This window comes from Phyllostomus discolor, chromosome 7 (genome assembly GCF_004126475.2).
Source record: "Phyllostomus discolor isolate MPI-MPIP mPhyDis1 chromosome 7, mPhyDis1.pri.v3, whole genome shotgun sequence".
Taxonomy (NCBI): Eukaryota; Metazoa; Chordata; class Mammalia; order Chiroptera; family Phyllostomidae; genus Phyllostomus; species Phyllostomus discolor.
The window spans coordinates 32358389-33511821 of record NC_040909.2 but is presented as its reverse complement, the minus strand read 5'-3'; the positions used below and the strand labels follow the sequence as shown (position 1 = coordinate 33511821).

The 1153433-nt window shown below is 38.2% G+C and overlaps 7 protein-coding genes, 6 long non-coding RNA genes and 7 pseudogenes across 22 annotated transcripts; 8 read left to right on the top strand and 12 right to left on the bottom strand.

Annotated features, from left to right (window-relative positions):
• Positions 1-20362: 20362 nt before the first annotated feature.
• IL20RB (interleukin 20 receptor subunit beta) lies at positions 20363-54057 on the bottom strand. The gene is made up of 7 exons (XM_028518835.2): positions 53810-54057; positions 41454-41580; positions 39737-39927; positions 34985-35109; positions 32802-32952; positions 29812-29951; positions 20363-22026 (listed from the first exon to the last, which is right to left on the bottom strand). Exons 1-7 carry the CDS (start codon positions 53883-53885, stop codon positions 21919-21921), a joined length of 918 nt encoding a protein of 305 aa, XP_028374636.1. The 5' UTR covers positions 53886-54057; the 3' UTR covers positions 20363-21918.
• Positions 54058-67315: 13258 nt separating this feature from the next.
• NCK1 (NCK adaptor protein 1) lies at positions 67316-148195 on the bottom strand. Of its 3 annotated transcripts, none has more exons than XM_028518007.2 (4): positions 148033-148195; positions 92577-92820; positions 69489-70201; positions 67316-68005 (listed from the first exon to the last, which is right to left on the bottom strand). In XM_028518007.2, exons 2-4 carry the CDS (start codon positions 92800-92802, stop codon positions 67811-67813), a joined length of 1134 nt encoding a protein of 377 aa, XP_028373808.1. In that variant the 5' UTR covers positions 92803-92820; positions 148033-148195; the 3' UTR covers positions 67316-67810. The 3 variants fall into 3 exon arrangements, with proteins under 3 accessions (XP_028373808.1, XP_028373809.1, XP_028373811.1); XM_028518008.2 differs by lacking the exon at positions 148033-148195 and adding an exon at positions 147105-147935; XM_028518010.2 differs by lacking the exons at positions 92577-92820; positions 148033-148195 and adding an exon at positions 90424-90557.
• Positions 148196-150720: 2525 nt separating this feature from the next.
• SLC35G2 (solute carrier family 35 member G2) lies at positions 150721-188362 on the bottom strand. 3 transcript variants are annotated; one of them, XM_028518004.2, is made up of 2 exons: positions 188116-188362; positions 150721-154257 (listed from the first exon to the last, which is right to left on the bottom strand). In XM_028518004.2, exon 2 carries the CDS (start codon positions 154241-154243, stop codon positions 153005-153007), a length of 1239 nt encoding a protein of 412 aa, XP_028373805.1. In that variant the 5' UTR covers positions 154244-154257; positions 188116-188362; the 3' UTR covers positions 150721-153004. The 3 variants fall into 3 exon arrangements, with proteins under 3 accessions (XP_028373805.1, XP_028373806.1, XP_035886588.1); XM_028518005.2 differs by having other exon boundaries at positions 188138-188362; XM_036030695.1 differs by lacking the exon at positions 188116-188362 and adding an exon at positions 186907-187043.
• LOC118501609 lies at positions 155537-163841 on the top strand (annotated as a pseudogene).
• Positions 188363-232937: 44575 nt separating the features above from the next.
• On the top strand, positions 232938-233324 carry LOC114501291 (annotated as a pseudogene).
• Positions 233325-257226: 23902 nt separating this feature from the next.
• On the top strand, positions 257227-638673 carry STAG1 (stromal antigen 1). 2 transcript variants are annotated; one of them, XM_028518410.2, is made up of 34 exons: positions 257227-257488; positions 361180-361290; positions 367876-367978; positions 376745-376909; positions 411751-411847; positions 445894-445970; positions 457562-457766; positions 476161-476312; positions 478439-478512; positions 493101-493224; positions 514177-514275; positions 514788-514867; positions 530696-530803; positions 536705-536819; positions 548086-548203; positions 554756-554859; positions 563870-563962; positions 564069-564158; positions 564315-564518; positions 565472-565542; positions 566457-566544; positions 582272-582352; positions 602627-602719; positions 604804-604978; positions 606939-607078; positions 612285-612386; positions 615389-615537; positions 616112-616240; positions 625485-625690; positions 629937-630111; positions 631907-632017; positions 632820-632934; positions 636470-636550; positions 636638-638673. In XM_028518410.2, the coding sequence occupies exons 2-34, from the start codon at positions 361262-361264 to the stop codon at positions 636659-636661; spliced, it is 3777 nt and encodes a 1258-aa protein (XP_028374211.1). In that variant the 5' UTR covers positions 257227-257488; positions 361180-361261; the 3' UTR covers positions 636662-638673. The 2 variants fall into 2 exon arrangements, with proteins under 2 accessions (XP_028374211.1, XP_028374213.1); XM_028518412.2 differs by lacking the exon at positions 631907-632017 and having other exon boundaries at positions 257292-257488.
• Positions 278936-281492, bottom strand: LOC114501316 (annotated as a pseudogene).
• LOC118501608 lies at positions 316664-327423 on the bottom strand. Its single transcript, XR_004904233.1, has 3 exons — positions 326056-327423; positions 321519-321522; positions 316664-316673 (listed from the first exon to the last, which is right to left on the bottom strand). It is a non-coding gene; the product is annotated as an uncharacterized LOC118501608 (long non-coding RNA).
• Positions 497985-498160, bottom strand: LOC114502229 (annotated as a pseudogene).
• LOC114501764 lies at positions 570556-574085 on the bottom strand (annotated as a pseudogene).
• A 5731-nt stretch (positions 638674-644404) lies between the features above and the next one.
• On the bottom strand, positions 644405-719570 carry PCCB (propionyl-CoA carboxylase subunit beta). The gene is made up of 15 exons (XM_028518402.2): positions 719316-719570; positions 716568-716687; positions 715057-715125; positions 711700-711756; positions 709292-709405; positions 683132-683242; positions 677915-678023; positions 672024-672144; positions 670169-670250; positions 661091-661214; positions 648086-648193; positions 647730-647830; positions 647203-647301; positions 646128-646227; positions 644405-645104 (listed from the first exon to the last, which is right to left on the bottom strand). Exons 1-15 carry the CDS (start codon positions 719496-719498, stop codon positions 644983-644985), a joined length of 1620 nt encoding a protein of 539 aa, XP_028374203.1. The 5' UTR covers positions 719499-719570; the 3' UTR covers positions 644405-644982.
• LOC114501761 lies at positions 684080-695917 on the top strand (annotated as a pseudogene).
• A 5612-nt stretch (positions 719571-725182) lies between the features above and the next one.
• Positions 725183-726801, bottom strand: LOC114501315 (annotated as a pseudogene).
• Positions 726802-745216: 18415 nt separating this feature from the next.
• Positions 745217-746939, bottom strand: LOC118501605. The gene is made up of 2 exons (XR_004904230.1): positions 746807-746939; positions 745217-746246 (listed from the first exon to the last, which is right to left on the bottom strand). It is a non-coding gene; the product is annotated as an uncharacterized LOC118501605 (long non-coding RNA).
• Positions 746653-780554, top strand: MSL2 (MSL complex subunit 2). The gene is made up of 2 exons (XM_028518953.2): positions 746653-748037; positions 776666-780554. Exons 1-2 carry the CDS (start codon positions 747896-747898, stop codon positions 778255-778257), a joined length of 1734 nt encoding a protein of 577 aa, XP_028374754.1. The 5' UTR covers positions 746653-747895; the 3' UTR covers positions 778258-780554.
• On the top strand, positions 748044-751654 carry LOC118501606. Its single transcript, XR_004904231.1, has 3 exons — positions 748044-749305; positions 749639-749640; positions 749754-751654. It is a non-coding gene; the product is annotated as an uncharacterized LOC118501606 (long non-coding RNA).
• A 902-nt stretch (positions 780555-781456) lies between the features above and the next one.
• Positions 781457-939053, bottom strand: PPP2R3A (protein phosphatase 2 regulatory subunit B''alpha). Of its 4 annotated transcripts, XM_036030692.1 has the most exons (16): positions 938847-938976; positions 921069-921238; positions 901046-903468; positions 886037-886303; positions 879999-880102; positions 872354-872456; positions 858285-858359; positions 849974-850060; positions 839210-839366; positions 836464-836512; positions 835918-836007; positions 819408-819583; positions 818739-818857; positions 816839-816945; positions 815924-815927; positions 798749-798793 (listed from the first exon to the last, which is right to left on the bottom strand). In XM_036030692.1, exons 3-16 carry the CDS (start codon positions 903035-903037, stop codon positions 798764-798766), a joined length of 3360 nt encoding a protein of 1119 aa, XP_035886585.1. In that variant the 5' UTR covers positions 903038-903468; positions 921069-921238; positions 938847-938976; the 3' UTR covers positions 798749-798763. The 4 variants fall into 4 exon arrangements, with proteins under 4 accessions (XP_028374801.1, XP_035886584.1, XP_028374802.1 ...); XM_028519000.2 differs by lacking the exons at positions 798749-798793; positions 815924-815927 and adding an exon at positions 781457-784040 and having other exon boundaries at positions 938847-939053; XM_036030691.1 differs by lacking the exons at positions 798749-798793; positions 815924-815927 and adding an exon at positions 781457-784037.
• LOC118501607 lies at positions 866393-867674 on the bottom strand. Its single transcript, XR_004904232.1, has 2 exons — positions 866856-867674; positions 866393-866761 (listed from the first exon to the last, which is right to left on the bottom strand). It is a non-coding gene; the product is annotated as an uncharacterized LOC118501607 (long non-coding RNA).
• A 21606-nt stretch (positions 939054-960659) lies between the features above and the next one.
• LOC118501604 lies at positions 960660-1021581 on the top strand. Of its 2 annotated transcripts, none has more exons than XR_004904228.1 (3): positions 960660-961489; positions 1016650-1016725; positions 1017903-1021581. It is a non-coding gene; the product is annotated as an uncharacterized LOC118501604 (long non-coding RNA). The 2 variants fall into 2 exon arrangements; XR_004904229.1 differs by lacking the exon at positions 960660-961489 and adding an exon at positions 976866-978231.
• Positions 1021582-1072373: 50792 nt separating this feature from the next.
• LOC118501603 lies at positions 1072374-1126954 on the top strand. The gene is made up of 3 exons (XR_004904227.1): positions 1072374-1072944; positions 1073237-1073428; positions 1125914-1126954. It is a non-coding gene; the product is annotated as an uncharacterized LOC118501603 (long non-coding RNA).
• The last annotated feature ends 26479 nt before the right edge of the window (positions 1126955-1153433 follow it).

Sequence of the window (1153433 nt, the reverse complement as noted above, 5' to 3'; positions counted from 1 at the left end):
AGTTTATGTAGAAAAACTGAAGTAGTAGAAGGTTATGGAGACTCCAGTCACATGTCTCCTACCCTGGGCTGAGGGGAAGCAGGAGGCACCCACAACCCATGTATTTCTTGCCATAGGAATGTGATCAGTATGATATTGACTCTCAACTTCACTGATGCTGGACCCCTTTTTTTCTGTTCCTAGTGAGGTGTGGTGGTTTTCAGAAAGGTTTGGTTTGTATTATATCGCCCTCATCACAATCAGTACTCTTTTCTGAACTGGAATTTTATTCAATTATGGAAATTTTTTAACCATTCCCTCTCCTAAACTCTCACTAGTTTTCTCATCCAGGAATTCCTCTCAGATGTGTGTTGAAATTTCTCAGTCTATCTTAAATGACTCTCAACTTCTTATTCAAATTTTTTATTTCTCATCTTTTGGTGTTATATTTCATTTCTTTTTTAATTCACTCATCTCTCATCAGCTATTCTAGCTTGATGTTTATCCTACTTATAGTCTTTCTATTTCTAATAGCAATATTTTTCCTAACTACCTGCTTATGCTTAATAATTTCCTGATCTCATTGCAAAAATGCTATTTCCTCCCTACCTCTTCAATATGTAACTTGATGTGAAACCTAAAAATAATATCCAAATTTTGTATCTGTCACTCATTAAGAGGATATAAAAAAGATTAAGTTGTAGGACATTTTAAAGGATTTGTGAAGAGGATGTCTTTGGAAAGAGCTGTTGGAGTGCTCCACATTTCTTTGCTCCCAGGGAAGTGTTGAGAAGGGGAGGTTTATCCCTAAAACCCAACCTTGGGGTTCTATGCAGAGAGCCTGATGTGTGTTCCCTGCTATTGGGGAACAAAACCTGTGCATACCAGGGTAACTTTGAGGAGGCCAAAGGGACTATGAATGCAGAATAGACAGCATTGTCTGGGAAAACAAGAGACTAAGAAGGAAAGCTGTAGCTGCTGCTGTGTGCCAGTCTGGATTCTCCAGAGAAAAACAACCAGCCATATATATGGTGGGGGTTGGGGGACAAAGGAGAGAATGGAAGGAATTGGTTCATATGGTGTGGGAGACTAAGAAGTCTCAAGATCTGAAAACTGAAGACCCAGGAAGATGAACGAGTGGGTCCTAGGGTAAATTAAGCCCAAAATATTACTGAAGGTAAAAACTGACAAAACTGAAGCTATCCTACTTTGGGCACATAATGAGAAGGCAGGGTTCTTTGGAGAAGACAATAATTCTGGGGAAAAAAATAGAAGGCAGCAGGAAAAAAATGAATAACAAATATGATATGCAGAGACTCCATAAAGAGCCATAGGCCTCTATAGGAGCTGAGCAAGGCTCCTGAGAACAAAGCGTTGTAGATGAGTTTCACAGGGTCTCCAGGAGTTGGAGATGACACAGTAGCACATAACACACACAACAGGGTCCTTCCTAAAGGGGACCTAGCCTTCCTTCATTCAAAGAGTTCTAAGTCTGTAAACTGGCTGAAGTTTGAGAATTGATTGAAAGGCCATGACTGTCTGTTTTTATGAGTTAAGTTAGACTTTTGCTCCCTTGCTCTAGAACTTTTCTACTTACACAGATCAAGTAAAAATTTAGTAGGCTTCTAGGAACATTGTGACCAACTAGCCAATGCCATGGGTCTGTGAGTCAGACTATTTTGACCACCACTCTGGCTTGGCTATCCATTACACTAACCATGTCCACCTTGTCTTTGGTGGTTGAATGTCACCACTTGGCCTCTGGCACCCCAGATTCAGTTGCTCCCATTGTGTTTAGGTTCCCACTATAAGGTCTGGCCTGCAGAGAAGAGTGATCACAGAGCTTCACAAATTTATTCTTTACAGTATTGGTGAAAGGTATGTCTTCTGAACCCTCCTGTGTGGGTGATTAGGTCTTGAATGACAACTTCACTCTAACATTCTAATCTCCCTAAGCCTTTGAATTCCTTCCTCTACATTAAGCCAAGGCAGGTCAGCCATTTTTAATTTGCTCACTGGGGGCTACTTTTTGGCCCACATTTAAGCCAACCAAACTGCTAGAACCCTTCCTAACTCTTGAGCTGCAACATAAACTTGGAATCTCTGCTTAGTATCATTATCAATAAATTTGACCTGATCCAACTTTATATTCCTTTTACCATTGTCTCATTCTGTCAATTTCCATTCCCACATATATTTCTCTGATTTCTGCCTGCATAAATTAGAAAACTCAAGCAGTTCTTTTGGAGTATAGCATATCTCCTCAAGAGTAATATTTTGTACCTCATCTTTAGGGACTTGCTGGGACTTGAATCTATTTATTGGTCTAGAAGCAAAGAGGGGTGGTGGGAGTGAGTCCTAAGGAGAATCAGCATTGTCTTGCATGACAACTGCCTCAGAGAAAGCCACTACAGTTTCCTCAGTCAATGCAGGGTTAATTCCTTCAGTGGGAAATTCTTCCACTGCTTCCACTGGAGGGTAGAGAGGCCTCTTACACTAGTAAAGGTGACTCATCAGAATTTAGGGGCTGAATGTCCCCAGTTTCATCAGGGTCATCTCATGCATCCCCACTTCAACATATAGGATCTCATTCTTTTCTCAATCAATGCCCTCACATTAACAGCAGATATCCTGCAAGGCTGGGAGTTCAATTTGTATTGTATTTCAGCAAACCACAGAATGAGGTTCTGTATTTGAGTTTCAGGAATCTCAGCCTACAGAAGATTAAGAGTTTTCTTCCAGACACACAAAGGTCATCTATGTGGCAATTGAGCTGGGAACTCAAATCCTGAATTGACCCCTTTTCTTTTGCCACTTGATCCAGTGACATTAGGAGCAACCAACCAACCTCACTATATTCATTAGTTCTCAAATCTGTTTGAAAGTATTATGTACACAGTCATCCAGCTCCTTGCCTCTTATAAGTAAAGTAGCTGATTGTTGATTAGGTATATCCAATGGAGATATTTTCTGTATCTTCTATTGCCAAATCATGTCATAGACTATCACTGCTCTCTTTATTATAGGAAATAGAGTCATTTAGCATCTTTAAATCTAATCAGATTAGAGAACCAATTCCAGAAATGTTGGGGTTTGCCCTGCCTGGTCTCAGGAAGCTGTAACCCCCATGGCTAAGGCTGAGTGAGAGACCTCCGGACCAGGAGCCACTAAGGAGACAAAACTTATTTCCCTGACATGAACGTTGCCTGTTCTGTACCTGGCCTCCTATGCTTGATCAGTTAGCCAATGATGGGTAAGATTTCCCAAGGAGGGAATCACCTAGGACAGGCATGATCATGTGGAGGCCTCAGGGAAGGACTTGGGGGGGGCTGTGGAAATGAAGGTTGATCAACATTGACCCCTGCCCCCTCAGCTTTGTCAAAGCCTGAGTCCTTGCTCTTAGTTGTGAGAAATCCAAGTCTCCTGGCTGCCTTTGTCTCCTCTGCCTGACTCAGGCCTGCAGAAATAACAGGGGCAGTACAGTCCAGACCATAGTTGGTGGACCCCCAGGGTAATCAGGCCTGGAACATAGAATACGCAAGATCCTGTGAGATCTGCTTGCTGGAAGATGCTATTGAATTAGAATATGAAGGCATGGGCAGGAAATGAAACTAGCCTTTTAGGTCCTGTAGTCTTTTTAAGTGATAAAACCCCAAACTCTGCCCAGAATCCCAGCAGAAGTTCTGTCAGTTCCTTTGAAAACTACCTATTCCTTTTGATCTTCCCTGCCAGAATATAATCCACAAACTTTGTCTGTATTTTTAATAAAAGCCTACTCAGGCAGGGACTCGGGACACTCTCCACTAGAGAGAGTGGCCGTTTCATCCTTATTTCCCCATAGGATTCGGTTGTCCCTGTGTATGTTTTTTCTCATGTTTCGATGAGCATCCACAGCAGGGATGGATACTGCTGGCCAGTCCTCCACACAGAAACCCCAGAATCAATTCAGAAAGCTCATCCTTAAAATTCCATTCCTCTAGAACCACTCTCCATACCAAAATCTGTAATCATCTGCTTTATATAGAAGATATATGTATTCTGAAACAGAATATAGAAAGAAAAATGTATTATAGGGACCTGGCTCATGTGATTATGGAGACATTTCTGGTGTGCTTTCCATTCTAAGATCTGCAGTTGGCAAACTAGAGACCCCAAAGAATCAATGGCAGAGTTCCAGCCTGAGCCTGAAGGCCTGAGAACCAGGAGAGCTGATGGTGTAAGTTCTAGTCTGAGTCCAAGTCTGAACTGATGTCCCTGCTCAAAGACAGTCAGGCAGAGAGAATTCTTTCTTACTCAGCCTTTTTTTTTAAAAGATTTTATTTATTTATTTTTAGAGTGAGGGGAAAAGAGAGAGAGGAAGGGAGAGAAACATCAGTGTGCAAGAGATACATCGACTGGTTGCCTCTCTCACACCCCCAACTGGGAATGTAGCCTGCAACCCAGGAATGTTCCCTGACTGGGAATTGAACTAGCAACCTTTCCATTTGCAGGCCAGTGTCCAATCCACTGAGCCACACCAGCCAGGGCTTACTCAGCATTTTCATTCTACTCAGGCCTTTATGGGATTGGGTGAGACCCACTTACAATGCAAAAGGCAATATGCTTTACTCAGCCTACCAATTCAAATAACAATCTCATTCAGAAACACCATCTAAGACATGTCCAGAATAATGTTTATCCAAATATCTGGGCATTCATGGTCCAGTCAAGTTGATGCATAAAATTAACCATCACAAGTTGGAAAAATAAAATGTGTTGTCAACACAGAAGTTACAGTCTGAGAGTTTCAGCAGAAAAACTTACAAAGAACTCACAAAATGCCCACAGGAGGAAGAATCAGCTTTAAACCACAGCCTAAAACCAGCTTTCAAGAGTTCCAATCAAGTAAGACCTTTCCTGACCCCCTTTCCTCTTCCTGTCTTAAACTCCAATTTTAGATAGCAACAGGGGAAGAAGGAGAAAGTAAAACAATGAGAGATGCAAACTGACTACACCCTTCCCTGCAGTAAGAAAGACCACCTACTGAAGAACCAAAACAGCTTCATCTCTCATACAAGTTCAAAGTTTTAATTACTACCTGGAAATAGGCCATTTTAATCACGAATTGAAACTCTGAGTTAAAGTGACTATAGAGGATCTTCTGAGGAACAGAGCCAACAGCCAACAGTATCCCAGCATATATGAAGATTGGCGACCAAAAATTGTAGAAGACATTTAAAAAAACAGATGAGTACGTGGAAGCTGTGAACACCAGAATACCTGCTGGAACAGGAAACCCACCAACAAAAGAACCACCAACAGATAACAACAGAAGAAGGTGAAGGAGGGAGTGGAAGCCACACTAACTCAACCCAAGACCTACCTGGAAATACAACTAAATGGTGGAGAAATTACTCAGAACAAACAACTGAAAATGAACAAGAGAGAATCCTCACAACCTTGTGCATACGGAAGAGCCAGCTTCAAAACAACCTTCCCACACCTGCACAACAGAATACAAGAGGTGGTGGATAGAGTGACCCTCAGTGAGCCAGCTGGAGGGAAAGACCCACCAAAGAAAGACCCAACAACGATTAAAACCCAAACACACACAGAACCAACATAAATGATAGCCCAAGGCCAGTAAGCTTGGGAGATCAAGAAGACCATACCACTGAATCTCACAGGTCTTCTATCACAGAAGTTCACATCATCAACTCAGGAAGTCAGGACAGATCAATTTAAGAAACAGAGGCTAACAAGAAGAGTCTCACAAACAATGGGAAGAAAAAAGAAACAATCCCCAAATGAAAGGAAAGGACGAAGCCTTAAAAAGAATGATAAATGAAACAGAGTCAAGTCAACTATCAGATATTGAGTTCAAAGCAATGGTTATAAGGAAGCTCAATGAGCTCACAGAAAATTACCAAAAACTACTGGGAAACTACAATGAACTCACTGAAAACTATATCAACATGAAAAAGGGAATAGACACTATCAACAAGGGCCAAGAGGAAATGAAGAATACAATTTCTGAACTGAAGAACACAGTAGAAGAAATCAAAAGCAGAACTGATGAAGCAGAGGATTGGATCAGCGGGCTGGAGGACAAGGTAGAAAAAAAAAAACACCCAGAATGAGCAAGAAAAAGAAAAAGGGCTCAGAAAGAATGAAGAGGGGTTAAGGGAAATACAGGACAACATGAATCATAATAATATCCATATAATAAAGATGCCAGAAGGAGAAGCAGAAGAGCAAGGATAAAAAACCTGTTTGAAAAAGTAATGATGGAAAACTTCCCTAATTTGATGAGAGAAAAAGTCACACAAATCCAGGAAACAGAGACAGTCCCAATTAAGAGGAACCCAAAGAGGCCCACTTCAAAGCACATCATAATTAAAATGGCAAAATTTCAAGATAAAGAGAGAATCTTAAAGGCAGCAAGGAAAAAACAGGAAGTAACATACAAGGGAGCCCCGATAAGACTAGCAGCTGACTTCTCAATGGAAATGCTCCAAGCCAGAAGGGAATGGCAAGAAATATTCCCAGTAATGAGAACCAGAGGCCTGCAGCCAAGACCACTTTATCCAGCAGGCTCTCAATTAAAATAGAAGACCAAACAAGGATCTTCCCAGACAAAAGAAGCCTCAAAGAATATATCTCTTCAAAACCAGCTCTGCAGGAGATGCTAAAGGGTTTGCTTTAAGAACAGGAAGAAAAACAGTGAAAGAGAGAGGAACACAGGGGCTAAAAAACAGCAACAAATAAGTACCTATCAATAATAACCTTAAACATAAATTGATTAAATGCCCTGATCAAAAGATACAGAATAGCGGAATGGATAAGAAAACATGACCCACACATATCCTACAAGAGACCCACCTCAGAACAAAAGCATACACAGACTGACTGAAAGTGAAGGGCTGGAAACAAACATTCCAAGCAAATAGGCAGGGATGAAAAGCTGGAGTAGCAATACTCATATTGAACAAAATAGATTTCAAAAAAAAGAGCCATAAAAAGAGACCGAGAAGGTCACTTCATAATACCCAAGGGAAGAATCCATCAAGAAAACATAAACATTGTAAGTATATATGCACACAACATAGGAGCACCCAAATACTTGAAGAAAATCTTGGAAAGAAAGATATTGACAGCAACACAATTATAGTAGGAGATTTTAACACCACACTGTCAAAAATGCACAGATCTTCCAAACAAAGTATTAATAAAGCTATTGTGGCATTGAACAATGCCCTAGATGAAATGGGCTTAACTGATATATAGAGAGACATTCATCCCCCAAAATGCAAAATACACATTCTTTTCAAATGCACATGAAACATATTCAAAGATTGATCACATGATAGGACACAAAACAAGCCTCAACAAATTCAAGAAAACTGAAATCATATCAAGCATTTTCTCTGACCACAAGGGACTGAAACGAGAAACCAACCTTAAGGAAAAAACCCAAAACTCTCAAATTCATGGAGATTGAATAGCATGCTATTAAACAATGAATGGATCGACAATGAGATTAGGGAGGAAATCAAAAAGTTTCTGGAAACAAATGAAAATTAACTCACAACAACCCAAAACTTATGGGACAGAGCAAAGGTAGTCCTGAGAGGGAAGTTCATAGTGATACAGGCCTACCTAAAAAAAGATAGAAATATTTCAAACAAACAACCTAACCCTACACCTATAAGAACTCAAAGAACAACAACAAAGACAGCCCAGAGCAAGTAGAAGGAAGGAAATAACCAAGATCAGAGTGGAACTAAATGACATAGACACTAAAAGCACAATTCTAAGGATCAATGAATCCAGGAGCTGGTTCTTTGACAAGATAAACAAAATCAACAAGCCTTTAGTCAGACTCATCAAGAAAAAGAGAGAAAGGCCTCGAATAAACACAATCAGAAATGAAAGAGAAGAGATTACAACTCATACCACAGAAATACAAAGATTGTAAGAAATTACTACAAAGAACTATATGCCAAGAAATTTGAAAACCTAGGTGAAATTTCTAGAAAAATATAATCTTCCAAAACTCAATGGAGAAGAAGCAGAAAGCCCGAACAGACCAATCACAGCTGATGAAATTGAAACAGTAATCAAAAAGCTTCTGACACACAAAAGCCCTGGACCTGACAGTTTCATAGGAGAATTTTACAAAGCATTTACGGGAGAGCTAACCCCCATCCTCCACAGATTATTCCAAAAAACTCGAGAAGATGAAAGGCTCCCAAATTTTTTATGAAGCCAGCATCATCCTAATTCCCAAACCAGATAAAGACATAACAAAGAAAGAAAACTTCAGGCCAATATCACTGATAAACATAGATGCTAAAATCCTCAACAAAATACTGGAAAACAACATCCAGCATTACATTACAAAAATCATACAGCATGATCAAGTGGAATTCAGACCAGGGATGCAAGGATGGTACAGTATTTGAAAATCGATAAACATAATACACCACATAAACAATACAAAAGACAAAAATCACATGATCATGTCCATAGATGCAGAAAAAAGCATTTGATAAGGTATAGCACCCATTTACGATAAAAAACACTCAGCAAAGTGAGTATAGAGGGAGCATTCTTCAATGTAATAAAGGCCATATATGAGAGACCTACAGCCAACAATGGACAAAAACTTAGAGCTTTCCCACTAAGATCAGGAACAAGAAAAGGATGCTTGCTTTCACCACTCCTATTCAACAGAGTACTGGAAATCCTAGCCACAGCAATCAGACAAGAAAAGGAAATAAAAGACATCCAAACTGGAAAGAAGGAAGTAAAACTGTCATTGTTTGCAGATGACATGATAGTGTACATAGAAGATCCTATAGACTCCACCAATAAACTACTCGACCTAATAAATGAATGTGGCAAAACAGCGGGATACAAAGTCAATACTCAGAAATCAAAGGCATTTTGATACAACAACAAGGAAATATCACACACAGAAATCAGGGGAAAAATCCCATTTGATATAGCAACAAGAAAAATGAAGTACCTAGGAATAAACCTAACCAAAGAGGTAAAAGGCCTGTACTAAAAAAACTACACAACACTGAAGAAAAAAATTAAGGAAGACACAAACAAATGGAAACATGTACCGTGTTCATGGATTGGAAGAACTAACATTATCAAAATGTCCATACTGCCCAAAGCAATCTACAGATTCAACACAATCCCTGTTAAAATACCAAAGACATATTTTGCAGATATAGAAAAAACTTTTCAAAAATTTATATGGAACCATACATGATCCCTAACAGCTGCAGCAATTTTGAGAAAGAAGAACAAAGTAGGAAGGATTACAATACCTGATATCAAACTATATTACAATCCACAGTACTCAAAACAGTCTGGTACTGGCATCAGAACAGACACATAGATCAATGGAATAGAATAGAAAGACCAGAATTAACCCAAGTCTCCATGGCCAATTAATATTCGACAAAGGGGACAGGAGCATAAAATGGAGTGAAAATAGCCTCTTCAACAAATGGTGTTGGGAGATGTGGACAGCTACATGCAAAAAAAAAAGAAAAAAGAAAAAGTGAAACTCGACCACCATCTTATACCATACACAAAAATAAACTCAAGACAGGTAAAAAACTTAAATATAAGTCACAATATCATAAAAGTCCTAGAGAACAACATAGGCAGGAAAATCTCAGATATACCAGGGAGCAATAGTTTCACTCCTATGTTCCCTAGAGAAAGAGACATAAAGGAAAGAATAAACAAATGGGACTTCGTCAAAATAAAAAGGCCCCACTTCTGCACGACAAAAGAAAACATCAGTAAAAATGAAAAGGGACCCAGCAGTATGGGGAAATTTATTTGCAAATGATACCTTGGACAAGGGTTTGTTCTTCAACATACATAAAGAATTCAGTTGCAGTCTTGAATCCATCAGGGAACCAAATTTGGTGGAGGAACATCCCCTACTTGGGCAGGGCAATATCCTTTGTGGAGACTTCCAGTGGGACTAAGGCCAGAGGGCCAGCCTGCTGGATATTATTGGGCACATACTCCATTTTCTACATCAGATCTGTTAAACTATGAAAGCTCAAACCCTTCTCATAGGGATGATCCTGTTAGAATGACTGATTTGGTTTTGTCAGATTTTGCAACCCATCATCCCAATTGGGCAGACATACAAGCCTTATTAAATCCTTTATTTATGGGGGATGAATGAAGGCTGGTGTTGGATAAGGCAAATGAAGAGGCTTCAAAGTTGCACCAAGAAAATCCAGATGGGGCTCTTGGCCCTCCCAGGGCAATACCTCTACCTGAGCCTAACTGAGACCCTAAGGGGAATGGCCTTCTCTCAGAGTGTTATAAGAGATGCCTCCCTCAGGGAATGGGGAAAGCTGTCCCTAAGCAGAAAAGTCTAAATACAGTGCAGACAGTGCAACAAGGACCCCTCCCAATGCCAAGAAACAGTTAAGGAGATTCCTGGGGATGGCAAGCAACTGCTGCATTTGGATTCCAAACTTTGGGCTCATCCCCAAACCACTGAATGAAGCTCGGAAGGGACCAGAATATAGCCCTTTAGACTGGACAAGGCAGTGCACTCAGGCTTTTGTCCCTGAAGGTGCACCTGGATTCTACACCAGCCTTGATGCTTCCAAACCAACTGAAGCTCTTTCAATTATACTCACATGAGAGACAGGGCATCACCCTAGGATTCCTCAACCAAATACTTAGTGACATTTCACAGCCCATCATACACTTGTCAAGGAAACTAGATCACACTGTCCAGGGATGGCCAGGCTGCCTGAAAACTGTGGCAGCCACCTGTGAGCTCTTACAGGAAGCTGAAAAGTTTTCTTTGGGACAGCCTGTGCCGGTTTTGCACCCCAGCAAGTGTTGAGCCTGCTGGAGCAAAAGGGAAAAATTTGGCTCACTGCTGGAAGAAGAGTCAGGTACCAAACCATTCTTCTTGTCAATCCCAGTGGCTCCTTCAAAACTGTAAGTAAGTTAAATCCTGCCTCTCTTCTTCCTAGAGCCTGACTTGGTTACACTAATACATGACTGTGACGAAATAACTGATGAAGAGTAGTCTAGCAGAATTGATTTACAGGACCATCCCCTAGAAGAAGCAGACTGGACTGTCTATGCAGATGGAAGCAGTTCTCTGGACAAAGGGAAAAGAGAGGCTGGCTATGCAGTTGTGGCCCTTGAAGGAGTAGTGGAGGGCAAGACCTTGCTGCCAGGAACCTCTGTTCAGAAAGCTGAACTGATTGCACTGATGAGGGCACTGGAACTGTTGTGCAAAAAGAGCGTGAATGTGTATACCGACTCCAGGGAAGCTCTCCTAATTTTGCAATCATATGGTTCCATCTGGAAGGAAAATGAACTGTTAGCCTCCAAATAAAAAGGAGAATAAGCATGCAGCAGAAATTTCAAAATTATTAGAGGCCATTCAGGTACCTTTACAGGGCAGTTATACATGGCCTGGGGCATCAGAAAGAGGACACTGAAGTGGCTTGAGGAAACAACCTGGCTGCTGGGGCAGTAAGAGAGGCTTTGGTACCTGTTCTGCATTCGTCGTAATTTGACCCTGAATATTCCACTGCAGACTAAGAGAAAGCAAAGGGTTGGGTTTTGATGAAGGAGGTCCTGAGAGTGGGTGGAAAAGACAATAAGAAAGGAGTTGTACTGCATTCCTGAACATTTAGTACAGCCAGTCATGAAGCATTTGCATGAGGCCACACACTATGGAAGAGACTCATTGACCACCTATGTCAAACTGTGGCTCACAGGTCCTGGAATTTCTAAAGCCATATGAAAAGTAATTACTAGATGTGTTGTGTACCAGAAGAACAACCCAGGACATATCTCCACAATACCAAGGACACTGCCCACTTGAGGACTGGCAAATACACTTTACTCAGATGGCAAGGGTCTGAGAGTGGGAATATTTGTTAGTGTTTGTTGACACCATTTTCAGGATGGGTAGAAGCCTATCCTACCAGAGTGGAGAAATCCTTGAGGTAGTGAAAGCCTTACTGAAGGAAATAACCCTTCACTTTGGCTTTCCTGGCAGCATCCAGAGTGATAATGGACCTGCTTTTGTTTCAGAAATTGCACAGAAGGTTAGTAAAATTTTAGGAATCAAGTGGAGATGCCAAATGGCATAGAGATCTCAGGCTTCTGGGAAAGTAGAGAAGATGAATCACACCTTGAAGAAAAATATAGCCAAGCTGTCTCAAGAAATTCATCCCCATTGGCATCAAGCTTTGCCTATTACTCTGCTCAGAATAAGGGTGGCTCCTCCAAGTGGGATTCAGTTGAGTCTTTATGAAATTGTGTACAGGTGACCATTTCGGGCTATGATTGGGGATGGGAGATATTTATATAGATCAAGAAGTGAAGGTAAAGTAATATGTACATTTAAGTCAAACCTGAGCTGCAATTAATGACCTTGCCTGTATTAAAGACTTCTCCCCCACAAGTTTGCTGCCTTCCTTTGAGACTGCAGACAACGTGCTACTCAAGACTTGGATGACAGCACCTCCAGAAAACCAAGTAGGGGAAAAGTGGACTGAACCTTGGGATGTACTCCTCACCACACCCACCATGGTAAAGCTGGCAGGAATAAAACCTTGGATTCATCACACCAGGATATACAAAGTGCTGGAGGAACAATGGACCACTGAACCTCAAGACCTGAAAGTCATCTTTCAAAAACAATAACTTATGTTCTCTTCATTACGTCTTGTTTAATCCCTTGTTGTGGACAGCTTATTCCATTCAAATGGGATGAAAATATTTTGGTGTATTTAGCAAAAAATGTTCTGAAGATTTCTGACTTTTGTCTTGCAGGAGGAACCTATGTTGAACAAACTTTCACTTCATTTCTTATAGGTGTTTGTACTCCCTTGGAAAGCCTTAGAAATTATACTGTTTGAGCATATCGAAAAGAAAATGACCTATCTGATATTTATAATTGGGGACCAGTGGCAACTATAAAGGACAGGGAAATGTTTTTCTTGGTCACTAATGTAGCCCCAGCTGGAGTGTGTGCAACTTTTGTTAACTGTGTTAAAAACTGTTTTGTGCTCCCAGCAGGTGTGAAAATGAATTGTACCGCCACCACCACTGATGTATGTTATGCTTATGCTCATGTTAAATTGCCCACAGGATGGTTTCTGATATGTGGAATGATGGTCTATTCCTATGTTCCAGCAAACAGTTCTGGGAGATCACGCTCTCTGGGGAGACTGACAGTGTTTATGCCTCAGAAACCCCACCTGACCCAGGCTAGACAGGACCTCTCCCTTGCACCCGATTGTAACAGTGATTTACACCTTTTTAGCCCTGATGAATATGTGTCTTTTACCATATTTGTAATGCCAGCCATGTTAACCTATTTGAAAGTAGAAATAAGCAGATTAGCCTGCACTATGGCAAAAGCTTTGAATGCCACCTCACAAGCCATCATGTCATTAGTCAAGAACAAGGACAAGTCAGAGAAGCAGTGCTAGAGAATCGTGCAGCTATGGACTACCTCCTCTTAAGGCATAGCCATTGATGTGAAGAATTTAAAGAACTTTGCTGCTTTAACCTCGCTGATAGTTCACAGCTCACAGAGCATAGAGTAAAGCAAGTAATGATGTAGTGTCCAATATAAAACAGAAAGAGGGATTCTTTGGTATTGACTTGTCTAAACTAACCTCCTGGCTGCCTAGTATCACTGGTCTTCGAGAGGAACTTATTGTTTTTATCCTTGTCATTTTCTTCAGTATCATAGCTTGTTGTTGCATGCAATGTGCCCCCTTATGGGGTCTGCAACTAGGTGTATTCCGGAAACCCCCCATGCAGCAGTCCAATGCTAACTTACATGCCCAACAAAAAAGATGAATTCTTCCATATGAAGCTGATCTCATAGAAATAAGATAGTTTAATACTAATGGTGGGGAATGACAGGGGACTCAAGAGTTAGAAAATTTCAGTTTAATGTAAATAGTTAATAAGTCTAGTAGATAAAGCATATGTCAAAGCTTTTGTTTCAGAAACTACTGATAAGGCCCATCCTGGCTCCTGGGAGAGACAGCTGACCTCCTGGGGTACTGCTAAAGATCACCACCTGGGGAACAAGTGGAGGCATCCTGGCCATTGCATTCCAGGGAGAAACAGACAGCCACCTGCCCCTGGGAACAGGTAACTGCCCAGGACAAGAATGCTGCAGTTTTCTTTCACCTAATTTTCCCTGAATTTCAAAACCCCTCAACACACCTGTTTTTTCCCTGTTACAGAAACCCTGGATTGGAAAGGAAGTATAATACGGATCATTAGGGTGTGAACCAGCTGTCTTTTCAGATTGCCAGCCATCTGAATAAAGCTTCCATAAAGATTAAAAAAAAAAAACTCACATGACTCCACTCCAGGAAAACAAGCAATCCAATTAAAAAATGGGCAAAGGACCTAAACAGACAGTTCTCCAAACAGGACATACAGAGGACTCATAGACATATGAAAAAAAAATGCTCAATACCACTAGTCATCAGAGAGATGCAAATTAAAACCACAGTGAAATACTACCTCACACTGGTCAGAATGGCCATCATTAACAAATCAACAAAAACAAGTGCTGACAAGAATAAGGAGAAAAAGGGAACCCTAGTGCACTGTTGATGGGAATACAGACTGGTGCAGCCACCATGAAAAACAGTATGGAGCTTCCTCGAAGAACTAAAAATAGAACTGCATTGTAACCCAGCAATTCCACTGCTATAGTCCCACTGCTGGGACTATACCCTAAGAGCCCTGAAACACCAATGCAAAAGAACCTATGCACCCCAATGTTCATAGAAGCACAATTTACAATAGCCAAGTGCTGAAAGAAACCTAAGTGCCCATCAGCAAATGGATGGATCAAAAAACTGTGGTACATTTACACAATGAAATTCTATGCAGCAGAGAGAAAGAAGGCGCTCCTACCCTTTGCTACAGCATGGATGGACCTGGAGAGCATTATGCTAAGTGAAATAAGCCAGGAGGTGAGAGACAAATACCATATGATCTCACCTTTAACTGGAACATAATCAACAAAAGAAAAAAGCAAACAAAATATAAACAGAGTCATTGAAATTAAGAACAATCTAACAATAGCCAGAGGGGACAGTGGAGGGGACGGTGGAGAGAAGGGTTTTCAGGAACTACTATAAAGGACACATGGACAAAACCAAGGGGAGGGTGGAAGCTAGGGGGGGAGGTGGGTTTGGCTAGAATGGGGAGGAGTGGGGGGGAGAAAATGCAGACAACTGTAATTGAACAGCAATAAAATAATTTAAAATATATATATAAAATTAAAAAATTAAGTGACTATAGAGCCTTTTGTTACCCAGAAATAACCCAAAAAAGGCATCAATAGGCAAGAAAAAAATATCTCTACTAAGTTAGTTTTAAGGGAAGGTAAGAGATATTTCATTAGTCAGTAGATTTTCAAATTATCCACTATTTCTATCTTTTTTGTTATGAATTCCTTTGTTTCTTGAGTCTGTAATATATGCCTAATGATGAATTTTGTCATGTCCTTCATCATGTTTGTGTCAGAAGCTCATTCTACATGGGAGTGTTTTCCATGAACAAATCCTTTCATGTAGGAACTTTTGCAACTGCCTTAGCACATTCTTCCCAGTTTGCACATTCCAGACTAGGTCTTACATTATGGAGTTTGACATGTTGCTCTCAGAAAACAAAATTCCTGATGCTGCAGTTCTGTGCAGGACCAGCCCAGTTCCATTTTTTATAAAGATGTCCCTTTTTCTTTCTGCACCATGGGCAAGCAGCACATTTCTGGAGGGTTGTCAGCCTCCATTCACTGGATAGATGAGACAACCAGCCCCAGCCCCAGCTTCATGTAGTGGGCACAGGGCCACTCTCCTGCCAAGCATGCAGTATATTCATCCGCAATCCCATATGAGCTTTGCAGCCCAGCCTATGTATACCCAGTTCCTTTACACCTGGGATACACATCATCAGCTTGCTCTGAAGATTTATTCTTCATTATTGGTCCATGAAGATTGTGTGTGTGTGTGTGTGTGTGTGTGTGTGCGCGCGCGCGTGCGCACACACGTGTGTGTTTTGTCTATCATGCCTCTGTGTTTGGAGGAGTTTACAAAGAGGATTTGATGTGTGTTCATTCTACCGTCTTTATCAGGTGTCTTTCAGTCATGCCTCAGACACCATTGATCTAGACAAGCAAGACACATGGACCAGCCCCAAGTCACCTCACTCAGTCTTTCAGGAGAGTGGACCAGCTCATTTCCAAAGTGGCAACACTTAGAAGTCTAAGAGGGCAGCAATATAGGAGGACTCTGTACTTACTCCCTCCCATGAGCAAACTAAAATACACACAGAGAGAGCAGTTTTTCATGTGAGACAACTGAGGGCTGAATGAACAGCTTCTGAACAAACAAGAGGAAGAGAACAAGTAGAGAAGACTGGGAGACTGAGAAGCCTCTGCCAGAGCCATGGGAATTCAGGCCCAGGAGCCAATGAGAGGTGAGCACCACTGCTTACATCCTCCTCCACTTCAATAGGTGGACAGAGCTCTATTCAGGTGCTTTGGCCTACCTGCAAGATCACTACAGCCCATTCAGAGCTGCATTGCTCAGAGCTTTTTGCCTCCAAAGAGAACAAGCAGAGCAACTGAGCATCACCACACCTGGCCTCCCTCCTAGAAGATGCTCCAACCCAGCAAGCCAGTGTCCCAAGTGTAGTAAGATCCAGCCAGCTTTCCAAAACTCCCCAGTACATAAAGCCTATACAGAGGTCACATCTACACAAGACCACTTTCTGTACAACAAACAGGAGACATTGTATAGAGGAGGTTGGGGAACCACAGAAGCTCTGCAGGGACTGCAGGAACTCTCTGGTGTTGGAGATGCAGAGCACCATTATTTACAACCCCCTCCACCTCCACTGGGTGGGTGGGAGCTCTATCCAAGCATTCTGACCTACCTGCAGAGTCTCTGCAGCACTCATTCCCAGACACAGCACCCAAGTCCATTTCCACCCAAAGAAACCAAGCAGGATCAAGAGAACATTACTACATTCACCTGGCCCCTCCACCTGAAGCTGCTCCTGTCCGGTAGGCCAGTGACCCAAATGCCTTAGGCTTGTCTTTGCCACCCAGGAAATTAAATTTCTCCTTCAGAGTTAAAAACTTGTTAGCAAAGGGAAGGAGGAAGATAGGAGGAAAGAAGGAAAGAAGGAAGGAAGGAATGGATAGGAAGAGGAAGGAAGGAAGTAAGGAAGAAGGAAGGAAGGAGGGGAACAAGGAAGGCGAGGGGAGGGGCGGGGAGGGTAGGGAGGGGAGGGGGAGGGGAGGGGAGGGAGGGGAGGGAAGGGGTGGGAAGGAAGGGAAGGGAAGGAAGGAGTGGAGGTAGAGGTTTAAAGTGGGGATAAATGAGCTGGAGGAGACTTGACTTGGGGTGTTGAACAACATACAGTGTACAGAGATGTATTGTACAATCATTGTATACCTAAACCTGTTTAATGTTCTTAACCATTGTCACCACCAATAGATTCACATAAAAAATAAATAAAAATAAAAAAGATATAAAAATTTATACAATGTCTAGAAAAACAAAAAAGAAAAAGAATATTGAAGGAGAAAAGCTGGGGGTGGGGGGAGGGGGAAGCCCTGGCTGGTGTGGCTCAGTGGATTGAGCACCAGCCTGCAAACTGAAAGTTCACCAGTCTGATTCCTGGTCAGGGCACATGTCTGGGTCGCAGGCCAGGTCCCCAGTTGGGGGTGTGTGAAAGGCAACCAGTCAATGTTTCTCTCCCTCTCTCCTCCCTTCCCTTGTCTCTGAAAATAAATAAATAAATTTTTCAAAAAAGAAGAGGAAGAAGAAGAAAGGACAGACAAATCCTTTTAGCTGAAAAAGGAATTATCTCATAAATTAAAACTGAGCTGCTTACAGTTACACAAACTTAAACTTGAGCATCTATTGCTGCCATCTGCTAAATTAAAACTCTTCATTTAAAATCCAGTATTCTTCCACTCCATTGGCCGTCCATAATCCGGGCTTAATCTGAGGAGAGGGGACTATTCCATCTTGAATTATTTCCAATTTCAAGACTCAAAAATGAAGGTGAGAAAGTGGTAAGTTAATTTCAAAGAAACAGGCCTCACTTGAGAAAGCCGTTCCGTATTGTTAACATAGGTGGGATGACATCAGAGGGCCTTAGTTCTGGGGCATGATCTCCTACGACTAGAAACCCAAGTTGATGTTTGTAGGGTTCATCTTATACTAAAGTGGTTTAGTAGAAGACTTACTGACTCCTCCCAGAAATTTGGAGGTGTGTGGGCCCCAGAGTAGATAAGTGGTTTAAGTACAGGAGGAAAATGTGCGAGTTCCTGTGGTTTGTACAGGCACTCATTTTCCAACAACCAGGTTTTAAAAAGTGGTTTTTAAAAATTTCCCTGAGGGGGTCCACTGGAGGGACAAGGGACATATACCTCCTCCACAGTAGGAGAGTTTGTGCTTTTGCCCTCGGGGGCTTTTTGCATGTACCTGAGTTTGGCATACCAAGCTTGGTTTTTCCTCCAAGATCCTTGATTGGGTTTTACGGCCTCTGCTGGGCTTGCAACCTCTCGCTGAGGGAGGCAGGAAGGGCTGTGTCTTCCTTTTTGAGCCTCCTGGTCCCACATGTGCATGCTTCCACCTCTGGCAAGAATGGTGTTTTCCATGCTTTGTTGTTAGGTGCTTGGGGACCTGAACCCATAAGCCAGTGAGAGAAAACTATAATTTTAGGTCAGCTCTTGTATGGCATTTCTAAACTTCACAGGTTGGGTGCCACAGTGGTTTCATAGGTCTTCCTGAGAAACACCCCCAGAAAGTCAGTGTGGCCCAGGGATAGGTTAGATATAGGGCACAGAGTGGCAGGGGTGGAAGGGGGCTTTTTATAAGAGGTAGTTAAGGGCAGCGCAGAGGAAAGAAAAACAGACAGGAGGGTGAGGTAGGGGTCAAGATCCCCTGCCTGGAGAAAGAGCCATGTGAGCAGAGTGAAGGCTCAACTTTCAGATGAGCACGAGTGAGGAGATTGTGGCCACTAAATTCTAAATCCACTAAAGACAGTGCAGGTTTGTGAGGGGGCACTCTCGTTAAGTTTTATGATGTAATTGAGTTCTCATTCTAGGAAATTTGTCTGAGCTTTCCCTTTGTTTCTCCAGGAGGCTCCAGGGGTTCCTCAGGGAGTGAGAACAGAAGGAATTTTCCAGCATCCAACACAAGGTGGCGCCAGACACCCGTGGACGTAATGAGATCATCCCTTCCAGGTGGGCTCCAGAAGCTGACAGACCTTCCCTGAAGGAAGTGAGTCAGTTAGACCTATTGAAAGGAAACAGATCTGCACCCACAGAAAGTTAGCCTGAGGAAAAACAAGGCACACAAAAAATAAGGGGAAAATGTTTTAAGAGATGCAGTGGAGTAGCACAGAGGCTAGGCGTATAGTCTACTATCCTCTGTAGAAGGATCTTAGAAGTTAGCACGAAATCCCTGGCAGAAAGATTACAAGTGGAGTAGCCCATGGCAAGGCTGGTGCTGGCATTCAGGTGGCCCCGGGGTCGTGGCCTGGGCCAGGAAATGGTGGCAGTGGAGAATACCTTCTGATTGGTGTATTTACATTTACTATTATTCTTCACTGATACAGTGTCAATAAGCCCAACACTATTAAATAATAAGACTAAGTAGAAATGCATTCTATTCATCTTTTTTAATTCTTTGGATTAGCATTTGCTTTTTATGCATCCTTGTGGTCACAACTTTTCAAATTTATTGTGTCAGTTGAAGTCAGCCAAGCCAGCTTTGGATTCTCCTTTTGGGGGTTTTGTTCATTGGACCCTGGCAGTTGTTCCCTGAAAGCAAGACTAAGAAAGCTTGGCTTGATCCTTGGGTCAGGCATCCTCTACTGGGTTGAGCAACAGCAAGGAGTGCAGGACATGGTCAGTCTTCATTGTTGTCCTGCTGTAGTTATTAATTGTGCTGCCCCTGTTAAAGTGTCCCAGAGGGAAGAAAAGAAGGCCTGGAGTGTCAGAACATAGTGCTCCAGGAGAGAGGAGGACGTCACCAGCTACAGAGGAGACACCCTCCTCCTATGGGGACTCATGTAATGTCTGGTGTATGTTTGGGCCTCAGTGAATGCATGTTGGGGACATGTGAAAACAACAGAATAACCAAGAGAACTTTCTGTATACCTCTATATGTTGGCATGAAGGAATGGGCACTAACTGCAAGAGAGACTCAAGCAGAGGGAAGTCATGGATTATTTCTGGGTTCTAGGCTTGGACAGGTGACAGAGGGACAGTGGCCAGGTGGAGGGACTGGGACAAGGGCAGAAGGAAATGGATAATCAGTGTAATAGGCACAGTCTTTATTTTTGCAAACTGAAAGTACGTCTACAGTTTAAGCCAAATATAAAATTAACAAATACTCTTCATGAAAGAGTCAAACACAGAAGCATACAAAATGGTACAAAAGGAAAAGATCTTCAGTGATCTCATCTTCCTAGAGAGAGCCCATCCTTTGACTGCTTGAAACCCCACCAGGTGGAGAGAGGGTTGCAGGCCTCTGTCTTGGAGGAAACACCTGCCTGAGGCGGTTAGCTCGTCTCTACCACAGAGCTGGCTGGAAGGGGACCAGGAAGTTGGCATGGAGACAAACCAGCTCAGAGGCTCCAGAGCTGGGAGGGGTGGAAGCTGCCCATCTATCCCTTCCTCCCTCAAAAAACTTCCCCTCTCCACTCCTCCTCTAACCCTCTTTTCCTTTCCTAGTGGAGGACAGCAACAGGAGGAGGCTTCTAGAGGTAGGCAATGGGGCTAGGGACACCATGAGTCACCTATTTTAAGGAAAAGAGGTCCCCAAAGGGATTTCCTGTGAAGTGAGGCCTCCAGGAAGACCCAGGAGCACACTGACCAGGTGAGGCTTTGGCCAGCTGCCTCATGTGGTCAGAGACTGCCCCCTTATTCTTTCCATGCCCACCCCTGACCTAGGGTTGCCCACACCTTCTGACTAAAGGTTGTCTTCAGGGGCCTCTCTGGACTCAAGGTTTTTGATGTAACTAGAACCCTAAACACAACTTATTTGGGGAGAAATAAACCCAAAAGATTATCCAGGATGACCCCATTTTTATTTTTAATTCTATACTTTAACAACTCTACAGGAAAAAGGAACACAGCAAATATCACATTTATGACATCCCTCTTCCTCGCACTCTCATCATACATTTTAGTTGCTGTCTTCAATGTCACACACTATTTACCCTTAATAGTATTTTGTGCCCCTGCAGCTTTCTTGCATATCCCAGTTTCAGTGGGGTTGTGGCCTCCCTCTCAGTCACTGTAGGGCAGGCTGAGTCCTTCACCTCTGTACAGGCATTTGGCTTAAAGTGAAATCAACACCATTGCACATATCCTTCCTTTCCTTTTCAAGGCTTCCTCTAGGAAAGAGGGACCTCCAAGCCAGCTGGTGTATAGAGTCTCTGATCATTCCTGTTTTACTTTTATATACTGCTCTTCAGAAAAGCTGAACCAATCACAATACACAGTGCCACCAATTTCCCTACAGCTCTGCCAGTGCTGGAGATACATACACATATGGTGTAACAGTTAATCCACCCATTTTATAGATGAGAAAACTGAGGGCCAGAGAGAAAAAGTCACTTTCCCTCGGATTATTCAGCTAGTGGATGGCAGATAGATCCAATTCTACAGGCATGTATCCCGCCCCCACTCAGGGCTTTGTCTGCCAAACCACTCTGCCTCTGACAGTTGCTTCTAGAAATGGACGTAGAAGTCTCCTCTAGCTGCTTTTGTCCTTGAAGGAAAACAGAAGCACAGCCTTTCTCCCCTCACAGTGCCTGTGTCGCACAGACTGGGTTGCTCAGCTTCATCTGGATGCCTCCCTGAGCCTACTAAATCCAGGTCCTGAAGAGTTCCTCAGGGGGCAGCACAGTTGTGGCGCAGGCTTCCACCTCCTCCCTTCTGCAGCTGATTAACTTCTGGGGTGAAGAGGTGATTTTCTGAAAAATAATTTGCATGAATATTTATTAGATGAATAGTAATACCAAAGTAGTAGCTATTGCAGAGACTATTGCAGAAATCCCAATTATGTTTTTTATACTTCCAGCCAAGATGGAAGCATAGGTAGACATATTGTACCTCCTTGTACAACCAAATAAAGACAACAACAATTTAGAAACAAAATAACAACCAGAACTGACAGGAAATTGAACTGTATGGAAGTCTGACAACCAAGGAGTTAAAATAGACACATTCATCCAGACCGGTAGGAGGGGCGGAGTTGGGCAGCCAGGTGGAGAGGGGTCATGGCCAAAAAAGCGGTGGCACCAGGTGCACCATGGAACAGCTGACAAACCCCAGGTGTGCAAGATGGCAGCGAGGGCAAGGAGACCCTGGGAACACAAGCAGTGGCTGGCAGACCCTGGGCATGGGATGGCAACAGGCAGACCCAGAGAGACAGCAATAGTGAAGTGGGGCATTGTGTGCAAAGCAGCTGGCTGACCTGGTGGTTCCACATTTGCACACAGATAAACCAGGCGAAACTGGGGAGCAAGACAGACCACACAACCCAGGGCTCCAGAGCAGGGAAATAAAGCCTGAAAACACTGATTGAAAACACCTGTGAGGGATGAGGTGCCAGGAGAGACTCCCAGCCTCACAGGAGAGTTCATTGGAGAGACCCAAAGGGTCCCAAGACATACAGAAGCCCACCCAATGGGAATCAGCACCAGAAAGGCCCAGTTTGCTTGGGGGAAGGGACTGAAATCCGCTAGAGAATGGAGCAAATGCCATTGTTCCCTCAAACCCCACCCCCACATACAGTGTCACAACCCAGCAACTGGGTTGCCCAACCCTGGTAAACACCTAAGGCTCTGCCACTGACTATATAACAGAAACATCGAGACAAAAAAAACAATGGCCCAAACAAAAGAACAGATCAAAGCTCCAGAGCAAATACAGCTAAACAACCAAGAGATAGCCACTTATCAGACGCACAGTTCAAAGCGCTGGTGATCAGGATGCTCACAGAATTGGTTGAACTTGGTCACAAATTAGATGAATAAATGAAGGCTACACTAAGTAAAATGAAGGAAAATGCACAGGAAACCAAGAGTGATGGAAAGAAAACTGGGACTCAAATCAATGGAGTGGACCAGAAGGGAGAAACAACCAAACAAGAAAGAATGGAGAAATGAGAATTCAAAAAAATGAGGAGAGGCTTAGGAACCTCTAGGACATCTTTAAATGTTCCAACATCCGAATTATAGGTGTACCAGAAGGGGAAGAGGAAGAGCAAGCAACAAGAGGAAAAGTTATTTGAACAAATAATAAAGGAGAACTTCCCAATCTGGCAAAGGAAATAGACTTCCAGGAGGTCCAGGAAGCTCAGAAAGTCCCAAAGAAGTTGGACTCAAGGAGGAACACACCAAGATACATCATAATTACATTAGCCAAGATTAAAATGAAGGAGCGAATTCTAGAAGCAGCAAGAGATAAGGAGACAGTTACCTACAAAGGAGTTCCCATCAGACTGTCAGCTGATTTCTCAAAAGAGACCTTACAGGCAAGAAGGGGCTGGAAAGAAGTATTTGAAGTCATGAAAGGCAAGGACCTACATCCAAGATTGCTCTATCCAACAAAGCTTTCATTTAGAATGGAAGGGCAGATAAAGTGCTTCTTTGATAAGGCCAAGTTAAAGGAGTTCATCATCACCAAGCCCTTATTCTAGGAAATGTTAAAGGGACTTATCTAAGAAAAAGAAGATAAAAAACATGTATAGTAAAATGACAGCAAACTCACAATTATTAACAACCACACCTAAAACAAAAACAAAAACAAACTGAGCAATCAACTAGAACAGGAACAGAACCACAGAAATGGAGATCACATGGAGGGTTAGCAACAAGGTGGTAGGAGGAGGAGAGGGAGGAAAAGGTGCAGAGAATAAGTAGCACAGATTGTAGGTAGAAAATAGACAGGGGGAGGGTAAGAATAGTATGAGAAATGTAGAAGCTAAAGAACTTATAAGTATGACACATGGACATGAACTAAAGGGGAGGAATGTGGGTGGGAGGGGGTGTGCAGGATGGAGGGGAAGGAAGGGGGGAAATGGGACAACTGTAATAGCATAACCAATAAAATATATATATTTTTTAAATCAAACATTTTTCTAGCAGAGAGCTCTGAAAATAACAACCTGGTCTGAGATACTCTACATATCACACATAGCAGGGCACACAGCCCAGAAATGGGGCCCCTGAAACACAAGTCCGTTTCCAACTCATACTTCCTGTTCCTGCCACTTTCTCCCAGTGATCACATTACATAGTCATAATTGGCTGTAGAAATGCAGGTGCCAGCTTTTCAGAGGGACCCTCCCCGCAACCATTTCTTGCCTATTCATCTGCACCAAATTCACTAGATTCTTCTGCAGTTATCTCCCCTGGCCCTCCCCTTCATCACCCCAGAGTAGCATGTGAGCACAGATAAATAGACACAATGGTTTCCTACACCTCAGTCCCCAGGAGACATCAGCTTCATAAAGTCAGTTACCCTTAATCATAGTTTGTAAAGAGGCAGCTTCAGGGGATCTCTCTCTTAGTGTCCTTGGGCAAATCACAGGAAAGGACAATGTACAAGTAGGGCTCACTGAGTGTGGTGTCTTTGTGGAACCCACCACCAATTCACTGCTGCTGGTCCAGCAGACTCTCAGGACACTGGCTACCTAACTCTGCAGTGGTTAGACTTGATTATTTTTTAAATTCTGGAACAGCATTATCCAATAAAAATATAACACAATTAAAATTCTCTTGTAGCACATTTTAAAAAGTTAAAAGAAACAGGTAAAATTAAATTTAATAATATATTTTATTTAAAATAAGTATTATTTCAACATGTAATTAACACAAAAAATTAATAAAATATTACATATTCTTCTTTTGAAATGACTCTCCAAAATCCACTGTGTATTTTATGTGTATAGCACATCCTAGTGAGGACGAGCCATGTCACAAGTGCTTAACAGTCACATTTAGCAAATGGCCACTGTATTGGAGAGTATAGTTCTAGAACATTAAAGTAAAATCATATAACCTCAGAATTTCAGGAGGTGCAAAACTATTGTCCCACAGGTTAGAGTTAAATTTTCAAGTAAGGCTTTAAAACAGGAGGAGACAGAGTAAAGTGAGTCATGCAAAGGAAAGGAAGACCCTTTAGCACCAAGGCCTCCATATCCATGAAGCAATTATGGATGAAAGACAAGGAAAAAAATTATATTTTAAAACAGGGTATATATACTGAGAATTGTTAATATAATTTTCCTTGCATATATATTTCTGCTTTAGAATGTTACTTGGTGATATCAGCTTGAATGCAAAGACATTCTTTTTTTATTGTTCCATTACAGTTGTCCCAATTTTCCCCAATTGCCCTCGCATTCCCCAACCCCCATCCTACACTCCCAGTCAATCTTCACCTTGTTGTCTACGTCCATGGGTCATTACACCTGTTTGTTGATTAGCCCCTTCCCCTTTTTCCCCCCCATATGCTCTTCCTCCCTCCCCTCTGGTTGATGTCAGTCTGTTGCTTATTTCCATTCCCCTCATTCTATTTTGTTCATTTGTTTGTTTTATTCATTAGCTTCCTCTTTTAGGTGAAATCATATGGTATTTGTCCTTCATTGCCTGGTTTACTTCACTTAGCATAATACCCTCCAGTTCCATTTATGCTATCATGAAGGCTAGGAGTTCCTTCTTTCTTTTTGCTGCATAGTATTACATTGTGTAAATGTACCAGTTTTTTGATCCATTTATTTACTGATGGGCACTTAGGCTGTTTCCAGCACTTGGCTATTGTAAATAACACTGCTATGAATATTGGGGTGCATAGGTTTTTTTGCACTGGTGTTTCAGGATTCTTAGGGTATAATCCCAGCAGTGGAATTGCTGGGTCAAAATGCAGTTCCATTTTTAGTTCTTTGAGGAAGTTCCATACTGTTTTCCACAGTAGCTGCACCAGTCTGCATTCCCACCAACAGTGCACTAGGGTTCCCTTTTTCTCCTTATTCTTGCCAGCACTTGTTTTTGTTGATTTGTTAATGATGGCCATTCTGGCCAGTGTGAGGTGGCATCTCATTGTGGTTTTAATTTGCGTCTCTCTGATGACTAGTGATATTGAGCATTTTTTCATATGTCTATGGGCCCTCTGTATGTCCTGCTTGGAGATGTGTCTCTTTAGGTCCTTTGCCCATTTTTTAATTGGATTGTTTGTCTTCCTGGTGTTGAGTCTTATGAGTTTTTTATATACAGGGTCCAGAACAAACAATGCCCCTTTTTTACTATAAAATCTTTTATTAGAAAATCACAAGCATTTAATTCTATAACATAACAATATCACACTCAATCACACCATATGGCATTTTAGGTGAAATGTTCAAATTAAAACTATAAATTATTATACCCATTATATTACCCTACCAACTACACTCAACCAGGCATTACTTCTGCTAGACCCTGTATTTTGAAGATCAAACCCTGTCTGAGGTATGATTGGCAAATATATTTTCCCATACTGTCCATCCCCTTTTCATTTTGATGATGTTTTCTTTAGCGGTGAAGAAGCTTTTTAATTTGATGTATTCCCATTTATTTAGTCTTTTTAAAAATTTATTTATTTTTAGACGAGAAGGAAGGGAGAGAAATATCAATGTGTGGTTGCCTCTTGATAACCACCTTCTGGGGACCTGTTTCACAACCCAGGCATGTACCCTGACTGGGAATCAAACTGGTGACCCTTTCATTTGCAGTCTGGCGCTGAATCCACTGAGCCACACCAGCCAGGGCTAGTCTTTCCTTTATTTACCTTGCCCTAGGGGATATATTGGTGAAATTTTCTGAAGTTTTACTGCCTATGTTTTCCTCTAGGACTTTTGTGGTGTCACAGCTTATGTGTTAAGTCTTTTATTCATTTTGAGTTTATTCTAGTGTAAGGTGCAAGCTGGTGGTCTAGTTTCATTTTTGTGCATGTACCAGTCCAGTTCTCCCAACACCATTTGTTTAATAGGCTATTTTTACTCCATTTTATGCTCTTGCTAAATGCAAAGACATTCTTAATGGTATATTTTAGAGTACAACCATCACCAACTATAAAATTATAGATGTAGACATGATATAGTTAATCCAAACAGATAAATTAAACACTTACAGACTCAATAGGGCTTTTAAAAGAGTTGTCAAGAATTTCCACTTGGTAATTTTCTATGGTTTAATTGGAAAGACATGTTGATTTTGCAAAGATGGTTGAAAGTTGATTTTTAATAGTTTGGAAGATTATCTATAACTAATACAAATGTGAAATGCAGCTACACTATCCTAAAGTCAAGTCTAAGAGGGAGAGAAGACAGTGGTGATAGACCGCTCCAGAATCTGTTGGGATTTAATGGACACTGCAGATCTACTCACACAGCACCATGAGAAGTGCATATACTCAGAAAAATTTTCCACTTAAAAAATCAAGGGAGAAACAGCCCTGGCCAGTATAGCTCAGTTAGTTGGGGCATTGTCCCATAGACCAAAAGGTCACAGGTTTAATTCCCAATTAGGGCACATACCTAGGTTGCGGGTTCTATCCCGGTTGGGATGCATAGGAAAAGACAATCAATCAACGTTTCTCTCTCTCTTTCTCTTTCTCTTTCTCTATCTCTATCTCTATCTCTATCTCTATCTCTATCTCTATCTCTACCTTTCTCTCTCCTTAAAAGCAAGCAACCAAAAGTTGACACTTGGAAAAAGGAAATGTCACTAGGTGAGTTTCCCATTGTTTACAGTTCCTTGTCTGAGGGGCAGATCTCTCTTGGTGCCATGAATAATGATAGTTTTACTGGCTTGAAGAATCAGAAAACAAATATTGAGTGAAACACAAAAGTTAGAAAATGACAGGACCAGAGTTAAGTGCTAATGGACTAAACATTCCAATTAGATGACGGAGATTGTTGGAATGAATTCATTTTTTTAAAAGGCTAACTATATGCTGCTATAAGAGACACACTTTTAATATGAGGACACAGATAAGTTTAAAGTAAGAATATGGAAAGAAGATAAACCATACAAACAGTAAACAAACCAAAAAAAGTTATATTAATATCAAAGTAAGGATAATTGCCAGAGATAAAGAGGGACATTTCATGATGATAAAAGGCCCAATTACTCAGGAAGATGTATCAACTATAAATATGTATACTCCTAAAATGGAGCTTCAAAATATGTGAAGGAAAAACTGACATAAAAGGAGAAACAGACACACCCACACTCATATTAGACATTTTGTTGTCTCTCTCTCTCAATAACTAATAGAACTATAGAAAAATATGAACAGTATTATCCAACATTTGACCTAATTGATATTTATAAAACACTACCCCAACCACTGCAGGATACACATCCTTTTCTGCTTCAGGGATCTTTGAGCCCCTCGAGTCATTGCTGAAGGGAATGAGGCCTGCCCTGTCTCCTGTGTTTCACACACCACATGGCCTACATGTTTAGCCGTGAACCATTTAGTAAACCATTCAGAGTGTGCTGGTGGGTGGGGGGACTGATGAACAGCACGTTGGTAAGCATTATGAAAAGTGGGAAATGAAAGGAGTCGATGCTGTGTATGCAAAGCCCTAGAATAGTGCCTGGTGCTTAACTCTGCACTAGTCTCACCTAAGGGTATGATTACCTGGAAGTACGGGAGAGAAAAGAGCATGCTTAGGGTAGCAAGGTAACGGGGTGTCCTGAAGACTGGATTAGGGAGAATCATTCCTCCCTGTAGGGAGAGTATGGCCCTCACTATCAGGGCCATGCAGTTGTCACAAGAGTGACACATTCCAAAGTGATTCCAGGCTGATGTAGGACTGCAGGAATGCTTGCAGGCAGTTCCAGTTCTCCTTGCTTCTGGGAAGCCGACTGCTAACTCCCTCCTTGCAGGAGACAGCTGTGAGAAATCTGAGTTCATTTTTGTTTGTTGTTTTGTTTTGGGGTTTTTTGTTGTTGTTGTTTTTTGTGCTGCTTTGTGTGTTGAGGTCTGGGGGGTAGGGGCACAGGAGGCAGCCAGGATGGAACGTGGGGGCTGCCACTCGAGGCCTGCTCGTGCTTCTCCCTGACACTGGCATGGGCACACAGGACCTGCCCCCATCGGAGAGCTTTAGACCTGTAGACCAGTGTCCTTGGAAGTATGATAAGAATCCTGGGCTTGCAAGGGACTGAGAAAACAGATGGGGACCCTGGCTTTTGGTGGTTACTAGGCAGGTCCAGATTCTTTCCAGCCCCCAGCCGAAGGCAAAGCACAGTCTATGCTCCCACATTCATACCCATGCACTTCACCCTGAGAGCCAATGAGGTCCTTGGCAAGAGAACTGAATAAGTTGTGTCAGAACAAGTTACTGGATGCAGCTGCTGTTATAATCATGGGAAAGGGCCAAGAACACTCGGCAGGCCGGTCTGGAAGGGTGAGACTGGGTGTGACTCTGAACTGCCAAGCACCAAGGCTGTGCAACACACCCACTCTCTTGGCCGTGCCAGATCCTGGGGGCGAGCAGCAGTGGCCTTACTGAGGAAGGTCCCCACTCTCTGGAGAAGGGAGGTCTCTCCCAGCCCCTCTAATTAGAAGTGAAGTCCTATACATGCCCTTTTGCCCTCCTTGCCCAAGTGCTTGTCGACCAGGAAATTGTGTGCCCATGACCAACCAGAGCCCAGACTACATCTGGTCAGCATCACACTGAAAGGAAAACAGGACACTCTTACCAAGGTATTGGGCAGCACCACTGCTGGGCAGCAGGAGTACCGGAGCAGCTGGCCCATCTTCCAGATGGAGAGCAGCACAACAAGGATCAGTACGACGCCAGCAAATGCAGTCAAGGCCAGCACTAGAGGGAAGGTCTCTTCTGCACATAAAGATAAGAACAGGCTTAGGAGACACAGTGAAAATGAAATCCCCAATCCGGGGCCTCCCTCACTTTCCTGGAGCTGGTTCTACACATGGGTAAGACAGCAGATACCAACATCCTGAGATTTGATGTATGCCCTAGTGATTAAAATTACCACCATTAAAACCATTTTTCTAGAATCCAAATTAAGGCTTGGTTTCCAGAAAGCCCCAGAGAAGATTAAAATCTCTTGTTTTTGGGAAACGGGAGGAGTATCAACTGTTAAGCCCCCAGCCATTTTGAACCTGGGGCCACTGCCAGAAGGAGGGCTGAGTGCCAGGCTCCCAGGAGGATGAGGGGGAGGTGCCAAAAAAGAACAGCAAGGAATGGAACTGGGCAGTAACTGAAACAAAGTGTTTCACAATTTGCTTCTGGCTCTGATTCATCTTATGGAAGAAAATACTAAGTTCAGAAAATAGTCACATAATAACTATCATATATTAAGCCCCTACTATAGTTAAGTAATTTACTCCGGGTCACACATGTACGGCACCCAAGCCTACGGTCATTCTACTAAGTAAATGGATCAGAAAATACCAAGTGGGAGCATCTGGGATGCAGAAGGGGGACGGGTTATTTTTTGATCTTATAGCCTCAAGCAACTCCGTTGGGCCCTCCAGGCTGAATTGCTCACCGCAGTGTGAAAGGAGGCACAGCCAGTGAGGCTGCGGAGAAGCTGGTGGTCTCACACATGGGCCTAGGGGCACTGCACTTTATTTCAATGCTTTTGGAAAATATTTTGGCAGTACACATCAAGAGATATACAAATAAATGTTCACACACTTTCATCCACTTTTGTGAGTAGATTCCAAAAAACTAAATAATTCCAAGAAAGGAAACAATGATATGAGTAAAGCAGCTCACAGCAGCATCTGCTCTCATCAGCCTCATAACCAGTCTCATCTCTGCCCAAAGTCACACACCTGCACCTCCCCCACCTCCTGCCATGCTGTGTATTTTCATCATAGCACGTACCACCAAGGGAAGCTATCTCATTTGCTTATTTGTCTGTAGCCTGTCTCTCCAACTAAACGGTAAGCTCCCTGAGAGCAGGGACTTCCCGACTGTATTCCAGGGACTCGACCAGCATGTGACCCATAGTCAATGCTCCATATTCATTCAATGAATCGGTCAATCAATCAATGACCATCATCTTCAAAAGCAAATGGAAATGACCTGAGGCATGGAGATGACTTAAATACCCCTAAATAGAAGATGACTTAGTTTATTATGGGACATCAGCATAGTAAGTTAAGAATTCAGCTATTAAAATGGGCATTAGGATATATACAAGCTTGTTCACTACAGCATGGTTTGCAGTAACAAAGACTGGAAAGCACAAAATATGCCCATTAATTACATCTATTTTGGCACATACATGCATTGGCTCATTGTGCATCTCCTTTCCAAATGAGGTAGGTCCGTGTGTGCTGACATGGAAGATGTTCACAGTACACCACTAAGTGAAGATAATGAACAAACAGAACAGTAGGCAAAGTACAAACCCAATTGTGCCTCTGAGTATTGGTATCACATAGTAACTAGCAGGTTAAATGCCAAACTTGCCGAAATAAACCTCCTCAGTGGAAAACATGTACCTCTTACTTTATATACTTCTGTGTTGTTTGAATTTTTGAAAAGCTTGACTTACACAGTTGAAACAGTAGTACAAAATGGCAATCAGAAAGTCTGCATGGGAAATGTGATGGCTATCTGTGGAAAAGCAGACACAAAGCATACGTGCAATCCACCTGCCACGTGTGTCTATACCTGGGCAGTGATGGCAGGATGACACCCCTTTGGAGAGCAGTTGGAGGCAGCAGTCAGACTTCAAATGTGTTTGCTTCTGACCAAGCAACTCTACCTCCAAGAATTTATCCTTCAAGTGTACCAGCAAAATGATCTATGTGCACGGTAACTAATTAAAGCACTGCCTGTGGTAGCAAAATATTGATGTGGCGGGGGGACTAAATGCCCATCAATAGGAAGCTACTTAAATTAGTGATATATACACAAGGAGAATACTATGTAGCCATAAAGAAAGATGAGGAAGGTCTGTATAGATATGGACAAATCTATGAGATACATAAAGTGGAAAAGACAGGATCCAGACTAGTGCATAGAGTACGCTGCCATTTGTGCTAAAGAAGAAAGATAGAACAGAGAGCTTCCATGTGTAGCTTATATATTTTGAAATTCATTAATGTACTAAATATTCAAAATAATAATTATTTTGTTAAAGGCTAGAAAGTTATATACAAAAATGTCCGTAGTGGTGTTTGAGTGTCAGAATCAGGAGATGTGGGGTTTTGTTTTGTATATTTACCAAGGGTTTTTAAACATTGTGGGGTTTTAGACCTTAAAAATTTTCAAGGGAAAAAAATTAAGTCGAACAAGAGGAGTCTATAGATTTCTCATAGGTCCCTCCTAGCTGAAAGCAGCTGTGACATACAATGGGCTGCCTCCTCGCATGGTTTGACTCTCAAGCTCCTGGCTGCCTTCCCTGCAACTCCCCACAATTCACCTGGTAAGCCAAACGTGCAATATCTGGCCTGAGGCCTAGGGACCTTTCAGGGGAAAGTGTTCCAGACAGCTGTTCAAGTGACCCCACCCAGCCCCAGAGTGGACGCTTCCCTATAGTCCTGGTGGGGAGCACAGTTTCACTACAGGAATCCATCCAGACTCAGGAAGCAGGTCAGTGAGACCAGGGGAGACTGGGAACCAAAGAAACCCAGCAGGCAGCTGAGCATGCTTCAGGAGGTACTGTCACCTGTGCAGGACTCCAGAGAAAAGACAGGTCATCCTTACCTTGCACCTTGATGCATTCTGCCTGGCTGAAGGCACTGTGCCTCCCGATGGCCTTCACAAATGTCTGGGCCTTCACACAGTACACAGCCCCGGGCTCCATGGTTTCCAGGTGCACTGGAACACCCCTGCTCCTCACTGTTTTGACATGTTCCTTTAGGAGAGCAGAAAACAGTTACACACTGAGGGAAGCAAGACAGGAAAGGGAGAGATGAGCCAGGGAAAGAAAGCTGCAGATATTCCCTTTAGGCTGCATACAAAATATTCCTTCTCATTCATTCATTCATTCATTCATGTTTGTTTATTATGCACCTACTATGTGCTAAGCACTGCTGTCATGGAAGTCATGTGGGAGAATACAGACAATATGTGATATTTATCAGGTGGTAGTAAGAAAAATTAAGCAGAACAAGAAGGCTGAGTAATGAGGATGCACTAAACAGAATGGCTGGGGAAGACCTCTCTGATAAGACAACATGGGCAGAGAACTGAAGGTTGGAAATATGACTGACCCAGGGTGGGGATGAGTGCACAGGAGCAATGGAACTAGTGGGCAGTGCCTCCTCATACATCCATCCACCCACCTGTCTGTTTATCCATCCATACATCCTTTCACTCTACCCATCCCCTGAGGCCTGTGCTCCATGTCTGAATCTGTGGAGGCTTGTTTGGACAAAGCCCAGGAGACTCAGGGTGCATGCTCCTCTCCCAGTTACCAAGGGTAGAGAGAGGGCTCCATCCCAGAGAATCTGAGGAAGCCACATGCTCCTTCCTGCCCAGGTCCTGATCTGTCCCCCACGCCACTCCATCTGCCTGGCTGGCAATGCTGTGTCCTACCACTGGGCCCGGACCCAACAGGAGTAAATACTGGAAACCATATGTTAATGCCCATTCCACCTACCCATACCACCTTCCAGAGGAAGCTACTCAACCTACTGCCCCTGTTGAATGGGTGCTGGGATATGTGCCCTGCACCTCAAGATAATACTGTGAGGTCAGGAGTACCCCCGGTCTCAGAAGGGTCCATCAGAGACCAGCTAGCAACCTCTACCCCTAAGCTTAGCCTGATAAGATAAGCAGGACCAATCAGATTTTCTCTCTTGGGATTTGGTCTTGGCAATATCTGGAGCTAGAAACAGGGACAAAGGGAAGAGGACACAGTGAGGGGGAGTCACACCTGAGAGGACTTGAGGGGCTGGTCAGGCACAGCCACAGGAATGAGTAGAAGGAGTGATGAGGAGTCAGGGCCTGGGAGTAAGCTGAGGAGAAGGCCACAGGAAGAGTGCAATAGAGAGGACCCACCAGAGGGAAGCAAGGACTCCACAGGCCAGGGTTCTTGGGTAAGGAGGCCATGCTGCAGCCTGGCTCTGAGCCAGCTCTCTCATAGATTCTGTGAGAGCTCCTTATTGCACCATACTAATCTCTATGATAAAGTCTACTTTTGTCTGTGCTGACTGGAGTGGGCCTTGTCACCATATCAGCTCGCACAGAGCTTCCACAGCTCTGACTGTTCCCTAGTTCCTGCTCAAGCTCCACCTCTTCTGCTGCTGCGGCTGCTCCTGTTTGACCATTCCCTCTGGGAGAGCTGACCTCCCACCCACCCCAGCACGTAGCAGCTGTCCCACTGGGAGGGGCAGCGCCCCATTTAGGCATTCTTTGTGATCCACTGGCTCTTTATTAGGGTAATCCAGAAGCCAGTTCTTGGCTTTCTGCCCTGACTCCTGCGCCCTGCCCAGATGCACACCCTAAAGAGGCTTGTACCAGCCTCACACGCTTTTGAAATCATCCAGTTGATCTGGAACACCCTGGTCTGCTGCACCTAAACATGTCAGGGAGAATGCTGAGAAGGCAAGCTGATAAGGGGAAAGAAATGCATCAAAAAGATATTATGGATCCCAGTATGTTTGAGTTTACAGCAAGAAGGCAGTCCTCATACTTCAGTCAATCTGGCCTGAGAAGGCACCCAGCCAAGGCCTGGGTTGGAACCAAGGCACTTCTTTGAAGAAGAGGCTACTGAGATTGTCAGCCTACTCCCATCTCTTCTTTCTCACACTTCACTTAGGCCTGGTCATCCTCAGGCCACCCCACACAGTGACCACTACAGGGTCTGGCTTCTTTCAACCACCTCTCACGGGCCTGACTCCTTCCCCAAAGTCTGACTCAAAGGCCAAGGCCAGAAGTCTTACTTTAGAACCAGGCTCCCTCTTCCAGTAGGCCACGAGGAATTCAAACTGGGGCCCCAGGTCTTCTAGCTTAATAACCAGGTAGAAGCCATCCTTGGTGACCTCCATTCCAGGTGGGGTTAGAAAAGCTGTTGGCAAGACAAGAGGTGAATCAAAGCCAGCCCCAGACAGGACTGATTTTTGTTCTGGGGAACTCTGACCAAGTTACTGGGGGAAACATGCCAGGCTCCTGGGAAGGGAGGTGGCTAGATGTAGCTCCACAGCATGTAGCAGCGTGTCCACCAATACTCTCCTGTACCTGGCAGGTGCTCAGTGAATGCTCTTTAAGTAATGAGAAAGTTTTTTCAAAAGACAAAGATTACTACAATTCACATGGATTGGTGACATGAATTGGCTGCTGATGACTTTCAAACATCAGCAAATCAGCAGCCTGCAATGTACCATTCTACTCTCAGCCCAAGGATCCTTAATGGGGGATGTCAGAAAACCAGAGGGTTTGACAAACTCCAATAACCAACTCTATAAATTACAGCACAAGCACACACACTATCTTTCACACTTCTAGATCCTAAACAGATTGTCCAGCAGTCTCCATGGACACTTTCCCCTTGGCAGACCAAGAACAGAAGGGCACAGGCAGGCAGTCTCTACTCCCTGGCTAGAGATGATGGATCCATACTTTCCTCTCAGATCCAGACACTGCAGGACCAGAAGGGGCCCCTGATTGTTGGCAGTGGTTTGAGAAGTATAGTGGAGTGCGTTCTGGGCTGAATCCCCCTACACTGAGGTCAGTGGACACTCTCTCAAAGGAAAGTCATTTCCTGCAGGGAGTTTTCAGAGAGCAAAACATTTCCTGGCATTTGAAAAGCTGCCTGGATAGGGAACAGGAGGACTTGGGAAGTCAGGGACCAACTGTGTAAAAACATACTCAGTTCAGAGGCTTCAAATGAGCACATAGAGCCAGCAGTACTACCTCTGAAACACCTCCAGAAGGAAGACAGATGTTTGACTCCTTCAGTTTTAGGTCAAACATGATTAGAATTGTATATTCTGATCTCTGTCTTTATTGAAAATACAGTTAGAAAAAATGATCTGAAGTCATTTCCGTTCAGAGAGTATTTTGACAGTGTTGGAGCAGGAACCTCTGTCCTATGCACTCTACATATTCATTTAGTCCATCCAGCAAGTTTAAGAAAGTAAATAAAGCACTTGTTGTACAGACAAAGTAATTGTGCCTCAGAAAGGTTAAGTAACTCTCCCAAAGTCACACAGCGGCCAGAATTTGAGCCCATGGCTTCCCCAAGCTTCTAGACTCTGCTCTGTGGGATGTTTAGCCTCTGTACTCATGGGTCTCAGATCTAGATGTTCATGAGAGTAATCTGGGGAGAATTTTAAACTCCCACTGAACAGAATGCACATAAATTACTTAAATCAGGCTCTGGGGATATGCCCCTGACATAAGTGGTTCTAAAGCTCCCCTGTGACTTGATGTGCAATCAAGGTTAAGAAACTCTGCTCTCAAAAAAGGCTTCCCTGTAAGAATAGATCTTTTTCAGAGGAGCTTTATTATTTTTTTCCAGAGAAGCTTTAAAACAAGACTTCTCATGTTTAGGGAGAAGTCACATTGGCCTTTTTCAGAGGCAAAGTAACAGACTTAATGCCCTTAAGCATCATGATTCCATCCCAGCTGTGTAGCTAACTCCACCTGCACAGCGGTCACACAGGACTGCATCTTCCACCTTCTGGGGCAGGTACAGAGACTCCTGTTCTTCAGCTCCTCCTGCAGCAAAACTTTTTCCTGCAAAACTTTTTATAATGGCCTTCTCAAGCACCAGCTGTTACTGCACAAACCCCCACCCACACAATTTTGTAGGCACTTCCTTTCTCCATCTGACCAATGCCTTCCTTTCTAACAACAGCTGCCAGCTTCCAGCAATGGTCTTGGCGGAGCCCTGTGCTACCAGCAGCCCAGAGGGAGGGGCTGCTGGGTGATACCTGGGCACTGTGAGCAGAGGCAGAGTTGTACCCTGTTCCAGTGCCCCTCAGCCTCCCCCAGTGCCTGGAGCTGGAATCCCACTGCTTCTACTAGATCCTCCCAGTGCCTGGACAGAAAATCTCACATTCTGCATCAAAATTCCTATTGGTATCATATTCCAATGGTCCCATTCCTGCCCCACCTCTTCCTTCCTCTGCTGTAGCTCTCTACTTAGGCATACCTAGGGCAACAATAATAATAATACTTAACAATAGCTGAGTACCATAACAGGATAGCACTGCATTAAGCATTTACACATTTCATCCTGTATAGTTCCCACAAGCATACTTTGAGGCAAACTGTTACCCTTCTTACAGATGAGGAGGCAGGGAAGGGCCCAGTTATCAATGGCTGAGCTGGATTTGAACCACATCCATCTGACTCTAGAAGGCCAACTTCCCCTTCAAATCTGTCTTCACCTTCCTCAGCCGCTTCCAGCTTGGTCTCTCCACCACCATCACCATCACCTTCTAAACCCTCCTGATTTCTATCCAATTTCATACCCTGCCCAGTAACATTTGACTCATCCCATTACTGTCCATGCTGCCCCTAACCTTCCTTTGTCCTCACAACTGATGATCTTCTGTCACACCAAGACAACAAGAGGTCACCAAGGCCTTTCCCTTGCCTCTCTTGCAGCTTCAGACTGATCACATTATCACCCATACCTGTCTCAGAGGAGGATCTGCCTTTTTCCTTCCCACCTTCACCCAGTCCTCCACTCAGCAGCCTAACCACCATCCCCACTGTTCCATGAAGCCATTTTCTCAAGGACACATTTAGGGGCCTCCTTTAGGCCTATCAGCAGCTCTTCTATTCTACCATCCACCCACCTACCAGTACCCTTCCCTCTACCTGCTTTTTAAACCCTGAAGTTTACCAGGATCCTGTCCTGAGTTATCTCTGTTCTTTTATCTTGTCCCTGGACAGTTGCATCTGCCCCAAAGCCTTTAGCTATTAACTTTGTTCTGTGTGTCTGGCCTTGACCTGTCTGAGTCCCAGGGCCTGATTTCCAGGTGCCAATCAGACATCTTGGCATGATATCTTATAGGAATCTCTATGTCAAAGAGCCCAAAGCCAGAAGTGTCTCCTATTTCTCAAGACTAGTTAAAGCCTCCTTAGGAACCACCTTGCCTGGTTTCAGAAGCTGTAACCTCCATGGCTAGGGCTGAGTAAAGAGACCTTGGGACCATAAGCCAGTAAGGAGACAAAGCTTATCTTCCTAATACGGGAGCTGCCTCTGTCCCCTTTTACTTCACCCAGCTTGGCCCCGGGTGGATGATTAGTTAGCTAATGACAGGTAAGATTCCTCAAGGGAGGGACAACCTGAGCCAGGCATGGTCACGAAGGGGCTCTCAGGGAAGGACTTGGGGGGGTTATAGAAAAAGAGGATGATGGACCCTCACCCCTCAACTTTGACATACCCCGAGTCCTCATTCTGTCTGCAAGAAGTCTCCTAATTTCTTGACTGCCTTACTTCTCCTACCTGACTTAAGCCTGAAACAATGCTGGAGGGCAGTACAGCCCTGGACAGGAATGGGACGTTCTTCAGGGCAATCAGGCCTAAAAAAGAATGCATAAAATCCTGTGAAACCTGCTTTGCTAAAAATGTCCTCAATTTTCTGATAAGGGTCCAAACATAAAATGAGTCTGTTTCCCAAAGTTTTATGGCCCTTTAGCTAACTAACCCTGACTCAGAATAAACCCTGATAGTTCTTTGAGTGTTATCTATTGCTTGATCATTACTGCCTGATAATGATGAATGAAGACCTTCCTTGAAATAATGCTCCCAGAAAAGCAATAAAAGCCTGTCCAGGCAAGGGTCAGGGCACTCTCTCACTTAGAGAGTGGCTATGATATCCCTTTTTCTCCACAGGACTTCTGCAGTTCATGTGAATATGTTTATCACATCCACAACATCACAGACACCGCTGGTCAGAGTCCATATCACCTCCTGGGTTCTCTGCCTTAGATGACACTCTCGCCAACCCCAGGTGGAAGCTGGATACCATCACTGTCTGTCCCAATGACTGGTCCTCAAGCTCTATCCTAACTCATCCATGACTCAAATTTGTCCTCTCTTCCCCATCCCTGCCCTTCCCTCTCTACTGGGCTCAAGACACCCTCCTCACTCTTCCCCTGTTGACCTATTCTTGACCTACTCCAGTGCCCTTTTGCACAGCAGCCAGAGTGATTGTTCTGTAAGACAAATCTGGCCTAGACACTCTATTTTTCCATGGTTCCCTCTACTGGTTTGATCACCTTCACATCAAAGTCCTTCGCCATGTGACCAGCTGCTTCCTCACCCACTGGCCATTCAGTCCTTGCTCCTGCTACTCCCAAATACACACACCTTTTTATACATTGGCCATTGTTTGTGCTCTGCCGACGTTGGCCACCTATCTGTATTCTTCCCTTACTTCTTCTCAATCATTTTCCAGGTACTATTTCTGTAAAAAAGTCATATATTTGCCCCATTTCCCCACTTCCAGAGCAGCTTCCCAATGTCAGCATTCCCACCATGTGTAGAAATGAGAAAGGGCATGTGGGAAGCAGTTGGCATTTTTGTTTTAAATGAACCAGTTAGGGTTGTTTGTGTTCATAGTACTCTGGTTTTGCAAGACTAATTTAATGCTAAAAAGAATCCTGAAAACCTCAGAGAACATTTCCTGAAGGGGAAGTCTGGTGGCAGTGGGGGAGCACAGAGAGAAATATCTTACTTGAGTTTCGATTAAAAGGGTGCATCAGGGTGCTCCAGGCTGAGTTCTGTGAGCCTAGGGTGGCCCTGACACGGAGGTTGTATGGCACAGTGGCAGTGATGTCATCAGTAACGTCACACTCAGGAACTTTGGTAGGTGAGCACCTGCTGCTGGGGATCCAGACGTGGCTCATGTACAGGCTCTCATACTCTCTGGCCAAAGAGAGGAAGGCACAGTGTTACACCAGCCCCATCAGGCTCAGTGATGGCTGCAAGTAACTGCCTCATTCACCTGCTTTTCATGTGTCAGCAAAATGAACATTTGCTCCACACTCCAGTTCCTCCACCCTCTTCCCTGACCAACCATTCATCCTTCCTTACTCCTTTTATGGCCAAAGTAGGGAAACATGGGCATAAACCTCAATGTGTCCAGGTCCCTCCATCTCCACAGTCACCACCCCAATCTCAGCTACTATCATCCATTGTCTTGCTATGGTCTCCCAACTGATTTTCCAGCTTCCACTCCTGCCATTCTTCAAACCATTCATCACCCAGCAAATCATGACATTTTTATCCTTAAATGGCTTCTAAGACACTGAGAATAGAATCCAAACTCTTTCCCCTGGTCTTTCTCACTCCACCCATACACATGGCATGCTCTTTCCTCCACACTGCCCTCCTCGCTTAGCTCTTTACCTCAGGACCTCTGACTAGCTGTTCACTGTGTCTCAAATTCTCTGTCTCTGCTGTTCACATTGGCTGGCTCCTCCTGCTCTTCAGATGTGGGCTTAAATATCACTCCTCAGACAGGCCTTTCCTGAGTGCTTAATGAAAAGAAGCTGCAGAGTCAACTGTCTTTTGCATCAGCCTTTTAGCTTCCTCCCAGCAATGATAACTATCTGAAGTTACCTAGAGCAGTGCTGCCCAGTAGAACTTGCTGTGATGATGGAAATGTTCTAAATTGGTGTTGTTCAATATGGTAGGCACTGCCACATGTGGCTATTGGGAATTTGAAATGTGACTAGTGTGGCTGGAAGACAGACATTTTCATTTAATTTAAATAGCTATCTGTGTCTAGTGGCTACCACACTAGACAGTTTAGATCTAGGTGGTTGGTTTTTTTTTAACATTTTTACTGGCTGTTTTCTCCCCTAAATATAAGCTCCCTATACCCAGGAACCTTGTTGACTGTATCCTGAGCTTAGAAGAATGTCTATACATGTGGGTGCTCAGCTTGTATTTATTGTTGATTAAATATATTGAGCACCTTTGTTTCCCTGTTGCTACTCAATGGCTCTGAGGGCCTGAGCACCTGCACAGGAGCAGAGCCTGCTTGGCCCGAGGGTCACAATTTGTTTTGGCTCATAAACAGGAAAACTGAGGTTTCCCCCATTCCCCAAGGATCTGAGTCTCCAGTGACCTATCCACCTGAAGTCAGAGTCAAACTCATTTCTTCAGATTTTCTTCAGCATTGGACAACTGATTCACCATTGACAAGAAATTCCACCAAAATGCATTTATACACAGTTGGGTTCCTGGAGAGTTCACTGTCAAATACACAGGACAATTTCCCTTGCTTCTTCAACTCTCCCAATGCCAGCGAAGACAGAGGCAGCCAGTCACTGGAGATAATCTATCCCCGGGCTCACAAAGCTTCCTTGAGCTCTGTGCCTCCAGCAATAAACTGCTATCTAAGGGAGAAAAACTAAAGGAAAAACTCCATAGAACTAACAACTCACCCCTGGTACTCAACAGAATAGTGTGTTATTTCTCCAGGCATGGTCACTGGGCTCCACATCAAGAGATGCTTCATGTTGATTGATTGTACAGAGAGGTTCTGAGGAGCAGGCAGAAGAGCAACTCCATCTAGGATCAAGGCATATGGACAAGCTGACAGATGGGCTCATTTTGGAGGAATGCCACATCTTTAAATTAGTTTCTAATGAGACTTCATATGTCCATGAACCAGAAACACCTCTAAAATCATCATACTTGTACAAATACTAAATTTTTCTATCATTGTAATTCTGCCTTTGGTGATAAAATGGCACATTAATATTCATACTCACAATAGCTGATATTATTGAGCACTTACCATGTTCTATCTAGACCATATGCTAGATTGTTACATGATTATCTCATTTAATCCTCATGACCATACTGGGAGGTAAAGACTATTATTTTCTCCATTGTACACATGACAAAACTGAGGCACATTGCTTATAACTCTTACATCAGATCAACCTACAATCAGGCCTTGACTCTGCCACTTACTACATGACCTTAAGCAAGTTGAATAAACCTGACCCCTCCACCTCTTCATGGAATTTATACCCATGCAGGCTCCTGCCAGCTCCTCAGCACCTCCCTTTCCTGCTACTGTCATCCGAAGCACATGCCTTCACATCCCCCGACAAGGCTGAATGGGCATCAGCTCCCAGCTGGGAAGTATAGGCTGGTCTGCTGTGCAGGCAGTCCAATCCAGATAGGTACCCAGCCCCCTTGGAGACTCAGCCCCAGACACATTGAAGACACCTGGCCAGCCTGGGACACAAGCATCTGCTCAAACGTGTGTGGTGTGCCCAAGTATGCACACAGCAGGTCTACCATTTGCACACACAATGGAAGAGGCCTGTAATGCTGAACATGCCCTTATAAGAATTTTGGGCCGCCCTGGGGCTCATCCTGTGTATTAACCCAAAGTGCAGTCTGGCTTCTCTTCTTTCCCAATTTCAAACGTCCTTTTTTAATGCCTAACACCTGCCTCCCCTTGCTGTTACACTTGCAGTGATAACATCGAGAGCACAGTAGGAACCCTCACCCAGACCTTTTCATCTTGGTGTCTGTCTCCAGATTTGGCACCTGTTGTTATCAAGCAAGAGGATGGGGGTTGCCAGGGACACCCCACCTACTTCCCCTGCTTATTCACTAATGTAGGACCTTGATGATGCACCTCCATCCCACCCTCAGCATCTATGGCCTACTTTGTGAGGAAACACCTGGGGTACCCACAAGGGGGGGCTTCCTGTCCTCTCCACCCCTTACCTTGAAATCACCCAAGGGGTGACAAGGACCAGCTGCAGTGAGGTGGCATGAAAGGGTGGGGCATGGTCCTTTCTGACATTGTTTCTCTGGTAAAGTAATAAAACATTTTTTCTCATCAACTATGTAGGGAATGTAAAGCTATAATACATAATTCTCTGGAATGGAAAACTCCAGGCTCAGATGGTTTTACTGGAGAATGCTACTGAATTTTTTTTTAATTAAAACTAATTTTACACAATCTCTTCCATAAAATAGAGAGGAAAAAATACTTTCCAATTTATTTATGAACCCAGGATTACCCTGATACCAAAATCAGACAAAGGTAGTAATATATAGTTTAAAAATCAAAACAAAAAAACTATAGACCTATTTATCTCATGTATTTAGATGCAAAAATTGTTAACAAAATATTAGCAATCTAAATCCAATAATACATAAAAAGGATTATTCACCATGACCAACTGAGATTTATTATAGGTATACAAGGCTGGTTCAAGTTGATTTGAAAATCAGTTAGTGTAATCCACCATATCAGCAAGCCAAAGAAGAAAAATCATGCAATCATATCAATTGAAACATGAAAATCATTTACAAAATTCAACACCATTCATGACTTTAAAAAATTCTCTTCAAGTTAAGAACAGCAGGGTTATCTGAACCTGATAAAGACCATCCACCAAAAAATCTACAGCTCACATCTATCTTACTTGATGGTGAAAGACTGAATAACTTCCCCCTTAAAATCGGGAATAAGGCAAGGATTTCATTCTCACCACTTTTTATCACCATAGTACTGTTGAGTTCTAGCAACTGCAATAAAGCAAACAAAATAAGTAAAAGCATACAGACTGAAATGGAGGTGATAAGGCTATGTAGAAAATCCTACAGAATCTATAATTCTGATAATCCTACAGAATCTGAATTTGCTGAACTCCTAAAACTAGTGAGTTCAGCAAATTCAGCAAGTTCACAGGATACAAGATAAACATAAAAATTAATTATATTTCTCTATATTATCAATGAACACTTACCCACTGAAAAATAAAAATAGTGGTTCCTTGATATCAGAAGAGGATTGGTTCCAGGACACACCCCCTCCCCAAGCAGATACAAAACTCCTCAGGTACTCAAGTCCCTTGTATGAAACGGTGTTTGCATATAACCTACAGACTTCCTCCAGTAAATTTTAAATCATGTCTAGATTACTTATAATACTTATTACACTTACAATGTAAGTGGTATATAAGTAACTGTTATACTGTATTGTTTAAGGAATATAACAAGAAAAAGAGCCTACACATGTTCAGTACAGAAGCAACCATCTTGGGCCTAACTACCTCATATACATCAGCAACAACATAACAGGGTTTTTTTCCCATTCACTGATTTGAGAGAGAAAGAGAGAAACATTGCCTTGTTGCTCCACAGATCCAAGCTGATTCTTGTATGTGCCCAGACTGGGGATTAAACCCAGAACTTTGGTGTATTGGGATGAGGCTCTAACCAACTGAGCTACATGGCCAGGGCCATTCTCCAATATTTTTGATTTGTGGTTGTTTGAATCTATGGATGTGAAACCCGTGGTGGGTCAAATGTACTACTTACAACTACCCCCCCCAAAAAAGGGAATACTTAGGTGAAAATCTAACAAAACCTATTTAGGATTTGTATGGGGGAAAATCCACAATTCTGGTGGAAGATATCAAAGATTTAAATAAATGGAGAGACCTGCTGTGTTCACAGATTAAAAAATTCAACATAGTCAAAATGGTAACTCTCCCCAAATCAATGCACAGGCTTAATACAATTCCTATTGGATATTCAGCAAGGTTTTCTTATCCTGCCCACCACATGGGCCTTGCACTGCAGGAGATACTGGTTCTATAACCTGACACTATGCCCTAAAATAATGTCAATCATTTCAAGAGAATTACCTTGTTTATCACCAGAAGAAGAAAAGAGTAAGACTGACCTAGAACTTGGCCACTAAGCAGTCTACGGCATTGCTCATTGCCTGAGTACCTAGTGCCCACACACAAGCTTCAAAGGATTTGTAAACAAATTCGTGCCTCAGAAAAGTGATACTTCATGCTTTTAAACTATGGTCTTAAGATCAGCAGCATCACATTCCCCAGGAGTTTATTAGAAATTCAGGCTCTGAGACTGTACCCTATTCCCTACTGAACCAAAATCTGCATTTTAATGAGTCTCCAGGTAATTCATATGCATGTTAAAATTTGAGAAGCATGAATAGAAAGACTACATAGTGGTTCTCATCATCCTTGGCTGCTCACTAGAAATACTATTGTTGTTAAATTTCATTTTCAAATAATTTCAGACTTACAGAAGAATTACAAAATAGTACAGTGAGCTACCATATGAAATCAAGAGTCCTCATGATTTTGCTTTGATTTGGGACCATAGCTTTAGAATTTTTTTTTTAATTTTTAGAGAGGGAAGGGAGGGAGAAAGAGAGAGAGAGAGAAACATCAATGTGCAGTTGCTGGGGGCTGTGGCCTGCAACCCAGGCATGTGCCCTGACTGGGAATCGAACCTGCGATGCTTTGGTTCGCAGCCTGTGCTCAATCCACTGAGCTATGCCAGCCAGGGCTAGAAATCATTTTTTACACTCTCTCTACATAGACCCAGGCTTTCCTTCCAATAATCATTAACTCTAAGGCTTCAGAAGACCTAACAGTCACAAGCTCTGGAGCTCTGGCAGGCTAAAGATAATATTTTGACCTAAGTTTTGTTACAGCTCCTGAGCCCTTAGGTAGGATGACCCTCTGGCTACTTTTCCATGAAACCAGACAGAGAGACAGACTGACACTGGAGCAGACCTCAGAGCTGTCTTTAAGACATAAAGAAATGATTTATTACCTTTATTTCACTTCCAACTCATCAGCTCTTAACAGGACTGGAACCTCTAACCAACAGTGTCTTGTGACTTTGCCCTACGTAACCTGTAACTTATATGCCACTGGGGAGCTGGGTCTTTTAAGAGCACGAGCTCATCTATAGTCCAGATTGGACAATCATATAATAATAAATTATATGATCCTTCTTTTCTCCACTGCAAATCCCTGCTTCTTATTTCTTTTAGTCAGTGCATGTAGGAAGATGGACTCATGTGTTGGGGCTCAATAACAAATACACCCTTCACTCAGCCTTACATATGTATTTATACAGCCTTCCATAATACAGTTATTAAAATTAAGATACTTACACTGGCACAATGCTATTAATTAAGCTTCAGTATTTTTTTTTAAATTTCACCAGTTTTTCCCCTAATGTCTCCCCCTTTTTTGTTTCAGGAATCAATCCAGGATCCCACATTTAGTTGTCATATCTAGTTAGTCTCTTCCAAACTATTCTCCATCTTCCTCAGTCTTTCATGACTTTAAAATTTTTGAAGACTACAAGTCAATTGTTTTGTAGAATATTCCTCAGCTTGTGATTTGATTGTGTATTTTTGGCATGTATTCACAAGGAGTGCATGATGTTAGTATGTCTTATTATTAATGATATTAACCTTAATCACTTGATTAAGGCAGTTTCTCCACTATAAAGCTACCATTTTCCCCCTTATAGTTAATAAATCAATTAGGGGAGATACTTTGACACTATGCAAATATTCTGTTTCTGCTCAAACTTTCATCCATTACTTTTAGTATCTGTTGGTGGATATTGCTTGCAACAATTATTTCTCTGCTTTTCCAATATTGATTATCTATTTATTACTTGAAACTCTATAAGGAAGAGTGTTTCTTCCCACCATTTGTTTATTGAATCATTCATTTGTATCAGTTTGGGCTCATGGAAATTTATTTTAGTCTATTTTTATTCATTTTGTTACTCAACTTGCTCCAGCTTTGGCCAATGGGAGCTCTTTCAGGTTGGCTCCTGTGTCCTTTTGACTTATTCTCATAAGTCTTTAAATACTTAATATACTTTATTCTTAGAAAAATTTTATATATACTGAATAATTGCACACAGTACACAGAGTTCCTGTATACCCTTCACCAGCTTCCTCTAATGCTAATATCTGATATAGCCATGGCATATTTGTCAAAACTAAGAAATCAACATTGGTACATTACTCCAAACTTTATTTGAATTGTGCCAATTTTTCCACTATCTTTTTCTACTCCAGGATCCAATCCAGGATACTTATTGCATTTAGGCCTCTATCCATTTTTTAGCACTTTCTTACATACCACCAGCTGCTCCAGACTTATATTTTCTCTGCCCAGTTTTGGAACAGACTGCTGCTCTAAGGAGTCCCACCCAAGGAGATTTGAAAAATCCCAACACCAGGGCAGCACACTAGATTGATTAAGTCAGAATCTCTGGCTGTGAAATTCTGGCATTTGTAATAGTTTTAAAAGCCCCCCAGATGATTCAAATATATATTTGAGACTGAGAAACACTAATCTAGACCTAACCTCTGGAGGCCAAAGAATAGTTAAAACTGAACAATAAATCCCCAAATGCCAAAAGACTTACATGTATTTCCCAGCAGGCTCTTATGTTCCCTGAAGACAAAGGACTTTGTTTTATTCATCTCTAACCAGCACCTAGCCCAGAACCTGGCACATAGGAGGTGCTCAGAAATGCAAAATGAATGAAAACTAAACAGGTGAACCAAGCCTTCATCTGACCTCTGTTTTTCTAATCCTTGTCCACCTTAAATTAGACTTTTTGCTGCCCTGAGGTTTATGCTGAAGATGTATTTCCTAAAAACTTGAATCATTGACAAAGGTTGTATACCAGAAAGCCCTTGGGCAAACTTTTCAGGCAAAAGTTGCCTCTCCAAATGAAAGGCCATGCTGGCTTCCCCCAACTGGGTCTTCTGTCAATGACCCTCATTTGGGACCTCTTCTGCCACCTTTATTTCCAACAGCCTTTATGGCAAATACATCAGAAAAGGTAGCACCATCTTCTTTACTTCATCCCTCTCCTCCTTTTCTGACCTACTTCAATGTCTCAGCTTCTTCTGCACAGAATTACAAAGGGCACAGGCTCTGGAGCCAACCAAACCTAAGTCAAATCCTAACTCTCCCACTTACTAGATGTATATACTTGGGCAAATAACTGAACCTATTTGAGTCTTTGTTTCACAGTGTGTAAAATGAGGATAATGTTACCTACCTTGCAGGACTAATGTGAGAACTCAAGAGAACACTTTTGCTAATCTAAGTTAACAGTGTATGCTCAGAAATGGTGCTATGATTGTCATCATTGTTGTTCTTATTAGTAGTAGTAGTACTAGTGAGGATCAATTCCCTAAATCACACACTATTTGGAAGAGAAAGAGCAAGGCAAATCAATTCTACAAAGGAGAGAAATAACTCTACCCATCTGTCCAGAGACCTAGAGTAGCTAACAGAAGTTCATTTGGAATTTGCAGAATTCATCTACACAGTCCAGAGGAAATGGTCAAAACTGCATAAAGGCAAACCAAGGACTGGGACTTCTGGTCGAGACGGCAGCATAGGTAAACATGGCTCACCTGCTTGCACAACCACATCAAAATTACAACTAAATTATAGAACAACTATCATTCAGAACTGTCAGAAATTGAGTTGAATGAAAGTCTGATAACTACAGAATTAAAGAAAGCACATCCATCCAGAATGGTAAAAGGGGTAGAAAAGTGGAGTAGAGAGGGCTGGTCCCATAGACACATGTGGTGGATAAAAATTCAGGAGGGATATGTTGGGAGTGAGGAGTCCTAGTCCCACACCAGGGCCCCAGTGACAGGAAGATAAATCCCCATAACTTCTGGCTTCAAAAACCAGCAGGGATTTAGTCAGTGGAAGAAACTGCCGGTGATGGAGGCTGAAGCAGTTCCCCTTAAACATCCCACACATGGACTTACTCAGACTCACTCCCTCTGAGCTCTAGCACTGGGGTAGCAGCTTGAAAGGCACCAGCGGCATACAGGGAGGAACTGAAGTGTCTGGCATCAAGGTGGGAGGTGGGGGAGAGCTTTCTCCCAGACAGAAGGGAGGTCAGAGGCCATTGTCTCTTTTCTGAGCCTTCCCCTCACAGAGCCACAGAGCTGGCAGGTGGGTGCCATATCTGAGACTCCATCAACCTGGCTAACACTGTTTGCCTGACCCTGAAGATCCTCTGAGGCTCCATCCCACCCAACATACAGCTATTAACAGTGGCTTTTTCATATGAATGGCTGATCTTGGCTTATGCTTCACAACTTCCTAAATCCTCTCAAATAAGCAACAGCCAGCCTCGGTGAGCTCCCAACCCCCATACCTCTTGCTAAGTCACCCCAGGCACAGCACTAGCAGCAGCCAGCTTAGATTCACAGCTTGGTTTGCCTAGGAATCTCCAAGCCCTGCACAAGTAGCAGCCATCTCAGATTGTTCTATAGCTCAGGCAGAGTTGCTCCAGGCAAAACACAGGTGGGTGCTGACCTTGACAGCAACCATCCAGAAAACCCAAGAGTCTGCACACCCAGAGGACAGCTACAGACCATATTGGAGTACCACCACCCTGCCCCTGCACAGCTGATCCTCCATTGAGGGCAGAGGGTGGTGATACATGGTCACAGCCAGTCCTTGCAGTTGACTGGCCTGGGTAAATCCCTCCCATTGACCTGACAACAGCACCCAAGATTCAACTACAACACGAGGGTATACTTAGTCCACAAGAAGGGCACACCCTCAAGTACCAAGCTTGGGTCTTGGGAGGCTGTGCCAACTGGATCCTATAGGACACCTACTATATTAGACCATGCTACCAAGACAGGGAGTCATAGCAGCTCTACCTAGTACACAGAAGCTGCCAAAATGAGCAAACAAAGAAATATGGCCCAAATGAAAGAACAGATCAAAACTCCAGAAAAAGAAATAAACAGAACAGAGATAAGCAATCTGTCAGGTGCAGAGTTCAAAACATGGTTATAAGGATGTTCCAGGATATTAGTGAGAACCTCAATAGTATAAAAAGGATCTAGTCAGAAATGAAGGAGACACTAAGTAAAATAAAGAACAATTTACAGGGAAACAACAGTAAAGTGGATGAAGCTGAGAATCCAATCAGTGATTTAGAACATAAGGAAGAAAAAAAAAGGAAACAAAGAAAGAAATCAATCAGAACAACAAGAAGAAAAAAGAATCCAAAAAAAAAAAAAAAACAAGGCTAGTGTAAGCAGCATCTGGGACAACTTCAGGAGGTCCAACATTTGCATCATAGAGGTGCCAGAAGGAGAAGAGAAAGAGTAAGAAATTGAAAATCTATTTGAAAAAATTAATGAAAGAAAACGTCCCTCATTTGGTGAAGGAAATAGACATTCAAGTCCAGGAAACACAGAGAGTCCCAAACTAGGTGGATGCAAAGAGGTCCACTCCAAGACACATCATAATTAAAATGCCAAAGGTTAAAGATAAAGAATCTTAACAGCAGCAAGAGAAAAGCAGAGAGTTACCTACAAGGAGTAACCATAAGACTATCAGCTGGTTTCTCAAAACAACAACAACAACAACAACAAAAACTTTGCAGGCTAAAAAGGGATGGCAAGAAATATTAAAAGTCATGAAAAGCAGGGACATACGATCAAGATTGATCTACCCAGCAAAGATATTATTTAGAATTGAAGGGCAGATAAAGAGTTTCCCAGGCAAGAAAAAAATGAAAAGAATTCATTATCACCAAATCACTATTATTTGAAATGTCAAAGGGACTTATTTAAGAAAAAGATCAAAACTATGAACAATAAAATGTCAATAAATACATATATATCAACACTTGAATCTAAAAAACAAACTAAGCAATGAATATCGCTAGCTATCAGAGAGATGCAAATTAAAACCACAATGAGATACCACTTCACACCAGTCAGAATGGCCATCATAAACAAAGCAACAAACAACAAGTGTTGGAGAGGTTGTGGAGAAAAGGGGACCCTAGTGCACTGTTGGTGGGATTGCAGACTGGTACAACCACTGTGGAAAACAGTATGGAATTTTTCTCAGAAAACTAAAAATGGATCTGCCTTTTGACCCAGCAATTCCACTGCTGGGATTCCATCCTAAGAACCCTGAAACATCGATCCAAAAGAACCTATGCACCCCGATGTTCATAGCAGCACAATTTACAATAGCCAAGTGCTGGAAGCAACCTAGATGCCCATCAGTAAATGAATGGATTAAAAAACTATGGTACATTTACACAATGGAATTCTATGCAGCAGAAAGAAAGAAGGAGCTCCTACCCTTTGCAACGGCATGGATGGAACTGGAAAGCATTATGCTAAGCGAAATAAGCCAGGCAGTGAAAGACAAATACCACATGATCTCACCTTTAATAGGAACCTAAACAACAAAACAAAGAAACAAGCAAAATATAACCAAAGACACTGAAAGAGAGAACAGACTGACAGAGTTCAGAGGGGAGAGGAGAGGGAATTTCAGGGGAACTTCAGGGGAAAAGGGGAAGGGTATACAGGAACAAGTATAAAGGACACATGGATAAAAACTAGGGGTGGGTGGAAATGGGAGGGAGGAGGGGAGGGCTGGGTGGGTGGGTTGGGATGGGAGTAAAAGATAGAAAATTATACTGCAACAACAATTAAAATAAAATTTAAAAAATAAATTTAAAAAAACCCTAAGCAATGAAAAACAGACAGAATCATGGATACGGAGTGTTTTGATGGTTGCCAGATAGTAGAAGTATGTAGGGGGATGGGTGAAGAGGTGAGGGGATTACGAATACAAATAGATAGTTACAGAAGAGCCATGGGGATGTAAAGTACAGTACAGGAAATAGAGTAGCTACATAACTTATTCATATGACCCATGGACAGGAATGATGGTGTGGGGATTGTCTGAAGGAGTGGGGAGTGCTGGGTGAAGAGGAGTAAAAGGGGAAAAATTGAGACAACTGTAATAGCATAATCAATAAAATATAATTTTAAAAAGCTGCATAAAGGCAACCCCAGCTAAAGCAATTATCTGCTGACACAATCATTTGTTTATATAACCAACATTTAATAACTAACATGGGATTGGGGCACACTGACCCCTTCAAAGTGCTTTTGTTTACATCATCTCATTTAACCCTTTCCAACCTCAAGATGTTATATATTTTGACCATTTCACAGACACAGAAACTGAAGTTATATAATGATATAGTCATTGAGCTAATAAGGCAATACACACATACAGGTCTTTCTAGCTCTGACATTCTTGTAGTTTCTACCATTTTTTTCTTTAAAAAATACTTTTAAATTTTATTGTTGTTCAAGTACAGTTTTCTGCCTTTTCCCCCCACCCCTCTCTCCAACCCCATATTTTTAAATTCTGTGTAAGTTTATAGGTATCAGAAGAACATACTATATGCCAGGTCTGTTTGAAATACAAGTTATCAGGAAAAGGCTTAAAAAACCAGATGGCCTCACTGAAGAAAATGTCAAGTTAAAAAATGCTGGCCTTGGCCCCGGCCAGGTATCTCAGTTGTTTGAGTGTTGCCCTGTTGTCCCAGGTATAGCATCTTCAATATCCCATATAAGAATCAACCAATGAATCTATAAATAGGTAGAACAGCAAATAGATGCTTTTCTCTCTCACAAATCAATAAATTAAAAAATAATAATTTTAAAATGTTGGCCTTTCCCCTTCTCATTTGCCCCGCTCTTCTCCTTTTGGCTTCATAGAAGAATGTGTCCCATCAACTAATCAATCAGCCTACTACCTAACCAATCAGGCAACATTCTTAGCCTAAGCTATGGACTGTGACGACACCAGGAAATGTGCCCAGGCCCTGCCCTCAGGTCAATGCAGGAAACAGAACCCACCAAAGCAGAATAAATGAGGTCAGCGTCAAAGGAGGGAGAAGCCTGGGAAGGATCTGGGGGAGGAAGGAGCCATCTGGAATGATGATGGGAAGATGGGCTTGGGTTGGGGAAAGGAAATAGAGAGGGTACTTCTGGTCAGAAATTGTGAGGGTGTAATATGCCAACTGTGAAGACAGCAGCCACCTGTGGTCCATATTTGTTTTCAAGAAGTAATGAGAAATAGGATCAGGGCCTGAATATGTTGGATCATGAACAAACAGCAGATTTGAAGACCATGTGCTGAGCAATTGGGAGCTTTGAAGGGTTTTGGGGGTGAACTAGGAAGGGACACCATAAATTTACTATCTAAGCAAGCTGTAAACATTTGCAAATCTCCTTAACACTGATTTGTTGCCTGGTTTAAACTAACTAGAATAATTACTTTTCAGTGTTAAAAAATAAATAAAAAGAAAAAAGCCAGAAAGTTCTGAAGTATCCCACTGATACAGCAAAGGTGCCTAGTACCTTGGACTATTAAAATTAGAAATTTCTCTTAAATGTGATTTGATGTGATGAAACATCAAAGGCTACAGAGCTGTGATTTTTGAAAAAATAAAGCATGTAGGTACAAGTATCCAGGAGTGAAAGAGAGAAAATTATGTAATCTTATTGGCAGGGAAAGTGCCCCAAACCAAGTTGTGTTTTGTTTTGTTTTTTCAGTGCTATGGAGTACCTACCTGACTGCTACCTTTCTGGAGTGACCAGGAGAGTATCCAAAAATTAGATACTGGAGTATCCAATTTTTATGTCTTGTCCCCAATATTAAGGAAAATTGTGTCTTTTTATTCATTTTGTCTATTTTGTCAAGTCTTTACTCTATTTCTTGTCTGTACAGTTAGCATCTCTGATGCACACACAGAGACTGAGATAACTGCTGCAACTTTTAAAACCAGATAATGAGATAAACAACAACATGCACGGGGCTCTGCTAACCTTTAGGCTATTTGTTTTGATGCTTTATCTTTTTACATTGTTCTGTGGACATTAGGAGAAAGATATCCAAACAGAACACAGGCTTTTTCTTTTCTTTAAGATGAAGGGATGGATGTTTAAGAGGTGAGAAACCTTTTTAAAAGCAGACGTACAATGTTCTATGCTTATATAATGCAACCCCAAACCCTGGGAAAGTATTTTTCACCTTCTTAACCTATATTCAACTCCCAGTCTATTGGCTATATTCTAATTCATACTTACCTATGAGCAAACATGGAATCAAGGGGTAGAAAAACCACATGATAAGACTTGTCGAGATTTCTTCTAGAATCATCATGAGGGTCTGTGTGTGGCGGATTCAGCTTGACCTGGAACATTGTTTTCTTTCACAATGAAACATTCTGTCCATCTCCGCCATCCTTGCTTCAGGACGCAGATGCTGGAGCTGAGGTCTGAGCTGTTGTGCAGCCTGAATTGTTCCGGAAACTGGAGCCTGCACAGACAGCTCAAAAGGGGCGGGCCGTGTAGCACCCTCCCTTCTGCCCAAACCCAGATATTGCATCAGGGGGAGTGGCCTAGGAGAGTTCCAGAGAAAAGGTAACTCTGGAGAGCTTGAGAATCTGCTTAGGAGAAATACCCTGGACAATAGACTCTGTCCTGGAGGACCCTGCATGTCCCTAGAAACCCAACTGGAGTGAGCAGGCAGGATTATCTTGGCCTCTCATCAAGTAGCTGACCAATTCCATATCTCCATCCTGTGAGTTCATTCAGGCTGGGTACTGATTAGCTCTTTTTGCTAATACATATTCACTTCAAAAAAAAGTAGAAAGCCTAAAAAAATGTTTTAATACCTTTTAAAAAGTCAGGAAGTGAAGAACACTATATAGCTTCATACTCACTTGCATTTGCAAAAAGAAAACCTGGAAGGAGACACAGAAACTAACAAGATTGGTAATCTTGGGCAAAGGAAGTGGGAACTGGGAAGATCAAGAAAAATGGGAATGAGACTCTTCTCGATATGTTTTTTTGTTTGTTTTGGGGTTAAAAATTTTTTATTGTGGTAAAATACACATAACATAAAATTTACCATCTAATAATTTTTAAGCATACAATTCGATGGTATTAAATGCATTCACATTGTTGTGCAAACATCACCACTCTTCATCCATCCTCATAGCTCTCTTTATCTTGTAAAATTGAAACTCTATGCCCATTAAACATTAACTCCCCATTATCCCTTTCCCCCTGCCCCTGTGACCACCAGTCTACTTTCTGTTACTATGAACTTCAGTACTCTAAGTATCCCATGAAAATAGAATTATATAGTATTTGTCTTTCTGTGACTGGCTTATTTCACTTAGCATAATGTTCTCAAGGTTTAACCATGTTGTAGCTCACTGCAGAATTTCCTTCCTTTTTAAGTCTAAATAATAGCCCATTGATGTATATGCCACATTTTGCTCATCCGTCCACCAATCAGCGAACAGCCGGGTTGCTTCCACGTTTTAGCCATTGTGACTAAGGCTTCTATGAACACATATGTACAAATCTCTCCTCAACACCTTGCTTTCAATTGTTTTTGGTGCTGTATATTTTTATAGTTTGATTACTGAACAATGTGAATGTATTATTAAAAAATTTAAAATAATTTTAAAAATTAGAAGGAAACCTTATGATAGGGTTTGGACCTCTAAAATGTCAGCTTTTTAAGGACACTAAAACACTTTATATGTGCAAATGCATTAGTGAAAAGAATATGGATTTTAGAGTACAGCGGATTTTGGTTTCAGTTTAAGAATTTATTTGCAATGTTCCCTTGGGAAAATGAATTGCTTATTCATTCAGAACTCACTAAGGGCATACACTATGTGCTAGATCCTGAGAATTCAATAGCTCCTGCCCTCAGCCAAGAATCCTCAAATAGTAGAGAAGATGGACATGAGAATAATCATAAATCGTTATTGAAAAAGGTGACAGAAATATTCACAAGGGAATAGGGGAGCATTAAGAAGAAACACCTAACCCAGCAGAAAGGATCAGAGAAGGCTTCCAGGAGAAGGTGACTTTGGGGCTATTATATACTAAAAAAAATTAACCAGACCTGGTGTGTTTAGGAAACCATAAGAAGTTTCGTGCAACTGAAAAGCTAGTTGGGAGTGGCAAAAAATGGGTCCAAAGTCGGATAGAAACATGATTCCAGAGAGCTTTGAATGCTTTGTTATGGAGCTTAGAGTTTATCCACAAAGAGCAATGAAGCTTGGAGAGCAATGTGGGTCAAAGAAGGGGTCAAGCTCAAATCTGATCATGTCATTCCTTGCATTTGAGCTTTAAAAAGTTTATGACTAGGATAGAGAAAACAGTAAAAGGGGCCAGACCAGAGGAAGAAGGGCCAGGAAGGTGCTATGTCAGTCAGCTAGGTAAGAGATATGGTTGGTTTCCACTAGGTTTCTCCATGTCTGGGTAGAAAAGTGATTAAATCCACAGGATGGAAGTAGAACTGACAGCTCTTAAATACTGTATGAAAAAAAAATAAATGCTATTTGAATTGGGAGGGTGGAGGGGGAGGAGGCAAACATGACTTTCAGGTTCTAGATTTGAGTAACTGGGTGGATGGCAGCACCTCAGGGAAATAATGAAAATGAGAAAGATGGGGTGGAGCCAGGACAGGCAGGGCTGGGGGTGGTACAGAAAACATTTGCAAGTATTCAGCTTCATACACTTGAATCTGAGATACAGGCAGGGGGTCCTCAGCATGTTAAGGATCTGTGTCTCAAGTTTATGGGAACTCCTCCCTCTACTTTAGCATTTCAATGGTAGCTGAGATCAGGAAGTGGGTGAAACATTCAAGAGTATGTAGGTTAAAGAGAGTGTGAATGTGACTCTGGAGAAGACTCATATTATTTAAAGACCAGCATAAGAGAAAAGAAATAGGGTGATATGGAAGTTAAAAATAGGTCAGAGAGGTGGTCCTGGAACAAACTATGGCCCTGGAAATGATGAAAGATGGAGTGGTCATCAAGCAGGAGTGCAGAAGGGTGAGTCATTGAGTTAATCATTGGAAAATGTCCCCTGGATGATCATTTGTAATCTCAGTAAGAGGAATTTCAGTGGAGAATCTAAATCCAAAGCTAGATTGTTGTAGGATGAGGAGTGGATGTGAAAAGTAGTACTCTTTCAATGTGTTTCAGTGTGAAGGGGGAAGAAAGCAATCCCAAGAGCCTCAGTTCTTTCATTTATAAAATAGATACAATGATGGCTTATTTAATAGTTAAAGGAATTAAAGAATGCCGACAAAGCACATTAGCACAGTGCCAAGAACACAGATCTTCACAAATCCTGTATTAACCATTTATTTATTATATTAATAACATTAGCAGTAAGTACATTAGGGATAATTTGCTCTGACTGGCTGGCCCTTTGACAGCTGCCCCTGGATCAGGAGAAAGAGCTTCCAGTTGGAGATAACTACTGGAGGGCAGTAGTTAAATGCATGGGCTCTGTAGCCACTGTTTAGGTTGGCATCCAGGCTCTGTCGCACTTACTAGTTGTGTGTGTGTGTGTGTGTGTGTGTGTGTGTGTGTGTGTAAGACAGTCATTTAAACAATCTGTTTTAGTGTCCTCATCTATAAATTGGAGACCGTTATAATAATACTTAATTCACACGGCTGTTGTGAGAACTAAATGAATGGTACACTCAGAACAGGACCTGGCCAAAGTAAGCATACAGCAAATGTTAGCTGTATCTCTATTACACCATGACCCATGGACATGGACAATGGGGTTGGGGTTGGGTGGAGGTTGGTAAAAGGGGAAAAAGTGGGGACAACTGTAATAGTGTAAACAATAAAAAAGAAAAGAAAAAGAACACTTGCTGCATGTTCTTCTTGATTCCAGCACTGTGAGTCAGTGGCCATACTTGTGCCATGACATCTGGTTACCAGCTACTTGTAGAGTTTCTCATTGCTCCCCTGGTGTCTAATCCTGGCTCCCCCTGACTTTGGGTCTCCACACACCCCAACTTGTAGTGCTTCATACATGCTGGCCTCAACATCTGTCCCCATCTTACTTTTGTTCTCCCAGTCCTGGTTTCCTGGTTCCTCTCTCCTAAATGCAGTTCTGCCCAGTTTCCACATGTTAAAAGCTAACAATAAAAGCCAATGTGTACTGGATATCTACTATGTGCAAGGAATTGTCCTAAAGGTTTTCCGGGATTAGATGCATTTCCACATTTTATACAACAGACTTGCAAGGTAAGACTTGATTCCCAACTTTTCAGATGAGAACACAGGGCTCAGAGAAATGAATTTACTGTGTATCAGATATATCAGGGATGGAAATAAGAATTCCAGCTGAGGTCTACCCAATACCAAGTTCTTTGGCCTCCCAATTAGTGTAACAGGGTGTTGGGCTAGAACCTTGGCTTGGGGGATGGGGGAAGCAGAGGATGGCCATTGAGAAGTACTCTGCATATTTATGGCAACTTGGCCAACTTAATAGTTATGTTAAAAAGCTGTGGTGCTCAGGGCCAGGGAGATGGGCATGACTTTCACTAGTGATGTTGCCTTGATATAGGGGGGAGGGGAGGAGGTGGTAGGGGGTGGGGAAGAGTTTACAGCACCTGCCTGAAGCTGGGAGGCAGTTCCCATTACAGTGCCTGCACTGAAGCAGGTAGGTGGTTCACCCTGCATCACAGGGCCACACCTACCCAGAGTCAAAATGGCTGCAGAGAAAGTGTGAACTAGACAAAGAACTGGCAGATGTAATCCACTGTGGGAGGAGTCGGAAATGGGGTCAGGCTGGAACCTCTGGGTCAGAATTTATACTAAGCGTGGCAGCCATGAGAGGTCTCTGCCATATGGTTTGGGAAGTAGTGGGTCTGCCAAGGAGGGTTCCCCCACTGGCCCACCATGAGGTCTTGTGTGTAAGAAGGTGCCATGCAGTTTTGGATTAAGAGCTGGAGAACACAGTGATGGATTAATGGCAAATGCCTGAATGCAGAACTGTGACCGGGAATGCTGAGCCATGGACTTCTGATTTTCTGAAAGGTGGTATTTCTGAATGGCAGATTCTGAAACTGGCCTGGTTTGGCAAAGGGTGGCAGGACCCTGTGTTTGTGGGTATTTTAAAGGCAGTGGAACTTAACGGCAGAATTCTGCCATTACTCTAAACCTGTGTAACTTTAAAACAAATACTTCCTTTCCTTTTCACCAAACTCTGGCATTGGGATTCACACTTCTTGGCTATGGACAATCGGATCCCTCAACTGTATCAGAACTGCATAGGCTGGAGCTCTGTAACATTAGCACCAAAGGAGGGCTTACAAAGTGTCTGAGGGCACTTAGGAGTGATCTGAGATAAGCAAAGGCTTTGGAGAATACACAGGCCTTGATATGGAGTTCCAAGGATGTACCTGTTTAGATTTGGGTAGGAGAGATGCATTCACAGTTAAGCATTCCAACTAAAAGAATGACATGAGTAAGGCCCAAGGATGGAAAAGTTGAAGGGAATACAAAATGAAGAAGAAAAGAAAAAGGAAAGATGAGTAAACAGAAAATGGGAGAACAAGGCTCATTTAGCTATGCTGTAGGGGAATGAGCAATGACCACCAAACCTGGAGGATTTAAGACAGCTCCCACCCTGGGCATAAGATGTTCCTGCTCAGCTCTGCCATGCTGACTAGCCAGGACAGCCTGGTAATTCTTCACAAGCCACTGTAAGGAAAGTCTCTCTCTTGGGCTCTGCACACCTCCTCAGAGACACTGAGGGGTAATGGTATCTGCCTGCCACAGCTTTTGAATGACAGTTCTTCTCAGGACAAGTTCATGACAAGGCACTCAGACCATCCACCTTTGCATGGGCCATGCCATTGAATGACTTCTGGAGGGCTGTGCCTCACCTGCTGGCCTGTATCCTTGCCTGGAATCCCCAACTGTGATCTCATGTTTCTCTCCTATCTTTGAGGTACTTCTCTTTTTATACCTTCTCATCAGCTAGTTGTGATCTCCAGTTGTTTATGAAACATGCCAGAACCAAACTATCCTCTGACCCATTGCCTGCACTTCTCAGGTTAATTTTCACTGCCTTCCAGGGTTGAAAGATCATTTATTCTGAAAATGAACTCCTGGAAAAATGAAACTATTTCCCTTCATAAGCAGATACAGTCTAGAATAGGGATTTTTCCCTATTACATTATTTGCCACTTAAATATTTTATATTTAATTGTGGAAGGAAAAGCAAAATACAAAGGTTTTGTGAAGCAGGAAAGAGGCAGTGGGGAAGGATAGGGAGACTGATGCAAGTAAACCTCATAGGGCCAGGACTGGAATGAAGCAAGGAAAACACTAGGGCACAAATTTGAAGCCATCACTCTTAAGAGTTGTACAAGTACAGGCTAGGTCCTGGTGCCCTGGCATACCCTGCATACACTGTCTAATCACTCCATTCCAAAAACCATTCCTTGCTCTGCTTAGCACAATCTAAACCCTTTACCAAGATTTGTAAGTATATCTTGGTAAATATATTTAGTTGTATCCCACTGTCTCAATTATATATTTTTTGTTACACAGAGTATTTAAGGCAGTGGAACTCCCTGTATCTTAGATTCTTCTAACTCCTGTTTTCACTGAGTTTGCTCAGATACAATTTCCACACGCTGTCAAGCTTTAGTTTTCAGGGTTCTTGTAGCCTTTTTATACTTCCTCTGAATATACTTGTTTTTCAGTTTCCTCCCTAGTTTATTGTCTGGCTGCCAGTGCAGAGCATTAATTTAACTCCCTTAAATTCTTTTCCTTAGGGTATGATCAAACAAATCCCCTAAGTCTGTCAAACTGTCTTCTTTCCTTTAATCATGACTATTTTTTTTCCCCTATGAACATTCACTAACAATTCTTAAGACACAGAATCAGGCTTTATTCAGAACAGCCCAATTGTAGTTAAAATTTCCACATTTAAGTGAAACGAATACCATTTTACACAATTTTAAAATCTGAAAATCAGAAATAATGCTCTGTAATAGTGAAGATCTTAACTCAATTTTCAAATGACTTGCGCTGCTCTATTCCCTCAACCGGTGGTTTAATCCTAGTCATCAGTGATTCTCTCATCTGGAGGGCACAATATGCTTAAAGGTCAATTTCATCAGAGGCCTCTTTTGGTCATTTTATATAAATTAGTACCCCGACTGTCACTCTCCAACCCCCTAGACCTGCTCTATTTTTTTCTTCAGAGCACTTCTCCATTAGGCATTACATCACTAGAAATCTAAGTTTTATGGCAGCTTTTGGATACTATCTATTTTCATGATCATATTGCTAAGTTAGAAGAATCTGTCACCTGAGCAATCACGTATTTTAGGTGAGTTGGTTGGATTCTAGACAAATATCTCCAAAATCTATTTAAACACATACAATCACACGCAGAGTTATAATAGTTCAAAAAATACTTTTTCATTGTGACACCAAGGAATTAGCATATACCCTAATGAAATCAATATTTTTCTATAACATCCCCCTTTACCTATAATCTAGAAAAGATATCAAAACAAGTAGTTTGTTTGGCATTAGTTGCTCCTAGAAAAGACATACTTATTCAAGGATTGTTAATTTCTTCCATAAGACCTCAAAAAAAAAGTCAACTTAATAACCACTCCTGTGTTTAGCATAAAATAAAGAACAATTCAGTGTCATTCTCCATTCTACCTGTCTCCAAAATTTCCCAAAGTCTATCTGCAAATTTTCTACATGGTCTAAGATACAAATTATTTGAGTCCAGAGATTTATTTAAAGCAACTAAATATCTTCACTTTACATGTCTATTTCCAATGGTTGATTTATGGTTGTTTTCCTTTTTGAAAGTCATTATCATTACATGAGATACAAGAAAACATGAAAAAATTACGTTGTTTTTTTGTCTTCTATAGTTACAAATACAAATAAAATTTGCAACATTATTTCAAAATACTGAGACCATCTTTCCTGTGAGCTATAAAACATCTTAAGCCCTGGCCAGTGTGGCTCAGTCAGTTGGAGTGTTGTCCCGTGCACCAAAAGGCTGCAGGTTTGATCCCTGGTTGGGTCATGTGTGGGAGGCAACCAATCGATGTTTCTCTCTCTCTCTCAAAGCAATGAAATAAATGTCCTTGGGTGAGGTCTAAACAAAAAAAGCTTAAAAGTAATTTGAGTGGAAACATTTAAAAATTTGCCAGTCCAATTGGCAAATTAAATGTTTGTTAAGCCATTGCAGGTATCAGGCTAATTCTGAAATATTTTATATAATGAAAGTGCTCAGGCTGGCAAACATATTCTCAAAACAGCACTATGGTTTAAAACACTTACCTGTGTGAATATGGCCAATGATAACTGAAAACCTCCTACTCTTTCAAAACTTCACCAAACCCAATTTAGGTGCTATACACTGAACAAACAAGTTTCAGCAAACTTTGTATACTTTTAGATCAAAGAACACCTTGTTAGTAAACTAGAAACACATATTTTGGTTCCTTAGTCACTTGGTTTAGGTTATGTAACAGCAAGAAATTAGGCTGTATAATATGCACAGTATGCTGGCCTATAAGTGTTTAGATGACAGAGTTGAGTCATGTAAACTTGCTAAACAAGCTTATCAGAAGAGAGGAACTTCCTATCTTGCCTTGCAATAGAAATCAAATAATGGTTTCCCCCAGAAGTAGTAACGTGGCATTTTTTAGAGAGTTTACTGCCTACTGTTGAGACATAAAATAAGGATGTCACCCATCTAATATATCAAATGTCCTTTAGCCATTTGGAAAGTTAAAAGATCTATATAAACACAAGATTACAAAAAAAACCCTTGTAGCAAAATATTAAAGTGGAAAAGTTTAAGCATGCAATAATGCTATATTTCTAATTTATTTGGACACTGCATTTGGAGTGTTTGTGATAAACAGTAGTTTCCAGATTCCAAATCAAACTCTCCATGTTACTGGTAAAACAGTGAGCAACAGTAACTACATTTGGAGATGTGAAACAGAAAAATAAGGATTGGGAAGCTTTTTTAACATTGATTCCCCCCCCCCCCCGATGTGTATTGGTAAAAATAAAGAGACTATCCATAACTTCTATATGAGAATAGCCTTGTGGGAATTCATCTCCAGTACTGTCAGCTACTCATTCTTCAGGGGAAACCAGAACTCTATTTCACGTGATATGCCCCAGTTCTCAAATGTTAACAATCACTTTTTTTAAAGCACTCTGTGATAGAATTATTTTGTTGTACCCTGAACAAGGTAACCTAGACAAGATGGAGTGGGGAAGACTGAGAATATACAATGTAAATTCAGACTTCTCAATAAGAAAAGGGGCTGGGCTTCTCTGAGAGAAGAGATGCCTTTTCTTATTCTCACAAAGGTACCTGTAGACAGTAGTAGCCTGCTTCTTTGCAGCCTCTGGATTAGACAGCAGGATTTCTGGTCAAGACAGAGGTACAGGTAGACCTACTCACACAACCACAGAAATTACAACTAAACCTCAAAACAAATAACTCAGAACTGTCATAAAATCTAACTGTATAGAAGTCTAACAACCAAAGATTTAAAGAAGTCACATTCATCTAGACAGGTGGGAAGGGCAGTGATGGGTGGAGAGGCGGTGGCAGAACAGGCACAGGCAGTCCTGTGATGGATAAAAATCAGGAGGGATACCTTGGGAGCCAGTGATCCCAGCCCCATTAACTTCTGGCTGTAAAAACCAGTGGGGGTTTTGGCAGAAGAAACTGTCAGATTTTCAGGCAACTCCACTTAAAGGGCCTACGTGGTCTTAGAACCTACACAAACCCACCCACTTGGGATTTACCACCAGGGCAACAGCTAGAATGGCACCAGTTGCATATGGGAAGTGGTTAAAGTGACGGGAAATGGGGCGAGTGCCAGGCAAACCTCCCAAAACCAAGCAGCAGCACTGTCCCCTTTTAGAGCCCTCCCCCCACACAGAACCACAAAGTGGTGAAGCAGGTTGTCCCATCCTGGCGATTACCTTAGGCTCTGCCCCATAGAATTTACAGGTGCCTTTTCTATAACAGGCCATGCTATTAAGATAGGGAGTCAAAACAACTCTACCTAATACACAGAAACAAACACAGGGAGGCTGCCAAATTGAGGAAACAGAAACATGGCCCAAATGAAAGAACAGAACAAAATCCTAGGAGAAGAACTAAACTAAATAGAGATAACCAACCTATCAGACAGAGTTCAAAACACTGGTGATCAGGATGCTCAAAGAATGTATCGAGTATGGCAAAAACATAAAGGAAGAAATAAAGGTTACACTAAATGAAATAAAGAAAAATCTACAGAGAAACAACAGTGAAAGGGCTAGAGATTCAAGATTCAAAAGCCAAGATTCAAATCAATGATTTTGAACATAAGGAAGAAATAAGCATTCAACCAGAACAGCAAGAGGAAAAAATAATTTAAAAAAGCAAGGATAGTGTAAGGACCCTTTGGGACATCTCCAAACATACCAACAACCAAATCATAGGGTTTCCAGAGGGAGAAGAGAAAGACCAAGAAATTGAAAACTTATTTGAAAAAATTAAAGGAAACTTCCCTACTCTGGCAAAGGAAATAGACATACAAGTCCAGGAAGCACAGAGAATACCAAACAAGTTAGATCCAAAGAGGGTCCACACCAAGACACAACATAATTAAAATGCCAAAGGTTAAAGATAAAGAATATTAAAAGCAACAAGAGAAAAGCAGAGTTACCTGCAGGAGTACCCATAAGACTGTTGGCTGATTGCTCAAAAGAAACTTTGCAGTCCAGAAGGGACTGGCAAGAAGTATTCAAAGTGAGGAAAAGCAAAGACATACAACCTAGATTACTCTAGCCACCAACGCTATCATTTAGAATGGAAGGACAGTTAAAGTGCTTCCCAGACAAAATAAAGCTGAAGTAGTTCATCATCACCATGACATTATTACATAAAATGTTATCCCTTTAAAATCAAAACCATGAACACTAAAATGGCAACAAACTCACTACCACCATCAACTGAATCTAAAAAAAACAAACTGAGCAAACTACCAAAACAGAAACAGAATCATCGATATGGAGATCATTTGGAGGGTTATCACCTGGGAGAAGAAAGGGGGAGAATGGGGGGAAGGTGCAGGGATTAAGAGAGAAGCTTAACTGGTAGGTACAAAATAGACAGGAGGATGTTATTATAGTATAGGGAATGGAGAAGTCAAAGAACTTATATGCACAGCCCATGGACATGAACTAAGAACGAGGGGATTACTGGAGGGAAGGGGGCAAATGGGGAAAAATTGGGACAACTGTAATAGCATAATCAATATATTTTTACAAAGAATTACTGCATTAAAGATGGAAATAATTTACGTGCCATATAAGGATGACCTTTTAATTTTTTATTTACTATATTTTCAGGATGTCATTCTAACAACTCAAGTTGCTCATCTGCTAGGCCTTTATTCTTCCAGCAATGGTACTGGATTATACCTAGCCTTTCTACTCTGTTTAGTGACTTATCTGCAATACACCATCTTTAACAGTGCTAGGTGTCTGTGTTAACTGTGTACAGTGAGATGTGTGGTATGTCAAAGATGTTTCATGACCAACTAACAGATATAGCCAACGATAGCTTTTACTTACTTAGTTTATATACAAAGTTTTGAAAAACCTTCCTTCCTTCTTCCAAGATTTTGGAGAAGTTATTTGTGGAAGCAGGCCGGGCAGGGTTATGTGTCCTATGTGTATTTAAAATTGATAGCTAAGCATTTCCTCACAGGTAGATGAAAATTTCTGTAGTAGTGTCCTTCCTAGAGCTTTCTAGTCTGAAAAACAAGCTGCACACTGATAGGAATGTGTCATGATATTTAGTGTACCATGATGCGAATAAGCAAATCTGGTTTCTAATATAATTCCTAATATGTAGATATTTTCTAAGGTTGTTGTAGTTCTTAAGAAAATTGCTTCAAGTAAAATTCATGCTTACAAAATCAACCATTGGTATAAGGACTGGTTTAAGACTTTTAAAAATTTGATAAAATGTCAAAATACAAAATTAAGTAGTTTCCTAGTGAGATTTTCATACCATAATAAGAACACACAGTAGATATCACTGGCACACATGGACTATCTGGGAACTCTCTAGTTACTAGAAATTGAATTGTGGCACAGAAATATGCACTCTGCTTCCAATGCTACTCTACTCTAGGCTACTTTCTCAAAATCCTTATCGTCAGCTCAGTAGGGTTTGCTATAAACAAACAGTTTGTGTCTGTGATACAAAGTATTAATTGGTCCTTTAAAAAAATTAAGACTGGATAAAAAAAGCAGTGGAGAAAGAAGTCTTCATCAAATGTTTAAAATTAAATAAAAAGATGTTTACTATCTAATCACTTCAAAACCACTTTAAAACTGTTTTCTTCAATTTATATTTAAGTGATTTTATAGCAAAATAAGATAAGCATACATAACTTTTATCTCCATTAAATTTACCTACTAATAACCATCTTAAAGGGGGACTGATGTCTAACCACTATGCTGTACACCTGAAACTAATACAAAGTAATATTAAATGTACACTGTAATTTTAAAAAATTTTTAAAAAGGGGGGACTGAGAAAGATAAAGAAATATAAATTAAAAGGCTTTAAAAGCAGATGTAATGAAGATGAAAAAACTGTACATCAATGTCTTATGTTGGCTGACTTCTGTTGCTTAGTGGGAGAAGCTAGGTCTGCCACCCAGTGGCAAGATTAAGTTTTTAAAAATGATTTTAAGATTTAAAGAATTAAAACAAAACCATTTTAAATAAAACAAATTAAAAAACCCAAAAACTTCATGAATTGAGTGACTTCAATTTTAACATCTGTAGTTCTGGTGTATTAAATATCTGCTTATAACATATTAAGAATAGAAACAAATATTCATTTGCTTAGGCTGTACTGGGAAATTTTTAAAAATATATGACTTCCAAATGCTTATAAGTTTTATAGTTTTGGTAAATATTTTAAATTAAAATACTGAAAGTTACTTTGCTTAAATTTAAATCTACAGAATAATGGAGGAAAAGTCTGTGATCATAAAATACAATGGTTTTCTTCTGTGACCTGCAGAAGTAGATTCAAGACTCTATAGTAGCTTCTCGTTCATACACACAAACTTCTGCTTGCTAAATAAAAACATAACAGAAGCACTTGCAAAAGTAAGATTTAAACAATACCTTTCTCTAACTATGAGCACATCCCATCTTTTCCTCAGGTATACATCAATTTTAGTGTCCCAGTGAACAGAACTCAAAGCTGAAAGAAGGAAATTTAAATAGTAGAAATACTATGCCCGATAATGACTGATGTTTTGGCATAGGGGTATGGGGAGACCAAGTACCTCATTGCCTCCTACTTCCCCCAAACTTGGCTATAGTTTCTTATCTTACATTGGCACAGATATATTATATCTATAATATAGGATGCTCTAGTAAAATAACACGAGAAAAAAAAACACTACAGCCTCCATTTACAGTTTGAACATTGCTTTGTTCTCTTGAATAACTAAATGAGAAAGGACCAAAAAGAAAACAATTCTTAGAAATGTAGATATTTTTGTTTCTAACACTTGTAAATTCAAATTGTATAAGATATATTTTCTAGGCTATGTCCCATTTGTTTTGCATTACAGTGAAGACAATGAATGAATTTTTAAAAATAATGTCAGACACAACATACCTGATTTGATATTTATAATGGCTTGTGACAAATACCTGAAAATAATTTCTAATCTTCCATTTATTATTGCTATTTAGTCACAAAAAAGATTAACACTCTCCAAGAAATTTATTTTAGCATATGCCATATATTGATATAATTTTACATGAAGAAAAGCCATTGAGGAAGTGACTAATATGGTGTCCTTACAAGGAAATAAAGAAAAGGCAATATAAGAAATTCTTCCATATAAAGACATTCGATCTGCATCATTTTCTCAAGATATAAAACCTTAATATTAGAAGCAAAGAGAAAAATACTGAAGAAAACAATAACACAGAAGACCAAGGAAAAGAAATTGCTTATGCAGATGGGTTGCATATGTAGTATATATATGTATGGGCTGAGTTATAATAAAAATACTTATGTATTATAGTCAATTCTCATGTAGAGTTAGAGACAGCAATATCCAATCAAGCATGATTGTACTGACATTTTCTCAGTCTTCAGTTACATGACGAATTAGAGCTGTGCAACAGTCACTTCTGGTCAGCAGTATCATGATAAATGCTTGATAAGATATAATTTTTCTCCTTGTTCACTTGTAAAAATTGGTGCTTTTTTGTAATGTTCTACAAGTTCTTCCATGGTGCTGAATTTACGCTGCCCAATGCAGTAGACAGTCTCTTTTAGCTGGACTTTAAAATGCTTGTTTTTCCCTTGTGCTTTTAGTGATACTGAGAAATCATTTGGCTAAAAAAGAAAAAAAAAACATGTAGGGTAAACATTTTGAAAGACATCTATTAGCATTTTTATATTAAACTAATAATAGCTAGAATATCAACACTAAGTACTAGGCATTATATGTTAAATTATTTATGCCTCAAAACAAGCTCATTTTAAAGGTGAGAAATAGAGGCCAAGAGAAGCTAAATTGTCCAAGATCATCTATGTAGTTAACAGGATTCAAATCCAGTCAGACTCCAAAGTCTCTTAACTAATATGTTCCACCTAACACAACAGCAAATCCTTTAGTTTGACATCTGAAGCACATCTAGAGCTATTATTATCTCCTCTCCAGTCAGACCACTAGAGAAACACATAAGAAAATCCAAGACATCCACCCCTTTTCAATTAGTAACCAACAGCTAAGAGTAGCTGAAATAATATTCTGAATTCTCAAAGATGAGACACAAAAATGTGAAATAATGTGAACTTATCAGAGGTCATAAACTCAAATGCCTAAACAAGACAAAAAAAAAAGTAAACAAGTGACAGGGTGGATAGACAGAGGGAACTACAGTGTTCTTCTTCCCTATCATCAACTACCTGCTCTTCCTGGGGTGTTATATGCATGTATAGGCCATATTTCCTGAACCTCACATTGGCAGTTCAATGAATCTCTAGCTCCTCTCTTTCCTCCCTTGCTTAATTACACACACACACACACACGCACACACACCACGTGAGAGATTTTCTTCTTTCTTTCAACTTTTTGTACAATCACACATTCACTTTTGTACAATTACACACAAAGCCAATATTAATCATGATTTGAAAAGTGAAAACACAGTGGTATCCTTTTATCAAGGAAAAATAAAGGCCACCTTTTAAGGGAAATGAATAACATCAAATTCTAATATTCTATACAGTACCTAAAGAGTCCATGTAACTATTTTCTTATTAAATTTTTATGGTTTTATAGTTTTACTGTTTTATTAGTATTAGAGTTTTATTAGTTTTAGAATAAAATTTAACTTTTATTACAAAAGCATTTTAAATACTGTGAAAGGTTTTTAGGTACATAAATGTCTATTCCAACTTTAAAACAAGCAATTTATGAAGACATTAAATATCAACTTTTAAAATTTAAAAATTTCCTTTATTATATGGATGACAGTACATCTAATATGTAATTTAAGAAATGTTTTCCCAGTTTTGTCTACTGCACTGTTCTACTCTCAGTGAAGAAGTCAATGTTATATTTTCCCAGTTTTGAGTTTAATGCAACAAAAAATATTTCAGAAATGAAAAACCAATAGAACTAGACAAGGCCAAATAACCCAGTTTAGTATCACTGCTAGGTTATATTTTATTCAAAATAAAGAAAGTTGGAAAGAACATTGACTTTAGCTTCAGAACACTTGTAGGGAAGCCAGTTGACCTCTCCAATTTTCTATTTATTTTTTTCAATACCCAGAGCTTTATTTCCATTTTCATTTAAAAACCAACTTACCGAAGACTCACTATCACGAATGAGGAAATCACCTTCGTGCCCTCTTTCATTTAATGCCATTTCTGCTTGATGCCTGGTGACCTTCCCATAATACCAAGGATTGCCAGCAAACTTTCCAGTGAGTGAAGGCCTAATATAATCACACTGTGGAGGTGATGGTTCCAAACCTGAGGTTAAAGGATTATTCTGCATAATGGTAACATAGTTTTTTGGCACCAGACCAACCATTCCATTGGTCTTCCTGCACTTCCACCACTCAGGGTCATTTTCAGGTTTTTCAATAACATCCATTACATCTCCTTTCTCAAAATTAAGTTCTTCATCATTGGATGAGCTGAATGGGTAAAGAGCTTGTACCACATGCAACACTTGCCCAGTATTTAGGTTATTGACGACTGCTGCCAATTTCTCTGACAGAGAACCCACATGGTCACCCAAAGGACTATCACCTTCCTCAGTTACATAGTTTGAAGGGAACCATCCAACTTGTCCATTGTAGCTACCACGCCACCACCCATCACTGCATTTCTCCATGACGATCACCTTCGTCCCTTTTATCAATGATAATTCATCCTCTCTCTCTGCCATGTAGTTAAATTTCACATATGCAGGCATGTTGAGGTCATAAAGACGTTCCCCTAGGTCAACAGAGCTATCATCAGCAGGAGATGCAGAATCTGGCACACTGGGTTTTCTTTTGACTTTTCCAATGCCTGTTCAGATTGAAAAAAAAAAAGTAATGAGAAGAGAATGTAAAACAATGATAACCTAAAAAAAAAAACAATTTATTTATTATTTTTTAAAAAATCTTCAACTCAGCCCTGGCTGGCATAGCTCAGTGGATTGAGTGCGGGCTACGAACCAAAGTGTCGCAGGTTCGATTCCCAGTCAGGGTACATGCCTGGGTTGCAGGCCATGACCCTCAGCAACCACACACTGATGTTTCTCTCTCTCTCTCTCCCTCCCTTCCCTCTCTAAAAGTAAATAAATAAAAAATCTTAAAAAAAAAATCTTCAACTCTAGTTCTCTTAAGCCTTAAACAGATTTCTGTTTCTCTTTTTTCTTTCTCCTCCTTCCCTCCCCTCCTTTCACTCTCATGAGTAATTTATTTTATAACTATATATTTGTACCTTTTGCCCACCCCCTTTACCAATTCTCTTTTTATAACCAAACACTTAATTGCAATTATTACTTGACAGTTCACCTCATCTTTTTTCTTGTCGAAAGCCCTGAAATAACTGCATAACTATAAAGTTGTCCTAAACTAATACATTTTCTCCTAAATGTAAATAAATTATTTCCCTCATATCTACAATCCAAGTACATAAAAGGTCCAAAAAACCCATCTTATTTTCCAAATCTAGATTTTATAATTAGCTGTATAGAAATAAAAATAACAACTTACAACTTGATATATGCAATATAAAATTATAGTTTTGTCTGGGTAATATTCTCATTTGCTTTCTTCCAAGACCCAGGTTGCTCTATTTATTTCATGTTTATTTAAAAGTAATAAGTTATTTGTTTGCCTCCCTCACTCCATTCACATGTAAGCTCAACAAGGGAAGGGATTTTTTTTTTTAAGATTTGTTTATTTATTTTTAGGGAGGGAAGGGGGGAGAGAGGGGGGGGAGGGAGGGGGAGGGAGGGAGAGGGAGGGAGGGAGAGAGAGAGAGAGAGACAAACAGACATCAATGTGCGGTTGCTGGGGGTTATGGCCTGCAACCCAGGCATGTGCCCTGGCTGGAAATCAAACCTGGGACACTTTGGTTCCCAGCCCGCGCTCAATCCACTGAGCTACACCAGCCAGGTAGGGAAGGGATTTTTATTTAGTCTGTTCATGTATATAATCCTAAGCATCTGACAATAGATGCTTAATAAATACTTGTTGAAAAACAAGAGAAAACCACCAAATGGTATACCATCACAGATGTATGCAACATCGTCACTAGTCAAGCATTTTCACCACTGCTCATTTGTTTTTATTTTTTATTTAAATTTAATCCTCAGTTGAGGATATGTTACTTTTAGGGAGGGGAGCAGAGAGAGAAGAGAAAGAAACATTGATGTGAGAGAAGCATCGACTGACTGGCTGTGTCCTATAGGTTCCCTAACCGGGAACTTAACCTACAACCATTTGGAGTACCGGATGACACTACAAGCAAGCGAGCACCCAACCAGGGCACCACTACTCATTTCTGAGCATGTGATTTTGTGTTCTACTTTTACCAAGAAAACTATTCCTAGGTAAAATTTCTCAAATACTTTCCCTCTCTCAAAACTTTACTGTTACTCTCTTCTTTTTTTCACCTAAGTTTGTATCCTTGTAAGTTCTTAGTACCATCTTTACTGCCTCTTTTATGACTCTTGGCCATCCTTGCTTCCTCCTTACTCAATCTCTTCTATTCTCTAAAATCAACACGCAGATGGCTTCTACTCTGAAATAAAGTTACTTCACCTCCGCTATTTCCTTTAAAACACACCATTATTTAAAAAGTGGTCTTCCCTTTTTCCTTCAACTTTTCACCACTTACTCCTAACTCCTTTTAATACAGTCATCTATCTCCACATCAAAACTACTCAATTTAAACCATTCTTATGAAAGTGTGTCATCTCCTCCATGCCAATCAGTATCTTTTAGAGTCCTCAGTCTTTTCCAACTCAATGCAGCAACCGATATCTGATGACTTTCTCCATCATTTTCTCCTTTAACTTCTCCTGTTTTCCCTACTGACTTGTTTAAATATTCTTGTGTGTCTTTGTCTAAGCTCCTCTCAATCTTGTTATAAAACTGCATTCTATTTGTTTACTTGTCTATCTCCTTACTAAGAGAACGAGCTTCTTGAGGGCAGAAAACTGGATCTTATTACCTTTTATCTCCAGTGCTTGCCAGTACCGACCCTAGCAGTAGGAACAAAGTGAATGCTTGTGGAATGAGTAAGTGAAATGATTCCTTGTCTGAAAATGTTTCCTAAGATGCCATGCTTGGACTTCCCCTTCACTTCAAGGAAATCATACTGTCCATTTTTTGTAACTTCTGTGTAAGAAGGTTCCAAGGTCTCTTTGTAGCTCTAGCTTTTGAGAATTCAAACACTATAATTCCAATTGTCATTAGACATCTACAAATTTTATCATCAGCACCTCAAATACAAATACCATGTTCAAATAAAATATCCATAAATCAACTCCCTCCCTCCCAATTTCCTTACTTCTGGTTAATGGCATATCATCATCCACATCAGGGGTTTTTACGGAGTAGAAAACTCTAGTCTACCAACCTTCTAAAAAGAATAATTAATGAGGTAGCAAATACTGTCGGAATCAATTTTTGCACAACTCTGAAATCTAGTAAAAAACTTATAAAAACCAGGGCAAGGCTTAGGGAAAAAAGAAAGTTGTGGCATTTTAAGTTGCCTGCCAACCATCACTTATATCCCAAATCAGCAGTGGCTGTGAGAACAATAATCTGCACTCCTAATGGCAGAAGGAGCACCACAGATCTTATTCTCAAAGAACTGTAATTGTGGGTTTCAACCTATTTTAGCTACCTAAAGGACCAGCACAATGACTTGCCTTGGTTAACCTGACTTTGGAGCATTCCAGGGTTAGAGCATCTTTGCTGAAACCACTTAATTGATACAGCAGCCTGGGGCAAGGAACAATTGGGACATGGGACAAACACTGAAAACCCTAGGAAGAAAGAGTATAGGCAAGGCTGTATCTGGGTAATAAGAACTTTTACTTTTTAAAGATTTTATTTATTTATTTCTAGAGAGAGGCAAAGGGAAGTAAAGAGGGAGACAAACATCAATGTGTGGTTGCCTCTCTTATGCCCTCAACTGGGGACCTGGCCTGCAACCCAGGCATGTGCCCTGACTGGGAATAGAACCTGTAACCCTTTGGTTTGCAGGCTGGCACTTAATCCACTGAGCCACACCAGCCAGAACTGGGCTTTCAAAAGATCCTGTGTATACCAGAGAATCAGGATTGCCACAGACATAGCTGGGGCTGGGCACACGTTCAGGAAAGGCCCAAGAAGACCCTAAACTCTTACCTTTGGTTGACCTTCATGGTCTGAAGAAGCAGTAAGTAAAGGCTAAGGAAGAGTTACAAATGCCCTGGCTAAGTGTTGAAAGGATATTTTTTCCCCTTCTCTTTTGGTTCCAGATGTTTAAGGAAATTGTCAAAACACTAGCTAATCAATAAGGAAACAAAACGAACTTCAGTAGCCACACATGACAAAGACTAGATGTTACAAAAATAGTTTAGAAAAGTTATGTAACAAGCAAACAATAAGAACACACAGTAAGAAGCAACAGTAAACCCTACAGAAGGGGTAGAATGTGAAAAAACAAAACAAAACAAAACAAAACAAAAACCTATGAATCAAAAATTCTATATCCATCAAAATTGTCCCTTAAAACTTAAAGGAAAAATTAAGACACTCCTAGATAAACAAAAAGTGGAGGAGTTTGTTATACTAGACCTGTGCTATAAGAAATGTTAAAACCAAAAGAAAAGTTTTCCAGATTGAAAGGAAAGGACACTACACAGTAACTTGAAAAACATGAGAAAATAAAGAACAATGATAAAGGTAGCTACATTTGTAAGTATAAAAGCCAGTAGTATTACATTTTTCACTTATAAGTCCTCTTTTTTCCCATATGATTTAATATGCAAATATATAAAACAATAATTTCAAATCTAAGTTAATGTGCACATAATGTATAAGATGGAACTGTTAAGAGTTTTAAATACCATTAAAGTAAAGTTTTTATTAATTTAAACTTGACTGATAAAAATTTAAATTATAATCCCCAGAATACTCAATGAGGAAAAACTAAATTTAAAAAAATATATATACATACACATATATACACCCATATATATAAAAATTAGAAGAGGAAAAAAATGGTACATCAGAAAAATATAACTTACAAAAGAAGGCAGTAATAAAGAAATGAAGGAGGGAAAAGGTGTAAGACACACAGAAAACAAGTAGCAAAATAGCAAAAGGCTTTTCTTAATAGTAATTACTTTAAATATAAATGGATTAGAATGTTGGATTAAAAAGCAGAATAGATTAAAACATAATACAACTCTGTGCTATTTACAAGACACTTACTTTAGATCCAAAGATGCAAGCAGGTTTCAAAGTGAAAGAATGGAAAAAGATATGCCATAAAGACAGTAGCTAAAAGAGAGTTGGGATGGTTATATTTATATCAGACAACAGACTCTAAGACAAAACTTGTTACAGGAGACAAAGAAGGACATTACATATTGTTAAAAGAGTCAGTCTATCAAGAAGATGTAATAACTGTAATTATATACACAACCATAATACAGCCCAAAGACACATAAAGCAAACACTGACAGCATTAAAAGGAAAAATTGACAATCCTACAATATAAGAGACTTCAATACCTCACTCTCACTAATGGATAGAACTAGACAAAAGATTAAGGAAATAGAGGACTTAAACCAACTAGAGCTAACAGATGTATATGGTATATACATCTGTATATGTTATATGTATATGTTACATACATACAGTATATAACAGATGTATATGGTATACAACGGCAGAATACACATTTTTCTGCAGTGCACATGAAACACTCTCCACAATAAAATATATATTAGCCCCAATAAATTTAAAGAGACTGAGATCACATAAAATCTCTAAGCACATGAAATAAAAATAGAAATCAATAACAGAAAGCAACATTTAAAAATTCACAAATACAAGGGGGAACCCCTCCAAAAAACAGAATTATCTTCTGGAGGGTGGGCACCTTGTAGTATAGGCTTCCCCTGCTAGGTTAAGTGTCCTAGGAACCTATCTGTATCAATGTACCAGCTGGCATGGTTGTGAGAGGCTGGGTACAGATTCAGTGAATTTTTTTTGAAGGCTTTCAGTGCATTTGCACATTTCATAATAAGCAATTTATGAGCGCACCTGCCCACACTGCACTGAGTATTCAGCAGTTTTTGACTAAAGATAGCATGACCCCCATGCCCTACTCTCCCTATTCACACGATCTCGCCTTGAGAGACATTTTTTGTTTCCCTGGATGGAAAAAATCCTCAAAGGGAAATATTTTGTTGATGTGGAAGAGGTGAAATAAAAACAGCAGAAGCAACTAACAGGCATCAAAATTATTACATTCAAAAACTAGTATGAATAGTATTAGTAGTAATACTACTATTACTCCTAGTGAAAAAAAATGTTTTGATACATGTACTGCATCAAATGGAGAATACTTTGAAGGTAAATGAAGTTTAAATGTGTAAGAATAAATACACAATTTTTTGTAAACAAATTCCGTTTTTTTGCCTCCCCCCCCCCGTACATAAAAGCAACACACTCAAACAACTGATAGGTCAAAGAAGAAATACAATTGAGACTACAAAACACTTTGAGAAAAATTAAAATGAAAACATAACATACCAAAACCTATAGGCTGCAGCAAAGCAGGGCTCAGAGGAAAATTTATAACTCTAAAAGCCTCCTTTAAAAAAGAAAATCAATCTCAAATCAACAATCTAACTTCATGCCTTGAGGAACTAGAAAAAGATCAAGTGAACAGAAAGGAAGCTAGCAGAAGGAAGGAAATAATAAAGATTAGAGCAGCCCTGACTGGTGTGGGAGTGCCACCCTATGAATCAAAGTGTCCCAGGCTCAATTCCCAGTCAGAGCACATGCCTGGGTTGTGGGCCAGGTCCCCAGTAGGGGGTGCGTGACAGGCAACCACACATCGATGTTTCTCTCCCACTCTTCCCCTCTCTCTGAAAATAAATAAAATCTTCAAAAAAAATTATTAGAGTAGAGATAAACACAAAGAATATAAAACAAAAAAAAATCAATGAAACCAAAAGTTGGTCTTTGAAAGTATCAGCAAATGTACCAATTTTTAGCTAGACTGACCAAGAAAAAAAAAAGAACTCAAATTAGTCAAATCAGAAATGGAGACATTACTAAAGACCTTATGGAAATAAAAGAATAAGACCTATAAATAACTACACTCCAATAAATTAGAATACAGAACAAACTGCTAGAAATACACAAACTACCAAAACTGACTAGAGAAGAAACAGAAAATGTGCAACAAGTAAAAGATTGAATCACTAATCAAAAACTTCTCAACAAGGAAAAGTCCAGGACCGGATAACTCAACATGTGAATTCTACCAAACATTTCTTTCTCAAACTTCTACAAAAAAAAGGAGCAAACATCTCCTAGCTTGTCCTATGAAGCCAGCATTACCCTAATACTAAAGCCAGATAAAGACATCACAAGAAAACTATGGACCAATGTCCCTCATAAATATAAATATAAATGTAAAAATCCTCAACCAAATAGTAGATTCTTGTTATTCACGGTAGTTATGTTCTATAAAGTCACCATGAATAAATGAATATGCAAATACTGAACCATTAGTCCTAGGAAAAATACAGGGTTAGGTCCTATAAGCCTCTGTTCACAACATTTTTGTTCAACAATCATAAAAACTTATTTTATATGTTTCTCTTTGAAGATACTATAATATAAATGGTTAATTCATTAACAATGAATTCATGCCTGAATGAAGCTTACCTAACATGCATATTCTTTTCATAAGGCAAATCAATTGTTTTTTGTTTTGTTTTGAAGTAATTTTTATAATTATGCTTTTACAGTTGTCCCATTTCCCCCGCTTTATTCCTCTCCACCCTGCACACCCCTTCCCACCTGCATCCCCCCACCCCCTTTAGTTCATGTCCACGGGTCGTACATGTAAGTTCTTTGGCTTCTGCATTTCCTATACTGTTCTTAACCTCCCCCTATCTATTTTGTACCTACCATTTATGCTACTTCTTCTTTGTACCTTTCCCCCCTGTGCTCCCCGACTGATAACCCTCCATGCGATCTCCATTTCTGTGATTCTGTTCCTGTTCTAGTTGTTTGCTTAGTTTATCTTTTTTTTTTAATTTATTTTTTTATTTTTAGGTTCGGTTGTTAATAGCTGTGAGTTTGTTGTCATTTTACTGTTCATGGTTTTTTATCTTTTCCTTAGATAGGTCCCTTTAACATTTCATATAATAAGGGCTGGGTGATCATGAACTCCTTTAACTTGACCTTATCTGGGAAGCACCTTATCTGCCCTTCCATTTTAAATGATAGCTTTGCTGGATAGAGTAATCTTGGATATGTTAGGTCCTTGCCTTTCATGACTTTGAATACTTCTTTCCAGCTCCCTCTTGCCTGTAAGGCTTCTTTGGAGAAATCAGCTGAGAGTCCTGTGGGAACTCCTTTGTAGGTAATTGTCTCCTTTTCTCTTGTTGCTTTTAAGATTCTCTCCTCTTTAATCTTGGGTAATATAATGATGATGTGCCTTGGTGTGTGCTTCCTTGGGTCCAGCTTCTTTGGGACTCTCTGAGCTTCCTGGACTTCCTGAAAATCTATTTCCTTTGCCACATTTGGGAAGTTCTTAATTTGTTCAAATAAGTTTTCAATTTCTTGGTCTTCCTGTTCTCCTTCTGGCACCCCTACGATTCGGATACTGGAACATTTAAAGATGTCCCAAAGGTTCCTAAGCCTTTCCTCATTTTTTTAAAATTCTTGTTTCTTCATTCTGTTCTGGTTGAATGTTTCTTTCTTCCTTCTGCTCCAAAGCATTGAGTTGAGTCCTGGTTTCCTTCCCATCACTGTTGGTTCCCTGCATACTTTTCTTTATTTCACATAATGCAACCTTCACTGCTGCCTGGGTCTTTTTTATGCTATTGATATACCTAGTGAGTTCCTGGAGCATCCTGATAACCAGTGTTTTGAGCAGTGTATCTAATAGGTTGGCTGCCTCTTCATCACTTAGCTGTGTTTTTTCTGGACCTTTGAACTGATCTTTCATTTGGGCCATTTTTTTTGTCTTGATGTGCCTGTTATGTAGTAAGGGGTGGAGTCATAGGTGTTCACCAGGGCAGGGCAACCCACCACATCCCTGCATTGTGACTCTGTATGTGGAGGAGGGGTCTGAGGGGGAACAGTGCCGCTTGCTCTGCTCTCTAGCGGTTTTCAGTCACTTTCCCTGCTACCACCCACAAGCAAATTGGGCCCTTTTGGTGCTGATTCCCAGGTGGTTGGGGTTTGTGTATGTTCTAGGACCCTGTGGGTCTCTCCAACAAACTCTCCTGTGAGGTTTGGAATTTCTCCCGCTGGTTCCTCAACCCCCACAGGTGTTCTGAAGCAGACGTTTGAGGCTTTATTTCCTTGCACTGGAACCCTGGGCTGCATGGCCTGTCTCACTCCCCAGTCATTCTTCCCAGTTTACTGCACGCAAATGTGGGACCACCCTGTCAACCAGCTGCTGGCTTGCCCACCCTGGTCCTTCAGCCACTGCCTTGCCTTGAGTCCTCTTCACCCAGCTGCCTGTCTCTGCCCCTCCTACCAGTCTGGATGAATGTTTCTTCTTTAACTCCTTGGTTGTCGGACTTCCATAGAGTGCAATTTTCTGTCAGTTCTGGTTGTTTTTTTGTTTTTAATTTTGTTGTTGTCCTCCTTTTGTTTGTACAAGGAGGCACAGTGTGTCTACCTATGCCTCCATCTTGGCCAGAAGTCCCTGTTTTGTTTTTTTTAGGCTAATAACAGCAGACAACACTTCAGCACTATGCTTGGAGCCATTTTAAACAGCAAAATCACCCCCAAAAGGACAAAAATGCAGAAACACGGCACTAAGTAAGCAGACTGTGAAAAGGACACCAATTTATAGTATAAAAGTTGAAACAAGAAGGCAGAGTATAATTTTCTTCAACCTCAACTGGCAACATGTACATCAGGCAACTCAAAATTTCTGTCACTCTGCACATGTCCCCTAAAGCATATCATGAGTATCAATTTGGGGCTTACAAATAAATTTTATCAAGTAGTCAAATTCACAAATATGGAATCTACAAAAAAGTAAGGATTATCTATACTGGCAAACTGAATATACTAGCAGCATATTAATAGAAATGTACATCATGATCAAGTGAGATTTGTCCAAAAAAGGTAAAAGAAGTTCAACATATGAAAATCAATGCTATATATCACATTAACAGAATAAAGAGGAATAAAACCCTACACATTATCTCAATTGATACAGAAAGAACACTGGACAAAAGTCTAACACCCTTTTATGGTAAAAAGAGTGAGCAAATTAGGAACAGAATTTTTCTTAAAACCCATAGTTTACAACTACATAGTCTGTAAACACATAGTTTACATTCTATAGTGAAAAGACTGAAAGCTTTCCCTCTAAGACTAAGAACAGAACATGGTTACCCTCTTTCACCACTTCTACTGAACAATGTACTGGACATGATAACCAGAGCAATTAGGGAATAAAAAGAAATAAAAGATATCCAAGCAGAAAAGAAAGAAGTAAAATAATCCTCATTCACAAATGACATGATTTTATATACAGAAAATCCTAAACAATCCACAAGAAATTCAAACTAATAAATGAATTTGGTGAAGTTGCAAGATTCAAAATCAACACACAAGAATCAGTTGTATTTCTATACTCCAGTGGTGAGCAAGTTGAGAGGAAATTAAGAAAACAATTCCACTTATAATAGCATTAAGAAGAATAAAACATGCAGGAATAAATGTAATCACAGAGGTATAAGACTTGTACACTGAACACTATGAAAATTGCTAAAAGAAATTAAAAACATAAATAAATGAAAAGACATTCTGTGCTTATAGGTTTAAAGACCATATTTTTAGATGGCAGCACTATCCAAAGTGGTCTCACATATTTAAATGCAATCCTTAAAGTTCCAACAGCCCCTTTTTGCAGAAATCAAAAAAGGTGATCTTAAAATTTATATGGAATTGCAAGAAACCCAAAATAGCCAAAACAATCTTAAACAATAAAAATGAAGTTGGAGGACCCACACTTCTCAATTTTAAAACTTAATACAAAGCCACACTAATCAAATCAGTGTGGTACTAGCATAAAAGGACAGACATACAGACCAATGGAATAGAATTCAGCCCTGAAATACACCCACACATATATGGTCAACTGATTTTTCAACAAGGAGGCAAACGCCATTTAATCGGAAATACAATAGTCTCATCAACAAATAGTGCTGGGACAACTGGATACCCACATGCAAAAGAATGAAGTTGGACTCCTATTTCACCACACATACAAAACTTAACTCAAAACAGATCAATGACAACAAATATGATAGTTAAAACTTTAAAACACTTAGAAGAAAACATAGGGGGAAGCCTTCACAAGTTTGGATACAGCAATGAATTCTTAAGATTTTACACCAAAAGCACAAACAAACAAACAAACAAAGATAAATTTTACCTCATTAAAATAAAAAAAAATAAAACATCTGTGCAAAGAACACTTTAAAAAGTGAAAAGATAATCCACAGAATTAGGAAAGAATATTTGCAAATCAAATTCTGATAAGGATTATAAAAACTTGTATAAGTCAAGCCCTGCCTGGTGTAGCTCAGTGGATTCAGCACAGGCTGTGAACCAAAGTGTCGCAGGTTCGATTCCCACTCAGGGCACATGCCTAGGTTGCAGGCCACACCACCCAGCAAGCACACATTGATGTTTCTTTCCTTCTCTCTTTCTCTCTCTCTTCCTCTTCCTCTCTTCCTCTCTTCCTCTCTCTCTCTCTCTCCCCCCTCTTCCCTCTCTAAAAATAAATAAATAAAATCTTAAACTCTTATAAATCAATGGCAAAAAAGAAAAGCATCCTATTTCAAAAAATAGGCAAAGGACTTGAAATAAAGATTTCTTCAATGAATATACACAAATGCCCCAAAAGCACATGAAAAGATGCTCAACATCATTAGGCATTAGGAAAATGCAAATCAAAACCACAATGAGACACCACTTCATATCTACTGGATGGCAATAATAAACCAAACCAAATTAAAACAAACCAAATAAAAGGAAAATAACAAGTGTTGCTGAAGATACAGAGAAACTGGAACTCCTGTTACACTGCTGGTCAATATGTAAAATGATACAACTGCTGTGGAAAATAGTTTGATGGTTCCTCAAGATATTAAATATAGAATTACCATATGATGTAGTAATTCCACTCTAGGTATATATCCAAAATAACTAAAAAAGGAGCTCAAACAAATATTTGTACACAAGTCTTCACACTTTCACTATTCACAATGACCAAAAAGTAAAAACCACCTAAATGTCCATCAACAAGTGAATGGATAAACAAAGTGGTATTCACATAATGCAACATTTGCAACCATAAAAGAGACGAAGCAGTGATACATGCTACACTATGTATAGCATGGATGCACCTGAAAAACAGTATGTTAAGTTAAAGAAAAAGACACAAAAGGACACATATTATATAAAGGTCACATTTACATGAAACAGGCAACATATGTAAATCCACACTGACAGAAAACAGATTAGTGGTTGCTAAGGGCTTAAGAAAAGGGGTTAATAGGGAAGGAATGACTGCCTAATAGGGAAGGGTTTCTTTTTTGGGTAAATGGTTTGCAATTAGATGCAATCGTCACACATCATTGTTAATGTACTAAATACCATTAAATTGTATACCTTCAAATGGTTAATTTTGTTATACAAATTTTATCTCATAAAATTTTTTTCTTCAAAGATTCCCACATGGAATTCTAAAAAACAAAGTAAATAAGCAAAACAGACACAGACTCATAGATACAGAAAACATTTTGATGGTTGCCAGATGGGAAAAAGGTTGTGGTGGGGGGGTTGGGGGGAGCACGGGTGGGGAGGGAATGGGTAAAAAACGTGAAGGGACTTAGAAGTACCAATTTGTATTTATAGAATAGTTAGAGATGTAAACTAGAGCACAGAGAACATAGTAATATTGTAATAACTATGTATGGTGTAACATGGATACTAGATTTGGGGGGGGTAATCATTTGTAAGTTATATTAATGTCTAATCATAGGATTATACTCCTGATAATATTGTACATCTCTGTTATTTAAAAAGAAAAAAAAAGATTCCCACATCTAATCCTTAAGATCTTTTCTGCCTTATCAGGTCTTTTCTGCCAACACTTTCCATTTTTACTATTCATATGCTAGCTAGTACAGGCCTATTATGTTGTGCTTGAGCCTTCACCACCCTCTAAACTAGTTTCTTACTAATCCATTCTGTCCTGCTTCCACCCATCCAGTCTAATCTTCTTGTAAAACACAGCTGCAATCACATGACGCTATTGCTCAAGAGCCAAAGGTGGCTCCTCATTGCCTCTCAAATTAAGAGAAATATTCTGCTTAGAATGCACAGCCCTCTAGAATGTCCTCAGCCTTCCTTTCCCAGCTTACAGTATAGACTACTGAAAACAGCACAGGCTTTGAATCAGACTTCGAGTTCAAATTCCAGCTATATCACTTACTAACTGGAATCTTGAGCAAGCTATTTTTCCAAGCTTAGAAATGGAGAACACACCACTTACCATGACAGAGTTGTGAAACATGTTATATAAAAGCATCTTTTTATAATGCCCTGTACTGAAACTATCCTAAATTTTAACAAAATGGGCCCCTTAAGTCAACCCCCAAATAGCCATTTCTACCTTCATGACTTGTTTACTTTGCTAGTTTCTTGCCCAAATCTTATTAAAATTTCTACCTCTCAAAAATCTACCGTTTCAATAAGTACCATTTCAAATAACAACTTTGTTATTTTATTCATCTTCCTACTCTGTTTCTCAACACCCTTCATTTCTCACCCTCAGTGATATACATTCTCCTTTTTTAAGCACCCTAGCAGCTTCTACTTCTGAAGTCTTTGTATGATAACACTTCCTGTGTTTCCTGTGTTAACCCCTCTACTTTAGCATAAGCTCCTGGAGAAGAGCATTCTGTCTCACTGATCTTTTTCATTTCCTATACTTTACAACTGTGTACACAGCAGATGTTCAATGTTTGTTAAGCTGATTAAAACTGAATACTGATAAAAGAAAATACAAAATTTTAACCCTGAAATAACAAGTTCCAAAATGATTTTTTCTAACAAAATTCACTGGGGTGACATTGGTTAATAAAGTTATACAGGTTTCAAGTATACATTTCTATGACATATGATCTGTATATTGCATTGTGTGCCCACTTAAAAAATAAATTCTGAGCCCTGGCTGGCGTAGCTCAGTGGACTGAGCCCGGGCTGCGAACCAAAGCACCACAGGTTCGATTCCTAGTCAGGGCACATGCCTGGGTTGCAGGCCACGGCCCCCAGCAACCACACATTGGTGTTTCTTTCTCTTTCTCTCTTTCTCTCTCTCTCTCCCCCCTCTCTAAAAATAAATGAATAAAATCTTTTAAAAAATAAATTCTGATTAAGATAATCTCTAAGACTAATTATACATTGCCAGAAAAAGAATGAATAATTTTTGGACAGACCCAACAATTAAAGTGGCAAGTGGGAAAATATCAAAAACAACCTACTTTAATTTGGAGGCAAGAAATATTTCAGGGAAAGAACATATACTTAGCATTTTCATTTTGTGTGCCTTCTGTGATCTCTGTGAGCATGTCTTTAACCTCAAAACTGTTCACCTAATGCTACAGCCATACAAGTTCCTCAGTTACCCAGCAAAACCCCCATTCTATTTCAAGGATATGAACCTTTGCACACAATGCTTTTTTGCCCTAAAACACTATATTCATTCTTCAAGACTGAGTCATGGTATTTTCTCACCAAAGATTTCCCTATCTCTCCCCAAAACAGAGTTAATATACTCCTTCTCTGTGCTACTACTATCCTTTGTAAATATTTTTACTATAATGCTCAAAACTCTGTATACCAAAATTTTCTTCCTTGAGATCAAACACCATGTTTTAAATCATCTATCTATTCCTATATTAAATGTTCCGTTACCATTTATCATGTGAATGACAGACAAATGCATGCATAATCTATAACTTGCTTTTTTACCCTACTTTTACAATTCCTTAGAAGGGCCTGTTTATTGCCCTTTGCTTCCATTGCTACAAAACAGTCTTCCCAATCTTCTAGCTTCTTTACAAAAATATGCAAATATAAAGTATCAGCACCTCTTAATTTCTAAATCATCTTATAATCAGCAACTATTGGATCACTATACTAGCAGAGTCCCTCAGGTATTTTTTTCTAAATTCTCCCCAACTTCACAGTTAGTTCACCATAATCCTCCTAATCTCATTTAGTTCCTTTTGCATTTACTCTTTCTAATCCTTTGCTTATCTAACCTTCCTCTACTCTTTAGTCATAATGGGTGCAAAAGAGACCCTAGTTTAAATTTTCATCCTGCTATTTACTGGCTAATTTTATCTTGATCCAGTAATTTAATCATTTTTTTTATATAATTTTTTAACGATTTTATTTATTTATTTTTTTAGAGAGGGAAGGGAGGGAGAGGGAGGGAGAGAGAGAGAGAGAGAGACAGATAGAGACACCAATGTGCAGTTGCTGGGGGTTATGGCCTGCAACCCAGGAATGTACCCTGGCTGGGAATCGAACCTGGGACACTTTGGTTCCCAGCCCGTGCTCAATCCACTGAGCTACGCCAGCCAGGGCAATTTAATCATTTTTAAACTACAGTTTCCTTGTTTGTGTAATGATGGCGTGTATTAAGAACCTACCTCATAAAAATTTTTAAAATAATTTTTTAAGTTTAGGATGGAGGCGTAGGTAGATTCACTTTGTCTCCTCACACAAACAAAACCAAAAGGACAACAAATTTAAAAACAAAAACCAACCAGAACTGCCAGAAAATCAAACTGCATGGAAGTCCAACAACCAAGAAATTAAAGAAGAAATATTCATCCAGACCAGTAGGAGGGGTGGAGATGGGCAGCCAGGATAGAAAGGACCCGCTAGGAAGCAAAGGACTGGAGGACCAGAGGATCAGCGATGATGAGGCAAGTGGTCCCACATTTGCATGCAGACAAAGGGGGAGGATCAAATGGGGGTGAGGCAGACAGCACAACCCAGGGTTCCAGTGTGGGAAACTAAAGCCGCCAAACCTCTGGCTGTAAAAATCTGTGGGGATTACAGCAGTGGGAGAAACTCCCAGCCTCAAAGGCCAGTTTATTGGAGAGATCCACAGGATCCTCGAACTACACAAATCCACCCACCTGGAAAATCAGCAACAGAAGGGCCCAGGTTTGCTTGTGGGTAGGTGGGGAGTGAGTGAAAGCTGGCTAAGAGCCAAGCAAGTGGCACTGTTCCCTCTCTAATACCTGAGGCTCTGCTCCTTACAACATAACAGGTGCAATGAGACAAAAATATATAGCCCAAATGAAAGAACAGATCAAACCTCCAAAATAGAACTAAGCACTGAAGAGATGGCCAACCTATCAGATGCAGAGTTCAAAGCACTAGTAATCAGGATGCTCACAGAAATGGTTGAGTATGATCACAAAATAGAGGACAAAAACAAAGGCTTTGAAAAGTGAAATAAAAGAAAATATACAGGGAGCCAATAGTGATAAGAAGGAAACCAGGACTCAAATCAATGCTTTGGAGCAGAAGGAAGAAAGAAACATTCAACCAGAACAGAATGAAGAAACAAGAATTTTAAAAAAATGAGGGAAGGCTTAGGAACCTCTAGGACACCTTTAAATGTTCCAATATCCGAATCATAGGGGTGCCAGAAAGGGACGAGGAAGACCAAAAAATTGAAAACTTATTTGAACAAATAATGAAGGAGAACTTCCCTAATGTGGCAAAGGAAATAGACTTTCAGGAAGTCCAGGAAGCTCAGAGAGTCCCAAAGAAGTTGGACCCAAAGAAGCACACACCAAGGCACATCATCATTATATTACCCAAGATTAAAGAGGAGAGAATCTTAAAAGCAACAAGAGAAAAGGAGACAGTTACCTACAAAGGAGTTCCCACAGGACTCTCAGCTGATTTCTCCAAAGAAGCCTTACAGGCAAGAGGGAGCTGGAAAGAAGTATTCAAAGTCATGAAAGGCAAGGACCTAACATATCCAAGATTACTCTATCCAGCAAAGATATCATTTAAAATGGAAGGGCAGATAAGGTGCTTCCCAGATAAGGTCAAGTTAAAGGAGTTCATGATCACCCAGCCCTTATTATATGAAATGTTAAAGGGACTTATCTAAGAAGATCAAAAACTATGAACAGTAAAATGAAAACAAACTCACAACTGTCAACAACTGAACCTAAAAAACAAAAACTAAGCAAACAACTAGAACAGGAACAGAGTCACAGAAGTGGAGATCCCATGGAGGGTTATCAGCAGGGAGGGGATGAGGGGAGAATGGAGGAAAATGTGCAGGGAATAAGAAACATAAATGGTAGGTACAAAACAGACAGGGGGAGGTTAAGAATAGTATAGGAAATGCAGAAGCCAAAGAACTTACATGTACGAACCCATGGACATGAACTAAAGTGGGGGGAGAGCTGTTGGAGGAGGAGATGCAGGCTGGAGAGAAATAAAGAGGAGAGAAAAAATGGGAAAAAAAGTACTTAAGGGTGTATTAGGGGGAAAAAAGAAAAAAAATAGTTTATAAACAATGGTAGTTATTACTTTTCTACCTCTAGTGCTAGCATTTACATTTTAAAAAATACTTAAACCTTTACTGTAACATCATATTCCTGTACATGACCAGTGGAGGGAAACACTCAGGCCTAAATGCAAAGGATGTACACAAGTCTGAAGCACCCATTTTTATTGTTAGCTTTGTTTTAAAAAAACCCAAAAGTGTTAGTATACCTTCCAATTTTCCCTTATTCCTAACCACTGCTCTACCCTCTCTCTTCCTACAGTACTGTCACTTGACCAAAACAATAGATATATTGTTAATGCCTCAAAAGTTTTTACAAATTTGGTTAAGCACTGTGGACAGTCCATCTTCACATGATAGTTGTCCTCTTCCTAAGGTAAATCTTTGTACCCATAACTATTCCTTTATGTAATCTGATGCTCAAATCAGATGTACTAGATGCAGGATTTAGAAGCACCTCAGTTTCTCAATACCACGGTGAAAGTATGTCTATCCAAAGTAGACAAACTAAGTCATACTTTATTTGGCCAGATACACATAAAGAAGCTATTGCATCCCTTCACCTGAGCACCTCATAAATCTGAATCAATGCCATTATTAACTGTGTTGAGATCTTTTAGCACCTATAGTATCACAACAGCTCTTACTAGTCTTTTATTCATATAAGCTGCTGCCAAGCAAGATTCTCAGCAAGAAATTTTCAATTTTTTAAAAACTTAATATGCAATTTTACGTTACTGTCTGTTCCTATACATTTCATTTATTTCTATTGAAGTTTTTAGCTTTCTTTTTTAAAAACAGGACTTTATTTATTTATTTTTAGAAAGAAGGGAAGGAGATAGAAAGAGAGGGAGAGAAAAATCAATGTGTGTTTGCCTCTTGTGCACCCCCAACTGGGGTTCTGGCCTGCAACCTAGGGCATGTGCCCTAGACTGGGAATCGAACCTGCTACTCTCTGGTTTGCAGGCCAGCACTCAATCCACTGAGTCATAGCAGCTAAGTTAGCTTTCAAATATATTTCTTTTCTTTTTTTTTTAAAGAGACTCCACCTTTATTTTTTTAAAGATTTTATTTATCCATTTTTTAGAGAGGGAAGGGAGGGAGAAAGAGAGAGAGACAGACAGAGAGAGAGAGAGAGAGAGAGAGAGAGAGAGAGAGAGAGAGAGAAACATCAATGTGCGGTTGCTGGGGGCCATGGCCTGCAACCCAGGCATGTGCCCTGACTGGGAATCAAACCTGCAACACTTTGGTTCGTAGCCCGCACTCAATCCACTGAGCTACACCAGCCAGGGCTCAAATATATTTCTGAACCCAATGTATTTGTCATACTTCTAGCATTAGCTCTTTATGTTAAGCATGTTATTCTTCCTCTGGCTAAATCACTAAGTAAATAAATGTTCAATAAATAGAATGAGGCTAATGAAAGTATTTTTCTTTCTGTAATTCTGTTATGCTTCTATGTACTTCTTTAAAACCAGTTTCTCCTTTATGGATTTCCCCGATTTCTATGGCATATGTAGGACTGATCAGTTGTTTGCGAAGACTGTGAGACTTCTAGAGTTCAAAGGGACTTTCCAGGGCCACAGTCTTGCCCAATTCTCTCATTTACAAACAAAGAATCATTGGTAAAGTTTAGTCACATACCCTTGGCCACATGACAGTGGAGTATCTGGAAGTAGACTAAGGAATTCTAAATACAAATATATGATGTTGTTTCTATTACAGGTTTTTATTTATTTTTTTATATTATCTATTTATTCATTTTTATCTACATGAAATAAGAGAAATTGTTTTTATTATTTTTTAATCTGAAATATATGTGCACTTTTTGTTGTCAAGGGTATTCTTGCTACCACACAAGAAGCACACATTATTTTCTCAACTTTATCAGTCCATGCAGGGAATAAGTGGGTGAATAGCCTGTCTCTACTCTGACAAGCTGAAAAGCAAAATAAATATAAATTTGGTTTGCTGCAGGTAGTGAGGAAAGGAATATTTTGGCTGCAAATAACAGATTTTGACCCCCAGCCTACAAATTTATTTAGGATTAACTATCAACTTTCTAAGACTCAATAGAGAGAATGATAATTTTATTATTATATTGATGGTATATATTGAATTACTATGTAAACAATATATTCTTTTTATACTACTTCTGGTTAATTTATAGTCAATATCACTTATGACCAAACTGAGATATGAAATCCTCTGTATTATTAATAAATAACCACCACCATCACCCTCCCCATCAGAATGTAAATTCTGGGAGTGTTAGTTTTTCATTCTATGATTTCTGCCTGGCTTGCAGTAGGCTCTCAATAAAAGTTTGCTGGTACTCAAATAAATAAGTTAATCCATAAAGTTGTTAAAAGGATCACTAACCAAAGAAGCAGATTTAAAAATGTTTATAACATCCCAAAACATAAACAAAAGACATATATTGCAGAAGGATTCACTTGGCTACTCAAGTTAATTAAATAAACAAGAGTCTTAATATTACAATTACAATTCTTTTTCAACAAAGTGCTTGCTCCTTTCCCTGAAATTTCAACAGGTTACTCTTTGTCTCTTTAGACTCGTTATACATCAGAGACGTCTACAACAATTCCTCTGTTTATTTTTCTAGAAAGATCAAGCAAATGTCCAAACACTAAATCAACTTCACTGTCATAAGATCATAAACAGGCCATCGGCAGATAGAAAGATCAGGCCCTTATGAATATTAGTATTACTTTAGGACCTGAACTCAAAAACAAGCCAAAGAATTTACTATTTTTTCAATGTTTACATTTTCTTTGTGTGCCGTTGCTCTCAGTACTCATTTCAAACTATCAAATTTCACATTTACCAAAAGAGCAATTTCTAGCAATCCTACATTGATTAAATTAAAACAATTCCTTTACTAGTGCTTTTATTAAATGTTACCATCTACATTGTTCCTCTAAAATCTAAATAGAAAGTACTAAAATAATACCATATTAATTCAAATGTTTAGGATGATGTTAAAATCTTGTTGAGAATAAAGGAATTTGCTCACCTAATCCTTTTTTCTTGTGTTTTTAACATCTTTACAATATATTTAAATCACTTTAAATGTCTATTCTAAGTACAAAGTTACTGAATTAGAACTGCATCAAACTGAAATCAATTTATATTCTTTTTCTATTCATTAAACAGTGATATTAAAACATTTTAAAACTATTTTACTAATCAAGTCAAAACTACTAATATTTGATGTATCACCAATCATTTACTTAGCTAATGTTCCATAAACGACATAAAGCACTAGCCTACATAAACCCCACCAGGTTCTCTTCATACAGTTTTCCTTTAAATTATAAAAGTGAAAATGTTAATTTGAAAATTACAAGAAAACTATGGATTTAATAAACAAATTAACTTACTGAAAAAATCTTTAAAGACGTTTAACCAATCCATTTTGAATATTTTCTTTTGTCAGTCTGTTACAGTCCAAGATAATTCTCAGTGAGCTTCCTGGTATGTTCTGCAACACTGAAACTCCCCACACCCTATCCATGTGACTTGGCCCACAACCAGGCAACAGGAAGATTTTCTGAGGCTCCTCTCTTTCCAAAATTCCCCCCTCCCCCGCCCCCGACTGTAACAGAACCTGTAAAACAAGTATATCATGATGGCCACAAAGGTGACCTTATTATTCACTCTTATTTTAGAAGAAGCTTTACATCATATATTTTCAACAACTGAAAATATATTCACATATTCATTTTTCCTTTGTTTTCTTTTCTCAACTTTCAAACAATGTCACTCCATCAGCACAATCATTGTGAAACAAATCCATTAATTATATGGTACATTTAAGTCACCAGAAAGGGCGTCAGAAATTCTGAGAGGAGGGAAGGCTATTATGATGCAAAAGCTAGATTTACATCACTATACAGGCTAACTACAGATCACTAACTTAAAACAAATAATAAAAAATGTATGTAATTGGGCTTTAAAAATTGTATGCAGTAATACCTAAACCTGGGATATTTTTCCTCTTTGCTCTATGGTATTAGTTTTTTCACTACCTTTTGTTAATTACTTTCACATTTGCTCTATTTCCAGGATACCAGCATACTTAAAAAAAAAAAATGTCTATTTTGATGTCCTAGTCCTTTCTGTGCCTTCATCACTATAAGGCATACTTTCTTTACAGAAGTTACCTTAATTATCCCAAATGCCTCTAATCAACATGCTTTAAATAAATGTCCAGTATTACAAATTAATGAGTATTCCTGGTTCTAACTCTGGTAATTTTTAGCTACTCAAGGAAAAGGTCTTTCTGACTTGTCTTCCATTTTAAAACTAATAATAATGGTCTTATCTGCAAAACCTTAAAATCTCAAGAAAAGGTAACCTCACATACAGTACTTAAATGTCAAGATGAAAATTCAGATGAATAACTCCATGTATTAAATTACTTAGAATACGAGGAATGTTTTTAGCTCAAAAATCAAGATTCTAATACTTTATATCATATTTTGAATTGTACTATAAATTCTTGCTGTTTTACAGTGGTAAAAAATATGTCTTCTATTGCTGATGAATGAAAGAACACTCTAGTCTAGAATAACAATAATGTTAAATGAGAAATAAAAACTAAAATTAAGCAGTTAATTAATAATATTTTATATTTTTCAGTCATACTATATTACTCCCAAGCTATCTTCACAAGGAGAAATTTTACTTTCTCTTCCATTTATAGACAAAGAACTATTAAGTAACAGAATGTTTGCATGCTTGTCTAAATACAAAAAAATAAAATTCTGACCCTCCCAATTCCTTCCTGTAAGCCAGAATTTAATTAAAAAAGAAAAAAAAAGAGGCCACTCCTCATCTGGGCATATTTCCTTCCTATCAGCTCAGCCAAGTCAAATGTGGAACAGGTTCCACTATTTCTGGCCCTAATGAGGGTCGTAAAAACAAACAAATGTTACAGTTAGAGAAAGAACAAATGAGAAAAAGAGAGAAACAAAATAAAAGAGAGATCAGCCTTATAAATGCTAATCTATAGTAGTGATCCACAATTTAAAATCCTTTCGTCAACTGTAAGAAAAAAATGATTTGTTTTTAAAAGTGAAGTTCAAAATGTAAGCCAGTAGATGTTAAAATACAGCAATGTGCTGAGCAAAATAAACCGCCATAATTTCAAGGAGGCAATTCTGCATCTCACTCATTTATCCCTCTCAATTAGATGCAGAATTTGCCTCAACTCCACTGGGTACTCGTAGTTAAAGAGCCCCTGATAAATCCATCCAATTCTGTTCCTTTGCACCACAACAGTTTGATCTTTGAATTCTGACCAGTCCCACCAGAGTTAGATATACAGAAACTGTCCACTAGCATGATGTTCCCTGGTCTCCTGACTTGAACACATGCTATGAGCCAAACTTACCTCGTTTAGCTGAAATTCCAGTCCTAACCTTTTCTTGTCAATTCTGCCCACTGTTACTAAAATTCTGTACAAAGAACCAAACACTAATATCTGCTTAAAAGACAGTATTTTTGTTGTTTTAATACGAAAATAACTTACCTAAGGTATCCTTTAGGTTTTTTACAATAGATGCTTTTCGAGCACTGTTTTTCCTTTCCACATAGTTAGAAGGCACAAACCCCGTTTTATTCATGGAATTTCGAACTCGCCACCAAGACTTAGAATCATCCAGAAGCCATAATCTCTCATTCTTCTTAATGTCCAGCTCTTGTTCTTGTTGGGCCACATAATCAAATTTGGCTACTACCACCACTTCTTCTGCCATCTTTCAGTAGCTTCAGCACTGTAACGACATAGAAACTATTTTTATAAGGTTTTAGTCTACATACTTTTCAAAAGAGATATATCTAAAAACCTAAGAGTACAGAATTGTTAAAAGAAAAAATATGAGGAAAAATACACCAGGCAAATACTAATCAAAACACAACTGGTGTAGCTGTAATAACAACACACAAAAAGACTTTAAGGCAAAACCATCACTAATGATAAAGAAGTTTACCATAAATGATAAAAAGTTTTACTCAATGTCTATAACATCTAATTTTATATGTATGTATTGACATAGCTAAAAATAGACTGCTAGAACCACAAAGAAAAATGGACATCAATTGCCCCAGAGCACAAATTTAAACATCTTTATCTCAGTAATAAATCAAGAAGACAATAAAAATTAACAAAGGTAAAAGAGAACTGACATTATAAACCATCTGTTTGATCAATAAACACACAAAAATTTTACTTCCCAAAAGAAGAATACAAACGGACATATATAAAAATCCATCAAATGTTAGGCCATAAAAAAAGTCTCAGCAACTTTCACGTATTCAATATCCTACAACCACATTCTCTGACAACCTCCACAAAAAGATAACTCTTTAAAAACCTCGTTTGTCTGGCCCTGGCTCATGTGGCTCAGTGGACTGAACACCAGACTGCGCAGTTTAGGGTTGTCTGTTCGATTCCCAGTTAAGGCACATGCCTGGGTTGCAGGCCAGGTCCCCAGTAAGGGCCCACATCAGTGGCAACCACACACTGATGTTTCTCTCTCTCCCTCACCTTCTCTCTAAAAATAAATACAATTGAAAAAAACTCGTATGTTTTGGAAATTTCTAAAAACTCATGAGTAAAAAAATAAGTAACGGAATTTTAAAAACCTTAAAAGTAAAATAATAGAGACTATAGAGCCAACCTGTGGGGTGCAGCAAAAGAAGTATACAGAGTAGGGCAAATGCAGGTTTACAGTTGTGAGTACATTCATGTACACACACACTATGTATACTGTCTGGACATTGCTTTCTCAGTTTAATAGTATATCATGAAGATCATTCCACAGCAATGTCTGAGGGTTCTTTTCTAATACAATTTCTATTTCTAACTACTGCACAGTACTTCATCAGTAAAGAAGTACCAGTTTCCTCAAGCAGACCTTACGGATGGATGATAGGTTGTTTTCAATCTTATGGTATTAAACAATGCAATGAATAGTCTCATGTATGTCATTTAAGCTTTCTGTTCATGTACCTTTGCATTAAAGTTAGAAGAACACTGAGTTGAAGCTTAAGGTTTATATATAATTTTGTGAAATATTGCTAAATCCCTATCCAGAGACTCTTTACCCCTTTCTATTCTCAATATGAGTGATTATTTCCTCATAGCCTTACCAACAAACTATGGTGTTGATCTTTTGGATTTTTGCCAACTAGATAGGCAAAAAAAGGTATTCTGAAACAGTTTTTCTTTGTATGTCTCTATTACAATGAGATTGAGCATCGTTTCCCAAACTTAAGGGACATTTGCATTTGTTTTCACGTGTGGATTACTTGTTCATTTTCTTAAGGTGTGGCTTTTCTTTTTCATTTCTTACAAGCTCTTTCTATAGTAAGAATAGTTTGCCCACTGATATAAATTGCAAAATTTTCCAGTTTGTCAATTGTCTTTTTAACTTGGCTATGATATTTTTTAGGTACAAAAATTTTGAAGAATTTGGCAATAGAGTTGTCAAAATTTTAAATGCACATTTCTTGCAACCAACAATCTACATACTAGAGGAAAAAATGATGCAAATACCCAACATCACGTGTATAAGAATGTTTGCTGCAGTACTGCTAATAATTCTGAAAAATCAGGAATGATATATATACCAAGAGTGTCTAAATTCTAAGTACCAGTATGGTAAAATGTCTAAGATATATTAAGCAAAAATGCAAATTCCAAAAAAATGTGCTAAGTATGATTTTATTTTGGAAAAAATCCTATTACATATGTGCATTAAAAAGCTCTAGGAGGATATATAATAAACTGTAATCACAATGAGTAATAAGATTCATAAAAAAACTTTCAGTCCCTATTCCATATACATGTGTGGTTTGAGTATTTTACAACAGGTATGTATTACTTAATTTTTTTTAAACGTACTATAAGAGAGAAAACCAACTTAAAGCTAGCCAATGGAATTCTCATCTGAACACAAAGTATGAAACATGGTGAGGAAATATGCAGAAGGTATGAGGGGAAAAAGAAATGTGAGAAAAGTAAGCAGGTGTAAAACTAAATCTGCTTCACAGAAGAATCACATCAGAACCTAAACAATCAGAACATAAAAAAAAATAAAGCACTTACACTTTAACTTTGATGACCATTTCTTCAGTTAATTACCAAATAAAGGAGTTAATTTGAACTTAATAGAATTCAAATAGTAGGGAAAACCATGTATCTTTAAACCAAGATACAAAGTGAAATGGCATGTTTAAACTACAAGAAGGACAGCAACTGAGGTCAACTGAGAGAACAAAGAATGGTTCCCATCTCTTGCCGACTCTGGAGCAGATGCTTACAGTAGAACGATGGGTGGAAAAATTTGCATTGTATTAACAGACCTTTTTTTCTGGCCTTCTTGAGCCACACCTAGTTCAAATTATATAAATTAAATGTGAAGTGATTTCACTACACTTTGATGCAGCCATGATTGTAAAGGCTGTCAATTAATATTCTATATTCTCCTACAAAAGCTTCAGCTCCATGTTCCCAACTCCACTCATGATATTTGCACTTGGATACTCCTGGCTCCTATGCCTGCTTTCAGGAACTGGATTCCTGTCCTTTTGTTTTTGGGTCCTTGTACCTGGCAATGAAACCCAAGACCCTTATCACACCCAGTGTCCAATTCCTGCTTGACATCAGAGTTGGATTTCCTTTATAGAATCTGAACTATTTTGTTCCTCACTGACTGCTGCCCAGCTCTGATTATACAAAAATCGTGGACCTCGAATTTGACATTAATCCCAGTTTACAGTACTCACAACTGGCTTGCCTTTTCTTCCTGGGCCTATTTTTTTATCTGTTTTTCTAGTTCACCTCCAACCTCATTCCCAAAATGAACCCATACACATTCACTGATCATATGCTTGGCCTTTCCTCATTTGGTTATCCTAACAATAGGACCAAACTGGAATTAAATAACTCAATTATTTCACTGTCACTAAGGACAACATGGAGCTTACTGTTCTAGATATCTTCACAAATTGTGCTATACTATTATTTATTGGAAAGGAATCAGAAGATTGAGTTGGAGAACACCTACTAGCTTAAGAGCAGAGGCTTTTACACCCTCACAAAGGCTAGGAGTTGCTAAAGATTTGCAACTTTACACCAAAGAAATGGTCACTAAACTCCCATAACTCAGGTATTATCCTAGCATTTCCCGCTCAATAATCCTTTAAACTTGAAAAAGTATTATCCTCACTTTACCAAGTATCACACAGACACTAAGGAGTTTTACCAACCCTGAAAAACAAGTGGGGGTAACTGGGAGTTCAAATGGAAGTCAAATGCATGTTCTTTGCACTTCCCCAGAATTCATGTACTGGTGATTACCATGCTGTCTTTTAAAAAGAGAACAGAAAAAGAGTATTCATGTAATAAATGCATGTAAACCAATTACCTACTAAATGAGCAATTCTCAAACTATTTGGTCTCAAAACCCCTTTACATACTTACATATAAATTGAAAACCCAAAGAGCTTTTGCTTATGTCAGTTATATCTATTAATATTTACCACATTTAAAATTAAAAAAGAGAAATGTCAGGATATTTTAAAATTCAATTAAATATGACCATATTTAATCTAATACATTTAAAATATTTTTATAAAAATTACATTTTCCAAATCAAAAACAGTAGTTAAAAGAGTGGCATTATTTTACACCTTGGCAAATCGTTTAAATGTCTGTCTTAACAGAAGACATGGATTTTCATATCTGTTTCTGCATTTAATGTGTTGTCAACATACTGCTTTGGTTAAAAAGAAAAAAGGAAGAGTATTTTAAGTCTTTTCAGATAACTGTGGATATTCTTTTTTGGTACTACACCAAAACTTGACAAGTGAGAGTTTCTTAATATAGTTTCTAATGTGGAATCTAAAACTATATGAATGAGCTTTTCCTGTATTAAGATTCATTGGTCTAGTATTTTTTAATTCCAGGAAAAGATCGGTGTGGGCCCACTACAACCTGCCTGTCCAATGGATTACAACTAAAATCTTCAGAGAAGCTAAAAAGAATCAGATACCTGAGGACTCTGAAAATGAAATAACAGCAAGCAGATTAGGGAGGGAAATCAGTGGGAAAAAAGACAATACAGTGATGGTAAATTTCCTATTGGTTCCCTTATGTTTTATTTCCTGGCTTTGGTCCAAAGGCAGGCAGACAGGGGAAATGGATAATAGGTAGAGCTGGGGAAAAAACAGGAGAATCTGGTCAAAAGACAGGAAAATTCTCTGGTGGGTTTTCCCCACCTTTCCTGGCCCTGTCCTCCCAGCACCAGCCTTAGCTATGGATCTGCACTGCTGCCACAATGGTGGAGTACACACACTTTAAGACCCCAAGAGAAAACCTATTTTTCTGGATACAGGAAGAAGGAGGAACCAGGTGGCACAAAGAATATGGGGGAAATACACTATTTTTCTTCACTATTCACTCACCATTTACCATTAAGGCAGGCAGTCATGCCCAGAACTGAGCAACAACATGAAAGACTGAAACTCTAATAAAAGAACCCAATGTTCCTGGCCAAAAAAACTAGAAAGAGAGATTACTGGGAACTGGAAAATATGGATAAAATTCCCATGACAAAAGAGCTAGAGAAAGTAATCTATGACAAAGACTCTCTCTTTGACCATTCTGTAGCCAGGCTCCTCTGAGCCCTCTTCTTGACACAGCCTATAAAACTGTAGATTCTCTCCCTGACCAGTGTGGCTGAGTTAGTTGGAGCATAGTTCCATATACCAAAAAGGTTGTGTCTTCAATTCCCAGTAAGGGCACATAACCTAGGTTGCAGGTTCAATCCCCATTGCAAGAGCCCATGCAAGGCAACCAATTGATGTTTCTCTGTTACACTGATGTTTCTCTCTCTCTAAACAATGAAAAAATGTCCTCAGCTGAGGATTAAAAAACAAATAAACAAACAAAAACAACTGTAGATTCTCAGCATAAATAATTTAGTCTACCCTCTCACACTTAAACAGTAGTGAGTTTCTAATGGCTTAAAGCCGCACCCCTTGGATGGAAACTAAGCTCAATGCTGTCACAAGAATTTACTATTTGTTTTAGCCAAAACTTGGTGATAGGCAGGTAAGTTCCCAAACCCATTCTCAGAGCAGTAAATTTAGAAAGTATTATATACTTTCTCTACACCTTTGAGATAGGAATCTTCTACCACCCAGAACTGTCTTCTTAAGGACTTGAGAGTCATCTCTTTAAAATGGAAACATTCAAGGAGATGACTCTCACTCTTGCTTCCAGTCCTTGTAGAAAGGTAAGGGCCCAACTGTGGTGGGTGCCTTGCCCTAACTTATACCATTACCACTCATCATAAAGTTTGTTTCTCATATAGATAAGTACCAATTACTAACTTAGGTGGCCTAGTTACGTGGACCAGTCCCCTTTAACACCACATGGCACCTTTTACTTAGCATGCTGCAGCTTTCAAAGTCTCCTGCCTTGTTTTGGCAAAGCTGAATTCAGTTCACACTAGACTTTCATCCTACTGAAATATTTATTGAATAAAATCCATCCTTACCATTTAACTAGTGTCTAGCTTTGTTAACCTTTAATACCTATAAATCTGGTTATGAACCAACATAAGTGCTGAGTTCCCCCAAGTCTGGACATGCATGACTCACCCACAGCAACTTCCACTCCTTCAAGGTCCATTAATGGTAAGTGCCCTATACAAGTGTACCATTATTTATCTTTTATATCATATTTTTACTCTTTAGATATGTTTAGATTCATAAACACTTACTAACTGCCTTATTCAGTACAGTTACATGCTATACTGTTTTGAAGCACAGGAACAATAGGCTATACCATATAACATATATGTATAGTAGGCTATTCCACCTGTGTAATTACATCCTATGTGTAAATATGTTCTATGATGTTCATACAACTATGAAGTCACCTAATGATATATTTCTCAGAATGTATCACCATCATTAGGTGGCATATGACTGTATTCACAAAGCCCAGGGATTAGGAAATGGAAATATCTTTTGGGAGGCTGACATTCAGTATATTATAACAGAAAAAAAAAGACTGTATAAACCTGAAGACAGATCAATAAAAATTATCCAATCTAAAGGAGAGGGGGAAATATTTTGAAAAAGAACAGGGCTTCAGGGACCATGGGACAACATCAAAAGAGCTACTATTCATGTATTGGATTCCATGCCCCTGCCCCCAAATAGATTTCAGTACAAAAAAAAATACTTAAAACAATGGTTGAAATGTCTGGAAGTTTGCAAAAGACATAAATTTACAGATTCAAGAAACCAAGAAACCTCAAGTAGGGTAAATTCAGACCATGTCCAGGCACATCATAATCTAACTGCTAAATACCAAAGATAAAAGGAAAATCATAAAAGCAGCCAGAGAAAAACAATACAATACATACAGGGCAGTGATCCTCAATTGGATATTACTGGTATTGTGCATCCAAGAAATTATTTGACAATATCTGGAGTCATTTTTTATTGTCACAGCTAGGGAGCAGAGGAAAGGGGGGCTGCTACTGGGTAGAGGCCAGGGATACTGCTCAAGATCCCATGATGAACATAATATGACAGCCCTCCACAGTAAGGAATTTTCCAGTCCACTGTGCTACAGATGGTAACCATGAACCACATCTCTAAAATGTTGAAAGAAAATAACTGGCAAACCAGAATTCTAACTGTAATATATTTGTGAAACTATCCTTAAGGAATGAAATAAAATAAAGACATTCTCAGATAAAGAAAAACTAAGCCACTTTCAGACTTCCAGTCAAGATGGAGGTATGGGTAAACATAGCTTGCCTCCTCACACAACCACTGCAAAAATTATAGCTAAACTACAAAACTACTATCACCCAGAATTGTCAGAAAATCCAACTGTATGGGAGTCCAACAACCAAAAAATTAAAGAACTTACATTCATCAAGATGGGTAGGAGGAGCAGAGACATGGAATTGTTACAGAAGAGATGGGGAAGGTGATGAACGATACACTATTACCGAATGGACCCACCCTTGTATTGTATTCCAGGGGTCCCCCTCCCCGTACTAGGTTCACCTTGCCCACCACAAGGGAAAGATGTCTCTCAATGCCAGAGATTGGTGAAAGGAAAAAGGATTATTTATTTAAAGAGTTAAACAAACTTAATGTCTTCATTGAGATCCCAAAGTCCTTTTGAATACCCACAAATGCACAGCCTTTCCTTCACCCTCTGACCAGTCTGGGGTACCATATCTCAGAAAAAGAAATAGAAGTCCATGGTTCTTCTCTGCCCAAGCAGCATGGTCCCAAAAAGACCACGCATAGCTGCCGCACCTGGGTTTAAATCCCAGCATCAATCTTCCTCTGCCCCACCATTTCCGATTCCTCCCACAATTGGCCACAGCTGCCAGCGTTCAGGTGGGTGTGGCCCTGTGGTGTGGAGCCAATCATCTCCAAGCTCTTACACAGGCTATGTAACCAGTGGGAGTTGCCTATCCCCCTGACTCAAAACATGGCCACAGCTGTTTAATATACCTATGAAAGCAGTTAAAGGTTATAAATATGTTAAACGACCATTCCAGAGGTTATCTGCAAAACTGTTGCTATTCAAAACAACTCTCAATGGCCCTGCTCCATACATCCCATCCCCCAGCTCAGACTTGTGGTGATGAGGACATATATATATTTTTTTTCCTAATATTTCCTGGACCCCTAGTTCTGGACCCCATTTCAAACCCCTTGTTTTGGGCCCCCCCGCAGCTGCACCCTGTTACAGAATGAGTGGTCCTACACCCACGTGTGTTAGATAAAAATTGGGATGGGTACTTCAGGAGCAAGGGGTCCCAGACAACCCAGCACAGGGTTCCAGTGGCAAGAAGGTTAGTCCCCATAACTTCTGGCTATAAAAACCAGTGGGGGTAGGAGCAGCGGAAGAAACTATGGGATTCCCAGAAGTCTCCCCTTAAAGGGCCCACAATGGACTTAAGACTTACACAGACTCACTCCCTCTGGGTTTCAGCACTGGGACAGCAGCTGGAAGATCACCAGTGGCACACAGGGAGAAATTGAAGTGTCTGGCATCAGAACAAGCTTCCTCCCAGACAAAACTCCAGAGGGCAGGCAGCAATATTGTCCCCGTTTTGAGCCCTTCTGCAAACAGAGCCACAGAGTGGCGACACCATATTGGAGACTCTATCAACCCAGTTCACCCAGTTGCCTCACCCTGGAAATTACCTAAGGCTCTGCCTCATCCAACTTACCAGTGTACAAATTTTCTACAACAGGCCATGCTACTAAGACAGGGAGTCAAAGCAGCTCTACCTAATACATGGAAACAAATACAGGGAGGCTGCCAAAATAAGCAAAGAAATATGGCCCAAATGGAAGAACAGAACAAAACTCTAGAGAAAGAACTAAAGAACATGGAGATAAGCCATCTATCTGACACAGAGTTCAAAACACTGGTTACCAGGATGCTCAAGGAACTAATTGGGTACTTCAATAGCATAAAAAAGACCCAGGCATAAATGAAGGTTACACTAAGTGAAATAAAGAAAAATTTACAGAAACCAGCAATGGAGTAGACGAAGCTGGGAATCTAATCAATGATCTGGAACATAAGGAAGCAAAAACAACCAATCAGAACAGCAAAAAGAAAAAGAAATCCAAAAAAAACATGGAAAGGCTAAGGAATATCTGGTCAAATGTACCAACACTGGAGACATAGGGGTCCCAGAAGGAGAAGAAAAAGAGCAAGAAATTAAAAACTTACTTGAAAAAATAATTTAAAAAAACTTCCGGGAGACTTCCGGCAAGATGGAAGAATAGGTGGACGCACTGTACCTCCTCGCACAACCAAGATTAGAACAACAATAATTTACAACAATAATTTACAGACAGAATAACGCCCAGAACCGATAGAGGATTTATCTGAATGGAAGTCGGACAGTCAAAAAGTTGAAGTAGATGCGTTTATCCGGACTGGTAGGAGAAGACGAGCTGGGCGGGTGCGGGGCTGGCGTGGGTCGGGGAAAGTTTGGCGCGAAATTGGCGCGACAGCTATCTGGGGCGCAAGAATGCAGCGGTGATCCCTGAGTACGCAAGCTGCGGCCGGCAGACCCAGAGGGGCAGCGATTGTGGACCAGGGCAGAACTCGTAGCCCGGCAGCCCAGAGAAGGGTCTGAGCCCAGGAGAACGGAACTACTGCCATTGTTCCCTCCTGTCCCCGCTCCCGCCCCCGCCCCCACACATAACATCACAATCTAGCGACTGGGGTGCCCAGCTCCGGTGAACACCTAAGGCTCCGCCCCCCACCGTAACAAGAGTGACCAGACCAGAAAAAAAAAAAGGAGAGACAGGGAAAAACATGTTTTCAACAGAGCAGATCAGTCCCCCAGGACTCATCCTTTTGAGCGACCAAGAAATAGCCAATCTATCAGATGCGCAGTTCAAAACACTGGTGATCAGAAAGCTCACGGAATTGGTTGACTTGGGGCGCAATTTAGATGAAAGGATGCAGGTTACCATAAAAGAGATGCAGGAAGATACTCGGAGGAGAGCCAACAGTGAAAGGAAGGAATCTGAGTCTCAAAACAATACAGTAGACCAGAAGGAAGATAGAATCAACCAAGCAGGAAACCATGATGAAATAAGAATTCAAAAAATCGAGGAAAAGCTTAAGAGCATCCAGGACACCTTTAAACATTCCAACATCCGAATTATAGGAGTACCAGAAGGGGAGGAGCACCAAGTGGAAAAGTTATTTGAACAAATAATAAAGGAGAACTTCCCCATTCTGGCAAAGGGAACAGTCTTCCAAGAAATCCAAGAAGCTCAGAGAGCCCCAAAGAAGTTGGACCCAAGAAGAAACACACCAAGGCACATCATAATTACATTAGCCAAGGTAAAAATGAAGGAGAGAATCCTAGAAGTAGCAAGAGATAAGGGGACAGTAACCTACAAAGGAGTTCCCATCAGACTGTCAGATGATTTCTCAAAAGACACCTTACCGGCAAGAAGGGGCTGGAAAGAAATATTCCAAGTCATGAAAGACAAGGACCTACATCCCAGATTGCTCTATCCAGCAAAGCTCTCATTTAGAATGGAAGGGAAGATAAAGTGCTTCTCAGATAAGGTCAAGTTAAAGGAGTTCATCATCACCAAGCCCTTATTATATGAAATGCTAAAGGGACTTATCTAAGAAAAGAAGATAAAGAAAAGATATGTATAGTAAAAGGACAGCAAACTCACAAATACTAACAACCACACCTAAAGCAAAACCAAAAGAAACTAAGTAAACAATTAGAACAGGAACAGAACCACAGAAATGGAGAGCACATGGAGGGTTAGCAGCAGGCGGGTGGGAGGAGGAAAGAGGGGGAAAAGGTATAGAGAATAAGTAGCATAGAATGTAGGTTGAAAATAGATAGGGGGAGGGCAAGAATAGTACGGGAAATGTAGAAGCTAAAGAACTCATAAGTATGACACATGGACATGAACTAAAGGGGGGAAATGTGGGTGGGAGGGGGGTACAGGGTGGAGGGGAGAGAAGGGGGGAAATGGGACAATTGTAATAGCATAATCAATAAAATATATTAAAAAAAAACTTCCCTAATTTGGCAAAGGAAATACACATACAAGACCAGGAAGAACAGAGTCCCAGACAAAGAGGACCACACCAAGACACATTATAATTAAAATGCCGAGGGTTAAAGATAAAGAGAGAATCTTAAAAGTAGCAAGAGAAAAGAAGAGTTACCTACAAAGGAGTTCCCACAAGACCGTCAACTGATTTCTCAAATGAAATTTTGCAGGCTAGAATGGATTGGCAAGAAGTATTCAAAGTCATGAAAAGCAAGGACCTACAATCTAGATTATTCTATCCAGAAAAATTATCATTTACAGTTGAAAGGGAGATAAAGTGCTTCCAAGACAAGGTAAAGCTAAAGGAGTTCATCATCACCAAGCCATTACTAAATGGCATGTTAAAGGGACTTAAGAAAAGAAGATCAAAACTATGAACATTAAAATGGCAATAAATTCATAACTCATCAATTGAATCTAAAAAACAAACTAAGTAAACAAGCAGAATAGAAACAAAATCATAGATATGGAGATCATTTGGAGGGTTATCAATTGGGTGGGAGAAGGGAGAGAATGGAGGAAAAGGTGCAGGGATTAAGAAGTACAAATTGGTAGGTATAGAATAGACTGAGGAATGTTAAGAACAGTACAGGAAATGGAGTAGCTAAAGAACTTACATGCATGATCCAAGAACATGAACTAAGGGGGGACTGCCAGAGGGATGGGGAGTGCCAGGTGGAGGGGGACAAAGAGGGAAAACTTGGGACAACTCTAACAGCATAATCAATAAAATATATTTTTAAAAAAGAAAAAGAAAAAACTAAGCCACTTGGCACTAAAAACTAAGGGGGTGCTACTACTATGGTCTGAATGTTTGTGCATCAGCCCCCCGCCAATTCAGGTAGAAATCCTAACCCCCATAAGGTTAGGTATTAGTAGGCAGGGCCTCTGGGAAGTGATTAGGTCATCCGGGTGGAACTCTCAGAAATGGGACCAGTGTTCTTATAAAAGAGATCCCAGAGTTTGCGAAACCCTGTTCATTATGTGAGGATATAACATAAAGGAGGGACCCTCGCTAGACTATACTGGTACCCTTATACCAGACTTCCAGTTTCCAGACCTCTGAGCAATAAATTTCTGCTGTTTGTAAGTCAGCCTGTCTGTGGTATTTTGTTACAACAGCCCAAACATACTTGGACAGAAAACTGACACCAAGAAGTGAGGCTACTGTTGTAATAAATAGTTAAGCTGTGGAAGCAGCTTTTGAACTGTATCATGGGAAGAGGCTAGAGGAGTCTGGAGGTAGAAAAAATCTACTTTGCCATTGTAGGAGAGCAAAATTTGCTACCCCAAAATATCTTTTTGGCATAAGGATTATTTTAAGTTGGTTAATTTTTAAGAAACTACTAGTAGACATTTTAAAAATAAGAAGAGCTCTGAAAACCAGGTAGAAATTACTCTTTGTAAAAAATATTTATAAGGGAAATCTTCATTTGTAAGGGTATCTCCCTAGCTGTACCATAAAGAGGACGATATCTAAAATTCTAGAGACTGGTATTACTGGAGAAGGCATGGGGGGCGGGGGGGAGGAGAGAAGGCATGGACATGGATTTAAATCTGCCTAACAATCTTACTGTTTATAGTGCTTTTCCTGGTAACCTCCCATAGCTGACTCCCCACCCCCAACATCTTTTGCCTTTGGCTGAAGATAGTATTTACAGTGAATGGCTTCCACCATTTTGACTAGTACTGAGTTATGCTGGGTCTCTCCCATGAAAGAGGAGGTATACAGGTTATTAAGCTTTGATTTGTTTTTTCCCCTGCTAATCTGTTTTATGTCAATCTGATTACTAGACTAGCCAGAAAAACCTAGAAGGAACTGTCAATTAAGAATACAAAAACTTGTGGGGAATTTTTATAAAAATTTACTTGAGCCAAATGGAAGAGACACCTAGATGCAATCTCTCAACAGAATGAGAAAAATGCTTCCTTGAACAGTTTGCAGTTTCTTTCAGAAATCTGGAATTAAGGAGGGAACAGAGGAAGATTAAAGAAAGGCAAGAGAAAGCAAGGTGGAGACTGGATTACAGGATAATTAGAAAGATGATGTGCTCTTGAAGGTGGTTATGTCTCAAGGGGTGTGAAAAAGAGGATTACTCTGACATTTCAAACGTGTGTTAACTTAGATGCACAAGAACAATGGACAAAGGTTGCCTAAGGCAAAAATAAACCTGTCCAGTTAGAAATTTATGGTCAGATCACCCCGTGAGGCTGCTTTCGGCTGCTTTCTTCATCCACAGGTCTGTTGAGGGCAATGTGAGGGCACAGAAGGAGAAGAGAGATGTAAAGAAAGCCTCAGTTTTCCCACAGAATACCTTAAGTGGTCATGAACAGAAAGTAGGTTGAAACATTAACAGTAAAGGACATTCTGATAAAAGTCTCAGACAGAAATGAGGAACGGGTTATCAGAAAAGGTAGGAAAGGTGATTCTTGTAAAATAACAAAAAGCTTGGCTAAATTGGGTTCCTGTCCTAGGGTTTTGCAGAAGGTAGAACTGTGAGGATGAAAGTGGGTATTTGGGTAAAGCTATTTTTTAAAAATCTTTATTTACTGATTTTTAGGGGAGGTGGAGAAAAGGAGAAACATCAATTTGCTGTTCCAGTTATTTATGCGTTAACTGGTTGATTCTTGCATGTGCCCTGACTGGAAAACAAACCTGCAGTCTTGGCATATCCAGATGATGCTCTAACCAGCTTAGCTACTTGGCGAGGGCTGGCTGAAGCTTTTTTTAAGCAAAGTGTTGAAGGTGCAGCTCAGCTTCTCTTGAATGCTTACAGTAAAATTCAAAAAGAGAAACAACTTAAAGATGGAATTGTTAATCCAAAGGGAAGCAGAAACTTAATTTAATTTAAAAGGTGGAAAATTCTCAGCCTATCCATATTGCACAAAAATGAGAAAGTGTGTTCAGAACAGAACTCTAAGGACGTGGCCAAGGGACCCTTTGGTAAAGATGAGTAGAGGCGTGAACATCAGACTCAGTCAGCCAGGAAACAGCCAATCTGAACTGGCAAGTGTCAGGAAGGAATAAAGATTGTTGGCAGTCTTCTTAGATTTTACAGGGCAAGACCAGATATTCTTCCAAGACAAGGAGAGAAGAACACCAAAGGTGATTCAGAGATCATAAAGACTGCCTCTTCCATTTCAAAAGAGGAAGCCATCGCCTGAGACTCAACCCAAAGCTGTGGGGGCTGGACCACTAGAGCTACTGACACGTGATTCCAGCCCAGGGAGAGCTGTCTCAAGCTGCACCCAGTAAAGCCATGGGGGGAAATATTTATATATTTAATATTTTTAAATGGACAAAATATTTGAATAGATATTTCACCAAAACCAATAGTCATTACAGGAATGCAAATTAAAACCACAAAATGATATCCCTACACATCTATCAAATGGCTTACAAAGAGAAAGGAGGTGGTGAAAAAGGAAACGGGAAAAAAAGAGGGGGTAGGATCAATATAGACAGAGAGACAGAGAGATAGAAAGAGAATGAGAAAGAGAGAAGGGAACAAAGACAAAGTACCAAGGTGCCAATGACGACACTGAACAACTGGAATTGATGTACTGCTTGTCAGAATGCAAAAGTAGTACAGACACTATGGGCAACAGTTTGGCAGCTTCTTATAAAGTTCAACACCAACTTATGATACAACCCAACAATCTCACTGAGCTAGACTCAAGAGGCTATGTATGACATTTGGAAAGGTCAAATTATAGGGACAGAGAACAGACTAGAGGTTTTCACAGGTTAATGATGGGGGTAAAGCGTCTGACCACAAAGCATGAGAAAATTTTATTTTCTTGAGAGGGGGATGAAGAAACTGTTCATATTTAGATTGGGGTAGTGATTACATAACTCTATGTGTCAAATCTCATTCACACTCAAAAAGTATGAATCTTACTATATTTACACTGAAATAAATATATAGCAGAAAACATTCATTTGTCTGTCTTATACTTTAAATGGACCTGTTTTTACTCATGTATGATTATTTTTTATTGATTGATTTGAGAGAGAGAGATTTGTTGTTCCACTTATTTATGCATTCACTGGTTGATTCTTGTTTATATCCTAACTGGGGTCAAACCTGAAACCTTGGTGCATTGGGATGATGCTCCAAGCAACTGAGCTACTCAGTCAGGGTTATTTATGAATTCTGTTATCATCATGCAATATACATTCACTGAGTTTTGCAGATCTTCCAAATGTTGAAATTTTATTTATAAACTATCGCTGCATTTCATGCAGCCTCTGCAAATTCCAGAATGGAAATGGAAATTAACATCGCAATATATGAAAATAGTTTTTGCCTTATAGACTCCCTAAAACATCTACTTAGGAATCCTGCTAATCTAAACACTGGAACAACTAAACAACTAAAAACATGTTCTTCTTCAACTTACCTTTACAAATTAATTAGGTGTATCTATATATTAATGACATTGAGTTTGTCCAATCATTTTACCAATCATTGTGTATGATATGTACACTATGAGGAAGGGTACTATTTGCAACATTTTTGGCAAGCCAGTTGTTATAGTCTGAGGAAAAAGGAACCACCTAGCGACAGAAATGTTCTAAAGGGAAATCTCTCATGCTAGTACAAAAGCAATTTTAGAATCTGCTGTACTTTAACATATAACTTGACAATTTCCTGTTTCTGATAAAAATCAGCAGAGTGACAATACCCAAGTGAGTAACTCCGGAAGTTTGGTTAGGCTACAGATCTCACAGTAAACAATTAAGAGGGGGAAAATCCCCAAATAATTAACTTCAATAAGATGATTTTATTCTATCCAAGGTATTAAACCTTACCATTATGTCAAGTAATTTTAATTGTTAAACACTCATTAATAAAACAACATGGATAAGAATCCCATTATGGGGAAATTAAAAATGACATGCTAGTCTGAAATAAGGCTACTTAAAATCAGAGCCTTTATCTTATGGAGGCATAGGTAGACGCACTGTACCTCCACACACAACCAAGATTAGAACAACAACAATTTAGAGGCAGAATAACATCCAGAACTGACAGAGAATTTATCTGAATGGAAGTTGACAGCCAAGAAGTTGAAGTAGACCCGTTCATCCAGACCAGTAGGAGGGGCGGAGACAAGCAGCCGGGCACAGGGTCCTGGCTCGGTGAACAGGGAGAGTTGGGCCCGTAAACCGGGAGCGTAAGGCATCTGGTGCACGAAAGGCATCTGGTGCGCACAAGATAGCAGCGGGTGGACCCTGAGTACACAAGCGGCAGCTGGCGGACCCAGTGAGGCAGCGATTGTGGACCAGGGCAGAGGAAGCAACCCAGGATCCCAGAGAAGGAACTGAGGTCCCAGGAGAACAGAGCTGCCGCCATTGTTCCCTCCCACTCCCACCCCCGCCCCTACATACAACGTCACAATCTAGCAACTGGGGTGCCCAGCCCTGGTGAACACTAAGGTTCCGCCCCTCACCGTAACAGGAGCGACCAGACCAAAAAAGAGAGAGAGAGAGAGAAAGAGAGAGAAAGACATGTGTCAAAAAGAAGAACAGATCAATGCCCCAGGACTCATCCTTTGAGCGACCAAGAGATAGCCAATCTATCAGATGCACAGTTCAAAACACTGGTGATCAGGAAACTCACGGAACTGATTGATTTTGGATGCAAATTACATGAAAAAATGCAGGTTACCATAAAAGAGACGCAGGAAGATGCATGGAGAACCAGTAGTGATGGAAAGGAAACTGGGACTCAAAACAATAGAGTGGACCAGAAGGAAGAAAAAAACAACCAAACAGGAAAGAATGAAGAAATAAGAATTCAAAACAAACAAGGAGAAGCTTAGGAACCTCCAGGACATCTTTAAACGTTCCAACATCTGAATTATAGGGGTACCAGAAGGAGAAGAGGAAAAGCAACAGATTGAACACGTATTTGAACAAATAATAAAGGAGAACTTCCCCATTCTGGCAAAGGAAATAGACTTCCAGGAAATCCAGGAAGCTCAGAGAGCCCCAAAGAAGTTGGACCCAAGAAGAAACACACCAAGGCACATCATAATTACATTAGCCAAGGTAAAAATGAAGGAGAGAATCCTAGAAGCAGCAAGAGATAAGGGGACAGTAACCTACAAAGGAGTTCCCATCAGACTGTCAGATGATTTCTCAAAAGATACCTTACCGGCAAGAAGGGGCTGGAAAGAAATATTCCAAGTCATGAAAGACAAGACCTACATCCCAGATTGCTCTATCCAGCAAAGCTCTCATTTAGAATGGAAGGGAAGATAAAGTGCTTCTCAGATAAGGTCAAGTTAAAGGAGTTCATCATCACCAAGCCCTTATTATATGAAATTGTTAAAGGACTTATCTAAGAAAAGAAGATAAAGAAAAAACATGTATAGTAAAAGCACAGCAAACTCACAATTATTAACAACCACCACCTAAAGCAAAACCAAAAGAAACTAAGCAAACAACTAGAACAGGAACAGAACCCACAGAAATGGAGATCACATGGAGGGTTAGCAACAGGGGAGTGGAAGGAGAAGAGACGGGGAAAAGGTACAGAGAATAAGTAGCATAGATTGTAGGTTGAAAATAGATAGGGGGAGGGTAAGAATAGTATGAGAAATGTAGCTAAAGAACTTATAAGCTACATACTTATAAGCTAAAGAACTTATAAGTATGACACATGGACATGACTAAAGGGGGGATATGGGTGGGAGAGGGTGTACAGGATGGAGGGGAGTGAAGGGGGAAAGTGGGACAACTGTAATAGCATAATCAATAAAATATATTTTTTAAAAAATCAAAGTCTTTATCTTAAACAATAGATCAAATAAAAATGCAACCCTATGCTAATCACTTTTGGGAATATCACTTTGAAAGGTCTCCAATATGAGAAGCACAAAATAATGACAAAGGCAAAAGTCATGTGCATACCATAATTCATTCACTTATCGATTCAACAAGTTTATTCAATACTTATTACAGATTAGGAGCACACTGTGCTAAGGCCTGAGAGTAATAAAGGCACATCAAGCAAAAACTCCTGCTCTCAAAAAATGTCCACTCTAATACTATTTTCTTCAACAACTTATTAAATTAATGCTTCAGGCATTACTCCCTGTATAATTACTCTGTCAGGCATCACAAAATTTCACTTATTACCCTCTCTGAATTAAAATATATATAGTGCTAAGAGACCTATAACAAAAGTAACAGTGTAAATCTAGTACCCATCTGACACCATACACTTATTACAATGTTATTGACTATATACCCTTAGATGTATTTTTAAAATTGTGGTAAATACCTGTTATGGACTGAATTCCACCCCACCCTCAAAATTTAGATGCTGAAGTCCCATCCTCCAGTACTTCTCAGACTACAACTATACTTGGAGATGGGGCCAATAGGGTGGACTCTAATCAGTATGACTAGTGTTGTTATAAAGAGAGTCAATTTGGACACAGATATACTTGGTTCAAGACACTAGGAGAAGACAACCACCTACCTATAAGCCAAGAAGATAGGTGCCTCAAAAGAAACCAACTCTGCTGACAACTTGACCTCTCAGACTCTAGGCTCCACAATTTTGAGAAAATAAATTTGTTGTTTAAGCCACCCTAATCTGTGGTGCTTTGCATGGCAGTCCTAGATAACAAATAAAATTTATCATCCAAACCATTTTTAAGTGTACAGTTCAGTGGCATCAAGTACAATTACAATGTTGAACAACAATAATCACCAACCATCTCCGGAACAATTTTCACCTTGCAAAACTGAAACACTATACACATTAAACAACAACTGCCTTATATACAGCCAAACTATCAATTAAGTATGGGAGAAGAATAATGTCATTTTTCCAGACATGCATTCTCAAAAAAATTTTAATTCCAATGTACCCATACTTAGGAATAAGGAGTTAAAGCAAGTAAAAAGGAAGACATAGGATCTAGGAAGCAGGGAACCCAATAAAGGCAAAATAAATCTCCAGGATTCCAGCAAATATAAATTTATTTTTGAAGCAGGTCTAGAATAAATAATCCAAAAAAGAGTAGATTTATGTGGGGGCATGGGGAGACATTTCTGACAGATATGACCATGTCAAAATTATACAAATATGACTTTTATAGAACTATTTTACAGAGTATAGGAAGGCTTAGCTATAAACTAAAAGAAAGCAAAAAAATATTTAAATTACACTTTATAAATTTTCTATAATTTTCAAGAAAAAAGTAAGTCACACAAGAAAGGAAATTTAATCATAGGAGGTAGGTCAGCTATAAACTATATGTACATGGTTATATATGGTTATAAAAAATAGTAACAACAAATATGTAATTTTATCAAAACAATGAGGCTGAGAGTTAGGCCGAGAAAACGAATGTCCTCTTTTGCCTTAATAGAAGATAGGTACATCTCTAAAATTAATTAATCAAGAGATTATACAGACATATTTTTATTTATCAAAGTAATGTGTACACAGTTTAGAAGAGGCCTAGAACAAAAGTAACAGTCCTATGCTCTCCTTTTTCTACCCCCTTGTGTCAAGAGGTAATCACTTTCCAATTTTTTTAGCTGGTTCTGAAAATACCAGACAGAACTGTATAACATTTTAAACTACACTTAGATATTACTTTGATAATTTTAAAAATTAATTTAGAAAAGCCTTATTGATCCCTTAGAAATAAAACATTAAGTCAATCAAAATAGTGAACAGCTGATTTGTAAGCTACACCAGCATCCATTCTCTCTTTGTTTTATAACAGTATCTCAACTTTCTTCTGAGAAACTATCCTCTCCATCCCCACTGCCCAATTCTATTTCCACATTCTTAGGGTGCAGTTCCACCAACTCAGTGGCAGTATATGCAATTCATGCATGGCCAATCAGAGTATTAATTTCCCTTAATATTTGTGATTAGTTTAACAATGGGCTTAAAAGTCAAGCTGTTCATTCAGAAAGATGCCTGGATGTCAATGGGGGTACTAAGAAGGCAGTCTCTCTTTTTCCAAAAGACTTAAAACTGAGAGTATGTAGACTTTGGGTAAATGTCACCATGTGGAACAGGGATATCCAACCTTTTGGTGTCTCTGGGCCAGACTGGAAGAAGAATTGTTGTCTTGGGCTACACATTAAATAATGAAAACTGATAAGCAAAGAAGAGGTCCATCTGTGCATAATTTTTGTGTTATCTGCCACCACAGATAAGCAAAAAAGTCCTCAAATAATAACCCTAATTATGTAGCGGACCTTTTGATAATTTTTAAAAATCATCGAGCAGGTCCCAAGCTTGTGATCACTATTATAGAAAATGTACATATTTAAGTAAAAAAGCCTTAGTAGAAAACTTAGTATTAAAACTAAGTAATGTTTTAGGTAAATCAATGATTTTGTGTTGGCCACATTTACCATGGGTAGGACAGCCCTGAAGTACAATGGGATAATGAAGCTGAGAAATGAACAGAGATCTGATTCCATTTCTTCCAAGCCCCCAAATCTAATCAATCCTCAATCCAGAATCTATGCACGGATTTTTTATTTCCTAAACCAAAAATTACCATTACAGAGACTTCCAGCCAATACGGATGTGTAAATAGACACACTTTGTCTCCTCACACAACCAAAGGAGGGACAACAACAAATTTCAAAAGAAAACACAACCAGAACTGACAGAAAATCAAACTGTATGAAAATCTGACAACGAAAGAGTTAAAGAAACATTCATCCAGACCAGTAGGAGGGGCTGAGACACAGAGACAGGCAGCTGGGGGCAGCCGGGGCAGAGAGGGCTGGAGACAAGGTGGTGGCTAGAGGACCAGGGCAGGAGAGGCAGCTGGCAGAGCAGGAGGGGCAGAGCAGACAGTCCCACATTTGTGTGTGGATAACCAGGAAGAACAACTGGGGAGCAAGACAGACCACTCAACCCAGGGTTCCAGCGCAGGGAAATAAAGCCTCAAAACATCTGACAGAAAAAAATCTGTGGAGGTTGTGGTGGTGGGAGAAACTCCCAGCCTCACAGGAGAGTTCCTTGGAGAGTCCCACAGGGTCCTAGAATTTACACAAACCCACCCACCTGGGAATCAACAGCAGAAGGGCTCAGTTTGCTTGTGGGTGGTCATAAAGTGGAGAAAAAATGGAACAACTGTAGTAGCATAATCAATAGAATATATTTAAAAAATAAACGAAATAAAAGTAAAAAAATACCATTATGACAAAAACAAATTATTCAATATGTAAGATGATTAGGCACCTGAACTGACTGAAAAAAAGACTATCAAATTTAAAGAAAAGAACACTATAAGAAAGGAAACTTCAGATAGGAGAAAAATTAACAAAAACAAGGATTTAAAAAGCTAATGGAAATTAAGGAAACCAATACTAGCAAGTATAGATATCACCAATTTTAACACTGTGTGTGTATGTAAACACTTTGAGATGGGTTAATGAAAGCTAACACTGAACACAATGACAACCAAATTACTGATTTTTAACACGCTTTCACTTAGAAAAATGTTTACTAGTTATTTTTGAGGTCCTACTGTGTGTTGGACACAGTATGAGCTACCCAGCTCATAAAGCTAAAGATGTCACGAAGAGCTTACAAGCTAGTGGGAAAAGTTCTATTTCTTTGCCAATATTATTTTTATCTGTAATGCCAACTTATTTTAAACATATTCTGCTCCCATTAGCGTCACAAACTATGTTACATCTGTAAATTAGGTTCAATGTGCTGCTACTATTTATACATTTAACAATCTCTGACTAGACCAATAAAGCTACCTGTCTATACACATTATAAGTCTTAGCCTTCAGAATCCACCTATTTAAAAATATAATACAAAAAAACAAATGGCTGGTCTTAAACTCCAAAGACCTAAAGAACAAACAATAGATAATGGTCCTAAGGAGGTGAGTCAGGTATTGGGTATAAAACAGGGCAGATCCAAAGAAGCAGCATAATAAATTTATACTTATTAGTTCTAAGACAGAGGCTGTGCATTCTGGTTTTATTCTCCTCACAAAGGTTAATGAGAAAAAGGGAACCACCAATACTTAGGGGAGAGCTCATCCACTGCATGTGTCATCCATCCCAGAGGTTCTGGGAAGTACAAATTATTTCCTGAGACACGGTAGCAGGGATTTTATTCAGCCTAGACTACCTCTAATCCCTAAGTGCTGGGGAAATGAACCCTCATAAAGAAATATGTCCTTTACCTAAAGGGAATGGAGATGAACTTGGTGACTCTACCCTCAAAAACAAATGGAAGTCAGAAACTAGAGACCAGAGGCCAAGGATTCTCTCATTTCTGTTACTGTTATCTCTAAATTGCTTCCATATCTGGCTATGTGGGCTGTAAGGTAGAGGAAATGAGAGGATTGTCTAGTTTCTCTAACTCTTCAGCCAAGAGTCAGAAAACCACCAAGTGTGTATAGCTTGAAAACAGCTTGAAAAGCACAAAGGAAAATCTATAGTCTCTGAGATTTGATTCAAGGGAAAAAGAATAGGAACCAATGAGGCCTGAGAACAGAACACTCCATACTGTTCTTACATAAAGTAAAGCAATGCTCCACAGGTTCTTGCAAACAGACTACTACACACAGAGAACTAGGTCTTAAAGAATAATTCTCTTCTACCATCACCACATCTAGCTTTCTCCAGCTTTCCCTAATCTGGAAGACTGAGATGCCTCTTGGCACTAACATTTTAAACAATGTTCACATATTACTTTGATAAATAAGGATCTTGCAAAAATCTGCACTTAAAAGTGAATGTCTCCTTCAATTCTGTAACCTACTCAACTTGTTTACCTCACCCTAGACCCAGTCCTGCCTTTAAAACCCCTATAAATAAAATATGTTTATGATATATTCAAGTGCCTTTCTAACCACCTATTTCAGTATAGACACTGTTCTGCCATTAACTATGACTCAGGGAATGTCCTATCAACCTCCATGAACCTCCATTTTCTTATCTGCAAAATAAGAAAACTGAATCAGATAAGATCAAAAAGTCTCCTTTGAGTGCCAAAACTATGATCTAAGTTCTTCCTTAAATTTTATGGACTACACAAAACCAGATTTGTCAGAATGGCTATCATCAATAAATCAACAAACGCATGCTGGTGAAGATGTGGAGAAACGGGAAGCCTTTTGCACTGTTGGTGGGAATGCAGGCTGGTGCTGCTCCTGTGGAAAGCAGTATAGTTACCTCAAAAAATTAAAAATCGAACTGCAGTTATGACCCCAGTGATTCTACTTCTGGGAATTTTATCCCCAAAAAACCTGAAACACTAATTCAGAGGAATACATGCACCGCTATGTTCACTGCCACATTATTTACAATAGTCAGGATTTGGAAGCAGCCCAAGTGTCCACCATAGTACATTTACACAATGGAATACTACTTCACTGTAAAAAAAGAAAAAATTCTACCCTTTGCAACAGCATGGACTGACCTGGAGAACATATTTTTAAAGTAAAATAAGCCCATCAGAGAAAAACAAATACCATACGATTTCATCCATATGTAGAATGTAATGAACAAACTGAATTAATAAGCAAAACAGAGACAGACTCATAGACAAAGAGCAGGCTGTCAACTTCAGGTTGGGGTTGTTGCATGACTAAGCAAAAAAGAAAAAGAACTCACAGACATAGACAATAGTGTGGTGATTGTAGGCAGAGGGGGTTGGGTGGAGGTGGAAGAGGGTATAAGGAGGATAAATGTAATGGAAAAATACAATAAAAAAAAGTACTGGGTTTTCTACATATTTTCATTACAGGGGTAGGCAAAAGTAGTTTTACAGGTATAATACACACAATATAATAATTCATAAATAATAATACAAGAATAAACTGCTTTGTATACAAACAATTGTAAATCTACCTCTGCCAACCCCTGTATATTACCACTATTCCAATCCTTATTCTTTTATACTCTAATAACTCTCTCTTAAAAGTGTCACTCCAAGGTATACATATTTCCAAAACAATACACATTAGCAGAGGGAACAGTGGAACTACCATTTCCCCATGCTGTGGAGTAAAAATAAGATTTAGATTTTGGCATCACTTTTAGCAACCCCATTCTCCTGACATATGCCAAACTGTGGACACCTGAAATCCCAGGCACATTTAACATGAAGTTAATCATAACATTTGAGTATTTTTCACATTAATTGCTGCACTTAATTACTAATTCCTCCTCATGCTCTTCATGTGCTTATGTAATTTTTATTCAAAACAGTTTTAGGACTCTACCACTTAGCCTTGTTCAAGTTCATTGTGCCTCCCACTTATCCTTTTGGTCTATGCTTACAAGGAACTATCTGAGTTACAGGAAACCAGTACACTCTTACTTAAAATTCCTAAGTATAAAAATGCTTTGTACAACATACACAAAATAAATTCAAGGTGGATAAGAGACTTAAATATAAATTTAGACACCAAAGAACTCCTAGAGGAAACATTGGCAGGAAAATCTCAGACATCCCATGCAGCAACATCTTCATGGATATATCCCCTAAAGCAAGGGATATAAAGGAAAGAATAAACAAATGGGACCTCATCAAATTAAAAAGCTTCTGCATGTCTAAAGAAAACAGTAGTAAAATGAAAAGAGAACCAACTACTTGGGAAAACATATTTGCCTCAGACAAGGGTTTGATCTCCAAAATATATAAAGGAACTCACACAACTCTACTCCAGGAAGAAAAAAAACCCAATTAAAAAATGGGCAAAAGACTTGAAAGAACAACTTCTCCAAGGAGGAAAACAAAACAAACACCACTCTCCAATAAAAACCAAAGAGGGCCCAGGGACACATGAAAAGATGCTCAGCATCACTAGCCATCAGAGAAATGCAAATTAAAACTGCAATGAGATACCATCGCACACGGGTCAGAATGGTCAACATAAACAAATCAACAAACAAGTGTTGGAGAGGATACAGAAAAAGGGAACCCTGGTGCACTGTTGGTGGGAATGCAAACTGATGCAGCTACTATGGAAAACAGTATGGAATTTCCTCAGAAAACTTAAAAGTGGAACTGCCTTCTGACCCAGCAATTCCACTGCTGGGACTATACCCTAACAGCCCTGAAACACCAATGCAAAAGAACCTATGCACCCCAATGTTCATAGCAGCACAATTTACAATAGCCAAGTGCTGAAAGCAACCTAAGTGCCCATCAGCAAATGAGTGGGTAGAAAAACTATGGTACATTTACACAATGGAATTCTACGCAGCAGAGAGAAAGAAGGAGCTTCTACCCTTTGCTACAGCATGAATGGACCTGGAAAGCATTATGCTAAGTGAAATAAGCCAGGAGGTGAGAGACAAATACCGTATGATCTCACCTTTAACTGGAACATAATCAACAAAAGAAAAAAGCAAACAAAATATAACCAGAGTCACTGAAATTAAGAACAATCTAACAACAGCCAGAGGGGACAGTGGATGGGACAGTGGGGAGAAGGGTTTTCAGGAACTACTATAAAGGACACATGGACAAAACTAAGGGGGAGGGTGGAAGCAAGGGAGGGAGGTGGGTTTGGAGGGGGTGGGGGGTAGGGGTGGGGAAAAATATAGACAACTCTAAATGAACAGCAATAAAATAATTAAAATTAAAAAAATTAAAAAATGCTTTGTAAATTGTCAAGTATTCTGCTTGTCCACTTCATAGGCACCTCATACACTTAACTAACTTTCCCTGCAGTTTCTCCTTCTGTGTTCTATAATTCAGTTAAGTAGTACCACTATCAATCCAGTTATCTGGATTGATGAACCCTACTCAGTCAACCCCCATATCTCATGTCATGTCCTTTTTACCTCCTACATAGGACTGAAATGAATCCAGTATCTCCATTCTCAATACCACTACCTTAGTAGTAATGAAGGCATTTGCCTCCTTAAGGAGTCTCTCTGTTTCCAGTTTCACCATCTTCCAGTTTGAAGCATTTAGTTTATTCTTAAGTGGAAAAAAGTATAATATATCTGAGTTCCTCCTTTAAATGCTTGGTATCTAGAATTGAAAGCTAAATGAAAGGTCTTAAATGTACCTGTTTTGAGTCACAATGAACTTACTGTTCTGAAGTTCCTAAAAATCAGGAGAAAAAGGTAAGAACTCTTTTTAAACTCTAATGAAACTATTTTTTTTTGGTATAAGAAGATTCTGGGAAGATAGTGGAGTAGCAAGTACCAAGAATCTGTTCCACCATCTAGACAACAACTGTACTAGCAAAATCTACGTGATCTAACTATTTTAGAATTCCAGAGTCTATTCCAAGACTTAAAACTTCCAGGGCAAGGCTTGGTCTGTAAATTTTGATTACTTTTAGCTTTTAGCCTGACAATGACTACCCATCCTCCACCCTTAGTCCTGTGCCAGGCATCTGTGCATTACTTCCAGGAGCAGCTTATGGTAGCCACGTGGGCAATAAGGACCCTGTCATGAGAGGTATGTGTTCTGACAGCTGACTGCTGCTTTGAACCACTAAGGTGCTGACATGGAGGCAGGCAGACATTGCTGAACACACACACCCAACTGTATAAGCCCCCTTCCCTTGGATTAAAGGGGATCTAAAGGGCTGGCACATTTTTTCCATCCCCCCTCCCTTTCATTTTTCTCTTTTCCTCTTTTGGGAGCCAGGCATTAAAGAAGTAAGAACAGGGAAATTTAGGAAGTCACCACACATACAAGGAAAAGACTCAAGTTTAAAAAAGACTGAGGAGAGATTAAGTTTATACTTCAGGGTAATTCCTGGCACAAAGACAGCCTATAACACTCAAAAACGAGAAAGCAAAAAACAAACAAACAAACAAACCCTGGGGAAGAGGAAGAATGTGATTTTCAGATTTACCACATTATTAGATTCCAACATCTAGTTTTTAATAATGAAAAATCACAAGGAATACAAAGAAAAAAGAAAATATGGTCCATTCAAAGGAAAAGAAACCAACAGTAACTATTCCAGAGAAAGACCAGATGACAAAACTATACAAAAACTTTAAATAAACATCTTAAAGATGCTCAAATAATGAAAAGATGTGAAGAGAGTAAAGGAAAAATGTATAAAAAATGGGAGTATCTATAGGAATAGAAAACCTAAAAAGAACTAAAAGGTAATTCTGGAATTGAAAAGTACATAACAAAAATAAAAAATTCACCAGAGGGATTCAAAGGCAGATTTGAACAAAGAGAGGAATAGGTGAACATGAAGTTTATCAAGCCTAAGGAACACAAAGAAAAAAGACTAAAGAAAAGTAAGTATAGAGTAAAGTATATTTAAGATAACAGCACAAAAGCCCAATATACGCACTATGGGAGTGCCAGGAGAAGAGAGATTAAAGGGGCTAAGAGATTATTTCAAGAAATAATGGCTGAAAATGGCCCAAATGAAGGACACAAATATAAACATCTAAGCTCAACAAATTCCAAGTAGGATAAATTCAAGGAGACCCATACTGAAATACCTGATAATGAAAATGTTTAAGACAGACAGAATCTTAAAAGCAGCAGCAAGACAGAAATCAATCATCACAAACAAGGAATCCTCAACCAGATTATCAGCAGATTTCTCACCAGACCTTGAAGTCTAGACAATATATTCTAAATACTCAAAAAAAGCATAAATGTATTAATAATGTTTTTTTAATTTTCTATATTTTATGATGCTTTTACATAGCAGGCCCCTTTGCACCCAGGGTTACCTAATTCCTAGAGAAAGTAAACAACTTGTCTGAGAACATATCTTGATATACAACCAAGTAATTAAGAGCTCATATTCCCTCTGCACTAAATCACCTCAAAGCCAGGTACTAGCCAGCTACAGACCACCCCTATTACCCAGAACTGTAAATTACTCAGACTATCTAATTCTAAACTTGCTCAAGCTTGCTCAGTAGTAGGACCTGCCTCATCCATTCCTTTCCACAGAAACCGAAATAAAGGTTCTAGCCCATGCTTTCCCCTTGCACCTTCTACCTCCTGATCACCTTGGTGCTTTCCACGTGGCCCAACAGGGCATGCTGTGCCTTCTGCTTCTAGAGAACTATGAGTAAAAATGTCTTACTTCATCACCCAATCAATTCAAAAAAAAAAAAAACTTCCTTCAGTATTCCATGTCTGTGTGTCTTTACCTGATTAAAACATACCCTGGGTACATTTCATAACAATAGGGGAAATAAAAGGCAGAAATAAATAAAATGAAATATCAGAAAAAATATCCCAAAGAAGGGAAGGGTTTCTTAAACTTAAGAACCAAAAGCATAATCCATAGAGGAAAAATTTAATAATATAATAAAGATCGACAAATGAGTACATTAAATCCTTTTCTTAAAATCAGTTATGAGATATAATTCACATACAAAATTCAATGATTTTAAGTGTAAGAGTCTTTATAAATGTATAAAGTTATAACTCAAAACACAATCAAGATCTAAGTAATTTTCATCACCCCAAAAAGTTACCTTGTGACCCTTTACAGTCAGTCCTCTCCCCGATGCCAGCTATTGAGGGCTTTCTTGTCCCTAGACAGTTTGCCTTTATTGAATTCCTTATAAATGGAATCATATACTTGACAATGCTAAAATTTAAAACTTCTATATCAAATATCCTATTATCAAAAACATCACTAACTTACTTTAGAACATTATAATTAAAAAAGCCTTACTAAAGGAGCAAAACTCTGGTGAGGTCAGGATCACTGCAAAATCAAATAGCAACTTATCAGACATAGAGGTTGAGCAGGTGGCAAAATGGGTCTGGACGCTTACATTCTGGGAGGGAAGCAGAATTTACTTACTCTAGAAATAGAATTGCCTTACCTGCCCCAAAGTGTCCTTCTACATTTACAATACCTCTGCTCAGCACCACCAAAATGAGATCCATTTTAACATCACCTTAAACCAAAGGACTCATTTAACAGTGAAGGAGAAATACGGGCATACCTTGGAGATACTGTGGGTTCAGTTCCAGACCACTGAAATAAAGTAAATACTGAATTAAGTAAGTCATAACTTTTTTGTTGGTGGAGGGTCTTGCCTTCAACTTTCAAAACAAACAAAACAAACATGCCAACATCTGTAAAGCACAATAAACAAAGTGTATCTTTAATAATAAACATTTGATCAGGCCATTCCACAGATCACATCACCAGGAAAATGACAGACTAACAGGTTGTTGGAATGGCATATTATTTTATTTTTTATATTTTTATTCTTGTTTATTCTATTACTATGCAGCAGAAAGAAAGAGGACGGAATTCTACACTTTGCAACAGCACAGATGGAACTGGAGACATTATGCTATTTTGCTAAGTGAAATAAGCCAGATGGTGAAAGGCAGATACCATATGACCTCACATATTATTTATTTTAGTAGAGGGAGGAAGGGACGGAGAAAGAGAGGTAGAGGAACATCAATGTGTGAGAGAAACCAATCAGTTGTCCACTGGGGACCTGGCCAGACACCCAGTAGGGTTGTGTGCCCTGATCGGCTCAACTAATAAAGTCACCCTGTTGGTCTTTCAGGATGTGTATATACACTGAACAAGGGCTATGGGTTATGTCCCTAATATCTAGAATGCAGGAATCCAGAAAGCAAGGGGTAAAGTTGAACTGACCCTTTTCACTATTAATCCCAGTAATCATTTGTGAAATGTGGGCTTCTCATCCCCACAATTTAAACCTCTCCTATATTAGAGGTCCTGAGGGTAATACTCCACAAGAGGACACAGTAAGGATTTCATTGAGCCTAAAAGTTACGCATACTATTTGGGCACTTTTGAGCTTCTCATGCTCACAGACTACCAAAGACAGGAATAACTATACTAGCAGTAATAATTAACACTAACTATCATAGGAGGTTGTTGTACACAGTGTGGGTATGGAATAGTCTGTCTGGAGCTCATGGTGTTTCCATGCTTGGGCTACAGTAAAAAAGAAATTGCAGCAACCATGGCCCAAAAAAGGTAAGGCCAACTAAGGGTTCAAATCCCTCAAGGATGAAACTCTAGAAGTTACAAGCAACCTAAAGCAGCTGATACACTCACCCAGCATGAGGGAACCTAGAATGGGGTGTTCATGAAAGAAGGAAATGATGAATATTAATTCCTGCTTCAACAATAGTTGTACAAGCAGGTAGCCACTAGCTTATACCACTAATCCTCCTTAAATTTCTGTTGTAGAGATTGCAGTGACTCAGTGATGGATTAGAAATCAATGTAGGGTCGAAACAGATCTGAGCAGAGTCAGAGGTAAATTTGTGGTATTTTGATACACAGCAGTAGGAAACTAATACACCAAGAATCAAAGGAGAGGCCAAACAGCATGAAGATGAAGTATAAGAAATTTCCGATAAGAGCCTACCCCTTATTATTGGCTTCTCCTCTGATTTCTAGCTGCATTAGTTTCCTACTGCTATGTAACAAACTGCCACAAATTTAGTGCCTTAAAACCAATTTAACTGTAACTGGAAAATAAATTAATTTAAAAAAACACAAATTTGTTATCTTCAAGTTCTGGAGATAAGGCCAAAACAAGTTTTACAGAGCTAAAATCAAAGTCTGCATTCCCACAGAAGGCTCTATGTCTAACTCCTTAGCTTCTGGCCATATCACCATGACCTCTGCTTACATCGCCACTTCTACTTCTTGGACTTACACTCCTGCTTCCTCTTGTAAGACTCCTTCTGATTACACTGGGCCCACCAATATCCATGAAAATATGCAAAGTCCCTTCTGTCATGCAAGGTAACATATTTACAAATTTAGAGGACCAGGATGTAGAGAAAACTTTTGGGAAGATCATCATTCTGCCTGCCACACTAATCATAACTGAGCCTAATGGTTCTAGGTAGTTTGACTTACTTTCCCCACAGTACTCAATGATTCTTTGCTTTTTGTCCTGCGACTTCCTTGAGGCATGAACTGGGAACACACTTGGCAGATCCTGTGTGTAGCTAAGAGTAGAGGAGGGATGGAAAAGAATTTATACCACCCTGGGGCAACCGTAACTGACTGGGAGGAGAATAGATGATAATGGGTTTACCTCCTGTCCATCCATGAGTAGACGATATGAGAGCATCTAGATAGATCCTCAGAAATTCCCACTAGGACTGGGCCCTAGTTGCAACAGTAGTGAATAACTCTCGATAAAACATTCCTATATTAGCTTTTCTTTTCTTGTTTCATTCACCTGGTCCCTTGTTCTTGTTCCCTAAAATCATCCTGCCAAACAACCTATCTGCACACAATTTTCTTCCTTTTAGACTGTACTTCAGAGGAGAGTATGGGAAGGATAACTGGTTTAGAATATCTAGTAAAGAGTTTTAGGGACACAGAAAAGGGAAACACAATGACCTAAAATGAAGGCTATATACATAGTAGGGTATCTAATCTTGACACTATACTGCGTAACTTGGGTCAAATCTCTGAACTCTTTTAAGTTTTACCAATTGTAAAATTAATGGCTCGAATAGCTCAACTTCCATTATTTTCGATAGTTCCTTTCAGCTGTAAACTTCTGACATAATAAACAGCATTATGAATTGGTGCAAGGAAACAGCAGAAAGGTGGGAGTGAGATTATCACTAAAGAGGCCAGCCAAAAAAAAACTGTTAAAATAAGCCAGTCAGAAGGTAACATTGCCTAAATTTGAAAAGCCATGGAAAATTAAAACCCTCATAAACTGCTGTTGGGGTTGTAAAATAGTACAGCCATTGTGAAAAACAGTTCAGCAGTTTCTCAAAAAGATAAACATAAATTACCACAACCCAGAAAGCCCATTCCTAGAATATACCAAGAGAAATTAAAATAAACAAGGTCTGTTTGGAAAAAAGTCCAAACAATTGTCAATTTAACAATAACAGTTTGCAGGACATCAATGTAACTGGCAGTCAAGGAGAGCAGACTGGATGCGCATGTATGAACAATGACAACTTCACTATACTAGTCAATGGGGGCGTAGACACCATTGAGTGAGCTCATGTACTGTGTGGCCGTTGCAATGAAAATGACTGAGTAAGTAGAGCAATGACGTGCATCAAATTTTGCATTAAGCTTGAACATTCCTCTGTGGAAACTATTTGGATGATTCGGAAGGCCACATCTATGGGCAACCGGTGATTAGATGCTTCATCACCACAACACAGCCCACTCAGACCGAGTTTTTGGCAAAACATCAAATCACCAGGTAATACAGCCCCTCAACAGCCTAGATTTGGTAGTGCCCTGTGACTTCTGGCTTTTCCCAAACTAAATCACCTTTGAAAGGGAAGAGATTTCAGACCATCGATAAAAATCAGGAAAATACAAAAGGGAGCTGATGGCAATTAGAACTGTGTGAGGTCCCACAGTGCCTACTTTGAAGGGGACTGAGGCGCCATTGTCCTATGTACAATGTTTCTCATTATCTTGTATCCTCTTCAATTAATGTCTCTATTGTTCATATTCAATGGCTGGATACTTCTGGACAGGACATTGTATTCACATAAAAACATAAAATGATGTTGGGCATTTATATTACACCGTGTGGAAAAAAAAAACACCTCAAAATGAATCAAGACACAGAGTAAGAGCTACAACTATAAAACTCTTAAAGAAAACAGGGCAAAAACTTCATGACATTGGGTTTGGCAATAAATTTCTTAGATCTGATACCAAAAGCACAGGCAACAAAAGAAAAAAAACATAAATTGGACTTCAAAAGTAAACTGTTTTAATGCATGAAATAACATGATCATGAAATGGATAATATTTGCAAGTTAATATATCTAATAAGGGATTACTACTGAGAATAAAGAACCCTTACAACAAACAACAACAATCCAATTAAAACATGGGCAAAGGACCAGAATAGACATTTCTCCAAATAAGGTGTACAAATGGCCAAGAAGCACAAGATGCTCACATCATTATTGTTGGAAACATTATTATTGAGTAGGAAAACACAACTCAAAACCTTAAGAGATACCACCTCACATTCAATTAGGATGGCTATTAGCAAAAAACAAACAGAGGAAAAACTAGAAAATAACAAGATGCAGAAAAAGCAGAACACTGTGCATTGCTGGTAAATGTAAAGTGGTGTAGACTTTGTGGAAAAGTTAGGTCATTCCTCAAAAATTAAAAACAGAATTACCATATGATTTATCATACCCAAAAGAAAGAAAAAACAGGGTCTTGCATGGATATTTGCACACCCAAATTCATGTCGGCATCATTCACAATAGCCAAAAAGCAGATGGCACCAAAGTGTTCATCAAAAAATAAATGGGTAAGCCCTGGCCAGGTGACTTGGTTGGAGTATTGTCCCATTCACCAAGAGGTTGTGGGTTCAACCTCCAGTCAGGGCACATACCTAGGTTGCAGATCTAGTTCCCAGTTGGGACACTACCAGAGGCAATTTTCTCACATTGATGTTTCTGTTTCTCTGTTTCTTCCTCTCTCTCTTCCCCCTTCCACCCTTTTCCTCTCTCTCTAAAATCAATAAACATTATCCTCATGCGAGGAGAAAAAAATAAAATTAAAATAAATGGGTAAATGTAAATATACAATCAATAGAATATTACCAGCCTTAAAAAGGTGTTTCAACATGTTACAAAATAGATAAACCATGAAGACAGAATGCTAAGTGAAATAAGTGAATCACAAAAGGACCAACATTGTATGATTTCACTTCTATGAGGTTACAAATAGTCAAACACATAGAAACTGAATAGTGGTTGCCAGGGGCTAGGGGGATGGGAGAATGAGAATGGATAGACCAGGGATGTCAAACTCATTTTCACTGGAGGCCACATCAGCATCAAGATTTCCTTCGAAGGGCTGGATGTAATTTCAATTCCTTAACAGTTAAGGAGTGGTTACATTTATACATTCCTAAATTATTTTGGCCCTTTGAAGGCAACTGCAAGGCTGATACAGCCCCTGGTGAAAATGAGTTCAACACCCCTGGGATAGAGTTTTCAGTTGAGGAACATGAATAAGTTCTGGAAATACATGGTGGTGATGGGTGCACAACAATGTGAATATATTTCAAGATATAGAGCTATACACTTAAAATGGTAAATTTTATGTTATATGTATTTTACCACAATAAAAGAAACTTGTGCCCTGGCTGGTGTAGCTTGGTGGATTGAGTGTTGGCCTATGAACCAAAGGGTCACTGGTTCAATTCTGGGTCAGGACACAGGCCTATGTTGTGGGCTAGGTCCCCAGTAGGTAGCACAAGAGAGGCAACCACACACTGATGTTTCTCTCCCTCTCTCCCTCCCTCCCCCCTCTAAAAATAAATAAATAAAAATCTTTAAAAAAAAATATGCTAAGTGAAAGAAACCAGTCACAAAGGACCACATACTGTATGATCCAGTTATATGAAATGTCCAGAATGAGCAATATCTATAGTGACAGAAAGTATATTAATGGTTGCCTAGGTTGGGGGATAAGGGATATTAAAGGGTGATGATTAACAGGAATGGAGTTTCTTTTGGGCGTGATGTAAATGTTCTAAATTGTGATGATGGATGCAAAGCCCTGTGAAAATTCTAAAAGCCATTGAATTGTATACTTTAAATGGGAAAATTATATGCTATGTGAATTATATCTTAGTAAAGCCTTTTTTAAGCCAACAAGACTTGGTCACTGAATGGAATTAGAAAATGAAGCAAATACTGTAAGAAAACAGAAATAGCACAGTTAGAATTCTTGTTCTGCCATAATGTGTGTGACACTAAACAAGATACTTAACCTCTCTGTGCTTTCATAACACCTACTAATAGGGTTGTTGTGAAGATTAACAAAATAATATGTAAAACACTTAGGACCATGCCTGCTATATAACTGTCTTTCCCTGCCCTATCCTCCTACCTACTAAAAATTCCACCACCAGCTGTATGGAAATATAAGTTCAATGATAGTTGTATCTGAATTTCATGGTAAGGAAGTTATGTTTGTTCAAGGTAGCAAATAATCTAAAAGTCACCAATTATGGTATTGACGAAGCAATTTTCAAGTGCTGAATCACTGCAAGTTGAAACCCAAGGCATAGAGAAATGAACGTTAGATAACTCTTTTAACCCATTATTCTCAATAACTTTATGTCTTTGTTCATTTTTAAACACTCCTTTCCTTACCTACTTGCCTTTTTACTTATCCTTTATTCCAAACTATTCTTACTTAGGTTGCTATTAATCATGCAAAAAGCAACAATTTGTCCATTATAACATGTTAAGATTTTTTAAATGACTTACCATGCAAGCCATGGGACAGCATCAAACTCTACCCAGCTTACCCACAAAGTGCCCTGAACAAAGATGAACAAACTTTAAAAAGATGAGAATGAGAAGGAATGAAAGAAAGCTCCCATTTTCCCTTGAAAGCTCCTGCTATCCTGTTGATAGCTCTCTTATTTATCTAGAGACAGAATCCTGTGGTATCCAGAGAGAGAAACTGGAATTTCTCCCTACTATCTAAAACCAAGTTCCACTACCAAAAGTCAGATGCTTTAAGAATATGGCATTAGTACAATTTGGCATATAAAACTACACTTCCATTTTAAATATACCCTCACTTAATTTCAATGTTAAATAAGAACTTACCCTCAAACTATTTTAAAGGACAATGCCTTTCAAAGGGGCACCTGCATTATAAATACTTCTGGAATAAGATGGAGTGAAAGGATATGGTGAAGAAGCATAAACAGATGAACTGGCATTGTATTGCTATGATTTTGTACACTTGAAGATCAGAAGATTCCTACTAGAAATATTTCAAAATAAATTAGTAAATTTTATCTCCATGTAGGCAGTTAGTGCAATCCTAACTTACTGTAACATTAAAAAAGGGAGTATCTCTAAAGAAAAGTTGGTACAAGCCCAGAAGCCTTTTCTCCCTCTCAAACTCCTTAAATGCATTATCTCATTGTATTTCACTTCAGAAATATTTACTACACACTTAGTACACACAGCAAGTATGCTAAATACTTTTAGTGCAATGTGTTAATAATTCCCATAACAACCTTACTATTTTATCATTGTTACATTAATATTATTATCACCATTTTATAATCTTCACAGAAGGTAACATTTCAGAACCTTCAAATGCACATCACAAAGAATAGCTACACTACAGGAAGCCAAGCTAACCATCCCTCTTTCCTAAACTTTTCCTTAACCCTATATATTAAATTGGTTCTCTTCCTCCCTTGCCACCAATGCCTTGTTTCCATTTCTGGTTCCTCTTTATACTCCCCTTTAGCCATCTGTTCTTATCAATATATATACCCTCTCTATGAACAGACAGTCCATTTTTATGGCTTCATCTTATCACTTTTGGCCAGGTGACTATCAAATCTGTTAAGTACAACTATGTTCTCCAAAGCTACCATTCCTTAACATTTCTACTTGAATGTCTTGTTATCACCTCAAACTCAACATGCATCAATCTCAATTCGTCATTATCTCCAAACAGCCAGCTTTTCCATCCTTTCCTAATCTCTGTTAATTACAAACCACTATCATTCCATTTCCCCAGACTCCTCCCCATAAGTCACACTTCAATTTCTGTATTTTCTGCCTTTGAAATGTCTCTCATTCATCTTTCTCTGTTCCATTGACACTGCCACCACTAAAACCCAAGCCACCCAGCAATTCACCTAAATTATAAGAGCTCTTGGCTATAATTCATTCTAGTCTCTCCACTTTAGTCTTTTCTGTATAATAGTCATTCATCTGTACAACATATTTACTAAGAAATTAGTGTGTGTTAAGCATTGGCTAAATGCTGCCAGGATAGAACAGTGAGAAAGATACTTCATTTAGCAGAAGACACAGGTAATGCAAACAAAGTTTTTCTCAAAATAATTATAGACTGCGATGACATAAACACAGTGCTAAAACAAAGGACAGAGAATAGCAGGGCTATACATGGAGATTTTAGTTAAAGATGGATTTTAAGCTGATACTTTAAAAAGAAAAGGAGGCAGTCATGTAAATATTTAGAGTGCTCCAAGCAAAAGAACCTACAAAACACAGAGTAAGTTCTGGGGGTGGGGCGGGGGGGGGGGGGGCGTGGGCATGGAAGCTTAGTATATTATAGGATATGATCTAGTCTCATGTGCCTTGAGAATAGTAAGAAGGATAGTAGTACAAAGTAAGGTTGGAACAAACGTAGGCCAATTTTATTCTATGCATAATAAGTAACTAAAGGATTCTTTTTAGCAGGGGAGTTCTAATCCCATATACACTGTGACAGAGACTGTTCATTAATGTGTTCTATCCTTCATTATCACACTCCTTTACTACATTTCTCAGCCACCCCTGTAATTAGGTGGGATCTAACTGGCCACACTCCATTGGTCAGAACTGATAGAATGTGGCCAAAAGTGATTATTATATTCCACTTCCAGCCTAGATCCTAATATCTTTCTCCATACTCTCTTCCCCTTTCAAGACAACCTCAAAGACACATGGTGATGACAGTGATGACTTAAAAGGATTGAAGAACCTGTATGCCTAAGTTACTCCACAAAGCAGAGGTATCCCCTGACTCCTACTCCATCACACATACACACTAAATTGTGATGTGAGAAAGTAATATAAACTTCCACTGTGTGTTAAGCCACAGTTAAGATCTGTTGCTTATTAGAGCTGTTAGCATATCATTACTGATACAGAAATCTTAAAAACAATTCTTTGACTGCTCTAGAAGAATGAGATAAAAGGAAAAAACACAGTAAAATTAAAAGGCCACTTAAGACTCAACAACAACAACAACAACAAAATTAAAAAACATAGGACTTAAGTAGACATTTTCCCAAAGATATACAAGAGGCCAACAAGCATATGAAAGTATGCTCTAAATCACAATTCAATTCACTGGGAAAATGCAAATCAAACCACAAAGAGGTATGACCTCACACCCATTACAATGGCTACAAGGGGAGGGGAGAGGAGGGATGAGGGAAGGAAAAAAAGAAATAAGAATTGGTGAGCCTGTGCAGAAACTGGAAGTTTTATGTATTGTTGGTGAAAATGTAAAATGGTGCAGCTGCTATGGAAAACAGTATGGCAATTCCTCAAAAATTAAACATTATCTTATGACCCAGCTATTCCTAAAAGTAGAGACCCAAACAGACAGATATTTGAACATCCATGTTCACAGCAGTATTATTCATAATAGCTAAAAGGTGAAAGTAACTCAAGTGTCCATTAACTGATGAGTGGATAAACAAAATGTGATATATATATTCAATGGGATATTATTACCAGCCTTAACAGGGAAGGAAATTTTGATGCATTAGACAATATGAATGAACCTTGAGGACATGACACCAAGTGAAATAAAGCAGTCACCAAAACAAACAAACAAACAAAGAAAACACCACCCCACAAAAAAACAAATACCACATTATTCCACTTATATGAGGAAGCAATCAAATTCACAGAAAAAGAAAGTAGAATGGTGGTTTCCAGGGGCTAGGCGAATGAGAGAATGGGGAGTTATTTAATGAGTACAAAGTTTCAGTCTTGCAAGATGAAAAAGTTCTGGTTTTTAACACTGGTTGCACAACAATGTTAATATACTTAACAATACTGAACTGCATACTTAAAATGGTCAGGATAATAACTTTTATGTTATGTGTATTGTACCACAATAAACAAATAGAGAGGGAGGGATATAAGGAAAAAAAAGAAAAGACCAGTGTGGATAAAAAAAGGAGCCACATACTAAACCTGACAAGCTCAGGCATGGCAGGCCCTCACAAACTCAGTGACCTAAAGTAATCACACAGGATGGTCTGAAATTAACACTTCCTAACTAAAAGCAAATCATGGCGAGTAATCATGTCCTAAACTGGTATCTTTCTTGGTAAGAGTCTATCTTACCTTAACTGAGCCTATCTAATATCTTCTTTATAAGACAACACTCTTTTAGGAGTAATCCTCTTTTTCCAGACCCCTCAGGGCACAATCTTCCACCAGAGCCCATGAAACCCCTCTTATTTTCTTCTTCCTGCAGCCTAGTCATCATGCTATGATGAAGCCCAAGCAGTCTATGTAGAGATCCACATAGAGAGGAACCAAGGCCTCCAACCCACAGTCAGCCAAGGAGGTCCCAGACAACTGTTACCACTGCCTTGTCAACGATGTAAGTCATTTAAAACATGAGTTCCTCCAGCCAGCCTAAAAGATACCACATGGAACAGAAACAAACCATCTCCACCCAAGTCCTATCCAAATGCAGATCCTTAGATCAGAGATCCATGGGGTGGGTGGAGGGGGTAGGTTATTGCTTTAAACCATTCAGTTTAGGAGTGATATTTACTCAGCAATAGATAACAGATACAATATGACTCTGGAGTTCAGGGCAGAGATCTTCCCTAGGGATATAAGTTTGTGAACCAGCCACATATCAATACTATTTAAAATCACAGGACTGAATGAGATCATGGAAGGGAGAGTGATGAAGTTCTAAAACTCTGATATAAAAAAAAACAACAAAAAACTGAGCAAGCCCTGGCTGGGTGGCTTAAGGTTTGTGGGTTTCAATCCCCAGTTGGAATGCAGAAGGGAAGCACCAATCGATGTTTCTGTATCACATCGGTGTTTAATTCTCTCTCTCTCCCTCTTTCCCTGCTCACTCCCTTTCTCTCTAAAATCAATAAGCATATCTTTGGGTGAGGATTTTTAAAACAACTAAGTAAATAAAAGACATAACTAAAATGGTAGCATAGGTAAACATGGCTTGCCTCCTTACAAACCACATCAAAATTACACCTAAATTATAGAATCACCATCACTCAGAACTGTCAGAAATCAAACCGAATGAAGTCTGACAACTACAAAATTAAAGTAACTACATCAATCCAGACTGGTAGGAGGGGCAGACACGCGGAACAGGCTGGTGTCAAATCTACCTGTGGTGGATCAAAATTCAGGAGGGATATCTTGGGAGTGAGGAATCCCAGTCACACAATAGGACTCCCAGCCCAGGATTCCAATGACAGGAAGATAAGTCCCCATAACTTCTGACTGCAAAAACCAGCAGGGATTGATTAAGTCAGTGGAAAAACAGCTTAAGTCCCAGGCAGTCAGCCTTAAAGAACACACACATGGAGTTATTTAGACTCACTTCCTTTGAGTTCCAGCAGCTTGAAAGGTACCAGAGGCATACAGGAAGAAACTGAAGTCTCTGTCACCAAGGCGGGAGCTGGGGGACAGCTTTCTCCCAGACACCAAAGGCAAGCAGAAGCCACTGTCCCTTTTCTCAGCCCTCCCCCCAGAGTCACAGAGCTGGCAGACAGATGCCCCCTCTGAGACTCCATCAGTCTGGCTAACACTGCTTGCCCAACCCTGAAGATCCTCTGAGGCTCCATCCCACCCAAAATATAGCTGTTAACAGTGGCTTTTTCATATGAATGGCTGATCTTGGCTCGTGCTTCACAACTTCCTAAATCCCATTAAACAACCAACAGAGCTTCAGTAAGCCCTGTGACCCCATACTTCTTGCTAAGTGGCCCCCGGCCCAGGAGCCAGCCTAGATTCACAGCTTGGCTTCCCCTGGGAATCTCCAAGTCCAACACAAGTGGCAGCCATCTCAGATTGCCTTATAGCTCATACAGGGTGGCCATGGGCAGAACACAGGAGAGGGCTGACTGTGGCCCACACCACCCAGGAGACTCCAGACCCTGCACACCCAGTGGATAGCTACAGACCACCTCAGAACACCACCACCCTGCCCCTGTACACTTGATCCTCTACATAGGACAGAGGTTGGTAGTCAGTGGTCATAGCCAATTCTTGCAGCTGACTGGCCTGGGTAAATCTCAAGTATCCAGCTTGGGTGATAGGCCGAGCCACTGGACCCTACAGGATACCTAGAGGACACCTACTACATTAGGCCACACCACCAAGACAGGGAGTCATAGCAGCTCTACCTAATATATAGAAACAAACATAGGGAAGCTGCCAAAATGAGCAGCCAAAGAAACATGGCCCAAATGAAAGAACAGATCAAAACTCCAGAGAAGGAACTACACAAAATGCTTATGAAAGATAAGCAATCTATTAGATGCAGAGTTCAAAACACTGGTTATAAGGGTGTTCAAGGAACTTAGGACCTTGACATCATAAAATAGATACAATCAGAAACAAAGGATACACTAATTGAATAAAGAACCATTTACAGGGAAACTACAGGAGAGTGGAAGAAGCTGAAAATCAAATCAATGATTTGGAACATAATGAAGCACAAAACAACCATTTGGAATGAGAAAAATGACAACAGTATAAGGAGCCTCTGGGACAACAACCACCTTTCCAACATTTGCATCACAGAAGTGCCAGAAGAAGAGAGAAGAGCAAGAAATTGGAAATCTATTTGAAAAAATAATGAAAGAAAACTTCCTTAATTTGGTGAAGGAAATAGACATGCAAGTCCAGGAAGCATAGAGTCCCAAACAAGATGGATGCAAAGAGGACCACTCCAAGACATATCCATAATTAAAAGGCCAAATGTTAGGATCTTAAAAGCAGCAAGAGAAAAGCAGTTAAGTGGAGTTCCTGTTGACTGTCAGTTGATTTCTCAAAAGAAACTTTGCAGCCTAGAAGAGACTGGCAATAAATATTAAAAGTCATGAAAAGCAGTGACTTACAGCCAAGACTCCTCTACCCAGCAAAGCTATCATTTAGAATCAAAGGACAAAGACCTTCCCAGACAAGAAAAAAACTAAAGGAATTCATCACCAAACCATTATTATATGAACTGTTAAAGGGATTTATTTAAGAAAAAAATCAAAACCATGACCAATAAAATGTTGATAAATCTATCAACAATTGAATCTAAAAAACAAACTAAGCAAACAAGAACAGAGACGGAATCATAGATACCAAGAACGTTTTGATGGTTACCAGATGGGAGGGGTATGTGGGGGAATGGGTGAAGAGGTGAGGGGATTAAGACGTACAAACAGGTAGTTACAGAATAGCCATGGGGATGCACAGTAGAGTACAGGAAATGGAGTAGCCAAAGAATTTACACGCATGTCCCATGGACATGAACAATGGTGTGGGATTGCCTGAGGGACTGGGGGGTGCTCGGTGGAGGGGGGCAAAGAGGGAAAAACTGCAACAACTGTAATAGCATACTCAGTAAGAGACATTACTAATTCAACCACAAACTCTTTGCCAATTGCCTAAACTAAAATATACAGACATCAGGTATTTTTTTTCATTTTCAAAAAACTACCAATACCTTCTCACCTGCTCAAATCTATAGACTGTTCTTTTATCTTTTAATCACCATTTCAGGGAATCCTCACTTATCACCTTAGGTACCTCATTTGTCTCTCAAGAATTTGATTTCCTGTATTTCTCACCTTCCTTTCTTTGAGATTTACTCCTCCTTTTTAGTGGGTGGAACAATACACAATAGCTTTCTGAGAAAGGAAGTGAACAAGAGAAATTTTGGAGATCCTGCATGTCTTAAAATGTCTACACTATACTTATGCTCAATAATTTTGGCTGGGTAAAGAATTCTAGCTTGGAGATCATCTTCCCTCAGATTTTCAGGGCACTGCTCAGTCTTCTAGCTTGTGAAGTTGCACTTGAGAATACTGAATCTCTGTTAAAAAAAAAATAACTTTCCAAGGAGGCAAATACATGACCCATTTGCCTCCTTGGAAAGTTTTAAGATCTGCTTTGTCCTGTGTATTACAAAATTTCACAATGACACACCTCAGTGTCTGTGTGTACAGGTTATTAAGCTATTGTCCCCAGCTTACATCCTACTTTATTCTACTCTGCTTTGGAATACAGGGTGGTGGGTGGGAAGAAGGAGGACCCTGCAAATCACACTTCTAATTTGCTCCACTGGAATGCTTATGGGGCACTAGAAAGACACTGAAAGAATGAAGGAGGTAACAAGATTAACTCCTTCAGGTCAGCATCAACCAACAACCATCAATCAATGACCCTCACTCTGGCAATAGCAATTGTTCCAGTACCAAGAGTTGTTCTCTATTAGCAATTTTTTGCTTTTGTGTTTTACCTCCTACTTCCAGACCAGCCTCATCAAGTCTCCTAAGACACCTATACTTCCTGAGCAGGAAGCAACTCCTCAGTTTAGGGCCACTCTTCCAAGCCTCTAAATTCTAATCATCTCAGTCTCTTTTCTTTGTTCTCCCAGCCCTATGGGCTACTAATTACAGTAAGTTGTCACTTAACATAGTTGACTGTTTCTGTGAAACAATAACTAAACCAATTTTACCACAGACTAGTTGATATAACAAGAATTATGTTCCCATTGCAGCTCATCAAAGTAATAAGTAAATGGTTAAACTAGATGACTTTATTCCATGACTTTGAGGACCTTCTGTAATTCCTACAGTTACTGCCTCTGTGATACCTGAGTGTTCACTTATTTCCTTTTCAGTTGCCCAATTATCTAGTGTATTGGTTTCTGAGAGCTGCTATAATACAGTAATACCCACTGGATTGGCTTAGAACAGAAATCCATCTCACTTTTGTGGCCAGCAGAAGTCTGAAATAAAGGTATGGGTGGGCCATGCTCTCTGGGAAGGCACTAAGTAGGGAAGGATCTGTTCTAGGACCCCCTTCTAGTTTCTGGTAGCCCCAGGCATTCCTTGGCTGGTGGGTGGCCATCTTCTCTCTGTGTGTCTATGTCTAAATTTCCCCCAGTTTTTAAAGAATACCAGTCATATTGGATTAGGGCACATTCTAATCTCACTTAAACTTGATTACCTCTGTAAAGACACTTTACAAAAATAATCACATTTTAAAGTACTGGAGGTTAGAACTTCAACCAATCTTTGGGGAGGAAGGTCATAATTCAACCTATAACAACTGGCTAAACAATTCTTCATATTAAATTCTGTTGTAAGTGGTGTGGTCTCCATTTTCCCAACTAGACCCTGACTGAAAGTGTATGTGTATTTTCAACCATTTTCCTGAGTACCCAAAGGGCTCTCAATCTGCAAAATGATGTTCTTCCTCTCTGTGGATTTTTTAAAAATATTTCAGATTATTTCTGCTCTGCTCTGTTCTATCACTTCTGTTATTTGGAAGTTTATCTCCCAAACTGACCTTTTATCTTTTCCCACCTATTTTCCATTTTTTTCTGTACTTTATGCAAAGTCTTCTCTGTCTTCTACTGTTTTCTTCTTGCTATTATTCTCTAATTCTCAAGTTCTTTTTTCACTGTGATTGTTCCAAATTTTTTTCCTATTTGTTTTGGTCTCTTATATTAAAAGCTTTTCTCATGTACCTGGTGATCCTTAACCGCCTGCTCATATTTAAAAGTAAGGTCCTAAAAGCTGATTATGAATAGCTTACAGTGTTTCTTCTCAGGCTAATATGGTAAGAGAAGGATCCTCTAGGTTCTGACTTGGTTATCAGAATCCTGATAATCCAAATAGAAGAAGAGGCCTCAGGAAGGGTCCCAACACTGACCACATTCACTTAATCCAAGTGTTTTTTGTAGGACACCTGGCTTTCAGTTATGTCTACTGCCGACTCCTCTCTAAGAGATGCATTATTTGTCCCTTGCAGAAGATAAATTTTCAGTCTTCTGTCAGGGCAGTAAAGATGGCACTCACTTATCTATACAAATTGACAAAGAGATCTAGGATCATGCTGCCATTTTTTGTAATACCTGAAATATGACTCACACGCTATACAACTGACCCATTTGAAGTGTATAATTCAATAGTTTTTAGTATATTCACAGAATTGTGCAACCATCGTCACAATCAATTTTACATTTTCATCATACCAAAAAATCCCCCTGAACCCTTGATCAGTCATTTCCCATTTCCCTTGAATCTTCCCTCTCTCCCAGTTCTAGGGAACCACTAATTTATTCTGTCTCTATAGATATGCATCTTATGGACATTTCATAGAAACAGAATCATAAAATATGTGGTTGTTTGTGACTGTCAATTTCACTCACCATAATATTTTCTAGGTTCATTCAAGTTATAATGTGTATCATTACTTCATTCCATTTTATCACCAAATAATATTCCATTGTGTGAATATGCATTTCATTTATCCATGATTTAGTAGGTGGACATTTGGGTTGTTCTTTTTAGCTATTGTGACTGATTGAACTATTTCTTAAACAGTTTCAACCAATCCTATTTTCAGCCCCATTCTCACTCCTTCTTTGACAAAAATGCCTGATGCCTGAGGATTCTTTTCTATCAGGATTGAACACTTTTAAGTCTACTAAGAAGTTCCTACCAGTCTGCTTTCCAGCTTCGAGATTTTGTTTCTTCTTTCACTCTCTTTACCTGTGTAGTTCAAATCTTTAAAACATCCTTCACAATCACCTCGGTGGGCTTTGTAAGGGAGTAAAAGAAAATGCATCTTTCACCAATCTATACTTACCCAAAGGATTTTTAATTATTTTTAAATTATTTTAAGCCGTTATTCTTCCTAATATATTCATTTCAAGGCTATAAACGTTAAGCATGGCTTACCTGTACACCTTAAGTTATGTCATATTTTCATTGTTCAGTTCAAAATAGTTTATTATTTCTTCTTTAATCCTGAGGTTAGTTAGGAATATATTGTTTTGATTCCAAAACAGCTGATGATTTTCTAGTTATTTTTTACAATTAACTTCTGGCTTAATTCCAATATTTCAGAGCACATACTATAGAATTATTTTTATCTTTTTTTATGGCCAAGTATACATTAATTTGGGGAAAATTTCCATAGGCAATTGTAAAAAAAAATCTATGTTCTGCAGGTGCTGGGTGAAATGTTCTATGTATGTCTTTTAGACTCATTTGTTACTTATGTCCAAATCTTTTCTTTTGACATGTCTTACTGTTCTACTAATTACTCAAAGAGGTATGCTAAAATATACCATATTATGCTTATGGATTCATCTAATTCTCCTCTGGGTTGTCATTTTTTTTTTCTTTTTTGCTTACCAGGTTATCAAAAATTAGAATAACAGAATTAAGACACACAATTTGTTGTAAAGATGTTTGTTTGTTCAGATGTTTATGAATAGCAGTTTGGCAATAGAAACGTTTTTTAAAATATTTTATTTATATATTTTCAGAGAAGGGGGAAGGAGGGAGAAAAGAGAGAAACATTGATGTGAGAGAGAACCATCAGCTGGGTGCTTCTTGTATTTGCCCCAACCAGGGACCAAACCAACAACCCAGGCGTGTACCTCAACCAGGTATTGAACCAGTGACCTTTCACTTTGTGGGACAATGCCCAACCAGCTGAATCACATCGGTCAGGGTACAACAAAAACATTTTAAACCTCTTTATCTTCGAACCCAGCTATTTCACATCTAGAAATTCTGAAGCTGTTAATGTGCACCAAACACTTCGAAGCAGTTAAATGGATTAATGAATTCTCATTTAAACCTTATAATAATCCTTTGATTAGGTATCATCCCTATATTACAGAGGAGAAAATGAGGTTTACAGTGGCTTTAGACCAAATAGTTATGAAGCCTATGTTGGAGTTGAAGCTGACTCCAAAATACTTAAATATATATATATACTGACATGGAAGGATGTTTATAAAAGCCAAGTCAGAAAACAATATACAGCATGTGACCCTATTTTTTTTACATGAGCATAAATTTACACTTTCATAGAAACAAATCTGGAATATACGCATTAAAAAATAACAGTGATAAATACTACAGACAAGATACCATTCAAAGGAAAGAATTAGGTAAGAAAACTGCAATGAAACTGCTCATACAATTAAGACTAACGTAACTGAGTTCATCTACAGCCAGGATTTTAAGAAAAAGACATTTAATTTCCTATAACAATGTAATTCCTGTTTCTCCCATTCTGACATGTGGCTTACATTAATACTCTCTCTCATTTTAACTGATATAAGGTGGAAAAATACAACCACATATATGTATGTATCTATAACCATATATATGTGTATCTATATATACACACACACTTACACATATATATGTGTATGTGTTACCACTGCCTGGAACAGCTTCTGGCCCAGAGCCGATTTATTCTGCCTGTTATGATTTACCAGCTACAGAGAGGCCTGATGAAAATGACTCATCTAAATTATTACTTGCACCCTGGCTGGTGTGACTCCGTGGATTAACTGCTGATCTGAAAAGCCAAAGGTCACTGGTTCCATTCCTGGTCCCCAGTTAGGGGTGTGCAGGAGGCAACCACACATTGATGTTTCTCTCCCTCTCTTTCTCCCTCCCTTCTCCTCACTCTAAAAACTAAATAAAATCTCTTTTTTAAGATTTTATTTATTTATTTTTAGAGAGGGAAGGGAGGGAGGGAGAGAGAGAGAGAGCGAGAGAGAGAGAGAGAAAGAAAGAAACATCAATGAGCGGTTGCTGGGGACCGTGGCCTGCAATCCAGACATGTGCCCTGACTGGGAATTGAACCTGCGACACTTTGGTTTGCAGCCCGTGCTCAATCCACTGAGCTATGCCAGCCAGGGCAAAAACTAAATAAAACCTTTAATAAATAAATAAATACATACATACATACTTGGGCCATGGCCCGTGTGGCTCAGTTAGGTGTAGTGCTGTTCGTCCTGTACAGGAAAAGGTTGGGAATTCAATTCCCAGGCAGGGCACATACCTAGGTTGCTGATTTGATTCCTCATCAGAGAGTATATGGGAGGCAACCGATCATGTCCTCTCTCTCAAATCAATAAACATATTTAAAAAATATGACTTGGGCCCATTCTTAATATTATAACTGCACCTTTTCCCATCTTCAAAGTACATGTACCTATGTTCTGTACTTAGATGACAAGACAAAGAACAATGCATACATATATATAATGTGTTCTGTGATTTATTTCATCAACATTTTGCTTTTCCTACTCTTAAATTTTACATTAAAAAAAAATCTCACATCCCTGATAATAGAGTATATCCCACCAATTCTTAGTCATAACTTCCATGACATGCACTAGACTAAATTAAAATAAATAGCTTCAGGAAGTTCCAAGACTGTAAAACTTGTGTGTAAGTAAAAATAGTAGTAGGCTACAAACAGCTTTATTAAAGGAAATCAGAAACTTTATAACAAGGACAAAATAGGCAAACTCTTTCTGTAAAGGGCCAAACAGTAAATATTTTAGGCTTTATGGGCCATACACAGTCTCTGTCATATATTTCCTTTTTTAAAATACTTTAAAAATTTCAATCACTCTTAACTGAACACAGTACAAATAGGGTTTCTGAGGAGTTCCAATAAAAATAGTGGATTTCATATGTAAGTTCTTTTTAAAGAAATTAACACAAAGCAAAACATACAGGAAAGCAAACAACAGCAACAAAACCTTGGACAACTGGTAACTCACTTAGTGAATTCCAGAAAAATAAAGTTAACCCGAACTGCTAAGAGCAGCTGAAAAGTCCAATTTATACCTTGGAATCCTCAAGATTCAGGACCTGGCAGTACCTGTTACTGTCAAATTAAGAGAAGATTAAATAAGGAAGACTGGGTAAAAGCTGTTTGAGAAGCAGTAAATCCTTAGAAGTTTCCTCCCCAAATCTACCTGATGATGGGCTACCCCATCCTGAACTAGTGGTCACCAGATATAATTAAACATCTGCATACCTGACAAAAAAAACGGGATGAAGAGAAACCCAGTCCACTGCACACACATACAACCCTGGTGGACAAACCTTTAGTCTGCCTCAGGCAGACTGAGTTTCCCCTTATGAACCTGATCCAAGAGAAAACATCTCCCATACATCAGGGTTTTCTCAAAAAATTGGCTCACCCAGACCATCAAACAACTAAGTCCAGAGTTTTTAAGTCCCCATTAATTCAGGTAGAACAGGTAAGAACAACCACAGGATGCTCTTTATACAAATATATATATATATATATTTTTTTAAAAGAACAGAAAAGAGCTCTTGGGAAATCAAATCTTGACAGCAGAAATGAAATTTCCAACAGAAGGCTTAGGAAATAACATTAAGGAAGCATCTCACATAAAATATAGCAAAAAAGATTAGGAGATGAAAAACAGTAGGAAAAAGAACAGATGACTAGCCTAAGGAAAAAGAAACCACTGTTACAGACTGAATTGTGTCACCCCAAAATTCATGTTGAAGCTCTAACTCACAGGTGGCAAACACAAGGTTGGCGGGCCAAATCTGGCCCAGCGCCTTGTTTCTACCCAGCGCCAAGCTCCTTGCTCCTAGTTGAGGAGTAGTTCCTAAAATTACATTCGGCCCTTTGAAGACAACCACGAGGCTGATGTGGTCCCCAGTGGAAATGACTTTGACACCCCTGCTCTAACTCCTAATGTGTCTTCTTACTGATAAGGACTTTGAGGTAACTAAGGTTATATGAGATCATAAGGGTGGAATCCTAAATAATCCAAAAGGACTGATGTCCCCATAAGAGAAAATAGCATTCTCTCCATAGAAAGGTTTTGTAAGGATACAGTTAAAAAAGGCTGTCTATAAATCAGGAAGAGATCGCATCAGAAACAACCTTGATCGCACCTTGATCTTGGACTTCTAGCCTGGGGAACTGTGAGAAAAAATAAATTTGTTGTTTAAACCACCATGGTATTTTGTGATGGCAGCCCCAGAAAACTAATATAACCATCAATGAAATAATTCAAGAAAAATTCCTAGAACTGATGTACATAATTTTGCAGATTTGGAGGGCACAATAATATTCAAGGGAAAAAAACCACAAAAATGTATTTATGCCAAATCACACACTCATAAATTTTCAGAATATAGGAGATACAAAATTCCAGAATGGCCAAAAACCTTAGGATCAGGAATCAGAATGTCTTCAGAATTCTCAAAAGGATCACAAGCTAGAAAACAATAGAAAAATGACTTCAGAATTCTGAAAGGAAATTATTTCCAATCTAGAATTCATTGCCCAACCAAATCAAGTAGGAAGACAAAAGAAGAAAAAGAAAATTCTTAATCCAGGATCTCAACCCTTCACAGGAATCTACTGTAGGATATATTCCATCAAAAGGAGGGGTCAAATCAAAAAAAGAACTACATGAGTCACAGGCAATAGATTTAAGACAGGAGTAAAGCAAAGGGAGTCACCAGTTTTATGGTAAAAGAGAAAGGTGATTCAAACAAGTTCAAAAACTGGTAGACAAGGACAGATAATTCTACTCCTAAGTATACATACATAACCAGAATAAATGTGTATGTCTATGAAAAGTCTTCTAAGTAAATGTTTATAGCAGCTTTATTGATAATAGCTAAAAAACTGAGAAGAAACCAAATATCCATTACTTTTTTAACTGTATATTCATTCAACAGAATACTACCATTAGTGAAAAAAAAAAACAAAAAAACCATTGCTGCACCCAACATCATAGGTGGATCTCACAAATGCAATGTTAAGCAAAAGTAGCCATGCACCAGAGCATATACTTTAGGGTTCCATTTACATCAAGTTCAAGAACAGGTAAAAATAACCTATGATGATGTAAGTCATAATAGTGATTACTTTTGAGGGTAGAAGATACTGATTGAGAAAAAGCAAGACAAGAACCTTGCAGAGCACTAGAAATGTTTCTATACCTTGATCTGGGTGATGGTTGTATAATGTCTACAAATGCAAAAATTTGTTTACCTATATACATTGAAATTGTGTACTTTGCAATTAAAAAAAATTAACTATACATTTTATAAACAAGACACTGATGAGATCTTCAGTTGACCCATAATAGCAATTAACCAAAAGGAGAAAAATTTTAAGGTCTCACAAAGATCTTTATTTCAGAGTTATTTATAATAGGGGGAAAAAAACCCACTCTGTAAATAACACAATAAATGAGTACCATGCAAACCCTGGACTTCTGTAGTGAGAGAGAAATTATTTGGCATCTTTCTGTTACCAACAGTCCAACTTAATACTAATTTAACCTAAGGGAGCCATCTGTCTAGAGCAGGTGTGTCAAAGTCATTTTCACTGGGAGCCACATCAGCTTTGTGGTTGCCTTCAAAGGGCCAAATGTAATTTTAGGACTGTATAAATGTAACTACTTCTTAACTAGAGGCAAGGAGCTCTACATTTGGCCCTTTGAAGACAACCAGGAGGTTGATGTAGCCCCTGGTGAAAATGAGTTTGGCACCCCTGGTCTACAGGAAGAGCATGCTCACAGGTTCCAAGGAAAAAAAAAGAAAAAAAAGAGACAGCATGATTAACCAAGGCTCAAAGAATAGACTAAAAGAAGGGGAACTGACAAGACAAGAAGCTAGAAGTAGGCAAAAAGACAAATCATGGAAGGTTTTATAGGCCTTTTAATGAATATAAAAAAGAAATGAAAAAAAAAAAAAAAAAAAACCTCCTATGGAAGTAGAATTCTGGGAGGAGGGTGTTGTACACAAAGTATTCCAAATGTTTCTAGAAGTAAAAAAATTGTTATAATTCAAGAACATGTAGTAACTGGAGGTAATCAAGCATTTCTAAGGAAAAATGTCCAAGGTCTTATTTAATGAATGAAACGCTTCTGTAATACAGCTAAAATACTTAAAAAGTACAAAGCACATTAAATTCCTCGCTATATCTATTATTTGTGTGGATCTACATGCAACCATGATTTGCAAGCATGTACTGAAGTTTTTGGAAGGCCAAGTCTTTAAAAACAAACAACACCAACAAAAACCTTTTTAGAAAATCTATTTTTAAAGAGATTTTCCCAAACCATATTCTCAGTGCTTTATTCAATTGGTCTGTTTGAACAAAAGCAGAAATTATCATATCATACTTATTTTCAATTCAGTAATCCTTAAGTATAAATTCAGGAATAAAAAAAAAAAACAAGAGAATCAGTGTTTCAACAGTTTATTTTAGGAGATAATCTATTTAAACAAATAAAAACAAGCCATTATAAACAACCAAAAATTAAAAGAAAAATAGCTTCTACCCTATTTCAGACCAAAAGAGTAAAGCATCCCTGCCAGAGATATTTATTTCACCTGGTAGTTTTTGTGCAACCTGTTTTATACCATTCAACTCTTGCTACATAAAAGAAATGAAAGAAAAATACCAAGGTAACCTATGCAGCTGCTATTCACAAAAACTTTCGAGTTAAAAGGGGGGAATCTATGAAGAACAAATACATGTACAAAAGATCTCTAACCCCCCAAATATAACAAATGATTTTCGGAATGCTTTGCTCTATAAGCAGAATGCTCAATAATCTGGTTCCTGACATTAAAACGAAGTGACAAAGAAGCAAAATGCGAAAGTGTTACTATTCTAATAATCAAAAAGAGAACTTGTAGACAGATCATTAAATTAAATGATAAACCCTCAGGGATTTCCTCCAAACTATTACATTGTTATCATATACTTTCAAGGCCTCCCAAAGAGTCTCTTTACAAAAGATTCCAATTCTAGCATAACACTTCTAAGAGATCCATTCACTTTTTAGTTACTCATAGGACTCAACTGTTGAGATACCATTATTTTTTCAATACTGTTGGTACATCTAACAAGCATAGAAAAAGACTGTAGACTCTTAAATCATTGTTTCAATAATTTAAATGTTGCAAATGATGAAGGTTCCTCTGCCCTCATAAAAAAAAGTTCTGAACTTATATAGAAGGCATAAATACACAAAATGCAAAGTAATGTGAAGCAAACAATAAACTACATTTCAAGGGATGAGCAGTACAGTTTCATAAAGAATATACAAAAAATTTGTAGATACACCAAACTTGAGTTAGGGAATCAAGGGCTGAGTCTTGACTGCCACTAATCACTAAATGTATGTGTGTGTGTGTGTGTGTGTGTGCGCGCGCGCGCGCGTGCGCACGTGCGTTTTAATGCAGGTATTCTGTATGGATTACATTTTCTTTTAAAAAGGAAGATTGGATACCAACTTCCGCACAAGTCTACATCAGACTGGAAAAAACCCAAGAAGTGATAAAACAATAAGGGGTATGTGTTCAAAGGAATACAACACAGGGAACAGAAAGATCTGGAAGGCTACAATGAAGCACCAAAAATGAAACTTCAAAAAAATCTGACTTCATTTGCTACTTCAGTGCCTTAGGAGAAAAACATTCTTTTAAGGAATAGGCTGGCAATGCATAGATATAAAATACAAAGTCTAAATGAGAATGTGAGGTGGGTTGGTTAGGTGGACAGCTCCTATAGAGAAATAGTGCTATCATTAGAAAAAATATGTTTTGACCACATTATTAAAAGGCTAGGAACTCTGTAGGTGACAGGAAGCTATTACTGATTTAACAGTGAGAGATACTCAAGACATTAAGATTAGGCAGAAAGCTGGACATACTGAATAGGAAGAAAAGGCAGAGAGAAAACCTAGTTAAAAGCTGGAAGAAATGAACAGGTATCTGAAAGAAATTTCAAAAATTGGCTGAAAAAATTTGGCCAACAATACATGGATTGACAAAGTCAAAGATAAAACCAAGGTTTGTGTCTGCGCAATTGAAAGCATCATATCACCAACACAGTGTATGGAATCAATTTTGAAGGAAAGACTATAAATTCTATCTTTGAAACAGTTTAAAGTGAGGATCATCTAGATGGAATTGTTGCCTTAATCTTTAAATGTCATTTTTGGCCCTGTAGTTGTATTCCTAAAACAAAACACCAAAGTGTTTAGGAAGAACTTGTTAAATTCTTCGTGATTTCCAGAATTTCCTCCAATTTTACATATCAACTAAAGTATTTAGTCTTCTGTTGTAGGTGCAGAACATTTGGTATTTTTCCGTATCATAAAGGTGAGTAAATTGCAAAAGTTATGGAACTATGATAGAAAAAAAAGGACTACATCTGTATTTATTAAATCGTCTTCCTGACAAGTAATTTATAACAACAATCACATCAAATCTACCTTGAGCTTTGGCAGATTCAAAAGGTCCAAAAGAAAAATAAATCCAGGGTATAAACTATCACTCAACAATTAAAACATTCTGTGCATGCTTCAAGTTTTATTTACACTGACTAAATAAAGATAATACTTAGAAAAATAAAGCACTCAATTTAAATTTTAATAAGTGAACACAATTAAGAAGTCTTGAACACTCTGCAAATAGTGTTTAAACTACTATAGCTAATTCCCACAGATCACAATTTTCCCAAAGAAAACGTCTGACTTTGTGATCAAGATGGAATGAAACTAGTAAGTAAGCAACGTATATTTCTTGAGTTACTATCCGAACCGTGAATGGAATGCCTATTTAAAAACTGAACGTTATTGACAATTATCAAACAAAATCTTCTTGAATTATTTTCCCATTTATTGTGTGACCTCGCTGAAAATTGAGACTTTAGGTACAACGCTTTCCAGGTGCTTAATAAATTGTACGGTTGAGTTTCACATAAGATTTTTTAAAAATGAGTTATCTTTTGCAATACTTACCCGTTTTGACCGGACATTGAGGTCCTTGGCTCACCACCCAAGATGGGGTTAGAAAATTCTCCTTAACTTCATTCTTTCCTACTTCGTTAAGGTTTCTTACAGAATCTAACAGGTAGAATTATTTTCAGGTCACTAGCTCATCAGTTGAACATTAATGCGTGTATTTTGTTACGGTTCTCAGCCCTGAACAAAATCTAGCTTCCTGAGCTTCTAACGGCAAATTTAACTTTTATGGAAACACATAATGTTACAAAATCAACCTTTCGAAATCGTTTTTACCGGGTATATTACAAAAGCTCACAGCCCAAGCAACTCAGGTACGGAGCTACCACGTATCTACAGCAAATTATACAACTAAAATAACCCAGATTTCCCAAGAACGAGGGTACCGGCTGGTGGGGGAGGGACAGAAGGAGCATCTCAAGGATGTCCATCCTCCGCCCAAGGCTCTCCCCCTTTCCTCCTCTAACATGTTACCACCTTCCCGGCCTTGCTTTAGGCCACAACAGGCAACAGGACTTTTGGGGGTAGGAAAAGAAGCAGAGAAGCGCACGCTGCACACTGAACCCCTGAAGCCTCGCAGGGGTGCTCGCCCTGGGTGCTCATCTCGACTTGGCACTCCAGAGACGCGCAGGAAAGCCGCAGGCCCGAGCCCCGCCTCCCCCAACCCGGAGGTAGTAACCTGACAGTCTTACGGAGCTGCAGTTCAAAAGCCCAGGCCTGGCCGAGCAACCTCCCCGCCCCCTCCGGCTCAGCTCCGGGCCGGCAGACGGCGCCCCCGGGGCTTAACTTCGCCAGGGAAGAGGAAGCGATACAGCGAATAGTAGGTTGTATGGACACAAGACGCAAGGAAAGGCTCTTTGTGCATCTGCCTGCCAGCAAGGCCATCCCTCCTTTCCTCTTCCGAGCCTCGGTGGCCCCAGCTCACCTGAGGGAGGGAACAGGGACACCGCCGCGGCCGCCGCGATGGCCGTTACGGCACGAGGCCTCCGCTCCACCGCCGCGTAGCTCTCGGGAGAGGGGCGGGGCGCGAGCGGGGGACGGGCGGAGCTGCCTAGCCGACTGGCCGCGAGGCCGCAGGCGGATCTGCGAAGGCAGGAAACCCTGTCCTGACTCAATGTGATAGGCTCGATCTCCCCTTTCCTTCCATCCCTGACTCGAGAGCCGTCTGCGCTGCACTGGGATTGGGCAGGCTGGCCTGTCAATCAAGCGCTGTGCAGGGAGTGGAGCGGGCTTTCTTCGCGGCTGAAATAGCTAGAGAGAGGCGTTGGACCCTTACCCGGTGTAGATTCTCCTTTCCCTCCGCTGCTGACTGCTTTGAGCCTTCCTCCTCAGCGCCTCAGGAGAGACTCAACAGCAAAAAAATGACTGCTCCCCCAGGTCAGCCCCAACTTCTGTGGCATCTTCCTCCAGATTTCTGCGCCTGAAAAGAGTCTTGGCAAACGAAGGTTGTTGGGGGCAGGAAGCTAGAAGGAAAAAGAAACCAAGGCCTGGAAATGGGGACCTGAGAGAAAAATTTAAGATGTATGCTTAATTTGAGCCACAGACCAAAGTAAGCTGAGTCTTAGGGCCTTCGAAGTGTCCTGGTGTGTAACGTAGCCTCCAGTCTCGTTTGTGGTAGTCAGTACTGTGACCTTTGGTGACAGGTCTTCCCACTCTTAGGGACCCAGCCCCAGTCACCTGCCGAGTCATCAGTAAGTTGGTTCCCCTGACGCGAGGCTGCGCCCCCTACAACATCCCTTACTCCTTCCTAACCAGCTTTGTGGCTCAGGTTAGGCTTGCCTCATTCAGGGAAGACTGCTTGGGTTAGGTACCCTTCATGGAATGCTAGTATTTTCCCCATCCAAGCTGTTGAAATAGTTTTCCCATCCCCACCTTGCCTGTAAACTCCATTTAAGTCAGGAACCATATCAGTTTTCAGTTTTTCTCCAGTGCCTAGCATGTGATAGATCGTCAGTAAGTATTGTTGAAGGCTTTAATGCATCTCCCTTTCCTATCTTTAATGTGGGCCCTGACTCTAGGGCCCAAGAGTCCACACTTTCCTGCATTTACTTAAAAATTATTCATTTGAATGCTGATAAGTGTATGGGGTGTGCTTGACATATATAGGATCAATCACAATGTCAAGCTCAAATCAAGCTCAACCTGTGGTCCCTCCTTGGCTTCAAGTTGGTTGAAATAAGTAGAGCATGAAACTCTGAGCAAGAGCTACTCTGTTTACATCTCATTATTGGCATCCACAGTGAATAATGTAAATGAATGTTGAACTTACTCTAAGGGTCTAAATACCTTTGCACACTTTACTGTGGCTGTATGGACTGAATTGTGTGCGCCCTGTGGAAATTTGTATGGGATGCCCTAACCCCTAATCTGACTATGTGGAGATAGGGCCTTTAGAAGTAATTAAATTGAGGTGGTAAGAGGGGAGCCCTAATATTATAGGATTAATATCTAAGACAATAAATACACCAGAGAGCTTGCTCTCTGTTTTCACTCAAAAAGGGCACAATAAGAAAGCAGCCATGTAGATCCAGAAAGAGTTCTCACCAGAAACTGACCGTGCTGGCACTGGCAGCCTGATGTGGAACTAAGCCTGCAGAACTGTGAGAAATTAAATTTTTATAGTTTGAGCCACCCAGTCTGTGGTATTTTGTTATAGCAGCTTGAGCTAATATAGTAGTTTTATTTGTTTTGATGAATCTTAGAAAGTTTATGGACTGAGATATTATATTTATTTTTGAAACTGGAGAAACCACTGTCCAGAGGTTAAAACTATTCTTCCAAAATCACACAGCAAACTGTTAGGAAAACCTAGTTCAATTCAAATCTAGTAATATATTTGACATGTGATGGGGGAAGGGGGTGTGAATACCAAATCCAATAGGTAGAGTGGTTCTTGCCATCAGGTAGCTTACACCACCTACCTTAAATGGGGAAAATAAACCCAGAAAAAAATAGAGAGATGGGAAGGGAGGGAGAAAGAGAGAGAAACATTGATGTGTGAGAGATACATCAACTGGTTGCCTCTCACATGCCCTCAACTAGGGACCTGGCCTACAACCCAGGCATGTGCCCTAACTGGGATTTGAACCTGCAACCCTTTGGTTCACAGGCTGGCTCAACCCATTGAGCTACACTAGCCAGGGCATTTTTCTGGCTGCTTCTAAGATTTTGGGGTTTTTTTACCTTTATTTATCAGCAGTTACAGTATGTTACTAGTTATGATTTTGTTGGTATTTATCCTACTTGGATTCATGTATCCCTATTTTTGTGGATTTTTGGTTGTAGTTGTTTCTTGTCCAATTTGAAAAACTCTTTGCCAACACTGCTTCAAATTTTTTATGCCCTTTTTTCTCCTTTCTTCTGAGATTATACTTACACCTACACTAGAGTTCTTAGTCCTTACCACATGTCATTCCAGGCTTTATTAATTTTTTTCAAGTCTTTTTCTTTCCATGTTTCAAATTGGATAATTTGTTTTGAAAGCCAGTGTCTAGTAATTGCTACAAAATTTGAATGTTAACATTTTACCAAAAGCACAGACACCTAATGACTGTGGGTTCTTTGGAGGAAGGTTTGGAGATACATTAATGAAGAAAATAGAAATCACAAGATATTACAACAGAGAATTTAGTATTTGACATTGATGTGGGGCAGGACAGCAAGAAGCTAGGACAATTATTTGGGAAGCAGAATGGGGAAACTGAGACTGAGACAGATAGTTGAACAAACCAGGCAAGCAATTTATAGCCAGATAATAAATTGCAAGGTCTTATCTTACACATTCCAGACCATGCCAGAGTGGACCTACCTCAGTCCTGGTCCCTTTCAGGTAACATTCTTTGAAGGTGAAACTGACCAGAGAATGATCTATGTGCTCACTTGGATGTGTCAGCACATTAAAGGACACACCTGGAAAGCTGATGAATATTCTATTGAGATCTCCCCTGAGACCACCCCTAAAATTCCTGCCTTTAGATAAAAAACCTTTAAAACAAGGACCCAGTGCATTCTCAGTCTAGAGCACAACCTCACCTTCTTTCTTCGGGTGTGTATCTGTGCTTTCTTTCTCCTAAGTTCTAAGGGTCCCCATGACATTTGTAATCAAGAGAGCAGTGGGCAGCGGCAGCTTGTCCTAGGCTCTCCCCTGGACCTGTCTTGAAGGGCCCTTTGCTTCTGTAACTTGTTTCCCAAGTCCACACGGCGTTGCTGGCTCACTTCTGCCTCTGTGACTTTCTTTCTAAAAGGTCAAGCCAGCTCTCTGAGCAGCCCACTCAAATCTTCTCTTTGAGTGTACTTTCGCTTTGCATGCTAAATAAACTTCCTCTTGTGCCCGAGTTCTTGGCTCTGAATTCTTTCTTTGCTGAACTCACAAACTGAGAACCAACATCCCCAGCAAGAGATGGACTGGAAAAGCAAAACGGGAACACTGAAGTAGCCCAGAGGTGATGACTGTAGAGAGCAGCTATCTCCACTAAAGCAAGTGAAAAAAGAGGAACTGAGGTTGGACTATCAGGTCTCAAAAGCTCAGAAGAATAACCCAGATGAACTGTAGCTCCAGTCCCTGAGTGGATGCTGTCCATCTAGTCTTGCTACCTTTAAAAGGGATATGGTGAGGCTGGTTGGGGGTGAAGGTGTGCCAAAAGAAGCTCAAGGATAAAATCAGTTGTTTCTGTTAGAGCTAGGGACCATTGCTTATTGCTGAGGTAACAGTGACAGACACTGCAAACAATTGGAAAGGAGGAAGTCCCTTTGCCCCTTCACTTCTAGTCACCCTGTAATGGCCTTTATTGGTGGAACTTAGTGAGACATCAGCTAGCATAGGAAAAATGGTTTGCAGGGTCTGAGCCATAGCATCAGAAAGGAAAGTATAGAAAGGTGAATTTGGAGCTAGGATAGCTCAGTAACAATAGTTTAATAACCAGTACCATATCAACATTGCTTTGTACTAAATTAGTAAAAATTTCCCAAATTAGACGTAAGTTAATGCCACCTTCTGCTTTTACAGGCTTTTATGCCTTTTTAAAAAGAGAGGACACCATATTGTATCATTTTTCTACTATACTGTGATTACTGTTAGTATTTTTGGTGGGGCTGAAGAGTACCTTTACTGAAGCTCATACATGTACTAACTACAAAATCTAAACAAGGGCAATTTTGAAGAGATCCTATAACAGGATAAGCAGAACCTGCCCCAGTACTAGACCTCCCACCATCAGGCAAAAAATGGCGTAAACTAAGTACAGCTGGCAAGAATCCAGTCTATTGCCTACTTCCATATCCTATGCATTGCCTAATGTGGCCATAGCAAGAGTAAAACCAATTTACTGTTCTAAGGTAGGATAAGCACCCTTGTCATTGAAAAACCAGCTCCTTTCTTTTGTTTCCTCTTCTTGCCTTAACTCAAGCTCCCTTACTAAGCCCAATCACCTCTGATTTTCTAATGCAAGTAGATGGTAAAGCAGGGCCCAGTGTTCAGCATTTTACCCTACAGTGTACTTTTCACAAATGAAGATTTTTTGAATACTAAAGGATTTCTGCTGAACATTTATAAAACATTGGGCATGAACATGTTTCTAATCTTGGAATTTTAGTATCAACAGAATTTTCATCTGAAAGGGGTCGTCTCTTCAAATCTATGTCTTTAGTGTTGAAAGTTAACATTCTCCTACCACAATTACCTTTTGTTAATAACAGTAAAGACATTAGGTTCATGACATTTTACATATTTAATATTTGTTTTTGAGTATATTAGACTAGAGTATATTTTTTCCACATCTGCATATATTAATTAAATATTATATAGCACTCTGCCAATTATATAACACAAAAGGTATAGGTGAATATTAAAGTGGCACTGTACCTATTAATAACTGATGGTTAAGACAATAGTTAGGTATTCATTTAATGGGAGAGTCTATAATTTCCTGATAATCCTGCCTTCTCAAATTCCTCCAGTAAAGCTTGTAGCCAGCAAGGACAAAAACACTAATCATAATGATTACACCTCCAAAGACATCATAGACACTAGGAAATATGTGTAACACCAGAAGCTGCAAGACCATTGCTACCACAATTTCCAGATGTTGTACTGTGCTGACCAAAGCTGGATGGAATTTGTCCAAGGCATAATAAACTCCTAAGAATGCTGCAGTAGAGCAGACACATATAGCAATGAGATAACTCCAGGTTTCTACATCTGATGGAATAATGGGTTCTTGAAGAACAAACATAGTACATACTCCCCAAACCGTCCCAGTCCAACCAAAAGTAAACAGTGCAGTCCACATGCTGATCTTCTCCTTAATGGATCTGTATACTATCATGGAAAGAGCAGTGGTCAGCCCAGCCATCACAGTCATAGTGTATCCAAAAGCTTCTTTCCAAGCATTTAGCAAGGAATTTTCTTCATTAACTATGTTGGGGATCATGACAAGACAAACACCTAAGATGCTGCAAATAACTGTAGCCATGTCAATATAAGCCATTTTCTCATCTACAAGTAAAAAAGCCAAAATGGCACTGAAGACTGTGGTTGTGGCTCTCCACATAGTGGTCCCATTGCTAGGAGGAACTATAGAAAATGATGTATAAGCACAGGTGATAGAGATGACATTGCATACACCATAAAAGAAGAGTCGTGATCTATATCCACTGGGCCCGAAGGGGGCCTCCTGGTAGTAACACACAACTAACACAGATAAGACCTGTAAAACAGAACGGATAAAAATCAATTCTAGAGATGGAATTTTAGAACGATCAGAAACAAGCCTAGTGATGAGAGCTACACATCCATGAGCCAAAGCAGATCCAAACAGCACTATCCACATTTTTCTGGATTGGAAAATGTTTTTTTCTGCAAAACTCTGGAATTGTCCAATCTCATTGGTCCTTGGGTCTTCTGTTGGTGGAGGTCGGGTATCCATGGTTCCAAAAAAAGTCCTTCCTTTTTTTTTCATTTCATTCAGCAGACCTTTCTTTGGATTTTCTTCCATAAAATTTCCATAATCTTCATTAATTTCTTCATATCCATCATCCCCAGGTTGGGGATAATGAGAAGTGTATTTCACCATCACCGTATTGGGATGTATTTTCACCCGTTTTTTAACTGGGTATTTTTTGGAGGGAGAAGTATCCATTTCTTCAGATAATTCTATTTAAGAAGGAAAAAAAAAAGACAAATGAACATATTCACTCAGTTGAAATTTAGTGTAATTTCTGTTATAATCAATATGTACCAGTTCAATAAAAGAAATAGATGTTGTAATAGGAGTTTTAAAAAAATTACAGGAAGAGATGATCTGGCAATATGCCTTACCAGATGTATGAGGCCCAATGAAATAATCTACCCTTTTTTGTTCTCATCGTAAGTCTGCCCCTATTTATCATTCTGCTTATTCTTTGACTCATTCAGCTCTATTTCATATCTTTACATCACAAACAACTGATAATTTTTCATCATTTAATTCCTACCTATCTCTCCACCTATCCAATAGGATAAACATAACCTAGATCACACCAGCCCTGCTGGTGTGGCTTGGTTGGAGTTGGTTGGAGCATCATCCCATAGACTGAAAGGTCATGGGTTTGATTTCTGGTCAGGACACATACTGGGGTTGTGGGTCCAATCACCTATCAGGGTGTACACAAGAAGGCAACCATTTGATGTTTCTCCCTCATATTGGTCGGTCTCTCTCTCTCTCTCTCTCTCTCCCCCCACCCCCCTGTCTCCATCCACCCCTTTCCTCTCTTTTCCTCTCTCTCTAAAAGGAATGAAGAAATGTCCTCAGGTGAGGATTAAAAAAACTTCCATTTTCATTGTATTCATTTGTCTGTATTATAAATTGTAAGTGGATAAGTCCAAGTCTTTTATATAATCACTTTTGTATAATCCCCGAATTAGCCTTATATTACAAACTATAGTGATTTTTATAACATTTATTCTGAGGTCCACACATTTTAAGGTATATGGATACACTGAAATTAAAAAATAAATAAAATGGATTTAGTGACATTCATGTGATGGTGCTGTGTAAACCTTCCTGATGCCCAATTGAGCAATATGTTTTTTAACTAAGATTTTACTGAAACTACCCTTTAATTCAGCAATAGCACTTCTAATATTTTACCCTAAAGAGATGATCACAAGGTGCTTGTTACTTTGTGTAAAAAGAAAAACATAAGAATACATATTTATGTATTTGCTTATATAGCATAAAGAAATTATGAAAAGATATGAAAGAAACAAATAATCATAGGGATAGCACAGGAAACAAGAATGGAAGAAACCTAGAAAAAATCTTTTTACTGTATACCTTTTTATATTTTTATTTTTGAATCATGATGTTCAAAAATTTTTAAACTAAAAATATTTATCTGTTATTTAGGAAAAAGAGAGCTCATACAAAAAGGTGTAGAAAATAAAAATTTTTTAAATAAAAAAATTTAAAGGTGTAGAAAAAATGTTTAATAGGAAAGTTTGCTGTAGCTTACTACAATACAATGAACCTTCAGGCAGGGGAATACTATCCTATGCATCCATTGACTACAACAGTGCAGATTTCTTCTGACATGGAAACATGTCCATGACACATTGTTGGGTGGGAAAAAAGTTAAGCTTCTTATAAGGATTATATGAGAAAATGCATATAAAAAATTTGTCACAATGTTGACATACAGTAAATTCTCAATAAATGTTAACAATAAATTCAGCTTCTTTTCACCTGTAATTAAATCTTTTGAAATAATGTTATTCTTTCTGTGTTTTTTCACTCAGGTCTCTCTTCTTATCTATCCATCCAAGAATAATTTCCTTCCAAAATGATGCCTCTCCTCCCCTCTAAAAAAAAAAGAAAAAGAAAGAAAGAAACCTTTCTATTTTGTTGTCCTCATGACACACTTCCTAGTCCTTGCCAAAAAAACTATCAGTTCCAGGGTCTTAAGCTATGGTCCAGATATCAAAATATATTTTGTTCTTTGATACCATCTGGGTAGCCAACTGTTCCATTCCTATTTACTCCTTTGTCTTCTAAAGGACACCACCTTCAGTTGGAAGAAGTTATTTTAAAAAACACCACCTGTGCCTCTTTCAGTTTCTCAGCCTGGACCTTCCACTTGCAGTTCTTTGTGCCTATTTCTATCAAGCTAATCTGATGTTCTTTTTTCCAACTTTTATTAGGGCATTTCCACTTCAAATCATAACTTCAGCTTCAGTCATCACAAATAAATTGAATTAATAGTAATGTTTTCCCAAGTACACTTCCCCAACTGCCTCATTCATGTTTGCAATACCACTATCTTTCCAATTGCCCAAGCTAGAAACCAAGGAATATTCTGAATTATCCTTTCTGCCACCACAGTTCCATTTGGTCCTTGGTCTTATTGTTTTTGTCTTTGTAGTATTTCCCTTTCTCCAATTCCATTTTACCTTTGTCATTCTGGATCAGGTAATTATCAGTTCCTATCTAGAATATTGCAATAGCATCCTAACTAGCCCCTTTGAATCTCAGTCCTTCTCCCCTAAAATCCATCTGTATTATACTACTGTTACATTAATCTGCCTTCAAAATACTCAAAACAAAAACTTCCCTCAGGCTTGCTTCATTCAAGCTACAGTGGTTTCCTAGTAACTACTTCATCAAATCTGTTTCTCTGCCTGGCTCTCAAGACTCTGCCTAGTATAACCCCTGTCAATACTTAGCTGCTTAACACACATACTTTGATCAGTCCAACATTCACCCAGTCCTCACTTCCCACATGTACATATCATTTCTCTAAACCTTTATGTTCAGTAGTTTCCCCTCTGCTCCAACTGTCTAAAAAGCTTTTATCTTTTAAGAAGGCCCAGTACAAATTCCACCTTTTTAGAAATAAGCCTTCTTTGCGGCACTGTAGCCACATATTCTCTTTCTTTGTTTAACATCTGCAATAGTTCTTATAATTTTTGTAATCTAATTATTTTTTATTCAGTTGTCTCAGTGGAGTTTTGTCTCCAACAATTGTACCCAGACTTGCTATGTTAAGTCTCCTTTCCTTGCTAGTCAGCAACTGTCTTAATGATATCTCAGATCACGTAATTTCCTACTTGCTGTCCATTGTTAAAATTATGACATATCAATTCAAATCCTTCCCTTTCCTCACTGCATGCCAGATTTACAGTTTCAAGGCCAAGAATAGGGAAAGGATGTGGTCTGTTGTTTTACTCCTCCCATCCCCTCACATTGGAGTCTCTTGGGAGGGCAATATGGTCTGCCTCTGGGACACTTTCTCCATATCCCTTTTCTAGGCTCTAGCTTCCTGATGTACTGGCACAGAGAGGAAGAAAAAGGAAAGGGACACATATCTCATATATTGGCTGCTGTTGTGTGATAGGTTTTTGATGTATAAGCTTGACTAGGCTGAACTACATCCCCCAGCTATTTAATCAAACACTAATCTAGCTACTGCTGTCAAGTTATTTTGCAGATATGATAAAAATCCCTAATCAGATGACTTTAAATTAATCAAAAGAAGACTATCCTGAGTGAGCCTGACCTAACTGGTGAACTCCTTTAAAAGGGGGCTTAGGCTTTCCATGAGCTTGGAGATTGCAAACAGTTCAAGCCCTTGAACTTCCAGCCTGCTCATGATCTTCCTTTCCTTACTGTCTGTGGACAACAAATTTCAGCCTGTCCTCAGGAGGTTCCAATATGCTCCTGATCTCTTTCTAGCTGCCTGCCCTACAGATGTCGGACTTGTTTATCCAGCCCTCTCAATTTCATAAGTCAATTCCTTGTAATTAATCTATTGGTTCTGTGTCTCAGGTTGAACCCTGACTCTGATACATGTTGGAATTCTCTCTTTAACTGTTGTCTTTGTTTCTCTGTTACTTCTGATAAGCTACTGATACCTTCCAGGTTGCAGACATCCATATGCAAGCTATCAGGTAAATTCTGCAGGGCTCCATTGCTCAAATCCCTGATGTGGGACAGCCTCCTTTCCTAGGGCTTATGGCCCACAGATTTTTGCTGCTTGGTCCTCTTACCTGGTAGTCAGCTCTCTTGGGCAGGCACCAACAAGTATTCATTTGGCCCTAGGAAACACATATTCTCACCACTCTGGTGAGTATACAGGGTACTTACCATTGCCTCCTTGTCTCCAATTTTCTTTTTCTGCTCAAGCAAGCAAAGGGCAAATTAAAATGTGCTAAGCAGAATTCCAATTGGGGAATGAGAAAGCACATGCAGTTGTTGCAAATAATGACCTGGTAACCTTTAGCCTGACTGTATTTGAGTATTAAGAAGACAAAAAATAATGACTACGGAAGAAATACACAACTTTAACACAGACAATGAAGACATTAAAATTATTAGATATTTTACTTAGTTTGGTTCAGTCATCCATTCAAATGGAGACTGCAGTCAAGAGATCAAGAAAAGGCTGAGACTCAGAAAGGCAGCAAAGGAAGAATTAGGGAAGATCATCACGAATAAAGATGTGTAACTAGAGACCAAGACTAAGATCACCCACAACCTCATATTGCCCATTACCATGTACTGAAAGTTGGATAGTAAAGACAAATAGGAAAAAAATGGATTTGTTTCAACTATGGTGTTAAAACAGAGCTCCATGGACACTGGACTGCCAGAAAGATGAACAAATGGGTCCTATAGCAAATTAAGTCTGAAATATTGTGGGAAGTAAAAATGACAAAACTAAAGCTATCCTACTCCAGGCATATCAAGAGATGGCCAGGTTCTCTGAAAAAGATAATAATTCTGGGGCAAATAGAAGGCAAAAGGAAAAGAGGAATAACAAATAAAAGATGCTGACTCCATAAATGAAGCCATAAGCATGAGTCTACAGGAGCTGAGCAGGGCTGTTGAGGAAAGGATATTGTGGATATCACTCATTCATAGGGTCACCAGGAGTCAGAGGTGACTCAGTGGCATGTAACAACAACAAAACCTTCACCCTCAGTCAGGTTTAAGGGGGAACATTTCTCTCCCTATCCATAAGGAAAAAGCATTCATTCTTCTTAGACCAAAGACCCATAAGAAATAATATGATCCCTGGGACAGACTGTATTTTCCAAAGAGAGCTCCTAATCTAATATCTCCTATACTACATATTTGGGTTTTTTAATGTGAATTTGACATTATTAAATAGAGTGGTAGGGTCTGTATCTCCTCCTATTAAAAGTAGGCAGATTTCTGTGACTGTTTCAACCAAGAGTATGGTAGGTGACATATTGTTACTTCTCTGACCTCATAAAAGGTGATAGAGCTATTCCCTCATAGCTGTAACACTTGTGCTTGCAGCTCTGAGCCACCGGATAAACAGTTTGATTTCTCTGAGGTCACCATGCTGTGAAGCTCAAACTAGCTCATGTAGAGAAACCACCAGAGAGGTCGTGAGACTACATGAAGAAAGAGAAATGCCTTGCCATCCCCAAGCAGCTCTAGCCCCTACTGTTCCAACTCCAGCCACCCATCTCAAGTATATAAGAGACCCTGGGTCAGAATCATCCAGCCAAGACCTTTCAAAATTCCTGATCTACAAAAACCATGACATAATAAAATGATTGTCATTCTTTTAAGCCACTAAGCTTTGGGATGATTGTTACCTATGACAGATAACTAGAATACCCCATTACCCTCCACAGAATTTTAAGGAATGGAAGGTGGAGTGATCTCATTGTTAAAGTACAAGGACTCTTGTATCTAGCCCTAATTGATTGGCTTTTGAAAGTGGGACATTTTGTCCTCCATTGTGGGATCCTGGATGCTAATTCTGATGTATTAGGAAAGTTTTATTCAACACCCTATTAAGCATACATTAGTATATTTAATCCTAGTCTGACTACATACCTTGCACTGTTATTTTCACTGAGCAATTTTTGTTCATTTCTGTCAATGAATTAGTCTATAATAGGTATATTCCAGCATTTTTCAACACCATTAATATTATATTTTGTCCCACTGATGCAAAAGCCATCTTATAATAAAAGACTGTTTGGCAGTCTTTCTAGTTTTCATTTAATTTCAGTCTTCATGAACCAATTCTTGAAAAGAACTTGGAATCCTGACTAGTTCTTTTATCTTTGCACATGTAAGTTTTCAACATATGAGAATTTCAATAAATACTGAGCAACCTTATGCCTAGCACCATGCTAGACTACATAAATATGAAGGTAAATAAAATAGGCATGATCCCTATAGTCATAGAACTTACATATTAGTGGAACAGACAACAAGCAAATTCAAATTTAATATTTGTTAAGTTAATAATGCAAGCAACTACATGGGTACAGTGGACTGTTGGAGCACAAACAAAGGGCATCTCATCCAAATATGGAGGATCTTAGTAGGCTTCCAGGTGGAAAGGAAGCCCAAATTGGGCATGTAAGCATATGTAACAATCAAGTAAAGAAGAGAGAAAAAATCTTTTTTAGAGAAAAGAAATTTAAAAGTCAGAAATGTTGGGTTTAAGTTCTGGCTCTGCCAACAACTGAAGTAATAGTTATGTCTATTTTAAGAGAAAGTTTTAGATGATAATTGTTGGAATCTTTTGACTCAACTCTTAAAAATAAGTTTGTCTTTTTATAGATTTCACACTTCTAGTTTTGATATCTCTCCTATGCAAGATCACTGTGCAGTTCAGTGATCACAACTTTGTAACATCTGCTCAAAGTTGTTTTAACTAATATGCCAACTCAACGTCTCCTTCCTCAACATAGACTAGGGGTCTGAACTGATTTCATGCTCTAGTTCCTCTGACAAGGATTTATATGGGGAGATGTCCTTTAATGCAGAGGTGTCCATTTCAGTTGTGCTAAGAACTCAGCTAAGTAGAAGGAATGTAAACAAAAGACCAGTGGACCAGCGGACCAGCCTGCCAGGCTACAAATGTATCAGCCTGAAATGCCAGACACAAACGGATTTAAAGGTTGCATAGTTTGGTGTCTCCTTCAACAGTAGACACAATTCAGTGTGGCAAGACTGAAACAAATATTTTTGTCCAAAGGAGGCACTCTCTCCTAAGCTACATCCCACAACATAAAGTCCAAGATCACTTCACTCCTGAAGTTGAGAAAATTAACACTGACATACCTACCATCTTAGTAGAAATCCTTAAGACAATTCTTTTATGGTACCTAAGGCAAATGCCACTTGGTAACAAGAGTTTCCTTAATTACTAGACTGATCCCTAGATTGGTAAAATGTCCTAAATATACAGCTGGCTAGTGCAACTTGGTTATAATACAGTGGTTTAAATGTAGGCACTAATGTGATATTTGACACTAAAGAGCTGATATGTTACTTATATCTGAACAGCCTACCCCCAGGGTATCCTTAGTAACCCCAATGAGCTTAAACATCCTTGCCCTAAATGAAAATGTAAAGACAACACCTAACTGGTCACCTAAAATGGAGGACCCAACAACCATCTTTTCAGGATATCATGAGACATCAAGACATACATAGGATCTGTGCTGTTAAATGTATCTCTTAAGACCTGCTGAGAAAAGCCATTCTTTCCTCTGATCTTATGAAAAAGGGCCCATGTTCTGAGGCTCCAAAGACCGTTAGCATGATTCTACCCTCCTTATGCTAAACCCTGCCTGGAATAATGATAAGACATAATTCTTAATATCCCTCATTGAATAGGAATTATTCTTTCTCTTCCCCACAGTAACTGATGAAGATCAGGAGGACTCAAGGCAGCATTTAAGTTTGGTTGTGCTTTATTAAAACTCTTTGAGTTTAGGTTCTGCAAAGCCTTCGTCCCACCACCATGACTTCCAACATCCCCTGCCCTGCTGCTGCCACCTCTGGACCAGCTGTATGATTAAGCCACTATCTTCAATGAGTAAACATATCCCTTTCTGTGGTGTTCTTGGTCACACATTTATGGAGTTTCTGAAGAGCAGTGGAGATTACTGCCAGGCACAGCATGACCTCCATGCAGGCAAGTGAACTGTGGAAATTCATAATTACTCCACCAAGAAGTCCACACAAGAGTGGTTAACCTGGACACAGAAGTGTTAATTTGAAATCAACACTTTTACAAGTGTTCTGACCTATATGGGGTAAACCTCAGTGCACTCCTTTCTATTGTCTCAGTATTACTGGATTGAAGAATTGCTCCTCCTTGCTAGGAGGTACATTTCATTTCCCATTACTCCCAACTCCATACTCAAAGCACCAAGAATTTCCAGTGGAGTACATTGAAGTAGACTGTTTCTTTGCATCACTTCTGTATTCAATTTTTAAATTCTTTCATGACCCCATCGAGTATTTTTTAACTAAATTAACACAGCTCCAGTGAATCCCCCAGCTCCTGTGGAAGTCACATATAAGAACATGAGATTTCTTATTACACACAATCCAACCAATGTGACCTTAAACACATTTATAGAAGAACTTAAAAAGTACGGAGTTACCACAATAGTAAGAGTATGTGAAGCAACTTATGACACTACTTGTGGGGAAAGAATGCATCCATGTTCTTGACTGGCCTTTTGATGATGATGCACCATGATCCAACCAGATTGTTGATGACTGGTTAAATCTTAAAAAAACTAAGTTTCATGAAGAACCTGGTTGTATTGCAGTTCATTGTGTTGCAGGACTTGGGAGAGCTGCAGTACTTGTTGCCCTAGCATTAATTGAAGGTGGAATGATATTTGAAGGCAGTACAGTTCATAAGTCAAAAGTGTCAAAGAGCTTTTAACAGCAAGCAACTTTTGTATTTGGAGAAATATCATCCTAAAATGCAGATGCACTTCAAAGACTCCAATGGTCATAGAAACAACTGTTGCATTCAGTAAAATGGATGCCTGATGCTATTGCCTTGGAAGTGGAACTTGAGATAGGACCTAATTTGTCATACACATTAGCCAACATATTGGCTTGGTGAATAAATTTAATGACGCTTCCAAAAGAGTATTAAAAAGCAGTGTTACCAAGCTACAAGCTTGAATGAATTGCAACCTCTATGTTTTGATTAACCTGTTTTGACACTTAGCAAAAGATTCTTACTGTTCAGCTTTAAAATATGCTTATCATTTGTACCAATTGACTTTTTCTGAAATCATGTAATATTGAGCTATATCTTTAAATCTATTTCCATGCTAGAATCTTATCAATATATGAGATTTAGAAAGATTAGGTATCAAAATGTCCAGCACAATACTTGTATATTTTTAGTATCATACAGAACTAAAATCCCAGCAACTGTGAACACTCAGGACCTTATGTGGTTTATCCCTTCATTTATTTCAAACATCAAAAGTAGGGCCTATGTGGTTATTTGCCTGCTCACTTTATGTTTACATCTCCCACATTCATACAAGCATACATCAGGCTTGCTCAACTTTTTGATTTTTATACAAAGTCTTAGTGATTATTTAATGTTTTTCTATAAATCTCATTTTGTGCTGTTATGGGAAACCTCCATTTTGAAAATCTACATTGTACAGAAGCACATGTCTTTAATGTCTCCAGACAAAATTTTATGTCTCCATAAAATTAACTTTCTCCAGACAGTTAAATTTAATGTTTACACTTGGGGCGCAACTTATAGGGAGAGCCTGAGAAAGGAATGGGAGGGGGTTATTAAATATTTTTAGTAAAATGTTGCCTTTGTCTTGTGTGGAACATGTAGATAATGCTCTTTAGTAAATATTTTTTTAAAGGTAAAGGTAGAGATGATTTGTTGTAGCTAAAACAATTCTTAATCATAAAAATTCTGAAATTCTTGTGTTTGTTTTCATACATTCTGAAGTTGTTTACCAACTTATTTTTTGTTTGATGTGTGATTTTTTTTCCTTCCCACCCTCTCTTGCAAAAAAAAAGTGGGTTTTTGCCAATGAATTGAGCACATTTCTAATATTTTATGTGCTTTTTGAGCTGTGTAACTTAATATTTGGATACTTGATCATTTGTTTTATTATGTAATTGATAAAATGGTATTAATGTTAGTTCAACCATATATTTATACTGTCTGGGAATGTGTGGTTATAGTTCTGTGGGAGAAATAATTTGTCAGTGTTCACCAGCTTGTAAAAAATCTAGTGTGAGAGCTTAAATATCTAAATACATAATGAAATGCAAAAAACAAAACAAAACTTCAAGTCCGTATCTCTGTGTAAAAGCCTACTGCTTTAGAGAAAAATAATCTGCTTCTAAGCTCTCTTTCAGAAAAGAAACTATTTTCATTTCCCCGAAATTGTAAATTCTCTAACAGTAAACAGTGGGGATGATGACATCTATGTAGAATGTAAGAGAAAAGCCTCAATCACATGACCACCCCTGCCACTGAGAATCCTAGCCCAAAACCTGGCTTCCTGCCATCCAAACTAAATTGTACACATTTTCACTCCTCTGGGCCTTTCCCCTGTGCCATTTGGCATTTTCCCTCTGCCTCTTTTGTCATGTTATTCTCTTTGTGTATGATATAGTTACATTTTTAAAAAACAGTGTTTCCTGTGTGTGTTTAGGGGGAGAGGGGAACAACCTAAATGCTTAAACAGATGAATGGATAAAGAAAATGTGGTATATCCATGCAATCAAATATTATCCAGCCATAAAAAGGAAAGAAATTCCAATACATACTGCAATATGGATAAAACTATGATGAACTTCTTCAACTTGACCTTATCAAAGAAGTGCTTTAACTGCCCTCCCATTCTAAATGAAAGCTTTGCTGGATAGAACAATCTTGAATGTAGATCCTTGTCTTTCATGACTTGGAATACTTCTTTCCAGCCCCTTCTTGCCTGTTAGATCTCTTTTGAGAAATCAGCTGACAGTCTGATGGGAACTCCTTTGTAGGTGATTGTCCCCTAATCTCTTGCTGCTTCTAGAATTCTCTCCTTCCTTTTAATCTTGGGTAATGTAATTATGATGTGCCTTGGTATGTTCCTCCTTGGGTCCAACTTCTTTGGGACTCTCTGAGCTTCCTGGACTTTCTGGAAGTCTATTTCCTTTGTCAGACTGGAGAAGTTCTCCTTTATTATTTGTTCAATTAACTTTTCCACTTGCTGCTCTTCCTCTTCCCCTTCTGGTACCCCTATAATTTAGATGTTGGAACATTTAAAGATGTCCTGGAGGTTCCTAAGCCTCTCCTCATTCTTTAAAATTCTTATTTCTCCCTTCTTTTCTGTTTGGTTGTTTCTTTATTTTTTTCTGGTCCATTCCATTGATTTGAGTCCCAGTTTCCTTCCCATCACTATTGGTTCCCTGTTCATTTTCCTTCATTTCACTTATCATAGCCTTCATTTATTCATCTAATTTGTGACCAAGTTCAACCAATTCTGTGAGTATCCTGATCACCAGTGCTTTGAACTGTGCATCTGATAGGTTGGCTATCTCTTGGTCATTTAAAAGTATTTGCTTTGGGGCTTTGATCTGTTCTTCCATTTGGACCATTTTTTTTTTGTCTTGCCACACCTGTTATGTATGAGGGGCAGAACCTTAGGTGTTTACCAGGGCGGGGAAACCCAGTTGCTAGGTTGTGACTCTGTATGTGGGGACAGGGTCTGAGAGGGAACAATGGCGCTGGCTCTGCTCTCTCTCGGATGTCAGTCCCTTCTGCTGCTTCCCCAAGCAAACTGAGCCCTTCTGGTGCTGATTCCTGGGTGGGTGGGCTTGTGTATGTTCTGGGACCCTGTGGATCTCTCCAATGAACTCTCCTGAGAGCCTGGGAGTATCTCCCTGCGCCTCAACCCCCACAGGTGTTTTCAATCGGTGTTTTGAGCTCTATTTCCCCGAGCTGGGGCCCTGGGCTGCGTGGTCTGTCTCACTCCCCAACTTTGCCTGGTTTGTCTGCACGGGAATGTAGGACTGCTTGGTCAGCCAGCCACCCTGTGAGCCTCATTTGGTCAGCCCGCTGCCACCTCACACCTGGGGTCTGTCAGCCGCTCCATTGTGCGCAGGAGTCCGCAAGCCTTTGCTGTGACCTCTCTCCACCCAGCACCTGACTCTGCCTGCTGCCCAACTCCACCCCTTCTACTGGACTGGAAGTCCAACTCCTTGGTTGTTGGACTTCCATACAGTTCAATTTTCTGTCAGTTCTGGTTGTCTTTTTTTGTTTCTAAATTTTTGTTGTCCTTAATTTGGTTGTGTGAGGAGGCACAGTGTGTCTACCTATGCCTCCATCTTGGCCAGAAGTGGCACTGGTATTTTTTAAAACCTCCCCCATAATCCTAATATATAATTTTCTTGTTCGAGAACCACTTGTCTAAATTATCTAAGGTCTCTTCTGGCTTTAAGACTTAATGAATCTATGGGCTACTGCATGACTAAGGCAGATGGGAGTCGCACAGAGCTTTTTTTTTTAAGTGGATGCTGAAGCCAGATTGCCTGGATTTGAATCCTATCTACACATAATATTGTGATTTAGAAGAAATATATATAAGGTCATTCAGATGACCAAAAATATATTTCTCATATATGTTTGACTTTAGTCCACAGTTCCTGCCTCAGAGCTCCCAAAACCCTTGGAATTCCCTAAGTGATGAGAGTTGTATTAGTAAGCTGACTTTTGGAAAGCACCTAAGGGTGGGGGCTGGTTGCAAGGAAAGCAAAGCAAGTGATTAGAGGATTGGAAATTTTCATCCCACCCATGACCTCTGGAGAGAGGACAGTGCCTGGAGGTTGAATCAATCACCAATTGCCAATAATATAATCAATCACGACTGTAATGTAATGAAGCCTCCACAAAAATCCAAAAGGACTTGAATAGGCACTTCTCCAAAGAGGACATATAAATGGCCAATAGACATATGAGAAGATTAAAGCCATAATGAGGTATCACCTCATGCCAGTCAAAATGGCTATCATCAATAAATCAAAAAACAAGTATTGGCAAGATTGTGGAGAAAAGGGAACCCTTGTGCACTGTTAATGGGAATGCAGATTGGTAGAGCCACTGTGGAAAACACTATGGAGTTTCCACAAAAAATTAAAAATGGAGCTGCCTTATGACCCAGAGGTTCCACTTCTGGGTATATATTCAGAGAAACCCAAAACACTAATTTGAAAGAATATATGCACCCCTATGTTCATTACAGCATTATTTACAATAGCCAAGTTATGGAAGTAACCCAAGTGCCCATCAATAGACAAGTGGATAAAAAGCTGTGCTATAAACACACACGTATACACAATAGAATATTATTTGGCCATGAAAAAGAATGAAAACCATTTGTAACAGCATGGATGGACCTAGAGGATATTATGATAAGTGAAATACATCAGTCAGAGAAAGATAAATACCATATGATTTCATTTATATGCAGAATCTAAAGAACAGCATAAATGAACAAGCAACACAGAAACAGATTTATAGACACAGACAACAGACTGACGGTTGCTAGAGGGGAAGGGGTTTTGGGGATTGGGTGAAAAATGTGAAGGGATTGAGAAATATAGATTGGTAGTTACAAAATAGTCATGGAGATGTAAAGTACAGCATAGGAAATATAGTCAATAATGTTGTAATAAGTAGGTATAGTCCCGGTTGGGTACTAGCAATATCAGAGGGAAGACTTTGTAAAGTATATGATTGTCTAACCACTATGCTGTATACCTGAAACTAATACAAAATAATATTAAATGTAAACTATAATTGAAAAATATTTAAAATATATTTTTAAAAGAGTACTTGCCCTGGCCAGTGTTTCTCAGTGGATTGAGTGTCAGCCTGTGAACCAAAGGGTCACTGGTTTGATTCCCAGTCAGGGCACATGCCTGGGTTGTGGGCCAGGTCCCCAGTGGGGGGTGAGTTAGAAGCAACCACACATTGTTGTTTCTCTCCCTCTCTTTTTCCCTCCTTTCCCCTCTCTCTAAATATAAGTAAATAAAATCTTTAAAAAAAAGACTACTGATATTTCTGTAGGATCTTATAGACCCAGATAGCCATATCTGCTCTCTTGATATCATTGCTCAATCAATGGTAATCTTAGGTAACTGACAACCTAATTTTCTTTGATAGACGAAACTACAGTAATGTTGGGAAGCACTCTCCCTATCCTTTGCCTTTAGCCTCTCATTAGCCAGGGTTATGCAGAGATAAATTTACTCATGTGACTATGGAAGCTAGCAAGTCCAAAATCTCCAGTGGAGGGCTACAGCTGGAGACCCAAAGAAGAGACAATGCTATAGTTCCAGTCCAAAGGCTATCTAAGGCAGAACTCCCTCTTACTCAGGGGAAGTCTTTTGCTCTATTCAGGCCTTCAACTGATTGGAATAGGCCCATCCACATTATTGAAGGCAACTTGCTTTATTCAAGTCCACCAATTTAAATGTAAATCTCATCCAAAAACATCCTGACAAAAACATCCAAAGTAATCTTTTAACCAGCCTAATTGACAAATAAAGTTAATCAACACAGCCTCATGCTCTGCTTGTCTTCCACATTCACACAAATCCTGGCTATTCCAACTACAGAAATTCATTGAATATGTCCTGCTTTTTCATGTCTCTGGGTTTTTATATATGCTCTTTCTACTTTATGGAATATTCTTTTCCTGCTTTATCACCTGGTAAATTTCTAGTCATTCTTTAAGGCCCAAATTAAATATCACCTTTTCTGGGAAAACTTCCACCCCAGTGTGAGTTAGATGTCTACCCACCCTATTACTTTCATTATACCTTCAATCATAGAATTTATTGCACTGGATTACAACTGTGTTTTCATTTTTCTCTTTCCCTAGAATGTGAAAGATTTTTTTAAAAATATTTATTTATTTTTTGAGAGGGGAAGGAAGGGAGAAAAAGAGGGAAACATCAATGGTTGCCTCTAACTTGCACCCCTCCCATGACCTGCCCCACAACCCAGGCATGTGCCCTGACTGGGAATCAAACCAGCAACCCTTTGGCTCGCAAGCAGGTGCTCAATCCACTGAGCCAACACCAGCCAGGGCAGAATGTGAAGGTTTAACCTCACAGGTATTAAAATTAAGTTTTACTAATTACTATATTTCCATCACCTAGCTTAGTACTTGGCATGAGATAGGTATTTAATAGGTGTTTGTTGAATGAATTAATGAACTATTTTATTTTTATGTTTTAGTTGTTGTTCAAGTACAGTTGTCTCAATTTTCAGCCCAACTTGGCCTGCCACCCTACCCATCCCAGCCTCCCAGCCACGAAACTACACTTTTTGGCTTTGTCCATGTGTCCTTTAGACATGTTCCTTGATAGATCTTCCCCTATTTCCCCCCATTATCCCTCTCCCCCACCCGCTCTGGTTACTGTCAGTTTGTTCTTTAATTCAATGTTTCTGGTTATATTTTGCTTGCTTGTTTGTTTTGTTGATTAGGCTCCACTTATATGTGAGGTTATATGGTATTTGTCTTTCTCCACCTGGCTTAGTTCACTTAGCATAATGTTCTCCAGTTCCATCCATCGCAAAAAGTAGGAGCTTCTTTCTTTATGCTGAGTAGTATTCCACTGTGTAAATGTACCATAGTTTTTCTACCCACTCATTTGCTGATGGACACTTAGGTTGCTTCCAGCACTTGGCTATTATAAATTGTGCTGGTATGAACATTGGGGTGCATAGGTTCTTTTGTATTAGTGTTTTAGGATTCTTAGAGTATAATTCCAGCAGTGGTATTGCTGGGTCAAAAGGCAGATCCATTTTTAGTTTTCTGAGGAAATTCTATACTGTTTTCCACAGTAACTGTACCAGTCTGCATTCCCACCAATAAGGCACAAGGGTTTCCTTTTCTCCACATCCTCTCCAGCCCTTGTTGTTTGTTGATTTATTTATGATGGCCATTCTGACTGGTGTGAAGTGGTATCTCATTGTGGTTTTAATTTGCATCTCTCTGAAGGCTAGTGATGCTGAGCATCCTCTCATGTGCCTATGGCCCCCTTGTATGTCCTCCTTGGAGAAGTGTCTGTTTAAGTCCTTTGCCCATTTTTTAATTGGGTTGTTTGTCTTCCTGGAATGGAGTAGTGTGAGTTCTTTACATATTTTGGAGACCAAACCCTTCTCAAAGGTATCATTGGCAAATATATTTTCCCATATAGTTGGTTCTCTTTTCATTTTACTACTGTTTTCTTTAGCCATGCAGAAGCTTTTTATTTCAATGTAGTTTCATTTATTTATTCTTTCCTTTATGTCCCTTGCTCTAGGGGACATATAGGTGAAAATATTGTTGTGTACAATACCTGAGATTTTCCTGCCTACGTTCTCTTCTAGGACTTTTATGGTGTCTCGATTTATACTTAAGTCTTTTATCCACTTTGAATTTATTTTTGTGTATGATGTAAGTTGGTGACTGAGTTTCATTTTTTTGCATGTAGCTGTCCTGATCTCCCAACACCATTTCTTGAACAGGCTATTTTTACTCCATTTTATGCTTCTGCCCCCTTTGTCAAATATTAATCGACTATAGAAACATGGGTTTATTTCTGGGCTCTCTATTCTGTTCCATTGATCTTTGTGTAAACAGTGGGATACAAAGTCAATATTCAGAAATTGAAGGTATTTTTGTATACCAACAATGAAATATCAGAAACGGAAATCAAGAAAAAAAATCCCATTTGATATAGCAACAAGAAAAATAAAGTACCTAGGAATAAATCTAACCAAGGAAGTAAAAGACCTGTATTCAGAAAACTACACAACACTAAAGAAAGGAATTAAGGAAGACAAACAAATGGAAGCATATACCATGTTCATGGACTGGAAGAATTAATAACATCAAAATGTCCATGCTACCCAAAGCAATTTATGGATTCAACACAATCCCCATTAAAATACCAATGGCATATTTCACAGATATAGAACAAACATTTCAAAAATTTATATGGAACCATAAACGATCCTGAATAGCCACAGCAATTTTGAGAAAGAAGAACAAAGTAGGAGAGATTGCAATACCTGATATAAAACCACATTACAAGTCCACAGTAATCAAAACAGTCTGGTAATGGCATAAGAACAAACACATAATGAACTATTTTTTAAATGAGGCAAATTTTGTTAAGAAAATATAAATGGATATAAATATGGCTGATGACTCAAAATAAGGAGCCTTACTCATTAAAACACTTTAAAGGCCTTAACAATATTGTAAGAATAATAAAAAATTAGGGTGTGCAGTTTGGCTAAGAGAATTTATATATTTGGCTTCTGTAGCAGTGGCTCTATTTCTTTCTTTCTTTTTTAAAAATATGTTATTTATTTATTTAGAGAAAGAGAAGGTAGGGAGAAAGAGGGAGAGAAACATCGATATGAGAGAAATGTTGACCAGCTGCCTCTTGCACAGACCCCAACCTGGGACCTGGCCCACAGCCAGCAATGTACCCTAACCAGGAATAAAACCAGTGACCTTTCACTTTGCGAGGCAACACCCAACCAACTGAGTGACACCATCCAGGGTGTGCTAGTTTTATTTCTATTGCTAGCTCTCCCATATTTCCGTTAACATTAAATTCCTCAGGCATAAGTATAGCTGTTCCTAAAGTAATGTATATCTGCTTTTCTTAATTAAAACATTCTCAATCAATTAGAAGGGTACTAGAGATAAGTGTCTTTCAGCAACACCAGAATGAACTTCAGTTGCTATTCCCCTGCTTCTAGTGCACACCTCAAAGTTTGGCCCAGTCATGTGAGTCCCACCACTACCAAATCTACAGTAGTTCCTCATCAGGTTCCTCAGGCTTGCTCAGGACAAGTTTCTGACTCAGAGCTATTTGCCACCATCAGATCTCTAAATAAAATACAACTTTTTTGTTCATTCCTATTATAAAAGTAACAAGTTTATTGTAGAAAATTCAGAAATTTGGGAAAGTGAAGAAAACAAAAAACACTCAGAATCCTACTACCCAGAGATAAAACTATTGACCCTCTCCAGTCGTTTTTCTATTTGTGAATATTTTCTTTCCCAGAAATGGTATCAAGCACTCTATCTTATTTTATGACTTTTGCATTTTATTTATCAATACATTGTAAATATTTTTCCATGTCATGAAATATTCTACATCACTTTTAATGGCTAGTTAATATGGATCCGACAATGGGCTTTGAACAGAATAGGTCAATTGTTAACTTCAGATTTCTGAGACCTGAAAGGCAAATGGGATGGCCAACTGCCACCAATCCTTTATAGATCTATAAAGGATCTATAACAATAGATCCTTTGCTATAGAGTAACAATAGATCCATGACCATTATAGGAAAAGCTACATATGTGAAAATGAACAGATAGCAACTTTGAAGTCTTCCCACTGAATGCAAATGAAGGAATGGTTTTTGATGGCCAGAGGAAGGTGGTGAAAGAACAGGAGATAAATCAAGAGTATTCGTGTTTGTCTCTTTGTTCTCCATTCAGATATCATCTACAGAAAGAACCTAGATGAGACTAAAAGAGAAATAAACTATTCATGTTTTGTGTGTTTATTTAATGTCAACACATTGGTTTTGAAAGGACTTGAAGCAACCATTCAATTAGAGTTAAAGGAAAAATGAAAACACAGGAAATACCAAGCATAGATGCTTCCAAGCACCTGGGATGTGCTCTTTTGGATTGTTTGGTCCTGAATATGGCTCTAGATTCTCTGTTATGGCTCTATTCTATGTTTATTTAGTCCCTTCTCTGTGCCAGGCACATACTAGGGACTTAATTTTTTTTCATTTAAAGGTCAAAACAGCTCTATGAAATAGGTATATAACCTCCATTTTAATGTGAGGAAATAGGTTCCAGGAGGTTGAGTCACTTTCAAGTTAGTTGGGAACATAAGCAGTTAATAGTAGAGACAAGATTCAGATCTGCTTTCCCAAACTCTTTCTTCTATACTAGACTGCAAAGTAACTGTCTGTGGTAGGCAGAATGATGACCCCCAACTCCTCACCTCCCACCCACAGAAATCTCCACATGTTAATTCCCAGAATCTGTGAATACATTAATCTATGTGAATTAAGTTTGCAAATGGAATTAAGACTGCTAATCAGCTGACCTTAAAATAGGGAGACTATCCTGGATTATCTGGTTAAGCCCAATATAATCACAAAGGTCCTTAAAAGTGGAAGAAAGAGCCCTGGCTGGTGTAGCTCAGTGGATTGAGTGCTGGCCTGCGAACCAAAGAGTCACAGGTTTGACTCCCAGTCAGGGCACATGCCTGGGTTGTGGGCCAGGTCCCCAGTTGGGGGCATGTGAGAGGCAACCACACATTGATGTTTCTCTCCCTCTCTTTCCCCCTCCCTTCCCCTCTCTCTAAAAATAAATAAAATCTTTTTAAAAAGTGGAAGAAAGAAACTCAGAGAGAAAACTCAGAGGACATGTGAAAACAGAAGAAAGGTCAGAGTGATGCAATGTGAGGACTCAGCCTGCTGTTGCAGGCACTGAAGGTAGAAGGGAGTCATGAGCCAAGGAATGTGGGCAGCTCTAAAGCTGGAAAAGGCAAAGAAATGGATCCCTTCTCTCGAGCTTCTAGAAAGTAACACATCCAGCCAACACCTTGGTTTTAGCTCAGTGATGTATGCATTAGACCTCTAACCTACAGAACTGCAAGATAATAAATTTGTATTGTTTTAACTCACCAAGTTTGTGGTGATTTGTTACAACAGCAACCAGAAAACTTACACCATCATTCTGTGAACATGTAAAAGTCAGAATTGTATTCTTAGATAGAAAACCCACACTCTTAGCACAGGTGTATGTAAAAGAACTGCCTGCACATAATCCTTGATTTTCCATAGAAAAGAATTTTTAATTTTTTTTAATTTCTAGGAAACTGTTGGATAACACTGGAAAGTTCTTGATCCAGTGACATAGACAAGATTGTTTCAGCCTGATATAGAAACTACTTGCTGGCTTGCTTGCCCCCTGTGATACTGTTTTAAATGTCTGCTTTTAAGATCCACATCCTTGCAGATCATCTAGAAAAAAGTTATAAAACATTTTTCAATGGCCTAGTAAACTGGCCCGCTAGTATTTATTAAATATTGAGTGAGAACTTTGGCAGATGCTACCAAATAGAATTTTGGATTAAGAACCAATGTGGGACAACATGTCTAACCAATTCGGGAGGCAGCAGATCCTGAATTTGAAATTTGCTCTATCATCTACCTGTGTGGGTATCACTCAAACATTTAGAACCTCAGTTATTTCATGGGCTGATATTATCAACCTTAAGAAGTTATTAATAAGGATTCAGTGAAAAGATAGATCAACAGAACCTAGAATAATAGTTGGTACATAGCAGGTGTTCAATGAATACAAGTCTGCTTCTTTCCCATTAGTCAAATACTGTGGAGATTTTGCCATTAAGCATACTATAAAACTCATTTTTCCTGTCGGCTCTGTTTCCATAGCAAGAAGGCCTATATAGAGTTTAAGAATTACTAAATTGGGGATTTTTTAAAGGATAAAACCATGCATTCTAGGAAATATGCATGAGACCCAGGTTGAAATCTGCTCCTCCAGCCCTTCCAATGATTTTAGAAACTTGATTCCTTGAATATATCTCTTTCTGATTCCTTGTATTATACTTCATTCTGACTGAAAGAGCTAGAGTGAGTTTTATCTGCAACTAAATCCTTTCAGATATACAGAAACACCGGCATACCATGTCATGTTCAAAATTGAATCCTGCCAGTCATGGAACCTCTCCTGCCCACTCTGCTTCTAACAATATTATTTTAATAAAGCTGCCAGTAAAGCATTAGTATTTTGAAATTTATGGAAGAGTGTTTATTCACATAATGATGGTCTAATGAATCAAGGACTGAAGATAATGCTGGTGATCTGTTCGATAGCTTTAAATTGCTATTAACTCTTTTCTTGATGAGATAGGATGGAGTATAATAATAATCCACAACAGACAATTTGCCTACATTTTGTTCCTTGTGTAGTTATTGTTTGGAGAAAATAGTCTACAATTTATCAAGAAAGCTAGAATAGATTTTTGAAAGAATCTTCCAGCATTAGTTAGTAGACTGGGATAATAACACCTTAATATTTTTTTAACAATGGGTAGACAGCACTTTGAGCTCATACTGATGACATGCTTGCCAATAGTGATAAATATGGATTTAGGACTGCTAATTGGGACAGAATCTCAATAATTCAAGCCACCTTCTACTAGGACTCTTTTAAATTTTATGTGATTACTCTGGAAATGCAATTATCAAGGCAAATTTGTTTTCTTATAATTCTCTCGCATACTCTGTCCACTCTCCCAAACATTTCTACTCAAATCTTCATCTAGACCCAGTTAGCAAATTCCAGGCCAAGGAACAAGTACTGATATTAACTCAGACCTCTGATTATTAATTATTATTATTTCTGAGAAGACTCAGAGCCACAGAGAAGTCAGGAGACCTCATAGGATAACTCTACCTCCTCCCACATCCATGCTGGGCAGCACTTGTCAGAACATCTCACAAGTCTTCTGGGTTGTCCACAATGCAAGATGGTTCCTTTAATCTGCCATGTCCACCCCTTCAAGAGATCAAGGCATCACCTAAAGGGAGCATGCCAAGTCACAAACTCCTTTGTGGCCTGGTGAGTTCTATGAAAGGAAGAGAGTTTTCATTCACATTTGTGTTCCTGGCACACAAGCACATTTAATACATGTTGACTGAACAAAAATATTCAGTCCTGAACTCCATTCTACAGCTTCTCCTTGAACTTCATCCCATCCTGCTATCAGCTGTCACAGGCTCTACTATTATTCTCCCATTTCTATCTTCGTATCACCTTTAAAATTGTGCTCACATTGTTATTTTTGCCATTCAGCTGCAGTTCTCACTCTCTGTGCAGGGAACTCTGGTTCAAGATTCCTGAGGAACCCCTCCTCTCCTGGTCTGGCCTGTTCCTAGACTCTATGCTGGCCCCAATGCTGGCCCAGGATTGTCAGAACAACCCACCTAGGATTCACCTGAGAGAACGGTCAGCATTTCTACAAAGTTCTTGGATTGAGAGAACTTTCATTTGAGCTCCATCATTGAAGAACTTCCAATCTAAATACAGGAAAGTCCTGGAAACCCGTTTGTCAGAACTCCTGATTTGAAGCAGATCCTGAATCACCTACCCAGGAAGAAGAAATAAGAATAAAAACCTAATTTACCACCATTAGTCATGTCCACAAATCACGTGGGGAAAAAACCCCAACTTATAGCTAATTTAAAGGGAGTACCTGGGGATGAATTATGCTCTTTATATCTATGTTATTAATCAGTTATTAATCTTACTAGAAACTGTTATCAGACTCAAAAACTAGTAGAATATGAAATCCTTCACTCTATCCATGAGGTTGTTCTTGAGAAAAAAATAATTTATTCTGATGCTGAGGAATCTGGTTTTGGTGCTCTGAGCTAGAAAGTCCAGGCTTTAGATGGGGCCCAGTTTTGTGTTACTGTAGCAATAGCTAGCTTTTGTTTCTACAGCCACTGACTGAGCCTCCTGATTCTGCCAACCATCTGGCAAATGCACCTTCTTACTCAGAAAAATCAGAGGAGGAATGTGGATAAATCAGTCCAAACCTATTATCATCAATGTACTTTGCTGGTAACAGGTCAGTATGACATCCTCTGTGAGGATCACTCCCTGCAGTGCTAACAGATGCACAACAGCACTCAGACTGGATGACAGCTTACCCATTCTAGGCTAGAAGAGATTTGGAGCACATAAGGCTGTAGGATAAGCTCCTCAGCATGTTAGCTAACATCAGCTTAAAAGAGGGATACTTATGTGAAGAAAAAAACATCCTTATTTTGGGCTGAAAAGCAGAAGCTGCCCAAGAGAGAATGGGTCAAGGCTTGCTTTGATGGGCCTGGGTGAGGCTGAAACTGTGGGTATAGCTGGTTGGATTGGGGATCAGGCCACTTAGTTGAAACAGGAAAAGCAGTGGATTTCAGAGTGAGCCAGGCTGGGAGGAACAAAGTAGAGTGTGGTCAAAAGCAGCTAAGAAGAGTTGGGCTAAGCTAGGGTATGGGAGAATGGAACTGAGGTCTGAAGATTTTGCTGGTCTATGTAAATCTAGATTATAGGAGAGGAGAAAATTATAGCTAAGAGACTTGGAGATGAGGTTAGGTAAGGAGAGAGATCTGATGGGATGAGTGTGGGGTTTGGGGGGGCTGGTAGGAAATAGAAGTAGGAGAGATGCACCAAACAGGTGGCTTAATCCAAGTTCAAGCAGGAGACTCAGCTGACAGATCTTGGGCAGAAAGTTAAGGAAGGATAGTGAGGGTTTCTCAGCTGTGCAGTAGCTGCTAGGAATCAGCAGCTGGCTCTGGGAGGGGCAAAGACTGAGGAAAAGGAAAGAACTGAGAAAGATCAGAAGGTGGAAAATCAGTCTGGTTGGAGCTGGGCTAAACATTCTCTCTTGCCATCAGCTTGAAAGCACTGGGACTGTTAGTTACTGTGTAGGCAAAATTGGCTCCCTTATATTCAATGGTTGTTAATAACTTTAGTGGACTGCAATGAATCATAACACCAGGAAAGGAAAAGGTTAACTGACATTGAAAAAGAGCCTATGTGGCAGTTTTCATACAAGAAGGTTGATCTGGCTTGTGTGAAGGTAATGATGCCTGAGTTGGAGCTGAGTGACTGTTGTGCTGTTTTAAAATCCATTCTGGCACACTGTGATGAATATGTCAGCTGGCAGCTAAGAACTTACTGGAATGCAAGTCTTTCACCATATATAATCAGTTCTTCCCCTTCCAGGAAAGTCTGTCTAATCTCTGAAACAACAGGCTTATCAATTTGCATAAAATATGCCACTCTCAATGAACACATATTAATCATATACCACTTACTTTTCTACTGTCTTTTTTAAAAATGGAGAGTCACTTAAGTACAGTGAATAGCACCTTTAAATTCAGCTGTGCTAGGTGAATCTGTTTAAGAGTGGCAGGGAGTCATTGCTAGAAGGGGCATGAGAGGGGCAGGAATAAAAAGATGCTTTTCTGTTTTTATTATCTTTTTTGCATGTATTTAAGAGGTTAAATCACCAATTAGGTTGGATGTTAATTAAAAGTAAATCAGATTATGGGGCTGTTCTGATATACTTGTTAAAGTTGTATTTACTAGTTGCTTATTCTTTACCTAACTCTTATGGGAGAGGATGAAATAAACAGCCCATCTAAGTTTTAAAAAGCATGCCATTCCCCACCCCCCACAGGACTTGCACCAGTTCCTGAACCAAAAAAGGAATACCCAGGATCAACAGTCTCCTTTCAAATCTCTCCAATACCACATATACCACCTGCTCACATTTACCCTGTTCCTGCTGCTGTTTATCCATGAGGAAGCCAAGCCTGAAATCCCTCTTGAGGATAAGACTTAGGGAAATGCCAAATGAATTAGAGCAAAATTTTAAAACTTTGGTTTCATGTAATCATAACTGATTCTTCACACTATATACATCACTCAATGAAATTACAACTCAGTCACATCTCTCCTTATACCACATTTCATTAAACTCAAATAAGATAAAGCAATTTAAAAATGGTGACCAGATGCCATCTTGTTTCAGACCAAACCATAAGTCAAATTTTGAATGAAACTGACAAAACCTGGTTGGTTAAGTGGCACATCTAGATTTATTAAACTCACTTCTCTCCTTTAATGAATATGCATAAATGCACAATGCTACTGGAAGTTGAAGAGACTGTATAAAGTCCCATCATTGGTAGGGACATTGCATATGAAGGATAAGCACAGTATAATCCATCTCATCAAGAGTTAATTTTCTTAGCAACATGTATCAAAATTTAAAAGTTGTGAATTTTTTGACCCAGCAATGCCATTTCCAGGAGTATATCTTAAGGAGATCATTAGTAAAGTACATAAAGATGGCATGCAGGATATTCATCACAGCTTTCTTTATACAGTGAAAAATTGGAAATAATAATTGACCTTTAATAATGGGGAGCTGATTAAATGAAAACATCAATGCAATATTATGCAGTCATCCAAAAAGATAATGTATTGTATATGTATTGACTTAAAAATGTTCATGTCACATTGCTAAGTAAAAAGATATATAAAGGAGTTATTTGTGGTATGATTCTATTTATATAAAACAATGTATATCTATACTTGTGGATGGTGAAATTCCAGTTATTCAGTACTTTCTTCCTTTTACTTAAAATTTTTTTTCTACATAACCATGTATTTACTTTAAAAATGAGGAGGGGGAAAATCAAGCTATATTCATCACAGGATAAAAAACATTACTCTATATTTCAGTCAGATCAGAATAGTCACCCAGGAAGCAAACTGTAGTTGTTGTGTTTCTGTGCCTTCTGTTGGAAGGAAAACTGTGGATAAACAGACCATGTTACAGAGAGAATTTGAATCAATGGTATCTTGAATCCAAACCAAAACAGAAGTGAAATACTACATAAACTAAGGAGGATGCCTTTATCATACGTAGTGTTTGAAAGAATTGATTCATTGTGCATGTGTGTATGTATTACTGTATTTTCATGACCAACAAAAAAATAACATGGATTCCAAGTAACAGCAGAAGAATATAATGTAATTACCCTTGGTTTTTCTTACATAAGTTACCACTCCATAAATCTTTGTGTTAATGTGGAAAAATCTGACCTGAACAGATGGATCTCACACTGTTTTCTAAAACATGAACAGATTTCTGATCTGGACCAGGAAATGAAGTCAGCACTAAATCAACAGACACTACCATCCATCTCCTAGAATTTCAATTTAAGAAGCTGCTAATAAAAGCAATATGTCCCTCTTTAGAAATACAGCACAGTGACATGTTTCTGTCTTAGTAGAATGTGTTCTTCATACAGTAACAAAACATAGTGGGATATGGGATATTTGTGGCACTGGGGTGCTGATTGATTCCCGAACCACACAAATTTTGGAGAAACGTTCTTGGCAGGTGGCACCATTTGGCTGCCTCCATCCTTCATTTTCCAAGTTTCCCATAGAAGGCATATCCCTGAGGGCTGCTATTCTTGCTGATTAAATCTTTATCTCATTAGCCCAAGGACTTCTTTTCCTTGAGCATGTTCACAGGAGCAGTTTCATAAATATATGTCCTTGGGTTTGAAGACCCAATAAAGGGCTCTCTGTCAAGTATTAGCAGCTTTGAATTTTTGTCCTGCTCCATCACTTCTGGCTGTATAACTTCAGTCTGTGAGGAGTCTGGTGAGTCCAGAGGACTGGGTATGAGGAGGAGTCTAGGCCAAAGAGGTTGACCATGAGTTTAGGATATTGGTTATGCAAAGGGAAATAAGCAAATAGTTAAATATATTGAGGATAATGGGAGCCAGGTTGCTCACCATTAGAGAAGGAAGTTACAAATAGAAAAAGGGTGAAGACTAGAATGAACCCTGTAGTACTACCATTGGAGATATTAAGCTCATGGATTGTAATATAAATAGATGAATAAATATAGAAATAGAGATGTGTATATGTGTCTGTCAGTTTCCTGGTTATGTCTGCTACAGTGGCCTAAAAGCAATGACACCCTAGTAGCAATGACCACACCTAGAACCCAGATCTTCCATTGTCTATTAAAAGGAATCAGGGCTGGTTGGAGAAATAGCTTTTGAAATAACTGAAATGGTAGGGACAAGAAAAGTCCAAGACGAGTCTAAAACATATTACACCAGAAAGTACTACAAGAATCGTATGTATATAGTCAAAGAACATAAGAACCAGCTTGAATGGGGATAGCATGATAATTTGTTAAGAGTGGCAGATTGGGATTTAAGAGACATTAAAAGAGAAATTTCCAGATTAGAATTATCACACAGATTCAGAAGACACAAAAAGCTTATATAGTCTTTTTACCCTGAAGAGCTCTGACAATAGAATCAATAATCATTTGTCTAGGATGATTTACATGCAATTTTACAGAGAGGCAAAACAAACAAACAAACAAACAAATAACCTAGGCTATTATGTAACAGGCTTATATGGTAACAAGTTCCTTACATGTATAATGTTATGTAATCCCACAACAACCCCAACAAGGTAGAAACTAACATTACTCAAAAAAATAATAATAATAATAGGTGAAGGTTACAAAGGTGCTTACTATTGCAGCCAGGCTTCAAATCTAGGCTGTCATCTTTCAGCCCAATTTGAGCCCATAACTACTTACTACCAAACAAAACAATACCTAGCAAACTCCCACTCATTCCCACAATCTTCCTGATGAACTACTTGAGAAGCCTCTCACTGAACAATCTGTTCCTTCTCTGTGTTAATACATTTTCTTCAGGCTCTATTATAGTATTTGACATACAGTATCACTATGAGTAGTATATGTAACACTAACCCCTGATAAAGTGTTACTGCTCCAAGAACAGAGATCGTGTCCTTATCTACTTGGTATCCCCAGGTCCTAGGACAATGCCAGACTCAACAAATGCTGCAAGAATGAATGGCTCCTGTTGCACAGCTGGCCTGCTCTGGAGAAAGCTACTCTCTAAACAGGAGACCTCTAATTCTGTGGTGCAAAGCTCTGGTTGCCATAATTCTGCAACCTAACTCTTATCTTCTATCTCCTAACTCTGAGTTAAGGGAATCCAAGAGGTAATGTGAGTATCTGGCTTTAGTTCACTACCACTCTCAGCAGTCTTATTCACCTTTGGGAACCTCACCCCCACGTAGAACAGTGGCTCAGCCAGAGTTACACAGAGACCAGGGGCAAAATAAATGGAAAATTAGATTACCTAACATTTTTACTTTCTTTTATTAAATTCTTAAAGTAAAAGTCAGAGTTTGGTGAAGTTGCTGATACTTTGGGACTTAAATAAAAGGAAAGAAATTAAAAGCAAGTGATTTTGATAAGTCAGGGAATGATTTAATAAACTCCAGTAAAGATGAAAGGCATATGGATTGAGTTCATATATAATTATCACTATGAAATGGTGTTAAATGCACACAAGGTATTTTATAAGCCCATTGATCACATATAATTTTACTATATCAATAACTATAAAAGAAACAAGACAACATAAATAGCTTCATGGTATAATGCTATGTAAGTGCCAAATTTTGAACATTATATATGTATATTAACATTTATAAGGCAAAGTAAAGTTTTTGTCCACAGAGGACAAAAAGTTCAGTGAGCTTAGCTCATTTCTGACATTTCCTACCAAGTATAAGGGTATTTTCTGTGTCCAAACTAGAAGGTAGATAGATGAAAAGTGAGAAAGGAGAGGCAGGTACTAGTGTGATTATCACTCTCCTTCCTGTACCCAAGCCACTGGCCAGTAGATAGTGACTGTTAATGTTAACAATTTGGTTTCTTCGAGAATCTATTGCTAAGAGCAGAATGGCAGGAAAAATGCATATGTGTGTGATGGAGAAGGGTACTTGGTCTGATTTTATAATCAAATAATGCAGGAGAAACATGAAATAAGAACAGGGATAGAGTGGTAGCCCATAACATCCTGGAACTGTGACTTATCATGGTGTTTTAAGAATGCCATCCATGGGGCAAGGTGGCCTCGGCAAGGAAGATGAAACATGACTCTCATTACCAGTGAAATATTTAACATTGCTCAGAACAAAAAAAGTGGGCCTGGTTAGAAAATGATTAATGAATCACTTTTTTTATCACCAACAAATTCCAATCCCAAACTAGAAGAGTATATTGCTACTAGGGTCACCAAAAGGCAAAAACTTCTCAAACACCTAATAACTGGGGAAGACTTAAACCTCATTATAATAACCACAAAGTGTCAGGTTGTTTGATGTACCAACAAATGCTGAGATCAGCTAGAAGATTTCAAGTGTGGACAGCAATGCTATCCAAGTTAAAAGGTACCAGGGAAATTCAACTATCAATTTAAATGAAAATATTGTGGAAATTACAAAATAAATAAATAAAATATTGTGAAAATTAACTTTATAAACTTGAATCAAACATATTTAATATTGGATTAGGCTTTACATCTATACATATTCTCTTAACTTCATTAAGCCTGTGTCTTTGAAAAGACTCTAAATTATATAAAGCATGAAAAAAGTGACTAATTAGTCTGTCAATCTCCATGCAAATCCCCCCAAATACTGTTTTCTCATGTGGCTAAATGTATTAACTCCCATTTTGAATAGCTAAAAAAGAATTCTTAGCCATATTAATTAAATAAGTCAGCTAGTGTGATCACTGCCTTTCCTCAGCTTGAGCTCTTTTACTTGCAACTATCTACCCCTTAACTGGAGCTAATTAGCAGGTCTACCAATACAAGTAAAGCCTATTAGATCCTATTTTTAAAATTTTTTTAAATCTTCTGTTTTTTAAAATTTACTTATTTTTTATTTTATTTATTATTTTTAGAGAGAGGGGAAAGGAGGGAGAAAGAGAGGGAGAGAAACATCAGTTTGTGGTTGCCTCTCACTTGGACCCCACTGGGGACCAGGCCTGCAACCCAGACATGTGCCCTGATTGGGAATCGAACCGGTGACCCTTTGGTTCACAGCTCAAGCTCAATCCACTGAGCTACACTAGCCAGGGCCAGATCCTGTTTAGAAACAGAATTGGTGACTATCTACAATAAGGTTCTAGGTTCTAGTCCTTTGTAAGTTTAACTGCGTTCTTTAACTCATTAGAGAATATTTTTATAATCTTAGGGTGGGGATTGGGGTGGTATCCTAACATAGCACAAAGGTCAAACATCTCAAAGGAAAAAGCGAGTATTGACTCCTTGAAAATTTAAATCTTCTGTGCAAAAAAGAAACCATAAAAAGTAATTTTAAATCACAAACTAAAAACAACAAAGGTTAATAACTTTTATCCAAAATGGGCTCTTAAAAATTCAAGAAATTGGATTAAAACCAATAATTAATGCACAAAATAAGAAATACAAATAACATGGAAAGATGAACAATTTATCTAAAAGTCACAGAAACAATTAAAAGAGTGAGGTATCTGTTTTACCTCTTAGGTGAGGAAAAAGGAAAAGGCAGATTATTTCTAGCGTAAGTTAGTGAAGAATCTAGAACAACATGCACTATCGGTTGCGGAGCAAACTGTCACAAGACTTTTGGAGGGCAATGTGTACTAAAATGTAAAATGTGCTTCTCCCTAACCCATTGATTTCATTTATGAATTTATTCTAAGGAAATAACACCATTACATAGAGGTATATCTTTTAATGTTCATTACAGCATTGTGTTTTTAAAGATTTTATTTCTTTTTAGAGAGGGGAAAGAGAAAAAAAGAAAGGAAGAGAAACATCGATGTAAGAGAGAAACATCAATTGGTTGGTTGCCTCTCCTAACCAACCAAACTCGCAAATCAAGCCTGTGCCTGTGACCATTTGCTTTGCAGGGAGACTCCCGACCAACTGAGCCACACAGGTCAGGGCTGGCATTGCTTTTACTATCTACAAGATTTAAATAATACAAATATATTTAAATTTGATATTGACTAACTCAGTACTTACATGTATCAGATGGGAAGATATCGATATTTTATGTGAAAAAATAGAAAAATAGATATGATTCTATTGTGATATATTAAATTTAAGAAGCACATTTTGTCATATTTCTTAGTCAGAATGCATCTTATAATTGATAACATCTTACATTCAATGAAATATGTTTACTTATGAATTTAATAATCTGAAAGTACTTACTCCAAATTAATATTCGTGGTGACTTGTGGAGAGTGGCTTACTAGAAGGTTTTTATTTTTTACTCTGGTGTTGTTTCCATTTTTATAATGAGCTATATCTAAAATTTTACTCTATAAAAACAATAAAATTATTCCACTTGGCTATTCTAAAATATTTTTAAATCCCAGGATGAAAATACTACAGAATAGTTCATCAATGCTCCAAAATCTATTTGTTTTTTTCGAAAAAGTTATTTTGATTTGTAATGGATGTCAAAAAAACAGTGATTCCTTTTGTTTTTAAAGCATTTGACCCAACTTACATGTGCACATTCTCATGAATTTTAGTGATATGAATTCCTTAACTTGGCTAAAAAGTAGACTTTATTATATTTTCTTTCATCTACAAAAAATACTCTAAAGAATAGCTTCTTTTAAAAGAGAGTGCATGCCCTGGCTGGCATAGCTCAGTGGATTTGCGCTCAATCCACTGAGCAAAATTTTAAAGTAAAATATCAAGAAAAATTGCAGCATATGTAACAGAGTCCTTTGCATACAAAGGGTTCTTACAAATAAGAAAAAATATAAGCACATCAATAGAAGAATAAAGATATGAGCTCACAAAACAAGAAAAAAGTATGACCAATAAATATATGAAAAGATGTTCTTTTCTGCCTATCCAATTGGAAAACACTTTTTAAAGACTGATAAAAACCTAACAACCTAATTTTGGTGATAGTGTGGGGAATATAGACATTCTAATACCATGTTTAGAGTGGTATATATTGGTATACTTTTTCTGTAGCACAGTCTGGAAATAGTGTTCTTCCAATAAATATTTCTTGCATATGCATATATCTGGCACTGTTGTAAATGCTGAGAACATAGTAAAGAATAAAACAGACAAGAGAGGACAGAAAATAATTGAACAAATAAATGAACAAAATATTTCAAACAATAGAATGTACCTCCTGCTGAACCATTAATTTCATTTCTACCAATTTGTTCTAAGAATATAATCAAACTAGTACACCAATAGTTGTTCAAAGATGTTATTTGCAGAATCATCTATAATAGCAAAAGTGTAAATACATACATGTTCACTATTACGAGGTTATTTAAATAAATTATGTTCTATCCATATAATGCAATATTATTGAACCCTTAATAATGATGACCTACCTTTATACATATTGGTTTGAAAGGCATTAAGTATAAATTATATAATGAAAATGCAAGCAACAAAAAATTGGTCTAATTAAAATGAGTGTGCATTCATCTAAAAGAAAATCTATTTAAAATATTTTTTTCTGGATTTATGCATTTCTCTAGCACCTAAATTTCTTACAATGAATATACATTTTGTGAAAGGAAAACCATAGTATCAATGTTTTCAAAGATACCTATGTAATATTTAAGGAGTTCACCAATCATATAACACTACTATATTTGACATTGCCAGCATTATGATACATGCCAGTCATATTTTCTTCAGATTATAAATTCCCATAAGATTATTGTCTAGATATTGTTCTATATTAAAATTTTCATTGTCTTTTTTGTTTAAACTTCCTTTAGGAATATCTTTTTTGTATACACATCAATTTTACATCCTTTTAGATGTAGGTGTACCTTTTTTTAACAGTTTTTTTAAAAGATTTTATTTATTTATTTTTAGAGAGAGGGGAAGGGAAGGAGAAAGAGTGGGAGAGAAACATCAATGTGTGGTTGCCTCTTGCGCCCCCCTACTGGGGACCTGACCTGAAAGCCAGGCATGTGCCCTGACTAGGAATCGACCCAGCATCCCTTTGGTTCACAGGCCGGCACTCAATCCACTGAGCCATACCTGCCATGGTTAGACTACCTTTCTTTTGGAATGAAAATACTATATGTATAAATACTTAATTGCTCAGCAAAATACCAAACTTTAAACCACAGGCCCTGTGATTTTAGAACAGACAATTATGAAAATTAATGGTTCTCTAGAGTTCAGAAACATCAGAGGTGTCAAAAAATAACAATGAGTTTCTAAAAAGTTCTGGGAAAATGTGTGACTTGTAGCATGTGATGGCATTGAAAATGGATCAGAGTACTTATATGTGTGTTGTGTTCATATGTACATATGTGTATCCTACATATGTATGTGTAAGATTCATGTTTATGCTTACTGTGTATACTTGCATATAGGTAATCCAACCTATTAGGCATACGCTTTATTTATCTGCACCCCTAAGGCGACTCACATTTGCCTTTATGCTATCTTCAGGAAACCAGCACCAACCCATTTGCAAAGGGTTGCAGTGTCGGGTCAGCTCCATTTTCACCATCTGCCTCGGAGATGGGCTATATCTGGCAAAGGTGCAGAGGAGAACCGCGAGGCAGGCCATGGCCCCGGGAAGTAAGCAGAAGACCATTGAGGCACTTCAGCACCACGGACACGGGCAACCTCAATCACAGTCCCTTCCGGCGGAATAGCCAGCAGAGACCGCCCTCTCCCCAGGCGCCCCTTGCCCTCCCTCCTAGTGCGTCACTATCTCGGGGCTCTCAGTTGTCACCCAGAAGTGGGCTCTCTGTCTGGCTCCTCCGCAAGCCCGGCAAAAGCTGGGACGAAGATGCGGATCCGCGCAGCGCCCCGACTTGCCCCAAGGCGGAGCCTCCTTCCTGCTGGCCGTTCTATCCACACCTCCCAAAACAGACCAAACCCAGGCACGTGGCGTAGAAATTCTATAGCGCCCGGAGGTGGGTCAGGGAGGGTTCGTGTGTTCTCCCGGGGCCTGGCGGAGGCTGAGTGGACTTGCCCTGTACCTCCAGCCGCCACACTCGGCCATAGCCTTGCTCTTCCTCCGCTACTCCCTGCCCTTGCGTTTTGTTGGAGAAAGATTTCTACAAACCGTTTATTCTCCATGAAAATCTCAACCCACATGGACCTGCGTTCAAGAATCATAGACATGAGACAAGAGATTAAAGGAAAATACTATTCCTTGGCCATATTTCTAAAGCCATCCAGGATTCTTAAAAGTTTGTATTTGAAATCAATCCCATTACTCCATAGGGATTCACCCTCGTTGGGGTGGGCGAGAGGAAAGCGACAGCCCCTAGCCTTTATTATGGAGGCTAAGGAAGGAATTGTACACGCCACGGTGGCAGGAAACGGGGGTGCAGGGGCCGTAGCTGATGCTGACTCAACCAACACCGTGCCCAGGTTCTCCAAGAGAGGAGCGCAGGGAAGCAGGGTCCCTGAAACCTGTCAGGCGTCGAGCAGAGCCCCCAGCGAAGGGTTATGAAGTGGGCGAGGCGCTTTGACCCCGGCCTGCCCAACCCAAAAAGAAGGACTCTTTCCCTATAAGTGCCAAAGCTAAAAGCAGGTGTGTGGGGTTCGCAGCACCCTCCTACTCCTTCCGGGTGGGGCTGCTGGGCAGGCAGGGTCAAGGTCCCAGTCCACCGCTGCTTACCGGCTCTCGGGGGCCCGGTTACCTGCGTATCACAGCGAGTAAAGCGTGCCTGGTGCTCCGGCCTGTACTGCTTGCTGCCCCGCACTTAAGTCCAACCTTCGAGCCTGCTGAGTCCTCCATGCACTACGCCAGGAAAACCGCGGCTAGGGTAGCTGATGCTGCCAGGCGGGGCAGGGAGAGGGGCGCCACGGGAGCGGGCACTGCGCCTGCGCTCTCCACTGTCTACCTCCCGATCCCCAGGCTGGTGCCCAAGTGGAAGACGCCAGTGGGGAGGGGAGTGGGGAGGGGTATGGGGAGGGGGCGGTGCCCAAGGTTAGTGCCTGGACTGAGGAACTTCCCCCACCTGCGAAGTGGGATGGTCCAAGGCTCTTTACCATACGTCCTCAGACAGAATAAGTTTGAATCAGTCGCGGATCATGGGGGTGACCTGGTCTTCAGGAAGGAGGTAGCGATGCAGCCTCAGTTCATTTCCACCTGTCTGTTTGCGTTTAAAAGTTCCAAGTCAATCCTTGATATTTAAAATTGGCTGGCATCAGTATATTGTGGTCCAGAGAGCCCTTCAGACATCCCGGAGTCCACTTGGCAATTTACCAATGAGGTCTCTGAGGGAAGGGTCTTGACACTGCAGAGCTGGGTCCTGGACTCCAGTCTCCTGGAAACAGACCTGGCCATCAAAGCAATGGACTAGATGGGTCAAGAGGACAGGCAGGAAGGCCATTGCCCTAAGCCGGATAAGAAAGGGTGAGGCCTGAACCAAGGTGCTAGCTGTGAGGAAAGATAGGATGTGACTGCTGGGGTTTTTCTGTCCCTCCAGATCCACTCCACCCTGCTCTGTGACTCAGGGCTGACCTTTACGGACTACATAACTGTCAGCAGGCTTTCACTCGGTTTGGCCAATGGGAAACACCCGCAGGAGATCAAAGGGCAGGATAATATTCAGGACACCCACCTTCAGCCTAAGAGGGCCACTCTTAGCAGTAACTATATATGTTATCTGAAAGGCATTACTCCAATCCTGTGGCCCTCTCCCATAGTTCTCTTTTTGCTCTGTTTACCCCTCATTGCCCTCGCCCCTTCCAGCCTGAGCTGATAATGACTTCCAGAAGTATTCTTCAACTCTGTCCATACATTTTTTCAGATATTTTATTAATTTTTATTTTTAGAAAGAGGGAAAAGGAGGGAGAAAGAAAAGGAGAGAAACATCAGTGTGTGGTTGCCTCTCACACACCCCCTACTGGGGACCTGGCTGGCAACCCAGGTTCTCACCCTGGTTGGGAATCGAACCTGAGACTCTTTAGTTCACAGGCCAGCACTCAATCTACTGAGCCACACCAGCCAGAGCCTGCCCACACCTTTTTAAATTGTTGCTTCATTAAATTCTCCTCAACTATCCCCTGGATGTGCCATGCCATCTTTTTCCTACCATTCCAGGACACTATAATAGATTTCACTTCATTTGAAGTTAGGAAGTTTTATAAGAAAAAAAATGTGTTAAAGAAAGATGGGACTTTTAAAAGGTGATATGTTTTCTAGAGTCATCATGACAGTTCCCTGGACAGCCATTAAGCTAGGTGGTCTCCACACTGGGGGCACCAAAGACAGTGTGAGTAGACTCAAGAATGGGGATTCAGACCACTCATAAGCAATGTGTTCACAAAAGGGCTGGGAGTCCACTGGGTCCCTCACAATAGAACTTTCAGATGACTCTTGATATGAAAAGACAATCTAGATCTTTATGCAACAAGTGCTGGTACTCTCCCAACTGTAGCTGGGCTGCTTTTGAATGAGTCAATATTCTTAGGATACTTAACAAAGTCCTAGGCACAGTCTCTAAATGTATGCATTAAGGAGCTGCTGAGAGAGGCAATTGTCAATGAGTTTCCAGCCGTTTCCATAGAAAACTCAAAGAATGTTCCCAAAGAGGAAGGAAATAAAAAGCAATAGAGTTAAATCACCTGTAGCACTCATAACTACCTGGTTTGAATCCAGGACCTGACCATTTCTCTGACTTGTATAAACACCCAAACCAGTTTAACTAGTTTAATTCTTCCCCTACCCTCCCCCCCCAAACACAAAACAAAACCCCGGGGCACTATCTTGGCAAAAAGTACCCAAAGGGAACCCTAGTAGTAGCTGTTTGCAAACAGAATTAATGTTCAAGCAAACACACTATTTGTACTGAATACAAATGAAACCAGAACAGAAAATTTACATGTGTTTTTTAGCTTTTCAACCTGGGAAGAAGAAAGATCCTTTGTGGTTGAGAGGGCAGCCTGGGCCTCAATTGTGTTGATCTAGATAAGGAGTAGAGGTACTGAAGCTAAAGGAACCTCAGAAGGCTAGGCTGATCACCAAGGCTCAGATAGATTTTATGTTTCTCTTGGAGGAAGTGGGGGAGGAAGAGAGCCAGATAAGCTTTGAAGATGGGAGTGAGAAAAACAAAGATGTAGACTAATCTGATCACAGAAGAGAAGGTTTCTGGGAAATGTGAGAAAGCAAGACTAGGGCTTTAGCACAGCTACCATTCTGAATGACACTGAGAGATACTAAAAAACAGAGTAAAGGATTTTTAGATGTTTTGTTACATGTAATAAATGGATTTCTTCTTTTGTGCTACAATACTGAGGACTTTTTCTGCCAAGTGCCCCCAAACTCAAACTGACTTAACTAAAAAAATCCAAGGATAGATGTTTTCAGGTATGGCTGGATCCAGGGCACAATATCATTAGGATATGGTCACTCCCTTCCTCTTTGTTGACTTTGAAGAGTTTACTCTCATGTAATGATTTCTTTCCATCTCCCCATCTTTCCCCAGTGTTCAATTTATATTATCCTTATAGTTAACCATTCCAGTTAAAATAGAACACTTAGTTCCAAGTAGTTTCAATAAAACCTTGGGATTATGTCTCATTAGCAAATTCTGTATCTTATACCTAGCCATATACTCTAGTCTGGGGGGGGGGGCAAATAATGGAGGATGGGTCATTCTCCAAAAAAAAATCAAGGTTTGTTTGTTTGTTTTTTTAATCAGAAGAAACCATATAGTGATGGGTAGGTGATGAAAAAAGGACATGCTCATTACAGATACATCTCAAAGAAACTTTGGTTAAAATTTATATTGCTTTTGCCCTGGTGGTGTGGTTCAGTTGGTTAGAGCATCATCCCATGTAGGGAACCACTTAGCAAGGTCTGGAAATGTAGCTCAGAACCAGTGTGGAAAACCAGTGAGAAGCAAGTTGGCTCTCAGGACCACGCCCTCGAAAAAGTTCTCCCATGGGAAATCAGGCCTGCATTATACCTAGGCTGCTTTGTGACTTGCTCTTACTAAAACTCCCTCACCTGAACTCCCTGAGTTCAGGCAGCAAATGCTTACTGCATATCTTTAAAGTAGCTTCCTGAAGTCTGTGCTAATTCTCCAAGGATTGAAGTGTAACCAAACCTGTTACTCTTACCGTTCCCTTGCATTTGCAACATTTTTTTCTTGTTAATCTGTAAGAAGTAATCAGTAACATCCCTCCCACTGTTATCTGTAAAAAGTAATTACCTAAAGCAAACCTAAGTATACTAAATGAAAAACTTCTTTGTTATATGCTATTAGAAAGCCAATAAAAGCCTGTCAAAGCAATGGTTGGGGTGCTCTCCCCTTGAGAGAGTAGCCATGCAGTCCCCTTTCCTCCACAGGACTCAGTAGTCCACGTGAATTTACCTCATCTCATCCATAACGCTGTGGACACTGCGGGCTGGTGTCTGCACCAACTCCATCCACCAAAAAAGGTTGTGGTTTCAATTCCTGGTTAGGGCACATACCTAGGTTCATATTCAATCCCTGGTGTGGGCAAATGTGGGAGGCAGCTGATCGATGTTTCTCTCTCACATTGATGCCTCTCTTTCTTTCTCTCTCTCTCCCTCTGTCCACCCTCTTTTCTCTCTAAAATCCTGAAATAAATAAGGCAACTTGTTATCACAAAGTTCAAGCACTTGCCTTGATCTTCAAATTGTATATGAAAGGGCACCAACAATAAGCATAACTATTTGTTCTTTTCCAATCAGTTCTTTCAGCATTACAATTTACTAATCACATTAGCTCACTTTACCACTTATTAGCTCCATGCTTTAGATTCCTTATCAGGAAAGTAGATAATAATAACCTACTATAACCTACTACATAGGACAGTTATGAGAGAAGATTGAATTAATTAATATAAGTAAAGTGCTTAGGACAGTGTCAGTCACCAAGTAAACACTAAATTAATGTTTACTATTATGATTACAGGGGCCAAAGAGTAAATTCCTTCAGATATGTTAAATGAATGAAAAAATTCTACATGGAGAATATGTCTAAACAGCATGCTGTGTAAAAAGAGTAGCTGCTAGTTCAGCTTCAGAGACCATAGGAAATGTGAATCCAGTGTTGAAAGATCTATTTTTTCTTTGAGTTCTGGCCAAGATGGAGGCATGGGTAGAAAAGCTTTGCTTCTTTGCACAACCAAAAGAGGGAAAAACAATCAATTTAAAAACAAAAACAACCAAAACTGCTAGAAAGTCAAACTGCACGGGACTCCAGTAACCAAGGAGTTAAAGAAATATTCATCCAGACTGGTAGGAGGGGTGGAGATGGACAGCTGGCTGGAGAGGACATGAAGCAAGACAGCAGACCACAGACAAGGCTAGGAGTGCTGGCTGACCAGGAAACTAAAGACTCAAAATTTCTGGCTATGGAATGCTGTGGGGGTTGCAAAAAACGGGGTCACTTCCAGTCTCACAGGAGAGTCCTTTGGAGAGGCCCATGAGATCCTAGAAGGTACAAAACCTCACTCATGTGGGAATTAGCACCTGAAAGGACACAATCTGCTAATGGGAAGTAAGGGAAGTGACAGAAAAGTGAGGCAAGAGTGGACTGAGCAGCATTGTTCCCTCTCTGACCCCTCTCTCACAGTGCCACAACACAGGAAGAGGGTTGCCCCATCCTGGCAATACCTAAGTCTCCACCCCTTAGAATGTAACAGGCACTCCAAGACAAAGAAATATGGCCCAAGTGAAAGAACAGATCAAAACTCCAGAAAAAAAGAACTAAACAATGAGGAGACAGACAACCTATCAGATGCAGAGTTCAAAACACTGGTAATCAGGATGCTCACAGAAATGATTGAGTTCAGTCCAAAAATGAAGGGAGAAATAAAGGTTATGCAAAGTGAAATAAAGGAAAATATACAAGGAACCAACAGTGAAAGGAAGGTAGCCAGGACTCAAATCAATGATTTCTTCAGAAAGAAGAAATAAACATTTGACCAGAACAGAATGAAGAAACAATAATTCAAAAAAATGAGGAGAGACTTAAGAACCTCTGGGACAACTTTAAGTACTCCAACATTTGCATCCATAGGGGTGCCAGAGGAGAAGAAGAAGAGCAAAAAATTGAAAACTTATTTGCCCAAATAATAAAGGAAAACTTCCCCGATCTGGTGAAAAAAATAGACTTCCAGAAAGTCCAGGAAGCTCAGAGAGTCTTAAAGAAATTGAACCCAAGGAAGAACACACCAAAGTACATCATAATTAAGGTACCCAAGATTGAAGATAAGGAGAGAATCTTAAAAATAGCAGGAGAAAAGGGGACAGTTACCTACAAAGGAGTTCCCATAACACTATTAGCTGATTTCTCAAAAGAAACCTTGCAGGCAAGAAGGGGCTGGAAAGAAATATTTCAAATCATGAAAGGCAAGAATGTATATTCAACATTACTCTAGCCAGCAAAGCTATCATTTAGAATGGAAGGGAAGACAAAGTGCTTCCCTGATAAGATCAAGTTAAAGGAGTTCATCATCACCAAGCCCTTATTATATGAATTGTTAAAGAGATTTATCTAAGAACAAGAAGATAAAAAAGATGTATAGTGAAATGACAATAAACTCACAACTATAAACAACTGAACCTAAAAAACAAATACAGAAACTAAGCAAACAACTAGAACAGGAACAGAATCACAGAAATGGAGATCACAAGGAGGGTTATCAGTGAGGAGGGGAAGGGAGAATGTGGTGGGGGAAGGTACAGGGAATAAGAAGCATAATTGGTAGGCATAAAATAGATAGGGGAAGGTTAAGAATAGTATAGAAAATAAGCCAAAGAACTTATTGGTACAACCCATGGACATGAACTAAGGTTGGGAGTTGGGGGAGTGCTGGAGGGTGGGGCAGTGCAGGATGGAGGGGATAAAGAGGAGAAAACAATTGGGACAAATGTGATAGCATAATCAATAAAATATACTTTTAAAAGATCTTCTATTTTTTTAGAGGAGTAGGAATCTTGATTTGTGTGTGAAATTTTCTGATTGCTAAAAATACAAATGCATTTGTGATAAAAAAAAGTATAGCTCAAGAAAAAGGAATAGAAACTTAACATAATAATGGTGGTATGAACACAAAGGGGGACCCAAAATACAGAATTTATTTATAAAAAGTATGTATTTATTCCTACATGTTTAAGCTTTAGTCACCTTCAAAGTACTTCCCATTTGATGCAATATACCCATTGAGATGTATTTTCCACCCCTTAAAACAGTTTTTGTACTCATTAATTTTGATGCCTTTTAGTGCTTCTCCCTCTTTTTTTTTCTTTTTTACCTTTTACACATTGGCAAAATGTTTCCTTTTGAGGACTTTTTCGTCCAGGGAAATAAAACAAAAAGTTGAGATCGGGTGAATAGTTAGGATGGGAGCACAGGAGTCATGTCATTTTTTGTCAAAAATTGCTGAATACTCAGTGTAGTTTGGGCAGGTATGCTCGTAAATCATCCACCATGAAATGGGCAAACACACTGAAGAAGTCTTTTAAAAAATTCACTGAAGCTGAACTCAGCCTCTTACAACAATGCCATCTGGTACACTGATATAGATGGGTTTCTAGAACACTCACCTAGCGGGGGAAGCATACACTACAGGGGGCCTCCCTTCAGAAGATAATTCTGTTTTTTGGGGGGGGACCCCTTATAACTCATAGTTAACATTATAGTTAATGATGAGATAATGAAAGGTTTTCCTCAAGAATAAGACAAAGATGCCTACTCTCACCACTTTTACCCAATATAGTACTACAGGTTCTAACCAGAGAAATTAGGCAAGAAAAAGAAATAAATGGCATTCACATTGGAAAGAAAGAAGGAAAAGGATTTTTGTTTATAGATGGCATGAGTTTATATGTAAAAACAAACAAAAACCAAAAAACATTAATACTCGGCACAAAAAAATCTACTAGAATTAATAAATGAATTCAACAAAATTAAAGGATACAAAACCAGCACTCAAAAATCAGCTGTATTTCTATACACTAACAATGAAAAATTTTAAATGAAATTAGCCCTGGCTGCTGTGGTACAGTGGATTGAGTGCTGGCCTATGAACCAAAGGATTCCTGGTTCAATACCCAGTCAGGGCACATGCCCAGGTTGCAGGCCAGGTACCCAATGGGGGACATGTAAGTGGCAACCACACATTGATGTTTCTCTCCTCCTCTTTTTCCCTCCCTTCCCCTCTATCTAAGAATAAATAAAATTTTAAAAAAATAAAAGGAAATTAAGAAAGCAATTTTGTTTACAATATCATCAAGAAAATAAAATACGAAGTAATAAATTTAACCAAGGAAATAGAAGACATATGCCAAAAACTACAAAACATGGCTGCAAGAATTTAAAAACATAAATTAATGGAAAGACATACCATGTTTATAGAGTATAAAACTTCAAATTATTAAGATGCCAATATAACCCAAAGTGACCTATAGATTCAATACAATCCCTATCAAAATCCTAATGATGTTTTTGCAGAAATAGAAAAATTGATTCTATTTGCTGGTGAATTCTACTAAATATTAAAGAACAAATACCAAGTCTCCTCAAATTCTTTCAAAGAAATGAGGAGGAGATAACTCATTCTATGAAGCTAGCATTGCTCTGATACCAAAACCAGACAAAGACACTACAAGAATAAGATCAATATCCCTTATAAACATTAATGCAAAAATCAACAAAATATTAGCAAACTGAATCTAGCAGCAATTAAAAGTGTTATACACCAGGTAGAGTCAATAAGTGAAAATTGATCAATGTTAAATACCACATTAAGAGAATGAAGACCTGGCTGGCATAGCTCAGTGGATTGAGCGCGGGCTGGGAACCAAAGTGTCCCAGGTTCGATTCCCAGCCAGGGTACATTCCTGGGTTGCAGGCCATAACCCCCAGCAACCGCACATTGATGTTTCTCTCTCTCTCTCTCTCTCTCTCTCCCCCCATTACTTCCCTCTCTAAAAAATAAATAAAATCTTAAAAAAAAAAAAGAGAATGAAGAGAAATAAGACAAATTACCATCTCAATAGATGCAGACAGAGTATTTGATAAAAACAAACTCTTTTGTGGTAAAAACACTCAAGAAATTAGAAGGACACTATCTAAGTATAGTAAAAGACATACGTGAAAATTCCACAGTTGACATTATATTTAATGGTGAAGGATAGAAAGCTTTCCCTGTAATTTCAGGAAGAAAATAAGGACGCCGCTTTTGCCACTTCTATTCAAAATAGTATTAGAAATTCTAGCCAGAGCAGTTTTAGGCAAGAAAAAGAAATAAAAGGCATCCAAATTGTAAGTGAAAAAGTAAAATGAACTCTGTTCACATACAACATAGGTTATCAGTGGAAAACCATGAAGATTACACACACACACACAAACTGTGTTACAATGAATAAATGAATTCAGCATAGTAGCAAGATACACAATCAACACACGGAAGTCAGCTGTTTCTATACATTCATAATAACAACCCCCCCAATATTAAAGAAACAGTTCCACATGATAGCATCAAAAGAATGAAATTATGAAGAATTAACCAAAGAGGTAAATGCTGTGTGTACTGAAAACTAGAAAGCATTGCTGAAAGAAATTAAAGAAGACATAAATAAGTAGAGAGACATCCCATGTTCATGGATTGGAAGATTTACTGTTAGTAAAATGTCAATACTACCCAGAGCAATTTATAGATTCAGTGCAATCCCTATCAAAATCCTAGTGATTTTTTTTCAGAAATAGAAGTATCCATCCTAAAATTCATATGGAATCACAAAGGGTTCAAGATATTTCCTCAGCCATGTAGTTGGGTTTTAGATTAGAATTATTAAAGGGAACAAGGCCAAAAGAAAAATCCATTCTAAAATTCATATGGATCTTTAAGGGACCCCAAATAAACAAAACCATCTTGAAAATTAGGAACGAAGTTGGAGGTTTCATACTTCCTGATTTCAAAACTTACTGCAAAGCTACAGTAATGAAAATAGTGTGGTAGTAACATAAAGGCAGACATATAGAGAATAGAATAGAATAGAATAGAATAGAATAGAATAGAATCCATAAATAAACCTTTATATATATGGTCAAATGATTTTTGACAAGGGTGCCAGGATCATGCAATGGAGAAGGGATGGTCTTTTCAACAAACGATGTTGGAAAAACTGTATATTCACATGCAAAAGAATAAAGTTGGACCCTAACTTTGGACCATATATTTACACAATACAAAAACTAAGTCAAAATTGATCAAAAGTATAAATGTACAAGCTAAATATACAGGAAGAAAATGTAGAGCATAAGTTCCATGACATTGGATTTGGCAATGATTTTTTGGATGTGACACCAAAGGAATAGACAACAAAAGAAAAGATAGATAAGTTGAACTTAATGAAAATTAAATGTCTTTTGTGTGCCAAAAGATAATATCAATAGAGTGAAAAGTCAACCCATGGAATGGGAAAAAAAACAGAGAGACCAATAAGGAGAGTCAAACAAATAAAACAGGGAAAATTATCTTTGGCCTTATTTGATTCTCACTGGCACTATTAATCCCCCTGATGTCTTGCTGTGACTGCTGCAGGATTCCCAAGCCAAGTAATTTTTCCACAGCTTTTGTCTACAAGGTCACTTGCTGCTGCTACCATGTCAGCCCGCTGGCCTTATCAGCTGCACCATCAGCTACTTTCTATATCCTTCACAATGCATGCCAGATGTTCTGGATCTCTTCCATACCATACATGTGTTGAGCAGAGTCAAAGTGTCAGCTCAGCCCTCACTCTGCCTTATCTCTATGCTACGCTGCACTTTCACTCTATCTTAGTCATCTGTGTTAGTGCAGAGGCACACTGTGAGCCTTTCTTTCCCCCTTTCCAAACAGAGGGTGGACCCAAGGCCCTCATCTTTCGGCTTTCTCCTTCTATATAACAGCCTCACTGAAAGTTTGCCTAGAAGGTTAAAGTCACAGAGTCAAGCCTCCTTCCTTTCACCATCTCTTTCTTCTCCTTTCTTCACTCAAGTAGAAAAAATTGAAGTTTGAATTTTTTCTCATTAAATTATTTTTTTAAGGAGTCTTAATCCTCCCTACCCTTGAGGTTAGTAGATACCTTTGACTGACTAGAGAGGCCATATAAATAGAAATGCAAAATAGAAGAGTATATTGCTATGTTATTTCAAATTAAGTAAAATAGACTGATTTGGGCAATAAGGGAATATAATTGCTCATATAACTGAACAATCCAGAGTTTCAGGGCAGGCTTTATCCAAATGCTGAAATAATGAAATCAGGACTCAGTTTCTCAAATACACTTCTAAATTGTTGTCTCCATTCTTTGCAGGCTTCTCCCCCTTGTGGTTTCAAGATAACCACCAGAGGCTCTGGGACCCACAGGCTTCCTCGTTTGTATAAAAGGAAAAAAGAACACTTGCCCTCTCCTACTTGTTGAACCAAAGTCCTGAGCTTAGTCTCTTTGGATTTCTCTTTTTACAATCCAATCATTGTAGTGATTGGGATCGTGTTTATTAGCTGAAGAGAAACACCATATCTCATATCACATATCCCTTTTTTAAAGCAGAAGAGGGGTGGCATCAGGTTCTCTTGAAGCCCATTGACCATGGGAGTAACACTAGATTCCATTACCAAGAAAAGAGGAAATACATGTTCAGTGGCCAAAGATAGCAATGTCCACTACCTCTGATGTCTACCAGATCTGACTGGAGTTACTGCTCAAGCATTTGTTGAACAAAATAGTAAAAGAAGCAAAACAGAAACAACTTAATCTTAGCAACTCTTCCCCACAGTGTAGTCTGTTTCTTACTCCTGATTCCTGCTCTGGGAAGTTTCTTTTAAAATAACATCCTAGTGTCTGCACTTGATACACCAAAATCCTCCTATATCTTGCGAGTTCTACATCACTTCTTTCATCAGTCTCTGTCCTTGTCTTAGGACTCAGTCTGAACACTGGTCCCTTGTCAGGAGCTGTGCCCAGCACTACCTGCCATGTAGACAGGCTGCCAGTCTGTATGACCACAGCCCTTTAAAGATGATTAAAGTGGTTTGTAAACCACCTTATAGCTGAATCAAAGTTTACTTTAATTTTATCACATTATTATTACATATAATATACGTAATGTATGGGTGTCTCTGCCTAGATTTGACTGTCAAAATACACACAAAAGAAAGAAGGGTTTTGCTGGGAGAAAGGTTTCACCAAGGATAGGCCCAGTAGAAGTATTGGATGTAGAGGTGACTCACTCCAACTTCCTACCTTTGCCCATTGCTGTTTCACTTTGTCACCCCTCTGCACCCTCTCTATACACAGGGAAAGAACAACAGCCAGCCTGCTACCAAATTTCTTATATGCAGGATAAACTCTCTCTTTTTTCTCCATTAATCCTCAAAGAATTTCTCATTTTAAAACTTGAGATGTGAGGCTCATGCTAGATATTTAATATTATATGGAGTAATTATCAACATAATAAAAATTACAGCGAACTCTGCTTCAGCTGTAAGGTGGTTTATGAACCACTTTAATGATCTTTAAGGAGATGTGGACATGCAGACTGGCAGCCTGCCCACACAGCAGGTGGTGTTGGGCACAGACTCCTGACTAGGGATAGAGTTCTAATGTTAGCTCTGCTGTTGTGCAGCTATGTGACCTTGAGCAAATCAACTAACCCCTCTGAACCTACCAGCTCCTCAACTCTAAAATAGCAAGGTTAAACTTGATGTTCTCTAAGCTTTTTCTCATCTCTAGCATTCTCAGATTTTCTGAAAATCAGTTTTGTTTGTAACAGTTGATAAACAAGAAGTTATCAGTGAAGAGTTACCTTTTCTAGAGTAGAAAAGCTTGCCAGAGATACTTGTTGAATGAGGTGAAGGAAGAGGTGTAGTGTAGACAACAGCCTGCAAAGTTATCAGGATCATACAGGATAAGATGCTGCAGTAGGTCATGACCCTCCTCTCCAGTGAACCTTAGATAGCATATGTACAGCTTCAGGAGGCAAGGTAGACTGAATTGCAAGAATCCCCATGTTCTCTGACCTGGGAAGGGGTTGGATTTCCTAAGTTTAAAGGATTTTCTTCCGAAGCTCCTCCAAGGACCTAAGCCTCGGCCCTGCCACCTCAGTTTTCTAGAGGAGGAACCTTACTAGGGTGAAGCATCCAAGGTTTTGTCCCATGATGCCTAAATTAAGATAACAAACAGAAAGCACAAAGTAACTTTCCTTCTCTCTCAAAGTTTCCCTAAAACAACTAGGAAGAAAAAAATTTTAAGGACAGAAATTCACGAGGACAAGAAGAAAAGGAGACAATGACAGAATTTTAAAAGTTAGAAAATGCGGTGGGTGGAAGGAATAAATGTTAATGGGAAAAATACAATAAAATGAAAAAAAAAATTTAATAAAACTTGTTTTGAAGAAAGAAAGTTAGAAAATGCCTGGATAAGTGTAACTGGCTTAGCATTTTAGTAAATTGAATCCTAAGTAAATAATGGTGAAAGATGTCAAACAATTTGATTTATACTGCAAAACCCAGTGGAGGTGAGGTTGAGGTAAAAGCAATTGACTGGAAGCTCTTTTAAGAAACTTTGAGAACCCGCCCCTGGCTGGCGTAGCTCAGTGGATTGAGTGCTGGCTGGGAACCAAAGTGTCCCAGGTTCGATTCCCAGCCAGGGTGCATTCCTGGGTTGCAGGCCATAACCCCCAGCAACCGCACATTGATGTTTCTCTCTCTCTCTATCCTCCTCCCTTCCCTCCCTAAAAAAAATTAATTAATTAAAATCTTTAAAAAATATATTTAAAAAAAAAGAAACTTTGAGATCCCCAGTGCCGATCCCAATTCACACAATGGGGCTACTACCTCTACCTCACCATAGTGGGAGAATAAAGGCCTTTCCTCTGAGAATGAAGAAGAATGCTCCCTGGATAAAGAAAATCTTAGGATCTCTGCACTGAGGAAATCAGGCACAGCTGAAGATAAGGAGATCCGTATGGAAAACAGGAGGATGTGAATATTTACATATTGAATGTTGAAACTACCAGCCTTCTCCCACTCATCTCCCAAAATACTGGCAGCCAGGCTTGCACCATTTAGAAGACTCCAGGTTCCTTCTCTGAGCATTCTAACAGCACAAGATAAAGACTTCAAAATTCCCACATGGGCATTTGCAACCAATTGGCCCCGCTAGACCATTGTACAGGGAAGTAAGAATTAACCATTCCCAATTTGTGCTCTCAGAGGTTCCAGTCAACTTTTTATGCCCCATCCTTAAATGTAAACAAAGGCCAAAGATCACCACACTTCTGAAGAAAGACTCAGAAATACCAAAACAAACAGATTAGATAACTTTGAGGAAAGAGGAAAAAAATATATCTTTAATCACCAAAATTCTCAGATAGATGGATATTGCATCAATGAAAGAGGAAAAGGGCATATTTATACAAAAGATTATTCAGAGAACACAAAGGGAGCCTTTAAAATTTATATTGGGTTGGCCAAAAAGGTCTTTTATGGTTTTTCCACAAAAAAGACACATTTTTCATTTTCACCAATAACTTTATTGATTTGGATATTTTGATTATGTTACCTATCTCCTGCTATTGGTTTCTAGTAGGTAGACGCCAGGGGTGCTGCTAAACATCTTCCAATGCATAAAGACAGACCCACAGCAAAGAATTATTTGGCCAAAATATCAATGGTACCAAGAAACTTCGCAAACTACTTTTGACATGTTCGATCAGTCACAGCACCTTCTTCATCACACAAATCTCTTTTTGTGTTTCAGTTGCATTTTTACCTTTCTTGAAATAATAAACCAAAATGCACAGAAAATGTTGTATATCTTCTTCCATCTTCAATGTTAAAATGACTGCACCAGAGTTCACCAATTTTGATTTTTTAATGCATGCTGATGTGACAGCTGTCACAATACAATCTAATAAAATTGTTTTGAATGAAGTTAAAGACAACTGAGCAGTACTAGAGCCATTGTATGGAAAAAACATAACAGACTTTTTGGCCAACCCAGTAACATGACGACTGAATTTTTTTAAATAAAAAGATTAAAACAGTCTCCCATTATATGGAACAAAAGGACAAAAAGATGAAGTATTGTACAGAAAAGGTAAGAAAATTAGGAGACCTTCTCAGCAAGTCCAACATCCAAATACAGTCCAGAAAGAGAGAACAGAGAAAACAGAGGGGAAGAAATAATTCAGGAGAGTATACTATATAGAGTTTGCAGATCCAAAGGGCCTACAGAGTACCCAGCATGGTACTTCAAAATAGAACCACATCAAGGCACACCTTAGTGAAATTTCAGAGCCCTGGGACAAACAGAGCATCTTCATGCTTCTAGAAAGAAAATAATAAAAAACAAAACTATTTTAAATAAGCCACATAAAAAAATCAGAAATCAGAACTCTTGGGGTATCTTGACAAAGCCACTCCCATGTGCTCAGTCAGAGCTTTCAACCAAATTTTCAGTGGTCTATTCTTAAATATGAGTCAATGAAAAAGGCTGAAGAAAACTTGTAAATGATTATTGTAAAAGACTAGGCCCAATCCAGAAGCTGAAACAGAGGTGCCCAACCTTTTGGTGTCTCTGGGCCACACTAGAAGAAGAGTTGTCTTGGACCACATGTTAAATACACAGACACTAACAAAAACTGATGAGCAAAAAAAACAGGCCCATCTGTGCATAATTTTCATGATATCTGCCATCACAGATAAGCAAAAAAGTCCTCACATAATGACCCTAATTATGCAGCAGCCCTTTCGATAATCTTTTAAAATTGTTGAGTAGGTCCCAAGTTTGTGATCACTGATATAGAAAATGTACATATTTAAGTACTACAGTGTCACTTATTTTTTAAATATTTCTTTATCATAAAAGTAAAAGAAAAGAGGGCAACATAAAACTAGTGGGATATTTGATATCGTATTTGAGAAACTAGTGCATTAATATCTGTTTTGATAGAAGTAGTTGCAATTCTCAGTGAGTTCTCAAGCTGCTCATCAGATATTTTTGTTCTAATTTTACTCTTAATGTGTTTCATTCTTGAAAATAGTTGCTACAAATGTAAGCGCTGCCAAATAGCAATGACATGAATAAGGTGTGATTGTGAAGCAAGGAATATTTGTCACTGCGACAAATATAAAAGTCCAATAAACAGACATGATCAAATTTTTCTTTAAGTTGAATGTGAGATTGCAGCTCTATGCATTCCATTTGAAAATTGGCAGGTAACATATTTATGTCAACTGAAAATGGAGTCACAAATATAGCAAAATATTGATTATTTTCCCAGAAACCTTGAAATCTGTTTTCAAATTCTTGTATCAAATCGAAAAGCAAGGCTGCATGTTTTTTGCTGTTCACAGGACTGTGTTTAGCCAGTGTGTCAAAATGCATAAAATTGTTTGCCTTCATTTGAGCTTGGCATAATTTCAGTTTCATTTGGAATGCTGTTATGGTTTGAACAATAGTATTGATAAGCTGGTTTTCACCTTGAAGACACATGTTTAACTCATTTAAATGAGTGGTTAAGTCCACTAAAAATGCTAAATCTGTAAGCCAGTTTTCATCAAGTTCTGGCACAAACTTGTTTTTTGATACCATAAACAACTTCATAACATGTCACAAATCATAAAATCTTTTCAATATTTGGCCTCAACTTAGCCATCTTTCTTCCGAAAAGTAAATTATGTTGCTATAGTCAGCATCAATACTTTTAAGGAATTCCTGGAATTGGTGATGATTCAATCCTTTGGCTCTTATGAAATTCACAGTCTTGATGATTTGCATGACGTTATCCACTTTTAAAGCTTTTGTGCATAAATTTTCTTGATGTACTATGCAATGATGCTTCATCAAATGTGAGTTTTGGGCAGCAATTGCTTCGGCTTCTGTTAATTTTACAAGTCCCTCTCTTTTACCTACCATTGTGGGGGCACCATCAGTAACTATACCAGATATGTTGACAATGGACAAAGAAAATCGTTTTAACATATTTTTCACTGCTTCATATAAATCTCTTGATTTAGCTGTGTCTTTTAATGGCATTAAAGAAGCCATTCTTCAGTGACATTACATTCATCATCAATATCTCTAATAAAAATAGCAATTGAGACATACCTGTAACATCAGTGCTATCATCCATCACCAAAGTATAAATTTTTAAATTAGCAGCTTTACTCTCTAAACTTCTTTTGATAGATTTTCCAGTTCCTTCAGTTCACCTGGCTATAGTCTGGTGATGAACACTGATTTTAGAAATAGCCCCCTTTTTTCCAGGACAAATTATATCTGCCATAATTTCTCTATATACTTAATAAACTCACCACCAATAAATGGTTTTGCTTTTTTTGCTATTAAATATGCTACTACATAACTAGCTTTTACAATGGAATCTGTCCAAGTTGTAACTTTTTGAAAAAAATTTTGTTGAGAAGAAAGACTTTTTCCAGTTCCACTATTTTGTCCGTATGACACAATCCCTCGTAAGCACTGAATTTGGCAGCATGTTTTTGCATATAATACCTTTTCAAGTTATAGTCTTTGAAAACTTGTACAAATTCCCTACAAATTAAGCAGAGTACCTTACTATTTGCCTCAACAAAAAGTACTCATCTGTCTACTTTTCATTGAACAATCTTCCTTTATCTGTAACTTTTCTTTTGGGGGGTTCTTTTTTCTTTTGAGACATTGTAGAAGCCATGCTGGAATTAAAAACATAATAATAGATAAGGGACTTTATTTACTTTTATTATGAAAATTAATTGACAGGAAAATAGAAAGCAAGGCTTGGGCCCTTCCACAGTCCTCTTGACTGCCATTGCAGGGTGAGGCAGAGGGCCAGTTTTAAAGTGCGGTGGGCAATGTGTGAGGCACCATCAATGTGTGGAAGTATCTTTAATATTCAAATAACAATGTTTATTTGACTTCTAAATAACATTAAATGCCTAACGTTGCAATGGTAGGTTGAAATATTATTAATAATCACTGCCTTGCTAAGTCACCACAAACTCATGTGATGCCTGATGGTGTCAATCCTATTGTCTGCATTTGAAAGTTAACACACTGGAAGCCACACATCACCATAAAACTGGAGCCACACATGCATACAACAGTGAGAGCAGTGATATGTTTATTTTACATGACACTGTGACACATAATCACAAAAAATCTCATAATGTTTTAAGTAAATTTACAATTTTGTGTTGGGCTGCAATCATATCCACCCTGGGCTGTATGCTACCTGCAGGCTGTGGGTTACACACCCCTAGTCTAAAATTCCTTCCCCTCTCCTCTACTCCCTGAGCAGCCACTGGGATGGAGGCAGCCAGAGCCAACCAAAGCCAACCAAAGACATGCCTGCTCAGCCATCCTTTTACCCTTCTCTTAGGCTCCACCTCCACCACCACATCCTTTCCTATTCACCACCATCTCTCTCTCTGTGTCTCTCATGCACACATACACACAGACACACAGGCTTGATTTGAGGGTATATGTCATGCTGGTTTTCTTGATAGCAAACATTGTTAATTATGGCTCTACCCAGGATATAGGTAAAGATCCCAAGAGCTCAGGCCTTGGCAACAAGGAGCTGCACTTGTCTGTGGAAAAAGAGTCAAAATGGATTCAGTGACAAATTCTAAATTGGTATGATACTTTCCCATTTCCTTGAGGCACAGTGCTCCATTGATTGCAAGTTAAGTCATATATTGAGCCTGCTTCTCACACTGTCAGCAAGAAGTGTAATTCCTGAATGACTTCCAGCCAACATTTATAGATTTTTTTCAGTCTGTTGAGTTATAAAAGATACTCAAAGTCTTTTTCTTTTCTGAAGACCTTTAAATAAATCTTGATCTCAACAGCTATGTCAGTGAACATAATTATGCAAAACACAGGGAATAATCTGCATAGAAGCAAGAGTTGAGGTAATGAGGCTAGAAAAAATAAATCATGTATTGTATGGGGGGACCCCAAAAATCCAGAATTTATTTATAAAAAATTGTGTATTTATTTTTATATGTTTAAACTTCAATCACCTTTCAAAGTACTCTCCATCTGATGCAATATACCTATTGAGACATTTCCATTGTTCAAAAGTTTTTGAATTCATTGATTTTGATTCCTTTTAGTATATCTGCCAATTTTTGTTTTACCTCTTCCATAACAGCAAAACATTTCCCTTTGAGGACTATTCTCATCCAAGAAAACAAAACAAAACAAAAAGTTGAGATTGGGAGAATAGGGAGGGTGGGGTACATAGGTCATGCCATCTTCAATCAAAAACTAATGAACACTCAGGGCAGTGTGGGCAGGTGTGCTCATAAATCATCCATCATGAGATGAGCAAATGTGCTGAAAGAGTCTTCAGAAAAATTCACTGAAGCCACATACAGCCTCTCAAAACAAGGCCAGCTGGTACACTGACACAGTTGGGTTCCTAGAACACTCACCTAGCAGGGAAAGCCTGTACTACAAGGGGCTTAGCCTCCAGAAGATAATTCTAGGTTTTTTGGGACCCCCTTGTAAGTGTGTAAAGAAACAAAGAACAAAGGAGTGAGGACTGCAGTTCCATGTTTCAGTTTCCTCTTGTTTAATGGGTTGAAGAAAGAAAAATAACTACTCAAAAAGATGGAGAAGACAAAGATGGGGATGAGGATCCAGTTAGTGTATCAGCACAGAAATCAAAGAAAGAGAATACTTCAAGAAAGTGTGGTGGTCAGAATATATTGGGGAGACAAAGAAGAAGGAATGTGGCAGATCCAGTCAGTGCCCCGTTTATATACTCTTCGATCTTATAAGGCAGGTCTTCTGACTCCAACTGCCTAGGGATCTTTGGCTGATATAGCCTGTTGTAATCCAGCCATGTGAAGTGAGAAATGCTGGAGAATTAATGTTACTTTATCCTCACTCTAATGCAGCATCCCTCAACCAATGACTAAGAAGACTTGGTGTTAAAATACCCCAGGTCCCTCACCCCTTAAGATAAATCTGAGCCCATGCTCTACACTGACTTCCATAGTTCTCCAGAAGGATTAATCTCTAGTTACTCAATTGACTTGATAGGCCACCATTTATTGGCTTCCTTCCCTTTGCTTTCCAACTTTCCCATGCCCCTACAGGTGCTTCCTGGTAACATCTCCAAATGACTGGAATGAGAAACGACCATTGATGAAATAGCCTAAAGATGCTTAAGAGACAAGGTTAGTAGAATGATAAAGGCAGAAGCCACACTGCTTGGTTCTAAGGGAAGAGCTGGATATGAGGAATTAGAGACAGAGATGGAAAACACTTTCCAGGAGTTTAGCATTTAGATGAAGGAAAGAAATGGGGAAACTCTTAACGGGGTCATGGATTTGGTTAAAAAAATATTTTGTTTGTACCCATCTAGGAGAGATCCAATGTGTATTTTTAGACCTTCGACTCTAGGGCTATTTATGCCTTCCTGGAAGCTCCCCTTCTCTCCATAGGTTTACCTTTCTCTCCTGTTTTTGGCTATCATCTCTTTGGCTAGCTTCTCTTCTTTGCCCAGAATTAAGTGTTTGTTTTGCTGAAGATTCAGCACTTGACCCTCTTCTCATCTCTTTCTACATCCTCTCTCTGGGTAATCTAACTCTCTCCCATGGCTTGAACTTCTACCTATACAATACTGATTGTTAAATTGTATCTTTTTTTAATTTTTAAAATATATTTTATTAATTGTGCTATTACAGTTGTCCCATTTTCCCACTTCATTTCTCTCCACCCTGCACACCCTCTCCCACCCACATTCCCCCCTCTTTAGTTCATGTCCATATGTCAATAAGTTCTTTAGCTTCTACATTTCCCATACTATTCTTACCCTCCCCCTGTCTATTTTCTACCTACCATCTATGCTACTTATTTTCTGTACCTTTCCCCCCTCTCTCCTCCTCCCACTCCCCTGTTGCTAATCCTCCATGTGATCTTCATTTCTATGATTCTGTTCCTGTTCTAGTTGTTTGCTAAGGTCCTTTTTGCTTTTGTTTTAGGTCTGGTTGTTAATAATTGAGAGTTTGCTGTCATTTTACTATACATGTTTTTGATCTTCTTTTTCTTAGATAAATCCCTTTAACATTTCATAAAATAAGGGCTTGGTGATGATGAACTCCTTTAACTTGATCTTATCTGAGAAGCACTTTATCTGCCTTCCATGCTAAATGAAAGCTTTGTTGGATAGAGCAATCTTGGATGTAGGTCCTTGCCTTTCATGACTTGGAATACTTCTTTCCAGCCCCTTCTTGCCTGTAATGTCTCTTTTGAGAAATCAGCTGACAGGCAGATGGGAACTCCTTTGTAGGTAACTGTCTCCTTGTCTCTTGCTGCTTCTAGGATTCTCTTCTTTATTTTTACCTTGGCTAATGTAATTATAATGTGCTTTGGTGTGTTCCTCCTTGGGTCCAACTTCTTTGGGACTCTCTGAGCTTCCTGGACCTCCTGGAAGTCTATTTTCTTTGCCAGATTGGGGAAGTTCTCCTTTATTATTTGTTCAAATAAGTTTTCCACTGGTTGCTTTTCCTCTTCCCCTTCTGGTACCCCTATAATTCGGATGTTGGAACATTTAAAGATGTCCTGGAGGTTCCTAAGCCTCTCCTCATTTTTTTGAATTCTTATTTCTTCATTCTTTTCTAGTTGTTTGTTTGTTTGTTTCCTTCTGGTCCACACCACTGATTTGAGTCCCAGTTTCCTTCCCATCACTATTGGTTCCCTATGCATTTTCCTTCATTTCTCTTATTGTAGGCTGCATTTGTTCATCTAATTTTTGACCAAAATCAACCAATTCCGTGAGCATCCTTATCACCAGTGCTTTGAACTGTGCATCTGATAGATTGGCTATCTCTCAGTCACTTAAAAAAAACTGGCTCTGGGGCTTTTAATTCTGTTTGAGCCATCTTTTTTATTTTATTTATTTATTTATTTATTTATTTATTTATTTATTCCTTTGGTCTGGTTGCACCTGTTTCATATGAGGGGCAGAGCTTTAGGTGTTCACCAGGGTGGGGTACTCCAGTAGCTGGATGTGATGTTGTATGTGGATGCAGGGTCCAAGAGGGAACAATGGAGCTTGCTCCACTCTCCGTGGGACCTCAGTCCCTTCCGCTGCTTCGCCCAAGCAAACTGGGCCCCTCTGGTGTCAGTTCCAGTGTAGGTGGGCTTGTGCACACTGTGGGACCATCCAAGAACCTCTCCTGTGAGGCTGGGAGTCCCTCCCTGAGCCTCAATCCCCACAGGTGTCCTCAATCAGTGCCCCAAGGCTTTATTTCCCAGCGCTGTGATCCTGGGTTGCGTGCAGTGCCTTGCTTCACAATCGCTGCCTTGCTGGGTCTGCTGTTTGCCACCCCTCAGCCGGGGTCTACCAGCTGCCGCTTGCGCGCTCAGGGTCCACCCACTACAGTCTTGCGCTCAGAAGCTTTATGCGCCCGGTCCCAAGGCTCTCTGCTCCGCACTGCAACCCGCACCTGCCTGCCTGACTCCGCTTTTCTACCAGTTTGGATGAATGCGTCTATTTTCCTGGTTGTCTGACTTCCATTCAGATCAATTTTCTGTCAGATCTGGTTGTTATCTTGTTTCTAAATTGTTGCTGAACTTATTTTGGTTGTGCAACAAGGCACAGTGTGTCTACCTATGCCTCCATCTTGGCCGGAAGTCCTAAATTGTATCTTTAAATCAGACCCTTTCTTGGACTCCAGATCCATGTACTTAACTCCCTACTTTATAATTATTCCTGTCTATCCAGCAAGCATTTCAAATTAATTATGCAAAATTAATTTTGCCATTTTCTCCAATTAATTTTGGCTTCATATTTAATTGGTAAATGGTGTTACCATTCATTTAGTTGCCCATATGAGAAAAGTAGGACTCACTCTGAACCCCATCTTCTTTTCCATTACCCTCATTCAATCATTAAGTTGAATAAGTTCTTTCATTTTCTTTAACATCTCTAAAATCTACATATTCCTTCATCTCTTTCATGGACCATAAAAGTCTTTTAGGTGGTCTCACTGCTTTTAGTCTTGACCCTATCAATGCATTCTTCACACTTCTACAAAGTAGGTTTGCTACAGCTTAAAACATTTCCAGGTCTTGGTGTGTGTGTGTGTGTGTGTGTGTGTGAATTTAGAGGGATGTTTGTGGTCAGAATTGGGGGAAATTGTGCCAAGGACCCAGCTTGAAGAATATCAGACTTCTGGATCCATTCCCATTTTATTTGCTATGTGTTTGGAATAAGAATCTGCCCACCACCACCAAAGATAATAACTCTATTGGAATAATTTCCTGGGGCAGTCCCTATGAATCAGAGTAGATATAGGAAAGACATCCCCTGGTATTTTTCATTTCCTGAGAATAGCCACCAGTGGATGACCAAAGGTCAAGAAATAGGATTGAAAAGGGCCATGATACAAAGAAGGAAAAATCAAGGTCCAGGAGCCCTCCTGGGGCAAGCATCCTCAAAGTTAAGGCAAAGGCCAAAATGGCAAGATATGGAAAGGGATTTTTTTTCTTACAAAATTCTTACAAATTTCTTTTTTCTAAATGATTGATGTAGGTCTGTATCCTTCAAGTTCTCCTTTCTACCTATCATTCTATAGTTATCCTTTTCCCTCTTTACAAAAGAAAAGCACACCTCACCAATCCTGAATCTTATCATGGTGCATCTAAAAGGGTGTGCATGTGTTGGGGGAGTATTTGGTATTTTGATGTTGGTGCTAAGAATGTGAATCATTAGATAACAAAAATTTTTGTAAGCCAGGTGTTTCCTATTCTTTCTTCAACAAAATTGAAGAAGGATTTAATCTAGTTATCAGCTGATAGCACAACACAAATAATTTTTATAATACATTATTCTGTTATCTTTTTGGCATATAACTTAACAAGAGTTTGAAGCATTGAGTGACATTTGTTCATAACAAAATGCCTTTGATTTCCATAATCTTATTTATACAAGTAAGATTTCTCAGAGCTTACATATCTATAAACAAATGAACAAAAGAGAATAATTGATGCTGAATGCTATTTTATTCCAGCAATAAATAATTTTCATGCGTGTGTTCACAAACCAGTTTTGAAAATAGCCCTCCACTTCATTAACAAACTTATTCCAATAAATTGTTATGTTTAATGTTGTTTATTAAAATTTGTCATATATATATGTTGTTTTGATCAAATAGTCACTTATTAATTGTAATGTTAACTCAATCCAGAAGAAATGTTTAAATAGTTAAAGTCTAATGGTCATAACAAATTTCATTTCAATTTATATACACGGTTTTTGTTACCAAAAAGTATAATAGCATGATCAATGAAAGACTTTCAAAGAGAAAATATATTATAAAATTCTGTGGAGGAAGTAAACTGAAATATAAGTTCAAGGAGGAAAAAAGAACAAATGTAAAATTTTCTACTGAAAAAGATGTTGTTTGTGTATGTTGTAAATGGTTGTTGGTTGGAGAAGGTATTGAACTGCTTTGGTGTTTGCATTCTACTGGATTTATTTAAAGAGTACTATAACAATTTATTTTTAATGCAATAATTATAAAGTGTCAGAAACTATATCCTGTGCATTATAGTTATAATAAACATTTTAATGGCCAATTTAACAATATGCAAGGGGATACATAGTTTTCAAATTATTTTAGGTAACACATGAGCAAAACTCTTTGAAGATCACTGAGTTAAGATTTTGTAAGCCAAACCAAAAAACATCATCACCATAAAAGGGCTTCTGATCCTGATAACTGCTCCTTAGCACTGAGGATAAATTTCTTGGCATTGACTGAGGTTCATAAAGCTCTATCTGCCCATTTCAGATTCAATCAGCTTTATATTCGTCCAGCCAACTCCCTTCCTCTTACTTTCCACTGTACCTTCTCTTTCAAGTTAGAGCCACATGAGATCCTTGCAACTCCTCCAAACCACCATAGAATTTCATACCTCAGGACTTTGTTCAAGTTGCTCCTTTTGCCTGGGATGCCCTTTATCTCTCTCCTCAGTTCCTCTTCTCCATACAAGAGGGAATTTCTCCCACAAATTGTCATTCATTGCTGGTCTTTAATTTAGGGTGACCAACCATGCCATTTTGCCCAGGACTGAGGGGTTTCTTTAGGATGAGGGACTTTTAGTGCTAAAACCAGGAAAGTCCCAGACCAACCAGGATAGTTGGTCACTTCACTATTATATTTTCCAAGAACTCACATTTTGGATGGGGAAAAGTGATCCCAACTTTAGGGCACTAACTTATGTCTTCTCCTTACTGACAGGTCTCTCACCTATGGAAGAAAATCACTCTTTTATATTCCAGGAACACTGTTTTAGGATAATACAGTTCAATGCTTTAACCATTTAAGTTTCTGTATTTCCACACTTCAAATAGCAGTTATTTTGTGATCTTAAAAGGAACACTATTATATAATTAATTGAACTCATTAAGCTTGCATATTCAATTCCTAGCAGTGCATGCTTTAGATTATTATTTCAAAATGATTTATCTAAAAAGATGGAGTCTCCTTAAAATAATTGTAAAAGAAGCATTGTAAAAATTCTATGAGTGTATGAATGTGTGTTTGGAAGGGAAAAGACAGAAAGTTGATTCTAACCCTTAGGAGAGTTTCCAGAATGTTTCCAGGTCAGAATGTGATCAGCAGCAGAGAGCCATAGAAACATATGACCTCAGACTTCTGGCCAAGATGGAGGCATAAGTAGAGATACACTTTACCTCCTCACACAACCAAAAGAAGGAAAACAACAAATTTAAAAACAAAAAATAATCAGAACTGCCAGAAAATTGAATTGTATGGAAGTCCAACAACCAAGAAGTTAAAGAAGAAACACTCATTCAAACTGGTAGAAGAGCCAGAAATGGGCAGCCAGAGCAGAGAGGACCCATGGCAAGGCAGTGTCTGGCAGACCAAGTTGTCCCACATTTGCATGTGGATAAACCAGGAGGAGCAAATGGGGAACAAGACAGACTGTGCAAACCAGGGTTCCAGCATGAGTAAATAAAGCCTCAAAACCTCTAGCTATAAAAACCTGTGGGGGTTGTGGTGGTGGGAGAAACTTCCAGCCTCACAGAAAAGTTCGTTGGAGAGACTCACAAGGTCTTAGAATGTACACAAACCCAGCCACCTTGGAATCAGCGACAAAGGGGCTCAATTTGCTTGTGGGTAGCAGGGGAAATGACTGAAAGCAGGCTGAGAGTCAAGCAAGCAGCTCCACAACCAAGCAACGTGTGTTGCCCCATCATGATGAATACCTAAACTCTACCCCTTACAACATAACAGGTGCGCTGAGGCAAAAAAAAAAAAAATGGCCCAAATGAAAGAATAGATCAAAGCTCCAAAAACAGAACTAAGCAATGAAGAGATAGACAACCTATCAGATGCACAGTTCAAAACACTGCTAATCAGGATGCTCACAGAAATGGTTGAGTACATTCACAAAATAGAGGAAAAAGTGAAGGCTATGCAAAGTGAAGTGAAGAAAAACATACAGGGAACCAACAGTGAAGGGAAGGAAACCAGGACTCAAATCAATGATTTCAACCATAAGGAAGAAATAAACATGCAAGCAGAACAGAATGAAGAAACATGAGAATTCAAAAAAATGAGGAGAGGCTTAGGAACCTCTGGGACAACTTCAAATGCTCCAACATCTGAATCATAGTGGTGCCAGAAGGAGAAAAGGAAGAGCAAAATATTGAAAAGTTATTTGACCAAATAATAAAGGAGAACTTCCCCCATCTGGCAAAGGAACTAGACTTCCAGGAAGTCCAGGAAGCTCAGATAGTCCCAATATAGTTGGACTCCGGGAAGTATACACCAAGGCACATCATAATTAAATTACCCAAGATTAAAGATAAAGAGAGAATCTTAAAAGCAGCAAGAGAAAAGGAGACAGCTACCCACAAAGGAGTTCTCATCTGACTGTCAGCTGATTTTTCAAAGAGACCTTGCAGGTAAGAAGGGGCTGGAAAGAAGTATTTGAAGTCATGAAAGGCAAGGACCTACATCCAAAATTACTCTAGCCAGTAAAGGTCTCATTTAAAACGGAAGGGCAGATAAAGTGCTTCCCAGATAAGGTCAAGTTAAAGGAGTTCATAATCACTAAGGCCTTATTATATGAAATGTTGAAGGGACTTACCTAAGAAAAATAAGAAGATAAAAGCTATGAACAGTAAAATGACAATAAACTCACAATTATCAACACCTGAACCCCCCCCCCCAAAAAAAATACCCAAATAAGCAAGCAACTAAAATGGGAACAGAATCACAGAAATGAAGACCACATGGAGGGTTATCAGTGATGAGGAGGAAGAGGGAGAATGGGGGAAACAGCACAGAGAATAAGAAGCAGAATTGGTAGGTACAAAATGGACAGGGGGAGGTTAAGAATTGTATAAGAAATGGAGAAGCCAAAGAACTTATATGTACGACCCACGGGCATGAACTAAGGTAGGGGGAATACTGGTGGGAGAGGGGTGCAGGGTGGAGGGGAATAAAAGGAGAAAAAATGGGATAACTGTAATAGCATAATCAATAAAATATATTTTTAAAAATAGAAACATGTGACCTGACTGAGCCTCAGTATCAATTTCTACAATGAGCATAGTAACACCTATTTTATTGAGTTATTGAAAGAATTAAAAGAGGCTGTATAGAAACTTGGTTAGGAGCACAGAGTCTGGAGCTAGGCAGCCTAGGATTGAATTTTGTTATTCTAGCTTACTAGCTGTTGACCTAGTAACATCTCTGTATTTTAATTTCCTCATCTGTAAAATGGAGATAACAATAGAAGTTGCCTCACAGGCTTGTTATAAGGATTAAATAAATGGATATGTGCAAAGTGCGTAGGCCAGTGCCTCGCACGTAATAAGTATTATATGAATGTTTGTCAAATAAGGGCATGCAAAGTGCCTGGAGCATTGATAGGTGCTTAGGAAATGGAAGAGGCTGTTCTTGTATTTATAGCAGTACTTCCATAGCTGGAATCTCTAAACTTTCAGAGAATAATTGGTTTTAACAGAAGTTCAACAAATCATTGAACTGTAAAAGTAGATTTTCTAACTCTACTGGTAGTCCTTTGCTCAAATTATTTAGGACTCACTGAGAAAAGTCTTTGAGAAGAGTGTTGAGAGTTTTTTGCATTGGTACGGAAATCTGACAATTGGCAACAGAATTTTTAAAAATAAATTGTTTTATAGCAGCAAAGGTATCCCTGAGGTTTTTATTGCAAGTGTTTTATTTCCATCATTGTCAGGAAGCCCAGGAAGGGAGGCCAGCATATGCACCATGGTTCAGAGTCTAGGTCAGCAGGCAGCCCTCCTCAGCAGGGCTTCCCATGGTACACAGGACTGTGAAACCAATTTTGGGTTGCCATGGCAACTAAGGAGCCTCTAGAAAATTTTCCAAATGAAACATTTGTTCAGGGCATCAAAAGACATGGCCTGGGGGGAGGGAAAGTGAGGAAGAGGATACAAATATACTGTCTGTGACCTTAACAGGTTGATGAATCTGTCAGAAAGAGTGTGAAAAAAATTATTACCTTTAAAAAAACATTTTAAAGCTTCTGGAATCAGATGCATTGATAAGTGAGTTCACTTAAGATTATGGGTTCCCCTGACTCAGATATATATTTTAAGTTAGTAGATTAAAATGTTTTACAATCTGTAATTTTTTAGAACTGAAGAAATTTGGTATACTACTGTGCTATGTGCTATGACAGAAGCATGCAAATACAAATGACAGAAGGAACCTGGTACTGGGAGGAGGCTGGAAGCAGCATGAGTAAGGTCGAATTCCCTAGGAAGCATTTTACAAGCTTCTGCTTTGATTCTGAATTATCTGATATAGGAGATACAGGACTCTAGCAGCAGGATGCAAATCAAATTGCTCTCTCTCTCTCTCTCTCATAATCATGACATACCAGCCTCACGTTATGACAAGAAATGACAAAAAGACAAGAGGAAAAGGAGTTGGTGGTGGCAAGGTTTGTAACCACTGATGGCCAGAATGTGAGCACTCTGCCTAGTTCTTGCAGCTGCATGCCCAGACAGCAAGGAGCAGACCTGATTGAGGAGACTCTGTCTATAGCACCAGCTTTTAGCATGACTACTTTCGGGGGTATTTGCAGCTAAACTAATAAGGAACTCTACAACTGGGGCCCTAAATATTCAGTGCAGCACCAGTAATAATGTCCTTGTGGGCTGGAGGGATACTTTTGTCCAAAAACTGAGAATAGCAAACACTTACATAGCCCTTCCCATGCAAAAACTCTTAAACACTGTTTTAAGAGCCTTATATAGTTAATACATCTAATCCATTCGACAACTTTATACGTAGATACTATTAGTACCCCATTTTACTGATGAGGAAATTAAAGCATAGAGAGGTAAAATAACCTGCTCAAAACAACTCTGTAAGGAGCTGAGATTTGAACATGGTCTGACTTTAGAGTCTGTATTCTCTACCTTCTACTGCCTCTCAGACTTATTGTTAGTTAGGCAAGTACATATGGAGAGTATAGGACTACACACTGATAGCTCTTTACTTTGACTTTACTGGTATATTTTTATCCTCAGAGAGTAGGGAGCAGGGACAGGAGGTAAAGGTGGGAAAGATTCTACTAAACTTTGTCTCACCACTTCCACAGGTGTAGGATCAGATGGTGCCAGGGTTCTCGACTCTCAGGCCACCCCATGTAACCAACTCCTTGGAGACAAAAAAGAAACTGCTCCCTTTTGCACCCTCTCCAGTTCTCCATCCACAGCCCCTTTCCTCATCCATTTACCCAGAGGCCATTAGGGGTGAGGAATGTAAATAGAGAACTAAAGAACAGATGCTCAAATTAAAAAAAAAATTAAAACTTGTGCCTGACATAGGAAACACTTCTGGAAACAGAATGTACATGAAGAAATCTGCCAGTCTACAACTCTTGGTCTATTCCTTTGTTCCCCACCCATGGCCAGGGTCTCACCTCTTTTTGGTGCTGGGCCTCCAGGGAACTGGCACCTACTCATCCTGCCCCATCCTAATCCCTTGCAGGGTAGACCAGAGGAGGCTTCATTGATCTGGGTCTTGAAGGATGAGTAGAGTATGCCACAGAGGAGTTGGACAATGAAGAAAAGTGGATTCCAAGTAGAAAGAAATAGCAAGAGCAAAAACTGAGAGGCAGAAAGGATATAAGATCTCTTGAGGATCTGTGGGTAATTTTATGTGACTGACAGTATGGATACCAGATGTAGCTGAAGAGGGAGGCAGGGCCAGGGATCAGCAGGATTCCAGCATCAAATGAAGAAACTTAGTTTTTACCCTGGAGTCAATGAGAGGCCCTCAGAGATTTTTTAAAAGATTTTATTTATTTATTTTTAGAGAGAAGGGAAGGGAGGAAGAGAGGGAGAGAAACATCAATGTGTGGTTGCCTCTTGCACACCCCCTACTGTGGACCTGGCTTGCAACCCAGGCGTGTGCCCTGACTGGGAATTGAACCAGCCACCTTTTGGCTCTCAGGCCAGTGCTCAGTCCACTGAGGCACACCAGCCAGGCCCCTCACAGATTTTTAAGTTAGAAAGATGCTGTGATTTGTGTTTAGAACCTTTACTGAGACAGCTGTGTGGAGATGGTGAGAGTCTGTGGGAAGCTGCAAGCAGACTGGGCTGCCTGAACCAAAGCAGAGGCACTGGAGACTAGTACAAAGGTCCCAGGGATATTTAGTTTGTAGAAATGATAATATTCAGTGATGGAGAGGGGAAAAGTGAGAGAAAATTGCAGAGTGGATAGTGTTAAAACTGGTCCAGGAAAACAATTCAGGACATGATCCTGTTCTTGAGTGTCTTTATTCCAGTTCTGTATCATTTTGACTTAAAATTACCCTTGAATTGTTTCAATCTACTATGAGCAAATCCCTGTAGAACTGTTCAAAAAGCTCATCCTGCTCTAATCCAGTTGTAACTGAGATGTCTAGTAGAGGAAACACAGAAGCCATTTATGAGGAAATATGGGGGTAACACAGGCAGTAACAACAGCAGTGGCAGGTGGGCAAGTAGACTGTTTTACCCAGAGAGACTGTTCTCTTGGTGAGGGCTTCCATCAGCACTGTCCCCTTCAGTCCACCAGCCTTTAATTGACTGGATCCTTAGAGGCAGGCATCTCTGGACTATCTAGTCAATGCCCTGAAGAGCGTTGTCAGGGGCACTCCATATCTTCTGATACAGGACAATTATCAGGAGAAGAGAGGGGGCATATGGGTGTCAGGGGAAACTGCACTTTGAATAAAGACCACCCCGGGGAGATGTGATGTGGGTGATCAGTTCTCCGAGGTTTTGTGCAGACTGACGTACAAAGATTAGGAGGTCTGAAGGTCAGCTTATAAGCTCCTTCGCAATGGACAGGCCCTGGACACTGGACAGATAAAATCCAGCAAGTTAAGGAAAAGCTGTGACCTTTAACTGCAAGGGTAAAAAGTCCAACTACCTACAGGGACAGCATACGGGTAAAATGATTTGAGGGGGACTGTGGCACTGTGGAGCATGCATGCCTCATTTAAAAGGGAGCAGCTGTTACTTAGTTCCAGTCAAGACCATGTGGAAACATGGGGCCAAAGAAAGGAGAGCTGCTATCTTTTCAAAAAAGGCAGAAGTTCAGAGTTTTATGAGCCATCTCCTGATTTGGGGGTGTTGGCAATTGATTCAAAGCATAAAAACACTGAACAGGCCAAACAGACCTTACTTGTGGGTCAGATTTGGCCCAGCAGCTACCAATTTGCAACCTCTGCTCTGATACTTGGACACTGAGCTCTGAATTTTAAGTCTAGGGCTTGAGCATAAAGAAAAAACAGTGGAGCTATTAGGAAGCTGGAAACACACACACACGGTTCATTGAAACTTAGGGGTCATTAGTCCAACTCCTAATTGCACAGATGGGGAAACTGAAGATAAAGAAGAGAAGTACCCAAGGGCACAGAGTTTCAGACAAAAGGTGGCTCTTGCAGCAAGAACAAGGAGGCTCCTGAAAAGCAGCACTTAGCCCGCTGACTAGCATTTGTTCTTCTCCCTTCAGTTTCCCGTTTGTTTATGTTTCCATTTTCTAGTTTGCAGCTGTGACTGATATGTCTGTCCTCTACTGAACTCTGGATTCTCCCCCATTGAGCCCCTGGGGATTGTCCTGGGCTTGATCTGGAGTCTTTGCCCCGACTTCTGGCCTGGAGCTCGTGCTATTTCTGAATCTGCTGGTGCTGTTTCCCTCTGGCTCCTTGCTGGGCCTGAGTCTCCACCTGCGCGGGCTGTGATACACAGCTAGTGAGAGGTAAAAATAGGGCTTGATCTCAGTCTGCCTGAGTCCTGTGTTTCATCTACTCAGATATACTGCTTCCCAGGATTACTGTGTCCCTACAAAAAGGAAAAGCACATTTGAATGTCATTTTGTGTGTGTGAACTATAAAGTGAGTTTGAGTGCATTTCAATTTTGCTCTTTGTTTCCTTTTTTTGCTGTCTAATTGTCAGGGACAACCTATTCATTAGGTATGGCAAGAGGCATCTAGGGTACATGATACTTTTAAGGGCCCATGAAAATATTTTAATTTTAATGTATTTTAGAATCAGAATAAAAATTGGTAGAATAATAAATATGTTAGAGTCAATCCAGTTTACTTAATGTCAGTGAACTGGACACTTAAAAGTAGTTAAAATGGTAAATATTATATATATATTTTAACACAATTTTACAAAGTGAATTCAGTTTGGATTATATTCATCTTTATACTAACCCAGTTGTAAAATATAACTTTAAATATTTTTTGTCTAGAGGAAGGGGCCCACAAATTCAAAAATGCCCAGGGCCCATGAAAGTCAGCACTGCTAGTAGTGACTAGCTGGCTATTTCATATCAATAATAAGTTTTGTATTTATGGACCACATCACGTGGACTGCACTTCTCTCAGTTGTCCATGGCTTCAAGGGCCGAACCATAAAGGTTACATACTATTAAAAAACAAAATTCTACTGAGTAAAATTTAAAGATCTTATTTGCTTTATTGAATGATTCATGAATCAGGTAGCATCCTATATGGTAAACAAATAGGAGCTCCAATGAACTATACAAAGTGAAAGGTTTTTATAAGCAGAAACACGGAAAAAGTACATTGTTTTAGGCTTAGGTAACATACCTAGAGGGGTGGAAGAGGTTTTATCAGGGATTACCTCACTAGTGCTAACTGATAATTCCAGGTTGACTGCCTGAAGGTTGTATTCCTAGGAAAGACTGAAACTGCAATTAGGTTAGGTACAAACTCTCAGTGTGGTGACATGCATTTAGCACAACTTACTACATTTTGGGCCTTTTGTCTCTTTTTACAACACCATGACCCAAGTTCCCAACACTTGCTACCTTGTGGCAGCTACAGAGATTGTTTAGGTGAGATGTTCAGTGTGGTATCTCTTAAAGCCTTGTTAGTTTTAGTCTCCACGGTACAGGTTCCCCCTTAGTACAGTGTAGCCAGACACTTGGAGCTGGTCAATTTTACTCCAAAAGGCATTTCTAATGCCTTTTTAAACGAATAAGGTCTCTCTGTTTGGCTACCCAAATAGCCTTCTGGTGGCATTTCCTGACTTTGACTTTTGTTTCCATACAACCCACTATGAATTTGTAAATATATATCTCCCTAAAATAAGATTATTCAGTGACTGCTAATATTTTCATTATTTCAAAAGCTTGATGGTGGAAATTCCACTCTTCATGGCAAGTGAAATTAACTAAAGATGGCTTTAGTTTGGGCTGGAATTATATCAGCATGCTTGGTACAATTGATAAATTTGGAGGAATTAAATAGATTTTTTTTTCTGGTACATGGTCTGTAATATAGTGAGGTCTTTCACATACAGGCCTTTGGGGAAAAGATCAGGAATGGGTCCTTGGAAGTGAAAGGTGTGGGGATCCCTGGAAGTGTCTGAACAGAGTTTGCCTGACCCGTCTGGGAAGGCAATGCCACTCCAGCCGTGGAGAAATTACTGACTAGCTGACTCTGGGAGAAGGGGTAGGGGACAATGAAGAATCGTCACATTAAAATTCAATGCAAAGTGAAAGCTTGTCTTGAGCGAGGGTGAATGACTCAGCAGGAAATCTGTTTCCAGGATTCCAGTTATTGCTCTATCTGAAATTTCTATAGTATAAAGAAAAGTAGATTCTCATTATCTCCTTGAAGTAATTCCATTACTCACCAGATAAACAACAAACGTTTCCTAGAATATTTTTTAAAGTCCTGTGAAAGCACTGCTTAAGATCACAAATGCTTGGCACATCTGGTCATTAAGAGGAACTTGGCCTTTGGTAGAATGAAAGAGATACTGTTTTTTAAATTCAATTCTACTTGTTTGATCGTCTCTGTAGTACATAGTTATCATTTCATATTCTTTTCTTTTTTTCATTTCACATTCTTAAACTCGTTCCCCTTTCTTCTGGAAATAGTTACTCCCTCCCCCAATTTCACCAGGAAATTATAAATACACACACACTCCATTGTTATCTTAAGTGATTTAACTAATATTCATTAAATGCCTACTCTGTGATAGTCTGGACACAGGGGCTATAGCAGTGGACAAATGAAAGTTCTAGATGAAAAATATTCATGAATTCAGGAATGTGACCCAGATTACCATTAGCATAATCTGTCCTTTAATCGCTCATTCAGTAACTGGTTCAAAAATGTATATATGTCTTAGATGGGGTTCCCTAGAAGCAGAAAGTGAAACAATTCAGATGTAAGAAAGACAGGGAGTACTCTTAGGAATAACATGTAAGGGAGTGAGAGGAGCCAAATTGAAAAGAGGAAGGGGTCAAGCAGAGAGGTGCTGTCAGGTAAAGTCCAGATTTGGCTTGATTTTGGGTATGGATGGAGAAGCTTATCTCTGGAACATAAATTGCCCTACAGTGTTGTTTCTGCCTTGAGGTAAGGGGGCTGCCCTTTTATAACTCCTTATGCATCAGGCATTAGTCTAGAGCAGTGATTTTCAACCTTTCTCATCTCACGGCACACAGAAACTAGTTACTAAAATTCTGCAGCACGACAAAAAATATATTTTTGTCAATCTGACAAAAAGTTAAGTACGATTTTGATTCATTCACACTGAACAGCTATTGTTGTGTTAACTGTTGTCATTTTTTTTTTTTTGGTTTGACAATTTTAAGGAAAAGAGGTCAGTGCCCCTGACTAAATTGTCAAGTATTGCATGTTTTAAAAAAATCTTGAGCCACACCGGTGTGTCTGCCATGACACACCAGTTGAAAATGACTGATCTGGAGATAGAGGCAACGTAATCTCCCAGGTATCCCTATCCCTGGGCTATGGGGCCAAGGGAAACTCTCATAAGTCAAGCTCACAGGTTTAAGCCACATCCTTAAAACAGATGTAAGTACCCTGGCTGGTGTAATTCAGTGGATTTAGCTTGAGCCTGCAAACCATAAGGGTCACTGGTTTGATTCCCAGTCAGGGCACATGCCTGGGTTGCAGGCCAGGTCCCCAGTAGGGTGTGTGTGAGAGAAAACATTGATGTTTCTCTCCCTCTTTCTCCCTCCCTTCCTTTCTCTCTAAAAATAAATACATGAAATCTTTAAAAAAGAAAATAGGTGTAAGTGGTGGCAAGAAGGTAAGGAAGGGAAGGGGTGTACCAGCTGATAGAAGGAATCGAGGTGGAGCACCAAAAGCATCTACTACCGCATGTGCCACAACTTAGCTAACCTTAGACACTGAGATTCAATTCTGGAACTTCTGTTGGAACTATTGGGAAAATAATCTCTCCTTTTGCTTATTGTGAAATTGGTAGGATGCACGCCTGAAGCTGCTTAAGATCACAAAGAATCAGCTAAGAGGAAGCAAGTATAGAGAAATGTAAAGAGACAGAATCCTGATGTTTTTGTTTGAACCTCACAACCAGCTGTACAAACAGTCATATGACCCGGGCTGCATACAATGTCCATTTAGGCACAGAATGAAAGTTGATGAGTCCCAGGGGCACAATTATGAAAGAGAAAGCCAAAGGAGGAGCACTCATGGAAGATGCTGAGAGGTCAGAGAAGTAGGAACCAAAACTAAGGAAAAGGTTTTGACCCTGTGTCAGTAAGGTTTTACATAAACTCCTTAGGGGAATTAGTTTTCTGAAATATTTCCTGGTGGCACATTCCTCCTTCTTCTAGATCTCCTGGGACTTTGAAATGGACATGTTCATTTTTGCCTCTAATCCAACACTGCCTTCTTGAAGATTCAGACCCCTTGCATAACTCCTGCTCACCCTGTGATCCCACCCCTGGCCACAGTTTATTAGAACCAATGGAAATCACTCCACAGCCAGTAGGAACCTAAAATAATGGGAGAAGAGGCACCTTGGGAAGACAGAAGAAACCAGTCCTCACAAAGAAACAGGTTAATAAAGCAAATACAAAAGAAGCAGAGACCAACTTTGTGAGAACTGGAGGGGTAGTTTCACATCCTGACTTTCTAGTTTCAATCTTGTGTCACCAGGACATTTCCTGTTTTCATATGATTAAGACATTGTCCATTGACCTCTTACAATAATGTATGCTTCACATAAGCTAACTCAAGTGGCCCTTTGTTTTATTATTAGTCTTGTCTGAAATAGAAACAAATTGCCTATCACATGTATGTGACCCATTAAATAGATGTGTATGACATTTAGACAATATAATAGATTGATATATTGGCACCAATTCTCTACCTTTGCCTGCATCCATACCCTTTGCCATGTGACTTTGCAGTTTCTCTTGTTAGAGGCAGAATGTATTTCCCCTTACTGTGTGTGAAGCCCCATGACTTGCTTTGGTCAAAAGGGTGTTAGAAGACATTATGCAACTGAAAGCTTGAAATCTGCTTCTGCAGTTGGGTTTTCCCATCAGTCTGAGCCGCAGAATAAACACATATGGAAGATATCTGAGCCCTACTCTATCTTTTCATAAAGAAAAAGGATACTTGCTTTAAAAAACAGAGATTTTATTTATTTACTTTTTAGAGAGAGGTGAAAGGAGAGAAACATCAATGTGCGAGAGTTATATGGACCTGTTGCCTCTGGTACACCCCCAACTGGGGACCTGGTCCACAACCCAGCCATGTGCCCTGACTGGGAATTTAGCCAGTGATCCCTTACTTTTCAGGCTGGCACTCGACCCATTGATCCACACTGAGCCCTATTCTCAAAGAGGAGTCAAGCACAAGTGAACCTACAGCTTGGAGTAAAACCAGTCAACCAAATCTCATCTAGATTAGCTAACTCCCAGACACACTACAAGAATAAAAGAGCATGGGTTGATTCGCTACACAGAATTACTGTGACTAGAGCTCACTGATATGTACACTGATGATTCCTGGAATATTCCAGTTTACCAAAGCTATTGCACACTTCCCACACTTACTGAAATTTCCTTGGCCTTCTCCTCAGTTCACAGGGGGACCTGTGTGGTGGGCCCAGCTTTGTGCATCAAGCCTCATAATACCTGAGCTGTTTTGAGGTTCCACTGGACATGACCTTTGGTTCTCTTCAGGGTCTACTCTAAAAACATTATTCTTCAAGTTCATGGCTTAACCCTAGCAAAGCTGGTGAAGCTTCTCTATAATAGGTGCTGAATTTTGGAGCCTAACAGCAAAGTAGTGCTAACTAGTAGTGCTTTTTTCTGCCATAGCAAGACCAATAGATAGTTAAGTAAGAAGCCCAAAAGACACTGACAAATAATCTACATAAATTATCTCATTTAATCCCTATAGTGTCTTGAAGTATGTATTATAAAATGTTATATTATCTCCATTTTTCATCGGAGATTGAGAGAGTTTGAATGAAATGCTCAAGGTCACCAAGCTGGTTAATGGAAGAATGAGTTAGGATTCAGGTCTCCTAAATTCTGGTTGGTGTTCTTCCCTTTGCCTACAAGTGTGAACAAGTCTGTCCACAGCAGTGTGTCCAGTTCTTTTCAGCACATATCAGCTATCCCAGTTGGAAGGAGACTCAGTAGTCATGGAGTCCCGTTCTCCTACTTCAGAGGAGAGATAAAGTTAGATCAAAGTGGCAGAAGTTTGGGGATTAGAATCCAAACCTCATGACTGAAATTGAAGGCATGTTCAGGGCACCAGGCTGTCCCAGTTCTTTTGCCAAAGAAAGGGACTAAAATTCTTTTGCCAAAGAAAGAGTTTATTTTACAAGGTCAGCCACACTGTAAGAGAAATACAAACAGAAACTCTGCCTGGTGATTACCCAGTGTATCCCAGTTTATGGAGTCTAAGATAACCCTCTAGACTCCCATAATCTCTGGAGGTCAAGAAGGCCTGTGCCCTCTGCCACTTCTCCCTGGAGTCTCACAGTGTTTGAGTGTTCCACTCAAATCATAAAAACAGAATGAGGGCCAACTTCTGTGCTGTGCTATTAGTCCTGCCTTCTGGCTACATGGAAACCGAGAGACGCCCTTCCTAGAGACTGGAGCTGCACTCACGGCCTGTGTTGGCTTGTATTTCTTTTTTTTTAAATATATTTTATTGATTATGCTATCACAGTGTCCCATTTTGCCCCCTTCACTCCCTTCCATCCTGCACACCCCCTCCCACCCACGTTCCCCACCTTTAGTTCATGTCCATGGGTTGTACATATAAGTTCTTCAGCTTCTCCATTTCCTATACTATTCTTACCCTCCCCCTGTCTATTTTCTACCTGCCATCTATGCTACTTATTCTCTGTACCTTTTCCCCCTCTCTCCTCTTCCCACACCCCTGTTGATTACCCTCCATATGATCTCCATTTCTGTGGTTCTGTTCCTGTTCTAGTGGTTTGCTTAGTTTGCTTTTCTTTTTGTTTTAGGTGTGGTTGTTAATAATTGTGAGTTTGCTGTCATTTTACTATTCATATTTTTATCTTCTTTTTCTTAGATAAATCCCTTTAACATTTCATATAAGGGCTTGGTGATGATGAACTTCTTCAACTTGACCTTATCTGAGAAGCACTGTTATCTGCCCTTCCATTCTAAATGAAAGCTTTGCTGGATAGAGCAATCTGGGATGTAGGTCCTTGCCTTCCATGACTTGGAATACTTCTTTCCAGCTCCTTCTTGCCTGTTAGGTCTCTTTTGAGAAATCAACTGAGAGTCCTATGGAACTCCTTTGTAGGTAATTGTCTCCTTTTCTCTTGATGCTTTTAAGATTCTCTCCTTCATTTTAATCGTGGGTAATTTAATTATGATGTGCCTCAGAGAGTCCAAGTTCTTTGGGACTCTCTGAGCTTCCTGGACTTCCTGGAAGTCTATTTCATTTTCCAGATAGGGGAAGTTCTCTTTTATTATTTGTTCAAATAACTATTCCACTTGTTGCTCTTCCTCTTCTCCTTCTGGTACCCCTGTAATTTGGATGTTGGAAAGTTTAAAGATGTCCTGGAGGTTCCTAAGCCTCTCCTCATTTTTTTGAATTCTTGTTTCTTCATTCTTTCCTGATTGGATGTTTCTTTCTTCCTTCTGGTCCACACTGTTGTTTTGAGTCCCAGTTTCTTTCCCATCACTATTGGTTCCCTGTACTTTTTCCTTTATTTCACTTAGTGTAGCCTTCACTTTTTCCTCTATTTTGTGAATGTACTCAACCATTTCTGTGAGCATCCTGATTAGCAGTGTTTTGAACTGTGCATCTGATAGGTTGGCTATCTCTTAATCGCTTAGTTGTATTTTTTCTGGAGCTTTGATCTGTTCTTTCATTTGGGCCACTTTTTTTTGTCTTGATGCACCTGTTACATAGTGAGGGGTCTAGCCTTAGGTATGCTGTATGTGCGGAAGAGGTCTGAGAGAGAACAATATCACTTGCTCTGCTCTCTGCCAGCTTTCAGTCACTTCCCTCGCTTCCCACAGGCAAATTGGGCCCTTCTGGTGCTGATTCCCAGGTGGGTGGGCTTGTGTACATTCTAAGACCCTGTGGGTCTCTCCAACAAACTCTCCTGTGAGGCTGGGAATCTCTCCCACTGCCGCCTCAACCTCTGCAGGTGTTTTCAATCAGTGGCTTGAGGCTTTATTTTCCTGTGCTGGAGCTCTGGGCTGTGCAGTCTGTCTCGCTCCTCAATTGTTCCTCCTGGTTCATCTACACATGAATGTGGGACTACCTCCTCCACCAGCTGCCCACAGTCTTGCCAGCTAGCTACAGCCTTGCACACCCCACTCCACAATCTGGTGCTGAGTCCTCCAGCCACCACCTTGCCAAGAGTCTTCTCCATGCACCCATCTCCACCCCTCCTACCGGTCTGGATGAGTGTGTCTTCTTTAACTCCTTCGTTGTTGGACTTCCATACAGTTCAACTTTCTGTCAGTTTTGGTTGGGTTTTTTTTTTGTTTTTAAATTGTTGTTGTACTTCTTTTGGTTGTGTGGGGGGGGGGCACAGTGTGTCTATCTACACCTCCATCTTGGCTGGAAGTCTTGGCTTGTATTTCTTGCATTTCAAGGAGCCAGCAGGCGGAAGGCCACAAGAAGATCCCATTAAGGAATATGAAACATATGCTTACATGCTCCTTTTCTGCTTTTAGGAAGACTGAAGAATTAACCACTAATGAATTTCTAGAAGTAAACATGGATAGTGCCAAAATCAAGAGTGCAAGAGAAAACACAAATTAAAAAACAAAACCCAAAAAACTATGAATTTGTGTTTGGCCAGTTGGCTACTCCCCTTTCTCTTCTCCATAATTCAAAGTTTGAAAATGTTATTTCTAAGACATATCCTCCTCATAGTAGCAGCAATATTTTGGAAGGACAAGTTAGTGATGCATCAGAAATTTGAATAGAGCTTTTAATATTTGAAGTTAGTGGGGAGGCAGGTATAAGGGGACTAAATGGTACTAGAAGACATACAATAAAAATTTTAAAAAATATTTGAAGTTAGGATTCTCCAACTGTATTTTTACTTCTCTTAAGTATAGTGTCAAAGTCTACCTTCTTCCTCATGGACACCTGGGCCATCCAGCTCTGTGAGTTTCTCCTTTGTAAATGTCATGGACATGGTGATATATCACTTAGATCCCTTTCAATGAAGAATCACTGCACCAGCTGTTAGGAGTGCTTTTGACAGGCAGCATTCTGCCATCAGCCCCTTCAAGGAGATTAGCTTCTCCCACAGTCAGTCTTTCAAGGCTGGCCATATTCAATGAATAAAATTACAGAAAATAAAGGCCTGGCCACCTCCACCCAACATTCTCACTCTGAACTTTCCTTTGCGGTGTCAAGGCTACTTTTAGCCTTGCATCACACTTGCATTCCCCTCTCTGTCAACTCCTGCTTCCTTTTCCTTATTTGAGCAGGAGGTGGTCCTAAGGGTACTTCCCAATAAACATCCTACACACTAAACTTTATCTCAGATCTGCTTCTTGAAAAAGTTGATTTGAGATATAAACTGTTCTCATGTTTTTTTCAACTTAAATAGACAATTTTTTGAGCAAGTTTAGATTCTCAGCAAAATTGAGCAGAAGGTACAGAGATTTTCCATGTATTCCTTGCCCACCATAAATGTAGCCTCTCCCATAGCAAAATCCCACACCAGAGTGGTTCATTTGTCAGAACTGATGAACCCATACTGACACATAATTATTACACAAAATCCACAGTTTATATTAGGGTTCTATGGGTTTTGACAAATGTAAAAATGATATGTATCCACCATTATCAACAGTTACTTCAAGAATGTCTGCCTTATGTCCCTAACCATAAGCCCATTCTAATTAAGTTTATCATGGTCTTCTTCCTGAGTTTTTTAGTTTATATGCTGATCTTCCCTCACTATTGTCACAACAGAAAGTGACCTTTGTCCAACACCTCAGACCCTGAAGGAGAGAAAATCACAGAGGTGGCAGAGTCTTGATGACTAGGGATGGGGTGTCATGGCTAGAAACAAAACAGCTTAATTCATGAGGAAGGACTTGCTGGGTTTAAAATATGATCTCCTTTTTAATTATTTTATTATTTATAATAAACATGCTCCTTGTGAAAAGTAAAAATTGTATAGACAAGTTTAACATGAAAAGTAAAAATTTCTCCCACTCTGAAGCCCTAATCCAATCCCTCACTCCACAGTTAATCAGTAACTGTGATTAATGATTTCCTCTGTGTTTGTATTTGAAAGATTAGTTTTAAGGGAGAGATGATGATTCTGGCTTGAGACACATTAAGTTGAGGATTATGGTGTTGTATCTTGGTGGCAATGTTCCAATAAACAGCTGGATATTTTAAATAGGCAATTAGAGAAGTAAGAACTAATGAGGATTTTTTGTCTGCATTGTTAATGGTAGGAGGGTGCAGGAGCTATAAGAAATAAGAGGGAAGGAAAAAGAACACAATTCTTAACCCTAGGCAACACCCACATTTCAGAGGTGGCCAAAGAAGGTTAGCCTCTTGAAGGAGACAAAAACAATGGCCAGTGAGGTTAAAAGAAAAAGTTGAGAAATGCTTCTGTGTTTCAGTGACATATTAACTCTACTTCCCTGTGAAAATGCAATGTATATACAGTTGGCAGCCAATATTTCTTCCAGCAACAAAACTTACAGGGAACATAATTGCATTTTGTGCTGTATTTTACCGCAGAACTTTCTGTTGGTTGCTCTTGTTCACCAGCCTTCTACTCTATATGCTGGACTTTGGGCCTCATGTCTATGTAGACATGAGAAAGCTGTAAGCTCTCCCCATGCCTCAGCTTTCTTTTTAGTTCTGCTCTCTGGCCATTGTGAAAACCCCTTTCCTGTCCTCCTGTGGCCAACTCTAAATTGATCCTCAATGATCCCCAAATACTGGTATTTATACCCTTTCATAATTTCCTTCCCATACAGTTGGGTTGGGCCTAGTGAGTTGATTCTATGGCATAGATAAGGATGTCATTTCCATTATTAAGTTATAAAATTTTGTAACTTGCTAGCAGACTCTCTCTACTGTCTCTGGGCTTGAACATTTTAGGTAAGCAGCCATGTGGTAGAGGCTAATGTGGCAAGGAACCAAACACAGCTTCTAGCTAACAGCCAGCAAGGAACTAAAGCTCTCAGTCCAACCGCCCATGAATAACTGACTGTTATTAACAACCCAAGTGTGACCTTAGGAGCTGATCCTTCTCCTGTTGAACCTTCAGATGAGACTACAGTCCCCAGGTCAACACCATGATTGAAGCCTTATGAGAAACAGTGAAGCAGAGGACCCAGCTCAGCTGTACCCAGATTTTTGACCCATAGAAACTATAAGATGATGTATGTGTGTTATTTGAAGCCACTAAGTTTTGGAGTAACTTTTACACAGTGAAAGATAATTTTAAGCACACCAAACCCATAATGCTGGTTGTCTCAGAAGTATCCCAAATTTCATGTCAGTATGCAGGAGTGCAGGAAAGCAAGTTCAGGAGAGTGATGATGAGGCGTGAACTAGAACAGTGACGGGGAAATAGAAAGTAGGCAGGACCAGCTGGACTTGATCAACTGGATGATGGAGGATTCAGGAGAGGAGTCAATATGGACTCCCAGGTGGAGAGTGGGGATGTTCACTCGAGTGGTTTGCAAAGGGTGGGCTGATGGGGAGATGGTTTTGCCTATTGTTACCCATCTTTAGGCTAGAAAAAAGTTTAGTTTCCAACTTTCCTCTTCTGTTTTAAAGCAGAGGTATTGGGAAAGTGTGTAGGGGGTATATATAAAATAATTTTGAAGCTGGGTCATGGGTTCATGTATTTTACAATTCTCTCAAAATTTGTACATGCTTGAAATTTTCTGTATAAATTTCTAATCATAAAAGGTGAACAGCTAGATGGATTATTTAAGTCTATGCAGAGGAATACTGGGGGGGAGGGGAGAGAGAGAGAGAGAGAGGATGTATTAAAGGTAACAAGCAGCAGAAGAAAAATAAAATAAAATAAGGACAATTTAAAGCAATGTATAAGAGAAGGAGCCTGGGAAATCCCTTAACTGAAGAGGCAGTAGCTAGAGCTTTTAAGGGGAGCATATGACCTTGTCCACTGAAGGCCCTGTGACTGCCTGAACTCTGAGTTTCAAGGATAGTCCCACCCTCTGGTAAGATGCTTAGGACATCTCATGGGTAGAGACAGTAGCAGTATCATTTAGAGCAGGGTCATTGTAGAGAGTCATCTGCAAATCAGTCAGGCAAGAAAAGTGCAAGAGACATGCTCCAGATAATGGTTGTGGCTTTCCCTAAAGCATCCAAGTAGGCACTGATAGACTGCTGAGGTACAAGGCTGTCTTCCACCTTGGCCTCACTGATTGAGGAAAGGGGGTTGGGGTGGGAACAGAGTGACCAAGTGCATCTATAGACCTTCCAGATGGAGGTCTGGGAGGCAGTAGGCCTTCCTTCTAGTTGGAATTGACAAGATACTACCCTACAGAAGCTAAGAAGGAACAGCCCAAGACTTACTAATCCCACTGTCTTCTGGAATAAGGGCCACCTAACTGACCTTCTTTGTCAGCCTTTTATAATCCCAGAGGATGGGTGGGCAATCTGCAGATAGCTAAATAGTTGATTTGAATAGCTGGGATGAGGCAAGAGTAAAACAAAAGCTGACAGTTATCTACAGACTTGGACTCATAAAAGGAACTTTGCACGATCAAATCAAATATAGAATCAACCGCAGTACCTACCATACAGGACAGATTATAGTTTTAAATATCACTCATGGGAATGGGTCTATCACGTATCTTCCTGAGACAAAGTCAGTGCTTTCCTCTCAAAAAGATGATGGATCTTGCAAAGGTAAAGTGAACATTCCTTACTAAACTCAGAGACCCCCTAAATTCCACTATTACTCTCACCCTACCTCTCAGGTGAAGAGAGCATCTAGAGCCCTGCAACTGAGTCCCTGCCTTGGCAAAAATATATTCATAGCAGTGGTGTGTTGGTAAATATTTAAAAACTGGCTCTCAAGGGCTAAAGTGGAGAACAATCCCTGATTTAGCATTTGCCAATATCAGTGGAGTAAAAATCCTGTTTCCAACCTGCCATCAGAGAACACAGTTGGGAAGACATCTGCACAAGTAGTTCTTACAAGCAACCCATCTTCTTCTGAATACCCTGGGCTTCACTCTTTCTAGTGGGAGGCCTCATATACTTTGGTCTCATGTTCTCTTTCTAGTTCTAGATGTCTGCTTATGGCACATGTGCTCAAAGACCATTTATTTAAAAGAATCATTCAGTGCTTTAGTCTTAAATTAAAAGAATCTTTTTAGTAGTGAAAACTAACTGTAATTATTTTAATAGCTTTCATTATTTAAATATTAATATTAGTGTTTTAATAAGTCATTTCTCTTCATGGTATGTTGCAATTAAATGCAATTATTTTATAGCTTTGGAAGTCAAATACAAAGTTATATTTGTGATACTGTTCAGTTTCTAGAAACAAATACATTAAAATGTATAATACATTCAATATTTTTTAGTTTTAAAAACATTTTAGAGACCAGGTTCCAACCTGGCTTCCTGCAATGTCTGTGATCTTTGTACCAGACTGGTTGAGAGGTAAGGCACAAGTCAGCCAGGAGATGATCCAGCAGCTCCTAAAGGTGAATGACCAGCTTATTCAATGTATCACGGAGTATCAGAACAAAGGCCTGGTGAATGACCACGTCCAGTGTGTTACATAGAAATCTTATTTGTTTGGCACCATTGCCAATGCCAACCCAACCAGTCCTTCAAAATTAATGAAATAATCTTCCAGATAGCTGATGTGAAGAGTAATTGAATGTAATTCATTTCCTGTGAAATGGAGACAGGACCTTTACCAGCTCAACTGCTGAAAACATGAAGGAAATCCTTGTGGCTGTTTTGAAAGAGTAAATGTAAAGAAAGCTACTAAATTAACTGTATCTCAATGTAAATATTTATTTATTTATTTATTTACTTTGTAAACAGATTTCTTTTTAAACATAAATCTTTTTAAAAGATTTTATTTATTTATTTATTTATCTATTTATTTATTTATAGAGAGGGAAGGGAGGGGGGAGAGAGAGAGAGAGGGAGAGAAACATCAATGTGCCGTTGCTGGAGGTTATGGCCTGCCACCCAGGCATGTACCCTGGCTGGGAATCGAACCTGGGACTAAATATTTATTTTTAATAATTAAGCAGATTCCCCCAATTAAGTAGCCTCCAGGTGTTTTCTTTCCTGAAATAGGTGTGTTTGGTTAATAAAGATATTATGGGCATCTTTAAGTCTACTTTTTTAGTGTCAACCTGAAAAGGAAACTGAGGAGGTGCTTGGCAATCAGCAGGAACTGGTGAGACTCCTGACTGTGACCCTGCCAGCTGAACACGTAACCGTGTTCTCCTTTCTCTCAGTTTGTAGTTGTGGACCCCTCCACCTCTCTTTTAGGGTTGCTGCAAAATAAAGCTTGCGTTTCCACAAAAGACTGATAGTTAGGTATAGAAATTTTTATGTATTAAGTCTTCCATTTCCTTTTCCAGGAAAACTGTAGAAACTTAAAAATACGTGTAACAACACCATTATCATTGCTAAGAAAATTCATAGTAATCCCTAATTATTATTTAATATCATCTAATGATAGATGATGTTATAGGGGAGGGGAGGGCAAATATCTTTTTTCTTCTATTCTTTTAATACTCTCAGCTAGGCTTCCATAACAAATGACCAATTAACAAAAGAAAAGCATACAAGCCCTGAGTGATGTGACATTGTGACTTGGTTGAATGTCACTGGTCCTGCAAAGTGAAAGGTCCCCAGTTCAATTCCTGGACAGGGCACATGGTCACTTGGTCCTGCAAAGTGAAAGGTCCCCAGTTCAATTCCTGGACAGGGCACATGTCTGGGTTGCAGGTTCTGTCCCTAGTTGGGGCCATGTGAGAGGCAACAAATAGATGTTTCTCTCCTTCTCTTTCTCCCTTCCCCTCTCTCTAAAGACAAATAAATAAAATCTTTAAAAAGAAAAAAAGCATTTTTATTTTTCTCTGATTATAATAGTGTGTTTACTATTGAAATTTGGAACATGCACAAAAACAGAGAAAAAAATAAATATCATCTATAATTCTAATATCTTGGGAAATCTACTATAACATTTTTGTGTAGTTTCTTCTATTGTTTTTGTTATTCATATCATATAGTTCATTTTTTAAAGATTTTATTTATTTATTTATTTATTTATTTATTTGAGAGAGGGGAAGGAAGGGAGGAAGAGAGGGAGAGAAACATTGTGTGAGAGAAACATTGATCAGCTCCCTCTCGCTAATGCCCCAACTGGGGCCTAGCCCACAACCCAGTTATGAGCCCTGACTGGGAACTATACCGCTGACCTTTTGCTTTGTGGAATGATGCTCAACCAACTGGGCCATGCCAGTCATGACTCATATAGTTCAATTTTTTCCCCATACCACTCCCCCCAATATAGTTCAATTTTTTTAGGAAAAATGAAATCATACGCATTTTTAGTTTTGAATTCTGCTTTTTTTGTCATTGTTGTCTTCAGATTGCAGATATAAATTGGTACTCTCTCTTTGAAGGACAACTAAAAATCATGATATAAATTTTAAATCTACATATCCTTTTGTTACAGGGCAAAATGGGATTTGGCCACCTGCCACAATACAGAACCATAAAACAGAGATTGTTGGGGGAAGAGAAAAGGTTTTTATTAACAGGGTGCCCAATTTGGGGAAGCTGGGGGCTCCCTTGCTCCAAGCTATTCTCTTCTGCAAAACACAGAAATCCCTTTGTTCCCCAAAAGACTGAAATCCAAATCCATGCTCCAAGATACCCCCACTCCATTCTTATCTGTAGTCCAAGGCTGGTACATGGATGTGTCTCTGTCTCTCCAGCTCCAGGCTCTCTCTTTCTGGAGCATGTGTTTATGAGGCCAGCATCTCCATTGCCCTGCCACAGCTTCCTCTCTCTCCCACTGCAAGGATGCACTGCTAGATCACTGAAGCCTGTTGTGGGAGGGACTCAGTCTGCTGGGCTCTGATGTCCAAGGCTGCTTGTGCCCTTGGGGCTGAGGTATGTTCCCAGCCTGTGTGTCTATGTGCTGCTCTTAGAGCAAGAGAGCAGTACAAGAGCCATGCCATGCAGTGCAGGACCACACCATCCTGCTCAAAACCCACCACTAGCAAGATGCATATCCCTAGCAAGCCTGCTCCAGACCAGGTGGGCAGAGCAATGCAACAGCCCAGATGGGAGCCTGGTGTCTGATGGGTCTGGTGCTGAAAGGGTGCTCATCCTGTACACAGGACTGAGCCTCTGCTGCTGGCTTCTGACCATGCAAATGATGGGCCTTTTGTTTCAAATCTTTCCCCCAAAATCCTACATGCTGTGGGAGTGTCCAAATTCTAAGCCAATTTGGGCCAACATCCACCATGAGCATCGGCCCACACTATGTCTCTGTCCCTTCCCCTGCCTCCATGATTCAGAAGTGGGTAGGAAGGTTTTCTAGCTATGCAGGAGCACAGTGTCTCTGTCTGGGGTGAGGAGTCACTTTGTTACATGTATGTTGTGACCTTTTCAGCCCTGCACAGGCTCTGTGCAAGCTGCCTCTGGCTGTGTCATGCACACTGCTCAGTTGCTGGGGCAATGGATGGCCACATTAGCTTGTTTACTGTTTGTTGCCTGAGGATTTGGAAAGGCTGTTACATGGTTTTTGTTGCAATATCAATGGGCACTTCCCAAACCCTCCTGAGGGTCTTTTTGGGGAGTGCAGGTTCTCACACTGCTTCCAGCTTCCTGTCCCTGCTCCCCAGTGACCTGGCCAGACCCCTTTGACCCCTATGTTACACTTTGATCCAGCTATTCAATTTATTCTCCAGATGTGCCCCATATGATTGAAAAGATGGATGTATAGAATTTATTTTTTTTTAATTTTAGAGAGAGAGAGAAATAGGGAGAGAGAAAGAGACATTGATTTTGTTGTTCCACCCATCCACACATTCATTGGTTGCTTCTTGTATGTGACCTGACCAGGGATCAAACTAGCAACTTTTTTACTGTAAAAGGCCAAAGACAACATAAATGTCCACATTGACAGACCTAGGTAGGCCAAGAAGGAATGGAAAATCACCAGCAAGAAAACTGTACTGTGGGAAACTGTAGCCTGGGAAAATGCTTGCCTGGGAAACTAACTGCCTGCTGACCGTACCAAGGACAAACAGAGGCCTGGCTAAGATTAGGGTCTGGGGTCAGCCTATCCGGCATAACAGCATGCAGCTTTAACTCACTTTAACTCGAGCCTGACAAGATGCATCAAGAACAATGGTCAGCAGAAAGGACACCCAGCAACCAGCTCTAGCCAATCAGACTCTGACATCCCAGTTACCCTTCCCGGGTTTTTGTGCTTAAAAACCCTGCCCTAAGAACACCTGAGCAAGTCTTAACCTCCCTTGGGTGGCTCCACTTCCCCTCTTATTCCCCGCTAATAAATCCTGCTCCTTAGCTCTCTGCATCCATCTGGTTTCTTGAGGGGCTCCGACCTAACACACATGTTACATCATACAACGAAATACAGTCAAAGCTTGGTTCTCAAATGTCTTGATTCTCAAACAGTTCAGTTCTTGAACAAATTGTTCACAGAAAAAATGTCTCTGTTGTCTAACAAAACTTTAGGTCTCAAATCTCTGCCTGACAACCCTTTCATGCTGATAGCTGTGTAATCAGTCACACGTCTGTCAGGCAACAAAGGAGATTCGGTTTTTTAGTTTTTGAACAAACCACTTCTGGAACAGTTTTCCAAAATAACAAGAACTGAGTTTCCACTGTACTATTCAGCCATCAGAAAGAAAGTAGTTATGTATAAATAACCCCCAAGCTCAGTTATTAGAAATAAATATACAGGACAAAGTTAATAGTATGCTCTGTCATCTGTGTAAAAAATTTAAAAAGTGTAACAGGGATATTATATACCTTTATGCTAATATGAGCATAATATTTCTGAAATCAGACATTAAAAATCTGTAAAAATGGCTCTCTTTGGTTTCGGCTGCAGAAGCAAGACGACGAAGGGGACATCATCATTTGGAAAGTGCCACAGCAAGATGCACATGCTGTGCCACCGCTGTGGTGCAAAGGCCTACAACCTTCAGAAGTTCACTTGTGGCAAGTGTGGCTACCTGCCAAGAGAAAGAGGAAGTATAACTGGAGTGCCAAGGCTAAATGACAAAACATCTAAAAATTGTATACTGCCGACTCTGGCATAGCTACTATAAAGGAACAATACCATAACCCAAGAGGGCAACTGTTGCAGTTATCCAGTTTATCTTAAGGATTTCAATGATTAGTCAGGCAATAAATGTCCTGGTGTAAAAAATATGTAAAAATGAGCCCTGGCTGGCATAGCTCAGTGGATTGAGCGCAGGCTGTGAACCAAAGTGTTGCAGGTTCGACTCCCAGTCAGGGTACATGCCTGGGTTGCAGGCCATGACCACCAGCAACCACACATTGATGTTTCTCTCTTTCTCTCTCTATCTCCCTCCCTTCCCTCTCTAAAAATAAATAAATAAAATCTTTTAAAAAAATGTAAAAATGGTTATGCTGGGGATGGATCTGGGGATTTAGAATGTAAGGAAGGTTTTGTATCTCTTGCATATATCCTTTGCAATGTAATGCTCTTTTTTATAACAATGTGCATGTATATTATTTTTTAATTAGAAGAGGTAAAGTATTTTTAAAGGGACCTGAAATTCTAATATGTGGAAAAAGCCATTGTTAACATTTTGATACATTTCTCCCAGTCTTTTCCTTTAGTGTGAGTATATGTATGTATGTGGATACATACATAGCCATGCATATATACCGATAAGAAACAATACATACACATACTTGTGTATGTGTGGGCATCATTTATGTTGTTTTTCTTTTTCTTTTTGACTAAATAAGTAAAGCTATGATAAATATCTTTGTATATATTTAATTTCATTAATTTATTTAATTCTATTTAAATTTTTTCTTAGAGTAGAATTACTGGGAATTAAGTTTCTTTATATGTGTGTGTGTGTGTGTGTGTGTATTATTTTCTGGAATGTCTATACCAATTTATGTCCCAAGTATGGAAGAGATTCTCTATTTACTATCAAGTTGATTTTCCAAAATGAAAAGTTTTGTTAAACTTTTTCATTATAAAATTAATATATACTAAATATACAAATTCAAAAAATACAGGAAAGTTATAAAAGGGAAATAAAAATCACTATCCAGAGATACTTACCATTAACATTAATGTATGCATCCTGATTTTTCCCAAGTATATGCATATTCACCTGATTTCATTTAACTTAATGTTCCCCTCCAACCTAACATATAATACAGAGATACAGTATCTTTTTAATAGGTACATAGTAGTCTATTATAAAGATATGCTATAAATGGCTATGACAGGTTGGGTTCTCTGAGAAGCAGACTCTGAAATAAATTTTAACAGGCAGGATATTTACTAATGTGTCACCTTGGTATTAATATATGTGAAAAGGAGGGGAAAGACGCTGCATTTAATAGAGAGAGAAGTTAAACTGGCATGTAAGTCCAGTGAGAGCCTCAGCTGACCTCATAAGGAGTTCCAGTGATGGAATGGCCCCTCAGCGGTATACCAAAGTAGACTGAGAAGGCCAGGGCTTTTTATACCCTAGCACTAATTAGTTACTGGCTATGGACTATCCTGGGCAGGGGCATGCCTTTCTGCAGCTGAAGCAACCCTTGAAGGACCTAATAGCCTTCCTAGAAGTTAGGATAACAATACTTTGTTAAAGAGAGATCTGGGCAAAATATTACAATGATCACTATAGTCTACTTCTTGCTCTATTCAGATACTCTTCTTCATATTTGTTCTGGGAGCAGCAACACCATGATTAGAGTGGCATCTTTTCCTATGGGAAACCTTTAAAAGGAAGGTTAATAGAATAAACTACAACCCCTGCAGCAAGTCTCAGGAACTATGCCTGATACACATTGTCTCCTTATTGCACTATCCATTCTAGATTCCCCTTATCCTCAGCTATCAACTCTGCTGGTCTCAGGGGCTTACCTGATAGCATGACCCAGACCCTCATCCTGGTCACCTTATTATTCTTGGGCTGACATTGCTACTCTTGATCATGTATTGTCAAAGCTGGACACACTTTGGACATGCACCAAAAGTTGTCCAATTGGATAACCTTAACGCCAAACATATTCTTCCATGCCTCCACTATCTAAACTGTACCTGAATGTTGACTCCTCTTTTGGCCTGCTGGTCTCTGGACTCAAATAGCACAAATAGCTTAGGTTCACAACCATAGTTTGTAGCTCAGCAAAAGTCTTTCTATGTTCCCCTGGTAAATGTGTTTTCCCTTTGAAGATCAGTACCCTCAATCCTGTAGAGCTCAGAGTTGGGAGACAATTTTCTGAACTCTCATGTTTCTGCACATCTTGTGAACAGACACCAAAAGTTTTTGCTCTGAACTATCATTCCAAGGATGTCTGTATAGTGAACAGCCTTAGAAGATAGATATGTTTTATCTTTACAGAACTAAAGAAAGCTTTGTTTACTGTCCAGTAAAATAAAAGTAATGTCTCCCTCTGGGAAAAAGTCTGGGTAGATTGTTTGATATAAGTTTTGTGTTCTCTAAACTCAGAGTACCTCAGCTATGATGCAAACCCACTGAATGTACAGTGTTTATCTAGACCACTCCACATCTTCCTCATGGTACTTGAATAACAAGGGAAACCAATGTAAATATAAGCCTCATGCTGCTTGCTGTAGTATGAGCAACGAAGTCTTCTGACTCTGAACCAGGAGTTTCATGCCTTCTGCCAGCATCCATAAAAGTGGTAGACTACTTGTCAGCTTACAAATAGGGTAAAATCTCAGACCTTTCATGGTTCTTGACAATTATGTTGTAACTAAGTATTGGAGAATTAACACAACCCTGGGACAGAATTGTAAATGTATATTGTTACCCATTACATGTAAATGAGAACTGTTTTTCATTCTCCTTTCTGAGATGGAAAAGAATATATTTGCCAGGTTAATGGTTGCATACCACATACCTATGTTACACTGACCTACCAAAGACACCACATCTTGTATCTTTCTTCAGAAATCAGTCTTATTTTTCAGGGACCACACTGGTGAATAAAATTAAGGCATGATAGGGATCATCACCATTCCTGCAAACTTTAGATCTTTAAAGGGGCACTAATTCCCACTATTTTCCCTAGAAATACTGTTTTTTAAAATTTATGTCTAAGCTAGGGGAGGGGGCAGTTTCAGAGTCTTCCTGTTGACTTTCCCCATTATGATAGTTGTTACTTCATAGGCCAAAGACCCAATATGGTGACTATGCCAACTATGAAGTATATCTAGTCTGATTATATATTTGAGAACTGAGGATGGCTAACATTGGGCCCTCTGTGACCTGGACCTTGGATAGTTTTATAGAAAGTCACCACTGAGTCACTTAAGGAGATTGGCGCCCTTCACAACAGTTTATTTCTTATGTCCTTGACATAACGGTGTCGCCTCCTGGTCTTATGTAAACTAATTAGCTGGTGAGCTTTCCATCTTTACGTGGTATATGGTCTCCAGCAAAACAAATTCCCTGATCCTTTAAATTCTTTCTCCCACTGTCTGCCACAGAAATTATGGAATCTTAACCTCATTTAGTATGGGCAATTACTTTTTTCATGCTTCTAGGAACCATCCAAGTAGCCAATTTACACTGTCTCCTGAGGTTCTTTCTATGATGTTAAATCCTGAGTAGAAGGAGAGTGATCCTAAATCTAAGTTCTCCCTTATCTGTTCTTATGTTCCCTTCCTTTTCATCAAGCACCCTCAAAATTCAATTCTACACACGCTCTCTCAGTTCATGCTAGCTAGATATTGAAGCTCTTTTGGGTATACTCATAGTTTCCTCCATTATCATATCCAGCACATTGGAACTTAATATCAGTTCAAGGCTACTAGACAGGAGACAACCTGAAAGCAAATCATTTTTTTAAAGATTTTATTTATTTATTTTTAGAAGGGAAAAGAGGGAGAAATAAAGGGAGAGAAACATTCATGTGTGGTTGCCTCTCATGTGCCCCCTTCTTGGGACCAGGGCTGTAACCCAGGCATGTACCCTGACTGGGAATTAGAAGCATTGACCCCTTAATTCACACACTGACACTCAATCCACTGAGCCACACCAGCCAGGGTTGAAACAAATCTTCAGAGGGAGATCAATTGTTGCCTTGAAGGGAAGAGGTCTGTGCATCATCCCTGAACAATGGGGAAAGAATAGGTCTTAATAGGGAAGGGTGGGCCACTTTGGGAAACATCCTTATCTAATATATCAAATCTTATTCTTTCCCAACCAGGGGACTGATCTGGGTTTAGTATACTTATCTTGGTTAAAATTTTAATCTTTGGAGCTTAGCTGCTCTGACAGAGTTTATTCTTTAGATTACTCTAGTCTCCCATTCGCAGGAAACGAGAGCTATTTTGTATCCTGTTTTCAATGAGTGATTAATCACTCTCAGCTTTTCATAATCTTTTTCCAGTTCGTTACCAGTATGAGCTCGAGCTGCCATAACCAAATACCATAACCTGTGTTGTTTAAATAATAGAAATTTATTTCTCACAGTTCTAGGAAGTATGGGATCAAAGTTTCTATTTGCTGGTTCGGTTCCCAATAAGGGATCACATCCTGGTTTGTGGACAGTTGCCTTCTCACTATGTCCTCACAGGGCCTTTCCTTCATGGGGAGAGGGAGAGGGAGAAGAGGAGAGGTAGGGGAAGAGAGAGGGATAGGTTCCTTTTTTTTTTTAATAAGACTATCAATCCTATCAGATAAGGATGATACTTATATGACTTCATTTAACCTTAATTACCTCCTAAAAGTCTAATCTCCAAGTACAATCACATTGAGGGTCAAAACTTAAACATATAAACTTAGGGGGGAACACAATTCAGCCTATAGCATCATCCAATTTCATTGTCCTTATAGTTACTATTTTACCCATATTTCTTAAATACCTGATATATCATATTACTTAATATATACACTTCCACTGGTGTATCAATCTGATTCACCATCTAAGAAAAGTTTTTTTCTTTTAATTGTTCAAGTACAGTTTTCTGCCTTTTACTCCCATCCCAGCCCATCCCCCACCATCCAAGAAAATTTTAACAACTAAACTGTAAACTTGTGATTCAGGTCTCAATGTAGGTGAGCAGCTAATCATCAGGCTCTAAAAGCCCATTTTAGTGCTTGCTTACTCAGACCTCACTCCTGGCACCAACTGTCACATGTTGGGTCTCTGTGAAGCAGACTGTGAGATAGAATTTAACAGGTAGAATATTTATTAAGGTGTGCCCTTGAGGTTAACACTTGTGAAAGGGAAGAAGAGGAAGCAGGATTGGGCAGAGGAAGAAATTAAGCTGTATGCAGGTCCAAAAGGGGGCTTGGGGTATAAAATTGACCTTCAGAATTGTTCCAAGTTGGCTAAGATGGTCAGACTCTTATACCCCAACTTTGTTCAGTAATTAAATGTGGGACACCCTGGGCTGGGGCCTAACCTCAGCAATGTAGCTTTTTGCAAATGTAGCAATCCTGAAGGTATCAAAGACTGCCAATAGCGTGCTCAGTACCTAGAACAAGTCCTTAATGTAGTAGGATCTGAGCAGCATATCACAATGTCCACCACAGGAGTGAAGTATTTAAATCTCCTTTTGTTTTCATAGAAGGGAAAAAATTTTTCATTCCTCATGAAGAAAAAGAGTGAGAACTTCACAGTGTCTCTCTGTCTCCCAAGGGAAGTAGGAATGATTTCTCTGATAGATGAGAATAGGAAAAGGATTCAAGCTTGAAAGGTTCTGGGCTTTCTGTTTCTCTCTCTCCCACCCTTTCTAAACTCTGCTGTCTTTACCCCCTGGCTTGTTAGTAGGATTCAACAAATTCTCCGCCCTTCAATATTACGAGCTTACAGGGCAGACCTGAATCCCATGGGAAGACCTGAGGTTCTTCAGTTTTGCCTATGACTAGGTAATGTATTCACCTGTGGACTGAGGTTAGGGAACCATTAGCAAGCCCATTTGCCAAATGTAACCTCTTTCTCTAATTGGCTTTATCCAAATTAATTTTTTAAACTGTATTTATTATGAAAACTTCAAACATGTCCAAAATGAGAGAGAATAATACAATGAATGAACATATATTCAGTACCCAGTTAAACAAATGTCATGATTTTTACTCAAGTCAGTATTTTTATTTCTTCCTGATTCCTGAATCTTATTTTTCATTTGTTTCCATACTTGGAAGGGAAAAAAATAGTATTATTTTAAATATTAAAAAAAGAAATCAAGAAACTTCAAATAAAATCTGGATTTGTGATTGCCCTTCTGGAAAAGAAGAAAAAAGCAAAAAAAAACCTGGTAACACTAGACAGCATGGCAAAACCCAGCTGGTTCTGAGAAGCAGCTACCCACTTTACACTGGGTAGGAACTCTCCTGTTGGTCATAATATCCACCCCTCCCAGCATGGAAGCCAACTGTCAGTTTGTCATTCATCATAAGGTTTAAACTGTTGCTTTTATTATAATGAACTTCCTCCCTTTCCTTACTTATTTATGTTATCTATCTGGCTCCTGCAGGCATTTGAATTTTTGGCCCTGTCTCTATAGACACAGCCTTTTAAGTCTACTTAAAGACCAAAGACCATAGTCTAAAAATCTAGTGAAACATAATCACATTGTCTAAATGTTCCTAGCAGCTTTACTATAAGACAAAAACTACGTACAAAATTTCCAAGAGGTAAATGGATAAATTTAGTATAATCATACAATGGAATACTACAGCAGCACTAAAAAGGAATGAAGGATTGATATATACAACAACATGGTTGAATTTCAAAATAATTAAGCTGAGTGAAGAAATAAGACAAAAAAAGAGAGTATAATGTATTGTTCCATTTATATAAATTCTAGAAAATTCAATTAACCTTTAGTGGCAGAAAGCAGACCAGTGGGCAGAAAGCAGACCAGTGGACAGAAAGCAGATCAGTGGTTGCCTAGGGATTACATAAATAAAGGCAGATGGAATGGATTTGAAAGGGGTATGAAGCAACTTTTGAAGCTAATGGACATATTTATTATCTTGATTGTGGTGATGGTTCCATGGATTTATATAAATGTCACAGCTCATCAAACCATGCACTTTAAATATGTGCAGTTCAGTATATGTCAATCACATCTAAATAAAGCTGTAACAACAATAACAAAAAATAAAACAAGATGAAGTATTTACCATATAAACCAGTGGGTGCTCAATGCATATTTACCTGTCATTGACAGAATATATTTATTCATTAATTGCTTACATTGATTCAGAAAGAAAAATCTGCAATTCTGAACCTGTTCACTTGTTATTTTTATATCTAGAAATGCGATCCACTAAAATTAAAGAAAAAGTCTAAAAGCTTCTAGAAATGAGTAACAGTGGTTTTCTCTGGGGAGGAAAACTAAGATGCTAGGAAAAAAGAATAAGCAAGTAACTTTTTACTTTTTAAATCAGTCACATGCACGTAATATTCAAATTGAAAGTTCTTTCTTAGAACAACTTGATAAAAAATGCAGTAAAAGATAATGGGAAGTGATTTGAATGTGTTTCCATAAAATATTTTAATCCAGAGATGATTTATAGCTAATAAAGTAAATTAAACATGTAAAAGCATCTAATGATAAAAGAATTAAGAAACCAGTTATTAAGTTCCAGTAAAGATGGCAGTGTAGGCAGACATGGCTCGTCTCTTCGCACAGCCACATCAAAATTACAATGAAAGTATAGAACAACCATCACTCAGAACCATCAGAAATAGAGTTGAATGGAAGATTGACAACTATGGAATTAAAAAAAAAACACATCCATTGAGACTGGTAGAAGGGGCACAGTTGTAGAACAGGCTGGTCTCTTACCCCTGTGTGGTGGATAAAATTTGGGAGGGATATCTTGGGAGCAAGGAGTCCCAGCCCTAGAACAGGCCCCCAGCCCAGGGTTCCAGTACCAGGAAGGCAAGTTCCCACAACTTCTAGCTGCAAAAACCAGTGGCAAATAAGTTGGTGGAAGAAACTGCTTAAACCCCAAATGGTTCCTCTTAAAGAACCCACACATAGACTTACCTACTCAGACTCACTCCCTCTGAGCTCTAGAGCTAGGGTGGCAGCTTGAAGGGCACCAGTGGCATACTGGGAGAGGCTGAAGTGCCTGGCATCAGGGTGAGCAGAGGTCATTGTCCCTTTTCTGAGCTCTCCTCCCATAGAGCCATGGAGCTGGCAAGCTGGTGCCATGTTTGAGACTCCATCAACCTGGCTAACACTGTTTAGCCTTTAACACTCTGACCTGCCTTGGAGACCCCCAGAGACTCCGCCCCACCCAACTTGTGGGCCCACCCCAGCTACTCTTCCATATGAATGACTGGTCTTGGTTCATGTACCACAACTTCCTAAATCCTATCAAACTACCAATAGTTGGCCTCAGTGAGCTCCAAGCCAGGCACTACCAGCAGCCAGCCTAGATTCACAGCTTGGCTTTGTATGGGAATCTCCAAGTCCAGCACAAGTAGTAGCCTATTCAGATTAGGCATTATAGCTCAGGACAGGTGCCCTGGGAAAAACATAGGTGGAGGCTTGGTCTGTACCACCCAGGAAACCCCAGAGCCAGCACACTCAGCCAACAGCTACAGACCACTTCAGAATACTTCTGCCCTGCTCCTGGGAAGTTGATCCTCCACAGAGGGCAGAGGTTAGTGGTCCATGGTCACAGCCAATCCTTGCAGTTGACTGGCCTGGGTAAATCCCTCCCATTGACCTGCCAACAGCAACCAAGACTTAACTACAAGATGAGGGGGTACTCAGCCTACATGAAGGGTGCATCTTGAATACCAGTTTGGGTGATTGAGGAGGCTGTGCCACTGGGCCCTACAGGACACCTACTACATTAGGTGTCACTATCAAGACACAGAGTCAAGCCAGCTCTACCTAATACATAGAAACAAATACAGGGACGCTGCCAAAATGAGGAGACAAAGAAACATGGCCCAAATGAAAGAACAGATTGCAACTCCAGAAAAAGAGTTCAACAAAATGGAGACAAGCAATCTATCAGATGCAGAGTCCTCAGTAGCATAAAGAAGATCTAGTCAGAAGTGAAGGATTCACTAATTGAAATAAAGAACAATTTACAGGGAAACAACAGTAGAGTGGATGAAGCCAAGAAGAAAATCAATGATTTGGAACATGAGGAAGCAAAAAACAACCCTTCAGAACAACAAGAAGAAAAAAGAATCCAAAAAATGAGGGTAGCATAAACAGCCTCTAGGACAACTTCAAGAGGTCCAACATTCTCATCATAGGGGTGCTAGAAGGAGAAGAGAAAAAGCAAGGAATTGGAAATCTATTTGAAAAAATAATGAAAGAAAACTTCCCTCATTTGGCAAAGGAAATAGACATTCAAGTTCAGGAAACACAGAGAGTCCCAACCAATTTGGACTCAACCTTGGACCCAAACCTCTTTGGTACCACACCAAGACACATCATAATTAAAGTGCTAAGGGTTAAAGAATAAAGAGAGCATCTTACAAGCAGTAAGAGAAAAGCAGAGAGTTACCTACAAAGGAGTTCCCATAAGATGGTTAGTTGATTTCTCAAAAGAAACTTTGCAGGCAAGAAGGGCTGAAAAGAAGTATTCAAAGTCATGAAAGGTAATGACCTATATCCAAGATTACTCTATCCAGCAAAGCTATCATTTAGAATGGAAGGGCAGATAAAGTGCACAGAAGGCAAGGTAAAGCTAAAGGAATTCATCATCATCAAGCCATTATTACATGAATTGTTAAAAGGACTCATTAAAGAATAAGAAGCAGATCAAAACTATGAGCATTAAAATGACAATAAACTCACAACCATCAACAACTGAACCTAAAAACAAAAACAAAAAGAAATCACCAGAACAGAAATAGAATCATAGGTATGGGGATCATTTGGAGGGTTATCAGCTGGGAGGGGGATGGGGGAGAATGGGGAAAATGGTGCAGGAATCAAGAAGCATAATTGGTAGGCACAAAATAGACAGGAGGATGTTAAAAACAGTATAGGAAATGGACACCCATGGACATGAACTAAGGAGGTTTTGATGGAGGCAAGAAGGGTACTGGGCAGAGGGGGGGGCAAAAGGAAAAATAATTGGGACAACTGTAACAGCACAATCAATAAAATATACTTAAAAAAGAAAACATTTATTAAGAATAAGACCACCCTTCTATCAAATTTATCAATATAACGGAATACTAGAATACACTAGACAATGACTTGAGAGTTCTGGAAGTAAATTCAGCTAACCAAGCCAGACAAATGAAGATGTTTGCAAATATTAAAAAACTAAAAGTTTACTTCCACCTCTTTCATAATAGTCAACAAAAATGTTCTCCAGAAAAAAAAAGAAAACAAGAAAAAACAAGAAATTAGACATGGATTCTAGAAAAGAGTGGCTCCAACCTTGGAGCTGAGTAAAGGGAAGTTCTCAGTTCTGTGGAAGAGTTAAAGAACAAATAGGCTAAGTGGAAGCAGATGGCCAAACTTTTATTAGGGACAATCACCCAAGACAGAAGAAAGAGAGAACCTCTGTAAAATAATATAAAAAATGGAAATACCTGATATAACAAAGTAGGTAAAATACAAAGGGGAGGATAAAGCAATTTGAAACTCCAGGAAAAATCAAGCCATTCCAAAAGCTTGTGTCCTTGCAGGGTGGTTCAGTTGTTTGGACCGTTGCCCCATACACCAAAAGACTGAGGGTTTCATCCTCAGTTGAGGTGCGTACAGGAGGCAACTGAAAGATGTTTTCTCTCTCTCTCTCTCTCTCTCTCTCTCTCTCCCTTCTCTCTAAAATCAATAAAAAAAACATATCCTTGGGTGAGAATTTTTAAAAAAAGCTTGTGGGTCAAATATGAGGCACGAATATGTGGGCAATTTACAATAAGGGGAGATAATCCATTTGATCCTGATTCTCTTTTTTTTAAATTATTTTTTAAGATTTTATTTATTTTTAGAGAGGGTAAGGGAGGGAGAAAGAGAGGGAGAGAAACATCAATGTGTGATTGCCTCCCGCACGCCCCCTACTGGGGACCTAACCCACAACCCTGGTATGCACCCTAGACTTTGGTTCTCAGGCTGGAACTCAATCCACTGAGCCACACCAGCCAGAGCTGATACATCTTTTAAGTGTCTAAGTAGTACTGGCCCTCCACTTTTTGGGAATAGGGTTTTGTCTGTAACCAAGTTACTGACTGTGAAAAGGGAGGTATTCTGGCCTTCTCTTATTATCAATTTCAGGACAGAATTGATTAGTCATGTTTAGAAGAAATTGTGTGTTTTTTTGTGTTATTGTAAAAAGAAACAGAAAAAAAAAAATCCTGGTTTAATCTGAGGTAGGACACCATGGCACATTACTGCCACCAGTTGGCAGCACACCTTAATTGCAAGAGCAGAAAAGAAGGGAAAACCATTTCTCATTTTTTCAAAGGTCTAGCAGCAAATGTCCTGTAATCAAGTGAAAAGAGCAAAGGAAGAATACTAAATGCATGGAGAATAAAGTGAGACAGTGGTCATGATCCCTAACATACTGTTTTACAGGTTTGTGGAGGTAGAGAAAATGAAGAGTTAGGAAGCATAATCAGAAGACCTCTCTTTGACCTAAATATCCAGTAGCTGCACTTGGAACTCTGTAAAAGTGGTGGGAAGGAAAGAATAATTAATGAAGTGTTACTATGAAAAGTCTTTCTTACAGCATCTGCATGACAAAAGCTACAAAACTCTGATGAATGCAATCAGAGAAACTAAATAAATAGATATTCTAGGTTGATGAGTAGAAAGATTTGGTATCATTAAAATGTCAGTTCTTCCCAAATTGATTATAGATTCAATGCCATACAAGTCAAAATCTAAATCAATATCAACTGATTCTACAATTTATATGGAGAGGCAGAAGACCTAGCACAATACTGAAAAAGAAGAACAAAATTGGAGGACTGATGCTACCTGACTTCAAGATTTACCATTAAGCTACAGTAATCAAAACATTGTAATATTGGCAAAAGAACAGGCAAATAGATAAATGGAACATAACTAAGAGCCCAGAAATAGACTCCCATAAATATACTCAAGTGATTTTAGAAAAAGGAGCAAAAGCCATACAATGGAATAAAGATAGTCTCTTCAACAAATAGTACTGCAACAATTGGATATCCACATCAAAAAAAAAAAGATTCTAGGTAAAGATCTTACATTCTTCACAAAAATAAACTTAAAAGATTATAGACCTAAACATAAAATGCAAACCTATAAAACATCTAGACACAGGGGAAATACCTAGATGACCTTGGATATGGTGATACCTTTTAGATACACCACCAAAGACACAATTCATGAAAGAAATAATTGATAAACTGGCCCTTATTAAAAATTTGTGCCCTGCAAAACACAATGTCAAGAGAATCAGAAGATAAGCCACAGACTAGAAGAACATATTTGCAAAAGATATTTAATAAAAGACTATTATCCAAAATAGAAAGAACCCTTAAAACTGTAACAAAACAAACAACCCAAATAAAAAATGGGCTAAATACCTTAATAGACATCTCAGCAAAGAAGGTATACAGATGGGAAATAAGTGTATGAAAAGATGCTCTACATCATATGTAATCAGGAAAATGCAAAGTATAACAACAGTAAGACACCACCATAGACCTATTAGAATGACCAGAAATATGGAACACTGACAACACCAAATGCTGTGAGGATGTGGAGCAAAATGAATTTTTTACATTGTGGGAATACAAAATAGTACAAGCCACTTTGGAACACAATTTTAGTTTCTTACAAAAGTAATCATACTCTGCATATGATCCAGCAATCACACTGCTTGGTATTTACCCAAAGGGGTTGAAAACTTATGTCCACATAAAAATCCTGCATAGGAATATTTATAGCAGCTTTATTCACAGTTGCCAAAACTTGGAAGCAACCAAGATGTTCCTCAATGGGGGAATGGATAAATAAACTGTAGCACATCTGGACAATGGATTATTATTCAGCACTAAAAAGAAATAAGCTATCAAGTCCCAAAAAGACATGGAAGAAGCTTAAATGCATATTACTAAATAAAAGAAGCCAATCTGAAAACACTACGTACTATATAATTTCAACCATATGATATTCTACAACAGGAACAACTATGGAGAGAGTAAAAAGATAAATGCTAGCCAGGGATGAGGAGGAGGGGAAATGAAGACACAGAACACAGAGGATCTTTAGGGCAATGAAAATACTAGAATGATATTATAATGATGGACATATGTCATTATACATTTGTCCAAAGCCATAGAATGTACGACACCAAGAGTGAACCCTAGGGTATGAACTTGGGGTGATTCTGATGTGTCAATATAAGTTCCCCCTTGGTAACAAATGCATGAATCTGGTGAGTGATGTTGATAATGGGGAAACCTTGGTACCTTCCTCTCAATTTTGTTGTGAACCTAAAAAACTGTAAAAAAAAATCATTTAAAAAAGCTTTCTGTTAAAGGAATACCATTATTATCATGAAAACAAGTTAACTGGATATTATTAAGCAGAACTCTAAGGTCCATGTAATAACTTAGAAATCTTCTTCATGGAAAAAGTATCCATAAAGAAAAAAGACATGAAGTTGAGTCAAATTTTTAAAGGAGTTCTTCCATCTAAATAGTCACAAATTAGCTGTGTTAAAAAGCAGTGTTATTTATATTACTGATTAATCATTTATCTGGAATGTATTTATATTACATTTACATTAATATAGTTTTTTAATGCAATTCTAAAATTTGTAATGTTAAATATTTAGTTTTGGACCAGGTTGGCTAAAAGATTGAAATAGAAGTCTAATGAGCACGTGTCTTCTTTAGAAATCTAGCCTATCTAGGATGAATCCTCAAGGTAGGCCAAGTCCCATTTTGGATAATTTGAAATGAGCAATGAGGGAGAAATTCCAATGCCAAGAACCTTCAAGTAAGCAAGTAGTTGTTCTATTGCTACTTTACTCCATAACCTAAATAATATTTAAGAACCATTAGCTCTTACCCACACTAGTTCCAAATATTCTTTTTGATATTTTGTTCACATATATGACTCAAAACTTATATGAAAATTATGGTGTTGAAATCTTTGCCGAGAACTTTGGAATCTTGATTTAAACTTTCATGGAAGCAGAGGCTCCTGGGAAATGTGTAATTTTATAACAAAGCCAACACATTATGGAACCTATTACTTGATCTTACCAGGTAGCTAAAGATTGAATATATCTGCCTTTTGCTTATGTTTATGATTATTCTGACTAGACCAATTAATGTGAAATTTGTAATAAAATTGAAATTGAAAAAAGATCAAGGCATTTCTTAAATGTCATTAAGTATTTTAAATTATATTTTGTAAATCATATGACCCACATAACATTTTTGTGCATTTTTAATTCTTTATTATGATTTTAAAATATTTATTTATTTATTTACTTTTAGATTTTATTAATTTTTAGAGAGAGGGGAAGGGAGGAAGAAAGAGAGGGAGAGAAACATCAATCTGTTGCCTATCATACAGGCCGTGACCGGGGCTGGAACTGCAACCTAGGTACATGCGTTGATGTGGAATCAGACCAGTAATTCCACATCACTTTGCTTTGGGAGAGGATGCCCAACCAACTGAGCCACACCAGGCAGGGCTTTTACACATTTTTTTAAAGGGAAGGGAATGAAAGACAATTATTTTTTAGAAGGCTATTATAATTGTTCTGGTGTAAGGCAACGGGAATTGGTGGGGAGGGAAGGGCTTAGCTTAAATAAGGATAGGGCAGAAAAAAAGCAAGGCATTTGAATGAGAATATGATAGGACTTGGGCTTTTTGAAGAAAAAGAGTCAATCTGGCCCTACAATTTAGAGTGTAATGGACTAGGTAATTATTTACAAACACTACTCAAGAGAGAGATCAAAATGAAGAAAATTTTAGATTTCCATAAACTCAGAATGTTGACTACCCATGTTTTTAGGTATTTTTAAAAAATTACTAAAAAACTTGAGACCTTCTGGCCAAGATGGAGGCATAGGTAGATAAACTTAATCTCCTAACATAACCCAAAGGACAACAACAAATGTAAAAAACAAAAACAACCAGAACTGCCAGAAAATCAAACTGTATGGAAGTCCCGCAACCAAGGAGCTAAAGAAGAAGCACTCATCTAGACTGGTAAGAGGGGTGGAGATGGGCATCTGGGGCAGAGATAATGCGTGACAAGGCAGACCAGGCAGGTGAGGCAACAGCTGGTGGTCCCACATTTGTGTGTGGGTGAACTGGGAGGAACAACTGGAGAGTGAGACAGACCACACACCTAGGGTTCCAGTGTGGGAAACTAAAGCCTCAAAACCTCTGGTGGTAAAAACCTGTGGGGGTTGTGGTGGCAGGAGAAACACCCATCCTCACAGGAGAGTTTGCTGGAGAGACCCATGGGGTCCTAGAATGTACACAAACATACGCACCTGGGAATCAGCAACAGAAGGGCCCAATTTGCTTGTGGGTAGCAGACGAAGTGACTGAAAGTGGTCTGACAGCTGAGCAAACAGCATTGTTCCCTGTCTAACCTATCCTCATATTCAGCACCATGACAAAGTGGCCTGTTCAGCAGCAAAGTGGGTTGCCCTGCCCTGGCAAATACCTAAGGCTCCACTCCTTACAATGTAACAGGTGCACCAAGACGAAAAATATGGCCCAAATGAAAGAACAGATCAAAACTCCAGAAAAAGAACTAAGTGACAAAGAGATAGCCAACCTATCAGATGCGCAGTTCAAAAACTGGTAATCAGCATGTTCACGGAATGATTGAGTACAGTCACAAGCTAGAGGAAAAAGTGAAGGCTACGCAAAGTGAAATAAAGAAAAATATATAGAGAACCAACAGTGAAGGGAAGGAAACCAGGACTCAAATCAACGACCTGGAACAGAAGGAAGAGATAAACATGCAAGCAGAATAGAATGAAGACACAAAAATTGAAAAAAAATGAGGAGAGGCTTAGGAACCTCTGGGACAACTTTAAATGCCCCAACATCTGAATCATAGTGGTGCCAGAAGGAAACAAGGGAGAGCAAAAAATTGAAAACTTATTTGACCAGATAACAAAGGAGAACTTCCCCCATCTGGCAAAGGAAATAGACTTCCAGGAAGTCCAGGAAGCTCAGAGAGTACCAAGGAAGTTGAACCCAAGGAAGCACACACCAAGGCACATCATAATTAAATTACCCATTATTAAAGATAAGGAGAGAATCTTAAAAGCAACAAGAGAAAAGGAGACAGTTACCTACAAAGGAGTTCCCATAAGGTTATCAGCTGATTTCTCAAAAGAAACCTTATAAGCAAGAAGGAGCTGGAAAGAAATATTCAAAGTCATGAAAGGCAAGGACCTACATCCAAGATTACTCTACCCAGCAAAGCTATCATTTAGAATGGAAGGGTAGATAAAGAACTTCCCAGATAAGATAGAGGAGTTAGAGTTCATCATCACCAAGCCCTTATTACAGGAAATGTTAAAGGGACTTAACTAACAAAAAGAAGATAAAAAATATAAACAGTAAAATGACAACAAACTCACAACTATCAACAAGTGAACCTAAAAACAAAAACAATAACCAACCAAGCAAACAACTAGAACAGAAACATAATCATAAAAATGGAGATCGCATGGAGGGTTATCAGTGGGGTGGGGGAAGGGGGAGAATAGGGGAAAAGGTATGGGTAATAAGAAGCATAATTGGTAGGTTCAAAATAGACAGGGGGTGGTTAAGAATAGTATAGGAAATGGAGAAGGCAAAGAACTTGCATGTAAAAACCCATGAACCTGAACTAAGAAGGGGAATGCTGGTGGGAGGGGGGTGAAGGGCAAAGGGGAATAAAGGGGAGGAAAAAATAGGACAACTCTAATAACATAATCAATAAAATATAATTTAAATTACTAAAAAATTTCTTAGCAAGATAAAAACAATGTAATATCAATGATATTTCTATATGAGAAAGGTGCTATCGTTATGGCCATCTTATAGTTAAGGAAATTGAGGCACAAAGAGATTTATCCCAAATCACAAAGCTTTCCAGAGTAGCCTGGTTCCAGATTCCATGTTCTTAATTGTTACACTTGCTGAAATTGTAATGCTACTAAGAGAAATTAGGAAATCTGAATAAGAAAGATGCATTGTGTTGTATGTTAAACTTTGAGCTGGAGTTTTCGGGCAAGTAAGCTGATCATGAGAAATCTTAGTTATGGAATAATCAGGAACAGACAGCAATTTTGGGAGACTTGAAGAGAAAGAATGTAATGTAGTACAGAACAGAGAACTAGGAGTTGAATTATGGGATGGAATAAAGTGGAGGAGCTAGCAAAGGAATCAGAAGACCAATAAACCCGGTAGCTTGTTTTAGAAATTGTCTTAAAAGAAAGAGAAATGGGGTTTCAAGGGGTAGGGGGAATAGGTATATGGTGTGCCAAGAAAATGAAGAATGAGTAAACAGTTGGAAATTAGAACTCGGGTAACTTGAAAGTGTAATTTCAATGTGCTGCCATGGAGTCATTGATAAAAGCTAAAGATTAAGGTGGAAATGAAGGGGTAAATCTCGAGAAAAGGTGTGAACCCCAAGAATATTCATTTGATGTGAATCCCAAGAAGGAACTTACCTGCTGAGATGGACTTCCTATGGTTAACTGAGGGCCCAAATTTTATAAATAGTAAGATCATAGTGATCATGTGGTGACAGGTTTCTCACATCCTCTGGGTACTAAGAAATTTGGAAAGAATTCTTGGTTTCCTGCACTTTGCCCTGCCTGCCTGCTCATGCTAGCTAGCAGATGTCAACAACTACAGGGAAACCCTGGTTTCCTCTTAATGGGCTGAGATGTGCCCTGTCCAACAGAAATGGGCAATTTGGATGACCTCATTTACATAAAACAGACCTGAGAACTTGGGTGGGAAATTTTGCTATAAAATGTGGTCACCCCTTTGGTGGAACACAATTTAGACTGCTGCCTGAATCTGTATGTCCTGGGTGGCTGCTCCTTTTTGGTCAAATAAATGCTTTTTTATCCTTTATTACATTATAAAACTTTGGTTTACAGTTAACAGTACAGCGACTAGAGGGAGTAGTAGCACTGAAGTTTTAAAGAATGGAAACTGTATAAAAATTGGAAGAAGCCAGCAGATAAGAAGATATTGAAGCTATCTTTGTAAGACTTCATGAAATGGTGGGAGGAAGTGGGAAGGAAGGTTGGCATATGCAGTCTAGGGAGAAAGACTGGTGTTGGAGAGAAGGGGAGAATGGATTAATTTGATGAGGATTTTTGAGATAAAAATAGGGTATGTCTACAGATATTTTAATATGGAGATAATATCAAACCAGAATGGGAATCCCATAGCTTTGATCCCAAGAAACCAGGTGAAGTTATCTATTGGTATAGATTGGGACTGGCACCTTGAACAATGAAATTTAGATAGTCTTGGAGAATGAGGCAACCAGAGATTAGTAAACAAATAATTTTAAGTGGGAATTCAGTCTGGAATTCATACCTGACCATGTCAGTTGTGCCTTTCTCCAGTGAAAAGCCACACACTTTGTGACCCCTGGGAGAGAAACCAGAAATTGGGGAAGCCTATTAGAGATTGGCCCTGAAGACTGTAACAGAGTTGAGTGATTCTAGTTATTACTATACAATTTTAGTCATAAATGAAGTTGATGACCTGGGAGATAAAAGACTAGATTTGTATTGCAAAGCTGTGAGCCAGTGAAAGGTAGGGGCCATGGCTAAGGCCACGGTGAGGCAGGTGTGAAGAGTAGTGAAGAGGTCATGTTCAACGGCATATTTTGGCTTTGATTTCACGTTAGTCGATTATTTCCCCTTCGGCGGGTATAAGGCTAGGCACATCCATTTCAGAGCCACTGAGAGCAATCCTAAAACGTGGGAGGACAAATCTAACTCAAAAGCTGAGGCTGTGTATTTCTAGTCTAGCGGCATTCCTTTTTCACTAACTGGCCAATGCTGCCGCCTTATGCAAAGCCGGCACCACGAAAAGGATCTGCTTTACAGAGTCAGGGACAACGCCAATCGATCGGCCTGGGGCGGGCACTCCAGCGTGTAGATGAGCGGCGAAGACGGCCGCAAATAGTTACCTCGCCCGGTAAACCGCTTCGTCAACAGTCAACAGTCAACAATAAATTGCTAAAACAATGAAAGGTCCTAGTTAAAAAGGAGAGGTGGACGCAGAGTTTTGCGCCGCTACTCCCTGCCAATTCCGCAGAGCGCGTCCCACGCGGGGGTGGGGGCAGCAAGAAAACGCCACTCCCGGGACCTGAGCAGGAGCCTTGGCGAAGGGGCTGCAGTGGGGGCCGTGTTTCTCTCCTCGTCTAGGTAAAGTTCCAAAAATGGCGGTCAGCAACCCAGCTCCAGCTAGACGCGCAGGCGCCACCGTGGCCGTCTTTCCGCCCGCCTCAGGCAATCCCACGACCGTTTAAAACGCCTTCAACCAGCGGTATCAGCTTCTTGCGATTGGCTGAGCTGCGGTAGCACTCCGTGCAGGGGCGGGGTCGCCACGCAGAGGCTACGTTTCCCGCCCAGCTGGTGCGCGTGCGCGTAACCCACACTAGAACGCGTTTGCGCGCGTCCCCGTCGTGGACCCCAGCTCGCGCCTCAGCTCCCTCCCCTTTCCGGGTAGGCCCGTCCCGTCAGCGAGGCAGTATGCACCGCGGCCAGCAGAGGGCGGTCTGGACCCAAGTCTGCAGCGGCGCCATTGGCGTGTGGAAAATGCCACCAGATGGCGGGTTAGGATTGCAGCTCCGTTGAAGGCGCGGCCCCCGCTCCCGAACCCCCGGCGACCACCCCGTAACAACCCCCCCACATCGGGAATAACACACCGGAGACTTTTGGGGGGAAACTAGGTCGACGGCCGGCGGCGCCCGGATGGGCAGCTGAGGTGAGTACGGGCGGCGGCGATAGCGGCGGGGGGCGGGAAAGAGGGGGAATGCGGCGGCAGTAGCGCGGGGGCTGGAGACGCCGATCCAAAATGGAGGCCGGGAGAGAGCGAGAGAGCGCGAGCTGGGAGCGGGCGGGCGGGCCCGGCGCGGGCTCCGCGCGGGGGAGGGAGGCCGCGCGGGCCTGTGCGCGGTGCGGCGGTCACTGACCGTCCGGGCGCGCGGGGGCGGCGGCTGTGGGCGCGGCGGGCACCTCGGAGCCCTGGTCGCTCGTCACCCATCCCGCGGGCCCCGAAAATTGTGCCCCCGCCCGCTCGAGCACTACGGCGGCGGGCGCGGAAGCCTTTGTGGCGCGCTCGGGCCCGCCGCCAAGCCCGCCCTCCGCCCTCCCCCACGTCCGGACTTCGGGACTTGCCCGCGCCAGGAAGGGCCGGGACGAGGAGGGCTTGTGCGAATGCCCTCCGCCGCCCTGCCTTTTTGCGGTGTTTCAGCGGCAGCGTCGTCACATGACAGACAACGAGCTCGCCTCAGTGGAGGGGCCTGGGGGTCGCTCTGCTTGTTGGCCGGCTCAGGCTTTTTCTTGTTGGGGTGGGGCGGGGCTGGGAGCTGGCGACCATGGGAAAGGGGGCGTCGAAGCCTAGCTTCCCGCTATCTGCCTTCCCCGCCCCCGACGGAGGCCTTCTTGTGAAACGTGTCCAGCTCGGAGCACTGCCCTGCTATTTGCCAACCCTCGGGGCGATGAGACCAATAAAAGTTGTTTTACCTCTTTTCTCGGGGAGGGAGCAGGGTGAAGAGCTAGGAAATTGGAGTGCTTACAGTTGGACCTGGGCCTTGGCTGGGGTTCTGAACTGGGCACTGCTTGTATTCCGTAGGGCCTGAGAAATTTTCAGGTTTTAAGATTGTCACCTCACCCCTTTTCTCCACGTGTGAAATGTTGTCTGTTCTCTTCACATTGCAGAGAATCGTGCCCCGGCAGTATAAGTCATGGGGTGGTTTTGGGAGCTTATGGACTCAACCATGCTGTTTTGTGTTTCTGTTTGTATGTTACTATAGCCAATTATTTGCTGTTAAGACGGTACAGTTTATTCCTTTTCGTGGTTGTAACCACGAAGGACTGTATTTTGTATCATAGCAAATAAAGTTAGTGTTTGTTAAAGCAGTTGAATTGGCATCAAGAAAGTTGATTTGCAGCTTAAGTGAAATTTGAATGTAACTCCACCTTTTAGTTTTGTGTGTATGTTTTCAAGAAAAATTACAAATTCTGATGCTGAAGCACTTAGGGAAATATACGCAACAGTTAAAATAAAACAACTTGTTTATTTTATGATATATTGTGTCACTTTATCATTTTTATAATGTATAAAGAATTCAGATTCAAAAGCTTGTCCAAAGGATGGAATGTTGAAAGATCCGGAAAGGTTGTTTACTTGCTTGTGATTTTTGAGACTACTTATAACACAAAATGTTGGCTATCTAAAGTTCTAGTACACCCACAGGTGTTTTGCTACATTTTCAAAATGTATTTTACATTTATTCAAGTGGTATACCAGTGGTTATTTTTACAACCAACTACTTTTGAATGGAAATTTCTCTTTAGCTTTGTTGTTTTGACAAAATAAGGGATATTTAGATGTGAAATACGGAAAATTGTTACTAGGATTGCAACGTGTCCAGTTGCAGACAGTAATCTGTCTACAACTTTGAGGACAGTAATACAATTATTGTTTATTTGAATGGCCTTTTTTGTGGGGGTGCTTTAAGGGGCCTGTAGTGTAGGGGTGAGCACAGGACTGAAATTACTTTAAACATTCCCTAGGTTTTTGATCTTTGGGATGTCACTCTTGAGCTTTATTTTCCTCATGACTAAAATGAAGATAATAATACTGTGGTTGTTTACAAGATGTGTGTGAAAAAGCCTCTTTTAATTGCTAAAACTTTAAAATTTTATACAGATTTTTTAAAAGATTTTATTTATTTATTTTTAGAGAGGGAAGGGAGGGAGAAAGAGAGAGAAACACACACACACATCAATGTGTGGTTGCTGGGGGCCGTGGCCTGCAACCCAGGCATGTGCCCTGACTGGGAATCGAACCTGTGATGCTTTGGTTTGCAGCCCAGGCTCAATCCACTGAGCTACGCCAGCCAGGGCATTTTATACAGTTTTAATCTTATTTCCTTGATTGTGGATCTGTAGTGCTTTGAGAAAGTATAATACACTCTGGGGAAAAAGATAAAAGGTCCCCCCCTGCCCTTTATTTTCTTTGCTGCTTTGTCCTTTGTTGAGGGAGTGTATTAGTTTTTTTTAATGTGTAGCAAAGTACCATAAATTTAGCAGCTTAAACAACACCTCTTTATTATCTTACAGTTTCTGTATGTCAGACATCTGGATACTTTTTAAAACCAGGCTCTCAGGTCAGCATCTCACCAGGCTGAAATCAAGATGTGAGCTGTGGCTGCAATTCTCGTTTGAGGCTTAAGGTCTTCTTCCAAGCTCACTACTTGTTGGCAGAATTAATTTCCTTGTGGCTGTATGACTGAAGACGTTTTTGCCAGCTCTTGGTCAGGTAGCATTCTCAGTTCCTTACTACTTGTCCAAACAGGCAGTTACAACGTGGCTATTTGCTTTCCTCTAGGCAAGCTGGACCAGTCTCTGACTTCCTCTGTCTCACACCTCTAGACTCCCCTTTAAAACCTCTTTAAAAGCTTATCTGATTAGGTCAAGCCCATCCAGGATAATCTCCTTTTTTGTGAACTCAGCCAATTAGGAATTTTAAATATAAATGCAGAAATCTGTTTTGTATCTAACAGTCACAAGAGTTATATCCCAAGATCTCTCCCACACTCTAGGGGAGGGAGGGTATTAGACAGGGATGTGAGGCATGGAGGGTTCTTAGTATTTTGCCTGCCATGGGGAAAGAAGTATCTTCACATTTGCCTCTTTAGAACCTGGACAAATGAGGAGATCACATAGGCAGAACTGTAATTCCACTAGATAAGTTTACTTATACTTATTTTGTCTTTCTTCACACTTTTTCTTTTCCTGTATTTCCTGCTACCTCAGTTTAAGTGTCTCCCTCTGTAAAGCGTTTTATTGCATTTAAAGGAAACTAAAATTAAAGTTAAAACATTTAAAAAGAAGGAAGGCAATGGAAGATACTATTGCAATCTTATTATTCCTTCACACATGTTCTACCCATTGTAGAGAAGAGATTGAATCTCAGAGAAGTTAAAGAATAAGTCGTAGTCTTATTTAGAGACAGGTAGATCATACAGTCATTGCACCACACAGTTGCTGTGGTGTGATTGGTGCAGCAACTTGTGAGGAGGAAATTCTTATGGAAGTGAATAGTTATTTGAAAATGGCAAAGTAGAGATATTGGTAGAAAAAAGAAGATAACAGAAGTTTGGTCATGGTACGTACCATGGCTTAACAGTCTGTCAACATAGGAAACATCAAGACCTGTAGAGAATTTTTAAGAGTTTATTTGAGCCAAACTGACAGCAGTGCTGGGAAGCAAGATCTTGTGCTTCAGAGAATGACTTGCAATTTTTCTTAGACACTTGGAATTTAGGAGGGAACATAAGGAAGATTACATGAAGGTTGGATAAAGCAAGACCAAGCCTGGTGTTGAATTATAGGATACTTCTTACCAAGATTATGTGCTCTTCTGAGGGTAGTTATGCTTCCCAGGGATCTGGAAAAGAGGCATTTCAGTGGTGTGTTAATCATAGATATACCAAAACAACAGGGCTTGCTTAAGGCAAAGATATCCTTTTACTAGGCAAGTTACAGATCTGAGCCATGACTACCACCCTGACCTTCCCAGTTAGGAATCTATGATCAAATCACTCTGTGATGTTACTTTCAGTTAGATTTATTATAGAGCTCCCCTTTTGTCCACAACGTCGAGAAGCAAAATATTTCAAGAGGAGGCATTTAGGACAGTTTTATTTGGTTGGCCAAAAAGTGTGTTTGGCTTTTTTTTCCCATAAGATGGCTGTAGTAGCGCTTAGTTGTCTTGAATTTCATTCAAAAGAGTTTTGTTAGATTGTACTGTGACAGCTGTCATGTCAGTGAGCATTAAAAAACACATCAAAATTGGCGAATTTTTGTGTAGCCATTTTAATATTGAAGATGGAATAAAATATGCAACGTTTTTTGGCATAGTATGCTTTATTATTTTAAGAAAGGCAAAAATGCAACTGAGAAGCGAAAAAAGATTTTGCAGTGTATGGAGAAGGTACTGTGACTGGTTGAATGTGTCAAAAGTGGTTTGCAAAATTGGGTGCTGGAGATTTCTGACTGGACAATGCTTCATGGTTGGGTAAACCAGTTGAAGTCGATAGCGATCAAATCGAGGCATTAATTGAGAACAATCAATGTTGTACCATGTGGGAGATAGCTGACAAACTCAAAATATCCAAATCAATAAAGTTATTGGTGAAAATGAAAAATGTGTCTTTTGTTTTGTGGGAAAAAACATGGACTTTTTGGCCAACCCAATAGTAAAAGGTATCAAGCTTTAAAGAATAAAGTCAGGTGTTAAAACTGTTGGGGAGATACAGTTTAATTTCTTAATAGAGAGGTGATACAGCAGGGGCTTGGTAAATCTTTGTTAGTGGAATAAAAATATACTCGTAAATCTTTAGAATTTAGATGATTCTTGCTACTCTGATGTTCCTTGTGTAGGGAAAATTAGTCAAAGACCTAAACTGCCCTTGCATAAGCCTCAGAAAGAGATGATTCTTGAGGTGGGAATTAGAGTTGTGTCTACAGAGTAGGAGGTATCAGTTACCTGTCATTTTGGTAGTTAAAGAGGCTAGGATTCCAGCTTCCTGTCTTTCACCACTGACAGAAGCCTTGTCTAATTGAAAAATGTGGTTCTTTTTAAGTGAGCTTTAAGTAGGTCATAGTCCAGTTGGTTTTATAGAGTATTTCTCCATGTAATACATTCCTTCCTTATTGCTTTCCTCATGTTTTTTCCTTCTAATTCTATTCTTGCCAGTTAGTGTTTGAAGGACATCTCATGTTCTACTTGCTTTGTAAAAGACCTTCTTTTGTGCTGTAGGCCTAAATGATGCACCAGTTAGTGGCCCAAAGGTGTCTAAGGAGTTTTGTTGTAATTAAAAAACTATACTAATGGCTTTTTAACTTACTGGAAGCTCAGTTAAAAAAGCATTTTACGTTATGACTCAGTACAAACACACAATGAAAATAAGTTTCATGAAACAACATTTTATGGTGTGCACTCTGGTATTCTTTTTTTTTTTTTTTCCCAAATGAAGAATGTTGGTTGCAACTTGCCTAAGAGATAGCCATGATCCACAGTTGGAAAAGCACTGAATTATACTCTCATTGGTAATTAGGAGAGTGCAAAGTAAAACCATAAATCCTGATATCCAGTGTTGGTGAGCATGTGAAGAATATAAATTGATAGTCATTTTGCAAATGGATTTGTTTTATCTAGTAAATTGAAGTATAGGTACCTTAAATCTAGCAGTTACTCTTCTGTCTATATTCCTATAAGAGAAATTCTTGTATTTATATACCAGGATATAAATAAAAATGTTTATAATAGCCTTGTTTGCAGTAGCCAGTATTTAGAAACAAAGTGTCCATGAGTGGTAAAATGGATAAATAAATGGTAGTTTTAAAAAGTTAAAATGATCTTGATTCCTAAAATAATGTAGGATAACCTCACTTGGTCACAGTATATTATCCTTTTTATATTTAATCTTTTGCTGGGAATTTTGGGATATTTCTTCATGAGAGATACTGTATTGTAGTTTTCTTTGGTTATAATGTCTTTCAGGTTTCATCATTAGGATTATGATGGTTTCATACATTGAGAGGTGTTCTATCTATTTACTGAGTTTGTGCAATACTGACATTAATTCTTTCTGGAATGTTTGCTGGAATTCACCAGTGATACTATTTGGACTTGGAATTTTCTTTGTGAGGTTTTTTTGGTAACATTCAGTTTTTTTAGTAGACATAGGCTATTCAGATTTTGTTTCATTTTACGTTAGTTTTGGTAAGTTATTTCCTTGTTAGCCTCCTAATGTCTGTAGGATCTGTAGTGATATCTCCTCTTTAATTTTTGGTGGTACTAATGTGTTCTTTTTTTCCCTTTAACAGTGTAATTCACGTTTATCAATTTTTACATCTTTTCAAATAATAACATTGTCAGTTTTCTCCCTTCTTGTCCTCTATTTCATTTATTTTTGTTATCTATTAATTTTTTCTTATACGTACTTTGCTCTTTTTTTAGCTTCTTAAAGTGGAACCTAGGTCATAGAGTTTAGACATTCCTCTCCCTACCCCCCTCTCCCCTTCCCTCTCCTCTTCTCCCCCCTGCCATCTCCCCTCTCCTTGCCCTCTCCCCTGCCCTTCCCCCATTTGTATTACACAGTTTGCATAATATAGCTTTTTCTATCCTTTACTTAAAACTCTTTGTATTTAAGATGCAACTCTTTAAAATTGCATATAGTTGAGTTTTGCTTTTTTATCCTTTTGGCAATATTGAATTGGAATCTCTTTTAATTGTAATAAATGTTGATTATGTGCTAACACCTAGAAAATTCTGTGAAGGGTCTGAGATTATACCCCACTTACAGGCTAGCAAGTGTAAACTAATGGATGGTCTTTGGAGACAATTCAAGGCCAACAGGAATCCCTAATTTGTGGTGTGGTGAGGAAGGAAGCTTTATTCAGTGCAAAACAGCTCAATTGTGATACAGCACGGTTGTGAGGCAACCCTGGGGCCGGGCTTTACTCCATCTGGACAGCTGTGCTCTGCTCCTTGCTGATTTGCTTTGCACTATGCTGGTACATTCTGTGCTTTCACGTGCTCCCATCTGTGCCAGTTTGTTCTGGTCTGTAGTGGACTGCTTTGTTCTATTGTAGTGCAAAATATTAATTGTTTTAGCTTAGCCTGGAGATGCACTTTTTAGTTTTGATGGAGAAGTAAAGTGTGCACCCAGAGCCAGAGGGGAGTTGGTTTATATAGACAGAAGTCCCTGCCCCTGATCGCTGATTGGCCTGTCCTTATGCATATGAGGGCTCCAAAACACACTGTCCTGATTGGTCAGAATAGAGTGGCTCTGGTTGGTCCAAGCTGCACAACTCTGATTGGATGGGGTAAGTCTTAGTCCTATTCTTTGAAATAGTATTTTGGGAACTCTTATAAGGGCTGGATCAGATGGCAGTCACATAGTGAAGGTAGGCAGCTCAGTGCAGGCTTCTCCCTGAAGTGCAGTTTGCATGAGAGGCCTCCTGTAGAAATGGCTGCTAGGCTCTGTCTTTTTAAAAAAATTTGAGTCCAGTTAGTCACCTGGAGCCATTCTTAGTAGGCGTCATCTTAGGATTCACACAAGTTATCCTGTCACAGTTTTATTGGATGTTAGTAGGAGCCATGAGACTTTATGATCAGAGATGAAGAACAGTGTATTATTGCAGTAGTAGTCACCACCGAATCAGCATTTGTGTGAGATCTATGAGCCCCACTTTGCACAGGTTGTGTGATGATGTGACACCTACACATTAAGTGAGTGGACTGTGTTTTAAGAGAAGAATCCCAAGCTTGGGGAAACCTGAATCTTTATAATGGGTAGTAAGCATGCCTCCTCTTTTTTCTCTGAGAGTGATGCCTGATTATATCAGGTTATTATTTTTCCTGTCTCATTCAGAGCATTGAAAGATAGGCTTCTTCTATTCTCTAGGAGAGATAGTATGAAGTAGCAAATGTGCAAACATTTTTATGACAGTGAACAATATGAAAGTTAAAGAACATCTTAAGCTGTGTTCTACTTTAGTGTTAAATCCAACATTAACTTGGGAAGAAAGTGCCTTACTGTGTACCTTGTACTGCTAGGAACAATTTAAAAGTTTATGCTCACAGATGAAAGAAGCACTGTCATATGGTAAGTGGCTAAGAATGCCATTATCCATTGTGCAAGAGAGTTCCTGACATTCGAGTCACACTGCCTGCTTAAAATTCTAATTTACCCCCTCCCAGGTAGATATACTTGGGCAACTTTTTTAACCTCTCTAAGCCTGTTTTCTCATCTGTAATACGGGGATAATAAAAGCATGCCTCTGTTAGGGATTACTGTAGAGGTTAAAAAGGTAGCTTTTAAGTATTAGATTATATTACATTTTATATAAATTGAAAGGGCATTAATTTTAAATTTAAAATGTAAATAAAATTATAATCTAAATAAATGATGAAGTTACTTTCCAGAAGTCAAGAATTTTAATTGATACTGGTAATTGGTTTTTTATCTGCACATAGAACTGATAAAAACTTTATTAATGGGAATGGTCAGAGAATGTTCTGTTGTTAATTGAGAGTTGAGGATTTATGGCCTGTATTTTTTCTGCTTATTATTAAATATATTTCAAACAATCAGGCTCTTTTTCTTTCTTCAGAAAGTATCAAATTCTAGAAAGGCAGTGTAATGCTTTCTTTGTAATTGAGAAACTTTGATGGTTGTATCAGGATTATTATTTGATTTTTATTATTTATAATTGACTTGATTATTATTTGATTTTTTTGTGTATATAATTTTGCAAAGAGACAAGGAATGAATCTTTACCAAGAGCAAAACATATCTTGAACGTTACCTCTTTGAGTTAGTTACTAGGCAAAATAAGATGGTAGATGATTGCTTTTTCGCCCCTCATAAAAGTGGGATACAAAAAACAAAACCCTGGTTAACCTAAGAATTTTTTTTTCAGTTATGATTTAAAATTTTTTTTGTAAATGTAAAGGCAGCATGATGCAGGAGAGAGAAAACTAGGGCCAGAGACTTGAGTTTTAATTACAGCTTTAGTACTAACTACCTCTTTGTCTTTGAGTTATTGCCTTTTGGGGGCCTTTGTTTCTTCATGGTAAAATTAGTAACTTGGACCTTGTTTCAAAGATTCTTTTAAATTTTTTAGTACCTGTTGAAATAATTAGGAAATCAACTCTGAATACATAATGTAGAATGTTTGATTTGAAAGGCTTTAGTTTGGAAAAACCTAATTATGTTATCAGCAGGCTTCTTTGGCCTTCTTGTCTCCCAACTGGTTATTCAAATAATTCATGCTTTCCCCTAGCTGATAAGTGTACAGACCGATTACATTAATAATTAGATAGTATGCAGGGGTGTCCAACCTTTTGGCATCTCTGTGCCACACTGGAAGAAGAGTTGTCTTGGGCCACACATTAAATACATTGTGACATGCAATCACAAAAAAATCTCACAATGTTTTAAGTGAATTTATGATTTTATGTTGGGCTGCATTCCTAGCCATCCTGGGCTGCATGCAGCCTGTGGGCCACAATTTGGACACCCCTGGTAGTTTTTGGTGCCAGCTTTGTGTATGTGTTTACTTCATTTGATGAGAGATAGATTAACACATGTTTTCACATAGTTTTATTCAATGTGAGTTATTCAAACATTTATTGAACATCTACAATGAGCCATAAATGGGTGTAAAGACATTAAAGCACAGTTTTGTCTTTCTGATGTACAGAGAACGCAATTTATGATACAGAACTTAGGTGATACATTCTCTAAAAATCCTTTTCTGATTCACGCTTTTTCAAATCCAGGTTTGGTCTGAGTGTTCTTCCTTTCTGTTTTGGTTGTATGCTGTGCAAGGACTGCCATGACTGATTGTGAAATTGGTGCTCCACATAAAGGTGCTTGCCCAAGGGAGTTGGTGGAGACTGAAATCCAGATTTTAGTCTGCTTGACAGACCGTCTGTTTGCTTTTTTACCCTTTTCTTATTCACCTGCCCAAAGGAGGCCTTTTTCCCTAATTCTTAAAAAGAATTTGTGTATACTAGCAGATAACTACCCTGTGCATTAGTGTACATTAAGAACATTTTATAGTGTGTTGTTTTGTATCTAAGTTTTATACTAGGTAACAAATACCTTGGTGGTTTGTTGAAGTGAGTAAATGCTTCCTGAAATTGAATTCTATGTAATTTTGCAAGAGAAGTGTAAGCTAGCTAGGCAAGAGTGTGATAATGGAGATGGGAATGACATTTCAGGTAATTGCAAAGGGACAGGCTTGTGATCTAATGTTGCCCATTGGTTTCTCAAACTGTGGTCTTTGCACCAGCAGTGTCAGCATTACCTGAAAATTTCTTAGAATTCAAGTCTTTGTACCTAAGATTAGCAATTTGTGTTTCAGGAGGTTCTTCAGGTGATTCTGATGCAGGCTGAAGTTGGAGAGCCACTACTATAGCCCACTTCTTGAGGAAGCATTAACTGAGTGTGTTCAGAGCACAGAGTGCCTATGAGGAGTGATTAAAATATAGAGCTGTAAGCAGTGACCAGAGTGTCTAGTGTGCCAAACTAGATTTTGAACTTTGTCCTTAGGTCCATGGCTGCACATTAGAATCATCTGGGAGCTTTAAAAATACACCAGTGATTGGGATCTACTCCAGATAACTGATATCAAATCTCTGAGTTTCTGATGCACAGTGAAGGTCATGAACTATATAATTGACCAAACTTGGTTACTAATGATTGTGTACACATTTATTGAGAATGCATCAAATACTATGTCAGGTATCATGATAATAATTAAATAACACAATAATTTTATGTAGGTATTATTCCCATTTCACAAATGAGAGATTAAGTACCTACCTAGGAAGTGGTGGGTTTGAGTACAGGTTTTTGTGACTGAAGTGTGTAGTCTTTTAAGCAGTCTTTTTTTTAAACCTAGGGTTCATGAACTTAGATGGAAAAACAATCATATGTTTATTTCACTACCTGCTAAGTGAGATTTAGCATTTAGTTTGATTTTTGAATATAGGCAATGAATCACAGTTGTGTAAGAAATACCTTTGACTTTGTTACCAATAGAAATCAGAAGTCCTTTCATATTATAGATGTTGTAGACCTTATTTACTGCATTAAAGAAGTATATATATATAACTGTATCATAACTTTGCTTTGTTAATATGTTGATAATTGTATTTGAATGTAATTTATTTTCTAATCATGGTACCATGTGCTGAGGAAGAGAGGTTAGTGGGGCAGGGTAGAAAGGGAATTAAAAAATCCATTTATTTGATTATCTCTCAGAGTATAAACAGTTTCTTTCATTCCCCAGCCCCCTTTTATATATGACTTGTTAAATAGGACTGAATTCCAAGTTTTTTGTTACACATCAAATTGCAGATTAAAGAATATTTTGGATTTAGAGCGTTTTTATTTCCAAGCATTTCCAAAAAGAATTACAGATGATAATATACATTATCTCACCAGACATTCTAACTATCCTGTAGTCTGATACAGTACCATTCAATGGAACTTTCTGCAAAGATGGAAATGTTTCATATGTATACTGTCTGGTACGGTAGTGATTAACCACAGTGATGCAAAGAAACAATATGTTGATAGTACTTCCACATACTAGGTTCTGTTTTAAGCATTTTACATATATTTACTGAAATAATTACAATCACCCTATGTGATGGGTACCATTGTTATGAGGTATGGGTACTGTTATTAAGTTTCAGTTTACAAATGAGGGAACTCAGGCACAGAGAAGGTAAGTGATTTTCCAAAGGCCACATAGTAATTAGCAGAACTGAGATTCAGACCCTGGGTTCCCTTATGTTCCCTTTGTAATGTACTCCTTTATCACTTTCTCCAATCCCTCAAATGCATACACAGAATGCTATCAGAAAGAATAGATTAAAAGGAACATAAGACAAATTATTTTGTTCAAATCATTAACTAAAAGTTATGTAGACTTTTAGTTTATAAATACTTTGTCCTTTGTTATTTTTTGAGTCTAATCATGGACTCAGATTACTGTTTTATTTTCTGTAAGTAAATTTGTATTAGAGATGTAGTAGGTATTTTTAGTAATCAACGCTGTTGTTGTCAAACAGTAATTTAGATTTTTCCCTTCAAGGTTAATTTAAAGATGGGTTCAGAAATTGAATATTAACAGAGGCATACCTTTTTTTTTTAATTGCACTTCATTTTATTGTACTTTGCAGTATTGTGCTTTTCACGAATTGAAGGGTTGTGGCAACCCAGCATTGAACAGTCTGTTGGCATCATTTTTCCAACAGCATTTGCAAAATTCATGTCTGTCACATTTTGGCTATTCTTGTAATATTTCAGACTCTTTTTATTATATAATCTTTGTTATGGTGATTTGTGATTAGAGATCTTCCATGTTACTATTGTAATTATTTCGGGGCACCATGTACCATGCCCATATAAGATGGCAGTCGATAAATATGTGTGTTCTGACTGCACCGCTGACCAGCTGTTCCCCCATCTCTCTCCCTCTCCTTGGGCCTTCCTATTTCCTTAGACACACAATATTAAAATTAGGGTGATTCATAACCCTACAGTGGCCTCTTAAGTGTTGAAGTGAAAGAAAGTTGTGTGCCTCTCACCTTCAATCAAAAACTGGAAATGATTAAACTCAGTGAGGAAGGCATGTTGAAAGCTGAAATATACCAAAAGCTAGGTCTCTTGCGCTCATCAGTTAGCCAAGTTGTGAATGCAGAGGAAAAGTTCTTGAAGGAAATTAAAAGTGCTACTCCAGTGAACACAATGAATGATAAGAAAGCCAAATAGTCGTATTGCTGATTAGAGAAGGTTTTAGTGGTCTGGAAGATCAAACCAGGTACAATATTCCTTTCAGCCTGATTGAGATTAAGGCGCTAATTCTTTTCAACTCCACGAAGGCTGTAAGGTAAGGAAGCTGCAGAAGAAAGTTTGAAGTTAGCAAGTTGGTTCCTGAGGTTTAAGGAAAGAAGCTGCTCCATAACATAAAAGTACTAATACAGAAGCTGCAGCAAGTTATCCAGAAGATCTAGCCAAGATAATTAATGAAAGTAGCTATACTAAACAACAGATTTTCATTATAGACAAAACAGCCTTATATTGGAAGAAGATGCCATTTAGGACTTTTCATAGCTAGAAAGAAGTCAGTGCTTGGCTTCAAAGGACAGGCTGATTCTCTTGTTAGGGGCTTTGTTAGGCTCTTTCTGTCCCCACCTCTGTCTTCTCTACTTCAAGGGGAAATGATCATAAAAATAGTTGGGGAGTGAGAGGGGGATGGTTCTGAGATTATCATCGATGCCAACTGATCTAGTACTTAAGGTTTGCCAGTTACATATTTGTTTGTTTTATCTCAGCTCGATGTTGGAAATAAGGCAGACAAGGTATTTATATCCTCCTGTGACAATCAGTTATTAGGTAAACACATAAAATAACCATATATTGTGGTAAATGCTAAAAGGAGAATAAATGTGAAATGCTATGATGGGTAATAATGGGATACATACATTAAATAGGGAAAGTCAGGAAAGGCATTTTTGAAGATATGAAATTTAAGCTGAGCCAGGCATAGAACCTGGGCAAGAATGGTCCAGGCACAAAGAAGAGCAAAGGCAACAGTCTTTTTAGCAGAAATGGCTCTGATATTTTAGGAACTGAGAGATGGTCATAGTGACTGGAGGGAGCAAAATGCAAGAAGAATGTAGTGGCATCACATGAGGTTAGAGAGGTAGGCCAAAGTCTGTATTATGTAGATTATGTTAGGGTCAGCAAGAACTCTTAAGGAGTGCAGATTTGATTATAAGTAAAATGAGAAACATCTAAAAAACACTGTTCTAGCTCAGTGGTTCTCAACTGCAGGTGATTTTGCTTTCCAGGGAACATATGGCAGTATCTGCAGACATTTTAGGTTGTCACAGCTGGGGGTGATGGTGTATGCAATTGGTATTAGGGGGTAGAGGTCAGGTATGCTGCTAAACATACTACAATGCACAGAACAGCCTCCTATAATGGAATTATTAGTCCAAAACGTCGAGAGTGCCAAGGTTGAGAACTTATGCCCTATCTGTTGTGTGAATACTGGATTGTGGTGGGGGTGGAGTGGAGGAGGGGAGGATTAGGGATTTTGCAGTGTCCAGGTGACAGGTGATAGTGCCTTGGGCCATGGTTGTAATAGAGGTAAACATGAGAAGTTTTCTGATTCTATATGTGTTTTGGAGATAGAGTAGACAATGAGGGAGAGAGATGAGTCAGATGATCTCCAGGTTTCTGACTTTAATAATTGAATGAATGGTGGTGCATCCTAAAATGAGGAGGACTGGAGGGAAGAACAAGAATGAAGGGTACTGATTTAAAAAATCTTAGTTCATGCAACCTGATGTACCATTAATGGAAGGCAGCACTATTTTGCATTTAATAAGAATAAAACATATGTCAAATGTATGTGCAGTCTATAATTGGTTGCACCAGCCACTCACTGCTTTGAAATCTTTTATCTATTCCCACAGATTTGGCAATTTCTTCTGCCTTCATTTGCATTGCTTGGCATGTGATAGGCTTTTCTTTTGTATGTATCTCAGTAACAAAACATAATACAGCTTCATTTACTTGTGGCTGTTCCCATATCCTATAAATAACTTTATTGCTTTGTAAGAAAATATGGAATTGGGATTATTACTAGCAATAATGAATATTGCACTTACTAATCTCAGTTTTTGTACCTTTGTGCACAGTAATTTCATTGCAATGCCAAATTATACACTTGATTTTAGCAAAAAACTGAGAAGCAATCTATGCCAAATTATACAATAATATTTTAAGAGATTCTTTAAAGGTAGTTAAATTCAGCATGCATGTAACTAACAATGCAGATGACTCAGTACATGGTGAACAGCTATGATTGAATTAGTGGATGAACCTTGACAGCTATGTTTAATTGCTGTCTGTCCAGAACAATTATAAAATGCTGTTGATTCTTTTTCTCAGAAATGTTAAAATAAGGGGGAAATGTATATGTTAGAATAGGTGGATCATGATAGATGGCGAGAAGCTTCCCATACCAGCCCATTTAACATATGATATGGGTAGAAATGGATGACTAGTACTACTGATAGTACTAGTGTGAGTATTATGAATGGTTTCTGTGTTCTGGAAGTTCACCTTTCGGAGCAGATCTCTGGTGGCTGAAAGTTTGTATTTGCAATGCCGAAAAGAGGGCAACAGGTAAGAAATACTTCTTAGGCCTTATGTGTAAGCTGAGTGATGGAATTAAAGAGATGACACTTGGATATGTATGTTTTGAGGGTATAAAGTCACTACTAGCAGCACAGTTAGTACTGAGTAAGTTACAGGTAAATATATCTTAATTTTGGAGAACCCAGCTGTCATTTTTTTCACACTGCACTGTAAATTCTAGTTTAATTTACATAGCTTAGGGAAACAGTTTGCTAATAGATTTGCTGCGTTGTATTAAAAGAATAATAACCATCACCCAAAACCAATACTGAACTTTTATTAACCAAGACAAAGTTTCTGCATGTATAAATGATGTATGCATGTATATGTATTTGAGTATAATTCCTTTGATGTATTAAACCCAAATCTACCACCACCACCACCTTTCAGCAGGAGTGTGGCTTCTTTAGACCCTGCCATAGCCAGGCTTCCCAGAAATATCAGGTACTCCTGTCATATCTGATAGTATTTTTTACATAATCATCCTTTTTTGGTGGTTAATTCATTTCCCCAAATAATCATCTCTTTCTGGGATGACCTTTACCAAGAAAAATAACCACATTGGTTAAGTTGCAAATATCCTATTGTGACTTTATTTTACTTGTTTGGCATCTAATTAAAGACTACTTGTATTGGGATAAATTGGTAATTCAGATGTGGCTTTCTTTTATATACTGTTAAGTGTCTTCAGGGCAGAGGTATGTCACTTTTGTGTGTTCCATAGCAGCAGAGCACAGTGTTGAGCAAAATAATAGACATTCAGTAAGTGGTACTTAAATTACACCAAATTGAGTAACTTAGATTCATACTGTAGACATAGCTTTATTGTTAAACTTTAAGCCTACTTATTAGAGATTATTTCATTATTGGTTCAGATATGCTTAATAATAACCATTCTTTCCTGAGTTTTTTTTTTATTGTGCTATTAGTTCCTAAATCTCTTCAGCCACCTTTTTCCTTTCTACTTTATTACTTCATCCATTCCTTACATATTGTTACTGATCAATTTCATTTTGAAGTCAACCTAGACAAAGCTTGGAAATAGGAAATAATTCTTTTGTCCTATGACCTCATTTTAAATAGAAGCAAACACACAGTAAAAAAAGAAAGCTTGTCTTTTAAAGGGTGGTATATTGATTATGTCGGGTGACTGATTTGCTTACAATAAGATTTTTGGTAGTGGTTCATCGAATGATTTGGAAGCTTTCTATGTTGATTCAAAATATTTTTAAGAATTATTGGATTTACATAGAAATGTTGAGGGATGTATAGATTTGTGATTATAATACCAACACTTGACCTTTTTCACTTGGAAGCTTTTTAGTAACCTTAAAAAAGGAAATTTGAATTGTTAGGCAGCAACATCCCATTGTGTAAATAATAAGAAATGGTACTTTGCCATTAAAGACTTATTCATGAATTTCTGCATATGTCATTGAGCTTTTTTTTTATCTTTTTTTAAAAGTAAAAATAAAAGACATTAACAATTTCTTCTCAGTCTTGTAGGGCCCTTTAGACTTTTGAAGTCTCTTTTTTTCTCCCTCCTTCTTGATGTTCTTATCTAGCCTGGACTCTCTTGTAACTTTTGAAATACATTAAGCTGCTTTCTACTTTTTTCTCTTAATTCTATCTGTTTAACCAATAAAGACTTCTCTCCTCTAGCCCCCTTACTTCATCACTTCCCCTCTCAGTAGATGACTGTATCTGTTCATTGAGAGACTTAGATTTAATTACTATTTTATTTCTGGAAGGTGAAATAATTGACATGAAGCTAGATAGAGATTACCTTGATGTTTTGCTGTGCTCAACCCTTGGAAATGTACAGGAAACTAAGAGAAATTTTAGAACAAAATTTGAAAGATGTATCGTTGTGATTATTTTGGTTGAGTCTAGTATGAGCTAATTTTAGTGTAAAATTATTTTTTCATTTATAGTTACATTCTTGGAATAGTTGGGTGTTTTAAAATTTAAGATTAAAGGAAGTTTTGTGTTGTATAAAATGTTCCAAATATCTTATGCCAACTTTTTTATTGCAATATAACATATTAATACATAAAGTATACTACTTATAAACTTGACAATTTTTTATTCATGTAACCACCTCCCAGATCAAGATATAAAACAATTCCAGCACCCCAGAAGGTTCTTTTTATTTCTTCTCAATTATCTCTTCCTCCTATATCCCCATATCCATTCCAGTTCTGACTTTTGTCTATAGTTAATTGTGTACTTTACTGTCTGGTCTTTTTTACTTAACATGACATCTGTGAAGTTTGTGCATATTGTGGCTTGTATCAGCAATTCTTTTTTTATTGCTATGTAGTATTCTACTGTATGAATACACCAAAATGTATTAATCCATTCTTTTGTGCATGAACATTTGGGTTATTTTTAATTTTTGCTTATTATAAAGCAGCTGTGAACATTCTTGTACAAATCTGTTGGTGGACATATGCTCTAATTTCTTCAGATACATATACCTAGGGTGGAGTTGCTGAATCATAGTGTTACAGGTGGGCACAGCTAACCAGGTTCTTGGTAATTGTGGACAAAGAATTGAACTGAACACACAGAGTTTATAGCAGAAAGAGAGAGCAGATTTATTAAGCGATAGTACATTCCATAGAACATGGGAGCAGGCCAACTCCAAGCAGAGATTGACCTCCAGGGCTGGAGGGATTCTGTTTTCATAGGGCAGATATTTCCTGGCTAGTTTTGGCGGGCTTTTATTGCACATGTACAAGTAGTTATATTACTTTAAAGGTACTGCTCATGTGGTCTCCCATGATTTTCCTTAATTGACCACCGGAGAAGGAGATTGCACAATGTTAATTTATTATAATGATATTACAATGAAGCAGAGGTCATGTAGTATCTTCTGCGCAGGTGCATTCATGATTCCCCATGAGTCAGTGCCTTTCCACAAAGCAGGAACAACCAGTCTTAGAACAATGTCTTTGTCCTGTATCCTTGTCCTTTATCTTAGCCCTGGGGCACCTCTGGAGTTGCCCCAGGCAACTCAATAGCATACTTCTTTTTTTAAACATTTTTTTTATTGTTGTTCAAGTACAGTTTTCTGCCTTTTCCCCAACCCTCCCCACCACCCCAGCACTCCCCACCTCTTTCCCCTGTTTCCACCCCCCTTGTTATTGTCCATGCGTTCTTTATAATTGTTCCTATAAACCCTTCACCCTTTTCCCCCATTATCCCCTCTCCTCTCTCCTCTCTGGTCACTGTCAGCCTATTCTCAATTTCAATATTTTGGTTATATTTTGCTTCTTAATACCACTTTGGTAATGGAACCAAAACATTAACTTCACCTTTACTTAACTAGGAGGGGGGACCCTAAAAACCCTAGAATTTATTTATAAAAAATTGTGTATTTGTAGATGTTTAAACTTCAGTCATCTTCAAAGTACTCTCCATTTGATGAAATACATTTATCAAGATCTTTGTTTCACTACCCAAAATAGTTTTAGAACTTTTCAATTTTGATGCCTTTTAGTGCTTTTGCTCATTTTGTTTTACCTCTCCCACACCGGCAAAACATTTCCCTTTGAGGACTTTTTTCATCTGGTAACACACAAAAAAGTGGCTTGGGGCAACATCTGGTGAATAGGGAGGGTGGGGCATGGGGTTCATGCTTTTTGGGGGGGGGTCAAAAACTGCTGAACACTCTTCCCATGTGGACAGATGTGCCCTAAGTCACCCATCATGAAATAGGAATTGGGTTTCAAGAGTCTTCAAAAAAAAAAAATTACTGAAACCTAACACAGCCTCTTACAACAATGCCAGCTGGTACACTGATACAGATGGGTTCCTAGAACACTGACCTAGCGAGGAAAACTACTACAAAAGGTCTACCCTCTAGAAGGTAACTTTATCAAAAGGATTATCTTTTCAGTAAAAAATACAAGAAGCATTAGGCTTTTAAACAAGATTCCAAAAGAAGGCACACCTTTGTTTCATTTACATATAACATTAAAATCCTTATTTGGTTCCAAATTGAACTATTTCGTTTCTGTTAGCACTTTCTTCGCTATTACGTTTAAATCTATTATTTCTCTCCCTTATTAAAAATTATTTTAAGAGATTTTATTTATTTTTAGATAGAGGGGAAGGGAAGGAGAAAGAGTGGGAGAGAAGCATCTGTCAGTTGCCTCTCTTGCACGCCCCTACTAGGGACTGAACCCACAATCCAGGTGTATCCCCTGACTAGGAATGAACCGGCGACCTTGCCCAACCAACTGAGCCACACTGGTCTGGGCTCCTTTATTCATATTTGAGCGTTTTACTCTATAGTATCTATCATCTGTGTTGATCCCTGGAAGATTATCCTTATTTATTAGATTTCTCCGACTTCTCATAAGACTGCAAAAGATAATCATTGGTTTTCCTGGCAGAAGCATAAGTTTTCTTGGTTTTATTTGGTTGGCCTTTTAGACAGTTGCAGTGTCTGAAGTAGAAGGAACTACTGTATTTGGAGACCAAAGACCTAAATTCTAATTCAAGTTAGTTTGTTTATTACCGGCATGTCCTTTTGTAAATTAACTTTTACTTCACTGCCTCACTTGTATTGGGAATACGCATATATGTCCTCCTGGTCATCTCAGAGGATGTTGGCTAGTAAATAAGCTAATGTAACAGTACTATGAAACTATGAAATATGAATATGAGCAGTTGAATTGGGGGGACATTTTATACATTTGCAGATTTCTAAACAGCATTCATCCAGTTTATAAAAGGAACAAAATACGAGTTGCAATTTTCAGAGGCATGTAGCAGGGATGAAGAGTGTCTCTAGGGAAGGTTGTGACTGCCTGATGAGTCAGTTCTCAAGTGTCGCAGGAATTGATGAACTATGTACCAGGCTGGTTCTCAGAATTGATATGTTTAGAAGTCCAGTTTTTTATTTACATCCAGAAGTGATTTGAGTTTCTAATGATTTCAAGTCTGAGGTATAAAGCAGGATGTCACATTATTGGTATACACTGAGAAGTGTAATTTTCAAATGAAATGGACTGTGTTCGACAATCAGTGCATTCTCCTTCTGTAGGAAGATATGTATCAGACACAGAATATAATCTGAAGATTGACCCATAAACCTGGAATGAATCCAAGTGAGCTATATCATCTTAGTGTCAGTATTATTGAGCTATGATAGCCTGGTAAATCTGTCTGCACTACAGCAGATCTGGGTCAGGGCACTATCCACAGACATTGTTGGAGACAAACTGCCAAATTTAATTTGTTTGAACACTCATACTATTTACTTAATTTGGTTTCAGATTTCATGTAGCCAAACAAGACCTGGGTCCTGCTTCCCATGCCACCTTGTTTGGATTTTCTGTATTTACTTTCTTCATTCTTCAGATGAAGTTTCTTATGTTTGATTCCTCTTTATTTTCTCACCATAACTTTACTTCAGTTTTAAAGGAATCTTTTCTGTGTCCCTTGTACTGCTTCACTAACACATTCAATTTATCCTTGCAAAGTGATAAAGATATATTGATTTACCGCTTCCTCCCTGGTTGGAGGAAGAATATGGATTTAGTAGTCAATCCTGGATTTGAGATTGATCAAGTTACTTCTTTGAGATCTATTCATCCATCATCCCACAGGCACTATAGTCCTCCTGCGCCTCCTTGCCTCCTTCTCCTTCATAGTTATATTGAGGTATAATTTATGTAACATTAAATGCCCTTGTTTTTAAGTGTGTGTCAGTTCAGTGATTTTTTAAGTTAATTTGCAAAACCGTGCAACTATCACCACAATCTAATTTTAGTATATTTTCATCGTCCCCAAAATAAAATTCTGGGACCATTTGCAGTCACTTCTCATTTCCATCCCTAACTAGGCAATAATTAATTTGTATTTTATGTCTATAATTTGCCCCTTTTGGACATTTCATATAAATGGAATTGTATAATACGTGGTCATTTGTGTTTGGCTTCCTTAATTTAACACTGTTTTTGAGGATAATTCATGTACTACCATGTTTTAGTACTTTTCGTTTTTATTGCCAAAGAGTTAGTCCATTTTGTTTATCCATTTACCTATTGATATTGAACATTTGGGTTGTTTCCACTTGTTTTGTGGAAAAACGTGGATAATGCTGCAGTTCACTTAATTGTGAATAATGTTGCTTTGAACATTTGTGTACAAGTCTTGGTGTAGACATATTTTCATTTCTTTTGTTGTTACCTAGGAATAGAATTGCTGGGTCATGTAGTAATTTATGTGTAACATTTTAAGAAATTGCCCAATTTTTCCAGAAATGGTTATGCCATTTCTGCTGATCAATGTTTGAGGGTTTCAGCTTGCCTGTTCTTTTTATCTGAATGTTCAGAATGTCTGTTTAGATTTCAATCTAAATTGAAATTCTGACATTTCAGAATGTCACACAACATTAGCTGCTATTAGCAAACAAGAATCATGGCATCACAGCATTTTAGTACTACAGCTAGAAAAAAATAATGAAATTCTGCTTATGTCAAATGCAAAAATATAATGCTGAATGTTTAAAGACCTGGATTTCTATTAGGTGAATGTGGTTACTTGAAAATTTTCAATACAGCAAGAAAAAGTGCTCCCATGAACAGTGGTCAAAATTTATTAACCTATTAAAAATAGCGTTTAATTATGGAAAACTTAAAGCATGCATATGAAGACAGAATAGTCTGGTGAATTCTCACATAATTATTAACCAGCTTCAAAATTGTTGTCATGTGCTGTGTTTCATATTTACCCATACCCCTCTCCCTTATTTTGAAACAAATCCTAGACATCTGAAAGATAAACATATGACCATTATTCTTGTTAAAATGTAAGTCTGTGCTTTCATTGGCTACTTGAAAGGGATGAAGCGGGGGTGGGGGGTGGAGTGAGTGGCGTGAGTAGCCCCGAAGCCGGTCCTACCAAGCTTCAGGGCTTAGAAGTGACGGAGAGCTCACTCAGGTAGTGGCCAATCATCTCTGACTTGATTTCCACCTGGTTGAAAGTCTTCGCATCGTACACGCCCACCGGGTCTGGCAGGATGATCTTTTTCCGTAGGTGTGTCTTCATCACGTCAGGCTTCTCTCTGGGCGGTACTTCCTTCTTGACCTTGCGCAGGCGCTGTAGGGTGCGTGCTGCTTCCTCCCCAGGTTGCAGTTCAGTCGCCGCCGACACCTGATACTGTACAGCTGCGTCAGCTCCTCCCAGTACCTGTCAAGCAGCTGGTTGATATCCACACTGAGGTAGGTGAACTTGTGGAAGGCCCGCTTCTTCTCCGGTTCTTCTGCTCCGCCATCTTGTCAGTTCTTTGGTAAGGATTAACATACGGCCATATTATACCTAAAGTCATTAGTAATTCTTTATTATGAATTACTTTTGAAGAATGAGACGCAAAAGAAAAATTTAAATGTCTATTTTTTTTGAAAATGTAAACACTTACTGATTTCCAACTTTAGGAATTAGATTTTTATATAAATGAGTATGTGTCTGTGTTTTTTTCTTTTCTTTCTTTCCTTCTCTTCTCTCTTCCTCCCTCCCTCCCCCTCCTCCCTCTCCTCCCTCTCTCCCTCCCTCTCCCTCCCTCCTTCCTTCTTTTTTTGTCTTTTTTTCTTTCTTTCTCTCTTTCTTCCTTTCAAAATAAACTTCATCTTTTTTAGGGACTTTTAGGTCCTGTGTCTTTCTCTCCTTCTGTCTCTGGAAAAAAGAATCATAAAATTCATGTTCTGTTTTTTGGGTTGTTTTCTGAAAACACTACAAGTTTCCTGATAAGTAGAATTGATTTCTTTAGTACTAAAATGTCTGTAATATCAAAGTCAATGATAACTATTTATGGTAAATGTGGGCTTTGTTTTTAATTCCAGTACTGATCCATATGGGCTACTCTGTTTTTTTGAGCCTCAGTTTACATGTGAAATGGAGATATCTATCTGTACTTTATTCACTTAAGATTGCCCAAAGGATAAAATGAGGAGGTTAAGTAATAGCATGTGGATTTTACTTGGGGTCAAGGTTTGGGTCAGGGTTAACAATACTGTGTGGCTTTATGTTCTTGCATTTAAAAAGAAAAGAGAAATCGAGGAAGAGGGAAACTATTAATGCTTATTATGTACATTTTATTGTGAAAAACTGTTTACACAATTCCCAAATCCTTACAACAGTGTTTCTGGAAGGGATATATTATTATCTCCATTCCAAAGTGAGGCTCAAAAGTGTGAAGTAATTTGGAGAAGGTACATATTGTTACCCTTACTTTATGTCTGAGAAATGAAGGTTGGAAAAAAGAGAGAAATTTCTAGAAAGTCTTACAGTGAGTTGGTATGAGAATTTGAGTCCAGGGTAGCTTTAATTTGAAAGTTTGATTTCAGGTCAGGATGACAGCATAGGTAAATACAGCTTGCCTCCTTGTGCAGCCACATCAAAACTACAACTAAAATACAGAAAACCATTGCTCAGAACCATCAGAAATCCAGTTGAATGGAAGTCTGACGACTATGGAATTAAAGAAATCTACATCCATCTAGATGGTAGGAGGGGCAGACTCACAAAACAGGCTGGTCCCACACCCATGTGTGGTGGATAAAAATTAGGGAGGGATATCTTGGGAGTGAGGAGTCCCAGCCCGATACCATGCCCTCCAGCCCAGGGTTCCAATGTAAGGAAGATAAGTCCCCCATAACTTCTGGCTTCAAAACCAGCAGGGATTGAGTCAGTGGAAGAAACTGCTCAAGTCCCAAGCAGTTACCCTTAAAGAACCCAACACACGACTGTAATCAGACTGACTCTCTCTGAGGTGCAGCACTGGTGTAGCAGTTTAAGACACCAGTGGCATACAGGGAGGAACTGAAGTGTCTGCTGCCATCAAGGTGGGAGCTGGACAAGGTGGACGACTTTCTCTCAGATAGAAGGGCAGGCAGAGGCCTTTGTCCCTTTACTGAGTACTCTCCTCATGGAGCCACAAGCCATATCTGAGTCTCCATGAACGTGGCTAACACTGTTTGCCTCACTCAGGAGATCCCCTGAGACTCTGTCCCACCCAAATTACAGGCACACCCAAGCTGTTAACCATGACTTTTCCATATGAATGGCTGGTCTTGGTTCATGCTTCACAACTTCCTAAATCCTATCAAACAAGCAGTGGGTAAGCAGTACCAGGCCCAGCACTAGCAGCAGTCAGCCTAGATTCACAGCTTGGCTTTGCCTGGGCATCTCCAAGCCCAGCAAAGTAGCAGCCATCTCAGATTGCTTTAAAGCTCATGAAGTGTGGTCCTGGCAGAACTTGGGTGGGGTCTGAGTTTGGCTTGCCCACCCAGTGGATAGCTACAGACCATATCGGAGCACCACCACCCTGTCCCTGCATAGCTGCTCCTCCATGGAGGGCAGAGATTGGTGGTCAGTGGTCATAGCCAGTCCTTGCAGCTGACTGGCCCGGGGAAACCCTTCCCATTGAACTGTCAACAGCAATCAAGAATCAACTACAAGAGGAGGGTGTACTCAGCCCACACATAGGGCCCACCTTGAGTAGCCAACTTGGGTGGTAGAGGAGGTTGTGACGTTGGACCCTGCAGGGCACCTTCTACATTAGGCCACACTGTTAAGACAGGAATCGATAGCAGTTCTACCTAATACATAGAAACAAACACAGGGAGGCTGCCAAAATGAGAGAGAAACATCTTCCAAATGAAAGAATAGATCAAAACTCCAGAAAAGGAATTACACAAAATGGAGATAAGCAATCTATCAGATGCAGAGTTCAAAACACTGGTTATTAGGATGCCCAAGGAATTTAGTGAAGACCTCGACAGCATAAAAAAGATCCAGGCAGAAATGAAGGATACACTGTTTAAAATAATCATTTACAGGTAAACAATAGTAGAGTGAATGAAACTTAGAATCCAATCAGTGATTTGGAACATAAGGAAGCAAAAACCAAGCAATTAGAATAACAAGAAGAAAAAAGAATCCAAAAAAATCTGAGGATAATGCAAGCAGCCTACAGGGCAACTTCAAGTGTTTCAACATTCACACCATAGGGGTGCCAGAAGGAGAAGAGAAAGAGCAAGAAATTGGAAATCTATTTGAAAAAATAATGAAAGAAAACTTCCCTAATTTGGCAAAGGAAATAGACATGCAAGTGTAGGAAGCACAGAGTCTCAAACAAGATAGATGCAAATAAGTCTCAAACAAGATAGATCCAAGACACATCATAATTAAAATGCCAGATGTTAAAGATATAGAGGGAGAATCTTAAAAGCAGCAAGAGAAAGGCAGTTAGTTACCTACAAGGGAGTTCCCATAAGGCCAATTTCTCAAAAGAAATTTAGCAGGCTAGAAGGGATTGGCGAGAAATATTCAAAGGCATGAAAAGCAGGGAACTACAGCCAAGATTGCTCTACCCAGCAAGGCTATCATTTAGAATCAAAGCACAGATAAAGAGCTTCCCAGAAAGCAAAAACTAAAGGTGTTCGTCATCACCCAAACGATTAATGTATGAAACGTTAAAAGGGCTCATTTAAGAAAAAGATCCAAAACTATGAACAATAAAATGATGATAAATACATGTTTCTCAACAATTGAATCTAAAAAGCAAACCAGGCAACAAGTAGAGCAGAAATAGAATAATGGGTATAGAGAGTGTTTTGATGGTTGCCAGATATGCAAGGGATGTGGAGGAGTTGGTGAAGAGGTGAGGGGATTAAGAAGTACAAATAGGTAGTTAACAGAATAGCCATGGGGATGTAAAGTAGACAGAGAATTTATATGCATGACCCATGGACATGAACAATGCTGTGGGGATTGCCTGAGGGAGCTGGGGGCTGGCTGGGTGGAAGGGAACAAAGGTGGAAAAATTTGGACAACTGAAATACCATAAATAATAAAATGTAATTTAAAAATAAAGTAAATTACATGCAAAAAGAAAGGAAATTTTATGCTTTTTTTCTGTTGTGGGCAGTTGTGTACCGGGGAGAGAATGCATAGTTTTACTCTTTTTTTCTTAAGCATTTATAGCTGCTTTGGCCAGTTAGTTAATTATTGTTATTAATAGTCATGTTTGTGGGTTTGGTCAGTAATTAATTTAGGCTTTACAGAAGAGTAGATGTTATTTTAATTTATATTCTGTTTTGTACACAGCTTAATTGGGTTTGTAAGATAAGTATCCTAGAATTCTATTGTCAAAGCTATAGATATAGCAGTGTTTTCAGGATCAGTTATCCAGGGACTAATGTCAACACTTTTGCCGTAAGTATTTACCACCTTTTACTGGTACTTACTGCTATTTAAATTTTTAAATTGTCATTTTCCCCTGCATTCATTTTTAAAGGAAATTAGAATATTATAGTGAATGGGGAAACTAATTTTACTTGCCATAAATAGAAAATAAATAACTAATTAGATTAAAAACTTTTTGTTATGTAACACCTGAAACTGCTCCTTAGCCACAAGTGGTTTGCATATCACTAATTGGAAATCTCAGATTTGTAAGATTAACCCCAAGAGTTTTATCTTTTTCCAATATTAAACAAGCTGATAGAGAAAGTTCGAGGAAGGTGCAGGCATTCATACTAAGTAAGAGCAAGTAAGAGTAGAGCAGAAACCATTTGCACAGAGGCCCAGGTGAGTTAAGTATTGTGAACCATTAGAAGTGATTCATACTGATTTATGTATACTGGTTATATATAACTTTTTAAAGCTGTAGTGATTGTCTAAAATGCCTAGTAGATTTTTCTCATTTTCTTTCTTTTTTTTAATAAAATCTTTTTAAAAATTTATTTATTTTTAGAGAGAGGGAAGGGAGGGAGAAAGAGAGAGAGAGACAGAGACAGACAGACAGACATTAATGTGCGGTTGCTGGCGGCTGTGGCCTGCAACCCAGGCATGTGCCCTGACTGGGAATCGAACCTACCATGCTTTGGTTTGCAGCCCACACTCAATCCACTGAGCTACGGCAGCCAGGGTTCATTTTCTTTTTTTAATTGATTTTTTAATAGAGAAATATATAGATAGAAACATTGATTTCTTGTCCCCCTTATTTATGCATTCATTGGTTGATTCCTTTTAAGTGCCCTGACAGGCAGTTGAACCCACAACCTTGGCTTTTTGGGATGACACTCTTAACCAAATGAGCTACCTGGCTAGGGCTCATTGGCTTTCTGAAGAGAACTTTTAATTGTGAAATAAAACATAGTGCATCAAACAAATGTACTGCTTCAATATTTATAAAGTAAACATTGTGACACTCTAATTTGGTCAAGAACCAGAACATTGTCAGCACCACAGAAATTCCTTCATTGCATGCTCATTTGCATTACAAATTGCAGTACTCATCCTTTATCCTAAATGAACCAGTATCTTGACTTTTATGGTTATAATTGCTTGTTTTTAAAAAATATTTCTACCTACTAAGACTGTATCCTGAAATGTTACAGTTAAGGCTTTGTTTGTTTTTGAGTTTCATGTAGACAGAATCACCCTCTATTTTTTTTCTTGCCACCTTCACTTAATAGTGTGTTTGTGATATCTATTTATGCTGCATGGATCTGTGGTTGATTTTTATTTCTTTAGTGTTCAGTTGTACGTTATGCCTTAATTTATTGTACTGTTGATGTATATTGTATAGCTTTATGCTCTCATATTTACAAATAATGCTTCTAAGAACATTCCTTATATGTTTTTAATGCTCATGTGCAGCCATTTCTGTCCACTCTGTATCTAGGAGTGAAATTTACTGGTCTTAAGAAACTGTCCTTAACTTTTTTAATTAGGCTACTTTAATAGGAATGTTACAACAATTTTTTCTTTCAGTCCTCACATGAGGCTATGTTTATGGATTTTTTAAGGGGGTGAAAGGGAGAGCAAGTGAATGAGAGAAACACTGATGTGAGAAACATCATTTGGTTGTCTCCTGCTCATACCCCAACTGGGGATCGAACCCACAGCCTTTTGGTCCACAAGATGGTGCTTGAATCAACTGAGCCCCCTGGAGAGGGTGTTTCATTTCTTTCTTTTTTAGTGTGTGTGAAAGAATTTTATTCTATCTCTAAGTCAAATTGTCCAAAGCATCTCCATACTGGGAGAGTCCAATATGCTACACAAATTGCTTCTGATAACATTTTCCTTTCGTTTTCAAAGAAGTTGGACAAAGGGATTATTGTATATTATAATAAAATATATGACCATATATGACCATATCACTTAACTCAGCTTGGTTAAGTAGATTGTATTTTACTATATTTGGCTTTTAGTTGCATTTAATGGTAACTTCTCATTAAAATAGTTGCTTAACTAAAATGATTTATTTACTGTTTTCTAGTTTTAAATTTTTCTTGTAAAATTTACTTTGCAATAAATAGTTTCTGCTAGGGGCTATGACTTAAACATTCAAGTGAAATATATTATGCACATTGCAACTTCGTTGCAATTGAGGTGGAGTATAAAAATTTTTTTTAAATTCTAGGATTGTGGAAAGGAAAAGTACAGTATAATTCTGCATAGTGGTGTGTGTATATGAGAGAGAGAAAGAAAAGAATTAGGAGCACTGGAGTAGAGAGGGAAGTATTAGAGATTAAAGGGAAAATGAAATATCAAAAATAAATATCTTAGAGAAGGGAATGCTAAAATCATTTTTAACACCTTAGTTTTTTGAAAACCATTACGAATTCAGATTTCAATACTGTAAGAGAATTAATCTTTAGACATAAGCATTTTAATAAAAACAATGGAATTTTGTGAAGGTGAACTTTTCTAGGCCTTAAGATAATCAGAAAGGAAGAAAAAAGAACAAAAAGCACCATATTTCTGGGGGTATATAATATAAGCAAAAAAAGTTGCATTATATTTTATCAATAAGTTCTGTGGTACTTATCTGAAGTTCTCAAACCCTCCTTTAATGAGGGAAAAGTTCATTTAAACTGACATAAATAACTGTAGTTGTTCATCTATATAAATTGTATTGTAATCTGACATGCCTGGATTATAAATTCTCCATTAGGGTTGGTTATAAAGCAGGCATAGCACATGGTTAAGATAATTGTAGGAATTCACTGTGTGTTTGAAAGATTCCATGATTCTTATTCTTTAAAGATTTTATTTATTTAATTTTAGAGAGGGAGAAAGGCAGAGAGAGAAACATCAATATGAGAGAGAAACATTGATTGGTTGCTTCTTATAAGTGCCCCAACTGGGGACCAAACTCCCAACCCAGATATGTGCCCTGACTCAGAATCAAACCTGCAGCCTTCACTTTGCTCAGCAACGTCCAACGAATGAATCATACTAGCCACGGTTGAAAGATTCCATGATTCTTTACTGCACATTATTTTTCAGGGGGTTAGGGGAGTGAATCAAGCATCTAAACATAGTATAAATACCCATAAGTAGGCAGTAAAACTGTTTCTTATTAGTGTATGACAATACATATTGGTTCCCCAACATTAACCTTTGCTTTAGTAAAAAATAAAAATTGAGGTGTTTACATAACATGCAGTTAGCTATTTTAAAGTGTTTTATTCTGTGACATTTAGTGCATTTGTACTGTACTAACTCTATTTTCAAAATGTCTTTATCACACCAGAAGAACACCCCATGTCCATTAAATAATCACTTCCTGTTCCCCAGACCCCCAACAAAAATCAGTGCTTTTGACAACTAACTTACCTGCTTTCACCTTTACGGATTTGCTTATTTTTATGGTATTTCATATACATGAAATAGTTTAATGTGTATTGGGCTTTTATTAGCATAATGTTTTTTGAGTTTCATCCAAGTGGTAGTTTGTACCAATACTTACTCCTTTTTACGGGTGAATGATATTCTGTTGTATGTGTATACCACAGTTTGTTTGTCTGATACATATTTTAGTCATTGTTGATAATGCTGCTATATATATTTGTGTAGAAATTTCTGTGTGAACATATGTTTTCATTTTTCTAGGGTGTCTAGCTAGGATTGGAATTGCTGGATTGTACAGTTAATTCTTTGTTTTGTTTTTTGAGGAACTGCCAAACTCTTCTCAGCAGCTGCTGCTGCACCATGTTCTATTTCCACCAGCAATGTAGGATTTCTGTTGCTCCACATCCTTGCCAACACCTATTTTTATTTTTGTTTTGATTAGAGAAAAAAAATCATTGCTTTGATTACTATAGCTTTATAGTAAGCTTTGAAATTGAGACATGTGAGCCCTCTGACTTTGTTCTTCCTTTTCAAAATTGTTTTGACTATTTGAGGCTCCTTTGCTTCCGTATGAATTTCAGTATTGGCTTTCTATTTGCATGTCCTACTGTGTGACAAGTAGTATCTCATTGTGCTTTTGGCTTGAATTTTCTTTTTTCTTTTTTTTTTAAAGATTTTATTTATTTTTAGGGAGGGAAGGGAGGAAGATAGAGAGAAACATCAATGTGTGGTTGCTGGGGGTTATGGCCTGCAACCCAGGCATGTACCCTGGCTGGGAATCGAACCTGTGATGAATTTTCTTAATGAATAGTGCAGTTGAGTTTGTTGGCTAATTGTACAGGGGTGGACAAAAGTAGATTTGCAGTTGTAATACAAATAAAATTTACAATAATTAATAAATTATAATAGAAGAATAAGCGCTGTTTCATCTACTCTCAACTATTGAATGAATCCACTTTTGCTGACCCCATATGTCAGCATTGGAAAAATGTCTTTTCATGCTTAAAGAGTACTTTGTTGCTGAATTAAAATAATTCTTTACATATTCTGTGTTTTAGACCCTTATCAGTTATATCGTTTTCAGATATTTTCTCCCATTCTGTGAGTTGTCTTTTTACTCATTTGATAGTGTTTGAAGTTAAATATCAGGTACAATTTATGTGTTTTTTTTTTTTTTTTCCCCTGTAAGTGCTTGTGTTCTGGTATTTCTAAGAAACCATTGCCAATTCCAAGGACATAGGTTACCCCACCTGTGATTTTTTTCTGACAGCTTTATAATTTTAGCACTTAAATTTAGGTCTTTGTTATATTTTGAGGTTTTTTTTAAGATTTTATTTATTTTTAGAGAGAGAGGGGAGGGGAGGGAGGGAGGAAGAAAGGGGAGAAACATCCATATGAGAAACATCAATCACTTGCCTCTCATAACACATCCTACTGGGGACCGAACCTGCAACCCAGGCATGTACCCCGACTAGGAATCAAACTGGTGATCTTTTGCTTTGTGGGATGATGCTGAACCAACTGAGCCACACAGGTCAGATCCTATTTTGAGTTAAGTTTTATGTATGGTGTGATAGGAGTCCAAGTTTGTTCTATTTCATGATGGTATCAAATTATCCCATTTTTTGTTGAAGAGACCACCTTCCCCATTGAATTGTCTTGAATCCTTCTCAATAATCAATTGACTATGTATGTATGGGTTTATTTTTGGACTCTCAATTTTTTCTGTTGGCATATATCTCTATCCTTATGCCAGTACCACATTGTTTTGATTGCAATAGCTTTGTAATAAGTTTTGCAATTGGGAAGTATGAGCCTCCTACTTTTTCTTTTTCAATCTTTTTTTTTACTATTTGTGGCTCCTTGTAATCCCGTATGAATTCAGGGGTTGATTTTTTTCATTTCTGCAAAAAGGGCCTTTGGAATTTTGGTATTGATTGCACTGAATCTGTAGATAGCTCTGGGAAGTACTGTCACTTCAGCAATATTAAATACTCCTTCAAATCCACTGGATGCCTTTCCATTTAATTTTCTCCTTAATTTCTTTCAGCAGGGTTTTTGTGTTTGTGTGTGTGTTTTTTTTTTTTTTTTTTTTTTTTAAGATTTTATTTATTTTTAGAGAGGGGAAAGGAGAAAGGAGAGAAACATCAATGTGTGGTTGCCTCTCGTGCACGCTCCCTACTGGGGACCTGGCCCACAACCCAAGCATGTGCCTTGACTGGGAATCCAACTGGTGATCCTTTGGTTCGCAGGCTGGCACTCAATCCACTGAGCCACACCAGCCAGGGCTGTTTTGTTGCTTTAAAGTTATAAGTTACAAGTTTAAAGTTACAAGTCTTTAACCCCCTTAGTTAAAATTATTCTAAGCTGTTTTATTTTTGGGTATTATTTTAAATGCAGTTGTTTTTTTTTAATTTCCTTTTTGGATTGTTCATTGCAAATGGAAACACAACTGAGTTTTACATGTTGATCTTGTATCCTGTAACTTGGTTTGATTCACTTATTAGCTTAGTAGTTTATTTGTAGATTCTTTGGTATACTGTATATAGGATCATATCATGTGCAACTGAAAGTAGTTATACTTCTTCCTTTCCATTATGGAATTTTAAAATTCTTTTTCCTACCTAATTGCTCTAAGATTTCCAGTACAATGTTAAATATTACTGGGCCTCCTTTTTTTGCTCTTGATCTTAGGGGCAGAACTTTTATTTTAGTCTTTTATCATTGAGTATGATGTTAGCTGTGGGCTTTTCATGAATTCCTTTTATTTTATAAGGAAGCTCCCTGAATTCCTAATTTGAGTGGTGTTTTTAGCATGAAAGGGTGTTTAGTTTTGTTAAATGTTCTTTGTTTTTTTTTGTTTGTTTGTTTGGTTTTTTTTGGTGTGTGTGTGTTTCTGGAAATAATCATGTGTTTTTTTTCCTTCATTCTAATAATATGATTTATTACATTGATGATACTATGTTGAATTACCTTACATTCCTGGAATAAATCTCAGTTTGTCATGCTGTATCATCCTTCTAATGTACTCTTGTATTTGGTTTGCTAGTATTTTGTTGAGGAGTTTTACGTGTATATTCATAAAGAATACTGGCCTATGTTTTTTTTTTTTCCTGTATCTTTGTCTAGCTTTGGTATCAGGGTGATGTTACTTTAATAGAATGTGTTAGGAAGCATTAATTACTTTTGTAATTTTTGGAAGAGTTTAATAACATTAGTCTTAATTATTTTTAAAACTTTTGGTAGAATTCACTGGTGAAGCCATCTGGACCTGGACTTAGCTTTTTTTGGAGTATTTTGATTATTGATTCTCTTGTTATAGGTCTGTTGAAATTTCCTTTTTCTTCTTGAGTTACTATAGAAAGTTTCTGTGTTTTTAGGAATTTGCTCTTTTCATTTAGATTATCTAGTTGTACAGTTAGTTGTTCATAGTGTTCTCTTATAGTCCCTTTATTTTCTCTGAGATTGGTAGTAATGTCCTCACATTCATTTTTGATTTTAGTTATTTGTATTTGTCCATTTTTAAAAAATTGAGCAAAGATTTGTTACTTGTAATTTTTTTTTAAAGACTAACTTGGTGTTATTGATTCTGTTTTTCTATTCTCTATTTCATAATCTATTCCCTAGTCTCTATATTTTCCTTCTTTTTGCTGACTTTGGGTTTAAATTGGTCTACTTATTTTAATTCTTTAAGATATAAAATTAGGTTATTGATTTGAGATAGTTTTTCTTCATTAGTATAGGCATTTACAGTTATAAATTACCTTCTGAGCTCTGCTTTTGCTGTATACCAAGGTTTTGGTAAGTTATATTTTTATTTTAATTGGCCTCAAGTTATTTTCTGATTTTTCTTGTGAATTATTCTTGACCTATTTCTTGGATGAGGGAGGCCTACAGTGCTAATTTTCCAGTTTTCTTTTAGTTTATTGATTTCTAATTTCATTCCATTGTGGTCAGAGAAAATATATTGTAGATTTCAGTCTGTAAATTTATTGAGGATTATTTGTGCCTAACATAGTCTGTCCTGGAGAATATTCTGTGTATTTGAGAAGAGTGTGTGTTCTGCCTCCTCTGGTGAGTGTTTTATATATGTATGTTCAACTTGACTTACAGTGTTCAGATCCTCTATTTCCTTACTGATATTTCATCTAGATGTTCTAGCCACTGTTGAAATGGGGTTTTGTAGTCACCAACTTTTATTCCACTGTATCTTTTTCCTTTAAGCTCTCAGTGTTTGTCTATGTATTTTGGAGATTCTTTCCTGCTTATAATCATCATTTTGATAAATTAATCTTCTTAATATAAGTTGTCCTTCATAATAATTTTTTACTTAAAATCTATTTTGTCTGCTGTTAGTATTGCTACCTCAGCCCTCTTTTGGTTACTATATGAATGTGATAGCCTTTTCTATACTTCCAGGCTATTTGTGTCTTTGAATCTGTAGTGAGTCTGTAAGGAGCACATAGTTGAATCATATTTTTAATTCATTTTGCTAGTCTTTGCCTTCAAATTTGAGTTTAAACCTTTTACATTTAAAGCATTAACTAATAAGAATTTCTGCCATTTTGCTATTGTATATGGTACTGAAGTCCATGAAGTCTTCATGGTCAGCCAGTGACCTGGCATTTCTTGAGTTAATGGATCCAATAAAGAAAAAAAGAAAAAAAAAAAAGCGTTCTCTGTCTTAAATTTTCTTGAGAGATGCTGTCCAGGAAGCTACTTCAGTTCAATAGGGTTGAAATAGTCACCAGCCTCTGGGCTATTCTTTTAGTGATCTGTTAGTCAGATGAAAATACAATCCCAGTTTTTGAGAGATTGTATTCCTGATGACCACCCTGGCACCAGTAAGCTGCAACAAGAATGCACGTTGCCATATCCAGAGGTGCCTGCCTCCAGGCTGGTGGATGGGGGGTGGTAGCTATTACACACAATGCAGAAATTAATGACAGTTAAGTAGCTTCTTCTTTAAGCACTCTTGTGGACGCTGCATGTGTCCAGAATTATGAAATAGTTGATTGTAGTAGTTCTTGGCAACTCAGTTATTTTTTCCAGTGGAAGGAACAATTTTTGGAGATTCTCTGTCATTTTCTGTAATGGTAGCTCAGCCTTCACTTTTACATATTGACATTTTATCTAAACAATTTGCCGGCCTAAAATCTATAAATGAGCCATGATAATTGAAGTGAATTTTAAGCTTAACTGTAAGTGAAAATATAATAACTTATGAAACTATATTAGCTGATTTAATTTAATAACTTAAATTTAACTTTGGCCACTATTGGTTGGAAATAATTTTAACAAGTAGTACTTTTTATTTAAAAAAATAAGTGTAAAAGAATAACCAAGTTGGGTGTGAAATGATAATTAAAATCTAATTTAATACTATAGTTAAACTGTGGGGGGCAAAGAAATAGCTCTACCTACTTTTTGATACTCAGTAGTATGGGTAAAAATAATGGATTTGTAAAATGATTCTCTCAAAAGTAATAGCTACCTTTTATTGAGTAATGGCTGTATTCGTTGAATACTGAAAGATGCATTGGATATGATCTATTATAATTCTTAAACACCTACAGCATATGTATTTATCTTTTCAGTTGAGAATATTGATGTTCAGAAAGGCAACTATATTTACATTTGGGGGAGGAATATCAGCTATTAAGTGGCAAAGATAAGAAGCAAGTGCAGGTCTTTCTGGCTCTTTGTACTTCTGAGTGTTTTTGATTGTAGGATACACAATGACTTCTGTGACTTATCTGAAAAGGTAGAACGAACACTACTCTCTCTGTAGAGACAATTTTCTAATGATGAGATACTGGGTACTGAATGGTTCTTCCTTTGGTAAGATTTTTAAATATCTGTATAAAAAGATACAGACATTTGAGGACAGAATAGTTGTGGTTGTATGCCAACTAGTGGTTAGCTTTTCATCAAGATCTAAAAAGTTCAAGGACAACAACCAGCTTTTACAAAAAGTCTATTTTAATATAATATTTCTCAGATAATTGGGTATTTAAAAAATAATATATTTAAAAGTTTTTGAAGATTCAGTAACTCAGGATAGGGATTGTTACATTTACTTAAAGTATTTGAGAAGACACATTTATGTACTTTTAAATTGTTCTTGAGAGATTTAGCATTAACATCTTGCTCATAATCCCATTATAAATAACAGGAAGGTTCATATATTCTGTAACTAGAAGGGACTTTTGAAATAATTAAGTCCTGTATATTCACTTAACAGATGAGAAAACCCAATTTGAAAGTTACTGAGTTTAAAAACCACTTTAGTGATTCTTTCCTTTGTCTTAAAATTTTAAGTGTTTAATTGCTGAAGATTAGGAATGGAGGATAGCACAAGCATCCAGAAATCATTTTCTATAAATGCCCATGCTAGGTAAAGCTGTCTCAGTGGAGAGGAAGAAACAGTTTGAGAGGTACGCCAAAAAGGAGAGGAGCTGGAAGGACATTGTCACATTATAGGTATACAGAAAAACATAACACATCAAAAAAGGAAGAATGAGCAGTTGTTTTTCAACAATAGGACACCTTGGTATTCTAAAGTAATTTATAGGTATTTATCAGGAAGAGTGGAGGTGAGGCAGAGTAGAGTTTATTGCCCCAAATGTACCTTTTTGGGATGTGAATATTTTAAAACTGGTTATTTTTAAAGCCCAGAAGGCTCAGGAAGAACCTTTGACCTTACCCTGTATAAAAGAATTTAAGGCAGAAGAGCCAATTCTAGGAAGGAGCTATCACTGTAGATAACTATAGCGTAATATGAACGAGGTATTGTAGACAGGGGGAGCCTAGCAACATCCATTTGACCAAAGTCCTCTCTGTGTCATACTGTCTCTGCATGGCCCAGCAAACATGTTTATCAACGTTTACTTTTGAATCTTCATGTGAATCGCCTTTCCTCAACTTTGAAGTCCTAAACCACCATTACCTCTTCTCTTTAGCACATGATAGCAATTAAGCCCCAATTTGTCCTGGGGCCTCATAGGCTTATGTAAACCCTTGTATGTACGTTCGTATTTAAACTTGGTTAATTTCTCCTGTTAATCTGTCTCATGTCTATTTAATTCTTAGGCCAGTCAGAGGAACCAGAAGGGTTAGTAAAATTTCTTCTTCTTCTGTAGAGGGATGTAACATGGTAACAGGCATAAAATTTTTTAAATGGTCATATGTAGAAATGATATGAGTACTTGGTAGCATCCTTTTTATTAGGAGTATTCAGATTTATTGCTATTAACTTTTTACTGGTTCCTCTGAAAATATTTCTCTTTTAGAAAAACTTGAATGTGAGAGACTTAAAAATTGTTAATTGCAAACTGTAGTAGTCATTTTGTACATTTTAATTTAGTGGTTGTAAATCTAATGACAGGGTTATATAAAAATTGTCTAAGGAGTTTTTTTTAGAAAGCATGTATCCATTTATGTCTCCCTTTGATAAAACAATGTGTAAATTTAAAGTCAGAGTAAAGAGAAAGATACTATTTATATTTTGAAAAATACTACCCAGGTGATTATTCTGCATCAGTTTCCCTTCCTACTTTACAAAAAAGAGTGTAAAAAGAAAGAAATTCAAACTAAAATCTTTTGTCACAGACCGGAAAGTAATTTGGCAGGAGTCTTGTTGATCAAGAGAGCTTTAAAATAAGGAGTTTTAAGATGTTTACTTAAAGCTGAAACTGCATTGATACTTTGGATAAGAGATAATGACAGACTGATGTTGCAGAGGAAGACTTACTCAAATTATCTTTAGAAAAAAATAGGGGTCAGAGGTGAATCATAGGTAGACAGACAAATGAAATTGGGGCAATGAACTATAAATGTTAGCAGAATTAAGAATGACCTTTTAGTTTAAACTTTTAAAGTTAAAATGAATTCAGCAAATGTGACACGTTCCATTCTAGATAAATGAGTGAACAAAGAAGGAAAGATCCCTGTCCTAATGGAAGTTACAGCATTTCAGTTTGGGTGGGGGGGCACAGTAAGTAAATGAAATGTAAGTAATAAGTACTGTTAGAAAAGAAAAAAGTGGAGTAAGGTAAGGTGATGGAGAGTGTTGGGAGGCCGAAGGCTGCAAATTTTATTATGATAAAATAGTAAGGAAAAACTAAGCACTGCAAATCTAAAGCAGGGTTATCCAACCTGTGGCCTGCATGCAACCTTGGATGACTACAAATGTGGCCCAATACAAAATCATAAATTTACTTAAAACATTATGAGATTGTTTTGGTTATGTATCACAATGTATTTAATGTGTGGCCTAAGACAACTTTCCTTCTTCCAGTGTGGCCCAGAGACATGAAAAAGTTGGATACCCCTGAAGCATTAACTGTCTGATGTAAATACACATATGGTGGTGGGGGAAAGCGAGCTTTGCAGATAACCTGGTGGTGATGTCAGTGTAGGGACCTACATAATACAAACCAGGAATTTGTGAAAGATTTCTAGGCTAAAGATATAAAAATGTGATCATTATTTTGGATGATATTTAAAACCGTAAGACTAAATGCAGTCATCCGCAGGGGCTGAGTACAGATATTGATGGGAACAAAATGATACCACCCCAAAATATGCCTCTAGCATATTGATTTTTTTAAGCCTTTTTTTTTTTTAAGATTTTACTTAGATTTTTGAGAGAAGAGAAGGGACGAAGAAAGGGAGAGAGAGACATTGATGGGTGAGAGAAACGCGTATCCGTTGCCTCTTGTGCCCCTGCCTGGGGACCTGAACCACAACCCATGTATGTTCCCTGACCAGGAATTGAACTGGGGACCTTTTGGTTCACAGGATGATTCTCAGCCCACTGAGACACACCAGCCAGGGCTAAACTGGTTACTTTAAAGAAACGGGCCCTGGCTGATGTGGCTCAGTGGATCGAGTGCTGGCCTGTGAACTAAAGGGTCGCTGGTTCAGTTGCTAGTCAGGGCACATGCCTGGGTTGCAGGCCAGGTCCCCAGTTGGAGGCACGTGAGAGGCAACCACACATGGATGTTTTTTTTCTCTGCTTCTTTCTCCTTCCCTTCCTCTCTCTAAAAATAAATAAATAAACTCTTTTAAATAAAATAAACAGGCAATACTGATGAAGCTCTGAAAACTGAAAAGTTAACCTTTTGTAAGGAATATTTACATTTATAATGAAAATCTTCATTTGTAAGGATGCCTCCCTCTCTGTGCCAGGAAGAGAAGGATGATTCTAAATCTCTAGAAAGTTTTTAATAATGGAGAAGGCAGTGACTTCAATTTGTGTTAACAACCTTAGCCTTTTTACTGTGCTTCTTCAGATAACCCCCATAACTGACTCTTCAGTCCCAACATCCTCTTTTCTCTTCAGCTGCAGATGGCATTTAGGTGGTGGCTTAGGCCATTTGTGGATGTTTTTCAGTTTTCCTTGGTTTCTTCCATGGATACAGGAGGTATATATGGTAGTAAACTTTTATTTTTTTCCTGTCAGTCTGCTATTAATTTTATTGTTAGAGTAGCCAAAGAACCTAGAAGAGAAGAAAGGGAACATTTTACTCTTCTATAATACAGAAGAGTACCACGGTTTATTTTGCAGGGGTATATGTTCTATTTGTTAGGGGTTGGGGAGGAGAGAAGGATCCAGTAAAGTCGGTACCAGCAAAGGACAGCTAGAAGAATATGGAGTTCTAGAAGCCAACGGAGGCTTTCAATTTTGACTGTGCTGGTGATAGTCAACCTAAGATGAAGACTGAGTATTAATCATTGGGTTTAAAAAGAAACAAGTAGTTAATAGTGACCTTGATTAGCTGTTTTGGTGGCATAGTGGGGGGAAGGGCTTATAGGAGTGGGTTTAAGAGAATGAAATAAGAGATGTTAGAAATAGCAATGTAGACGGTTTTTTTGAGGCATTTTGTTGCAAATGGAGCAAAGAAATAGTGTCTACAGTAGAAAATAGACTCTAGAGGAGGTTTTTTAAAGAAACTGAAAAAATTTTGTCATTGGCAGACCTCACATATTGGTGTTGTAAGATTATACATTAGTGTCATAAGATTATAATGGATTATAAACAAAAAGTTAGTTTGTCGTGTTGAAAGAAAAAGCTGGACCTGATCAGGATGTTGAATTTATTATACTACTAGCTCTTGGTGGTTTAAATAGAGGAGGAGGCTCAGTGTGCTGTCCACCTACTCTGTGTCTGCCTAAGGATGGTCTTAGAGTTTGCCAGTGTTGGGGAGGAAGGGAGCCTGGAGCCTACTCACACCCACCCCTGCACATGCACACACACTCATACTCATGTGCACAGACTCACTTCACTTCCTTCAGTTTCTCTTTATCTCTTTCCTCCCAGTGTTTCTCTCTCTCTCTCTTCACTGTCCTTCTCTCCCTTTTTCTCCTTAAGTTTTATCTGTCTGGATCTCTTTTAATCTCTGCCCTCTCCTTCTCTCCTTTTCCTTTCATCTCCTTCCCTTCCTTCTCCTGATATCTACTCTTCCTCCAAGGTTGCATCTCTTCACAGCCCTCCCTAAGCACCCAACCCCTAACGTATTGCGTGCACATAGACATGCAGATGTTATCTTTTATGCCTTATTTTTACTGTCCTTTTCTAATTTTGCATGTGTTTAGATAAATAAATAATACTGTGTTACAATTGCCTACAGTATTCAGTACACTACCATGTGGTACAGACTTATAGCCTGGGAGTAATAGGCTATACCATACAACCTAGGTGTGTAGTAGGCAGTATCATCTTGGTTTGTGTAAGTACAGCCTGTGATGTTTCACAGTGAAGAGATTACCTATCAACATTTCTCTGAACATGTCCCTGTCATTAGGTGGCACATGACTTTATAAAAGATAGCATATGAGAATTCCCATTTGTCTTTTTTCTAAGGAGGTAACTATTGTTAATGGTTTTCTCTGTATGCTTCCATGCCCTTTTTCCTAGCTACTGTACTTAATAGATATGTACTCATACATATGCAGTTGACCCTTGAACCACTCAGGGGCCGAGGGTATCTAACTCCTGTGTAGTTAAAAATCCTCTTACAACTACAGCTGACCCTTGGTATATATGGATTCCTAACTATGGAGTTGACCCTTGAAAAATGCAGGTTTGAAGTGCAGTCACTTGGGGGGGGGGTATGCATATAAGTGACTTGTGTAGTTCAAGCCTGTGATGTTCAAGGGTCACCTGTATATAATTAAAAGCAAAATATAACTAGGCTGTGTGGGATTGAATAGTGGTCACCCAAAAGTATGTCCAACTCCTAACCTCTGGAACCTGTGAATGTAACTTTTAGAGAAAGGGTCTTCTCAGATATAATTCAGGATCTCAAGGTAAGGCCATCTTGGGTTAAGGTGGGCAATAAATTTAATGGCAGTCTCCTTGGAAGAGAGGATGAAATGCAGAGAAGCAGGCTATGTAAAGACAACAGACATAGGGAGTAGAAGACAACAGACAGAGGGAGTAGGTGATGTGAAATTGGAGGCAGAGACTGAAATTAAGCAATCTGTAAGCCAAGGGACACTTGGAGTCAACAGCAACTGGAAGAAGCAAGGAAGGATTTTTCTCTATAGCCTTGGGAAGGTTCAGGGCCGTGCCTACACTTAGATTTCTCTCCCCAAGAAATTGTGGATTAAATTTCTGCTCTAAACCACCACATTTGTGATAATTTGTTATGGCAACCCAAGGAAACTAATTTGGCTAATACTATATATCTTGTTCTACAGCTTTGAACTTTATATTGTAAATATTTTTTGTGTTACTACATATGGTTGGATTTTGTTCTTTTATAACAGCTGCTTTGTGTTTCCACAGGGTGAATCTACTATGCATGGTATATCCATGGATGGTGTAGTATGGACATTTAGCTTATTTCTAAATGTTGTTGCTTAAGTACATTTCTGTTAAGTTTCTAGATTTGCCAAATATGCCCTTTTAAAATACTGTTTTTCTTTATATTGCCAGCAATGAACATTATAAATCTTTAATTTCTTTTATATGATGGGTGAAAAATAGTATATCACTGCTTTATTTTACTTTTTTCTACTTGCTAGTGAAATTAAATATTTTGTCGTGCTTGGCCATTTGTAAAGCCTCCTAAAAATGAAACTCAAAAAGGAATGTTTAAAAGAAAATATTGAAGTTTAATAAACTTTTAAGTATGCTTTTGAGAGACAAATGTGTAATTTTCCTTGTAGTTCTGTTATCTCCTTTTATTAATAAAAATTTGACTGAAAGAGTTCAAGATCAGTCTCCATTCTCCCCCCAACCAGATGTGCCACTTTCACACATGAATCATTGTGAGCTGAAGGAAAATCAAGACACAACAATTTTAAGAAAAACTTTTTATCTTTCTTAATTGCCTAAAAGAATTTAGATAGGGATGCCTGGATAGAGAGATAACTTTTTATTTGATTATCTGTCTGTTTGGCTGGACAAACATTTAATGAGTAAATACCTGCTCTTCTTATCCTGTGAGTTACTCTCCTCAGTGAATCTGCAGAACCCTGTCCTATTCCTTACCTTAGCTCAGAATGACATATAAGCCTTAGTGGCCTGCTTTGTCCTTGCCTCTCATTGTCTTTGTGGGGCTTCTTTACACATGAAATTAATTAGTTTTTTTTTCTTCTGTTATCCTGTCTTATGCTGCTTTGATTATTAGAACAATCATTAGAAATTGGAAGGGTGGAGGGAAAAAATTTTTCTTCCTTACAGCTAATACAAAATGTTAAAAAAGTGTGGGGGGGACACTTTGTAACCTTTGAAGGCAAAAGTAGAAACTTGTTTGACTTACTGAACCTAAAAATACAAGTAGTCCTGCATAAAATAAAATTACTGGTAACTTGCAGAAAACTGGCGCTTTATAACTATTAGAAAGCCACTTTTGTGATGAACTGTTAATTCTTACCTTTTATGATCATGAGTTGTAGATAGAACTTCTTATACCACTCTTTGAGCCCTATGCTTAGATTTGTAATTTTTTTTTTTCGGGTGGGCATATGTGTGCACGTGTGTGTGTGTGTGTGTGTGTGTGGGTTTAATGCCCAAAATATACTCTGGTAAATTGTTACATTGTCTTCAGGAAAGTTATGGCTTAGTTTATCATTTAAAGTAGGGGTTTAAATAATGAATGACATGGTCCTTTCATAATAAAAACCCTGTTATTTTCTGACAATCAGTGACATCATGATAATCTTAATTATTGAAATTAAAAATATTCAGGGCTACTTAAATTATTTGAAGTGAAGATAAATAATCCAAAAGGAAAGACTTACTGCTCCTGTAATAATAGACTTAACAGGAAATGTCATCAGTGAATTCAGTTGCTGCATGTTCCTCACTTTGAAGTAAGTGGTGAATTGATCAAGAAACTACTATATACACTATCCCATCCAACACTGAGGATTTGATTGATACAGTTTTTTCTTTAGGTATCCTACTTTTAATGATAGACCAATGTTGGTTGAGTCATAGGCCTGTGAAAGATAGTTACTTTTCTAAGATATTCAGAAATATGTTTTCTAAATATGTAAATGTTCAGAAACTCTATGTAAGTTTTGTGAATTTTGTTTAAATCTTGAAAAAAATTATCTTCAGTTTTCTTTACATTGCCTTACATCTGGCCAGAGGAGCTAGAGTGAAAAATGAAAAATTGTCATGAAGTTAAGAAAGGCTAAACAGTACTGCAGAAATGGTACATGAGGAGGCAAGTCAACAGCATTTAGGAATGAAAGTGAATGAAAGAGTTAGCCTTTAAAGTTCTTGTCTTGCTGGATGTGAACATAGTTATGAATGACATTGAAAAACATTGAAGGAAATAATGAACATCAGGCCATTATCAAGTGATGATGAGAAAATACAGTCAATTTTCTAAGCAGAAACGGTTTTTGATTATGTGGATGAATAGGAAAAACTCTCCTGTAGGTCTCCTCTTTTGTACTACAACATTGAGTGCCTTGTGACTATATGAGTGGGTTTTCCATGTATGAAACAGTTCCATGACACCAACTGGGAACTGGGTATCCCAAAATTTTCCTCAATGCTGGTACAACTTTCCTGAGGTTAGCATCAGATCCCACAAGTTAAGGACTCAGTCCTGCCCATCCCAACTCCTCCCTGTTCAGGCAGGCACACACAGTTTCAGAAACCAATAGCTAGTCCGGATGGTTACTTATGCTTTTGACTTACTGACTGTAAATTGGAGTTTCCCACAACCCCTTCCTTGGGTTCAATTAATTTGCTAGAGTGGCTCATGGAACTCAGGAAAAAAGTTTTCTTACTCATATGGGCTTATTATAAAAGGATACAGATAGATGGAAAAGATGTGTAGAGCAAGGTGTGGGGGAAGGGGCGTGGCATCCTCCCAGCGCCCCCCCCAACATGTTCACTTACCCAGAAAGCTCTCCAAATTCCATCTTTTGGGGTTTTTACTGAAGCCCAATCAAGCAGGCATGATCGATTAAATCATAGACAGTTGGTGGTTAAATCATCCTCTAGCCCTCTTCCTTCCCCAGAGGTCAGGGGATGGGATTGTTCCAGCTAACCCTCTAATCACATGGTTGGTTCCATGTACAACAAACCCCTCTTCTTTGGGGGTTTCCAAAAATCACCTAATTAATTCAGACTGAGGTGTTATTGAAAGGGGCTTGCTGTGAATAACCAAAGATAACTTTATCACTCTGGTCAGTAAGGAAATTACAAGGGTTTTAGGAGCTCTCTGCCATGAAGACCAAATATATATTTATTATAATAAACAATCAGACACAGAATGCTTAAGTATTTGAATAAAGTAGTGATCTCAACAAAGACATTATCTTCCTATAAAATTGAGTATGTAATTGAGACATTAAAGGAAGACATTTTAATGGGAGCAAAAGATGGTTTGATCTCTCTCATAAGACAACTGGTTAGCAAATCAAAAGGCTGTGAAAACTGAGCACCAATACACAAAATATTTTCTAAAATGAGTAGCTCAGTTCAGTTGTTTAATGTGCACAAGATAGAAAACAATTTCTTGATTCTTGACTATAAAGCAGATATGGTTGAATTGTTAGATGCAGAAGCTCAGGAATGTAGATTTCTGCCTGAGTCCCCATGGGAACAAAATCTTTATCAACATTTATTTATTAATCTCAAACCTTCTAAAATGATCTCTCACAATAGGGGATTTTTATAAAGGGGAACCCCTATTTTACAGGAAACTACATTCCCTGAAGCAATGATTTCCCATGTTTTAGATGGGTTGAAATAACCAGAAAACAAGAGTGTTCTCCACAAACTTGTTTACTATTTTATGATATGAAATAGGATTCCAAGAAGAGAAAATTACACCTTCAGGAAGTACGAGATCATTTTAAGAATTACATTGCAACCATTATTCCAGAAACCAGTAGGTCTTGAATGGCTGTCAATGACTCGTCTTTCAGAATTAATCTGATAAAAAAACATTGAGGGGCAAGAGAGTATATAGGTTTAAGTTTTGGCTTTGTCACTTACTTGATTTTTGGGCAAGTCATGTATCTCCTTTAGTCACAGTTTCCTGTTCTGTAAATTGATAGTTATGCCTGTTAATGAAGCTGAGGGAATGTTCCTGAAAGTGATTTGTAAACTGTCAAATGATATATATTTAAGAATGTTTTGCTAGATACGTTCTGCTTTTAAAGGTTGTAATGGAAAGCTATGGGTAAACAGAAAAAAAAAAGAGAAAAATGTTTAACAGTGGAGTCTTACTAAAATTCCAAATTAAATTTTATTTTTTAAATTTTACAGAGAGGATTTAATGTCAAGAGTTATAGCAAAAGTTGACAGTTGGCTCAATTATCATTTACTTTTCCTCAATAAATATTTTTAAAAAATCCCAAACAGGACCTGTTTTAATGTTAAAAGTTTAATAATCATTGGGTTTTTTATAGTTACATTTATTTCATTAAAAAAAGATTGAGTAGCTGTTGACATCAGAAACAACTGAAGTGTTAGTTAAAAATCTGACCTCTGATGCTCACCCAAGACTTTGTCATCAACATTTGTTACACATTGGAATTATCTGGGGAGTTAAAAAAGTTCTGATGGCTGGATTTTACCTCCAGAGAATCTAATTTAATTGGTCTGGAGTCGTTGCTAGCATTTCTTAAATTGAATCATTGTATAGAATTACCTGGAGTGCTTCTTAAAATGGGAATTGTTGGGCCCCAAACTGAGAGTTTGTGATTCAGTTGCTCATGGTTGGGGCCTGAGATCTTGCAGTTCTAGTAAGTTCACAGAAGATGCTGATGCTAGTCTAGGGACCACACTTTCAGAATTGTACTCTGAGCATTTAATTTGGAGGATATGTAATATTAAATGAGAAAACTTAAGTTCATAAAGAACATAGGAAATGTAATAGATTTCAAAGTAAAGAGTGGTAAGTCTGGTAAATGCTAAATTTTAACTTACAAAGTAGAAAGAATATTACTATATTTATTATAACTGTAAGTCTAAAATTTTCTGAGTTCACTTACAATGAAAAACCCTAAATATTATAAATAATAACTTACCAAAAGAATGTCCTGAGAGATGTTAAAGAACGCAAATGTTTTTGTCAGGTTTGTTTTCGTGTAATTTGCATATAGTAAAATTTATTCTTTCATAAGTTTTGACAGATGCATTAGTTTTGCAGCCATCAACAGAATCAAAATACAGAGTGTAACCATTGCCTCATGCCCCTGTGTGGTGTAACCCTTCCTCCAACCCCAGCTTCTTTCAAGCACTGATCTCTTCTCACCTTATAGTTCTGCCTATTCCAGAATGTCACATAAATGGAAGCATCTGGTATGGAACCTTTTGATTCTGGCTTCCTTCACGAAGCATAATGCACTTGAGATCCATCCATATTGCTGAGGTAATCAGTCCATTCTTTTTTCCTTTCCTTGCTTGCTTCCCTCCCTCCCTTTGCAATTCAGGTTTATAGCGAAATTGAGCTGAAAGTGGAGTCCACATATAGTCACTGCCCCCACCCACCCCATGTGCATCCTCCCCCACTAGCACAGAGTGGTTCATTGGTTATAGTCAGTGGACCTGTATGGATAGTACCCAAAGTCCATAGTTTACATTAGGATTCATTCTTGTACATTCTATGAGTTTTGACAAAGTCAAATGTACCATCACATGTACCATCAGTATAGTATCATACAGACTGGTTTGCCCTAAAAACCTGTGCTTTGCCTATTCATCCTTCCCACTCCCTTAACCCCTGGCAACCACTGATCTTTGTACTGCCCTCCATAGTTTTTCCAGAATGCCATACAGTTGGAATTACATTGTATTTAGTGGTGTTTCCAGATTGACTTTTTTCACTTAATAATATGTATGTCTTTTCATGACATGATAGCTCATTCTTTGTATTCCTGAATAGTACAACGATTTATCCATTCACCTGCTAAGGCTATCTTAGTTGCTTCTAAGTTTTAGCAGTTATGGATAAAGCTGCTATAAACATCTATGTGTAGGTTTTTATGTGAACAGAAGTTTTAAATTCATTTGGATAACTTTCAAGTCTTGTAGTTGCTGCTTTTATATATATGGTCAGTGTATGTTTAGTTTTTTAAGAAACTGCCAAACTATCTTTCAAGTGGCTGGTATTTTGCGTTCTTGCCAGTAATGTAAGAGAGTTCCTGTTCTTCTACATCCTTTGCAGCATTTGATATTGTAAGTGTTGCATGTTTTGGCCACTGTAATAGATGCTTAAATGGCATTCTGTTGTTTTGTATGATGTCAAGTATCCTTACATATGTATACATGCCCTATATTTATCGTCTTTGGTGAAGTATCTGTTCAGCTCTTCAGATCCGTTGTCCTTTTAAAAGTTGGATTATTCGTTTTAGTTACTGTTGAGTTTTAAGAGTTGTTTTTGTATTTTGCCCTGGCCAGGTAGCTCAATTGGTTAGAGAGTCATCTGTATATGACAAGGTTGTAGGTTCAGACCCCAGTTGGGGCACATATGAGAATCAACCAATGAAGGCATAAATAAGTGGAACAACAACAAACCCCCCAAAAGTTTTTTTAAAATTTTTTTAGTGTGCAAGTCTTTTCAAAAATTTTAAAATTCTTTTTTGATGCCATAAAGGGAATTGCTTTAATTTTATTTTCAATGTGTTCATATGTGGTTTATAGAGACACAACTGATTTTTTTAAAATGAAATTTATTAAGGTAACATTGGTTAATAAAATTATATAGGTTTCAGGGGTACGGTTCTATAATACATAATCTGTATATTGTATTGTGTGTTTACCACCCCAAGTCCAGTCTCCTTCCATCACTATTTATTCCCCTTTACCTCCTGCCCACCCCCTTTCTCTCTGATAATCACTATGCTGTTGTCTATGAGTTTTTTCCCTTCATCCCCTTCATCTTTCTCACCTAGCCCCAGAAATCACCCTCCCCTCTGACAGCGTCAATTTGTTCTCTGTATCTGAGTCTGTTTCTGTTTTATGTGTTAGTTTATTTTGTTCGTTAGAGTCCACATATAAGTGAAATCATATGGTACTTCTCTTTTTCTGACTGGTTTATTTTACTTAGTATAATACTCTTCAGGCAGATCCATGCTGTCCCAAAAGTAAGATTTTCTTCTTTTTCTTTTATGGCTGAGGGAGTAGTATTCCATTATGTAAATGTACTACCCCTTTTTTATCCACTCATTTACTGATGGACACTTGAGCTGCTTCCAGATCTTGGCATAGAGAGTAAAATCTTTGACATTTCTTGTAGCAATAATTTTCTGATATATCTCTTTGAGCAAGGGAAATAAAAGAAAAAAAAATAAGTGGGACTCCATCAAACTAAAAAGTTTTGCACAGCAAAGGAAACCATTAACAAAATGTAAGGACAACCCACTGAATGGGAAAACATTCACCAAAGATACATCTCATAAGGATTTAATATCCAAAATTTATAAAGAACTTATAAAAACTCAATACCCAAAAAGATCCAATTGAGAAATGGGCAAAGGACCTGAATAGACACTTAACCAAAGAGAACATAAAGATGGCCAATAGGCATATGAAAAGATGCTCAACATCCCTAATCATCAGAGAGATGTAAATTAAAACCACAATGAGATGTCACCTCACACTTGTTAGAATGTCTATCATCAATAAATCAAATGGTAAGTATTGCTGAGGATGTGGTGCAGCTACTGTGGAAAGCAGTATAGAGTTTCCTCAAAAAATAAAAAATGGAACTGCCATGTGATCCAAGCATTCCACTTCTGGGAATATCCAAAGAAATATGAAACACGAATTTGAAAGAATATATGCACCCCTATGTTGTGTGAAGCATTATTTATAATAGCCATTTTATTGTGTTAACTATATTCCTCTGATTCCTTCTTTCCTTCCCTTTCCTTTCCTTTCCTTTCCTTTCCTTTCCTTTCCTTTCCTTTCCTTTCCTTTCCTTTCCTTTCCTTTCCTTTCCTTTCCTTCCTTTCCTTCTTTCCTTTCCTTCCTTCCTTCCCTTCCTTCCTTCCTTCCTTCCTTCCTTCTTTCCTTCCTTCCTTCCTTCCCTTCCTTCCCTCCCTTCCCTCCCTCCCTCCCTCCCTCCCTTCCTTCCTTCCTTCCTTCCTTTTCTTGTTACTGGTTTGGCGGTAACCAACTCCTTTAGCTTTTGGTTGGGAAGCTGTTTATTTCTCCTTCAATTTTAAATAATAGCCTTGCTGTGTAAAGTAGTCTTGGTTGTAGGTCCTTGTTCGTCACTTTGAATATATCTTGCCAATTCAATTTTCAGCAAAGTTTTGTTGAGAAACCAGCTGACATCTTATAGATGCTCACTTGCAGTTTACTGTCTTTCTCTTGATGCTTTTAAAATTCTCTCTTTAACTTTTGTCATTTTAATTTTGACATGGCTTGATGTGGCCCCCTTTGAATTCATCCTGTTTGGGACTCTCTGTCTTGTACTTGTGTGTTTTTTTTTTCTTTACCAGGTTAGGAAAGTTTTCAGACATTATTTATTCAAGTAAGTTCTTGATTCCTTGCTGTGTTTTCCTTCTGGTACTTCTGTGATGTGGATCTTGTTACACTTCATGTTATCCCAAAGGTCCTTTAAACTTTCCTTATCTTTAAAAATTCTTTTCTTTTGGTGCTCTGATTGGGTGCTTTTTACTACCTCGTCTTCTGAATTGCTGATTTAATTCTCTGCTTAATTCAACTGTTTATTCCTTCTAGTGTATTCTTTATTTCAGACATTGTGTTTTTCATTTCTGACTGCTTTTTTTAATGGTTTCTGTCCCTTTTTTTTCATATTGTTGTAGTTCTAAGTTCCTTGAGCATCCTTATAACCATTTTTTTTTAAACTCTTAAGTCTGGTAAATTACTTGCCTCCATTTCATGTAGCTCTTTTTCTAGAGAGTTCTCTTGTTCTTTAATTTGGGGCATGTTTATTTGTTTTCCCATTTTGGCTGCTGCTTTATGTTTGTTTCTTTGTGTCAAGTAGATCTGCTATGACTCTCAGTCGTGGTAGGGTGGTCTTACAGTAGATGTCCTGTAGGAACCCAGGTGGCACAGTATTTTTGATCACTTGAGCTGTGTGCTCCAGGAATATCCCGTGTGTGGGTTATGTGGGGCCTCCTGTTGTAATTGAGTCTTGATTGCGATTGGCCTATTTGTGTATGGGGTTGAGTCTTAGGCTGGCTGGCTGTGAGAATCAACCTTCACCACAGTATATGATCTGCTGTGCAGGTGCTAACCACATGAAGCAGCCATAGCAGTCTGGTGCCTGCTGAGATCTCCCTTTGGCTATACTGCTTGTGAAACTAATTGGATCCTACTCTAAGGTTGTGTTGGTTTTGGCTTCTTGGGAGAGACTCTGGTGCAGACTAATATTGGACACTGCTGGTAACCAGCTTTGGGCAACCTGATTGGAGCTGTGAAGTGATCCACAGTTTGTGATTGCCTCTGCTGGACCTGGGTATGTGCATAAAGGACTAAGTTCTCTGAGGTTGGCTTTTACTAGCAACAGGCCTGGGGGCAAGTCAGCAAAAGTCCCAAGGCACCCTGAGATTCATCTCTCCCCGCTTCCACCTTCCAGCTGCCTGTTTGTCTCAGTCACTGAAAGAGCCTCTGGGAGTACTCGAGTTTCATGAGATAGGTTCTCAGTGAGTCACCAGGTAGGGGCGAGTGATGGTCACCAGGTCTGTACAAGTTCAAACTTGGTTGCCAGTGTTGGGTCTGAGACCACTCAGCCAATGTCCTAGGGCATACTAACTCTATCTGCCACCCTCTGGATGCTTGCACACCTTTGTGGTGGGTCAGAGTCGTAAGGGAGTCTTCAGGGTGAGGCCAGCAGAGTTTATTAGGCAGAAACAGACCAAGATTTGGCTGTGTGAAGGGGGGCTCTGCACTGTTTCGGAGTGCAAGGGAAAAATGTCCTCCCGTTCTAGGGCCACACAACTCAGTCTGTCCCATATTCTACCAGGAACCTGATCTCAGCATTTGGGGCTGTCAGGAGTCGGGAGGATAGGCTTAATCTCCCATGAAGGGGAGGCACCAGTCAGGTTCACAGGAAAATGGGCAAAATGGCCTCCCACCCAAAGCCGCATAACTCAGTCACCAACACCCCTGAGGCAGCTGACTTCTCAGCAAGGCACAAGCGTCACAGGGTTGGGCTACTGAGAATGCAGAGGGTAGAACTATTGCATTCCCCCAGGTTGATGCCATATGGAGGGGAGTACAACACCCAAGAATGATGTCTGCAGGGTGTGAGGGAGGAACAGGGTCCAGGGATCCTGGTGGCTGTCCCTTTTTGTCTCTTCCCAAAGCTACAAATCTCCAGTCTCTCATGCTACTCTAGTTGGCCCTGCCCTCTTTCTGCCACAGCCCGGGGTAAGTGGCTGCAAACAAGATTTTGTGCCTTGGTCCTTTAAGAGGGTGCCTGTGTCTCTAGTGTACTCCTGTGTCTCTGGTTGACAGAATCGCCACTGGTTTTCACAGGTAGATGTTACATGGGTGTCACTGCCTGGCTCTGGTGCTCTGGGCTTGGAACCCCAGCTTGGCATTGGGACCCCAACCTTCTAAGGGGGAACCTTTGAGTCTAAGATATCCCTCTGTAATCTCAGTTGCTGTCTGTAGGAGTAAGGCCAGCCCCTTTAGCATCTCTGCCCTTCTTACCAGTCCCCATGTGGCTATTTCTGTAAATTTTTGGTTATAATACTTATTTTCAGCTAGTCTTCAGTTGGTTATTCAGGTTCATTGCTCTATATTTTTGCTGTAATTCCGGTTTGGTCCTGGAGAAGTTGAATGTGTAACATCCATCTATGCTGCTGCTATCTTGGATCCCTCCATGACACAACTGATTTTGAATGTTGATTTTGTATCATACAACTTTGATGTTTTTTTTAGTGCTAAAAAGTTGTGTGGAATATTTAGCATTTTTATGTATGTCATTTACAAACAAACAGGCAGTTTTACTCTTCTAATTTGGATGCTATTTTTTTTCTTTCCCAATTTCTGTGGTTTCTAATACTTAGGATTTACAGTACCTTGTTGAATAGAAGTGGTGAAAATGTGCATTCTTAACTTTTTCCAGATTTCAGCCTTTCACTATTAAAATATAAGCTGTGATTTTTCATGTATTGCCTTTACATTGCGATAGTGTCCTATTAGTTTGTTGAGTGTTTTGTAGTCATGAAAGGGTGTTGAAGTTTGGCAGATGTGTTTATTGTGTCAACTGTGATGATCATGTAATTTCCCCCCCTCATTTCATTAATGTGTATTGCTTTGAATTTTATATGTGGGAACATCCTCATTTTCTAGGAATAAATCTCGTTTGGTTATGGTGTATAATTTTAATAATTTATTGAGTTCAGTTTGTTAGTGTTTAGTTTATTTTTAAAAATAAAGATACTTTTGTTTATACAATAGTAGTGTTTGTAAGTTGGAGGTGCTGTGTTCATTTAGAGAGTTTGTAGAGCCTGGTATTTTAGTTCTCATATATGAGCCAAAGTTAATATGCTTCCTTATTTAGATTATGCTTGAGTTAAGGGAATATAATGTTCCCCTGAGGCTACAGGCCGATTTATAATATAACTAAAGGGCTTAATTTCCCGTATGAAAGTTGCTCATTTAAGTCTTACAATTAAATAGTTTGATAGTTTCCATTTTTAATATTAGATGCATATTCTGCTACTAGGGCTATTTTCAGGTAATATAATTTTAATCAGTGATATCACAACTTCAAATTATTTTCTTTTCCTCAGTATAATGCAATTGATACTTTACATTTATATTTCATATTTATATATTTTTACCACTCATTTTTTTTAGTATGTTACAACCATCAATACTTAGTTTAATTTTCTTTCTTATATATAAGGAATTCTTTTGTCCTTATTTTGGACAACATTTAAATCTTGATGTGTTTTCTTAAAATTAAAAAATATTTAGTTTCTAAGGCCTGGCTGGCGTAGCTCAGTGGATTGAGCGCCGGCTGGGAACCAAAGTGTCCCGGGTTTGATTCCCAGCCAGGGTACATTCCTGGGTTGCAGGCCATAACCCCCAGCAACCGCACATTGATGTGTGTGTGTGTCTCTCTCTCTATCTCCCTCCCTTCCCTCCCTAAAAATAAATAAATAAATAAAAAATCTAAAAAAAAAAATACTTAGTTTGTAATTTTACATAAAGCCAGAAATGAAAATTTATCCCCTTGTACCATTCATTTCGTTTTTTGTCAACTTTTCCTTTCTACTTCATCTGAACTACCCCCCATCTTAAATCTGTGTTAATAGCATTCATTGTATTATATATTGCTCCATATTTATCTTTTTTCATATAATTTTATACAGCTTTGTTGTGATAATGAGTTTTTAAAAATGGGATCATTATATATAGTTTCCTGCAGCTTTCTGTTTTCACTAGTAATACCTCAGAGAAAACCCCCATCTAAGATATAACTCTCTTGTCCATCTAAGGTATAACTCTTAATTCATTATTTTCATGACTCCATAACAAATGCTTTGTGATGTGTAATATAAAATTTATTTAACCATTCCCACATTTATGGTACTATTCTTCTAATTCTTTGCCATTTGAAACAATGTTGTATCTTTGAATATATGTTCTTTACTTTAAGATACTTTAATTTCTGTGGGATAGATTCGTAGAAGTTGAATTGCTGGATTGAAGGGTTTTTAATATTTTTTATTTTAGTAAATATTGCCAAATTGCTTTCCATAAAAATTTTTTCACAAGCAATTTGTGAAGATACTCTTTCTCCTGCATCTCTGCCAGGAATTGCACTGTTTTTTAAACATTTGCCAGCCTAATAAATATAATGTTATATTTTATTGTTACTTTTAATTTTGAGTTTCCTTGAGTACTTATGAGTTGGAACATCTTTTCTTAAGGTTCATGGACATTTGGTTTTGCTCGTCTGTCATTTGTTCTTTCCATGTCATTTGCTGAAATTCTATTTGGGTTGTTTGTCTTTTTCAAATTGTAAGAGCTCACTGAGTGCTAACAACCTTAATCTTTGTTATCTCTGCTGCAAATGTTTTTATTTTCGCCCAAGCATGAAAACTTTTAATTATTACGTAAATGTCTTTGTACTTTTTAGTTTTGAGTTGTGAATAAAATGTTGCCTAGACTCTTTCCTACAAGACACTTGCTTTTATTTTGTACAATTCACATTAATCTTGAGGTTTTTATGGCATGTTTTATAATATTAGGGTACTCAGTTTTACAGGAATGTCCAGCCTATGGCCCACATGCCACCCAGGATGGTTGTGAATGAGGCCCAACACAAAATTGTAAATGTAATACTATGCTAAGTTGTTTTCTGTGGCAGTCTAATACTTGAAGCAGGTTCCAACCTCTCATTTTTCATCTTTGCCTGGTCTGCAGCATTACTTCTTATATATACAAGTGACCATTTCCTTAAAAATATAGCAAAAAACCCTTTGGATTCTTACTTATATTATGTGAAATTTATTAATTAATATAGGTGACAACTGACACTCTGAATGCTTTCCAGATTATGATAATGTTTATGCCTTTTAATGAGAATGTTTAGTTTCTTCATATTAGTCCCAATCTAATTCATTCAAAAGTATTATATAGGTCTTGTTGTGGTTGTAATGAAAACATTTTAATCTCACATTTTCAAGATTATTGTTTGTCTAGCACAGAGACTATTGCTTTTTGTATATTGCTCTTTTTTTCCAACCATCAGTTGGTGAATGGATAATCAAAATGTGGCATATTTATACAATGAAATAATAGCCATAAAAAGAACAAAATGCTGATTCATTCTGTAGCATGAATTTTGAAAACATGCAAATTGAAAAAGTCAAGCCTAAAAGTTCATATAGTATATGTGTCTATTTATGTGAAATGTTCAGATTAGGGAAATGTGAAGAGATAGAAGGTAGATTAGTGATTGCCAGGGGTCACAGATAGGGGGAATGGAGAGTTATTGCTAACCAGTACAGCGTACTTTTTGGAATGATACAAATGTTCTGGAATTGATGATTATTACAGCCTTGTGAATATACTAGAACTGCTGAAGTGCATATTTTAAAAGGGTGTAGTTTATGGTATGTGAATTACATCTCAATTTTAAAAAAAGAAAAGGTGACTGGTTGTGTCAGTCGGGCTGAATTTAGCATTAGATAACAGAAAATCTGACTTCAGTGGATGGTAAAATAGGACTTTATTTTTCTTACAATTGCTAGTATTTATTCATTGGTACAGTGATGTTAAAACAGAAGTCTCCATAGTTAATTCTTGGCCTCTCTTTCATGTTCACATATGGTTGTTATAGATCCAAGTGCTGAAAGATAGAGGAATGGGAAATAACAATGACTGTACCAGGAACTCCAAAGCAATCTTCATGCCTTAATGGCCGGACCATGTTAACTGGTTATTCTTGGCCTGGAATGTGTCTGGGGAAAAGATGGTGGTGAGGAATGAAATCTGGGTCATGAAGTTCTTGCGGCATCTATATCCTTATTTTAACTAATGTGATTTACTGTTTCATAATTTGAAAGGACGTTTGTTACTGGTTTTTATTTATGGAAAGGGAAAGAAGGTACTAATTATTTAAGACTATATTTAACTTTGTTTATAACAGGTTAATTAGAACTGACATGCAGTAAAGTGTATATATTTATAATGTACAGCTTACTGAATTTTGATGTAAGTGTAGAACCGGAAACATCAAATACCACATCAAGATGCTTTTTTTTACTAGTGTGCTTTTTTCTTGTTGGGATATATTTGATATATAACAATATAGTCATGTGATGTATAGCGGCATTTTGGTTAACAACAGATTGCATATATGATATCAGTCCCTATAAGATTATAATGGAGCTGAAAAATTCCTACTGCCTGACACAGACACCGGCTGGCAGGGTGGTTCCCAACAACTGCCTAGTGATGTCACAGCTATAGTAAAGTGGTAATGCAATTCATTACTCACGTTTGTGGTTACAGTTTTGTTAATAAACCTGTATAGAACATAAATTATGAACAATACATAATAAATGACTATGTTACTGGTTTATGTATTTGCCATACTATACTGTTATTATTTTTATATACTTTTTGTTTACATATTATAGTTTCTTTTTATTGTAACTTTAGGGTGTACTCTTTCTACTGGTAAAAAGAATGTTTTGCTGTAAAACAGTATGACTTGTTTTGTCGACAGCAGCCTCATATATCTCGTGTTTATCATATCTTTTGATTGCATCATTTTCTCTTGTCCTTGATTTAATCTCAGGTTGTTTGGTACAGTAACATGTTGTATAAACTTGTAGCCTAGGAGCAATATGTTATACCATTTAGGTTTATGTAAGTATATTCTGATGTTTGAATGTCAACAAAATTGCCCAACATATATTTCTTAGAATGTATCAATGTCGTTAAGTGACACATGACTATATACTAGTTTCAGGTATACGGTGTAATGATTCAATATTTTTATGGGTTGTGCAGTAATAACCACAATAAATTTAGTTAATATCTATCGCCGCACAGTTACAATTTTTTTCTTGTGATGAAAACTTTTAAGACAACTCTCAGCAACTTTTAGATATGCAAAATGTTACTATTAACTATAGTCATTGTGCTATGCATTATATCTCCAAGACTGAACTTATTTTATAACTAGAACTTTATACCTGTTGTCCACCTTCACTTATTTTGCCTACCCTAACCTCCCCTCCCCACCCTCCCTTCCTGCCTTTGGCAACCACCAATCCATTCTTTGTATTTATGAACGAGGTATTTTTTGCTTGTTTGTTTGGGGGAAGTTGTTTTGTTTTTGTTTTATTAGGTTCTCCTTATAAGTGACCTTGTATGGTATTTGTCTTTTCCTGTCAGAGTTATTTCCCATAGCATAATGCCCTGCAGGTTCCTCCATGTTGTCACAAATGGAAGGATTTCTTTCCTTTTTATGGCTGAATAATATTTTAGCGCAGGTAGTGTGTGTGTGTGTGTGTGTGTGTGATTATTTTGTTTATCCATTTCTCTATTGATGGAGACTTGAGTTGCTTCCATATCTTGACTATTGTAAATAATGCTTCAGTGAACAGGATAGTATAGCTATCGCTTTGAAACTGTTTTTGTTTCCTTTGGAAAAATACTGAGAAGTTTAATTGCTGGGTCATGTGGTAGTTTTCCATAGTGGTTGAACCAGTTTACATTCCTACCAATAGGGCACAAAGGTCCTTTTCTCCACATTCTTGCCTCTTACTTATCTCTTGTTTTTGATAATAGCCATTCTAACAGGTGTGAGATGATATTTCATTGTGGTTTGTTTTGACTTGCATTTCCAAGATGATTAGTGATATTGAGCACCTTTTCATGTACCTCTTGGCCATTTTTATGCCTCTTGAAAAAAATGTCTATTTAGATCCTCTGCCCAGTTTTAAATTGTTTGGTTTTATGTTATGGATTGTATGTGTTTTTTTAGGTAGTTTGGATATTAACCTCTTATCAGATAGATATTTTGCAAATATTTTCCCCCATTTTGTAGTTTGCCTTTAATTTTTTTATGGTTTTCTTGAACCATAACAAAAAGAAACCTTTCAGAAGCTTTTTAGCTTGGTGTAGTCCCACATACATTTTGCTAGTCCCACTTACATTTTGCAAATGTTTACATTTGCTTTTAGCATCAAATCCAAAATAATCACTAAGACTGAAATCAAGGATCACCTATGGTTTCTTCCAGGAGTTTTATGTTTTAGGTCTTATTTTCAAATCTGTAATTCATTTTAAATCAATTTATAATAGAGAGGGGAAGGGGGAGAGAGAGAAACATTGACTTGTCGCTCCACCCTTTTATGCATTCATTGGTTGATTCTCGTGTGTACTCCAACCAGGGATTGAACCACAGTTAACCAGGAGTGCAACTTTGGCATAGTGGATGATGCTCTAACCACTGGCTACTCTGTCATGGTGTTCTGTTTTTATTACTATAGCTTTGTAATATAGTTTGAAATAAGGAAGCATGGTGCCTCCAGCTTTGTTCTTTCTCAAGGTTGCTTTGGATAGTTGGTGTTTTTTGTGGCTCCAATATAAATTTGAGGATTGATCTTTCTATTTCTGTGGAAAAAAATAGCATTGGCATTTTGATAGGGATGGCATTGAGTCTATAGATTGCTTTGTGTAGTATGGACATTTTAAGAGTATTTTTCCAATCTGTGATCATGGAATATCTTTGTGTGCATTTTTTGTCTTCAGTTTCTTTCATCAGTATTGTGCAGTTTACAGTGTACAGGTCTTTTACCTCCTGAGTTAAATTTATTCCTTGTTGGATTTTCTGTTTTGCAACTGTGAATGGGGTTGTTTTCTTGATGTTTATTTGTTGAAATTAAGTTTATTGAGGAATAGTGTTCATATAATGTGTGAATTTTAAGTGTAAGGTTTTATTTTTGACAAATATATATATTTTTGTAACTACCACCACCATCACCATCACAGTCAAGATGAAGAACAGTTCTAGCACATCAGAAAGTTCTCATATCCCTTTTCAGTCAGTTACCTCTCTACCAGTCTTATCTCAGGCAGCCATTGTTCTGTTCTCTGTCACTACATGTGACAATAATTTTTAAAAAATTATTTATTTATAGAGAGAAGGGAAGGGAGTGAGAGAAAGAAAGAAAGGAAGAGAAAAGTCAATGTTGTTGCCTCTCATGAATCCACCAAACTAGAGTGCCCCAGCCTGAAACCCCCAGGTGTGTGCCCTGACCGGGAATTGAACCACCGACCCTTTGGTTCACAGGCTGGCAATCAATCCACTGGGCCACACTAGCCAGGACTACATGTGACAGTTTTTAAAAAGAATTTCATACAGATAAATTCCTCCAGTGTGTATTGTTTGGCTTCTTATTTAAAAAAAATTTTTAGTTGTATCTTTCCATTACCATTTAACCCCCATATAACACCCCCCTCCCTGCTTCAATGTGTCCACCCTGTTGTCCATGTCCATGGGTCCTTTTCTCTTTTTGCTGAATCCCCCAACCCCTAACCTCCCCATCTGCCCAGTAGCTATTAGTCTGCTCTCTCTCTGAGTCTATTTTTCTTGTTAGTTCAGTTTGTTCATTAGGTTTCACATATAAGTAACATCATTTCTCATTTCTTTTGGTGAGGCAGTGTCTTTTAAGACTCATTTCTGTTATTCCACGTAACAACAGTTTATTTTTTTTTTTGGTGCATATCATTCTGTTGTATGAATATGTTCAGTTGTTTTATCCTTTCATTTGTTGGACATTTAGATTGCTATCAGTTTGGGGCTATTGTGAATAAATCCCTATTTGAACCTTTGTGTAGAAGTCTGTGTGTGGGAATGAGTTTTTGTTTTTATAAATAACATCTGTTTACATTACCTACAAACATTTCTCTATATGAGGATATCACCATTATTTGCCTAAGAAAAATAATAGTAATTTTTTACTATAATTTACTGATTACTTCATATTTAAATTTACCCAAGTGATTCTAAAAGTCTTTCACTTCACTACCCCCATACCTCTGTATGTGGGTACTTGACCATATTAAGGTCCATAGTGGTTGTCGTTTTTTTAAAGTTAGAATAACTCACTTTTTCTATAAGATACTTAATTTCTTTTAAATATACAAGGCTTGTTTAATTATCTCTTTTTAATCTTTTTTTAAATATAATTTTATTTATTTATTTATTTATTTTTAGAGAGGGAAGGGGGAGAGAGAGGGAGAGAGAGGGAGAGAGAGAGAGAGAGAGAGAGAGACATCAATGTGCGGTTGCTGGGGGTCATGGCCTGCAACCTAGGCATGTGCCCTGACTGGGAATCGAACCTGCGATGCCTGGTTCGCAGCCCGTGCTCAATCCACTGAGCTATGCCAGCCAGGGCTAATTATCTCTTTTTAATCTTTACCTGAGGATATATTTATTGAGAGAGAGAGGGGTGGGGGGAGGAGAGAGAGAGAAACATTGTTCTGTTGCCTCTTGTACGCAACCTGGGATCAAACAAACCCACAACCTAGATATGTGCCCTGACCTAAGATTGGGCTCACAATCCTTTGGTGTACAGGACAATGCTCAAACCAACTAAGACACCCAGCCAAGGCAAGGCTTCTTATTTTTAAGGGTCCCAACCTGTTTTTTTCCCAGCTGTTTCAGAGATTTGTTTTCTGTTGCCTTTCACACGCCCCCAACTAGGGACTCGGGACTGCAACATAAGCTTGCGCCCTAACTGGGAATTGAATGGGTAACCTTTCAGTTGTTAGGCTGACACTCAATCCACTGAGCCATATCAGCCAGAGTTTAACTTGTTCTTCTGTATTTCTTGTGAACTGAAAACATGCTGAATGATAGTGTTTGCTGACCATTTGTAGTTGTGTAACTAGTTTGTTCCGTACAGTAGTTACTGAGCCCGGGATGAATAGATACTTTTTTTCTCATTTTATTTAGGGGAGGAAAGAAAAGTACTATTATAACTGAAGTAGAACACATGAGTGGTAAGATCTAAAGGAGTTGAAGGATGAACAAACATAAGTTTTGGTCATCAGAAATAACTACTTGCTGTAGAGTTGAGAAAACTAACATGAATGGGACCAACAGTCCTATTGTATGTTTTATATATAGGCTAGGATATCACTGCCTCAATATTTCGATGTTATCAGAACCATTATTTAAGGAGAAAGGGGAGAAGTTTTTCATTTCAAAGTCTACACATTAGATGACAGCCTTTATTCTGAAAAAAATAGTTAAAGATAAAGAATTAAGCATTTTTGCTGCATTTTTAGGCAGAGCTATAGTTCATCTCTGGTTGTAGAGGGGACATTTTTTTTATTAGAAAAATGTTAGTAAAGAAGTGTGGGAAAATATTTTACAATTTAATAAAGTAACTGATTCAAGTAAGGATCATCAGTGGATTCTAACACCATTATATATGAAAGTTATTCTGGGTAACAACATCGTTCCACAAATTGCCAAGGGAAGGGTCTGGTACATCTTACCATCTTATTAACTAAATGATCAGATTTATCATCAATCATGGCAGAAAAGAACTGTGACTTTATGTTCTTTCTGAAGTGATGTAATATAAAATGCACAATATCAACTATTTGTGCAAAAAAGGTTTAACCATAAATCAGTCAAGCATGTAGACTTAATTTTCAGTTCACAAGAACTGAATATTCCATATTGGTATGCTCCATGTAGTCTGTTTTTCTGCCTTGTTTCTGAATTACCAATTTAAGTAGCTTTTTCACTGTGGCTTTTGTGTAACAGTAGTCTTGTATTTCAAAATCTGAAGTTCACCTGCTATTTTAATTCTGTTTCTAGCTTCTTTTGATTAATTCCCTAGCTCATGTATATGTGTGTTGTTGTGCATGGAATGGAGTAGTTACTACATTTGTTAAATGTTTACCTTGTTCCAGGTTCCCCAATTGTCCATTTTTACATCTTGATGACAATGCTTTGTTAATTTCTGTGTTTCATGGTAAAATTTTCATGAAAATATGTGAAAGTCAAAAAATACTAAATACCAAAATATTTTCATTGTCTTTTTTCTTTGCATTGTGTAAAAAAATGTACATCTCATATATACAAATATGTTTGTTTAAGCATAATACATCTGGAAAGAGAGAGACAAAATTAGTCACAATGTGTCCAATTTCCCTGGGTCAGTGGTTGCAGAAGTCTTACTTTCACTATGAATATATCCTTATTCACCTTTTAACTTCCACTCCCCAAATTTAATACCTTCTGTTTGTAAGCACACATCTCTGTGTACATACACATCCCATTAAAAAATTTCTATCTTAACCAACGCATTTAGCAGGAGCAATAATTTTCAGTTTGTAAGTTTCATTTTGTGAGCTAATTCGAATTCTAATGACATTTCTAATATTCTAGTTAAGTGCATGTGTGTTGGCTAGAATGCCAGCTACAGGTCAAGGGGATTCTTGCTTTGCTAAACAATAATAAAAAAATAGAGAAATGTTTGATTGAAACTGTAGAAATGTGTGTTATTGGTAAGTGGGTTATATAAGTCAGCTCGTATTTCAGCAGCTCAACTTAACTACCTATATACCGCCTTGTAAGTTACTGAAGATGAAAATATTTACTATTCCTTTATCTCTGGTTCTATGCTTACATCACTAAGTTTATTTATAGCTGTTTATCATTTCAGTATATTACTTTAGCTTTAAAGTCCTTCTGCAAAAGCCCTTTTGTTTTGTTTTTTTTTTTACTTAGTTTATTTTTATATTTTTTAATGCTGTTAAAGGAGTAATCTACAGATACGTTGGGTTGAGACATTGGGTTCTCACCTTTATTTCTTATCCATCTATATTTTGAAGTTAGTAGTCTGTATTAAGAACCAAATGGACTATGAGACAGTTAATGCCTGTCATAGGTCTATGAAGCATTTGCAAAAGAAAAAGCATGAGCTATATGGTTACATGGTATATATGCTATTTTAAAAATATTTTTAAAAAAGAGATAAATATCTCATTGCAAAATTAACAGCCACTTTATTTTTGTATTGTTTCTGGACTCCTCATAGATACAAAAACAAAACCCACCAAAAGCTGAAAAATCATCTGTTATTGAACCCCCCCTGCTGGTATCAATTAACATTTATTCTAGCCTGTATTGGGATACATGATTTTTCCTTGAAAATACAAGTTGCTAAAAAGAAAAAGAAAATTTAGAGTTTTTTAAAGCTATTTAAAGTGAATGTACTGTGATTCTGTTAAAATAGGGTCCTGATTGAAAGTGTGAGTTCTGCAGGAGCCTTACTGGTATAGTCTAAAAATCACTTAATTATGAATCACTATTTTTTTCCTACCATTGCAACTTGTTTGTTTGGTGACCTTGGCTTCATACATTAAATTCTGTGTTTATTAAATGGAAAGAGTAATATGTAGTTACAGGCTTTTACCATAGATGTTGCTGCTAATACCGAATGATCCTATAAACTTGAAAAGATTAGTGAATTATGTGACTGTAAATTGTTTCTGACAGCTCTGTATTAAAATCATTTAAAAATTTCTGATAATTATGTGATATGTCTTAGTTATTTGAGTTACTAAATGCCATGATTTTATTAGTTGAATGTAAAGCTGTTTTATGGAAAAATTAAATGCATGTATTGGGTGTAAAAAGGCAGAGCACTTTTTTGAAGCAAATGTTATAATTTGCAAATGTGTTTTTTTATGAGTTAATATGGCCAAATAATTTTCTGTAGTAGTATAAGCTCTGAAGTTGAGAACATTTCAGTTTGCCAGTTCAGAGCTTTTTTTCACATAACTTTTTATGATTGTTTACTTCTTCTCTATTGTGAAAATCTTGTAATGTGAATTGTAAGACATACAGAAAATACAAATAAGCAAAAAGTGAAGTTCTTATCTCACCACTCTGTAGCTAACCACTGTTACAACATTTTGATGCTAATCCTTCTAATTTTTGTGTGTGTGTGTTGAAGGCTCAGGCTTATACACAAGCACAGAAGTTAATTCTAAATACACGTTGGTTACTTTTTTCAGTTAAAAGTTACTTTTTGTGACATGATTTTTTAAAATTCTTTTTAGAAGTGCAGCCTTGTTCAAACAGTTCTTAAGGAGAAATGTAGTATATAAAATACATAAAAGTGGAGCTGCTTTGAATGAATGTGGCATGGAAATGTAAAGCCTTGGTGTTTGGATTTCTTCATTAGCCTGAATAATCTGTTTAGGAGCGATACCTCTGAAAAACTGTAGTGCTTACTACAGGAAGAATAGTTGGACATTACTGCTGTCTGCATTTTAAATGGCTGCAGAGTATTCCCTTAAAATGGCATTTCTGACAGCCCTGTAGATGTTCTGCTTAGAGCTCCCTTGATAGAAACCTGCCTTGAGGAATGTTGTTAGCTTACAGCCTCTAGCAACATAGCCTTTGGGATTTGTTGCAGCAATGAGCCTAGGCCACATTCTCCCTGGGCAGTTAGTTCCCTGCCAATAACTGAGACTTTCCAGCAGAGCAGGAAAGTACAGTCTAGACATTTCTTTCCAACATGGGACTTCTCTAAGGGCAGTCTTTGTACCTGAGCTCCCTGTTGGATTGGCAGACCAGAGTTGCAATGGTATGAGGATTACACAATTGTCAGACCTGCATTGAAACCTGAAAGCTTTCTCTACTTATTACTCAACTCCTGCTCCTTCTCCTCTTCATTCTTCATAGGCATTTTACACAATGACTTTCTTAACATTTTTAACTTCATGTTGGGTCTGCTTCTCAGAAAACCTGACCTGACATACATTCAGATGTGTTTGTTGTGTGTGTGTTTAACATAAATATTTTTAGGAGTTAATAGATAATATTATATATTCATGGTTTTAAAAAAGCAGAGAAATGGACCAAATGAAAAGTGAAATATTCATGCCTTCTCTAAACCCTTAGGAAACTGACTTCACATGTTCATTTTTATACTTATGTTACATTCTTACTTTGTTTATCAATTTTAGGTAGTATCTATTTCACTTTTCTGAAAGATAAGGAAATTAGTTATCTAACATTCCTTTTATCTTTCCTCTTCATCTTTTAATTTTTGTTAATTAGTGATTTTTTACCTTGTCAAGACTTTGTTTATACTTAATTATATGTCTGTAATTTAGACTGTGCTTTGACTATAAATTAATTTTAAAAATTAAAAGTCAACGTTAGCACTTGCTATAATTATGTGAATATAATTGTCCTGAACCAAGTGATTTGATTGAAACTATAAAGGAGGAATATAATTCCATATACCTTATTCTGCCAAGGAAAGTCTTCAAGTTTCCTTCTGGATGTTCAGATGTCTCTGTTCCTTGTGGCTCATGTTGTCTTCTGCAGTGGTTAAGAACACAAGCTATCTACTATGGACATACCTGTTTCATTGCGCTTTGCTTTATTGAGCTTCACTGGTGTTGCTGTGGTGGTGGTGTGTTTTTTTGTTTGTTTGTTTTTTAACCAAATTGAAGGCAAGACCCTCCACCAGCAAAACGATTATGGCTCGTTTTATTGTGAGACTTGTTTTATTACACTGGTCTGAAACCAAGCAGTGTCTCTGAGGTATGCCTCTACTTGGGGTTGAATCTCAGCATTGGTGGTTTTTGGCAATGTGATCTTGAGCAAGTTACTTAAACTCTCTGTGTGTAAGAATTCTGAACTATGAAACTGATGTAACAGTTCATATATTAGTTTTCTATTGCCATTGTAATAAATTGCCACATATTTAGTATTTTATACTTTACATTGGTCAGAAATGGATCAGTGGGAACTTGGACTAGGCTGAGTCTTTGTGTGGTCTCACAAGGCTAAAACCTGTAGGCTGGGCTAGTTCCTTTCTGACAGCTTTAAAAAGGAAACTTTCCTTGATCTTTCAAATTGTTGGCAGAAATGGTTTCCAAGTGATTGTAGGACTGAGGTCCCATTTCCTTGCTTGCTGTTAACTTGGGGGAAGTGAGTCATTCTCGGCTTCTAGAAGCTACTCACATTCTTTGATTTATGGTATCCTTCATCTAAGAATGGAGATGATTGAGAATTGAATTCCTCACCTGCTTCAAATCTCTTTTGCTCCTTCTGCTGATCCTTGATCTTTTGCTGTTCTTTGACTTTTAAGAACCCATGTGATTACATTTACACCCACCTGTATAATCTACGATAATCTTTCTATTTTAAAGTTCCTCACTCTTTGCCACATACTAAGAGACACAGGGTAACAAGATGTGAAGATCATGGGTTACCACTGTCTTGCTTACTACCACAGTCTTCCCTCTCTGATTCGCATCAGTCTTACATACAAATTACATTCACCCCATCTCAAGGTCCTCAAAGGTCTTATCCTATTACAATATCAATTCAAAGTTTAAAATCCTATCTAAATCTTACCAGCTCAAGTCCCAAATCTCATCTCTCTCATATGGAAATCAGTTAAATCAGGCATGAATGAAGCTTTCTATCTGTGGACCTGTGAAACTAAAGAAACAAGTTATTTCCTCCAAAACCACAATGGTGGGACAGCCTCAGGATGCAAGTTATAGGCATTTACGTTCAAAAAGGGATAAAATAGAAAAAAAGGAGTCACAAGCCTTCCAAAGTTTCAAAAACCAGCTGGGGAAACACAACTAGATTTCTTTAAAAAATTATTTATTTTTACTTTCCAGTTACAGCTGACATACAATATTATATTAGTTTCAGGTGTACAACATAGTAATTAGACATTTGTATAACTTACAAAGTGATCACCCCCATAAGGAACATGTACTAAATTTCAGAGCCTGGGAATACTGTGTTTTGCTGTGTATAATGCACTCCTATGTATAATGCACACCCATGTTTTTGTGCTCATTAGACACAGGATTATTATAACCATTATACCCACTGTAGGTAATCATTATACGTATGTATAATGTGCACCCTTATTTTTTCCCTCAAAAATTTGGGCAAAAAGGCTCATTACAAACTGCAAAATATGATAATACTCTGTGATTGGCATCTTTACCCTCTCCTCTGTTCTCTCTTTGGTTATTTATGTTTGTTTAATTCATATTTGGCAATTCTTGGTTGTTTGTCCATACTCATGAAAAAAAGATTAAGTTGGTCAATTTAGGTAACTGGAGTGAGGTTCTTTACTGCAGGTTTATTTTATTCAGAGGTCTCTGCCTGGACTGTAGCATGTTGTGGGCTTCTTTATTTACTCGAAGGCATGCATTCAGAAAGGAGTAAAAATTGATTAGGGGGTTAAAAAAGTTGCCCTTTTTATGTATAAGCCATAGATAATATATATACCATGCAAGCAACTATTCAGTATATCTGTATTACTAAAAATTTCACAAGTGAAGGGCGATTAGGGTGAAAATACTTTAAAAACTTCCTTGCAGAGAATCGGTAATGGAAAGAAAGCTAGAGAAATAGTGCTCTAGGTGCATGGTTGAGGAGGAGGCAGGCTGTTAAGTACTCACAAATGCCAAACTAATTATTGCTTATCTGGGGAGTGGAATGCTACTGTATTTCAAAGTGCTGCTCTGTTTTTCTTTTAGGCCTTAACACCTACCCTAGGAGCTCTCCACAGATCTGCATACTTTATTTAAAGCACTACCTTTCAACTTTAAAAACTGTGATCCAGAATATAAAACATTCTATATTGCAGTTTAGTACATACACATGAACTTATAAATACATAAATATATAACTGAGCAAAAGTTCCATAAAACAGTATATACACTCACTTTATATTTTCTAGATCATTGAAAATTATTAGTTGTAACCCATCAAAATTGTTTCAAACCTATAGTTTGAAGAACACTTACACTGGTACCTGAATTTAATCCTGAGGTGACAGCCATTGCTCTCAGCTCTTTTCTCTTTTCTCAAGGAGAGAGGGAGAGGCCTAGTTAATTAAGTCATTTGGAATGCAGTTTCTTAATTACTGATTTACTGATTTATAGCTTTGATGATACCACACCCCTACTTCCTGTTTTTTGTTTATTTTAAATTTGGATCCATTCTGAGCTTTATTGGGAAGACTCAAATTGCTATCTTGGTTACAGTTTCCTTTCCTCACTGTTTCATAATCCTATCTCATTTGTTTATATTTTCCAGGTGTCACCCAAAATTTTTGATTTGACAGTAGAGTGCTTTTTTTCTCATACATTGATGATTTGATTTATTTTCTTTGTGAGTTTGTTTAAAAAAACAGAACAAATTTCTGTCATTACCTGAAGACCAGGAGTTGCACTTGTAATCTCAGTCTGCCATCTTGAATTGGAATCCTGTGGTTTATTTAACAGTTCTAAAGTGTTATATGTTGGTGTTTTTCAGTTTTTCTAAAAGTTTATTATTGCTAAATCTGAATACAAAGCCATGATTGTTTTTAGGAATGATAATATGTTGACTGCCTATGTGACATATCTACTTACTTATAAAATCTTTAATTCCCTTTTCCACTGGTGCTAATTATAACTAATTGGGTTATGGTTAAGAGTGAGGCTGTTTCTGAAGTTGTCAGAGTTTTTTCAGTTCCATTTCTGCACTTAGTTGCTATGTACCTTTGGACAAATTACCCCATTTCTATGTACCGGTTTGCTTATTCTAAACAGGTATGGTAGTGTAGTATGTCTTACAGGGATATTCGAGAGTTGAAAATTTTTAGCCTTACTTGGTAGGCTTAAATGATTAATACATGTGGAAATTTGTTATTCCAGGAACTGGAGTGTATGACCTATGTGACTCCATGAGGTCAACAAGCAATTCACCCTTTGTGCTCCAAGGGTCTGCAAGCGATGGAGATGGTATCTGAGCCATTGTGTTCCAGGGAGGGAATGTCCTTGTTAAAGAATGGTTGATCAACAGATAAAGAAGTACTAGGAAAATCATCTCTTATCCAATTAACCGTTTTTCCAGACCCCTTCTTCTCTTTATAAAAAGGTCAGTTTGAGATGAAATGTTAAGACGGTTTTTGAGGGTACATAACCCACGTCTTCTTAGATTGCCAGCATCTGAATAAAGCACCCATAAAGATTCAATCCTTGTCTCTACTTAGTGGTTCTGGTGGTGAGAGGAATCCGCACGAATGCCAACTTTTTGGGTTTCAGGTCTTCATATAACATCATCAGTAGGTTCTTAGAAAATGTGACTTTAAGCAAAATGACATATAATGAAACCTATTTTACAAAGGCTACTTGATAGAAACAAGAGTTAAGTTCCTACACCATATTTCCAGGCACAAAAACATTTCCAAACTTCTAAATAAAGACCACATAGCACTTTTAATATTAAACATTGAAATAAATGTGAGCTATACATACATTTAAGAAAGATTAATATAAACAAGTAAGGTAATTATTTTCTAACCTATTCTTCGAGTTCAGGGTCTTGGGTGGCCAGAACCTATCCTGGCAGCTTAGGGAGCAAAGTGGGAACCAGTGTTGGACAAGACATCATTTGGTCACAGAGTTCATGAACACACACACTCACTCATTCTGGGGCCACTTAGACACTCTAGTTAACCTACTGTGCACATCTTTGGGATATGGAGAAAAAACTGGAGTACCTGGAGAAAACTGATGCAGAAATGGTGAGAAACATGCAAACTATGCACAGACAGTGGGCCCCGGCCAGAAATTGCTTGTTTTTCTTTTAATCAACATTATAAGGAAACAGTAGCATTCAAAGAAAGGACTTTGCTTTATGTACTTCACAGGGTTGTTGGGAGAATTAAATGTTAGAACATGTACAGAAAGGTCTTAGGACAGACAGTAGACATGTACTAAGCATTTAATAACTAATTTGTCCGTATCATCATCATATATACTCATCCATACATTTATGTCCTTTTACCTAAAAAGAAAAATCATATAAAGGGTTGGAAAAAAATAGTTTTAAAGTTGTAAAACCACTAAGTACAATAATTAAATGATAACATAAGGATAAAATGTTTTGTGTACTCAGAACTGTAAACCCACTTTTGCCCACCCCTGTACCTTTTATCCTCTTGAGTGGTTTTTATCTAGGCTAAATAGTTGAACCAGTACTCCTTTTTTGTTTGTTTTTAACCTATTTGATTTCTAATTCATTTTTCTTTCCTGGAATTATTAAGCTGGGAAATTGGTATAGCTAAGAATGAGTTTGCTAAATTAAAGGGAGAAACGGTGAGAGACGGAGAAACATCAGTTTGTAGAGATGAAGGGTTGTCACTTACATGGGCTTGTGGATAATGTTAGGGGTGAGGGATATAGAGTCAGACTCTTTAGAACATTGATTTCACAATTTACTGGCTATGTGTAAAGTGAAATTCTGAGATATTGTGAAGATCACATAAATTAACACATAAATTGGTCAGAAGTGTTAGCTATAAGTAGCAGTAACATTGTTGGGATTTTTAATTCAGTGTTTGATCATGTTCAGAGTTTGAGTAAGTATAAGGAGTACAGGGTTGAAATAAAGGGTATTGAAAGGGGAATGTACAACATTTCCCTCTCTCTAGAGACGGAATAGCACTTGGGACAAAGGAATTATATAGATGAATGAGTACTTCATTAATACAATAATATGTCACTCATTGGGCCTTCTAGAGTTGTTTGGGGCCACTCGTAGTCATCGCTGTGGCGACTTGTTGCTAGTTCTCTCACTTAACAGCCATTAAAAATTTTCACTCTTTAATCCCTGTTATACCTTACTTTCTGAATATCTGCTAATAGTAATTAACAGTGTTAGTCTGTTTTTAAAAATTCTTCCTTTGCAGTTGTACAAAATTTACAGTTAAAATATATACAAAACAGAGTCTTGTGTCACAGCTTAGAATATGTTGCTCACTATTTTTCCAGTTTTTGAGTATTAGAGTATGGTTATTAGTAATATCAGTATGTTTTATCTAGTTATCCTATTTGTAGCAATTATTTTTCCTGATTAAAAACCACTTTGGGTAATTCTTTAAAAAATTTTTTTAATACTCACCTGAGGACATTTTTTTCATTGCTTTTAGAGGGAGAGAGAGAGAGAGAGGGAGAGGGAGAGAGAATGAGAATGAGAATATAACATTGATTTGAAAGAGGAACATTGGTTGGTCGCCTTCCAGACATGCCTGGATTGGGAATCGAACCCTCAACCTTTGTCTGAGGGAAGATGCTCTAACCAACTGAACCACACTGGACAGGGCTTGACTAATATTTTCAATGAGTTCTGTAGATTTACATGAATTACATATTTCAGTATAGTTTTAAAATAGATTTTGCTACGTTTTGTTTACTCTTGTTCTTTAATCATGAACATTCATTGTTAATTTTGAAGTTACTTTTCAGAGACAGGTTTATTTTTGAAAATTTCTTATTGCAGAATAGCACATTGTTCAAATGACTTCAGTGCTTAATGCTGGCTAGCTGTTCATCTTTTTTATGAGATTGAACTTCCTTGGGGTAGTGTTTGAAGAAGAGTTATCTGTCTCTGATGAATTGCCAAAAGTGATTTTTTTTTTGAGAACTGTAGAACGTCTTTTGTGTTTACTGTTTGCCTGCATACTTTTCATTATCCATGAAGTGTGTGTCAACACACACTTCATATGTGTGTTGAAAACATTTTATTGTATCACTTTTAAGGCCAACTTCCTATTAGTAAAGTTGCATGAAAATTTGGCAGTTTATTACACCATATGTTCATTCATTATCCCCATGGTCCCTTGCTAAATGTGGTCCTGATTATTCTTTTTTTTACTCTGGCAATTTTGTGCATTACTGAAAGGTGTGCAGTTATTGTGTGTTATTAATTATAAGCTTGACTTCTGAAATTTAAAAACCAAAGTAACATTTTGGTTCAAGAATATTGAATGTCCCTTCTGTTTTGAAGTAGTTGCCCTGCTAAGTAGTTTAGTTTTTTGTTTCATTTGGGTAATGTGCTGTGTTGAGCTTTGGTTGTTAATTGATAGATGTAGTATCTTCCGTGAGAGCTTTTAAAATGCATAACACGTATTTCAGAAAGCAGCTGTTGCTATGGCAACTCTCGGGTCACTTGCAGCTCAGCTTACATGATTGGCTGTTAATGGAGTCTAATATGCTTGAGAAGAGAATTGAGCAAATGAAAGAGGGTTTTGAAGGAATCCTCTTAAACCTTGAAGTTTAACAGAACAGCACACAAAAATTTAACACTTATATTGCTGTTATATAGTTTTACTGGAAGTAGTTTTATGAATAATAAAAGTGAGACAGGACAGATTTGGGGGAAATTTTTTTCTAAACCTTTTTAAGAATGTTGGAGGTTTGTTTTGTCACCATTCCTCATTTTACTGTTGTCTAAAGAAACACTGTCACAGGTATTAGTTACATTCTGTATTCTACTTTCTCTAGCACCTACCTCAGAGGAGTTTATTAGGTTGAGACATGGAAGGCTGTTGATTGTGCAGCGTCAGAAAGAATGGTAAAACCAGGAATAAAGTCTGAATTAACTCTGGTTATGTGAGTTAGATTAGTCTGCTCTCTCTTGAGTTCTTAAGGTAGTGCCATGAACCTGCCTCTGTGTTAAGGGGCATGTGAATGGTGTGAAAAGAGAGGTGGGGGTGTCTACTTTGGTTTTGAGGACTCTAAACTGAGTAAAATCAAGTTTAGATAAGAACTGCCATAATCAAAATTAACATAGCCATGAAAAATGACACAGTAATATTTATTTTGAAATGATGGAGTTTTCATTAGTATCTACCTACCATCTCTTTTGTAAATGGTGCTAGAATGAGGGCAGTTTCACTAATTTTGGCAGTTAATACCAAATGTAATTATGAAGTTTAAAATTCAGATATAATATATTAAAATAAGCTAATATCACCTTGACAGTCATGTCAGCTGGTTAGTTCAGCTAGTGTAGGAAATAAGATTCAGACATGTAGCTTATTTTAAGTATCTGCTGTTTTCTACATAGAGCTTTAAAAATACTGATTATGGTGGTGGTGTTAAATTGATACATTAAGTAAGTTATAGCTATGTTGGTATGTATAGTTATATTAGATTGTTTGATTTTCCTAGGAAAAATAACATGAAAAAATTATTCATTGTTTACTGGCACCCTAAATTACCTTTGGTGTATTATTTCCTTTATTAAGGGAATGCTTTGAGATGTTAAAATCTTTTTATAATAGATTACATACAGATAGAGGTAGGGCATCCCCATTATTTTTTTTTTTTGACAAAACACTTCAGAAATTCAATAAATGCCTTTTGAACACTAAAATTTGTAAGTCCATTATCAGTATGACCTTTCAAAATACTTTTAAAAATTACTTTGTTTTAAATGATAGTGTCGGTGTGACCTAGTGATCTTGGTCTGCCTGGGGCAGTTCTGGTAGTACTGGATTATTCTGTTAACTAATGTAATTATTAATAGCATTCCTATTTTGTATTTAATACCAGGAAATTTAAAGAAAATTTAGAAAATCGCATAAACATGTAACTTGACAGCCACTATTCAAATTTTACATATGAACATTTTCTTTTTAGTGTTTTTTTTGTGCACATGAGTGCATATAAAATATCTGTTGTAGAGGTCATCTTTTATATTTTTTAAGTCATTTCTAGGTTTTTGTTTGTTTTTGCTATTACAAATAGTTCAGGACAAGTGGACACCTTTCCATTTACATATATTCACAATTTTTATTTAGGGACATAAAAGTATTGATATTTTTAAATTTTAGATCATTGATATTTACAGGTCTTGATGTGTATTTGTTGCTTTCTAGAAGAACTTGTAATGTTTTTGACTCTGAAATTATCTTAACTTTATTTGTTGGACCACAAGTACTGAGAGTTGAATTAATCCTGTCCTCAGTTTATGGCACATTGTTATTGGTTTTGCTTCCATCTTATTTTCTTTTTTCTGCAGTATTCATTCTTTCCTCCCATAGCTGTTCATTTAACATGCTTAAGATACACATGTATTTGTATGCAAAAGATCCGTTCATGTTCTCTATTTTTTTTTTTCAATCTAATGGCGTCTTAGTATTACATACTATGCATCTTCCATGTTTCACTTAACCATTACTCCAATGAGGTAATGTAGGTGGTGTGTCTGGAAAAAGTCTAACCATTGTTAATGTAACGAGAATGGTTTCTGCCACATCGATGTAAGCTGGCAGCCAGGGGGAGTGGACTGGAATGTTCATGCGTGAACAAACAACTTCACTGTACTAGTCAGTGGGGACGGTAGATGCTGTTAAGTGAACAGGTGTACTGTATTGTCATCACATTCAAAATGACTGAGCGAGTAGAGAAACAAATCTGCATCAGATTTTGCATTAAGCTGGCACATTCCTCCGAGGAAACTGTTCCAGTGGGTTCAGAAGGCCACAGCTATGGACAACTGGTGATTGGCAGGTTCATACACACCTGCTATGCAGAGTTTTTTGGTGAAACAGCTAATCACCTAGGTGACTTAGCCCCTTACAGCCCAGATTTGTTGCTCTGTGACTTCTGGCTTTTCTCAAAACTGAAATCATCTTTGAAAGGGAAGAGATTTCAGACCATCAACGAGATTCAGGAAAAATGCGTTAAGGCAGCTGATGGTGATTGGGAGAACTGTGTGAGGTCCCAAGGTGGCTACTTTGAAGGAGACTGAGACATCATTGTTCTATATACAGTGTTTCTTATATCTTGCATCTTCTTCAGTAAATGTCTCTTTTCCATAGGATGTGGCTGGATACCTTCTGGACAGACCTTGTATGTTGTAATTTCCCTAGCTGTCTACTATCACAAGCAATGCTAAAAAGAACATTTTCATACATATCCTCTTATCGGTATATATTTAGGAGTTGTATTCTTGGGTTAAAGTATGCATTTACCCAGTTTCACTAACTCTTCCGAATAGTTGCACCAGTGTGTACCGCCACCAGGAGAACATGAAAATTCCTGTATCTTCACTACAGCTAAATTCCAATAACCGGTGTGATCATTCCTATCAAAATTAGTAGGAAAGGTAGAGAGATTTTTTTGATCTAGCTGACTACCTTCAGGCTCTCTGACTGTAATTGTTTTCCAGGCACTTCTCTTCCAATCTTTCCAGGGTTGTAGCGCTACAGTGTTTTGCCAGGTGGGACAGGGAAGTGGTTAAGGGCATGTACTCTGGATCTAGTCAGCTTGGGGTTGAATCCTGTCTCTTATGTTCAGTAATAATGTGATCCTGGGCTTATTTAACTACTGGATACTTCATTTTTGTAATTTGTAAAATGACGTTAAGAGGAGTTTTCCACCCTTGTGATGATTAAATTTGTGAATGTGTGTATAGTGTTAGAATAGTGGCTGGCATATAGTAAATGCTATGTAAAAGTGAGTTACTGTTACGAAACTTAAAAAAAAAACAGCTAGAATTAGAATGGAATTGCATTGAATTGCATTTGAGGGAGAAATTACAGCCTAAGTTGCCCCATCCAAAGCTTGGAATGGCTCTGAATTGATCAAAACTTTTAATGTATTTTAATAAAATTAGATTTTCTTTTTTCTTTTTTTTTTTTATAGTACTTGTTCTTGCTCACTAGTTCTTAATCAGGGGCAATTTTGTCCTCTCAGGACCATTTGCATTATCTGAGGACATTTATTTTGACAATTTGGGAGATCCTGCTGAATTTAGTTGTAAAAGGCCAGGAATTCTACTAACCATTCCACAATGCACAGGCTAGCCTCCACAACAAAATTATGCAGCTCAATAAAATGAATAATGTTGAGGATGAGAAACCTTTTATAGATATATGGCTTTTGTTGCCATTGTGAACCGTATTTAAATCTTTTCTTTATTTTTTAAAATTAAATTTATTGAGGTGACATTGGTTAATAGGGTCATATAGGTTTCAAGGGTACATTATTATGATACATGATTTGTATATTGTATTGTGTGCCCACCATGCAAAGTCAAATCATCTGTCACCATATGTTTGGCCCCTTTTGCCATTTACTACCCTCCCCACCTTCTTCCTTCTGGTAACCACCATACATGTTGTCCATGCCTCTGAGTTTGTTTTATATTCCACATATGAGTGAAATGATAGGGTTCTTAGCTTTTTTGACTGACTGAGTCTTGCTTAGCATAATATTCTTGGTCCATCCATGTTGTCACAAACAGCATTATACTATATTTCATCTTATGGATGAGTAGTATTTCATAGTTTATATGTACCATATGGTTTAATATCCAATCCTCTATCGAAGGACACTGGTTGTCTTCATGTCTTGGCCAGCATGAATAATGTTGCAGTGAACATAGGGGTGCATATATCTTTGTGAATAAATGTTTTGAGTTTTGGTGTTTTTGGTTTTTTTTTTTTAAGATTCTTACTTTTAGACAGAGAGGAAAGAGAGGAAGAGAAACAATGTGTGGCTACCTCTCACGCACCCACAACTGGGAATCTGGCCCACAACCCAGGCCATGTGCCCTCCTGACTAGGAATCAAACCAGAGACCCTTTGGTTCACAGGCTGGGGCTCAATCCACTGAGCCACACCAGCCAGGGCAATGTTTCAGTATTTTGGGTACATATCAGAAGAGGGATTGCTGGGTCATGTGGTAACTCTTAAGTTTTTGCGGAACCACCAAACTGTTTTCCACAGTTGTTGTACCAGTTTACATTCCCACCAGAGTGAAAAGAGGTTCATTTTTCTCCACAGCCTTACTTCTGTTTTGTTGATAATAGCCGCTTACAGGTGAGAGAACTGTAGTTTTTATTTGCATTGCCCTGATAATGCAGTTGAGCATCTTTTAAAATTTTTTTTTATTATAGTTAATTGATTATGCTATTACAGTTGTCTCAATTCCCCCCCCTTCACTCCCCTCCACCCCGCACACCTTCTCCCACCCACATTCCCCACATTAGTTCATGTCCATGTGTCAGTTCTTTAGCTTCTACATTTCCCATACTGTTCTTACCCTCCCCATCTATTTTCTACCTACCATCTATGCTACTTATTCTCTGTACCTTCCTCCCCCCTCCCATTCCTCTGATGCTAACCATTCATGTGATCTCCATTTCTGTGGTTCTGTTCCTGTTCTAGTTGTTTGCTTAGTTTGTTTTTGTTTTTGGTTTTTTGGGTTTTTTTTTAAATTTTATTTATTTATTTTTAGAGAGGGAAGGGAGGGAGGGAGGGGGAGAGAGAGAGAGGGAGAGGGAGAGGGAGAGAGGGAGAGAGGGAGAGAGGGAGAAACGTCAATGTGTGGTTGCTGGGGGTTATGGCCTGCAACCCAGGCATGTACCCTGGCTGGGAATTGAACCTGGGACACTTTGGTTCCCAGCCCACGCTCAATCCACTGAGCTACACCAGCCAGGGCTGTTTTTGTTTTAAGTGTGGTGGTTAATAATTGTGAGTTTTCTATCATTTTACTGTGCATGTTTTTTGTCTTTTTCTTAGATAAGTCCAACATTTCATGTAATAAGGGCTTGGTGATGATGAACTCCTTCAGCTTGACCTTATCTGAGAAGCACTGTTATCTGCCCTTCCATTCTAAATGAAAGCTTTTCTGGATAGAGCAATCTTGGATGTAGGTCCTTGCCTTCCATGGCTTGGAATACGTCTTTCCAGGCCCTTCTTGCCTGTGACCTTTCTTTTGAAAAATCAGCAGTTTTATGGGCACTCCTTTGTAGGTAACTATCTCCTTTTTTGTCTTGCTGCTTCTAGGATTCTCTCCTTCATTTTAATCTTCAGTAATGTAATTATGATGTGCCAGTCCCCAGGTTGTGACACTGTATGTGGGGGAGGGGCCAGAGGGAACAATAATGCTTCCTTTACTCTGCCTGATTTCAGTCACTTCCGCCAGTTCCCCCAAACAAACTGGGCCCTTCTGGTGCTGATTCCCCTGTGGGTGGCTTTGTGTACGTTCTAGGACCCTGTGGGTCTCTCCAAGGAACTCTCCTGTGAGGCTGGGAGTTTTCTTCCACCCCTGCAACTCCCACACATTTTTTCAGTCAGAGGTTTTGAGGCTTTACTTCCTTGTACTGGAACCCTAGGTTGTGGTCTATGTCACTCCCCAGCTGTTCTGCCTGGTTTATCCGCAAGCAAATGTGGGACTGCCTTCTCCGCCAGCTGCTGCTTTTCTCAAGTTGTCTCTGCCCTGGCTGCCTGTCTCCACCCCTCCTACCGATCTGGATGAATGTTTTTTTAACTCTGGTTGTTGGTCTTCCATTCAGTTTGATTTTCTGCCAGTTCTGGTTGTTTTTTGTTGTTGAATTTGTTGTTGTTCTTCTTCTGGTTGTAGGAGGAGGCCCAGTGTATCTGCCTACGCCTCTATCTTGGCCAGAAGTCCTAGAAGCCTAAAATAGGCAAGATGTTGAGGAGGAGTCAAGGCCGATCTTAGGGCTTCTGATTTTCCAGCTTAGGTGACAAGATGATTTCATTATTTGAGGTGAATAATTTGGAGGAAAAACATAATAGTAAAATTTAATTTTATTAAATCAGTTTTATTTTTTGAAAAACAGAGAAGTGGGGCACTATTAAGAAACTCAGTTTAAGATAGGAATGTCACAAAAAAGTCACAGTTTTGCATCTGAAAAAGTGTATATGGAAAGGATAATAAAGTCAGATCTGAAATAAAGATTCTGGAGTCATCTCTGTGACTTCTGTGGTGTTTAAAAACCATAGTCTTTTGAAAGGTTACTGTAGTGCAGAGATCTGTGTTTTTATTATTATGAGCTTTTTGTTAAGGAAATTTTAAAGCATAAACAAAACTAGATGTATGGAGTTGGCTAAAAAATTCATTCGGTTTCTCCCATAAGATGGCTCTAGTAACACTTAGTTGTCTCAAACTTCATTCAAAACAATTTTGTTAGATTGTACTATGACAACTGTCATACCAGTATGCATTTGTAAAAAACCATAAAAATTGATGAATTTTTGTGTAGCTATTTTCATATTGAGGATGGAAGAAAATACACAATATTTTTGGCATGTTACTATTTCAAGAAAGGTAAAATTGCAGCTGAAATGCAAAAAAAAAAGATTGTGCAGTGTATGGAGAAGAGAAGGTGCTGCGACTGATCGAACATGTCAGAAGTGGTTTGCAAAGTTTCATGCTGGAGATTTCTTGCTGGGCGATGCTCCATGATCAGGTAGGTCAGCCAAAGTTGATAGCAATCAAATTGAGACATTAATTGGGAACATTCAACCTCATACCATTTGGGAGATAGTCGACATACTCAAAATATTCAAATGAATAAAATTGTTGGTGACAATAAAGGATGTGTTTTTTTATTTTTAAGATTTTGTTTATTTATTTATTTTATTTTTGGTTCACAGACCAACACTCAACCACTGAGCCACACCAGCCAGAGCCAAAGATGTGTCTTTTGTTTTTCGGAAAAACTAAACGATTTTTTTGGCCAACCCATTAATTGTATAGTAAATCCCTATATAACTGTTATCCATGTTCAACAGTTATCAACTCATGGCTAATATTGTTTCATCTGCACACCTTGAATCCTTTATTCATTTCCCTGGTATATTATTTCATCTGTAAATATTTTAGTGTGTATCTGTAAAAGATAACAGTAAGAAATATTAAGTTGTCAATAATTTCATAATATTATAAAATGTTTTCTACTTTATTTGAAAGAGTAGTTTCACCTGAGAATTAGGATTAAAGTGACATTTTAAAAAACACTATAGGAAGGAATGGAAAGTGATATGGAAACTGTGCTTTTTTGTGAGTTGCTTCTGTAGGAAGGAAAGTGGAGTGTGGTACCTAGTGAGGCTATGAGCTGTAGTTTTCATATTTTTCAGTGATAGATGGGACACTTGAGTCATTTGTAGACTTAGGGAAAAAGCTAGTAGAAAATGAAATATTGACATGGGGAGGAAGGACCAAAAGCAAGGGGAAGGACACTATTTTCTGAGATAATATTGAAGGACAAAGAATAAGTGAGGTAGAGACAATACATCAAACCAGGTAGTTTGTAACTAGTAATCTCTTTTTTAAAAAAAATGAAGTTTGAGGGTAGAAGTTGCCTATACAAAAGGGTTTTAGTGAAAATTTTTAGACTACTTGTTGAAAACAATGGGAGAGGGATCCCAACATGAACATAAAGAAAGATTTCTTCAGTGGGATTAAGATTCTGCCTGATATTGGAGACCAAAATTTAGGGTGGTATCAATTTTCATGTCTCTGTGATCCTTTTTCCAACACTGTTTAATAGCTTGGATGTTTAAGAGAAGATAGTTTGTGCAACTATTTTAGGCTTAGACTTTCATGCAAGACAGACCCTACAGAAGGACCAGAGATAAAAAGTGTTGGTGAGGAAGTGGTTTAGGAGATCATTCATGTGTAGGCACACTGAGGAGATAATGAAAGGACAGGTGGCCAATGTAAGGAGTAAGTGCTAGGCTGTGATTGAGGAACAGATATAAAGATAGTGTGGGCACAAGAGAGCTGTGAACATCGAAAGATTTGGTTACGTTGGCTGTCAGAGTTGGTTGCTAAATTACAAAGGATGTGTGTGAAGGTCATTGGACTTGAAAAGGTTCAATAAACTTGAGACTTGGGTTGTAGATAGACATTGCCCATGATGATAGGACTTATGGTAAGGAAGAAATCTGACCAAGGTGCAAATATCTTCACCAAATGTGAAGAGCAGTGGTTAGGAAGTGAGCAGGTGATACTCATGAATAATATTAAAGGGTAAATGTGAAGAGCAGTGGTTAGGAAGTGAGTAGATGGTACTCATGAATAATATTATAGGGTGGTATACAGATGGAGTAAATAAGGGACAATAGGTAACTAAGAGAATTCAGAGTACGGGAGAATATTTCACGTAGTTTTCAGCTATGTTCCAGGTAGCTGAGATGTTTCTATATGAAGATGTCCCAGACCATGGCCTTGATGTAAAGCTCAAAATAGGTAGAAATATAAAACAAGGCATTTTGTGAATAGGTGCCATGTATGGCATGGGTAGTAATATTTTGTGAAACTTTGGAAGAAAAAATTTATCACTTAGTTCTGTGACTGATACATTTGAAATGTTAAGAGGTTATAGAAATGGAAGAAGAGGAATGGAGGTGGGTTTAGGTGAACTGGAGGTATAGAAAAGTGTGAACACTGGCAATTGGGGCTGATGAAGACAATGAAACTTACCATTTTACGTATAATAGAGCATGGGGTTGGAGTAGTAGAAGAAAGGTAGTGAGTTATGTACCAGAAAACCTCACCTTTATATGTTTAGCCTTTTCACCAGATTCTCTCAAGTGAAACGTAGCTCTCATAAGAATATGCCTTATAGACCTTTTGTGGTTGGGGAGATAAAAAATATAGCCCTGAGCAGTGAAATCAAGGGAGACTTGAATATAATTTAGGTTTGCCATTCATATAGTTAAGTGTTTTGGGAATTAATGCAAAACATTAGTTGTCCCAGACACTTAATACATGGAATCACTTATACTGTACAGGTTTTAGTTGAGTTTTTGTTGTTGTCTCTAGAGTATCTAATGTTTAAAAAGAGCACGTGACAGAAATGCTGCATGTTTGTAAGAACTGAGACATAAGAAATGACTCTAGCAAACTGGTAATTAAATATAATACTCTGCATTAAACCAGATCATTATGTGAAACTATATTAAGCTGCAACAATGATAATATCCTACAATTTTGTATTTACTACAATAGTGTTTGCACTTTCACTAATTCCCTGAATTACTACTATTGAAGCTAGGGAGTATGGCATTGGGAAACACTGGAGACATAAAGAGGAGAAACCTGATCAGGGACATCTCTGGAGTATATTTAATCAAGATGATTGCCTGGGGCAGCTGGCAAGTATGGTGTTCCAGTGAGCAGTCATGGAACAGTGTGGTTATAATTGTTCTGAGACTTATATATACACTTCACATAACTTTCTGCTCCAGCCCCCATTTCACAGCCAGTGGATTCTGAAAAGCCTTCTATTGGAATATTCTAGGCCATTTTGCAGTCTCTGCTAAAGTTTTATTCTCTTCAAGTTAATTTTCTTCTAATTATGGAACATAGTTTTTATTTAACAGTAAATATACAAGTGTATAAACTACAGTTTCATATTATAACACCAAATTATATTGACCTAGCCTGAAATTACTAAGTTAACATTCTTTGGGACTCATGGTTTATTGATCAGCACATTGCTGTGGTGTGATCATGGGCTATACAATTTAAATGATCCAAAATTGAAACAGTGTAATATAAAAAATTGTGTCTAATATTTGGGTGTTCAGAGTTTGATAGAAGACTCTCTTAAAGTAAAAAAAATATTAAGAATGACATTTCTAAGTTGGTGTGCCTTATGAATTGTAAACTGCATCATTGCCACATGGCCATATATCATTTAAGGAAACAAATACCTTCCCTCATTGTCATGAGTAAACACTCTGCTCCACCCTTATACCTTGGCCATTACACTTGCACAATTAACAAAACTCATACTATACTATTAACTAAGATTCAGACCTTACTAAATTTTATCAGTTGTCCCAGTGATGTCCATTTTCTGATCCAGGATTCATTCTAGAATTACACATTACATTTAGTTGTCATGTCTTTCTTCTAACCAGGCAGAGTTCCTCAGTTTTTTCTCAGTCTTTCATGCCCTTGACACTTTTGAAGAATTCTGGCCAGTTATTTTGTAGAATGTCCTTCTGTTTGGGTTTATGTAATTATCCTTGTGATTATATTCAGATTTTTGTTTTTGGCAAGAATACCACAGAACTGAAGTTATACTGTCCATACCAGGAGGACTAATTATTGGTGTTAACTATGATTTCTTCATTAGGGGAGGTCTGTGGCTTTCTCCAATATAATACAATCATACCTCAGCACTTTTTGGCTTTCCAACTTGTTCAAATCCTGTGCTCATTGCATTTTGACAAGAAAAAAATGTTTTAGGACTCGGTGCATTTGCTAGAACTTGTATGAGTCAGTTACCATGCCACAGGAGAAAATGCGGCATTGTTGGTACTCATGAGTTTTGGTACTCTCATGAGTTCCAGAATGAATTAACGAGGGAGTAACGAAGCACCACTGTATTACTATTTTGCTCTTTGTAATTAATTTGCTCTTTGTACTAATTTGCTCTTTGTAAGAATGTGGTTTGGCCACATTCTTTGAAGTTTAGTCATAAGGATTTATTAAGAACCTATATCTTTCTGAGCATGGTCCTATAAAATTTGTTTATGCACAGCTCCATCAAACTTAATAGACACATATTCTTTATATCAAGAAACTTAAAAGTCTACCTATCATGGATTCTGTATTTTTTTCTGTCTTACTGATTGTTAAGTTCCTTAAGAGCAGGCTCTTATAATCTAAAACATTTTTGCATACAAACATGTCTAACATTGTCTTGCATTTATGATTAGATTTTAAGTACCTCTCCTAGAGCAAGGGACATAAAGGAAAGAATAAACAAATGGGACCTCATCAAAATAAAAAGCTTTTGCATAGCTAAAGAAAACAGTATCAAAATAAAAAGAGAACCAACTGTATGGGAAAACATATTTGCCAATGATACCTCAGACAAGGGTTTAATCTTCAAAATATATAAAGAATTTACACGACTTCACTCTAAGAACAACAAGCAACTCAATTAAAAAATGGGCAAAGGACTTGAACAGACACTTCTCCAAGTAGGACATACAGAAGATCCAAAGACACATGAAACAATGTTCAATATCTCTAGCTGTCAGAGAGATGCAAATTAAAACCACAATGAGATACCACTTCACACCAGTCAGAATGGCCATCATAAACAAACAAGTGTTGGAGAGGTTGTGGAGAAAAGGGGACCCTAGTGCACTGTTGGTGGGACTGCAGACTGGTACAACCGCTGTGGAAAGCAGTATGGAACTTCCTCAGAAAACTAGAAATGGATCTGCCTTTTGACCCTGTGATTCCGCTGCTCGGACTCTATCCTAAGAACACTAAAACACCAATGCAAAAGAACCTTTGCACCCCGATGTTCATAGCAGCACAATTTACAATAGCTAGATGCTGGAAGCAACCTAGATGCCCACCAGTAAATGAATGGATCAAAAAACTATGGTACATTTACACAATGGAATTCTATGCAGCAGAAAGAAAGAAGGAGCTCCTACCCTTTGTAACAGCATGGATGGAGCTGGAAAGCATTATGCTAAGTGAAACAAGCCAGGTAGTGAAAGACAAATACCATATGATCTCACCTTTAACAGGAACCTAAACAACAAAGCAAAGAAACAAGCAAAATATAACCAAAGACACTGAAATAGAGGACAGTCTGACAGTGACCAGAGGGGGAGAAGAGGGAATTTCAGAGGAGAATGGGAAGGGTTTACAGGAACAAATTTAAAGGATACATGGACAAAAACTAGGGGGAGGGTGGTAATGGGAGGGAAGTGGGGAAGGTTGGGTGGGTGGGCTGGAATGGGAGTAAAAGGGAGAAAACTGTACTTGAACAATGATTAAAATGAAAAAAATAAATAAAATTTAAGGACAAAAAAATAAGATTTTAAGTACCAGTGGAGGTATGAAATGGCACCAAAAGAAGATGGTTTTGGCTTTTTAAGTTTGCGTTAAGATATTTCAGAATATCTCTTGGGGACTACAGATTTATCCCTAATTAAGGGAACAGAAATGTGCACAATGCACTGAGAAAGGTTTTTAATGCTGTTCTTTTTCAAAATTAGAATTAGTAGTACAGATCCAGTTTTGCAAATAAATATTTAACAAACAGTTAATAAAAGATGGCGATAGTGATTCTATGAAAAGATAAAACTTCAGCCATAAATCATGGGGAAATGTTAATTTTTGTTTCTGGAAAGCTTTAATTAATGGATTAATATATTCACACATATTTTAAGGGATATTGGGAAAAAAAGTTGGCCTTCAGTGATGTTTTCTTCATCAGATTAAGAAAATTCACCCTCTGTGTTTTTGTTAAATTTCATAATTTTTTCTAGGATTGTGGTAAGGTAATAGTTGAAATAATTGTTATATGAAAATTGTTGGACTATACAAACTTTATTATTGATAAGGTGTTTTTTTAAAGGACATTCTCCCATAAGTTTAAATTTTTTTCAGAAACTCTTTAACATGTTTATTTGCTTTAGGCAAAGGGCATATTTGGAATATGGTTCCTTCTGTGCAGTCATTAAACTGGTGACATATATTTCTTTATGAAGCTCTTAGACAGTTCTTATTTGTGTAAATAGGTATGTTCATTAGGAAAATATCTCAAAGGGTATAGTGATCAGCTGGGAGAAGTTAAGTGGTGGTGGTATTTGAATATTGGAAAAACTGTAATTTTGTCAGTTTTCTATTTGCAAGTATTCTTTCAAATATTTAGTGTAGGGTGATTTAATATAGACAACTTAATTTCTTTGGGGTTCATTTTTACTTTTTGGCATTTTAAACACTTTAAATTTAGTGCAGGCCAATCAATAACATTTGTGATCAATGAGTTGTATTATCTAATATAGTATAAGAATAGTTTTTAGGGCTTTAAATTTAAATTAATTTATTTAAATTTAAGCTTTTCTCTTAAAATGTTAATGAATTATGTCTGTAATTCTTTTCAAATGTTTAATTTAGTTGGATTAGTAATAGAGATATAAATGAATGTCTTGACTCTGCCACAGGTCCACGTATTACATTCCTGTAGTCTTTGAACTTTAATTATTGTTTTCCAACCTGTTCTGGTCTTGATACAATACTTTATATTCACTTTCCTCTTGGTTCTACTTTGTGATTATGATTTTGTTCCTGTTTGTTAGATTTGTTATTTCGCATCTGACTACTTATTCTGTTCTGTCATCAAAGCTCTAGTTCGGATTCTCTTAGGTTTTTCTCCCTTCTTCACAATAGTACTTAGGTGGACACTTATACACAGTGTATATTACTTTGGCCAGGAGTGAATATTCTTCACCAGAGAGGAACCAGGGGTAGATCCTACTGTTATCTGACTTCTTCTTTTTTTTTTTTTTTTTAAGATTTTATTTATTTATTTTTAGAGAGGGAAGGTAGGGAGATAGAGAGAGAGAGAAACATCAATGTGCGGTTGCTGGGGGTCATGGCCTGCAACCCAGGCATGTACCCTAACTGGGAATTGAACATGAGACACTTTGGTTCACAGCCCGAGTTCAATCCACTGAGCTATGCCAGCCAGGGCCCTAATCTGACTTCCTTTGTAGCCTTAGCATTTTACAGATTTCCAGAAGTGAGAAATTTCAGTTAAATTAAAAGGTAAATCACATAATTTACTTTTTGTAGTTAGAAATTATGAGGAAAAGATTCCATGCACAATAGTATTAAAAACTCTCTATTAATGTTAATGGCAACATATGTCTTTATGTTTACACTTGGTAATTATTCGACCAGGTAGTAGACAATTCCATAGGAACAGAATGGGAAGACAGTTTTTCCTAAAAGATCATACAGTCTCTTGAAGAGCTTAGAAATGTGAATTAATCACTGGAAATATGTGACAATTGCTGTGAATTTAAAACTGCTTTAAAAAATAAAGTTTATTTTAAAAAGTCAACATGAAGTTGAATCATAAAAGGTAACTGAATGAAATTTGTAACACTACTATTCATGAAACAATATTATATGCACCTACACAATATTTTGCAAAAATACTTTGAGTAGTCTGTACCACTCAAATGAGTGTAAATGTGAGACCTAACTCTGCCTAGATTTCAGGAAGGTTGGAGCTTTCCAGTTGTTTCAGGAAGAGGGGCGTATGGGCCATAAGGTAGTATGTACAACATCACAGAAGCAGAAGAGAGTTGGTTTTGTACAGGAAATAACAAGCACTTTGGAATTAGAGTAGAGCAATGAAAGAGGTATTAATGTGGAAGATGAGATTCTGGAGAGCATTTAGGTTCTAGGTGCCATTTCGTGATGGAGTTTATGATAAAATTAGGATAGTACTGAATGTAAAATGTGACCAGATATGAAGATGATATGGAGGCAGAATTTTGGGGGAAAGCTAGAATGCGTTTATCATGGAGTTTTCAGAGGTTAATGTGTAAAGTTTGGAGGAAAGATTGATCAATACCAAAAAACTGATAGCTTTCTTCAAGAGAGAGTCTTATTTTGGCTTGTCATTTTCTTTAAGTCCAGGGACATTCATCTGTGTTGTGGGATTGCATGTGTGTATAAGATCATTTATGGGGGTTTTTCCAGATTTAACTCTCCTCCATTTTAATAAATGCTACTCCTTCAACTCACCTCCTAATGACTGCTTAGCTTCCATCTTTCCCCCATCACCAGCTTTAAGTGTCACTGCTAAATGAGTCATGACCAGTGAGAATGCAACCCTCAACAGTTTTTGGTTTTCTTTTAAACAGAAAAGCTACAAACTTTGGTCAGTTTATTAACTCGACTTTGGATTTTGTATCCTCTGCTTTTATGTATTTATATGCACATACTTTGTTAATTCAACACAGTATGCCTATTAGGTTTTAGGCATTAATAATATAGCTATGAAAAGACAAATACTTGCCTTTGTAGAGCTGACATTATTTTATGTTTTTATCTATTCCTTCCAGCAGTAGGCTAGGAGTTAATATTTACTAAAAAGTTACATTCTCCCAATTACTCCTCTTAACAATCATATTAAATATGGTTCTTCCTCTATTACTACTTTTTGAGGGATGGGAATACTGAGGCATGGTGTGTTACAGCGTTAGAAAACATATCTGTTCTAAGAGCCTAGACAGTGTGGCTTTAGACCCAAACTCCTAAACCACTCTGATATATATCATTTTGATTTTGAGGTCATATTACCCCAAAAGTTTTAAGAAGGATAGCTTTTTATAATATGTTATTAGAAGAGAAAGATCAAAATAACAAGCAACCTATGTTTTCGGTGAAATTATAATTTTTGTCCCATTGAACATGTAATTCAGTTTTTGCATAAATTATCTTCTTGTGTATTTAATATTTGAGATTTTCTAGATTAATGTTTCAAAAGTTTACTACTTCTATTTCTTGTTTCTTAATGTTGCCCATTTATTATTTGGGCCATTTTGTAATGTGAATTGCTATATAACTTGGAGGATCTAACTCTACTTGGGCATTCTTTTTATTCACTAAAAGAGCTAGAAAATCTTTCTCATATATAAGCTAATTTTTAAAAAAGATTTTATTTATTTTTAGAGAGAGGTGAAGGGTCGAGAAAGAGAGGGAGCGAAACATCAATGCATGGTTGCCTGTCCCACACTCTCTACTGGGGACCTGGCCCGCAACCCAGGCATGTGCCCTGACTAGGAATCCAACCAGCAACCCTTTGGTTTACAGTCCGGCACTCAATCCAGTGAGCCACACCAGCCAGGGCTATAAGCTAAATTTTAATAGGAATAGTGTTTGGAACTTTGCTTTCTTGATACAATGCTACTTAAATTTTGTATAGTATAAAGGATGTATATTCGTGTGTGTTATATTAGACAAATATTTTCTCTTACTATGCTTAATTTGATATCATAACATTGGTAACAGAATTATAATTCTAGTGAAAATAATAAATGAGTATATTAGTTTAATGTAGTTACAGAGTAGTACTTACTGAAATTATTGAAAAGCAGTTTAAAAAAAGCAGTTTTAAAAGTAATGCCATTGTCATTTTAATAGTTGCTTTGCTTAGCAAATCATGTGGTACCTCAGTCATCTACCTGTGCATGTGTGTATATTCACAGCTAAGAGATTCTTTAAGATAACTCATGTGATATTTAGAAATGATACAGAGAGGGGCCTGAATTAATGAGGTTATATTATATGTCTACTTAAAGAGTGGATTTGTCTGATTAAAGAATAGGACCTTGTACTTCACAAGTGAAACTGCATGTAATTGGAAATAAACTATGCTTCAGATACTGGTATTTAACCCCTTGTTTTTGATTCAGTTAATAAGAATTTATAAAACAGGATGTTGTGCTAGGAAATGAGCAGACTACTAGTTAATTCTGCATTTTATTTTTCCCCCCTCTCATTTGTGGCAGAATACATGATAAACAGATGGGGGTACTGCATGTTTAAGCAGACAGGGAGGGCATTGTGCTTCTGTTTCTTTGTTTACACATGCACTCTTGCACACTCATGCTTCAATCTACATGAAATCATAAAATTGTCTAGGGAAAAATAAGTCAAGAATAAATTATCATCTGCTGAAAATGTTGATCTGTTGATAAATTGTTTTTTTTTGAAGACTGAATGTTTAAGATAGTTTTAGGATCACAGCAAAATTGAACACATGATATGGAGACTTCCATATTTCCTTACCCCACACACATGCAGCCATCCCCACTATGAACGTCATATACCAGCGTAGTACATCTGTTCAGCTGATAAACCTTCACTGGCATGTTGTAAACACCCGAAGTCCAGAGTTTACATTAGGGTTCACTTTTGGTGTTGTAACATTCTATAGGTTTTGGTAATGTACAAATGACATGCGTTTATCATTATAGCACCATACAGAAAAGTTTCACTGCCTTAAAAATTTTTTGTGCTCCATGTATTCATCTTATCCTTCCTAGCCCCTAACCCATGACAATTGCTAATCTTTTTTTACTCTTACTGTGTTTATAGTTTTGCTTTTTCCAGAATGCCATGTTGTTGAAATCATATAGAATGTAGCTGTTTCAGATTGGCGTCTTTAGTAATATGCATTTGAACATCCTGCATCTCTTTTTATTGCTTGATAGCTCATTTCTTTTTAGTGCTGAGAAATACTTTATTGTCATATATACCACAGTTTGTTTATTCGTTCATGTACTAAAGTACATCTTGGATGCTTTCAAGTTTTGGCAATTATGAACAAAGCTACTACTACTATAAGTGTTTCTATGAATTTTTTTATTGGACATAAGTTTTCATTTCCTTTGGGTAAATACTAAGGAGTGGATTGCTGGATTATATGTTAAGAGTTTCCTTAGTTTTGCAAAACATTGCCAGACTGTCTTCCAAAGTTCCCGTACCATTTTGCATTCCCACCAGTAATGTAATAGAGTTCCTGTTGCTTTGCATCCTCAACATTATTTGGTTTTCTTAGTATTCTGGATTTTCATAATTCTAATAGGTGTATAGAGGTATTGTTGTTTTTTTAATTTGCAATTCACTAATGATATGATATTGAGTATTTTTTCATATGCTTATCTGCCATTTGTATATCATCGTTAGTGAGGTGTTGATTCAGGCCTTTAGCCCATATTTTAAGCAGGTTGTTTGTTTTCTTATCGATGAGTTTTAAGCATTCTTCATATATTTTCAGTAGTACTTTACATGTTAGAAAGACAAAAAATGTTTTTATAAATATTATTTCCCAATCTGTGACTTGTCACCTCATTCCCTTGACAGTGTCTTTGCCTAGCTGAAGTTGTTAATTGTAGTGAAGTCCAGTTTACCAGCTATTTTTTCATTGCTTGTGCCTTTACTTTACTCTTGTGTCTAAAAAGTAAGCACCAGGTCCAAGGTCATCTAGATTTTCTTCCGTTACCTTTTCAGAGTTTTATTCTTTTGTGTTTACATTTAGGTCTTTTATTTTTAAAGATTTAATTAATTTTATTAAGGAGAAGTGGGGGAGAAAGAGGGAGAGAAACATTGATATGCAAGAGGAACATCGATAGGTTGCCTCTTGCACACCCCCAACTGAGGACCCTGCCTGCAACCCAGGCATGTGCCCTGACTAGGAATCGAGCCTGCGACCCTTTGGTTCACAGGCTGGCACTCATTCCACTGAGCCACACCAGGCAAGGCTACATTAGATCTTTCATTCATTTTGAGTTCATTTTGTAAACAGTGTAAGATCTATTGATATATCTAGGTTTATTTATTTTTTGCATGTGGATGTTCAGTTTCAGCTCCGTATGTTGAAGAGACTATCTTTTCTCCATTGTGTCACCTTTGCTCCTTTGTCAAAGATCAGTTGAATGTATTTGTGTGGGTCTGTTTCTGGACTCTTACTTGTTCCTCTGATCTGTTTGTCTGTTCTTTTGCCAATATCACACTGTTTGGTTATTATAGCTTTATAGTAAGTTTTGAAGTTGAGTAGTATCAGTTTTTAAACTTTGTGCTTCTCCTTTAATATTACGTTGGATATTCTGCGTCTTTGCCTTTTATATAAACACTTGTGATATACACAAAATATCTTGCTCAAATTTGATTTGGATTGTGTTGGATCTATAAATCAAGTTGGGAAGGACTGCCATTTTGATACTATTGAGTCTTCCTATCCATGAACATGGATAAAGAAGCTCTCCATTTATTTAGTTACTAGATTTCTTTCATCAGAGTTTTGTAGTTTTCCTTACATAGTGTATTCTCCATATTTTGTAGGATTTGTATGTAAGTATTTGTTTGGGGGTAGCACTAATATAAATGCTAATGTGTTTATATTTGACATTTTACTTGTTCATTGCCTGTATATATGAAAGTTACTGATTTTTATATATTAACTTTATAGTCTACAACCTTACTACAATTGCTTGTTAGTTCCAGGTGGGTTTTGTTTGTCTGTTCTTTCAGATATTCTATGTAGACAGTCAAGTAATTTGCATACCAGGAAAAAGTGATGTTTTTTCCCCCTTCCTAGTCTGTGTATTTTTAATTCCATTTTCCTGTCTATTACATTAGCCTGGACTTCCAGTACTGTGTTGAAAAGGAATTGTGAGAAGAGACATTCTTGCATTGTTTCTGATCTTAGAGAGAAAGCTTCTATTTTCTCACCATTATGTATATTGCTAGTATAGGATTTTTGTGTGTATATACATATTTTTTCCTTTTATCAAGTTGAGGAAGTTCTCATCTGTTTTAGTTTGATGAAAGTTGTTTTGTTTTACTTTTAATCATGTATGGGTGTTGGATTTTGTCAAATGCTCTTCCTGCATCTGTTGATAAGACCATGTGATTTTTCTTTTTTGTCTCTTAATGTGATGGGTTACATTATTTGATTTTCAAATTTCAACCAACCTTACATACCTAGGATAAGCCCCAGATGGTTATGATGTATGAGGGGGGACCTCCAAAAAAAACAGATTATCTTCTGGAGGGTGAGCCCCTTGTAGCAAAGGCTTTCCCCATTAGGTGAGTGTTCTAAGAGCCCACCTGTATTAGTGTACCAGCTGGCACTGTTGTGAGAGGCTGCATTGGGCTTCAGTGAATTTTTTGGAAGAATTTCAATGTGTTTGCCCAGTTTCATGATGGGTGATTTATGAGCACATACCCTCAGCTGAGTGTTGAGCAGTTTTTGAACAAAAACAGCATGACTACCCCCTGCCTCACCCTACCTTTTCACCAGATCTCATCTTGAGCAACTATTTTTTTGTTTTCCTGGGTGAAAAAAGTCCTCGAAGGGAAATGTTTTGCTGATGTAGAAGAGGTGAAACAAAAAACGGCAAAAGCATTAAAAGGCGTCAAAATCAATGAGTTCAAAAATTGTTTTGAGCAGTGGAAAAAAGTCTTGATAGGTGTTATTGCATCACATGGAGAGTACTTTGAAGGTGATTAAAATTTAAACATGTAAGAATAAATTCACAATTTTTAATAAATTCCTTTTTTGGTGTCCTCATAATTTTTTCAATACATTTTAAATTTTGACTTACTGATAATCTTTTTGAGGATTTTTACATCTGTGTTCATTAGAGACATTGGTCTGTAGTTTTCTTGTAATGCTTTTTTGCCTGATTTTGTCCTTAGGTTAACATTGTCCTTATAGAATGAGTTCAGAAGTATTCTTTTGTCTTCTGGAACACATGGTAGAGCAGTGGTCCCCAGCCTTGACACCAGGGACCAGATTCCTGAAAGACAATTTTTCCATGGATGGGGGTGGGGGTGGTTTTGGGATGATTCAGGCAAATTACATTTGAGCTCACCTCCTGCTGTGTGGCCAGGTTCCTAAGAGGTCCAGAGAAATACCAGTCCATAGCCCAGCTATTGGGTTCCCTACTTCTTTGATTTCTTTTGTTCTGATTACTTTTGATTGAATTTGCTCTTTTTCTAGTTTCACAAGATGGAAGCTTAGATGACTTGAGTTTTAGCTTTATTTCTTTTCTCATATATGCATTGAATGCTGTAAATTTCTCTTTAAGGACTGCTTTTACTGCATTCTATAAATTTTTATACATTTTGTTGCATTTTCATGTTCATTTAGTTGAAATATTTAAAAATTTCTGAGATTTCATTTTTGGTTTATGTATTATGTAGAAGTATGTTTATAATCTCCATGTATTGTGGGATTTTCCAGCTTTCTATTAATAACTTTCTAGTTCAGTTTTATTCTAGCCTTAGAGATTACATGTACCTTGTATGATTTCTGTTTTTTCAAATTTGCTAAGGCATATTTTATGGCCCAGAAAGCCATCTATCTTGATGAATTTTCCATCTGAGCTTGAAGAGAATGTGAATTCTGCCGTTGTTGGATGATGTAGTCCATAGCCATCAATGATATCCAGTTGATTGAAGTGTTTTGAGTACACCTGTATCCTTACTGATTTTCCGCCTGCTAATTTACTAGTTTTGTTTCCATTTTTAGCCCTCAGAAGCTTGACAAAAGGAAAACAACTCTTACTGCATTTTATTTTGAGCGTGAGAAGGATTAGAGGAAAAAAAAAGTGAGGGACACAGAAGAAATAATCAGGTCAGCTTAGAAGACAACATTGGTGATTATGAAATAATGTAATATGTACCTTGGTTATTGGAGAAATCTTCAGGGAAAGTAGGCAGACAGAGGATGGTGGTGGTGGTGGTGTTCTTTTATGTAAAGTACATTATAAAACCAAGATAATCAGAAATAATAATATTTTCATTCTTGAAGATGGAAATTACCAAACTGCCTAGCATGTAAACTGTGTCAGTGGATACTTATTTAATGAATGTTGAGTGTTCTTAGTTAAAGAAGAACAAAAGCAAAAGCTAACGGTTATAGAGTAATGCCAGGTTAAGGAAGATGAGATATAAAAATAGCATAGATGGGCATGTGACCAAGGATGTATTATAAGATTGCTAGTACTATAAGAATAATGTTAGGGATACTTATGAAAAAATGATAAGTAAAAACAAGACTTTAAAAGCTACAATCAGAACAAAAATGAAGACTAAGGAATTGTATAGTGTTAAGTTAAAGATTGGAACTCATCATTTATTTATAACATTTCCACCAAGGGAAATACTTTTAAAGCTGTGAGAGGGTACACAGAGCAAAATGTAAAAATTACTAAGACAAAGTTGGATGCACCAAATAAGAGACTCAATTAAAAAGGTGAGCAGAGAATAATCATGCTGCACCACATTATTTTACTTAAGGAAAATATTCATAAATTGAGATTCTCAAAAATTTGCAAATATCCTGAAACCATCATTAGACATGTTGGTATATGATCCAAAATCCTGGCAGTGAACTTTATTTTTAAAGCAAGAGGGTTAGGGTAGAGCAGGAAGGATGAACCATTTTGTTTTACCTCTTATAGTTATACTGGTACAAAACAAAAATTGAACTAGTTTTAATATGTAAAATATATTTTTATATTTAACTAATACATCACATACTGGTAAAAGTGTAAATTGGTACAGAATTTTTAAAGGGAAATTTGGCAATCAAAAATTGCATGAATGTTTTATAAATGTTTATTACAAGGAACCTGTGTTGCAAATATGTTTATGTAATTGAGGAAAGATATGTGACAGCATTGTTTATATTTAAAAAATTAGACAAAAGCTAAATTTTCTCTAACATGTTTTAAATACACTTATGACACATATGTATTAAGAAATAATTAAAACAAATGAGGTAGAATGTTCACAACACTTTTCTTTCTTTCCTTTTTTTCTCTTTTCCTCCACTTCTCCTCCCTTCCCCTTCCCTTTGCCTTCCTCATCTCCCCTCATCCCCCTTCTCCTCACCCAGGATATGTTTATTGATTTTTGAGAGGGAGACACAGAGAGAAACACAGACAGAGACTCAGACACCAATAGGTTGCCTCTCTTATGTGCCCCTACTGGGGATTGAAACTGCAACCTAGGTATGTGCCTGGACTGGGGGTCTAACCTACAGCCTTTTGGTGTAGGACAAAGCTTCAACCAAGCAAGCCACCTGGCAGGGCAGTATGTTCACAGTGCTTGTTGGAGTGAAAAATACAAATAGGATAAATACGTAAAACACTCCATTTTTGTTTTTTTTATGTTAATTTGTATATGTTTGTATCTTTATAGGAATCAGATTATATGAATTTTCTGACTTTTAAAAAAAATTATTTTGGCTATTGTTTCTTTCTTTTCCATACTTATTTGAGAATTATCTTAGTAATTTCTGCAAAAGATCCCTGTTGGATTAAATCAAAAGTTTTAATTTGCATGTACCAGTCACCCCCCAAATTCTATTTTGCTGACTCTAGTCAGTCCTTTTTTCTCCAACCTCTAATAATCATGATCTGTTCTTTGTCTCAGTAGTTTTCCAGAAAGTATCATAGCTGTAATTATACCATATATATGTAGTTTATGCATTTGAGCTTTATCAATACTGTGGCATATACCAATTGTCCATTCCTTTTGTCAAATAGTATTTCATTACATAGATGTACCATGGTACAATATATTAAACTAGCTATTTGGGATATTTGTAGTTATTGGTGATTATGAATAAAGCTGCCATAAACATTGGAGTACGTAATTTTGTAGGAACATAGGCTTTCTTTTCACTTGGATAAATACCTAGGAGTGGCATTGCTTGGTTGTATGGTAAGTGTGATTTAACTTTTTAAGGACCTGATATGTGATTTGCGAATATTTTTTCCCAGTCTGTGACTTACCTTTTTATTCCTCCAGCGGTGTCTCTTGCAGAGGAAAAAAGGATGAAGCCCAATTAATCTTTCTTTGTTGTTTTCTTTTATGGATGATGTTTTCAGTGTCATATATAAGAACTTTTTGCCTAACCCAAGATTACAGAGATTTTCTCACACTTGTATTCCATTTTCTTTTGTGATTAATAGCCACCCTAATGGCTACAAAATGCTATCACATTTTTTTAGAAAATTCATTTTTCTGATGATTAATGCCGTTGAACATGTTTTTATGTGCTTGTGGTCAATTACATACTTTCTTTGGAGAAGAATTCAGTTTGACCATTTATTATTAGTATATTTGTATGTTTTTGTTTTTTTGGTCTCTACTGTGGGGCTGTAAGAAATATATTCCGGATACTACATTCTTACCAGATATGTAATGCACAGATATTTTATCTCATTTCTCTCTGTTGAGTGTCCTTTGATACACAAATTTTTTAAATTTGATGAAGTCCAATGTACCCTATGCTTTTAGTGTCATAGCCAAGAAATCATTGTCACATTTACTGTCATAAAGCTCTTGTCCTGTATTTTTTTTCTAAGAGTTTCAGCTCTTACATTTAGGTGTTTTATCCTTTGAGTTAACTTTTGTAAATTATGTAAGATCAAGGTCCAACTTCATTGTTTTCCATGTGAATATCCATTTTCCTCAGCACTGTTTTTTAAAAAAATACTGCCCTTTCTTTTCCTGGTGTGTGAGCTCGACACCCTTGTCAAAATTCATTTGACCATATATTTGAGGGTTTCTTTCTAGACTGTTTCATTGACCTCTATATGATTGTCTTTATGGTAGCACCAAGACATTTTGAAATCAGGATGTGCAAGACTTCTAACTTTCGTCTTCTTTTTCAAGATTGTTTTGGCTTTTAAGGGCCCCTTCCTTGAGATTTCATAAGAATTTTGTATGGAATTTTGTTTTGCTTCAAAGAAATAATTGGGATTTTGATGGTGATTCGTTAAATCTATATAGATGGTTTTGGGTAGCATTGACATCTTAGTAACAAGAAGTCTCCCAATCCATGAACACAGGATGTCTTTCCACATATTGGTATCTAGTTTCATTTCTTTCAGCAATGTTTTTTTAGTTTTCAATATACAAGTCTTTCATCTCAAGTTTTTTAAAAATATTTTATTATTTCTGATGCTGCTGTAAGTAGAATTTCCTTCTTCATTTCCCTTTCAGTTTAATTGTTAGTATACAAAAATAACTGCTTTTCTGTGTTGATTTCATATCCTTTAACTTTAATTTTTGTATGTTATCTTGAACCCTGCAATATTATTAGTATTTTGTTTGCTCATTGAATATTTCTAAATATAAAGTATTATGTCCTCTGTGAATAGAGATATCATTTGGATGCAGTTTCTTTCTTGCATAATTGCCCTGGGTAGAACATACAATATTGTTGAAACCTGTGGTAAAAAGGGACATTATTGTCTTTTGTTCTGCTTTTAGGGGGGAAGTTACCTATGCGTTTTTAACAAATTCCCTTCAGCATATTAAGAAAATTTCTTTCTATTCCTAGTTTTTATGTGTGGGGTTTTTTGTTTGTTTGTTTTTGTTTTTTTTTTCCCCCCATGAGTATGTGTTTTGACTCCTTGTTGTCTCATGAGGTTTTGTCAAATGCTTTTCGTAATTTGAAATGGTCATGTGGTTCTTTTTCCCTTCTTTCTAGTAATGTGTTGTGTTACACTGATTGGTTTTTCTAATGTTGAATCACTCTTGCATTTCTGGGACAGATCCCACTTAATGTGTATTTGGTGTGTTTGCTAGTTTGTCTTTTTGAGGATTTTTGTGTCTATATTTATGAGGGAACTTGGTCTGTAGTGTTCTTGTGGTGTTTTTGACTTTTGTACTAAAGAAATGCTGGCCTAATAGATTTTGAGTTAGAAAGTATTTTCTTCCTTGTGTATTTTTAGAAGGATTTGAGAAGGATTTGTGTTACTTCTTCTTTAAATAGCTGTAGAATTCACTGGGGAAGCCATTCAGTTTCTAGACTTGATTGTTGGGAGATTTTTGGTAACTGATTCAGTCTCTTTATGTGTTATATGTCTGTTCAGAGTTTCAGTTTTCTTCTTGAGCCACTTTTGGCAATTTGTGCATTTCTAGAAATTTGTCCATTTCATGTAGGTTATGTAATTTTGTTCATCCTATTCTCTTACAGCTTTTTTGTTTCTGCTTTTATTTGTGATGATAGTTATTTACATCTTTTCTCTATTTAGTCTTTCTAAAAGGTTACTGATTTTTAAAAAGAAAAATTTTAATCTTCAGCCAAGGATGGGGGAAGGGTAGGAGAAAGAAAGGGAGAGAAACACAGATGAAAGAGAGAATATCCATGAGAGAGAATTGTCCATCAGTTGGCCTCTTCATGCGCCCTGATGTGATACTGAGTCTGCAGCCTAGGCACCTGCCATAAGCAGCAGTTAAACCTGTGACTGTTGGTTTATGAGATGACACTACAGCCAATTGAGCCACACCATCTGGGGCAAAAGCTTATAAATATTATTGATCTTTTCAAAGAACCAGTTTCTAGTAAGAATTCCCTCTTGTTTATCTAGTCTTTATTTTTATTATTTCTGTTCTATTTTGTTTCCCTCTTTTTGCCACCTATAGGTTTAGTTTGCTCTTCTTTTTCTCATTCCTTTAGGTGTAGGTTTAGGTTGTTGAATTAAGATCTTTCTTTTTTAGAAATGTAGATGTTTATAGCTCTATTTCCCTCTGAACACTGCTTTTGCTGCATCTTGTATATTTTCATCTATATGTAGTGTTCTTGTTTTCATTTATCTGAAAGTATTTTAATTTCTTTTGTGATTTCTTCTTTGACCTGTTATTTGTTGTTTAATTTTTACATATTTGTAAAATTTTAAGTTATCCTCTGTTATTGATTTATATGTTCAAAAAAGACACTTTTATGATTTAATCTTTTAAAATTTATTTAGTCATATCTATAGCCTAGCACCCTAGACAGTGTTGTATGTGTTCTTGAGAAGACTCTAAGTCTATATTGTATTGCTTGGGGGAGTGTTCTAAACATGCCTGTTATGTATAGGTTGTTTGTATTGTTGTTGAAGTATTCTTTTTCCTTATTGATCTTCTGCTTATATGTTCTGTGTTTTATTGCAAGTTGTATATTAAAATCACCAACTATTATTATAACACTATTTCTCCTTTCACTTCTGTCAATTTTTGTACTATGTATGTTTACCCAATGTATTATATTTCTGTCTCTCATAAGTTTTGACCTAAATTTTATTTTGTCTGGTATTAGCATAGGCACTCAGCTCTCTTTTGATTATTTGCTTAGAATATTTTTGCATATTCTTACTTTTAACCTGATTGTGTGGTTATATACTGTCTATAAGAGATTCATTTAATTCTGAAATGAATCTCTCCTAGATAGTATGTAATTGGATTAATTTTTAAAAATTTATTGTGTTCAGTTATTTCTTACCTATTGAATTTAATACATTTACATTTGAGGTAATTGCTGATAAGGAAAGACTTTTACTATTTAACTATTTCTTTTGTATATGTCTTATATATTTCTTGTTGCTCACTTTCTCCAACACTGTATTCTTTTGTGGTTAATCTTTTTGTAGTGTACCATGTTTATTTTCCACATAGAGTAGTTTCTCTGTATCACAGGTTATTGGTTTCAGGACCCACGGTGGATTCCCAAATGAGGATCAAAAACACTGTTTCCCATCCACAGTCGTATGAGTTTGAGGATGTAAAACCTGCAGATATGAAGTACTGATTATATTTTAAAATTATTTTCTTAGTACCTTGGCATTGACAACATCCTAAATTTATACCAATGTCATTTGAATTGACAGTAACTTAATTTGAAAACATAAGATTTGCTTCTAGATTCATCCCTCTCCCTTATCCTGTAAGTTTTATCTTCATATATGTGTGTTCATTAACATAGGTATATAATAATGTTTTATGTATTTGTCTTCTAAACCATATAAGAAACAAGAATGCAATACCACAAACATAGAGGAAACTGTTGTAGAGTAGGGCAGGCCTAGGTCACAGCCTTCCTCAATTTTTGGTTTTCTAGGGATGTCTAAGATTTCCTAGAAAATGCCATTTTGATTGATAGTTTGCTGGGTATAGACTTCTTGCTTGACAGCTTCTTTCAAGATATGTCATTCTATCGCCTTCTGGATTCCGTGGTTTTGATTAGAATTTGGCTGTTAATTTTACTGGGGATTACTTGTATGTGGCAAGCCATTTCTTTTTTTCTTCATCATCTTTTTTTCAATATCTCCCATTGTTTTTGGCTTTTATAGTTTGATTATAGTTTGTCTCTGTGAATCTCTGAGTTTATCCTATTTGAAATTATTGATCTTCACTGTGTAGATATCTGTAATTCATGAAAACTGGGCAATTTCCTGTCATTATTACAGACACATACTCCTTCTATCTCTTCCTCTCTATTCTTCTGGAAGTCTCTGCATCCTTTTCTGCAAGCCTAAGTTTTGTGTCTGGGCTTACTCAGATGATTTGCTGACTTTTTTTCCCCTTTTAATGGGTCATATTTAACTTTCCTGTTTTTTTGTATGTCTTGTGTATCTGTCTTCTCAGTTTTTGTTGTTAAAAACCGGACACTCGAATATTACAATGTGGTAACTCTGTACACTGAGTCTTTCCTCCTTTCCAGGGTTTACCGTTGTTACCTCTTAAGGACTGCATTCATCTGTTTTGTGACTTTCCAAACTATTTTGCAAAGTCTGTAATCCTTTTCATGTATAGTAACCAAAATTTTACCTTCGTAGTCAGTGGTGATCTTAACCGAATCCCTGAGCCATTGGTAGTCAAAAGGAAAAATGTAATGTCTTAATGTTTACATACTGTCACTTATCCGAGCTATTCCTACAAAGATTAGCTAGGTGGTCTTAGTCTTCACCTTGTGACTGCGTAGAGCCCAAGGATCAGCTAGAGTTGCAAGTTTATGCTCCTCTCAGTTCTCTAAGTATGTATCCAGCCGTGGGCTTGCATGTAGCACTGTATTTCCTGGTGTATATGATAGCCCTTTAAAACTATTATTCCCCACAATATCTTCCTCCTTTGTCTCCTTATTTTGAGGCTTTTAATATGTTCTGCTGTTTGTCACATCTACTTTCTCTTGCTTCAGGCAGATGGTTGGGGTGTATGTATTTAAATTTTTTTCCAAGATGGCATCTGGGAAGGCCTTCTTAACATACACCTGCAATTTTTAAGAATACGGTCCATGTTTTTCTCTTTGGCACCAGCAAGCTGTACCAGAAACTTGATCTGCTGTCCCTATATATGGTCACTGTTGAGCTGGGGTAGGGGAGGTGATGGACAGGTAAGCAAAATGTCTACAGTGCTTTTTTAGAAAGTTAGTAGGCATTTTTCTTTTGTTGTCGTAAGGACTCCTATCTTTATGGTTTTGTTAGATTCCAGAGATTCGTAAAAGTTGATTTTTGTCTTTCCTGAGAGTTGCTTCACTGAGGGGCTTATTCTTGGAGATATAATCTATATCTCCAATAGGCATCTATTTCTCCATTTTATGTGACTCACTTATTTCTTTAATTTTTGAAAGAGTGTTATCATTGGATACATAATTCATGTGTCACTTTGTTTCCTCTCAGCACTTTGTTATTCCATGTCTTTCCACTTATATAGTTTCCACTGAAAAGTATGATATAATCATCTTTGTTTTTTGGTATGTGTGTGAAGAATTTCTTTTTTTTTTTTTTTTTTTAATTTTATTTACTTATTTTAGACAGAGGGGAGGGGAGGGGAGGGGAGGGAAACACCAATATGTGGTTGCCTCTTGCATTCCCCCTACTGGAGACCTGGCCTGACCTGCAACCTAGACATGTGCCCTGACTAGGAATCTAACCAGCAACCTTTTGGTTCACACGCTGGTGGTCAGTCCACTGAGCCACACCAGCCAGGGCAGAATTTTATTTCTTTAGTGTCCTTTTTAATTTTCTCTTTAACTTTGTTGTTGTTTTTTTTTCCCCAGCAATATTTATTTTTCAGAATATTTGTTCTCAGGAATTCTCTGATCTTTTCATCTGTGTTTTAATATCTTAAATTATTTTTGAAAAGTTCTCTTCTATTAGCTCATCAAATATTTATTCTGCTCTGTACATTCCCGCGCGCCCCCCCCCCCCCCCCCCCGACATTCCAGCTATACCCATGTACATCATTTGATATTGTATCATGGCCTGCCTTAGATGCTTTGTTTTACCCTACTTCCCCTGCTACTTTTTAAAAAATAGACTTTATTGTTTAAAGAAGTTTTAGGTTCACAGCAGAATTGATCAGAAGGTAGAGAGAAACACCCCCATACCCCTTGTTCCCACATACATACAGACTTCTCCACTGTCAACATCCTGCACCAGAATGATAGAGTGTTAGATCTTTTATGGTCACTGAACTTAAACTAATGTGTATTATAACCCCAAATCCATAGTTTACATTGGGGTTTACTCTTGATGTTGTACATCCTATCGGTTTTAACAAATACATATATCTGTGTTCATTGTAGTATATACAGAATAGCTTCACTGCCCTAAAAATTCTTTGTGCTTAACTATTTAACCTTCTCTCCCGTGAAACCCTGGCAACCACTCATTCTTTTGCTGTCTCCATAGTTTTACATTTTTCAGAACACTGTATAGAGGAATCATGCAATATTTAGCAGTTTCAGACTGACTTCTTTTACTTAATAATATGCATTTGAGCTTCCTTCATGCCTTTTTATGGCTTGATACCTCACTTTTTTATTGCCAGATAATATTTCATTGTCTGTATATATCACAGTTTATTCATTTCCCTCCTTTAAGGGTATCTTGGTTGTTTCCATGATTTGGCAATTTTGGATAAAGCTCCTATAAACATCTTCATGCAGCCTTTGGTGTGGTTATAAGTTTCCTCCCTCCCTCCACACCTTCACACTCCCTTCCTTTTTTAATCCTCATTCAAGGATATGTTTATGGAGTGAGAGAGAAAGAGACATCAATGTGAGATAGAAGCAATGATCTTTCACCTCCCATATGTGTTCTGACCAGGGATTGAACCCATGACCTTTTGGTGTATTGTGTGATGCTCCAACCAACTAAGCCATATAGCCAGGGCGTAGGTTTTCTATTATTTTGGATAAATACCAAGGAGTATGATAACTGATAGTAGTTATTGATTATAGTCTGTATAGTCAGGATATTAATTTCACCATAATTTTTCCTTTCAAGTGACCTAAGTAGACATTTTTCAAAAGAAGATATGCAGATGAACAATAGGAACATGAAGAGGTATTCAGCATCATTAATCATTCAGGAAATGCAAATCAAAACCACAATATCACTTCACATGTGTTACAGCATCCATTATCAAAAAGACAAGAGATGAAGGCTCTCAGGATGTGGAGAAAAAGAAGCCCTTATACACTGTTGGTAGAAACATAAACTGGTATAGTCTCTATGGAAAACAGTATGGAAGTTTCTCAAATAATTAAAAATAAAAATACCATGTGATTTAACAATCCCATTCCAGTGTGTATTTCACAGGAAACAAAATCACCCCAAAGAGATAATTGTGTTCCCATGTTCATAGCAGCATTATTTACAAATTGCCACGGTATGGAAATAAAGTCTGTGGACGAATGAGTAAAGAAAATGTGGTGTATATACGTGCACGCACACATATGTATGTTTATGTATAGAAGTATACAACGACTGTCATTCTGTGTTTTTTAAAAAAGGAAATACTATCATTTGACAACATGGGTGAACCTGAAGAACATTATGCTAAATGAAATAAGCCACACAAAAAGATAAATACTTATATTACTTATATGTGGAATCTTGAAAAACAAAGTTGGAATTTTAGAAACAGTAAGAAAGTGATTTCTAGGGACTGTGGAGTGGGGAAATGGAGAGAGGTCGGTGTAGAGATATATATACACACACACACACATATACTTTTAGTTATAGAGGATTAAGGTCTGAGGATCTAATGTATAATATGGTGTCTATAGTTAATAACACTTTATTGTATATTTGAAATTTGCCAGGAGAGTAGAACTTATATGTTCTCACACCCAAAAGGTAAATATATGAGGTGATAGATATGTTAATTAATTTGTGAGGAAGCTCTTCACAGTGAACATGTATATAAAATAATCACATTGTACTCTTTAAATACCGTACAGTTTTATTTGTCAATTATACCTCATTAAAACTGGAAAAATATTTTTTTTATTAACAGGATTGCCTGGAGGTTATTTTTAAAGTTTTGAGTTGTACAGCACTTGATTCTTTTGCTCCATTGTGGAAAGACCTCTCCAGCAATGATTACTTCAGAGTTACCAGTGTTACAGTAAGTATTGTAGTTTTCTTATTTTTAAAAAATATATGACCTTTTTTCTATGTCAAAATGCTCTCTAAAATGAGACATATCAAGTATCAAGTATCTTCGTTGATAATCAAGCAATATGTTTGAATTCTAAGAACTATTAGGGTATATAATTGTTATATCTCTCCATGGCCTTTGATATTATAATGTCAATGATGATCTGATATTGAACAAAAATGACGTTGCTGTGTCATATCAAAGGTCAGCAAACTAGCCCTGGCTGGTGTAGCTCAGTGGATTGAGCACGGGCTGGGAACCAAAGTGTCCCAGGTTCGATTCCCAGTCAGGGCACATTCCTGGGTTGCAGGCCATAACCCCCAGCAACTGCACATTGATGTTTCTCTCTCTCTATCTCCCTCCCTTCCCTCTCTAAAAAATAAATAAATAAAATATTTTAAAAAAAAAAGGTCAGCAAACTATGACCATGGGCCTATTCCGTCGTGCTGCTTGTTTTTGCATATAAAGTGTTAATTAGAACGGAGCCACATTCATCCCTTTACAGATTGATTATTTATGATCTTGTGCTACAAGTTGTGATAGAGAATAGATTGTAAACCATATTTATTTTGTTTCGCCATTTACAGAAAATGTTTGTAGACCTTTATACTGTATCACTCTGTCTCCCTAACATACCTCCCACCTCCTTCTTGTGTTCTTTGAGATTGAGGTTGTTAAACCAGAAGTAAAAGTTTGTCCAATGAAGGACAAACCATTTGGCATTTTTGGTGACACCTCGTTAGATTTGTTGGAGTTGTAGGACATATATAGAATTGGGTGTAATTTTTGGATTTCTTGGGAAATGTGATTAGTGTAATGGCAGATGTTTTTATAGGTTTCATAAAGATGCAGATTAGGATGCAGATTAGGAATCTGCATACCACAATTCTGTGTAATAAGTTTCGATATAATAAAAGAGGTTAACAATTCATGCAATTATCTCTATATTTTTACCCTCCTAATTTATTTTTTGAGTGTAGAAGACAATTTTTTAATCTTCATTTTTAATTGAATTATTTGGTGACATTAATTAATAACAAAGTTTTCAGTTGTATAATTCTATAATACATCATCTCTATATTGTATTGTGTGTTCACTTCCCCCTGCCAGTCCAGTTCATTTATATACTTTTTTTAATGTGCTTTTCCAAGAGACTGTGGTTGGCTTCCCATTGGTCTCCTGGCTTTTCCCAGAGTTGTAAGACAAAAAAGCTGTCCAAACTGCTTTACTGCTTGAAAAGTCATCAGTACTTACCTTCTTTCCCTCCCAAAATAGAAGATACAATTTCAGCTTTTTCCAGTTACTTACCTAAAGCTTCTGTATTAGTCTTTTACTTGAATTTGGAGGTCTCCACATGATTTTTTTTTTTCTTTTCCTTGAGCTTTTGTTTATCATCATCCTGCCTGCAATGCCTGTGCACCTCTCTGCCTTTACCCAGTGAACTCATTTGTCCCTTTGTGGTCTTCGCTTAAGTGTCATGTCTCCAGTAAAGCTGCTCTGATCCCTCAAAATTTGGGTAGGTTCCCTCCTGAAATCCTGTAGTAAATACTCTGTAGGGGTTTTTTTTGTTTGTTTGTTCATTTTGTAGCACTATACTTAACATGTAGGGTTTTATAATTCTTCTTATTGTTTCTGCCTAAACTGCACCTCTGTGCCTTGTTTTTGTATGGTCAGCTCCTAGCATACTGCTAGGTATTTAGGATTTCTTTGATTGAATATGAAGCATAACTGGTATTTAAATAAATAGTGTATTTGAAGAGAAATTATATCAACATCACATGTTTTGTAACTGAATTTGTTTTTCCTGAATGTAAACCTGTGCTATGACTATAGGATTGGATAGTGGTGATCTGTGAGGTAGGTAAATGAACTTTGTTTTCAGTCTGTTAGCTGGAGATGGTACTCTTGGTCAAGTTGAAATCTCAGAAGCATTTACTGAAGATATACAATTTTCTGAAGATTTTACCAGGTTAATTAACAGTATACATTATTAACTTGTTTAATCCATCTATCCATCAGTATTGTGTCTGCATTGCAAGGAAAGGAAACATATCTCTTAGTATTTTTAAATTTTAATTTACATCATTTGTAAAGTGAAGATAATACATTAGAAATTAATCAATAAGAACTTCTCAAAAACAAATCTCTTGATCCAGTCTTTTTTTTTTTGATCCAGTCATTTTTCATGTTCATTTCAACAATGATTTTTGTAATGTAGGCACTACAAGGGTCACTGTAGTGAGTGACCTCATTATTTCTTGGCTTACTTAGATGTTATAATTGCCAATAATTTTGTCATCATAGTTCTGTTTACTATTAGGCATCGTCAAATGTTATCAATTATCATGTATATTCTACCACATATTGCTGTACCAAGAAGTATGCTAGGTTTTTGAGACTCAGTCCTTGTAGCCATTAGATACTGATCAAGTAATTGCAACTATATGGATCTAAAATGACTTTGGTGCTATGAAGGTAGATTAGAAGACTTTATGAGAACTTGAACACATGCCTTGATTTAGTTTTCTTTTCTAAGGATGAGATAGTTCAACTTAGTCTAAAGTGGAGGGAGGGTTTAGGGAAGGAAGGGATCATCATATTAATTTCAGATTGAAGGAATGGCATGTGCAAAGACCCTTAGAGGACTTATGGTATATTTGAGGTACTGAATTAAAGCTGTTTTCTTTTTTCTTAGTTGATAATAAGAGTGGAATGAAATAAGGCTTATGATAGAGTGGGGCTATACTGTACAGGAACCTGCTAAATCATATTAAGAATTTGTGTTTGTCTTCTGAGGAGCAGTAGGAAGCTATTGTACAGTTTTAAGCATGGAAGAGACTCAATAAGACATATACTTGGAAAATCACTCTTAGTGCAGTATAGTGACTAAATTGGAAGGGGCAGCAATAGAAGGAAGAAGACCTTTTAGGAGGAGGATGTTGCAGTATCCAGGCCAGACATGATGACAACTTGGACTAAAGTGATTACAGTAGGAATGGAAAGAAGTAGACAGAATTTAGAGTTTTTAGGGAGTTAAAAAAGTCATTTATAGAAGATTTGATGGGATTCTTCCATTCTCTTGATTATTGCCAATAGTCTTACAAATGTGAATATTAGCTATTTGCAGGATTTGTGTAGAGCATTTTGTTGCATACCCTTTGACACCCAGCATTCTAAAGTATGTATCCTAGAGAAAGATTTGTTGGGTGTAATAAGAGTTAATGTAGAAGGACAGTTGTTCAGTTCTGTAATAGTACAAAACTAGACACAGTCTTAAGTGCTCACTGATAGGGAAGTAGTTAAATAAATTTTATAGATTTTATGGAGTACCATTCAGGAATCCTATGTATTTGTATGGAATTTTCCTATTTAAAATTAAAAAAATGGAAATATAGATACTTTATATTTTGATATATACATAAACACTATAGAAAAGTATTGATCAAACTGTTAACCATGTTATTCTGCAGATTGGGATTCAAGTTAGGGTATGACAAAGTACAGCTCTTCTTTGTATTCTGTATCTTCTCTATTGACATTTTTAAAAACCCCAAATTTATTATCATATATTCTAATAAATAAACATACCTTCATTTACTAATTGGAGTGTATTAGTTGTTTGTTGGTAATAGCTGTCATTTTTTAAGCTGCAGTTGGCAAAAGTCAGAAAACAAATTGTACTTTTCTCTTTTGTTAGTAAACTCTTGTTAAAGGATATATTAGTTTCACTAATGGGTCATATATTATAGGCTGGAACCAACCTGCTCCTGTGGTTGCCTAGATATTTCTATAAGCATCAAAAGCACCAGTGTATTCTGTTTACATAAGAGAAATACAAAACATAATGTTCACATTCTATTATTCTGACATGGAGATAGAGAATTCAAGTTTACCTTGATATGTAAGTGTACTCTGTCACTTACTAAGTATGTGACTATGGACAAGATTATCAGGTTTTCGTATTTTTTGTTACCTCATCTGTAAAATTGGGAAAATAATATGTTTTCTTACTAGGCTTTTGTGCATGTTTTGTATGCACTGGCACACAGTATATGTTAAACATAGTCTATTTGAACTGTAGTGAGCAGAAAAAGCAATATAATTTATTGTTCTTTAGTAGAGACAAGTAAGATCAACTAGACCAGGGATTGACAAACTACCACTAGTGACTCAGATGCCTGTTTTTAAGTGTTTTGGACAGCAGCCACATCCATTCATTTATGTGTTGTCTCTGGCTGCATTCATGCTATGGTGCCAGAATTGAGTAGTAGATACAGAGATGTTAAGACTTCCACACCTAAAATATTTACACTATAGTTAAGAAAATGTTTGATGATTTCTGAATTAGATCAATATTATTTATAGTTTTAGGTACTATTATAGGTTACTTTTTAAGAATTGCAGCCAGAGACGTAAAATAACATAAGAATATTACAGGCAGCACTGTGTAGAATGGCTTGGACAAGGGAACTAGGAGAAGCAGGGAGATAAGATTAACTCAGGGAGTGGTGATTATGGGTAATAATCATGGAAGAATGAGAGATAAAATTATTATACTGAGGACAGTTCAGAAGGATTTGTTGGCTAATGGCACGAGGAAGATTGATGTAATTCTAATAATTTGAGTATCAAGACAAGATAGTGCTGTGGTAACAATACATTTTATAATAACTTAAAGCGCATGTATGCATTGACTTAATATATTGGTTAATTAGTGATTATTGCCATGAGCAGAGAATTAGAAATAAATCATTATTGGACTTAATTTTACATGTTGTATTTGGTGAACTTGAGGTAGCATTAAAAAAAATGTTACACATGTAGTTAAAAATCTTGAGTGACAGATTGTCAGAATTATTGATAATATATAGTTAACAATATAGAATTTAATGAAGAAGTTCTTGTTCACATTGTCTATACCTTTTCAATGCCGTGCTAGAGCCAGCTTGTACTGGACTGGAGAGCTGAACATCAAATTTCTAGGAATTTTGTGACCCTGATTAAATATAACATAGCCATTATAAAAAGTTAAGTCATACTGACTTAAAATTAAGTAAATAATATTAAAAATAAAATAATACTCAAAATTCATCACTTTCTAATTATTTTACATATTACTTTATGCTCTTTAGGTTTTTGTTTACACCTATTCTATTTGTATGGTGGAAACACTTTTGGTGGTGTACTGTTAATTACTTCCCAACTCTATTCAGTAGTGGTGGCAATACTTACATTATGAAAATCAGCAAATACTGTAAATCAGAGCTCAGTTTATTGTTTTGTCAGTTAGTTGTCTGTAGACTCCATAGATAATGGAGAAATTGTTACTAATGGAGATTAAACTTGTATTGGGTCTATAGCAATTACATAGCACAAATAATTGAAGTATTCTTCCGGTATTTGAGAACTGTTATCCAATTCAGTAAAGTTTTACACTATTGAACAATGAATTAAGTTTTACCATATGTCTTTGTCATTTCACTTGTATTCTGTTCACTTGAAATAACAAAGCTATTGACCATCTTTCATGCCAAATCCCTATTTGTTCATCCCTTGCAACCCTGGGTTAGTTCTGAATACAATAGTTTGGCAAAATTATCAGAATTATTTTATGTGAATGAGTGAGCTGTATGGAATTTACCATAAAGAGTAAATTCCAAAAGAGTAGTTTGCCCTGACTGAAGTGACTCAGTTGGTTTGGTGGTGGTCTGCAAAGTGAAAAGTCACTGGTTCGACTTCCAGTCTGGGCACATAAGAGAGACAACCAGTTGATGTTTCTCTCTCACACCCATGTTTCTCTTCCCCTCTTCCTCCCTTCCTTACCCCTCTCTAAAATAAAAACTTAACATACTTTATTATTGTTTGTAAGTTGTATGCTATGCATCCTTTATATCGGTAACATTTCTAATTGTTTATGTGCATGTGTACCGTATTTTTTGGACCATAAGATGCACCTAGGTTTTAGAAGAGGAAAATAGGGGAAAAATTTGAAGCAAAAAATATGGTAAAATATTTAATAACATAAATAACCTAATATTTCACTAATGTAAATGTGAACAGAACTCAACAGCAGCATTAACAACCATTATTCCTCCCAAATGGAGGGGTGCGTCTTATAGTCTGAAAAAGTAGGGGGGTTTTTGTTTGTTTTTTGTTTGTTTGTTTTGGGGGGGTTGAAGCCCAGTTGTGAACATTTACCAGCACACTACTGGCTTTCATGATTTCATAAAGTAAATAAAAATTTTCCCAAACCTTTATCTTTTCATATTGAGGAATTAGTTTTTTTCAGCTGTATTTTACATTTATATTTTGTCAGGCGGCTGCCATTTGCAATTATTTCCTCCTCTTTACTTCTCTGTTTGCTAGCTTCATTTCACTCAGTATCGTTATGGGATATTAGACAGGAAGGATAACATTTTTGATTTACTAAAGTAGAAGTATAAACCACTTCTAATCATCCGTATAACAGGAGGTAAAGGAATGTAGTGGAACAAAACTGAATTGTATTAATGAATTAATTTGTTCACTAAAATAATATATCACATTTTCTAGGGATTCAACTAATGAAACCACTGCTCATTCTGATGCTGGCAGCGAACTTGAAGAAACAGAGGTCAAAGGAAAAAGAAAAAGGGGTCGTCCTGGTCGGCCTCCAGTATGTATTATTATACTTGTCGTCTTTGTTTCTATAATGGTTACCAAATAAAAGGGCTTGATTTGAACTGTTATCTAGTACTGTCAGTACTTTTAGTGACATCCTAACGATTCTTAGAAACTTCATAAATCGTTGTGGCAGTGATGGGAAAAAAGTTAATGGTTATAGTATTTTTATTGCTCCCCATGTTTCTCTTGTAAATTAATGGTAGTCCATGAGAAGGCATGGAGGTGATTAACGTGGAATGTGAGGTATAGTTAGTAATGACTCTCTTGCTTTTTAGATGCAACTCTGATTTCTTGTGAGCTCCTATGTGTGTACTTTGGTAGCATTAGCTTGGGATTTGGGGCCAGTCTCATAATATATTTTCATTCACACATGACTGAGAAGTTTAGAAGACCTCCAGGTATTCTTACATTGAAGGTTATCTTTATTCTGAATACATGAGTCATTTAATTTAAGGCAGCATAAGTTCTTAGAGGCAATAGTATGAATGTGTCAAGGAATTAAGGCTTGTGCTGTTCTGCATTAATTTTATGATGTAGTTTGTCATTAGTAATTTTTATTCTATTTCTTTAAATGTTTTTATTATAGAATATTTCAGTTTCTTTTTATAGGAGGCATAACAGTATAATGAACCTTTCATGTAACCATTACCCAGCTATAGCAGTTATTAAGTCATGGCCAATCTTGTTTTATCTCTCTTCCCATCCTTTTCTTCCCATGTTATTTTGAAGGTCATCCTAGACATCATTCCATCTTTAAATATTCAGCATGTACTACTAAAAGATAAAGCCTTAATTTCTCTCTCTCTTTTTAACATCACCCTAGTATCATTATCATGTCTCAAGGTAACAATATTATTAATATCACCAAATAACCAATTAACCAATTTAAAGTTTATAATCATTTCGTTAACATTATTGCTTGAAACACAGTTTGTTGGTTTGAATTATGACACAAATAGACCTACCTATTAGTTAATGATTGTATAATTTAACCAGTTTTATGTCCTTTGTGGTGACTTAGGACTTTTTTTTTATGTGTTTGCTGTTCCATCAGTGTTTATCTTTTTGGCACAGTTTTTAATGAGCTTCAGTGAAACTTCATACCCTTTACTTTTGCAGGGCAATCTTTTAAAAAAAAAAGGATAGAAAGGTGACTTCTACCATTTTGACTACAGTTGCTTTTATCCCCCACCTTTATTTAAAGGAAAAAAATTACAGAGGAAAAAACATACATTGTAACCATTCTTTTTTTTTTTTTTTTTAAGATTTATTTATTTATTTATTTTGAGAGAGAGAGAGAGAGAGAGATAGAGAGAGAGAGAGACAGACAGAGGGAAACATCAATGTGCGGTTGCTGGGGGTTATGGCCTGCAACCCAGGAATGTACCCTGGCTGGGAATCGAACCTGGGACACTTTGGTTCCCAGCCCACGCTCAATCCACTGAGCTACGCCAGCCAGGGCACCATTCTTTATAATACTTATTAATTTTATTAATGCTTCACATGTCTCTTTTCACTTATACCTGTTTTCTGCGTTTCTCCTTTGGGCTTTGCACTGAGCTGATGCTTTTTGTGCCATTTAATCTTCACAGCAATACTATGAAGTAGGTCCTCTTTTTTTTTCATTTAAGTATTTCATATACTCTGTTTTTTAAAATTTTTATTATATTTTCCCTCATACCATTTAGTTCCTTTATACTCCCCACAGTCACCACACTATTGTCCATGTTCAAGAGTCCTCCTCCCTTTTTGTGCAATCCCTGCATCCCCCTGTCACCACTTCTCCTACCTTAGCTGTCACCCTGCTCTTTATCTGTAAGTCTGTCTCTGTTTTCCTTGTTAGTTCAGTTTGTTCATTAGATTCCACATGTGAATGAAATCATATGGTATTTGTCTTTCTCTAACTGACTTATTTCACGTAGCATAATGTTCTCTAGGTCTACCCATACCGTCACAAAGAGTAAAATTTTTCTTCTTTTTCGCGGCTGAGTGGTATTCTGTTATGTAAATGTCCCATAGTTGTTTTATCTACTCATCTACTGATGGACACTTAGAGTGCTTCCATACTTTGGTGATTGTAAGTAACATTTCAATGAGCATAGGGATACTTATGTTCTTTTGAATTAATGTTTTGGGTTCCTTCTGATATATTCCTGGATGTGAAATCTCTAGGTCGAAAGGTAGATCCATTTTTAATTTTTTGAGGTTATCTCCATACTGCTTTCTGTAGTTGGCTGCACAAACCTGCATTCCTACCAACAGTGCAAAAGAGTTGCCCTTTCTCCACATTGTCTTGTCTCTTAAAGCTTCTAGCACATTCATACTGCAGTGTATCTTATATAGAGCTTTGCAGTAGTGTAATTTCGAATAGTTAAATTTTCTTATACTGCAGTGCTAACTTGTACTTAAAACTGTTTACCAGAAACGTAGGTATACATTAAATTAAGTACTATGTAGTTATAGTATAGCATTTGTCCTGAGGATTAATCAAAATTCTGACAGTAGATTGCAACATTTTCATAAAGATTCAGTGAAGAATGTATATCTTTGTGACTGAGCATATTGTCCATGAAATTCATTATGTAATATGTTGAGGCAGGCTTTTTTTCAGGTATGTAGTTTTATTTTTCTACAGATTTTCATGAATAGCTTTTTCCCTCTACTGTTTCCCTTGAGTTAGTTGCAGTATTGAACACATGACCCTAGTGTTCACGTCACTAACCTTGTGGTCCATAAAAATCTTTCTTACACTATTGTTTATGAGAAAAGAAATACGAGTGTTTCCTCTTCACCACTAATTGACAAAATTGTATTAGGATGTTGAAAAATAAATCTTAAATACTATAACCTCTTTGAAAGTTGTGTTGTGCTACGTGCAAGGATCAGCATTTTTATGTGTGTAGTACATGGTAACTGCATGATGAATGAAATAAAAGTTGTGTAGCATGAGTGAAAAAAATCTGTTTCCTAATACCTTGTATTCTGTAAATTTAATCAACTTGCATTTGCTCATAATTACATTTAGGTTATGTGTATTTGGCAGTAATACCACATATGTGTCACTTGGGCACAAATTTTGAAAGGTAGAATAAGTGAGACTCCTTTAGTTAAAACACAGAAACTAAACATGACCACTAGTTTGAGGCAGATATTTTAGAAGAGTTCCACTAGCTATTAATAGATGAAAGATTTCCTAAGTGGGGACTTGTTGGGGTAGATGGAGTATGCTGATCTTGTTCCACCAAGGAAAATATGTCTCTAGGATCAGTAAGCATTTAAAGATCTGTGCTGAGCTATATCTATGCTAGAGCTAAGTGTGTATGTATTTTGGCAGTCTGTTGTGAAGATCCCACCTAATGGCCTGGGATTCAAGGACAGGACTTAAGTTTGTGGGGTTAAGCTGATAATAGTAGGACAGGACTAGCTCAAGAGGAACTAAGGTAGATGAGATAACTGACTAGATTACAAAGGCATTGTTAACCAGCAAATTCAGGCAAAGACTCGGTTCTTAAGGTGGCACAACATGAGAACTGGACTTACGAAGAAAGTTTGATGTAGAATGTAATCCATTCTTTCATTTGAGAGCACCTTGAGTCCTTGTCCAGGAATGGGACTACAGATGGCCTGACCTATGTGGCCAAAAAAGTATAGGGAAGGGAGCCTGGCAAATCACAATGAAAGGGTTATGTATGTATGTATTATTATTACCCTTTGAAATAACTCAACAATTCTTAATTTTTACGTTTATTATTAACTTATTAATTCTTAATGATTTAAATTCCTGTAAGTGGAATCATACAGAATCTGTCCTGGTGTGACTAACTTATGTCACTTAGCATAGTGTCCTCAAGGTTCATCCATGTTGGAGCATGCGACAGAATTTCCTTCCATTTTAAGACGGAATAACATTCCAATGTATGCATATGGCACATTTGGACACTTGGATTGCTCCCAGGTTTAAGCTGTTGTGAACAGTGTTCTCTGGGTATATAAATAGCTTTCAGGACCCTGCTTTGAGTTCTTTTAGATATATACCCAGATGTGTAAATTGCTGGATCATATGGTAATTCTTTTGTTGATATTTTGAGGAACTGCTATGTGGTTACCTACAGTGACTATACCATTTCACATTCCTAGCAACAAAACACAGAGTTCTGATTTTTCCAAATCCTTTCCAAGACATGTTTTCTCTTTTTTTATAATAGTTATTCTAGTAAGTTGAGGTGGCATCTCTTTGTAGTTTTGAGTTGCATTTCCCTATTGATTAGTGATATTGGTTATCTTTTCATGTGCTTATTGGCCATTTGTTTATCTTCTTCGGAGAAATGTTTATTCATGTGAGTCCTTGACCCATTTTCCAATCTGTTGTTTGTTTTGTTGTTGAGTTTTATGATTTCTTATCAGATACATGATTTGCAAATATATTCTCTATGGGTTGCCTGTTTACTCTTTACCTATTGAATGGACTTGACACTTTTGTCTTAAATTATTTAACCATGTATGTGAGGGTTTATTTCTGTGCTCTTTTTTCTATTGATCTCTGTTTGCCTTTATGTTACTACCACACTGATTTGATTACTGTAGTTTTGTAGTAAGTTTTGCGATCAGTAATTTTGTGTCCTTCAGTGTTGTTCTTTATTTAAGATTATTTCAGCTCTTCCAGGTCCTGTGAGATTTTCTTCGAGTTTTAGAATAGGTTTTTCTATTTCTGCAAAAAAAAAAAAAAAAAGTCATTGGGAATTTTGATAGAGATTACATTGAATCTGTCGATCACTTTGGATGGTATTGACATTTTAACAGTACTAAGTTTTCCAATTCATATGATTGGGATGGGTTTCCATTTATTTATGTCTTTAAGTTTTTTTGCATTTGTTTTTATTATGTTTAAATGTCTTCGAAAGGACATATAGGGATGAATTAATTAGTTTCCTCTTAGGAAAGAAGATTTTGGCTTGAGAGCCAGGTGGGCAAGTTTTATTGTATAACTTTAATCATCCTTTGAATTTTGAGCCGTGTGTGTGTGTATTAGCTGTTCAGTAATGACACTTAACCATTTCCCTCTGTATTCTTCATACATATATGCATGCATACATACACATGTGCATGTATGCACACTACTAAGAAGATGTCTTTACTCCAAAGCAGGAGCACCCAAACAAGACTTGTTAGGAGGAGCCAGGATTTAGAGTCCAGCCTAACAGAATGAATGTGTGAAATGATTTTTTTCAGGCAACTTTAAATTGATCAGTATAGCAGGATTGTAGGCTGTAAAGATTCATGTGTAGTAGATGATTGAACAGGTAATAACTGATCTCTTTATTTGCCGAGGAATTTTTTGGACTTTAAGTAGATGGTTTATGAGGGTTATAGAAGATCAGAGTTTAAATAAACAGGGATGTGATGGGATTAAGTTTTCTGTTATAAAGATTACTGTTATTACAGTGTTAGAATAGAATGGCCTTGTCCAACAGATGTGTAAGCCACGCCTGCAATTTAATATTTTCTAGTAAGATAAAACAAAATGGGTAAAATTAACTTTAATAATATAATTTATTTAACTTAATATATGATACATTATTTCATCATATGATCAATATAAAAGTAGAGTTATTTTATGTGCTATTTTTTGTACTTTTTATGTGCTGTTTTTTTGTACTAAATCTTCAACAGTTTGTGGATATTTTATGTTACTGCACATCTCATTTTTGGCCAGCCATATTTTTAGCTTCGTGAGCCTAGTGGTTTCCATGTTGGACAGTGCAAACATGGAAAATTATCAAGGTCCACTCAGAACACAAAATCCTCACCAGTAATTTGAACAGAAAAAGTTAATGTGAAGAATTATTAATTATTGAAAAGTCCTTTAGGAATTGCAAATTAAGATGAGATGCTATTATATATCTGTTAGAATGGCTGAAGTCCAAAAACCCTGCAATACCAATCTCACAGCAAGGATGTGAAGCGGCAGGAACTCTTACTTTTTGCTGGTGCGAAAACAGAATGGTATAGCCACTTCGGAAGATAGTTTGGCAGTTTTGTAGAAAGCTAAATATAGTTTTAGCAAATGACTCAGCCATTGTCCTCCTGGGTGTTTATACTACTTTGAAAATTATGTTCATACAAAACCCTGGATGTGAATGTGTATAGCAGCTTTATGGCTAATTGGCCAAAACTGGTGACTGGGATATCCATCATTAGGTAAATCAGTGACAAAATGTGATGATACATTTATACAATGGAATCTTATTTAGAATTAGAAAGAAACTTGTTATTTACCTACTGAAAGACATGGATGAGTCTTAAATGTAAATTGTTAAAAGTGTAAGGTGCCAGTCTGCAAAGGATACATACTGTGTAATTCCAATTATATGACTATCTGTAAAAGACAAAACTATACTGATGATTTTAAAATATTCAGTGTTTGTCAAGGGGAAATGGGAGGTTTGAATGGGTGAAGCACAGACATTTTCTTAAGGTGGCAAAACTTTCATCATCTGTGATAACAGAAACATACATAAATGACATAAGCATTTGTCAAAACCCATTGAACTTTACAGAAGAGAAAATTTTATGAATACAGATTGTTTAAAAATCATACATAAACACACACTGATGGGAATATGTCAGATGGACATAGGAACCAACTGAAGCTCATTCAATGGCCAAAGTTGAAACACGTTGATCAACAAAATAAAATAGTGTTGGGATTATAATTTAAAGTATAAAAAATGTTGATTCGTTTACATTAGTATAAATGATCAAATGAATGAGTGAGAATAGACAAATCTCCCATACTGAAGGATTCCAAATAATATGTGTATTTCTCCCTCAATGAGGTGGAGTACAGGCCCTCACCCCTTGAATGTGAGTGCATGTAATGACTTTGTTTGAAAGGGTACAGTGTGGAAAATGGAGGAAAAGTAATTTTACATTGGTGAAACCTGACAAACAACACCTCAGCCAACTCATTAAAGTCAACAGTAGTAGTGATTATATGTACTCTTGATATGAGGAACTTTAAAATGATACTATCTCTCACATCTTTTTTTCCCAAACCCATAATTCAAATCTAGTCTTTAGCAGACCCACAAATGAACCCAGTTGAGAAACATTGTGCAAAATACCTGACCAGTAATTTCTCAAAATTGTCAGGGTCACCAAAAATCAGAAAAGTCTAAAAAAGTCTTAACTGTCACAGTTACTAGGATTTCAAAGCAAATCGATGTAAATGTAATATGGTATTCAGGGTGGAGTCCTGGAAAAGAAAAAGGACATTAGGCATAAATGAAGAAAATTTCAAGTATGGACTTTTGTTCAATATTGGTTCATTAGTTGTAATAAATGTATTATACAAATGGTAAGAATTAATAATAGAGGTGACTAGAAGTGATGTATAGCCTCTGTACGGTCTTCACAATTTTTTTTGTAAATCTAAAACTTCTAAAGTAATTTAATTAAGTATAAGTAAATTTGTGTATAAATTCAAACACAGAAATGGTTGTAAGGCTGTTTACTAAGAGGAGTAAAAGTACTAAGGACACAGGAATAGAAAATGAAGGTAACAGGTACTTTAGTGGTGAGAGAAGATTTAGTGGTGAGAGACCTTCCATGCTGTGATTTGTAGTGTTCCTCCAATGGCCTCTAGTTACAAAGCCTAACATTGTAGCACATGACAAAAGAAATATTTACAGGGTCCAGCTCCAGCATCAGAAAATGGGACAAATAAGGGTGAATTTGGAGGTGAGAGGCAATAAATTAATGACTGAATAGGTTGTTAAAAAAGTAAATTAAATCACTCAAAAGAGAAAATAAATATTGAGAAGAACAGATACTCAACAGAGACCTAAGGTAACACTAAACAGGTAAGGAACATAGCGACAGAAAAGGTATCTGAAATGAAAAGAAATATTATGGCCTGTTAACTTTCAAGAAATGTTTATTGTATTTAGCAACATTAATTTCATTGGTGAGTTTGGGGAAGCAGCAACCATGATAAGTTTATATATGAATGAATGAAATTTATGGGAATAATCACAGTGATTGCGAGCAATTCTATCTAATTACCCTTTCCTCTAAAGGTGAAACATAGATAAGGTGGTATTTAGTGTTGAATTATTATTATTTTTTTAAACTGGGAGTGTGAGACCTGGTTGGGTAGCACAGTTGGTTAGAGTGTCGTTTCATTGTGCCGAGGTCATGGGTTCTGTCCCTGGTAAGGGTACATACAAGAATTAAAAAACTAGAGGCATGAAATGCGATGTTAATTGAAGAATGTAAGCTCTATCAAGGCAGGAATGAGTTTTCTTTGTTTATTCCCATATTTCCAGTACCTAGAATGGTACCAAATATGTTCAATGTATATTTGTTGCATGACTGGCTAAGAAATAATTGAACACTTCACTAGAGGGAGAAGTCAGATATGCAGTATTTCCAAGTAGTTTTATCGAACAAGTTTCTGAGGAAAGGAGAGTATTGAAGAGGGTATGAAGAAAGACATGTCAAGAGAGGGACATTATTAAAATGTTTTATTTTTATTTTCATAAATAAACTTTATTTTAATTTAATTAACTTAATTAACTTTTCTTTACTGTTTGCACTTTTTATCACTGAAAGCAAATTGTAAGCCTTCCTTTGGTCAGGGGTTATGTGTCTTTCCTTCAGTAGTACTACCTACCTTTCACAAGATCAAACATAATTTTAGAATACTCTGCTTAAAGCAAAGTATGCCTACATTTATTTTTTTCATGTTTTTACTCAGTCTACAAATAAGAAACCTCGAAAATCTCCAGGAGAGAAAAGTAGAATTGAAGCTGGAATTAGAGGAACAGGCCGTGGAAGAGCTAATGGGCACCCTCAACAGAATGGCGAAGGGGAGCCTGTCACATTATTTGAAGTGGTGAAACTGGGGAAAAGTGCAATGCAGGTAAATTTTGAGTGTTTTTTTTTTTCTTTCTTTTTTTCATTTATAAAGCAATACGTGGAACCTGTTAGTGTATATATTGATGTTTTATGTACTCTTGTTGATTGTGTATTCAAGAAGTTTATCCTTAAAGGTTTTGCTTTGGTTGTTTTGTAGAGTGTCAGGGAAAGGCATTTTGTTTAATAGTAAGATACACTGTAGAGTACATCGTGCTGAGTAAAATGACTTACATATCATAAGAGAAGCTGCTTAGGAGAATATTATTGCTTTAATGATATATTTTTTAGAACCTGTCTTAATATAGGTAATGTGTGCATTAAAAGAAGAAATTGTATAAAAAAGCATTCCTAATTAGTGAATTAGGAATAACCATAATTAATGTTTCATGGTTATATTGTGTGTGTATGTGATCTTTTATAACCTTTTTACTCTACTCTTTCTCTTCATTCACTCAACAAATATCAACTCTTATGTAAGAGCACATTTGTATTGATTTCCTACTATAAGGGTAAATAACAATTATTCATTTTAAAGTACTAGAGGTGAAATTTCATTAAAAGGTATTTAACTGTGTGATGCATAAATATCATATTACTCTTCCCAAAATTGTATTAGTTTATATGTCACCAGAAGTGTGCCTAGCAATGGGATATTTTATATTTAAGATTTTCCAGTTACATGGGTGAAAAGGGTATATTTTACTTTGCATTTTATTTTTCAACTCGTATATTTATTTGTATTTGAAATTTAGGTAATTTATGAAACAGATTTACTTTTAGAACTAAAGGCAAGCAACTTTTTTATTTTTTAGCAAACTTTCTCTATTTTCTACCTGAATTTCCTTTTGAATTCCTTAAGAGTTGAGTGTTTACTGCTTTTTATGTATTGTTATATCAGATTGATGTGTTCACAGGTTTTGGAACTGGTGTGGGAAGGAAGGGAGAAGGTAGGGTAGCAAGATGATGCTAGATGGTAAAAGAAATACTGAATTCTCAGTTATCTAAAGCAATGGGCAACTTGTAAATTATGTAAGTATAATTAGAAAATAGATTAAGTAACTTTTAGCTATTAAGCATGACAATTATACTTTAATAGAAAAATTAACAAGTTACAAAAAATTTATTTTTAAGACCTACTTTATTGCATTGGAAATACAAACAGAAAAATGAAGGAATTTGTATTTTAATGCAGAATTTTTTCATATAAAACCTTATTTTAGTAGGTATTTGTTTATGTAAATATAGTTTTAATGCATATTATGTTAAACCTCAGTACCAGCTTTTATTTAATATGAACAAAATTTCATCTGTATTTGAAAGAAAAGAGTGAATAATATAAGCTGTTTCTTTTTGTGTACTACGTTCTTTCTATATTCTTCATTCAGATCAATTTTCCCTAATGCTCTTTTATACCATTACTCTCTGCTTAAATTATTTTGAATCCATATTTTATGAAAGGTAATTATTAGTAGTCAGCCCTCTGGTGCTTTTCATAAAGAGCTTTAAACTCACGTTTTCAACTTTTTTTCACCGTTTCTCTATATGTGTCTGTCCTGAACATGTTTTTACTTTGTTTTCTTTTTATATTATATTTGTTATATATAATTATATATAGTATATATTATATACTGTATACTAATAAAAATAACACAATAGATTATATTATAATGTGAAATATATTTTATGTTAATAAAACACTGTATTTTTACTTATATTTTATCTTCCTAAGTATCTTCAAATTAATCTATAAATTTCTGTAATTTTTTTCACTCAACATTCTACTCTAGCCTTTTTCCCCTATGAATTTACCTTATATTTTTATATATTTTTTGCACTACTCTCTAATCTGACTGGGTCATTCTTTATTTACCAGTTTGTATTTGAGCTGCTTTATTCTTCAAAATGCAGTACACGTACGATAACTACTTTAGAATAATAGTATTTTATTAAAAATAGTACTTCTTTAAATATTCCTTTTTTTTTAAAGGTTTAGCTTTTAGCCTATTGCAGTTTTTTTTTTAAGATTTTATTTATTTATTTTTTAGAGAGGGGAGGGAGGGAGAAAGAGAGAGAAACATCAATGTGCGGTTGCTGCGGGTCATGGCTTGCAACCCAGGCATGTACCCTGACTGGGAATTGAACCTGCAACACTTTGGTTCACAGCCTGTGCTCAGTCCACTGAGCTACACCAGCCAGGGCTGAATATTCTTTTATGTTCATCTGAAATGTACACGTGGGAATGTTTTTGTAACATAAATTCCTGAAAGTGTTTTTGAACAACAGGAATGTGTGTTTTAAAAACTAATAAAGGAAAGTGTTTACTACCTCCTTATTTCAAATGTAAAGTAATAATAGATAAAACATTAAAAAGATAATACAAACATTAATGAGTTTAGAAATGAAAATTTTCTGTGGTTTTGGTATAAGAAAAACTATTAAGTGATGAACAGGATTAGGATAGAGAAGCAGTTACTTGTAGCCAAGGGTTTGCAAAGGAAATTAAAGAAAGTTGCTGCTAACTGCATAGGCTAAGGCTTATGTTGAGGGTGATCATATGTCTCAGATTACTCATGATACTCCTAATGTATGCATATTATCAATGTAGTTATTAATAGAGATTCCTTTAATACTTAAGAGGTTCCTAGGTTAGATAATTGTTTATATCAAAACTTATGGGATATCAAAGGCTGAGGGAAGGGAGAAGACAGGCATAGGTATAGTCCTTGTAAACAGGGTCTGAATTGAAATGTCTGCTTATTTTGTGTGTGACTGGGTCTTTAAAAATCCTTAATATTAGAACAGGAAGCACTGAGCCCATATTGTATGCTCTAGTTTTGCATTGGAGTGACAAGGATGAGCAGAGGTAGTCATAAAAACTTGGAAGAATAGTTAAAATAAATAAGTATACTTAAGATGCTAAAGAGATTTAAAAAAGGAGGATAAACTTAGTAAATTAGTTTTACTGAGGGAAAAAGAACATTAGATGCCATCAAAGGGAAAATTCAAAATTTGGCATTCATTAGAATGTATCCCAGAGAAATAAAGAAGTAAATATGAAAGAGCAATTGAGGGGCTTTGGTATGGACTGAAGGGTCCCATAATATGCCAGGAGAAGTAGTCAGTGGGAACAGGATATGTTCCAAAACATAGTTTTTAAAGAGATAATTTGATTCATTTTCAAACACATTTTTTCAGATCCAAGGGTTTGTTCTTAGAAGTGGACAAGATAAGTGAAAATAATTATATAAATATTAATAGTATATTATAACTACAGAATATTGAGGATTAAAAGAAATCTTGAAATATTTTATCAAAGAATGACTTCTACTACAATGCAAGTGATGTTGAAATATGCAAAATAAATTCCCCTTCTAAATAACATTATATTTACAAGTATGGAAAGGAACTTTTAAATAATACATGTGATAAATAAGATATATGCATAGTTGAAATGTGAATGTTAATGAAAATACTGGGGCCAGCTAAAGCACTGCTTGGATAAATATGCAGTCTTAAATGTATTACTTATTAGCAAAAGCAGTAGAAACTGAAAAAAAAATAAAGCAAACTTAAAGTAATTACGAAGAGAGGAATAAAACTAGAAATGGAAATTAAATAGAAAAAGAAATGGTAGAAAAGGGCAACTAAATAAAAATATTAATCATTTGAGTTCAATGTATTATCATGGCCTGGAGGTGTTATTTCAAGATTTCAAGGATGGTTTAATATTAGGAAATCTTTGACTGTCCTAAACCAAATAATCATGTTTGGGGGGGGGGGGGGCGGGGGCACCTATCCTTACCTGAATTGATACAGAATGCTTAGAAAATTTATTAGCTAAAATGTAGGTGATATTCATGATGAACAATAACTCTTGGTGAATTTAGAACAAGAAGGAAGTTCCTTATCTTGGTAATTGTTATCTCCCAAAAAGCTATAGCTTACACCATATCATTTTTAACAGAGACATTTTAACCTATTCCCAGGACCAAGCAGTAGAGTTTGACTACTATTCAGTACTCATTATAAAAGAAAATAGAATATAAAAATTCTGACATTTATAAAAGGTGATAAAAAATTATCCATTTCAGAAGTTTAGAGATAGACCGTAAGCTATTAGAACTAATGAAATGGACTTTGAAAGTTTCTTTGGGGGTTCTATCAGGGGAGTGTAGCTACTCATATACCCTTGATGAAAGATCAATCTTCTACTCTACTTGGGAAGGTCGTCCTTTTCTACCAGGTGTGCAGCTGCACGAGGAATGCACATGGGTCCATGAGGGAGGAAGAGGGCACCTGCCTAGCCAGCTAGATCAGCGGAATCAACCCTGGCAATCAATGGGGTGACAGATGTCATAGCCATATTGCCTTCACATCTGGTGGCTGCTGGACCAGGCAATCCCACATTTGCATGTGAATAAACTGGGAGGATCAACTGGAGAGCAAGACAAATTACGCAACCCAGGGTTCCAGCATGGGAAAATAAAGCTGCAGAACCTCTGACTGAAAATACCTGGGAGTTGAGGCAGAGGGAAAAACTCCCAGTCTCACAGGACAGTTTGTTGGAGAGACCCACAGTGTACTAGAATGTACACAAAACTACCCACCTGGAAATCAGCACCAGAAGGGACCATTTTGCTTATGAGTAGTGGAGGAAGTGACTGAAAGCTGGCAGAGAGCCCAGCAAGAGGCATTGTTCCCTCTCGGAACCCTCCCCCACGTGTAGCGCCACAACGCAGCAATGTGGGTTGCACCGTCCTGGAGAATACCTAAGGCTACACCCCTTAACTATGTAACAGGTGCGCTGAGGAGAAAAAATATGGCCCAAATGAAAGAACAGGTCAAAGCTCCAGAAAAAGTACAACTCAGCGATGAAGAGATAGATGCACAGTTCCAAACACTGCTAATCAGAATGCTGAAATGTTGAGTATGGTCACAAAATAGAGGAAAAAGTAAGGCTACGAAAAGTGAAATAAAGAAAAGTGCACAGAGAACCAATAGTGATGGGAAGGAAACTGGGACTCAAATCAACAATTTGGAACAAAAGAAGAAATAAACATTCATCCAGAACAGAATGAAAAACAAGAATTCAAAAAAATGAGGAGAGGCTTAGGAACCTCTGGGACAACTTTAATTGTTCTAACATCCAAATCATAGGGGTGCTGGAAGGAGAAGTGGAAGACCAAGAAATTGGAAACTTGTTTGAACAAATAATGAAGGAGATGTTCCCTAATCTGGCAAAGGAAATAGACTTCCAGGAAGTCCACGCAGTTCAGAAGGCCCCAAAGAAGTTGGACCCAAGGAAGCATACACCAAGGCACATGACTATAACGTTACCCAAGATTAAAGATAAAGAGAGAATCCTGAAAGCAGCAAGAGAAAAGGAGACAGTTACTTAAGAAGGAGTTCCCATAGGACTCTCAGCTGATTTCTCCAAAGAAACCTTGCAGGCAAGAAGGGGCTATAAAGAAGTATTCAAAGTCATGAAAGGCAAGGACCTACATCCAAGATTACTTTATCCAGCAAAGCTATCATTCAGAATGGAAGGGCAGATAAAGTGCTTTCCAGATAAGGTCAAGTTAAAGGAGTTCATCATCACCAAGCCTTTATTATATAAAATGTTACAGGGACTTAAGAAAAAGATGATGATCAAAAAAAGTTCAAAACTATCAATAACCGAACCTAAAAAAGCAACAACAAAAATTTAAACTAAGTGAACAACTAGAACAGAAACAGAATCACAGAAATTGAGTTCTGTGGTGGGAGTTGGAGGGGGGAGCACAGGGGTAAAGGTATAGGGGATAAGAAGCATAAATGGTTGGTACTAAATAGACAGGCAGAAGTTATGAATAGCATGGGAAATGGAGAAGCCAAAGAACTTATATGTACAACCCATGGACATGAACTAAGGTGGGGGAATGATGGTGGGAAGGGACAGGGTAGAGGGAAATGAAGGGATAAAAAATGGGATGACTGTAATAGCATAATCAATGAAATACATTTTTAAAAAAGGAACTGATGGGAGTGTTCAGAATTCCTAGAGAGAAAATTAACATTAGAAAGAGCCTTCTGTATAGTAATAATAACTACTTAGAACAGGTATTAGGAACAAGAACCCAATAAGAAAGTACTAAAGAAAAATGAAAAAGATTTTTGGTGGAACAGAATAAAATACTATTTCATACTTATCATATTAAATAACATAATGGCTGGAAAGTACTAAGAATCAGTCAGACAACATAGTAGCAACTAGCAGAAGTACAAATCTGTATGACCCCTTTGGAAGAAAATTGGACAGCATCATGAAAAGCTGAATGACCTATCCATTTTTTATTCATTCAGTAAATATTTAATGACTACCTATACTGGGGAAACCACTTTTTTCTTTTACCTGAGAATATTTTGAAGAAACACAATTTAATTTCTAGATGTTACCTCTCAAGGAAATTTTGTGTATGTTTATAAAAGAGGCTCACATAGAAATTTTTATTCTTTATAATAGCAAAAAAATTAAAGTACTAAATACATATAAATATAAACAGGACAATCACTATGAACAGAACAGTTGATAAGTACAGTGTAAATATATTCCAACACTTAAATTCTGTACAGCATTTAAAATTAGTGAAGTAGAATCTAGGTACCATTATGGATAAATGTCAGAAATGCATTTTAAGGTATAAATAGAAGCTACAGAATGATATATAAAACATTGTACTACTTACATAGAGTATAAACACATACATAAAATTATTGAACACCTAGCTTTTTGTATTCATTACTTAGAAGATAGAAAGAATGGGACTAGACAAGTGTTTATGTGTGGAGTTTTACAGCTGTAACTGAACAAGAAGGAAAAAGAAAGAACTATGGCTGTTAAAATATTGTGTTGTTGAAACTGCATGATCGAAAGCTTCTTGTTCATCTTATTTATTTGAAATAAAAATAAACGGGTGTTTCTGAAGTGACTTTTCTTCATATCAGAATTATAAAGAGTCAGTTTCACTAGCTTAATAGATATTTATCATGCACCTCATATAACCAGATTCTGTGCTAGGTAGTTTCTAAATGTGCAGAATTGATACCACAGTTATACCTTCATGTAATACAGTGTCATGGGAAACATGTTATAGAATTTTTTAGTAAGAGATATACAGGGTAGGTTGAAAACACTGATTTCACTTAGTTCTGTCTAGAATATAGGGTCATGGAAGACTTGTCTGTATAGATAAAAACTTGAACTGAGACTTGAGAGATAGGTAGAGTTAGATAGGCAGCTGCAGAGGCCATTTCTTACAGTAGAAACAGGACATGCAAAGTTGAAATCTATATGCCGACCATAGATGCTCTGGTAAAGATAGAACTAAAAGAGAGTTTATTTTTGTAAAATTGTTATTTTAGAAAGAAAATGACGAGCATATTAGCATTTTTAGAAATACTGTTCTGAAAACAATTTAGATGACAATTTGTGGGTATATATGGCTATAATCAGAGAGACCAATTGGGAGGCTTCTTTTTTTTGCTCATCTAATTAGGAAGTAATAAAAGTTTGAATTTAAAGAGTGTCGGTGAGGATGAAAAGAAAGTGATAGATTCTATAGATATTAAAGTTATGAAGTGAATCTGAAAGATGAGACAGAGGAAGGTATCTAAGATGATTTCTACCTGTTGTTTTAGTAGTTATGAGTTAGTAAGCATTTAACTGAATTTCTGTAGTTCCTATTAGCATTTTGTATCCCAGATGTCAACTTAAAAAGCTAGACTATAACTTCATTCAACAAAAATTCATTAAGAGATGATTGTTAGGGGTTAGGTTGCAAGAGATACCATGTAAACTAAACTTGCCTGATCATTGCCTTGTAGTCTTGTTCAGGTAATAAAAGGGAACAGAAATCCTTCTTGCTAGTCATATAGTCTGTTAATATATCATTATAAACTGTTTGTTAATATACCAGTACAAACTTGATTAATGCTAAGAAAACTCCTTTGGTCTTAGTGCAATGATAATAACTTAGGTGGATAAGGAATTGGAGTTAGCCTATAAATTAAGTATACTTAATGACACAGTTTGATCTTCTGTTTGCTTTTGACAGGTGACTGTGAAGATAAAACTGATTTTGTTCATTTAAGTATGAATGGAAAAAGCATAGATGTCTTTTTTTAACACAAATGTTAATAACAGTTTTATTCATAATAGTCAATAAATTAATCCAGCTATCTGTCAACAGGCTAATGGTTAAACAAACTGTGCTCCACTCATACCATATATATTCAAATGTTCTTTAAAAAAATAATAGCTCAGGTTCAGAACTGATGACAAATAATATCTCCTTCCACTGGCAAATATGTTACCCATTTCGACATTCTTAAATGGAGAGAGACCAATCAGAAAGAAACATTAAGCATCTTAAAATGAGTTAGGGAATCTAGTGGTGAAAAACCAGGCACTCCCAGGTGACTGATGTGTAAAACTCTGCAGCCAAATGTAATCTAAAACCACATTTAAGAGGGGTAAGTACATGTGCATTTATTGTTAAAATAATACTTCATAACCAATTATTCTAAATAAGTTTTGACATCAATATTGTATTTAAAGGTAAAGCAAGGCAGCAGAGAAAATGACTTCTTGAACTGGATTTTAATTCAGCTCTTGGCTTCACATGGCCTTTATCTAAAATATAATTCTGAAAATGCAGGTAGTAAAACATAGGTGTCTTAAGAGAGTCTGTGATCAATCTTTTTCTCTCTGTAGGGGGGAAGCTTTGTGTTGATGTAAAACTATGGACTTTTATAAGACATTGATCTAGTCCCCAGCTAACAAGTGCATTTTATGCCATATCTCTCAAATGCATAGAAACCCTTACCCAAGATTTAGCCCTGACTACACCAAGGAAAGTGAAAAAGCACCTGTGACCTTACTAAAATCTCATCTGTTAACTTGTATTTGAACTGACAGTTACATAGTGAGAGTATGAGAATTGTATGCATTTCTGAGCTATTAGTGGAGTGAAGTGTTTATATTCATTTCTGAGTGTTCACTGAAAAGTTTAAAAGTTTCAAGAAGTATTAAAATGGCTTAAGAATGCCTAAGAAGTGAATGTAATATAAGAAATGCTAATGAGACATTAGAGAGAAAACACGTATTCATTCACACACTGCATAATGATGTTTTTGGTCAGTGATAGACAGCATTTATGACAGTGGTCCCATAAGATTACAATGGGCTAAAAAATTCCTGTTGCCTAGTGATATTGTAGCTGTTGTAACATCACAATGCGGTGCATTACTCAGGTATTAGTGGTGATGCTGGTGTAAACAAACCTGCACTGCCAATGATTAAAAGTATAGCACATAAAATTACAATATATATAATCTATGTTTGTTTAAGTGAACTATATGATGTTTGCACAACAATGAAATACCTAAAGAGGGATCTTTAGAACATACCCTTGTAATTAAGTGGTGAATAACTGTGCTATTGACTGAAATGAAACTTATTACAAAGGTGGCCAGAAAATATTGAAAGAATGAAATACTCTAATGAAAATGAGTAAAACCTCATAGAACTAAGCAAATTCTATTCATATATTGAATAAACTTAATATGTAAGTGAAATATAAGAACTGTGTTTTTATAGCTCTGACCACTATGGTGTAAGATATTGGATAAAGGATTTAAAGTCACATAATAAAATATTAAAACATATGTTCTGATTTTTAGAAACATAATTAAATTTTGAAAATTAAAATGTAGTTAATATGCTGTATTATACTAGTTTCAGCTATAAAGCATAATGTACGCCGTTAGTTTCAGGTGTACAGCATTTATATATCTGATGAAGTGACTGTCACAAATCTGACACTGCTAGGTAGTTATGATACTGACTGTATTCTCTATGTTGTACATTACATCACCATGACTTACTGATCTTATAACTGGAAATTTTTACCTCTTAGTCCACTTGACTTTTTTGCCCTTTCCCTCTGGCAACCATCACTTTATTCTCAATGAATCTGTTTCTATTCTGTTGCATTTATAGGTTTTGTTTTTTTAGATTTTACATCTACATGAAATTATGTGATACTGTGTTTCTGTATCTGATTTATTTCACTTAGCATCATACCCTCTGGGTTCATTCATGTTGTCACAAATGGCAATATTTCATTCTTTTTAATGATTGAGTAATATTCCATTACACACACACACACACACACACACACACACACACATCTTGTTTTATCCCTTTGTTGATGAGTTTAGATTGCATTCATATCTAGGCTATTGTAAATAATGCTGCAGTGAACGTAGAGGTGAATATATCTGTTTGAATTAGTCTTTTTGTTTTCTTTGTATAGATACCCAGAAGTGTAATGGCCGGGTCATGTGTTAGTTCTGCTTTTAGTTTTTGAGAAGGCTTTATACAGTTTACCATAGTGGCTATACCAATGTGCAAATCCCACCAACAGTAATTTAACATAAAACAACATTTACATAAAATTCAGCTGAAGGTAAAAGTAGAAAACTGAAAATAAAAATTGTTTAAGGTAGAGTTTATTTTTCTAATGAGTAAAAGATCACAGATAAATGGTGTTTCCATGATGGTAGGTAGATTGTCAAATAATTGAAACAGTTAATCTTTAGTAATTATTAAACTATACATAATCGTAACTTCAGCAGCTATATATTTTGATGTTTTTACAATTGAATTTTTCTTTTAAAAAGAAAGTAGCTGTTAAGATAACATAATTGTAGCTTGTCACCCAGGAAGCAGACATTGAGTCCTGTTCCTAGCCCTGTGAATATCTTTATGTCTTGTCCAGTTCTCATTTCTCTGTCTTGACTCAGGTGGGTAATCTGGGCCTAATGTTCCTGCTAATGGTGACAGCCAGCCACATGTCCCAGGAATAAGTCAATGTTTTAGGGGTGGAGGGATAGGAAAGGTGAGTAGTATGCTCTTGGTGCTAGGCAGTGGGCTCTTGAGGTGAACTGCTTCATTCCAAACCTCTTAGCTCCTGCAGATAAAAGCATGCACGAGTGGCTATCGTGTGGCCAGACCTGATGAAGCCTACCAAGCATGCCTTTGTTGACACCAATTGCCTGTATAGCCTAAATGTGACAGAAATGGTGTTTGAAGGCTCACCATTGCAACCAGATGTTATTGTGTTGGTAGGTGAACCTGATGGGCATCCATGATGTGGAAAAGGAAAATCTGACCCTGCCAGTATGGCTTAGTTTTGGTTGGAGCGTCATCCTGTAAACTGAAAGGCAGGCGGGTTAGATTTCCAGCCAGGGCACAAGCCTCAGTTGCAGGTTATGTCCTTGGTGGGGGTGCATATGAGAGGCAACTGATGGATGTTAATCTCTCACATCAATGTTTCTCTCCCTCCCTTCCTTTCTCTCTAAAAATCAATAAACATGTCTTCATGTGAGGATAAAAAAAAAAAAAAGAAAAGGAGAACCTGAACTTACAACACAATACTTGTTGACAAAGCATCATTGCCAGGAAAACTGTGCTTTTAAACTCAGACTAGGAAGCTGAACAGCCGTGGCTCTTTTGTGATTGCTACAGGCTATATGCCAAGTACTTGCTGGTTGTCCACTACAAGCAGCCCACCATCTATATGAAGCAGCAGCAGAACACCTCTCAAAAGACCTTCTGTGAGATGGATATTGTAGGCTCTGCCTATTTTTAGAAGAGGGTTAGGTACAAATTACTATAGCAGTCTTGATGTGTACTTCAGTGAAGGTCCCATGCTGATAATGTCTACATGAATAAGAAGTCCATCCTTGCTCCTCCTTGAAACATTTGACAAGTAGCTCCAGTGTTGTCATTGTGGTGGTCCTGATGGCCATTGTTGCTGGCATTGCAATCCTGTTGATTACCATCAGGAGGAAGTTGGGGAAGTATAAGAAGGTAAGAATCCTAAGGACTAGGGTAATTGAATATACTACTATCATAGGTTTGTAGTGGGGAAGGTAAGAGGATAGGAGTTAGAACCACTTCTGGGTGAAATTTGATTCTTGGCCCAAGACAGTTACTTCTACCTCCCCACCTTTTCTCCCTCTCCATCCTAACAAGTTCTGATCCTAAGGCTTCCTCTCTTTCTGGCTCCATGTTGCAGCCTTTCGTGAAGAACTGTTTTTCATATCCCTTCCTGGTTCAGGGATGAAATCTCACTTTTTAGAGTAAAGGCAGATACAAGAGGTCTACAATGAATGACTTTTTGATTATGTTCAAAATAAAAGGTTAAGATGACATCCCAGGATCATTTAAAAGTGATAGAATACCTTTTGAAGGCTTCAGTGAATTTAAGTGAAGAAGAGTGTTTTTCTTTCTTGAATTTAAATTATTTGATTGACTCTGTCTCATTACAAAGGAAAGATTAGCTTCTTCATCTTAAATTATCTACTATTTTATCGTGGGTCTTCTTAATGAGAAGATAATTTGGCTTTATTTGGTCTTCCATAATGGCCATATTACTTTCTCTTATACCACCAACACTAAATGCTTCTCTCTTAAAGCAGCATATTATTTTACTTTCCTAAACACATTTCTTTTTTGAGAGGAGACTGTCCAGAAACATACATTTGTTCTTCAGCTCACCTTTATTGCAGCAGGTATTAACTTAATAATGTTTTATTATGTAACAACATATATATTTTGTCTTTCATAATTTTTGACACTTTTTTACTATAATAAATTTATTGAGATTTAATAAAATATGATGAAGACATAAAGGAAAAGATAGAGTTTGAACTTGTGTCAAGTTATACCAGTATCCCCCCACCCTCAAATAAACAAACAAAACAAACCAACTTCCTATTTTGAACCTGGGGAGGTTGTAAGAGACAAATGAAAATAAATGGAATTTCACAAATACTGGATAAATGAAATAATTATATCAATCAAGGTATTTTAATTTCATCTTCAGAAATGTTCAGATTTTCTAGGCCATGGTTTTTTCCCACATATGATTATGTTTTCATAAAAATCATTCTTGATTCCTTTTAAGATTCCGCTGGATTACCTTTGAACTTCTTCATTGCATAAACTCCTCTATCACATGTCTTAAACAGTCACTTGGTCTAGGATGTTTCATAATTAGTTTAGTACCTTAAAACTCTTAACATTATTTGAGAATAAGAGTAAGAACGTTCTGAACATAAACTGCATTTCTCCCAGGTATTTGTATGTGTGTGAATAAGATATAAACAGCTAATTTTATTTTATTTCATAGCTATTTGATAATCCTTAATTGATAGGTTAATAGTTACCTAAGAGTGAGCGCTTGGTTTTTTACATAATTAGAATGTCTCTCTGATATTAACTTTGTGGATATTTTAATCTGTCCTCAACAACTCTAGCAACTGTATAAAGTAGTACTACATGCTGTAAAAAATAATGTTCAGATATTTGTAGCTTGTTATGATAGACATTAATTTTGCAGTTAGGTAACTGTCCAGTACCAGAATTAGTGGTAGGCATCTTTCTTTCATGTGATATTCAGGTATCCATGCTTTTCCATTTTCTGGCTCCTTATTTCCCCTAGAGCCTTAGCCTTGTTTGCATTTAGTGGATGGAAAGGGAGGAATGGAGAACACTACCTACTTCATAGAAGCTTTTGATCTCTCTGTTTACATTCTATTGATGGGAAGTTATCGTATACTAAGATGAGCTAGATAATGTAATCCACAACTAGGTACCTCCTTCTCTACATTAGTACATACTGAGGAAGGGAAAACACAAATTTGCCATACTATACTTTTAGATAATTACAAGGCAATTATGCAGCACATATTTTTATTTTATTTAATAAAATAATCTATTTAATAATCCATTTTTCTCCAGAAAAATAACTATAAAAGCCACTGATTAGTGCTAGGATAAAAGCATGAGTTGCCTGTAAGTTATTTATAATTTAAAGTACTAAAGAAAGTTAGATACCCTGATAGAATTTTCTACAGCCTCTATTTGTTATTTCCAAAGGTACCTATTGTTTTTCGTGTTTAGCTTTAGTAAACACTTTGCTTTTGCTACTTTTTGTGTACTTGCTGATGTTAAGCTTGTGGCTTTAAATTAACTTGGATGTTTTAGATATTACTAATTCCCTTCATGATAGCTCCTAAATAATTTCCAAAAGGCATCATTCACGGATATACCACATTTTATATAGATGGCCTAGAGGAGATCTACTAAGTAAATATATGACTGTTGCTAGATTTGTGAGGATAGTTAAATATATATGAAAAAGATTTATATATATAAATATCCTGCTGTAAATGCCTCTTGGGTGATACACGGGGAATAGGGGCGGGTAATACGAGGTGCTGGCAGCACGCTCTCCATGCCTTATAGCTGTACCTTGCAAACGTGGGGAAACCAAGGACTCCCTCCTCTCTCCCAGCCAGGTGGAAGGAGGCCAGATATGAGCCCATGAGCCCATGAGTGGAGTGGCCCCAAAACTTTGTTGGCCAGTGTTACCCTCCTTAACTGATGCTGCACATTTTAACCCCCCCCCCCCAAAGGGTTATATATAATGGTTTTATTTTCATTCATTCAGGAAAAAAGGGCCTTTATTTATCTACTTCTTAGGTGTATTTGTATTGTTTATAGATGTTCGAAGATACAAAATACTGTGCTTTTTACTAGTTTTATTGAAAGAGGGGACCTAACTTACTTTAATGCTTGTGGTCAAAATACCTTGTTTATACCTTCAGTAAGAATTGGAATACAGGGAACCTCATGAATAAAGATATGTTGATATATAAATGAGATTCCTTGAAATTTGTTCCTTGGTTCACATCAGTAAATTTGGATTGAGTGTGCTTATGCAGTTTCTTACTCTGTACAGTAACTTTAATCATGTATAAAAGCAGAACTTTTGCTCACCCAAATTTACAGTTGTTTCAAAATTGCTGAATAAATTATATATTTTTTGATATATATATTTTGATATAATTCCAAAGTATTTGCTAGGCTTTGGTCTTAAACCTTGAGTTTTAAACAAAAGAGTTGTTTCCTCCTGGTGAGAATTTTCAGTATAGAATAAGATATTTTCATCTAGAGTCAAAAATTTTGGTGGGCATGAACACAGATAAGGAGAGTGGTAAAAAATTGGAATTGATTTTAAAGAAATAAGAAAGCCGATCTGAGATATTTTAAATGATTGTTAATGGCATTGACGACTAAATTTGTACCACTCCATGTAATTGTTCAGTTTTTTCCTGCAGCTCTATAACCATGCATTAGAAATGTGGATTTATTGTTCAGTATAAAGAACAAAAATGTAAAATTGTAGTAAGTATTTTTTTCAGTGGTTTTAGTCCTTTGCGGGTTCTGACTTACTTGAAACAAGACAAGAACTGATCTGGCATGCATTATCTTAGTGTTTATAGATGTTGTGGTGTTTACAGTGTGAATGGGTTAGGATATGAATGTCTCCTAAGTGTCTCCAGAAAGGATTGCCTCAACACATGTCCTCAAGAAAGTTAAAAACTCAATATTCCCTATTAAAACTCTAATCTTTACCCATCACTAAGAGATCATTGTATTGGTATGTTTCTTGCTAGTCTCTCCTTGTGAACTTTTTATCATCTTGTGACATTAAATTGATTGTGCTTAAGTCTTTTTTTCCCTGTTCATTTTAATAGATCTGACATATTAAAATCAATATTTTTACTAATATCTTTTATTTTAACTAAGAAGAATATGATAAACAGGACCAGACAGGTTATTCTGGGTTATATAATAGGAAATCATTTACCTATAGTATCCATAGCCTGACTTTATTTATGAATCAGGCAGCATTTTTTAATTTAGGTGTGTTGATCTCAACAAGACAGGTTAAAGACAAATATTTAATACTTTGAAAGAATTGTTACCAACTCGGTGACAACAACTCAGGTATTAACAGCAAGACAGTTGTATTTTCACTATAGTTGTCTTTCTTAGTAATTCATACCATCATATTCACTCATATATCTTAGATTGGTCTGATATAGTAGTACTTCCTGGTCATTTGGAGCCAGCCATTTCACACTGTTGCTCCACACTATCGACAGTATTAGATTATTCTTTAATCACTAAATTCTGGCAGGATTTTTCTGGATTTTTATTTGGCTTGTAAAATTTTTTATTTCATCTCCTAATAAGTTCCAGAAGGAATGGATCAATCCCAGAGTAAAATAAAGGAGAAAAAATAACTAGGACAACTTTAAGTACAAATATCTGACATTTTGTGCAGAAATTCCATAATAATCTTTTATTAGTGGTTGAAGCTAGCTTATAAATTAGGCACAGTAATAGATTATAGCAATAACTAACAATACGAAAGAAATAATATGTTGTAAATAAAAGTTATGTGAATGGGCTTGCACTCATGTGTATGCTCTGGAGTGTTTGCTCTCTATGTCCCTTCTCATAACTGACGCTGGTACTAAGTAACTGATGGGTGGATAGCATATATAAAGTGGATATGCTGGACAATTCACATTTCAGGCAGGACAGAATGGGGCGATGATAAAATTCATCATGCTACTCAGAACACCAATTTAAAACTTAATGAATTATTCCTGAAATTTTTCATTTAATATTTTTGGACCGTAAGTAACTGAAACCTTTGAATGTAAAACCATGGAGGGACTACTATACTTAGCACTTAGTGAGTAGTTGACAAATGATTTCCTTTTGGATATATAATTTTTAAAACATTTATTACTTCTTGATTTAGGTCTATAAACTTTTGTCAGAAATCTAGGAAAAAATGTTTAAAGGAAGAGAGAAAAAGTTACCTATAATCATAATTTTTATATTGTGATTGTATTTGGTATTTTGTTCTAGGCTCATATGAAAATCATAGCTATTTTGTAAAAGTGAACTGATAAATTATTTCCATTGTTGATGATCCATGAATACAGGATTGTTTAATGCATAAAGTGTTTCATATTTTGGAGTGTTTCCATTTTTCTTTTGATTGTTTTATAATTTTTTGTTATAATAAATGAAACAAAATACATTGTTATCATAATACGTTATGTTATAGAAACCACTGTTTTGCTAGCAGACTTACTCTAAGAATTCTCTTGTTGTCTTGACAAAGTAAGTGATCATGTTGGGGAAGCCCATGTTTAAAGGAACTGTAGACAATTCCTTGGCCCTGAGAGTTGTCTACAGCCAATAATTGGCATGAGGTTAGGGACCTGAATTCTGTAAACAACCACAAGGAAGTAAATTATTCCAGTAACTTGGGCTTGGAAGTGGATTGATTCTTCCTATGTGAGCTTCCAAATTAGAATGTAGCATAGAAAATGCCTTATTGCAGCCCTTATTGAAGTAGAAGATTCAGCTGGGCTGTGTCCAGACTCCTCATGGAAAATGTCAGATAATAGATAACCAAGGCAACTATGTTACGGTGGACAGCAGAAAAATTAACAGTTATGAAGCAGTACTGTGAAGGTATACTTTTGTTCATTCAAGTTAAAACCAAGTTACTTAGAGTGGTCCTTGTTAAGTGGAGAAAGAGGCATTAGCTACATATGAAGTGCCAGGGGCTGCAGGTGTAGAAGTCACCATTTAATTAAGTTTATGATAATCAGTAGTTCTTCAGGATCCGTATAATTTCTAGTTTGAACACACAGTTGAGTTTAATGGGGATGTAGTAGGTTTTACCACCTTTGCTTCTTTCAGGTCTTTGGTTAAACTCTGCAATTCCCCAAGGATGTAGTATTACTTCTAGTTTATTATGTTGGTATTAAACATTCCTGCCATAATGCCCTTTATCCCATAGGTCACAAAGTCAATGTGGGTTTCTTAGAGTTGCCAAGTATGTTTGTTACATGTGTGTCAGGAACCAGGGAAATAACCATAGAGCGAGTCCCTGGACCATTTGGGTTCACTCTTAGTCAGATTCTAGTTATAACCCATGTATCAACTGGGTAGAATGACCATCTACCCATGTGAGAGTATCAGAATTTTCAGGCCAGGGAAGGCTTGTATTCACAGACACTGGAAAGCAACCTACTTTCTCTGGTATGCTAGGTTTCCAATTATTGGCAGAGGTTATGGGGAATAAGGAAGGGTTACAAATTATTAGTTTCATTCAGAACCAACTAGGTGTCTCTGTTCCACATTTAAGAATCCCATTCTTTCCTAATCAAGGTCTTAATTTTCAAATGAGAAACTTGATGAGACTGAATTCACCTGTTGTAACCTAGCAACCTATATAATTAAATTTTTGGCTTGATTTTCAGCAGTATCAATACCCATACCTACAAGAAAGAAGAGATTTGTTAGGGGAATCACACAAGCACGCTGGTTCTTACTCTGTGACTTAAGCTGACTTGAGCTCGTCATTTTTTTCTCTTAAGTGCTCAAGTATAGATAGAAGGACCTACCTCACATTACTGTCCTTACAGTCATTTTTACTGCCATTATGGCAAATGAGGTAGCCATTTAAGCTCCCAAGGCATGTGCTTAAGTTGATGCTTCAATACAGTGTTAACCACAGGTGATAGCATGGTTGATTTTCTGAAACTGGTTCATGTCATAGATTACTAGCACCCCAGCACCCCATTTCCTTGGCAAGAAACTAAGTCCTGTGCCTAATCCCAAGGACATGACCAAAGCAGTCTCTAAATCTAATTTTAACAGGTTTATCTTCTTGAATCACTCCTGGGATCAATTATGTACCAATCTGGGTTTCATCAGGAGTTTGAAACCACACAGTAATTTGAATTGTTAAAATTTATTATTAATTATTAAAGTATTAATTGTAATATTACAATTACTAAACTATGATGGAGGAATGTCTGTAAAAATATAATGGTGATTCTAATGGAGATCCTAGGGCTGAAGGAGATTTTTTGAGGAAAGAGATTTGGAAGGGCTGTTCTAGTTCCCCAGGCTGGGGTTCAGACCTTGTTAGATAAGGTGATGTTGCGGCCTATTGAATGACAAAGAAGTTTACTGGATTGCCTCAGCCAGAGTTGGTTCAAAGTTGCTGGGCTGCAGGAAACAGCACGCCGAGGCACAGTCACATTGAGTCTGGTAGACAGTTGTACAATAGAAGATGAGATACTGCTGCCACCATGAGAGAGGGAGTGTGCTAGTGTCCATGTTGGGAGAGCTGCATCTGGAGTAATCACCAGTCCCCGCCAGGGCACAAGGTTGCCAAAGGGCTGCACTCTCTTGGTGTCAGGCTAAGACAGACCACTACTGCATTTGCTGATACAGTAAGTCCTCACTTAACATCATCAGTAGGTGATTATAAATGAAATGATGTATAATGAAACTAGTTTTACCATAGGCTAATGATATAACAAGTGTTAAGTTCCTATAGCATCTCATCACTATTGTAACAAAATGACATTATTCAGGGACTTTTTGTATATACTCACTACTGATGGACTATGCAGCAAGAGCAGGGAAAGATAAACTTTAACATACCAAAACTAGGAAGAGGAGCCCCTTTCTCTTGCAGTGTCCTTCTAGAGCTTGATGCTAATAAAGCTTAACATAGTGCTTACTAGAAAGGGGAAATGCTTATAAAGTCTAGTCCATTATCATAGAGCAGATACTGAAGGGTAACTTTGGAGCCGAGACACAATAAATTGATAATGGATGCAGAGGCCTCCCTCAGATATCTGGTATTAGTAGCTATTGGCTTATCTTAAGAGCAAAGCATTAAATGTAGATTGGATGCTCTGTGCAGGTAGAGCTTGTATATGTTATCTGACTTTAATTATTGGTCCTGAAATTTATAAGATTTTCTCTTTTTCCTTAGAATTCGTGAATTTTTACCTGGATATGGTTATATGTGTTATTTCTCAGTTCATCCTTGCAGTAACTAGATAAGCCATGTTATGTGCAGATTTAAATCTTTTACTGATCAGGTAGATTGTCTTTTTAAAATGATTAGTTTACCTTCTTCTCAAACATCTACACATTAGATCTTTTAGATGCATCTAAAACCATTTCCTCATGAATTCCATTTCTGCAGTTTTGTTTTGTGTTGAGAGTTTTTTTTATCTCCCACTCCATTTCCAGAACATTAAGCTCACTTCTCCATAGTGGTTATTCTTTCATTCATCCAGTGATTATTTAAATTTGAAAGTTTTTTTTAGTATATTTTATTGATTATGCTATTACAGTTGTCCCATTTTTTCTCCCCTTTATTCCCCTTTGCCTTTCACCGCCATCCCATTAGCATCCCCCCCACCCTTAGTTCATGTTCATGGGTGTTACATGTAAGTTCTTCGGCTTTTCCATTGCTGATACTATTCTTAACCTCCTCCTATCTATTTTGTACATAACATTTATATTTCTTATTCCCTGTACCTTCTCCCTCATTCTCCACTCTGTGTCCCCAGTGATAACCCTCCATGTGAACTCCATTTTTGTGATTCTGTTTCTGTTCTAGTTGTTTGCTTCATTTGTTTTTGTTTTTGTTTTTTTAGGTTCACTTGTTGATAGTTCTGAGTTTGTTGTCATTTTACAATTCATGGTTTGATCATCTTCTTTTTGTTAAATACCTTTAACATTTCATATAATAAAGTCTTGTTGATGATGAACTTCTTTAACTCCTCTATCTTATCTGGGAAGCAGTTTATCTGCCCTTCTAAATGAAAGCTTTCTAATGAAAGCATTCTAAATGAAAGCTTTGCTGGATAGAGTAATCTTGGATGTAGGTCCTTGCCTTTTATGACATTGAATACTTCTAGCCCCTTCTTGTCTGTAAGGCTTCTTTTGAGAAATCAATTGAGAGTTTTATGGGAACTCCTTGTTAGGTAACTGTTTCCTTTTCTCTTGCTACTTTTAAGATTCTCTCCTTATCTTTAAATCTTGGGTAATTTAATCATGATGTATGTTGGTGTGTTCTTCCTCGGGTCCAATTTCTTTGAGACTCCTGAGCTTCCTGGACTTCATGGAAGTTTATTTCTTTCGCCAGATTGGGGAAGTCGTCTTTCATTATTTGTTCAAATAAGTTTTCAGTTTCTTGCTCTTCCTCTTCTCCTTCTGGCATCCCAATGATTTGGATGTTATAATGTTTATGGTCATCCCACAGATTCCTAAGCCTCTCCTCATTATTTTGAATTCTTTCTTCATTCTGCTCTGGCTGAATGTTTATTTCTTCCTCCTGTTCCAAATTGTTGACTAGAGTCTTGGTTTCCTTCCCTTCACTATTGGTTCCCTGTATATTTTTCTTTATTTCACTTTCCTTCACTTCTTCCTTTATTTTGTGTCTGTACTCAGTCATTTCTATGTGAGTATCCTGATTACCAGGGTTTTGAACTCAGTATCTGATAGGTTGGCTCTCTCTTTGTTGCTTAACTCTCTTCTAGAGTTTTGATCTGTCCATTCATTTGGGCCATATTTCTTTGTCTCAGAGCACCTGTTATGTTGTAAGGGGTGGAGACTTAGGTATTCGCCAGGGCAGGGTGACCCACATTGTTGCATTGTGGCACTATATGTTGAGGAGGGCTCAGAGAGGGAACAATGCTGCTTGCTTGTCTCTTGCCCTGCTTGCTTGTCTCTTGACGCTATTTCAGTCACTTCCCCCACTACCCACAAGCAAATTGGGCCCTTCTTGTGCTGATTTCTGGGTGAATGGGCTTGTGTACATTCTAGGACCCCTTGTGCCTCTCCAGTAGACTCTCCTACTAGACAGGTAGTTTCTCCTGCTACAGCAGCCCTCACAGGTTTTTACAGCCAGGATGTTTGAGGCTTTATTTCCTGCTCTGGAACTCTGGGTTGCACAGTATACTTCACTCCCCAGTTGTTTCTCCCAGTTTTTATCCACCTGTGAAGTTGGGACTGTGCATCCTGCCAGCCACCGCCATGTCCAAATGGTCTGCCAGGTGCTGCATTGTCATGTGTCCTCTCTTCCCTGGTTTGCCTGCGTCTGTCCCTTCTGCCAGTCTGGATGAATGTCTCTTCTTTTAAAGACTTTTTTTTAAGGATTTTATTTATTTATTTTTTAGACAGAGGGGATTGGAGGGAGAAAGAGGGGGAGAGAAACATCATTGTATGGCTGTCTCTCGCATGCCCTTCACTGGGGACCTGGCCTGCAACCCAGGCATATGTCCTGACTGGGATTCGAACTGGCAACTCTTTGGCTCACAGGCTGGTGCTCAATCCACTGTTTCTTCTCTAACTTCTTGGTTGTTGGAATTCATACAATTTGATTTTCTGGCAGTCCTGGTTGGTTTTGTCTTTAAATGGGCTGTTATCCTTTTGGTTGCCTTGGAACCAAAGCATGTGTACCTATGCTTCCATCTTGGCCAGAGCCTCTGAAATTTTTTTTGTAATTGCCAGAAGTCCTTTCCATTCTTTAAATTTCCCGTTTGTTTCTTATATACCCAGTTTATGGTACTTTTTTCCCCCTTCTTGGTTGCCAAGTCTTTCAGGCAGATTATTTTGCTTTGACTTTTTAAGTATCCTCAATTTGGTTGGTCAAGTCAAATTATTAGGATCCCTTCATCAGCACAAAGTCATGTATAGTGGACATTGTCATGGCCTTCATTCCTGTGAGTATCACACTAACTAACAGTCTTGTTAATTGGGTAGTGTTTTCCCAGCCTTAGGAATAGGAGGCAACTCAGTCTATCCTAGTTATTTGCTGTACTTTTCTCTAAGGCCAGTAATTTTCAGCAGACCCACCTAGGACCACACACTTCAGGGCTTCTATCCTAAAGGACAAGAAGTACTAGTTTTTTCTAGGCTTTTTATTTTTTTTCTTTTTTTGCCGGTATCTACCAATCTCATGCCTAGTTCAGAAGAAAACTTTGCGCTCATTTATGCAGGAACCCCTGCAGAACCCATAGCCTTGTCTGCACCCTTCAGGTATTGCTACCTTGCTTGTCCTAGGAGTTGTTTTTGTCCTGAGTGAAAGTGTGATGGAGAGTGCATGAAGAACGCTTATTCAGGCTGTCATTTGCTTAAATCTTCTGATGAGGGCTTTTGTTAGATAAATAGCACAAATGTGAAGGCATCTTTACAAACTGAACAGAAATATTTATAAAAACTTCACATTGAGAAGGTTGATACTTAAAATACTATTTTATTCTGTACCATTCTGTATTATTTTATTTAGACAATACTATTACATTATTCAGCTCTAAATGTAGTTAGGTTACCAGGTTAAATTGAAAAATATACTTGATAATGGCTTTCTATTTCAAAAACAGAGTGATACACTGTGTGTGGGACATTTATTTTTGTGAAAAATGTTATTGAAATTATATTGTAATCTGTGATTTCATTCTTAATTATGGAGAAAATCTGTCCTGTTATGTGAAAGGCAACACCATTTAGCTGAACTTACAAATTTTTCTAAGCTTAGGCAATAATATAGTTGTGTAAAAGGACAGTGATGTCAAATTGTCTGGAAACTGCAGTTAATACAGTAAGACTAAGAGTAGGAATAAAAATTACGGTGTTGTATGTGTGGGATCAATTTTTCTTTACAAGCACTTGAAGGCACATTTGTTTTTCTTTTCTTTTAAACCAAGGAAACAAAGGCTTTGGAGAGCTCTGAAAATCAAGAACATTTAGCTTATAACAGAGTAAATGAAGTAATTTACTTAGTCTTGTGGACTAATAAAGTACTTTGTGTTATTTACATTAAAGTTTGTGGAAAACTTGTATATGATATTACTAAAAGCAATGTTGAAGAAAACCATCTACATATTAATTCATTAAATTCTCCCTCCCTTCCCCCTCTCTAAAAATAAATAAAATCTTAAAATTTTTATGTTTTTGTACCTTCTAATAAATTTACCACCTTATTATAAAATGTTTTTAAATTATATGTTATTGTTTATGCTATTATAGTTGTCCCAATTTTTCCCTCTTTGTCTCCCTCATGCAATCTCAACACTGTTGTTCATGCTGATGGGTCAAAGCAAATATGTTCTTTGACTAGTATATTTCCTATGCTGTACTTTAAATTCCCATGACTATTCTGTAACTACCAATTTATACTTCTTAATCCCTTCACCTTTTTTACCCATCCTTTCAACTCCCCTCCAATCTAGCAACTATCAGAACCTCTATATGTATGCTTTTATTTCTCTTCTGCTTGTTTGTTTCTTTGATTCAACTGTTGATAGATATGTATTTATTGCCATTTTATTCATAGCTTTGATCTTTTTTAAAAATGAGTTCCTTTAACATTTCCTGCAATAATGGTTTGGTGATAATGAACTGCTTTAGTTTTTTCTTGTCTGGGAAGCTCTTTATCTGTCCTTCGATTCTAAATGATGGCTTTGCTGAGTGGAGTAATCTTGCTTGTAGTTCTTTGCTTTTCATTACTTTGAGTATTTCTTGACAATCCCTTCTGGCTTGCAAAGTTTCGTTGGAAAAATCAGCTGATAGTATTATGCGAGCTATCTTACAGTACTTACTGTTTTGATTGCTACTTTGTAAATATAGTCATATCACCTTTAATATAGACAGTTTGCATGGTATATATTTTTTATCCATTTAGTGCAACCTGTCCTCTTATATTGAAGATATGTCTCATAAATATATGATTTGATATTTTTATCTAGTCTGGATAGTCTCTTTTGAGAAGAGTGTTTAGTCATTTGCTTAACTTTGTTTTAGTTTACTTAGTCTGACAAATTTTCATTTTGCTTTCATTTAAAGGATATTTTTAGCGAGATAAAAATTTCTGGGGCATTATTTTCCCAACTTAACTGAGACATAATTTGACATAAAACATCATGTAAGTTTAAGGCGTACAAAATACAGATACATTTTTGTATTGCAGTATATTACCATCATAGCATTAGCTAACACCTCTATCCCATCACATTATTACCATTTGTGTGTGCATGGTGGGAATATTTAAGATATACTGTCCTAGCAACTTTCAACTATATAATACAAAATTACTAGCTATAATTACCATTCTGTACATTAGATTCCCAGAACTTGTTAAACTGGAAGTTCATAACCTTTAACCAGTATCTCCTCATTCCCCCCCATACTCCATCTGTGTACCTGATAAACACACCACTCTGCATTTTACTGAATGAGTTTAATTTTAGATTTCACATAAGTGATATATCATAAGTATGCTATGTGACTTATTTCACTTAGCATAGTGCCCTCAAGGTTCATCCAGGTTGTCCCAAGTGACAAGAGTTTTTCTTTCTCGTGGCTGGAAAGTATTTCATTTTTATGTAAGCATTTTTTATATTTATCTATTGATGGAAACAAGTTGTTTTCATACTTTGACTATTAATAATGATACAATGAGCATGGGAGGGAAGATATTACTATGAGATCCTGATTTCAATTTCTTTGGATATATACCTAGAAATGGGATTGCTGTGTCATGTGGTAGTTTTATTTCTAATAAAAATACTTTGAGGAGCATTCATTACTGGTTTTCATAGTGACTGTACCAGTTGGCATTCCTATTAACAGTTTACAAGAGTTCCCTTTTCTTCATATTGTCACTAACACTTGTTATCTCTTGTCTTTTTGATAGCCATTCTAACAGGTGTTAGGTGGTATCTTATTGTGGGTTTGATTTGCATCTACATGTTGATCATCTTTTCATGTACTTGGCCATTTGTATGTCTTCTGTAAAATCTGTCTATTCAGTTTCTCTGCAATTTTGTAATCAGGGTTTTTTTGCTATTAAATATTAAAATTTATGCAATATTGAAATGCAATTTTATTTAGTATAGAACACAACTTATTTTCTGTATGTTGATTTTGTATCCTCCAGCTTTATTAAATTTGTCGATTAGTTCTAGTAGTTTTTAGGTATTTTATGAGGTTTTTTATGTATAATAAGATCATATCATCTATAAACGAAGATTATATTACTATTTCTTTTTCTGTTTGAATGCATTTTATTTCTTTTTCTTGCTTGATTGCTCTGGCTTGCATTTCCAGTACTCTTTATACATAGTAGTGGCGAAAATCATCACCTTAGTTTTGTTCTTGATCTTAAAGGAAAAGCTTTCAGCCTTACGCTGTTGAGCATAATTTTGGCTGTGGGTTTGTTATATATGGTTTTTGCTATGGTTGGACATGTTTCTTCTGTGCTTAATTTGCGTAGAGTTTTTCTTCTAATCATGTTTATTTTGTCAAAAGTTGATTTTGCAATGATTAAGAATATCATCTAATTTTTATCTTTCCTTCTATTAATGTGGTGCATCACATTTATTGATTTGCATATGTTGAACCAGTTTTGCATCCCAGGAAGAAACCCTACTTGATGATGGTGAATGCTTCTTGTAATGTGCTATTGAATTTAGCTTGCTAATATTTTACTGAGAATTTTTACATCTGTACTCATTAGGGATACTGGTGTGTAATTTTCTTGTAGTATCATCTGGCTGTGATATCAGTAGAATGCTGGTCTCATAAAATGAGTTTGGGAGGGCTTGCTCTTTTTAAATTTTTGGAAGGATTTGAGAAAGATTGGCATGAACTCTTTAAATATTTGGTAGTATTCACCAATGAGACCATCTGGTCCTGGCCTTTTCTGTTTTGGGAGATTTTTGATTACTGAGTTAATCTTACCAGTAATCAGTAATCAAGTAATACATACCAGTAATCAGTCTGTCAAGATTTATATGTCTTCATTATTCAGTCATAGTTGTATGTTGCTAGGAATCCATCTATTCTAAATTACTTAACTTGTTGGCATATAATTTTTCATAATTGTTTTGCATGATCCTTTGAATTCTTGTGATATCAATTTGTAATGTTTTTTCCTTCATTTCAGATTTATTTCTGTATTCTCTTTTTTTTAAAGTTAAGTTCAGTTAAACACTGATCAGTTTTATTTCTTTAAAAAAAAACCCAGCTGTTTTATTGATCTTTTCCATTGTTTTTCTGGTCTCTATTTTATTTCTGCTGTGATCTTTGTTTTCTTCCTTCTGCTATCTTTGGGCTTAGTTCTTTTTCTAGTGCCCTGAGGTGTGAAGTGAGGTTGAGATTATTTTTTGTTCTTTAATGTGTAGGAATTTATAGTTATAAACTTCCCTCTTAGAGCTGCTTTTGCATCATTCAGTTTTTTAAAAATTTAATCTTGATTGTATTTTTTTCCATTACCATCTAGTCCCCAGACACCCCTCTCCCACCAACAATCCCCACACTATTGTCCATGTCCATGAGTCCTTTTTCTTTTTTGCTCAATCCTTCTACCCCCTAACCTCCCTCCTCTGCCCCATCTGCTCTCCATCTGTGAGTCAGTAGGTTTTTTTATGTTGTCATTCCATTTTTGTTAGTTTCAAGATATTTCTTGATTACCCTTTTGATTTCTTTTTTTGACTCGGTGTTTTCAGTAGCATTTTGTTCAATCTCCCTGTTATTTGTGACTTTTCAGTTATTCTTGTGTTACTGATTTCTAGTTTCATATCATTTTGGTAAGAAAAGATACTTGGTATGATTTCAGTCTTAAAATTTGCTAAAACTTGTTTTAAGAAATTTTATGTGATTAGTACTGGAGAATTTTTCATGTGTACTTGAAAAGAATGTGTATTCTAGTGCTGTTAGATGAAATATGCAGCATTTGTCTGTTCCATTGCTCTAAACTATGGTTCAGACCCAACTTTTTTTTTAATGCCTGTATGATCTAAATTTGAAAATGGTATATTGAGGTGTCCTACTGTCATATTGAAGTCTGTTTTTCCTATCCCATCTCTTAGTATTTCCTTAATATATTTAGGTGCTCTGATGTTTGGTGCGTGCGTGTGTGTGTTCATAATTATAGTTTCTTGATAATTTCACCCCCTTATCAGTATTTAAAGATCATGTTTGTCTCTTGTTACTGTTTTTGTCTTAAAAGTCTTTTTTATCTGACATAAGGATGGCTATCTTTACTTTCTTTTGGTTTCAATTTGTGTAGAATATTTTTGTCATTTCTTCACTTTGAGCCTATGTGTATCCTTGAAACTGAAGTGAGTCTCCTGTAGGCAGCATATATTTTGGGGTGTTGTTTTCTATACTTCCAGCAAGTTGCTTTATGCTTTTGATTGGAGAACTCAATCCATTTAGATTAATTATTGATAGGCAGGCTTTCTTATGCTGTCTATTTAATTGTTTTCTGGTTGTTTTGAAGTTCCATTTTTCTCTTCTTTAAATTTCTTGCTGCCTGCCTTTGTCAATTGATGATTTCCCATAGTAATATGCTTTGATTCCTTTCTCTTTTTCTTTTCTTTGTATCTCTTACAGAATTTTGCTTTGGGCTTTCATTAGTATGGTGGAGTTGAAATGCAATAACAAAATAAATTAGAAATAAAAACCAATTTTACTCTGCCATTCCCATGAAGTTTATATAAAACATCTTATGTACATATAACAGTGTGTTTTATGTGGATAATTTAACTTGGATCACATAAAAAAAAAAACTCCATTATTGTGATTTCCTTTAGAGAGAATTATTGAGAGAAACAAGAGAAACCTCTCTGATTTTGGTATTAGACAGGTTTTTGGGTTGTTTTTTGTTTTTTGGTTTTTTTTTTTTTTTTTTTAGTGTACCAAGTAGAATGTTTTTGATCGAGCATTTCAGGTGACCTATTTGCTTTGTGATATTGAATGTCCAAAAATCTTTACCCAGGTTTGGGACATTCTTTGCCATTATTTCTTTAAATAAGTTTACTATCCCATTTTCTCTCTCTTCTCTTGGGACTCCAGTGATGTATATGCTGTTATTATTATTTTTATGATATCTCATAATTCCTGTAGGCTTTATTTTCTTTTTGATCCTCTGATTGGATAATTATAGCTGATCTGTATTCTTGCTTGCTGACTGTCCTTTTACTTCGTTTGTGTTGGCTATTTGTGGGAGAACTCCATCCCATGGAACTCCCCTGGCCACCAAGGATGAGAAATAAGTCATCCCAGACACAATCTTGTTGTTCTGGTGGGAAAGGGGGTTGGCGATTCCCTCTAGTGGGGAATGCTCCAAGCGCTTCTCCAAAATGGCTTTTATTGGGAATGGTGTATAGGGGTATACAGCATACATGCGTAGCTCATCAATCAATGTCAAAAAGGCTGTAGTCATACAAAAACAGGTATGATCTATAGATAGCGACTGAAGGAACACAGAGGTCTGCCTTAGGTCAGGGTCCGTTAATCATGCTGACCCCAGATGGTTTTTAACATGTGTTTCATGAGATGAGGAGTTTACTCCTTATGCCTTGAATTTAAACATCTGGTTTATATCAACAGGACAGTATAAAGCAAGCAGTCTTCAAAGGATACGATATATTTATCAGGCTTGATTTCCCATGGGGAACCCTTGGTGTTGGCGTCGGGTTGTGCCTGCCACCTGTGTTTCCTGGTTTTCCAGTGAGACTTACTGGCCTCTTTCAAGTTTGCTCTCCCAGAGCTAGTTTCTGAAACCACACAGAGTGGTCTCCAACAGTCATTTAAACTCAGTAGTGTTCTTCAGTATAATCATGTATTCTTCAGTTCCACAATTCCTGTTTGGTTCTTTGTGTGTGTGTGTTTTCTGTTTCTTGTTGAACTTCTCATTTTGTTCTCATAATTATTCATATTATTTGTTTATCTGTGTTCTTTTGTAGCTCCTTGATCATCTGTACATCAGTTATTTTGAATTCTTATTCAGGCAATTTCTGGATCTGTTTCTTTGGGCCAGTTATTGGAGGTATACCGTATTCTTTTGGTGGGGACATACCTTTCTGATTCTTCCTAATCCTTGTAGCCCTGCTTTTGTGTCTGCACATTTGAAGAAGCAGTTACCTCTTCCAGACTTTATAGATTGACTTTGATAAGGGAATGCTTTCACCTGGTGAGGGCACACTGGATTATTTTGTGACCCTGAGTCTAGCGATGTGGGGTACCAAATGCAGGGGCATGTGGCAGCACTGAGTCTGGATAGGGAAGAGGGGTTCGTGATGTCTCTTTGGTTAATGCCACTTGGGTCAACAGAATTGACAACTGTGTGGTCCTTGGTGAGCACTGTAAGGAATCTGCAGTTGCTGCAGGGATTGTTGGTATTTTAGGCAGCATCTTTAGATCCAGTAGCTCAGAATGAAGTCAGTCACTGGTGGTGGCTGGAGCCAGTGATGGCCAGCTGCAGGTGCATATGTAATGATAGAGGCCAGCTGCATACACATTTGTAGTGACGAAGACCAGTCCAGGTAGAAAGGGCTCACTGGCAGCTATAGAGTCTCTGGCTAGCAGCATCTTCTCCTGTGATTACAAACTCTCTCCCCAGATAGGCACATTATAGTGGAGACTCATGACAGGTTGGGTTGGGGTGTACAGGTGCACAGCTTGGAGGGAGATGTTTAGGCAGGCAAGCATGGTGGTGCTGTTGAGTTATTGAAGACAGGGCCCGATTTGGGCCTCAAAACAATGGCTGTCAGTGCACTGATTGGTGGCTTCATACCTCTTCACTCTCCTGCATATGTACTTTGGTTGAGGTCAGTCATGGGTATGAGCTCAGTGGTACACAGCTGGATGGACTAGCCTTGAGCGTGGACACAGTGGTGGCATTGGAGCACTAGGCTGATATCTTATACTTGTGAAGGTACAGAATCCCAAGTTGGCTTCAAGGAGTGTTGTACTTTTGCAACAGTAGAGTTCATGGATGGCTTTGGTACTGTTCATTAGTGGAAAAGGAAGGGAGCATGGAGGGACTCAATCAGCTGGTATTAGTGAGCACAAATAACTGTGGTGGAGGCGGGGAGTGGGCGAGATCTGTAGGGGTTGGTGGTAGCCCTGTTGGCCTTTGGCTTTATCAGTGACAGAATCTGCTGAGTTAGTCTGCAGAGCTGGTCTAAACTGTGCCTCTCCTGCTGTTTGTTTGCTAATAGTAACCTCTACTTTTACTCCTGTCCCTAGCTGGCTTACTACATCTCAGTTTTTCTGGTCTGTGTGGGTGAAACCAAAATGGGACCTCTGTACAGTCTCCTGTGAGACCGGAGAAGCTGGTCACTCATTCTATGCTTCCTTTATGTGTTAGACAAACTCTTTCTTGCTGTGAAGTTCTTCCTTAGTTCTGAATGATAACGTTTGGGTGATGAGATGATGCAGGTAATGAAAAAAGTAGCCTTTCTTTTCTTCTTGTGTGATTATTCTGTTTTGTTGTTAAACCTTCCTAAGTGGACTCTAGAGGTCTCCTGGAGCTGTTTTTGTTAGTATATAGTTGTCCAGTCTTTGATCTTTGTAGGGCAACAGGGAAGATTGGTTTTTCAACCTACTGATGGGCACTTCTTTTCTCTTTCAATATTTTAAATGTCCTTCCATTATCCACTGGATTTAATTGTTATTGATGAGAAATAGGCCATATTTTTGATCATTTGGTCCCCTGTAGATAACCCATTGGCTGCTTTAAAATTCTTTCTCTCTATTGAAGATTCCCAGCAAGTTGATTTTGATGGGCTTTATGTAGTTTTCTGTTTTATTCTGCCTCTTGGCCAGGCCCCAATGTATAATCACACAATGAATCATCCATTCACCTATGTCCATATTTGGCAGTGCTTCTAGGAGTCAGTAGTTTCTGCCAGTCCAGGAAGGACTTTTCTCTGTGCAATTTAGTTCTTTATAGTCCTTTGCCTCTGCACCTCTCTGATAGCTTTTAAAAAGTGTAGCTGTGGCCCTGACTGGTGTGGCTCAGTGGGTTGGGTGTCATTCCACAAATCAAAACGTTGCCGGTACAATTCCCAGTCCAGGCATTGGGTTGTAGGCCGGGTCCCCAGTTGGGGGCAAGCAAGAGTCAACTGATGTTTTTCTCCCCATTCTTTCTCCCTACCTTCCCCTCTTTTCAAAAATAAATAAATAAAATCTTTTTTAAAAAGTGTAGCTGTGTTTCCTTCCAAATGAATAACCAATTACATCAACATCATTTTTAAATGAATCACCCCTTTTCCTCTAAAATTGAAATACTTTCTTTGTAATAGTTTAAGTTCTATATAAACATGAATTGGTTTCTGCTCTCTATCCCAGATATTGTTTTTCTAGTCCTACATTATTTTCAATCTATTTGTTTTCAATATTGTTATGCAATTTTCGTATTTCTAATGCAAGCCCTTGTCACTAGTCTTATTCAGAATGTTTTGGGTTTTTTGTTCATACTTGGTGAGAATTAAAGAAAATTTTGATTATCACCTTAGTGTGCCTTCACTATACTGGGCCTCGTAGAAGTTGGGAAATGACTTTCTCCTCATTTTCGTGGCACACTTTGTTACCTCTGTCACCAAGCATTTCTCCTTGGGCCTTGAGTCTCAAAGTCATTCTTGACCTTCTCTATCTATTCTTTGTACTCAACACCATTCTTAGCTCATGGGACTTAACACATTATTCAACAGAGCTGAACCTTGAACAAATACCATGCCATTCTTTTTCTTTTTACCTTCTCCTACAACCATAATATTCTTTTTCATTTTCTGTTTAATTTTAAAACAATGCCTCCTGGACGCTAATGTGATAGGACAGAGAAGCAGTGTTACGTATTAGCAGTTAACAAAAAGTCCTGTCTTTCACACAGAAGAAGGGAATGTGGTTGCTCCTCAATATTAGAGGTAATTAATTAAATAAGGGGTATTTTCAACCAGAATGGATACTATTAAATGGACTGATAATAACCTACTATTGATGAGGATGTGGAGCACCCAATCTTATGCATTGCTAGATTTTATACATTGTTAGTGGGAATACAATTTCGTATACTTGTTTTGGAAAATTGGCATTGTCTTGTAATTCTCAACATACATGTGTTCTCCGTATTAATCAGTCTGTGATTGAGTATACACATCTACAACAAAATATGTATATGTCTATCAAAAGATGTGTATAGTTATGTTCATAACAATCTTGTGATAACCCTAAAATGGAAACAACACATGTCCATCAATAGTAACACTGTCATAATTTGTGGTATATTAATAATGAAATATTACCCAGCCGCGCAAAAAAGGAATTACCTTATTTTTGGGACCATAAGACGCACCTAGGTTTTAGAGGAGGAAAATAGGGGGAAAATTTTGAAGCAAAAAAATGTGGTGGAATATTTAATAACATAAGTAACATAATATTTCACCAATGTAAATGTAAACATAACTCAGCAGCAGCATTAACAACCATTATACCTCCCAAGTGGTGGCTTATAGTCCAAAAAAATAGGGTCCTGAGAAACATAACGTGGTTGTACCGCTCTCTGATTGAAAGAAATCAAACTAAAGATGATAGTTTATATGAATTTCAAAAATATATCAACTGTTCAGGACATATAATTAAACTACAGAGTCCAGCAGAAGTAACACCTGCTTGATTGTGATTGGTAGCGTAATAATATGGGTATAATAATTTATAGTTTTAATTTGAACATTTCATCTAAAATGTCATGTACTTGAGTGTGATATCATTATGTTACAGAATTATATGTTTAAGATTTTGTAATAAAAGATTTTGTAATAAAAAAGGCGTTATTTGTGCTGGATCTGTATATGAGTTGAGGATAAGTTACTGATTAGAAGGGAACATGAGAGAGAGAGAGAACCTGTTTTAGTACTATAAATGTTTTCTATTTTCATCTTGGTTATGGTTACACAGTTGTATGTAGTATTGTGTAGAGTTTCATCAGGATGTAACTTAAGATTTATGCATGTTATTCTATGTAATTATACCTCAATACAAAAACAGTATTTTATTTAAAATTTTTTATATATATATTTCCTCTGATCATCTAACTTCATCCTAGGAAACCTTCAACCAATTGTGCCCACTAGTATGCTAAGTGTAATCACATTCAGTTTGCCTCACAATTTGGAAAAAGTTAATTTTGTACATTTATATTTTGTCAGCTGTCTTGTCAAATTTTTCTGTTAATCTTTTGAGTTTGTTTGGTAGACTTAGTTTATTTTTTATCAACTATAAAAAGTGAAATTGTCTTTACCAATATTTTATTAATTTTTGCATTACTTACAAACTTAAAATTTGTGTTGAATAGTTAGGGATGCATTTTTTTCATCATTCCTTTTTGAGTTGAAATGTCTTAAGCATTTTACAACAAATATATTTTAGTATTTGTCTTTATCTTGTTTTCATACATTTCATCTAACCCTAGTTTTTACAAAGTTAAACAAAATTATTTACTGTTTTCTGTTGAATCTATATGGTGGCATTGGTTAATAAAATTATTTTGGTTTCAGGTGTACAATTCTATAATATATCATACACATATTTTTGTTGTGTGTTCTCCAATTCAAGTCTCTTTGTATCATCGTATATTCTGGGTATACCCTCTTCTCCCTTCCTCCATTCCCCTTTCTCTCTAGTAATCACTGTACTGTGTCTATGAAGCGGTTTTTCTTTCTATTTTTTTTTAAATCCCTTCACTTTTTTCACTGGGCTCTATAATCCCCTTCTCTCCAGAAATATTTTATTAAGCTTGGCTGCAGAGATTTACCAGATATTGTTTTCAAATATAACAATATAATTTAATTTCTTGTTGATAAATTGAACTATTTGATTTTCTAATATTGAGCCATCCTTGCATTCCTGAAAAATGTATTTTGTTATATATGACCTATACTCTTTCAGTGGATTACATATTCTGATACTCAGAAAGTTTATATGTGTAAGTAAAATTAGTCTCTGTGTCATTTTTACAGTGTGTTTTGAATATCAGTATCTGTAGTTGCTTATTAACTATTGAGTTCATGGGATCTTGAACAAATATTTGAAGACTAGTAATTACTTTTTAATTGACTCCAGAGAAATAATTTCAGGTATTTTTTTTTATTGTTTAAATGAACACAGAGAGAGGACCACAAAGTTTTACAAACATTTATTTGCTCTAATATTAATTTCTTTCTGATATCTTCATTCTTATATTTTCTTTTCCGCAGTCGGTGGTGGATGACTGGATTGAATCATATAAACAAGACAGGGACATCGCACTTCTGGATTTAATCAACTTTTTTATCCAGTGTTCAGGATGTCGAGGTACACAATTTGGGAATAAATTATGTATATTGAGCCTGTCAATTCAACTGTGTCAATTTATTTCATCTTCCATTAGTCATACATAATTCATCTTAGAATTATGTGCTAAGTTTTTCTGATAAAGAACATTATGAAGTCACTTAAGGCCATTTCATTTTCTTCTGGTTCAGCTTTGCTCCTGTTAAGTAATAGATTTCTAAATATTTTTAAATTTTGAAGGAAATTTGAAATTCATTTAATAAACTTAAGATGAGCTTTTATAATTAATATTTACTGATGTTATTTCTACCTGTGCTCCATATTAGTGACTGCTAGTTGCTAACATTGATTATTTTATATTCCTGTTAGTTTTAGGTCTTCACTTTGTAGATGATGTACTTCAAGTTCAACTAATTTGCTTAAAGTTACAAGCAGAATCAGGTTTCTTAAGTTTATGATTGATTGGAAATCCATAGAGAGCTAAAAGTGCAGTATTATTTTTATCATATTAATAGATAACTGATAAGATATTCTTGTTCTTTAGAATAGATAAACCATAACAGATTAAATTCTGTGTAGGGAAATTAGTTGGTAAATCACCATTATTTGCTTTCCACTGGAGAAAGAACAGTGATTATTTATTGTGATCACTAACCAGATAGATTTCTTAAAGGCTCTTTTATTTCTGGTCAAGTTATATGTTACTATATTGACATAAATAGTTTAATAAATATTTATAGAGTACCTACTTTGCACTAAGCACTGTTCCTGAGTATACAAATGTTATTACCAAGAGTTTCTGCCACCTAGTCAGTATTAGGGGATGTATAATTTTTAATGGAGGCTTTATTACAAGGAACAAAGAAGGAAATACACCAGTAATAGTTCAGTAAAATTCTCAGTGCCATAAGAGTAATAAAACTGGTTATTATTTCCTTTTTTTTTTTAAATCCTCAGTGAGTGACATTTTTTTCATTGCTTTATAGACAGAGGAAGGGGGTGGGAGGCGGGGAGGGGAGAGAGAGAGAAACAGACTCGGTGTGAGACAAACATCGATTGGTTGCTGTCTCCTACACACTACGATGGTTGGGGCTAGGGGTCAAACCAACAACTTGGCTATCTGCTCTGACTTTGAATGAAACCCGTGGCCTTTTGGTCTACGGGAGGATGCTCCAACCAGCTGAGCCATGCTAGCCAGGGTAAAAATGGATACTGTTTAATGACTATTTCATATGTGCCAAGCTGTGTGCTTTACATATATTAACTCATTTTACATTAGTTAACAGTTTTATCAGGCAGATGTGATCTTTATTTTGTAGATCAGAAAACTATGAATAAAGGGCTTAGGTGAGTGTTTGGGCATCAAGTAGTTTATAAGTTCCAAAGATATGATTCCAAATAATATTTGTCTCAATCTGGGGTCTACATGTGTAGCCACAGGATACTATGGGGATAACAATAAAGGGTTCTTATCCAGCCCATTCTCTGTGAATGAATGAATGAATATGAGGATATTTGTCAGAAAATAAATGCATCCTGTGGGAAGAAACTGTGGTGAGAGACTAAGGCTGAGTAAAAGAAAGTTAATGAGGAGGAGAAAGGCCAATGTGAACAAATTATGCAAAAACCCCAAAGATAAGAAAGCACTGCACACTCCGGGAAATAAATAAATTGAGTTTGTGGTTCTATCCAGACCATGGAGATAGGTGAGGAGTTGCATGAGATTAGGCTGTATTATGGAAAACAAGTTCATTAATTTTACAGCCTTAAAATGGGCAAGGCACAAGCTCTGAGTGATGTACTTTACATATTTTATCTAATCCAATATACTATAAGTATCCTATTGGATTGGGTTTTGATTTTAAAATAGCTGATAGGCTTTACATTTTTACCCTTGTAACTCATTCCCATGGTTGAAAAAACTTAAAAATTATTTTTAAAGATACAAAGCAAAAAGTCTTTATCACTTCCTTCCTCCTTATCTATATACAATAAATATATCCACAGAGTTAACTGCTCTGAACTACTTTCTAGTATGGTCCATCCCATTGTCTGTGTATCTTTCGAACTGGTCTATCTAATTTCCATACATATAAGTAGGAATATGCAGGGTAGGGGCACAAGAAGCTTTACCATTGTTCATATAGAAAGTAACACAATAATTAATAAATACTAATAAAAGAATAAACTGTTTTGTGTATTCAGAACTGGAAATCTCTTTTGCCCCACCTATGTATTCTTTCTTCTAACACAGAAAATAATACTAGTGATATATAAAGAGCTTTCTTAGTGGGGGTTTTTTTTTTGATATTTTTTCTTCTAACACAGAAAATACTACTAGTGATGTATAAAGAGCTTTCTTAGTGGTTTTTTTTTTTTGATAAAGTGTCATAGCATTTTCCTTGTATATATACATTAGTTTACTTCTTTTAGCTGACCATTGTGTTATTTATAGTCTTTTGCTATTACAAACAATACCATATGAACATAATGAGTCATTTTTATACTTTATTTGCTTTATATGGAAGAATGTAGATAAATATATTTGTAATGATACTGGAAACATATTGCCAAATTACCTGCTGAAGGATTTGTACCCAATTTTCCTCCCATCAGTAATATGGAAGAATTCTTATTTCTTCTTAGTTTTTTCAACAAAATGTTCTTATAAAATTTTGGATTAGTTTTAGGAATGATTTAAAAATATGTCAGTGTGACTTTTTTTTAAAATTCAGGTGAAAGTTACTTAATATACAATTAACTATTGTAAAATGTACAATTCAGTAACATTTAGTGCATTCACAATGTTGTGCAACCACCTCTCTCTAGTATCAAAACTTTTTCATCACCCCAGAAGAAATAGCTCATATTCATTAGGTAATTATTTCCTATCCCCCTTTCCCCTGAACCCTTGGCATGCACCTACCTGCTTTCTGCTTCTATAGATTTGCTTATTCTGGACATTTTACATAAAATGTGACCTTTTTACATCTGATTTTTTCATTTAGCATAATATATTAGGTTTATTGAAGTAGTGGTATGTATCAATAATTCATTAATTTTTATGGCTGAATAATATTTTATTGTATGTATATATCAGAATTTGTTTACTCATTCATCTGTTGATAGACATTTGGGTTGCTTCCACCTATTGGTTATTGTGAATGATGCTACTTTGAACATTCATGAACAGATATCTATTTGAATACTTGTTTTTTTAATTCTTTGGGGTAAAAACCTAGGAGTGAAATTGCTAGATCATATGGTAATTACATTTTAATTGTTTAAGGAATCGCAAAACTGTCACAGCAGCTGTACCATTTTATATTTCTACCAGAAATGTATGAGAATTCTTACTTCACATCCTCTCCAACATTTTTATTATCTAATTTAAAATTTTTTCAATTCACTAGTGGATATGAAATGATATCTCATTGTTTCCTTAACTACTAATGATCTTGAACATCTTTTCATGTGCTTTTGTGAACATTTGTATATCTTCTTTGAAGAAATGTGCATTCAGGTCCTGTGTTTATTTTAAAACTAGAGGTGTGGGTTTTGTTTTTTGTTTCTTTGTCTTGCATTATAGTAGTGGTTTATATAGTCTGGATACTAAACCCTTATATGAAATAGAACATACAACTATTCCCATTCTTAAGGTTGTCTTTTTATATTCTTAAAGATGCACTCTGATGCAGAAAACTTTTAAAATTTTATCAAGTCCTATTTAATTTTTTCATTTTTCATTAATTCTGTGTCAATTGTAAGAATCCATTGCCAATCCAAGGACATGAAGATTTATCCCTGTATTTTCTTTAATAAATTTATAGTTTTAGTTCTTACATTCAGGTTGTTGATCCATGGTTAATTTTAGTATAAAAATGATTTTAATTTGTGACTTAAATTCTCAGGAATGGGGCTTGAGAAGCATTTCTATTTCATTTTTTTGTGAATTTTCTGTTCCCGTCCCTTTCCAATTTTTCTTTTCACTATATAGTTCCTGAAAGGCATTTGGCCAAATGGATTTTAAAACCTTTTGACAAAAGAGACATAGATGCATCTTTTCTTAATGTGATTTAACAAAGAAAGCACACAGTCTCTTACATAGTGGAATAGAAAAAAAATTCAGAAATAGACTAAGCACCTCTGGAACTTTTAGGCATATCTTAAAACATAGGAAAGGAGAGAATTGTAAATTATAGCTATACTAAGATCATTTTTCACCTATCAGGTTGATAAGAAATTTTAAATTATAGCAATACTCTGTTGATTAGATTGTGTGGGAACATACTGTTTCATTGTTGGAATACAAATTGGTACATCTCTCAGGGAAATAGATATGGCAGTTTCTACCAAAACTACATGTTTTATCTTCTCACCTAGCCATTTTAGTTCTGGAATTCATTTTTCTGTAAAGTCTGAAATTATGTGAAAGTGAAAAATGAAGTGATTTTTAAAAAGCCATATTAACCCTAAAGCCAACACAATGCTGAAAGGAAACCAACAGGGTAATTTTCACTAAAGTCAAGTAAGGTAAAGATGCGTACTTTCAGAACTCCTATTTAGCGTTATGTTGGTGTTACAACCCAACACGTTTAGAAAATAAAATGAAGTAAGTATACTCATTATATAAGAATAACCTTTTGTAAGAGACAATGGAATAAAGACCCCCCCCCTTTTAAGGTAAAATAGGGCAGATGTGGGAAATTATTTCAGATCTATGCCTCACTTTGATGTACACCAGTATAAATTCCCAAATCATTAAGAATTTAAATAACAAAAGCAACAAATAGCAGAAACAAAGAAAAACAAACAGCAGATAAATACCAGAAAGAAAGAAATAATAAGCCTAGAAGAAAACATAAAAGAATTCCTTTATAGCCTTGGAGTATGAAAGACCTTTTATTAATGACTCAAAATTAACTGACTAAAAAATCTCTACATTATAAAAGATCGATAGGTTAAACCTATGCTAAAAACAATACTGATTACTTTTATGTGATGGGCACATTATAGGGAAAGTCAAAAGACAATGAACAAATGGCAATTTTATTATTATTATTATTATTATTATTATTATTATTACAAAGGCCAATCTCTCGATTACATGTTCAGGTAAAATTCGCACTTTGTAAGGACTCTTTATGTTGCAAAGTAATTTCCAAAATCCAGGTTAGTGTTGTGTTCTGTCACCTCATTTCCTCCTAAAGCTGTCTAAGAACCAAGAACAAACGAATGTTAAAAAAAAAAATCGGTTAAATTAGGAAGAATATCAGGGAAGGGGGGAAAAACATCACAAAACTTTTTTTCCCCTAGTTCTTTGCTAGAAAGGAAACTCTCACCAGTGACATGACAAATTGGAACATTCTGTCATGAGTAAAGAGTATTGGACAGCCTCTTTTCCATTTGGCTCCAGTATCACTATTTTCTCATCTTGACCCTTGAATCTAGGGGATGGTAGCTACTTTGAGATGCATCAGCACACCTAGTTTCCTTAACCGTTCCCAAATTTCCCTTCTGTAGTACCTCAGTTGAACCAGTTGAGTAAATTCATTCTACTTACTGCTGGAATCCTCAGAATATACTAACTAATTCAACATGTGATAATAGAATTTATTTTAGTATCAATGAGGTGTAGGATAGATGGCAGTGGAAAAGTGGATTTAAACACTGACTTTAGAGTTGTATTTTAAAGTTCTGTAACTTCATAAGCATTCATAGGATTAAATTCTGAGGAAACTAAGAAGATAACACTGAAAGATAGGATATATTTATAGTATTTTGCTCAGCAAAATGAAAATGTGTCATCTCTATTCAAAGTCTTACCATTGTTTAATACACCATTGGTGCAGGCATATATATTTGGGTATATATTAATGCATGCATATCACATATTTCAGAAATATATATATATATATATATATATATGGGTATTGATGGTTTTTCTTGAGAAATGTGCTTTTTTTTAAAGTTAGTAAAGGATTCATTTGTGAAACTTGTGAATTGTAGACTAGAAATGCCTTCTTTCTTAGTTGGTTATAACAAACAATTGCTCTGTTTCACAGTATTTTTACTTAAGAGTGGATTTCCAAATACCTGAGGGCTTTATGGGAGTGTAAAATTGCTAGAGAATTTACCTCATTCAGGAAAATTATTCTAAGAGTTTTTTTAACTTTCCCATTTTACGGGTGAATTGGTGTCACACTAATTTTTTTCATGAACCCTGTAAGCCAAAAGAATAATCTAACATTTCCTATTTGAAGTAGTTTGGTTCAAACAATTTATTTATATAGCCTAGCAGCTTAGTAGCTACTTGGAAAAATGATTAAATTGAAATAAAAGTAAAAATTGTCTTTTTTATCTAATGTTTTTTTGCATTCTACTGAATTTATTGCAGTGATGATTGTTAAAATTATACAGGTTCCATGTGCCCAATTCTATAACACATCATCTGTACACTGTATTCTGTGTTAACCACCCCAAGTCAAGTCTCCATCTATCGAGTGTGATCCACCATGTACTCTCTTCCACCTATCTCTACCCCTACTTCTCTGTGGTAATTATCACACTGTTGTCCCTGTCCATGACTTTTTTCTTCTTTTGGTGCTCAATGCCTCCAACCAAACACCCAGCCCCCCAACACCCTCAACACCCCCAACTGTCTCTATGAGCCTGTCACTGTTTTGCTTGTTAGTTCATTTTGTTCATTAGGTTCCACATAGGAGTGAAATCGTATGGTATTTGTCTTTTCTCTGACTTATTTCACTTAGCATAATGCTCTCCAGGTCTGTCTGTGCTGTCCCAACGGCTAACATTTCCCTACATTTTTTACGGTTTATATATTTCATTGTTTAAATGTACCACAGAGTTTTTATCCACTTGTCTATTGATGGGTTTGGCAGCTTCCAAATCTTGCTTATTGTAAATGCTGCAATGAACATTGGGAATGGGGGGTAGGAAAGGGTAGTAGGGGTTGTTCTTTTGAACTAGTGTTTCAGTTTTTTTAGGATAAATGCCCAGAAGTGGAATTGCAAATGATAAGGAAGTTTCATTTTTAATTTTTTCAGGGAACTTTGTACCATCCCTTAGTGGCTGCATGAATTTGCATTCCCACCAACAGTGTAAGGAGGGTTCCCTTTTATCCGAGTCCTCACCAACACTTGTTGATTTACTGATGATAGTCATTTGACAGGTGTGAAGTGATATCTCATTGTGGTTTTTATTTGCATTTCTCTGATGTTTAGGGATGTTAAGCATCTTTTCATCTATCTTTTGGCTCTGTGTATGTCCTCTTTGGAGAAGTGTCCATTCAGGCCCTTTACCCATTTTTTTTATCCTCACCTGAGGATGTTTTTTCATTGTTTCAGGAGGAAGAGGGAAGGGGAGAGACAAACATCTCTGTAAAAGAGAAAAGTCAATTTGTTGCTTCCTGTACACACTGGGACCAGGAATCGATCCAGCAACTTAAATTTATGTGCCATACTAGGAATTAAACCCACAACCTTTCAGTTATGGGAGATGCTCAACCAGCTGAGCCATACCTGCCAGGCTCTTTACCCATTTTTTAATTGAACTGTTTGTTTTTTTGTGTTGAGATGTATCAGTTCTTTTTAAATTTTGGGCATTAGCTCCTTATCAGATGCATCATTGGCAAATATGTTCTCCCATTCAGGAGGTTGTCTTTTCATTTTCTTGGTGGATTCATTTGCTGTGCAAAGACGATTGACATAGTCCCATTTGTTTATTTTTCTTTTGTTTCCCTTGCCCAAGGATATATATCAGAGAAAATATTTCTACAAGAAATGTTCCAAATTTTACTGCCTGTGTTTTCTTCTAGGATTTTTATGGTTTCAAATCTAACATTTAAGGCTTTAATCCATTTTGAAGTTTATTCTTGTGTGTGGTGTAAGGAGGCAGTTTTATTTTCTTTGCATGTATCTGTTCAATTTTCCCAGCACAATTTATTTATTAGACTATCTTTACCCCCATTGTATGTTCTTGCCTCCTTTTTCAAATATTAATGGACTATAAAGGCATGGGTTTATTTCTAGGCTCCCTATTGATCTACATGTTTGTTTTTATGCTACTATCCTGCTGTTTTGATTACCATGACCTTGTAGTCTAGTTTGATATCAGTTAGTGTGATTCTTCCATCTTTGCTCTTCTTAAGATTGCTGTGGCTATTTCAGGTCTTTTGTGGTTCCAAATAAAATTTTGGAATATTTGTTCCAGTTCTGTGAAATACACCATTAGTATTTTGATATTGTGTTGAATCTATAGATTGGTTTGGGTAGTATGGGCATTTTAATGATGTTACTACTTATTTTAAATTTCCACTTTTTTTAATAATTCTTTTTTTAAGATTTTATTTATTTTTAGAGAGGGAAGGGAGGGAGAAAGAGAAAGAGAGAGAAGCATCAATGTGTGGTTGCTGGGAGCCATGGCCTGCAACCCAGGCATGTACCCTGACTGGGAATCGAACCTGTGATGCTTTGGTTCGCAGCCTGTGCTCAATCCACTGAGCTATGCCAGCCAGGGTTCCACTGGGTTTTTTGTTAAAGATTTTTTATTTTTATTTATTTTTAGAAGGGAAGGGAGAGAGAAAGAGGATACATTGATTGTTTCCATCATTGTATGAGAGAAACAAATTGGTTGCCTCTCGCATGTCCCCAGCTGGGGACCTGGCCCACAACCCACACATGTGCCCTGACTGGGAATCGAACTGACAGCCCTTCAGTTCACAGGCTAATGCTCAATCCATTGAGCTACTAGCCAGGGCTATTGTTACTTCTTTCTCTTATGAACATGGTATATACTTCTACTTATTTATACCTTAGAAATAAGTGTCTTAGAATTTTTTGAGTGTAGGCCTTTTACATCCTTAGTTAAATTTATTCCTAGGTATTTTATTCTTTTCAAAGCAGTTGTGAATGAGATTGTTTTCTTAGTTTTTCTTTCTGATATTTCATAATTGGTGCATTGATATGCAACTGATTTCTGTATATTTATTTTGAATCCTGCTACTTTATTGAATTCATTTAACTGTTCTAGTAGTTTTTTGGTGTAATCTTTAGGATTCTCTCTATATAGTACTGTGTTACCTGTAAATTATGACATGTTTTACTCCTTTCCTTCTAATTTACATACCTTTTATGTCTTCTTGTTTGACTGCTATGGGCAGGACTTCCAGTATGTCTAATAATACTGTTGAAAGTGGACATCCATGTCTTGGTCCTAATCTTAAGGGGAATGCTTATAGTTTTTGCCCAGTGAGTATATTGTTGGCTGTAGGTTTGTCATATGTGGCTTTTATTATGTTAAGATACGTTCCCTCTGTTCCCACTTTGATAAGTGTTTTTATCATAAATGGATGCTGGATTTTATCAAATTCTTTTGCTGCATCTATTGCTATCATCATGTGGTTTTTATCCATCATTTTGTTTCTCTGGTGTGTCGCATTTATTTTCTGTGGATATTTTACCAACTTTGCATTCCCAGAACAAGTTCCACTTGATTTTGATGAATTGTGTTTATAACGTATTGCTGGATCCAGCTAGCATCTATGTTTATCAGAAATATTAGCCTATAATTTTTTTTCTTTCTAGTTTCTATGTCTGGTTTTGGAATTAGGATAATGCTGGCCTCATAAAACGAGTTTCAGCATCTTCCCTCCCCTTGAATTTTTTGGAATAGTAGAGAATGATGCATATTATTATTTGAATGTTTGGTTAAATTCAGCAGTGAAGTCATTTGTTCCAGGACTTTGGTTTCTTGGGGATTTTTCCTTACTGTCAATTTCATTAGTTGTAATCTGTCTATTCAGATTTTCTGATTCTTCATGATTCAGTTTTGGAATATTGTATGTTTCTAGCAATTTATTTATTTCTTCCAGCTTGTCCGGTTTTTTTGGCATATAGCTGTTATAATCCCTTGTATTTTTGTGGTGTCAGCTGTTATTTCTCTTTCATTTCTGATTTTATTTATTTGGGACCACTCTTATTTTATTATTTTGTGTGTATGTGTGATGAGTTTGGCTAAAGGTTTATCAGTTTTGTTTCTCTTTTTCAAAGAACCAGTTCTTGGTTTCATTGATCTGTTGATCTTTTGTACTCTATTTTTAGAATTTTGTTCCTTTATTTCTACTCTGATCTTTATTATTTTCTTTTTTCTACTTACTCTGGGCCTTATTTGTTGTTCCTTTTCTAGTTTTTCAAGTGTAACGTTAAATTATTTATTTGAAATTTTTCTTGTTTTTTGAGATAGGCCTGTAATACTATGCATTTTTCTCTTGGGACTGCTTTTGCTGTGTCCCATAGATTTTTGGTTGTTGTGTTCTAATTTTCTGTAGTTTCAAGGCATCTTTTGGTTTCTTTCTTGATCTTATTGTTAAACCATTCATTGTTCAGTAACATGCTATTCAGCCTCCATGTCTTTGTTTTTCTCCAGTCTACCTTCTTCTTCTCCCCTCCTCTCCCCTCCCTTCCCCTCTTTTCTTCTCTTCTCTTTCTTCTCTTTTCTTTTCTTTTCTTTTCTTTTCTTTCGACTGATTTCTAGTTTTATACCATTATGGTCATAGAAGATGTTTGATATCATCTCAATCCTCTTTAATTTACTGCAAACTTATTTTGTGTCCTAAGGTGGTCTATCCTAGAAAATGTTCCGTGTGTATTTGAAAACGATGTATACTCTTCAGCTTTGGGTGAAATTGTCTGAAGATGTCAGATCCATATGATCTAATGTGTCATTTAAAGTCACTGTTTTCTTGTTGATTTTCTGTCTGGAAGATCTATCCATTGATGTCAATGGGGTGTTAAAATTTCCTCCTCTGTGTTACTTTTAATCTCTCCCTTCATGTTTATCAAAATTTGCTTTATATATTTAGAGTTGGTCCTTTGTTGGGTGCATGTATATTTACAAGGATTATATTTTCTTGTTTGATTGCTCCCTTTATCATTATGTAGTTTCCTTCTTTATCTGTTATATAGCCTTTGTTTTAAAGTCTGTTTGTCAGGTGTTGTTATACCACCTTTTTCTTCCCTTTCCATTTGCATGAAATATCTTACTATATCCCTTTACTTTTAGTCTGTGTGTATCTTTCCTTCTGAGGTGAGTCTGTCATATACAACATGTATATGTGTGTTGTTATGTGTTCAGCTACCCTGTGTCTTTTGATTGGAGCATTTAAGCTACTTACATTTAAAGTGATTATATTTATTGCCATTTTATTCTTTTAACTGCATTCTTTTTCATTTTCTTCTTCCTTAGTTTTGTAGGCCCTTTAACATTTCTTGTAATACTGATTCAGTGGTAACAAACTCCTTTAGCTTTTTTCTTGTCTGGGAAGTTCTTCAGTTCTCCTTCAATTTTAAATGATAGCATTGCTGGGTAAAGTAGTCTTGGTTGTACTTTTTTTTAATCTCTGAATATTTCATGATAAGCACCTCTGGCTTTAAATGTTTCTTTTGTGAAATAAGCTGATAGTCTAATGGGTGTCCCTATTGGTAACTGTCTATTTCTTGCTGCTTTTAAGGTTCTTTCTTATCTTTAGGCTTTGCTGTTTTAATTATGATTATGTCTTAGTGTGGTCCTCTTTGGGATCATCTTGTGTGAGATTCTCTGTGCTTCCTGGACTTGTGTGGGGGTTTTTTCCTTCATGTTAGGGAAGTTTTCAGGGATTATTTCTTCAAATAGGTACTCAGTTTCTTCCTTGCTCCATCTCCTATGATATGAATGTCCCAAAGGTCTATTAAACTAGCTTCATTCTTTTTAAGTTCTCTTTTCTTTTTTGCTGCTTTGATTGGGTTTTTTATACCTTGTCTTTCAAATCACTGATTTGATCCTCTCCTTCATCCAACCTACTGTTTATTCTTTCCAGTGTATTTTTTTTTTCAGGTATTCTTCATTCCTTATTGGTCCTTTTTTATGGTTTCTATGTTCTTTTTCATTCTGTTGAGCACCCTTATAATCATTACTTTGAACTATGTATCTGACAAATTGCCTGCCTCCATTTCATTTAGCTTCTTTTCTGGAGATTTTTGTCCTGTTCTTTAATTTGGGGCCTGTTTTTCGGTCTTCCCATTTTGCCTGCCATTTTGTGTTAGTTTCTATGTATTAGGTAGGTCTGCTTATAACTGCTAGTCTTAGGGTGGCCTTACGCAGTAGGTGTCCTTTTGGATCCAGTGGCACAGTCTTTTTATCACCTGATCTGTGTGTTCCATGAATGTCCCTAGTGTGGTTATATGGGCCCTCCTGTTATATTTGAGTCTTGATGGCTATTGGCTTGTTTGTGCATGGGATCCACCCTCAGGTTGGCTCAAGCATGGCACGGGAGCTGCCGTGGAGGTGCTGTTCACTTGAAGTACATATAATTCCCCTCAGCAGGGTGTGATGCTTGCCGAGATCTCCCTTTGGTTATGCTGCTTGTGAAGGTTTTAGATCCTGCTCTGTTGTTGTCTGAAGCTGGCCACTATGTTGGTTCTGAGCCTCTTGGGAGGGACTTTTAAGCCAATGTAAGACACTACCTGTGACTGGCCATCCACAGCTGTTTGGAGCTACGTGTGATCCACAGTTTATGGCTGTATTTCTGGGATGGATGCATTCGGGACAGATCAAGATGCAGGTTAAGACCAGCTTTTACTGGAAGTGGGCCCAGGGGCAGTTCAGCAAAAGTCCCAGGACACACTGACACGATCTGTCTCTCTGCAGGCTGCCTGCTGCCACTTGGGCTCAATCACTAAAAGAGTATGTAGCTTTACTCCCCAGCAGGGCATAAGCTCCACAAAGTGGAGAGAAAGGGATTTCAGAGGGCAGCCTATTGCTTTTCTTCAGGCAGATGCCATATGGAGGGGATTGTTCCTCCCAATAAAGATGGTGTTTGTGTCATGGGAGAATGATTCAGCGCAGGGATCTTGGGCGGCTGTCCCTTCAGCTCTCTTCACAAAGCCACAAACACAAAACTTAGATTCTCCTCACATGACTCTAATTTGATTCACCCTCTTTCCTCGAGAGCCCAGGGTGAGCGACTGTGAATGAAATTTTGTGTGTTGGCACTTTCCCGGGATACCTCTGTTTCTGGTATACTTCCCTTTCTCCTTGGCAGACAGAAACCCTGCTGCTTTTCATAGTTAGATGTTATGTGGGTGCCTCTTCCCATCTCTGGTGCTTTGGACTAGGGAGCCCAGCTTGGCGGTTTAGACTTCATGCTTTTCGGGGGACCCTCCCACAGCTGGAGGTATCTATCCCTCTGGAATCTCAGCCACTGCCCATAGGGGCAGGGCCAGTCCTTCTTGCTTCTCTGTTCTTCCTGCCAGTCTTGACGTGCCATCTTGTGTAAATCCTAGGTGATTGTTTTACACTTTAGTTGTAATTTCAGTTTGGTCCTGGGAGGAGATGAGTGTAACTTTCACCTACTTAGCTGCTATCTTGGATCTATATTCCACTTTTAATACCACTATTACTTACTAATAGATTTATACACTTAATGGGCACTGACAGATTTTGGAATCATGCTCACTTTCCATTGGTTTTGCAGCAGTATTTCTGAAAACAGCTTCTTGAAGATAGGATAACATCAAAAGGAATAAAGTTCAATCCTCTGTTGAAAATGAATTAAGTCATTTGAATAGTTCCTGTCAAAACTGATCAATATTAAATATCACATATTTAAAAATTTAAGATACTCCACAATGCCCATATGTGTTTGCTTCAGTAGCTGTGGTTATTTATTTCAGTGTATACTTTGGGCATTGTAGCTTTTTAACTAATGACTGGCAAAGGGTTGCCTCTCAGGTGAGATAACTTTGTAGTGCATAACCTATTCTGACTTCCAGAGTTTTCCAAGGCGTTTGATTAGACTCCAGTTATTTATTGTCATAATTGGCTAGATAACACACTTTATTGTCTGCATTTTTTTCTTTGTTTTATTTTCTCATTTCACTGCCAGTATTTTATGATGGACTCTTCTGAATAAATTACTTATTCTGATAGTTTCAGTGTCTGTATTGGAGAGTAGAAACAGAGATTTGTAATGGTTTATTATGTATGCTCCTTAGAATTGTTTTATGTATGTACAGTGTGTTATAGATAATTAAGCATTATTTTTCCTAAATCCTTTTAGATTGTGACATACATACAGAAGAGTGTATAAACTATATAAGGGCAGGGAACGTAATATTTATATTGTGAATCTTAGTGTTATCAGTACTAATATCAAGGGAAAGAATATTGCCATGACTTCAGAAGATCTCTTACCTCCCCTATCCTATCACTACTGTTTCCATTTTCCAGAGATAAATACTACTTTGATTTTGCGATAATTATTTCCTTGATTTTCTTTATAGTTTTACCATTACCAATTCTTCTTTAAACAAAGCAGTTTAGTTTTACCTGCTATTCTTCTGTAGATAGTTAACTATATGTGCTCTTTTGTGCATAATTAACTGTAGCTACTCTTTTGTCTTGCTTTTTGTGCTCATTGTTTATGAGTTTCATTTATGTTGCCTGTACCATAGTTTATTTTAATTGATATAAAGAGGGCATTTTTTTTTCTTTTAGTGGGCTTTGCTGTGCATTGTAGAATATTTAGCAGCATCTTTATTTAGCCTTTATCCATTATATATCAGTAGCACAGTCTTCTCTCTCCTCCCACATTCCCCTCCCTGGTTGTACAGCCAAAAATGTCTGCAGACATTGCCAAATGTCACTTGAGGGTGCAAAATTGCTATAAGTTAAGAACTGCTGTAAAGTACTCGTCATGTAAATATAAAAGTGTATTTAAACTTCCTACTCTTGAAGGAAGTTGGGTGGTTTCCAGCTTTTGAATAATACAAACAATGTTACTATAAACTGTCTTTTTTCGCATCTTATTTGGTGTCCATGTGCTCAAGATGCTCTAGTTTGTGGAGTGAAATTGCTAGGTTGTCAGGGCTGTAACTTTTCTAGATAATACCAGACTGTTTCCTGAAGTGGCTATAGTAACTTTTTATCTTCCAGTCAATGTCACATGTAGTGTTGTTGGCCTTTTTAGTTTTACCTTGGATAGGTTTGCAAGTATCACATGAAGGTTTTAATTTTATTTCCTCTGAGATTAAATACTATTTCATTGAGATAGTTACTATTGAGATTAAATACTATTTCACATATCATTTAGATTTTCTCTATTGGGATATAGTTGTTTTCTTGATTGATTTGCAGGGTTTTCTTTTTTAAGTGTTACTGTTGCCTTTGTTGGTTATATATATTGCAAATATCTTCTCCCATCTTGCAACTTAATTATTATTATTATTATTATTATTTATATTGTCTTTTAGTAAATTATTTCTAGAGAGCAGTGATTTTTGTCATTTTATTCTCTACTATATCCCACCACCTATAAATATTTGTTTAGTGCATGAATGAACATAAGTTCTTAATTTAGGATTAGTAATTTTTTCATTTTTATTGGCTTTTTATGTCATAAAAATTATTTTTTGGCACCATGGTTTTTGAAGATACTCTGCTTTCTATTAAAAACTTTCTAGTTAATATACAGTTTAGTTATATACAGTTCGGCTATTCACATTTAGGCCTTTTTACTTCATCTGGGATTCATTATTTTTTAAACGAAATGTCCTTCAGTTCTTTACTGTTGTACAATGACACCACTGCCATATATTGATAATCTGTGGGAGAGAATGTTTCTGGGCTCTTTTCTGGTGTTTGGTTTGTTTGAAGAATTTATTGAGTAGAAATTTCTTGGCCTTTTGTATTTTCATGTATATTTTAGAGTTACTCTGTCAAATTCTATCATAAAACTTGGAGTTTTGAATAAAATTATATTGAATTTATATATCAAATTTCTCAACTTCGACACTTGATATTTTGGGTTGGATAATTCTTTGCAAGGGAGCTGCTTTCATTGTAGACTATTTAATAGCATTCATACTTTTACCCACTAAAGGCCAGTAGTACCATACCCCAACCTTTGTTGTTCATAACTGGGTGCAAAGATTGAGAAATACTGCTGTGTATCAATGGGAGATGAATTTACAATATTGAGTCTTCTGATTCATGATCAGTATATTTATTTAGGTCTTTATTTTATTTCAATATTTGAGAAAAATGTTTTTGAGTGAAAACGTCTTCTGCATCTGTTAGTAAAATTTTTGTTTCTGGACTTGAAGCATTTTAAAAATTCATTATAAGTAACATCGTTTTTTATTTTTTTAGAGTTTATTTTTTAGAGTAGTTTTAGCTTTGTAAAAAATTAAACTAATGCCCTGGGTGGTGTGGCTTGGTGGATTGAGTACTGGCCTGAGAATCAGGGACCGGTTCAATTCCCAGTTTAGACCCCATGTCTGGGTTGCAGGCCAGGTCCCCAGTAGTGCTGCACTCTGAAGGCAACCACACACTTATGTTTCTCTCCCTGTCTTTCTCCCTTCCTTCCCCTCTCTAAAAATAAATAAATAAAATCTTTTTAAAAATAAAACTATTATTTACAAAATTAAGCCAAAATTATAGAGTTCCCATATACCCTCTTCCACAGTGTCCTGTATTATTAACATCCTTCTTTAGTGTGATGTTTGTTACAATTGATATATTATTATCATATTTTTCAGACTGTAAGACACACTTTTTTACCGCAGTTTTTGCTTCAAAGTTTTTTTCCTATTTTCCTCCCCTAAAACCTAGGTGCGTCTTGTGTGGTCCCCACATACACATAGGTTTTAGAGGAGGAAAATATTATCTGTGAGAATCTCACTTTATCTGTGGCTGTGCTTTTTTCTAAAAGTCTATATTTGAATATCAATAACATAACACCTTTCATGGTTTTCTGGCTTTACCTTTTCTATTTTTTTCTCTCGTTGTTTCTCTAACTTTACCTCTTAAATGCCTTGTATAAACAACATATAGATGGACTGTATATTTTTTATTCAATTTGGAAACTTTTTTGTTTTACTGTGTCACTTAATTTTTTATATTTAATGGAGTCACTGGATATTTGTGTCTATATTGAACCACTGCTTCTTTGTCCTGTGTACTTTTTATTTTCTTTATTTTTCTCTTTTTTCTTACCTATAGATTCTTTGAATCCAAAAAGAATTCTTTTTCTCTCTGTTTCTTTGGATTTTTATAGTCTTTATATTCATTTAATGGTTAACCTAGATATTATAAAAGTCATCCTTAGCATATAATAAATCTGTAGGTATTAGAATTACCACCTTTGCCCTTTTCCCAAACAGGACCTAGAACACTATAATTTCACTTCCTTCTTTTCTTATATTATAATTTAAATCTATTTATTTTCCTATAGTCATTATTACTTTTTTAAATGCAATTATTTTTTAAAAGATATTATTTATTTTTTTTAGAGAGAGGGGAAGGGAGAGAAAGAGGGAGAAACATCAATGTGCAGTTGCCTCTCATATGCCCTGGCTAGGAATTGAACTGTCAATCCTTTGGTTCATAGGTTGGTGCTCGATCCACTGATCCACACCAGTCAAGACTAAAATGCAATTATTTTTTACTTAGCTTTACGCATAGGAATGCCAGTTTGTTTTTTTAATATATTTTATTGATTATGCTATTACAGTTGTCCCATTTCCCCTCTTCTCTCCCCTCCACCCTGTACCCCCTCCCACCCACGTTTTCCCCCTTTAGTTCATGTCCATGGGTCATACTTATGAGTTCTTTAGCTTCTACATTTCCTGTACTATTCTTGCCCTCCCCCTATCTATTTTCAACCTACATTCTATGCTACTTATTCTCTATACCTTTTTCCTCTCTCTCCTCCTCCCACTCCCCCTGCTGCTAACCCTCCATGTGATCTCCATTTCTGTGGTTCTGTTCCTGTTCTAATTGTTTACTTAGTTTCTTTTGGTTTTGCTTTAGGTGTGGTTGTTGATATTTGTGAGTTTGCTGTCCTTTTACTATACATGTCTTTTCTTTATCTTCTTTTCTTAGATAAGTCCCTTTAGCATTTCATAAAATAAGGGCTTGGTGATGATGAACTCCTTTAACTTGACATTATCTGAGAAGCACTTTATCTGCCCTTCCATTCTAAATGAGACCTTTGCTGGATAGAGCAATCTGGGATGTAGGTCCTTGTCTTTCATGACTTGGAATATTTCTTTGCAGCCCCTTCTTGCCTATAAGATCTCTTTTGAGAAATCAGCTGACAGTCTGATGGGAACTCCTTTGTAGATTACTGTCCCCTTACCTCTTGCTGCTTCTAGGATTCTCTCCTTCATTTTTACCTTGGCTAATGTAATGATGATGTGCCTTGGTGTGTTTCTTCTTGGGTCCAACTTCTTTGGGGCTCTCTGAGCTTCTTGGATTTCTTGGAAGACTGTTCCCTTTGCCAGATTGGGGAAGTTCTCCTTTATTATTTGTTCAAATACGTGCTCAATTTGTTGCTTTTCCCCTTCTGATTCTGGTACCCCCTATAATTCGGATATTGGAACGTTTAAAGGTGCCCTGGATGCTCTTAAGCTTTTCCTCGATTTTTTTGAATTCTTATTTCATCATGCTTTCCTGCTTGGTTGATTCTATCTTCCTTCTGGTCCACTGTATTGTTTTGAGACTCAGATTCCTTCCTTTCACTATTGGCTCTCCTTCGTATATCTTCCTGTATCTCTTTTATGGTAACCTGCATCCTTTCATCTAAGTTGCACTCAAAATCAACCAGTTCCGTGAGCTTTCTGATCACCAGTGTTTTGAACTGTGCATCTGATAGATTGGCTATTTCTTGGTCGCTCAAAAGGATGAGTCCTGGGGGACTGATCTGCTCTGTTGAAAACATGTTTTTCCCTGTCTCTCCTTTTTTTGGGGGGGGGGTCTGGTCGCTCTTGTTAAGGTGGGGGGACAGAGCCTTAGGTGTTCACTGGGGCTGGGCACACCAGTCGCTAGATTGTGGCGTTATATGTGGGGGCGGGAGCCGGGACAGGAGGGGAAAATGGCGGTAGTTCCGTTCTCCTGGGCTCAGACCCTTCTCTAGGCTCCTGGGCTGCGAGTTCTGCCCTGGTCCACAATCGCTGCCCCTTTGGGTCTGCCAGCCGCAGCTTTCGTACTCAGGGATCACCGCTGCATTCTTGCGCCCCGATGGCTGTCACGCCCATTTCGCGCCAAACTTTGTCCAACCTCTGCGCACCGCAGACCCGCAGAAGCCCCACGCCCTCCCGGCTCATCTTCTCCTACCAGTCCGGATGAACGCATCTACTTCAACTTCTTGGCTGTCCGACTTCCATTCAGATAAATCCTCTGTCGGTTCTGGGCGTTATTCTGTCTGTAAATTATTGTTGTAAATTATTGTTGTTCTAATCTTGGTTGTGCGAGGAGGTATGGTGCGTCCACCTATTCCTCCATCTTGCCGGAAGTGGAATGCCACTTTGTTTTTTTATTGTTTTCTTTAAGTCATGTATATCTAGGATCACTTCTGCCTGAGGTACAGCATTATAAAATTTCTTTGAGTTCTTTAGGAAATTCTATAGATCCTGTGGACTTCATCTGAAAATCTGTTTAACTTGGTCTTTATTTCTTAAAATATATTTCAAGGGTATATAATTTAATATTGGCAGTTTCGTTTCTCAGCACACTGAAGACATTTCAGTGTATTCTGGCTTGTATTGTTGAAAATTTAGGATAATCTTTTTTTTTTTTAATTTTAATACTTGCTTTTCCCAAAGTTTAAGGTTTTTCTCATTGTTTCTTGTGTTCTGCAGTTCGACTATATCATATTGTAGGTATAAGACATATTGTTTTTGGTGTCTTTTATCAGGTGTATCTTTAAATATTACATTTACTCCTCTTCTTCCTTAGTAACTTAGTTTTGCATACTGTCTTCTGTGTACCTGCTATGTTTTTGAGCTTCTCTGCTACCTTATAATTTTTCCCTGTTTTCTAGTTCATTTACTCTTTTTTTCATCTGTGCCAATCTGTTGTAATTACCATTGTTCATTTCTAGAAATTATAGTTTCTTGGTTCTGAATTGTTCCTTGTGAATATCCAGTTTCATACTTTCTTTCTAACATGTTAGTTTTATTTCTTTTACAATCTTTCTCTCATAAGTCTTTATAATTTTATTGCCTTTTTCTGTTGCTTATTCTTTTGTACATTGCCTTTTTAAGTGTGTTTAGTTACTCTTTATTCTAAGTTCCATATTTTCTCTCAAATTTACTTGAAGGCCAGAATAAAGGTACATTTCTCTAGAGAGGATTTAGTGTTTGCTTGACAAGTGCCCCAGTGACACTACCAGTTTAGGACCATTTGCAACTAAATACAGTTTGAAGTTTTCTCTGCCTAATTATGCAAATTTAAGATATTTGTGGGAGCACAATTTTTAATTACTACTTCTCAGATACATTTATCTCCTACACAGGACCAAGATAACCTTCATTATTTGTAGTCCTCAGATTAGGAGGTGTTAGATTAACTGCTGCTTTAATCTTCACCTAGAGATGATATCTTTTGAGCCTCCACTTATTGAAAGAGTTGTTTCTCTTAGATCCTGTGCCAAGAATTCTCAATTTAATCATTGCAGGCTCATCAAGTATCATCAGAGAAAAAGTTATTTCAGTACTGCCTTGGTTGGCCTGGCTTGGTTGGGTGGAATATCGTCCGATAACCAAAGGGTTGTGGTTTCAATCCCTGGTCTGGGTGCCTACAATGCTGTGTCCAGGTGTGAACAATCCCCCATCTAGGTGTATTCAGGAGGTAACTGATCAATGCTTCTCTTGCATTGATGTTTTTATCTGCTCCTTATCCCCTCTCTCAAAAACAAAACAAAACAAAAACAATAAAAAAATGCCCTCGGGTGAGATAAAAGAGTTTCAGTGCTCCTTCTGTATTTTAGAGGTTTCTGCTTTCAGTTAGTATTTTAGTAATTTCTTACTTCATAGGGTTTCAGATGCTTTTCAAAATTTGTCTGAAACCCTGGCCAGTGTGGCTCATTCATTTGGAGCATCATCCCTTCCAGGGGTGTCCACACTTTTGGCATCTCTGGGCCACACTGGAAGAAAAAGAGTTGTCTTCAGCTGCACATTAAATACACAAATACTAACAAGCACACACACACAAATCTCATAATGTTTTAAGTACATTTATGATTTTGTCTTGGGCCACATATGGCCCCCAGGTCGTGGGTTGGACACCCCTGTGGTTCGCAGGTTACAGTTCCTGGCAGGACACATGCAAGAGGCAACTGATGGATATTTCTCTCCCCCACACCTAAAAAAAAATCAATAAGCATGTCCTCAGGTGTGGATATAATAATGATAATAATAAAAATGTTTCAAATTTTATTTGATTTTTCAGGAAGAATATTTATATAAATAATATTGTTTACCATATTACCATAATTAGAACTTGTCCATATCAATTTAAAATGATTTCTTTCCTTGGAGTGTGTGTGTGTGTGTGTGTGTGTGTGTGTAAAAACCTAACTCATAATTTTGAAAATTCCACATATGTGTGCATATTTAATATTGTTGTATGGCAGTATCTGCCTGAAAGGACTGTGACTTCATTGGAAGTAATTAAAAATCTTAATCATCTTTTTAAGAAATCATGCTGGAGCAGTTGTAAGTTCATATAGGAAAAGGAAGTTAAACATAGGTCTCACGCTTTTACTGAAAAATTAACTTAAAATAGATAATGTAAAATACAAAACCATAAACTTAGAAGATAAAACATAGGAGAAAGAAAGCCCACATGATCTTGTGTTCAGTGATGAGATTTTTAGATATAACTAGTGAGAATACAGTCCATGAAAGAAAAAATTGACATGTTGGACTTAACTAAAATTAAGTTTTCTGTTCTGTAAATAACACTTAAGAAAATGAAAAGATAAGTCACAGCCTGCGAGAAAATACTTGGAAAACACATATATGATAATGGACTTGTATTTGGAATACACTAAGAAATCTTAAAAACACAAAAAATAAATAACCCAAAGAATCTGAACATACACCTACCAAAGAAAAGATAGAGATGGCAAATAAGCCTATGAAAAGATGTCCAACATTATTTGTTATTAGGTCATTGCAAATTCAAAGAGCAGTAAGATTTCACTACACTGCTATTAGAATAGCTGGTATCCAAAACAGTGGCAATACTAATTACTGCCAAGAATGTGAAGTCATAGGAATTTCATTGTTGGTGGGAATGCAAAAATGGAATAGCCACTTTGCAAGGTAGTCTGTTTTTACAGAGCTAAGTATAGCTTTATTGTAAAATTCACCAATTACATGCTCTTAGGTGCTTACCCAATTGATATGAAACTTTATTTCCACACAGAAACCTACATGTGAATGTTTATTGTAATTATGATTTCCTAAAACTGGAAGCAACAAAGTTGTTCTTCAATACATGAAATAGATAAATAGTGGTATATTGATAAGGAATGCACTCTCCAACTACATGAAAATACACATAAATCTTAAATGGGCGCTGCTGAATGAAAGGAAGGAAGCCATTCTGAAAGGGCTACATACTATATGATTTCAGTTTATATGACATTCTGGAAAAGGCAAACCATAAAGACAGCAAATATATCAGTGTTTGCCAGGTTTCGGGGAGGAGGAAGGGTTGAATAGGTGAATCATGGGGCATTAGGGTGGTGAGACTATTCTGTATGACAGTGTAATGTTGCATGCATTTTTCAAAACCCATAGAACTTTAGAGCACAAAGAATACACGTTGATACATGCTAATTTTTATTTTAAAAATCACTATGAGGTCATCTCAGGATGAGTGCAGACTATTAGAAAAGAATCTAACTATACTAGTACATGAAGTAACCTCACACTGAGGGGATTTAGGGAATGGGTACTTTTATAAGTAACTAAAGAAATGAATGGAAACTAGAAGGCAAAAGAAAAAAAAACCCAAAACAGAAAACTATAAGCACTGTACTCTAGTTGGTAAAGTTGTTTCCCATGGAAGTATGGGTTACCAATTCTGAAATCCCTATATGTGTATACTAGAGTTGAAAAATTAAATAGTTGGTTGATTTTTCAATGTTTATGAACAGGAGATTATGGATAAGCAAGGGAAAATGCTAGAGTAATGCATGCGTTAATGGAGTAGTTGCAGACATTTGTGTAACTTATAGTTCAATATAGACACATGGCTACATATAGAAATATTTATACACACTAGTACACACAGACGTATATTTTGTTACAGTTCTTTCAGCTGAGGGTGCCTAAAAGAAATTACATTTCCCTAACAATGAGCCAGTAGCAAGAGGGACACCTAACACCTACATTTTATTCTCCCATAAAAGAAAACAGGGCTCCATGAATAAATGTTAAATTATAGGCCTGGGACAAAGAATTTACAAGGTGAGCTTAGAGTATTTCATAGTGTCAGAAAGTAAACAAGTACTTACGGAAAACTAAACAACCTGAAGGTATGTCAAAAGGATATAGGAGCCAAATGAAAGCACCATCAGTGGCCAAAGCTGGAAAAATTTGAGCAATAAAATAAATATCAAAGAATTGGATTATAACCCAGGCTATAAAATATTCATGAGTTCATACTGGTATAAATAAGTGATTGAATAATGTATCGAATGGGTAAGAATAGATCAATCTTTTCATGTAGAATTCAAAATAATTTATGTAAATACCTACATAAACCTTGAGGAAATGGAACATAACTCCCTAACCCTTAAGCGTGGGCTGTACATAGTGACTTCCATCCAAAGAATACAGTATTGAAAAGGGAAAAGTGTGATCTGTAACAGTGTAGAAACCTGAAAACTACTACCTCAGCTAGATGATCATGATTAATAGTTAGTAGTGTTTAGTGATATTGTTAGCATGTGATGAGAATGGCACTTTATTTCATCTTTCTCTCAAAAACTCATAAACCAGATCTAACCATAAGAAAACATCAGACAAACCCAAGTTGAAAGACATTCTATAAAATACCTGACCACTGCTCAATAAAAGCATCATGGTCATCATAAAACATGAGGTCTGAAAAAGTGTCACAGTGTAAGGGAGCCTGAAGAGACAAAACACCTTAACTTAACCACCTTTTGAGGTATTCTGAAAGAGAAAAGGACATTAGGGCCAAGAAAATCTAAATAAAGACAACTTTTATGGTATTTAATAATAATGTTACCAGGGTGGAGGGAAGCAGAACTGGAGGAGGGTAGTCAAAAGGTACAAACTTCTAGCTATAAGATAAATGTAAAACATGACAACTGTAGTTAAGACTGCTGTATGATATATAGTAGCAATTTTCACCTGGTGTGCTCCAAGAAGTTTTAAAATGTGCAGTACATGACTTCTTTTTCCTTAGACTGTCAAATAAAAAAAATAACAAACCACTACAACAATAGTCATTTGACGTAGATGAATAAAAATTATACCTTTTTTTGTCAAATTGGCAAAAAATACATTTTTGGGTGTGCTACAGAATTTTAGTAATTAGTTTATGTGTGCCATGAGATGAAAAAGGTTGAAAAATCACTGATAGGAAAGTTATTAACATAGATTCTAAGATATCTCATCACAAGGAGAAACTCTTTTCTTTTTATTGTGTCTATATGAGATTGTGGATGTTAAGTAAACATATTGTGGTAATCATTTTATAATATATGTAAAAATTGAACTCATATCTGTATACCTTAAACTTACACAGTGATATATGTCAATTATTTCTCAATAACAATTGGGGCAAATAATAACATTATCAATATCTGTTCATGAAATATAACAGTTGTACCATACTAATGTGAGCTATTAACAATAAGAGAAACTAACTGTGATGTATATGGTAATCTCTGTAGTGTGTAACTTTTCTGTCAGTCTCAATATACTTCTCAAAATACACTTCTTTTAAAAAGTATATTTTAAAAAATGCTGGAGAATTCAGTTTAAGGAAAATTCTTTGAGATTCTTTCATTAAGCCCAAGCAGTTTGGTCTTTATTTTCTCCTTTTATTACCTACATAGAAATTTTGGGGAAGATGTGAAAAGAGGTGTTCTAGACAATAGATGAATTGAGAGTCTTAGTGGCACATTAAAAATTTATAAGAGGACTTATGAAGTATACTTGAGATTATTTTGTACCTCCAAGTGACTGGTTAAAGAAATAGGACTTGGTCATTTGTATGCAGTTTAATAGGAAACTGTCAAATTACCCTAAATAATATTTAAGTCCTCAGTTATATATGTAATTATATATGTAACACAATGTCAAATGTGTACTGTTGGCCATAAATAATACTTTATAAATAAGTATTTTTACCCTGTAATTTAGTATCCCTGTAACATTATGAGCAAGTTTCCTTGTGCTTTTTTCTTTGCCATTTCATCCATGGCTCAATTTCTTAGAAAGGAGTAGAATTTAGCCTTTTCTTGCTCCATTTCCCAGTTCAGAGTCTTGGCTTCTCCATTCTCTAAAGGGTAAGTCTTCTCTAGAATTATTTTTTACTGTCACCATTTTATCTCTCCTTTGAATTCCCTCAGACCAAAAATCTTCAGCCAGTATTTTTCCTCTAATGTGTAACTTTGACCTTTTTCAGTTCTCAAATTTATTTAATAATGTTCTGAAATATTTGTGCCTTTCTCAACAAAAGTACAGAGACCTGAATTTTCATAGCTTTAAAAGGTTCATAGATACTTAAGAATCCATGTGCCACAGATTAAGAAACCCAGTCTGTTTTGAATCATATTAATACTAGTAGTAGAGGTCAAATAGATATGTTTTCCTCATGTTCTTTCCTCTGAATCTCATCTTCTGTGAACAGCATTAGCACTGATGACGTTATTTTAATAGTTGTTGAAGATTTGATAAAAATAGTCTGAAAGGTTATAGCTATAGGACAAGAACTATACTTTTGGCCCTGGGCTATACTAGCATGACTCAACCAACCACACAATTTGAAATTCTGTTATTTAGTAAATTTATCTTTTAATATGGGTGATGTGTAATGTACCCTATGCAGTCTTGAAAGACTGGTTAATTGGTGTTCACATACTACATTTAAATATGTGATTTTTTGAGCATTTAGTTTGATATTTACTTGCCTTTTTGTATTTACAGAGGCAAAGTATACAGTGGTCTCCAATTACCTGATATTTTGCTTTCTACTGTTTTAGCTACATGGTCTAAAAATATTAAATGGGAAATTCTGGAAATAAACCATTCATAAGTTTAAAATTGTGCAACATTCTGATTAGCATGATGAAATCTCAGTGCCATCCTGTTCCATTCACCCAGTATGTGAATCATCTCTTTGTACAGTGTATTTATGCTGGGTACCCTGTTGGTCACTTAGTAGCCTTCTGAGTTATCACATCAACTGTCTCTGTATCACACTCTTGTTTTCAAGTAGCTTTTATTTACTTGATAATGGCCCCAGAGCACAAGAGTAGTGATGCTGGAAATTTGAATATATTGAAGTAAAGCCATAAAGTGATTCCTTTAAGTGAAAAGGTGAGTATAATAAGATAGTTTGAGAGAGGCCATATTTGCATAACTTTGATTATAGTGTAGTTTTATAATTATCCTATTTTAAGTTATTGTTGCTCATCTTTTACTGTGCCTAAATTACAAATTAAACTTTACCTTAGATATGAATATATAGGAGAAAACATAGTATACATAGGGTTTGGTACTGCCTGCAGTTTCAGGCATCCATCGGCAGGTCTTTGAACATACTCTTCATGGATAAGGGGGTTTTCTGTATTAGCTTTTTATAAGGAATGTTACAAAGTGCAGGCTGCCATCTAGGGACAAACTTATCACTGGAGATATAATCACAGTGATTTCTATTTATAAGGTATCTTTAAATATCTACAAGTTTTCAAATGTATATCTTTTTTTTTTTTTTACAATAGCCTGTGAGGTAAATTTCTTCCATTTTTACATGTACTGTCTAGACAGACCACATAATATTCCAAGATATTTTTTATTAAGCTTTATTTTTTAATTTTTTTAATAATTTATTGATGTTAGAGAGAGAGAGGAAGGGGGACTAGAAACAGAGAGAGAAACATCAATTTGTTGTTCCATGTATTTATGCATTCATTGGTTACTTTCTAGTGCGTGCCTGGCCGGAGATTGAACCTGTAACATTGCTGTATCAAGATGATGCTCTAACCGGTTTATTAAGCTTTAAATGCTCATCAAAAGTTAACTAAAGTGTCTGTCTCTCTGTTTCCCTAACACCTTCCCCTCACATCTTGAGGATTCATGTCTAGTCACTGCAATCCAAGGTAACTGTTAAGCCCTATGTTTCTGGTATGCAGATGTTTCTTTAGTGAATCCTTCTCAGTTTTAGTAACCTCAGCATTTTCTCTCCTTTTCTAACTCAGATTTTCTCTACTAATTTATCCATATTTATTTTCAGACTTTTTCCGTTTTATTTTGGTTTACAACCTGCTATTTACATAAAGTAAAGAAGAAACAAAAATGAGACTACCTAAAGCTTGTCCTGTCATACACTTGGGTTACTTCTGGTCTGTCACCAGATTAAGTTTTATTAAGACTCTATAATCCACTCTTTAAAAGAAAATCTATTTAAAAGAAAAGTTGTTTCACACTGGAACAGTTATTTACAAATCATCTGCTATTTAGAAGGATCTCTGCTAAATGCTCTCAGGCAGTGTACTTGAGCCACACCTGGGTTCAGTAATTTTGTGTGAGCCAGAACATTAAAATGTATCATAAAAAGCTATAAACTTAAGTAAAATTATGTCTGACTCCTGCCTTCTCTTCCCTTCTGCCTGCTTCTGTATCCAGTTGGAAGAATACAGAGAAGGCTAGAGTTCCTGCTGTAGCTGTGGCATAGACTAGAAGAGGGGTAGAATTGAAAATAATGAGAAGGATAAAATGAGATAATTCTCTAAGCCTGGATGGGTTCTACATATGGGGTAAGACAGTTTTCTGCTTCCCGCTTGACTTCTGAAAAGTACTTCTTGATTCCCTTAACTCATCCTTGGTGGGAGGCGGGAGTCTTATGGCATTTTGGACAGGAATGCTTAGTGCTATTTTATCTCATCATCTCTATTCTGGAGGTGGAGGGTATAGGATTGGGTGATGGGAAAATCTCTGGGATGAGTTACTCAGGTTCTGGAATATAAAGAGGTGACTGGTCTTATTCTTCAAACAGCATTAACTTTGCAACATGCACAGTTAGGAATCTGGCTTCCAGTAAAACTCAACTCAGGAACTAGAACTTTTAGCTTGCCTGCAAAAATAGGTGGGATAATTACCAAAAAATACATACTCAAATTAGAATAACCTTATACTAACAGAGCATCTCATCTGCTACAGGTATAGTGCTGACTACTTTACATTTGTTATCTCATTTATTTGTCACATCATCCTTAGTCATTTTTCAACATTTTTTGAATGCCTTCTAGTTAAAGTGGCATTATCTCCTTTTTCAAGATTAGAAATTTGAATTTCATATAGAACAATTGACTTGTCTACTACTCCATAGCTCAGTAGCTGGTATAGTAAGTAGCTGGTGTAGCTACTCTGTCTTATTCCGAAGACATTAAACCGGTCTAGAATGACATCTTTAGGGTTCTGCTGTTGTATGTTGCGATTGCTGTGTCTCTTTTTATTGTCTGTATTGCTAATTATGCAAGTATGTATTCTGCCATCTCTTTTTATTGTCTGTGTTGCTAATTATGCAGGTATGTATTCTGCAGCCCTATTTTCATATTGCTTTTCAGTTTCATCTTTTGGGTCTTATAATAACCACTAAGAGAAACATCAAGTTTTATATTTCTGGCAAACTATGTTGAGCATTCTTATACCTGCCTTCTAATGAGTGTATATTGATAGTGACTACACAAATGGTCTGTGGGCAAGGTGTCAGAGCAATCTATCTTTCAGTTTAGTTTTTAACACTTCATTTTTTATTTGAAATGTATTCATTCATTATTTTGTTTGAAAAATGTATTCATGTAGTTCAAGTTTCAGGAAATGCCAAAGGGTATGCAATATAATGTCTCCATACATCCCTGACCCTAAACCACATTATTTCTCTTTCCCAGAGCCAAACTCTGTGCCAGATATTTGTATATCTTTCCAAAAATATGTTAATGCATCATAATCAAATATAATCAGATATACACACATAATCCTTTTTTTTTTCGTGTATGAATATAGCCTAGAGATCTTTACATATCTATCATGGACAGCTGTTTATTTTGATAGCACCATGGATTCCATTGACTTTAAGAGTCAGTAAAGAGTAGTGGTTATTCGTGGACCCTGTACCCAGACTGCCTGCATGTAGGCTGAATCTACTACTGAGAAACCCTTTTTTCAAGTTGATAAATCTCTAGGTACCTCAGTTTTTCTCATCTGTAAATGAGATAAAAATGGATTGTTGTGAGATTATATGTTGTAACTCCAAGGGCTTATTCAGCACAATGCTTGACAGATAGTGAACACCCAAAATTAGCTGCCACACTATCGTCATTATCATCGCCACTTGTACTTATTTAATCAGATTTTTATTTAGAGATATATTCATTTTTACAAACAGTGCTTCAGGAAATAACCACGTACATTTATTACTTACACGTGTGCAATATTTAGGGATGCTTTACAACAAGTACAATATCAAGGCCAAAAAGCATGTTGTAAATTTTTTATTTAGATATTTTTCTAATTGAATGCCACAGGGATTATATCAGGTTACCCTCTCACCAGCACTTTGACATTATTTAAATAATCAACAACTTGATGGTAGCTTTGCAATGTTATTTATATTTCTGGAATTGTTCATAGATTAAAAATGACAATTTTGACATCTTTTCTTTTACCTTCATTAGAAGTATAATTCTCTCAGGAGGGCCTGTTCAAAAAAACCTTTTATTTTTTGGTATAAAATATGCATGTTGGTACTTTATACTTGCAGAATTCTCACAAATAACTTGTTAATTTAGAGAGAAGACAGTCTTCCCCCCATTCTTTATTTTCATATATTTATATTTCTGTGAATATGAATTATTTCAGATTTTTTATGTATCTTTATAATTCATAATATTAGGATAATGTTCTGTTAGAAATATGCATCTTTTAGAACCAAGACTGTGATGATGAACTGAGATTAACTTTTCAATTTATTTTGAGTAGTAGCCTTGAGTTACAGCAAGATGTTTTCTTTGTCAAGGAAAGCTTAAGAGAAGAAAGAAAAACTTAAGCATTTTTTGAGGACTTGGAGGGAATGTAAAGACAAATAAGCACTGATACCTGCCATACTTAGCTCTAGTGGGTGAGCTAGATGGGAGCCATTTTCAGGTTAGAGAATGTAAAGAGGGACAAAGAAGAATGTTAGGCAGAACTTTTGTACATTGCCTAAACTATTCAGGTAAATGACTTAAAAGTAAGTGAAAGAAAACACAAGTCATAGAATACAGTACAAGGACATAGTGCTATAGAAACCAATATAATGAGCAAATGCTTTAAATGTAATAGATAGGGCATTATTAAGGAAATGCTGTCTAGTCTGTTATAGCAATTGGGAGATAATTAGTGTGAGGAAGCAGTTTATTAATAGAGTTGTGGAACACAACTGGAGAAGAATGAACAGTTGAAAAGTAAATAGGCTAATTTTTGGAATAATCATTAAGGCAAAAAGATTTTCCTCTTAAAAATATCTTAAGTAACAACCTTTTGTTCATTTCAAAATCATAGCTTTAAATATTTGATTTTATTTTATTAGTAATTTTTATTTGTGTATGATACTTACCTTTAAATATGCTAAGGATGTGGTTTTTCTTAAATATTTCTTTTAATTATAGTTACTGTTTTGTTGTGTTTTACTTTGTAACATTAAATTAATACAGCAAAATAGTCCTTTTATGAGCTAACATAGCTAGTCCATTGAAATTATTAAGACTCTACTGTATATGGAAACTGACATATCAATCATGGAAATAGAGTAGAGCATTATTTGCACTGTAAATATTTTAATAATGATATACCATATTTTGTCATATAATATGATCCTGTATATAATGCACACCCACCTTTTTGGCCCAAACTTTCAGGGAGAAAACTCTTTTTGTTTAATTTTTTAATTCAATTGTTTATTTTTTTATATTTAGATACTTGTTTTTTCTATTATAAAAGAATTTTAGCATTTACTTTTGAATAAATGGTACAGGAAATTTTATGTAACAAGTGATTACAAAACATAAGAACAGATACAAGGTATTTGTGGTACTATCCCTGTGTAATGTGGACCGTTATTTTTCCTTCAAAAATTTGGGCAAAAAAAAAAGTGCATTATACACAGCAAAGTATGGTGTGTAACTTACTACTAAAATAGTAATTAGTGTTGTCCTTTTTCTCATTTATTTTTATAAGCTGGATGACTTAAATTGCTTATTTAAAACAATTCTATTTAAGATTTCATCTTGGTAGATTCTTCCCCATCAAACATACCACTTACTGAAATATGTAGAAACTGAACTGATCTTAATTCATCATCATAGATACAATAAAATATAATTAAATCAATTTAAGGGAGTCTTCCACATGTATATTGTATATGCAGCATTCTCTGACATCATCTGGCAGTTATTCTTTGCCCACAATTCTCTTCTGCCTCAGAAGAGATCTCATTCTTCCTTCAGAATTTTGAGTTCCAAGATCTCTTGGTGGTTTCTTTTTTCTTTTTTCTTGAATTCATTGGAAGTGACATTGGTTAAAACTTTCTTGTTTTTGTTTTAATCAATTTTACCAAGATATAATTTCCATACATTAAAATTAACATAGTTGAAGTATACAGACTGATGACTTTGACAAATGTATACAACCAGGTCAAAATACATTTCCTTTTCTGCCCTGACCACTATAGCTGAATTGGTTAAGTGTCATCCCACAAAGCGAACAGTCACTGGTTCAATTCCTGGTTGGGGTAGTGCCTAGGTTGTGGGACTAGCCCCTGGGTTATGGGACCAGTCCCTGGTTGGGGTGCATGCGAGAAGCAACTGATCAATGTTTCTATCTCACATTGATATTTGTCTCCCTCTCTACTCTGTAAATATAAATAAATGAAATCTTTAAAGATATATATATTTCCATTTCCCAAAGAACAACTACTACTTTTTATGTTTAATAACTTAAAAGATTTAATTGTACTTCTGCTTGTTTAGTATTACTTATGAATATAATTTTATTTACCGAGATTACCTTGAAACAACCCCTGAAATTAGAGTTTTTTAATCTATGGGAGTCCATTTCAGATTGACAAAATAGTTCATGGCCTAGACAAGGTTAAATACAGTTGACCTTTGGACCGCACAGGTTTGAAATGCGCAGGTCTATTTATAGATGGATGTTTTTCCCCAGTAAACACAGTCAGCTCTCTGTATCCCAGGATTTTATATCTGCAAATTCAACCAACTGAAAATTGAAAACAGTATATTTGATCTGCTGTTGGGAATTGGAGGATGATCCTAGAACCAATGCTGCATGAATACCAAGGGATGTCTGCACATTAGTTTTTGAGGAGTCAAAAGTTACACCTGTATTTTTCACAGCATGGGAGGCTGGTCTCCCAAGCGCACACATTGCTCAAGGGTTTTGTTTGAGTGATTTTAAGAATGTCTGACACAAAGTAACTTGAGATAGTTTACAACTAGCAATTTAATGTGTTTTTTGTTTATTTAATTTTTAAGAATTGTCTGAAAATAAAGGCTGTATTATAGAGCATAAACAACCTATCTTCAGTACTGTTGAATACTGTCTATAATACTGTTGTTAGCTTAAAATAAAATCACAATATAAAAGTTTCTCATTTTGTTTAGGAAAATTGCATGTTGTGGAGGAACACTCCAAAAAATTGTTTTATTCACCCAAAACTCCCAGTCTAGACTCTCTCATCCCTACAGCTGGATATAGAGATCACCTGTTAATGGTACTTAGCTCTGCATCCTGACCATGAATGAGAGAGTTGTACAGGATTGGGCAAAAGTAGGTTTACAGTTGTGAGTACTCGAAACACAGAACTCATTTTTGTGTAATTATTTATTACAATTTTTCATATGAACAACTGTAAACTTGCCCCACCCCATATATCCAGTAATTAAAACATGCTTAAAAATACTTTCAAATGAAAGAGGATAGATAGCATTTTTCTCATTTTACAGATTAGTAAAAAATAAGTCAAATTAAGTTGAATGTGTCATTGTAGGTTTTGTTGTGCCTCTGAATTAAGACCATATTTTCATGACCTTTAGTGACTATTTAGCTCCATGTTCTTTGCTGTAAGGCTACATGTACATTTCATAAATTGCAGCTGGTAAACACTGACAAAAAGCCTGACAGAGGTTATAAAGTAATTATTTTCTTACTGATTGAGTTTTTAGCTTGACTGTTTCCCATTTATACAGTTGAAATTGAACCTCTTGTAATTATTAGGCCAGTGTTCTCTGTCCTCAAGGTTGATTTAATTATGGTAATTTTTAACCCAGTTTTTGGTATATGCCAGTCATTATTATTATAAGAGTAATAATATTTACATAAGTGTAAAGTAGTTAAAAGTAGCATGAAATAATTAGATGAAAAGGGTGTTAACTTTTTTTGATTGATATTCTGTAGAAGTTACTGAGCGACTTTTTCAAGTTCAGAGAAAATAGTTTATCTGAAGTGTGTTACTAGATTAAGGGACATTTCATTTTAATTTATAGAAGAATAATCTGACAATATAGAGTATCAGAAAGATCCATGAAGAGAGATTGCACTCTGGATGTTTTACAGATTAAGGCAGTTAGCTATATGTCTGGATAGCACTAGTATATATCTAAGTCAATTTTTAGGGTCCTCTCTGCAATATAAATATATTTTTTATGTCTTTGTCTTTTCCTTTCCCAATGTTCCTATCGGCATTTTTTCCTTATACTTATCTAATATACAAAATATTCAGTGTTTTAAAAATATGTAAAGAACTTGGAAGTTCTTAAAGAGATTTTTTTAAATAGATAAGAGTTTAGTGGAGGGAAAGAAATTAAACCAAGCATATAAAACTTTCCAGACAAATGTCAGGTAATTTAATGTTTATCATGGAACAGAAAAAGATTAACTATAAAATATGTTGTTCCACAGGTACCGTGAGAATAGAGATGTTTCGAAATATGCAGAATGCAGAAATCATCAGAAAAATGACTGAAGAATTTGATGAGGTATAACATTTCAATATTTATGCAAATGGCTACTTATACTTTTAAACGGTGAATATGTTGATTATTTTAACTTTTGATTTCGTGTTTAGTATAAGTAAAGATATACTTTATTCTTGTGTATATGATAATCCATGCTACTAATTCCAAAATTAATGATCTCTAGGGATTTGATTACATTCCATGAAGGTAACATTAAATTGATGACAGATAAGGATAAGAAAATTAGTGGTATGAAATAGAAGTTGATTCTTGACATTCATTTTTGAAGACCAGCTAAAATTTCCTAATAAAATAAATGTTGGGCACTTATAAAAGCATGTCCAACAGTTTCATACTCTGTGAAGAAAATGGAAAAAGAAAAAAGGATTTGTAGGTCGCAGAAGTAGGAAAAGATTTCATGTTATATCTGATACGTTGTCACAGAACAAGATCTTTCTTACGCTTCTCAAAAATTCTATTGGAGAAAGCTATTTTAACTTTAATCCATAATTCCCAAAACTATTTTATGTGGTCTTTAACAACCACCACCCCTTGTCTGTGTGTAAAACTTAAACATGTATTAGGAACACTTGATAATTGTGTTTTCTTTGCTAGTCTTCACAAATGAAACATGCGGAACTCTTTTTTTCTGTATTTTTTTATTTTCACTGAAATGTTTTTCAAGTACTTTTACACAGGTTATTGAAACACACAGTTTTATTTCTGTACTGTATTTATAGTGAACTCAATTCATGCTTTAAGCCATCATTAATTTCAATTCTATTTTCTAGTAGGGTTTTTTTTTCTCTTGACTTTCAGCATGAACATGAAGCAAAGATTGGTTTTATTCTAGGTCCACTGTTTCAGTGGAGTGGGCTGAGGCTCTTTTTTTATTAGTAGTACATATTTTTAATTTAAAAATGTACTCCTAACATACTCAAATACACATTGCACAATATATGTCTTTCTCATCAGGTGTTCACTTTACTCTAGTAGCACATGGCAGACATTTTCATGCACATATTTACAGAAACAGTTGTCAGTGTCTTTCAGACTATTTAGTCACATTCCACGTTAGGAGAAGCCTTACATTGTGATATATATATATATATATATATATATATATCCATAATTGCTTATCCAAAGCAATTGCTTCTCTAATCCAATAAAGCTCTGAATTTTGAAAGGACTTTTTTGCAATTTAATTAGTGGCAAAACCTGGCTTCAGCTAACATAAGGCTATTTTTATTATTTACACATTCCAGTCTGTAAGTATCTGTGTATCTTTCTGGTGAAATATTAATGTTCTGATTTTAGGGGGCTGGCCTAGATTATTTTCAGGTATATATACTGTATTAACTTTTATAATTAAAAAACTAGGTTCTGGCCCTGGCTGGTGTGGCTCAGTGGATTGAGTGTCGGCCTGTGAACCAAAGCATCACTGGTTCGATCCCCAGTCAGGGCACATGCCTGGGTTGTGGGCCAGGTCCCCAGTAGGGAGCATGCAAGAAGCAACCACACGTTGATGCTTCTCTTGTTCTCTCTTTCTCCCTTTCTTCTCTTCTGCCTAGAAAATAAATAAATAAAATCTTTAAAAAAAGACTAGGCTCTGAAATATTTCTGTGGGATAACTTTCCCTAAAAAAATTATTTTTGTTGTTATTTCACAAGATTATATGTGGCAAATATAAGAAAGCCAGATTAAGATGCAAGTGGCAGGTTTACTGACCAGCTACTGAACTACCTTGCCAAGCTTCAATTATAGGTGATTAGGTAACAGATTTAAAAGTACTATGCATCTTGGACCTTCAGGGCACTGACATATTATGGAATATTATTAAGAGTTATTTAAGACTTTAGTTCGCAAACTTTCTTGCACATCAACATTACCTAGGGATATTTATTTAATTTTTAAATTTTTTAAAATTATAATTGACACTCTATGTTATTTTGTATAGTTTCAAATGTATAGCATAGTGGTTAGACAATCATATACTTGACAAAGGATTCCCCTTGATATTTCTAGTGCCCAACTGGCACCACACATACTTATCACAATATTATTGATTATATGTCCTATGCTGCACTTTACTTCCTCAACACTATTTTGTAACTACAAATCTATACTTCTCAATTCCTTCACTTTTCTCACCCAGTTCCCCAAACCCTCTGCCCTCTAGCAACCATCAGTCTGTTCTCCCTGAGTCTGTTTGTGTTTTGTTTTTTGTTTATACATATTGTTCTTTAGATTTCACATAGCATAATACCTTGTAGGTTCATTCATGCTGTTGCAAATGGGAAGATTTCATTCTTTTCTATGGCTGAGAATACTCTATTGTATATGTACCAAGGCTTTTTTATTCACTCCTCCATTGATAGACATTTGGGTTGTTTCCATAGCTTGGCTATTCTAAATGACACTGCAGTGAATATAAGTGAATATAATTGTTTCAAATTAGCATTTGGGGTTTTTTCAGATATGTACCTAGAGGTGGAATTGCTGGATCATAAGGCATCTCTATTTTTAACTTTCTTTTGGAACTTCAGTACTGTTTTCCACAGTGGCCAAACCAATCTGCACTTCTACCAACAGTGCAATAAGGGTTCCCTTTCTCCACAACCTCTTCAACAGTGTTTGTTGATTTATTGATGATAACCATTTTGACAGGTGTGAGGTGATATCTCATTGTGGTTTTGTTATCTTTTGCTCCGAATTAGTGATGTTGAACATCTTTTCATATGTCTATTGGCCATCTGTATGTCCTCTTTGGAGAAGTGTCTATTTAGATCCTTTGCTCAATTTTTAATTGGGTTCTTTTTTTGGTGTTGAAATTTACATCAGTTTCATTTCTTTGTAAATTTTGGATGTTAACTTTTTATCAGATGTATAATTGATGAACATGTTCTACCATTCAGTAGGTTGTCTTTTCATTTTGTTGACTGTTTCCTTTGCTGTGCAAAAACTTTTAGGTTGATATAGTCCCATTTTTTAATTTTTTTCTTTTGTTTCCCTTGTTTGAGGACACTTAGCACAGAAAAATATTACAAAGAGAAATATGTGAGGTTTTACTGCCTATGTTGTCCTCTAGGATTTTTATGGTGTCAAGTCTTGGATTTAAATTTTCAATCCATTTGAGTTTATTCTTGTGTATGGTATAATAAGATGGTATAATTTCTGTTTTTTTGCACATATCTGTCCCAGTTTCCCCCAAACCATTTATTGAACAGACTGTCTTTACTCCACTGTTCGCTCTTGCCTCCTCTGTCAAATATTAATTGAACATATAGGTGTGAATTTATTTCTGGGCCCTTCATTTGGTTCTGTTGCGCTATATGTCTGTTTTTGTGTCATACCATGCCATCTTGATTACTCTGGCTTTGATGTCAGGTAGCAAAATTCCTCTGTTTTTTCTTAAGATTACTGTGTCCATTTAGGTATCTTTTGTGGTTCTGTGTAAATTTTTGGATTATTTGTGCCAGTTCTAAGAAATATACCATTGATATTTTGATAGCAATTGCATTAATATATAGATTGCTTTGGGTAGTATGGACATTTTAAAAGTGTTAATTTTTTCTATCCATGAGGACTGTATATGCTTTTATTTATTTGTATCTTTAATTTTTTTGAGTGTCTTACAATTTTTTGACTACAGATCTTTTATCACCTTGTTTCATTTTTTTCTTAGTGTTTTATTTTTTAATGCAACTGAGAAACGGATTGTTTTATTTTTTTATATTTTTTCATTATTATTTATTCTTCCTACACCCTGTTCCACTCATGCCTTTCCCCCCTGTAATCACTACACTGTAGGCCATGTCCATGAGGTTTTTTTCTCTTTTATATTTATTCTCTTTTGCTGGATCCCTTCAGTCCCCTCAGGGATTGTTTTCTTAGTTTCCTTTTCTGATCATTCGTTATTGGTGTATAAAAATGCAATCAATTTCTTGATATTTATTTTGTATCCTACTACTTTGCTGAATTTATTTATTTTTTGGTGGAATATTTAGGGTTCTCTATATACAGTATCATGTCACCTGCAAATAATGACAGTTTTACTTCTTCCTTTCCAACTTGGTTGCCTTTTATTTCTTTTTGCCTGATTGCTGAGGCTAGGACTTTCAGTACTGTGTTGAATAAGAGTGGTGAAAATGGACACCCCTATCTCGTTCGTCATCCTAAGAGAAATGCTTTTTGTTTTATCCCATTGATTATATGTTTGCTCTAGGTTTGTCATACTCAGCCTTTTGTTATGTTCAGATTTGTTCCGGTATTTTCATTTTGCTGTGAGGTTTTATCATAAATTAGTGTTGGATTTTATCAAACACATTTGTGGATATTGTACCAGCCTTGCATCCCAGAAATAAATCCCACTTGATTATGTTGAATGATCTTTTTAAAGTATTGCTGAATTTGGTTTGCTAATATTTTGTTGAGGATTTTAGCATCTGCTTTCATGAGGGATATTGGTCTATAATTTTTTTTCTTTGTAGCATCCATCTGGCTTTAGGATTAGGATAATTCTGGCCTTGTAAAAATGAGCTTGGGAATCTTTCCTCCTCTTTAATTTTTGGAACAGAATTTTTTGGAATAGAATTCTCAAATAGAATTCCAAAAATTCTGTTTGAGAAGAATTTTTGTTAATTCATTTTTGAATATTTGATAAACTTCATTTGTGAAGGCATCCACCCAGGACCTTTGTTTCTGCAAGGATTTTGATTACTGCTTCAGTTTAATTAATAATTGGTCTATCTGGATTTTTTGTTTCTTCTTTATTCAGTCTTGGGAGAGTTTTATGTTTTTAGTAATTCATTTCTTAAAATTGCCCAATTTATTGGCATGTAGCTCTTTATTATATTTTCATATAATCCCTTGTAGTTCTGTGAGTCAGTTGTTACTTTTTTGTGTCTTCTCTTTTTCCTTTATAAATCTAAAGGTTTATCACTGTTGTTTATTGGGTTGGCCAAAAAGTCTGTTATGTTTTTTCTCTATGATGGCTGTAGTAATACTTAGTTGTATTTAACTTCATTCAAAAACAATTTTGTTGGATTGTGACAGCCATCATATTATCAGTGTGCCATTTTTAAAAAACTTATCAAAATTGGTAAATTGCTGTGTAGCCATGTTAATATTGAAGGAAGAAGAGATACAACATTTTCAGTATATTATACTTTACTATTTCAAGAATGGTAAAAATGCAACGTAAACACAAAACATTATTTGTTCAGTGTATGGAGAAAGTGCTGTGACTGATCAAATGTGTCAAAGTGGTTTGCGAAGTTTCTTGTTACTATTGACATTTGGCCAAATAATTCTTTGCTGTGGGGCTGTCTTATGTGTTGAGAGATGTTTAGCAGCACCTCTGGCCTCTACCCACTGGAAGCCAACAGAAGGACATAGCCAACATACTCAAAATATCCAAGTCAACAAAGTTATTGGTGAAAATGAGAAATGGGTCTTTTATTTTACAGAAAAAAAATACGGACTTTTTGGCCATACCTTTTCAAAGAACCAGTTTGTGGTTTCATTGACCTTGTGTATTTTTTCTTTTAGATTTTATTTTGTTTATTTTTGCTCTGATATTTATTATTTCTTCCCACTTTGGGCTTTGTTTATTGTTCTTTGACAAGTTTCTTCAAGTGTAAAGTTAGCTTGTTTATTTGAAATTTTTCTTGTTTCTTGAGTTAGGCCTGTAATGCTATGAATTTCATTACCTAGCAACATTTAAAAACTATCAATGCTTGGTTCCCTCTCACATCCCTGACAGACTGATTTAATTTGTAAATCATGTACCTGGGCATAGGGATTTGTAAAAGTTCACTGGGTGATTTTTAATATACAACAAATTTAGGGAACTTCCATTCTTAGGGATATAAAAAGAGAAAGCCAATTTTTAAGTTAGAAAAACAATTCATATATGAGAATAGAATAAATGGAAAAGAAATTAATATACCTTGAAAATGCACAATAACAGTAAATAATTGTTTTTATAAGGTTTTTGAGATAACTAGAGGAAGGTGAGGAAATCACCAAAATGAAGTTCATTATACACCTAAGAAAATATTCCTGTGAATGTTATCAGATATTCAGGGTATGTTGGAGGAACAGTAAACTGTCACCAAATCTGACAATGAGTTAAATGTAGTGAAACTTTTAAAAAGGCACTTAAATCCCTAATTTTTCCCAACCTTTGGAGATTACTGCCTAATCAAAGAAGACTTAACAGTCACCATTCTAATTTTTTCCTGTTTGAAAATGAAGTACAATTAATAATTATAATTGTTTACTATATTATATTACAATTAAGTTTTGATTGTTAGAATGTATTTGTTTAAAGCACAATAATAAATTAGGTCTGTCTTTCATGTCTACTCATTTTGTCTTCAATCAATTTATCAAGTATTGCTCTTTTGACACTTTTATATACCTTCAAAAAATTGAATTTAAATGCCTGCATATTGTTATAATATATACTGTATTTTATTTTTTTTCTTCACCTTACTATGTTGGTTATGGAGGGAGGTAAATTTTGGTAAATTATATTTTGTGGCAAAAATCTAAAAGATCTGATGACAAGAATCATTGGATCCCAAGAGCCTGGAACAATGTCTGGTTCAAAGGGAATAGCCATTAAAATTTGTTAAATGCATGAATGTAATGTAGTATAACAAAGTCCATCAATGGTGAGATGAGTTAGAAGTACCTTGGATGAAAGGTATTTAAATTTGGATTCAGTGGTCCAAGAGTATGTTGCTTGAAAGGTGTAGTGTAGCTTCTAGTCCTTAGTATAAACTGTTTATAATGTTTGTTATTAGTTAACCTTTTTAAAGCCCTACAAACCTGCACATAGCCAAACGTGCTTTGTTATTTGTAATATAAACCTAATTTAGAAATATGTTAATTTCCAGAGCAGTCTCTAGCTCCTCAGAGTTAATAGGTACACTTGGTTCCTGTTGGAGCCAACCTCTGGGAGGTAAAACAAAGTACAATAGCACTTCTTCCTCAGATTAAAGTCACATTTCTTTATATAATCTCTTAACTGTGTTTCCCAAAGGTCGATTTTTATAGTTTTCATATATTAAGTGTGACATTCATATAGGGAAACCTTTGCAACACGTCGTACTTGATGTATTCACGTAGTGCCTTTAATTCTTGTCTGTGCTCAAGTAGAGATTTTGCATTGTGCTGGTGTAATGATTACAATTTATCCTGTAGCTTTTTTCTCTTGTTTATAATACGTCCTTCTGTGAATTTGTTTATTTAAACTTCAGTATAGAACTTGTATCTATTAGCATTTATTAATCAAAGGATTAAAAATTTTAAGAACTATACAAATGGTTAAATTGTATATGGTCTGAGAAAATGTTAAGGAAATGCCAAAGCTATGGTAGAAGAAAGCTCAAATTATCTCCATTCCCAAATTAAAGTCTCTAAAATTTTTTGACTGTGTCCAATCAATAAAACATTTTCAGCCTATATTGTTACTAGTGAAAACCTATGATATGACCAGTTTTACATATAAAGTTAGTGTTTTCTCCTCTCCTTTCACACAGCCTCTCTCAAAAGGCTACAGTTTTTGTGTGGACGGTGCTTAGGAAATAACTAACTGGTGATTGTTTCAGACTTTCTTAGTTCCACACTAATTGTTTCCTAAATATCTGATAAAATTAAATTTTTTTCCCCTTCCACTCTTGGTGATCAGATAGATGAGTGTGTTATTTTCCATTATATTATAGTGTAGTTTAAAGCATATGCGTGTGTATAGAATTAAATGCACATACTATTAAATCAATTTCTTTTCAGACATCATTAGATCATCATGACTTTTTAACTTTTATAGTGGTCTAAGAAGAGTTTGTGTGGCAGGTGTCAGTACTGCCACATTTATTATTATTCATTTAGATTACTTGTTCATTTTTTTTTTTCACTTTTTCCCTCAGAAATCTATGTTTTCCTGTTTCATGAAGAGTTAAAAATAAATACTTTAAACCATAAATACATTACATTAGTCATATAGAAGTTAAAAAAACATGAACAAATCTGTGAGGAATGCCATAATGTCAGCCAATTTGAGCATTGAACTCTTCTTACTTACATTTCTCTTTTGAGATATCTCAAATACCATCTGTGGCACAAAATAGTCTAAAATTTGGACCTAGTTAGGCAAGGACAAACTTGTTATGTGTTAAATATTAGTTACAATTAAATTGCTTTTTATTTTTAAGTAAAAATAAGGATAAGTTCTAATATTTTTTTTGAAATATACTACTTAGGCTTTGTTATACATACCACTTTGTGAGATGGTTCCAAATTGAGGAAGGTAGACAATAGTAAAGTAAGGAAGCAAAGTTAGAAATGAGAAATGCCAAAAGACAAAGGAATAATCAAATAGAAAAACTCATGAAGTCAAGAAATTGTAGTCAGTTGTAATGTGAGAAGCAGTAACACAGGCAGTAATATTGTAACTGTGAACCTTGTAATGCAAACTACTAGAGACGAGAGGTAAAATGTTGAAAAATAACAGAAAATACTTATACATCTGTGTGCCAGGCACTGTTGTATTTTACATATATTTAATCTCCGGAACACTTTTATGAGGTAGGTCTTTTAAGTTATGGTCGTCTCCATTTTACAAGTGAGAACAGTGAGGCACAAGTTGTAAAGAAATTTGCCTCAGCTCACACAACTAGCAAATGGCAAAGCTAGAAATTGAACGCAGATCATTTAGCTTCTTAAGTCCATACTCATGTAAATCAAAATTAATTTTACACTCAAAAAATAAATAGCATTTATTTGAGCAAAAGGAGCTGTAGCCCAGATGACACAGATTCAGGTAGCATCCTAAATTTTGCTGGAGGGGGAACAAAGGAAGATCGGTTTTATAAAGGCAGAAATCACAAAATGTAATATTTACACGCATATGAAGGATTGCTGACTAGGCTAACAGGGATTAGTTAGTTCCAATGTGCAAATAAGAAGGCAAAAACTATAAGGAGGAATTCCAGTTCATATGTTCTCCATGCAGCATTCATTGTTCCAGGATATATATGGTCCTGACTTGAGCTGAATTTATTAACTGGTTTAGCAACTTATTAGCAGCTCTGAGAACTGAGGCACAAAATGTGTATAGGATGCATCATGGGCATAAGCCCCAATTCCTTAAGAGCCTCCTGGCTCCATTTTAGGGCACCTTCTTATTGGTGATTTTGTTTTAAATATTTCTGTTCACTCTCGCCACTGTCTATTGATTTTTCCTTGGGAAGCATTGATAATCAACCATTCTAGAATAGAATCATCAGGAATACTTGGTCTCTCGTGGTCAGGAAAGCTCATTTCCATGTCTCACATAGTAGGGGCAGGTGGGTCTGTGAATGAGATGTTAATATAGCAGAAGTCATAATCATAGGGGTAATGACCACATTTGAGCAACGAAGAGGCCCCAGGGAAGCAAGTCTCAGGTATAGTCCCCATCTGAAGTTGTCCTCAGATTCTCAGTTGAAACAGCTCATTCTTCCCAGGGGTAAAGCTCGATAAAACATCTCTAGTCTTTGTGTAACCTTCATCTGAGTTTTTTTTACAGGGGACTTGGATATACAAAACATGAATAGTTTGGCAATGAACTACATCAAGCAAATCAGAATAATAATGAGTAGGATAGTAACAACTATTCTATTCTGCCTAGTGTATAACTGCAAGTGTATAGTCTAAAATATCTGGAGAAAGAGTATTCAAGTAACAGTTGTGCTTTCTACTTGAGCACCATGGGTCATATATTAAATTTTTGGCTGTTTTTATTACCCATTGTCTTATGGCTAACCAAATAAGTTGTAGAATTAAACTTCTATTTTTAGAAGTACCAGTTATAGTCTATTGATTTATATTGTTTTGGGTAGAGTTAAACCCTTCCATGATATTGTTGGGAGCATTCACATTCATTGTGAGAAATGTTTTAATGAGGTGTTCATAAGCCAAAGTATGACTCAGCAGTAATGTTTTTATTAGTGGGTACTAGATTAAATCTTTATCCGAGTTTGTAATAATCAACTATACGAGGTCTGTCCAGAGTTATCCAGCCATGTAATATGAAAAATAGAGGCATTTATTGAAGAAGATAAAAGAAACATTGTACATAGGACAATGATGCCTCAGTTCCCTTCAAAGTAGGCACCTTGGGACCTCAACAGTTCTCCCAGTTGCTATCAGTTGCCCTGTCTCTGATACACCTGCCCTGTCATATTTTCCTGAATCTCATTGACAGTCATTTGAAATCTCTTCCCTTTCAAAGATGAATTTAGTTTTAGGAAAAAGCCAGAAGTGACAGGGAGCCAAATCTGGACTGTCAGAGGGCTGAGTCACCTGGATGATTTGATGTTTTGCCAAAAACTGCATGAGATATGATGCATGAGTGGCCATATTGACGTGATGAAGTTGCCCTTAGCTTTGACCTTCTGAATTATCTAAATAGTTTCCGCAGAGGAATGTTTAAGCTTAATGCAAAATGTGATGCAGATTTGTAGCTCTACTCACCCAGTCATTTTTAATGTGATGACCATACAGTACACATGCTCCCTCAACAATGTTTACCAACTCCACTGTTGAGTACTATGAAGTCGTCATTGTTCACACATGTACATTCCACTTCCTTGGCTGCCAGGTTACATTGATGTCAAGCAGACTGTTTTCATTATATTAACAGTGGCTGTACTATAATTATACCCTGGTAATTTCAAGACTTTAAACAAACAATTTTGAAACACATCTACAAAACATGACTTTACAGTGATAAAAATGACTCACATTTATATTTTGTAATATAATTTAGTAATTATTAAGACCTATTAAATTATCTAGTTAAAGCCAGATTTAGATTCTATATCTTGTTAAATTATTTTAACAATAATTTTTTATTTTAACAAGTCTTAATTGAACTAAATGGTCTTTCAGACACATCTGTGGGATTAGTTTATCCTGTAACGTATGTCAACTTTGTGTTTTAAACAAGATGACCCAGCCTCGTGATACCAAGAGCATATATTATATGTTTTCTTTAAAAAATTAACAAATCCTCTCCATAAAACAATTAATGGAGAGTTCATAGTAAAATTGGAAAAAATGGGATTGCAGTTTCAAGTATAAAATTAGTTTTGGACTTCTTAATAAAATACTTATATTTTTGAAATTCTCAGTTATTAAAAATTCTATTTAAAATAATAGAAAGATGCTGTGTAACACAGGTACATGATTGGTTTGATCTGAATTCAATGGCAAATTTTTTTTCTGTCTAAATTTGTTTAAAAATTGTTGTTTTCTGCTTCAAGTTATCTCAATTAGGGCCCCAAGTACAACAACATGGAATTATTCTTTTAAATGAATGGCTTAAAACAATGAATTAAATACCGGATCTAAGTAATAATTTTGAGTACATTAAGAATTACTTAGTTGTGGATGATCAAAATAAGCAAAAAAGGTAAAACCATCAGTGTACCTATGGAAGTCCTTTCCAATTTCTTTCCACATCTACTTGGAGGAAAAGGACTCTATAGATAAGAAGGAAAAAACTGGTCAAACTGATGTTGTATGTCATATTTAATGTTTTTTTTTAATCCCTTTTTTAGGACAGTGGTGATTATCCCCTTACCATGCCGGGGCCTCAGTGGAAAAAATTTCGTTCAAACTTTTGTGAATTTATTGGAGTCCTGATTCGACAGTGTCAGTATAGCATAATTTATGATGAGTATATGATGGACACAGTAATCTCCCTTTTGACTGGTTTGTCAGACTCCCAGGTCAGAGCTTTTAGGCATACAAGTACCCTTGCTGGTGAGTAATCAACATTTTATTTCCTTTCCATTTAGTTTTGTTAAGTGTTTTCTAATTAAACTTTATTTAAGTTAAATATTAATTTAAATTAATTTCTGCGATCCTGAAAAATATCATTTCTCTCCCTCCAAAATAAATGCCTATTTTGATAAATAGCACTTGTTAGCTTTGAAAATGTAATTTCTGGGAAATGTAAGCAAATCTCTCTGAATGTTTATTTTTTTGCCTCCTTATTTAATAAAAAAAAATTTAGGAATCCAATAGTCCATATTCTTTGATAAATCCAAATAATAATAGTTGAAATATTAAGTTCATAGTATTTTTTGACTTAATTACATTGCTTTATTACTTATTGTCCATAAATATGTAAATATTTATTTGTCTATATATTGGAAGCAGTTCCATCTAATTGTAACAGGTAATTGCTACCTCTCACATTCTTTCTGTTTCTAGTGCTGTAATAACCTAAGTACATCTGAATGTAATGTTTCTCAAAATAGTTCATTTATGTAGATTGTAGATAATCTGAAAAATTTACAGTTTCCAGTTTTCACTTTTACTTTCATCGTAGAATTATCTAGAAAACTCAGCCAAGTACATTCATTTTTTTCTTGATTTTTTCACAACAAGGTAATTTTGTTAATTTAGCAATTGTCCTATTTTCCTTCAACTACTTTAACTGTGCTTACCTAAAATGAATATTGTTTTTCATGTATTATATACAGTGTGCCAATATGTGTGTTTGTACGTACACAGATATTTAAATACTCTCAAATTACATTCTTTTTAGTAGTCGTAACTTTGTTTATATTCATCTTGCCACATAACCATAACAAGAGCCATATTTAGTTTCAGTCAATTGCAGTTAATCCTGCATTTAGATTTCTCATTTATCTAATATAATAAGAGTTTGCTTTGCAAACTTGAGCATTCATTAGAATCATCTACAGCATTTATTGAAACAGATTGCATGGCCTTGCCCCCAGCGTTGAACAGGTTTCTAGGTCATGCTGATACTACCTTAGTGTAACCACTTACTGCAAAGCTTACTATATTGTATAATTTTTCATTTTTTGCTTTAACTGTTGCAAGTCACTATATTTTTTTCAATTCTCTATTTTTATGCTTACTTTATATAGTTAATCCATTCTATTTGTGCCTTTTATGTTTAAGATTTTATTTTTTTATTTTTAATTTTTAAATTAATCAATTTATTTATTTTTGGGGGGGAGGGAGAGAAACATCAATGTGTGGTTGCTTCCTGCATGCACCCAACCAGGGACCTGGCCTGCAACTTAGGCATGTGCCCTGACTGACCGGGAATCAAAGTGGTGACCCTTTGGTTCACAGGCCAGTGCTCAATCTACTGAGCCACATCAACCAGGGCTATTTATTTGTTTTTAGAGAGGGAGCAAGGGAGGGCGAAAGAGAGTGAGAGAAACATTGATGGGTGGCTGCCTCAGGCATCTTTCAGTTTATGGGAAGATGCCCTGGCTGGTATAGCTCAGTGGATTGAGCATGGGCCTGCAAACCAAAAGGTCACTGGTTCGATTCCCAGTCAGGGCACATGCCTGGCTTGCAGTATATGGGAAGATGCCCAACCCACTGAGCCATACCTGTCAGGACCTGAATGTTTTTTCTTTTAAAATGTTTTGATTTCCTGTAAAATTCACTTTAATTCATTTGCATTTGTTTTTCACTGCCCTGTAAATGAAGTATTAATGTATTTCACCTATTTTATGATGATACATTTCAGTTCTCCTTTCCTTTGGCACATTTTTAGTGACTTTTATTATTGTATTGTTTTTCCCTATATTTATCCCTTTAATTAGATATATATATTCTAACTTTATATATACTTAAATATATTTTAATGATGGCCTTCCTCCTGTTGCCTTAGATTTGAGTACATCCCTCCTCCTCCTCCTATTACCTTTCTGGTTTTCTCTTTCCACCATTTACCTGTGATCATGATAGCTTTTTTAAAAATCTGCTTGGTAAATGCCATTTTGTCTTAAGTGCTCTTTTTATATGGTTATCAATCTTATTTGAGTTTGAAATTGCTTTTCTAAATCAAATATAATAAAAACAGATCATTATGTTTTTGATTTTTTCAAAAGCTAAAACCGTTTTTAAAGTCATTCTCAAATGTACTTCAAAATATTACTGTAACTTCTGTGTGTCTGTGTTAATGATCATATCTTCCAAGGCTTGGTTTTATAAAATATGAGACAAATCAGTCACCTACCCTTCAACAAAGCACAGAGAATTTCTTGTGTAGAACTTAATTCCAGAATGGGTAATAATCACCCATCTGGTCAAGGATATTTCTGTTCTCATCTTTGCCCCTGTACGTGTGTGTGTGTGTGTGTGTGTGTGTGTGTGTGTGTGTGTGTGTGTGTGTGTGTGTGTGTAATGGTATATGTGTACAAGGGATAGATTAAAAGATAATACTTTTTATTCACTTTGCAGGATGAGTCTTGGGGACTAGATAAAATGGTCAGGAACATTTAATCCTATGCTTCGGAGACTGTGTTTCATGGACAGTTTTACAAGGTAGCTTATAGCCACGAATGAGTATTGGTTTTGGAATAAAATGCTCCACAATATTGATTATATCTTAGCTAAGAAGATAGACAATCAGTCAATTAGTTGTTTTATAGGATACAAATATAATTAGTTCCAGAGATTCATAAGTCATCACAGTGGTCTTATCACTAGTACATGCTTTTAATCTGTTTTCCAAATACCCCATTTTCTTATTATCAGTTCAATAATGTGTCCCTGTTGTCATTGTTTCTGCATTGCATTTAATTGTATATTTTTCCCCATTTCCATTAAAAATTTTCATCATGGTAGTATTTTACTCAGCCTTTGGAGGTCTTGCTCCCAGGCATATCCTCTGGTTAGCTCAAATACCGTTTCATAACATTTTTTTTTTTAAATTTTCATCTTATAGTACTTTAGGTCTGTTCCATAGTTTTATTTATTTTGTATTGGCGATAACTGCTTTTTCCTTCATTTTGGAATTCTCTTTATCATGAAATTGGAACATACTATTAGTAATTACATTTTATATCATATCTTGTTATTTTTTTCTGTTCTCTCATTTGGAAATTTAAAACATACTGTCCTATTTGACTTGTGTTAATAAAGTTTCACTTCATAGCACAGTTTTCATCAATCATTAATCTTCAGAAATAAGTGCCCTTATTTCTGTTCTAAAGAGCTATCTCAGTTGGACATATTAGAACATAGTTTGTGAACTTGATTTTTATAAGTAATATTATTATTATTTTGGTGGATTTACAGTCTGAGACTGGGCACATTTTTCGAAATTTGATGAAATTTTCTTGAGAAAATATTCTTAAGGTCAAAATGGGTAGGATTTTTTTGTTTACCACTTTGGCATTATGGAGAAAAATTTACTCGAATCTATTTTTCATATTTATAATTACAGTAGTCTTAGACATTTGCTTTTAAAATGTATACCAATACTTTACAAATTATTGACTTCAGATTTTGTTGGATGGCAGTTTGCAGGATAATGGTCTGTCACTTTTTGATTTTTTGTCATTTTATCACCTACATAATTTCTATGATACAAATAAATTACTATTGGCAGTCTTTCACTATCAGGTGAAAATGCTAATTTAAATAAAGTGGGATTAAGAATACAAAACATATTAAAAATGTCTTCATGACTCAGTTTATTCAGTTTTTTTTCTAACTTGAATTTTGGAATAATTAGAAAATGTGATTAAGATCGTCATACGATATTCAAGTGGCCTCAGTATGCTAAGAGGCCAATCTTTACCAGTAGTAAAGAGTAGGTAACTCTCCGACTCTTGGGGAAGTAAACATTTCTTTGTGTCTTATTATTTAACAGTACTGTGTTGACATATGGTTGATTTTATATTGACATAATATTCATTATTGATTAGCATTCCTCACCAAGTCAGCATCTCTGGACTTCTGAAGAAAAAATATGATATATTGCTTTGTCTCCAGTCTTAGACTGAAAATTATTCTGCCTCAGTAAAATTGTATTTTTTCCTTTGACTTTCAGTTGCTGAAACCATATAATACAGTAGTTCATAGAATGGGTTCTGGGCCAGACTGTCAGGATCCGTGTCCCTCATTTGTCTATTACTAGTTGAGAAACTTGGACAAGTCCTTATCTGGTGGCCTCATTTTCATTATATGCAAAGTGAGGAAATAATGGTAGCCACCTCATTAAAAGAAATTGGGAGTGCTTGAGGTGGTGCCTGACATTTAATCAGCTATACTGGCAGTATTTTATAAAGGCATAAAGAGCTAATCATGGTTTAGTATTTCCATTCATTCATATTTTACTTGGATTTATCAAACACCCACTTTATTTTTGTAATAAAAGACATTACAAATGGGAAATCAGATATAAACAAGGAAATAAATAGTTAATTTCTATCAAAAAACACTATTAAGAAAGCTAACAATATGAATTTTCATTTTATTTAGTTTTTGGCTCTCAGTTCCCAAATTGTATTTACTAAATTAGGTACAACTTTTAAAACTCTTAACTAGACAGGATATTTCTGGTTAACCAGTATATATGGTTATCCTTGAAAAAATAAGTAATCTGTCTTTTATATTTTATCTTTTAATATGATTTTTTACCACGAAAATTTTTATATGAATCATAAGAAGTATTTACATGGGTGTTAATGAACAATTTTTCAGGAATGTAATTACTATGTAAAAAGTCTTGAAGGTAGAACACTTCATTGATTTTAAACTATATATGAAGTTCATTGTTAGGTATCACAACAAAATTTATTTTTAAAAGGTTGTCCCAGAGCCTTGCCTTCTGATTGCTTTGTCCTTGCACTGTTACTTTTTTTTTCACTTGATCATCTTTGTTTTTATCACCCCTCCTATAGATACAGGAGGTTTTTTTTTTTTTTTTTTTTTTTTTTTTTTTTTTTTTTTTTTAGCTTGCCAGGGTTTCTGTATAGTAGACTTAAGAGTTTTCATGGGACTTGTGACATAATTTGCCAAATTTGCGAATGCCACTATATCATAACCCTATCAATAAAATGTAATTTTCTAGTTAAGAAACTATTATTTTCTTATATTTATCTCTTTTACTTTTATCATCAGGTGTGAAAATTAGCTTTCTTTGGAGGATTCATTTTTATAAAAATTATATAGAGAATGCAGAAAAGGAGAAGAACACAAAGTAAAATCAGAGAAAGACAAATAACCATATGATCTCACTTATATGTGGAATCTAATGAACAAAATAGAAACAGGCATGGATACATGGAACAGACTTATGGCAAAAGGATTAGCCAAAGAACATATATGCACAACCCATAGACAAAGAAAACAGTGTGGTGATGCCTAGAGGGAACAAGCATGGGGGCTGGATGGAGGTGGGTAGGGGTGGGGATAATAAGGGCATCTGTAATAGTGTCAGCAATAAAACTAAAGTTTAAAAAAATTAGCCATAATCATACCATCTCATAATTACCATTACATGTTGGCATTTAAGTTTTTTCCTCATGTGAACATTTGTGAGAATTTCTTATTTTCAAATAAATAATAGGATGTTATCAGTTTTGTGACTTGTATTTACTTTGCTTTTAATTTTTTAAATTATATTTTATTGAGTATACTATTAAAGTTGTCCTAATTTTTCCCCCTTTGCCACCTCCACCCAGCACTCTAACTCCCTCAGGCAATTCCCACACCATTGTTCTTGTCCATGGGTCATGCTTATAAGTTCTTTGGCTACTTTAATTCCTATACTATAGTTTACATCCCCATGACTATTCTGTAACTATCCATTTGCACTTCTTCCTCACCTCACCTCTTCAACCATATTCACCTCCCATGTGGCAATCATCAAAACGCTCTCTGTATCCAAGATTCTGTCTCTGTTCTTCTTGTTAGCTTAGTTTGTGATTTAAATTCAATTGTTGATACATACTTTTTTATTGCCATTTCATTGATCATAGTTTTGACCTTCTTAAACAAGTACCTTTAACATTTTATATAAAAGTGGTTTGGTGATGATGAACTACTTTAGCTTTTTCTTGCCTGGAAATCTCATTATCTACCCTTCAATTTTAAATGGTATATTTTTTGTTTACAGCAATTTGGCTGTATGTCCTTGCTTTTCATGACTTTGAATATTTCTTGCCAATCCTTTCTATCCTCCAAAGTTTCTTTTGAGAAGTCAGCTGATAGTTTTATGGGAACACCCTTGTAGGTAAGGAACTTCTTTTGCTGCTTTGAAGATTCTTTCTTTATCTTTAACCTTTGACATTTTAACTATGATGTGTCTTGGATTGGCCTGTTGCATCCATCTTGTTTGGGACTCGCTTTGCTTCCTGGACAAGCATGTCTATTTCCTTCACCAAATTAGGGCACTTTTCTTTCATTATGTTTTCAAATAGATTTCCATTATCTTTCTATTCTTCTGGCACCTCTATGATGCAAGTGTTGTACCACTTGAAGGTTTCCTAGAGGCTGCTTACACTATCCTCATTTTTTTGGATTCTTTTTTCTCTTTGTTGTTCTGCATAGTTGTTTTCTCCTTATGTTCTAAATCATTGATTTGATTCTCGGCTTCATCCACTCTATTGTTGTTTCCCTGTACATTGTACTGTATTTCAATTAGTATGTCCTTCTTTTCTGACTGGATCTTTTTTATGCTGTTAAGGTTCTCAGTAACCTCCTTCAGCATCCTTATTAAACAGTGTTCTGAAGTTTGCATCTGATAGATTGCTTATCTACATTTTCTTTAGTTCTTTTCTGGAGTTTTGATCTCTTCTTTCATTTGGGCCATGTTTCTTTGTTTCCTTGTTTTGGCAGCCTTCCTCTGTTTGCTTGTATGTATTAGGTCAAGTTGCTATGATTCCCTGTCTTGCTAAGATAGCCTAATGTAGTAGGTGTCTTGTAGAGTCCAGTGGCATAGCCCCCCATCACCTAAGCTGGGTACCCAAGGTACACCTTGCATGTGAGCTAAATAAACTCTCCTCTTATAGTTGAGCCTTGATTGCTTTTGGCAGGTCAGTAGGAATGATTTACCCAGGCCAGTCAGCTGCAAGGACTGGCTGTGAGAACTGACCACCAACTTCCCCCCTCTACAGAGGATAAGCCTTGCAGGGAAAATGTGGTAGTGCTCCAATGTGGTCTGTAGTTGTCCACTGGGTTCACAGGCTCTGGGGTTTCCCAGGTGGTATAGGCCAGGGTCACCCTCCACCTATGTTACGCTGGAGGCCACCTTGCATAAGTTATAAAGCAATCCGAGATGGCTGCTACTTGTGCTGGACTTGGAGGTTCCCCTATAAAGCCAAGCTGTGAATCTAGGTTGGCTGCTGTTAGTGTGGGGCTGCTTAGCTAGAGGTATGGAAGCTGAGGGCTCACTGAGGCTGGCTGTAGCATTTTTGAAACGTTTTACGAAGTTGTTTTGCATGTGCCAAGACCAGCTATTCATATGGAAAAGTCTGTTTCCAGCTTGGGTGGGACCACAAGTTGTGTGGGTCAGAGTCTCTGGGGATCTCCAATGGAGGGCAAACAGTGTTATCTTAATGGAGTCTCTGGTGTGGCACCTGCCCGCTGGCTCTGTGGCTCTGTTGGGGGAGGGTTCAGAAAAGGGACATTCTCTTCTGCTTTGCTTTCTGTCTGGGAGAGAGCCATCTCCCAGGTCTCAACTTGATAGCAGACACTTCAGTTCCTCCTTTTATGCCATGGTGCCTTTTAAGCTGCTACTCCAGTGCTGGAACTCAGAGGGAGTGAGTCTGAGTAAAGTCATGTGTAGGGTGTTTTAAGAGCAATTGCTTGGGGCTCCAGCAGTTTCTTTCCCCAATTCATTCCCCACTGGTTTTTGCAGCCGGAAGTTATGGGTACTTATTTTACGGGCACTGAAAATCTGGGCTGGGGAGCCTGGTGTGTGGCTGGGACTCCTTGCTCTTGAAATATCCCTCCTGAATTTTTCTCCCCAACACATGGGTGTGAGGCCAGCCTGTTTCTCATCTGTGCCTCTCTGGCCAGTCTGGATGGATGTGGTTTCTTTAATTCTGTAGTTGTCAGAATTCTATTCATCTCAATTTCTTACGGTTCTAAGTAATGGTAGTTCTATATTTTAGTTGTAATTTTGATGTGGTTGTGCAAGGAGGTGTGTATGGTTTACTTATGCTGCCATTTTTATAGGAAGTCCCTGTCTTCTTTTAATTTTTTATAATCCTGTTTAATAATGGCGTCCTCAATTTCTAAAATCTAGATATCCTTTATTTTTCTGCTATTGTTTGGAGTCTTTTTCTTTTGTTGGATTCCCTATCACCTTTTTCTTGCTTGCTTTTTGTCATTTATTCTCTTCTATTTAGGTAGCATATTTTCTGTAGCTTTTTAAGGAAAAGGTTGTTGGAGAAATATATATTTGACATTTTACATACCTGAAAGTGTATTGCATCCTCACACTTAGTTGTCTGAACCAATGTAGAATTCATTATTGAATATTTACTTCACTATTTTTTCTCTAGTTCCCAGTGTTTTTGAGAAGTCTACGCCTGTTTCAGTTTCTGGGTCTGATCCTTTTTCTTTTTTTTAGAAGCTTTTAAACTTTCCTATTTGTTCTGAAATATGATGATATACCCTGATGTGCATATGTATTTTCTCATTCATTATGCTTGGCATTCTTTGATGAATACCTATTGCTCACATGTTACTGTCTTAAATAATCCTGAGTTTTTCATTATTTCACTTCCATTTTCCATTTCTTAACCTTCTTGTTCCCTTTCCCTATATTCCCTCAACTTTATGAAGTTAGTATTATTGACTGTTATTTTAAGTTTTCTAAGAGTTCTTTCTCATTTTCCAAGTCTTTGTTAAAAACATTGTTCCATGGATTGTATGACTTTTTATATCATTGACAATGTTAATTATTACTCTGAAGTGTTTTTTTTTTTCTGTTCCCTACTGTGACCTTTTCTTACTCTCTGCTTTTATCACTGTCTTTCATGTTGGAAATTTATCTCAAATATTTTTGTTCTTAGCTCTCTAGACATTGCTGACACTGAAACACTAAAAAGCTGATTGTCAGTAGTGTTTGTATGTCTTGTGTTGTGTTGTGTTGTGTTGTGTTGTGTTTGACAAGGTAGCCTCTGTCTTCTTTAGTGAATATCACTGTAGGGTAGTCCTTTGGTGAAGTACCATTTTCATTGTAGACTAAATTGTTGGTATTGATAGTTACTTCTCTTTGAGGAATTAATAGTTTCTTTGCAGAATTATCTTTTAATTTACTTAAGTTTGGTTTCTGTCTACCTTTTAGGTGTTGGTCAGGGTGAGAGAGCACCTAGAGTACTTTGCAGTTCACATGTATCCCTCCTCTGTGTCTAATGATTCCAAATCTCTGGTTTATTTTCTTCAAGGAATAAACTTCTACACTTCTGAAATGGGTGTGTGTTAGAGGAATTGCCTGACTGCCTAGGTTAGAGTGGAGAATAGGGATTTAATTATTTAATATATGAAGTAATACATGTGTCCCTTCAAATCCATAGGTTCTACATTCAGAGATTTAACCAACCTTGGATGGAAAATATTCAGAAAACAATGTTATGTTGTTGCTGGCTTGTACTATGTAGTTGGAGCCTATTATGGTTGCATTTGTACTGAACATGGACATTTCTTGTCATTATTCCCTAAACAACTGTTTACACAGCATACATTGTATTATCTTACAAATAATCTAGAGATGATTTGAAATATACAGGAGGATTTGTGTAGGGTATATGCAAATACTACACCATTTAATATGGGGGACTTGAACATCCATGGATTTTGGTATCTGCAGGGTGTGTATGTATACATTTGTATCCTGGAACCAGTCCCCCACAGATAGATACCCAGGGAGGGTTGTACTTCTGTTTTCAGATTTTACCTCACTTCATCTTGTATGGAAACTAGAAATCTTGTTTCCGTCTTGTATAGAAATATTAGTAGTATTTCTAATTCCTAAATGCTTCTGGATTCTACAGAACAAAATCTTTTTTTTTTTTTTCATTTTAGAAATAGTTGTCATACTTTTTGAGGGTTTTGTTTGGTTTGTGTGCTCTCTGCTTATCTTTCTACTATTCATACTCAATATTAATATATTACTTGGTGTTGCAGGTATTTTCTGAATGCATTGAAGATGAACACTTTTTTCCTTATAGTTGGGTTTTAAGGAGATACAAGGATTGTTTAGATCTTTATCACTTGGAAAGTGGAAGTTTTTTCAAGGCTTTTGTTTGTTGAAATAAGTTTTTTAAAAAAAAAACAAGAATATGTTTCTTACAAATTTAGTTTGTGCTATTAACAGACATATTTCTAGGGTGTATAGTAATAGTTTTCAAATGTATATAGATACCATTAAGTAGAAATGCAGTTTTTTTTTTCATTTTTATGTTTAGAAAGACATAAATGCAAGTTGTTAAATATTCATTAAAAGAGTCCATACCCACAATCTTCAACCGTCCCATTTACTGATAACCACTTTCATTTGTTGAATTATTTTTCTTTTACATTTCTAATTCCAGTATTGTTTTTTTCCTGTTGGTACTTTAAATCCTTTGATACTATATTTTTAGTTTTCTTTATACCCTTCATGTTCTTACTGCTTCAGGTCAGATTCTGTTATCCAGATTTATTATAATCATGTCGTTCATATGCTTAACATCCTTGCCTCTCTCTGTACATCATATCCCCTAGGCAAAACTCATTATCACCTGCTCCATACCTGTACTGGAGCAGCCGAAAGAAGCTGACAAAAAGCACATGATTATAATGGCTAGGTTTTACATTTTTCTCACAAATGGCCCCTTAATGCTGCCTAGAAGTTCTATTTACTATTCTACTCCGTTGATATGCCCACTTTCTCATAAGATAATTTCATACCTTCTTAAACCTATAACATTTCCCATCCTCTCTTCACACTTTGCTGATTATCTTGCTTGCTTAAATAGTAACAGAAGAAATTAAAAGTTTAGGCCTACTTAGGTACAGCTGTATCCATATATTCTATATCCATATATCCATCATCTGTTATCACAGTATGCTTTATCTAAGGTAATTTGTGCATTGGATCTTATCCCTGTTCACTGCCTCATGAATGTTGCTCTCCAAGTTGTTTTTTCTCTTTCCTGACTTCAGTTTTCCCCCTTTTATTAAATAATTCTTTAATTATACTGTTGTGCTATAATGGCTTTTAGCTTTTAGCTTTTAGAAACACTCTATTAGTCAGGGCTCTCCACTGACACAGAACAAATAGGAGATACTTAAACATAGACAACACGCACAAAGATACATATCTATCTATGTCTACATCTATATCTATATCTATAGATATCTTCCCACAGAGATGTCTGTATCTATGGAAATGGAGATTTATTTCAATGATTTGGCTCATGCAGTTGCGGGAGCGGGCAAATTTGAAATTTGTAGGGCAGGCCAACAGGCTAGAAACTTAGAGGCAGGAGTTGTGCAGTTTTAAGGCAGATATTGCTTCTCCAGGAAAACTCAGCTTTTGCTCTTAAGGCATTCAGCTGATTGGATGAGGTCCCCTATGTTATCAAGGGTTAACTTCTTTACTTAAAACCAGCTAAATGTTAATCATAACTACAAAATATCTTCACAATAACTCCTAGATTAGTGTTCAATTAAATATTATCACTTAGTCCAATTGACACACAGGACTGACAATCACACCCTCCCTGATTTCCTCATATCCCTCTAGCTACAGTTCTCGTTCCCTCTCTCTCTCCCTCTCTCTCCCTCTCTCTCCCTCTCTCTCCCTCTCTCTCCCTCTCTCTCCCTCTCTCTCCCTCTCTCTCCCTCTCTCTCTCTCTCTGTCTCTCTCTCTGTCTCTCTCTCTCTCTCTCTTTTATAGTCAATCTCAAAGAATCACTTCTTTGAATTCACTGTCTTTGCTCACTCTCTGTGCTCTTACTCTCTTTGAACCCAGTCCATTCAGGTTTCTATCTTTACCACTTCAGTGCCTCTGTTGTTGTTGAGGTAAGCAATTATCATATCTTACTGTGTGTAATGTGCACCCATGTTTTTGTCCCAAAGTTTCAGAAAAATAGTTTTAATTTTTTTAATTCAATTATTTCTTTATATTTAGACACTTGTTTTTAGTATTATAAAAGAATTTTAGCATTTGTTTTTGAACATACAGATATTGCTTTCTAGAATTATACTTTTAATGCATAAGTGTAAATAAAAGAATTAAAAACATAGGTACAGAATTAGTACTACCCATGTACAATGCACATGCTTATTTTTTCCCTCAAAATTTTGAGCAAAAAATTGCGCATTATACCCGGCAAAATATGGCACTGTCTCATTGTCAAACTCACCAGGCAACTCCCAGTTATCATCATTTTCTCTGTTGAAACACATAGCTTACTTTCTCTTTGAAGCACTGTCATTGCTTGTTTTCTGGAATACCACAGTGTCCTGGTTTATCTTAGAAGCCTGAACTGTAAATACTGAATTATCTCAGGACTGAATTTTCATACTTCTTTATCTTTTGTCCTCCTTTACTCAGTGAATAAACTGAAAACCAATTCCATAGTTTTATTATTTCTGTTAAAATATAATGATGGTGGGAGAGATAATATGTGATTTAAAATTAAAAGTAAAAAATAACAGTTGTATGATAAAATGTCACTTTTCCACTCATGGCTCTCAGCTATCAAATTCTCTTCCCTGAAGGCAACCAGTTGCTATTTTCTTATATATCTTTTCATATTTTATGAAAATAATAATACATACATATTCAGTGAGAGTCAGTATGTTGTAATTGTTAAGAACTGGAATTATGGAGCATGATAGCCTATCCAAATTCTGTCTCTGCCCGTTACTAGCTGTGTATCTTGCAAGTCTTTTGTCCAATCTATGCCTCAGTGTTCTCTTTGGTAAAAAATGATAATTGTAATAGTACTTACTTGATAGAGTTGTGAGGTATAAATGAATATGTAAAGAGCTTAGGAAAGTGACTGGCACATAAAAATAAATAACACATTACTTATTTTCTATAAATAGTAGCATAATATATACACTTGTAAGCATCTTGCTTTCTTTCATAAACAAATATCTTGGTAGGCTTTTATTTTCAGCTCACAAATCATGCCAGGTTTTTCTAATGGCCGAATAGTTATCCATTGGATAGGTGAACCATCCAGTTTTGGAGTCTAAATACCAGTATCTTTGATGATGTCTTCCAAATGTTATATCTACTAGATGTTTCTACTTAGGTACCTAATAAGCACAACACTGTAATTTACACCTGTGTTTTTTACTTCCCTCACTTTGTACATTACAATGTATTATATTCTTCTAGCACTGAATTCAAAATATACCTTACATCTAAACATTTTTCTCTACCTATTGCTACAACTTGTATCTAAGCCAACATTGCTTTACTGAGTTGCTCAAGGCAAAGAAGCTCTTTAGAATTATCATTGTAAATTTTTGTCAAAATATTTTTAGCTCTCTTCCGGTGTTCTATTTGCTCTTTTTTTCTACTTTTATTATTTTTTATAGTCTCTTTAGAATGTAAATCAGAGTATTTCTCACCCACTCCAAAATTTTTAGTTGGTCTTACTTCATTTAGATATAATCCTGAGATCTTATTTGATCCTAGCAGAACTCCTATAAATGGCCTCTTGATTTTCTCCTCAACCTCATCTCTTGCTTCTGCCTATTTCTGTGCTTTAGCTACACTAACCACCTTGCTCTTTTATGTGCCCTCCTTTTAACAGTTTACCTCATAACCTTTGCACTTTTTATTCCCTCTCCATAGAACACTGTTCTTTCATATAATCAATCAACTGCTCATTCGCTCATTTCATGCTTAAACATCAGCTCCTCAGAGAGGCCTTCTTGCCTGACCACCCTCTTTACTCTCTATCCTTTTTTACCATACTTTATTTTTTTAACCATATTTTAGTTTTCTTTGTAGATTTTTCATTAATTGACATAGTTTTTTATTTGTATATTCTGTTTGTTAGTTGTATTCTCACTAGGATGCAAAAAATCATGAGAGCAGGTACTGTCTTGTTAATGTTTATATTTCTAGTACATGGAGCACTGCTCAGTATTTGTTGGATTGATAGATGAGTGGGGAAGCATGAAACAAGTGCTTCATGAAATCTGTGGTGAAAGACTAGCTTTTAAATTACCAATCTGTTATAACCTAGTACATTGTAAAATATAGTAAAATGATTTTCAAAAGAAATGAAATACATATTTTAAGTCATTTCATTATTAGATTCGACGTATATAGAGTACTGTCAGATTATTAACGGACATTTCTAAAAACATCTTTTGTTCTTAAACTGGCAACAGCTGTTTGTTGTTAGCACCTGTTTGCAAACCTCAATTCTGAGTAGCACAAGTTTACCATTTTATAGTACCAAAATAAGTGAAAGACAGCACTTAATATGTGGAGGATAAATAAAGTTTTCTTCTCTATGGTAGACAAGGAGAAGGCACTTAAAAGCCCACCTCACAAAATCCAGGCTGAATTTCTGTAGGATCAATATTAATTTATAAAATGGTTCTGTTAGTAATGCCAATAAAATTTAGAGCCCACGCTACGCGGAAATGAGTCTTTTTCAGTAGACTCACTAAGGCATCACAATGCATATGTGTATCTATGTCATTAAATTAGAAGTTTTTCTCAAATAGCTATTTATTTGCTTATATGTTGGCAGCTTAAATAAAAATTTCAATGAAGTTTAGGTTTTACAGAATCATAATACTTTTCTGAAAATGTATTGGTCATTATTTTACATTTTTCATTCCTTTAGTGTGTTCATTCATTTTGTTTGTATGTCTAGGATGAGTGGAGGGTCATTACACAAAGACAGTTGGAGTTTAGGATCTGGGTTAACAAGGAGATATATAGCTGAAAGCAAAAATTACTAAATTCAAGAAAAGTTTTTGTGTCAGCTACTGCTGGTGAACTCCAGCCAGGGTTTGGTGTTAATTTTAATGCTTTCTAACTCCTTGATTTTTAGAAGTATATAATGAGTTAAGCTTCATTGGGTAAGACTTTGTATGGTCATGGCATGGTCTGTTAAATATTATTCCTGACTTGGAAAGTTTGAATGCCCCAGATCCCTCCTGTCTTTGAGCTATTCTCCTTTTTTTATACAGATTAATTTAAAAGATACTTTTAGTCTTGATAGTACTATGAGATCATCTACTGACAATGTGTCAAATGCTATAAAATCACTAGCCTCTGTTATAATATTTCTGAATCTATTGAGACATTGCATCAGGGAAAAGAAAGCATTTTTATTAAATACATTTCTAAATAGTCTCTAACTTAAATTTGTTTTCAGGATTTCTGCCTATCTAATATTTTGGTTGAAGGGCAGTAGCAATCCCTTTTGTAGATAGAGCTGCAGAATAGAGAGATAGAGTATGTGTGTGTGTGTGTGTGTGTGTGTGTGTAGATAATGTAGGTAGAGAGATATAGCATTAAAGGGAAGTAGAGAGAGATACAGCATTAAAAGGAAGTAGTGGCATTTTATTTATTTTTTAATTATGTTTTATTGATTATGGCATTACAGTTACCCCATTTATTTCTCTCCTTTGTCCCCTTTGCCTGGTACCCCCCATTCCCTCCCCACTTAGTACAGATCCATGGTTTGTACATATAAGTTCTTTGGCTTCTCCATTTCCTACACTGTTCTTGACTTCCCCCTTTCTATTTTATGTCTACATATTATGCTTCTTATTCTCTGTACCTTTTCCCCCATTCTGCCCCTACCATCTCCCCACTGATAACCCTCCATATGATCTTCATTTCTCTGATTCTCTTCCTGTTCTAGTTGTTTGCTTAGTTTCTGTTTTTGCTTTTTAGGTTCGTTTATTGATAGTTGTGAATTTGTTGTCATTTTACTGTTCATATTTTTGATCATCTTTTTCTTAGATAAGTCTCTTTAACATTTCATATAATAAGGGCTTGGTGATGATGAACTCCTTTAACTTGACCTTATCTGGGAAGCACTTTATCTGCATTTCCATTCTGAATGATAGCTTTGCTGGATACAGTAATTGTGGATGTAGGATCTTGCCTCTCATGACTTTGAATACTCCTTTCCAGCCCCTTCTTGCTTGCAAGGTGTCTTTGTAGAAATCAGCTGAGAGTCCATTGCGAACTCCTTTGTAGGTAACTGTCCTTTTCTCTTGCTGCTTTTAAGATTCTCTCCTTTTCTTTAATCCTGAGTAATGTTATTATGATGTGCCTTGGTGTGTTCCTCCTTGGGTCCAACTTCTTTGGTACTCTCTGAGATTCCTGGACTTCCTGGAAGTCTGTTTCCTTTGCTAGATTGGGGAAATTCCTTCATAATGTTTTCAAATAAGTTTTCAGTTTCTTGCTCTTCCTATTCTCCTTCTGGCACCCCTGTGGTTCATATGTTGGAACATTTAAAGTCATTCTGGAAGTACCTAAGCCTCTCCTGATTTCAAAATATTCTTGTTTCTTCATTGTGTTCTGGTTCAGTGTTCTTTTCTTTCATTTGTTCCAAAGTGTTGATTTGAGTCTGGGTTTCCTTCCCTTAATTGTTGATTCCCTATACATTTTTCTTTATTCACTTTGGGTAGCCTTCACTTCTTCCTCTATTTTGTGATTGTACTCAGCTATTTCTGATTATCAGTGTTTTGAACACTGCATCTGACAGGTCGACTGTCTCTTCATGCTAAGTTTTGTTTTTGGAGCTTGGACCTGTTCTCTTATTTGGGCCATATTTTTTTTACTTCAGCCTGCCCATAATGTTGTAAACAACAGAGCCATAGGTATTCACCAGGGTGGGGCAACCCACAATGCTGCCTTGTGGCACAGTATCTTGGGGAGGGTCTGAGAGGGAACAGTTCCACCTGCTCAGCTCTCAGTGGGCTTTCCATCACTTCCTCCACTACCCACAAGCAAATTGCTCCCTTCTGTTGTTGATTCCCAGGTGGGCGAGTTTGTATACAAGTCCTAGAACCCTGTGGGTCTCTCCACCGAACTCTCTCATGAGGCTGGCAGTTTCTCCCACCACCACAACCCCCACAGGTTAATATAGCCATAGGTTTTGAGACCACCTGGTTTGCCCTGGTCTGTCAGCTGCCGCCTCACCACTGGGTTCCCCAGCTGCTGCCTTGCTGCACACCATCTCCTCCCCCTGACCCCTCTGCTGCCTGTTTCTTTCTTAACTCCTTGGTGGTCGGACTTCCGTACCATTCAATTTTCTGCCAGTTCTGGTTGTTTGCTGTTTTTTAATTTTTTGTTGTCCTTCTTTTGGTCATGTGAGGAGACAAAGTGTATCTTCTTACACCTCAGTCTTTACCAGAAGTCCCTGGGAAGTAGGGGCATTTTAAAAGAAGTACATGCTCTAATTTAGTTATAGATATGCTTGAAGATAAGTGGATTAGTTTTCTAAAACATGGATCAGTTCATTTTTATAACTGATCATTTGTATTTGTAGAAATAACTAAAAAGAAGAGTATGAAAGGAAATTGTTTTACCAGCACAAGCCCTTTTATTCCTCTACCAATATTTCCTACATTTTCACCATCTCAGTAATGAAAATAATATGAATAGACAAAAGTTTAAGGTTTGTGTCATGCCTCTTTCTTAGAGAACTTGAAATAGAGATTTGAAAATATTTAACAAGCTTTATAAATACAAGGGAACATTGAAAAGTACATTAACACTGTGACTGGGGAAAATAGGTCAATCAGAAATGCACAGAATGCATGTTTAATGACTCTAATGAGATTAGTGGATCAGCCTGTTTTTCAGGGGTTGGGGGTTATGTTATGCCATTCACTGAGGAAAGCAATACAGGTAGAGGACCATCTTTGGGGAACAGATCATGAACTGATTATGAACATCTGAGGCACCTTTGATACATCTAAGTAAAAAAAAAGTATTAAGGAAGGAATTGTGTACACAGATCTGGTGGTCAGATTAGTATGCTTTCACTAAGCTGTGAGTACTGGGGAGATAGGTTGTAGAAGATACTACCTAAATCCATCCTGCTGATGATTAGGATGAGGATGTTTTTAAAAGAAAAATGTTAGTGAGTCATATTATAGTGATAGTGAGGCAGAGAAAATTATGTTACAGACTAAGCTGATAACTTTACTTCTATAAAGTAATTTTTTATTTTTAACTTAAATTATGCCTAGATTGTAAAAGAGAAATTGAGTAGTTTCTTTTCATCTGTTTCTGTTACAGATTTGTAATATTATGGATGAAGGTGTTGTTCCTAGTTAAATAGTATATTACTCTTCCTTTATTTCATACTCTTCCTTTATTTCAGTACTCTTTCCCTTACTACTCTTTCAGTACTCTTCCTTTATTTCATAGCCATGAAGCTGATGACTGCTTTGGTGAATGTTGCCTTAAACCTAAGTATTCATCAGGATAATACACAGAGACAATATGAAGCTGAAAGAAATAAAATGATTGGGAAAAGAGCCAATGAAAGGTTGGAGTTACTACTTCAGAAGCGCAAAGAGGTAAGTTTCATGGTATCTGAAATTCTTATGTTCTGTAAATCTGTAAACTATATATTAGTTTTTTATTCTCTGTAAAACAGTTTGTGTATTTTTTAATTTACTTTTTTAAGTTATATTCTTTGATCTCAAAGTTTTTAAATGAAACTACAGTGTTCAGCCAGTGATTTCTGACGGCTGTCTCTTGTCAGAAGAAAATCCCAGAACAACTGTGCTTTTGAAGGCATATAGTATGGGAGTTAGATAAATCATTAAGATTATCATGCTATGGATACAGAAAACATGATAAGCATTAACATGAGAAATAAGGGCCAGTAAAGCCTGCATTTTTAGGAGAAAGCCAAAGACTACATATTATCTAAATGTATAAGGCATTCTTGTGAATAAGATTGGTCCCAGTTTTATAATGAAATTTTTATATATGTGCTGAAAATTATTTCAAACTGAGATTTTAGTAGGTAATATTTTTATTCATCTGCTAGGAAATAAAATTTTAGATCTGCAGTATTAATCTGTTTTAACTGGAGAAAGGCTCATCACATTGCTACAGATAGACTGCTATCAATGAATAATGGCTTATAACATGCAACAAGAAACAACAAGTTTATGATTAAATTATCATCCATTCTGTATTGGCATGCTAGCACTACTGTAATAGATATCACAAACTGACTGACTTACAGAAAAGGAAGTTATTTTTACAACTTTGTAAGCTAGAAGTTGAAGATAACTCATCTTCATATGGCTTGCTCCCTGTATATGTGTGTCAGTCTCTAAATTTCTCCTTTAAGAAACCAGTCATACTGCATTATGGTCCCACCCTACTTCAGTATAACCCCATATTAACCTATTACTTCTGCCACATCCTATTTCCAAATAAGGTTTGAAGTACTGGGTTTAGTACTTTAGCCTATGATTTTTTGAGTAGCACACTTCAACCAGTAACACATACCATGTTTGAAATACCATGGGATTAAATTTTGGAACTGTAGCTTTAGTAAGTACTGCTAACCAAACATATAATTGTTATAAACTAATTATTATTAAAAATAATAAATGCAGGAAAAATAAATTTTAAAACTTAAAAGTAATTTGCTATAGTTTGAATGCTTTAGTATAAAAGTATTTTTAAACTTATTTCAGTAAAACCTGAAACAAAGTATACAGAAAAAGTAAGTCTGACAAATTTTTTCACATTGGAGTATACAGTTAAAACCAGTAGTATTTCACTGAGTATTAATACAAAACAAATTAGAATAAGAAATAACACAGTCCTTTTGAGCAGTGAATAAACCCAAACTTGAACTGATAACAGGGTTGCCTAAAATTTATTAACATTGCTATAGTGTTTTATTTTGTTGCTATATTCCAGCACTGATGGCTCGGATCCATGTTAACTTCTCATTTAATATGCCTACTATACTGGGAACTTCATCTACTCACAGTCATGGGCTAATTAGATACAGAGTTATATTTGGATTCTTTAGGTAGATTTGGAAGTTTCTTCTGCAGTGACAAGTATGATAGTCATGGGTGATCTGTCCAAGAAAGGCAAAACCAAGCCCAGGGACCTGGTTTGCACAAAAGAAGTATAGAAATTGAGCCCTAGTGCCCAAACAAGTGATATTTTGGAGATAGGAATTTTGCTGCACTTTTCAAGAGAGACACAGGAGGTTCTAAAACCACTGTAATATAGCTGTAGAAATAATGCAAGCATATTGGTAAGGTCAGATATCCATTGCACAATAAGTGAGAAAAATGATTAATAATTTACCCAGGATAAGAGTAACCAGTTATTTAAAGCAGTTGGAACTCTTCATTCTAAATCAGCGATTTTTAACCGATGTGCTGCAAAAAATTTCAAAGCATGCAGTACTCAACTATTTAATCAAGGGCATTAAACTCTTTTCACTTAGATTGTTAAATTAAAAAATGACAACAGCCATCACAACAATGTCCATCTGGTGTGAATGAATCAAAATTATACCTTTTTTTGTCAAATCAGCAAAAAGTATATATTTTTGGTATGCTGCAGAATTTTAATAGTTTGTACCATGAAATGAAAAAGTTTGAAAATCATTGTTCTAAATAATATGATCAACATTTTAATTAATTCATTTTTATTTCAGCTACAAGAAAATCAAGATGAAATTGAAAATATGATGAACTCTATTTTTAAGGGTATATTTGTTCATAGATACCGGTAAGAGATTTTTTTAAATATTTAGATTTTAACATAATTTATTACTTCTTTGTGGTTCTGGACAATATAGAGATATGAAACTCTGCCTTGTTTTGTTTTCTGGAAAACAGCTTTGGTTATAAAAGCTAAATTAATTTCATACTGTTACTGTGGAGGAATGTGTTACCTCCACCACCACTGCCACATTCGTCCAAATTCAGAACTTGACACTGTCTGAAGCACCCTATGTGCTTGCATTTGTATTGGTGGAATATTAATTAGGTAGTCTTAAGTTAATGCAATCATCATAAGATGTAATTATCTTCATATTTGAAAAAATTAATTGCATTGCTTCCTGTTCTGTGGTACTCATCTTGTTCCATGAAAATTAACTAACAGTCTGTGAAGATGGGAGAAAAGGGAACCCCTGTAGATAATGCAACAGTTTCATAATGTTGCTTTCTTTTACCTGGAGCTCTGTGTATCAAAGTAGAAGCAGAGTATCTCCAAAGCATATTTGTCATGCTAAATTGCAAATGAGTTTAGTTTGTCTTTCTGTGAAACCTCTGACCTTTAAAAATACTAGACTACATAATTAAGGAACATATTTCATAAGAATTGATGGCTCACATGCACACATTTGTTACTGTTTGCTACTGGTGCATTTAGTTGGAGAGACACAGATAACAGATAACTTTAGACACATTTGATCAGTCAGTCCGGGACCTGGCCCACAACCCATGCATGTGACCTGACCTCCTGGAATCAAACCAGTGAATTTCAGTTCATAGGCTGGCACTCAGTCCACTGAGCCACACCAGCCAGGGCCTGGAAAATGTTTTTTTTTCTTTTTAATTAAATAATTTTTAATTTAATATTTATTATATTTTTGTTACAATTTAATCCCCATATATTCCACTCCCTGTAGGAAAATGTTTTTTAAAAAGTAAATTTGTTATTTTAATATGACAGACATTCTGCTTTCTGCTTTAATTCAGTTATATAAAGATCTTTTGAATAAGGCCACGCCCTTTGAGTATGAAATGTCTGATTGGAGTTTCATACCCTCTTTCTTACATAAGCTACCCATACTATAATAAACTACTGATAAATGTATTTGGGGGGAAAAAAAACACCTAAAAACTTTATGTACCTGCCATGCAGTCTTTTCTTAATTTACAAGTTTATGAGGTAAAATTAACATAAAGTAACTGGTATGTTTCATTGTACAGTTTGATGAGTTTTGACGTATATGTGCATGTGTAGAACTGCCCTAGGCATGATAATATGAGGTCTGTCCAGAAGGTGTCCAGCCATGCAATATGAAAAATAGAGACATTTATTGAAGACATACAAAATATAAGAAACATTGTATATAGGCAGTGACAGCTGTCCTCTTCAAAGTAGCTACCTTGGGACCTCACACAGTTCTCCTAATTGCCATCATTTGCCCCGTCATATTTTCCTGAATCTCATCACAGTTCTGAAATCTATTCCCTTTCAAATGTGATTTTAGTTTCTCAAAAAGGCAGAAGTTGCAGGGTGCCAAATCTGGGCTGTAGGGGGACTGAATCACCTGGGTGATTTGATGTTTCTTCAAAAAACTCTGTAAGACATGTGATGCATAAGTGGGTGTATTGTTATAATGAAGCAGCCAATCACCAGTTTCCCATAGCTGTGGCCTTCTGAATCATCTGAATAGTTTCCATGGAGGAATGTTCAAGCTTAACGCAAAATCTGATGCAGTTTCCTTGCTCTACTCAGTCGTTTTGAATGTGACGGCCACATAATACACATGCTCACTCAGTGGCTCTACCGCACCCACTGACTAGTGCAGTGAAGTTGTCATTGTTCACACACATGCATTCTAATGCAGTCTCCCTTGGCTGCCAGGTTACATTGATGTGTGAACTGTTTTTGTTATATTAACAATGGCTAGACTTTTTCTGATTATACCTCATACTTTGTACTGTTTAGTAAATTAGAATATAATACCATCTAATTTACCCAGGCATAGTATAAGGAATAGAAAATAAGGAGTGACATTTCTGATACATGGGGGATTGTGTAGAGGCTTCACAGAGATTTGAAACAAAGACAAGTATTGGAAAGAACTATTAATGAGATAACTGAAATTTTACAAATTTACTTTCAAAAACAATCTTTAGATTGAAAACAGTTACAGTGAATATTGAGTGAGTCAAGGAAAATTTTCCACATCTATACGTAATCAAAATGTAAAACATTAAAGATCATGAGAAAGTCTTAATACCAACCAATAAAAGAAAGACTGTAATTTTAGTGATGGTAAAATAATTAAAAAATCATTAGGCTGTAAAAACAACTCAGTGGAGGAAGAGATAACAGGAAAGATTTTAACCATTTTTAGTAGATGAAAAGTATGTGTCTTTTATTTTCTAGTTGAGTTTTCATTTGTTTACAGGGAAACATTTCAAAATCATTTTCAGAACTATTATACAAGTCCATGAAATCTAACATTCTGTTAATAAGAAAATTAAGGTGTAGTATATGGTAACAAGCTATATCAGCTGCTTTGTGTGAGACCCTATGTATGCCTTTCCATTTATTTTTATACTGTTGTCACTAATCGATAATACAACAAAAATGAGACAAAAAATATTTCCAGTTTTATAAATATGTTAAATTTCTAAAGTATTTTAAATAACTGATCATTTTGAAGTATATAGATTTAATTAGCAAACAGGAATGTATCAGCTCTTCAGGTCTGCACTTGAACATTACTGCCTCTCAAAAACCTTTTTTGACCCCTTTTACTGTCCTCCATCATTTACGTGTTTGTTCCTTGTACTCCTCTATACTAACATTTAACACTCTCTAAGATAATACTTATTTTATTCATCTTTAGGTTATAATTTCCGTTCTCAAGTTCTTGTTCACAATCTAACAAAGGGTAGCATGACTTTCAAATAACTCCTTAAGCTGTTTATTTTTCCCCTAGACTATTTCAAAATAAATTCTCTGTAGTTGTTCTATCATGGAAAATGTAATTTTTTTAGCCAAATATTAGTGACAGAATTGGTTAAGATATGAATTCATTGTGCTACAATTTAGATTAGTGGACCTTCTTGAAACATAATTATTTTTCACTTTGGAACTCTCATGACATGTTTTGTACACGAGAGATAATTGTATTTGTGAAAACAACCATTATTAGCCCGGAGTTATTCTCTGGAATTTGTATCGTAGTCATTTCAATTTATTCAACTTTCTTATTAGGAAAGCACCTTTAAGGATAGTATGAGAAACATTTAATTAAGATTCATTATAGTTAAATTTCTTTTTGTTTTAAGCAGAAAATATTTGAATTCCATCTGCCAAGAAAGTAATTCAAAATAAAAACTTAAGTCCAGATACTAACGTTCATGTCTTCCAAAAAAGACAATAACTGTGAGGATCAGTAAATTAGATACATTTTTCATAGATATGAACATAATTAGTTTTTATGCTGTAAAGTGGAGTTAAAACAAAAAATTTTGTGCCAGAATTATACTTCTCTAGTTCTATTTTTATTTCTCTCAATTTTCAGGTAAAGTGTATCCTGACTTTATTTGTAGTTGTTTGAGTCTCTAGTACCAGAATGCTATGAAAATTAGTCCATGTTATGATTGTCTTAAACCTTCCCTCTTGTCTTACTTTTTTACCCTTTACTTAAATCTTTGCATTGGAAACTCCCAACACCTATAGCTAAACATTACCTTTGTAAGTGGAATGAGTCAGTTGGAAACAGAGATTAAAGTGTTAAAAAGAAATTATACATGAAGATCAAGGGTTTCTTCTTTTCAAGGGTTTGAGAACTTTTCTGCATGAGAAAAATATCTGTAAAATCAAAAGTTACATTGTAATTAAATTGGGGAGTATTCAGAAACATGCTGCATTTTTATTTTATACTTTATCTACTTAAATAGGATATTAGCTCCTAGAAGTTAACAAACCTTTTAGGAATCTAATAGGTAAGACAAAAAGGTATTAGAAATTAGAATTAGACTTAGAGATTCTTATAAAAATATGTTGAACAAGATTTTCCTGTTGAAGTACAGCTACATTTTTATGTTAGGAATTAGCCATCTATAATTTTGATACCATTGGTAATATTAATGCCAATGGTAATGAGTAGAAGAATGTGCTGTGTACGTATGAAGTTACTATACTTAGTCATCAGTATAGTTTTAACTAGCGTACCATACCTATTCATCTTGTCCTCAGTATGCTTTCCTGAAATTATGTGATAAAAATGCAGCCTGGTTTTTTTAGTTTTGATGGTTTTTTTTGTTTGTTTGTTTTTGGTTTTTGGTTTTTATAAAGTAATACAGCAGAGAATAAAAGCACACTGATTCCTGAGAGATGACTACTTAGTAGGATTGAGAAAACTGATAAAATGCTGTCATTTGGGTATTTAGTGATTGTGTTCTGTTTTTATTTGGAAAGCCCACTAGAGAAAAAAAGTATATCAATTTGCAGTTTACAAAGGTGGAAATTCATATTAAATAGTAGAACAATACCAAATGACAGGCAAGGATGCATGAAGCACTGATTAATGGAAAAATTGGTTAATACTAATAAAACTGAAAATGTGTACTCTGTCACCTAGTAATTTAACTTCTAGGTACTATAAAGACAATGTCTTACTGACTTCATTTGAACATGTGCTATATCAAGTAAACAGCATTCCAAGAAAAGAAAAATTGCCTTTATACATGTTAAGCATTTTAGTATTTTCTATCCTAAATACTTTGATGTTTTTGTTACCAGTCAGTAAATTTATTCCAACGTGTACACTGTTTGAAAGCACTGCCCTAGGGAAACTCTTACACATGTGCACAAGGAGGCATATACAAGAATGGTCATGGCATTCATTGTTAAGAAAGGAAACCTATATATCAATGAGAGAATGTATAAATAATTTGTAAAATATTTGTAGAAAGGAACACTGTACATCAGTTAAAATTAATATATTGGAACTGGAGCTATATGAATCAGTATGTATAAGTGTCATAATATGATTTTTGAGAAAAAAATTAGAGAGGATACCTTCAGGATATTAAATATGTACAGTTTCAAAATATATAAAACAAAAGAAAAAAGTTAAAGCCTGATGATACAGATGGGACTGATAGTCATTGAAGCAAGGATAGTCAGATATTCTCAGGGAGGGAGATACATCAGGAAGATGTATATAGAAGGTTTTAACTATAATATTTTAGTTCTTTTAAGTTGAGAATTAAAATATTACAATTGAAATATTTTTATTATGTTGTCTCTCTAACTTTTATATCTGAAATTTTTCATATTTATTTTAAAAAAGCCCTTTGATGCAGATCCCGGCTTGTAGGGTGTCCGCCACATTGTAGATGAGGCACAGGAAATTCACACGGACTACCGAGTCCTATGGAGGAAAAGGGACAGCATGGCTTTTCTCTAAAGAGGAGCAAAAAGCCTGGGCACTTGCTTTGACAGGCCTTTATTGGGTTTCTCAGCACATCACATGATGGTCCTCATTTACTATGCACAGGTTCGCTTTAGGTGGTTACCTTTTACAGAAAACAAAGGAAATGATGCCACTACTCACATCACAGAAGAGGGATATTTCCAAATGCAAAGGGAAAAGTGGTTGAACCCGGTACACTCATCCTTGGAAGGTTTAGCATGGGTTTTAGGAAGTTACATAAGCACTTGCTGTCTCAATTAAGGGTTAGGGAGTTTTTGCAAAAGCAAGTCTCACAGCAGTCTAGGTACAATTCAGGCCTGACTCCCCACGGGAGAACCTATTCTTGGGCATGGGACTTGGGCATCTCTGAGTGGGAGATGGGCCCACACCACACAGAATGGTCTCCTACATGTCCTTGAGCTATTTATGTTCAGTATTATGAAGGCTTAGGAACATTCTTTCACATTTGTAGTAAACCTACTTTTTGTACACAATTGTCTGTAAATGACTACTAGATTGATGGCATTTAAAAGATTATGATAGTAAACATTTATGGAAGGTTTAGTAGGTGCCAGGCACATTTTCCTTTTACTAAGTGACTTTATTCTGACCATAACTCCGTGAACTCCAGGTACAGTTATTATCCCAATGCCTGTGTTACAGACATTGAAATTGAAGAAAGAGGGATGTAACTTGCCTAAAGCCACACAGCTAGTAAATAGCAGAGTTGGAATTTGAATTCAGGATGTTTTGCTCCAGATTCTGTACCATAAAACTCTATGCTATAGAATCTCTCCATTAGAAAAAGGTATTAAAAACCAAAAATAATGTTAGAAAACTAAAGATTATGATTGGTAGTATGGCTTTGAAAGAGAAAGTTTCTCACATTTTTATTGTTTAGCAGTGACAGGAACTTAGAAGGGTCTGTGGTTTATTAGAGCAGAGAGTGAAATATTAGAAGGCCAACAGAACCCATCTTGTCACAAAAGAACAACTAAGAAAGTTCCTTAGTTAACATTAAAATTCCAGCTACCAGCAAATTATTGCCAGAGTAATTAATTGACAGATGATTGCTTTGTATTTGAATAATTACAAATTATCTTAAAGTATAAGTTATTCACGTATGGTAAATCAGAATCATTGAAGATCAATCTACAAAAGAAAGTTAGGGTTCACTTTATTGCATTTAATATGATTTTTTTTTAGCTGGAGCTAATAACCTATTAAAAGATAAGGTAAAAATATTAAAATCATAGTTGGTCATGATTCACAGATTTGAGAGTAGGAAAATTTCATGATAATTATATTGGGTGCTTATAGTGTGAGGTGAAAAGCTGTCTGGGTATGAGCCAGAGACCTGACTTCTGGGGTTGGTTCTACCACCACTTCATAGTGTAGTCACCAAGATTGTTTCCATTGTCACTAAATATGAATTATAACTCTGTCCTGTGCAGTTACGTTAAGGTTTTGGGTTTTGCAAAATATACATTATCAAATAACATTTGCCTCTGTAGTGTTGTCTCATAGATATATTAGTTTGTGTCTTAGTCATAAAAATTATTTTCTTTTGATTCATTACATATGTACGCACTTAGAAAGGTTTGGTTATTTAGGGAAACAATTGTTGAGTTCTACATTATTCTATATTTGAATGTTGGTACTCTGATTTCCTCAGAGTTAACAACATATTTGTTGACTTCATGATATTTGTGAGCCTTTCAGAAAGCTCCAAATGCCTAGTCTAATGAATATAGTGTGGATGAGTTCAAAGTAAGATGATTTCCAGAGCATTATTTTTCATTTTGGTATCACTGGTTTTTATTCTATTGCAGCCACAGAAAAGAACAAAAGATATTCTATTGGAGGGGGGTGGGGGTTTGAGAGTACAGATGTGAAATGGCATATTTGAAATAATACTTTTGTGTGTGTGGTGTGTAATGTTCTTTTTTTTTTAATTTTAATCATTATTCAAGTACAGTTTTCTCCCTTTTACTCCCAATCCAGCCCACCCTCCCAACCCTCCCCACTTCCCTCCCATTACCACCCTTCCCCTAGTTTTTGTCCATGTGTCTTTTAAATTTGTTCCCATGAACCCTTCCCATTGTCCCCTGAAATTCCCTCCCCTGTCTTCCCTGTGGTCACTGTCAGCCTGTCCTCTATTTTAGTGTCTTTGGTTATATTTTGCTTGTTTCTTTGTTTTGTTGTTTAGGTTCCTGTTAAAGGTGAGATCATACGGTATTTGTCTTTCACTGCCTGTCTTGTTTCGCTTACCATAATGTTTTCCAGCTCCATCCACGCTGTTGCAAAGGGTAGGAGCTCCTTCTTTCTTTCTGCTGCATAGAATTCCATTGTGTAAATGTACCATAGTTCTTTGATCCATTCATTTACTGATGGGCATCTAGGTTGCTTCTAGCATCTAGCTATTATAAATTGTGCTGCTATGAACATTGGGATGCATAGGTACTTTTGGATTGCTGTTTTAGTATACTCAGGATAGAGTCCCAGCAGTGGAATTGCAGGGTCAAAAGGCAGATCCATTTTTAGTTTTCTGAGGAAGTTCCATACTGCTTTCCATAGTGGTTGTACCAGTCTGCAGTCCCACCAACAGTGCACTAGGGTCCCCTTTTCACCACAGCGTCTCCAACACTTGTTGTTTGTTGCTTTGTTTAGGATGGCCATTCTGTCTGGTGTGAAGTGGTATCTCATTGTGGTTTTAATTTGCATCTCTCTGATAGCTAGCGATATTGAACATCATTTCGTGTGTGTTTGGATTTTCTGTATGTCTTCCTTGGAGAAGTGTCTGTTCAAGTCCTCTGCCCATTTTTTAATTGGATTCCTTGTCTTCTTAGAGTGCAGTCATGTAAGTTCTTTATATATTTTGGAGATTAAACCCTTGTCTGAGGTTTCATTGGCGAATATGTTTTCCCATACAGTTTGGTTCTCTTTTTACCTTGATACTGTTTTCTTTAGCTGTGCAGAAGCTTTTAATTTTGATGAGGTCCCATTTGTTTATTCTTTCCTTTATGTCCCTTGCTCTAGGGGACAAGTCAATAAAAAAGTTTCTGCGTGAAATATCTGAGATTTCCCTACCTACGTTCTCCTCTAGGACTTTAATGGCGTCACGTTTTATATTTAAGTCTTTTATCCACCTTGAATTTATTTTTGTAGATGGTGTAAGTTGGTGCTCAAGTTTCAATTTTTTGCACATGGCTGTCTAGTTCTCCCAACACCATTTGTTGAAGAGGCTATTTTTACTCCATTTTATGTTGCTACCTCCTTTGTCAAATATTAAATGATCATAGAGACTTGGGTTTATTTCTGGGCTCTCTGTTCTGTTCCATTGGTCTATGTGCCTGTTTTTATGCCAGTACCAGGCAGTTTTCATTACAGTGGCCTTGTAGTATAGTTTAGTGTCAGGTATTGTGATCCCTCCTACTTTACTCTTCTTTCTCAAAATTGCAGCAGCTATTCGGGGTCGTTTATGGTTCCATATAAATTGTTGAAGTGTTTGTTCTATGTCTGTGAAATATGCCATTGGTACTTTAATAGGTATTGCATTGAATGTGTAAATTGCTTTTGGTAGTATGGACATTTTGATGATATTAATTCTTCCAATCCATGAACATGGTATATATTTCCATTTGTTTGTGTCTTCCTTGATTTCTTTCCTGAGTGTTATGGAGTTTTCTAAATACAGGTCTTTTACCTCTTTGGTTAGGTTTATTCCTGCATATTTTATTTTTCTTTTTGCTATTTCAAATGGGATTTTTTTTTTCTTGATTTCTGCTTCTGCTGTTTCATTGTTGGTGTACAGGAATGCCTGTGATTTCTGGATATTGACTTTGTATCCCGCTGTTTTGCCAAATTCATTTATTAGGTCAAGCAGTTTTATGGTGGAGTCTATAGGATTTTCTATGTACACTATCATGTCATCTGCAAACAGTGACAGTTTTGTTTCCTCCTTTCTGATTTGGATGCCTTTTATTTCTTTTTCTTGTCTGATTGCTGTGGCTAAAACTTCCAGTGCTATATTGAATAGAAGTGGTGAAAGTGGACACCCTTGTCTTGTTCCTGATCTTAGGGGAAAAGATTTTAATTTTTGCCCATTGAGTATGATGTTGGCTGTAGGTCTCTCATATATGGCCTTTATTATGTTGAGGAATGCTCCCTCTCTTCCCACTTTGCTGAGTGTTTTTATCATGAATGGGTGCTGTACCTCATCAAATGCTGTTTCTGCATCAATTGATATGATCATGTGGTTTTTGTCTTTGCTTTTGTTTATGGGATGTATTACATTTACTGATTTGTGAAAATTGTACCATCCTTGCATCCCTGGGATGAATTTCACTTGGTCATGGTGTATGATCTTTTTAATGTATTGTTGGATGCGGTTTGCCAGTATTTTGTTGAGGATTTTAGCGTCAATGTTCATCAGTGATATTGGCCTGAAGTTTTCTTTCTTTGTTGTGTCTTTATCTGGTTTTGGAATTAGGATGATGTTGGCCTCATAAAAAGAGTTTGGGAGACTCTCCTCTTTTTGGATTTTTTGGACTAGTCTGTGAAGGACAGGGGTTAGCTCTTCCTTAAATGCTTTGTAGAATTCTCCTGTGAAATCATCTGGCCCAGGGCTTTTGTGTGTTGGGAGTTTTTTGATTACTGCTTCAATTTCTTTTGCTGTTATTGGTCTGTTCAGGCTTTCTGCTTCTTTTTCATTGAGTTTTGGAAGATTATGTTTTTCTAGAAATTTTTCCATTTCACCTAGGTTTTCAAATTTCTTGGCATACAGTTCTTTGTAGTAATTTCTTAACAATCCTTTGTATTTCTGTGGTATCAGTTGTAATCTCTCCTCTTTCATTTCTGATTGTGTTTATTTGAGTCTTGTCTCTTTTTTTCTTGATGACACTGCTTAAAAGCTTGTTGAGTTTGTTTATCTTTTCAAAGAACCAGCTCCTGGATTTATTTATCCTTAGAATTGTGCATTTAGTCTCTATGTCATTTAATTCTGCTCTGATCTTGGTTATTTCCTTCATTCTGCTTGCTCTGGGCTGCCTTTGTTGTTGTTCCTCGAGTTCTTGTAGACATAGGGTTAGGTTGTTTGTTTGGAATGTTTCTCACTTTTTTAGGTGGACCTGTATCGCTATGAACTCCCCTCTCAGGACTGCCTTGGCTGTGTCCCATAAGTTTTGGGTTGTTGTGAGTTCATTTTCATTTGTTTCCAGAAACCTTTTGATTTGTTCCCTAATATCATTCTTGACCCATTCATTGTTTAATAGCATGCTATTTATTCTCCATGATTTTGAGTGCTTGGGTTTTTTCCCTTGGGGTTGGTTTCTAGCTTTAGTCCCTTGTGGTCTGAGAGAATGCTTGGTATGATTTCAGTTTTCTTGAAATTCTTGAGGCTTGTTTTGTGTCCTATCGTGTAGTCTATCTTTGAGAATGTTCCATGTACATTTGAAAGGAATGTATATTTAGCTTCTTTTGGATGAAGGGCTCTGTATATATCAGTAAAGTCCATTTCATCAAGGGTATTGTTCAGTGCCACAATATCTTTGTTGATATTTTGTTTAGAAGATCTGTCCATTTTTGATAGTGGGGTGTTAAAATCTCCCACTGTAATTGTGTTGCTATCCATATCTTTCTTGAAGTCCTCTAAGATTTTTTTTATGTATTTGGGTGCTCCTATGTTGGGTGCATATATATTTACAATATTTATGTCTTCTTGATGGATTCTTCCCTTGAGTATTATGAAGTGACCTTCTGGGTCTCTCTTTATGGACCTTTTTTGGAAGACTATTTTGTCTGATATGAGTATTGCTACCCCGGCTTGTTTTTCCTGCCCATTTGCTTGGAAGATTTGTTTCCAGCCCTTCACTTTCAGCCTGTGCAGGTCTTTTATCCTGAGGTGGGTCTCTTGTAGGCAGCATATATGTGGGTCATTTTTTCTTATCCATTCAGCTATTCTATGTCTTTTGATTGGAGCATTTAATCCATTTATGTTTAAGGTTATTGATAAGTACTTATTCATTGTCTTTTATGTATGAGTGTACCTCTCTCTCTCTCTGTCTTTTCCTTCCTTTCCTTAAAGCAGTCCCTTTAGATTCTCTTGCAGAGCTGGTTTGGTGGAGGTGTGTTCTTTTAGTCTTTTGTCTGAGAAGCTTCTAATTTGGCCTTCTGTCTTGATTGAGAGCCTTGCTGGATATAGTAGCCCTGGTTGCAGCCCTCTGGTTCTCATTACCTGGAGTATTTCTTGCCATTTTCTTCTGGCTTGAAGTGTTTCCATTGAGAAGTTAGCTGTTAGCCTTATTGGTGCTCCCCTGTATGTTATTTCCTGTTTCTCCCTTGCTGCCTTTAAAATTCTCTCTTTGTCTTGAAGTTTTCCCATTTTAATTATGAGGTGTCTTGACGTGGGCCTCTTTGGGTTCCTCTTGATTGGGACTCTCTGTGTTTCCTGGATTTGTGTGGCTTTTTCTCTCATCAAATTAGGGAAGTTTTCCTTCATTACTTTTTCAACTAGGTTTTCGATCCCTTGCTCTTCTTCTTCTCCTTCTGGTATCCCTATTATACGTATATTATTACGTTTCATATTGTCTTGCATTTCTCTTAATCCCTCTTCATTCTTCTGAGCCTCTTTTCCTTTTCTTGCTCTTTCTGGGTGTTTCTTCTACTTTGTCCTCTAGCTCGCTACTCCGATCTTCTGTTTCATCAATCCTGCTTTTCATTTCTTCTACTGTGTTCCTCAGTTCAGAAATGGCATTCTTCATTTCCTCTTGGCCCATGTTGAGAGTTTCTATTTCCTTTTTCATGTTTATATAGTTTGCACTGAGATTGTTGTAGCTTCCCTCTAGTTTCTGATAGCTCATTGTGAGTTCATTGAACTTCCTGATAATCATTGTTTTCAACTCACTATCTGATAGTTGAGTTGCCTCTATTTCATTTAGCATTTTTCCTGAGGCTTCCTCCTTTCCCTTCACTTGGGGATTTTTTCTTTGTTTTCTCATTGTTTGTGTGTTTCTTCTCGTTAACCTCTGTTTCTTAAATTGATCTGTTCTGGTTCCCTGTAATTATGGTGTGAACTTCTGTGGTAGGATACTTGTGACATTCAGTGGTGCAGTCTCCTTCGTGTATCCTGGTGTTCACAACTTCCCCCTACTTTTTTTTTGTGATCAGTTGGAGGAGTAAGGCAAAATGGTTTAAGACAGCAAGACAGTATACTATGATATTTACATTAGCAGTCAGTAGAGAATAGATGGGTTATCCTTTGGCTCCTTATAGTGTTCAACGTGACCCACCACCACACTATCCACGTTTTAGAAAGGATGGAAAGAAGGTAAGACTCTTACTGGGGACGAAAGGATTGTTAGTTGGATCTAGCAAGCTGTGAGGCTGTGGGAGGTCAGATTCTAAGGTAGGGTTGGAATAAAGATTAGTAAGTAGGAGTAGTGTGTAAAAGAATAGAGACAATAGTATAGTTCAAGAAATTGCAATGTGGGCTGAGATCAGGTAGGGGTGTTGAGTAGTATTTACAATTGTATGGAGTAGGTCTTATTTACAGTAATAGTAAAGCAACAGTGTTTTGGCATAATCGATGAGATCTAGATAACCAGAATAAGGAGTATAGAACCTTGAGAGGTGTATTAATGGAACACGTGAAGGGTAGTAAATTATCAGCAGACTGTGGCTGAGATACCGGGGGAACCTATCAAATGACAGTATAACCAGCCAAGCAAAAAAGATTATACAGAAAGAAAAAGAATAGCAAAATACTATTAAAATAAAAAATGTCAGAAAAGTGAGAAAAAGATAATACAAATTAGCAGTAACTTGCAAGATCAAAAAAAAAGTGGGGGGGAGCAGATACTGGAGTGCAGGAGAGATAAATTTGGAGTGGAAGGAATAATACTAGGATGAATGGAAGAGAAACATAAGGGATTGAGAAATATAATAAGAAGAATTGAAAAATAAAATGTCACTTAAAACACAAGATAAAATCAATCAACCAACAACAGCCAAACAAAACAAAACAAAACAACAAAACAAAACAATCTCTTGTTGGTTTCTAACAGGCCAGACCAGTTTTTCTGATCTTGCTGGGTTCAGCTGGCTGAGGGACGTTTGAAATACTTATCACTCTTCCCAGCCAAATCTAAGTCTCTCAGGTGCTATCCCCAAGGCCAATCTGACTTTCCCCTATAGGACCCTGGGCGCTCCCGAGCAAGCTTGCTCTCTGGACCTCACTGCCTCATTCTCCTGGTCTCCGGGGTCCCCGCAGGGTTCCAGCTCTGTGATCTCAGGAAGCACCCGCGACATTTTGGGATTCACTGTGCCATCTCTGAGGATCGTAAAAGGGCATGTCCATCCACCAAATTTTTGAGTTTCAGCCTCTAGGAATGCACTAAGCGCCGCGTCCCTTCCAGGTTCACAGCGCGAGAATTAGGATTCCCAATGGAGCATGCGCTTCCACAGTTCAGCACCACAGGTTCCAGAAACCTGAGAACGCCCGCACCCTTTCCTTGATGGTTGCTGCGATGTCTGGGTTTTCCACCGATCCACACTCTCACCGTGTTAGGGGTGTGGGTGCTCTTCCAGACCACACCTGGTCATGCCGGCTGGAGGCACTCACTTCTCCCAGGGCTCTGGGTGGGTGTTCACAGTCCCTGGGTGATTTTTCCCCTCAGTCCAACTGGCCTCTCTGTGAATTCAAGCAACAAGGTCTCCCCTGGTGTTGCTCAACCCCCGTATTCCAGGGAGGGAGCAGCGACTCCCCTCTCCCGGGTGCCCTGAGGCAGACCCGGGAGCACCGGGCCTGGGGACTGCAACCCCCTGGTCCCCACGCTGATCCCTGGGTCCCTTTTGTCCTGAAGCAGTCTCCTTATCATCTGGTTTTTCAATGATCGCAATAATTTTTGATGTCCTGTTTTCAAAAATGTTTTGGTAACCTAGGCCACTTGCTCTGTTCCTCCACTGATCCCTGAGTTTTCCTCCTCTTCACAGAAGCCGAGAATCATGCTGCCTAGAGTAAAGCTGCCATCTTAGGTGTCAGAAATAATCTTAATATTTATTGCTTGCTGAAAATGAGTATGAAATGCATTCTACCTTTTCATATTAATTTGTTATTTGTTTTTTTATTTTCTTCCTCCTCTAGTGATGCTATTGCTGAGATTAGAGCCATTTGTATTGAAGAAATTGGAGTATGGATGAAAATGTATAGTGATGCCTTCCTAAATGACAGTTACCTAAAATATGTGGGTTGGACTCTTCATGACAGGGTAAGCTATGTTCCAGGCTTTGATATGTAGTATGCTATGTTTGTCTTATTACTAGACAATATTTTTAATAGTATGGGAATCTAAAGTGATGCAGCAAAATAACTTATACACCTGAGGGACACGATGATTGACGTATGAGACATCAGCCCATGTGTGAAAACCCTTCTTATCAAGTAGTAATGTCTTTAAAAAAAATGGACAGTCCGATACATATAAAATTTTAAGAGAACGTATTATCCCAAGAAACTAATTATAAACTTTTTCTAGTTTGGAATCAGAGGACATTCTTTATTTTTCTTAAAATAGAAACAGTAAGCTTTCTGGTTTTGAACATTTTAGGCTCATGTCACAGTAGAGTGTTTGTTCTCAAGAGATGAATAGATTTGTTAGACTCGAAGATATTTGACTAAAAAGATATGATATTTGTATTTGAAGAGATTCTGACTTTAAAACTAATTCCATGTTACTGAGTCCTAAATAAATAATCCTCAAGAGGAGTGATAAGTTATTGGAATTTTTATAATAAACTACCTCATATTCTGTAACTTGAACTGCCAGTTGTTCACAGATACAGATCTATTACAATTTATTTTTTAAAGATTTGATTTATTTATTTTTAAACAAAGGAGACAGAGTGAGAAAAACATCAATTCGTGGTTGCCTCTTGCATGCCCTCTACTGGGGACCTGGCCCGCAACCCAGACTTGTACCCTGATTGGAAATCCAACCTAGGATCCTTTGGTACACAGGTCGGCACTCAGTACACTGAGCCACAGTGGCCATGGCTACAATTTAGATTATTACGTTGGCAGCAATAATGGCACCAGGTGCTAGACCAGTAGAGTTAGACGTTGGTTCAGGTACCTTGGTACTTGAGTTCTGGTTAAGAAAGTTAGTTTATTTAGAAAGCCACTAACTTTTGGTAAAAGTTAGTGGTAGAGTGGGCTCAGGAAACAAGTTACAGAGGCAAAATAGGAGCCCTTGGATCTTTGGAGAGAGAAAGATAAAGGTAACTTGCCTGAGGGGGGAGGGAAAGGCATGATTGTGCTCCTGGAAGGGAGAGCAGCACTGGGTGTTGCTCTTGAGTTGCTCTTGAGCAGCACTGGGTTCTCTTGAGTGTCTTTATCTGGAGGTCTCAGGGGAGTACCCAGTAGAATGTTCATCAGTTTTCCAGATATGTCCCTTCAGCATTGTGGTCTCTACTGTTTGGTCAGCATCAGGGCAGGGGTCCCTGATGTCAGCCATGACATCACTTGTCTAGTTTTGGTGCTATACTGGGCCTGGAGCTGAAACAGAACATAGGCCTAGATGTTATCCCTAGGTGTTAATGCTTAAAAGAGTGGTAATGCAAGAGTCCAAATGAGAGTTGCATGAAGCCACTCTTTGGCTCATTGTTCCTCCTTCAATGGGGAGTCTACTGCATGACCAGCAACATGTTAGGGGAAGGTCCCAACAACATGACCAGTGATATTAAAGGTCGGGGGGTCTAAACCACATGACCAGTGATATCCTACGGGAGGAACGATTACCCTGGAGTCAAGATCCTTGTTTTCCCAGTTTTCCCCTTTGCTAAGTGTTAGTTGGTCTAACTTAAAGCAGGCTGTGAAAGAATTCACAAAGAAAAGAAAATGCAGAGAAAAGAGTTTTGACTCATTTTCCAAGAGTGGAAAGGGGCATGGTATGGAGAGATATATCAGCATTGAGAGGTGGGAACTTTGAGCTTGTATTGGATTATAATTGGATTTTAAAAGGTGAGGGGGTGCTGTTGTGTGTCCCCTGGGCTTTTGGGGGCATTGTAACATGAGAGGTTTTGGTTGATTTTGCATAAGCTGTAACTTGCTCCAGTATTATCTTTTGCCTGTTCACCTAGGGGGTGGTTAGTCATCTTCTCTGATCTTGCTTTCCAGTAATTTCCAGTCCTAGGGATATAAACTCAGAAGAGTAAAAATGACATTCATGTTTAATAAGGTCAAAGTCCTGCTGAACAAATGGCACCGCAGTAGCAAATGGTGCCAGCTTTATCCTTTCACTAAGTACCCATGGCTTTCCTCCCTGATGACCTTTTGTACCTGACCTATCGTCCTTGTTCCACTTATGTCTATCTAACTGCCTACCACAGTTATAGTTCATTATTTCAGTTGTTGAAATTTGTCACAGCTATTAAAAGACTTTTTATTTTTAATTCAATTATATTCTTAAATTTTTAAGGCAAATTTGGTAATATTATAAGACTTTATTTATCTTACTATTATCAACTTACAGAGGATTTACTTTTTAAAGTATTTATATTAAAGATTTTCTTTCTTTGAAGTGTCTTTCTCTGGTTTTAGAATTAGGATAATGCTGGCCTTATAAAATGAGTTTGGGGGTGTTCTCCCCTCTTGAATTTTATGAAATAGTTTGAGGAGAGTTTTCAGAATGTTTGGTAAAATTCAGTGGATGGCTGTGTAGCCATCCAGTCCAGGGCTTTTGTTTGTTGGTAGTATTTTCATTAGTGTTTCAGTTTCACTGTGTGTAAATCAGTTTATTGAAATTTCTCTAATTCTTCCTGATTTAGCTTTGGAAGATTGTCTGTTTCTAGGAATATGTCAATTTGAACCAGGTTATCCAATAGGCCACTATCCCTGATGAACATAGATGCTAAAATCCTCGACAAAACATTAGCAAACTGAATATATAGCAATGTATCAAAGAGATCATACAACATGATCAAGTGGAATTTTTTCTGAGAATGCAAGGTTCATAAAACAAAATCAAATCAATAAGTGGTATTCACCACATACACAAAATGAAGGATAAAAACTACATGATCATATCAATAAATGCAGAAAAAGCATTTGATAAAATCCAGCAGCCATTTATTATAAAAAATAAATAAACTCTCAACATAGTGGTAATAGAGGGAACATACCTAAATATAATAAAGGCCACATGTGACAGACCCACTACAAGCATCATACTCAATAGGCAAAAACTGCAAGTCTTCCCCTTAAGATTAGGAACAGGACAGTGATGTCTGTTTTTACCTCTTTGGTTCAACATAGTACTGGAAGTGCTAGCCACAGCAAACAGAGAAGAAATAAAAGACACACAAATTGGAAAGGAAGAAATAAAACTGTCTTTGCAGATGACATTATACTGTACATTGAGAACCTCAAACATTCCACCAAGAAACTACTAGAACTGATAAATGAATTCAGAAAAGTAGTAGGATACAAAATGGATATCCAGAAATCAGTTGCATTTTTTTGATTGACAAATTAGACTTTTTTTATTGTTGTTAAAGTACAGTTGTCTCCGTTTTCACCCCACCCATCCCAGCCTCCCACCCTTCAACCTAACCCCTTTGGCTTTCTCTATGTGTCCTTTATACATGTTCCTTGAATAAGCCTTTCCCCTATTTTCCCCCATTATTTATCTCCCCCCTCCTTTTGTTAGGCAGTTTATTCTCTTTTTTTTTTTTAAGATTTTATTTATTTTTAGAGAGGGGAAAGGAGGGAAAAAGAGAAGGAGAGAAACATCAGTGTGTGGTTGCCTCTCGTGTGTCCCCCACTGGTATGTGCCCTGACTGGGAATCAAACCGGTGACCCTTTGGCTCACAGGCCCATGCTCAGTCCACTGAGCTGCACCAACCAGGGCAGTTTATTCTTTATTTCAATGTCTCTGGTTATATTTTGCTTTCTTGTTAGTTTGTTCATTAGGTTCCACTTACAGGTGAGATCATATGGTATTTGTCTTTCACTGCCTGGCTTATTTCAGTTAGTATAATTCTCTCCAGTTCCATCCATGCTGTTGTGAAGGGTAGTAGCTTCTTTCTTTCTGCTGTGTAGAGTCAATTAATATTCGACAAAGAGGGCAGAAGCATAAAATGAAGTAAAAATAGCCTCTTCAACAAATGGTGTAGGGACATCTGGACAACTACATGCAGAAAAAAGAAACTCAATCATCAACTTATACTATAAACAAAAATAAATTCAAGGTGGATATGAGACTTAAATATAAGTCCGTTGCATTTTTATGTTTGGATAGCAGAACTAACAGAAGGGGAAATTGAAAAAACAATCCCATTCATAATTGCTTTACAAAAATTAAAATACCTAGGAATAAACCTAACCAAGTATATAAAAGACCTATACAGAGAAAATTAACGACACTGAAGAAAGAAATTAAAGAAAATACAAAGAGTAGAAGCACATACCATGTTCATGGATAGGAAGAATTAACATCAATAAATGTCCATACTACCCAAAGCAATCTATAGATTCAACACAAGTCCTTTCAAGATTCCAATAACATATTTCACAGAACTAGAACAAATACTTCAAAAATTTATATTGAACCACCAAAGGCCCTGCATAGCAACAGCGAACCTGAGAAAGAAGAACAGACTTGGAGGAATCACACTACGTAATGTGAAACTATACAACAAAGCCATTGTAATCAAAAGAGCATGGCACTGACATAAGAACAGACACATAGATCAATAAAACAGAATAGGGAGCCCAGAAATAAATCCACACCTTTATAGTCAATTAATATTTGACTGAGGAAGCAAACACACAATGGGCTAAAAATTGTTTATATTCATCCCTGGCCAGTGTGGTTCAGTGGATTGAGTGTTGGCCTGCAAGCTGAAATGTTGCTGGTTTGATTCCTGATCAAAGTACATGCCTGGGTTGAGGACCAGGGGTGTATCTTTTACACATAGATGTTTCTCTCCCTCTCTTATTTCCTGCCTTCCCCTCTTTCTAAAAATAAATAAATAAAATCTTTGAGTAAAAATAGTTTATTCAATAAATGATGTTGGGAAAATAGGACAGATAAGTTCAGAAAAATTAGGCTAGACCACCTTCTTCCGCTCCCCCCCCCACACAAGAATAAATTTAAAATGGATCAAAGACTTCACTTGATCTTAGCCAAAAGGCCGAGAAGCGATGATCAAAGACTTAAATGTCAGATCGGAAACCATAAAAATCCTAGAAGAAAAAATAGGCACTAAAATCTCAGACATTGATGATAGCAATATTTATTGTATTGGATAAATCTCCCCAGGCAATGGAAACAAAAGAAAAAATAAACAAATTGAACTACATCAAACTAGTTTTTGCACAGCAAAGGAAATCCTCAACAAAATAAAGAGACAACACACAGAATGGGAGAATGTGTTCGCCAGTACATCTGATAAGGGGTAATATCCAAAATTTATAAAGCACAAAACTCAACATGAAAAAAACAACCAACCCAACTGAAAATGGGCAAAGGACCTGAGTAGACACTTCTCCAAAGAGGACATACAGATGGCCAATAGACATATGAAACGATGCTCATTATCAGTAATCATCAGAGAAATGCACATTAAAACCTCAATGAGATACCATCTCACACCTGTCAGAATGGCTATCATCAATAAATTGACAAACAATAAGTACTGGCAAGGATGTGGAGATAGGGAAACCCTTTTGTGTACTGCTTGTGGGAATGCAGATTGGTATAGCCAACTGTGGAAAGCAGTATGGAGATATCTCAAAAAATTAAAAATGGATCTACCTTTTCGCCTAGTGGTTCCATTTTTAGGAATATATCCAACAGAACCCAAAACACTATTTTGAAAGAACATAAGTACCCCATGTTCATTACAGCATTATTTACAATTGCCAAGGTAATCGAAGCAGCCCAAGTGTTCATTAATAGATGAGTGTATAAAACATCTATGGGAGATTTACCCGGTGAAATACTACTCAGCCATAAAAAAGAAAATTTTACCCTTTGCAACAGTATGGATGGACCTGGAGAACATTATGCTAAGTGAAATGAGCCAGTCAGAGAAAAACAAATACCATTTCACTCATGTATGGAATCTAAAGAAAAAAACTGAACTAACAAGGACAATGGGGACAGACTCATAGATGGAGACAGCTAGTGGCAGGGCTGGAGGGCTTGTTAAAGGCAGGAAACATTGAGCAAAAAAGGAGGCATCAGGGTCATGCACAACAGTGTGTTGGGGGTTCCTGGGGGTAGGGGAGATATAAGGGGACTAAGTGGTAATGGGGAAATTACAACAAAGATTAAATTTTTAAAGTATTATCAAAGGTATTTTGAATGCCACAAAATTGCATAAATTATAATAAAAGATCCCAAAATGATTTTACAGGCCATTTTTGCTGCTGAGAAAGAGTTCAGAGTGTAGGGAATCATTCAAGTTGATTACTCATCTCCAGACTTGCTAATTTTTAATGGATGATTAAAAGGGGTTCTTCCTTACCTCTTTTCAGGGAAGATTCAGTTAGTACATAATGAATTTTTTTCCTGCATTTTTATCATTCCTAGCAAATTCAAATTATTTTCTGTACACTAATACATCCCAAGCTTGATGCTGTATTTTCTTCGTTTAATGATCTTGTGTAATTGGGAACCTTCCCATCAAAGCCTAATGTCTCCCTGGCTGGTGTGGCTTGGCAGGTTGAGTGCCAGCCTGGGATCCAAACAGTTGCCAGTTTGATTCCCAGTCAGGGCACATGCCTGGGTTGTGTACCAGGTCCCAGGTTGGGTGTTGGGCCATGCCAGAAGCAGCCAGTTGATGTTTTTCTCTTTTTCTCTCCCTTCCTCTTTCTCTAGAATAAATCAACTCTTTAAAAAAAAAAATGGCTTATGTCAGGTTTATCCAGTGAAGTTTCACTACAGTGTGAGAGAATGTAGAATTACACAGTTTGTCCTTACACTTACACATACTGTTAAATCCAACAAGACAAACTGTTTAGAAGGAGTAAATTTAAAGTCCTTAACTTTTAATCCTCACTGCTACCATACCAGTTTTCCTACTCCCTCCACCTCCCTACTAGAGTATTTACTGAACATAAATAACAATCACCAGTTTTAACAGAATTTATGTATGACCACAAATTCTGGGAGTAGTACCAATTTGATGTAATTTATCAAAAAAAAATAAAGAACTATCATTTTAAAACCAATAAAGTGTAGAAATCCTCTGTCAATAAAGGAAATTCTCTTATATCATGTTTTCAGTAGAATGATTTTGTCAAATTAAGGAACATTCAAACCTGTAATAATTTTTATAAGTTTATTTGAGACAAACTGATGACAGTTGCCAGAATTGTCATCACTGGATTGAGAAATGTTTCTGGAAATGGCAGTTTTGCATCTTATTATACGCATTGTGATCAAAAGAGAAGACTAAGTTGGTTACATGAAATCTAGTGGCGATAATTTAGGGAGGCATGAGAAAGCAAAGTGGGAGATACCTGGGATTGGATAAAAAGTAAAATGATAGACATCTACTTCTTTTATATGGGTTGGTACAGGATAGTTAACAGTCAGTAATTAACACAATAACAGTAATGATGAGGGGATTTGCCTTCTCCCTCTGGTGCAGTGCCTGTGCTTTGAGAGGTCCAGAAAAGGGAAATTTGACATTCCAAAGGTATGATACCTTAAGTGCAAAAAAGACAATGGTCAGGCTCAATTAAGGTAAGTATTAACTTGTATCAAGGATGATTCTGTCCTGTCACATGACTGCCCACCATCACCTGCTTTTAGTTTGAAAGTTTTTGATTTTAGATCACTCTATGTGATTACTTTAGTTCTCTGAGTTTGTAAGGCCATCACACAGGCCTCCCCTGAGCTTGTCAGGTTTAGTATGTAACCCCATTCATCCAAAACTTGATAAATCTCTTCTAAAACTTGGTGTAAATATTAAATAATTCCTTCTAAACTTTTGTTTTTATTATTCCTACTCTAATCTTGTACTTTTTTTCTCTGAGAAGCATAGTCATTTGCTTTCTCTCCTTCTAGTCTGGTTGAAACAGCTCATTTTATAGGATATGGCTTCTGCCTTCAGACTCATTCTGTGCCTTTTCAAATGAGTTGATAAAACAATTCCTTTTTTTTAAGGTTACATTTTAATTATCAATTGCATTTGTTTTAGTTTTATTGAGGTGAAATTGACATATAATATTGTATTAGGGTGTGTAATGTATTAATTTTAGAATTTATAACCTAGTCTACCCTCCTAAATAAGACAAACTGCTTTTCAACCTTGCCAATTTATATAAGTTTTATAGTATAAGTTTTAGTCAATGGAAAGAAAATCTCCAACAAGTAAAGTAGTTATTAGAGATTGTCTTTCTGTTGATCAAAATTTACTTCTAAATTTTATACCGAGTTGTTTCAGTTCTGTCATTACGGGTAACATAGAATGATGCATCTAATTTATAAGCAGATAAAATAATCTCTGTGTTCTGGGCTAAGTATCTTAATGTCTTTGTATACTTACGCTCATGACACTAGATTGCTTTTATCCTTTCCAGTTTGTCAGTGGTTCTCTGTACTGTTTCTAGCGTATGTGTAAAATTCTTCTGCTTTCTTTATATGCTTGATTTCTCATATCAACATTTCTTTAGTGCTTTGGTAGCATCTATTCAGTCTACCTCATTTCCTCTTCTTTGTGTTGAATCCTTTCATATTCTATTCCTCCTAAATTCACCCAAAACCTTTCTGTATATATAATGCAAATGATATCTATTACCTGTCACCAGAAGTAGACGTTCTAACGCTTCCGCCCACTACATCTTGATATTGGGACTGCCACAGAAAACACAACCCAGTGAAGCACTGAATGGAACAGTGCTTTCTTTACTCACACAGAAGAGGGACAAAGCAAGATCAGTTTCAGTAGTGGGTGTCATTCCATCATCTCCAGCCATCCCTCTCAGCAGTCAACACAGAGCACTTGACCTGCAGGTACCCCCTTTGTGACACAGGACTAAAGATGCTGTCCTCTTTCCTCAGGGGACAGATTTAACAGTGAGGTTGACTAGGTGACATATGAAACACAAGCTGAAACAGAACAGGATAACATACATTGAGTCTGAAAGAGGAAAAGTATTCCCATACAAGATGATAAACCCAGTATAAGCCCTGATGACTCTTTCTCTTGCTAAGGAGTGTTCCAGGCCCAGGGCCCATTTTTATGTGGGGTAGGGGATGTCAAAAGACTTCATTCATGTAGGAGACTGTTTTTATCAACAGTTCACTCCCGACTCCTGCTTGGCGACTAAAATAACAGATGAAGTATATCAAATCCTGTGGAATTGGGTCTGCTTGGATTCCCGAACAACCTATGTGGACATGGATTGCTCATGAGATTGCCGTTGTGTGATCTAGAGGCAACACTTTATAAGGGTAATTAGGAGAACCAGGTCCATGAGGACAGTCAGGCCTCCCTGGAAAATGGTCTTCAATCAAGAACCTCAAGTGCCTGGATTAAGCCAACTGAAGAGGGCAAAAAGTGAGGGAAGGGGGTGCTGAGACTGTATAGCTGATAACCATCCCACCTAAGCATGGATATTCACCAGCTCAGTTTTTAAGTTCCTCAAACTTTTGACATAGATTGCAGAAAGAAATGCTGGTAATAACACAGATGTTACCCTGTTCTGCCAGTGGATAATTGGGGGCTATTTGATTTTCCACCACTACTTTGACTGGTGAGCGTAGTTTCTCTTATTGGTGTTGGATGGCCATGATGCAGACACCAGCCTGCAGTGTCTGCGTCATTATGGATGAAATGAGACATGCACATGGACTACCGAGTCCCGTGGAGGAAAAGGGACAGCATGGCTTTTCTCTCAAGGAGAGCAAAAGCCTTGCCCCCTGCCGTGACTGGCCTTTATTGGGTTTCTCAGCACCTTACATGATGGTCCTCATTTACTATGCACAGGTTCACTTTAGGTGGTTACCTTTTACAGAAAACAGAGGAGCCAGTGCATGCCAATCACATCACGGAAGAGGGATATTTGCAAATGCAAAGGGAAAAGTGGTTGAACCTGTTACACTCATCCTTGGAAGGTTTAGCATGGATTTTAGGAAGTTACTTTGCAGTAAATGTCCTCAATTTGTGTGAGGGAGTTTTTTAGCAAGAACAAGACTCAAAGCAGCCGAGGCACATTGTAGGCCTGGTTCCCCTTGGGATAACCTATCCGTGGCTGTGGGTCTTGTGCATCTTTAAGTGGGAGCTGGGCCCAGGCCACACAGAATGGTCTCCTACATGGCCAGGCAGTGATCTTAGCTGTTCTGCCGTGGTTAAAGACTCTTTTTTTCTAGTGTCTGTGTACTTAACACCTGATATTAGAATTTGGACAATAGAATGAAACCAGTGGTTGGTTTGTCTTCCCAGAAGGGTACTGTGAGTTGCCCTATAGTGTTAGCAAAGTGAATCCTTTCAAGCCCTCTCTGCAGTTGCTCACATGGGCAGTGAATCCCATAATTCTTGAGACAACAGATGATTCCCTTGGAGGCAGATACTCTGTTGCACATTGGGGTCTGCAGAGAAATACATAACCAATACGAGTGCAGGTGACACCTGTTAGGGATTTGTTCTCATAATGCTGACCAGTCCAGTCATATACAGTCTCAGCTTGGTTTTGCCACATGGTTGCAGACAGAGAAAAGTTGCACACACCAAGTTCTAAATGTCAATACACAGATCAGTAATAACCATTCTGGTACAGAGGTATTTTTCTAGCACATTATAGGTAATATTAAAGGGGGGAACTTTAGAGAATGCCTGCTTCTGGACCTGTATCAAAAAACTTGTTCAGCAATTTGAGGGATACGAGGTCTGTCCAGAAAGTATCTGGCCTTGTAATATGAAAAATAAGAGACATTTATTGAAGAAGATACAAGAAACATTGTACATAGGACAATGATGTCTCAGTGTCCTTCAAAATAGGCACTTTGGGACCTCGCACAGTTCTCCCAGTCACTATTAGGTGCCCTGTCATATTATCTTGACTCTCATTGACGGTCTGAAATCTCTTCCCTTTTAAAGGTGATTTTAGTTTTGGGAAAAGCCAGAAGTCACAGGGTGCTGAATCTGGGTTGTAAGGGGACTGAGTCACTTAGGTTTTTGATGTTTTGGGAAAAAACTACACAAGATCTGATGCACCAGTGGGCACATTGTCGTGATAAAGCCTCTAATCACCAGTTGCCCATAGCTGTAACCTTCTGAATCATCCCAGTAGTTTCCATAGAGGAATGTTCAAGCTTAACACAAAATCTGATGCAGATTTGTTGCTCTACTCACACGGCCATTTTGAATGTGATGACCACACGGTACACATGATCACTCTACAACACGCACCACCCCACTGACTAGTACAATGAAATTATCGTTGTTCACACATGCACATTCCAGTCTACTCCCCTTGGCTGCCAGGTTACATGCAAATAGTTCTTGTTGTGTTAATAATGGCTAGACTTTTTCCAGACAGACCTCATAGCTTGAGGAAAGTCTGAGTAGCATCAGTTTGTCTCTCCTCACTACAGCTCTACTGATACTTGTCAGGGTGTTGTACTAAGCACAGCAGAAACTTCTATGTGAATGAAAAGAGGAAAGATGAATGTTCCACTCCCCTCTCATTCCATGAACCTCCTGAGGCCAGGGATGTCTCATCTACTACTCATGGATCTCATTGCCTTGGTATTATACCCCAAACTGTCCCAATCTTGATGCTACTACCTCTGTGGGCCCCCAGTGCTCATGTTCCTTGACACAGGTGTTTTGGTTTCAGTTGCCCAGTCCAGGAAAGGAGGTCACATCTTGCACAAACTACATCATCCACCTGATTGGAAGGATCAGTTGGTCCTAGAACCACTAGAAGGGCCCTAGCACCCTAGTACTCCTTGGTTTTATCCCCCATCCTTATAGTATCCCAGAAAATGGCTACCCAAGGGAAGCATAATATTCTGATAAGAGTCAAGGGGCACTGTTCAGGATGCTATAGCAGCTGAATCTGTAAGCCACTCCAGAGATGTGGACTGCAAGAGGAAAAAAGAAAAAGAATAATTGGTATACTGAGATTGTGATTTCATGGGCACAGCCTAAAAACACAGCTTTCTGCTCCACTTTCACCCACCTCATCCAAGCTCTGTATTTCCCAACATGTGCCACAGTGTCATGTTTCTCTTGCACTAGAGTACAGTGTTTATTAACAGCCATACAACCCCAGTTAGAGGGGGGTACAAATTCACTAACAGGCTGTCTTTGTTTCCTTTCTTTATTTGCTACTTAAGTCAGCTGTTCATCTGCTCAGTGGCTGCAGTGACATGTTGTTGATACGATACATGGAAATTGCATTATATTCCACAAGAGTAACCCCCTTGTTTTCTTGCTTAGGCAGTGAAGGATGCTCCTCAGTCAGAGTGAAGTCTCATGGGTTATCCAAAAATATGACCAAAATAAGAATACTCTAGCCTAAGTAGCTATTAATGAATAGTGTGGCATCATCCCTGCCCAGGACTGCAGGGTAAGGAGTTTAATGTGATTAATCGTCCAGACCCTGGCAAGTCTCAGTCCTTGGTTAAATGTATCCGGATAATTTGAGGACATTGACAACAGTCACTAGAGTTCCATTTATGGGTTAGGTTTTTTGTTTTGTTTTGTTTTGTTTTAAGTTATTTTCCATGAGTATCCACATGAAGGATATATATGTTTTTCTTCCTAAGCAGTAAACTTCTGCCATAATTATTTTCCCCATGTGAAGGATCTCTTAATTGTCCAATCTTTTAGTTACCATTCTCCTAACCAGTTGTCTGGGCCATGGGCAATAAGCCATGAGTTGATGAAAATGTTTCAAGGCATGTTGGTAGGGGTGGACTGCACCAACATCACCTCATTTTGGAGCTTGGCCCATTGGTTGAAATGTCCAAATATTGCCTTGGTCAAAAGTTTGGTACCCACTGATCCAATGACAGCTGTAGGAGGGGGCAGGCACCATCTGCCTTTAGTTTCACAGAGTTGTCAGTAAACCATGCCATACTGTCAGCAGACATGTCTTTGACTCTTGGGCTCCAGGTAGCCCCAGGAAAGGGCCAGAGCACCTCATATGGATTGTTTGGACCATTAAAATAAGCGAGACTGTTTATGGACCCTACTAGTCCCTTGGGATTCTGGCTGGGCCCAATCTTGCATGTATTGTTTCCATTTGATGATCAAGCTCTGTTGAGTCTCCAGTTTTATTAACTGGCTTCATACTCATCCAAGTGAGAATGGGTAGTACAGGTTATAGTGTCACATGTGGCCCTGTAGCCATAAAATGGTCTATCTCCACCAGTGCCCAATAGCAAGCAAGGAAATGTAATTCAAAAGAAAGGTACTAGGTAGCAGCTTCTGGGAATTTTTGCAGAATCCAAGAAGCCAGTGTATCCCAATGGCAGTTTTTTGCTGCCACAGATTCCAGTCATTGTATTTGGTAGTGGGGCAGAGGGAGAGATACAGAAACATGCAATTTCATCAGGCAGTACAGGTTCAAGGTCCCACAGGCTGTGCTTGGGCCACAGCTTGTTGAAACACCTGCTGTTTCAAAGGGCTGCTTTGTGTTTTACCTTGATTAAAGGGGCCAAGAGAGCACCCAGATGGGGGAATACATGATGTTTTAATTACACAAACAGACCCATTACCTGTTGGACCTCCTTTTTAGTGGTTGGAGCTACCGTGGCCTACGTTTTTGTTTTTGTTTTTGTTTTTAATATATCTTATTGATTATGCTATTACAGTTGTCCCATTTTTTTTCTCCCTTTTACTCCCCTCGGCCTCTACCTCCCCCCTTCTACCAGCATTCCCCCACCTTAGTTCATGTGCATGGGTTGTGCGTGTAAGTTCTTTGGCTTTTCCATTTCCCATACTATTCTGAACCTCCCCGTCTATTTTGTACCTACCGTTTATACTTCTTATTCCCTGTACTTTTCCTCCCTTTCTCCCCTCTCCACCTCCATGTGATTTCCATTTCTGTGATTCTCTTTCTGTTCTAGTTGTTTGCTTAGTTTGCTTTTGTTTTTGTTTTTTAGGTGTAGTTCCTAGTTGTGAGTTTGCTGTCATTTTACTGTTCATAGTTTTGATCATCATCTTTTTCTTAGCTAAGTCCCTTTAACATTTCATATAATAAAGGCTTGGTGATGATGAACTCCTTTAACTTGACCTTATCTGGGGAGCACTTTATCTACCCTTCCATTCTAAAGGATAGCTTTGCTGGCTAGAGTAATCTGGGATGAAGGGCCTTGTCTTTCATGACTTTGAATACTTCTTTCCAACCTTTTCTTTGCCTGCAAAATTTCTTTTGAGAAATCAGCTGATAGTCTAATGGGAATTTCTTGGCAGGTAACTGTGTCCTTTTCTCTTGCTGCTTTTAAGATTTTCTCCACTGTATGTGGAGCGTAAGGGTCTGAGAGAGCCATAACCTATGTTTTTGTTTGATCATCTCTGGAATGCTTTTTTTTTTTTTTTTTTTTTTTTTGCTTTCTGCCCCAATGGTTCCTAAGAATTTCACCTGTTCCTTGTGGTAAGCCTTAGACTGGATTATTTTTTTGGATTTATATTCACATCGGTGCTAGTTTCTTCATTGACTAAGTGTAGCACTGTAGTGATATGTTTTCTGGTTGGCTTTGTTATCAGGATGTCATTAATCTAACAGGTGACTAAAATTTATTTGGGGCCTTGGGTGTATTGAGGATCAAGCTGTACCCACTGGTGACATATTGTACAGTAATTTAGGAATCCCTGCAGAACTACAGTAAAAATATATTGCAAGCCATTGTGTGTGAATGCAAATTGGTCCTGATATTTATGGTGCAATGGGATCAAGAAAAAGGCATTAGCCAGATCACTAACAATGTACTAGTTTCCCATTTGGGTTGCCACTGTTTTAGTGACAGTAATGATGTCAGGGACTGCTGGAGCCAGAACTGAAACTTCCATGTTTAACCTGTGGTAATCTGTCTACTTCCAAGTTCTGGAGGCCTTACAAAATGGCCAGGCTGGGCTGTTAAATGTCGATAGAGTGATGCTCAGCACCTCTGCTTGCATTGTCTTGAATTAACAGAATAATGTCCTTTTCTCCACCACACTTTTGTTGAGCAATGTGCCATAGTGGGCAACTCTGGAGTTAGGAATGCAGTTGACCCATTATACTTGAATTTATCGTTGTGGTTCATACCCTGTGAAGCAGTGGTAGTGTTCAGTATTTTACTCCGCCAAAATGTTTATATCTGTTAGATACTCACTCAGTTTTGAGAACCACGATTATCAGAACCAGAAATGGTCCAAAGGGCTCCATCCACAAACACATGCAAACTTGTCTCCCAAAGGTAACTAACTATACCCTCCCGAAAACCACCCAAAGTTGATATTTTAATCCTAGCTTTTTGAGGGACCTGAGATTGTCATTTGTACATGAGTATCTAAGAGCCCTATAAAAGTCTGCATTCTACCGCCTCATTATTCCTTCTATCCTGATAGGAACATAGGGCCTCTGATGGGGACCCAGAGACCTTGCTCTCATGCCTAACTGTGCTGTCCAGCCCTAGACATTTGAGTCTACAATACCGCATCATCAGAGAGATGCACCAGCCAGGCTGCTTGAGTCTCCTGTGGTTCATGCCAGTGTCTGTCCTACAGTTTTCGTATTCACTTTCAGCAGTGTAATTGGTAGTTTTCTATTGAGTGAAAACAGGTATTATTTGAAGCCTGCAACAGCCTGGATCAGGTGAAGTGTCCTGCATGGGACTTCTTTACATCTTTCACAAATCATTTTTAACCCCTAAGATACCATGGGAGCTGGGGAGTGGGCATTGGAGCACAAAGGAAGCCAAGAGTTAAGAGATAGTTTCTCTACTCTATTTAGGACCCACTTCAGATTCCACCCTCACCCATTTCATTAACTCATCCTTGTTGACAGGGAGGTTATCTGCATCCCATTTATCCCTATATGGCCAGAGGGAGGCCAATACCTCATTCAGTTCATTACTACCTCTATACCCGCAGAGCTGGCACCACCCTCTCAATGCAGCTGACTACACAGTTATTTTAATCTTCGCCTGATGATACATGCATTGATTTGAGAGAGGGAAGGAGGGAGGGAGGGGGAGAGGGAGGCGGGAAGGGGTAGAGAGCGAGAGAGAGAGGGATAGAAACAATCAGTTGCCCTCCAGGTCAACCTGACAGGGATCAAACTTGCAGCATTCGAGGTATATACCTTGACTGGGGACCAAACCCACAACCTTTGCATAAGCGGGGCAACGCTCCAACTAGCCATTCCACATTGGACCTGCTGGGCAGGGTTAACTAGACTTTGTTTCCATCATTCTATGTATGTTTTGTTATTGGTGACTCATGTATGTCTTGGTAAGGAGGTGTTCCAGGCCAAAAGCCCACCATTTATTTGTTTGTTTGTTTGTTTGTTTGTTTCAGATTTTAAGACAAAGTTATTTACAAAGTTACGGAGATAGTAAAAGTAAGCCAGCTGGGCTGCATAGACTCAGGAAACAAGTTACAGAGGCAAAAAAAAAAAGTGGGGGTGCTGGAAGCTTAGGAAAAAGGCAAAGGGGATATACACCTAGGGGAAAAAGAGGGGGAAGCAAGGCCCTGACATGTTCCCAAGAGGAAGAGTGCCCCAAGGTCCATTCTTATGTGGCCAAGTGGAGGCCAGTCTTCCTACAAGACTGCCTTTCCCAGCAGTACATAATAGTGTCCCTCCCAAGACTACATCTTCTTTTAGCAAATAAAAATAGGGAAATACAAGAAAATTTTTGGAAATGATGGATATGTTTACTGACTTAATTGTAATAGTACTATGCATGTATGTATTTGTCCAAAATCATCAGAGTTTTTTTTCCAATTATGTCTCAGTAAAATGGAAAAAAAAATCTCTCTACTCCCTTCATTCCTGCCATATACAAACACACCTCAACAAGATACCTGAATTTGGTTTATTTTAATTCTTTCAAAGTATTCCCACTGAATATCCATATCACATGTATGCATTTTAATAACAATCAGCATTTTCTTCTAGAAGCATGATTTTAAAAGTACAACTCATGCCCTGGCTGGTGTGGCTCAGTGGATTGATCACTGGCCTATAAACCAAAAGGTTGCTGGTTTGATTCTCAGTCAGGTCACATGGCAGGTCCCTGGTTAGGGACATGTGAGAGGCAGCCAGCTAATGTTTCTCTCTCACACTGATGTCTCCCTCTCTTTGCCCCTCCCTTCTCCTTTCTCTGAAAATAAAGTCTTTTAAAAAGTAAAATAAAAATACAACTCATTATGAAATTGTGCCATTATGCTTTACAATGCTTTTTATAGCTCTTAACATTTTTGTTCAAATAAAAATGTTGCAAAAGTTTTGCAAAATTGTTGGTAAGTTAAAGAATCTCCGACAAATATTGCACAGCCCCCTCCCTCAACAAGTCACTTTACCTTTAGCTGTTTCTTTGTTATTTTGTTTTCCTGTTTTCCTGTATTTTTTAAATTATTCATTGAAAAAATAATTGTTTAGTAGTGACTATGCATTAGGCACTATACAAACAGCATTCGGATTCAAATAAAATTTTGTGTAATGGAAAAACAAAGTATTCAGGTACTATAATAGGAATATCATCAGAGTACAGGAGAACAATTGCCAAAAAAGTCAACTAGTGTTTTCTTCTGATTAGGTTAGTTTACAGGGTGTTTTGGTTTTTTTTTTTAAACACTTCAGTGGGTAGCACTTCAGTTATTTGGTAAGTGCCTGTAATGTGGATAGGGCATGCTATAGGTGAAGAATCAGGATTTGGGAAAAGAGGTAGTTGGTTGGGAGTCGTCACTGGACAAGGTGAAGATAAAACTTGATTAATGCCTTTGATCTACCTCTAATTTGCTGTGTGATCTTGGATAGGTGAAGTAATTTCATCTTTTGGCCTTGCTTTTAAATCCGGAGACAATTAAGGAAGGAAACTACTTACATGCTATCTTATGTCTGGGGTTGTTATTTTATAGAGACAGCTGTCTTTAGTCTTTTATTCATCCATTGTTGCTCTCTTGTGGTTATGTAATACCTTTGTTGGTTTTCCACCTGTTTTGCCTCCAGGAATACCACATCCTATGAGGCAACTCCATACATCCCCATGGGGCTACCCTTTAACCTTGTTGTCCATGGCAATTATGGGGTGGCAAAAGTAGATTTACAGTTGTGAATATGTGAAACATGGTTTATCTTCTATTATTTATTAATTATTGTATCATTTATTTGTATTGCAACTGTAAACCTACTTTTGCCCACCCCTAGATTGTGCCCCCCTTGCATCTAATAGTTTGTCTTTACTGTTTTGTGACCTTGTCATCTCTTGGCTATTGGAAGCTAAATTTTGTTCATCTTCTACACTCAGTCGTAGCCTATGAAACACAGCCAATATCGAGCTTCCCAGTAATGCCCATGTCTCTATCACAAGTCTTTTTCTTACTGCCTTGGTAAACAAGGTATTCTCTGGTCCCTCCTGAGAAACATACTCAACATTTGGGTCTTCTGAACTTACATAATAGATCATCTCTGGCCTGCTTACTTTCCTTTGTCTTTGAATTTCTTCCTTCATAGTCTGGCACACAATTCTGGCATCTGTTGCGTTTAATATGCACCATTGCCTTTTCCAAGAGCCATCCAGCAACATGTTGGACCATTTCCAGGTATCTTTAACAGGGCATTAAGTGCAGAGTCAAGGTAGAGTGTGCCCTATATCCAAAAACTCTCCTATTTTTTATTTGTACTCTCTAATCCAGTACCCTCAGCATCCAATCCCTAGCATATTCTCCTGTTTTTCTTGGTTTAGATAGTCCCCATTCCTTTAGCACTTACAGCATATAATCCTTCTCTTCCCTTAGCAGATAGAATACTTTCCATTTGGGCCATGTTGAGATTTGACTTCAGTCTACTAGTCACAAGGGGAGGTTCCTATATATCATGATGAGTGCTACAAGCATTGTCCTTAAGGCACTTACTTCATTTGAGGCTTCTATATAGTTGAAAGTGGGGGCACTACCTCTAACAAGGAATATGAGCTTTATTTTCAGGCCCACAAGTTCATGGGAAACTTGGAGTTAAAGGTTCTCAGCTGCATCCAAGATATTCTTTAGACTTGCATCTCTTTCTTATATGGCTCTGGTTTGGCATGAGAGACTTGTCTGGGATACAGACTCTCTTAAATTCTCCTACCTTGAAATTTGACTCCTGGGCCTGCTCTTCATTATGATGATCATCAGCTTTTTATCTGCAAAGGATAAGTATCTCTTTAAAGTTGCCAAAGAAGCAACATTTGCTTAAAATTTGTGATTAACTTGTCATTTTCTTTCTTTAGCACATCAGTGATTCTTAGCCATGCAGTTCTATAGTTTTTACTCACCCTCCTCCCTCAAATGCACATACCCTTTCACCCACAGGTAAATTAGAAAATGGCTGCTCTCCAGTAATTGGGTCCTTCTTCATAATAATTCATCTTTCAAGTGTTCCAACTCCAGAATCCAAACACTGACCAGCTTCCTAGGACTACCACTGTAGGTACAAACTGGCTCACATTCCCTAGAAGACAAGCCTGAGTCAGATTTCTGTGCTAGCAGTACATTGAGGTTCGTACTCTGAGAAGCCTGTGAGAAAATGAGGAAAATAGGATAAAGCAAAAAAACACTAACTGAAATATGATTTGTAAGTCTTACCTTAACAAGATCTCACCAGGACCTTTGAAGAATAAATTATACCTCAGAAGTTGTCCTGCCCTGAAACAAGGAGGTTGTACGATTTTTGTCCTACATCATTCCTCTCTGGCTATGGGCCTTAGCCTGGAGGAGAGAAAGGGTGTGGATAGGAGAGACAAGATGGAGCATAATCTCCTGGGAATCTCTGTGCCTGGTGGTTCTTTTCAGCCAGGGTCAGTTCTCTACAGAAAGGTATAGATATAAGCTATTAGCAATCAACACTGGAGGAAAGAGGAAGATAAGCCTCCTGTATGGGGAACTAGGAGGGGAAGGAACAGCATCTACTACTGGTATCTCAGGTGCCTCCTGTGTGCTAGAGACGTCAACCAACAAATATCTAATTCAGTGGTATGCTAGAGCTACCTTGGATCAGCTTGTAAGAGAGTGATTATGCACATCCCCTGGTGAATAATATCTCATTGGTATCTTGAAATTGGCCATGGAGGGATTATTTACAACACAGAAATCTGCAAATGCAAAAATTCAGGGCCCCGCTGTTAAAACTTTTACCAGCATACCCCAGCATTGAATCCTCATAAGAACCTTATGAAGTCAGTATCATTTTATAGATGAGAAAACTGTTAGAGTGATTAACCATATTTTGCCATGTATAATGTGCACTTTTTGCCCAGTTTGGGGGGGTGGAATAAGGGTGTGCATTATACATGAGTATAATCTGTGTATAATGTACACAAAATGTGGGCACACGTTATGCACGCAGGCACATTATATGTGGCAAAATATGGTAATACACTTGCTGTCTCTTATGTAACTAACAAGTTGTAGAATTGGAAATAAAATCTGGTTTTGTCTGATTCCAAAACCTGGACTCCTATCGTTATAGCACATTGTTTCTTTTTGAAAATAGAAACTTCAGTATTCTTTGAATTTTTTAAATTTAATCTTTATTGTATTTTTCCCCATTACTTGAATCTTTTGAGAGAGTGGGCTAAATTTGTAGATGATTCTGAATACACTTTGATCACCTTTAAAATACAAAATGAGATATTTGTGCAGGATTATTCATTATTTACATGAATACAAATTGGAGTACCCTTGAAATTGAAATAATAAGTTAAAAATTCTCTCAAAGTGCCACAATATAAGGTGGATAATACTCCCTGCTGAATCAGAGTTGGTAGATATTTGAAAAAGGTGTAGGTTTACATTCAAATAACTAAGGGGTTTTGGTGCATTTTTAATTAATTTGAGTGAAACACAGCTGATACAATTGTGAAGTTTCATCCTATGTTGAATTACAACGTGAAGTACTGGAAGGATTAAGCTAAAAATTACATGAGTCTTCACAGAAACTTGAAAATTTTTTCAGTCCTTTTGACATGGAAATGATCACCACTTTTGTGTTTTTATTTGTATTTCTATAGCAAGGAGAAGTCAGGCTGAAGTGCTTGAAAGCTCTACAGAGTCTGTATACCAATAGAGAATTATTCCCCAAATTGGAGCTATTCACAAACCGATTCAAGGTAAGCATCATGAGGGCTTAGCTTATTTTATTTTTCACTTTAAAAATGATAGTCATAACTAGTTGAGCAAATGACATTACCACAACCAGTGTTTAGTTCATAATCTTTACTGCATATTCTTTAGATAAACCTGTATTAAGTAGATGAATAAATCTCTACTTTACAAAATATATTACCAACATGAGTTTTTAATTATTCCCTCTGACAGAAAGCCCCCTTGCTTAAAAACAAGATTTTCTTTAATACAGCTTTTTATAATTACGTTAATTTTGCAAGTTAACATTTATTTGTCTCAGTATTAGGGAAAGCAAGTCGGTGAGAAAGATTTTAGATAATGAACATTTATTCTAAATATCTTCCTTGTGTGAGTAGGGCTGTGATAATAGTTTCAAGATTAAGGCTTCCATTTAATTTATCTTGAGTCTTGCATGTACTTGTCAAAAGATGTTTCCTTAAGTCTGTCCTGACTTATTTTCTGCTTGTGGTTGATTTGATTTGTAACTTATTTTCAGGATCGAATTGTATCAATGACACTTGATAAGGAATATGATGTTGCTGTGGAAGCTATTCGATTGGTTACTCTGATACTTCAGTAAGTATAATTAAAATCTTCATTTAATCTGTTGATAATATAATGTCCTTTTTCCCAGCATCATTGGTGTACTTCACATATATTACCTGAATATAAAGGGTGGGGCAAAAGTAGATTTAACAATACAAAATACATTTTGTGTTTTATGTACGCATAACTATAAACCAGCATTTGCCCCACCCTGTACTTACCATTTTAGATTCTTCTTTACATTTTAAGATTAGGTTTAAAACAAAATGTTTTCTGCTTTTCTCTCTTTTTGTTTTTTATTATGACTATTTCAATTTCCTCCATATAAAATTTCTTTTATGCTCTGGCCAAGTAGCTCTATTGATTAAAGCATTGTCCCAATACACCATTGTTGCAGGTTTGATCCCTGGTCAGGGCACATACAAGAATCAACCAATGGAAGCCTAAGTGAAACAACAAATCGATGTTTCTCCCCCCACCAACACCCCCTTCCCTCTCTTTCTCTAAAAAGTAATCAATAAACATTTAAAATATTTTTAAAGTTCTTTTTTTATATAAGAAATATTAATGAAGAAACTAGTCCAGAGGAAATATCAATGAAGAAACATACCTTTCTATTTTAAAAGAGAAAGAAGGGTTCAAAAGTGATAGGTTTTTCAAATATGCTTTTTTTTTGGAATGGCATGGAAGTAGGAGAATGGAAATAAAGCATTTAAATAGTGTCATTAATATGATAGAGATTTTATATAGTAATCATTTTATTTACAGAGCCTTGACAAAAACTAGGAAGAGTTTATGATGCTAACTAGAGAGAATGTAGATCCTAGCAAAGTCATTACAAGTCCTCCCCTCCCTACTTCATGACTCTACGTGTGTCATGTACCAGTACCATCTGTATTGCTGTCTGTTGTTGTTTTGACCTTTTCCCTCTTTTCTGTTTCTTATTATTGTGACTTTATAATATAGTATATGTTAAAAATATGACCACCTCTTTTTGGGTGACTCCTTCTTTACCTTTATTTTTAAAATACACTTAGCTCCTTCTGGATTTTTTTTCCTTCATTATGAATTTTTTAAGTACAGTTATTTAGTACCTTAAAAACATTGGCTAGGATTTTAAATATTAGAACTGCATTTAATTTTATGATAAATTTAGGAAAGAATACCCCTGTCTATTTTATGCCTATCAATTATGCTTCTTACTTCCTGTACCTTCCCCTCTTCCCATTCTTCCCCTTTCCTCTGAAAACCCTCTATGTGATCTCCCTTTCTCTGGTTCTGTTCCTGTTCTAGTTGTTTGCTTAGTTTTTTGTTTTGTTTTTTAGGTTCAGTTGTTCATAGTTGTCAGTTTGTTGTCATTTTACTCTCGATTGTTTTTGATCTTCTATTTCTTAGATGAGTTCCTTGAACATTTCATAATAATACGGACATGGTGATGATGAACTCCTTTAGCTTGACCTTACCTGGGAAGCACTTTACCCTTCCATTCTAAACAATAGCTTTGCTGCATAAAGTAATCTTGGATGTAGGTCCTTGCCTTTCCTGACTTTGAGTACTTCTTTCCAGCCCATTCTTCCCTATAAGGTTTCTTTTGAGAAATCAGCTGATAGTCTTATGGGCAGTCCTTTATACGTAACTCTCTCCTTTCCACCTGCTGATTTTAAGATTCTCTCCCTATCTTTCATCTTGGGTAATGTAATTATCGTATGCCTTGGTGTATTCCTCCTTGGGTCCATTTTCTTTGCTACTCTGAGCTTCCTGGACTTCCTGGAAGTCTATTTCCTTTGCCAGATTGGGGAAGTTTTCCTTCATTATTTGTTCAAATAAGAGTTCAATTTGTTGCTCTTCCTCTTCTCCTTCTGGTACCCCTATGATTTGGATGTTGGAGTGCTTAGAGTTCTCCCACAGTTGCTAAGCCTCTCCTCATTTTTTTTGAATTGTTTCTTCATTCTGTCCTGGTTGCATGTTTATTTCTTCCCTCTGTTCCAAATCTTTGATTTGAGTCCAGATTTCCTTACCTTCACTGTTGTTTCCCTCTATATTTTGCTTTCTTTCACTTTGGGGAGCCTTCATTTGTTCCTTCATTTTGTGACCCAAGCTCAGTCAGTTCTGAGAGCATCCTGATTACTAGGTGTTTTGAACTCTTCATCAGATTGGTTATCTATCTCCTTATCCCTTAGCTCTTTTTCTGGAGTTTTGGCCTAGGCTTTCATTTGGGCCATATTTCTTTTTCTTGGTACATCTGCTATGTTGGAAGGGGGCAGAGTCCTAGGTATTTGTCAGGGCAGGGTAACCCACATGCTTTTTTGTGCCTCTGCCTGTGGGGGAGGGGTCAGAGAGGGAACAATGCTGCTCTCTTGCTGTGCTCTAGCCCCACTTTCCAAAAACTCTCCAATGAGACTGGGAGTTTCTCCTGCCTTTGCAATCCCCACATTATTTTACATCTAGTTTTGAGTCTTTAGTTTCCTATTAAGCCATCCCTGCCTTGCGCACGTGGTCCGCTGTCTTGCCCCAAGTCCTCTCCACTGAGCTGCCTGTCTTTGCCCCTTGTAACAGTTTGGGTGGATGTTTCTTTAACTCCTTGGTTGTTGGAGTTCCATGCAGTTTGATTTTCTGGCACTTCTGGTTGTTTATTGTTTTTAAATTGGTTGTTATCCTCCTTTTGGTTGTGTAAGGAAGTAAAGTGTTTTTACCTACGCCTCCATATTGGCCGGAACCTCCATTAGGTCAGAACTCTGTACATTCTCATGGTTTGTTAAATGTTGGGATTACTATATAGAATATTATATCATCTCCAAACAGTTTCAGTTTTGTCTTCGTTTTTGTTTTATCCTCTTGTGTAGTTGGGATTAGTCAGGAATTTGAGCACTATAAAAGTATTACTGAAAGCAAATGTTCTTTTTCTTTTTTGTTCTTTAGAAGGCATTTTAAAGTCCTTTGTTTCTGTGATTTCTGAGATATGTTTTTGATATATGATAAAAGTTCTTTTGTGTTCTGTTTTCTCAGATTTTTTTTTTATGTATTGATGAGCCTGAATCTAACTGACAGATTTACCTAATAGCAAACCACCCTTGCTTTTCTAGAATAAATCTTAATTTGAACATGATGTATTTGGATTTATTGTATTTTGCTTAAATACATACATTATATTTTAGATTTTCACATATGTGTTCATATGTAAATATGACATAATTTTTTCTTGTCTATTATCCAGCTTCAAATCAAGTTTATTCTCTTTGTAAAATGTTCAATAGTTTCTTGCCCTTTTTCTGTTCTGAAACAATTTTTTTTCTGACTGAGATTAATTTTTCCTTGAAACTTTGATACTATTCTCTTGTTAAAGCCATGTCAGTCTTTAGTTATCTTTGAAGAAATACTCTTTCATTACCATTTCTACTTCTTCAGTGATTACTTGTCTAAATTACCTATCTTTTGCTAATTTTAGTTTTCTTTAATCTTTTAAAAATATATCAATTTCATCAGTGTTCCAGATTTATTATTTTTATAACATATTACTTCATAAAACTTTGCTATTTCTTGTTAATTGCTCTTGTTTTTAGTTATATTTTATTGATTATGCTGTTACAGTTATCCCAATTTTTCCACCTTTACTTCCGTAACATAGCAGCCTAACTCCCTCAGGCAATCCCCACACCATTGTTCATGTTCCTGGGTCATGCATATAAGTTCTTTGGATACGCCAAGTCCTATATTGAACTTTACTTCCCACAGCTATTAAGAAGGACTACTTGTTTTTATTTCCCTCGCGTCTTCACCCATTTCCCACACCCCCTCCCATCTGGCAACCATAAAACACTCTCTGTATCCATGATTCTGTCTCTGTTCTTCTTGTTTGCTTAGTTTGATTTTAGATTAAATTGTTGATACATATGTATTCATTGACATTACTGTTTATAGTTTTGATCTTCTTTTTTCTTAAATAAGTCCCTTGAACATTTTCTTTAATGATGGTTTGGTGATGATGGACACCTTTAGTTTTTTCTTGTCTGGGAAGCTCTTTATCTGCCCTTTGATTCTAAATGATAGCTTTGCTGGGTAGAGTAATCTTGGCTGTAGGTTCCTGTTTTTCATGACTTTGAATATTTCTTGTGAATCCCTTCTAGCCTCCAAAGTTTCGTTAGAGAAATCAGCTGATAGTCTTATGGGAACTCCCCTGTAGGTAACTAAATTATTTTCTCTTGCTGTTTTTAGGATTGTCCCTTTATTATTAGCCTTTGACATTTTAATGATGATAGTATTTTGGAGTGGGGCCTCTTGGTATCCATCTTGTTTGGGACTCTCTGTGCTTCCTGGACTTGCATGTCTATTTCCTTCACCAAATTAAGGCAGTTTTCTCTCATTGTGTTTTCAAATAGATTTCCAATTTCTTGTTCTTTCTCTTCTCCCTCTGGCGCCCCTGTGATGTAAATGTACCTCTTGAAGTTTTTCCAGAGGTTGCTTATACTTTCCTCATTATTTTTGGATTTATTTTTCTTCTTGTTCTGAATGGTGGTTTTTTGTTTCCTTATGTACCAAATCATTGGTTTGATTCTCTGCTTCATGCACAGTACTTTTTGTTTCCCTGCAAATTGTTCTTTATTACAATTGTTGAATCCTTTCTTCCTTACTGAATCTTCCTTATGCTGTTGAGGTCCTCGCTATGTTCCTTGAACATCCTAATAACCAGTGTTTTCAATTCTGCCTCTGATAGATTGCTTATCTGTGTTTTGTTTAGTTCTTCTTCTAGAGGTTTGATCTGTTCTTTAATTTGGGCCATGTTTCTTTGTTTCCTTGTTTTGCCAGCCTCCCTGTGTCTGTTTCTATATATTTGGTAGAACTGCTGTAGCTCCCTTCTTAGTAGTGTGGCCTAATATGGTAGGTGTCCTGTAAGGCACAGACAGTGGCACAGCCTCCCCTATTACCCAAGGTGGATACTTAAGGTGTGCCTTTCATGTGGACTGAGTATACCCTCCTCTTGTAGTTGAGCCTTATTGGCAGGTCACTGGGAGAAATATCCCCAGGCAGTTCAGCTGTAAGCATTGACTGTGACCACTGACCACCAGTCTTCACCCTCCATGGGAGATTGGCTGTGCAGTGGCAGGTGGAGGTGCTCTGACATGGTCTGTAGCTGTCCACTGGTGCACAGGCCCTGGGTTTTTCTGGCTGGTTGCAGGCCAAGGTCAGCCCCAACCTGTGTTCTACCCAGGGCCACCCTGCATGAGCTATAAAGCAATCTGAGATAGCTTCTACTGGCTGCTACTACTTGTGTTGAATTTGGAGATTCTGTGAAGCCAAGCTGCAAATCTAGTCTTGCTGCTTCTAGTGCTGGTCATGATGCCACTTGGCAAAATATACTGCAGCTGGGGGCTCACTGAGGCCAGCTGTTGCTTGTTTGAAAGTATTTGGGAAGCTGTGGAGTATGAGCCGTGACCAGTCATATATATGGAAAAGCACTGTTAATGGTTGTAAATTGTGTGAGACGGAGCCTCAGGGGATCTCCAGTACAGGGCAGACACTGCTAACCAGGTTAATGGAGTCTCAAATATAGCACCTTCTTGCTGGCTCTGTGGCTGTGTCAGGGGAGGGTTCAGAAAAAGGACAGTGGCCTCTGTCCACCTTTCTGTCAGGGAGAAAACTGTCCCCAAGCTCCCACCTTAATGCTAGACACTTCTGTTCTTCCCTGTATGCCACTGGTGTCTTTCAAGCTTCTACCCCATTGCTGGAGCTCAGAGGGAGTGAATCTGATAAAGGTCATGTGTGGGTTATTTAAGGGGAACTGCTTTAGACTCTGGCAGTTTCTTCTACCTCTTCAATCTCCACTGGTTTTTGCAGACAGAAGTTATAGGAATCTTTCTTCCTGGCACTGTAACCCTGTGCTGGGGGGTCTGGTGAGTGGCAGGGACACCTCACTCCCGAGCTATCCTTTCTGAATTTTTATCCACCACACATGGATATAGGACCAGGTCATTTCATATTTCTACCCTTCCTACCAGTCTGGATGAATATGATTTCTTTAATTCTGTAGTTTTCAGACTTCCATTGAATTTGATTGCTGACAGTTCTAAGTGATGGTTGTTCTGTATTTTAGTTGTAATTTTAACATGGTTGAGAGAGGAGTTTACTGTGTTTATGCTAACATCATTACCCAGTTGCTCTTTATAATTCATTTTACTTGTATCCTCTTTTTATAATCATTCATGCCAGAGGTTTGTTCATCTTACTACTCTTTTCATAGGACTAGTGTTTTTGGCTCATTTGTTTCCTATTAATAATCATACTTAAAGTTCAATAATGCATGTATCTTTAATTACTATACTGATCTGAGAAGTTGGACATAGAATATTTTCATAAACATTTAATAATTAATATTTTGATTACTTGTATAATTTCCATTCTAATCATAGATTTCAGTATTGTTTTTGTTCTACCCAGACATGCATATATCAATATTTTAAAGCTGTGCTTTCTATTTTATTGTATGACCTAGGAATGTGTTCTGAGTGGTTTGGTTAATTTTCTAAGAACAACATATGCTTACAAGGTACGGCATAAGTGGGTTTACAGTTGTGAGTAAGCCAAATACAGTTTAGTCTTGTGTTATTTATTAATCTTTTTTATTTACTGTGTCATTCAAATTATCTGTACCTTTGCTTATTTTTCTGTGCTTTTTAAGAGGGATGTGTGAAAGTCACTAAGCACTGTTATTAACTTAAAGTTGTTGCTTGGTATATTTGATAGTATATATATTGGGACCTATATGTTTGTGATTTTTACATCTTATACTTTTTATCTTATTGTTACATACAATTCTTTCTTGCTATTTATGATGATTTTTTCTGTTTCCAAACATATTTTAAAATATTAGGCCCACTATTTATATTTTACTTGTAAATTTTATAAGCTCATCAATAGCTTATCAGTATCTTTCCTTGAACAAAAAATATCCTGACATTCCACCCACCTATTTGTTTCATTGAAATTGTCTAGAGAAGTGATATTTCAACCTTTTTCAATAGGATAAATAACAAAGGAAAAGGAAGTTACAAATAGAAAATATCTGATTCGCTGTTGTCACATAACCAGACTTGTTTGGGGTGAGAAGGCCCAGAGTTGGCTCGGCACTTGGGGATTGGCTGACAGAATATACTGTGTTTCTGGTCAAGCAGAGCATTTACAAGGACACAAAAGTTATCTACGTTTTGGTTTGCTGACGTGTCACCCTGGGCAGTAGCAGCTCCATCTTGGTCCTAGAAATGTATTTCAACACTCCCCGCTTTTGCTTGTCCTCTTGACCAATAATTTTTGTCCTTTTTCATCTCATGGCACATATAAACTAATTTCCTAAAATTCTGCAGCACATCAAAAAAATCTATATTTTGCCAATCTTGAAAAAAAAAAGAGGTATGAGGGCTGGCTACGGTCAGAGGATATTTGAGCTTATCTCATACAGAGAGAAGAATCAGCCTCGGCACAACCTATCTGCACTTGCACTATAGCACACAAGACGTGGTGGGCAGGGTGACCCTTAGTCAACCATCTGTAGGAAAGGACCCACCAAAGAAAGACCCAGCAACAATCAAAACCCAATTACATCCAGAGAACCATCATAAAAGGCATCTGAAGAGCATCTGGTTCAGCTGATCAAGGAGACTGCACCACTGAATCTCACGGACTTGCTACCATAGAAGTTCACACCACAAAGTCAGCATGTCAGAACAGATCAATTTAAGAAGCAGAAGCAAACAAGAAGAGTCGCAAGTAATGGGAAGACAAAGAAACAACCAACAATCAAAATGAAAGAAGTCCTGATTGAGTGCTAAATGAAATAGAGGCAAGTCGACTATCAGATACTGAGTTCAAAACAATGGTTATAGGGATACTCAATGCGCTCAGTGCCACTTACCAAAAACTACAGGGAAACTACTCGAAACTTACTGCAAAATGTATCAGCATGAAAAATGACATAGAAACAATCAACAAAGGCCAAAAAGAAATGAAGAAGACAATTTCTGAATTGAACAATATAGTAGAAGGAATGAAAAGAAAGCTGGATGAAGCAGAGGATTAAATCCAATCAGCAGGCTGGAGCTGCTGATAGAAAAAATTCTCAGAAAGAGCAAGAAAAGGAAAAAAGATTCAAAAAGAATTAAGAGGCGTTAAGGCACAGCTGGCAAACACAAGGCCTGTTAGCCAAATCCAGCCCAGCACCTTGTTTCTACCTGGCAGCAGCACCAAGTTCTTGCTTAACTGTTAAGGAGTAGTTACATTTATACAGTCCTGAAGTTACATTCAACCCTTTGAAGTCAACCACAAGGCTGATGTGGCCCCCGGTGAAAATGAGTTTGACAGGACAACATGAAATGTAATAATATCCATATTATAGGCATAACCGAAGGAGAAGAGGAGGAGCAAGGGATGGAAAATCTGTTTGAAAAGGTAATGATGTTAAACTTCCCTAATTCAATGAGATAAAAAGCCACATATGTCCAAGAAGCACAGAGGGTCCCAATCAAGAAGAACCCAAAGAGGCCCACTTCAGCACACATCGTAATTAAATTGGCAAAATTTGAAGACAAAGAGAATCTTACAGGCAGCAAGGGAGAAACAAGAAGTAACATACAAGGGAGTCTGGATAAGGCTATCAGCTGATTTCTTAACAGAAACATGATAAGCCAGAAGGGAATGGCAAGAAACATTCCAAGTAATGAACATCAAAGACCTGCGGCCAAGACTACTCTATCCATTAGGGCTCTCAATTAAAATGGAAGGCAAAATAAGAAGCTTTCCAGACAAAAAAGAAGGCAACAAGAATACACCTCCACCAAACCAGCATTGCAAGATATGCTAAAGGGATTGCTTTAAGAAGAGGGGGGAAATAAAACAGTGATTAAGAGAGCAACACAGGCACAAAGAGAGTAAAATGGCAATAAGTACCTATCATTAATACTCTCAAATGTAAATATATTAAATGCCTCAATCAAAAGACATAAGATAGTCTTGGCTGGTGTGGCTCAGTGGATTCAGTGCCGCCCTGTGAACCAAAGGGTCACCTGTTTGATTCCCAGTCAGGGCACATGCCTGGGTCTTGGGCCAGTCGGAGACACGAGGGGCATCCACACTTCGATCTTTCTGTCTCTCTTTCTCCCACTCTCCCCTTCTGTCTATAAATAAATAAATAGAATCTTTTTTAAAAAGACATAGGATAACTGAATGGATAAGAAAATATGACCCATACATATGCTGCCTACAAGACACACACCTCAGAACAAAAGACCTTTACAGACTCAAAGTGAAGGATTGAAAAAACACATTCTGAGCAAATAGACAGGAAAAAAAAGCCAGGGTAGCCAATCTTATATCTGAAAAAATAGATTTCAAAACAAAGGCCATAAAAAGAGACACAGAAGGACATTTAATAATCAAGGGAAGAATCCATCAAGAAGACATAAATATTGGAAACATACATGCAGTCAACATAGGGGCATGCAAATACATAAGGACATTCTTAGAGGACCTAAAGATATAGGCAGGAACACAATTGTACTAGGCACTCCACTGTCAACAGTGAATAGCTCTTCCTAACAAACTATAACCAAGGATATTGTGGAACTCAACAGTGCATTAGATTAAATGGACTTAATTGATTGATAGATAGATAGATGGAACGTTTAATCCCAAACAAGCAAAAATACACATTCTTTTCAAATGCACATGGAACATTTTTAAAGATAGAGTACATGATAGGACACAAAACAAGCCTCAACAGATTCAAGATCATTTAAATCATATCAAGGATTTTATCAGACCATAAGGTTCTGAAATTAGAAACCAACCTCAAGGAAAAAACTCAAATATTCAAATTCATGGAGATTGAATAGCATGCTATTACATATTGAATGGGTTAAGAATTAGATCAAGAAAGAAAGAAATACGTTTCTAGAAACAAACGAAAATGAACACATAACAATGCAAAACCTATGGGACACAGCGAAGGCAGTCCTGAGCGGGAACTTCATAGCAATACAAGCCTACCTAAAAAATATAGAAACATTTCAAATAAATAACCTAATCCTACATCTTCAAGAACTGGAGGAACAACAATAAACAAAGCCCAGAGCAAATAGAATGAAGGAAATGATCAAGATCAGAGCAGAATTAAATGACGTAGAGACTAAAAGCACAATTCTAAGGATCAGTAAGTCCAGGAGCTGGTTCTTTGAAAAGATAAACAAAACTAACAAGCCTTCAACCAGATTCATCAAGGAAAAAAGAGAGAGGACCCAAATAAACAAAATCAGAAATGAAAGAGGAGAGGTTACAACTGATACCACAGAAATACAAAGGATTATAAGAAATTACTAAGAACAACTGTATGTCAAGAAATTTGAAAACCTGGGTGAAATGGACAAATTTCTAGAAACTTACAATCTTCCAAAACTGAATGAAGAAGAAGCAGAAAGCCTGAACACACTGTTAACAGCTGGTGAAATTGAAGCAGTAATCAAAAAACTCCCGTCACACAAAAGCCCTTTACTGGACAGTGTCACAGAATAATTTTACAAAATATTTAAAGAGCTAACCTCTATCCTTTACAGACTATTCCACAAGATCCAAGAAGAGGGAAGACTACTAAACTCTTGGAAGTCTATGAAACTCTTTCGTGAGGCCATCATCATCCTAATCCCAAAACCAGACAAAGGCACAACAAAGAAAAAAACTACAGGCCAGTATCACTGATGAACCTAGATGCTAAAATCCTCAACAAAATATTGGTGAACTGCATCCAGCAATACATCAAAAGACCATATACCATGGTCAAGTGGGATTTATCTCAGGGGTGCAAGGATGGTACAATATTTGCAAATCAATAAACATAATACATCACATAAACAAAAGGAAAGACAAAAATTGCATGATCATATCAATAGATGAGGTAAAAGCATTTGATGAGGTACAGCACCCATTCATGATAAAAACACTCAGCAAAGTGGGATTAGAGGGAGCATACCTCAACATAATAAAGGCTATATACAAAACACCTGCAGCCAACAGCATACTCAACAGGCAAAAACCAAAAGCTTTCCCACTAAGATCAGGATCAAGACAAGGATGTCAACTTTCAACCACTTCTATGCAACATAGTATTGAAAGTCCTAGCCACAGCAATCAGACAAGAAAAGGAAATAAAATGCATCCAAATTGGAAAGGAGAAAGCAAAGCTGTCATTGTTTGCAGATGACATGATAGTACACAAGAAAATCCTATGGACTCCACCAAAAGACTACTCAACATAATAAGTGAATTTGGCAAGATAGTGGGATACAAAGTCAATGTTCAGAAATCAAAGGTATTTTTGTACACCAATAACAAGATATCAGAAATAGAAATCAGGGGGAAAAAATCGCATTTGATATATATAGCAACAAGAAAAATCAAGTTCCTAGGAATAAACCTAACCAAGGAGGTAAAAGACCTGTCTCAGAAAACTACACAACACTCAAGAAACAAATTAAAGAAGACACAAATAAATGGAAGCATATCCCCTGTTCATGGATTGGAAGGATTACCATCATCAAAATGTCCATACTACCCAAAGCAATTTGCAGATTCAATGCAATCCCTATTAAAATACCAATGAAATATTCCACAGATATAGAACATTCAAAAGTTTATATGGAACTACAAATGGCCCTGAATAGCTGCAGCAATTTTGAGAAAGAAGAATAAACTAGGAGGAATCACCATAGCTGACATCAAACTATATTACAAGGCAATAGTAATCAAAACAGTCTGATGCTGGCATAAGAACAGACACATAGATCAATGGAACAGAACAGGAAGCCCAGAAATAACGCCAAGTCTCTATGGTCAATTAATATTCTATCAAGGGGGCAGAAGCATAAAATGGAGTGAAAATAGCCTCTAAACAAATGGTCTTGGGAGAACTGGACAGCTTCGGAGAAAAAAGGAAACTCAACCAGTAACTTGAAGCATTCACAAAAATAAACTCAATATAGATAAAAGACTTAAGTATAAGTTGTGATACCAAAAAGTGCTAGAAGAGAACATAGGCAGGAAAATCTCAGATATTCTATGTAGCAGTATTTTCACCAATATGTCTCCTACAGCAAGGGGACGTAAAGGAAAGAATAACAAATGGGAGTTCATCAAAATAAACAGCGTCTGCATGGCTAAAGAAAACATCAGCAAAATGAAAAGGGATCCAGTTATATGGGAAAAAATATTTGCCAATGATATCTTAGGCAAGGATTTTGTCTCCTAAATATATAAAGTACTCATACAACTCTACTCCAGGAAGATAAATAATCCAATTAAAAAATGAGTAAAGGACCTGAACAGACACTTCTCTAAGGAGGACATACAGAGCACCCAGAGACATATTAGCGGATGCTCAGCATTACTAGCCATCAGAGATGCAAATTAAAACCACAAGGAGCCTTGATTGGTGTGGCTCAGGGGATAGAGTGCTGGACTGTGACCTAAAAGGTCACTGGTTGGATTCCCAGTCAGGGCACATCCCTGAGTTGTGGTCCAGTTCCCTGGTAGGGGTCCCCCAAGAGGCAACCACACTTAATGTTTCTCTCCCTCTTTCTCCCTCCCCCTCTCTAAAGATAAAGAAATAAAATCTTAAAAAAAAAAACCCACAATGAGATACCACTTCACACCACTCAGAATGGCCTTCATAAACAAATCAACAATTAGTGCTTGGGAGGTTGTGGAGAAAAGGGAAACCTAGTTAATTTTTGGTGGGAATACAGACTGTTGCAGCCACCAGAAAACACAATGGAATTTCCTCAAAAAGTTTAAAATGGAACTGCCTTTTAACCCAGCAATTTCATTGCTGGAATTATACTCTGATAATCCTGAAACACTAATTCAGAAGAATCCCTGGACTCCAGTGTTCATAGAAGCACAGTTTATAATAGCCCCGTGCTGGAAGCAGCCTAGGTGTCCATCAGTAAATGAGTAGATGAATAAACAGTGGTACATTTAAACAGTGGAACACTATGCAGCAGGAAGAAGGAACTCCTATTCTTTATCATAGTATGGTATGCTAAGTAAAATTAGTCAGGCAGTGAAAGTACCATATGGTCTCACCTGTAAGTGCACTTAATCAACAAAACAAACAAGCAAGCAACATATAACCAGAAACATTGAAATAAAGAACAAACTGACAGTGACCAGAGGGGAGGGAGAAGGGAGATAACTGGGGAAAGAAAGGAAAGGATAGTCAAGAAACATGTATAAAGTACTCATGGACAAAGCCAAAGGGTGGGGGAAGGATGAAGGGTAGGAGGTAGGGGTGGGGGGGTGAGGAGAAAGTGGTGGTGGGAAAATGGAGGCAACTGTATTAGAATAACAATTAAAAAGATTAAAAAGGGGGGAAGGTATTAATTTTGATTGATTCACACCAGATGGCTATTATTGTGTTGGCTGTTGTCCTTTTTCTATTTGACAGTCTGATAGAAAAGAGGTCAGTGCTCCTGACTAGTTAATCAAGTAGTGTATGTTTTAAAAATTCTTGTGGCACACCAGTTGAAAATATCTGGTCTGGAATTTATAATGTTAAGGATATACAATTTTTTTATTTCTTTGCTTAGTTTTAATACTTGCTTGTTTATACAGGAGTAAGCTTTCCAACATTTTTTCCTGTTAGTTTACTTTCATTAAGAGTGTTTTCAAACCATCTGAGGTCTTGTTTTCCCAAAACTATCTTACTTTCATCCTGAATTTAGAAAATGGTTTTACTGGTTTCAAAAGTCCATTTTAAAGGTACTTTTCTGCATTTTCATTGGAGGAGAACATGTCTTATTTAATATGCATGATGAGCAGACTATGTCTTATTTAAAAGGTACAGTTACGGTTCTCCAGCTATGTTGAATATCCTAATTCATTAGGTGTATTTGACTTTTTGTGGATTCCTGTGAGAACCTTCCCTACTTGAAGTATTTACAGCTAGTTTTCAGAGTAGTCAATGCCCCCTTTGGCTTATTTACTTTGTAATTCAGCCCCTGGCATTCATGTTTCCCCTGTAGGAGTTGCTTGCCCTGTAGGTACTCTTAGTGGCCAAAGTCTTTTCAAACTATTCAGGCTTGCCCCCTTTAAGTGTTCTACATCCAGTGTACAGGAAAGATGGACCACTTATCCATAAAGGAAGTACAACTCTGTTGTCATAACTCTCTCCTCTTAATTTACGATGGGTTGCTCCAGTCAAATTTTCACATTTGGATCTTTCAAGCCCTGTACAAAGTACCATTTCCTAAACTTCTTCACAATTATAAGGGATGTTTATAAATGTTTCATAGTAATTCTATGAGACTTTATGGTCCAGTTTGGCTTGAAAGATTTCAGTGTACCACAGCCCTGACAACTTGACTTTGAAAGAAATGTGCTTTGCCCATTAAAATGTTCAGTCCTATATTTCTGTTTGTATAGTATTTTTGTAAGTAATGAGCTGAGGAACATAAAACCAGCTTTTCGGGCTTTTATATCATTTACTTGAAATAATCTAGCCTTATTTTTCTTGGCTTATGGGATACCTACTTCCCAAAATAACAGTAAAGTCAAATTTAACGTACTACTATACCATCTTTAAATTCTTTTCCTGTTTATCTGTTCATTCTTCCTTTGGAATAGATTTATTTTCTTCTTGTTTATGAGTTTAGGTTCCTGAGATGTCTTATTAAAATTTTATTCCGATGAGTTTAACTTTCTTCTGAAGGAATTAGCTAATTGAGCTGATAATATTTAATTGGGTGAGAGGGTCAAAACTTTGGCCTTAGCCTTGTGCCCATCCTTATAATTTAGAGGTATGAGTTGGGCATGGCCAAAGGTCATTCCAATTTTATGTGTATTTGACAGATCCCTCAACTGCCTCCTAGCTTCTGAGACATCTCCACAATTGAATTTTGGGGAATGAGCTTAAACCTCTACATGTTGTCAAGAACCTGTACAGACAGGAGTTCTATATTTCATTTAGTCATTGCTAATCTATACTAACAGCAGACATTTTTAAGGATGTGAATAGTCAGCAAATAGATTTTTCTTTTTTGGAAAAAATACTTATGGACACAATGGGAAAAAATGGCTCAAACTGTAAGAATATATGAATGGGAAGGTAAAGAAATTGCTGTTGGTAAAGAATTGGTTGTGACTACTGAATCAATTTTATTTAAAAAGACTAGCCCTGGCCAGTGTGTCTTAGTTGGTTAGTATTCCAGTACACAGAAAGATCAAGGGTTCTATTACTGGTCAGGGTACGTTCCTCAGTTACAGGTTTGGTCCCTGGTTGGGGTGCTTAGGAGAGGCAAATGGTTTACGTTTCTCTGTCAAGTCAGTGTTTCGTTCCCTTTCTGTCTCCTTCCCTGCCCCCCTTGAAGCAATTCCTCAGGTGAAGATGAAAAAAAGTTAATTAAAAGAAGACTAAATTGTATTGTAAATATGGTGATAAAATGATTTAAAATAGTTATAGAGAGAAGCATTACATACATACATAATTTAACTATGAAAAAAGGACAAATATATTTCTGGTGCCTATCAACAAAAATCTCATATACAATTAAAGGACTTGAACTAACTTTACCTAAAAATATTACAAGATAGTAAAGTCATTGTCTGTGGTATGTGTGGGAAGAATTGTGGACAATTTATTTTCTTTTATCTGTATTTTCTGAATTTATATAATGTTAGGAGAAATACTTTTTTCAAAATAAGATTAAAAGATGAAAATATAATCAGTATACCTTGAACTTTTATAATGAACTTTATAAAACTTAAAGTTAGAACTGGAAAATAAACATTTGTTTTGACTCAGATGCTACTTTCTGAATTTTTCAGTGGAAGTGAAGAAGCACTTTCCAATGAAGACTGTGAAAATGTTTACCATTTGGTGTACTCAGCACATCGCCCTGTTGCTGTGGCAGCTGGAGAATTCCTTCACAAAAAGTAAGTCAATTATCTTTGAAACAAGGTTCCACTTTTATATTTTGTTTTTGTTGTTATTTTTTGAGTTAGGAGAAGAGTAATGGGGACTGAAAACAATGCTAGAAGTGGCTATTTCAAGTTTTAGGGTATTTAATATCCTCACAGACTATGTGCACATCATGAATCACATCCCTGGGAAAGATGTTCTTTGTGACATAACCCTTTTCCCTGAAATTTAAAAGGATGGTTCCCCTGTAGGGGTATAAATGTAACATGAAATGTATAAAAGTTCCCCCTGGTAATTGATATTTTATTTCATCAGTGTTTTTTTTCCTTTTAAAATTCTGAGTTCTCATCTTATCTTCCCAACATTTATAATCGAAAATCACCTTCAAAATGCCGAACTTTTCATCTTCTTTTTTTCCTTTTCTTTCTATTGGGATGATGAGTATTTTAATCAGGAATCCATAGCAATTCTGAAAATTATATGTACACTTAAAGTTTAATCAGTGCAAAACCTCATCTACATTTGTGACAAAACATAGAGCTAATGAAAGTTTATGAATATAATTAAACATTCTTCTGAAATACATTTGTGATCATGGTCTACTATATATATGTATCTACTATATATTAGTCTACTATATAATATATTAGTATATTAGTTCATTCTTAAAATATAAACATTTTTGTGTGTTTTGCTTTGTTTTTTAATTTGTAGATTTAATTAAGGCACTGGATGATTGGGTGGTAAATCCAAAAGTCTAGTACATGTTGTAATTTGTGACTAATATGTGATACAAATCATGCACTGGGCTACTGTTGTACATGGATGATTAACTTTGATAATGAGCAGGCCTCCATCCAGCATCTGCATCTCAGTGCTGCAATAACAATCTGCTCCCTACTCAGTGGTACCTTTCAAAGTTGTATCTATGTGAAAAAATTTCTTTGTTAAGAAGGAAGCTGGCTACTAGTGTGTGGTAATTAAAGTGGGAAAGAAAGTCAAGATTTTCAGGCATGACTTTTAAATTAATATGTTGAATTTACCAGTAACTCTGACATCTGTGGCTAATAGTATAGTGCTATTTCAATATTTATCTTCAGGTATTCTTGTCACAAATACTAATGATATATAGTAGTTGTAACTTCTCTGCATTTGCCAAGACTATAATATTCTAGTTAGTTTCTGTTGTGTACTTAACTTTTCAAAAGGCTTTGTGTGTTTAGAAAAACTTCATTGTTTCTGTATTTAAAAAAAACAGAATTAAAAGGTTTGTTCTCTCCAGAAAAGAGACAGTAAATTGGCAGCACTTGAATCAGAAAGAGCCTTTTTTTCCATATTGCATATTCCTAAGTGTGAAAATACGTGCAAAAATATTTTTATATACTGATGATCTGTAGAATTTTCTCATTTTTATTTTTTAAATATATTTTATTGATTGTGCTATTAAAATTGTCTGATTTTTTCTCTCTCCTTTATTCCGCTCCATCCTGTACCCCCTTACGCACCAGCATTCCCCACATCTGAGTTCCTGTCCATGGGTCATACATATAAGTTCTTTGGCGTCTCCATTTCCTATAATATTCTTAACTTCCCCCTGTGTATTGTGTACCTACCATTTATGCTTCTTATCCCCTGTACCTTTTCCCCCATTCTCTCCCCCATACCACCAGCTGTAACCCCCCATGTGATCTCTTGATCTCTATGAATCTGTTCCTCTTCTAGTTGTTTGCTTAGTTCGTTTTTGGTTTTGTTTTTTTAGGTTCAGTTGTTGATAGTTGTGAGTTTATTATCATTTTACTGTTCATATTTATGATCATCTTCTTTTTCTTATGTAAGTCCCTTTAACATTCCATATAATGATGACTTGGTGATGATGAATACCTTTCATTTTTTCTTGTCTGGAAAGCTCTTTATGTGCTCTTTGATTCTAAATGATAGCTTTGCATTCATTTAGAGCAATCTTGGTAGAGCAATCTTGGCTGTAGGTCCCTGCTTCTCTTAAATTCGAATATTTCTTGTCAGTCCATTATAGCCTCCAAAATTTCTTTAGAGAAATCAGCTGATAGTCTTATGGGAACTCCCCTGTAGGCAACTAACTTATTTTCTCTTGCTGTTTTTAGGATTGTCCCTTTATTATTAGCCTTTGACTTTTTTTTTTAAAGATTTTTATTTATTTATTTTTAGAGAGGGGAGGGAGGGAGGGAGAGAGAGAGAGAGAAACATCAATGTGCGGTTGCTGGGGGTTATGGCCTGCAACCCAGGCATGTACCCTGGCTGGGAATCGAACCTGGGACACTTTGGTTCCCAGCCCGCACTCAATCCACTGAGCTACGCCAGCCAGGGCTAGCCTTTGACATTTTAGTGATGATAGTATTTTGGGGTGGGGCCTCTTGGTATCCATCTTGTTTGGGACTCTCTGTGCTTCCTGGACTTGCATGTCTATTTCCTTCACCAAATTAAGGCAGTTTTCTTCCATTGTGTTTTCAAATAGATTTCCAATTTCTTGTTCTTTCTCTTCTCCTTCTGGCACCCCCATGATGCGAATGTTGTACCTCTTGAAGTTGTCCCAGAGTCTGCTTATCATAGTAACCTCATTATTATTGGATTCCTTTTTCTTTTTGTTCTGAATGGTTATTTTTTATTTCCTTATGTTCCAAATGATTGATTTGATTCTCAGCTTCATCAGCTCTGCTGTTGTAAATTTTTCTTTATTTCACTTAATGTAACCTTCATTTCTGACTGGATCTATATTCTGCTGTTGAGGTCCTCACTGAGTTTCTTGATCATTTTTATAACCAGTGTTTTGAACTCTGCATCTGATAGATTGTTTATCTCCATTTTGTTTAGCTCTTTTTCTGGAGTTTTGACCTGTTCCTTTGTCTCCTTATTTTGGCAGCCTCTCTGTGTTTGTTTCTATGTATTAGGTAGAGCTGCTCTGAATTGGTGTCTTGGCAGTGTGGCCTAATGTAGTAGGTGTCCTGTAGGGTCCAGCCTCCCTTATCACCTAACCTGAATACTCAAAGTGGGCCATTAAGAGTTAGCTAACTACGCCTTCCTCTTGTTGAACCGTACTTGCTGGTGGCAGATCAATGGGAGGGATTTTCCCAGGCCATCAGCTGCAAGGACTGGCTGTGACCACTGACCACCAGCCTCTGCCCTCCATGGGAGATCAGCTTTGCAGGCGCAGGGTAGTGGTTCTCTGACATGGTCTGTAGCTGTCTACTGGGTGCGCTGGCTCTGGGTTTCCCCGGGTGGTGCTGGCTAAGGTTATCCCCAACCTGTGTGTCGCCTGGGGGCCACCCTACCTGAGCTATAAAGCAATCAAGGTGGCTGCTACTTGTGCTGGGCTTGGAGATGTGCTGCAAAACCAAGCTATGAATCTAGGGTGGCTGCTGTTAGTGCCAGGCCTGGGGCTCACTGAGGCTAGTTGTTGCTTTTTGGAGAAGATTTAGGAAGTTGGGAAACATGAGCCAAGACCAGGCATTATGGAAAAGCAGCTTGTGTGGGCCCATAAGTTGGGTGGGCTAGAGTCTGGGAATCTCTTCGTATTGGGCCAAATAGTGTTAACCAGGTTGATGGAGTGTTAGATATGGCACCAGCTTGCTAGCCTGCGTGGGGGAGGTGTTTGGAAAGGGACAGCAGTAGCCTCTACTCAATATGATGCCAGATACTTCATTTCCTTCCTATATGCCATTGGTGCTTTTCAAGGTGCCCTAGTGCTGGAGCTCAGAGAGTGAGTCTGAGTAGGTGAGTCCATGTGTGATTTAAGTGGAGTTGCTTGGGGCTCCAGAAGGTTCTTCATCCACTCCATTCCCACTGGTTTTTGCAGTCAGAAATTGTAGGGAGTTACCTTCCTGGCACTGGAACCCTGAGCTGTGGGGCCTGTTGTGGGGCTGGGATTCCTAGCTCCCAAGACATGTCTCACGAATTTTTTTCCACCACATGTGGGTAAGGGACCAATCTGTTCCACATCTGTGCCCCCCTACCAGTCTGGATGGATGAGGTTTCTTTAATTCAAAAATGGTCAGACTTTCATTCAGTTTGATTTCTGACAGTTCTGAGTGATGGTGATTCTGTATTTTAGTTGTAATTTTAATGTGCTTATGCAAAGAAGTGAGCCATGTCTGCCTACACCTGTTTTGACTAGAAGTCCTTAATGACCTTTTTTGGACAGTCTCCCATAATTTAATATTCTGGTTTTTAAAAAATTTTAACAAGGAGCCCTGGCTGGTATGGCTCAGTGGATTGATCGCTGGGCTGCGAACCAAAGAGTCACCAGTTCAATTCCCAGTCAGGGCACATGCCTGGGTTGTGGGCCAGGTCTCCAGTTGGGGACACAGAAGAAGCAACCACACATCATTGTTTCTCTTCCTCTCTCTTCCCATTTTCCCCTCTCTCTAAAAATAAATAAATAAAATCTTTATAAAAAAATAAAAATTTTAACAAGGAAGCTATAGAGTAGCCCCCATAATTCTATGATTAAGTTTCTTTTAAATGCATGTATGCACATACACTTGTGGTTGTTTTGTAGTCTAGTTTATGAGCTACACTAAGTATCCAAAAAGTATATTAAAATGTGCCTGAAATGAATGTAAATATGTCTTCATATATTCTGCATTTTAATATTTGAACTATTAAGCTAATTCCTTAGTACCTTATATTTACTTACAGTGAATACAATTATCCAATTTTATACATTTTAGTAATACAGAAGCATCATATTTTCCATTTGTTTCCCCTCTGAAAGCCACCCAAATAAAGAAAACTTTCTCTTAAGCCCATCTGATAGCTATTCCAGTATACTTCAAGATAATACTAGAGCCCTGGCTGGTTTTCAGTTGGACGCTCCATTGGATCTTGTACAGGAGCAAACCAACTCATTGGTAATCTCTTTCTCTCTCCTCTGCCACCATCTCTCTAAATCCAATAAAAATTTACCCTTGGGTGAGGATTAAAAAGTAAAGATAATACTTTAGTCTCCCCCTTCTATATACTCTCTCCTCCTCCTGATAAATATTCAGCTTCTGTGTATTTATTTTCTGCTTGAGATTGGTTTATTTTTATGACACCTGAAATTATTCTTTATTCACTTATTATATCCTCTCATCGAATACAACCATTGTGATGTCCATATCTAAATTAGCACATATATCCCCATCCCTAGTTCCTTGTCTTTTCTCATACCAACTGAGATAGTATACATTATATTTATCTACTGTTTCTCTTCAACCACCAGAGTGAGAGCTCAGTGAAAACAGCCATTTTGTCTTTGTTCACTGTTACATTTTTTTTACCTGGAACAAAACCTGGGATTAAGGCATCTTTAGCAGTCTTTAAATTTTGTTAAAATAAATCTTTTTAGCAAATTAAAATTTTCAGGGCATTTCTTTGCCATATTTTAGAAGTTTTGTCATAAAGTATTATTTTAATAAATTTAATGTTTGTGTCATTTTACTCAATACTATTGAGCTAGTACTGTTTTTAAGTAATAAGCACAAAAGAATGCAAGAAGTAATGATTAAAAGTATGAATTTTTAAATTATTTCTGGAACATTTGATTAAATGCTGTAATTACTTGAGTGTGAAATCAATATGCAAGCAAATAGAAGTCTTTAAAACTATATACTGTAGTATCTTTCATATAATAAAAATCGTTTATATATTTATAAGAATTTTAACATTGATTAGTCATCAGTAAAAAAGCTTCCTTTTATACTTCGGTTGAATTGTATTAACTTGTTCAGATATAAACTCTTTTATCTATAAAAACATCATTTGCATACTCGTGTTAAATTATATCAGTATCCTGAATTTTTGAAATATTTTTTAACACTGAAATAATTTGTACAGTGAAGAAAAAAACTGAAGTTTATATCCATAATTTATAATGTTCTTGTTTTGTTACTTATTTCTAGGCTATTTAGCAGACATGACCCACAAGCAGAAGAAGCATTAGCAAAGAGGAGGGGAAGGAACAGTCCAAATGGGAATCTCATTAGGATGCTGGTTCTTTTCTTTCTTGAAAGTGAGGTAAATTTTTAACATAAGTATTTTGGGTTTTGCTTTAGATTACATACTAAATAAAATTGTTATTTATTATAATTAATTTGTGCTGGCATTGGGGTGTTGACTTCCCCAAGATTGAATTAAGAGGAAACAGTTTTCAGACATGTTTTATTAAGCTTATGCTTAAACACAAGGAAGATGGCACAGAAGAAAGGAAGGTCCTCTGAACTGCCTGTGGGGGAGGTGGCAGTGGCTCTACTTGACTCCTTTTATGACCTGGGGACAAAGTAGGCTTGCATGAAAACACAGGCTATATGAAAAAAGTAGGCTTTTGGAATATTCCAGGTCAGTTTAGGAAAAATAAACAGATATTAGGGAGATAAAATGGGGGGGGGGGGGGTTTGGTGTGTGTTTGTTTGTTTGTTTAGCAGGGAGTGGAGAGGTAATGACGTTCTAGTTACCAGGTCTTAACTTGGCTTTCTGTCTAAGCAAGGTAGTTTTGGCGGGGGGGGGGGGGGGGCAGGGGGGCGGGTTTAATTCATGTTCCTATGTCATTATACTATCTCAAATTGGTATTTTTCTTTTTCCTTTTTTTTAAAGATTTTATTTATTTACTTTTAGAGAGGGAGAGAGAGAGAGAGAGAGAGGGACAGAGAAAGAGAGACATCAATGTGTGGTTGCTGGGGGCCGTGGCCTGCAACCCAGGCATGTGCCCTGACTGGGAATTGAACCTGCAATGCTTTGGTTCACAGCCCACGCTCAATCCACTGAGCTACGCCAGCCAAGGATCTTTTTCCTTTTTTAAAATTAAATTTTATTTATTATGGTATTGCAGTTATCCTGATTTTCCTCCTTTGCTTCCCTCCAGCCAGCACTCCGACTCTCTCAGGCAATCTCCCCACCTTTTTTGATGTCCATGGCTCATGCATATAAATTTTCTGACTCCTCAATTTTCTGTACTGTATTCCCATAGCTTCTGTAACTACCTATTTGTACTTCTTAACCCCCTAACCTCTTTGCCCATTCCCTCATACCCCCCTCCCACCTGGCAACCATAAAAATACTCTCTGTATCCATGCTTCTCTCTCTGTTCTTGTTTGCTTAGTTTGTTTTTTAGATCCAATTGTTAATAGATATATATTTTTTTACCATTTTATTGTTCATAGTTTTAATCTTTTCCTTACATAAGTCCCTTTAACATTCCATATAATGATGACTTGGTGATGATGAATACCTTTCATTTTTTTCTTGTCTGGAAAGCTCTTTATGTGCTCTTTGATTCTAAATGATAGCTTTGCTGGGTAGAGCAATCTTGGCTGTAGGTCCCTGCTTCTCTTAAATTCGAATATTTCTTGTCAGTCCATTATAGCCTCCAAAGTTTCTTTAGAGAAATCAGCTGATAGTCTTATGGGAACTCCCCTGTAGGCAACTAACTTATTTTCTCTTGCTGTTTTTAGGATTATCCCTTTATTATTAGCCTTTGACATTTTAATGATGATAGTATTTTGGGGTGGGGCCTCTTGGTATCCATCTTGTTTGGGACTCTCTGTGCTTCCTGGACTTGCATGTCTATTTCCTTCACCAAATTAAGGCAGTTTTCTTCCATTGTGTTTTCAAATAGATTTCCAATTTCTTGTTCTTTCTCTTCTCCTTCTGGCACCCCTATGATGTGAATGTTGTACCTCTTGAAGTTGTCCCAGAGTCTGCTTATCATAGTAACCTCATTATTATTGGATTCCTTTTTCTTTTTGTTCTGAATGGTTATTTTTTATTTCCTTATGTTCCAAATGATTGATTTGATTCTCAGCTTCATCAGCTCTGCTGTTGTAAATTTTTCTTTATTTCACTTAATGTAACCTTCGTTTCTGACTGAATCTATATTCTGTTGAGGTCCTCACTAAGTTTTTACAGTACTGCCTACTTATTGTTGCTCTGTGTTTTTCTCGAATTTTTTCCTGTAGTTTTTAAATGATACTACTTGAACAGTTTTTGAATGTTGTCATGTGTTAAAATTATTTGTCCTATCTTGTTTATTATACTGTTTAATAAGAAAGAAAAATATGGTTGGGATGGGAGTAAAAGACAGAAAACTGTACTTGAACAACAATTAAAATCTTTAAAAAGATAGAAAAAAAGAAAAATATGAATGTAAATGATCTGAACTATAGTTTTACAAGCTCCATAGCAGTATTTCCATGTGAATGATCACTTAATAATTTATTATTAATAATATTCATAATGTATTATGTATCAGAATGTGCACAAGTAAAGTTTTATTTGTTCACTAAAATGCTACTTCCTATTACTGTTACAATATTGAAAAACAACAAGCTAAACCTCTAAAGAGAACCTGAATGAACAGGCTGTTTTACCTAACTTAGAAATGGGTGGGGAAAGGGTCAGTAAGAAAGTGGAGAAAATCTGGAAATTTGGGGTTTTTAATTTTACTTTGTAAAAAGCATTTTTGGTTTGTGTTGTAATATTCTGGAAGAAAAGAAACTTCATAGATTCTGTAACTGCTCAAGTTTAAAGGTGCTAGAGAAACTCTGTTGTAATGAAAAATAGAGGGACAAAAATTATATTAAAATTAGAAGTAAGAACTGAGTCAGTGGAAGGTGAGGGGTTTAGGACAAAGTGGAGCACAAAAGTAGTGGAGTTGCCAATATTTGTTTAAGCAAATGGGGAATGAATAGAGAAAGAATAAAGTCAGGTGCAAATCTAGCTGATGAGTTGCATTTGAGGTAAGGATGAGGTAAGGATGTTAATAACAGTTTTAAATATGTCTACAAATTATGTGGATATCTTGTTAAAATGGCTGTTCTGATTCAGTAGCTCTGGGATGGGGCCTGAGATGCTTCATTTCTAACAAGCTCTTTTAGATAATTGTTACGCTTCTCGTGAATGGACCACACTTTGCCAAATAAGGGTTTGAATCACTTTTTTTCTTTCAAAAGAAAATGTGGATATGTTATGGGTAAAATACAATATTACTATAAATGTTTGAGATGAAACATTAAATACTCAGTAAATATTGCACTTGTGAAACCATATCAAAATATACCCTTAGTCTCCTTAGGATTTAGAGGAACATGGTTAAAAGTACTATGCAACAATTCAGTGCTGTTTGAAAATTTGACTTTAATAGCAACAATAGATTAAAAAATCATATGGATGTGACATACAAATACTATTTACATTGCTTCCTAAAAGGTTAGAGAGTGTGCCTTGGCCAGATGGCACAGTTGTTTGGAGTATCATCCCATGCACCAAAAGGTTGTGGGTTTGATCCCCAGTGGGGGCTTTGCTGGGTAGCAGCTGATTGATGTTTCTCTCCTTATTTTTCTCTCTCCCTTCCACTGTCTCTAAAATCAATAAAAATCCACAGGTGAGGATTTAAAAAAAAATTTAGGTAATATGGTGATGTAGGTTACTTTTTTTTAAGACTTTATTTATTTTTACAGAGGAGGAATGAGGGAGAGGAGGGGAGAGAAACATCAATGTGTAGTTGCTTCTTGAACACTCCCTTCTGGGTACCTAGCCCACAATCCAGGGATGTGCCCTTATTAGGAATCAAACCTGTGACCCTTTGGTTTGCATGCCAACCCTCAGTCCACCAGCCAGAGCTGATCTAGCTTGAAGGAAAATGTTTTAGATCTCTAAAAGCCCAGAGACTTTTCTTTTTGGTATATTAAAAGGCATAAGTACAGTACTTAGTTTTATGCAGTTTTGTCTTTTATTTAAAGCAGTGACTTGTAATGTGTATTGCTGCTGTATTTTCAGATGGTATTTACTGTATTTTTGTGTTTACTGAAGTGTTAAAAGAACATTAAAACACTTTTTAGTTGTTTTTGATGACATTCTTTTCACCTGTAAAAGCAACTGCAAATTATATTTCAGGGTTTCTAGTTGATTTATGATGATAATAATATTGTCATTTATGGTCTCCTTTGTTTCACAAAAAATATTCCTTGGTAAAATCTCTTTCCTTATCCTGAACTGAATGCTTATTAAAATTATGAGTGTATTCTTATAGTATGGTGGGATTCTGATTGTGTTCTATTCAGAATTCCTCTTTGTTTCACTGAAACACTTTAAATAGTGTTATTGTAGTAATAGACTCATAAAAAGTTAAATCGAAAGAGATCTCAGAAATCATAAAGTGAGGCTAGCTTATAGGTCAATCACCCACCAATCAATTAGGATTAACTGAATTGATTATGATACCTTCTTTGTTTTACTTGGATGTTAAATAGTAACATTTTGGTAATAGAATTCTAATGTGTTGAATTGAAAATAGTTTACAGTATACCCTCTTTTATATGTGAATTACAGTTGATGCAGTGGAGATTCAGAGACATGACTATAAACTAGTTACTAATTCTCTTTGTGTACTAAAAAGTGAAATTGTTGCCCTGGCTGGTATGGCTCAGTGGATTGATCGCTGGGCTGTGAACCAGAGTCACCAATTCAATTCCCAGTCAGGGCACATGCCTATGTTGCAGGCCTGGTCCCCAGTTGGGGGTGCGTGAGAGGCAACCACACTTTGAGGTTTCTCTCTTTTTCTCCCTCTGTTCCCCTTTCTGTAAAAATAATCTTTTTTTTTAATTAAGAAAATAAAAGTAACATTGTTAAGCAACCTCAAACTTGATAGAAGTCAGTGATTTCAGGTGACAAAATAGCTTGGATCTCTTAGATGCATGTCAAATGGTACAATGAATGGTACTTGAATGTGATGACTCCCAATTTCCCTATAGGTACTGAAATCATTGAATTTATTGCACAAACTGTGATGCTTTTCAGAGTAAGAAAGATGCTATGAATAATTATTTCAAAGCTATAAGCATAACCCAGAATATTTCTGGACAGTCTAGAAGTAGGGTCACCCTCTTTCTAAGTATATGGAATTATGAGACTAATTATGATAGACATTTAAGACATAAAATTAATAGATATATTGATATATGTAATACATCTCCCCAGAGTGCTCATTCCTAAAGCATAAATGATAACTTTTTTCTTTTTTAGTTTTCTATGTTCTTCAAGATTCACATTATTAATTAGTTTTTATAAAATAAATAACTGTAAGGTTCTATTATACAGTGAGCTCCTTTCACGTAGTATTTAACTATTTAACAGAAAAGTTAACAGGCAAAGAAAACTTGAGGTCACTTATTGTGAGTAAACTTGAATTTAATTAAAGATGAATCATAATGCACCCAGAAAATTATAATTAAAGTCACCAGGAAAACAAGATTATTTTGTCTTACATACCAGCTTAGAGGAAGTGCTATAAATTATACTTAGATATAGTATCATAAATGTACCTAAATATAATTTTATTTATGTTACATATTTTTTTTTTGCAACATATTATTTTTAAATGAATTTTAACTTGATATGAATTAGCCATCTTGGTCTATGCAGTGACTATTAACAAGTTCCCCTTTGTTCACCTAATTCCTAAAGACTACAAAGAATGCTTGCAGATATCTTATTTTCATGCTGTTTTTTTAAAATTATAATACCATAAACTTTTTAGAAAATTCACTTTTAGTGTTCCAGATCCTTTTTAATCCCAGAGTTTTTATAGCCATTGAGAATGCCTCAAGGCCTTTCTACTTATAGCTTCATCTTTCACTACTAATAGAACGTCCTTGGTATAAAGTATGTGAAATGTGATTGCAACCTTTTACTCTTAGTGGCCATCTTAGATTATTTTTTGGTAATTATGAGTCCCTCAAACTTGGATTCGTTTGGCATACTTGTAAAGATCTGAGACTAGCAAGTTATGTGGCCATCACAGATGTCCAAAGACAGAAAGACTGTGTCAAAAACATTATGTCAAGCCAGTTCCTGACTGACCATGTTATTATTGATTGTTGTTACAAATATTGCTGAACTCGGAACTCCTAATCAGAAAAGGAGACAACGCATTTTCATGTCCTTCTGCTGTACAATTTGAGTTTGAAACAACCAATTATTGTTAACAGAATACATTCTACATAGCCTCCACCTTATAGTCAGAAAGATGAGGAAATGGTCAAAGAAGTTAACATCTACATTGAGAATTTTGACTACTACACACAAAAGAATTCTGTAACAATGACAGTATGCCTGAGCTAAATTTTAATATGCTGGATTGAAGGCATAGGAAAGTGATCCTTAAAAATGCCAGTGCAGCCTCTTAGGGTTCTGACTTAGTTTACAATGACATGCCAAACTGCACCACGGTCAGAATCATCAATAAAGGCAACACCTGCTATGACATCTCCCTCAGGAAAATGGTGAAGAACATGGAAATTAACCAGCATGTCAAATACATTTGCTCCTTCTTTGGCAAAACCAAGATGAACAAGTTGTGGGGATCTGGCACTGTGGTACCTGCATGAAAACAGTTGATGGTGGCACCTGGACCTACAGCTCAGCTCGACTTCTGTAGTCACAGTAAAGTCTGCCATTTGAATACTGAAAGAGTGGAAAGACCAGTAGAATTTCCACCATTCAAAACATTGCTAGCCTATAATAAATGGTTTGATTTATGTAACAAAAAAGAAAATTCCAGTGCTAATGTAATCATGCTACATAAAGCCTTCACTGTGGCAGCAACTCATCCTACTGAAAACCTCATGTTTAATAAATCAGTATGAAAGATTACCAGTTCACCAGAGCAGTGAGGAATTTGTGGAAGCTATTAAAGTAATTGACTATGAATTCCATTGAAGTTAAGTAACTTGTACCCCACATATGAGACAAAAATAGGGGGAAATTTTTTGAGATTTTCTGGTAGAAATCTGAAATACACTGAAGATCAGAGCAGTAAAGGCTGGTGAAAGGAGTAAGCTATGAATAGTAATTAAATAGCTGCCCATTAGCTGAGCATATTCTTCACTTAGAAATGCTGTTATAGGCATTTGGGGTATGTACATGGGTCTGAGGAGCAAAGTAATGTATGAATGCCCCAGATAATTTATCACCACCAGGAGGGACAGGGAGATTCTGTATTCAAAAGACAAATTGCATACCCACACATTAAATGAAAAGTCTGCCCAGTTATAGATTCCTCTTTTCACTTTCCTGCACAACCAAAGAAGCTAACACCTTGCAATTAAACTCAAAGGGATTCTGCTTAGCAGTATTCTTGAGTCTAGAGTTCTTAACATATGTGAACTGACATTCAAGAATCACTAAAACTTAGAAAAATCAATATTGTGAAAGCACAGCACAAACCCAACATGTTGATGGAATTTTTTATTCATACCCCCAGATATAGAAAGAAGCCATAATGAAAGAGGAAAAGTGTTTTTCAGAAATTGAAAAAAACATGATTTCCAAAATTTAGAGGTGAAGCATATTAAATGGCCTGAATAGACACAAGCATATATTGGCTATAGATTGAACCAAGGGATTTTTCCCAAAAGTAGTGTAATAGAAGAAATAAAAAATAGGAGAGAGAAAGTAAGAGACGGAGTACAGATTAAGTACTTTTATCTAGTAGGAGCTTTGTAAAGAGAGCAGAGAGAGGAGAAGCTAATCAAACATTTAGTTAGAATGTTTACTACCCATGTACCCTAAATACAAAGTATTGCTTGATGAGATTTTCTAGCAAAAATGAAAAATGGATACATTAAACAGAAAACAAGAAACATTGGTTGGCAAATAAGTCTGAAGCCAAAATAATATGGCTGTAATATTTAATGTCTAAAAATTATTCTTAAAATATAGGAATATAATGTTCACATTAAAGGAAGAAAAGTAAATAAATGTGCTAAAGATTTTGATGATGGAAAAATATTGGGTCAGCCAAAAGTCCATTTTGTTTTTCCATAAAATAAAAGACACATTTTTCATTTTTATCAATAACTTTATTGATTTGGCTATTTTGAGTATGTCAGCTCTCTCCTGCATGGTATAACATCAGTTGTTCTCAATATCTCAGTTTGATCACTGTCAACTTCAGCTTGTCTCTCCAACTGTGGAGCATCATCCAGTAAGAGATCTCCAGGAGGAAACTTTACAAACCACTTTTGACATGTTTGATCAGTCACAGCAACTTAATCCATGCACTGCACAAATCTTTTTTTGCATTATGGTTGTGTTTTTACCTTTCTTGAAATAATGAAGCATAGTATGCCAAAAAGGTTGTATATTTTTTTCTATCTTCAATATTAAAATGGCTACACGAAAATTCAAATTCATTTTTTTAATTTTTGATTTTTTTATAATAAAATTTTTACATTTAGAATTAGCCAGCTGGACTCAGTTTAGACGATCACAATTTTTTTTGGCAACATTCAAAGCTTCATAGTCTGGAGCCAGTTAAATATATGCCTTCTTTTTTCTCTCTGTCAGGTCTCATCAGGGTGTTGACATTGGGCACATCAATAGAGGTTCTTCCCAGCCTGTTTGATTTGGTGCTTGTTGGCCCTGACATCCACAATGAACACAAATGTATTGTCTTCTATCTCTTCAGGGCTAACTTGGTAGTCAGGGGGGACTTGCTGATAACATAGTGGTCAAGCTTGTTTCTCCTGAGGGTACTCTTCCAAGGATATTTACACTGTCATCAGAGCTGCAGGGTCTTAGGTCTCCAGAACGTGAGTGATGTGTGTGTGGATCTTTTATTGTGTGTGTGGCTGTAGACTGCTTTCTTTGCCACCAAGCCTTTGAATTGGCTTTGGCTTTGGCTTGGAATTGGTAGGAATTCCTTCATCGCTTTGGGTGCCATCTTCGTGAAAAGATGATTTTTTTTTCAATGTGTGCTGATATGACAACTGTCACAATACAGTCTAACAAAATTGTTTCGAATGTTGTTAAAGGCAACTAAGTGTTGCTAGAGCCATCTTATGAGAAAAAAAAACAAGTTAAGTTTTGGGCTAACCCAATATGTTAGAAAATAAAACTGGGCCCTAGCCAGGTAGCTTGATTAGAGTGTTGTACTCATACACCAAGGTTGCAGGTTCAATCCCTGGTCAGGTCACATACAAGAATTAGTCATTGAATGCATAAATGAATGGAACAGCAGTAGATGTTTTTCTCTCTCAAAACTGAAGGAAGCACAGACAAAATAAGAATGTTGTCAGATAAGCACAGGGAATCAGGTGCCAGAATTATTTCAAATGTCAATAATGCTAATAAATGCAGATTGTAATTAAGGTTGAAATAAATAAATGAAAAAATGTTGTTTAAAAACACATCTTAATTAAAATAACACAGGAAGTTTACAAATGAACACCAGTAATTAAATAAACTGGTTAAAGGCCTGAATAAAATTTAAAAATGTTTACAGAATAACTGAGGGGACAGTGTCATGTAAGATAAACCAGAATTGAGAACAAGGGAGATATTTTATAGACTAGGAGATGTAATCCTCCAAAAGTATAATTATTGACCTTTTTATATCTATTCTACAGACACACTATAATGACACATAGGTAAATATAAAAGCAAGTTTATTTAGCTTAGGATTTTTGTTTTAGTATGGGAAAATATACATAACTGTACCATTGTTACTGTTTTTAACTGTACAGTTCATTGATACTAAGTGATTCACATGGCTGTGCAACCATCACTGCCATCCATCTCCAGAACTTTTCAAATATCTTCCTAACCTGAAACTCTGTATGAATTAATAACTCCATTTCAGCTTGGCTTTTAATAGCAACAGTTTTAAAACTGTTTATTTTTTAGTTACTGATGCTGGTTTTCATTTTTTCTTTTAAGATTTTATTCATTTTTAGGGAAGGAGGGAGAGAGAGAGACATCAACGTGCGGTTGCTGGGGGCTGTGGCCTGCAACCCAGGCATGTGCCCTGACTGGGAATCGAACCTTCGATGCTTTGGTTCGCAGCCCGAGCTCAATCCACTGAGCTATGGCAGCCAGGGCTTGGTTTTCATTTTTGACACCAAGTTGTGTACCACTTACACCTGTCACTTTGGGAATGATGTTACTAATGATGATCTACAAATAGTTTCCTTAGGATATGTGAATTTGGAAAGTTTGAAAATACCTTGGTGAAAACCTTTGCTTATGTTTTTTTTTCCAAGCAGAGATGCTAATCCATATTATCAAATCTGATATTGACAAAAACCATTGGGAGATTGGTTTGTGTGCAGGGGTGGATTTCATGAAACATTTCACAAGCAGAATATAAGATTTGAAATGAAGTATAGAATTTGAAAGTCAAATGAGGTAGAGCTTTAAATTGGTCATTCAAATACACATTAAAGTTAAGAATAATAGTAGTATTGACATATGAGGAAGAACACCAACTCACTTGCTGAATGTGCCAAGATATCAAGTAGACAACCAGTAGGTCTAGAAAGGTCTAAGTTTTGGGGCCACTACTCTTGAGAAAACCAAGTATGAGCACATACAACTGAAGTAAGAGTTATATAAAATATAACTTACCTTCCTTTGTGCTATATACTCTTCTCCACTTTGTTTTTGAAACTTTGGTTTTAATGCATTAAGTAAGTTTAACAGACAGTAAAAGGGTTGCAATCTATAGTTTGGAAACTACCAATCTACATAGTGGTTTAGATGGATGTCATGAGCCTTAAAGATGGAAGAATTTTTATACAAGGGTGGAAGAATTTTTATACAAGGGTGGAGAAGTCCATTTTAAGTAGCAGAAACAAGAGCAAGGCCAACACTTTCTTTGTTTACCTTCCCTATACAGCTTTATTGAAGTAATCTTCATGGTTTAATAGCTAAGACGTGGGAAAGAGTTTGGTATGAAGTATTAGATGAGAAACTTGGTGTTTGTTTACTGTGAGAATATGTCAAGAAAATTGTGAAGAGTAATGGCAAAAATTGGGGGTAAGGTTAGATGTGGAATGCATTGGGTTAAATGGAAATAAAAGAAGAAAACAGAGATGAGGGTAACTTACATTTTGACCTTGACCAAAGGTGAGAGAGGTGTAAAGTACTGAATACTTAGCTGGTACCAAAGTTTCAAGTGCAATTCTCAGAGAAAGTAATTGAATTTTTTTAAAGGATAATTACAAGAGACAGTCCGAGAATAGTTAGAAGTGACCTAGATCCAGTTTATAATTTCAGGAATTCTGTTAATTATACTCTGTTTCCTCATCTGTAAATGATGTTATTTACTACTATAAAAACATTTTTTATTTGAATTTACATAGTACAGTCCATTAATGACAGTGGAATACATTGGGAACATTGTGAACAGGCCATTTTAATTATGAAGAAAATCATTTACTAACTCAAAATATTATTAGTAGTTTCTTCATTAAATGTTCTTCAGTCACACTTGATTTGTTGTTTTTAGTTGCACGAACATGCAGCCTACTTGGTGGACAGTTTATGGGAAAGCTCTCAAGAACTTTTGAAAGACTGGGAATGTATGACAGAGTTGCTATTAGAAGAACCTGTTCAAGGAGAGGAAGGTATGGTATTTTGATAAGTTGATCTATATATTGTTATGAGCATCTATTAATAATAATACCATCTTGTATAGATCACATCTTAAAAATGAATATATGCAAGAATGCTGTGTCTTTTTACAAAGAGAACAATTTGTTACCTATGACAAGTAAGGCTATCTGAGTAACTTATAATATCTTTCTAGATGAAGACTGCTGCCATGCCACAAAAAATTTTTTTCAATCTATGTGTTGTGTAATACTCAATTTTTATTATTCTGATTTGAGATACAAAAGATAGGCATACTTAATTGTAAAAATATAAAAAATGGGCATCCAGAATCTTTTTGCTATATTTGTATGTGAATTTGGAAAGGCCTTTGACACAAAAAGATTTAATTAGACCACAACCATCGCCTTCTGTTATATTTTCTTAATTATTAAAATCAGAAAGTCAAAAATAAAATCGTTTACCTGGCTATTCAAGAAATAGGTATAATTGCTATACAATAATTTCTGAAGTATATAACTTATTACATGTTACATAATAACAACAAATTGGGCATGTATAGTTAATAAATCATTTGTATTTTAAAAGCATATATGAATATTAGATCCTTAAAACTAGAAATGCTGTTACCTATACATATGGTTTGTATTTCAAACTAGCCCACAATGGTGCTTTAAAAAACCGTTTCATTTAATTCATACAACAGTCCTGGAATATAGATGATAACTTTGATGTAAGTGAGGCTTATAGTGAACATGGACTTCAGAATTGAAAGAAATATATTCAGATTTTTAATTTTATCCTCTGTGACTGAAGTCCTCATTTTTTCTGATTGTTGGCTTCCTTTTCTTTATAACAAAGAGATTATTTTCCCTATCTACCTTATGTTGTTATAAGGATTAAATGTAATTAAATTAAGCTGTTAATTCTCTGTTCTGCTTCCCCTGTTTTTTATATGGTTAAAAATCCTCAGGAATATAAAAGCAGAATGAGCCATCTCCTTCAGTAGACTACCCAAACAGGTCACCAGGAGAGTGACCATCCCCCAGTGTTCTTTCTAAGTAGTGATGCCAGGTGGCATTATCTGTTCTGGCTCTGACAAAATTCAATGAGAGAAACAACAGGTATGCATCATACTCAGTTACATTCCAGTAAACTGGCCCAAATTGCCTCTTTTAAACTAAAAAATTTTGCCTCATAACCTCATTCTTAACCTGTAACACAAATCCTTTCTAAACTTTCCATAGATTTTCTTTGAAGGTGGAAGTTGTTATAGCATTTTGGCTCTATCTCTGATTATTATTTACTTTATTTGCATGTTTGTTTTTCTCTGTATTTTTGGTAAGAAGTTGGCCTTATTACTAAGGTGGCAGGATCTTCTGCTTACAAGGTCAGACTCTCAACTGAAAGGAAAGTACTGGATTCCTTTTACTTTTATGATCACAGGAATATGAACATATATTCTACATGTTTTCTTTTTATTTTACTTATATATGTGTTCCTGCTAAGTTCACTGACTCATACGTTCTATTTCTAACTAATATTGATATTTTCTTTAATAAAATCAACTTCCCTTCTCATCACTACTGCCCAATCAACACTTGAACAAAGTGCGTGGGTAGTGTTTATTAGTACATTTCATCCATTTTCCTTCTTGTGCTTGTGGCCATAGAATCTATACATTGGGTTAGAGCTTCTTGTATATTATGATTCCAACGCCTTTTAATCACCCCAAGTCCTGTAAGGTTATTTCCAAGGAGAAGAGATACAGGGGGTATACATTAAAGGAAGACCCAAGGAGTTATGCTTTGGTATTATTGACTTTTAACTCTCATTTATATAAGATGGTTAAGTCAGTAAATAGTAATTACTAAGTGTCAGTTATCAAGGTATCCTAGATGGATTTACCTCATTAAAATAAATGTACTATTCTTTTGTTATGTTTTAAATTTAGTTGACATTAGATTTAATTTTCAATCAAGATATTTTGGCTTGAGTTTTTGGTTTGATTTTAGCTAAAAAGAAGTGAGTTATAAAATGGGAAAAAATTAAGTGAACCACAGTTTTAGGGTATGACTGAATCAGGGAAAGGCAAGGCTGGGGAAATTATGCATAACAAATGCAGAGCTGTTCAGGATACAACTTTTTTCATGTGTTTGTCCAAATGCATGCTGTGCCACATACAAGCTCTGGTATGGAATGCCATCCAAGTCAATTTTCTATGCTAGTATTTTGCCATATTTTAGTATAAAAAGTGTTATTAGTAACTTGTTTATTTTAAGACTAATCAGAAATGATTATATTTTAGATAGGTAAAGTGTGATAGATTTTCCAGTAGATGAAAGTCTAGTTAGCAGTTGGAAATAATAGGACTAGAATTTGAGAAAATAGACACATTGTCAAAGACTACCAATAGCAAAGTAAATCATGGTAGCCTTCAGACTACTTTGCAATGTTTTTAAGGTACAGGAAGTTTTTTTTGAGCATGTGTATGTATCCTACAGAAAAGCCAAATTGCATAATAAATTTTTAGTATAATCTAAGCAGCTGGGTAACAGGGTAACAAACAGGTACCAACCAGGTAACAACAAAACCATAACTAAGTGGTTTAACTTCCCTGGGATTTTCAGCCTCTATATCTTTTTTTTTTTAAGTCCTTCAATTAGATCATCTTTGGTTATTTCTAATTCTAAAATTGTTATCCAGTGGATAAATGGAATTCTTTAAAGCAGGGAATCAACTCCTTTATAATCTTAAAATATTTATTGGCTTCCTTGTATGTACAAACTACTATACTGAGCACTGAAATCAGTTCACTATCCATATGGAGCTTACATTCTAGTGGGGAAGGCACACCAAAACTGAGTAAACAGAATAATTTCAAAAGTTTGTAAGTGTAGTGGATAACAAGGAAGCTTGCCATGGAAAATATATTTAAAAAAAGAGCTTTCTAGATAGAGGAAATAACACTTGCAGAATATCTGAAGCCTAATGATACTGTTACCTTTTAGGAACTGTAATACATAGAGCATAGTGAGCCAGTGGCACAAGATGAGAGTCAGGGGCCAGATTATGTAGAACCTTTTCATTCATGAGCAGAATTATTCAGTTCATTCTAAATGTAATATGGAGCTACTGAAGTATTTTAAAGAGAGGGGTAATGTAATCAGATTTATATTTTAAGAAAGATGCTCTTTGTAAACATGGTTTGGAGTAGGCAGAAGACCACTTAGGTAACTTTTGCAGTGGTCTCTATGGGAAATACTAATAATATAAAAAAGTAAGGAGAGAGAGCCCGTGGCTAAGTTTTAAAGATTATGTACAGGGGACAAAAACAGTAAAAGCAAGAGAGATAAGAACTCTAGCAAGGTATACAAAGGATAACAGATAATTGTATCCTATAGAAGCCCAGTAAAGAGAGATTTCAGGAGAGCTGTGCTTAATAAATTAACATCACATAATGCAGAGGAGGAAAAGGACTAGATGATTTAGGTCATTGGTGACTTTTAATCATTGCTTTTCGGTGGTAAAGGAGAGAAGTCAAAGTTTAAGGTCAAAGCTTTCAGTTTAATAAAATCAATAATGAAGAAATAGAGATGATGTACAAAGAGGTTTCCAGAAATTTCAAAGTTGTATAGTTAGCTCTTAATTTATAGAGTGAATAGCTAGCTACCTATTTGTTCCAGTTATTGTATTTGGCTCTTGTTTGTAGCTTAAGGCTTGCTTTGCTTTCAATTTTATTATTTGATTTCATTGTCTTATCCCAACAGGGATTTCAATTAAATTTCAGCTATTTTGCGTTTACCTTGTCTAATTGGATGGTTTCAAATTATAAAGTAAATAACAAAATTGATGTCATTGGACACTGTGTATGGTTGGGTTATTTTTCAACACTAATATGGAGTTTAGTATATAGTAGGAGAATGGTTTCATATTTGAGATAACTTGATCTCTCGCTCCTTGCTTTCCATAGAACTAGATCATCCTTTATCCCCAGCCAGATGTGAAAAATTATGAAATTATAGAATCATAAAAATAGAAACTTAGTTTTATTGGGTGGAAAGCTTTTCCTTATTATTAGGCATTGGATCAGGGAGTATAAAGGGAAAAGCTGAAGCTATTTCATGTGATTTTCCTAAGACAAACTAAAGTTCATATATTTTTCCTAAGACAATAAAATATTAAAATAAAAATAATTGAATTAAGATTTGCATACATATTCCTATACAAGATCATTTTGCTACACAATAAAGGATAAGATGTTGTTGTCTCTGTTTGCCTTTTCATTGTCGTTACTTAAATTTATTTTAAAATAATTAGTATAAACTTCTAAATTTCTAAATCTTAATTTCTTTTCATTTAAATTATACCTATTTCTGTTTCTATAATCTCCACATCTATTGGTCTTTAACATAAATAAGTATACAGAGGAAAGGAGACACATAGGAAAAGGGAGACAGAAAGAATTAAATTATTCAAATTAGTGTCAAATCTACCTTTAAAACTACATAGGATTAAATGCAACAAGGAGAGTACAGAATCAATGTGAAGGAAACCATATGTTTTATCATGTTTCTGGCTAGAAAGATTATATAAATGCCAGTTATTCTCAGCATAATATATAATTTTCTTAAAATACCAGTCTGAATTCCAGTGGGTTTAAGAGAGTTCTATGAGGTAAAGAGGAAGAAGCAAGGAAAATGATTTTAAATTTTATATATTGATAGAATTTTAAGCTTATGTAAAAAAGGCAGTGTGCCATAGAGTCAAAGCTACATGGGTTCATAAATGGCTCTACCACTACATGCTTTGAAGAGTTACTTAACCTCTCTGAGTGGCTCATTTTCCCTATCTGTGGAGTGTGAGAATGTTATTTTCTACCTCTTGGAATTATTTTGAAGATAAAAAGAGTTAATACATGTAAATCACTTATAACAGTGCTTTATACATAGAAAATGCTTAATAAATCATTTGCCATTAGCATTAGAAAAATTTTAGAAGATAGAGTAGATGAGGGAATCTTGTTCCACTAAATATTCAAGTTAGGTTAAATGACTTACATATTAAGGTATATTATAACAATATAAAGCTGCTATAACCAAAACACTATGGCATTGTAATAGAAATTAATTAGTGAAACTAAAGAAAGAATCCAGATATAGATATAAGTATATATAAGAGCCTAAAGCATATTAAAAAGTGACTTAAATTCATCAGGAAAATCTGGTTTATTTAACAGTGTTGGAGGTGTAATTGGCTTTTCACTGATGGGAATAAATAGGCCCATACTTTATACTATCAGCAGAAATAAATTCCAGGCAGGTTAAATGTTTTCAAGAAAGAGAGAAATCAATGAAGAAGAAAATATATTTCTATAATCTTGAGAACAAGAAGACCTTCGATAGCAATACAAGAAATTTAGAAAGCTTTTTGTATCTGTATGAGATGATAGATGTTAATTAAATTTATTGTGGTAATCATTTCATAATATATATGTCAAATTATTGTACTTTACAACTTAAACTTATACAGTGGCATTGTGTTAATTATATCTCAGTAAAACTGGAAAGAAGAAAAAGAAACCCAGAATCCATTAAGCAAATTGGTGCAGATGTGTCTTTGTAAAAGTTAACTGTCTTTCTCACAAAAGATACCATAAAGATTACCAATATAAAGGACAAACTGAGAGAAAAAGTTTGCCTCGTTCAAAACACAAAGTTACTATTCCTAATATTCAAGAGTTCATAAATAAGCAAGGTGAATAAATTAGAGAAATGGACAAAGAATAAATATAGAAAAATCTCAGAAAAATTGAAAATCAATGAATGATAAAATACACTCCACTAATTAGTAGATAAGAAGGAGCAAAATAACAATGAAGTACCATTTTTCAGTCATTAGATTGGCAAAAATTAAATGAATTTATAACATTCAGCACTGGCAGGGACCTGAGAAACCAGACATTCTTGTCATTGCCGTTGAAAGAGTAATTGCAATAAAGAACCTTTGTCAGTATTGAGATTTTAACTTTTGACCCATTTCTCTTCTCTTGGGAATGTATTCTGCAGAAAAAAAATATCAATTACATAAATATTTCTGTGTTTATTGCTACATTGTTTATAATGACAAAATTTGGAAACAATTTGAACATTAATAGTTTGACTAAATTGTGGAACAAATTATTTAATAATTGATAGTTATGTGAGATAATTATTTACGTATAAATATGCAGTGACTCGAAAGATATTCAAAATCTATAAAAAAGGATGTCTGTGTGACCTTTCAAAGGATGTAGAAGGAAGTACAGTAAAATTCTGCCTAACTCAGAAGCATGGTATTAGAAGAGACCAGGTATTAGAACAAACTAGAGTTTATCTTCTTTTTCTTTGCTTTATATATATATATTGTTTGTATGACAAGTACATACTACTTCTTTAATAAAGAACAAGGTACAGATCTTCAGTATATAAAATAATCGGTAATAGAATATATTTACAATTTTTTCTAATGGATTCATTAATACATTTTTTATAAATCTCATACTGATGTGTTTTGTTTTACCTTAGCAATGTCTGACCGTCAAGAGAGTGCTCTAATAGAGCTAATGGTTTGTACAATTCGTCAAGCTGCTGAGGCACATCCTCCTGTGGGAAGGGGTACTGGCAAGAGAGTAAGTTACATTAGTGATAAGTCTACAAAAAGGGTTTTAATGTCATTACCTGTCTTAAATATTTGAAAATTTTACGGGTACATGTATTCCTAAAAACTTGATATTTTTGTGAATGATACATGGTGTGGTGCTTCATCTTTATATTGTCTGTTGTACTCAGGTTCCAAAAATAGGTTCTTTTCTTCTATGCCCCTATACCACCTATACCTGCTTCAGTTCTGGTACTTTTAAGAATTTTCACATTTACCTGGCTGGTGTGGCTCAGTAGTTGAGTGCTGGCCTATGAATCAAAGGGTCTCCAGTTCGATTCCCAGTCTAGGGCACATGCCTGGGTTGCTGGCCAGGTCCCCAGTAGGGGGCGCACAAGAAGCAACCACACAATGATACTTCTCTCCCTCTCTCCCTCCTTTCCCATCTCTAAAAAATAAATAAATAATTTTTTTAAAAGAATGTTAATATTTAAGCCCTGGTCGGTGTGACTCAGTCGGCTGGAGCATTGTCCCATAACCAAAAGGTTGTGGGGATCAATTCCCAGTCAGGGCACATACCTAGGTTACAGGTTCTCTTCCTGGTTTGGGTATGTACAATTCCCAGTATACACACGCACAGAAGACAAAAATCCATGCTTCTCTCTCTTGCACTGATGTTTCTCTCACTTCTCTCCCTTCTTCCTCTCTGGAAGCAATAAAAAAAATGTCCTCAGGTGAGGATAAAAAAAATTTTTTTAAGAATTTTCACATTCTTATCTGTTACAAGTGCAAAAAGACTGTAAAAGCAAACTACCTAGTTTGCAAGCTCTTGCATTTAGCAACTGTGTATAATCTTCAGATAGTTGATTATTTTCTTTGTGCCTTTATTTCCTCATATGTGATATGTAGACTAATAATGCAGATGTTATTGGTATTATTGATGAATTGAGATAATCATAGATGGGAAGATTTATGAAGAGGTAGGCAATTTCTCTGCAAAAAAAAATGCCAGCATAAAACTGGAGATTTTGTTTAAAACAAAAATTATATCAAGGCTCTGGAAATTCACTAAAGATTTTTATTAATTGAGAACATTTTTCTTGAAAAACTGCTAAAACTTCTGATAGAAGCAGCAGAAATATAGTTGTCTTACATGGGGTTACAGTGTACACAGACCCCAGAAGTTTGATCAGTGAGATCTGTAGTTTTACCAGAATGGTACTGTCTACAAAAACCAATAGCTTCTCTGACAAAGAGGGTAGACCCACTAAGGGACAAGTGGTAAAAGTCCCCTTTTCAACTAGAAATGGGAAATTTGATGAAACAACTCAGGAAAATCTGTAACTGTGATATTCAGAGATTATGGTCCCAGTTGGTAAGAACAATGGACCAGCCAAGAATCTAAAAAGTCCTAGAAATGGAAATCCATGAAAGGATTAGCTGAGCTCTCCATACAACCTTGGCTGACTAAGAAACCTGAGAGAACCCAACAGAATAATAAAAGTCAAGCCACCATTGCTGGTTTGGCTCAGTGGATTGAGCACCAGCCTGTGGACCATGGGATTGCAGGTTTCATTCTTGGTCAGGGCACAAGCCTGGGTTGCTGACTGTGTCCCCAGTTGGGGGCAGATGAGAGACAACCAATCACGGTAATGTTTCTCTCCCATGTTGATATTTCTTTCCCTCTGTTTCTCCCTCCTTTCCCCTCTTTCTAAAAACAAATAATTTTTTTAAAAAAGTAAGTCAAGCCAAACTTAAGAACTTGCCAAACTTTGAATGTGCTCTCTAACCCTCAGACAAATCAGGTTTATAAATTTGGAGTATTTGAGCACAACCTCTGCCCAAAACATTGACCAATGATCTGTTGAAAAACAGAGGGGAGCCCTGGGAAGACAGGATAAAAAGCATTAAGAAAATTGCAAGCAGAGGCCACACATCATGCGAGACACTAATTACACGGTTTAAGTTAAAGGTTCCCTATTTTAAAAATTAAACCTTAAAAACTAGGTTAAAATTAGTATTTAATATATTATTTAGATATATCAACCTTTTCAGAAAAGTATAGCCATACAAAGAAACAGTAAAAGATGCCATACTCAAGAGGGAAAGCAGACAATAGAAATGGCTTCTTGGTAGGTCCACTTGTTAGATTTAGCAAAAACTTCAGAGTTTTTTTTATAAATATGTTCAAATAATCAAAGGAAAATATGTTCAAAGAATTATAGGAAAAAACGAACCCCCCCAAAAAATAAGGGATCTCAGTAATGAAAATTCATATGGAAGATCTAAAGTTGAAAAGTAAAACACAAGTTTTTAAAATTCATTACATGGGCTTAATAAGAGATTTGAAATGAGATACAAAGAAACAGTGAACATGAAGGTAGATTCATTCTGAAAAAAAGAGGGGAAAAATGAACATAAATGAAAAGAGCCTCAGAAATGTGTGAAACAGCATAAGTGCACCAGATTTGTATAATAAAGTCTCATGAAGAAAGGAATGAGACATAGAGATGGGAAGCAAAAACATTTGAAGAAATAATTGGTAGAAATTTCACAAATTTGATGAGAAACTTTAATCCACAGATTCAAGAAATTTAACAAAACCAATATGATACAAACAAAAGATTCCACCTCTAGACACAGGTTAGTCACACTGTTGAAAACCAAAGGCAAAACTTGAAGCCTGCAACAGAAAACTCAAGTAAAGAGGACAACAATAGGATTAGTAGTTGAGTTCTTTTCAGAAATGGTAGAGGCCAGAGTACACAGAATAACATATTCACTAATGGACAATAAAATTGCCTACGAAGAATTTTAAGTCCAGTAAAATTACCTTTCAAATATGAAGGCAAAATACAAACATTTCCAGGTAAACAAAGATTGACAGACATGTTGCTAAAAGACCTGCCATAGAAGAAATACTAACAGAAATCCTCTGTGCTCTCAACAATAACAGATGGTAACTTTAATTGACAGGAAGGAATGAAGAATACCAAAAATAGTAAATATTATGTGGTAGATGTAAAAAGCAATGTATATTATATATATTTTTTCTTAATTTTTAAAGGGATTTGAGATTATTTAAAGCAATGATTATACCAGTGTAGTATTATGATTATGTGATATATAGATACGTGATATATGTGAAAACAAATGCACAAAGCAGGGTAAAGGAAATGAAACTGTATTGGAACAAAATTGCTGTATTTTGCTATAATTTTTACAATATTAACTTGGAGTTTATTGTAATAAGTCAAATAAGTATATGCAATCCCTAAAGCAACCACTTATACCTAAAAGGAAACAATCAACAGAGAAATTAAAGATAGTACACTAAAAAAATTTTAGCCCCAAAGGAAGCAGGGATGAAGGAACAGATACAAAAAGGCATGGGAGATACAGATAACTATAGCAAAATGGCTGACAAAAATTAAACCATATCAAAAATTATGTTAAATATGAATACAGCTATAGAAAAGAGTCCAAAAAATGGAGATTAACAAAGCTGTGGAGCTCTGGTCAGTGTGGTCTCTGTTGGAGCATCTCGTCCCATACACCAAAAAGTTGCAGATTTGGTTCCCCATCAGGGTACATACCCAGGTTGCGGATTCAATCACCAGTTGTGACACATAGGAGAAGACAACCAATCGATGGTTCTCACATCAGTGTTTGTCTGACTCTTTCTCCCTCTCTCTTTTTCTCCTTTCCTCTCTCTAAAAGCAGTGAAAAAATGTCCTTGGGTGAGGGTTTAAATTTTTTTTAAAGAAAGAAAAAACACTATGGATTGTCCAAGATGGAGGCGTAGGTAAACATGTCTCGCTTCCTTGCACAACCACAGCAAAAATTACAGCAAGACTACAAAACAAATATCACCCAGAATTGTCATAAAATTGAGCTGTATGGAAGTCCTACAACCAGGGAATTAAAGAAGACACATTCATCCAGACAGGTAGCAGGGGCAGAGATGCAGAGACATAGAACCATGATCCCACACCCATGTGTGGTGGATAAAAAACAGGAGGGGTACCCCAAGAGCGAAGGATCCCAACCCCTCCCAAAACCACCCAGCCCAGGATTCCAGTGCCAGGAAGATAAGTCTCTCCAACTTCTTTCTGTAAAACCAGTGGGGGTTGGGGCGGTGGAAGAAACTGCATGATTCTCAGGAGTCTCCTCCTAAAGGGCCCTCAATGGACTTAAGACTTATGCAGACTCACTCCCTCTGGGCTTCAGCACTGGGACAGCAACTGGAAGGGCACCAGTGACATAGGAGAAATTGCAGTGTTTGCAGTCAAGGGGAAGGCCAGGGAGAGCTTCCTCCCTGACAGAACTCCAGAGGCCAGGCAGTGGGTGGCATTGTCTCCTTTCTGGGTCCTCCCACACAGAGACACACTGTGGTAACACTTTATCAGAGACTCCATCAACTTGGTTCACAGGATTGCCCTGCCCTTGACCTATAGCTCCACCCCATCCAACTTAGCAGTGTGCTTTTCTACAATAGGCCATGCTTTTAAGGGAGCCAAAGCAGCTGTATCTAATACATAGAAACAAACACAGGGAGGCTGCCAGTATGAGGAGACAAAGAAATATGGCTCAAATGCAAGAATAGAACAAAACTCCAGAAAAAGAACTAAATGAAATGGAGGCAAGCAACCTATCAGATGGCAGAATTCAAAACACTGGTTATCAAGATGATCCAAGAACTCATTGGGTATTTCAATAGCATAAAAAAATACCCAGGCAGAAATGAAGGTTGCACTAAGTGAAATAAAGAAAAATTTACAGAGAACCAATAGTACAGTGGATGAAACCAAGAATTTAATCAATGATTTGGAACATAAGAGGAAAAAAGCAACCAATCAGAACAGCAAGAAGGAAAAAAGTTGATAGGCTATGGAGCCTCTGGGACAACTTCTTGAAGAGGTCTAACTTTGAATCATAGCGGTGCCAGAAGGAGAAGAGAAAGAGCAAGAAATTGAAAACTTACTTGGAAAAAATAATGAAAGAAAACTTTCCTAATTTGGTGAAGGAAATAGACATACAGGTCCAGGAACCACAGAGTCCCAAACAAAATGGACTCAAAGAGGACCGCACCAACACACATCATAATTAAAATGTCAAAGGATAAAGATAAGGAAACAATCTTAAAGGCAGCAAGAAAAAAAAGCATTTAGTTACCTACAGGGGAGTTCCCATAAAACTGCCAGCTGATTTCTCAAAAGAAACTTGGCAGGCTAGAAGGGACTGGCAAGAAATATTCAAAGTGTTGAAAACCAAGGACCTACAACAAAGATTACTCTATCCAGCAAAGCTATCATTTAGAATTGAAAGACAGACAAAGTGCTTCCCAGACAAGGTAAAGCTAAAGGAGTTCATCATCACCAAGCCATTATTATATGGCATGTTAAAGGGATTTACATAAGAAAAATATCAAATCTATGAACATTAAAATGGCAAAAAGTAAATACCTATCAACAGTTGAATCTAAAAAACAAACTAAGCAAACAAGTTGAACAGAAACGGAATCATAGGTATGGAGAGCATTTGGAGGGTTATCAGTTGGAAAGGAGAAGGTGGAGAATGAGGGGAAACGTGCAGGGATTAAGAAGTACAAATTAATAGGTACAAAATAGATGGAGATTAAAAACAGTACAGGAAATGGAATAGCCAAAGAACTTACATGCATGACCCATGGGCATGAACTTAAAGGGAGTGGTGGGGTGAAGGGGGTGCCATAGGGAACGCAGGGTACCAGGTAGAGGAGGGCAAAGTGAGAAAAAGTGGGATAACTGTAATAGCATAATCCATAAAATATATTTTTAAAAAGAAATTGTTGAATTTTGTTGGAGACTGTAAGTTTTATTATTCTTAAGTCTTCCTCTGTTAAAGTTAATACTTAAATGTTTATGGTTGGAAAGAGATATCAAGAATTTGCCTTAAAATCCTACGGGGTGGGGGGGAACTTTAGGGGAATTGGTGAAACAATAATGACAGAATAAGTAGTTTTCAAATTTTCCAAAGTAAAGGTAAACAATATATATTGTTTCAAGTTTGAGAGACTCTTCTAGGTAATTTCTTGTCCTTTTGACATGTCTTATTTTTGGAGCACTTTCTTGCTGTCTTCTAAAGCAGGATGCCCAGGTTATATACTACCTTTACTATTTATATTGTCTGTAGCTATGTAAAAAAATTTCTTTAAAACTCTGAGGCTTAAAACAACCTTTCATTATCTCGTAGTTTGTGTAGGTCAGAAACTGGGGAGTGGCTTAGCTGTTCTTCTGGTTTAGGGTCTCATAGGATTACAGTTATGACGTTAGCCAAGGCTTTTAGCTTCTAAAGGCTTGACTGTTAGTTTACTACTTTCTAATGGCTCACTCACATGGCTGGCAAGTTAGTGTTGATTGTCGGTGGAAGCCTGAGATTCTCACCAGGTAGACCTATTGGTAGTACTGTTTGAGTGAACTCATGACACGGCTGCTTGCCTCCCCCAAAGTGAATGATGGAAGAGACAGGAAAGCAGGACAAATGATCTGAAAGAGAGTAAGGTATACAATTCTGTCTTTTATTACCAAGCCCTCAAAAGTCACACAGCATCATTCCCACAATATTCTATTGGTTACACATGTCAGCATTATTCATCATGGAAAGAGACTCTAGAAGGGCATAAATACTTGGGGGCAGAGGTCATTGGGAGCCACCTTGAAGACTCATTCTAGCACAGGAATTTCCAACTAGCCCTGGTTCCTTTCAATAGAGCAGTGGTAAAAAAAAAATTTAAACTTACTGACTTTTAGAGAGAAAAAAATCATTTTGTCCCACTTATTTATGCATTCATTGGTTGCTTCTTGTATTGCCATAACCAGGATTCAACCCACAACCTTGGCATATCAGGATGATGCTCTAACCAAGTCAGCTACCCAGCCAGAAGTAGAGCAGTACTTAAGGATCAAAATCTCTGCCCTGGGTGACTCAGTTGGTTGGACCCTCCTCCTGATACACCAAGGTTGCAGGTTCGATCCCCAGTCAGGGTACTTAAAAGAAGCAACCAATGAATGCATAAACAAGTGGAGCAACAAAATTGATGTTTCTCCCCCCCCCCCCCCCCCCCGCCACCCAAACTCTCTCTCCCTCTTTCCCTCTTTCTCCCTCCCCTTTCCTCTGTCTAAAAATCAATCGATCAGTAAAAATAAAGATCAGAATCTTGGCACTACATGTACTCATTGCCAATTTGTTGTCATTTCTGCCAGGCACATTTTGTAGACAGAGCTAAGAAAATATATCTCTTTATATAAAAGTATATGCAATTAAATACATTCATATTGATATTTCTGATAAAATTTAGCATAACAGGGTTTTTGTCTTCTTGATTTTGTTTTTTGTTTTTTGTTTTTCTTTTTTTGGACAATTTATAAAACATAGTTAAAAAGTCAAAACCATGGGAAAGTACGTAGTCAGACAAGTCTTTCTAATATATACCTCATTTTTGCCAATAATGTTTTTGTTTGTTTCAGTATGTCAGTTTGCAAATGTAGATCATCACAAGCACAAATACAGATACTGTATTCTTATTCTTGATCCTCCTCTCTCTGAATCTTTTACAAAAGATGGCATTTTTTATACATTGTTCTTTAACTTATTTTTTTCATTTAATAATATATCTTGGATACCACTTCATTAATTTTATTTGGAGGTCTTCAGCCTCTTGTAGCTGTGGAGTATCCATTATGTGGATACACTGTTGAGAGTCTTTTGTGTTGTTGCCAGTCTTTTGCTATTAGAAATAATTTGTAGTAAATAATTTTGTATCATTTTATAATTGTACCAGGTGTGTTGGTGTTGGGAAATGGCTAGAAGTGGGATCACCAGGTCAAAAGAACAATATGTATACAATTTTGTTAGATATCAGCAAATTCTTCCTTCATAGGCTTCATGTTCTTTCTGTTATGGCATTAGAGATATTGTGAAGATTGAATGAATTCCTGACCTAATGATTGTTTGTTCAAAGATAGCTATTTTTCTAATATCAGCATCTTAGATATTTCATGCATTGTCACATAAATTTTAAGACTTCTCAATGTCCTGAATATATTCTTAGAAATATATTCTACTTTATATATAATCCCTTTGTTTTATACAGAACTAAATATAATGTTTGGTAGATTACTCCAAAGTTATTATTTTATTTGTATAAGAAGTTGAAAAACAAAGTCCCAGGAGGCCCTATTATTTCTTTCACATATTCTCAGACATTGGGGTTTACATTTATAAAGTGACAATTTATGTTGGAATATTTCTGGTCTATAAAACCATTCAACGTCATAGTGGTAAATCCCTTCACGATAATAACAAAATGCAGAATGCTTTGGAGAAATGATTATCTCAACTAAGCTTGCATTTTAATATTTTATTTTTAGAACTTCCTATGATTTAACTAGTTGAGTAGAGACTAAAATGATGGGCATCATCAGCTTGAATTTGTTTAGTGACCACAAGCTATACCTCTCTGTCTTAATTATTGTATAACAGACTTGTGAGCTTTGTTACAAAGAGAACCAAATGTAAATGATTCCAGAGATGTTGCTAGTATATGCTCTAAAAATAAGTGAGAATGTATTGCCTACTGATTGTATTTAAAAAAACATTAATTCCTAAGTATTTTTAGAAAAGTGTGTTTAACATAGGGGACATCACATATATCAAGATTAAAACTCTACAAAACTTATTTCTCCTTTGGTTCCAATATTCTGTTTATAACTGTAGTTTAATAGAAATGTTCATTTTTGCTTTTATTTTAATAAGTATTAATGTATCTAAACTTTAATGATTCTTAAGTAAGTAGCTATTTAATTAAGTAGTAGTGCATGCATGTTAACTAGAAATTTGCATAAAACTAAATGTCTTTATTTTGGTAAATAGTCTGTTAAGCCCCTCTTAAAATTTTCAGTTACATTATCTATCAGTACTTCATCATTCTGTGTAATGTTCTAGATTTATAAATTAGTTCATAACACTCTTATTCTTTGCCCATTTAAATTTATTTCTAGGTGCTAACTGCCAAAGAAAGAAAAACTCAAATAGATGATAGAAACAAATTGACTGAGCATTTTATTATCACACTTCCTATGTTGTTATCAAAGGTACAGTTTTATTTATATTTTGATAATACATCACTGAGTTTGCTTATTATACTATTCTATTAAAGTAGTTATGTCTTTTATTTATTTTTTTTTTTGCCCTTTCTAGTATTCTGCAGATGCAGAGAAGGTAGCAAATCTGCTACAAATCCCACAGTATTTTGATCTAGAAATTTATAGCACTGGTAGAATGGAAAAGGTAAGACACCATGAAATTGAAATGCCACTATTGTTTTATTACTTGGATTATTTTCATTTTATATGAGCAAATAGGCTTATTTGTTATTTGACAGATGCTTATTTTTGTTTCTTGTTATTAGTCTAAATATCATAGTTTTTCTTCTTTCCTCCTCAGCATCTGGATGCTCTATTAAAACAGATTAAGTTTGTTGTGGAGAAACATGTAGAATCAGATGTTCTAGAAGCCTGCAGTAAGACCTATAGCATTCTATGCAGTGAAGAGTATACCATCCAGAACAGAGTTGACATAGCTCGAAGCCAGTTGATTGATGAATTTGTAGATCGATTTAATCATTCTGTGGAAGATCTATTGCAAGAGGTAGGTTTTAAAGTTAATGTGTACATATAATAATTTTGGCTAATAATTATTCAAGGTAGCTGAGTATGTAAATTATTTCCATTTTAAAATAAAATTTGGTAGAATTCTCTGAACTTTTCAGAACTTAGCAGCATTGTTGGAATTGTTTATTCTTTAAAGATCAACCTTGGGTTTACTTTGTTTTTATTTAAAAGATTTGTTTCATACAAGCTAGATTTTATTTTTGTCTTTTAATAAATAATTTTTTAATTTTCCATTTCTGGAACCTAATTTATATTTTAATTTACTAAATTAGTGTGTACTAATGAATAGCATGTAAAAATTGTATGCTTATAAAGGATGACTGGTTATCATTGGTGTGCCCAAGAAAATAGCAGGCATCTCCAACTTTGTAATTATTTCTGTGATTCTTACATCCTGTCCTCTCTTTCCAATCTATATAAGGCAGTCTTGAACCCTCACAGCTTCTATGATCTGAGGTCTAGGCTGCTGTGATCTTCTTAATCCATGTAATTGATTTTTCCCTACTTTTAATTTTAACTTTAAAAAAATTTTTAGCCATTTTGAATTTTCACTGTGATTTTTTTGAAACTACATAACTGACAATCAGTAAAGTCTTTGAAGTAAATGTTAAATTTTTAACATTCATACATATCCTTTCTTTCATGCAATAAATTCAAGGAATTTATCCTAAAATATTAATCAGAAAGTAGACAAAGTCATGTTTATGACATTGTTTAAAATGCAAAATTTGGTTATTTCTCAGTATTTGGATTATGGGTATTTTTTTTTTTTGCATTATTTGTATTTTGTTATTTACCAACAGTGAATATATATATACTACTTATATAATAATAAAGACAATTTTTATTTAGGCAGTAAGTGTTAGTATACTTTCATGTGAATTGGAGGATGAGTAAAGTTATGATAATGATGTCTGCTTTTACTTATAGGGAGAAGAAGCTGATGATGATGATATTTACAATGTTCTTTCTACATTAAAACGGTTAACCTCTTTTCACAAGTATGTGATTTTATTTAAAGTAGATTCAGTGAATAACATAAATTAGCCAACATAAAATAAACTGTCGTAATGTGAGTTTCATAGGCACAATTTTCAATTAATAGCTTTTAAAACTCCTAGTAAATAAGAAATAATGTTTTGGAGAAAACCATGAAAGTTATTTCTGTGAACTTTTATTTCTGAATTGTTCTTACTGTTTATGTAGACAGTTGAATTTGAATAAGATTGAAGGAAATAAGGTTCCAGGCTGAAGGAAGTAAGTATCATTTTCAAATGGCAGTTTGCATGTTCCTTGTAGTAAGACATGCTTCTCCATAAAGAAAGGAAAACAGAGAACTTTCATTACCAAAAAAATGTTTAGGTGTAGCCCTTACATTAGCGAATACTTAAGATTTCAAAACATTGTCTAAAATCTAAGCCCTTTTCTTTATATACAGGTACATATTTTAGAATTTCATGGAGAAACAAATTTTTTTCAAAAAAATTTAGATGTATGAAAATAAAAGTTGATAGCCAGTTATCTACTATATTTTGATATTGTGAATGGATTTTAAAATACCTTTACTTAAATGCATTTTAAAATATACTAGAAAGGTAGGTTACCCATCTATGGAATATGAGCTTAGGTTGACTAGGTTGTAGTAATCCTCACTTAAATGTGTGAAGCTTTATTATTGATTTCTTTTAATGAATTCCTAACATCAGTTTGAGCTCTCTCTACTCCTTTTTCTACCCCTCTTATTCTGCTTTTCCTTTCTTCCTTCCTAAGTATGAGCCTTTGAACCTTTCTTTTATGAATCTTTTTCAACCCTCCAAGAAAATAGTTATTTTACTTTACCAATCACTGAAACTGAGTTCAAATTTAAAGTTTTCTTCTCTCTAGAATAAAGTTAATACATTTCTGTTTATTTTAGCGCTCATGATCTCACAAAATGGGATTTGTTTGGTAATTGCTACAGATTATTGAAGACAGGAATTGAACATGGAGCTATGCCAGAACAGGTGGGAGCTTATTAATATTCCTTCTCTCTCATTTCAGAAATCTAAACTTTCTTGAGATCCTATAGGATTATCAAAAGCCTTTCACAGAAAGTAGTTGATAATTTTTTAATATAGCCACCTCCTTTGAGAATTATCACTATATTGATTAAATGTTACTGATAATATGTTGTATCTTCAGGTTTGAGCAGAAAAATACAGAAAACCTTTGCTATAATATTCTTAAAATTTTAATGTATGATAAACAATATTACTTTTTCAGGAGAAATATCGCTATAGTAGCAGTTTCAAAACTTGATTAATTTAGTTTAATGAAAGTTTCTGATCATGGCTATATTCCAGGTACTATTCTAGATATTGATTATAGGAAGCCTTAGGTATTGCTTAATTTTTGTAGTAGAACCATACACAGTTAAGTAAGTTTGGGGACTTTTACTAGATTGTAGAACTTTTTATTACTATGCATTATAATTAATATTAATTAACAGTAACAACCTGCTCTTAAGAATTAAGATATATTTTGTACACAGCTGACATCCATTTATGTAAACCAAAATACCAACCCCATGGTTAGGTATAGGTAGTATTTAGGAGTGATCTAATCCATTCCCTATGGGTAAAATAGAACACTTAGATGACACTTCATTATGCCAAAGCAATAAGAATTTCAATAGATACAACAAAATTACATTGTATTAAAAGTTAATCATAGCCATGGCTGGTGTGACTCAGTGGATTGAGCACTGGCCTGCAGACCAAATGGTTGCCAGTTCAATTCCCATAGGGCACATGCCTGAGTTGCAGGCCAGATCCTCATTTGGGGTGCGCGAGAGGCTATTTTGCAGCCAATTGCTGTTTTTCTCCCTTTTTTTCCCTTCTTTTCCCCCTCTAAAAATCAATAAAGTAAAATAAATATTTAAAAAATAAAGTTAATCACAGAAGCCCTGGCTGGTATAGGTCATTTGGTTGGAGTGTTGTTCCATAAACAAAGATCATAGGTTCGATTCCTGGTCAGCAGGACACATGCCTATGTTGTAGGTTCAGATCCTGATCAGTGAGCATGCATGAGGCAACCAGTTGATGTTTCTCTCTCTCTGGAATGGGGGGGTGGGTTAATCATATAAACAATGCTTCATTATTGCTATGATTAATTTTTTCAAGTTGCCTAACATGTTTTTTACCTCTACATAATGTAAATAACCTCTCAATAACAAATGTCCTTGATTATGTTAGGTATTTTTATTTGTTTTGTGGAAAGAGAGGAAATATTTGACCCTATTATTGTTTTGTTTTGTTTTTTAATTTATTGCTGACTCTTCAACTTCTATTCTCTCTTCATCTCACATTTTTTAATGGCCTAATTACAGTTTACTGATATCCTCAAAGTTGAAAGTGAATGATAGAGTTAAGATATTCCTTTTTTGTTTTTCTCATTTTCCTCAAGCAGAGAATAAGAATGGCACAACTCTGTTTCCTTTGGTTATTATAACTATATCTAAATTTATATTTTAATTCACTACAAGATCATTTATTGTCTGAGAACTGATTTGTGACAGTCTCATAGTTTTGTCTTCTGTGGTTATTTAAGTTTTCTATTATGTTTCACTGCATATATATTATTTTCTCCATTTTATTTCAATTTCTTTAAATCAGAGAACATACCTAAGTCACATTTCCTTTAACTTTGTTAACTTCTTAGACACATTTTTTTAATTTAAGTATACCTAGCATACAATCTTATATTGATTATATTCTGTATTAAACTTTTTTTATTTATTGATTTTAGAGAGAGAGGAATGAGGAAAGAGAGAAGCATCAGTTATTTTACTTGCTTATGCATTCATCAGTTGATTCTTGTATGTGTCCTGATCCAGAATTGAACCCACAACCTTGGTGTATTGGGAAGACACTCTAGCCAACTGAGCTATCCCGCCACGGTCATTGGTTATATTTATTTCAGTTGTACAATATAGTGATTTGATATTTTTTAAACCTTGTTATGTGATCACCCCACTAATTCTAGAAATCATCTGTCACCATATAAACTTATCACAACATTATTGACTATATATCTCTCTTCCCCTTTTTACCCATTCCCCACCTCCTTTCCCCTTCTGGTAATCATCCCTTTGGTCGTCATTTCTGTGAGTCTGTTTTTGTTTGTTTTGTTTTTTGATTCCACAGGTAAGTGAAACCATATGGTATTTGTCTTTCTTTGCCTGACTTCCCTTAGCATAGTACCCTCTAGATGCATTCAGATTGTCACAAATGGCAAGATAATCATTTATTTTTATTGCTGCATAATTGCCCAAAACACATATATACCATATCTTTATCTGTTCATCCATCAGTGGACACCTGGATTGCTTCCATATCTTCATTATTGTAAATAATGCTGCAGTGAACATAGAGGTACATATGTCTTTTCAAACTAGTGTTCTCATTTTCTTTGCATAAATACCCAGAAGTGGAATTGCTGGGTTTTATGGTATATCTGTTTTTAGTGTTTTTGAGAAATCTCCATACTCTTTTCCTTAGGGGCTGTATCAGTTTGCATTCCCACCAACAGTGTACCAAGGTTCCCTTTTCTCAGCATCCTCACCAGTCCCTGTTATTTGTTGACATTTTGATAATAGTATTCTAACTTGTGTGAGGTGGAATCTCATTGTGGTTGTGATTTAAATTCTTCTGATGATTAATTACGTTGAACATCTTTTAATATGTCTGTTGGCCAGCTGTATGTCTTCTTTGGAGAAATGTCTTCATGTCCTTTTCCCTTTTTTTCATTCAGATTATTTTCATTGCTGTTACTGAGTTTTTTGAGTTTCTTGTGTATTTTGGATATCGACCAGTATATCATTTGTGAATATATTCTCCCAGTCAGTGGATTGCTTTTTTGTTCTGTTGAAGGTTTCCTTAGCTGCACAGAAGCTTTTAGTTTGATATAGTCCCATTTGTTTATTTTTTTTCTTTTGTTTCCCTTGTTCTTAGGAGACATGTCCACAAAGATATTACTCAGGCTGATGTCAGTTTACTTCCTGTGTTTTCTTCTAGGAGTTTTATGGTTTCAGGCCTTATATTCAAGTCTTTAACCCATTTTGAGTTTTTTATATATGGTGTAAGAGAATGATCCATTTTCTTTTCTTTTCTTTTTCTTTTTTTTGGGGAGGAGGGGTGGGGGCATGTATCTGTCCAGTTTTCCCAGTACCACTTGTTGAAGAGACTGTCATCACTTCAGGATATATTTTTACCTCTTTTGTTCATTATTAGAGTATAGGAACATGACAGATTTCTGTGTATTCATTTTGTATTCTGGTATTTTACTGAATTTCACTAACTCTTTTGATTTTTTGGTGGATTCTTTAGGGTTTTCTATATATAGTACCATGTCATCTGCAAATAACGACAGTTCTACTTTTTTCTTTCCTATTTGGATGCCTTTCATACCTTCTTCTTGCCTGATTGCTGTTACTAGTACTTCCAGGACTTAGTTGATCAATAGTGGAAAAAGTGGGCAACCTTGTCTTGTTCTTGATCTTACAGGAAAAGCTTTCAGCTTTTCACCACTAAGGATGATGTTACTTGTGGGCTTGTCATATACATATATCCTTTATCAAGTTGAGGAAAGATCCTTCTATGCCCACTTTGTTGAGAGTATTTTCCATAAACATACATTGGATGTTGTCAAATGCTTTTTTCTCCATGTATTGAGGTACTGATGTGATGAATCACATTAATTGTTTTGCAGATGTTTCTCCACCTTTGCATCCCTGGTATAAATCCCACCTGATCATGATGCATTAAAAAATCCTTTTCATGTACTGTTGTATTGGTTTGCTAGTATTGGTTGAGAATTTTGGCATCAGTGTTCTTCTAGGATATTGGCCTATACTTATCTTTCTTTGTAGCATCTCTGTCTAGTTTTGGTATCAGTAATGCTGGCCTCACAGAGGAGTTTAGAAGTATTATTTTTTCTTCAGTGTTTTGGAATAGTTTGAGAAAGATGGGTACTAATTCTTATTTAAATATTTAGTAAAATTTACCTGTGAAGCCATCTGGTCCTGGGCTTTTGTATGTTCAGAGTTTTTTTATTACTGCTCTAACTTCTTTGCTAGTAGTTAATCTGTTCAGATTTATTGTTTCTTCCTGGTTTAGTGTTGGAAGGTTTTAAGTTTCTAAACATTTATCGTGTCTTCTAGATTCTTAAACTTTAATCACTTATATGAGATTTGAGTTCATCACTACTTGATTGTACTTTTATTCATTTTAGCAATTAGAAATCGTTCAGCATTTAGCAACTCTTAGAAACATCTCTTTAGGAATCCAGTATTGAAAATCCCAAAACTGCTCTGGCTAGGTGGTTCAGTTGGTTGGAGCATCGTCTGATGTGCCAGGGTTGCAAGTCTGATCCCCAATTGGGGAGCACGTACAGGAGACAACCAGTGAACGTGTGAATAAGTGGAACAGCATCAATGTTTCTCTCTCTCAAATCAGTATATTTTTAAAAAATTTAAGAAAACCCAAAAACCATATTCAACCAGTTCTTCATGAGGACCATGCACACTCACATTTTTACATGCTAGCTCTGTACTTCTGATTAGAATTCAGAAAATAGAGCAAGGATATCAAGGAACTACCAAAATGTTTGCTATTGTGAACCCTCACTTGTGCTTAACATCTTTAGGATACCTTAAAAGTTACTGTATAGCTATTTGGGGGAACTATATCACTGTATTTTCCACATACTTGACTATTTGTTTTTATGATAACCAATTCAAGTAGAAATTTCTGAGCCTCATTCTTTGAGGTTAACTGAATTTTTCTTCTTCTTCCAGTGATCTATCCTTTCTCATGCAAGTACTGTTTCAGCTGTTATAGCTTTAGAATATATAAGACCAAAATTTATTGATGATGAAAATAATAGAGATAGTAAATGACTTGTCTAAGGTAACATAGCCTCTTTATACCCACTCAAACCAAGCACTTAAATTCTTTTTAGTGTATTTTCATCTTTTCTCCTAATCTACAACTATTGTTTATAATATATCCCATGCCTTTGGTTTCTTCCCCATGTCAAACTCTTAATTTCTGTAATTTTGTATTTTCCAAATATCTTTTGTATTGTTTCAGTGGAAATAGTGGGGAGAGATTAGATGCTAATATGTAATCTGTCATGATGAACTGGAAAGCAATACATTTCTTTAGCTTGAACATGATACAGAGGTTGAGTTTTTTAACAGTAGTCAGGTTATTGCTTATTGTATAAATAATGAATTAATGCTTTCTTAGAAGACTACACACATAGTTTCTTGACTGTGCCTAGAAATTATTTCTAGTACCTATTTCTGACTATTCTTTGGACATGCAAATTCAAAACCCTTTACATTTTCTCCCCACCCCTTACACATACACACACACACACACACATACACGTGTCCAGTTTATGACCTTTCTAGTCATGTTTGACCAAAAATGTATTTCAGTGTCAGATCCTAAAGATTTAAGGGCTTATTAGAAGTAGTTCTTAAAATCAGGAAACTTTTGATTTTTATAAATTGTACCTCTTGCATCTCTTCTTGTCATTCTTTTTCAAGCCCTTCTACCATTTACTTAGTTGAATTCCTCATATTTTTTCTTGTGAATTACAGTAGTACTTGCCTGTTTTGTCTAAGTAACCTCAGTTTCACTCTGTCCAATCTAGGCTCTGTTACAGTAATTGGTAACCACATACATCAGATTATCTTACGAAGTTTATTTTTTTTAATACTGACATATTCTCAGGTACCACTGTGAGACCAAATTGGTATCATCCATTTAGAAGTTTGTTACTCTCTATCAAAATTAAAATGGACATACCCTTCATTTAAGTGTTTGTATCTCTAGGAATTTAGACTGCAGATACATACTTGGACATGTGTACAAAGATGTAGGTATGAAGATGTTCATGTTAGCATTTTTTATAAAAACTTAAAACATGAAATAATTTAAATGTGTTCATCAATAGAGGACTGGTTAGATATGATAGTATAGTTTTAATTCTGTGCAGTGCTGTGTAACTATAAAAATAATGAGTTTATATTATTTATGCTATAATATTCTATGTGAGAAGAAATGTAATGAAAAAGGTAAGGAGCAGAATGGTATATGAACATAAAAGTATGATACGATCTATGTACATGTTCTTTTAGTTGGCATATTATTTCTGGGGTGATACCTAAGAAACTGTTATCAGTGGCTAAGGTCAAAACTAGAGATCTGTTGTTAGAGAACAATAAACTGTGGCATGCCTTCATTTATCACACACTTGATATCTCTGTGTTTGACAGTCTGACCTATATGAGAGGTGATGACTATGGTTTGTACATCAGGAGTAGCTATTAGCTTTTGAAATCCACAGAATGCTTCAGCCAGCCGTACATACCTACACATGAAAAGGTCTTTTTCTCATGCATTAAAACTGCATGGTCCTTTTGATCTAAAACAATGATAATATCTCTCCTGGCTCCAGTCCTGGTTCTTGGTGTCCTTCACCAAGGAATGTTACCTTCTGGCCTTCTTTCATACATTTGTCAATATGAACTTCTAGAATCTTTTCTGAAACTGTCTTCCTTCCATTGTAGCTTTTACATCTTATGTTTTGGACTGACCCATTCCCCATGACACTGGCATGCCTATGCACACAGACTGAATTTGCCAAACCATTCCAGGTTTTATCTGATGAATTCTTTTTTGCATCCCAGTACTTCAGCAATTGGGACAGTACTCTACAGCTCCTTTCTCACCATCTTGGCCTTCACATTTGTCACAAATCACATTCTTTTACAGAGTTAGTATTCTCATTATACCATTTTATAAATCTTCTGAGGTTACTGAAAGCAGATGTACAACATTTTTACCTCCTCTCTCTGCGTCCTTCTTCCTCCTCCAAAAAATAAAAACAGAAAAAAGATGTCCGTGGGTGCCCTGGCTGACTAGCTCAGTTGGTTAGAGCATTGTCCTGATATGCCAGGTTGCAGGTTCCATCCCTGGTCAGGGCATATTACAGGACTCAAGCAATGAATGCATAAAATGGGGAGAGCCGCAAGGCAGTGTCTGTCTGCCTGTCTGTCTATCTCTCTATCAGTTAAAAAAAATCTTTTAAAATGTCCATAGATGAGGCACCTGCTGCATCTTTTTTAATGGCCTGTTCCTTCCCTTTGTCACATAATTCCCTTTGCATCAGAGAGCAGTTAGTAAGCTTGATAAATCAGTCTAAATTACTTTATTTGCATTCTTATGAGGGTGGTACTTCAGGCCAGCTTCCTATAAGCCTTTTCCAACTTCTGGTGGCTTTGGGTTTGACCCCCAAAATATAATGGTTTCTTTCACCATTTTTGTCAGTCGGTGAGCAGGACAAGACTGGTGTGGGATCAGGAAGGAGTGCATTCCTATGTGTAGCTCAGGCTGCCACTGCTCCTCCACCTCTCACCCAGTATCGTGCAAAGTTCTTTGATCAGTTGGTTTTCAACCAAAGTGCCAAGACAGTTCTTTGGAGAAAAGGTCATCTTTTCAATGGTTGGTGCTGAAATAGTTGGGTAACCATATGCAAAGAAAATGAATTTCAATCCATACTTTACACCATTTATAAAAATGTACTCAAAATAGCCCTGGCTGTTGTGGCTCAATGGATTGAGCACCAACCTGCAAACCAAAGGGTCATGAGTTTGATTCCCAGTCAGGGCACATACCTGGGTTGTAGGCCAGGTCCCCGGTGTGGGGGTGCATGAGAGTCAACTACACATTGACGTTTCTCTCCTTCTCTTTCTCCTCCCTTCCCCTCTATCTAAAAATAAACAAATATGATTTTATTAAAAATTGAAAAAAATTTACTCAAAATAGACCATACACCAAAATGTAAAACCTGTAGCTCTAAAACATCTAAAAGAACACAAAGAAAATCCTTCTGATTGTTAGTTAATGAAAGATTTCTTAGATACAACACCAAAGCATTATCCATAAGAGAGAAATTCAAACACAGACACTCATTAAATTAAGCCCTTCTGCTCCTATCAGACACTTGTAAGAGAATTGAAGAGACACATGAATAACTGGACAATATTTGCAAATCACATGCCTGATAACTGACTTTTACCCAAAATATGAAGATCTCTCAAAATTCATTAGTAAGAAAAACAACACAGTGTTTGTTTTGTTTTGTTTTTATGGATAAAAGAATTGAAAAGCTACTTCAACAAAGACAATGGCAAATAAATACATAAAAAAACTTATAACCATTAGTCATTAGAGAAATTCAAACTATTCAGTAAAACCACAATTAGATACCACGATAAGTCTTTAGGAAGCATTTGTAACTCCTGTTATTGATGGGAATATAAAATATATAGCCATTTTGGATAGTAGTTTAGCATTTTCTGATACAGTTAAATATGCACATATCATATGACCCAGCAGTCCATCTTCTGGGTGTTTATCCAAGTGAAATGAATAGTTCACATAAAAACCTATACTTGAATGTTTATAGTGGCTTTATGAGTTGCCCAAAACTGCAAACAATTCAAATGTCCATCAACTGGTAAGAATACTTCTCAGTAGTAGAGTGGAAGCAACTATATGCAACAACATGGATGAATCTGCGTAGCAATATATGGAGTCAAAGAAGCCAGATGCACAAATCTGTATGCTATATAATTTGCATTACACATTTTAGAAGCAAAACTGTAGGTGTAGAAAATGTATCTCCAGGCATGGGGGGAGGGTACAATTTGAGGAATGATGGAACTGTTCTAGTCTTCATTGTTTTGGTAGTTCCATAACTATGTATTTGTCAAAACTCAAAGAACTGTATGTTAAAAACAGTAATTTTCTTTTATATATAAATTATACCTTAGTTTTTTTAATGAAATAGGATAAAAATAAGAGTAGTAGTCATTTCTCATACTTAAGAAGGCCATTTCAAAGCCTGACTAGTGTATATTTTGAAGTTTAGAAAGCTCTAGACAAAACACAACCATAAAAATGAAAGAAAACATTTATCACCTGGTAGAAATTTCAGAAAAAGAACCATTAGAAAATTTGATAGACTCTTTATATATTTCAGCCCTTTCTGCCAAAGCTTAGTTACATAATGATCACAAAAATTATTTAAATTTAAACCATTAAAAAAGTTGTTAAATTTTTTCTTGTTTCTAAACTGAGGTATAATTGATGTGCAACATTATATTACTTTTAGGTGTACAATATAATTTGATGTTTGTGTATACTGAAATGATTACCACAGTGATTTTAGTTAATGTCCTTCACCATACATAGTTACAGATTTTATTATTAACTATAGTCACTTTGCTATACATTTCCATGGCTTATTTATTGTATAACTGAAAGCTTGTAACTTTTGACTCAATTTACCTTTTTGGCCTACGCCCTACCTCCCACCTCTGGCAACCACCAGTTTTTCTGTAATTATGATCTTGGTTTGTTAGTGTTTCGTTGTTGTCATTTAGATTCCATATATGAGATTGTTCAGTATTCATCTTTCTCTGTCTGACTTATTTCACTCAGAACAATGCCCTCAAGGTCCATCCATGTTTTCACAAAAGACAAGATTTTCTTCTTTTAAATGGCTGAATAATAATTAATTGTCTATATATTCTACATTTTCTTTATCCGTTCATTCACAGTGGACACTTAGGTTGTTTCCATATCACGGTTATTGTGAATGATGCTGCAATAAACATGGGACATGCATATATCGTTTTGAGTTAATGTTTTAGTTTTCTTTGGATAAATACTCAGAAATGGAATTGCTGAATTATACTCTTATAATTTTTTAAGGAACCTTTATAGTGTTTTCCATAGCTGTACCTATTTACAGGCATACCTCACAATTTGGTTCCAGACCACCACAATAAAATGAGTTGTAATATTTTTACTTGTACAGGGTCGCACCTTCAATTTGTAAAAAACTCAACATCTGTTAAGCACAATAAAACAAGGTATGCCTGTACATTCTTTTTTTTATTGATTATGCTATTACGGTTTTCCCAATTTCTCCCCTTTACCCCTCTCTACCCTGCCCCCACAACCCTCCAGCATTTCTCCCCCCTGAATTCATATCCATGGATTATACATATAAGTTCTTTGAGTCTTGTTTCCTATACCATTTTTTTATTTTAATCATTGTTCAAATACAGTTTTCTCCTTTTTACTCCCAATCCAGTCCCCTCTCCCACCCTCCCCACTTCCCTCCCATTACCACCCTCCCCTCAGTTTATGACCATGTGTCCGTTAAGTTTGTTCCTATACCATTTTTTATCTCTCCCTATTTTATGCCTATGAATTATGATTCTTCTTCCCTGTACCTTTTCCCCCCTAATCCTTCCTTCCCCCTCCCCACTGAAATCCCTCCATGTGATGTCCATGTCTCTGATTCTGTTCCTGTTTTGGTTGTTTGCTTAGCTATTTTCATTGCTTTTCTTTTCTTTTAGGTTCATTTGTTGATAGCTGTGAGTTTGTTGTCATTTTACTGTTCATATTTTTTATCTTTTCCTTAGATAAGTCCCTTTAACGTTTCATACAATAAGGGCTTGGTGATGATGAACTCTTTGAACTTGACCTTATCTGGGGAGCACTTTATCTTCCCTTCCTTTCTAAATGAAAGCTTTGCTGGCTAGAGTAATCTTGGATGTAAGTCCTTGGCTTTCCAGACTTTGAGTACTTCTTTCCAGCCCCTTCTTGCCTGCAAGGTTTCTTTTGAGAAATCAACTGATAGCTTTATGGGTACTCCTTTATAGGTAACTCTCTCCTTTCCTCTTGCTTCTTTTAGGATTCTCTCTTTATCTTTAATCTTGGTTAACTTGATGATGTGCTTTGGTGTGTTCCTCTTTGGGTCCAACTTCTTTGGGACTCTCTGAGCTTCCTGGACTTCCTAGAAGTCTATTTCCTTTGCCAGATTGGGGCAGTTTTCCTTCATTATTTGTTCAAATACGTTTTCAGTTTCTTGCCATTGTTTTTCTCCTTCTGGCACCCCTATAATTCGTATATTGGAACATTTCAGATTGTCCCAGGGGTTTATAAGATTCTTTTCACTCTTTTGAATTCTTGTTTCTTCATCTTGTTCTGGATGGATGTTTATTTTTTCCCTTTGTCCCAAATCGTTGCTGTTTCCTTCCTGTCATTGTTGGTTACCTGAATATTTTCCTTTATTGCACTTTAGGTATCCTTCATTTGTTTTTTTCATTTTTCGACCAAGCTTAATCGGTTCTGTGAGCATTTTGATTACCAGAGCTTTAAATTCTCCATCAGATAGGTTGGCGATCTCCTCCTCCTCGCTTAGTTCTCTTTCTGAAGTTTTGCTCTCTTCTTTGATTTGGGACCTATTTCTTTGTTTTGGCACACCTGATAAGTTGTAAGAGTGTGGGGCCTTAGGTATTCACCCAGGCAGGGCAACTGTTGTTGCTGCAGCACTGCCTGTCAGGGAGGGGCCAGAGAAGAAATGGTGCAGCTGGCCTGCTGTCCCTAGCACATTTTCCAATGGACTCTCATGTGAGACTGGGAGTTTCTCCCACCGTAGCAACTGCTGTAGTCCACAGTCACCTTTGAGTCTAATTTATGTCTTCAGTCAGCCCTGCCTGTGCTGTCGGCTACCTGGCAGCAGCTGGCTCTGCCCGCCCAGCCTGCGGTCTTACAGGTCTTGTTGTTCTGGTTGATTTTTTCTTTAATTCCTTGGTTGTCCAGAGTTCCGTGCAGTTTGATTTTCTGGCACTTTTGGTTTATTGATTTTAGATTGGTGGTTATCCTCCTTTTGGTTGTGCATGGAAGTGAAGGGCTTCTACCTAAACCTCCACCTTGGCCGGAACCCTGCCTGTACATTCATACCAACAGTGCACAAGGGTTCCCTTTTCTCCACATTTTCACCAGCATTTGTTGTCATTTATTATCACTTCTTTTATAATAGCCATTTTAACAGATGTGTGAGGTGATACTGTGGTTTCACTTTGCATTTCCCTAATGAGTGGTGATGTTTAATATCTTTTTATATACTTGTTGGCCATCTATACCAGGGGTGTCACGCTCATTTTCTCCAGGGGCCACATCAGCCTCACAATTGCCTTCAAAGGGCCAAATGTAATTTTAGGACTGTATAAATGTAACTACTCCTTAACCGTTAAGCGAGAGCTTAGTGCTGCTGCCTGGTAGAAACAAGGTGGAGGGTCGGATTCACCCCGCAGACCTTGTGTTTGCCACCTGTAATCTATATGGTCAGCCCTTCACATGGAGTTTTCATATCCATGGATTCAACCACCTGCAAATTGAAAATAATATTTTCCATCTGTGGTTGGGAATCCACAGATGCGGAGGGTCTACTGTATTCATCATTCTATGTCATTTTAGATTTTTAGTTAAGTGACTTTAACTTCCCTGGATTCTGGTATCCACATAGGGTCCTGGAAACAGTCTCCTATGGATATCAAGGGACAGCTATATTATCTCCATTGAGAAAATGGCTATTCAGATTCTCTGCCCATTTTTTTAATTGGTTTGTTTTTTTTCTTACTGAGTCGTATGAGTTCTTGATCTATTTTAGATATCAACCCCTTATCAGATACATGATTAGCAATATTTTTTCCCATTCAGTTGGTCACTTTATTTTGTTGGTATTCTTTCCTGTGCAGAAGCTTATTAGTTTGATGTATTTTTTTCTTGTTTATTTTTGCTTTTGCTTTTGGTGTCAGATCCAAAAAATCATTGCCAAGACCAGTATCAGGGAGCTCACCAACTGTATTTTCTTCTAGGAGTTTTATGGTTTTAGGTCTTGCATTCAAGTTTAATCTGTTTTGAGCTCATTTTTGTGTCTGGTGTAAGATAGTGGTCCGTTTGCATTCTTTTGTCATAAACTAAATGACCATATATTTGTGAGTTTATTTCTGGGCTCTTCATTCCATTCTGTTGATCTTTGTGCCTGATTTTATGCCAGTGCCATTTTATTTTTATTATTACAGCTTTGTAATTCACTTTGAATCAAGGAGTATGGTGTTCTTCATTCTTTCTTCTTCATTCTCAAGATTGATTTGGCTATTCAGGTTGTTTTGTTATTAAATGTTTTTTCTACTGACTTTTAATATTCAATGGTGGATCATAAGAATTTGTAATTTTTTAAATCTTAAGGTGTTCAGAAGTATAGCAAGCATAAAGACTGCTCTGTTAAAAGACTACACAATGTTACACATTTTTGAAAAGCTCAAACACTAGCCAAATCAAATAGTGTATCATCTGATGATACTTAAAGGTGATATATGTGACAAATATTTTTTTAAGAGCCAAGGCATGATATACATGAAATTTAGTGGGATGATTTACCAGCCCTAAGGAACAGGGGAAGAGCTTGGAGGTAGATACAAAGTTATTGGCATCTTACCATTTCTTAAGTTGGGTAGTCTGTTCTATTATGCTTTATAGTACAACAATTATTGTTACATTTAAAATGCTGAAAAAAGAGGCCCTGGCCAGCTTTCTCAGTTGGTTAGAGCATTGTCCTGATATACCAAGATTGTAGGTCCATTCCCAGGTCAGGGCACATACAAGATTCAACCAATTAATGCATACATAAGTGGAACAAAAAATCAGTGTGTGTGTCTATCTATCTATCTATCTATCCCCACCCCACCCGCATTTCCTCTTCTCTAAAAAAATCAATCAATAAAATTTTTTTAAAAAGATAGAGAAGTGCCCTTGCTGGGATCTCAGTTGTAGCATCATCCTGTACACCAAAAGATTGCAGTTTCAGTCTCAGAGCAGGGCACATACCTAGATTGTGGGTTCAATCCCCTCTTGGTGCATGTGCAGGAGGCAACCAATCATTGCTGTTTTTCTCTCCTTCCCTTTTGCTCTAAAGGGGCGGGGGGAGAGAGAAGGGGAAGAAATGCTAACAAAGAACAAATAGAATCACTTCTCTTTGCTCTTGCTAATGATATATTTTTGAAACATCTGATTATGTTACTCTTCTTTAGTTTTTAATCTGATGTTCTTTTATCCATATTTAGTTTTTCTAAACTTAAACTAATTCTAGGAGCTTATCTCTTGGTTTTAATTTACATGGAATAATACAGTTCATCTTCAGGATATATGATGTCATTAGCCACAAGTTGAATGATTTTCATTGATTCAGTCTTCTTATCAGAGGTTAAACAGCTATAGTTTCTTTAATAGTTAACAATAATTATTAAGAAAAAGAGCTAATAGTTAAAGAATATTTATGTTCATTAAGTTAATGCTAACTCCTATAATTGATTAATCTCAGTATCTCTGTGGCTTAACACAGTACAAACTTTTTTCTCATTCCCATAACCATTAAGTACAATTAGGGGAAGTAGGGTATCACTGCACCACCCAGTAATTCAGGTACCCCAAATCTCCTGGGGTATTGGTATCCTGCTGGCATGTAGGAGAGGAGAAGATGGAAAAGGCACTCCTGCTTTTTAACTACTTCTGCCCCAAAATGTGCAATACACATTACTGGGTCCTCCCTGGAACCAGTGTTAGTTTGTGGGAAACACAAGGACAGGGGACTGGGATTGGAAAAAATGATTACTCAGCAGACCAATGCTTGCTGTCATTTGAAGATCCTCTCTAGGTTCAGCGCAATGGTAGTGAAAAAAAGGCAGAAGGGCACTGACCCATATGGCTCAGTTGATTAGGCATTGTCCCACAAAGCAAAAGTTCACCAGTTTGATTCCTGGTCAGGGCACATGCCTGCATTGTGGGTTTAGTCTCAGGTCTTGGCACATGTAAGAGGCAACCACTCTATGTTTCTCTCCCTCTCCTCTGTCCCTATCCTTCTAAGAAATAAACAAATTATTATTATCTTATGATATAAACAGTTTATTTTTAAATGCCTTAATAAATATTTTAACATTTATTAGTTTTAATTTCTAATATGATAATATTAATATATAACTAAGTAAAAGTAAAAAATAATTGTTACCCTTAGGAGAAAAGAGATTATTATTAACCCTTGAACAGCATTGGAGTTATGGATCCCTACACATACACACACTCTCCACACACTCAAATATTCATTTATGACTTAAGTTGACCCTCATGTGCAGATTCCCATCCATGGTTCAAAAATACTTTTTTCCCAAACTCATAGATACAGAGAGCAAATTGATGTTTGCCAGATGGAAAGGGGTTTGAAAGGTGAGGGGATTAAAACTTACAAATTGGCAGTTATATAAAAATAGTCATAGGAGTGTAATGTACAGCATTCATTAACTTTTATATGTTTTTTACTTGTTTAATTTTTAAACTATAGTTGACATTCTATATTATAGTAGTTTCAAGTTTTGTATATTTTATGCACGTTCTTGTGTGAGTGTTTTATTTCACATTAAAATGCTTTAAAACAAAATAAGTAATTAGTTATAAGATTGGGATACATTAGTTTTAGACATATCTCTTTTTAAAAATCTAAACAAAATATTCATGATAATACATTTTTGTTTGAAACGTACTGTTGTTTGGGTCCTTATTTACCAAGATATGTTATCTTTATTCTCTAAGATATGTTGGTTTGTCCTTTTTTTTTAACTAAATATTTTATGCACTCTCCTTAATTCTATAAAAATTTGGACTCCAACCTTATTGTAAGATAAAAAGTATGATAACTACTGAATGATAAAAACATCAAATGTAAATTATGTCTCATTTGTTTGAATTTTTTTGTTTGATACAGATAGTCGTACAGGCATTGCAGTGTTCCCATTACTCGATTCTTTGGCAGTTGGTGAAAATTACTGATGGTTCTCCTTCCAAAGTAAGTAAGAGTTTCTGTAGGCAGAAGGATTACTACTAAAATAAAATAGCCTTGCTTAGTTTATATTGAATAATTTGTTATCTATAATAAATTATTTTAAATAAAATATATAATTACTGTTTTTATTTCTTGTTTTATCCTATGAGTAAGTATATTTTACCATTTTGAAAGATAAGCAATCTTCAAGCAATATATATACATAGTGGTATATACACACAAAGTTAAAATTCTTATAAGAAATAACTATCGTAGAAACCAAAAGAGCTCTGATAGGTAACATGCTGTAAAAAATAGAATGATACTGAAAGTGTAGTATGTAGGTTTTGTTTCTGGCATTACAGCACCTGGGGCCCAAACTGTTTAACACTCTTGTTGAAAACAACTCAAATTGTTGTTGTTGTTGTTGTTGTTGTTGTTGTTTCACTTATGACTGACCATGCAAAACAAAAAGAGAAATACAAACCAGAGATTAAGTGAAACTAAGATTCCAGAGAGTCAGCAGAGCACTGAAGCCTAGTTAACCTTGAGGATCTTTTCTCATCTCAACAAACTATAAGTCCCTTCCAAGGTGGAATGTCTAATAGGTAGCACATCTCCCTGAAAAATTGGGATTCTAAAGAGGTACTCCCAGCACAAGTAAAAATTAGAAATAAACCCACACCAGCTCCATTTATGGAGGAAAACGGCCTGTCTTAAATTTTCTCCTCTTTATTCAGTTTGTTATTGAATAAAGGGGGAAAACAGGTCTCCCATGAAGATTTATAACCATGAGCTGGACCTTCTGATTAATAATTTGAGGATTTCTCTGCCTTTGGAAAGCAATCAGAGATTTTGTTTGTTTTTAATTAGAAGGATGGTGATATGTTGGTTAGCTTCCAAGTTTTTTTCTATTTTATTGACAGTCTTGATAAGCAAAAATTGAAGTTAACCTTTTATTAGTAACATATAAGCCACTTGAAAATTACATTGCATTTTCATGTTTTTAGAAATGTTCTTAAATATGGTACAATTAGAGGAGATTGAATATATATAAGCTAAAATTTGATAAGAGTTTATTATATGTTAGTTACACACAATTAACTTTTATTCTGATTTTTTCATTTGGTTGATTTTGTATTCTCTTTTTTTCCCAGTGAGATTATTTTGGTTATCTAAGTTGCTTTTATTTTGGTTAAATGTTGATAATTGCATTTATATAAATTTAGAATCGGCACTTACCTAAAAATAACATAATTAATAGTTAATTCCTTTGTTAAATTGAATTTAAATATTGCTCTTTTACAACTGTATTCTATAATACGAGTGAGAATCTCTGTTATTAAGCTCACTTCTTTCAGTACTTTCAATTTTTTAACTCCATTTTAGCAGAATTAGTTTGAGATTCCTTGCCCTTCTGTTTAATTTTGATCTGACACATTCTCCTAATAAACAAGAGCTTTGTTTTTGTCATTAATCATAATACAGATTTTGTGATTGTCATAGCTACAGTGGCAATGCAGATTTTGTGGCCAACACTGGTTTTCTTTATGCCAGAAAGAATACTGTAGCATCTTTCAGGTGCTTTGCTATTCAGTTGATTTTTATTTATAGTTTTTGTACATTTATGTTATGTTTGAAATTCTTATATAAGTGTCTTTCAAGTTATTTCTTCTCACTTTGAAGATTTTGGTCATTTTTTTATTCAAAATATATTTAGTAATCATTGTTCAGTTGTATCTATAAAGTAGTTTTCTTCGTAATAATCTTAAAAAGCATGAATCTTCAAGATACATGCAAACTTATCTCTCATTGCTAAGAGTCTTCCTTTTATTTTGTTAAATTTTTTAAAAATTATTGTTGATTTTAGGTAGAGAGAGAGAGATAAATATCAAGTTGTTGCTCCACTTACTAGTGTTTATGCATTCATTGTTTACTTTCTATATGTGCCCTGACCAGAGAGCGAAACCACAACTGTGGCATATCAGGATGACGCTCTAATCAACTGAGCTACTCTGTCATGGCTTTTTTTTTTAGAGATGGAGGAGAAGGAAGAAAAAGGGAGAAATGCCAATTTCTTCCCTTTATGCATTTATTTATGCATTCAGTGGTTGATTTTTGTTTTACTTTTTACTTTATGGATTTTTACAGAAATAGAGGAAAAGAGAAAGAGAAACATCAATTTGTTGTTCCACTTATTTATGCATTCACTAGTTTACTCTTGTATATGTCCTGACTGGGAACCAAAGCAGCAGCTTGGCATAGGGGGACAATGCTCTGACCAACTAAGCTACCTAGCCAGGGCAGATTCTTTTAAAACAATTTTAAAACCATATGTATCACATAGACACAGACAATAGTATGGTGATAGAGGGAAGAGGACTGTGAGGTGAGGTAGAAGAGAGCAAAGAGGGAATAATGGGGACAGAAAGAGACTACTTTGGGTGATGGGTGCAAGATGCAAGTATGCAAATGATGTTTTGTTAGTTGTACACTTGAAATATTTACAGTTATGTTAATTAGAGTGACCCCGATAAACTCAATAATAATAATTATTATAGTTACTATTTTAAGGTAGATAAGTTATGTCAAGCATTTTAGCAGTTGTAAAGTGCTTTCCAGAAATTAATGACAATTTTAAAAAATCACTTGTGTTTCAGGTTGCTTGTTTATAAAGTTGAAAGTTGTATTGTGCCAACATTTTCTAGCTCTAAATTCTGTACTTTATGTATGATTAATAACTGCTATACTAAAGATGTCTCAGTAGATATATAAAAATCTTAACAGTACTTACCTCTGAGAAATAGAATTCTTTGGGGACAGGCATAAGAAGAAATTTACTTTTCACTTTATAGCTTTTGATATACTGTTTGAGTGGTTGTTCTGTTGTGGGTATATTTAACAGTGATAATTTTATCACAGAAAAAAATAATTTTTTAAAACTAGTACAAAAAAACATCTTTATTCTTCATCCTAATCTTAGGTTTTGGTTTATCAGGTTTAACTCACAGTTTTTAAGCTTGAATGAATACTAGAAAAATGCTTAGTGTGTTCTATATCTTATTTGCAATAGAAGCATTATTCTTTTGTTTACAAATGTAATGTTAGAGCTCTTGAGGAATTTAGAAATATTTTGATGAAACCTGTTTCTTTTAGATAAGGCCTAGATGGGGGACATTGTTCTTAATACCTTGTTGATATTTTACATTTTGTAAATTACTTTAATATAAGTACTCTAATTAAATCTTAATCCTATAAAGTAAATATTATCATAATCCCATTTTACAGATAAAGAACCTGATTACTTAGAAAAATTTTGAATCTAGAAAATCTACTGGTTTCTCTGTTAGCACTCTTTAAATTCTAGTATTTATTGCCTTTCTTGGGTGACTGAGTTGGTTGGAGTGTGGTCCTATACACCAAAAGGTTGCAGGTTTCATTCCTGGTCAAGGCACACACCTAAGCTGTAGGTTCAGTCTTCGGTCAGGGCATGTACAGGAGGCAACCAACTGATGTTTCTCGCTCACACTGATGTTTCTTTCTCTCTCTTTTTCTCCACCTCCCTCCCCAAATCAAGAAAAATGTATCCTTGGGGTAAGGATTTTAAAGAGTAAAAAATGAATTGTATTACTGAGCTTTTAATACAACTAGTTCTAGGGAGTTTTATTATGGCTTTTAAAAAATTTTAAGGGCGCAGCACAGTAAGTTGGTTGACTACTGAACCACAAACCAGCAATGTCTGTTAATCAGTTGGGTATTTAAAAATTTATGTCATATAGCCCATTTTCTTTCATCATTTTGTATCCATAAAGGCATTTGAATGAGAAGTTACCATGATCTTAAATGGCTTAGTTTGTAATGCTAGTAGGTTGTAAAGTATATGGAGAACTAGGGTAAAAATGTACCTAAAACACTCTTATCCTTTTTTTCCCTTTCTTTCTTAAAATGTAAATGTAATTCAGTAGACTCTTGGGGTCTGTGTATTTAATTTGTAATGATGATCATTTAGAGATAACTTGACAGTCTTATTGCATTAATATTTCTTGTTGAATAATTATTATGTTAATAATAATGGAATGAGCCATTCAGCTATGAGGGAGCTAACCAGCTGACCACTGTGTTTTTCTCTACTCAGTACATTTATACAATGTCCTTTAAATCTCTGAAGAGGTCACTTAATAAATTATATGTATTAGTTTTGGGTATAAAATACAAGGTAAAGTTATTTTTTCATAAATTTAGGCTTTCTCATTATATTACATGTTCATTGTTAAAATAAAATTCCTGAATTTTACTACCCATAGATAACCACTGTTAATATTTTTGTATATTTTCTTTTAGTACTTTTTCTTACATATTTGTCAGTCTTACTGAGATCATAACATATTTACAATTTGTGTGTCCTCTACAATGAACATGGGATTTCCTTTAGCTATTAAAAAAAATGTTAATAATTTTTTAATGCATGCATTAGTCTATTGTGTAGCTATACCATAATTAATTTTACCACTCTGTTCTCTTTGATATTTAGGTTGTAAACATTTTACCTAATAAAATTAATGTTATGATGGGCATTCTGGTCCAAAAGCTTGTTCTGTGTTTTACATTGTTTCATCTTATATTCTTGGTAATGGAATTGCTGAGTCAAAGATGGTACATATTTTAAGGCTTGATACATATTGCCAAATTGCTTTTTAGACAGTACTTTCTAAAATTTACTTTTCTTCTCTCATCATGAACAGTCTATTCAGGAGATTATGAATGATAGTTATATGTGAAGTTTAAATTCAAGTTAAATTTAATTCAACAGTGAACACTATTTTAACAAATGAAATACATGGGAAGACTATATCAAGAACACGATTAGATCTCTATCTAAATGGAAGTTCACTGAGTTTCACAAATGGGTATTTCCTCTGTTCCCCTAGTTTCCAGAGTTGAAGCTCTTTGACTGTCTCACAGGTCATGTTCAGTATACTTTGTTCCGGTGCCCCCTAGTGATGTCCTGTAGAAGGAGCCTTCAGTTTCTCTTCTCTGTAGCAGAAAACATCTTTCTTCAGCTCTTTCTGGACATATACAAAGACATTTAAAGAGCCAGGTAAATAAGAGTTAGGGCTAAAATAATGCCTCTGTTGCCTTTTTTTTTTTTTTCTTTCTTTCTTTCTTTTTTTTTTGGCCTGGGGATCTAGAACCTATTTTCACATTTTTTTTCCTTCCTCCTGGGAGGAGCTATCCTACTCTCTAGAGTCTTAAATTTGCAGTGCTCTCAGCTTTACCCTGCATGTTCTTATTCTACACAACAGTAAGGAAGGCCTGGGGCAAACATCCATGCCTTCTGGATCCTGACCCCATTTCTTATCCTTTAAATGAAAGAAAGTCAGCATTCCTCAGGTAGGTACAGGTCAAATTATCATTGAGGTGTTTAGCTGTAAAATTTAAATATATCATTGCCTTCTTAACTGAAGTGTTTCCTCTGCAAATTGCAATTTGCTTCCAAACAGACTGTCGAAAGGTGGTATTAGGGTGAAGGTGGTCAGACTCATAAGGAGACACATTTAAACCTTGCTGTTCTTCATATAAACATACATTCCTAGAAATGTATTAGAAACGGGCTCAAATATAGAAAAATCTACAAACTACTTTTTACACTTCATCCTCTCCTTTTCCCTTCCCAGTCCTTTAAAATAGCAATGAATAAGAATGAGAGAGCTCACTCAGTTCCTTGCCCCAAATTCCTATAATATCAAAATACAAGTAACACTTCTCCATCTGTAGAGGGGGAAGGGAATGGGACCAAAAGTGGGAAATAATAGGTATCCCTCTAGAGACAAATTTTTAGTAATTTATAACCATTTTACTTTAAAGAATCTTTCCCCCACCTTTTATTTCTTGAGAATTCTATCCTCAGTAACTACCTAATTAGTTTTAACCTTTCTTTTGATTATTCATGACGTCAGAGTTGTTTTTCATGGTTGTTTCTGTTAATAATATATCCTACCTCAAATGTTTGATTGGCTGTTCTAGGAAAGTTAGGGGTAAAAGAGCCAAGTCTTGTCTTAATATCCATTTCTTGTTCAGCTCTAAGAATATTCTCTTTTAAAAAAAAATCTAGAATGCAGAAGTAGATCACAGTTTATACCAAATTCTGAACTTCTCCAAAATGTTATCCAACTCTAACATTCTTAAAACCTCTAGTAGCCAGAAGTAAATGTGTTCAACTTAGAAAATAACTTACAAGTCATTATTTCATCATGCCATTAAGAATGCCATGCTGTGTTTGTGACACTAATCCTGGGCCTCCAGGTTTGGAGCTTGCTTTCTGGTAGGGAATATGTTCCTACCCCTTGAAGGACAGCATAAGTCTGCCTCAGTTTCACTAGTCTGTTTAGTTGGATGCTGTTTTTACTTACACAGGGACAGTGGTCTTTAAAGCACCTTATTTATAAATAATCAAACTTCTTAAGATTTATGATTTAAATAATAATCCAAGACTGAGATCTATTCTAAATAACAATTATTATAAAGTAAAATGTGTTTTATCAGAGTCTTAAAGCAACATTAAGAATTTAAACAAAATGTAACACTTCCTGCTTTCTTGTATAGCGATTACAGATTTTCTCTACTAAATTTAATGGTAAAGGAAGTTTACTTCCCTGCCAGGTCATTTATTTGAATAGAAAGGAAATAGTTGTCTTATCCTACTTAATATCTCCTCAGTGATGTGCTAATGCATTTTCCTTTCTGAGTTGGTTTTTTTATTTTAAAATGTTTTTTTACACCCTGACCAGCGAGACTCAGTTGGGCATCCTCCAACAAACCAAAAGGTTGTTGGTTCCATTCTGGTCAGAGCACATGCCTGGGTGGCAGGTTCAATCCCCAGTTAGGGCACATATGAGAGGCAGCTGATCGATGTTTTTCTCCACATCATTGTTTCTCGCCCTCTCTTTCTCCCTCCCTCCCCTCTAAAAATAAATAAATAAAATATTTTTAAAGTGTTTTTCCCCCAGTGGCCATTGTATAATTAGGAGGTATTTGTTAAATGACTTCTTGTTGCTGACCCAATTTATATATAAAAAAACTCCCTGTTTACAGCGTATATTTCCAGCAGGGAGAGGGAGAAAAAGAGAGGGGGGGGGAGAGGGAGAGAGAGAGAGGGAATGAATATGTGTGTTGGAACGTGATCTTTGGAATTAAATCCAAGTTTAAATTTTTGGTTCCATTTCTTACCACCTGTGACAACTTCAGTTGCTTAATGTGTGACATTCACTGCTGAATAGGGTTGTTGGGAACATTAAATTGACAGAAGTGTTTCAGTAAACAATTATTGTTGTTTTGGTGGCATTAAATTGCAGTCCTAGTCTAATCTTCCCTTGTACCAAAACCAAGAACTGATAATAAATGAGCTATTATTATCTAAGACTATAGGACTATGTAAAATGCTCAGGATCTGGTGTAGATTTAGGATACAATATTGTAGATTTTGTCCTCCATATGTATGTTGGAATAATTTGGGAATTCAAGTCTTTCACTTTGATCCTAACATTACTTTTCCTCTGTCCCTCTGACTCCTCCTTTATCTTTCTTCATCTTTGTACACTACAGGAAAGAGAAATCAGACGATGATTTGGAACTACAGTAGGCAGCTTAAGGGTTCCTGAATCATAACTGAGTGGATTAGCCTTTGAGGCAATGGCAGGAGTCAGCAGGTGGAGATTCAAATAGCCAAGAACAGCAACAACATTGAAAACTAGGTATTACATTTGGGGTTTAAATATTCAATAGTTATTTTACTGTGTATTCACAAAGTTAGCACACTCTCCCTATTCCCCCTAAAAAGAGAAGCTAATAACAAGTATTCATACAAGAAAACAACTTCAAAGGTATTACATGGGGTTTACCCCACCACAGTGGAAAGGCTTCTTGTGTTTCGGTCACTGGTGTGTCTGAAATGAATGAATTTAGTTCATCAGTTTTTATGATATTTAATATAAATAATGACTTAGTTGAGTTGAAAAATAATTTAATGAGCCTCGTCATATATCAGCAACTATGCTCAGTACAGATAAACATAACATAATGTCAAATAAGAAACATCCAAACCTGTAGAGATTTTTTACAAGTTTATTTGAGCTAATCTGACAAGTTCCAGAAAGCAAAATCTCAGTGGATTGAGAAAGTGCTCCAGAGAATGGCAGTTTTGCTGCTTGTTTTATACATGCACTAGAATAACAGGAGACATACAGAGGGTTACATGAAATCAGTTGATGGTAGATTAAGGGGGCGGGAGAAAGCAAAGTGGGGAAATACCTGGAATTGAATACTTCTTTGACATTGGTAGGCAGAGAGTAGTTAATAATTAACATTTACAGCACATAAAGATGATTTGCAGGGGAACAAGATAACAATGAGGGTTTTTTTTTTTATTTCGGGTTCTGGTGCCAGGCCTTGAAGAGTCTAGAAGAGAAGATTACTCTGACATTTCAAAAGTATGTTATCTTAGATGCAAAAAGACAGTAGACAGGCTCACTTAACATAAAATTTGGCCTTTGTCAAGGAAGCTACGGGTCTAGGACGTGACTACCTACCATGACCCTCTTTCAGTTAGGAATTTTTATGTGCAGACCATCCTATGTGGTTATTTTTGGTCTCTGAGTTTGTAAGGCCTGCCATGCAAGCCTCCCCTGAGCTTGTCAGGTTTTGTATGTGGCCCCTTTTTGTCCAAAACAGTTTATGTCTCCAAAGAACTTTATAGGCTAGTACAGACTTGGCTGACTACAGCCTATGGGCCAAATCTGGCCTATTTTTGTAAATTAAGTTTTAATGGAGCACTGCCATGCTCATTCATTTATGTATTATTTAGGGCTGCTTTCATACTATAGTGGCAGAGTTAAGTAATGGGGACAGATACTGTAAAACCCATGAAGCCTAAAATGCTTACTGTCTGACCTTTTACACAAAGTTTGCCAGTCCCTGGCCTAGTAAGGTAACCCCTTGGTCCTGTTTACCAAACTTTGTCAAAAACCCTATTTGCCTATTCTGGGTAACTAGATTGGTTTTGTGCCTTCTTTTTATCAATGAAAATCACTAAATTCTTTTTTTTTTTAATATTTTATTTATTTTTTAGAGAGGGAAGGGAGGGAGATAGAGAGAAAGAGAAACATCAATGTGCGGTTGCTAGGGGTTATGGCCTGCAACCCAGGAATGTACCCTGGCTGGGAATCGAACCTGGGACACTTTGGTTCCCAGCCCGCGCTCAATCCATTGAGCTATGCCAGCCAGGGCTCTAAATTCTTAATAGGCCGTAATTTTAACTTCTGAGACATTTAACCTGGTTTAGTTCCTTATTTAACTACTTTTCTGTGTTAGTTTTCTTTTTTTTAACTATTGATTTTTTAACATTATTTTCTTGTTCAGTTACAGTTGTATGCATTTTCCCTCCACTGCTCCCTGCCACCACAGCCAAAGCCACCTCCCTCCCTTGCTTCCACTCTCCCCCTTGGTCTTGTCCATGTGTCCTTTATAGTAGTCCCTGAAAACCCTTTCCCCCATTATCCCCTCCCCACTCCCCTCTGCTTACTGTCAGATTGTTCTTAATTTCAATGTCTCTGGTTATATTTTGCTTGCTTTTTTCTTTTGTTGATTATGTTCCAGTTAAAGGTGAGATCATATGATATTTGTTCCTCACCTCCTGGCTTATTTCAAATAGCATAATGCTCTCCAGTTCCATCCATGCTGTTGCAAAGGGTAGGAGCTCCTTCTTTCTCTCTGCTGCGTAGTATGCCATTGTGTAAATGTACTATAGTTTTTTGATCCACTCATTTACTGATGCACATTTAGGTGCTTCCAGCACTTGGCTATTGTAACTGTGCTGCTTTGAACATTGGGGTGCATATGTTCTTTTGGATTGGTGTTTCAGGATTCTTAGGATATAATCCTAGCAGTGGAATTGCCTGGTCAAAAGGCAGTTCCATTTTTAGTTTTCTGAGGAAATTCCATACTGTTTCCCACAGTGGCTGCACCAGTCTACATTCCCACCAACAGTGCACTAGGGTTCCCTTTTCTCTACATCCTCTCCGACACATATTTGTTGATTTCTTTATGAAATCAACCGATGTGAAGTGGTATCTCATTGTGGTTTTAATTTGCATATCTCTGATGGCTACTGATGCTGAGCATCTTTTCATATGTCTCTGGGCCCTCTGTATGTTCTCCTTGGAGAAGTGTCTTTTCAAGTCTTTTGCCCATTTTTTAATTGGGTTTTTTTGTCTTCCTGGAGTGGAGTCATGTGTGTTCTTTATATATTTTGGAGATCAAACCCTTGTCCAAGGTATCATCGGCAAATATGTTTTCCTAAACTGTTGATTCTTTTTAAGACAGAGACAGAGAAACATCAGTGTGTTGCTCCACTTATCTATGCATCCACTGGTTGGTTCTTGTATGTGCCCTGACCAAGGATCAAACTCACAATCCTGGTGTATCAGGATGATGCGCTAACCAACTGAGCTACCCAGAGCCTGTTCTGTTTTATTTCCACCCATTGTAAAATATTACTTTGTCAGATATGCTGAAGTACTTTTTTTGTGTGTTGAACTACTTTTATGTATTTACTACTAATTTTTACATGGCTTCAGTTTCTGTCTAAGATTATCTTAATGGTATTTCATGGCCGTGGACAAAAAGACAGCTAAATTTGGTTTTCCTCTAGATATAAAAAATTGTGATACAAAGTGGAAAGGAATCACCCATTTAAAATCTGTGCGTATTTGTGTGTGTAGGAAATAAACTCTCTTTTCTCACTGACTACTATAATCATATTGAGATAGTTGGCTTTTAAGAGGCAGTCTACTTTTACTATCTGTTTTTCTTCCTAAGAGGTTAAAGTAAGTCAAGTTTGAGCCTTTGTGCCTTTGAGAAAACTTCTTTCTAATATGGTATAGCTTTTATCTGGTAAAATCACTCTCATAATTGTGTCAGCCTCATTTGGACTTTTTAATTGCTGAGATATTGCTGGTTAGGTTCTTCATTAATGTATTTTGAAAACATTATCTTATTTTCTTGAAACAGATTTCTCTTCATCTTTTCCAACAGATCACTGATAAACTATTTTAGCCTTTTCACATTTGGGCATAGTAGGTTTCAGTCTCCTCATTGGTTTCACTAGATGTACTGGGAAGAAAAAAAAAAAACTTTAGCCACACTAGTGAAGAAACTTGCAAAGTGTATATAAAATACGTAATATAGCCAAAATACAATTTAAATCTCAGCTTAATGCTATCATTTGACCCATTGGAATTCCAATAGCTAGTTTAGGATAAAGTACTGGATGCTAAGCTGCTTTCTGAAAATAAAAATACCAGTTTCATTTAGGAAAAAGCACTTGAAAGGAAGCACCATATACTTAGTTCATATATAGCTTATATGTACTAAGAGAGAGGAGTACGTTACTCCCCTATTCACTCTGCCTTCAGTTTTCACCTCTATAATACTCAGGCATGCTAAATTGAAAGAGGATTTATTTATGTAAAATGTCATTGTGTTCAAAGTGATAGAAGTACTTGCTAAACATTCCAGTTTCTAAAAATTACCATCTGGATAATCAGCCTACCTTGTTCCTAGGTTCCTCTTTTTCAATTTCTGTCGGGTTGATTAGCTTTTTTGTTTATGTATAAATATACATAAACAAAATAATACATAATAATTTGAGTTTCAAATATCTTCATAATGCTGCCTGTTTCTTCAACATACTAATTTTCTCATAATAACAATCTATAGCAAAATGGTTCAGAGCACACACTCTGGAAGTAAACTGTTTTGATTAATTCATTCTTCCACTTATTATCTGTGGGTTTGAGACCCAAGGACAAGTGTGCATTTAACACCTCTGTGCCTTTTTCTTCATATATAAAATGGGAGTGATAATAATATCAATACTCATTATAGTTGTGACAGTTAGTTAATATGTGAAAAGCTTAGATTAGTGCCTAGTATAGTAAATTCCAGTAAATGTTAACTTCCTTATTATTGAATTCTAGCCCAGAAAAAAGATGAAATACTGTACATAAAATGCTCCTACTTATTCAATGTAATTTAAGCATATCTAATTTTTTCCTATAATAACTGACAGATATTATAGCAGGACAGGAAAGCAGGTATTCCATTCCAGAATATATGGAATATAACAAGTTTTCTTAAATTTTTTTGTTAATTTTTCTTTTCCTTTGATTATCACATATTCTTACTTTTCAAGGGACATTAAGAATAAAGCTCACTCTATGAAATTTGCAATATTTTTTTTAATCCTTACCTGAGGAGATGCTTATTGATTTTCAAGACAGAGGAAAGGAAGGAAAAAAAAGAGACAATGAAACATTGATGTGAGAGAGAACATCTGTTGGTTGCCTTTCATGCATGCCCTGGCCGGGAATTGAACCTAGGACCTTTCAGTTTGCAGGATGACACCCAACCAACTGAGCTACACTAGCCAGAGCCCAGGGTAAACCTTGTAATCTTAATACTACTAGAGTATTAAGCTAGCAAATCCTGAACCTCTTTTTAAAATTTGATTTATCACCCTGAAAATATCTAAAGATACTTATTACCACATGTCCCAGTAATGGCTGCCTGACTTTACTTGAGAAAAATCAGTTTTGGGAATCATAATTCTTCTAACTATTTAAGTCAAATGAAATGTAGTAAGATGCCAGCATAATGAAGTTGAAAATCATGCAATAAATAAGAGCAGTGTTCTGAAATCCACAAGAAATCTAAATTCTCAGCTGTTCAAAGAGATTTACTATATGAGATTAGCTAATTCAGTTATATATATTATGTCTGTTCACATTACCTAAACCTATTGGTGTTTGTATTTCTCTCAGTGGAACTAAGTAAGAAGGTCCAAACCTGTAGAGAACTTTTATGAGTTTATTTGAGCCAAACCAAGGACATGACAGGAAACAAAATTTTAAATGCTCCTGGGAACTACAGCTTTGTAGTTTTATTTATACATTTGGGTTTAAGGAAAGAATTTAAGAAAAATTGTGAAGGAGAGGGATAAAGCAAAGCTGATAGGGTAGGAGAATGTCTATGATTGGGTTTATAGGCTAGTTAACAAGATTATGTGCTCTCTTGAGGATGGTCACACTTCAGAGGTCTGAAATAAAAGGATTACTCTGGCATTTCAAAGGTTTGTTAGCCTAGGTTCACAAGAACAATGTAGGGGGCTTGCTTACAGCAAAGATAAACCTTTCATACCTACCGTGATCTGTAGTTAAGAATTTATGATCAGATCACCTTATAAGGTTGCTTGCAGTCAGGTTTATTACAGAGCTTCTTTTCCAAATTCACTGTCTTGAGCACTCAAATAATATTTAGGTTGTATACAAACTTTACAGCTAAAGAAGGCCTCCAGCTTCTGTTCCCTCAGTTGCTTCCCATTTCCAGTTTCTTCTTAAAACAATACTACTGATTAGCCATTAAGCAGTAGACTATTTACTTGAATCTATAAATTGCCTTGGGTAGTATGGACATTTTGATGTTGTTAATTCTTCCAGTCCATGAATATGGTATATGGTTCCATTTGTTTGTGTCTTCCTTAATTTCTTTTTTCAGTGATGTGTAGTTTTCTGACTACAGGGCTCTTACAAGCTCCTTGGTTAGGTTTATTCCTAAGTACTTTATTTTTCTTTTTGCCATATCAAATGGGGTTTTTTTGCCTGATTTCTATTTCTGATATTTCGTTGTTGTCATACAAAAATGCCTTTGATTTCTGAATATTAACTTTGTATCCCACTGTTTATTATGTTGAGGTATGCTCTCTCTTCTCCCACTTTGCTAAGTATTTTTATCATAAATGGGTGCTGCACCTCATCAAATGCTTTTACCACATCTATTCATATGATTATGTGATTTTTGTCTTTCCTTTGTTTATGTGATATATTATGTTTATTGATTTGCAAATATTGTACCATCCTTGCATCCCTGAGATGGATCCCACTTGAACATGGTATATGGTCTTTTTGATATATTGCTGGATGCAGTTTACCAATATTTTGTTCAGGATTTTAGCTTTTAGGTTCATCAGCGATATTGGCCTGTAGTTTTCTTTCTTTGTTATGCCTTTGTCTGGTTTTGGGATTAGGATGATGATGGCCTCATAAAAAGAGTTCAGTAGTCTTCCCTCTTCTTGGATTTTGTGGAATAGTCTGTGAAGGATAGTGGTTAACTCTTCCTTAAATATTTTGTAAAATTCTTCTGTGAAATTGTCCAGTCCAGGGCTTTTGTGTGATGGGAGTTTTTTGATTACTGCTTCTATTTCACCAGCTGTTATCAGTGTGTTGAGGCTTTCTTCTGCTTCATTCAGTTTTGGAAGATTATAAGTTTCTAGAAATTTGTCCATTTCACCCACGTTTTCAAATTTCTTGGCATACATTTGTTCTTAGTAATTTCTTACAATCCTTTGTATTTCTGTGGTATCAGTTGTAATCTCTCCCTCTTTCATTTCTGATTTTGTTTATTTGGGTTCTATTTTTTTCTTGATGAATCTTGTGATGTTTAATTTATAACTCTTCAGGTGAATTGGCAAGTAATCATCTCTAAAATTCAATTGTTACTTTAGCATAAGGCCCATTTGTTTTAGGATTGACCTTTAAAGAAATCTTTTGCCTCCAACTCCAAAGATAGCTAATTCCCTAGGCTACTTCTTTGTGCACTGACCAGAAAACTTAAAAGAATAAAAGAGCATTAATACCTCCACATCATTTTGAAACGAGAAAAGTCAGTGTTCATGCTATCACTACTAGAAGCAGTAAGCAGAGACCATGACTGAATCTTAATGGGAGCTTTACTCAAATGCTGGCTATCTGAAGAGGTGGGTGGTTGTGTATCCTAAAAATCTGTCTTAACAACTCATCTCAAACCTACTTTTTTATAGGGAGAAGGAAGGGGTAGGTGAGGAATTTGGGAAAAGGTTAATCATACAAGAGTTGTAGTCCTGGTGGTTTTCCTAGTATTTCTTTTATCTGATGATCAACAATTCTTTTTTTTTTTTTTTGGTCTGTAAATATAAACCAGTTTTATTAAGTGTATTTTATTGATTGTGCTATTACAGTTCTCACAATTTTTTCTCCCCTTTATCCCCCTCTGCCCACCAGCATTCCCCCACCTTAGTTCATATCCATGGGTCCTACATATCAGTTCTTTTACTTCTCCATTTCCTATACTATTCTTAACCTCCCCCTGTCTATTTTGCACCTACCATTTATGCTTCTTACACCTTGTACCTTTTCTTCCATTCTTCCCCCTCCACCTCCTCACTGATAACCTTCCATGTAATCTCCATTTCTGTGATTCTGTTCCTGTTCTAGCTGTTTATTTAGTTTGTTTTTGTTTTCTTTAGGTTCAGTTGTTGATAGTTCTTTGTAGTCATTTTACTGTTCATATGTTTGATCATCTACTTTTTCTTAGCTAAGTCCTTTAACATTCATATAATAAGGGCTTGGTGATGATACACTCCTTTAACTTGACCTTATCTGGGAAGCACTTTATCTGCCCTTCCATTCTAAATGAGAGCCTTGCTGGATAGGGTAATCTTGGATGTAAGTCCTTACCTCTTTTAGATTTCTTCAAAGTATAATCCAAGCTTGTACCGCTCACCACATGACAGCAAGTAAGTTGAGTGACAAGGTCTTAGGGCAAGAAAAGCGACTTTATGCAGAAAGCCAGCAGGCTGAGAAGATGGCCAACTGATGTCCTAAAGAACCAGCTTAAGAAAGTACAGAATTCAACTTTCTTTTATGTCAAAGGAAGGAGGAACAGAAGGGAAGAGGTAATTGACAAATGTCTGGGTACTAGTAGAGGTCTGAGAAAGATTATGAAATTTTGTTGTGACGAGTCTGTTGATGCTAGTTGATGTGAATCCAGTCAGGAGGTTCCTGCAAATCTTTGATAAAGTCATTTTTGTACATACTTCCCTTTTCAGGAGAGATACTTTATGATAAAGGGATGTTTTATAAAACTCAAGTACAAGCAGAATTCCTCTAATGATTAGCATGTTGTTGTTTTCTTATATAGAATATTGAATTTTAAATTTTAAAAAAGATATTTATTTATTTATAGAGAGGGAAGGGAGGGAGAAAGAGAGAGAGAGAAACATCAGTGTGCAGTTGCTGGGGGCCATGGCCTGCAACCCAGGCGTGTGCCCTGACTGGGAATCGAACCTGCAATGCTTTGGTTCAAAGCCCGCACTCAATCCACTGAGATACGCCAGCCAGGGATTAGCATGTTTATATGCAAGACTAAGCAGAAGTTAGAGGCCTCTAACTAAGAGGCCATGATAATTAAGATGGTTTGAACAAATGGAGTCAGAGAGGCTGAGCATTTCATTCTGTTACATAAGTTCTTCTTCAGCCATCTTCTTTTTTAATTTTTAAAAAATATGTATTTATTTTAGAGAGAGGGGAAGGGAGAAAGAGAGGGAGAGAAAAATCAGTGTGTGATTGCCTCTTATGCACCCTGTACTGGGGACCTGGCCTGCAACCCAGGCACATACCCAGGGAATCGAACCAGCAACCCTTTGATTTTCAATCTGCTGAGACACACCAGCCAGTGTTCATCCATCTTCATCTTTTAAATGTTGTTCACAGGATGCTTTTGTCACCCTTCCTTACTTATTCTCTTTAAATAATTGTATCTATTTCCATCACTTATGTTGCCGTCTAAATGCTGAGGACCCCCAGATCTCTATTCTTGCTCATGAACTTTGAAGTTATATATTCAGCTGCCTACTTGACATCTGCAATTAGAGATGTTACAGGGGTTTCTGATTATTATCTCTAAAATTCAGCTATTACCTTAGCATTTGTTTCTGTGTTAATCCATCTAGTGAGCAACTACCTAAAAATTACGGTGTAATCATCAACAGCCCCTGTTCTGACTAGTTCCTAAATTCTATCCGTTCTTTTGCTTAAATTTCTTTTCAATCTGTTGTTAATATAAGAAACATCCAAAACTGTAGAGAATTTTTTAGTTTATTTGAGCCAAACTGATGACATATGCCAGGAAGCAAGATGTCCAGTACTGTGGAGGGCACTTTTATGCATTTGAAATTAAAGAAGGAACGTAAGGAAAATTACATGAAGGTACACAAAAGCAAGATAGGGATTGGATTGCAAAATAGATAAGATTGTGTCTGCTCTCTTGAGGGTAGAAATGATGCAGGCATTCTAGTGGTCAGGGGAGCCAAAGGTCTGCAACCCACTATGGGTTCTTGGCTTCACACAGGAAAGAATCAAAAACAAGCCAGCATAGAGTTTAAAGTGGAAAAGAGTTCATTAGTGAACAATTGGGACAGAGAGAAGGTTACTCCTTAGGCAGAGCAGCCTCTCCCTAGTGAAGTTTACTTCTTTTATTGAGACTTACTTAGTGGGGGGCACGGGTAGCGCATTCAATAAGGGGGAGGAATATTCAGGGTTTCTCTGGGAAAGGGTGGAGACTTCTTGGAAGAGCACTGTTAGCCATTTCTTGTGTTTCTTTGGGTTTTCTGTTTCTGATCATGGCAGTGCCAGGTATGTTATTTAGTATGGTAATGTATTACAGTGGGCATATAATGAGGCAAAGGGTTACCACAAGGTGAAATTAGTCACCATGTTGAATCAAGCTGGTCTTCTGCTGGTTCTAAGCCATAAATGGCATTGGGAGTCTTGCTATATCCATCGTAGTACTTGTAGTCCTTATTGGTTATAGATGCTTTACAACATAACCTATTTCAGTCACACTTTAGAAAGGGGGTCTGAGAGTATGGTCATGTATTAGAAGGAGGGGTCTGAAGAGAGGCATTTCAAAGGTATGTTAACCTAGATGCACAGAAAGAATGAACAGGGCTTGCTTAAAGCAAAGATTAACCTTTTACTAAAGAAGTTATATGCCAAGGGCATGACTACCCATCATGACCTGCCCAGTTAGGAATTTACGATTAGATCACCCTGTAAGGTTACTTTCCATAGAACCTGTTTTTTCTTCCACACTATTTACATCTTTGCTGCCAACACTTTATTTCCAGGCCCTCATTCTAGATTATGCCTATGGCCTTTGTTAATATGTAAGGAAATGCAGAATAATGATTAAGAACATGGATATTAGAGTCAGAGTAATCCTAGGTTTCAAGTCTTAATCACTTAGAATCTTTGGGTGCTAGTAACTTAAGTTTTCTCATCTGTAATATAGGAATAGTACCACTTAATTCATAGAATGATGGTGAGATTTAAATTTATGGCCATTAGAATACAGTAGTACTTGGTACATAATAAACCCTCAACAGATTATATCTATTAACTTGCCTCTGTATTCCACATTGTTCTCGTGTTTTGCTTAGATGATTTTTTGCACAAAATTGTAGCACTCTAATAAAATTCTTTCTGCAGTAGTGCTTCACTGCTATCAGACTAATATCCAAATGATTTAACATGGTATTTTTAATGGTCTTTCATTTAAATGGAAATAGATCCTGTTTTCTTCTTCAGTTTTCTCTCTTGCTACTTGACTCCCTATTTATGCCCCAGCTACAATAAATTAACTGTCTCAAAAGCACCTCCAGGCTTTTGAACATTCTGTGCCCTCTGGAACACTTTTCTATAGCTAGATAATTTTTCGTAGTTGTTCAAAACTCAACTTACATGTTATCTTCTTTGTGAACTACCTGTGACTACTTTTGACTCAAGGTTTCCAACATAGCACTCTTTATATTCTAATTTAATAATTAAAATTAATAATAATCCTAAATAATACTAATTATAAATAATTATAAATAATAATTAAAATTCAGCTGCCTGTTTCTTTGTTCATTATAAATTTCATCTAATGCATTGTGTATCTTTTTTTTTTTTTTTTTTTTTTTTTTAAGATTTTATTTATTTATTTATTTATTTATTTATAGAGAGGGCAGGGAGGGAGAAAGAGGGAGAGAGAAACATCAATGTGCAGTTGCTGGGGGCCATGGCCTGCAACCCAGGCATGTGCCCTGACTGGGAACCGAACCTGTAATGCTTTGGTTCGCAGCCCGCGCTCAATCCACTGAGCTATGCCAGCCAGGGCGCATTGTGCATCTTTTAAATTAAAGAAGATGGAGGAATGTTGAGGTTGGTTATTGGATATTCATCTACAAGGAATATTCAAGGATTGCAAGGCAGTGTTTTTTTTTTTTTAGTACTTTGCACAAGATGAGCTGTTCCTTCTTCCAAATACTACAGTCACGTTAGCAAAAGGAAACATGTATGTACTTTTTAAAGTATCATTATTTAGGACATAAAGGTCCAAGAAAGGATTTAGTACTGTCATCTGTATAAAAGACCAGCTGAAGGAATTTTAGTTTAATAGAATACTTTTTAAAAGTGATTTCTATATCTGTCTTTGCTCATTTACTCATTACTATTTTAAATATCAATACAATGCTGAATTATCTGCGTGCGTCTTGTTCATTAATAAGTGAGAAGAATATGAGATGTAATACGAGACAGCCCTGGTTTCAAACCCTGGCTAATAATGACTACTCCTAATCGATGTAAATATTAAATTATATGGCACTGAACCCTCAAACCAATGCCTGACATATTATAGGTACTTGAAAATTTTAGATTTCCTTGTATACTTTTCAGAAATTTCCTATCGCATATTATATGGCCATCTACTTAAATCCTGTTCACCCATCCAATCTTAAATTAAAGCCCATCCTCCTATGAGGGTCCCTCCAGCTCATCTCTCTCTGCTGTAGTTAGAGTTAATATGAAAAAAAATTTGAACACTTGCTCTCTAATTAGTCAGACTTCCTGCTAGGATGTTAATTCTGAGGACATGGGCACTGTCTTAAAGTTACCTGTCTTCTCTTAACATTTTGCAGAATGCTGAGAATAGTAGAAACTCACTACAGATTTGTTGCTTAATTGATCTTTTTCAGTGTGCTGCTGTGCCTCCCTCACCTTACAACCTACCAGCTAATATGTGTTGTGGGAATGACTAACAATTTTAATACCAGCCTACGTAAACCATATTTATAAAGGAAAACTTGTTGGAGAAAATGATACTGAGCATTCCATAACTAAATAGAACGGTTTGGGATTATCCATTTTGTTGCCCCTTCCATTAGGAAAACTAGTAAATAACAATATGGTTTTGTTCCCAACAATACATTTGGTTTTATGAATTTCCTTGACATTAAGCCAATTTGGCTCTTTTCCATTTATTATTTATTCTGGATTAGTTTTCTAGGATACTGTAATTCATGCTTGCAAATTTAAATGTGTCTTACAGGAGGATTTGTTGGTATTGAGGAAAACAGTGAAATCCTTTTTGGCTGTTTGCCAACAGTGCCTATCTAATGTTAATACTCCAGTGAAGGAACAGGTAAGAAATTATTAGTTAAGATCTCTCAATAAAAATAGTTCAGATGCATTGAAGAACATGTAAGAAGGTATAATGTTTTCTATTGTAGTTCTTAGCATACAAGTTATTCCCTAATGTTAATGGGACTTGGGACAAGAATGTAGATACCTGAATATTTAAGTTATAAAGCAAGCTAATAAATCTTTTACATGTCTTTTTTACCTTGACAAGTGTGCTGACATAATGATCTGGAAGGCTGGGTTCAACTTAGAACTCTTGACTCCTAAGAATTCTGTACCAGAACTTGGACATCTGGCCTATGAGCTGTCCATTTTTCATCTCACCTTCAGCCATTTTCCACACTAGGAAGAACTTCTCACACATGTATGTGAACACTTTAGCCCACATGTCCAAACTCTTATCAGCATCACTGCCCCCCCCCCCCAAAACATCTCCTTCTTGACCACCTGGGACCTAGGAGTATGCACCACACTGAGGATGTATGCACACAGGCTCTGGCAGCAGAATCAGGTCTTTTAAGGCAAGGAGCCCGTGAGTCCTTGTACCTGGACAGTGGTATAGAAGTAAGGGTGCAGGTGGGCATACACCATTGGTCCAACAGAGTCCTGTCCCTTGGGAAGGGGTGTAGCCCAAAGAGGGTCAAAGTAGGGCCCAAGGCAATACCATTTTCTTTTCTTTTCTTTTTTAATATTTTATTTATTTATTTTTAGAGAGAGGGGAAAGGAGGGAGAAAGAGAGGGAGAAACATCAATGTGTGGTTGCCTCTCATGTGGCCCCCACTGGGGACCTAGCCCGCAACCCAGGCATGTGCCCTGACTGGGAATCGAACCTGCGATGCTTTGGTTCACAGCCCGTGCTCAATCCACTGAGCTATGCCAGCCTGGGTGGCAATACCATTTTCATTAAGTGAATTTGTCAACTAATTTACTTTTTTTGTTGTTAGGAAGTTTAATATAAAATAGAATGGACCTTTTACATGCTGTTTTTTATTATGATGATGGGCTGGAAAAAGAGTATTAGTCTAGCATGGGTGTCCAACATTTTGGCATCGCTGGGCCACACTAGAAAAAGAAGAGTTGTCTTGGGCAACACATTAAATACACAAACACTAATGAAAACAAAAAAATCTTACAATGTTTTAAGTAAATTTACAATTTTGTGTTAGACCACATTCATAGCCATACTGGGCCACATGTAACCCATGGGCCACAGGTTGGGCACCCCTGGAAAGTGTACAGTAGTACTTATCCTTTGCAGTCTATTACAGAATAGGTTATATGGGTCTCTTCTTTATCAACTTATCAGCATCTAACAACTATAGCCTTGATTTTTTTTTGACTTCTCCTAGATTCTGTTTATGCTCCACTTTTAAGTGTCTCTTTCTAAATATCCTTATGTATTTTATGGTTGTGTAGTCAGTCTGATTCTTGCTGGAGGTGGGTAGCAAAGTGCATGGCAGTCTCCAAATGTATGCCAAAATTGTGTTTTCCCATAGAAATCAATTTTTGAAGGGGGATGAGTGGATTGTTTTGAAATATCACAGCCCTCAATAACCAACAAAATCTTTCACATAACAATAAACTGATGACAGGTTTATTTCATGCCATTCATTAAATAGGACAAATTTGGCAACATAACTAAAAGAAGAATCCAAAATATAGTACATTAGAGATTTATAGTACTGCATTATAATTTATGGAACTATACTTTAAGATTTATGCTTAGTATTTGATTAATCAGTATGTGATTGATTTCTAACCTCTGTCATATATTATTATATCAATTTTGTATTTCCAGAGTCACGTTTAACTCATTGTATTTTAGTCAAAATCTCTTAATCAGCTGTTTGAATTAATATAGACAAATAAAATAAATAGATTATATTTGGGGGGAGAGGAATTTTAAATGTGACTAATGTTTAATTTTATTAAGTTTGGAAATTTAAAACTCAATAGTTATAATTTGAATACCCAAAGTTTCTATTATGGTACTATTATTGAACTATATTTAATTTAGCATGTTTTCATTAACATTGATTTGTAGTTGAAGCAATATTTTACTGATTAATTTTCTTTGTATTCCAGGCTTTCATGTTACTCTGTGACCTTTTGATGATTTTTAGCCACCAATTAATGACAGGTGGCAGGGAGGGCCTTCAGCCTTTGGTGTTTAATCCAGATACTGGACTCCAATCTGAACTCCTCAGTTTTGTGATGGATCATGTTTTCATTGACCAAGATGAGGAGAACCAGAGCATGGGTATTTGTAGCTATCATCTTGTCAATATTGATCTTGTTTTACTGGCCCCAAAAAGATATGAGAAAAAATTTGAACTCAATCCTAAAAATTACTAGAAGTTCTCTTTTTAAAAAACCTGTTAATACATTTGTATGATTTAGAAACAAACAAACAAAAATGACAGTGCACAGTGTAGTCTCCTTCCCTTGCTGTAATGAATAATGGTATACATTTTTCATTTCACACATGTGCAAAATGTACATGTGAGACAGATGTTGTTTCTAATTGAGGTGAATCCAGGTTTACAGTTTTTCTGAAGGAAAGCAATCTGAGTTACTGTTCCTGAGTGGTCATCATATATTACTTAAATTAACAAAATATAACTGTTAGGTAATAAGTGCTGAAAGGCCTCAAACCTCACCAGTCAAAATTATGCCAAGTTTACAAATGATAATTAGCAAAATTAGACTAAATATAAATAATCACAAATAAGTTATAGGTTATTTGTGAAATATATGAACTAAGTTTTCTAAAATAAAATTTGTGGCATATCTGATCCACAGATCTATTTGGTGCTATTAGAATGTTCTTTATTTAACACAACATCTTAGAAAATACTAGACTACGCAACAAAGTATCTTCATTTGGAGTCCATATTAATCTCAAAATATAAAATTTATCTGCTACTTAAGCAAAAAGATTTCCAAGTTGTTTCTTTAAAAAAAAGTTTTATTTATCTATTTTCAGAGAGAGGGGAAGGGAGGGAGAAATAGAGGGAAAGACACATCAATGTGCCAGAGAAACATCCATCAGGATGCCCTCAGTCTCAGCATGTACCCTGGCTGGGAATCAAACCAGAGACCTTTTGCTTTGCAGGATGATGCCCAACCCACTGAGACACATCAGTCAGGGCTAAGATTTCCAACTTCTCAAACTATTGATGCTTCACAGCAGGACCAGTTTAGTCGAAAGAGGGAAAAAAAGAAGTTGAGAATAAGTTTGTTTTGGTTTTCTTTTTTATGAATCTGAAGATGGGAAGAGAGAACACTGTCTCCAAATAAGGGCAGGTCAAGACATAAGAGCCCTGACTGGTATGGCTCAGTGGATTGAGTGCTGGCCTGCAAACCAAAGGGTTGCTGGTTCGATTCCCAGGCACAGTACATGCCTGAGTTCTGGGCCAGGTCCCCAAAAAGGGGCATGTGAGAAGCAGCCACACATTGATGTTTCTCTCTCTTTCTCTCTTTCTCCTTCCCTTCCTCTCCCTCTAAAAAGAAATAAATTAAATCTTTTTTTAAAAAAATACATGAGAGGGTCAGTACAGAGCCTGAAATAAATGTGGTAAATGTTATCATCTGGAGCCTTGTGGAGAAAGTTTTCCTAGAACTAGAAATAGACAAACCAGTAGGGCCTAAGAATTCAAAAAATGAGAAATAAACCCTACTTGTTCTGAAAGTATTTGATAGTTGGTTTTATTTCTTTTTAATGTATATGTATATAATAAAGTTTGCAAAATCTATTTTATTTCTCAGCTGACATTACCATGTTTAAGAAAAGCATTGAAAACTAAGTCCCCCATATATTTCTATTACTCCCCATGTATTTTTCTAAAAGAAAATTTCTTTCCTTTGGCATAAAAATTTTCAGAAGTTTTTTCTCCATGGAAATATATTAGCACATAAGGATATTGAAAGAAGATGGCATTAATAATATAAATAAACAACAGTAATATTAGAAAGATAATCTTTTTATATATGGTCTGCTTATCTTAGTCTTTGCTGTGAGAGTCTTCTAGAAGATAGGAACCTTAGTGCCTATCAGATATTTGATAAATGTGTAACTAAGTATAAGCACCCTAAAGTAATCAGCATAGTTAACATTTTTATGCCACCTGGAACAGAATTGTGCCTTTTTGTAAATGTATAAACTGGTTTTGTATTGTTTTACCTTGGATAAAGTTCATAATCAGTTTATCTGTGTTTAGAGGGTGATGAAGAAGACGAAGCAAATAAAATTGAGGCCTTACATAAAAGAAGGAATCTACTTGCTGCCTTCAGCAAGCTTATCATTTATGATATTGTTGACATGCATGCAGCTGCAGACATCTTTAAACACTACATGAAGGTATATTTTTTAATCTCTCATTTTTCTTCTTTCATCTAATTGGCAGAGAAATTTATAATTACAAATGAAAGAAAGGATTGTGACAAGCTAAAATTCACTGCTTTTATATATGTTATTGATGGTGTTCTGATATATTTAAAGTTTCTGGTTTTTATATGAGCCTCTTATCTACACCATTATATCAATTCTGTAAGGTATGACCTCTTCATATTTATATGAAAGTTTTTTAATTTTCATAAGGCCATGTATTCTCTTTATTTAGGAAGTCAGAAGTAGAAGTAAGCTGTAGAAGAAATGGGCTAAGTATGCCAACTGTGTACCATGTTGCCTTCCGGGAGCTAAAGTTACAAAGATTTTCTTGTCTTTTTTTTTTTTTTAAGATTTTATTTATTTATTTTTAGAGAGGGAATGGAGGGAGAGAGAGAGAGAGAGATAAACATCAATGTGTGGTTGCTGGGGGTCATGGCCTGCAACCCAGGCATGTACCCTGACTGGGAATCGCACCTGCGACACTGGTTTGCAGCCCGCGCTCAATCCACTGAGCTACACCAGCCAGAGCTAAAGATTTTCTTTAAATTTCTGCTCTAATTCCATTCTAAAGCTGCAAGGAATCAAATAATTAAATAAGTGCATTTTCCAGTATAGTAAAGGTATGTGTACAGGTTCCTGGAAATATTTAAAACAGATTCCTAACTCCTAAGAAATGTGAAGGTTAATGAAACTGCTCAGATTTGACTTCTGAACTAAGTCTGAGACAAGAAGCATAAATTAGTCAAACAAGGAAGTAGTGGGAGGGCTTGTAGGCCAATTGAACTTTGTGAATATCACAAAGGAATATGAATAGTTTGGGGGAAATGCAAGTAATTTGATACAGCAACATGGGTTGCTTCTGTAAACAGAGCCAGAGATAAGATTTAAAGAAAGTAACAAATTAGACCTAATATGCTGTATGGGAAGTTTTAATTTTTCTTCCTAAGAGAGGTAAAGAGATGTTGAAGTATTTTAATCCCTTCTTCACATGACAGGATTTTGGTAGGTACTTACCTTCCTGACCACTCCTCTTTCCAAAAGCTCCATTTTGTTCCTGACTCCCTAAAAAAAAAAGTGCTAAAATATCTCTGTAATATAGCCTGATATGCACAGATAAGAGATAACTCTTTTTTTGTCTTATTCTCATGTCAGAGACAGTTTTATATTTCTCATGTTCAGAATATCGTGTGCCATTGATCCACTTGTGTCTTTGTCCATGTTTAGGTGTAATCCAATCCTAATTATGATGTAGTAACTAATTCATCATATTTGCCATCAACTGCAATGTGATAAGCACTGTGCTAGTAGCCAGAGATTTAATTGGCATGAATTCTGCACTAAGGAGCTTACAGATTAATAGAGAAACTTAAATGTAAACCTAATAAAATAATGAATGGCTGCTTATGTTTTTTGTGACATTTATATTTGAGACACTGCTGTAAGACTTTTACATACACTCAAATCTCAGGTGTCAAGCAAAACTTTGATTCTCAACCCAACAACCTTTTCATGCTGCTGATACCTGTATGATCAGACACACACATCTGTCAGGCAACAAAGAAGATTGGTTTTCAAACAAATAACTTCTCCAACAGCCTTCTAGAATGACGTTTGAGAACCAAGGTTCCACTGTATTTTTGTTAATTACAGGAACCCTGTGAAGAAGAAAATCATATCATTTTGAAATAAGGAAATTAAAGCTCAGATAGGTCACACAAATATTAAAGTAGCAAAAATGGGGGTTTCATTTTTTAAATATATTTTACTGATTATGCTATTATAGTTATCCCATTTCTTTCTCCCCTTAGTTCCCTTCTACCCACCTCCCACCAGCACTCCCCCACATTAGTTCATGTCCATGGGTTGTACACACAATTTCGTTGGCTTCTCCATTTCTCATACTATTCTTAACCACCCCCTGTCTATTTTGTACCTACCATTTATGCCTCTTATTCCCTCTATCTTTTCCCCCATCCTCCCCCTACCTGCTGATAACCCTCCATGTGATATCTATTTCTGTGAATCTGTTCTTGTTCTAGTTGTTTACTTAGTTTGTTTTTGTCTTTGTTTTTGTTTCCGTTTTTGTGTTTTTTAGGTTCCGTTGTTGATAGTTGTGAGTTTATTGTCATTTTACTGTTCATAGTTTTCATTTTCTTCTTTTCCTTAAATAAGTCCCTTTAACATTTCATATAATAAGGACTTGTGATGATGAACTCCTTTAACTTGACCTTATCAGGGAAGCACTTTATCTGCCCTTCCATTCTAAATGAGAGCTTTGCTGAATGGAGTAATCTTAGATGTAATCTTGGAGTAAGCCTTTCATGATTTCAAATACTTCTTTCCAGTCCCTTCTTGCCTGCAAAGTTTCTTTTGATAAATCAATTGAGAGTCTTATGTGAACTCCTTTTTAGGTAACTGTCTCCTTTTCTCTTGCTGCATTTAAGATTCTCTCCTCTTTAATCTTGGGTAATATAATTATGATTTGCCTTGATGTGTGCTTCCTCAGGTCCAACTTCTTTGAAACTCTCTGAGCTTCCTAGATTTCTTGGAAGCCCATTTCCTTTGCCAGATTAGGGAAGTTCTCATTCATTATGTATTCAAATAAGTGTTCCATTTCTTGCTCTTCCTCCTCTCCTGCTGGCACTCCTATGATTTTGATATTGGAATGTTTCAAGTTGTCCCGGAGGTTCCTAAGCCTCTCCACATTTCTTTGAATTCTTGTTTCTTCATTCTATTCTAGTTGAATGTTTATTTCTTCCTTCTCCAAACCATTGATCTGAATCCCAGTTTCCTTCCCTTCACTGTTGATTCCCTGTACATTTTCCTTTATTTCATTTTGCATAGCCTTCACTTTTTCCTATATTTTGCAACCATACTCATCCATTTCTATGAGCATCCTCATTACCAGTGTTTTGAACTCTGCATCTGATAGGTTGGCTATATCTCTTCATCACTTAGTTGTATTTTTTTCTGGAGCTTTGATCTGTTCTTTCTTTTGGGCCAAATATTTTTGTCTTGGCGCACCTGTTATATATTTAGGGCAGAGTCTTAGGTAATTGCTAGGGCAAGGCAACCCAGGTCTTTGTGTTGTGGCGCTGTTTGTGGGGGAGGGGTCCAAGAGGGAATAATGCTGCTTGCTCAACTCTCGGTGGTCTTTCAGTCACTTCCTCCCCTACCCACAAGCAAATTGAGCCCTTCTGGTGCTGATTCCTGGGTGGGTGGGTGGTTTTGTGTACATTCTAGGACCCTGTGGGTCTCTCCAACCAATGCCCCTGTGAGGCTGGGAGTTTCTCCCACCACCACAACTTCCGCAGATTTTTTCTGTCAGAGGTTTTGAGGCTTTACTTCCCACACCGGAACCCTGGGTTGCATGGTCTGTCTCTCTCCCCAGTTTTTCCTCCCTATTTATCTGCACACAAATGTGGGACTGCACGTTCCACCAGCTGCTGCCTCGCCTTCCCTGGTCCACCAACTGCCACCTTGCCGCTAGTCCTCCCCACCCTAGTTGCTCATCTCCCCTTCTACCTGTCTGGACGAATGTTTCTTCTTTAACTCCTTGGTTGTTGGTCTACCATACAGTTTGATTTTCTGGAAGTTTTGGTAATTTTTTGTTCTTAAATTTGTTGCTGTCCTTGTTTTTGTTGTGTGAAGAGGGAAAAGTGTATCTCGGGATTTGATTTTAGGCTTGTCTAGGTGTAAGGCTTAGCTCTTTCTATAAAGCTTCAGCATAATTATTGTACTGACATGTACAAATAATAAAGCAAGCACAGGATATAGAGAAAAACTTAAGCAAGAAGAACCAGAGAAGGCTCCCTAAACTAATATCTAAACAGGGTTTGGACTGGTGAATATGAGTTTATCATGGTTTATCCTTCTGAACCTTTAACAATACTATACTGGTGTCAAGATGTGAGTCTCTTCCAAAACTTTTATCATCCTTACAAATTTTTGCATACCTCTGATCATTATAGGCTGTAATCTTTTTATGAGTATTCTAATAGCTAGCTATTTGCTACCGTCTGTCCTATAACACTGTCTTAGTTATGTGTCTTTTTGCCCCACTTCTCTATGTGGTCATTACAAAGCTGAGTTTATTAGAGATCTGCTTTTTGAACCACTTTAGTATATTAATATGTCTTTTACTCTTTTTTTCTACATTGAGGTTTTTAATTACACTGAAAGGATGATTCTTTTGAATTAATTTTCCTTCTTTGCAACTCATATCATGGAAGTATACCCTCCTTTTTGAAGATTATAAAAATCCAGTTGGCTGGCTGATAATATACTTTTTCACATAAGTTTATAGGGTTGAGTTTTAGTTTGAAAATAACATCCAGATTTAATGGTTTCAAATAAAGATTTTCCTAATTATTTACTCCCGAGGAAAATATTTTAAATTCTGTATCAAAAAAACTGAATTATAGAGAAATTCATTAACTTTTTCTCAGTCACTATTAGAGAAGATATAAATTGTTTTTACTGCTTATGTTATAGTAGTAAAATATAGGCACATTTAGGGTTGTGAGTACACAGAGTGGTAAATGAAAAGGTAAGTCTGCTGCCCTAATCTGCCCTTCCCCTTTATTTAGGCCCACTTTCCAGAGGTAAGCAATTGTAACTATTTTGAGTTTAGTTCTTCAGGAAGTTTCTACCAGTCTTTTTCTTGATTTGTCACCTTTTAAATAAATAGTGTCTGTTGAGTCCATGTTATAAACAATGAGGCATTCTCTTGACCCTATATGACTTCTTCCCTTCTTTGAATTACCAGTTTTTTAGTTCTATTATTATTAGTTATCTCATAATCTTAAATATCAAATGTATATTCCTTTAAGTTTAAACAAAATCTTTGAATTCTCACTGTGTTTAAGATGAAGAAGTTACTAATGTATTTTTTTCTGTAGTAATGTATTTTTTCACCAACCCATTCCTTTCTGTTTCATTTGAGAGAGTAACATCAATTTGTTGTTCCACTTATTTAAACATTCATTAGTTGATTCTTACATGTGCCCTGACGTGAGATCAAATCCACAACCTTGATGTATTAGGACAATGCTTTAGCCAACTGAGTAACTCGACCAGGACTACCAACCCATTCTTTATCTCATGAAATTTCAATAATTTTTCTTCATAAAATTTCAGTAATTTTAAAGGTACAATTTCTTGCTTTTCTTCACAGTATTACAATGACTATGGTGATATTATTAAGGAAACACTGAGTAAAACCAGGCAGATTGATAAAATTCAGTGTGCCAAGACCCTCATTCTCAGTTTACAACAGGTAAGAAATTTGAAAGGAAAGAGAAAAGTAGAATATATTAAGCACTTCCTTGTATTTAGTATATGTTAGATATCTTACCTCATTTAAATTAAGTCATTATATAAATGTATTACCATGGATGCTTTCAGGTCCAAAGATGTATTACACATCTTTTTGTTGCAAGATAATCCAATAGTTCATATTTCAAGTAGATGAAATCCTAAGGTCATCTACTTTAGGACCAGATGAAATGCCAAATTGGATATTTAAAAAGAAAAATACAGAAACATGTCACATATATTGCAAAAATACATTTCTAATAAATGTCCAGTAAATTAATATAGAGATTTGAGGGGTACATAGGTATGTGTGTATGTATTTAGTCTATAATAAAGGTCTCATTTAATATCAGTGGAAAAAGGATTAGGCCTATTCATTAAATGGTGATGGGTCAATTGACTATATCTTTGGGCAATAGTTAGGTACCCAACATAACTATTATGTACCCAAAATAACTTCTAGGTGGCTTATATATAAATGGTAAAAATTGAAAGTTTGTAAGAAAAATAGGATATTTTTATATCCTGGAGGGGGGAGTTCTTTCTCAAGAAAGAAGTCACAAAGTAAAAAATTGATGATATATATAAATTTAAATACATTAATCATCAACCAGCCCTGTGAACAAAGTTAACAAACAGATGATATTGGGGGGAGATATTTAGTAATGATTTTATTTATCTTTAGAGAGATAGGGAGGGAGGGAGAAAGGGAGGAAAACATTGATGTGTGAGAGATACATTGATCAGCTGCCTCTTGCATGCTCCCAGTCAGGGACCTGGCCTGCAGCCCAGGCATGTGCCCTGACCAGGAATTGAACAGGTGACTTGTCACTTTGCAGAATGATGCCCAGCCCACTAAGCCACAGTAGTCAGGGCTGGGGGAAAGTATTTTTAATCATATATCACAAATCCTATATATCAGTAAAAATATGAAAAATTCCATAGGAAAGTGAGCAGGAGATATGAAAAGCCACTTTTCAGAAGAGGAAATTTTAAAAAGCCAATAAACACATGAAAAGAGGCATAACTTCATTAATAATTAATGAAGTACAAATTAAAAGAGGAAGATATTTATTACTGCTCAACACATTGGCATGAATTAAAATGGTCGATAATACCTATGATTAAAAAGATAAAGAAAAAAGGTTCCTTATGAAATTGCTTTTGTCTTCTTGCAATATAATTTTGCAATATATTTCATAATTTAAGATATATATATTAAAGCAATGTTTTGCTTTTATGTATCTACATGGATATGTGCAAGTGTGTACTATATATGTAAAAGATGTTTCATTGCAACAATTTCTGTAATATTTGAAAAATTAGGAATAGTCTCAATGTCCATTAACAGGAGTGGTTAAATGAACTGAATCTCTGAAGTAGATAAAAGACTTTTAAGATAAAACATTAAATGAAAAGTATACATACTATGTTACCATTTATGTAAAAATAAAAACTTTATATGTGAAATCTGTCATGTTTCTGAACCAGTCTAGAAAACTTCTAAACTTTACCGTTGATTACCTTTGAAAAAAATGTTATTTAGTTGGGGGTGGGGGGAAGAAAACTTCTACTTTGATGTTGTTTTTATTTTATATAATGAAATATATTCTTTGTATTCATTTTAAAATTTAAGAATTGGTAAACAATCACCTGTTGATGAATTTTATTATCTCTAGAAAAACTGTTGGTTTTAGTCATGGCAGATCAGGCCAGGCCAGTCTGTTGCTGAATAAACCTAAAAAAATTGACAAAATTAATAGATGACAAGCTATTTCAGTGGAATGGTGTGATTAGAGTGAAGTGGGAGATTGGGAAGTGAAGAAGTGAAGAAAATACAAACAATACTTCTCAAGATCTTTGCCATGAAGAGAGTCAGAAAAAATAGGTTGTATGTATGGAGGTGGGGGGTGGGTAAAGTGGAGGGGAAACAGGGATAACTGTAATTGAACAATAATATATATTATATACTGAATTTATATATATATACACACACACATATATATATACACACACACACACATGAGAATATATATAAAAATTGGAGGCTGGCAGAGAAGATGGGTTAAGAAGTTAGGGCATACATCTAATAGAGTAGTTAATGATGCAGGATAGAAGAGTATGGACAGCAGCCAAATTGCTGAGTAGGTAAAAGGGAGTGATCTTTAGTACTCCAAGGTTTTTTTTTCCTTTCTATTTTGACACATATATATAACGTATATGTAATTTTAAAAAGCCCTCCACTCTGCTTAAGAACTTTTTTTGTTTATATTGTTACTGGGTGAGAAAAATTACAGCCCCATATATATTCAGTACGAATAGTTCTTTACACAATGTTCTTGTCTAAGATAGAAGTAAAAAACAAAGTTCTCAACCCAGTGTTTTATACATTGCCATTCCTATGAAAATGGCAACAGAAGGAACATTTAGATGTTTATGAATACATAGTACATATCTACAAACATATTCCATTTTCCCAACCCCAAATGTATTTTTAAAAGATTTTATTATATTTACTTTTAGAGAGAGGGGAAAGGAGTGAGAAAGAGGAGAGAAACATGCAAGAGATAGATTGGTTGCATCTTGCTCACCCCTAACAGGGAACACTTTGGTTCGCCAGTTCAATTCCCAGTTAGGGTACAACCCTGGGTTGTGGGCCAGGTCCCCAGTAGGAGGTGTGTGAGAGGCAACCACACATTGCTGGGCAGGGCCCGGGGAGAAGTAAAAAAGAAACAAATTCCTGTTTGTATTTAATCACATAAACATAAAAATGATCTCATGAAATTAGTAATAGATGACTTGGAGAAGGGGAACAGTGTGGCTACAGTTAAATGTAAGGAGGAAAAAATACATATTTTACCATATGCCTATTAAATATTTTAAAATCATATTATTCTAACAATAAATAAATACTTCTTAGCTGTAGTTTTTTCTTCTCCTTCTTCTTTTTTTGCTTCTTACTAGCTGTTTAATGAACTTGTTCAAGAGCAAGGTCCCAATCTAGATAGGACATCTGCCCACGTCAGTGGCATTAAAGAATTGGCACGTCGCTTTGCCCTAACATTTGGACTGGACCAAATCAAGACACGAGAAGCAGTTGCCACACTTCACAAGTGAGTGAGCTAAATATAAACACATTCTATTATAAAGAATCTGGTTTATTGGAATTTAACTAAAATAACTATTATTTGATCCACTTTTTTAAAAGAAAAATTGTAGAATTTTTAAGTTATAAAAACTTTAGAGATTTTCATCTCACCACTCTCAATAGGAGACCATTTTTAATTTGAAAAAACAAACTGTCCATTTTTCATCTTATGAAGTATAAAAAGTAAAGTTTAGCAAAGTATTCTTATCTGGCCTATCAGTGAGAAAATGTTGCAGGAACCTAGCAGTACTGATTTGGTAAACCTCAATTCATAACTGAAAACTGAATGACAGAAGACTTTACCTTACAAAAACTCACAGAGCTGCAATTACTTTTCACAAATTACAGTTTTCTACTGTAAAAAATAAAAGTAAATATTAGTATGCAATATATCATGCAGTTAACATTGTTTAACCATTTGATTTTGCTACTTTTAATGATGATTTTGCTGCCTTCCCAACTGCTTTTGAAATTCTAGCCCATTGAGAGAACCATGCTAGCTATCTGGAAAAATAAAGTGATATTTTCTTATACTTCAGAGATGGCATAGAATTTGCCTTTAAATACCAAAATCAGAAAGGACAAGAATATCCACCTCCCAATCTGGCTTTCCTGGAAGTACTAAGTGAATTTTCTTCTAAACTTCTTCGACAGGACAAAAAGACAGTGTAAGTTGCACATTGCAGAAGTGGCTTTTGTCATGATACTATTGTAATTTTAAATATTTAATATTTGTACTTGTTTTATGAAGATTGATATTTTTTGTTTTCTATTTTTATAATAACAAAGAAATAATTTGCTGTTTTCAAAAGAAAATGTTGACAAGGTAAGTTTTATTTAAAAGTGGAAAACTTAAGAGTAATTGTTATGGATCTCAAATTTTACAAATTGATAGGAAGATGAATCATTATTGCTAAATGAACAGGTATTTGGATTGACAGTTAAAACTTTTCCAAATATAAGTGATAGTTCTAAGGAAAGATTTGGTCAAAAAATAGTAAGCATCTAGTACTTTTCCATAGCTGTTCTAATATGGCCAGGCAGTGAACAATACAGTATCTGCCCTCAGAAAGCTTATGGTCTAATGCAGGGAGACATAACATTAAATGTACAAACAAGAATTTCAGGGACTGAAATAGAATAATATGATAGAGAATGAGTGGTGTTGGGTATTGGTGGGGATGGAGTGGTTTGAGAACTTTTTTTATTTAGGTGTTTACAGGTATACATTTCCTTCAGACTACTACTTTAACTGCATCTTGTAAGTTTTGGTATCTTGCATTTCTGTTTTCATTTATCTGAAAGTATTTTCCCATTTCCCTTGTGATTTCTTTAATCTTTCAGTTATTCAAGAGTATTTTATTTAATTTCCACGTACTTGTGAATTTCCAAATCTTCCTTCCATTATTGATTTCTAATTTCATTCCACTGTGGTTTATAATACAGTTGACTCTTGGTATTGTGCCTTCTGTGGGTTTATACAAATGTACAACACATATATCCATCTTTATGGTATCATAGAGTGTTTTACTTCCCTAAAAATCGTCTGTGTTCTGCCTAATTCATCCTTCCTTGTCTCCCCTCAACCCCTGGCAGCCACTGAATGTTGAGTTTCCATGGTTTTACCTTTTTTTAGAATGTCATATACTTAGAATCATATAGAATGTAACATTTTCGCATCAGTGTTTTTCATTTAGTACTGTGCATTTTAAGTTATTCTTATCTTTTCATAGCTTGCTAGTTCATTTCTTCTAAGCATTGAATAATATTCCATTGTCTGGATGTGCCATAGTTTTGTTTATTGAGCCCTTTACTGAAGGATTATCTTGGTTGCTTTCTAGTTTTGGCAGTATGACTAAACCTGCATCAAGTTTTTATAAGAGCATAAGTTTTCCACTCCTTTGGGTAAATACCAAGGAGTGCAATTGCTGGGTGGCATTGGTAGAGTACGTTTGATTTTGTAAGAAACCACAAAACTGTCTTCCGAAGTGGATGTATGCATTTGGCATTAGTGTTCTGGATTCTGGTCATTCTAATAGGTATTGCATTAAGTATCTCATTGTTTTAATTTGCATTTCCCTGATGACATGATATGAAGCATCATTTCATGTTTATCTGCCATCTGTATGTTTTCTTTGGTGAGGTATCTGTTCAGATCTTTTGTCCATTTTTTAATCAGATTGTTTGCTTACTGAGTTTTAACAGTTCTTTGTATGTTAGATAGTAGTTCTTTATAGATGTATGTTTTGCAGATATTTTCTCCAGCCTATGATTGTCTTCTCATTGTAGACAGTGTCTCTTGCAAAGCAGAAGTTTTAAAATTTTTAATGATTTTATGGTGGGATCTTGCCTTTGGTGTTGTATCTGACAAGTCATTGCTGTACCCAAGGTCATCTAGGTTTTCTCCTATGTAATTTTCTAGAAGTTTCATATTTTGTATTTTACATTTAGGTTTGAAATCCATTTTGAGTTAATTTTTATGAATTTAAGATCTATGTGTAGATTAATTTTTTTGCCTGTGGATGTCCAGTTCTGGCACCATTTGTTAAAAGACTATCTTTGTTCTAGTTTGTTAACCTTTGCTCCTTTGTCAAAGATCAGATGACTGTATTTATGTGGGTGTCTTTCTGGGTTCTCTATTCTGTCTTATTGATCTATGTGTCTGCTCATTCACCATTACCACACTATCTTCACTACTGTAGCTTTTTCTCCACATTATTGAGATATATTTGACATATAACATTGTATGGGTTTAAGGAGTCCAGTGTGGCAATTTGATATGTGTATATATTGCAAAATGATGATACTGTAGCTTTATAGTTAAGTCTTACAGTTGTGTATCATCAGTCCTCCAACTTAGTTCTTCGCTTTCAGTATTATGTTGGTATTCTGGGTCTTTTGGCTCTCCATATAAATCTTAGAATTGGTTTGTTACTGTCCACAAAATAACTTGCTAAGGTTTTGATAGGAAATGAGTTTTTAGATCGAGTTAGAACTGACTTTTTAACAGTATTGAGTCTTCCTACCCATGAGCATGGAATATCCTTCTGTCCATTTATTTAGTTATTTCATTTCATTTATCCTCATATAGCCCTTGTATGTGTTTTGTTAGATTCAGACCTCAGTAATTTGTGTATGGGGGGTGCTCATGTAAATGGCATTGTATTTTTAATTTCAAATTCCACTTGCTCATTGCTGATATCTAGGAAGTGATTGACATTTGTTTGTATTGGGCAACCTTGCTCTAATAGCTTATTAGTTCCCTAAGTTTGTCAGCTCTTTGGGATTTTCTGCATCAGTTTTTCTTCATGTTAGCTGTGATCAAGAACAGTTTGATTTCTGCCTTTCCAGTCTGTATACTTTATATTTCCTTGTCTCATTGCATTAACTAGAATTTCCAATACAATGTTGAGAAGGATAAGAGGGGACATTCAGCCTTGAAACAGATTTAACAGAAAAATTTCAAGTTCCTCAGCATTAAGTGTGGTGTTAGTTGTATTGTCTTTTATAAATGTTTATTATCAAGTTGGGAAAGTTTCCCTCTGTTCCTAGTTAACTGAGAGTTTTTATCATAGATGGGTTTGGAGTTTGTCAAATGCCTTTTCTGTAGCTATTGATATGATCACTTGATTTTTTTTATCCTGTTGATGTGACAGATTATATTAGCTTTGTAATGTTGGACTAGCCTTGCATACATGGATTTGGTCATGATATATACATATATATATTTAGTTTTCAAGTTAGGACTTTGCTCAAAACATCTTTATTGTTATTTTTATTTATTGAATGTTTTGGGTGACATTGGTTAATTAAAATTGTATAGGTTTCAGGTGTACATTTCTATAATATGGTCTGTATAATTCTTTTAGTAAATATTTGGACTCTATTTACTAATTTATTGAGGATTTTTGCATTTATGTTCATGAAGATACTAGTCTCTAGTGTTCCTGTGACATCTTTGCCTAGTTTTGGTATTAGGGTAATGCTGACCTCATAAGATGAGTTAGAAGATACTCTGTCACCTTGGCCAGGTACTCAGTTGGTTAGAGCCTTAGCACATCACCCCAATGTGCCAAGGTTGAGCTGATCCTTGATTAATCCCCTGTCGGGGCACATACAAGAATCAGCCAATGAATGCATAAATAACTGGAAAAACAAACCAGTGTCTCTCTCTCCCTTCCTCTTTAAAATCAGTAAATAAAATTTTTTTAAAGGAAATATTCTCTCTGCTTCTGTGCTCTAAGAGATTGTAGAGAATTAATGTATTTTCTTCCTTAAATATTTAGTTGAATTTACCAGTGAACCCAGCTGAGCCTTGTGCTTGCTGTTTTGGAAGATTATTAATTGTTGACTCACTTTATTTAATAGAATATAGGCTTATTTGGGTTGTCTGTTTGTTGTATCAGTTTTGGCAAATTGTGTGTTTCAAGGAATTGGTCTGTTTCATCTAGATTGTCAAAGTTTTGTGCATGGAGTTGTTTATAGTATTCCTTTATTTTCCTTTTAATGACCATAGGTCCTGTATAGTGGGTGTGTCCTCTTTCATTTCTGCTGTTAGTAATTTTTGTCCTTTTTTTTTTTTCTCCTAACTAGCTTGGCTGGGGGCTTATCAATTATATTGATCTTATAAATTGTAAAGGAACCAGCTTTTGATTTTGTGAATTTTCTCTGACTTCCTGTTTTCAATTTCATCTCTAATTTTTGTTCTTTTTTCCATATTGGATTTAATTTGGTCTTATCTTCGTAGTTTCTTAAGGTAAAAACATACTGACTTTAGGTTTTTCTTTTTTTTCTAATATGTATATTCATTGTTATAAATTTCCTTCTAAACACTGCTCTTACTGCATCTCACAAATTTTAATAAGTTGCTTTTTCTTTTTAATTTAGTTCAAAGTACTTTTAAATTTCTTGTGATTTTTTTATATCTGTGTGTTATTTAGAAGTGTATAGTTTAATCTCTGTATATTCGGGGATTTTTTTCCAGCTATATTTCTTTTTTTTAATTTTTTATTTAAATTTTTTAAAAATGTATTTTATTGATTATGCTATTACAGTTGTCCCATTTTCCCCCCTTTAGTTCATGTCCATGGGTCATACATATAAGTTCTTTGGCTTCTACATTTCCTATACTGCTTTTACCCTCCCCCTGTCTATTTTCTACCTACCATTTATGCTACTTATTCTCTGTACCTTTTCCCCCTCTCCCCCCCTCCCACTTCCCCTCCCCTGTTGATAACCCTCTAGATGATCTCCATTTCTGTGATTCTGTTCCTGTTCTATGTTTGCTTAGTTTGGTTTTGTTTTGGGTGTGGTTGTGAATAACTGTGAGTTTGCTGTCATTTTACTATTCATATTTTTAATCTTCTTTTTCTTAGATAAGCCCCCTTAACATTTCATATAATAAGGGCTTGGTGATGATGAACTCTTTGAATTTCACCTTAATCTGGGAAGCACTTTATCTGCCCTTCCATTCTAAATGAAAGCTTTGCTGGATAGAGTATTCTCAGATGTAGGTCCTTGCCTTTCATAACTTGGAATACTTCTTTCCAGCCCCTTCTTGCCTGCAAGGTCTCTTTTGAGAAATCAGCTGACAGTCTTATGGGAACTCCTTTGTAGGTAACTGTCTCTTTTTCTCATGCTGTTTCTAAGATTCTCTCCTTATCTTTAATCTCGGGCAATGTAATTATGATGTGCCTTGGTATGTTCCTCCTTGGGTCCAACTTCTTTGGAAGTCTATTTCCTTGGACACATTGGGAAAGTTCTCCTTCATTATTTGTTTAAATAAGTTTTCAATTTGTTGCTCTTCCTCTTCTCCTTCTGGTACCCCTATCATTTGGATGTTGGAATGTTTAAAGATATCCTGGAGATTCCTAAGCCTCTCCTCATTTGTTGTATTCTTGTTTCTCCATTCTTTTCTGGTTGAATGTTTCTTTCTTCCTTCTGTTCCACCCTGTTGATTTGAGTCCCAGTTTTCTTCCTGTCACTGTTGGTTTCCTGTACATTTTCCTTTATTTCACTTCACATAGCCTTCATTTTTTTTTCATCTAATTTGCGACCATATTTAACCAATTCTGTGAGCATCCTGATTACCAGTGTTTTGAACAGTGCATCTGATAGGTTGACGATCTCTTCATTGCTTAGTTGTATTTTTTCTGGAGCTTTGATCTGTTCTTTCTTTGGGGTTTTTTGTTTATTTGGTTTTTTGTTTTGGTTTGTTTGTTTTTGGCTCAGTGCTCCAGCCATATTTCTAATGTTGATTTCTAGTTTAATTCCATTGTGATCTGAGAGCAGACATTGTATGATTTCTATACTTCTAAACCTGTTAAGATGTGTTTTATGGCTCAGAATGTGGTCTGTCTTGGTGAATATTTCAGGTGACCATGAGGAAAATATGTATTCTGCTATTGTTGGATAAATTTGTCTGTAAATATAAACTATATCTGGGTAATTGGTGTTGTAGTTGAGTTCAACTATATCCTTACTGATTTTCTACCTGCTGAATCTGTCCATTTCTGATAGAGGGTGTGAACTCTCCAACTCTGATAGTGGATTCATCTATTTCTTTTTGCAATTCTACTGGTTTTTGCTTCACAGGGTTTGATACTCCACATACACAATAAGGATTATGTCTTTTTAGAGAATTAATCCCTTTATCAGTCTGTAGTGCTGTGTAAAGTCTGCTCTATCGGAAATTAATATACCTCCTGCTGCTTTCTTTTGATTAGTGTTAGCATGGTATATCTTTCTCTATGCATTTACCTTTAATCAGTATGTATCTTTATATTTAAATTGACTTTCAGTAGACAACCTATATTTGGGTCTTGTTCTTTGATCTAATGTAACAACCTCTGTCTTTTACTCAGTGATTTAGACCATTGACATTCAAATTGATACTCATACAGTTGGATTATTATCCTACTGTATTGTTGCCCTTGTTGTTTGCTTCTACTTTTGTCTTCCATTCTTTTTCTGCCTTTTGTGGCTTTAATCGAACATTTTAGGATTCTATTTACTCTCCTCTCTTGGTATATCTATACTTTGTTAACACAATAATCCAATTCATCCCTCCCATCCTCTGTAACATTGCTGTCATTCACTTCATTATTATACAGCAAACATAATTGCATACATTGTGGGTATTCTTTTTCTAAAAAAAATTTTTATTTTAGAGAGAGGAAATGAGGGTGGGGGGGAGAGAACCATCGATTTGTTGTTCCACTTATTTATGCATTTATTGGTAGATTCTTGTATGTGCCCCGACTAGGGATTGACACCACAAGCATGCCATATCAGGACAGTGCTCTAACCAGCTGAACTACCCATCCAGGGCAGGTATTATCATTTTGAACAAGCTTATTTGTTAGATCAATTAAGAATAAGGAAAGTAAGTTTTTATTTTACCTTCATTTATTCCTACTTCAATGCTCTTCCTTACTTTATGTAAATCCAAGTTTCTGACCTTTATTATTTTCCTTCTCTCTAAAGAACTTCTTTTAACATTTCTTGCAAAGCAGATCTAGCAACAGAGTCTCACAGTTTTTAATTGGGAAACTATTTCTCCATCTTGAAGGATAATTTTGTAGGGCACAGAATTTTTGACTGGTGGGTTTTTCTCCTAACATTTTAATATTTCACTCCACTCTCTTGCTTACATGGTTTCTGAGAAGTTAGGTATAATTCTTATCATCTTCCTCTGTAGCTAAGTTACTTTTTTTCCTCTGGCTCTTTTCAGTATTTTTTTCCTTATTTTTGATGTCCTGTAGTTTGAAAATAATGTATCTAAATATAGTTCTTTTTGCATTTATCCTGCTTAGGATTCTTGAGTTTCCTGTATCTGTGGTTTAGTGTCTAATATTAATTTTGTCATTATTATTTTAAATAGTTCTCTTCCTTTCTCTCTTCTCTTTATGACATTCCCATTATGCATATATTTTACCTTTTACATTTGTACTACAGTCCTTAGATGTCGTAATGTTTTTTTTTTTCATCTCTTTATTTTTCAGTTTTCAAGGATTCTGTTGAGCTTTCCTCCAGCTCATTCTTTCCTCATCCATGTCCAGTCTGCTAACAAGCCATCAGAGGCATTTTTTTTCCATCAGAGTTGTTAGCATATTAATCATAGTTGTTTATTCCAAGTCTGGAAATTCTGGCCTTTCTGCCCTGTCTGGTTATGATCTTGCTCCATTTCTTCCCGTTGTGTTTTTTGCCTTTTGGTATAGCTTGTAATTTGTTCTCAATAGCTGTACATTATGTACTAGGTAAAACAAACTGCTGTAAATAGGCAGTTAGTAATGTGGTGGTGAGGTGTAGGAGGAGGGGAGCATTCTATAGACCTGTGATTAGGTTGCAGCCTTTTAGTGAGCTATGTCTCTGAACTGTGAACCTCACATGGGCTTTTCTGGGGCGGCAGGGTTCCCACCTTCAGGTGGAACAGGATGAGTAGAGTAGGTTGGAGTTGACTGTTTCCCTTGCCAGTTAGTCTCCAGTACTGTGGGGGGGCTCCCCTTTAACTGGGTACCCTGGAGTTTCTTACTCTCAGACTTGTCTACAGTGTGCCTCCAGGAATTCATGAACTATATAGTACAGATTTTCTGACCCCAGCAATGGTTCCCAAGGGGATTTGTGCTCATGTGTTTGTCTCAGTAAGCTATGACCTCCTCTGTTGTGTCTCTACAATGATTTTCCACTCTTACAGATCCAAGAGTTGCTTTTTTCAACTTTTTACTTATTAGGATGCATTGGCAACTTACAGACTCTTTGCATGCAGAATTGGAAACCAGCCTATTGTGATTTTATTTTTAAGCCTGGCTTTTTAGGAGTTGCTGTTAGGTCAGAATAGCCAGCATTTGGTTGGAGGTTGTATTTAAGCCACCTGTGCCAGTGAGGTTTCCCCACTATGTTGATAGATGTGTAGGGTTTGGGGAATGATTTCAAAGCTGGCCCCATCCCCTGTTCTATTTGCTCATGAATAGGTGCAGCTTAGCATATGTACACAACCTTCTCATTCCAGGAGGGCTCTTGGTGTTGGTTCTCTTAAATGTCTGGCTGTTCTACTTTCTCATTTGTTGCCTAAAGTATAAAGAGCTGCCAACACCCTTAGGCAAGAAATACTGTATACTGTATTCCAAGTAAAGTCAGTCCTCCCAGATAGCTGGAAAGCTTCATCATATAGTCTGCCTCAGCCTCTGGGCAGAATTTTTATGCCACTGAACAGGATCTGGGTGCTGGGATAGTATCCCTCTGATTCCAGAACAACACCCCTCTTCTATGGTCAGGTCCAGGGTTACCCCTGGTTCTTGGCTTTCTCCTTCAGTTATGGAATTTCTGCTCTACAAGGGAGCTGAGGTGAGGCATTCAGGGCCCAGTTTTCTTAGCCTGCTGTGCCTGGGGTAGGAAGTACTACCCATCAAGTTGGGGTTTGTGGGGGTGGGGCCTCGTTGCTCCCAGCTGCTGTCCAAAATAGAATATCCATAATATACAGATGGCCTGCTTCTTCCAGAGCAGCTCTAAACAGAAAGAAAGGGAGCCCCCAATCTTCTTATCCATGTCTTCCCAGAGCAGAGCTCCCAGAGTAGAGTTTCTATAACACACAGTTGTCGTGAAGGAGAAGGGGACAAGGGAATGATGCAGGATGTTGCTCAGTGCTACAAACTGTCATTGTTATTACTGAGATGTGGAAGATATTCTTGAATAAATGTTTTCTCCATTTTTTGTACAACCTTAAGACAATTTCAAGACTTTAAATGATTGTCTTTTATAATTTTCACAACTTAAAGGGTCGTTTGGCTGGGGAGAGACTGAATGCAAAAAGTGTGTCCTTAGAGATTCTTTAGAACCTTCTGAGAGCGCTTCATGTTATGAAAATATTGAGTACCTCCATGAAAATCACCGCTTCTTCTATTGTGTTTCTAGTCATTCATACCTTGAAAAATTCCTTACGGAGCAGATGATGGAAAGGAGGGAAGATGTATGGCTTCCACTCATTTCCTATAGAAATTCGTTAGTCACTGGAGGTGAAGATGATAGGATGTCTGTGAACAGTGGAAGTAGCAGCAGCAAAACTTCCTCAGTAAGGAATAAAAAAGGACGGCCCCCACTTCACAAGAAACGAGTAGAAGGTAAGTCTGTTTTTACACTGTGAGACAAATAGCTCTCCTGGTATTATAGAGATAAAAAATAGCAAATAATCTGTTGAAGCAAAGTGATACTGTTAAGCATATTATGTCCTTGTATATTTGATACACAGTGAGAGATTCAGGCAGAAATGTTGGAATTAATAATGTGGGGCAGAAAAAAAGGAAAACAAAAGTTAAAAGAGCATGGAACACAGAGGAAGATAGGCACAAAGGAAAAAAAGGACATAGTTATGGTAGTTTGTAAAACTGATCCCATACTATAGTTCTCTAATACATTAAATTTTAAAATAAGATAGTTATAATGTTATTCTGTAAAAACTCATACTAATACAGGAGAGATTCTGGTAAGCTGAGGGTAGACCTCTGTCACAAATTAAATATATCAGAACAGCTTTCCATTGCTAACACTTGAATGGATCATTTACTTTTGTATATTATAACAGTGATGGCCAAATGTGGTTTCATAAACCTCATGAACTGTGGGGAACGAGGAGTTGAATTACAACATAAATGTGATCAGTGGTCAATATTCATATATCAAAAAAGACTAAAAATTGCTTTACAAGTAATAGAACAAAGTATTACTTTTTAATCATACTTTATTGATTATGCTATTACACTTGTCCCAAACTTCCCCCTTTGCCCCACTCCACCTTTCACCCTCCACTCCCTCAAGCAGTCCCTGTACCATTGTTCATGTCCATGGTCATGCATATAAGTTCTTTGGCTACTCCATTCCCTATACTATACTGTACATCCCTATGGATATTTAGCACAGTAATCCAGATTTTACACCAAAGAAACTAAAGCCTAGAGAATTTAAATAACAAAAGAAGAATATGTTTTGGTAGTGGAGCTCCCAATATGATTTGATTACCTTTGGGACTAAGAAAAACATTTATAGACCAGATAACCTAATTTGGTAATTGTTAAGTTGCAAAAAGTGAAAACTTGCTCAATATCAGTTTGAAATTTACCAAGCAGCTCAGGTTATTTGCCTAGAACCTTCAGGCAGCAGAGTCCCATTTGTTTGGAGTAACCATGAGAGCTTTGCAAGAATGTTTCCATTGGAGAATCTTGAGGGGTTAGCAGGATCTCTTCCAGAAGAGTAAGTTCTTCCTGAAGTTATTCATTCATTAAGTCTTAACCAAACACCTTCCTAAGAACCATGCTAAGTGCTGGAGATGAGGTGTTAATAAAAGAGCTCATAGTATAGATAAGAGACAGAAGCATGCAGTTTTCAGTTCAGCATGGTAAATGCAATGATTGGCCAGAAAAATTCTCTGGAAACATACAAGAAGTGGCCAAACTTTTAATGAATCAGGAAAGGTATTCTGGAAAAGATGACATGTAGTAAAGAGCTGAAAAGTGAGTGTACCTGGTTAAGAACCATTCTTATGATCATAAAATTTTAAGTTAAGAGAATAAAAGTTTTGAATTAAGTATTAAACGAAAAGTGGTATGAGTAAAAGAAGATATAACATTCTTGCTGAGTAAGAAGAGGTTTAGTAATGAGCCTCACACAGGTGGAATGACCTTAACCTAACAATAGTAGACATTTCCAGGGACAGAAAAGCTAATAAAACATATACATACATCTGACAAAATTTTGGACACCTGAGACATGCACACAGAGACATAGAATGCTTGACAGCAGATGAGGAACCTAACATGGACACATCTCTGAGACTTACTGGGGGAGAAAAACAATGGAAAGACATAACAGTAATATTTTTTAGGTCTTCCATATTAAGAAAATAATTTAGAATTTTTATAGATACGATGTTTATAGTTAAGTAGTATTTTATTAGTATGTGGTTTAGGTATACAAATGCTTTAATCTGTTCTAGTCTAGTCAGCTTCAGAAGAAGGAAAAAGTTCCCAGTACCTTGAAGAAACTTAAATCTAATTAGCGATAACATATATGTACATGACAAATATACACCGCCATTGCAGGACAGTGCATACTTTAGTCTTAGCAAGGATGGTTCTATTTCCTCTGGAAGTTAAAAGGGAATGGTAACTAGGGCTGGGTGGGTGATCATGCAAGATTTCCCTTAAGAGGTAGGACTTAGAGGCATGGAAAGAATGAGCCTTTTAACCCTTCCCCACATAAATGACTTGGAAAAGAACTTTTTCCTCTGGTGACCAGTGTTCAGTTGTGTAACAGGATTTGCTGATTTCTCATTAAAGCCCTCAGACTGTTGCTGCATGGGGCCCCTTTAAGACCTACAGGCCCCTTATTGCTTGAGTAAAGGAAGTTTGCAGGGTTTTCAAACTGGCTCCATTCTCCTTTTACCATGAGATATAGAGGAACTTGGAATAGATGATAATGTAAAGACAGTTAACATTTCATGGTTTTATACATTACCTCATTTAATCTCTACAAATATATGAGGTAAGATACTGGTACTCCTATTTTGTATATGAAAAACCTGAATTTTGGAAGTTTAACTCAAAAGTCACACAAGCAAGTGAGGATGCAAAACAAGGCAGTGTGGAGAGGACCTGAACAGACCAGGTAGCGGCTGGCAGAGCAGGCAGTCCCACATTTGCATGCAGATAAATTGGGAGAAAACTGGGGAGTGAGACAGACCCATGCAACCCAGGGTTCCAGCATGGGGAAACAAAGCCCAAAACCTCTGACTGAAAAAAACTTGTGGGGGTTGTGGTGGTGAGAGAAACTCCCAGCCTCACAAGAGAGTTCCTTGGAGAGACTCACAGGGTCCTAGAAAGTACACAGACCCACCCACCTGGGAATCAGCATCAGAAGGGTCCAGTTTGCTTGTGGGTAGTGGGGAAAGTGACTGAAAGCCGGCCAAAAGTAAACAAGCAGCACTGTTCTCTCTGGGAACCTTCCCCCCATATACAGTCCCACAACATGACAACATGGGTGGCTTCACCCCTTACTACATAACAGGTGCACCAAGACAAAAACAAATGGCCCAAATGAAAGAAGTAACAGCTCCAGGAAAAATACAAGTAAGCAATGAAGAGATAGCCAACCTGTCAGATGCGAAGTTCAAAACACTGGTAGGAAGCTCACAAAATGGTTGAGTATGGTCACAATAAAGGAAAGAGTGAAGGCTATACAAAGTGAAATAAAGAAAAATATGCAGGGAACCAACAGTGAAGGGAAGGAGACCAGGACTCAAATCAATGGTCTGGACCAGAAGGAAGAAACAAGAATTCAAAAAAAAAGCAGAGCCTTGGGAACCTCTGGGACCACTTTAAACATTCCAACATCCAAATTGTAGGGGTGCCAGAAGAAGAGAAAGAGCAAGAAATGGAAAACTTACTTGAAAAAATAATGGAGAACTTCCCCAAGCGGGCAAAGGAAATAGACATGCAAGTCCAGGAAGCTCAAGAGAGTCCCAAAGAAGTTGGATCCAAGGAGGAGCACACTAAGGCACATCATAGTTACATTACCCAAGATGAAAGAGAAGGAGAGAATCTTAAAGGCAGCAAGAGAAAAGGAGCCAGTTACCTACAAAGGAGTTCCCATGAGACCATCAGCTGACTTCTCAAAAGAAACCTTACAGGCAAGAAGGGGCTGGAAAGAAGTATTCCAAGTCATGAAAGGCAAGGACCTACATCCAAGATTACTCTAGCCAGCAAAGCTTCCATTTAGAATGGAGGGGCAGATAAAGTGCTTCCCAGATAAGGTCAAGTTAAAGGAGTTCATCATCACCAAGCCCTTATTACTGTATGTGAAATGTTAAAGGGACTTATCTAAGAGAAAGGAGAAGATCAAAACTATGAACAGTAAAATGACAATAAACTCACAACTATCAACAACCAAACCTAAAAAAATTCAAAAATGAACTAAGCAAACAACTAGAACAGGAACAGAACCAGAGAAATAGAGATCACATGGGGGGTTATCAGTGGGGTGGGGTACAGAGGGAATGGGGGAAAAGGTAGAGGGAATAAGAAGCATAAATGGTAGGTAGAAAATAGACAGGGGGAGGTTAAGAATAGTATGGGAGATGGAGAAGCCAAAGAACTTATATGTACGACCCATAGACATGAAATAAGTGGGGGAGGGGGGTTGCTGGTAGGGGGTTTGCAGGGCAGAGAGGAATAAAGGGGTGGGGAGATATGGGACAACTGTAATAGCATAATCAATAAAATATATTTTTAAAATGTTAAAATAGTTCATGCTGTAACTTATACCACAGTTCACTTCACCCGTGACATTCTGTGACTCTTAACTGGAATTTTACAGATGAAAGTCTGGATAATACATGGCTAAATAGGACTGACACCATGATTCAGACTCCTGGACCCCTGCCAACACCACAGCTCACATCTACTGTCCTGCGGGAGAATAGCCGGCCCATGGGAGAGCAGATTCAGGAACCTGAATCTGAACATGGTTCTGAACCCGACTTTTTACACAAGTAAGTAGTACAAGTTCATTTCTTGATTAAAAAAAAAAACAAACCTGTAACTGTTAAAGAAACTAACTAAAACTTGTTGTTCATCAAGTCATGAACTGGTCAGTTCATGAAAAAACAAAGCCACAAATAAAGGTTAAATAATTTACATTAGAAGATGTATAATAAGCCTGAAAATGCATGTTTGCAGTTTAGAGACTTTTCAGTGCATGATTCTTCACTAACTGCTACTTTCAGGTGGAGTTTGCACAGTCATTGGGCAGGTCTGTGTCTTCTGACGTACTTGGCAAGAAAACATTCAGGTCAATTCACTGACAAAAAGAGCCTATACTAGTCTGAAAACAAAGATGTAGACTGTGTTAGTTTTATCATCCATTTAACTAACAGTACTTCATCTTGATTAAGTTTATATTTTAAACTATTTGTAGATCAAGAATGAGTAAGATATTTGATAAATTCTAAGAAACAGTTGCCTTTTTGCTAAGAGAAAATCGAGATCTTACCTTTTCCCACAGTAGCAATTAAAATGTTTTCTAGTATCCGTGCTCTGAAAAATGTGATTGTGTGACTTTTGCTATTAAAAAAAAATCTTAACTTTTTCTTTGTTTTTTTCACCCAACTTGGAAATTCTCTTAGTTTCTCACTTGTGTTCCTACTCATACTGGGGTAATGCTATAAATTACTCAGATGGATAAGAGAGAGAATTCTCACTTGAACTCAATAAATTAAGCTGGTTAGAAATGGAAAGAGGAGATTTTAGAGCTATTCAGATCCTAAATTTTCATAAGGCAGCTTCGCATTGAGGATCTGCCTTTCTTGAAAGCTGAAATGGTAATTGTCAGCCACTCCATAACTGGGCATTCTTAGATGATTTTACCATATGACCAGCTTCCTACAAGGTGGGTTCTCCTCATTAGAGCTGCCTGCCTTACTTCCCTGAGTTTACCACTTGTCAGTTCCTCCTTGCTGCAGTCTGCCACCTATTCTAGATTTATAGGTTTAATCAAGGTGGTAGCCCCACATAATTATGTAAAGACAGCTTCTTAGAGAGAATTTCATACAACAGATTTTATGTACTAAAAATTATTAAAGTTTACATCCTGTAAAAGTCCCAAAAGGTGTGTTTATGCAACTATTCATGTTCCAGTAAGTACTGAATAGAGGTGAAGACTTTCCTCAGCATGCACCTGATTCCAAATCTCCTCAGAAGGGCTGAGAAAAACTGTTGCGCCCTACCTTGTTCAACTCAAGGGTTCTGAGTACCAGGCCAGCGTCATTTTTGTTCTGTAGGGGACTGGCTGCCCAGCTAGGAACACTTGTGAGTATGACAGCAGCTGAATGCAGAGATCTGGGAAGCACTCATTTGGCAGGGATTTGGGGAATGAAGCTGATGATTTAAGTACATGTAGAGTAGGGGAAGAAAAAGTTTCCCCCACCCTCTTTGGGCTCTGGGCTGACTCTGAAGAGTCTGTTACCAATAAAAGGACCTTTTTTTATTTACTGCTTCTTAATTGCCTTCAGCTCAAAATAATTTATCTCAAAGTGGCATATTTGGGGATTTCCTTCACACCTAACAAATAGCCATGGCCAGTTTCTCTTGGAGACTTAGGAATCTTTCTGGTCAGCATACTGCCATTTGTACAAGGGCAGATCCTTTGATGATGCTCTCACCCTTGACCCTAGAATAAATCCATCTAACTTCCCCTACATGGGGATTAGGCCAGCCATTTTATCATCGGATTTACTAGCTAATATCATTATCTACTGCCACAAGATGAATAATAGTGCTGTCTCTTAGTCCTCAGATGCAGATCTCTTGGTTAGGCCAGCCAAAATTAGAAGACTTAAATCGGAAGGACAGAACAGGAATGAACTACATGAAAGTGAGAACTGGAGTGAGGCATGCCGTGTAAGTGTCACATCCAGTATCACAAGAACATAACTATGTGATGCTGGTTATTTTGTGGAATTACTTGGATTCCTCTGATGTTTGGTCTTAGGAGTTAAAATCATAATTCAGGTTATGTTATGCAGCATAGGACAGGAATGGAAGGCATGGGCCCTTGAGGTTTTAATTGTTTAAATCCTGTGCAGCATGCTACTTGCCAAGTATGGGGCTTTGGGCAAGCTGTAAAACCTCTGTGCTCAGGTTCCTCATTTGTAAATTTGGGATGATAATAGTACCAACTACTTAAAGAGTTTTTGTGCAAATGGATACATAGCTAAATAAATGTTAACCACTATTACTGTTATTGAATTTAAATTATATTCCTTTGTGCCCTGGATGGTATGGCTCAGTGGATTGAGTGCTGGCCTGCGAACCAAAGGGTTGCCAGCTCAATTCCTAGTCAAGGCACATGCCTGGGTTGCAGGCCAGGTCCCTGGTGGGAGGGCATGCAAGAGGCAACCACACGTTGATGTTTCTCTCCCTCTCTTTCTCCCTCCTTTCCTTTCTTTCTCCCTCCTTTCCTCTCTCTCTAAAAATAAATAATCTTTAAAAATTATATTTCTTTTTGATGAGTTGAGATGAAATTTTGAACCAAATGAATGATCTGTAATTGCATTAGAGTTCAGTATCATAATCTGTGCCGTCAGTGTATCGGTTGTAATTGGAAGGTGTATTTTTATCGGTTAGATAACCTCAAGTAAGAGCCAGGACTCCAAATTCAGTGAATATGAACAGCTTTCTGACTGTGCTTTTTCCTTATCAGTCGGGGCCTAATGGAGGAAGATGCTGAGCCCATCTTTGAAGATGTGATGATGTCATCCCGGAGCCAGTTAGAAGATATGAATGAAGAATTTGAAGACACCATGGTTATTGATCTGGTAAGGAAATTCAATACATTTTTATTTTGTTAAAATATGTGAAGGTGTTGTTGTAAGACATTTTTGTTTTCAGAAACCAGAGGAAGAGGGGATAACACTGACCAGCAATGGGGAGGGCCAGTGTAAGTCTTGTGGGCATTTGGATGAGCTTCGTGGTTTTCAAGCCTGCTTTCAAAGCAGTCCAATTTTGAACTCTGGCAAAGGGTGAACTGGTTGCTTCTTTTTAACTTTTTGGAAAAACAAACACTAGATCTAATAAATAATCTTTTAAAAAATTATTTCTTTCAGATGAGTTGAGATGAAATTTTAAACCAAATGATCTTTTACTTTTATGCTCTTGTACTTTTTTCTTCATTTTTAGTAACATCTTTATAGAGATATAATTACAATTAATTGAGCACAATTCAGTGTTAGCTTACTCAGAGTTGGGGTGCCACTATCACGCCAATTTTAGAACATTTCATCACCCCCAAAAGAAAATCCATACCCTTTAGCAGTCAACCTCCGCCATTCTCACCAGCCCCAAGCCCTAGGCAACCACTGTCTACTTTCTGTCTCTACAGATATGCTTATTCTGAACATTTAATATAAATGGAACTATACAATATATGGTCTCTTGTGATGGGCTTCTTTCACTTTTTTAATGTTTCAAGATTCATCTATAATGTTGCATCAATTCATCCTTCTTTTTTAAGTATATTCTATTCATTATGCTATTACAGTTGCTCCATTATTCTGTCCCCTTTATCCCCCTCTGCCCTGCATCCCCCCCTCCCTCCAACAACCTGGCCCCACCCCCAACTTAATTCATGTCCATGGGTCACACATATGTTCTTTGGCTTCTCCATCTCCCATACTATTCTTAACCCCCCCCCCCCCCCCGTCTATTTTCTACCTACCATTTATGCTTCTTATTCCCTCTACCTTTTCCCCCATTCCCTCTGTACCCCACCCCACTGATAACCCCCCATGTGATCTCTATTTCTCTGGTTCTGTTCCTGTTCTAGTTGTTTGCTTAGTTCATTTTTGAATTTTTTTTAGGTTTGGTTGTTGATAGTTGTGAGTTTATTATCATTTTACTGTTCATAGTTTTGATCTTCTCCTTTCTCTTAGATAAGTCCCTTTAACATTTCACATACAGTAATAAGGGCTTGGTGATGATGAACTCCTTTAACTTGACCTTATCTGGGAAGCACTTTATCTGCCCCTCCATTCTAAATGGAAGCTTTGCTGGCTAGAGTAATCTTGGATGTAGGTCCTTGCCTTTCATGACTTGGAATACTTCTTTCCAGCCCCTTCTTGCCTGTAAGGTTTCTTTTGAGAAGTCAGCTGATGGTCTCATGGGAACTCCTTTGTAGGTAACTGGCTCCTTTTCTCTTGCTGCCTTTAAGATTCTCTCCTTCTCTTTCATCTTGGGTAATGTAACTATGATGTGCCTTAGTGTGCTCCTCCTTGGATCCAACTTCTTTGGGACTCTCTTGAGCTTCCTGGACTTGCATGTCTATTTCCTTTGCCCGCTTGGGGAAGTTCTCCATTATTTTTTCAAGTAAGTTTTCCATTTCTTGCTCTTTCTCTTCTTCTGGCACCCCTACAATTTGGATGTTGGAATGTTTAAAGTGGTCCCAGAGGTTCCCAAGGCTCTGCTTTTTTTTTGAATTCTTGTTTCTTCCTTCTGGTCCAGACCATTGATTTGAGTCCTGGTCTCCTTCCCTTCACTGTTGGTTCCCTGCATATTTTTCTTTATTTCACTTTGTATAGCCTTCACTCTTTCCTTTATTGTGACCATACTCAACCATTTTTATGAGCATCCTAATTACCAGTGTTTTCAATTCTGGATCTGGTATCTTGACTATCTCCTCGTCATTTAGTTTTTTTCTCTGAAAACAGAGTTTTGATTTGTTCTTTTATTTGGCTCATATTTCTTTGTCTTGGCACATCTGTTACATTGTAAGAGGCAGGGCCTTTAGTATTCACCAGGGTGGGGCAGCCCACTTTGCTGCATTGTGGCACTGTTTGTGGTCTCTTCCTGTAACCCCACAAGTGAATTGCTACCTCATGGTGCTGATTCCTAAGTGGGTGGGCCTGTGTACATTCTAGGGTCCCATGAGCCCCTCCAATGGACTCTTCCTTGAGACTGCGAGTTACTACCACTGCCAGAATCCTCACAGATTTTTACAGCTAGAGGTCAATTTGAGGCTTTCTTTTCCCACGCTGGAACCCTGAGTTGCATGGTCTGTCTCACTTCCCAGTTGTTCCTCCCAATTCATCCATCCACACGGGAATGTGGGGCTGCCCAGTCTGCTAGCTGCTGCCTTGTGATGTGTTCTCTCTGCCCCAGCCGCCTGTCTCAGCCCCTCCTGCCAGTCTAGATGAATATTTCTTCTTTAACTCCTTGGTGGAAGTTCTAATTGGGTTTTTTTGTTGTTGTTTTTAAATTAGTTATACATCTTTTGGTTGTGGGAGGAAGCAAAGCATATCCACCTACACCTCCATCTTGGCTGGAAGCTTCTAGTCTCTTGTACTTTAAATTGGAGAGTGACAATATACCCTATGGTCCAACACGACCAAATGCAGAATATTAACTAGGTATATTAAGACATTCACTTTGTCGGGAATAGTAATGCTTGGTGATTGTGTTTTGTTTGTTTTTAATTTCTATCCATTAGTGATACATAAATTCGATATGTATACATATGGGAATTATAGATTAAATGACGTGGAGAAGAAAAAAAAAACAGTGAGACCACTCAATGAAACAAGATTTGCAAGTGTTTGACAATAACTGAAGTTGAGTGATGGGAACATGAGTATTTATCATATTCCTTTCTCTCTTTGTATTAATTTGCTGAGGTTGCCAATAAATACCACTGAGTGGTTGGCTTAAATAGCAGAAGTTTATTCTCACAGTTCTGGAGGTATCAGTAGGGTTGATTTCATTCTGATACCGCTATAACTTGTGGATGACCATCTTTTTTCTTTGCCTTTACATGATCTTTTCTTTCTTCTAAGGACACGAATTATATTGGATTAGAAACCACCCACCTTTTAACTAATTTCCTCTTCAAAAGCCCTGTCTCCAAGTAACAGGCACATTCTGAAGTACTTGGGGTTAAGACTTTAACATGAATTTGGAGACATGTTTTATCCCATAACATTCTGCTTTATATGTTTTGATTTTCCCTGAGATCATGTCATTCCAATCTATTAAATTCTGTCACCTAGCATTTGACCCACTTTATAATGCTATGATTGAATGTTCTATGTTTATAGGCCCCAAATTATTTTTATGCATTTACATACTCAATCGATTCATAATTTGAAAGCTTTTTCTTGTCTAAGTGATAATTAAAAGCCAGCTATTTTTTAAATGTATGCTCCATGTAAAAAGCCAGGTCCTTTTTCTTTCAAAAGTGACCCTTAGTAATTCTGTATATTTATGGCACCACTGGAAATACTAGCTGCTTATTATCACAGTTCTTTGTCTTAATTCATCTCCAGAAAAAAAATGAACTAACTAACTGGCTTCTCTTTCCAGCCCCCATCAAGAAATCGGCGAGAGAGAGCTGAGCTGAGGCCAGATTTCTTTGATTCTGCAGCTATCATAGAAGACGATTCAGTAAATGTTAAATTATTACTACCTTTTATTTATGGTTCTGGGTCTTGTTTTTGCATGAATTTAATGATTGTGTTTCTCATTTTCTAGGGATTTGGAATGCCTATGTTCTGAAGTCTGAAGAAAACTTATGAATCTGGAACTCTATTATTTAGAGCTAGAGGCCTATATACTGTGATAGCTTGTATGGGGAAAAACACTTTTGATGTGGTCTGATTTGTTTTTTAATCAAATGGTTGAGGTCAATCCCCTTTTGCAGTGACAGAAGAGGAGCATGTAAATTACCCAAGGGAGTGTTGATGAATGTCACCTCAGAAAGACTGACCTGAAAAATCATTTGTGTCCTAACATTGGACTTGCCCAAAACAGATGTGTTTTTTCTGGAAGGAGGAAAACATTTTAAATTTTTAAAACAGTTGTCAAGATAAACACTGTTATACACCTGTTTTATGAAAACTCCGCATTGAGTAAAAAAATATTTTTAACTTTATTTTCCTGTTGTACAATTTAAAAACCGTTTTAACATTTTGCCTTTTTATGTTTTAAAAGCTAACCATTTTTATTAAACCTATGAGTAAGCAGCTCATTTTAATTGCTGAAGAGTGTTTTGGAGCTCACTGGATTTGGTTGACTTGATGGAATACAGAAATATGGAGGAGCAGAATACTGACATGCTAAGATGAAATTCTGACAGTGCATCTCTGCCAAAAACCACACGCCCTCTATGGATATGGATTCCCAGATTTTATATACTCTTGAATAAAAAGGTTTATTTTTATTTATAACGGGCATAAAATAAGAAATGTCCATGCAGCCATTTTTCCAACAGATGCTGTACACCGTTCATTTTATATAGAATAGGGATTCAAATACAGTACATTTTCTATCGGTATTTGTTCTGTGCATTTTTAGCAACTTCTACCAGCAAATAAAGTATTCTCAGTAAAACAAAAATGGTTCTCAAGTTATCAGTTTGCTGTTTTTACCACTTATTTCATGCCCTGCCAAATTCAAGTTACATAGACTTCCATTTTCTTAAAAAGATAATCATAAAGAACTCCTTTGCCATGCAAAAGTAATTTTAAGTGTAACATAACTGTGTCTATTTCCCATGCACTTAATACCTTTATTATGCGCTAATTTTGTGAATTAAGTTTACCAATTATAGAAGTATGTGCTGCATAGAAGTCTGTGCTTAGAGGGTGAAGTTCCTAAGCTTACCTTGAAATACAGCTACATTTCAGTGTTAAATGTGCATATTAAGAATAATTCTTTTGAGGAAAGAAATTACGAATCTTCAGGACAGCCTTCAATGGTTTAGAGTTACAGTCTGCTTAGACCTATTATGACTTGATACTGTTGTTGTTTTTAAAAGCCCACTTAGTTGCTTCCTTTCTGATTTTTAAAGTAAGCCTCGATGTCCAAACCAATCCATCCACAACTGTTTCCGGGCTGGTTTTTTAGTAGCTGCAACAGAATCATGAGGCTTGCCCTTTTACTAAAAATGAAAAGCATTTAAAAAAAAAAAAAAAAAACAACAATCTGTGCACCCAATGATTATCTTTTGTCCAGGAAAGCAAAATGCATTTTCTTCATCCTTTTAGTAAACACAAAACAGATTTTTCTCAACATCTGTATAGTTCTGGGGGGAAAAAGAAAATTCAGTTGCCAAAAAATGTTTTATCTGCTAATTTAGCAATTCCTGGGCTCCAGTTAGGGGGGCTGAGGTCTCACTTTCATCCAGAGATATGGACTTCACTGAAAGTGAAGGGGCAGGAATGACTGGACAGTCTGCCACACCAGCCCTGCCTGTGGTTCTGGCCAGGGAGCAAGCTGGGAGGTGTCCTGGCACAGGCACAGATTGATCCTTTGCTCGACAGTCTCATGTGGAAAACAGATGCTGACTTAGAACTGTAGGCTACCATGCAACAAAAAAGGCATAATAGCTACTCCAATGGGTTTCCAGTTCAGTTTGAAATCAATCGAAATTTTGTATTTTCAGTGTCTCCTTGATTGGTTTTGCTAGTAATTCTGTAAATTGTACATTTGCAATATGAGGTTTTTTTTCCTTTTGTACAATTTGAAACTGATGCTTCACCTTTCCTTTAATAAACTATTCAAAATCAGGCTGTGGTAGTCATCCTATTGTACTACTAGGAAAGCTTTAAAGAGATGATTTTCTGTCCTGCAGCTCTTGAGAGTTTGCTCTTTCAGATATTTGTTAAATGATGGCAAAATCACTGTATCAGTGAGTTTTTCTTTTAAAGAAAGCAGGAATTTGGGACCAGCTCCTTAATTTTCTTTCATTCCTTGAATTTCCCATGAGAGAATGGATAGGCCAGGTTGTCAGTGGTTCAGGAGAAAGTCTTGCTGGCTGAGTTTTGGAGGAGGCATCCAGAGACTATCCACTGGTCTATAGCCTGAGTGCTCCCTGTGCCTGAGATCTAGACCCTGGGCTTATGCATGGTTGCCCCCTAGCAGTGGTCCTTTAAAGACCACCTAGATTCTACTCTAGAAGTGAGTTTTTCTTGACACTGATGCTAGAGGTCACACCTTATACTTTATGGATCTGGCCATGTATTTTGGGCCATGTTCATTAGGTGGCCTAAGATGTCTGCAGAAAAAAGCAGGGATGTAGGGGATAAATCAGCAGGTGAGCTCTCTAGACAGGTAATATGGATCGGTTTGTCTCCGTGGCAGCTCCTCTTGAGTGGTATATGTTTATGAAACAAGACCAGGGCTTTACTTATGTGTGACTCAATCTTGGGATAACCTTGCCAACTTCCCAGCTATTATTTGACTATGACTTGAAGTCCATCAAACATGGAAACAAAGGCCTAGCGCCTGCTCAGCCCATTTCAGTGTGAATAGACAAAAATCTCAGGTAAGGTTCCATTCCTGCTCTCCTAAGTACCTTGTTCTATAGGAGTCTCTATCGAGCATCACGTTTTCAAGTACAGCTTTCTTCTCCGAAGAAAACAAAGGAATCACTTCTCACCATCCAACACAGTACATCTGCCCAAATGTGTTGGCTAGACTTCACAGAGACTAGACTGGGGTACTACCTAATAAGTGGCCACAGCTCTTGCTTGGAGATCCCATGCTAACAGGTGCAAAGAACATGAAGACCAGTAGTTCTTGCTAAAAGAATAAGGCCACCAGAAGGACATGAAACAGGTAAAGTCTAGACTAGTTTAAGAGTGGGGTGAGGGTTCTCCGGAGGCTTCTCTGAGTGGGCAGACCACATCTAAAGCACCAGCATCCATTCATCCAGAGGCAGAGAATTGGGCTGGGGAAACCAAGACATAGAAGGGAAACTGGAAGAACTCAAAACAAGCACTTTCTAACAAGCACTGGAAGGATGCATGTGGATGTGCTCCCCAGTACTCTACCAATTCAAAAAAAATGGCCATAAAGATGATACAGGAAAGATTCTCCAAACCAGTAGCTCTTTGGCTCCTTTGAGACATAGTGGAGCAGACCACCACTTTTCTAATCCCACCTCCCTCATGATTTGAAAGGTAATAACCCTGAATAATGTAGAAAATAGGCTAGGCTTGGGGTTCAGAAAAGTCTGCCTGGGTTCAAATCTCAGCTTCACCACTCAGTTGTGTGGCTCAGGTCGAATTGGTTGACTGACTTGGAGCAGGGACACTTGGCAGGTTTTCCCTACCCTCTACAGCTCTCAGTCTAGAGACACTTGCCAACATTCTACTTGCTGAACCCAAGTTCTCACTGGTTTCAAGAATCAACATTTTTCTTTTTCCCCTTAAGATGAGAACACCAGTTGGGAAAGGCATCCTGTGGTTCACAGAGGCTGGTCTATCTGACAGTGTTTCCAAGGTCTTGCAGCATTAGGTTTCCTTGGCCACCAGCTTGTTTTTTGGATGGGACTTCTCCCTCTGTCTCTCCTCCAAGACTTATTAGAAGCCTCTTGCCCAAATGTTTTATTGGGCTGGTTCCCCTATTATAGCAGGCCCAGGCACAAAGCCCTTCTCAGCATCCAGATTTCACAACCTGTTAAAACACTTCTTGGATTCCTTCCTCAAAAAGGAAAAAATAAAAAGCACAAGTTTATGTTTGCTACTATTCTTACATGGACTATACCACAGTAGTCCCCAAGACAGTTTAAATCCTAGACTGGCTGAACCCAGAAATCGTAGTAGCCAGGGTTAAGCTGTTGAGCCACGTAATGACCAACCTGCCTGATTCTTCCTTAGCCAGGAGGCCTCAAAGTCCAGTAATCTGTTATACCTCCTTTCCCAACTTCCAATGGCTTAACAGTCTTCCTGCTGGTTCTATACTAGGTTCCAAAGAGGAGTACAAAGAACCTCTGGCCAAATATAGTATCTGCTCCTCAGGAATTTACCGCCTAGTTAGGAATATAAATACATGTATAGGGTTGAGGGGAAACACCATCAGTTGCTTAAAACCTGCTATAAGAAGAATCAGTTTTAGTTCATGATTTGAGATGGAGACCTCAGGTCCTTGAGCATGAGTAGACTGGAGAGCAAGTGTGTTCCAAGGTAGAGGAAACAGGACTGGGATCAAAAACCTAACTAGGCAAGCAAGGAGGGGACAGACAAGAACCTTCTATGTGGGCCAAAGACATTGGAGAACGGCATTATCCACTGGAATCTTGCTAGAGCAGAGGAAAGCAACAAAATCTGAACCTGCAATTAGTGTATTAGCTCAGAACAGCCTCAGGAAGTGGATGAAGACAGAGATGAGAGTACAGACTGTTGCACAAGTACTCAGAGCTCAGCTAGAATGGAGAGTACCATTCTTCAACTAGAGAGGGAGGAAAGATACTCGACTAAAAATATAACTCCTGAGGTCTTAAGTCTGGCTTCCTGGAATGGTGGGGCTTCCTGGTAGAAATGGGGAAAGTGGACGATGATCACATACTGGCTTTCATCAAGATGAGTGTTAAATGATGCAACATCCAAGCAGGGCTTACAGACCTTTGGAGCCATGGGGCTGGAACAAGAGAGTCATCAGTGGTGGGGAAGACCCAAAGCTCTCACCACAGAAGAAAGCACGCTCTATGGGGCACACTGTAGCAGCACTCCATGGTTGGTTTTTCTGCTGAAACTACTTAAAATCTCTGGTTCTGGAATGACTCTTAATGCTTTACATATTCTAAATAAAGTTAAATTCTACAAGGATAGGGGGAAACAGACAAAAAACACTCAAGTCTCAAATTGATAACATAATCACCCAGTTACTGATCCAAATAACTTGACCATGTACCTTCATCTTAAAGACAGAATTACAAAAGTCTTGAACTCACCTTAGGTTTATTATTGGTATGGTTGTAGTGGTTCTGAAACTTTTATATTTACTACAGGATTAAGCAAATAAGTAAAATATGTTGCGGATAATGGGACTTGATTTTATCACTGTGGGAGAAGACAGGCATAAATATAGAATAGGGAAGGCAAAGAAGAACCAGTGGGTTAGACTGAAATGAAAAATTTCAATATGAATTCATGATTTTCAAATTTTATACTTACATATGTAAAATATATATTTATATATACATGTTCCCTAAACATATATACACACATACTTGTATAAATATTTCCCAGTCTGCTGAAAATACCTACAAGCACTGACACCCCAGTATCAATGGGACCACCCAGTACCAATCACAACTTCTAAATTACATGTAGAAGAAACCAGGGCTCTGGGAGAAATCACTATTCTAGGGCTGATACATTATCATGTGTCAAAAAATAAGGAAGTACACAAAAAGTTATTGAGTCATATCAAAAGGATTAAGCCAGCCAGGATTAAGGAGCGCCCAATGGCCAAATAAGGAAATTTGGGGCATCAAAATAAATAACATTAACCTTTAAATCCAGTAGTCTAAATTTTTTGATTGATAAACATATTCATTCATTAAAACATTTATGAAACACCTACTGTGTACCAAGCACAGATTTTAATTATGAATAATATATGACTCCCAATCTCAAGAAAATAACTCTTGGGATAGGGTAAGGATAGGGCAAGGAGAAAAAGTAACAAACTACTACAATATGTGCTTTGCCTGAAAACTTGATAGGGTAATATCAGAGTAAGAAAAATTAATTATTTCAGGAAAAATGTTTTTAAAATCTAAAAGTCTAAACTGACACTAAAACAATATGAACAGAAGAGAAAGCTCTTTCTCCCAATAGAGTACCATTATGCAGACATAATGACAGGATTAGAAACATAGTATTTTTACATTCAATATAGAATAGCTGATTGAGGAAGGAACCATCAATGGATACTTGAAAGTACTGGATAGCTTTTGCACAGCTAAAGAAAACAGTATCAAAATAAAAAGAGAACCAACTGTATGGGAAAACATATTTGCCAATGATACCTCAGACAAGGGTTTAATCTCCAAAATATATAAAGAACTTACACAGCTCCAATCTAAGAAGACAAGTAACCCAATTAAAAAATGGGCAAAGGACTTGAACAGACACTTCTCCAAGGAGGACATACAGAAAATCCAAAGACACATGAAACGATGCTCAATATTGCTAGCCATCAGAGAGATGCAGAGTAAAACCACAATGAGATACCACTTCACACCAGTCAGAATGGCCATCATAAACAAAGCAACAAACAACAAGTGTTGGAGAGGCTGTGGAGAAAGGGGGTCCCTAGTGCACTGTTGGTGGGACTGCAGACTGGTACAACCACTATGGAAAGCAGTTTGGAACTTCCTCAGAAAACTAAAAATGGATCTGCCTTTTGACCCGGCAATTCCACTGCTGGGACTCTATCCTAAGAATACTAAAACACCAATTCAAAAGAACCTATGCATCCCAAATGTTCATAGCAGCACAATTTACAATAGCTAGGTGCTGGAAGCAACCTAGATGCCCATCAGTAAATGAATGGATCAAAAAACTATGGTACATTTACACAATGGAATTCTATGCAGCAGAAAGAAAGAAGGAGCTCCTACCCTATGCAACAGCATGGATGGAGCTGGAAAGCATTATGCTAAGCGAAACAAGCCAGGCAGTGAAAGACAAATACCACATGATATCACCTTTTAACAGGAATCTAAACAACAAAACAAAACAAAAAACTAGCATAATATAACCAAAGACACTGAAATAGGGGATAGTCTGACAGTGACCAGAGGGGAGAAAACAGGGAATTTCAGGGGGGAATGGGTAGGGTTTACAGGAACAAATTTGGAGGACACATGGACAAAAACTAGGGGTGGGGAGTAATGGGGGGGAAGGGGGGAGGGTTGGGTGGGTGGGCTGGAATGGGAGTAGGGGGGAGAAAGCTGTACTTGAACAATGATTAAAATTAAAAAAAAAAAGAAAGTACTGGATAAAAGCTTGTTGACAGATAGGCTTCAAGAATGTTCCCAAATTAGTTATTAATTACAAAGAGAAAATGGTAGCCTTTACAACCACTATCTTAACCAAGTGACCTCAGTCAATTCTATCAATAATGGAAAAACTAACATCACGTGTTTCCTGATGTAATACGTGGAATGAACACTCATGTATTACTCTTACCTGGATCTAAACATCTGGAAAAAAAACAACTCAAATGGAGGGACATTCAACAAAATAATTGGTGAACACTCTACAAAAATGTCAGTCATAAAAGAATATGGAAGATAATGAGCTTTGTTTCCTAGGAAATAAAAACTATTTTGGGGAAATAAAGGGTCATGATTCTGTAACTTCCTCTCAAATGGGTCAATAAAAATAATAATACAAATGTATGGAAGAGATTAAGCAAATGTAGAAAACGTTAACTGGAGAATTTATGTGAAGAGTATATAAAACAACTCTTGCAACATTTTTAAAAGTTTCAAATAAGTTTTAAAATGTGAGAATACATTTCTGAACTAACAGGGTATTCATCTTACTGAGGATCTATGCTGTTAGACACACATGCAAACCTCATTTAATCCTCAACAAGTCCTGGAGGAATTAAAAGATAGGGAGTATCATTTAAAAGTAAGGAAACTGAAGCCTATGCAGATAAATACTTTACCCTTAAAAGCTTATTATCTCACCTGTAGGAGAAGAAAAGTAATTAATTCTTCCAGGGGTGAAGAGCAGGGGAGGAGGGGGAGGGAGGGAGCAAAACAATACACAGAGGTGTTAAATAAGGGACAGCTTTAGGTGACACTATGTACTGTTTCCTTTCTAGTTTTCATGATTTTTCAGATTTCTATCATAAAAAAATGAAATGTATGCTCAAAAATATACCAATTAATATTTTTAATCAAGCAAATAATTTAACAGTAAGGCACAAATGAAATCTTTCTAGAATTTAATAAAAGTAGCCATTCCAAGTAATTACTGTTACTTGGATTCTCAGGTTTCATGATTGCAAAAAAGGCCAGGATGAGTTCTAAGAGCCAGGTAACTAGCTTGGTTTATCTTCCTTTGATTTGCTTACAGTGGAATATTTGCATGCTTCCTCCAAGGACGCTGTACCTTCTTGCTGGCTAAAACATCCAGGTCACAGCAGATTCGGGCACGTGTAGAGGAAGGCTGAATGATGTCATCCACAAACCCTGGTGAAGCACAGAAAAGGGAGATCATCTGCACCCCCAGATGATGCCACCCTCCAATCTTGTGCTCAGCCTGGGCACCATCTCTGGAACCCACAATGTGAGCTGGCCCAACTTGATATAAGAGGGGCTAGGCCCTGTGAACCCTCTCCTGCATCCTTGGAGCTCCCATTCCTCTGGCAGGTCCCCAACTTCACAAAAAGAAAAAAGAAAAATGTAACTCCCCTCCCTGCCAAGATGAATTCAATAGGAAATGAAGAAAATAAATGTGAATTTTCAAAAATAACTACAATTCCTCCCATTCCTGTACACAAGTCCCTCTATAATATGACACTAACACTCCAACCATCAAGAAGTAGAGTCTAGCCCTGGCTGGTGTGGCTCAGTTGGCTGAAGCATCGTCCTAGAAACCAAAAGGCTGTGGGTTCAATTCCCACTCGAGGCACATGTCTAGGTTGCAGGTTCTGTTTCCAGTCAGGGTGCTTACTAGAGGCGGCAACCAATGGATGTTTCTTTCTCACATCAATGCTTCTCTTTCACATCAATGTTTCTCTTCCTCCCTTCCTCTCTCTAAAATCAATAAGCATGTCTTGGGGTGAGAATTAAAAAAAAAGTAGATACTTTCTATGTCTTTATCTGGCTCTATGACTTGCCACAAATGTGGCAAAACTGGCACTGTGCAACTTCCAAACCTAGGTCCCAAGGCACCTTGTAGCTTCTCCTCTCTGTCTTTTGCTGCCCTCAGGATACCCTGTAAAGCAGCACTGACTAGCCTCCTTAACAGTAAGAAACCAGATGGAGAGAGTCTAGTGAGAGCCAGCACGAACCATGGAAGACACCATCTTGGACCAGCCACCAGCCATCACTGGACCAGTGATGACTGCCCAGGGCCAACCCCAAACCTTAACAGTACAGATTTGACTATAATAGCAAAAGTCCCAGTTATTGGGACTTTTGGAAAAAAAAAAAAAAAACAAGCAAATAACCCAACAAATGAGCCAAGCTGCCCTCCTGCATAGTGCCTACCTCTTACTGCTGCAGGAAAAGGGTTGGCAAACTTGTCAATATATTCTGCTTGAGCATCTTCCACATTCTTATGCCCTTTGAAGATGATCTCCACAGCACCCTGTCATGAGAGGAGTTCATGAATTTAGGTGGAGATCCCAACCTGGACAGACTTCCCTCAAGTCATTATCACTGTCTGTGGTTGCAAACTACTTGGTAAATCCAAGTGTACTGAGTAAAGGGCCAGCTCTAGGTGGCAGGGCACTGAGGTGGGCACTGCCTGGAGTCACCCATCATGTTTCCGGGGGCTGTGAGATAACAGTGGTAACAGGCAACTTAGGCAAAGCCAAGAGCTTGTCTCCCCAGATTCCATCCCACCATCAGCCAATCGCACTTATCCAAAGATGTGCGGCCTAGTTTTCACTACCAGATCCAAGGTTCCTGCATCAGGAGGAAGTAAAATGCTGTCTTCCTAGTCCATTATCCTGAGCCCTGACTACAGAATTCTACAGCCAGAGGAGGACACACACTGAACTGCAAAAGCAGATATATGGGGGACTAAAGATAAGCTTTCACACGGGACCCCTAAAAGTCAGCTGGGGGGATTATCTAGCTCAACCCCAATAGCTATTTCAAAGCAGGAAAAGAGTAGGGAATAGGATGAGCAACAGGAAGTACCCTGCCCAAAGTCACCAGGGTCAGAAGTACAGTTCAGCTTCTATGGGCTCAAAGGAAGGGCTCTGGGGCACTCCCTAGGAGAAGAGATAGGGTTTGGGAAAACATACAGTTCTCTCAAAGGCTGGTTCAGCCATCTCATCCCTTTACTGACGATCTCAAAACCTACTCTGGGCTCTTGCCACCCTGAGACTGAAGATACCAGCATGGGCTTCCTGAAGTGAGAGTGCAGGACAGGAGGAAGAGGGGGTCCTGGGGCCCCAGGAGGAAGACTTGCCAAGATCTAGGCCCCAGCTCTCTGGAGTCCTGGCCCATCCTGGGAGCCCTGGCCTCAGTCCAACATTTCCCAGCTGTAATTTAAGCTCCTGCTGGGAGAGTACAGTCCTTAGACCCAGGAAAAGGGAAAGCTGGAGGTCCTCACCTTTGCTCCCATGACTGCAATCTCCGCTGTGGGCCAGGCATAGTTGGTGTCACCACAAAGGTGCTTAGAGCTCATGACATCATAGGCACCACCATAAGCCTAGAACAGACCCAAATGCCAAATGTTAGAGCTCAATACAGCTAGATCATGTCCCTAAAAGACTCCAAGAATCCAAACGAAATAAGGACAAAAAGCAAGAATAGCTTCCTGGGCTACTGAAAGCCCACACTGTCTGTGAGGCCGGGGAGCCAGAGCAGAGAACACTAGGCACAAGCCAGAGGCCTCTCACAGTTAACATTCGCCGTCTTCATGGCTCTTTCCCACTGCTGCCTTCAGTTCCCAGAGAGGACCATGGACATCTCAGCAGGGTGTCTTTCCAGGGCTAAAAATGCTGCCCTCACACGACCCTTTTAAGGGTGAGTGAGGTATACTCCTCCTTCCCCCGTTGAAACTCTTGGCCAGACCTCCAACTACGATCATGCTGCCAGGAGTGAGTGGGCTCACTGCCTCCAGTGTAAGCTTCTCACCTTCCTGGTGATGACTGTGACTTTGGGCACAGTTGCCTCAGCAAACGCATAGAGAAGCTTGGCGCCATGCCGGATGATGCCCCCGTACTCCTGTGCTGTGCCTAGGTCATGAGGAAGAGTTAGTAGATACCCACAAGAGCCCTCACAAGGTCTGCCTGTCCCTCTCAGCTGTGAGGTCTTCCTCTGCTTCCCAAAGGGCTGGGAGAGGACCACCCTCACCGCCCCATCTTCTAGACACCCAGAATATAGAGAAGTCATAAATCTTCAGGGAATTTTACAAAAAGATCTCCAAATAAAATGGGTACCTCATTGGATAAAGCCACCTCTCCTGGCCCCCACCTCTGTCAATGACTTACCAGGCAGAAAGCCAGGGACATCAACAAAAGTGATGAGTGGAATATTGAATGCATCACAGAATCGGACAAAACGAGCCCCTTTCACAGATGAATTAATATCCAAGCATCCTAGAAGAGAGGTTATCCACGCTGAGCTTCTGGGCAATTCCCAGTTCTGCTCACAGCACCCACCTAAGAGCTGCTTTATTTCTAATGAAGACACCAATCTCCGCATCGGAGAATGGTAAAGGGGAACCCTCACACTCCAGGGGAAAAAAAGGGCAGACAAGAGAACCCACCTTGGCATTGACCAAAGAGGGCCGAGGAATGGCCTCAGCCCCACAGGCTCTGTTGCTGGGAGTACAGCCCAGCACAGTCAGGCTCTGCCTCATAAACTGAAGGACCTGAGGCACAGCCTGGTTTATCGAGTGGAACCAGTACTCGGAGGTATCACTCTGGGACTGGTCATGGAACCAAATTCTGGCTTCACCAACTATAGCCATGTGTCCTTGGGAAATTCCTTCACGTTTCTGAGGCTGAGGTTCCTCACCTGCAAAGCAGGGACGTTACCACCTCCTACCAAGGTTGTAAGGATTAAAGGAAATGGCATCTACAAAGTGGTACAAAGTAAAGAGCTCAACTACTAGTAAATCTCCCCTCCTAGAATAGTTCTGAACATATTCTATGAGGCCAGCATTACCTTCATACCACCAAAGAAGCATATTATGACAGAGAATGCAGCCCAATGTCCCTCATCAACACGGAAGCAAAAATTCCTAAAATATTACCAAATGAAACCCAGTAAGATATAAAAGCTAGTGCTTCATGACCAAGAATTCAAGGTTGATTTAACTTGTTCAAACCCATGAAACTATTAAAGTAGAAAAACCATATGACCATCTCAACAGATATAGAGAAAGCATCTGACAAAATTCAATATTCATTCACAATTAAAATCTAGCAGTAAACTAAGAGTACAATGGAACTTCTACCATCTTATAAAGGGTACCTACAAAAAAACAACATACTCATGGATCAGAAGAATAAATAAATCTCCAGTAGGATCTATACTAGTGCTGTCCAGAACTTTCTATGATGATGGAAATGTTCTCTGGTTCTGCTAGTCAACATGGTAGCCACTAGCCACATGTGGCTATTATGCACTGGAAATAGGGATAGTACAACTGAGAAACTAACATTTCGATTGTATTTAATTTTAATTATTTACTTAAACTGTTTTAATTATTTGATTTTTAAAATTTTTAATTATTTTTAAAGTTTAATAGCTAGCATTAAACTTTAAACTGGACGAATCTATATTTTCAAGCAATCCCTACCGAAATCATAAGAGATTCTTTTGTAAAAATTGATAAGCAGCTTCTTTACAAAGGAGACAGAATAGTCAAAACGGTACTTAGAAAAGGAACAAAACAGGAAGAGTTATACTAGCTGACTTCAAGACCTCCTTATAAAAAGAAGGGTTTCTCAACCTTGGCGTGATTGACATTTCGGACTGAACAGTTCTTCACTGTAGGGGTTTGTCTCATGCGCACAGGATGTTGAGCAGGCTCTCTGGTCTCTGCTCTGGACAGCACATGCCCTACTGGTACCTGTAACAACCAAAAATGTTTCCAACATTGCCAAAAGTTCCAAGGATATCAAAATTGCCCCAGGATGAGAACTATACAGCTACAGTAACTAATACAGTACTGCAGAGGCATAAAGGCAGGTGAAAACAACAATGAAACAGGACACAGATTATGAAAAAATAGACCAACAAACTGATTTTGGACCAGGCACCAAAACAGTTCAATGTGGAAAGAAAGACTTTTCACAAATGGTGATGGAACAATTAAACAACTATGGGAAAAAAACGAAAGTAGACTTTGTTTTATCTACAAATTATATACAAAAATAAACTCAAAATGGATTTTAAACACAAAACCCAGAACTACAAAGCTCATAGAAGATAATATATGACTCTCTCTACAACCTTGTAGTAGACAAAAGATTTCTTGGCCAGGACACAAAAAGCTCTAATAATTGATAACAGCACTGATAAATGGGGCTTCATTAAATTTTTTTAAATGAGTCAAAAGATAGCACTAATTAATTGAATAGGCAAGTCACACACAAGGAAAAAAATATGTGTAATATATACATCTGACAAAGGACTGACTCACATCCAGAATATGTAAAGGACCCTAGAAATCAGCAATGTTTTATATCTTGTTTTGGGTGCTAATTACAAGCCTGTATATAATTGTCAAAATCCATCAAAATGAGCACTTGAAAGTTATCCATTTTATCGTGTGTAAATTATAACTCAATAAAAGAAAAATTTCAATCTCCCTTCCTCCATCTTCTATTCAAAATCTGTGTTAATAACTGAAATAAAGAATCTAAGTTATGAGTCACAGAAAGACAATTAAAAAATTATAAAAAGTACAAAGAGGCTAGAATTAAAATCAAAGAAATGAAAATACAAAAAGATGAGCACTAACAACCCAAGTAGGATGTAATCATCTGGAAAATGAATGCAGTCAGAATGGAAAACCTGTGGCCCTGAGCTGCCAGCAGGTTCCACATCCAAGAGCTGGACCTTTTTAATTTTTAGGCCCTGGTCCCAGGCTTGTGAGATCCCCTGGCATCCAGAGAGTGCCCAATGAGCCCTATTCCTACCAGGACAAACTGAGAACCAGAATGGAGACCCCCTCTGTGAGTTTCAGTAGCTGCCATTTAGTAACAAACAGGGACTGTGTAAGTTCATGAAATGAATAACGCTTTCTTCTTTTTTTTTTTTCCTTTTTATTTTTAGGGAGGGAAAGAAGGAAGGGACGGAGGGAGAGAGAGAGAGAAACATCAATGTGCGGTTGCTGGGGTTATGGCCTGCAACCCAGGAATGTACCCTGGCTGGGAATCGAACCTGGGACACTTTGGTTCCCAGCCCGCGCTCAATCCACTGAGCTATGCCAGCCAGGGCTGAATAATGCTTTCTTCAAAAGAGCAGTAACCTACTGAACTTCCATACATTGCCACTCCATCAATATCACAGAGTTACTGAGTCAAGGAACCACAATCAAACCAAGTGCTCAGGCTCCAGCCAGGACCGGGGTGGGTCCCTGGAACAGACATCCTAGATACCTGTAGATAAATTGCCCAGGAGGAGCCAAACAGTTTCTTAAAAAGTGGGCTTGTGAAAGTCAACCTGTGCTTCATGGCACAGGAACCTGCAAATGCAGTTGCGGACAAGAAAGACCTTTAAGCAGACACAAGAAATCATGTGAAATCCACACCAGAGACAGACACAACTAAGAAGAGGAACTGAAGGGATATGTGAACAGTTGAGAACTACTCTAGGACAAAATGCATTTTCAGTATGTGTTAAATTCCTAATTTTTAAAACTTTTTCTAAACACAAAATGGTAGAGTAGATAGCTCTTAGCTCCTGTCCTCCAAGACAAATATAAAAAAAAAAACGACAGGCAACTGTAAGAACCAACTTTGTCAAAACTCTGGAATAGGCAAAGCATTATAACTAAGTGAAAGCTACATGAAGAAAAAAGGCAATTTAAAACAGTATGAAAGCTGTGTAGCAGTTTTAATTATACTTTGCACCACACTCTCCCTGGTTCAAGAGGGAGTAAAGGCGACCTTAGTCACAAATTATTGTGTAGATCTGTTCTAACTTCTCTGGGGGCTATTTGAAGATTGATACAAGACTCTTATCTCTGTTTCACCTAATTCAGAACTCACTGGGTCACAAAAGTGGCTGGCACTGCTCAAAAATATTCTAACGCAAAAAAACAAACTGCAGGTGGTTGAAATAACCTAAGGCCTAGGAGGAAAAAAAACAATCAGTTTCTCTGAGTAATTAGGGCATTCAAGAGCACCTGTGTGTGCAGGGACCTTAGAAAGGAACAGATATTCCTAGGACCAGATACATACTCAGAAAACACCTGAGGAGAAAATAGCAAGTACATTGACATGAATGAAAATGAAAACACAATATTATAAAACTAAAGACCTAAGGAAGACTCTAAGCTTTAACCTTGAGCTGGTCCCTTAACTCAATTTAATTCTGGCTGAGCGTTGAAGGAGAGCACTACCACAGAGCCAACTTGCAAAACTAGGAATAGTGTTTTCTTGGACTGTTTTAGCACCTGATATTCAAGGAAATCTCTGTCAAAACACTAGCTAGACACAAGTAAAGGAACAGAGACTGCAGTGATCCCACAAAACAAGGAAAATAATCTTCACAAAACTAGTTAGCAAAGGTCAATGGACAAATGGACTGCAGCATTCAACTATTAAAAAAAAAAAAACAAATCCTGGAAAAGGAGACAATATGATTTCTAGAGTTTCCACGTTGTAATATTGTAATATTCAAATTTTCAGTGTTCAACAAAAAAATAACAGGGCATACAAAGAAACAGGCAAGTACAGCCATTCAAATAAAATAAATTGACTGAATCTGTCTCTAAGGAAGCCTAGGCTTAAACTCACAAAGACTTTAAAACAACAGCCTTAAATATGCTTAAAGAGGTAAAGAAAAGCAAAGAACTAAAAAAATCAGGGAAAACACAATATATGAAGAAAATAAGACTATCAGTAACAAGACAGAAAATACAAAAAGGAAGCAAACAAAAATTCTGGGTCTGAAAAGTACAATAAATTAAATGAAAAATTCATAACAGGGGTTCAAAGTAGATTGGAGCTGAGAGAAGAAAGGACCAGGAAACTTAAAGACAATTTGAATTATCCAGTCTGAGGAGTAGAAATGAAAGAAAAAAAAAATGAAGCATGTAGAGACTAAGGGGCCTATGGAATAGCATCAAACAAACCAACATATACAGCCAAGAAGTACCAGAAGGAGAAGTGAAGAGAAAATAACAGAGAGATTATTTGAAGAAATAATATTCAAAAATTTCCCAAATTGACTCACAACATGAAACTACAAATCCAAGAAACTCAAACTCCAAGGATGATAAACTCAAAAGGCCCACAATGAGATACATTATAGTCAAACTCAAAAGACAAAAGATAAGATCTTGAAAGTAGCAAGGTAAGTGACTCATCAGATAGAAGAGATCCAAAATAAGATTATCAACTGATTTCTCAGCAGGAACAATAGAGGCCAGAAGACAATGAGATGACATTCACAGTGCTAAAAGAATAAAACTGTCAACCAAGAACTCTATATTTGGCAAACTGTAGTTCAAAAAATGAGGTGCAACTTAAGACATTCCCAGATAAACAAAAACTGAGGAGAGTTCATTATCACTAAGCCTGCTATACTAGAAATGGTAAAGGGAGTCCATCAAGTTAAAAATGAAAGGATACTAGGCAGTATTGTAAGGCTATGTGAAGAAGAAATAAAAATGTCCAACCCTGGCTTCGTGGTTCAGTTGGTCAGAGCATAACCCCTTACATCAACAGGTTGTGGGTTCAACCCCCAGGCAGGGTGGATTCCTAGTTGGGGAGCCTGCAGGGGGCAACCAATTGATGTTTCTTTCTTAAGAAAAAAAAAGATTTTATTTATTTTTAAAGAGAGGGGAAGGGAGGAAGAGAGGGAGAAAAACATCATTGTGTGGTTACCTCTCATGTGCCCCCCACTGGGGACCAGGTGCACAGCCCAGGCATGTGCCCTGACTGGGAATCAAACCAGCGACCCTTTGGTTCACAGGCCGCCTGCACTCATTCCACTGAGCCACACCAGCCAGGGCTGATGCTTCTTTTTCACATTGATGTTTTTCTCTCTCTCCCCACCCTCTTCCTCTCTAAAAATCAAGAGACATATCCTTAGGTTGTTACAGAACAACAAGGCGGAGGGGGGCGCCTGGGATGATATACTATTACCGAAAAGGAACCAACCAGGTTCATTATGTCCGCCACCAGAGGAAAGACATCTCTCAATGCCAGAGATTTGTGAAAAGAAAAGGAAATGTTCATTTAATGCTACACAGACTTAAAGTAGTGACCTAATGTCTTCATCAAAATCCCAAAGTCCCTTAAAACACCCACAAACACACACAGTCCTTCCTTCCCCCCTTTGTCTGGGGTACCATAGCTCAGAAAAGAAATAGAAGTACGTGGTTCAGGCAGCCCCCGGTTCTTCCCAGTAATCTGTCTCAGCTGGTAGGCCTCCCTTGGTTCCCAGCACCATCAGCTGTGTCCCGGGATCTCTGCTAAAACTGGGTGGTGGTTCCCCCTTCTAAAGCTGCGGGGGTCCCCACCCTGACAAAGCCACAAGGTTCTCCTCTCTATTACCACAGCCGAGTGTTCCTCTCTGCACAATGGCCACGGAGTCCCCACTCAGCCAAAACTGCATGGTTCCCCTCTCCTGCACTAGCTGTGGTCCTCTCTCTGCACTGCCACACCCGTGTGGTTCTCCCTACCAGGGCCCCAGCCATGTGGTCCTCTGCCTCCCAAATGGCTGCCGTATCTGAGTTTAAATCCCCGCGCCAATCTTCCTCTGCAGCCCCATTTCCAACTCCTCCCACAATCAGCTACACTTGCCAGCACTCATATCCTTCCAGCTTTACTGGGCTGCCATCCTGAGTCTGGGCAGGCGTGGCCACATGTCCTGGGGCCAGTCTTCTCCAAGCTCCCACGCAGGTGCTGTAACTCAGGGGACCTGCCCCCAGTTACATCTTGGTGGAAAAGTTACTTCCATTCCCCTGGCTCGGAGCATGGCTACAGCTATTTAACATATCTATGCAACCAGTTAAAGGTTATAGATGTGTTAAATGACCACACCAGAGGTTAGTTGCAAAGCTGCTGCTATGCAAAACAGCTCTCAATGGCCCTGCTCCATTTGTCCCTTCCCCCAAATCACACCTGTAGGGGGGTGAAGACATCTTAATATTTCCTGAACACCTTGAGTTCTGGACCCCATTCCAAATCCCTACTGGGACCCCCCTCTTGGCTGCACCCTGTTACAAGGTGAGACTTAAAAACAATTATTTTTTTAAAAAAAAGAACAACCTTTTTAAAGATTGAAAGATCTCCGATAAAGGCAACTACATAAAAAAATACAAAAACCAGAATTACTGTATTTTCTGTTTGCAACACTACAACACGATTTACAAAAAACAAATGCAACCCAGAAAGGTTAGCTGGTGAATTCTACAAAATGCTTAAAAATGAAATTATATCAATTCTCTATGGGCTCAGAATACAAGTCAAAAAGTATATTTGCTAACTCATTTGCTGAGACCAGCAGTACCCTACAAACAAAACAACACAAAGATATTACAAGAAAACTACAGACCACTGTCTCTCATAAACACAGATGCAAGAATCCTCAACAAAAATTAGCAAATAAAACCCAGCAAATGTGTAAAAATAATTATATACTACTTTCAAGTAGAATTTACCCAAGGTATGCAAGGCTTATTTAATATCTGAATATCAATTCATGTAATCCATTACATCAACAGTCTAAACAAGAAAAATCACATGAACAAATCAATAAATTCAGAACAAGCATTCACAGAATCCATTACCTACTCATGATAAAAACTCTCAGGAAACTAAGAAACAGAGGGGAACTTTCTCAACTTCATAAAGAGTATCTACAAAAACACTACAGCTACAACAGTGAAACACCAGAAGCCTTCCCACTAAGATCACGTACATACAAGAATGTCTTCTCTCACCACTTTATTTTAAAATTGCACTGGAAGTCCTAGCTAATATAATTTTTAAGCCTATAAAAGGTATACAGACTGGGAACAAAGAAATCAAACTTTGTTCACAGATGACGTAAGTGTCTCTAGAAAATCCTGAATACTCACAAGAACTCTGCTGGACCTAATACACAACTCTAGCGAGGTTGTAGGAAACAAAGTCAGTACACAAAATCCACTGCCTTCCTACACACCATCAATGAATTTGAAACTAAAAACACAATTACCATTTACATTAGCATACCCCACAAGAAAATACAATCAATCTAACAAAATTAATTAATCTAACAAATTAGATAAATCTAAGCATATGCATACAGGATATATGTGAGGAAAACCACAAAACTGACAAACAAAAGGAAAGAACTAAATAAATGGTATCCCATGTACACAAATAGGAATGAATACTCAATATCAAGAGTTCAGTTCCTTCCAAATCGATGTTTAGATTTTATGCAATTCCACTCAAAATCTCAACAAGTTATTTTGTGGATATCAACAAACTGATTCCAAAGTTTGTACACAGAAGCAAAAAACCAGGACAACCAACACAATATTGAAGGAGAAAAAAGTTGGAGGACTGACAACACCCAACTGCAAGGCTTACTATAAAGCTACAATAATCAAAGCAGGCCAAAGAAAAGATCAGTGTTCCAGGAGAAGGAAGAGCTACCTGGGGCTCGTATTTCAGTAAGCACCCACTTCCACACACCAAGATTTGTTCCAGTTACTATTGCTGTGTAGCAAATCACCCCAAAACTTAGTGGCTTCAAACAACAATCATTTTATTAATGTCTGAAAATAAAAATTGGAGCCCTGGCTGGCGTAGCTCAGTGGATTGAGCACGGGCTGCAAACCAAAGTGTCGCAGGTTCGATTCCCAGTCAGGGCACATGCCTGGGTTGCAGGCCATGGCCCCCAGCAACCACACATTGATGTTGATGTCTCTGTCTCTCTCTCTCTCTCTCTCTCTCCCTCCCTTCCCTCTCTAAAAATAAATAAAAATAAAATCTTAAAAAAAAAAAGATGCAAACCATTAAAAAAAAAAAGAAATGTGCTTGGATTTTCAGTAGCAAGGTCATCCAATGTTACAGAATAAAAAAGTTGTTATGGAAAAAAAAAAGAAAAGAAAAATTTGAAAACTGCCCCCTAAAAAATTTAAAGTGGGCAAAAGACCTGAACGGATACCTCACCAAAAAAAGCATATAGATGGCAAATAAGCTCATGAAAAGATGCTCTGCATCATTTATCATCAGAGCAATGCAAATTAAAACAACAAAGAAATATCACCACGTACCTATTAGAATGGCCAAAATCCAGAACACTGACAACAACAAATGCTGACAAGGACGTGAAGCAATAGAAACTCTCATTCACTGCTAATGGGAACACAAAATGGGACAGCCACTATGGAAGACAATTGCGCTGTTTCTTACAAACTAAACATACTGTTACTACCCAAGCCAGCAATCACACTCCTCAGTGTTAACCCAAATGAGTTGAAAACATATATCCACCCCTAGCTGGCGTGGCTCATTGGATTGAGTGCCAGCCTGCAGACCAAAAAGTTGCTGGTTTGATTCCCAGTCAGGGCACATGCCTGGGTTGCAGGCCAGGTCCCCAGTTGGGGGCATGAGAGAGGCAACCGATTGCTGTTTCTCTCACACATCTTATTTCTCTACCTTTCTTTCTCCCTCCTTTCTCCAATCTCTAAAAATAAATAAATAAAATATTTTTTTTAAAAAAAGAAGGAAAACGTATGCCCATGCTAACACCTATACACAGGTGTTTTTGCAGCTTTATTCATAATTGCCAATACCTGAAGGCAACCAAGATGTCCTTCAGTGGGTGAACAGATAACTGAACTGGTACATCCAGTTCAATGTAATCCAGACAATGGTTCAGTTCAGTGGTACATCCAGACAATGTAATATTAATCAATGCTAAGAAGTGAGCTATCAAGCCATGAAAAAACATGGGGGAAGCTTAAATGCTATTGCTAAGTGGGAGAAGCTAATACAGAAACACCACATACTCTATGATTCCAACTATATGATCTGACAAAGGCAAAACTATGGGTAAAAGGATCAGTGGTTGCCAGGGGTACCAAGTTATCATGGTTAAGGGAAGAAAGTGATGAATAGGTGGAACACAGAGGATGTTTAGGGCACTGAAAGCATTTTGCATGATGCTGCCATGGTAGGTACATATCATTAAACATCTATCAAAGCCCATAGACTGTACAACACCAAGAGTGAACCCTAATGTAAACTATGGAATTTAGGTGGCAAGGACATGTCAATGTACTTCCGTCAGCTGTAAAAAATGTCCCACTCTGGTTCAGGACACTGATGGCAAAGTGACTTGTGAATGTGCAAAGAGCCCAGTGTGTAGGGGAACTCTCTAGTTTCTACTCACTTTTGCTGTGAACATTAAAAAGCTCTAAAAAATAAAGTTAATTATTTTTTTAAATATTGTACACTGTGACCATGTTGGATATATTCCAGGAATGTAAAAGTGGTTCAATATACAAAAACCAATCAATTTAATATACTGCATAAATGAAATAAAAAACAAAAACTAAAAATCATCTCAATCGATACTGAAAAGGCATTTGATAAAATCTATCACCCTTTCATGATGAAACACTCAGAAAAGTAGGACTAGAATATTTCCTCAACATGATGAACGACATATAAAAAACCCACAGCTAACACCACAATCAGTGATGAAAGGTGAAGTGTTCCTAAGCTGACCATTTCACCACTGCTATTCACCACTGTGCTGGAAGTTCTAAGCAGAGGAAATCAACAGGAAAAATGAAAAATAAAAAGCATCTAAACTGGACAGAAAGAAGCAAAACCACTTTTACTGGCAGAAACATGATCCTATATATGGAAAACCCCAGAGAATCCACAAGAAAGATACAAAAGGTAGTAAACAAATTCAGCAAAGCTGCAGGTTACAAGATCAAAAAAACAAAAATCAGTTGCATAGCTGTCTTTCTATATACCAATAATTAACAATTTATAAAGGAAACTAAGAAGGCATTCCATGTAGAATAGCATCTAAAAAAGGAGTATATTTAACAAAGAGGTGAAAAATCTATACTCTAAAAACTATAAAACATTGCTAAATAAAAGAAGACCAAAATGAATGGAAAGATTCCCTGTGTTCATTAACAGTGTTAAGATACCAATACCATCTAAAGTGATGTACAGAGCCAGTGCAATCCCTCCCAAAATTCCAACAGCCTTTTTTTTTTTTTTTTTGCAGAAGTGGAAAAGCCAAAGCCAATACTCAAATTCATATGGAATTGCCAAGAGTCCCAGAGAACCAAAACAATCTTTAAAAAGAAGAACATGCAAAGACACATTTCCCAAAGTTAAAACTTACTACAAAGCTATAGTAATCAAAAGGGCAGTACTAACATATGGACAGATATATAGACCAATGGGATAGTATTGAGAGTAACAGTAATAAACCCATACATCCATAGCCCATTGATTTTCAACAAAGATGCCAAAGGATGCCATTTCGACAAATGGTACTAGGATAACTGGATTTCCACATGCTAAAGAATGAAGTTGGACCCCTAAGTCACACCATATAATAAAAATTAACAGAGAATTGATCAAGTCTAAATGTAAAAGTTAAAAGCATAACATTCCTAAAAGAAAGCAAGGAAAGGCTTTCATGGCATTGGACTTGACAAGTTCCTAAATATGATGACAAAAAGCACAAGCAATTAAGAGAGAGGAAACGAACTTCATCAAATTTAAATATTTTTGTGCATCAAATGACACTGCCAAAAAAGTAAAAAACAAACAAACAAAAACACCAAGACACCCTAGGGAGAAAATATTTGTAAATCATATACAAGAGTTTAATATCCAGAATGTAAAGAACACCTATAACTCAACAACAAAACATAATAATAATTTTTAAAATGGGCAAAGTCTTGGATAAATATTTCTCCAAAAACATACAAATGGCCAATGAGCACATAAAAATGCTCAACATCACAAATCATTATGGAAATATAAACAAAAACCACAAAGAGATAACACTTCACACCCATTAGGACAGCTATAATCAAAGCATATCAGAAAATAAGTGTAAATGAGAATATAAAGAATTTAGAACCCTTGTGCATTACTAGTGGGAATGAAAAATAGTGCAGCCTCTGTGGAAACTACACAGTGTTTCCTCAGAAAATTAAAATTACCATATGACTCAGTAATTTCACTCCTAGGTGTATGCCCAAAAGAACTGAAAAACGTATTCAAACAGGTGCTTGTACACCCATGTTCATTGCAGTATTATTCACAATAGCCAAAAAGTAGAAAGAACCCAAGTATCAATCGACAGATGAATGATTAAACAAAATGTGATATATACAGGCAATGGAATATTATTCAGTCAAAAAAAGGTAAAATTAAGGACAAACATTGTACGATTCCACTTACATGGACTATCTAGAATAGGTAAATTCATAGAAACAAAGAGCAGATTTAGATTACCAAGGGATAAGGGCAGGGTGAAAAGGGAGTCTCTATTTGGGATGATTCAAAAAGGTTTTAGAAATAACGGTAATGGCTGCACACTTAAAAATGGTTCAAATGGCAAATTTTATATATGTTTTACTAAAATAAAAAATAATTAAAAAAAACACTTTTTCTAAAGACAAGAAAAAAATTACCATGGCAGAAACAAAAGATGAGGCTGGGTCAATAAAGGGAGAGTGCATTCGCCCTACACAGGAATTCAAAACAAATCTAAGAAGGAAAATAGCGAGGAGGAAAGCAGTGTCTGCAGTCCCTGCCCCGAACTTGCAACCCACCCAGAGCACAACCGTAGAAGAGTCCCCACCACCTGACTATGACTCAGATCTGGCCACATCACGAGAAAACCATAGGGCACAGGCACAGGCACAGCAAGGTCTGTTAATTTGTCACATACCAGCTATGTATCTGGCACCACTGAAGGCACTGGAGACGAAACTGTGAATAATACACCAAGACTCCTGTCCCCATGGAACTCATTGTTTAGTGGGTCAATCATAAACCTGACTGAAAGGAACTGAAAGTGGACCTCTGAGAAAGTGAAGAGCTTACATAAAGTTGGGGAGGAAAGTTATCTATAAACCCTTAATATAGGAAAGTATAAAAGAGGCATTTTGAAAAATTAATATTAAAATAGAAAAGAGCTTTCACAACAATATCTGAGTTTTTTTCTTTGGACACCGAAGGCCACGTCTCAAGAAAAAGAAGTAGACACCAGGGCTGACTCCCCGCAACCACCAACTGAGGTTTATAAGAGTTTCTCCCTCCTACCTGAAGCCACCTTAGGTTGGTTGCCAACAATTCCAACGGTCCTCCCGCTCATTCTTGCAAAACCAACAATGATGTTCTTGGCATAATTGGGCATGATCTCAAAAAATTCTCGCTCATCAACAACCTGCAGGGATAAATTTACTTCTGAGCTCAAAAAGAGAAAGAAGACACAACTGCATTACAGAATTACAGAGCTGGAGAGTGGCCACCACCACAGGTTCTCCGACGAAGCACGACAGCAGGCAGAGGGACACCTTCTCCCTGCTGGACGCGAAAACCCAGGTAAACACTACTAGGGGAGGGTTTACCAGTGAGGACTTTTTAAAAGTTTCTATTTGAATCAGGCACTATTTATTACACTTTTTTACTTCATTTTGAAATCATTTCAAACCTATATAAATTTTTCATAATAGTTTTTAAAAATGTGTATATCTTTCACCCAGATTCCCCATGTACTAACATTTTATCACGTAAGTTTTACCATTCTTTCTCTCTCCCTACCTGCCTCTCCCACTTTCTCTCAATCTATCCCTATTTTTGTGTGTGTGTATCTGTATACATTCTTTCTAAAGATTCTACAAATATATGTACATATATACACACAAATATTTTGCTGAACCATCTGAGAGTAAGTTATAGATATGATGCCTCTTTTTTTTATTTACTGATTTGAGAGAGATTTGTTGTTCCACTTATTTATGCATTCATTGGTTGATTCTTGAATGTGTCCTGACCACAGCCTTGACATATTGGGACAACGCTCCAACTAAGTGAACTACCCAACCAGGGCCAAACATGCAACCTCTTTACCTTTATGTCTCTCACTGTGTATCTCCTATAAACATGGACATTCTTTTATATAACTACACTGGCATTAACAAAATCAGGAAATTGATATTAATACTATTGTTTATTATAAACCTTATTCAAATTTTTTCAGTTATTCCGATAACATCCTTTATAGCAACCAAAACCCAATAATAGAATCTGACCCAAGATCACATGGTGCTTCAGCGGCCAAGGCTCTATAGCCTGCTTTAATTTTTTCCCTTCAGTCTTCGTCCTTCACAATCACGACATCTTTGAAGACCACAGATCGGTTATTTGATTATTTGCCTTCTGTTTGGATTTGTTTAATGTTGCTTTGTGTTTAATTTCAGGTTAAGCATTTTTGACAGTAACACAGGAGTGTTCCTCTTAGCAAATCACATCAAAAGACACAAGGTGTCAATTTCTCCATTAATGGTGGTGACACATGCCAGGTTTCTCCCTTGTAAAATTACTATTTTTCAATTTGGAATTAAGCATTCTGTAAGGAAATACTTTGGAACTACATAAAACCCTGTACCTCATTACATTTTCACCCACCAGGTTTACCACTCATTGATGACTCTTGCCTGACCCAGTTACTGCTGTGAGAGTTGCCAGCTAGTGATTTCTCTACCTCTATTTTCCCTGCATTTCTTAGTCAGCATTTTACGGTCAGACAGGTCTTTGCCTTTCCCATTTAATTACTTGTACCACCCACAAGTATGAACTATAGATTCCTATTTTATTATGTAGATTGTAATCTTTTACCATCATTATTTTATGTTCAAATTGCCCCATATTTGCCAGTGAGACCTCATTCAAGGTGGCTCCCAAACCTTTTCAATATTTCTCCAACATTCTTTGAGTATACCTTATATTGTGGAATTACCTTACTTTCGGGTTGATCTTGTGTTTTGGGATTTTTTTTTCCCCAGCCTGAGGTGTAGAATTAGCCATTTCTCCAAGGGACCCAGGTTCCTTTTGGGGAAAGTGAGTTAGTGAGTGAGTGTGTGTGTGTGTGTGTGTGTGTGTGCTTCTAAGAAGCTGTCCTAGAGTTCAGAGCTTGGGAATCCACAGAGAGACACACACACTTATTTCTAAAACTGGTATTAAAAACCACAAATTCGTACTCATAACTCCAATTCTAGTCCAACTCAACTACAGGGTTCATTCTAGCTCTCCCTTCGATATTCATGAACTCTTGTACAACAGAAGTCTTATTCCCATTATTCTCAAAATGTACTTGTTTATTCATTCCTCAAATACAGACAAAATGGTTTCAGAATTGCTTACCCATATTGCCTGCAAAAACATAAATCTAACTAAAATTCATTATTTCTTTACCACTATTTTCATCATTTGACTAAAGGTAGTTTATTTTAAAGATTTCCCCTAGTCTTGTTGATCTTATGTTTTAATATATAAACATAACATAGTTTAATAATGTCACTCCTCATCCTTTCTACCCACCCTCTGTTATTAAGCTTATCATTTTCTGGTTTATCTTCCATGTATATGTATTACAGAGATGAGGGTATACATTTATATCTTTTTAATTACCCCTCTCATCTTAGATCAAAAGTAACATACTATACTTTTGCGCTTTGGGTTTCTTCACTTAACAATATATCCTGGAAATCACTCCGTATCAGTTCATAGACATCCTTTTCATTTTCACTTTCACATAGCACTCCATCATGTGGATACACCAAATTTATTCAACCCATCTCTTCTATGTTGTCAACATTTTGAAGCTTACATTCAGATTGTTTAAAATATTTTTCAATGATAAGTAACAATGTCAACAGTAATCTTGTACATCTATAATTTTGTATGGTAAGAAGTACATCTTCAGGGGAAAAAAACCCACAAGTGGAGCTTCTGGGTCAAAGTGTAAATGCTTATTTAGTCTTAGATATTACCATATTCTCCTAAGAGCAATGTGTGAGAACATCTGCTTCCAGCAGAATTACCAATGGTAAGTGTTTTCACTTACCATTTCTCAAATACAGAGAAAATACCAAGTTTTTTGTATTTTGTTAAACTGACAAATGAGAAACGATAACTCAGTATAATTTTAATTTGCATATCTAGCATTACAAGTAAAGTTGAAAAAATATATACTTTACCAAAACTGACCACAGTAAAGATAAACTTTAAAGAGACATATTCACATTAAAAACAGAGAAAGTTATCAAAAAGCTAATCCTTCTTCTCCATAAGAGCAATACGCTCTGACATCGTGGCAAAATTTCTACCAAATCTTTTTTTTTCATCTTCCTTTCTTTTTATTGAATTTATTGAGGCTACATTGATCCATAAAATAATATAGGTTTCAAGTCTACAATTCTACAACATATCTCCTGCACATTGCATTGTGGGATTACAATCTCTAGTCTAGTCTCCTTCATCACCATTTATCCTGTTTACCCTCTTCTACCTGCCACCACCACCCCTTCCCTATAGTAATCACCATACTGTTGTCTGTGTCCATAAGGTCTGTTTTTTTTTAATTTTTGTTTATTGATTGAGAGGGAGAAAGGGACATTTGTTGTGTACCTATTTATGCATTCATTGGTACATATGTACCTGACCAGGGATTGAACCTGCAACACTGGAGTGTTGGGACAATAACTAACTGAGCTACCTGGCTGAGGCCCATGAGTTGTTGTTTTTGCTTAATCTGTTCACCTATTTCACTCAGCCTCCACAGCCTCCTGCCCTTCTGATAGCTGTCAGTCTGTTCTCTGTAACTATGAGTCTGTTTCTATTTTATTTTGTTCATTAGATTCCACATATACGTGAAATCATATGGTACTTGTCTTCCTCTGACTTATCTCACTTAGCAGTATGCCCTCTAGGTCCATCCATGATGTCACAAATGGTAAGATTTCAACTTTTTTACAGCTAAGTAGTATTCCATTGTGTAAATGTACTACTGCTTTTTTATCTACTCATCTACTGATGGGCACCAGGGCTGCTTCCAAATCTTGGCTATTGTAAGTAATACTGCAATGAATATAGGTGTACATATATTCTTTCAAATCCGTGTTTCGGGTTTCTTCAGTTATAGTCTCAGAATTGGAATCACACAGTCATAATGCAATTCTGTTTATAATTTTTTAGGAAATTCCATACTGTTTTCTACAGTGGCTGCACTAGTCTGCATTCCCACCAACAGTGCACTATGGTTCCCTTTCCTCCACATCCTCACCACCACTTGTCATTTGTGGATTTATTGATGATAGCCATTCTGACAGGTGTGAAGTGATACATCATACTGTGGTTTAAATTTGCATTTCTGATGACTAGTGACATTGAGCATCTTTTCATATGTCTATTGGCCATCTGTATGTCCTCTTTAGAAAAGTTTCTATTCAGGTCTGTTACTCACTTTTTCAGTTGGGTTGGTTGGGTTTTTTTGGTGTTGAGTTGTATAAGTTCTTTATAAATTCTGGGTACTAACTCGTTATCAGATGTCTCATTGATGAATATGTTCTCCCATTCAGTGGGTTGTCTCTTCATTTTGTTGATGGTTCTCTTGGCTGTGCAAACACTTTTTAGTTTGATGTAGTCCCATTTGTTTATTTTTTCTTTTGCTTCCTTGCCTAAGAAGATATATCAGAAAAATATTTGCTATGATAAATGTCAGATATTTTACTGCTGATGTTTTCTTCTAGGATTTTTATGGTTTCAAGTTTTACATTTAAGTCTTCAATCCATTATGAGTTTACTCTTGTGCATGGTGTCAAATGGCGGTCTGGTTTCATTCTTTTTGTACATATCTGTCCAATTTTCCCAACACCATTTATTTTTTCTAATTTTATTTTAATCATTGTTCAAATACAGTTTTCTCCCTTTTACTCCCATTCCAGCACCCCCTCCCAACCCTCCCCACTTCCCTCCCATTACCACCCTCCCCCTAGTTTTTGTCCATGTGGCCTTTAAGATTGTTCCCGTGAACCCTTCCCAATGTCCCCTGAAATTCCCTCTTCTCTCCCCTGTGGTCACTGTCAGCCTGTCCTCTATTTCAGTGTCTTTGGTTATACTTTGCTTGTTTCTTTGTTTTGTTGTTTAGGTTCCTGTTAAAGGTGAGATCATATGGTATTTGTCTTTCACTGTCTGGCTTGTTTCGCTTAGCATAATGCTTTCCAGCTCCATCCAAGCTGTTGCAAAGGGTAGGAGCTCCTTCTTTCTTTCTGCTGCATAGAATTCCATTGTGTAAATGTACCATAGTTTTTTGATCCATTCATTTACTGATGGGCATCTTGGTTGCTTCCAGCATCTAGCTATTGTAAATTGTGCTGCTATGAACATTGGGATGCATAGGTTCTTTTGGACGGTCGTTTTAGTGTTCTTAGGATAGAGTCCCAGCAGCGGAATCACAGGGTCAAAAGGCAGATCCATTTTTAGTTTTCTGAGGAAGTTCCATACTGCTTTCCATACTGGTTGTACCAGTCTGCAGCCCCACCAACAGTGCACTAGGGACCCCTTTTCTCCACAACCTCTCCAACACTTGTTGTTTGTTGCTTTGTTTATGATGGCCATTCTGTCTGGTGTGAAGTGGTATCTCATTGTGGTTTTAATTTGCATCTCTCTGATAGCTAGCGATACTGAACATCGTTTCATGTGTCTTTGGATTTTCTGCATGTCCTCCTTGGAGAAGTGTCTGTTCAAGTCCTTTGCCCATTTTTTAATTGGATTCCTTGTCTTCTTAGAGTGCAGTCATGTAAGTTCTTTATATATTTTAGAGATTAAACCCTTGTCTGAGGTATAATTGGCAAATATTTTTTCCCATACAGTTGGTTCTCTTTTAATTTTGATACTGTTTTCTTTAGCTGTGCAGAAGCTTTTAATTTTGATGAGGTCCCATTTGTTTATTCTTTCCTTTATGTCCCTTGCTCTAGGGGACAAGTCAGTAAAAAAGTTTCTGCGTGAAATATCTGAGATTTTCCTACCTACGTTCTCCTCTAGGACTTTAATGGCGTCACGTTTTATATTTAAGTCTTTTATCCACCTTGAATTTATTTTTGTATATGGTGTAAGTTGGTGCTCAAGTTTCATTTTTTTTTTACGTGGATGTCCAGTTCTCCCAACACCATTTGTTGAAGAGGCTATTTTTACTCCATTTTATGTTGCTGCCTCCTTTGTCAAATATTAATTGACCATAGAGACTTGGGTTTATTTCTGGGCTCTCTGTTCTGTTCCATTGGTCTATGTGCCTGTTTTTATGCCAGTACCAGGCTGTTTTGATTACAGTGGCCTTGTAGTATAGTTTAATGTTGGGTATTGTGATCCCTCCTACTTTACTCTTCTTTCTCAAAATTGCAGCAGCTATTTGGGGTCATTTATGATTCCATATAAATTTTTGAAGTGTTTGTTCTATGTCTGAAATATGCCATTGGTACTTTAATAGGAATTGCATTGAATGTGTAAATTGCTTTGGGTAGTATGGACATTTTGATGATATTAATTCTTCCAATCCATGAACACGGTATATGTTTCCATTTGTTTGTGTCTTCCTTGATTTCTTTCCTGAGTGTTATGTAGTTTTCTGAATACAGGTCTTTTACCTCTTTGGTTAGGTTTATTCCTAGATATTTTATTTTTCTTTTTGCTGTTTCAAGTGGGATTTTTCCCTTGATCTCTGCTTCTGCTGTTTCATTGTTGGTGTACAGAAATGCCTTTGATTTCTGGATATTGATTTTGTATCCCGCTGTTTTGCCAAATTCATTTATTAGGTCCAGCAGTTTTTTGGTGGAGTCTATAGGATTTTCTATGTACACTATCATGTCATCTGCAAACAGTGACAGTTTTTTTCCTCCTTTCTGATCTGGATGCCTTTTATTTCTTTTTCTTGTCTGATTGCTGTGGCTAAAACTTCCAGTACTATATTCAATAGAAGTGGCCAACACCATTTATTGAATAGACTGTCATGACCTCATTGTATGTTCTTGCCTCCTTTGTCAGACATTAATTGACCATATAGGTGTGGGTTTATTTCTGGGCTCTCTACTTTGTTTCATTGATCTACATGTCTGTTTGTATGAATATGGACAAATCTTACAAATTTAAGATTGAGTGAAGAAGCAAAACACAAAAGACCACACACCATGCAATTCTATTTATATAATACAGAAAAACAAGAAACACTCACTTACACTGTTAAGTCAGGGTGGTGGTTTTTCTCAGAAGCTTGGGGAAAATAGTGACTAGATCAAGCACCAGGAAGGCTTCTCTGTTTCTCTATGTAATATATTTTATTTTGTCTATTCTATGTAATTTTGTTATTTAGGAAGGTTTATATTTTTTATGTGGTTACCTTTATAACTCTACCACTTTAATGCCATCAGTCCCCTGGGTTTAACAATTAGAGACATCAGCAGGAAGTCAGTCACTCAGCAGAGGGAGAAAACCAGAAGCCAGATTCCAGTGAGGAGGAAAGGAAGAGACAAGAGGAGTTTAAATAAAAGAAAAGAATTTTTGGACAGCAGTTAAACAGACATACACAAACAGGTTATAGAGAGAGAGAGAGGAGTTTTTTTTTTTAGCAGACAAGAAATCTATACATGTTCATATACATATATTGCTAAGAGAAAGGAGTTCTGAGAGAAAGAAAAAGCTAAAGATTTTAAAAAACAGTCAAGAAAGCAAGACCCCCAGATGGGAGATGGGGAAGGATAGAGTTGGGAGTCCAGGTGGAGACACTTCATCCTTTCAGCCCAGGGAAACATGAAAAGTACAGTGAGAATGAAAAAGTGGTCACTTGTGGGGAGTAAAAAACCTGATGCTCTCAGTATTCTCCATGAAGGCAATGCCCATGTCATCTGTTCAGAATGGGGAGTGAAGGAAGAAGTTAGGGGCTGGATCAGGCCATAGGAAAAGTGAAGAGCAGGTATGGAGAGGAGGCCCACAGCACACATTCAGGCCAGAGAGGCACACTGGGGGCCCAGCTGAAGCTAGAGTAGGGCTCTGGGGTTCTCCTCCAGGAGCCTCAGACCCCACAGGCAGTATTTGGAAAGATGACTGAAGACTTGCATCAGGGGCAGGACTTTACAACAGAGCAAAAGGGAAATCAGGGGCTCATGACTGAGACCCTAGTTCACCCTCTTCACAGTACTTTTTCAGATCTAAAACTACCCATGCTACATATGCATTTGTTTTTTCTGTCTCTCACCCAAATGTGAGATCCCTGAGGCAGGGATTTTATCCATCACTAGGAACAGGACCTAGCCATTAATATCTGGCAGGATGGCAGAGTCCAGCTGGCACAAGAAAGCAGAGGCCAGGAGGGGTTGAGGGATCCAGAGGAATGGGAAGATTGAGAGGTGGGGAGTCAAGGAGCAGAGGTGGTGGGAGAAGGGCAGGCAGAACTGTGGGGATCAAGAGAGTATTAAAGGCAGAGTTCAGAGAAGGGCACACTGATAGAAAGGTTTTGTCTTCACTGTTCAAATGGTACTCAATAGGCTACATAATCTAGCAATGAGGAGAGACAAAGTCTGGCCATGGTTGCTGACTTAGGCTGGCTCCTCAGAGTATAGGAGGAGAAGAAATAGTCACTGGAGGAGCCAGGGCCCTGGGAGAGGCTGTGCCCACAGAGCCATCTGCTTTCATTAAGCAAGGACCACTGAGAGCACTGTGTGCATATGAGAGTATGAGGGAGATGATGGCCATTGACAAATGTCCCCAGTGTGCCCTGACATTGCCCTCTCTTCATAACAATCCACGAGTCTGCTACACCCACAAAAAGGTACATATGACTCCTATCTCCCTAGGCCTACATATAGTCAAACACACACACACACACACACACACACACACACACACACCCTGACATTGTTAGAGGATACTCTCTGTATTCTCCTTTCCCTAGGAAGACAAAATGTCTTCTAAGTGTAAGGCTCCAAACAAAGGTACCTAACAAAGGGTCACCCTCGCCCAATTCCAGACTCTAGGGATATGGCCCCTTCTCTGTGTGCCTCAGAGTGCCATCAAAAGACCCCTGAGCTCTGCTGGACCAACTGGTCCTTCTCCCTCCAGCCCTCAAGTCCATCTGAGTCAATAGATGGCTACAACTGGGTGGCTACAACCACCAGCTCTTCCCAAAACACACTACTCAGTAGTTCCTGGTCTGGGTCTACCCCATGTTCTGCCTTTATTGCTGGATGTTAAGGCCTGTGGATTCAGCATTTCCTCACTAGGCCAAAGCACAATGACCATGGACATGGCTGAGCTAACACAGACAAGGCAAAAAGACACAGCACTTACAGAGTGTATGATGTCCACCATGTCGTAGGCTTTGGTAGATTCCAAAGGGACAATTGTGTCAAGTTCAGGAACCAGACGGTCACTTTGGATAGGAAAAGAAGCAGATATAATCAACACTGAAGAGTCAGTTGCTTTCTGTGGGTGGGGGATGGGAGCGGAAAGGAGGGCTGGATGATGTGTACTTACTGGGCTTTCAAAGTAGTTCCCAAAGATGTATTCCTTTGTTACCACCATATTAAACCTATGCTTGCTATTAATCTAAAAGATCTTTCTGTTTTAACTTAGAAGGAAAAAAATGGGCTTATTTCCCTGAATGTGATTCCTTCATTTATCCTCTCTGAATAACTCCTACATCCTAGGTACTGTGTGGGGCACTAAAGGACATTGTAGTGAACACCGGTCCCAGTTTAACTTCCTGAAACCTTAAAAATAAAAGAATGAGGACTTGGAAATGCAAAGTCCGAGTTCTGCTGAAATTACTGTGTATGTACATTCTACTGGAAGGCAAATCTGCAAGAGTTCCTTTAAAGAGAAAAGCTGCTAGCCTCCTGGCATGATGAGTGCCATCAAAAGGCTCCTCGCTCTCTGCTTCCTCCAGCATCTATGTGACTGAGCAAGGAGCCCGAACTAGGGCCCACTCCCATGCCACAGGACTCAGTAACATGCTCCTCTCCAACAAGCTCTCATCCCTTCCTGTCCTACATGGGCAGGAAGGGGGTGTTCTGACCCTGACATATACATTTGCAATGAGGTTTGGCCTTGGTCAAGCCCCACGCCCAATCAAGCCCAACTTCCCAGAGAGTTCTGCACTGGGGTATTGAGTATATCCCCACCAGATAATAAATCCCCCTTACTTTTCATTTGTTCCTTATGCATATGCACATAGCTTTCCTAGGACACTAAGAAGAGGAACAGCTGGGCCAAAGCAGGTTATTTGGACATTTCTGGACCCCTGGGCCATAACACCTTTAAATGCTGTCCTAAACTTTGCAGGAACCCCAAATAGTAAATATTCTCAGAAAAGGAGGCTGTGCCCACTGCTTCTGGCCCTTGGGACTACCCTCCCTTTCACGACTACACACAGTGGGCCACTGAATGTGTCCCCTAAGGAATGGAGCGGGGGCTGACAGGGTAGGGCCCTGGGGACATGACACTCCAGAGCATGCCTGGCCCAGTCAGGGACCTACAGGTGAAAGCCCAGGTCCACCCAAGAGAGCAGTGTCTGAAAATCGCTTCTTTCTGAGAAATACAATTCCAAATCCCTCTGCAGAAGAAAGTCCAGACCAGGTGAGTGCTTCAAAATCAGAGAAGAAACAAACTGGAGAAGAAAGCAGCCAGAGGCCCAGAGCAATAGGTTCCGATCTGGGCCTCCGATTTACCCTCCCACATCAGGCTGTGGTCCCAATAGCAAGAAGGAAAGAAGGTTTCACTAAGTGGCCAGCAATACACCCTTCTCCATTACTGCCTCAGCTTCTGGCCACAAGCATAAGAACACTTCCTAAAAGGCCTGCTGTCTCCACCATTTGCAGTTACTTCACATCAAGACACACACAAAAAAACTTTCATCTGTAATTCTGGACAATCAAGAACTCTTAGAAATCAAATTTTCTGGCCACTCTTTATTCCCAAGCTACCTATGAGATATTACAGAGGAAAAAAGTAAATAAAAGTAAAATCTTTCTTCGCTCCTATCCAGACATGCCACTGCCAGGCCCACACCTAGGCCAACTGCACTCCATAACCTGACCCAGGCTGCCCAACGAGGAAGACCCTGAACCTCCAGCTAGGGCAGAGGGGTCAGACACGAGTAAGCCAGCTTGCAAAATGGGACAAGGTGCTCCAGCCTGCAACTCACCTGGGATCATGGCACTCGCGGATGGGAGCCGGGTCCTGACTGCTGAGGGGTAGGTAATTGAAGAACTCCCGGAGATTACACAAGGCATCCACATCATTTTCAAAAGCTCTGTGGGCAACACCTGAGAAAACAGGAAGGATATAATGTGCCAGGGTGCCTGTTAGCCACAGAATACTGCCTTGTGCCTGCCCCTTCTGGAGCATGCATGTAGCAGACTGCCTATAGCTCTGTCCTCCCCACACTCTGCTGAGGATGACGGGTACCACATACCTTCAGGCTGACCTTCAGTTCATGCAGTCCATTCCCTCTGCTATGTACCTCTGCAAAGATCACTGCTTTCTTTATTCAGGTCTTTGCTCTAATGTCACCTACTCAGAGAAGCTTTCCCTGATACCTCTCTAAAACACACTCTTCCCCACCAGTGCCCTTACTTTCCATCCCTGTAGTGTGTGGGGGTTCTCTTCACACTTTTCCCTGCCTCACCTGTTCCCTTCCTTGTATACTGCCTGACATCTCCCCTAGAATATCAGCTGCAGCGGGGTAGAGACCAGGCCTGTCTTACCCCTGTAGTTCCACATCAAGAGTAATGCCTGGTTACATGTGAATTATCTCTCAACAAAGCTGGGAAATAAAAAATGAAAGAATAATGGATGGCATATAATGTCATGGTACTCAGCAATGGTAGAAGGAGTGGAAGAAAGGAGGGGGACCACCTGGCCCTAGTGAGGATTCAAGCCATCATTCCTCAAGAATAGTCTGAAATCACACAACAGCCAAATAAGGCCATAGACAGGAGAGAGGAAGTAGGGCCAGAAGCTCTTTCTCAGTTCACCCCACCAGTCTCCCTGCTTCCACTGTTGCCTCTAGTCTCTCCTCCACATGACAGCCAAAGTTAGCTTTTTAAGTCAGATCATGTCATCTCTGCTCCAGTCACCCCAGCCCCTGCCATTCATTAGGCATTCTGGCCACTCTCCTTCCTCAGGGACCTTGCAGGTGTGGCTCAGTGGCTTGGGCATCATCCTATAAATCAAAGGGTCCACAGTTCTATTCCTGGTCAGGGCACATGTCTTGGTCACAGGCCAGGTCCCCAGGTGGGGGCGTGAGAGAGGCAACTGATGGATGATTTTCTCACACATCAATGTTTCTCTCCCTCTCTTTCTTTCTCCCTTCCCCTCTCTCGAAAAATAAATAAATAAAATCTTTAAAAAATACCTGTTTCACTGGTACCCTCTTAATGAGGTCTGCTCTCATCACCCAACTGAAAACTGCAACAATCCCAACCCCCTTCAGTCTATTCTACTGATTCCACAGTACATATTACCTTATTTTATTAAGCTCATTGTTTACTGTCTGTCTTCTCTGCTGGAATATAAACCCCATATAGGCAGGGATCTTTTTGTTTCTTTCACAAATGTATTCCTAGCAAGTAGAACAATGCTCGACACACAGGCATTAAATAACTACAGGGGTGGGCAAAAGTAGGTTTACAGTGGTGAGTACACAAAAAGTTTATTCCTGTATCATTAATTATTGGATTATTTTTTCATATGAACTATAAACCTAGTTTTGCCCACCCTGTATTTGGTGATGAATAAAAAGTATGTTCAACATGACAAAATTCTTTCATTCAAGATTTATAAATCGGCACAGTCACTTTGGAGGACAGCACGGCAGTTCCTAAAAAAGTTAGACAGAGTTACCATTTGACCCAAAAATTCCACTTCTAGGTACACACCCAAGAGAAACGAAAACATGTCCACACAAAAACTTGTACTTGGATGTTTATAGAGGCACATTCAGGAAAGCCAAAAAAGTGGAAACAATCCAAATGTTTGACTGATCAATGTATAAACAAAATGTGGTACATCCATACATTGAAATATTATTCAATCAAAAGGAATGAATTACTGATTCGTGCTACAATATGGTTAAGTATATATTATTATGCTAAGTATAATAAATCTGTTGCAAAACACCACATATTGTATGATTTCATTTATGTCCATTACATATATATTCAGAATAGACAAATCCATAAAAAGGGAAAGTAGATTAGTGACTGCCTAGAGCCAGAGTATTTGGAAGGAAAGGAGGAGCAAACAGGCAGAGAGTTTCTTTCTGGGGTGAAGAAAATATTCTAAAATTGACTGTGGCAATAATGGAACGACCTGTGAACATACTAAAACCACTGACTTGTATATCTGAAATGGGTATTTCACATGTATGGTATGTGAACTATATCTCAATAAAGCTGTTACCAAAAGTGTGTGTGTGTGTGTGTGTGTGTGTGTGTCAGGGGGCATGTGCACATGTGCATAGCCTCTTCTGGATCTCTCTCTGGGGATACAGAGCTAAGTACCTCATACATGGCCCATCGAAGAGCCTCGGGCCCATGAAGAACACCAAATGCTGCCTTAAAACTAAAACTATGCTGCAGAAGGAAATTTAATGACACAGGCAAATACTCATCATTTTAAGCTGCCGAGAGAAAAAAAACAGGCTACAAAAGAGAATTGTGCACCTATGTTTGAGTATGTATATGTATATACACAACCAGCTGCATGAAAAAACTGCAAGGGTGTAACCAAAAAAAGTTGTGGTGATTATCTATGAATGATGGAATTCCTAGTGGTTTTTATTCCTGTGTTTTCTAAATTGTCTACCACAAACATGTAATATTATTGAAATCAGGAAAAATAGATATTTCATCAAATCTAAGATGCAATCAAGACTCAATATGATTTTATGTCCCAATAAGAAATAAAAACTCCTGCCAATTAAGCCATGAGACAGGAGAACATGACAAACTGTGGGGGAATCAACAATGAGAAACATTCTGATACTAAGTGTGTCCTAGGGACAGAGCTGAATGCAGCTGATGGAAAAGGGAAAAGAATGTCTCAAGGCTGATGCCAACCTGATACTGGGGAGGAAACATTTTTGTGGGTGGGGGCATCAAGAGCTCTCACTTTTTGTTTTGTTTTTTTTAACCCTCACCCAAGGATATGTTTACTGATTTTAGAGAGAAAGGGAGGAAGAGAGAGAAAAAAAGACAGAGAGAAAGAAATGTCAATGTCAGAGAGAAACATCAATGTGTTATCCCCCCATGCGCATCGTGACTGGGGATAAAACCCATAATCTAGGTATGTGGCCTGACCAGGAATTGAACTCACAACCTTTTAGTGTATGAGATGACATTCCAACCAAAGGAGACACCCTAGAGAACACCTACTACATCAGACAACTCTACCAAGCCTGGGAGACATGGCAGCTCTATCTAAAACATAGAAACAAACACAGGGAAGCTGCCTAATGAGGAGACATAGAAACACATCCCAAATGAAAAGCAAGAACAAAATCTAGAGAAAGAACTAAACAAAACAGAGTTAACCAATTTACTAGATGCAGAGTTCAAAACACTGGTTATAAGGATGCTCAATGAACTTAGAAGAAGAGTAGATAAACTTAGTGAGAACTTCAGCAAAGAGATAAAATGAAAGTAGAAAGCACAAAAAAAGAACAAGTCAGAAATGAAGAATATATTAACTGTAATGAAGAATACATTACAGGGAATCAACAGTGTAGTAGATGAAGTAAAGGATCAAGTCAGAAATTTGGAAGATAAGGAAGAAGAAAACACCCAATCAGAACAGCAAAAAAAAGAATCCAAAAAATGAGGATAGTATATGGAGCCTCTAGCACAACTGCAAGCATATCAACATTCATATCAAGTGGGTGCCAGGAGAAGATAGCAAGGAATTGAAAACCTATGGTAGAAAATAATGACAGAAACTTCCCTGACCAGGTGAAGGAAATAGATATACAACTCCAGGAAACACAGAGTCCCAAACACGATGAATACAAAGAGACCCACACCAATACACATCATAATCGAAATGTTAAAGACAATGAGAAAATCTTAAAAGCAGTAAGAGAAAAAGAGTTTAGTTACCTATAAGGGAGCTCCTGTAAGACTGTCAGCTAATTTCTCAATAGAAACTTTGCAGGCCACAAGAGACTGGCAAAAAATATTCAAAGTCATGAAAAGCAAGGACCTATAACCAAGATTACTCTACCCAACAAAGCTGTCATTTAGACTAAAGGACATATAAAGAGCTTCCCAGACAATAAAAAGCTGAAGGAGTTCATCAGCACCAAACCAGTATTATATGAAAAGTTAAAGGGGTCTTCTTTAAGAAGAAAAAATACATATAAAAATATTAATAATCAAATGGCAATAAATACATATCTATCAACAGTTGAATCTAAAAAGCAAAACAAACAAGTGGAACAGATTCATGGATACAGAGAACATTTTGATGATTGCCAGACAGGGGTGTTGGGGAGGTTGAGGGGATGGGCGGAAAAGGTGAAAGAATGAAGAAATACAAATTGGTTGTTACAGAATAGTCAGGGGACTATAAAGTACAGCATAGAGAACATAGTCACCAGTATCGTGGTAACTATGCAGGGCAAGGGTGTCAAACTCTTTTTCACTGGGGGCTGCATCAGCCTAGCGGTCGCTTTCAAAGGGCCGAATGTAATTTTAGGACTGTATAAATGTAACTATTCCTTAACCAGGGGCAAGGAGCTAGGCATTGCCACTGGGTAGAAACAAGGTGCTGGGCCAGAAAAAACATGGTGGAGGGCCAGATTCGGTCTGTGGGCCTTGTCTTTGCCACCTGTGATGTAGGGTATCACATGGGTACTAGATCACTTAGTAAGTTATGTTGTGTCTGATCACTGGGTTGTACATCTCAAGCTAATATAATATTGTATGTCAACTGCAATTGAAAAATAAAAATTAAGCCCTGGCTGGCGTAGCTCAGTGGATTGAGCACAGGCTGGGAACCAAAGTGTCCCAGGTTCGATTCCTAGCCAGGGTACATTCCTGGGCTGCAGGCCATAACCCCCAGCAACATTGATGTTTCTCTCTCTCTCTCTCTATCTCCCTCCCTTCCCTCTCTAAAAAATAAATAAATAAAATCTTAAAAAAAAAATTTAGATTAGTTTAAAAAAAAAAGAAAAAGAAAAATTATTTAAAGTGAAAAATAAAATCTAAGACTTCACTAATAATAAGACACAGGTCTATAATATGCACACTAAGAAAGAAATGATGACCCAGTGAGTTAACCACAGTACGATGCAGTGTATAAATCAGTCATACCAGTCTCACATTGCTTTGAAATCTTTCAAAAAGGCAATTACTCCTATCTTCGGTTATACTGCTTGTTGTGTGGTAGACAATTCTTTTACAACTTGGTTTCTTTTTCCAAGAAAATGTGGAATTCCAATCATTACTCCAACAACAGATATCCTCACTAATATCAGATTCATGCCCTGCTCCCAATTTCATACCTCTCAGTATAAACAGTAACTTTTTGTTTTGATGCCAAAGTACCACACAATCTTCATACATTTTAAACTCAGCATGTGTGACAAATATTACCTAAGAGGTAAAAAGCTATGACCAAGTTCATGAGTCATGAACTTGGCCATGATCATCGCATTACAACTATACCTGGCCAATGGTGATTTATAAAATGCCACCTACTCTAAGACACACCCCAACTTTGGAGTAAAAGAAAGTCATAATAAGATAAAAAACTTTTTAAAAAATTCAATTGTATATATGTAAGTCATACCTCTTGTAACACCACTTGGGTTAGCTTTAAAATTTTTAATATTAATATTAAAGCATTAGTACTATTTTAACAAATTTAATACTAAATCCATTTTTATTACTATATCTATAGTCAATATACCATACTACGGTCTTTTCAAATAAATTCTGCAAAAATTGATATCTGTAAAAGACTGTCAACATTCTCTGTGGCAATGCCCTCTTTTCAGTGTTTAAAAATAGTAAGGTGAGTCTTGAGGCCTCTAACCTGACATGGTGGTATGGGTCCTGGCACCACCAAGCTCCTCCTGGGTAACATCCTCATTGGTGACAGACTTTACAACATCAGGGCCAGTGATGAACAGGTAGGAGGTATCCTGAAATCAGAGAATTCCGGAGGATCAATTTCAGAGCAGCAAAGCTAGATGGACTTTTAGGGTTCACACAGCTGAAAAGACAAAAACAGAAATGGTAGTGACACAAAGCAGAATCAGGGTAGCATGCAGCTCAAAGATGCCTATCCAAACTAAAGACCCAAGTTTTCCCTGCCTATTTAAAAACAAAACAAAACAAACAAAAAAAAAAAAGACTTCAGCCCTGGTTGGTGTGGCTCAGTGGATTGAGTGCCAGCCTGCAAACCAAAGGGTTACCAGTTCAGTTCCCAGTCAAAGCATATGCCTGAGTTGCAGGCCAGGTCCTCAGTACGAGGTGCACAGGAGGCAACCACAAATTGATGTTTCTCTCCTTCTCTTTCTTTCTCCCTTCCCCCTATCTAAAAATCAATCAACCAATCTTTAAAAAAATTAAAATAAAATAAAATAAAATAAAGATAAAACAATCTTCGTTACATGGTTCTATCTCATGAAAATGACTTGTAGTGTGGCTAACATTTCTGGTTCATTCATCTGTAGAACACCCTACAGGTGGCCCTTATTCTTAACTTGCAGTACATCAAGCCTTTTTCTAAGCACTTCTTAAAAATGTGTCATTAAAGCCTAAGTATTATTATCCCCCTCCCACCACCACCACCATTAACAGATGAGGAAACAGAGGCACTGTGATGGTATGCAGTTTGGCTAAAATAAACCAGCTACCTTAAGTAAAGCAAATTGGAGATGATGATAATCAATAGTGTTTTCAAAGGGGGTGACAGGCTTTTTCTAAATTATTTTTTAAAGATTTTATTTCTGCCCTGGCTGGTGTAACTCAGTGGATTGAGCATGGGCTGTGAACCAAAGTGTCGCAGATTCAATTCCCAGTCAGATTACATGCCTGGGTTGCGGGCCATGTCCCCCAGCAACCGCACATTGATGTTTCTCTCTCTCTCTCTTTCTCCCTCCCTTCCCTCTCTAAAAAATAAATAAATAAAATCTTTTAAAAAAACTGGATTAAAAAAAAGTTTTAAGAAAATAAAAAAATAAAAGATTTTATTTCTTTATTTTTAGTGAGAGGGGAAGGGAGAAAGAAAGAGAGGGGGAGAAACATTGATGTATGAGAGAAACACAGACCAGTTGCCTCTCACACGCCCCCCAACCAAGGAATCATCCTGCAACTCAAATACGTGTCCTAACCGGGAATCAAACTGGAGACCTTTTGCTTTGCAGGACAATGCTCAACCAACAAAGGTTAGAGTCAGAGGGTGATAGGCTTTTAATTTTAGTTTCTAATTTAAAGATAATAAGGGCATATGGTAAAAAAAAAAATTAAACCAAAGAACAGAAGATACAGTGGAAAGTAAATCTACATCCCAGCCCTTATTTGCAGGCTTCCAATTTCCCCACCCAAAGGCAACCACAGTCAGTGTCTCTCTCCTTACAAAGAGATCCATGCATACAGGGTCCAGCAGAAGCAAGGCATGCTTGAGTGTGGTTGGTAGGGTAATAATATGGGTACAGTAATTTAGACTTTTAATTTGAACACTTCACCTAAAATGTCATAATGGTATGCTCAAGTGTGATATTGTTATGTTACAGAATTACATGGCTATGATTTTGTAATAAAGAAAGGGCATTATTTGTATCAACTCTGTATATGAGTGTCAAAATATACATAAACTAAAACTATACATATATATGTATATTTTGCGTTCTTATGTTCTTTCCAGCAGTGTCCTATACACACTGTTCTGAAACTTTTTGAAGATCATTCCATACCAGTACAGGATAATTTATTTAACTCTGATTCATGACAATATGTGTCATTACAAAGCAAGAAAGAATGTTCTTTTCAACAAGGAGGCTCTAGGCCAACTAGGAAAATATCTGAAACAAATAAACAAAGAAGAAAATTAGCCTCTATTTCATATTATGAGTAAAAATCAATTCCAACTGAATTATAGGTGTAAATGTGAAAAGCAAAATAATTAAGTTTCTAGAACATAAAACAGTCTTGGTGAATTTGAGGTAGGAAAAAGTTCTTCAAGAATTAAAACACACTACCCATAAAGTACACATTTGACATTCCTTCTCAAAAAAGCACAGAAGCCAGCTTAAAGGGACTCCCACTGGCTAAGTGAAGGGCAATCTGAGCACCCAAATAATGATCATAATGGATTATAAACCACTGAGTAAACTAGTAAATCCAGGAACCCATAATAATAATAAGTCCATGAAATAAACAAATGTCCAAGAAAGCAGAGTTCTTCCTTAGAGTATAATGCCAACTGATAACGAAGCAAATGGCAGAGTATAGGGAAAATAACAATTTTCTAAAGATTGGTTTAGACAAGAATCTAAAAATCAATAATCAATCAATAAAAGCTAATCAATAAAAGCTAAATCAAGGAAAAAAGGTATAATGCAGAGCAGCATACTGCATGGTCTCAAAGTATCTCCCCAATGAGTATTTATCAGCTGCAAAAAGAAAAACAATAGTTATAGAGTGGAGAAACCAGACAATATCTTGAACAATGAAGAAATTAATATCACTAAGGAGGGGGTAAGTAGATATCACTTGACTCTAGGTGTGACAATCTAAAGAGGATACAATATCATTTATGCAGTAGACAGGTTCAGATACCTAATCTGAATCTAGTCAGGAGGAGACATCAGATAAACTCAAACTGAGGAACAATCTATAAAATAATTTGTTGCATAGTCTTCAAAAATGTTAACATCATGACAAAGAAAGGCATCCAAACAGAAAAAGAGAAAGTAAAATTATCTGTTTGCAGATGACATCTTTTATTTAGAAAGCTTTAATGATTCCACAAAAAAAGTTTGAACTACTAAACAAAGTAAGCAAAGTTACAGGACACAAAAATGAACATCAGTTACATTTATAAACATTAATAACAAACAATCTGAAAAGAAAATATAAAAACAATTTCATTCCCAATAGCTTCTAAAAGAATAAAATACTTACGAATAAATTAACCAATAAGGCAAAAGACTTGTACACTGAAAATTATAAAACATAGCTGAAGGAAATTTTAAAAGACATAAATGGAAAGACTAAATACTGTTAAGATTTCAACAACACTATAAAAAGCAATATATAGATTACATGCCACCCCTATCAAAATCCCAGTAACATTTTTTGCAGAAATAAAGAAATCCATCCTAGAATTGATGCAGAATCTCAAAGGACTCTGGATAGTCAAAACAATCTTGAAAAAGAACAAAGTTGGAGATCTCATTCTTCCTGATGTAAAAACCTACTACAAAGCTACAGAAATCAAAACAATGTGGTACTGGCAAAAAGACAGAAATATAAACCAGTGGAACAGAACAGAGAGCCCAGAAATAAACCCTTATATTTTGGTCAAATGATTTTCGACAATGATACCTAGACCATTCAATGGCAGAAAGGGGAACCTTTTACAACAAATGGTGCTGGGGAAACTGGACATCTACATGCAAAACAAAGCTGGACTTTACATTACACCACATACAAAATTTAACTCAAAATGAATCACAAGCCTAAACATGTTGTACACCTTAAATTTACACAATGATATCTGTCAATTACATCAAAATAAGCTGGAAAAAATTAAAAATAAATAAGAAAAAGCAGTTTAAAGTGAAATGACAATGAAAACCAAGACAGTATGGCCAGAAATATGGAAGGAAATGCCAGAGTGTGGCATCATGGAAGCCAAAGGAAAAGAATATGGCTAAAAATTGAGGAAAATGAAAGTTAAAAAGCATTTATAGTGACACGGAAGTCACTGATGACCTTAGAACAACAGGTTTAATGGACTGAGGGGATAGAAAGGTAACTGAAATATGTTAATGAGAGGATGGGAAGACAGAAATAGGATGTTAGCTACAGTGAGATGCAGACTAAGGGAAGGCTTTTGTCTTTGTTCTGAAAATAGGAAAGGCCTGAACATGAGTAAGTTCTGATGGGAGGATCTAAAACCAAGGGAGAGACTGAAGGTAGTTCATAAGAGAAAAGAGAACTGACAGGATAAGGCCACTGAAAAGGTGAAAGAGTTGTGAGCAGTAATGTACATGTATGTGGAAAGTGGGAAAAATACGGGTCTTAGCCAGAGGAATGGATACCACCCCTCCGTTCCTACCAGGGAGGAAGGAGAAGAGGACTGGGGTAGCACAAGGTAACTGCAACATACAGATTAGTGGGCAAAGCTCAGGGAGTTCTGCTTTGTTTAGGAAGAGATGTGGTCATCTTAACTTTTAAAACCCACCTCTATTGCTGAATATTTAGGTTGCTTTCAATCTGTCACTAAAAAAAGATGACTTAGATCAAAGGGTGAACACTTTTCTAAACCTTTGAAGTCCTACTGCTAAGCTTTCCTTGAGAAAAATGGGTTTCCTATTTATACTATCCCTATTTACACTGTCCTCCTCATTTTGAATGACTATCTCCTCCTCCACTCTCCAGTCTTCCTGTCTTGGCATTTACTGCTTATTATTGTTAAAAATATTTTAAGGTAAAAAGACTGATTTTTTTAATGATGTTAGGTTAAGGGTAATTACCCATGTGTAAATTCAAGTGAGCTTCATTTAAAAATCATTTTAAAACATCATTCCATCAAATCATGTCATAAAGATATGCACCTTTCAAAATGAAGTTGGGGATCAGATTTAGCATTACCATTATACACAAAATGTAATAAAATGGCAAAAAGCCAAAGGAATAAAGGTGGAACATAAGAATGACTTCCCAATAAAGAAGATTATAGAAAAGCCTTCCATGAGAAACTTTCTGAATAGGAGTCAGTAAACAATTATCTGTCTGGGCACAGGACAGGATCCTTTGATTACCTGAAAATCATTTGCAATTCAAATCAACAGGTAAAATCACCCACCAATGAAGTACACAAGTGCATTCTGCCACTGAACACCCACAAGCTACAGGGTTCGTGCCAAACCCTTTTCTCCACTAAGACCTTATCATCGCTAAGCTGAAAGCCAATGAGAATGCAGATAACAACCCAGATCTGGGTCAGGAATTATTTTTATTTCAGGTGAGGTACTGCACAACTCTCAAAGGGCAGGAGAAACAGGTCTTTCTTTCTTACCTTTACCATGAACGTGAAGTCTGTTAGGGCTGGGGAGTAGACAGCCCCACCAGCACATGGGCCCATGATCAGAGAAATCTGAGGGATGACTCCGGATGCCATGACATTCCTCTGCCGAAAGAGAAAGGTAAAGGTATCTGGTTACAGAGTGTCTGAGGCATTATTTGCAGAAAGATAAAGGCAATAATAAAATTACACCTGGCTTTTTTTTTTTTTCACAGAAATTCTACCCTAGAGGCAGGAGACCTTCCAAAACTATACACGCAATTTGTTCCCATAACAAGTGGGCTGATTGGCATATTAGTTTCTGGGGCAAATACCCTCTTTCCCCTCCCTTGGCAGCAGTTCCCCAAAAGTTCTACCAGGACTTTTCTATATGAGCTCATATAGAACTCCACAACTCTCACCCCAGCTCCAAGCACACCTGAGGCCCAGCACCCCTGTCTCCACAAAGCTGTCTAGAAGAATGAATGAAAACCTTCATCAGAACATACAGGAACACCACTTATCCCAGAGCCATTACCTCTGTTTGGAATTCTTTGACAACCTCCACATAGAGTACCAGTAGCGACAAGGCAAGGCTAAGAGGCAGATGCTACTTCACTCCAAGTCTTCAAGGTCTGCCCACCCCCAGACAGAGCCTATAGGGAAGATGTAGGTAGTAGGAGCCAGAAAGGCTCCATGAAGACAAAGGTGTTGTGAAGGGCCAAGCCTCAGTCCACCTCCTAGGAAAGATAAGACCGGGGCTGGAGGGCCCAGGCAAGATAAGGGCCCACTGATCCTTGCCCAATGCTCAACTTCTTTCTTTCCCTTGTGTCCCATCAGCTTAAAAGAAGAAAATCCACTTTTATCACTGCCTTGGCTCTAACACCAATTTCTGTAAGTCATAGGACATAGCTCAGAACAGTACAAAAGGGCATCTATCTGTAAAAAGAGGATTCAGGGAAGATGGTGGAGTCGGAAGCACCAGGAATCTGTCTACCCACTAAGAAAACAACTGTGCTGGTATAATTTGTCTGACACAACTTTTGGGAACTTTGGACTCTATTGAAGGCTTGCAACTTCCAGGGGGAAATCCGGAGGGTAAATTGTAGTTAACTTCTACCAATTTCAGCTCTTAAGCACATAGTAGCTACCCATCTTGCACCCCAGCCATAGGCAGGGAGCACCTTACACAGAGCTTTCAAAGCCAAAGTAGGGCCTTGACTAGTGTGGCCCAGGGGGCTGAGCACCAGCCTGCAAACTGAAAAGTCACCAGTTCAGTTCCCAGTCAGGGCACATGCCTAGGTTGCAAGCTGGATCCCCAGTTTGGGGTATATGTGAGGCAGTTGATTGATGTTTTTCTCCCTCTTTCTCCTTCCCTTTCCCTGCCTAAAAAATAAATAAAATAAATAAAATTTAAAAAATTTTAAAAGCCTGAGTAAGTAAATAGGACTCTGTCCTGAATACAGCAGGAATCTGTGTTCCGATCCTCGATTTCTGATTCTAATCTCAGAGGTGCAGAGAGGTGGGTGGCCATTGTTATACCTCCCATTGTTGTTGCAAGCCTGTCCTCCTCCAGCTCAAGATCACCAATCATTATGGAAATGCAAATTAAAACTGAAATGAGATACCACATCATATGCATCAGGATCACTACTATAAAAAAAAAACAAAAAAAAAACAGAAAACAAGTAGTGTTGGTGAGGACGCACAGAAATTGGAACCCATTGTTGGTGTGAATATAAAATGGCACAACTGCTATAGAAAACAGTATGAAGGTTCTTCAAGAATTTTAAAATAGAACTGTCATATGATCCAGAAGATTCCATTGCTAGGGATATAGCAAAAGAATGTAAAGCAGAGCCTCAAAGAGCTATTTGTACACTCATGTTCATAGCAGCACTACAATTCACAGTAGCTAAAATGTGGAAACAACTCAAATGCCCATCAACAGATAAATGGATAAATGAAATGTAATATGTGCACATAATGGAACATTTTTCAGCCTTATAAAGGAAGGATATCTACTACATGCTACAACATGGATGAACCTTGAAGACATGCTAAATGTAAAAAGAGAAACATGGCCCTGGCTGGTGTAGCTCAGTGGATTGAGCATGGGCTGGGAACCAAAGTGTAGCAGGTTCGATTCCCAGTCAGGGCACATGCCTGGGTTGCTGGCCATGGCCCCTAGCAACCGCACATTGTTTCTCTCCCTCTCCCTCTCTCTCTCTCTCCCCCGCTCCTTTCCCTCTCTAAAAATGGATGAATAAAATCTTAGAAAAAAGAGAGAGAGAGAAACACTGTATATGAAGTGCTTAGTCAAAATCTTTGAGACAGAAAGTAGACTGGTGCTTGCTGTGGGTTGGGGGGAGGGGATAATGGGAAGTAATTAAGGAATATAGAGTTTGTTTGTACAATGAAAAGATTATGTAGATGGACATTGGTAATGGCTGCACAATATTATGAAAGTTTTTAATACCACTAAACTGCACATTTAAAAGTGCATAATTGCTTGCTAAATTGTATATTATATGTATTTTACCACAATAAAGAAAAGTTAGATATGTTCACTGTGGCATTATTTACAATACCCAAGATCTGGAAGCAGCCCAAGTGCCCATTAGTAGATGAGTGGACAAAAAAACTGTGGTACATTTATACAATAGAATACTACACAGCTGTAAAAAAAGAAGAAGAAGAAGAAGAAGAAGAAGGAAATCTTATCTTTTGCAAGAGCATAGGTAGGCCAGGAGAGTATTATGCTAAGTGAAATAAGCCACTCAGAGAAAGACAAATACCACACAATTTCACTTATATGTGGAATCTAATACACAAAAGAACTGGGGAGAAAAGGGAACGCTAGTACATTGTTGGTGGGAATGCAGACTGGTGCAAGCACTGTGGAAAACAGTATGGAATTTCTTCAGAAAACTAAAACGGAACTGCCTTTTGACCCAGTGATTCCACTGCTGGGACTATGCCCTGAGAATCCTGAAACACCAACTGAAAAGAACCTATGTATCCCAATGTTCATAGCAGCACAATTTACAATAGCTGCGTAAGAGGAAACAGCCTAAGAGCCCATCAGTAAATGAATGGATCCAAAAACTGGTACATGTAAAGAATGGAATACTATGTAGCAGAAAGAAAAATGGGGCTCTTATACTTCTGGACAGCTTAGATGGCCCTGGAGAGCATCATCCTAAGTGAAATAAGCCAGGCAGTGAAAGAGAAATACCATATGATCTCACCTAGAAGTGGAACCTATTCGACAAAACAAAAAGGCAGGCAAAATATAACCAGAGACATTGAAATTAAGAACAAACTGACAGTTACCACGTGGGAGGTGGGAGGGCATAATGGGGGGAAAAGGAGGAGGGTTGTCAGGAACATGTATGGAGGACGCAGATACAAAGCCAAAGCAGGAAGGGATCTAGGGTTGCAGGTGGAGATAGCTAGGATGGAGGTGGGGGGCGGGGGGCGGGGAATGGAAACAACTGTAGGTGAACAACAATAAAAAAAAGTACAAAAAATATTAAAAAATAAATAAAAATAAAAAGGCAACTGAAATAGGTTAACTACTTCCGGCCAAGATGGAAGCATAGGTAGATACATTTTGCCCCCTTGTACAACCAAAAGAAGAACAACAAATTTAAAAACAAAAAATAACCAGAGCTGCCAAAAAATCAAACTGTAAGTCCAACAACCAAGAAGTTAAAGAAACATTCATTCAGACTGGTAGGTGGGGTGAGTACAGGCAGCCAGGGCAGAGAGTATGCGCTGAAAGTTAGCACCTAGAGGGCTGGGTAGATGAGGTGGCAGCTGGCAGACTGGGAGATCCCACATTTGCATGCAGATAAACCAGGAGAAACAACTCAGGAGCAAGACAGACTGCACAACACAGGGTTCCAGCGTAGGGAAACAAAGCCTCAAAACTTCTGGCTGTAAAAACTACCCTTTGGGACAGCATGGATGGATCTAAAGACCATTATGCTAAGTGAAATAAGCCAGGCGGTGAAAGACAAATACCATATGATCTCACCTATAAGTGGAACCTAATCAACAAAACAAACAAGCAGGCAAAATATAACCGGAGACATTGAAATAAAGAACTGACAGTGACCAAAGGGGAGGTGGGAGGGGATAATGGGGGGAAAGGGGGAAGGGTTTTCAGGAACATGAATAAAGGACACACAAACAAAACCAAAGGGTGGTAGGATCAAGGGTAGGAAGTAGAGATTGCTGGGGTGGGGAGCAGTGGTGGGAGGAAAATGGAGACAACCATACTTGAACAACAATAAAAAATGTAGGAAAAACAAAACCTGGGAGGTTGTGGTGGCAGGAGAAACTCCCAGACTCACAGGACAGTTCGTTGGAAAGACCTACAGGATTCTAGAATGTACACAAATTGAACCACCTGGGAATCAGCACCAGAAGGGCCCGATTTGCTTGTGAGTAGTGAAGGAAGTGACTGAGAGCTGAGCAAGCCACACTGTTTACTCTTAGACCCCTCCCCCACATACAGCTCCACAACACAATGATGTGGGTTGTCCCACCCCAGCAAATACCTAAGATTCAAGGCTCCATCCTTCTATCTAAGAGTGTGCCAAGACAATAAAAATATGGCCCAAATGAAAGAACAGATCAAAGCTCCAAAAACAGAACTAAGTGATGAAGAGATAGCCAACCTATCAGATGCAGAGTTCAAAACACTGGTAGTCAGGATGCTCACAGAATTAGTTGAGTATGGTTGCAAAATAGAGAAAAAGTGAAGTCTATACAAATTGAAATTAAGAAAAAATAGACAGGAAACCAACAATTAAGGGAAGGAAACCAGAACTCAAATCAATGGTTTGGAACAAATGGAAGAAATAAACATTCTTCCAGAACAGAATGAAGAAACAAGAATTCAAAAAAATGAGCAGAGGCTTAGGAACCTCCGGGACAACTTTAAATATTCCAACATCTGAATCATAGGGGTGCAGGAAGGAGAAAAGGAAGAGCAAAAAATGGAAAACTTACTTTAAAAAATAATGAAGAAAGGGGGCAGCAACATAAAATGGAGTAAAAACAGTCTCTTCAACAAATGGTGTTAGGAAAACTGGACAGCTATGTGAAAAAAAATGAAACTCGAGCACCAACTTACACCATACACAAAAATAAATTCAAGGTGGATAAAAGACTTAAATATAAGCCATGCCACCATTAAAGTCCTAGAGGAAAACATAGGCAGGAAAATCTCAGATATCTCATGCAGCAACATTTTTACTGATACGTCCCCCAGAACAAGGGACATAAAGGAAAGAATAAACAAATGGGATCTCATCAAAATAAAAAGCTTCTGCACAGCTAAAGAAAACAGTATCAAGGTAAAAAGAGAACCAACTGTGTGAGAAAACATATTTGCCAATGATACCTCAGACAAGGGTTTAATCTCCAAAATATATATAAAGAACTTATATGACTCCACTCTAAGAAGACAAGCAACCCAATTAAAAAATGGGCAAAGGACTTGAACAGACACTTCTCCAAGGAGGACATACAGAGGATCCAGAAACACATGAAAAGATGCTCAATATCACTAGCTATCAGGGAGATGCCAATTAAAACCACAATGAGATACCACTTTACACCAGTCAGAATGGCCATCATAAACAAAGCAACAAACAACAAGTGTTGGCGAGGTTGTGATGAAAAGGCGACCCTAGTGCACTGTTGGTGGGACTGCAGACTGGTACAACCACTATGGAAAACATATGAAATTTTCTCAGAAAACTAAAAATGGATCTGCCTTTTGACCCTGCAATTCCACTGCTGGGATTACATCCTAAGAACCCTGAAACATCGATCCAAAAGAACCTATGCACCCCAATGTTCATAGCAGCACAATTTACAATAGCCAAGTGTTGGAAGCAACCTAGATGCCCATCAGTAAATGAATGGATCAAAAAACTATGGTACATTTACACAATGGAATTCTATGCAGCAGAAAGAAAGAAGGAGCTCCTACCCTTTGCAACAGCATGGATGGAGCTGGAAAGCATTATGCTAAACGAAACAAGCCAGGCAGTGAAAGACAAATACCATATGATCTCACCTTTAACAGGAACCTAAACAACAAAACAAAGAAACAAGCAAAATATAACTAAAGACACTGAAATAGGGGGCAGACTGACAGTGACCAGAGGGGAGAGAAGAGGGAATTTCAGGGGAAAATGGGTAGGGTTTACAAGAACAAATTTAAAGGACACATGGTCAAAAATTAGGGGTGGGTGGTAATGGGAAGGAAGTAGGGAAGGTTGGGTGGGTGGGCTGGAATGGGAGTAAAAGGGAGAAAACCGTACCTGAACAATGATTTAAAAAAAAAAAAAAAAAAACAACTATGGTACATTTACACAATGGAATTCTATGCAGCAGAAAGAAAGAAGGAGCTCCTACCCTTTACAACAGCTTGGATGGAGCTGGAAAGCATTATGCTAAGCAAAACAAGCCAGGCAGTGAAAGACAAATACCATATGATCTCACCTTTAACAGGAACCTAAACAACAAAACAAAGAAACAAGCAAAATATACCCAAAGACACCAAAATAGAGAACAGACTGACAGAGTACAGAGGAAAGAGGAGAGGGAATTTCAGGGGAATTTCAGGGGAAAAGGGAAAGGGTTTACATGAACAAGTATAAAGGACACATGGATAAAAAACTAGGGGCAGGTGGAAATGGGAGGGAGGAGGGGAGTGCTGGGTGGGTGGGTTGCGATGGGCGTAAAAGACAGAAAATTGTACTGCAACAAAAATTAAAATAAAATTTTTAAAAAACATAAATAAATAAATAAATAATAATAAATAATGAAGGAGAACTTCTCTAATCTAGCAAAGCAAATAGACTTCCAGGAAGTCCAGGAAGCTCAGAGAGTACCAAGAAAGTTGGACCCAAGGAAGCACACACCAAGGCACATCATAATTACATTACCCAAGATGAAAGATAAGCAGAGATTCTTAAAAGCAGTAAGAGAAAAGGAGACAGTTACCTACAAAGGAGTTCCCATAAGACAATCAGCTGATTTCTCAAAAGAAACCTTACAGGCAAGAAGGGGCTGGAAAGAAGTATTCCAAGTCATGAAAGGCAAGGACCTACATCCAAGATTACTCTAGCCAGCAAAGCTTCCATTTAGAATTGTAGAGCATGAAGTGCTTCCCAGATAAGGTCAAGTTAAAAGAGTTCATCATCACCAAGCCCTTATTATATGAAATGTTAAAGGGACTTAAGAAAAAGAAGAAGATCAAAACTATGAACAGTAAAATTACAACAAACTCACAGCTATCAACAACCGAACCTAAAAAACCAAAAACAAACTAAGCAAATAACTAGAACAAGAACAGATTCAAAGAAATAGAGATCACATGGAGGGTTATCAGCAGGGAGGGGTAGAAGGGAGAATGGGAGGAAAGGTACAGAGAATAAGAAGCATAAATGATAGGTGCAAAATAGACAGGGGGAGGTTAAGAATGGTATAGGAAATGGAAAAGTCAAAGAACTATATGTATGACCCATGGATATGAACTGGGGCATGGTGGGGGAATGATAAAGAAAGTGGGGTGCAGGGAGGGGGTATAAAGGGAAGGGAAAAAATGAGACAACTGTAATAACATAATCAATAAAATATACTTAAAAAAAAAAGAAAAAACACAAGGAGGCTGCTAAAATGAGGAGGCAAACAAACATGGACCTAATGAAAGAACAGATCAAAACTCCAGAAAAAGAGCTAGATGAAATGGAGGTAAGCAATCTATCAGATGGAGAGTTCAAAACACTGGTTGTGAGGATGCTCAAGGAACTTAGTGAGGACCTCAGCAGCACAAAAAAATACCCTGTGAGAAATGAAGGATACACTAATTAAAATAAAGAACAACTTACAGGGAAACAACAGTAGAATAGATGAAGCTGAAAATCAAATCAGTGTTTTGGAACATAAAGAAGCAAAAAACCATGCCAAACAATAAGTAGAAAAAAGAATCCAAAAAAATGAGGATAGTATAAAGTCTCTGGGATAATTTTAAGAAGTCCAACATTTGCCTCATAGAGATGCCTTAAGGAGAAGAGAAAGAGCAAGAAATCTGAAATCTATCTGAAAAAAAAAAATTAAAAAACAGTGAAAGAACATTTACCTAATTAGGGGAGGGAAATAGACATTCGAGTTCAGGAAGTGCCGAGAGTGCCAATATTGCTGGTGGGAGCGGGGAACAGGGCATGAGGGAATAAAGGAGAGAAAAAATGGGACTACAGTAATAGCATATCAATAAAGTATACCAAAAACAGGATAACAATAACCAAAAAATAAAAATAAATAAACAAACAAGTAGAATGTATGGTTTGACAATGCAAAAAGTGCTATGAAGAAAAACAAAGCATGGAAGCACAATAATAAATACAGTTTAAAATAATGTATTCAGCAGAATTCCTCAGTGAAACTATCTTTGAGGGAAAAGCCAGAAAATATGAAGAACAAGGAATGATATCTCACTGTTTGCAACAACATAAATGGACCTAGAGGGCATTTGGCCATGTGAAATAAGCCAGACTGAGAAAGGCAAATACCATGTCATCTTTTTTATATGTGGTATCTAAAAATATATACATATATTAAAAAAAAAAAACACTAAAACAGATTCATGGTTGCCAGAGGTGGGAACTGAGGGTAGGAGAAATGAGGGAACTTCAAATTTTTTGTTTAAATAAACAATAAAAATAAATAAAATTTTAAAGGATTGATATGTTATCTAAAGAACCTCACCTTAGATATGACAACACAGAGGTTGAAAGTAAAAGCATGGAAAAATATTCTAGCCACAGAGTAACCAAAATAGAGCCATGGTGGCTACATTTAATGCCAGACAAAACAGACTTTAAACCAAAAAAGATACAAGAGACCACTACAGATATACATTTATAAACATTTTGATACACTAAGAAAACATAAAAATTATAAAAATACAGGGTCCAGCACAAATAATGCACCTTTTTCATTACAAAATCTCTCATTACAAAATCATAAGCATGTAATTCTATAACATAATAATATTGCACTCACACGTATCATATGACATTTTAGATGAAATGTTCAAATTAAAACTATAAATTAGTACACCCAAATTACTACCCTACCAACCACACTCAAGTAGGTATTACTTATGCCAGATGCTGTATACTCACCTAACCGAAGAGTCTCAACATATATATAGGAAAAGCTGACAGAATTGAAAGAATAGAGAGATGCACAATAATAGTTACACTTCAACACCCTATTTTCAATAGTGGATAGAACAACCAGACAGAGAAATCAGTAAGGAAATATGGACCTGAATACTATAAACTAGTATTCACTAGTATAACAAACATCTACACAACACTGCTCCCAATAAGAACAGCACACACATTTTTTCAAGTGAACATGAACATTCTCTAGGAAACAACATATGTTAGGCCACAAAATAAGTCTCAGTAAATTTCAAATGACCAATATCATACAAAGTATCTTTTCCAATCACAATGGAATCAAACTAATGTAAGAAACTGAGGACTTCCGGCAAGATGGAGGAATAGGTGGACGCACCGTACCTCCTCGTACAACCAAGATTAGAAAACCAATAATTTACAACAATAATTTACTATCAGAATAACACCCAGATCCGGCAGAGGATTTATCTGAATGGAAGTCAGGCAGCCAAGAAGTTGAAGTAGACGCATTCATCCGGACTGGTAGGAAAAGATGAGCCGGGCAGGCACGGGGCTGGCTCCGGTCGGCGGCTCGCGGAGGTTGGGGGAAAGTTTGGCGCGAAATCGGCACAAAAGCCATCCGGGGGCGCAAGAAGGCAGCGGTGATCCCTGAGTACGCAAGCTGCGGCCGGCAGACCCAGAGGGGTAGCGATTGTGGACCAGGGCAGAACTTGCGGCCCAGAAGCCCAGACAAGGGTCTGAGTCCAGGGGAACGGAACTACCGCCATTGTTTTCCCCCGCCCCGCCCCCGCCCTGCCCCCACTTATAACGTCACAATCCAGCGACTGGGGTGCCCAGCCCCAGTGAGCACCTAAGGCTCCGCCCCCCACCGTAACAACAGCAACCAGACTGGAAAAAAAAAAAAGGAGAGACAGGGGAAAAAAAATATGTTTTCAACAGAGCAGATCAGTCCCCCAGGACTCATGCTTTTGAGCGACCAATAATTAGCCAATCTATCAGATGCGCAGTTCAAAACACTGGTGATCAGAAAGCTCACGGAACTGGTTGTTTTTGGACGAAATTTAGATGAAAGAATGCAGATTACCATAAAACAGATGCAGGAAGACACGCGGAGGAGAGCCAATAGTGAAAGGAAGGAATATGAGTCTCAAAACAATACAGTGGACCAGAAGGAAGATAGAATCAACCAAGCAGGAAAGCATGATGAAATAAGAATTCAAAAAATTGAGGAAAAGATTAAGAGCATCCAAGACACCTTTAAACGTTCCAACATCCGAATTATAGGGGTACCAGAAGGGGAGGACCAACAAGTGGAAAAGTTATTTGAACAAATAATAAAGGAGAACTTCCCCAATCTGGCAAAGGGAACAGTCTTCCAAGAAATCCAAGAAGCTCAGAGAGCCCCAAAGAAGTTGGACCCAAGAAGAAACACACCAAGGCACATCACAATTACATTAGCCAAGGTAAAAACGAAGGAGAGAATCCTAGAAGCAGCAAGAGGTAAGGGGACAGTAACCTACAAAGAAGTTCCCATCAGTCTGTCAGCTGATTTCTCCAAAGAGACCTTACAGGCAAGAAGGGGCTGGAAAGAAATATTCCAAGTCATGAAAGACAAGGACCTACATCCCAGATTGCTCTATCCAGCAAAGCTCTCATTTAGAATGGAAGGGCAGATAAAGTGCTTCTCAGATAAGGTCAAGTTAAAGGAGTTCATCATCACCAAGCCCTTATTTTATGAAATGCTAAAGGGACTTATCTAGAAAAGAAGATAAAGAAAAGACATGTATAGTAAAAGGACAGCAAACTCACAAATATTAATAACCACACCTAAAGCAAAACCAAAAGAAACTAAGTAAACAATTAGAACAGGAACAGAACCACAGAACTGGAGATCACATGGAGGGTTAGCAGCAGGGGGGTGGGAGGAGGAGAGAGGGGAAAAAGGTATAGAGAATAAGTAGCATAGAATGTAGGTTGAAAATAGATAGGGGGAGGGCAAGAATAGTACGGGAAATGTAGAAACTAAAGAACTCATAAGTATGACACATGGACATGAACTAAAGGGGGAAATGTGGGTGGGAGGCGGGTACAGGGTGGAGGGGAGAGAAGGGGGGAAATGGGACAAATGTAATAGCATAATCAATAAAATATATTAAAAAAAAAGAAACTGAAAAATTCACAAAATTATTGAAATTATTCAAAACACTCCTAAATAACCAACCAAGAGGTGAGAGAAAATATTACAAAGAAAAAATCACATTTGCCATAGCCACAAAAAAATAAAGTACCTAGAAATAAATTTAACCAAAGAGGTAAAAGACCTATACTCAGAAAACTACAGAGCTACAGAAAGATATTGAGGAAGATACAAATAAATGGAAGCATATACCCTATTCATGGACTGGAATAATTAACATCATTAAAATGTCCATACTACCCAAAGCAATCTATAGATTCAACACAATCCCTGTTACAATACCAATGACATAGTTCACTGATCTAAAACAAATACTCCAAAGATGTATATAGAACCAAAAAAGACATAGCAATCTTCAGAAAGAAGAATAAAGTTGGAGGGATCACAATACCTGATATAAAACTATATACTACAAGGCCACTATAATCAGAACAGTCTGGCACTGGCATGAGAGCACATCCATAGATCAATGGAACAGAACAGAGAGCCCAGAAATAACCCATGACTCTATGGTGAATTAATATTTGACAAAAGGGGCACAAGCATACAATATAGTAAAAATAGTCTCTTCAATAAACAGTGTTGAGAGAAGTGGACTGGTACATGCAAAAAAAGGAAACTAGACCACCAACTTACACCATACGTCAAAATAAACTCAAAATGGATAAAAGACAAATATAAGTTATGATACATAAAAATGCTATCAGACTTTCCAGCTAGCACCAAGCCAGGGGCATCTCTCAAGACAACTGGCACAAGCACCACAAGACCAGGGGCAAGAGGAAGCCCTGCCACAAGAAGCGAAAATATCAGCTGGGGCACCCTGCTGCCAACATTAAGATTGGCGCCCGACACATACGCACAGTTTGTGTGCAAGGAGGCCACAAGAAGTACCAAGCCATGAGACTGGATGTGGGCAACTTCTCCTGGGGCTCAGAGTATTGTATGTGCAAAACAAGGATTATTGATATTGTCTACAATACATCCAACAATAAACTGGTCCATACCAAGACTCTGGTAAAGAACTGCATCATGCTCACTGACAGCACACTATACCAACAGCAGTATGAATCCCACTATACACCGCCCCTGGGCTGCAAGAAGGGGGCCAAATTGACTCCTGAGGAAGAAGAGGTTTTAAACAAAAAATGACCAAAGAAAATTTGGATGAAATATGATAAAAGGAAAAAGAATGCTAAAATCAGTAGCCTTCTGAAGGAGCAGTTCCAGCAGGGCAAGCTTCTTGCATCCATTGCTTCAAGACCAGGCCAGTGTGACTGAGCAGATGGATATGTGCTAGCAGGCAAAGGAGCTGGAGTTCTATCTAAGGAAAATTAAGGCCCAGAAAGGCAAATAAATCTTCCTCCCTCCTTTCTTTAAAGCTCACTTAAAAAAAAAAAAAGAGGCTCATGTAATAAAGGTGTTTATTCTCAGATTTTAAAAAAAGTGCTAGCAGAAAATAGAGGCAATAAAATTGCATATATCCCATGTAGCAATATTTTTGCTAATATATCTCCTAGGGCAAGGGAAACAAAGGAAAATATAAACAAATGGGACTATATCAAATTAAAGAGCTTCTACAAAAAAACCATCATCAAAATGAAAAGAGAACTGACGGTGTGGTAGAACACACCTGCCAATGATATGTCAGACAAGGGTTTAATCTCCAAAATATATAAGAACTCATACAACTCAACACCAGGAAGACAAACAACCCAATTAAGAAATGGGCAAAGGACCTGAATAGACGCTTCTTCAAGGAGGACATACAGATGGCCCATAGACATATGATAAGATGCTCAGCATCACTAGCCATCAGAGAGATGCAAATTAAAACCACAGTGAGATACCACTCCACACCTGTCAGAATGGCTATCATTAATAAATCAACAAACAACAAGCACTGGTGAGGATGTGGAGAAAAGGGAACCCTAGTTTACCCTTAGTGGGAATGCAGGCTTTTACAGTCACTGTAGAAAACAGTATGGAATCTTCACAAAAAATAAAAATGGAACTACCTTTTCACCTAGCAATTCCACTGCTGGGAATATACCCTAAGGAACTGAAACACCAACTCCAAAGAACTTATGTACCCCTATGTTGATAGCAGCGTTATTTACAATAACCAAATGCTGGAAACAACGTAAGTGCCCATCAGTAGATGAATGGATTAAAAAATAGTGGTCCAGGGATTTCTGGTCAAGATGGCAGCTTAGGCAGAAATGGCTCACCTCTTCATACAACCACATCAAAATGACAACCAAAATGACAAAATATAGAACCATCACTCAGAATCATCACATATCAAGGTGAATGGAAGTCTGACAACTACAGAATTAAAGAAACCACATCCATCCAGGCTGGTCCCACACCCACCTGTGGTGGATAAAAATTCAAGAGGGATAACTCAGGAGTGAAGAGTCCTAGTCCCACACTAAGACACCTGGCCCAGGATTCCACTGCCAGGAAGATAAGCCCCCAAAATATCTGGCTGCAAAAAAACAGTGGGGATTGAGTCAGTGGAACAAACTTCTGGAGCCCCAAGCAGTTCCTCTTAAAGAAACCACACACAGACTCGCCTTTTCAGACTCACTCCCTCTGAGCTCCAGCACCAGAGTAGCTCTTGAAAGGCACCACTGTCACACAGAAAAACTGAAAGTCTAGCATCAAGGACAATAGAAGCCACTGTCCCTTTTCTAAACCCTCCCCACACAGAGCTGGCAAGTTGATGCCATATCTGACTCCGTCAACATAAGTGCTCCAATGACTAACAATTACCTTGGAGATCCCCAGAGACTCCACCCCACCTAACTTGTAGACCCACCAAAGTTGCTTTTTCCATAGGAATGGCTGGTCTTGGCTCATGCTTCGCATTTTCCTAAATCCTATCAAACAAGCAACAGCTGGCCTCATTGAGCCCCAGGCCCAGCACAAGCAGCCCCCAGCTTAGATTCACAATTTGGCTTTGCCTGGGAATCTACAATCCCAGAACAAGCAGCAGACATCTCATACTGCTCTGTACTCATGCAGGGTGGCCATGGGTAGAACACAGGTTGGGGCTGATCTTGGCCTGCCACACCTGGGAAATCCCAGAAACTGTACACACAGTGGACACCATCACCCTGCCCCTGTACAGCTGATCCTCAACAATGGGTATGGACACGAAAAATGGTGGCACGATTGCCTGAGGGAATGATGGGTGCTGGATGCAGGAGGACAAAGGGGGGAAAATCAGGGCAAATGTAATAGCATAATCAATAATACATCATTTAAAAATATTGTGGTACACTTACACAGTGGAATATTACGCAGCTGAAAGAGAGAAGAAACTCCTACCTTTTGTGGCAGCATGCATGAAACTGTAGAATATTATTCTAAGTGAAATAAGCCAGTCAATGAAAGACAAATACCGTATGTTCTCACCTAGAAGAGGAATCTAATGAACAAAATAAACTAATGAGCAAAATAGAACCAGAGACATGGAAACATGGAACAGATAGCGGCCAGAAGGGAGGTAGGAGGGGTATAATGGTGGAAAGAAGGGGAAGGGACTAGTCAAAGAACATGTATGAATGACTCATGGATATGGGCAATGGTGTGGGAGCAGGGGGCAGGCTGGACAGAGAAAAGCAAAGTGGGAAAAATTGTGACAACTGTAATAGAATAATAACTTTCAAAAAAACACTTTGAGATCAATGTTTTGGTAACATACCAAAATTGAAGGAATGCAGTGAAAGCACAGTTAAGAGGAAAACTTACAGTTCTAAATGCACGTATCAAAAGAAACATGTTGAATTATCTAACTTTCCACCTCAAGAAACTAGAACAAGTAAAATAAAGCAAACAAAAAAGAAAGAAAGAAAAGTAAAAGTGGAAGAATATGAAACAGAATATAAAGACAATAGGAAAAACTAAAACCAAAAATTGGCCCTGGCTGGTGTGGCTCAGTGGATTGAGTGTCGGACCATGAAGCACAGGGTCGCCAGTTTGATTCCCAGTCAGGGCACATGCCTGGGTTGCAGGCCAGGTCCCCAGTTGGGGGCAAGTGAGAAGCAACCACACATTGATGTTTGTCTCCCTCTCTTTCTCCCTCCCTCCCCCTCTCTCTAAATAAATAAATAAATAAATAAATAAAGTTTAAAGACAAACAAAAATTCGTTCTTTGAAAAGACCATAAATATTTACAAACCTTTAAATAGACTGACAAGAAAAAAAATCATATTACTAAAATAAGAAATGAAAGGAGACATAACTACAGAAATAAAAATTATAAGAAAATAACCAACAAATGTATGGCAACAAATAAGGTGACTTCGATGAAATTAACTAATTGCTATAAAAACACAAACTACTAAAACAGAACAAGAAGAAATTGAAAATCTGATAAACCTATAACAAATAAAGACATTGAATCAGTAATCAAAAAGAAATAAAAGCTACCTACAAAAACAAGGGCCCAGACTGCTTCATTGATGAGCTTTGTTAAATATTTATTAAACAAAAATTAATGTCCATCTTTGACAAGTTCTTCACAAAACACTGAAGCAGCAGCAATACTTCCAACTTCTTCCATGAGGCCATAATTATGATACCAAAACCAGCCAATGGTATCTCAAGACTCAATAAAACAGAGGGGTAAATTCACAGTAGCAAAAAAATTACGGAAAAAGATATCACAACAACAGATATATTTGGCCCTGACTGGTGTGGTTCAGCAGGGTATCATCCTGCAGATCACCAATTTGATTCCTTGTCAGGGTATATGCTTGGGTTATGACTCAGGTCCCCATTTGGGGACATGGTTGGGGGGTATGCAAAAGATGGCTGATCTATGTTTTTCTCTCACATCAATGTTTCTCTCTTCTTTCTCCCTCCCTTCCCCTCTAAAAATAAAGTCTTTTTTTCTTTTAAAATCTTTTTTTAAAAAGAAATGTTATTAATATAGATTTGAAAGTATTCAATAAAATACGAGCAAACAAAATCTAGCAACTTACTAAAATTATACACCATGACCAAGAGCGATTTATCACAGAAATACATAGTGAGTTCAACACCCAAAAATCAATTAATGTAATGCAGAATAAAATTCAAAAAGGCAAAAACCACATGATTATCTTATACATGCAGAAACAGCCTTTGACAAAATTAAACACCCTTTCATGATAAAAAGAAAAAAACTTAAAGAAAAAGAAAAGGTAACTTCCTCAACCTGAGAAAGGGCATCTACTAACATCACACTTAATGGTGAAAGAATGAATGCTTTCTCCCCAAGTTCAGGAACAAGACAAGGGCATCCATTCTCATGCTCTTATTTAACATTATACTGCAGGTTCTAGCCAGGGCAATTAAGCAAAAATAAATAAAAGGCACTCAGATTAGAAAGGAACAAATAGAACTATCTATATTTGCAGAAGACATGATCACGTATGGTATATAGGGAAAAAAACTATGGAATTCGCACAGGAAAAATTTAGAGCTAATAAGTTCAGCAAGGTTATAAGATCAATACATAAAAATAAATTGTGTTCCTACACTTGCAAAGAACCCAAAAAGGAAGTTAACAAAACAATTCCAGGACCTTAGATCAAGATGAAGACGTAGGTAAACACAGCTCACCTCCTCGCACAACCACAACAAAATTACAACTCAACTAGAACAACCATCACTCAGAACCAACAGAAATCATGTTGGATGGTAAGTCCAACAACTAGAGAATTAAAGAACTACCACGACATCCATCCAGACTGGTACGGGGAGCACAGACATGGATGGGACAGGCCCTACATCCATGCGTGGTGAATAAAAATTCAGGAGGGATATCTAGGGAATGATGAGATCCAGCCACACACCAGGCTCCCCTATCCCAGGATCCAAATGCCAGGAAGGTAAGTCCCCATAACTTCTGGCTGCAAAAACTAGTGGGGATTGAGTCAGTGGAAGAAATTGTTGGAGTCCAAAAAGGTTCCCTTTAAAGATCCCACACACAGACTTATGCAGGCTCACTCCCTCTGATCTCTAGCACCACAGTAGCAGCTTGAAAGGCACCAGTGGCATATGGGGAGGAACTGAATTGTCTGGCATCATGGCAGAGCTGAGGTGCAGCTTCTTCCCAGACAGAAAGAAGGGCAGAGGCCATTGTCCCTTTTCTGAACCCTCCTGGCTAAAGCCACAGAAAGGGCAGATGGGTAACTGGGTGCCTTATTGGAGACTCCATCAACCTGGCTAACACTGTAGCCCTCCTGTGGAGGGACCTCCTGTGGAGATCCTCTAAGCCTTTATCTCACCCAATGACTTTTCCATATGAATGGCTTGTCTTGGTTCATGCTTCACAACTTCCTAACTCCTCTCAAACAAGCAATAGTCAGACTGAGTGTCTCCAGTCCCTGTGCCTATTGCTAAGTGGTCCAAGACCCAACACTAGCAGCAGTCAGCTTAGGTTCACCTGGGAATCTCCAAGCCTAGTATAAATAGCAGCCATCTACAGATTACTTTATAGCTCTTATAGGGTGGCCTGGGGCAGGACACAGGTAGGGGGTGACCTAGACTGCACCACATAGGAAACCCCACAGCCTGCACACCAGTGGACAGCTACAGACCATGTCAGAGCAATACTACCCTGTGCCTGCATAGCTGATCCTCATGGAGAGCAGAGGTTGATGGTCAGTGGTCACAGCTGGCCCTTGTAACTGACTGGCCTGTGCAAATCCCTCCCATTGACCTACCAACACCAATCAAGGCTCAACTACAAGAGGAAGGTGGAGCTCAGTCCAAAATGAGGACACACCTTGAGTACCCTGCTTCAGTGAAAGGGAAGGCTGTGCCACTGGACCCCACAGGACACCTACTACATTAAGCCATGCTACCAAGACATGGAGTCAAAGCAGCTCTACTTAATACATAGAAACAAACAAAGGGAGACCACCAAAACAACAACATGAAGAAACATGGCCCAAATGAAAGAACAGACCAAAACTCCAAAAAAAAGAGCAAAGGAAATGGAGATAAGCAATCCATCAGATGCAGAGTTTAAAACAATGGTTATAAGGATGTTCAAGGAAATTACTAAGGACCTCAATAGCATAGAACAGATCCAGTCAGAAACTAAGGCTTCACTAATTGAAATAAAGAACAATTTACAGGGCAGCAGCAGTAAAGTGGATGAAGCTGAGAACCAAATCAATGATTTGGAACATAAGGAAGCACAAAACAGCCATGCAGAACAGCAAGGAGGGAAAAAACCCAATGATAGTGTAAGGAGTTCAGGACAACTCAATGATTCCAACATTTGCATCATAGGAGTGCCAGGAGAAGAGAAACAACAAGAAATTGGAAATCTATTTGAAAAAATAATGAAAGGAAACTTCCCTAATTTGGTAAAGGAAATAGATATACAAATCCAGGAAGCACAGAGAGTTCTCAACAAGATGGATGCAAAGAGGCCCAATCCAAGACACATTATAATTAAAATGCCAAAGTTTAATGATGAAGAGGAATCTTAAAAGCTACAAGAGAAAAGCAGGTAGTTACCTACAGGGAAGTTCCCATAGGACTGTCAGCAGATTTCTCAAAAGAAACTTAGCAGGCTAGAAGGGATTGGCAAGAAATATTCAAAGTCATGAAAAGCAGGGACCTACAGCCAAGATTGCTTTACCCAGCAAAGCTATCATTTAGAATTGAAGGACAGATAAAAATCTTTCCAGATAACAAAAAACTAAAGGAGTTCATCATCACCAAACCACTATTATATGAAATGTTAAAGGGACTGACTTAAAAAAATGAAGATCAAAACTATGAACAAAAAAAATGGTAATAAATATGTATATATCAACAGTTGAATCTAAAAAGCAAACTAAGGCAACAAGAAGAACAGAGACAGAATCATGGATGCAGACAGCGTTTTGATGGTTGCTAGATAGAAAGGGGATGTGTGCGGGAATGGGTGAGGGGTTTAAAAAGTACAAGCAGGTAGTTACAGAAGAGCCATGGGATGTAAAGCATAGTATAGGAAATGGAGTAGCCCAAAAACTTATTTGTATAACCCATGGACACAAAAAAATGGTGAGGGTATTGCCTGAGGGAGTGATGGGTGCTGGATAGAGGGGGACAAACAGGGAAAGATCATGGCAACTGTAATAGCATAATCAACAAAATATAATTTAAAAAGAAACAAAACAATTCTATTCACAATAGCATCAAAAATAGTAAAATACTTAAGTATAAATAACAAAAAAGTATAATACATGCATATTAAAAATTAGAAAATATTGACATAAATTAAAGATCTAAATAAATGGCAAAACATTCCAACTACATGGAGTAGAGAACTCCAAATATTAAATATAAACTTTTACCAAATTGATGTACAGACTTAATATAGTTCCTACAAAATCTCAGTAGCCATTTTTGTATAGTTTTGTATAGTAAAATTTTATATGGAAATGTAAAGGACTCAGAATAGTCAAAACAATTTTTAAAAAGAACAACAGTATTGGAAGAGTTTGCACAACTTTAAAACTACTAGAAAGCTACAGTAATCTACACCGGATGGTTGTGAGGTAAGGATAAGCATATAGATCAAAGGAAAAGACTTGAACCCCAAATAAACCCTTACATTTATGGTCTACAGATTTTGCAACGTGCCAAAATAATTCAATAAGGAAGAATAGTCATGTCAATAAACATGAGGCAAATATGAATTTAGACTCTGACCTCATACCATATGCAAAAATTATCTCCAAAATAGATTAATAGATTATAAGGGACCCAAACCTAGAAAACACTATGAAAAAAAATTTACACAAAACCTTCATGACTTTGTATTGGGCACTATTCTTACATATAACAATAAAAGCATGATCCACAAAAGAAAATAACTGGTAAATTGAACTTCAAAATTTAAAACATTTTGAACTTTGCTCTGGCTGGTGTGGCTCTGTTGCTGGGAGCTTCATCCCATAAACCAAAATGTAGTGAGTTCGATTCCCTGTCAGGGCACATACCTGGGTTGCAGGTTTTGTCCCCAAGTTGGGGCACACATGAGAGTCACCTGATTGATGTTCCTTTCTGACATCAATATTTCTCTCCCTCCCTTCCCTTCTAAAATCATCAGCATGTTCTCAGGTGAGACTTTAAAAAAAGAAAAACTTTTTATACTCCAAATGCCACCATTAAGAAATAAAAGACAAGCCCTAGAATAGGAGAAAATATTTGCAAATAATGTATCCAGTTAAAGGACTTAAACCCAGAATATATTAATAACTCTTACAACTCAAAAATTTACTGTATTTTGCCATGTACAGTGTGTTTCCATGTATAATGCACACCCATGTTTTTGGCCCAAACTTTCAGGAAAAAAATTTTTCATTTTAACTTTTTAATTCAATTTTGTATTTATTTATATTTAGAAACAAAACGGATTATCATGTTCCAGGGTATTATTTTGTATACAAATATCATTAATGCTTTCTAGAGTTACACTTTTAATGCATAAGCATAAATAAAAGAATTAAAAACATTTACATAGACACAGAATTAGAATTACCCATGTATAATGCATATCCTTATTTTTCCCTCAAAAATTTGGGCAATAAACATGCACACTATACACAGTAAAATATGGTAATTATAAAAAGAACAAAAGATCCAAATACACATTTCAGCAAAGCAAATATACAAATGACTAACATGTACCTTAAAACATACTCATCATGATTAATCAGCAGGGAAATGCAAATTAAAAACACAGTGAGGCCTGACTTGTGTGGCTTAATTGGTTGGGTATCATCCAACAAAGCGAAAGGTCACTGGTTCGGTTCTGGTCAGGGCACATGCCTGTGTTGCAGACCAGGTCACCAGTTGGGGGCATGCAAAAGGCAATTATTGGTCACTGTTTCTCTCCTTCTCTTTCTCCATCCCTTCCCCTCTCTCTAAAAATAAAAAAATGATATCTTAAAAAAGAAACAGTACAATATCAGTACACACTCCTAAAATGGCTATAATGGAAAAGACTGACAATACTAAGTGTTGACAAGGTTGGCAAGAACTTGAAATGCTCAATACATTTCTTATAGTAACGTAAAACAGTACATTTTGGGAAAAATGGCAGTTTTTTTTTTATTCTCACCTGAGGACATGCTTAGAGAAGGAAAGGGAGGGAGAGAGAGGGAGAGAGAGGGATAGAAACAATCGACTGGCTGCCTCCCACATGTGCCCTAACCAGGGACCACACCAGCAACCCACATCACACCAGCCAGAGCTTGGCAGTTTCTTAAAAAATTATATACAAGCTTAAAAGATCCACATTTAAATAAGATACATACTCTTGTGGGGAGGGGTTGAAGAAATGGGTTAAAGAGGTGAAAAGGTTTAAGAAGAACAAATTGTCAGTTATAAAAAGTCATGGGGCTGTGAAATACAGCATACAGAATATAGTCAATAATATTCTAATAACTATGTATGGTGTTAGATGAGTACTAGACTGAACCGAGGTGATTGCTTTGTGAGGCATATAAATATCCAATCTATATGTTGTACACATGAAACTAACATAATATTTTATCGGTCAACTGTAATCAAAAAACAAATTTAAAAAATAAAGATACCCTCCCTGGCCGGGTGGCTAGGTTGGTTGGAGAGTCATCCTGTACATCAAAAGGCTGCAGATTTGATTCCCAGTCAGGGTACATACTTAGGTTGTGGATTTCATTTAAAAATAAAACAAAGATGCTCACTTTCAGTATCTGCCCAAGGGTAATGAAAACATATGTTCATACAAATGGTTATACACAAATATTCACAGTGGCATTTTTGTTTGAAAAGTACAACTATTGTATTGTATAAATTTGTAATCACACATATTCTTAAATAAATAATAACAAAGTATACGATTATAATGTAACTGTCCATAGAGAGCTGGTGTATCTCCTTCATAGTAACAGTTACACATTTTCTACCCTGCCAGCCTCCTCATCTCAAAGCCCCTTTTTAATTTATAGTTTACAGCATCTGATTCTTATAAAACATTCTTTATTTCACTTTTGCCCCCCACCTGACCAGCACTAGGTAGGTAATCTGCCTGATGGACCTCTGCCATCCCCTAAAGCAAACATAATCAATCTGCTTTTTGGTCTAGTATAACTTTCTTGTTCCTGCTCCCTAATGCCTATGGAAGTTTGCATTTTGCACAACTCCTTGCAGTTCTTTCTTTTCATTACTGAATTCTACCAAATATTTATTTGTACTTTTTATCCCCCTTCATCTTTTCTACCCATACTCTAACCCCCACTTCCCTCTGGCAACTATCAGTTTGTTCTGTTTTTATATGTCTGTTTTGTTTGTTTGTTCATTTGTTTTGCTTTTTAGACTCCACATATGAGATCACATGGTATTTGTCTTTCTTTATCTGATTTATCCCACTTAGCATAGTAGTAGCGTCTCTGTCCATCCATGTTGTCACATGGCAAAATTTCATTCTTTTCAATACAATATTCCATTGTACGTATGTGTGTATATGTGTATGTGTGTATATATAAATATATATATTTCTCATATCCTTTTTACGATTCATCTATCAATGAACACCTAGGTTGTTTTCAAATCTTGGCTGTTGAAAATAATGCTGCAATAAACACAGGGGTGTATTTATCTTTTTGAATTTGTGTTTTCATTTCCTTCAGATATATTACCAGAAATGGAACTGCGGGGTCATATGGTAGTTCTATTTTTAAGTTTTTGAGGACTCTCCATACTGTTTTCCATAGTGACTACAATAGTTTACAATCCCACCAACAGTGCATGAGGGTTCCCTTTTCTTCACATCATTGCCAACACTCACTATTTGTTGAATTCTTAATAATAGCCATTCTGAAGGTGTGAAGTGGTATCTCATTGTGGTTTTGATTTTCACTTCCCACAAAATTATCATATCCATATAACAGAATATCATTCATCAATAAAAAGGAATGAACCACTGACACAGAGTATAATATGACTGAACTTCAACAAACATTATGCGAAATGAAAAGAGTCAGATGCAGAAACTGTAGCGAGTGAGCTGACAGTGGTTGCTTCAGTTGGGCAGGCACTGACTGCAAAGAGGCAGGTGGGATCTTTTTGGAAGGAAAGGTTCTGAAACTGGGTTGTGGCAATGGTTATACAACTCTATAAATTTATTTAAAATCATTGAACTGTATTCTTAGATTAATTTTTATGGTATGTACTGGGTTAGCCAAAAAATTAGTTTAGTTTTTTCCATAAAATAAAAGATACATTTTTAATTTTCACCAATAACTTTATTGATTTGGATATTTTGAATATGTCAGCTATCTCCTACCTGGTATAACGTTGATTGTTCTCAATTAGTATCTCAATTTGATCGCTGTCAACTTCAACTGGTCTACAGGACCATGGAGTACATCGTCCAGCAAGAAATCTCCAGCACGAAACTTCACAAACTATTTTTTTTTAAATTCTATTTATTTATTTTTAGAGAGGGGGAAGGGTGGAAGAGAGGGAGAGAAACATTGATGTGTGAGAGATACAATGATCTGTTGCCTCTCAAATACCCCAGTTGCAGACTCAGCCTGCAACCCAGGCATGTGCCCAGACTGGGAATTGAACAACTTATCAGTTCACAGGCTGGCACTCAATCCACTGAGCCACACCAACCCAGGCACAAATCACTTTTGACACATTTAATCAGTCACAGCACCTTCCCCATACACTGTACAAATCTTTTTTTTTTGCATTTCAGTTGTGTTTTTTACCTTTCTTGAAATAAGAAAGCATGATATGCCAAAAATGTTGCGCATTTTCTTCCATTTTCAATATTAAAATGGCTTCACAAAAATTCACCAATTTTCATAAGATTTTTTTATATGCACACTGATATGACAGCTGTCACAATACAATCTAACAAAATTGTTCTGAATGAAGTTAAAGACAACTAAGCACTATTAGAGCCATCTTACAGAAAAAGCCAAGCCAACTTTCTGGCCAACCCAATAAATTATATATCAATAAAGCTGTTTAAAAAAAAAATGTCAAGGTCATGAAAGACAAAAAAACCCTGAGGAACTGCTCCAGATTAAAGGAGATTAAAGAGATATGCCAGTTAGGGGCAGTACTTAATACTGGACTGGATCCTAGTCAGTAAGGGAAAAAATAGGTGTAGTGAGCTTTATTAGGGTCATTTGATGAAATCTGAATAAGGACCATGGATAAGAATAATACTGGTGAATCAATGTTAAGTTTCCTGATTTTTATTATTATACCCTGATTTTACAATATGTCCTTTCTCAGGAAACATACAATGAAGGTTTTAAGAGATAAAGGAGGCACAATCTCCAGTTTATTCTCAAATGTTTCAGAAAAATATAACATGTAAATATGTACATATGGAGAGAGAATGATAGAGCAAATGGGCACAATGTAAATAACTAATGAATCTAGGTACTGAACATATGGGAATGTTTCATACTATTTTTGTAATTTTTCCGTAATGTTTGAAATTATATCAAAATAAGGTTACAAAAAATAATAAAAATAACAGTACAGGCGAGAAGAAGTGGGTGGAGGTGTAAATATGACAAGCAGCACTAGCAAGCAATTAATTAAGCAATGTGGATCTTAAAAGTTGCTAAAGCCTAATCCCTAGGGCGTGGGGAAGAAACCCCAACTGCCCCAGATGAGTTAAACTAGATGATATTCTAACATGTGGCGGTTTACTGCCACTTCTCCTACAGCCACTCTAGCTTTCCTTCATTTCTAACACAGGCATGACTTCCAGACTCGGAGCCAAAGTAGGCCTTCCAGGCCTAAACTGTTCTAGCCAAGCCACCCAAAAAACTAATTCTCCCCAGAGGATTACCCCAGAAGTTCAAGTTTAAAGATTAAAAAGTAGGTTTAAGATCTACAAAGTGGCTTCTCAACTAACACAAGTGCTCCCACAACTAGCAGAATATCTTACACAAAATAAACACACATTTTTCTCACTGATCACAAAGGGCAGTAGCCAAGGATAAAAACTCTCATAAGCCTGCAGGCCAGGGCATGACGAACAGCTGCCCTGATTATAAACAATGTCTGTCTGTCTCCTTCCTTCCTTCTCCTTCTTTCCTCCCCTCCCTGGAAATGCTGATCTGTCCCTTTTCTCAAGTTTCCATCTGGCAGTATCTCTCTCCCTCTCCCCAATCTCCCTTACTACATCTCTCACAGTTTACTTCCTACTATAAAAATCACATTTATTTCTGTGTTTCTTTTCATTTCTTTCCCTTTAATTTAGTCATGTATACCTGAAATGATATTCACCAAATATTTCTAAATAGTAGATTTGGGGGATTTCTTTCTTCTTTGTAGTATAGCTTGAACTTTGTATAATGACCTTTTTATGTTTTAACCAAAAAATAAAAAGCACTGCACTTTTTAAATTCCCAATTCTAGCAAATCAGTTCATTTGAACCTTTTATATTCTCTCACCCTTGCTTTTGAAAAAATATAGATTCTGAATTTTGTTTTCCCCTATGAGTGGCCCTCTACAGGAAAATTAAAAAACCTCCCTACATACTCTCTCTCTTGCTTTTCATACACCCTTCATGCCACTGCTGGTGACACAGAAGAAGCCACAGAACAGACACAATGGTGCAGAGGACAATGAAATATGGAAAAGCTCTGATCAGGACACAGCTGAGAGAACTGAGCCCTGTGTTTTTTTTCCTTTCTATTCTCTATTGACAGGTTTCTCACCAGAAAGATGTCTGCATAACCAGCCAAAGACTCCACTCCCTCTTGGATCCGTGCTCCCCCAGAGTCATTCAGTCCAATCACTGGAGCCCCCACCGTCATGGCCTGGTCCATGATCTGAGACCGTGGAGAAATCTTTTGTGAGACAACTGATCCTGTTATCAACAACAGCATTTACAAAGCACCACAGTGTTTTCTGGACAATGTTCTGAGAGCACTTTTCAAAAACAGAGTAACCCTGGCTTTATTCCCCATGATGACTGGGTAGATTCATAGAAGATAGAGAACCAGATATTTAAAGAGCTAAAGACCCCGAAACATGCACCTCCCCTTGGCAGGGGATAAGACTGCTCATGGCAGCCCTTTCCAGAGCGACAAGCCCAGGCTGTAGCCATGTGCTACACAATGACATCTCAGTCAGTGATGGGCCACATACACAACAGTGGTGCCAGGAGATTATAATGAAGCTGAAAAATTCCTATTGCCTAGCGATGTCATCATTTTCTTAATTTGACAGCACAATGCATTATGTGTTTTGTGGTGGTGCTGGTATAAATAAACCTACTCAGCCACCAGTCCTATAAAAGTATAGCTTGTACGGTACATAATACTTGATAATGAGTGACTATGTCACTGACTTACATATTTACTATACTACACTTATTATTTTAGAGTGTACTCTTATTTTTTAAAGTTTGCTGTAAAAGAGTATGCTGTGTTATACCATCAGCAGCTTCATACAAACATCTTGTGTTTACTGCATCTCTTGATCATACTATTTTCTCTTGTGCTTGATTTAATCTCATGTTGTTTTATACAGTAACTTGCTATGCAGACTTGTAGCCTGGGGGCAACAGGTCATATCATATAGCACAAGTGGCAAACACAAGGCCTGAAGGCCAAATCTAGCCCTCCACCTTGTTTCATCTGGCCCAACACCTTGTTTCTACCCTGTGGCAGCACCAAGCTCCTTGCCCCTAGTTAAAGAGTAGTTACATTTATATAGCCCTAAAATGGTATTTGGCCCTTTGAAGGCAACCATGAGGCTGATGTGGCCCCTGGTGAAAATGAGTTCGACACCCCTGCCATATAGCCTAGGTGTGTAATAGGCTCTACCATCTAGATTTGCGTAAGTACACTCTGATGTTTGCCCAACAATAAAATTGCCAAACAATGCAGTTCTCAGAACATACCCCTATTGTTAAGTGGCATGTGACTGTAGTATTTTTTGGCAGCCAGTTTTGTTGTCAGTTACTCTTTTAAAAGAACAGATAGTAGACAAAATGGCAAAGAAGTATTTTCATGCAAGTAAATGTGGACCCATCTGTTAACCTGAGGATAGGCCCAGGCCTGCTTTTATTTCTAAGATGGATTTTCCTCATGGGTCAATAGTTAACAGCCTAATGAGCAATATTCCTAATGGCCACTGACAGTTTACAAAGCACTTTCACTTCCATTATCTCATTTAACAATCATAACAGAAGCAGTAATAGGGAAAAATTAGAAGGTTTAAAAGTTAAGTGATTGGCTCAACGTCTCAGGAGTAATTAATGACAGGACCGTGTTGAAAATCCAGGTGTTCCATTACACAGGAAAGCCCTGCCTTGCTACTAATAGTCAACTCTACTTTTAACCCCAAAATTCTCCAAATATGACCTCTGCTTTTATTCGTCTCCAGAGCATCTCATCTCTAGTAGTGTTAATAAAATACCATCACATAATCCTTTCACTGCTCTTTATCTTTTAGCACCTAGACTCCCCATCGAGACCATGGGTTCTTTACCTGGGGTCCTCAGAACCCCAAAGCATCTGTGAATGGATTTTAGGGAGTCCATGAACTTGGATGGGAAAAAATTTACATCTTTATCTTTATTAATCCAATCTTTAGTATTTCCTTCAATTATGGACACAGGCAAAAAAAAAAAAAAAAACCCCACATAACTATTAGAAATACCTGTGACTTGTCATTAATAGTAGTCACAGATATTTCTGTGTCACATTAAAGTTGTTGCAAATATCATGAAATATAATTTTCATGCACGCCTATTTGAAATTATAGCACTTTAGATCCACTGCCAAGTCCTGTATTTAATGCATTAATAAAGAAGCACATATATTACAAATGCAATTTTTTTAAATATGTTTAATCCTTTGTAGTCCTGCCTATTTTATTTTAAGCATGTAAAAAAACAACAACAACAACAAAAAATGAGAGTCTAGGCATCACCAGCCTGCTAAAGACATCCATAGTAGAAAAAATGTTAAAAACTCCTGTCCTGGACTGAAGGCACTCTTACGTACCTCTGCCCCACCTGTACATACTCAGTTCAGTGTCTTTCACCCCAAACCAACATGCACTATGTAACTGAGGAAAGTACTGGGTACGTTGTTTATAAGTATTAAATACTTACTTTGCAGATCTTTTGGGCATGTGCTCCCGACAGACTGCCTCCAAAAACTGTAAAATCCTAAAAAGAAAACAAATCAAGAAATAAAATATGACTAGCTAGAGATGAAGAGCCAGTAGGAGGAGGAAACAGAAAATTCATAGGCAGCCCAGGCCGGGTAGCTCAATTAATTAGAGCCAAGGTTGCGGGGTCCATCCCAGGTCAGGGCACATACGAGAATCAACCAATGAGTGCATAAATAAGTGAGTAACAATTGACATTTCTCTCTACCTCTCTTTCTCTCTTTCTCTTCCTCTCTGTGTAAAATCAATCAATATTTTTATAAAGATTTAATTCATAAATATTTTAAAGTATTTTCAGAAGTTAAAAAAATGTTAAGTCTGATTTTATAAATTATTCCACAGAATAGTGAATATTTTAAAGGAAGTTTATGTATTGTCAAGAGCAAAAGACCTAGTCTTTGCTCTACAAAAATAATTTGTAGCTCAGAAGGAAATGAAAATTTTTCACGCAAACTACAAAAATCAGATTTTATGGATGTCAGTCAGGCATTACCATTATTAGGAAACCTTTGCTGTTTTGACAAAGGAGGTGAAAAGTATATCAAAGCCCTCACTGCTTCCTCTTGCTTGTGGATTTTCATTACCTTCTGATATGAAGGGATTGTTGTAAAAATTACCTCCTTCCTAAACACCCCTACCCCTGCCAAAGAAAGTGGGGAATTAAAAACAGATTCAGTACATGAGGGCAAAACAAGGGAGAGGAAACAACAGAAGAGAAACTGAACAAATTGGAGGAGAACTGAAAGTACAAGAGTATCTGACTTGAAGCAAATAGAAGCCTATACATCTGCATAGTGAGTAAACACAAGGAAAGGATAATCCAGGAACCCTGGAAAGTGAAAGAGGCGGGGGAGAAAAACAAATTAATAGAAAGTCTGTGTTAGGAGCAGTTAGATCCCACTGGGCCTCTCCTTCACTTTGAGAGGAGAAAGGTTTATTCTCTAAAGAAACTTAACCAGAGGGACTCTGGACTCACAATCACCAGCAGCCAACAAAGGCAAAAATGAAGCTGAAGACAAGTGAAATTAGGAACCTGTACACTAAATGATGAACCTACAATGGCCCCTTCTTTTCCCTTACTCCTCTCCCCACAAAACACACCTACAGCCAATTATCAGGCCAAAGACTGAGGCTGTTTTTCTGGAAAACAAAAAAAAAAACAGAAGCTCCCCAGGAAAGAGGCCTACTGATATTAACATTTTGGGGATCATTACTAAAAAGCTGGCTCGTCACTCTCCACTCTCATTATCCTTCAAGGGCTATTTCAAATGCCCCATTTTCCCTAAACCTTTTCTCAATCCTAGATGTGAGCTTCCCTTGTCCTGAGCCCACAGCACCTGCCCAGACCCTCTCTCACCCTATCTGTAATCACCTCTGTTCTCACCCACTCTCTCTACAAAATGATTAGCTTGTTCAGGGCAGGAACTCTGTCTCAGTCACCACCACCCACTCCCCCACCGCTCCTTACTTCATGGGCATGAAAGGTGCTCAAAAGTAATAATTTGATAAATTTTTGTATCTATGTAATAGTTAGGAGAACACTGCATCCACAATGCACAACTTTCTTTATTCTAAGTATCATTAATAGTTCCTTCTGGCACTGGCTGGTGTGGCTCTGTTGATTGGTCCCCTGTCAGGGCACATGCCTAGGTTGCAGGTTCAATTCCCAATTGAGGCATGTATGGGAGGCAGCCAGTCAATGTTTCTCTGTTTCTCTGTTTCTCTGTTTCTCTCTCTCTCTCTCTCTCTCTCCTCTCTCTCTCTCTCTCTCAAAATCGGTAAACATTTTTTAAAAATAGTTCCTTTTATACAAGTTTTTGCCTAGTTCTCATAAATTATACATACACACACAGACATGATTCCTTCTAGTTAAGTATTTGGTAGTCTCATTTAAAACAGTTTAAAAACATTTTGAAGGTAACTCAGTTAACAAATGAGTATTGTCTATATACAATACATTTAAAATTAGCCACATATAATTATTGTACTATAATATCCAGAAAACATTTTAGTTTCCTAAACAAGTTCTATTATAAGTATTAGACCTAAAGTCTAATACTTATCCTGGATATATATAATTATACATATACTTCTACCTCTCAGAAGGAGAGAAAAAAATCAAACACAAAATAGCAACTATATGTTTTTTGTGTTCGTTTTCTGTTGCTGCTGTAACAAATTACCATAAATTCAGTGGCCTGAGACAACATAAATTGATTGCCCTATAGCTCTGTAATTTAAAAGTATTACATGGGTGTCACTGGGTTAAAATCTAGGTTAGCAGGGAGGGCTATGCTCCTTTCTGGAGGCTCCAGGGAATAATCTGTTTTCTTGCCTTTTCCAGCTTTTACACATCTGCATTCCTTCATTCATGACCCACCCCGCCTTCCCCCGCCTTCTAAGCCAGTGACGGCAGGTCAAGTCATTCTCACATCTCCTCTGCCTCTCTCTGCCACTTTTAAGGATCCTTGTGATCACACTAGGCACACCTGAGTAACCCAGGCTACTCTATTTTATTAGTTTTAATCCTCACCAAGGATATGTTTGTTTGTTTTTTTAAAATTGATTTTAGAGAGAGAGCAAGCAGGGAAGAGAAACAGAAACACCTATCAGCAGCCTCTCGTACATGTCCAATCCTTGGCCCCTGGGAAACCTGAAACTTAGGTATGTGCCCTGATCAGGAATTGAATCTTTCAATGCAGGGGATGATGTTCCAACCAACTGAGCCACCTGGTCAGGGCCATGCTACTCTATTTTAAGGTCAGCTGATTGGCAACATTAATTCCACAGGCAAGTTTAATTATCCTTTGCCATGTAAGGTAACATAATCACAGGTTTCAGGGATTAAGACTTGGACATCTTTGGGGGCCATTACTCTGCCAACTATATTCTACTATGATCTTAGTGTGAAGAAACTGTACCTGTTTTGAGTCAGCCTGATAAAACACGCTTGAACACTTTCATGAAAGCTCAAAATCAGGGCCCGTGTTTCTGAGAGTCAAGCACCCTCTGCCCAGGCTACATCAAGGTCTCTCAGGTCCACGCACCCTGCCCAGGACACAGCTGCCTTCCAGACACACAACCAACCTTCCAAGACTTAAGTGCTTAGATTCTGTCTCCCTCAGGAAAAACACATAATATGATACTGTGGACGTATCCACTGAAAAAAAGAAAATAAATCCCTCATCTGCCCCAACCTACATGTAAGTTGTCACTCCCCCACACTATTTTCTTCTCACGTATTTTGCTCCTGGCTCTGCCCTCAAGGAACAGCCCACCTCCTAGAGTTATGAAATACCTGACTGAAGACATAAACCAATCTTCCGTTGATTCGGCCCCGACCAGTGACCACACTGTCTCCAGGAAACTACCAGAAAAATAAAATAAAATATAAGTAAATAAAGGTTAAAATACATAAGTGTTTCTTTTAACAAACTTAGCAATTGTGCTCCAATGAAAGATGCCCTCCAAAAAAGCACCCCAAATTCTTTAAAATTCAATATGAATTAGGAGCACAAAGAAATCTCCTTTCCAGCCCTGGCTGGCGTAGCTCAGTGGATTGAGCGTGGGCTGCGAACCAAAGTGCCGCAGGTTTGATTCCCAGTCAGGGCACATGCCTGGGCTGTGGGCCACGGCCCCCAGCAACCGTACATTGATGTTTCTCTCTCTTTCTCCCTCCCTTCCCTCTCTAAAAATAAATGAATAAATAAAATCTTTAAAAAAAAGAAATCTCCTTTCCCCCCTCAAGTCTGCAACAGCAAACACAGGGATACTGCTTTAACAGAAATGAAGGGTGCTGTAGTCTTAGGCCTCATCCTCCTTCCTAAAAGCAGGATAATTAAGAGACCCTCTAGCATTGTTACTACCAAATGCTCACAGGCACTAGAAGGACATATTTAAAAACATGGCAACTTCTACAAAGCCTCACACCCCACCCACAAGCCTTAAAAAGGCAAACCCATCATTTTGCTTAGAATCTTGGCAATCACTGTGTGGCCCATAATAGCCCAAGTGGAGCCAGCTGGTTTGGTGCCAAGTTTACAAATCTTTGGTTACAAACAGTGTATATGCAGAACTGAAAAAAAAACTGACCAAAGTGAGTCCAAAGAATTTTGCACACTCATGGAGAACACCCAATTGAAGGAAGAAGTATCAGTGACTCTGACCTAAAAAAATCCAAGGTATACACTTAAAGTGTATCAAAGAGGTGCAAATGGTCAGCCTTTAGGAGTCTCTGGTGACTAGACAGACCAGAACTCAACTAAAAGACTCTCTCAGACTTTCCTTCCAAGTTTGTCATTTTATACCTGCAAGAACTCTGAACCCACAACCAGAGCACTGGGAACAGAGCCAGAGTCACACTGCACGAGGTATGAGCAGTCCACTCACATTCCTTCATCTGCAGACAAAGGTAAGTGGAGGCCACAGTAGTGCCTCTTCAGAGGCACTCTTGCATTCCAGGGCCCCAAAACATGGAAATTTTTCAATGTATCCTGAGTCTCAGAAGAATTTCATTAGTCCAGTGCAAGGGTATCAAATTCATTTTCACCAGCTTCATCAGCCTCATGGTTGCTTTCAAAGGGCTGAAAGTAATTTTAGCTACTCTTTAACAGTTAGTTAAGTGATAGCTCAGCGCTGCCTCCAAGTAGAAACAAGGTGCTGGCCGGATATAACAAGGTGGAAGGCTGAATTTGGCCTGAGGGCCTTGTGTTTGTCACCTGTGGTTGTGTTGGTCTAGTGGTTAGGCCAGCAGAGCAATATCAGGAAAAGTACAACTCGGAGGCTCACAACACCATTGGGAACAGATACCTTATTCTTATCAGCAGCCATTCCAAAATCTGCACATCTGTGTTCCACAAACATGTCGCTCTCAACAAAACTGTCAGGGTCCAGCAAGAGACTGATCCGCTCTCTGGCTGTTAGCTTTCCCTAAAATGCAACAAAAATTATTCAGTGATGTCATCACAAAGTCAGTAAACAAGGAGGGCTAATGGAGGGCAAGAGGAACTGGTTTTGTCCCTTCACCCCATGTGAAAGCCTCTATTCCACCAACCTGCCCAAGAGACAGGTGTTATCAGAAGACTTCACCTAGTTAGAAAATCAGGGTAGACAGGGTACCTCAGGAGCCACCAACTGTGGAAGGCAAATAAGTAAGTAGAAGGTGGAAAAGGTGGCAGAGAGAAGTGGGGATAAGGAGAGCCTGACCCTGGAACAAGATAACTAGTTCCACAAATATTTACTGTAGACCTAAAGAGCAATATTAAAAATAATGGAGAAACAGGAGGCAAAAAACTAAAGCAGGCTTAGTGGAGTCTAAGGCTACACCTCTAGATTCACAGACTTCTTCTTGGGAACTCCACAGAAATTCACACCACTAGGGTCCAGTCCCAAGAACACTTCCAGGACTACTTTCTGGTTCTTCTTCTGCCACCATTATAGGCTTCTCCCTACTAACCTACTGTAAGGGCCCTATTTAAAGACTCTACTCTTGACAATGATGCTATGATACACCAACAACCTCACAGCAGGGAGTGGCTGAGAAGAAAAGGAACGGGACAGAGAGTGCTAAAGTACTCACTTGAGCCCTGATCAAGTGGTTCATTTGGTTGGAGTGTCATCCCATATACCAAAAGGTTGCAGGTTCAATTCCCAGTCAGGGCACATACCTACGCTGCAGGTTTGATTCCCAGTTGGGGTGCATACAGGAGGCAACTGATCAATGTTTCTCTCCCTCCCTACCTCTTTCTCTCTCCTCCTCCTTCCTCCCTTCCTCTCTCTAAAATCAATAAGCATATCCTTGGTAAGATTTAAAAAAAAAGAACTCACTTGAGAGAAATTTTAAAAGATGCCTCTTACAGAGGACAAAGTTGGAGCCCTAAACTTATCAAGAGCCTCTATTGCCAAGGCTCCCAAGCCTTTAGATCATGCCCAATATTCAGGTCCACCATCCCTCCGCCCCCGCTGCCCTCCTCCAAAAACACCTCAGATTGGCTGTGTTTTTTTCCCTTAAGAAAGTAGCCAAAGCCAGTGAGGTCATGTTAAAACAGGCAATCCTACACACTGCTGTGTAAAGTAGAAGTTTTCGGGAAAGCAATTTGGCAATATGTAGATGAATGTTAAAATATTCACCTTTTGACCCAGTAATTCCATTTCTGGGAATCTATCCCAGGGAAGTAGTCCAAAAATATTTAAAAGGTGGTGAAGTGAGGACTTTAATCGAGTCAGCCTCCTGACTAAGTCTGGAAGCTGCATCTAAACCCAGTAGGACCTGCCTACTGGAAAGGAGGGGTGATGTTCCAGGGAGAAACTGAGCAAGAACACCAACAGAAAGAGTCCCCGGGAGCTCAGCCTGGGCCTTTCCCTCTGGATCTAAAATTTCCTCACCCCAGACACAGCCAGCCACCCAGAGGAGGGAGGGAAAGCACTCCTGGCACCACATACTATCAACCTAATTTACATCTCATTCCCCAAAGTCAAAAAGAAACTTGTCACCTGTAGACCTTTGTCAAATGAGGATTTTACAACATCTAAATCAACATTCAATTTATACTTAAAGGGTTGGTTCCAATCTCCTCACTGAAGATCCCAGCCTTTCACCATAGTCACCTCCTGCACACTTGTGAGCTGCACCTCAGTGCCCTTCACCTCCAAGAATTTCACTTCTGCACTGCATCCAGCAAATCGATCCCGACTCACACGTGTCAGGGACGCAGGTCCCAGGTAGCCAACCCATTTGGGCCTCTGTTTCCTCTGCTACTAAACGGCTCACCAAACATATCTCCATCACCACCTGGGCGGTGCGTAACAGTGCTTCAGATGCTCACTCCCGCTAAACATGTATACTAACATAAATACTCCCAGAAAAACCACCTGCTTTGGACGCATGTCTCTTTCCTAACCAGCAGGTCGATGCACGCTGACACCCTGAGACCCTAAAGGGGTTTAGCTGGTGTTCTGGAGGCACGGTTCCACAAGTACACTGCATGTACCACACCCTACCCCATCCGAGGTTAACGTGAAAGTTTGCCTATGTTAGTTTACCTGCCATATGCCTTGGTTTTACTGCTTCCATAATGGAGCAAGAACCATTCTTTTATGGGGCATGAGAAGAGTAAGAAGAATTTTTTAAAATTAAGTGCTTATCATTGCTTCACTATCTCTATTCTAACAACGAGATTGTTAAGGGAGTATTATTACCATCTTCTGTTTACAATAAATTGACTCCTAAAGATTAGTAACTTGTCCAAAAGTTTATAGCTGTTAATTGGTAAACCAGCTGGAGCCCAGCCAGGTCCGCCTAAAATTCCCAAAGTAAAGCAGAAAGTGATAATGCACAACAGTGCTTTCTTCCTATTACTGGCCTTTTGGGGGTAAGCAACAAGTTCTCAAGGTGGACAATCTCGCCCCCACCCCTCTCCTCCCCTCCCCTCCCCAGCTTTGTGCGGATTGGTCGGGAGGTCTCCGGCGCCGCAAGCCGGGCACGCTGTGATAGGTCGCGAACGCCAGGGCGGGAGGGGTTCGGTCCCGCCCCCCCCCCCCCCCCCCCCCCGCACTTACTCGCTTGTGCTGAGAGTCAATGCGGCGCTGGCCCCCTCCCATCAGAGCGGCACGGCGCTTGTCTTCTATGCGCTGGTTAACTGACACTGGCTGGCTGCACAGGCTGCGGGCGGCGACGCGGAAACTGCTCACCACAATGCTGAGCCTTGCGCCAGCCGCCAGCACGCGCATTGCTGCCGCCATATTTGCCCTGGCGGCGCGCCCCCGACCAGATCACTTAAGTACGCCTGTGCGTCTAGCGTGAGCACAATGAGGTCTGCGCCTGCGCAACGTCGGCTGGAAGTAGGGAGTCTGTGGACTGGAAAGCGGAGTTTGCTTTGGAGGGTGCTTGGGAGGAAGGCCTCGAGTTCCAGATCCCAGGCTGCTCTGCAGCGTCACCCAGAGAACGGGGAGTGGTTTCCCGATCTTGTACCCTCCTTGTTGCACACAGAAGATGACCATGGTTTTTGCTGTTCTCGGACCTTAGACCTCTAGTTTTCTCATCCCACTTGCTCCAGAAAATAAGTAAATAATGAATTAACCAACATTTATTGAACGCTGGACCAAGTGTGTGGCTTTAAGCACTTGAATTAATTTATTGTCCTGATTTCACAGATAAGATAAATGAAATACAGAGAGATAGAGTGAGTTGATCAAGACTAAAGAGGTGGTGGAGCCAGAATTCAAAAACACATGTATGTGTATGTGTCACTTATTGAGTACAGGGCTCTTAACCGCTGGTGAGTGGTTCTCAAAGTGTGGGCCCAGCAGTTTCAGCATAACCCAGGAGGGAGTTGGAAATGCAAACTTGCAAATTCCCAGACTCCGCACCAGACTTACTGAATTGGAAATTGTAGGGGTGCAGCCAGGAATTAGTTTCAACAGATGACTGACCCCTAGATGATTTTGATGCTTTCTGAGTTTCACAATCATTTCTCAGGGATTTAGGGCCGAACTATTGGGAGCTTGTTCATATATTTCCCCAACAAAAAGGCAGGTCTTCGAGGCAAAAAATAAAATGTGTATTTCACATTTTTAGCCCCAGAAAACTGCTAAAGGTGATCATTATCCCCTCTGAACTCCAGCTCATAACCAGAGCCTTCATAAAGTCTAAACTTTGGCCTAGGACTTCAATATTAATGCAGTTCAACTCAGCAAACATTTTGAGTACCTGTTATGTGCTAAGAACTATCTACCAGTACTTACTATGCTTCTAGGAATGGGTCATGTAGCTAATTTAGGGACACCAAGGGTCCAAAGCCTGGAGTCATATATCTGGACAAACCCCACCTGCATCTACTTGACTGCATAGTGGGTACTGTTGGCTCTGCATTTGGGTCCCTGCTTAAGGACAAGAGACTGGCCTGGTAGCAATGGGCAGAATTTGGGCAAGGCTAGGTGTGTCAAGGAGAGTATCTCTGAGAAGGTAACCACATGCTAAGGAACACGAGCAGTGTGAGCAAAGGCCTGGCACATTCAGGTTCACACAGACACAATTGTATCCCCAGCTTCTGGAGGAACAATGGTAAATGAGACTGGAAAGCAATAATGGAGTTAAGATTGTGAAGAATTTTACCATGTTCAGAACTTGGGACTTCTTTGGGCTGGGGGCAGTGGGACTCTTTTGTCCTAAAGTGCTGTGCAGATCCTCTCCAATGGCACATCTCACACCATATTAAGATTGTTTAGCTCTCTCCTCAGGTAGATTTCCAAGCCAGAGGGCAAGGACCATGGCTGGCTCACTCGCCACTGTGGCCCCTGCACTTGGAACAAGTCCCAACATATAGGAGGCCTTCAGAATGTATTTGTGGAATTGAATTGAGCTAGCAAATAGGCAATTGCATGTGGTTCTGGAGGTTTTCTGCTACAAATATGCATCTTCTTCTACACCTATGATACCTGGTTCAGGTGTCATCTCCTCAAAACAGTCTACCCTGATCCCCTCTCTGCTTAGACGAGGGTAAGTATTGCTTCCTCAGGGAAACAAGGATTTTTTTTCTTAACTTTGAAAGCCCAACACAAGAGAGATCCATAAATGACTAGTCAACGGAACTTAGTGCCCCTCCTATCTAGTTCACTCCACCTGCCCTTCTTCCCCATCCTGCCATTTTTCCTCCTCACTGTGCTAGTGCCTATGGGTACTCCATACATAGTTCTATATACCTATAATATTATTCCTCTCACCTCAGGTGCAAGTCCCAGCCTGGAGTGGGTGGGAGTTGAAGAGGGGTTGAATTATCCAGTCAAGGCCCTCCAGAATCCCATGCCCTGGGATGTTTTGCCATTCAAAGGCCCTCCTCCTGGGTTGCTATGTTTGAGTTTTTCTCCATTTTGAGACAGGAGTCACTCTGATCTGGCAATTCTATCCTAGTCAGTGACCACTGTCAGAAAGAAGGGGTGCGATGGAAGGAAGAAGTAGATTTGGGAGAGTATGTTGGTGTGTATCTTCTGAGAAGCTACCAAGAGCGGAAGTAAAGATGAAAGAAATCAATTAGGGGAAACCACCTGGGAAAGTCTGGAAGCACTTAGGTTACGATGCAAATCTAACCCCCAGTCAAGGAGACTCGGAAGGAAGTAAGGTTTGGCAGCTTCATAGACTACTGTGCTGGCTGAAGGAAAGTTCGGCAAGGTTGTCAAGGAGTCCTGGACCCACAATGTGCCTGTTCCGGCTCAGCTGAGAGCAGCCCTTGAGTGGTGTGACCCCCGTGAAAATTTGACAATGAATTTCAGAGCCAACAGATGGGACTCTGAAGCAATTACACTTAGTGCAATTCAGGTGTCTTCTTTCAGAGAGTGTTGGGTGGTTAGGAGTAAAGGGTGTGAAACAGAGGAAATTTTGGAAAGTGATTGCCATCATGTGAGGAAAAAGGATTTTTAAGATATTTCTCGTGCATTCTGAATGTACATCTCCCCTTAGTGTTTTATTTTAAAAACAGAAGGGAAAAAATGAAGTACTGTAAATTCACTTTTGTGTGTGTGTGCTGGACTGTGTTTCTCTGACTATGCAATTGAGTCACAAAAACCCTGACTTAAATTCCAGCTAAAACTGTTATTAAAAACTGGAACTCTGTATCCCCCAGACCATACACATTTTCCAGGCCATCTTGGAAAATCCTCCTCTTTTCTGACTTCTTGTGTTCTGTGGGCAATGAGCAGGGCTGACCTGTCCCTTTTTCCAGAGGCACTTCCAGACCATTCTTCCACCATTGCTGGGCTGCTCTTCCTCATGTGTCTTCCTTTAAGGTTTTTGCCATCTTTTGTTATCACCCTTTCAGCATTCCCTGACCTTTACAATCCACCTTCCTCTCACTTCTGAGATGTTCACATTAGCTCCCCCCCCCCCCTTTCCCTGCGGTATTATTCAGGGTTCTCTAGAGAAACAGACCATTAGTATATATAGAGAGATTTATTATAGTGATCGGCTCACATGGTAATGGAAACTGAGAAGTCCCATGATCCACTGTCTACAAGCTGGAGAATTATGAAAGCCTATGGTGTGATTCAGTCTAAGTCCAACGGTTTAAGAAAGGAGGGCTGAAGGGTTAATCATGTAAGTTTGGATCTGAGCCCTAAAGCCCTAGAACCAGAAGCATATATGCCCAAGGCCAGGATAAGATGGATGTCTCAGCTCAAGTAGAGAGTGAGAATTTGGCCTTCCTCCGCCTTTTTGTTCTGTTCAATGGATTGATAATGTACACCTGCATTGGTGGGGGTGAGCCTTTTTACCCTGTCTATTAAATCAAATACTAATCTCTTCCAGAGACACCCTGACAGACATACCAAAAAATGTTTTACCAGCTATCTGGGCATCTGTTAGCCCAACCAAACTGACACAAAACCAACCATCACATATGCCTTCTACCACCATTCTCAGGGAGACCATCCAGCCTTCATGCTGATATTCTGACTTCCTGGCCTCAAAATGCCTCAGCTTCTTCAACGTGAAAGGCTTTCAACTCTGTTCCACTTCACCCACCCACATGCTGGGCCTTATAATCACTAAGAATTGCTCCATTTCCAGGAGCTGAAACCTGGCAGTTCTGTCTACCACCTCCTTTCCCACACTCTTTCTTATACTGCCTCTTGTCCATGCCCTCAATATAAATGTTCAATTCCTTCGGTGTAAATATTTAATTTCTGCCTACTCTAGCATTCTGGCCTCTTAGACCCCTATATTTCCATCAATATCTCCATGCTAAGGCCCAGTCCTGGGTCACCCCTCCTTTTGGATCACTCCAATTCTGTTCACAAACTACCTACAGTTGCTGGCAGAAGTCACAGAAATCATACCAGGAGTGTTGGTCTCCTAGAGCTACTATAACATATTACCACAAAACTGTTCCTTAAAACAACAATAATTTATGCTCTCAGTTCTGGAGGCCTTGAGTCCAAAACCAAGTGTTGGCAGAGCCATTCTCCTTTCAAAGGCTCTGGGGGAGAATTTTGTCTTGCCTCTTCCAGCTGCTGGTGCTTCCTGGTGTTCCATGGCATGTGGCAGTATAACTTCAATCTATGCCTCAGTCTTCACATGGCCTCTTCCCAGTGTCTCCCTGTCTGTGTTCTGCCTCTCCTTCTTCTTATTAAGGTACCAGTCTTTGGATTTAGAGCCCACCCTAAATCCATAGGATAACCTGATCTGGAGATCATTAACTTAATTACATGTGCAAGACTCTCCAAACAAGGTCACATTCACAGATACAAGGGATTAGGGCTTGAACATTCTTATTTGGGGATACAATTCAATACATTATACTAGATCACTGGATAGTCTCGCTGTTCCTTGCTATTCCAGTCTCTGCATGTCCAAACCTCATGCGTCTAATTCCAAACACCATTTCTTCCAAAAGCATTTCCACAATTTCCCATTACAAGCAGGCTCTTCTTTCTCTAAATTCCCATCTGCTTTTTGTTCTTCATTTATAGCTTTTGTCAATGTCTACCTTTTATTGGAGCTATCTATGTATGTGAGCATTACATTTTCTCTGGTTACCTGAGTTGCAGAAAGTGCCACCCAAGTGTCTCATCAGTAGACCACTTTTTGACTCATTGGTGTCACTAGAATTATTTATGTTGCTCCTGCTACTGCTGAACATGCTACCCTGACCCTCCACCCTAAGGGTCCTTTTGTCTTTTTCAGCCAAAATAGCCTTAGTAGTTCTTAGTGATTCTTCTTCCCTAACCAGTTCCCTGTCTTTCTTCCTCTTAGATTCTTCTTTTCCCCAGTCATCTGCTCAGCAGCCTGCTTCTTCTTTACTTCCACTTCCCGGTCTCCCACGTTGGTCAGCCCTATAAAGTCCAGTTCTGCTTCTCAGACCACCAGTCACTTTCTATTCTCTCTTATACCAGTTTAGTCCTTCATTTGAGGCTTTCCCCTAACCTCCCCATCTGGCCCACTAGATATCCTTAACTTTCTCCAAGAATACTCCCTTCACTTCTTGCTTTTCCTGATGGCATTAATTCCCTTCCTTCTATACCCAACACATTTTCTTTTCTTTCTTTCTTTCTTTCTTCTTTCTTTCTTTCTTTCTTTCTTTCTCTCTTTCTCTCTTTCTCTCTTTCTTTCTTTCTTTCTTTCTTTTAGTAGGGTAGAACATTTTTATTTTAAGAGAAATATAACATGATAAAAAAATTAACAAAGTTTCAAGTTATAAGGTAGACTGTGTCAACTAACAAGAATTTTCCCAAACTTGTGGGTATGTAATTTTATTTTTTAATATTTTTCTTTATTTATTTTAGAGAAAGAGGAAGAGAGGGAGAGAAACATCAATGTGTAATTGCCTCTTGTGTGCCCCCTACTGGGGACCTGGCCCACAACCCAGGCATGTGCCCTGACTGGGAATTGAACCAGCAACCCTTTGGTTTGCAGGCGGGCACTCAATCCACTGAGCCACACCAACCAGGGCTGGTTATGTAATTTAATATGAAGGGACTCCTCTGTAGGAAGTTTGACCTCTACCTATTTTGATAGATAAGTGAGAATGTAATAACCACATAGAATACATGTTTTTTACCTCTCCTAAAGAGAAATAGTGCTGTGGAACTTGAGACTCAGGATGAATATTGTCTAGGTACAAAGAGAAAGGTTTCCATTAGAGTTTGTGTCTTAGACCAATTCTTGATGCTAGCTATATCTCCATAATCTATCTTCGTAACACCTGGACAAATTATATTGAAGAAATTCTTGAATTCATCCATCTACACTTCTGCAAGTCATCTGTTATTTTTATTAATAATCTGTCCTGTGCCTCCTGGAAATGTATAAGGTGCTGCTTTCCAAAACACATGTCCAACATGTGAGCAAGTAACAATCTTCAAAGTTTCTGCATATCTCCAAATCCTAAAAGAAACTTACAGGTTTTCTCTCTCCAAATATCCATGCCATCATCATACATTCCAATTTCCTGAAAGTAATCTCTGTGTATTGAAAAAAGGCCTCCTGCCCATTTTAGGTGTTCTGACAAGAAAAGTCTGATTACTTTTCCTTTTATCCATTTCTCTTTGGGGAACAGGTTACCAGTGAAAACTGAGCTTCTCGTTGAATCCACCATAAGTCACATCAAAATCTGCCATGTACTCAAATGTATCATCACTGATTACATCAATGATAGGACATACTACCGTTTTCCTGTCTTGATTGATCCTAGCTTAAAAAGGTTCTAGCCATCCCACTGTGCACTCACAGTGGCATCTAAGAAAGTGATCACTGGCCTTTAGACACAGCAGCTCCTTTTATTCTAGCTCCGACCAATCCAGAATGTTGTTCCATTTGATTTACATGAACTGGTACTTTTAATTTTTTCACATAACTCTCCAGAGGTGTTCTCAAAAAGTCTCTTTCACTGGCCTCATCTATGAGGACAATTTCTTCTAGCATGTGTCTTGATGAGCAATCAATGACAGTATGGACAGTTCACAGAAGTGTGCTCCCAGCCTCATTGTGGGACATAATCACTGCACTTGTAGGAAGATTATCAGGAGACACTTTGTTTTACACCCCTCCAACCCGACAATCCTCTCACTTGCCATTAAATTGAACTGATTGATTTTAAACATCTCTTTCATCTTTTATTGATCCTTTTTAGTAATAAGGAATGGTTTCCCCATTTCTCCAAGACCTTCATGAGGCTTCTGTGCTGGCTATAGAACATTCCCAACAGGAAGTCCTCTCTCCTTTGCTTCATCACATTTGTTGCATTCACTGAAGTAAAGCACCAAGGAACATATCCAACAGCACCCAAATCAGGGAGGTGACTAGGACCACCTTGCAATATGCAAATTTTCTCATGGCACTTTAAGTCAAATGCAAAATTTAAAAATACATATATACATAAATACATACATACATATAAAGATCATGAAATTTTTTCCAAACCAGTTTTACCAGAAAACAACTTCATAATCTCGATCTATGTGGTGGCAGCAACAGGAACTCTTTGGGGCCGGCTGGGTGGTAGCAGTGCGGTCCCACAGGCCGCAACATGGGCATTACTCTGGGGTCACTGTCTGCCATGTTGCCTCCTCGGCTACTCCAACATGCATTCCGTCCCACAAAATTACTGCATTCTTCTTTTGCATTCCCCTACTTCTTTGAGTATCTGCTTGATACGTTACTTGTTCGGGTTTATCTGACTTCACCCTTCCGACCACAGTACACTCCAATTCTGCTTGTACTCACATCTAATAGGTTTGGGATATATGTGTTCAGAACTGTGATATACTGGATATGCCTAACTGGATTGGTAGAAGGTATGAAAAAGGATGTGAATTTAAGAGTTTTTGAGCTCACAAGAACAGTTCCAGTATTGCCTTCTGAAAAGTCTGACTCTACCACCCTTGAGAATGCTCTTTCCCATTTTAACCAAAAAAAGCCTTAGCAATTCTCTCTATTGCTGGATACTGAGTTGAATTTAAGTTAAAATGCAGCCAAGACACAAGAAATACTCTTGCTTTTTCCCCTTATTCCCCTCCTTCTTAGTCCTGTTCCAACTACTTAGAAAATTCTCATATAAGCATCTTGGTACCAGGTTAAGAAATGTTTCTTTTTAAATTAGTAGCTTCTCCTAACTTCTTTTTTAAAAAATAATTTCTGCTGTAAGTCCAAAAAGCTATATGAATTACGCTAATTTCACAATTATTTCTATTATAATGGATGATTTTAAGCATTTGGTATGCTGTTCTAAAGCAATTCAGGTTAACATCTAGAAACCGAAAAAAATTCATATACGACTCTTCCCTGGATTATAAACTCATTTAGGGTAAGAATTATAAAATTATAATTCTATAATTTTAACTATAGAATTAAAATTCTATAATTTTATTTCTATGTTCCTAATACATGGAAAATACTCATTCAATCACTGAAGGAACTTTGTTTCTCTCTACCCCAGTTTCTGTGGAAAAATGGAATTATCTGACCCTCAGCTCCATCACTAGAGGCAGCTTCTTCCTCCTGGAGCACAGGAAATTTATAGTTTCCTGAGGGTGTTGCTGACATTTGAGATGAACTTACTGGGAACATCAAAAGTAATAAAGTTAATTAGGGAACAGCTCATTCCATCCAACTGTCCCAAAATTTCAACCTTTATGATTGATGCAAATGTGACTCTAAGTGAATGAAAGAAAGAAGGAAGGAAGGTTGGGAAGAAGCATCTTAGACTGCAGTGCAAGAAATTCAGCAAGAGAGATGAATGAAGTGATGCTGCCATGTACTCTCTGCTGTTATTTTGTCAGGAAGGAGGGGAGGGAAGAAAGAAGGGAGCATAAGACAGAAAGAGAAAGCAAGAAAGAAGGGAAAGAAATGGATGGAAAAGACTGAAAAGGACAAGAAAAACACAAACTGTTTGAGGTGTTCAAAAACAGCTACAACAGCCCTAGACAGGTAGCTCAGTTGGTTAGGGCATCATCCCAATATCTCAAGGTTGCAGGTTTAACCCTCAGTCAGGGTGCATACAAAAGCAACCAGTGAATGCATAAATGCATGGAACAACAAATCAATCTCTCTCTCTCTCTCCCCCACCCCGTCTTTTCACTCTCTAAAATCTGTAAATAAATGTTTGAAAAAAAATTTTAAAAAGAAAACAGCTACAACAACAGAAATTTCTTTACAACTCTTTATATGTAGGAAGGGATTAAGTAATATAGGTGTAGTCCTCACTTCCAGAGTCAGTTATAGACTAGCAGAAGCCCTAGAAAGAAGCACTGCTATAATTAAGAGTTGGTGAAGGGTTTCTGGTGCAATGAAAAACATGCTTTGATGCAATCAAAACTGAATTCCAAGTGACACTCACACACTGTGTGACCGGAAAAATCAGTTAATCTCTTTGAGCTTCAATTTTTTCCTTTTGTAAATGACAATATTATATAATACTGACCCTATAGAATAGTTGGAATGATTAAATTAAGTGTGACGGCATGTACAAAGTGCCTACCCCAAAGCTGGGTATGGACTAGGTGTTTAATAAATGGAAATCCCATTGAGTCTAGTTTGGGAGCAGAGTTCAGTGTAGATGGGAAAGACAATGTATATGGAAACTGATTCTGGACATATAAAGAAGAAAATTAATTATTCAAAGGCAGGAATTGTCAAGAAGGCCACAGCAGAGTGAAAAAGCAAATGAATCTATAAGAAGAAAAACACAGCAAAGGACATGACACAAGAACACTCTGGTTAGTACACTGACATGAAAACCACTGTTGCTAGGCCTTGCTGCCACTGTCCCTGGGTCCTCAAGGTCATATAACCACGGTGAATCATTTCTAATTGTCATGTATCTTTGTATCTCCCACATTTCAATTCTTAAGTGGGAAAGCATCGGATTGTCAGAGACTAAGCAACATGCCCAAACCCTAGAATGAGAAGTATCTAACTTGCTTGATATCAAGAGGCCTATAATGGGAGACTCCCCCTAGATGGAAGGGAGTTAACATGGTGAGCAGCCAAAAAAAATAATTTTTGTATTATTTAATGCTAGCAACTGTAACTAACAAACCCCAACATTTCAGTGACCTAACATACTAGAAGCTCACTGTTCACTTATATAGCACTTCAGTGTAAGTGTCCTTCCATGTGGTGGTTCAGGGACCCAGGCCTCTTCCATCTTGTGACCTCACCACCCCTAGAATCCTCGGTATTTGACTGGAGAATGAGGGGGAGACAAGTAGAAGAGAAGTCCTGCTTCTGCAATACTAACCCTGAATAGAGGGACAAGCTTGTGCAATGCAGTCTCTGCTGACCAACTGCTTTCTAGCAACAACTCCATGCTACAAAATGGGACATGGCAAACTTTTGATTGATAGTTGTTTATACCATACTCTCTACTGGGCCCATGTGTGTGGTAAAAGATATTGGGAATAAGGCAGGAAACCCAGGATTAAAAGGATCTGAGAGGATGGGGAACCATTTTGAATAGGGGGTTTGAAGAGTGGGGAAAGAGATAACACACTAGGAAGTTGAAGTAAGTGGGGAACAGGAATTCTGGGGTGCAGGATTGTTTGAACAGCTCAGTACCCCTGACAACTTCTTTTCTATTATGGTTGAACTAAGCTCTTTCTCTGTGCAGGACACTTGGTGAAGTACAGAGGTATCTATCTCCAGAAGACTGCTACACAAATTGGGAAAATGTGTACACAGAAAGATAAATTTTATTCTCTGGGTAAAATTTGTGAAGTGTCAAGGGAGTGGTAGGGGGAAGTGCTGTAAGAGTTCAAAGTCAGAAATTATCACTGACAGCTGGGGTGTAAAGGAAGATTTTTAATCCAGGTCCTCCAAGGAGCTGACGCCCAGATAGGACTGAATGGGTAAGAAATTTATTAGGGTAAATGCCTGTGAGAGAAAATGGGCAGAGAACCAGAGGAGTCTGGGAGAGCCTTCAGACTGTGATTATCAATTAGGTAAATCTGTCCAAGTGAGGAGGCGAGGGAAGGATGGAAGGCAGGCCCAGAAGAAGCATTTTAGACTGTACAGCAGGTTAAGGAAAATTAAGCAAGATCACCAGGGAGTCTTTGAGCAAAGTCACCCATCAGATGACTCCCACTTCTCTCAGGAAGGAGTCTGCTACAGCTTCCCTGCCACACTCAGTCATTGGCTGGGAGCAGCCTGCAGAATACATGGCCTCAGAGTGAATACAGCTATGGATTTCAGAGAGCAGCAGCTGGGACACTTGGTCAATTACACTTCTTGCAGTTGGAGATATGAAAGTTACATTCTGGTACACACCAAAGTTTATCTTTTGACACACACAGATATACCTCTCTGCAGAGGTTTGGGAAGGAGTTCCTCCCTTGTTCCTGTGGGCTTTCTGAGAGGAAACTCAGAAGAGCGTGTTTAATGGAACAAATTCTGTTGATGCAGTTGATCTCAGCAACACACTTAGTACATATTTTCTCCCTCCTTCACTTTCCCTTATCAAAGCCCCTCACCCTCAACAATCCCCTAGACAGGTCTTGGTGACTTGCCTGGTGATGGGAACCAACCTTTATTCTGTAAGGGTCTGAACTATTGGTAATATCTTTTTCAGTCCAGGGTTTCTTCTTATGTCTATTCATGGTTACCACAGAGCAGGGGAGTACCAAGAGCACCTAAGTAGATCACGTAGCTTTCCACATGTGTTCCTCCTTGTCCCATTGTGCAAAAGTAGCCCTTTTTGCTGGTCAGGGTCAATTGCCCTTGCTGGATGGTAATTTTTCTTACCTGCTGGTCCCTGGACACAGACATCAAAGTGCCCTGGCAGCAGCTGCAGCTTGTAATTCAATAGAATCTTTGCTATATCCCTTGGCAAAAGTGTGGCCTTTGGGGGAACAGGACCTCTAACCCTGCAGTGTTGAGAGTCGTGAGGACAAAATCCCTCAGTGGGACACTGGGTGTGATAGTAAGTAGGGTCACTCCTGCTTCTATCTCTTGGTTCCCAAATGCATGAATTTTTCTATTCAGGACACAGCACCATAAAGAGGTATCTGGTGTAATACATATACTGTGTCCTGAAGGGGGGCATCTCATCCATCCAGACTGTGCTCTCTGTACTGTACTTCAATGCCTTTAGAAGACCATTCCAGACCCACTTCGCTGAGCATTCTAATGTCTCTGGAGCTCTGCTATTCTAACAAGCAGTCTCCACCTTGCCACTCAGTTATGTATTCCCTTCTCCTGAAGGAGAAAAAGGTCTCTTTGTAAGCTATCCCAGAGGCCTTATGGCTCTCTCTCTTAGCCAAAAACTGCTTGTTAGTCATGGCTTTCAGTCTCTTATGATTCCTCTATAGGGAGTCAATGCAACTTAGTAGTAACCACCAAATTTTACTACCTTTGTAGGCATTGTTCCTTCCATGTTTTTCAAATGTGCATCATCACATCTGCCACAACATTTCCTTCTACTGGGACATTTTCTCAGGTTAACACTGGTGAAATCTTTAGCAATTGAGCTACCATCTTGTGCCAGGAACTACCTGACTCACACCTACTAACCAGGATGACATCCTCTTTGCCTGATAGCAGTAGATGAGCCAGTCCAAATTCCTGTCTTACCATGTATTTTCTGGGACCATTCCCAGTACCACTTGTGTTAACCTGGGTCCCTGAGAAATGGATGCATAAAATTATCAGTGCAAGAAATGTATTAGAGGAAATGCGTATGAGAAAAAATGGGGAGGCAAACAGGGAGGCTGGGGGAGCCACTGGACTATAACGCGAGTCTGCCCCCAAGTGAAGAAATGAAGTAAGGAAGATCAGATGGAAGCATCTTACACCCCAGTGCAGCTCTAAGGAAAGTTTGACAAAGCTGTTTGGGATTTCCAAAGTCACCTGTCAGAGGAGTCTGGCATCTCTCAGGAATGGGCCTTAGTTTCTCTGCCACACTCAGTCATTGTCTGGAAGCAGCCAATAGAAGCAAAGCCTCGGTGCAACACAGTGATAATTTTCAGAAGGCAGTAGCTGGGGCCCACAGTCAATCATGATCATTGCAATCAGAGTTATCAGAGGTACATTCTCATGGCTACCATAGTAGTGTTCGTGGAGGAAGTGACATAGGGTTGGGGCCTAGAAAATATATTGGATGTAGGTAAGTGGTGATAGGCAGAAGATACATCCAATGATGATAGACAGGCAGAGTATACAATTTGTGTTAGGTAAAATAAATAGGACACCTTACCTGAAGGGCACCTTATCTAAAAGACTAATTTTAGTGGTGTCATGGGACAAACTGATGGAAAGGTAGGTAAACAGAATTTTCGTGGGCCTCAAGTACCAGGGTAAGAAATTTAGACTCCATCCTATAGGCATTGGGAAGCCAGGGACATTTTAAACCTGCATTTTACCTACTCTCTAAGTAGTATTGAATACTAATGATCATACTCTCCTTTTTTACTTCCTCCTTCATGAAAAATTATCTTCACTTCTTTGAGATAACATACTCATAGAATTCCTTCTATATCACTGGTCACTCATTCTAAGTAGAATTAATTAACTAGTTAATTAATTAACCCATCTAGGCAATTATTTCATATTATGCCACTCTCAAACCTAAACTCTTTAATGTCTTCCCAATGTTCATGTAATAAACACTCTTATCATGGCATATAACATTCTTATCATGGCATATAAGACTCTGCAAGGCCTAGACACTATCAGCCTCTCTGACTCATCTAGTACCATCCCCCCAGCCTTTTTGCTCCAGCTACACTGGTCTTCTGTCAGCTCCTCAAAATCACCATGTTTCTCCTTTTGTAGGGACTTTACCTTGACTGGGTAGAAAGCACTCTCCCCTTTTCATATTTCAGCTTGACACTTCCTTAAAAAAGCCTTCTCTGACTTCTTTAACTAAATCAAATCCTTCTGTTATCTGTATCCTAGAACCATATTCCTTTTATTTGCAATTATTGAAGTTATCATTTAATATTTATATGAATATTTGATTAATGTTAGCCTTCTCAATCTTTCCAACTGTGCTATAAAGGGCAAGGACTGGGTCTATGTTTTTATTTCTCTTATATCACTTAGGACAGTGACTGACATATACTTAGCATAGTACCTTAAAAAATGAATGCATGAATGAATGAATATTATTAGTCCTTGAGCAGAGGGAAGTGGTGATGTCTGTGCAAAACAGAGTCTTAGCTTTAGGCAATACCGAGTAAGGTGGATTACAGGTCTGGAACACTTACATTAGAAGGTATGACTAGAAGTCAATTGTGTTTGAATAAAGAAGGTACATTAGGGATAAGGCTAAGTTGCTGTATAAAATGATCACATGCCCTGACTAGGGTAGCTCAGTGGGCCGGTTGTTGTCCTACAAACTTAAAGGTTGCTGGTTTGATTCCCAGTTAGGGCACATGCCTATGTTGCAGGCCAGGTCCCCGGTTGGAGGCATACGAGAGGCAACCAATCAAAGTTTCTCTTCCTGTATTTCTCTCTTCCTTGCCCTCTCTCTACAAAATAAATAACTAAAATCTTTATAAAGGAACCCCTAAATAAATGGCCTAAATAAAATAGTTTATTTCTTTCTCATAAATGTCTTCAAAGTTTACCTGCAACAATATTCACTGGAGTGTTGTTTATTTTTTTCAACATTTTATTTACTTATTTTTAGAGAGAGGGGAAGGGAAGGAGAAAGACAGGGTAAGAAAAATCAATGTAAGAAAGACACATCGATTGATTGCCTCTCATACATGCCTCCAACCTGTAACCTAGTCATGTGCCTGACCAGGAATGGAACCAACAACTTTTCACTTTGCTAGACGATGCCCAGCCAACTGAACCACACCAGTCAGGGCAACAGAAGTGTTATTTAAATGCTGAAAAATTAATAACTTCAGGGTACAATTGCAGGATACTTAAGTAGATTGTGGAATTACTATTTAATGGAATATCATCATTGTTAAAAAGTCATATTGCAGAACCGTGGCTTCCACCCTTCTGTGCCACCATCACCACCGTCCATCCTCATAATTCTTTTTATCTTGTAAAACTTAAAGTCTATCCTCATTAAACAATAACTTGCCATTATCCTCTCCCACCAGCCCCTGGCAACCACCATTAACTTTCAGTCTTTATGATTTTAACTATTCTAAGTACCTCATATAATTGGAATCATGATAATTGTAATGAGCTGGCTTGTTATTGTTTTTTTTTTTTTTTAAGAATTAAGACTCATTGGAGAATATAGTCAAAGTGGTAACTCCAAGGTTATAAGCTTTAGAGAAATAGAGAGTGATGGCATAATGACAGAACAGAGAAGACTGATGTGAGATCTGGATACTGGAGAAATGATGATGATTTTGGTTTTGAATATATACATTTTTTGGTGACTGCAACAAGCTAGAGATACAAATCTGCAGCTAGGAAGAGATCCCAAAGTAGAAGTATTGATATAATAGTTATTCAAGGAGAAGGTAGACTGGGACTCCTTGAGACTGTATTTTTCCACCTATGTATCCACAGGGCCTGTGTCAGAAACATATTTGGTGAAGATACGACACCTCATGGTAGTCCTTCACAGAAAGTGTTATTATTCCCACTTTATAGATGAGAAAACTAGGGCTCAGAGAGCTTGAATATTTTTTCTGAAACCTACACAGTAAGTATTTGAATAAAAGTTAGTTCATGTTCATTCTGCTACCTCACGCTACCTCCCATAGCTCAGGAATAACAAAAGTAGTTTGGCTCACAAAGTCAAGTTTGCTCAACTTCAGGCTAAAAATTTTCATTCCTAGCCCTTAAGACTTGCAAAGATCATTTCAAAAAAACAAAAAACAAAAACACTTTATTGTCCAGGAATGTATACTTAGCTATCTTTGGGGATTCTATTTTATTTAAGAAATGTACCCTTTTAGAAACTACTCCAGCAATGTCTTTCTCCGTCCCTAAGCAGCTACCTCTCTCATTTTACATAGCAGTAATTCCAAACTATCAACATTCACTTGATGAACTTTTACTAATAGTAAAATGTTGAACAGTTAAATTTAGGAGTGAGGATCCTTTTTTAAAAATTTTGAGCCCTGGCTGGCGTAGCTCAGTGGATTGAGCGCAGGCTGCGAACCAAAGTGTCTCAGGTTCGATTCCCAGTCAGGGTACATGCCTGGGTTGCAGGCCATGACCCCCAGCAACCGCACATTGATGTTTCTCTCTCTTTCTCCCTCCCTTCCCTCTCTAAAAATAAATAAAATAAAATCTTTAAAAATTTTATTTAAGGCTTATTTTATTCTCATTCTAGAGTGAGAGAGAGAGAGAAACATTGATGTCAGAGAGAAACATTAATTGGCTGCCTCTGAGCCTGCAACCTGACCATGTGCCATGACCAGGAATCAAACTGGCAACTTACTAGTTGTGAGCCTACACTCCAACCAAAGGAGCTACACTGGCCAGGGCACGAATGAGGTTCCTTTGGTGAAGCTCCTGCTTAATTTAACATGCTTAGCCAGAGGACTATCTCTGATACATAGTGTTGAGCTCTAGAGAATACGTTGGTTGACCCTAAGGCTAGTTACAACCCTCAGGTAGTATCATAGGCCATATGAAATACATGGGAATTGTAAAGAGATCTAAATTGTCCTAAGCCCAATAAAAATCTGGGAGATCCAAGATGGCAGCAGAGTAGGTAAATGCTACACTCACCTTCTTCCAGGACCAAACTGGAATTACAACTAAAATATGGAGCAATCAACCTGAATAACCAATTGAAGACTAGCTGAAGAGAAGTCTTATAACCAAGGATTTACAGAAGCCATGTCGATATTGGTAGGATGGGTGGAGATGCAGAAAGGGCTGGTCCCCTTCCCATGGGCAGTAGCTGAAATTCTGAAGGGATATCTCAACTGCAAATGTTCCCCCTGAGAAGAGTCAGGTCTCAACCCTGAGGCTGGCTCCCAGCCTAGAGCACCAGAACCAGGAAGAGGCACCCATATAACACTGGGCTAGGGAAATCAGCAGGGATTCTGTCTGTCAGATAGAGATAGTAGTTCCCTAGAGACACAGGTACCCTTTTAAAGGTAAATTGTACAAAATTTTGTTTGCAGCCACTCACCCTGGGCACCAGTGGAGGGATGGCAGAGTGGACTAGTCTCATTAGGAGATACTGAGACTTGTGGCTCTGGGTAAAGAACTGAAGGGACAGCCAGTGCTGACTTACTCTCTAATAGCACAGATACCATCTTTCTTGGGTGGAACACCCCCTTCCATATGGCATCAGTCTGAGGTAAAACAGTAATATTACCCTCTGGACTCCCTGTAGCCCACCTGGCAGAGCTTGAAACCTGCTGAGGAGTCAGCTACCTAGGCTGTGGTGTAGAGATTTGAGCAGACTCAGAGGGTGTCAATGACTGAGTTGTGTAGCTTTGGGGTAGGGGCTATACTCACCACTTTCCCATGAACTTGACTGATGCCTTCCCCTCATGGGAGATCCACTAGCGCTACCCCCTGAGCTCCTGACTCTTGGTTGAGACTCCCGGTGGCTCAGCCCTGCCAAGGTCTGGGCAGAATCTGGGGCAGACTGAGTTTGTGGTTCTGGGGCCACTCGACCAACCTTCTCCCAAGCCTGACCAGCACCTTACTCTCATAAGAGAGCCACTAGCCCTATCCTCCCAACCCCATCCTGCTGCGATCAGGCTCCTGGCAGAATCTGGGATAGACTGAGTTGTATGGCTCTAGGATGGGGGCCATTTCTCTCTCACACACCCTATCGGTGCAGAGCCCTCCTTTCATGTGACAACAACTTGGACTGTTTGGGCCTGATAAACCCTGCTAGTCTCACCTGGTGACCCCCTGACTCCCCATCCCATCACAAAGGTGTGTGAGCACCCACCTATGGCAGCTAAATATGGTGTACCCTGAGACATTTGCTGAGTGGCCTCAGAACCAGCACTGGCACCAAGTTTGAAGCTGCATCAATCTGATGAACACCACTTGCTCCTATCTGGTGACTCAGTGAGATATCTTCAGAACATTTCACCCCAAAGTAGCAGAATACACATTCTTCTCAAGAGCAAATGCAAGTGCATATTTTTGGGGGATAGACCACATGTTAGGGCACAAAACAAGTCTCAATAAATTTAAGAAGATTAAAATCGTATCAAGCATCTTCTCTGACCACAATAGTATGAAACTAGAAAATAATCTTTAGAAAAAAGATGAAAAACACACAAAGACATGGAGACTAAATAACATGTTACTAAACAGTGAATGGGTTATCAGTGAGATCAAGGAAGAAATCAAAAGATGCCTTGAAACAAATGAAAATGAGAGCACAACAACCAAAAATTTATTGGACATGGTAAAAGCAGTCCTAATGGAAATTCATAGCATTATGGCCTACCTCAAGAAACAAGAAAAATCTCAAATAAACAATATAACTTTGCACTTAAAGGAACTAGAAGAAAAACAAAACCCAAAGTGAGTGGAAGAAAGGAAGTAATTCAGAGGAGAAATAAACAAAATAGAGTCTACAAAACAATACAAAAGGTCAATGAAACCAAGAGCTGGTTCATTGAAAAGATAAACAAAATTGACAAACTTTAGCAGACTCATCAAAAAAAAAGAGAGAGCCAAAGTAAATAAAATTACAAATGAAAGGGGAGAAGTAACAACTGACACCAAAAAATCACAAAGGATTGTAAGAAAATATTATCAATAACTATATGCCAAATTTGGACAATCCAGATGAAATGGATAAATTCCTAGAAACATACAATCTTCTAAAATGAAACCAGAAAGAAACAGAAAATGTGAACAAAAAGATTACAACTAATAAGATAGAAGCAATAATCAAAAAACTTCCAACAAGCAGAAATCCTGGATCAGAAAACTTAGCAGGTAAATTTTACCAAACAAACATTCAAGGAAGAACTAACAAAAATCCTTCTTAAACTGTTATAAAAATTTCAGGAGGAGGGATAACTCCCAAGCTCACTTTACAAGGCCAGCATTATCTTAAACAGATAGAGACACTACAACAAAAAAATAGTTTATAGGCCAATATCCCTGCTGAACTTATGCTAAAGGCCTCAACAAAATATTAGCAAACCAGATAGAGTAACACATTAAAAAGATCATACACTATGAACAAGTTGAATTTATTCTAGGGATATATATTTGGTACAATAACTGCAAATCAATAAACATGATACACCACATAAATAAATGAAGGATAAAAATTACACAATCATATTAATACATGCAGAAAAAGCATTCAATAAAATCCACTACCCACTTGTGATAAAAACTCTCAGCAAAGTGGGAATAGAGCAAACATACTTAATGTAATAAAGGCCATATGTGACAAATCCACAGCCAACATCATATTCAATGGGCAAAAACTGCAAGCATTTTCTTAAAGATCGGAAACAAGACAAGGATGTTCGATTTCATCATGCTATTCAACATAGTACTGAAAGTCCTAGCCACATCAATCAGACAAGAAGAAGAAATAAGAAACATCCAAATTGGAAAGGAAGAAGTAAAACTGTCATTATTTCCAGATGACATAATACTGTATATAGAGAACCCTAAAGATTCCACACACACACACACAAACCTACTAGAACTGAGAAATGAATTCAGTAAAGTAGCAGGTACAAAATCAATATCCAGAAATTAGTTGCACTTTTATACACCAATAGTGAATTATCCAAAAAGGAAACTAAGAAAAACAATCCCATTTACAATTGCATAAAAAATACCTAGAAACAAATTTAACTAAGGATGTAAAAGACCTGAACTTGGAAAATTATAAGACAATGAAGAAAGAAACTGAAGAAGAAACAAATAAGTGGAAGCATATGCTGTGTTCATGTATAGGAGGAGTTAACATAATTAAATAAAATGTCCATACTATTCAAAGTAAACTGTAGATTCAATACAATTCCTATCAAGATACCAATGGTGTATTTCACAGAACTAGAACAAGTATTCCAAAATTTTATATGAAACCACAAAAGACACAATAGCCACAGAAATCTTGAGAAAGAATAACAAAGCTTGAGGTACCACCCTACCTGGCATCAAACTATACTGCAAGCCCATAGTAATTAAAACATCAAGGTACTGGCATAAAAACAGACACATAGATCAATGGAACAGAATAGAGAGCCCAGAAACAAACCCACACCTTTATGGTTGATTAATATTTGACAAAGGCCTTGATCCATGTGGCTCAGTTGGTTGGACATCATCCTGCAAAGCAAAAGGTAACTGGTTCAATTCCCATTCAGGGCACATGTCTGGGTTGTGGATTCAGTTCCCAGTTGGGGTGTGTACAAGAAGCAACAAATCAATGTTTCTCTCTCACATTGCTGTTTCTCACCCTCACTTTCTTTCTCCTTTCCCCTTTCTCTCTGGAAAAAAAATCTTTTTAAAAAAATCTTAAAAAAATATTTGACAAAGGATGCAAAAACATACAGTGGGGTAAAGATAGTCTGTTCAATAAATGATATTGGGAAAATTGGACAGATATGTGTAAAAATATGACACTAGGCCATTTTCTTACACCATACACAAAATAAATTCAAAATGGATTAAAGAGTTAAATGTTAGACTCACCACCACAAAAACCCTAGAAGAAAACATGGGCGGTAAAATACCTGACATTTCTTGTAGCAGTATTTTTCTGATATATTTCCTTGGGCAAGGGAACAAAAGAAAAAGAAACAAATGAGACTATAACAAACTAAAAAGTTTTTTCACAGCAAAGGAAACCATAAAAAAAAATGAAAAGACAACCCACTGAATGGGAGAACACTCTCACTAATGATCCATCTGGTAACGGGTTAATATTTAAAATATATTAAAAACTTATAAAATTCAACACCAAATAAAGAAATAACCCAATTTTTAAAAAATGGGCAAAGAACCTGAATAGACACTTCTGCAAAGAGGGTATACAGGTGGCCATTAGACATATGAAAATATGCTTACGGCCACTAATCATCAGAGAAATGCAAATTAAAACCGCAATCAGGTATCACCTCACACCTGTCAGAATGGTTATCATCAATAAATCAACAAACAAGTGTTGTTGAGGATGTGGAGAAAAGGGAACCCTTATGCAATGTAGGTGGACATACAGATTGGTGCAGACACTGTGGAAAGCAGTATGGAGTTACATCAAAAAATTAAAAATAGAACTGCCTTATATTCCAGTGATTCTGTTTCTGAGGATATATCTGAAGTACACTGAAACACTGATTCAAAAGAACATATGCACATCTATGTTCATTGCAGCATTATTTATAATAGCCAAGATTTGGAAGCAGCCCAAGTACCCATCAGTAGCTGAGTGGATACAAACACTGTGGTACATTTACACAATGGAATACTACTCAACCATAAAAAGGAAATCTTATCTTTTGTGACAGCATGAATGGAACTAAATAGCATTATGTTAAGTGAAGTAAGTCAGTCAGAAACACAAGTACAATATGAATTCACCTATATGTGGAATGTTATGAACAAAATCAAGTAATAAAGAAAATAGAAATAAACTCATAGATACAGAGAACAGACTGATAGCTATTAGAGAGTAGAATATGGGGTCTGGGTGAAAAAGATGAAAGGATTAAGCAAAGAAAATAACTCATAAACACAGACAACTGTGTGGTGATTACTGGAGAGAAAGCGAGAGTGGCAGTAGAAAAGGGTAAAGGGGGGGATAAATGGTGATGGAAGACTGGACTTGGGGTGTTAAACACATAATATAATATATAGAAGATATTATAGAATTGTAAACCTGGAACAAACATCACCCCAATAAATTCAATCTTAAAATGGCCAATAAGGATCTTAAATAATGAAAAAGTAGACAATTCCCAGGGACAAACTGGCTGTGTTCCAAAAACTTAATTTTAAATTATTTGGAATGCAGAATGCATTTTTTCCTTAGAAACAATGCTATGAATAATTGCAGCTGTTCTTCCAGCAAAGTCCACACAAGATTGTTTAACCCATAATGTAACAGCAATATTTGTTAAGACATTTTAGGTTGGCATCAAAGGCATCTCTAAATCCTCACCACTCTGAATTATAAATTAGCTGTGTACATAGCTGCTACCCCAACTAGACTGTGAACTCTTTGAGGGCTGGAAACTGTTGAATTATTCATTTTTGTATTCTGAATGCCTGGCATATAACAGGCAATAAATGTTGGTTGCATAAATGAATGGACAAGTTTAATAGGCATTTGAATAATGTTGAAAGCGTCTTAGGAAATAAAAACAGTAACATTTAATGGATACCTTAATATGTGTCTGGAGCTGTGCTAGGTGAATGACCAATAAATCAAGATGTTTTGTTTATGCTAGAGTTAGGGATGAAGAAGCTGAAAGCAGTTTTATTATTTGTGATATAAAATAAATGAATGCTGGAGTTGGTAAATAACTGTTTTGATTTTTTTAGAAGAGAGGGAGAGGAAAAAAGAGGGAGAGAGAACGATTGATAGAGAAACATTGATTTTTGTTGTTCACTTACTTATGCATTTATTGGTTGATCCCCATATGTGCCCTGATGGGGGATGGAACTGATATAGAGAACTGATCAGATCACTGGGGAGAAGTTGGGAGGGCTGTATGTAGGAGGAGTTTGCTCTGGGAAAGGTAAACAGTTTAGGACTGGATTGGCTGAGAAGCTGAACACCTCCAGAGGGCATGGAATTATGGGTGAGAAGATTTGGAATAAAAGAAGGGCTCTTAGGCTTTCTTCTACCTTGAAGATGTCTGGACAATTGTGCCCCAGCTGCCTGTTTCCCAACAGATGGTACATTGGATGGGAAGAAACTCCGTATGCAGCCTAGGGTTGGACTGGCCTGGCAGAGGGTGGCAGGATTATTCTTCTTTGGGTGTTCTAGAGGGGATGACCTCTGAGGCAGAAGCCTGCCATTCTTCCAAAATTGTGTAGCTTTGGTATTATGTTGTTTTAGTTTGTAAACTAACCCTATAGACATAAGATAAAACCAAACAGGGGGTGGGGGGGGGAATAATAGAACTCAGGTGTTAGGGTTTAGCTTTAATTGATAGGTTTAAGTGATTAAAGATGTAACTAAAGAGTTAAAAAGTTTAGCCTTAATTGATAGGCTTAAGTGACTAATGAACGTGGAAGGCTGTTATTCCAAAATTGTGAAGCTTTTGAATAAAGACTCCATTCCCATATCACCAAGCCTTTGCCTCTGGAAGTTTGCCTAGAGAGGGGTAGTAGGCAGCAGGACTCCAATTGTTCAGTTATAGAATCTATAACCTTGGCATATAGGGATGATGCTCCAACCAATTGACCTACAGGGCCAGGGCCTAAAGAAATGTTTTTGGATGGACTGATGTATTGATTTGGGGAAAGAGTAGAAAATTATCTGTAACAATTGATATACAAAGAAAAGGGATTCTTTTGAGGGGCTCTAGGACTGAGGGGTGGAGAAGGTATGACAACAGCTAAAGAACAGAAAATGGAAAAGGAAGTTGCTAACAGTCAGAGAGGACTGCTCAGCAAAGAATAGAAGGGCTGGTCTGGATTAGGCTCTGATTTAATTTCATCTGATTTACTGTTCCGTGTAAAAATGTATTTGCTCTGGCCAGTCTCCAAAGATTTGCTGTGAGTTTAAATTAAGGGTAGATTGAAGTTAATTATAGTAATTTCTTTCCACAATGACAGTATATTAAATATTTATTAAAATTTGATAGGGATGGTGTTTTCATCAGCTCAGGGGGTATAACACAATACTATCAACTGTGGTGGTTTAAACAACAAACATGCATTTGTCGCAGTTCTGGATGCTGGAAATCTGAGACCAGGATGCCAGCATGGCTACCTGATGAGGGCTCTCTTGGTTGAAGATGGGTGATTTCTCCTTGTATCCTCATGCGGCAGTGTGTGAGAGCTCTCTGGGGTCTCTTTAATAAGGGTACTAAACCCATTTATGAGAGCTCCACCATCATGGTCTAATTATATCCAAAAGGCTCCACTTCGTAATACCATTGCACTGGGGGTTGGGATTTCTTTTCAACATCTGAATTTAGAGGGAACAGAAACCTTCAGTCCATATCAGATTGCTATATTGGTGAAGGCAGTGAAGTAGAGATATTAGGCAGTCAGGGAGAACACAACCTAGGAAAATGGGAGAAGGAACATTATCTCTAGAGTTCTTGGTGGAGGAAGAAAAAGGAAGGGGCAGAGAAAGGAGGGTAAAAGAGGGGGGGAAAGGCAAACATCTATTTCATAATTTTTTAAAGGGCCTAACCTCTCAGAAAGTCCCAGTCTGATCATTGTTCTTTGAAAGCATAACTACAACTACTTTCCCATTCACTTCATTGTCTCTAAAGTGCTAGAGTGCAATAAAGAAGTATTTGTTGATTGATTATTCTGAGTGATTCAAATCAATCCACACTTCTGGTTTATTAAAGATTTTAGAAATTGACATTGATCAAGCTGAAATAAAAACTGTCTTTAAATTTGCAAGACATTTTATGTCTCTCCCCAAGGAAAAACAAACATTGGTCCGTGCCTATTATGTACCAAACACTATACTGGGGGTTTTCTTTACATTATTGCATTTTAGTAATTCATTATTATTTTAACAATTACTTAGTGCCCATTACATGTCAGGCCCTATGCTAGGCAGTGAAGATAAAAGGCAAAGAGGGAGAAACTCTGACCTTTTAGCAGTTACAATGTAATGGGGAGAAGACAGTGCTAAATCAAGAATTGCCACGTACTGTGGTAAGTGCAATGAGAGGTAGGCACTTGACAATCTTAGAGGGCAGAAATGAGGAGCTTTAATTAAAAATGGGTAGGAAAGAGACAATTAGAAGGGAACATTTTCTGAATGAAAATTTAACTGGATGCCAAAAGGAGCCTAAGGACTAAGGGGGGCGGTGGAAATCCGAAGGAGGTGGGGAGGGCTGGGCGGGGGGTGGGCTGGGATGTGAGTAAAAGAAAACTGTACTTGAACAAAAATTAAAATAAAATAAAATTTAAAAAAAGGAGCCTAAGGAGACATGGTTAAATGTTGTGGGTCCTTGATGGGATCCTGGATCAGGAAAAGGACATTAGAGAAAAACCTGAAGAAACATAAATAAAATATAAATTTTAGTTAATTATATGTATTATCAGTTCCTTAATTGTGACAAATGTACTATACTATTGTAAGATATTAATAATAGAGGAAATTGGGTGTAGAATGTACTAGAACTACTTGAAGTATCTGTGTAATAATTCTGTAAATCCAAAACTGTTCCAGAATGAAAATATTACAAAATTTAAACTGGCATTTTGTATTTTTGTTAGATCTGACAGCACTAATACTTTTACTTCCAAATAACAATTAAACATAAACTATGAAAATTACCTTAAGTTGACAGAATAAAGGATTTGAGTTGTATATAATTTCTCCTAAATATTTGTTCCAAGCACTTTATTTTCTATAAACAGTTTGTTTCCTTTTTTTTTTTTTTTTGGCAAGATTCAAGCAACCAAATAATTATTAGGCAGATAATATACTTCAGTGTGGAACTGCTTTGCCTCTAAGTGACATAGCCTATCACCAGTTACAAACACTTTCAGGAGCTAAAAAAGAACCGGCTTAAATTTCCTCCCATTCCCCAAATGAACCATCAATAGAATTAATCTTAATTTGGGCTGTGCACATCTCAAGAGATTAAAAAAAAATACAGTTATGAGGAAATCACCAAGGTGAAATTGCTGCAAGTAATCACTTGTCCGGGGTGACTGCTAATTTATGCTGCCGGAATGGAAAACAGTGCTGATTATTTTATTCTTGTTGCTCCTTTGGGAAAGAATCTGTATGCTGTGGAAGACCTTAGAGTTTGGAATAAAACAGAACTGTATAACAGTTTTACTTGGTGAGCTCAGAAACAAGTTCTTATAAAAAAAAGATGAGGATTTTAAGAATGAGAGTGAATTTTAGAGTACTTGCCATTTTCCAGATACAAGACAACGAAATATATTAATATTTTGCTCAATTTTGTTTAATATCTGCTTTGGTGTTTAACAAAGTTAGGAAGTTAGATCCTTACGGCTTAACACTTAAGTGCTGATAATATGCTAGGCCTTAAAGAAAGTAAATCTGTTCTCAAATGTAGTAGAAATTATACATTAGAGATTTGTCCAGGTTCTCTCAATCTCTTAACTATTGATTTCTACTCTAAGTGACAAGGCCCTAAAACTAACATGTATTTGTGCCGCAAATGATTTTACATACGTCCTAAGTTAGTTTGTAAACTTGCAGAGCATTTACTGTACGCAAAAAATTCTGCTGAAACAGCTTTGATGTATCCAGAGGTAAGAAATAGTACGTTAGTTAGACGTTTGTCTCATAGTCCTTACTTCTGCAAAACCATCAGGCAAAAGCTTTTTTAAAAACAGATAATACCGGAAAGGATTTGGGTTCGTTCTAAGGCAGGACCATGGGTTAAGATACTGATTCACATAGAAGCACTAGGTCTGTCGCCGGAGCTAAAGAAAAAAAAAGGGGGGGGGGTTCGTTTTTTAAAACTGGACTAGCCTAGAGGAGCTCGGTGCGGTCCTCCTTGGCGCCTCTGTATGGCCGGGCCTCTTGCATTCGCCTGACTCCAAAGACCTGAGACCGTGTGAAGAGACCGGGTCGAACTAGCGGGAGAAGGCGTCGGGCCGGGCCCCACAGCTCACCGAGCGCCGGCCGGGGCCTTCCAGACCTCAGGTTGCGGCCGACTTAAGGCCGCGGCCCTAACCTAGCAAGCACCACCCGAACGCCTGCCTGCTTTCCAGGCTGAGAGTGTGAGCGAACCGCTGATGCCACCCTTTCGGTGGTCAAGAAGCCACGTTCCGGGATAAAGGCCACGAGGGCGGGACTTGTGGGTGCGCGGGGCTACTTCCTCACGTCGTGGTCAGTCTGGGTGCGGAGAGGCTGAGCGGGAGTCCGAGAGGAGCGCGACGTAACGTGACCTAGTCGGGTCTGAGCTTTGGCCGGCACCGAGGAAGCAGTTTGTGCGAGAAACCTACAGAGCACAAGAGGGAAAGATGGGTCAAGTAGCGAAGGTTTCACCACAGCCTACACGCCTAAGAGGGAATTTGAGAGCACAAGGGGGAAGGGCGGAGAGAACAGGCGGCTCGCATAGAGCATGCTCTGTTCTGAGCCCTAAGCAGAGAGCCAGGCATGCGCTGTGAGCCCAGGGTGGGTTGGCAGCGGGGAGGGGCTGGCGTGAGCTGGCTGATGTGTTTATCCGGTTTTCTGGGTGGGCGGTCAAAGCGCACGCGTTAAGGGCGAAAGGCGGCGGAGCTGGTACTGGGATGCGCATGCGCTGAGTGAGCGGGTGGCTCTGGGAGGGTGTGGAGGGGGTCTTGGAGGAGAAGCAGGGGAAAAGGGAAGCGAAGGGAAAAGGAAAGGGCGGGGGGAGGGGTGAGAGTGTGCTCTGCGCATGCGTGCGAGCGCCAGCGACGACGGCGGCGGGGGAGTCTCGGGGATGACAGTGGCTTTGCCCGTTGGGGTAACGGTCGTCGTCTCCGGCTGGGCTTGAGGTGCTACACTATCTGTGGGATCCGTTAAGGCCGCACCAACCTGGGCTCTACCGAGCTAGAGTGGCTCGTGGAGTCCGGGTGAGGGCAGCGAGGCACGAGGGGAGGGGCCTGCAGCGGGGCCTGCTGTGTGCGCTGGGCGGCGGCGGCGGCGGGGCCTGGCTGTGTGAGCGTTCGCCTCAACCGTGGCCGGGCGGGTTCCGTGGGCGGCGGCGACCGTCGTGCTTGGCGGAGGCGGTGTCCGTGTGTGCGGCGCGGAGATGATGGCCGGGCAGTGAGGGGCGGCGCTTGCGCCTGGTGACCTCGAAGTGAGCGACTGAGGAGCGAGGGGCGCCGTCGCGGCCCGGCCGGGCCTGCTCCCCGCCCCCTCCCGCCGCTGCCGCGGCCGGCCCGCGCACTTCCTCCCTGGCCCTCCCTTACCCGGTGCGGGACTTTATATTCCGCTTCGCCACCTCAGGGAACAGCGAGGCTGTAACCACTGGGGCAGAGAGCCAGGCACAGCTCGAGCCCCGCGTCCGATATGGAGAGAGTGGCGGCGGCCTCTGCCAGCCGCATCAGTAACATTCGTCGCTGCTGCGGCTTCGTGCACTAGATCGAGGAAGCTGACGCCTGAGCTGTCGCCCTTGCTGTCGCTGCTGCCTCCGCGCCCGGCGCTGTGATGGAGTAAGGGCCCTGCAGGCAGTGAGACGCGTGCTCGCCCCTTGGACCGGGCCGGGGCCTGCTCCCACCCAGCTCGACCTGAGGAGGTAGCTCCGCGCCCAGAGATGCAGCTCGAGCCGAGGCCGCCCGCCGAGCCGCGGGGTTAGACTGAACTCCAAGTCGTGGCCCGAGTGCCGAAGTCTCCACGTTCTGCGCCCCGCGGCCGGCCGGGACAAACTCGAACGCCGGTTTCTCTACTTTTTTTTTTCCCGTCTGCAAGTCTCAGGGACGGAGGAGGGGCGCCACGGCCCCATGTGTGGGAGGATTGCTTCAGCCTCACAAACTTGCGCGGATTTTGGTTACTACTTTGGCCATTGGTTCTGCTCTGATTTCCTCCGAATTGTTGCAAATTCGCCATTGTTCCCTGGCTGCTCACAAAGTTGGATCCGGAATTTTTTTTCAACCGGGAGTCAACGGTGTCCAAGTGTCTGCAATGAACCCCGTGAATGCTACTGCTCTCTACATTTCCGCGAGCCGCCTAGTGCTCAACTACGACCCAGGAGACCCCAAGGCGTTTACCGAGATTAACAGGCTCTTGCCTTACTTCCGACAGTCCCTCTCGTGCTGTGTTTGCGGTGAGACGCTTTTTATTGTTCCGTTTTCAAGGCTTATTTTAAAAAACCTGGGCAGTGGTAACAGGAACGGTTCGACGACATGGTAGTTTGTATTAAGCTTATGTTATTTGTGCAGTAGTATACAGCCGTTAGTTTTGAAACTCGCCAAAGGATTTTTGCCCGTCATTTCAGAAAGAATCCTTCCTTACTGCTTTGTACAGTGGCCCGAACGTTCAAAATTGTTTAATTTGCCTTAAGCCAGTTGCTTAGCATTTCTGATGATGGTTTTTTAAATAAGGTAAAAAAATACATGCATCCTGCTGCCTTTCTTTTTTAAGTCTTCGATACAAGAGTTGACTTAATACCAACATTGGTTAAAACATGGACATGTGGCCTGTTTGCTTTTCCGCAAACTGGTGTTAATGTGGGGGTGCTGGTATGAATGTGATGCGCCCACATCACAACTCGGTGCGGAACTTTCGCCTAGGTTCTTCCACAAATGCTTTGACAGTTGAATAGTAAATAGTGAGCCAAGGGAATACCTGATGGGGTACCGAGTGCTTTTTAATGAGATTTTTACAGGAATACATTTCTTATTTTTTTGTGACTTTAATATACTGTGGCCTGGTAGAGGGTTGTTTTAGGTGTTTAATGTTAATTTGGGCTGGGGAGATACTTTCAAGTTATTTTTGAGACATAAAGATATGCTAAGTTGTCTAATAAATCGAAATTTCTCAAAAGTGACAATTTGGACTAGTTGTGCACATACAGTAATTTCTTTTAAAAACCTAGACGAAATGTTAATATAAAAGAAAGGGCAACTGGCCAAAAGAGGCAGTAATATACTCCATATTTTTATTCCTCCAGAAATTTTGTTGATCCACTCACTTGTTTAGTCAGAACTTGGTAAATTTAGGCATTTCAGGCTTTCACTTTATCTTAAATTAGATAAAGAGGAGTAATCTTGAGACTATATTTGAGAGTCATCTAGCATTTTCTTTATAGTTCTGGGGCAAAGCACTGAGGGAGTGCAGAAGAGGTGAAGATTGTGGGGGATTTTTGCACGCCAGATACTCTCATAAAAATTTAAGTAACAGTGTTAGATGTGATTAAGTTCTGTGACTGGTGACACTTAACACCTTTATAGACAAACATATGCCTGGACAAATCACTTAACTGCCCTGGGCCTCAGTTTCTTAATATAAAAAAGAGAGGCTTGGGCTAGAGTCAGAATTTCCTTTTAGCTTAAATTTTACTGATGTAAGCATATGAATTTGATTGGTTTAAAGGTACCTTCTTACCTTGCTCTCAGTTTTTATGGGGTGCTTTTTTAAAAAATCTTAACAACTTTTAATAGTTTGTGGACTGAGGAAATGGAGCTGGTATATCTTTTATCTCCATAAACATTTCTTTTGCTGTGGTGGTGATGGTAGGGGTGATATAGGGGAAAGAGCGGGCATAGGGCAGCCCACCCTGACCTGCTAGATGTTGTTATCCAGGTAACACCGGAAGTCTTTTTACAACGTAGGTGGTCTTTAGTTCTCTATTTCAAGGGGGGAGTGGTAGTTTTGAATCATGTAGATGCTTGGGATTTTAAATTCATATTAGTGGCTTCAGGATAGTTGTGATCTAATTGAATATTTTCCCAGATTCTAACCAGGATTAAAAAGACATTAAGGATAAAAATACATTGAAAAAGTAGTTGTTTTTTTTTTAAATCAGTCTTGGCAACACAAGGGAAATTTTCCTGACAGTGGAGCATTGTAATTATTCCTTTTTGCTCAGCTACCCTCCCCCACCATCCTATGGAAGAGATTTGTGCATTCTTTTTCTCCCTTATAACTGAGTAGTTGGCATAAAATTTTGGCAATATGATGTATCTTCCCCCGCCCCCCCATGTTGTCTGTGATTATCAGCAGGAGAAAAAATTACTTATTTGAATTCAGATCCAGCATTTAATCAACTTTGTATCAGGTGGTGCCTTAGACTTTCTTAGTTGAAGTACATAATACATTCATTCAAATTACTAGGGCATGTGCAATTGTGTTTCATGAAGATAATATATAAAAATAAAGTTTAATTCTGTCTTGATGCTGTAGATAGGGAGTTTGTTTCAACAGGCCTTCCAACATCTAACCCAGTCCTACCTTTTCAGCCTGTATTCAGCTGCTCTCTTATATAATTACTCTGCTTCAGCCAGGTTGATGTTTTGCCTTTTCAAACATACATACATGCTTTATGTTTTCCTCCTCTTTTTTTCAATAAAAAGTTCTCTTAGTCCTTTGAACCTCTGTAACCCTTTGTCTAATCTTTAAGGTACTTAAAACTCTTCCAGTGTAGTTTTTTATATCTGTTTCTTCTGGTACATTAGAGAAAATACTATTTTTTTTTGTACATTTTTGTGTTCCTCCTGCCTTATCCTTTATCTTCTATCTAGTGACTTGCATGTAGGTGTTTAAGACCCTCAGGAGGAGAGTGAGCAGAGGTGAAGGAGGGAAAGTAAAAGGCCTACAAGTTTCGCAGTTAGGTACAAATCTTGGTTCTACTTTTGTGTAGACAAGTTATTTAACTTTTTGCCTCAACTTCCTTTATCTACAAAAGGGGGTGGTTATACCTTACTTTTTCAAGTTTGTTTCTCCAAATTTATTTTATGTGTGTGTTTATTTTTAAGTGGGGAAAAAGCCTTTTGAACCGCTGAGAACAAGTTTATGGACTTGGTGTCTGGCACATATTATGTGCTTAATGTCCCACCCTAGTGCAGAAGTAGAAGGGGAGGAGGTGAGAGAAGACGCTGAACTGTCAGGTCAATTATTGTCAAACCTAGACTATTCTCTGGAACTACAGGTTTTGTTATCATTGTTCTTTGAAATGTTAATTAGCTGATTATCACTATTTGTTTTTCATTTGCTTTGTATGTTTAAACCTCCTGAAACTTTCAGTGAATGAAATAGCAATGCTCCAGAGAATTACTATACTTTCTGGACCACAGAAGCAGAAATTACTGTGGGCACTACTTTTTGTGTCAGTTTTTCTTCCTTGCTGTAAATACTGGGGCATGCTTTATCACTTACCAGTAAGTATAATTTCTTTCATTGGCATGGGACTTGATAAATTCTGTACTGGGGATTTTAAGTTTTTCATTAAACTTGTAAGTCCTCAGCTGATGTAACAAGTTTCATAAGTAAAATCAAATCCTGTTAGAGTTGGAAGGACTTGTTGAGTGGAAAACTTTTACTCTCTGAGATATTTGGAGTCCTGTAAATTAATCATGATCAAATCTCTACTCAGGGCACATGAATATTTTTTGGTGTTTTAATTAGAGTTTAGAAACAAAATGGTTCTGGCTTTTGATTTACTTAGTAGTTTTGGACCTTCTTACATAAAATGGGAAGGGAGTGGGGATTAGTGTTTTCTACTCATTTAGGGCGACATAGGCCAACAAGTTTTTGTTTTGAATGTGAAGGACTAAAGACAAAAAATCCTATCATCTTTTTGTACTACTGCTTACGTGTACAAAAGATACTACTTCTAGTGTACCACTAGAAGGTAGGTGGTTCCCTGAGGGTGAGAGCTTTTCTTGTCTTGTTTATCATTGTAGTCTTGTATCTGACACTTAACTGGCTTGTTGAATGGATGATGTTAGAAAGTTTCAAAGTATGAAGGATGTGCTCTCAGAATAAGGTATTTGCTTTAAAATCAAATAGATTTAGCTTTATGAACTACCTTTACTTTCCTTATTTGTCTCATTTTGCCATTGTAGACTTTCCCTTCCCCACTGGAATTAGTGGGGTAGATCTTAAGAATCTCTTCCAGTCCGTAATTTTGAGTTCTTTTAGCAGAATTAACTTCGGTTTTTGCCTGAGCAAACAATTTATGAATAGCAAGAATCTTTTAAAGTGAACTTTGAACATATAGCTTGGAGTGTCTTATTTTCAACTACGTATCTTTTAGATGGAGGCCATTTGAATAGTTGTGTTATATTAATACTTTATATTTTTCTCAAACCATGAGTTCATTTACTTAAGAATTTGACTTCTCTAGATACTTAATATAAGTAAAATCATACAGTATTTATCTTTTTGTTGACTGGCTTATTTCACTTAGCATTCTGTTCTCAAGGTTCATCCATGTTGTAATTATGGCAGGATTTCCTTTCTTTTTAAAGTTGAATAGTAGTCTGTTGTATGTATATATTATTCTTAGTTTATCCACTCATCCAGGATGGGCATTGGAGTTGCTTCACCTCTTGGCTATTGCAAATAATGTTGGTATGAACATGAGTGTACAAATAACTCTTAGAGACCCTGCTTTCAATTCTATTGGGTAAATACCTAGAAGTGAAATATCTATGTTCTGTGGTATTTCTTTCCTTTAAACTTTTTTAGAAAAGCCCCGGCTGGTATGGCTCAGTGGATTGGGTGCTAGCCTGAGAACCAAAGGGTTGCTGGTTTGATTCCCAGTCAGGGCACATGCCTTGGTTGCAGGCCAGGTTCCCAGTAGGGGGCACGTGAGAGGCAGCCACACATTGATGTTCCCTTCCTCTCTTTTTCCCTCCTTCCCCCTCTGTAAAAATAAATAAGTAACATCTTTTTTAAAAATTAAAAAAACATTTATTAATTTTAGAGAGGGGAACGGACAGGGAGGGGAAGCAGGTTGGGAAGGAAGGTTTGGGAGAGAAACATCAGTTTGTTGTTTCACTTATTTATGCATTCATTGGTTGATTCTTGTATGTGCTCTGATTGGGGATCAAACCTACAGCCTTGACACATCAGGAGGATGCTCTAACCAAGTGAGCTGTCTGGCCAGGGCTGCTTTTAATTTTTTGAGGAACCTCTATATTGTTTTTCACAATGGTTGCACCACTTTACAATCCTTTCCAACAGATTAAGCATTTAAATTAATCACATCCTTAACAATATTTGTATTTTCTGTCTTTTTAAAAAAACTGATAATAGCTATTGTAAAGGGTGTGAGGCAATATCTCATTGGTTTTGATTTGCATTTCTGTAATGATTAGTGATGTTGATAATATGTTTGTTGGTCATTTGTATATTTGAAGCATCACTGTCTTTTATCTTGAAAACTTAGTTCACTCATTACCTCTTTATTAATAACCTGTGATGTTTTAAGTGTTGGAATAAAAAAAGTGATTAAGACACATGACCCTTACCCATATGTTACTTATTGTTATGGGAAGACAGATAAATAAGCCAACAATTATTAGAAGCACTTATTGTTATACCAAATCTCAAGTATCATAATAGAGTGATTTATAAATTAATTTTATTGCATATGTAAAAATTTCAGAAATTAGCCATAAATATTTCCCTTCATATAATTTGTTTTGAACAACTGTTTGCCTCAACATTTACGGTAAACCTGACTGGTCATTGAGTAGAGTTTGGTTTAGCAGGTTTTGAGGGACCTTAAGTTTACCTGTTTCCTCTGATTTGGGAAGAATTCTTGTTTTTCTTTTTTGATCCTCACCTGAGGACATTTTCCCTTTGCTTTTAGAGAGGGGATAAGAGGGAGAGAGAGAGAGAAATGTAATGGGCAAGAGAAGCATGGATTGGTTTCTTCCTGTGAGCTTCCTACTGGATAGCTTGTGCCCTGACCTGGGATTGTTTGTGCCTGGTGGGGGGATGTAACTGCAATTTAGGTAGTGCTCTGACAGGGAATTGAACCCGGCAGCCTTTCTGCAGTTGACACTGTGTGCAACTGAGTCACATCAGCCAGGGTGGAAGAATTCTTCCACCCTGGGGAGTGTTTATCTAGTGGGCTGGTAAGGAAGAACAATATTTAATAATTCGTATGGTAGGTACAGTTCTTTTATTTCACATATATCTAATTAACTGTTAGGTTTCTTTTCCTAAGAAAAATCTCCGTTTTACAGTTTCCCCTTTTAGCATTGTAAAAATTAGTTCTAGAAAGTTGTTGATATGCCCTGGATGGTGTGGCTCAGTGGATTGAGTGCCGGCCTGCAAATCAAGGGGTGGCCAGTTGGATTCTTGGTCTGGCTCATGCCTGGGTTGTTGGCTGGGTCCCTGGTGGGGGGGGCGGGTGTATGAAAGGTGGCCACACAATGCTGTTTCTCTCCCTCTCTTTCTCCCTCCCTTCCCCTCTAACAGTAAAATGTTTTTTAAAAAGTTAATAATACTAGTTTGAATAATGGTTCAAGGTAGTCCGTGTAGTTCTGTAGAATTAGGAGGAGAGATTGTTTCAGTCTAGTGAGATCTAGGAAGTAGGTGCCTGAATGGGACCAAGGGGAATGGCAAGGTTAGTTGTTCATTTTCGATAAGGCTTGAGGGAGATGAACAGTTGACTTGTTGAGGCTGCAATAAATCAGGTTTATTTGTAATGAAGAATCCATGAAGGAGAGCCCCCTTTCTCTTAATGATGATTCAGAGGCCTTGTGAGGGGGGCTTTAATGTCAGGCTAAGGAATTTGATGTTTGTCTTGTAGACTTGACCCCCTACACCTCCCAAAGTGTGTTCTATAGGTTGCCTAAATCAAATCATTTAAAGGGCCTGCTAAAATTCAGATACCCAATTATCATGCCGGACTGATTGAATCAGAATTTCTATGTGCAGGGCTTTGTAATTTGCTTTTTAACTCCCCATCTTCATATGGGGCAGAGGATTTGCAAATCATTGTTGTTCAGGGGGTGTCCAACTTTTTGGCCACACTGGAAGGAAGCAGTGTTGTCTTGGGCCACACATTAAATACACAAACACTAGCAAAAACTGATGAGTAAAAAAGAATGTTTTAAGTAAATTTACAGTTTTGTATTGGGCTGCATTCATAGCCATCCTGGGCTGAAAGCAGCCTGCTGGCCGCGAGTTGGACACTGACAGAAATTCTGTTTTAGACAAGATTGATTTGGGGATAGAATATGGGATTGATTATGGAATAGTGGTGGCAGTGGTAAGGGAACAGCATAGATAATGCTAAGGAAGTTTTGTCTTATGTGTGTCATAACACTTTAATTCTTTAGTATGCACTGTATTACACTTTGGCATATTTTACTATGAATAGATTAAACTAGACATTTCCTACCCTAAAATTTATAAACATATTTAGCTCATTGCTTTCACACAATATACACTTGATAAAATACTGAATTATATTTAAGAACTGACAAAACCTGGTAGTTTAATACAAGTGCATGAAAAAAATTGAAAGAGTCAAAGGTAACTCAGTTTATATCACAAATGAAGTCATTGATTTTGGAAGAATATGAAAAATTTATTTTCTTTTTTATGGCAGGCACTTAAAAAGATTTTATTTATTTTTAGAAAGAAGGGAAGGAAGGAAGAAAGAGAGGGAGAGAAACATCTATGTGCAAGTGATACTTCGATTGGTTGCGTCTCACACGCCCTAACTAGGGTCCTGGCCCACAACCCTGGCATGTACCCTGACTGGGAATTGAACCAGATACCTTTTGGTTTGTAGGCTGTCACTCAATCCACTGAGTTACACTAGCCACGGCAGGGTATGAAAAATTTAGATAGACTGATTTGAAATAATATAAAGACATCCCAATTAAAATATTCTTCAAGAATTTAGCCATTTGGTGTGTGGGATTTTGGAGAGTTCAGGTGCTTGAGAGAGGTTGCAGTTAAGATAGGAATTAGTGTAGCATCAGATGTGGACCTGAGGAGAATGAAGAGAAGGGTGAGACAATGTTGAATAAATGTATGGTGGTTGGGAATGGGGTTAGTGAGGAAAACTTTGATTTTAAAATAATTTTAATGTTTTTGGTATAGTAAAACAACATATCTTCTGAGTCTTGGTGTTGTGGTTTTCAGTCTCAAATTACTGTATTTCGCTATTATAATATGCACTTTTTTGCTCAAATTTGTGAGGAAAAAATAAGGATGTGCATTATTCATGGGTGCTTATATACCATGGACATAATAATACTGCATATAAAGCACACAAAACGTGGGTGTGCATTATATGCGGGAGCACATTATACATGGTAAAATATGGTAATTTGCACATCAGTTTTTTGAATTCCTTGTTTTCTTCATTTGTATGTGTTCATGTGCACATGTGAGCACTTGGGGTCATGTCGATCACATCTATAGCATGCCATCTTTCATTGGTTAATGCCTTACTGTATTGGCTTTTCTCAGTTGACATTTTCCCTTGAGTCTACTCCACTTAGCTACTTTTATGTATGATTCATTTAAATTTGTTTTTGCAAGTTCTGATGTACTTTCTAAATTTTATCTCTTATTTTAAAAAGTTATGTTTTATTTTCAAAATACTGTTTTCTAATTTCTCTTACATTTCTCTGTGTCTTTCCCTTGATGTTTAAATCTCTGCTTGATGTTCTGATATTTAGGACTCTGGCCATATGTAATATGGTAATCTAGGATTAGAAAGGGGCATTCCACTTCAGGAATCCTTGTGATGGATTCTGAATCCTTCTACAGTTAATCAGTTGGTTGTCCAGCCTGTGACTGAACATTTTCATGGTATGACATAGGATATAACTATGTCATATACACCAGAAGCTGTGGGCTGTCTCAGGGATCTCTTTATGGTGTCATTGAGCTTTACCAGCTCAGTTTTTATATAGGTTTTACAAGGAAGATACTACTAGGTTATTCATAATGAGAATTTATACAGCCTTAGGCAGAAAGGATCATATATCATACACAGCTATTTCTTCACATCAAATAATCCTTTTTGTAATATTCTTGAAAGTTTATCCAAGCCTTTTCTGTATACCTCTAGGTTAGGGAGTGCAGTTTTACTCTGCAAAATAGCCATATCATTGTTTGACAACTTAAAAAAAAAAACTTTCTTTAGAAAAGTTGGTTTCTTTAGAAAGTTTTTGCTTCCAATTTACCCAAGTCTCCTTCTCTACAATGGTCTCCTGTTGAATTTTTTTTTTCTTTTTTTGTCCTCTGGGACAATTCAGAAAGCCTTTGATAAAACTGTATCCATCAACTGTTGGAAGACAGTTTTCATGTCTTTGCTGGGAAGATAAACACCACTAAGTTCAGTCCTGGAAGCATCCTGGTCTCAAGTTTGTTTCTTCTACAACTGTAGACTTTTGTGTTCATGTCCACAGTATTTTAGATGTGGCCAGATAGGATTGTGTGCCTTGATGACTTGGACAAATTATTTAATTTCTCTTAGTTTCATTTGATTGGACAAGAACAGAGATTTGGTTGTGACTTTGGCCCCCAGACATTTTTATTCAGCTTGATTAAAAATTTACTAAATTTGTTCAGAGTTTTAAAATCTATCCTTCACATAAAAATTGAGATTTTAGGCACCTCCTAGAAAATTATAAGTTCTGTTATCAGTGAGTGTACATTCCACCGTGGCATGGCAATCATTGATTGTAGGTGAGAGGGGCTTCTCCCTTTTGGGGGTGGAGGTAGGCAAACCCTTTCCAATTAGCTCTTGGTCCTTCCCAACTTTCGTCACTTTTTTTTTTTTTTTTTTTTTTTAAACTTTCCCTGTTTGCTTCTCTAGACATTCGGATTTGTGATCTTCAGGAGTAGAGAATTTTGTACAGTCTCTTGTGCTCTAGATGCTATTTTGAAACCACAGAATTCGACTGGTTGGGGATCTTGAATTATTTTGTGAACCCTTCTTACTGGGATAAAAATCAGGATTGTTTTACTTGTTTGGCATTTGTTGGTTCACAATGTTTCTGGTCAATTAAAACATGTTAACAAGTTGCTTGATAGTGTTGTTCAAATCTTCTCTATCCTTACTGATTTCCTATTAGTTTTGTCAATTTTTGAGAGTTTTGCCAGTTTGTTGAAATCTCTGACTATAATTATGCTTTTGTCAGTTTCTCTTTGTGTTTTATCAGTTTTTATCAGTTTTATCAGTATCTTGAAGTTCTGTTATTAAGTGCATAAAACAATTTTGAGCACATGGAATACAGTTAAAATGACTAACTTTTAAGGTTCTGCTCAACTAATTTTATCATGTGTCATTTCTAGGTTTCTTGCTCTTTGTTTTTTTCTGCTCTTTGTGGGTCATATTTTCCTGCTTCTTTGCATGCCTCATTAATTTTGATTAGGTGGTGGATATTGTGACTTTTACCTTGTCTGTAAAATTTTACCTTATTGATAGATACTTTTGTACTATAAATACTTTTCAGCTTTGCCCTGGCTGATGTGGCTCAGTAAATTGAATGCCAGCTTGTAAATCAAATGGTCGCTGGTTCGATTCCCAGTCAGGGCACATGTCTGGGTTGCAGGCCAGGTCCCCAGTAGGGGGCTCATGAGAGACAACCACACATTGATGTTTCTATCCCTCTCTTCTCCCTCCCTTCTCCTCTCTCTAAAAATGAATAAAATCTTTAAAAAGATATTCTTGAGTTTTGTTTTTGGGATGAAGTTACCTTTTATTCCCATGTATACAATGTGCTCCTGTGTATAATGTGCACCTACATTTTTGTGCACTTTACACGAGATTATTATACCCATGACATGTAATCTTTGTACCCATATATAATGCGCACCCTTATTTCTCCCTCAAAAATCTGGGCAAAAATTTGGCAAAATACTGTGTGTTATTTGGAGACAGTTGGATCCTTCTGAGGCTTGTTTCATTAGGTGGGACCAAAGCAGCTTTCAGGGGCTAATTTTTCTGCATTACCTAGTAAGAATTTTCAGACTGTTTTATTCGATGTTTCTTACTGTAGGCATTGGGATTAGGAATCACTCTTCTGCCTCTGAATTGCATTGGGACTTTCACTTTACTTCTTTCTGGGGGTGGGGGGTGGCGTGGAGGGTAGTTTCCTGGTAAGGCATGTGCTTAATCAGTACTCAGCTAAAAACTTGAAAGGGACTTTGTCTAAATCTCTGGCACTCTTTGTGCAGCTCTCTCATCTCTAGTACTCTGTTTTGAAAAGTCCAGTTGCCTTGGCCTCCCAACTCTGTCTTTTGAATTTGGGAAGATCACTAGGGTTTGTCTGGGTCCCTCTTCCTTGTGCTGCGAGTCTGAGAATTATCTCTAGGCAGTAAACTGGGGAATTGTAGGGCTCAGGTTCGTTTCCCCTCTGTGCTGTTGCTCAATATCTGAAAACTATTGTTTGTCCAGTTTTTTTGGTTGTTACAGGTGGGAAGGTAAATGTAATTATTCCGTTTTGCCTGGAAGCAGAGTCAGATTATATTCTAAGCCTGTGCTGTCCCATACAGCAGCCACTAGGTGCGTGGCATTTTAAATTTTATTTAATCTTAGTTAAGATTTTATTCAATTAAGATAGAATTTTATTTAATCTTAAGATAAAATGAAATTTAAAATGCAGCTCTTTAGTTATGCTTAGCTGTATCTTTTTTTTTTAATTGATTTTTGGAGAGCAGGGGAGAGAGAGAGAAAAAGAAACATTGATTTGTCATTCCACTTGTTTATGTATTCATCGGTTGCTTTTTATATGTGCCCTGATTGGAGATCAGACCTGCAACCTTGATATATGGGGATGACGGTCTAACCAATTGAGGTACCCAGCCAGGGCCACTTAGCTACATCTTAAATGCTCAGTAGCCATATGTGGGTAAGGACTACTTTATTGGGCATTGCAGATATAAAACATTTCCATCCTTGCATGAAAGTCCTACAGCCTACACCTAAAGGTTGGGGGTTCGACCCTAGTCAGGGCACATACCTAGGTTGCAGGTTTGATCTCCAATAAAGGTGCATTTAGGAGGCAGCAATTCGATGTTTCTTTCTCACATCTATGTTTCTCTCTCTACCCTCCTCCCCTCTCTAAAATCAATAAATATATCCTTGTGTGAGAATTAAAAAAAAATTCTGGACAGTGCTATAACAACTAAAGAAATTAGATTTGTTCCTGAAAGCTATGGGAACATTGAAAGATGCCTTCAATGTTTTCTTCTCAAGTTTTTATTTTAAAACATTGAGCTGGTTGGGGTTATGAAAAGAGAGGGAAAATAACTATTTTTTCTCTTCATAATGAGGCAGTTTGAAGAGATACCAAACAAATACTGGACCACATAGTGGCACCATAACCAGTTAATGATTCTGCTGACTCCTCTCTGCCATGAGGGCTTTAAATTGTTTTAATTCTTATCATATGTTTTGTTAACTCTTAGTCATATTATTTCATTTTTAAAAATTCTTTATATGTCTAATCAATGGACAATTGTTTAGGGACAAGAAACATTAAGAAAACTAAGTTGATATTGAAGAGCTAGGTAATAAGGAGCATAAAAATGTTAATAATTCTAAATATTTGGTTCAGTATTATTATTACCTGTCTCTGTAAGTTGTCTATGTTGTGACATCCTGTCTATCAACGAGATGTTGGTGATTATTAACAAGAGCAATACTAAAAAGAGATTATTGGTCCTGGCTGGTGTAGCTCAGTGGATTGATTGTGGGCCTGCAAACCAAATGGTTACTGGTTCAGTTCCCAGTCAGGGCACATGCCTGGGTTGCATGCCAGGTCCCCAGTGGAGGGTGTGCAAGAGGCAACCACACGCTGATGGTTCTCTCCCTCCTTTTCTCTTTTCCTTCTCTGTCTGGAAATAAATTAACCTTAAAAAAAGACAATACTGTATTTTGCTGTGTACAGTGTGCTCCCATGTATAATGTGCACCCGTGTTTTGTGTGCATTATACACAGGATTATTATACCCATTGTATGTAATCATTATACCCATGTATAATGCTCATCCTTATTTTCCCTCAAAAATTTGGGCAAAAAAAGTGTGCATTATATGTGATAAAATATAGTATATATTTATATGCAACATGTCCTTTTATTTTTAGAGACTAAAGACTACTTAAATTTGAAATGTGTTATTTGAAGTATTTGCAAATACCTATCTAAAGCCACTCTTCATTACCTAGTAACAAACCACAAGAATGGTTAAAATTTTTAGTAAATACAAGACTTTTAAACACCAAGTCACACTTGCAGTTTTGTTCTTGTATAATGCAGTCAATTATAGCCTGTTTTTAACATTCATGAATTTACAAACATTGTGTAATTTTAAAGTAGAGATGTCACCAAAATGCATTTTCTTATATAATTTAAGTAAAATAAGATGTACCTCCTGGTAATGGGGAGTCAGAATTTGCTTTTGTATGTTTTATTAAAATGAACTGTGTAGTATAATCTTGAATAATAGTATGATAAATAAAAGTTTTCTTCTTGAAATCACTTCATCACATTTTTTACTTAAATGGTTAGGAATAATCCCCAGGAGTTTCCTTTACTGTGAAAGTGTAGGCAAAAAAGATTAAAGTATTTTTAATGGTTCCTAATCCCAGTTGTGCACTGGAATTACTTGGGAAACTTTTTAGCAGTACACATTCTTGAGCAGAATCTCCAGATACTGGGTCAGTTCTGGAGTTGGCCACTTAGGTGATTCTGATACCTCTGGAATAATGTAGTGCTGTGCTATCTTAGAATACTCCTCGTGTGATGTTAATAAGAGCACTTGAAAAAAAAGCATGCCAGTAAGTTTAAGTAATGCCATGTTAAGCAAGTTTATTGACAGCAGTAGTATTCAGTTTTAAGAAACTGATATATTTTGGGATGACTCTACAACAGGATATTGAAACAAACCTGTTAATACTTTCTGGTTTAGTGGAATACCAGTTTGGGAAATTTGGAACTAGATTTATTTTGAATCAGTTAAATGTTTGATTGTTCAGCTGTGAATTAAGTTAATTGTCTAATTCACCAGCCTGTATTATCTTATTGATAATAATTTAATGAGACCCTTATTGCATTGCAAAAATATGAAAAAGATGAAATAGTACTTTCATCTTTTAGAGTGTTTTGTAGTACTTTGTAACTACAAAACACTCTATAAAGGTCTTGCCTGCATAATTATTAAGATAAATGGTGTCTTTTAATTCTTACTGGAATATGAAACAAGTCATGAAAAGTTTCTTAATATGTTGTGGGTCCAAGTGGTATATATATCATTTGTTTAATAATCTGTGGTGAGTGTTTGGATTTTTAGTTTATAATGATAGTTGACTAGAGAAGCTTACCTCACCAAGAGGTATCGGAAGGTATTTTGCATAGTTTTAGGTTAACCAGATATATAAAAGTTAAAGAAACTCTAAAGTTTAACCATTCAGATGTCCAGTAAATAGTGTGGTGTGAGTAACATTCATACTATTAAAGTTGCATTGTTCATTGATTTTCATTTTTCAGTAAACTAGTTGTAGTCCTTTTCCCAAACTGGAAACGCAGATTTTTTTGGTCTTATTTTTTCATCCTTCACTCCCCTGGTATATAACTTAGTTATCATTGACCTCTCAGTATAGTAATAGGTATTTAAAGTGATGTAATGACCTCGGAAATAATTGCTTGGTCAAGTGGTCAAAATCTCTTCCCTGTATTATCATTTTTAGTGACTAATGGCAGATCTTTCATATTATTCCCTTTCTTACTTTTTATTAAAATACATATTTTTCTGTCATGATTATTTGTGCTAGTTATTTTAAAGAAAATAGTTTACAGGTCTTTGGAATCCAGGTGATCGGGGGATAATAGTGGTCTGGGGCATAGCTGCTTAAATAATTAGAGAACTAATAATTTCTTTGAAATCTTAGTTCGTCATTTGGACCTGTTGATTTTTTTTGAGGTATGTATTTGTCTTTTGATTTAGTAATAAACTTGTGTGGAAGTTTAAAGGAACATATTCCAAGGGCTACTGAATCAAAAATGTAAAGAAGAAAAACAGACCTGGGTTAGGAAGCCCTATCAAAAGGAAAATGGTGCTGTGTTCTTAGGAGAGTTCTTTCATCTCTCAAATTCATTTTTCTTTGATTTGAGCTTATTACTATACTAGTAGTCGTACTTATGAATTTTGCCAAGTGAAAAAATTTTAAACATTTAGGATAACGTTGAGATAGCTGTGTAGAGAATTCAGGCAGGAATTCTGTACCTTGCAGCAGTGCTGTGCAATAAAGATATCCTGACCCTCACAGAACTATTGTTGAGCATCCATCTTCCACTTCCTTTTACTGTTTCTGCCCCACTCACTATCCATTATTACCAGTACTTGTTTCTGTTTCTTCTTTCTCCCAAAAGGTTTTATATCTTGTGGTTAATTATTGATTCTGCCATGGCCCAATTTCTTTCTTCTTTTTTTTTTTTGATGAAACCAAATGTTTAATAAATTTGATTAGATTCTAACTAAGTAAGGAGCTATGGATGATAGAAGGGACACTCTAGCTTTTTACTACTCCCTCTACTGTCATCTCTGAGCAGGTAACTCCATGCTGAGTCTGCTCAGGAGGCGGTGTATCTTCTCTCTTTCCTGAGCCTCTTTTTAAAAAATATGTTAGTATCTTTTATTGATTGTATTACTAACAGTTATCCCATTTTTTTCTCCCTTTTATTCCCCTCCTGCATCACTCCTCCCACGAGCATTCCCCCCCACACACACACATACTTAGTTCATGTCCATGGGTCATACATACAAGGTCTTTGGCGTCTCCATTTCCTATATTATTCTAAACTTCCCTCTGTCTATTTTGTACCTACCATTTATGTTTCTTATTCCCTGTACCTTTTTGCCCATTCTACCTCCACACCCTCCCCACTGATAACCCTCCATGTGATCTCCATTCCTGTGATTCTGTTCCTGTTGTAGTTACTTGCTTAGTTTTTTTTTTTTTTTTAGGTTCTGTTGATAGTTGTGAGTTTGTTGTCATTTTACTGTTAATAGTTTTGATTGTCTTTTTTTTAGATAAATCGTTTAACATTTGATATAATAAGGGCTTGGTGATGATGAACTCCTTTAACTTGAACTTATCTGGGAAGCACTTCATCTGCCCTCCCATTCTAAATGATAGCTTTGCTGGATAGAGTAATCTTGGATGTAGGTCCTTGCCTCTCATAACTTTGAATACTTCTTTCTGTCCCCTTCTTGCCTATAAGGTTTCTTTTGAGACATCACCTGATAGTTTTAGTGGGAACTCCTTTGTAGGTAACTGTCTCCTTTTCTCTTGCTGCTTTTAGGATTCTCTCTTTGTCTTTATCTTGGATAACGTAATTGTGATGTGCCTTGGTGTGTGCTTTCTTGAGTCCAACTTCTTTAGGATTCTTTGAGCTTCCTGGACTTCCTAGAAATTTATTTCCTTTGTGCTGTGGCCCAATTTCAATAGTCATTCTTTTTGATAAGTGGAAAGAAGCTAAAGTTGTCTCAGTGGGAGCTATGGACTTAACAGCAGAGGTAGGGATGGTGTTGGATAACCATACAGAATAATAGATTGGAAATCAGTAGTCCCAGCTTCTGTTTTGTTGTTGTTGTTGTTGTTGTTTTTGCTAGCAACTGGTTAAGTACTGTTATGAAAGTCTCTCTGAAGTGATACCATAGAACAAGTTGATTTCCAAGGTCATTCTCAACTGTAATATGCTTTCTGTGATTCATTCATTGTACACTTAACATTAAGTCCTGGCTTATGTGGCAGCAGTGATTGAAAGAGATAAATACATAAGTTTCTGGCCTTGAGTAAGTGAATGGTGACAATATAATGTGGTAAGTGCTGTTGTAGGAGAATGTACATAGTGGTTTTGAACAAACTTGGGGGCAGGAATTAAGGATGTCTTCCTCTTGGAGGTCATATTAGAATTGATCCAGAGCAAATTACAGAGGAACAAGTAAGCACTGCATGTTTTAAAATTGTCAGTGGTAGGAGAGAGTAAAGAATGGAGTTTGTGGTGAAAGTTTGGTGTTGCTAAATATCAGGGTGGGGGGTGAGATGATAGATTCTGGAAGGCCTTATATGTTATTCTAAAGACTTTGGATTTTAAAGGCTGTTTGAAGGAGGGCGGTTTGTTTGTTTGTGTGTGTGTTTGTTTTTGACAGGTTTTAGTTGTGCCTTTATGAAAAGAAAGACATAATCAAACTTGTATTTTAGAAATATCACTTGGTGGTAGTGTGCAAGATGGGCTGACTGGAGCAGGAAGTTAAAGCAGGAAGATAAGCTTGAAAACTTAACAGTATTCAGGGTAAGAAATGACGAAGATTTATTTAAGGCAGGAATAGTCATGGGGATAGAACCTGAAGGGTGGAATTGGCAGATTCAGAGGCTTTGTGCAGTGAGACTCTGGAAATGATGTGGAATGCTGGTGAAGAGTGGGGATGGGATAGAAGTATCTGGTTTGATTTCTGGGTGAATGATGGTGTCAGCATCCAAGAGAATAAGGGATGCAGGAGGAAGAACTTGTTTTGAGGGGGTTGAGCAGAGATGTGTTTAGAACATGTGTTCATGTTGAACTTAAGTTGTCTGTGGGTTATCAAAGGAAAGATGAGATTTCTAGTAGGCAGAGATGTGGGTGTGAACTCTGGGAAGAGATTGGAGCTGGAGATAAAGATTTGGAAGTCACCATTATAAGTGGTAATTAATTAGCAAATCACTCTGGAAGGAGAGTGTAGAGCAGTTTGGGGGGTATTGTCATGTCTCTGCTTCAAAAGGGGAAAAGGTTTGTGACTGCTGTGAGATTCTCTGCACAGTTTTGTGCATATGTGTATTAAGTCCTCAAAGGGGTCTGTGTCCCAGTAAAGATTACTACGGAATACTGGAATAGAGTAAGAAGGGTAGATCCTAGTATAGAAATATGGGAATATTAAAATTAAGGAGAGGATAGAAAAGGAGATGGAGGAGTTAGTGTTAGGCGGGTAGGGAAGAGAGTATTTCAGGGAAGAATGATCAATCAGAAATGTCCATTGGTCTGGGATTAGCAACTTTTGCCTTCCATTTAAGGTTAATTCTAGTGAAATACTTCAGCATATAAAATAACTGGAGGGGAAATTGCTATAGGGAAGGAGGGTTGAAGTAGAATTAAGAATGAGTAAATTTAGATGGATAACTAGAGAGGGAGGATGGGAGCCAGAGCAATGGGGGGGGGGAGGTTTATCTTGAAGGGAAGAAGAAAAGGGTGTGTGTGTGTGTGTGTGTGTGTGTGTGTTGGGAGTGGGTATAGGTAGGATGAGAACAAAGAAGAGAGAGAGAATATTTAAATACGTGAAGATTCTGGTAAATTTGAAAGCATAAGAAAATGTGGTAAGTGGAAATATGCAAGCTTTTATTAGATCTTATTTTGTATCTTGTAGAAAATTTCAGTGTACAAAATTGAACTCTGTTATACCTATCATCTCAACAATAAATGATATCCAAATGCAAGACTTTTGATTCACTCTCTATAGATCTTGTAACATTTTACAGTCATCACTTAGAGGTAGAAAGAAACTAGGTATCTTGTCTCTTTTATAGCTTTAAGAAATAGAGGTCTTAAGTCCCTTTTAAATGCACATCATCATCAGTCGTCGTCATTGTCGTCGTCATCATCATCATCATCATCACATTCTTTAAAATATTTTATTTATTTATTTTTAGAGAGGGAAGGGAGGGAGATAGAGAGAGAGAGAAACATCAATGTGCAGTTGCTGGGGGTTATGGCCTGCAACCCAGGAATGTACCCTGGCTGGGAATCGAACCTGGGACACTTTGGTTCCCAGCCCACGTTCAATCCACTGAGCTACGCCAGCCGGGGCTATCATCACATTCTTTTACTAAAAAATTTATCAGATTTGGACGGTTACCAGTAGTGAATGCCATGAATGCACTATCCAAATCCGCTTTTCAGAACTGAAGGACTTAATTTTCTTGGTAACTGGGAGTGTTTCTGGGGCTGTCAGACCCCCCTGGAAATTTGCCTTGGCTGAAGAGAGTCACTCATTCAAGCTCATACCCCTCTCTGGGAGTAAGTCGTAGCCTTGTCCAAAGACCTGACTCCCTTTCCAAACATAGGACAGTCCTGAAGAGCCCCCTGTAGGGTTGTCTGGTGTCTTTGTTGTGATTACATCCAGCCTAACTTTTTCTTCCTCTGTCCCTTTCTTATTCCCTTGATAAACTTTCAGAACAGGAACCTGACTTTCAATGCTGATGAACTTTAAAATTTCTTTTGATTTGTATCAGATTTGCTAAACTTTTTAAAAAAGATTTTATTTGTTTATTTTTAGAGAGAGGGGAAGAAAGGGGGAAAGAGAGGGAGAAAAACATTAATGTGTGGTTGCTCTTAGGGCCGCCCCACCCCACCACTGGGGACTCAGCCTGCAACCTAGGCATGTGCTCTGACTGGGAATTGAACCAGTGACCATTTGGTTTGCAGACCAGCACTCAGTCCACTGAGCTACACCAGCTAGGGCAGATTTACTAAACTTTAAAGGATTTAATATCTTCCAGTTTTTCATATTTAAGAGAAATATCCAGGTAAATGTTGAAAGAATCACGTAATGAAAGAAAATGCTTAATTTGTATAACGCCAAACATTCAGAAAAAATTTATCATTAGGACATGTTTTGGGATGGAACAATAAGGATACCTTCTCAAACATGTTGAACAAAAGATCTTCACATTTAAGTGGATGTTTTTCTTCTCTTGTCATTCATTGTTAGTGTTTCAGCTGTTTCATATTTATTACCTTTTGTAAATTAAAGATCATCTTCCAACCCCAGTTTGAGATTAGGCTAACATGTTTTTAATTGACTTTCTTAACTTCAGAAAATTTAAAACATGAATAAGCTCTGGCTGGTGTTGGCTCAGTGGATTGAGTACTGGCCTGTGAACCTAAAGGCTGCTGGTTTAATCCCCAGTCAGGGCACATTCCTGGTTTGTGGGCCAGGACCCTGGGTGGGGGTATGTGAGAGGCAAACGGTGGCTGTTTCTCACACATCAGTGTTTTCTTCCCTCCCTCCCTCCCTTCCCCTCTTTCTAAAAATAAATAAAACCTAAAAACAACAACAAAAAACAGACACAATTTTATTTTTCTTTTTTGATCATACTGTAGAGAATAGAAACATCTGAAGTATATTTGAAACAAATATGATTGGATAGAGTCTAGAATATTAAAAAAAAAATCTTGCCTTCATGTTACAGGAAAGATTTGCCTAGCAGAATACAATGCTATATTCCTGAACAAAATATTTGAAGATTTTCTATCTGCAGCATTTGAGAGTGCCTTTCCAAGATTAAGTGTGCCACTTGTCATTGTTCAATCAAATGGTTTGTCATTGTTTTAAATTACAGCATGATTGAGTTGATAACTTTTTTTTTTTTTTTGCTGTTAATGTGCTTCTCCTCCTCCTTTTATACAGTCATTTCTTTCTGTATATGTGACTATAGATACACTAAGGTGGCCACTAAAGTTACCTGGGCCATTTGGAAAGGAATGTCTGGCAAAAAGTACATTATTTTATTCAATAATAATTGCTGAGGAAATTGGCATTAGACTCAATAATGTAAGTGAACCTAGAAAACTTCCTATTTAAGAACTCTACTTTTTAGAGTATTTTCAGATAACCAGTTAGTACTGTTTTCTTAAGTTTCTTTACTTTAGTAATGATTTAGGAAATACGGAATATAATCCATTTTACAAGTGAAGTTTTTGTCACTTTTACTCTTTTTCTACTTTTGCATTAGAGCGTTAATATGAGGTTCTGTTAGTTTTTTATTTTCTAATTATTTTTGATGTGAGTCTATTTGTTGGGAAGCAAATTTAGGCTGTGATGGAAAGTATATTTTATTGAGTCATGTTGAAATGTGTCTTTTATGATACCTCTTCTGTTTCATGTTGCTTGAATTATCAGCAAAAGCAGAAAACTGCTTCCCATTTTTTGTAGGATGCCACATATTTTATGTTTTTATTTTCTCTTTCATTATTTTTGTAAAACTGATTGAGGTGTTACAGAGCTTTTGCTCCTTTCCACATACTCTTTCATGTAGTCCATGTATCCCATATATCTAAGTATTTATATGATTTGAGTCGTCGTTTGGATTTCTTGATTATTTAACGTCCTAGATTCTAAGAATGCATCTTGGAGAAATGTTATGATGCTTTTAATCATTAACCATGACCTATCTGTGTATTGTATACTTTTTGATAGTGACATTTCAGGATGATGTTCATGTGAACGTTAGCTAATTTTTCCTGATCTTCAAGTATCATCTCATCAATAACAAGTAGGGTTTATACAAAATTACTTGTGTGATTTGAGGTTTTTGATTAGGCAGTCTTTGTTGCTGTAGTAATAGAAGCATTTCCAGAAGAAGGAATTTTGGAGAGGGCATGGTGGTAAATAAACACACAACATTTTGATTCTGATAAATGCCCTTTTTGTATATGTGCCATTTAAGTTAGAATTACATAATGCATTCCATCCCAAAACATGTCCTAATGATGAATTTTCTGAATCTCGTAGAAGTGTTAGTGGGGTTAAACACAATTACTGTGGAAATGGCAAATCAAAACATTTTGCTTAGAAAGTAATTAAGACATGATTTACTGGTTGTCTGAATGTTAATGTAAAATTTATTGTATAGTCACCTTTACTGTGGTATTTTGGAGTGAATGAATTATCAGTTGCTTCATTCAAAATAGGGATCAGTTATCTATGTAGCAGTGTTTGCCCAGAGACTAATGATGTCCTTGTTATTTGCTTATGCTAAGAAGGAGTGCCTCTCTTGTGTGGAGAAATGGGCAAGCTGATTTAAGACCTAGTTACAATTTATTTTGGTGCTATGGGCTCTCTGGCTCTCAAACTTAGGCTATTTATGTAAATCTTGATGCTGGCAGTGATTTTTGGGTAGGGATGAAGTGCATGGTTACCAATCCGAATGTTAGCTTTGGTATATTATTAGGGTAAAGTAGTGACGTGAATAATCTATGTTAACTCTGTTTAATAAAAGGGAAAGTTTTATTGAGAAAAGTACAGTTTACAAAATGTTTTTTTAATGGTTGAATTAAAGCCCTTTTCTAGAGTTTTAAATGTTTTTTTCATGTTAAATCTAAATCTGGTTAAAAAAATTTTACTGTAAATTATTGACTTTGTTGGGTGTAATAATGACATTGTGGTTACATAAAAAAGTACTTTGTAGAGATTTCTCCTGATGTATATAGAGATGAATTCATGATGTTTGAGATTTGCTTAGAAATATTACAAGATGGGTAGATGAAACAAATGTGACATAATTTGATAATTATTGCATCTGGGTGATGGGTACATGGAGGTTAATTATATTATTTTCTGATTTTTGTGTGTGAAATTTTCATAATGAAAAGTTTAACAAAATTAAGAGCATTAAAATCTTATTAAATAACCTAATAAATTAATTATAAATAGTTATGTAGTCCTAGGAATTCTCAGAATTATCATTGTGGTAATCTAATCAAAGTCTCATTATAACATGGCTGACTTGGGGATGGAAAAAAATTAAGAAGGGGAGAAGAGCCCTGGCCAGGTAGCTTAGCTGGCTAGAGCGTCATCCCATACACCAAGGTGGAGGGTTCCATGTCTGGTCAGGGCTAATGAAAGAATAAACCAATGAACACATAAGTGGAACAACAAATCAACATTTTCCCGACTGTCTGTCTCTCTCTGCCTCTCTGTCTCTCTCTCCCCCTACCCCTTCATCCCTCCCCTTCCTTTCTTCCTCTCTGAAATCAGTAAGTAAAAAAAAATTTTTTTAAAGGAGAGAATAAATAAGAGATTGGTATTTTTTTAAGGTGGAGTAAAAAATCAATATTTAGTAGCCTTAGGGTCAATAGCATCATTGAACATTGTTTAAACAGGGCACATAGTCTCAAAAACATTTAGTTATAAGATATCTTGTATTTTGTAAAAGGAGGTAATTCTTGTGATGTATTGCAGGTGAAGAATTCAGTGCAGAGAGATTTTTTTTGTCATGAAATATAAATCTTTAAAATTTGAAGGTGTATATTTTGAGCAAGTCTTGTCTTGTACTTGAGTATGAAACTATATGGGGACACGATCTAAGCTAAAATCAATTAAACTTCTTCCCAAACACTCCTCAGTTTTTACAGTTCAGTCTACTAGTGAGAGACACTTTTCCCTTTGACTCAGATTGCCCATCTATTTTATTTTCTAGGATGTGTTTTTATGCGTTTAAAAGTATTATCTGATAGTTCTTAATTTTGGGAGGAGGGGTTTCCTTAGGAACATAGACATATGGCTAACACCTAACCTTTTTTTAAAAGATTTTATTTATATATTTTTAGAGAGGAGAAGGGAGGAAGAAAGAGAGGGAGAGAAACTTCAATGTGTGGTTGCTTCTCCTGTGTCCCCTCCCGGGGACCTGGTCCACAAACCAGGCATATGCCCTGACTGGGAATCAAACTGGTGACCCTTTGATTCACAGGCTGGCACTCAATCCACTGAGCCACACCATCCAGGGCTAACACTTCGTAACCCCAAGAAGCACCTGAACCTTTTTTTCTTTGCTCCTCATATCACTGGAGCTGCCTTTGTTATGAGGAGTAAAGAGAACCCTCTGGAAAACTTTTGAGGTTTAGGATGGTTAGCTGAATGCCTAAAACAAACTTGCCTTATAGGCATCTTTAATGGTAGATTAGTGTTTCACATATTTTGGGGGGAATGGTTGGGCAATCCAATAGGTAATATTAGGCCAAGTGGTGGATGTTCTAAGAACTCAGTGGTAGTGGAGTCATGAATCAATAAGTGATAGTTTTTATGTGTTTTCTGGCTTATTTTTAGTTCTCAGTATTAGGCATACTCTCCCAGTACCTCAAAGAAGAATGCAAAAATGTGTAGGATACATGTCCTTTAAGATGCTGGTAGTCAGGGATTGACACGACTGGTAAAAAGGTCATTGATGTAATGAGGGCTGGAAAGGTAATCCTTACTTATTTTTTAGCTTGTGCAATTTGCAAATCATTATGGGTTATACAATGATGACATTTAAATTGTCATTTTTTTCTTCATTTATTAGCTGCATTGTTCCCATAAAGAGAAAATTCCCTGATTTGGTTATGTGGTTGTATAGTTCATAAGTAGTTAAAACAGAAGAAATACTTGATTCTTGCTCTTTTTTTTTTTTTTTTTTTTTACCAGCTTTCAAACTAATGAATGGGTTCAGTGGTATCTTGAAACTGATTTCCTTCTTTTGTTTAATGAACTCAGACATTTGAACATTATGGATATATTTCATTCCATTGCATTTATGCATGTATAGATTTTCTCCTTTTTGGCCATTGAGAACCTCTGCAGGTTTGCTCCTGAAACCCTTTAACACTGTCCTAATCTTTCCTAGTTTCCTTGCTTTCCAGCATAACAAGATGATCAAAACCCATCTTGCCTAATTTATGTCACAGATATGTAATTTGGCATCTCTCTTATTGAACAGGAAATTGTTTTTCAGTACCGTCATCTGAGTTCATCATCATTGCTACTGGGGTTAGTTCCTTGCTTCCAGTTCTTTTCAATGTATATAGTGCTAGGAGATACGAAGATGAAAACGTTAGTTTATACTTGTAAATTTAATTGAAATTTGGGATTTTCTTTATTTAACTTTTTCTTTCTGTATTTATTGGGGTGACATTGGTTAATTATATAGGTTTCAAGTGTCCAATTTTATAATACATCATTTATATATTGTATTTTGTCTTCACCAGCCCAAGTCAAGTCTCCTTTCATCACTGTCCTCCTCTTTATGCTCTTCTACCTCCTCCCACCCACTTTTCCTATGGTAATCACCATATTAACTTTTTCTTACAATTTTCTTCCTTTCTCCTACTAAAAAAAAAAAATCCAGATTCTCAAGGACATCAACATTTCCTCTATCCCAGACACCAGCACTTTTATTATAACTATCATCACTGTCACCAACAATGTGATTGCTGAAAACAAAGAGGATGCAAGAATTAGTTTTCTGTTACACAGTAATTCAGAGTAATTAATCTCTGAATGGTTGTACCATCAATTTGATGTAAAATTAGTTACTTGTTTTATTTTGCTTTTGATTTTGAAGGGTTTTCTGTAAAACATTTATTATAGTCTAATCCTATCCCTGTTAACTCTGTTCAATCCCTCCTTCCCAATAAATAACATTTTTTTTAAGTGCATAAATACATATCCCCTAAGCCCCTTCCTTAGATTAAGTGAAGGGCACTCTAAGGCAGTGGTCCCCAACCTTTTTGGCACCAGGTACTGATTCCGTGGAAGACAATATTTCCACAGACCTGGGGTGTGTGGGGATGGTTTCAGGATGATTAAGCTCACCTCCTGCTGTGCGGCCCTGTTCCTAACAGTCCTGGATCTTGCTGGTTTGTGTCCTGGAGGTTGGGGACCCATGCTCTAAGGGATCCCTGCATTGGGTAGAAGGTTGGAATTTGTAACTACTGGGGCCTTGTCTTACTGCACAACTCTCACCATGATAGGATGTTAAAACAGTTTCATCACTCCTAAAAAGTACCATTGTGCCCATTTATAGTTCATCCCTGCTCACACTCCCAGCCTCAGATAACAACTATTTCTGCTTTACTGTCATTTCTAGACATTTTATATAAATGGGATAATACAATAATCTGTTTTGCCTCTGGTTTCTTTCATTTAGCACAATGGCTTTGAAGTTCATTGTGTTTTGGCATGTATCAATAGTTTGTTCTTTTAATTGCTGAACAATATTGTATTGTATGAATATACTACATTTTACCTACTCACTAGTTGATGGACATTTGGATTGTCTCCAGTTTTTGTCTATTATGAATAATACTGCTATACATATTCATATACATCTCTTTAAAAGGAAATATGTTTTCATTTCTCTTTGAGTGGATTCTTAGGAGTAGAATAGCTGGTTTTTATGGTAAGTGTATGTTTAACTTTTAAGAAATCTACCAAATGTTTTCCAATATGCTTTACCCTTTTAATTCACAGTGATAATATAGAAGGGTTCCAGTTTCTCCATAACTGCTAGTTCTCATTTTGAATTTATCTGTTCTAATAGCTGTAGAGTAATATGCCATTGGTTTTTACTTTCCTTAATAATTAATGATATTGAGCATATTTTCATGTTTATTAGACATTTGTATATTTTCTTTGGTGAAATGTTTATTCAAATCTTTTGCCCACTTCTAAAACTGAGTTGTTTTAATAGTGATTTGTAGGATGTTTCTAAAACATACTGTGTTTGTATCAGATATATGACTTGCAAATATTTTTTCCCTGTCTGTGGGTTATCTTTTTATTAATGGTATCTTTTGAAGCACATTTAAATGTGTGGAAATACATTTTACAGTTTTTTCCTTTTGTGGTTTGTGCATTTGACATCACACTAACACTTAGCCCAACCTAGAATCATGATTTTCTTGAGTTTTCTTTTAGGATTTTAGAGTTTACATTTAGGTGTCTATAATCCATTTTGAGTTATGTGTGTTTAGGTTGTGCAGCAAGGACTCACAATTTTTTGTTCTGTTTTGCAGTTGGGTATCTAATTATTCCACATAGTGTGTTGAAAATACTCTCTTTTCCCTATGGAATTATGTGGGCACTCTTGTCACACAAATCAGTGGATCATAAATATAAGAATTTCTTTATGGACTCGGTTCTGTTCCATTTATTTTTATGCCTGTCCTTTTGCCATTACCACAATGTCTTGATGAATGACTGGCTTTATGGGAGATTTTGAAATTTGGCAGTGAAGTCCTCCAACGTTTTATTCTTTTTTGTAAATTAAAAAAAATTGTTTTTGAATCCTCACCTGAGGACATGTCCATTGATTTGAGAGACACATTGATCAGTACCCCCCCCCCCCCCCCCCAATCCCAACATGTACCTCAACTGGGAATGGAATCCATAACCTTTTGGTGTACAGGAAAAGGCTCCAACCAACCGAGCCACCTGACCAGGGTAACTTTTTGTTGTTTTCCAAATTGTTTTGGCTATCCTCTCTGATTCCATGTGAACTTTAGCTGTCAGTTTCTTAAAAAAAAAAAAAAAAAAAAAAAGCCACCTGGGATTCTCATAAGGATTACATTGAATTTATAGATCAGTTTGGGGAAAATTGCCACCTTGTTTGAGGCCTCTCTGTAACCTGGGCTTGTCCAACCTCAGGCTAGTAAGAGCTGAACTGTTTGTCCTGCCCACTGTCCAGCATCTGAGAAGTCATGTCCAGTGATAATGCCCCTGGGTCTGCTCATCACCTACTGCCGTAAATGGAATTAACCCTCTTCCAGCGTAGCTGCTTCCAGTCCTCACAGGGTAATACTGATGGAGCTGGGTGGTAGGGGAGAACTGAGCAGCTCTAGACCTAAACACCAAAGATTCCCACTGTCCTTACCTGAAATCCAGCAGTTTTTCACACATAAATGCTTCTCAGATAGTTTTATACCTTTGATTGTGAAAATGACTCTTGTCAAAAATTTTCAGGTTTCTAGTTGCTTCTAAGCTAGGGGATTCGCTGATGTCACTTGGCTATATAGCAGGAAGTACCTTCTCTCCTATACCTGAATGTTAAATTATGTAACATGTATGAGAAAATAGGTGCTGCTTTGATTTAATTACTAACCTTTTGTCCTGAATTGAGAACCAAGAAGCGTTCACTTCTTTTGGGGGAAGTAAGGGTGGAGATACGGACTGATCTAGTTGCTTTCCCTTCCTGGTTCAATGTATAGGTTGTTTTATAAATTGAGAATGATTAACAAGTTGAGGGATCACTTTTATATTATATAGATGTACCTAGGATACTTGTGGTTTATGACCGTGCATTCTGTCAGAAGAATTTGAGCTAGGGATTATGTGTTTTTTCCTTTTTTTAATATAGTTAAACATTTTTTTCATTGTCATTGTATTTTGATTTTCTGCAGCAAAATTTGAGTTTAGTAGTACTCCCTTTTTGCTTTTAATAAGTGGATATAATTCTTTTATATTATAACTACATATTGATCTTCTCTTTTCTTAGTTTATGATTAGTATCTATATAATAAAATGGTTTGAATTATCTTTTTTCCTGTGAAGATGCCTTTGTACTAATGGATTAATGTCCTCAAACGACCTCAAACTGTTTATAATGAGGGCAGGGAGTCTCTTTTGTTCATATCTTTTCCCCATTGTCTAACGGAAAATAAACAATATGGGCCCTGGCCTTGTAGCTCAGGTTTAGAGTGTCCTCCCGATGTGCCAGGGTTGCAGGTTCAAGTTCTAGTCAAGGCACATACAAGAACCAATGAATGCATAAATAAGTGGAAAAACTAATTGATGTTTCTCTTTTCCCCCTTCCCTTCCCCCTCCCCGTCTCCCTCCCTCCCTCCCTCCCTCTCTCTCTCTCTCAAATCAATAAATAATAATAAAAATGCATGATTTTGCTCAGTGTTGTAGCATTGCCATGTTATATTAGGTTGAGGTCTCAAAGGTTTTAGGCCTAATTTGTGCTCTTGGTGACTGATCTTTACCTATTTATAGCCTTTGGAGAAGAGTATAAGAAAGTGGACCAGAATATACTGTTTGGGGAAGAAACACAGAATTGAGGAAGATTCTGGTTTGAGTAAAGGAATAGGGTATATGGCATGTAAGTGAAGTGAAGTTCATTTTCTGTGAGATGTATGGGGTGGGGGAAAAGTAGTTTTATGGTTGTTTGTCTGGAAAATAATACAATAATAAATTATAATACAAGAATAAACTCTGTTTCTTGTACTCAAAACTGTAAACCTGCTTTTGCCCCACCCTCTGATTTTTGTTATCTGGTTTGATGAGTTTTAACTCATTTCAGTTTTAATAGATTACTTACAAATTTCATTTTCAGTATATGAAATTGTAAATTTATTGTACTAAAATCTATGCTTTTCTTATTTTTTCCTTTTAGGACATTTGCTTCAAGATCCTATTGCACCCATCAACTCCACCTGCCAACACTATGTCTGCAAAACTTGTAAAGGCAAGAAAATGATGATGAAACCTTCATGTAGTTGGTGCAAAGACTATGAGCAGTTTGAGGAAAACAAGCAATTAAGCATCCTAGTGAACTGCTACAAAAAACTATGTGAATATATAACACAGACCACATTAGCACGGGATATAATAGAAGCAGTCGACTGTTCTTCTGATATTTTGGCTTTGCTTAATGATGGATCATTGCTTTGTGAGGAGACAGAAAAACCCTCAGATTCATCCTTTACTTTGTGTTTGACACATTCCCCTTTACCTTCGACCTCAGAACCCACAACTGATCCTCAAGCTAGTTTATCTCCAATATCTGAAAGCACCCTCAGCATTGCTATTGGCAGTTCTGTTATCAATGGTTTGCCTACTTACAATGGGCTTTCAATAGATAGATTTGGTATAAATATTCCTTCACCTGAACATTCAAATACAATTGATGTATGTAACACTGTTGACATAAAAACTGAAGATCTGTCTGACAGCTTGCCACCTGTCTGTGACACGGTAGCTACTGACTTATGCTCCACAGGCATTGATATCTGCAGTTTCAGTGAAGATATAAAACCTGGTGACTCTCTGTTACTGAGTGTTGAGGAAGTACTCCGCAGCCTAGAAACTGTTTCAAACACAGAGGTTTGTTGCCCTAATTTGCAGCCCAACTTGGAAGCCACTGTATCCAATGGACCTTTTCTGCAGCTTTCTTCCCAGTCTCTTAGCCATAATGTTTTTATGTCCACCAATCCTGCACTTCATGGATTATCATGTACAGCAGCAACTCCGAAGGTAGCAAAATTAAACAGAAAACGATCCAGATCAGAAAGCGACAGTGAGAAAGTCCAGCCACTTCCAATTTCTACCATTATCCGAGGCCCAACATTGGGGGCATCTGCTCCTGTGACAGTGAAACGGGAAAGCAAAATTTCTCTTCAGCCTATAGCAACTGTTCCCAATGGAGGCACAACACCCAAAATCAGCAAAACTGTACTTCTATCTACTAAAAGCATGAAAAAGAGTCATGAACATGGATCCAAGAAATCTCACTCTAAAACCAAGCCAGGTATTCTTAAAAAAGACAAAACAGTAAAGGAAAAGATTCCTAGTCATCATTTTATGCCAGGAAGTCCTACCAAGACTGTGTATAAAAAGCCCCAGGAAAAGAAAGGATGTAAATGTGGGCGTGCTACTCAAAATCCAAGTGTTCTTACATGCCGCGGCCAACGCTGCCCTTGCTACTCTAACCGCAAAGCCTGCTTAGATTGTATATGTCGTGGCTGCCAAAACTCCTATATGGCCAATGGGGAGAAGAAGCTGGAGGCATTTGCTGTGCCAGAAAAGGCCTTGGAGCAGACCAGGCTTACTTTGGGCATTAATGTGACTAGCATTGCTGTGCGCAATGCTAGTACCAGCACCAGTGTAATTAATGTCACAGGGTCCCCAGTAACGACGTTTTTAGCTGCCAGTACACATGATGATAAAAGTTTGGATGAAGCTATAGACATGAGATTCGACTGTTAAATCAGTGGGTCTTTAAACCTACCTCTGGTAGGGAAATAGCTACAGTTTAAGGCAGCTATGGTTTTGTTGGTTTAACTTGCCGGAGCTCCTGCATATAGATCACTTGTATCAAGTGTTTTCATTGCTAAGTTATATGTGTTAGTGTCGGGGAAATAGTTTGCAGATAATGGAGGAGTAACCTTACAACTATATGTCCTTAGTTCTTACAGAACCTCATAGTTTGAGAACAAATGCTGATGCAACTGATTTATACAAATGAACTTTGGCAAGGAAAATAACATTAACCTCATTGTTTATGGTCATGCTTTGTGCGTAATCAAAGTTTATGATTAAATGGAAGGAAGTGGTATCTAGTCAGTCCATAAAGATTGTGCTTATTTTTTGTGAAAAAGTAGCCATTAGTTTGTTCAGGAGACTCAGTGCTGGCTTCAGATGCCATCGATGTTTCTCCTGTTGAAAAGCTGATATGTCCAGCTCAACCTTTGTGCTGACATTACCATTTCTGATCATGAAAATTGGCTACTGGTGTATGTAGCAGTTCTTAAATCAGCAGTATTATGAAAGAAAATTTGCCCTCATTAGAATGTTGAAGAAATCTGTCTTTTAAAAGTGAACAAACTGAAATTCTGTCAGACTGCATATGTTTAGCTACTTATGCTACAAAACTTCTGAGTTGAGCTCCTTTTTTTATTTAAGTCTGACTTATTTCTAGGGAAAAAATTCTTCACTTTCTTCACTGTGAGCAATGTTCTAATTGATAAATGAAGTGGAGAAGAGCAGTTTTATTCTGAAGCTGATTGAGTTTAGACTATAGTATGTGACAGAATTTAAAATATATATATAAAAGTTTTATTTAGAAATTGGGATGTATTTAAAATAATTTTGGAATAATGTCCCCAAATGTATCCAGATTTATACATTATACTTATTGCTATTGGCCACTTTGATTTTTTGTTTCCTCTTATAGTTTGCCACAGACTTTATTTTAAATACGCTTTTTTTTAGGGTGCTATTTGTTAGGAAGGCTTCTTTATAGAGGCCTAATAAAAACGCCTTTTTATGAAGCCTGTGCATTTAGGTAGGTTTGAAGCTAGGAGGATTTTCTTAGAATGCTCTTTTGCATGTAAAGCACAAACTGTGTTTCAGTTTAAATGCACTTCTTTCTCATTAATTTTTATGGGGAAGATAAGTGAGTCACAAACATTCTGTTGAAGGGAAATCTAGTCAGTTGCTTGAAAGAGCACAGCCCAAATAAAACAAGGACTGACTAGATTGTGAAGAAATGACCTTATGATTTAAAAGAAGAGTTGCTGCTTTGACAGTGCTTATTTAAAGAACAGTACTGCTGGAAAATTTTCAATTCTACGTTCACCATCTCTCATGAGATCTGACATATGCTGAAGTTATGTTTTGATTTGGCACACAGCATGTTCAATGATGGTTACTCACCTAGTACAAGACATGGAGAAGAAACCTTTGGACACAGAGCAGATGACACCTCCTTCTGTTTTGTAGTGTATCCTGGTGTCATTTTCTGTGAATGTGGTCAGGTAGAGTTGTTTTTGTTGTTGTTGGGCTTTCCTTTTTCTTTCTTTCTTTTCTTTCTTTTTTCTTTTTTTTTTTTTGGTCTCTTGGTGGGGTGGGGGTGGGCTAAAGCCATAGGAAGAAAAATGTGATGTATGTGTCCAGTATGTACTATTTTGTTTTGTTTTGCAAGAAGAGTTGAACTATTTTTGATAACAAGAGTAAATGGTGGAAAATGCTTCTTAGTTGTCTTGTCTTTATTTGCTTTCCAAGTTTCAAAATTTTATTTAATTCCTAAGTGTTAGCAGTGTCTCATGAAAACATGTATTTGCCTAAAACTTGTAAGTTATGTGTTGAACTCAGATGCCCTGCTATATAAACTTGTAAATCTGTTCTTTATTCATTAATGATCATTGCAAAAATGACTAGAAATGAGATTGTACTCATGGATAATTAGGATATATTTTGCAAATCTCCCAAACTTTCCTAATATTATGATCTTAAAATTCATAGAGTACTTTATTGCTTCCCAAGTTTAATAATCTTAGGGTTTCTTTTTTTTTTTTTTTAAATGCATGGGAGGTTGGCAATATAGAAAAAGTGGAAATCATTAGTATGTGAGGGCCTTGATTGTTAATGTAATATTGCCAATGATGAATTCAGGTTGTTTTTAGCACAAGTTTCCCTTTTTTATGCTGGTATTCTCACTGCCACATTTTGGAAACCTGTATCACACCTTAAATCTATCAATAAATGTTAGTTTTCTAATTCTATGTTGTAGAATGCTGAGGAATTTGGGATAGCATGCTCTGAATGGCCTATATTATGTATATTTGGGGAAGAATGATTTATTACAGTGCCTTAATTTTAACATTGTTTTTCTTTATACCATGACTTATTTAGAATGCTGACCAATGGCCAACTAGGGATGATTAAGAAATTATTACTGAAGTAACTGAATGTACTTTATCAGGATTTGAAACCATCAAAACAATAATAGCATCTAATATGACACATCTTCACTTGTTCTTTTGAGTCTTTGTTATTAACATGATCAAATGATCTTTCACCTTAGGTTATAGAAATTATAGAGCCAACAGTTTTATCATTTTTGTTTAATTATACCTTTCCATGCAGAGGTGTAAGGGTAAAGAATTCCTATTATTTCACTGTTTTCTTAGTTTGCTTAAAACAACTCTGGTAACCTGCAGAAGAAAAGTAAAAGCTTTACAACATATGGAAAATAAAATTTCCTTTCCCATATTATAGGTAGCAAACATAAAATGCTTTAAAAAGATACTAAGTTCAAAGTATAGTACTGGAATCTAATGCTTAGTGGCATTTTAACATTTCTCCCTCCTTTAAAAAAATTATCTTTTTTGGGGTACTCAAATAATCAGTTACATATTCTTTTAAAAGAATATTTTATATATAAGACTAAAATTCCCTTTGATCCCTGTGAATCCCTTGTTCCCAAACCTTGATCCTCCTTAGAGAAAATCACTTCTCAGTATGAGGCGTTATCCTTACAGATATTTCTTTATAGTTTTCTCAGGGGTTCAAAGAGTTATTCTCTTTGAAATTCAAGCGTGTTTACAATGTTACCCAGATACAAAAATGAAATTCAAGTGTGATTAAAAGCTCAAGTATGTAATAATTATCTTAGTGAACGGGATTCATATTTGACAACTTGTCTTTATTTAGTTTTGGAGAAAGGGTAAAACAATGAAAGTTAAATCATGCAGGCTTCTCCACCGAAACACACCTTAACATTTTTAAAAGTTGACAAATGACATATTTAATCAGTTTAGAGTTTTATAAACACTTTGAACAGTACACAATGACATAGATAAGATGCAAGGAAAATACACAGAATTTGATTACTCTGCAATTAATGTTAGGCTATGAAACTCATTATTTATTGACTACTATTAGGATCACAATAAACCTCAATTTAAACTTTTATCAGGGAGCCTGGGATATTATAACAACTTGAAATTTCCAGTTGGGCAGTAATAATTATATGCAGCATGATCTTTACCAGGAAGTCAAATATATACTATCTTAGTTCCTCAGAATTCACATTTCTTGCATTCAGCTCTAGGAAAAGATTAAAGTGAAACACATTCTTATGTCTGAAAATATACTTTGGGTAACCTAAATTAAAAAGCCTTATTTTAAATGGAATGATGTTGGTAGCTTGCTTTTGTATTACAGAACGTTGAAACCAAATATTGACCAAAGTGAAAAGAAGAGAGGGACTTAGTAAGAAGGTAAAAATGTAAAACCAAGTTAAAAAAATTAAATGTATATTTGAGATTCAGGGTTTTTTTTAAAACATTTTTCTGAGTCTTAGAAATAGTTTATATCATTATGGATAATAAAAGCCTTAAACCATATATGGCTTCTTAAAAAACACACTTTTTAAGTATTTTTCTATATGAAAAAAATAATTGCTTTCCTTTCCTGGTAAAGGTTGGATGGGTAGATGGTAAATTTCATGTATCACATAAATATTTTTAATCTTACAAATTTACCAGTGTATTTAGCTTATAGCATATAGTGTTTCCCTCAAATGTAGTCACTTTTAAGTTTTAGTTCTTTGTGAACTATTAGAGATTAAGTTTGAATAGCTATCATTTTTTCTAACAGTTAAATGGAAGGTCAGTTCTGATCATGGAGATAAAACAACAGGAAACGGAGGATACTGACAAGGATCGCTAACTATTACTGTACCAGTTGATAGTGCATTTCTTAAATTCTCCTTTTTTCCACTTTTTGCTAACCACAGCTCAAAGGTTTATTTCATTATTTGGCCTTCACACTAGTATGGGAACCAAAGTGGGGTGGGAAAGGAAGCTATTCTGACATTTAGGACTTCTCCTTAAAAAAAGTTCTGGGGCGGGGAGAGTTGATTTTAAGATTCAGAGATGAATGTTAAAAAGTTTCTTGGGGGGTTTCTATTATATTATCAGGAATTTCCATCCTTTCTATAGTTCAATTTTATTTTCAAGGTTATTGCAGGATTTGGCTATATTGTGACTTGCTGAATCAGCATAGATGTCCACAATGAACACATCTACCACTATGGTAAACATGAAATAGCTTTCTTTTATGGGTGGTATTACTCTTCTACTTTTGTGATACTGAGGTGGATGGAATATTTGTAGTAGTAGTGTCAACATGAAGGAGTAATGTTTAGAGTGAGGCCTTTACATTGGGTTAGCTTGATATTAAGTGATGAATATGTCTAGTAAGATTTTTTATATATCATTTGTCTTTGAGCAGGCCTTTTGATAAGTGTAGATGGGGTATCAGCTAAATAGAGACTAATAAGATACTCAATAGTTTTCTACAAATAGTAGGTGAGTTAAATTTTTTTTCAAGTGAGTCAAATTCCATACTTGTTTTCATTTAACAACTTTTTTCTTTAGGTTTTATATAAGATCCACAGGGTGAGAAGGAGATTATTCAGAGCTTGCCAGTAAGGTTGGAAGGCCCAGTGGTTACAATACCTGAGGATGTAAAGTGACTAGCAGTTTGGCAGGTCATTGTGAAATAATACATTAAACCAAGTAAGTTCAAGATCTTTGAACTCCAGTACACACATAATTAAAAGAAGTCTCTGAGATGTTTTGGCAGTGCTTTTATTACCAGGGCTAATTCAGTTCTGGAGGCCCTTAAATGCTTTTTCAAGTTCCAGAAATTTTTAACTCAAGTTTTCTGCAAGTGAAGTTTTCTTCTGGGCTCCAGAGGAGGGGCCTCAGAGATGCTGGACAACAGAGGCAACTCCTGTTTTTGTGCAGAGAACTGTGCTTGACACTGTCCCCAAGAGATCTTGGTACATTCAAGGGTGAAGAGTGCTGGTTCACAGACTTTGGAAGGTGATGTGTATCATTGTATTTGCGTCCGAGGAAAAGCTCTGTAAGAGGTTTGAGGCAAACTGGAAGAGTCTCCCAAATTGAGTATATATATCCAGACCTATTGCTTAAAAATGTAGTAAATTTCCTAGTGCAGATAGACACTTGCAGAAATCAAAGCCTTTAAAAAGCTGTATGCAAATTAGGAGATCTCTTCACAGGAAAGAAAACATTTAAAATATGTTATCTCCTTTTCATGTAGACATTGGCAACTATTCTTCATCCACTGACTGAAGCTTTCCACATTTCTCTGAAAGGCTTGAGGTTACTATTTTATTGCCTTTGTTTCCGATTTCAGAGGGAGGGGCAGGTTCCTCTGTTTCATAATCTTCAAAAGAACTGAAAGAAACAGCAAAAGTGAGTTACTGATTTTTTAAAAGAAAATTTTAATGTCTTGATAAAAGTCAATATGGCAAACTAGAGGATGAGGACCACCTTGCAAAAATGCTCTCAGTAGTTATATGGCAGCTATAAACAACTGAGCTGCCCTGGAGAAGACAACATTCTAGAACAGAAAACACATTCTTCCTGTTCTTAAGAGCTCAAGTTCATATTTGAATTTGTTGAAAATGTGCTGTATCAAGGTTTCCCTAGGGGCCTTGATAGGAATGAGAGCATCAAAAGTGATGCTAGCTATATAGCTAGGTTCCAGGGAGGGTGTGAGGTCCCATGAGCTTTACATGAATGCTTTCATTGAGATGGCTCCCATATAGATGGGGGGAACTTTCTAACTCTCATTGCTTTATAGTTTTCATGGCTTCCAAGGAGGACATTTCAGTGTGCAGGTGTGTATGTGGCGTAGACTAAAGCCATTCTTTGTAGAACTCCACAGCATATTCCCTCTGCTCACTCCCCTTTAGAGGTTACTGATAACCTTGGAGTTCCATATCCTCCAGGCTACCTCTGAGGGCGGCTTTAGGCAGGAATGACAAATATTTTATCTCATGGGGGTGATGGCTGTTTAAAGTATTAAATCGATAAACGTTCTGAGGCTATACCTGAGCCTAGAAAAACATACATGGTCAGTTAGCAATGTCTGTTATATACTTGGCATAGTTGGCTTAGTCTTGTTACCCTTTTACATGGACTTCACAACATTTGTGCAGGAATTTCTGGACCTAAAGTCCTTCTATTAAAAAGGTACCAAGGCTGGCTAGTAAGAGAAAATATGCTGAGGTAGGTATATCCAGATAGTGTCACCTGCTTAATTTTCTAGAACCTTTTTGAATGGATACTACAAAAAAAAGTTATCTTTGGAAAAACTCCAAGCACCAGTTACGGATCCTATAAAAAGTTATCTACAGCTTGATCATTTTGCAAAAATATTCCAGTCCATAATTTCTGTTTCTACTCTGCCTCCAATCTCCTTGAGGCCTCAATGTAACTGGCATATGCTGGATAAGGAAGCAGTACCAAGGAAAATAACACCGGAAGTGAAGCAGGGTTGCAGTGTCAGACACTGCTCATTTCCTGTCAGTGAAAAACATTTTACCCTTGGTGCCCTAACTTGCTGTCTGAGAGCTCTCGGTGTTTTCAACACCTCAGTGCAGATCTGGGAATAAGAGTTAAGTCTAACCTAAGACTCATTCAGTAAATACTTGAGCTCCTGTTGCTAAACATGAGCCAAATAATAGGTATACAATGGTGAAAAAGACTGAACCAGTGCCTTCCTCAGCTTGTAGTCTAATTCAGGCCATCTGGAATAGACTGCTCACTCCCCTTTAGAGGTTACTGATAACCTTGAAGTTCCATATCCTCCAGGCTACCTCTGAGGGTGGCTTTAGGCAGGAATGACAAATATTTTATCTCATGGGGGTTACGTGGTTTAGCTTTAGAGCATGGACTTTGGAGGTTCTAATCAGTTTGATTACTTAATGTTGGGCACATTACTTATTCCCCCTGCATCAGTTTCCTCAACTGATGAGATGATAGGAGTTCTTATGCGTCATAAGGACTGAGGGAAGATGAGGTGAAAGGGCTTATAAACTCTTGGAAAGTATGGGGTATTAGTCTCACGATGGAGAAATGCTAGGGCTTACTGGAGCAGGATGATGACACAACCCTATATTTGGGAGGCAGGGTCTCAAGTTTCTTTTGTGTACATTGCTTGTGAATAAAAAGATTTATAATAATACATTCTTTTTCCCACTGTAGCCTCACAGCAGAAATGTGATTTCTAGCAATGGATTTGATCCAATCTAGTGAGTAAAAATATTCCAGTGCCTTGAAGGGTGGATATAGTGGAATGGCACTTGCATTTCTTTTGTACTTTCAAGGAACCTAGAGCAGTATTACGCACTCCAGGAACTTTGGAGGACACTCATGGATTGAGCGAGCTCATTAAGAACAACTTGTCAGAGTCCTTTTGTCAGTGTCCTGGAGACTCTTAACTCAGTGCTTTTCAGCTGGGGATGCTTTTTTCCTCCCAAGGGACATTTGGCAATGTCGCAACTGGGTGGGTTTTACTGGTATCTAATGAATAAAGTCCAGGGATGCTGCTAAACATCTCCAATGTGCCAGAGAACTAAGACAGAATTATTCAGCTTAAAACAGTGCTGTTGTTGACAAACCCTGCCCTAACTCTTGCCCCCTTCAGTGTCAGTACATCTCAGTGTTCTGAACTAAGCTCTTACTGTGTACTTCCCTGGGCAATCAGTCTTTCTCATGGATTGTTCACCTGTGGCTTCTAAATGTACATGTTCAGCCTCAGGCTCTTTCTAAACTGGGAACTGCCTGTATGGCTCTTTTGATATAACAGCACATACAAACCTGAACTCACCCTTCTCATACCCCTGCCCACTCAAAGCCAGAAACCTAGTCATCCCGAGTTCATCTTCCCTCCCCTCTTCAAATCCAGCCAGTCTCTGTTACCACTTTCAATATCACATGGATAGGGTTCTGCCTTTTCCTCTCTCGTTATCACTGGTCTTCAGGGCACCATACTTTCGTGCTTGGATTACTGCAGTAGTTTTCCAACAATAGTCTTCTGTCCTTTACTCATGTCCTTTACCCTTTGCTACTGCCACACTAGGTTATTTACCATGTCAGAATGGGTTATGGTCTTGGGATCTAATGCTAATGTACATGTTTTTCAGTGGCTTGTGGTGCCCTTCCTCCTTTGGTTACCTTATGCTCATTTTAAAATTTGAGATGTCATTTAAAAGGTTCCTGATTCCCAGTACCTGAGCTAATATGTCCCTAATGGCTTTTTTATCTGTCTTACTGCTTCTATTCTTGCACCTATACAAGTATAGCAGAGTAATCTTCAAAAAAAATTTAAGGAGGATTACATTACTTCCTCGTTCAACTCTTTCTCAATAGTGTCCCTAGGCCCTGCATGAACTGGCCTCTGCTAGTTTTTCCAACCACATTCCCTCTGTTGCTCACCATACCCCAGCAAAACTGGCCTTTTAAGGTGTCCTCAATACACTTCCCTTTGTCAGAGCTATTGCTCATGGTTTTCCCTCTGCCTAGGACATTTTTGTTACCTGCTTTTTGCACGACTGTTCCTTAACTTTGTCATTCCCTCTTCAGGAAATTCTTCCCTTAGCACCTTAAGTTGCAATCTCTCTCCATTATCAGTTCCTCCCTATTTGTTTTCTTCGTAATTATACAATTGTCTGTCTTCCCCACTGGCCCATAAAGTGTCCATTTTGTAACTCACCATTACTAGAGACTTAAAATGAATTGTTGAATGAAAAGTGATGTCCTAATGCTCTTGTGAAATGATGTGTCAAGTTGTTGGGGAAGCCTGGAGTCAGTGAAATGGTGAGGGTGCAGAAGTCATCTTGAAGTCACTACAGACAGAATTATAAGAGCCTTAATCTTGCCCTGCTCCCCAGGAATTCCTGAGGGGGAGTGTTAACCAATTCCTTCTAAATGACCTCTTCCAGGTTTATTGACAGGTCACTGGATTCCTCTGGGTTCTAATGAAGATAATTTTATGACATATTCTCGGTTAATTTAACTGTCTGTTTTTGAATTAGTAAAGGGATCAAAGGAATAAAGCAGAACTTACAGAGTTCACAAACAGTTCACTGAAAACCCTAGGTATAGAATTCAGAATAATTCTTTTTTTTTTAAGATTTTATTTTTTTAGAGAGAGAGGAAGGGAAGGAGAAAGAGAAACATCATTGTGTGGTTGCCTCTCACGTGGCCCCCACTGGGGGCCTGGCCTGCAACCTAGGCATGTGCCCTGACTGGGAATCGAACTGGAGACCCTTTGGGGGGTAGTCTGTGCAGCCTGTGCTCAGTCCACTGAGCTACACCAGTCAGGGCCAGAACAATTCTTTAACTCAGTATTAACACTGTATTGTGAGTATATGAGAAAATGGTTCATGTATTTTTTGCTAGGAATATGACTGCATTAGAAACCTGTTTTTCTAAATAAGTTTCCCTTTCAAATGAGCAATTTTCTGGGCAAAAGTATTAAGGCTGGTTCTTAAGATTCCTGGTGTGGAAGTATAAAACCTGGAAAGAGCAGAAATAATGACTAGCATATATGTGGCCTGACAAAAGATTTGTATGCAGTTTCAGGGTATTGTCTGGGAGGTTTAGTTTAACTCCAGTTTTGGGATTCTGATTCTTTACAGGGGCAAAGGGATAGAATAGTTGATTCCGGGCTTGTCTCAGGAAATCTAACCTTTATGGTAGCTAGAAGCATAGAATGATGTTAAGCAGTTCTCTTATTTGGAGTCCATAATACTTGAGAAATAGGAGATGAATGTTACCTTTATACTTTAATGAATTTTTTTGTTGACCCATTCAATGACTAGAAAATCTTTTGTTTGAACACTTGTTAAAATTTCCTAATATGTACCACCCACTTTCCTGCCTCAGAAGGTTGATACAACTTCATTCTTTTTTTAACAAAGATTTCATTTATTTTTAGGGAGAAGGGAAGGGAAGGAGGAAGAGAGAAACTTTGATCAGTTGCCTCCTGCACACCGCACTTGGGGACCTGGTCTGCAGCCCAGGCATGTGCCCTGATTGGGAATCCAACCAGTTATCTTTTGGTTCACAAACCAGTGCTTAATCCACTGAGCCACACCTGCCAAGGGGATATCACTTCATTTTTGATGGCTGAGGATCTTTTGCAGTTCCCCGGGGTCACAAGCTATCAGCTGTTAATTTTTTTTTATTTTGGATGTAGATAGTATATACATTTCAATTAAACAATCCTGACTACTGTAGCTCTTTGGATTGGGTAGTGTCCTGCAAACTGAAAGGTCACTGGTCACTGGTTCCATTCCTACTCAGGGCACATGCTTGGGTTGCAGGCCTGGTCCCTGGTTGGGGCCTTGTGAGAGGCAGCTGATAAATATTTCACTCTCACATTAATGTTTCTCCTTCTCCCACCCTTCCTCTCTCTAAAAATAAATGAAGTCTTTAAAAAAATCTAACCCTTAAATTTTTTTTGGTGAAATACATTCTAATTATGAACTTGAAGGGAAGGACAGGGTTTCATTTATTTTTATTGCCCATTGCAGTGCCTGGCCTAGAGTAGGTACAAGTGAATATTTATTGAAATAAATTAAAATTGGGCTTTGATTTGTTGAATGCAGAAAAAATGAAAACACATCATATTAACTTCTGGTCCAATAAAGGCTGTTTACTGAGCACTAAAAAAAATGACACTGAACTATTCTACTTGTAAGATTATAAATCATGCTCTGGCGTATTAACTTGTCCTTCCTTCTCTTTCTCTTACCAAGCCCCAGTATACACACATGATGCTTTTACAAAAACTCTTACAAAGAATAATCCATATAAGTTTATATTTAAAATAAAGGAAAACCCACCTTTAAAAACATTCAGTAGAAAACAGTTCTAAACTATATAAATGTCCAATAATAGGGAAATGGATGAGTTATTGCTTGAGAACACTGAAGCATTGAAAGTCATGTTTATGAAAACACTAGTAACATTAAATGTCAAAAAGAAATGCACCAAAAGGAAAAGAATGGTTATCTCTGGATGAGTGAACCAAGAGTGATTTTAATTTGTGCATTTTTTTTCAGCAGCAAATCTTTATTTCTCTCCTAGTCAGATAAAGGCTCTCAGAATAAAAAGAATTACATATAATCTAGGTTAATAAGTGTAAAACTGTTGGTGAAATAACAATATTCTGTAAGAAAGTATTTTATGATAATGTAAAAACCTCAACTAAAAATCTGAAGAAGTCAAATATTAGTCAAACTGGCAGAAAAGCTTGTTTCTGATTACTGCAGATCTCAGTTTCTTAAGATAGTAACATGGGGTCACTTTACATACATTTTTCTTTGTTTTAAATACTCATCCAAGGATGTGTATTGATTTTAGAGAGTGAGGAAGGGGGTGGGAGAATAGAGAGAGAGAGAGAGAGAGAGAAACATTCATTGGTTGCCTCCCGTATGCACCCAGACCAGGGATCGAACCTGCTACCTAGGTATGTGCCTTGACAGGATTGAACCTGCAGACTTTTGGTGTATGGGGATGATGCTCCAACCAACTGAGCCACCCATCCAGGGCCTACTTTACCTAATTTTTGTAGAGCTTTTAACTACTCTATTGCAGAAACCATAAGAATGTTAATTATAAATAAATTTGGGTCATAACCTGTTGTCTTCATATAGGTGATACATTTAGTTGAGTAAGTTTATGTAACTGATATGCTGCCTTTCTGGTTTACCCTAATGAGCATTCATTAGCTTGGCTAAATTTACTGGTACATAAATTCTGTTGCATGCTGTGATTACGCTGTGTTGCTGGATGTGATGATCAAAATGTTTGCAGCCTTACACCTATGGAAACCTATGATCCTTTCATCTCACTGAAATCTGGAATCATTAGTAGGTTATTTATTGGAGACATAACCTAAGTACCAGCCTTGAATCAGGCACTTGGCACAAAGCCTACCTATCATTGTTAGATGGTAAAGTAGATGGAGAATTTCAAGTTGTTTTTGGAGAGCCAAGTTATCAGGACTCCTGTAGTGACCTGTGTAGTAAGAGTGGCTGCTGGATTACTGCTGCCTCCAGGGTCACTCAGTAAACATCTACTGAGGATCTTCTGCAGCCCTAACAGTCTGCCAGGTGCTGGGATTATAAAATGAATAAAACAAAGGTTCTTTGCCATGGAGGAGCCCACATTCTAATGGAAAGAAAAAGAGCCCCATTTTTTCCCCAGACACTTAGATACATACATTATTTCTAATTCTCAGTATAGTCCTGTTGTTCATGCAGTGGATATTTACTGCGCCAATGGTGCCATGTTCTGTGCCCTGGAATGAAGGGAAAAAGGTAGGTAGTGGAATGCTAATGCTACTACTAATGGAATTCTATCTAGTTCAGAGAGGTTATGCAGTGTGGCCAAGATCATGTAAGTGGTAATAGTAATAGTCATTGTTTATTGATTAGGCACTATGCCAAAGGGGATGATAATATAAAGATATCATATACCTTTGATATCTCTGCCCCCACCAGTGTGCAGGGTGGGGGCAAAGGTAGGTTTACAGTTGCGAGTGTGCAAAAGTTTATTTTTGTAATATTAATTATCACTGTATTATTTTTCTATATGAACAACTGTAATAAACCTACTTTTGCCCCACCCTGTACATTGTCTTATTTAATCCTTAAAACAGCTCGGTATGGTAGGTATCCTCATTGTCATATAGGGGATGCTGAGGCTTGGATGCCTGGGATTACACAGTGACAGGGCCAGGATTTAAACTTAATACGTTTGTGTAATTCCAAGTTCTGTGCTTTTAACCATGATGTTATAGTGCATCTCTTTCCATGTAGGGGTAGTAACAGTAGTAATAGATACTATTTATTAGGTGTCTACTACGTGCCAGGTGTTTATATATATTATCTTAGAGTCTCACAACCACCTAGGAAGGCATTTATTTGCTGGTGTCTTCTGAAACTGAACCTCAGGAGTCAGATAACCTGCCCAGCTGGTAAGTGGTTGCTAGAACCAGATCTGTCTGGCTCCTAGGCCTCTGCTCTTTCCATGGTACTACTATTTTTCCATTTCTAATATTTGAATCTGGCAATTTCTGTTTAACAGATTTACCCTGATTTATTTGCAGTTCCTCTTATGATAAAGCCCTAGGTATTGTGGTCTTGGAATTCTGGTTCTGGTCTTGCTTTTGAACCATGTCAGTCAGCTATAAACAACGGTAAACAAGCTACTTTGCTGACATTTTAGTGCTCACTCTAGAGGCTGTGGCTATTGTAAGACTTTTCCCCTTGGGAACTTATCACCTACACATGCATTGTGGAGGCCTTATCTTATCTCCCACAACACGAGAAGAGGGGTGTCCAGCAGAAGCCTCTCATATACACAGGTTGGATTTCACTACAGCTGGTCTCCACATTTCCTCTTGTGACCCCTCACCTGTACTTCTGTCTGCATCCCTTTGCTCCCCTCTCTCCCCTCTCTACTACACACTGACACCTTCTCTGAACACTGACACAACTAGAAAAAAATTTTGCTTATGCTGATTATTTATTCACTCAAGCTGCCATCAGTTCCTCTTCCTTTTAAACTTTTAAATGTTTAGGCCTGCTATCTGTACTGTATCCCTCTTTTAAAGTAGATTAGAAAACAGTATGTAATATGAATTCTATTTTTGTAAAACAAATTACTTATTTGCACAGAAATGTCTAGAAGGATATACTCCTAAATGATAAGATAGGCTATCTCTGAGGGTTGGATTTTAGGTGAAGATTTTGTTTATCACTTTTTTCTAACTCTTCTGCAGTGAAGCCATTACCTATGTAAATGGATAAAGGAGAATAACTTCTTTTCCCTGTTTATTAAAGTAATACATTTCCTCAGATCAACTTTATAAATTATAGAACAGTATAAAAAACCAAGTTATTTGAAATCCCAGAGTTAACCACTGTTAATATTTTGGAGCTTTTTAGCTTGTGTGTGCAGATAAACAGGTTTTTAATATTGAGATTATATCACAATTTTATAAGCCTGATTTCTCCATGTTACGCTCATGTGCAAGCACAAAATTTATGTCTGCATAATATGACACTTAGATACCATGACTTATTTAACCATTCTATTATTATACATTTGTGTTACTTTGAGTTTTTTAATTTTAGAATTATCTGTGACCAATGCCAATTCTTTGGATGAGCAATTTCTATCCAAATTTCTGATTATTTATAATATACACACAGAATTAGAATTGGTAGTCAGTGGGTATAAATTCAGGCTGTTGCTACATATTGTCAAATTACTTTCCAAGGAGCTTGGGCGAATCTGCAATGTGTGAAAGTGCTTGTCTTATGGCATAGTGAGCCTACAGCGAGGTGTTCCTGCAATGTGCTTCCTGTAGGAGAGACCAGTTAAGACACTTTATTTTAATGCATCTGTTGTTTTCCTTGCTATGCAGGGGGCCTGTCTGTTCATCAGTATCCAATACTGCTTAGTGTACAGTATGAATGCAAATATTTACTGAATTAATACTACCTTTTAAAAACTGCTACCAAGTCAATAAACTAAACATTTTTGGCTCTTATGTTTTTAGAAACAATTTTATTTAAATATAATTTACATATCACAGAATTCACCAATCTTGAGTGTTCCAAGTGTTTTAGTAAATTTTTAAAATTGTTCAACCATTACCATAATCCAGTTTGAGCACACTTTCCTCTCTCCATCTGCCTGTCCTCTCCCTTGTTCCTGTTTGCATCCACTCTCCACTCCCATTCCCAGAACTAGGCAACCACTGATCTGCTTTTCAGATCTATAATTTTGCCTTTTTTAATAAATGGAATAATACATAGTTTTTAGTATCTGGTTTCTTTCATGCAGAATATTGTTTTTGAGACATTCATCCATGTTGTTGAATGTATTAGTTCTTTTATTTATTGAGGTACAATTGACATACAAAGATGCTAATATTTAAAGTATACAATTAATACATTTGACTTTAATATATACTTTAAAAGCATCACAACAATCAAAATCATGAAAATATCCACCCCCCCCCAAGTGTCCTTATGCCCCTTTATAATCACTGTCCTCTCTCCCTAGGCAACTACTGATTTATTTATTTCTTGTTATTACCATTAACCCTTGAGTATGGGTTTGAACTGGTCAACTTATACATGGGATTTTTTTTTTTTCAATAAATATACAGTTGGCCCTTCATACCCCCAGGTTTCATGTTTGTGGATTCTACCAATTGCCGGTATGGAGGAAGACCAACTGCACACACTGTTCTATGCCATTTTACATGAAGGACTTGAGCACCTGTGGATTTTGGTACCTGCATGTTTGTGTGTGTCCTGGGACCACTCTCCCCTGGATACTGAGGGATGCTGTATTTGATTTGGGGCTGTCAAAAGTTGTATGTGGATTTTGAACTGTGAAGAGGGTTGTTCAAGGTCAGCTATATAGATTAGTTTGCATTTTCTATAATTTTATATATATAAAATCATACAAAAATGGAATATAGTCATTTTGTCTAGCTTCTGTCACTTGGCTTAATTATTCTGAGACATAACATATCCATGTTGTAGTTACCAGTAGTTCATTCCTTTTTTACTGCCGAGTAGCATTCCATTATATGGATATACTATATTTTGTTTATCAGTTCACCGGTTTGGTGGATATTTGGATTATTTCCAGTTTGGGGCTGCTATAGGTAGTAGTACTCTAAACATACATGTACAAGTCTTTGGGTGAATATTTCTCGAGTAGATTCCTAGGAGGGGAATTTCTTATTCATATGATAAGTGTATGTTTTAACTTTTTAAGAAATTACCAAGCTTTTCTAAAGAGCCTATATAATTTTACATCCCCACTGGTCTAATGTATGAGGGTTCCAGCTTCCCATCATTGCCAACTAGTGATTTTAGTCATTCCAGTGGCTGGGTAGTGTATCTCACTGTGGTTTTAATTTGTATGTTTTTCATATTATAAGAATAAGTTTATTTAGAAAGTTATAGAGATTTTAGAAGTGAGCCAGCTAGCTGCATAGGCTCAGGAAACAAGTTACAGAAGCAGAATGGTCCTTGGGGCTCAGGAGAGGGAAAGGCAAAGGTAACATGTCTTTGTGGAAGAAGAGGAGGAAGAGAAAGGCTCGGGTGAGAGTGCCTACTTGGCCTTTTTCTGATGTCTAATGATGTACAGCATCTTTTCATATACCTATTTGCTGTTTGTAACTTTAACTTAGTTAACTCTTTCCTCAAATCTTTTATCCATTTAAAAAACTACTAGAATGTCTTTTCATTATTGAGCTGTAAGAGTTCTTTATATATTCTGGATATGAGACCTTCAGCAGGATGTTTTGGAAGTATTTTCTTCCAGTCTTTTCATTTTCTGAATGGTGTCATTTGAAGAGCAGTTTTCAATTTTGAGGGAAGTCCAATTTCTTGATATTTTTTATTGCTCTTGCCTAACCCAAGGTCACAAAGACACACTCCAATGTTTAGTTTTTCATGTCTTACATTTAGGTCTCTCTTATCCATTTTGAGTTAATTATTTTTGTATGTGGTATGAAGTATGGATCAAGGTTTTTTTACTTTGCACATAGACATCTAATTATTGCAGCATCATTGTTGAAAATGGTACCCTTTCTCCTTTGAAATAAACTGGGTCTATTTCTGGAGTGTTTCACTGATCTATGTATATTATACAGGTGTATACAATGCTACAATGTCTTGATGATTGTTTGCTTTATAGTAAGTTTTAAAATCAGGCTGCCTAAGTCCTTCAACTTTGTTCTTTTAAAAAAAGTGTGGCTATTCTAGGTAATTTGCATTTCTATGTAAATTTTTTGGGTCTGCCAATTTCCACAAAAAAGCCTGCAAGGATTTTGCAAGGGAATCAGTTAAACCTTAGTTCAATTTGGGGGGAACTGATATTTAAACAGTACTGAGCTTTCTAATTTTATTTATGTATTTAGGTTTTCTTTAATTTCTCTCAGCACTGTTTTGCAGTTTTCAATGTGCAAGTGTTATAGTTCTTTTGTTCTTTTTAAAAAGATTTTATTTATTTATTTTTAGAGAAGGGAGGGAGGGAGGGAGAGAGAGAGAGAGAGAGAAAGAAAGATCAATGTGCAGTTGCTGGGGGCCGTGGCCTACAACCCAGGCATGTGCCCTGACTGGGAATCCAACCTGCGATACTTTGGTTCGCAGCCTGTGCTCAATCCACTGAGCTATGCCAGCCAGGGCCTTTTTGCTCTATTTATTCCTATGTATTTTATTATTTTTGATTCTATTAGGAATAGAATTATTCTTTTTATTTGATTTTTTATTGCAATACAAGGAAACACAAGTGAATTTTTTTTGTATATTAAGCTTGTATTCTGAGACCTTGCTACCTCACAAATCAGTTCTCATAGCTTTAATGTAGATTTCTTTTTAATATATTTTATTGATTATGCTATTACAGTTGTCCCATTTCCCCCTTCACTCCCCTCCACCCTGTACCCCCTCTCCCACCCACGTTCCCCCCCTTTAGTCCATGTCCATGTGTCATACTTAGGAGTTCTTTAGCTTCTACATTTCCCATACTATTCTTGCCCTCCCCCTATCTATTTTCAACCGACATTCTATGCTACTTATTCTCTATACCTTTTCCCCCTCTCTCCTCCTCCCACCCCTACTGCTAGCCCCCCCTTGTGCCCTCTATTTCTGTGGTTCTGTTCCTATTCTAGTTGTTTACTTAGTTTCTTTTGGTTTTGCTTTAGGTGTGGTTGTTAATAATTGTGAGTTTGCTGTCCTTTTACTATACATGTCTTTTCTTTATCTTCTTTTCTTAGATAAGTCCCTTTAGCATTTCATAAAGTAAGGGCTTGGTGATGATGAACTCCTTTAATTTGACCTTATCTGAAAAGCACTTTATCTTCTCTTCCATTCTAAATGAGAGCTTTGCTGGATAGAGCAATCTGGGATGTAGGTCCTTGTCTTTCATGACTTGGAATATTTCTTTCCAGCCCCTTCTTGCCTGTAAGGTCTCTTTTGAGAAATCAGCTGACAGTCTGATGGGAACTCCTTTGTAGGTTACTGTCCCCTTATCTCTTGCTGCTTCTAGGATTCTCTCCTTCGTTTTTACCTTGGCTAATGTAATTATGATGTGCCTTGGTGTGTTTCTTCTTGGGTCCAACTTCTTTGGGGCTCTCTGTGCTCCTTGGATTTCTTGGAAGACTGTTCCCTTTGCCAGTTTGGGGAAGTTCTCCTTTATTATTTGTTCAAATAACTTTTCCACTTGTTGGTCCTCCCCTTCTGGTACCCCTATAATTCGGATGTTGGAACGTTTAAAGGTGTCCTCGATGGTCTTAAGCTTTTCTTTGATTTTTTGAATTCTTATTTCATCATGCTTTCCTGCTTGGTTGATTCTATCTTCCTTCTGGTCCACTGTATTGTTTTGAGACTCAGATTCCTTCCTTTCACTATTGGCTCTCCTCCGTGTATCTTCCTGCATCTCTTTTATGGTAATCTACATTTTTTCATGTAATTTGCACCCAAAATCAACCAGTTCCATGAGCTTCCTGATCACCAGTGTTTTGAACTGTGCATCTGATAGATTGGCTATTTCTTGGTCACTCAAAAGGATGAGTCCTGGGGGACTGATTTGTTCTGCTGGAAACATGTCTTATGTCTTTCCCTGTCTCTCCTATTATTTTATTTATTTATTTATTTATTCTCCGGTCTGGTCGCTCTTGTTACGGTGGGGGGTGGAGCCTTAAGTGTTCACTGGGGCTGGGCACCCCAGTCGCTAGATTGTGACGTTATATGTGGGGGCAGGGGCGGGAGCGGGGACAGGAGGGATCAATGGCGATCATTCTCCTGGAGTCAGACACTTCCCTGGGCTTCTGGGCCGTGAGCTCTGCCCTGGTCCACAATCGCTACCCCACTGATTCCCCCAGCCGCTGCTTGCATACTCAGGGATCACCGCTGCACCGCTGTGGTCTTGCACCCCGGATTGCTGTCACGCCGATTTTGCGCCAAATTTCCCCCGACCTACGCGCACCGGCGACCTGCGCCAGCCCCGCGCCCGCTCGGCTCGTTGTCCCCTACCAGTCTGGATGTACGGATCTACTTCAACTTCTTAGCTGTCCGACTTCCATTTAGATAAATCCTCTGACAGTTCTGATATTATGACTGCAAATCATTGTTGTAAATTATTGTTGTTCTGTTCTTGGCTGTGCGAGGAGGTACGGTGCGTCCACCTATTCCTCCATCTTGCCGGAAGTCCCCTAATGTAGATTTCTTAGTATTTTCTACTTAAAGTTTACATAATCTATGAATAGTTTTACTTCTTCCTTTCCAGTCTGAATACTCTTACTGTCTTCCTTGTCTTACATCACAGGATAGAACCTTCATTAGAATGATGAGTAGAAATGGTGAGGAACAGAAACATCCTTGCTTGGTTCCTGATCTTAGAGGGAAACTATTCAGTTTTTCACCAGAAGTGTGATTGATGTTAACTATAGATGCCTTTTATCAGGTTAAGGAATTTTCCTTCTGTCCTAACTTGGGTGAGCATTACTGTGAATGGATGTTTGATTTTGTCAAATGCTGTTTTTTGTATCTGTGGAGATGATCATGTGTTTTTTTTTTTGTCTCTTATTCTAATTCTAGTCTATTACATTTGTAGATTTGGGATGTTAAGCCAATCTTCTATTCCTGGGATAACCTCACTTAGAGTATATAATCTTTATAATATGTTGCTGGATCTGACATGCTAGTATTTTATAAGATTTTATATTGAGGCTCACAAGGGATATTAGTTTACAGTTTTCATGTCTTGTGATGTTTTTGTCTGGCTTTAGTATCATGGTTAACATTGGCTTTATAAAGTGAGTTTGGAAATGTTCCCACTATTATTTTCTGGAAGTATTTGCGAAAGATGGTATTTACTTTTTTTCCTTAAATATTTGACAATTTAGCATGAAACCATCTTTATTTGGACTTCTCTTTGGGAGAGACTTCACTAATTTATTGTATTTATGTGATATAGTCTATTCTGATTTTCTATTTCTTCTTGAGTCAGTTTTAGTAATATGAGCCTTTCTAGGATTTTGTCGCATTTCATCTAAGGTGTGAAATTTATTGGAATAAAGTTTGTTCATAATATTCCTTTATAATTATCTTAAGTTCTGTAGTATCTATAGTAATTCCTCATTCTTCATTCCTGATTTTAATTTATATCTTTTCTCTTTTTTTCCTTGGTCTAGTTAATGTACTATCTTTAAAAAAAAAATCTTTCTAAAGAACCAACTTTTGGTTTTATCAATTCTTTCATACTGTTTTCCTATTTTCTATTTCATGGACTTCTATTCTTATCTTTTTTCTACTTATTTTTTAAAATATTTCATTTATTTATTGGTAGAGAGAGGGGAAGGGAGGGGAGAAAAAGAGGGAGAGAAACATCATTTGGTTGCCTCTCATATGCACCTTAACTGGGGACTGAACTGGCAACCCAGGTACATGCCCTGATTGGGAATCAAACCGGTGACCTTACGCTTTGTGGGACAATGCCCAAACAACTGAGCCACACCAGTCAGAGCCTTTCTACTTAGAGTCTGGTTTCCTCTTCCTTTTTTCAGCTTATGGTAGAAGCTTATATTATTGTTAGACCTTTCAGAGCCATGAATATTCCTCTAAGCACTATAACTATACCCCATACATTTTTACATTTTCTTTTATTTTTATTGATTTCAAGATAATTTTAAATTTCCCTATGGGTTCTCCTTTGAACCATGTATCTTTTATTTAATTTCCAAATATTTTGGGGTTCCCATATTTCTGTCATTGATTTGTAATTTATTTCTATTGTGGACCAGCAACATACTTTATATTAATGTAATCCATTTCAATTTACTGAACTTTGTTTTATTCACATAACATATGGTCTGTCCTAGAGAAGTTCCATATGCACTTGAGAAACATACATATTTTCCTGTTTTGTTGGGTGTTCTCTCTATATTGGTTAGATCAAATACGTTGACTGTGTTGTTCGAGTGTTCTGTATCCTTACTGATTGTCTTTAGTTCTATTGATTACTAAAAGAGGAATACTGAAGTCTTCAACTGTAATTGCTGAATAATATGACAATTTTTGTTTCATGTATTTTGGGCCTTTGTTGTTAAGCACATATATAGTTAAAACTGTTATTACATTTTAACTCTTGGTAAAGTAGAAATATTCATGTTTATTTCCTGGGTGAAATTACTTTCTTTTGACTGTTTTAGAATTGGTCAATATTCATGTTCTTACTATTGATTTTGGAGAATATGCTTTATAAAAGGTCACTACTGGTCATATGATCCAACCCAGTTTGTTTGCCTTTTTTGTGGTACAAAATTTAACCATTTTAAATGTACTCAGATTTATCAATAATTTCCTTATAAATTTCTCCCATTACCTTTATGCTCTAAAAAAGAAATCCTCACCCGAGGATATGTTTTTATTGAATTTAGAAAAGGGGAGGGAGGAGAGTGGGAGAGAGAGAGATAGAGAAACATAGATGTGAAAGAGAAACGTTGATCAGTTGTCTCCCATAAGCACCCCAACCGGGGTTGAACCCACAACCTTTTGGTTGATGGGACAATGCTCTAACCAACTGAGCCACCTGGCCAGGTCCCATTACCTTTATGCTTTTAAGGCCTATTTATTTTCTTGCAGACATTAGTTTAATATGCACATTTTTCACCCTACCTCAGTAAGCCAACATTTTACTGACTAGTTGGTCTTTTACTGATCCATTTAAGATACTATCTTTATATACTACATTACTATACATAAATTTTCTGTTTAGGCATGAATACTATACTGGGTTTAATTACTGTAGTAGTTATAGTAATTATATAGTAACCCTCCCATGTACACCATCATAACTTTGTTTCTTTTCAAAACTCACTGCTACTCTTGTGCATTTATTGTTCCATGTAAGGTTTAGAATTTCCTTATCATCTTCCACAACATATTTTGGGGAATTATAACAATACATTTTTCAAGTCACTTTTTTTCTTGATATTACAGTGGGATTTTTTCCCCATCATATTTTTAACTGATTATTTCTCAGGTATGGTATTAATACCATTTAAATACTGTTAAGAAGTTACTCTTCTTAAATTTGCTTAGTTTCAGGATTTTTCTGAACCAGAAGATATATTAAATTTTGTCATATACCTTTGGAGAATCAGTTTATATTTTACATTTTTTCCTCTCTTAATCTGTAAAAGACAGATCTTGAAAAGCTGAGCCAGTAGCAATCTTGGGCTAAAATCCACTTACTTTTACATATTGGTACATTTGACAAATTATTTAATCTTCTGTGGTTCAGTTTTCATACCTGTAAAATGGAGATAATAGCATCTACAGAATAGGGTTTTTGTGAGTACTCAGTGAATTAAAATATTTAGAGTAGTGGTTGGTATATAGTATGCCATATGTGTGTATAAATTAGTAGACTTATGTTTGCTTAAATGAAGTTGGTTTAACTTCTTCCTTCTATGTGCTATTTGGGTCTATTTTGTCATCCTTCTTCATGTATCTTGAGAGGATAGTCTAATTCTTTATTTCAGTATAGAAGTTATATATTTCCCCTTGTGTATATCCCATAGATTTGAATATAGGATGTAGCAACAGGTTTACAGCTGTGACTATGCAAGTTTATTCTTGTATTATTATTATTGTATTATTTTCTATAAAACTACTTTTGTCCCACCCTATATAATACTTTCATTACCTGATTTTTAAAAAGATTATAATTTGGTGATGAGGTGGCCAAGTGGTTAAGGTGATAGCTAAAAAGATTGTAATTTGGTCCTGGACAGGTAGCTTAACTTGTTAGAGTGTCATCCTGCTACACCAAGATTGTGGATTCAATCCCTGGTCATGGCAAATACAAGAATCAACCAAGTGGAACAATAAATCAATATTCCTCTCCCTCTAAAAATCAATAAAGGTGATTGTAATTTCTATTTTAACTTTCTCTTTAGCTTAACTGTTATTTTGAAAAATATTTAACACTTAAAAAATTTTATTTTTAAATTTCTAGATTGTGCATTTTTTGTTAATTTCAGTTTGCATTTTAAATAATAAGTGTGGCCAGTATGCTATGCTAGTAGTTTAAAAAATATTGCAATTTTCTTTGTTTTAATAAGTAGGCTCTTTTGTGGTGGTTCTAAGTATATTTGTTGGGCACCAAGTATATATTTGTCTCTGAGAGCTCATTCTATATTCTTTTCTTACTATTTATTAGTTTTTCCATGACTGTAGACTTGTCAATTTTTCCTTGCATTTTTATCAGGTTTGTTTTATACGTTGCATAAAGTTGATAATGTTTTTTCATGGACAGTTGTTGAAATATTGATGTCTCTGTTAAGCTTTGAGTTCTGTTTGTCTCCCTAACATTGCAATATTTTATTTTTTCTTGTTACTATTCATTTGACTGTTACCTCTATGTTAGGTACAAATCTAAAAAATAGTATACAGTAGGATTTTTTTTTAATCCTCACTGGAGGATATGTTTATTGATTTGAGAGAGAGAGAGGTAGGAAGAAAGCAAAACCAATGAGAGAGCAACACTGATCAGTTGCCTCCCCAAACATGCCAAACTGGGGATGGAACATGCCTTTTGGTGTATGGGATGATGCTCCAATCAACTGAGCCACCTGGCCAGGGCTACAGTTGGGTTTTTTTAATCCAGTCTGAGTTTTGCGATTGATACTATATCTGGACTTATTCTGGACATTTGCTTTGTGCTGTGTTTATCTTTTCTCTCTTCTTTACTGTACTGCACTCTATTTCTTTATCAGGATAACATTCCCTCCTGCCCCCGGATTTCCCTTGCAAAATCATGTAGTTTGGATGGACTTGACTCCTGACCAAGATTAGTACTAATCTTCAGGAGTTGCTTCAGGGGTTGGACCCAAACCAAGACAATTAGAACCAAAGGGATACAAATTCTGGGCTTTTTTTTTGGTGAGGGGTGGATTTTGTGAGAAAGGGATTTTTCTCTTTTTATTTGAACTTGAAGCTATTACATAATCATCTTGCCACCACTTATGCAATACTTGTTGAAGAATGAAAGGGAAAGAATTTTCTAAGATATAAAAGAGGTCTGAGTTTCTGAAGTCAGTAATATCTCTGGATTTTTCAGTTCTATATGCCAATAATTCCACTTTTGTGATGATGATGATGATGATGATGATGATTTAGCTTATGCTATTTGATTTGAGTTTAGGTCACTAGCCACCAAAAAGAAACCTGATTAATACGCTTGTCTTTAGTAGATTGAATTTTCTTTACTCAATTTTTCCCCAGTTAATAATCAATTGTCTTTTTCTAAATATGGTTAGTGATTGATCTTAAATTTTTAAGACATAATTTAACTCTAGCCATTATTAGAGAAATACAATTCTATTAGCATGTATAGTCTCCATTCTAATAAAGAATCGTAGCATATTATTCTGGCCTCTTTTTACTGTCTTATGTTAAAAGCATCTGTGATCAATACCTATCTAGTTCTAGGAATAAATTTTACTAATTTTGTTGCTCATAATTGCTTCTTGAATCCCACTATTGCTCTAGGATCCATTTGCCTTCTTGCCAAAGAATATCCTTTAACATTTCTTTCAGAGATAGTCTGTAGGTGATAAACTTTTTACATCTTTGAATGTCTGAAAATGTCCTTATTTGGCCATTACAATTTAAATTGGAACAGCCCTGGCTGTTATGGCTCAGTGGATAGACGCTGGCTTGTGGAACCAAAGGGTTGCCGGTTTGATTCCCAGTCAGGGCACATGTCTGGGTTGCAGGCCAGAACCCCCGTAGGGGGCATGTGAGAGGCAACAACACACTGATGTTTTTCTCCTTCTTTTTCTCCTTCCTTTCCCCTCTCTCTAAAAATAAATAAATAAAATCTTTTTAAAAACTGGAACAGAATTCTACGTTAAAAATTATTTTATTTGTGATGTTTGAATGATACTGCTCCATTTCTTTTTGCATTCACTTTGTGAGTAATCAGCTTTTTCTTTCTGGTAAATTTTCAGTTCTCTATCATTTATGTTTTGAAATTTCACTCTATTGTGGGATTGAAATTCGTCTGTGGGCCAAATCTGTCTTGCCACCTGTTTTGGTACAGCCCGTTTTCACTGTTTTAAAGTTGAAAAAAAATCAAAAGAATATTTCTTTACATGTGAAAATGATACGAAGACAATATATCTGTGTCTATGATTAAAAGTTTATTGGAACACAGCCATATTCTTTTGCTTACATATTATCTATGGCCGCTTTCACACTACAATGGCAGAGTTAACTAAGCAGTTGTGACAGAAACCCGCAAAGCCTAAAATATTTGCTACCTGGCCAGAAAAAAATTAGCTGATTCCTGTCTCTGCATATATTTTTATTTGTTTAAACAGATAAAAGTTCTGGGACTTATCTGGCTATTTCAACTGGTTTCTACAAGGATTTCTTACCACAGAACCACAATTACCATTCCAAATAAAAAGCTTCTCAGCTGTGTTCATTCTAATATTCAGCCCCATGTGTTCTATCATTTAAATTTTCTTCCTTTCCAGGAAAGTGGTCAGTGTTGCTTCAAGAGTGCAATATTCTCTATCTCTCTAAAAATAGTAAACATATTCATTTTGATGTCTTGTTCTGTTGCTATAGTGATTCTCCTTTCAAGGGTGAAAGTTCATGCATTTGTTATTTTATTGGTATTTGTCAACTGTTTGATATTTGTCTACTGTTTTATGTAGTTGAGAATAGACTGCTGCCTCTGTTTGCCCTGGCTGCTTATGAGGGGGCAAGGTAGGGTTGCTAGTGTTTTCAGTGAGAACAGGGCAGGGATGGGCCATGCTGCTTATGGGATGTTTCAGTGGTTGTGCCTTCTCTGCTCCAAGATCTCACACACATTGCTTTTGTCTTTCCTTTAGGGGTAGGATGGGATATGCAGGCATATGCCATTTAACGAGTTTTGAGTTTTGGTCAGTGAAGGACTGCATATATGATGGTGGTCCCTTAAAATTATAATGGACTATAAGCAGAAAGTTTGATGTTGAAAGACAAGGCTGGATTTGACTACTGATGTTGAATTTACTGTTAGCTTGGGAGGGCTTAAATAGAAGAGGCTCAGTATGTGCCTGCCCTTGGCTGGAGCTGGAGTTGGCAAGGGAGCAAGAGTTGAACCCCATCCATTCTCACCCCTGGCTAACACTCATTGGCCCTTCCCTCTCAAACTCCCTGCCCTTCTCTTAGTTTCTTTTTTTCTTCTCAGGCCCATTTTTCCCTCTCTCCCCACCACCTTCATCTCATCCCCATCTCCCTTTGATTATTTCTCACCTCAAGCTAAAGCTTTCTGGCTCCCCTACTGTGTGCTCTCTATTTCTCACTCCTCTTTGTTCCCTCACACCCTTCCTCCCTCTCCTTGATGTCTCCTCTCTCAGATGGCGCCTCCCTCCACGGCCTTCTCCCTGCTCCCCCAGTGCACATGCGCACAAACTTTTATAGCATATTTTTATCTTTTAAACTTTATCTTTTATAGCATACTTTTGCGGTAACTTTTCTGTTTAGATACAAAAATAATTACCATTATGTTACAATTGTTTACAGTATTCAGTAGAGTAACAGTCTTGTAGCCTAGGAGCAATGGGCTATACCTTATAGACTAGGTGTGTAGGCTAGCTGTATCATCTAGTTTTGTGTAAATACAGTCTATGATGTTCGCACAAGGATGAGATCCCCTGAGGATGAAGCTCCCTGAACGTATCCCCATTGTTAAGAGACACATGACTATATAGCATTCGGCCTACCTGAGTGCTTCTTCTGATCTCCCTCTTGCTCTTGGTTTCAGTCAAATTCGGGTATAGATTATCCTTAAATGCTGTTCTCTCTGTGTGTAGCAATTATCTTCTGCATCCTCCTGCAGAGAACATAAGCTCTGGCTCCCTCTTCAATCTGATCCCATCTACTTTCTTTTATTACATCGAAAGTTTCTCTTCTTACTGTGAGCAGTGTTCTGTTGTTTTTTCTTTTTTTAAGTATTTATGGTGTAGAGATTGAAAACTACAGTTTGCTTTCAGCCTACCAACCTGAAATGAGAAGCTGGTCTGTATTATTATTATTACTTTTTATTAAGTCCATTGAAGTTTTGTTTGTGGCTTAATGTATTTGTAAATGGTCTATGGACAAAGGTACTGTATTTATTTTTAGGGAGTATTTTATTATGGCTGCAAATAATAGGTTTTAATTTCTCCTTTTTTTTTCTTTTAGAGTTTTTGCTTCAAAAATCTTATGTTTTGGGGTGGTGTTTATTCTTTTTTTATTCAACCTTTGCTGTCATTTCACAGTTGAAGCCTTTTCTTTTAAAAAGTGAGTTGATTCCATTTATATTCACTGAGCTAAAAATATTTGCCTTAGTTCTGTCATTTTTAGTTTATGCTCTGTGGTCTGTTTTTCTTTTGTGTGTACACTTTTTTCCCTGATTGAATTACATAGAATATTTAGAGTCGGGCTTTGGTTTTTCAATTGTTTAATGTTATTAAACTCTCAACTTATCAGCTTAAGAGGGTATCTATGGAGGCCCTGCTAATGAAACTCAACATATATTTTCTTCCTCCTCTCTACATCCTGATTTCAGTTAAATTATCTAGGATGTTACACATATATTTCTTCTTCTTTATACCCCAGTTTTACTTACATTATTTTTCTCATATTCTGATCAATATCCTTTCTACATTTAGATGGATTGACTGCTCACTGTTATGTCTTTTTAAATTAAATTTACTAAGGGCAACATTGGTTAATAACATATAGTTTCAGGTATACAACTTTATAATACAACAACTGTATATGCTATTGTGTGCTCACCACCCAAAGTCTAGTCTCCTTCTGTTGTCATGTGTTTAACCCCCATGTACTTAACATCTTCTTTGTTCTCCCCCTAATCCTTTTGCCTCTGGTAACCACCATTCTGTTGTCTGTTTTATTTGTTTTGTTTGTTCATTTGTGGCTTTTGTTTTACATCCCACATATAAGTAAGTGAAATCATGTGGTTCTTGTCCTTTTTTGTCTGACTTATTTCACTTGGTATAATACTCTCAGGGTCCATCCCTATTGCAACTGGCAACTTATCTTTTTTATGGTTAAGTAGAATTCCATTGTATATATGTACTACACCTTCTTTATCCAGTCATCTGACAATAGGTACTTAGGTTGTTTCCATGTCCTGGCTATTGTAAATAATGCTTCAATGAACACTGGGGTACATATATCTTTTCAAATAAGTGTTTTTGATTTTTAGGAGGGGTAGATAAACCCAGAAGAGGGATTGCTGGGTCATATGGTAGCAATATTCTTAATTTTCTGAGGAACTTACAGAGTAGTTCTATGGTGGCCCCAGCAACCTACATTCCCACCAGCAGTATGTATAGGGTTCCTTTTTTTCCATATCTCTCCAATACTTGTTATTTCTTCTTGTATCTGTTGGCCATAGGTACATCTTTTGGAGAAGTGTCTACTCAGTTCCTCTGCCCATTTTTTAATTGGATTTTGTTGTTGTTAAGTTGTATCAGTTCTTCATATACTTTGGATATTAGCCCTTTATCATAGGTATCATTTGCAAATATCTTCTCTCATTTTGTTGATTGCCTTTTTGTTTTCTCAATGGTTTCTTTTGCTGAGCAGAAGCTTTTTAGTTTAATGTAGTCTCATTAATTTTTTTTCTTTTACTTCCCTTGCCTTTTGGGTTAGGTTCACAAAAATGCCTCTGAGACCAAGGCCCATATGTTTAGCACCTATATTTTCCTCGATATATTTTATTGTTTCAGTTTTATATTTAAGTCTTTTACCCATTTTTAGTTATTTTTTTTTGTGTAGGGTGTCCGAGTGTAGTCTAATTTTATTCTGTTGAATGTGGCTTTCCAGTTTTCCAAACACAGTTATTACAAGAGACCTTCCTTTTCCATTGTATGTTTTTGGCTCCTTTATTGAAATTAGTTGCCTGTATATGTGTAGGTTTATTTCTAGGCTCTCAGTTATATTCCATTGGTCAGAGGGTCTGTTTTTCTGCTAATACCATACTGTTCTGATTACTGTAACTTTACAGTGTAATATGACACCAGGGAGTATATACCTCTAGCTTTGTTCTTTTTTCTCTGGACTGCATTGGCTGTTCAGGGTCTTTGGATTCTATACAAATTTGAGGGTTTTTATGTTTTATTCTGTGAAAAATGCCATTGGGATTTTGATAGGAATTACATTAAATCTGTATAACAATGTTAATTCTGATCTATAAACATGGAATAGCTTTCCATTTCTTTATGTCTTCAATTTCTTTGAACAATGTCTTATAGTTTTCAGTGTACAGGTCCTTCACATCCTTTGTTAAAACTCATCTCTAGGTATTTTATTCTTTTTTTGTCATGACTGCAATAGAAGTTTCTTCATTTCTCTTTCTGCAACAAATTTTTGTATAATGATTTTCTATCCTGCAGCTTTACTGTATTGACTGTTTCTAATAACTTTTTGGTGGAGTCTTTAGGGTTTTCCATATCTAGAAACATGTCATCTGTAAACAGTAACAATTTTACTTCATTCTCAGTTTGGGTGCCTTTTATTTCTTTTTCTTGCCTAATTACTCTGGCTAGGACTTCCAGTACTGTGTTGAATAACAGTGGTGAGAATGGGCATCCTTGTCTTGCCTCTGACCTTAAAGTAAAAGCTTTAGTTTTTCCTCATTGAGTATGATTTTTATCACCAAGGGATACTGCATCTTGTCAATTTTTTTCTGCATGTATTGATATGATCATATGATTTTTTTCTCTTTTACTTTGTCAATATGATGTATCACATTGACTGATTTGTGGATGTTCAACCATCCTTGCATCTCTGAGATGAACCAACTTGAATGTGATGTATGATCATTTTAATATGTCGCTGTATTCAGTTTGTTAGTATTTTGCATCTCAGAGGTATTGGCCTGTAATTTTCTTTTCTTTTTTTTTTTCTGTACATTATCTTTGCCAGGTTCTGGAATCAGGGTAATGTTAGTCTTATATAATATGAGTTAGGAAGTATTTCCTCTTCTTCAATTTTTTGGAAGAGGTTGAGAAGGACTAGTATTAAAGCTTTTTAAAAATGTTTGATAGACTTTACCAGTGAAGCCACCTGGTCCTGGACTTTTATTTGTTGGCAGGTTTTTGAATACTGTTTCAAATTACTTACTAGTGATGGGTCTATTTAGGTTTTCCTCCTTTTCATGATTCACTCTAGGAAGGTTGTATACTTCTAAGAATTTTTCTATTCTAGGCTATTGAATTTCATGACATAATTTTTCATAGTATTCTCGTATAATTCTTTGTACTTCTGTGGTGTCCATTCTAACTTTTCCTCTTTCATTTCTAATTTTATTAGAGTCCTTTCTTGTTTCTCCTTAGTGAGTATAGCCAGAGGTTTATCAATTTCATTTATCTTTTCAATGAACAAGCTCCTTGTTTCATTAATTTTTTCTATTGCCTTTTTGTTCTCTATTTCATTTATTTCTATTCTGATTTTTATTTCCTTCTTTCTACTGACTTTGGGCTTTGTTTTTCCTTTTCTAGTTCTTTAAAGGTGCAATACCAGGTTCTCCATTTTGGATTTTTCTTGTTTCTTGAGTTAGGCCCATAATTCTATAAATTTCCCTCTTAGTACTGCTTTTGCTGCACCCTCCAAATTTTGGTATGTCATATTTTCATCTGTCTATATGTATCTTTTGATCTCTTCTTTTATTTCTTCTTTGACCCAATAGTTACTCAGTAGCATGTTGTTTAATCTCCATATATTTGTTGTTTTTTCCAACTTTCTTCTTCAGTTAATTCCCATTTCATACCACTGTGGTTGGAACATATGTGTAGTATGATTTCAATTTTCTTAAATTTATTGAGACTAGTTTTGTGCCCTAGAATGTGGTCTATCCTCAAGGATATCCCATGTGCACATGAGAAGGATGTATATTCTGTCATTTCGAAATGGAAGGTTCTATAAATAGCAAGGAAGTCCATTTAGTCTAATGTTTACATTTTCTTACTGACTTTCTGCATGGATGATCCATCCACTGCTGCAAGTGAAGTATTCTGTACATTACCATAATTGTATTTTTGTCAGTTTCTCCCTTTAGGTCTGTTATTGCTTTATATATAACTGCATTTTCTGGATACCACTTGCTTGTAGTATAATTTTCCACATCTTCACTCTGAGCTTGTGTTTGTCTTTGAGCTGAGAGGAGTCTCCTGCAGGCAACATATAGTTGGGTCCTGTTTTTTAATCCATCCTGCTACTCTGTGCCTTTTGATTGGTGAGTTCAGTCCATATACATTTAGATATACATATTTACATATGTATAAATATATAATACACATGTGTATATATGAAGACTAGCTATATTCATTTTTGTCCTTTTTTTCTGGTTGCTCTGTGTCTCCACTGTTTTTTTACCCTTGTGATTATGTCTGCTAAGGTCATGGTGGTTTTCCATGATTTTTTTCCCTCTGTTTCCTCTTTCTCCCTCTTTTTTTTTTTTTTTCCAGGTTTCATGTCTCAGCTCTGGATTTTTGTTTTGTGTTTATCATTAGCCTGTGTAAAATGTCTCATATGTACAATTGTCCTTTTTCTTCTGATTGCACCCTCTCTTCATTCACTTATACATCTTCAGTCCTTTCCTCCTCTTTCTGTGATTTCGTTTTATAAGCTATCTCTTTTTATGTTGTGCATTACCAGTGGTTAGTTATTTTTTTAAAGCCTTCATTCTTTTTTTTTAATTTTATTTTTAAGAGACGGGTAGGGAAGGAGAGAGAGGGAAACAGCAATGTGTGGTTGCCTCTTGTGTGCCCCCACTGGGGACCTTGCCCACAACCCAGGCATGTGCCCTGATTGAGAATCAAACCTGTGACCTTGTGGTTCACATGCATGCTCAATCTACTGAGCTACACCAGCCAGGGCAAATAGTTAATTTTTAATGCCCCTTCCCCTTTAATCTGTTTTAATTAAGTATGTAATACTTAATTAATTAATTTGTTTTAATTAAGTATGTAATATCTTATGCTGAAGAAGAGTTGCAATTTCCTACTTCTGTCTGTTAGTCATCTTACTCAGAGTTTTGTATACTTTTTTCTTTTGGTTTCTCTTTTCTTTTTTTTGGTAGAGCTCTTTCCTTTCTTTCCTTTCTCCTTTCCTGTTCTTTCCTTCCCTCCCTTCCCCTCCCCTCTGGTTGTCAAGTGATCTTTAATTGAAATATTTTCCTTTGTAGTTCTTAATTAGCCAGAGATTCCACTGCATTACTGTTGATGTTATCTATGTCATGAGTTTGGCAGTCATCAGTGTTGCGGCCTACAGACTGGGAAGTCCCCAGTATCTCTTTCATCATTCCAGAGAGCTCTCTAGCTAACGATTGGTGCTGCATCTGTCAGGCAATGTCGACAATCTTATCAAAAGCGATTATTTCTACTGTGCTTAATGTTTTTTTTTTTCTTTCTTCTTCTTTCTGTCTCTTGGCGGTTCTTTGAGGACTTTGATGGTGAGGGCAGAGGCAGACGGCACTACCTCAACCTGGGCCTGTTTTGAATGGTCAGTTTCACTGTAATCCTCAGACCCTTCCAATTACCTGCTGCTTTGGCAATGTCATCACCAGCCTTTTTTGGAGACATGCCCAGGGAGCCAATTTTGGGGGCCAGGGCAGACATGACACCCCCACCAGTGTACCTCAGGTATACAACTTTGATGTTGTTGGGGTCGAATTTCACTGGCATGGTGAAGGCCACTGGTGTTGGATGAACCTGGATTGGGGACAGCTGAAGAAAGCCGCACCCACTCTTCTTCTGAGCTGAAAGCCAAAAAAGTAGAAGAGCTCCTTACAACATTTTATGTAAAGCAGGTCTTGCAGTAGAGTCTCTCCGCTTTTGTTTCTCTTGGAAAGCCTTTGTTGTTTTTTTTTCATAGCTAAAGGAGAACTTGGCTGGCTATATTATCCTTGGCTGATAGTTCCATTCAATATTTTGAATATTTCCTTCCACTCTCTCCTGATTTGTAATGTTTCCACTAAAATATCTCATGATACTCTAATGGGGTTTCCTTTGGTTGCCTTGAGAATTTTTTGTCATTAATTTTTGACAATTTGAATAAAATGTGTCTTGGACAAGATTTTTCTGTGTTGATATAATTAGTTGTTTTGTTAGCTTCCTTTATTCTAAAGCCTAGTTCTTTCCATAGACTTGGGAAATTCTCAATTATTTCTTTGAGTAGGTTCTTTGTTCCCTTCTCCCTCCTCTCCTACTGGTATAGCCATTATCCCTATGATCCTCTTTCTAATGAAGTCAGGTAGTTCTCGTACAGTTCTCTCATTTTAAAAAACTCTCCTTCCTCCTGGGTCTTTTCTAGGTTTATATCTTTGAGCTTGCTAATTCTCTCTTCTATCTGGTTGGCTCTATTCCCAGTGCTTTTGTAATGCATTCCTCATAAGTTCTTCAGCTCCAGATTTTCTGTTTGGTTCTTTTTTGATAGTTTCAGTCTTTGGTAAAGTTATCCTGTGTTCATTAATTTTATTCATGAGTTCATTGAACTGCTTTTCTGAGTTCTCTTGTATTTAACTGAGTTTCTGCACAACTGCAATCTTATAATCATTTAAGTGACAATCTTCCATGACTCCGAGTTTGGTTTCTTGAGACTTTTCATTTTCTTTCAGTGCTCCCATGTTACCTTGGTTGTTCATGGTATTTGATGGATTGTTTCTCTGACACACATTTGAGCTATTTAGCTATTTTCTTGTTTAGATACTGTTTTGCTCCCATATCAGCAGGTTGATAGGCAGGGTACTTTTGTTTTTCTCCATTAGATGGTACTACAGCACAAGTTTTTGTTTTCTGTTACTTGCACTATAGGTGCCTCTGGGCTCATAGTGGCATTTTTTCATTGTTTCATTTACAGAAAATGCCATGTATGCACTGGAATAATGGGTGTCCCCTGTGATGGGCTCTCCTGGGTTATGGGACACCACCACTGTGGTGGGGATCATATGGTAGGTGATGGAGACCTGGTTTTGAGAGCTTCCAGTGCTATTTCCTGTTTGGGTCTCTGGTGTGGCCATGTTTTTTGGAAGCATCTGCACTGCCTCTACTGAGCTCCGCCAGAATGGGTAGTGCAAGGGGTGAAAGTCTGAAATCTTGTGGTTCTGCCCCCATCAGCAACGGCTGTCAGCACCTCTACTGGGGTCTGTTGTGATGGGGAGGGAGGAAAGGAGATGCCTTTTCTCAGAGGAACACTGCTTCTGAACCTCTTTTACTCCAGGCCACAGTGTGAGGGCTGCAGCTCGACTTCTTCACTGCTACCATGCTTGCGGGAGCCACAGTAGGCACCCAACTGCATATGCAGCCATTATCTTTGTCCCCCCTCCTCTATTCAAGAGGCACGCCTTTGGATGTACCATTGGGTGGATCTTTCAGGTATTTTTGTTTGTTGTGCAGGGGATCCTTTGTTGAGTTATAGTTGGCTGACTTGTAAATGTAAGGGGAGAAACAAAGGAATCTTATCATTCTGCCATGATGCTGATGTCACACTATTACTTCTTTTCCACCATGGCTGTTTTATTTCTGGGCTCTTCATTTTGGTTTATCTTTTGGTTTTATATTATGTCCTTTTTAAAGAAAAGCTCACAGGTGCTATATTCCCTTCAGTTATTAAATATTTGAAAATACCCATTTGTGTTTTTATTCTTGAATGCCCTCTGGGGTTACTATAAAGTTTTTGGGTATAGACTTTCTCTGAAAAAGTTGTAAATGTTGTTTCATGGTATTTCAGCGTTCATTATTACTGTGGAGATATCCAAGGCAAGACTGATTCCCCCCCTCCCCCTGCTTTCTGGTGACTTGCACTTTGAAAAATGGACCCCTCCCCAAATAAACTTTTATTTACCTTTGAATTCTGGTAAGTTCACCACACATCTGGGGTCAATCATTATCAGTATTTCCTGAGTATATTCATCCTGTATAACAGAACCTGACCTTTTAGACTCATGTCTTCTTTTATTTCAAAAGAACTTTTCTATTACCCTTGAATTTTTTCTATTCTATTTCTTCTATGTAATATATATGTTAGATCCCTTTAGTTTTTCTTACATATACCTAATTTTGTTCTTTTCTATCCCATTTTACTTGATCTTTTTTAACTTAGTGATTCGAAAGAGAGAGAGAGAGAAACAGACAGACAGACAGACATCAGTTTGTTGTTCCACTTATTTATGTATTCTTTGGTTGATTCTTGTATGTGCCCTGACCAGGGATAGAATCTGCCACCTTGGCCTATCAGAATGATGTTCTGACCAACTGAGCTACCTGGCTAGGCCCCATTTTACTTGATCTTTCAAAGCCTTTTCCCATCTCCCTAGTTTTTCTTTATGATAGTCAAGACATATACCTCCAAATGATGATTTTGAATGGTTACATAGGATTACATTGTGCATATATAGGATAATTTTATTCATCTTTCTATTAGATACTTAGATGTTGCTTCATAAGATCATTAAAACTGCCCTAATTCCTCCTAAGGTTACTCAGTGCCAAAAAACTTTAAATCATGCTTGTGAAGCCACCTGCCAGTTTTTTCCACTCATGGAGTCAGCCTCAGGATAATCAATGAATGATGAATGATTTTAAGGGTTTCCAGGTCATTATTATAAAAATGAGACCCCAGTTTTGTGATTACATATATTAAGAAAATCTCCAGGTTAAAGAAAGTGGTTTGGTGATGGCTTTTTTAGTACTCTCAAAAAAGATAGTGAAGATTTAATGGTAGGGGTAAAAAATGATATAGTCTCTATGGAAGACTATTTGACATGATCTACTGACCTGAGTATTTTCTGTTTATCCCTCTAGATCTACTCTTCCCCTAGCTCTGTGTCTGAGGCAGACCCAAATGGACCACATCAGTGGGTTCTCTTATCTGTTGGTTTCTGGTTGAAAGCCAATGGAGAATGCCAGCAGGATACCGAAGAATATGAAGAGAATGAAATTGGGTATTTGTTCAAGCAGCTTTCTCTTAGCTGGGTTGCCATAAGCTGGCTAAATCCCATTACTGAAGGTCACAGTCCTGTCAGGTGATCCTCTCCATAGCTACTACCTTTGGATTCTGTTGATGGTTTCATCTCTTTGTCCTTTTGGACTAGGTATAGAAATGGTTGCCTATTGTTGCTAGTTCTGGATGTCTGCATCATTTCTTGTTGGTTTTTCTTAAATCCTATGTCTTTGCAAGTATGCTATGTTTGCTAAACCTAGAAATTTATCCTACATGTGTATAAAAACACACATAAAATTATTTATTGCAACATTATATTTCTTTAAAAAAATAACCCTAAACTAAGAGTCCATTATCCAAACAGGTGTTATCTTTTTTTTTTTTTTTTTTTAAGATTTTTATTTATTTACAGAGCGGGGAAGGGAGGGAGATAGAGAGGGAGAGAAACATCAATGTGTGAGAGATACATAGATCAGTTGCCTCTCACACACCCCCAATTGTGGACCTGGCCTGCAACCCAGGCATGTGCCCTGACTGGGAATTGAACCAATAACCTTTAGGTTTGCAGGTCAGTGCTCAGTCCACTGGGCCACAGCAGCCAGAACACAGTAACATTATATTTCTAAAGCAAACTATTAGAAATATACTGTCCACATACAAAGGACTGCAAAATAATGGTATAACAAGACAGTGGAGTATTATGCAGTTGTAAAAAACCTAAAACATTCATTAGCTACATCTGTGAAAGAGCCTCTAATTTTATTGGTTTCTTTCCCCACCAATCTTCGGTTATGCTTTCATTAATTTATTCCTCAAGGATTCCAACATATTTGTGAAGCCTCAATTATACCTCAGTGATCATAAAATACAAGTGCTTGGTTTACCACGGTTTTCTTCCAATCTTTGCTGTTATTGTTTTTAGCTTTATTGAAGTTTATTTGATATACAAAAAAAGTTTACACATTTAATGAATACCTCCTGATGAGTTTGGACATACATATACATCTGTGATGTCATTATAACCACCAAGGTACTAAGCATATCCATCACCTCCAAAAATTTCTCTGTATTTTTTTGTATGTATTTTCTGTAGGAATAGTTAACATGAGATCTGAATTCTTAACATATTTTATAAGTGTACAAAACCATATTTTTAACTATAGGTAAGTATGTTGTACAGCAGATCTCTAGAATTTATTGATTTGGTATAACAAAACTTTAAATGTCGAAAAGGCAAGTTAACAAGCAATGAATATAGTATGCTACCATATGTGTAAGAAAAAAATAAAGAATGTATATGTGTATTTGTGTGTTTATACATGTATGTCTATATGTATGTGCATCTATCTCTCCATACGTGTAAATATATGTGAGTGTGTGAGGAAGGAAGTGTCTCTGGAATGGTACAGAAGAAATGATAACAGTGGTTGCTTCAAGGAAGAAAACTGAGTAGTAGGAAACTTTTGACCCTTCTTTTGTTTTTTTGAATATTAAATATATGAATGTACTGCCTAGTCAAAAACACATTATATTAATAAGTATGGAGAGTCTTAGAAAAACAATGACTAAGGAAGAATTAGAGAAACTGGTAAAGGAATTGCTAGGTGAGGGAAAGAGCCAACAAATTATAAAGTTACTGAAATAGTCTAAGCAGTGAAAGCCTCATAATTTAATTTCTTAACCACGGTCCTTTTATGAATTATACACTATAGTAAATTTTATGTAGAAGTGACTTCCCATTCAAGGTTGAATGCAGAATACCATATATGATAAAAGTTTGTTTTAAATATGGTTATCCTTATTATTTAAAAAAGCTTTAGTTCTTTCAGCCTCCTCCCGTATTTACAAGCTAACAAAGCAGTATGACTGCACGACAAAAGGTACAGCTGCATTAAAGGAAGTGGGACATGAGAAGACTCTTCAGGAAATTAGTTAGGAGGGAAAGAGAAAGACTGCTAGGGAAAATATTCATGCGACCAAAGTTATTTAAAATCACTTATTTTTATGATATCCAAAAATGGCAAAAATAGGAAAGGATTACTAGCTTGATTTTTTAATGTGGTTTTAATATTCCTGATGTTTACCCCTGCTAAAAAAGTGCTAGTAGACACAGGGAGATTCACTCACCCTTCCTGGAACTGTGCTTGGGCAGACTCCTCTGCTACAAGAGTCTCGTACTCCTCAGCAGCAAACCTGTCCCAGTCGGAGGGCTCAGGCATGTCATTCTCCACATCCTGAATGGAAAGAGTACAGCCAGAGGAAATAAAAATAATCAAAGACAAAGAATAGGCCATCAGAATGGCCTGCAGATAGGCCATCACAAATGTTATAGATTACTGAAAAAAACTTATCTAAAAATGTTTCATTTCCACATGTTAAAGAAGTGTTAAGGTTAACACTCCTAAGGTGATTTTCCAATCACGAAATTATAATGAACTTTCCAGGAGCTAGATTCTTTAGGTCTAGATTCTTTAGCGTCACCACCAGAGACCTTTCTCTAGTCCCTTCTTCACTTGCACTTTGCCCAGCATCTATCTAGAGTGTGACTTGTGGGTTGTGTATGCTCACCTGGAATGTCCCATTCCTTCCTTCCCTTGGCAAATTTTTACTGCTTCTTCAAAGGTCAGGTAAGACACCATGTCATCTGTGCTGTCTTTCTGGACACAGTCCTTCTCCCTCAAATCATTTCCTTTGCTATATTGTACATGCTTGTTTGCCACCTTTGGCTCTTTTTCATCTCTATATACCCATTCTTCATATACTGAGTGTTTTTCATCTCCACATAACCAGTGTCTCTTCAACACAGTGCCTAGAATTTATTGAGCACTTTCTCACTGATCATTTTTTTTTGCACATTAGAACAAATATTGATAATTACCACCTCTTATAAAGAAAAGCAAAATTTAAAGGTATATATTTAAAAGCAAAATTAAAAGTATATATTTAAAAGTAAAATTTGTAACACAAATACAAGAAATAAAGGGGGAAAAGGCTATACATTTTCTTTCCTTTCTACAATATGGGCAGCATCTTGGACTATACATTCCAGGTGAAATATGTTTTTCCATAATGAAAATGAGTTAGCATTTTCCTATGATGTAAGGTTAGTTATGTCTAGAAAAATGCAAGTACCTAAGAACTGAACACACATTGTGTTACTACACTTAATCCATTTTTAGAACCTCAGCCCCACCCTTTTAACAACTGTAAAATTGGCATGTATCTTAGACTTACAACTGGCAATGAATATTTGTTTTTAGGAGGTGATCTTCATCTTCTCACTACTATTTAGGTCAAAAATTTATGCATTGTGTGGAAAGAAAAGACTCTAAGTTTCCTGTGGTTGTATTCCTGTAGGACCCACTGAGACAGTCCTTTTCTATCAACATAATTTTTACTTTTAAAACAGAATATAGAGGAGGAAGTGGTGATATTCTGCTTTTTGTTTGTTTTTGACAGGGATCATATATCCAGGTTTTCTGAGGGTCCACAGGTTTTTGTGTATGGGGAAGGTACTCATTTCTATTCAGGTGTGGAATGATTTCAAACTGATAGTCATGAACAGCAACCATTAACACTTGAAACAGTGTTATGTTATCTGAAGGCTATCACAGAGAGTTTCTCGTTTTCATCATGATGGGGAAAGCTATTTACCATGTCATTCTGGAAATGAATGATATAATTAAATCAAACCCAACATACTTTCTAATACAGATGTGCTCTTGACACATTTTTAAGTTAGAAATGTTTGTCAAAAAAATTTTATAACTAGTTTCTAATGTATATGTAAGTACACACAGGCCATAAAATTCACTCACTGATAGGCAAATGCAGGTTACCTATACTTGATTAGGTGTCAGGAGAGACATGCTCTAGTCCTTTATTCTCTCTTTTCAGTACATGATGGAATGTTTTAAATGTTACCTCTTTAAGTATCTCGATTCCTGCAGACAAAAACCATTTTTACCTGTAGCACATAGCCACTGACACTGCGACCCTCAAATAGAACTTAAAACTATACTGTTACCTTCTGGATTGCAAAGGGATCTCTCTGTTCATGGTCTAAGTATTTCTCCAGATTAAAGAAAGTGTCATAAAAGATGTGAGCCATTCTGCATCTCTTCAGATCTCGTAGAGTTATTTTGCCTACATGAAAACAAAGCTGGTAAATTCCAAGAGCTGTTTTGGCAAATGAAAAAAAAACTTTTCTTGACGTTTAAAAAGAATACGTATACATTTATTTTATTATAAAAATCTCATTTCTTTTTTTTTTTGAGGTAAAATTCACATCTTAACCATTCTAAAGTGTATAATTAAGTGGCTTTTAGCATATTCACAATGTTGTGCATCCATCACCACTATTGATTTCCTTAACATTTTCTTCACCTTTCAATAGGGAACTCTGTACTCTCTCATCAAGCAGTGCCACCCCATCTCTCTTTACCTGACCCCTCCCCAGCCCCTGGCAATCACTAATTGCTTTCTGTTTCTATGGAAAAAAACCCCATTTCTTAAACAGGATTTGCCATAAATTGTTGGTTCTATACTAATAGTAAAGGAGAAATTTAAATACTTCTGTGTTTGGGAAGCCTGTATGAAAGCCTCTGTAGAGTTAAGTACGTCAGGACAAACAGGATTATATGCCCCACTTGGTTGCACAGGTGAACAGTGAAAATGGCCCATCACTCAATCTTACCATCACTGGCTGGTTTCACCAGGTCAAGCATCTGGCACAGCAAATCATGGAACGGCAAGGGCTCAATGCCCATGGCCTCCATCCGCTCACACTGCTCCTCGTAGAAGTACTCCAGCTCATACATGGACAGCACACCATCCCCATCCACGTCCATGCAGCGGAACCAATACTCAATGCTAGGAGACAGGAACACTCATCAGCAATGGCTGGTAAAAGTCCTTTATTCATTCAGAGTTGTTATTGCCCATGTTTTTTTTTTTTAAATAAAAATACATGTGTATACTTCAGACTTAGACATAGTTTTATAAAATTTGCAAGAAGAAATGGCAGACCTTTTTTCCTTTATTTTCCCTTCTCCAGAACCATTTTCTACACCTGATTATTTTGTTTTTTTATTTTGTATTTTCAGATAAGATGCCTATATTGCTCCTTTTTAACACTTCTTTTTAAGAACAATGTATTTCATAGTAAGAAAGATGAGGTTTTAACTCTTTTACCACTTGTTCCACTTTATTTACCTGCCAACCCCAACTTCTTAATAATTTAAATTACTGAACATTGAGAATTTATAACTTTATATTTTTAATCTCTTATTTGCTTAGTTTTCTGGGTATGTATTACTAATTTAACCCAAAAATCTCTGCCAGTTTTTTTACATCCATAATTAGTCCTGTCAGGTATTCTATGAATTGGATTTTTTTGATGAAGTCTTCCTTGGTTCCTTCTGACCTACTCTAATCTGAACTGGTTGATCTCTAGGCCTGGTTCAGAGGTGCATCGTAGGGACTCCTTTCATCTTTCTCCTGTTTCTTGTGTCTCACATTTTTCCCATTCTTGGTTTACTTCCTTGTTGGGTGTAACACATTCTTCAGTAGCATGGAAGGTACAGTTTTTGAGACCTTGAATACTTGAAAATGCCTTTTATCTGCCCCCTAACTTGTTTGGTATTTTGGCTAGTTATAGAATTATAGCTGGGGGTGCTTTTCCTTCAGAATTTTAAAGGCACTGATCCACTGTCTTCTATCTATCTATTATTGTTGAGAAGTCTAAAGTCATGTTGATATGTGATCCTTTGTAACCTTTTAATTTTTTCATTTTCTTTGAAGCCTGTAGAGGTTTCTCTGAGTCACTGGAATTTTGAAATATTATGAAATGCCTTCATCTGGGTCTAATTCATCTATTTGCTGGGCTTTCTGGGAGCCTGCTAAAGTTGGAAACTAGTATCCTTTAAGTTCTTAGAAACTTTCTTATTTTGTTTCTTTCCTGCCTCTTTCTCCTTATCCATTCTGTTTTTCTGGAATTCCTGTTATTCAGATCTGTACAATCCCATGGGTAGCCACTAGCCATATGTGGCTAGTTCAATCTGAGATGTCTTTAAGTGGAAATACGCCACAGATTTTGAAGACTGAATATGAAAAAAGAGTAAAACATCAAAATTTTTATATTCATTACATCTTAAAATAACAAGTTAGATATAATGGGTTAAATAAGATGTATAATTAAAGTTAATTTTATATTTCTTTTTACTTTTTATTGTGGCTAATTTTTTTCTTTTTTAACATTTAAATAAAAACTGCATTTAAGGTGTGCAAAGAGACAAATTTCCAGCAAATTTCCAGTTTTTAATATAGTATTATTAACTACAGTCAGCACACTGTACACTAGAGCTGTATTCTTATTCAACCTACATAACTGCCCCTTTGTACCCATTGACCAGTACCTCCCTATGTCACCCATACCCCTCTGGTAACTGCCATTCTACTCTCTGCTCCTGGAAGTTGGAATTTTTTAGATTCCACATATAAGTGAGATCATGCAGTACTTATCTTTCTGTACCTGACTTATTTCACTTAGCATAATTTACTCCACATTCATCCATGTTGTTGAAATGACAGGATTTCCTTCTTTCTAAAGGCTAAATATTAGTTGTATTTGTGCATATATAAACCACATTTTCCCCTCATTTATCCACTGATGGACATTTAGGTTAGCTTGATACTGTATCTTGGTTATTGAGAATAATGACCTAATGAACATGGGAGGAGTTCCAGTTAAAGGTGCCAACGTAGGAAGATCCTGAACTCAACTCTTTGCACAGACACACCAACTCTACAGTTCTATAAAGGAGGAATAGTCTTTTAAAACCCCCTCTTTTAAGAACTAGTTGAGGACTCCCACATATTGGGAAAACAAGAAAAAACCCACATTTAAGCAGGCAGAAGGGGCTGAAACACACTCATTATAAATCCCACCCCTGGGATGGTGACTCACAATTGGGAGAGAACTCAAAACCTGGAGCTTCCTCCTGGGAAGTGAAGAGTTTGAACCGCACATTTTAAGACCTGCAACTGAGAGATGACTCCCCAAAACATCTAGCTTTGAAAATCAATGGGGCTCACATCCATGAGACCAAACAAGATTATAGTGAAATGAGAAACAGTTCTTAAACAGTACATGGGCTCACTAATCTACCTGCAGCATTGCCCAGTGCAGAAGCAGCTGATTGAAATGCCCGGACTTTTTGTGAAAGAGGCTATTTCCTTGTTAAAGCCTTGGTTTAAGGGGCAGGCATCTAATTTAACACACATCTAGGGCCTGCTGGGATACTCTCCAGGGATGGAGGCTAGCAGGTACCATCTTTACACTCTGCCTTGCTCCAGCCAGTGGAGGCCACTCCCTGTGCCTCCCTCCAGAGTGCAGTATCTCCCAAAGTGGAGCTTTTACACACATCTGAAACCTTAGGTTTGAATTCTGGTGCCATACTTTTATGGCTATCGCCCAGGAGATGCTCCTTGATTGCCTGTCTCTAGAGGTTGGGAGCCTGTGTTCCCAGGTCCCATGAGATATAACAACTGGAGCAAGTTCTTGGCAGGCTACCACACTTAGGCACTGCACAGACAGCACACTGAAACATCCCCAGTCTTTCTGTGAAAGAGGCCTATTCGCTTGTCCAGGAGGTTGGGGCTGAGGTGCAGGCTTATGGTTTGGCACACATCTAGGAGCCTATGGCAGTGTTATCAGGCAATGGAGGCTGGTTGATGCAATCTTTGAACTCCCTGCTGCCATGCTTCAGCTTGTTGGTATCTCTCAGAAAAAAGCTTATACCCTTGTTTGATGTCTTGATTTTTGTGGCTGCTGCCAGGGACATCTCTAGATTGTCTGGCTAAAATGGCCAGCGGGGCTTATCCTCACAGGTTCCACAGGACTATAACCAACAGAGAAAGAGTTCTTAAAGGACTACCACCCTCAGGCCACAGCAAGGGGCAACAGATATAGGAGCCCAGTCTTTCTATGAAAGAAGCCTATTAGGCTTTTTGTTATAGCAGCTGCCAGAGGGCCAGGTTTCTAATTAACATACATCTCATGTCTAACTGTAATCCTTTCCATGAGCTGGGGTGGTGGACACTATATTCACCCTCTCTCTCTGACGTGTTCCAGAGTGCCACTGTCTCCAAGAGGGGAGTTTTTACACACATCTGCTCCAGCTTTTATAGCTATGGTTTCTCTGGCTGTTGCCGGGGGGACGTCCATTGACTTCCTGGCTCTGGTGGCCAGGGAGTTTGCATTCCTAGGTCCCACAGGACTAACAATTGGAGAGACAGTTTTTGGCAGGCTACCACACCCAGAGCACCGCACATACAGCAGACTGAAACACATCCCTAGTCCTGTGAAAGAGCCTATTTGCTTGTGCTGGAGCTTTGGCCCGAGTGGCAGGCTTCATGTTTGCAATACAGCCAGGGGCCTATGGAGGCACTTTCAGGGACCATAGGCTGGTGGACACCATTTTTGTTCTTTTCGTTGGCCTTATTCCAGCTTGCTGGTATTTCCCAGAAAGAAGTGTATACACTAATTTGGTGCCTGGAATTTTGTGACTGCTGCCTAGGGGACACCTTCAAATCACCTAGATCTGGTAGGATTGTGCTTGCAGTCCCCACAGGATTATTTATATTTGCATAATTTAAAAGCTGCTGCCTGGAGGTCTGCCATTTAATCAGCCTCAATCTACATATTGAGCTGTTCCCCTCTGTGACGCTGACAGGTCTTGGCACACCCTCTACAACTTGGAGCCATCAAAAATAAAAAAGACTGCTTGGACAATCACAAAATTTCAAAGACAACAAAGAACTAGGGCAGGGCTGAACAATAAGGTTCTTCTCTTATACAAGGCCACTATTTCAAGAGTGGGAGAGGTGGCTGTTTTATCTAATTCACAGAAACCAACACACGGAGTCAAACAAAATGGAGAAACAAAAGATTATGTTTCAAACTAAAGAACAGTTAAACTCTAGAAATATTTCTTAATAATATGGTGGTAAATGATTTACCTGATAGAGTTCAAAATAATGATCATAATGATGCTCACTGAATTAAACAGAAGAATGAATGAACACAGCAAGAACTTCAAAGAAAAGATGGAAAAATATAAGAAAGTACCAAACAGAAGTCACAGAGCTAAAGAATACAGTAATTTAACTAAAGACAGCATCAAAATATAAGAGAGGTTCAATAACAGATTAGATAATGCAGAAGAAAGGATAAGTCAACTTGTATACAGGGCAGTGGAATTAACTCAGAGCATCTGAATGAAAACAAAAAACTGAAGATAGTTTAATGAAATTATGACATAATATCAATCAGATAATCACTCACATCATCAGGGTGCCAGAAAGAGCAGAAAGAAAGAAATGGGCAGAGAACTTTTGACTTGAAGAACTAATGACTGAAACCTCCCCTAAAATGGAGAAGGGAACAGATATCCAGATCCATGAAACCCAGAGATCCAAATAAGGGGAATTCAAAAGACCCACACCATGCATAACACATTACAATTAAAGTGTCAAAAGTTAAAGACAAGGATAGAACCTGAAAAGCAGCAAGAGAAAAACAACATAAAAAGTGGAAGGGGGAGAGTAAAAATTTAGAGCATCAGAAGGTGTTCAAGCCTAAGTTCTTATCAACTGAAGTAGATTGTTTTTAACATAAACTGTTATGTGTAAGCCTCATGGCAGCCACAAAGCAATAACCTATAGTACACACACAAAGACAGAGAAATATAAGCATACCACTACAGTAAATTATCAAACAACAAAGAGATCATGAGAAGGAAGGAACAGTAATAAAACAACTAACACAATGGCAATAAGTACATATCTATCAATAGTTATTTTAAATGCAAATGGACTAAATTCTCCAGTCAGAAGTGAAAGTATTGAAATGATTAAGAAAACAAGGCCCATCTATATGCAGCCTATAAGAGACTCAGTTCAGATATAAAGACACAAAGAAATGGAAAAAGAAGGCATACAGAAAGATATTCCATGCAAATGGAAACAAACAAACAAAAAAGCTGGGACAGCTAATACCTATTTCATATAAGACTTAAAAAAAAAAAGACTGTAATAAAAGACAAAGAAGGGCAATGCAGAATAATAAAGAGGTCAATCCAACGGGAGGACGCGACATTTGTAAATACATATGTGCCTAACATATAACATACGGAGTATGTTATACCTACCTAACATATAGGAGCACTTAAATATACAAACCAAATATTATAAGACCCAAAAGAAGAAATGACTATATTACAATAATAGTAGAGAACTTTAATAATATCCCACATTTATCAATTGATAGATCATCCAGACAGAAAATTAATATGGGAATATTGGCCTTAAATGACAGGATAGACAAAATGGACTTAATAGATATGCAGAGAACATTCATCGAAAAGCAACAGAATACACGCTTTGAGTGCATATAGAACTTTCTCCAAACAGATCGTATTAGGCCACAAAACTAGTGTTAATAAACTTCAGAAGAATGAAATCAGGGCCCTAGACGGGTAGCACAGTTAATTAGAACATCATCCCACTATGCCAAGGTTGTGGGTTTGATCCCTGGTCAGGGCACATACAAGGAACAACCAATGAATGTATAAATAAGTGGAACAACAAATCAAAATTTCTTTCTCTCTCTGCTCCCCACCCCCATCTAAAATCAATCAAAAAATAAAATTGATAAAACTTCACCTACAATCACCAATAAAAAAAGAGGTCTCAAATAAATAAAATCAGAAATGAAAAAGTAAATATTGTGACTGATAGCACAGAAACAAAAAGGATTATTAAGAGACTAAGTGGAGAACAATGACCAACAAATTTGACAACCTAAGAAAACAGATACGTTTCTAGAAACAGACAACCTACCAAGAATGAATCATGAAGAAACAGAAAAATCTGAACAGACCAATTGCTAGTATGGGATATTGAATCAATAATCAAAATTATCCCAATAATTTTACTGGTTTACTTTTATTATCCCAGACAATCTTACTGGTAGACTCTACTTAATGTCCCAAAATTAATACTAATCCTCAACTTTTGAAGTTTTCAAACTTTTGAAAAATGAGAAGAGGAGGGAACACTTACCAATTCATTTTACAAGGTCAGAATTACCCTGGTAATAAAACCAGAAAAGGATGCCACAAGAAAAGAAAATTATAGGCCAATATTCCTGATGAACATAGTTGGAAAAATTCCTTAACAAAATATTAGCTGACTGAATTTAACATTAAAAAAATCATACCATGATCAAGTAGGATTTATTATAGGGATGCAAGGATGGTTCAACATCTATATACCACTAACAGACCACATTAAAAAAATGAAAGATAAAAATATGGTCATCTCAATAGATGCAGAAAAAGCATTTGACAAAATTCAACATCCATTAATGATAAAAACTCTTATCAACATGAGAACAGAGGGAATGTACCTCAACATAATAAAAGCCATGTAAGAGAGACTCAGAGCTGAAAGCTTTCCTCTAAGATTAGGAACAAGACGAGGATACCCACTGTCACCACTTTTATTCATGCAATACTCAAAAATCCTAGCCAGAGTAATTAAGGAAGAAAAAGAAATAAAAGGCATCAAATGGAAAGGAAGACGTAAAACTGTTACTATTTGGGATGAAAATCCTCAAGACTCCACCAAAACCATTGTTAGAACTAATAAATGAAATCAGTAAAACTGCAGGATTCACAATCATTACAAAAATCTTCTGCATTTATATAACCAACAATGAATTAGCAGAGAGAGAAATTAACAATCCCATTTACAATTGAATCAAAAAGAATAAAATGCCTGGGAATAAATTAAGCCAAGGTGGTGAAAGATCTGTACGCTAGAAACTATAAGACAGTTATGAAAGAAAATAAAGAATATACACATAGATGGACAGATATTCCACGCTCTTGGAATTAATATTATTAATATATCCATACTACCCAAAGCAATCTATAGACTTAATACAATCCTTATCAAAATTCTAACGGCATTTTCCAAAGAAATAGAACAAACAGTCCTAAAATTTGTACAAACCACAAAGAATGTGAATAGCCAAAACAATCTTAAGCAAAAAGAACAAAGCAGGAGTCATCACACTATCTGATTTCAAAGTACACTACAAAATTTAGTATTCAAAACAGTATGGTATTGGCATAAAAACAGAAACATAAATCAATGGAATAGAATAAAGAGCCCAGAAATAAACCCACACATATATGGTCAACTGATTTATGACAAAGGATCTAAGAATGTACAATGGGGAAAAGGACATTCTTTTCAGTAAGTGGTGCTGGGAAAAGGACCGCCACATGCAAAAGAATGAAACTGGACCACTATCTTAATCCCTACACAAAAATTAACTCAAAATGGATTAAAGAACTGAATGTAAGACCTGACACCATAAAACTCCTACAAGAAAACAGGTGACAAGCTCCATGACATAGGTCTTGGCAATGATTTTTAAAATCTGACACCAACAGCAAAGTTAATGAAAAACAAATACTGAACCAAAAGCAAATCCTTCATTCTGTTGATGTGATATATGACACTTACTGATTTGTGTATATTGAACTGTCCTTGCATCCTCAGGATAAAATACACTTGATGGTGGTGTGTGAATACTGTAATGTGCTGTTGAATTCACTTTGCTAGCATTCTGTTGTGAATTTCTGCATCTCTGTTTATCAAGAATTTTGGACTGTAATTTTCTTTTCTTGTAGTGCCCTTGTCTGGTTTTGGTATAAAGAATGCTGGCCCCATAAAATAAATTTGAATTCATTTGCTTCTTAAAATTTTTGGAAAAATTTGCCCTGACTGATGTGGCTCAGTTGGTTAGGTGTCATCCCACAAAGTGAACAGTTGCTGGTTTGACTCCCAGTTAGGGAACATGTCTGGGTTGAGGGCTGTGTTGAGAGGAGACCTGCTGATGTTCCTCCCTCACATGGATGTTTCTCTCCCTTTTTTTTCTCCCTCTCTTCCCTTTCTCTAAAAATAAATAAATAAAATCTTAAAAATTTTAGAAAAGTTTGAGGAGTGGAGTAGAATTCTCTTGGGAATTCATCAGGTCCTGGGCTTTTCTTTTTGGGGAAGTTTTTGATTACTGATTCTACTTCCTCACTCATTATTGGTCTGTTCAGATTTTCTATTTCTTTATGCTTCAGTCTTGGTAGGATGTATGTTTCAAGGAAGTAATCCATTCTTCCAGGTTATCCAATTTTGCTGACATACAAATGTTCATAATAGTGTCTTGCGATCCTTTGTATTTCTGTGGTATCACTTCACTCTCCTTCCTCCATAGGGAGGGTGTTTCTCTCCATGCTGAGCTGCCTGGGCTTAGGGGATCAGATAACATGGGTAATGTGAGATTTTCCTTTCTACCCTCTTCAGTGCATCTTATTTCTGTGCTCCACCAACATTCTGCAGCCTCTCATCTGGGATCCTTATATCTTTGGAACATATTTTTGTACACAGATAGTTGTTAAATTGATGTTTCTGCAAAGGGTGTGAACAATGGAAACTTATATGCCACTCACCTTGCTGATTTCAGCCTCTTCTGGTTAAATCTTAAATTACATACACGGCCTAAATCACATTTCAGTTTCCAATTACGTTGGACTTTTTGGAATGGTTTTATAATTTTCATATTTTGTATTTTTTATTGCTTCTTTTTTTTCTTTATAGAAGGTTTTCTTTATCTTCTGAACATCGTTTTTCATTTCTATCATAATTTTGATTTTCCAGAATTCTTTTTTGATTCTCTAAATGTTCCTTTTATAAAAAGTGTCATTTTGTTTCTATCCTGTGAATACAATTTCTCTTCTCTGTCTGAGGATATCAGTGCCTTCATTGTTGTTGTTGCTGAAGGTTTCTTCTCCCTGAAATCTTGTTTCATCTAAGTTATTCCCCCTTCTATTTCTTTGTTTTCAATTAGCAATAATTGCACCTCAGATAAACCTCATTGGCTGTGATACTGCCACTGCACAGCTTTTTGCTTTCTATATGTTATATAAGAGGTTTTATTCAGGTATTTAGTGATCCTTTGTTCTATGGTCATATTTAAGAGTAAATGCTAAAAATCTGGTTGAAAGTTCTGACCTATGTGTCTGTTGACCCTGAGATTTACTGTACAATGATTTGGCTGGGTTGTTTCCTTGGGGATAACCTGATGTCAAATCATCAGGTTTTTTATTCTTGGGCTGGATAGATTTTGCAGAAAAATACCTTTTAGTCTTCTGCATGGAGATTTAGGATGGGTTGCTAGAATTCTGCAGGGTGAGTGAGGAATGAAGTCGGGTCATCTCAGCATTCAGTATGCATGTACTCATTTAATGTGTTTTTAGTGTGGTACCCATACCTTCAGTTGTATCTTGTGCCCCCAGTGCAGAAGCTCTCCACTGCACACTCTCCAGGGAATAACACACCCGTCTTCTGCCTGGGTAGAGGACATTTCCTGAAGATCAACTGTTTCTTTACACAAACTTTCTATAAACTCTCCTGATTTTTGACTCTATCTTTACCTTGTCCCCACTTCCAAGGTTCCTGGTGTCCCCAAGTCCTCAATGGAGGTTTGTGCTGAGTATATCCAGTTGCTTCTTGGTCTTCACCTCTGGTGGCTTGGGATTCAAATAGTCTGCCAATTTTATTTACTTTCCAGTTTGTAAATCTTTCTTATTATTATCTCTTCTCCTTTATCCTTTGTTATTATGGATATATTTCTGGAAGAAAAATCTCTACTGTCATTTTAGAGGAGTTTCAAGACAGGCCAAAAATACTACATGTGGTTAAGTTGCTATCTTTATCAGAAGCTTATTCCCCTTCTGTGATGGCTGTGTTACCATTTAGCACTGTTGCTTACGGTAGCAAGTATAGCTGTGCCATCAAGTAATCACAGAATATAAAGCCAACAGCATTAACTGGCAGCAAGGAACAATAGTTTTCTATAAAGAGCTACTGATTTATGGCAAAGTAAAACTTCCCAGGAGACAGTTCTTGGAGACCCTTGACTAAATTCCCACTTGTAGGCTTCAAGACATATTAAGAGCTTTTGTACACTTAATGGCTTAAAAAAATCTCTTTGAGGAGAGAAAGGTGAAAATAACTAAGTGGTAACTATTAATTGTTTTCAAGTAAGTCACACTAAGATGTGTGTGCATCTTTATCCAGAAAGATAAATGTTACATTATTGCAACAAGCTGAACTTTTAACATTTGCAGAGTTCTTTTCAGAAATCTATTTTAATAATTGTACCAGCTTGGTGTTTAATGTTACCATCAAAGAACAGAGCAGACATTCATGGGATCAAATGAATAGGAGGTGATAGAGTTTGGCTATGGTGTGATTCAGACATATCGCATCTGACAGTTTTTAAAAATAATTTATTTTTTATTTTTCAAATCAATCAATTTTTAAGATATATTTTATTGATTATGCTATTACAGTTGTCCCATTTTCCCCTCTTCATTCCCCTCCACTCTGCACAACCCCTCCCACCCACATTCCCCCCTTTAGTTCCTGTCCCTGTGTCATAAGTTCTTTAGCTTCTACATTTCTCATACTATTCTTACCCTCCCCCTGTCTATTTTCTACCTACCATCTGTGCTACTTATTCTCCATACCTCTTCTCCCTCTCCCCTCCTCCCACTCCCCTGTTGCTAACCCTCCATGTGATCTCCATTTCTGTGTTACTGTTCCAGTTCTAGTTGTTTGCTTAGTTTGCTTTTGTTTTTTAGGTGTAGCTGTAATTGAGTTTGCTGTCATTTTACTATTCATATTTCTTATCTTCTTTTTTTAGATGAATCCCTTGAACATTTCATAAAATAAGGGCTTGGTGATGTTGAACTCCTTTAACTTGACCTTATCTGAGAAGCACTTTATCTGTCCCTCCATTCTACATGAAAGCTTTGCTGGATAGAGCAATCTTGGATGTAGGTCCTTGTCTTTCATGACTTGGAATACTTCTTTCCAGCCCCTTCTTGCCTGTAAGGTTTCTTTAGAGAAATCAGCTGACAGTCTGATGGGAACTCCTTTGTAGGTAATTGTCTCTTTGTCTCTTGCTTCTTCTAGGAGTCTCTCCTTCATTTTAATCTTGGGTAATGTAATTATGATGTGCCTTGGTGTGTTCCTCCTTGGGTCCAACTTCTTTGGGACTCTCTGAGCTTCCTGGACTTCCTGGAAGTCTATTTCCTTTGCCAGATGGGGGAAGTTCTCCTTTATTATTTATTCAAATAACTTTTCCATTTGTTGCTCTTCCTTTTCTCTTACTGGTACCCCTATGATTCATATGTTGGAATGTTTAAAGATGTCCTGAAGGTTCCCAAGCCTCTCCTCATTTTTCTGAATTCTTGTTTCTTCATTCTTTTCTGGTTGAATGTTTTTTTCTTCCTTCTGGTCCACTCCATTGGTTTGAGTTCCAGTTTCCTTCTCATCACTATTGGTTCCCTGTACATTTTCCTTTATTTCACTTAGCACAGCCTTCATTTTTTCATCTAATTTGCGACCAAATTCAGCCAATTCTGTGAGCATACTGATTACCAGTGTTGAACTGTGCACCTGATAGTTGGCTATCTCTTCATCACTTAGTTGTATTTTTTCTGGCACTTTGATCTGTTTTTTCTTTTGGGCCATTTATTTTTGGTGAGCCTGTTACATGAGGGGCGGAGCCCTAGGTATCCACCAGGGTGGAGCAACCACGTCACTGGGTTGTGACACTGTATGTGGGGGAGGGGTCCTAAAGGGAATAATGCTGCTTGCTCTGCTCTCTGCCAGATTTCAGTTACTTCCCCCACTACCCACAAGCAAATCGGGCCCTTCTGGTGCTGATTCTCATGTGGGTGGGTTTGTGTACGTTCTAGGACTCTGTGGGTCTCTCCAACAAACTCTCCTGTGAGGCTGTGAGTTTCTCCTGCTGCCTCAATGCCCCCAGGTGTTTTCAGTCAGTGGTTTAAGGCTTTACTTCCCTGCGATGGGACCCTGGGTTGCCCAGTTCGTCTCACTCCCCAGTTGTTTCTCCCAGTTTATCTGCGTGTGAATGTGAGACCACCCAGTCCGCAACCCACCACCTAGCTGGGTCTGCCCGCTGCTGCCTTGCCAGCCAGCTAGAGCCTTGCACACCCTGCTCCACAATCCGCTGCCTCACTGGGTCCGCCAGCTGCCACCTTGCTGCGAGTCCTCTCTGCCCGGCTGCCTGTCTCTGCCCCTCCTACCAGTCTGGATGGATGTTTCTTCTTTAACTCCTTCATTGTCGGACTTCCATACAGTTCAATTTTCTGTCGGTTTGTTGTTTTTTGTTTTTAAATTGTTATTGTCCTTCTTTTGGTTGTACAAGGAGGCACAGTGTGTCTACCTATGCCTCCATCTTGGCCGGAAGTCTCACACGTGACAGTTTTAAAAGGGACAGAACACTACCCTACTTTGAAACATTTCCTGATTATGAGAAAAACATTGGGGAGAGAGCCCATTAGCAGAGGGCTACAATTAATGTCGTAATATGTGGTTGTTATACACTGTCATTGTTTTTTCCTGATGTGTTTCTTTTCCTTTTTTTTAATTGAATTTATTGGGATGATATTGGTTAATAAAATTATATAGGTTTCAAGTGCGTAACTGTACAATACATCATCTGTACACTGTATTGTGTGCTCACCACCCTAAGTCAAGTCTCCTTCCATCACCATTTACCTCCTCTTTATATCTTCTACCTCCCCCACCTCCCATCCCTCTGGTAATTACCACGCTGTTGTCTGTGTCTGAGTTTTTTTTTTTTTAACTTAATCCCTTTATCTTTTTTCACCCAGCCCTCAAGCTTCCTCCCCTCTGACAGCTGTCTGTTTCTATCTGTGAGTCTGTCTCTATTTTGTTTGATAGCTTATTTTGTTCATTAGATTCCACATGAGTGAAATATTAGGGTACTTGTCTTTCTCTGATTGACTTATTTCACTTAGCATAATGCTCTCCAGGTCCTGAGTAGTACAAAAAGGACAGTAGACTGTCCTTTGGTCTCTAAGGTTTCTTGGTGCCTTAAAATACTTTATTACTTAAGATAATAAAAATGAAGGTAATAGAAACAAAATAACTCTTGATTTTGACAAGTACGTATAGGACTGAAGTGAAAATCAACTTATTTTACTGAGAAATAGAAACTAAATATTTAAGTCAGTTGCATTTTCAGTTAAGAACAAGATACAAGAGTCGTACAATAGATAAAGCTAAAGCATACACTGCAGTTCTTTGTAATAGCCGTAAAAGAAAACAAAAGTTAGAATGCAAAGACAGATATACCGCCTCTATATTTGCCAAAGTCACATGATAGCTACCTTTAAATAGCTGAGAGCATCATGTGGTAGATAAATCAGATGTAATTCTGTAGGTATTAGAGAGCATACAAAAGGATCAATGTACAACAGAGATAATGTTTTTGGGTAAAGTTAGCTAAGTAAAACAATATACCTCAGTATATAGTTATTTGTTCCTAAAAATTTAGAAGCAGGGGCTGGCTGGATGGCTAAACACATACAGGACATGTTCAGAGGGAATTTTCTTATTAGAAATAATAGATACTTTCTAAAGTTTTTTCAATGCAAATTTTCTATTTTCCTTACCAAAGGCACCATATTTTTGGACTATAAGATGTACCTTTTTCCCCTCCAAATTTGGGAGGAATAATGGTTGTTAACGCTGCTATTGAGTTCTGTTTACATTTACATTGGTGAAATATTATGTTATTTATGTTATTAAATATTTTACCACATTTTTTACTTCAAAAATTTTTCCCTATTTTCCTCCTGTAAAACTGAGGTGTGTCTTATGGCCCGAAAAATACAGGTAACATTTTCTCAGAATCTAGAAGTAATGACTATTCATGACAGGAAAACTGAAAGCAAACAAACAAACAAACAAACAAACCCACAAAAGGAGTAACTACCCAAAGAGAACCAGTATTAAATTTTGTCTATATCTGTCACCAATTTTTGGTCTTAAAGCATAATTGTATTCATAGCAAACTGTATTTGTACAATTGTAGACATAAACAAGATTACTTCTTGCCCTTGTCCTCAGTCTGAATAAAATTAAGTTCTGGTCTGGAGATTTCTCACCCCTGATATAAACTGCTATAAGCTATTGAAGAAGAAAGTTATAGGAAACTCCATTATTGCTTAGGAAGGAACTAAATTTATAGTCCTTTGCTCATTCAGTATACATATTTAAGTACCTACTAGCTTCAAAGGCACTGGCCAATTGCCCTCAGACACACAGGTGAACAAGATAGTTGTGGAGAGAACAGCTAGTCAGAAGACCAAGCTAGAAGCAGAACATGACAAAAACCAGGAGTGAAGGGTGGTTAAATGACACATGAAAAGAGGGCTACAAGAGCCTGTCCACAAAACAATTTACCCAAAGACACTTCTATCTCTACCTTGACAGCAGTTGGCATAGGAAAGACTCAAGATCCTAACTTTGTAAGCAGTACAACAGGTCCTTGAATAACTTAATTTCATTCAACATTGTTTTGTTACGATGCTGATGAGGTGCTATAGGAACTTAACTCTTGTGTGTATCAATTATCCTATGCTGAAATTGGTTTCATTATATGTCGTTTTCCTTAAAGTCACAGAACCTATTGGCAGCATTAAGTGAGGACTTGCAATATTTTATATTGCACTCATCACACTTTGGTAAGTGTATTAGTTCTTTCATGAAACTTGTTTATTCCACCACGTCTTTCATAAGCCACAAACCTGAATTTTGTAAAGTGTTGCCTACTATATTTTATTACATAAAAATTTGATTTTGATGTATAGATATATCCTTCATTATGTTAAAAGTTAAGTTTAATGGTCTTGTGTTCACATGCTACTTTAGGAAAGCAATGTGAAGCACTGAGAACAAATACAGTGGGGTGGCTAGTAAGTGCCAGCAGGCACCAAGGAAATAAACATCAATACATCCAAATCAGGAGTTACTTTCTTCTACGATTGGCTAATTTTCAGTCTCTTCAGCAGTAGGAATTTCAGAACGCCATAAGCAATCTTTAGGGATTCCACAGCCTCACTGGTAGAAGAGAGACATGTAAACATGCTGTCCTGTATCATGAGTGAGCCATATGTTATACAGTGCTAAGGAGCCCAGGAATTGGAGTCACACAGACCTGGAACGAATGGATCCAAGCTAGGTCACTTACTAGGTGCTCAATCTCTGAGGACTTCTGTTTCCTCAAGTACAAAATGGGACAGCTGATACCTAAACTCATAGTGATATGAGAATTAAGTAAGTCATTGTGTATGAAATACTTGTTACCTGACAAAGAATAAAGCCTGAACAATATGTTAGCTGTTAGGTAGGAGAAAGGCAACATGAAAGGTAGAAAAGGGGCAAGAAAGAAACCTTTTGACTCAAAAAACCTCTTTTGATAAAATTTTGTAAGTAGAGATCCACTTATGGATCTCAAGGTATGAAAAGTTGATTTGAAGGGTTCTGCTTCTGGTAATGATGAACTAACCCTAACCCTAACCCTAACCCCCTCCCCAAAGTAAATCTGGAGAAAAAATTCTGTTTGAAGGCACTGGACTATTAACAGGGCAGTGGAAAATTAGGGGGCCAGATCTAAAAGGAAATTCAGAGAGAAGTAGCCTAGCATTTGAGATCCTCTTTCCCCTGGAACACCTGCCGATTTTGGAACAGGGGCCTGACAAGTTGAGAAGTTGAACTTTGAGTTGCTAGTATTTTGGAAATAATTTTGGGTTTATCTTCATAACATATGCTAGTCTACAGTTTTATTTTCTTGTATGTGATTCTCTGGTTTTGGTTTCAAGTTGACACTGGCTTCATCCACAATTTGCTCTTCTTTTCCTGCCCTATTCACTGCTGAGCCATAGAGATCATAAAACAGAAATTCACAGTATCTATTCCCACATTCCATGTAAATGCTTACTAGTCCTACTTACCCCTTGGGATAGGTCACATGTCACTACACCTTTGTTTCTGAGGGTAACAACACTTTTCTTGATATGCTGTGAAACTTCAGGTTCAGTCTGAGAGGCAGAGACTGTGTCTAATCCATCTTGGTACCACTAGGTTGAGGGGGCATTCACTAGGTGTTCATCCTAACTTTTTCAAGCTTTGTTCATGTGTTTAACATCTTGGCAAAGGAAACTAAGAAGCCATACCTGGTGGGGTTCCTTTTATCTTCCTCAGATATCAAAAACCAAACAAAATCTGCATAGCTCATTCTTCCTTCTCTCTGTACTGTTTTTCCCCTGGGAAAGAAAAACAAGACACATGAAGTTTCCTGAGAACTTACTCATATAAATTCAGTAGAATGACAGACAAAGAAATAAAGTAATATCTCCCTTTGGAAGTTAAGTTAAATTAAAAAAAAATTAGAATGCTGGAACCCTCACAAAGGCAACCCCTTCCATGGTCTACCTTGTTTTTGAAGGCCAAAAGGGTAAAACCAGAAGGAATTTGCAAATAAGTAGAAAACAATCCGGTTTGTAATTTAAATACAAATAATTCCCAGGATCAAATCCTGCTACCTGTATTTAGATAAAGGACTAATGCTCATATATTAAAGAATTACTACTGTTTTGTGTGAAGCCATGACTGTATGTATTGCAGGGTGTTATCTGACCTACAACATTGCTACATTACTCAGGAAGCCTTGCTACAGTTTTACTTATGGTTTATTTTTAGATTCAGATGCTTTTTCTTACCTTGTTACTGCCCCAGAGAATATCCTTTCAATAATTCTGTTGGATGAAGCTAAATAAAAGTAAAAAAGTACAAAGCTAGTTAAAAACATGCTCCCATAAAGGCAGTACTTTTGGGAAATTTGTCTTCAGTAGCTACAAGCTAAAACACAGAAATCTTCTATGAGAAAATACTAGTGGTTAAAATATTACTTCTGCATAATTTATACTTTCTGAAAATAAGAATTTGGGGTGGCTCAGTCAATTATTAATTTTTTAAAAAGAACAAGCTAATGGATATCCCTGACAGCTGGAATGTATCAATATAGTTGAGCACCAAGTTAGTTCTGGACACCCTGACATCTAAGACAAAAGTGTGTAGAAGTTGAATTGATCTTGTTATCTAGTAAGACAACTGTTCCTTTAAAACAAGACAAATTTTATCCTAGCATTCAATTCAAGGGGAAACTGATCATCAATCAGCTCCTAGTATAAGGGATATTGAATAAAACAATGGAGAATGCTTTCAGGTAGACTTTTACAAAAAATACCAAAACATACCGTAAGCATACAACTTTTATATATTCATTCTATAAAAGTCCAGGATATAACATGGTATAATGTATAATTTTTAGAAATTCCATCAGTAAGTTTTATTCAAAGAGAGAGGCAAATATATCTTAAGATACTATGTTGCTTTTGATGATAGATGCTAGCTAATCCAGAGCAGAGATGTTCCACCATTTTCATTTCACGGCACACATGAAAACAAATGACTAAAATTCTGCAGTACACCAAAAAAAATATTTTTTGCTGATCTGACAAAAAAGTAGGTATACAATAGGTACAATTTTGATTCATTCACACTGGATGGCTATTGTCTTTTTTGGCTGTCGTCATTTTTTATTTGCCAATCTAAGGAAAAAGAGGTCAGGACCCCTGACTAAATAGTTGGGTATTACATGTTTTAAAAATTCTTGCAGCATACTGGTTGAAAATCACTGCTACAGATAGAGTAGGATACCTTATTGTGGGTTCAAAACAACCCAAACCATTAGTTTTTAAAAAAGAAAATGACAATGGATCTCAGACCTAGGGGTGTGGTGAGGACAGAAGTCTGTTCTTTTAATAAGTGCCCCAGACAACGGCATGCACACTAAAATTTCAGAACCAATGATAAGGCCTTTCAAGAGTTAGGAGTAATCAGCATCTAATTCTCCTGTATAAAGTTAGGTACGGTCAACATAAAGGTAAGTTAGTTTGGCTGAAGAGTGCTGAGAATATGGGAATCAGTACAGCTATGTCTGCCTACAAATCAAAGCTTCCAGAAGGATCCCCTAGACTTTGTTGAACATTGGTTTATGGGGTTAATAATTTGAACTATATAGAAAAAAAGAGGGCTACATAAAAAAGGCAAGGATATTTAATTCCAAAGCTAAAGTATTTTTGAAAGTCTTTTTTAGATTTGGAAGGTTTAGCATCCCAAAACTGAAGACCATATTGTCCCATTAATGACAGGTTAGAGGGTGGACAATTATAGAGTTTCAGAGGCCCCTTTGTCATATAGGCCTAGATGCCTGTTTTTCTGGACTTCATCTCTGTAACATGTTTACATGAGCTGTGTGTGTGGATATACTATATTTTGGGACATACTGGGAATTATGCTTATGTCAGCCAGACAGTGTACTTTAGAGCCAAAAGGTTTTTCATGACCTTGGGAGGCTGGCTCACATACAGATGATCTGGCCACTGGTAATCAGAAGGTGCATTGCTAATAAGGCTGACCTGATGAATACCTCCATTTTTATGCTATTTGGTGACAGGAAGGTTATGCATACTTGAAGAAGAGAGGATGTAGTACTAAAATGCTTATCAAATAAGTATATTTTAGTATTTTCCTTTTTATGTCTGGTTGGCACCTAAGAATCTGAGAGGCAGAACTCTGTTTCTTAAATATGAAAGTTCTATACAACTTGACATCATATAGAATGAACCTTTTCTTAAGATATACACAGATATGCCAAATAGTGGGAGTAAAATTCAATGTATTTATATAAAATTTGTACTCTGCTGCATCTAAAAGGCAAAAGGCTGATTTAAAAAAAATAACAGTGCCTGAGAAGACAATTTAAGAACAGAACAGGGGAAATCTCAGAAGAATGAATCAATGTATCTTGGTGCTTTCTTAAAATATTAAATCAGTAGGTAATAGGTTCTAAGTTGACTACTGGTAAAAATGAAGCAAAAAGGGTATGTAATATATAATATTTTGGTTTTTGACAAATCAAAGCACATAAAATTCATCAGCCCAAAACCAAAATCTTTTCTGGAACTAAATTCCAAAAGGTAAGTTTTTATAAGTGTCCTTGAAAATACTGGCCCATCAGAAAAATTATTTGCACCCATGGCTGTGTATAAATATTATAAAATAAGAAATTTATAAAGGTGTATACATATTCTTTTTAAATAAATTTTACACAGGTATGGATCTTACTCAATTCGTAATCAGAAAACAAACATCACTTCACAGACTCTCTAATTCCTCAAAACTAAGACTCTAACTGCTTACTTACCTCCAATAAATCCCTTCTCCTACACTTGGCTTCTAAATAAAAAAAAATAGCATTTTTACTCATTCCCACTTAAAAAGTCTTGGCCCTTTAAAGAGTACAGAATTTAAGAAATGGGAATTCCCCATAATGAGTGGGGAAAATTTATATAACTATTGCCTTCTTCAAAACATTAAGTCTAAACATCTACAGAAACTCACCCTGGTCATTGTATCTCGATAGATCGGCCTGGCTGATGTAGAGGTCATGATCACTATCTAGTTCCCAGAATTTACAATAAATAACATAAAAATGTTCATAGGAAAAGTAGTCTGTGATTTGGTTTATATCTTCCTCTTCTTCCAAAAGGGCTAGAGTCTGAAATGGTATGAATAAAGAAAATTTATTTTAAAATTATGATAATCCAGGCTTGGTCATTATACAGAATCTAGTAAATTTTTATTTTAAATTGAATTAAAAGTTTTGGTTTTGGTATCAAACCAGGAACTTTAATAGGTAACCGCATCCTCCCTTTAATCACCTGATCAATCTATAAACATTTATGAACTCTGTAATATGCTTAGAAAAGGGTTAGATGCTGTGGAGGATTTAACAGCAGGAAAAGGAAAGGACCATCACCAAGGGGGCTGCAGCCTATCAGAGGTCACCAACTAGCAAGCACCCAACAACTAGACAACAGGCTCAGTTACATGGCCATATACTGACACCACTTTTAACTTCAAAGTGATGCTAAGTAATTAACATCATTTAACAAAGTGATTAGGCAGAGTGACCATCTATTCTATTATGAAGAGTGGGGCATCCACAAGTAGGGCTTGGTTTTGTAATGAAATAAAGTTCACCGTAAAGGTGACTTATGTATACCATTGTGGTGATGTGTGGTGGCTGGGCGCAGAAGCCTGGTGGGGTGGAGGGCAAAGCCTCAGAGCCCTGAGCTGGAAGTAGACCTGGGTCTCCCCTGACTCACTGTGCACCCTTAGGGGAAACAACAGAAATAATGATTTTGAAACCAGAATTCTTAAAATTAGTCAAATTATCATGTAAGGGGGCAGATATAGAAGACATTTTTGGAAAAGAAGGATTCAGAAAGAAGAAACCAAAGGAAACTTAGGAAATAGAAAAAATAAAATAAAATGAAAAATAATATCTGATATATCGATAACAATAAAGATAATGAATTAAATCTCCCTAAAAGATTTTCTGATTGAGTATAAAAACCGAATACCTAAAACAAATCTAGATATAAGCTGTCCAGAAGAGATAAGTCTAAACAAAATTAAAAAGGTTTAAAAAAATGATGTTAAAAAATACACATTCTATCAAAATCTTAAAAGAAAGAAATGTTAATATGGGAATACGAAATGGAATTCAAGGTAAAAAACATTAAGGGACAAAGGTGATTATTTCATAATACAAATATATTACTTTGATGAAAAATATTTTTTAAATGTTAATACTGGGAAAACAAAATGCTTTGTCAAACTGAAAACAACATAAATTATTAAATTATGGGAATTCTACTCAATGGGAGATTATGTATCCAGCAGAAGTTATAAAGTCTACACAGAAATAAAGGAAAACTATGATGTGGTAAATACAAAATACACAATACACAATTGTACACACTAAGAGCTATGTAAAATCCTAAACTCCATATATGCATATGAATGAGACTAGAAGAACACATACAAAAATGGTATTAGTTGTATTATGGTCATAGAATGTGATTTTTCTTGTTTTCCAAATTTGCTATAATGTTTTATTTTATAAAATGCTCTTTAATATATAAAAAGCAGAATATGTACAATAGAACAAATGTTGAGAAGCAAGGAGCTCTCATTTTCCTAAAGTGAAAAAGATGAATAACTTTTGCTATTGGTGAATATGTAAATGTAAGTATGAATGAGTACAAGCTTTTAGAAAGGAAAATTGGCAGGATCTATCAAATTGGAAATGCTCATACCATTCGATCAAGCATTTCTCCCCCCTTGCCCCAGTAGTCTATTCTAGAGAAATTCTTACTCATATACACACGAGAGGAAAGTACAGGGATGTCCACTACATTACTGTACAGGGAAAATATGAAAATGACTTGAATATCATCAATAAAAGAATTTGTAATTAATTATAAATGGTATAGGCATGTCATAGATTATGCAGTAGTTAAAAGAATGATATAGATTTATTTGAACAGGAATGAAGGAAATGTTAAGACATATTGTTAAATAAAAAACAAACAAACAAACAAAACAAAAAAAACACACCAAGTTAACAAAATAGTATAATCACATATATTTTAAAAATGTCGGGGTTCGGGAAGATGGCGGCTTTACTCTAGGCAGCGTTTTTCTCGGCTTCTGTGAAGAGGAGGGAAACTCTCGGATCAGTGGAGAAACAGAGCAAGTGGACTAAGTTACCAAATCACTTTTGAAAGCAGGACATCAAAAATTATTGCGATCACGGAAAAACCAGACGGTAAGGAGACTTCTTCAGGACAAAAGGGGCCCAGGGATCAGTGCGGGGACTAGGGGTGTGCAGTCTCCAGGCCCGGTGCTCCCGGGTCTGCCTCGGGGCTCCCGGGAGAGGGGAGTTGCTGCTCCCTCCCCTGAATATGGGGTGTGAGCAACTCCAGGGGAGAACATGTTGCTAGAAGGAACAGATTGGCCAGTTGGACTGGGAAAAAATCGCCCAGGGACTATGAACACCTGCCCAGAGACTTGGGAGAAGTGAGGGCCTCTAGCCGACAGGACCAGGGGCAGCCTGGAAGAGCGCCCGCACCACTAGCCCGGTGGAAGTGTAGATGGGTGGAGAGCACAGAGTCGGGCCTCGCTAAGCTCACGCCCCATAGGGAGGCCTGAATCGCGCGCCGTGATCCCGGGAGGGACGTGGCGCTTGGTGCGTTCATACAGTAGTGGCTCAGAAATTTCCAGCCAGCCCCACCGGGGGAGCAGGGAAAGGCGCCAACACCCGGTCGGTCGGAGTGCAGTTCGGCGGGGACCATGGAGCTGGAAAGGGCTTGGCTTGTGCACCATCAGGAAGACTGTCTCGAGCTCCCTGTGAACCCGGAATGGTCACGGCGAGGCGCTAAGGGCGATCCTAGACCCCGAATTTCAAAAGTTTGGGGGAGGGGCGTGCCCTTTTACGATTCGCAGGGAGGGCGCAGTGAATCCCAAAATGTCGTGGGTGCCTCCTGAGATCATGAAGCTGGAACCCTGCAGGACCCTGGAGTCCAGAAGAATGTGGAAGTGAGATCCAGAGAGCCAGTGTGCTCAGGAGCGCCCAGGGTACCTCACAGACTTGCTGAGATTTGGGCTGGGAGAGAGACAGAAGCATTTCAAAGGTCCCTCAGCCAGCTGAAGCCAGCAAGATCAGAAAAACTGGTCTGGCCAGTTAGAAGCCAACAAGAGGGTTTGTTTTTTTTCCCCTCTTTTTGTTTTGTTTTGTTTTGTTTTGTGTTGTGTTGTTTTGTTTTTGTGGCTGTTGTTAGTTGATTGATTTTATCTTATGTTTTATGTGACATTTTATTTTTCAATTCTTATTATTTTTACCTCGCAATCCCTTATGTTTCTCTTCCATTCATCCTAATATTATTCTTTCCACTCCAAATTTATCTCTCCTGCACTATATCTTCTGCTTTTCTTTCCTTTTTCTTTTTTTTTAATCTTGCAAGTTACTGTAAATTTGTATTATCTTTTTCTCACTTTTCCGACATTTTTTATTTTAATAATATTTTGGTATTCTTTTTCTTTCTGTATAATCTTCTTTGCTTGGCTGGTTATACTGACATTTGATAGGTTCCCCCTGGTATCTCAGTCACAAGGTGTTGATAAGTTACTATCATTCATCTGTTTTCCATTAATACACCTCTCAAGGTTCTATACTCTTTATTCTTGTTATCTAGACCTCATCGATTCTGCCACAAGACTGTCACTTTACTATTACTGTTAGTAAGACCTAGTCTATACAATTGTAAATACTTCTCAATACCCCAACCTGATCTCAGACCACTGTGCAATTTTCTGAACTATACTATTGTGGGGGTTGTCTCTATTCTTTTACACACTACTCCTATATACTAATCTTTAATCCAACCCTACCTTAGAATCTGACCTCCCACAGCCTCACAGCTTTCTAGATGCAACTAACAATCCTCTTGTCCCCAGTAAGAGTCTTACCTTCTTTCCACCCTTTCTAAAACGTGGATAGTGGGGTGGAGGATCATGGTTAACACTATAAGGAGCCAAAGGATAACCCATCTCTTCTCTACTGGCTACTAATGTAAATATCATAGTATACTGTCTTGCTGTCTTAAACCATTTTGCCTTACTCCTCCAACTGATCACAAAAAAGAATAGGGGGAATCTGTGAGCACCAGGATACACGAAGGAGATTGCACCACTTAATCTCACAAATATTCTACCACAGAAGTTTACACCATAATTACAGGGAATCAGAACAGATCAAATTAACAAACAAAAAGAAAAAAGAAGAAACCCACGAACAATGAGAAAACAAAGAAGCAACCCCCAACTGAAGGGAAACGGGGAAACGAGGAAGCCTCAGGAAAAATGCTAAATGAAATAGAGGCAACTCAACTATCAGATATTGAGTTCAAAACAATGATTACCAGGAAGTTCAATGAACTCACATTGAGCTTTCAGAAATTAGAGGGAAACTACATCAATCTCACTGCAAACTATATAAACATGAAAAAGGAAATAGAAACTCTCAACAAAGGTCAAGAGGAAATGAAGAATACAATTTCTGAACTGAAGAACACAGTAGAAGGAATGAAAAGCAGGATCAGTGAAGCAGAAGATTGGATTAGCGAGCTGGAGGACAAAGTAGAAAACAACGTCCAGAAAGAGCAAGAAAAGGAAAAGAGGCTCAGAAAGAATGAAGAGGGATTAAGAGAAATGCAAGATAATATGAAACGTAATAATATCCGTATAATAGGGATACCAGAAGGAGAAGAAGAAGAGCAAGGGATCGAAAACCTAGTTGAACAAGTAATGAAGGAGAACTTCCCTAATTTGATGAGAGAAAAAGTCACACAAATCCAGGAAACACAGAGAGTCCCAATCAAGAGGAACCCAAAGAGGCCCACCTCAAGACACATCATAATTAAAATGGCAAAATTTGAAGACAAAGAGAGAATCTTAAAGGCAGCAAGGGAGAAACTGGAAGTAACATACAAGGGAGCCCCAATAAGGCTAACAGCTGACTTCTCAATGGAAACACTTCAAGCCAGAAGAGAATGGCAAGAAATAATCCAAGTAATGAGAACCAGAGGTCTGCAACCAAGGCTACTATATCCAGCAAGGCTCTCAATCAACACAGAAGGCCAAATAAGAAGCTTCCCAGACAAAAGCAGTCTAAAAGAATACACCTCAACCAAATCAGCTCTGCAAAATATCCTAAAGGGACTGCTTTAAGGAAGGGAAAGAGAGAGAGAGAGGAACACATACACATAAAAGACAATGAATAAGTACCTATCAATAATAACCTTAAACATAAATGGATTAAATGCTCCAATCAAAAGACACAGAATAGCTGAATGGATAAGAAAAAATGACCCACATATCTGCTGTCTACATGAGACCCACCTCAGGATAAAAGACCTACACAGGCTGAAAGTGAAGGGCTAGAAACAAATCTTCCAAGCAAATGGACAGGAAAAAAAAGCCAGGGTAGCAATACTCATATCAGACAAAATAGACTTCCAAAAAAGGTCCATAAAGAGAGACCCAGAAGGTCACTTCATAATACTCAAGGGAAGAATCCATCAAGAAGACATATATATTGTAAATATATATGCACCCAACATAGGAGCACCGAAATACATAAAGAAAATCTTAGAGGACTTCAAGAAAGATATGGACAGCAACACAATTATAGTGGGAGATTTTAACACCCCACTATCAAAAATAGACAGATCTTCTAAACAAAATATAAACAAAGATATTGTGGCATTGTACAATACGCTTGAGGAAATGGACTTTACTAATATACACAGAGCCCTCCATCCAAAAGAAGCTAAATATACATTCTTTTCAAATGTACATGGAACATTCTCAAAGATAGACCACATGATAGGACACAAAACAAGCCTCAAGAATTTTAAGAAAATTGAAATCATACCAAGCATTTTCTCAGACCACAAGGGACTAAAGCTAGAAACCAACCCCAAGGGAAAAAACCAAAACCACTCAAAATCATGGAGATTAAATAGCATGCTATTAAACAAGGATTGGGTCAAGAATGATATTAGGGAAGAAATCAAAAGGTTTCTGGAAACAAATGAAAATGAACTCACAACAACCCAAAACTTATGGGACACAGCCAAGGCAGTCCTGAGAGGGAAGTTCATAGCGATACAGGCCCACCTAAAAAGGTTAGAAACATTCCAAACAAACAACCTAACCCTACATCTACAAGAACTCGAGGAACAACAACAAAGGCTGCCCAGAGCAAGCAGAAGGAAGGAAATAACCAAGATCAGAGCAGAATTAAATGACATAGAGACTAAAAGCACAATTCTAAGGATCAATGAATCCAAGAGCTGGTTCTTTGAAAAGATAAACAAAATCGACAAGCCTTTAAGCAGACTCATCAAGAAAAAAAGAGAGAAGACCCAAATAAACACAATCAGAAATGAAAGAGGAGAGATTACAACAGGTACCACAGAAATACAAAGGATTGTAAGAAATTACTACAAAGAACTGTATGCCAAGAAATTTGAAAACCTAGGTGAAATGGAAAAATTTCTAGAAAAATATAATCTTCCAAAGCTCAATGAAAAAGAAGCAGAAAGCCTGAACAGACCAATAACAACAAAAGAAATTGAAGCAGTAATCAAAAAACTCCCAACACAAAAAAGCCCTGGACCAGATGGTTTCACAGGAGAATTCTACAAATCATTTAAGGAAGAGCTAACCCCTATCCTTCACAGACTATTCCAAAAAATCCAAAAAGATGGGAGTCTCCCAAACTCTTTTTATGAGGCCAACATCATCTTAATTCCAAAACCAGATAAAGACACAACAAAGAAAGAAAACTTCAGGCCAATATCACTGATGAACATTGTCACTAAAATCCTCAACAAAATACTGGCAAACCGCATCCAACAATACATTAAAAGATCATACACCATGACCAAGTGGGATTCATTCCAGGGATGCAAGGATGGTTCAATATTCGTAAGTCAGTAAATGCAATACATCACATAAACAAAAGCAAAGACAAAAACCACATGATCATATCAATTGATGCAGAAAAAGCATTTGATAAGGTACAGCACCCATTCATGATAAAAACACTCGGCAAAGTGGAAATAGAGGGAGCATTCCTCAACATAATAAAGGCCATATATGAGAGACCTACAGCCAACATCATACTCAATGGGCAAAAATTAAAATCTTTTCCACTAAGATCAGGAACAAGACAAGGCTGTCCACTTTCACCACTTCTGTTCAATATAGTACTGGAAGTTTTACCACAGCAATCAGACAAGAAAAAGAAATAAAAGGCATCCAAATTGGAAAGGAGGAAACAAAACTGTCACTGTTTGCAGATGACATGATAGTATCCATAGAAAATCCTATAGACTCTACCAAAAAACTGCTTGACCTAATAAATGAATTTGGCAAAACAGCGGGATACAAAGTCAATATCCAGAAATCAAAGGCATTTCTTTACACCAACAATGAAACGGCAGAAGCAGAGATCAAGGAAAAAATTCCATTTGAAATAGCAAAAAGAAAAATAAAATATCTAGGAATAAACCTAATCAAAGAGGTAAAAGACCTGTATTCAGAAAACTATATAACACTCAGGAAAGAAATCAAGGAAGACACAAACAAATGGAAACATACTGTGTTCATGGATTGGAAGAATTAACATCATCAAAATGTCCATACTACGCAAAGCAATTTACACATTCAATGCAATACCTATTAAAGTACCAATGGCATATTTCATAGACATAGAACAAACACTTCAAAAATTTATATGGAATTATAAACGACCCCGAATAGCTGCTGTAATTTTGAGAAAGAAGAGTAAAGTAGGAGGGATCACAATACCCGACACTAAACTATACTACAAGGCCACTGTAATCAAAACAGCCTGGTACTGGCATAAAAACAGGCACATAGACCAATGGAACACAACAGAGAGCCCAGAAAATAAACCCAAGTCTCTAGGGTCAATTAATATTTGACAAAGGAGGCAGCAACATAAAATGGAGTAAAAATAGCCTCTTCAACAAATGGTGTTGGGAGAACTGGATAGCCACGTGCAAAAATATGAAACTTGAGAACCAACTTACACCATATAGAAAAATAAATTCAAGGTGGATAACAGACTTAAATATAAAATGTGACGCCATTAAAGTCCTAGAGGAGAACGTAGGTAGGAAAATCTCAGATATTTCACGCAGAAACTTTTTTACTGACTTGTCCCCTAGAGCAAGGGACATAAAGGAAAGAATAAACAAATGGGACCTCATCAAAATTAAAAGCTTCTACACAGCTAAAGAAAACAGTATCAAAATTAAAAGAGAACCAACTGTATGGGAAAACATATTTGCCAATGATACCTCAGTCAAGGGTTTAATCTCTAAAATATATAAAGAACTTACAAGACTGTACTCTAAGAAGACAAGGAATCCAATTAAAAAGTGGGCAAAGGACTTGAACAGACACTTCTCCAAGGAGGACATACAGAAAATCCAAAGACACATGAAACGATGTTCAATATCGCTAGCTATCAGAGAGATGCAAATTAAAACCACAATGAGATACCACTTTACACCAGACAGAATGGCCATCATAAACAAAGCAACAAACAACAAGTGTTGGAGAGGTTGTGGAGAAAAGGGGACCCTAGTGCACTGTTGGTGGGACTGCAGACTGGTACAACCACTATGGAAAGCAGTATGGAACTTCTTCAGAAAACTAAAAATGGATCTGCCTTTTGACCAGGCAATTCCACTGCTGGGACTCTATCCTAAGAATACTAAAACACCAATTCAAAAGAACCTATGCATCCCATTGTTCATAGCAGCACAATTTACAATAGCTAGATGCTGGAAGCAACCAAGATGCCCATCAGTAAATGAATGGATCAAAAAACTATGGTACATTTACACAATGGAATTCTATGCAGCAGAAAGAAAGAAGGAGCTCCTACCCTTTGCAACAGCTTGGATGGAGCTGGAAAGCATTATGCTAAGCGAAACAAGCCAGGCAGTGAAAGACAAATACCATATCATCTCACCTTTAACAGGAACCTAAATAACAAAACAAAGAAACAAACAAAATGTAACCAAAGACACTGAAATAGAGGCCAGACTGACAGGGCCCACAGGAACAAACTTAAAGGACACACGGTCATAAACTAAGGGGAGGGTGGTAATGGGAGGGAAGTGGGAGGGGTGGGAGGGGAGACTGGATTGGGAGTAAAAAGGAGAAAACTGTATTTGAACAATGATTAAAAAAAAAGAAATTAAAAAAAGTCAAAAAAGCAGCCATACAAAATAAAACTAAACACTCCATGTGTACACACACACACACACACACACACACACAGCTACAGGGAGTGAAATGGCAGGGTGAAGAGATAAACAGTGACTTCAGATTATTATTCCAGATATGTTCATGTTATTAGAATATTTTATGAGCATATAGTCATATAAGAGGAAGGCTAAGGAGAGGGGTAGGGGAGAAAGTAGAGGGGAAAATATATTATGCTCTTGGAAGAACAACACGAGTTCTCTTTCTAATTCAGCCACTTAACTTGCTGTTTGATCTTGTCTACGTCATTCAACCATACTTGGGCTTCAAATTTTATCATAATTAAAAAATTATAGATTATAATAATGATCCAGAAACTACAAACTCTAATGTGCTGCAGGAATGTGAGGTGTAAAGCCTCTTCTATGGAATTATTGTCATTTCAACACATCCCATGTTACCTACTGTGAGCCCAGGCATGCACTAAGCATTTAATAAATGTTAATAATAACTGTGATGATTACTGTTCATTTTACAATACAAGAAGTTTGTATATCTATTATGGGCTGCTAATTTTGCCAAGTCTTTATTACTTTGTCCCAGACAGAGATAGAAAAAAAAAAGTAAATAAGATTGTCTAATGTATTACCCTAAACTTCATTTAGTATAATTCATTTAAAACATACTTCATGTATTTTCAAGGGTGAACAATTCTACCGTTTTTAGGTTAACAGAAGCTTAAACAATCAGGCATGAAGATTACCTCGGTAAAAGGCTCCCACTAGTGGCCAATACTTCTTCATAAAATAAAATAATTGAAGGAAATGTACTCTTTCTTAAAAGGAATTTTAGTACTTTTCCCCAGCTGGACCTGGATAAAGAGTTGTTGCTAAAAGGATCAACTTGAAATTTTTCTATTTCTTTAGCAAGGTTCTTCCCAACCCAGCCTCATCTCACCCCTCAGGCCTCATCACTGGTCACTCTCTGTGGAGCCTTTGGCTACTTAAGACTTCCTGCAGTTCCTGAGCATGATATTGTACTGTCATGCTTCTGGGTCTTTGCGTATGCTGCCTCCTTTATCTGAATCCTCTTTTCTTCTAATTTTTTTTTTATTTTGGTAAACTCCTGATATCTCCAAGGTCAAGATCCCATATTAGTCCTTCTGTGAAGCCTTCTTTGCATGTTTATTATACACTTCTGTGATCTTTTGCAAGTCAGGTGTGGATGTGCACTTTCCCTTTTGCTCCGCAGTGCGTGCATTGATGTAAAAATCCCTTGTTATTCATCCTTGTTCCCCCCAGCACATCCCAAGTATCTGGTAAATGTTGAATGTCTGAAAGTAGTGACAGAGCTCTGCATACAATAAGCACTCAAATATTATATTTGTTAAATGAAGTAAGAATAGTATTTAAATTGCTCCTGATATGTGAATTCCAGTAAGAGACATACTTGCAAAAAGTTGCTTTTTCTTATCTCTGCCGAAGTAATTTTTCCACTCCAAGATCTGTTCACTGTGTAGAATATTCTCTGAATAACCTGGTTCAAAGGAAAACAAAATGAAATAAAACCATTAAAGATATCAATTACTTTACCAATGACCATCATATCTTATGAATATACTTTGAACCAGGTAAGTTTTGGCTTTTTGATTATGTCAAGTGTCATTTATAGTAAAATTAACACTTTTAATTTTTTAAATACTTTAGATTTTTATTGTTGTTCAAGCAGTCTTCTGCCTTTCCCCCCTACCCCTCCCCACTACCCCAGGCATCCCCACCTCCCTCCCCCATTTCCACCCTCCCTTGTTATTGTCCTTTATAGTTGTTCCTGTAAACCCTTCCTCTTATTATTCCCCTCCCACCTCCCCTCTGGTTACTGTCAGCTTGTTCCCAATTTCAATGTGTTTGGTTATATTTTGCTTGCTTTTTTCTTTTGTTGATTATGTTCCAGTTAAAGGTGAGATCATATGGTATTTTCCCTCACCTCCTGGCTTATTTCACTTAGCATAATGCTCTCCAGTTCCATCCATGCTGTTGCAAAGGGTAGGAGCTCTTCTTTCTCTCTGCTGTGTGGTTTCCCTTGTATAAATGTACTATAGCTTTTTGATCCATTCATTTACTGGTGGGTACTTGGGTTGCTTCCAGCACTTGGCTATTCTATTTTAAGTGTGCTGCTATGAACATTGTGGTGCATAGGTTCTTTTGGATTGGTGTTTTAGGGTTCTTGGATACTATCCCAGCAGTGGAATTGCCTGGTCAAAATGCAGTTCCATTTTTAGTTTTCTGAGGAAATTCCATACTGTTTTCCATAGTGGTTGCACCAGTCTGTAATCGTACCAACAATGCACTAGGGTCCCCTTTCTCTGCAACCTCTCCAACATTTATTGTTTGTTGCTTTGTTTATGATGGCCATTCTCACCAGTGTAAAGTGGTATCTCATTGTGGCTTTTTAATTTATATCTCTCTGATGGCTAGTGATATTGAGCATTTTTCATATGTCTCTGGACCCTCTGTGTGTCCTCCTTGGAGAAGTGTCTGTTCAAGTCCTTTGCCCATTTTTTTAATTGGGTTGCTTGTCTTCTTAGAGTGGAGTCATGTATGAGTTCTTTATATATTTTAGAGATCAAACCCTTGTCTGAGGTATCATTGGCAAATATGTTTTCACACATGGTTGATTCTCTTTTCATTTTAATGCTGTTTTCTTTAGCTGTGCAGAAGCTTTTTATTTTGATGAGATCCCATTTGTTTATTTTTTCCTTTATGTGCCTTGCTTTAGGGTATGTATCAGTGTAAATATTGCTGTGTGGAATATCTGAGATTTTCCTGCCTATGTTCTCCTGAAGGATTTTTATGGTGTCATGACTTGTATTTAAGTCTTTTATCCACCTTGAATTTATTTTTGTGTATGGTGTAAGTTGGTGATCAAGTTTCATTTCTTTTTGCATGTACCTGTCCAGATCTCCCAACATCATTTGTTGAAGAGGCTATTTTTGTTCCATTTTATGCTGCTTCCCCCCACTCTTATCAAATATTAATTGACTACAGAGACTTGGGTTTATTTCTGGGCTCTCTATTCTGTTCCATTGGCCCATGTGTGTGTTCTTATGCCAGTACCAGGCTGTTTTGATTACAGTAGCCTTGTAATATAGTTTGGTATCAGGTATTGTGATCCCTCCTATTTTGCTCTTCTTTCTCAAAATTGCAGCAACTATTTGGGGTTGTTTATGGTTCTACATAAATTTTTGAAGTGTTTGTTCTATATCTGTGAAATATGCCATTGGTACTTTAATAGGTATTGCACTGAATCTATAAATTGCTTTGGGTAGTATAGACAATTTGATGATGTTAATTCTTCCAATCCATGAACACAGTACATGTTTCCATTTGTTTTTGTCTTCCTTAATTTCTTTCTTCAGTGTCCTGTAGTTTTCTGAGTACATATCTTTTACCTTCTTGGTTAGGTTTATTCCAAGGTATTTTATTTTTCTTGTTGCTATATCAAAGTCTTGTGGCTATATCTAAATCTTGTTGGGGTTTTTTCCCTGATTTCTGTTTCTTATATTTCATTGTTGCCTTTTGATTTCTGAAAAATGCCTTTGATTTCTGAATGTTGACTTTGTATCCCACTGTTTTTCCAAATTCACTTATTAGGTCGAGCATTTTTTTGGTGGAGTCTATAGGATTTTCTACGTACACACTATCATGTCATCTTCAAACAATGACAGATTTGTTTCCTCTTTTCTGATTTGGATGACTTTCATTTCTTTTTCTTGTCTGATTGCTGTGGCTAGGATTTCCAATACTATGTTGAATAGAAGTGGTGAAAGTGGACAACCTTGTCTTGTTTCTGATTTTAGTGGGGAACTTTTTAGTTTTTGCCCATTGAATATGATGTTGGCTGTAGGTCTCTCCTATATAGCCTTTATTAGGTTGAAGAAAGCTCCCTCTCTTCCCACTTTGCTGAGTGTTTTTATCATAAATGGGTGCTGTACCTTATCAAATGCTTTTTCTGCATCAATTGATATGATCATGTGGTTTTTGTCTTTGCTTTTGTTTATGTGATGTATTATGTTTATTGATTTGCAAATATTGTACCATCCTTGCATCCCTGGGATGAATCCCACTTGGTCATGGTGTACATTATTAGACTCTTGTGCTTAGTTCTTGATTTTGAATATAAATTTATCTTAAAGTCTAAGTTTCCTATCTCTATAAATTTTATATTTATATACCCCTAAAGTATTTTATATTACGTATGGAAATACTGTGTTATACTTAAAATTATAAACCTTTAATCTGCATTTTTCTTACTTTATTCTTTTCTTGTTCAATTTTTTGTTTTTAACAGAATTTTTAAGATTTGCAAATGTTTAGAATGGTAAGCATTTTCTGTTTTAGCCTCTTCTAACCTATTTATCTACTAGTATACAGAAATCTACCTGTAATCCATTTTCTATTGCCTAAATTTCCTTATTTCGTGTCCCTACTTCATCAGCTCATTGGTGTCCACTTTCCTGATTCAGCATTTTAGCTTACTGAGGTAGGGGCACCATCTAGTGGTGAGAGCATGTAGCTGCTGGTTCTACATTACATTTTTTCCCTCTAACTTTGGTCTACCACTTTTAGGGAAATGAAAAAGAAACTATTTACATTAAAAACAAACAGAACAGAGCCCTGGCTGGTGTGGCTCAGTGGACTGTGCGCTGGTCTGGGAACCAAAGGGTCACTGCTTTGATTCCCAATCAGGGCACATGCCTGTGTTGTGGGCCAGGTCCCCAGTGGGAGGCATGCAAGAGGCAACCACACGTTGATGTTTCTCTCCCTCTTTTTACCTCCCTTCCCCTGTCTAAACATAAATAAAATCTAAAACACAAAACAGAGCAGAATTTTAAAATTAATAATAATATTTATTTATGGCCAGTGAAAGGAATGATACTTTACAATTTTTCACTAAGAGATCTCTAGTCAACTTGATAGACATTTGAATTTTAAGTCAGTTTCTTTTTTTCCCTTTAACTCTATAGAATTGGAAATCTCTAATTCACAATCATAGGTCACCAGAAATGGAAGTAAGTGTTTGGTAAATCTGTCAGATAGTTTTTAAGGAGTGGATACAATGCAGGCACAAATCACAGAGAGATTGTTCACTGTAGGTGACTGGAAAGCAGATGAACATACTTAAATGCTTGAAGTCTGGCTCTTCTACTTGGTGGGGAGTGGTGAATGGATTACTGATTCATTCTGGTTAAAAAGTATTTCTGCATGGTGTCCTGCTGAATTTGGACTTAAAAAATCTATCTAATAAAAATCAACTCTTTCTCTGTCAAGAGGAAAAATTCTCAAGGGGAAAGAGGTCAGCTGTTGGTGATGAGCAGTCTCCACTACCATTTAGTCATCTTAGGCAGTATCAGTACCTTGTCCTCCACAATTAAAGTCCTGGCATTTCATCCAGAAGTGGTGGATTCAGGTCAATCAAGACACTGAATACATCATTAAGACACTATCTGGGCAAACCACAGAAATATCTTTTTATTGCCAGCACCAATGTCATAAAGAAGGATTTTCAATCTCATCACTTATTTTAAAAACTGTGAGCACCTCTTTCCTCAAAAGTCAGCATATGCCAGTTAGGATAAAGCAGTCTTTTATTCACAGGCAATTTCTTTGCACAGCATGCAAAACTGCAAACTCAAGGGATACAATTTGCTAGTATTTCCAGTTTTCACTTTCATTCAATATTAAGTGGTTTATTTCTCCATTGCCAACTCTTCTCTGGAAATAAAGGAGAATATGAATGACATTAGGTGCAATCTCTTATTTGGGTAGTAATATCCTCATTTGCTGTGTGCATGGTTGGTGCTCTGTTTTTGCAGTCGAAAAACAGCCATAAAATAGTTAAACAAATACAAATTCTTTTTGTCTATAGCATAGGTTTTTGGTGATATATAGAAAATAAAAGTTGCCCAACTTTTCTTCATCATATATGTGCTACATAGAAGCTAATATATAAGCTAATACTTGAGTGGTACTCTTGTAAACGGTTTCTTCCAACCATAAAGTGAAATGGCTGAATCACTCTAGCATGCAAAGAAAATACACAGGGTGCAGCAAAGGTGGGTTTACAGTTGTGAGTACATGAAACAGTTTATTCTTGTACTATTTATTAATTATTGTATTATTTTCCATATGAACAACTGTAAACCTACTTAAAAAATGATTTATTGTTGTTCAATTACAGTTGTCTCCATTTTCCCTCAACCATTCCCCGCCCCCCAAACCCCAGCCAAACCTCCCTCCCTTGCTTCCATCCTCCCCCTTGGTTTTGTCCATGTGTCCTTTATAGTAGTTCCTAAAAACCCTTCCTCTCATTATCCCTTCCCACGTCCCTTCTGGTTACTGTTAAATTGTTCTTAATTTCTATGTCTCTAGTTGTATTTTGCTTGCTTTTTCTTTTGTTGATTCTGTTTCAGTTAAAGATGAGATCATATGGTATTTGTCCCTCACCTCCTGGCTTATTTCACTTAGCATAATGCTCTCCAGTTCCATCCATGCTGTTGCAAAGGGTAGGAGCTCTTCTTTCTCTCTGCTGTGTAGTATTCCCTTGTATAAATGTACTATAGCTTTTTGATCCATTCATTTACTGGTGGGTACTTGGGTTGCTTCCAGCACTTGGCTATTCTATTTTAAGTGTGCTGCTATGAACATTGTGGTGCATAGGTTCTTTTGGATTGGTGTTTTAGGGTTCTTGGATACTATCCCAGCAGTGGAATTGCCTGGTCAAAATGCAGTTCCATTTTTAGTTTTCTGAGGAAATTCCATACTGTTTTCCATAGTGGTTGCACCAGTCTGTAATTGTAACAAGAATGCACTAGGGTTCCCTTTTCTCTGCAACCTCTCCAACATTTATTGTTTGTTGCTTTGTTTATGATGGTCATTCTGACTGGTGTGAAGTGGTATCTCACTGTGGTGTAAACATACTTTTGCCTCACCCTGTATTAACTGTTCCTTACTGTGTGCCACTGAGATTACATAACATTCAACAGGGTCATATGATAAGTTAATTTGACTTTTTCTGAGATATTTGTCATTAATTCTGAGGCTGATCTTTATAAATACATGAAAGTAGTGTGATCTCATCTGTCTTTGCCATGAGCAGGGCAGAGAGTTATGCCTCTCTAATTTAATTTAATGACAAAATTAATTAATTTCATACTAGAAAGCTTATTTTGTATTTGTTCTAGAAAAACTCATTGTACTCTGAAATAATGTAAAAGTTTCAATGACTTCATGCCACTTTTTGACCAACTTTCATAATAGAAAAGGCACTGGAGAGAAAAGATAACCAGTCCAATAAAATTTTATTTCCAGATATTCCCTGGGATACCTTTTATTTGCACCTTTCTTTTGTGGATGGGAGTAGGAGATTACCACAGCAGCAGAGACATTTATCTCAGTACATACAGATTCACATTTTATCTTTTCAGCTGGACCTGGTTTACTCTGTATGTTGTGATGCTGTTTTGAGTTGCTCCATTGTCATTCTTTCATCATAAGACTTTACACTTTAAAGACTATCTCTGAATAAAGGATTAATTTTTGTGAATTGGGATAAAGCAGCGTAATACTAGCAATAAAGTATAAATTTTTAAAATGTAAATAATAATATGAAAATGCCATGAAAATATCCTGCAAATGCCATGAAAATATCCTGTTAAATTGACCAATGTAGTTCTTTTTGTTCAACAATTAACACAACAGAATTTCTCAGAAAATGTGAATTATATGTGGACAAAGTGTTTCATGGCTTTTCACTTTGAAATCATAAAACTTCCTTGGGACCACTTGCTAGATAACTACATACCATCATATTTAAATACCATACTAGAAAGTGTAAACAAACAAAATTTATCTCTGTTTTACAGTTCTGTTCTTTAAACATCTTTTCTAAGAATAAATTGTCATAAAAGGTCCTCTGTAAAGACCATTTTCTGAATTGGTAGAAGGTTGGATTAAATTATTTTAAAGATCTTTTCTAAACTATGCTATTAATATACTCCAGGTTTATAGAACTGTCAACAATTAATTAGAACCCAATAATTCCCTTTGGGATTGGAGACAGAGTTAATGTGTAAAATCCTTAAGCATTAATAATTTCACTTATTCACTCAATAAATATTTACTGTTCATTTGTTATGTGCCAGGCACTATTCTAGGTATTGGAGATAAAGCAGTGAAAATATAAAGAAGCCCCAGATGGACAATTAGCAAATAAAATTTTAAATATAAGATGATATAGAGCTAAGAAGAAAAATAGAGGAAAGGAATAGAGAGTATAGGGGGAGGGGGCAGATGGAGAGGAAGAGTGAAGGAGGCAGAAGGTGATCAGGGAATGCCACACTAATAAAGAAATATCTGGGTACACATTTGAATGAAGTGAGGGAGCGAGTCGTGGAAATCTATAGGATAAGCATTAGAGGAGAGGAAGAATAAGAACAAAGCATGTGAGGCAGAAGTCGTGTTTGGTTATGTTCCGGATACAGTGAGGAGGTCAGAGTGGCTGCAGCAGAGTGAGCAAGCAGCGGGATGGCACGAAATAAGCCCAGAGGCCAGGGGATGTGAGGGTGCATAGGGGTGAATTATAGAGAATCTTGGCAAAGAGTTTGGCTTTTATTCTCAGTGAGATGGGAAACCACTGGAGGGTTTGAGCAGAGTAATCATATATTTTCAAAGGACAACTCTTGCTTTACGGAGACTAGATTATAAGGCAATGAAGGTGTAAGAAGGGAGAACAATTAGGAGTAATTCAAGTAAGAAAGCAAGGTGACTTGGCCTGGGTGACCGGAGTGGAGGTAATTTAATATAGTGTTGTGGTTAAGAGGCAAAAATAACTTCTGAAACGGTCTAGGATGACAGTGACACCTCCTGGCTTAAAGTCTCAAAGTTTTATGAGATAAAAACCATCATAAAAGCAAAGAATGAAGTTTCTGTAGGCAGGAAAAAAAACAGCAGTTTTTTGTAACTCAACAGAACCCAACACATTTATAGCCAACAAAAAGCACTCTAAGAATAAGAAGCTCTTCCTCAGAGAAGACTGCCCTATTTAATGGGGGATCTAAGCCAGAGGCAAGGGCCATCTCACTGGAGTGTGGCCATGAATGCAAGGTGTGCGTGGGGCTCATCTTCGGAATTCCTCCGAAGACCATCTGGGAGCCAGGGCCGAGAATGGCTGACATGGCTGCTGTGTGCACGGCAGGCCTTGGTGTCTCACTCATAATTCATATGCTGCCTGTGACTGATGAAATGAGGCCGTGAGTGAGAAATGGGATGAGAGACCACCTCACAAAAAAGGAGATTGTGATTATGTTAATTCTTACATGATTGTTTTCTGATTACACGCAAGCTATTTCTTAATACCAAGTCCACTTCTAACTTTAAGGTACTATAATACACATCTTTTTCTGGGAAAGACTGGAAAGTTCTTTCCAGTATTAAATGCCAAAGATCAGTTGGCATCAATATTTATGACATAGCAAAAGGTATACTTTATAAGCACAGACAGAATGAATATAAAAAGTTTATATACAAATGACCTCTTAAGCACTGGGTACATATAAGAAGGGAAACAGATACAAATAATTAATTCAGCTTTACTGCACCTTCCTTCCACTTAAAATAATCACTATAGCCCATGTTACCTTTTGCATAAAAATCCGAAAGCCTGATTATTAAGTTATATTAAGACAAGAGAGGATTCAGCTTACCGTGGTGATGTAGCGGGAGTGGAATTCTGGAGCATCTTTTAGGAACGTGAGGCCAGGGTGTGTATCCACCACATCCTGAGAAAGAACAAAACCAAAACTAAATTAAGCATACAAAAAAATCCCACTAATAATGCCTATAGAATTTTTTTCTTCATGTAGAATACTCTGCCAGTTGAGCAAACTTGCTATTTTAGAATATTGAACAATGCACTTAAAATGTAATTAATACTTTATTAAATTTAAATTTTATCACAAGCATACTTATATGTGCTTTCAATATGCATATACATTGCAATAAAAAGTTAGAATTTTAATTTAGCTGTATTTGGTGATTTGTGAATCAAGTATTTTAGAGGTATGTACTGTAATTCTAACATATCAAGAATGTCAGAGAAATTCATCCCACAGATCTGGGTAGGGATTGCTAAATGAAATTTACACAGAAAGCGTGATAGACACAAGCCAACCGGAATTTTTTCTTAACCTAGAAACACAGAAATTTTGGAAAAAAAAATAGCCATGTAGCAAAGTAACTTAAAATCTATGTTAGGTTGTGTGAGCCACCTAATGTCCATCAAAATAACCATGTGAAGAAATCTGTTTTCTTTTTTTTTTTAATTTAATTTATTTATTTTTAGAGAGGGAAGGGAGAGAGAGAGAAACATCAATGTGCGGTTGCTGGGGGTCGTGGCCTGCAACCCAGGCATGTGCCCTGACTGGGAATTGAACCTGTGATACTTTGGTTCACAGCCCACGTTCAATCCACTGAGCTATGCCAGCTAGGCCTAAGAAATCTGTTTTCAATTTAGAATTCTATTTAATTTATTTTAAAATTCAATAATCTTGTTCTCATGGACGACTAAGAGAATATTAAAACCCTGAAATAATGTTTTTATTTTCTAATTAGATTTTTAAAGTATTTTGAATGAGTCTAGAGAACCTATTAGAAATAATTACTATTAATTTAATAACTGAAGGCAAGAGCAATGCCAACGTAGAAGTAATCTATTAATTCGTTAGTCATCAGCTGACAGACATCAGTTATGTCTTTTTCTTTGTCTCTTCAGACCCTTTAGCTATGCATACCTACCAACAGAGTCTAAAACCAATGGACCTTTACTATTTAATTTTTTATTTGGAAATAATTTTATTTTTTTATTTAAAAATATTTTATTTATTTTTAGAGAGAGGAGAAGGGAGGGAGAAAAACATCAATGTGAGAGAGAAACATTGACTGGTTGCTCCTTGCACACATCTGATTAGAGACCAAAACCTGAAACCCAGGCAGGGCACCAGCAACCTTTTGATTTTCAGGACAATACACAACCAACTGCACCACACCAGTCAGGCTATTTGGAAATAATTTGAGCTTATGGAAAAGTTGCAAAAATGTTACTGAGAAATTTCCTATGGTCTTCTCTTAGCTTCCTATAATGGTAATAACTTACAAGCCACAGTACAATTACCAAAACTAAGAAATGAACATTGATACAATACAGACCTTATTCAGATTTTACCTCCTTTTCCCTTGTCTTTTCTGTTCCAGGATACTACACTGCATTTAGTTCTTTTTTTTTTTTTAAAGATTTTATTTATTTATTTTTAGAGAGGGAAGGGAGGGAGGAAGAGAGAGAGAGAAACATCAATGTGCAGTTGCTGGGGGCCATGGCCTGCAACCCAGACATGTGCCCTGACTGGGAATTGAACCTGCAACGCTTTGGTTCGCAGCCTGCGCTCAATCCACTGAGCTACGCCAGCCAGACATTTAGTTTTTTTTAAACCTGTATTCAAGGATTTTATTTTTATTTTTTAGTATATTTTATTATGTTATTATAGTTGTCCCACTTGTTCCCCACTTGCCCCCCTCCATCTGGTACCCCCCCTTCCCTCTAGAAACACCCCCCCCACCCACTGCTTAGTTCATGTCCATGGGTCATGCATGTAAGTTTTTTGGCTTCTCCGTTTCCTATACTATTAACAGCCCCCTGTCTATTTTGTACCTACCAATTATGCTTCTTAATCCCTGAACCTTCCCCTGCTTCTCACCCTTCCTCTTCCTAGCTTATAAGCTTCCAAATGATCAAATGATTCTGTTCCTAATTGCTTAGCTTTTTATTTTTTAATTAATTCAGTTGTTGATAGTTGTGAATTTGTTGCCTTTTTCATGTTCATAGTTTTGACCTTCTTTTTCTTAAGTAAGCCCCTTTAACATTTCCTGTAATAATGGCTTGGTGATGATGAATTCCTTTAGCTTTACCTTGTTTGGGAAGCACTTTATTTGTACTTCCATTCTAAACAATAGCTTTGCTGGATAGAGTAATCTTGGCCATAGGTCCCTACTTTTCATGACTGAATACTTCTTGCCAGTCCCTTCCTGCCTATAAAGTTTCTTTGGAGAAATCAGCTGTCTTATGGGAACTCCTTTGAAGATAACCCTGCTTTTCTCTTGCTGCTTTTTAAGATTCTCTCTTTATCTTTTACCTTTGGCATTATGATGTGTCTGGGTGTGGTCCTCTTTGGGTCCAACTTGTTTGGAACTCCCCATGATTCCTGGACTTGTATGTCTATTTCCTTCACCAAATTAGGGAAGTTTTCTTTCATTATTTTTTCAAATAAATTATTAATTTCTTGCTCTTCCTCTTCTTCTGGCATCCCTATGATTTGGAGGTTGGCATGTTTGGTGATGTCCTAGTCTTCTTATATTATTCTCATTTTTTTGAATTCTTGTTTCTTCTTTCTGTTCTGGTTGAATATTTATTTCTTCCTTATGTTCCAAATAGTTGATCTGAATCCTGGCTTCCTTCCCTTCACTGTTAGTTCCCTGTAGATTTTTCTTTATTTTATTTAGTATAACCTTCATTTCTTCCTTTTGTATTGTTGCCGTACTCATTGCGTTCTTTGAGCACCCTGATCACCAGTGTTTTGAACTTTACATCTGATAGGTTGGCTATCTCCATTTTGTTTAGTTCTTTTTCTGGGGTTTTGTTCTGTTCTTTCATTTGTACCATATTTCTTTGACTCCTCAATTTGGCAGCCTCCCTGTGTTTGTTTCTGTGTGTTAGGTAGAGCTGCTTTGATTCTCTGTAAAAGGCACCTGAAAATTGTGTGGGTTGGAGCTTTAGGTAATTGCTAAGATTGGGCAACATGCTTCATTGCTTCATGGCTCTGTGTTGGGGGAGGGTTTAGGAGAGAATATAATGATGTTGCAGGCTTCTGGGGGTTTGCCTGGCACTTGCTCCATTTCCTGTAACTTCCATATGCAACTGGTGCCCTTCCACCTCTTGCCCTGGTGTTGAATCCCAGAGTGGGTAGGTTTGCATGTTTTAAGACTGGGCCCTTCAAGAGAAATTTTCTGGCAGTTTCTTCCACTGCCCCAACCCTCACTGGTTTTTGCAGCCAGAAGTTATAAGGATTTATCTTCCCAGAGCTGGAACCCTGGGCTGTGTGGTCTGGCCTGGGGCTGGGATCACTTGCTCCCAAGGTATCCCTCCCAACTTTTATCTACTACATGTGAATGTGGGACTATCTGTGCCTGCTCCACCACCCTGCCTCACCCCGAAACATGTTTCCTTGCCTCTCTGCATTCGCTCTGCATCTGTGCCCCTCCTACCTGTATGGATGAATATGGCTTCTTTAAATCTTTGGTTGTCAAACTTCCATACAGTTCAATTTTCTGACAGTTCTGGGTGTTATTTTGAGAATTTGTTTTAATTCCTTTTCGTGGTTGCATAAGGAGGTGAAGCCTGTCTACCTATGCCTCCATCTTGAGGTCCTGCATTTAGTTCTTGTGTCTTATTGGTCTCTTCTAACCTGTGACAGTTCCTCAGCCTTTCCTTGTACTTTATGATTTTGATACTTTTAATGAGTTCTGGTCAGCTATTCTGCAGAAGTCTCTCTATGTGGTTTTGTCTGGTCTCTAGTAATTAGATTAAAGTGACACTTTCAGCAGGTATAGCACAGACGTGGTACTGTGTCTGTTTCAGTCATACAAGGAGTATGTAATGTTGGTGTTTTATACCTTGTGGTGATAACTTTAAACACACTTGGTTGAAGTGATGTCTTCTGGGTTTGCCACCAGAGAGTTATTTTTTCCCCTTAATAATTGAATCTCATGGGGGAGATTCTTTGAGACTGCCAAATACTGTGACTCTAAAATTTTGCCCACTGATTTCAGTAGCTATTGGTGGAATGTGACTGTGACATTTATATTTTGTTGTTTATCTAATAGTGATTATGTATTTCTCTCATTTCTTCTACATTTATTAACTGGAATTCTTTTGTAAGGAAGAACTGTTCCTTCTCTCCTATGTACTGACTTGTTCAATTTGTATCAATAAAGATTCATGGGTATTTATTTTATTTTATGAGTTATCCAATACTATCATTATTTATTTTGTTGCTCAAACTGATAATAGTTTTGCCCTTTGGGAACTCTCTCACTCTGGTTCCTGTGCCCTCTTGATATGTCCCTTCCTTTTGCGAGCACTTCCATATTTTCTGATACAAGATGGTTCAGGGTCACCTTATATTTTCTTTGCTCTAGTCCTGGAATCTATCTTTCCTTCAAGCAGCCCTGGTTCCTTTTAATGTAGAATGGTATTTAGAAACCAAATATGGATGCAGGTGTGCTCATTACCACTAGGGTGCCATCGCTCCTTGGCTTTCTAGGCAAGCAGAGCTAGGAATGTATGTATGTATACAATCTAAACATATATACATATATTTTTCTATATCTCTATGCATTTTTATCTCTATGTATTACATCTATGTAACCATACAGATAACTCTGATTCCAATTCAATAACACAAGATTCATTCTAGCCTTCCCCCTTTCCTTTGTAACTTACAGAATTGCCAACCCATACCCCATTGAGAAACAAATTTAATAACCAGAATACAGTATTTATAGTATTTGTGTTCAGTTCCTTTTGTTTTTAGTCTTTAGTATCCAGTGAAAGTACTGTTATCCAAAATTACTTAGGTTAGCTCTTTCCTCTTCTCCCTTTATCCTCTGTAATGTGGTTATGTTATTCATGTGTAATATAGTTCAGTTCCTTTCTTACTGTTTATATTTTATTTGGGTTTTGTTTTCCACAGGTCTTGGTTGATTTTAATTCCTTATTTATTTCTCGGAGGGAAAGTATACAAAATACAATTATGGTCCTGAGAATCAAAGCTATGTAGAATTGACATCTTAACAACATCAAGTCTTCTTCCCACCCATAAAGAAGACATATCTCTCCATTTATATAAATTTTATTAATTTCTTACAGCAATGTTTTGCTATTTTCAGTGTATAGGTCATACACATCTTTTGTCAGATTCATCTCCAAGTATTTAACATTTTGGGGTAGTATTATAAATGTTATATAAAAAATTTCAACTTCCAACTGTTTGTTGCTAGTATAGTTAGAAACTAATTTTTGTATGTTGATCACGTATCTATAATCTTGCTAAATTCACTAATATATCTTTAGCAAAATTTTGATATGCTGTGTTTTCATTTCAGTTCAAAATACTTCCTAATTTTCCTTTTGATTTCTTCTCTGACCCATAAGTTATTTAGAAGTATTATTTAGTTATTAAGTATTTGAGAATTTTTCACAGGTATGTTATTATTTCTAATTTAATTCCATTATGGTCAGAGAACATACTTATGAGCTGAATATTTAAGCTAAGTTCTTTGGCTTCTATATTTTCTATACGATTCTTTACCTCCCCCTGTCTATTTTCTACCTGCCATCTATGCTACTTATTCTCTGTATTTTTTCCCCCCTCTCTCGTCCTCCCTCTCCCCCACCAATAAGCCTCCATGTGATCTCCATTTGTGTGATTCTGTTCCTGTTCTAGTTGTTTGCTTAGGTTTTGGGGTTTTTTTTAAAGTTCAGTTGTTAGTAGCTATGAATTCATTGTCATTTTACTGTTCATATTTTTTACCTTCTTTTTCTTAGATAAGTCCCTTTAACATTTCATATAATAAAAGCTGGGTGATGAACTCCTTTAATTTGACCTTATCTGGAAAACACTTTATCTGCCCTTCTATTATAAATTATAGCTTTGCTGGATAGAGCAATCTTGGATGTAGGTCCTTGCCTTTCATGACTTCGATACCCTTTTCCAGCCCCTTCTTGCCTATAAGGTTTTGAGAAATGAGCTGATAGTCTAATGGGAACTCCTTTGTAGGTAACTCTCTCCTTTTCTCTTCCTACTTTTAAGATTCTCTCCTTATCTTTAATCTTGGCTAATGTAATTATGATGTGCCTTGATGTGTTCCTCCTTGGGTCCAACTTCTTTGGGACTCTCTGGGCTTCCTGGAAGTCTATTTCCTTGGCTAGATTGGGGAATTACTCCTTCACTATTTGTTCAAATAAGTTTTCAATTTCTTGTTCTTCCCCTTCTCCTTCTGGCACCCCATGATTCAGATGTTGGAATGTTTAAAGATGTCCTGGAGGTTTCTAAATCTCTCCTCATTTTTTGAATTCTTGTTCCTTCATTCTTTTCTGGTTGGATATTTATTTCTTCCTTCTGGTCTAAACTGTTGATTTGAGTCCTGGTTTCCTTCCCTTCACTGTTGGTTCCCTGTAGATTTTTCCTTATTTCACATAATGCAACCTTCACTGCTGCCTGGGTCATTTTTGTGCTGTTGAAGTACCCAGTGAACTCCTGGAGCATCCTGATAACCAGTGTTTTGAACTGTGCATCTGATGATAGGTTGGCTACCTCTTCATCGTTTAGTTGTACTTTTTCTAGAGCTTCGATCTGTTCTTTGGTTTGGGCCTTTTTTTTTTTTTTTTGGTCTCGGCATGCCTGTTACACAGTAAGAGGTGGAGCTTTAGGTGTTCACCAGGGTGGGGCAACTCATGTCACTACCTTGTGACGATACATGTGGGGGAGGGGTCCAAGAAGGAATGCTGCCACTTGCTCCTCTCTCTGCTGGTTTTCAGTCACTTCCCCTGTTACCCACATCAAATCAGTCCCTTCTGGTGCTGATTCCTGGGTAGATTGCCTTGTGTACATTCTAGGACCCTGTGGGTCTCTCCAAAAAACTCTCCTGTGAGGCTGGGAGTTTCACCTGCTGCCGCCTCAACCCCCAGAGGTGTTTTCAGTCAGAGGCTTTATTTCCCCACACTGGAACCGTGGGTTGTGCGGTCTATCTTGCTCCCCAGTTGTTCCTCCCGGTTTATCTGCATGTGAATGTGGGACTGCCCAGTCTGCAAGCTACCACCTCAACGGGTCCTCTAGTCACCACCTTGCCATGAGTCCTCTCCACCCAACTGCCTGTCTCCACCCCTCCTACTGGTCTGGATGAATGTTTCTTCTTTAACTCCTTGGTTGTTGGACTTCCATACAGTTAGATTTTCTGTCATTCTGGTTGTTTTTGTTTTTAAATTTGCTGTTGTCCTTTTTTTGGTTGTGCGAGGAGGCACAATGTGTCTACCTACACCTCCATGTTGGCTGGAAGTCCCCACAATTCTATCTCTATGAGTCTCACTACTTCAGATACCCTATATAAGTGTAATCACACAGTATTTATTTTTTTGTGAGTGGCTTATTTCATTTAGCATAATGTCCTCAAGGGCTGTCCATGTCATTGCATGTAACATAATTTCCTTAAAAAAAAAAAAGCTGCCCTGGCTGGTGTGGCTCTGTGGATGGAGTGCTAGCCTATGAATGAAAGGGTCATGGGTTCAATTCCCAGTCAGAGCACACGCCTAGGTTGTGGGCCAATTCTCCGAATCAGTGTGTGAGAGGCAACCAGTTGATGTATCTCTCACACATTGATGTTTCTCTTCCTCCCTTTCTCCCAACCTTCCTATCTCTCTAAAAATAAATAAATAAAATCCTAAAAACATTTTAAAAGCTAAATAATATTCCATTGATGTATATACCACATTTCCTTTACCCTTTCATCCATTGATGGATATTTTAGGTTGCTTCCACCTCTTGGTTATTGTCAATAATGCTGCAATGAACATGACAATGCGAATGTCTCTGGGGTCTGTTTTCAATTTTGGGGGTATATACCCAGAAGTAGCAGTGCTGGTTCTAGTTTTAATTTACTGAGGAACATTCCATACTACTCTCTATAGTGGCCATACTATTTTACATTACCATAAACAGTGCACAAGTATTCCAATTTTTCCACATCCTCACCAATAGCTATTTTCTGCTTAAAAAAAAAAAAAAAAGCCAGCCAGACTAATGAGTGTGAGGTGATCTCATAAAGGTTTTTACTTGCTTCCCCTTCATATTTGGTGATGTTGAACATCTTTTCATATGCTCATTAAACATTTTCTCTTTTGCTGAGAAATGTCTATTCAAATCTTTTGCCCATTTTAAAATCAGAGTGTTTTTGTTAATACTGAATCATAAGATTTCTTGATTTATTCTGGATATTAACTCTTTATCTAATGTGTTTGCAAATATATTTTTTCCATTCTGTAGACTGCATTTCACAGTGTTGCCCATTTCCTTTGCTGTGTAGAAGTTTTTATTTTTTATTTTTTTATTTTAATCATTGTTCAACTACAGTTTTCTATCCTTTAGTCCCATCCCAGCCCACCCACCCACCTGTGCAGAAGTTTTAAATTTGATGTAGTCCTGTTTGTCTATTTTGATTTTGTTGCCTGTGCTTCTAGTACCATGTCCATGAAGTCACTGCCGAATCCAGTATCATGAAACTTTCCCCTGTGTGTTTTTCTAGGAGTTTTATAGTTTCAGGTCTTATCTTTAGGACTTTAATCCACTTTGACTTATTTCTTATATATAGCATAAGAGTCTAACATTTCTTTTGCATGTGGATATCCAGTTTTCTCAACATCATTTCTTGAAGAGACTATCTTTCACCCACTGTGTACTCTTGGCACCCATGTTGAAGATATCTGACCATATAGGCAAGAATTTATTTCTGAGACTTCTGTTCCATCAGTCTATACATCTGTCATTATGCCAGTATCATACTGTTTTGTTGCTATAGCTTTGTAATATGTTTTCAAATCAGAAAGTATGATGTTCCCAGTTTTGTTCTCATTTGTGCTGGTGATGAATTCTTTCATTTTTTTCTGTGTCTAAAAAAAATCTCTAATTCACTTTCATTTTGAAATATGTTTTCACTGTTTATAGTATTCTAGGTTGAGAGTTATTCTAAGTACTTTAAAAATGTTGCTCCACTGTCCTCTGGACTGGGACTGTTTTCAGCATGAAATCTGCTGCCATCTTTATCTTTGTTCCCCTCTGCAAAATATGACTATTTTACAGACTTTCTCTTTATTATTGGTTTTGAGCCATTGTATTGTGATGTGCCTTGGTGTAGTTTTCATTGTTTCTTGTGTTTTGGGCATACAGAGCATCTTGGGTTTGTGAGTTTATATTTTTTATCAAGAATAGACAAATTTGGGCCATTATCTCTTTTTAAATTTATTTTAATATATTTTATTGATTATGTTATTACAGTTGTCCCATTTTTCCCCTTCACTCCCCTCTGTCCTGCACACCCCCTCCCACCCACATTCCCCCACTTTAATTCATATCCATGGGTTGAACATATAAGTTCTTTGGCTTCTACATTTCCTATACTGTTCTTACCTTCCCCCTGACTATTTTCTACCTACCATCTATGCTACTTATTCTCTGTACTTTTTCCCCCTCTCTCCCCCTCCCACTCCCCTGTTGATAACCCTCCATGTCATCTCCATTTCTGTGGTTCTGATCCTGTTCTAGTTGTTTGCTTGGTTTGCTTTTGTTTTTGTTTTAGGTGTGGTTGTTAATAATTGTGAGTTTGCTATCATTTTATTATACATGCTTTTTTATCTTCTTTTTCTTAGATAAATCCCTTTAACATTTCATATAATAAGGGTTTGGTGATGATGAACTCCTTTAACTTGACCTTACTGAGAAGCACTTTATTGGTCCTTCCATTCTAAACGAAAGCTTTGCTGGATAGAGCAATCTTGGATGTAGGTCCTTGCCTTTCATGACTTGGAATACTTCATTCAAGCCCCTTCTTGCCAGCAAAGTCTCTTTAGAGAAATCAGCTGACAGTCTGATGGGAACTCCTTTGTAGGTTACTGTCTCCTTGTCTCTTGCTGCTTCTAGGATTCTCTTCCTCATTTTCACCTTGGCTAATGTAATTATGATGTGCCTTGGTGTGTTCCTCCTTGGGTCCAACTTCTTTGGGACTCTCTGGGCTTCCTGGAAGTCTATTTCCTTTGCCAGATGGGGGAAGTTCTCCTTTATTATTTGTTCAAATAACTTTTCTACTTGATGCTCTTCCTCTTCTCCTACTGGTACCCCTATAATTTGGATGTTGGAACGTTTAAAGATGTCCTGAAGGTTCCTAAGCCTCTCCTCATTTTTTTGAATTCTTGTTTCTGCATTCTGTTCTGGTTGGATGTTTCTTTCTTCCTTCTGATCCGCACCATTGATTTGAGTCCCAGTTTCCTTCTCATCACTATTGGATCCCTGTACATTTTTCTTTATTTCACTTAGTGTAGCCTTCATTTTCTCATCTAATTAGTGACCAAATTCAACCATTTCTGTGAGCATCCTGATTACCAGTGTTTTGAACTGTGCATCTGATAGGCTGGCTATCTCTTGATTGCTTAGTTATATTTTTTCTGGAGCTTTGGTCTGTTCTTTTGTTCAGACCGTTTTTGTTTTTTTTTTTTTTTTTTTTTTTTTTGGTCTTGATGTGCCTGTTACGTAGTGAGGGGTGGAGCCTTAGGTGTTCACCAGGGCAAGGTAACTTGAGTTGCTTCACTGTGATGCTGTATGTGGGGGAGGGTTTTGAGAGGGAACAATGGCGCTTGCTCCACTCTCTGCTGGCTTTCAGTCACTTCCCCCACTTCTCACAAGCAAACTGGGCCCTTCTGGTGCTGATTCCTGGGTGGGTTGGCTTGTGTATGTTCTAGGACCCTATGGGTCTCTCCAATGAACTCTCCTGTGAGGCTGGGGATTTCTCCCATTGCCCCCTCAACCCCCATATGTGTTTTCAATCAGTGTTTTGAGGCTTTATTTCCCTGTGCTGGAGCTTTGGGTTGCGCAGTCTGTCTTGCTCCCCAATTGTTCCTCCCGGTTTATCTGCGTGTGAATGTGGGACTGCCCGCTCCACCAGCTGCTATGATAGTCTTGCCAGCCAGCTGCAGCCTCCCCCACCCTGCTCCATAATCTGGTGCTGGGTCCACCTGGTGCTACCTTGCTGGCCCTGGTCCTCCACCACCGCTTTGCCTCGAGTCCTCTCCGAGTGCCTGTCTCTGCCCCTCCTACCAGTTTGGATGAGTGTGTCTTCTTTAACTCCTTGGTTGTTGGACTTCCATACAGTCTGGTTTTCTATTAGTTCTGCTTGTTTTTTTTGTGTTTTTTTTTTTTAATTGTTGTTGTCCTTTTGGTTCTGCGAGGAGGCACAGTGTGTCTACCTATGCCTCCATCTTGGCCAGAAGTCCCCAACCCCATTATCTCTTGAAATAATTTTTCTGTTCCCTTGTGATGCATTCCAGCACTCATCAGTTGTCATCCTGGGACTTCCTTTCACTGCTTCTCTGAATTGAATTCATGTTTTCCTGGATCTTATGCATTCCTCTTTCCTGGTTTGCTTAATGTGTTGCAGTACATATTCAAGTACAGTATTCTCCCCTTATCTGCAAGGAATATGTTCCAAGACCCTCCTGTGGATGCCTAAATCCTATAGTACCAAATCCTATAGTACCACGGATAGTACCAAATCCTATATTATACCATGTTTTTTCCTAAACATGTATACCTATGATTAAGTTCAATTTATAAATTAGGCACAGTAAGTGACTAACAAGAATAATTAGTAATAAAATAGAATAATTATAACAATATACTGTAATAAAAGTTTTGTTATGAAAATAAAAATTATATGAATGGCTTGGGGCTATATTTAAATAAAATAAAGGTTACATGAATGTAATACTGTGATACCACGACAACTGATCTAATAACTAAGATGGCTACTAAGTGACTAATGGGGCAGGTAGCATATATAGTGTGGATACACTGAACAAAGGTATGATTCATGTCCAAGCAGGATGGCAAAAGATTTCATCATGCTACTCAGACTGGCTTGCAATTTAAAACTTATGAATTGTTTATTTCTGGAGTTTTCCATTTAGTATTTGAGATTGTGGTTGAACATGTTTAACTGAAACTTTGGAAAGCAAAACTGCAGGTAAAGAGAAGGGACCACTGTAAATCTATAAGAAAATAGGAGATAAACTTTATGAGTTTTTAAATATCTTTATTCAAACCTCATATTCAACTGATAGCTTGGCAGGACACAGAAATGTGAGTTCAAATCCATTTCCCCAGAATTGCCAATGAGAATCTAATATCACATTGTTTCTCATTCCTATTAAGGTGATCTTTTTCTTTCTCTGGAAGCTTTTAGTATCTTCTTTTCATCAGCGTTTTTCTAAAATGTCAAGAGGGCATATTTATGTATGCCTTTTTTTATTCACTGTGCTTAGCACTCAGTGGCTCCTTTCAAGCAAAAGACTTGGGCTTTGTGTTTGATTCTGTGGACAGTGACTAGGAGAGCACGAGAGGCTGAGGTGGGAGGGTCATGTCCTATTTCTGATTCACTGGTTACACAGATGTGTTTCGTTTCCTCCAAGGAAAAAAACAAGAATCCCAGTGGGTACCTGCTCGGTGGACCCATCCTATCACTCCAATCTCTCCAGTTCTCTCCATCCTGTATTGATGATTCCGCATTTTTTCGATAAATTCCTTCTCTCCATTTTTCCCCTTCCTTCACAGACTCCAGTTAGTTAGATGTTGAAATTCTTGAACTGGTCCCTCTATGTTTCTCTGTCTCTTTCTCTGTTTTTCTCCCTTGTGTGTGTGGTGCATGTATGCATGTGCATGCCAGAGATATCCTTAAGTTTCCAGGTCTCATGTTGAAATATTTAATTTTGGTACTTATGTTTTAAAGTTCTAGTAGCTCTTTTGTTGTGGTAGCACTCTGTTTTCATAACATTCTATTCTTATTTTATATAATCTCTCTGAATATATTTAAAAATACTTTTAATTTTTAGAACAGTTTTAGATTTACACAAAAATTGAGAGGATAACACAGAGTTCCTATATACTCTGTACCTAGTTTCCCCTATTATTAACATCTTACATTAGTAATAGTCATAATTAATAAACTAATATCAATACATCATTATTACTAATATTAAAGGCCACACCTATTCACAGTTCCTTAGTTTTTACCTACAGTCTTTTATCTGTGCCAGTATCCTATGCAGGATTCCTCATTACATTTAGTTGTCATGCTTTCTTAGAATCCTTATGGCTGTGATAGTTTTTCGGACTTTCCTTGTTTGATGACTTTGCCAGTTTTTTAAAAAAGCATTTATTTTTTAAAGAGAGGAGAAGGGAGGGAGAAAGAGGAGAGAAACATCAACCAGTTGCTTCTTGCAAGCCCTCAAGCTTGAGTACCTCAACCAGGGACTGGCCCACAACCCAGCCACGTGCCCTGACTGGGAGTCAAACTGGCAACCTTTCGGTTTGCAGGCTGACACCCAACCCACTGAGCCACACCAGCCAGGGCAACCTTGACAGTTTTGAGAAGTACCACTCAGATAATATCTAGGATATCCCTCTAATGGAATTTGTCTTAACATACTTTATTATTTGTTTTGTCAGTTTTTTACGCTTGTGAGTCAATGTGAGGTTATACTTTATATTTGGGAACCAGGTAAGGAGTCAGCTGGTCAATTGTTCTGTATGCCAACCTTCAGCGAATCCCCATGTCTAATGGGCTCAGGGTTAGCAGTGTTTATGGCCTCTCTGGGATCCTAATGAGCAGTGTAAAGCAGAGTAGCCCACTTTTCCACTGCAGCCCATACACAGTCCCTCCTTCTGGGCTGTGGTTCCTTAACCAGCTTTTGCTTTCTATCTTTAAGAAATACTGAAATCTGTTGTACACTGATTTTTTTTCTCCTCTCTTGTTCTGTACCATCCCACTCACTTTCATCGGTTTATTCCTTTTAAGTTTCTATATTTTAAGAATAAACCCATTTGAAAAAAGGAATGAAAATTACCTGAAGTAACGGGATAAAATCCTCCTGTTCCAGATAGCTGCAGCTGGGCTTTGCAAGAAGATGGATAAACTTAGAGGCATCATCATGATGATTATTCAGCAACCTATAAAAGAAACAATTGCTTAGGAAGATTGGCTACGATAAACAATAACTACAACATCAAGAGCTGGTCATTTCAGTCTGATCAGAAAGCCATTTAGATCAAGAATCAAGTACTCTCCTTTCAATGATTAAAAAAAGGGATTTTTTCCATGCCCTTGATTTTGTCAAAGGAACATCTAAATAAAAGCTCAATAACAAGATGGCATATTATTTTTTGTAGCATCCTTCTGGGGCTGAGACTGCAGAGTCAAATGCATTAATGTAGATAACAATACAGTTGCAGGAGAATGTCCATTCAGGTTTAGCCCAGAACACCTGGGACCAGAACTGCAGAGCTACCCACCAGTCAGGAAGGACTGTTATGTTCAAGAGACATAAAATTCTGTTTGCCCAGACTAGCAGACATATTTAGGGCTAACCTCACAAGGGGCTTTTGAAATTAGACTTTGAAAGATCAGAATTAAAAAAAAAAGGAATACTGTATTAAGGCTTTGAGCTCCAAGAATTCCTCACATCCAACTAATTGCTAGATATTTCCATTTGTATTCTGTATCCTGATGGCAAAGTCAAAATATCGAAAACCAAATTTAAAACTTCCTCTCAAAGTGAGTTCTTCTCACGGATACCTGTTTTTGTTAATGATGGTGCCATCCTGAGTTATCTGGGCTTGAAATTTTGAAGTCATTTTAAACTTACCCGGTTTCTCATCCTTATTCTTTATATCTAATTAGTTGCCAAATTTTCTTGTTTTCCTTCCTTAATTATTCATTGAATGCTAATTGTAGGTCAGGTATTGTATCTCACCTCGAGGATACTTGGGATACAAAGAAAATAAGAAGCAGTTTTGTGCCCCGTGAGAAGGTTGCAGTCTAGGGAGAGTGACACCAGTAAGGTTACACTCCTTTGAGACAGCCACAACAGAGGTAATAAGCACAGTGTGTCATGGAAGGACACGGGAAGGCCAGTGCAGTTCCCTAAAGAAGCGGGAGTAGGAAGGAAGGTTGTTGTGTGTCAGGAGGCTCACGTGTACAAATGCCTGATATGAGAGTGCATGTAGTATCTGGGCAACTACAAGTGCTGGGGCAGTAAGACATGGGGACATGGGCACAGATCAGATCCTGGAGGTCCTCTTACGTTAGATCAAGATGCCTGGACTTTAGCCTACTCCACAGAAGAATTTTAACTTGGACAGTGACATGACCAGATGTGTTTTTCAGAAATATCAAGCAAAAATTCAACCAAAAGCCTGAGCATGGATACTGGCAGCAGGAGATGGAGGGAAGGGCCGACGTGGGTGAAATGGAAGGATGCAGCAGTTGACAGATGTATGCGTGGAGCGTGGGGGAAAGTCCTTGATAACTCCCAGGTTCTAGCTTGGACCACTAAGTGCTTGGAACACAGGATAGGAATCCTGGAGACCTGAGGAATATTTCCTCTAATGTTTTAGGTAACCATTCCTTCCTTTCTATTTCCACTGCACCACCAAGTCCAGGTTTTATTGCTTGACGCTGAGACTGCTAGAAGGGAAGAGGAATATAACAGTCTTCACTGTTCATCCCATCTTATACAGATAATTCTTCATTCTAAAGTACCCTTTGATTATATAATTCCCATTTTCAAAAATGTTCAGTAGCTCTCTACCACTTATATGAGTAAATTTAAATGCCTAAGTTGGAAACTTAAGACCCTGTGTAATTAAGGTTGGAGCCTATCTACCTACCTATCTTACTACTTTGCTAAATGAAACTTACTCTCCAGGCTGCCAGGCTGACCCTGAGTGTTTCCTGTGCATTCTTGTCTCTGTGCCATTTCTCACACTGTCCTACTCTCCTAGATTACCACCCTCCCAACTCTGCTGTCTAAATGCTGGCTCTTCTTTAAGGTCCAGCTAATAATCCACCTCTTCAAAAAAGCAGTCTCTGATAACTAACTTCTTTAGTAATGATCTTCGTACTATTTAATTTATACATATAATATACACATCACTGTACTGTTAGCTTTCTTTGATCTCTCTGGAACCTAAAGAGCAGGCAAAGTCATAGCTCTTTTTTCCCTAGCATCTAGCACAATGATTTTCATATAGAAGATGTGCAAAAAATGTTTATGATCTGATTGACAGATGTATGCTTAATCGACCTCATTTGTTATTATTAAAGCTATAGTATGACATTTATATTTATTCTCCTTATCATTCCTCAGCATGCTCAAAGCCCCCAAAGTTAAATATACGTTTCAGAAAAAGAGTAGTACAGTAAGTGCTGATAGGAACGAACTTTTAGGGTTGAAAAATAGGTCAGCTGATCACAACACAAAGGCAGTGATGTCTTTGGAAAGGGGTATATACTTTAAAAAGAAAGGATAACTACTAAATAAAACCCACACAGATATGGCAGGTGACAGATAATCTGAAAAGGAAAAATCAAATCAGACATGGTCTTCTGCTACTAAAACTAGAGATAAAATACAAAGAAAAGATGAATTTTTATTTTTCAGCCAATGCTAGTAGCTGGTGAACTCAATATGGTAGCAGAAAAAAGGTAAACATAGCTATTCTAAACTGGAATCTTCTAGAGCTCTTAGATAAAGCATTGTTTTGTTAATGGACAAATGACATGTTGACATAAAAAGGGAAGAGAAAGTAGAGCATACAAAAATTGGGAAACAATATTACTGACTACCTTTGAGAGGACCTATGCCACAAAGCTGGTAAATCTAGAAACTCAAACAAACAAACCTATGGAGCAATGTCTTTCCCCTAAAAATGTCCTCACTATAAAAAAAACATGTCAGAGTAGAAATATGAAATGGGCAGGAGAGTAGGAAAACAAGGGAAGCACAAGAACAAGAGCCCATTAGGTGTTTATTCGCAAATCACCTGGAGGAGGCTAGGAAGCATCCATCTCCAGAAGCATTGAGACAGGAGGGAAAGTATTTCCTGTTACGCTGTGATTTTTGTATTTGACTTTTCCCCCAAATTACACAGAGCCTATTATTGCAAGTTAGCATGCATATGTGTATGTCAATATGCTTTAATTCTGTGTCATTATCTGCCAGTTATTTTTTTGTACTTGACAGTTTAAAATACTATAGTTTGGTCCAAGTTCCTTTATGGAAAGGGCACAATTTGTAAAAAGATTACAAAAACATATACATGTCTTTTTCCAGGTCAGTGTGGTAACTCAAACCATCATGCTTAGGCTCCCAAATCATCATGCTTAATCTCCCGGAATAACCAGACTTGGGGTCTCCCTCAAACCATCTGGCTTTTAAAAGGCATTTTAAGAGCTCAGAGAGGAGCTCCCACTAGAGGGCACTCCAACCATTTTATATCTGGCCAGAAGATAAAGCTTTAGTATAGACATTACTCTTGTCTAGTCATAGAATTTTTTAAAAGTGAATAAAAGAAAAAAAAAAAAACAGGGACAGGTGCTCATGTAACTTAATAAGGAACCTCCAGTTCCTATAATGAATGCTTGTGCTTGTCTTTTTCCCCCTTTTGTTTTTTGCAGAAATCTCTTTTCCCTATAGATAAATTAAAATGACTCATGTCAATAAAGAAAGACAGTTGTGGCTGCTGATGCCGCTCTATCCACTAACATAAATGTCAATCCCATCTTAGCGATACAGTCTTAATACAAACAAAACAAAACAAAACAAAACTGGCTGTTACTTTCCTCAGAATTATGCAGTTAATTGCAGGTAAATCATAGTCAGTCTCAGGCTCACAGTCATTGGGTCCTAGAATATTCAAAATAACTTGGAATATAAGTAGTTAGTTATTCTCTATGGCTGTAACCTTTTACAGAATAGACTACTTCTTTCTTTTTTCAGTCTCCCAGCTTTCTCAAAGTTTTCTCTTAAACATCATAACTCAGTTATTGCTGCTTTCCCAGATTGTTACATGATTTTGCCAACAATGTTGAACTCAGTGGCTGAAGACACATCTGACAAATTGCACTTATTTTTTCTACCCCTGGTTAGCACTCCAGCTGAAGTCTTTTCAGGACCCGAAAAAAGCTAGCCAAACGAAAGCTGGAAGATCTACACATTTCAAGTCCTTGAATTCTGCTACTGTTATGTGCTGATTTAAAATAACAATAATAGTAATTAATAATAGACAATCAGACCACCCAGCTGCAGTTCTGGCTTTAATGGTGGGGAAAAGGGAGGGAATCCAAGCCAACCTCCCTACTGTTCAGGCACTAGGCTCTATTTTCCTCCCCTAGTTTCAGCCAGAAATACTCTAAAGGCAAATGCTAACTTCTTTACTGGTTTACTCCTGGCTAATTAGTGGGTTGTGGCTTTTCCCCCCCTATTTCTAGTCTCCAATTAGTTCCCCTTAGGACTGCTTATCCACACATTTTTATAAATTAGTAGATTTTAGCCAGCAGTTTTCTATTTGCTATAGCAGAAGCGAAATGGTGATGATGGCACTGACTTTGGAGTGTTATCCTGATGGTTTATAAGGAATAAATGATTCTCCTTGGGCTCTTTTAGTCCTTGGTAGATGGGCAACTTAGAACTACCCCCTGTAACAAAATGACTAAAATCTACCTGGAAAACATGAATCATTTGTAACTTTTAGCTTTGCTGTGGTTCTTCAAAAGAAGTCCATGAACTGGTAGTCTCATACACCATGATTACTTCAGTTCTAATGTAATGCCTGAAGAACTTGGTAAACTCAACTTACTGCTAGATTTTTAAAAATAAGAATATGTTTATTGGTCACCTACCATGTTCTTAAGCATTGTACTACAAGGGGCTCTCAGGTGGCATAAAGGGATGAGAAGGCATCTGTAAGCTGAATTCTGCTGCTATAATATATGGATTTTTAATAATGATGGTGATGATAGGTGAAAAGAATATTCCAAGAGTTTACCAGGAAGGATATCTAGCCCATAAAAGGTAAGAAGAATGTATATAAAGAAAGCTTATCAGTTAAAAGAGGCAGAAGGAGCAAGCTGTGACATGCTTTTAAAAAGTATAAATATATGAAGAAATAACTTCTAAAGAAGAAAGCAGGGTTGGAGAGAAAGAAGTAGGGTTTGAATTCAAGAAAACTTGTAAAGATGTTAAAATCCAGGAGTGTTTTGATAAAGGTACTATTCATTTGTTCCTTAACTGGGGCTTTCAAAAAGTAATGACCAGGTTTCCAGCGAAGATGGAGGCATAGAAGAACTCGCTTTGCCTCCTCCACAACCATAAGGATAACAACCAATCTAAAAACAAACCAGAACTGCCAGAAAATCCAACTGTATGGAAGTCTGACACCCAAGGATTTAAAGAAGAAACATTCATCCAGATGGGTAGGAGGGGTGGAAAGGATGCAGTGTGGCCTGGCATCAGTGACTGGTGGAATGGGCGGTCCCACATTCATGTGCAGCATATAAAAATTGGGAGGCACAACTGGGAAGTGAGTGATTCCAGCCTTACGCCAGACTGCACAGCCCATGGTTCCAAGGCTGGGAAATAAAGCCTTATGACCTTTGGCTATAAAAACCAGTGTAGCTTGGGGTGGTGGGAGAAACTGCAGGTCTCTCGGACAGTTTGTTTAAAGGGTCCACAGGGTTCTAGAATGTGTGCAAACCTACCCACTCTGGGAATCAGCACTAGGGCAGCAGGGAGAAGAGCATCAGGTGATTATGGGAAGTGGGGTGACAGGAAATGGGGTGAGAGCTGAGCAAGTGGCATTTATCTCTCTTTAATCCATCCCCCACTTACAGTGCCACAAAGCAGTGAAGCAGTTTCCCCTGTCCTGGTGAATGCCTAAGGCTCCGCCCCTTACAATGTAACATGGGAGTCAAAACAGCTCTACCTAATATGCAGAAACACAGGGAGGCTGCCAAATTGAGGAGACAAAGAAATATGGTCCAAATGAAAGAACAAAACAAAACCCCAGAAAAAGAAGTAAACAAAATGGTGATTGCCAATCTATCAGATGCAGAGTTGAAAACACTGGTGCTCAGGATGCTCACAGAAATGATTGAGTATGGCCACAAAATAAAGGAAGAAGCGAAGGCTATACAAAGTGAAATAAAGAAAAATATACAGAGAACCAACAGTGAAGGGAAGGAAACTGGGACTCAAATCAATGATTTGGAACAAAAGGAAGATATAAACATTTGACCGTTAGAACGGAAAGGAGAAACAATAATTCAAAAAAACAAGGAGAGGCTTAGGAACTTCTGGGACAACTCAAATGTACCAACATCTGAATCATAAGGGTGCCAGGAAGAAAAGAGGAAGAGGAAGAAATCAAAAACTTATTTGAAAAAATAATGAATGAAAACACCCCAAATTTGATGAAGGAAATAGACATATAAATCCAGGAAGCTCAGAGAGTCCCAAACAAGTTGGACCCAAAGAGGACCACACCAAAACACATCAGAATTAAAATGCCAAAGGTTAAACATAAAGAGAGAATCTTAAAAGCAGCAAGAGAAAAGCAGACTTATCTACAAAGGAGTTTCCATAAGATTACCAGCTGATTTTTCAAAAGAAACTTTGCAGGCTAGAAGAGATTGGCAAAAACTATTGGAAGAGATGAAAAGTAAGGACCTACATCCAAGATTACTCTCTCCAGCAAATCTATCATTTAGAATGGTAGGGCAGATAAAATGCTTCCCACATAAGGTCAAGTTAAAGGAGTTCATCATCATCAAACCCTTATTATATGAAATGTTCAAGGGACTTATCTAAGAAAAAGAAGATCAAAACTATGAATAGTAAAATGACAACAAACTCACAACTATCAATAATGGAATCTAAGAATACAAAACAAACTAAGCAAACAACTAGAATAGGAACCGAATCAGAGAAATGGAGATCACATGGAGGGTTATCAGCAAGGAGGGGGAAGAGGGAGATTGGGGACAAGGTACAGGGAATAAGAAGCATAATTGGTAGGTACAAAATAGACACGGGGATGTTAAGAATAGTATAGGAAATGGAGAAGCCAAAGAACTCATATGTATGACCCAAGGACATGAATTAAGGCGGGGATTGCTGAAAGGAATGGGGGTACTAGGTAGAGGGGGACAAAAGGGAAAAATGGGTCAATTGTAATAGCATAATCAATAAAATATACTTAATAATAAAATGTCCCACAAAACAAATAAAAAAGTAATGATTAAAATATTTTAGAACTGTTATTTTTAATAAATCAACTAGATACAATTCTAAATTGGATCATATGAGAATGAAAGCTGTATTTTCATGTGGTACATGTGGTGTGGTCTTATGTCAGTGCTATAAGAGTCAAATCCTAAGACCCAAATTTAGCATGTAAAACTAAGAAACTATCAAATAGTTATTAAAGTGGTATTTCTGAAGATACATTTTACTTCTAAGAGACATAAGATAAAGGCTAATGGAAAGAATTTGTGTGTGGGTATAAATGGCTGAGAATCATTGAATTTTACTTGCTGAAATAAAGGGTAAAGGAAAAATTAATAAATGAATAAAATAAATGACCTTTATGAAGCATGTCATGAGGAGCAGAGAATTCCTTGCCTAGCCTCAGAGAAACTGTTCATATACGTACTTTCTCCACAGGGCAGTAAATGACTGTGCTGACACAAATCCTGTCTTCTCTCCCCCTGCAGCCCTGAACATGGGGGCTTTCCAATAGAGAGGACAGCCACAGACCTGCAAATAAAACACAAATACAGTGTAAGCCAAGGGGCAGTGAAGAGATGACATGGCCAAAGAAAGAGCCTTTGTGGCTTTTACCCTTTAAGCCACAGTGGACAAAAGGGCCCTTGGAAGAGCAAAACAGGGACAGAGGCAAATATATCAGAGACACAGAGGGGGAACAAAATACAGGATTGCATGTTTAATGGAGAAAATAGAAATCCATTTACCTTTTTTCCAACTTCATTTAGAGTTTCTTTCCCCTATCCTGACAGTTAAAGTAACCAGTCTTCCCCCTTCCTACCACTCTTATATCATGTATTTTTTATCTCCCAGAAAGAAAAAGAAATGACTGAATGTCATGGTTGTGTATGACCTTCCTTCCTATGGCAGAAAAATAGTCACCTTTATTATGTGGTTACTTGGTGTTAATACTCTCTACCTTTATCTCTCTCCGGCTCTAATTTTGGCATATTAGGTTAAGACCCAGGATCAAGAAGAATCAGAAAAGCCCCAACCATTCAAGAAAACAGCTATCTAATCTATTTAAATGGTTACAATTCAGGTAAAAAATGGAAAGTAAAATGAAAATGCTGTAATTTATTTATGTATTAGAAACTACCACAAATAACTCACATTATAAAAGCCTCAGGAAGAACTGGAAATGAATATAAAGCAACTACAATATCCTAAAATGTAATTTTTTTCTTCAATAAAAGCTCTTTCTTTCAATTAAAAATATTCTTATGTAAGAATTTTTACCAAATTTACTTTTTTTTTGTAAAGGAAAAATCTTAGTGAGGATAATATCTACATATTAGCATAGAAATAGTCTACAAATATTCCCAATTTTATATATACATGTAACACATATTCTGAAATCTGGAACTCTTCAAAGAAACACATCTTGTTATTAAGGAAATTCTTATTATTCATATTAGATGGAGGATGTGCTGAGTCTTCATCATTCTACAAAGGGAAGTTTCTCCATTGGAGGTTGACAAGATGTGAATACACGTTAGGTTCAGGTAAAGTTGCCTCTGGTGTGAAGCCTTGGCATATGGGGGATCCCCACAGAAGACTGAAGAGCACCGAGTCTGCGAGTGCTAAGAACACTTAAGGCTGCTGGGTTCATGTCAGAGAGGAGGATATGGAAGGAGAGATACAAACCTAGGGAGGTAAGTACAGGGCAGAAATAATAGGCTGCTCCTGGCAGGGCCACTAAAGCATGTTCTGCAAACAGGATGGAATTTAAGATTTCTTAAGTCCAGAGTTCAAATACCTCCACTGAGGTCAAGAATGAGGAAAGGTGTCGCTTAGCAACCAAATGGATTTTTTATTGTATAAATTATGATTGCCAAGGTACAAAGCTCACAATTAATATACTTTGGGTTGTAAATTGTCAAATCCATTTTCCCCAATCCCAATCCTCCCTTTCATGGAGAATGTTGGTGTGCCAAGAAAATGCTCTTAGATGTTATAGGTTATTGGCAACTGCAGGGAAAGCTGAAAGAATAGCCTGTATTATGAAGGTGGGGCGCAGAGCCATAAACAGAAAGTATGGGGAGATGTTGGAAGTGACTTGCCAAAGTGCTCCAAACTCCCACCGTTAGTCACTCGTGGGTTTTTCAGAATTAGAATGTACTAGGAGGGCTCTAGCTCAACCTCTAGCAGTCACCAGCCTCAGCTGAAACACTTCTAAGGGCTGTGTGCTCACTACCTCTCATGCAACTACTTTCACTATTGAACAACTTTTATTCCCATGGATTACAGTCTTTTCTGCACAAGACTCCTGTTAAATGCATATATGTCAGCTTGTGAGGAGTAATAAGTCACTGAGAGATTAACACTTATAAATTTATTATGACCCAAAGGCAAAATCCTAAGGGATAAGGTAGAGAATGGATATGTTTTGAAGTAGATTGGAAAGGATTGACCTAGTTTGCTCACCGTGGGGTGCCTGAGTAAACAAGTGTTAGGGTACCAGGCCCTTGGAGAAAACACCAATGAAAAAAAATGGAAGGGTGATGAAAAGCAAGGGCTGCAGACACTGCACTTTGATTATTTAAAAAAAATGTATGGTTCGCCTGCATCTGCTTAAAAAATAACTAAGATGAAGGGAATCAGGAGATAAGAATCTAAAAGAAAAATAAATGATATTAATCTGAGGGAAACAAAATAGAGAATTTTATATCAGAGGAGAGAATAAGCCAGTGTCAGGATTTTTACAAAGGAAGAGAATGGATGACAAGTGGGGATGTATAAGGAGATACAGAAAATGGGTTTAGGAAACTTAGGTTTATAGGAGCAGGCAAGAGTCAATGTGGTAATCAAAGTCACTGGAACAAAGAAAATTCAGTTAACACTTAAAATTTGATCTAACAATGGCCTAACAATATAAAGAACTGAAAGCAAGGTGGTTTAATGATACACACAGGAAGAGATAATCACCAATATTTGCAGTGTTCTTTAATATTTAAAATGTTTCATCTTGTTATTCCATTTGGTCCTCATGCCCCATGCAGAAGAGGGCAGGTATTTTTTATCCCACTCTGCAGACGAAGAAAATAAAGACACAGAGGGTACCTGACAGGCCACAGGTTTGGTGGGTCAAGATGGGGCTACATCAGTAAGAACAGGGGCTGGAGAGCTTGGTTCAGAAGACAGTTTCATTCTTTTTCCTCGACTTCCTGATAGAGGTCCAGTCTCTGACAAACGCTTTTCTTTCTGTTCCTACACTGCCTTTGTCCCTTTTAGATTCACTCTGTCATTTCTTCTCCATCATCACTTAGAATTTAATCAGAAATGGGCATTAATCCCTCCAGGGATTATGGCTATTTGAGGTCAAAGATAAATAAGCTAAACTTCACCAAAGGATGCACATTTTATGAACACAGAGGTTTCTTTGCACTTAAAAAACAGATCACAGCCTGTATAGCTATACTTAAGTGTCACCAAGAGTCGATTGTAAATTCAAGCTGGCCTTCCAAATAGCTTTATAAACTACAAGAATCCATAAAAATGTTCATTTATTGCTCCAACCTCCTCTCCCCTCATCATCCCTTAAAGGTTGTCTTTCTTCTCCCTTTCAAATGACCACCCCTTGTGAGAACACAAGCACACGGGGTGCAAGGGATGCAGGTGCAGAGTTCACTGCCTAGTGGCAGAGAAGAGTGGACAGCACAGTAAAAATGGTTGAAAATAAGGATGGCTTAGTGAGTGCTAACAGACTGCCATAGTCAAGTAAAAACTGGTTTAATGGGGATTGGCTAACTAGAAGACATGATTAAATGAATTTTTAAAAGAAATGATTTGTTTTTATAAATAAATGATTTTAAAAATAGACAAGGTCCAATAAAATGAGCTGATACAGTAACCTAAAACAAACCAATACAAACCAATACACTTGTGATATCTTGTGAGGTCATTATACAGTACACGCATTCTCACTTTTACATGCAATGTTGTTTTTAAAATTTAAAGGTATGAGCAACTTACCTTGCTACCTGAGCCAACAATTAAGGTGAAAGAGCAATAAGCACTAATGCTTGGCACCCATAAATGGAATTTCGGTCTATAATCAAGTACAATTCAGGCAAGTTAATCAAACATGTATGTATACTGGCTATTGTGCCACATGATTAGGTACACAGTAAATTGTTATGCAAATGACTGTTACTATGGTAAACAATATAGTTTTCTACCTTTTTCAACTTTTCTGTGTTGTCAGTTTCAACACTGGCAGTTTTACCCAATGACATACAGATCGAGCCTCACTGTCTGTAAACAGCACAGTCCTTTCTCTGACTCCTCAGCATGCACAGACCCATTCCTGACCTGGTTACACTCTTTCCTGATCTCCCTTGACAATTTTTGGCCTCCTGTTCTCTTCTCTGAATCTGTTCAGTGCTAGAGGGCCACTGAACTACCATGGCAGGGATACCTGGATTACAGGTGGGTGGAGGCAGGAGGGCAGAAAGGCCAAAATAGGCTCCTCGGTCAAGGAATATTCAGAGAAGGAAGGTCGATCCAGAGGACCTGAATTCAAAACAGAGCAGAGAGCAGGTCTCTGAGAGTGAGGCACTAATCATGTGGATTGGCTCTCCAGGTGTGATGACTCAGCACAGCACCAGGGAACCACCATGTCCCTTAATCTGGACAAGTCTGTCTCTCTTTGTCTGCCTGCCTAAAGCAGTCCATGAAAATCTCCTGTCTCTCTCACACAAACTGTTGTCATATCAGAAATACCATTTGGTATTTATGCAGTTAACATGTTATTTCCAGATGCAAACTCCATTCATCCTTGCTAAATTCTCTCTTTTGGATTTAGATTCATAGTTCCAGCCCGTTTAGATAATTTACTGTCTCTGGTTCACACAATAACTACTTCTCAAAGCTTTGGGTAAGAAAATGCCAAAGCCCTGAAAGAAGTTATAATTTATTAGGGTGGAAATAATTGGAAGTTATTCCAATGGTATGTTAGTACATGTTCAGGGGAGATAACGTGGTAGAAATAGCACAGTGCTAGGAGTTAGGGGACATGTCTCCTGATGTGTACCAGTTCTGTGACTTCAGGTAAGTACTCGTGAGACTTCAGTTTCCTCATGTGGAAACAGGTGAGCTCTTATTTCTGGAATGAAAGAGTCTGTTTTTTATTAGAAACATCTAAGGGACCAACAAACAAGTTCTAAGATTAGGAGTGAAGAAAGGGGGAATAAAGAAAGAAGTCCTTTTGATTTCCCTTAAAACCACTCTATTTACAAATTATTTAACAGTAGTAACAATGTTCCAAGGTCAGAGGTAGGGGAGAGGACAGGGTGTGATTGGAGTGAGGATCCAGGGACTTCTCCAAAGACAGGATGAAAAGTAGGCCTTAAAAGGGCAGGTGATGTGGGGGTTGGCAGGAGTGGAGGCCTGTTCTGAAGGGGAGAACTGAGAGCCCAAATGCAGAGATGGGCCTGTGGGGAGGCGAGTGGGTCAGACTCAGGGAATAGCTATCTAGGGAATTTGAGTTTTATCTTCAATATGTTTTCAAACTTTTAAATATTATTTCTAAAAACAGGGGAACCATTCCTAGTATAAGTGTGCATGGTATCTTGGGACTTCCCGCTTGGTCTCCTACTTGTCTACATGTAGCCCTTAACTTACCAAAACCCTCTGTCTCTTGAAGTACAGCTTGAAATCACTGCTAAATCCTGAGGTATGGTGTTACTCAATACAAGTGCATGATAAAAATAAAACGCAAGCAAAAGAAAGTACTATTATGGATGGTAGGAATCCCTGAATGTTGCTGAGCTGCGGAATGGCATGATGAAATATAATGCAATGGTCATGCTCAGTATTACTTGTTTTAGGAGGAGGCTAGAGTTGTAGAATCCAGTAAATAAATAATTTACAGTCGTTCTGGCATTAGAAGCTAAGATTTTAAATTAAATGCAGTTGGATATATTGGAAAGTATCAAAGACTTATTTCCTAGTGGAAAATCCATTTATTTCTGAGTAGAATTAGTGTTGAACTGGCCTGGTGGTTCCTTGCTTGGCTTTAGGACAGAGTTATGATGATTGGGTGAGAACAACAACAAAAAAGATTTATATGCAACACGAGGGAAATATTTCTACCAAGTAAGGCTATATTTAATGATGGAACAGGTTGCCTGGCAAGATAGTGAGTTTCCTGTCACTGAAAGCATTCAAGCAGAGAATGAATTTGTGTGTCAGTGATGTCATGGTTGGAATTCCTACATTAAATGAAAAGCTAAATGAGAGGTCCACTAAGAGTTCCATGAAATAGGTCCATAGCTAAAGATATATCAGGATCAAATAAATTTTTTCAACATGGAAAAATTTTTTTTCAGCATGCTTAAAAACGGAGAGGAAACAGGCAGTGAAGAGAAGAGACTGGGATTGCTAGAGAAAGGAAGATTATACATCACTTAGTAATTACATTACCTTTGCAATTTTTCCCATTTCATAAATATCTGCTTTCTGATCTTCAATATCCATGAAAGCAGCTTCAATTCTGCTTAGAGTCTGTTCATGGTTACTACAGGCATCTGGGAGTCCTTCAGGAAAGTAGAATCGTGGAATGTTTACGGACAATGGTGCGTTCACAACATTATTCACATGAGGAACAGGGGAAAGAGGTTGGGGAATACTGGGAAAGGCAGCTGGAGGTGGCAGTGGCGTTCCAGGTTTCTTTTCTGGTTTATTTTGAACCTGCAAGGAAAATGTGATTATGAGACTCAAAAATTATAAACAGCATATACTTTTTGAAAGTCCTTACCAGTAATAGGAAGTAAACACAATAAAACCACAATTAGAGACAGTGGAGATCAAGAATTGACTCTACTATAGAGGGTGGCAAGCATGCTTCTAGGGAATGTTTATCTGTACTAAATAAAATACATTAATTATCTGTCAAACCCAAGTTTATATAAATTTATGCTTAAAATTCCTAACATCTATTTCCCTATAACTTATGTGGCAGACATTTAAGAGCAATGTCAGCTGACATACTAAGGATCTTGAGGTATATTCTTAGCCTGTTGGAACTGGATTGGTAAATTATTTTTGAAAACTGTTCTTAAATTTTCTGTACATTTCCACCTCTTCAAAAGGCAGATAGAACGAGTTCTTTTTAAACATGCAGATCTAAAATCTATTGGAGGGAGTGTGCTTTCACCTTCTTCCCCAGTTTAACTTTGTCAGTGTCAGAATCACTGACAATCCCTGATGCAGAGAAAGTCTTTGTTAAGAAAATTAAAGCTTTTTTGTTTTGGAGTATCTTCTACCAGGCTGACTTACTTGCTACTAGGGGCATGCCATATTTTCCAAGATACAAAGTTCTCTCGTTTTTGGTACATTCTAACCGGCAAGGATCATGGTCATTAATTTAATCACAGCCAGAGTACCTTTACAATTTATTAACTCATTTATAGTTTATATATATCATTTTCTTTTCCAAAAAGGAGTCAATGTGGTGTATAATAAAGAGACATAAGAAAGGACAGTATAAAAAGGGAGGAGGGTAATGGAGAGATTAAGATTATCCATGATTTAAGGAAAGTGGAGGGGAGATACACTAACATTTAGGTAGAGACGTTTATTTTTTCAGGGAAGACTAAATTTAGTTCTGAGATTCCTAGAAGAAAGAGCAAAGATTCCAGGAAGATTTTCAGAGTTTTAACTTCCACTCTTAATTTTGACCAATTATCCATCGAGGCTATGACCTACTATATTAGGTGCCATATAAAGTATGAGCATGGTGAACAAACTGAACTAACAAGCAAAACAGAGACAGACTCAGAGAGCAGGATGACAACTAAGGTGGGGGAGGTTAGGAGGTGGAGGGATTGAGCAGAAAGGAAAAAAGGACTTATGGACTGAACAACAGTGGTGATTACGGGGTGGGGAGGGAGGTGTAAGGGAACTAAATGGTAATGGAAAAAATAAAATAAAAATACATTAAAAAATAAAGTATGAGCATGGTACTGTATTAGGTGCCATACAAAGTATGAAACATGGCATGACTGTTGACTAGCTAGATTTATTTTAAATTCATTGTGAATACAAAGTATTACTTGAGTGTTCTTCCTTAAAGTATCCTAAAGCCATCCCTAAAGTTTGAACAAAATAATTTATCTGTAAGTAGAGCTGAATATCATATTTCCTTCTGACATAAGAGCTTATAACATATATAGATTCAGGATAAAAATCTTAGCTACCCTTGAAAAATACAAATATTATAGGAAGATAAGCTTCATTCACATAAATATGTGATAAATATGATTGAATCTCCTACTCCTGTTATACATGACCCTTTTCTCGTGTTAATATCTGACATTAATATATAGAGTCTGTTCATATATTAATACTGCTGGGGATATGAAGGCCAGCTGGTCACACCAAGCCATTGCTGCAGTATTAGGATGTCACTCATATAAAACAGTAGTCAAGAAAGAAATGGCACAGAGGGAAGTGATACCAATGAAAATGGAAAACTTAACAAAAAACAGTGATAACTTACTAGCCCTGTGCCCTCACTAGTTACTTAACCTTTCAGAACTTCAGTAATTGAACAAATTAAAATCCTTACTTCTTGTAAGGTCATTGTGAGGATTAAAGGAAATTACAGGAGTGAGGAAACTACACAGGTAAAGGGTTTGAAACAGTGCTGGTCACATATATGTCCTTGTTTGAGAAAATGAGCCAAAGGTTGGGAATCTCAAAACATTAAACATAGTTCTTCAGATTCAATAATAAATAAAATAATCACATTTGTAAAGCAATTTAAAGTTTACAAACCACTTATGATTTAACAAGTTGATAGTCTATTCTAAGTCAACATTTCTCTCTGCATTAATGCTAAATCTGCAAATATTATTACCCTGTTTTATGAGCTAGCAGCAGTAGAAAATGTTCTTAAACTTCTAAAATAAGGCATTCTGTCCACGGGCTTTACCTATAAGTCATTTACATTAGTGTCATTTCCTTTCTATTATTCTATGCTAAAAGAGATTTGTGAGACAGGTATGCTAATCATCAACATTCTTTTTTTGTTTCCTGAAAATTGTTCCCATGGTGTGACATCCAGAACAGTTATAACCATAGGATTAAAACCACTGATGCCAGTGGAGATGAAACTCAATAGTCTAGTGAACACATGCTGGTGGGGAAGGTTCAGAGGAAAGCCTCCAATGTTGACTCTATACTTTTGCTTTGACAGAAATAAGTGACATTCAAAACAAACCCTGGCTGTGTGTCAAGGTTTTTATTTCAATGGGAAAAATGTTTGACTATATGATAGTCTCTTATTTTCCTTAATGTACTTAACATGTAGCAGGCAATTATTAATTCATTGGTCGATACACATTTAATAAAAGTGATGTTAGTATTTTAAAAGGAAAATTAAAAAAATGCATTTATTTTGAACTTTCAGGTATATCAATTCAGGTGTATCATTAAATTTAATAGGAGACACATAATTTAAACCTTAACATAGAACTTAATAAAACCGACTCTTCACAAATATTATATTGTGGAACAAAACACAGCAATATAAATTTTGCCAGACTTACCAACAACTTTAGCATCTGCTCATTTTCACTCAAGTCTAGGAACAGCACTAAAATAAAATTAGCTGGGTAAACTATCTCAATTCTCCATTTCAATCTTTCCCTCTAAAAAACAGTATCACTTAGATACTCCCTCTGAATCCTTTCACTGTAGCATTTCCAATCTTTGACCATTCTTGAGCTATTTAAAAAAAAAACAACTTTATCTGTCCCAATCAAATAATTTGAAATTACTCTGGGTGAGAATAACTATGAAACTATGGTTTCCTGCTGGACTCTGGATGGCCATCACGTGTATGGCTCTTGATTTGTACTGCAGTCAGTGTTAGGTTCTCATTTGTGAGACACAGGCCATAACTTGTAAGCAAGTTAGCTTGGGCTCTGCAAAGTAGTCATCGCAGGCAGAAATGACCCAATCTCACAGCTTGCTGAGAATACTCTCTCACCACCCAGAAGTTAACTGCCACATACATTATATCACATACACATAATTGTCTATAGATAAAATTAGTTCTTCTTTAAAAAAACATTAACAGGATCAATATTTTAAAAAATATTCATTACAGATATATGTATGTTAACTCAAACATAGCCTTTTAATTCCAAGTACAAACAAGACTTTTAACAGAAAGTTTTGTTTCTCAAAGGTATTTCAATGAAAAATTCTAATATTCCTCCATTAAATTGTAAAATATTTGTTAAGTTGTATTTATTGTCTCTAAAACTGGATTCCCTCTCTACAAGAGAAAAATGTGAGTACTGTACTCAGGTCCAGAAGGTCTATTTTTAAACCTGTTGGAATCTCTCTACAAATAGCTTTCTGCAAATAGCTGAATAGAGGACACGGATTAATTCCTTGATCTAATATCAAGTGAGCTGTAAAATTATTTGTAAGTTAGTTCACTGGGTGGTTTTATTAGTAATAAAAATGTTTTAAAAGAAACACCCAAGTTTCAAACCTGTGTCTGCTGAAATGACTTCAACCGCTTCTTAAACCGTGACGGGAGAACAAAATCACAGCCCCTTGCCAGGAAAGCTAACTCTCCCCTTAAATCCGGGTCCCTTCGTAGCGATGTTTCCTTGATCATCATCTTTGAAAAGTGGATATTTACTTAGCAACTGTCCAGCACACTTCTGAAGATAGTCAGATTTAATATGCTGTTGATCTTGTTAGGCAGAAAGGTATTTTTTTTCTTCTTATTTCCCAAAGAAATTAACTTCAAGCATTGTGCTCTCCCAGCCTCCAGAGACCACAATCCATGCTTGTACTGACATGCAGCTGGTTCTCAAATACAGCCTGTGGCTCCCAGTATCTGCTCATAATTTTCAAGTTAGAAACAGCCTGCAATGGGCCTGTTGCTCCTTGTAGGTAGCTTTATGTCAAATTGACCTGCACATGTTGAGAATGCAGAGCCTTCTGGGAAAGGAAGCACCCACTACTCTGAGCACCAAAGTTAGAAACATTACAGTGAGTCTAAAAATAGCAACTTCTCAGATAATGCTAACTTCTTAAACCCAGACTATGTGAGGTGTTGATTCACATGAATTACTTTCTCCTCAAACTAGCAGAGAAAGAACACTTAAAGCATTTTTGACTTCGCTATTTAATATTTTATGAAAAAAGAAAAAGCTGCATTTCAAACTTGAAACTATTATTTTAAGAATAGTTTTTTTATTTCTTATTTGAAGAGAAGCAAATATCCAAAATCCTCTAGATATATCTCATTAAAATATGGAGAAAAACAAATTTTCATCCTCAAATGGTAGTATACAAAGATATTTGTTGGTTTCAGATTTGAAAATAAAATTTTTTGTGTGTTTGCAGACTGCATTAGTCATAAAACATACTTTTTGAGAGTGGTTCTACATATGGAGAGATTTGAAAATTTATTGTCAAAGTGTTAGGAAAGGGGAACAACTGATGCCTAAGAAAGCTGCTTTAGATACGTGTAAATGAGTGCAATTTGGCTACCATATAAAGGTACAAAAGCTGATCAAATAGCAATGACATAATACACCTTTAATTTGTGACTTTTCTTTCAAGGAACTTTAGACAAATCACCTCAGATTTTTAAAATATTCTATTGTTTTATCATATAGTAAAGCACTGCCTCATATAGTTATTTACAAGAGACTCTTCAAGTACTCTCTCATGTTTAACTTTTAGACTTCAATATTTATTTTCAATCAACCACATTATTCGGTCAATATTTACTTTCTACCTCTAGAAAATGTAAACCAAATAGCATTACCAAATAAACCCCAAACCAAAAACATCTTACAACTCTCTTCTATTGAAACTTTGTCTAATTTAGTAGGAATTAAATTCTTTGGTTTTCCATTGTTTCCTACAACTTAAGTTAGCTTTTCTTTATTGATTTCCTTAAAGACATTCTGACAACACTTTATAATGTGTACATTGGGCTTATATATTTAAACCTGTGGTTTTCAAATTTCTTTTTTCTTTTTTAAGCTGTGGAATTCTCCACTCATACAAAATCTCAGCTGAAAGCTTCCACTATATACTATAGTTGAAAGAGGATTACAACTGAAACTGGCTAATGCTTCACTGCCCTTCTTTCCCCCACCCAATTTTCTCTCACTGGGCTTACACGTTTGCCCTTTGAGCTAAGTGGCTTTCCCATTCTTTTTTTCCCATATACTCTTACCTAGAATACTGTTTTTCTTCTTCATTATTTACTTACCTCCAAATTAAAACATCAAAAAGTTTGTTATGAATGGCACTAGGTCTTTAGACTTATGATTTAATGTTTTTTCAATTAAAGCACACTCTCTTCTTCCCAACACCAAACAGTGGTTTCAGGGGGTGACTTTTCATCCCCTTCCTGAGAAAGTAGACAGTGGTAGCCAGGGGTTAGAGGAAGGGGGAAGCGATTGCTAATGCATACAAGTTTTTTGTGGTGGTGATGAAAATGATCTGGAATTATATAGCGCTGATGGTTACATGATCTTGTTGAAAATACTAAAAGCCAATAAACTGTGTACTTTAAGGGTGAATTTTATACTATGTGGATTATATCTCAATTTAAAAAAAGCATTTCTCACTTTGGCTCTAACTGGCACAGTAGTTAAAAAAAGGTAATAACTTGGAATCATAGACTTTATTTAAAATGTCATTGTAATTAAGCTTTGAGAAGAAACTGATTGCAAGCTAATTAATCTTAATTCTAATCTTTACCATCCTTCTCTTTTGTGCCCTAACCTGGTGTTTTTTTCAATGTTTAATAACTTGTTTTGTTATTGATGCTATTTTACTCTTAAATAATGACATACTGGAGTAGAAGAAGGCCATGTGGTCGCGTTTACCTACAGTTTCTTTGCTCCTGGCCTAATCTTTGAGACTTGATTGCACTGGTTGCAGCAAAATGGGATATCTACTCTGGATCTTTCTTCAATTGCCTCCAAATAATAGGAACACATTCCATGACACATTCCATTCCAGAAGTAACCCATAAATCTAGTATTTTGTTTCTCAGTGTTTCTAAAACTTGGGGGTAGATGTTCTTCCAGGGGTAGGGAAAGATAATTAAGAGCCTACAATTATTCAGTATAATTCTTGGGATCTCTATAATTTCTAGTTTTTAAAAAAAATTAAAGGATTTTTAAAAGATTTTATTTATTATTTTTGGAGAGAGGGGAAGGGAGGGAGAAAAAGAGGGAGAGAAACATTAATATGTAGGTTGCCTCTTGCATGCCCCCTACTGGGGACCTGGCCACAACCCAGGCATGTGCCCTGACTGGGAACGAACTGGCGACCCTTTAGTTTGTAGGCTGGCACTCAATCCACTGAGCCACACCAGCCAGGGTCTAGTTTTTTTTCTTAAAAAAAAAAAAAGATTTTATTTATTTATTTTTAGAGAGAGGGGAAAAGTGGGAGAGAAGGAGAGAGATATGGATGTACTAGAGAAATATCAATCAGTTGCCTCTCATACACCTGTCCCCCCGACCTGGCCTACAACCCAGACATGTGCCCTGACTGGGAACCAAACTAGTAACCTTTTGGTTTGCAGGACAACGCTCAACCCACTAAGCCACACCAGTCAGGGCTAGAATTTCTAGTTATTACAGTTCTCTGTCCTTTTTCTTCATCCTTCTCTCATTTAGGGTTTATTTCAAATAGTATTTGCTCATTATAGACCATAAGAATTCATTTGGGATCTATAAATTTGTCAGACAACTGAAGTTAGAAGGAACAGAGAGTTTCCAATCCATTGACATTGTCACATTAGATGGTGGCAGTAATACAGAATAACTTGCCCCAGTGTCTTCTTTGGTTGTGTGCATATGTGATTTTTTAGTAATTTGGCATGAGGGCTGAATTCACAGATGTCAAAAGAGATGGCTGAAATTGATGGTGACAAACATTATGTTGCAAATTTAACAGCTGATGGAGCTGTGCCTCTTAGATGCTGAAGTGCCTTCGGGTGTCTTGTTTTCAAGATGGGAGAATGGTGGTATGTTTATCTGCTAATGGGATGGTCTAGCAAAGGGTAAAAATGTATGTCTGCAAGAGAGCAGAGGGTCAATCACTGGAAGAGTGATCCTGAGTTGATGGGAGAGGATGGGATCCAGGGCATAATTGAGGGGTTGGCCTTAGGTGACCAAACCACTCATGCATAGTGATGAAAGGAAAGAAGTATAGATACTAATATGGCTAGGTGGGTGGCTAAAGGTCTTCCCTCTGATTGCTTCAGTTTTCTTAGCAACATAGGAATCAAGGTCATTCGCTGAGGGTAAGGGTGGAAGAGGACATGTTAGTGGACAGGGAAAAAAGTATGAAAGTCACTTGCAGAGTGGGAAGAGTGAAGGACTAGGGACATGTACTAGAAACTGCCAGACAACAGTAATGGCCCACTGAAGGCTGGTGATCATAAATTTAATGTAAGACTACTCAGTATGGTGTGTGATCTTTAGACAAAGTCAATTGCACAAGTAAAAGCTCAGAGTGGACAGAATGAGAAAAGGATAATGAGATGAATAGGTGTTCCTTAACTCTTTAAGCCTAAATGTTCAGAATTTAAACAAACAGCTAGTATGTGGAGGTACAATAGGAACTGGGGGTACAACTATGAATACAGGAGCACCATCTTCTCAAAATGCCTACAATCTATAATCAAGGTATTTCCATCCTGCAATGACTAAATGATCTATACATCTTTTTTTCTTTCATTGCTATTTTGCATTGGTTTCAGGTGTACAGCTTAGTGGTTAGACAATCATATACTTTACATAGTGTGCCTCCCAATATTTCCAGTACCCCAATGGCACCATACATAATTATCATATTACTATACTTCCTATGTTTTACTTACTTCCTCATGACTATTTTGTAACTACCAACTTGTGCTCCTTAGTCCCTTCCCCTCTTTCACCAAGTCCCCCAACACCCATCTCCTCTGGAAACCACCAGTTCATTCTCTTGTCTATGAGGCTGTTTCAATTTTGTTTATTTTGTTATTTAGATTCCACATATAAGTAAAATCACATATTTGCCTTTCTCTGACTTATTTCACTGAGAATAACAACCTCTAGGTCTATCCATGCTGTTGCAAATGGTAAGATTTCATTCCTTTTTATGGCCAAGAAATCCACTGTATTTAGGTACCATAGCTTTTTTATACACTTGTGTATTGATGGGCACTTGGTTTGCTTCTATAGCTTGGCTTTGCAAATAACACTCCATGAACATATGGGTGTATATATTCTTTCAAATTAGTGTTTTGGGTTTCTTCAGATAAACCCTAAGAAGTGGAATTGCTGGGTCATAAGGCAGACCCATTTTTAATTTTTTGAGAAAACACCATACTGCTTTCCATAGTGGCTACACCAATCTGCATTCCCAATATTGCACGAAGTGATCTATACTCTTAATACCATTCTTCCCTCTTGACGGGAAAGGTGATAGGGCATCCTTACACCACCAAGAGTTTTAGGTGTTAAGAGCTAGAGGAATTGTTCTTCCTAGGTTTACTAAAAGTCAAATAAATTCATGTTATCTCTGTTACAGAATTCGTCAGCAAGAAAGATAACTTATGATGATGGTTAGCTGTTAATGTCTCACAAAATGAATTCTTTTTTGACCTCAAAAGTAACTGACATTTCCCAGAGGGTCCCTGGAAAATCTCAGGGATTTGTCTCACACCTTGTAAAAAACAGATATTAAACTAATTAGGTTTATTTGGTATGTTAAATTACATGGGAAGCACTGTCAAATAAATGATGACAAAACTTTGTGTGGATGCATGTTATTAGTATCAGTGGTCTAGAAACTATGAAATTTCCCCAAATCTGGTATGTTCTAGTATAATATTATCAGTCATAATTCCAATTACCTTAAAATGTGGTATGTTACAGACATAACCAAATTCTTTGGTCAAGTCCATTATAATAAACTCTCAACAGATTTTTAACTGTGGGTAGTTGTAAGTCTTTTGCCATTTTAAGCCAGCTATTACTTTTCTCTAATGCTTTTGCAAAAGTGAAATTCATGGAAAAGACCATGCAAAGTATACTTAACTGTTGACACTGATGTCAAACCTTAGGTGCATGTTTTATAACTAAAGAAGATGTCACCTGATATCTGGTCTTGTGCAAATGCTAGATACTTCAAAATCAAATTGACTAGGAAGAGACATAGATGACATACATCAAGATGGACGGCTTCCTCCCAAGGTATAGGATCAAAAAAACATTTCTTTTCATTCCTCCTTCACTTTCTGATTATCCTTTTCCTAGTTTCTTTCCCCTGTTCTGAAAAGATAATGCATTACCCACATATCTCAGGCCTTTACAAATGAGGGTAATGCAACCTTCAACTGACTGTCGAATGCTAAGATACTAGTGATCTTGTAGTTGTTTCCGCCCATTAAAATATCTCCCTGACCCAATGCCACTGATTTTCTGAAACCAGCTTGCTGGATAAACACTTCTGAGGAAGTGGAGACACAGTTCCACAAAATACATAAAGAGGCCACCTGGCTTATAGAAAAGTATGTCCCTTTTCAGGGTCATTTCTTAACTTACTTGGTTCTTGTTGGTTTGACTTAGGAGGACTCTGGCTCAGGACTGCTCTCCAAACCATGGGCATAGTTTTGTTGTAATAATTATTACTGTCTCCCTAACACAGTGTGTATTAAATTTTAAATGTGTGTGGGCAGCCATTGGCCAGCCAACAGATGGTCTTTCTCTGACTGGACTGACAAAAGAGAACAGAAGAACATAATCAGCTCCAAGAAGAGGAGCCTGGCATCATCTTGTGTGAATCCTCCACTGAGAACCAAAGAGACAATCGTACCTGAGAATCATGCTAATAAGACTGACACTTTTGATCAAGCCTCCTCAATGGTCAAGAGTAGCAATTTTCAACTGGTTTGCTGCAAGAGGCACACTGGTATGCAAGAATTTTTTTAAAATGCAATACCTGAGTGTTTAGTCTTTTCCCTTAGATTGTCAAATAGAAAAATAACAACAGCCAATACAACAACAGCTGTCCAGTGTGAATCAAAATTATACCTATTTTTGGGTCACACTAGCAAAATAAGAAATTTGGTGTGCCGCACAATTTTAGTAATTAGCTTATGTGTGCCATGAGATGAAAAAAGTTGAAAATTACTGGTCAAGAGGATGAGCAAAAGGGGGCACTGCTGAAATACATTTCCAGGCCCAAGATGGAGCTATTCCTTCCCATGGTGCCACCTTAAGAAACCGAAACTTAGATAACTTTCGTGTTCTTGTAAATGTTCTGCTCCACCAGAAACACAGTATATTCAGTTAGCTGATCCCCAAAGGCCAAGCCAACTCTGGGCCTTCTTATCCCAAACAAGGTTGACTATGTGGTCTCAGCCCATCAGATATTTTCTATTTATTTCTCCCTTTTTCTTTATTCTTTATCTTATGAAAGCTCCTTGCCTTCTGCCCCATTCTGCAGTTCTCCAAAGAGACACTGTGCACTCATGGAGTGTTAAATAAAGTTTGTATTATCTAAATTGCCTTCTTTAATCATTTTTTATTAAGTATAAATGACCTTTACCACATTATTGAAATAGGCCCAGCTAAAATTCATACTTGGCTATAATTTGACAATAGTTTTACTGTTTAATCTTGAAGTTAATAAAGCTATTTCTTAAAAACATTAACATTATAATTTGTACTCTTTAGTAATTCAGACAGGTTTTCCCCTTAATTAGCTCAAATTTGTAAGGTTTCACTAAACTTAAATATTATAGTTTTTTAAAATAATAACCTTCCTCTTTATTTATCTTAAATTCTTCCTTTTTCATTGATGAACCTTCTCCCTGATTCCATTCTTTTAACTGATGTAGGCAGTAATGGATTTTTTTCCTGGCTTTGTTTTTACTAAAATTAAGTTGAAATAAATAATTTTCAAGGGAGGCTAGTGTTTATTATTTTAACTTGTGAATAATAGCTACTAGGCTAGTAAAGGCTGTAATACCATCTGTTGGTGGTAATAAATTGTTAAAAGAAGAAAGGAGGCGGAGTGGGGAGGAGGAGGGGGGAGCAAGGGGAGGAGGAAAGGGGAAAGGAAAGGGGGCAAGAGGGGGAAGGAAGGAGGAGGAGGAATGGAGAAGGGAGGAAGAAAGAAGACGATGACAGCTTGGCCGGGTAGCTCAGCTGGTTGGAGTGTTGATCTGATTCACTAAGGTTGTGGGTTTGATCCCTGGTCAGGGCACAAGAATCAACCAATAAGTATCTAAATAAGATACAAATTGATGTTTATGTCTCTCTCTCTAAAAATCAATTAAGGAATAAAAGAAGACTGTGTTGACAGAGATTTTGTGACCCACATAACCTGAAATATTTACTACCTGGCTCTGTACAGAAAATGTTTGCCAACTCCTGGTTTAAAGTATTTTATAAGAAAAGAAAGATTTTTTGAAAAAGTAGAGACAGCTAAGTCACAGAAGGACAGTTTGTTTTCTCACATTAAGTATATTCCTAAATTTTATATTTTTATATTATGTCTCTTTTTTTAAAAGATTTTATTTATTTATTTTTAGAGAGGGAAGGGTGGGAGAAAGAGAGAGAGAGAGAAACATCAATGTGCAGTTGCTGGGGGCCGTGGCCTGCAACCCAGGCACGTGCTCTGACTGGGAATCGAACCTGCGGCACTTTGATTTGCAGCCCACGCTCAATCCACTGAGCTACGCCAGCCAGGGCTATTTATTTGTCTCTTTAAATTAGTTTTTCATGAATTACTTTTCCCACTTGTACCAAGAGGAAATCTCATCAAATTGTTTGCTATTCTATGATATGGGAACTTATTTAAAGGACTAATAGGAGAGTCTTTTAAAATAAAATTCTGATTTCAGTCCATACCTGTTTAAAAACTGGGAAGCTCATTGAGAGTGCACTGTGACATTTTTAGGGAGCTGTATTTAGATTGGGGGTGTCAGAGGACTTGCTCATGAGCTGGTAGCCAGGGGCATAGGAAAGGTGCTACACAAGACTTATTCTTGGCTTCAGGTTCACATTTTCTACTTTCTACAGCCCATCTCTTTTAGAAGAATTTTGTCTCCTTAGCTCACAAGAACTGTTAACTTTTGTCATGATTATTTTGGGGTTGCTATATAGGTATTTTCTCTTTTTTAAAAAATATTAAGCATATCAGTAATGCCTATGTACATGAAAAGACTTTTTCTAATTTTTGTAATTAACTTCCACAGTTTCTTCCCCCATCACTGACTCAAGTTAAAGACATTACCATTTGTGAATCAATAATTGAGGAGACTCAAAGATTTCATAAAAGTACTCAGTGAACATCTGATGATATTTAGACCCAAATCATCATCTAGTAACCTTAAATAAGTACTGTTTTAAAACTTAATGTCAGTGATAATTAAAAATGGGCACAAAACAACAGCTACAAAACAAATAGATAAAAATTATTCAGCTGATCACAATATATATTGGGTGGGCCAAAAAGCTCATTTGCTTTTTTACATATGATGGCTCTAGTAGCACTTAGTTATCTTTAACTTCACTTGAAACAATTTTGTTAGATTGTATTGTGACAGCTGTCATAGCAGAGTGCTTTAAAAAATTTTATAAAAATTGGTGAATTTTTGTGTAGCCATTTTAATACTGAAGATAGAATACTCAACATTTTTGGCATATTATGCTTTATTATTTCAAAAAAGGTAAAAACGCAACTGAAATGCAAAAAACAGGTTTGTGCAGTATATGGAGAAGGTGCTGTGACTAATTAAATAAACGCGTCAAAACTGGTTTGCGACGTTTCATGCTGGAGATTTCTTGCTGGATGGTGCTCCATGGTTGGGTAGACCAGTTGAAGTTGACAGCGATCAAATCAAGACATTAACTGAGAACAATCAATGTTATACCACATAGGAGATAACTGACATACTCAAAATATCCAAATCAATAAAGTTACTGGTGAAAATGAAAAATGTCTTTTATTTTATGGAAAAACCCACATGAATGAGAATGCTAAGATATATATATATTTAACATGGCCACATATATGCTACCTCTAATATCCAAATTAAAAAAAATTTAATATGATATACAAAAAGACATAAAAATAGGTTAAAAACTTATAATCTACCAGATTATGAAAGAGAACTTCATTAATACTACTGAGGCCCCTGTGTATCCTGAGTTTAATTACTTTTCCTTCCCCCAGGGATTAATCATTGTCCTGTACATTGGTGTGTGGTATATCCATGTATTCCTTTATATTTTTTGTACAAATGTACATACCACTAAATAATTCTTATCATTATTTTACAACTTGTTAATTTGGCTTTATGTCTGAATTCACATATTGACAGGTATGGTTTATTCACGTGGTAGAGACACAGCTCACCCAATAGTCTATCTGCTTCCCTATGTATCTTAGCCATTAGATCGAAATCACTGGAATGTGAGCAGAAGGAAAGTGTGTTATGTGCAGGGCAAGGTGGTTAAAAGCACTGTCTCTTTCCTCCCCTGCCTCAGTGAATTCATAAGCCACATTTTCCAGATAAGGCCATAGGGCAGCTCTAGGAACATGGTGCATCTATCAGCCTGGGTCTCTGAGTAAGGGGTAGCAGAGTTTCTAGCTAATTCAAGTTGGACATACAAAATGAGCAAAAAGTAATCCTGTTATGCTAAGACAAACACAAATGGGATATTTCTGGGATTATTCAAAAGCAGTGCTTTCAGTAGCAGGGTAGATTCAAAGCCTTTTGAAAATACTTCTATCCTATGACTCTAGATTGACACTTACCTCTATTTGCACAAAGAAGCAAATCTCATATACTCTAATCTCTGCCTTCTTTGAAGACCTATTGGACTAACAATATTTTCAGATAAGTGCCTACATATTCATGTACTGTCTCCCGTATGCTAGTTTTGTTTCCCCAATTAGATTTTAAGCTCTTCAAGAATGTCTTTTCTTTTGTACCACCACACTGCACCTTATAGTCTACATACAGGAATGTAGTAATGACTGGTTTACTGTTCGATTGGGGAATACTAATATTAAATGTCCACTGTAAGGCACCTTGGCCCTTGGCTGCACTTCACGTTATGTTGATCCTTATTATTTCCATTATATAAATGAGGATGTTAAGGCAAGTAGCTTTCCTTTGGTCACAGACCTACAAAGAAGATGAAGGGTGTGGGGAGGGCAGTTGAAACTGGACTGTTTGACTCTATAAAATCTTTACTTTTCAGTTTTGTTTTGTGTTTTTTTTTTTACTGAACTGAGTGAGACCATACCTACTGTAGGGCAAGAAATTTAGAAGAACATAGAATGGATAATGAAGTTTATCTTTATAAATTTTACCAACATTAAAACATTTTTTTGAGACTTCCAGGATTTATGGCTGTTGGGTCTTACCTTGATCACCTCTGGAGTCTGCTGAATCAAAACCACTGAAGTAGTATCTTTGGCTTTATCACCAACAGGACTTCTACAGACTGATAAATTGGCTTGGGAAGATGATGTCAAGGTTTCCTGTAGAATTTGCATCATTTCCTTCTCTTGTGATAGGCTCCCTCTGCCTGATTTGCATTCAACTAGTTCTTGAGCAAAGTCTTCAATGCTTTCTAAAATCCGTAGTAAGAGGGCTCGATCCTCTTCCTCAATTTTGTGTCCATTGGTTTCAATGATCTTTGTCAGACAGGAAGGTGAGACTTTTTCCGTGGGTGAAGAGGCTTTAGATTTAGGCTCAAGATCTACAGGGACCTGATCAGTCAACTGACTCTGACTATTTAGACAGTCAGAGCTTTTAACTTTGGTAAGTGGCTCTCTTAGAGAGGTCTCCATTTTCTGTGAAAAAGATTCCAAATCCATTAACAATTTATCTATCTCCTCCTTACTGTTAGAATTCATAAAATCTCTGTGGTGTTCCTCTTCCACTTTGGGAACTTTTGACTTAAGATCTTCCTTGGGTATATCAACAACTGGTTTCTCAAATATCTTACCCATTTCATTTTGCACTGAGGCAGGGCATTTTTTAAGATGAGTACCATGATCTGAAAATTCTGCTCTATCTTCATTTACCTTTAACAACTCCTGACTGAGTCCATTCTCTGTCCTTTGTCCTTTATCTAATGCTTTCTTTCCATCTAACTCCTCTTCAATATAAAGGGTTTCCATTAAGTCACCAGAAGGAACATTTCCTAAAGTGTTCATGGTTAATGACCTTGATTGAAGCTGGACATCTTTTAGAGTTCTGGGGTCATTTATCTCTAAGTTATATGTGGAATTTGTAGAGTTGTTTGGAATGGATTTCACAGTGTCTATTTTCCTAGAATGATGCTTGTCATCTTGCAATTCTATCGTTTGAAAATGTCCAGGGTCAGGGGCTGAGAGCTGGACAACATCTTCATATTTAGGGGGCTGCTCAGTGCCAAATATTGGGGAGAAGGGAGTCAGCTGTAAACTAGGCATATTAACATATTCTGTTAAATCTATAGCCTCATTGTTCCCAGGCTGCATGAGTTCAAATGGTAGCTTTTTCAGATAGGATGCTAACCTGGTCATTACATTCATATAGACAGTTTCAGAGCTAGAAACTCCATCATTACCATTTCCTTCATTGATGCTACTCCCTGACTTTTTCTTTATACATTGTTTTATAATGTCTGTGCATTTTTTCAAATCCTCTGAGCATTTCAGCAATATGTCCAAGCACATCTTTATGTCTGTTCCAGAAGAAAAATTATCTATTTTATGTTTTTCCAAAATCTGAGTAACCAGGTCTTCTTCAGAGAAGTTGTGAAGAAACAATGAAGTCAGGTTCACATCGAGTGAATTTCTATGGGACAAAGACTTTTCCTCAACTGAGGAACTCCGGAGTAAACCGAAGGATGAGGAGTTCCCATCGTTGTTGTAATGGCCACAGAGCAAGTCAAAATCAACTGATCTCCTATTAAATGAGTCAGACTTAACTTTCCTTCCCTTTCTGTAAGCTGCATGGTTAGAGTTTTTGAGTTTTTCAAGGGAAAATTCTTTTATTTTCCCACTAGCAAAACTGATCGCTTCTCCTGCAATATCCTTTAGGTTACAGGTATTCTGAAACGTAGATCCTTTCTTGACCCTGGGTAAGCCTGTGAGGGCCTGATGGGGATAGTCACTTTCAGCTGATGAAAACCCATTTTCATGGGATAGAAACATGGAGTCCAAATCTGCATCTTTGAACTGAGACACAGGGATATGTAAGAGATCTGCACAAACACTATGATGTATCACAATGCAGTCAACTCCATGTGCAAAGGTGTGGCAGGTTCCAGTGCAATAATGAATAGCTTGCTCAAAACGCCGGTCTATCACCACACTGTTGTAGTGGTTCACAGTACTAACCACAAGTCTGTAAGTTGCTGCCATAATATCAAATCCACTTAGTGGTGGGATGACTTGGAATTTTCTGGAACTTGTTTCAAGTAAATTTTCCTAAATGACAATCAGCTGAAAATATGTTTGACAATATTCAGTGGTTTCCTGCAATATATACAACCTCTCCCACAAACAGAAATCTTCTAAATTTGAGGTTTGGTAACTGTCAGGATCAGTAGCTGTTGCACATGTGTGCTTATAGTAGCAAGACTAATAATTTAATAATTGTGCTTTTTAGTTTTATTTAGTAATATCATGATACTATAAAAGTTTTATAAAAAATATCTTCTTTTAGTTCTTCAGCAATTCTATGACAGAAGTTTATTGTCATAAACCTTAGTTGGTAGTATAGAAGATTTGTGTTAACTGAGTCCTCCAAAGGTTTAAATGATCCATTTTTTTTTCTGAGAATGAGAAGAAACCTATAAAGAAAAAAGATAATAAAAAGAAAATATGATTTCTTAATACTCAAAGAACCATTTATTCCTTCTTCTTTGCATCCCTTATGCAGTTAATTGCCAAGCTTTATTCTTTGCCATATCACTGACTGCTGATCTTTGATTCATGCCTTTGTTTTATCACACTCTACACTCCTTACTCCCTATAGAAATATTACCTCAACTCTACTTTGTTATAACTGCCTCCAGTTTGGTATTTCTTATCCCACTCTCTTTGCCACTTTACATGAAACTAACAAGTATTTCCACCAAAGTACCTGTTTGACAACACAAATACTTGTTCTTGATCTACAACTCCCTCTACACTTAGAAATTATTCTCCCATCATCCTCAATTTTCTTACTATCTAAAGAAAGACAGAAAAAACCCCCCACAACCTTCATTACTGCCCTTGATCCCAGACTCTCAAACCCTGCCATAGGCAGAGATCTTTCTCTCCCTCTCACCATCAAGTGCATAAAATTTACTTAATTGTACTCTTAAAAAAAAGGCTTCTAAATCATGGCTTTCTGAAAAGGTTCAATCAATGTATTTGCTCAATTGATAAATACTGAGTGCCTACTACATGTCAGGCATTTGCTAAATGCTGGGGATATAGCAGTGAATAAAATAAAGTCCCTGGCCTTATAGAGCTGACAATCTAGTTGGGAAAAGAAAAACAATATGTAAATTAACATATAACTTAGATGGTAATATGTGCTATGGAGAAAAAGGAAGCATGGCAAGGGTTTAGAAAGGAAGGGAGGATGCTATGTTACAAAGGGCAGTTCAGGAAAAATTTCACTAACTCATTAATAGAGACCTGAAAGAAGAGAGGGAATAAGCTGAGGAGGTATGTTTGGGTTAAATCGTATCAGACAGGTTAACCATAAGTGCAAAGGTCCTGAGGTGGAAGCATCCTTGATTTACTAAAAGAATGAGAGGAAGCTAAAGTGACTGGAGTAGAAAAAGCAAGGGGGGTGAGAAGCAGTGTGGGAGATGATGCCACAAAGGAAAGGCAGGAATCTAAATCATTCTTGGGTCTATAGACTACTATGATGAATTTGGCTTTACTGTGCACGAGCCTGGAAACAACTGATAACTACTCAGCAGGGGAATGACATCAAATTTACATTTTAAATTGGTAAATCTGGCTGTTGTGTTCAGAGGAGACTGTAAAGGAGCAACATAAGAAGCAGGGGGAAGGGGGCTATTACAATAAATTAGGCAAAGAAGCTAAGGTGCTTGGGCTAGGAGAGTAACAGTGGAGGAGTTTAGATGCTGTATATATTTCAAACATAGAGCCAATATGATTTGCTGAAGGACAGAATGTGTGGCACTACTATATCAAGAATGATGCAGTAAGGCAATGATAGGAAGGAGATGATGATAGCAGTAAAGGAGATCAATAGCGCCAATACACCATCAATAGTCCTAGTGTTTCCCATCCAAGTACTAACCAGGCCCGACCCTGCTTTGCTTCCGAGATCAGATGAGATCTGGGTGGTATGACTGTAGACCAATAACACTAGTGTTTCAACAATAAAACTTTTCACATTTACTAATGAGAAACAGAACTTTGTTGTTTTCCTTTTATTTCTTCAATGCTAGAAAAATGTTTTTGCTTATTCTCTTTCTTTGGTAAGCTGTCTATTGTTCATTTAGGCATTAGACACTTAGTAAATACAAATATAATTAATGCAATTAATTCATGAAGAACCCTTTCGTTTGTTAATTTCTTATACTGGTTAGAGTATATTTCCTGGCTTTTGGATCCAACGATTACTCTGTTTTTGTGCTAGCCCTACACGATTGTGATTACTGTTGCCTTATTAAGCTTTATTATCTGGCTTTGTTTCCCATATCCCTAATTATGTTTATTTTTTACACTCCAATATTCTTTGATAAGTCTTCCAGATAAATTTTTGAATTGTCAGGTTTTAAGAAAAATCCTATTGGAATTTGGTTACAATTGCAATAAATTATGATTATTTTGAAGGGACACTAGTATAATTATACAGATTTTCAGCTCAGAAAAAATAAAAATCTTAATTCCGATAATATTCCTTTATTTCTCTCTGCAGTTTTCTTCAGGTAGGTCCTGTCCTTCAAGTAAGGTCCCCATTCTTTCTGTCCTTCAGTGTCTTAACTTTGTTGCTTTGTGAATGGATCTTTGTTGTACACATCTCATCCTCTACTTCCTTGTAGTCCAATCTCAGATGGCTCATATAAAACCATAAAATTAGACATCATGCAGGATGGATGAAGGTGAAACAGAAAGAAGCTCCACAGTAAAGGAAGTACCCAAGGATTCTTAAGTGATAATACAAAGAAGCCAAAGAGAATAGTGCTATGGAACAAAAGACTAGAATCTGGCAATGAAAGGAATTACCGTTTCAAAAGATGCACATCTAGAAGAGGGAAGAAACAGCAGCAAATGTGAAAAAATATTCACCTTTTCAGAAATTCAAGGTTTTGAAAGTGCTTTTGGGTAAGGATAAAAAGAAAAAGAAAACACGAAGTATACTGTCAGGAAAGAATATTACAATAAGTGTGAGAGATATTAGGACAATATCCTAAATACAAGTGATAACACAGGTGATAAAACTGATCTTGGGGCAAAATACATAAGTGTTGGAAAATTTAAATATACAGGTACTTATTAAAACACATCAGATAAATTCCTAAATTGGCATGACACTATTTTACTTCTGTAAAACTTGAGAAATTAAAGAGAAGAAGTATTTATCTAGGTTTGAATATAATTAAAAGAACTGATTGGTAATGTAACATGATGGAAAATATAAGAATGTAATTGTGTAGTATTAGAATTTGATATAATCAAGGAAAACACTGGCTGAAGTCAGACGTGCCTTTTGACCACTGCTGCCCAATAAAATTTTTCTGTGTTGATGGAAATATTCTATGTCTGTGCTATCTGATATGGCTGATTATAGCCACATGGTACTACTGAGAACTTTAAAAGTGGGTAGTGTAGTCCTGACAAGCATGGCTCAGTTGGCTGAGCACTATCTGGCAAAGTGAAAGGTCACCAGTTCGATTCCCTATCTGGGCATGTATGAGAGGCAACCAATCGATGTTTCTCTTTCACACTGTTTCCTTTCTTTTTTTTTTTTTTTAAAAAGTCTCTTCATTGTGTCTTTTTTTAAAAGATTTTATTTATTTATTTTTAGAGAGGGAAGGGAGGGAGAAAGAGAGAGAGAAACATCAATGTGTGGTTGCTGGGGGCTGTGGCCTGCAACCCAGGCATGTGCCCTGACTGGAAATCGAATCTGTGATGCTTTGGTTAGCAGCCCACGCTCAATCCACTGTGCTACGCCAGCCAGGTGATGTTTCCTTTTCTTTCCCCCTCCTTTCCCCTCTCTAAAAACAAACAAACAAACAAACAAACAAATAAATCTTTAAAAAAGTGGACTTCCAGCAAAGATGGAGGCATAGGTAGACATACTGTGCCTCCTCGCACAACCAAAATAAGGACAACAATTTAAAAACAAAATTACAGCCAGAACTGACAGAAAATTGAACTGTATGGAAGTCCGACAACCAAGGAGTTAAAATAGACACATTTATCCAGATCTGTAAGTGGGGTGGAGTTAGACAGCTGGGTAGAGAGGGGTGGTGGCACCGGGCGTGCAAGGCAGCAATGGGTAGACCCTGGGTGCACAGGTGGTGGCTGGCAGACCCCGGGCATGGGGTGGCAATGGGCAGACCCAGTGAGGCGGCGATTATGAAGCGAGGCACTGCGCGCAAGGTGGCTGGCTGACCAGGCAGTCCCACATTCTCTCAAAGATAAACCAGGCGAGACTGAAGAGCAAGACAGACCGCGCAGCCCAGGGTCTCAGTGCTGGAAAATAAGGCCTCAAAACACTGATTGAAAACACCTGTGGGGGTTGAGGCTTAGGGAGAGACTCCCAGCTTCACAGGAGAGTTCATTGGAAAGACCCACAGGGTCCTACAATGTACACAAGCCCACCCACATGGGAATCAGCACCAGAAAACCCCACTTTGCTTGGGGAAAGCTGACAGAGGGCAGAGCAAGTGCCATTGTTCTCTCTCAGACCCCACCCCCACATACAGCATCACAACCCAGCCTTGTGGGTTGACCTGCCCTGATGAACACCTAAGGATTTGCCCCTCATATGTATCAGGCGAGACAAGACAAAAAAAAATGGCCTAAATGGAAGAACAGATCAAAACTCCACAGCAAATACAACTAAGCAGCCAAGAGATAGCCAACCTATCAGATACACAGTTCAAAGCACTGGTGATCAGGATGCTCACAGAACTAGTTGATTTTGGTTGCAAAATACATGAAAAAATGAAGGTTACACTAAGTGAAATGATGGAAAATGCACAGGGAACCAACAGTGATGAGAACAAAACTGGGACTCAGATCAATGGAGTGGATCAGAAGGAAGACAGAAACAACCAATAGAAAAGAATGAAGAAACAAGAATTCAAAAAATTGAGGAGAGGCTTAGGAACTTCCAGGACATCTTTAAACATTCCAACATCCAAATTATAGGGGTACCAGAAGGAGAAGAGGAAGAGTAACAAGTGGAAATGATACTTGAATAAATAATAAAGGAGAACTTCTCCAAGCTGGCAAAGGAAATAGACTTCCAGGAAGTCCAGGAAGCTCAGAGAGTCCCAAAGAAGTTGGACCCAAGGAGGAACACATCAAGGCACATCATAATTACATTACCCAAGATCAAAATGAAGGAGAGAATCCTAGAAGAAGCAAGAGAAAAGGGCACAGTAACCTACAAAGGAGTTCCCACCAGACTGTCAGCTGATTTCTCAAAAGAGACCTTACAGGCAAGAAGGGGCTAGAAAGAAGTATTCCAAGTCATGAAAGGCAAGAACCTACATCCCAGATTGCTCTATCCAGCAAACCCATCATTCAGAATGGAAGGGCAGATAAAGTGCTTCTTGGATAAGGTCAAGTTAAAGGAGTTCATCATCACCAAGCCCTTATTTTATGAAATGTTCAAGGGACTTATCTAAGCAAAGGAAGATAAAAATCTTGGGTTTCTGGCTTGGGTATTAGGGAACTAGTATTGGTAGCTACAATGCAGACTTTTTGTTTTATGGGAGGTGGCCACAGAAAAGAGAAAAGTTTTATTCTGAATGTGTTGTGTGAAGAGGCATTTGTGGAAAATCCAAGTGAATGAAATGTGAAGATAAAAACCAGGAGGTCAGCGGAAAGATATGGACTGAAGATGAAGGAAGGCCTCAGGGGTTACAAAGGGTGAGTACAAACAGTGAGAGGACCTCTGGGCTGAGGACAGAGCTGGGTTAAAGAGGCAGGGGGTAAAATGGGAGAAAGAAGGGGAAGAGTCAAATCAAGGAACATGTATAAAGGACTGAAGGACAAAGACAATGGTGGGGGAGGGAGAGGACTGAATGTGGGAGGTGGGGGGTGGGTATGGCAGGGGAGAGTAATGTGGGGGGAAATGGGGACAACTGTAATTGAACAACAATAAAATAACCCAAGAACTGAATAAAATAAAAAAATTACAGCTAAAAAAAAGAAAATGAAAACAACACTGAGAAACAGAATGATTAGAGGGAGGCTAAGGAAGAGCCAATAACGTAATAACATGGAAATGGGAGAAAGCAGTTGCAAGGAGGCTGAAGGAAAGACTTTCAAAATGGAGGGTTAGGTCAAGGGTGCTGAATGCTACTGAGTGATCAAGGAAAAACAAAAATTACCCAACGGATTTGTCAATGTGAAGGTAACCTTATACTGAGTGTACAGTTCAATCAGATTTAACAAGAACCAAGTAACCACTGCCCTAAAAAAGACAGAACACTTACATTACCCTAAAAGTATCTCGCTGACCTTTCCCAATCAATTCCCTTGGCCTGTAAGATCTGTCAATCACTGATCTGATTCCTATCATTATAAATTAGTTTGCCAGTTCTGGATCTCATATGAATGTAATCATATAATACATACTTTTCAGTCTGACCTCTCTCATTCAGCACAATGGTTTTGAGATTCATCCATGTTTCTGCATGTTTCAACATATTTCTTTTTACCGCTTAGTAGGTGTTCTACTACATAAATATACCAACATTTGTCTTATCTATTCACCATTTGATAGACATCTGCATTGTTTCTATTATGGGTTATTACTAATTAAAGCTGCTATGAACTGGCAAGTAAAGGTCTACTTGTGGATATGTGTTCATTTCTTTTGGATAATTAACGATGGAATTACTAGTTATAATAAGCACGCATTTAATTTTATAAAAACCTGTAAAACTGTTTTCCAAAGTGGTTCTGCTATTTTACACTCTCATCAACACTTAAGAGCTCTAGTGGTTCTACATCCTTTTGGATGTAGATACTTGTCAGTTTCTTTAATTTTTGCCATTTTAGTGGGTGTGAAGTGCTATCCCTAATGACTAATGATGCTGAGCTTTTTTTCCACAGGCTCATTAGCCTATTCATATACATCTTTTGTGAAGTTTCTATTCAAATTTTTTGGGTTGTCTTTGATTATCCAGTTCTAAGAGTTCATTTGTGTATTTTAGATACAGATATTTTCTCTGGTCTGTGGCTTATCCATTTTCTTAGCAGTAGAAGCCTTTAATCCTGCCAATTTCTATTAATCCAAATAATCAATTTTTTAATAGTTAATACATTTTTCTCCTGCCTTAAAAACCTTTGCTTATGCCAAAGTCATGAAGAGTTTCTCTTAAGATTTTTTTTTTGGGAGGGGGAGGGTAGTCCTATAGTTTCAACTCTTATGTTTAGCTTTATGATCTATTTTAATTTTTTGAATGGTAGAAGGCTGATTTTGAAGATCATCCAGCACCATTCATTTGTTCAAATGACTGTGCCCATTGACTTATGTTGGAAACTTTGTTGGATCTGGAAAGCATTATGCTAAGTGAAATAAGCCAGGCGGTAAAAGACAAATACCATCTGATCTCACCTATAAGTGGAGCCTAATCAACAAAACAAACAAGCAAGCAAAATATAACCAGACACATTGAAATAAAGAACACACTGACAGTAACCAGAGGGGAGAGGAACGAGGGATAATGGGGGAAAATAGGGGAAGGGTAGTCAAGGAACATATATAAAGGACACACAGACAAAGCCAAAGGGCATAGGATTGAGGGTGGAGGTGGGGATGGGTGGGGGGGGGTGGGGGGAGAAAACGGAGACACTGCACTTGAACAATTAAAAAAAATAATAATAAAATAAAATAAATATTACAAATAAAAGAAAAACAATGGCCATATATATGGATTTATTTCTAGATTTTTTACTCTTGTCTTTATATACACCAATACCATTCTGGGATTTTTGACTGGAATTTCATTGAATTTAAATCTCCATTTGCTGATAATGGAGATCCTAACAATAGTAAATCTCTAATCCATGCAATCCATGAACATAGTATATGTTTTCATTTATTCGTTATTCAGATGCTCTTTCATTTTTCTCAGCAATGTTTTTAGGTCTTAAATTAAATTCATTCCCAAGTATTGATTTCTGGTACTAATGCAACTGGTACTGGTATTTGAATTTCATTCCCATTATGCTTTTTGCTAGTGTTTACAAACACACTTGACTTATTATGTATATTATACTTGTCACTTACTAGTTGGCTGAAATTACTTATTAAGTATAGTATTTTATTTTTTGGTAAATATTTTGGGATTCTTTATAGAGACAATCACTTTGTACAAGAAGAGATAGTTTTACTTTTCCTTTTCAATATTTACTGCATTATTGCTTATTACACTGGTCAGGATCTCCCTAATATCAGTGAATAGAAGAAGTGAGTGCAAAAATTCCTGTCTTGCATGTGATTTTTGGGGAAAAGCATTTAGTCTTTCACCATAAAGTATAATGACAGTTTCAAGGATTTTTAAAAAAGATTTTATTTATTTTTAGAGAGAGTGAAAGGGAGAGAGAAAGAGAGGAAGAGAAACATCAATGTGTGGCTGCCTCTCATGCACCCCTTATTGGGGACCTGGCCTGTACCCAGGCATGTGGCCTGACTGGGAATTAAACTGGTGACCCTTTAGTTTGCAGGCCAGCACTCAATCCACTGAGCCATACCACAGAGGGCTGTAAGTTTTTTTTGATACATACTATTTATCAAATTGAGAAAGTTCTCTTCCATTTCTTGTTTGTTGGAGTTTTTAAAAATCTCATATGGTTGTTTAATTTTGTAAAATACTTATTCTGCATCTATTGAGATGACCACACACCTTTATCATTAATTTTGTTAGTGTGTTAGAACAGGGGTGAGAGAACTGAAATTCATATTACAAAGGCAAAATTTAGTGTTTAAAATTTATGAATAGAAGATCCAAGGTGGTAGAAGAGTAAGTAGAAGCTGCACTAACTCCCTCCCAGGACCAACCTGTAATTACAACTAAACTGTAGAGAAATCATCCTGAATAACCAACTGGACACTAGCTGGAGAGAACTACGGACAGACAGAAGAAAACATTTCACCACAAAGAGACTGGTAAAGAGTGTGGAGAGGGCGTGAGAGGGCTAACTAGGCTCCCATCGGTGGCAGCTGAAGTTCTGGAGGAATATTTCAGCGGCCAGGAAGGTTCCCCTGAGAAGTACAGAGTCTAAACCCCAAACTGGGCTCTTTAGCCTACACCATCACAACCAGAAAGGAACCCAGATAACATTCAGCTCTGAAAAGCAGCACGGTTTCTGTCTGCCAGGGGAAGGTGGCTGGAGACTCAGAGAGCCTCTTAAAGGGCCAAAGCACAAAATTTTGTTTGGAGCCACTTACCCTGGGCTCTGTCAGAGTAAAGGTGGAGTAGACTAGAGATGCTTGAGGAGAGTGGGTTAGTGGCTCTGGGGAGAGAACTGAAGGAATAGCCGCCAGGTCCCTGTGCTGAGTCATTCCCCATACTGCAGGAGCCATCTTTCTCAGGCAGAGCGGTGCAGTCTTTTCCAAGTAGCATCAGCCTGAGGGAAAGCAATAGCCCTGCCCACAAAAGTTACTCTGCCCCACCCTGTGGAGCTTAAACTGCTGATTACAGCTTGAGGCTATATGACTGATTAGTTCAACAACTAACACAGATTTCTGGGAGCTCTATGAGACTTCAGCTGACCCTTCCCCAGGCCCGGGACTGGTGAAACCTAGCCTTGGCGCACAGCCTGCTTCTTTCTACACACAAACATGGGCAGCAGAGGGAGCCATGCACTGTGGATTGCTGATAGCTCCACACAGGCTGACCAGGGCCAGTCACAAGTAGTATCTGACAAAGGCCTATACCACAGTCTTTGCAGATCTACCTAATACATAGAAACAGATACAAAGAAGCAGCCAAAATGGGAAGACGAAGAAACAGACTTCAAATGAAAGAACAAGAGAATACTCCAGAAGAACAACTAGATGAAATGGAGGCAAGCAATTTATCAGATAGAGAGTTAGAGCAATGATTATAAGCATACTCAACAGCATGAAAAAAGACACAGAAACCATAAAAAAGGAGCAGTCCGAAATAAAGAATGTGACTTCTGGTGAAGATGGAGGTGTGGGTTATGCTTTGCCTCCTGGCACAAGCACAAGAATCATAACTAACCTCAAAACAAAAACCACCCAGAACTGCCAGAAAAACTGAACTGTATGGAAGTTAGACAAGCAAGGATTTAAGGAAGCTATATTCATCCAGACAGGTAGAAGGGGTGGAGCTACAGAGCAGAGGCAGACAGGACCCAGTGTGATAAGGAAAGGTGGCAGGAGCAGCACGGGTGGTCCCACATTCACATGTGGTAGAGAAAAATTAGGAGGGATTCCTTGAGAGTGAGTGAACCCAGCCCCAGGCCAGGCTGTACAGCACAGGTTTCCAGCACCAGGAAGATAAAGCATCAAAACTTCTGGCTGCAAAAACTAGTGAGCATTGGGGCAGCAAAAGAAACTGACAGGTACTCAGGGAAGTCTGTTAAAAGGGCTCGCATGGACCTAGAACATACACAAACTCCCCCACTCTAGGTATCACCACCAGGGCAACAACCAGAAGGATGCCAGTTGCATATGAGAAGTGGGTGAACTGACTGGAAACAGAGCAAGTACTGGACAAGCCTCCAGAAGCCAGGCAGTAGAACTGTCCCATTTCTGAAGCTTCCTGCCAACACAGCACCACAAAGTGGTAAAGCAGGTTGCTGTGCCCTGGAGAACACCTCAAGGCTTTACCCATAAAACTCAATAGGTGTGCTAAGACAGGGAGTCAAAGCAGCTCTACCTAATAGACAGAAACAAGCACAGAGAGGCTGCCAAATCATGGAAACTAAGAAATATGGTCCAAATGAAAGAACAGAACAAAACAAAAGAAAAAGAACTAAGAGACATAACCAACCTATCAGATGCAGAGGTCAAAACACTGGTGATTGGGATACTCAGGATACTCACTGAGTATGGGAAAAACATAAGGGAAGAAATGAAGACTACACTAAGAGAAATGAAGAAAAATACACAGGGAACCAACAGTGAAGAGAAGGAAGATGGGATTCAAACCAATAATTTGGAACATAAGAAGAAATAAACATTCAACTAGAACTGATTGAAGAAATAGGAATTCAAAAAAAAATGAGGAGAGTATAAGAAAACTCTAGGACATCTCCAATTGTGCCAACATCTGAATCATAGGGGTGGGAGAGGGAGAAGAGGAAGAGTGAGAAATTAAAAACTTATGAAAATATAATGAAAGAAAACTTCCCTACTTGGTGGAAGGAAATAGACATGCAAGTCCAGGAAGCACAGAGGGTCCCAAACAAGTTGGACCCAAAGAAGACCACACCAAGACACATCATAATTAAAATGCCAAGGTTAAAGATAAAGAGAGAATCTTAAAAGCAGCAAAAGAAAAGCAGAGAGTTATCTAAACAAGACTTTCCATAAGACTATCAGCTGATTTCTCAAAAGAAACCTTACAGGCAAGAAGGGGCTGGAAAGAAGTATTCAAACTGATGAAAAGTAGGACCTCCAACCAAGATTACTTTATACAGCAATGGCAGGGCAGATAAAGTGCTTCCCAGACAAGGTAAAGCTAAAGGAATTCATCATTATCAAGCCATTACTACATAAAATGTTAAAGGCACTTATTTAAGAAAAAGATCAAAACTATGAACATCAAAATGACAACAAACTCATACTTATCAACATTTGAACCTAAAAAACAAAAACAAACTAAGCAAATAACCAGAACAGGAAGAGAATTACAGAAATGGAGACCACATGGAGGATTATCAGTAGGTAGGGGGAGGGGTAGAATGGGGGAAAAAAGGGGTGCAGGGAATAAGAAGCACAAATAGTAGGTACAAAATAGACAGGGGGAGGTTAAGAACAGTATAGGAAATGGATAAGCCAAAGAATTTACATGCACAACCCATGGACATGAACTAAGGGTGGGGGGATTACTGGAGGATGGGGGGGTACCAGGTGGAGGGGGCAAAGAGGGAAAAACTGGGACAACTGTAATAGCATAATCAGTAAAATATACTTAAAATAAGAAATAAAGAATGCAAAACTGAAATAAATAATACACTGGAAGGTTATTTAGCACTTTTTTTTAAAACCATAATGTTATGAAACTAGAAATCAATCACAAGAACACTGAAAAAACATGCAAAGACCTGGAAGCTAAATAACATGTTACTAAACAATGACTGGGTCAACAATGAGATCAAGGAAGAAATCAAAAGACACCTTTAAACAAACAAAAATGAGGACACAACAATCCAAAATCTGTGGGACACTGTGAAAGTAATTCTAAGTGGCAAAGTCACAGCATTACAGGCGTAGCTCAAAAAAAACAACAAAAAAGCTCAAATAAACAATCTAACTTTACACTTAAAAGAACTTGAAAAAGAACAACAACAAAGCCCAAAGTGAGTAGAAGGAAGGAAACAATAAAGATCGGAGCAGAAATAGAGTCTAAAAAAATAATACAATGAATCCAAGAGCTGGTTCTTTGAAAAGATAAACAATATTGACAAACCTTTAACCAGACTCATCAAGAAAAAAACAGAGATGACCTAAATAAATAAAATAAGAAATGAAAGAGGAGAAATAACTGACACCAAAGAAATACAAAGGATTTTAAGAAAATATTATGAACAATGATATGCCAACAAACTGGACAATCTGGACAAAATGGATAAATTCCTAGAAACATACAAGCTTCTGAAACTAAATCAGGAAGAATCAGAGGATCTGAACAGACAGATTACACCTAGTGAAACTGAAGCAGTAATCAAACAACTCTCAACAAACAAAAGCCCTGGACCAGATGGCTTCACAGTTGAAATTTGCCAAACATTTCAAAAAGAATTAACACCTCTCCTCCTCAAACTATTTCATAAAATTCAAGAGGAGGGAAGGCTCCCAAATTAATTTTACAAGGCCAGCATTATCCTAATTCCAAAACCAGATAAAGACACTACAAAAAAGAAAATTAGAGGCCAATATCCCTGATGAACATAGATGCTAAAATCCTCAACAAAACATTAGCAAGCTGAATATAGCAATGCATCAAAAAGATCATACACCATGATCAAGTGGGATTTATTCTGGGAATGCAAGGTTGGTACGACATTCGCAAATCAATAATGTGATTCACCACATAAACAAAATGAAGGATAAAAATCACAAGATATTATCAAACTATACTATAAGGCCACAGTAATCAAAACAGCATATATTGTCATAAAAACAGCGATATAGATCAATGGAACAGAATAGAGAGCCCAGAAATAAACCCACACCTTTATACCTTTATAGTCAATTAATATTGGACAGAGGAAGCAAGCACATACAGTGGGCTAAAGATAATTTATTCAACAAATGGTGTTGGAAAAATTAGACAGATACATGCAGAAAACTAAAACTAGACCATTTTCTTATACCACACACATAAATTCAAAATGGATCAAAGACTTTCAAATGTTAGACCCGAAACCATAAAAATTGTAGAAGAAAACACAGGCAGCAAAATCTCACACATTGTTTGTAGCAATATTTTACCAGATATATCTCCCCAGTGAGGGAAACAAAAGGAAAAAAGAAGACAAACAAAAATGGACTATATCAAACTAAAATTTCTTTGCACAGCAGAGGAAATCAACAAAATGAAAAGATAATCCACGGAATGGGAAAACATATTTGCCAATGCATCTAATAAGGGATCAATATCCGAAATTTATAAAGAACTTACAAAACTCAACACCAAAAAAACAAACAAACCAATCAAAACATGGGCAAAGGATATGAATAGACACTTCTCCAAAGAGGGCACACAGATGGCTAACAGACATGTGAAAAGATGCTCAATGCCACTAATCATCAGAGAAATTCAAATAAAAACCACAATGAGATACCACCTCACACCCATCAGATTGGCTATCATCAATAAATCAATAAACAACAAGTGCTGGCAAGGATGTGGAGAAAGGGGAACCCTTTTGTACTGTTGATGGGAATGCAGATTGGTGCAGCCACCGTGGAAAGTAGTATGGACAATCCTCAAAAAATTAAAAATGGGACTTCCGGCAAGATGGAGGAATAGGTGGACGCACCGTACCTCCTCGCACAACCAAGATTAGAACAACAATAATTTACAACAATAATTTACAGACAGAATAACGCCCAGATCTGGCAGAGGATTTATCTGAATGGAAGTCGGGCAGCCAAGAAGTTGAAGTAGACGCGTTCATCCGGACTGGTAGGAGAAGATGAGCCGGGTGGGCGCGGGTCAGCAGCGCGCGGAGGTTGGGGAAAGTTTGGCGCGAAATCGGCGCGACAGCCATCCGGGGCGCAAGAACGCAGCGGTGATCCCTGAGTACGCAAGCTGCGACTGGCAGACCCAGAGGGGTAGCAATTGTGGACCAGGGCAGAACTCGCAGCCTGGGAGCCCAGAGAAGGGTCTGAGCCCAGGAGAATGGAACTACCGCCATTGTTTTCTCCTGTCCCCGCTCCCGCTCCCGCCCCCGCCCCCACATATAACATCACCTAGCGACTGGGGTGCCCAGCCACGGTGAGCACCTAAGGCTCCACCCCCCCCACCGAAACAAGAGCAACCAGACCAGAAAAAAAAGAAAAAAGGAGAGACAGGGGAAAAAAAATATGTTTTCAACAGAGCAGATCAGTCCCCCAGGACTCATCCTTTTGAGCGACCAAGAAATAGCCAATCTATCAGATGCGCAGTTCAAAACACTGGTGATCAGAAAGCTCACGGAATTGGTTGATTTTGGGCGCAATTTAGATGAAAGGATGCAGGTTACCATAAAAGAGATGCAGGAAGATATGCGGAGGAGAGCCAATAGTGAAAGGAAGGAATCTGAGTCTCAAAACAATACAGTGGGCCAGAAGGAAGATAGAATCAACCAAGCAGGAAAGCATGATGAAATAAGAATTCAAAAAATCGAGGAAAAGCTTAAGAGCATCCAAGACACCTTTAAACATTCCAATATCCGAATTATAGGGGTACCAGAATCGGAAGGGGAAAAGCAACAAATTGAGCACGTATTTGAACAAATAATAAAGGAGAACTTCCCCAATCTGGCAAAGGGAACAGTCTTCCAAGAAATCCAAGAAGCTCAGAGAGCCCCAAAGAAGTTGGACCCAAGAAGAAACACACCAAGGCACATCATCATTACATTAGCCAAGGTAAAAATGAAGGAGAGAATCCTAGAAGCAGCAAGAGATAAGGGGACAGTAATCTACAAAGGAGTTCCCATCAGACTGTCAGCTGATTTCTCAAAAGAGATCTTATAGGCAAGAAGGGGCTGCAAAGAAATATTCCAAGTCATGAAAGACAAGGACCTACATCCCAGATTGCTCTATCCAGCAAAGCTTTCATTTAGAATGGAAGGGCAGATAAAGTGCTTCTCAGATAAGGTCAAGTTCAAGGAGTTCTTCATCACCAAGCCCTTATTTTATGAAATGCTAAAGGGACTTATCTAAGAAAAGAAGATAAAGAAAAGACATGTATAGTAAAAGGACAGCAAACTCACAAATATGAACAACCACACCTAAAGCAAAACCAAAAGAAACTAAGTAAACAATTAGAACAGGAACAGAACCACAGAAATGGAGGGCACATGGAGGGTTAGCAGCAGGGGGGTGGGAGGAGGAGAGAGGGGGAAAAGGTATAGAGAATAAGTAGCATAGAATGTAGGTTGAAAATAGATAGGGGAAGGGCAAGAATAGTATGGGAAATGTAGAAGCTAAAGAACTCATAAGTATGACACATGGACATGAACTAAAGGGGGGAAATGTGGGTGGGAGGGGGGTTCAGGGTGGAAGGGAGAGAAGGGGGTAAATGGGACAACTGTAATAGCATAATCAATAAAATATATTAAAAAAAATTAAAAATGGATCTGCCTTTTGACCTACCAATCCCACTTCTGGGAATATATACGAAAGAACCCAAAACACTAATTCGAAAGAATATAAGCACCCCTATGTCCACTGCAGTGTTCTTTACAATGGCCAGGTTCTTTAGTATGGAAGCAGCCCAAGTGTACATCTGTAGATGAGTGGATAAAACAACTATGGAACATTTACACAGTGGAATAGTACTCGGTCATAAAAGAAGAAAATTTATTCTTTGTGACAGTATGGATGAAACTACAGCAGGGGTCCCCAACCTTCGGGCCAAGGACCAGTAAATGTCTGTGGCCTGTTAGGAACCAGGCTGCACATCAGGAGGTGAGCTTGAATGTAATGTGCTTGAATCATCCCAAAACTATCCCCCAGCACCTCGGTCCCTGGAAAAATTGCTTTCCATGAAACCAGTCCCTGGTGCCAAAAAGGCTGGGGACTGCTGATCTAGAGAACATTATGTTAAGTGAAATAAGCCAGTCAGAAAAAGACAAATACCATATGATTTCACTCATATGTGCAATCTAATGAACAAACCAAAAAGCAAAATGGGGACAGACTCATAGATGGAGCACAGGGTGACAGCTGGAGAAGGAGGTCAGGGGGTGGAGGGATTCAGCAAAAAGGAAAAAGGACTTGTGGACATGGACAACAGTATAGTGATTGTTGGGGGAGGGGGGAATAAGGGGACTAAATGGTAATGGAAAAATACAATAAAGATTAAATAGGAAAATAAAATAAATTTTATGAATGATGAATTTGCAATTTGTGTGCATTTATAAATATGGAGGTAAATAATGGAAAAAATAGCTAAAAAAATTGACAGTTATCAGGTTATCTCTGAGGAGCAGCCTAGTTGAGAGTGAAAACTTGGAAATGTATTTTTTTACAAGCCTTTTAAGCACTGAGACTTTAAATATAAGAATTCATATATAATATTAATAACAAATTTAAAAAATTAAAAAATGGGTTCTAGGGAGATATAAAGATAAGGTTGGGCTGATTATTGTGTGTTAAGGCTGGGGGAAAAGTGTAGGGGAGGTGAATTCAGCTTCAGGCATGGGCTATGTTGGTGGGGCATCGAGAAGATATTCCTCATATAGGTGGATATATGTAGCACTGAAGTAATAGAAGTTGAAAATAAAGGTCTAGAATAAGTATCAGATAAAACTTTTAAAGTTACAAGAGTGGACAAGACTATACATGCATAGTATGAGAAAAGGGTCAAGGACAAAGTTTTTAGGAAGGCAGGCATGTATAGGGAGAGAAGGATGCCAGGAAGGAGACAGAGAATTAATTTTCAAAGGGCAGGAAGAGAACCAGCCAAATATGACATGGAAGTCAAGGGACAAAAGTGTTTCATTCTTCCCAACATGCTGAATTCCAAAGATTTTGTTTACCAGCAAACATTACAGCTAGTTTTCTTTTACTAGTATTTCTCCCTAATTTCATGGAGAAATTTGGGAAGTTAATAAAAGCTCAACATAAATGTAATGATGGAAAACAGAGAATGGTGTGTATATATTTTTTATGTTGCTATTTATGTGTTCTATTTCAGGAAACATCGAGAGCAAAAAGTCTGAAGTAAAGAGTTTCCACTGCTTATCTCAATTGATGAAAGGGTTCAAAAAGAAAATGATTGACACAAATCTTGTAGGCACAAAAGAAAACTGGATGAATATCCATGTCACTTAGATGGGGCACTTGAAAACTAGGAAGAGGAAAAATTGTAGAAAAATGACTAAAAGCTCTTTATTTAACAGAGTACACAAGGTGTGATGATTCAGAAGTAATGAGTCATTTTGAAAGAATAAAACTATTAGTTTGCCTGGAAAACACAGGGACTCTTTGGTGAATGACTCAGTATGGAAACTGATCCCAAGAGAACAATTTAGAGGAATACAAAAACATATACTACAGAACTACTTGTAGGGAAAAAAGAGACCTGGAATATTTTATTTGTTGTGTTCACTACAAAAATAGTCGAGAAAATAAATTAAGAAACTTCTTAAAAGGAAGATTTTTTCTGATATGCAAAGAAATTATATACATGAAAATGAAAGAACAATTAAATGTTTTAGGTTTAGGGCTAATATCTTAAAAGAGGCTAAAAGTAAAATAAGAACATCTCGGTAGCAGGCCTGATTTGGGCTTATGGAAATTTGGAAGTGCTTAAAAACTTACTTTTCTTTTTATTCCAGTGGAGAAACAGGAAATGTGGCTTAGGGGAAAAGCACCAGGTGGGCAGTCAGGAGCTCCTGTCCCAGCTTCAGCTTCTACACTCACCAACTGAGTAAGTTGGTCAAGGCACTTCCTTCACTTTCTCTTCTGGAAAAACACGATGAAAGATGGCTCTGGGGAATAGAGAACATGAGAAAAGCAAAAAATTTTTTCTTGGTTAGAATGAGAAAAAAGCTATATTTTACCAGAGAACAATTCTGTAGATGTGGGAAGCACAATGAACTGGCTATTAATTTTTAATGCATGTAATTTGCAAAGCCTCTGATTTCTCTGAGTACTACTGACTTGGAAAGGAATCTGAGAGTTAAACTTTTACTATTTTATAATTTAAAAAATTGTATGTATTATTATATACCAAAACATCAACAATGGTTGTCTGTCTGCTGGTAGTATTTTAAGTTAATTTAATTCACATATTTTCCTTTTCTTTTTCTTATCTTGGAGATCATATATAAATCAAATTACGTTCCACATATAAAAATCATGTGGACAGGTTAGAAGAACATATATACAATGGGTTTCATAAACTTTTCAGTGACACTATAAGCCAGGTACTCTTCAAGATGAGGACACTGTAATTTATAATTTTGCTTCAAAGCAGCTTACACTGTGAGTAGACACAGGAAGAAGATACCTAACATTTATATCATGGAAAACATTCCAGAAAGGACTGTCAAGCCCAGTCCTGGAGCAGAGCAGAAGTAGTTGGCTGCAAGAAGAAAGGGAAAATGGCTTGTGGACAAAGACAGCAAAGCAGAAGGTAGCATGAGATGTGTGAGGAACTACCAGGAATTTGGTATTATTCTAGTGTCAAGTGTGAAGAGAGACCTCTGGGAGCTACAGCTGAAGAGGTGGGGCAGCGGCAACATACCATCAGAGAGACCCTGAGAAATTTCAGAGGAAGTAGAAGGGGACAAGGTCAGAGTCATAATGTAGGAAGAAGACAGAGAGTTGGAGAAGAAAGACCAAAGCTAGGTAGACAGAGGCCTCTGTAGAGTCCAGAAAAGAATCTATGTGGCTATAGATGAAGACAGTTTGCAGGGGTGTCAGACCTGTGGTCTGCGGACTGCATGTAGCCCAGGATGGCTGTGAATGTAGCCCAACACAAAATTATAAATTTACTTAAAAAAGTATGAGATTTTTTTTTGTGATTACGTGTCACAATGTACTTAATGTGTGGCCCAAGACAACTCTTCTTCCAGTGTGGCGCAGAGATGCCAAAAGTTGGACACCCCTGGCTCAGAGGCTGAAGTAATAGCCACGGTCACAAATCTATAAGCAAGATATGAATGTCTTTTATCTTTAAATCCTGTGCTTTTTACATCCCTATAGGCACAAATTCTGGCTGAAGCTAACAACAGATCTCAAATTTATTTTTATTAAGTAAATTATGGATTTTTAAAAAAACTTTATTCATTTATTTATATTAATTACCTAAAATGTTAAGGATATTATACAAAACAACCATAGCTTGTCTTGTAAGGAGCTTATAGGTTAAAAGAAATGAGACAAAAAAAGATCAATTCATTCAACAGGTATCTATCCTCCTCACGGGTCTAACAGAAATCACATTCTAGTGACAGTTACTTTTAGAAATAATTTTTATATCCTTTTGGTACAAGTGAACAGAGGCTCTGCAGAGCCAACCAAGCAATTCTAGAAAATGACCAGGAACCTGGAGTAAACTAAATACAGCATGGGTCAAAGGAAAACTTGCTTGAATGGGACAATAAGGGAACAGGACAAAAATCCCAAAGGATGGCATGGATGCCAGAAAGCTGGGGAGGAGCTTGGAATTGCCTTCAATACAGCTTGGATTTGATAGATCAAAGTTGTTTATTTTTTAATTTTTACATAAAAGTAATGACTGTAGAAATAAGACATGCCTGATGAGAGAAAAATAGAGAGAAAATCAAAGATCACACCTAGAGACAGTATCAATGTGAACATTCTGTAAATGTCTTTTCGGTCTTTAAATATATGTAACACAGACATGGGAATTTTGTGAATGTTTATTTTATATATTTTAAACAAAAGTGAGATTTAATTAGAGTTTATTACCTTCTTTTTCTATTCTTCATGAAAATAAAAATCTACATCATAGATCTCATATACATTGTGTGGATATGCCAAATTTACTTATTTAATTCTCTACTAAGGCATATTAGGCTGTATGATAACTAAGGTGAAGAAAGGGAGCAAGCAGCAAGCAAGTAATAAAACTGACATTAGCTGTGGCAGCATTTTCAATATTCTAAAGGTGGAAAGAGGTAAGACATGTGGAAGCTCTTGAGATTTTAGTGTTCCAGACATAAGATGAATAATGTCTGAATCTGGAATTCTTTGTAGATGAAGAGGAATTTCCAAAAAAGACTGCAACCCAACACATACTAAAGATGAAGTAATTTCAAATCTTCACATCTGCAGAACAGATAGAATGTCAAAGAGAGCATTCAGACAACTAAAAACAGTGGGTGGACTGCCAGGGAAAAACCAAGTGTCATTTAGTGATAATCCACAAGCCAGGTTTACAAGAAAGTGGCAGCTATCCCCAAATTGTGTTCTAACAGAGTGTGCACTACATGTTTCTTGTGAGATGCTAGGTGGTCTTGAAGACTTAATGTATCCTCTCTGGGCCTCTGTCCTTTGGCCTGGCTCTGTGAGTTACAAACTGTGCTTGTCAGAGTTCCCTTGGAAGCTGCCAATACTAGACATTTCCCACTGTGACCAGAATAGCTCTGCTTTTATCTGTTTTATATATTAGATCTCCAAAAAATATTTCATTTGAATAAATAGAGTTCCACAGCTAAAAAAGTCTTAAAATCACAGGATTTTTTAAAAATATAATTTACCCTTGAGATTATTTGTTAATCACAAAGGTAAAAATGTAAATTTACAATGGAGGGATCTGAAAGTCACCACCTTAACACCTTAGTTAAAAACTTAGCATCGCTAATGGTGGGACAATTAGATAATATGTACAATGCCTCTTGATATGATGCAATATGAAGATTGAAGTATCACTTATGCAGTGTTCTTACAAAAAATACTTAGCTTTAGTCAATCTTTAGAGCTAATGTCAGATTATAGGAGAAACAAAGTAAATTAAACACCACCAGGAGGAAACAGAGAAATTCATGGTATGGATCATTCTATAAGATAATTAGCCTGGTATCTTTAATTAGACAGTATCATGGGGGATAAAGTATGTATGTGGGGAATGTTGGGGGTGGCGGGGGGAGGAGATGGAAGAAATACCAACTATAAAGGCTATGAGGTGGAAGCATGTCCTGAATGTTTTAGGAAGAGAGAGAAAGGCAGTGTGACTAGACTTTGACTGAGATGGGAAGCTACTGAAGAATTCTGAACAGAGAAATATGACATGGTATGAATTACTTTTAACAAGATTATTCTGGTTGCTGTGATGAGAATAGACTATAGGGAACAAGAGTGGAAGCAGGGAGACCAAAATGGCCTGGAATAATCCAGGCAAAAGATGATGCTGGTTTGGATCAGGCGGTAGCAAGGGAAGGGTGCAAACTAGTTAGATTCTGGATATATTTTGAAACAAGAGCCAATGGGACAAATGTGTGGATTTTGTGGAAAAGAGGGAATCAAGGATGAATATAAGGGTTTTTTGTTTTGTTTTGTTTTTGCTTAAACAACTGGAAGAAGAGAATTGATATGAACTGAAAGCAGGAAGACAGCAGGATGAACAGATTTGTTGGTGGCCAAGGAAGTGGTGGTGGCAAGGGAAGTCAATGATTCAGTTTTTAATGTTACTTTTTAAAAAATTTTATTTTAATCATTGTTCAAGTACAGTTTTCTGCCCTTTACTCCCATTCCAGCCCACCCACCCATCCCTCCCTAATGTTACTTTGACATCCTATTAGACATTAAGGTAAAGATGTGCAGAATGATGTTGGAGAATTGAGTCTGGACTTTAAGGGAGATATTTGGGTTGACACAAATTTGAGTCATTTTTAAAACCTTGAGACTAGGTAAGATCACCACAGGACAAAAAACAGAAAGAAAGAAATATATAGAAATACTTCCACTGAGCCCTGTGGGGTTCATGGGTTGATATCAGCAAAATTTCCATATCCTGGACCTCTTTTCTGAAGTTTTTTTCAACTTCCTTTAAGCTTCTTACTTAAATGGAAACTGGACTCTCACCTGAGGATGCTGCTTTCTATGCAGCTCTTAGACAATGACTCTTTTTCTCTTCCATGCCCTTCAAACATGAGGCCTGGTAGGTGCCTTCTTGCTCCTCCTTCACTCCCCTCCACATTGAACACACCCTCCCACCCCTTTAGTTCATGTCCATGGGTCATACATATAAGTTCTTTGGCTTCTCCATTTCCTGTACTATTCTTGCCCTTCCCCTATTTTCTACCTACCATCTATGCTACTTATTCTCTGTACCTTTCCCCCCTCTCTCTTCCTTCTACTCTCCTGTTGATAACCCTCCATGTGATCTCCATTTCTGTGGTTATGTTCTTATTCTACCTTTGCTTGCTTTTGTTTTTATTTTAGGTGTGGTTATTAATAATTTTGAGTTTGCTGTCATTTTACTGTTCATATTTTTTATCTTCTTTTGCTTAGATAAGTCCCTTTAACATTTCATATAATAAAGGCTTGGTGATGATGAACTCCTTTAACTTGACCTTATCCAAGAAGCACTTTTTCTGCCCTTCTATTCTGAATGATAGTTTTGCTGGATAGAGCAATCTTGGATGTAGGTCCTTGCCTTTCATGACTTGGAATACTTCTTTCCAGCCCCTTCTTGCCTGTAAGGTCTCTTTTGAGAAATCAGCTGACAGTCTGACGGGAACTCCTTTGTAGGTTACTGTGCCCTTTTCTCTTGCTTCTTCTAGGATTCTCTCCTTCATTTTAATCTTGGGTAATGTAATTATGATGTGCCTTGTTGTGTCCCTCCTTGGGTCCAACTTCTTTGGGACTCTCTGGGCTTCCTGGACTTCCTGGAAGTCTATTTCCTTTGCCAGATTGGGGAAGTTCTTCTTTATTATTTGTTCAAGTATTGTTTCCACTTGTTACTCTTCCTCTTCTCCTTCTGGTACCCCTATAATTCAGATGTTGGAATGTTTAAAGATGCCCTGGAGGTTCCTAAGCCTCTCTTCATTTTTTTGAATTCTTGTTTCTTCATTCTGTTCTGGTTGAATGTTTCTTTCTTCCTTCTGGTCCAAATTGTTGATTTGAGTCCCAGTTTCGTTCTCATCACTATTGGTTCCCTGTACATTTTCCTTTATTTCACTTAATGTAGCCTTCATTTTTTAATCTAATTTGTGACCAAATCCAACCAATCCTGTGAGCATCATGATTACCAGTGTTTTGAACTGTGCATCTGATAGGTTGGCTATCTCTTCATTGCTTAGTTATATTTTTTCTGGAGCTTTGATCTGTTCTTTCGTTTGGACCATTTGTTGTTGTTGTTGTTGTTGTTGTTGTTGTTGTTTTGATATGTCTGCTACATAGTGAGGGGCAGAGCTTAGGTATTCACCCAGGGTGGGGTAACCCACATGGCTACATTGTGACTCTGTACATGGGGAGGGATCCCAGAAGGAACAATGGTGTTTGCTCTGCTCTCTGCTGGCTTGTAGTCACTTCCTCTGCTTCCCACAAGCAAATTGGGCCCTTCTGGTGCTGATTCCTATGTGGGTGGGTTTGTGTACATTCTCGGACCCTGTGGGTCTCACCAACAACTACCCTGTGATGCTGGGAGTTTCCCCCGCTGCCTCAGCCCCCACAGGTATTTTCTATCAGTGGATTGAGGCTTTATTTCCCTGCACTGAAGCTCTGGGTTGCATAGTCTGTCTTGCTCCCCAGTTGTTCCTCCCAATTTATCTGCATGTGAATGTGGGACTGCTTGCTCCACTGCTGCCTTGCTGGCCCTGGTCCTCCACTGCTGCTTTGCCGCAAGTTTCTCAGGAAGGGGAGTAATGAGATTCAGGTAGCAGTAGTCATGGGACAGGGAAGCAGAAGCAGAGATGAATCAGAAAGGCACTGCAATTTATTAATCCTCATATCCACAACATGTAGCCAGTGCACAGCATTAAACAGAAATTAACAATATTTTCTTAATGTATGAACTGTGAGATGCTGTTGAGTACCCAAAAATTCAACTAGGGTAAAAGAATAGGGCATAAGCCCAATGGAAATATCTCCAGGTAAGAAGGAAATGCAGGTTATCTTGAGCTGACAATTTTCATAGTTTTCATATGTTCCTCTAGGTTTCACATGTGCCCCTCAACAGAACTCATGGCTTCTCCACTTCTTAGTTTCCAACCTGGGTACAGTTTTGGTGTCTTATTTCTTGGCCCCACCAACTCCCTCTATTTAATCAACCTTGATATATCTTAGGTGAAGTCTTATTGCAATTTAGATCTTTAGTTCATTTGTGCACTGATCCAGAGAATCTCTGAGCTTGCCTACTAGGACAGCACATGAAGCATTTGTTTGTCTATAAGACAATTTCAGGCAAAAGGTTCTGGTGCTGCTGGCTCAAGAGTAGACCCTAACTAAAGAAAACAACCTTTGGGACCGAAGTTTGAATTACCACCTCCAGTGGGGCTTTGCAACCATAATTTTGACAGAAAATGTTCACTCAATGCCATGATAGAAGTGTTGGGGAGGAGGAGGGAGCTGGGGAAGAGGATGTTGAGATCAGACATGAAGGCAGGGTTGAGAGCAAGGTTCAACTGCAAGAAACTAAAAAGTGAGACATGCTGAGGGTCCAAACCAAAAAGCCAAAAGAGGGTATAGAGACTGAGCCCACCAAGCCTGCCTCATCAGCCCATGACTGTCATTCACCTTCAAGTACCCTGAGGGGTATAAGGAGAACTCTGAGATACTCCCAAAGTTCTTCAGTCAGCTGACATTCTACAGGAATGACTGAGAAATCCCTATATTCTGCAGATGAGGTCCAGCAAGGGTTTCTTTGTTATTAACTACTTACTGTACAGGCAGACAACCGGATAGCCTGGTGCATATACAACCAGAGTACATTTACTGAGGCAACAGAACTTTTTACAAGGTAATAGGTGTTTGGGAGTGCATGAAAATCAAATAGCAATCTGTCATATTTGCAGGTCATACCCAGAATAAACTCAGTAAGACCTGACAATCCTATCTCCGAAATCTCTCTCAATTTTCTCAACTTCTCATTATCTCTACTGCTAAAATCCTGGCCCAATTTATCATCTTTTCACCTGTACTATTGCCATAGCCTTCTAAACTGGTCTAATTGCTTCCACTCTTGCTTCTACATACCCTGGTCATTCTCTAAACACCATAACCATAGTAAAATACAGGGTGGGGCAAAAGTAGGTTTACAGTTGTGAGTACACCAAGTTGTATTATTATTTATTAATTATTGTATTATTTTCTATGCAAACAATAGTAAGCCTACTTTTGCCCCACCCTGTAAATTAGAGCAAATTGCTCTCCTGTTTCAGATGTTCTAATGGTTACCAGTCCATTCTGAACAAAATCTATACTCCTCTACCTAATATAGCTCCAGAATATGCCTACTACCTCCCTTACTTCAACTTACACTGCTCTCCTTGGTCTTTTTTTGGTTCCTCCAACAGCCTCCCCCTCTCCCTTGACCAAGGTTCCAGCTCATTACTCTCTACCCCATTATCCAGTTTAATGTCAGTATAGCACTTATCAGTACCTGAAATTGTTTTATTTGTAGTTTACACAGTTATTGTGTTTATCTCTAGAATGTACACTCCATAAAGGCAAGGATCTTACTTGCCTCATTTGCCACTGTATCCCAACACCCAAACAGAGCCTGGCACAGAGGAAGCAATTAAAGGAAGAGAAGGAAGAAGGGAGGGGAGCAATTTGCTAATATACTACCATTTATGTTTCCTTGGCCAATACCTTGACTAGAAAAGTTTCACTTTTCATAACCAGTTCAAGGACAGACTGAATGACTCCATATAGCATAACTTGGCACCCTTGGACATTTCTAGTAAGTGCTCATCTTAATCAGCGTTTTGCCTGATGAAAAGGTTTAGCGTATGCTTTGAACCTATGACCAGCACCCCTGGTCCCCGTCACAAATGCCACAGTACTGAGAGAAAGTACAGAAGACAATCCACTAGAGCTGCATGACCCAGCACTCTGTCCTAATACACACAAACACATTGAGAAAGCCTGCCAACAAGAGGCTCAATTATGCTTGTACGATTTATGTTTCCTAGGCAAAATACTTTATAAAAGTCTACTCATCAAATAGACCTTTGGCTCACCTCTGCATCACCCTGACCTCCAAACTTGGCTTACTGATGTCCAAACCGCTGGAGAATTACCTAGGCGTTTAGGTACTAAAGCATCTGAGAACATTTTGTCAGCCAGGCCTTGATCTTTAGGAAAAATGATATCACATCCATAGTGATAACTGGAGACCATGAAGAGCTTCTGCTGGTAGCACTGTCACTCAGTATACCTACCCCTCTGTGCTGCCCCTCCTTATGAATGCCCCTGTTACTACTTCTTCATGCTATGCATAAAGGGCTCAAACCAAACCTCACTGCAGTATGGGGACGGGCGGGGAGGGAGGAGGAGAGGGAGAGGGAGTAACAGGGAGAGGGAGAGAAAGAGAAAGAGAGAAAGAGAGAGAGAGAGAGAGAGAGAGAGAGAGAGAGAGAGGAACTGCCACTCCATTCATTTATGTATCCTTAGTTGACTTCTGTATGTGTCCTGACCAGGGATTGAACCTGCTACCCTGGCCTATTGGTATGATGCTCTAACCAACTGAGCTACCCAGCCATGGCAACAATAATTTTTTGGATTTGACACACATTTATGCAAAGGCAACAAAAACAAAAATACACAAATGGTACTACATCAAACTATACAATGTTCTATACAATGAAGGAAATCAGCAAAATGAAAAGATGACCTATCGAATGGGAGGAAATATTTGCAAATCATACATCTGATAAGAGGTTAATATCTAAAACATATATAGAAGTCATACAAATCAATAGCAAAAAAACAAAACAAAACAGCAACCCTCAAATTATCTGAATAGAAATGGAAAAAGGCACTGAATAGAAATTTTTTCAAAGAGGCTAATGTGTACATGAGAAGATGCTCATCATCACTAATCAGGGATATGCAAATCAAAACCACCATGAGATACCATCTCACACCCATTAGAATGGCTACTATCAAAAAATAAGAGACAGTGCTAGTGAGGATGTGGACAAAAGGGAACTCTCTTGCATATTTGGTGGTAATACAGATTAGGGTAGCCATGGTGGAAACAGTATGGAGGTTTCTCAAAAAGTTAAAAGTAGAACTACCATGTAATAAAGCAATTCTCCTTCTGGGTATTTATTTAAGGAAATAAAAACACTAACTTGAAAAGATATCTATACCTCTATCTTCACTGAAGCATTCCTTACAACAGCCAAGATGTGGAAACAACCTAAATGTCCACTGATGAATGAATGGATAGAGAAAATCACACACACACACCAGACTATTATTCAGCCATAAAATATGGATATCCTACTATTTGTGACAACATAGGATGAACCTTGAGGGCATTATGCTAAGTGAAGTAAGTCAGACAGAGAAAAACAAATACTGTATTATCTTTTATGTAGACTCTAAAAACAAGCATACAAAAAAACCTGAACTCACAGATACACAGAACAGATTGATAGCTACCAGAGGTAGGGGGTGGGGGGGGGGTTGTAAAATGGGTGAGGGAGGTCAAAGATACAAACTTCCAATTATAAAATAATTAACTCCTGAGGATGTAGTGTATAGCATGGGGACAATACTGCTAATACAGCTGGACTAGACAGCTAATAATACTCTGCTGTATATTTGAAAGTTGCTAAGGGAATAGATCTTAAAAGTTTTTATCACAAGAAAAAATCATAACTGTGTAGTGATAGATATTAACTAGACTTATTGTAGCAATCATTTTATAATATATGCGTATGTTGAATCATTATGTTGTACACATGAAACTAATAATATGTCAAGTATGTCTCAATAAAAAATAAAAATTATAGGCCTTGGCTGGTATAGCTCAGTGGACTGACTGCGGGTTGTGAACCAAAGGGTCGCCTGTTCAATTCTCAGTCAGGGCACATGCCTGGGTTGCAGGCCAAGTCCCCAAGTTGGCGGTATGCAAGAGGTAACTGATTGATGTTTCTCTGTTTCTCTCCCTTTCTTTCTTCCTCCCTCCCTTCCCTTCTCTCTAAAATAAATAAAATCTTTATTTTTCCTTTATTGTTTATTGTTGTTCAAGTACAGTTGTCTCCATTTTCCCACCACCACTTTCTCCTGCCCCACTCTCAATCCTTCCCCCCTTTGGCTTTGTCCATGGGTCCTTTATACATGTTCCTTGATGACCCTTCCCCTTCTTCCCCCCATTATCCCCTTCCTCCTCCCCTCTGGTTACTGTCAGTTTGTTCCTCGTTCTTCATTTCAGTGTCTCTGGTTATATTTTGCTTGCTTGTTTGTTTTGTTGGTTAGGTTCCACTTACAGGAGAGATCATATGGTATTTAATAAAATCTTTTAAAAAACTGGGCAAAAATGCACATTATACAGGGTGAAATATGGTATTATTCAAAGAAAAGAACACATGCTATACATGAATGAGCCTTGTAAATATTACGCTAAATAAAAGAAGCCATATACAAAAAGCCACATATTGTGTGATTCCATTTATATGAATTGTCCAAATAGGTAAACCCACAGAGACAGAAAGTATTGTTGATTGGTGGTTTCGGGAAGTAGGGAGGAGAGAAATGGGGAGTGACTGCTTATGGATACAGGGTTTCCTTGTGGGGTGATAAAAATGTTCTGGATTTAGATGGTGATGCTGGTTGCACAGCATTGTGAATGTATTGAGAGTCACTGAATTACACAATTTAAAGTGGTTAATTTTATGTTATATGAATTTTAAACTCAATAAAAACAAACAAATCACACATCTCACACTTGACAGATCAAGGCTTTGCATCCAAGACTAACTTTAAGTCCTTTACCCACTCAATTATCTTGTCTCCTCTACAAATATAAGAAGTTCTGGACCACCCTGACAATGAATTTTTCCTTCCATCTACCACCATCCACACAAAGCACCCAAGTGAATTTGTGATGGTGGAATTCCTACAATTGTCCAAGTGCATATGAGTTTCTAAACAAAATATTTTCTTTTCTTTTTTTTGCATCTTTTTTTTTAAGATTTCATTTGTATTTATTTTTAGAGAGGGAAGGAGGGAGAAAGAGAGAGAGAGAGAAACATCAATGTGTGGTTGCTGGGGGCCATGGCCTGCAACCCAGGCATGTGCCCTGACTGGGAATCGAACCTGAGACACTTTGGTTCGCAGCCCGTACTCAATCCACTGAACTACACCAGCCAGGGCTAACAAAATATTTTCTTATCATAGACTCCCAGTACTTCACTCTCTCAACTAATTAAAAATAAAATGCTTATTTTAACCTTTAAAAACCAAGGTCTGCTATTCGTGTCACAAAGTCATCCACACAGAAGTTAAACATCACCCATTTAACAGATGAACCAATGGCAGCTATGAAGGTTATTCCCTCACAAGATGATACTCCTATTTGTAAAAAGGGTATAACAATGCCCTGAACAAATAAATGCCATTCTTCACTAATAATCCTTGGCATTCTGCAGCCACTATGGCTTTTGATCTGCTGGTAGATCACAACTCTTAGAAACAACTCTTAGAAATGCAAAACTGACCTTTAAGCCCTCCTGTGCCAGGTTAAAGTTGTCACAGAGGCAGACATGCATAAGAGACAGACTGGTAGTGACCATCTGATGACAACCCACTCTAGAGAATTTAACACAAGGTTTTTGAAGTGACAGTATTCATACAACCTTTTGGAAATTAGTTTGTTCAGTGCTCTGTTTACCTTATCTCTGAGCTCAATGAAGTCCTATTCCTCCAACTTTTATTTATACTTTCTAATCATCGTCAATGAAAAAGATTTCAAAGTATGAGAAATTTTGCATGTGTGCAACTGGAAAACCAAGCTATAATATCAAGTTACTTAGGAAAAATACAGCTGCAAAAAATACTCCTGGAAATGTGACAGCTAGATACATATTCCCTGATATAGCCAAGTATTCCATTTTCAACATGCCAACAGTCTGGTCTTTGTTCATCAGTTCAATGGGAGGATGATGTCAGGATCACTGCAGCCCAGATCACTGCTGGCCTTTAGGAGCCCTGTGGCTTTCCAGATAAGAGTCTAAGGGCATAATTTCCAACATCTGAGTCTCAAGGGTTTGGGCAAAATAATCTCCTTAGTGAAAAACACAAAGTCTCCAAAACAAATACAAGCAAGACCCCTCTGAAATGGGGGAGAGGGGTAATTACGTACCACTGAATCACCTCCCTAAAAAGTTAGAAGTGTTTGGGTAACCAACACACTCTGAACACCTATCACAGAGATATGTTAGATACCAGCCACTCCCTCACCACTCTCCTTTTCAGATAAACTTCTCAGAAGATTTTTCTAACATTTCCATTTTCTTTCGTTTTACCCATCTCAGTCTGGTTTCTGCCTCATCCCATTTAAATGGTGCCTGCTGAGGGCAAACACTTCATCTTGCTAAATTCAACAGAACATTTTCAGTCTACATCTTTACTTGATAACTCCTATCTTGTTTAAATACTCTCTTTTCTTGACTTTTATGACATATTTTAAACCAGAATTAGATTCTGAAATAAGCACCTAAGACAAAAATCAAGCATAGTTTAAATTACTCTTGAAATGGGTCATGAAATCAAGTATACCTGTTATTTATGTATATAATGCTATGCAGTAAATGAACAGCAAATATGTATAAATGCAAAACAAACAGTAAGCATAGATGCAAAATAAAACTTCACTCTCTCAACTAATTAAAACACCTTCAAGTGTATTGGGTTAAGTCTGCATGCCTTAACTGCAAGCATGGGGCCATTCCACTGTACCTCTCTGTCTACTTCTCATCACTTTCCTAGGACTATGGTACCCTCCCACGCAAATCCTGAACCCTATTCTCTTCTTAATCTCCATCAATGGTTCAGAATTTCCACTATTCAGTGGAACTGGGTAAGGAGATTTTAAAAATCCCAGGTTATAATTTGGACCAAGTAAGCAGAAACAGAAATTGCTAGGGTGAGCCCCAGCATCAGTAATTTTTAATTGTCCAGTGTTTCTAATGTGCAGCCAAGATGAGAATTACTGTTTTTATACTCTTCCTAGAGCAGGGACCACACACTCCAATGCCTCAGGGTCAGAGAAGTAAATAAGCAAAGCAGGCCAAGCATAAGTTTTAGGGTGTTGTGGGCTCTTTGGTGAACTAGAAAGCAGCTGGGATCAGCTGTGACTTAGCACCAATCAATTGTTGCCATATGGGAAAGCTGGCTCAGTAGAGCCACATCCTCTCATTTTTAAAGAAAAATCCCAAATCTGGATTTTCATGGGAACTAACTCAAAATTAAACAACAACAAAAACCACTGTATTGGAAAAACAAAACACATCTGTAAACCAGATAAGCTGTGAACTGCAGGTTTACAGCCATTGCTCTTGGTAATTCCATCCACACCTTTCAATTTACACCTAAAACTTGTGTCCCCAGTTCAGCCCACTCCTCTGGGCTCTGAATTTCAATTAGCAGATGCTTATGAGACATTTCCACTTGAAGGTCTCACCAGTCCCAAAGTGAAATGTGATTTAAACCCACCTTAACACTTTTTATACTATAGTGCTCTTTATCTCAGCCAACAACTCTACCATTGACCTGGTTGGGCAAGCCAGAACTCAGGGAGTCATCCTATACACTTAATTTCTCCCTCTCACTGCTTGTGCCACATCTGTATCTACCTACTTTTCTCCATCTCCTCTGCTACCACCTTGATCCCACCTACCATCTTTTCTCTCCTCCTTTTCCACAGTGTATTTACTGGCTGAGGCTGATAAAACAAAATACCACAGACTGGGTGGCTTATACAACAGAAATGTATAGAATTTCCAGATCACCATCCAGCAGGGTCAGTTTCTAGTGAGGATTCTTTTTCTTGGCTTCTCACTGTGTGCTCATATGGCTTTTCCTCCCTTATCTTCATAGAAGGCCACCAATTTGATCAGATTAGGGCCTCATCCTGATGACCTCATTTAACCTTAATTACCTTCTAAAGACTATCTCCAAACATAGTTACACCGGAGGTTAGAGCTTCAAAATATCAACTTCGGGGAGACACAATTCATTCTATAGCACACAATGACCTTAATTAGGGTCATTTGTCTCCCACATTCACTGTTGTTTCCTTCTAAACCTTTTTGCCAGTAGGACCACAGTGATGTTTTACAAATACAAATATTTACAAATATGTGTATATACACATTTAACTCAACAATTCCAGTTCTAGGACTCTATCTTACAAACATATTCACACATGTGAACTGGTATAAGCATAGTACTATTTGTTATAGTAAATTACTGGAAACAATTTCTAGACAATGGAATATTATACAATCATACAAAAGAATAAGTAAACTATATATTGAAATGGAAAGATTTCCAAGACACTGTTCAGAGAACAAAACAAAGAACAGAATAATGTGTATAGTATGCCACCATTTGTGTCAACAGGAGGAAAGAATATGCATTTGCTTGAATGTACACAGAAAGTGTCTAGATATACACCTCCTAAATATATCTCCTATATCCATCTACTTCTCTCCATCTCCTCTGCTACCACCTGAGTCCCAGCTGTTTGTTACAGTAAGTTATTGGAAACTACAATGGTCATCCCTTTGGAAGGTGTGAGGAAAATTGCAGCTGGGGAGGAAAGGGAGTAGCACCACTGCAGACATTCTGATTTAATGGGCTTGGAGGACAGCCTAGGACTAGTATTGTTTTAAGTTACTCTTGTGATTCTAATGAGCAGGCTGAACTGAGAACTGTTGCTTGAGATTGCCTTCACTTACTTTCCCAGCTTCATTTTACATCATCCTGCCCCTATCATTCTCTATGCTCCAGCCACACTGGCCTCTGAGTTCCCAGAAAGGTTCTGTTCCTTCTTTGGGAATGTTGTTCCTGTATGCTTCACCTTGTAACTTCTACTTATTCTTTAGAGTCCAACTCATCTTGAGTTCATTTCCCAAGGAAACTGTCCTAGCTTCCAAACTAGGTCAGGACCCCTGTCTTATATACTCAGAGCATCCTGTATTTCTCCCAGAATTGATCACAATTATAATGTGGTAATTGTAGCATTACACATGCATGCTTCTCTCACTCTTCAGACTGTAATGCCCAAGAGTGTAAAGACCATATCAGTTGTTTTTACTGTCTGGCTGGGAAAGAAGGCCTACCTCAGATATTTGTCAAATAAATGAATAAGACTGCTCCTGCCTTCAAGCTTAGCATAATAGATGAAATCAACACATAAACAAATGAGGACAATGCAGTCACTGATGTTAAGGCTGCAGTCTGTTTAGAAAAAGCGGTTCACTGGTGAGGGAGATCTGGGCCCTCCCAGGAGACTCCTGGCAATGTTTGGAGGCATTTTTGGCTGTCACAACTGTGTGGGTTGTGTGACTATTTGACTGTCACGATTGGGGTGGGGACAGGGTGGGAAGTAATAGTGGTTTCCATTAAGTAGATGTCAAGAATGCTGCTAAACATCCTACAATTCACAGGATAAACTGCCACAGTTAAGAACTATCTGCTCCAAATGTCAATAGTACTGGACAAAACCTCTAATTTAAAAAGAATGATAATGCCCCAAAGGGTGACCATTTATTTCTACTTGAGGTGGCAGTGAGGGGGAGCAGATGTGAAGAAATTTTAGAGAGGAAGTACACATAACTTTAGTTGCACACAGAAAGGTAGCAGGGACCACATCCATGAAGGCTGTTTGCTGGAGTTATGAGGAGCCTCTGAAGAGGTTAAAGGCAGAGTTCTGGCTTGAACAGGTGCCCCTCAAGTACCTTATACTCCAAAATTACTATCTCCTTTATTCCCTTCTTGTGGAAACAAAACTTTCATTCTTAGGGCAGCTGGTTTCAGCTAAACATTAAGGCCAAATTAATTCACCCTTGGATAAAATCTGATAGCCCCTTCACACTCCAGAATGTTAAGCTGCATTTTAAAATATGCAAATACTTACAAACACAAATAAATCTTTAACTGCTTAATGTTCAGGTTGTTAATGGATAAAGCTATTTTTGAACCCAACAACCAGGTTAGTCCTGTAAAGTTTTGTGTTTTCGAAAACCTTAACTTTTATTTCCCATGTTCTTAATTTCTGAGTTTCTAGATCTATAAAAGATCCAAATTTTTCTCACATGCATCTCATGTTTTAAGTTAGTTCTCTGCCAGAGAGGATAGGAGAGCCATTTGGATACAATAAATGTGAGTAAATTGTATATATAAATTAGGAGTGATCTATAAGTTTTTAAAAGGCTTTCACTGAAAGCCATGGATACAACTTTAAAAAAATGAAAATGAGATCATTTTTAATGGCATCACCAAGAAAGAAAACAGTTTTACTACAGCACAAGCCTGCTGCCTACTAGGCTGGATGCACATGCTCTGACCTAGTATGGCAATTCTTAGGGTCTCAGCACTGGATGCTCTATTTACAAGAAACTGAGGCCTGAAACTAATGAAGAACAAAGAAAAATGCCTGGCACTGAAGGTTTGGGGGCTGTTTTGTACAAAAATGATTTGAGGAGGAACACTTCCAGTTTTGCTCAGCACCACAAATCACGCTTTTCTGCTTACGTGTTAAGAATTTTTATTTCGTGCTTTGAGACCGTTTCCTAATAAGAAAATACCTTATAATTTACAAAGAGCAATTTATCCTCCCTTACATTTGCTGACCACGAAAACTGGATAAAATTTCCTTAAGCTTTACCAGAGTCGGAGGATTGAGCATAATGTGAGCACAACAGAGTTCAGATGCAGCTGGTTTCCATCCGGAGGTCTCCCAGGAGAAAGCCCCTCCGGAGGCGGCAGCTGGGGTAGGCGAGGAAGTGAGACCCCCGCACAGGGTCAGCTGCGTGGCTCGGCCGGGCTGTGGTCGGCCCGGCCTCTGTTTACCTTTGTTTCAGGTAATCCCGCTCCGGCCGGGCCAGGGATCCCGCCCCAGGCCCCGAGCTGGTGACACATCCTTCTTTGGCCAAGTCGGGCCGAGGTTGGGCAGGGGGCGGGGAAGGAAAATAAAGCCTCAACGCCTAACGACGTGACTCTCAGTTCTTCCAAAACGTTGGCATTTGTTTCTGTGCCAAGCTTTCCGGTTAACAAGTTCCCGAGGGCTGCGCGGGTCGAACTGGCCTAGGAACCCGCAAGTGGGAGGGAGCAGGCCGTCCCCCGCCTTCCCTCCTCTGTAGACGCCCACGGGGCAACCGATTTCCACACCTCCCGGGCTGCCGCGGCGCCGGACCGAGCTGGGCGTGGAGGGGCGCCCGCACCGTCATAAAACTCGACTTCCACGGCTCCACTAGCCGAACCAGCGCACGGCCGATCCGGCAGTCCCCTCTGGACAGGCCGGTCCCCGCCCCTAGGCTCCGGCCCCGCCTGCCCGGGCCTCAGCGTACCGCCCCCCCGTATCCCCCGCCCGGCCTCACTACAACCCTACGACCAGGCCAGGAGCTCTAGGGCTCCGGGCCGCCCCGTGAGCGTCCCAGCCTTTACCTCTGTGGCCGCGGATCCTCCCCTGGCTGTTGCCCTCGGTCGGCGGACTGCGCTTGCCGCTAGGACTCCGGCAGCGGCAGCGGCAGCGCGGGATACAAGCTGCGAGAGCGGCGAGTGAGGAGCTGTGAGGCCTGGCCCCGCCCCGCCCAGCCTCCCGCCAGCCCTCCCTGCCGCCTCTCCCCACCCAGGGCCGCGGGCTCAGTGCCCCGCCCCTCCCGGCCCGCCCCGCCCCATCCAGCGGACCCCTGCCAGGAAGGGGGCCGCCAGGGGCACCACGAGAGCCGCAGCAGCCGCTGCCTGTGCAGCTCTCTGTGCGTAACGTCCGCGGGGACCCGCTTCGTAGTACTCACTACTATTTGGAAATGCGAGTCTCTCGGACTTGTTATTACTGTAATTGTTATTATCATTATTGTTATCGTTATTGATTCTTTTGCCCTCTGGCAGACTGCATGGTTTCTTTGAGGCCGTAGGCAGCGGACGTGCAGTCCTCGCCGCTGACTGGACGCCTCAGCTCACTTCGACCCTCCCAGGGTCCCGCACCTGCGGCCACTTTTTGTCGTGAGTAGTAAACAAGTTGAAAGAGATATTTATTTTTAACTGTTATGTTGTTAAATATAACACAAATACAGAAAGCCATATAAAACCAATGCATAATTTAATGTATTATTCGGAGACATCCCCCCCTTATAACAACTCCCTATTTAACGCCATCTAAAATGGCCTGACTTAAAACCCTGTCAGTAGCTTGGAGGACACATCCTTGGTAGGGCCTCCTAAAATTTTCTTCTTCCTAACTGCCACAGGAACTCAAAGACCACTTGTCCATAATTATGTGCTCTCCAAGAACACATTTGTAAAATAAAAATATCCCCAGAATTAGGAACCTCCAACTAAAAGTTTATTTGTAAAATTCTTTTTTAAAAGATTTTATTTGTTTATTTTTAGAGAGCGAGGAAGGGAGGGAGAGAGAAAGGGAGAGAAATATCAACCAGTTGCCTCTCCCATGTCCCCAACTGGGGACCTGGCTGGGAACCCAGGCAGGTGCCCTGACTGGGAACTGGATCAGAGAACTTTTCAAACTCTATCCACTGAGCCACACCAGTCAGGGCTATTTGTAAAAGTCTTAGTTAAAAAGATAACATGTACCATATTTTGCCATGTATAATGCTCACTCCCCCCTCAAATTATTGAGGGAAAAATAAAGATGTGCATTGTATGTGGGTAGTACTAATTTGTTACCAGTACATAAAATTTTTTGTATCTTTGTATCTGCTTTTGTGTTTTGTAATTATTTGTTACAGAAAATTTCTTGTACCATAATATGTTAAAAAATAAATGGTAAAATTCCTTTATGATACAAAAATGAAGTATCTAAATATAAATAAATAATGGATTAAAAAATAAATATTTTTCCCCTGAAAGTTTGGGCCAAGAACATGGGTGTGCATTACACACGGCAAAGTACAGGTATATATGCATGTAAATAACTTAATAAATTAATCAATCATAACATTGAACAGCATGAGTAAGGAGCATCTTACTCCTTAAGATGGAAGATATATAAAGACTTAAAAGTAGTCAAAGAGTAGGTGGCCTGTGAGGATTGGATTGTTCCTGGGCACCTGGGTAATCCTCACAGAAATGAATTCTGTGTCACCAGTGCCTAGCACATATAATAGGTGCAAATGTGTATATTTATAGTGAAAGGAAAGAAGATATATACATATACATGCATATATGTGTGTATATGTATGCATATGTAACTACAAAACAGGTTTTGCCTACTAAACAATTTCATCCAAAGTCAATTGTTCTAATAGCTAAAATGAATTCTGAGATGTCTCAATGCTTTGGAAAAAAGCTGTTATACTTTAAACTTTGTACTGCTTTCCAGTTTTTAAAAAGCACTTTCACATGCATTATGGTATCTTATTTGAGGTTGTCAACAAAAGTTTGCTGCCACCAATTTAATGCCAACGGGAGTCCCCCAACCTGGGGTGCAGTTAATGGAGAAACTTTATTCAAGTAAACAGCTTGCAAATAGGGAAAGCACCCTCAAGTGAGAACCAGAGGAAACAAAGGGGAGGCCAGAAAAGAGGGGTTGTGGGAGAGGCTGACTTTAATAGACAAAGCACCTGCCTTGGTCCCTGATTGACCAATCAGGGACCATTTTTATAAGAAAAAAGATCCAAATTTTTGCAGTCTGATTGGTCCAAATACCACTGTCTTTTTTTCTCCCATTTTTTTTTATCCCCTTTATCCCCCTCCTCTCTGGATCCTACCACCCTCCAGCATTCCCCCTCCACTTAGTTAATTCCATGGGTTCTACATATAAGTTCTTTGGCTTCTCCATTTCCTATACTATTCTTAACTTCCCCCTATCTACTTTGTGCCTACCTATTATGCTTCTTATTCCCTGTACCTTTTCCCCCATTCTTCCCCTCCCTCTTCCCACTGATAACCCTCCAAGTGGTCTCCTGTTCCTGTGATTCTGTTCCTGTTCTAGTTGCTTGCTTAGTTTTTGGTTTTGCTTTTTAGGTTCAGTTGTTGATAGTTGTGAGTTTGTTGTCATTGTGCTGTTTATAGTTTTAAATCTTCTATTTCTTAGATAAGTCCTTTTAACATTTCATTTAATAAGGGCTTGGTGATGATAAACTCTTGTAACTTGACCTTATCTGTGAAGCACTTTACCTACCCTGCTATTCTAAATGATAGCTTTGCTGGCTAGAGTAATCTTGGATGTAGGTCCTTGCCTTTCATGACTTGGAATACTTCTTTCCAGCCCCTTCTTGTCTGTAAGTTTTCTTTTGAGAAATTAGCTGATAGTTTTATAGGTAAAACTATCCCCTACTCCTTTGTAAGTAACTGTCTCCTTTTCTCTTGCTGCTTTTAAGATTCTCTCCTTATCTTTAACCTTGGGTAACTTAATTATGATGTGTCTTGGTGTCTTCTTCCTTGGGCCCAATTTCTTTCAGACCCTCTGGACTTCCTGGAAATCTATTTCCTTCACCAGATTGAGGAAGTTTTCCTTCGTTATTCATTCAAATAAGTTTTCAATTTCTTGCTCTTCCTCTTCTTCTGGCACCCCTGTGATTTGGATGTTGGAGTGTTTAATGTCCCAGAGGTTTCTCAGCCTCTCCTCATTTTTTTGAATTCTTGTTTCTTCATTCTGTTCAGAATGAAGAGCAGATGATTATTTCTTCATTTTGCTTCAAATAGCATTGTCCTGATTGGCCATTATGGAGCTGCTGTGATTGGTCAGTAAAGATGCAAATGAGGAAATCATTTCAAAGCTCTGATTGTATGGGGCAGATCTCAGCCCATTGGTTGAGAGGCAATTCTAGGAACTTCTTTGTAAGAGTCTGCTTAGACAGTAGTAACTTGGTCCCTGAGGCTTGGCTACTCAGTCTGTGGCTTTTCACTGGTGTACAGTGTACATGAGGGGCCTCTGTCGGCAATGGCTGCCAAACACTCGGCATGATTTTGGGCCCAATTAGCCACAAGGAGCCTCTTTGAGAAAGGGGAGGGGGCAGGGCAGGACAGAAGGACTTTGCAAAGGTCACAGTGCAATATTTACCTGAGAAATACATAGTGAACTATAAAACAATTTCAGTACTGCTGACCCTGCCCCTCCCTGCTGGGTTCCTGGTTTGTCTTGACAGTTTTATTGCCTGAGTGTAGGACTTTTTTGGCTCCTTTGGAATACATTTATATAAAGGAAACATCACCTAACTGGAAATTTGATTCAATATGATAGAGTCAACCTCTTTATCAAGAGCACTTTGGTGAATTGGAGCTAGAGAGCTGCCAGTTGGCCACTATTTATTGAGCACCTTGACTTTGTGGTTGGTGGCAGAAATACAAAACATAGAAAAATGAATAAGACACACTCTCAGTTCTCAAAAGGTTAGGCCAAATTAGAGGGTGAAATTTGGCAATAAATGAATTTTTAGTTTATTTGAATGGAAGGAGAATAATCCTGAGCACAATTAATTCTCATAGGTGTAGGGAGAGATTAGAGCAAGCCTTCTCAGGAAAGAGAATATCTGATTTTTTTTAATTGTGGAAAAATATCAAATATTGCAAAGTAAAAGAATAATATAATGAACTACAATGCACTCATTATTTAGTTTCAACAATTCTTCCATGGCCAATTTGTTCCAGCTGTACCTCACCTTCTCTTTCCCTCCCTGAATAATTTTTTAAAATATATTTTATTGAGTATGCTATTACAGTTGTCCCATTTTTACCCCTTTATTTCCTTCCACCCTGCACCCCACCTCCCACTGCATTCCCCCCTTTAGTTCATGTCCATGGGTCATATATATAAGTTCTTTGGCTTCTCTATTTCCTATACTATTCTAAACCACCCCCTGTCTATTTTGTACATACCATTTATGCTTCTTATTCCCTGTACCTTTTCCCCCATTCTCCTAAGCCTCTCCTCATTTCTTTGAATTCTTGTTTCTTCATTCTTTCCTGGTTGAATGTTATTCCTTGTTTTTAGTTCAAATCCTTTTTTGTGTCCCAGTTTCCTTCCCTTCACTGTTGGTTCCCTGTACATTTTCTTTTATTTCATTTTGTATAGCTTCCACTTCTTCCTCTATTTTGTGACCATACTTAACCATTTCTGTCAGCATCCTGATTACCAGTGTTTTGAATTCTGCATCTGATGGGTTGTCTATCTCTTCATCACTTAGTTCTACTTTTGGAGCTTTGATCTCTTCTTTCATTTGGACCATATTTTTTTTTGTCTCAGCACACTAGTTACGAAGTAAGGGGACAGAGCCTTAGGTATTGACCACAGTGGGGCAACTCTCTTCACTGCGTTGTGGTGCTATATGTGGGGGAGGGGTCTGAGGGGGAACAGTACCACTTGTTTGGCTCTCAGTTGGCTTTCAGTCACTTCCCCCACTACCCACAAGCAAATTGGGCCCTTCTAGTGCTGACTCCGGGTGGGTGGGTGGGTTTGTATATGTCTAGAACCCTGTGGACCTTTCCAATGAACTGTCCTGTGAGGCTGGGAGTTTTTTCTGTCATTATACCCCCCACAGGTTTTTACAGTCAGATGTTTTGAGGCTTTATTTCCCCATACTGGAACCCTAGGGTGTGCGGTCTGTCTAGCTCCCCAGTTGTTCCTCCCCCTTATTTGCACATAAATGTGGCACTGACTGGTCTGCCAGCTGCTGCCTTGCCCACCCTGGTTCTCCAGCCACCACTTCCTCACTGCCCCAGCTGCCTGTCTCAGTCCCTCCTACAGGTCTGGCTAAATCTTTCTTCTTTAACTCCTTGGTTGTTGGATTTCCATACAGTTCTATTTTTCTGGCAGTTTTGATTATTTTTTATTTTTAAATTTGTTGTTGTCCTTGTTTTGGTTGTGTGTGGAGGCAAAGTGTATCTACTTATGCCTCCATCTTGGCTGGAAGTCTCCCTCCCTGAATTATTTTGAAGCAAATCACAAACAGCATATTATTTTACCCATAAATATGTATCGCTAAACAATATGGTCTACTTTAAAAATAACCACAAAATCATTAAGATAGTTTTAAAAATTAACAATTTAAAAACATCTAGTAAGTGTTCAAATTTTCCAAGCTTTTTTGTAAATGTTTTGTATAGTTTATTTCTTTAAGTCAGGACTCAAATAAGTCTTCACATTGCATTTGGTTGAAGTCTGTTAAACCGTTTTCTTTCCTTGCACTTATTATGCTGAAGAAATTGATTGCTTGTCCTGTAAAATTTCTCATACTTTACATTTTGCTGATTGCATTCTTCTGATGTTGTTTAACATGTTCTTCTACCCTGTATTCCTTATAAAATGATAATATAACTGGATACTATTTTTTTGCTATTTAAAGATTTTATTTATTTATTTTTAGAGAGAGGAAGGAATGGAGAAAAAGAGTGAGAGAAACACTAATGTGTGGTTGTCTCTTACGTGCCCACCACTGGAGGCTTAGCTGGCAACCCAGGCATGTGCTCTGATTGGGAATCAAACCAGCGACCCTTTGGTTCTCAGGCTTGCACTCAATCCACTGAGCCACACCAGCCAGGGTTATGACTAGAGACTTTATCAGATTTAGGAAAATACAATCTATAATAAAGAGAACAGTCAATCAAAAACAAAACTCACACATATTAGAATTAGCAGACAAGGACAACAAAACAGTTACTGTAACTATATCCCAAAAACTAAGCACAGACATGGACAATATAAAAAAAGACCCCAAATTGTGATTCTAGAAATGAAGATTACAATGTTTTAATAAAATATATTGGTAGGACTAATGGCATCTTAGACCAGTGCCAAAGAAAAGATTAGTAAACTTAAGCTCACACCAAGAGAAACAACCAAAATAAAACATACACAAGAAAAAAAATAGATGTTAAAAGTGAGAAGAGCATAGGTGACCTGTGGGGCAATTGAAATGGCATAATTATGTGTAATGAACTCTCAAAAGAAAGAGATGGGGACAAGAAACATTTTGATAAAATTCAACATTGCAAATACCTTCTCTGTCAAACAAAATACACCCAAATTGTCAAGATGATTAAAAAATAACAGTCTTGTGCTCAACACAAAAGGTGTTAAATCGCAGGTTTGAGTCACTTCTTCACTCTTATTTGGAGACTGTATAAGTTTGGCTGTAGAAAAATTTAGCTAAATTGAGGAATCATAAATAATAGTTTACACATAGTTTAACTTTTTAAGTTAAATTTTAGAACATATAAATATATGTTCATTTTCCATAACCATTCTTTGAGTATGAGTCTGTGAATTCGAGTTCTAAGACATCTTTGTTGCATAAATCACTCTCATGTTGTATCCTCTATCACAGCAATTTTCAACCTTTTTCATCTCATGCTACATATAAACTAATGCTAAAATTCTGTGGCACACTAAAAATATTTATATTTTGCTAAACTGACAATGAAATATATAGAATTTTGATTGACTTATAATAATAATAGTAATAATTATCTACCCTTTTTGCTTCAAAGTGACTTTTTAAAAAATCAGGTGCCTATACTTGTGTATAAGGATTTGTGGTACCAAGAATTAACCAACCAGATGCAACCTTATCATGCAACATGACCAATAAGATGCAACTCTATTATATGACCTATATATTTATGGTTTAAGATAGGGCATTCATACCAGATGGCTATTTTTGTGTTGGCTGTTGTTATTTTTTATTTGAAACTCTAAAGGAAAAGAAGTCAGTGTCCCTGACTAAATAGTCTGGTATTGCATGTTTTAAAAATTCTTGTGGTACACCCATTGAAAATAGCTTCTCTATTGATCTCTAGTTTGGATTATGTTAAAATGGAGGAAAAACTTTAAGTCAGTAGCAAAACAATGTAAATGCAGATTGATTTAATCCTTGTAATCTTTCATTAAAGCTTGTCTTGTGCACTTTTAGTCTAAGTTTTATTTATTTATTTTTTTAGCAAGCTGCTATTAGCTAGTGTTTTAAAGCATTTATCCTAATTTTCACAGAAACAACAATCTTCTTCCTTTCTGCTCTCATATTTCATGGGCTATATCATGTTTAATTAAATTTTATAAAAATTATAACAAGCACAACTTACATCTGTAGGTTTAAGAGCAAACACAACTGATTTTTTATTGTGTTGTGTTCAAGTGGTAGAAGCAGAAAATGCCAGTATACTAACTGGAGAGGAATTAGCTCTATGTACCCAGCTGTAAGTGTCCTGGGTACCAACTAGTATATTTTACAGAAAGAATGGAGAATGTTAGTTAATTTAGTAATTGATCTAAGTGGATTTGGTTTTAAAAACTTGTCATTTTTCTTGTTTTTAAAATTGAGTTACAATTTACATACAGTAAAATCTATCCTTTTGAATGTATAAGTCATACGAGTTTTGACAAAAACTTGTAGTTGGGTAACTACTACTACCATGATCAAGATATAGAATGTTTTTGTTACTAACTCAAAATTTCCTTGAGCTTCTCCTTTGTAGACAGTTCCTCATTCTGCTCCCCCAGTCCCAGCTCCTGGCCACCACTGATCTCTATAAAATTCTCTGGAAATTCATCCAAGTTGTTGCATGTATCGTAAGTTTGTTCCTTTTTATTGGTATGGATGTACCATGATTTATTTGACTATTTACCTGTTGAAGAATATTGCATTGTTCACTGTTTAGGGCTATTATGAACATTCATGTACAGGTGTTTGTAAGAAAATAAGTTTTTTTCATTTCTCTCTATATTGATGTCATTATGCTTTAAATTTTTATTTCTCTAATGGATAATGACATTGAATATCTTTTCATGAGTTTATTTACCATCTGTATATCCTTTTTGGTAAAATGTCTGTTCATGTCTTTTGATCATTTTTTAATTAGATTGTTTTTTCAATGTTGAGTTTGAGATTTCTTTATACATTCTAGATACAGATCATTTGTTGGATATGTGGTTTGCATATATTTTTTCCTAGCCTATAGTAGCTTGTCTTTTCATTCTCTTAATAGAGGTTTTTTTTTTTTTCAGGGCAAAATTTTCTAACTTTGATGAGCTCTAATTTATAAATTTATCCTTTTATGGATAATGCTTTTGGTATCTGAGAACTATTTGCCTAGTCCTAGATCCTGAAGATTTTCTATTATATATTTTTTCTAAGTGTTATAGCTTTATATTTTACATCACATCCATGATTCATTTTGAATAATTTTGTAAACAGGATGTGAGTTTTAGGTGAGGTTCATTGTTTTTTTGTTGTTGCTGTTTCTTCTTTTTTAATTTTTATTTTGCTTATGGATGTCCAATTGCCATATCCTTCCTCCAACTGTCTAGATTTGAATATTTGTCAAAAAATCAGTTGAGTATTCCAGTAGCAACAAGTACACCTAGTGCCGAGATTGTGGCTTCTGATATCATTGTCCAATAAAAGGAATAAGGCTCCTTAGAGAAATGGTTGATTTTAGCAGCACAGCAGGAAATATATCAGATGATCCTGGAACATGTTATAGTATCAGGAAGTCAGGAAGAAATAAAAAAAAAACCCAACACATTAATGGGGGTATGCCAAAGTGTACACAGGAACAAACTGGAAACCAATGGCCAAAGTCAGAACAATTTGAGCAACAAAATAAATAAAGTAGTATTTGATTATAGCTCATATTATAAAATAAATACACAGGAGTTCATACTGAGATAAATGATTGAATGATAAATAAATAGGAGAAAATAGACAAATCCCCACACAGGACTCCAAATAATTAATGCAGACACTCTGCCCTCAATGAGAGGAACATAACTCCCCATTGCTTAAGTGGGCAGGAATACATAGTAACTTCCTTCCAAATAATGCAGTGTGGAAATAGGGGAAAATTTACTCTACAGTGGAGAAATCTGACAAATGCTACCTCAACTGAGTGATCAAACTCAGCATCAGTGGTCATAAACCATGTTGATTACATGTATTCTTGATATCATGTGATAAAAATGGCATTTTACTTCTGTGATCTTCCTTCCAACAACCCATTGCTCTAGTCTTATCAGGAAAAACACATCAGACAAATTCCAATAGTGGAGCATCCTACAGAATATATGACCTATACCTCTCAAAGCTGTAAATGTCTTGAAAAACGAGGAAAGTCTGAGAAATTGTCATAGCTAAGAGGAGCCTAAAGAGATATGACAACTAAACACTAAGGAAATCTGAATACACTATGACCATTGATTAGTACTAATGTTAACTATCAATACAGAGTGGGGCAAAAGTAGGTTTACAGTTGTTTGTGTGGAAAATAATACAATAATAAATAAATAGTAATACAAGAATAAACTCTGTGTTTTGCATACTGATAACTGTAAACCTACTTTTGCCCCACCCTGTATTGGATTCTTAATTGTAGCAATGTACCATACTAGTGTAAGATGTTAATACTAAGGGAAACTTGGTGGAGGGTACATGAAAATTCTTTGTAGTACTTGCATAATTTTTATGTAAATCAAAAACTGTTCTAAAAATAAAGTATTTTTAATAAAAATATCAGTCGGGCATATTTGTATGGCTCTATTTCTAGGTTTTCCATTCTCTTCCATTGATCTATTTGGCTATCCCTCTGCCAGTAACATAGTCTTAATTATTGTTTGGTATTGTCAGAGGTATAGCCATGTAGTAGGCCTTAATAATCGAGTGTTTTTTTGCCCGTTTTTAGTTGTTTTCTTATTACTGAGTTTTGAGAAGGTGCCAGTGCACTAGAGAGAAATCTACTAGCTGCAAGCGCTCAGTGTGCCTTGGGACCTGTTGGTTGGTTTTACAGAAGGAATGGAGAATGTTATACTTAATAACCTGATTAAGTGAAAGTTGCCTATAAGTATTTCTATTGTTTTTGTTTCTAGTTTTCTTCCCAGGGTTGAAAGATGTTTACCTGAATGAATTAACATGAGTCCTTGGTGAAGATGTGGGACTACACTATATTTACAGACTTGGGTTAGCTGTTGGAGGTTAGGGTAACCTAGATCCACTAGAGATGCACTGGACACTGAATCTAGGTTAACCTTCTAGAATGATGCCTCCTGAATCACACTTTGACAAGCTAGATCCCTACTTACATAGTCTGGCTTTTTAACAAGAGAATCCTTAAGGCCATGCCTTTCATCTGGAATTTAACTTGTTTCATAACTTAGTGAATCACATAGTTCTTAGTACCTGAAGTTATTTATTTACCCCCTCCCTCTTTTTTTCCCAAAACCTTTTCAAATATTTTTGGATTTGGGTGGATGGGATTCTGTATTCCCCCAATTTATCTGCAATTGCCTAATTAAAGGGGTTTTGACCCTTCCCAACCTGCCCCACCCCAGGCCCCTTTGGTTGTCTGATGAAGCCTATAGATCTCTTCTTTGACTAATGTTCTAAAGCCTATTTCATAAAATATATAAGATTACAAAGGAAGCCAATTATTGAGTTACAGTTATCAAAATACTTAAACAAATTATAGTATATTTATATATGCTTCTTTGTAAACAGATTAAATATCAAGATCTGGTGACAAATTCAATTGCTATCATTAATTCAAAGTAATGATGAGTAAACATGATACTTCCAGATATCTGCAACAACCATTAGCTAATTGGTTAATAACATCTGTGAATTCTATTGGTGACAAAGTCCTCAGTACTACTGATACTGCTGTGGTATATTGCTTCCACTTATAACAGAAAGAAGTGCAGATTTTTAGTTACAGGTTATTGAAAATAAGAATGTGATTTTTTTCTCCATCTGAGTTTTTGACTTAATGGAATCCCATACCTGTGCTGTGAGATTCTTCACCCTTTTTACATTTTACTGTTTTAATTGTCTCATCTACTACCATTTCCTGTTCATTTTTAATTAACCCCTCTGGGATGCATTTTAGAAGGAAATTAAGGGTGTGAGGGATATTGGTGAATGCAGACTTGACTCCTGGAACTGCTGCCTGTCATTCTGCTTCCCATCCTTCTCTTACTCCCACACTCAATGCTCTGTCTCCCAGGACAAGCCAGCTGTTATACGCAGCTAACTCCCCAACCATGAAAACTAGCCCTAATCACAGGGCTTGAACTCTGTGTTAGTTTCTCTTTGTTTCATTGATTTATCTGCAACACCTACTCTCTCCTTATGATCCTGAAGCTTGTCATGTTGGGAAAATGTTTTGCTTCAGACATCTTGAATCTGGGCAGTTCTGTTGGAATGTGTGAGAATTCAAGTGGTTTTCCAGTTTCAACTCCTATAGATCCTGGAAGGCAAAATAGAATCACACATTTCAGTCTTACTGATAAAGCAGAATATTGACTTCACTGTGAAAAATGAGCACTCAAGGATATAAGAAACATATTTCCAGTATTGTGAAGCTAAACAATGAAGGCAATTATTTTACTGAAGTGGGGACAGTTGTTTAGCCTTTGCAACATTCTTGTCTTTTCAGTTCCAATGCTTGGAGACAGACCTTACAGTGAAACTCTCAGTGGTGAGAACAAGATGTGTTTTCTGCCTTTGGTGACACTGCTGTTTTTAAAGTGCTTTCCTGCTGTGGGACTCTTGTTGATTTCTGCCCTAGAGGTCGAGGGCAGAGATGTTCCAGTTCTCTTGACAAGTTCCCAGGAGACTGGGAGTGGACTGGATTCTGGCCAGGGTCATTTATTCTTGAAGAAATTAGAAACCAGTGCGATATTGCTCTGCTTATTCAGAAGGAGTAAGAAATAAACCAGCATGTGACAGGGCAAGGAAGTTTATCTCCATCTAGACAAACTTATTTTTATAGGTCTGTAGAAGTGATAAAAACGAAGGCCAAGAAAGCAGAAATGGCTGGTAGTAAAATGAAAGAGAGAGACTGATAAGGCAAGTTTCTAACCAACAAGTTACTTTTGTGTAGAGTTAGGATTCTTTCCTTTATTCTCTCTCACCATTCTTTTTTTTAATTAAGAAATTTTGCAGTATATAAAGATATGGAAAAGTAGAGTTAATTATATAATAAACATCCATGTACAGACACCACCCAGATGGGACAAGCATTACAATACCTGCAGAGTGAGGGAGGCTCTGATGAGCCAATAAAAATGCCTAAAACAGAAAGGGTCCCAGTTAAACATCTTCCTGGCCCAGAGAATGTGAAGCCACTAGCCAGGTAAGAACTGGTCTATCCTCTTCACTCCTTGCTGCCAATCCCCTACCATTTGGAGGGAGAAAAAACCTTCAGGTATTGAGTTAAGAAGACAGGCAGGGAGAACGAAGAGCAGAAAGCCCTTCGTTCCCTTTCTTACTGCAAGCTGCCAAGCCTAGGCTGATGAAGGGGGGAAGTTTTACCACTAAGTGAAGTTGTGAGTTTTGATTATTGTGGAGGATTATGCAGTCTAATTGCTAAACTGAGACTATGTTTGTAGCTTACAATGACTGTGGGACTTTTCCATTATTTAAGAGAGAACAGAGAAACCATGGGACTCACAGAGTTTTTGTTCAGGAGCAGGAACGGTGTCTTCCACTGGAAAGACACCTGTTAAAGGAAACAGTGGGAGACAAAGCCAAGCTGAGTTTGGTTGCCAGGAGTCACGCTTGTTCCACATACCACCTGGAAAACATTTAGCCAAATCTAAGATGTCATCAGTACTAAGGCAAAATATAATTTTAGATGCTGCTAAGAAAGAAGAAAACTGCTACTTATCATACATCACAATTAAGGCAAAAATTTGTGATGAATAAAACACCAAATTTTAAATAAAGATAAACTCAGTATTACTGAGTTTTCTTTTTGCCTCTGGGTTTAGTATGCCTTAACACATCACTATCACTGATCTTTACTTAAAATTCTGATGTCTTTGTTCCCAAATTTTTTTGCATCAATTTTGATTTTGAAGGATATTTAAAAAATATATGTATCTTGATTTTTGAGTTTTTTTGACACCCACTAAACTTTTGTGTCTGAGGCAAGTGCCTTAACCATCTCACCTGCCTCACCCAGTTCCTCTGGGAGATAGAGATGGTGATAGAAAAAAAAAGAAGGGAAGAAACAAATTAAAAAAAAAAGACAGATCCTTTTGTTTATTTTCTTGCCCATGTAATTACAAATAGAAGAAATAGCTTAATACATCTCCTAAACAGGGACCTCTTTAAAGTTCCTTTTAAAACATTTTTTATTGAATTTATTGGAGTGACATTGGTTAATAAAATTATATAGGTTTCAGGGGTACAATTCTATAGCACATCATCTGTATATTGTATTGTGTGTTCACTGCTCAAAGTCAAGTCTCCTTCTACCACCATTTATCGGCCCTCTACCCTCTTCTGCTTTCCCCACCCGCTTTCCCTCTGGTCATTACCATACTGTTGTCTGTGCCTATGAGTTTTTTTTCTTAATCCCTTCCCCCTTTTCACCAAGCCCACCAATCCCTCTCCCCTCTGACAGCTGCCAGTCTCTTTTCTGTCTGTGAGTCTGTTTCTATTTTGTTTGTTTGTTTATTTTGTTTATTATATTCCATGTATAAGTGAAATAATATGGCATTTGTCTTTCTCTGACTCTTAGCATAATACTCTCCAACTCCATCCATGCTGTCCCAAAGGTAAGGCTTCCTTCTTTTCTATGGCTGAGTGGTATTCCATTGTGTAAATGTACCATAGCTTTTTTCCACTCATCTACTGAAGGGCACTTGGGCTGCTTCCAAATCTTAGCTATTGTAAGTAATACTGCAATGAATATGGGGTACATATATGCATATATTCTTTTTAAAAAACTTTCTTTTTATAAACTTCACCCAAGGATATGTTATGTTTATTGATTTTAGAGAGGGAGGAAAGGAGAGAGAGAAACATCAATGTGAGAGAGAAACGTTGATTGGTAGCCTTCTAAACACACCCTGACCAGGATGAAACCTGTAACCTAGGTATGTTTTCTGACCGGGGATTGAACCTGCAACCTTTCGGTATATGGTAGGATGCTCCAGCAAACTGAGCCACCTGGCCAGGGTTGTGTGCATATATTCTTTCCAATAAGTGTTTTGGGTTTTTTCAGATATATTCTCAGACATGGAATCACTGGGTCATAAAGCAGTTCCATTTTTATTATTTTGAGGAAACTTCATACTATTTTCCACAGTGGCTGCACCAGTCTGCATTCCCATCAATAGTACACAAGGGTTTCCTTTTCTCCATATCTTCACTAACACTTGTTTGTTGATTTATTGATGATAACCATTTTGATGGGTCTGAGGTGATACTTTATTGTGGTTTTAATATGCATTTCTCTGATGATTAGTGACTTTAAGCATTTTTCATATGTCTATTGGCCATCTGTATGTCCTCTTTGGAGAAGTGTCTATTCAGATCCTTTCCCTGTTTTTAATTGGATTGTTTGTTGTTTGGTGTTGAGTTGTATAGATTCTTTATAACTTTTGGATATGCACCCTTTATAAAATGTATCATTAGTGAATATATTCTCTCATTTTGTTGATGGTTTCCTTTGCTGTGAAAAGCTTTTTATTTAGATATAGTCCCATTTGTTTATTTTTTAGTTTTTATTTCCTTCCCCCAAGGAGACATATTAGAAAAAAATATTGCTATGAGAGCTGTCTGAGATTTTACTGCCTATGTTTTCTTCTAGGATTTTTATGGCTTCAAGTCTAACATTTAAACCTTGAACCCATTCTGAGTTTATTCTTGTGTATGGTATAAGAAGATGGTCTAGTTTCACTTTTTTGCACCTGTCTGTACCATTTATCCAACACCCTATATTCAATAGACTACTTTTACTCCTTCTTTATTTTGCCTCCTTTGTTGAACATTAGCTGACCACAAAGACACAGGTTTATTTCTGGGCTCTCTATTCTCTTCCACTGATCTATATGACTATTTTTATGCCAATACCATGCTGTTTTGATTTCTATGGCCTTGTAGAATACTTTGATATCAGGTAGTGTGATTCCTCCAATGTTGTTCTTTCTTAAGATTGCTGTGGCTGTTTGGAGTCTTTTGTGGTTCCATATAATTTTTTAAAATATTTGTTCTAGTTCTGTGAAATATGCCATTGATATCTAGATAGGAACTGTATTGAATCTATAGATTACTTTGGGCAGTATGGACATTTTAATGATGTTAATTCTTTCTATCCATGAACATGGTATATTCTTCCACTTATTTGTATCTGCTTTAATTTTTTCTTCAGTGTTTTGTAATTTTCTGAGTATAAGTCTTTTACATCCTTGGTTACAATTATTTCTATGTATTTTATTTTATTTATTTTATTTATCCTCACTTGAGGACATGCTCACTGATTTGAGAGAGAGAGGAAGGGGGAGAGAGAGAGAGAAAGAGAGAGAGAGAGAGAGAGATAAACATCAATGTGAGACACATTAATCAGCCTCCCCTTATACATGCCCCAACCAGGGACTGAACCCACAACTCAGACACATACCCTGACTGGGAATTGAACCTGAGAACTTTCAGTTCATGGGACAACACCCCACTAACCAAGCTACATCGGCCAGGGCCTAGGTATTTTTTTATGCAATTTTAAATGGGATTGTTTTCTTAGTTTCCCTTTCTGATAGTTCATTATTGATGTTTAAAAGTGCAACTGATTTCTGGATGTATGTTTTTTTTAAGTATATTTTATTGATTATTAAATATATAATATTTACAGTTGTAAATATTATACAACGATTACAGTTGTCCCATTTTTTCTCCCCTTTATCCGCCTCTGCCCTGCACCCCTCCTCCCACCAGCATTCCCTTCTCCTTAGTTCATGTCTATGGATTGTACATATAAGTTCTTTGGCTTCTCCATTTCTTATACTATTCTTAACATCCCCTATTTTGTGCCTACCAATTATGCCTCTTATTTACTGTACCTTTTATTTATTTAGTTTTATCCTTCTCCTTAATTCATTCATTTATCAGTTCTAGTAGATTTTTGGTGGAATTTTTAGCATTCTCTATATACAGTATCATGCCACCTGGAAATAATGACAGTTTTACTTTTTCCTTTTGTTTCTTCTTGTCTGATTGCTCTGGCTAAGACTTCCAGTATTACATTAAATAAGAGTGGTGAAAGCAGACAACCCTGTCTTGTTCCTGATATTAAGAGAAACACTTGTAGTTTTTGCCCATTGAGTATGATGTTGGCTGTGGGTTTGTCAAATATTGGCCTTTATTACACTGAGGTATATTCTTTTTTCCCACTTTGTTGAGAGATTTTTAAAATCATAAATTGGTGCTATATTTTATCAAATGCTTTTTCTACATCTATTATATGATCATGTAATTTTTATCTTTCATTTTGTTTATGTGATGTGTCACATTTATTGTTTGGTGGATATCATTCAACTTTGCATCCCTGGAATAAAACACACTTGATCATGAGTATGATCTTTTTAATATATTGCTAGATTCAGTTTGCTAATATTTTGTTGAGGATTTTAGCATCTGTGTTCATTAGGAATACTGGCCTATAATTTTCTTTCCTCTTCTCCTCCTTCTCCTTCTTTTGCAGTGTGTTGATTTGTTTTGGAATTAGTATAGTCCTGGCATCATAAAATGAGCTTGGTAGTCTTCCCTCCTGTTGAATTTTTTTGGAATAGCTGCTAATGGATAGATGTTAATTCTTTAAATGTTTGGTAAAATTCACCTGTGAAATCATCTAGTCTAGGATGTTTGTTGGGAGTTTTTGATTACTGCTTCAATTTCATTAGTTATAATCTGTCTATTCAGATTTTCTGATTCTCCCTGATTTAGTTTTGGAAATTTGTATGTGTCTAACAATTTTTCACTTTGTCCAGATTGTTCAATTTGTTGTCATATAGTTGTTTGTGATATTTTCTGACAATCCCTTGTATTTCTTTGGTGTCAGTTGTTACTTCTTCTTTTTCATTTCTGATTTTATATGTTTGGGTTCTCTTTTTTTCTTAATGAGTCGGGTGAATGGTTTGTCCATCTAGTTTAGCTTTTCTTTTTTTAAAGATTTTATTTATTTACCTTTGAAGAGAGGGGAAGAGGAAAGAATGGGAGAAAGAGAGGGAGAGACACATCAGTGCAGGAGAGATCACATACCTCCAGCTGGGGACTTGGCATGTAACCCAGGCATGTGCCCTGATTGGGAATCAAACTGGCAACCTTTTGGTTCACATGGTGGCACTCAATCCACTGAGCAACACCAGCTGGAGCTAGTTTGTCTTTTCAAAGAATCGGCTCTTGGTTTCATTGATCTCTTGTATTTTTTTAGACTCTATTTCATTTATTTCTGCTCTGATCTTTATTATTTTCTTTTAAAAATTAAAAGAAAATATTTGTATTGATTTTATAAAGACAGAAAGTGAGGGGGTGGGGAAGAGAGAGAGACATATGAGAGAAAAACATCAATTGATTTCCTCCCATATGCACCCTGGCTGGGGAACTGCAACCTAGGTATATGCCCTGATCAGGAATCAAACCTGCAACCTTTTCATGTAGGGGACAACACTCCAACCAACTGAGCCATATTGGTTAGGGCTATTATTTTCTTTCTTCCACTTACTTTGGGCTTTATTTGTTGTTCTTTTCCTAGTTCCCTTAAGTGTAAAGTTAGATTGTTTATTTGAGAGTGGTGTTTTTTATTTGTTTGTTTCATGAGGTAGGCCTATAAGGTTATGAATTTCTCTTAGGACTGCCCTCACTGTGCCCCTTTTGTTTCAAGGTATTTTTTGATTTCTTCCTTGAGCTCATTATTAACCCAGTCATTGTTCAGTAACATGTTATTTAGCCTCCAAGTCTTTGTGTGTCTTTCAGTTTTTTTCCTGTGATTGATTTCTAGTTTTATATCATTGTGGTCAGAGTAGATGCTTGATATGATTTCAATCTTCTTAAATTTATTGAGACTTGTTTTGTGTCCTAATATGTGGCCTATCTCTGGGTAACCTGTTTGGGGATACAAAGAAATGCACACTTTGTGGCTGCCCCTGCTGGGCCTTAGTGTGCACAAAAAGGACCAAGCTGTGCACCAAGACAGGCTTTTACCAGCACCTGGCCTGGGGGCAAGTCAGCAAAAGCCGCAAGGCACCTTGAGGTCCACCTCGCCCTGCTTCTGCCTGTGGGCTGCCTGTTAGGCTCAGTTATTGAAAGAGCCTCTGGTGGTACTTGAGTTGCATGAGGTAGGTTCTCAATAATCACCAGGTATGGACACGTAGCGTTCTCCAGATTGACACACATTCAAACTCAGTGCCAGTGCTGAGTCTGGGGCTTCTCAGCAAATGTCCCAGGGTATACCAGGTCTAGCTTCCATCTGCTGTGTGCTCACACACTTCTGGGTGGGGCAGGGTTTCAGGGAGTAATGAGGATGAGCCCAACCAAATTTATCAGGCCCAAGCAGACCAAGATTTGGCCGTGTGAATAGAGGGCTCTGCACCAGTCAGCTGTGGGAAGGAAAAGCGGCCCCTGTCCTAGAACCACAAAACTCAGTCTGTTCTGGATTCTGCCAGAAGCCTTATCTCAGCAGGGTGGAGCCTCTGGGAGTCAGTGGGATGGGGCTACTTGATCTCCTGTGAGGGGGAGGTGCTGGTCGCGCCTGGGGGAAGGTAGGGGGAATGTCCCCCATACCAGAGCCACACAGCTCAGTCTGTCCCAGATTCTGCTCAGACCTCCACAGGGTGGAGCCACCAGGAGTTGGAAGAGTGGGGTTGCTGGGAGCCCTGAGAGTGAGGCTAGTGGATATCCTGAGGGGAAGGCACAAATCAGGTTCACAGGATAGTGGGGAGAATGGCTCCTATACCAAAGCCATACCACATAGTCATTGACACCCCTGAGTCTGCCCAGACCTCTACACCCCAGCCCAGGCAGTTGACTCCTCAGCAGGATGCAAACTCCACAGTGTGTGGCTACAGGGGGTCCAGAGTGTGGAGCTATTGCTTTCCCCCAGGCTGATGCCAAAAGGAGGGGAGTGCTCTACCCAAGAAATATGGTGTCTGTATTGTAGGAGAGTGACGCACTACTGGTGTCCTGGTGGCTGTCCCTTCAGCTATCTCTCCAACCCCAAACACCAGTCTCTCCTCGCATGACTCTAGTATACACCATTGTCACTCTGCAGGCCCAGGGTGAGTGGCTGCAAATGAGATTTTGTGTGTTGGCCCTTTCAAAGTGTACCTGTGTCTCTAGCAGACTTCTGTCTCTCCTGTCAGACAGAATTCCTGCTGATTTTCACAGCCTGATGTTGTGTGGGTGCCTCTTCTCAACTATGGTGTTCTGAGTTGGGGAGCCCAGCTTAGGGGTGAGTCCCCACACTTCTTAGGGGGAACCTTTGCAACTAAGATAGCCCTCCAGAATCTCAGTTACCAGCCATGGGAGTGGGGGCAGTTCTTTATGCATCTCTGCTCCTCCAACTAGTCTTGGTGTGGCTACTTCTGTAATTCCTTGGCTAGAAGACTTCTCTTTAGCTGGTTTTCAGTTCGTTATTCAGGCTGATTGCTCTACATTTTAATTGTAATTCCAGTTTGGTCCTGGGAGGAGGTGAGTGTAATATCCACCTACTCTGCTAGCATCTTGGATCTCTGATCTTGAAAGTTTTTACTAAAATATGAGGTGATCTAACTGATACCCCCAGATAACACTGAACAGGGGAGCTCTTATTTTTTTTTTTTTTGAGGAGACTCCAATTTACTGTCTGGATAACAAAAGTCCTCAATAAGTGGCCAAATTGGTGCTGTCAATGCTGTTGATATTAAAGTATGAAGCAAAATTCTTGTGTTTATTTCCTCACTCCTGCCATTTAAAGAAATTCCCTCTTGTACCAATGAAAGTGTAAAAGGAGATTTATGATACCTATGTGTAATGATAATACCTGTTATACAGCTCTCTAACACTTTCATCATCTCATTTAATTCTCATAATATTCCTCATTTCATTCCCAAAACTAACATAGGTGGTAGGCAGGGAAGTTATTGCCCCATGTTAAACACAAGGCATCAACCTCATTTTTTCAGACAAGGCAGACCCAGCTGAATGGGAACCAGAACCCTGATATCTCTGCTTCAAGGACAGTCCTTCTCCTGTACAGTGCTGTATACCACTGAGGACATGTGGAGAGACACTTTAAGAGGCCACATTTGAGGGATTGCTACTATAATCAGAGCTGGTTAGCAGCTGATCTCCCTGAGGCTATATCCAGTCTCCTAATGCTGTTTCATATTAAACAGGTTTGAGAGTGAGTCACTTTGGCTGGCACAAACCAGCAAAGTGATTGCTTCAGTTGTGCTTTGAAACTTGAAGTCCTCTCCTTGCCTGGAGGTAACAAACTGAATTCAAACCTCAGCTATAATATTGCAGCCATTCTGGGACTGACTTTGTTTTTCACTTATATAATTTCAGGCTTCATTTAGCATTTACCCATTTTCCCTTTCCATGCTTACATGGTTTGGTACAGAGTGCTCTTATGTTAACTCCTTTGTTTACGTGATATTGGAATAGAAAAGGAGGCACACCCTGCCCAGGAAGCTCTTAGTCAAAAAAGGAAAGTGAACCCTCAATTAGCCCACGTGGTCTGCTGCCTGACACACAGGTAAGCCTTATAGGTGATAACATTTTGATCAGTTTCAGGACAAAATTTGGATTTTCTGCTGCTTCTCATCCAGGATGGAGGAAGTTACTCTTGGTAATTGATTTGGAAGCTAAAAAGTTCCCCTTCTAAGCTCCATTGGCCTTACAGCTGAGACAGCACCTCTCTATCCTGGATAGTACAAAGGGCCTAAGTAGGTAAGACAGTGAAAGCAGATGGAAGACAGATTACAATAAAAATAGAGGGAACCATGGGTTAGCACTCTAAATGAGGTCAAAGAATAGTTGCTTTCCTAAAAGAGAGAATTAGGAAATGGACTAGTAATGTTTTTTGGGGGGGGGGGATATTAGAATCTAAGTTGGCAGAGTTGAAACAGTTTTGGGAAATGATCTCATTCAGGGTGAAGTCAACCAAGTGGCTAGTGAAGTGGAGAGGGGGTAGAGGTCACCTGTAACCTCGCAGGACTTAGGGAAGGGAGTAAGACTGAGGTCCAGTGAATGTGGAGTGAGTGAAGAGAATGATAGATAATAACGATGACCCAACTGAGGGTAGAGAGTTTTATAACTGAATGAAGAATAAGTGTTTGGATATGGTGGTATGGAACCAAAAGAATAAATATGTCTCTTTTCCCAAATAGCCATGGGGTGTGTGAAGAATGGAAGAATAAACATCCTCATTCCCAGTGGGCAGCAGGAAAGGCAGCACCTTTCAACAAACGTGTTTCAACAAAGGTTGTGTTTCAACAAAGGTTGTGTTTCAACCAAGGCTGTGTTTCAAGAAGAGGAAGGGTCCCAGTGGGAAAGTCTTACTTTGTAGAGAAGGGAGTTAGCCAATGGATGAGGAGGGTTAAAGAGGGCCAACAGAAAGGATCGGGCTATAGGGCAGGGAATAGTAAAAGAATGAGCAAAGGAGGGGAGGGAGGTGATGGTAACTGAAAAAGGTCATCAGAGGGGCTAACATTCAGGATGGAGGCAAGGCATGCCAGTAGTGGAGAGGAAGGTAAAGCAGCATCAACCAGTCTGGAAAGTCTTTTGGGCCTCTGGCAATGAGAGGTCTTAGAGCCCAGGGCTCCAAGGGGATACAACATGGCTCTAAAATTATTTTGTGCTTCAGTATGAGCCAGCCTCAAGTAGGCAGGATAGAATTGTTAGACCTGAATCAAAGGAAGAGAATTATAAGTGCTCCCAGGCCTCCTGGGGGGGTGCATCTGGGCATGGGTGCTGATAAATTAGCCAAACCTCTCATGTTGGTGACATGCCCTTATCCCTAGTGTCCCCTCAGAGCCCTCGGGCCTTAGCCATAGAGTTCTCAGGTTTAGCAGAAGGAAGGATTCAGCACCTAAACTCCATGACCAGCCGAACTTGACCTGGTGACCATAAAATAAAGCTGCCCTCAAGAGTGTTAATCAAGAAGCGCAGTGAGGCTTCCCAACACTGCTTCCCAGTGCTAGTGTGACCACACCTCTTCCAACCCTGGGCAGGAGGCCAGTTACTGGAGATTTACATATGAAGCTGGGAGCTTAGTCACAGAGAGAAAAACTGTAAACTCAGGTTTTGGGAAAACTGTGATATTAAATCAAGACAGGAAAAGCAGCAAGATAAATGCAATGCTGAATCAGTTGAGTGGTGGATCTAAACTTTATGTAACTCAGATGTCAGTTGGAATTACTCTGCCCCTTAATATCTGTTAGGATTGATTCAAGCCCCATTCTGGGGAAAGTACGGTGCCCTCCTCGGGTTCGTGCACAGAACCATGGACTAACAGTTTTTTAGTTCCTCATTCTCTGATTCCCAACTTTGGCTGAGTTCTTCTCCATTCCAAAGTGGACTTAACCACAGGATCTATATCCCTTTCTCCTTGATCTCCTCCAAAAGTAGTGATGGCAGTAGTCATGGCAGATAGAAAGAAGCATGTTTTAGAACTTCTCCTGCTTGGGGTAGGGTTGGGGGTATGGATCAGCACTGGACAGTGGCTGACATAGAGTTAATATCAAATAGCTCTAAAACCCTTCATTGTTTCTGCCAACTCCCAGACTCCAGACTCCCACCAGATTGCATCTCTTTCTCCTCCCTTCCCTCCCCATTTCCTTCTCTCTTTCATTCTTTTCCCACTCCAAGTCCCTTTTTCATTTTTTAAGAAGAGGTGTTTATTTGCTTCTTTGTTAACCACTGGCCACCCCTGTCCCAGAGCTTACCTAGCTTTTCAAGATATTTTCCTAAACAAGATAGTCCTTTTTTTCTAAGAGAAATTTTGGAGCAAGCTGGGTAAAAGACTTTCCTTACCTATTTTTGTTGGTCTTGTCAAAAGACAGCTGGCTCCCAGAGTCTGTAATTGGGCTTAACCTACAGGTTCATTTTAAGTGATTCCTGATACATATGGGCAGAAGAGGCAGGGAGTCGTACTAAGTAGACAGTTCTGGGCTGTCCCAGTGACCTTCCCACCCAGTCCATGGTTCTTACATATTCTCAGCATTGTGTCTCCCTGAGCAACTTCTCTCACGGAAACTTCCCAGACCACCTGTATGCTTACTCTTGGAAAATGCATCAGCTTGTTCACCAGTCACTCTCTTACAGGTAATAGGCTGGTCATCCCTCAGTTCTCTCTCTCTCAACTCCCTTCCCTCCAGGAGGAGGACAGACACAAAGTGGCTCTTTGTTTAGGAACTTGAAAACTCAGTGTCTCTTTTCACCTAATTAGAAGGAAGTATTTTTCCATTCACTTTATTTTCTTGCTGGAATTTGCTAACTGGAATTGAGTGGTTTTGTTTGCAGACAAGGTTTGTTCATTAATTAACAGCCTCCAGGCCAGTTTGTCCTTATCAAGACTTAATATTTAACTCAGCACTGGCTAAACCTGAAAGAGTGCTGGTAGGTTCTGCTATGATGAGAAAGGACCTCCAAGGTGGTGTAGCAGTTCTCCTTTTCTCTGCAGGAAGCTGTTTTGAAGACTAAGACCCTTCAAGGAGTGTAACCTGAAATGTTTGGGGATCCTTAACAGAGATTGGGGATGGCCACCGCTTTGCCAGTGCCCTGTAATAATGAACTGAGACAACTGACTTGGGATCTAAGAGAAAAAATAGCCCAAAGAGTTTTAAAACTCATTATTTTTTTCCCACAAGTTCTTTTTATTTTCTATTCAAGAAAGCACTAAGTAATTGCCAGCTATTTCCTCACTGGTTTCTTCATCCTCTGGTATCTGGTTGTGATAGGCAGAATTTTGGCCCTAAGAGTTTTGCTCCCTGATATTACTCCTGTGCTTATGCTATATGAATTGGCAAAAGAGACTTTGCAGATGTAATTAAGGTTATTAGTTAACTGACCTTAAAATAGGGAGATTATCTGAGTGGGTCCAATGTAAGGATGTGAGCCCTTAAAAACTGAGGGCAGAAGAGGAAGGCAGGGAGATTCCAAGCAGGAGAAGGATTTGTTATGCTGTTTTGGGATCTGAGGTAGAGGGGCATGTGCAAGGACCAGAGAGATGCCATTTGGAGCCAAGGGCAGCCCTCAGCTGACAATCAGCAAGGAAACAGGGACCTCAGTCCTACAATAGCAAGGAACTGAATTCTGCCAAAAACCTGAGTGAGTTTGGAAGTGGATTCTTCCCTAGAGCCTCCAGGAAGGAATGCAGCCCTGTAAATACCTGGACTTAGGCCTTATGAGACTCTAAGCAGAGAACCCAATTGACCTGCAGAAACCATGGGACAATATATATGTGGGGGTTACTTGTTGCAGTAATAGACTATGATTGCATGGGGTCTCTGTCTGTTGTCCAAAAGATGTGAATAGTGGAGACCCTCCTTTCTTAGGAGGAGATGACTAAGCAAGGGTCTTCATGGTAAGGTTGGGTGGGCAGACTTGGTCACAAGTTTGCACTTGAACATAAACTGTGTTCAAAGATGTGAGGCAGCCTGGCCTTTTGTTTTATAATCTAGATCTGCACGGTCCACTCTGGTAGTCACCAGCCACAGATAGCTCATATTGAAATTTAAATCATTTGGAATTAAATAAAATAAAAAATTCGGTTCCTCAAATGTATTAGCTACATTTTAAGTGTTAACATCCATATATGACTAAATGGCTACTGAATCAGAAGGCACAGATATAGAACATTTCCTTTATTGTGGAAACTTCTATTGGATGGTCTGGGCTAGAGGTTTAGCAGTGATGACATTCAGTTGCAACTGTTCTTTGTCTCACCTGGGGCACTGAGAGGTAGGATCCCTCTCTGCCTCCTACTCTGCTACTCTGTAGCAGAATTATTACAAAACAGATGCATGCAAATTCTTCCCAACTGAGGCAAGAAATGTATGCATTTTATGGAGACTTTCATGTCTCTATTTTCTTTTTTTATCACTTGCATAAATTACCTCCTGAGGATAGAAAGCCCTGGAGTAGAACGCTCCAGGAATACCAGAGACAAGTATCAGGCCTCACTTTTCTCCCTCAGTGAAAGAGGGGTTACCATGTAGTAAATGGCCAAGAAGTCTCTGGAGCTGGACTGCCAAATCTTTCAAGGGTTTCCTTTTGCATAGTAGGACAAATGTAGGTGCAGAGGGGATTTGTTATCCCCTGAAGCAGACAAACCCAAACATGACATAGCTATCTACCTCTCTTTGTTGGTTTCCAATGCCCAAAGGTGACACTAATGTGTAGAGGGAAAAAAACACCTATTCTCTCAGGAGATATGCATCTAGCCTCAGGATCAGACTTCTGCCTCAGGCCCAACCAGCACACGTAAGAATTAAGACTTCCTGGCCAAACTGACTTATAACTGGTGGTCCACGCACTAGGGCTTGCAGGTGATGAGTTGGAGAGGTATGGCACAGGCCAAGGGAAAGAGCCTGGCTTTTGGGTTAGAAGACCTGAGTCTGACTCCTTGATCCATACTGTGGTGTTTCCCTGAGACAGTTAACAAAGATTTCTGAGCCTCACTTTTTTCACCTGGATCACAGATGAAACAATTGAGGGTAACAATTTCTGATTCTTGGGGTTATTGCAGAGCTGTTGTGAGGGTTCAAGGAGAGAATTGCACAGATTGTCTGGTGCACAGGAGTTTCTCAGGGAATGATATTGTAGCTAATGTTATTACTCATGTGGGTTATATCAAGAATGACCATCCATCTGATAGCCTGGCCAGTCTCATGTGTGGTCCTGTCTCCGTTCCCATTTTAATCACCACTCCTATTGCCATACCCTCAATCCAGTCTTTTCAGCAATTTCACTCCCCACAAAAAAACTCATATAATTTCAAATGTCCTATTCTCTCACTTCTACCCAATATATTCCTCTGAACATCAGATTCCCTATGATTCTTGCATATCACTAATTCCTCCAACCCATTATGTCACTGAGAAAATAGAAGCAACCAGAGAAGAATTTTCATAAATTCCTATCACCACATCTACCTGTGCATCTGTGCACTAAACTCTGGCATCTGTGCGCTAAACTCTGACTTTCCTCTTGTTATAATAAGTAAACTGTGCTTCCATCTAATGCCAGTCTTATCACCTCTGTACTGGATCCAGCCCCTTTTCCCTACTCTAGAACTTCACTTCACTCGCTCATCACCCTGTATCATTACACTTTCCCTTTTCACTGGATCATTTCCATTGCAACGGATATACACCAATATTTCTCAGAGATAAAAAAATCCTTCATAGACCCCTATTCTTCTTCAACTGTTACCTTTTTTCTCTGCTCTTCTTTTTAGTGTCCTTAGCTGGTGTTTTCTCATCTCCCTGAATTCTAAATGCTGAAGTATCCCAGGGTTTAGTCCTCAGAACTCTATTCTCTGTCTGTACTCACCCCAAGAGATTCACACAGTTCCATGACTGAAAGCACCTTCTGTATACTGCCAAATTTATGTGCCCTGCTTGGACCTCTCCCCTGAGCTACAGACTTCTATATATAACTACCTACTCAATATCTCCACTGGATATCCAATAATAGATATCTTAGACTTAATATATTCACAAATAAATGTTTACTTTTCAACCTTCAACCTCTCAAACTGCTTCTTCCGTAGTTGCCCCTGAAGCATTAAATGGAACTCCATCCTTCCATTGGCTTATGCTAAAAATCTTGGTTTTACCTAGATCCCTCTTTTTCTTTTGCAAACCTTATCTACTCTGTCAGACAGCAAGGGAGATCAAGAGTCCAAAAAGGCTATTTCATCCAGGCCAGAGAAAAGTCTCGAGTCACCACAGGATACTCCCCTCTAGTGACCAGAATTATTACATAACCTAGGTGTATTCACCCTTCATTCAGCAAATATATTTGGAGCATTTACCATGTTCTAGGAAATGTTCTAGGTGCTAGGGATATAGCAATGAGCAAAAACAGGTAAAATGTCATGGAGCTTGCTTTTTGCTGAGAGGAGACAAAACTTGTTAGGTGATTGAAAAAAAAATTTAGGGTTAAGGGGACAGAAAATGATGGGAGGAGACTGTTTTAGATAGGGTGGTCATTGGAAACTTCTGTGAGAGGTGACATTTAAGTGTAGACATTTAAGCATAAACGGAGTCAACCACACAGATATCCAGGAATAAATCATTCAAGCAGGAGGAGAATGTAGAGGTCCTGAGGCAAAAACATTCTTGGGGCATCCCAGGAGCAAGATAAAGGCATCTGTAGCTAGAGTGGAGTACGATGGGCAGTGGCAGGAAATGAGATCAGAGAGAGAGCTGGGGTGAGATCGTGTAGGCCTTGCAGCCTGTTATGAACTAATGTTTTGTGATATAGCCTTTCCTATAAGACAGCCCTCAACACCCCACCCATTGGCCCCCACCTTGGGTTGTCTGACCTGGGCCTCAGGAACTGAAAGCGCCAGGCCACCTACATGACCACCAACCCTACAGGTAATGCCAGCACCTAGGAATGACAGTGAGTCAGCACAGGTGACTATGCTATATTCACTTAGCTTTCATTAATGCAGATTCCATCCAAATTTATAATAACCTAATAACACTAATAATCACTCAGAAACAATCAGCAATAACATCACATGAGAGAATTGGGGAATAACAAACCTGAGTCCCAAGAGTCCAGATCAGAGTCCGGGCTTGGGAGGCAGCCGGTCAGCATCTTGCAAGGCAGAGTCTGTGGTGGCTTCAGAGTCAGCTAGAACAGGGTCGATGGAACAGCAGCGTGCCATTCTCTCCCTCTCAGCTGTCTTAGCTGTCTGTTTGAAGGCTTTTGCTTTCGTATTTTTGTACAATGTAATGCTGCATCAACCTTTGATTAACACACATGTTGTGTGCCGCCCCGATAAGCACATGCCGATTATGTCACTTTACTGCATGTGCTCTGAGGCTGGTGTTACTCTTCAGATAACTACATACTGTCCATGTCGCTCCACTGCACATGCCCTGAGAGAGTGATATCACCCCTCAAATAAGCACATGCTGTCCACCATGTTATACTGTGCATGCTTGAGGGGTTGCACTATCCAAGACATTGCTCCACTGCACATGCTCTAAACATGGCTACTTAGTTGACAGGACTGACACTATCTTAGTTCAGTCTTGCTTTCCACACAGCCCAAGAAAGGGATTTGGGATTTTATTCTAATAAGCAGGAAGCCAATGGAGGGTTTGGAGCAGAGGTACATCATGATCTGACTTACATTTTAACCAGATCAGTCTGAAATCTGAGTGAAGAGTGGACTGTAGTAGGGAGGGAGTAGAAACTGGAAGACTGGTTGGGGGCCTATGCTATTAATTCAGATGCAGAAGGATGATGTTTGAGTTAGATGGTTACTGTGGATGTGGCAGGAAATACTGGATTTAGAATTCATTTTGAAGTAGAGCTTATGGGTTTGCTGAGCACATTGTGGGTGCTTGATTTCTATCTGTTGAGTCAATGGATACACAGAGTATTCTGGGGTGAGGCAGGACTTTTCCCTGGTCTGGATGAAACATCCCTGTCATTGACTACCCCTCCCCTCTTTGTTCTCTTTCCATGCTCACTCGCAGCCGTCTGGTGACTAATACTTTGTTCCACATCCCCTGACTCTAGGGAGGAGTGTTCTGAACACTGAACACTAGGACATTGTCCTTGGAAAATATCTACAACTGTAATTTAGTAAATTGGGGTTCTGGGTTATTTTTAATTCTCTTGCCAATTTTCCCCAATCTGACCAACTCTCTTTATGCTGATAAAGTTGAGTTTTCAGGTTTTTCAAAAGCTGAAAACTCGAGGCTCAAATCCTGGGAAATGGTGGTCCCACGTGGTCCTTTCACACTGTCAAGCCCATTCTGAGCAATTAAGTGGACTCCTTTTTGAAAAGTTTTTCCCATCTTAGCAATACATGCATCTTATTACTCTTTAAACTCATATTGTGCAACTTCTAAATGTAGAATTAATATAATTGGGTAGGAACCCAGTTCTCACAGAAGATTTATAGAGTTCTTTACTGCAAAGACCTCTTCTTCAATTCCAAGGGCAGCAATAATGCCTACTAAGGCTGGGACTGGGGTGAGGCAATTGAGGTGCTTAGGGAGCAATATTTAAGAAAGCACTCATGTTCAGGGTCTTATAAGTACAGGGTGTGAACCTGAGAATAAGGGCCTCCTGAAATGCTGTGCTCTGGGCACCAGGATTGCCTCACCCTACTCCTGGCCTTGTTGCCTATAGAGAAACATTTTGGTTTATTCACCAGGCAGCTGTAGCATCAAGAGTAGGACCAGTTCCCCACTGTTTGGCCATGACTGTGCGACAGAAAGCTGCTCTTAGAGAAAGCAAATGGCATGGAGAGGAGCCATGTTCAGGAAGCTCTGCCAAGCTGGAAATTAAAACCAGTGGGAAAATGGGGATGAACATTATGGAGTTTTGCTTCATAATCAACTCAGCAAACCACTGGCAGTCTATTTGTTGAGGGCTACCTGGATCTATTAATCGTATCTATAGCATTTCTATCTCATTTGTGACTCCTCAGATATAGCGTTTATAAACTGTGTATTTTCTATGATGCCTCTTTTTACATACGACAAAAATTAGCAGAAGAAATAATGGCTGCAACATAAATGCTTGAGGCAATCAGTTAAGGGATTATTTTTAAGGATGGGTTAACAAATTCCATTTTTAAAATGAGTCCAAATTGACTGAGTGCTTCTAAATTAGTTCTTTAGTTTTCACTCTTAACTGCTGACAATGCCACTATTAATTTCAATTATTTAAAGGCAACCTTAATACGTGTGAAACAAGAAAAACAAGAACAGAAAGTAATAAAGGACTTTCTGCAAGACAGGCTGACATTTTGACTGGCACAGAGATTTTTTTTCTTTCACACACTTGTGCTTTGACATTTCACTTGGCACAAACATTTTACAAATTCTTGACCTAATCTGATGCACTGTTGTTTAGCGATTGCTGACGTGACATGTTTTAACCTCAAGCTCACTGGATTTCAAATGTTACCTTTAACTGTTAGTCAGGGTTGGATGACCTCCAAAACACAATCGAGGCAAGAGTCTGTGTACCTCGGAAGTTAAATGTATTTGCCTAGAATGATGAAAGAGCAGCTTGAAGTAGGAGTTGGGGGAAGGGCAGGAAAGGAGTATCATTAAGGGCAATTGTTGGGTGAAAACAGGGCAGAAAACAGATCCCTACAGAACCCTAACACCTTCAAGAGACAGCAGTCCCAAACATACAATACCTAGGAATAAACCTAACAAGAAATATGTGGGGCATTATGACTAGGTATGTGAAACTTCAGAATAGAAAAGATGTAAATAATTGAGAAGTACATTATCTTTCTAAAAGGGAAGACTGTGTTGTGTAAAAATATCACTTCTCACATTGTTTTTTAGGTACAACTTTACTGTCTCTAGGCCTCATTGCCTGTGGGTATTAGGAAGAGGTTACATTCATATGAACACCCAGATTTTGCTAGCTCATTAGCTTTTATTGACATCTGCCTCTTCATTCAAGAATATGCCAACTCACAATGTTCTGCTCTAATCTTTTTAAGGGGGCTATATCAGTTAGAAATGCTTTCAGCTGCAAGAAATAAAACAACACCAACAGTGGTTTAAACAATAAAGACATTTAATTGTCTCCATCATTAGTCACGAGGCAGGCAGTTCCAGGTGTGATGCATTGGCTGACTCACAGAATCATCAAAGACCTAGGCTCTTTCTGTGTTCCCACTCTTGCCAACCTAGGAAATCTGTTTTTGTCCTCAGGCTGTTGCCTTGTGGACCCAAGTGGAAAGAACCACAGCTCCAAGCATAATGTTCATACACAACCATGTTCAAAGTAGGAAGAAGGGGCAGCACCACCTGCAGCCTGTTTTCTCTTCAATCTCATTGCCCAAAGCTGGGTCATATTGTCCACCTCTAGACCAATCATTGGCCCAGGGGGACTGTAACTGCCATGATGGGCTTTGATCAAATGTGATTCATCCAGTTGCTGGCACCAAGGCTGCCAGAACAAAATCCTGGTTCTCTTAACTATGAAGAAGGGGACATTGCTACTGGACAGTCAACCAACAGCATTTGTCCAAAGATGCAATACCTACAGGCATTTGAGAGAGACCCCCTCACAAGGCTACTACTCTGCTGGCTGCTTCAGACTCTTTTTTGATCTGTAATACACAGGCTCTCCTCCCTAGTGGTTGTTCCCCCTTTTCCAAGTGTCAAACCTGGTTGGCTGCCTGCAGCAAAGAGGGGCAGAGTGGCCTTCTGGGCAGTGTGCACTGTGTTGCCAGGATCCCACAGCAATATTCCTTGTGACCAGTCTTGCACACACAGAAACAGCTTCTGCAGCTCTTGCCCCTGATCTCTCTTCTACGGTGACTTTGTAGCAGATCCTATAGGTGGACTTGACATCCATTCTCTTCTCCCTTCTCCCACCTCCATTCTAGAGGTTGGAAGCTAAGCATCATTTTATAATCTCCTTTGTGGGTGGGGGTAGTTATGTGTGTGACAGTTTAGGGTAATGCTGTTTAAGTAGAAGTTTGCCAGGGGTTTCCCGAAAAAACCTTTGCTTTCCTGGTAAAGGCCTTGGCTGCAGCTTGGATCACTGTGTTACTTAAGTTTAACATGATCTAGGCAAAGCATTAATAAGATTTTTAAGGGGAATGACAGCAAAATTATTCTAAAGCTTCTCTGGAAGAATACACAAGTGAGAATGGCTAGGATATTAGTTTTATTTGGGCAGGGATTATATGAAAGTAATTTCCTTTTCTGTTTCTTCCAAGGCTTTTATGCTTTGTAAAGACTTCCTAATTTTGAAATCTATTAAATATTTATCTTATTTTTCTGGTTTTATTATTTTATATTAAAAAACTATATATAAAAATCAGCATAAGTGTCAGATGGGCACTAGACTTATAAGGGTGAACATTTCATAAGTTATATAAATGTCTAATTTACTATATTGTACACCTGAAACTAATATGTGTAATACTGTATGTCAACTAAATTCTAAATTTTAGAATTTAGAAAAAAAATTCTAAAAATCACCATGAGCAAAGCTATGAGGCAGGCAACAAACTGGGAAAAGTATCCCTGTTTCAGCATGGTGACTATCAGCAGGAGCTTGCTATCAGGGGGTAGAGGGGAGAGCCGTGTCACTGGAATATGGTGATATTATTATTCCCATATGTTATTATTGTTTTTTATCTCCACTTTATCAATGAGGAAATTAAGAAGTTAGGTAACTTGCCCATGTAGGATGAACTGAAATCCAAATCCAGGTGTTTCTGAGGATAAAAAGCCAGTCTGTGCTCTTTCTACTATGTCCCACTGCTGATGAAATCTTAACTGAGAAATGTTGACTTTCCAAGTGAATTAGCAATAATCAGAGGAGTCGGGCAGAAGAGGGCTATTTGAGACATGGAGAACAGGAAGGATATATTAAAGGGGAAAGATGAAAATGAAAGTTTTCAATATACATCATCCAAATTGGGTCTAGGATCCTTGGGAATGGGCAAGTAGGAAGGATGGACCCCAAATCCATGTTACCTGTAACCTGGTCCAAATTCTTGTCACACATAGCAAAGGCAGTATATTGTGGAATGTGCACAGACCTTTTATGTCTAATAGATCTTTGTTGATCCCCTTTTATCACTTACTAACCACATGTCAAAATGAGGATAAAACTGAATCCTTAAGTAATCCAACCAAAGACTCCATCACAATGCAATTTTCTCTCCTCCAAGGATACAGAGCTTGGGAGCTCTTGCTCCCTGTGTTCTGATTCCTGCCAGATTGCACTCCCAGACACCAGTGGGATAGTTCCAGAGCTACACTTAAAGATGTAGGTGTAGCAGTGAAACTTGTTTGCTGCTAACAAGAATTCAATAAGCACAGTTTTATTTTGATTGCAAGTATCCACCCATACTTTGTTCATTAAATACTCCACACTGTTTTCCCCGGCTTGACATTGCATTAAGATTGCACAATTATACACACAGCCATCCAGAGAATAATATTTTTTAATAGGTGTATTATATTTAAACAGGAATGTCCATTGTGTATTGACAAAGTTTAAATGTAGTTATTATTATTTTTTAGTTTTCATTTTTTAGAAATGAGCCTTTCACTTAAAATATATTTTTATATTTAATGTTTTCCTTTATTGGATTTATTGGGGTGACACTGGTTAACAAAATTATATAGGTTTCAGGTGCACAGTTCTATAACACATCATCTGTAGACTATTGTGTGTTCACCACCCCAGTCAAGTCTCTGTCCATTACCATTTATCGCCCCATACCCTCCTCCACATCTCCTCCTCTTGGCAATCACTACACTGTAGTCCATGCCCCTGAGTTTTTTTCTCTTTTTTTCCATTTTGCTCAATCCCAACCTCCCTTCCCCAATAGCTGTCAGCCAAAGGTTAAATGTAATTAAATGAAAATTATTATGCTCACCACAGATAATTTCTATCTGTATTATTCATATGGCTGAATAATAAAATCCATAATGGAATAGTTCCACTTAAAACTAATGTTGCTCAATTTATGGCCCGCTTTTCAAAATTTTAACTTCAATCACTTTCTTACTCAACACAATTATAGCTATAACTAATTTGAATTGATTAAATTTGAAAATAAAAATCAATTTATGAAAGGTCACAAAACAGTAAAATGTAGCAAATTTTTATTTATAAGTGCAGATCAGATAGTACATGGAAATTGGCTTACATTGTTTGCAGAGAAATTCTTAATGCAAGTAATATGACAAAACAGCAGCTTATTACACTGATTAATGCATAGAATTGAAGATTATCACAATCATTTTTATAAATAAAAGTGACTTATATAAGAATTTATTTATTTATCCTCTTACATTTAATAATGAACAAGAATAGTCAATTAAAAAATTGTCACATTCTTTTCCTAGTTTAATGTATTTGCTTTTTATTTTATAGTCACTCTGAGCTATTGCTTTGATGTCTGTAAAAGCTACAATTTTGCTATAAACCTTGAAATTAATTTAGAAACAATCCAATGTCCAATTTTTCAGTAAATAATTAAAGAAACAAGCAGGTAAAACTAATTATAGTGCATTGGTATGAACATATTTAAAGAGTGTGTGTGGATGGAAAGAACATATTCTTGCATCAGATGGTTCTTAAATATTTGCAATGCTGTGTTTGTATATGAGACATGCCTATCAAGGCAGTTCCTGGTACATAGTAGGCACTTAGAAATGTTTGTTGAATAAGTAATTAACACATATTACCAGACAAATAAGTGCATATTACCATGTCTTAGACAAAGTCTCCAAAAATTATGGAATTTTAAACATTAAAAATTTATTCTAATGATATGTGGCATATTTACTGGAAGTGTTAAGGCACAAATTTTTCAGACAAGTGTGTTACCTCACATCTGTTTTGTATGCTGCACAGCATGTCAATCATTAACTACATTTTCCAGACCCTCTTTCGTTTCTGTACCTGTGAACTTAAACTCAAATATTATTAGAAAGGTTCCATCCTTCCCCTAGTGAAGCTACATTTCTCACTTCTTATTTTAGAAAGAATCTCTGTTGGATTAGATGTACTTATACAATTTTCTCTGGTTTTTCAAAACTTCTTATAAAACTTCTTTCATTGTAGGCCCTCAGACCTGAAGGAATGCTACATACTAAATTCTTCTTTGACTTTCTAGTTTATTCTATTGCTTCTTAGGGGGGTCATAACATTTTGGTTTCCTACATTCACTGCAAGTTTCTCCTGAATCCATACAACTTTGTCCCAGGCCTCATTCTCTAAACCAGTCAATCCATTTGCATGTTTACATTATTAGACTTAAAAAGGACTTCTTTTACTAGCCACATTGGCTTAACAGGTGCTCTTGTTTGAGGAGGGCATAGAAGACATCACTCCTGCAGGGAGTGTCGTTGGAGACCACCAGGGATCACTGAGCAAAACAGGTTGGGATAGGGATGGGATACAGTGAGCAGGGCCTGGAGCACCTGGGGATTCAGCTATGAAAAGTTTACATCAATTGTTTGAGTAGAATTTACCCAAGACTTTTATTTTTGCAGGGGGCTAGGGAGATAAAAGTTTTGGGGGAAAGTAGGGTGGTCATGGGACGTGTTCCATTAGGAAGTACTTGGCTTCTGCCTCTCAGCTTCTCTCCTCCTGAGGGTCTTGAGGATACCCAAGTAAACCCCACACAGGGCAGTTCTGCTCTACCTAGCCCCCATGTACTGGATGCTGGATTGCCCATCCATCTCCTCATTCAACCTTCCCAACAGATCCACTTTTATTTAGGCACCCATGTTTCCCCCACCCCTCCCCCACAACCCATTGTTCAAGGGAAGTTGACCCTTCCTCAGTTCCAGGTCTGGGCCTGATTGGTCCAATGGGGCTCTCACCTCCTTTATAAGGAATTAGATTGGGCTTGTGATCCAACTTGAACTAATGAGGTATGAAGAGAGGTGCTAGGGCTCCTGGAGAAGAGTTTCAATTTCCAGGAGAGTTCCGGCAGCAGCTGGCTTTCTCTTCCTATAGCTGTTCTTATGCACAGTTTGTGGAGCCAGGCTGGCTGCAGCCTTCTTGCCTCCAGCCTGAAGAGGAAGCCAGAGGAGGCCATTGCTGGAAGGCCGAGGAAGTGAATGCATCTTTATTTTTTAATCTATAATTTAGAAAGTCAGTCTCTGTCTTTTTCTTACGTCCCTTCCTTCCATGAAGAAGGACTTTAAAAAAAAGTTATGGTAAAATATACACAACATAAAATGTTAGCATTTAAACTATTTTAAGTGTATAATTCAGTGGCATTAAGTTTATTTGCACCATTGGGCAACCATCACCACTACCCATCTCTAGAACTTTTTCATCACCACAAACTGAAATTCTGTACCTATTAAACACAAAGAGACTTTTAATCAGGCTGGATTCCAGGGCATAGACTGGGCCCTTTCTTCCAGAGGAGGAGGTCACTGTGTTTTTAAATGCCATAAACATAGGAGTGGCTTTCCCTCTTGGTTTTTCCTTCTATCCACATAGCAGGAGGGATGAGCTGTGTCAAGGCCTGCCTCCACCGGGGAGGTCTGAACATCTTGGTCCTCTACTTCCACTTTCAAGAGAAAGTACTGACGTAGGGCTGGTGGTTGGTTAGATGAAAAAAAAAGTCATTTGTTGTTTATCCAAAATTCAAAGTTAACTGGTAATCTTATGGTTTTATTTGCTAAATCTGGCATCCTTAGGTAAGGAGAATGCAGCCCTTGAGGCCTTGAGGTCTTGAAGGACCCGTGGTAACAGTAGTAGACATCAGTGTCTGGCAATAAGGATCTAGCAAGAAGCTGGCTATCTGGGCAGGGACTAGCATGGAGAGAGGATTGTGGGTCTAACTGACACTCCATTTCCTCATTTCTACTTGCCAGGATGGAGCATACTCTGCACCTCACATCCCACCTGAACTGTCATTGTGGTTGGAGAGAGGAGAATAGAGAAAGAATCCTAAACTTGTTGAGTATTAACTCAAAAGAACCTTAGAGGATGAAAACCCCTGAAAGTGACTGAGTACTCTGCATTGTCTAGATTAAGCAGAAATGAGAACTCAAGAACTAAGGTTAGTTATAGTACAATAAAGTCCCATTTTTCACATTGAAGCCTGTGAATAAATTTGTACCTGCTATAAAAAATGGTACTGAAGAGATTATCTACAAGGTCCCTTTCGTATTGACAATTCTGTAGCTGTAGAGATGAAGCTTCAGGCCCTTGAAAGAAAAGGAAGACATGGGTTAGGCAAGGGTAGGAGCATTTCAGAACCTCCTATTGACTGCTTGGTTGCTGAAGACCCAGCAAATGGCATGGGTGGGAAGAAATTTGAGGAAATTAATGACCACTGTGTAAGCTGTTCTTGTGTGATTTGAGTTTGCTGCTTCTTAAACATTTAAAGTGGAAATTAGCTAGAGTCAATTATTATTATTAACAGTGAGAGGCAGCTGATTTACACTGATTAAGCTGATTCAAGAGGTGTTTTCTTAAGGGAACTATGAACGGGCTATCTAGGGAACCAACCGGTGAACAAGCATGTTTTTATAGGGAGAGCCCCAAAGGACTCTTGACCCAGGGAGTCTGAAAGCTGAGAATTGTTGAGGAATGAACCATGTTTATCTTCCCTCCTAAGCGAGCAGTAATGCAGCAAACAGTGGATCCTCTCTGCTGACACAGTGGGTAAAAGACATGAAGGGGAACTCCCTCAACCCTGCAGAAAGAAAGGCTGCCTAGACAGTGGGGGACACACACTCCAGACAGGATGCCAGGAAGAAAGCCTTTCTAAGAGTGGACAGGGTTTAAGCCAATACCAAGAGACTTGAGAAGAAATTGATGATCCAGTGGAGGGCTGGTGGAGGGGAAACATCTATACCTGGGGCCAAGGAAGCAGCTTTGTGCTCCTCCCCAGCAGCACCCCACACTCATCAACAGTCAGAGAGCACTGGGCTTGGCAGGCCCTGGCAGGAGCAGGAGCAGGAGCAGGAGCAGGAGCAGGAGCAGGAGCAGGAGCCAGCAAGGCTGTTCCTGCTTAGTGAGGAAGAGGTGAGTCACAAACGTTTTTTGATCAACTCCCTTTCCAGGGAACCCATGGCCTGGCACAGGGAGCAAGGGTAAGTTATGCTGGAGCACTCAGGCAAGCAGGATGTGACTGATGCCTACTAGTAGATATCAGTCGTATTGATCAATATTTACACTTATGGATTTACATGTGAAGGAGTGAGCTTTGGGGGTAGAAGTACCCTGCCCTATGTATCTTTACTGGCTTTGAAGGCCCTTGTAAAAACCATAGATGGCTAGAGTAGAGGTGGTCAAAGGCCATAAGCATGTCATCCTCCATTTTAAAGGTTGCTATTTGTGAAGAATAATGAGAAATAAAAATTGAAGTATTGGCTACTCCTGGTGTTAACTAGCAGGCTTTGGTTTTCTAGATCCTGGCTTTTGATACCAGTACTTCCTGCAGAGATTACTAAGAACTTTACACTAAATCTGGGAAGACCTGTTTGACAGGAAACACCTACCTAAATGAAAGATTCCACTCCAAATTGGAAAGAATGGGGAAAAATTGGTCTAATAAAACCATGAAACCAGGTATCATGAAGGATAACCACATAACAAAAGGAATATGAAATCAGAGAAAACTTCAGGTGGAAGTATCCAGTAAATGGGTTAAGCAATGTCCATAGGCTTTGAGATCTATTCAGTATGGTGCTGAACCAGGAAATATACAAAATGTATTTAACCTTTTTGCACAGTGAGGTAAACATAATCCCAAGGAGATGGGGTTCAATGGGAACCAACGGCTGGCCCAGGCTTGTCACACCTGTGGGAAGGGTGTCAGGAAGGCTCAGAACAAGCCAAAGCTTGTGAGAAAGAAAAAAAATGCTAAAGACAAGCAAAAGGGTTTTTAAAAAACTAGTTGGAGCAAGAAAAACATGGAAGGTATAGGCCTGTTGTTTGGGAAATTTACTGCAATGCTTGCAGATGATAAAGACCAAGGGAGAATGACACTTCTGTCTCCTCCAACAAGAAAATGCTTTTCAAGCTCCATGGAGCCGCACAATACACAGAGGGAAGGAAAGATAAGGGAAGTGACCCAGGCTCTAAATACTATGTGTCAGGAAAGTGCTTACCGGAAAATTGTTAATTAACTTGGTGCAAAAAAAATGAAGAATGGTGAGGAGATAAAAAAGACCTCTACACAAGGGGATTTGAATACTTATTTTAGACAGTCCCTTTATGTGGACTACCCTCTCCCAGCACTCCCAGGAGTTATCTGCTAAGCTTAATGGGTTGGCCTTCTCCACCCACCTGCAAACCCTCCTAAAGGTTCCAGAGAAAGGCCATAACAGAGTTAAAGCTGCAGATTACAGATCAAGGTCAAAAGCCCTGCCAACTGCCAATTCTCAAAGGTAGGTACATGGAGCAGAAAAGGTGGGAGAGCAATAGGAGGTCGTCAGGTCCTGGGGGGATGGGATGGGGCCACCTTGTCATTCTCTGCTAAGCTGACACCTGTTCCCAGCAGGTGACTTAATCACCAGTCCCTTAAAATAGCAGCTTGTTCCCTAAGCATTCTGGGTTCCTGTAAAAAAGGCTCGTCATTGGTTTCTTTTAAAGAGCCATACTCAGTCACAGTGAAATTTGGGAAAATATTTTAGAAAGCACAGAAAAATGTTAGAAAGTCAACTTTGACCTCATTCTCTAGAGATAGCTTCTATTAGCATTTTGTTTGACAATGTTTATTATTTTTCTCTGAGAGAGCATACATAGGATTAAAATTTGGATTATAGAAAAAAGCTTAAAAAATAAAATAAGAACTGCCTGTAATTCTACTACCACTGACATTTTGATGATTTCCTTCCAGTCTTTTTCTTTGCACACACATGCAACACATACATTTTTAATAAAATGAGAATCATACTGTATACACAATTTTGTATCCTTGTTTGCACTTAAAATTGTATTCTGAGACTTTTTTAAATCATTAAATGCTGTTCAAGAACATGATTGTAACTGGCCACCTGCTATTTTACTGTGCCAAAGTTCATCTAACCATTTATTACTTGGCTTATTTCCAGTTCTTCACCATTTGAAAATAACAACATTATAAACATCTACGTGTGAAAATCTTCACTTAGGATCAATTTCTAAAGTTGAATTATTAGGTTAAAGACCAGAAACATTATTGAGACTTTCAATAAATGTATAATGCTGCCTTGTTCTCCAGGAAGGTCATGCCATTTCACCCCACTCCAGCCCCAATGGACAACTGAGGGCCCATTTCTTGTCAAATTTTATTAGATTTGCAGTTTCTGTCTGGCTCTTCAAGGCCTCCCTGCTTTGTGCAATGCCATCACATCACTGCCATCTTGTGTTCTTCCTCTGTGGCTTTTCTAGGGAAAGAGGATGTTCTGGTCCCTGGAATATTTGAAATGCTCTTCCTATAGTCCTCTTAAGACCTTTATTGCTGCATGGTCACGTTTGTGTTTGCTTTGAGGGGGTATGGACTTCCCTCAGTTTGACCAGCTGGATAACTCCTAGCTGTCCTTCTGGACTCAGCTCAGACCTACTTACCTCTGACACTGCAGGCTGGCTTAGGAGGCTCTCCTCTGTATTCTCCTCAGTACTTCCCCTGTCAAAGCACTTGTCACATTGTACTGTGTGCTCAGCTGTCTGCTCTCCAGATGTAAGCTTCCTGAGGTAAGGGACTTGTCTTTCCTTTCCTTTCTTTTCTTTTTTCTTTTTCCTTTGGTGCCTGACACAGCATGAGGGAGATGTAGGTATTCAATAGAGGCTGAATAATACTTACTTTATTTAAAAATTTTGAAGGTTCACCTCTATTTCCATACCCTGTATTCTATCCTATTCCCTCTAAATAGTTACTGAGATTCTTTCTGATTATATAAGTATCTAGTTGTTCTATTTATTTTTCCACTTTATTGAGATGTAATTGACATATAACATTATATACATTTAAAATGTACAACAGAATGATTGAAACATATATGTATTGTGAAATCATTATCACAATAAGATTAGTTAACATATCTACCACTTCACATAATTACCATTATATTTTTTTGGTGTATTGGTGAGAACTTTTTTATTTTTTAATTTTTAATTTTTTAATATATTTTATTGATTACGCTATTACAGTTGTCCCATTTTCACTCCCTTTTACTCCCCTACTCCCCTCCACCCTGTACACCCTCTCCCACCCATATCCCCCCCTTTAGTCATGTCCATGTGTCATACTTATAAGTTCTTTACCTTCTACATTTCCGATACTATTCTTACCCTCCCCCTATCTATTTTCAACCTACAATCTATGCTACTTATTCTCTGTACCTTTTCCCCCCTCTCCTCCTCCCACTCCCCTGTTGCTAACCCTCCATGTGATCTCCATTTCTGTGGTCCTGTTCCTGTTCTAGTTGTTTGCTTAGTTTCTTTTGGTTTTGCTTTAGGTGTGGTTGTTAATAATTGTGAGTTTGCTGTCCTTTTATTATACATGATTTTTTTTATCTTCTTTTCTTAGATAAGTCCCTTGAACATTTCATAAAATAAGGGCTTGGTGATGATGAACTCCTTTAACTTGACCTTATCTGAGAAGCACTTTATCTGCCCTTCCATTCTAAATGAAAGCTTTGCTGGATAGAGTAATCTGGGATGCAGGTCCTTGTCTTTCATGACTTGGAATACTTCTTTCCAGCCCCTTCTTGCCTGTAAGATCTCTTTTGAGAAATCAGCTGGCAGTCTGATGGGAACTCCTTTGTAAGTTACTGTCCCCTTATCTCTTGCTTCTTCTAGGATTCTCTCCTTCATTTTTACCTTGGCTAATGTAATTATGATGTGCCTTGGTGTGTTTCTTCTTGGGTCCAACTTCTTTGGGGCTCTCTGAGCTTCCTGGATTTCCTGGAAGTCTATTTCCTTTGCCAGAATGGGGAAGTTCTTTATTATTTGTTCAAATACGTGTTCAATCTGTTGCTTTTCCTCTTCCCCTTCTGGTACCCCTATAATTCGGATGTTGGAACATTTAAAGATGTCCTGGAGGTTCCTAAGCTTCTCCTCGTTTTTTTGAATTCTTATTTCTCCATTCTTTCCTGTTTGGTTGTTTTTTTCTTCCTTCTGGTCCACTCTATTGTTTTGAGTCCCAGTTTCCTTCCCATCACTATTGGTTCTCCGTCCATCGTCCTTCATCTCTTTTATGGTAACCTGAAGTTTTTCATCTAATTTGCGCCCAAAATCAACCAATTCTGTGAGCTTCCTGATCACCAGTGTTTTGAACTGTGCATCTGATAGATTGGCTATCTCTTGGTTGCTCAAAAGGATGAGTCCTGAGGCATTGATCTGTTCTTCTGTTTGAGACATGTCTCTCTCTCTCTCTTTTTTTTTTTTTTGGTCTGGTTGTTCCTGTTATGGTGAGGGGCGGAGCCTTAGGTGTTCACCAGGGCTGGGCACCCAAGTCACTAGATTGTGACATCGTATGTGGGGGCAGGGGCGGGAGGGAACAATGGCGGTAGCTCCGTTCTTCTGGGGCCTCAGTCCCTTCTCTGGGATCCTGGGTTGCGTGCTCTGCCCTGGTCCACACTCGCTGCCTCACTGGGTCTGCCAACTGCTGCTTGCATACTCAGGGTCCACCTGGTGCGATCTTGCGCGCCCCAGATGCCTTATGCACTCCCAGTTGCCTTATGCGCCCAGTTCTCCCTGTTCTCCGAGCGCCGCAACTCGCGCCCGGCTGCTCCTCTCCGCCCCTCCTACCAGTCTGGATAAATGGGTCTACTTCAACTTCTTGGCTGTCCGACTTCCATTCAGATAAATTCTCTTGTCAGTTCTGGGTGTTATTCTGCCTCTAAATTGTTGTTGTTCTAATCTTCGTTGTGTGTGGAGGTACAGTGCGTCCACCTATGCCTCACCATCTTGTTGGAAGTCTTGGTGAGAACTTTTAAGATCTCTCTTAGCAACTTTCAAGTATAAATACAGTACTTTTAACTATAGAAACCACACTATACATTAGGTCCCCAGAACTTATTTATCTTACAAATGGAAGTTTGAACCCTTTGACCAACATTTTCCTGTCCCCTCACCCCTTAACCCCACCCCAGTCCTGGCAACCACCATTCTCCTCTGTTTCTAAAAGTTTGACTTTTAGATTTCACATATAAATGAGATCATACAGTTTTTGCTTTTCTATGTTTGACATTTCATTTAGCATAATGCCCTTAAAGTTTATGCATGTTGTTGCAAATGTAGGGATTTCTTTTTTTGTCATGCTATCTAATATTCTGTTGTATGTGTGTATCTCATTTTCTTTATTCATTTGTCAGTGGCCCTGTAGGTTGTTTCCATGCCTTGCCTATTGTAAATAATGCTGCAATGAATATGGGAGTGCAAATAGCTCTTTGAAACAGTGATTTCATTTCCTTCAGATAGATATCCAGAAGTGGCATTGCTGAACCATATGGTGGTATATTTTTAATTTTTAAGGAGCCTTTATACTGTTTTCCATAGTGGCTATACCAATTAACCTTCACACCAGCAGTGCACAAAGAGTCCCTTTTTTCCACATCCTCAGGATAACAAATGGAACTTCATCACTACTTTGAAACTCATTTCAGTTCTTCCTGTTGGTAAGTCGAGTCTCTGTTAAGAGAAAGGGAGGCCAGGCTAGAAGTTAACATGGAATAGGATGAAGTAACCAAACACAGACCTGAGATCTGGGGGCTGGATTTGCAAGCAGGGAGTGATATGGGTATGGCTTCATTTGTACCTTGGAGGAAGTCCTCAACTGAGCTCACATTTTGGGGAAAGAAGCAGGATTATAGTATCCACATTCAAGAACTCTCTATCCCCCACCTCAGAGATGTTTTAGGTTGTGAACTTGAAGACTGCATCCGTCTAGTGTGCTGCTTATATGGCAGAATGGGCCACCAGCAGGACTGTGGCAGCTATTTAGCTTCTTGTTCCTGGTGTTTCAAGGTTGCAGTGTGGATGAGATAGAACCCAATGTATGGGCATTAAGGGATGGCTTCTTGCTTCCTTTAAAGCAGACAGAGAAACCTTGTGACTGCTTATCCTCAGGCATGCTTTCGTCTCCATAGTCCAGAGCTAGGCACCTCTGGTGGAGATCACCTGTGTTTACTCCAGTGTACCTCTAAATCCTCTCATTTTGCTCATGACCCATGATGTACAAGAGATTATGAAACACTGTTCTAGCTAAGACGACTCTTGTACGGAGGGAGGGTTAAGTGTAAATATGGACATGACTCTGGGAAACTTCCCATCACCTCATCCTCAAGATTTATTAGAAGGGGCAGGTGGATTCAGTCAAGTTCACTCAGCAGCACCCCCACAGGTCTGAGAGAGTAATGGCTCTTAAATCTGTTAGACCAATGAGTCATTCCTGAAATCTAATGTGATAAGAATCTTTTGGCAGGCATGTTAGAACAATTTTCTGGTCTCTGCCCCAAGAAATTGTAATTTAGTAGGTTGGAGTGGGGCTCATAAATCTGCATTTTTTATGAGCTCCTAGCTGATTCAATATTGCTGGTCTGAGGACCCTACTTTGAAATTACTGTAGGGAAGGATGAAAATAAAGCCCAGGGAGGAGGAAAGGGGCCACTGGACTCTGGGAGTCCCTAGGGCATCCATTCACATATGGGATTGCTTTTTTTTTTAGAGGTGGGGGTAATCCATAAAAATTACCGGATTATATTCTCCGAGCACCTAAAGTTTGTTTTGGTTTTGTACATTCTGTTTCTTTTTCTCCCCTACACCATGATGGGAGAAGTTCCTTAGAGTTCAAAGGGGCAGAAAATAGGGACTGAGGGATGGAAGGAGAGCTGGAGAGGTTCCAGGAAAGGGAGAGGAATGAAGGACAGTGGACACAAGGCCTGGTGATGGAGGAGCATTCCAGGCAGTTTTGTGGAGAGGTGTGGGAGCAGCTGCGGGTCATGAGGGATGTGGATGGGAGAACAAAGATAATTTATTTGAGTGCCATGGCCCTCAGGGTGCCAGAGTATGACCCAAAGCAGCCCAAAGGTGTTTGAGAAAGTGAAGGAAAGAACTCAAGTTATTTTAAAATTACATTTTCTTATTGGATGGGGTGTCTTAAGGTGTGACACTGCTTAGAGATTCTAGTCTTTAGCTTCACTAGGGTTACAATGACATGATAGTTCTGATGTGTCATGTGCAGGAGATTTGGGGTACCCAGGGGGGCCTCATTTGGTCTCTCATCCTCATTAAGACACTTTCTGTTTCTCACTGGGCCAACTGTTGGCAATAGTTCCCTACTGATACCCTGCCTTGAGGCTTTCCTTCCTCCACCCCAGTCTTTAGGCTAATCGGCCTAAACCAGAACTCTGATAACAATAGCTACCCTTGTATTAGAATCCAAGACTCCCTAATGTGAGAACAAGACTCGCATTTCCCCTCTAAGCCTCTTTTAATGAAGGGTTTGTTATAGGTTCCACTGACTACTGATTTGAACCAAAATGCCTCTCCAGGCATTCATATTTCTTGTTCCAAACTATGCTGCTAATGTTCTTTCTAGCCACATGTACCACACACTCCACACCTCTGTTGCTTGGACATTTACTTCTGTGCCTTTGCATTTACTGTTCCTGCCACCTGGAATGCCCTTCGTACCATTTCTGTCTAACAGAATCAACTCATTCTTCAAGGTGTAGCTTAAATGTCTCCCTATTTATTTAAACAAATTTATTGACTTTATTGAGGTGACATTGGTTAATAAAATTATATAGGTTTCAGGTGTACAATTCTATAATACATCATCTGTATATTGTATTGTGTGTTTACCACTCAAAGTCAAGTCTCCTTCCATCACTAATTATTGCCCTTTGCCATCTTCTACTCCCCTTGCTCCCTTTCCCTTTGATAATCATCATACTGTTGTCTGTGTCTATGATTTTGTTTTGCTAAATCCCTTCACCTTTTGCACCCAGACCCCATATCTTCCCCTCTAACAGCTGTCAGTCTATTCTCTGTATCTTTGAGCCTGTTTTCTTTGTTTACTTTGTTCATTAGATTCCAAATATAAGTAAAATCATATGGCACTTTTCTTTCTCTGACTGGCTTATTTCACTTAACATGATATTCTCCAGGTTCATCCCTGCTGTTGCGAAAGGTAAGATTTCCTTCCTCTTTTTTTTTTTTTTTTATGGCCAAGGGGTATTCCATTGTGTAAATGTACCATAGCTTTTTAATCTACTCATCTACTGAAGGGCACTTGGTGCTGCTTTAAAATCTTGGCTATTATAAATAACACTGTGAACATAGGAGTGCATATATTCTTTCAAATCAGTGTTTGGGTTTCTTCACATATACTCCCAAAAGTGGGATCACTGGGTCATAAAGCAGTTCCACTTTTAATTCTTTCAGGAAACCCCATATTGTTTTCCACAGTGGCCGCGCCAATCTGCATTCCCACCAACAGTGCACGAGGGTTCCCTTTTCTCCCCATCTTCACCAACAATTGTTGTTGATTTATTGATGATAACTGTTCTGACAGGTATGACGTGATATTTCATTATGGAATTAATTTGCATTTCCCTGATGGTATTGACTGAGTATCTTTTCATATATGTATTGGCCATTTGTATGTTCTCTTTGGAGAAATGTCTACTCAGGTTCTTTGCCCATTTTTAATTGGATTGTTTGTTTTTTCTTTGGTGTTGAGTTGTATAAGTTTTTAATAAATAAATTTTGGATATGAACCCCTTATCAGATATATCATCGATGAATATGTTTTTCCTTTCAGTGTGTTGTCTTTTCATTTTGTTGATGGTTTCCTTTGCTGTGCAAAGCCTTTTTAGTTAGATGTAGTCCCATTTGTTCACTTTTCTTTTATTTCCCTTGCCTGAGAAGACATATAAAAAAATATTGCTATGTGCAATGTTCAAGATTTTACTGTGTTTGTTTTCTTCTAGGATTTTTATGGTTTTGACTCTAATACTTAAGTTTTGAGTCCATTTTGAGTTTATTCTTGTATGTGGTATAAGAAGGTGGTCTAGTTTAATTTTTTGCATGTATCTGTTCATTTTCCCCAACACTATTTATTGAATGGACTATCTTTACTCCATTGTATGTTTTTCCCTCCCTTGTTGAATATTAATTGATCATATAGGTATGGGTTTATTTCTGGGCTCTCTATTCTGTTCCATTGATCTATACATTTGTTTTTATGCCAGTACCATGCTGTTTTGATTACTATGGCTTTGTAAAATAGTTTGATATCAGGTAGCATGATTCCTCCAACCTAGTTCTTCTTTCTCAAGATTGCTGAAACTATTTGGGGTCATTTATGGTTTCATATAAATTTTTGGAATATTTGTCCTAATTCTGTGAAATATACCATTGATATCTTTTAAAAAAATATATTTTATTGATTATGCTATTACAGTTGTCCCATTTCCCCCTGTATACCCCTCCACCCTGCACACCCTCTCCTGCCCACATTCCCCCCTTTAGTTCATGTCCATGTGTCATAAGTTTTTTAGCTTCTACATTTCCCATACTATTCTCGCCCTCCCCCTGTCTATTTTCTACCTACCATTTATGCTAATTTTTCTCTGTAACTTTCCCCCTTCTCTTCTCCTCCCACTCCCCTGTTGCTAACCCTCCATGTGATCTCCATTTCTGTGGTTCTGTTCCTGTTCTAGTTGTTTGCTTAGTTCGTTTATGTTTTAGGTGTGGTTGTTAATAATTGTTAGTTTGCTGTCATTTTACTATACATATTTTTAATCTTCTTTTTCTTAGATAAGTCCCTTGAACATTTCATAAAATAAGGGCTTGGTGATGATGAACTCCTTTAACTTGACCTTACCCAAGAAGCACTTTATCTGCCCTTCCATTCTAAATGATAGCTTTGCTGAATAGAGTAATCTGGGATGTAGGTTCTTGCCTTTCATGACTTGGAATACTTCTTTCCAGCCCCTTCTTGCCTGTAAGATCTCTTTTGAGAAATCAGCTGACAGTCTGATGGGAACTCCTTTGTAGGTAATTGTCTCCTTTTCTCTTGCTTCTTCTAGGATTCTGTCCTTCATTTTAATCTTGGGTAATGTAATTATGATGTGCCTTGGTAAGTTCCTCCTTGGGTCCAACTTCTTTGGGACTCTCTGGGCTTCCTGGACTTCCTGGAAGTCTATTTCCTTTGCCAGATTGGGGAAGTTCTTCTTTATTATTTGTTCAAGTATCTTTTCCACTTGTTGCTCTTCCTCTTCTCCTTCTGGTACCTCTATAATTCGAATGCTGGAACATTTAAAGGTATCCTGGAGGTTCCTAAGCCTCTTCTCATTTTTTTGAATTCTTGTTGCTTCATTCTTTTCTGTTTGGTTGTTTCTTTCTTCCTTCTGGTCCACTCCATTGATTTGAGTCCCAATTTTCTTCCCATCACTATTGGTTCCCTGTGCATTTTCCTTGATTTCACTTAGTGTAGCCTTCATTTTTTTCATCTAATTTGTGACTAAATTCAACCAATTCTGTGAGCATTCTGATCACCCGTGCTTTGAACTGTGCATCTGACAGGTTGGCTATCTCTTCATCATTTAGTTGTATTTGCTCTGGAGCTTTGATCTGTTCTTCTGTTTGTGCCTTTTTTGTGTGTGTGTCTTGTCGCGCCTGTTACATATGAGAGGCGGAACCATAGGTGTTCTCACCAGGGCAGGTCAACCCACGTGGCTGGGTTTTGATGCTGTATGTGGGGGCGGGGTCCGAGAGGGAACAATGGTGCTTGCTCCACTCTCTGTTGGATTTCAGTCCCTTTTGCCACTTCCCTCAAGAAAAGTGGGCCTTTCTGGTGCTGATTCCCATGTGGGTGGGCTTGTGTATGTTCTAGGACCCTGTGGGTCTCTACAGTGAACTCTTCTGTGAGGCTGGGAGTCTCTCCCTGTGCCTCAACCCCCACAGGTGTTTTCAATCAGTATTTTGAGGCTTTATTTCTAGGTGCTGGGGCCCTGGGTTGGGTGGTCTGTCTCGTTCCCCAGTTTCGCCTGGTTTATCTGCGCCTGAATGTGGGACCACCTGGTCAGCCAGCCGCCTTTGGCACAGTGCCTCGCTTCACAATCGCTGCCTCGCTGGGCCTGCCTATTGCCACCCCGCACCTGGGGTCTGCCAGCTGCTGCCTGCATGCCTGGGATGCCTTGCGCACCTGCTGCCACTGCTTTTTGTGCCACAACTCCTCTCTGCCCGGCCACCAGACTCTGCCCTTCTTATCGGTCTGTATGAATGTGTCTATTTTAACTTCTTGGTTGTCCGATTTCCATACAGTTCAATTTTCTGTCAGTTCTGGTTGTTATTTTGTTTCTAAATTGTTGTTGTCCTTATTTTGGTTGTGTGAGGAGGCACAGTGTGTCTACCTACGCCTCCATCTTGGCTGGAAGCCCCAGAACTGCCACCATTGGTATCTTGATAGAACTTTTGTTGAACCTAGATAGTTTTGGGTAGGATGGACATTTTAATGATATGAATTCTTCCTATCCATGAACACTGTATATGTTTTCATTTACTTGTATCTTCTTCAATTTTTTTTATTTGGTGTCTTATATTTTTCTGAGTACAGGTCTTTTATATCCTTGGTTAAATTTATTCCTAGGTATTTTATTTATTTTGGTGTAAGTGTAAATGGGATTGTTTTCTTAATTTCCCCTTCTGATAGTTCATTATTGGTGTAGAAAAATGCAACTGCTTTTTGGATATTTATTTTGTGTCCTGCTACTTTACTGAATTCATTCATCAGTTCTAGTAGTTTTTTGGTGGAATGTTTAGGGTTCTCTATATATAGTATCATGTCATCTGGAAATAATGACAGTTTTACTTCTTCCTTTCCAATTTGAGTGCCTTTTATTTATTTTTCTTTATTTATTTCTATGGTTAGAACTTTCAGTACTATATTGAATAAGAGTGCTTTTACAGCACACATTCTTTTCTTGTTTCTGATATTAAGAGAAATGCTTTTAGTTTTTGCCCGTAGAGTATGTTGTTGGCTGTGGGTTTGTCAAATATGGCTTTTATTATGTTGAAGTATGTTCTCTCTATTCCCAATTTGCTGAGAGTTTTTATCATAAATGGGTGCTGTATTTTATCAAATGCTTTTTCTGCATCTATTGATATAATTGTGCATTTTTTATGCTTCATTTTGTTTATATGGTATGTCACATTTATTGGTTTGTGGATATTGTTCAACCTTGCATCCTGGGAATAAGGCCCACTCAGTCATGGTGTATGATCTTTTTAATGTATTGCTGGATCCAGTTTGCTAATATTTTGTTGAGAATTTTAGCATCTATGCTCATCAGGGATATTGGCCTATAATTTTCTTTCTTTGTAGTGTCTTTATCTGGTTTTGGCATTAGTATAATGCTGATCTCATAAAATGAACCAGGGAGTCTTCCTTTCTCTTGAATTTTTTAGAATAGTTTGAGAAGGATAAGTGTTAGCTCTTCTTTGAGTGTTTGGAAAAAGTCACCTGTGAAGCCTTCCAGTCTAGGACTTCTGTTTGTTGGGAGTTATTTGATTACTGCTTCAATTTCATTAGTTGTAATATGCCTTTTTGGATTTTCTGATTCTTCCTGATTCAGTTTTGGAAGATTGCATTTATCTAGGAAGTTATCTATTTTATCCAGATTGTCCAATTTGTTGGCATATAGTTGTTTGTAATATTTTCTCACAATCCCTTCTATTTCTGTGGAGTCAGTGTTTACTTCTCTTTCATTTCTAATTTTATTTACTTGGGTCCTCTCTCTTTTTTCTTGATTTTGGAAAAATGTTTGTCAATCTCATTTATCTTTTCAAAGAACCTTTTTTATTTTTTCAAACTATTTTATTCTGATCTTTTATATTTTTTAGACTATATTATTTATTTTTGCTCTAAATTTATTTCCTTTCTTTGCATTTACATTTATTTATTTATTTATTTATTTTTATTGTGTTTTTTCATTACCATTTAGTCCCCTTATACTCCTCCTTCAATCACCACACTGTTGTCCATGTCCATGAGCCATTTTCCCTTTTCGTTCAATCCCTCCACCCCCTACACCTTAGCTGTCATCCTGCTCTCTATTCACAAGTCTGTCTCTATTTTCCTTGTTAGTTCAGTTTGTTCATTAAATTTCACATATGAATAAAATCATATGGTATTTGTCTTTCTCTGACTGGCTTATTTTATTTAGCATAATGTTCTCCAGACCCATCCACACTGTTGCAAAGAGTAAAACTTTCTTCTTTTTTTTTATGACCAACTAGTATTCTGTTGTGTAAATATCCCAGAGTTGTTTTATTCACTCATCTATTATTTCCTGTCTTTTACTCATTTTGTGTTTTATTTGTTGTTCTTTTTTCTAGTTCCTTTAAGTGTAAAGTTAGATTGTTTATTTGAGATTTTTCTTGTTTCTTTTTTTTTAATATATTTTATTGATTATGCTATTACAGTTGTCCCATTTACCCCTTGTCTCCCCTCCACCCTGTACCCCCCTCCCACCCACATTTCCCCCTTTAGTTCATGTCCATGTGTCATACTTATAAGTTCTTTACCTTCTACATTTCCCGTACTATTCTTGCCCTCCCCCTATCTATTTTCAACCTACATTCTATGCTACTTATTCTCTACACCTTTTCCCCCTCTCTCCTCCTCCCACCCCCCTACTGCTAACCCTCCATGTGCCCTCCATTTCTGTGGTTATATTCCTGTTCTAATTGTTTACTTAGTGTCCTTTGGTTTTGCTTTAGGTGTGGTTGTTAATATTTGTGAGTTTGCTGTCCTTTTACTATACATGTCTTTTCTTTATCTTCTTTTCTTAGATAAGTCCCTTTAGCATTTCATAAAATAAGGGCTTGGTGATGATGAACTCCTTGAACTTGACCTTATCTGAGAAGCACTTTATCTGCCCTCCTATTCTAAATGAAAGCTTTGCTGGATAGAGCAATCTGGGATGTAGGTCCTTGTCTTTCATGACTTGGAATATTTCTTTCCAGCCCCTTCTTGCCTGTAAGGTCTCTTTGGAGAAACCAGCTGACAGTCTGATGGGAACTCCTTTGTAGGTGACTGTCCCCTTATCTCTTGCTGCTTCTAGGATTCTCTCCTTCGTTTTTACCTTGGCTAATGTAATTATGATGTGCCTTGGTGTGTTTCTTCTTGGGTCCAACTTCTTTGGGGCTCTCTGAGCTTCTTGGATTTCTTGGAAGACTGTTCCCTTTGCCAGATTGGGGAAGTTCTCCTTTATTATTTGTTCAAATACCTGCTCAATCTGTTGCTTTTCCCCTTCCGATTCTGGTACCCCTATAATTCGGATATTGGAACGTTTAAAGGTGTCTTGGATGCTCTTAATCTTTTCCTCAATTTTTTGAATTCTTATTTCATCATGCTTTCCTGCTTGGTTGATTCTATCTTCCTTCTGGTCCACTGTATTGTTTTGAGACTCAGATTCCTTCCTTTCAATATTGGCTCTCCTCCGCGTGTCTTCCTGCATCTGTTTTATGGTAATCTGCATTCTTTCATCTAAATTTCGTCCAAAATCAACCAGTTCCGTGAGCTTTCTGATCACCAGTGTTTTGAACTGCGCATCTGATAGATTGGCTAATTATTGGTCGCTCAAAAGGATGAGTCCTGGGGGACTGATCTGCTCTGTTGAAAACATATTTTTTTTTCCCCTGTCTCTCCTTTTTTTTTCTGGTCTGGTTGCTCTTGTTACGGTGGGGGGCGGAGCCTTAGGTGCTCACCGGGGCTGGGCACCCCAGTGGCTAGAATGTGATGTTATATGTGGGGGCGGGGCGGGAGCGGGGCGGGAGAAAACAATGGCGGTAGTTCCGTTCCCCTGGACTCAGACCCTTGTCTGGGCTTCTGGGCCGCGAGTTCTGCCCTGGTCCACAATCGCTACCCCTCTGGGTCTGCCAGCTGCGGCTTGCATACTCAGGGATCACCGCTGCCTTCTTGCGCCCCCGGATGGCTTTTGTGCCAAGTTCGCGCCAAACTTTCCCCCGACCTCCGCGCGCCACGCCCACCCGGCTCGTCTTCCCCTACCAGTCCGGATGAACACGTCTACTTCAACTTCTTGGCTGCCCGACTTCCATTCAGATAAATCCTCTGCCGGATCTGGGTGTTATTCTGATAGTAAATTATTGTTGTAAATTATTGGTTTTCTAATCTTGGTTGTACGAGGAGGTACGGTGCGTCCACTTATTCCTCCATCTTGCCGGAAGTCGAGATTTTTCTTGTTTCTTGAATTATGCCTGTAATGTTATGATTTTCCCTCTTAGGACTGGTTTTGCTGTGTCCCATACATTTGGGGTTGTTTTGTTTTCATTTTCGTTTGTTTTAAGATATATTTTGATTTTTTTCCTGATGTCATTGTTAACCCATTCATTATTTAGTCACATGTTATTTAGCTTCCATGTATTTGTGTGTTTTTCAGGGGTTTTTTTTCTTGTGATTGACTTCTAGTTTTGTACCATTGTGATCAGAGAGGATGCTTGATATGATTTCAATCTTCTTAAATTTATTGAGATTTGTTTTGTGTTTTAACATGTGGTCTATCCTAGAAAATATGGGATATATTTTTCTCCCTCTCCTTTTCCTCCCCCCTTCTCCTCCTTCCCCCTCCTCCCCTTCTTCTTCTCCTGCTCCTCCTCCTTCTTCTTCTTCCTCCTTCTTCTTCTTCCTCCTCCTCCCCCCTTCTTCTTCTTCTCCTTAAACACTCTTTAACATTTCTTATAATACTGATTTGGTGGTAATGGGCTCCTTTAGCATTTTCTTGTCTGGGAAACTATTTCTTCTTTAACTTTAAATGACAGCCTTACTAGGTAAAGCAGTCTTGATTATAAGTCCTTGCTTTTTATCACTTTGAATATTTCATGCCAAACCCTGACAGTCTTACAGGAGCTCTTTTGTAGGTAACTGCCTTTCTCTTGCTGCTTTCAAGATTCTTTCTTTGTCTTTAAACTTTGCCACTTTAGTCATTGATGTGGCTTGGTGTGGATCTTTTTTGGTTCACCTTGTTTTGATCTCTACGTGCTCCCTGAACTTGTGCATCTTTTTTTCTCCATCAGATTTTGGAGCTTGTCAGTCGTTGTTTATTTTTAAATAGGTTATCAATAACTTGCTCCCTCTGTTCTTCTTTTGGTACTCCCATAAGGTTGATGTTCCACTTCATATTTTCCTAAATGTCCCTTAAACTATTCTGATTTTTAAAATTTCTATTTGCTGCTCTGCTGGGGTGTTTTCTGCTACTTTGTCTTCAAAATCACTGATTTGATTCTCTTCATCCAATATACTGTTGATTCCTTCTAGTGTATTCTTCATTTATGACTGCTTCTTTTTATGGTTTCCATGTCCTTTTTATGCTTGCTATCTCTTTGTTAAAGTTCTCACTAAGTTCCTTGAGCATCTTTATAACTATTTTTTTGAACTCTATGTCTGGTGAATTGCTTGCCTCAATTTCATTTACTTCTTTTTCTGGGGATTTTTCCTGTTCTCTCATTTGGTGCATGTTTCTTTGTCTCCCCATTTTGGCTGCCTCCTTGTGTTTGTTCCTATGTATTAGGTAGATAGTGGCCTTAATTTGTAGGTGTCCTTTGGGATCCAGTGTTTCAGTCTCCCTGGTCATCAGATTTGGGTGCTCCATGAATGTCCTTTGTGTGGGTTGTGTGGGCCCTCCTGTTGTAATTGAGTTTCTATGGCTTTGGGCCATTTGTGCATGGGGTCAACCCTCAGACTGGCTGAGAGCAAGGATCAACTTGTACCTCAGTGTATAAGCTGCTCTGCAGGTGCTGACCGCACAAAGCAGAATTCATCTCGGTAGGGTCTGGTGCCTGCTGAGATCTCCCTTTGGCCATGCCACTTGTGAAGCTAATTGAATACAGCTTCCATGTCATCTGAAGCTGGCCAATGGGTGTGTTGGATCTGGGGCCTTTGAGAGGGACTCTGGTGCAGACCAATATTAAACATTCCCTGTGACTGGCCCTGGGCAACCTGTTTGGAAATATAAAGAGATCTAGTTTGTGACTGCCTCAAGCTGTGCAGCAAGGCCTGCTTTTACCAGCACTATGCCTAGGGTCAAGTCATCAAAATTCCCAAGGCACCCTGAGATCTGCCTCTGTCTTACAGGCTCAGTCACTGAAAGAGCCTCTGGCAGTACTCAAATTGCATGAGGTATGTTGTCAGTGAGTCACCAGGTAGGAGTGAGTGGTATTTACCAGAGTGATATAGCTTCAAACTTGGTGCCACTTCTGGGTCTGAATCTACTCAGCAAATGTCCAGGGTATAACAAATCTAGCTGCCACCTTCCAGGTGCCTGCAGACTTTTTGGTGGGTTAGGGTCTCAGGAAATCATCAGAGTAAGGCCAGCAGAGTTTATCAGGCCCCAAAGGGCCAAGATTTGGCTGTGTGAATGGAGGGCTCTGCACCAGTTGGGCATATGAAGGAAAAATGGCCCTTGTCCTGAAGCCACACAACTCAGTCTGTTTAAGATTCTGCTAAGAGAAAGAAAGAAGGAGCTCATACCCTTTGCAACAGCATGGATGGAGCTGGAAAGCATTATGCTAAGTGAAACAAGCCAGGCAGTGAAAGACAAATACCACATGATATCACCTTTAACAGGAATCTAAACAACAAAACAAAACAAAACAAAAAACTAGCAAAATATAACCAAAGACACTGAAATAGGGGATAGTCTGACAGTGGCCAGAGGGGAGAGAAGAGGGAATTTCAGGGGGGAATGGGTAGGGATTACAGGAACAAATTTGGAGGACACATGGACAAAAACTAGGGGTGGGGGGTAATGGGGGGAAGGGGGGAGGGTTGGGTGGAGGGGCTGGAACGGGAGTAGGGGGGAGAAAACTGTACTTGAACAATGATTGAAATAAAAAAAAATAAAAAAGAAAAAAAAAAGAAAAAAAAAAAGATTCTGCTAAGAGCTGGAGCTCAATAGAGCAGAGCTGCCAGGAATCAGGGTGTTTGGGCTAGTATATCTCCCATGAGGGGTAGGTGCTGGTCATGTCTGGGGGCAGGTGGGAGGAGTAGCCTCCATTTCAGAGTTATACAACTCAGTCTGCCTTGGATTTTGCCCAGACCTTGGCACAGCAGGGTCACCAGTCGTTGAGAAGATGGACCCATTTGGAGCCCTGAGGGTGGGGCTAAAGGATCTTCCATGAGGGGAAGGTACCAGTGAGGTTCACAGGAAAGGGGGAAAATGGCCCCACCCCAAAGCTATGCCTCTCAGTCACTGACACACCCTGAGTCTGCCCAGATTTCTTACACCCTGGCCCAGGCAGCTGATTCCTCAGCAGGTGTGAACTCTGCAGGGTGGGGTAACAGGGAGTCTAGAGGGTTGGGCTATTGCATTCCCTTAGGCTGAGGCAGTATAGAGGGTAGTGCTCCACCCAAGAAATATGGTATCTGTGGTGTAAGAGAGTGACACAGCATAGGGGTCCTGGTGTTCTTCTCAGCTCTTTCCTCAAAGCCACAAAGCTCAGTCTCTCCTCACTTGACTCCAGTTTGCTCTGCCTTTCCTCCACTGGAGCCAAGGGTGAGTGGCTGCGAACAAGATTTTGTGTGTTGGTCCTTTAGGAGGACATGTGTGTCTCTATCAGACTCCAGTCTCTTCCTAGTAGACAGAATCCCCACTGATTTGTATAGCCAGATGTTATGTGGGTGCCTTTTCCTGGCTCTGGTGCTCTGGGCTCAGGAGCCTGGAGTGAGCTGAGACTCCATGCTCCTCAGGAGAAATGTATGCAGCTGATATAATCCTCTGGAATCTCAGTCGCTGACTATGGAGACAGGGCCAGCCCTTTTTGCATCTCTGCCTCTCCTTCCAGTCTTGATGCAGCTCCTTCTCTAAATCCTTTGTCATAAGACTTCTGTTCAGCTAGTCTTCCATTAGTTATTCAGGTTCATTGTTCTATATTGTAATTATAGTTTGGTCCTGGGAGGAGATGAGCATAACATCCACCTGGTTCGCTGTCATGTTGGATCTTCAAATGCCTCCCCTTCTAGAAAACTTCTCTAATCATTTGTTCTTATCCTTCCTGCCATTGATCTTAATTTGTGCTTTTCTATACTACAAAATGTGCTTCTACTGTGGTTGCCTATGTTCTAGTCTTATCTGTCCCCCTAGATCTGTGCTATCCAATATGGTAGCCACTAGCTATATGTGGCCATTTAAATTAATATTAAATTAAATTTAAAATTCAGTTCTTCACTTTTACTAGCCACATTTCAGGTGCTGTACAGCCCCTGTAGCTAGTGGTTACTGTAGTGGACAGTACAGATAGAGAACATTTCCACCATTGCAGGAAGTTCTATTGGACAATGCTGGGATCAAACATCATTTACTCCCTCTTATTTTTATTAAATAACATTTTGTCATATTGAATCAGTTGGAATTTTATTGGTTGTTTTGTCTTGATTTCTCACCCGGCACTGGAACTTTATATTTTTAACTTTTATAAAGGCATATTGTACTACCTTTTTCTTGCTCTCTTTTTTGAGGATGCCCTATGTTCTACTGAGTTGAAGCCTTACCTCTCCTTTCTGTGGGTTACCTTCATTACAAGCCCTTTCTGAGAGATGTTTAGTGTAACATCTTCCTCCTACGTGTGTTCTAGGTCAGCTTCCATGGCCTAACCCTTGGACAGCATTCCTTAGTAATGAGGCCTCTGCCTTGGGGGAAAGAGCAGAGAGGCCTTAAGGTTACACTGCCACTCAGGAGAGGTTGTCTGTCCTTCTACACAGACCCGCATGCCTGCAGGGGGCAAAAGATATGGACACTGTGACATGCATGACAATTAGCAATGGCATTTTGAGGGATCCTTTCTCATTTAGTTCTTGCAAAATCAATTGTATGAAAGAGCCCACTGAGAAGGAGCCACAAGGCCAAAGTGACCACGAGAGGGCACCAGTGCACCTTAAACAGCTCTTACCTCCAAAAACCTCAGGATGGTTTCTGTGTTGCAAGAGCAGGACAGAATGGAATATACATCAGATTGGAAAGGAATAGAAAAAAAAAATCATCGCATTGTTATGTCTAACTGGAAAGTCTACTTACTATATATTTATGCATCCAGGGTCTCCTTAAATACAGGAATCACAAGGACATTAGAAAATAATAGGCAGAAAGGGATTAGAATGAAAATACTTCATATGAGGATGTGAATAGGTCAGTAGACTTTAAAACAGAATAGACCTCCCTTCGAAGCAAGGTAGCTATGGAAACATTAACAAAATCATTCTGTTACTTCATGGCTGCACTGGTTCCTGCAGCCAGGAAATGCTGTCAAGGGAGTGCAGAATATTATTTTCTTATAAATAATACAACAAAGGATCCTATATGGAAAGTTGTAAGAAATTAGATTTCAGAGGTAGAGATGTTTCAACAGAAATACCCAACCACTTTAATTTGGTTTCTGATGACTTGGCTTTGGGTTTGCAATTGTTAAGTTTTTCTCCATTTTTGTTTTCTGTTGCAAAAAGGGAGCCATTGAGAGATTTATTTCCATGTATCTGGATATATCATATATACACATATGCACGCACATTTTGCATGGCTGATAGAAGTCATTTGTTTATTCCTGGTTCATCCCTGATGAGGGCAGGTGACCTATATTTAGCACTAAAACAGGGATTTACTTTCTTGTAGGGGACATGCCTGGCACTATGCTGCCTAAGGCCACAGGGTTCTGCCACTGACTCTTGGACCAATCACTCATGCCCTTGAGCTTCCAGGAAAACCCCCATGAGCACATACATGTATGTTCCCTGAAGATGTTGATCATGTAGGTAGAGGTGTGGGTAAATAAAGTAGGTTGATGTAAGAGGAGTAAGTTTTTGATAAGAAGGGTAAATGTGGTACCTGGCCTGGAGATACAGTAAATGTCATGGTGGGCGACTAAGGGTGAAAATCTGATGTTATTATGAGGCCATTCAGCAAGGGGTTCAGCATGCCCCCAATCTAGCCTAAAAGTACCCTTTCTCCCCACAGACTTTTAAGGGAGATGTATATAAAAAGAATAATAACAAATTGGGAATCAAATACCCAATAAGATAGTACAACATGCTCTGGCTAGAGGGTGAGTTGTCCACGTGCCTGATGGTCTCAAGACTAAGAAGTGGGATCTCCTAGCTCCTTCTGCACCTAAATATTGGGATTTACTTCTACTGAGCTGGCCACATAAACAAAGGAAGTGAGAGAGGTGGGATAGGTAGCAGTATACAGAGAGGGCAATGGCTTACCTTCATGTGTGAAGAAAGAAGAAATAAAAAGAGCAGAGTAGATAGACCTGCCTATTTAAAAAGAAAGAAAGTGACCCATTCAATATCCTGAAGGTGGGGGGTAGGGTAAAAATTTTTCATAAACTTGTCCTAGGGAAAGAGATCTTAGCATCTTTCTTGTGCAGAAAAGTGGATCGAACACTTCAGCGTGCATCATAATCACCTAGAGCGCGTATTGAAACACATGTTGGTGGACTCCACCCCACAGTTTCTGATTCAATGAGTCTGGAGTGGGCCAAAGAATTTGCTGAGAAATGCCTTGGGATGCTGATGCCCCTGGTTCAGAGACCGTGCTTAGAGAACCACAGTTTTAGAACGTTGTAAGTGGTTTAGACAAAAATATCAACAATGTACATAAGACATGGATTTATTCTATTTCTGAAAGAGAAACTGAAAGGGTCAGGACAGTTCCCAACCCGCCAGACTGCTTATGACCCAGTCAGGCCAGTTTTCCAACCCAGTGGACTGCTCAAGACTCAGTTATCCCAACTCAATTGATAGCCCGAGGCTTAATGGAAACTCTCTCTCACCAGGCACAACAGACATCTGGCTCCAGCCACAGTGGCCGGTGGTGGGACTGATGCTCCTCTACCCGGGAACAGCCCACCTCTTACCTAACCCATTGTCCTGGCTCACATCCTGGAACCCTGAGGCACTTACCTGGAAGAACAAGAGACTAACCCCTCCCATATCCACTCACAAACCCCTAGCTTTTTCTTTTAAAAACCCCTTTCCTGCCTCCCCTCTGGGCTGCAGTTGATCTCAACTCAGCCCCCACCCATAAGGGCAGCATCAAACAAAGGCACTTGGATCAGATCATTCGGTTCCTCCCGCCTCTATTTCTCAAGCATTTCTAACACAAACCTAACAAAGAGTGTATTATTTTACAAAATTTATAGTTTATACATCATACAATTAATCATTTTAAGTGCATAATTCAATGGTTTCTAGTCTGTTCATTCCCAGAGTTGTACAACTCTGTGGACACTTTCATCATCCCCAAATGAACTTCATTCTGCCCAACTCCTCTAGCCCCTGTCAACCCATTAATCACTTTCTGTCTCTGTAGATATACCTGCTCTGGACATTTCATGTAAGTGGAATCGCACAATATGGCTGTGTATGTATGTGTGTGACTCTTCTTTTTCACTTAGCAAAATGTTTCCAAAGTTTATCCATGTATCAGTAAGTACTTTATTTCTTTATATTGCCTAATAGTATTTCATTGTATGTTTAGCTACCACATTTTATTTTATTTATTTTAAAAAATATATTGTATTGATTATGCTATTACAATTGTCCCATTTTCTCTCCCCTTTATTCCACCCTGCTCTGTATCCCCCCTCCCACCAGCATTCCCCCTCCTTAGTTCATGTCCATGGATCATACATATAAGTTCATCGGTTTTCCATTTCCCATTACTATTCTTAACTTTTCCCTGTCTATTTTGTACTTACCATTTATGCTTCTTATTCCCTGTACCTTTTCCCCCCATTCTCCCCCTTGCCCTCCCCACTGATAACCCTCCATGTGATGATCTCCATGTCTGTGGTTCTGTTCCTGTTCTAGTTGTTTGCTTAGTTTTTCTTTTTCTTTTTTTTAATGTTTGGTTGTTGATAGTTGTGAGTTTGTTGTCATTTTATTGTTCATATTTTTTATCTTCTTTTTCTTAGATAAGTCCCTTTAACATTTCATATAATAAGGGCTTGGTGATGATGAACTTCTTTAACTTGACCTTATCTGGGAAGTGCTTTATCTGCCCTTCCATTCTAAATGATAGCTTTGCTGGCTAGAGTAATCTGAGATGTAGGTCCTTGCCTTTCATGATTTTGAATACTTTTTTCAAGCCCTTTCTTGCCTGTGAGGTTTCTTTTGAGAAATCAGCTGATAGCCTTATGGGAACTCCTTTGTAGATAACTGTCTCCAGCAAGGTAACTTGTTGCTTTTAAGATTCTCCCCTTCTTTTAATCTTGGGTAATGTAATTATGATTTGCTTTGGTGTGTGCTTCCTTGGGTCCAACTTCTTTGGGACTCTCTGAGCTTCCTGGACTTCCTGGAGGTCTATTTCCTTTGCCAGATTGGGGAAGTTTTCCTTCATTATGTTTTTAAATAACTTTTTGATTTCTTGCCTTTCCTCTTCTCTTTCTGGCACCCCTATGGTTCAAATGTTGGAATTTTTAAAGTTGTCCTGGAGGTTCCTAAGCCTCGCCTCGTTTTTTTTTAATTCTTGTTTCCTCATTCTGTTCTGGTTGAATGTTTATTTCCTTCTTTTGCTCAAAATCATTGATTTGAGTCCTGGTTTCCTTCCTGTTATTGTTCATTCCCTATACATTTTCCTTTATTTCACTTTGCATAGCCTTCAATTCTTCCTCTATTAAATGACCATACTCAATAATTTCTGTCAGCATCTTGATTACCAGTGCTTTGAATTGTGCATCTGATAGGTTGGCTATCTCTTCATCACTTAGTTGTATTTTTTCTGGAGCTTTGATGTATTGTTTCATTTGGGCCATATTTTTTGTCTTGGCATGCCTGTTACCTAACATAGTAAGGGGTGGAACCTTAGGTATTGGCCAGGATGGGGCAACCCATTTCACTGTATTGTGGCACTGTATGTGGGGGAGTTGTCCCAGAGGGAACAACACTGCTTGCTTGGCTCTCGTCTGGCTTTCAGTCACTTCCTCCACTACCCACAAGCAAATTAGGTCCTTCTGGTGTTGATTTCTGGGTGGGTGGGTTTGTGTACATTCTAGGACCCTGTAGGTCTTTCCAATGAACTCTCCTCTGAGGCTGGGAGTTTCTCCTGCCACCACAACCCCCACATGTTTTTTCAGTCAGAGTTTTTGAAGCTTTATCTCCCCATGCTGGAACCCTGGGTTGTGTGGTCTGTCTTGCTCCCCAGTTTTTCCTCTTGGTTTATCGATACACAAATGTGGGACTGCCCAATCTGCTAGCTGCAACCTTGCTGGGTTCACCAGCCACTGCTTTGCCATGTGTCCTCCCTACCCCAGCTGCTCATCTCTGCCCTTCCTACTCATCTATTGAATGTTTCTTTAACTCCTTGGTTGTTGAATTTCCATATAGTTTGATTTTCTGGCAGTTCTTTGGTTGTCTTTTGTTTTTAAATTTGTTGTTGTCCTTCTTTTGGTTGCATGAGGAGGCAAAGTGTATCTACCTATGCCTCCATCTTGGCCAGAAACCTTACAGTCAGAAGTTTTGAGGCTTTATTTCCCCATGCTGAAACCCTGGGTTGCATAGTCTGTCTCGCTCCCCAGTTGTTCTTCTGGTTTATGAGCCTGCAAATGTGGAAAGCCTGGTCTGCCAGCAGCTGCCTCACCTGTCCCAGTCCTCCACTTGCCACCTTGCTGCAAGTCCTTTCCACCTCAGCTGCCCATACTGCCCATCCTACCAGTTTGGATGAATGTTTCTTCTTTAACTCCTTGCTTGTCAGACTTCCATATGGTTTGATTTTCTGGCAATTCTGGTTATTTTTGTTTTTAAATTTGTTGTTGTTCTCTTGGTTGTGCAAGGAGGCAAAGTGTATCTACCTATGCCTCCATCTTGGCCAGAAGTCTCTACCACATTTTATTTATCTGTTCATTAGTTGGTGAACATTCGGGTTGTTTTTACTTTTTGTCAATTATGAATAATACCACTATGAATATTCATGTGCAAATTTTTGTGTGGATATATGATTTCATTTTTGGGGGGTATATACCTAGGAATGGTATCTCTAGGTTATATGACAACTCTATGTTTAGCATTTTGATAAATGACCAACTAGTTTTCAAAAAGTAGCTGACATTTCACATTTTGTATTCCCATCAACAGTGAGGGTCAATTTTCTCCACATCCTCACCAACCCTTGTCTTTTGATTATAGGCATTCTAATGGGCCTTAAGTTGTATGTCATGTTGTTTAGATTTGTATTCCCCTAATAACTAATGATATTGAACCTCTTTCATTTGCTTATTGGCTATTTGTATATCTTTTTTGGAGAAATGTCTGTTCTGATCCTTTGACCATTTTTAAATTGGGTTATTAGTCTTTTTATTGTTGAGTTGTAATATAGTCATGCACCACTTGACAGGGATATGTTCTGAGAAATACATTATTAGGAGATTTCATTGTTGTATAAACATTATACAGTGTACTCACACAAACCTAGACAGTATAGCCTACTACTGTAAATGTACATGCTCTACTTTTATATTACAGGCAGCACAGTAGGTTTGTTTACACTAGCATCACCACAAACACATGAGTAAATGCATTGTGCTCTGACATTAAGACAGTTACAAAGTCACCAGGCAGTAGGAATTTTTCAGGCAGTAGGAATTATAATCTTATGGGACCTCCATTGTATATGTGGTCCATTGTTGACTGAAATGTTATATGGTACCTGACTGTATATATTTATATTCTAGATGCAAGTCCTTTATAAAAGCTATAACTTGAAAAAATTTCTTCCATTATGTGTGGATTGTCTTTTCACTTTTTTTCGATGTTGTCCTATGAAGAACAGATCATTTTTAATTTTGATGAAGTCCAATTTATTCACTTTTTTCTTTTATCATTTATGCTTTTAGTATGGTATATAAGAAGCTATTGCCTAATTCAATGTCATAAAAATTTCTATGTTTTCAGGGAATGGGTAGGGATTACAGGAACAAATTTGGAGGACACATGGACAAAAACGGGTAATGGGGGGAAGGGGGGAGGGTTGGGTGGGTGGGCTGGAATGGGAGTAGGGGGGAGAAAACTGTACTTGAACAATGATTAAAATAAAAAAAAATTCTATGTTTTCTTCTGTTTTATAGTTTTAGATCTTATGTTTATGATAAATTTGGCATTGATTTTTGTATACGGTACAAGGAGGGAGTCTAACTTTATTTTTTTGCACATGGATATTCAGTTGTCACTCATTACTTTTCAAAACTGGTAAATTAAAAAAACAGAGCAATGAAAGAGCCTCTTTTTTTTTTGTGGAAACCTTTTAGATATCGATGTGGTTGAAACAGCATTTATTTCTGTAGCTTTACTCATATATAATCAGATACATTTATTCATCCAATAAACATTGGGTTGGCCAAAAAGTTAGTTTAGTTTTTTTCTGTAAAATAAAAGACACATTTCTCATTTTCACCAATTATTGTATTGATTTGGATATTTTGAATAAGTTGGCTATTACCCATGTTGTATGTTGATTATTTTCAATTAATGTCTCTATATGATTGATATCAATTTCAACTGGTCTATCTGACCATGGAGTATAATCCAGAGAGAAATTTCCAGCACCCAACTTTACAAACCACTTTTGACATGTTTGATCAGTCACAGTACCTTCTCCATACACTGCACAAATCTTTTTATGCATTTCAGTTGCATTTTTACCTTTCTTGAAATAATAAAACATAATATGTCAAAAATGTGTATTTTCTTCCATCAATATTAAAATGGTTACACAAAAAATTCACCAATTTTGATGAGTTTTTTTAATGCATGCTGATATGACAGCTGTCACAATGCCGTCTCACAAAATTATTTCAATTGAAGTTAAGGACAACTAATCACTACTAGAACCATCTTACTGAAGAAAACCTCAAACTTTTGCCAACCTAATACTTATAGACCATCTATTTTGAGCCAAGCATATCTAAGTTACATGATACAGTGGTAAATAAAGTCCTTTCCTACATGTACCCAATAGGTAAGTGAGGAAGATGAGTATAAGCAAATAAATATATAATATACTGCAGTCATTATAAGTATTATAAAAAAACAGAGTAAAAGAGTAGAAATAATGTGGTAGCTGGGGAGAGAATGCTATTTTATATTGACTAGGAATTTCAGGAAATGCCTCTCTAAAGAGGCTACATTGGTTTGGTAACCTTAAGTAAGGGGGAAGCCATGCAAATATCTGGAGAACGAGTGTGCAAAGCATAGGGAAGAGCAATGCAAATATCATGGGATAAGAATGTGCTTGAATTTTTCCAGGAAGAATAAGGCAATGACGTTAGAGTGTGGCCCTTGAGGTGAAGATGAGTAGAAAATGATGTTGGAGAGGTAGTTAGGAACCCATGGGAAAACTAGACTTCCCAAGAGTTTTCTGAATTTGCCTGGCAAAGCATTTTGGCCTATAATATTAGCATTGTCCTTGAACAAAATCAATACCATTCTTCTATCCAATTTTTAAGCTAGTACCTGCCTCAAAACTTTTAGTAGACAAATTAAGAATACAAGTAAGTATATGAACATAATCCTAAGGCATAGATTTCTTTGAAACAAACACCAAAATAATTCAAAAGGAAAAACTATTTCAAAAGGAGAAACTTTCGACTCCTTCTTTTGTTTTTCTTATTGATTTCCATTAACTAAACCTTCCCTCCTTTGGTTAAGGTCCCTGGCCAGGTATAGTGGCTGACCACCGAAATCTCCTCTTCCCTTCAACCTGGTAATAAGAAGCAGATGCCCAGACAGAGAATACATTTTCTATAATCTCTTGCAGTAATTGGGGCCATGTGACCAGTTCTTAACAATGGAATGTGAGTGGAAATGATGTGTACCACTTCTAAACAGAAGCCTTTAATAGGCAGGTAGGCCTTCTCTGTAATATTTGCTTTTTTGCTACCTGGATGCAAAAGTTTCAGAGAATAATGTGGCTCTGGGGGATGGTGTAGCCAAAAATTGGAAGGAGTCTGGATCTCTGAATCAGTGGGCAGAGGTAGTACCTGAACCAGGGAGAGTTGCTGGGTCCTGAGTATGTCTATCAATTATGCCAGAGCTGAGGACAGCAGGTCCTTCCATAGACCATAAGCAGGAAGTTATTGGTTCAACAGCATGTGTTGTTTAACCTTAAAGAATAAAGATTTAAATTAAGCACTGTAAATAGCATTCAATAATCTTTAGATGCACCCTGACCAGTGGTTCTGTTGGTTGGAGTGTCATCCTGTAACCGAGAGATTGTGGATTCCATTCCTGATCTGTGTGCATACAGAAGACAACCCACTGAAGCTTCTCTCTCACATCGATATTTCTCTCTCTTGCTCTCTATGAAAGCAATGAGGAAATGTCCTTGGGTGAGGATAAAAGGAAATAAAAAATAATCTTTAGATTTACCTCATCAGAACCTAGCTACAGTTAATCAATATTGGCAGTAGTTCATTCTTGCACAATTCATAAGTTAGGGCATAACTTCCATCAACTTACGGTAAGACATTATGATACCTATTTAGCTCTTTAGGGCAGGGAATGTGGAGCTACACCTTACTTTTGATCAATGGCCAGCTCACTAGCTGTTAAAGGAAAGAGAAGTTGTGTGAGTGGCAGAGAGAATTCTGGGCTAATGGTCACATGGTCACTAGTGAATCTGGTCTCAAACTTTGGTGAGAAAAGTAAGCAAAGGCACATTAAATTTGGGCTAGTAAAATAAGTAAGAGGTGAGGTGAATTTTGGTGATTGCAGGAAATGGTGTTAGCCACATAGTTGTAAAGAGTTTGTTAGTTTAAAGATACGAAACCTGCCTGTAACCTCACCTGGGTTTGTGGTTTTTTAAAATTATTTTTGTTTTTTCCCTAATAGAGTTCTTTTTTGGAGACAAAATTTTTAAAAGTTTTCTCACTTTTTTCAGCTGGAAAAAGAAGATGCTCATTACAATCTAAGCTAAGATAGGTAGAAAATGCAAACTGCCACCAGAGCAGTTATGATGCTGACAGTGGTCATTTCTCTTAGAGGAGTGAGGGGGCTGGGATAAATGAAGACGGGGTAAAAACTGGGGAAGGCAGAGGATGGACATAGTTAGCCCTCCTACCACCTAGAATTTTCCTCACAAGCTATCCTGTGTATGAGCGTATGTGTGTGTGTTGTTGATGTAAACTTTTTATTTGTAAATAATCTTAAACCTCTAGTAACATAGGATACCCATATACTCTTTCCCCATAACCACCTATTGTTAACATTTTGCTGAACTTCTGTTATCATTTCATATGCTTGTGTACTTTTTCTATAATATATACATTCTTACACATATTTTTTCTGAACATTTTGTTTTACTTATTTTTCCCTGGTATTTATTTATTTATTTATTTATTTATTTATTTTAATCTTTATTATATTTTTCCACTATCATTTAGTCCCCTTATATCCCGCTACCCCTAGCAATCACCAGCAATCACCACCACACCTGTTGTCCGTGTCCATGAGTCCTTTTTCCTTTTTGCTCAATCCCTCCACCCTCTAATCTCCCCTCCTACTAGCTGTCATCTGTTCTCCATCTACGAGTCTGTCTCTGTTTTGCTTGTTAGTTCAGTTCATTAGATTCTACAAATGAGTGGAATCATATGGTATTTGTCTTTCTCCAACTGGGTTATTTCACTTAGTATAATGTTCTCCAGTTCCATCCATACTATTACAAAGGGTAAGATTTTCTTCTTTTTTACGTCCAAGTAGAATTCCATTGTGTAAATGTTCCATAGTTGTTTTATTTACTCATCCACTGATGGACACTTGGGCTGCTTCCATATCTTGGCAATTGTAAATAATGCTGCAGTGAACATAGGGGTGCTCATATTCTTTCAAATTAGTGTTTCGGGTTCCTTTGGATATATTCCTAGAAGTGGGATCACTGGGTCAAAAGGCAGATCCATTTTTAATTTTTTGAGGATTGTCCATACTACTTTCCATGGTGGCTGCACCAGTGTGCATTCCCACCAACAGTACAAAAGTGTTCCCTTTTCTCCACATTCTCACCAGCACTTCTTTGTTGATTTATTGATGATAGCCATTCTGACAGGTGTGAGGTGCTATCTCATTGTGGTTTTATTTTCATTTCTCTGATGATTAGTGGTATTGAGTGTCTTTTCATATGTCTATTGACCATCTGATGTCCTCTTTGGAGAAGTGTCTATTCAGGTCCTTTGCCCGTTTTTAAATTGGGTTGTTTGTCTTTTTGGTGTTCAGTTCTGTAAGTACTTTATAAATTTTGGATATTAACCTCTTATCACATATATTGGTGAACATGTTCTCCCCTAAACAATTTGAATGAAGGTTATATACATCATGACCCTTTACCTCTAAATATCTCAGTGTGTATTTCTTAAAAATAAGAATAACCTCTTAACCACAGTTATCAATTTCACTAAGTTTAACATTGATATAGTACTTTAATCTACTTCTTTATTCCAATTTTTTCAGTTAACCCAGTGATGTCCTTCATAGCATTTCTTCCCCCTTCCCATAATGGATCCTGTCTAGGATCAGGCATTGCATTTAGTCATTGTCTTTTTAGTCTCCTTTAATCTGGAACATTTCTATAGCTTTTCTTTGTTTTTTGAAAACATTGACATTTTTGAAGAATTAAGTCTTTAAAAAAAACAGAATGTTCTCAGTTTGAGTTTCTCTGATATTTCCTGATAGTTAGATTCAGATTATACATTCCATGTATAATCTTCAGATGGACCAAATCTGGAGGCACAAAAAGTCCATTTGCCTTTTATTAGTGATGCTTATTTTGTTCACTCACCTTCAAAGAGACCCTTTAAGACCATGTATTTATTCTGCTCATCAACATTCTCTAGATTTTGCAACCACTGATGATTCTTGCTTGAGCCAATCTTTGCTTGATAAATGCAAAATGATGATTTCCCAATCCAGCACTCCCCACATTTACCAGTCAGCATTTGGCATTCCCTGTGATTTTGATTCTGTTATAAGAGCAACTTTCCTCATAGAAAATACAAAGGACTGATTCCCATGATCACATATTTGAATTGTACTTTTGTACCTAAAAATAGGATATTTTACCCTTATATCTGAAACCTACTAGAATGGATATTATAAAAAAACTCTCAATCTTGGCTTAAAAATATTATGTTCTGCCCTGGCTGGTGTGGCTCAGTGGATTGAGCACTGGTCTGTGAACTGGAAGGTTGCAGGTTCAATTCCTGGTCAGGCCACATGCTTGGATTGCAGACCATATCCCCAGTTAGGGGTGTGTGAGAGGCAACTGATCAGTGTTTCTCTCACACATATTTCTCTCCCTCTCTTTCCCTTTCCCATCCCTTCTCTTTAAAAGTAAATAAATAAAATCTTTAAAAAATAACTTATGTTCTATTTAAATATTGTGTAGGTAGAAGGAGGATTATAAGTTGGAGGTCTTTAAACCTTATTAAACAAACAAACAAACAAATAGAAAAGCAAACAGTTGACTGCCATGGACAGAATGGCTGGTTGAAAAAGGCCTTTCCCTTTGTGTCAGATCATCCCTTTTTACTAGAAGGGGAAAGAGCTACTATGTGAGTGTGTTCCATGCCACATATATTTATTATATGGCTTGAGTCTAATCACTTTTCTTCTTGGCTTTTGGCAAGTGACGTGGAATAGAAGGTCAGTCTCTCATGCAGAAGAGTGGACCGATTAAACAGCAAGACTGTTAATTAGAATGCTAAGACTGCAGCAGACACCTTCCAACTGACAAGCTGTGTGAAGGCAGCTGAAATTGTGAAAAGCTGGAGAGAAACCATGTGGAATATTTGTGGGTGCCAAAATCTCTAATGCTCTGAAGAAGAAAATAAAAAACCAAGTATCACCCCCAAGCAGGATTGATTTATTAAACAAAAGATTTTATTATTTTTTTAGAGAGAGGGGTAGGGAGGGAGAAAGAGAAACATTAATATGTTTCTTACATATTAATATGCTGCCTCTTGCTCACCTCCTACTGGGGACCTGGCCCTCAACCCAGGCATGTGCCCTGACTGGGAATTGAACCAGTGGCTCTTTGTTTTACAGGCTGGCACTCAATCTACTGAGCCACAACAGCTGGGACTCAACCAGCTAGGGATTTAAACTCTAAGAAAACACAGGGTAAAGTTTAGTTTAAGCTTTGAGAATGTGCCAAGATTAAACACTGAATAATTACTGTTAAAGGTAGTAATGAGGTATATACATTTCTTTAAATCTTGCTCTAAATGTGGTAATCAATTTTTATCTATAATAATTTGAGATACATTGTTGTTTTGTTAACTTAATTAAGTATTCTATTTTATAGAAGAACAGAAGTGTGGGAAAAATATGTTAACTTCTTTTTTCTGTGGGAAGCCTTTCATTCCAACCTATGGTCGCAGCCCAAGGACAGGAGCAGGAGTAACCTGCTCAAATCACAGTTGTGGTTATAAGAGAAAAGAGTCCATATGTTCGAACTCCAAAACCCAAACCTACAAAAGAAAGTAGCAAGCAAGTTCCTGGAAGGAATGAGAGACAACGAGATGGGTTACAACGGTGCCCTGTACACTTGATAGACTCATGGGGCTCTGAAGTCAGGAAGATGGCATAGACATAGGTTGAAAAGTTGGTGAGGCCTTGAATACACTGTCTTTTTCTGGATGCCTCCTATTCACGTTGCAGAGCCAAATCTCTTGCCATTTTCCAAACCCCTTCTGCCATGCTGTTTTTGATGTTACACATTCTAAACTACTAAGGACCAGAGCCCTGTTGAGAGAAAAATTTCCCTAAGTGTAGGAAAAGGTAAAGGGATTTCCAGAAGAGATGCCATGGAAACAGTTGATAAGCACTACAAAAGGTAGAGGTAAAAGCCTTTCCTAATTAGAAAGAAAGATCTTTGGAAAGTAGGCAGGAAGGATGAGAATGTAAGGTAAAAGCATTGCTGACAAAAGTATTGGGTTTGAGTCATAGCCCACTATTTCCATTCTGTGTGATCTTGGGTATTAGTTACCTAAGGTCTCCACATGTCAGTTTTGTCATTCTCATCGTAGAGTTAAAAGTACTTACCTCTTGGTGTTATCAAGAGTGAATTTAATAATTTAGATAAATGTGTTGGTACAAAGCTTGAAACACCATCAGCATTAAATAAGTGTTAGTAGCTATTATTGTCATGCTAGTATTACTGTGCCTGATATTGAAGTTCCTGTGCAATTTGCCTCCAGCCTGCCTACTTATCCTGGGCCTGACCATTCATTTGTTCCTTCATTCCTACAGTAATGTTTGTCATGAACATGCACCAAGCTCCAGTCAGGCCTGTGCCCATATCTTCTTATTTTTACCTTTCTCCTTACTATGCATCTGAATGAAGTGCTCTTTCCCCTCGCTTTCATCTCATCCCTTAAGGCTCATCCCAATTTCCTCCCAGAATCCCCTTAAACCTCTTTGTGCTCACTTTGGGCTCTACCTTTCTCTGAATCACTATTGTAATTACTGCTGTGTCACCAAGTTTTATGCTGAATTATATAGCGAAAAGCTTTCTGTGATGAAAATTTTCTGTTGCTGTGTTGTCCAATACAGTGTCCACTAGCTGTATGGTGGCTATTGAGCATTTTAATGTGGCTAATGTGACTGAAGACGTTATTTTTTAATTTTATTTAATTTTAATTATTAAACTTTAAATTTGAATGGTTATCTAGGCTTAAAGTGTCAACCATTTACTCTGACAAAACTCTTGTGAGAGGTAATACTTGTGTGTTCTTACTGGCCTCCTGGGTCAAACCTATCTTCTCTTTCCCTGTGGTCCTATTTGCCCATAGAGAAATCAAGGGATGGACTTAGAGGAAGAACAAAGACAGGGTAGAGGGGTAATGCTCAGTAAGAAGGGATTATTATGAGTTAGACTGAAGTTGGTGAAAGGACCCAGTCTGATGCTTCCCGTCTGTTTATGAGTAGTCCTCTAGAATTGGCTGCACTGTTCAGCAGGATTTACAGGAGTCCTGGCCTGGTGATCTGACAGCCTTTCCAGCTTTACATGTGAATGAGGTCTTTCTTGGGGTGCCCTGGGGTTGTGCTATGGCATCCCACCTGGCCTGATCCAGGACTCTGCTTGACCCTTTCTTAGAGTATGCTACCCTGTCATTCAGCTTTGGATTTCAGACTCTTTAGAATTGCCTCTGACTCCTCTGTCTATCTTGAGTCTATTCTGTGTTTCCTAGAGGTTCATGAACTATTAGAGATCACAGACACACCCTCCTTTTAAGATTTACTTATTTATTTATTTCTAGAGAGAGGGGAAGGAAGAGAGAAAGAGAGGGAAAGAAACACTGATGTGAGAGAGAAGCATCAATTGGTTGTCTCATTCATGCCCCAGCTGGGGCCAAACCCAGAGCCCAGGCATGTGCCCTGACCAGGAATGGAACTGGTGGCTTTTTGCTTTGGAGAACAATGCCTAACAAACTGAGCCACACTGGTTAGGGCAAGAGATCACAGACCCTTTTGAAAAGCTGATGAATATAATGGGCACTCTTAAGAAAATGCATATGGTCACATTCCTATGCAATTTTGTATGCTAATTCATCAGGGTCACGGGTGCCTTGAGGCCCAGGCCTAGGTCTGGGACTCTTGGTTAAGAACACCTTTTTTAATCTGACCTTAGGAGTTCCATATGCTATTCCTTTTTCCCTTAGCACCAGGTCAGCTCATTGGCTAATTTTCGATGACTGGTTCAGGGCTCTAGTTCCTTTAATAACAGAAACAGTCACTCTAAATAGCTATGGGAAGTATTTCAGTCACTATAAATATATATCCCCACTGTTAGATTAATAAATTGACATTATAGCTTATCCTTCCCCCATCCCCTCTCCCCTTTCAAAGAGTTTTTAGAGCCTGGCTATATCTAAGTGAAATACTAAACTTCATAAAACAGCAGTAGTGAGCTCCAGACTCTGGACTGAGAATGCCCTCCCCACTCCCACTCTCATCATCTCTAGCTAATTGGAGGTTTCCAGCTCTGGATCTATCATGAAGTAGCATTCATGTCCTCAAATGAACTTTGAATTTGGTTCTGTCACTCAGCGGGACTTTCTTCTGATCTGGCCGGATCTCACAGCCCACACATTTTAGAGTTAGAGGACACATTGAGATCATTTCTTGCAGAGGCAAGGGGAGAGAAGTTGCTGGTCCAAGGTCCCACAGCTGGTGGGTGACAAGGCAGGGCTAGAACCCAGCTGCTTTCTATTCCAGTTCAGTCTCTCCATTTCCTATGCTCTATGGCTGCTTTGTTCTCGAGTTTTGAATAAAGTGACTTAGGAAGTACAACTTTTACCATATGTGTGGGGAAACCTCATTGCGTGCTTTAGATATATTCTTGTAAACTTAATAACAAAGGGAGTTTCACTAAATTATATATTTTATCACGTCTTGCAAAGATTAGAGATGTAATCCTTTGGTAAAAGCTTTCAGCCTTATACATTTGGACATAATAGAAAAACTACGTGCTCAGAGCAAAAAGAATTTTCTGATAAAATAGTAAAATAATGTTCAGAATAGATCAACAAATATTAAAGTATGATACAGCAATATTTTTGTCTAGAGGAAGATATAGCCTGTTTATTTCTTTAAATTTAATATGTATTTTTCTCTATCTATAGGTAAGTAATTTCTTTTGAAAACTTGAACTTAAAACATTTTTTTTCTGAAGGGTTTATTTTGGGTGATCACTATTAATTGTTTATTTAACAGCCTGGATTAGCTTGCTTAGTATCTTGTTTAAATTCTTTACCATTAAAAGTCAGTTTTCCTGAGGGTATTATTAAGATTTATAAGTATGATTTTCTCGGAAGTAGGATTTCTGTAACCAAAATAGACAAAGAAGCAGTTACTTTGGTTTTTACTAGTTATACGATAGTCTGTTTTATAATTTAATAAAAATAGCTCTACAAGTGTATATGAGATAACAAAGTTTCAGATTCTTTAAGAAGGAAGTCTGATGTCAGTTTTCTTTCCTCAGTTACTTGCTGTGATCATCTTTCCTCTGGCCAACACCATCCTAGTAACTGACTCCTTAGCCTAGTCCTCCAGGTCAGTAAGTACATTTTGTGCTAGCAATGATTTCAGAAGGAAGTGCTTAAACAAATAAGTTACAGAGATAGTCCTTACAGTTTATGTTAATTAATCATTTCAGCCTGCTCTCCCACTAAACTTTTAAGTAGAGCAGTTAATAAGAAGCAAATGGATAGGTTTGAATTTCATCTCCTTTTGTTTTCTCTGCTCACTCTCCGGGAAAAGGGGGCTAATGAGCAGTGAAATGGCCAGGCGTGAAAAGCCAGAGAGGAAAGCCTGTCTGTGGAGCCTGCTGGCTGTGTAATTGGCTCCTTGCTTATCACCAGGTGCCCCACGGTTTTATGAAGGTGTCTAAAATATCTAGGATCTGCCCTGACTGTTGTGGCTCAGTTGGCTGGATGTTGTCCTGCAAAGCTGAAAGGTTGCCTACCTGATTCCCAGTTGGGGCACATGCCCAGGTTGTGGGTTTAGTCCCTGGCTGGGGCATGTACAAGAGGCAACTATCTATGTTTCTCTTTCAAATCAATGCTTTTCTTCCTCTCTTTCTCTCTCCCTTCCCTTCTCTCTAAAAATAAATAAATGAAATCTTCAAAAAAAAAATCCAGGATCCAGTGTTAGGAGTAAGCAGAAGAAATATGGTGTTCTAATTGGCATGCTGTCTGCTTTGTCCATGGGATTGGACTGGAGCTGTACCATTCTTTCTCTCTTCGGAGAAAGAATAATAGAGGACAAATGTTTGTGTACAGAGTATAACAAACCTGTTAGTGTTTATAGTACAATGCCGAGACTGCTTGCTTAACCCAATAGTAAGCTACTGCCTAAGCATCTTTCAGAGGAAAATTAAAGGTTCCTAGGTGCACTGAAAGCAATTACATTAAAACTTCACTTGTAGGTCATGTTCAAAACTTCAGGTAAAAAAATCAGAATTCAAATCCCAGCTGAAGATGTCTTCCTGTCACATGCGCTAGGGATGCTGCCAAGGAGATCCAGATTAAAGATCAGGGATTGGTTACACTGGCAGAGGCCTCAAATCAATTTGTCTCTGACCCAACCCAGCACTACTTTAATGAGGGAAAGAAAAAGTTCACTATCATAACATTATTAAGTAGAAATTAAAAAAAGAGAACCAGTTATTTCTTAAAAAAAAAAAAAAGACCAAAGAACTGGTGTGACTCTTGTGTTTTGTCAAAAAATCTACCAGGTCAGTCTGGGTGTCCCACCTGAATTCTGTAAGAGATGCATCAGGAGATCTCAGCTGCTCATTCTGAGACTGCCACTGACCAGCTGAGTGACCTCAGAGAAGTCACTTTCCTGCTCTAAGCATATGTGTAAGATATGGAAAGAGAAAGGACCACTTTCAGTTCTAAGAAGAGCCAATCCTAAAGCAATAATACTTTGGATTCAGAAAATACCTCCTTCCTTAATCTCCAAAGTTGGAAAATGCTCACTTTTCTAATCTCCAAAATTGGAAAATGCTGTCAGTCCTTAAAACCCCTCTTTCATTCATAGGTATTAATTTTCTTTTATTGCAGCTGGAGTTAGCAGGAGTCATGCAGTTAAGTGGCAGGCACAAGGTAACCTTGTCACCTTTCAGAGGAGAATGGAGAACTGTGTTCCTGACTTCAACCCTCAGCTTGAGCCATTCAGGCTTGAATTGTATGAAAAATGAAAGAGTTTGATGGAATTTATGTTTGGTGTTTTCCTTAGTTAACTACATCAAATCAAGTCAGTCATATGGGTCTTTCCATTTATTTATTTATTTATTTATTTATTTATTTATTATTTTTTCCTTTTTATTGAATTTATTGGGGTAACACCAGTTAACAAAATTGTATCTGTTTCAGGGCACAATTCTACAACACATCATCTGTACATTGTATTGTGTGTTCACCACCCCAAGTCAAGTCTCTGTCCAGCCACAAGTCAACATTCCCTGTTCCAATTCTCTGCCACAGGCCTCACAAGTGGCTCCAGGAGTTCCTGGGGGCATCTCAGATATGATTGGCATCTGGGCATTTGATACTTTTACTGTCTTCTTTCTCTAGTTCTGACTTTAAGATGCTGACTCATCACTGCTATTCTAGGTCTTGATATAGGTCCCTGGCCTAGAATTGAGGATTACTGAATGTGTCACCTCTAATTGTGGCCCATTAATGCTTGAAGCAAAACTGTACCTCCTTTCTCTCTTTTCTCGTAACAGAACTTACTCTAGAGGGTTTTTAGTTTTTCATATGAATGGACCCCTCATGTTTGAGACTTTTCAGGCTCAAGATAAAGTTCTCACATCTGTGGATTCTAGATATGGAGTCAAAACTGACCCCCTGGCTACTGATATGATGGTCCATGATGCCCAAAGACAGAAGAGAAAACCCGCAGCTCACTGCTCCTTTTGGTGTGAGAGCTCCCATTATGGGATATTGGGGGAGGAAGATATCTGTGGTTCTGCAGCCTTGCTACCCTCCCATAATACATCCTAGGCTCCCTTTGACCAAGGTAAAAAGTGGAGAACTTGCCTTTGTTGTGGAGCTCTCATCTTTCTTTGCTTCTGTAACTCTTCAATGCCTATTACTGGAGATGTGGTGAGTCCTCAAGATAAACCTGCCTGCTGGGATGCTCCATGGTGCTGCATGCCTGGCTCTGCTTGACCACCATAGACAGGACCCTGTGCTGTGAGCCTCCTCCCTTTCTTCCCTATCAAAGCTTAGCTGTCTAAGGTGCCATTCCATCAAGGGCTTATTTTCTGGGGAAATAGTAAACCACTTTAAGCTGAGATGTTGGATAATGATAATGACCTTGCAATACCTCTTCAGCAGCTGTTCCTGATGGAATGTAATCAGAGCTGAGAGGTGATACCCATCTTCTGGATTTTGGGACTAAAGACCGAGAGCCTTTCCAGGAACATTGGAAATGACAGCTCACCTGGGAGTTTGTGGGACCCTTGGCTGTGGAGACAATTCACACATGGTGTCCTTCACTTATGTCCTTATCATTCTCTAGGGATTCTTATAGCCAAACTATGGTTAAATGACCATTTTTACTCATAGCATGCTGCCTGTCTGAAAAGTCACCTTTGCCTGGTGATATTTATGATAATACATCATTTTCTGCCTGCCAGAGTAAGAAAGGCTGACTGAGGAAATCAGGACTGGGGCTTCATTCAGTAGGCAACATGGGAGTTGAAGGTGGAATAGTGGAATTAAAATGGTGACCTATGGAAGCTATGGAAGAAAGAGAATTAGTTGAGGAGATAAGCAGATAGACGAGGGTGTTGGAGAATTTTGATTCCAGTTATTTTAGGGAGATCTGGGTTATAAGTACAGACAGGTTTAAGGAGAAATAAGGCAAATAGGTGGAGGGAAAGGTGCTGGGTAGGTTGGAATGGATGTTTTTTCTTTTTGCAGAAGCCAAGGTTAAGGTCATTGTTAGATAAGGATAAGGACAATGGTACACCTTTGGAAGTTTTGGTTGTTCACACCCACAGCAATCCTTGTTGAACAGATGGATAAAAGGATGACTAAAAGAATGAATGAATGCTGCCAGTATATTCTCTGTGCTTACAAAGATGTGTTGGGTGAGTCAGAGTTATTAGTATAAATAGTTACAGTGGCAGTGACAGTCCTATTTTAAAAATTAACTTTAAAATCTATTCTAAAATGTTGTTTTAAATCCTACGCACATTCTCTTTTGCATTCCTTTGAGGACTCAAGTCTGTTATTTGCAGTTTTATTACTTTTAAGCATATGGGAGTACATATGATGTCTGTCCAGTTTTTTTCTAGAGCTAGTAAACAGACTGGAAACAGGACCAATGTGATCATATTCACTTTGCCATTGACCTTGTGTAGGCTCTCCAAGGTCAGTAATGGTGGTTGGATTTTTGTCAGAATTGACTTGTATTCAGCAGGAGCTGGTCTCCTGCCTACTAACATTTGTAATCTTTCCTTACTATCTAGCCTGCTGTAAAATTACTAGTACAGTTTCCCCAGGCAATGACTTTGTGATTTTCTACTTTTTATTGATCAATAAACAGTTTTAAACCAAAAAACCCCACAGTGAGAATAGAAACTTATTTGGTACTTAGTAACTACCTGCCTTGGAGGAGAAAGAGGAATTGCAAAGATAAGAGCCTCAGGCTCCTGCTGCCTTCTTGTGGCCTACTACTAGATGAAAATAGAAAAATACAGCCATGAGTTAACAAAACAACATTGGACTATACTATGCTAAAGAACTGATTGTTTCCTATGAAATTAACCCATTGTTTCTTTGACCCTGGATACAGGATCACCTGCTGTAAACTTGAAGAAGGCAAGCTTTGGCTGTTGTGTTCACTGCTGTTTTCCTAGTGCCAAGCATAGTGCCTGGCAGAGAGCCAATACCTAGGAAACATTGGTAGAATAAGTGATTGAAATTAAATAATATAGCTGTCAGACTTGAGAATAAGGGGAGGAATTTATTTTTCTGTTTTATATTGAGATGGGTTTCCAGTAATTTCCTTGCATAAGTCTGACCTCTCCAGCTAGACTTAAGGAGAGACACTAGGCCATATGTGTTTTCTGTTTCCTGTGGCAGTAATTTTAGTTTATGACTATGGGAATGGCTCTAGGTGGTAATGGCTATGTCTCCAATGGTATGGCTTCCCATCATCATATTTGCTTTCTTTTGGTTTTGTTTTTGGGTAAGTAGAATTTTGCAAATAAATGTAGAAAACAAGGCAATATTTTAGCAAAACCAAATCAATAACTTGCTAAGATTAACAGAAAATTTGTGATCTAAATTGAAAACTGTCCACATGGGCACATTTTGAAGTGTGGGAAATGTTTCTTCTCATATTTGTTGATATCATTTGTTTTATCCAGGGAGTGTTTAGAGATAGGATGAAGTGAAAGTATGCTGCTGTTGTTATTTTGAGTAATGTATCATTTTGCTTTTTTGATGAGAAAAGTTGAGAAAGTCGATGTTTGTTTTCCTGTTTTCCATGGTGACATCAACTGACCAACACTGACCTGTTGTCTGTGCAATGACCATGACCCAGGGATGGCACATGCAGTGATGACATAAGCAGGGTACCAAAGAAAAAAGGAAGAAGAGCTAGAGAGCTAGTTTATAGTTCACAAAAGTAAGTATATTCTTCTCACAAATTTCCTTTAAGTAAAAAAATGTACTTTAATTCATCAAACACAGCATCACAGACCCTGGGACCTGGAAGAGCTTTGGGAGCCACTATTTGGGTCTGTTCATTTTACAAGGAAACATCCAGAGCAGCTCATGACTCTCTGCTGTCACGTAGCCAGTCAATGGCAGAGCCCTCCCACTCTGGACCCCAGCCATGGGTTGTGTACAGGGATCGCAACCCCTGATTGTCCTCTACAATGACACCCACAGGAAGCAAATACATGTTCCTGTTACAGATGAAAGCTCAATTAGCCATTTTTCTCTGTGCCTTCACTGGTCTGTTCTCTCTCAGGTGATCTCCTCAGGGTTCTAGGCATCTTGAGCCCCAGTGAGGCCCTTTCCAGGGCATCAACAGGAAGTCTGGGGGTACTACTGGGAGTGAGGTTCACTGCCATGAGGCACTCAACCCACTCTCCACACCAGGGAAGTTGTCTGGTGCCCATGGGCTCTGTGTGTCATGGCTCCAGCCCAGCATACTGTTTTTCATTCAGCCAACTGATTAAAAACTCTGTCCTTTTCAAAATGTTCCAGGAAGCCAAAATAACTCATAGTTCCCACACAATGTTAGAGCAGATTTATGCCCCTTTAAGAACACATGTGGTGTAAAAAGATGAAGGAAGGAGAGGCTAAAGTTTTACATATGGCACCAAGGTAATCCTAGCTGAGTTGGCTTCTCTCTGGAGAGTGCCTGCAGGGTATAATTAGAACAGAGATAGCCACCCCAACAGATCTATACTTGAACAAATCATGGCTAAGACAAAAGTGGAACCAAGGCTAAATTTATCAATAACAGGGTTTAAAAAAAGGAAAAAAAGACAAATGAAGTTGAAATTTCTCCTTGTTTATTTTAATGTGCAAAACACTTTCTAGCTGATTTATGCCATAGCTTCTGTGTGTTTTTCATTTTTTATTTATTTTGCAGTTAATTGGATTTCCAGGCTTTGTGACCAGTCACTGAAATTGATCCCTGAAAAGATGGATTTATTGCTTAGACAGGCAGAATTCTGACAATCTTCAGAGAATAGAAAATAAAAGAAAACAGTCCATACACAGAGCACTGCGGGTCACCATTGGGTCAGACCAGCAAGATATGTTACAGCTGGCAGGTTTATGCCAGAACTTCAGCACAAGTAATCTTGTTAAATGGGCAGGACCAGGATCCAACGACATATTTTATAGGATTTTGTAAGTGATCCATGCTTAGAAGGAAATGTAGCCTGGGTTGGAGACCCCAAGGTAGCTGTCAGATCCCAGGCAGATTGGATTCATGGTAGGAGAACTGACTAAATTTGAAACAGTGCATATCTTTGGTGGCTTAATCTGGGATGGGACCTTATTTTTCCTGGTGGGTAGTTTTGTTAGAATGCCATAATGGCTTAGGGTGCTAAAACAATATGGAACTCGTGGCTTCAGGCACTTTTGCAGTGTCCTGGAAATCTGAGAAGCAATGGAACACTGCCCTTAGCTCTGCAGAAGTCTGATATCCATTCAACTATTTGTCCATCCATCCATCCATCTATCTGTCTGTCCATCCATCCATGTAATAATTTTTCATTGAGCTCCTATTATTTGCTACGAATTTTTCCTGGTGCTAAGCATAGAGGAATGAATAATAAAAAAATATAGTTCCTACCTTGTGGAGCTTATACACTATTAGACAAGCAATTAAAAGTTTGCTGAGTTAGAAAAGAGAAATTTGGGGAGCTGAAGGAACATATTACAGGTGGATCAACCTTGTTCTAGAGATTGGGGGAGGCTTCTAGGAAGAAGGGCTGTGAGCTGAGACCTAAGAGACTAGATACACTACTGGACGATTATTAGACCATATATAAAATAAAACTCTGACCCACAATCTGTGGAAAACCAGCCTAGAATACCAACCCATTATATATAGTTACCAGCCTTGGTAGCAGCTTGCTTTCTATAAGTTAGACCATTATCTCTAGCAACCAGTCCAGGAAGCCAAACAATAACCCCTTTAACAATCTGCCAGCACTTGATTAATAACTGACAACTTCCCTAATTTATGTCCCTCCTTGCAATTTAGGACCAACCAGAGAAAGCCAAATAGGTACCCTTAACCATTCATTCAGGATGTCCTCAGTTCTAGTTACCCTACGTTCATGCCAACAGACTCTGATCAGAGCACATTTGGAGTCTTTCCTTTTTCCATCGTAAAGCCTTGACACTCTTCTTTCTGCCTTTGAGTCTTGCCAAAACTCAAGTGATGGTGACTGGCTTCCTTGCTACAACAAACTGTGACTAAACAGCCTTTGATTGTTATCATTTGGTTGGTCTTTGTTTATCATGTAGCCCATACACAGAGCACTGTGGGTCACCATTGGGTCAGACCAGCAAGATATGTTACAGCTGTCAGGTTTATGCCAGAACTTCAGCACAAATATTCTTCTTAAATAGGCAGCACCAGAACCCAACAGAATTTTTGTAGGATGTTGTCAGTGATGCATACTTAGGAGGAAATGTAGCCTAGGTTGGGATCACAGGATAAATATCAGATCCCAGACAGATTGGACTTGTGGAGAATGAGCATGTATGTGGGCCAGACAGTGGTAGGGAAAAGAGTATTTCAGAAGATGGAAGAGCACATACAAAGACCCTAAGACAAGAAAGGCTAAAGTACACTCTTCGTAAAAAAGAGTTGAACATGACCGAAATGTAGAGGGTGAGGGAGAGACCGGTGTGACAGGTAGTTGGAGTTAGAATGGGCGTGGGGTGTTGGGATCATGCAGGTCCTTGTGAGCTGTGTTGCTATTGTCCTTTATCCTAATCAGAGCCTCATTCGTGGACGATACTTGGAGTTTTCCTCTTAACTAGTATATCTCCACCATGACGTACCTCCATCTCCTATCCACTCTCTTTATGTGAGCTCCCACTGCATATCTGAGGGCCTAACTTCTCTGAGATCTCCCTGTTTTCTGTTGACATTCTTTTGGTGAGTCAGGTGCACAGGTATAGACATCTCTCTGTGTGAGTCCAGTTCTTTGCCAGGACCAGCTCCAATTCCCCTGACCTTCTGGTGGTGAAGTAAGCCCTGGCTTGTCCAAGCTCTTCTCTAGGACTGTGTCCAGCAGAACCTAGGGAGAAAGGTCAATGTGGCAGAGACTGCAAATTATCCCCATATCTGTTTTCACCTTCTTCTATTGTCCTAGAACATAGGGTCAACTAGATCGGAAATATTTCTCCTTTGTAGCTTTTGTTCAAGGTCAGGATAATGCGATCTGAGAGGAAGTGATATATACAACTCTGGGACATGCACTTAAAGAAACAGGGCACCCCCTCCCCTTTCTGCTGGCTGCAATGTGAAGGTAGTGCTGGGGAGCCATTTTGGACCAGATGTGCCAGGGATATCAGAGCCACCAGAGTAACTGATGGGGACTGCTTATCTCTGGAAAGTTAGGTGAGAGGGAAATATATTTTTATCTTATTGAAGTCACTATTATATCAGTCTCTGAAACCACACACAACCCATAGCTTAATTCAGCAGTTCTCAAAGTGTGGTCTTTGTACCCTGACTGGTGTGGCTCAGTGGCTTGGGCTGTCTGGCAAAGCCAAAGGTCATCAGTTCTCCAGTTCTATTCCTGGTCAGAGCACATGCTTGGGCGGTGGGCCTCATCCCCACTGCGGGTGTGGAAGAGGCAGAGGCAAAGGCAACTGATCAAACTTTGATGTTTCTCTCCCTCTTTCTCCCTCTCTTCCCTTCTCTCTAAAAATAAATAAATAAAATCTTTTTAAAAAAGTGTGGTTTTGGAATCCCTGGGGGAGCCTCTTTCAAGAGGCTTGCAAGTTCAAAACTATATTTATAACAGTACTGAAACTTTGCCTCTTTCACTCTCATTCTCTCATGAGTGCATAGGTGAGTTTTCCAGAGGCTATTTGGTGAGTGATATAACAGATTGAATACAGAAGCCAAGACATGAATACAGCTGTCTTCTATTAAGCCAGATGTTAAGGAGGTTTGCAAAAGTGAAAAATAATGCCAATCTTCACAATAAAAGATTTTTGAAAATATAGTTCTTAAAAATATAATATTTATGCTTATAATATTTTATTACTGTTATTTTTTAACAAGTTTAAAAAGAAACATAAAAAATGTATCCATTATCCTTCCCATGGTAAATATGGAAAAATATAACCCACATATATAAAAGGACTTCAGGTTGTCAATAACTTTTAAGAGTGTAATGAAATCTAAAATGTTTGGGAACCACTGTTCCAACTAATCTAGGCAGCTAGACAGTCCCTCCTCTATGTCCTGTGTACCTGTTATTTTGGGGATTTGCTGGATTGGCTGCCACATCTTCCTCTTTCTGTACCCTGCTTTTGATTTCTTCTCTCCTGGTTTCCCCTGATTCTCCAGAAATTGACTTTTTAAAATACAGAATCCACCAGCTATTTTCTCCATCCTTCATTGATTTCTTTACTTATCAATGAATATGGGCCAAGGATTGTCCTTGGTGTGGGGGTCCAAGATGACAGACATGGTTCCTACCTTGGTTTGGCTCACTGTCTAGCAGTGGAGACAGGCTGTGAATAAATAGTGACAGCCCAGGAGCATGTCGGCACAGGAGTGGACTGTGTAGGGTATGGAAGTGAGGCTGAGAAGGATGTGATCAGCTCCTCCTAGGGGAATTGGATGTGGTGGGTTAGGAAAGTTTTAAGGCAGAGGTGACTCAGGGATACTGAAAAATAAATATAAATTATCAAATTTATATTCAAGGAGTGCAAGGAAGAGGAAGGGCACCCAGACAGAGCAACCAACAGGGGCAAAGGTACTGTGACTTCATAGGGCAGGTTGCTTTTGGAAATTCTAAGTGGTTCATTATGAGATGAGAAGCTGGAAAGGGGGCAAAATCCATTAAGTCATGATAAACAATTTGGCTTTGAGTCTTAAGGTGGTGGGGAATCGTGGAATAATTAAACAGAGTAGTGTGATCATATTTGGTTTTAGAACTGTAGCAAAGTTTCTTCAACTTGTTTAAGGGTCATGTTCACTTGCTTCCAAGAGATGCTCCTATGCTGGAGCATAGTGGGTGGGACCTCTATGTCCCTAAAAAACAGAAGCATTTATCAGACTCAAAAATAGCCCCTTCATTTTTGAGGGCAGGTGGGATAAATAATTCTGACTGTGAGGCAAAGTATGTGTCCTTTTGTTTCATCTGTCTGCATGGATCCCTCCCTCCCAGGTTTTAGTGGCTAAACTCTAAGGAAGGAGGGACTGTACAATATTTAGAAAGTGCTGTTTTTATTGTAATTCTGACTACCTAGAAATTATAACTGATTCTAACCCTATCAGTTTGAAATTAATTGTAAATGTTTTTGAGTACTTAATATGTATCAGGCACTTTGTATGCATGCTGTCTGTATTAATCCATAACAACCCCTTCAGGTGGGTCATATGTTATCCTCCATTGTATGATAGGGTATTGAAGTACAGAGAGTTTATAGGATTAAACACTGCACCCTGGGGACTTCTGTCCAAGATGGAAGCATAGGTAGATACGCTTTGCCTCCTCTCACAACCAAAAGAAGGACAACAACAAATTTAAGAACAAAAAGTAACCAGAATTGCCAGAAAATCAAACTGTATGGAGGTCTGACAACCAGGGGTTAGAGAAGAAACATTCATTCAGACTAGTAGGAGGGGTGGAGATGGGCAGTCTGGGTAGAGAGGAAGTGCAGCTAGGCAGTGGCAGTGGGGTGGTCCCACATTTGCATGTGGATAAACCAGGAGGAACAACTGGGGAGCAAGACAGACCATGCAACCCAGCATTCCATCATGGGGAGATAAAACCTCAAAAACTCTGACTATAAAGACCTGTGGGGTTGCAGCAGTGGGAGAAACTCCTATCCTCACAGGAGAGTTCACTGGAGAGACCTACAGGATCCTAGAATGTACACAAACCCACCAAACTGGGAATCAGCACCAGAAATGTCCAATTTGCTTTTGGGTAGTGGGGGAAGTGACTGAAAGCCTGCCAAGAGTCGAGCAAGTGGCATTGTTCCCTCCAGGACCCCTCCCCTACATACAGTGCCACAACAAAGCAAGGTGGGTTGCCCCACCCTGGCAAATAAGGCTCTGCTCCTTACAGTGTAACAGGCTCACTGAGACAAAAGACATGGCCCAAATGAAAGAACAGACAAAGCTCCAAAAATAGAACTAAGCAATGAAGAGATAGTCAACCTATCAGATGTGAAGTTCAAAACAGTGGTAACCAGGATGCTCACAGAAAAGGCTGAGTATGGTTGCAAAATAGTGGAAGAAGTGAAGGCTATGCAAAGTGAAATAAAGGAGAATGTACAGGGAACCAACAGTGATGGGAAGGAAGCCAAAACTCAAATCAACGATTTGGACCAGAAGGCAGAATGAAACATTCAACCAGAACAGAATGAAGAAAGAAGAATTCAAATAAATGAAGAGATGCTTGGGAAACTCCAGGACAACTTTAAATGTTTCAACATCTGAATTATAGGGGTATCAGAAGGAGAAGAGCAAGAAATTGAAAACTTATTTGAATACATAATGAAGGAGAACTTCCCCAATCTGGCAAAGGAAATGGACTTCCAGGAAGTCCAGGAAGCTCAGAGAGTCCCAAGGAATTTGGACCCAAGGCACATCATAATTACATTAGCCAAGATTAAAGATAAGGAGAGAATCTTAAAAGCAGCAAGAGAAAAGGAGACAGTTACCTGCAAAGGAGTTCCATAAGGCTATCAGCTGATTTCTCAAAAGAAACCTTACAGGTAAGAAAGGGCTGGAAAAAACTATTCAAAGTCATAAAAGGCAAGGGCCTACATTCAAGATTAATCTATCCAGCAAAGCTTTCATTTAAAATGGAAGGGCAGATAAAGTGCTTCCCAGATAAGGTCAAGTTAAAGGAGTTCATCACCCAGCCCTTATTATATGAAATGTTAAAAGGACTTATCTAAGAAAAAGAAGATCAAAACTATGAACAGTAAAATGACAACAAACACAGCTATCAACAACTGAACTTAAAACAAGCAAAAACAAAAATGAACTAAGCAAACAACTAGAACAGGAACAGAATCACAGAAATGGAGATCACATGGAGGCTTGTCCGTGGGGAGGGTTTGGAGGGAGGATGGAGGAAAACGTATAGGGAATAAGAAGCATGAATGGTAGGGAGAAAAAATAGACAAAGGGAGGTTAAGAATAGTATAGGAAATGTAGAAGCCAAAGAACTTATATGTATGATCTATATAAGAGAGGGGAATGCTTTTGGGAGGGGTGGGTGCAGGATAGAGGGGCATAGAGAGGAGAAAAAAATGGGACAACTGTAATAGCATAATCAATACAATATATTTAAAATTAAAGAAAAAAAACTCCACTGCAGCCTGAACCCTAAGGCTGCACTAATGACTGACCCAGCACAGCCTTCCGGTCAGGACCAGGAATCTTCTGCAGACTGGAGGGCCTGCAACATAGGTTCATTATTGTAATATCTTTTCCATTCTTACCAAGGCACAGTGACCGGAGAATGCATGAGTTAAATGTCCAACCAGCAGTTTCAGCACTGCCTAGGAACTTGTTAGAAAGGCAAATTCTTGAGTCCTGCCGCAGACCTACTGAATCATAAACTCTGGAGTTGGGGCCCAGCAAACAGTGTGTAACAATTCCTCTGGGCGATTCTGCTATATAGTAAAATTCGAGAACTACTGGATTAGACATAAATCTTTGGGGGTGGGGTGGGATGGTGATGGGGGTAGAGAATAGATTGAAGGAAGAGACTGGAAAGCAGCAGCCCATTTCTGAGGTATTGCCATTATCCCAGTAAGAAATCAGAGCCTGAAATCAGATTCTTAAACAGAATTGCACTTTAGAGTCACTGGGGAGCTTTTAAAACATACCAGTGTACTCTGCCCCAAACCTATTGGATCAGAATCTCTGGGGAATAGAACCCTGGCATCAGTTTTTTTAAAGAAACATTTCCCCCAGGTAATACTAATGTGCAGCCAGAGTTCAGAATCAGTGAAGACACATCAAAATATCCTAGAGGGCTTATTGGACAGAAACTATTGAGCCCCTTTCCTAGAGTTTTTGATTCAGTAGGTCTGGGCTGGAGCTGGAAAATCTTCATCTTTAACAAGTTCCCAGATGATGCTCACATTGCTGGTCCAGGGACCACAGTTTGGGAATTCATGCCTTATGTTTCACCAATAGCCCTAGCAGTTAAGCTGGGGGGTGGGGCATGGTAGGGGGCTGTGGAAACCAAATGTAGGACAGGAGCTGGAAGGCCCCTCCTTGTGCAGTTAACTGGGCCAAACCAGTGTTTCCATTGATGCAAGCCAGTGTATTGATATATCTATGATGTGATTTATCTCAGAGAAGGAGTGAAAAATTCTAGTAAATTATCTAGATATTTTTATCTGCTAGCCATGTTTATTAGTTAAATTTTTAGACCTAAAATTTGCCTTTCCCCAGGATAATGACTGCTTAAAATTTTATTTAAAAAAGCCTAATTGTCAGACATTTCATAGTCCCCCCTACCCCTACCCTACGCTTAAAGGATTTCCCCTACATGTGAACTTGCAGAATGCAAGTGCTCTGGGGGGAATGCTAAGGTTTGAGTTATCATTTGAGATCTGTAGTCAGAAATCAGGCTTTTATAGCGATCACAGTTATAGGCCATTCAATATAATATTGCTCAAACAACCTCTGAAAATAGTCCAAGGCAATTTAACTTTTATTCTCTATAGAGCTTGTCACCATTTATTAATCTTAATTTCCCACAACATTGCATATCAGATGAGAGACTGATTTTTCTCCTCTGTTTCCATAACATTAATATTTAAATGGCAGAGTGTGACACTCACAAACAGCTTCAGAGGAGAGGGGTGATAATTCTAGGAAGGAAAACCTTGACTAAATGCCACACCAAGGCTTCTTCCTTAAAAAATACTCAAAACAAAGCCAAGAAGCCATGCAGGTGCACCTTGCAGTACAGAATAGAAAGATTAAAAGTCACTACTTGTGAAATGAATAACATTACGTGAAATGAATAAAGTTGTGTACAGTGCATAACATTGTTTTGAGACTTCTGTTCTAAAGCTGAAGAAGCATTTGGGGAGTGGGGGTGGAAGGCTACGCAGGTGGAGATGCTGGCAGAAGTCTTTCTACAATACTTTGAATGATAATACAGCTCATGGAAGAATCCAAAGCGCCTTCCCTGCTTGGTTTGTAGCTCCAGAAGGGAATACAGTTTCATTGCTTTAGATATCTACTTGGCATCAGTTGTGTGCTAGGCTTTGGGCTGCAGGTGGCAGGACACCAAGATGAACGAGGCACAGCCTCAGCCTTCACGCAGCTGGTGAAGAGGATCAGACAAAAACCCAAGTCCTATGGGACATGGGCCAAGGAAAGCTATAAACAGAGTGGTCAGTATATCATGGAGGAGGTGGAGATTAGGCAAGCATTGAAAAGAATTTTGAAACATAGAATTCTTAACAAATGGGGAACAGAGATTTAGGTGAAAGGAGCAGTACTGACTCACTATACATTTCCAAAGCATTCATTGAGCCCTTACCTTATGTCAGGCACTACACAGGGTTCTGGAGATATAAACATAAATAAAATTTTTCCTGCCCTCAAGGAGTGGGGAAAACAGGCACAGTCAATTACAGTATAGCAAAGGCTTCCTGGAGGAAGTGTGTTCTAAACAGAGTCCTAAAGGATGAGTGGGAGCTATCCAGAAAAAGATGGACAAAAGTGGGGAAGTGAAAGCATAGTACTGAGAGAGGAAACAACAGGTACAAAAGCTTGAAGAGAGAGAACCAGTTGTTTGTGGACTGCAAGGACCCGGGATGGCCAGAGAATAGGATGTTAGAGCAGGGAGAATAGGAGATAAGGCTGAGGTGTCATGGAGGCCAGATCAAAAAGGGCCTAAGTTTTAGACATTTGCCCATGCAAAGGTTTAGACTTTTTCTATAAATCTTGGGGAATCACTAGAGGATTTTAACATGAGCATGGTGTGGGAAGATTTAAAGTTTAGAGAGGTTTTTTTTTGGTCATGACATGCAAGAGGGTTTGGTGAAAGGCAAGACTGGATACAGATAATGGTTTGATAACTTATTGCAGTATAACAGGTGAGAGATGGTGGAGTTTGGTAGAATGGGTAGAAAGAAGGGTTGGGTCAAAGTGATATCAACAAACTACAATGAATAAGATTTAATGGTTGCAAAAGTAAGAGAGATGGGGTAAAAAATGACTCCACATTTTTGTTTGATTTAGGCCACTTAGATGGTGGTGCCATTGATAAATTTAGAAAATGAAGGAGGAGTAAACCTCAGTTGAGAGATGAGAGTTGTTGGGGGGCTCTGCTCGCAGAGCCTCCCCTCTCCTCCCATCCACCATAGATGACAATAAATCTACCAAGACATGATCGGCTTGGGGAGGAAAGGTGGCTGATCTCTCAAAGGAGAAGGGCCAGGAGCCTTTTCTCCAATGGGCTTTTATTGGGTTCAATTTGCACAGGAATACAGGTAAAGCTCATCAATCATTGTCAGGCAGTAAGGATCAAACAATGGATAACCCACAAAGAACTATGAGGGCTTATTCTGAGTCAGGGTCAGCTAGCTAAAGGGCTATAAAACTTTGGGAAACAAACTCATTTCAGGCTTGGGCCCTTGTCAGAAAACTGAGAGTATTCTTAGCAAAGCAGGGTTCCCAGGATTTTATGTATTCTTTCTTAGGCCTGATCGCCCCAGGAACCCTCCCTTTCCAGCACAGGGCTGCACCACCGTCTGGCATTGTTTCAGGCTTAAGTCAGGTAGCCAAGAGATTAGGAGACTTCTCTCAAACAGAATGAGGACTCGGGCTATATCAAAGCTGAGGGGCAAGGGTCCCTCACCCCCTTTTTCTATAGACACCCAAGTCCTTCCCTGAGGCCTTGATGACCATGCCTGTCTTAAGTCTTCCCTCCTTTGAGGAATCTTACCCATCATTGGCTAACTGTTCATCCACTTTGGGCCAAGCAGGGTGAAGTAAAAGGGGGCAGTACAGCACTCCTGCCAGGAAGATAAGCTTTGTCTCCTTAGTGGCTTAGGGTCCCAAGGTCTCTCACTCAGCTTTAGCCACTGGGGGTTACAACTTCTGAAACCAGGCAGGGCAGTTCCCAACAGGGAGTGGATGATAATTTTGGACAAATTGGGTCTGAAGTGCTTGTGAAACATTCAGATCAGGAGGTCCAAAACTCACAGGTGGATACATGAGCCAGGAGGGAGATTTAGAGAGTGATTAAAGCCATGGGACTAGAAGAGATCACCCAGGATGAGTTTGTAGGATGAGTGGAAGTAAAAAAAGGATGCTCTCTGTTACCACTTCTCTATACCACTGTATTGATGGTGGTAGATAGTTCAGTAAGGTAACATTAGAAGCATAGGGATTGGAAAGGAGAAAATAAAGCAGTCTTTATTTGCACATCATATAATAATTTACTCACATTACAGGCAGATTAATAGAAATAATAAAGTTTAGCAAGGTGGCTGAATATAAGATTAATATAAAATCAGTTGCATCTTTCTAGACCAGTAAAAACTCTAAAACAAAATTAAAGAGAAAATAATATCTATAAAATTATCATAGACTATCAAGTATCTAGGAGTAATATAACATAACCTGCAAAAGACCTCTACAGGGAAAATTATAAACCTTATTAAGAGATATTAAAGAAGACCTAAATAAGAAAGTAAGATATTGTATTATAGATAAGACTTAATATCATAAAATTTCAATTATTATCTGTAGGTTCAATATATTTCTAATAAAAATTCCAGGGTGTTTCATGGTATTTGATAAAATGATTCCAAAATTCACACTGTAGTAGACTGTTCTGCATGGTGTGGGCCCAGCTCCCTCTTGGAGATGCACAGGACCCACGCCCACAGACAGGTTCTCCTGTGGGGAATCAGACCTTCAATGTACCTAGGCCGCTATGAGTCTTGCTTTTTGCTAAAACTCCCCCACCCTGAATTGAGGACATTTACTGCAAAGCAACTTTCTAAAAATCATGCTAAACCTTCCAAGGATGAGTATAACCGGTTCAACCACTTTTGCCTTTTCATTTGCAAATATCCCTCTTCTGTGTTGTGATTACCAGCATTGGCTCCTTTGTTTGCTGTAAAAGGTAACCACCTAAAGTGAACCTGTGCATAGCAAATGAGGACCATCATGTAATGGGTGGAGAAACCAAATAAAGGCCTGTCATGGCAGAGGCCGAGGCTTTTTGCTTCTCTTGAGAAAAAGCCATGCTGTCCCTTTCCCTCCACCAGACTCAGTAGTCTGTGTTAATGTCTCATTTCATCCATAATGACGTGGGCACTGCAGGCCAGTGTCTGCATCACACACAATAGGGTAGGTAGAGGGCCAAGAGTAGTCAGGATATTTCTGAAAAGGAGGAGAAGGGAAGAAGGACAATGTGAATTGGTACCAGGGCAGCCAAATAGACCAGAGGAATATATTAGAGAAGTATAGATGAAATTTTTGTATGTGAAAGAGGTGACAGTAAGTGGGGATGGAAAAGTATAGTTATCTATGATCTATACGGAAAAAGATAAAATTGGATCCTTGCCTTATACTATATCAACTCCAAATGATTAAAGCTTTAAAGATCTATTAAAGTTGAAAGACAGTTTATAAACTTAAGTAAAATATTCATAATGTACAGAATGCAAAGGGTTAACATGAAAATATGTAAAGAACTCCTACAAATTAATAAAGCATACACACACACACACCAGTAGAAAAATAGGGAAAAAATTATCATATGACCAATAAACTTGTAAAAAATTTCAGCATCATTAGTGGTTAGGAAAATGCAAATCAGAGCCACAATGAGATATTGCTCTACATCTATTTAATTGAGTAAAGTTAAAATGTCTGACAATGTCAACTAGGAGCACAATAATTTTGGAAAAGAGCTTGATGTCATCTCCTAAAGTTAAACATGCAATCAATTTAGAAAAGAGTTTAGCATTGTCTTCTAAAGTTGAATATTCACATTTCCTATAGCCCAGCAATTCAATTCCTAGGTATGTATATGAGATCTGTCTGGGAAAAGCCCAGCCACTGTAAATATAATGAGAACAGTTTGTGCAACATTGGGCTGTAACCTGGCAGCCAAAGGGAGTGGACTAGAATGCACATGTGTGAATGATGACAATTTCACTGTACTAGTCAGTGGGGGCAGTAGAAGCCATTCAGTGAGCATATGTACTGTGTGGCCATCACATCAAAAATAACTAAGCAAGTAAAGTAAAAAATCTGCATCAAATTTTGTGGTTAAGCTTGAACATTCCTTCATGAAAACTATTCAGAAGATTCAGAAGACGGAAGCTATGGGCAACTGGTGATTGGCAGCTTCATCATGACAATGCACCTACTCATGAATCATGTTGCATACAGAGTTTTTGATGAAATATCAAATCACTCAGGTGACTCAGCTCCTCTATAGTCCATATTTGGCACCTTGCAACTTCTGGCTTTTCCCAAAACTAAAATCACCCTTGAAAGGGAAGAGATTTTAGACTGTTGATGAGATTTGGGAAAATACAACAGGGCAGCTGATGGCAATTGTGAGAATGGTGTGAAGTCCCAAAGTGCCTACTCTGAAGGAGACTGAAGTGTCATTGTTATATTACAGTGTTTCATGTATCTTTTATCTTCTTCAAGAAATGTCTTTATTTTTCATATTATGTGGCTGAATAATTTCTGGACAGATTTCTTATGCCCAAGAGAAACTCATATATATGTACTATAGGATACATATACAAGAATGATCATAGCAGCATTGGTCACGATACCAAAAACCTGGAAACCATCTCAATGCCCAACATTAGGAGAGTGGGAAAATAAATGGTAGCATATTCATACAACAGCTTATTTATTGCCTGTTATTATCCAAAAATAAATGAACCACAGTAACTTGCAACAATATGGATGAATGTAAATTACATGTTAAAAAAAGTAAATCTCGATCACGTCTGGCCAAGACGGAGGCATAGGCAGATACACTGTGCTTCCTCGCACAACCAAAAGAAGGACAACAATTTAAAAACAAAAACCAAACAGAACTGACAGAAAATTGACTCTATGGATTTCTGACAACCACAGAGTCAAAGAAGAAACATTCATCCAGCCTGGTAGGAGGGGCAGAAAGGACTGGATGCAAGGAGGTGGCTGGAGGACCCAGTGAGGTGGCAGGTTGTGGAGTGGGTGATCCCAATTCAAGTGTAGATAAACCAGGAGGAACAACTGGGGAGCAAGGCAGACCATGCAACCCAGGGTTCCAGCATGGGGAAATAAAGCCTCAAATCTCTTATTGAAAACACCTGTGGGGGTTGGGGTAGTGGGAGAAACTCCCAGCCTCACAGGAGAGTTTGTTGGAGAGATCCACAGGGTCCTAGAACATACACAAGCCAATGCACCAGGGAATCAGCACTAGCAGGGCCCAATCTGATTGTGGGTAGTGGGGGAAGTGACTGAAAACTGGCAGAGAGCAGAGCAAGCACCATTGTTCCCTCTCAGACCCCTCCCCAACATACAGCATCACAACAAAGCAACATGGGTTGCTCTGCCCTGGTGAGCACCTACGGCTTTTCCCCTTACTACAAAACAGGTATGCCAAGACAAAAAAAAATGGCCCAAGTGAAAGAACAGATCAGAACTCTAGAAAAAATACAACTGAGTAACTAAGAGGTACAGATGTACAGTTCAAATCAGATGTACAGTTCAAAACGCTGGTAATCAGGATGCTCACAGAATTGGTTGAATATGGTCACAAATTAGGTAAAAAAAATGAAGGTTATGCTAGGTGAAATAAAGGAAAATGTACAGGGAACCAATAGAGATGAGAAGGAAGCTGGGATTCAAATCAACAATTTGTACCAGAAGGAAGAAAGAAACATTCAACCAGAACAGAATGAAGAAAGAAGAATTCAAAAAAATGAGGAGAGGCTTAGGAACCACTGGGACATCTTTAAATGTCCCAATATCTGAATTATAGGGGTACCAGAAGGAGAAGAGGAAGAGCAACAAGAGGAAAAGATATTTGAACAAATAATAAAGGAGAACTTCCCCAAGCTGACAAAGGAAATAGATCTCCAGGAAGTCCAGGAAGCTCAGAGAGTCCTAAAGAAGTTGGACCCAAGGAGGAACACACCAAGGCACATCATAATTACATTACCCAAGATTAAAAGAAGGAGAGAATTCTAGAAGCAGCAAGAGATAAGGGGACAGTCACCTACAAAGGAGTTCCCATCAGACTGTCAGTTGATTTCTCAAAAGAGACCTAGTAGGCAAGAAGGGGCTGGAAAGAAGTATTCCAAGTCATGAAAGGCAAGGACCTACATCCAAGATTGCTCTATCCAGCAAAGCTTTCATTTAAAATGGAAGGGCAGATAAAGTGCTTCTCAGATAAGGTCAAGTTAAAGGAGTTCATCATCACCAAGCCCTTATTATATGAAATGTTAAAGGGACTTATCTAAGAACAAGAAGATAAAACACGTGTATAGTGAAATGACAGCAAACTCCCAATTATTAACAACCACACCTAAAACAAAAACAAAAAGAAACTAACCAAACAGCTAGAACAGGAACAGAACTACAGAAATGGAGATCACATGAAGGGTTGTCAGAGGGGAATGGGAGGGGGAAAGAGTGGGAAAAGGTACAGAGAATAAGTAGCATAGATGGTAGGTAGAAAATAGACAGGGGGAGGTTAAGAATAGTATAGGCAATGTAAAAAGCCAAAGAACTTATATGTATGATCTATGGACATTAACTAAAGGGGGGAATGTGGTTGGGAGGGGGTGTGCAGGGTGGAAGGGAATAAAGGAGGGGAAATGGGACAACTGTAATAGCATAATCAATAAAATATATATTTTTAAAAAGTAAATCTCCAAAGGTTACTTACAGTATGATGCCCCTTTAAAAGTAAAGTTAAAAACACTAATATGTATGTATATATGCATCTTATATTATCTATAACATTAAATGCAATGAAAACTATAATGAAAGAAAAGGATGGGAGTGAACTTGGGTAGGAAGAAGATGTAGGAGGATAGAATGAGGGGAAGGGGAAGAATATGGTTAGATGTAGATCTAGTTTTATATTTTGTCAAGGTTCTAGTTTTATGTTTTGGATGATGCATTCATGAATTCTTCATGTATTATTAAAAATAACTAACAGTAGCTCAGATATGGAAAAAGTGATGAGAGGATTATCAATCAAGGGTTGTGAGGAATGCAATTCTTTGCATCTAAGGTTCAATTAGAGACAAATAGTTTTCTTGAATAAATAGAAAATCATCAATGACAGTGGTCAAAGAGAAACCTGATATAGGCAGACCTTTATTATACTGCTGAATTCTGTAAGAGAATGGGCATTTTGGAAAAATAAGCTATTAGGGTATTTATGCCCTTGCCTAAACATTTTCCTGGGTCATTCTTAAAATTTATATGATTTTCCATCTTTATAACTTTGGGGATGCAACCTTTTCCTGCTTTCCTCTTGTTTTTCCTTCCTGCAATTAAAGTGAGCTGCTATTGGATGGTTTGAAATTGAATTATATGATCAAAGTTAAGTGATCCAAAGAAGACATACTTAAAACACACTGTTTCTGTTTAAAATTGTTTAAAAATAGCTAAAGCATTCAGAGAATTAACAGAATCCCAAATTTCTTTTTTTTAAAATATATTTTATTGATTATGCTATTACAGTTGTCCCATATCCCCCTTCACTCCCCTCCACCCTGTGCCCCCTCTCCCACCCACGTTCCCCCCCTTTAGTCCATGTCCATGTGTCATACTTATGAGTTCTTTAGCTTCTACATTTCCCGTGCTATTCTTGCCCTCCCCGTATCTATTTTCAACCTACATTCTATGCTACTTATTCTCTACACCTTTTCCCCCTCTCTCCTCCTCCCACCCTCCTGCTGCTAGCCCCCCCATGTGCCCTCTATTTCTGTGGTTCTGTTCCTATTCTAGTTGTTTACTTAGTTTCTTTTGGTTTTGCTTTAGGTGTGGTTGTTAATAATTGTGAGTTTGCTGTCCTTTTACTATACATGTCTTTTCTTTATCTTCTTTTCTTAGATAAGTCCCTTTAGCATTTCATAAAGTAAGGGCTTGGTGATGATGAACTCCTTTAATTTGACCTTATCTGAAAAGCACTTTATCTTCTCTCCCATTCTAAATGAGAGCTTTGCTGGATAGAGCAATCTTGGATGTAGGTCCTTGTCTTTCATGACTTGGAATATTTCTTTCCAGCCCCTTCTTGCCTGTAAGGTCTCTTTTGAGAAATCAGCTGACAGTCTGATGGGAACTCCTTTGTAGGTGACTGTCCCCTTATCTCTTGCTGCTTCTAGGATTCTCTCCTTCGTTTTTACCTTGGCTAATGTAATTATGATGTGCCTTGGTGTGTTTCTTCTTGGGTCCAACTTCTTTGGGGCTCTCTGCGCTCCTTGGATTTCTTGGAAGACTGTTCCCTTTGCCAGTTTGGGGAAGTTCTCCTTTATTATTTGTTCAAATAACTTTTCCACTTGTTGGTCCTCCCCTTCTGGTACCCCTATAATTCGGATGTTGGAACGTTTAAAGGTGTCCTCGATGGTCTTAAGCTTTTCTTCGATTTTTTGAATTCTTATTTCATCATGCTCTCCTGCTTGGTTGATTCTATCTTCCTTCTGGTCCACTGTGTTGTTTTGAGACTCAGATTCCTTCCTTTCACAATTGGCTCTCCTCCGTGTGTCTTCCTGCATCCCTTTTATGGTAATCTGCATTTTTTCATGTAATTTGGATCCAAAATCCACCAGTTCCGTGAGCTTCCTGATCACCAGTGTTTTGAACTGTGCATCTGATAGATTGGCTATTTCTTGGTCACTCAAAAGGATGAGTCCTGGGGGACTGATCTGTTCTGCTGGAAACATGTCTTATGTCTTTCCCTATCTCTCCTATTATTTTACTTATTTATTTTTTCTCTGGTCTGGTCGCTCTTGTTACGGTGGGGGGCGGAGCGTTAGGTGTTCACCGGGGCTGGGCGCCCCAGTCGCTAGCTTGTGACGTTATATGTGGGGGCAGGGGCGGGAGCGGGGACAAGAGGGATCAATGGCGACCCTTCCGTTCTCCTGGAGCCAAACACTTCCCTGGGCTTCTGGGCCGTGAGCTCTGCCCTGGTCCACAATCGCTGCCCCACTGATTCCCCCAGCCGCTGCTTGCGTACTCAGGGATCACCGCTACACTGCTGCGCTCTTGCGTCCCAGATTGCTGTCGCACCGATTTTGCGCCAGATTTCCCCCGACCTACGCGCGTCTGCGACCCGCGCCAGCCCCGCGCCCGCTCGCTCGGCTCGTCGTCCCCTACCAGTCTGGATGTACGGGTCTACTTCAACTTCTTGGCTGTCCGACTTCCATTTAGATACATCCTCTGACAGTTCTGATATTATGACTGCAAATCATTGTTGTAAATTATTGTGGTTCTGTTCTTGGTTGTGCGAGGAGATACGGTACGTCCACCTATTCCTCCATCTTGCCGGAAGTCCAGAATCCCAAATTTCTAATATGATATTTTCAAAGTATTTTAAATTTTATGCAAATCATTTTCCTCCTCACTATTATTATCAACAAAAATTTACTATAACTTAGATTCTACTCCCAGAGTTTTATTAGATTCTTTTTCTCTCATCCTGAATCTTGTAATGTTGCAATTGAACCCACTGCCTCCTACCCACTTCATGTGACCAGCAGAAACCTCAATAATGGGATTTTCTCAGTTCATGGAAATGCAGGCTAACTGTGGTTGACTGTTGGCCCAACTTCATGAGAACAATTCAGAAACAGATTTCTTGTTATTCAGTAACACCTGCCCTTTACTTGCCCCTAAAGAATTCTTCAGTAGAATGAGAGACTAGAAATGGAAACTCTTCTGAAGGGAGCAGGCTTAAGCATTTATCATATTATTTGTCCCCACAGCTTTCTTTCCAGTAGGAACTTTTCTCCTTAGGCCATAAGGAACTCTAATAAGTTCATTCACACACTTTTGCTCTAACTCTTCTATTTTGAGGCTGAACCATGGAGTCGGGGAGTCGGAACCATGCGGTGTGTGTGGTGGGGGTCCAACACCTTCCTGGGTCTGGACATTCTCATAGTTCTATTCTTGGTTCTGAACTCTTTTCTTCTTCCATTAAAAATAGCCACCAATCACCAGCTGGTAGCTTACATTTCTCCAAAACTATGCCTGGGACATTTTTGGGCTTGTCATAAAATTATACTCTTTCGTTGCCCATTTTATTTCCCTCCTTTTACTAAGTAAAGTTTCTAAGGCAGAGTTGAAAAAGAGGATCCTAACAGTGCTCTGACTTCACTGTTCCAAACTCCCAAATTTCCACAATCAAATTCCTTTTAAACCTTACTTAGATTTCATATAAATATTCCCTTATAAAGGATTAAATTTCTTTCAGCTATTGACAATGGAAACTTCATTTCCAAGGCAGAAGATGCTCCACTAGATTGTAAGCTCTTGGAGCAGAGGGTTGTGTTTCATACATCTGCTTCCTTGGTGCTGATCACCAGGTATGATACATTGTCAATTTTGGAGACTGGAGGTGAGATTTTGGCTAATGTGATGATTTCATAGCCTGGAAACTCTATCACACCCTACTAATCTTCCTTATTTTCCAAGGTTATCCAGGGGAAACTGATGAAAAGTACTACTCAGACAAGCAACCAGTAAATCTTAGGTTAAGACTCTGTGATAAAACTTGGGAGATGTGACTTAGGCCTAAGGAAAAAGTGGGGCCTCTCACCTCTCCAGCACCCCTTAACCTGAATCTTAGGATCATAATACTCAGGCATGACAAAGACAAAGACAAAGACAAAGACAAAGACAAAGACAAAGACAAAGACTGACTTGTCCCAAGAGGGAACATTTTCCAACCAGCCCTGGGAGTAAAAGAGGAAGACTAATAAGTATGGCTGATTCACCTCAAGTACCAGAACCTACCTGGTTTGAGGCAGAAAGGTGAGCACTACACCCAAGTGTTGACTTTTGAGGAAAAGTAACACTGTCCACTGGTGAAAGTGGCCCAGTTGAATGTCCTGATCAATCAAAATTTGTAATTCCTGGAGAAGCCTGATAACCAAGGATAGACAGAAGAAACCACTTCATCACAACGAGACTGGTAGAGAGAGGGGAGGAGGTGTGAGGGGGCTGGCTGGGCTCCCTCAGGAGGCAGATGAGGTTCCAGAGGGATATTTCAGCAGCTGGAGTTTTCCCCTGAGAAGTGTGGGGTCTAAATGTCAAGCTGGGCTCACCAGCACCAGAGCCAGAAAGGAACCCAGATAACATCCAGCTGTGAAAAGCAGCAGAGTTCCTGTCTGCCAGGGAGAAATGGCTGGAGATGCAGAGAGCCTCTTAAAGGGCTAACACACAAAATTTCATTTGCAACCACTTACCCTGGGCTCCAGCAGAGGGAGGGCAGAGTGGACTATAGATGTTTGAGGAGAGTCTGGGGTTGGTGGCTCTGGGGAGAGAACTGAAGGAAAAACCTCCAGGATCCCTGTGCTGAGGCATTCCCCATACTGCAGAAACCATCTTTCTCAGGCAGAACTTGCCCATCCAAGTGGTATCAGCCTGAGGGGAAGCAACAGCCCTGCCCACAGAAATGACTCTATCCCACCCAGTGGAGCTTAAGCTGGGCTGCTGATCACAGCTTGATTAGATTAACAACAAAACAGTTTAATGGCTGATTAGTTTAACTGAGGCAGAAAATACAAAGAAGCATCCAAAATGAGAAGACAAACAGACCCCAGATGAAAGAATAAGAGAATTCTCCAGAAGAAGAGCTAGATGAAATGGAGGCAAACAACTTATCAGATACAGAGTTTAGAGTAATGATGATAAACATACTCAACAGCATGGAAAAAAGACATATAAATCATAAAAAAGGACCAGTTGGAAATAAAGAATGCAGTATCTAAAACAAATAATGCATGGGAAAGAATAAGCAGTAGGTTAGATGAAGCAGAGGATTGAATCAGTGATTTGGAAGACAAGGTAGAAACAAAATACTCAGGCAGAGAAGCAAAAAGAAAAAGAACTTTAAAAAAATGAGAGCTTAAGAAACATTTTGGACAACATGAAGTGTAACAACATTCACATCATGGGAATATCAGGAGAAGAGAGTGTGCAAGTGATCGAGAACCTATTTGAAGAAATAATGACTGCAAACTTTCCTAATCTGGTGAAGGAAAAAGACACACAAATCCAGGAAGCTCAAAGAGTCCCAAACAAGTTAGACCCAAAGAGGTCTCACCGAGACACATTATAATTAAAATATCAAGGCTTAAAGACAAGGAGAGAATCCTAAGAGCCACAAGAGAAAAGCAAGTAGTTACCTACAAGGGAACACCAATTAGATCAGGAGTGTCCAACCTTTTGGCATCTCTGGGCCACACTGAAAGAAGAAGACTTGTCTTGGGCTACACATTAAATACACAAACACTAATGAAAACTGATGAGCAAAAAAAAGGTTTTATGTAAATTTAAAATTTTTTGTTGGGCCAAATTTATAGTCATCCTGGGCTGTGGGGTGGTCACCTGTGATTATTAGACTGTCATCTGATTACTCAACAGAAACATTTCAGGCCACAGGGGAGTGGTGTGAAATATTCAAAGTGATGAAAAGCAAGGACTTACATCCAAGGCTACTTTACCCAGCAAGGCTATCATTTAAAATTGATGGAGAAATAAGGAGTTTTCCAGACAAGAAAAAACTAAAGGAGTTTGTTAATAACAAACCAGTACAGCAACAAATGTTAAAGGAGGTAGAGATTGTGGGTGTTTCAGTGTCTTCCTCTTACAAATAAAGAATGGGGTAGCGTGGGGGTCTGGGTCAGCCCAGTCACAGAGAACTCAGGCTATTTTTCTTTTTAATTGAATGTATTGAGGTGAAGTGACATTGGTTAATAAAAGTGTACAATTCTATAATAAAAAAAAGAATCATAATTCTTCCTCTTGAAGGTGAGAGCTAATAAGAGGAGCAGATGAACAGGAACAAAGATGGTAGAGTCCCCTCCCCTGTGGTGAGCACTCAATAGTATTTGTTAAAAGAATGAATGAAGTCAGGAAGTGTTGCTAGGGAGTTGTTATTATGAGAAATACCATTTGCATGCAAATTTCATATTATTAGTCACTAGGAGCCTCCAGCAATGATGCTGATAAAAGGGCCAATATGTTGCTTTTCTGAATAAGATGTGGATGGAGAGGAATGCCACTGCTATTCTGCAGAAGCCTGACAGAGAAACTTGGCTTTACTTATGCTGTGTTCAAGACTAGTATGTCAGGTAGGTAAGTTCTGGATGGACTACAGAACCAAGAATGAATTTCATGTGAAATTCAGAATATTGTTTTTTTTTCTTCTTTTCTCTAAACCAATCTCCTTTTCCCCACAAGCAGAAAAAAGAATAGCTCTGATGAAATGCCATACTGAGCTAGCACTATTTGTGATGTTTGGCTTCCACATTTTAACAGCTATTAGATGCTGGAGACAAACCAGGAAATAATATGCAGATGATTAAAAGTATGGGAAGTACTTGGAATAGAAGTCATCCAAAGGAGAGGGTAGGGACAGCTTTATCTATTTAGGAGAGTCTTTATCTCTGCTAAAATACAATGGGAGAAAAAGTCCAAAGTTGCATAAAGATAAATTTAGGATTGAGAGAACTTTCTAATATAAGGATTATAAAACAATCAGGAAATCTGCTTGCATAGTCCCACTCCAGTGCATTGTGCTTATGAGATGATAAAAAAATGTTTTCTCAGTAAATGACCAGCTCATGTAATCATCATTCTTAAAGACTTTATGACCAGTACACATTGCTTTGCATTTTTGATATTTAGAAATAATGAAAACTGTGTAGATGATTTGTCATATCTTTCAAGTTTCTTAATTCCACAAATGTCCCAAATTGGTTGATTATTTACTTCAAAAGACCCTAAAGAGTATCTAGAGGCCACAGGTAATCTCATTTTTGCAGTAAGAATTTTCCATTTTCCACCAGAAACAGTCAGATTTTCTTCTCTATTGGAAAATTGCTGTCATTGTTTCCTTTCTATAGTGCCATTATTTATTCTAATCACTGGGGCTGTGTTACACAGGTTCTTCTGATACACATCAATGTGAGTTATGCATGTTCTGCAAAGAGGGGAGAATGAACCTCTAAGCTGTCGTCAAATTAGCTTTCTAAATGATGCTGCATGTTTTAACTGGAATTTGTATAGTATTCCAGTGGAAAAAAAAAAAGGTAGGGGGGTTGGTGGATAGAAGGGTTCCTTTGGTTTTCAGGCTGTTAACTGTAATTAGCCTGGTTTCTGAGATGTAATTATCTTGCAATCTCAAAGCAAACACTCTGGAGGAAATTGCTCTGTTAAAGACAGCATGGCATTAAAAATAAATTATTACCCTGGTGTCTGCTATTGCTGCTTATGCTTTGCAATTTGTCAGGGTTTCCATTAGCAAGTGCATGTTTTGGGCTCAAGTTGTGCAGCCATGTTGCCAATGTTTGTACTAGAGGGATGGGAGGTGTGGTTTGTTTAGTTGTAATAATGGTGCAAAAACTTACCATTATGGTGGTGAGGACTGTTGTTGTATCATCCATACTCTTTTTACCTATTCCCAATCACTAGAATGCCTCAGTGGTCATGGAAGAGAGCACTGGAGTCCTCTTCAGTATTGGATATTGATGAAGGAATAGACTGGAGTATCATAATCCAAATATAAAGCAATTCAAACTATCTGCAAAGAAAAATTCAACTTGTTTATAAATAACAGAGAAGAAACAAGCAAGATCCTAATAATTTTGGGGACAAACACCAAGGGATCATGAGTGATCATCACAGTAGTTGGAAAGACCATACCATGGGGTTCAGAATCAGAGACTTATGGGTTTGGACATATTATTGCACAGGTTGTATACTGCACAAAGCCTCCCCACTGAGGGGGGAAGTACAGCCTGAAATCCTACCAGTGCCCTCTGTCCAAGCTGTGCATCTATGGGGCTGTACCCACCCAGGGGAAGGGCACATTTTTCCAACTTGCCTGCCTCAAGAGAATGCTTTACAAAATTTTCTACCCAAAATATTTTACAAATATACTACATAGACCATTATTTGTGCTCTGTGACCTTGATCAAATAACTTATCCTCTCTGAAACTCTGCTTTTTCATGTATGAAAAGGATAATAATACTACTACTCAGGATTGGTTTTTGGTCTAAAAACTGAATCTGAAAAGAATGTGTTCAATAGTTGTCAGGAGTTTTGATAATAATGATGGTTATGGCCAAGACAGTCATTATCATCAAGTATTTACAGATTGGAGCAAGCCCCGAGCCAACCATGGCAAATTGCTAGCATGAGAACTTGGCTCCCTCTCTCACAGAGCTGAGGGTTTGGTTGGAGGGTGGCAGACAGCAATAGATAATTAATTGTGCCATAATTTTGTGTTGGTTCTCTAGGGTAAAAAATTCACAACCCTGTAGCAATGCATCTTTGCTGTTAATTCACTGCTGAGGTGGCTTTTCTTACAGATCAGAAGGAAGAAAGGGGGAAACCCTGTAGAATTGGAGTTGGAGATATGATAGTATAGAAAGGGAGAATATAGTCATAGCAAGGTATAGGAGGATGACAGGGAAATGTGGGGGCTATTAATAATTAACAAAAAAAAAACTAACTGAAAAACATTTTCTTTTCTTCCAATAGGCCAAGGTGATTTGTATTAGAAATAATTTGAATAATTGAAATTCATGGATTTTTATTGTAAAACTTCATTTTAGCCAACATCACTACTTTCACTTGTTAAATTTCATTCATACCTGTGAAAACTTACCATTGTGGTGTGAAAACTTACCATTATGGTGGTAAAGGCTGTTGTACCATCCATACTCTTCTTATCTATTCCCAATCACCAGAGTGTCCCAATGGTCCTGGAAGAGACCTCTGATGCTTCACTAAATAAATTATGAAATGGAAAGCAAATTAAGTCCTAGGTTTATATCTTCAAGAGGTTAGGAAAAGAAATACTCGGAAACCATAACATGAAAAGGATGATGTAAATTATAGTAGCAAAGTAGGTACTCACTTCGCTGTCTTAGGATGTGTTGCCAGTCTTAGTGAGCACGTAGCTTCAGTTTAAAGACCACAAAGAATTGAGGCCTTGGGCATTTCTTCAGCAGGGTATTTGAACTGAGGCCTTCCCTCACTTCCCCCATATAAATCTTGAAACGTCTGCACTCACAGTGAAATGGTGGCTGGAAATATCTGCCTACTGGCAAACAAACAAACAAACAAACAAACAACAAGCAAAACAAAAGAGAAAACCCTATAAAGATACTTGACTGGTTTTGCCTAGGAAGAAAATGTGTCTCATGAGTATTCCATAAGGACCATCTTGTCTTTACTAGCATAATCCAGGAAATCCAAGCAAAGAAGTTAATATGAAATTGGTAATAGACTAATAAAACATATGGGGCATCACTCTGGAAGTACATCCCTTAAATTCAGATTTCACAAGATTCCTGCAGCTAAAACACTTACAAACTCAAGATCATAATTCAAAATTACAGTATACACAAAGAACCAATCTGCCACAAGTGGATAACCTGCCACAGGGACAAAGGAAGTCTCTAAGGCTTTAGAATTATTGGTTACATTCTCTAAATAGACTTGTTTAAAGTGATTAAATACACAAAAGAAGGAATAACAAATATGATAAAGAAATGAAGTCTATATAATTATCAGCCACCTTTGTAAAGAATAGAATAAAACTTGTAGAGGTTAAAACAAAATAATGAAAAAGAAAACCTCAAAAACTAGGATAAGTAGCATGTTAGGTAGGGGTGAAGCATAAAAAAGTATTTTGGAAGATCTTTGATGAGCGATAAAAAGAAGGAAAATGTGAAAGCAAGATTAAGAGACATAGAGAATAGAGTAAGAAGGACCGAGATACATAAAATAGAATTTTTTGAGAACATAGTAGAAAAAAATGAGGGAAAGGTAATATTAGAAGAGCTAATGCCTTAAGAATTTTCCCAAATGTTTCAAGATGTAAATGTTCAGACTCAGTAAATAAAATAAATTCTGAACATTTTTATTTTATTTTAAAATGAATTCCCTGTTCAGATACATATTAATGAAACTTAAGAATTTCAAAGACAGCCCTGACTTGTGTGGCTCAGTGGGTTGAGTGCCAGCCTGCAAACTAGAGGGTCACTGTTTCCATTCCCAGTCAGGGCACATGCCTGGGTTGCAGGCCAGGTCCCCAGTAGAGGGCACACAAGAGGCAACCACACATTGATGTTTCTCTCCATCTCTTTCTCTCTCCCTTACCCTCTCTAGAGATAAATAAATAAAATCTAAAAAAAAAAGAATTTCAAAGGCAAAGAGAACATAATAACAACCATAAAGCAAATAAAGATTACCTACTAAGGAAGGAAATTAGACTGACATCAGACTTCACTATAGGGACTATAAACCAGAAGACAGTGGAATAACATCTCTTACCTGCTAAAAGAAAATATGTGTCAATATAGAATTTTATATTCATATTCATCATAATTCCATAATGAAAGTAATGAAATGTCTTTATAAACACTTTTAGAAAAAAACAGAGAAGAGTTACTGCTAAGAGAACTTTGCTGAAGGACTTTCTAGAGACAGAGGCACTCAGCTCTGGCTGCTCATTGAAATCCCATGAGATACTTACAAAATACTGATGCCTGTGTTATATACCCCCAGAGATTTATATTTTCTTGTTCTGAGATACAGACTGAGAATTGGGATTTCAAAAATATCACTGGATGATTGTAGTGTGATGTCAAGTTTGGGAATCATTGGTATAAAAAGGATGCACTTCATGAAGAATAAAATTAAATGCAAGGAGTAATGATGAATACATAACTGTTAAATATGTGGATAAATCTAAACATTTATTGACTGAATAAAGAAATAATAATATTGACTAAGAGAATATAAATGCATCATAGAACTAGATTACTAGACAGAAATAACATGTAAAAGGAGATGAAGGTGACTAAAAGTTCAAGGCATTTGAGGTCCTTTTATTATTTAGAAGGAGAATAGATATATTGATTACCTTTGTTAAATAACTTAAAAATTTAAGTATAATACTAAAAGAGTAGTAATGCAGTATGTTATTGCTAAACTGGAAGAGGAATTAATTTGGCAGGAGTGTGAAAAAGGGGTGTAGAATTAGGGAGGTCTATAACAGATTTAATAACATGTGTCAGGCATGTAATGATAAGGGCTCAATAAGGCAGGGCAGTGGAAATAGGAGAGGATGAGACAGTTTCAGGAGATGTTACAAATTAGGAACTTATATGACCTGGTGACTAATTTGCTAAGGCTATGTAGTTGGAGAGGGTGGAGGGAGGACAACTCCATCTTCAACACAGCATGCCAAGGTGTTTAGTCAGGGTGACAAGGAAAATGAGGGTGACAAGATTGAAAGTCACAGGGCTGGACAAGCTTTGTGATAAACTGGCTTCACACATTGGGAGATAGAATTTAGGTGGTAATGTTTGGCAGGTGAGTTGGATCCCAGGAAAGCAATGACTGATGAAGGTGGAAAAGAATTAGACCATCTATCTAAGAAGAGGATAGAGAGGCCAGAAGAGCGAGCAGAGGACTGATTGTGGGTGTCCACATTTAGGGAATATAGGGAGGAAGTAACAGCAGAGAAAGAGGGACAGATTGGTTCACACAAAAGGGGATTGATTGCATTGAGATAATTTTCAAAGCAAATCTTTAAGATGGAAAAAACATAGAACTTCCTTCCAAAGACTTAGAACTAAGTCTAATCACTGCTTGTCCTTTTATTGATGGATATAAATGTTTAGAATGTTACCCCTTATACTATATTTTTCAGATAAAAAGGAGTTTTGAATGGTTATTAAAAAGAAGATAAAGAGGTTACTAGGTGAGAACTCCTTCATTGTTTTCCTTCCCAACTTTACATATCATATCATTTCACCCAGTCTCATCATGGATTTGTGGTGGATTAAACATGGCTGAAAATTCTTTGATAGTCCTCTCATCAAGAGATAAGTTTCATTTTCTTCCCCTTGAATCTGGGCTGTTTATGACAGCCTTGCCCAATAGAGTATGGGCCCAAGAGACATCATGCCAGTTCTAGGTATAGATTTAAGAAGACTGGCAGTTTTTGCCTTTGTTTCTTGGAGCCCTGAGCCACCACACAAGAAGTCCAACTATCCTGAAGTCACTATTCAAGAAGCTCAAGCCATATGGTGAGGACCTGCAGGATGATACTCCATGTAGAGAGAGAAGCTAATGATCACAGAGGTGCCACACATGTGAGTGAAGAAACTATTTTGTAAATGGATCATTCTGTCCCAGCTGTCCTAGGACAAAATACATGGATCAAGGGGAAATAGCCCAGCTGAGCTCTTCCTGTATTCCTCATCCATAATATCAAATGAGAGCAAAACAAGAAGATTGTATCAGGCCACTCAATTTTGGAGTAATGTGTTACACAACAATAAAGAATCAGAACAAAGCTGCTCCTTTCAAAGGTGAATCATGACAGGGACCCCAGAGCTCACTGCTGGGACCGTCACCAATTGGCCTCCTTTGTTTTCTCTAATATTTTTTAAATTCTCTCTTCATTCTTCAAACTTATACCCTCAGATTACAAACACAGCTCTAACCACTTCTCCCATAGTTTTGCTTTTGTCTCTGTCTACTGAAATGTCTTTAACTCTTCTCATTTGCCATTCATACCACTTGTAGTTCAAGTTTTATTTACTGAAGTCTTATTACATCAGCCTAGTGGAATGAATCAGAATTGGTGAGAAATAAACTGTAGACTTTTGTGCTTATAATATAGACTTTTTTAAAGGAATGCAGTTTTTATTTGCAGATAACACAGCAATCCACATTAACTGTTAAGTGCTTTTAAGTTGACATTCATCTAAGCTTGCTTTAATGAATAGATAACTCATTTGTAATTAGCAATGCCAATTAATTGGCATGCAAACAATTAAAGTGATTAGAGTGCTAAAGTTCTCAAGAACAGTTTTTCTTAAGTATGTTATAGACAAACACTCCCTGACCCTGCATCTTGTTTTCATGATTAAATTGCTGAGGAAGCCTCTTGTTGTAGACAGCGCATGAGGACATTTTAACTTGGCCATGATCAGATAGCCCTGATTTGGAATAAGTGACCCCACTTACAAAGAATTTATCTTATTTTTCAAATAAACACTTTTTTAAAAAGTTTAAATGATGCATGTTTTCAGCCTCTTAGTATACATTTACTGCCCCCTTCCCTGACTACCACCACCTCAGCTGCCACCCAGGGCCTCAGGAAACTTGAAATAGTCCAAATCCCATCTAGATAACTTTTCTTTTCTAGTTCTTTTATCTATTTTATACCCTAGAAAATGGGTAAGAAAGAAGGGGTTTTATTTTAAATGACCATGACTCACTTTTAACTTATAGACCATACCAGAAATGATGTATGATTTGGGAGGCTGAACCAAAAGAGAGATTGTAGTTCCTGCCATGTCCACTGAGACATCTGCTTTAGAGGCTCTGAGCTGCCACGTAAAACTATCAACCCCCTTGAGGCTGCCACACTGTGAGGAAGCCCACGCCACTTGCAGAGGCATGTAGGGATTCTCTGATTGACAGTTCTCACTGAGATCTCAGGTAGCAGCCAGCAGCAAGAACAGACATGAGTGAAAATGCCTGAGGTTGGTGCCATACTCTGGCCCCTAAGTCATTCCTAGCCTTCAAGTCTTCCCAGCGAAGGCCCCAGATATGCTGGAGCAGAGACAAACCATCTCTGCTGTACCCTTTCCAAATTTCTGAGTCATGAAAGTGTGAGCATAATAAAATGGTTACTATTTTATTCCACCAAATTTGATTTGATTTATTATGTATCAGTAGTAACTGGAAGAAAGGCTTTTTCCTTCTTGGCTTTAAGATTCTACACAATGTCCACCTTTTATTTTTCTCTTTCACATGTTTTTTTTTGTTCATTTCTTTTATGCTTAAATAACTTATTCTATGCTGTTTATGTGTGTTTAATGGTGTTTAATATAATTTCCCTTGAGCTAAATTAGTAATGCTTGGAATTCAAATCCTCTTTGGTAAGTTACTGACCCCCTGAGACTCAGCTGCCTTGATGATAAGAAAATCTTCCCCACTTTACAGAGTTGTAAGAATTAGAGATATTGTAGGGAAAGTACCTGGCATACAGGAAGCATCCATTAGATAAATGGTAATTAGTGTTAGAAGTTTTCATAGACAAGTTATAGAACCTCAAACCTCATTTCCCCCTTTATTCAAAGCACTTTGCTCTAATGGAGAGTGCAGTGCTCTCAGAGGGAGTTGTGTGTGCATGTGGGTGCACACATGTTGGATAAATAACCACATGCTGATATTGTCCATCCATCACTGCATGAAACTGGAAAACAACAGCTACAACCAAACCAAAGCAAACGAACCAAAACGACCCCAAACTCTCATCATGGATATATTTTCTAAAAACAAAAACAAAAACGTGCAAACCATTAAGACCAGATATTTAACAGAACTCACTAGGTGGATTGGTCTGTGACACAGATTTAGGTCTGGAGAGGAAAATCTATCCCTACCCTGGCTGGAGATATGTATCTTTGGTTTCTGGAAGTGTTCATTCTCTTTGGCATTTTGATGGGCCCGGGACACTTTTAAAAGCTTCGGACCTTCTCTCCAGAGAAATGAACACATCTGTTCCCCCACAACATTTGCGTGTTATTTTAGTATTCCTAGTTTCTATAAACAATAGATGTTGGAGCCTTCTAAAGGAGCACATAGGAATTTGGGTGCTTGGCTTTGTCATCCTGAGATAGTGACTCTAGTTCTGACCAAAACAGGGAGGGCAATTATTTTTGGCTGCCCTGTAAGTACTACCTTGTAAGGAAGGAAGCCAGTGTCTGTTGAACATCTTCTGTGGGCCAGGTTCTGTCCAAAGAGCTTTACACATCTTACCGAATTCTCAGGAGAGCCCTGTAGGTAAGTGCTTTATTTCTACTTTATTATGAGGCTGAGAGAAGTCAAGTAAATTTTCCTAGATTTTACAGCTAATAAGTAATGGGGACCCAAATTTGACAGATGCCAACATCTAATGGTTTTCTGTTATTTTCTGTTTGTGTCTTGAGGTGCTGGCTGAGACCCCCTTCTCCAAATAGATTGCCACTGAAGAACTTGCTAGTCTGAGTCTTGTTGCTTTCATTTCTATACCCCCCATCTTTCTCCCCCACCCCCACATACCTCTGATCATTTTGGTTGGCAGAGTATAATATGAAGTTTGGGTGGAGGGCATGCTTTGCTGCTGGCTAGGTTTAAGAGAAGCAGCAAAATGTATAAGCAAGGTACCCAGAGTCTGGTGCTTGAGTTGGAATCAATTAAGCCTCCTCAGACAAGTCATAATGCCAACACTAATTTAGCACCTTTGTTTTACAAAGAGCTCTTTCATTGATAAGATAGGCACACAAGACATTTCTGTCTTTATTTTATAACTGTGGATACAGAACCTTTACCAAGGAGATTGTCTTACCAGGTCCTCCAGTTCTGGTTCTTGGTCTTTTTCAATTACCTTCTAGCTGTCTCCTCTGGAGAACAAGTTAAGAAATGACATTCTGGGATATTGAAGCTACAACAGTGAAAACATGATGACTTGAAGCAGTAAGTCGTAAGTCAATGTGATTGGGAGATAGCTTTCCTTGCTCATGTTCTGGGAAGCGGCTGTCACAAATGTAGCTATTGTAGAACAAGGGGTAATCTAGGAAATTGTAACATGAGATTACATAATGGCAGTGGCTTTTGAAAGATAAGGTAACCGATAAAGAATATTAAGAAAGGAACACTAGAGACTAATAATTTGAAAGATGAAAGATTTCCTCTGATGCTGCCCAAAGAGTGCGTGACCTGACTCTAGATGACCTATACTGGTTCTTTAGACTGAAATACCCTTTCAGTGGAGAAAGGAAGTTCATCAAGCCACCAGAGCTGAAAAGTAATTGTCTGAAAGATACCCAGCTGCCCTGGCTCATGTTCTTTGCTCACCTAGCAGAGAACTTGCCATTTGGCCTCCTGAGTGCTGATGACCAGCATGGGTTTGCTCAGGGCCAACCACCCTGCTGGGAGCTAACAGGGATATTGCTTTATCAATCACTCCCTGATGAATTCAGCTCTCACAATTCAGTCACTTAACTGATCACCTCTGCTGGAACTGATAAAGACCTTGAGCCTGCGCACATGCAGAGTAGATTTGGGGCTTTGCATCCCCACTTGGTACAGCCACACTTGGGAAGCTCTCATGTGATGAAGAGTCTTTACCATCATGTGGCTTTGGTAGCTTGTGGGGACCACAATCTCATTTTGTCCAGGATCCAAGCATGTTCATCTAGTCCTAAAACTTGAAAGAACAGATGTTTCAAAGAACATGGGTATCTGTTTGAGCAATAATCTTGCAGAAATATTTTTAAACACAGCTTTGGTGTGAGGGTCTCAAATTTACTTAGATTTGTACCCCCAAATACAGATGGAACAAAACTCCCTACTATCACACTAGGTGCCTGCGAGGCCCCTTCAGGCCTAGGGTGTCCTGAGGTTTTGAAGGTGGGACCTCACATGGGAAGCCTGAAGAGGAAGAGCAGTGTCTCAGGACACAACCTGTAAGTATTTCTTTTGAGCAACAACTGGTCAGGACGTGAGGCAGACAGAAAGGAGAACAACACAGAGATAGGAGAAGGACATTCTCATTGGTCTGGAGTCTGGAAAGTTGGTTGGTGAGAATTCCAGTCAGATTGGCTCCTATGTGCTTTTTTCAGAGACACTTCCCATGGTCTACTCACCTAGCCCTCACCCATTCCTCATTGTGAGCAATTCCTTGAGACAGGTTTGGGTGGGGGACAGACCCCTAATCAGTGGAGATAGCACTCTTAAAATTCCATCATTAAGAGGTCACAAAGTGAGTGGACCCAGGACTCTGGCTGGGTGAAACTTGACAACTCAGGCAGATGGAAAAGGGGTGGAAACTAGGTGACCTGGCTGCTAAGGCAGTATATTACAGAGTGTCAGCACAGCAGGGTTTAGTGAACCCCAGTACAGTGGCAGGAAGGAGTGTCTCAGCTCGGGGCTGAAGTTGGGTGAAAGTAGGTGACACTTAAGTCAGATGACATCTGTATCAGGGCTCTACACCATTTATCAGGATTAAATATGATACTATACAAGGGGCGGGGGGTGCAGAAACCCCAGAATTATCTTCTGGAGGTCAGGCCCTTTATAGTACAGGCTTCTCCCACTAGGTGAGTGTTCTGGGAACCCATCAGTATCAGTGTACCAGATGGTGCTGTGAGAGGCTGTGTTTGGCTTCAGTGAATTTATTTTGAAGACAGTTTCAATACATTTGCCCATTTTGTTATGGTGATTTAAAAAAAAATAGTTATTATATTACAGTTCCAATATTTCCCCCTTTGCCCTTCTCCACCAAGTCCATCCCCCTCTCCCATCATCAATACCAACACTTTTGTCCATGTCCATGGGTCATTCATACATGTTATTTGACTAGTTCCTTCCCCTTCTTTCCACCATTATCCCCTCCCTGCTCTCCTCTGGCCACTGTCAGTCTGTTCTTGTCTCTAGTTCTGTTTTGCTTGCTAGTTTATTTTGTTCACTAGATTCCTCTTATAGGTGGAACACATGGTATTTGTCTTTCACTGACTGGATTATTTCACTTAGCATAATATTCTCTAGTTCTATCCATGCAGTCACAAAAGGTAAGAGTGACATCTTTCTTTTTGCTGCATAGTATTCCACTGTGTAAATGTACCACTGTTTTTTGACCCACTCATTTACTGATGAGAACTTAGGCTGTTTCCAGCACTTGACCATTATAAGTAGTGCTGCTATGAACATAGGGGTGCTTAAGTTCTTTTGAATTGGTGATTTGGATTCTTAGGGTATATTCCCAGCAGTGGAATTGCTAGGTCAAAAGGCAGTTCCATTTTTAATTTTTTGAGGAAATCCCAGTCTGTTCTCCACAATGGCTGCACCACTCTGCATTCCCACTAACTGTGTACTAGGGTCCCCTTTTGTCCACATCCTCATCAGCACTAGCTGTTTTTTGATTTATTGATGACAGCCATTCTGACAGGTATGAAGTGGTATCTCATTGTGTTTTAATTTGCATCTCTCTGATAGCTAGTGATTTTGAGCACCTTTTCATATGTCTCTGGGCCATCTGTGTGTCCTCCTTGGAGAAGTGTCTATTCAGGTTCTTTGCCCATTTTAAAAAATTGGATTGTTTGTTTTCCTGGTGTTGTGTCATATGAGTTCTTTATATATTTTAGAGATTAAACCCTTGGCCGATATGTTCTCCCTTATGGTCAGTTCTTTTTTTTTATTTTGATGATAGTTTCTTTGGCTGTGCAGAAGCTTTTTAATTTTATATAGTCCCATTTGTTACTTTTTCCTTTATTTTACTTGCCTTAGGAGGTATATCAGCAGAAATATTGCTATGTGGGATATCTGAAATTTTGCTACCTATGTTTTCCTCTAGGACTTTTATGGTGTCACAACTTCTATTTAATCTTTTATCCATTTTGAGTTTATTCTGGTGTATCGTGTGAGTTGGTAGTCTAGTTTCATTTTTGTGCACGTACCAGTTCAGTTCTCCCAACACCATTTATTGAAGAGGCAATATTTATTACTCCATTTTATGACCATTCCCCATTTGTCAATAATTAATTCACCATGGAGACATGGTTTTTTTCTGGGTTCTCTATTCTGTTCCATTGACCTATACATCTATTCTTATACCAGTACAAGACTGTTTTGATTACAGTGGTCTTATAATAGTATAGTTTGATATCAGGTATTGTGATTCCTCCTACTTTGTTCTTCTTTCTCAAGACTGCTGAGGCTATTTGGGGTCTTTTTTGTTCCATATAAAATTTAAAAATATTAAATATTTGTTGTAGATCTGTGCAATATGCCATTGGTATTTGAATAGGAATTGCGTTGAATCTATAGATTGCTTTGGGTATTATGGACATTTTAATGATGTTAATTCTTCAAATCCATGAACATGATATATGCTTCCATTTTCTTGTATCCTCCTCAATTTCTTTCTTCAGTGTTCTAAGTACAGGCCTTTTACCTCCTTGGTTAAATTTATTCCTAGGTACTTTATTTTTCTTGTTGCTATAGTAGATGGATTTCCCCCCTAGTTTCTCTTTCTGATAGTTCATTGTTGGTGTACAAATATGCCATTGATTTCTGAATATTGACTTTTTATCCCACTATTTTGCCAAATTCACTTACTAGGTTAAGTAGTTTTTTTTGGTAGAGACTATAGGGCTTTGTATGTACACTATAATGTCATATGCAAAAAATGACAGTTTCACTTCTTCTTTTCCAATTTGAATGTCTTTTATTTCTTTTTCTTGTCTGATTGCTGTGGCTAGAACTTCCAGTAATGTGTTGAATAAGAATGGTAGGACTGGACACTCTTGTCTTGTTCCTGATCTGAAGAGGAAAGCTTTTTGTTTTTGCCTGTTGAGTATGATGTTGGCAGTAGGTTTCTCATATATGGTCATTATTATGTTGAGATGTGCTTCCTCTACTCCCACTTTGCTGAGTATTTTTATCATAAATGGGTGCTGGATTTTATCAAATGCTTTGTCAGCATTTATTTATATGATCATGTGATTTTTTGTTCTTCATTTTGTTTATGTGGTGTATTACACTTACTGATTTGCAAATATTGAACTATCCTTGTATCCCTGGGACAAATCCCATTTGGTCATGGTTTGTGATCTTTTTAATGTATTGCTGGATCCAAACTGCCAATATTTTGTTGAGGATTTTAGCGTCTATGTTCATTAGGATATTGCCCTGTCATTTTCTTTCTTTGTTGTGTCATTACCTGGCTTTGGAATTAGAATAATTCCAAAAGAACTTGGCAGTCTTCCCTCTTCTTGAATTTTTTGGAATAGTTTGAGAAGGATAGGAGTTGGTCCTTCTTTAAATGTTTGGTAAAATTCACCTGTGAAGCCGTTTGGTTCAGAGCTTTTGTGTGCCGAGAGTTTTTTGATTATTGCTTCAATTTTGCTGGTTGTTATTGGTCTATTAAGGCTTTCTGCTTCTTCTTGATTCAGTTTTAGAAGATTATATATTGCTAGAAATTTGTCCATTTCACCCAGGTTGTCAAATTTCTTGGCATTTAGTTCTTCGTAGTAATTTCTTACAATCATTTGTATTTCTGTGGTATTGGCTGTATCTCCTCTTTCATTTCTGATTTCATTTATTTGGTTCCTCTCTCTTTTTTTTCTTGATGAGTCTGGTTAAATGCTTGTTGATTTTTGTTTACCTTTTCAAACAACCAGCTCCTGGATTTATTGATCCTTTGAGTTGTTCTTTCAGTCTCTATGCCATTTAATTCTGCTCTGATCTTGATTATCTCATTCCTTCTACTCATTCTGGGCTATGTTTGTTGTTCCTCTAGTTCTTATTTGAAATATTTCTATCTTTTTTAGGTAGGCCCATATTACTATGAACTTCACTCCCAGGACTGCCTTTGGTGTGTCCCATATTTTTGGGGTTGTTGTGTGTTCATTTTCATTTGTTTCCAGAAATCTTTTGATTTCTTCCTTGATCTCATTGTTAACACATTCATTATTTAATAACATGTTATTCAGTCTCCATATATTTTAATGTTTTTGACTTTTTCCCTTGAGGTTGGTTTCTAGTTTCAAGCCTTTGTGATCTGAGAAAATGCTTGATGTGATTTCAATTTTCTTGAATTTGTTGAGGCTTGTTTTGTGTCCTATCATGTAGCCTATCTTTGAAAATGTTCCATGTGCTTTTGAAAAGAGTGTATATTTTGCTTCTTTGGAGTGAAAGCTTCTGTGTATATCAATTAAGTCCATTTGATCTAGAGTGTTGTTCAATGCCACAATATCCTTGTTGATTCTTTGTTTGGGAGATCTATAATTTGTTGATAGTGGGTTGTTAAAATTCCCTATGATGATTATGTTGCTGTTGATATTTTTCTCGAAGTCCTCCAGGATTTTCTTTATATACTTAGGTGCTCCTGTATTTGGTGCATATATGTTCAATGCAAGTGTTATATCCTCTTGTTGAACTTCTCCCTTAAGTATTATGAAGTGACCTTCTCTGTGTCTTGGTATGACCTCTGTTTTTAAGTCTATTTTGTCTGATAAAAATTTCGGTATCCTGGTTTTTTTCATGTCCATTTGCTTGGAATATTTTTTCCATCCCTTACTTTCAGCCTGTGTATATCTTTGGTTCTGAGGTGAGTTTCTTGAGGTGAGACAGCATATGTGTGTACTGTATTTTCTTATCTGTTCAGCTACCCTATGTCTTTGATTGGAGCATTTAATCTATTTACATTTAAGGTTATTACTGATAAGTACTTATTTATTGCCATTTCCCCCCTTTGTATCTATGTTCTTCTTTTTCTTCATCTCCTTAAAGCAGTCCCCTTAGCATCTCTTGCGGTGCTGGTTTGGTGGAGATGTACTCTTTTAACCTTTAAAGATTTTTTTTTTGGTCTGGAAAGTTCCTTATTTCACCTTCCATTTTAAATGAGAGCTTTGCTGGGTAGAGTAGTCTTGTTTTCAGGTCTTTGCTTTTCATTACTTGGAATATTTGATGCCATTCCCTTCTGGCTTGTATTTTTTTTAAAAAATATATTTTATCGATTATGTTATTACAGTTGTCTCATATTTCCCCTTCACTCCCCTCCACCCTGCACACCTCCTCCCACCTACATTCCCTCTCTTTAGTTCATGTCCATGTGTCATACTTATAAGTTCTTTACCTTCTACATTTCCCATACTATTCTTGCCCTCCCTCTGTCTATTTTCTACCTACCATCTATGCTACTTATTCTCTGTACCTTTTCCCCTTCCCACTCCCCTGTTGCTAACCCTCCATGTGATCTCCATTTCTGTGGTTCTGTTCCTGTTCTAGCTGTTTGGTTAGTTTCTTTTTGTTTTTGTTTTAGGTGTGGTTGTTAATAACTGTGAATTTGCTGTCATTTTACTGTTCATATTTTGATCTTCTTCTTTTTCTTAGATAAGTCCCTTTAGCATTTCATAAAATAAGGGCTTGGTGATGATGAACTCCTTTAACTTGACCTTATCTGAGAAGCGCTTTATCTGCCCTTCCCTTCTAAATAAAAGCTTTGCTGGATAGAGCAATCTTGGATGTAGGTCCTTGCCTTTCATGACTTGGAATACTTCTTTCCAGCCCCCTCTTGCCTGTAAGATCTCTTTTGAGAAATCAGCTGACAGTCTGATGGGAACTCCTTTGTAGGTGACTGTCCCCTTATCTCTTGCTGCTTCTAGAATTCTCTCCTTCTTTTTAATCTTGGGTAATGTAATTATGATGTGCCTTGGTGTGTTCCTCCTTGGGTCCAACTTCTTTAGGACTCTCTGAGCTTCCTGGACTTCCTGGAGATCTATTTCCTTTGCCAGCTTGGGGAAGTTCTCCTTTATTATTTGTTCAAATATCTTTTCCTCTTGTTGCTCTTCCTCTTCTCCTTCTGGTACCCCTATAATTCAGATGTTGGAATGTTTAAAGATATCCCAGTGGTTCCTAAGCCTCCCCTTGTTTTTTTGTGTTCTTGTTTCTTCATTTTGTTCTGGTTGAATGTTTCTTTCTTCTTTCTGGTCCACACCGTTGATTTGAATCCCAGTTTCCTTCTCATCTCTATTGGTTCCCTGTATATTTTCCTTTATTTCACCTAGCATAACCTTCATTTTTTTCATCTAATTTGTGACTATATTCAACCAATTCTGTGAGCATCCTGATTACCAGCGTTTTGAACTGTGCATCTGATAGGTTGGCTACCTCTTAGTTGCTTAGTTGTATTTTTTCTAGAGTTTTGATCTGTTCTTTCATTTGGGCCATTTTTTTTTTTTTTGGCTTGGCATGCCTGTTTTGTAGTAAGGGGTGAAGCCGTAGGTGCTCACCAGGGCAGAGCAACCCATGTTGCTTTGTTGTGATGCTGTATGTTGGGGAGGGGTCTGAGAGGGAACAATGGTGCTTGCTCTGCTCTCTGCCAGTTTTCAGTCACTTCCCCCACTACCCACAATCAGATTGGGCCCTGCTAGTGCTGATTCCCTGGTGCATCAGCTTGTGTATGTTTTAGGACCCTGTGGATCTCTCCAACAAACTCTCCTGTGAGGCTGGGAGTTTCTCCCACTACCTCAACCCCCACAGGTGTTTTCAATCAGAGATTTAAGGCTTTATTTCCCCATGCTGGAACCCTGGGTTGCATGGTCTGCCTTGCTCCCCAATGGTTCCTCTTGGTTTATCTGCACTTGAATGTGGGATCACCCACTCCACAATCTGCCACCTCACTGGATCCTCCAGCCACCTCCTTGCATCCAGTCCTCTCTGCCCCTCCTACCAGGCTGGATGAATGTTTCTTCTTTGACTCTGTGGTTGTCAGAAATCCATAGAGTCAATTTTCTGTCAGTTCTGGTTGTTTTTTGTTTTTAAATTGTTGTTGTCCTTCTTTTGGTTGTGCGAGGAAGCACAGTGTGTCTACCTACACCTCCATCTTGGCTGGAAGTCCCTGGCTTGTAGTTTTTCTGTTGAGAAATCATTTGATAGCCTTATTAGAGATCCCTTGTATGTTACTTCCAGTTTCTCCCTTGCTGCCTTTAAGATTCTCTCTTTGTCTTCAAATTTTGCTATTTTTATTATGATGTGTCTTGGAGTGGGCTTCTTTGGGTTCATTTTGATCGGGACCCTCTGTGCTTCCTCAACTTGCATGATTTCTCCCCTCACCAAGTTAGGGAAGTTTCTGTCATTACTTTTTCAAACAGGTTTTTTATCCCATGCTCCTTTTCTTTTTCTCTTAGTATCCCTATGATGCAAATATTATTACATTTCATGTTGACTTGCAGCTCCCTTAAAATATCTTTATTTTTTAGTCTTTTTTCATTTTGCTGCTCTGTCTGGGTGTTTTGGTTTTTTTTTTGTACTTTCTCCTCCAACTCACTGATTTGGTTCTCTGCTTCATCTAGCCTGCCTTTAATTCCTTCTAGTGTATTCTTCACTTCAGATATTGTATTCTTTATTTAATCCTGGCTCTTATTCATAGTTTCTATGTACTTTTTTCATGCTGATGTAGCTCTCACTAAGTTCCTAGTAGCTCCCATAGAATTCCTTATAGTTCTCACTGAGCTGCTTAAGTATCCTTATAACATTATTTTGAATTCTATGTCTGATAGATTGCTTGTCTCAATTTCATTTAACACTCTTTCTGGGATTCCTCCTTTCCTTTCAATTGGGAGTTGTTTCTTTGTCTCCCCATTTTAGGTGACTCTTTTTGTTTGTTACTTGTCAGAAGAGCAGCCAAGACTCTGTGCTGGGGGCACAAGCAAGTGGGCTCAGCTTCCACCTACTTGGCCTCCATTTTCCCCTCATAATGGGTGATTTATGAGCACACCTGCCCATACTGCACTGAGTGTTCAGCAGTTTTTTTTTTAACCAAAAATAGCGTTATCCCTATGCCCCACCCTACCTATTCACTTGATCTTGCCTTGAGTGAATTTATTTTTTGTTTCCCTGGATGAAAAAGGTCCTTAAAGGGAAAATGGTTTGCCAGTGTGGAAGAGTGAAACAAAAAATGGCAGAAGTGCTAAAAGGCATCAAAATCAATGAGTTCAAAAACTGTTTGGAGCAATGGAAAAATGTCTTGATAGGTATATTGCATCAAATGGAGAGTATTTCGAAGGTGACTAAAGTTTAAACATGTAAGAATAAATACACATTTTTTAAATAAATAAATTCCATTTTGGGGGGTGTCTCCACTTGTATAGCATAGCCTTTATGCTATGTCTGATAAGCCCTTAACAATGACAACTACTATCATCATCATCTTACAAAGCACTTTACACTCATGTTCAGGTTGCATTCAGAAACTCTGATAGTTGACTGTGTAACTTAGTGTAAATTGTATTACAGCTATACTCAATTCAATGTTGGTTCATGGTAGAGACTGGACCCTCAGTGGCTTCTCAGAGTTAGAAGAGCCCACAAAGAAGTGAGGATCAGATACTCAAGATCAGGAACAGGAAGGTGCATGCATATGTTATCCAGAGTGTAGAATAATGGGTAAGCTGGGGACTGTGGAGACCTGGGGAGTATATGCTAGACCTAAGGACAGTGGCTCCTCAACTCTAGCTGGTTTTTGCCATGCCGAAATCTGGGCACAGGGATTCTAGCTCTTCTGATTGTTTATGAGAGACAGAAATCCAGATTTTAAGGTGAAATTTTACAGATTTAAAAATATTACAAGCCAATAACTGTGTCTGTAGGCTGTATTAAATCTGTTAGCTGTCAGTGTGGCACACTCTTCTCTAAAGTTAGAATCTCCTCTATGGCCCTCCTGCCCTGTGGTCATTCAGAGAAACCCCATGAGATGGTCTGATTGCCCTTTCTAAGTCCTACTTCTGTGGCAGGGTGACAAGTTCCTGAAGTCACAAATCTGGACCAGGGTCAATAGGGCTGTGACTATAAGTACCTGCTATTGCTAACCTGCTGCTTCAACAATAATTGGATTGGACACTGATTCTTTCCCTCCAGCCAACATCACCCACCTCAGATCTGAACTCGTGTTAGAGCAATTGAGGGAGTTAGTTTTCCTTTATTTTTTTTTTTTACAACCTTGCTGCTGAGGTGTAACCTCATAAAACCTGCAGAAAACAGGAGTCAACTTGAATCAGCAAACCAGGGGCAATGCTGAAATGTAAATGCAGGACAAGCCCCACAGATATGCAACCTGTGCAGTTGCACAGGGCCCTGCACACAGAAGGGTCTCATACCTGGTTTAATGCTCTACTGTTGCTATCTTGATAACCTATGTTTTCATTTTGCACTGGACCCCATAAATTACGTAGTCACTCTACATAAATGTGATCAGAGTTGGAAGCAGACCACATAAGAGGAATTCTTTTGTTGTTGTTGTTTGGAACTTTCTACGACTTGATGAATTTACACTTTTATGTGAGTTGAGGTAATGCCCATCGAAACCAGGGAGCAGGAAAATGCTTTCTTGACCCTTATAAAAATGGGGATGTTCTCCCATGCTTTATAGTTAGTGCAGAGGGTGGGAAAAGAGTTAATCTTCTGCGATGTGACTACCTTCCAGGGCTTTTCTTTCTTGTCTCATGTACTGGATCAGCACTAGCTGTTAGGCAAAGTAGATGCAGGTGGGCATGAAATTAATTGTGAGGATAGCTGTTGTGTTAGCATTAAAAGAATCTGGAGAATAGACAACATCCCATGGGTAGGAGAGCAAGAGACTCAAGCTTTTTCCTGATAAGTTTTAGGTCATCAAAACTCTGGAATTGCTGAGGAATGGGTGTGTACTGAGCATTAGAACAATTTCACTGATCTCACTTTAGTTGGTGCTACAAGATCAAAACACAGGGCACTGAAAAGCTACTAAAGGGTCCTCATTGAACCTCTGCCAGAGATTTGCTAATGCTGGAACCATAATTAATTCCATTGCTATTGCTCCCTTATTTATTATACATATGGTTTATTGCAGAGATTCAATTGTGGGACTTTGGGTACAGAGGGAAAGTCTAATAGAGCAAGCCTTAAAAATGAAGGCTTTGTCTTTGCACTTTGGCTTTAGCCTTTGAACAAAGGACTTGGGGACTGGAGCTATGGAACTTGATCTTAGTGAGGGAGGAAGCAGAACTTGAGGGAATCTATTGTACTAAAGTCCTCCCCAAATCACAGAGAGTTGTGGATTAAGAAATTGCTTTGTGAACTTGGCAAACTAGATAGGATGGCCAACTAATAATGACTAGAACAACCCATCAATCTAGGGCTCTATCAATACAAACAAGCATTATCCTGAATAATCACCCCTCCCCTCTGCAAACTCAAACACCTAGATTATTGGGACTAGAATTACATTTACTATATAAATGAATTTGGTGAAAATTGACATCTTTACTGTAGTGAATTATCCTACCCAGGAACACAGGATGTTTCTCAGCTTATTTAATTCTAATTTTTATGTCATTTAGTGAAAATTTATGGTCATTTTTCTTTAGTCCTTCATATTTCTTGTTAACTTTGCCTCTGGATATTTCATATTTTTAATGCTATTTTGAATGTCATTTTTTTAATTGTAGTATTTTCAAACTAGTTAATTAGTTCTTACTGGTATATTAAAAACATTATGTATATATATATGTTTATATTTACTAATCAATTCTCTTATGTTTTATATATTTATTTGGTAATTAATCATGTAATATGCTTTATGTTGCATAAATTCTGCAAGTACCTTCTCCAATGTCAGTGGCAGAAATCACTAATTGATCATTTCACTGAGCCTGGGTGTGGTAAATCCTTCTCAATCTGCACTCTGTTGGGATACAACTCTCTATGAGTTTGTGACGCTTCTGCACATCTTTTGAGCAAGACACTCTCTGTCTGTTGTTCTGAACTGTCTTTTCAAGGTTGTTTGTACAGCAGACAACATTGGAAGACAGAGACAGTATGTCCCGTGTGAGTAAAGGGAAAGTATGCTAATAAGGATGAAAGATTCAGATTCATTCAGCTCAGAGATCTTCTGCAACATGTTATTGCATATGTTTCTGTCCTTTGTGTCTCTTCACATCACCTGGTGGGAATTCAGATTTAGAGAACTGGCCCCAAAATGCTGATACTCTAGCTTGCTATTGATATGAGTAATAAATAGTCTTTTATCTCTGACCTAAGAGTCTTGTGTCTTCTACCAGCATCTATGAAACTGTGTCAAGCTAACTTGTTAGCTTATAAGTAGGGTAAACTCTCAGACCTTCTCATTTCTTAACAAGAGGGTGAGGATGGGATACTGAAAGAAACATAGCTTCTTGGAAGAGGAAAAGTAAGGGCCTTATGGGCTTAATAATGGGGTCTGAAGAAAGTCTATAAAATTTGTAGCAAACATGTTTATTAAACTGTATGGTCAATGGGACAATAAATAAATAGTTCTAATTATTTAGGAGAAATTGGGGAAGTGGTCACAGACTAAGTACCAGGAAATAAGTTCAAAGATAGCAGCCTGAATGGTGCCTGACTATTGGCTAATTCTCCCCCCAAGACTTTGTCACAAATCCAACAGTCAGACTCAAGTCCACCCCATTTTAATAGCTAGTATTAAGATTTATTATGAGAGGGAGGGAGTTTGTATTCCTTTCAGACAATAATTATGGAGGCCTACAATGAGCATGAAAGGAGGGAAATGTGTGACTGCTCTTGGCAGAAATCATTAAAACTTTGGCCACTTGGGAGATAAGAGCTCATGTGTATTAGGGAGAATGGCACTAGCTGAGGCTCATGGCTCAACCTCCCCTGCAGTCTATTATGTCAAACTTAGATCTAGTGGAGACAAGAGTGAAAAATCTTGGAAGTGTTTTTTAATAAAAAGATAAATTAATTAATTAATTATGCAGTGGGTTCTGACTACTATCGGGGAGCTTTGGCCATCTTAGGGAGATTTCCCTGAGAAAGACAAGCTGCTGTGGGATGCTACAGTTGAGACATTGACTAGCATTTGGGTTCTCACTGCCCTAAATTGGGTTTACAATGCTAATGAAGATGATCTGCTTGAGAATGAGAAAGTGAACCAGAGAAATTTAAATTTTTCCAGCCCCACCACCCTAAAAAAAGTGTTCTAGCCCCTTTGTTGAAACTGGGCAAGGTCTTAAGGAATGTTATCTCGATAATGGTGTTGCACAGGGATCAACAAACATTTTTTTGTGTAAAGAGTCAGGTAGTAAGTATTTTAGGTTTTGTGGGCTATGCTGTATGCTGTCTCTACTGCAGCTGCTTTACTCTGCCACTACCACACAAAAACAGCCACAGGCAATATGTAAATGAATGGACATAACTTTGTTCCAATAAATTCTTATTTACAAAAGCAGGCAGCAAGCTGGATTTGATCCATAGCAGTTTGCTGACCCCTAGTATAGCAGATGTTCGGATGAAGGCGACATCCTTAAAGAAGGTTGCTACTGTGCAAGTCAAGTCAGTTTGCAAGAGAGGCCAAACCCTGGCGCTGTGGCCAAAAAGCAATGTGGAAAAGCAGCTGCTAAGTGAAGGGGTTCCCAATACTGAGATAAATGGCATCAGCCATGATGATCTTGCTGCCTGGCACAGAGTGCTGGGTGGGCAGAAAATATTGAAAGTTCATTTGGTTGAACCATGAGCTGCTGCCATGATGCTCAAAATCAAGTAAGCGAGAAACCTTGTTTAATGGAGTGGAGCCATTCCATCCTTCCATAGTCTCTGATCCCCTCTCTCTACATATACTGACCTCAGCTACTTAAGGAAAAAGATGATTCAAGGGAGGGCCAAAGTCTCTCTGTCTTCAAGAGGTATCCAAGGTCGTATATACACCCTCTAAGCATGCTAGAGAATATGAGTGCCCAGGTCACTAGCCTACTCAGACCTGTCAGAGGAAAAGGAACTCAGTTCAACTAGTGTATCTATTACACAGACTAATGACACTTGGTATATTGTTGTTGTCAACTTCCTTTTTCATACCACTGATATCTGAGGACTAAGATCAGCTCACATTAACATGGCAAAGTCTCAGGAATGGGTTAGTAGTATTCCCTCAGGTGTACCTAAACCTCTTGTGCCATTTACTACCAGAATTTAGTGAGTATGCTTCTACCATTTCATGTCCACAGCTTTTACTATATGGATGATGTCCCACTGGTTGCTGTTATGGACTGAATTATGTTCCCTCAAAATTCATATGTGAAGCCTTATCCCTCAATGAGACTGTATTTGGAAAAAGGGCCTTTAAAGAGGTAATTAAGGTGAAATGAGGCATAAAGGTGGGACACTAATCCCATAGGATGGCTGCTATTAGGGTGTCCTTATGTAAAGATAAAGAAACACCACAGAAAAAAGATCACGCAAAGACTCAGTAAAAAAGGCAACTATCTACAGCCCAAGGAGAGAAACCTCAGAAGAAACCTGCCAACACCTTGTTCTTCTAACCTCTAGAACCCTGAGAAACACTTTTCTGTTGTTTAAGCCACCCAGTCTGTGGTGTTTTGTTATGCCAGCCCTTGTAGGCTAATGCAGTTGGCAAATTAGAAGTCTCAGACTCAAAGGCCCTGACTGAAGTGTTGTCACATCTCTGCCAGCAGAAGTGGCTGATGAACCTTGAAAAATTCAGGAATCTTCTCATAAAATAAAGATTCTTAGGATTATGTTGGTAGATTCACAACACTCAGCTTCTTTGTCAAGGAAAAAAAAAAGAAAAAATTGATGTCTCCTCTGCCTCCAGTATCAAAACGAAGGCCCTTATTGGACTCAGACACTTTTACCTTAAGGGTGGTCACAGACACTTGTAAATGTTTAAGGAAATATCACCAGCAGAGAATGTAGCCCTCAGATAATTGTGGTGATCTCTCCACAGGAAAGCTACCATAGGTCACTCAGGGGAACTTCCTAAAAGATAGCTGACTGGTTACTTATACACACCTTGCAGGCAGTTATCCCTATGATAGGTGTCATTCAATAGAAAAGATGGTACAAAACCTGTCCCTGAAGTTAGCTAAAGTGATTAAAGACATTACTTTGGCCCTAGAAGACATTCAGATTAGCCTCAACTTATTTGCCAGGGTTGGTATAGTTGGTAGAATTGCCTTAGTCTTCCTCCTTGTGGGCCAAGGTAAAGTCTGTGCAATCACCACCCTGCTAGGCTTGAATAAATATCTTGGGCTGGGTTGAAAGTTTGACACAAAAACTTAAGAAGAAACCATCTTGCTTTCTAAGGTGGACTCTGATGGTTTATAGGATACATTTATCTGTTTGGGTTTGTGATACTGGCCTTCATTAGATGCTGTAGGAGACAAGTGGAATGAATTTGATCTCAGCCTTATTTTGTCTGATTCATTGAAGTAGCCAACAGAATGGAGAAGATTTTCCAGAAGACAAGATGTTGTATAAATGAGAGATGGGTACTGTTCTCAAACAATCCTCCCTCTTGCACTTGGGCATGTCTCATGAGCAAGAGTCGCTCACTGCTTTTTGTTTTCAACAATTATTGTATAGTGACCAGTCTTGGTAGATGTAGTGTCTCCTTCCAAGCACAAGATAGGTTTGCTTACATTCTTGGAGATTAGAGAAGACAGTGTCTTTCTTTAGAGCAAAGAACAGACATGCTTAAATCTATTATAAGAGATTTGGGTTCTTTAAGCTCAGGGCTCTTCTTCTGTAGTACAATTTATCATATCTGCAGTGGTCACCTGGCTCTCTTCAGGTCACCTTGTGGAATTTGAGGCTTGGGAACTGGTGCAAAAATGCCAATACTTTGGCTACTGTTGCTGTGAATAATAAATGATCCTTCATCTCTCACCCAGGAGTCTCATGTTTTCTATTAACGTCCATAAAACTGTGGCAGCCTAACTTATTAACTTGCAAGAAAGATAAAAATCTCAGGCACTGTTCAGATCTTGACACACTCCAAGCAGCCACTACCAAGCAGAGTTGGCATGTGAGATGAAACCAATTTTCTCTCCTCAGCCCAGAGAGTGCGAAGAGGGCAGTGGGCATGTCATAGATCAGAAAAGGCTCTAGCAGGTCAACAGCAGTGGAGGAGGAGAGGAGAGCATAGGAACATGGCCATACTATAAAGCCTATGATAGATCACTCTGTCCTGGGCATGTCACAGAAAAGTTTTCACTTAATATGAAACAGGATTCAGCCCTGACTTCTTCCAGCTTTATTTAATAGAGTAGTTTTGTTTGACCCATCTTCAATCTTGTTAGGGACAGGCCAGGCTGCCAGGAGGGGATTCAGGAAAACACATATCCTTCTAACTCTTGCTTTTTGTCCTTTCCTCCTTCTCAGGTGCCCCCTTTCCATAATGAAAATCTGTTTGCATGGAAGAACCCATTAACAGTCAATTACACTGATTTACATTGTTGAAGTGTTATAGATCTTAGAGAACATTTTTTTTGAACCTTAGATGTATTTTTGGAAGAGATGACTCTTCCACATGGAACATATGTAAAGAGATATTAGGATGGATTTTCTGGTGCCCTTGGCATGGTGCCACGCCAGCAGTAACTCTACTCTATCTATCTGCCTGATAGTGGTGCTGATGGCTCTGGCTCCTTGGTGCACTTCCCTGCCATAAACCATCCTTAGTCTCCTAAAATAAAGTTGCATTAACCTAAAACTGTAAAGAAAATAAATCTAGGTTTATTTTAGTTCTTTGCAAATCTCCATCAACTGGGAAACCTCGGAACTTAATTTTCATGCTAAGGGGCTCTTTTCAGAAACTTAAGGAACATCTGAAGGGAGACAGATATTTAAAGAGATTTTCATGCCAATTAAGTTGGCTCATTTTTAAGAAATGGGAATTATTATCTCAGTGATGAATTAAGATTGCTAAAGGTGGACTAGAACACAAATGATCCCATAAATTCTTCTCCTCTGGTTTAGAATGGGCAAAAGGGCAGAGGTTATTAAAGTGAATGAGGTTGTTGCCTTTTACAGGTCTATGGCACCCTTTCATTTTGCGGCAGTAGGTAAGAGAGAGGAGAAGAGATCCTCATTGCCTTCACATTTGGATCATACAGTGCATTCCCTAATATAATATGAAATATCACCCTAACAAATTTAGTCTTAAACACGATGCTTATTAGAGTAATGAACAGAGTGCCCAGAAGTCCAGGACAGCTCCTGCTGGTGACATCAGAAACCATCCAGGGAAAGAAGTTATCATACAATGCTTCATCTCAAAGGATTTAACAGCTCTGAAAGACATGAGGAAGACATGAGTTTATAGCTTAGTAAAAAATACCTCTGAACCTACTTATGTTTGATTGTGGAGAAAAAAATATTGTCTTTCGGTCCCTAAGAGCTCTCAAACCTTTTGGCTTGAAGTGATGGATCCTGGAACAACCCAGGGATTGAATCTAGCTCAACGAGACCCTTCGATCACATAGTACCTGGCACAGCACCTGAGGGATAGGCTTGTGAGGATTCAGTTCCTACTCCTGTCTCCTGCCCTGGAGGAACATTTCAGGAAGCGCTGCTCCCCCACAGTGACTGTTCAGGAGTCACGCTCCAATGGGCAGTCTTTCCCTCGTTTTCTTGAGATTCATGGATTTCTTGGCAAGGGTGCCCATGTATCCTTTACCTACTAGCAGAACTGATTTTGTTCAGGTGTCCAGCTGTCAGGTGCTTGGCCTCTCCAGGGTCCCAAGAGGTAAGTCTCTATTAGTGCACGTCAACCATATTAACTGTGTTCTGTTTGTCAGTGGTTGTTTTGGGAATAAATATGTACTGGAATTCTGGCCAATGAGATAGACATGAAGTGTGTGTGTGTGTGTGTGTGTGTGTGTGTGTGTGTTTGTGATTTGGGGGGTGCTTCTGGGAATATTTTTCTTACTCTTAAAAAGAGACACAAGAAAAGGATGTTCTTTGTACACCTTTGGTCATTGTTGAGTGAGGACACTATGGTTGGAGCTGCTACAGCCACCATGCCACCATGGGTTCAAGCCTGAAGACAAAGGGCAACATGTTGAGGATGGATTCCTGGTGACATAATTGAACCAATGAATTAAGCTAAATATGCCCCTATTCCAAACTTCCCATTATGTGCAATAAGTTCCTTTATTTAAGTTAATCTTATGTATTCAAAAGCCTGTTTGAGTTGTGTTCTATTACATTCGACTGACAGGATTCAAACTGGCATGCAGTCGCCATCTTTGCCTGCCCTTTCCTCCTGGCTTTACACTCTTTTACAAAGACTTATTATTTCTTAATTAACAGTTGACACGTGCAAGCTCAGGCATCCACAGAGATCCCACAACTGTTATTCCCTTGCAATCTGCATCACCAGGACACACTGGAACAGGGATTCTCCAAACTTTCTGGGAAATCTCCTTGATGGCTCAGAAAGAAACCTGTAAAATGGCAATGTGATAAATGCCAGGGTCACTCTTCCTTTAGAGTAGAGCAGGATATTCATGAAACTTCAGAGAAATGGCAAGGAGCAGAGCACCTCATGGTGGCCTGTTACTGTTTGGTGACCTGGTCTGTCCCCTGACTGGGGGCACAGTGTCTCATGCCACAGGATTCTGCTTGCCTGGGAGAGGGGAGTTCAATCACTATAAGGATGGGAAGACATCAAGAATTTTCATTTCCTAGAGATTTTTGCTTTTTCTTTCCCAAACTGAAAAAAAAAGAAAAACAGAAATAGACCCCCACATATTTCTGAATTTCTTTTCTTCCCTAGCCCTCACATCTCTAAATATATCAAACATGATAATTTTATGAGCAACCAAGTTATACATAATACATTTTATGTTCTTAAATGTATCAAGTGATTTTAGATCTTCACAGGATGCTAAAAAACAAGAACAGACAGTGCTTAATTTGTAAATTAATTTGGGAGGATAACTTTTTTTTTAAAGTGCGTTGCTTGAACTTGGAATGCTTTTCTTGTAGAAACAGTAGTGGTTGAGTTCCAAGTCTGGACCATAAAAGCCCACATATTCCACAATGTTCTGCAGTCTCGTCATGTACTAACCATACTAATACAGTTAACACTTGCTAAGTCCCTCCTATGTGCTTCAGTCATTACTCCATCTTTATACATATTATCTCAAGGATTTAATTCTCACAACTCTGTGTCAAAGGGAACCAAAGCTTAGGTAGGTTAAATTATTTGCTCAAGGACACACAGCATGTACATGGTAAAATCAGGGCTCTGTGGTCTCTCTGGCTCCAGAATTGGTTGTTTTCACACTCACTCTGCCCTCCTGATGGATCTCAATCACTGTCTGAATCAACATTTCTACAAAAAAATGTGTTCCAAATTCTAATTGCAATGCCAAGAACACATCTTAGCTCTGGCAGCTAAAGCCTCCTTTGCCCTTCCAATTTCCCCAATAGGAGAGAGAGAGAAGAGAGAGAGAAAAGAGAGAGAAGAGAGAGAGATGAGAAAATCAGAATCAGTGTGATAGTTTGGCCTGGCATGAAAGCCTCATACTGTCATTTGCCAGATAGCTTGTCTCCCTCTCTGGTCTTGCCCAACCCCTGGCTCCCCCAGCTGTCATCTGGTAGCTGAGCTAGTGATGATGCACATGCTCCTCAAATATTTCTCTTGCTTTTATCCCCTGTTTACAGTCTGACCACTGACACAGGTTTGATAAAAGGGCTTGGTGGTTATTCAAATCCCAGCTTGGGCCAGAACTTTGTAAGCATTCAATAAAACATGACTTGAAGACAAATAGTGTGATCCACCCTCCACCAACTCTACCCCACAATTGGTTTCTCAACCTGTGTGGACCATCATAACCTTCTTTATGTTTCATTTCTTGTTTCTAGAGTTGCCATTCCTCTTTCCTCTAGGTTAATCTCTTTCCCTAATGTTTCTGAAACTGTTGGGACTTTTAAAACATCAGCCAAGCTGTCTGAAAGTCTCCAGTGTGCCTGCAGCTCACCTAATATACTATCAAAATCTTTCAGTCAAGTTTTGTAGTGTCTCTTGATAGCAAGTTCCAGTTCACCCCTTTTCTTTAAAAGCGAGTCCTAATTTCTCCTGCTATCCTGTAACTGTCTCCTTATGTATCCTTTCCTATTAGGAAGACCTTAAACTACCCTTCTTGTCTGTGGTTATTATTAATATTACACTGAAGTAAGTTAGTTTGTAGAATATTCTGGACCTGGCTCTCTGCTCCTTTTCCTTTTGTTCCCTGAATTCTTCCTGTAATTCCTCTGTTTTTTTGTACTCCTTCCCAAAGGGAAAAACCAGCACAATGCCTAGACCAAGGGAGAGCTGTTGCTGCTGACCGACTAAGAGGAGGTACTCCCATTCTCTGTGGACTCCCATTCTCCTTTTTTCACAGATAATTGGGAGTTGGCTTTATAGAGTGGAAATGCATGAAAAAAAAAAGTAGAAAGACATTCATTACCAACATAACTGATACCAGAAATATGCACAATCTAATGAGTGCTTGGCTAAGAAATTATCCAGGATTTTTAGGAAATAAAGAATGGTTTAAAATTATCACCAGTATGAGTGAAAAGTGTTCCTTTGGAAGCTGAGCATCCATGGTTTCCAAAGACCTTCACTGCCATTAGTTGATTAATTCATTAACACCTTGTAGAGCACAGGATATTGACTCCATATGGCACTGAGCAGGCGGTTTGATTTCTTTAGAAAATTTCTCTTATACAAAAGCACAGAAATAGTATATAATTAAGCTCTAAGCTGCCTCATTGTGATCTTTTATTGATCAAGGTAGAGATTTGAGAGGAGGACGGCTTCAGGCAGTCACTCTAACCAGACTTTATTTGCCCCAGGATGACATGTTACTGTGAGATGCTTCGTCCTATTATAAAGCCTTTAAGGAAGAAAACAAGCCCACAACGTGTTTATGGCTTGAGTTACTTTTGTCAGAGGTTAATCGCCCCTATCTTGAAGACTGCAGCATTTTCTGGTGGGCTCCCAAGGGGCCAGAGGAAGTGAGATGACAAGTGTGCTGCCTGCTGCCTTCTGAGTCCTGGCTTCATTAAGCTGGGTAGTAATGCCTCTTCTTTTTTTCTAGTACAGCTATTAGGACAATGACTTATGATGGTGTGTGGCTCAGTGAGACCTCCAGGGACTGAAGGTGGGGGCATGAGTGGAAGGGCTGAGCTTGGATCAATGACAGAGAAAGTGGTCTGACCTACTCTGCTGGGTGGGATGTTTGCTGCCTCCCTCCCAGGGTACTGTATGGCCCCTGGCTCCTGTCCCCTGTTCTCCAGCCAGCCAACTGCCCTTTTCCCCCAAGTTCTCCAGACGAATCCAGGTAGGAGGGAGGGATCAACAGCTGAGTCAGTGTCCCCAATTTTCCCCCTCTCTTGTCTTGACACAGTTCCTTTCACTCCCATGTATTCCTCAGGTACTACCATCTTTCTCTCCTCTTGTCAGCAGAGCTCCTTGAAGGAATTATCTACACCCATGATCTCTACCTCTGTCTATCTCTACCTCCCCTCTCATTTCCTGGGCACCTCCCATCTGGACTTTCCTGCCTCCCTGTAGCTTCCCCTGGGTGACACAGCTCACCTCATAACTGCTAGGGTTAATTCAATCAGCAGTCACATGACAGAAAGTCCCTGCCAGGCTTGGGAAATTGTCCATAACTCCCTCTTTAGCATATTTTCTTTTGGCTTTTGTGACAACTCTTGATAGTGTTTTTCTAAGTAGTCCTTGTGGCAGTCATGAAGACACAATGAGCAGATCCCCTCTGAATGAGACTTAATTGAGCCTTCCTCAGGATTCCCCACATCTTTGGGAGAAAGTTTCACTCATCTTGGGTGGCCCTGGCCAGTGATTGAGTAAGGAGGTAGTGGAGGGACCAGCCGCTTCCCTCCCATGTGGGACTCAGTAACAAGAATCTTTCCTCTGGAGCTCCCTGCTGGTGGTACTTGGTCAGGTCGGCTTCTGACTGATGACTACTGCCCAGTCCTGCCTCTTTCTTCTTCCTTTCACCATTGTTGCTCCCAGGGACCATTTGCTCTGTCTCAGTGTTTGTTTCCTGGATAAGACAAATGGAACATTCCTTATAGCCCTTTGTTGCCATTACTTTTTGCCATCTTCTTCAATGATGGTGTTTCAAAGGCACTGTTCTAGGCCCTCTTGCCTTCTCAGTTTACACCTTGTTTGGTCATTGTTTTATTCTCCTCTATGTCTTTCACATTCCCCTCACACTAGAGAAAAAACCTAAGTCTCTCTCTCACATCATCTCTCTCCCCAGTCTTCAAGTCTTTGTGTCTCTGACTTGCAGATACATTCATTTGGATCTCTTGCAGGCACCTCAAACTTAACACATGTATAAAGAAGAGCTTATTAAGCCCAAACCCTTATCCCCAGGCTCCCCAAAATTGTTCTTTTACATTTTCTGTCTAGGGAGTGGTACCTAACTGTGGATTAAATCTCTGTGCCAGAGACCTTGGTTCTGTTATCCTCACCTGAGGGCATTTTTTTCATTGATTTTCAGAGAGAGAGAGAGGTGGGGGTGGCGGGGAGAGAGGGAGAGAGGCAGAGAGAGAGAGAGAGAGAGAGAGAGAGAGAGAGAGAGAGAGAGAGAGAATGAGAAACATTGATTGATTGCTTTCTTGTATGTGCCCCAAGCAGGGATTGAACACTCAACCTGGGTATGTGCCCTGATTGGGAATCAAACCTGCGATCACTTGGTATACAGGAAGACACTTCAACCAGCTGAGCCACACAGACCAGGGAAGAAACTCTGGCTCTGTTCTTCATTCCTCTGTTGCCACTCACAGCAAATCTCCAGACCCCAGGACCTCTTATATGACCACTGACTCTGTTATTGCTGGAGCTGCTTTTGTTCTGACCTGAATCACTGCAATCACCTGCTAATTAATCTTTCTGTCTCTAGTCCCATCACATTTGATCCATCCTTGAATCCGTGGTCATAGTCATCTCAAAATACAAATCTGGTATCCTTCCCCTAATCAACCCTTTTAATAGCTTTCCCTTCACCCCTCAAATCCAAACATCTCAAAATGGGGAAGAGGACCTCCAAGAGCAATTCCTAGAATATCAGCATCAGCATTAGCACCAGCTGGGAACTTAAGAGAACCATGAATTCTCAGACCCCAGCCTATATGCACTGAATCAGAAGCTCTGTCAGGGAGGTTGCTGCTGCAGCCTCACCTTCCCAGACTGTTGAACAAGCTCTCCAGGCAATGCATGCTAAAGTGTGAGTATCACTGGCTTAGGAAGCCACCTGCACTTCTAGCTCCCTCATTAGTCCCACCCATATATCCCCCACCCTGCTCTGATCACATCGAGCAACTTGCCTGCTCAGTAACGGACTCCCTCTGCTAATTCCTGATGCCTCCTCAAGAACTGGTGCATGCATCACCTCCTGCAGGAAGCCTTCCCTGACACCTGTCTAGTGAGTTAAGCGCCGCTCTTGTGTGTTCTCAGTCTCCCATGCTTCACTCTATCACTGCCCTTATCTCACTGTGTTATAATTGCCTTTTTACCAGGCTGCAACTCCCACTAGACTGTGAGCTTGTTCAGAAGAGAGATTGTCTTTCATCTCTGACTCCCTGAGGCCTGGCTCACTGCCATGCCAAGCCCAGAGAAGAGGCTCAGTAATGACGTCCTGGTGGAGTATCAAGCCTCTGCCTTTGCTGGGGTTTCTGGCCTACAGTGACATTGTCAGCTGCCTGCAGCAGGTAATTCTGCCTCCTCATCTGCCTCTGGACATCTACTAGAGTAGTGGGACCAGAGTTTGATTTCATCCTGCTTGTTTCAGTTTAGCCCGGGGGAGCTGGATATGGGCATGTGCTAATTGGATGACGGTATTGGGTCTGACTGGCTTTGTAAATGTATACACAGGCAGTGAGCAGAGCACAGTTCAAACAGAACCATCTGGAAAATGCTTTGATTCTCCTGGCTAAGCAGTCTGATCCTGCATTCCTGGGAACTTGGCATAACTCGGCCAGGCCGTTATTGGTGGGAGGGATTTGAAATCATGTCTGCAGTGGAGGTTGCTGTTGCTGCTTCATCTTCACAGACTGTTTAACCCTGCAAGGCCTCAATTTGTCCATCTTTGCAGTGGACATCATCCACCAAGTGCTCCAGGCGCAAGCCTTTCTGAATAAATCATTCCCTCAATGGCTCTGATCGCAAAGCAAGGAATGTTAGGCATGCAGCTTGAAATGCATCAAAACACAGGGAGAGGGAACCTAGGACCCCAAAGGAAGAACCGTCCAGGGTGCAGATATTGATAAAAAACAGAGCAGAGAATGGTTACCTCCTGGTCTGAAAAGAGAGATGCTTCTCTCCCTGCCCTCCTGTGTTGGAAGCTCTCACCAATTCCAGTCTCAGATGCATTAAGAAGAGGAGGTCCAGGAGGCAGACTGGGAAGGTTTAGGCTTGATGGAGCAGCTTCGTGAATGTTGATGCTTTGTGAGACAGAATGCGTTACACCTATGCTGGTCAAAGGGATAGCTGTTAGTCACCTCTTGACCAAATGCATCAGTTTAAGGCACTGGTCCTTTATCTGTTTTGGCAGATCAGAAACCCTTTTGAGAATCCAAGAAAATGATTGTTGTTCTCACCTGAAAAAGGAGCAGTTCCCATAGGTGTGTATTTTTTGGTCTCATTTTGGGTTGTTGGTAGAGTCCTGGAGGTATACCCATTAACTATAGGAGCCTATGGACTGCTCTTAGGGAATCCCTACTGTTAGTTGCCCCTGATGTTTGGTGCACCAAAGTTGTTTCCTCTATTGGCCTTGCTCCTGAATCCCTAGACAGAATTGCTCCCTTCTCAGTGCTCACATGGCACGTAGCCCGTGCTGCCCAGCCAAATGCAGCAGGTCACATAGCCTCAGTCTCTGAACTCAGGCTGGCCCTGGTTGCTGCCCTTGGTTCCTGTCCTGACTTCCCCTTTACACACGGTGTGACCCTGTGGACTGATTGATGGTCCATGCCAAGGTTCAGTTTCCTTTCTGAAGAAGTGAGCTTGAATATGGGATCTGCCCCTCACAACATATTGTGAGAATTCAATGAGAGCCTGGATGTCAGAGCCATACCCAGGGACTGGCATTGAGGGAAACTCAGGGGCAGGGCCTTTTGTACTCTGTCCCTGGTGCCTGACACAGAGTCTGCACACAGTTGGCATTCAATTACCATTGGTTAAAGAGAAGAAGGAATGACTAGGCTACAACAGAGATATGTTGCACCTATGTGAGTCAGCTAATTATGATCAGGCAGGTGGCAGTAAAAGGGGAGGTCTTGCCTTTAGCCTCCCTATCCTGCTTAGGCTTCTGGATTTCTGCTGAAGTTGAGGCTTCTGGATTTCTGCTGAAGTTGAAGAACTCTATCTAGAATCTGGTAAGTATGGATTAAATGAAATGTGAAAAGTGTAACATGGTGCAGAAGCCCTCGTTTTGGAGTCAGAACTGGGTCCAAATCTGGACTCAAACACTCATCTGACTTCGGGCAAACTTAATCACTCAGGGCCTCAGTTTCCTCAGAGGAAATGTGGGACTATTGATGCCTATCTTATTAGAGTCTTTGCAGAACAGATTAAGTCATGTATATAAAATGTTTATAGCACATAGAAGGTGCTGAAGAAGTGGGAACTGTAGTTGTTATTGTTAACAGTAGAAGACTGAACAAATGTGAAATCTGAATATCAGTGTGTCATTGTTCATTTTTGGGTTGGGGCCATCCTAGTCCCACACACAGAGGCCTGGGAACATGCCCAATACTGGACTGTAAGTTGAGACTGCTTGAGTTCAAATCCTGATTCTACCATTTGGGGCCAAAAATGATCTGTGACCTGGGTAGCCTTGGGCAAGTCAATTAACCTCTCTGAGCCCCAGTGTCTTCATCTGTGAAGTGAGACAATAATACTACCTATCCCATATTGTTGCATTTACTGTGAAGATCAAATAAAAGAATGTATGAGTTGCATTTAGTGCAATGCCCAGCACATCACAAGTACTCAGCAATGGTAGCTTTATTACTATTATTGTCTGATGGAGGGGAAGTGGGGGCTCCACACTTCAACCCTAGCTTAGTCTCTGAGATCACCAGTAGCTGAGGTCACTGTTAGCTTCTTGAGGAATTATTTTGTTCTATTTTTGTTTTCTAGCTGAGTTTGGACAATGTAAAGGCAGCTTGTAGGTAGCATGGGGTTGGCTGGGCCAAGAGCTAGACTGAGGTCCCCTATAGCCTCCAGGGGCCACACAGACCCGCTACAATTCTCATCAGCATGCTGCTTAGAGCTTATTCCGTTGCAGATGCTCCGTGTATATTTCCTGGACAACTGGCGTCTCCCCTCCCCAGTCCCTGGAGTCCCTGCCAGCTGAGGTTTCCAGGAATAAATGTACATGCTTCTAGGCAGGAGAAGTCCATCTTGGGCTACCTGAGTCTGAGCCCATGTGAACCCAATGCTTTATGCAACCCAGCACCTCCAGGAGAGCCCCCCAGGCCCAGGGAGGCTGCCGAGCTCCCTTCATATTCATCACTTGGAGCTGCACCTTTTTTTCTCCAGGCGGTGCAGGGATGTGTATCACCATGGAAACGCTAGAGGTGAAATCACTCAAGTGTTGGCAAGCAGAGTTTCTCTCTTGAGCTTGGAAAAATGGAGAGCAGGCTCACTGTGTCACAGAAAGGAAAGATGCCCTTAAAACAACCCGAACACTCTCACTTCCATTCGGGGACTTTCCCTTTAAATAAAAGCTGAACAATAAATGGAAGAGAAATGTTTTCAGTTTCTAGATTGGCTACCCCAGAGAGTCTACTTGGAAGGACATGCCCATCCTTTCTGGCTTTCCTAATCTGCTACATCTTATAGAGTGGATAATACATTTTGTCTGGAAAGAAATGGGGTGACATCTTGGAGTTGATATTTTAAATTGATGAAGCTAGAGACCAGAAGTGCAGACCCTTGTGCCTGTTGACCATTTCTGGCCCTTTGCCTGATTTTTGGACCCAGGATATGTTTTCTAAATGAGGATCTGACAGGTTCCTGGCAGCTAAGACTATGGAGAATGTGTTTGCCACTTGGGGTGGGGGGAGGGTCCAAGATAGCTGTACCCATACCTACCTCCAGGCTGCCCTGCCCTCAGACTATTTTGAGGGCTCTATGCCAGCTTCTGAGAGCTAATTTGGGCAGTAAGATGCCATATAACTCTAGTTACCCAGATTGGGGCAGGGGAAGAAAAGCAGGGTATGAGGAAAGTGCAGGGAGTTCTGGGAGATGGTGGGGCCTTAGGATAGCTCAGGGGAAACTTTGGCTAGCTGGCGGATTTGAGCATGCCCATGGCACTGTCAACTGGGATGTGGTTTTAGGAGCCTGGCACATTCTAAAGGATCTTTGAAAGGATTCTATAGAATAATAATTTATCATCTTTCTTGGATCATGGGTATTTTGGAGAATTTAATGAAAGTTCTGCATCCTCTCTCTTGAGAAAATATCCACACACATAGACATAGTGTTTTGTATACTACTTGGGAGGCCTCCAAGGAAAGTCAGCCCTTGCCTGGCAGGGTTGGATTAGGAGCTGCGGACTCTTCTTAGAGAGAGAGCTCTGGGCAGCCTTTCCTCCTGTGGCCTCAGCAAAGTGAGACTGATCTGAGCACTTTTCTCCTGAAGCTCAAATAAACTCTGAAACCTCAGAGGGGCCCTCTGTATGCCCTTAGTCATTTAAGTCTGAATAGTCCTACAAGTTCTTACCATTAATCTGAGTCATTGGGTGTTGGTCACTGTTATGTGGAACTTATTTGGTTCTTTGGAGGAAAGTGTGTCACCATCTAGCAAAGAAATCTGCAGGGCAAGAATGCACAGAAGGACAGGAAGGTGACTGCACCTGGAACAGATCAAGCTTTCCCTTACTGCCTCTTGCAGACTGCAACCCTGCTGATGGGGCTTAAAGAGGTTTTCAGAAGCACTGAGACAAAGGACGTCTCCTCCTCCTCTCCGTCTTTGTTTCTTCCCATCCTTTTCTGTATGTGGAACCACATCCAGTGGAGGGGGAAGGGGACGGACCATCCGCTTGACTGTCAGAGCTGATCACTGCTGACCTTATCAAAACACAGAATCAATACACTCTCCTCCCAGCAGGCCAGAAAAATCACAAGGAGTCTGAACTGAAGCAGTATGAAGCAGAAGCAGAAGACAAGCCTGTAAACTGTTAGGTCTCTGAGTCCTCCCATGCCCTTCCTCAGAGTAAGGTGAGATCAGTAACCTGCCTAGTATTCAGATGCAGGATGGGTTCCTGATGAGGGGAAAAATCCAAAGCAGGCTCTGTTCATCAAGTCCCCTTCTTAGCTGGCCTGCAGTCTGGTCTCAGAGTCACTTGCATTGACAGGGAGGCCTGTGAGGCTGAAGACCTTAGCCCTCCCCACCTTTCAGCAGGTTCCTGGGAAGGCCTTCTGCCAGCCTGGCCCTGGAGCTGAGGTCTCTAGACTTGAGCTGTGCCCTTGGAAAAGCCAAGCTATGTCACCGATTTAGTACTAAGTGGCCTTTACCATGTTATCACCTCTCTCCTCTCTTTCATTTCTTTGCTCTTCTCTATCTTTTCTCCAAACTTGTTTTCTTTTCCTTTTGCTTTTTACTTTGCCTCTTTTTTCAAGAGGGAGAAGAAATGAAGGAGAGAACTATTGTGGGTGGAAGGGAAGGGGAGTTAGATGAGGTCACCTGCTGCCTGGCAGAAGTGCCTGCCTTCCTGCCAAAGATGAGGTCATCCCCTGTGGCATGTTTTGCCTGGGGGTGAGGGGACCCCCCCAGAACATCAGAAGCCATTCCTGGTGGCAGTGGGAACTGAGCTCTTTTTGGCATGTCCTCCATCTCTTTTCTGACTTTCTCGGCCTTTCTAACAACAAACCAGTGTCTTGAGTGTATGCCCTCAAAACATCAACTCCCTAAACTTGTCTTGGTCTCCTATTTCTGGTCATTTCTGCCATCTCAGAGCTCATAGCAGTTGGACCCAGTGTGGTTTAGGTGCCCATATTTGGCAGGACCATCAGGCTTTACTATACTGTACACACTGTCCTGTAATTGCCCATCCAGTCTTTCTCCATTACTTGGCACTGAACTTCTTGAGGGCTCCTTTATCCTTGTGTTCCTAAAGCCTATCCCAGGAGACTGCATAGAGCAGAGCTCAGGGACTGGCATTTGTACTTCTCAGGAAGGCAAGGCTACTTGGACCAAGGCACACATTGACCTCACGTAGAGGTGCTGCAGCCAGCCCTTCTGTAGCCTCAGAGCTTCATTGTTGAACAAAAACACACACAGCAGAGCTGGCCACTGAACCAGTCTCCCTGCACTTAGGCACTGTTATGCCTTTGCATGCTTGGAGCCCTCTGACTGGAATGCATCCGACCCAGGTGGAATTAATTGCTCTTCTTTCTGAGTTCCCAGAGGATTTTGTGCTCAAGTTTTTTTATAGCTCTGATTGCATTGTGCTTTATGGATTGTTTGCATGGTTATCTCCTCCTACATAGGCATTCATCTGTCCGACGAATACTTGTCAGGCATCTTTGCCAGGTGTGGGGATGCATGAGCCCAGCACAGGCAGGGCTCTGGTCCTCATGGAGCCAGAGTGGGAGGGTGAATGGCCTAGACAATGCCAAGCACATGGAATGGAGGGTGTGGCATTCAGAAAGGCTGGGGGAGGGAAGGGGACATGAAAGCACATTAAGAGAGTTGATGTTTATTGCTATCATTCAGAATCTGGAACTGGGAAAGGAGAAAAATGAGCAGAAACAAGGAAATCTTGTGGGCTGAGGTGGGCTAGGAGAGGGGGTCCAGCAGGTTAGACTGTTGTAAGGACAGTGTTAATGAGGAGCCTGCCATCCTCAGGGCTCATCCAAAGATGTGGTTTCAATGTTCTGCCAGCTGTTTATACCTGGTATCACTGTGGACAGACACAAGTGTTGGGATGCCAGGGGTGGGGGACTGGTTATTAGAGGAGTGTGCAAGGAGCAGTAGTGGCAGATGGGTCCTGGTGCCAACTTTACTATTTGAGGGGAGTGTAATGTTTCTGATTTTTTAAAAATCACATGGGCAAATGGAGGGGAACTATTCCTGAGCAAACAATAAAACAGCAAGAATGAAGCATCACATGTCTGCATTTTCCCCTATAGGGAAGAAGATAGTAAGATGAGGGGCAGGTGGAAGTAGTACCTCTTGGGTCACCAGCATGCAGAGTCCATGCCTGTGGCTGGGTAGAGACAGCAGTGCCAGAGTGAGGCTTCCAGTTCCCTGTGTAGCTTAATATGCCACAGCAGCAGGCAAGGCCACCAGCGTGCCTGCTGTCAGGATTTCCTGCCAGAGTAGCCAGGAGCCAGACCCTTTGGAGCCAAGGAGCACTGGTGCCTGTCTTTTCTTCCCAGTGATCCCTTCCCACACAACTGGGCTACTCATACTGGGGCATCCTGGGAAATTCCCCATGCCCTAGAACCTCATCAACCTGTGGGCAGGAACCAGAAACGAACACGGCAGCACCAGCCACAGATGGTTACAGCTTCTAAATAAGCATTTCATTAGTTTGGAACCTGGGGAAAACATGGTTCAAGTTATAGGGAAAAATAAATGAGTGAGGAGAGCCTGATTTTAAATCCTGCTAGTTATGTTCAGCATGTCCGTAAAAATAAGAAGAGCTCTCTTTTTAAAGAGGGCCACTGTTAATTAGCTGCTGCACCCATTTGAGCACTTTGTCTAGTTATAACATGGTTATGCCATGCTGGGAAAGAAGCATACGGTTCCACATATCCTTTTTATGTCTACTCCTGTCATGCTGAAATTGGCTCTCTTACTCTGTAAATGTGCTTTATGTAGGAGCTGAATGGCAAGAGTGTTGTTCATGTTTATACTTGCTGTCTGCCCCTGGAAGTCCAATCCTTCCTCATTCCTCCTTCCTGAGGTTGGTGCTCAATCCATATTGGAGTGGACACCTGACTCCATTTCCATTTCCACAAGCTGTGCATTCTGTTTCTCTTTTCTTTCCCCACTAAGTAATGCCTGGGAGTGGTTTTGTGTCTTCTGCTTAACCCCTGACAGCTTGCAGTGAGTTCATCCTTCCATGGGAATAGCTGTGGTCTTGCTGCCCACTCCTCTGAGACTAGAAGGCTAATCTCCTCTTGTCTTCCCTGACAAGCTTGTCCACACCAGGGAGGCTTAGACTGTGATTCAGAAAGTCTTGTGAATGCCACTGTCACTAAGACATTTTAGCAGGTGACAGGGGATGTGTGGGGCACTTGAGTCCCAGAAGCACAACTGATAACTTTGACAAGCTCCGGTCTCCTCATCTGAAAAAGTGGACAAGAGGTTCTGCTATGGGGAGGAATGATGGTCTACAGAGCTCCTGGCCATCTTCTGCCTGCTTCTTTAGGAGATTATCAGGTTAGGCTTACATTAGGTGTGAGACCAAGTGACCTTTAAAAAAACCTTGAGAAAAGTCAGAAAACCTATTATTTTCAGGGTGATTCTGGGTGCAAAGGTTCCTGGTTTCTCAGACAATCTGGTTGGTTTGGATATTCTGAGATGCTGTTGGAGGAAACCCATGGATCCTCATTAGTATAATAGTTACTGCTTTTTGAGCACTTGCTGAGTATAAGCTCTGATCTAGCGGTTTGTGCTCTTTGTATCATTTAATCTTTATTGTGACTCTTTGAGGTAGATCTTATTATTTCCACTTGGTGGATAAAGAAACTGAGACCCAGGGAGGTTAATGATTACCCAAGGTTTCACAAGCTTTGATAAGTGTGAGAGTTAGGCTTTAACTGGTCTGTGACTTCCAGTTCTATTTTTCCATCATGTATCACTGTCCCTGTAGAAATCTAACAAACCAGGTCGAGCAATTCCCTAGGGCAGTGCTGCTCATTAGAAAGTTTTCTGCAGTGATGGAATAGTCCTATTCTGATCTGTCCAATATGATCATCATTAGCCACTTGAAATATGGCTAGTGTGACAGAACTGAGTTTTAAATTTTATTTACTTTTAATTTATCTAAATTTAAATAGCTCATGTAGGTAGTGGTTACCATATTGGACAGTGCAGTGCTAGAGCCTATATTTTTCTGATGCAAGTCCTCATGGAGACCTCAGGAGCTGGTAATCTATGGTTCTTACTCAAGCTCCTTTTACCCCACCCCACCCCCTGGCCACCACACTTAGTGGCTACCTTCCATAGTTCTATAGCAAACTGTATGTGGGATGCTACCTTCTGCTCGTAATGATGTGGCCAAGGCTCAGGGGGCTTTAGATGAACAAAAGATTAGAGGTTTTTCATCATAGTTTCTTTTTCTAGCTCCCCTTTAACTTTTGGTTTCTGATATTCATTCTAAAGTCTCCAGTTCTAAGCTCTACCTGTTCTTCTTCCTCCTCCACAGACCTCACTATTTTTCGTCCACCAGGATAGTTGGACACTCATTGTCCCATCAAGTGAGGCATTGGGGACCATGCCTTAGTTGTGGAGCTGTGATCCATTAGCCCTCTAGAAGTAGCTGGTGCTTGGGTACACAGGTTCTTTTCACATTTTTGGCAGTTTAAGGATCACATTTTTTTGGTCTTTAAAATATATTTTTTTCCTGATTTGAAAAGTAGTACGTGTTGATTACAGAAAATGTAAAAAATGTAGAATAAAATTAATAAAAACTGAGAGTCATACTAGTATTTAGGCAATATCACTTTTATAATTTAAGATTTTCCCTTCTAGGTACATGTATTTTAAATATAAGGAAAATACCATTTGTAATCTCAATTTTTACTTACCAATAAATCATGAATAGTGTGTCATCACATATACTTCAAAAGTGTGGTTTTAAGCAGGTATAAAGTATTTTCTTGTGTGAATATATTACAGCTTATTTAACCAATCTGTCAGTAAGACACTTGGATTATTCCCAATGTTTTGCTATTATAGATAAACACTAACAAGCATTCTGACAGCTGATTCAGATAATTCTTTGTGTATATCTATAATCAGTTTGTCAGAGCGGACTTCTAGAATGCATTTGAGAGGTCAAAGGATGTATGTGTTTTAAAGCTCCAGCAGGGTATTGCCAAAATTGTTTCTAGGAAGGTTTACCAACTTTAATTCCCATTCATTAAGTATGAGAGTGCCTGACTGTGATAAGATCAAGTAATCTGAGCACATGCCCAACACTCATATTCACTATTGTATTTTTTAAAATTAGAATTAGAAGGTGTTTCACTTATTATTGCTGTGTGACAACTTACACCCAAACTTAGTAACTTAACCACTTAATTTCATTCATAACTTTGTGGGCAGGAATTCAGGAAGGGTTTGGCAGTGTAGTTCTTTTATGGGGTCTAGATGTGGTTACTATCAGAACAAGAGGGGCTGGCATCATCTGAATCCTTAGTAAAGCTGGATATCCAAGGTGACTCATGCACATGGCTGCGTTTGGTAGCTCACTGTTGCCTGGGAGCTCAATGAGGGCTCTCAGCTAGGGTGTCCACATGCGATCTCTCCAGCATGGTGATCTCAGGGTAGCTGGACTCTTTACATGGAACCTGGCTTCCCCCAGAGTTAGTGTTCCAAGGGATCCTAGTAGAAGCAGCATGGCCTTTTCTCACCTAGTTTGGAAGTCATATAGCATCACTTCTACCATACTCTACTGATTGAAGCTGCAAATGTTTGTGCAGATTCAAGTGGAAAGGATATAGACTCCACTTTTTAATTGGAGAAATGTCCAAAGTTTGAGACCATTCTTAAAAACTGCTATAGAAGATACATTACATGTAAGCGTGGCCTGTGTAGTATTAGTGACATATTCACCATCAATGGTACTCAAGTTTCAAGGGACCTATGTCTAAAGACCATGCTGTGTATATATGATAGTTGTTAAGGGCTTTGTTTTGGGTTAGTGCATATATGAATATGAGCAAACAGGAGTAGTTTGGAGATTTATTAGTTAATGTGAACAATAGTCAAGAGTCCAGCATCTGGGATTAACTTCATTACTGAGCTGTGATTGGCTGGTGGCTGACTCCCAGTCATCTGTGACATCAGAATGGGGGTTTGGAGAGCTTGGTCAGGTAGGAAGATTCAGTTTTTAATGCTTCCCTTAGAGAGTAACCTGGGAGCCCAGTACAAGCCTAACATCTGTGAAGTGGTTAATTCATTGCACCCAAATGTCTACATTGTGAAGTCCCATCCTGAGGACTAGGGATGGGAAGAGCTAGAGGAATGAAAGGAGGTGCATCTGGCTTCCTGTTCTGACCACTGAATTTTAGTGAAAAAACTTGTTTTAGGTGCCTGAATATCAATGCCTGATTTGATTGACTTTGGGCAAGGCAGTAAGAAAAGTAGAAAACTCAGAGAGCCCTGGTAATTACATGTTATCATTGGTAACAATCTAGCTTGGGACATCCATGCTGTCTCATCACAATAAGCATCACCCTGGACTCAGTTGTCTGTATGTGCCTCGATCTAGCTTTGTTCCCAACTGGACAGATGGCTCAGCTTCCTCTCAAGGATCATGGGGCCAGAATCCTTTTCCCAAGATGGATGATTCTTTGTGATTCTTTGAGTTTATGTCCACACTTTCCTGCATATTTCCCTCTAGAGTCACCTAGGTATTGGTGTGGAATGGAACATCCAAATGTTCCATTTGAATCCTATGAATATCTTTACAACACACAGGGAAGTGTGGATCAGAATCTTCTGGGAACATTTTCAGAATACATATGGCTAGGTGCTACCCTGGACCTGGGGAATTAGATTTCTAAAGGGTGGGGAATAGAGTTTGATACATCTATTTTCAAATACTCCTCTGAAAATTATGATGCCACCTTTGCAAAGAGCCCTGTTTTACAAGGTGCTTTCACTTGTATCTGTCACCTGAGTTGATTCTTGCAAAAGGCAAGGCTGATGTTAGTACCCCTGTTTCACAGAAAAGAAATCTGAAGCACAGGGAGGTTAAGTGCCTAGTTTGTAAATCTCAGAGCTAAATTCGTACCAGAGATTTCTGACTCCTCTAGAAATCATTCAGTGAGTTCTTTTCTGTGAAGAACTCATGGCTACTCCTTTTGATATGGAATGCTGGGGCTATTGGTGGGGTGACTGGCAGATGTTTGGTTGGACTGTGTTGGTTTATGGGCCATAGGATCTGGGATAGGGAAGCTATGAAAACTGAACTGAGCACCTGCTGTGTACGGGGACATTGTTCTATCTGATTAGCTTGCAAATTTCAACTGAATTTGGGTTGTGAAGGTGACACCTCCTCTGGTGGGAATGCTGAGGCCATTAAGGATGCACAGCACATCTCCAGAAGCAACATCTTGGCTCTGCTCCTCCAAATATAGGTTGGAGACTAAAAAACCCCAACAAAACAAACCTTTATTTTACATTCAAAGTGCTGCTAGGAGAGGATGCCTGGCTTGAGGCTTGGAAGTGAATCTGGGCAGTGGTCAACTCTTAAAGGCTAGGATGCATCCTTCTGATAGAAAGTACAGTGGGCTATCTGGAGTAAAAGACTTTATGCTTAGCTAGCAGGAATAACAGATGCTAATTAACTATCCCCCAATCCTGCAACCCTTTGATGATAACAACACTATAACCTCTGCCCAGGAAGAGAGAAGTGAAGGTGAGAACTACATCATGTAAGAGTTAAAGAGACCTCAGAGACCCACTGGTCAGCTCCCATATTTATGGCATAAAAGCCAGTGTCTGAGAGAAGAGCCTTGTCTAAAGACTCTTGTCTGAAGTCACCCAGTGCAAAAGTGGGAACAATTGAATTAAATCCATGACTCCTCCTGTCCTGTTGGGCTGGTGCATCTGCCACCTGCAGTTCCTTGGAGCTCCAAATGCCTGAGACTGGGAGAGATGGTTACTCTTAACCCAATCATGCCATCCCCAGTATATGGGACCCAGAACTCAAAGCAGAATCAAGCATTTTCTCACTTCTAAGGGGCCAAGTTTTCACTTTTGATCATCTTTTTAATGCCATGCCATGCCTCTTCCTTTGGTGGGAGGATGAACTGTAAGGTAAAATAAGATAGCTCACAACTGGCCTGGTGAGCTTTGAGTGCTTATAGGAGTACCTGAACCACTTTGCTAAAATGACCTCTGTTTGCATGTTCCCAATGTTCTCAGTTAGAATGTGAAGCAATAAGATATTATTGGCCATATGTATTTTCAATTTTGTTTTCCTGATGAATTTGAATGACAAAGCAGATCTTCTGATAGGATAGAGAACAGGTAAGTTTGATGGTTGGAGGTGGATTGTGGAAGAAGTTAGCAGTGAACATTGTTGGGAGAAGACAAATTATTTGTGAGTTTTATGGGCCATCAGGGATAATATGAAGGCAATAAAATCCTAAAGTGAGGAAAGGAGGAAGAGAGAGCCACCAACAAATGGAGATGGCAGGGAGTAGCAGCACCAAAGACCTCCATTGTCTAGTTCAAAATTTTGCTGGGATTTATCCCTGCTGCCATTCTTGGCTAAATCCACAGGGCTTCCCACCAGGTATTATAGCCATCTATATAGGCTTTCAGGTCAACAGTCTGAGAATCTGGTTCTCTTTTTGTCTAAGACTGCACCTGCCATGTCTGTGTTCTAAGAACCTAGTATCAAGCTGAGCTGTTCCCTGGAAGTACCATCAGAGGACATCTTGTCTAGTCCTTTCACTAGACAGGTGAGACCCTGATAGACTTTGTGACTTGCCCCAGCCATCCAAAGGGGCATTGAGCCTGAGACTTCATTGTCTTGACTTCTATATCTCTCTTTCAAAACAGACCTCCAAAAGTTGCCACAAACTATCTGTAGTTAGTAATTGGGCCCTGGGGCCCTGGCTGTGGCTTTTAGTATCCCTGAAAATGGCACATTTTGGGGGCATGCTAGAGACTTCTCACGTCTTGCTTGGGTCAAATGATCAGGTGTGCTCAAAGGTGTTTTCACTCTCAATGAATATTTCCTGGACATGTGCATTACCTGGTGAACTTCCAAATGAGTGAGCAACAAAAAGGAAGGAAGAAGAAAATGGTGGCTGTATTTTAAAAATTAGATGAAAATAAGGATTATTTTTATAGCTTGCTTTTTCAGAGGGAGTTCTCGATGATTGGGATATCATACTCAGAGGGAGAGCCACACCTGTCCATTCATCCTCATGCCTAGTCATCTGACACCTTTGATAGAGGCCAAGAGTAATAATTCACATTTACTAGCACACATTGCCAAGAAACTCAAAAACATATTATACATGTCATGTGCTGTGACAAGTATTATTATCCTGTGAGAGATATTGTAACAAATCATTCAATAATTAATTTACAAATACCAGAAAACCAGAGCACACTGGATGAAAACCAACGTGACTGTGCAGGGAACCAACCACATCAGACCAATTTAATTTCCTCCAATGTCAGAATGACAGGTTTGTAAGATAAGGCAAAAGCAATAGACGTAAAATATCCTGACTTCAGTAAGCCCTTTAGCTCTGTTCCACATGATGTCCTCATAAACATGCTATGAAAATATGGTGTAGCCTCTGCTATTGTTATTTAGTCTTTGATTTATCATAGTTCCCTTTCCCTAAAGAGTTTGAGTGGAGTGTTGTGTGGAAAAATATCTGCTGCCCAGAAGAGCACTGGGAGGGTCTTACTCAGGACCCAGACCCGGAGTCAGTCTTGTTCAGCAATATGATTACAGAGATAACTCATGGTGACATATACACTTCAACATTTACAAAGTGCTTAGAGTTGGATCTCAAACCCAAGTCTTCTGATTCCAAACTCAAATCATTTCCTGTTCTCCCATGCTACCTTGGACAAAGCTATTAACTCAGCTATCCCAGAGGAATTATGTTTTTTTCCAGGACAATAATAAGGAAGTCGTAGAACAGTAGTATTGTATATTTACAGTGGATATTGGGGAAAGCTGGTTTCCTGAGGATAGCCTCTGGCCTTGTGGCCTCAAGGCCCTTTCCATAAACAATCTGCTCCTTGGACTGAAGGAGTGGTGAGTGGGCCTGCTGGTGAGCCCAAAGCAGGTGGTAATGCTGGGAGTTTGGTCCAGGTGGGGGCAGAATGACAGGGGCAAAGACAGGGGATTCCATACCCCTGAGAGGCCTAGCTGCTAAAGGGCCAGATGAACACTCAGAGAGCTGCTGCACTGGTGGCCAGAAATGCGTGGTCTCTGGAACTGCTGCCTGAGCTTCAGGGTAGAAGAGAACCGTCACTCTGTCCTGTAAGAGGGGACACGTGAGGCAGAGCTTCTTCCTTCCTGCACTGTGGAGAGGGGGCTGGCAATCATTGGACAACTCACTGCCTGTTAGGAGGCAAAAATCCCCCATCTTTCTGACAGCTTCTGGTTCAAGAGGCCCTCAACAACCTGAACTGTCTGAGTGCCCAGGGAACATGTAAGCACGACTAGAAAAGAAAATTCATCAGCCACTTAAGGGAATTTAGGAAACAACTAGAACAGGTGGCTTTTACTGAGTTAGAACAAAATGATGAAGCAGAAGAAAGATTTAAGAGAATAGAAGGAAGAACTCTCAAGGGAAACTAGTGAAAATGTTGATTTTCTAAAACAACCAAAAACAACTTCTTAATTTAAAAAATTGATAGGCAAACTGTAAAAGGCTGGTCACTGCTGGGAACCAAATTAGTATTCTGGATGATGATATAGGAGAAGCAGCTCACAAATAGGATAAGAATACACAGATGTGGAGATCATGGGCAAAAAGTTAAGAAATATAACCAAGAAATATAATAATAAGAAAAACCAAGTGAACCAGGGATTCTAGAGGGCTAGATGGAAAAGTAATACTTCAAGAAACAACCCTGGCTGGTGTGGCTCAGTTGGTTGGGCATTATCCTGCAGACCAAAAACCTGTGGGTTCAGTTCCCAGTCAGGGCACATGCCTTGGTTGTGGGTTCAATCTCCAGGGTTTCAGTCCCTAGTCGGGGCGTGTGCAGGAGGGAAATGATCGATATTTCTCTCATGTCGATGTTTCTTTCCCTCTCTTTCTTCCTTCTCCTCTTTCTAGAATCAATAAAAGAAAAAAAAATTTAAAAGAAACAACAGAAGAAATGTTTCCTGACTAAAGAAAGACTAAAGAAAGACATAGTCTTGACTATGGAAGGGCTTGCCAAGGGTTCCAGGATAGCTGCAAATAGATATATTCTAGATATCACTCAGGTGGCATCATTAAGTTCTAAAGAAAAAAGAGAAAATTTTATAGACTATTGATGAAAAAAGTGGGTCATTTCCAAACGAAAGACCTTTAGACTCATTTGTAGTAGCAGAAACCAGAAAGAAGACCATGGAAATAATATTTACTAGCAGAAAAATGAAAGAATTATAATCTATATTACCAGTCAGGGTGGTTTTCGACATACAAGGTACCAGTGAGCATTTCACTCACATTCTACATGCAAGGTCAAAAATTGGCCACCCCTCCCCTATCAATCATTTTATTTTGTGTGTGTGTGTGTGTGTGTGTGTGTGTGTGGTGTGTGTGTGAGAGAGAGAGAGATAAAGACAGGGACTTACTAAAGCTGGAAGTGGGGAGAATGGAAGCCTTTGAAAAACATTATATGGGTTTTAATGTTTATTTGAATTTACAAGTGTTTACTGAAGAATTGACTTGGCCATAATAAACACAATACCAGGTCTGCATGGAAGGTTCCAAGGAAACCAGTTTGGTTGCAGTGGAATTTCTCAGTGGGAGAAGTAAGACAGTGCTCTGTGGCTGCAGGTCCCTGAGAAGTTCCCACCTATGGTTCCCAAACTTAGCAAGTAAAAATACAGTATGCCCTGTAAATTTGAATTTCACATATATAATACTTTTTTATGTATAAGTATGTCCCAAATATTGCACAAGCATCATATATTTTACCTGGCACCTCTATTCCCATCTCTGCTCTCAACCTGGAACCATACAGAGCTCCATTTTTTCTGGGAGTTTGTGATATCAGCTACAGATGGATGCTTAAGACTAGAGTTTCAATGGGAGAAAAAGAAAGAAACCTTGAAGTGAGAGGTGGGGTTGGTGCCAATGTGGGAGCCAGAGGAATACTTTCTGAATGATAGCTTCTCTCTAGGTTTGAGACATACTTGAATGGGTCTAGCCTTTGTGATATTTAAAAATCTCATTATAATGATCATGTGTTTCTGTGTGTGTGCACACACACATGCAGGGTAATACAAGCTAATTTTCACTGAGCATTTACCATACCAGACACAATGTTAAGCACTTAAGCTTATTTATTCTTCAAAACAATGTTTCCCCATTTTATAGATATAGAAAAAGGTATAGAGAGCTCAAGTGACTTGCCTAAGGTCGTATAGCCAGTGAGTATTAGAAAAGCCGGATGTGTTTCCAGGTTTTCCTGAACCTGGGAGATGTGCTCTTACCCTCTATGCCACGATTGCACAAAATCAAATACAGCAAGCAAGTGGGGAAGAACAACAACAACAACAACAACAACAACACAACAAAAAAGCATAGTGCTGACATTGTATGTAGGCACTGAGGCCTTGGAGGTGGTCAGGGTGTGAGAGATCAGTAGGGGCCAGATTAACCAGGGAAGACTTCTTGGAAGAAGGAACTCTAAAACTGGGTTCTCACTGAGGGGTTTAGATTTGGAATGGTGACAGGAGTGAATGGTGAGAACATCAACCTGGGCTAGTGGAAAAAGGGAGCTGTGTGGGATGGGTGGTTAGGGTAGGGGCAGGACAGGCTGTGGGGGGTGCCCCAGCAAATCAAAGGAGACAGTAGGAGTTGAATTGGTCTAGCATAGGTGAGTATTTATGTCCAGTTCGGCACACAGAGTGACCAGGACAGAAGTTCACCAGGAAGCTGAAGAGGAGGGCAGGGCCATGTCATGGGTGAAGGGATGGGTGAATTGTCATGAGTTTGAGGTGGGAGTGGGTGGCTTATAGGCCAGTGTAAGTTCAATGGGAAGCCATTAATAGGTTTTAAGATGAGTAGTGGTGGTAGTGGGTTTGGTTTGAGCAATATTTTGGAGATAACTAGATAGGACTTGGTAATAATGCAAGTAGGTGATGGCAACACGCCCACCAGGATCACCTGGCAGTTCACTGGAGAAGAGGAGACCAGGTAAATGGACAGGAATTAGGGGAAGAGAAAAGAAGGAGCTTTGTTGCCTTCAATGCTGGAGAAGCTGTTGCCATCCGTGGAAGAAGGGACTAATGGTGCCTCTTTCTGTGCAGTACACAGACAGGTGACAAGGTTAGAAATAGGGCTCCATGTGAGAAATGAGAGCAATTTAGGGCAGTGACAGGCAGTGACCCCGAGGCTGTGTGGTTTGGGATCTCTTGGCCAGCTCTAGGACCCTGTGAGCAGATCTTCCCAGAGGCTTCTCTGCCCACTGGATTGGGCAGAATCCACTCAGAAACCTGACATGGGAAAGGCAGGTTTAGGGCTGCCTGCCTTTGAGGGCAGCTCATTTGACTTTATGCCTCTCAGGCAGTGTCTGCCCCACACCCCAGTTTTGCATAAAACTCATACAGCCTTCCAGATCACCCACCACCATGGGCCAAGTGCTGTCCGCAAGACTGACTGTGGGCAAGCGAAACCATCACCATGCAAGGCAGCTGAAATAAAATGTGTAATTGTGCTCTAAGACACCTTAATTGTGTATTAATTACTTCATAAATCATAGTGACATCTGTGTTTGTGCCCCTGTTAATTCAGTCTCACAAGGTGGGGGATGGAAGCACATACCAAAGAATAACTGGTCCCATAGCTGTAGGGCAGATGTACCTGAAATGGGTTGGGGACACCAGGGTTCTCAGTGCTTCTTCCTCACCATCAGCCTCAACTGCATCCCATCCACTTCTGGCCAAGGCCATAGCCATGAAAGCGGTACAAATAAGGGGCACTGATATCACCTGGTAAAGGAATCTTGATGGAGTGGGGTGGGGCCAAGTACTTCACCTCCTTCAAACAGGAGCTGGCAAAGAGAGGAATTACTGAGAAACCGAGGCTCAGTTTTATGTAAGTCCCAAGGTCACATGGCCAGTTAAGTGGCCATTAGGGAATCTGAACCAGGTTGGAATGATTCCCAAACTTGTATGTAGTCCTTGGTGAGAGAGCCAGGGAACAGCCTGGGGAGGAGAAGGGAACTTTCCTGTTCATTAGCCTTGATATCTCATATGTATCTTTTACATTTATCCAAGGAAAGGCAAGCTGTTTCTAAATGATACTACCTGTTCCTTAGGATCGTATGTAAAATCGAAAGAGAATTCATCCAAGTGCTGTATCCATAGTACGCTAGTGCCCTGACACTTATACTGGCCACTGCTGGAGTCCCCCTCTAACTGACCTCCATCCCAGACAGTCACCCGTTCCTGTCCCTCAGAGCTTCTCTTTGCCCACATCTGTCGACAGCCATCAGCAATCGAGCGACTGGCCCTAGAGAGCAAGCCACTGTGCCAGATGGCTGATGGAACTTTATTGCCACATTTATTCTTAATGTGGCCATCCCAAAGCCGCTGTCTGGAAGCTCAGCTCTTGTGATGGTGTGGCAGGTCCTGGTTACTGGGAGCAGGGCCACTCCTGTCTGGTCTTTTCTCCTGGGCCCTAGAGTGCACTTCTGTGCATGTGAAGAAATGGCTCCTTAAGACAAGTAATGCCACAAACCCAGTTTGGGGGTAATTTTTTTTCCCCTGGGTTGAGATGAGTACTCTGAAGAGAGGAGGGAGTGCTCCAGGCAGTGGCTGGAGGAGGCTGTTACTCTGGGTCCTATGCACGATGGAAGCAGAGGCCTTGCTAGAGGCAGGTAGGGGGTAAGAGGCCACCACATCCTGCTCATCCCTCAGGTCTCAGCTGCAAGAGACCTTCCCTGATCAGCCAACCCTGTTATTCTCTCTCCTTTGCAACCTACTATTTTCCTTCCAAGTACTTTTCTCCATTTGTGATGAGAAACTCATTCATGGGTCTGCTTGTTTAATGTCTCTCCCAGACACTGGACTATGCCCAGTTTGTTTTGTTTAGCAGTATACCAGGTGTCAGCACAGTGCCTGGCACATAACAAGTACCCAATAAATATTTTATGAATGAACAAACAAATGAATGAATGTTATTATTGAGCTGTGGTCCCTCCTCAAGAACGATTCTCTCAGGCTGTGCTGATAGGGTGTCCCATGATGAGTTTTTAGTAGGTGATTTAAGATCAGAATGAGGGAGGAAGGACACAAAGAGGCTTTGAGAGGCCAACAGTGTAGTTAGGTTCTGGACCCTGAAGCCTGAGGCAAAGATGCCTAACTCCATGTCTGGCATATAGTGGACATTGAACACATTACACAAAAAGCGAATGAATGAGAAAAGGTTAGAAAGCTTAGAAAGAATATCTTTGTGGATGGTAAAGTAAGTAAGTATGTAGGAGAGAGAATGGCCAGTCCCTGCCAAGAGAGGAACAGGAGTGTTTGAACACTCCCCCCATGTTCATGAGGTGATTTTACCACAGCAGGAAGTAGAGCATTCAACTTCCCAACCCACCTTCTCCCTCCTGTGTGCTCTGGCCTGAGAGCACTTGCTAATGGTTTAGTGTCTTCCAGCATGACGGCAGCAGGCCCTGTCTCTGGGCTTTAAGTGTGGTGGGACTGGAGGGCATTACTGGTTAGTACCAAGGTATGGACAAGGCAGGCCCTGAGTCTTGGGGAAACCATCAACAAAACTGCATTTCCTCAAGAAAAGGAGCTTACAGAGAGTTTAAGGGGCAGGAAAGCCCCCTCAATCCCCTAGACCATTCTTTCCCTGCCAAGCTGGACGTGTGGGCTTCCTGGTCTTGGTGGGCAGGGCCTCAGACAGACTTGAGCCTTGTGGGAGTCCCAGGAACATAACTGGGGTGGCAGAGAAGCTACCCAGCAGGATGTATAGCCTACAGTGAAAGGCTTGGTGGAGTTTACTGGATTAGATCTATTGTATTCAGCCACCATGGCTGTTGTGGAGGAAAGGGGAGGCCTAAGAGGAGGGGTGGGGCTAGACCTGCCTTCAGAGCAACCTAAATGATCAGAAGAGTAGGGGAGATGGAAGGGCAGGCTATGAGGCCTGGATGGAGGAGGGGGACACAGGGGCTCAGGGGAAAGGAGTACGAGAGAGGAGTCCTCATGAGGATGTACCTGAGGAAGGGCTGTGGAGAAGGACTGAACATCCAGAAACATAGACCTCTGCCATTCTCCCTGTAGGCTAGAAATGCAGGACCATGAAGATGAAGGCATGAAGGTGGCCACTGAAGGTGGCCCCTCTGAGTAGAGGGGTTAGGAGGTAGTTAGAGCCTTCACGCAGGAGAACAAACTACACACAACCTGCCAAGAGAAAGGGGGGGTGGAAACTAAGGCTACAGATTTGGAAATCAGAAAAATTCCTACAATGGAGTATTTGACACCTGGTTTATTAAAAACTAAGAAGGGAGAGGGGAGAGAAACAGATGTGTGTGTGTGCATGTGTGAGCTGTGTCCACCAGCATCAGGGCCTGCCCAAGTTAGGAAAATTACATTCCTGGTTCTGTATGAGGAGAAAGGTGTTTAAAGCAACATGAAACATTAGCCCTCATTTTGTTTTAAATTACAGACTAATGTAAATTGTTCTCAGAACTGGATTCTCTTCCTCAAAATTAAGTTTTTAAAAAAATCTTTTGGATTTCATGAAGTATTGCTAGCTGAAACCAGTTCAACATGGGGAGAGAGATGTCAGACTGATGAAAGGCATGCAGCCTGATTTAAAACCAAACACTGAACCCTTTTAAAGAACAATAGGCATATTTTACAGGCTAAAAAAATTAAGAAAAATGTTGTGATCATTTGACTGACCATGAATTCCCTGAGTTTTGTCAAATTAACCTCATATTTTGGTCAGAGCTAGTACTTTCAGATGAATAGATCAGGAAAAATGACATCTCTAGGCAACCCTGCCTCGAACAAATCAGAGACTTTTGTAGTCTCATGTTGTATCTGTGATGTAGAAGATAAAATGTGCACTGCATGTAATTGTGTCATGGGAGGAGCCATGATGGTTGATGTGGGGGTAGAGGCAAAATCAAGGGTGGGCATATAATTTATCATCTAAATGGGTTCACTTTTTGAGAGTAGAAGGTGGCTTTGACAGAAGTGGACACTGGGAAGGAATAAGGAGGGCAAAAATTTTATTGGGGAGTAACACCTGTGAAAGGAAAAAGGAGAAGAAAGTAGGATTGGTAGAGGGAGCTATGAAACCATGACACAGACCTGCCAGAGTCTCTGCCAGTCCAACGGTGAGCTCTGGAGAAAATATTGCCATTAGAAGACTGCTGTGTTGGTGGAAATGGCTGAGCCCTTGTGCTACTATCTTGCTCAGTCATTGGTCAGGGTGACTTTGATTCAAAAACTGAAGTGTTCTGGAAGGACCAATAGCTCTAGGCTGTCAGGTAACCACTCCTCACAGGAGGGCAGCAAGCCCTTCCTTTAGTGGGCATCTGAGTACAGCGTTCTGTGGCTGGCACAGGGCATTGTTAACAAGTATGTTGGACAACAGGTAGTAAACCAGGATTGTCCCTTGCAAATCAGGACATCTGGCCTCTATATTTCCATAGAATTTTTATAGGATTCAGTCTTTGATTCCATCTTATTCTGTCCTGGTCCAATCCTGTTAACTTTTTTCTTTAACTAGTTGCTTGTTTTAATAAAACAGCTAACATTCACTGAGCACTTACTGATATACCAGGCATGAGGCGAGCACTTTACATGAATTAATTCATCTAATTCTCCCAACTACCTTATGAGGTAGACACTATTATTATAATTATTACATACTTTATTCTTATATATTTATTATAGTTATGTACCTATATAAAATATATACTTATATAGTCTACCTATATATTTCATAAATTATGCTGGTATAATGTCACACATTTTATAGATGAGAAAATGAATACACAGAGAGGTTATATGACTTGTTTAAGGGTATACCTCATATAAGTGGCAGAATGGGCTTTAAAACAATGCAAATACTTCACTAGTTGTGGAATTTTGAGTCAATAGAGACCATAGAGGTCATTTTATTAAGATTCAGAGAAGTTATAGAACTTTCTTCCAGTCATATAGAAGGTTAAGACAAGTGTCTAGCTCCTTGACTACCAAGTCCAGGGTTTTTTTCCCTGCTGCATGCCTCAGACATGCTTATTAAATTTGCAGATAATAGAGAATTAGAAAGGAAAATTCTACAATTGAAGATACAATAGCATTTCACAGTAATTTTGACAGGCTGGAACGTGGGTGGAAACCAATAAGATGAAATTTGATAGAGATGGTATGTAAGCTTTTATTTTACATTTAGATTCAAAAGCATCAATTGCACAAGTGCTGGGTGGGGAAGACCTTGTCTGAATGCATTTTTTTGGTAATAAGATTAATCAGAAGTGAGAATGAGGGGACACAATTTTAGGCTGTGTGAGTAAGATGGCATTCAGATCATAGGAAACAGGGGTCTCCCCTGTTACCCCTTACCCCATGTCTGGGAAGTAGAGTATTAAGCTTTCTACTGGTTACCATGGACACTGTAGAGGGCTGAACTACATCCTTTCAAAAAAAAATATGTCCAAGTCCTAACCTCCAGTAGCTATTAATGTAACCTTACCTGGAAATAGGGTCTTTGCAGAATAAGTAAATTAAGATCTTGGGGTAAGATCATCCTGGATTCAGGGTGAGCTCTAAATCCAATGACTGGTGTCCTTATAAGAGAAAGGAGAGGAAGATTTGATAGAGCAACAAGGAAAGAAGTCCATGTAAAGACAGAGGCAGAAACTGGAGTTATACTGCCACATCCAAGAATGATACCAGGAACCACCAGAAGCTGGAAGAAGCAAGGAAGGATTCTCTCCTGGAGCCTTTGGAGGGAGTGTGGCTTGGTCAGGTAGACTCCTTGATTTTGGACTTCTGACTTCAAGAGAATAAATTTTGTTGTTTTAAGCTACTCAGTTTGTGGTAATTTGTTACAGCAGCCCTAGGAAACTAATAAAGAGACTAAATCAAGAACCTTTGGAAGAGGGTGCCCTGAGGATGAGGACCCAAAACTGTGGTGCATGAAGGGTTGGAGGTACCTGGTAGAACTAGGGCCAGGTGGCCATTTAACTCATTGCTGGTCTCTCAGAGTTGCCAGGGGCTGGACTAGTGGGGTCGTCTGCTGGCCACCTTTAAAATCCTACAGAGCCTGGAGTCTGAGCTCAGCACTGCTGCAGTGCACCAGGATGTGTGATTAGGTTCAGGAAATCTCTCATTGTTTCCTTCCCCCAAAGTGTCCTGGGACCCTTCCACTTTCCCAGCCAAAGAAAGACCTTTTGTTTTGTCTGCACCCTAAGTAGTGACAGAGCCCTTAAGGTCTTGGAAACCAGCAAATCCAAGAGAGGAGGTCTTCTGCAGGGGGCTGCAGTTCTCAGATAAAAGAATGGGGCAAGTGCCGGGGGATTTGGGTTGCTCTTTTTGGGTAATGTCTTCTTAAATTTTGTCCTATTTTAGCTTCAGGACACCATCTTTCCTGGTTTGGGTGACCAGATTGACTCATTGAGCTAGTGTACAGAGAGGGTAGGTAGAACTTTGGGAGGGAGGGTGGACAAGACAAGGTCAATTTGGGAAGGTTTGAGTTTGAGGCTTGGGTGGATTTTTCAAGTAGAAACCTTTGCTTATAGGTTAGGAGCTCAAGATTGTGGGGGACTTGATATGGTAAGTTACTAACATATAGGTTGTCGTTGAAGCTGATATTCCAAGGAGACTAGGAAGGTAGATCCCATGGACCTTAAAGTGTGGTCTGCATACCTCAGCATTGGAATCTCCTTGTTAGAAAAGCAGACTCTTCACACCCCACCCCCATCCGAACTCCCCTAGGCCTGTTGAATCAGTCTGCATTTTAACAAGGCCCCCAGGGGTTCATTTGCACATTAAAGTCCAAGAAGCACTGCTGTAGGCTAGTGGTTCTCTCTGAACCCTGCATGCTCATTAGAATCCCCAGTCCCTGGACTCTGATTCAGTTGTTCTGTGGTGTGCCCCAGGCTGCTTCTTCTTCTTTTTCTTTTTTTAGAACTTATTGATCTTGAGAGAGAGAGAAAGAGAGAGAGAAAGAGAGAGAGCACGAGAGGAAGAGAGAGAGAGAGAGGGCGTGAGAGTGAGCACACCTTCAATTTCTTGTTCCACTTATTTATGTACCCACTGGTTGCTTCTTGTCTTGTATGTGTCCTCACCAGAGATGTAACCTGCAACCATGGCGTCTAGGGGTGATACTGTAACCTACTGAACTACCTGGCCTGGGCCTTTTTGTTGTTTAAATAGTTTCAGAGGTGATTCTAATGTGCAGCCATGATTGGTATAAATCAGTTGTTCTCAAACTTGATTGTGCACTAGAATCTCTTAGAGGGCTTGTTAAAACACAGATTGCTGGGCCCACACCCAGTGTTTCTGATTCAGCAAACCTGGATGGGGCCTATGATTTTGCATTTCTAACACGTTTCTAGCTGATACTGATGATGCTGGTCCCACACATTTTGGAAGGAAAGGCCAGAAGAAAGCCCTGGCTACAATCTCGAGAAAAACCATTTACAGGTCAGTAGAAAAAGAAAGGAAAGAGAAGCTTCAGATGTGGGAGGCAAACAAGGAAAGTGGGTTCTTCCTGGTGTCTATTTCGCCAGACTACTGTGACCCCTAGAAAGAAGACACCCACCAAGAAGAGCTTTTGGTGGCTAATTGGGCTCAAATGTAAAAACAACTTAGTATCTGTTGTTAAACAGGGGCCTCTCATGCAAGCCGTGCTTCAGGGAGAAGCCTGCATTGAACTGCTGCCTCTGGAATGGAATTGTCTTCCTGCACCACGTTCCTGCCATCTGAGCCAACCCTTATAAAGGAATTCCAGGATTACCTATTTCAACCAATGGGACTGAGACTTTCTCCATCCATCAGAACTTCATAGCTATATTCTCATTAGCATCTCCTGTGATCACTCATTGCCGCAAGCAATCAGGGCAGTTCTTTGTGGACCAATCAACCTGTGAGGATTAGGCAACCTCTTTTGCATGAGAATGGACCAATCAGGGTGCAGGGGTGGGGATTTCTCTCTGTGTAAGTCATCTTTCCAGTGCTAGGGTAGCATACTTTCCCTTTGCACCAAAGGTTGTGTCTTCCCACTTAGAGTGTTACAGAGCAAGCAAAACTGTACTGTCTTTGCATACTGGAGTGGAGTCTCCTCTCCTGAGTTCCTTTCCTGCCACAGACATGTGTATCACAACAACCACTGGCTGACAGTATTAACACCTTGAGGATTTACCTCATTGACCTTCAACAAATAGGCAGCTAGATATTTCTTCAGCAAAATGGGTGTAATTGTAAACAACAAAGAACTGCAATTAGGGATATGTCTAAAGGAGAACCACATGCAAGTCCAGAAAAAGAAAGGAGAAATGCTCTTCCATGGATTTGGGAGGTTCTGTTGTAAATGAAGAGTCTAAAAGTTTGAAGTACAATGACTTTTCATTGGCCGAGTCCTGGCCATCTCCTATTGGCTGAGTTGTTAACTCCATTGGCCAAGGAGGAGTCTTTTTTACTTTTTGCTGAGGTAGGACCACTTCCTGCAGGAGATTCAAGGTATGTCTCTGCCTTTTGGGGTTAGTAATGTGTGTTGGGTGATATGTGTGAGAGTTCTCTTCCCTAGTATCCCGATACCACTTTAAATGCGGTTTCACTTTTATTGTTTTCACAGCCTCCTCCTGTTGCTGCCTCCCTGTTTGATGAAGTCTAACAGCAAGCACTCCTGATTCTAAACAAACTCTACTCAGAAATATCATATGTGATCATGTTGTGTTCACCCTACCCTGTATTCAGGATAAAGCCCAAAGATCATAGCTTAGTATTTAAAGCCTTGGGCACTGGGGCCCTGGCCTCCTTCCCTCTTCTCTCCCATGGGACTCTTTGCTGCACACATCATAACCTATTTGCCAGCCCTTAATTAACTTTTCTCTTTGTACTTCCCTGCCTCTGCAATGTGTCTTGAGCCCTCATCCTCTCCCTCATCTTACAGCTCCTACTCAGCAAGATTAGATTAGAATTCCCTCAGGGAAGGAGTCTATTTTTATTTATTTATTGTCCTCTTTCTATTCTACCCTTTGCCACCTCCAACTTCTGGCTCAGTTCAAACATTACTTCCTTTCCCCCAAGCCTGCCCTGGACCTCTGAGGCTAGGGAAGACTCCCCTCCCATGTTTCTGCTTTCTATCACAGTGCTCAACATATTACTTCACAGTTGTTGATTTAATTTGCCTCCTTCACTACATGTGGGCTTCCTTTGCATGGAGACCTGAATCATATTTGATTTTTGCACCCCAAGCTCCTAGTATAATGCCTGGCACAGAGCAGGCACCTGATACTTGTTTCTTGAATGAAAAAAAAAATTACAGGAACTAGTGAGTGAATGGATATGAATTTAGACACATTTGAGAACTAGGATCCCCTTTCTCCAGCCCATAGCATCAGCTGCACCCTTTCTGTAGGTGGTCTACTCCTTCCCCAGAAGGAAGAGAAAGGATTCCCCAATGGTTACTATCTTATGGGAGAGCACCAGCTGGTCACTTAATACCCATGATAGGTTGTTGGTGGCTTCATCTTGTTGGCCAGCAACAGAACCATATCTCTCGAGACAAAAGTTACATGGAACACGTGTTGACTTCATGTTGGCAATTCCTACATTCTTCATGGAGAGCTAGCAAGGCAAAGGGCAAAGGGTGGAAGTGTCTCTTTGCAGCTCCTGTGTGTTTTCCATCCTCCAAGGATCCAACCCAAACAGATTTTGAGAGGAAATCTCAGCCCTCTAACGCTAGGTGCCTGAGGTAACTCCCTGGATCTTCAAGGCTTACAGAGTGCGGTGGCTTGAGTCAGCCACTAGTTAGGCAGCCTCCTGATGGGCTCTTCAGTATGCCAAGTAGAGGAAACTGCCTAGGGAGTGGCAGGGTGAAGGGGTTGGGAGAGAGTCCTGAGGAGGTTACAATATTGATATGCTGTCAAATGCATATGTTTTTGATGGTTGATATGTATAGCTTTTTCTGTTCAACAATGCTTTCATACCTCTTTCTCTTTCTTGGTGAGAAGTTCTCAGAATGGAGGGTGGGTAGTGGTCAAATTCTTATCTCCTCAGATAAGGGACCCAAGGATCAGACCATGGGAGTAACTTGCCTAAAAATCCCATAGTGTGTGAAGGTGCAGTTGGATTTGAACCCAGCTTGGTCTGCCTCCAGCCTCTTCATCCTCTCTCAATATGCTGCCTCTAAAATAATGTTAAAATACATATAAATCATAGAGGGTGCAAGTGCAAATTATTCCTTCTGTGGAAGTGCAAAATAGCCAAGTGATGATGGGAACTTGGCAGGGATGAAGTGGGATGAGTCAGGGACAGCTTTGTGAGGCAGGAGAGCTGTTCTGTGGGGCTGAGACAGGGGGAGGCATGGCAGGCAGGGAACGAGGGGGAGATAATTCTAGTGGGAGAATTGCAAGCCTGGAGGAGGATGGCATACCATGTGGCCTTCCTGCAGTGATAGACTATGTATGAAACAATGAGACAGGGGCAGGACAGAGCTGGAAAGGGCTTGTCCTGATCAACATGGTCTCCAAGGCCAGAGCTATGTATGTGGTGCATGTGTATTTAGGGTGTGATTTGAATGCGTATAGTTGTGTATGTATGTGGGACATGAGTATGTGTGGTGTTTGTATGTTCAGGTAGGTAAATAGGCATATCAGAAAATTGCTGGGGGTAGGTTTCTAATACTGTCTTTTCTTGCCCATGGATATACACTGTCCATTGCCTTTTCCCCAACCCACACTACCTATTGTTAACCCTATATTCCTTTTAGTCTTAGCTATGTAGGATTGTGAAATTTATTTAACTGAGTTAAGTAAAAACGGATGTTTTAGCACACACTTAACTCAGACAGTGCTGTTGGGATGCTGCCTTTTGGGTCCTCAACTCTGCCATCCTTGTTTTTGGATCACACAGATGCTCTGTTCATGGGGTGGCTTCTAGGAGAAAAGCTATAACCTCCCAGCTTTAAGCCCAGTAGAAGGAGAACGTTTTACCTAGAGTTTCAACACAAACTTAAAATAAATCTCATTGGTTGAGTTTGGTTCATGTGTCCACCTCTGAACCAATCACTGTGGCTTTGCGATAGAAAACTTTGATTGGCTTCCCAGGTCACATGCATGCAACACTCTGAGAAAGAAGTATGAAGAAGTCAAGCACTTCTGAGAAGGGGCCAGTTCCTGAAGGACTTTTGGGATGCTGGTGCTAGAGAGTCCAGTGGATGCTGAGCAACACAACACCTGACTGACTGTTCCTGTCAACTGAGGGCTTGTCATTTGTGTGAACTTGGCATTGACTCTGAGAGGAAACGAAGCTGTGCACTTTCTGTGTGTGTAAAGCCCTGGACCAGGGGCTATTCTAAAATTATCTCTTTAATCTTCACAACCTCCTTGTGAGTTGGATACCAGTGCACATATCTTACAGATGAGGGCATGGTATTCAGAGGAATAGAAGGATTTGCGTAGGTCACACAACTAGAAAGTGTCAAGGCTAGGGCAGAACTTCATACCCCTTGGGCCCATTGCTTCTTATAAGGCCATCAATGCCCCAGTTGAGGACAAACCTTGGGAACAGAAGGAACCTCAGTGTTGTGACAGTACTGTGAGCACTGGATTCAGGCATCATTTCTAGAACTAGTTCTTTTACTCATTAGTTGAGTTCCAGACTCCTTTTAGGACCTTCCCATAATCTAGCAACCAAAGAAGCAGTGTCTGACCCTGGTCACAGAAGAGGAGGTTACCTAGTGAAATAATTGTAGCTTCTTCCACTTCCCACCTCTTTTGTGGGCCTAAAATGGCCACAGTAGCCTTTTTCTCTCCCCCTGGTACCTGTCTTCTCCCTCCTTAACTCCCAGTATTCACTGTGAAGTAGGCTGTCCTGGGGTGGAGGGGAGAAGGCAACATCTGTTGCTGCTCTTATTGATGCCTTATGGGGCTCCTCACATCCTCAGCCTCCCCTGTTTTGGGTCACAGAAGAAGTGGGAAAGAGGAAGAAAGAATGGGTGAAAGGCTTTGAGAAACCCTATGGGAAAGAAAACTGTCGAATTTTGTCTGGTGGTGTTGAACTGTGACAGACAGTACAGCCTGATGGTTAGGAGCACAGGGTTAGGAGCCAGACTGCCTGGAATAAGCTTGTGCCCCTTCATAGTGATCTTGGGCAAACTACTAATGCTACTTGTGCTTCAGCTTTCTTGTCTATGGAATGGGAATGTTAATGCTCCCTACCTCAGGGGTTGTTGAGAGGATTAAATAAAAGGAGGTTTGTGAATAACTTAAAATAATGTCTGGCTTATAGTTAACTATTATTTAGGTTTTTTACTTGGATTTTTTTAGTAATGTCTATTTCCATATTCTGACATGAGTATTATGCAAATGCTACTTTTGGAAAAGCTGATGTGGAAGAATCCCGAATGGAGAAGGAATTATATGTGTGTTCAGTATATGCCTCCCCAATTTCAAATATTTCTTTTTGTGATTAGATTATTGAACTTGGGTTTTAGCCATGGCACTTTCATTTTTATCTATTTAGGACATGAATAGCTTTTAAATAATCTTCCTTTCAGGTGATCCTTATCAAGCTGTTGCCTCTCTTAAGAAGCTGCCATGCTGCTCATTGACTATTCTAGTAAGCCTGAAGCTCCTCATCCTGCAGTGGGTTTCCACCTGCCTCCTCCTAGGCCTGTGCCATCGAGATTCTTTTGCATTCCTCCCCTACATGGACTCGGTGTTTCAGCCCAGAATACAGCCCATGTCTTGTCCTTATCTCTCTCGTTCCCATTTCTACCCGTGATGTCTTCCCACCTATTCTCACCAAAGCCAGGCTCTCTCCTTCAAAACCCAACCTGAAGCTCCTCTGTAGAGCACCCTCCAAGGGTTCTGGGAAGGACACAGGGGATTTCAGCCTCAGCCTCAGGGGCTTCACTCCTCAGCGTATGCCACTTGGAGTGTTCATAAGTAGCCGTGTGATTTTGCAGCAATTTCTGTAGATGTTCTTCACTCATTTAGATAAGAAGCCCCTGGCAACCCCTCTTCCCCACCTGGGCAGGGTCCATGCATTTCTGTTTCTTTTGCAACTTGCTTGGGTCTTTGTAACCAGTAGGTGTTGCCCAGGGAAGGTATCAGGGGCAGCTGCAGAGCTGAAGATGAAAGCCCAGGATTCAATGAATTTTTTAAGGCCAGAACCTATCAGGTCTGTAGTCATAGCCTATAAGGCAACCAGAAAACATTTTTCTTTTTAAAGGATAAACAGTGAGGTTGTTTAGAAAATACCTCTTCTATCTTCTTGCCCTTCAAGGGCAGAAATTAAAGCACAAAGAAATTGGCTCTGACATTGCACAGTGAAGACTCTGGGACTGGAGTCACCCTATACCTAGTGTCCCCTCTGACAGTGTGCCTGGCTACAACCCATAGGCTGCCTAGACTGCCAACAAGGACCACATCTGCCATCATGGGCCACCTCAGCACCCTCCATCTCCCCTAAGTCTCTTTGGGAGGTGCCACCAGAGGATTAGGTACTCGGGGGCAGTCATTTTTGGTGAAGACTCCTGTAAATCCCAGCTCTGGCTCTCAGCTGCATTCTCTTGGGCAATTACTCAACCTCTTTAAACCCCATTTCTGCACCTGGAAAAGGGAGATGATGGCTCCCACCTCAAATAATGGTACCCACCTCAAAAGGCCCTTGCATAAATTAGGTTGGGTTCTCTGTGTAGGGGGTCTAGCACAGAGCCTGGCAGCAAGGGGTCATCAGCATGGGCTATTAATATTTTACACATAATTTGACTTGAAGACCTGGGTTCTGGAAAGATCTCATTTTAGAACTCTCCCCCCAGACTGCCTTTCCATATGCAGAATTTCACATCCTCTTTAGGGCCCGTGCAGCACATTATATGCACATGTACAGACATTTATCACTGTGTTCTGTAATCACCTGCCGGTGGGCTGTTCCTCCACTATCATGTCAGGGGCTGGAGAACAGGAACCCGTTCTTTCACCTTCAATTACTGCTTAAAATAAATATATTGAAAGTGACTTTTTCTGCCCTCTATTTTTAAATTTTAATTTAATTTATTCATTTTTAAAACAGGCAGTTCTTTCCTGTGGTTCAAAATCCGCAGTAAATATATAGTAAAAATGCTCCCTTCTTTGCCTTTCTTTTCCCCAGAGGCAAATGGTGTTAGTTTTTAATTGCATATTCTTCTAGAACTACTATTTCTGTGTTTGTATGCAAAGACACGTAAATAGTCTGTTAAAATTCTTTTTGTTCCTCCAACCTTAATGACTTACCTGCGTTGCTGATATGGTTGTATAGACCAGGTTCTGCAGCCAGAGGGCCTGGGTGCAATCTCTGGTTTGACCACTTACCACCTGTGACATTTTGGGCAGGTTACTTGTGTTCTCTGTGCCTTGCTTCCTGATCTGTAAAATGGGTATGTAGCAGTAGCTGCCCCATAGGATTGTTATGAAGAAACGTGTGTAAAACATTAAGAATTGTGTTTGCAGCCCTGGCTGGCATAGCTCAGTGGATGGAGCCTGGGCTGGGAACCAAAGTGTCCCAGGTTCGATTCCCAGCCAGGGTACATGCCTGGGTTGCAGGCCATAACCCCCAGCAACTGCACATTGATGTTTCTCTCTCTCTCTCTATCTCTCTCCCCTCCCTCTCTAAAAATAATTAAACAAAATCTTAAAAAAAAAGACTGTAGAGGCAGAAAGAAACTTTAAAAAAAAAGAATTGTGTTTGCTTAAAATAGGGGCTCAGTGGTGTCATCTGTTATTATGTGCTGCCATTCATTAAGTGCCTACTGCAAGCAAGGACTATGATACCTCCTTTACACTAATTATCTCCTTGATCAGCCAATAACTCTGAGATAATAGTACTGTTATCCTCATTACACATAAGACTTGGGGCTAATATCTGGTATCAGGCCCCAGGTTCCTCAGGCAGTAAATGTCAGAGATCAGTTTTGAGGCTGAAGGGCCAGGGCCTATACTGTACTCCCTCTTGAAACTTCTTGTTTATATCCTCTTTTTAGGACCATATTCTACATACATCAGGTGCTCAGTAAAAGCTTGGGTGTCTCCTTCTCAATGCCTTTGGTTTGTGTTTCCATCTGAGCAGGACATTTGAGGCTCTAGGTATGTCCTGGTTTGACCCTCAGTTTAGCCCAGGGCCTTATGCTTAGAATCTGCAGTTCCTGCCTGGCATGTCTCTCAGGGGATCTGCCTCCCAATTACCTTTCTTTTTTTCTCCTGTTTATATCAGCAGAAATGAAGGAGAGAAAAACCAGCCTTTAACTAGGGTTTTATTACCCATTGACCTCAGCCATCTCCATCTATCTCTCCCTAGCTCTGTCCATTAGTTGTCAGGGCAACGCAATGTAACTCCTGGCCTGTTGCAGTTGGCTGAGTTTAATTCTCCACTGTAGCCCCCGCTGGCTGGGTCTGGCCACCCTGGGTACTTGCTGCAGAAGTATTGTCAGGCACAGCCTTGGAAAAGTAAATCAGGAGAATGAGGTGGGTTTGTGGGAAGAGACAGATAACTGCTCAGCCCTTTATTCTCAGAGAGTAATTGCAGCTTTAAATATGGTTTGTGGGTCATTGCTGGAAGTCATGAAGTTGAACACGGTGCAGAACTGTAAATGTGTGAACAAGTGAATTGTAAGTTGCTCAGCCTCAGCTGGGCCAAAGCTTTCCTCTATCCTGTCTTGAATCCCAATGGCTAGCTCCTCTAGGCCTGATGTCCTGATCCCTGCCCCACCCCTCTGCTTCCCTCTCTTTGTCTTGACTTTCCAGGAGGAAGGGGACACAATTTTCTGTGTTTACTCCCTCCTCACCATGCATAACACATTTCTGTTCCCATGCCCAGGTTCTCATTATTCCCATCCAGATGGCCCATCCTGCCTGTTTCTCTAGTCTCCCATAACCTCTGACGCACCTTGCTTCCTTTCTTTTCCAGAGTTTTTAAACATTTCCCAGTATTCTCCTCTCCATTAGCAACTCCTCTGCCTTTAAATATTCACAGACCTCCTCTACCTTCACTTGTTGCCACTAGAGCTACCTTTCTCATTCCAAGGTTTTTCTGGGAGCTTCTATAAGTCTAGCCCCCAGGAGACAAGGGTGAAGCACACAGTTCTTGTCCATGAGGAGTTCACAATTGAGCACTGTGACAAAAATATAACCAATGATTGTGATACTCCATGCTTATGCTGGGATAATAGGGGCCACTGCCCTCTTGGGGCACAGGTGATGCTGGTGGAAAGACAGGTCAGTTGAGAAAACAGAACAAGGACAAGTGGGCTTGGTTGGGTATTCGGGGAGTAAAGTCCTAGCGACTTTTGTACTTAGTGTGTACTGTCGAGGTCAGGCAGCTCCTATAGCTGCCACCCTTATATCCAGGTCTGCCATCAGGATCTGGAGGTATAATGGAGTTAACTCTGATTCTGCACATCTTTTCCCAACACTGCGTTCAGTAATCTAATATTGGTAACTTGAACTTAGCCATGGTGTGAAATTTTATATCCTGGAAATCAGCAAACACTACCCCAAAAGGAACATCCTTCCCTCCTTCCTTCCTTCCTTCCTTCCCTTCCTCCCTCCCTTTTCTCTCTCTCTCTCTCTCCCTCTTCCTCTCTCTCTCTCTCCACTGATATACCTCTAGAGCATCACAGAGGAAGTAACATTTGCCTTTGGACTTGAAAGATAGGCAGATTTCTAGGTGAAGAAAGCAGGAGAGGAAAGAGTGGAAGACTTGTGTTTACTAGGACTTTGCCAGTTGAAAGTGATATAAACTTAACACAAACTAATGCAAGAAAGAAAAAATAATTGTATTACCTCATGCCATAAGGAAAAATGGATAGTTTCAGGCATAGCTGGAGTAAGGGTTTCAAATAATGTTATGAAGAATCTCTACCTTTCTCTGAAAAGTACCTCAGCCTATATCTCCATCTCTGTTATCTCTCTGTCCATCTCCTTCACTGTCTTAGCTTTACTTTCAGTCTCACAAAGGGAGGTATTTTGTACACAATTCCAGCTTTTAAATCCATCTACTAACTGGCTCTACATATAGTCATGTGTGTACCCCTAAACATCTACTCTGTCCAGGAGGATGGATGTGTGCTAATAAAAAAGAAGCTTATGTTCTCAGGAGGTTCTGGAAATGTTTACTAAGCAGGGAAAGAACAGCTTTTTCACAAGATTCCAGGCAGTGGAAGGAGAGTAAGAAGTAAAAGGGACTGAAGGGTTTAAGGAATGTTAAGATGCTTGATGTGTTGGTATGCAAGCTTCTTCCATACAAAATGCCAGGATGGATGGCATTTTGGGGATGGGATTGATTTTGTCCAGGACTTGCAAGGGTCACTATTATAGATACCTATCTGTGTGGATAATTTTGTTCCATTCCTTGTTTATAGGGGTGGCTTTGTGAGGCATGGTTTCATCCTCTTGTATATAGGTCTAATGGCTCTGACTCCATACAGGAGTTAAACTTGTACCCTCACAGTGAGCTGGTTTTGACCCCCATATAGTCTATGGGCTACAATATTGTTTTTTTTGGCTTAGGAACCCCCTTAACAGATGGTTTATGGATATGTACCTTCCTAGGCTTTTTACCATGGCATTGTGTTTCTAAATACACACACGTGTTTATTTATCATCTCTGTGCACTTAGATAAGGGATTGAGGTTTTCAGTGCTTGCTCTGCTGGCTTAAACATAAGTCCTCTCTAGTGTCTGTGTCAGAGAGGATGACCATTCTCTTCCAGTCATGAGGTCAGCTGTAACATATAAAATCTGGGGTCTTGGTTAGCTTTTCACTTGCCAGATCATTTTTTCTCATATATATAAACGTTATCCCGCTGAAGACTCCCAAAGGCTCCCTGTTTCTTTCCTATCTAACTCATCCATGTGTCCTGCAGTGTCCACCAGTATGTCTCCCTGCTCCATCTATCCAACTTGGGTAACCTAACAGACAATTTGAAGTCGTCATCTCTACATGGTGATCTCTTGCTAGGTGGTGAAAATCTTAATGTCCTCTTCAAGCCCTGTCAGATATACTAACTCTAGCTAGAGCTAACTCTTTGGTTTACATGCAAAAAAAAAAAGAGTGAAAAAATACACGTTAAATGACAGTTCTTTAGGCATACTTGTCATGAAATACCATGTAGGGATTAGACGACATCAGCTTCTGCACTTTCCTCACATTATCTACTGAGCGCATGGGCTGTCTATCTGGCCTTTAACCATGTTTGCCAACCTGAGTTAAATTCTCCTCCTGCCTATCCCCAACTTTAACACAGACATTCAGAAGTCAGGAGTCTTCAAGAAGTCTCCTCATGAATTTTCTGGGGTTTTTTTGGCTCTTTTATTACCCAGAAATGAAGCACTTTTGTTCAATGTCCTTTAAATATACCCTGTATTCTGTCTACCTGACTTCACAGCAATGCTCCCATCCTCCACAGAGGGAGATGGAGTAAAACCTTTTCCTTTAGACCTTTCCTGGGCTTGGAAACACACCTACAAAAAAAAAAGGGTCAAGTGAGGCAGCTCCCCAGTCTTGCACTTCTGTTGTACCTCCTCCCCCCATTCAGTGAAAGTAGGACTGGGAACAGGTGAATTGGCCTGACTTTGGAGCTGTCTCCTGATGCTGGGGATTACCCAGGTATGACAGCCTATTTCTTCTTCCTCCTTTCTGAAATTCATGGGTGAGGAAAGAGCAGCAATTCTTGCAGCTCCATTCTCTGTACTGGGTGGATTCTAAAAGGATGTCCCTGTAGACAGGATGCTAATTCTTCTAGATCACGTATTTAAAAACTCATGGGTGAGATAAAACATCTTTAAAGCTGAATCATAGTGTGTTCCAGGCAATGACTCCTTCCAGCTAGCTGAGCAATATAGAATAGACCTGTGCTTTAGTTTGAAACTTGTCATTTATCTTCTTTCCCAAGGATTGTCTGCTCAGCTCCCAAGTAATGCTGAATCTCTCTTTGGTGTTTAAAATAATTTCTTTAGTGTTCTTTTCATTCATTGGAAAATGGATTCTTTTCCCTCCAGATTTTGAAGGTAAATGCCTGGGTGGGACAGTGATGTGGGGCCGTCAGTTCAGAGGCTATAAGAATTCCAGGGAGGAGCAGGAGCTGGATTCAATCATATATTGATTTTCAGCCCAGTAAATTGTGGCTGCTTTGTAGCAAGAGTAACAAGTGTGCTGTGCTTTTCAGAAAGAGATGTGATCAGCTTTTAAACAATAAAGAGGAGCACTGCTGGGCAGCGTGATTCGATTTAAATCTGCGTGAAAGCCAGTGGTGAGTTTAAAATAAACAAAGCAACATTAAAACCCACCACCACACCCAGAACCCCATGTTAACAATAACACAATAAAAAAGATTTGGGGATTTAAACCATCCAAGGTAAATTTTTAAAAAATTGAATTCCTTTGAGGATAACAGACTATATTTAGCTAAAATAGCTCAGTGGCTACACATTTAGTCATCCCTTTTCCAGGCTTATGGGAAGAATTCAGTACCAAAAAGGCCCTCGGATGGCCAGTCATGTGACACTGTGGGCAGGAGGCCTCCTTTTCCTTTAAGAGTGTTGGTCTTTGGGACCAAGGCTGCACAAGGTTTCTTGGCTGAGGCTCCCTCTCTCCTTACTCTGTGCTTTGCCTCAAGTGTCCTAGCTGTTCCTGCATCAGTCCCTCCTCTGGGATTCTAGTGCTATGTGTCTCAGTTCGAACCTCACTCTTTCTAAGCAGAGGAACTGAGCTCACACCCGTAAGGTCTCTGTGTAGTGGTTTCTGCTCCTGGTGATGCCCCTGGGGAACCTGACTTTGTGCTCCTAGCCCCAGGCTTATGGGGTCAGGGCTGTGTGTTTTCTGTTCTATTCATTGATGGTGGGGGTCTCTGAGCTGCCCATTTTTTGTGGGTCTAAGACTTCCTGGAATCACCATGTTGGAATGTGCCTCTGGTCATTGGTGGACTGGGCGGTCACAGGGGCAGATGGGCTCATCCTGGCCTGAAAGTGAGCCTGAGCTGTGGACCAGTGCCTCTCTTTTCTAACCCTGGGAAGGTGTTGTTTGGGTGTATCTGGATAAAATTCTGAGTCTCTTATGTATGTCTTTTTCCTTCTGTTTGGATTTCCCCCTGTCCCTTTCTCCTATTTATACTGGTTCTATGTTCATCACCTTGAGGAAGATGCAGGGCAGAGTAAAAGGCAGATGTTGTCAGTAAGACAATTCCCTTCTAGGACTTTGTTTTAGAAGCATAATTCTTAAAGGAAGAGGATAGATCAAAAAGTCTCTTGAAAAGACACAGAGGAGAAGCTCCCCATCCCCATCCACAGGCTGGGGAATGGGAAGAGAAAGAGGCTGATGGAACCCAGATTAACAGAGAACTGGACCCAAATTCCTGGCCTACATTGGTGAGGCAGTGAGGTCTCAGTGAACACAGCTGTGTGGTGCAGATGGGATCACCGGCTGCCTTTCAGAGGAAGGCTCATATACCATGCTCGCAATAGAAATAGAGAGCTGCAGTCGTGAAGGGGCTGCGTGGACAGAGACAGTGGCCATCTCACTGGTCACCAATGTAAACAGATGATCAAGGGCCATGTGGGAATCCCCTCTTCAGTATTACTTTGGCATAGGGTAAGAACTTAGAAATAAATGGGTCACAGTCTGCAGAAGTGGAAAATAATTTCAGGGACTGAGGTTTACTTAGTGTCAGAGAAAACAAATCCTGTCTCATTTTCCTCCTGAGCACATAGGAAAACACTTCCAAGCCTCTTGCATTTAAGGCCAGCTAAGAGCTGTAAGTGGAAGTGATATGAATCACCTCCATGCTTAGGCAGGGGAAAGGCCCAGTGTCACCCTCCAGCTTTTTACTTCTCCCGTCATATGTTGAGATGACAGAGTCACGTGATAGGGCTCTGCACAGCCTGGGTCCCTGAGTGACCATGGAAAGCACATTCTCCAGCTGACCTGTGTTAGTCATGTAACGTATACAAGAAATAAGCCACTGAAGTTCAGGGTTAATTTATTTCTGGCAGCAACACCTGATCTGATTAACTTGGTGGAAAAGTTGTGAATTAAGTTAAATTGCAGAAAGTACAGTACAATTTTTGATATTCCCAAATTCGTGGATTGAAATTCATGCCTGCCAGAATGGTATTTGCTGTGTTTGCATCTTCTTGGCTCCTTGCATCTTCTCTGTTCATGCTGCAGGGTTTAAGCTTCTCTAGGTTTGGGGCTGTAATGAAGTCATTGGTCACAAGGCCCCTCATCCCAGCATGGACTGAGAGGAAGTGTATGAAACAATCTACAAGGCAGTGTCTTGCCTACTGAAGATGCACAGCCAAAGTGTCAATTCTCTTTCCTCCTCTGTGACCTCCACCTTCCTCTCGTAGGATAGACGAGAAAGCAGGTGGGAAGCAGGACAGGCACAAGAAAAAGCATTTCCCTCACTTGCTGAGTACCCTCTGGTGCCAAGTCCTTTGCTGGATCTGGGACACAGGGAGGAACCAGAGACTACCCTTGACCTCAGGTCTAAGGGTGTCAGAGAGAGAGATAGTCACAACCATCATACAACACATAAGAACAGAGGAGTAAGAGTGCTGGGAAGAACAAAGGAGAGATTTGGGGAAAGTATGCCATAGAAATGAAGTTGGAAAGAAAATAATATGAGCTAATGTTTGTTGATCATTCACAATGTGTGCAATGCTTTACATATAGCATCTCATTTAATCTTCACAATGACTCTGAGAGGCAAGTGCTACTGACCCCATTGTGTAGTTCAAGGTCCTTTTCTCTTTACAGTCCAGGTACATGTAGGGGATGAGAAGATGAGAGTTGTTCTGATTATTCAGCTCTGGGACACATGAAATATTCTACTCATAACTGCCATGCTGGAGGTTTACCAATCCCACCAGCCACCACATCCTCAGAAAAGTCCGAGCTCAGCTTCTGTGATTAGTTTCCACTCGTCGACTTATAGCCAGTGATGAGCCCTGAGATGCAGCATGCACTAGATTTTCAACTTCCAAACAATGGATGTCTGAGAAAGGCCTAGACATGAGTGGGGCATCTGCAGTGTATCAGGGATTGTAGAAACAGTATGCCATTCCAGTGCCTCCTCCAGTTTGTAGGGGAGAATCCTGAGGTTCAGAGTGGGACAGTGACTTGCTTAGGATCAAATAGAGGTTAAGTGTCAGCACCAGGATTAAAACTCAAGTCCTCTGACCTATTCCTCCCAACCAGTGTTTCCCATTCATGAGGCCTTGTGGAATTCCTGGTGGTGTGAGCATCCCTGACCACTGAAGCATCTGACATCAGGGGCATCTTTATCAGGGATAAGCAGATAAGGATGTGTGGATAAGAGATGCAGTAGTGATAGCTGAGGTTACAGGCCCCTCTTAAGGTAAGGTGATGGACAGATGACTACTTCAACCACTCATTCACTCACTAAGCATTTATTTAGTTTCCAGTAGGTGCTGACCCCTGTACTAAGATCTGAAACTATTGCCAATAACTGGCTGGATCTTGTGGCTCTTGCTGGTGAGATGACTATGGGCACATTTCAGAAGGAGCCCTGGAACTTGATGGATGATTTCTGATGAAATGCCAGTCTCATTTTAGGGATCGGTGTTGGGGCTAAGCTAAGAGGAGGTGAGGTGGATGAGTCTGGGAGCTCTGCAGTGGTGTGGCTATTCTTGAACCCATCCTTACTTCCAGGACTGAGGATGCTGTTAACCTGTGACTCATCTCATGAAGCACCCAGAGTTCAAGGCTGCTTTTCCTCCATATCCAGCGAGGGCTGGTGTATGCTGTTCCAGGCCTTCTACTTCCACTGTCCTCACTGGCTTGGCTTGGGGCCTTGGTGACAGTGACTTACCTTCTGATCTGGGTGCAGACATCCCTATGGGATCAGCATGTTTCTGGGCTATATTTCTGACCGTAATTGAGTCTGCTGCACAGCTGACTCTATGGGACCCACATTAGGGTCTGCAGTGGATTTTCGGAAGCCCCAGAGCTCACCATAGAGGATGGTTATGTTTTGGGAATTCTGAAATTGCAAAGCCATCTCCCTGGGTTGTCACTGACTTCCTGAAGGGCCCTGGAAAGGTATATGCAGACCCAGCAGAGTGGCTATGTAGAAGGAAGTCCTGGCTTTAGGAGATACCCCATCTATTCAATAGAATGCAGGCTTCTTCTCTCAATTTCTTACAGATCCAGTGCAAATTCTGGGACATATTTTTAAAGAACCATAAGATTCTTGCAAGGCTACTGTCTGAAGGTATAAAGCTAGTACCAATTTGGAAGTTCAGAATGTCACCTGGATTTCTCTGTCCAGGGTTGGATTTGGACACCAAAGAGAACTGTTAGGGACCCTGAGCTGTGAGAAAGCCAAGCTGTGTCAACAGTCCAGGTGTCTGGGTCCTTTCTAGGCTCAGACACTGACCTACCCAATGAGATGGCAGAGGACTCTAGCTCTGTGATTTTGAGCAAGAGTTTGATGTCAGTTTTCTCTTCTCCAAAATGTGGATTGAGAGATTTGTTATCTAACACTGTTACTACTGAAACAATGTGATGTGACCTTGGGCAGCCTCTCTTTGCACAAACACATTCAACAGACTTTTGCTAAGTCCTCATGTGTAAAATAAGGGAGTGGGACCAACAGGCTCTAAGCCTTCCCACTTTGTCTGCCTAGAATTCTGAGTCAAACCGACGCTTGAGGCATTCTCTCTTACAGTTTCCGTCTACAAGCTATCCCTGGCGCAGCCCCAGACGGATCTCTGGCTGGAAGTCATAAATCTGGGTGGCTGAACATGCTACAGAAATAAACATAGTATCAACACTCATATTTACATATAATCATATCTACTTGCCTAGTGCTATCACATTCATTTTCTTGATGCGGGAAGACACTTGTTTGAGAAGAGGGACGCACTTGAGACCTCATCTCCTGTACCTTCCCTTTTGTGGGGTGTGGTGTGGTGTCCATTCCAGTGCGTCTGTGACCTCCTTGAGCTCCCCCTGACCCCTGCACTCATGCTATCGATCAGGTCACTGGCAGAAGTGAGAAGGGCATCACCTGTAGTGCTGGGGGTGGGGCAGGGGTCGGGTGAGGAGAGCCCACAATGTGGGCTGCACAGAGGGGAAGCCCATCAGAATTACACTGGTGAGACTCAAGAGAGGCACTGCTGGCAGGCAGAATGAAGAAGTTCCTTGTCTGGTACTAAATATTTCTTCCCCTTGGTTATTTGTCATGTAGTGATCTCAGCAGGTCACTATCATGTTGCCACTTAGCCATCAATTAACAAATGTCTACCCCTTTGGGTCATTTCTCATAAATCAATTTCCCCATCCCCTCGTTCTTTGGTTCTTTTCTTTTAACAGCCTCTCCTCATGGTAATTTATGGAGCCCATCATCCAAGGGCAAACACCACTCTTGCGCTGAATCCAGGAAAAGCCTTTTGTGGAATTTTAAAGGACCTGTGAAAGAAAATTGCACAAGGAAGAAATACTTTGTTAGATTACACCTTTCTGGGCTAGGGTTATATTCTTTTCCTCTCCAGCCCCCTCCCACAAATGCAAGGGGCAAAGAGCTCTGGGGTGGGAGTGCGTGAGTCATTGCACTGGGCGCGGCTTGCGTTTTCCCAATTGAATTTCATGCTATTGTTTCCTCTTCATATTTATTACCACTTAAGGTTCATTTACATTCCTTCTCTGTCCGCAGTGATCAGAGCAACACCTCCCAAATTAGCATCATTTGCAAGTTTCATTAACATGCTGTTTACTCTCCCTCTTTCAGATCATTAATAAAGATGACCCCATGCACCCTACCTCTCCCCCAACTCCATATATTTTCATTTGTCATCACCCTTTGTTTGCACACTTTGAGCCAGTTTTAAATTTATGTGGCAGCACTCCTTACTAAGCCAATTTGAATTAATTTTGAGTGTAACACTTTATGCCACTATATCAAATGCTTTTCTTATAACTGCATGCATTCCATCAATAGTACTCCCACCACCTTTCTATTTGGTATTCAGGTGGAAAACTCTCAATTCTGCCTGGCATTTTAGTTCTTTAAAAGTCACTGTATCCTCTGTACTGACTGGGGACTTTTCTCCTAATTTTTCGGTTATTTTGAAATGATTGATGTCACGAAAGAAAGGATTTGGAGAGCTATTTATGGCAATCGATAGCTTTCATCTTTCTTTCCCACACCTGCTATTATGGTTGAACAAGTAATTTTGGTGAAATCCCTTCACGTTTCAGGATGCATGAGATCTGGATCTCCTGTTTTGAAGGCTACAGAATTCTTTAATATTCCTTCCCTTTGTTTTAAACCACCTGAGTATTTTTTAAAACATGTATACAAATTTTGAAGACATTTTAAGTGTCTGGTATATCATGGGTTCTCAAGAAATTTTTTTGAGTTAATGAAATTAATACAATAAATAAAGCCATCAGTCATTCTTATTTCCTCCAATGTGCACCATTTTCTCATTCTCTGATGTAGTGAACAGTTTTTAAAAAATCAAGCCTGCTAGTGGAAGATAGGTGTACTATTACTCATTTATTTATTCTGCATATATTTATTGGGACTTTACTTTGGCTAGACACTGTTCTAGGCTTAGATGGTATTTCAGTGAACAGGAAGAATCTTTCCCCTCTAATACAGTTTGAGAGATAGACAATGAGCAAATATAAGACGCATAATGTATGATTAGCTTGTGATGTGTTATGAAGAAAAATTAAGAGGGTTAAATAAAGATACTGAGATTTTGTAGCATTCAGAGGCTTGTGGTGTATGTGTGTGTGTGTGTTTGTGATTGATCTGTTTTTCAGCCCTGAATCTTTATCTGGGAAGATGTATAATTTCCAGATGCTCTGTGGGTAGAAATAATAACAGAGCTGAGAATTTCTTTGTGACAGGTGGTTAGCTAGGCCCTACTTGGGACCCAAATGTGTGCATGTGCCGACGTGCCATTGCCAGGCCAGACTCTTGACTCTTATAGCTCTTGGGACCCTCCCGTTTCAGGTGTCTTTGACAGCACATAAGGAGTGTCATCCTTCTGAACTTTGTGAAGATGAGCTAAGAATTGGTGGAGAACACTGAGTTCACCCTGTGAACTGCACCAGGCAGATTACCAAATGGTCAACTTAGTATGAAGCTATATGCAGGAGTCTGCAGCAGATCTGCAGTGACCATAAGTTTGAATGAGATAGAAGTGCTGGGAGGACCTCAGCTTCTTTCTGAGTCCAGGCCTACAGAGCGCCCCCTATTGGCTGTACCTTCAGGTAAAGTTTAAATGCTTAGCCCAGGCTCTCCAGGCTGGTGCCTTCCCAGCTGTTAGGCCTCATCACCTGCCATTCCGTGCTGCTCTGCCCTTAAGTTCTGAAAGGACCAAATTACCTATGCTCTTCACTCTCACTAGTATAGGTCCTGCCTCTCTAGTCTTCTGACGTTCCTTCCAAGTGGAATGTCCTCCTTCCTCTTCACTTTCCAGTTCCTTCCTATCTAGCTCTTAGGCTGGTCTATCATGCTGTATCCTCCAATCCTCAAGCCACCGTTCTCACTTCAGCACCCTGGACATCTCCCTATCTTCAGTCTGTCACTTGACTGGCAGGGTTCCAGCATGCTAGAAACATTGTCTTATTCATTTTTGTATCTACACCACCTAATGCAGTCCTATGCACAGAGTAGACATTCAGGAAATATTTGTTAAACTAAACTGAACTTGAGATGAGGAGAAATGAGAGGTTATCGACTCCACTTTGCTGTTGAGGAGACTGAGGAGGGTAAGAGGAGGGCCTGCTGGGGGAGGGGGAGAGGCATAACAGAGGTCATAACAGGGAGTGCTGGGTTGGGGCCCATATCAGAGTTCAAGATGGTGGGCACCTCATTCACTAGAGAGTCTGATTTCCCATGTGATTTGAAGGAACTGTGAACTTTCAACGCTCAGTCAGTCTCTAAGCACACAGCATCATTTTTGTTCAAAGTATTTCAGATTTGCAACTAACGATTTTTTGGTGATTATCACAGTTATCAGATGGCCTAATTTTGTTGGTGGAGTTTATTCTTTTGTGAAAGTTCTTATTCATTTTCAAGTTAAATAAGGTCTGACTTTTATCCCCAAAGGAACTTATATTTCAAACCCCTGATTTGAGCAGGATTTGGTTTGAGTTTGGGTTTGATTCATCTCTTTGATTAAAGGCTTATCTTCTAAATAACATGTCTTAATAGTTAGTCTTTCCCTTTCAAGGCCTTCTAAATTTAGATATATGAAATCAATTACTGCTTCCAGAATGTTCAGTTTCTACTCTGGTCCTAGAATTTGGTCTCTAAGAGATGTTGATTTACACCCTGGGGGATCGTTTAAATTCTGCATTTTCCTAGTTGATATCCTTACCAGTGGGGTGAGGTAGAGGAACTGTGGGAGCAGCCTGCTGTCTGACAAGGAGCCACAGGGTGGGCATTTAGCCTTCTCAGAGCTTGGGCATAGCCCACAGGGACCTCACTGTAGCAGCAGGTAGAGGGCTGTCCTGCAGTAAGGTAGCTGGTACACAAACAAACCTGTGAGAGCATTGCAACTGTGGACACCCAGGTAATGGAGTGGGACCTCTGAAAATGTGCTGTGGTGACATGAAACCTGCATGGGGGGGGGGCTATTTTTCAATTCCTTTTCATTTTTGTCACTTCCAGAGATGATTGTGAATCTCCGATGGGGAGATATGGAATGTCATTCATATATCATTTCAGTGTATATTTAGTAATCACCAGCTGTGGGCCAGGCACTGAGCCACACTGTGCATGTGGGATGAGCAGAAGGATGTACCCCTTGCTCTGACCCTGAAGCCATCGGGAGTAAGAAAGGGGAGAGGCCGTTATATTCACTATTTTTAGGTTACACTTAAAATTCTATTTTGCTGCTAAGAGAAATGTTCTTTGCAGGGTCTCAGAGCTTGGAAGTCAGCCTGGGAACTGCCTATGATATTGTAAAACCTACAGGTGGGGAAAAGGAGCTAGAAGGCTTCTTTCCTCAGATACCTGTCTGCCTCTCACTGAGTTCCAGTCTGTCAACCCTAACTGCTCACTTGTCCTCCCACTCAGACTCTCCCCCCAAAATGTGGTCTATAATTCTGGATCCCTAAGGCCCAACAATCAATTTTGGGTAGACACAGTGTTAGGTCTGACTCCAGTCTGAGATTATTTAGATTTTGCAGGGCTGAAGCTTTCCTTGGCTCGGTCCATGGACATGAGGCTCACCAGTATTAGGGTAAACAGCCTTGGGAAAGGAGTAATCATTTACCTGCTTGAGAGTAGACTCATCAGAGTGGCCTAGGAGTCTCCATTTACAACCTACAAACAATGTAGGGTGATGTAAGCACAGACTAGCTCTGCCCAGAGAAGGACCTCTTAGCTATACTCCTTAGGCTTAGCTTTAGAGGGGTTCTCAGTGTCATCTAATCACTTGTAAAATTTATTTTGTGTGTGTGTGTGTGTGTGTGTGTGTGTGTGACTACATGTGCATTTTTTTTTTCTGAGAAGAGAGCCTGGTTTTCATCAGATTCCTGACAGAGTAAATGGGTCTTGACTCCATTCCTTGGTTCCTCTCTTTACCATCTGGATTGGGGGAAGTCATTTGGGCTCTGTCTTCATCTAGAATGTGTTGTTCTGAAGTCAAAATGAGAAAACATAAGTGAACTATGAGGCTTGCAAACCACACGTTACTATACCAATGCCTGAAATAGCCATGTGTTCCCCATCACTTTCCCTTCTCCCTGAACCCCCTCTTACCTCTCATACCCTGGCTAGTTTGTAACTGTTCCTAAGGCCCACTTCCAGTAACACTTTCAAGACCGTGTCCTGGCTGCCTGGCTTGCTCCCTCTGAGTAAGGTGCTCCTTCTCTGTGTTCCCATCACCCCTTCTTAGCTGACCTCTAGTAATGCAAATTTTACTCTGTTGCAATCAGTTATTTACTGACCTACCCAGATTGTACCCTCCCTGAGGTCAGGCATGGTGACTTGGTTGTTTTCCCTGTCTGGCACAGTGCAGTTTTAAAATAATTTTGTTCAATCGATAAAGTGTTAGTTAATTTATTTTTAAATTGTGCTTTAATGAGCTAACTACTAATCATTTTTATCTATTCATCAAAGGCAGACTTAATTCTCTTTACCATGTGTAAATGAAAGTGATAAAATGGAATCCTTTAAGAGCATCTTACTACTTGCCTATTAGGTTTGCCTTCTAGCAAATTAGTCTGAATTAATGAGGGTTCATCTCCTTCTGCTGAGGGAAGCAGGGAATAAGGCAGTTGCATACTTCCATGTCAGGATGGGCATTGTGCCCAGCTACAGTGACCACCCTGCTTACTCGCAGAGCAGCACATGCCTCTCCAGCCTGTTACCTGTGGCACAAGCTGCCCAACAAGATGGATCGGTCTGGGGCCCTGAGCTACACAACATGAGAAAGTGCCCCAACTGGCCTCGTCTAGGCAGCACATTACTGGGACAACAGATTTTCTTCAAGTCTACCTCTTGGTCCCTTTCTTAGGCACTACAGTCTTCTTCTACCTATTTTCTTTGCTACTTACTGACAGGTTATTCCAAGTGGATGTGACAATCTGTCTTCTGAGGCGCTTCTTCCTGACTTCTTCATTTATTTTGTCTCCTGCTCCCGTTCTAGGAAGTGCACACATTTGCCACCCTGCCTGCTTTTATTTCTATTACTGGAAGGGAAAAAAAGAAATTATGTGCTTCCCACTGACTCCTGCTCAGCCAGCACTAGACATTGTGTATATATACTGATGTAATGTTACCAAGGAGGAAATTGTTAAGAGGATGAAGCTAATTTTCTAATTCACACCTGGAAAGCAAATCTGATGGTACTCGCACAGATCTTTAATGAAATAACATTGTTTAAGAAGTTTCCAGAGAAATTCATTACTAATTGATTTTTGAACTGTGGAAAAGATAACACGGAGAGATGAGATATTAGTCTTCATCTGGCCTGACTCCCCAGCAAGCGTCCTATTTCCTTTGTTCTCTTTCCCATAGAAAATTGATAGCTGCTTCCTGAATTAGCGTTGCAGAAGGTAGGGCTCACAGAAAGGCATGTTTGGATGTGATGTGTTTTCTTTCTACTTCAGTTTTCCTTTGTTTGGGCCCTGCCATGAGGTCTTGGTGAAAGCCATGGGCTTCCATGGTGGAGCTGGAAGATATTTTGTGACTCAAGTAAAAGGCAGTCAGTGGGAGAAATGGACTTGGGCAGTAGGTTGGGTATCGTAGAAATGACAGTCTTATAGCAGGGACACTGGGGCACAGACTGCCTTTGATCTCCAGGGATTTCCCAGACCCCCCATCCCTGATATGCCTTATTTATATATACATATGAGGCCTGTCCAGAAAAAGTCCAGCCATTGCTAATATAACGAGAATAGTTTGTGTGACATCAGTGTGACCTGGCAGCCAAGGAGAGTGGACTGGAATATGCATGTGTGAACAATGACAACTTCACTGTACTAGTCACTGTACTAGTCAGTGATGTTGGTAGTAGCTGTCACATTTAAAATGATTGAGTGAGTAGAGCAATGGATCTGCATTGAATTTTGCATTAAGCTTGAACAGTCCTCTTCAGGAACTATTTGGATGACTCGAAGACTGCAGCTATGGGCACCTGGTGATTGGCCCCTTTATCATGACAATGCACCTGCTTATGTATCACGTCTCATGTAGAGTTTTTTTTTATAAAACATCAAACCACCCAGGTGACTCAGCCCCTCTACAGACCAGATTTGGTGCCCTGTGACTTCTGGCTTTTCTCAAAACTAAAACCACCTTTGAAAGGGAAGATATTTCAGACCATTGATGATATTCAGGAATATACAACAGGGCAGCTGATGGTGATTGGGAGAACTGTGTGAGGTCCCAAGGTGCCTACTTTGAAGGGGACTGAGGTGTTATTGTCCTATGTACAATGTTTTTTGTATCTGATATCTTCTTCATTAAATGTCTATTTTTCATGTTACATGACTGGATACCTTCTAAATGGACCATGTATATATTATTTAATGGGAACCACTGACATTTATTTTTATTCTTATATTAAGTAAAACTAAAAGCAATTTAAAAATAAGATTTCATTTAAAAAATTGAGCTGAAACATTCAATCCCATTAAAAACAGTGCCAGCTATGCAAAGCCAATACCATGATATGTATGTAGCCTAGTTCCTCTTCACACACGTTGCCATACCCACCTATCCGTCCTCTTCAGAACTTTGGAATTCTATTCCTGTGTGTTGGGCTCCTGGGCTAACCACGGAGGAGGGGTTCTGGTCTTTTAGATAATGTACGCCATGACTTGTCTCTGAATTTAAAGGAATTATGGGGACCAGTAGTGTCCCAGATCTCAGGAGAAGCAGTTTTGATTTGAAAGGCCTCACTCCAAGTCTGGATTGCAAATATATTAAGGCAGGTTGATTCTTCTTGAGGCACCCTCCATAAACCCAGCCAGTAAGTAGTGTTTGCCAGGCCGTGTGTGTCAGGGATACAATAGGACATAATTTTTCCTCAAAGAGCTCACAACTAGTGACATGGAAGCACTATGATGAGGAGGCGCAGAATGCTATGACATCCTTGAAGGCAGGTGCCTCGTTCAGTCTCTTGTTTGGGGTGAGCCTGGGAGGAAGAACAGCTATGAGATGGCTCTCATTAACCCTTCCCTCTCCAAAGTCTCCTATATTCCTTAGTGGCCCCCAGCCTTGGCCTTTGATATAGAAAAATCCTACTTATCATGTCAAAACTATTCTTTGCATTATTTTTCTGACCTTTGTCAATCTATTTTAACTCTGCTCTGTCCTCATTCCCTATAAATCTCCCATTCTTGCTCTTACTCAGAATCTACTGGACTAGTTCTCAGTGTGGTGTTGATGTCAATAACAGCTTCAAAATTCACCCTTGAATTGCTATTTTCATTTTAAAATTTCCTTAAAAGGGTTAATAGAGGGGCCGGGGACCTCAAACCCATGCAGGAGGATGGAGGAGGCACTGCTGATGTGGATGTGTCCTTGAGTCTTCAAGTGATGTTTTAGGGAACCAACTTTGGTACTACTGCAAAGTTAGTTTTGGGGGTGGTTTGGATGTTTGGAGCCTCTTGGAAGCCTGACTGGGGTGTGTGGGTGGGTCTGGAGTTCTGTGTCTGGTCCATGACAGCCAGTTGGAGACCTTGTTCTGCCAGGGTGATGGTGACCAAGCTGGGAGCACTAGATTCAAGGTCCATCTCTGCCACTGTCCATTGTGGGCAAGGTCTTATTGCCTCAGTGTCTGCTTCTGTAAAGCTCAAGGGTAGCTCAACCATTCTAGGAATGTATGTAATGGATTTATATTCCTTGTATTAGTCAAGGTTTTTCTGGAAAAATTATAGGATATATCCATACACATATATTTATTATAGGAACTGGCTCATTCTTTACTCAGGTTACTGAATCAAATGCTAATCTCTTCCAGAAACACTCTCACAGACACACCCAGAAGTAATGTTTTACCATCTATTTGGGTGTCCCTTAGGCCAGTCAAGCTGACACATAAAATTAACCATCATACTCACTCTCCCTTCTCAGGGCAATTTATGGAAACCCAGTAGCATCCTCCCTGAAAGTGCATTTTTTAAAAGATTGTAATTATTTATTTTTAGAAAGAGGGGGAGGGAAGGAGAAAGAGAGGGAGAGAAACATCAATGTGTGGTTGCTTCTTGCATGCTCCTCACTGGGGACCTGGCCTGCAACCCAGCCATGTGCCCTGACTGGGAATTGAACCAGCAACCCTTTGGTTCGCAGCCCAGCACTCATTCCACTGAGCTACACCAGCCAGGGCTGAAAGTGCATTCAATCAAGGCTGTACCCATACCTTTTCACTTAGTTTTGTGAAAGTAATATTAGTGGCTAGAATGTTAATAACATTCTGAAATTATATGGGATTCTTGCATTTTACAATGTTTTAGTGCCCATAATCACTTTGGTTCTCCATGTCATCCCTCTGAGGTGACATAGATTGAGCACTTACTATATGTACTTTAATGCTTCACCTCATTTAACCATTTTAAAAATTCTGTGAGGCAAATGTGATTATTATCTGAACATTGCAGATGAAGAATCTGAAGGTCAGAGAGGTAAAGCGCCAGGCCAGGGAAGGGGCAGAGACGTTCATCTTGGGTAAGTCTTAGGGCAGAATTCCTTTCCATAGCAGTAGTGTGCCCACTTGCACCTTATTTGAGAACCAGATATTCCAGTGATCTCTGAGCCAGGTATGCACTCTTGCTATGCAGTGACCAGGGGGTGGGAGGACTGCTGTGCTTGTACGTCTGAACACCCCATAATACTAGGCCTTTGTGGTTTTCCCACAGAGCAGCATGGCCCAGCAGAGTTGGATGAGCCTGGGGGAGGGACATGGATGCAGTTCACTGGATCAAGTGGCTAAGGGTCTGAACTAGGGAGGGGGGCAGCATGAAGAGAGAAAATGAAAACATTTATGTTATCTGGTGGAGAACCATTCAAGCAGTGGGACTTTTAGAGCAATTGAAGAGAAGTCTGAATAGTTGAGAGGATGGCTTTGGAGGTGACTAAAGCTCCAAGGAGTCATAGGGGAGAGGGAAGGAGAAAATAATTGTTACTTCTTAACTAGCATAAAAGGAAATTGAAAGGAGACTGAATGTCATTGTTCACATATGTGGAGGTGGTGGTAAGCTCTTGTAGAATTCCACTGAAGACAGTTTACAGAGGACAAGGGTTAAATTAGAGGTTTTCAGCATGTGGGATTTTGGTTAGGTGCTAGGAAGGATTTCTCTGATGCAAGGTGTTTCTAACACTATTAACAGATGTAGTGAGGCTGGTTGTAGTCAATAGGATAGCTGTCAAGCCACTTGGTCACCCAGCACTCTTGCACACCTCTTCTGTGTTTGGATGTTTGGAGAATTTCTTACCTTCTGAGTCTGTGCCTCCTGGAGAGAAGAGAGAAATGGGCTTTACCAGTTTCTCTTGAACAGAGTACAGGCTTAAGATTCTTCCAACCAGATACACCTGTGTCAAGCTTCAGTTAGGTTGCCAGTATCTGGAGGAGTCCATTCTGGCCAGGGAAGGGACAGAGACATTCAGCATCCAGAGTTAGCTATGAACTGTACAGTATTGCTGAGACCTGTGACTTCTCTGCCAGTGGGGCTGCTGGCAAAGAACCCATGGGAGCAATCTGGAGGGTAGCATAGTGTTTCTGGATCCAGGGCCTCCCAGAAATTCTGAGAGGTAGCACTTTCCTTTAACAAACATATTTTCCACTTAAATCAGTGAGAGAGGGTTCTTTTGTTCTCAGCTGAGAACCTTGACTGCTACAACAGGTAACTGAGAGAGCTTTAAGTCTCCAAGTCTTTTAGGAATAGAAAAAGCACTCAGCTGTCAGTTCAGCATGCTCAGAGTTTGTATCAGTCAGGGTTCTTGGTTGCAAACAACAGAAACAAATTCTGGGTATTTTAAGCAGAAAAAGAGTCTGTCGGAGGCTCAGAGATGCAGAAGGCTAGAGAATCAACTTGAAAAATGGGCAGGCTCCAAGAGCTTGAATTAGGAACCATGTCATAACAGGGAAACTGGGTCAGAGTGTAGCCTTTGCTGTCCCAGGGTACCACTTGATCTGCCACTAGACACGAGGAATTAGATGCCCCTATGGCTCCAGGAATAAACCTGACTGTCACAGTGTCATTATATTACTTACTCCATCTTCTAGATGGAAGAGTTTAACTGTCTGAACTTCCAGGGAATAGAGACAAGCAGAATCAACTCACTGTGATCTTCTGGGTGGAGGGCTGGGTACTGTACCCTACAGGTACAAAGCAACATTACCTTAGAGAGAAAGGACATTAGATATAACAACAATAGATGCCATATCAGGGCACATATCCTTAACTCTTGGTGCTGTGAGGGGTTGAGCTGCAAGAGACAAATACAGGGTACACTCCTAACAGATGAAGATGGCTCCCTGCTGCAAAAATTAACAAAGGGACAAAACCCTCTTTTTCTCCCCATCTCAATTTCATCGTTTATTTTTATATATTCTATTCCCCTTTTAACAGTCTTTTCCTTTTTTTAGGATTCTAAAGCATCTACTGGAGAATGGAATCAGGTGCTCTAAGTTCCATCCATCTGGCATTGACTAAGCACCTCATCTGGGCATGTCCCAGACAGACATTAGTGATACAGAAATGAACTAAAAAGTCCGTTTCTACTATAAGGGGCTCAGTCAGTGAGGGAGATTCTATGTAAACAGACAATTACAGTATTTGTTATTTTTTTCTTGCTGTGTAACAAATTGCCCCAAATTTAGTGGTTTAAGTTTAGCTCACAGTTTTGTATATTCAGTGTGGCACATCTTCTCAGTGTGCTACAAGGCTGAAATCAAAGTTGTTGGCTGGATTGAGCTCTTGTCTGGAAGCTCTGTGGGAAAATCCATTTCCAGGCTCATCCTTGTTGGTTGCAGAATTCAGTTCGTTGAGGCTGTAGGACTAGTGTTCTCATTCTTATGTTGGCTGTCAGCTGAAAACTGCTCTCAGCTCCTAGGTCCTTACAGCAACCCCTAATCCATCTTAGTAACAGAGAAACTCATTGGGTTGAGTCCCTCTCATACTTTGATTCTCTGTGACTTCCTTTTTACCAACCAGCTGAAGAAAACTCTGCTTTTAAAGGGCTATTGTGACTATGTTAGGACTACCTGGTTAATTTCCCTATTTTAAGGTCAACTACATAGCATGCACACTATAGCATTGTGGGAATAAAATCAATCATATTCACTCTCCCAGAGATTATGTAAAATTTATATTGGGGTGGGGTGGGGGAAACCTTAGGAGACATCTTAGAATCCTGCCTATCATATAAGATGAGATGTGCTAAGCAGGGAGGTATCCACAAGGAATGATGGGAATACAAGGGAGGGAGACTGATCCTAGATTTGGAAGTGTGGGAAGTCAGGGTAGTCTTTTTGGAGGGGTGTCACTTGCTCTAAATTAAAGGCTGAGAACTTAGCAAGTGAGGATCAGCCAAAAAAACCATTCCAGCTAGAAGGAATGACTTATGTGGGGCAAGAGGTGTGGCACAGAACATCACACTAGGAAATAATAAGTTTAAGGTTGTTAGAGAGTAAGTCTTTTTTTTTCTTTTAAATATTTTTCTTTAAGATTTTTATTTATTTATTTTTTTAGGGAGGGAAGGGAGGGAGATAGAGAGAGAAACATCAATGTGCGGTTGCTGGGGGTTATGGCCCGCAACCCAGGAATGTACCCTGGCTGGGAATCAAACCTAGGACACTTTGGTTCCCAGCCCACGCTCAATCCACTGAGCTACGCCAGCCAGGGGAGACAGAGAATAAGTCTTCTCCAAGGAACAGAGTGTCCAGACAAGGACCTGGAGAGGCCCAGAAGGGTCCAGTCAGAGGACTTGACTGTCTGCATCTGGGGGAATTAGATTTTTGGGTCTCACCTTGGACTTTCTGATTTGGGGTTGGCCTGAAAATTTGCATTTCTTTTCTTTCTTTCTTTTTTTTTTTTTTTTTGCTCATCAATTTGTGTAATATTTAATTAAATTACAATAAAACATATAGCCAGAATAAATACAATTGGTGTTTAACAAGTTCCCAGATGATGCTGATGCTACTGGCGTGGGACCTCACTTTGAGAACCACTGGTCTGGAGAATAAGTGGAAGGACAGCAAGTCTGCAGGCCCAGTAGGGGGCCATGGTGCCAGTCTAGGAGAAGATAATGAGACCTTGGCCGGGTTCAGAGCTAGGGCCATGAGGGTGGAGATATTATGGAGAGGATGGGATTTGGGAAAAGATTTAGGAAGCAGTGCTGGAGTGTGGGCGTGAGACACAGGGCAACTGAGGGCTGATCCACCACTACAGAGCTAGAAGGGATCTCATTATGCAGTCCAGTCCTCTTAGTCTTCTGATGGGCAATGTGAGGCCCAGAGAGAGCAAATGACCCCTTCAAAATCATATGGTGCTAAATGGGACATAAGAATCATGTTCCCTGGCCTCCATGGCACAGCATTTGTAAGTTAATTTGGGAATAAGAAAACAAAATAAAAACAAGGCAGCTCCCAGCCCTCTCAGAAACTCCTTGCCAGTCTCATTTTTGCAGCTCCAGTCTCCATGCCCGCTCCCTGGCCAAGCATGCTTCCAATGAAGGCCACTGCAGCCCATATAAAAGAAGAACAGAGTCCCTTTCCTGGAAACAGACCCATAAGGGTTCCCAAACGGGAGGTCAAACTGATTAAAGGTGCTTTAAGTCCCCTAACTGATTTCCTTTCAGCCCTGAGCTCCTGGTTGCAAGAGAATTTTCATGGCTGAGAGAACCTACTAGTGACAAATTCGCTGAAGCGTGGAGACAAGATTGGGAAATTACTGCCCACTCTTGCATTTCCAGAGGGATAGATACTGAATTTGGACATTCTTTTCACACACACAAATGTTCGTGTGCACATGCATGCGGTAGAGATCGATCCTAACCCCCAAAGGCCCCTTTGTCTCACTGAAGCGCTTATTAAATGAATCTGTGTTTCCGCTGGCAGCTCAGAGTCATCTAGAAAGGGAACACAATACGATGTCAGTCAGTATTTGTTACCGTCAGAGACTTCCTCGAAGTCTGCCTTGAGTTTATTGTCTTTTTGAGGCCATTTTATCCATTTTTTGTGGGTAAAGTCATTAATCTTCCTCCAGGCTCAGGTGCTGTGCATTCCTGACAGCTGGGTCCTGGCTTCTTGGGCTGTGGGTAGCGGCACCTCCTGGCCTGTGGCGCTGGAGTTTTGATTAGAAAGAGTAAGGAGTGAGCTGAGCCATAAAGAGGACTGAGAGGAGGAGGGCTGTGGTCCCAGAAGGCACTGGGAATCTGCAGAAAAGGTCATTCTGTTTTTGAATCATCTACAGTGCACCCTGACACCAAAATACACTTAGATCTATGCAGAGTCACTTGATAAAGAGGCTAATGAAGTGGAAAGATGTCAGCAGAGCTAAGCGGGCCAGGCTCTCGGGGATGCTCCATGATTCAACATTCTGTTTCCATGGAAACCAGAGAGGCTTGGCTTCTTTCTTCCTCTCCTTCCTTTTGGAAGGTCTCTCCTTGGTAACCTTGACCCTTTCACATTGGCAGCCAGAGATAAGGAATTCCATTTTCCCTATCTGGTCATGGTTGGCTGGTAGACACTGATGGGTCTGTGATGGGGGAGGGGTGCTGGCCGGGGGCTCTGGAGTGCCTTAATTCAAATGCATGAAGTGCAGGTTGGGAGGCGATAGAAAAAGAACACAGTTAATTAAGGTTGATATTGCAGAGAAGGTTGTTTTCTGAATAATAAATTCTATGGGCTTCAAAAACAAGTGCAATTAAAAGAATGCAAAAAGAGACAGTTGAAGGGCAGAGGAAGACAGGTTTGGTCAGAGTGTGTTTTGTTGGGGAGTCAGGTGGGAGAATAGGCTGCATCTAAGAAGCCCTCACTATGCTGGAATCTTGAGACTCAGAACAAATACTGTTCTTGTTGATAGCTGTGACTTGGCTGCCTGTACAAATACAAATGCCCTTTGTCTTGAGCAGTGGGGTTACTTGTGGCCCCAGCTGATGGAGAAGGACTTCGAAGTTGATCCAGATGGGAAAGTTTTCTTTAGGTTGTTATCCAAGAGAGGAATTTGTCTTCAATTTAGGCTCAGAAATGTTGCTCCTGGACAGATGCTGTCCCAGTCATATTGTACATCACTTTTCAGTTCAAGTGCTCACTGTGCTTTTATGTTCTGGAATCTTCTGGAATAAATTATTGATTGAGAAAATTTATTTTTTGTTGGCCAGTCAAGGCTTAGTGCTTCTTTGGGAGTGGCCATCCATTCTTGGATCAGACAGAGAAATGGCTGGCCAAAGGACATGTAACCCTTGACCCACTCCCTCAATAGCAACTACAGGTTAGAGTAAGTTTTTAGAGAGAGAAATATAGTGCCAGGCTCCCTCAAACATCTTTGCTGTAAGACTACTAATTTACCCTTCAATTTACAATCTCAGGGAAGAAATGTGACTTTTGAAAATTATTTTACAAAGCTAAAAATCTTAGCATATCTTCTTCCTGTATATAAAAATCAGGTTCTTTTACAATTGGGAGTCAGGAACCAAACACATCCACAGGTGTGTTCAAGAACTGGTCGATCTCAAATTTGTCTAGGTTACCAAGGAAGAAGCTCTCCCTGGCTGGAAATGTGAGTTCTCCTAATCCACCCATTCTTATCACATTTTAATTGGTAATCTCAGTAGGGGTGGGGTAAACTGATTGGGAAAATGATGGGAGGGAGTGACATACCCTCATCTAGCTAATTGAACTATGGCTTAGAGAAATATTGAATGCAGATGGCTTTTGCCTAGCTTTACATAGACTGTAGGCAGAGATTTTCTGTGCACAATTCATCAGTAACGGACTGCTCAAATAAATCATGCTACATAATGAAATACAATGCAGTTACACAAAAGCATGAGAAGCTGGAGTGATTGGAAAGCTTTCCAGGATCTATTATTAAGTGGAAAAAAAGTAAGACCAGAGCACTGTGTATATTATATTTTGACTTCTGTTAGAGGAGAAAAACAAGAATATATCTTCATATATGCTTGTATTTGCATAAAGTAACTTGACAGTATAAACTATATATAAATAAAAATAAAAATAAAATAAATTACCTGTAAGAATGAGGTGAGAATTGAATGAATGGGTTAAAGGATGAAAAGGGAGACTATAATTTTTTACTTAAATTTAATGAAAAATATTGTTATTTATTGAATTTATTGGGTGACATTGGCTTATAAAACCATACAGGTTTCAAAAATACAACTCGATAAAACATTGTCTGCACACTGCCTCCTGCACCCATTGCCCCAAGCAAAGTCTCTTTCTGCCCCCATCCCCCCCCCCCCCGACCCCTTTTGCCCACCTCCACCCAAGCCCCCACCCTTTCTCCCTCTGGCTGTCGCCACACTGTTGTCTGTGTCTATGTATTATATATATATATATGTTTTTTGGCTAATTCCTTCACCTTCTTTCATCCAGTCCCCCTACACCATTCCTGACAGCTGTTGATTTAGTTTTTAAACCATGTACATTTATTAGCTATTTAAAAATTAAGTGAAAAATGAAAATATAGAAAAAGCATGAAAAGTCAGTGAAATTTAAACAAATATATTTTTGCCTATATTCTTGCTTTGGAAATTCTTGCTTTCATTTCTTGCTCCTTCCTGTATGTCTTTCCTTCTTGCCTTGTTAGAGAGGGATTTGAGATGACTTGGGGGAGAAAAAGTCCATATAACAAAATGGATTTTTAAAAGTTTTGCTGATTCATGGACAACAATGTGTGATTGCAGGGAGGAAGGGGACTATAAGGGGCTTAAAGGGTAATGGAAAAAAATTTTTAAAAACTTTCCTGATTTACTTTTAGCATGACTGTGTGAGAGGGTCAACAAATGCCGAATCCCCCAAAGCAACTATAAAGCTGGATTAAACTATCAAAAACAGCCCTGGCTGGTGTGACTCAGTAGATTGGTTGCCAGCCTGCAAAGCAAAGGGTCGCTGGTTTGATTCCCAGTCAGGGCACATATCTGGGTTGCAGGCCAGGTCCCCAGTAAGGGGCACATGAGAAGCAACCACACATTGATGTTTCTCTCCCTTTTTCCCTCCCTTCTTCTCTAAAAATAAATAAATAAAAATCTTTAAACAAACAAATGAAAACCAATTTCGCCCTACTGAAAATTGACCAAATTTTCATTTATTCATGAAAACTACTAAATTTTGGTTAAGAATGGTGAAAATCTATGGCATTCTTTCCTGGGCTACTTCCATCTCCCTCCAACTCAACTGGTATATCAAGAGTAGGTAGGGAAGGTCATGAAAATAAGTTGTTTTGCTACGACTTCAGAAGAGGTTTACTTGATTTGAAGGGCCATCAGTTGAAGTAGTGATCTTGACCTCAAAGATGAAGGGCTAGAGGCTTTGATAGTCTAAGGCTGTGGGTCTATTTTGGGCATACAATGAACTAAACATTTGATTACAAATTTAACAGGAAGTGAGACAAAGTTCTGGAAGTGAGACAACCATAATATGCTTGCTAAATTCTCCACATAGGTGATGTTGACTGAAGCTATTCATATGGACAGCAGAAACTGGAGTCTTCAAGCCACCCATATATCTCTGGTTAACAGAGCCTTTGCTCATGCACAGAATAGTATATAAGGCATCCCAAGGAAGCCTGGAAGAAAGTAAACTCCAGGAGAGAGTTGAAATGGTGTGAATTTTGAAGAGCTCCACAGTTTATACAGTGATCCATCAGCGGAGAGTGGAAACCTCCCTGCGTCAAGGTGTTTGAAAACAATTTCTAACAACTCTTTGGTTGAACATTAAGGTATACAGATATTAGGGTAAAAGCTATGCTTAAAAAACAAAACTGAGAAGAGATGTTTCTAATCAGACATTGTGGAGGAAACAGACTTCAGAGACTTAGTCTAAGCAAGTAACTCAACAAACAAACAAACAAACAAAAAATCCACAATAGCAACGATAACTGTTGGGAACCGCCCTGACTGGTATCAGAAGCTGAAACCCCCACCTAGGCTAAGGCTAAGGGAACGCCCTTGGAACCGTAAGCCAGCAAGGAGACGAAAGCTTATCTCCCTGGCAGGAATGCTGCTTCTGCTGCTTTATTCATAACTGAACCCCCAAAAGCTTGGTCGGTTATCCAAAGACGGGTAAGGTTCCCCAAGGGGGAACAACCTAAGACAGGCACGATCACTTTGGGACACCCCCCAAAAGAAGGACCTGGGGGGCTGCAGCAAAAGGGGGTGATGGACCCTCGCTCCTTGGCTTTGACATAGCCTGAGTTCTCATCGTCTGGGAGAAAATCTCCTTATCTCTTGGTTGCCTTAGTTCCCTTGCTCCACCTAAGCCTGAAACAATGACAGGGTGGTGCAGCTCTGTGCTGAAAAGGGCGGATTCCCCGGGTGATCAGGCCTAGGAAAGAATATGTAAATTACTGTGAAAACTTCTTTGTTTAGAATGCTCCCAGTTGAATGAGAAGGGTCCAAGGAGGAAGTTAGTTTGTTCCTCAAAGTCTTACAGCTCTTTGACCCTGACTCAAAATAGACCGGCAGAGTTCCTTGTTTTCTATAGTTCCTTACTTCCCCCTAATGAGTACTGTACTTTACCTGAATTATTATGCAAAATGAGCCCAATAAAAGCATGTATGGACAGTAAATCGGCGTGCTCCTCACTAGAAGGGGTGGCCATTTCGTCCCTACTTCTCCACAGGAACTAGTTTGTCTCTGTGCATGTTTTTTCTCACGTGTTTTTCATCGAGCCATCACAGCATTCCGTGATCACTGCTGGCCGGTGACCCACGCAACAAATAACCCTTAGTGAGATGGAAGAAATCAGAATCCAGAGTTGCCAAAACATAAGATCTAAACTGTCCAGGATTTAATAAAAATTATGAGACATTCAAATAAACAAGAAAGTCTGACTTATGGAAGAATAATGCAGTGAATAGAAACTGAGTTCCCTCAGATGTTGGATTTGACATATGAAGACTTTGAATTAGTTATTATAAGTAGGTTAAAATAACTAGAAGAAATCACACAAAGAAACAAAATAAAATGATAAGGATTCATCAAATTGCAATCTTAAGAAAAAGACAGTAATTCTTTTTTTTTTAAAAAAGGAAAGTTTAGAGTTGAAAAGCAATCACTTCAATGAAAATTCACTAGAGTAGCTAAGTAGAAGATTTTAGATGGCAGAAGAAAGAATCAGCAATATATTTCTATTTCTATTGAAGATAAATCAATAGAAATTACCCAAACTGAGTAACAGAGAAAAAATGTTGAAGAAAAATGAACAGAGCCTCAGAGACTGCTGGGCCAACATCAGGTGTACCAACATACATGGAATCGTTGTTTCAGAAGGAGAGGAAATAATGGTGAAAAACTTCCCAAATTTTATAAAAAACATAAGAACCTCAGCAAATGCCAAGCAGGATAAACACAAAGAAATACGCAAATAGACACATCACTGTGATACTGTTGGAGCCAAAAACAAAGAAATTCTTGAAAGAAGAAAGAGAAAAGTAATTTCTCATGTTCAGAGAATCACTATAATCATTTCCAACTTTTCATTAGAAATGATAGAGTCTAAGTCAGTGAAATTTTCAAACTGTTGAAAGAAAGAAAAAAATTTGAAACCAACAAAATTATTCCTCAAAAATGAAGGTGAATAAGAACATAATCAGATAAACAAATACTGAGAGAATTTGTTGCTGGCAGACCTGCCTTATAAAAAGAACTATCTTTTAGTCCTTTTGGCTGAAAAGAAGCAAAAGCAGACAGTATCTTCAATTCACAGGAAGACATGGAAAGTGCTGGAAATGGTGAATGCTTGAAAATTAAAAAGCACATTTGTAAATAACCCATGGGTTAAAACAGTAATCAGAAAAAAATTAGAAAGTATTCTGAAATAAATTAAAATAGAAACACAGTGTATCAAGGTTTATGACATGAAAATGAAGCAGTGCTTACAGAGAAATTTATAGATATAAGTGCCTTTATTAGAAAAGAAGAAAGGTCTCAAATCAATGACATAAGCTTACCCACTAAGGAATTAGAAAAGGTAAAGCAAAGGAAACCCGAAGTAAAAAGGGGGAAGTAATAAATAAAGAATAGGGTGGAAATTAATGGACTAAAAATAGAAAATAAATGAAACTAAAAATTGGTTCTTTGAAAAGATTAAGAAAGTTGAGAAAATTGGTATTAGTTTTCTATTGCTACTGTGACAAGTTTCCACAAATTTAACAGCTCAAACAAACATAATTTTGTTATCTTATAATTCTGGAGTTGAGAAGTTTGTCATGGATCTCACTGAGCCAGGATCAAGTTGTTGGCAGGTTCTATTCCTTTCTGAAGGCTTTAGGGAGAGTTCCTTTTCTAGCCTTTTACAACTCAAGAGACTGTCTGCTTTCCTTGGCTCAGGGTTCCTTACCTGCATCTTCAAAGCTAGCAATAACAGGACAGGTTCTCCTCACATTGTCCTCTCTCTGGCTCTTCTTCTGCCTTCCTCTTGGACTTTTAAGTGCCCCTGTGATTACATTGGATCTACTTGGATAATCCAGGATAATCTACCTAAATTAAAATCAGCTAATTAGTCTTTAAAAATAATAATTATTTTTTCTTTTTTTACTGTTGTTCAACTATAGTTGTCTCCCTTTTTACCCCATTACTCTTCCCTGCCCTCCCCAACCCCCCTCTCCCACATTCAATCCTCCTCATCCCATTGTCCTTGCCCATGAGTCCTTTATGTATGTTCTTTGACTTAACCCTTCATCTTCTTTCCTAATGTCTTTAATTCCATTTGCAACCTTAATATTTCCTTGCCATGCAACATAATATATTAATGGATTCCAAGGATTAGGATATGGATGTACTTGGGGGACCGTTATTGTGCCTGAAACAAATCCTTAACTTGATGATCAAGAAAATAAGAGAGAAAACACAAATTACTAAAGTTATGAATAAAAAAGTAAAGTCATAAGTGACCATATATAAATTAAAAGGACTACAAAGCAATATTGTGAACGAGTTAATGCCAGCAAATTAGACTATTTGGATGAAATTAAGCAATGTGTTTCTTTAGAAAGAAACACATTGTAAAAAGTAACTTAAAAAGAATTAGAAAACCTGAGTAGACTGTTAACAAGTAAAGAAATAGAATAGTACTTCAAAATCTTTCCACCAAGAAAAGCCTAAGTCCAGATGGCATCTATGGTGAATTTATTCCAATATTTAAAAAAAATTCACAAGCCCTTTCAAAAAATAGAGAAGATAGGAACAATTCCCATCTCACTATATGAGGCTAATATTGCCCTAATACAAAATATAAAAAAAAGAAGAAACATATTGCTCATAAACGTAAATGAAAAATCTTCAACAAAATATTAATAAACTGAATTGTAAAGTATATATAAAACATTGTATATCACTACCAAATGGTATTTATTTAAGGTATACAAGTTTTGTTTAACATCTACAATCAATTATGTAGTATATAATAGAATACGAGACAGATAGATGCAGAAAAAAGAATTTGACAAAAATCCATCATCATTTTGTGATCAAAATACTCAATATAATAAGGAAATGTCCCAACCTTATAGTCGGCATCTACAAAAAACATATAGCCATCTCCATATTAAATGTTGAAGACTAAATGCTTTCCCCCTAAGATAGGGAACAAGATAAGGATGGCCACTCTTGCCATGCCTATTCAGTGTTGTCCTGGAGGTTCTGACTGGTGCAATGGGGCAAAGATGAAAGGTGGAATGGATAAATGAGTGAAGGCATCTAGATTGGAAAGGTATAAATAAAACTGCCTTTATATACAATCTTTTTATGATCCCATATGTAGAAAATTCTAAGAAATTCACAAAGAAACTACTATAAATAATAAACAAGTTTAGCAAAATTTTAGGATATAAGATCCATACATAAAATTTAATTGTATTTCTACATATCCTATCATTGAACAATTCAAAAAATGAAAAATTTTTTAATATCATTCACAAAAGCACCAGAAAGTATAAAATACTTAGGAAAACATTTAGCAAAGAAGTTCAATATTTGTTCAATGAAAACGATAAAGCGTTTCTTAGAGAAATTAAAGCATGTCTAAATAAATGGAGAGAAATTCCATGTTCAATATTGGAAGACTCAATATCATTAACATCTCAATTCTCCACAAATTGACCTGTAGATTTAATGCAATCCCAATTAATAACCCCACAGAATTTGGGAGAAATTGACAGGCTAATTCTGAAATTTATATGGTAATATAAAGACCTCAAAGAGCAAACATAATTTTGAAAAAGAAGAACCAAATTGGAGGACTTATACTACCTGATTTCTAAACTCCATATGAACTTACAATATTCAAGATAACATGGTATTGATATAAGCATAGGCTGATAGACCAATAGAACAGAATTGAGTCTCTTTACATTTATTATCAATTGATTTTGAAAAAAAGATGCCAAGATAATTTAAGGGAAAGAACAGTTTTTTCTCCAAGTGGTGCTGGGGGACAACTGAATATCCATCTGGAAAAATAAAAATGAACTTAGACACTGACCTTACACCATACACAAAAATCAACTGAAATGCTCAAAGATCTGAGTATGAGAAAAACTAGAAACCTTTTGGAAGAAAAAATAGGAGAACATTTTTGTGGTGTTGAGTTAGGTAAAGAGTTCTTCAATACAATATCAAAAGCTTAAGACAAAAAGAAACAAAAATGCTAAATTGGATTTTATTAAAATTAAAAGCTTTTGCATTCCAAAAGACATTTAGAAAATGCAAGGATAAACTACATACTTGGAGAAAGTATTTGCATATCATATATTTGATAAGGGACTTCTATCCAGAATATATAAAGAACTCTTAAAAGTTAATAATGAGAGGGCAAGTCAATTAAAAATGGACAAAAGACTTATATAGACACTTCACTAAATAATATATACATGTGGCTGTTAAGTGCAAGAAAAAGTGATCAACATTATTAGTCATTAGGGAAGTGCAAATTAGAAATACAGTGTGATATCTTTACACAATCTCTAGAACAGTTAAAATCAAGAAAGCAAAGGATGAACTAATTTTCCTGGCTGAGTTCTGTCCTCTCTCAGGCTACAGAAAAGTGGCTAGACCAACAATATCTAGGCCTCAAAAATAAAACTCAGAGTAGGGGGAAGTAAACTGGTCCCAGGTAAGGAGGGGAGGGTGTTATAGACTGAGCTGCTCACATTAAGCATCAGTGAGATGAAAAGAAAAGGCAGAGCAACTAAGCAGACATAACACAGGAAAATCAATGAGGCAAAAGTTAGGAGTGGATATGGAAACCTCAGGTGAAGAACCCAATCTGCGTAGAAGTGGCTTCTCTATGAATGTGTTCCTTTAGAGGAATGTTTTCCTTTAGTAGGAATATAAATGTGATAAAACAAGAGCTGAAAGATGAGATGACAAAACAACAGCATGAGTTACAAAGGTGATTGGTGACCTAAGGAAGTGAATTGAAATAAAGTAACATCAGGTAGCAAGAAACAGAATAGAGCTAAAACCTGGATTAATGATATGAAGAAAAAGCTAGAGATAATCACACTGAGTGCAGAGAAAGAAGAAAAAAGAGATTAAATAATTAGAAGAGGAAGTGGGACCAAGATGATTCAAAATAAAGTAATGGTCCATGCAGTAGACTATCCAACCAGAGGAAGAACTGAGTGAAAATTTGAATCTGCACATCTGTGTGTGGAAGGGTATACCCATACCAAGAAAAACAGATTGAGAATAACCATCATCAAGGATTTTTTATAGGTTAATTAATGAATTTAAAGAATAAAGGAGGAATTCCTCAGACATCTAGGTGCAAAATCACCCCTGACGGTGGGAAAGATTAGGCTGTCCTTCCACATACATGGTAACTTTCTATGTTTAAGGATAATGAAGAACTGTTGATTAAGTTATGAGGTTTGGAAAGTTAAACCTAAGAAATCTGTATGCATCCAAAGAGTTGCCCATGTATAAAGGTAACGGACATGCAGTCTTAACTATAACTTCCCTGTGGGAGCTGGGCACCCACTACACCTGCTTATATGAAACCAGAGATCTTGGGTAATGAGATAAGGTTTGGTGAGGCTGTAAATGGATTGGCATTGAGCAGTGAATTCATGTGAATAAAACACTTTTTTTCCCAGGCGAATAATGACTATAGGATAGAATGCTACTATTATAAACTCTGGCAAAGAAGCGCCAACCTAAACAATAGACATTGAGGGGTGGGGGAAGGGAGGTGGGAGGAAGTGTGGAATTATTATCACTTCTATGCTGCATAGAAAGGTAAATTAGTCAATACTATTTACAATCTTAGTCAAAAAATTATGACTGCAACCTACAAATAGTTTTTGTAATATTTAAAAAAAGTTTAACCTTAATTTTTAAGGAGTTTAATATTTCTCAGGGGTGAAGAAACATTTGATGTACTACAAATCTTTCAAATTTTCTTGTTTCTTTTTCTTTTGTTAAATTCAAGAAAAAATTAAATTTACAAATGACATTCAGAGAATCATGTTATTTTTAGAAATCTCTATATGTGCTTATCTTTCTTTTTTATCTCTTTCCTAACTTCTGTATAATTATCAGAGAGTGGCTGCAAGGATGATCACAAAATGTGAACACTGATTATTTCTGAATGGTGAGATTTTCAGTAATTTGTTGATTTCTTCCATATATTTTTCTGTATGTCTTGCATTTTAAATAATGAGTATGAATTATTATATAACATTTATCATTGTTCCAAAATATTATATATGCTCTTTGCAGAAAATTTGAAACACATAGATTTAAAAAAAAAAGGAAAAGCCTGCCATCCAGATATGTCTACTGTGGTAGCCTGTTCTATTGGTGGCTCCCAATGAACTATGTTTCTGGGTACTCATGCTCTTGTGTAGTCCCCACATTGACTCTGGGCTTGGCCATGTGTGATGATTAATTTTATGTGAACTTGGCTAGGCTATGGTGCCCAATTTTTGGTCAAGCACAAGTTTAGGTGTTTCTGTGAAGATATTTTTAGAGAGGTGAATAATTTTAAATCAGTGGACTTAGAGTAAAGCAGATTACTCTTCATAATATGGGTGGGCTGCATTCAATCAGTTGCAGGTCTTAAGAACAAAGACTAAGGTTTTCTAAGGAAGAGGAAATGTTCCTCAAGATTACAACATAAAAACCCTGCCTGAGTTTCCAGCCTACTGCCTTGTGGAACTCAGACTCAAGACCAGAACCCCAGTTCTTACCTTAATTGCCAGTCTGTGGGCCTGCCCTATGGATTTCAGACTTGTCAACTTTGGCTAATGGAATATTAGCAAATGTAACACAAACATAGACTTAATAGACTTGTAGAGTGGGGGTTATTATTTTGGAACACCCCCTCTTGGAGTCCTGAACCACCACGTGAACAGATCTGGTTGTTCTGCCAGAGAGATCGTGGAAAGGAGGGAGAGAGGGAGAGACTGATTGATTGATTCAGGAAATCCTAATTGTTCTAGCCATCTCAGCTGAGGGGCCAGACAGGTGAGTAAAGCCCTGAAGTCCTCTTGGAATTTTAGTGTCAGTCATGCCATCAGGTGGTTGCAGCCATATAAGTGACCCCACAAGAGACCAGCAGTAGAACTATCCAGACTACAGAATCATGAACAAATAAATGGTTATTGTTTTAAGCCACTAGTTTTTGGGGTGGTCTCTTACTTAGTACAATTACCATTTTGATACATACACTTCTGATCTTTTTATATAATTTAAACATTTTAATAAAACTAAAATAATACTCTATAAATTTACATCGTACTTTTTTACATACCTAACTTTATTTATTTATTTTTAAAATATATTTTATTAATTATGCTATTACAGTTGTCCATTTCCCCCCTTCACTCCCCTCCACCCTGTACACCCCCTCCCACCCACACTCCCCCTCTTTAGTTCATGTCCATGTGGCATACTTATAAGTTTCTACATTTCCCATACTATTCTTACCCCCCCTCCCTGTCTATTTTTTACCTACCATCTATGCTACTTATTCTCTGTACCTTTTCTTCCTCTCCCAGTCCCCTGTTGATAACCCTCCATGTGATCTCCATTTCTGTGGTTCTGTTCCTGTTCTAGTTGTTTGCTTAGTTTCTTTTTGTTTTTGTTTTAGGTGTGGTTGTTAATAATTGGGAGTTTGTTGTCACTTTACTGTAAATGTTTTTTATCTTATTTTTCTTAGATAAGTGCCTTTAATATTTCATATAATAAGGGCTTGGTGATGATGAACTCCTTTAACTTGACCTTATCTGAGAAGCACTTTATCTGCCCTTCCATTCTAAATGAAAGCTTTGCTGGATAAAACAATCTTGGATGTAGGTCCTTGCCTTTCATGACTTGTAATACTTCTTTCCAGCCCCTTTTTGCTGGTAAGGTCTCTTCTGAGGAATCAGCTGACAGTCTTATAGGCACTCCTTTGTAGATAACATTCTCCTTTTGTCTTGCTGCTTTTGAAATTCTCTCCTTATCTTTAATCTTGGCTAATGTAATTATGATGTGCCTTGTTGTGTTCCTCCTTGGGTCCAACTTCTTTGGGACTCTCTGAGCTTCCTGGACTTCCTAGAAGTCTATTTCCTTTGCCAGATGGGGGAAGTTCTCCTCTATTATTTGTTCAAATAACTTTTCCACTTGTTCTTCCTCTTCTCCTTCTGGTACCCCTATAATTCGGATGTTGGAATGTTTAAAGATGTCCTGGAGGTTTCTAAGCCTCTCCTCATTTTTTTGAATTCTTCTTTCTTCGTTCTTTTCTGATTGGATGTTTCTTTCTTCCTTCTGGTCCAGTCCATTGATTTGAGTCCCAGTTTCCTTCTCAACACTATTGTTCCCTGTGCATTTTCCTTTATTTCACTTAGTGTAACCTTCATTTTTTCATTTAATTTGTGACCAAATTCAACCAATTCTGTGAACATCCCGATTACCAGTGTTTTGAACTGTGCATCTGATAGGTCTGCATTGCTTAGTTGTATCTTTCTGGAGCATTGATCTGTTCTTTCATTTGGGCCATTTTTTTTTTTTTGGTCTTGATGAGCCTGTTATGTAATAAGGGGTGGATCCTTAGGTATTCACCAGAGCAGGGCAACCCAGTAGCTGGGTTGTGACTCTGTATGTGGGGCAGGGGTCCAAGAGTAAACAGTGGCGCTTGCTGACCCTCTGCCAAATTTCAGTCACTTCCCCTGCTTCCCACAAGCAAACTGGGCCTTTCTGGTGCTGATTCCTGGGTGGGTGGGTTTGTGTACATTCTAGGACCCTGTGGTTCTCTCCAACAAACTCTCCTGTGAGGCTTGGAGTTTCTCCTGGCACCTCAACCCCCACAGGTGTTTTCAATCAGTGTTTTGAGGCTTTATTTCCCCATGCTGGGACCCTGGGTTGGGTGGTCTGTCTTGCTCCCCAGTTTCGCCTCGTTTATCTGTGCATGAATGTGGGACTGCCTGGTCTGCATGCTGCCTTGTATGCCGTGCCCTGCTCCACAATCCACTGCCTCACTGGGCCCACCAGCTGCTGCTTTGCCTCAAGCCCTCTCCCCACCGGCTGCCCAACTCTACCCCTCCTACTGGTCTGGATGAATATGTCTTCTTTAACTCCTTGGTTGTTAGAGTTCCATACAGTTCAATTTTCTGTCAGTACTGGTTGTTTTTTGTTTCTAAATTGTTGTTGTCCTTATTTTGGTTGTGTGAGGAGGCACAGTGTGTCTACATATGCCTCCATCTTGGCTGGAAGTCCTTAAACCTCATTTTTAGTGGATACGTAGTTTTAGAACCATTTCTATTACACATTTAGTTTCTAATATTTTGCTATTATAAATAACACTGTGATAAATGTTCTTGTGTCTATTACTAGAACCACCTAGCTAAGCAGTTCCTGTATTCCGGATTCATGAAAAGTGTAAGATAATAATAAATGTTTATTATGTTAAGCCACTAAGTAATGGAATAGTTTTTTATGAAACAATAAGTATAGGCCCCCTTGGAACTTTCGGGTTTTTCACCTTTCAAGTAGGAAAACCTACCACAGGTTTGGTTTCTTATAACCCAACTCTTGGCACTAACTCTGCTGAGATTTATGGAGGGAGAATTTGGACAATTTGCACCCAAATATGTACTCTTTGGGCTTTTGATTCACAACATTTGTTGACCTCTCATATCCTAACAACTCACCAATATGTATCAGAGCTCCAGCCCATTTTTTCCCTGCAGAAACATCAGGCTCATATTTCCAACTGCCACCTCCTATCGTCTCCCCTAGGATGTTCCTCAGAGTGTCCCAAGTGAAGTTCATCCTCTTGTGCTACAATCTTTTCTAAATTATTTGCTTTGAGTGAGAGGTAGAAGTAGGCTGGGTAGGGTGTGGAGAACTGACCATTGCTGTGTAACAACTCACCCCAAAATTTAGTGCCTTAAAACAACAAATGTTGGTTATCTCTCACAGCTTCTGAGACTCAGGAGTCTGGGAGTAGATTATCGGGGACCACAGTTTCTCATGAGGTTACAATCCAGGTGTTGTCCAGGACTGTAGTATTCTGAATACTTCCCTAGGACTGAAGGGTCTGTTTCTAAGGTAGCTCACTCATATAGTTGTTGGTGGGAAGGGTCAGGTTTTTGCTGGCTCTTGGAAGAAGGCCTCTATTTCTTACAACATGGACCTTACCAGAGAGTTGCATGAGAGTCTTCATAAGGTGGATGTGAGCTTTCCCTGAAGCAAGTGATGCAAGAGCAAGGCAGAAACTGCAATGCCTTTGATGACCCAGCCTAAAAGTCACATGCTGTCACTTCTCCCATATTTCATCAGTCATGAAGACCAACCTTGAAACAAAGTTGAAGGGGATTACACGAAGCTGTGAATGTTGGGATGGAGCAGGAGTCATTGGGAGCTGGCTTGGACATTGGCAATCACAGACATCATTCTCGTGCTAATGGTTTTGGAATTGAGACTATGGCTACAGGGCAGTGTCCTATGGCACTTCTAGATTGGTTGTACCAGGATAAAGTATTTGGAGCCAGATCACTTAACTGAGATAGGATAAAATGAGAAGGGGAAGCTAAGATGAGATCCAGAGTAGTATAAAGGGGCAAAGTAAGGAACTTTATATATTTAATCTGAATGTATATGTAAAGGCACAAACAGAAAAGACCTTGAGAAGGGTCTGTAATCTTGGCTATCACTACTGCAGGGACTAGCTCTTTGCTCACTCACCTCTATACTCCAGTCTTAACCAGTTAACTATTTGTGGTTCATAACTATGACCTTTATCTGGACTTTTCCTATGTTGTTTTCTAACTGGAACATAATCTTAGTTTGAGATGGCCCAGATGCAGACCATGAGACAAGGATTTTTAGTACAAATAGTTCATTTGGAAGGTGATCCCATGAGATACTGATAGAAGAGGAGGCAAATGTAGTGGTAAGAGGTGGAGAAGTAGAGATACTGAAACAAGCAAGTTATTCTGCATGACTGGCTTAATTCCTCTGGAGAACTCTTGGAAATAGTGTAGAGTAGGCCTCTGAGTTATCTACCTGAGAGATGAGATTGCTGGAGTACTTATCCCCCAACTTCCATTGGTTCTTGATCCAGGGATGCTCCCAGAAGTTAATTCTCTGGTACTCTGGTCTGCCACTTAAGCAAGCAGAGCTTACACAGCTCCTGGATGGAGCCTTTGGCCTAAGAGTTGCAAGTGCTAGTTGGAAGTTGGGCTTGCAGGGACATGTTAAGTATCAAGGAGATACAGAAGGGGCACCAACAGTATTTTCTGTGAATACCTTTATTTTTTTATTTTTAAAATATTTTATTTATTTATTTTCAGAGAAGGGATGGGAGGGAGAGAGAGAGGGAGAAAAATATCAATGTGTGATTACCTCTCACATGCCCCCAACTAGGGACCTGGCCTGCAACCCAGGCGTATGCCCTGATTGTGAATTGAACTGGTGATTGTTTGGCTCGCAGGCTGGTGCTCAGTCCACTGAGCCACACCTGCCAGGGCTATACCTTTAAAATTCAAGTTTAGAATCACCTTCCATGAGAAGCTCTCCATGGCCTCACATTTCCTCTTCCTCAGTGGGTTGTGTGCCTCTCTGCTTTGCTCCCACCCCATCCACCCTTCACTGTACCCTCACTGCCTGCATCTCTCCCACTAAACTCTGAGCTCACTGAAGATGCAGACTGAGTCTTTTCTCTCAGTATCCTGTGGGCTTAGAAAAAGACCTGGCCCAGAATGTGGCACATGGTAGGTACCCAATAAATCTTGAATGAACAAATGAATAAATGAGTGAATGAATGAATAAGGAATTTTCTTCCTCATTTGGAATAGCATTGGTAATGCTGTATATGTTCCTATGTCTAAAAGTTTTATCATGAATTATTACCATTTCTATTCTGTGGGGTTATATTATTGGAATAATTTCTTATAGAGGGGTCTTCCAGGTGCAGGAAAAGCACTTTCATGTTTATGGTATATCAGCTGGCACACCAGATCCTGGCTGAGTCACTGTGAATATCCCCCCTGGTCTACTGGAGAAAAGCCTGGGAAGGGGAGTGAGGGGCTGCCATACATCAGTTTTCTGTCTAGAAACCTCTCATGTGGCATGAGGCTGGAGGGGGGGAAGCATGGCGAGATTTCTGCATAGACTCAGAGCAGCCCCAGGTATCCTACCAAGTCTCATATTAGGTAGTCGTGATTTACTCATTGTCATAGCCACTTAGCACCCTGGGAAGGATGCATTGTCTCTGAGTAGAGAGCAGTAGTGATGATTTGGCTGTTATTACGGATAATAATTGTGTTTGCTGTCTGTGCTGCCCGGGCTTATTCAGGAGCTCTGTTACTACTGTTATAACTTTAAATATTTTAATTAATGATACTTTGCTGTGTTCATGCCTTGGAGCTCCTTAAGCAAAAACGGTCAATTAAATCCCCCCCCACAAAAAGCAAATGAATGAAAATAAAGGAAAGGGCATTTAAAAATCCATTTTGTTTCTACAGTATTTCAGGCTTAAAGAATGAATTCAACTGCCTGCTGCAGGCAAGAGAAAAATCTCACTGTTTCTGCCTGTTATCTTTTGCATTCATAGTCATCTATCTCTTATAGCTGCTGAGTGACATGGACTATACATAGAGTATCATCAGACAAAACAAAAACAAAAACAGAAGCAAAACAAAAAACAAAACCCACACAGACTAACAAGAGGAGGAAAAGGGTAAAACAGAGGCCCTAAGGTTTACAGAAAACTTGCAGCTTTATGCTTATATAAGTATGTCATCATCATTGATCATCACCATCAATCATTGTCTTCAGTTATTTTCATACTTTCCCAATATTGTGGATATCATTCAGAAGATGCTAAAGAACTGGTATCTAACTCTGAGCTCTCCCAATGTAGTATCTGAAAACGGTCCTGGATAATTAAATGCAAACCTCAGAATGTTCTGTGAGACTAATGGGTGAATGCACAGGAAGATGCCAGTGTGGTAGGGTAATCTGAGATGTTAATATTTATTTTCATGATGTAGGAGATATGAAGGACTAAGAGGACAAATTTCCCTCCATATTTCCTCACTACAAGAGTTTTCTGGCCCAGGCCAGGATTCCAAACTCAGGGACTCGTGGGCCTGTACAACTTCAACCCCCAGAGTATTTTAAAAGGTTTGAATTAGTAGCCTATATTTAGAAATGGAGACATCAAACATGAAAATTAGATTTCTAATCTCTTTGGAAAGTTCAGAAGACCTGCCAACACTGGTCTACATGGCAACTGGAGCCAGCAGTGGCCTCCTGTGGTGTGCTGGAACTGACTCCTACTAGCTCATGAGAGAGACTGTGACATTCTTCTCAGCTGTGTTTAGCCATAGTGGGAGTATTTATATCATTAAGAGTGAAAAATGCTACAGATAATTTTTATTCTGTCAGAGAGACCATTGTTAAACCTTTGCCAGTATGCTACTGTAGTCGCCACTTTAGATAGTTGTGCTGGGTGTGATACTTCATACCTACAGCTCCTCATCATCTGCCTACAAGAGGCTGAGTTGCCTGCTTTGTTTCCTGGGTTTAGATCCTAAGTTAGGACCTTCTTATACCACTTTGTGTTTCTTCTGTGAAGAAAACCCCCTACTCTGGGCTTTCTTTTGGAATGATTGGCTCATCAAAAAAAAAAGTCTCAAGGGGAGAAAGGAAGGGTTGACTTTGAACTGGGAAAAGGGGTGGCCCTGTCTATGGGGATGAAAGACATCTGTGATCCAGGAAAGGGAAGCATTCATTCTGGGGGGTGGAGTGGGAGATATGAGTTCCTTATGTAGCAGACACCTAGCTACTGTTTACATAGTGTCCCAGTTGTATGCGCATGGGGGTGGACTATGGGCACTACAACCTGGGAGGTTCAGGAAAGTCAGGCAAGGACACAGGGAAGTCACAGTCTACTGAATAGACTACTCATGCTCTGGGGTTGGGAGCATAGGACAGACATCCACTGGCAGAGCCAGCTTCATGTGCATATGATCTGTGCAGTTGCATTTGGTTTAATGTGTTCCTTTCACTGTCTTGAAATTCTTAATAATTTCTGAGCAAAGGGAAGTGCATTTTTATTTTGCACTGACTGGACTCTACAAATGATCTACTAGTCCTGTCCATTGGGAAGCTGGGACAGAAGCCCTTCAAAATTTCCCACCAACCTCTGTGGATGGTGCTGAACTGGATAATGTCATCAGAAACACTAATAAATGTGTTGTTTCTTGGACAAGTAAGTACAGAGCTGTCTTACTTTTTGCACTAGGTTAAATACTTTTGTGTTTGCTTTTCAACCTTGAATGAACTGGAGCCACAGTGCTGAATTTAGGTAATCTAGGAATAAATATAAGAAGGCCTCTTCCCAAAGGAAGCTCAAAATCTGGTGGGAAACCTGGAGGTAGCCCATAGCTCTTACCCCATGGAGCACATAAGAACTGAGATCTGTAAAACATGCATGGGGGTACAGAAGCAGGAGCAATTGGTTTTGTGTAAATAGGGTCCGGGGAATTTATGGCAAGGCCTTGAAGACCAGTAAAAACTCTCTGGAGAGGGTGGGAAGTATAAGCCAGATGCCTGACTAGAATTCTCTTGTTTAGGGGTGTGCTGGGATTTGATGGTGCTCCAGCAATTTTAGCAATAGATATTACCTATTCATCTAATAGCTTTACATACAATTGAATTACTGCCCTGTGCTGTAACTGTTATGGAGTCACAAAAACCATTCTGGAGGCTGGCTCAAATGACCACTTAGTAAACAGATCTTTCTTGATTTTGTGGTGGGATAATGTTTGGAAATACTAGCTGATGTATTTTCCCTAGAATATCCCGTACCTAGAGACCCTTACCCTCTCTGGGAAGCCAAATCCTAGAGCATTCTTGCCTCAGGGAAGGGAAATGAGAGCAGAAGCATTGGCCAGGGTTTGACTCTAAAAAGCCAAGATTGTGAGAGGTCTTGGGGAATTGTGAAGTCAGAGGGAGTCTCAACATTTCTTGAATCTTAAGATTGGATGGGGTTTTCCCAGACTGGGGAAAGTGGAGTGAAGAGATGGCAAGGGTCCTAAGAACACAGGGATCTGTGGCCACCCTTCTTCAACTCATCCTGGGAAGAAGCAGGGAAGATAGGCTGTGATCTTCAGTCCTATTACAACTAATGACTCCTTTATGTAGTAAATATTTTGTTAAATACCCTTTACTCTCCTGAAGTAAAATGAAGTTTGTGGGTGATATAATTCTCATCATCATGACAACCAATTGATATGTCCACAAATTTCCAAAATACCCCATGGCAATTAGACCAGTCCTGGTTGAGAATCAGTGGTTTAGAGGTTTCTCTTCCTGGATAGGAACAATGGATGGGTAAGACCCCAGACCAGGAGCAGCTGTGGGAAGGGTTGGGAAGTGTCTAGAGCAGCTGAAAAGATGGTCTTTGGAGTTGCCAAATGCAAAGGCCACGCTAAGTGTCCTGGGGATCACTGTGACGTAGATGTGGCAGAGGGACTGGGAGATAGAGAAGGGAGGCCAGACAAAGAAACCTTGTGCTGGAAGTGAAGAATGGCCCAGCAGTGACCTGTTGACCTGTGTGGTCTGGCCACCAAACTGAAAGGAGTGAGGAAGTCTCAGCAGATACAAGCATAGACATATAGCTGTATTACACAAGCATAGACATATAGCTGTATTACTGCCCCACCGCACCCAAAGCATGATGATAATTATATTTCTCCCCTATATGGAGTTTGTGGACTGATGTTCATACTTGCTAAAATTTGTTCAGAACTATCCCTCACTTGATGGAATTCAGCCTCCCTCCCACTTCTCCTAATGTGGAGGGGTAACCATAGTTTATGGTCTATTGCTTAAACATTTACCTCTGCCACTAACAATCTAGCTATGCCTGTCTCTTGGAAGATGAAGATTCTGGTACATTCTAAAACTAGTCTTTGGGTTTTATGAAACACATAGAAAAGAGGCGATCTCAAGTGTAGACCTCTGAAAGGTAAAAAGTAACTGCCCCTTTAAGGGACAATAATCACATTATCTTGTTTTCCACCTTTGCTAAAAAATGATAGTGGTAGTGGTGACTCTAGTGACAAGAGAATGGGATTTAGAGGGAAAGTGTTCTCCAATTTGAATATTGGTTTAGTTTTTCAGACCATTAACTTCTTTGGCACTCAGTTTCTTCATCTATAGAATGGGTGTGAGAATCAGATGTGACAATGTATAGCACATGTGACAAACACAAGGCCTGTGGTCCAAATCCTGCCCTCCACCTTGTTTTATCCAGCCTGGCACCTTGTTTCTACCCAGCAGCAGCACCAAGCTCCTTGCCCATAGTTAAGGAGTAGTTACATTTATACAGTCCTAAAATTATGTTTGGCCCTTTGAAGGCAACTGTGAGGCTGATATGGCCCCTGGTGAAAATGAGTTTGAAACTCCTGATGTATAGAGAGCACCTTGTCATCTGTAAAATCATGGTTGTTGATTATTGTCATGAAAATCACATCAGGAATAGCTAATTTTTGTTATCCAGTGACCAAGTGGTGCTAAATAGATCTCCACTGGGCTCAATGATTTCTGCCTTAGATAATTACTACTTAAGAGTTCTTTAATTAGCACTTGAAGCTGAAAGTTTTCTTTGAAAGAAATTTAATCACTCCATGAATAAACTGAGAGGCATATTTCATCATACAGGTAAGTGAAATGTAAACTATTAATTGCATATAAGCTGTATCTGTAGAAGTTTAATTTTGATGACTAATTTCTTCACATTGATGCTCGGTTAGTTTTTGAGTTGGAGATATGTTTGTTAAAGGCTTATTTGAAATCCATCCACCCATCCAGGCAGCCGACCATCCAATCAGTAAAAGCAGATGTGTTGGAGTGTTTAATTTGTACAAGTGCTTGGGAGAGGTCCTGTGGGGATGCAGCTGTGAATCAGGTATAACACTATTGCAGAGGCTGTGCATCAACGTTCTGGACTCTCAACTGTCTACTTTTTCTATTTTTAATGCTACTTCTTGCATCTTCATTAAAGACTGCATACTTTGGTTAACTCAATTTTTTATTGATAATGACTAACTGAATTTTTTTAAATGATGGAAGGATTATTTGTTTGGGTTGAAAAAGACCAGATTATGGTAGTGATATCAAGAAGACCATGTCCCCAAAAGTAAAGTGACTGATCACATCAAGCTATATCTTATTTCTCCATTTTATCAGTTTACCAAAGTAAAATTAAGAATTAAAAAACCCCGAAGTGTTTGAAGACTATATACCCTTGAATTGGGGAAGACCTTCTAAAACAAGTCAGAAAATCTATAATGCAAGGAAGAAGACATTGATATATTTGTTAAGATAAATATTTAAAACTTTTATATGTCAAGTGATACCATAATCAAAATCTAAAGATAAAACACTGGGGGAAAATATCAACAGCCCTTATGACAGGCAATAATTTAGTATCTTAAGAACTCTATAAAATGTTAAGAAAAAGGCATATAGCCACTATTAAGGAAGTGCAAAAAACAAGGAAACAAAAATGGTAAGTAAACATTTGAAAAGATGTTTAAACTCATTGGAAATCAGAAAAATGCAAATTAAAAGAATGGCACTTCACTTAATCAGCAAGACAGAAGATGATTGAGGATTGCCAAAATTTGAGGTGATGTGAAAAATGGGCTTTCCCAAAAAGCCCATTTTGGGAAAATGGGCTTTTTCATCCACTGTGTATAGGAATGTGAGTAGCTATAACATTTCTGGGAAGTAATTTAAACATATTATTAAAAAATCAAAACATGCACATATCCTTTGATCCAATAATCTCACCATTTCAGAGAAATAAATGTACTAACACAAAGGTAGCTACTGCCACAGTGATTGTAACAAATAGAGATGAGGGGTTGGGGTACGTGATGTTTATCAATTCAGTGATAATTCAATAGCTTGCATCTCTAATACGCAATATTATAAAGCCACGAATAAGCATGCCTTGGATTTATGTTTATTGACTGGAAAGCATCCACATCATAGAGAAAAATTAAGTCTGGCCACAAATATGTGTATATTGTTAAGGGCTAGGAAAAGTTATGGAAACAAATATCTCAAACTACTGACACTGATTACTTTAAGGGGGTGAATTTGAGAGTAAAAGGAGATTAATTGACATTTTTATATATTTCTGTTTGCTTTGAATTGTTGCAAGTAATATCTTCATGATTAGTGATTCCACTGAAGTGAAGTTAAAAAAAAAAAGGGAAATGGGGGTGGGAGTGAGAGAGAGCAAGACAGCACAAGCAAGCTGGTTAACAATGTAGATTTTTGGCTCTTTAACCTGGCATTGTTATTCTTATAAATTATGGATATAAACTATTTTGGGGTTAATGTTCAATATGATAGTTGTGAGCCTTTTTCTATTCTCCCACTAATACTGAAAAAGTTGAGCCCTGATTTTTTGTTGTTGTTGTTAACATCTTGACAGGTTTGTTTGTTGAAGGCTTATTTAAGATCTTTGTTGTTTAAAAAAAAATAACAAAATAAGAAAAGATACATAAGAGATTGGGGGAAAGAAAAATATTATTTGTGTCCTTCATAAGTTTGAAGGTTTCTGGAGTTCATCTTCAAATACAAAGAATCATGAAAGATTTATTTAACCACATCTCTCTTAAGGTCGAAGGAGTCAAGATAATCATTCTCTCATCTAGGCTCCCTTTCTTCACCCAGGTTCTTTTATTTATTTCTCTCTTCTTCTGAGCCAAAATTTAAGCTGCCACAAGAGCTTCTTAGTCAGTTCCCAATATTTGAAACCACTTTCAACAATATCATCTATCTCCTCCCACTCCAAGTGGCATTATCTCCACATCTTTGGAGATGAGCCACCTCTTCTTCTTTTTTTTTAATCACTCTGAGCTGCACACTTTTGGTTACAAATGCCTTGATAATAATGTTCGTGTTGGTCTCTCACAAGTGAAATAACAGATAACCATTCTCCCAGTGATGGTCATTCCACACCCAGATAGCCAGGGAAGGAGATACCCACTCCCATTGCGTACTGTGATTAAGATCTCACTGGCAGAGATCTAAGTATGATTGCCTTTATAAAATAATATCTATGCTCAGATTATTTCACTCAGCTCAGATAGCAGCTAACATCATTTGTTGGGGCCCTCCTCCTGTCTCAATCTGCACTGGCTTTTAAACATGTATGCTACCTCCTGCCCTGCTGGTGAGATAAGAATAGAAGTATTAGATGGCATATTAAATTGTGCAGCATTTTTCATATTACTCATACAAATGAGATAACAGCTGTAGGATAGTCTGTTTCATTCTTGGCAGAACTCCCAATCATTGTGCTACTGAAAGAAGGCCAGCCTTACATCTCAGCCTTGTGGGCTCCCGTCTGTGAGTACTATTCAGCAGGGCCAGAAGGCCACCCTCCCCTAAGTCCACCTTCCGAGACAGCTTGATGTGAATTAATAAGGGACAAAATCTTTTCATTCCCAAGCAGCATGAGGCTTAATGTGTGGTTATCTAAAGGAGGTAATCCACAGAGTATTTCCCAGATTCCAGTTTCAAGTCCTATTTTTAATGATTTTTGTTATACTTGAGTATCACCAATAACATTATTACTTAAAACTTTTCTCTAAATTCACCTATTTTAATTCACCTATCTTAGTCTTTATCTTAACTAGTAAGTAATGCTGGTGATACAATCACAAGTTTGTTATGCTGCTTGGATATTACAATAAACATATAACTTGATTTTTTTTTCTGTTTTCTGTGTATCATACCATTTAGAATAATTTTGAGTAATACCTATGGATGTTTCTGTTTGAGAAATTCCATTAGAATAGTTCTCACTAAAGTATAGACTACTAGTACAGATATGTTTTTGGTGTGTGTGTGGCCACTTTTCATGTCTGAAAAGAATAGAGAGAAAAATCTATTGGTACAAAGAGGATTTAGAAAGGAGACTTTGGGGGGAAGTGAAAAAATGTCTCATCCTGGCCAGGCTCAGATGGGTAAGATGGAGCCAGGGACAACTTGCCTATCACCTGTCTGGGTGAGATCTAACCCACCCAGCTGGAGGATCACTGGGCTCTCTGTGAGCCCCTGAGCCATAGCACATAGTCAGGTACATGTGGTTTTAGGTCCTCATGACTCCAGGATGACTGTTCTCTTTCCTCTTGCCCCTTCTCTGCTGGTTTATAGCATGGACCCACTGAGAGAACCAAACCTCATAATACATATTCCAATAGACATTATGCACAAGACTGTACTCAACCCAGCAGTGTCAGCATTGGGGCCAGTGACACCAACCAACCAGTATCATGAACAAGAGGCAAGGATGGCCCAACAGGGCAAGTGCAAAGTGCTGGAGAGTTAAACTTTCTGTCAAGACTATCTTATTTATCCAAAAAAGTGGCTCCACTATAAAGCCACTTATATATGTTTAC

Excerpts from the sequence above, each read along its gene's own strand:
- IL20RB (XM_028518835.2), bottom strand. The coding sequence starts at position 53,885 with ATGATGATTCTAGAAGAAATCTCGACAAGTCTTATCATGTGGTTTTTC. Across the intron at positions 39,928-41,453 it reads TATTCTGTTGAGTACCAGGG|AGAGTATGAGAGCCTGTACA; the intron begins GTGAGTTGTTAG and ends CTCTTTGGCCAG. Across the intron at positions 35,110-39,736 it reads CCCTTTTAATCGAAACTCAA|CTTTTCTAACCCCACCTGGA; the intron begins GTAAGATATTTC and ends TCTTGCCAACAG.
- NCK1 (XM_028518007.2), bottom strand. The coding sequence starts at position 92,802 with ATGGCAGAAGAAGTGGTGGTAGTAGCCAAATTTGATTATGTGGCCCAA. Across the intron at positions 70,202-92,576 it reads AAACCTAAAGGATACCTTAG|GCATTGGAAAAGTCAAAAGA; the intron begins GTAAGTTATTTT and ends CAATCTGAACAG. Across the intron at positions 68,006-69,488 it reads TTCGTGATAGTGAGTCTTCG|CCAAATGATTTCTCAGTATC; the intron begins GTAAGTTGGTTT and ends TTTCTTTTTTAG.
- SLC35G2 (XM_028518004.2), bottom strand. The coding sequence starts at position 154,243 with ATGGATACTTCTCCCTCCAAAAAATACCCAGTTAAAAAACGGGTGAAA.
- STAG1 (XM_028518410.2), top strand. The coding sequence starts at position 361,262 with ATGATTACTTCAGAGTTACCAGTGTTACA. Across the intron at positions 361,291-367,875 it reads TCAGAGTTACCAGTGTTACA|GGATTCAACTAATGAAACCA; the intron begins GTAAGTATTGTA and ends CACATTTTCTAG. Across the intron at positions 554,860-563,869 it reads GAAGGGGTACTGGCAAGAGA|GTGCTAACTGCCAAAGAAAG; the intron begins GTAAGTTACATT and ends ATTTATTTCTAG.
- PCCB (XM_028518402.2), bottom strand. The coding sequence starts at position 719,498 with ATGGCGGCAGCAATGCGCGTGCTGGCGGCTGGCGCAAGGCTCAGCATT. Across the intron at positions 716,688-719,315 it reads TTGACTCTCAGCACAAGCGA|GGAAAGCTAACAGCCAGAGA; the intron begins GTAAGTGCGGGG and ends GTTGCATTTTAG. Across the intron at positions 646,228-647,202 it reads TTGCAGTCATGGGAGCAAAG|GGTGCTGTGGAGATCATCTT; the intron begins GTGAGGACCTCC and ends CTCTCATGACAG.
- MSL2 (XM_028518953.2), top strand. The coding sequence starts at position 747,896 with ATGAACCCCGTGAATGCTACTGCTCTCTACATTTCCGCGAGCCGCCTA. Across the intron at positions 748,038-776,665 it reads CCTCTCGTGCTGTGTTTGCG|GACATTTGCTTCAAGATCCT; the intron begins GTGAGACGCTTT and ends TTTTCCTTTTAG.
- PPP2R3A (XM_028519000.2), bottom strand. The coding sequence starts at position 903,037 with ATGGCAGCAACTTACAGACTTGTGGTTAGTACTGTGAACCACTACAAC. Across the intron at positions 872,457-879,998 it reads TTTACTGCCCTGTGGAGAAA|GTTGCTGAATAATCATCATG; the intron begins GTACGTATATGA and ends TTTCTTTTATAG. Across the intron at positions 819,584-835,917 it reads GATAAAAGGAACCCCACCAG|CATTGAGTATTGGTTCCGCT; the intron begins GTATGGCTTCTT and ends CCTGTCTCCTAG.